Genomic DNA, 1,153,433 nt, shown 5'->3' with positions numbered 1-1,153,433 from the left:
CTGTGACAGTTGACAGCAGTGCAAACGAATTCTGAACTGCATGAAATGACAATGTTTGTGGAGTTTGATTATCCGAAGAAACGGATTGAGTATCATTTGGAGAATTGCTATTTTCTGCATTAACGTGGAGAAGCGTATGATGCTTCTTCCCACATTTCTTGCACTTACCATACTTGCAACTGGTATTTTGATGTCCTATAAATAAACAATTAAAACACGCTCGTACCCTTTTGACCTCACGCATGCGCGCATGCACATCTAAATTTTGAAAAGAAGTACAAGTTGACATTTTATGAGGACCATTACAATGTGGACACAGATCTGAAAAAGCTCCATTATTGATGAATGATTGACTTGTATGAGTTTTGGACCTATGAGATGAAGAATGAGAATGATCTTTGGAACTAGAACCTCCCTTGATAGATCTTGCTTCGAACTTTTCTAAAGTATCAGCTCGATGCTGCAAGAATTTTAGAAGATCCTCGAGAGTAGGCTTTACCGACGTAGGGGCATTACCTCGACTCTCCTTGTCCCAATCTTTGACAGTTTCAGGATCAAGTTTTTCTAGAATTATAAAAATTATTATTGAGTCCCAAGTGCTTACTGGCTCCCCTAAGGATTCTAGAGATCGCAGATTACTAGTTAATCCATCAATTAGATGTTGGAGACACTTAGAACTGTCACGATTAACTACCTTTAGATTAAAAATGGACTTGATGTGATTATGGATTAGTAAAGGCTCATTAGAATACCTGTCACAAAGAAGCTTCCACGCTACTGTAAAATTAGCTGCAGAAACCTTAATAGAATTTATTATCTTTTCAGCTGTCCCCGATAGGGATGATTTTAAATAATGAAATTTCTGAATGTCACTTATATCATTATTTTTAACGATTATTGTATCGAAGCAATCATGATAATCTAACCAGGTTGAATAGTTCCCGCTAAATTGACGCAAATGAAGGGTTGGGAGCTTTATCCCTGAATTGAATGAGCTATTACGATCAGAAACTGAACTTTGATTTGCATTTTCGTTGCTAGATATAATAGGCTTCGGCTGCAGAAGCTCTTTTGCCTTTGCTATAGTAGAAAAATAAACATTTTCAAAATCTTCACGATATTTTATTTCAACTGATACATCATCTACTAACGCGTCTATTTTACCCTGAACAACTTCAAATTCCTCTATTATTGTTTCAGCCCGATCTAATCTGACTGAAAGTTCGGTGACCGGCAAATTATCCGACGACCCCGGTATAGCTATTTTATCAATGTATTTTGCGAAGGTATCGAGACGATTTCTAACAGATTCCCTACTTTTACGCAACTTTTCGGATTCTTTCGTTTCTTTTGATTCCGGCATTTTATTTTAATTAAATGAATGAAATTTATGCTTAATATCAATCCTATTCCGAAATAATTCAAATACTATTAATTAAATGAAAGCAATTTATACCAAAAAACCGATTCTAATTTTAAAATAATTCAGGTTTCAGTTTATTACAAATAAAATTGGCATACTCATTTAAAATATAAAGTTCAAATATCATTAAATATAAATTTGAATAAAAACTGGCTCACACAAAGCGAAAGATAACGAAATATTTAAAAATATTGGTTAGAATAGGAATAAATCAATAAAAAGGAAAAACTCACATTTGTACAGCGGCAAACAAACTTCTTCTAAAACCTGCTTGTTGTTGACGATCGAAAATTTCACTAACTTTTTACCGTGATGATATGCCGTCTTGAACTGGCTGACTGAATTTACTGGTAATAATAAAATTTAAACTGGTAATTTATTATTGACGCTGAATTTCAATAATCTTATGCACTATCCGGCTCGAAGGACCATTGGTTGATGAGAATACATCTCTTTCACTTCAGTAGAGTGACAATAACGTAGATAACAGTTTTACGAATTTATTTAAGAACTGACTACTGTACAATTTTACAAAAATGCGTGACAAAGAACGTGTTTATTCTCCACAGTCTCGAGGCCAAGTCATTATACATAAAAATATATGAAAACCGGCTGGTTCGGTACTAGATTTTGGATCTATATGTTGTGACAAAAACAGTCCAGGCCCGTCGCAGCGGGATTTAAATAAATATTAAATAAAATATAACAAATTAATTTAAATCGTAAACAACCCTGTATTTTATATCATTATCGAAAAGTACCATTACCATACTATAATTTTTGTATAACATTCCCTATGTGTAAATTTATTAGTTTTCGAGATATTTTCATTTTTCAGAGCAAAATTATTAATAATTACGGGTCTAAACCTTTCCAAATTTTAAGTAAGCCATGACTGAATAATTATCTAAAACTTACAATTTACGATTACTGATTATCAATCTGTAATCAAAGTTGGCTACAATTTTTGTTATTATATTTTATTACTATCTATTACTTATAACGGATCTACAAAGCTTTACTGACCAATCACACTGTATGGATAAATCGATTTTTTTTTAATTTCAAACTATTTTAAAAATGTGACTAATGCAATGATATTTTAAAGTACGTTAATAAATCGATATCTACAAATTGATGGTATGGTGCCTCAGTGGCATTAGACTGCATATCGAGAGGTCCCCGGGCTGAAAATCTTCTTTAAATTGTTTTAATAAATAATTAAAACTTTATATACTTAAAATTGTATATTCCATTTTAAACAACAGTGGTATTTTAAAAACTACTACTTTATACTAGTGTAATTTTTGGAATCATAATTATAAATAACAGTTAATACACCTACTAAAAATTCATATTTTATAAGTTAATTATTCTTTCCAAATATGTTGTCTCCTACATTATGTACATGTACAATAACAAAACCGTGATATTATAAAAAGTACTTTTTCTACTCTATGTCATATTATGTATAAGTTTTTAGTTTGTGAAAACTGTCATTATAGATAACAGTGCGTGAAGGATTTAAAGTGTGCGTGAAGTAACAATGTATTTTAAATGGGATTTACTTTTTCGCACTGTTTTTAACTTTCGTGTTGTCATGGTGATGACAGTATGAGCAATGAATTACAACAAAAGTTTTGACAGTTTTGTGATTTGAAAGTAGTTAGGATTTTTAAATGTCAAAGTTCTGAAAATTGTAGAACAGAAATGAATTCCAGTGACGAAGAGTTACAGTTTTTATATTTGTTTATCGTAGATAAAATATTGTATGAAACTGTGCGTGAAGTACTTTTTGCGAAATTACGCGATTTATAGCACTCGCTCCGTTGTCGCTCGTGCTCTAAATATCGCGTGCGTTCGCAAAAAGCATATTTCATGAACTGTTTCATAAATAACTATTTTTATTAGAGTGTAATTTTTGGAATTTTAAGCATCTTATCGTTAAATCGTTTATCGTTAAATTATTTTTTCTACAACCGTGTTAAAAATGCAATTGTTTATAAGTAAGCAAATATTTGTTAAAAAAATTAATTTTTGTAAAAAAAGTTAATTTTTTTAAATATATGGCTCTTTTCACCAAACTTTTAATTTATAGTCAAATTTGATTTTTTTTATAAAAAATTAAGTAATTGTGTGGAGAAAAAAATAAATATGCCATTTTAATTACCTATTTGTCTAATTTGTAAAATTCTTATTAGAGTTTTCAAAAACCGTATACAGGGTGAAATTTTTTTCTAAGATCAAAACGGACTAGTATTTTAAAGCCGGACCTGATTTTTTTCTAGTTTGAATAAATCAGTTGATTGGGTGGTAATAGTGTGACGATTGACCAAAATAAGAGACACATCGATCGTACTGTTCAAAAATTATGACTAATACAAATTTCTGTAAAAATTAACAACTCGCTCTGTATATTATTAAGTAATGGGAGCAGGCATTAACAACTCGCTCTTTCCCCATAGAGGCCTGCATACGAGGTAGGAGTCTGTACAGTTCCTCATTACTCACCCTGTATATAAATTGGGGTGAGTACACATCCCTGTCGTAATTAATTAATTACTTAGCCAATTTATAATTAATGTTTGTATTTTGATAACGATTTCCGAAATGGTAATCGAAACGTCAACTAGTCTAAATTTTAAAGTAAAATTGTGGCATATTTATATAACGGGGAAAACAAGAATATGTCTCAATTAATACATAATTATTGTACTATTAGATTTGCAAAACACACAGAATATTTACGACTAATTTTTTGTCTCTTTCTTGTTTCAGAGCCAAGATAATCTACCTACGGCAAATAGGTAAGTCATTGAACTGAATACATCAAATTAAGTAGGTCATGCTTTAAATGTTAAGATTTGGATGTACACGAGTAAAATTTAATTTTTATCTTCATCTTTAGCCTCTTTGCATCCACACCTGAACAAAGGCCTCCCCATGAGTTCTCAATTCTTCTCTGTTTTGTGCTATTTGGTGCCAGTTACTCCCCATTTTTGCTTTGATGTTGTCTAGTCATCGTTTTTGTGATCTTCCTATACTACAACTGTGGTCGTAGGGTTTTAAAAGCACGTTCTAGGGCAGTTATAAAAAGATTTAGTGAAAGTGTGTCACCCTGTCAGCAATGGCGGCTCGTGGCTTTAGGGACAGGGTCAGCAAGGTTTTGTCTCCTCAGATAGGTATGCCATCTAATTAAAATGCTTCAATTTCATTGGGGATTTTTGTTTTTATTATTATTTTTATGTGTTTTGTTTTTTTTTGTTTTTCCTATAAATTTAAATCCTAAACCTGTTTATAAATTAAGTCTATTTAGTCTATGTTTTTTCGAAGTAGCAAAATGGGTTATAACGTCATGGTAAAATTTATTATTGCTTTGGAGAGATTTTAAAAGTTTTTTTTTTTTCTATTGACATTTGAAATTTGAGGCAAGTTTGACATTCTCTCTTGTTTCATGGTGTTTCGACAATACGTTTTGACTCTTTTGAGACAAGAGAAATCCCGTTCATTTGAAGCAGAATTTTCCCACATTTGAGCACAATAATTTATTAATTTTGGGAACAGTTTGTTGTACCTAACGAATTGCAGTATATAAAATTATACATATTTTGTAACTTATCCCACCTTCCGAAAATATTTGGATCAGCATAAACCTGTTATTTCTTATTTTATTTGATTAAAGAATGATGGATAATTTTTAATGAACTTGTCTAATAGATATTTTGAAAATTTTTTGGCGTAACTTTTAAATTTTGAATCGTCAAAGAGGTCAATGACTTATAACAGTGAATAAATAATAGTTTTGCCTGGTGCAATAGTTTTAACTTTTGCCTGGAGATCATACAATTCACCGGACATCAAGGCAGCGCCGTCATAAATTTGCCTTACCAATTTATTTTCGATATCAAAAAATTTTATTATGTCCTTTAAAACACCAAAAATATATTCTGTCTTATGGCTTCTACTCACGTCTGAAAACCTAAAAACCTCTCATAAATATTAGACGTAACGCGTATCGTAGAACAATTGATATATACTTGTGAATGGCATGTTGCTTCTATCAGTAGTTCTGTCTACTTCTACCGAAAAGGATCAAAATGTAACTACTAATTGATTCTTTCATTCTGTGCTGTTTTAGGTACGCCGCTAAATGTCTTCTAGTCAGAAAGTAAATTAGAAAATTTGTTAAACAATTTTATTTGTTCTCTATAATTAACTTGATGTAACGAATCCTCCGATTCATCCTGTCCCCTAAATGGTAATTCCTAACAACTTAAAAAAATTACAATATCAATCATTATACGACGTAAAACTACCCACTTACTATTTCATAATTTTATCCCGGGCGCGCTTAGGTACGTGCCTTGTTACTGTTTGCAGATCAGCTCGGCAAATTGGTTTCTGCCGTACTTGCCATTCAAATAAATACGGGAAATGTATAATTGGTTGCCTATCGGCTAATATTCCAGAGCTTCTTATTACAAGCAAATCTTCAATCTGGGGACGGCTTGCCGAAAACACACAATCGCAATCGGGTGCATGGCTATAGGATCATTTTTGAAAAGTCTCTTACGCACAGCGCACAGGGATCACTTAACACTCAACGTATGGGATCGATCGAATTCTTTTAAAAACAATAAATAAAATTTAGTCTGTATTATCTCACATATATTTTTTTTTTATTTCACAGAAACGAATATCATCAACTCTGATTAAATTAAATATTTAAAAAAATCTATAATGTGTCCATAAATGTGTGGGTCGGCACTGCCGACCCTGCCGACCCTGACCAGCCGCCACTGCCTCTCAGACACTTCATTGAATATGTATTTCGTTACTGTTTTCGTGTAACGTTATTACGTTTGTCGGATTTCTATAAATATTGTATACCAATCTGAAATAACGGGTATCAATGCGACTTTCATTTAATACTTCAATTACACTATCTAGTTCTACCGAGTCAAACGCTTTGCGGAAATCTATAAACACTAATACCAGAGGTCCGTTGTATTCTATTGATTTTTCAATGAGTTGGTTCATCGTTTGCAGGTGGTCGTTGCTGTCAACCTTTGGTCGAACTCCCGCTTGCTCTCTGATTTGGTACAGATCTAGTTTTTTTATCCATTATCGTTGTTCTGATTCTTGTAAAGAGTTTGTACATATCGGGCTGATGGGTCGATAATTTTCTAGGTCAGCTTTATCTCCTTTTTTTATGTAGGAGAGTCGTTACAGCTGTATTCCATTTATGTAGATACGATACAGAGTCTCACCCTCGTTCTTGAGAGAGTCGATAACTGGTCCATCATCTCCTGGTGATTTATTGTCTTTTATTATTCATTGGTTGTCCGATTCTATTAAGCGTTATATCTTGCGTTAATTCAGCACTTTGATTTAATTATGTTGTTTTTTCAGTTGTCTTATTCGTCTTTATTTTGGTGTCATGTTTACTACTATATAGTTTTTGAGAGAAATCTTCTACAGTTTTTAACATCTCAGTCCTATTGGTTATTAGAACACCATTTTTGACTTTTAATATGATTATTTATCTCTATTAAATTTTTAAGTTTCTTTCAAGTACCTTTAAGCTTCTATTTGCCTGTTTCGTTTGTTTAAGTTGCTGGTAAGTCTCTCTTCGTTCTTTATTTTTGGACAATGTTTCTTTTGGATTGCTCGGATAGCTTGTCTGATGCATTCATTGATAATATTTATATCTTCAGTAAAAGGCGTCGTTGTCATCATCATCATTCTCTTTGCCTTATCCCTATGCGGGGTCGGCTTCCCTAATTGCATTTGTCCACACAATTCTATCTTGGTTCATATCAATGTTAATCCCCTTTACCAACATGCCTGCCTTATCGTCTCCCCCCAGGTCTTCTTTGGTCTTCCTCTCCTACTCCTTCCAGGAATCTGCACTTCAGCTTTTCTTCGTATTGGGTGATTACCGTCTCGACGTTGAACATGACCATACCGTCTCAACCTATGCTCTCTCATTTTGGCATCAATTGGTGCCACACCTAGATTTCCTCTAATATACTCATTTCTAATTTTATCTTTCTTTGTCACTCTACTCATCAATCTAAGCGTTCTCATTTCCGCCACATGCATTCGTTGTTCCTCTTTCTTTTTCACTGCCCAACATTCAGTTCCGTACAGCATAGCCGGCCTTATGGCTGTTTTATAGAATTTTCCCTTCAGCTTCATTGGAATTTTTCTGTCACACAATACATCACTCGCTTGTTTCCACTTCATCCATCCAGCCCTAATTCTACTGCATGCGTCTCCATCTATTTCTCCATTACTCTGTAATACCGATCCCAGGTACTTAAAACTATTGCTTTTTACAATCAGTTCACCATCCAAAGATACCATTTTATTTGTAGTAACTCCGTCTTTAAATGAACATTCCAAATACTCTGTTTTTGTCCTACAAAGTTTTAAACCTATTTCCTCCAGAGCTTGCCTTCACTGTTCCAGTTTTTGTTTTAAGTCTCTGTCACTATTTCCTACTAACACGACATCATCACCATTAAGCACCATGGAATGTTACCCTGTAGTTTCGCTGTTATCTGTCCAAAACTAATGAGAATAAATACGGACTAAGCACAGAGCCTTGGTGCAATCCTACTTTCACATGAAATTTATCAGTCTCTCCCACACCTGTCCTAACACTAGTCGTTACTCCCTCATACATATCCCTCACAATCTTTACATATTCACCAGGGGCTCCTTTCTTATTGAGTGCCCACTACAGAATCTCTCGAGGAACTCTATCATATGCATTCTCATGATCAACGAATACCATATGAGCGTTTGTTTCTTTACTTCTGTATTTTTCCATCAACTGTCTTATAATGAAATGAAAAGGCGTCGTTGTATTTGATCTGAATGCCATGAACCTGCTTGGCTCAAAGTGCAAATATGCTATTACCTTTGTGTGAATCTAAAAATGACTGTTCTTTTTCTATTGTTTGAACATAGTAAGAACATGTGGTTGTTACTATGTAAAAATTGTCAATCTATAATAAAAAAATTATCTATCGATAATAATTTGTCAGAACAATTGTCTAGGGCAATAGCATCATTTTTAATCAAGTTTTATCAACCACACACTTGTAGCCTATAAGTAGACAATATAAAAACCTGGGTAAAGAACAGAAAAGAAAAGTGGAATCAATACGTGATCCAACTACCTTTCATTATGTCGCAAATCTACACCTAAATCTTCCCATTTAAATATATAGAGAAATTTTGTCAACGAAATGTTCTCCTCGTCTCCCCCCATTTAGTAATATACGTTTTTACACAGAAAACTTATATAGTACAAAAGACAACAAATAGTTTTCAAGAAAACGAAATAAATGACGGATATATCGAACAGCTGCAAAAACAATCTCAAGCAGTAAGCCGATCCTGATTACCAACAAACAATTCGAGTAAAATCGGAAGTTAGTGTCCACTGAAGGGTTTCTTTCTTTCGAAAGGGAACCCCCGTCCTTGATCGATCGATATAATTTGATAGGCTTAAAGGGCTATTACATCTTCCTAAATTCAGGACCGATATTCAGGATACGATTTAGGACACTAAATTCAGTCAAAAAAGCTAGCGATTACACCATCCTAAATTTAGGATCGTAAATTATAAAAGACAGCACAAAGACAGGGTTTGACAACCAAGTGTTAAAACCACAGGGGTTCGGTTTAAGTAGGCAAAACTTTTAAAAGCAGGTCAAAAAACAAAAGAATCAGATTTGAACAACCAGCTTGAGTGACAGACGTGTTGAGTGAATTATTACGTGTCGGTGACATGTTTGTCGTTTTGGGTACAAAAGGTACAGTTGGTACACGTATATGGGATTGCAACTTGCAACTTGCAACTAACTAGCAACTCAACTTGCAACCAATCGGAATGAAACCAAACACTTCTCGATGAGAATAGGAGAAGCTACTCGCGACGTCGGTCGGCCGATATCGAATCTGATCTGATCGGAGAAAAACGGATCCAATGTAGGCACACACATTTTAATACTAATTATCTACAATTACTAAATATTCGTAAGTTTCCTCTGGATCGCGGAAGTTCGCGACGCGGATATGTATCTCCGCCTTTACGTAACGCAGGTTGGGGGAGGGGGGGGGGCAAAAATCTTCAAAAATTGCGGTACGTAATACTTGAAGTTAAAGTTTGTGCAAAAAAAAAAGAATGTGTGTGTACTTTATACGCACGTAAGAAGTTATACTTGTATTATATAATTTCAAAGAAATAAATATACTTAACAGGTTATTTGTATTTTATTTAAATATTAAAGTAATTTTCTTACCTACCACTTTTAAAAAAATTTTATTAAAACAATACCAAAAATAAAAAAGAATATGAATTGTCCGGGATTTCTCGATCTCCGGTCGCACGCTCGACCACTGAGCTATATTCCCTTTGCTTTGACAGGTTACAAGATTTCTCATACATACTGACAAATTTAATAGACCAAGTGAAGTATACAAAAATGCTTTAAATATACTTACTATTATTATAAAATATCTTATTCCCGAGAAAGACAAATCTAAAGACACAAAAATTAAATAAATAATACATTTACTAAAAACACTAATATATCCTTTTAATGACTTATTGGCGCTGACAGCGCTGATACATACATATCTTGAAAGATTAGCAACGAACTACATACTGTCTGTGTGCGCATGCGCACGGTATTATTAAATTTCACTCTCGATCGTAAAGAAGTATAACTTCAAAAATCTAATCGAAATAATTTCGCTAACCGGGGAGACGATACTGCCTATAGCGCTAATTTTAAATATGTAATTAAAAATAACAGCTTCGTAATAAAATAATTACTAAAGTTTCAGGATCTTGAAAGAGGGGGTTTTAATCTTTGATTTGGTCACTTTTTACTTTCATAATAATAATTTTTAATCAAGTTATTAAGCCTTAAAAATAGCCATTTTCGCATTTTGCATTTTTCAAATATTAAATCGCGTATATCTCGACAATAATCAATTTTAGAGAAAAATGACTAGAAACCTTTTTTGCTCAGAATGACCCAAGTTATCTAAAAAATTTGTTCGAAATGAAACAATTATTTTTGTGAATTTGTATAGAAAAATTGTTTATTTTTCGACCACTGCACCGCCTGGCACCCTGTGGATTTGTTATACGGACCTGTTTTTGAGAAAGTTTGTGCAAAAAAATCGAGTCGGAATAATTTCGCTAACGGGGGCGACGTTATAGTCCCGACTATTTAGCCATTTAGAATGTCGAAAACCGTCCTAATTAGGATGCTAACTGACTAAATGCGATTACACTATCCTGAATTCAGAACGTTCTAAATATCGGACACTAAATTTAGGAAGACGTAATAGCCCTTTTAGTCTTAGATCCAAAAATGGTTTTTAACAGAAAAAAAATGTAATACTGATGTAATGAAAATAACATTTTAATTAACTAATGTTCTTCTTCTTTTTTTTTCTGTTATCTTCCTTTATCGTCCATATTTTCCTTGGGCGTCCTATACTTCTTCTGCCTAACGGCGACTTGTCCCTGGCTATTCTTACTATTCTTGATTCAGACATCCTGCTTATGTGTTGATTCCACTTTTCTTTTCTGTTCTTTACCCAGATATTTATATTGTCTACCCCACATATGCGTCTGATTTCCTCACTTCTTACCCTGTCCTGTAGTCCTTTTCCAACAATTCTTCTTAAGATCTTCATTTCGTTGGTCTCCAGATATCTTATTGTATCTGGTCTTGTTTCGGCCGTGTAGCTAAGTCATAACTGTCCTAATAACTGATTTATATTATACTCGGGCCTTTATTTCCACTCTAGGTGTTTGTTTTTCCAAATTGTGTCGTTTAGGCATCCGGCCGTTCTACTGGCTTTAATTATTTGGTCTTTTACCTCTTCTTCGATATTGTTGTCGGTTGATAGCTTAATTCCCAGGTATTTGAAAGTCATTACTTGTTGTATAATTTGATTGTCTAACTCTTATTTGCATCTTATTGGTTCTTTGGCTATTACAAGCTTTTTGTCTTTTGGGCTGATGTTTTCATATTCATTTCTTCTGCGTTAATGTTGCATTCGTGCAGTAATCTTTGGAGGTCGTCTTCGCAGTCTGCTACTAACACATTGTCACCAGCCTAATAGAGTATTGTTTATCTCTCTATCGCCCATTTTGTACCCTCTTTTGTTCTTCACTTGTTTTATTATTGCATCCGACATGATGTTAAACAGTAGTAGTTAAACATTTTAGCTAATAATATTTAGATTTCTACTCCGGAAATCGGTTTCAAAAAAAATTCTAAAAATGCCGGGATGATCGTATAACCGAAAATTGATGTATTTATGTCTTTTTAAAAGTTGACATATTTGGCCTAGATCTTATAGGTTACAAGTGTTATTACCCTAGACTCTAGACAATTGTTCTGACAAATTCTGATTGTTTTTTGTGTTATTTTGTGTTAATTTTTGTTTCCGAAATCAGTACCATAGAGTGTGTTAGTGTGTTCTGTGTTGTATGCGTATTGTGTATGAGATTGTTGAGCCTTTTTCTTCGACTTCCTTTACTCTTCTATTGTTGGTGTTGGTACGTTCTTGTTGTTGACTTACTCTTTTAGGATTTTCAACCAAAGACTGCTGTAATGTGCTGCTTTTCCATGTTTGTTTCTTTTATGATTTTAATATATCTTTCCATTGTACTCTGTGCTCGTTGTCCCACGCATGTTTACATATCTGAGATTTCTCGTTATTGTATTTGTATCTTGTTCTTGCAGTTACTCCCACACAGAAATTGTTGCATTCACAAGGTATTTTATTTTTGGATCTTTCTTGTGTGTTGTTGGGTTTAGATTCCCATTTCCTAGATCCAAGATCCCATTTCCTATCACCCTAATTCAAGAAAGTTTCGAATTCATTCTTTATAAGACCGGTTGATAAATATGAACTGATCGAAACAATCAATAGTATCAAAAACAAATCTTCCTGTAGTACCGATGGGCCATCCATAAAACTTTTTTCAAATCTCCCAGACAATGTGTTGGGGGTCCTCATCTCTCTAATTAATGATTCTTTTGAGAAAGGTAAATTTCCAGAGTGTTTAAAGACGGCCATCGTTATTCCTCTTCATAAGGGTGGTGAAAAATCTAATGCCTGCAATTATAGACCTATTCCATTACTACCGGTACTCCCCAAAATTATTGAGAGACTCATAAAAGCCCGACTTATGTCCTTTCTCGTTGATAACAAGACTTTATCACAAAATCAGTTCGGCTTTTGAAATAATAAATGTAACACCGATGCCATGTTTTCTTTACTACATGAGGTTTATCAAGCATTAAACAATAATCTGCACACTGCCACTTTTTTGTGATTATGCCAAAGCTTTTGATTGTGCAAATTACGACATTTTTATAAAAAAAACTAGATTTCTATGGAATTGGAGGTATTTCTTTGAACTGGTTTCAATCTTACTTGGATAATAGGAAACAACTGGTTAGAACAAATGATACAGACTCTCGTCTCAAAAATGTTGTATGTGGGGTACCACAAGGTTCAGTATTGGGTCCCCTACCTTTCCTTATCTTTATTAATGACATCACTAGTTTAAAAATCGATGGTAAAGTTTTTATTTTTGCTAACGATACCAGTATCACTTGGAGCAACTCAAATATCGCAACTATCCATGCCACTATAACTTCTGTTATACTCACAATAAAATCCTGGTCCGATTATAATTTACTCTCTTTTAACGTAGATAAAACAGTAGCATTATCTTATAATGGAACTCTTCAACCCTTACCTCTTCATAACAGCCAGATCAGTTTCGTTGATTCTGTGTAAAGTTTTTTGGTATTTTTTTAGATAGCAACCTTAAATGGTCCCTTCATATCGATGTGTTAAGCAAGAAACTATCCTCAGCTTGCTTTGTAATAAGATCTGTTTCGAAGGAAATGAATTTAGCCTCTTCTCCAAAATAACATATTTTTCTTTGTTCGAGTCCCATCTTCGATATGGTCTTCCTTTTTGGGGTTCTGGTACAGCTGCCCAATCCGATGTTATTTTTAAATTACAAAAAAGAGCAATAAGATATCTGTTTGGCCTCCGAAGAACAACACATTGCAGAAGCTACTTCAAAGTTCACAGGATTATAACACTACCTTCTTTATATATTTTAGAAACTGTTTGTTTAATTCGTAAACATCTGCATGTCTTTCCAGCAAGACTTAGACATGACTATTCCACCAGAAATTCTACTTTGACATCTATTTATCGATCCCATCCAGTGAATTAGTAAAGAAATCTATGTTATATTCTGCAAAAAACTATACAACCATCTCCCTCTACAACTTAAATCTGCAACATCTTTCCCTAAGTTCCGTAAAATGACAAAAGCCTATTTATCTGAAAGACCATATTATTCAATAGCAAAGTTTCTTAACCAATAACTAAGAAATTACAGTATTCTTATGTATAAGTAGAATCTTAATTTATATTTGAGTGTCATATGCAGCAGCTTAACTTATTAAATTTCTTAAGGTAGATTACGCAATTTGTAATTTTTTTTTTAATTTTACAATAGATTGTTACTGATTTTTATTTCACTTTATTATGTTTTATTTATATTGACGATTTATATAATTTTAGTAAATTGTATTTGTTATTGTTTTTTTTTATGATTCTTGTAAGCTTTGTCTATAAAATTGTTACATTTTTCATGACAATAAAGCATATTTCTATTCGATTTGGTCAGGATAGACCTCAGAATGTTGGTTGTTTTGAATGTTGTTGTGATGTTGTACTTTTTTCCAATCCTTTTCAATTTTTCAGATAAGCCTTTTAAAAATGATTTGTTGTCATCTTTGAATCCCTTCTTGTGAGCATCTCTGGAATTCTTGTGTTTTGTTGTTTTCTGTCTTTAATTTTGCGGAATTTCTTGTTTAAATGTTAACGGGTAGTTATTTTTCGTCAAAACAGTTGGAGCTGCTGCTTCGTGGCTTATGATACCAATATGGATTAGATAATTCCTTGATGTTTATGTTGTGGTTCGAGTGGTCATTTACTTTATCTATTTTTTTGTTCTATGCCTTTGACTTTTATTTGGTGTACTTCGAATTCCAGTTTTTCGAATTTCTTTTTCTCTAATTCTGTTTTATAAATGATTCGTTTTTTTTTATTTTCAAATAAATCACCACATCAAAAAATAAAAATGGAAAACAGAAAAATGGACTAATTCATCCCGTGCTCAAATACGCACCCCTTTAAATGGTAGCACTTCACGGTTTTTTATATTTGGATCCATTGACTATATGACCATTTAACAATAAAATCCCTGTAACGTTGTAGTTTCTTTTAGCCCTCTTTTTTTTGGACGTAATCAATAGCCCATTCAGTTAAATTCTGTTTTGTCGAGAGGACCTCATAGATTTTTAACTTGAGGCTCCTGTTTGCTATTTTTGATCTTTTTCCCTCTACCATTTTATTCTAGCTTTTAACTCTAGTTCTATATTGAAAACAACGTTAAATCTTGCACTATTTTATGAAGAAACTGGCAGGACTGCACAATTTTAAGCAATTATTCGGAAGCTATTATAGACAAGTGTGTTTCCAGTGACTTAAAAGCTTATTTTAAAACTAAAGTGTTGTGTGTGTGGCGTAGTGAGTGGTCTCAAACTAATGCTATGAATGCTATGGCTAACTAATGCAGTGGATTCCGTCTTTCCTAACAGGGGTGAACAAATTGTGCTTGCGCGTTTACGTTTAGGACATACCAAAATACACACTTTTACCTTTTCAGAAACAATCATCCATCCATATGCAATCAGTACTTTCAGTTGGAATCATTCGAGTTGTGGATGTATAGAAGAATTCTGAAAATATCATGAACAGAACATGTCACAAACAAGAGGTTCTAAAAAAGATGAATACAAAAATGGAAGTCTTATTAACAATCAAAATCAAAACCAGAAAATTGGAATATCTCGGACATATTACACGTGGAGAGAGATAGGTACAACTTTCCAACACATTATGTAGGGAAAGATTCAAGTAAGAAGAAGCATAGGAAGATGCAGAATATCGTGGTTGCGCAATCTGAGAGAATGGTACGGATATACATCAAATGATCTTTTCAGAACAGCCGTCTCTAAAATACGAATAGCTATGAAGAAGGTACCTAAATATAATCAAGAAAGGTATCGTTACAATACCTCGAACTCTCTAGCAGAAGCTTTAGGTCAAAAGTATTTTTCAATAATTACTAGTTATTTACTTTTGATATATTTTGTTCCGTCGTTAATAACCTTTTGGTGGATGCGACTTTTTTCTAATTAAAAAATAATATTCTAGTCGTCTTATTACGGCCCTGCTATTTTCTAAGTGTTCAATACTTAAACACATCGTTTTGGAAGGTAATAAATTGACCATCGTATCGGTTTTTGTGTTTGTCTCGTAGAAATAGTGTTTACAATCAAGCCAGAATGGAAGGCCCCCTTCCCCGCTCACATTTCCACTTCCAAATGGAATTTACTATGAATGGTCACGCAAGCGAGCCCTTTGGGAACGAAAATTTGTGTGAGAGCCACATTTTTTATATTGGTCATGATCATTTCAGACGAAACCGGCTAATTATGAAATGAGATTAGTAGTTAAATGGTTAGAGATCAATAATTAATTAATAAATAAACATTTGATTGTATGGAAAGGGGTGTATGACAAACTGTAGCGTACACAATGACAAAACAGATAAATACAACAGAAAAAGATATCGTCCAGTTAGCCCTAACAAAAAACAATAGATGTTGTTCAATTTTGCACATGCGAATCACAATATTATATTTTCACTGTATCATTCAATAATTTCCATCCTTAATTTTAAATATTTACTGAGTCCAACCGTTATTAATAATTCCTATGAGCCATTCCACAATCATACGCCTGTCTTGGATTACTTCGACAACGAATATTTTACTGTGCAACATAAGAAGTACGAAAGTAAATGGCGCTAATAATTATTCCAATTTCTTCTTATTTTGCACAGTAAAATATTCGTTGTCGAAGTAATCCAAAACAGGCGTATGTTCGTGGAATAGGGTATACTACTGATTCTACCTCACATCTTTATGCTGGGGCCACAGTAACGTTAACGTCTACCGTCCATTATCGTTAATTGACACACCAAAAATGATGGAATAAACTGCGCGTTTAAAGTGACTGGCCAGACTTATTTTAGCGCGTAGCCAGCAGAAAACGCATTTTTCAATCCAATAATTTCAAGATGGAAGTCGAAGCTGCTACGCTGTTATATTTTATGAGTGATAATTATTACTTTATGAATTTATTATTTTATAAACGGATCAAGCAAAAACCAAAACTCAAAAGAAGATGGTGGTTCCCATGCCAGATATACCTAAGTGTGTCTTTTTTATTTTTCAAATCTTCTACCGTCGCTGGAAAAGATAATGATTGCACAATTCGACGCCAAGCATCACCATGAACACCACGATTTTTATGTGATTTTTGTCGGAGAACCTATAAACACCGTTCTGTTTCAAACACTGTTAAAAATTCAAATATTTTCTCATTACTCCACTCCATTTTTGTAGAACAGTATGCACTTAATTCACAAAACAAATTACTCTGCTGGATTGCAGGCTAGAACTTGTTGAAACAGTGCAAGTGTAACCACAACAACGCGATAAGTAACGGAGTAACTCCTTTGTAGTGTCAAAAGAAGCCGCCACCCGATCTATCGCCTAACGTTTAACGGCATTAATAATGGCAATAACAAATTAGCGCGCTAAGTCGTGGCTACACCTCTCTTTATTGTCAAATAACGCGTTAATTAACGGCATTAGACGTTACTGTGGTTCTAGCATTGGAAATACAGACTGTTGACCTCACAGGCAACAGACCTGCAAATAGCTCTCTATGATTTTGACTCTTTGGCAGAAAAGAGCTCTATAATTCCACTCTTGTAATAAACAAACGCTTTTTCTTGTTTTTTCCTTGCGCGCTAGTTTACAATGCAAACAGTGACGCGTACACGTGTACAAGACATCCCGGTTTTATCCGCAATAAACTACCGTATGTGAAACCTGCCTATGTGACGAGTATCGATATGCGAATGAAATAACAGTTATATTGGTAAGCCTTTTTACAAACTTAATTTAGATATTGTCTGTATAACTTAATTACTTTTCGTAATTCATTAATTATATGAATTGATTTTTAAATGCAAAGTTTATGGGTAAGATAATAATAAACGTGTGCATATTTGCATAGATTATCCATATTATTTAAAAAATTTTGCATATTTGTGACAATTTTGTACATAAATATACGCACAAAAGCTCTGTTTCCTATTTCATTTTATATTCCAGTCTCTACCTATTTATGTAGTAAAACACAACGATTGACTAAAGTATGTATTAAGAGGAAACAGTAGCGATCAACAGGTAGAGAAAACGCGTTCCAAGATTGCGGCTGTAATTTTGAATATTTTTCGAGATATTTGGCACACGTATTCGTAATATAATAAATAATGGCGGTACAGAGCCCAATCTGAAAAATATATTAATATGTGGAAATTACTCTGTAATTAAATCCAATATTAAAAAAAATGAGCCTGAGAAGCATGAAAAAAAAATAAGAACAAAAAATACACTTTCTTCAAATAAACTTTTTTATCCGATGCCTAGATTTTGTGTCATTTTGGAACTACTAAAATTTTTTATTTCATTAGTAGTTCCAAAATGACACAAAATCTAGGCATCGGATAAAAAAGTTTATTTAAAAAAAGTGTATTTTTTTGTTCTTTTTAATGGCGGTACAGGCTCGTTTTTTTAATATTGTATTTAATTACAGAGTAATTTCCACATATTAATATATTTTTTAAATTGGGCTCTGTACCGCCGTTCTTTATTATATTGCGAATACGTGTGAAAAATATCTCGAAAAAATATTCAAAATTATAGCCGCAATCTTGGAACGCGTTTTGGCTACCTGTTGATCGCTACTGTATCACCTTAACCCAAATAATATTTTACTAAGCAATTCTATGTATCTACCTAATAATAAAACGGAAAACTTTTCTGTACAAAAACGCCCCCTGTACTAGATTTTCACAATGTTCTTCCCCAAAACTGGAGCATTAGCTTTCCGCCCCCTTATTAACCCTTTCTAGCTCATAAATAATTATCAACAAACTCCTCAATCATTTTCACCACCCCCAAAATATCAATTAGAGCAAACACGACGAAAATACTTCTGTCCAGATTTATCACACCCATTGATTATTTCAATGAATAGTGGACTATAATATTTAAAACTGTTTAGAAAATTAATATTAAATAAGACACGCGATTGTCATTCTATTTTTAGTTAAATTCTAAAGCCAGACTTAATTTTTTTTAAATCAATGGGAAAATCCCAATAGTAGGCTGTATGTATACCATAGGTTAAAAAACTCATACAGAAGTAAAAACTTCAAGTTGTATAGTGGTATAAAATTGTTTATTAAAAAACTTCATAAAATGTCGTGCAAAACGTTTTCGTTCTAATTCAGAACATATTCAGTGCATTCTGCTAAGTAATTGTAACTAGCACACTATTTAAAGTGGTAACTTCATAATATATGATTTACATGTTAAATTTTATGAAAATTTGGTGACTACCAGTCGATGTTATAAGATTAAATTATGTACATGCTTAAAGGGCAACATGCTTCCCTGCTCGAAAAAACTAGGTACTTGCCAGTTCAATGGGCACGACCAACTGTGGTCTGTGCCCATTGCGTGACCCAGATTGCAAGTGTGTTGTAATTATATTAATATCAAAACAATATAGTATTAAATATAGAACTCTTCTTCTTCTTCTTCTTCTTCTTCTTCTTCTTCTTCTTCTTCTTCTTCTTCTTCTTCTTCTTCTTCTTCTTCTTCTTCTTCTTCTTCTTTTTCTTCTTCTCCTTCTTCTACTTCTTCTTCTTCGTCTTCTTCTTCTTCTTCTTCTTCTTTTTCTTCTTCTTCAAGTGTCGTCTCCTAATCGGAGATTGGATATCATCATCACTATCGTTACTATATCTACTGCTGCTCTGAAGAGTTCTATAGAACTGCATTTAAACCAGTCCCTTAAATTCTTCAACCATGACACTCTCCTACTTCCCATACTCCTTTCGCCTCTTATCTTTCCTTGTATTATCAGTCTTAGCATTTCATATCGCTGTCCCCTCATTACATGTCCCAGATATTGTAACTCTTATAGAACTCTTAATCTTGTTAATTAATCTTTTTAAAGAAAGGATTTTTAGAAGTTTTCGAATACTGAATTAAATCCCCTTACACTGACCATCTCCATTTTAGTCTGGCTATCCTTTCGATGACGTCAGTCACCTTGGTTATTTTCCTGATCTCTTCATTTTTTATTTTGTCTCGCAGAGTTATTCATAGCATGGACATATCCATTCTTCTCTGTGGGACTCTCAGCAACTGTTAGAGTTACAATAGAGGTTACATACAGGTTACACTATTAGCTACATAGATAAATCTACTAACATAAAAGAGACCTGAATAATAATTAGTAATACAAACTACATTTTAATTTAAAGGAGAAGGCGCAAAATCTTGGTTCAATGCTATTTAAATGCCTTAATTTTTTTCGACTCCTGAGAAAACCAAAAAATATTTTTGAGATATTTGAACGCAGAATGAAAGATTACATTATTACCGAGAACCGAAAGTTTCTTAGAATAAACAAAAAGTTTCTTTTGAATGAAATATTTTAAATAAAAATCACACTAAATTTTCTCTTTTTTTTTTCACTCCTGTAACTTATTAAAATAAACAGTATAGAAGTTTTCAGGTACTTTTGGACTTCGGTAATAATGTGATCTTTCATTCTGCGTTTAAATTTTTCAAAAATACTTATTAGTTTTCTCAGGATTCGGAAAAAAATGAATGCATGCTTCCAAAAAATGTTTTTGCAAAGCATTGTCTTCGATTTGACTTAGTTTTTCGGAACACTGCGACCATATTTGTTTTACCACGGACAATTTACTATATCTACTAAAATCACAATAAAGATTCACTAGAAATAAACAAATTAAGACACGATGAATGTTACGAGCAGCACTTCCGAATCATGATTTACAATGTATAAACTTTGTAAATCATGATTTGTGATTTACAATGTATATACATTGTAAATTATGATTTGGGAGTGCTCCTCATGACATTCAACGTGTCTTGGTGTGTTTATTTTTAGTGCATCTTTATTGTGATTTAAGTATATGTTTTTAAGCACAATTTAATATCACTTGGCACTATTTCATTTAGTTGAACGACCATCACTTGTTGCTGCTTCATAATCTAGGCAATCCACAACTTCGTCACCGTGTATTCCAATACGAGATGGAGCCTAAATTAATACCACGTGTTTGTTTTCCTTTGCAGCATTTTTGAAGCTTCAATGATTGCGTACAGTTCTACATTGAACATAGTCCAGTTGTTGTGCAACTTAAATTAGCATTATGAGTATTGGGAAAAATTGCTGCCCCCACTTCGTCCGTTGTTTGTGATGTATCTGTGTAGATCTGTTCTTCTTCTTTACGTGCCATCTCCGCGACGAAGGTTGGCAATCATCATTGCTATTCTCACTTTTGACACTACAGCCCGAAAGAGTTCAGTTGAGCTGCATCCAAACCATTCTCTAAGATTTCTCAGCCAGGACATTTTTCTCCTACCTATGCTGCGCCTTCCTTGAATCTTCCCGTGCATAATTAATTTTAGGAGTTCATATCTGTCACCACGTGTTATATGACCCAAGTATTGAAGTTTTCTTATTTTGATGGAATCCAGTATCTCCCTGCTTTTCTGTATTATCCTTAGTACTTCCTCATTGGTTATTCGGTCTGTCCAGGAGATTCTCAGCATTCTTCGATACGTCCACATCTCAAATGTGCTTCCAATCTATTGAGGCATTGTTTATTGAGAGTCCATGTCTCCACACCATACAAAAGAATAGAAAATACATAACATTTTAGTACTCTCTTTCTAAGATTTAGGCTGAAGTCTCTACTACATAATATTTGTTTCATATTAGTGAATGCACTTCTAGCCTTTTCTTTTCTAATTCGGATTTCTTTGGTATAATCGTTTGGTTCATTAATGTTTGTCCCTAAATAGTTATAATTCTGAACTCGTTCTATCGTCTTATTATTTCCGTGTAGATTGATGTTTCTAATATTTTTGTAGATCTGTTGGTAGTTGCTAAATCTATCCATAATGCCTTTGAAGTGATTTATTATTATGGTTGGCGGGGATTCACGTCTATTAAATTTTGATCGATCAATTGATTATTCGTGGTTTATTTATTCACCACCTAGTTTGGTAGAGCAAGGATATTTTTTTTATATTCTTTGCTATCATATTTTCCACTAATACTTTTCAGATTTTTGATAGATAGATTTTACTTTTAATAATTTTCAAAGCCGCCCCTGTTGTTAACTCGATAAATTCATTTAACGACATCTATCGTAGTATGCACGAACTAAAATGAAGAGTGCATTAAGGTTTACAGGATTCTAATAAACTATCGATTAAACATTCATTGTAGCGCACGTTGCCTATGTACGATTAATCAAACAAAAGCTTTATGAATCAATCTACTATAATTTAAAGAAAAGAAAATTGTAAAACACCTATGGTAGGGGAGCCCAAGCGGGCTATACTATTTCGCTATTTAAAAATACTATTTCGCTTTCGCTAAACACTAAAATGTCGCATGAGGACAGCTTGGAAATGATCCTGTTGTTGAGATTGGTGTAATGAAAAAGTTTTTTGCTCTAACGAACGGTTCTCCATCATAGGCGTATATTACAGACAGCCTACCCTCCGTGCTTCCTGCTTGACGACAAGATTTCTTGGACTGGTTTGCGGTATCTCTTTCTAGCATATTGTATCGAGAAACTATAGTGGGGTTCCTACGGTCTCCTCCGCATCCCACATTTCGCTCGCCATCGTTTTCTATCCACCCATTCGTTTTCGTCAATAGCTCTATCTGCCATAGACTGTTCTATACCTTTCTTCCATGTTTCTGTAGGCCTTCCTCTTCTTCTTCTATTTATGTTTGTATAATTTAATGCTTTTTTTTGGTCAAATTTCCTCCGGCATTCTCATAACATGGCCATACCATAGCAATTTCTTTGTTTCAATTTGGTCAACCGTGGAATATACACTCTTTGTCCGTCGTCTTATTTCCTCATTTGGTACGTGTTCTAATCTAGATACCCTGCATGCTCTACGTAAGTATTCCATTTCCGCTACTTCTATATTTTTCCTTTCCTTTCCTGTGAGCTGCCAACACTCTGTAGATTGTTAATTTTGTGTTCAGCTTCAACTTATTAGACCATAGTAGACCATTTAAAATACGAGTGGCTTTCCTTTCTTGCTGTATCCTATGCTTTTTGTCTCTTTTTCTAGTTCTTCTTGAAAAGTCGAGAAACTAACATGAAACTAAGTGGGGGTATAGGCACGGAAGGGGAGGACTACTGTCGCAACTTTACCATGCGTACGAGTGAAACACCACTGTACCAAAAAAAGATGGTGTCGTCACTTCGTTCAACATAACACTCTGTCTATTATAATATATGTGTCTATATTCTCCACCTTGATCTCTTCGTATCTTCTGCTGGATGGCACTTTCCACAACGATTCCAACGTTGCGCATCATTTTCTTCGTCAAGAAGTACGTGTTGTCGAAGAAATGACACAGCATACTTCTCTGATAAAATCACGCTTCTATGGAAGTCTTTCAGCAACATTCTCATTCCAGATATTATGTTGTTAGACAGTCAAGACTTAACACTTAACTAAACTTTGTAAATCTACCAAGCCATTTTATTTAAAAATAAGGGTTGTTATTGGCGCAAATACTTCTCAGAAAGTATTATGATGTTGTTTAGGGTCACAGATAGACCGCAAGCTAATAGCAGAAACGCGATCTGGATATTTTGCAGTCATTAATATACTTCTTTTTTTTTTCAGAGAAGCAGGTACCCACTCGGCCGACCACACATAATATGTTGTTCTCCTAGTGTTCACTGTGGGCCTTTATGTTCAATATTTTGTCATAAGGCACGCGGTGAATGCCAAGAGCAGACATTTTTCTACAATCCAGAAACTCTACGAAAGAAAAAATAAATTCTACCAAATTAATTAGAAACGATAAATAACAGTATTTAACAAAAATGAACTTTTTTGTGGCGTGGATCCTTTTTAATTAGATATATCCAGGCACGTAGCCAGGGGGGTCCATGGGGTCCGGACCCCTCCCAAAGCTGCGTCGGCTTTGGTACCAAGGCAGCAAGATTATCCCCTATTATTATTTTTGAAAAAGTGAACGAAATTTTTATTATTTTTTACTAGGATTATTTTGTTTTTATTCAGTGTACGGATCAACTATCCAATTTAAAAATCAGATTTACCAATAACGAAAATGTTCTATCAACATTTCAAATTCTTTTACCTGGATTTTTCTCTAGAGAAAAAGTAAAATTGCTAGAAAATTTGTCTGCCTATTACTTCCACGACACTTCCCTTACTGCAATAAAAGCTGAATATACAGCGTGGCAAAGCCAAATGCAATAAATTCATTATTTCGTAAACCGGCGACTTTAAGGAAAAATCCCGGAACAAGTCGATTTTTATCTTTAAATTATGATTTTTTGGCATATATGTCACATTAGTGATTTCATATATCTAGGCGTGATAACGTAATCTATGATTTTTTTAAATGAGGATAAGGGTCGTGTGATAACTCATTTGAAAGGTTATTTCGTATTTAGTAATAGAAACTTTACCATAATTATTTATACAGGGTGTCAAAATAAATTTTTGGATTAAATTAATTGATACGAACATTAGAATGTATGTAGTTTATTTAATTCAAAATACATTTTACTGCTCCCAGAAATCAGAAAAAAATATTTATTTCTCATATAAACATTGCTTTTCGCATAGATTAAATGTTCAAACTGACAAGAGGCAGGTGGGTGTGGGTGGCAGCTTGAACATTAAATTAAAGCGAAAAGCAATAATAAACAAGAAAGAAGAAGTTTATTACCGGCGGTGGAATTTATTACAGCACTGGTCTCAATAAGCATACATATGTTGGGCATTCCTGTATACAGCCAGTTATGGAATATATTTATTTATGGCCATCACCACGGCAAAACAGGTAAAGAAACATTCTTCGATTTCATTTTTCCTCGTTATAACCAAATATACCTCGTTATAGAGGTGTTATAGTTCAATATGAATATCATGGTATATCTAGTGTATCTCGTTATAAGCGAAACCTCGTAATACTCGTGTTCGTCTAGAGAGAGTCTACTAAAAATTTTTAAAATGTAAGTTTTACATGACTAAAATATTTTATTAAATTTAAAAATATTTTTTAATTAAATGAGAAAATAACAATTTGCAATTTTTAATATATTAAAATAGTTTTTTAAATTTTGCAATGGTTCGAAAATTTATTCTGAATATTTTTTCCAATACCTTACCGTCTAATCTAACAAAAAATTTAAGTTGTGTTTGGACCCCCCTCAAGCACATTTCCTGGCTATGTGCCTGGATATACCACAGTGAAGGAGGCGCTAAAATCGGTAACATTGCTTATTATTCCACTATAATATCCTTGCCGAATCATCCATCAGCAGATTCAAACTAATACCACATTTAGTCTAGAAAAATTAATATATTTTATTACTACCAAAATGCTTACTTGTTTTAACCAAATAATGCTTCAAATATGATGCACAGAATAATTTTGAATTCGGTTCGCCTAATGAAATTGCTTTTTTGTGCTTAAAAGTAGAAAAACAAGTTTCAATAGAAAGCTTTTCATAGCATTCAATAAAATTATTTCTGGGAGCCGTTTTTTAATTTCCCTATGTAATATAAGTTGACACCGCCATAATGGCAGAGAGTCTATAAATAATACTTACCCTGTATAATTTACCTTAATAAAAACACTGTAAACAACGAATGTACTGCAAAGGGCTTAACAATTAGAGTTAAGACACCAAAATTTATAGTGGTCGGAAAAATTAATATCGAAGACTCAGTACTAAAATTAGATAATAAAATCCTAAAAAAGGTCTAATACTTTAGATATCTGGGTAGCTGGATTGACTGCAGGGTTGAGAGTGATGAGAGGAAATTTCGACCAGAATTAATAGAATTTACACGAAATAGCTATTTGTATAACAAGGGAGGAAAGTGCTACTTTTCCTCCCGAGAATGAAGATTACTGCCCTCCGCTACGCGTCGGGCAGTAATCATTCAAGGGAGGAAAAGGCACTTTACTCCCACGTTATACATATGGTTTTTCCACCTTCCTCAAATAACAAGTCATTTTTTCATTTCTACTTAATTTATTTACGTAACTAACCAACAAAATTTATTAGAACAAAAACAAACAAGTAGGTACAATATAACTGTCAACTGTCAAATATAAGTCAAATTATTGCTGTAAACATTGTTAAATCAAAATAACAATTTACTGTTTTTTACCATTCTACAAAATACAGGGTGTTTTATAAATAAACGTTAAAATGTCGTATAGATACTTACGTAATAGAAAATAGATATTGTACAGGGCGTCCATAAGTTGTATTTCATGAATGAAATACCATGACGTCACTTTTACTTTTCCTCCCTAGGGAGGAAAAAATTTTTCCTCCCTAGGGAGGAAAAGTACAACTTTGCTCCCTAACATCAGGTCCGGAAAAGTATACTTTCGGTAGAGGTAGGTGGAAAAAGCTTTATTCGTTAGCATTATGTATTGTGCAGTAGAAGTCTGTTATTAACTACGCATCTAAGAGTATTGAAGTGTTACGTCTGGTCCGTTTTGTTCTATGAATGTGAAACCTAGACAACAAAAATGAAGAATTTTAACAAATAATTACACTTTTATAAAAAAGAACTTTTTTTTTATAATAAAACCTTTTTATTATTTATGGGGAAGAATATAAAATAATTTAACGATAAACGATTTAACGATAAAATGCTTAAAATTCCAAAAACTACACTCTAATAAAAATAGTTATTTATGAAACAGTTCGTGAAGTATGCTTTTTGTGAACGCACGCGATATTTAGAGCACGAACGACAACGGAGCGAGTGCTTTACATCGCGTAAGTTCGCAAAAAGTACTTCACGCACAGTTTCATACAATATTTTACCTACAACAAACAAATATAAAAACTGTAACTCTTCGTCACTGGAATTCATTTCTATCCTACAATTTTTAGAACTTTGGCATTTAAAAATATTAACTACTTTCAAACCACAAAACTGTCAAAAATTTTGTTGTAAGTCATTGCTCATTACGTCATATGTCATCACCATGACAACGCGAAAGTTAAAGATATTTGATTATATGAAAGTGTGCCAAAAAACCCATTGAAAGTGTGCGAAAAAGTAAGTCCCATTTAAAATACATTGTTACTTCACGCACACTTTAAACTCTTCACGCACTGCTATCTATAATGATAGTTTTCACAAACTAAAAACTTATACATAATATGTATTGTCCTTTTCATAAGCATTTTTCAGTGCGTAACAAATGATAGGAAAAATGGTAAGTCCGTGATAATACACATTTATGACATTTATTCTAACATGACATTTTAGTTAAATCTGACAGTTGTCACATTTTATTTTCAATTTGGAATAAAAACAAATCAAATGTGTTTCTTGCATTTATAAAATGGTATTTTCTTTGATTTGTATAGTCTTATAAATTATACAGAATATAATTGTAATATTATTATATAATTAAAAAAAATTATTTTTTTTATTATGGCGCCATCTATCGATAACTAGAATAACTAGAATAAATCTTATAAATGTCACCGACGAAATGTAATCACCGACGTGCCTTTTTTTCTGTCACATACAATTTAATGCGTTAGAAAGAAATCGAAAAACTGTGACGCACAGAAAGATGATCATGAGAAAAAGAATACATGTACATATGTAGAACACAACGTGTTTGGAAAAAATAATTAACTTATAAAATATGAATTTTTAGTAGGTGTATTAACTGTTATTTATAATTATGATTCCAAAAATTACACTAGTATAAAATAGTATTTTTTATAATACCGCGGTTTTTAAAAATGGTATATATAATTTTAAGTATACAAACTTTTAATTATTTATTAAAACAATTAAAAAAAGATACGCAACAGCCGGGTTCCAACTGGGGACCTCTCCATCTGCAGTCTAATGCCACCGAGGCACCATCAATTTGTAGATATCGATTTATTAACGTACTTTAAAATATCATTGCATTAGTCACATTTTTAAAATAGTTTGAAATTAAAAAAAATCCATTTATCCATACAGTGTGATTGGTCAGTGGGGTAAAGCTTTGTAGATCTGTTATAAGTAATAGATAGTAATAAAAGTTAATAACAAAAATTGTAGCCAACTTTGATTACAGATTCATAATCAGTAATCGTAAATTGTAAGTTTTAGACAATTATTCAGTCATGGCTTACTTAAAATTTGGAAATATTTAGACCAGTAATTATTAACAATTTTGCTCTGAAAAATGAAAATATCTCGAAAACTAATACATTTACACATAGGGAATGTTATACAAAAATTATAGTATTGTAATGGTACTTTTCGATAATGATATAAAATGCAGGGTGTTCTATTTAAAATTACTGAGCAAATAATGTATTTGCGTTTTGACTCACCCTGTATTCAATATAAAGAAAATTAGCAAAACAACCATTTACGAAAATTTTGATAATAAATAAAAAATATGACGTCAACAAACCATTGACCTTGTGCTTGCTTTTATTTATACAGGTAGTTAAACTTGTTACGATTTTCATATAAAATTGGATATAACTTCGTAACTACCCCGTATAACATACCTAACATTTATATTTTTGTAATCGAAAAGATTTCGAATATACAATAAAACACAGGGTGTTCTATTAAAAAAAAAACATAAGTTTGGTCTGCCACTATGTTATCGAATACCCCATAACATTCTGACTAATTTTGTAATGTGAAGCTCAAAATTCGCTACAATTTTTGTTATTAAGTTTTATCGCTATACATTACTATAAAGGATCTACGGAGCTTCACCCCACTAATTATTAATCACCCTGTATAATAGCAGTAAAATATTGCATTGTTAGCTAGTTATAAGCTATCCTGACAATTTCAGGTGTCTAGATAGCCTAGAACTATTTTTAAAATGGATTACAAAATTTGCGGAGGCCGTGACACCAACCAACCCAAGTATATAAAAAGGTTTTAATTAATTAGAAGCGTTAAAGTTGTAGTGTTACCATCACATGCTCAGATTCCCTTGGACAGCAGACATATCTAACGAACTAGTGCTGGAGAACATGTACAAAGAGCGAGAATTGATCAACATCATAAAAATTAGAAAAGTTCAATACTTCGGTCATATAACGAGTGGACATAAATTTCGCATACTCCAGTTGATTATTCAGGGCAAAATAGAAAGAAAACGCAGGGTTGGAAGGAGAAAACAACTGTTCTGGCTGTGTAACATTAGACAATGGACAGGTCGAACGCTTCATATCTGCCGACCGAGAAACACTTCATCAGCTTGTTAATACGACCAGAGCCAACGCTTGAAAACAAGAAGTACGGCACACACAGAAGAAGATGCAATACATATGCACATATTTTAGGTACAACATAGGTGTTTAGAGTAGGAACCAGTGGCGGCTCGTGATTTTTACAATAGGGGAGGCTATACCTAACTGTAAAATATCCAGACAAATTTGCACTAGCAAAAAAATGCGCCAAAAAATGTAATTTAAGGCCCCATTTTTTGACCATTTTTTATTTACATTTCATAATATCATCCTAATTCATAATTTCATGATATCATACTATTTTAAAAATAGTCTAATTGTAAAAGTTTAATACCAAAGTTTGTGTCGTTTATTTGTTAACAATTCCATCTGTGTATTTGTAAATGGATACCTCGCATATCAAAATAAATACAGATTTGAAGTTTTGCAGTCCATACATAATGAAGCTTAAAATTTTTTAAGATACTCAACTGAATTTTTTTAATTCTAAACGCAGCCTACTGCGAATTCAAAAACACCATAAATTACCGATATTTTGCTTTGAATTAGAGATATCGGAAAAAGTTATTTGAGCAAGTTGTTCCAAATATTATTATAACCCCACATACCAAATTTCATAACAAAATTCGCACTTTTAGATTTTTCATTATTTTTAGTCAGGACCCTAAAATTCGTTGTCCCGAGACGCACGCAACCACGCAACGGAGCCAAGAAGCTATTGTGCCTCCCTTGGTATATCTCCGGGCAGCGTGTGATGGCACCGTAGATGCCACTGTTAGGAGACCGGGTCTCCTTAATCGCCTGCTGCGCTGCACGGAGCATTAGCAACGGAGACTGCTGGGCTTCTCGGCTCCGTGCTCCGTTCATGCATCTCGGGATAACCCAGGGTCCTGCCTACAATAATATGTAATAAAACTGAGACGCGATCATGCGTTCTAATGCTAATGCTCCGTACGTATGGATAATTAGTGATAATATGGAATTTACACGTTGTATAATAGTGAGAGTGCTTTTTGTTTTCGCGATTCATGATAAACAAAACAGTGTAGAGTGTGTAAAAAATTTATGGGGAGGCTGTGCCTCCCTTGCCTCCTCTGACGAGCCGGCACTGGTAGGAACAAAATTTGTAGAGACTTTGTAGAGGGATAAATTAAGTTGTTTATATTTAACTATAACAAAACTTTTGTCCAAATTTGAATCTGAAAATTATAACAAATTCAAAAGGAAGAAAGAGTCTCTAAAACAATCAAACAAAAAATTCTTACTCTTAACAAGGAGCAAAAATTTCAACGCGAGGGTGAGTCGGGGTGATGAAATCGGGGTCTTTGCAAAAGAGTGCAAGCCAGTGATGGCGTCAAAAGTATTTCCAGGGCCGCCGCTACCATGTGTGCAAAGTGATCATCGCACACGGGTGGCTGATTATAGGGGCGGCCAAAAGCAGTCCACTGACAGTCTAAACAATCTAAAAATCTAAACAAAAATGCCAGAAAATGTTATTTATTATATGAACTGCCCTTTTGCAGCTGTAGTCATAAAGTAGTTCCGGGAATGACTTTTAATTCAAAGTGGCTGGTGGTTTTCCGACTTTAAGGATATTTTTATCTACGTGGTCCATATGCGAATTTTTCAAATTCTGAACATTTATGATTTGTTAAGAGAGTACGACACGACAATAGGATACTTTCCGAGAATTTAGATAAGTGCTTGTTAAGTTGCTCTCATTGAGTAATAAAAAAGTCTTTTTTATTACTCGATGGTTGCTCTGTTATAATATTGTTCCTTTATGCTTATGTATGGTTATAGAAGTCTTTCGTCACTTGATCTTAGTACGTGACCCGCCCATCGTATTCTGTTAGCTTTAATGTAGCGTACTATGTTTTCATCTCCGTATATTGTCTGGAGTTCATCATTGTGTCTTCTTCTCCATTCTCCTGCTGTCTCTTCTCTGCAAGGCCCATAGATAGTCCGCAGCATCTTTCTTTCAAGTACCAGTAATTTTGTTGTTTCCCGCTGATTCAGAGTCCATGTTTCGCTTCCATACGTTATTGTGGGACGAATTATTGTCTTATATACTCTTATTTTTGCTGGTCTTGAGAGTATTTTTGATTTAAGTAGGGTCCTTAATGAGTAATATGCCCTGTTTTCTGCAATTATCCTGGCTGCCACGTCCTTTTCATAGTTATTTTCAGATGTTATGATCGCTCCCAGGTATTTAAATTCTTTGACGACTTCAAAATTGTATTCATTAATTGTTACGTTTTGTCTAACCCTTGGTCTTGGGTTCTTCGTAATCACCATGTCATCATTAAGGTCTTGTCCTCATTGACCTTAAGACCAACTTCCTTGGCTCCATTCTCGAATAGGGTGAAAACTTCTTTTGCATCTCTGGTGGATTGTGCAATTGTGTCCACGTCATCCGCAAAGGCTAATAGTATTTTTGATCCTTGGGCGGCAAATCCGTTTGTCAGTTGTGGCTGAGCTTTCCTTACTGCATGTTCCAGTGCGAAGTTAAACAGCAGGGGGGCAAGAGGATCTCCTTGTCTAAGTCCGGTGTCAATGAGGAATTCCTCCTCTTATCATACACTAAGAAATTATTTCTTATATATGTATATAGCGCGAAAGAAACAAAGTGTTCAAAGAAAGAAAATCTGTGCAATGTATCTCTCGCTATTTAAAGAGCCTCCACGTAGACACCAAATCCGTACTTACTCTCAAGGAAATTCCACCCCAAACCGTCACAGGGCCTCCATTAAACAATCTCGTCTCTCTTATGTTGTGCTGTGCATACCGCTCACTTGGTCGACAAATAACTCTTAAGGTGTCGACTAGACTTGTTAACGTTAAGTGCCTTTCTGTTTTTAAAGTTTTGTTACCTAATTGTTTTTTTTTATTGTTAATTTAGTTTTGCTTCAGTTAAAACACGTCACGTTAAAAAACAAAACCGTCTATCTTCTTTGTTTCTAAATACAGAGTTGGGATAAAGTATGGAACCAAGCAAATATCTTTGAAACGAAAAGAACAATATTTATGAAACTTTGCATGCAAGTACAGTGATGCAAAAGGCATCTGATGCCATATTTTTGTTACTACTCCACTTCCGGTTTCACCGGAAATACCCTTAACTTATTTACTTTAAATGGGACACCCTGTATATTTTTGCAGATTTTAAAAGAACTTGTTGTTTTTAATTCATACATACCAAATTTGGAAGAAAAAACTAATAAAACAAGAAACAAATCTCTTTACAGTAAAAAAATAGGTTAATTTATTTACGTTAGACCCATGATATTAAAAATAAAAAAATAATTTCAAATGTTGAAAATGTTTGCTGTTCACCTCCTGACAACGTGCAAGCCTATAAATAAATGTTTGAGTCAGTTTTTGCTCGATTTATCCACGTATTAGTGCACATTCATCAATTATTCTTTGTCTCAAATCCTGCAAGCATGTTAGTCGCTTGACGTAAACACGTGATTGTAGATAACAACCCCAAAGAAAAAAATCTAACGGGTTGAGGTCCGGAAACGAGCGGACGATTCTATGATTCCTCTACGTCCAATCCATCGATTTGGAAAATTCATTTCCAAAAAATTAAAATTCATCATAACCGATTAATTATCATCAATATTTCAATACGATCTTTTTCACTTAAATGAACCATTTTTAATACAACTTATTTCTGTCAATTACTTCAGTAACAGTTTTACCTACTATACTAAATTCAAATAAGTCATGCAGTGCATGTAAACAACAATTTTAGTCTACAGTATAGATCAGGGGTGGCCAAGCTCCTTGATAGTCCGAGCCATTTTTCAAAATTTGAAAGTTTTCGCGAGCCACAATTAAACAATTTTATTTAAAAAGTGTAAAAAGGGTATTAAATTTTTCTTTCAGTGTTTGGATTACACGCACTTTAAAGTGAAATAAAACGGTTCATATCGTTGTTTCAAATATGCAAATAATTCTACAAGCAGCTTTACTAATTCGGGATACTTCGATTCTTCATCATCCTTCCATTTTTTTCTGGGATGGCCTACTGATCTTCTACCGTCTCTCAAAAACACGGGTCTAGGACGTTTCATCGCCGCCGTTTCGATGCCGCCAGTTCGATGCCGATGCCGGCCGATTCATCGCCAGTCAATTAATCGCTATCTGATATATTTCCGAATTTTCGACAGTTACAATTATTAGTTATTTTTAGTATTAATTAGGAATTCTAGGAAATGCGAGATATGACGGCGATGAAATGGACTGGCGATGAACCGGCGGCATCGAAACGGCCGGCGATGAACCGGCGGCATCGAAACGTCCCATTCCGCAAAAACACTGTCTTTAATACTCTGTCTTCCTCTGATCTTACCACATGACCTGCCAATCTTATCTTAGCTTTTATATATCTGGCGAAGTTTTTAGTAGAATACACAGTCACGAATTCAACTTTGCGACGCCTTGTCCACTCTCCTGTCAATTCATCTCTTTGAAGGCCAAATATCATTCTGAGAACTCTCCATTCAAAATCCAGCAGCATATTTTTATTTCCCGCTGATGTAGATTCCGTGTTTCACTTCCATATGTAACAATTGGGCGAATAAATTGGCATGTACAATCTTAATTTAGATTATCTTTTTAGCAGGTTACATCTTAATAGTGATGATAGGGGGTATAATGCTCTATTCCACGCAGCTATCCATGCTCAGACCTCTTTTCATATATGGTTGTCAACTGTGATTACCGCCTCTAGATATTTAAATTCTTTTACTACTTCGAAGTTGTGGTTATTAATAGATATAATCCGCCTAACTCTTGGTCTTGGATTTTTTGGTTACTAGCATACATTTCGTCTTCTATTAATTTATTCGAAGACCCAGACTACCTGTTTCTTCCTCAAGTTGTGAAAATATCTTTCTCACTACTCTTGTAGAATGAGTGACGAACTATTAAAATATGTTCACTTTAATGTAGGTATGTCAAGGTACTCGCCGCAGAAAGTGTGAGTACTTTGTATTAATAAATGTGAGTGTCGTGGAGTTGGACCCACAGAATACGAGTCCCATGGAGACACCATTCGAAGTCCGCGTCTTGTGATTGTTTAGAGGTCTTAGACTCAAGAGTGTATGTGGGTGATAGGTTAGATTATTATATTGATGGTCTCGGAACGCTCTATTCCACGCAACTATCCATGCTCAGACCTCTTTTCATATGTGGTTGTCATCTGTGATTACCGCCTCTAGATATTTAAACTGTTTTACTACTTCGAAGTTGTGGTCATTAATAGATATGTTCCACCTAACTCTTGGTCTTGGATTTGTGGTTACTAGCATGTATTTCGTCTTCTATTAATTTATTCGAAGGCCCAGACTACTTGTTTCTTCCTTAAGTTGTGAAAGCACCTCTCTCACGTCTCTTGTAGAATGAGCGACTGCACCTAGATCATCAGCAAAGGTCAACAATAGTTTTGATCCTCAATTCGCAAATCCCCCTGTCAGCTCAGATGATATTTTACTTATTATATTTTCCAATGCCGAATCGAATGGCAAGGGCGATAAGGGGTGTCCGTGTCTAAGTCCTTATGTTACACTTAGGGCCGGTACTTTATGTCCCGGTTAACCCTCGGTTAGCTAACCGGGGTTTAATCGGGACAGAAATATATGCATAACATAGACATAAACGCAACTATACTTTTTATTGTAACCATAAATAAATATAATAATAATTATAATTGAATTTATTACAACGAAAGAAACCCTAAGAGGTACTTTTGTGTCCCTATAGGGACATAAAGTGCCGACCCTTAGTTTTTTGTATTTATTTTCAGTAATTTAAGACATTTTGAAAAACAAAAATTAAAAGTAATTCAGGTACATTTATTGAGAGCCACAAATAATGCTTCAAAGAGCCACATGTGGCTCGCGAGCCACAGTTTGGCCACCCCTGGTATAGATGGTACTCGTTTATTTCCTACTACATTGTATTAATACAAAAAATTATCTACAGAAAATTTTTAACAAATTTTTTCTACCAAATTTGGTATGTATGAATTAAATATAACAAGTTCTTTTAAAATGCGCAAAAAAATTTACAGGGTGTCTCACTTAAATTAAATAAGTTAGGGGTATTTCCGGTAAAACCGGAAGTGGAGTAGTAACAAAAAATATGGCAATAGATGCCTTTTGCGTCCCTGTAATTGCATGCAAAGTTTCATAAATATTGTTCTTTTCGTTTCAAAGATATTTGCTTGGTTCCATACTTTATCCCAACCCAGTATATCAGAGACATTCAAAAAACAAAATGCCCAAAAACGTAAGACTACAATATGATTTTCATGCATACTCACACTTGTACCTTGTCCTCCCTACAGGGTGTCTCAAATTGAACATAAAAAACATTTTTTTTTCTTCCACCTGATATAAGCTCAAAAAAGTAAATCTTTGCCCAACTGTGTCAATACCAAAGAAATATCCAAAATAATAAAAAAAAATGGCGGAATCGGTTAACCTGTTCACGAAAAAATCAACTATGAAAATGAGCATAATTTTAAGTGATGCATAACTTTTGAAACTATGTGCATAATGGTTATGAAAGGCACTTATGAAATAAAATTATTTCTGTCCTTGTTTCTAAAAATTAAAAAATCGCCGAGACCCATCGTTGTTTATATTATAAAAATGTGCAATTTTAAAAATTTAAATGCACAAGGTGATTCACGTAAGCCTAACATAGTCCATAAGCTTTATTTTAATGGAACACCCTGTATATTTTTATATTTTTAAAAACTGCTTTCAACCTGATTTCAATAAACTATATCATATAGGGTGTATTATGAATAATACATCGTGAAATTTTACAATCATAAAGCATGGAAACCACTTAGGCATTGAATAAAATTGTTTGTGTCCATATTTTAGAAAAGTATAAAAAATACTGGGACGTGTCAACAGTTAAATTCACACTTCAGACTTTATTACGTATATAATTATTAGTAAAATTCTTCTTTCTCCATTCTAACAAGGTGGGCTCTTTTGGCGACAACAGTTGTTTTGCTTTTCCTTGTTTTATCTTTATCTTTACTTCTTTATCAGGTTAATGTGGGCATATACAGTGGACACGTAAAAGTTTGGATAAATTTATTTTTTCATGAATAGACCTGGATCCCGCGTACCAAAAGAAGTTGATTAATAGCAAGCTGAAAATTTGTTGATAGCTTAACGGTGTCTAGTCGGACAAAGTTTGATGTACGGGAACACTGAAACAGGGGAAGTTTTAATTGTGGAACAGTTTAAAAATTTGGAACGTCAGATTACGAAAACGTCCCATTTATTTTATTGGACAGAACATCCAATTGATTTGTTACCCTCTCATTAAACTCTCATGCAAAAATCAAACTGCTATTATTAACCAACATGATTCCTGTCATTTGACATGTCCTTCGTGTTCCATACTCATTAAAATGCCGTTGGTGATAAACACCAGTCTGATTTTTGCATGAGAGTTTAATGAAATGGTAACAAATCAATTGGAAGTTCTGTTTGACAAAATACATGGAACGTTTTCGTAGTCTGACGTTCCAAATTTTTAAACTGTTCCACAATTAAAACTTCCCCTGTTCCAGTGTTCTGATACAAAGCTGTTTTGTGATGTTTTAGGCATTTTAAATTACTTTTTTCGATTTATATACTTCTGTTAAGGCAAGGAAAAAACATCCCTAGTTTTAATTATTCTTCTTTCCCCATTTAACTTTTATTGCGGTTTATTTTTTCTCATATTTTTGTTCGTTTTGCTGACCCATTCATTGGCCGAAATATAAATGCGATTAATTACGCACGACACTGCTTATAGGATTTATTCACAAGTGCAGCACTGTCTATCTTTAATCAACCACCCCATTTGGATCTCGAGGGTGAGTCTGCATAAAACATTCACCCTCGTAGACGGTCACCCCTAAAGCCTGGAGGGTACAGGGTTGATCTCAACAACTCAGCTTAACAGATCAGGACTTAAATAAGCTGTATTACCATAACTTCAACTTGAGGTATAATTTTTTTCAGCCCAGTTTTTTGTTGAATCGAAGAAGTCCTCGTTAAATCATACAGGGGTGTCACTTAAACTTATCGTGGTGATTAATACCACTGCTACCGCGTTTTTGCTAGGTCATGATCAATCAACCAATTCGTGTCCACATAGGTCTCACTCAGTTCTTACCTCTTAAAGCCCAACAAATTTCATTTGCATATCTCAATAAAATTATTTTTTTCATTTTAATTGTGGCTTATTTCCCATATAAATAATTAATCATAAAAATGCCACAAGGAAATAACTTCAGAACAACATCTCAACCGGTATTAGAGCAATAAATAAATCGTCAGTTGGCAATACAAATTTCAACACTATCATATCTCGGAAACAAAGCATTTGCGGATATACATTTATAAAGCGAACTGTCATTATTTTTTCATGTAAAATTACCCCTTAAAGTTTGCCATACTTATTTAAAAGCACCCTGTATTGATGAAAAACAAGACTGGTTGTTTAAGTACGTAACTTTTTTATTATTCAACATCAGAGAACGGATAAAAAAACAGAATGTTAAGAAAACATGAGGCTATACAGGGTGTACAGGAACTCTACCTACAAACGAAGACAGGAGATTCCTTAGATAACTTTAAGACAATGTAACTCAATTCACCTAGTCCGAAAATGGTTTCTAAGGGAGCTAGAGCTCTTTAAAGATGGCGCCATGTAATTAGTTTTTCTTAAATACCTCCAGAACGCTTCTATTTAGAAAAACGAAAATTTGTATACATATTTACTTTCCAGAAATGAATCGATTCCATCCATAGCGAATTTCTAGTACCGGTCATAGGCGCACGTTTTGGGTAGGGCAACAGTTATTTTATCGCATAACTTTTTTGTCTTAAACTTTTAAGCATTTTTGATACTGAATTATTAAATTGTGAGGTATTCTGGTACTAAAAAATACTCTCACTTTAAGTCGGTAGGACACACCGTTTTCAAGAAAAATCGATTTGAAAGTTTTTAGTTTTGGGAATTTGAAAAAAAAATTGAAAAAAATAAAAAAAAAACAATGTATTTTACCAACTTAAATTAAGAGTACCTTTTAGTACTCGATTATCTAATAAATGAATAATCTAGTGTCAAAAATACTTAAAATTTAAAGACAATAAAGTTATGCTATAAAATAACTGTTGACCTACCCAAAACGGACGCCTATGACCGTTTCTAGAAATTCGCCATTAATGAAATCGATTATTCTCTGGAATATAAATAAATGTACCAGTTTTCATCTTTCTAAAAAGTTTTTTTTTAATCTTTTTTTTAAATTCAAAGAACGAAAAATTTTCAAATCGATTTTTCTAGAAAACGGTGTATCCTATCGACTTAAAAGGTTCGTTCCAAGACGACCCATTTGTACGATCCCCTGAACCGTCACGAAATCGATTGGACTGTTTTAATGCGCAGAATCGCCCTTGAACGGTTTTCTTTCGATCCCGAACCAATTACCGGTACGTAACCCTCTTGGAACGTATTTGTGTACCATTTCAAGTTCGAGTTGCGCCTGAGCTATTTTCAGGACTAGTACCACAGTACCACTAATGTTTGCTAGATGGTTAGAAATTAACATTTTTAACATGTTCATTAAACATCACTTCAACTTCAAAATCTTTCTCAGAATCGATATTTGACATAAAACCACTGTCTTCTATGAAAAAAAAAATAATAAACTATCCATATTTTTAAGATTCATTTGAAAAAAAAAAAGAATTAATATAAATTATTTAAACTAAAATCAAGATTTACAGGTACTATGATAGCGTGGATTGTGGAGTATTCTATTATTGAATCAGCTGATTTCATAGCAGCGACCAGTAAAAATGAAAACAATCATAACTGCGCAAGTCAGTAAGTACAAATAGTTTCTGAAGGCGCATGTATCAAAAGGACCGTTCAGTTACCGATTTCGAAACGGTACATGGATAGTTTCGAAATATTTTATTCATTTCGTACATTTTAAACTCGTCCATCTTTTTGAAAATAGAAATAACATTATAGTAAATATTAAACTATAGATGTGGGGTTAAATATACTCATTTTTTCTTAAAATACATTAGTCGTCAATTTTTTGCAGCATATCTCGCTTAGATTGAATGTAATTAACATTTAATATTGCTCATTTTAAAGGTCTTTTCAAGCACTACAAAAGGTATTTGTATCATTATACACCTAAAATCGACCGTTTCTCTGTTATTTCAAATTGAATACACCGATTTGAGCATGCACAAAGAACAAACTCTTCTTATCTGCCATATCTCTTTTTGTATTATAACTAGAAGATTTACGAAGAAACGAATCTCTTTGTTGTTTTATAAGCTACAAAAATATTTTATATAGTTCTTTTCGTTAGATTCATAGTTTTTAAGGTATTCGCAAAAAACCGTCCGCAAAAGTGCCATTTTTTAATGAAAATGACCAATTTTCAACCACGTATAACTCAAAAAGTGTTGAGTTTTAAAAAAAAAATATAAAACAGTTTTTGCTTAGAATTAGGTTCTATAGCCACTTCTGTGGCTATTTTAACCAAAAAAATTTTCAATCCCGAGAAGGGGTGGGAACCACCCCGAGATAAAAGTGCACATCGGCTTAGGGTAGACTTTGTATCTTGAGCTATTTCCTACTTACTGTGAAAATATCAAGTAAATCGATGTAGTAGGATGGAATTCGGAGCCAAATACCCTCATTGACTGCCCTAAAATAGAGGTATCAAAATTTAGGTATAATTAAACAGGGGTGCAATAATACACAAAATAATCTAAATATAGTATATATTCAGTTTAAAAGCACAACATAACAAATAAGTTTGTGAAGTGAAACAAAAATAATGGAATGCGCATGTCAGCACACACTCACCGGCCTAAAATTTCGCCACTAAACGTTTTTGTTTAAGTTTGACAATGTATAACTTTATTAGTTGTAATATAATAAAAAGGAAAAAATACCTCTCATTGGCTGAATACCATAATAAAAAATTTACTAAGGAAGTAAAAAACTTCTCTTGTAGGTAGATGCCCAAGTAACACTAAATGGGTTTATTAAGTCTTTTAAGGATGCTTTAAAACTGTAGAATAAAACTAAAATTAAAACCAGTTGTTTTTTAAGTAAACCTTAAGGTTGCAATAAAGCTGCTTTTAGCATAAAAGGGCCCACACTGAAAGAGGTCAATAAAACCAAACTTTGTTTTCTTAAGCAACTGGTTTTAAAGCTGCTGTGAAGTTGCTTTTAAAACCATGTTAAAAGACACTTTAAGTGCAGGCAGTTTTATAGTAAACTTAAAAAGGTTTCTTAAATGGATACTTTTAAAGACAATTTACCATATTAAATGATTCTTTAAACCCATATACTGCATATAGGCCAACAAATTTTTACATGTATTATGGTAGGTAGATATGTATTTATAACCATATAATAATAAAAAGTACTTGGTTATTTCGGACCGTCAAGGTAGAAAAACACTTGTGCACCCAACTTTACTGATTAATGTTAACAAAAATAGGTCTAAATAACTCACGCGCCCCAAAATTTCTGATTTTTGGCGATTAAAAAATAATAATAATAATAAAACAATTTAAATCGAAAAAATATCAGTTTGAAAGAAAAATTATTTTATCTATAATTTTAATGTTTTAATGATAAAATAAATCGAATTTATGTCTTTAAGTCGCTTATTTATAATTTTTATGTAAGCCTTATATTGTAATCTATCATGGCTTTCAGCATCTCCAGAAAGCAATATGGCCGAAATCCAAGTAAAACTATTTAGTCTATCGACAGATAATTGTTAAGATCAAATGGTTTTATTTTATACCTTTCCAAGAGCATATAACCTACATAAAAGCAAGGTTGCCTTGGAATTAAAACCGATTAGTTTTAATGCTGCTGTCAATAATGACACTCGGTATTAATGCGAATTTAACTTTAACATCACGGCGTCGTAGTACCTGCGTCTTATTTTTTCCATACTAACTGTACTTCCACTTTTTACAACACACTACACCACTGTTTCGCTCTAAAACAAATAGCATACCATTTTGGACATGAAAGAAGAGGAGAATAGTTTAGTTTTATTGTTTCTAATAAGAAGCATAGTTTAGTCTTTATGATAACCAAATTGATTCAGTTAAAGCGTTTGGTTTTAATATAGCCTAATAATGGCTTTTATGAAAGCAACTTTAAAGAAAACTGAAAATATAGTTTTAAGGCATATGATTTACAGACATAATAGTCTTGAGATCAAGTAGTTTTAATAATAGGTTTTATTAGGCATATTAGGAGAATCTTTAAAACTGCAATAAAATTAAAAGGTCACAAACTAGAATCTAATAAAACCGAATAGTCGGGAAATTTTTCATAAAACTGATTAGGCTTTAAAGTGAACTGTGAATAAACCATTTTAAAACGACAATAAGACACATTATCTATTAAGATCAATTAGTTTTATTTGTTATTTTTATTAGATACTTTAAAACTAGTGACAAATGCTTAACAGTTTTAAAGTTCTGGCAGTATATCTACAAGGTAACTCTAAAACCATTATCTTCTTATTTACCACAATAAAACCTTTATAAACCTTAAATAAAACTAAAATGTTTTTATTGTGCTACTTAAGTGGTATATAATTTTATTAAAATTTTTATAAAAAAGATGCAAGTTGGACTAAGGTGGGTACATCACTCGTAAAAAACAACAAACGTTTTCGGACTAATCAGTCCATCATCAGGTTGAAACTTCAGATCCAAAGTAGTTGGAACTAGCTACATAGGTAGGTCGAATGATCTTACCATTATAAAAATTAAGCCATTTCGGCTACAACGATGGCGACAATAAGTCGATGTTAAAAGAATACAATGTAATTCTATTACATTGAACTATGTAGTTAGAACACTAGTTCAATTACATTGAGTTAGAATTACATTGTATTCTTTTAACATCGACTTATTGTCGCCATCGTTGTAGCCAAAATGGCTTACCTTTTATAATGGTAAGTTCATTCGACCTACCTATGTAGCTAGTTTCAACTACTTTGGATCTGAAGTTTCAACCTACAAGAGAAGATTTTTACTTCCTTAGTAAATTTATTATTTGTACTCCGATTTTCAAGTTTCTTGCATCATTTGTAGGTACATGTATTGATATCGTTTGGTATTATTCCGGTAATAAAAATTTTTTGCTTAAATGGCATTATACGGGGAATAATGGAAGCGTTGTATTTTCTCCTAACTTTAAAAAATTCCGTGGAAAAATTGAAGCGATGATGTTGTTTCGTAGTCCTGTAATATTATCACTAAGATTTTGTTTTTGGAATTATCCGATAGTTCAATCATCGGATCAGAAAACAATGATCAACTCATAAACATAACATAGATGTTGGATTGATAAGATTAGACTGGCCGCATGCAGCCCAGATTTCAATCCTATCGAGCATTTATGGGATGAATTGAAAATAGCTATTCGCCGTCATAAAAGGCCTCCAGAAAATTTGGTACAGTTATGGTCCTGGTAGAGGAATATTGGGCTATTCCCCAAGCAAGGATAACACATCTTATTTATTCGATGCCAAACAGATTGCGACCAGTCGTTGCTGCGAGAGGTGGACAAACCCTTCTATTGAATTGTTTTGTTGTTAATTTCTTTGTGTTGTTAATTTTAGTGCGTTTGATATTTTTAATTAAATAAACCTTCAAAGCAGTGTTTTTATTTAGAGCTTTTACAAGAAAATAGATATTCGGTTAATTCAAAAAACAAAAGCTTAGGGATGCCTCCGAGCTAACACGAAAGGAGTATGAAATAAAATCAGTCCTTCAAATTTTCCACAGAATTTTTTAAAGTTAGGAGAAAATACAACGCTTCCATTCACTCCCGTATAAGCAAAAATTTGTGTTATCGGAATAATAACAAACGATATAGTTCGTCCGCTATTACTTTTCCCATGCGTCACGATTTATTTTCAAACAAATTAAGTCAAAACATACAGTGAAACGAACATCGATGTGTATATAGATTTTGTATACTTTATACTATATACCTACTACACACATCGACGTACGTTTCACTTTATGTTTTGACTTAATTTGTTTGAAAATGAATCGTGACGCATGGGAAAAGTTATAGCGGACGAACAATATCAATACATACACCTACAAATAATTGATACAAGAATTTTGAAAATCGGAGTAGAAATAATAAAGTTATAAATTGTCAAAATTATCAAAAATTTTTAGTGGCGGAATTTTGCGCCGGTGACTATATTATGAATGATAGTTAAAAAAATAATTCATGAACAACTTTGTCCGTTGAAACAGAAAAGAACCAATTTTTCTTTGGTTTTTCTCTTTTTCTAGCGATTATCTGCATCTGTTGGCGGTACAATTTTAATACAACTTCAAGTCTGATGTATTTGATTTGAAATATTTCCTTATGGTCTATTTAAAGTAATTCTATGTGAATATGCGTAATCATACTGAGGGTCACTTTGGTTTTGTTCATTAATATCTAGAGGGATTCTATTTCCCTGAAGATCATAAAACTTTTCTTGAGTAGTGTATGGTTCAGAATATCCATGTAGTTCCAAAGGTTCCATATAACCCCTGCCTATTTCATCATTGTTGATTATTTGTTTGGGGAATGAAGATCGTCTAGATTCCGATTCGAGCTGGTTTTTCTTGCAGCAATTCGAAGAAAAGTAAGCGGAAATTTGACGTTTTCGTGCAAAGTATATTGTTATTATTACAAGAATTACAAGCACCAAACAGAAAAGACTAGTTATTATAATATTAGTAAAATCTGTTGTTTCATTATAATATCTTTCGGTGGATGTTGTTGCATCATGCACAAATTCTTTTGTTGTATTATTACAGTGTGGTGGAGTCGACGGCAAATAATTTAACATTAGAAGAGATGAAAAGTTTGAAAATGATATAGGAAGCTCGCATTTGTTTCCATACCTAAGAAAAACATAGTCTATGCTCGTTCTAAATAAATTAGACCCTATATTCACACTCCGCTCTAATGTGATCTCAACATTTGAGTCCTTGAATGTTAGATAATAAACTTGTTGGTTTGTGTTTAGAACAGACTCCGTGGCAGGACTTTCATAACAGAAATAACCTCTGTCTTGTTGAGGATTCCACAAATAGAAAATACTTGCCTGCTCATGTCTGTAGTAACCTAAAAAGTATCACCTTTTAGTTAATTTAAGAAAATAATATGTTTTGTATATGGTGCATTTGAAATTTGACCAATAAGGTGTAAATTGGAGCTAAAGGTTCACATATTAGAACAAGTGATGGAGTTTAAATATCTAGGCATCACACTATCTAGCTACGGAAATCTAGAAACGGAAGTAGAAGATCAGGTGGATAGAGCAGAGTCGCAGGTTTCCCAAATGACACAATATGGAGAAATAAAAATATTTGAAAGGGAATGAAAGGCAGAATTTACAAAACAGTCATCAAACCAATAATGGCATACGCGGCAGAAACACGACCTGACACAGAAAGGACACAAAGATTGCTCGAAACAGCGAGATGAAAACTCTTCGAAAAATCGAGAGTAAGACACTATAGGAAAGAGCTAGAAGTAGGTACAGATATACGGCAGATATGCAACGTCGAGGATATTAATCATTGGGTAAGAAACAGAAGAGTAGAATGGAACGAGTGACAGCAAATATAAGGTAAGGTCGCCAATTAAGGCCACCTTAACGTTTAAATATCTGTACTATTTTATTCAGAAACAATATGGGGGAAAACTCTTGTATACGTATTGCCTAACATTTTAGCTATCGAATTTCATGATAGAATACTTACTAAATAAATAAAGAAATATAAAATTTTAACATTGAATAAATCTGGAATATTTGGCCTTATAGGAACTGGTAGCTTAATAGTCCTGTCGCCAGGGGGGGTACAACGGCCTCGTTAATTCAGATGGACTTACCCAAATTTTTTTTATGTATTTTGACCCGTAGAACACGAATTTTTTGGGTAACAGTTGATCCGGATGTCGATAAGATTGTTATAGACCAAGAACTTGAGGAATCAAATAACAGCGATTTTTGGCAAAACAAAACAATATTTTGTATTTTTTGGGTCATTTTAAGCAAAAAATATTTCTCCAAGTTTTTTAGTAGGATGCACAGTTTTCGAGATAAACGCGGTTGAACTTTCAAAAAATCGAAAAACTGCAATTTTTAAACCCGAATAACTTTTGATTAAAAAATAAAATAGCAATTCTGCTTAGCGCCTTTGAAAGTTCAAGTCAAATTATGTCGGTTTTGATTATTTGCATTGCTAAAAATTTATTGTGTTATTGCTAAACAAAGCTACAAACAACTAGTGCGTGAGTGATGTTTCTATGATTTCTCATTTAAAATCGAACGAGTAGGTAGAATAGGTACTAGTGCAATCAAGACTATTTCTACGTTACATGCGTTAAAACGCATGTAAAAGCACGGGAAACCCTACGTGTTTATAGCTTTGTTAAACAATAAAAAAATAAATTTTTACCAATGCAAATAATCAAAACCGATATAATTTGACTTAAACTTTCAAATGCGGTAAGCAGACTTGCTATTTTATTTTTTAATCAAAAGTTATTCGGGTTCAAAAATTGCAATTTTTCGATTTTTTTAAAGTTCAACCGCGTTTATCTCGAAAACTGTGCATCCTACGAAAAAACTTGTAGAAATATTTTTTACTTAAAATGGCCCAAAAAATACAAAATATTGTTTTGTTTTGCCAAAAATCGCTGTTATTTGATTCCTCAAGTTCTTGGTCTATAACAATCTTATCGACATCCGGATCAACTGTTACCCAAAAAATTCGTGTTCTACGGGTCAAAATACATAAAAAAAACTTGAGTAAGTCCATCTGAATTAACGAGGCCGTTGTACCCCCCCTGGCGACAGGACTATAATAAGGCCAGTTTCATTTTTTACGCAAATTGAGGTGGATAATAAATTTTAAACCTAATAATTAAAGAACAAATACAAAATTTAGTGAAAGAAACTTTTATTCATATTAAAAACAAAAATTTGTCAATACGTTAAGCACACATATCGCACATTTACACACATCTAGGACAATTGGCTTTATTAGGACACTGTCTACTTTTTTTATTTAACATAAAAAAATAATAAAAAGCAATATAGAGAAAAACAGTTCCAGTTCCTTAAAAAGTGTTAATTTACTATCGCTTTACAAAGAAAAATAATTGGCTCATATTCATTAAGTACCATTTTAGTAATTTTATAACTTACCTAAAATTTACAAACGAACTTCCGCACCGTAACAAACACGTGTCTAGTCTACTTGGCGCTGCTATGTGATACTACCGACTGAATGGCTTAGACGATTTTGACTGAGAAAGACATTTACGGTGACCTCTAATTATAATATCTATATTTAAGAAAATATTTTCAATTGGCCTAATTAAGACACTGGCCTTATTTGGCGACACTACCTTAGTAGTAAAAACAACGAGAGACGGTCCCCAATAGGAAGACGATCAGGGGGAAGACCACGAAAACGATGGAACGACAACTTGCTAGAGGCACATTGAAAAACAGACTCATATATATACAAAAAGAAGAAGAGGAACAGTAGGATTAAATATACATAGTTATGTAATTGGAAAACATGCAGAAGAAATGCTTAATAATAATACAAGAATATTATTTGGCTACATTCAGAATTCAGAATCATATAATAATATGATAGACATAGGCTATTGATTATGTATTTTAGAAAGGAACTTCAACGTTAACAGGGTTTTATTGTTTCATATAGTCAATGGACCTCTATGTTTGAAAAAACCGCGGAGTTCTACGATTTAAATGGGTGCGTTTTTGAAAAAGGTGTGAATTAGTCCCTAGGCACAGGGCGAATTAGGGTGAGGTTTATGCACATTTAGTGCAAACACGTCTATAGGAAAATTGTTCCAGGTTGAATTTAGTATCGGAATATCATATTTTAAAGTCAAAAACATGTTCTTTACAAAAATATATCCAAAAGAAAAGCAAGAAAAAGACATAAAAGATAGAAATTTTGTTTTTCGCCCCATAACTTTTTTCCACGGGGATATAGGTGTAGGCATTGCTTCACAGAAAAAGAGCTTCCATCAATGGCGTTTGGTAGAAGTTCCTGTGAGTTACAATTTCCATAATATGATTTTTCAAATTTTACCACTCACAGCGATTTTAGGATATTTTCCTTGTTACTTCGCAAACATTGTTCTGTAACTTTTTTCTACGCATTTCTAGGTATACGCAATGGTACATTTAGTAGAAAGAGAAGTCAATTACCTTTAAAATGTTATATTGTAGAAGGCCGTATGGCTACATTTAAGCAAGATGTGGTTTTTCAAAATTTTATACTTTTAATGATTTTTGATATATTTTACGATTATTTTTAAATTTCTCATTATAACTTTTTTATTGTATATTTGGGTATATACATTGTGTAATAAAAAGGAAAGCTCATTTTCTTTACTGTAAAATGGTGTACTGTAAAAAATTCTAGGACTATTTTTAAACAATGTATGCTTTTTCAAAGTGTGACATATAGGTACAAATGCGATAGTTGGAACCATATGGAAAACTTTTTTAGTATTAATTTTATGAAATAGTTATTTTCCTAACAAGTGCAGAAAGTCATTCTTTTCCGCACGCGACTGCAGTTTGCCGAACGACGCGAAGCGGGAGTTTTGCAAGCAGTCGAGTGCGGAAAAGAGACTTTCTGCAAGAGTTAGGAACAATATTTTTTCTAAGAGCCTTTAAAAAATTACCAAATCTTAATCAATTAATTTAATTAATATGAAAATACATACACAAATTAATTCTTTGACAATGTTGTCAAAACCAAAACTTTCAATATAGGTAATTAGTTAGCATGACGACGATCTTGATTTCCATGACGATGATTCAAAACGACTGTTATTGTCTACCGATTTGACCTTCGAATATTATGTCAAAATAATTTTATTTCATCGAATTGTCGAGTTAATGTCATTAAAACAGGTACACAATAAGATATATTTGAAATAAATTAGTAAATAATATCTAAATATTAGTTTATTGCATGTATTATAATTACTTTAAGGCCATATTAACATATCTAAATTAACACGCGTGCGGAAAAATAAAAACCGCGTGCGGAAAAGTAACACGCGTACGGAAAAGTACCACGCGTGCGGAAAAGTGAAACTTTCTAAACTAAAATGCGTGCGCGAAAGTAGACATTTTTGCACGCTCGTAGAAAAAAAAGTTATGCTTTATAAAATGCTCTGCCTAGTGTGAAACCTAAAATGCAATCATCAGATATAACATTTTATTATTAGTGTGCGAGGTATGGTAAAACATATGAATTTGCTCAGGAATAAAGTACCTTTTTATTATTAAAAATTATTTGAAATTAAAAATTATATTATAATACGCAATTATATTCTTCCAATTTAAAAAAAGAATAAAAATTTAATTTTTTTTTCAAATTACTGATAATCTTGGATATCCTACGGATATTTTGTTTAAAAATAGTCCTAGATTTTTTTGAAATACACCATTAGTAAAGAAAATATGCTGCTATTATATAGGGTTCCCAAAAGTTGCGGAATGGTCGAATATTTCGCAAAATAAACATCGGATCGAAAAACTAAAAAATACGTATTCAATTATTTTCAAAAATCTATCAAATAACTTTAAACACGACCCCCCACTCCACCCCATAGAAGTAGAGTGGGGGTAACTTAAAAATCTTAATTAGAAACCCCCAATTTTTATTGCAGGTTAGGATTTCTTACGTAAAAGTAAGCAACTTTTATTCGAGACCTTTTTTCGAACTGTGGATAGATGGCGCTATAATTGGGAGAAACGATTTATCCTGATAACATAGGCAAATTATAGAAACGGTCTAATATCTCTAGAAATACACTTCCAAATGAAAGACAAAAAACACATATTTAATATTTTTCAAAAACCTATCGAATACCAACAAACATAACCCTCCAACCTACAACCTCGAGGTGGGGTTGGGGGTAACTTTAAAATCTTAAATAGCAATCCCCACTTTTTATTGGAGATTAGGATTCGTCATGAATAATAAAGCAACATTTATTCGAAACATTTTTTAAAATTGCTGATAGATGGCGCTAATAAATCGTATTTTTCCCATTAAAGCGCTATGTATTAACAATTTTAAAAAATGTTTGAAATAAATGTTGCTTAATTTTTCATGACGAATCTGAATCTGTAATAAATAGCCACCCTATTTAAGATTTTAAAGTTAAAAATCCACAAGGAAAAAGTTTTCCTGTAGTTGGCTGTATACCATGTGATACAAAAAACAATAAATCCTGTATAAAAGGTATGTTTAAAAAACCCTCAAAAGGGCCACATCAAATTCACATAACTAGTTTTCGACTGGTTTACCAGTCATCATCAGTGCTTACGTGCAATGTACATGCTAGTCACCAAGATGGTATTATATAAAAATATGTGGGTCAAAGCCCAGTGAAAGTAGTCCGTCAAGGAAACATATTGGTATAAAATGCTACCTTAAGCCTGGATGTTTAAAATATTATATAATTTGCCCTAGGTAACATCTGAGATCTGGATATGACTTGTTCACATGTTGGAAGTGAGACGGCAAGTGAGAATGAAATGGTTGGGAACCTCGGAACGATGCAAGACAAACGACAGTTCCACAGGTAGTTTAAAATAACCTGTCATATTTAAGAGTAAGGTATACGCTGTGAGCTCGTACGTAGAGGGGATATTTACAAATTCGCGAGCGCCAGTAGTGGCAAGTCTGTAAATGTTTACCGGAAATTTGACATAATCTAGGGGATGTATCATCATGGAAATTTGAGATAAATGTCAAAGTGATTAATTTAAAATTAAAATTAAAAACATTAATTATAAAAATATTAGTTGGTGAAAGCTGTGGTATGTATTTTTACCTTAAATATACTTACGCTTTTTATACTGAATTTGTTTTTTAATGTTCCGTAATATGTAATTATAATTTATTCTAAAAATCTTAGCGCCATCTACACGATAAGATAATGAAAGTATCCGAAGTAAGAAATTCATATTTTATCAATAGAACGTCAAAATGATTAGCAAAATCTTAAAAAGTTCGATTACAATTTAATTACTTTTTTGGGTTCTAAATGTTAAGCGATAACAATTAAATAATAAATTTAAAAATTACCGGTGAAAGTTGAATTAGTAATCCGCTAGGAGCACCACCAGCGAAGCTCAGAGCGTATACAGATTGTTGAAATTAGAAATAATGTAACAACACACCCAATGTGAAAATTATCATTTAAAATTCATTAAACTAGTTGTTGTAGTAAAATGGATTCTAGTATACTGTAAGTGGAACTAGTTAGGCAAACCACATTACACAGGAGTTAAGTATTCGACAACAAATACCGTAATAAAATCTTATTATCAAGAGATCGAAGATTTAACAAAAAGCAATTTTGTGGTGATTTAGAGTTATCGAATTTATTTAATTTATTAGTAGCTATTGGAATTTGTGTAAGTGTGTAAAAAATCACAATGGGGGTGTCTGAGGTGTAAAAATGTCTTAAATAATCTAGGGGATGTATCATCATGGAATTAGAGTCGTCCCAATGAATTAACTTTCTTGACCTCACTATTACCAGATTAAATGACCACTTCGATTTCAGTATCTTTAGGAAGCCGACACAGACTGACCATGTCATACCTCTATCTTCTAACCACCCTATGTCGCACAAACTTGCCGCCTTTCACAGTTACATACACCGCCTTGAAACCATTCCCCTGTCACAATCTAATTACAATAAAGAATTAGACATACTTCGTCAAATAGCTTTTAATAACGGTTACGATCCACACATCATAGACAAACTCATTCATAAAAGACAGCTTAAAGTCTTACGACATGCTGCGTTCCCTAGAGATTCGACAACCAAACCTACTTATGCTTCCATACCCTTTCACCAAGATAGGCTATCTGGGGATATTTCTAACATTATCAAAAGATCAGTAGACAACATCCAAATTTCCTTTAAAGTATCCAATAACTTAGGACAATCTCTATCTAATTCCAAAGGTAGCATCAATTACATGAATCGTAGTGGTGTTTATAGACTACAATGTTCTGACTGTGATGCTACTTACATAGGAAGAACTTGTAGATCACTGGCTTCTCGCTCTCTTGAACACACCAAAAGAGAGAACACCTCTACCTTTTCACAACATCTTAAACAAAAGAACCATACGTTGAATATCCCAGATGATGTTGCTCTACTTCACAACATCCCACAGAAAGACTTCTTAAAATTAGACTTGTACGAGGACCTAGAAATAATCAAAGAAAAACAAAAAAGTCCGAATTGTGTAAACCGTCATGTTTCGTTCAATCGGGATTTCCAACCACTCCATCGACAACTTTTTTCTTAATACATTTACAATATTTCTTTTCACCTCACTTCAACTGCTTCATTCTCAGTCACACTTAATATTTCATCTGTTACTAGTCACAATTATCCTTTTGTCATCTTCAGCCTTTTCTCAACAATTTTATCTATTCATAACATACATATAAATTACTGATATCATCATCTGCAAACATCCATTTTAAACAAATTTTCAATAATAATACCACTAGTGATTCAATTTTTGCGATAAGTCTGTCGATTTACTTCTAAACGAAACCGAGTTGCTTGAAAACACCACGAGTCCGTAGGACGAGTGGTGTTTTCTTTAAGCAACTCATTTGAGTTTAGAAATAAAAGACAGACTTATAAGATAAATTAAATCACGAGTGGTATTTTATTAGACTATTTCACGAACAAAGTGACAGGTCAAAAATTCAGTAGAATGAGAGTAAGGAATTTAATAATAATACATTTGATCTAGGTAACCCAAATCTACCCATTTTTTGAATAATTCACAATTAGTCATAATCATGAAATATTTATTATAACTATGAATAATTTGTTATAATTATTTTTTTACCTATAACAATAAATAGTTGAAGGCCCAGTCTTTTAGAATGAATGCTAGTCTTTCGTTGTTATTTTCTGCATCTAATTTGTAGTTGCGATCCACACAGAACATCATAAATTGTCTCCATATATAAGATCTAGATTTTCCTGTGTTACTCGGTATATTTTCTTCAATGTTTTGGTTTATAACTTCGTTTGAAGTACCACCGAAACGACTCATTTTGACGTATACAGCTACAATAATTTTTTTGGCAAACGTCAAACTTTGCTTTCCGATCGGTATCCATGGTTACGTCGTTGAAAACACGAAGCTGATAGACCAATCAGAATTGAAAGACAGTTGGTGTTTTCGCGATAACACAAGCTGTCTTTGGTTTGTGATTGGTCAGATTATGTGAAAATTTTAAGATGAGTGAAATAGTCATCTGCATACAACCCACCACTATATTTCTACATATGACTATTATCACCATACCTACTCCATCTGTCATCACCAACATATAATACTCATCTCTAGCAAAACCAAATCAACAGTTTAATTTTTTCTTTCTGGGTCTCGTTCTTGTTCCTTTCACTAATTCCCTCACAGACATCTCATACCCCCCCCCCACCCAGTCCCTACAGTCATCATCATATTACGGTTTTGATTTTTGGACCCTTAGAGATCCGGGCAGCCTGCATTGCCTTTAAGAAATAGTCGCCTCAGTCTGAGTTTGTGCTTAGATAATGATACATCCCCTAGATTATTTAAGACATTTTTACACCTCAGACACCCCCATTGTGATTTTTTACACACTTACACAAATTCCAACAGCTACTAATAAATTAAATAAATTCGATAACTCTAAATCACCACAAAATTGCTTTTTGTTAAATCTTCGATCTCTTGATAATAAGATTTTATTACGGTATTTGTTGTCGAATACTAGAGAGTTATCAAGTAACCCTAGGAGAATACGGTAACGCTATTTTACTGTATACTTTACATGTTATTTATAGAATAGAATAGAATAGAATAGAATAGAAATATGCTTTATTGTCATGAAAAATTGTATAATTTTATCGACAAAGCTTATAAAAAGTCAAGACAACAAAACAATAACAATCCAATTTACTAAAATTACATAAATCGTCAATATATTTACAATAATAACAATAATAATGAAATTAAACAGAAGTAGTAAATTGCAAAAGTTAAGTAAATTGCAAATGCATAGTATACCTAGTAATTAATAAGTTTAAAAGTTAAGCTGCTGCATATGACACCCAAATATAGACAAAAAAAATGATAATAAAAATACTACTTGTGCAAAGGGTACTGTAATTTCTTAGTTATTGATTAAGAAAATCTTCTACTGAATAATATGGTCTTTCAGATAGGTAGGCTTTTGTCAGTTTACGGAATTTGGGGAAAGATGCTGCAGATTTAAGTTGTAGAGGGAGATGGTTGTAAAGTTTTTTTGCGGAATATAATATAGATTTCTTTACTAACTCAGAGGACGGGGTCGGCATATAGACGTCAAACGTAGAATTTCTCGTGAAGTAGTCATGATTAGGTCTTGGTGGAAAGACATGTAGATGTTTACGAATTAAGCAAACAGTTTCTAAAATATACAAAGATGGAAGGGTTAAAATTCTGTGATCTTTGAAGTAACTTCTGCAATGTGTTGTTCTTCTGAGGCCAAACAGATGTCTAATTGCTCTTTTTTGTAATTTGAAAATAACATCGAATTGGGCAGCTGTACCAGAACCCCAAAAAGGAAGACCATAACGAAGATGTGACTCGAACAAAGAAAAATATGTTATTTTGGAAGATGCTAAATTGAGTTCATTCGAAACAGATCTTATAGCATAGCAAGCTGAGGATAGTTTCTTCCTTAACAAATCGATATGGTGGGACCATTTAAGGTTGCTGTCTAAAAAAATACCAAGAAATTTCACAGAATCAACGGTACTGATCTGGCTGTTATTAAGAGGTAAGGGTTGAAGGACTCCTTTATAAGACAATGCTACTGTTTTATCTACGTTAAACGAGAGTAAATTAGAGTCAGACCAGGTTTTTATTGTAAGTAGATCAGAAGTTATAGTAGCATGAAGAGTTGCAATATTTGAGTTGCTCCAAGTGATACTGGTATCATCAGCAAAAAGAAAGATTTTTCCATCGATTTTTAAACTAGTGATGTCATTAATAAAGATAAGGAAAAGTAGAGGACCCAATACTGAACCTTGAGGTACCCCATACAATGTTTTTGAGACTAGAGTCTGTATCATTTGCTCTAACCAGTTGTTTCCTATCATCCAAGTAAGATTGGAACCAATCTAAAGAAATACCTCGAATTCCGTAGAAATTTAGTTTTCTTATCAAAATGTTATGATTTACACAATCAAAAGCTTTGGCGTAGTCACAAAAAACGGTGGCAGTGTGAAGATTATTGTTCAGTGCTTGATAAACCTCATATAGTACAGAAAAGATGGCATCAGTGGTGCATTTATTATTTAAAAAGCCGAACTGATTTTGTGATAAAATGTTGTTTTCAACTAGAAAGGACATAAGTCGGGCTTTTATGAGTCTCTCAATAATTTTGGAGAGTACCGGTAGTAGTGCAATAGGTCTATAATTGCAGGTATTAGATATTTCACCACCCTTATGAAGAGGAATAATGATGGCTGTCTTCAGGCACTCTGGAAATTTACCTTTCTCAAAGGAATCATTAATTAGTGAGATGAGGACTTCTAACACATTTTCTGGGAGATTAGAAAAATTTTTTATCGATAGACCATCAGTACTACAGGAGGATTTGCTTTTAATACTATTGATTGTTTGGATCAGTTCAGATTTATCGACTGGTTTTATAAAGAATGAATTCGAGACCTTTCTTGAATTAGGGAGATAAGCAATGGGATCTTGTTGTGGCAAAATAGTTGATGTAATATTTTTACTCACATTAACAAAGTATTCATTTAGATTTTCAGGGTATAACGTTACCGTATTCTCATAGAGTTACTTGATAACTCTCGACTAACTCCTGTGTAATATGGTTTGCCTAACTAGTTCCACTTACAGTATACGAGAATCCATTTTACTACAACAACTAGTTTAATGAATTTTAAATGATAATTTTCACATTGGGTGTGTTGTTACATCATTTCTAATTTCAACAATATGTATACCTTACTCTTAAATATGACAGGTTATTTTAAATTACCTGTGGAACTGTCGTTTGTCTTGTCATCGTTCTGAGGTTCCCAACCATTTCATTTTCACTTGCCGTCTCACTTCCAACATGTGAACAAGTCATATCCAGATCTCAGATGTTACCTAGGGCAAATTATATAATATTTTAAACATCTAGGCTTAACGTAGCATTTTATACCAATGTTTCCTTGACGGACTACTTTCACTGGGCTTTGACCCACATATTTTTGTATAATACCATCTTGGTGACTAGCATGTACATTGCACGTAAGTACTGATGATGACTGGTAAACCAGTCGAAAACTAGTTATGTGAATTTGATGTGGCCCTTTTGAGGGTTTTTTAAATATACCTTTTATACAGGATTTATTGTTTTTTTCAACGAAAACTTTTCGTTTATAAATTTGCAAAAGTCTGTGTGTTATTGCGTTGCCGCTCCTGCAATACTTGGAGCAGGTGTATCGATGGATTCTTATGTAGTTTTGCCTTCTGAATCCAAATCCGAAAACGGCATTTCGATATATCTAACCGTCTTCGAGATAATCGACCTCAAAGTCTAAAATGTGACGTCACAATCCGGTTATCTCCTACAGACGCACTAAACGTCAGCTCAAATGGTTGATTAGGAAGTAGGCTACTTTTTTTTTAAATCTCGATTTGCCAAGCATAGGTTATTTACATTTGAGTTTCACACTTCGTGAATGTCAAACTAAATTTTAAATTAGGTATTAATAAAACATCAGTGACATTTGATAGTGAATTTAATTATTATATAAATTAAATAAGATGTTCAAAAATACAATTTGAGTATAAATATTTTAAAAGCAATAATTTATTAACAGTTTTAAAAAGGTTTATACCAGTATAAATACGGCCTCCCCTTTATGATAAATGGACTGTTCCATTTGCTATAAAATTAAAATATTATGTATACCTAGTCGTTCCCTAAACTCGACACAACTGGCTAGTGATTGTAGAAGGTAATTTTTTTGTTTTTTGAGAACTTTGCCGAAATTCTCAAAATTACTAATTATTTAGTAATACTTATTAACTATTTTGAAATTATTTTTTTGTCGAATTGGCAAAATTATTGACTAAAATCACTAGCCAGTATTGTGTCTGTACATCCTTCTAATGGAAAAAAATATTTGAAGATTTTTCTCAAATTATGGATACCAAGAACATTTTCATTTATAACTTTTTTATTTTTAATTTGACAAATAAAAGTTATTCTTCATAAAAAGCTCTTCTTGTTCTAAGATTTATGATGCAACCGTGTCCCAAAAGTAGGGGAACGGTCGAATATTTCGCGAACTAAACATCGGATAGAAAAACTGAAAAATACATGTTCAATCATTTTTGAAAATCTATCCAATGACACTAAACACCAACTCCCACTACACCCCCTCCCAGATGGCACAAGTACGTTTTATGGACATCCAACGGACGTACATCTGTGTACATTGGAACGTCCAATGGACGTCCCGCTAAGGTACAATGGACATCCGATGGACGTCCAACGAACGTCCAGAGTTCACAAAATTGGACGTCCATAGAACGTCCGCTACAAACGTACAGTGTACGTTGTTGAAGCTTTCAGTGTACATCTTATGTACATTCAATGTACATCTGATGTACATTCAATGTACGTCTTATAGTCATTTTTGTAGGGCACTTTTCAGAAAACAATCTGGTGTCCATAATTTTTTGAATACATACATAGCAAAAAGCCTTTAGGTATAGGAAATAGTTCTTATAATACTTTAAAATATTACACAAAATACCTTTTTTATTTCTCTTTATTATAACTTTATTATAGGAACTTCATTAATGCACGACTGCACTTGCACGATAAACAGCAAACACAAAGATATCACAGGATTATTATATTGTATGCAATAACTTAATAAAGACAAAATTCAGATAATGGCGCCCCATAAGCCAAGCATGCCATTTAAGAGGTTTATTTCTGTTCTGTTCTTTCCAAACATTATTATTTCTTAGAACTTAGAGTCAGTACGGTTCGTACGGTTGTATATTGCAAGCGGGTTTGCCATTCTGTGAATTATCATAAATACATCCTCCTTCAGTATTCCACAACAATTAACAGCGATAATCCCCTAAAAGTACCTGCCTAATACACCTTTTACGACCGATAGTGTGAAGAGCGACAACGTTGTCAAGAAGATTCTCATTTACTTTGGCGCGAAATTTAACAGTTACAAAATGTACATTTAAGATTTTAATTTGTAGTGTCTAATTACACTGTTCTACAAAAAAAAACTTTTTCTTTTTTTCTGACTATCTGGCACTTGACTATCAATGATTTTTGTCTCCTAAATTCAGATTTACTTTCAAAATTTCTCTATCAGGCACCGTTTTTGAGTAATTTGAATTTTTGTTTGATCCATTATTTTACAAAATACGCCAGTGGAATGAAAGATTTTTTAAGGCAGGACCAACTATACGTGGGTTAATTGATGCCAGCTATTATATATTACGAAAATATATTTAAAAAAAATTTTAAAAAAATACTTGGATCCCCTACACCTTTCCTCCTTAGATCCCCCGCGTGAGAATAATACACATTGAATGTATGTTCTTAACTGCTGTATATTTAACATGAAAGCTAAAAAGTTTTTACAAAATATATTTTTTAAATACTAGAATATAATATACAAAGATCTAAAAACATAATTTCACAAAATTTTCTTTTGTATTTATCGTCGCAGTCTCTTTTAAGATTCCAGCAGTAGTCTGCAAGCATTGACGGTTGCCATTTTCTCTCATACTTTTTTTCCATTGCCGCTATCTCTTGATGAAAGCGTTCTCCATGCTCATCTGATACTTTGCTGCAATCATCTGGAAAGTAGTCTAAATGGGAATGCATGAAGTGAACTTTCAAAGACATATTACATCCCATATCTTTATATGCATTTAACATTTCCTTAACTACATCTTTATTATAGTCTTCAGAACGATGTCTTCCCAAAAACTGCTTACATACTTTCTTGAACGCAATCCAGGAACGCTTTTATTTTCTAGACAAAAGTGTGTCGAAAGTATCGTCTTTCATCAGATACCTTATTTGTGGTCCCACAAATACACCCTCTTTAATTTTTGCATCAGACAGGCGGGGGAACTTGGTAGTGAGGTAAGCAAATCCTTGGCCATTTCTATCCATTGCTTTCACAAATTGCTTCATTAAACCCAATTTAATGTGAAGCGGTGGTAAAATTACCTCTTTAGGGGCAACAAGAGATTCATTCGTCACATTTTTCTCTCCAACGGTTATTTTTCTGGTTGGCATACTGTTCTTACAAAATGTTCTTTTAGAGCACGACTATCCCACTCACATAAAAAACAACAGTACTTCGTATATCCTCCTTGCATGCCAAGTATCATTGCGATTATTTTAAAGTCTCCGAAAATTTTCCATTTGTGATCTTGGTATTTAATTTTTGTTAATACATGTTGAAGCACACCATATGATTCTTTCGTCAAACTTGCATAACTAACGGGAACCGAAGATATTAAGTTACCGTTATGAAGTAAATCAGCTTTTAAGCTTGTTTTAGATGCATCTATGAATAGGCGCCAATCAGAAGCTTTATATGGTCTATCCAGGGCTGTCATTAGGCCTTTGATGTCCTTACAAAAGGTCATGATGTCATCTTTCTCAAAAAAATTGACAAAATCAAGCTCTCTGTCTCTATAAACTGTTACACGTGTGTTTGGCTGTAAAAGCTTCCATTCTTGCAAACGTGAACCCAGAAGTTCTGCCTTACTCTTACTTAGACCTAAATCTCTGACTAAGTCATTCAATTCACCCTGAGACAAGAGATGCGATACTACGTGTTTAGGTGGCTCATATGTTGGGTCTGATGCAGACAACGGCTCTTCATCCTTTGAGTTATTTCCCCCGCAGAAGTGTCCAAAGGTGTTTCTGCTTCTGTTTCTGGCATATTGTCAATTACACCACGGATTTTATCTTCATTACGGGTAACTGGTGGTACAGGAATTTCTGCATTATGAGGTTGGTCGTATAGCAGAAGGTACGTTTATGAGGTATCCTATGTGTTGTTTAGACTTCCTGCTAGTAAAGCCCCGTACATTTGTTAGACAAAAGTAGCAATCTGTAACATGATCCTTGGGCTCGCGCCTTAGCATTGGAACACCAAAGGCCATCGAAACAGGTTTTCCATTCCACCACTGTATCAACTTCACATAACAGTTCGCACAACAAAAATGTGGCGCCCATTTTTTATCTTGATCACCAATGGGACAACCAAAATATAGTTTGTAGGCTTTATGTACAACTGGAGACATTTGTTTTCTGTGTCTTTCAAAAGTGTATTCACCACAAATATAGCAGAAAATGTCTGGGTTATTGCGGCACTTATAACGTGACGACATTTTCTCGGACACTTAACACACTTCACAACTTTCTATAAGAACGAATTAGATGAAACTAACCCCACCAATATTGTTACATTAGGTTTTATAAACTGCCATGCGCACTGGGTTAGAGGTACCGCCTCCGCCTTGTCGAAAGTTCGTGCTATTAGATCCTTCTCCTTTGTCTGTCCTATTGTGTTTTGAGGATTATAATAATCCCGAAAATATAGTTTTAGGTATATTTTTGCCCTTGGTTACTAATTTGGTAGAAATTAACAGGTAGGTATTATCCTACATAATTGTATTTTAATTAGGGTAATTTTTACCTGAATTTTACCATAAAATACTAAATATCTCAAAATCTGTGCCTGATAGAGCAATTTAAATTACAGATTCTGTTTTAGAACGAAAAGGCCATTTAGGATCAAACATCAGTACCTCAGAAAAAAATATCTTGTAGAACAGTGTTATTGTAAGTTCTATAATTACGGATGCGCGATGTAGCTCCGTTATTCTGAAAAAGTTTACCATCGTTTTATCATCATCTAATATTATATAGGTTTAATTAAAATAATTTTAGTGGTTCAGTGTTTTAATTCTATGATGAAAAAATATGTGACTACATTTATTAAAAGCTTCTTGTATTCTACTAATAATATTGCTTTGTTTAAAACAAGAAGCTATATATAATTACTCATAATAATAGTCGCGTTTTGTGTAAAATCTCCATGGACCACAAATGGATGTCCAATGTACGTTGAAATCAAACGTCCAATGGACGTCGCGTAATGGACGTACATAGTACGTCCAGTTTTGGTCCATGGACGTTTGGACTTTAAATGTACATTATATGGACGTCCATCGGACGTTGTGAGCTATATGGGCTGGAGGTGGGGTGGGGGGTAACTTTAAAATCTTAAATGGAAACACCTAGTTTTTCTTGCAGATTTGCATTCGTTACGTAAAAGTAAGCAACTTTTATGCAAGGCATTTTTTCGAACTGTGGATAGATGGCGCTATAATTGGGAAAAACAATTTATCCTGATACAGTGGAACCTCGATTATCTGTCTTTCAATTAACCGTCACCTCTGTTAACCGTCAGGGTCCATACATACATTGTATTAACTACATAAGTAAAAATAATTTTGGAAAGGAAATAGAAATAACTGAAGAAATGGAAAAAATGGGTATCCAAATAATGGGAATAAGTGAAACAAAAAAGGTAGGAGGAGGGCACATAAATCTAAATGAGGAATATAGTCTTTATTATTCAGGAGTACCGCAGGGACAAAGAGCAAAGGAAGGAGTTGGTATAATAGTAAATAAGAGACTAGAACCAAGAATAACACACTATGAAACATTATCATCTAGAATTATAACAATCCAAATGGACCTAAAAGACAAAATAGGATTCATACAATTATATGGACCAACTGAAGGCAGAGATGAAGAAACGATGACAGAATTCTACAATGAACTCCAAAGAGCACTAGACAAATTAAGAGAATCGAGAGAGAAAATCATAATTTTAGGAGATTGGAATTCAAGAGTGGGTAAGGATGTCAACAAAGGATTAGGATGCATTGGAAAATACGGAGAGGAATGTTTGAACAGGAATGGTGTCAAAATGCTAGATTTCTGCCAAGCAAATGACCTACTAATAGGAAACACATTTACAAACCAAAACATCGAAGACAAATATACGTTCGTGGCGGAAGAGAGAAGAGCGAAAAGTTTGATAGATTACATAGTTTATACGATAAACCTAGAAGATAAAATACATAACGTCTTAACTGAAAAGGAACCGGAACTAGCTACAGAGCACAGGATGGTTACTGCAAAACTCGAGGATGAAAAAATAAAGGAGGTGGAAAGAAAAGATTACCAAAGAATAAAAGTAAATAAGCTCAAATTAGAACAGGTGAGAGAACATTACAAAAAAGAAACAAATAGAAGATTAAGACAACTAGAAAACCAAAAAGAGGCATGGACACTGGAAGAAAGATGGAACGCCTTCAAAGTAGTCATAAAGTCTACAGCAACAGAAATATGTGGAATCAGAAAACATAACAAACTCCTTAAAAGAACGAGATGGTGGAACAATGAAGTTAAAACAGCAGTGAAGAAAAAGAAAATAGCATGGAAAAAATACATTGAGACCGAACTGGAAGAAGATAAAGAAGAATACAAAAGGCTGAGACGATTAGCGAAAAACACCATAAAACAAGTAAAAACAAAAACGTGGGAAGAGTTTGGAGAAGAATTACAACAAAACTATGTAACAAATAATAGAAGCTTCTGGACAACAATCAGACATATGAAGAAAGGAAAACATAAAGAAATAACAGCCGTAAGGGATACAACAAACCAAATCCAAACAACTCCAGAACAAATAGCTAAACTATGGAAAGAATACTATGAAAACAAATTTAGAAATGCAATAATAGATGATAGAAATGAAACATATCAAGATAACGAGAACAAAGAATTAGAGCAAATAAATAGAGAAGAAGTAATATTGGAAGTATCAAACGTAAAAATAGGTAAAGCTGGAGGGGATGATGACATAGACCCGGAAATGGTCAAGTACATGGGAGAAGAAGGGATAAACTGGTTGTTGAAAATATACAAAGAGGCATGGGAAAAGCAGCAAATCCCAAAAGACTGGCAAAGTAACCTTATAGTGCCAATATACAAAAAGGGAGAACACGTCAACTGCGAAAATTATAGAGCAATATGTTTATCATCGGTATGTTTTAAAATATACACGAAAATAGTAGAGAAGAGGCTAAGACAAGAGGTAGAAAAAGAACTGGGAGAAGAACAAGCAGCGTTTAGACCAGAAAGACAGACAAACGATAACATTTACATCATTAGAAATATAATAGAAAGAAGTATTGACTCGGGGGGAAAGCTCATTCTAGCATTCATAGATCTAAGGGCAGCATTCGACTCTATAGAAAGACAAATTATATGGAAATGCTTGCAGAACATGAAAGTACCAAGTACACTGATAAAAATAATTGAAAATATATACGGAGTAGTAAAAGGACGTGTACAGATAGCAGGAGAAAGATCTGAAGAATTCAATTGGGAAAGAGGTATCAAGCAAGGAGACAGTCTTAGTCCGCTACTGTTCATAATAGTCATGAATGAATTGACTAGAAATACTGGAGAAAGAACGAACCAAATACAGACAACAATAGGATACCAAAGATTACAGCCAATAAAAATAGAAGCCCTATTGTATGCGAATGACATAGTCCTTATAGCAGATTCCGTGACAAAAATGCAAAAACTCATAAATATATGGACAGAAGAAATAGAGAAATTAAAAATGGAAATAAACATCGAGAAAAGTAAAATAATGGTCATCGGCGAAAAGGAAGAAAATGAAGTAATTATAAAATGCAAAAATACTCAACTGGAAATAGTTACAGCATATGATTATCTTGGAAGTATTATTACCAATGATGGGAAAATAGACCTCGAAATAACAAACAGAACTAAAAAATCAAATAAACTGTACTACGCACTAGCGCCAATTCTGAGGAAAAAAGAATTGTCCCACGAAACAAAAATTAAAATATATAATACGATTGTGATACCGACGTTACTGTATACAAGCGAAAATTGGACTTTACAGAAAAAGCATAATAGTAGGATAAATGCAATTGAGATGAGACATTTACGTGCTATAGCCGGAAAGACCAAATGGGATAGAATAAGAAATGAGACAATAAGAGGGATAACTAAACAGGAACCAATAATGAATAAAATAATAAAGAGGCAATTAAACTGGTATGGACATCTGATGAGAATGAAACCTAGTAGACTAGCAAGGAAAATTCACGAAACAAGGAATATTACAAAAAAGAAAAAAGGCAGGCCGAAGAAAAAATGGATACAGCAAATAGTAGAAGCAGGAAAAATCAAACAGAAAACGCTAGAAGAAATGAAACTAATAGCACAGGACCGAAAAGAATGGAAGAGATGGGTGAATATGTAGCTAAATTAAACCCAAATCCGACACCTGAAAGGGTATAAGGAAGGGGAGAAAGAAAGAAAGTATTCTACTAATAATATTGCTTTGATTAAAACAAGAAGCTATATATAATTACTCATAATAATAGTCGCGTTTTGTGTAAAATCTCCATGGACCACAAATTGATGTCCAATGTACGTTGAAATCAAACGTCCAATGGACGTCGCGTAATGGACGTACATAGTACGTCCAGTTTTGGTCCATGGACGTTTGGACTTTAAATGTACATTATATGGACGTCCATCGGACGTTGTGTGCTATATGGGCTGGAGGTGGGGTGGGGGGTAACTTTAAAATCTTAAATGGAAACCCCTAGTTTTTCTTGCAGATTTGCATTCGTTACGTAAAAGTAAGCAACTTTTATGGAAGACATTTTTTCGAACTGTGGATAGATGGCGCTATAATTGGGAAAAACAATTTATCCTGATAATATGTACCATAGGTAAAATATAGAAACGGTCTAATATCTCGAGAAATACACTTCCAAATAAGAAACCAAAAAACAGGTTTTTAATATTTTTCGAAAACCTATCGATAAACAATAAACATGACCCTTCAACCCACCCCCTGGAGGTGGGGTGGGGGGTAACTTTAAAATCTTAAATAGCAACCCCCACTTTTTATTGCAGATTCGAATTCGTCATGAAAAATTAAGCAACATTTATTCGAAACATTTTTTAAAAATGTTGATAGATGGCGCTAATAAATCGTATTTTTCCAATTAAAGCGCCATCTATCAACAATTGTAAAAAATGTTTCGAATAAATGTTGCTTAGTCTTTCATGACAAATCCGAATCTGTAATAAAAAGTGGGGGTTGCTATTTTAAAGTTACCCCCACCCCACCTCCAGGAGGGTGGGTTGGAGGGTCATGTTTAGTGTTATTCGATAGGTTTTCGAGCAGTATTAAAAAAATTTGTTTGGTTGCTCATTTGGAAGTGTATTTCTCGAGATATTAGACCGTTTCTATAATTTACCCATGGTATCAGGATAAATCGTTTTTCCCAATTATAGCGGCATCTATCCACAGTTCGAAAAAATGTCTTGAATAAAAGTTGCTTACTTTTACGTAACGAATCCAAATCTGCAAGAAAATCTAGGGGTTTCCATTTGAGATTTTAAAGTTACCCCCACCCCACCTACAGGGGGTGTAGTGGGGGTTGGTGTTTGGTGTCATTGGATAGATTTTTGAAAATGATTGAACATGTATTTTTCAGTTTTTCGATCCGATGTTCAGTTCGCGAAATATTCGACCGTTCCACTACTCTTGGGACACCTTGTATAAAATTTTATTAATTTTATACGAGGTATATAAAAAATATGAATTTTGATCAAGAGTAAACTACCTTTATAGTTCATAACATTTAAATTAGAATGATATATTTAATTGCACATTAAAACATAATTATTAATTCTAAACTACTTTTCATAATAGAAACTTTCCATATTATGAATTAAAATACGTAAATATACAAAGTTTTCGTTATGACAATGCTCGCATTTTCAGCTTGTTTTATTTTAAAGTTACTCCCCACTCCACCCCCAGGGGGTTGGAGGGTCATGTTTAATGTTATTCGATAGGTTTTCGAAAAATATTAAAATCCTGTTTTTTGGTTTCTCATTTGGAAGTGTATTTCTCGAGATATTAGACCGTTTCCATAATTTACCTATGGTTTTAACTATTTATAATGGGAAATAAGCCACAATATTATTAAAAAATAATTTTTATTAACGTTTCGACGCCCAAATCGGGTGCCGTTGTCAAAATACAAAATACTACTAACATAAACAAAAATGTTGTTGCTTAGTAAAAAAATTCTTCTAATAATTTATTTAATTTGACTCATTTATATCGGCAATTCAGATACATATGATAAATTTTAAAGTAGAAGACTTTAAAATGATATTGCCAATATTTATGAGTTGCGTTCCTGGGACGACTTCACTGAAAGATAGTGGTTCGTCCACATAAGTAGGAATAACAATTTTTAATTTTCTTGTTTTTGTAAAGAATATTTTAATTCATTTTCTTTTCAATATTATGGGACACCCCGTATATACGAGTAGGCCAATACCTAATTCAGTGAGTATGTATTAATTTTTATCATTATTTTCAAGTAAAAACCTTAAAGTTTTTTGTATGTAATTACCTGCCTACTCGCCTCATTTTAAAAAGACAATTCGCCAACCAACTCTCTTGGTTAACAGTCACTTACAATCATTCCGAAAAGTGTATAGAAACTCAATATAGTCCTCGCGAGTGATTTATACTTTATACTACTCAGCAATAACTGTACGAAAAATAGCAGGCCTGCTCCAGCTTGTGCAACGAGAAATGACAAGGTAGGAAATGTTTTTATTACAATTTACTTTAAGGTCTGGTTTTTTTACTGTTATTTTTTTTATTCTATTTTAAATTCACCCTATGCTAAACAGTCCACTAATAAAGCTCACTGAGTTAGTAATCTCCTCCAAGATGATTTATTGATCCGTTACGAGCCTGATAGATCCATTTTCTATATTTTTTTCTTGCATTTTTCATTTTTCTAAGAGGGTAATATAGTCGGGGAAAGTTTCTTTTAAACCTGAATTGTTTGATTTTATTGTCATACTTTGCTAATTTACAAAGATCAGAATTAAATTCAGGTTATTTAACCGCATTCCCTTTGACTTTATTTTTTTGTTATTCTTTAACATAAGGCGATAAAATATTCTTTACCAAATTAAAATCACGTATCAATTAGTAAATTGGTTTTTTGTTTGTGCCGATCGTTAGTGATACCTATACCTCAGTTAATGTTGTTTTTTAAGTAAAAAAGGAACACATTAATGTAAAAGTAATTATTATTAAATTGTCAACGTCGGCCAATAGACAAATTTTGTTATAATAATTATTATACAGGTTGACTCTATTATAGATGAAACTGTGTGTTTATTTTACACAGTAATTTTTATTTAAAGGGTTTATGTTTTATAATTATTTTTTGTCTATAAATATTCAAATAGCAGAGGACATAGTTTTCTATTTTATTAGCACAAAGTTCGGTTGTATTTTATTAATTTTCGTGTGGTGAACCTATTTTATTTCCTAACGCTAATTTCATATTTTTCTAAATTTATTAATTCTACATTTAAATTTACAAAATGGCAGATAAAATTAAAAAATATCAATCTTTAAGACAAGTTGAAGTGCAACAAATGACTGAAATTCATGCTGTTGCTTTAAAGGTAGCTGCTGACGATAAGAATTTTTACCCGGTTTTGGAAGTTATGTATGAAGGATTGGAAAAAATTCGTGACAATTTTTATGATCTTCATAATAAAATAATTATGTTAGTTTCTGAGCAAGATAATGAGGACGCGCTATTTAAAGTCGAAGATGATTGCCGTAGTAATTTTGACAAATTATATTATAAAATTAAATTAACATACGTGCAAGCCTTTAGAAAATCTTCAACATCAAGTCAGCAAACTACATCAACTTCACAGTCTCAAAATCCTTTACCTATAAATTATTTTAATTTACCGAAACCGGAATTGCCATCTTTCAGTGGAAAAATAACTGAATTTAGAAGTTTTATAGATCAGTTTGATGCTCGCGTTCATACTCTTACTTACTTACAGCCAATTGACAAATTTAATTTGTTACTATCGTGTTTAAAGGGTGCAGCGCGCGATGCTGTGGATCATATTGACATCACAGCAAACAATTATCCAATTGCCTATGATCTGCTTTGTGAAAGGTTTAATAATGTTAGGGTAATCGCTGCCAATTTATGGAATAACCTTGAAAGTTCACCACAACTGACTTCAGAAGATCCAAAAGAACTACGCAAGTTGTTAGATACATTTTCGAAAAATGTGGCATCTCTAAATAAGCTAGGACTACCCACAGTACATTGGGATTTTATACTTGTTCAAATGATTTTAAAACGATTAACTGTTTCTTTAGTAACACGTTTTGAGCTTTTTCATAATAATTCAACCATCCCAAGCTATAAAAAACTGATTGATTTTTTAAATCAAAGTTGTCTCGCTTTAGATAATATTGATTTTCACACTAAACCAAAATCTAACTTTTCTAAAAAACCTAATTCTTCCAAATCTACATCATTGCTTGCTCAAACAGAACCTGAACCAAAATGTTCTATCTGTAAAACTAATGATACCCATGCCATTTATAAATGCTCCGTTTTTTTGGCAAAATCTCCTGTAGATCGATTTCAATTAATAAAAAAGAACAAGATGTGTATTAACTGTCTTGGATCACATCGTTCTAGCCTATGCAAATCTACATGGACTTGTCACTCGTGCCATAAAAAACATCATACACTCCTTTGCTTCTCCTCTTCTAAGAAAGAAGAGAATGTTCAAGATTCGGCGGCATCCACTTTAAATTCAACGACTGGATCATCCGTTTCTGTGTGTTTTTCTTCCGCTGATAAAAGTACTTTGCTTTCCACTGCATGTATTGAGGTGCTTGATTGTCACGGTAACTACCAACCTGTTAGGTGTCTGTTAGATTCGGGAAGCATGACGTCCTTCATCTGTCAAAAGACCCTTAGGCGTTTAGGTTTACGTCCCATGAAAACTTCAGCTAACATCCAAGGATTAGGTTCTATGCAGTCGAACACTAATTTAGGTGGGGTTACCATTTCTTTTAAACCAGTACGTAAATCTTCTCCTATTTTGACAACCGATGCGTTAGTCTTGACAAAAATATGTGAGGATCAGCCTTTATGTAATTTAGAAGTTAATACTTGGCCCCATATTGCTAATTTAAAGTTAGCAGATGATAACTTCTTTCGTAGAGGATCCATAGACATTCTTTTAGGAGCTGATGTATTCTCTACCATTCTTTTGGATGGACGTATTTACGGCAATCAAGATGAACCTGATGCAATTAATACTATATTTGGCTATGTGCTTATGGGAAAAGTAAATATTTCAAAGGCACCTACTCTTACGTCTTTATTTTGCCAAGTTGAAGATACGGTTTCTTTGGATCAGCAAATAAAGAAATTCTGGGAATTAGAAGCAGTCCCTGAAGTTTTTTGCTTAGCTCCTGATGACGCTAAAGTGGAAAATATGTTTATGAATACTTATACGCGTGAACATTCAGGACGCTTTGTAGTAGATCTACCTTTTAAGGAAGAAAATCCTGTCTTTCCTAATATTAGATCACTTGCTCTTAGTAGGTTTTATTCATTAGAAAGAAGGCTTCAAAAATCTCCTGAACTTTATGACCAATACCGCACCTTTATGAAGGAATTTGTTGAGCTCGGTCACATGGAACCTGTCCCATTGAATAACTTCGATTCACCTTATGTTTACTATTTATCGCATCATTGTGTTTTAAGACCTGAAAGTCTAACAAGTAAATTAAGGGTCGTTTTTAATGGTTCCGGGCATCTTCCAAATCAACCCTCACTCAATGACAAATTATTCACTGGTCCTAAGCTTCAGACTGACATCTGTACAATTTTGATTAATTTTCGATTGCATGGTTATGTAATTACGGCCGATATTTCTAAAATGTATAGGCAAATTTTAATTAATCCTACTCAAACAGATTATCAAAGAGTACTTTGGCGTTCTAATAATTCTGAACCTGTTCGAGATCTTCGTATCAACAGAGTCGCTTATGGTCTCTCTTGTTCTCCTTATCTTGCTATTAGATGTCTACATCAGTTGGCTAATGATGACGGGGATTCGTTTCCTCTAGCAGCCGAGGCACTTAAAACTGGAACCTACGTTGATGATATCGTTTCTTCCTGTCCTAGTTTCGAAAATGCCTTAGCACTAAGAGACGAACTTATTGCCTTACTTGCCAAAGGAGGTTTTGAGTTGAAAAAATGGTCCAGTAATGTACCCGATTTATTGAAAGGATTAGCTGTATCAGATTTAGCAATAAAACCTCTTACATTTAATGATGATATTTCGTCCAAAACACTTAAAGTATTAGGGTTGGAATGGGACGCTTCTTCGGATACATTTGCTTTTAAAGTTCAAGTTTTAGACTCTTCTTGTACAAAACGTCATCTTTTGTCCAATTTAGCAAAAATATTTGATCCTCTTGGATTTTTATCTCCAATAACATTTCTAATTAAACACCTTATTCAAAGAATATGGACTCAAAAGATTGGTTGGGATGATGCTCCATCAAAAGAAATTATCCGTTTGTGGAAAAAATACATTGATGATGTAGCATATTTGAGTAAATTAAATTTACCTCGTCGTTTATTAATTGACGATATTTTACGCTTAGAAGTTCACGGTTTTGGTGACGCTAGCGAGAAAGGTTACTGCGCTGTCTTGTACTTTCGATGCTTATCACCTTCAGGCCAACCTTTTGTTTCTTTTGTTATAGCTAAATCTAAGGTCGCACCCATTAATAAGGGACTTACTATTCCCAGATTAGAATTGTCTGCTGCGGTTTTAGTGGCTCGACTAGTCTCCTTTGTTTCTTCTGTTATTAAAGATAAAGTAGAAATCAAGGAAATATACTGTTATTCTGATTCTGCTGTTACATTACGTTGGTTACAATCTTCCCCTCATCAGTGGAAAACTTTTGTGAGCAATAGAGTAGCTTTTGTGCAGGATCGAGTAACTTTTTCATGTTGGCACTATGTTCCTTCTGAAGAAAATCCTGCTGACATTGGTTCAAGGGGTTGCTTACCCTCTGAGTTAATTAACTGTTCCAAATGGTGGGTGGGGCCAACCTTCTTACAATCTGATCCGCTAACGTTCTTTGAACTTAATTCAAAGGAGTCTACTAATGTAAATTTGGAAGTGCGGACTGTCGCATTGATTGCTGAAATTCCCAATAATTTTTTAGATATTTTATTGGATCGTCATTCGTCTTTAAATAGGTGTGTTCGATGTTTGTGTTACATTATTCGTTTTTTCCATTATGTAACCAAAAACCGATATGGTAATCTGGAAATAGGTTGTTTAAGTTTATTGGAGCAACATAACTCCTTACTGGTTTTTGTTAAACGAACACAGCAGATCTTTTTTAATACTTTAATAAATTTTATCCAAGATAAACAGCTGCTTCCAAAAAATTTAAGAAAGCTTTCACCTTTTATCGATGCAAAGGGAATTCTACGTGTAGGTAGTCGCCTAGCTAATGCGCCCATTTCGTATGATCGCAAATTTCCGGCATTACTTCCTAACAGTTGTAAATTAACTGATATGATTATTGAATCTACTCATCTGCAATATCTACACGCCGGGCTTCAAACTGTTCAATACCTAATTTCTCAGCGTTTTTGGATTATATCTTCCAAACGAGCCATTCGTAGAGTACTGTCTAAATGTGTTAAATGTTTTAAGGTGAATCCTTTGTCCCCAGTTCCGTTAATGGGAAATCTACCGCTAGCTCGAATATCTCAACTAAAACCTTTCAGTAATGTTGGAGTTGATTTTGCGGGCCCTTTTCCTATAAGAGCTTCCAAACTTCGAAAGTCTCAAACTCTTAAAGCGTATTTGTCGCTTTTTATTTGTTTCTCAACAAAAGCTCTTCATTTAGAGCTCGTATCTGATTTATCCACTGACGCGTTTTTAGCTGCGTTTAAGCGATTTGTCAGTCGTAGAGGCCGATGTCAACATGTTTATAGTGACAATGGCACTAACTTTGTTGGAGCCAGAGCAGAACTTAACAGATTGGCATCACAAGCTGCTTCTCATGAATCTATTCAATGGCATCTCATTCCCCCTTCTTCTCCACACTTTGGAGGTTTATGGGAATCTAATATTAAGACGGTAAAGGGTCATTTAATTCGCACAATTGGAGAACAAGTACTAACTTTTGAAGAGTTATATACTATTTTTTCTCAAATTGAGGCCATCATGAATTCGAGGCCAATATGCCCGTTAAGTTCAGACCCAAACGATCTTAGTGCGTTAACTCCAGGACATTTTTTGACCATGGAGCCTTTGAGTGCTCCGGCCGAAGAAACGTTGCTCGATGTTCCGCACAATCGGTTGAATCGTTGGCAATTATTAAATAAGTTGCACCAACAGATTTGGGAACGGTGGTCTAAGGAGTACCTCCAAACTCTTCATCAAAGGGCTAAATGGAATTCTCCGTCTCCAAACGTCCAACTAGGTACCTTAGTGGTAATCCGTCAAAATAATATTCCCCCGCTACAATGGCCTTTGGGCCGTATAATTGAGGTTCATCCTGGATCTGATGGTATAGTTAGAGTGGCCACAGTGAAAACTAATAGTGGTATATATAAACGCTCTATAGTAAAATTATGTCCTTTGCCTTTTGAGCCGTAACAATACTGCGTATTGTGGTGGGCGGTTGTGGTTCGTCCACATAAGTAGGAATAACAATTTTTAATTTTCTTGTTTTTGTAAAGAATATTTTAATTCATTTTCTTTTCAATATTATGGGACACCCCGTATATACGAGTAGGCCAATACCTAATTCAGTGAGTATGTATTAATTTTTATCATTATTTTCAAGTAAAAACCTTAAAGTTTTTTGTATGTAATTACCTGCCTACTCGCCTCATTTTAAAAAGACAATTCGCCAACCAACTCTCTTGGTTAACAGTCACTTACAATCATTCCGAAAAGTGTATAGAAACTCAATATAGTCCTCGCGAGTGATTTATACTTTATACTACTCAGCAATAACAGTACGAAAAATAGCAGGCCTGCTCCAGCTTGTGCAACGAGAAATGACAAGGTAGGAAATGTTTTTATTACAATTTACTTTAAGGTCTGGTTTTTTTACTGTTATTTTTTTTATTCTATTTTAAATTCACCCTATGCTAAACAGTCCACTAATAAAGCTCACTGAGTTAGTAATCTCCTCCAAGATGATTTAGATAGTTCATTCGATTACATGAAATCAACCCCAACTCAAGAATATCCGTCACAAAAAAATCATAGCATGTGATCTGTCTTTAAAAAGACAACCACATGCAACGGTGACATTAAAATTCTCGCGCTAGAGATCTCGCGTAAATCACAAGGGAAAACCAGGAAAAACCTCGTGATACTGTCCCGACATCGTAAGTATTTGGTCTTACATTTAATTTACTCTCAAAATTAATACCAAATTCTGACTTTACTATAATTTTGTTTAAATTATAAATAATATCAATAATACATGGATATAAGTAATACTAAAATATAAAATATGTACTAACTCGACTATTGACTTACTAATTGTGGTATTTTCTTTCTATTGACTTCCTTTTTCAGTATGGGTATCCACATCCTACTGCATTCCACCGAGGAATTTGCGACACAATTGGTTTGATTTAGCATAATTAGAGCCGCTTCTTTGATTTTTCTCTTTTTACTATCTGTTTCTTTCAGGACTATACTTGAATCTCTCCACTGAACTCTATGTTCATTATCCCATGCGTGTTGACATATTTGAGATCTATCAAATTCTCTATTTTTAATATAAGCTTGATGTTCACTTATTCTAACGTTTAATGGCCTTGATGTTTCACCTATATAAAACTGTTCGCATTCACAAGGTATTTTATAAATACAATTCTTTGTCCTTTCTTGTTCATTGTTAGGTTTAGTTTTAGATAGAATAGATCTTAATGTGTTGGTTGTTTTGAATGTTGTTGAAATGTTGAATTTATTTCCTATTGTTTTAAGTTTCTCGGATAGTCCTTTTAGGTATGGTATTGATATTTTCTCGTATTATTTCTTGTTAATGTTGTAGGATCCCGTTCTATGTTGTTCTGTTCCATTCGATCCAATCTTGACAATTCCTTATTTATAAACGATAAAGGATAATCATTTTTTAATAAAACAGATGTTAAGAATTGTTTTTCTTCTAAAAATGAATTTTCGTTAGAACAAGTAATTTTGGCTCTATCATATAAGGATTTTATGATTACCTTTTTAACGTTGATGTTGTGATTTGATTTGTAATTGAGATATCTGTTGGTATGTGTTGGTTTTCTATACACTTGAGTCTCATATCCAGTATCCTTCTTTGAGACTAAAACATCGAGGAAAGGTAGGGTGTTATTATATTCCTTTTCCATTGTTAATTTTATTGTCTCTTCTTGATCGTTTATAATATTCAGGAATGTATCCAACAATTCTGATCTATGAGGCCATATTGAAAACACGTCATCTACATATCTCCACCATACAGTGGGTTTTAAATTTTGTTTAGAAATGATATTAGTTTCGAAATCCTCCATAAATATATTAGCCAATAATGGAGATAAAGAGGAGCCCATTGCTAGACCAAAATTTTGTTTATAAAATTCATTATTTAGTTGAAAATAGGTATTATTAGTACATAATGTCAATAACTCCATTATAGCTGATACATTTAGTCTTGTCCTAGTTGTCAATGTATCATCATTCTCTAATTTCGTTTTGATTATGTTTAAAGTTTTATCTAATGGCACATTTGTAAATAAACTGTTTATGTCAAAACTTACTAAAATATTATTTGGATTAAACTCAATAGTTGATAATTTGTTTAAAAAATATTTTGTATTTTTTATAAATGTGTCATCATTATTAGCAAATGGTTTTATAATGTTTAATAAAAATTTTGATAGTTCACTACAAGGACAACTGATGGTACTACAAAGGAGTCTAAGGGGTATGTTCGCTTTACGAATTTTCGGCACTCCATAAAAATGTGGTGACTTACTGTAATGAGGTGTCATTAATTTTCTTTGATAGTATGTTAGATCATTTTTAAATTTGAATAAAGTTCTACAGATTTTGTTTTCCAGTGTTTTCGTTGGATCCTTAGTTAATTTGGTATAAGGTCCATTTGTAATTAGATCTGTAATTTTGTCCTCATATTGTATTTTATCCATTATTACAGTTGCATTTCCTTTATCCGCTGGTAGGATCGTTATGGAGTCATCATTTTTTAAAGTTTTTAAAGCTTTCATTTCCTCTTTACTGATGTTCTGTTCAATTTTATTTGTCTTTTCCAATTCAAGTTTACATAGTACCCTATACCAGCGATTCTGAATCTGTGGTACATGTACCACTGGTGGTACAATTCACTACTTGCGGTGGTACACAAAACACAAAAAAAATTAAAATAGTAGTACTTAGTAAGTTCTCATAATACACTCTAAAAATACAGGGTGTAACAAAAATACAGGTCATAAATTAAATCACATATTCTAGAACCAAAAATAGTTCGATTGAATCTGACTTACCCTAGTACAAATATGCACACAAAAAAAGTTACAGCCCTTTGAAGTTATAAAATAAAAATAGATTTTTTCCAATATATCGAAAACTATTTGAGTTTTCTTATTGAAAACGGACATGTGGCATTATTATGACAGGAAAATCTTAAAAAAAAATTCTGCACCTCATAAAAATTTTATGGGGGTTTTGTTCCTTTAAACCCCCCAAACTTGTGTGTACGTTCCAATTAAATTATCATTGTGGCACCATTAGTTAAACACAATGTTTTTAAAACTTTTTTGCCTCTTAGTAATTTTTCTAACAAGTTTTTATCGAAATATTTTGAATATTTGTCAAATCCACCACATATTTGTATACTGTTAAGTACCATTATAGAGACTCTATTAATATGAAAATTTATTTATAGATTATAGATTTTATAAGTATATTTTGAACCATATTAAAAAAGAAGCTACAAAAAGAAGAAGGCAAAAAAGTTTTAAAGACACTGTTTTCAACTAATGGTACCGCAATAATAGTTTAATTGGAACGTACACAAACATTTGGGGGGTGTAAAGGCACAAAATCTCCATAAAACTGTTATGTTAACATATTAAAAAAGAAGCCTCATCTCGATTAAAACTGGTATATCTAAAAAATATTAAGAGGCAAAAAAGTTTCAAAAACATTGTGTTTAACTAACGGTACCACAATAATAATTTAATTGGAACATACATAAAAGTTTGGGGGGGGGTTTAAGGGAACAAAACCCCCATAAAATTTTTATGGGGTGCACAAATTTCACTATAATTTCTTTTTAAGATGTTCCTCCCATAGTCATGCCACATGTCCATTTTCATTAAAAAATCTCCAATAGTTCGATATATCGGAAAAAATCGATTTTCATTTTGTAACTTCAAAGGGCTGTAACTTTTTTTTGTGTGCACATTTGTATTAGGGTAAGTTAGGTTCAATCGAACTATTTTTGGTTCCAGAATATGTGATTTAATTTATGAACTGTATTTTTGTTACACCCTGTATATGTGGTACCAAAAATAATAAAAAGGACTGTAGGTGGTACATGACTCAAAAAGTTTGAGAACCGCTGCCCTATACTGTTCTTTTTCATGAGTTGGTAAACACTGGGATATTTTTTTCACTGAACTAATTATGTCTAATTTTGGAATAGATGGATGAGCAAATTTATCGTCAGGATAAATCGTTTTTCCCAATTATAGCGCCATCTATCCACAGTTCGAAAAAATGTTTTGAATAAAAGTTGCTTACTTTTACGTAATGAATCCAAATCTACAAGAGAAGCTGGGTGTTTCCATTTGAGATTTTAAAGTTACCCCTCACCCCACCTACAGGGGGTGTAGTGGAGGTTGGTGTTTGGTGTCATTGGATAGATTTTTGAAAATTATTCAACATGTATTTTTCAGTTTTTCGATCCGATGTTTAGTTCGCGAAATATTCGACCGTTTCACTACTTTTGGGAAACCTTGTATAATGTATATCCCTAAATGTACAAGAAAAAAGTAATAATGAGAAATTTGAAAAATAATCATAAAAAATATCAAAAATCATTTAGTATAATACCTTGAAACAACAGAACTTGCTTCAAAATAGTCAAACGACCTTATTCAATAGATCATTTTAAAGGTAATTGACTTCTCTTTCTAATAAATGTACCATTGCATATACCTAGAAATGCGTAACAAAAATTACAGAACAATGTTTGCGAAATAATGGGGAAAATGGCCCAAAAATGCTGTGAGCGGCGAAATTTGAAAAATCCTTTTTCGGAAAATAAAAATCCTAGAGACTTCTACTAAACGTCGTTTTAAAGAGAAAGAATTTAAGTTATATTTTGCTGAAGCAATGTCTATACCTATACCCAGTGGAAAAAAGTTATGGGGCAAAAAACAAAATTGCTTTCTTTCATGTTCTATTTTGCTTTTCTTTTGAATATATTTTTGTAAATTAAAATATTTTTGACTTTAAAATGTAATGTTTTGATAGTAAATTTAACCCGGAACAATTTTTCTGTAAACGTGTTTGTACCAAAAGTGCATAGCACTCACCCTAATTCACCCTGTGCCTAGGGACTAATTCACCCATTTCTCAAAAAGCTTTAGAGGTCTATTGACTATATGAGACAATAAAATCCCGTTAACGTTGTAGTTCCTTTTAGCTCTCTTATTTTGAACATAATCAATAGCCTAATACAGGGTGAGTCATGAGGAACTGTACATACTCCTACCTCGTATAGAGGCCCCTATGGGGAATAACAAATGACCATTAAAAAGTGTCTGCTCCCATTGTTTAATAATATACAGGGCGAGTTTCGCATTTTGACAGAAATTTATATTCGTCATAATTTTTGTACGGTTAGATCGATGTGTCTCTTATTTTGGTCAGTCGTTACACTATACCACCTAATCAACTGATTTATTCAAACTAGAAAAAAATCAGGTCCGGCTTTAAAAACTTAGTTCGTTTGGGTCTTAGAAAAAATTTCACCCTGTATAGGCTTCTTGAAAACTCAAATATTAATTTTATAAATTAGACGAATTGGCAATTAAAATGACATATTTATTTTTTCCCCACACGATTACTTAATTTTTTATAAAAAAATCAAATTTGACTATGAATTAAAAAATTGGTAAAGTGAACCATATATTTAAAAAAATTAACTTTTATTACAAAAATTTATTTTTTTAAACAAATATTTGATTTATGTTACCACCCAATCAACTGATTTATTCAAACTAGAAAAAAATCAGGTCCGGCTTTAAAAAATTAATTCGTTTGGGTCTTAGAAAAAATTTCACCCTGTATAGGCTTCTTGAAAACTCAAATATTAATTTTACAAATTAGACAAATTGGCAATTAAAATGACATATTTATTTTTTCCCCACACGATTACTTAATTTTTTATAAAAAAATCAAATTTGACTATGAATTAAAAAATTGGTAAAGTGAACCATAGATTTAAAAAAATTAACTTTTATTACAAAAATTTATTTTTTTAAACAAATATTTGATTTATGTTACCACCCAATCAACTTATTTATTCAAACTAGAAAAAAATCAGGTCCGGCTTTAAAAAATTACTTTAAAAAATTAATTCGTGTGGGTCTTAGAAAAAATTTCACCCTGTATAGGCTTCTTGAAAACTCAAATATAAATTTTACAAATTAGACAAATAGGCAATTAAAATGGCATATTTATTTTTTCCCCACACGATTACTTAATTTTTTATTAAAAAATCAAATTTTGTCAAAATCGCAATTTTACCATAAAAATATAAAAAATTAAACGTTTTTCTTAAGATTAAAAGTTTCACCATTTTTTTTTTCTATAACACGTCTAGATCTAAAACTCCCAGTAACACTTCTCTTTGGACTCTATAGTTTAACACAGATGTGATCAAATAGATAAATTTTAAATTTTTTCACTTAATTTTTGCGATTTAACTTGCAATTGACGAATCTGCACCTTTTATTTTTTAAAATTCATAACTTTTACGAGAAGAAGACTGAAAGTATACCACAATTGTCATAGTTTTCACAATGGTAAGAGATATGTGCTGTAAAAATTTCAGAAAAAAAAATTTAAATGGAACGTTGTAGCGAGTTAAACCGTGATTTCATCTTTTTTTTTTTTCATTTTTAGGTTCAAATTCCGATTTTGACAAATTTGATTTTTTAATAAAAAATTAAGTAATCGTGTGGGGAAAAAAATAAATATGCCATTTTAATTGCCTATTTGTCTAATTTGTAAAATTCATATTAGAGTTTTCAAAAAGCGTATACAGGGTGAAATTTTTTGTAAGACCAAAACGAAATAATTTTTTAAATCCGGGCCTGATTTTTTTCTAGTTTGAATAAATCAGTTGATTGGGTGGTAACATAAATTAAATATTTGTTCAAAAAAAATTAATTTTTGTAATAAAAGTAAACTTTTTTAAATCTATGATTCACTTTACCAAACTTTTAATTATTATTCATAGTCAAATTTGACTTTTTTACAAAAAATTAAGTAATCGTGTGGGGAAAAAGATAAATATTCCATTTTAATTGCCTGTTTGTCTTATTTGCAAAATTCATATTAGAGTTTTCAAAAAGCATATACAGGGTAAAATTTTTTTTAAGACCTAAACGAACTAATTTTTTAAAGCCGGACCTGATTTTTTTCTAGTTTGAATAAATCAGTTAATTGGGTGGTAACATAAATCAAATATTTGTTAAAAAAAATTTATTTTTGTAATAAAAGTTAATTTTTTTTAAATCTATGGTTTACTTTACCAAACTTTTAGTTCATAGTCAAATTTGATTTTTTTATAAAAAATTAAGTAATCGTGTGGGGAAAAAATAAATATGCCATTTTAATTGCCTATTTGTCTATATATATATATATATATATATATATATATATATATATATATATATATATATATATATATATATATATATATATATATATCCCGTTCACAGCGTAATACGCCTTTGGGTTCCCGTTCGCCAAGCCTGTCTATTCTGCCAGTCTATTTGTCTAATTTGTAAAATTATTATTAGAGTTTTCAAAAAGCGTATACAGGGTGAAATTTTTTCTAAGACCCAAACAAACTAATTTTTTAGAGTCGGACCTGATTTTTTTTTTTTAGTACGATCACACGTGTCCCCTGGGTAACGCTAAATGAGCAGCAGCGATTCGTCATTACGCGCGCTGATCCATGAGTGTACGAATCCCTACTCGAAACGGCCCTTCTCAGGGCAGCGACGCAGACCTCAAAGTCATCTTCTGGAACGCTGGAGGTCTAAGCAACAGCAAGTTTTTAGAACTCAAACGAAGCGTTCTCGAAAAGAACGTTGATATATATGTCATTGTAGAGGCAGGAGCCGCTACAGACACACCTCACCTCTACTCTACAGTTGGCTATTCAACCCATGTGCTGAAGAGGAGTCGACAAGCAGCGTCAGGAATTATCATCGGAATCAAAACCCCTCTAGTATGCAAGACTAAGATATTCCACGAAATGCAGGATAGAGGTAAACTGGAAATGTTCCAGGTCGAAGTCTGGAAAAACTCGAAACATGTCACCCTTTTCTTACTATACAATCCGCCAGATAATATACCTGCATTGCAATTGGTAGAGCAACAAATCCAGCCAAGTACCATCATAATTGGAGATTTCAATAGTCCATCCACGAGATGCGGCTACTCTAGAACCACCAACGTTGGGAAACACCTCGAGGACTTTTTGTATAGTAACTATCTTGATGTAGTGAACACCCCACCTACGTTCTTATCGTTTATAGGAAGTCAATCAAGGCCCGATCTTGTCGTAACACACCCAGACATTACAGGGAAGACCAGTGTAACCCTCCCGGACGACGCAGCAGGCTGTGGTCACCGCGCTCTGCTAGTGACATGCAAACTGGCAAAGGACAAAAAAGCCCAAAATCGCGCCCCCCGCTGGAATTTTAAAAAGGCGGATTGGAAAAAGTACAGGGAATGCACAGATGAAGTCCTTACTCAGTTAACACTACAAGAACCAGAAGAAGCAGCAAAGAAAGTAACCGAGGCCATACTTAAATGTGCAAAAAAGTGCATACCGCGAGGTCAAATTAAGGGGTATAAGACTTTCTGGTCCCCAACGCTATTCAAATTGAAAGCTGCCAGAAATAAAGCCAGGGGCAAAGCTGAAAAATCCAGGCAAATGAACGATTGTGTAGAGCTCCGAAAGAGACAAGCGATCCTAACTCAAGCCATTAAGTCAGGGAAAAGAGAAGCTTTCAAATCCTTCCTTGCTAAGCTCGACTTCCGAAGAGACGGCGTCAAAGCGCACAGGTTCGTTACTACGCTAAACAATGATGGAAACAAGCAACAGCAAATGCCAATGAGAGACATGTCTAGAGAACTCACTACACATGCCGATATAGCAAACGAACTCTGTAAACACTACACAAAAGTGAGTAATATTAAGAAAAATAAGAGGGAGAGAGCAAGACTGTTGCGCTATCCCCCTCCCCGGCGGATGAGCAAAAGTATAAAGGACATCTGAACAGAAGATTTCTCGATATCAGAGCTGGAAGCGGCTCTCTCTGACACAAAAACGAAAAAGGCAGCAGGGATTGACGAGTTGTACCCGGAAATGCTTAAATATCTGGGAGCCACAGCCAAAAACACCATTCTGAACTTGATTAACCTAACATGGAATTCAAGAGTCCCAAGTCAATGGAGGAAGAGCGAGGTCATACCCACCCTAAAGAAACAAAAAGACCCGAGCCTGACTGATAGCTCCTTATGCAAAGTAGCCGAAAAAATGGTTCTGGACAGACTGAACCGAGCCATAACCCATCTTGAACTGATTGACGACGCACAAGCTGGCTTCAGGAAACACAGGAACACCATGGACCATGTAGTCGAGTTTGCTCAAAAAGTCAAGGATGCTTTCCACCGTAAGATGTCAACAGTTGCAGTGCTAGTAGACCTCAAAGCTGCATACGACACAGTATGGAGAGGTTTGCTGTTACACAAGATAGCGAAGTCTGGAATTGACGGTAAACTGTTTAATTGGATAAAATCTTTTCTCGGTGAAAGGTATCAGAGAGTCAAATTTCACAACCATTGTTCCAAATTCAGACTACAAAGATAAGGGCTGCCACAAGGAGCTGTCATCAGCTGTCAATTGTTCAACCTAATGATAAACGATGTGCTCACAATGATTAGAAAGACACCTGGTGTTGATGCCCTCCTGTATGCCGATGACCTCCTAATATGGGCATCAAGTAGCAGTCTGAAAGCGCTCGAGGGAGTAATGAACCAGGCTCTCAAAAATCTAGAAAAATGGGCGGATAAAAACTGCCTAACTCTCAGTACAACCAAAACCGTATATCAAGTACTTACCCTTTGAACAAAGCAGACTGCTGTCAAGCTGACATACAAAGGAGTCGACTTGGAAAGAGAGGATGTAACAAAATACCTGGGGGTGTACATAGATAAGAAAATGACGTGGAAACCTCAAATCGACGACATTGCAGAGAAAGCCACAAAGAGATGTCGACTGCTCAAACGTCTCACAGCAACAAAATGGGGCGCCACGCAAGATGTCTTGGTAGCAACATACAAAACCTATGTCCGGCCGACACCAGAATATGGGAGTGAAGCTACAATAACTGCGAGTACAAACACCACCTCCAAGCTTGAATTCGCCCAGAACACTGCCCTTCGCGTCATCACCGGTGCTCCAAAATCAACACCGATTACATCAATGGAAGCCCAGACCGGTATTGAACCAATACAATGCCGCAGAGAGCAACACGCGTTAACCTTCTGGGAAAGGCAAAGACGAATACTTCCACAAAAATGGGACGAATATAGACAAGCAGCCTCACGTCTTAAAACACAAACCACTCCGCTTACAGTAGCAAATCAAATCATGGAAAAATACCACATTGACCTGTTGAAAGCCGCCCCCTTCCCAGCGCAAACTACTCTCGCCCGCTTCTACCAAACACAGAATTGCGTCTTGAAAACCATAACGACCCGAAGCACTTATTGTCAGACATTGTCCTAAGGAAAGCCGCCCTAGAGACGATACACACCAATTACCCAGCGCATGAGTGGCTCCACATCTACTGCGATGGCTCCTCGATGCCGAACTCGAGAAGAACAGGAGCAGGATATGTCTCAACGTTCTCCAAAGGCTCCATAGCTGTGGGTGCCCCTCTCACCAACTATGATGGCGAAATTGCTGCTATACACGAAGCCGCTAAAAGTCTCGAGAATCTCCAACACCCCCAAAAAGTTGCCTTCTTCATCGACTGCCAAGCCGCAATCCTCGCCCTGTCGACAAATCGATATACCGACTGTGCCCAAACAATATCTTGCCGCGTCCAACTATCGAACTTGCTGGAAAAAGGGTGGCTGATTACTTTACAATGGATCCCTAGTCATGTCGGTGTTGAAGGGAATGAAGCGGCGGATGAACTTGCAAAAGAAGGCACTACTCTTCCACAGCCCCCTAGCTTCCAATCGTACACATCAGCAAAGTCCACCATTAAAAGAGGAATCAAAGCGAAGATAAAAGACCAGCAAATACAAGCCGGTGCTGGAAAATCTTGGGCCCACCTAATAGAGTAACCAATCCCTCACAACTGGCCGAGACCCATCAGTGTAGCCGCGTTCAGAACAACTACGGGGCATGACCACAGCATAGAAAACGCAACAGCAGTGACACACTAGTAAGCGGGAAAAGTTCGCGCACTATTACTGCGCAGATCGTCGGCCATTTTGTGCGTAGTACCAGCAGACAATGTAGAGAATCGACAGTGTTGCCGATTTGTACATAATTATCAGATTTACTCAACTTTTATGACATTCATATTTTTTAACATAATTTTATACGTATGTCTGTGGGAATTATGTCAATAATTGGGACATAACACAAAATATTGACGATGAATGGCGATTGTATTGTTAATCTCTTGCATAAATTCCAGAAATTATTCAAAAAGAATCTCTTACGGGTAATAAAGTTGGTGACATCGGCAACACTGATGAACCAACACATCACATCACCACTGAGATGTACTACGCGAAAAATGGCGACCCTGTACTTTTCAACTTCAAAGGCGGCATCAGGGAGTGTCCTTGCTGGTTTCGTTTATTATGCTGTGGCATGACTACCTGGCCTCCCATCTACATCGCATCGGCGTCCGTGAAAATGACAACTGTCCACTATGTAATCAGCCCCAGATGGATGCTGCTCACCTCCCAGAGTGCCCAGCCCTGATAACAGACCCACCCGAGGAGGATGAAGATCGTCTACGAGAAACGGCTCGTCTATACTGGTCAGCGCGCCGCCAAATGGCTAACATGCCAAGGGTCGGCGTTGGCTAGTAAGTAAGTAAGTAAGATTTTTTTTTAGTTTGAATAAATCAGTTGATTAGGTGGTAATAGTGTAACGGTTGACCAAAATAAGAGACACATCGATCTGACCGTTCAAAAATTATGACGAATATAAATTTCTGTCAAAATGCTAAACTCGCCCTGTATATTATTAAACAAGGGGAGCAGACACTTTTTAATGGTCATTTGTTATTCCCCATATACGAGGTAGGAGTATGTACAGTTCCTCATGGCTCACCCTGTATATCTATGCAGAAAAACGAAAAAAAAATGACGCAGAACATAAATATCACTTGTGTTGTTTTTTAATATTATATAATTCCATTACCTCTATCACTCTTTTCTGCAAAACATCCTAGGTCAAGAGAGTGCCAGGAGGATACATAAGTAAATTCCAAATCATTTTCTTCCAGGTACTCTCGAACTACACGTTTAAAGGTATTTTGATAAAATTCCTTGTTTAAATTCATAATCGGATCTATAGGTACATTACAGTTTTCTTGAATATGGCAATAAGTGGAAATTATATCTAAAACAAACAAATTAAGAATATTATCTTGTATAAACAATGAGAACCTATTAGGTTCCCAAGTAGCAATTTGTCGACGCGACAACTTTGTCTACCGCGTGGCAACGTTTTGTTACAACGTTGTTATTGCCTAGAAGACGACCCTATTCTGCACTAATTTGGTGGACGATTTTTGAGTTGTCTTGACGTTGCCTAGGCAACCTCCTACCTCCTATGTTTAAGCAACGTCGTTTCGTAAGCGTTGCATAAGACAACTGAAGCGACTATAAAAAGCGTCTGCGCGTGCAATGGTTGCTCAAGGAGTCAGACTGGTTATGTTTTTTTACCTATATTTTTAACACCTGTATGGTGAATGCGAAAACCAAAAAGTAAACTATTTTGACATCGTATTAGGTATTTAAATTTATATAAATACATAAAGGACTTGTTACCTGATGTGAAATTTATAAACGCATCTCAGATTACCGTCAAATATGGATATTTCATCTTTAAAAAACACACGCGCTCATTTTTTATGACATTTTTGACAAAAAATATGCAAATTTAAAAAAATCAAATTTTAATATAAAAGTCAAAAGTTATGTTGAAGATATTCTGTATAAATTTAATGTATTGTTGGTGCTGTTAAAGGTATCAGAAAATGCCTGCATTTTTTATATTCTGTGTTTTCATTTTGTTTACATCCCAAAAATCTCAAGTAAAACCAAAATGGCGCATTAAACAATATTACCAATATTACTAAAAAAATTCCTTATTACCAACCATAGACGGATAAGACAATTTAGAAGTCCAATCGCCAACCAAACCCGGCCGCGCTGACTATCCCAACCATTTTAGAACGCACCCTCTTATTGGGTGACAGAGGTCATGTGACCAGTGTCAAAAGTGTAGCATTCTCCTTAACAGCGTTGCCACATTTAGTAGATTTCTACTTTTTTGGTAGATTTTTGATATTTTTTAAAAAACTCTAGTAGGCAATATTTTTTAGTAGATTTTTGGTATATTTCAACATTTTGTTATGACTAAAATAAAATTTGCTTTTTAATAGTATTTACCCCATCTCTAAATTAATTTTCAGACATTTTGTTACAATTTCCCAATGTCATTACCGAAAATAAGATTCTGGACGTAGATGATGAATATTACAGAGAAATGAAACTGGATTCTGGTGTAACAAACTTGCAGATTTCAAGTAACAGTGCAAGCAGTATTTCAGGTGTTATTAAAGAGTTCTGGCATTCGGTGAGCCTATTAGAAGCTAACGATGGAAAACTAAAATATCTAAGCATATAGGTAACTTTGCAAAACAAAAATTGTTGTGTTTATGTGTTTCTAATGTAAAATGCGAAAAATTGTTTGAAGAATTTGATCCAGACCTGCAGATGTTAAAATCAGTGGATGACAAAATATTCTAGTTGTTAAATGTACCTATTCATTTTTTTCGAATCATTATAATAAGTATTTTTGAAAAAATTAAACGCAGAATGAAATCCTGCATTATTTAGAAAAACCAAAACGTTTCTTGTGAATGAGATATTTGGAATTAAAAGTCACACTAAATTTTTTCTTTTTTTTTTCACCCCTGTAACTTATTATAATAAATATTATATAAGTTTTTAGGGACTTTCGATCCTCGGTGAGAAAAATGAAAACATTTAGAATACATTGAACATTTTAACAGGCGACATTTTGCGCCTATTCCCTTAAGGTAGCTGTTGTTTTTATTATAAAAAATCCCAAATATATCCCAAAAATCCTTAAGTATATTTTAGTTTTTGATTTAGTAGATTTTAGCTAAAAAATGGTAATTACCAGTTGGTGGTTTGGAATAATTAGGTTTCCAATTTTTGGAATTCCTCTTGGGACGTTTAGGACGGATATGCATATCACTGTATTTACATGGCCTAAAAAGAATCTAGTGATTTTGTGAAAGTAAAACTACTCAAAGAGTAAAAACTGACCTGGCAACCCTGTCTACCAAAGCAGATACAAAGATTTAAGTTATTAAATCTACTGATAAAACAATGGACAATGGAATGGAAACCAGCTATTAAAAAAACAAATAAACAGGTTGTTAAATAAAGCGAAAATTTCCAGCAAAATAAAATAATATATAGTAATAAAAAAAATAAGGTTATTAAATTCTGTTTCTCCTTCTGAAGTTGCCACACACCTAGGGTCGTGACAGACAACTACAGAGTCGGCCAGAAAACCCAAATCGGCCAGGGCGTAAATTAGTTTAGCATTATAACGTTTTTAAGTCGTTGCGATTGTTGAAAAAACTGAACTGTGATATGTAGTTGTCGCAATGGTAATAAATTAGTTGCCCGTGTAACTAAAGATATTACTTGACGTTGTAACATCGTAATGTCAGTCGGGGTAGGGGACGTTGACCGAAACAACTGAAAATGCTCTCGGGCAACGTTATATACAGTGCATTTGTTTGTACTGACAACCAATGCGTCAAAAAATTGCTACTTGGGTTAGGTACAATAAACCAGACAGAACAGAATCTTGAAGATGCAGTCAAAAGTGCCTATAACAGGGATTCTCAACGTTCTAGCGATATAATTGATAAAACTGAGTTATCATTAATACTTAAATTACTAATTGTTACTTATGGTAGGGAATCCCAAGCAGAGATTTTTGCAGTGATTCGAGCGTGTCAGAAAATCACATGGGGAGAAACCTTGTAGCCTGTAAATGTACCATATATTGGCTCTTAATACAGAAGAGTTCGTTAAGGGGGGTTCAAAAAATCTATCCTTAGAATTTTTTTACCCAAGGTACTCATTTTATTCAGGCTGAGTCGACCTGGGGCCTATAAACATTTAAAAATGTCTAGTTGTTCTTGCCGGCGGTAGGATTTGAACTCCGGACCACCGGTACGCTAGCCTACCACACTACCACTCGGCTACGCCGGCCCTAAAAAAAAACTTATTTTATGTAAATGTAATACCTTTTTTTAATAAATATTTATATTTATCTCCGATGACGTAGGTCCTAAAGGTCGATACAATTACGGTCCAATCCGCATAAACAGTTGTTTGCAAACAGTCACCTAAAATAGGAGAAATCAAACTCACTATCACTAACAATTTAATTAACTTCATGGTGTTTTCAATCTCTCATTCACTACAGAAGTATTTTTATATTAACAAGGCTTGCAATGTGGTTTGAAGTTAGTTGGTAACTATTATCAAGCACAAAAATGATAAGAAGGAATTTTGTATACACGTAAAAATCATGTTTTATTAAAAGTTACTTTCTGTGTCTAGGAAATAGTTTTTTTATCATTATTTATCACTTATTTCTTTATCAAAAATTACAATTATTAGTACATGACTACTAAAGTTTGTGTAACAACACCAATAATTAACACTATAAAGTCTGGCTTAGCATAACTACCTAGAAAGCCCGAAGAGATCATTTTGGCTCCACGTTCTTTAATCAATTAAAACTCAGTTTAAAGAAATTAAATCTAATCTAGACGTTAGAATCTGATTTTATTTTTTACTTCATTGTTTAACACATTCGCTGCCTATCAAAATTATTCGGAACACCACACAGTTTGCAGTTTTTAATATTTGCCACACATTGCCTTGTTACAACCGTGGCAATAATTGGAAGTATGATTTCCTTTACAAAATATTTCCAGCTGATATTTTGTTCGATTTTAGATAGTAACAGTGATAGTTGTTGGTAGACCTGGTGTTGCTAGGCGTAGTTCCAGATTTCGGGAGGCAAGGTATGGGGCCTATAATTCTTCACACAGCCGAAGAATAAACTTATGAAGACTGAGTCTACTTCCAGTTATTTTCTATAAAATAATCCATGCATTTATTGCTTCCAAGTCAAGAGCATTATAAAACACGTACATAGGCCGTCGTCTTGAAGTTACTTTTGTAGTATAAAGACGCGTCATTTGGTCCTCTACACCAGAGGTCACCAATTAGATTCCCTGAGGGTCCGTTTCGAAAACCTATGACACTTCCGGGGTCCGGATTTATGCTGCCTGTGTCTGACTGTTCTGATTCGGTTTCTTTGTGGATTCTTGTTAAAAAATATCAAATATCCCCTATAAACAAATCAGAAAGGTGTCGGGCGAAATTTTTGGGCAGAAATTGTTTAATATTTTTTTAACAAATTCAAAACGTCACCTTTTTTGCACGCGAAAATATGTTTTTAGCATTTTTCGGTCATCTTCAATAAAAAAGATCTGTCATTTTATTAAAACTTAAGAGTTTTCATCGCAAATTCATATTTTCGCGTTTTTTGAGATTTTAAATCGCTTATAACTCGAAAACTATCAACTTTTCGGAAATATGACAGGAGACCTATATGGTTTATAATTACCCAAAAACCTAAAATACATTTTTCGAGGCAAAAAAAGTAATTTTGAATTTGCTTAAAAAATTGTTTCACCTGACACCCTTCTGATTTGATTAAAGGGGACATTTTTGAACAGGAATCCGCAAAGAAATCGAGTCAGAAACATTTTTCATACGAAATTGGCTTCACACATGGACTAATATGGAAAGGAAAACTAATAATATCTGATTATTTTTTGGTTACTATATACTTTTCTGTAAGTTTTCCTGGTACAATAAATAAAATATAAATTCATTGTGTATTGTTTTGATGTTATTATCAGTAGTAATAACCCAAGGACATTGATAACACTAGTCAACAAATAAATAAAAAATGTTTGCGACAGATGTTAAAATGGCTGTACCGTGGAGTTTAAAGCGCCCTGAATGCGAATTCAAACACTAAAATTTTCCACCACGTATAGATTTTGGTGCCGTGCATTTCTGCGCAGGGGTCCACGCGTACATTGTCTTGTCAGGTGAAATGTTAGATTTTGAGTTATAGAATGCATCAAATATTGCTGTTTATTATAAAAATTGTTTTATACTATATACACATAAGCTCAGAACTAGAAACAAAAAATATAGTAAGTCTTTTGTACACAATTTTGTGCATATCCCAATTTTCCCATAACACTATGTGGATTAACACGAACACACATTTTATCCTGCATAGTAAAAAACTAGGATAGCTCCTGGTTATGGTTCCTAAATATTATAAGTTTTACTGGCTAGTAAATTCCATTTAAAAAATCCATTATTGTAATCTAGAACCTAGAGTTAATCATGTCTTTGGACAAGTGAAGGTCTCGAACTAAATCATGTAATTCGGCTTGCTGGATGCAATAAGGTGCTTTTCGTCGCTTTCGTGAAAATAAGAATCATTCTTTTCTGATACATCATCGGGTTTACTTTTATCGTCATACATTTCCAAATCTTCTTCCCAATTTGCCGTGGGTCCTGGAACTGGTAAATCTTCTCCATGGAAAACCGGTTTTATTGCTGAGATAATATCTGGATATTCAATTTTGCGCTTGGTTTTCCTTGAAAACACAGACACTTTTATTATGCAGAAGTAACAGTCGTTAAAACGGTTTAGAACTATATAAGTTTAAATGGGTAGGTTTACTGATTAAGGATTATCTTTGGTTTATTCTTTATTTAAATGTTAATGTGTTATTCGTAGACATTAGATATCCCAGTGTTGTCAAATTATGCACAATTTATAGAAAACATGTTAATTTGATAACATCACTCCCGATACATTACAAATGACTGTTTAAAAAAAAAATTTAGTAACATATTCATAACTCAAAAATCGTAACTCAATTTTTTTTGTAAAAACCATAACTCAAAAATCTTACGTGTTAGGAAGTTTTTATCATCATAATCATATTCAGAGAGCAAAAATTAACAAAAAACAGCATATTGCATTCCAGTCGCAAATTGGTTGTAAACTAGTGTAATTGTTCGAAAAAATTTTATAACAGATTTCGAAAGCTTGTTGCTTGGAAACAGACCGACGCCGTAGGCGGAGGTCTGTTGCCTGTAAGCAACAAGCTTGAGAAAGTTGTTAAAAAAATTTTGAGCATTTATCAATGTTCGAGGGTTATTCGGATAGAATATTTTTTGCTGGTTATGAAAAAAAAAATACAGAGCAGAAACAATTTATTTAAATGTGCAATTAACAAAGGAACAATTAGAAAAATTTATTTATTTTACTTTCATTTCCTTATAATACTTTTCTTGTAAAAGCTTACTTGTTAGGTTCCACATGGTTTTGACAGTAGCTTCTTTAAACTCTGTACCATCTTTTCTTCTCATGTTCACAGCCCAATCCTTTAAAATCGACGCCAATTCTTCCACCGTCCGATTTCCATCTAATTCATATTTTCTATCATTGCAAAAGTCCATAAACGCTTTCCATACAAATTTTTTACTGTAAACAGTATTCTTTGGTATATTTGATTCGATAATTTCATTAATATTCTCATCAGTATTACAACCAAATCGTGACATTTTGAAATATTGAATATTTGAAATGTCAAAATCGAAATGAAACGAAATGTAGGTATCCATAGCTACATGATTGAGTGAAAACAGCCCATGGGATCTGTTTTCAGTATAATGTTGGTTTTATTGGTTGTATTCAATCAGATGACCACAAATTAATTGATTTCATTGGATTTCTAATTGAGCAAAAAATTTTCAGTATAAATTTGAAAACAGCAGTATTGTAAATTGTTACTGAGAATATTTTAAAAATTAGGAATTTATATTTTGAATGCTAATGGAGTTTTTAGACATCTTCAATTTTGTAGAAAGGAAACTGAGGAATTTAAAATAAATAATCATAGTACAAAATGCTAATTAAAATGTTATCTTTTCTACATTAGTTTCAATGCAAGGTTTTTGTTGCAAACTTATTAAATCTGAAAATTATTTTAATTAAATACACATCTGAAAAGTACTCCTACTTAACATATAGTAGAGAGGAAAGGAATATAAAAAATGCACATGACAATTTTATATTACAGCTTACTTAATTTCAAAATTAATGATTAGTAAGTACAGTCGGAAAAATGAAAGAATACCCATGAACGAACATATAAAACACGCTGTATTTTCCTGTCACCGTGTCACAAAGAAAATTGCCTAGCGCAAGTACATGTAATACTAATTATTACATGTACTTGCGCTGGCCAATTTTTTATATGACACGGTGACAGGAAAATACAGCGTCTTTTATATGTTCGTTCATGGGTATTCTTTCATTTTTCCTACTGTAAGTATAACAATAAAGGGGAAAACTCTTTACAAAATTAAATTATCAGAGAGAAAAATGACATTTTTTATGTACAACCTGTCTGAAGTTTGGACTGACTTTAGTGCAACTGAGTCTCATTACGGAGTTGAGATATTCATCTGTTAAGTGAGATCTCTACCGATTTTTAATAAAGTTCATTCTTGATAAAGCGGCTTCGCACACATAAGTTGAACCAAACATAGTACACAATTTCATGGCGGAATATTTTCAAAATTGCCAAACACTAGGTATATTCTGAATTTATTGACGGTCCGCACAAAACTAGCTCACGGTCCGGATGCGGACCGCGGTCCGCTAATTGGTGACCCATGCTCTACACCAGAGCTTCCCAAACTATTTTTTCTCGTAGACCCCTTTAAAAATTTACTGGTTTCGGTGGACCCCCTGCTGCTACATTTTTACCATATTCCCAAAACTCGTCCCAAATGTGAAGATATAACGATGGAAATTGCCGTCGCGGGTGAGCTTCAACCCTAAAATCATCATCATTCATAATCACCCAGCTCTTTGCGTCCACTGCTGGACATAGGCCTCCCTCATTTTTGTCCATTGTGCTCTATTTTGAGCACTTTGCATCCAATTTCTTGACATTTTCTTGAGATCGTCAGTCCAATGAGTAGGTGGACTACCTCTACTTTTTTTTTCTAATCTCGGCCTCCACTCAAGTAATCTCTTTGTCCACCTCGCATCACTGATTCGGGCGACGTGTCCGACCCAGTTGCATTTCAGCGTGGCAATTCGGGAAATTGCATCGCTAACTCCTGTTCTCCGTCTTCGAAAATAGTGCTAAATTCGGCGTGATAAAAATAAAGAAAAAATGTAGGTATATTTTCTTACGATCTATTTATTAAAATGATAATGATAACAGACTTAAAAGAATTAAAATAAAACACTAATAACGTTACGTAACTTTAAATATGAAAATCAACAATAAAAAAAATCCCAATAATTTTAATGGGAGGGATGTACTTGACGGATTGACAGCAAATTATCAATATTTCGCTTTAGTTTTGTTAGGATCCCTTTTGTTGGTGTTCCTTTTTTTTTGTCAATAGGTTTGTAACTACACTAAACCTTTTTTCGACAAGGTATGACAAGGGAAACGCTATGAAAAGTTTTCTCGCAATTTCCCAAAGCCCAGGATATTTTTCAGGTATTTCTGCCTGCAGCCAAAATGTTTGATAGCCTTTTTTAAATTGCACCTTTAGCTCTTCATTGGTGCTGAGCTCTAGTAGTTCCTCTTGTAATACCACATCCGCCACTTCCGTTTCATCAAATGGTTTATGACCCGTGGTGGTATTTCCATCATCAAAATATCTTCAAATCTGTTTTTGAAGTTATCATGCAGCGCATTTAAATGTTGAACGTATGTCTGAATATCTTCATCAAGACATGCTGTACGTAACAAGCACAGGACTTACACATTGTAAGCACAGGATTGTGAAATCACAATCAGTAGAATTGCATATGGAAGCAATTTGCAGCAAAATAGAATTCTACTCATCGTGGCAGTGGCGGAGTGATTTGGAATTTATTTAAACAAATTTGCATTTTTTATCGTAAAGTATTAATGGAACAAATAATGTTTTAATAGAAGGGACTCAAAAATGTGATTATTAGGCATTATAATAAGTTTTTTGATTTAAGAGGTTTTTGATCAAATTTTAGTGTAGAAAACATTAAAATACTGTTTTTACATTTACCCCCATTCCCAAATACATGTTCTTCTATTTGGCTAATAATTTGCCCACAGATAGCCAAAACACAGGACTTTAAGTGGTTAAAAGAATTTGTGTAGTTTTACAATATACAAGACAATATAGTTTTACAATATACGTTATACAAGAAAAGTTACATGCAATAATATCTGAGTCAAAATTATATAGTCCAGTCGGGTTAGCATTTGATCTTGCATGTCGAGCTACCCCAGCAAGATTCTATTCTGTTTTGACTGAAATTGTTAAAAATATGGTCTCAATAATTTCTTTCATTCTAAATTTTTTGTGCCGTCGATATTTTCCGAGTTATGGGGCGAAAATAGTGACAGTTAGAGCAGAATTATTGAATTATCTCGTTTATTATTAGTTTTAGAACAAAAATATACTTATACAAAAGTGGAAAGAATTAAATCTTATACAATTTTGATGTTTTTCATTTTTTGCTAAAATCAATATTTCAGGTAGTACGTATGCGGTAAAGGCGCGATCATAAGACCTGATTGGTTTGATTGAGAGCAGCGGTTTTTGTTCAATATCTCCTCCATTTTCAACTTTTCGACAAAAATGGTAGAAATTGAAATTGTTACAAATAAATCGTCTTTACAATAATTACTACAATTTTTTTAACCATTATTTTCATAGGGCCGATATTATCCGAGTTAATTGTACCTAATTACAGTTGCCGCCTATATTTTTGACATTTTAATTATCCCACGTATTTCTGTTGTGTTGTAAAACTATACAAATTCTTTTAACATTTAAAGTCCTGTGTTTTGGTTATCTGTGGGCAAATTTTCAGTCAAATCGAAAGACTTGTATTTTGGGAATGGAGGAGAATGTAAAAAACGACATTTTAAAGTTTTCTACACCTAAATTTCATCAAAAACTTGTTATATAATCTAAAAATAAATTTTTTAACCAAAATAACTTGTTATAATATATTTTAATGCTATTTTTAAGTCCCTACTATTAAAACATTATTTTTTCCCATTGATATTTTACGATAAAAAAATGCAAATTTGTTTAAATAAATACCAAATCACTATAAAGTGTTCGTGGACCCCCAATTACAAATTGTGCACCCCCATTTTTATTTCACGCCAACGTAGACCCTCGTTGAGTCCCTCGTGGACCCCTGGGGGTCCACCTGGACCACTTTGAGAACCACTGCTCTACACCAACAATGTTCATTTTTGTGTTCACTTGTTTTTCACCAACATTTGTATCTTTATGACGTAGATGATCAGTACCAGTATAAGGGTAACCATTTACAATAAACATACATAAATATAATTTTATTCATCCGACAGGAATTTGAAAGAAAGGCTCGACGAATTTCCCAGAAAACGATAATAATGTACACAGGGCCAATTTGGCCCCTTTAGACTTCTATGGTAGATTCGTTAGAAAAACCATTTAATAAATTTAGTAAACAATATTTTTGTGTTAAATAAGGCTTTGTATCAAAATATTAAAAGTCATAAAATATGAAATTAATATTGCCTCAAATAAAAAAACAACAATAACTTTAAATCTCAACAGGGGCCAAATTGGCTCCTCCGACTTAATCTCCTTCTTCTTTAGATTCCGAGTCCATATTCCGATGTTGGCCGTCATCATGTTTACAATTTTGAAACTTTCTCTATGGGCTGCTGTACGAAATAATCATTACTGTGGAACAACACCATTATTACATCATATTACAACACCATATTACGCATCCATGAAATTTTCTGTCGACCAATTCATCATTTTCCCTCCAACTTCCTGGTAGTATACGGCGAAGTATTTAGGATGTTTTTCTCCTCTCCTCTGATGTTTAGGAGCAGACGTTCTGAATTTATCATTTCATTGGAAGTGTGAGAAACCGACGATGTTTTTAAGATCCATAGCATTGTAGTTTAACATTTGGCATAACATTTCAGGACTTTCATGCGAATATGCATTGGCAGGTTTCTGTTATATAAAACTGGTTTCCAGATTATAAAGGCCTTACGTAATATTTCGATCCTGGTTATTATCTCTTCATCAGAGGCACAATTTACATTCAACCAGCTACCAAGGTATTTCAATTTGTTTGCCCAATCTATTTCCTCTTCATTAAGAGAAAGCAGAACTTTTTTTTTCTTATTTGATTTGATGGCTTTGGTAAATACCAATTAGCCAGACAATTTTTATACCAAAGTATATTACATATCTAGAATAGGTATATCATACAAGTATAAAACATTTACATATACAACTAACTATTTTATAGTATTTAACTAGCATAATAAAAATATATTACACATAGATATATATGCACACACATACGTATACATAATATATAAACACACATACATATTTTTCTAATTAAAAAAATCATCCTTCTTCACGATTATACTTATAAATTATATTAATATATTCTATTAATACAATTTGGTAAAATTATTAATTTTTGGTAAAAAGTAATTTGTGCAATTTTTTGTTTTGTGTTATAAAATGGAATTATTTGCAGAATTGCTAACGATAAGACATTGTTAGCAATTTACAATTTCATTTTGCATTTCTTGATGTGATTATATAAACAACACAGTATATTAATATTTTTATTGAAAATTATACAGTTTAAATTAATAGGCAAGCTAATTTTGTTATTAATTACTTTACTATAAAATTTATCTGTGCTTTCTCTATTTAATGGACAATCAAGTATAATGTGTGTTAAGTCTCCCAGGTCACCACATAAGCATGAGGATTATGAGAAATTATCAACTAAACCAATTTTACATTTATAGCTTGGTGACATAGCATATAAAATTCCTGTTGTTTTGGTTGTGGAACCATTTTAGCCTTGGGGTTTGAACTTGACATGATTTATAATTTAATCCTGTTTGTTTGCTGTCATACAGATCTTGCCATTTATTTTTTAGCTGAACTTTAAGTGTGGTATTCAAATCAGTATATGGAATACACAGATTAATAAAATCTCTGTCTAAGTCTGAGGCAGATTTTGCAAACTTATCGGCAATTTCGTTTCCTTGAATACCCGAATGTCCTTTGATCCAAACTATTATCACCTTTCGTTGCGTGCTAAGTATTTGGTAATTGGTCTGTAGTATTTTCACTTCTAGATGATTTAAATTTTTAGATGCACTTATATTTTCTAGTCTTTCGACTACACTTTTGCAATCTGTAAATATAATACTTTTAGGTCTATGAGTTCTAAGTATATATTTCAGAGCTTCACTTATTGCAAACATTTCCGCTGTATACAGGGTGCGCCAAACCTCTGGTCTTCTTTGATTACGGCTAAACTATGAGATATACAAAAAAATGTTTATAACAAAACTAATGTGTATCAAAGAGGTCTAAAATTTAAAATTATTTTCAATTATACAGGGTGAGTCAGAACGACGGTATGAACCAAAGTTTTATTTTTTTAAATAGAACACCCTGTATATTAAATCATTTTTGAATATATTATTTAAAAATATGAAAAATTTGTATAAGGTCTTATAGGCCTAAAGTTAATAATTTTCAAAATATTTACATTTTTATTGAGAAAAATGGTAATATTTATAGGGTTGTGGATTATGTTTCCAAGGAAATAAAAATTTAGGTGATAGGTCAAAGTTTTTAAAATATAGTGTTATTTTTAAATAATTTAATATTTTTTACTTTTAGCCATAAAATATACAGTTTGATCACCATTTGCAAATACAAAATTTTCTCATATTTTTTTAAATGGGACACCCTGTATATTAGTTTTGCGTTTGGTAGTAAATATTACAACCTTTCTTTTGGTATCAGGTTGTATGTACCTAGCATGTTTAGTTTTGTAGATATTTTAAAAAAACTATAGATTTCACGTTTTTGCGGATTTTTTATTTAAAAATTTTTTTGCAAAAAAAAATAATTATAATCTGGTTTTAGAAACATACACTAAAATATAAAATATGAAAATAAAAACGTAATTAAAGATTAAAATAAATCGTATGCTAGTACAATTCAATTGAATTTAATAACTTTAAATTATTTTACAAAAAATATTTTACCTTATTAATGAATACATAAATTAGTTACTAAATTAAATAAACAACCAAATTTTAAATCAATCGTAGTAATTCAGCAACTTTCCTGTACCAAATTAATTGTTAGTTATATTCTATTTACGAGTAAGATCAGTTAATAACTTTTTAATTTACCTACATCTTGAGAACGTATAAAGTATGCTTTGAAACAAATGAACGTTATGGAAGTATATTAAGAAGTAAATAGTATCTATGTACCTACTCGTGTCACAAAATCTGGTAATAATTTCTAATGGTTTCGCCCAAAACAAATGTCATATCCAAAAAATTTTCGGTTAAAATATTAAAATTTAAAATATAAAAAATTGTTACAAAAATTTCAACTACAAAAGTATTACCAGTTTTTGTGACACCAGTAAATACTATTTATATTAATAAATAATTTGGATGATACATTTAACATTCATTTGTTTCAAAGCATACTTTATAATAATTTTTATATTCTCAAGATGTATATAAGTAAATTTAAAAGGTAAATTAAAAGTTTAACTAAATACAATTTAACTAACAATTAATTTGGTACAGGAAAGTTGCTGTAGTAGAAAAATTACTACGGTTGATTTAAAATTTGGTTGTTTATTTAATTTAGTAACTAATTTATGCATTCATTAATATGTTAAAATATTTTTTGTAAAATAATTTAAAGTTATTAACTTCAATTGAGTTGTACTAGCATACGATTTATTTTAATCTTTAATTACGTTTTTATTTTCATATTTTATATTTTAGTGTATGTTTCTAAAACCAGATTACAATTATTTTTTTTTGCAAAAAAAATTTTAAATAAAAAATCCGCAAACACGTAAAATCTATAGTTTTTTTAAAATATCTACAAAACGAAACATGCTAGGTACATACAACCTTATACCAAAAGAAAGGTTGTAATATTTACTACAAAACGCAAAACTAATATACAAGGTGTCCCATTTAAAAAAAAATGAGAAAATTTTGTATTTGCCAATAGTGATCACACTGTATATTTTATGGTTAAAAGTAAAAAATATTAAATTATTTAAAAATAACACTATATTTTAAAAACTTTGACCTATCACCTAAATTTTTATTTCCTTGGAAACATAATCCACAACCCTATAAATATTACCATTTTTCTCAATAAAAATGTAAATATTTCGAAAATTATTAACTTTAGGCCTATAAGACCTTATACAAATTTTTCATATTTTTAAATAATATATTAAAAAATGATTTAATATACAGGGTGTTCCATTTAAAAAAATACAACTTTGGTTCATACCGTCGTTCTGACTCACCCTGTATAATCGAAAATAATTTTAAATCATAGACCGCTTTGATACACATTAGTTTTGTTATAAACATTTTTTTGTATATCTCATAGTTTAGCCGTAATCAAAGAAGACCAGAGGTTTGGCGCACCCTGTATATTGTTGCCTCATCTGGTAGTCTGAACTCTTCATGATATTTTGCACTGTGATCATAAAAAGTGGCACCTGTACGAATTTGTTTTGATCTATCGGCGTAAATCTGGTAGTAATCGGGCCATCGTTGATTAACTGTTTCGAGGAAGTGATCGTCTTTGTCGATCCGAAATGTCTTAATTTGTTTAGAAAAGAGAATATGTGGATATTCCGAAAATATTGGTTGGATTTTTTATGTATACAGTGCTAACTTGTATTTAGAAAGAGTGGTATAACTTTCACAAATTAGTGGAGTTTTCTTTTTTCGCCAATACGACTGTGTGAGTACTGAAACTGAAAGTTCATGGATAGGTATTAAATAACTTGCGGATTTGGAAAATGCTTTTGTGATGAATTTATTACTGATTAGTTGCCTTCTCAGTTGTAATGGTGGTTCTACAGCTTTGCTTCCATAATATTTATTGGAGCTAAAATAAATAAAAATTGGATTAAAGCAGAACTTGATCTATATTAATCGTGCCAACTGCCATCCACTTTGTCTTTGAAATGTTGATTACAAGAAATCTCCGATAACTTCGTTCACTAACAAGATTTACTAATTAGCAGTAGAAGGAAATGTAGAAGGCTGAACACAACGAGGAAGATCTCCAACACGATGAGGAGGGCAAATGAAGACTCTGGTGGAAAAACATCTGTATACTTTACTTACTTAGTCCTAAGCCTTTCTACCTTTAGGTGCAAGGCTGGTGGAGTTGACTTTGACATTGTAGTCTCCATGCTTTCCGATCTTGCGTTAGATTTCTTGCACTTTCCAATGTCAATCCTTTCTTCTCGACTTCTTTCCTGATTTCATTTACCCACATAACTCTTGGTCTTCCTCCTTTTGTTTTTCCCCTGCACTCTCGTTTCCAACACTCGTTTTCTTAGCCTGTCGTTCGACATTCAACACACGTGCCCGAACCATCTAAGTTGTCCCTCTACTATGTTTTCATTGATTGGTTCTAGTTTTAGGTTTTGTCTACTTGTTTCGTTTCGTATTTGGTTTGTCCTCTTTCTCTTTTGCTCTTTTCCTCAGGAACCTCATTTCCATAGCATTGACTCTGGATTTTTATCTCCCCGTCAATGTCCACGTCTCGCTGCTATACATGATTGTTGGTCTACCTACTGATTTAGCGACTGCCGTTTTTTACTTTATCCGGTATTTCTTTTTTTTTTTTTCAAAAACGTTGTTTTCATAGTGTTAAACAAGCTTCCTGTTCGTCCCATTCTCTCGTTTATTTCCATGTCTTCTTTACCATTTGATTCAATTATTACTCTTAGGTATATAAAATATTCCACTTGCTCTAGTTGTTTCACGTCTAATTATATTGCGTGTGTCTTTCTCGTATTTGAAATTATCATTGTTTTTGTTTTCTCTGTATTAATTTTCATATTTATGTTTGATAGTTCTTCTTCTAGGATTTCAAGATTGTTCTGTAAGTCTTCTCTGTTTTCTGCTATCAATACCATGTCGTCTGCAAATAGTAGCTCCGATAGTTGAGTCTGTTTTATTTGCCAGTATCCTAATGTTAGTTTTCTCATTCTTCTCTTGGCTTTCTTTATCGCTTCATCCAGTACCACTGAGAATAGCAATGGGCTCAGCACGCATCTCTGTTTGACGCCTTGACTTGTAGTAAATTCTCTGGATTCCTCGTTATTGGTTCTTACTGTATTTGTATTATTATTTTTGTACATATACTTTATTACTTCTATTATGTGTCTGTCGTCTCCCCTTTCTTTTAGTGTCTTCCATACGTCCTTTCTTCGGATTCTGTCAAACGCCTTTTCCAGGTCAATAAAGCATATATGTTTCTTCTCTCTATTCTTATTGATTACCTTCTCACTTACTTGTACATTGTTGTGTGTCTTCCATAGTTGTTTTTATTTGGGGTTTTATTCTTGTCAATATTATTCTTTCGAATACCTTCCCAGGGATACCTGATATGGTGATACCTCAGTCATTATTACAGTTTCTCTTGTCTCCCTTTTTGTATTGGTAATATAATGTCTTTCTTCCAGTCCTTTGGTAATTCTGCTCTATTTATGATATCAATTATTAGTTCTTTATCACTCATCTAATCGTTAGAGGAAATCCTCGTCTCACTAATTAATGATTCCTTTGAAAGAGGCAAATTCCCAGAGTGCCTAAAGATAGCCATTATTATTCCCCTTCATAAGGGTGGTGAAAATCTAATACTTGCAACTATAGACCTATTGCTTTACTACCGGTACTTTCAAAAATTATTGAGAGACTCATAAAAACCCGTCTTATGTCCTTTCTCATTGATAACAACATCTTATCCCAAAATCAGTTCGGCTTTTTAACTGATAAATGTACCACTGATGCCATGTTTTCTGTGCTTCATGAGGTTTACCAAGCACTAAACAATAATCTTTATACTGCCACTGTTTTCTGTGACTATGCCAAAGCTTTTGATTGTGTAAATCACATTTTGATTAAAAAACTAAATTTCTATGGGATTCGAGGTATTTCTTTGAATTGGTTCCAATCTTACTTGAATAATAGGAAACAACTAGTTAGAACAAATTATACTGACTCTAGTCTCAAAAACATTCTATGTGGAGTACCACAAGGTTCAGTATTGGGTCCTCTACTGTTCCTTATCTTTATAAATTACATCACTAACTTAAAAATCGATGGAAAATTTTTTCTTTTTGCTGATGATACCGGTATCACTTGGAGCAACTTAACTATTGCATCTCTTCATGTAACTATAACTTCTGATTTGCTTACGATAAAAACCTGGTCTGGCTCTAATTTACTCTCTTTTAACGTGGATAAGACAGTAGCATTATCCTATAAAAGTGCTCTTCAACCCTTGCTTGTTAATAACAGCCAGATCTCTACCGTTGATTCTGTAAAATTTCTTGGTATTTTTTTAGACAGCAACCTCAAATGGTCCCTTCATATCGATTTGTTAAGTAAGAAACTCGCCTCAGCCTGCTATGCTATAAGATCTGTTTCGAAAGAACTCAATTTAGCATCTTCTAAACTAACATATTTTTCCTTGTTCAAGTCTCATCTTCGATATGGTCTTCCTTTTTGGGGTTCTAGTACAGCTGCCCAATTAGATGTTATTTTTAAATTACAAAAAAGAGCAATAAGGTATCTGTTTGGCTTCATAAGAACAACACATTGCAACACAAGTTACTTCAAAGATCACGGAATTGTAACCCTTACATCTTTATATATTTTAGAAACTGTTTTCTTAATTCGTAAACACATACATGTCTTTCCAGCAAGGCCTCATCATGACTACTCCACCAGAAATTCAAATTTTGATGTCTATTTACCGATCCCGTCCTCTGAGTTAGTAAAGAAATCTATATTATATTCCGCAAAAAAACTATATAACCATCTTCCTTTACAACTCAAATCTGCAACATCTTTCCCCAAGTTCCGTAAAATGACAAAAGTTAATCTATCTAAAAGACCATATTATTCAGTAGAAGAGTTTCTTAATGACTAACTAAGAAATTACAAAAATGTATAAGTAACCAAACTTATCTATATTTGGGTGTCACATGCAGCAGCTTAAACTTATTAGTTCCTATGTCTATAGCTTACTTTGTTTTATGTTCACTTTGCAATTTCTATAAATTGTTGCAATATATCGATTTTGTTTTTTTTCTTTACTTTATTAACTTATATTTTGTATTTTTTTTATATTGACGATTTATCAAATTTCAGAAATTGTATTTGTTATTGTTATTGTTATTATTTATTTTTTCTGACTTTATATTAAGCTTTGTCCATAAAATTTGTATAATTTTCAGTGACAATAAAGCATATTTCTATTCTATCTATTCTATTCTTTCATGCTATCCATTCCCTCTATCCCCATAAATTTTATAGATCTGTATAAAGCTGTATAAATCTGCCACATGATCTCAGCCAATACAGACAAGTAAACACACTTTACGAGTGTCACCTATACCGTGACAACGGCTCAAGGAATGAGGAGGAGGAAGAAAGCCATCTGAAGTGTCAATAACAATTTTGAGATAATTATAAATACGTATTTGTTCACGTATGTATTTGAAACAAGCTGAAAATGCGAGCATTATCATAACGAAAACTTTGTTTATATACGTATTTAAATTCATAATATGGAAAATTGCTATTACGAAAAGTTGTTTAGAATTAAAAATTATGTTTTAATGTGCAAATATATCATTCTAATTTAAATGTTGTGAACTACACTGCGCGTCATAGAAAACGGGCACCCCAAAAAATGGGTCATTTTTCATGTCTCGTATTTTGTAAACCTGTGGTCCGCTTTAAGTAATTTTTTCAATATCTTATGGCTTTATTCTTTAACAATATCGCTGTATATAGTAATAATGTTGTTGCTAAACAGGTAAATTTTCATTGTATACCTACCGGGTGTACCAATCAAACTGTGTTTTTTCCTTAAAGTTTGCAACACCCTGTGAAATATTCTAGTATTTTTAAAACACTGAAATTAAAGCCCTACAATAGCCTCAGGTTTTCTTAACATTCTGTTTCATGATTCATTCGCTTATGTTGGATAGTACAAAAGTTATATACTTTAATAATTAGGTATGGTCTTTATCAGTACAGGGTGTTTCTAAATGCGAAAACCAGTGCGACAAACTTTAAGGGGTAATTCTGCATTAAAAAATAATGACAGTTTGCTCTACAATCGTATGCCCGCAAATGCTTCGTTGCCAAGATACGGGATGTTGAATTTTTTCTTACAAATTGACGATTTATTTATTGCTTAAAAATTGGTTGAGATATGCAAATAAAATTTGGTGGGTTTCATAACGTAGTTATTGCACATTTTTTTACATACAATTAAAAATTTCATATTCACCATTGGCGTGCATACGTGAATATAAAATTCTTAATTGCAGGTCAAAAAATGCTCAATAACTATTTCTTAATGATCTGATCTTAATGATAACTATCTGTACTGATGAAGAACATGGCTTGTTGTTAAAGTATCTAACTTTTGTATTATCCAATATAAGCGAATGCATCAATAAACAGAATGTTAAGAGAACCTGAGGCTATAGTTGTATTTTAATTTCAGTATTTTATAAATGCTAGAATATGCCACAGGGTGTTGCAAACTTTAAGGAAAAAACACAGTTTGATTCGTACACCCGGTATACAATCAAAATTTACGTGTTTAGCAACAATATTATTACAGCGAAATTGTTAAAGAATAAAGCTATAAGATATTGAAAAAATTACTTAAATCCGACGACAGGTTTAGGAGACACTTGACATCAAACATGACCCATTTTTTGGGGTGCCGGTTTTCTATGACGCGCAGTGTATAAAGATACTTTACTCGAAATTCATATTTTTTATATACCTCGTATAAAATTAATAAAATTTGATTCGTGATAGTTCCATCATAAATCTTAGACCAACAAGAGCTTTTTATGAAGAATAACTTTTCTTCGTCAAATTAAAAATACAAGATTTATAAAAATGAAAATGATGTTGGTATCCATAATTTGAGAAAATTCGTCAAATATTATAATTTTTTATTCCAAACAACATTTTAAGAACAATTTTCAAATATTGTGAAATACATAATACATAAAGATACTTTTTACTGATGAACTGTAGTAGTACTTATGGAACAGTATATTTATCATTAAAGGGGAGGCCGTATACTTACTCGTACAAATCTTTTGAAAGTTATTAATACATTATTGCTTTCAAAATATACTCAAATTGTATTTTTATACATTTATTACACATATTATTTTATATAATAATTAAATTCACTATAAAATGTCATTTATATTTTATTAATAGCTAAATATTTAAAATTTAGTTTGACATTCACGAAGTGTCAAACTCAAATGTAAATAATAACATTTGCCTTGCTTAACAAATTCAGATTAAAAAAAGTAGCCTACTTCCTAATCAAAGATTTCAGCTGACGTTTCGTGCGTGGTATGAAATAACCGGATTTTGACGTCACATTTTAGATTTTGAGGTCGATTATCTCGAAGACGGTTAGAGATATCGAAATGCCGTTTTCAGATTTGGATTCAGAAGACCAAACTACATAAGAATCCATCGATATATCTGCTCTAAGTATTGCAGGAGCGGCAACGCAATAACACACAAACTTTTGCAAATTTATAAACGAAAAGTTTTCGTTGAAAACTATTGGTCCACAGTATATCGTCCTTTTTGGAAGATGATTACAAAAGTCTTAAAAATGGTCTCAAATGCTTCGTTTGAGCGAGTCTACCACGTTCTGAATAGAGTGCAGATGTCTGCTCTATAGTTATTAATGCGGGACTATCTGATCATGAAGCAGTGTATACGAAGTTTAACACCTTCAGAAAACCCTCCTCAAAAACCCGACGTTTAGGTAGGATTTTTTCCGCCCAGAATTTTCGTAAATTCCAAAATTTATGCTTAACTTCTGGGTGGCAGTTTCCTTCTATAGACGTAGACTATAATTTCAGTGTTTTTCTAGATAAGCTTATCCGCATCTTCAATAAGGCATTTCCTTTAATTCCTATTAAGCCAAAACATCGCAAACCTTGGGTTACGAAAGGTATCCGTATATCAGCCAAGAATATGCTTTCACTTCTATACATCAAGAAATTTACTACCAATGTTTCTGTCACTGAATATATTATCACGAAGTACAGGACAACATATCTAAAACTTGTCAAATCAGCTAAAAAAGACTATTATCAAAATCGTCTGGAAAGCTCCAAAAGTGTTGCAAAAGAAACCTGGTCTATAATAAACGATCTTCGGAATAAAACAACACAGCTCAATCATTTTCCCTTCCAAATCCTGAAAGTCTAAATGATTACTTCGTTCGAGGACTAATCTGTAAAAAACGTGTATTTTTGGATTTGAGAGGTTGCATTCGGATTTTTGCAGATAAAGTTAGGTGACACCTTCAGTAGGGTGATGCGAAAAAAGTCAAGTTGATAATTCCGTATCGCTATAGTGGGGAAAAGTTGCGATTGGTAATTACAAGAAAAACAAAAAAGAATTATTAAAATCGGACTTTATCTTCCGATCCCGCAACAGACCTAAAGATTATGAAAAAATGAAATTTTACCTTTTTTTCAAAAATTTTTGTTTATCCTTCGGGTACGTTTCATTTATCGCTATAGTAATAGTATATTACTTTATGAGGCGGAGAAGCATGACTTTTCTTGACGCGCCCGATATTACGCGCCGAACGAAGTGAGGCGCGTAATAGAGGGCAAGTCAAGAAAAGTCATGCTTCTCCGCCTCATAAAGTATACTATTTTTTCTTCAAACGTAGCAATTTTCAACCATAAATAGTACAATTCATACGCTATTTTTACTCGAAATTAACTGTGACAACTATCAAAGTCGTCTAGATGTTAGAAATTAAAATAATTAAGTCGTCGGTGGGATTTGCGTCTCCACAATTACCAATGCGCATCAAGAGTCGGGAACATTTAAAAAAATTTATTTACACTTTGCATGGTTGAGTACTAAAAAAATTGTTTTACGCATTTAACGGATATTTTCCGATCCCGCAAGGTCAATCAAAATCTCTAAAAATTTGAAATCTTTGATGATTTTGAAAAATTAAAAAACATTTAGTTATCTCATTTTTTTGATACATTGTGAAGCTCTTCGCTTGTTTAGATATTGTATGACAATATTTAAACAACCCAGATCTCAAAACGAGGTGGTGGTTGCACTTCTAGCTCCACACGCACCCTTCTCTCCAACCAACCAATGAGTGTGTGTTTTTTACATTATTTACGTATAATTTTTTTCATCTGTTTGTGTCCAGCTCTCAAACACCAACTTTGCATTGTGATTTCTTGGTAAAATCTGGCAGCATGGACCTTGATTTAAGTGTTGTCCTGATGCATCCATCTCTTGATTGAAGCCCACATATATTAGCATTAGACGATGATTCCTTGGCCAACTTTAGACACCGCTAGTCAGCTGGCTTATGGCAGGGATAGTTTTGTACATTCCAATCTGACATATCTCCCGATGTAATACAAGGAGCTATATCTTCATTTGAAACTCTTCAAGGGAGTGTTGGAGAAGATTGTTTTGCAACATTCCAGTCTATTATTTTAGTTTAGTCGTGTGCTTCAAAATTTCAAGTAGTAGGGAGAAAGGAAACACATTAGAGAGCTAGGGCCAAGGAGAGTGTTAAAAGCCGGGCAGACTAAAGCCAAGGGCAAAAGTATTAGAAATTTCATCCCTCTTACTTTAAATTTTCAAGAACAGGACTACACTGCAATAATAGACTGGAATGTTACAAAACTATCTTCTCCACCAGTTCTTCGAAGAGTTTCAAATGAAGATATAACTTCTTGCATTACAACGGGAGACATACCAGACTGGAATGTACAAAACTGTCCCTGCCACATGCAAGCTGACGAGCGGTGTCTAAAGTTACCCACGAAAACATCGTCTAATGCTAACGTATGTGGGCCCCAATCAACAGATGGATTCATCAGAAAAACATTTAAATCAAGGTCCATGCTGCCATATTTTACCAAGAAATCACAATACAAAGTTGATGCTTAAGAGCTGGACACAAGCAGATAAAAAGAAATGTACATATGTAAATAATGTAAAAAACACACACTCATTGGTTGGTTGGAGAAAGCGTTGCGTGTGGAGCTAGAACTGCAATCACCCCCTCGTTTTGAGTTCTGGGTTGTTTAAATATTGTCATACAATATCTAAACAAGCGAAGAGCTTTACAATGTAACAGAAAAATGAGATAACTAAATGTTTTTTAATTTATCAAAACCACCAAAAATTTCAAATTTTTATAGATTTTGACTGACCTTGCGGGATCGGAAGATATTCGTTAAATGCCTAAATCTATTTTTTTATTACTCTACCATACAAACTGTAAATAAATTTTACTACATACATTTTTTCATAATATTTAGGCCTGTTGCGGGATCGGAAGGTAAAGTCCGATTTGAATAATTATTTTTTTGTTTTTCTTGTAATTACCAATCACAACTTTTCGGCTCTATAGCGATATGGAATTATCAATTTGACTTTTTTCGCACCATCCTAACCTTCAGTAATAATAATTGACTTACGCTCCTTCTCAAATATGCCCGGAAGATTAATAGAAAAATTAAAATATTTCAAAATTTCGAAAAACATCGATTTTTTCTGTTTTCTTTGCTTATAACTTTAAAACGGTTCGTTTTGGAACAAAGTCGTACAGTAATAAAATAAAGATAATTGAATTTTGTAAGATATACGACTGGTCAAAAATGTCTTAAGGTATTACCTTTTCTGCAATATAACAATAAATACAAAATAAGGGGACAAAATACGCCTGTTGTTATTCAATGTTTCTTAACCACTTTGGTGGCACTTAGAATCTTAGTAATTCGCTTAGAAAATTCTTATAACTTACTTAAATGATCTACCAAATTTCATTAAAATCGACCTAATAGATTTTGCATAATAAATTTGCAATGTAAATGTTTTTAAAAAAGTTCAGAGATTTAAAATCTTTCTGAACAAAAAGTAGACCATTTAGAAGTTGTCTAATTTTTTTACATATAAAGAGGTGCTCTACCTATCTAATAAACTTTACAGAATTAAAATCGCATTATTTAAGGGGCCTCAGTGATGTTTTAAAATTATAAACAATTTTTTGGCTTATAAACAAATAGCTTTGTTTAATAATAAAAAAATTAATTTTGAGCAATGAAAATAATTAAAACAGGTATAATTTGACTTAAACTTTCAAATGCTGCCGCAGAATTGCTATTTTATTTTTTAATCAAAAGTTATTCTCGTTCCAAATTTGCAATTTTTCGATATTTTTAATGTTCCACCGCGTTATCTCGAAAACTATGCATCCTACGAAAAAACTTGTAAGAACGTTTTTTGCTTAGAATTACCCAAGAAATACAAAAAAATGTTTTATTTTGCCAAAAATCAATGTTATGTAATTCCTCAAGTTCTTTGTTTATAACAATCTTATCGACATCCGGATCGACTGTTACCCAAAAAATTCGTGTTCTACGAAGGCATTATTATATGACCTGATTTTACATCAATAATGTAAAAATTTACAAAATTTCAGAATTTTATTAAAAATATTTATTTATTAAGTCACACAAAAATATGAATAGTTCCTCGTAGGGAGCCGGCTCTGATTGCGAAATGCCAGCCGTGATGAGAAAAGGACGACCTGTGGTCGCATCGCCATGACAACAGGATCGATACGTTCGGCAGTGATGCTGCTACCGCGAGTCCTGCTCCTGCTCCTGCCGGCTCTACAGCCAGCAAGGGCTTTCTACAGTTCCCAGGGAATTTGCGCTCGTTTCCCAGAACTCTCCTCTACATACTCACTCGTTTCTCTTCCTGCTATCGCCTGCCTGCCTACTCCTGCTGCCGCTAGCTCCTGCTGCTGGGTCGGAGAAAGTTTCGCTCCTATTTTTGGATTCGTTATATTGGCTGATGCACTCCTAGGTTTATTTCCCGGGAAATATTCAGCGATAAAGCGCTGGAAGAGCGATAAAGCGCTGGAAGAACGATAAAGGTTATTTTTAAAACCGAGATAATATTGTCAATATCTGCATACGCTTAGTCAACAGTGCATAATATTATGACATGATATGACGCTCAAATTGAAATTTGTTAATATTATTTAAGGAGATAGGCGCAAGTTTATTTTTAAAACCGAGATAATATTGTCAATATCTGCATAAGCTTAGTGAACTGTGCATAATATTATGATATGGTATGACGCTCAAATTGAAATTTGTTAATATTATATAAGGAGATAGGCGCAAAATTTCGGCTCAATGCATTTTAAATGCATTCCTTTTTTTCGAATCCTGAGAAAACTAACAAGTATTTTTGAAAAAATTAAACGCAGAATGAAGGATTATATCATTATCGAGGGTACAAAGTCCCTGAAAATTTCTCTGTTTATTCTAATAAGTTACAGGGGTGCAAAAAAGAGAATATTGAGTGTGATTTTTAATTGCAAATATCTCATTCAAAAAATACTTTTTGTTTATTCTAATGGACTTTTTACCCTATATAATTATATATTCTTTCATGCTGCGTTTAAATTTTTCAAAAATATTTATTAGTTTTTCCAAGATTCGAAAAAAATGTACACCATGTCCGAGGTGATATTTTCCAAATCGAACATTCGCTATCTTTGTCATACAGACACTCAGTTTTGTGGGAGAGAGGGGATATGACAACTTATTAAGATATGCTCTCGTGTTTACTAAATGGGACCACTTGATTTGACACTTTTGGGGAAGACAATATGGCGGCGGGCTGAGCTTCACTGGTGTCGCTCCTAGCGGTTACTAATTCAACTTTCACCGGTAATTTTTAAATTTATTATTTAATTGTTATCGCTTAATATTTACAACGCTAAAAAGTAATTAAAATGTAATAGATTTTTTTAAGATTTTGCTAATCATTTTGACGTTCTATTGATGAAATATTAATTTCTTACTTCGGATACTTTCACAATTATCATGTAGATGGCGCCAAGATTAATTTATAATTACATATTACAGAACATTAAAAAACGCAAATTCAGTATTTAAAACGTAAGTATATTTAAGGTAAAAATATATACCACACCTTTGATCAACTAATATTTTTTATAATTAAAGTTTTTAATTTTAATTTTAAATTAATCACTTTGACATTTATGTCAAATTTCCGGTAAACGTTTACAGACTTGTCACTACTGGCGCTCACGAATTTATAAATATCCCCTCTACGTACGAGCTCACAGCGTATACGTGGAATATAAATATGTTGTTAATTAATTATTAAAATTATTAATTATATATATTATATATTTATATAATATAATACAATTTTATACTTATATACTTTATATAGAACAGAATATACTGCCAAAGAGTTGTTCCGCCATACTGCCTTCCCCATTTAGCCCGTGAAAGCGATCCCATCTACTTCACCTCATGTCACATCCCCTCTCTCCCACATCACTGGTCGAACAGAATGTGGTGACAGGACAGTCACAAACAAGGCAAATAAATATTTGGCCTTCAGGAATATTTTGAGTAGTTTATTAAAAAATCTTAATAGTGTATTTGATAAATATTTAATTTGAGACGTGGAATTAATAAAAAGTTATTTATTGTTTATTATTTATAGAAGATCCAAGCACGGAATACACCAGGATATATTCTGTGATCCAAGTATTTTGTTGTTAAAGATGTTCAAAATTAATCTAAGCGTTTCATAGTAACAAAATATTATTAACAAAAAAAGAATGTGTATGTACTTTGTACGCACGTAAGAAGTTATACTCCTATTATATGATTTCAACGAAATTAATATACTTTAGACAGTTTATTTATATTTTATTTAAATATTATACTAATTTTAATACTTACTACTTCTCAAAATTTTTTATTAAAACAGTGCCAAAAATTAAAATAACAAAAGAATAAAACACACACAAACAAACACATTGAAAAATGCCACAAATGATTTCTGAACAATGTAGGAAAAAATTTTAACTAAATACTTATTTTCTGAAAAAAAAAATTATATAATAAACCTACAATCATAAAATGAAAAAAAAAATAAAAGTTTCCATTGGGGTTCGAACCCGCTTATCAGCGCAGTTAGTATTGAAATTCATTCACCTTAAACTTTTACCCACGGAGACCATGTGTCATCGTGTGCGAAGATCAACTAACTAAACGGATTAAACTTTTGACGGTTCTGAATTTAACCAAATTATTTTGATTTTGAATTGAAATTATTTAGAATCGAAAGAAATATTAGAATACAACAAAACATAGAGTAAGAAAACAATATATTAGGTGAATATTGATTGAAATTTTGATGGTAATCAAATTATGTAAATCAAAGCATTACATACTATTTTAGTAGGTTCTTTTTAAATTTTCCAAATAGGTAGGTCCTACCTATGAAATTTTTTATTAGGATACTGAAACATTTAAAATTATTACGTACCTGTCGCTTTTAAAAACTATTTAAAACGTCACTGCAATTAGTCTAATAGGCGCCAAATAGAGGTCACCGTGTCATTTTCAATTCTGACGGACAAACTCAACGGTTTCTTATGGATTTTGGGCTGCTGATTACGAATTTCGAGGGGGGATTTCGATCCGAGTGGTCAAAAAATTGTTATAAACAATTTAATTGTTTATAAATTGTTTATAAAGGTCTGGCTCATAAACTAAAAGAGATAAAAAAAATGTTTCAAACAAAATTTGTTCCCTAATAAAAACGAGGAAACAACCGTTTACTAAACTTAAATCCGACAATTAGAACTCAAGATATTGTAAAATTAGTGCACAATGCAAATTGCAAATTGCAAAATAAGTATTTTTCGAAGCTTTACCGATCTTAACTCGGCTTCTACGCATGCAAATGAGCCTTATAAGGTGTCCTTTTAAAGGTTAATTAAGAGGGTTCCAAACAAAGTTCGTTAAATTATTTGATCTTCATTTGTTTTAAAGTTATACCCGTTTGAAGTTATAATTTTCTTAAAAAAATTGTACATTAATTTGTTTATAAAGGTTTCAAGCAAACTTGAGCTATAAACATTTAAACTTTAATTAACAATAATGATAAAACAACTCAAAAAAAAAACAATTTCAGCTTACGAAAATGTTCGTAAGTTTATTTTTGGCTAAGATGTCGATATTTTAATGGCGCGCTATGAGGCGCAAGATTGGCTCACAGTCAAGTAAGTATGTATTCTTCGACGCTTTATCGATGGTAACTCGGCTTCTACGCATGAAAATAAGCCAATATGTGATATCCATATAAAAATGGATGGAGTTCTTTTGCAGCATCATCATTGCATATAAAACGAGCATTTATGATGTGGCGGCATACACGCAATTGACGGGCCTTGATGATGCTGCAAAAGAACTAGATCCACTTTATATGGATATAATATAGATAATTAGACCCTGAAGCCTCAAAAAGTTTTAGTTTTACTGCCTACAAGAACAGACTTGTACCACCATGTAACTGTTAAAATTTCGCTAAGAACTTATGCAGATGTAAAAAAGCTGATATTCCCTGTATATCTCTATGCAGATTTGCAGATGCATGAAAAAAAAAAAATGTTTGTAAAAATAGTATTAATAAATAATATCAACTTACTTTTTAGTTATACTTCTGAAATATTAGTTTTTAATGTTTTTTTCTAATTTAGTGCAAAAAATAGAAGACAATGTAAATAGAATGAAAAATGATACGAGGTAAAGTATGATGATGTAATTATAAGAATTATATGATAAAATTTTATTAGGATCTTCAAAAATGAAAAATGAAGATAACGTATGTATACATAGAAATTATAATTTGCATCGAGAAGTTAGCGCGTAAACCTTTACGCGTTGAGCCGATCTTGCGCCTCATAGCGCGCGCCATTAAAATATCGACATCTTGGCCAAAAATAAACTTATGAACATTTTCATATCCTCAAATTGTTCCTTTTGAGTTTTTCTATCATTATTGTTCATTAAAGTATAAATGTTTATAGCTCAAATTTGCTTGAAACCCTTATAAACAAATTAATGTACAATATTTTTAAGAACATTGTAACTTCAAACGAGTATAACTTTAAAACAAATGAAGATCACGTAATTTAACAAACTTTGTTTGGAAGCCTGTTAATTAATCTTTAAAACGACACCTTCTAAGACTTATTTGCATGCGTATAAGCCGAGTTACGATCGATAAAGCTTCGAAAATTACTTATTTTGCAATTTGAAATTTGCATTGTGCACTAATTTTACAATATCTTGAGTTCTAATTGTTAGATTTAAGTTTAGCAAACGGTTTTTTCTTCGTTTTTTATTAAGGAACAAATTTTATGTGAAACATTTTTTATCTCTTTTAGTTTATGAGCCAGAGCCTTATAAACAATTTATAAACAATTAAATTGTTTATAACAATTTTCTGACCACTCGGATCGAAATCCCCCCTCGAAATTCGTAATCAGCAGCCAAAAATCCATAAGAAACCGTTGAGTTTGTCCATCAGAATTGAATATGACACGGTGACCCCTCTGGCGCCTAGACTAAATATTATAAACTTGCATTTTTCTCTGCCATCAGAACAATAAAAACTAATATACGCAACATTAATTTGTTTATCCAAAATCTCCGTATTGAACAATTATTGACAGATGATTTTAACACCCAATCAGATCCCGTATAACGTTTATACCATACTGTCTGTGTGCGCATGCGCGCAGAATTATGAAATTTTACTCTCAATCGCGCCTAAAGAAGTATAACGTCAAAAATCAATTTATCACTTTTTCTCTTTTCTCGATTACTTATTGGTTTTTATTCTTCTAACTTTTCTTCTTCTTGTTCTTCTTCTTCTTTATAAGCAATTCTGCTTGTTCATTGGCGGATTGATACCTCGATGGAAAGTTGTCACTCCATCTTTTGCGCGGTCGGCCGATACTTCTTCTACCAATTGGTGATATATCTCGTGCTATTTTGACCACACGTGTCTCCCCCATTCTAGTTATGTGGTTGTTCAATTCTTTTTTTCTATTTAGTGTCCATTCGTGCCTGCAGTTTTGTTTGGTGGATCAAGTAGCTCGACAGAACTGTTGGCGGTCCCAAGCCCGGATAAGAGAAGAGGGGGTCTACAGCCAGTTTAGCACCCTACTTATAGTCTTTAAAACCATACAGCTCATAGAAACAGGATTAGTTTTTATTGTATAGTATATAAATTATTGTAATCACTGAATGCGTGATGTGACATGCGGTCAGATTTACTGTAAAACCAACATTTTTCAAAAATAAGCTTTGAACCGATGAAACTTACCTACAGATCTATAAATAATACTAAAGTAAAGTAATTTTTGAAGCGGTATATGCGAGCGGCAGACACTCCTGAAATGACCAGATATGTACATACTAACCACGGTGAAGTAAATGGCTAATTTTAGTCATGCATAAAAATATAGTCATACATACTCATTTATAGAAAATATTGCATATCTAAAAAAATAATGCATATATTTGCAAAAATGTGTGCATATATGCGCATATTTGGTAAAATTTTAGTGCATATAATATGTCCGGTCTCTAAAATGAGTAAAATTTGATATTCGCACATCTTTATTTAGCTTCTCGAACACACGTCATGTATTAACTTAATACTTTGATCTGAAATGCTAATGTGACTGGCGAACAAAATGTATTCTAATCCATTTAAAACGGGTAACTGGGGTTATGGGGCTGAAATTCAAAAAAGTTTTAGTCCAAATTGTCGAGGGACTTGCCACAAGAATATTCTCATGTTCGCATCATCCTGTTACTTTACGTTGCAAATGCTATGAATATTATATAAACGCAGGTCAGGGCTATAAAATTTAAACGAAATAAGTTAGTGACTGAACAAATTGTCTCATTGAATTTTTTAGGTCCGGATCCCTAAAAAAAGATGACTAATAGCAAGCTCAAAATTTGTTAATAGCTTAACCATGTCTAGCAGGACCGGCTCGTGATAGTAGAATGTGATGAGGTACACTACACCTAAGAAATTTTATTATTATGGTTAGCTTCTCTTTAATGGCCGGAAAGTCGATTTTGTGACGTCATAACGCTAGGATGAAGCTAGGACAAATAATCCCCAGAAATTATCGCTGGACAAGAATTCCCCAGACAAATAATCCCCGGACAAAAAATCCCCGGACAAATAATCCCCACACAAAATTCCGGACAAATAATCTCCACAAATTTTTAGACAAAATATCCTCACAAAAAATTCTGTACAAAAAATCCTCAAGAAATATTTGCTGCAAATTAGTTCTCTAAAAGTTTTCCCGTGAATGCGATCGACTCAAATGCTTTCAGCCTCAGTGCATAGAGTTATTTTGAATTGCATATCGAAAACTTCAAATTTTACATAACAAAATAGTGTGAGTTTTTTCAAAAATCGTGGAAAATATGGGGAATGAGCTAAGGCTGTGGGAATCATGTTGCATTATTATTCGCATAAATATTTTCCTCACTCTGATTTGAATAACTATGTTCAAAAAAAGTTTACAAAAAAAACACAACCACAACATACAACATTTTTGAAACACATAATTTTTTAATATATCTCATTTACTATTCCGATGATTTTAAAACAGTACTTCCGATTGCATTTCTAAAACCGGAAGAACTAGGTAAAATTTCTCACTTTTAGTACCATCCTTAGGTTATAAGCTTTCATTCGATACCTCATTTGTCATTATATCTGGGCTAGGATTCCGTGCACTGTAGATATCTACAGTCGCTTTCTATCGATGTCAATTATTGTCGTGAAAATATTTGAATTTTTAGCTTTAATTGAATTATTTTCTAGTTTTGCTAGGTTATACTCTAATTGATGCTGAAGTGACACTTAGTAAAACAAGAAAATATTGGAATTAAAACTAAAAATTCAAATATTTTCACGACAATTGACATCGATAGAAAGCGACTGTAGATATCTACAGTGCACGGAATCCTAGCCTTGTGTTAATATCGGAGGAATTATATTCGCGGACAGCCGGACAGATGGACAGACAGTCATAAAACCGGAAGTATATATTTGTTCTCGTCTTGCTAAAGTGCGTCGAATAATATATATCACTTTTATTATTCCACTGACTTTAAAACAGTACTTTCAGTTGCTTTTCTAGAACCAGAAGAACTAGGTCAAATTTCTCACCTTTAGTACCATCCTTGGGTTATAAGTTTTCATTCGATACCTCATTTGTCATTCTATCTGTATTAATTAAGGATGAGTTATATTCGCAGACGGTCATGAAACCGGAAGTATATATTTGTACTCGTCTTGTTAAGACGCGTCGAGTAATATATCGCTTGTACTATTCCGGTGACTTTAAATCAGTACTTCCGGTTACATTTCTAAAACAGGAAGAACTAGGTCAAATGTATCACCTTTTGTACCATCCTTTGGTTATAAGCTTTCATTCGATATCTCATTTGTCTTTCTATCTGTCCCAATAACGGAGGAATTGTGTTTACGGACGGACAGACGGACGTTAATAATTCAACGTTTTCACATTTTTTTAAAATGTGTGAAAACAATAGTTTCAAAGAAAAACTATATCACCGTTACGTATATTTTTTTAATATTTACAACGCCCTTATCTGCAGGAGTTTATATAGTGTCCATTTTCAGTTTTATTACGACTGATTTAAACAAGAGTTACATTTCCCCAGTTTTATGTCCCCATCAACCTCCCATTTAGGTAGCACACCAAAATTTTACTGCACGTAAATTTATAGGAAACCTTCACGTTTTCTTAAGTTACACAATAAACGCTACACTGAGAAAAATTTTACTGCTAACAATTAATGAATTGTCAATAGGTTCATAAACACCATACTAAGTATTTATCGGATGGGAGCCTTGTTCTTCAAGAGCCACAACCTCTCTCTTTCTATAAATGTAAGAATGCTACGATGCTACGTCTTCTCTGTTCTTTTTTATGGTATCGAATCGTGGACCTTCAACGAAGATATGTGCAGGAAATTGTGACTGAATGAGTCACAAATGTGGAGGTCCTCAGAAGAATTAAGAAGAACCGAGAGGTAATGACCACCATCAAATCTCAAAAGTTACAATAGTTCGGTACCCGTTTAGTAGAAAACCTATTTCAGTTTTTACGCAAAGCCTCGATAAATATTCTTTTGAGAGTAGAGATGAAGAATAGAGCAGACAAAATACAGCCTTGCCTCACCCCATGCATGATCTTTACATATTCGGTGTGTTTACCTTCAACTCTGAGGTTTGCGCTCTCATTCCAGTGAAGGTTTCTAATTATTTTCAGATCTTGATTGCTAATTCCTGCCTCTTTTAATATTTGCATCATCTTGTCGTGTTGTACTCGATCAAACGCTTTCTCGTAATTAACTAGACATGTGTCTCTGCATCTTTGAAATAAGACTTGTAAAGGGTGACTGATTTAGAGGTACCTACTTTTTTAAAAAAGAAAAAACAAAGAAAAAAATTAATTTATTTGAAAATCTTTATTGTCGTAAAAAAGAACCATTCTTTACAATTACTTCTTAAAGATAATTTCTTTCAAATGTTGACCATGACTGCGATCAAGACGGTCTATTCTGAAGGTCTAATTCTCGATGACGCGTTCGAGCTTTTTGATTGGTAGGGGAAGGACGGGGAAGATGACGCAGCGTCTATGATGACGCACCTCTGTATTTTATCAAGTACTTCACTAAATTCAGTTTTTATACCCGTGGCGCCCTCCTTTAGAAACTACTATTACTTTAAAACTTCATCGGTCAGCTTTCGTACTGTTTAGTATCTGTGAGGCAGAGTAACGCGATACACGTTGATTTCTTGTTATTTGGTAAGTTGTTTAAAAATGGTTCCATTGGATTTTCTTCATATTCATGGGAGTAGGTGATATTTATTTTCAGTTAGCGAGGATTTATCTGTTAAATATTTGATGATGGATAATTTTGATAACCATTTTTTGTAGGTTATGCTGAACAGGCTAAGTTGACGCAGACTGCGTCATCTTTGCTGTTATAGTGCGTCATCTTTGCCTTTTCAGTTCATTACCTTAAATAACAATGGATTATAGAATATTTATTATTTAGTGTCTATTTTGCATTTTGAGGCATCTTTTTCTTTTTTAGAAATGGGAAAATATATACGAAAAACACAGAGGATCATTTTCTGCAGCAGCTCTTAATGCAGCATTGAATGCAATTTGTAGAGATGGTCGTAAAATTCGGGAAGTGGCAAGGGCATTTTCAATACCAGAAGCTACATTGAGGAGAAAACTTAAGGTTAAAAATTTATTAAAGGAAGTCAAATCAGAGTCTCTTGGTAGAGCTCCATTGTTTTCGGCACATCATGAAAAGGAGATACTAGATCATGTTCTCAAGCTGGCCAATTTATTTTTTGGTATCACTTGCATAGAGCTGAGAACCATGGCATTTGCTTATGCAGAACGCAATGAAATTAAACACAATTTTAATAAGAATAAACAAATGGCTGGAAAAGACTGGTATCTAGGATTTATAAAACGAAATCCTCAAATTTCCTTGAGAAAGCCAGAAGCTACAAGCATTAATAGAATAACAGCCTTCAATAAAATAGAAGTAGACTGCTTTTTTAAAAATTTGGAAACAGTGCAAGAAAAATATAAATTTCTGCCAGATCGCATTTACAATGTTGATGAAACCGGTATATCTACGGTTCCTAAAGAATCATGTAAAAGACTTGGACCCAAAGGAGTAAAGCAGTTTGGAATCATTTCTTCGTGGGAACGAGGGAAGAATATCACGGTAATAATGGCGTTCAGTGCCTCCGGTAACTACATACCTCCATTATTTATATTTCCCAGGAAGAGGATGAGCCCACAGCTTCAGAAAAATGGACCAAGCGGTGCGATTTACAACTGCACGGATAATGGATGGAGTAATACGTCTATGTTTTTATTATGGCTGAAGCATTTCCAAAAAAAAGTCCTGTCTAGTCCAGATAATCCCGTGCTGTTAGTATTAGATAATCACTCGAGCCATATTTCACTGGATATTTATAATTACTGCAAAGAGAATGGGATTATAATGGTTAGTATTCCACCCCACACATCCCACAAATTACAACCTCTTGATGTGTCATTTTTTTCTGCATTAAAATATGCGTATGGTCGCCATTGCAATTCCTTTCTAAAATCTAAGATCAGCAACTCAGAGTTTGAAGATAAAATTACTCCATATGATGTCGCCGAGATTTTTAAGTTAGCATATGATCAGGTGGCAAATATTGATAAGGCCGTTTCTGGTTTCGGAACGTGCGGAATTTTTCCGTTAAACTCTGATAAGTTCACAGAAGATGACTTTTTTCCTGCTGATAATTTAAACAATGATAGCTTGGATAGACATGTTTCTGCTGAACCTGCACCTCAGGGAACACCTCCACTAATAACAACACCATCTATAAGAGAACCAGAATTACCACGTCCATCAACCAGCCGACAGTCTCCTGAAAGTCGTCACACAACCCCCACAAAACAAAATGAAATAACCAAACGTCCACATATTTCTCTTTCACTTATTTCTCCAGTTCCTTTGCCCAATAAAAAAATTAAAAGAAAATATGGACGACAAAAGCAACATTCTGAAATTCTAACAAGCACCCCTTTAAAAGAATTCTTAGAAGAAAAAGAGAATAAAAAAAAAAAGAAAAACTGGCGAAGTCGGAAGAAGGAAAGAAAAAAGTAACCAGACAAGTATTGGTTAATGATGCAGGATTAAAACTAATTAAAAATAAAGGGAAAGCCAAAGTACAAAAAATAATCAAACAAAAAATAAACAAAAAAATCTTGGAGGATAGCGATACTGAAGAAAGCGATTTTGATGAAGAAGGTCTTTGCAATGACGATGAGTTGGATGACATAATCAACGAGGGAGGTGAAACTGATATCTGCATATTATGTGGAGACTTCGGCAAAAAGACGGAAACATGGTTCAGATGCACAAGTTGTGGACAATGGGTGCATAAAGAATGCAGTGGAGCCAAAAGTCCCGAAAACTACATTTGTGACTTTTGTTAATATGTTAAAAAAGCTTTGTTTACATTTTCTTACTTTCAGTATTAAAAAATAAATTTTATTTTCATATCACTTGCGCTTTTAATATAGATACCTACATGCGCCATCTTCACCATCACTGTGCGTCATCTTTCCCTCGGTGGAAGGTAAGATGGCGCAAAAGCGTTTTTTTTAAAGCCGCATAAAAAATACTTCCTTTTATTGAATTTAAAAATAATCCTAGAAATTGGTTATAGAAATGTCCAAATTACAGGCTCGTAGCATTCAAAGTTAGCTTAAATATTTTTTACCCTTAAATAAAATGTATTTTGCTTAGGTGCGTCATCTTCGACGTCCTTCCCCTATGTGAACAGTGACTCGAGTAATACTGGCCTCCAATGCCTCAATCGTAGCCGGTTTATTCATGTAGACTTTGGACTTGAGGTAGCCCCAGAGGAAAAAAAGCCATGCTTTCACGGGATGTATGGCAGTTGGCGCCATATTTTTGGAATCAAATGTCACTTAAACTCCGAACTTCAATTTCTGGCACCAAATAGTCCGTTATCATGGCGCGATAATGGTCTCCATTCACAGTAACATCCTGGCCGGTCCAAGATATGGACCGACGATGACACTGGCTCATAAGTCACACCAAAGAGTGGTTTTTTCTGAATGTACTGGCAATTCTTAAACCTCTTTGGGTTGCTCACCAACCCGAATAAGGGCATTTTGTTTTATCACGACCTAATTAAGCCAAAAACGGGCCTCATCGGAAAACATTTTTTTTGCTCTAAGCGCACGAAACACATTCCTCATTGAACGCCTATTTTCGTAATACGGCTAAATAATTTCTAGACATTGTGCCGAGTTAAGTCTTTCTAGGATGAAATGTCAAACAATAGTGAATAAGAAAGTAACTTTAGCTTATACCATTTATTCACGATCTCCCATTAAATCACCACCAAAAAAAAATTACCTCTAAATGAATCACCGATTATTTAGAACAAAACCTCTCTCGTACCAACATCGTTTATGAACCCAAACTGGTCGGGAGAAATATGACTTTTACATAGGTTGTAAATTCTCTTATTACCTCAGGCTGTGGGTTAAAAATAGGTCGATTTCAGGATATAATTCAGGAATTTTTGAAACCTATCAGGTGTTGTAAAGGACGATGCCATTAATAACTTCTACTAAAATGTAACCAAAAATATTGTGCGCTTTTTTTTTAATTGCGATTTTCATTTGTTAAATTTGCAATTTTTATTGATTTTTAATTTTGTAGCTTAGGATATTGATTTTAGCGAAAAACTTTTTAATAGAAAGTTGTAGTAAACTAAAAAACCTACAATTTGAGCTACGGCAGGTTTAATTTCGTTAATTGGTTATTGTAAAACAGCCTGCGAAAGGTCAAAAATGGCCGTTTTTTACAATTGCATTATTTATTGTACAAATAATTTTTTTTATTTTTTAAAGCTTTAAAATGCAGATCTTTCAATTTCAAATATAAAAAAAATTGTAAACCTGATTAACGAATTTGTTGCTTAGATATTATAAATTGTTTATCCCAAGAGGTCAAATGTCGAAGGCTATAACTTTTTGAAAAAAAAATCGTAGAGAGTTGGTGAAACATCTTATCTCCTTCTAAAGAGTTATATTTTCATATTCTGATGTAAATAAACGCGTAAAACATTTTTAAACCTCTAATTTTTGGGTTTGAAAATAAGGGGGCAAATTTCGTTATAAACATTTAGAGCTGAAGCGGCCCTGTACATCCTATGAGTTTTTAACTTACAGATTATTGTTGCTGAAGATGAAACAAAGATTTGTAAAAAAATAAAAAATTTCTACGACCAACTGAAGCCGAGATAATTTTTGGGTTTGAAAATAAGGGGGCAAATTTCGTTATAAACAATTAGAGCTGAAGCGGCCCTGTACATCCTATGGGTTTCTAACTGACAGATTATTGTTGCTGAAGGCAAAACGAAGATTAATAAAAAAATAAAAATTTTCTACAACCAACTGAAGCCGAGATAATTGTTTTTTTGTTTCTTAAGTCGTAGTGCCTTTATTTATAACAATTAAGAAATTATTTTACAGTCGCTGACTAAAGAAACACTTATATTATCTTAAAGTAAAAAATATTATAAAATGTAATTACATTTAATTATTAAAAATTATTTTTAAATCGGTGCTTTTGCAAGCGGCCGAATTTTGCAAATCGTCCGGCTCGCTTCAAATTCGCGAGGTCGGAAAATTTTTACGTAACTTGTATTAAATTTTGACAGAAAACAATTTAATAATATTACCATTATAATATACAGTCTATTTACCACTTTATTTGTTTTTCTTGATAAACTTTTTTATGCGAAATTTCATTTCTGAAGAAATAATATTACAAAAATGATACATATATATGAAATATATAACTATATTTTTAATTTGTTCATTGTTATATAAATATAATAATAATAATGTTACTTCTTACTATAATATACAATATAAAACTTTTTCTTCTTGTAGTGACTATTCTTTTTGGATTTCACATATAAAAGTTTACCAAGAAAAACAAATACAGTGGTAAATAGACTGTATATTATAATGGTAATATTATTAAATTGATTTCTATCAAAATTTAATACCCGTGTTGAGCTGGCCCCCCCCCCACTTGCAAAAATTAAAAAACAAATAGCCCTGATTTATGAGCTATTTATGAGCTCTCATATTCCGCAAACTAAAAATTTTGAGCTCGTTCCACTGAGCAGGAATTTAATACCCTAGTAGGGGGGGGGCTGAGTCAGCCCCCCCACTACTTAAAAATAGGAATATTGAATCGGTTTTTGCGGCAGAATTACGAGCTATTTATGAGCTCTTGAAATTATATAGTTTCGATTTTTGAGCTCATCCCCTTCACCCCCAAACAACCCTTTAATTGATTTAACTTAAGAGAAAGATGCTGAGAAAACTTAAAATATATCGTATTGCGGATATAACTCCTATAGCTTATATACTCTAAGAATAAACTATTAAATCAAGGGCATTTCGATTATTGAGCTACAACCCCTTCGCAAGAAATCCACCCTATCTTCCCGGCTTAAGAGAAAGTTGTACTTAAAATGCGTTAAACTAATTATTTGGCGACTACATATCATTTAATAATTTATAAGCTCCCAAATTACGCGCATTTAGATCAGTAAATTGCAATTTATTTTGTATAGTGCAGTCACTGAAGGTAAAAATCAACGATTACCTTCAATTTCGGTGAACCTTCATCGATTTTCACGAAAATTGGTCAGTGGTTAGAGGATACGTCAAGAAACAAAGGTGACATGGTATCACCTTGCGCCTTTACCCTGAGGGTAGATACCGCCCCTTCTCGGGGGTGAAAATTATTTTATAAAAAATAATTGCACAAATCAATAAAAGAACAAATTAAAAGCAAAATTTATTATATAAAGTTAATAAAATAAGTCAATACCTTTTAAGCTATTAAAGATCAAAGATTTTAATTATTTGTGAAAAAAATGCATGTTTTGAAGAGGTTTTTTGTAAATCACTGAAAAACTGTAAGTTTTTACAAAAAAGTTAATAGTAGTTTAATTCGTATAGCTTATATTCTAAGAATAAACTCTAAAATCACGCGCCTTTCGATTATTGAACTACAACCCCTTCGCAAGAAAACCATCCCATATTCCCGGCTTAAGAGAGGGTTGTACTTAAAATAATTTAAATTAAATATTTGTCGACTATATATTGTTTAATAATTTATGAGTTCGCAAAATATACGCATCTCAATTATTGAATTGCCATTTTCTTTCTATAGTGCAGTCACTGAAGGTAAAAATTAACTATGACCTTCGATTTCGGTAAATCTCCATTCATTTTCACGAAAATTCGTGAGCGGATTTTGATACTATCAACTTTTTCTGGATCTTATTTTTGATGGATATTTCTAAGTACTTTGACAAGTATTTAGTACCTAAGTGTTATAAAATGCATCTTTTTCCCGTTATTTAAGCTTGAACCCTTAGATTTGAACAGTCGCGGAAAAAAATATACATTTAATTACCAATAACTTACTTTAAATTAACATTAAAGGTTTTTCAAGTAAGCAATTTATTATATTTTTTATTAGCTTCAATTTTAGTGATGAAAACTTTTTTGTAAAAACTTACAGTTTTTGAGTCATTTATGAAAAATCGCTCTAACGCATGCATTTTCTTTCCAAAAATTAAAATATTTGATCTTTAATAACTTAAAAAGTATTGATTTATATTAATCACATTATATAACAAATTTTGCTTAAAATTTGTCCCTCTCTCGATTTGTGGGGTTATTTTTAATAAAGTAATTTTCACTCCCGAGAAGGGGTGACATGTACCCCAGGCTAAAACCCCAAGTTGTTATTGTCAATTCGTGAAAATAAATGGAGATTTACCGAAATCGAAGGTAATAGTTGATTTTTACCTTCAGTGACTGCACTATAGAAATAAAATGGCAATTCAATAATTGAGATGCGTATATTTTGCAAGCTAATAAATTATTAAACGATATGTAGTCGCCAAATAATCAATTTAAATTATTTTAAGAACAACTCTCTCTTAAGCCGGGAAAATGGGGTCGTTTTCTTGCGAAGGGGTTGTAGCTATATAATCGAAAGGTGCGTGATTTAAGAGTTTATTCTTAGAATATAAGCTATACGAATTAAATTACTATTAACTTTTTTGTAAAAACTTACAGCTTTTCTTTGATTTACAAAAAACCTCTTCAAAACATGCATTTTTTTCACAAATAATTAAAATCTTTGATCTTTACTAACTTAAAAATTATTGACTTATTTTATTAACTTTATATAATAAATTTTGCTTTTAATTTGTTCTTTTATTAATTTGTGCAGTTATTTTTTATAAAATAATTTTCACCCCCGAGAAGGGGCGGTATCCACCCTCAGGGTAAAGGCGCAAGGTGGTACCATGTCACCTTTGTTTCTTGACGTATCCTCTAACCACTGACAAATTTTTGTGAAAATCGATGAAGGTTCACCGAACTTGAAGGTAATCGTTGATGTTTACCTTCAGTGACTGCACTATACAAAATAAATTGCAATTTACTGATCTAAATGCGCGTAATTTGGAAGCTTATTAATTATTAAATGATATGTAGTCGCCAAATAATTAGTTTAACGCATTTCAAGTACAACTTTCTCTTAAGCCGGGAAGATAGGGTGGTTTTCTTGCGAAGGGGTTGTAGCTCAATAATCGAAATGCCCTTGATTTAATAGTTTATTCTTAGAGTATATAAGCTATAGGAATTATATCCGCAATACGATATATTTTAAGTTTTCTCAGCATCTTTCTCTTAAGTTAAATCAATTAAAGGGTTGTTTGGGGGTGAAGGGGATGAGCTCAAAAATCGAAACTATATAATTTCAAGAGCTCATAAATAGCTCGTAATTCTGCCGCAAAAACCGATTCAATATTCCTATTTTTAAGTAGTGGGGGGGGGGCTGACTCAGCCCCCCCCCCCCACTAGGGTATTAAATTCCTGCTCAGTGGAACGAGCTCAAAATTTTTAGTTTGCGGAATATGAGAGCTCATAAATAGCTCATAAATCAGGGCTATTTGTTTTTTAATTTTTGCAAGTGGAGGGGGGCCAGCTCAACACGGGTAAATTTAATACAACGTACGTAAAAATTTTCCGAGCGCGCGGATTTGAAACGAGCCGGGCGATTTGCAAAATTCGGCGGCTTGCAAAAGCACCGATTTAAAAAATAATTTTTAATAATTAAATATAATTATATTTTATAATAATTTTTATTTTAAGATAATATAAGTATTTCTTTAGTCAATGACTGTAAAATAATTTCTTAATTGTTATAAATAAAGGCACTATGATTAAAAAAAAAACAATTATCTCGGCTTCAGTTAGTTGTTGAAAATTTTGTTTTTTTTATAAATCTTCGTTTCGTCTTTAGCAACAATAATCTGTAAGTTAGAAACTCATAGGATATACAGGGCCGCTTCAGCTCTAAATGTTTATAACGAAATTTGCCCCCTTATTTCCAAACCCAAAAATTATCTCGGCTTCAGTTGGTCGCAGAATTTTTTTATAAATCTTCGTTTCATCTTCAGCAACAATAATATGTAAGTTAAAAACTCATAGGATGTACAGGGCCGCTTCAGCTCTAAATATTTATAACAAAATTTGCCCCCTTATTTTCAAATCCAAAAATTAGAGGTTTAAAAATGTTTTACGCATTTATTTACATCAGAGTATGAAAATATAACTCTTTAGAAGGAGACTGGATGTTTCACCAACTTTCTACGATTTTTTTTTTCAAAAAGTTATAGCCTTCGACCTTTGACCTCTTGGGATAAACAATTTATAATATCTAAGCAACAAATTCGTTAATCTGGCTTTACAATTTTTTATGTTTGGGATTGAAAGATCTTCATTTTAAAGCTTTAACAAATAAAAAAAAATATTTGTACAATAAATAATGCAATTGTAAAAAACGGCCATTCTGGACTTTTCACAGGCTCTTTTGCAATAACCAATTAACGAAATTAAATTTACTATAGCTCAAATTGTAGGTTTTTTAATTTACTACAATTTTCTATTAAAAAGTTTTTCTCTAAAATCAATATCCTAAGCTACAAAATTAAAAATCGATAAAAATTGCAAATTTAACAAATGAAAATCGCAATTAAAAAAAAAGCGCACAATATTTTTGGTTACATTTTAGTAGAAGTTATTCCTGGCATCGTCCTTTACAACACCTGATAGGTTTCAAAAATTCCTGAATTATATCATGTTTTTCACCCTCAGCCTGGGGTATATTGATTACCTTTAGTCACAATCTCGGGAGATGACTCATGAGGATTATCTTACGGTATTCTTCACAATACTAGGTTTTCAATCTAGTAGCACAAACAACAATACTAAAAATATTACTCTATACATCCCACCAGACTGAAAAAATGGGAACCTTCTCTGATTACACCTCCGAGGCTTCTAAAATTTGCAAATCATAACGGATGCTGAGACTAAAGAAGATGAGGGAATTTTACAATTTATAATTCACGTCCCATCTGCTCGGCGCGGCAAAGCTCCAACGGGAATGGTTCCCTTCGTACTCCAATCGGAGTAAACATGTAAATAAAAAATGAATAACCATTTTCAATTTCGTTGCAACACGAAACTATAGCCGCATCATATTCTAGTTCAATCAGAGAGTAAAGCAAGCACCTCTACCGGTTTCGAAACTTATTAGTCTCTCATCAGGAGGCACATATACTGCTCTCTCTGATCCAACCAGGACAAACCCCGGCGTGCAGTCACGGATTGCAACGAACGAAATGGCAGGGATGCCCTAGCGGCAAATGCATAGCAAAAGACTAAGTTTTCAATCTAATAGCACACAAAACAATACTAAAAATATTACTCTACATTCCACCAGACTGAAAACAATGGGAACCTTCTCTGGTTACACCTCCGAAGCTTCTAAAATTTTCAAGCCATAACGGATGCTGAAACTAAAGAAGATGAGGGAATTTTACAATTTATAATTTACGTCCCATCTGCTCAGCGCGGTATGTAAGTTCTTGTGAGCAGATGGGACGTGAATTATAAATTGTAAAATTCACTCATCTTTTTTAGTCTCAGCATCCTTTAGCTGTGTTGTTGCAGAATAAACTTCCAAAGTTATATTTCCTTCAGAATCAGTTAGATTTGCTTTCTATCTCCGTCTTAGTCCACCTGTGAGCTCTTTAACTTTCTTATTTACGTTGTGACTAACATACTTCGACTGCAGAGTCTCAACTTCTTCGCACATATCCATTGCTTCTTTTTTTTCACTTCTCTAATTGTCCTTCGTATTGATATATTTATCGTTTTATATTTGTCGGAGTTATTTTTGGTTTTTCGTCTTTCGTCAATTTGTTTCAGGGTCTCATCTTTCATCCATGATTTTTTTTGGTTAATTTATCTGGGGGTATAAAGATAAGATAATAATAAAGATAATAATAAAGGGTGGGACCTTTCTGTAAATATAAACAAAACAGAATATTTATGCATCTGGAATGAAGTAAAATATCTAATGGTCAACTCAACCAACATGAAACAATCAAGAACTATGAGGAATATATATTTAATTTTTGAGAACAACAATCAACAAGAGTGGGAGCACCGAAAAAGACATAGAACAAAGGATCGTGAAAGGAAAAAGGGTGAGTGGATGCCTAAACCCGATGCTATGGTCAAACGAACTATCAAATCAAAGAAAACATCTCCTCTTTAACTCCATCTTTAAAAGTATTGTGCTCTATGGATGCAAAACATGGCTTAATGGCAAAACTTACTAAATCCCTGGAACAACGCCTATTTGCATTGGAAATGGACTTCTGGAGAAGATCAGCTAGAAAATCAAGGCTTTAAAGAATACAAAATGACCAAATCAGAAATATATTGGGAGTCAAGTCAACCATAATAGATGAACAATAAGGGATACAACTGATCTGGTATGGTCATATAGAAAGAATGGACGACGCCAGACTACCAAAACAAATTTTAAAATGGATGCCAAGGGAAAAAAGGAAGAGAGAAAAGCTGAAACAATCCTGGTTAGGCTGCATTCAGAAGGCAATGTCGGAAAGGAACCTTCACCCTGGCGTATGGAACGGCCTACGAAGCTGGATATTAGGAACCGGAAGGGGGAGAACCGGGATAATAATAATAATAATAATTTATCTTTCTTGAAGTATTTATCCTTTACAGTTCTCAGTGTAGATGTATATCAGAGACGTATAAAAAGTGCCACACATTTAACCATAGCTTTCGCTACTCCCGGTAGTTTTGTTTTTATGCCCGTGCATTTGACGTGAGGAATATCAAGAGGGCCGAGAATTTAACAAAAGGAAAGTTATGTGGAAACTTAATAGGAAAACCCTCAGCAGAATGCATAACACTCGATGTATAAATGGAAGGATTTTTCGAAAGGTTTGCCGGATTTTCTGTTGCTCAATTTTTCGGATAATTGTATTTTACTACTCGTTTTATGAGTTTTTTAAAGGATATATTTTTTACGGTTTTCTCTTTAGTTTTATAGAAAGAAAGACACTTGTATTAGTAAACAATGCAGTAGAAAATTGATTGATAAATTTGAAGAATTTTTATCGATACCTACTCTTTTTTTAAGTGAATATTTCTTATCGTTCGGTATGGCACTTTGGCGGGTGTAAAATCGTATTGGGCGTCATTCAAAAATAGTGACGCGAGAACGTCATTCAAAAATCATGACGCGAGAGGTTAGCTTGCGTTTACTTCTCGCGGATAGGTAGGTACGTTGCTTATACAGGTACAGTGGAACCCCGATAAGTCGGCCCCCGGTAACCCGGAAGTCCGGCTAACCCGGACCGATTTTCATCAGATAAACATTTTGATTTTCAATATTTTGTATTTTGAAAACGACCCGATTTGGGCGTCGAAACGTTAATAAAATTATTTTTCAATTTAATTGTGGCTTATTTCCTATCAAAATAGTTAATTATCAGACAAACATTTCAACAATAAAAATGTATGTAATATCATGTAATATAATATTTGAGGGATAATGTGTATTTGTGTAATTTGAACTATACGATAGTAAAAATGACTCATGGCACACGCCGCGCCGGCAGAAACAACAGGCACCTGTCTGTAGTATTCCTTTTTATTTCAAACTGTCTTAGCATTGTTTAGGAAAGACTTTAAAAAATTCTTTTATAAACAATGGTCTTCAGTTTTCACTGTTCTTAAATAACATAACATCGTTGTGACTGTATTGTGTGTAGTACAGAGTCTTGTATTGTTCGCTTCCGTTTGCTTACGTTATATCTCCTGTTATTTCAATTCTAACGGAGTTTATCTGTAAGTATACCGTATTTTATTAATTTTTACCATATTCTCCGGCTAACCATAATAAACCGGATAAAAACCTATAAATTTACATTCTACTTATTGTTTCACACCTTTAGACGTATGGGACGAATTTGGCAACTGCCACTGTGACAGTAACAGTTTTAGTTGACATACTCCTCTGATACGTCTAAAGGAGGGAAACAATAAATAGAATGTAAAGTTATAGGTTTTTATTTCTAAATCTCCCACCTCCACTAGTTTCATTTCTTTTTATCTTCCATCTTTTGCGTTATTTTGCCGGTTATTAACGCGCTCATCACTGTACCTATATGTATGTTATATTAAAATAATAATTAATATGTTTGTATTTATATCAGCAAAGTATACGTTATTTACGTTTGAGTTTGACACGTCCATAAAAGTAAAACTAAATTTTAAATTATGTATTTAATTATAAATAAAATATAAAGGATATTTGATAGTGAATTTAATTATTATATAAAATAAATAGGATGGTTAAAAACACAATTTGAGTATAAAGGAATAATTTATCAACAACTTTAAAAAGGTCTGTACACTTTTGTCTAACGGCCTCCCCTTTAACGCAAGTACCTTATAAAATGACAACCTTATGATATGACCTTGCGACAGCAAGTGTGAAATTGGCAGATAAAAAGACCAATGAATTTAAAATAAAATGGGAAGTGCGACAAGGACAATTTCTCCAAAATTGTTTACAACCTTATTAGAGCATATTTAGGTCTGGATCCCGAGTATGAAAAAAAAGTTGATTAATAGCAAGCTGAAAATTTGTTAATAGCTTAAGGGTGTCTAGTCGGACAAAATTGATATATGGGAACACTGGAACAGGGGAAGTTTTAATTGTGGAACAGGTTAAAAATTTGGAACGGTCAGACCACGAAAACGGCACATGTATTTTGTCGGACAGAACAGACTTAAACTCTCCGAACAGAGATTAAACTCTCATACAAAAATCAGACTGCTATTTATCACCAAATTGGCGTTTTAATGAGTGGAACATGTAGAATATGTCAAATACAGGAATTGTGACAGGTGATAAATAACAGTCCAATTTTTGCATGAGAGTTTAATCTCTGTTCGGAGAGTTTAAGTCTATTCTGTCGGAAAAAATAAATGTGCCGTTTTGGTGGTCTGACTGTTCCAAATTTTTAACCTGTTCCACAATTAAAACTGCCCCTGTTCCAGTGTTCCCATATATCAAAGTTTGTCCGACTAGACACCCTTAAGCTATTAACAGATGTTCAGCTTGCTATTAATAAAATTTTTTCAACATCCCGTATCTCGGAAACGAAGCATTTGCGGACATATGTTTATTAAGCAAACTGTCATTATTTATTCATGCAGAATTACCCCTTAAAGTTTGTCGCACTTATTTAGAAACACTTTGTATTGATGAAGAACATAGCTAGTTGTTAAAGTACCTAACTTTTTTATTATCCAACATAAGCGAATGAATCAAAAAACGGAATGTTAAGAATACCTGACGCTATAGTTGGGTTTTAATTTCAGTATTTTATAAAAAATTCTATAATATTCCACAGGGCATGGTGAACTTTGAGAAAAACAATCAGTTTAAATGAGACACCTGGAATAACAATTTACCTGTCTAGCACCAATATTATCAGTAGTAATTGCACAAGAGCTCTAAAATTCTATATTAATTTTAGAGATCGAGTGCAATTTGTTGCGATTATTTCATGAATAAAACTGTTAAAAACCAAAATATTATTGTAATTTATTTATGTAAGTACAAATTAGTACTGTTAAACACACAGTTGATATAAAATATTTTACGGTTGAAAGTCATCACTTTTATAACTTTTAAAAAATTAATTGTCATTAATGTCACTGAATGTATTTTTTCGTAGCAACGAAGGGCATCTGACGTAATATACTTGACGACGGGATATTATCAAAAATTATCACCTTAATTTGCATTTCTGTAGCTTTCTATTGGTCAGAATCTCCTATGAATGAAATAATCAGTAGTAATTGCACAAGAGCTCTAAAATTCTATATTAATTTTAAAGTTCGAGTGCAATTTGTTGCGATTATTTCATGAATAAAACTGTTCAAAACCAAAATTTTATTGTAATTTATTTATGTAAGTACAAATTAGTACAATTAAACACAAAGTTTTTATAAATATTTGACGATTGAAAGTCATCACTTTTATAATTTTTAAAACAAAAATTGTCATTAATGTCACTGAATGTATTTTTTCGTAGCAACGAAGGGCATCTGACGTAATATACTTAACGACGGGCAATTATCAAAAATTATCAATTTAATTCAGATTTCTGTAGCTTTCTATTGGTCAGAATCTCCTATGAATGAAATAATCACAGTAATATTATTCAAGAATAAGGCTATAACATATTAAACAATCACTGGAATGGCACAACAGGGTTAGGAAATTCGAGACATCAAAATTGACCCATTTTTAAGGTGGTGCGTTAATCTCTTAGAGTAGTGTATAATAATATCATACATAGAGATATTTTGGTAAATTTTACAATTTACAAAAAATCTACAGTATATTTTCCCCCACGTATAGCACAAACGGTGGACGTGCAGCTCAAAGTGTGAATACTGAATATAACAAAATTACCCCGTGATAAATGTTGCGAAATAACTGAGATGGATGATGCAGACTTGTAAGAATAAAGATGGTTTATTGTTCTGGCTTAAGACGTTCGCCTCGCGACATTCAAACTTCCGGCTTCATTGTTCCAAAGATTAATGAAAGCAAACTGGAAGGTCTACTTATCACTTTAACGGTTCCTTAATAGTCACTATTATTGTTAAATATTTGCAAATCTCCGCCTATATTTTACGCCTAATGGGGGATTGCGCAATAAAAGGGTAGATACTTTAGTGTGAAATGGATCTTTTATAGTTCCGGTACTTTTCTAATCTTTAAATTTAAATAATGGACAAAGATAATTAGTTTATTTTATTGGCAATAATACAATATGTTACAACTTGTAACATATCGATAATTACAATTCTTTGCTCATGTGATCTCAATATATAGGGTGTCCCGAAAAGATTGGTCATAAATTATACCACACATTCTTGGGTCAAAAATAGTTCGGTTGAACCTAACTTATCTTAGTACAAATGTGCTCATAAAAAAAGTTACAGCCCTTTGAAGTTACAAAATGAAAATCGATTTTTTTCAATATATCGAAAACTATTAGAGATTTTTTATAGAAAATGTACATGTATTATTCTTATGGCAGGGTCATCTTAAAACAAAATTATAGTGAAGTTTGTCCACCCCAAAAGATTTTATGGAGGTTTTGTTCCCTTAAACCCCCCCAAACTTTTGTGTACGTTCCAATTAATTCATTATTGTAGTACCATTAATTAGTTACAACGTTTTTAAAACATTTTTACCTCCTAGTATTTTCTCAATAGGCCAGTTTTTATCGAGATGCGGCTTCTTTTTTAATATACAATAAAACCTCGATATAACGGACTAATTGGGGGGACCGTTAAAGGCGAAAGTCCGTTATATTAAAATAGGTTTAAAATAAATCAACAAACTTTTTTTTAAGTTTTGATTGCACTTTTGATGTTTGTACTGTTTTTTTTTTAATTAGAAATATGTCTGCATTATGCTATAATAAAAAGTTTATTGAACTTCTTTGTAAAATACAGAGACATTATTAATTTTTTTCACATTTGACGGGATTTTCTTGTCCGTTATATCCGACGTCCGTTAAATAGAGGTCCGTTATATCGAGGTTTTACTGTATTTACATACAATTTTTATGGGGGTTTTGATCCTTTAAACTTCCCAAATGTTTGTGTACGTTCCAACTAAACTATTATTGTAGTACCATTAGTTAAACACATTGTTTTTAAAACTTTTTTGCCTCTTAGTATTTTTTTGAGAAATCACCTTTTATCGCGATGTGGCTTCTTTTTCAAAATATACCTAAAAATGTAGATTATAAATACATTTTCAGATTATTAACAGGTGTCTATAATCGTACTTAATCATATACAAATATGTGGTGGATTCGACAAATATTCAAAATATGTTGATAAACACTGGCTTATCGAAAAAGTACTAGGAGGCAAAAAAGTTTTAAAAACACTGTGTTTAACTAATGGTGCCACAATAATAATTTAATTGGAACGTACACAAAACTTTCTGTGGTTTAAAGGAACAAAACCCCCATAAAATTTTTATGGGGTGCACAAATTTCACTTTAATTTTTTTGAAGATGTTGCTGTCATAGAAATGCCATATGTCCATTTACAATAAAAAATCTCTAAGAGTTTTCGATATATGAAAAAAAATCAATTTTCATTTTGACAATATCAATCATTTCCATTTACAATAAAAAATCTCTAAGAGTTTTCGATATATGAAAAAAAATCAATTTTCATTTTGTAACTTCAAAGGGCTGTAATTTTTTTTGTGTGCACTATTGTATATATGTAAGTGAGGTTCAATCAACTTATTTTTGACTCCAGAATCTGTGGTATAATTTATGACCAATCTTTTCGGGACACCCTGTATAATTGATCGGATTTTTGACTAAGTCGAACCCGCTTATTAGAATACTTGTTAAAGGAATATCCCTGTTTAAGGAATAGAAATTTGATGTCCAGAAACGTTTTTACTAGCCACTAATGATGGGTTATTAGAATATCCCGGTTATAGAAATAATTTTGCTTGACACCAAGGCTATTCCAATAAGCGGGTTTGACTGTATTTCTTAAATGAACAGACATGTTTCGGCCGTCTGTCTGTTGAAGTAACTCGAATATGAGAATGGCATTGAATTAATACTGTATTTCCGATGGCACTTTTGCAAGCTTTGATTCAAAAATTATTACGCTTGAAAGCAAATCTCGATCTTAAAATATTTCTTATTTTCTCACAGTTTTAGCCTTCATAAAAACACCGCTCGAATTAGATACCCTGAGCTCGACATTATTTGATTTTAAATTTCCTAAACTACTAAAAGCTCTTTGTGGCATAAATCAACAACGGACCAGATATTTACAGTGAGGCAGATCCTTGAAAAAAACCCTAGAGTTCGGCGTCGACACCCACCACATATTCGTGGACTTCAAAGTCGCATACGACTTAGTTAATAGAGGTAAACACTTCTACTTGCTATGGAGAATTTCAAATACCGCTTCATCTTGTCCAATTAACTGAACTTACACTCACAGGAGCTGAGAGCATGGTAAAAATCCAAAACGATTTCTCAAAACCGTTCCATTGAAAAAATGGACTAAGACAGAGTGATGGACTATCGTGTCTCTTATTTAACTTGGCATTAGAAAAAATTATTCGAGAGTCCCAAATTAATACGAATGGTACTATCTTTAACAAATCAGTACAAATTGTCGGATACGCAGATGACATAGGCACAGTATATAGAGGTTCCACAGTAAAACCACTCCTGTGTCGGCGCTTTGACCTCGAGAAGTATTACCGGCAGTACGCAATTGGTAATTGACCAGTGGTGGATGCGGGTTTTCCCTGTTAAAATCCGTACGTTTCTATGCGACTAGCAATGCGAGAGTGGGGCAAAAGAGACTAAGAACATTGTGCGGTCGCCATGCGCGACTATAGATTTTACTTCCAATTTTTCGGAGAGTGGTTCTACTGTCCTTCTTTAGAGGTAACACAGACGGGGCGGCGTACGTCGACTGAACCCCCGCTGAGATGTCGACAGCAACGCATCCCTTACTATACTTTGATGCAGTAACACACACCAGACGCTCTTAAAATTTTCGATGCAGCGGCTTACTGGCGACATATCCTGGAACCCATCCACCGCCAATCGGTTTTATGACTTCGACGGCATATCATAAATGCGTCTATCGTTGTATGACACACACGTTTGAGCTGTTTTCTAGCGAATTCTGTAGTGAGTGTTGTCAGATCGTGTTTTTGTGATGGGAAATACACATGTAGAAAAATTAATTAATGAAATTCAGATGAGACCAGCTATTTGGGATATGCGCATTGATGAATATTCAAACAAAATAATAAAAAAACCTTATTTATTATTATTTATTATTTTATTTATTTATTTATTATTTTATTTATTATGCTCTACAGGCCTTGTATTTACAATTTTAGATAATACAGTTTATGCTAATAATTTATATATAATTCTCCACATATATTCTCCATATATAGTTCTCCACTATATCCTATTTTTCAGCTCCTCTTTCCAGTGTGTAATTTCCATCGATACTACACCTTCCTGAAACTTTCTTGCCGTCTTTTTCTTGGTCTACCTCGTCTCCTAGTCCCAACTGGTCTTCTGTGCAGTACCATCTTTGGCATTCTTCCCTTATCCATCCTCTCGACATGACCTGCCCACCTGATTCTTTATGACTTTGTGTATCTTGTTACACTTGGTTCCTTGTAAAGCATCCTTAATTCTTGATTGGTGCTTCTATGCCAGCCGTCTTCTGTATCTGTATTCTTTCCCCTGAAAATAGCTCTTAGCACGTTCCGTTCTCAACTCTATATCTTTTTTTCTTCTGTTTTATTTAGCACCCATGTCTCACATCCGTAGGTGGCTGTTGCTCTTATTACGGTTTTGTATATTCTGGTTTTCGTCTTTCTCGATACGTACTTTGGCTTTAATTTGAATAATTTTTTTAATCAATTTAACACCTGTATTTGCTCAGTGGTGTACCATAGAATGGAATGCCTCTTAGCGTTATAAATAGTTTTTCTTAGGTGATATGCTTTCCCTCATAACGGTGTTATTTCTTGAACACGGCTTTTTAATACTCACTAATAATTATTTTATTAATGTTAATATAATGTGTATAAAATCCCTTATAATTTCGTTCCTTTATGATCGGATGTATCCAATATCTGCGTTTCTTTTTTTCTTTAATCTAAGATAAAATACACTTGTATTTATTACAAAAGACAAATCTTCATAACTTTCAGACATCTTATCGTACAGCAGCCAACACGCGACTAAATTTGGCAACAACGAAATACAAATACTTTAAATCGTAGCATAGCTGCCGCTGTTGTACCGCGCCATGTGTTTTACGTTGCCTCGACGTCGATTCGACGCGTGCCGCCTGGTGTGTCCTTGCTCTTATACTGTGACATAGGCATCATAGGTAGATCCACAGAATCTCTGACTGAGAAATTTCGGTCGTGAAGAGCATCTGCACGGAGAATGGGACTAAATATAAATGTTCAAAAGACTAAATGCATTCGGTCAAGCAACTCGACACCTACAGGATTAAGAATTGACGACCTAGAACTGGAAGGTGTCGACACCTTCATATATTTAGGCTCGTTGCTAACTAAAGATAACAATGTCAGCGAAGAAATTAAAAGAAGAATATTGCTCACCAATAAGTGTTACTATGGCTTAAGAAGACAGATGGCCTCAAAAATACCTAGAAAAATTAAACTGACTGTCTACAAAACACTAATAAGACTAGTGCTAACATATGGTTCAGAAACTTGGTTACTGACACAGAATGGCCAAGAACTGCTCAAACCTTTTGAGCGAAAAATCCTAAGACGAATATATGGAGACATAAAACAACACGATTTGTGGAGCAGGCGTTGCAACTTTGAGTTGGATAGAAGTTTTGGAAAACCTGGCGTTGTAAAATTCATTAAGGTAGGACGCCTCAGATGGATAGATAGTTTTGTTGGTATTTGTCCAGAGTTGTATATGTTGTTGAATATCCCTGTGATTATTGCTATTGATTCGTTGTCCATCAGTTGGAGTAGTTCTGCTTGTATATTAACGGGACCTGCTGCTTTGCCATCCTTTAGCTGTGTTATGGCAGAATAAACTTCCTGCTGTAATATTCTTGGTCCATCATTTACCTCTTCTTCTAGCTCAAAGGTGTTATCTCTTTGGTCTTCAAGTAGTTTTGTAGATACTATTTCCACGTTCTAATTTTGCTCTGTTTATCTAAGATGATGTTTCCGTCAGAATCAATTAGATTTCCTCTCCCTAGATCAAGGGTGATACCATTTATTAAATAATGTAAAGAAAATGTTTCAACGTGTGGTTATCAGACTAATTCACCTGTATTCAAGGCATCTTTTTGCTTGTTGCTTCTTCAGGATTGCTATAAAATCAGACCTCAGCTATTCTTCAGGTAATTCATCAGTAGTAGGTATACACGGTATTAAAAGTTTGGTGCACCAATACATAGAAAAAGAGATGGATTGTGGATAGAATATAGAGATTTTAGTAAGGAATTACTGGAAGACATATAGGACACTACCATAATCAAGCTTCGAGCGAATCAATATTGTATATATTTTTTAAGCAGTGATCCTGTGTAAATTGTACAAGAATAAAAAACCGCTAAACGCCGTAAAAATGAGTGGCGCATACAAATTCCAGCTACAAAAGATCTGATATGAATATTACATGGCGCGAAAATGTATTTTCATTTTGATGCAAAACAAAATTCTAGTTTTATTTTAAAAGATTTTTTCATAATATTTTCCCAATTTGAAGTAAAACGCGCCACAAAAGAGTAACTTTGATACAGTTTGAATTTTGAAACTCTTTTGTGGCGCGTTTACTTCAAATTTAGCAAATATTATGAAAAAATCTTTTAAAATAAAACGAAAATACATTTTCGCGCCAAGTAATATTCATATCAGATCTTTTGTAGCTGGAATATTGTATGTGCCACTCATTTTTACAGCGTTTAGCGGATTTTATTCTTGTATCAGGAGTTTTTAAAAGTTATTTATAAATTAAATGTATAAAGTTGAATGCAATGTTTCTCGATTACACGTTATGCTTTACAAATGGTCGCCTTTGTCGCATTATCTCCCAAATGATCTAGTGTCGACCGAATGTACACTAGTTTTTTTTTCTATTCGAAATATATTGAAAAAAATATTGGGATGGTCGGTAAATGAACTCGGATTGCCCGTTGCCAGATCAAATTAGCGTCGTAACCACTACAACTATATAAACGATTTAGGGAGTAATCATTAATTGGATTATACTTTTGTAGCTTAATAACTTCTAAACGGTTTAACCGATTTTGTTCACTAAACAGAGTTTGAAACGTAGTGACAAGTAGTATCTTATGCAGCTAAGGTCAAGTATGATAACTGAAGCTATTACAGGAATTATTGAGCTTGAAAAACCGTTTTTCCTATTAGAAATAGATTTGATCATATTGATGAAGCCTATATCTTAAAAATTCGAATTTTCCCGGATATAAGGTATACACTGTTAGATTCGTCTAGAGTCCTTCTACAAACGCTCAGTTATTGGCGTAATTCGTAGGTTGCAATTTTGAGTAATTGTCGAAAAAACAAAATTTTCAAAGTTTAGTTTTTCAGTTTTTCGGCAATACTGAGCTGTGTGTATGTCTGATCCTGACAGCTTAAACACCATTTGAAAGCTTAACTCAACGCTATTGATTTGGTGTATTTACTGTTCTCCTGTCACTTCTTGAACCACCGCCAAAAAATATACCGTTTTGTACTTATCAAGTCCTATAGCTGGCTTATGGGTAGTCAAAACTCACAAACTACGCCGGTTCTGAATCGGCCCTCACCCCCTCTTCAAACACAGAAAAAAAAATTCAGATTGGTTTAACTTTTCCACACACATACATACATTATACATATCCAAAAACATTTTCCCTTTTTTAAATAAAAATTGACTCATATTTTTGAGCTCGGTAACTTTTGAACGGTATAACTGATTTTCAAAATTAGACATGCGTTGAAAAGGTAATGATCCGTACTATTAGAAGCCGCAAAGGTCGGAGATAAATTTTTCGAAGTTTTTGGGAGTTTTGGGGACGAGAACGAAAAACAGACCCCAAATAGGAAGGGCCGTAAAATCCACACCCTTTGACCAAAATGGATGGTTGACATATGAATGGGTGAATCTTTTCCTGAACTTTAATATGGGAGTTTGCCTAATTTTCAATTCAGTCATTGAGAAAATCGAAAATTTCGTGTATATATAGTGTCTCGTGTATGGGGTGTAGGTGTGCGCCACTGGCGAGAACTGCCGTTCTCTGGTAATAAACAGTGACAAGATAATTTTTGGGATGCAGATTTTCAAAACCGCGTAGACAACTATTCAAAATCGTTCCAAAAGTAAAAAAAATCGTTCTAAAAGTGAAGAAATCATCCCGAAAATGTATCCTTTTTGTACAATTACTGTAAAATGGAACATTCGATTTAATAAATCATACTGAAATTTTAGTTGTCGGGATGACTGCAAAAAAAACATTTTTTAGCATTTTTCTGATGCGTTGTCCTTCTTTAAACAGAGAATAATTCGGTAAATCGCAAGATCTCTAGTTTAACAACGTCTGTAATGATCTAAGAGTTAATCTGTAGCCGTGATTAACCCTAATCCGGAGCATACCTCTCACCTGCTCTACTGACTCTAGCGATGCTTCTGTAATTTTTTCCAGCAGGAGAAAACTCGCAGAGAGAGACACTCACTACAACTTTTTCACAATCACTTCTTACTCTTCCATGAATAATGTGAAGAAAATGTTTCAACTTGTGGCTTATCAGACCTGTACTCACCTGTATTCATCTCATCTTTTTGCTTGTTGCTTCTTCAGGATTGCTATAAAAACATACTCCATCTATTCTTCAAATATTTCAACTATTCTAAATGTGAAATAAGCCACAATTAACTAAAAAATGATTTTATTAACGTTTCGACGTCTAAATCGGATGTCGTTGTCAAAATACGACATCTTATGAAGGTATTTTGACAACGACATCCCATTTGGATGTAGAAATGTTAATAAAATCTTTTTTTTAGTTAATTGTGGCTTATTTCTCATTTAGTAGGTATATCTCCTCTTCCTAAGTGCTATCTCTATTGAGGTTGGCGATCAATATGGCAAATTTCTCTCTGTTCTGGGCTTGATAAAGTAAGTCATTCCCTGTTGTGTGGGTCCGATCTCTGATGTTTCGGAGACAGGATTTTTTCTTTCTTCCTCTATACCCCTTTTATGGCATATTTTTAAACTCCTTATGGTGCATTGTGTCCTAGATATGACGTCTTTCTAATTTTGATTGTATTGACCAGATGAGAGCGTGTGTTCATTATTTCCAGTAATTCTTTATTCGTAGTTCTGCTGGTCCAGTTTATTCTTAGCATTCGGCGGTACATCCACATTTCGAATGAATTCAGTTTGTTGACGTCATACTCTTTTAATGTCCAAGTCTCACAGTCATATAGTAATAGAGACCACACATAACACTTTACTGTTCTCAATCTTATTGTGATTGATAACTTGGGGTTACAGAGCATTTTACGCATGTTCATGAAACCAGACCTTGCTATTTCAATGCATCTTCTAATTCCTTTGAGTGGTCTAGCTGACTATTTAGCTGTCTGCCCAGGTATATGAAGCTTTGTAACTCTAAAGAGTGATACTATTTATTTGTATATTGGGTGTAATTTGTTCATGGGGGTTCTTGTGGAATACCATGATTTTGGTTTTGGAAAGCTTAATGTCCAGGCCAAGCCTGTGACTTTCTTCTGATAATATGTTCATCAGTATTTTTAGTTGGTCTTCTGTTTCCAATAATATTACGGTGTCATCAGCATATCTTACATTTTTAATGATGATTCCATTGACTCTGGCACCTTCAAGGCGATCTTCAAGAGAAGCTTTGATGATGTGTTCGGCAGAGACATTAAATATTAGAGGGGACAGTGCTCCCTTGGGGCACTCCTCGTTCTATGTTTATGTAATTAGTGTTTCCTTTTTCTGTTTGAACGCATCCTTTTTGGTTCCATAAGGTACAGACGTCATTAAAAAGATTGACGCGCCAGTACATAGGAAAAGAGATAGGATATAGAGATCTTAGTAAGGAAATACTGGAAGATATATAAAGAACACTACCATAATTTAGCATGAAGTGGATCACTTACTTACTTTCTTTCCTAATTAGTAGAATTGATACCTTTCGGTGTTGGGCTGGAGTGGATCAATGTGCTATATATATTAAGCCGTGATCCTTTGTTCGCATGAGAAGAGAAAATTGTATAAACAGTGATAAGAAAATAGGTCGGACATAGATCTTCAAAACCGCCAAGGTAGCTATTCAAAATCGTTCTAAAAGTGAAAAAATCGTCCCGAAAATGCATCCTTTTTGTACGATTACTGTAAAATGGAACATTCGGTTTAATAAATCATACTGAAATTTTAGTTGTTGGGATGACTGCAGAAAAAAACATTTTTTAGCATTTTTCTGATGCGTTGTCTTTCTTTAAACAGAGAATAATTCGGTAAATCGCAAGATCTCTAGTTTAACAACGTCTGTAATGATCTAACGGTTAATCTGTAGCCGTGATTAACCCTAATCCGGAGCATCCCTCTCACCTGCGCTACTGACTCTAGCGATGCTTCTGTAATTTTTCCCAGCAGGAGAAAACTCGCAGAGAGAGACACTCAGTACAACTTCCAAAAAAGAAAGAGAAGGAACATACACAGAGAGCCAGATCAATATCTGGCCGGGTAGTCAAAGTGGTTGCCGTGGCGACCAGCAGCTGCGAGACAGCGGGCCGCCCACGCCGGGGCCGGTTGCCGCCCCCCGAGTCCTAACGCGCTTTCCGTCCCCCTATGCCCCCCACGCCGCCCCGCCAACGCCACAACCCAGTGCGTTCCGGGCCGGCGTTTAATCGGTTTTCCAGAGATGTTCAGAAATTAATTACATACGCTATAACGAAATTTGTGTCTACCTGTTAAAAGAAAGGGGTTTCTCAAAGGAAAGTAGCAGATCTAGATTCTGAAAAAGGAGGAGATAATGTATATCTATGAGATTAATTGCAATTTTTGCTTTTCTTTGTAAACTTGTCATAATTCGTTGGAACCAAAATGAGTTCGTCTCATTATTTAGTATTATCTATTTAATTATTTACAAACCTCCGTAGGCCTTGAGGACCTATAGCCCGATCAAAGAACAATCTGACCCAAAAAAAATAAAGGAAGGATGAAAATTTGGGAATAGGTAGATGAAATTGTCTATTATTAACTATTTATAATGGGAAATAAGCCACAATATTATTAAAAAATGATTTTTATTAACGTTTCGACGCCCAAATCGGGTGCCGTTGTCCAAATACAAAATACTACTAACATAAACAAAAATGTTGTTGCTTAGTAAAAAAATTCTTCTAATAATTTATTTAATTTGACTCATTTATATCGGCAATTCAGATACATAATATGATACATTTTAAAGTAGAAGACTTTAAAATGATATTGCCAATATTTATGAGTTGCGTTCCTGGGACGACTTTACTGAAAGATAGTTCATTCGATTACATGAAATCAACCCCAACTCAAGAATATCCGTCACAAAAAAATCATAGCATGTGATCTGTCTTTAAAAAGACAACCACATGCGACGGTGACATTAAAATTCTCGCGTTCTCGCGTAAGAGATCTCATAGTAAATCACGAGGGAAAACCAGGAAAAACCTCGTGATACTATCCCGACATTCTACTTTAAAATGTATCATATTATGTATCTGAATTGCCGATATAAATGAGTCAAATTAAATAAATTATTAGAAGAATTTTTTTACTAAGCAACAACATTTTTGTTTATGTTAGTAGTATTTTGTATTTGGACAACGGCACCCGATTTGGGCGTCGAAACGTTAATAAAAATCATTTTTTAATAATATTGTGGCTTATTTCCCATTATAAATAGTTAAAATTGTAAAAATGCCACAAGAAAATAGCTTCAGAACAACACGTCTATTATTATATAAAAAAAAGTTTACAATTCTACTTCTCGGGGATGAAAAAATATACATTCAAAATAAGTTCGGAATTATACAAAAGTTTGGAAGTTTTTTTTTCGATAATATCCTTACTTTTTGAGTTATTTGCGAAAAACTGTCCAAAAAAATGTTTTTTTTTATGTTAAAAATGAACATATTTACTCGCAAATAACTCGAAAAGTATTGACTTAGTGAAAAAACTCTATACAGCAGAAGTTGCTCAGAATTAGTCATTTTATCCAATTCCGAACTTATTTTGAATGTATATTTTTTCACTCCCGAGAAGGGGTAATCCCCTCCATTTTTGTAAAATGGGGGGGTGTAGAATTGTAAACTTTCTCTTATATAATAATAGACAATTTCAACTACCCATTCCCAAATTTTCATCCTTCCTTTATTTTTTTGGAGGTTTTCGTAAATTTTTTGTCCCTTGATCGGGTTACTAGGACCTAAGACTAAAATACAATTAATATAATACTTATACAGGGTGTAACAAAAATACAGGTTATAAATTAAACCACATATTCCGGGACTAAAAATAGTTCGAACGAACCTAACTTACCTTAGTACAAATGTGCACGTAAAAAAAGTTATAGCCCTTTGAAGTTACAAAATGAAAATCAATTTTTTTGAATATATAAAAAACTCTTAGAGATTTTTTATCGAAAATAGACATGTGGCATTCTTATAGCAGGAGTATCTTAAAGAAAAATTATAGTAAAATTTGTGCACCCCATAAAATTTTAAGGGGGTTTTGTTCCCTTAAACCCCCGCAAACTTTTTTGTACGTTCCAATTAAATTATTATTGTGATACCATTAGTTGAATTCAATATTTTTAAAACTTTTTTGGCTCTTGGTATTTTTTTGATAGGGTAGTTTTTATCGAGTTGCAGTCACTTTTTTAATATGTTTACATAAAGATTTTATGGGGGTGTTGTTCCTTTAAACCCCCCAAATGGTTGTGTCCGTTCCAATTAAATTATTACTGCGATACCATTAGTTAAACACAGTGTTTTTAAAACTTTTTGCTTCTTTGTATTTTTCGACAAGCCACCTTTTATCGAGATGTGGCTTCTTTTTTAATATGGTTCAAAATATACCTAAAAATGTAAATCATAAATAAACTTTCCTATTATTATAGGTCTGGATCCCGCGTATGAAAAAAAAGTTGATTAATAGCAAGCTGAAAATTTGTTAATAGCTTAAGGGTGTCTAGTAGGATAAACTTTGATATATGCGAACACTGGAACAGGGGCAGTTTTAACTGTGGAACAGGTTAAAAATTTGGAACGGTCACACCACGAAAACTGCACATGTATTTTGTCCGACAGAACAGACTTAAACTCTCCGAACAGAGATTAAACTCTCATGCAAAAATCAGACTGCTATTTATCACCAAATTGGCGTTTTAATGAGTGGAACATGTAGAATATTTCAAATGACAGGAATTATGACAGGTGATAAATAGCAGTTTGATTTTTGCATGAGAGTTTAATCTCTGTTCGGAGAGTTTAAGTCTGTTCTGTCGGACAAAATAAATGTGCCGTTTTCGTGGTGTGACCGTTCCAAATTTTTAACCTGTTCCACAGTTAAAACTGCCCCTGTTCCAGTGTTGGCATATATCAAAGTTTATCCGACTAGACACCCTTAAGCTATTAACAAAATTTCAGCTTGCTATTAATCAACTTTTTTTTCATACGCGGGATCCAGACCTATTACTAAGTCTCCATAATCGTACTTAACCATATTCAAATATGTGGTTGATTTGACAAATATTCAAAATATCTCGATAAAAACTGACTTTTCGAAAAAGTACTGAGAGGCAAAAAAGTTTTTAAAACAGTGTGTTTAACTAATGGTACTACAATAATAATTAAATTGCAATGTACACAAAACTTTGGGGGGGGGATTAAAGGAACAAAACCCCCATAAAATTTTTATGGGGTGTCTAAATTTCACTATAATCTTTTCTTAAAATACTAATGCAATAAAAATGCCACATGTCCATTTTCAATAAAAAATCTCTAATAGTTTTCGATATATTCGTAAAAATCGATTTTCATTTTGTAACTTCAAGGGCTGTAACTTTTTTTATGTGCAAATTTGTACTAAGGTAAGTTTAGTATGGTATAGTTAGACCCAAACCCGGACATCCAAAGTGAAAGTTATCCTCCAACACCAAATTGTTCTATATGGTCCACATAATGTTCAGAAAAAAGTCACACCATTTTAAGCGTCGGGTTTGGGGGGGAGAGGGGGGAGAAATCTGCAAATTCGTAGTTTTTTAAGTTTTTCGTCAATATTTCCAAAACTAAGCGGTTTAGCATGAACAATCTTCTACACAAAATTGTTCTACATTAAATTTTAAATAAAAAAGGCCCTATGCATAACCCTTCTAAAATGAACGGTTCCAAAGTTACGGAGGTAGTATTGTATAATTGGTCCAAAAAAAGGCCTAACCCAGACATCCAAAGTAAAAGTTTTCCTTCAACAACAAATTGTTCTATATGGTCCACATATTATTCAGTAAAAAAAAAGTTACACAATTTTGAGCGTCCGGTTTGGGGGGGGGGGGGACTATGCTTTAGCGTAAGGAATGTTCTATAGAAAAATGTTTTACATAAAATTTAAAACAAAAAAGGTTCTATACATAATTGTTATAAAATTAACGGTTCCACAGTTACGGAGGGTGAAAAGTGGAGGTTTTCGATACTTTTTATATTTACCGACTTCTCCCCCCTCTCCCCCCAAACCCGACGCTCAAAATGGTGTGACTTTTTTCTGAACATTATGTGGACCATATAGAACAATTTGGTGTTGGAGGATAACTTTCACTTTGGATGTCTGCGTTTTTGATATCATAAATATTGCCCAAAAATATAAAAAGTATCGAAAACCTCGACTTTTCACCCTCTGTAACTCTGGAACCGTTGATTTAATAACAATTATGTATAGAACATTTTTTGTTTTAAATTTCATGGAGAATATTTTTGTATATAACATTGTTTACGCTAAAGCATAGTTTTAGTAATATTGACGAAAAACTTAAAAAAAACTACTAATTTACCGGCTTCTCTCCCATCTCCCTCCCAAACTGGACGCTCAAAATGGTGCAACTTTTTACTGAACAATATGTGGACCATATAGAACATTTTGGTGTTGGAGGAAAACTTTTACTTTGGATGTTTGGGTTAGGCCTTTTTTTGGACCAGTTATACTATACTACCTCCGTAACTTTGGAACCATTCATTTTAGAAAGATTATGCATAGGGCCTTTTTTATTTCAAATTTAATGTAGAACAATTTTGTATAGAGGGTTGTTCATGCTGAACCGCATAGTTTTAGAAATATTGGCGAAAAACTTAAAAAACTACGAATTTACCGATTTCTCCCCCCTCTCCCCCCCAAACCCGACGCTCAAAATGGTATGACTTTTTTCTGGACATTGTGTGGACCATATAGAACAATTTGGTGTTGAAGGATAACTTTCACTTTGGATGTCTGGGTTATGCCATCTTTTGGATCAACTATTTATACTATACTAAGTTAGGTTCAATCGAACTATTTTTGGTCCCAGAATATGTGATTAAATTTATGACCTGTATTTTCGTTACACCCTGTATATTACAAAACTTGTATCAAGTAGAGTGGCTTCTTGTCCAAGCATGCTCCTTGCCTACTAAATTGCCTTACTATTCACCTCCATTGATTCTCTTTTTTTTTGTTTTAGGGCATAGCCTTGGGTGTCGATTAGCTAGTCACAACTTTTTTGTTTCCTATTCATATATAAAAAAGGCAATGAGGTCCTTAGAGTTCCATAGCAAACTCTTTCACAGCTCTCTACTCAGTTCAATAGCTACAGCTGGCCGCTATGGACTATCCAAGTTGCTCACCACATTTTTCCATTATACATCTTCTTCTCCTTTTTTCATAAGTACATAATATATCAAATTATCAGGATTAATAAGTTTAGAGGTTAATTTTAGTTTCACAGATAAATTTCATTAAACAATCATATATATTTTTGCTGTTCTGAGACAATAGATAGGATTCATTGAAAGGTGGAAAAACATTACATTTTATTAAATCTTCGATTAAATTATAGTTGTATGGAATGTATTTTGTGCACTCAAAGAAAGTGTGATTCAAATCACCCACCTTCTGACATTCAGTACAAAGATTTGAATCAAAAACTTTAATTCTTGTTAGATGTAGAGGGAAACATGCATGTCCAAACTTCATTCTGATTAATGTTGTTATATATCTTCGAGGTATTACATAATTTTTAAACTAATATATTTATATTTGGAACAGAAGGTTGAATCAGTGAATACTAAGATTTGGATTGTTTACAAAGATCTCGGCATGATTGACTCCACTGATTTTTAACTCGATGCTTAATAGTATTAACTAAATCAGATATGCAAAACTTACGATTATGTGAAGTACCATACTCAATAGCTTTTTTAGCCAAACTATCAACATATTGAGCCTTAATCCATAAAAAGTTCACTATTCTTTTTTATTTTTATGAATTTTGAAAAGGATTTTCTTAATTAGTAGGATATAAATATTTGCATTGTTATTGGGAAAATCTATAGTTTGAATAGCAAGAAGAACAGAGAGTGAATCGGAAATAATTGTTGCAGATATATCTTCTGATTCTATAAAATATTGCATGGCCTCATAAGTTGTTATGGCTTCAGCACTGAAGATAGAAAAATCATGGCCTGACTTAAACATTTTTTCTGTTTTAGTAGCAGGTATGTAAAAGGCACATCCAGTGCCAACTAACGTCTTAGATGCATCTGTTTATATATTTACAGAGTCTGGCCAATTCTCTAAGAATGTTCTTAAGATGTTAGAGCTAATATCACTATTTCCATTGATTCCCGTTTATTGCTCTTTCTTCCCAACCATTAATTCCCTCTTTTATGAGATCTTCCTGTTCGCAATCAAATCATCTTTGATGACTTGGTTGTCATTTCCTTCTTTGCCTGATTGGACTCCGTTTAACGATCATCTTTGGCATCCTCGTCGTTTCCATTCTCATCACGTGCCCCATACATTCAATATCTGTGTTTTGATGAAGCGACTGATGCTTTGTCCTCTAATTCCCTGTTTGTTTGACGTGTTTGATGTGCTTTGACTTTTTCTGGTTTATTTCTGGGTCAAACTATTTGACCCATTTTATAATCTTTTTATAACATTTCTTCATTCTTTTCTTGTTTTTGTTAGAGCAGTAAAATCACCAGCGAAGGCCAGACATTAATGTTCATTGTTGATGTTCATCCAATCATATTAACTTGGCTATTTCTGAGCATTGTTTTCAATAGGGCTTTTCATTCACAGTCATTTGTTTCGAGCTTCTGTCATACATATGTTGTATAATCCCTGTATATTTTTTTTATTATACACGAATTATACGACATTTGACAGAAGCTCGAAACAAATTACAATCGATGAAAAGCCCTATTAAAAAGCACTCTGGATAACGGGTCTCCTTGTCTAAGACCTCTGTACACTTCAAATTCATCTGATCAGTATCCTCTCCATACTACATGATTTCGTGTGCTATTCAGAGTCATTCTTACTAACCTAACCAGTTTTTTTTTGCGGGTATGGCCAAGGAGCTCAGTGCTTCATACATTTTATTCTTCTTATCCTACATAGACTTTCCGACTCATTACCAACTAGTAATCATTGCCTTGCTCCTTGCTTGGGCCGTTTCCTGTATATCAGTCCATTCGGTCCTTAGTATTTTTTTGCCTTTTCTATTTTGTCATTATCTCCATTACACGTGTAACGTGGTACATTAATCCTTAGCATTGAACATAACTTCTACGAAATAAAATATAATATAGTTTATATTAGTGTACATATGACTGGCATTGTCCGCTAATGAACTATGTATGTTGTGATTTAATAATGTATATGTATACACCAACAAGAAGAGGCGACGATGAATTCAGAGCAATCGTTAGTCACGCGATGAAGAAACAATACGCTAGGTCGTGACATTGTTTACATTAGACCGTTGTTATGTTTAAATCGAACACTGTTGGAGTTAAAATGTAATATAGTGAGAATGAAGGTATTTTATTATACATCCAATTAATCCAGGACCAAGGGCGCTATATCTCAGCCACCAGACGTATTACCAACTCACATGTCTTTCACTGCTATACCTCTCATTCTATTGTTATTTTACTAAAGCCCATTTTACTTATTTTCAAGTTTTTCTTTCTTCCGTTGCTCTTTGTCTTATCATGCTCTGCAATTACCTTTCTTTTTTACTCAAATCGTGGTTTATATAAACTCTTAAGTCTTCCAAGCAGCCTAGTTTGTATTTAATCTGCATCATTTTTTCTTTCACAGAAACATCTTCTAATTCTCTCAGATATGCATATTCTGCCAGCTTCCATACTGTGTTATGCCGGATTTATACTCAGTTATTGCCTCTGCTGCTGCCGGTGACGGAAATATTGCCCGAAATACGATATCGACGCGAGTGAGGTGTTCACATCAGTTCCTCGCCAATATCCTCACAACGCATTACCGAACGACTCACAAGAATGGAATGTGACGACAGCCTCGTCTTGCTCCCTTACCGGAAGCGGCAAGTGTGAGAGAGAGAGAGAGAGAGAGAGACGGAGAGAGAGAGAGAGAGACAGAGAGAGAGAGACAGAGAGAGAGAGAGAGAGAGAAAGAGAGAGAGAGAGAGAGAGAGAGAGAAAGAGAGAGAGAGAGAGCCTCTTCTTTGACTTTCGCCACAAAAACCGACTTTTTGGGTATCGTCGTGCAATGGCAGTAGCATGAGCATGAACAGGCGAGTGAGCTATTTACACATTCACGCCCATTTCCCTGTCCAATTCCCTGTCGAACAGGGCTGAGTGTAAATCCGGTATTAACTTTTGTTTCAATCCTCAAGTGCCGGAGTAAATTCTGTTATTTTCTTTTTTATTTCTTTATGACACTCTAACTAAGTCCATTTTTAAGCCAAATCATTTTTCTTTTTCTATGAAATCAATGTTTTTCTGCATTTTTCCTAATCCTGTCCTCCTATTATTGGAAATACTCCATGAATACATCAGCTAATAATGTTGAAAATAAGTGTTGTTTGTGCAAAGTGTTAATAGTTCCACAATGACTGATATATTCAGTTTGGTTTTCTGTCATGCTGCTGCAAATTGGTGGTAGGGGTTCTTTTTCTTTGTGAATTTTTGGAACTCCATGTAAGTATGGTGTCCTGCTGTAGTATGATGTTATTGTTCTTCTTTGGTAGTGTTAGGTATTCCTTAAATTTGTGCTATGTTTCATATGTTTTGCTTTCCAGTAATTTGGTTCGTTCCATTTTTAGTTTGGTGTACTTGTGATGTGGGTTTTTCTCAACCCTGAATAGAAGTCAATATTTAGAAAAAAGGACGTTTAACACTTAAAAAGAAAATAAGCGACCCCACTTCTCATCTAACCAACAAAATGAAACAAGTATCAATCGGATTGAAGCTTAACAACCATTATCTGACAACTAAAATGCCATTTTCGACTTAATGGACTATTTTTTCTACAACTCAGCATTCCAAACCGGTCATATCAGATGGATCGTATCAATTACACCTTAATAAAATTAAGTCAAGTGGGAAGTTATTAGTCTAAGAGCTAGTGTACCCTCCGACTAACGGTCGTCCTGTAAGGCTAGAAATTTTTCTAGTGATAATTCATAGCACACCAAGGCTAAAAACCATGACCTAGCAGGCATCAGCGGTGCACGTGTATCTACCAGGTGAATCGAAAAGTGCAAATTTAGGGGGTAAAATAAACTTTCTCCTGTAAGGTTTAAATTTAAGTATGTCTTTGAGTAAGTCATTTAGAAGAAATGTGTACAATGACAGGCGATTCTGAAGAGCATAAAACCTTGCCAGGCGAGGGGAAAGATTAGGGGTTTTTCCTAAAATTATTCTTTTTGCATCGAACAATTTTTTTTTAGATTTTTTGAATCATTCCAAACAGAAAAGGTCTTTAGTGATTTTTCTCTTAAGTTAATAGTTTTTGTTATATAAGCGATCGAAAATTTTGAAAATTGCGAAATCGGCCATTTTTAACCCTAAATTGGACATTTATCTAAAAATTTTCAAAGTTGCTTTCCCTTCCCTTCTTTTGATTTTCTTATACTCTAATTGATAATTCAAGGCTTGATTTGTACGAAGATGAAGTTATAACTTGAGAATGAGAAGTTTTAATTCTTCAAAGACGCTCGCTTCGTAACTGATGGGACAGGTGAAAAAACGAATGTTGTGTTCCTTAATGGTCGATCTGGGTCTTTAGAATGACCTGGTCATTGATCTTCTGAACGAACTGTTATATTTTCTGAGGAAATCGTTTTTGCAAGGTCACTTGTCAATCCTTTCAAATAAGTTTCAGTCGAGTTGCATGTTTTCTCAGATTCAAGTTTCTCAGCACTGAAATCAGCACCAGAAAAAATGGTTATATTTATTGGTTCTATTCCTGTTACTTTAAACCCATTCTTAGTTATCTCTGCGGTCTGGGATTTTAGAAATGCTTTTTCCATCAGTTCTGCTAGATCTATGCAGGCGGTCCGAATATGGGCCCCTAGCCCATATTTACGTCACACAAGGGGCCCATATTTTAAAATATGTACGTCCAAGAAAAATGTTAGCTTATGACTTTGTAACTATTTATTGTTCAGAATCAACATTAAAACCTCTTTCCTCCTTTTTTCTGTCACACAAGCGTAATATATCAATTCCGAAATAATGTCAATAAACACAAATATCACGTAATATAAACTTAACCAATAAAATTTTTTCAAGAGTCAAAATCAAACGGTCTACACTGTGTAACAACAATATATGTACTGGTCGAGAAATCTGTAAATATATGACAAAAGAGGGGCCTTCTAGTATATTTGGGCATTTTCTAACAGATAGCTCTACTTGTTTCATAGATATTGTGGGGGCCCATATTAAATACATAGCCCATATTCGGACCAGTTCCTCTAAAACATATTTTTAATTAAAACTGAATAAAAACAGCAATCATTATTCTGAACTTGAACTAAAGAAATTTTAAAATATGCACTAATTACGTCGCCACAAATTTAACAAACAATTTTATTTCAATATTGAAAGGTTTCTTACATACAATTCCACATAATAGACGGTATTTACTTAATATAATTCTCAACTTATATTGGAATCAGAAAGCTAACATCAAAATAGAAAACGAGATATCAAAAGCAATAGAAATACGTAGAGGAGTAAGACAGGGATGCATTTTGTCACCACAGCTGTTTAATGTATATAGTGAAAGCATCTGTCAGGAAGCCCTTTTGCAAGCAAATGAAGGAATCGTAATCAATGGAGAGGTTGTAAATAATATTCGATACGCAGACGACACTGTACTAGTTGCAAGAACAGTAGAAGAATTACAACGATTACTTACAAACATAAATATTGCTTGCAACAAATATGGCATAAACATTAATATCAAAAAAACCAAGTATATGGTCTTCAGTAAAATCATGACACAACCAGCACATATTAGTATAAACGGCATTCAAATTGAAAAAGTATCAAGTTATAAATACTTGGGAACTTTAATAAACGAAACTGGAGACCAAAACAATGAAATAAAAAGACGTATCGAAATTGCCAGGGCCACCTTCATAAAGATGAGAAAATTCTTCTGCAACAGAGATATAAGCATCCCTCTACGATTAAGAATGCTAAGTGGCTACGTATTTAACACGCTATTATACGGTGTAGAGACCTGGACTCTCAAACAGAACAACATAAAAAATATTGAAAGTTTCGAGATGTGGTGCTACCGTCGAATGCTGAAGATAAGTTGGTTGAAAGAATCACAAATCTTGAAGTAATACGAAGGATAGGAAGAGACCCAGAAATTTTATTAACGATAAAACGAAGAAAACTCGAGTATTTGGGTCACCTGATGAGAGGTCATAAATACGCATTACTTCAAAATATAATGCAAGGAAAAATAGAAGGAAAACGGAATCCAGGCCGTAGAAGAATGTCGTGGATGCGGAATTTGAGAGAGTGGTTTGGCTGCACCACTAATAAACTTTTTAGGTCAGCTGTAAACAAAATCAGGGTAGCCTTGATGATTTCCAATCTCCGATAGGAGTGGCACAAGAAGAGGAAGAAGAGTTAATATAAAATTGAAACATGGAAGGCCAAGGGAGTTCGTCTGTGACCCCAAATTCAGAAAATATTTTTTTTTCGTAATATACAGGGAATCTTTTTTTAATACAAAATATGAGGGTATCTAGAATGATATTAAAGTCAAATAAAAAAATAATGAGTTTAAAATTGAAAATATTTCTGAATTTATTAAATAAAAACCTACACTGGGGCACTGGGGTCCAAATTTACCCCCTTGGTCATCCGAAAGTTAATGGTACTTACTTACTTACTTCTTACTTACTTCGTGGCGTTACAACCCTTCGTGGGCGTGGGTACAACCTCCATCCAATTCTCCACGCCCATCGCGCTTAGGTCTCCTGCTATATTATCTCGCCACCGGAGTCGAGGGTGTCCGCGTGGTCTCCTTCCAGTTGGGACTTCCTCCCACACCAGTCTTACTGTTCTTTGGTCAGAATGTCTTCTGAGGTGTCCCGCCCATTGGAGTCTTCTGGACTTTATTTCTTTTATGATGTTGGCGTCTGGGTAAATTTCTTCGAGCTCTTGGTCAGTTTTTATCCTATATTGTCCTGATGCTTTATCCAGCACAGGACCAAAGATCTTCCTTAGGATTCTTCTTTCCCAAAAAAGTAGTCTCTCTTCTTTGCCTTTGTTATCGTCCAGGTTTCGCTTCCATACATCACAACGGGTCGTATGACCGTTTTATAGACTTGTATATTCGTACGTCTTGTTAATTGTTTTGATTTTATAAGGTTTTGGAGGGCAAAAAGACATCTGTTGCCGGCTTGTATCCTGTTGTTTATTTCTTGTGATCCTTTATTGTCTTCAGTTATTGTTGTTCCAAGATACTTTAATTCTCTAACGCGCTCAAAGTTAAAGTCATCGATGGTGATGTTCTGACCAATTCTGTCTCTGCTTTGGTTATTGCGGCTCATATACTAATGGTACTACGTATTTTAAAAATTAACTTGGTACATATTTGGAAGGTTAAAAAAACACTAAATGTAAATGCTTTATTAAAAAATAATTTATCCTAAAACACGATGCGTATGCAATTTTCTTTTATAATATATAATCCATGACACAACCAATACTATTGACAAAATTGTCCAAATATTCGGAGTAAAAAACCAAATAATCCACGATTCACTTTCGGTGTTTCCATAGATTCCTGGCATGAAAATTTTTCCCAGTTTTGTCATAGAGGACAAACATTTGTTTTCGATAGTCGCAAATATATTCACACAACGTTTAAAGCTCTTCTCCATCATATATCCTAAGTCACACATGTTTTCCAGGTAGTAAGGCGTTTGGTATCCTACAAAAATATTATTATAAAGTTTACATTAATATACGTGAGGGTCAGGAATAGAAGAATAGATAATATCAAAAAAGAACACTGGGAGAAATTTATCAAAGATATATGAAATACGACCTCTATGGATGCCAGAAAAAGGCGTGGAAGATAATAAGGAGACAAAAAACAGAAATTAATGAATTTGTACTGATAGATAACATTACGGGGGAGAAGAAGAAGAGAAGAAAGGAAAAGAACAGAACAGAGAAAGAAACACTAACGAAACTCACGATAGAGTACTAATATCAGAAGAAGAGCTACAAGAACGAAAAAAAAATAAAAAAATGAATAACCACCAGGTCTGGCTAAGATAAACAATGAACTGCAAAATATGGAGGAACAACACTACTCAAATGTTCTAAAATTATTTGTCGATATAATAAATATAGGAGTAGTACCCGAAATCAGAAATGGGAACGTTGAGGTCAATAACTGGGAAAACACTGAGAGACAGAATACCGAACGACAGAATAAGAGATCTCTGTAACATACAAGACATAGTACGGTGGGAAAGACAGAGACGACGAGAGTGAATCAGCATGTGACGAGAATGGACAGCGAGAGAATAGCCCGTATAGCCAGGGATTCGAATCCAACAGGCAAGAGACCAATAGAAAAGCCCTTTAAAAGGTGTCGAGATAGCTGGCAGTCGACATCACAGCTACGAATACAAGCTCAAAATCAGTTAATAACAGGCCAAGAGGCCTAATAGAAGAAGAAGAAGAAGAAGAATAAGAAGAAGAAGAAGAAGAAGGAGGAGTAGTACCAGTGGAATGGAAAAAAAGGCTCCTGCTACCGATACTTAAAAAGAGAGACTCGAAAAATCCTGAAAATTGTAGAGGCATTTATCTGACGAATAGTACATTAAAATTGTTGACGGCAGTCATAAAAGATAAAATCGAGGAAAAAGCGAGCATGGCATATTATCAACAACAAGGCTTCCGGAAGAACCGCAGCACAACAGACGCAATTTTTATTATCAGACAAATAATAGAAGTATATTGAATATGGAAAACCAGCATACATGTACTTTGTAGATGTAAAAAGTGCTTTTGACAGGGTGAGGCGAAATGACATCTTAAATTTATGACAAGCTGAACAAATAGGCCATCAGATAGTAAGGATAATTAATGAAATTAACAAGAACAACAAAACCAGAGCTATAATGTCAACAGAAGAAACATAATACATAGAACTAAAAGGAGGAATCCGCCAAGGAGACTCGCTCAGCCCATTGTTATTCAATATAGTGATGAATCAAATATTTCACGAAGTAAGCAAACGACATGGATACCACATGGGAGCATATAAAATCACGATATTATGCTATGCCGATGATGCAGCACTAATTGCTGATAACGACGATGACTCTACACAGGCAGCTAGCTACGCAACTTTAATTACACAGCAAACAAACTTAATACGAGAATATCACTAGAAAACACTAAATGTATAGTGATCAGTAAAGAGCAGCGTAGATGCAAATTAGAAATAGACGGCAAAATTGTATAACCAGTAATGAAATTCAATTAACTAGGAGTAGAGATCACTAGTGAGAGGAATGTAAGAACAGAGACCACAAGAAAAGCAGGAAAAGCAGCAAGAGTAAGTGGTTGCCTCCGAGAAACCATATGAAGAAACTAGTATCTGACCACGAAAAGCAAAATAAAAGCATGCAAGACAACCGTAAGACCAATCCTAACATATACAGCGGAGACAAGAACCGATACAAGAAAGACAAAACAACAAATCAACAATATCGAAATAAAAGTATTTAGATTAATAGCGGTCATATCAATTAGAGACAGACAAAGCAACAGAAGCATAAGCGAACAATGTAAAATTCAAAATATTAACAGGTGGATAAAAACAAGAAAAAAATGGAACGAACTTGTAAACCGAATGGGTCCAGATAGATTAGCGAACATCTGTAAAAACACCAAGCCGTATAGCAGAAGACCCTTTGGAAGGCAGCCGAAAAGGTGGAAAGACAATGTACAGTCAACAACAACTGAAACAGAATAAGAGGCAGACAAACAGGAGTAATCCTAGTAGCACGAAGAAGAAAAAGAAGAGAGAGAGAGAGAGAGAGAGAGAGAGAGAAAGAGAGAAAGAGATAGAAGGAGAGGGAAAGAAAGAGAAAGAGATAAGGAGAAAGTGAAGGAGAAGGATTACAACCGTTAATCCAATATAAAATTAAGGATCACGCTCAGAGGGGTGGGTTTTTTTCGGTCAATAGGTGGAGGTGGAAGTAAGACGAAGGAGGTGGCCTCTTCATCTATTTATTAAAAACGTTTCGTTCTCTAATCAAGGAACATCATCAGTTCATCTAAAAGAATATTATAAGAAGCAAACATCCATAGAAAAGTTAATATAACTGTGTTACCGCAAAAAGACAGCTACATGTTTATATTTGTTATGTACCAGATGAAATAAAAGGATTAAATATACAAACCGAAATATGTATTAAAAATTTGTAATAGATGAAATAAATAGACTTACTTGAAATTAGCATATCATCTACAATATTGGTTTGATTTGCCACTACACCTTCTAAAGACGTCATATAGAAAGAAGAAGTACATTCAGCTGTTCTGTTAAATAAATACGTAAAATAACACTCGGTTTTGTTGTTCCATATTTCTGTGAGCAGTAAAAATAAGTCATCATCGACTCTAAGAACTATTCTTGCTTCAGTATGTAAATATGTAACTAAACTGTTTATGTAATGAATGCAATTTTTCTGTTTTTCTAAATTCGCAAACGATTCAATGTAATATAAATCAAACCTTCTTGCTGCAAATGACAACAGAGTACAATGAGACACTGTCATCGTATTCATTAAGAAGAATACTATGATTTTCGATAAATTTAACATTGTCGGGAAGAATTGCTCAAGCAATTGCTAAAAGTGTTTAGTGCTAGTGGATACTAACATAGTCAATATTTTGCTATCAGTTAGTTATTGCAGCCAAATTATTTTATCTGATTACCAGTACCGAATTAGCTAGAGGATAAGTGAGACGTGTAAAGTGTCAACATAAATAATTAAATAAAATGTGTCAGTGTTGACAGCGTATTAGACAGTTTGGCTTTCGTAATGGATTCAGAACAGATGTGGAAGCACGCAAAACAGAATTCTATTTTGCTGACGTGACAAAACGAATTTCACATTTCAAGAATCGACGATTGCTAGGCAACGTGACGTCACTAAAATAGAATTCTATTTTGCTGACGTCACAAAACGAATTTCACAATGCGAGAATCGGTGACGTCACTAAACTAGAATTCTATTTTGCTGACGTCACAAAACGAATTTCACAATGCGAGAATCGACGGTTGCTAGGCAACGTGACGTCACTAAAATAGAATTCTATTTTGCTGACGTCACAAAAAGAATTTCACAATGCAAGAATCGACGGTTGCTAGGCAACGTGACGTCACTGAAATAGAATTCTATTTTGCGTGCTTCCACTACAGCAGTACTGTATTGTTTTCACAACTCTTGCCCAAAAATATTTGACCAAAAAAAGGACCTTTTCGTCGCATTTATAGACTATGAGAATGCTTTCGACAAAGTTTAACATAACATTCTCATGGAATGTGTGAAGCGAAAAGGACTGACAAAAATGATATTAACATACTCTAAGAAATCTCTTTTGGAACCAACAGGCTGTAGGCTGTAGTAACAGATGGAAATAGCACGGATGTGTTACAAATAAGTAGGGACGCGAGACAGGGCTGTGTACTTTTACCATTACTATTTAATATAGACTCCGAAGATTTATTTAAATAAGCACTTAAAAAATGTACAGAAGGGATCGACATAAATGGTTAAAATATAAATACCTATCATTCGTTATGTCGACGATACAGTTATCATTGCTGAAAGTGAGAAAGACATTTAGACGCTACTAAACACAATTTGTAATATTGGAAGAATCCAAAGATTTTCTTACAAATTATGGCTTGTTCTGTAATTTTAAAATCAGAAGGTTTGTTAGAGTTAAGAAGCATTTTGATGAATTATTACAAGATAAACGCATCTCAAAACGCATCTCGATAAAGTCATTCTTCAAGACTCGATAGATGTATAAGTATGTACAAAGTGAACGACGATCTAGAAGTGGATATCTTCCCAAATCGTCATGACCACTAATTCAGAGAGATCTTTTTCTAAACTTAAATTAATAAAATCATATATTCGTAGTACAATGTCAGAACACGGTTATCTTCTTCTTTATCACTTATAAATAAGTATTGAAAATGAAGTTACCCATAATATAGATTTAAAAAAAATTGTAGATATACATATTCGCTGAAAATAGAGCACGAATAAAGTTGTTTATCTCATAGCATAATACTATTTAATAATGCAATTATTTATTAATTTACTTTTTATTTTATTCTATACCAATAAAGATGAAAAATGTAAATTGTTAAATACACTACTACATGGAACATAAGTTTGTTGTTGCGCAAGTCGCATTTAGTAATTTTTTAAAGGGAGCCCCATTTCCAATTCTGCGGGGGGGGGGGGGGGGCAACGAAGTTTGTTACGCCACTGGTAGGACGCACCAAAGTTTAGAAACCTCTATTTTTACAAAACGCCCCCGTCACGAAAACTTTCCTAAATGGAAGAGTTGTCCGATTCAACATGAATAACTGAATAAAAAAGTCGCATGAGGGAGGTAATATTTTGTTTTAATGGTGGGCCCAAGACCAGTGGCGTAACAAACTCCGTCGCCCCCCCACCCCGCAGAATTAGAAATTGGGCCCCTTTAAAAATTTACTAAATGCGACATGTGTAACAAACACCTATATGTGTTACAGCCCAGTAAATGAACGTAAAATATGGCGATACCGTGTAATTTTCAGTGTCACCACCAAAGTGGTCAATTCACGAATTTTCGAGTTATTTATAGTAAAAATGTTCATTGTTCAACAAAGAAACCACGTTTTTAGGCGATTGTTCGCAAATAGTTCAAAGAGTAAGTATTTGATCGAAAAGAATATGGTTAGCAGCAATGTAGCTTATAAAAAAATGAAAAAAAAAATGAAGTCTATCAATTTAGTAAAAGAAAAGAAGTTGTAGCCCACGAAAAGTTTTTCTTATTCGTCAAATTCCATATCGAATATTTCAACGTGAAATAACCAAAAAATTAAATACTTTTCGGGGAATTATTTTTTTACAACAGTTTCTAGCATTAAAACTAAGCCAGTTACGTTCAAAATACAGTTAGTCCCATTTTTGGGTAAAAAAATTGTGAAAATCTCCCATTATTTAGCACCCCAAATAAAACTATTCATTATCGGTTTAAAAATTACTTAACTTTTTTATACTTATGACCTGTAAGTTTCACCGGTTCAAAGTGCTTATTTTTGAAAAGGTTCTAGTTGAAAGGGCTTGACGAGTCACTAATCACGAGTATATGCAAATTTTAAACAACCATATTTTTGTCTTACAGAAAAACAAAATAAAGCCAAAATATTTATAAAAGCAAATCCTACATTTCCTTACTCTTTTGTGATTTTTCGTATCACTAATAATTTTTAGGTTATTTGGAAAAAAGGCATTTTTCTAAAATAAAAAAAACTTTTTTTACTATGAAATCAAATTTTTTCAAAAATAAGAACTTCGAACCGGTCAAACTTGCAGTTCATATAAACAATAAATATTTAAAGTGAATGGTAAAGCTAACGATAAATTTTATTTGGGATGCGAAATATGGGGAGATTTTCATTTTTTTTTACTAAAAAAAGGGCCAACTTTATTTGGAACGTAATTCGTAAAGTTTTGGTGCTAGAAACTGTTATAAAAAATAAAAATAAAGCTTTTTTTTGAAACATTTAAAAAAGTTTTAATGAGTTTTTCCCGAAAAGTGCTTAATTTTTTGGTTATTTCAGGTTGAAATATTCGGTTTGGAATTGGACAAATAAGAATAATTTTTCATGGGCTTGAACTGTGCTTTTACTGTATCGATAGACTTCATGATGAAGTACACCATTTTTTTTGTATCTTATAAGATACATTTTTGCACAAATATTTTTTCGATATCTAATATTTAATTCGATAAAATACTTATTTGTGAGTTATTTGCGAAAAACCTCTCTGAGAACGTGAATATTTTGTTGAAAAATAAACATGTTCACTCTCAAATTACTTGAAAAGTATTAACATAGATAAAGAAACTCTATAGAACAAAATTTGCTTACAATTGGTCAATTTATACATTTTCGGACTTATTTTAAACGTATTATTTTTCAGCCCAAGAAGGGTTGTCACCCCCCGAAGTAAAAGCAACCAACGGCATAAGTTTTTCTTTGAAGTGGAGTGTAACTAGAACCTAAATCCAAATTGTCAAGCAAATACGTCCGTCGTGACGCTGATAATTTCACTCCAAAACTGTCATTTACTGAGCTATTGGTGTATTCATGCATTGTTTATGACGACTTACATTTTTCATCTGTATTGGTATAGAACAAAATAGAACAGAAATTACTAAATCATTACACTCGTACATAGTATTATTCTATGAGATGAACAACTTTCTTCGTGCACTACTATCAGCGAATATATCTACAATTTTATTAATTCGGATGGGCAACTTTATTTTCAATACTGCACTGCTTATGTATATAATATAACAACACATTTTTACATATTTATATTAGAGGACAAGATGGGGTCCCTGACATATTGGCCCCCCTGTAAGCTTCATGCATCGGGGGCCTCTGTTACACCTCTGGATAATTGTATCGAAATACTAAATGTAGGTAAAGATTGAAGAGAAAACCCATTTCTAGATTTAGAGACATTGTTCTAAAATTCGGCAAATTGCAATTCTCAAATCTTTCAATAGTCACGTACAAAGCATTATAGTTTATTGTCGTCACCATAAAACTTCGGGAGACCGGAAAGGATTAAGTTTCTAGATATGAGATGATTCACTTGCCGAATACGCCTATTTAAAGCCTATATAAGTACAAGTAGGTATTTCGTAAACTTAAGTTTATTTTTGAAAAAGTTACAGTAAATTTTTGATTTTAAAAATTTTAGCTTTATTTTGCAATTTACAAAGCAACAAATAATCTGACCAAAATTCAAAAACTACCATTTAAAACCTTTGTCCATCTAATATACAAGGGTTCCCAACCTTCTAGCAACTGCGTACCACCTGAAATATTTTGAAAATTTTGGCGTACCACCAAACACAAGGGCGGCATGAAATGAAAAGAAGCCCCCGATCCTATTTTTTTTAGAAATATCTAAATTCCCCTCGGTGTATGACATAATTTGTACTTCGGCATTCAGGAGCACTTGTCTTTATTTTTGCTGCTAGCTCTGTCAATTTACCTGACATTGAGTTAATCTGTAGTGTTTGATACAAGTGGTTTGCAGAACAAATAACTTCTTCATAAAAATCAAATCTTACAAATACGAGCTGTGCTATATTTGTTATATCGGTGCTTTCGTCTACTTGAAGTGAAAAATATGTGCATTCTTGAAGTTTTAAACAAAGTTGTTCTTCAATACTGGGCCGGTGTAGCTCAGGCGGTAGTATGCTTGGCTCGCGTGCTGGTAGGCCGGGGTTCAAATCCTAGCGCCGGCAAGAACAACTAGACATTTTCTCAGACTCAGCCTGAATAAAATGAGTACCTTGGGTAAAACCAGGGGTAATAATAGGCGGTTGAAGCGTAGCACTGGCCTTGTTACCTTCCTTTGTATACCGTACGTCCTAGATATAGCAGACTACCCTGTTATAATCCCAAAGCCGCGTCAGCGGTATACAACGGGAGACTATTATAGTTCTTCAATAATGGAAGACGTATCAGTAACTCGCCTTTTCATGGTGTTGTTTGAGAATGGTATTTTTTAAATTTCTTTGGCTGCCTTTTCTCCTAACAATTTAGGCCATTTCCACAGTGGCCGGTAATAAAAGGGTCTCACCTATTGTGTGAGACCTTCCATCCTTTGCAATTCTACATCTAGCTAGGTAGTATGCCTCTAGTAAATTAGTATCATATTTAAAAAGCTTGTCATGCATTTATTTTCTTTCTTAAAAAAAGTAGATTCTCTTAAAAAATCGATCAGCTTACCAACCACATCAGAGTGCTTTGTGATTTGTGTGTTGATGACGTATCAGCATAGAAGACTTCATGCTTTGGTTAGAAAGCGTTTCGAAACAAGCAACCCATTGAGGAATAGTTTCTGTGCTACACTTCACTATAAAACCACACTGTAAGTAGCTTTCGTGGTATTTCCGATTGGCCTGCCGTTTAGGTCTTTTAACTCTATCCTTTGAAATCCCAGGGTTGACCAAAATCTGCTTCATAGCTTAAAATGGAAGCACAACAACTGCTCTGGCACTTTCGCAGACAGAGGCCCAGCGTAATCGCTTGTTTCACCCACGTGACGCGTACCACCTGAAATTTTCCCGCGTACCACCAGTGGTACGCATACCACCGGTTGGGAACCCCTGTATAATACCCTAATTAATAATTATCTAATTACGCTATTTATACCTGCACTGCAGCTATTTAAAAAACTACCATTTTTGACCCTTATTTGTTAATAACTAAAATTCTCGTTCGAACTGTGACAAACTTTTTATATTTATAATGTATTAGGTATATAGCAGGGGTGGGCAAAGTGCGGCCCGCGGGCCGCATGCGGCCCTTTAAACATTTTTTTGCGGCCCTCGGAAAAAAGTGAATTGTTTTCATTTAAAGATTTTTTTGTTTAATTATCGTTAATATTAATAATTATATAGATAATGCAGCTATTAATTAACACTTTCGCAGCGGGTGATTTTTCCGCAAAGTTTCCCGTAATTAGCCCGTAACTACCTAGTAAGTGTAACAATTGACGGAGCACCAAATTTAAGAGGAGCAAATATTGTAATGTTGAGAAAACTTAAAGATTACGTTTATGAAAAATTTCCAGAACATGATTTATTAGATACTTTTTCAATGCATAATCCATCAGCAGGTATTGTTCAAAAATGTTTTGCAAGTAGACAACGTCATTTCAATTACAACTAATATTGTTAATTTTATTCGTTCAAGAGGATTAAATAATCGTGCATTCATAGCATATTTGGAAGAGTTAGAGACAAAACATACTGATGTCTTATAGATACCACAGTCATATTAAGTATAGAAAATGTTCCTAAAAGGTGCTGTGAGTTAGGGGAGGAAATTGCTATATTTTTAGATATGAAAAAATGCGACACATTTGCTAAATTTATAAGTTTTGAACGCAAAATGAAACTTTTAAAATGAAACTCAAACTATTCAAAACTATTCATTGATCATATAAAAAAAAAAAGAATTAGTTCAATAATTTTCCTAATTAAAATCATTTAATAATGTACCAGAAAATAAGTTTAAAATTTATAAAGGAAATCTTTGTAATTTGTTGACAGAATTTAAAAATATATCATGAAGATATATTGTTGAAGATATTTCATTTTCCTTATCATTTCTAAGAAATCATTTTTTAGTTCAAATTGATTCTGTACCAGTCTACATTGAACTAGAAATTATAGATTAATTTGTATGTTTTTGCAATACAAGCCATTAAGTCAAATTTCGGACCAATGTTGCACGATACGTGTACCGCCACGGCACCAGTTTCGTGTTATTTTGTTGTGAATCGGTACTAGCAGTCGGATTTGTTTTAGTTCATTCAGATAAAGTCATTTATACGCTCTCTGATAATAGCTTAGGAGCTTGAAACCAGATAGGGTGTTTATGACACTCTCTGATTGAATTGAAATATGAGACGTTTCTAGTTTTCGTTTTACAACAAAACTATTATTTTTGAAAGTACATAACTTCAAGACTATTTTCTAAAAATTTCAGTTTGACCGGAGTAAAATTACCGGAAATACTGCATTATTAATATCCCCATTTTCGACTCGCTTTGCGGCAGCTTGAGCGTAGTGAGAAACATTCAACAGTTGCTCCCTTCTCATTTGTAAATTATTCCGCGATTCAAAAACATTTTCCGGCGTGCATCACTTTACGATTTGACAGACAAAAAACTTCCAGTTTTTCTTAAAACTGCTTTCCACACTAAAACTAATTCAACTAAAAATCTAACTGAAAAGCTTCTTGACAGATCCACCTGAAATTTATCATATATTTTCTTTAGATATTTCGTGAGGTAAAGTTGTCGATATATTTTTTGTTTAACAATACTAAAATATGTTGATTTGCTCCCTTTTTTGCAAAAAAATTTGTTACTTTGGTTTCTGAGTGATATCAAAAACTCAAAAATGGCCATAAAAAACATCAATAATAATTTTCTGTAAATAAAATTCATACAAAAATAATTAAAATGTTGATTTCAAACCATAGCCCCCCCTAAACAAAATTAATAAAGTTGAAAATTCGAACATGTAAAGGTAAAAAATATTGCGGCCCTCGGTAATAGACCAAAAACATTTTGTGGCCCTTACTAAAAAGAGTTTGCCCACCCCTGGTATATAGTAACCAAAAAACATATTTGCAACCTGGCTAGTCAAGTGTCCCGAACATGGTATATTTTTGCCTTATTTCTCTGGAGTAAAACTGTATAATTGAGATAAAGCATGTTACAAAATCTCCTATTTACTATCTGCATCGCAAAATACATTTTTATTATAAATATCTATCAGCTAGGTACAGGGCATCATCATCCCGTTTCCCGTTCGGAGTCCCCCCACCCTCATCCCTTCGGGAGTAGTACAGGGCATGGGCCAGCATCGATCTTGATGGCGTCGTCATGGCAACCGCATATTAGCTTAAGACGTTAGTTACATAATGTCGGGTTCCTGCATGAACTGCAAATATTAGAGGTGGGAGATGTTGTTTCTGAGTAGAACAGTTCCGATTGTAGTTACGGAAATGGAAGAAAAATTTCTATCGTTTTGTAGAAAGTTTCCTGAATAACTCTTGGTTTTCATGAAATATTTTTTCTTCTTCAAGTGCCATCTCCGCGACGGATGTCGGCGATCATCATAGCTATTCGGACTTTAGAGACGGCTGCTCTAAACAGTTCATTTGATGTACATCCGTACTACTCACTCAGGTTGCACAGCCACGATATTCCTATTCTTCTTCTACGGCACTACAGCCCAAATTGAGCCTTGGCCTCCTTTATTTGTTGCTTGCCCCTTGTTTGTCTGCGCCCGCTCTTCTCCATACACGGACACCATATCCTACGTCTCCCTATTTTCTTTAAATCATTTCCTGCATAATTAATTGGAGGAATTTGTATCTCTCTTAACTTTTAATATGTCCGAGATATTCCAATTTTCTTGTTTTGGCGGTATTTAAGATTTCTGTGGGGGCCTCTAAAAATCTACCCGATCTTAACAAACCCCCGAGATCCGAAATTAAATAAAAGACTTTGTATTTCTATTTTCTATAATCAGTTTTAAGTAAAAAGAGTTAACAGCTTGCAAAATATTAAAGGCGAAAAATAAACAGTATATCTCTAATATGGATAATTGTAAAACCGCGCACAATTGAACTGGTTTTTACCATAACCCGGAATGTCAACGCGCATTACAGTATCTCTTCTTAAAATATTTTTAATATTAAACTAAAAACACATCCAACCGATATCTCAGTAACTAATATTCTGATTCTGAATACAAAATCTGTGTTTTTTTTATTACGCAGCTCGGAAAATTCGATCACCCGTATCTTGTCTTGTCAATTCACATTCTCTTACAAACCCGTGTTGAGCTGCCCCCCTCCCCCCACTTGCAAGAATCAAAAAACAAATAGCCCTGATTTATGAGCTATTTATGAGCTTTCATATTCCGAAAACTAAAAATTTTGAGCTCGTTCCACTGAGCAGGAATTTAATACTTTAGTGGAATATTGAATCGGTTTTTGCGGCAGAATTACGAGCTATTTATGAGCTCTTGAAATTATATAGTTTCGATTTTTGAGCTCATCCCTTTCACCCCCAAACAACCCTTTAATTGATTTAACTTAAGAGAAAAATGCTGAGAAAACTTAAAATATATCGTATCGCGGATATAATTCCTATAGCTTATAGCTTATATACTCTAAGAATAAACTATTAAATCACGTGCATTTAGATTATTGAGCTACAACCCCTTCGCAAGAAAACCACCCTATCTTCCCGTTTTAAAAGAAAGTTGTACTTAAAATGCATTAAACTAATTATTTGGCGACTACATATTATTTAATAATTTATAAGCTTCCAAATTACGGGCATTTAGATCAGTAAATTGCAATTTATTTTGTATAGTGCAGTCACTGAAGGTGAAAATCAACGATTACCTTCAATTTCGGCGAACCTTCATCGATTTTGACATGGTACCACCTTGCACCTTTACCCTGAGGGTGGATACCGCCCCTTCTCGGGGGTGAAAATTATTTTATAAAAAATAACTGCACAAATCAATAAAAGAACAAATTAAAAGCCAAATTTTTTATATAAAGTTAATAAAATAAGTCAATACTTTTAAAGTTATTAAAGGTCAAAGATTTTAATTATTCGTGAAAAAAATGCATGTCATGAAGTGGTTTTTCGTAAATCACTGAAAAACTGTAAGTTTTTACAAAAAAGAGTTTAATTCGTATAGCTTATATTCTAAGAATAAACTCTTAAATCACGCGCCTTTCGATTATAGAGCTACAACCCCTTCGCAAGAAAACCATCCCATATTCCCGGCTTAAGAGAGAGTTGTACTTAAAATAATTTAAATTAATTATTTGGCGACTACATATCGTTTAATAATTTATGAGCTTGCAAAATATACGCATCTCAATTATTGAATTGCCATTTTCTTTCTATAGTGCAGTCACTGAAGGTAAAAATCAACTATGACCTTCGATTTCGCTAAATCTCCATTCATTTTCACGAATTGACAATAACAACTTGGGGTTTTAACCTGGGGTATATGTCACCCCTTCTCAGGGGTGAAAATTACTTTATTAAAAATAACCCCACAAATCGAGAGAGGGACAAATTGTAAGTAAAATTTGTTATATAACGTGATTAAAATTAATCAATACTTTTTGAGTTATTAAAGATCAAATATTTTAATTTTTGTGAAAGAAAATGCATGCTTTAAAGCGATTTTTCATAAATAACTCAAAAACTGTAAGTTTTTACAAAAAGTTTTCATTACTAAAATTGAAGCTAATAAAAAATATAATAAATTGCTTACTTGAAAAACTCTTTAATGTTAATTTAAAGTAAGTTATTGCTAATTAAATGTATATTTTTTTCTCCGACTGTTCAAATCTAAGGATTCAAGTTAAATAACGGGAAAGAGATGCATTTTATAACACTTAGGTACTAAATTCTTGTCAAGGTACTTAGAAATACCTATCAAAAATGAGCTCCAGAAAAAGTTAATAGCATCAAAATCCGCTCACCTATTTTGTGAAAATGAATGGAGATTTACCGAAATCGAAGGTCATAGTTGATTTTTACCTTCAGTGACTGCACTATAGAAAGAAAATGGCAATTCAATAATTGAGATGCGTATATTTTGCGAGCTCATAAATTATTAAACGATATCTTGTCGCCAAATAATTAATTTAAATTATTTTAAGTACAACTCTCTCTTAAGCCGGGAATATGGGATGGTTTTCTTGCAAAGGGGTTGTAGCTCAATAATCGAAAGGCGCGTGATTTAAGAGTTTATTCTTAGAATATAAGCTATACGAATTAAACTACTATTAACTTTTTTGTAAAAACTTACAGTTTTTCAGTGATTTACGAAAAACCGCTTCAAAACATGCTTTTTTTTCACGAATAATTAAAATTTTTAATCTTTAATAAGTATTGACTTATTTTAATAACTTTATATAATAAATTTTGCTTATAATTTGTTCTTTTATAGATTTGTGCAGTTATTTTTTATAAAATAATTTTCACCCCCGAGAAGGGGCGGTATCCACCCTCAGGGTAAAGGCGCAAGGTGGTACCATGTCACCTTTGTTTCTTGAGGTATCCTCTAATCACTGACCAATTTTCGTGAAAATTGATGAAGGTTCACCGAAATTGAAGGTAATCGTTGATTTTTTATTTTCAGTGACTGCACTATACAGAATAAATTGCAATTTACTGATTTAAATGCGTGTAATTTGGAAGCTTATAAATTATTAAATGATATGTAGTCGCCAAATAATTAATTTAATGCATTTTAAGTTCAACTTTCTCTTAAGCCGGGAAGATAGGGTGGTTTTCTTGCGAAGGGGTTGTAGCTCAATAATCGAAATACACGTGATTTAATAGTTTATTCTTAGAGTATATACGCTATAGGAATTATATCCGTAATAAAGTATTAAATTCCTGCTCAGTGGAACGAGCTCAAAATTTTTAGTTTGCGGAATATGAGAGCTCATAAATAGCTCATAAATCAGGGCTATTTGTTTTTTGATTTTTGCAAGTGGGGGAGGGCAGCTCAATACGGGTCTCTTACAACACTATCAACGGTTAAATTCCCTTCGCCGTTCGCAGCTAAACATTCCCAAGGTTGAAATCTTCCCAGCACACATTCGAAGGTTTTGCTGACCCAACAAAACAATATGAGCTGAGATGTATCTGACGCAATTATTATTAAAACAAACAGATAAGTGGAAGAATGTTGCTGTGCCCATATTACAAAAATATTCACTACCCAGCGCTTTTAACACTTCTCAATAATTAACGGTTTTGCATACAGGGTACACTGGGCCCCCGCAAGGCGGATTGGCGCCTGCGTGCGGGACATATTTTAGCGCCCTTTAAATCTACTATACATATAAAACTAATAAATAGTTTTGAAAAATTTAAACCCAGAATGAAAGACTGCATTATTACTGAGGCCGAAAGTCCCTGAAAACTTCTATAATGTTTATTTTAATAAGTTACAGGGGTGAAAATAAAAGAGAAAATTTAGTGTGATTTTTAACGATTGCAAATATTAAATTCAAAGGAAACTTTTTATTTATTTTAAGAGACTGTCAGCCCTTGGGAATAATGTTATCTTTCATTCTGCAAATTTTTTTTAAATATTTATTAGTTTTCTCAGGATTATAAAAAAAATGAATACATTTAAAACACATTGAAAATTTTAACAGGCGACATTTTGCGCCTTTCTCCTTAAATTTTTTGCAACAGTAATGAAGCACCTGCATATTAAATTAAAAATATACATTTAAGTAAATAAACAATAATATTTTGTCATTTCAAAGTTTAAAAAAAAAACTTTCTAAAGGGTTTTTACATAACTAGGAGCCCTATGGGAAACTGTTTTATTATTAATTTTACGAGAAAAAGTTATTCTTCATAAAAAGTTCTGCATTGTCTAGAACTCAGAATGCAACCATCAAATATTAAATTGTATAAATCTTATACGAGGTATGTCAAAAAATATGAATTTCCGTCAAGAGCAAAGTATGTTTAGTTTTCACAATATTGAAAAGTTATTATGAAAAGTTGTTCAGCATTAAAAACTATGTTTCTATATGTAATTACATCCTTCTAATTGAAATATATTGTGATCTAGAAAGGCACTTTTTTGCATAAATATATCTTATATAAAATTCAAAAAATTTGAGAGAATTTGATGGTTGCATCTTAGATTTTAGACCATGCAAAGCTTTTTAGAAAGAACTTTTTATCGTACATTTTCTTTTCAACACTTTTCAACAACGCCCTTTTCATTTATTAGAAATAATGTGATAACTCTTTTATTATTAATTAATTAATAACAATAAAAGGGTTATCGCATTATTCGCAATAAATGAAAAGGGCATTGGGTATCTGTAATTGGAGAAAAAAATTCAATTAAAATGATGTAATTGCATATTAAAACATAGTTTTTAATTAATTCCAAACAACTTTTCATATTAACAATTTCCGATATTGTGAAATATAAGGTACTCTTGATCGAAATTCATATTTTTGATACTCATAAGATTGACACAATTTTATATTTGCATTTTAAATTAATATAAAATAAAATTTTAAACCTTTCACTGCAGGAAACCACCCGTTCATCAGTAACAGTAAATAATGTTTGTGCCTAATAAACGCATAGACGAGAAGGGAACATATACTCAAGTCAAATACACAATCATAATTCATAGAGTATTTGTTTATTTAAGGGTAATTACCATAAATTCGAGTAAACTGCTTGATCCAGCAAGTTGTGTTTTTGTTGGAGTAAAACTGCTAAGTTGCGTTTTATGGGTGTTAATTTATGTTTCTACTCGTCAAGGAGTGTGACTATGTCTATTTGACTATTCTGAGTGTTGCTTTAGTTTACAACATAAAATCGATTGGATGGTATGCCAAGCGTAATTCAATCTACTTCAAAGAAAAAAAAATAGGAAGGAACAACAACATGTAATACATTTTTGATGGAGTAAGTTCAACATTTTAGGACGGGAATAATTATTTTTTCAGTAATAACACAATTTGATTTTTGAGATTTCTCTAGCTGTTCATGAAATGATTAAAATTGTATATAAAAATGATTATCTCATTTAAAATAATTACGCCCGCTTACGGGGGCCCTGAGGGTACACACAAAACAAGCAACAATTAATATGACATTTAAAATGGCTCGAACAATTTTTATTTCATTATTCCTCTTTCTCAGGGACGATTTGTTTGTGACATGTTCTATCGACAATAGTGTTAGAATTCTTCTGTACGCCCACATCTCGAATGAATCCAGTTTCCAAGGTCCAAGCTTTTATTCCATAAAACAAAGTCGAGAAAACACAGCACCTAGCCAACCTAAATCTTAGGTCCAACTTCAAATCTCTTGTGCAGAGCACCTTTCTCATTTTGTTAAAATTTTCTCTAGCCTTTCTTATTATGATTTTGATTTCCTGGAAGTAATCCTTTTTGGAATTGACCATTGTTCCCAGATATGCATATTGATACTCGTTCGACATCGACATTGGTTCCGTTTATAAAAAATTTACGTTATTTCTTTGAGTTTTCGATATTCTCATAAATTTTGTCTTCTTGACGTTGACTGTTAGACCGTATTTATGTCCATACTCCGCTAATCTGCAGATTTCCAATATTTTGGCTAAGATGACAGTGTCATCCTCATATGTAATGTTGTTACTGGGAACTCCATTTACCCTTATTCTATCTGTTTCACCCTCAAGAGCTTTTTTCAGGATCTCTTCCGAGTAGACATTAAAAAGACTTGACGACAACACGCATCCTTGTCTTATCCAAAGTCAGATTTTAATTTCCTCTGACAGCTGTTCGTTAACATGTATGCTCGCTGCTTATAGTAAATTCGATATAATCCTGAAGTCATTGTATTCTATCTTCTTTCATTTCACAACATTCATTAATTGTTCATGTCGTAATTTGTCGATTGCTTTATTATAGTTAACAAAACACACATATATATCTTAATTGACGTCCAGGCAACTTTGTATTAGTATCTTAAGTGAAAAAGCGCTTAACGCGTTTCCAGGCTTTTGCGAAAGCCAAATTGCGCATTCTTAGCGCAGTAACAGACGAACCACTATTCAGGGCTACTCTGTGGCCGATTTGAGGAGGGCAAAGACAGGCGATTTTGTAGCGCCAATATGAAGTATGATTTTATTACAATATTTTGTAATAAAAATATGAAGCTATGGAGAGAGACCGACCCAAACCATGCTCCAGAGAATTCTATAAAGCAATCTCCACTGAGAAAAGAGGACATAGAACCAATTCTATCCATACACTGAGAGACAATCAAGGCCATATGATAATCGACGATAAAGAACTAACAGAAGAATGGAAAGGGTATGTCAGGGACCTTCTAAACATCATACAGGAACAACAGCACAAAGAAGATATCTATGTGACAGCAGATATGCCCGTCGAATATCCCTCTTTTGAAGAAACCCGAAAGGCCTTAAATAAGCTGAAAAATCACAAAGCGCCGGGTACGGACGAGATACCAGCTGAATTTCTGAAATATGGTGGAGAAATACTACATCGGCAAATCCACCAATTAATAACACAGATATGGTTAGAAGAAAGGATACCCCAGCAAGATGGAAGGAAAACATCATAGTGCCCATCCACAAAAAAGGGGACAAAACAAAATGCGCGGATTACAGAGGAATTTCACTCTTACACGGCATATACAATCCTCTCAAACATCATTCTTAGTAGACTAACCCCTTATGCTGAAAATGTCCTAGGAGAATATCAAGCCGGTTTTAGGGCAAACAGATCCACAATAGATCAACTATTCACGCTGAGACAGCTTCTAGAAAAGGGATGGGAGTATAACAGACCCATACACAATCTCTTCATAGACTTTCGACAGGCATATGACAGCGTAGAAAGAAGCCAAGTATGGAATGTCATGGCGGAGTTCTCAATACCAAAGAAACTCATTCGGATGAGTAAAGTCTGTATGGAGGGTGGAATATCAAAAGTACGTGTAAATAATAAACTGTCTGACAACTTCGAAATCAACAGTGGACTCAAACAGGGTGATTCGTTATCTCCACTACTTGTTAACCTTGTATTAGAGAAAGCCATGAGGTCGGCCGAAATAAAAACAGAACTGCTATCGGTTCAAGGTTCCAAGTTATTACTAGCATACGCAGATGACATTGATCTCGTTGGAGACTCCATCCTATCCACAAAAGCCATTTTCAACAAGGTGGAAGGAGCAACAAGCGAAGTAGGGCTGAGGATTAATGAAGAGAAGACGAAATATATGTGTATAAATAGAACGACACGAAGAAACAGGATAGGACAAAATGTGACGGTCAACACCTTCAATTTCGAAAGAGTACAACGTTTTAAGTATCTTGGGGCCGTAATCACAACTGACAACGATGTTACTGAAGAAATAAAAAACAGAATCCAATCAGCAAATCGCTGTCTATTCGCACTGGATAAGCTTATAAAATCAAAAAATCTTACAAGAAGTTCCAAGATCAAAATCTATAAATCCATCGCCAGACTTGTACTAACATATGGTTGCGAAACGTGGACCATGACCAAATCAAACGAAGAAAAGCTCAGACGTTTTGAACGAAAAATACTTAGAAAAATTTTCGGACCTCACCATGACATTAACACAAACCAGTATGTATAGGATCAGAACCAACTTCGAATTAAAAGCACTCTACAGTGACACCGATATTGTCCAAGAAATTAAATCACAGCGACTAAGATGGGCAGGCCACGTGCACAGACTTCATAACGAGAGACTTGTAAGACTGGTATGGGAGGAGACTTCTACAGGCAACAGACCACTACGTCCCAGAATGCGATGGAGAGATAACATCCAAGCAAATCTCTGAAAAATGAAGATTCCATTTGACCCTAGGTTGATGGAAGACCGGACAAATTGGAAGAAAGTTGTACAGTCAGCCAGGTCCCACCCAGGGTTGTAGCGCTACGTGATGATGATGATGATGAATGATTTTGCAATGGATGCCACCAGCAGTGAAGATCGGCGACAGTGGCCAGAAATAATCTTGTCATAAACAAGAGTGTATCATAAGTGTATTACAGATGGTTTATTTATTTACCATTTATTTCCCTTTCAGTTTCTGATACCCGTAATTTTTTAAAAAGTAACAGTTACTTGGAACACTTCCACCTTGTACTCCACTCTAGTAAATTTTAATTCTCAGTGGAATCACAACAGCACAGTTTTCGTCATTTTCCTGAAAAAGTGTGTACTTGACACTTGTAGAGTAAAGAATGTGTATGCAGTTTTCTTTAATTTTGTAAATTACAAGCGTTAGAAGAAAATCATGCTGCGATCTTTTAAAGAAATAGGTAGGGGGTGTTTTCCATCTAAATTTTGTTATATCTTTATATTATTGCGTTTTTAATTATTAAAAAAACCTTAATTTAGTATGATCCCTAATTTAGATTAGCATAGTTACGAAAAAATGTCGGAAGGAAGTCTTAAAATAAAAACCTTATCTTGTAAAAGGTATATTTAAAATCCCTAAAAAGGACTATATCACAACAAAACGTTTTCGGAATCATTATTCCATCATCAGTGTTATCACAGGTTTACATGCTTTAAGCCACCAAAATATACGGGTAAATACCCTTGAGTTGTTTTTAAACAGTTGAGGTTACATTATATTATCCGATTTTAAAGGATGTTAAAAATATTTCCAGATTAACCCCTGGCATCACATGACATCAATCATATTGATTGGAAATTTGTAGGTAGGATCTTACATGGCAGAGTTTAGGTGACAATTTGTTGTTGATGGCAGAGTTTAGGTGACAACTTGTTGTAACTATGTAGTTAGAACATTTAACCCAACCAGTGTTTGGTATTGTGGCTATTTTACAAGGACAGGGAGTTCACTGATGATGGACTGATAAGTCCGAAAACGTTCTGAATGTAATCCTTTTAGATCTTTAAAAATTTTTAATTCTTCATTAAAAATTTTATACCAACTACACCAGGGAATTTTTACTTCAAGTTAAGTTACCTTTTATTATATTTTTTATTTTTATTTATAATATTGACCTTTTCATATTTCAACTGAATCCATCTACTCTTACAAATATTTTTCTACATGACCACAGTCCAATAACTTCTTCTGAATAGTAGAAGATGCGATCAGTCGACGTCAGCCGATATAGACCTTATCTGTGCAGCGTCACCACGCTCTAATACGACGCCCACCGTCATAAATCACTTGATTTAATTACACCAGGCTCCTTTGTTAAACTTAGTAATGAGGAAATGGACGATTGATTAGGAGGATTAGGTTACTACAAAAACGAGATTCTTCCTCCGAGATACCAGAATTTTATAGTTAATAAGCAATTAGAGCTGAATTATATTAGCCAATAAAAACTCTTGGATGAAATTATTGCCTCAGCAAATATTTTTTAAAACCATGAAGAGATAATGATAAGTCTTAGAAAAACTTCTCTTCTGGTGTTCATATAAATAGTGAGTTTAAAAACTCACGTTTGACAAATTTATCCCCTCTTTCCATGTTTCCATGTTTTTCTAGGTGTTCAATTTTTCAGATGCGAGAAATAATATTATATTTTTCACTATACCTTCTTCTTTCTCGAAACTCCTCATGCCCCCCAGGTGTGTCGTAGGTTTTATTCATCCTCTATCCATATTTTCCATTTCTTGCGATCCTTTGCTAACTCTTTCATTTGTTGATGTGTTTTTACCTTTTTCCTGTCCAATTTCTATAATCTGATCGATCCATCTCTTCCTTGACCTCCCTTTCCTTCTTTTACCACATCTTTCTGATTCCATCACCTGCTTTGGTAGTATTTCCTGGTCCATTCTGTTAATGTGTCCATACTATTTTAATTTTCTTTTTTGTATCTTGGTTATTATCGATTCCTGTTTCAGTCTTTGTATAATACTATTTTTACTTTGTCTGCTATTTTTCTCAGCTGCTTTATCTCCGCTGCGTTTATTGTACCGTCTATTTTTGCAATGTTTACCCATGTCTTACTTGCATATATTAAAGTTGGTACAGAGATTGCGTTGTATACCTTCAGTTTATTTCTTTATCTAATTCTTCCTTTCCACATATTGTTTTATTTAGTGGATAGTAGAACTTATTTGCTTTTTTAGCTCTGTATGAGATTTCTTGATCTATCTTTCCATCCTTTGATATTATTACTCCAAGGTATTCAAACGTCAAGACTGTTTCTATTAGTTCGTTTTTTCAACTAAATATCGTTTGGTTTATTTCTTCCCTTTTCTTTTGGGTACTATCATGGTCTTCGTTTTCTTTACATTTACCTCCATTTTCAAATTTTATATTTCCGGCACCCAGATATCGATTAATTTTTGCATTTTCTCTTTATTGTTTGCTACTATTACTAAGTGATCTGCATATAGTAATCCCTCCATTCTCATTGGTACTAAATTCCTGTACCCTATTGTTGACTGTAATTGCCTTGACCTTCTTTTAGCGCTCTTCATTACTCTATCCATTACTAATATAAACAAAACTGGGCTGAGACTGTCCCCTTGTTTTATTCCTCTCCTTAGGTTTATTATTGGCGATCTGTTTCCGTTTATTTATACTTTAGCATATACGTTTCTATAAGTAATTTTTACCACGCTTACTATCTTTTGCGGGATTTGCAGATCTTCCATTACTGACCATATTACTTCTCTATTTATATAATCAAAAGCAGCTTTAATATCTATAAACGTCTTCCTAAAATAAGTCTTCTCCTATTTCGTTTTTCTTTTCAATTATATTTCTCAATATGTATATTATCTGTTGTTCCTCTTTCCTTCCTAAAAGCCGCTTGTTCTTCTTCTAGTTTTCCTTCCAGTTCTTTCCTGAGCTTACTTTCTATTATCCCGGTGTAGACTTTATATGCCACTGATGATAAGCATATAGCCCTATAGTTATCACATTCCGCTTCATCTCCTTTCTTGTGTATTGGTATCATTAAATTTTCTTCCCAGTCTTTCGGTATCTTTTCTGTTCTCCATGCTTCCCTCATTATTTCCAGTAGCCAAATCTTGCCTTGTTCTCCCACGTACTTCATTATCTCCGGATCTATGTCATCGGCACCTCCCGCTTTTCCAATCTTTATTCTTGCCAATCCTTCTTCAATATCTTTGATATGAATTTCGTCTACTCGATTGTCCCTATCCTCTTCTCTTGCCTGCTGTCCTCTCTCCTCATTTTGTTGGGTGCTTGACTCGAATTTTTCTTTATAGTGCTTATTCCATATGGTTAGTATGTCTTGTATGTTTGTTTTCAATCCATTTCGCTCATTTCTAATTCCTCTTATGTGTTTCCTTTTTGTTCCTTTCATGCTTCTTATTTTGTTCCAAAACTGTTTATTGTTATTCCCAAAACCTTTGTTCAATTCTTCACCGAATTCCTTCCAGCTCTTCTTCTTCGCATCTTTTACTAGTTCTTTCTATATTTCTCGCTCTTCTGTGTTCGTCTCTGTCTTGCTCTTCATTTGTTTATGTATCGCTTCCACATTTCTTTCTCCTTTTTTACTGCTTGCTTTATTTCCTTATTACACCATCCAGTTATTTTATTATTCTTCCCATTCTTTCTTATTCTACATACTTGTTTTGCAGTGTTCTATAACGTGTCTCTCAATTTTTTTCATCTCTCTTCCATATTTTTTATTGTTTTCATGCTGTTCCAGTATTTTATCTGTCTCTCTTTGGTATAACTTCCTCATTTCCATATTTTTCATCTTATGTATTGCTATTCTTGTATATTGAGGACTCTCTATTATTTCCATTAGTTTCATGTTTATCCTTGCTGTCACTAGTCTGTGTTGGGTACCGAGTTCGGCTTCGTTCTCTGTTTTTTATATTTTGTATCGTTAGTTCTGCGTCTCGAGGATATACTATGTAGTCAATTATGCTTCTCGCATTTCTTTCTTCTGCTACGTATCTATATTTTTCGTTTCTCGGTTGATACCAGAAAGAATTACCTATAAACAAGTCATTTATTTGGCAGAAACTTATCATTCTTCTACCATTCCTATTTATCGTCTCTTCTCCATACCTTCTGACACACTCCTTATGAAATACTTACAGACATTTTTAAACAATGCAAAAGGAAAGCTCTCACTCTCTCTCTCCCTCTCTCTCTGTCTGGCTGTCTCTATCACTCTCTTTCTCTCTCTCTCTCTCTCTCTCTCTCCTCTCTCTCTCTCTCTCTCTCTCTCTTCTCTCTCTCTCTCTCCTCTCTCTCTCTCTCTCTCTTCTCTCCTCTCTCTCTCTCTCTCTCTCTCTCTCTCTCTCTCTCTCTCTCTCTCTCTCTCTCTCTCTCTCTCTCTCTCTCTCTCTCTCTCTCTCTCTCTCTCTCTCTCTCTCTCTCTCTCTCTCTCTCTCTCTCTCTCTCTCTCTCTCTCTCTCTCTCTCTCTGTTTTTGACCCTCGAAGAGAACACGCTGTTTTCTACTCTCTAAGCAATATCCATTAGTTAATAAGCGAAAATACCACGAATCTCTCTACTGCCTTCTCTCCAAGTGAACAGACGCGAAACTCTCTCTCAGATCGCGAACATAACAGATCGTGACTCGTTGTAGAAGCTACAGAGGAACAGATCTCTGTAGCTTCTACAATGAGTCACGATCTGTCACGACCTGTTACGATCTGTTATGTAACGTAACAGATCGTGACTCATTGTAGAAGCTACAGAGGAGCAGATCTCTATAGCTTCTACAATGAGTCACGATCTGTTATGTTTTGTTTCAATGAGAACATGGTCTATTTGGTTTTTCGTTTTTTGATAAGGAGAGGATCAGGTTATTTTATGTATATTTCTATGATCAAATTGTGTAGGTGCTTACAATCTTAAGGTTATGTTCCATTGAAATTTCTATAAGTTTTTTGCCTTTGTGATTTCTTTCTTTATGCAGACTTTTAACCCCTGTTATGTTAATTTAAATTTCTTCTCTTCCCATTTTCGCATTCAAAAACTACAATTCTTCGCATTTATTTAAAAATTGTATATATAAAGTAAAATATAAATAAAATCATAAATGTTGTATAATTATTATAAATAAAATCCTATACTACTGGGACAACTGGCACAACATGGCAACGCCACGCATTATCCAGTGTGAGGAAGGTTGAGATGACGGAAGGAACATAGCTATGACGAAATTCGTCGAATGCCCCGTGGTGGACAAAATACCTCTTCTTTCGGCTGTTTTGTATACTGGGCATGTATAGGTTTTTCTCTCCTTCAGGTCTTCCCTTTTCAAAGGTTTCAACCACATCTACAAAATAAATTAATGTACGTTAGTCAAACAGATATAAAAATGAATAACTATTTTCATTTCCTTACAACACGAAGCCAAATCCATCTTATATTTCAGTTTGTTTAGTTTTTCATCAGAGAATGCATAGTCTAAACCAGACTGAAATAATCCAGACGACTATTTAGTCCATTCTTTCACGGTTTTTGCTCTAAATTTTAAAGAATGGCTTGGATTGGCATGAAATTTGGCATACTTATAGCTTACATGTCAAAGAAAAAAGTGATATTGCCCTGGGGTGACTTTCACCCCCTCTTGGGGGTGAAAAAATATATGTCCAAAATAAGTCCGGAAATGGGTTAACTGACTAATTTTAAGTAACTTTTGTTCTATAGAGCTTTTTCGCCAAGTCAACACTTTTCAAGTTATTTACGAGTGAATATGTTCATTTTTCAACAAAATAACCACATTTTTAGACGGTTTTTCGTAAATAACTCAAAAAGTAAGTATTTGTCCAAAAAAACGTTCTCAGCAAAAATATAGCATATAAAAAAGTAAAAAAAAATGGTGTACCCGTTAGGTCTCTGGATCTCGTAGAACCAGAGTTATAGCAATGAAAAATAGATTCATATTCACCAAATTTCAAATAGAATATTTCGACGTGAAATATCCAAAAAATTAAGCACTTTTTGTGGAAAACCCATTTTAACTTTTTTAAAGTGTTTAAAAAAATCTTTATTTTTGTTTTTACAAAAAGTTTCTAGCATTAAATTTCAGCAAGTTACGCTCAAAATAAAGTTGGTCCCTTTTGTTTTTGCAAAAAGAAAATCGGGAAGACCACCCCCTAATTAGCAACTTAAATGAAATTAATCGTTACCGCTCCACAAATTATTTTACTTATGTTGTGTTTATATAATATGGAAGTTTCATCGATTCAAAGTGCTTATTTTTAAAAAAATTTGGTATCAAAATAAAACTTTTAAAAATTTAAATTTTGAAAAATATGCTTTTTTTCAAAATAACTTAAAAATTGTTAGAGATACCAAAAATTGATTAAGATTTGGTGTTTCTAAATTTGCATACATTCGTGATCAGTGACTCGTTCAACCCCTTTTAACTACAGCCCTTTCAATAATAAGGACTTTGAACCAATGAAACTTACTGATCATATAAACAATATATACACGAGTCAAGAAACTTGTGAAGTCGTAACAATTAAGTGCATTTAAGATACTAATTAGGGGGTGATTTTCTCAATTTTTTACCAAAACCAAAAGGGACTAACTTTATTTTGAGCGTAACTTGTTTAATTTTGATGCTAGAAATTTTTTTTATAAAACAAAAATGAAGCTTTTTTTAAACAATTTAAATAAGTTGTAATGAGTTTTCCCCGAAATGTGCTTTATTTTTGGTTATTTCACGTTAAAGTATTCGATTTGGAATTTGACGAATATTAACCTATTTTTAATTAGCTATAACTCTGCTTCTACTAGGTGTAGAGACATCATATATACACCATTTTTTAAAAATTTTTACAGGCTATATTTTTGCTAAGAATGTTTTTTCGACAAAATACTTACTATTTGAGTTATTTGCGAAAAACCGTCTAAAAACGTGGTTATTTTGTTGAAAAAATGAACATATTCAATGCCAAATAACTCAAGAAGTATTGACTTAGTGAAAAAACTCTATAGAACAAAAGTTACTTAAAATTAGCCAGTTTATCCATTTCCTAACTTTCTTTGGACAAATATTGTTTCACCCCCAAGAGGGGGTGAAAACCACACCCAGGGCAAAAGCACATATCGGCACAATATCACTTTTTTTCTTTGACTTGTTAGCTATGTGTATGCCAAATGTTATGTCAATCCAAGCGGTTCTTTAAAATTTAGAGGTTTTGCAATATTTTACCGTTAAAGAACGGACTAATTAGCGCCAAATTGCAACTAACGAAATGGCCTGAGTGTCATAGCGACATCTGCTAGATACAAGTCAAAGTTGAATAAAATATAAAATAATATTAAATTAAAACCTTCATTAGGATCATTTTCTGGTTAAAGCTCCGTGGCTTCAAAAAATGCAAGCCAAGCGGATGCTGTGGCAAAAGAAGATAAGGGAATTCTATAATTTACAATTCAAATCCCATCTGTCCAGCGGTGAAAAATTCCAACGAAAATTGAAACCCTATATACTTGAATAGGAGTAAAACTAATAGAAATAAAAATTAATAGCCATTTTCATTTCGTTACAACACGAAGTCAAAGAAGTCTTATATTTCAGTTCGTTTAGATAGCGCTACAAACACTCTGACCGAACGGTTTCAAAACTCGTTACTTTCTCATCAGAAAATGCAGATCTCTATACCAAACTGAAATAATCCAGACGGCTAGTCTCGAATTGCAACTAATGAAATGGCCTGGGTATCGTAGCGACATGTGCTCTGGATACAAGTCAAAGTTTTCAGTTTAATAAAATATAAAATACATATTACATTAAAATATTTATTCGGATCATTTTTCTAGTTACACTTCCACGTGGCTTCTAGCCAGAAATACAAAACTGAAAATATACAGAGTTGCAATCAGACCAGTAGTTACATAAACAGATAAGACAATGTGCCTGACAGAAAAAGATGAAGAAAAGTTGAGAATATTCGAAAGGAAAATCCTCAGACGGGTCATGGGCCGGATAATAAGGGTCTAGGCAGGGCCGCGCCAAGGCTTTCATGCGCCCCGGGGCAAGTCATTTTAGGCGCCCCTTTCCTCCTTCTTTTGTAAGTAGTTTTTTGTAGCTTAGTGAATCGTTATACGGTATACCTACAAACTATTTTTAATGTGTTAGAAAGTATCATCAATCATAATCTAATACCATTATCGCCCACTGCTGAACATAGGCCTCCTCTAAGTTTCTTCATGTCTCCGTATCTTGAGCTATCAGCTATCCAGTTCCCGGCAATTATCTTTACATCGTCACTCCAGCGCGTTGGTGGTCTATCTCTGCTTCGTTTATCCGATTGTCTATAATCTTCTAGTCTAGCTGTTGTTCGGTGTTCTTGCCACATGACCTGCACATCTACATTTATTTTTTGCTACAGGTTCTAGATAATATGTCTTTGATTTTTGTTCTTTCCCTGATATTATTTGGTATTCTGTTTCCTTTGTGATTCTTAGAATGGCCCTCTGGGTCTGGGTAGCCTTTATTTTCTGATTTTAGATTTTTGCTCCGTATTTTAAAGAGCCGCTTGGATTGACATGAAATTTGGCATACGCATAGCTAATTTATAACAAAGAGAAAAATTAATACATATTACGTCGTCGGAGATGAAAAAATATACCTTCAAAATAAGTCCGGAAGTGGATAGAGTGACTAATTCTAAACAACTTTTGTTCCATATACAGTTTTTTTTTTCACTAAGTCAATATTTTTCGAGTTATTTGCGCGTGAATATATGTTCATTTTTCAATATAAAAATCACGGCTTTAGACGGTTTTTCGCAAATAACACAAAAAGTGTGTATTTTATTGAAAAAAATGTTCTTAGCAAAAATATAACTTATAAAAAATTTAAAAAAACTTGTGCACGCATGAAGTCTGTAGATCTAGTAGAGGAAGAGTTGTAGCTCGAGAAAAGTGGGTTCTTATTCGTCAAATTCCAAATCGAATATTTCGACGTGAAATAACCAAAAAATGAAGAACTTTTTGGGCAAAACTATAACTTTTTTAAAGTCTTTGGAAAAAGCTTTATTTTTATTTTCTTTAGTCTCTAGCAGCAAAAGTAAGCCGGTAACGCTGAAAATAAAGTTGGTCCCTTTTTTTGAAGTTATACTTCTTTACCGGCGATAGAGGGTGATTTTTTTATATGTTAAAACCTATCAGCCCGGCGCATGCGCATTATAACTTTGTTCTGATTGGATGTTCAAATGACATGTCAAAAATTATCCGATATGGCAGCTGTGGTTTGGAGGTAAAGGTAAAGGTAAACAAATGTATAATATATTAGTTTTATTGTTGTGAGGACAGAAACAAAAAAGTTTATAATATTGTAGTGACTTTTAAATAGTTTTTAAAAGCAACAGGTACGTAATAATTGTTAATGTATCATGGGTATAAACCTACCTATTTGATCTGCCAAAATACATAGTATGTAATACATTTATTTATATAATTTGATTACCATCAAAATTTCTATCAATATTCACCTAATATATTGTTTTTTTACTCTATGCTTTGTTGTATTTTTTCAATTCTAAATCATTTCAATTCAAAATTAAAATAATTTGATCAATTTTCAAAATATCAAAATATCACAAGTTTAATCCGTTTAGTTAGTCGATCTTCGTAAATAATGACACATAGTGTCCGTGGCTAAGCGGAGAAGGCGAACGAATTCCAATACCAACCGCTCTTATCAGCGCTGGTTCGAGTCCCAATAGAAACTTTCTTTTTTGTTTTTTTTTAATACATTTTATGATTGTAAGTATATTTATTATATAATTGTATTTTCAGAAAATACGTATTTAGTTAAAAAAAATTTCGACAATTAATGTTCAGACATCATTTGTGGCTTGTTTAATGTGTTTGTGTGTGTTTTATTCTTTTATTATTTTAATTTTTGGCACTGTTCTAATAAAAATGTTTGAGAAGTAGTAAGTATAAATTAGTTTAATATTTAAACAAAATATAAATAAAAAGTATATTAATTTCGTTTAAATCATATAATAGAAGTATAACTTCTTACGTGCGTACAAAGTACACACACATTCTTTTTTTGGTAAAAAACATCGTAAAAATATCCGCTTAATTACCATCCCAAATGAAATTAATCGTTGCAGCTTTACAATTTACTTTCCTTATATATATTTATACGGTGTTACTCCCCTTATTAACTTGTTTATTTTTAGCACATAAGCAAAACGCTCGGACAGGTCGATTTTTAAAATAATCATAGTATATTATAGCATCAATGTTTCGAACTTTACGCGATCCTTCTTCAGGTGACAGGCATAACTTTGATTTTTTTTTAAATGGGAAAGTACAGACATCATGTTATACCTCATTTAAAAGCATTTGAAATACTGATTACAAAAATGTATAATATTTTAATCCTGTTTGAGAGCGTAGGCCCAAAATTTCGGTCGAATTCTTTCTAAATGCAATAATTTTTTTCGAATTTTGAAAAAACTAATAAATATTTTTGAAAAATTTAAACCCAGAATGAAATATTCTATTATTCTCGATAGATAGTCTAAAGTCCCTGAGAACTCCTTTAATGTTTATGTTAATAAGTCACAGGGGTGAAAAAAAGAGAAAATTTAGTCTGATTTTTAATTTCAAATATATCATTCAAAATGAACTTTTTGTTTATGCTAAGGGTCTGTCAGCCCTCGGTAATAATGTAATCTATCATTCTGCGTTTAAATTTTTGAAAATTTGAAAAAAATAAATATTTGAAATTTTGAAGGCAATGCCTTTTTTTCAAAATTTTTCCTAAGAATATATTTTCGATAAAATACTTTTTGAGTTATTTGCAAAAAAAACGTCTAAAAACGGTTTGTTTGTTTTTATTGTGGATTTTTTGTTGAAAAATGAACATATTCTTTCGCAAATAACTCAAAAAGTATATATTCACTTAAGTAATATAAAAACTTTATAGAACAATTTTTTATAGTTACATTTAACAATTAGTCAGTTTATCCACTTCCGGACTTATTTTGAACGTATATTCCCCCCCCCCCCAAAATATTCCAAAAAATATCATTTTTTTGTGAAATGTTAGCTATGTTTATGACAAATTTCATGTTAATCCGAGCTGTTCTTTAAAATCCAGAGGTTTTGCAATATTTTACCGTGAGTGAATGGAGTAATAGTTCGGTTAATGAGAGAAATAACGGTTCGTAAACTTAGGTTCCTAAAAACAATATAATAATAATTGCTATTTTTATATCTACCTACGATTGGTAAATTTTCAATTTTACAAAATAATAAAATATTACTAATATTTCTGGTAATTTTATTGTCAAATTTTTTTTTTTTCGGCACCTGCCGGCGCCTTTTTGGCTCGGCGCCGGGGGGCATCGCCCCTCTCCGCCCTTATGGACGGCGCGGGCCTGGGTCTAGGACATTTCGCCGTCGCCGTTTCGCCGTCACCATTTCGCCGTCGCCGTTTCGCCGTCGAGCCATTTCGCCGTCGCCGTTTCGCCGTCGAGCCATTTCGCCGTCGCCATTTCGTTGTTAGCATTCGTACTTATAATTTCGGGATGATCATTACTTGTATATAAGTTTTGAATGGTTTCCGAACGATTATATAGTATCACTTTTGCATAATGAAGTTTTTTATTTTTGATACAGTAAAAACAATAATTGAAATTGAAATCCCTTTTCTCAATATTAAGATTAGTCCGAAACTTCAATGCCGATGGAGATATTTTAGAATATCTTAGAGGACTTGCCCATAATTATGAAATGTAACTTTTTAAATATTTTTAATACTGTAAATATTTTATTTTTCAGACGAAAACAATGTATAATTGAATACGAAAATATAACTTGGTTTTACGTGGTTTTACTAGCAACATCAGCATTTTATTTACACTGACATTTAGTATAAAAAAAAGTTAGTATGTTATCACGTTCTTGTAAACTTAACCAATGCCGGGATGGCGACGACGAAACCGCCGACGGCGAAGTGGCTCGACGGCGAAACGGCGACGGCGAAATGGCGACGGCGAAACGGCAACGGCGAAACGTCCCAGTCCGGGATAATAATGGACAACAAAAAATTAAAATAAGAATGAAAAATAAACTACGAGACATAATGAAGGGAGAAGTTGAGTGAAGGGAGAGTTCAAAAAATATTTTTACGCTCTTTCCAACGCCGGTATTACCTTTTTGAAAAATTAATATATACAGGGTGAAAGAATTGAAAAAAAACAACATAGTTTTACATAAAAAATCAGGAAAATCACAACTTCTGGTAAACCGATTCTTCCGGTTCAAGACCTCGACCTTATTCATCAAAAAAAGAACCTTGATGCCAAATTTGGCTGAAATCGGACTTTTCGTTCAAAAGTTATCGTGCTATTAGTCACATATGTATAGTCGCCATTTTAAATGCCCGCCTTTATATGGTTCTATCATTAAATGTACAATTCTTATAATTTTTGCACGAATCTGCAGCACTTAATAATATAATCAAAAAAAAATGTTACAGTGGAACCCGAAAAGGAAAAAGAAGACGAGGAAGACCACGGAAGAGTTAGAGAGAAGGCTTTGACAAGGAGATGAGATAAGGAGGCAGGAGGATGACATGTGGACAAATAGGGATGGATGGTGATTAGGAATCGCAAGACGTCGGCGCATGTTTTAACGCGATATGTATACAGGGTGAGTCATGAGGAACTGTACATACTCCTCCCTCGTATAGAGGCCCCTATGGGGAATAACAAATGACCATTAAAAAGTGTCTGCTCCCATTGTTTAATAATATACAGGGCGAGTTTCGCATTTTGACAGAAATTTGTATTCGTCATAATTTTTGAACGGTCAGATCGATGTGTCTCTTATTTTGGCCAATCGTTACACTATTACCACCTAATCAACTAATTTATTCAAACTAGAAAAAAATCACGTCCGGCTTTAAAAAAATTGGTTCGTTTGGGTCTTAGAAAAAATTTCACCCTGTATACGCTTTTTGAAAACTCTAATATGAATTTTACAAATTAGACAAATAGGCAATTAAAATGGTGTATTTTTTTTTCCGCACAGGATTACTTAATTTTTTATAAAAAATCAAATTTCACTATGAGTTAAAAGTTTTGTAAAGTGAACCATAGATTTAAAAAAAATAACTTTTATTACAAAAATTAATTTTTTTTGCACAAATAAGTAATTTATGTTACCATCTAATCAACTGATTTATTCAAACTAGAGAAAAATCAGGTCCGGATTTAAAAAATTAGTTCGTTTTGGTCTTAGAAAAAATTTCACCCTGTATACGCTTTTTGAAAACTCTAATATGAGTTTTACAAATAAGACAAATAGGCAATTAAAATGGCATATTTATTTTTTCCCCAACGATTACTTAATTTTTTATTAAAAAATCAAATTTGTCAAAATCGGAATTTTAACCTAAAAATGAAAAAAAATAAACTAAAATAAACTAAAATATTTTAATATTTTTTTTTGAAATTTTTACAGCACATACGTCTTACCATTGTGAAGACTATGAAAATTGTTGTAGACTTTCAGTCTTCTTGTTGTAAAAATTGCAAACTTGTAAATCGCAAAAATTAGGTGGAAAAATTTAAAATTTATCAATTTGATCACGTCTATGTTAAACTATAGAGTCCAAAAGAAGTGTTATGAGAAGTTTTAGATTTAGACGTGTTATAGAAAAAAAAGGTAAAACTTTTAATTTTAAGAAAAACGTTGTTTTTGTAAATTAATTTTTGTAAAAAAAGTTAATTTTTTTAAATCTATGCAAAAACTTTGCCAAACTTTTTATGCATAGTCAAATTTGATTTTTTTTTAATAAAAAAAATAAGTAATCGTGTGGGAAAAAAATAAATATGCCATTTTAATTGCCTATTTCTCTTATTTGTAAAATTCATGTTAGAGTTTTCAAAAAACGTATATAAGGTGAAATTTTTTCTAAGACCCAAACAAACTAATTTTTTAAATCCGGGCCTGATTTTTTTCTAGTTTGAATAAATCAGTTGATTGGGTGATAACATAAGTTAAATATTTGTTAAAAAAAAATTCATTTTTGTAATAAAAGTTATTTTTTTTTAATCTATGGTTCACTTTACCAAACTTTTAATTATTCATAGTCAAATTTGATTTTTTTTTATAAAAAATTATGTAATCGTGTGGGGAAAAAAATAAGTATGCCATTTTAATTACCTATTTGTCTAATTTGTAAAAATCATATTAGAGTTTTCAAAAAGCGTATACAGGGTGAAATTTTTTCTAAGACCAAAACGAACTTATTTTTTAAATCCGGGCCTAATTGTTTTCTTGTTTGAATAAATCAGTTAATTGGTGGTAACATAAATTAAATATTTGTTAAAAAAAATTAATTTTGGTAATAAAAGTTAATTTTGTTAAATCTATGGTTCGCTTTACCAAACTTTTAATTCATAATCAAATTTGATTTTTTTTATAAAAAATTAAGCAAACGTGTGCGGAAAAAAATAAACATGTTATTTTAATTGCCTATTTGTCTAATTTGTAAAATTCATGTTAGAGTTTTCAAAAAGCTTATTAAGGGTGAAATTTTTTCTAAGACCCAAACGAACTAATTTTTTAAAGCCGGACCTGATTTTTTTCTAGTTTGAATAAATCAGTTGATTAGGTGGTAATAGTGTAACGATTGACCAAAATAAGAGACACATCGATCTGACCGTTCAAAAATTATGACGAATACAAATTTCTGTCAAAATGCGAAATTCGCCCTGTATATTATTAAACAATGGGAGCAGGCACTTTTTAATGGTCATTTGTTATTCCCCATAGGGGCCTCTCTACGAGGTAGGAGTATGTACAGTTCCTCATGACTCACCCTGTATATTATACTGCGAATTTTCTAAGATTTTAGTTCCCAAAATAATGTATTTTAAAAACATCACCTTTCAGAAGTAAAACGGGAAATGAAAAAGACACATTACTTGATTTTTGTGGACTCCTACATGCTCACCATTATAAAAAATAAACTTTTATGTAAATATACAGGGTGTTTGATAAAGAATGGGCCATAGCTTAACCGTAGATTCCTGAGGTTAAAATAGGTCAATTTAAGCTAACTTACCTTAGTACAAAAGTTGATAATAACCGAAATACAGGGTGTCAAAAGTAAACTTTTATTTTATTTATTCTGGAATATTTTCTGACAGACATGGCATAACAACACAAAATTTGGTAAGCATTGGTTTTTTGGGATGAGAAATCTAAATTTGCCACCAAAAATTATGTAGGTATTACCCAGAGGGGGCCGCATACGTCTTTCAGTGCTCATTTAATACGTTCAGTTTTTTTTATTCCCCACTCTACATACTTTTTGAATCAAAATTTTTATTCTCTTAATATTTATACTTAAAAAAGGATGTAGATGAACTACATTCATGTCGCTAAACTCAACTGTTTTCGAGTTTATCGAGATGAATGGAGTATGTACCTTTTTTAAGTAGAAATATTAAGAGAATATAAATTTTGATTTTTTCAAAAAGTATATAGAGTGGGGGATAAAAAAAACTAAACGTATTAAGTGAGCACTGAAAGATGTATGTGGCGCCCTTTGGGTAATACATCATTTTTGGTGGCGAATTTAGATTTCTCGTCTCAAAAAACCCCCGCTTACCAAATTTTGTGTTGTTATGCCATGTCTATCAGGAAATATTCCAGAATAAATAAAATAAAAGTTTACTTTTGAAACCCTGTATTTCGATTATTGTCAACTTTTGTACTAAGGTAAGTTAGCTTAAATCGACCTATTTTAACCTCAAGAATTTAAAGATAAGCTATGGCCCATTCTTTACCAAACATCCTGTATTATAAAATAATTAAATAAAATGTAAATAAATAAATTAAATATATATTGTTTTTTCGTCCTGCTTGTCCGCAAAATATAAAATCAGCACTTTCTGTCTAATTATTATAAGTTGAAAGCAGCTGATTCGTTCAGGACTTGCGCTTCCTGTGATGTCCCGATGCCCAATGCCAGTCCCTAGCAACGGTGCTGTATTTCCGTATTTTATTTAGTTGCATTTCCTGGAAATTCCTGGAAAATTGGCCGAAGTTTTCGTTATTGTTTTATTCCGAACCCTTTCCGAGCTATTGCAAAATTGAAAAAATATGGACGTTCGCTGAGTTCATGCCCTAACGACCGTGCTATGACGATAATATATAACGATAATAATATGTTTAAAAATATCAAATTAGCGTTGGAATTTTGGGAATATTAATAGAGTGATATTAATTGTTTAAATGTAAAGCATTGACGAAAGAGAGAGAGAAAAGAGTAAAATAAACAAAAAAAGAATGTGTGTGTGTACTTTGTACGCACGTAAGAAGTTATACTTCTATTATATGATTTAAACGAAATTAATATACTTTTTATTTATATTATGTTTAAATATTAAACTAATTTATACTTACTACTTCTCAAACATTTTTATTAGAACAGTGCCAAAAATTAAAATAATAAAAGAATAAAACACACACAAACACATTAAACAAGCCACAAATGATGTCTGAACATTAATTGTCGAAAATTTTTTTAACTAAATACGTATTTTCTGAAAATACAATTATATAATAAATATACTTACAATCATAAAATGTATTAAAAACAACAAAATAGAAAGTTTCTATTGGGACTCGAACCAGCGCTGATAAGAGCGGTTGGTATTGGAATTCATTCGCCTTCAACGCTTAGCCACAGACACTATGTGTCATTATTTACGAAGATCGACTAACTAAACGGATTAAACTTGTGATATTTTGAAAATTGATCAAATTATTTTAATTTTGAATTGAAATGATTTAGAATTGAAAAAATACAACAAAACATAGAGTAAGAAAACAATATATTAGGTGAATATTGATAGAAATTTTGATGGTAATCAAATTATATAAATAAAAGTATTACGTACTATGTATTTTGGCAGATCAAATAGGTAGGTTTATACCCATGATACATTAACAATTATTACGTACCTGTTGCTTTTAAAAACTATTTAAAAGTCACTACAATATTATAAACTTTTTTGTTTCTGTCCTCACAACAATAAAACTAATATATTATACATTTGTTTACCTTTACCTTTACCACCAAACCACAGCTGTCCTCTGTCCTACAGCTGCCATATCGGATAATTTTTGACATGTCATTTGAACATCCAATCAGAACAAAGTTATAATGCGCATGCGCCGGACTGATAGGTTTTAACATATAAAAATTCACCCTCTATCGCCGGTAAAGAAGTATAACTTCAAAAATAATCATCATCATCATGGCTTTCGCACTCCTGGTGGAGTGTTTGTCGGTCTGTTGGACTCTCTGATTCATTTGTTGCGGAGAATCAGTCCGTTGTTGTCTTCTTATTATTATGGCAGCGTGTTGTGTGGCTTGGCCTTGTTTACAATTTTCCTTCATTCTTCTCGGTACTTACACCGCTCTTTTCAATTGTAGATTCTTAGCTTCTTTATGCTTCCTAAGGCTTGATCTCTTCATCTTGTTTTGGGTCTTCCCTTTGATCTCTTTGTTGTTGGTCTCCAAACGGTTATTCGCTTTAGTGCAGAATCTGTATATAGCGAGACTGCAGGATGACAGGTGGACAAAAAGACTGTTAGAATGGAGGCCTCGCATGGACAAGAGAAGCAGAGGTAGACCACCAACACGCTGGACAGATGACATAAAAAGAATAGACGGTAGATGGATGCAATAAATTAGCACAAGATCGAACTTCCTGGAGAGGTGCTGAGGATGCTTATGTAGTCCTGCAGTGAACAAGAGAAGAAGCTGGATGATGGCGATGATGAATATAATATATAACTTACATAATAGTACATATATAACTTACGTAGGGAACTGCATCATATAAAACTTTCGGAAAAGACTCATCCAATTCCATTATGTCTTCATTCCAACGAGCGCCATCTAGGAAAAGTCCGTAAATGTATACGCCATCTACTGGAGGCGTATCAAAATGATGTTGTCGCAGCACCTAGAAAATTTACGTCCATATAAATAATTTATAGTCAAAGTTTTAAAGTTTTCAACCTAATATAAATTTTAAAATTATTGAACAATATTAAAAATATTCCTAAAAGATATTTAATTGAAAATTTATTGGACCATTTTCCTGGTAATACCTCCATGGCCTCTAAAAATTGCAAGCCAGATGGATACTGAAGCGAAGAAGACAAGAGGGAATTAAAAAACTTACAATTCACGACCCCGTCGAATAAAAATGGTATACATTTTTATTTCATTTTATATTAGTTTTACTTCTTTGAGTAACTAGGTCCATTTTCTGTTAGAATTTACCAGCTGAACAGACGGGGTCGTGAATTGTAAGTTTTTGAATTCCCTCTTGTCTTCTTCGCTTCAGCATCCATCTGGCTTGCAATTTTTAGAAGCCATGGAGGGGTTACAAGGAGAATGGTCCAATATTAGGAATATTTTTAATATTTATCAATATATTTAATATTTCTATTAGGTTGAAAACTTTTTTAAAACAAAAAAAATTGACTTTTAGTTGCATTGCGCTATAGCGTTGGGGATAAGCTCTCGGAGTTTCGTCATTTGGGACAGAGAGCAGCACACCTACGCCTCTCTGATGATGACTCCAAATAGAGTCGAAAATCGTCGATTTATAGTGCGGGTTTGCGCTCTCTGTTCTTAGTGAAAAATAAGACAGTTTTGCCTTCGCATTGCAACTGAGTAAAAATGGTATACATTTTTATTTCATTAAATAATTTATAGTATTGTAATGTTTATGTTTACTAAATTACCGATTTATTTTTAGACACTTATATTTAAATGAAAACACTTAATTTTATATTCTTTTAATTAATTTTTTTTAAATTATTTAATAATATTAGATATAGGTACATATTATACACATACAATATATTATATGTGTACAATATATGTACACATATATATTATATACTATATATACACTGATTTACCTATTCACATAATATACAAAATCTAACAAACAATAATTGCAATAACTAACATAACATTTTGTATTTTGACAGCGACATCCTCCGCTACGCATCGTGCAGTAAACTTCATTATCGAGAGGAAAAGTAGCACTTTGCTCCCTTGTTATGCAAATAGATATATTTATTATTAATTATTTTCTATGATATTGCCAGCAATATAAAAGTGTACACAGATACGAAACCTAAAATATTTTTCTTTTAGGTCAATGACCGTTGACATTGTAGGATATCATGTTTACTGCTAATTTTTTTCTTCTCATCTAGTTTTTTTTTCAAACCCTGTTTTGAGGATTTTTTTTCTCTCATATATTATCTTCTTTCTAATGATTGCATGGATTCTCTTAGATTCGCTCGTTTTTTTTTATTTCTGACTTCCCTTCTTTGTTCCATGAGCTTCAGCATTTCATCTGTCTTCTGTAGTGCCGGTTTATCCAATGACCGCTTGGGGCGGGCGCCCAAGGGCCTGGACCGGAGGGGCCCGTTCCTTTTATTAATAAAAAAGTAAAGTCCGCGAAAGTATCTACATATTTTCCAAAATAGAGAAAAAGACTACACAATACCTGCGATTTCGAAATGGTCTGATTTTAAGACTGATGACTTTATAAGAACTGTGATAACTTTTTAACCAAAGAGTGATTCCTTAGAAAATTGTTAAAGACTCTATAAAGATGGAGACAAAGCTTTTTAGAAGATTAAATGAAAGCAAATTTATAGAGGAAAACCCAATGGAGGCAAAGAAAAGAGAGATTGGATAATATACGACACTAGTGTTTAGTTGTTGAAAAAAATAGTTTAACTGATTTTGGATGTACCCACCGGAAACATTTGAAAAGTTTGCTCAAATCTCTGGAAGAAAGTAAATTTCATCTGAACTCTATGGTTACATTTAACAAGATCATCATTAGTTGGAGTTATAGACTTTGTAGAAACTTTTGTCAATGGGTAATTCTCTAAGCCCATTGCTATCAGATATCTTTATGAACCAGCTTGAAACAACAATTTCTACACATCCCGTATTTAAACAGTTCTTATATTGGTGGAGATACGTGGATGATATACTAGTATACTTTGCAGTAACTAACAGGCAACTTGACCAATTTCTATCATACATTAATTCACTTCATAGTAATATTGAGTTTACAATAGAAACAGAACAGAATAAGTCCATAAACTTTCTAGACGTAACAATTACCAGACTACACAACAAACATGATTTCTCCGTATATCATAAACCTACCCATATTGACACAACTATACACAATTCATCATCCCATCCTACACAACACAAATTATAGCAGCCTACCATAGCATGATACATAGACTGACAGAAATTCCCATGTCAAAAAATAACTTCGAGATAGAACTGAACATCATTAAACAAATAGCAGTAAATAATGGCTATAACGAACAAACAATTAACAAAATTTTAAACTCCGTAAGAAAGCTCTCAAATTAGTCTATCCACCACCACAGAAAGAACCCAGTACCTTCTGCTCTATCACATATACTGGCAAGATAACAACAAAAATAGCCAGATACATAAAAAAGAAAGGAATAACACCAACTTTCAGAACTAACAACTTAAACAAATATATTAAGAACAATAAGAGCCGAAAGAGAAAACAACTACAGAGTGGTGTTTACAAACTAACTTGTAGTGATTGCCCGAAAACTTAAATCGGTCAAACTGGCAGAACCTTTAAAAAACGGATAGCAGAACACAAACGGGCTTTTAACAATAGAAAAACAGACACTTCTACATACGCACTTCACCTTCTAGATGATAATCATTCTTTTAATTAACCGTTTCAAGTTATGCATATTCAAAATAAAGGCATTAAGCTATCTTTATTAAAATCTATGGAAATTAATAAATTGAAAAATACAGATATAATTCTGAATTACCAACTCGAGACAAACAGCTCCCCACTCATCAACCTCTTCAGTTAAAGACTTTAAAAAGGCAAACCCATAGTAATCTAAATCACTTAAAAAAGGCACGCTGCCGAAACAGTTGTAGTCACATAGTTGTAATAAATTTTGTGGAAGTATAGATAACAAACATTTTCAGTGTTTTATTGTCATATAAAAAATATGTTGATGAAACCAATGAAAACTTGCATAATGAAATTACTCATTTTATAACGTTATGCCAAAATTTGAATAAACATTTGAAAAATTTGGTGTCATTCAGGATGTAAGGGCTTAAACTTTTCGCCAACATTTTACTTTTACTGCAAGTTTATTTGACGATACCAACTTCTAATGCGTCAGACAAGCGGTCTTTTTTGGCTTTAAAAAGAATAAAAACATCTTTAACGCCAAATTTGGGTGAAGAAAACCTAGACGCATTATCACTATTGTATGAAAATGAAGACCTGGAGCAACTGAATTGTGGTAGTATTATATGACAGATTGCTAATACCTAGTCAAGAAAAAAAGTGATCTAATTTTTGACTTATGTATTTTTTAGAATATGTTTTTGTTTGTCATGTGTTGTTTTGTGGAAATTTCTGTTTTTTATATTTTTAAATGTATTTTTTGGAATATTTTTTACGTTTTCTATTCTTCTTGTTTGTTTAAAATAATATTGTATAGATTTTGCAATAACTATTTAAAGTTAGTACATATTGTGTTTTTTTGTTGTTAAAAACACTGACAACAAATGGCAATTAAGGGGGCCCCTAAATATCCAGTGCTTAGGGCCCGAAGTTAGGTTAAACCGGCACTGGTCTTCTACCACCATTTTCTTTTTGTTTTTACTGCACTCAATCGTATTTCCTCTACGTTCTATGATATGTATAACTTTCATTATCGTCCACTTCTTTCTGATACCTTCCTATATTTTTTTCTTTCTGTCTCCCCCCACATGTGACTTTAACGAGTTAATGGTCCGAATCGATTTTAGCTCTTCTCATACTTCTTGCTTTTTGAAGAGTATTCATGTAATTATTTTCAGTCATACCATCATCTATCTGATTCACCGTCCTTCATCTGGGGAGACCTACTATACAGGGTGTCCCCGAAAATAGTGCGTTCCTTAAAGGTATAGGTAAAAGGCACCATGTAGAGCAAAAAAGTCTAATACCATTTTTTTCTAAATTCAATCGTTTGGCCAAAAAATCAAAATACATTTTGGTATGCAAATTGAAATCTGACAACTATGTATACAAAAATCTGAAGATAGACAAGCACAATTCAAAAATAGTTGCAGCATGGGCCTGTCTTCCTCCTCAACAAACAAACAAATTCTTGTTTCATTTTCAAACATGGGGTGGTATAATTATTTTGCAGGTGTCTACCTTTCTGACCTACACTTTGGTGTCAATAACTTAAGTCACCAACAGTTGTACAGTGATGCCAAATTTTTTAATTTTATGAAAATAAAAGTTCGCTTATATGAAGAACATTGTAATTTTTTTTTTGGAAACGGTCAACTTTAGAAAAAAAATTTATAGGAATTTTTTGTTCTACATTGTGTATTATATCCATACATTAAAGGAACGCACTATTTTCGGGGACACCCTGTATAATTCGTAAAACTTCTCTAACGCAATCAATAACATTTTGTTTGCAGTTATAAAAAACTAAACTGTTATAACAGTTAGTAGACTAAAAAAACTTTATAAAAGTCATTGGCTGCTTAAAAAAAACTTACCTCGTAGTCAAAAGCCAGTAAATCAATGGGAATGGTGTACTTTCTGGCGTAGTTTTGTTGGGCGCCCGTTAAGAAAGCTTGAGTGAAGAAAAATCCCGAAATCCAGAAGGTGGTTGGTGCTTTATTATCATACCAGTTCTAAAGAAATTAAAAATTAAATATTGAAATAAAAGATAGATGTACTCGCAATCATTTATTGTTTTACGACGACCAGTTTCGCTCTCTATAATATTCAGAGCATCATCAGGTCAACGGTTACAAGTAAACCAAATGCTACAAATAAAAACCAGAGTTAGAGTGTTGTCTGGTGTTTATCAAAGACTATAATAATATGATCAAGCCAATTTTAAAATATAAATTAAAACCACAGACATACACATATGCATGTATATACAGGGTGTTAGTAAATAGGTATGAAAAATTTTAAGGGGTAATTAAATGAAAAAATAATGACAGTTTGCTCCATAAACGTATGTCCGCAAATGCTTCGTTTCCAAGATACGAGGTGTTAAAATTTTTTTTTCAAACTGTGAATTTTTTTATTGCTCTAAGATCTTTTACGCTATGAAAATTAAATTTGGTAGGTTTCAAGAAGTAATTATTGCGCATTTTTGGCAAACAAATAACAATTTCATATTCATCATTTGCGCGCCTACTGGTAATAGTCTGAAATTTTTTAAAGAAAAAAATAGTACGCCACTGAGATATTTCAAATTAAAAATTATTTTTGTATTCCACGTTTAATTTATGATAAATAACCCTTTTTGTCTTTTTTCATATGGTGCACCATTTTTATGCAAAAAAATAAAATATCTTCGCGCGTATTTTTCATTTCGTAATACATTATCAAGAACTCTCCAATATAATAATGCCAAACTAGAACAATAACAGAAAATATTTCTAAAAAGATTTTAACTATGTGCAAGGCTACAACAAATGTTCAAAATTATTTCCTTTAAAGGTGACAGAGTAATTTTATATTCACCATTGGCGCGCGTACGGGTAATGGCCGGAATTTTTTAAAGAAAAAAATAGTACGCCACTGAAATATGTCAAATTAAAAATCATTTTTGAATTTCTCGTTCAATTTACGACAAAAAATCGTTTTCTTCTTTTTTTCATGTGAGGCGCCGTTTTTATGCAAAAAAATAAAATATCTTAACGTTTACAAAGTATTTGAAATAAGTCGGCTGTCCCAAGTAGAAACATTTTAAGCGCCAATTCGAAAAATGTTCACCAGAGTAGAAAACGTAAAGGACTCAACCTTTCAAATTTCTATTTTGTTTGAAATAAAAGTGAACACACATTAATTTAGTAAACAATACTCCTGTTTTTCAGTAAATATTTTTATGTCTGAATTTTATTTCCTGACTAGGTTTTGAACACATACAGTGTTTTTATTTTGGAAACCTGAAAATATAGTATAAAATTTCCCACTTTTTAAAGACATTAAGTACCAGAAATGATACTTTATTCAAGTTCCTTGAACAAATATATAACAAATTGCAACAATCTAATGGTCAGTGTCTGGGTCATATAATGACTGTCATCCAGGGTTATGGAAAAGCTTGTCCACTAGTGTCTCTGAGACTGACCAAGTACGCCACAACGATCATCCGTTTTCATTTTCAGGCATCAAAGAAATAAGTTTCTCTATTATTTCTGTATAGGTACATATTTATATACCCTATTCCACGAAAATACGCCTGTTTTGGATTACTTCGACAACGAATATTTTACTGTGCAAAATAAGAAGAACGAAAGTAAATTGCAAATTACATTGTTGATTATTGGAATAATTATTAGCGCCAGTTACTTTCGTACTTCTTATGTTGCACAGTAAAATATTCGTTGTCGAAGTAATCCAAAACAGGCGTATGTTCGTGGAATGGCCCATACAAATTGTATTAAATTCTCTATATAAAGTAATTATACTTATTATGCAGTTTTTAATAAAAAATGTTCGTTTATTGTTATAACTTTGTATATATAATATTTATATTAAGGTTTAGTTTTACAGCTTGCAGTTTTTTTTTATTAATTTGGGCTATTATAAAGTTATCTTACTCAAAATTCAGCCGACTTACAAGTGAAAAATCGACTAAATTTTGTAATTTTGCAATGTTTTTGCAGCATTTCTGTTTCTAATTATTGCTCAAGGTTTACCAAACATTATTTTGTAGATTTTTTTAAGAACAAAATTCATTTTGAAAAGACTATTTATATGTATTAGTCAACGTATTATAATAACTTAAACAATTAAATTGTTTATAATAAATTCTTCGTCACTTCCGGCGCAAAAGAAAGTTATAAATTCGAATTCAGCAGGTCAAAATATTCGATTTTTATTCATATTTGATAATTAATAGGTAACACCCGCAATTTAATTTTAAAAATATATTTTAAATAATTAATACAATAAACTTAAATATTTTATACACGAAAAATTTCTACTGCACTTATCACAATAACCATCAATACCTAACAAAAAACTAAAAATTGCCTTGGAAATGTAAATAGTCTTAGCGAATATAAAATGTAAATCATGCGATTCCCACGGTAAATCACTGTAAATCCCAAAAACCAAATAAAAACACTGTATATCCCGTATTTACAGTGTTTATACTTGGGGATATGGATATATTGTGTTTTAAATTGGTGAAGTGAAGATGGAATGTGATATAATGTGTTTCATAGCAATGTTAAATTGTGGTTCTACTATTTTTTTTATTTTGTTTCTCATTGATAATTGGTAGATAACAACACCCTAAATCCAAAAATGCAATAAAAGTGATTTTGAAAAAAATGGATATACAGTGTTTCTACTTGGGGCTGCCGAAATTTCTATGCATATGGAATCTACCTCGAATAATTTGTAAGCGTCAAGATGTTTTATTTTTTTGTATAAAAACGGCGCCGCATATGAAAAAAAGACAAGAATGATTTTTTGTCGTAAATTGAATGAGGAATTCAAAAATGATTTTTAATTTGACGTTTCTCAGTGGCGTATTATTTTTTTTCTTTAAAAAATTTAGACCATTAGCAGTAAGGGCGCCAATGGTGAATATAAAATTATTCTGTCACCTTTAAAGGAGGTAATTTTGAACATTTTTTATAGCTTTGCACCTAGTTAAAATCTTTTTAGTAATATTTTCTGTTATTGTTCTACTTTGGTATTATTATATTGCAGAGTTCTTGATAATGTATTAAGAAATGAAAAATACGCTCGAAAATGTTTTATTTTTTCGCAAAAAAACGGTGCACCTAAGGAAAAAAAATACAAGAAAGGTTCTTTTGCATAAATTAAACGTGGAATACAAAAATAATTTTTAATTTGAAATATCTCAGTGGCGTACCATTTTTTTCTTTAAAAAAATTCAGACCATTACCCGTAGGCGCGCCAATGATGAATATAAAATTGTTATTTGTTTGCCAAAAAATGTGCAATAACTACCTCTTGAAACCCACCCAATGTAATTTTCATATCTCTACGTTTATAGAGCAAACTGCCATTATTTTTTCATGTAGAATTATTCCTTAAAGTTTTTCATACTTATTTACTAACACCCTCACTTGTATACCTACAAGTATATTACCCTCATATATCTACACAAACGTATCTATATGGCCGTATAATGTATGCAAGTGTTGTACTTACATGCCGATGTAAGGAACGATGTGTAAAGTCTGCACTAACATACCTTATTGCTCAATTTATGCTAATAAAGAACTGATAATGTTGTATAGGTTGGCAAACCTTTGGGCAAGTTCTTGAGGGTGAGGAGACAAGTGGCGAAAGACAGCCAACAAGTCTGTCTTTTATTAAGTCTATGTATTACTTTTTATTTGTATCATTAAATTTTAAACAGATGTCTACGACATTTTGGGATGTCGTTCTTTCTGACGAAATGCACCTGATGATGCTCTGAGAGTAAAAGTAGACTTGGGCAAACATTTAACCGCTTAACGTGCTTACCCGAGTTAACTCGGTTTTAAACTACGTTTCTATTTTCGCTTAACCGAGTTAACTCGTGTTTAAAATATTTGTACGATATATAAGGCGCCTACGCGTTTTAACTCCTCTAGCGCTAAATAGCGGTATCCCCACTTGCATGGGCGCCCATACCTATGGGCAGGGGGGCCGTGTCCCCCTAACTTTTCGGGTTCTTTAAACTATATATGGTTATCCAAAGTATACGAAATGTAATTTGTAACATCTTCACGTCTGGCCCCCCTAAAAATTTTTATATGAGCGCTTGTGCCCACTTGTTTTCTCGTTTCTAATTTTAAACTTTCTACGATCCACTGCCGACTGGTGTGGGATCACGATGAATAGAATTCTATTTTGCTGACGTCACGTTCTGCCCTGACTGTGACGTACCTCTCTGTGTAACCCCTTGTTTTAGAGTGTATCACACTGATAGCAATATTTAACATTATTATACTTGAATAATTGCGTTTTTCTTTTCTTACTTGTAGTATTTTGTATGTAAAAATTACGACCGAGTTAACTCGGGTGAGCGCATGAGGGTATTTGTTATTTTATATTTTTCTAATAAAATATGCGTTTTTTTAATTTAGATTATATCTAGTGACAATATTCTTGATCGTAGTTTATTTTACTGTGATAAAATAAATAGGTAATTTTTTGACGTATTTTTGCAAATAAATGTGTGCGTTAAGCGGTTAATAAATAATAGTGCTCGATATCTGTCTTTTATTTCTAAAAAAAATTACCTGTAAAAATTGTAATCTAGCCAAAAAATCAGCGACGTAGCTACCCAGGGGTTTCATGGAAGGATATGACACATTTGCCCACATTTGAGGAATCCTTCCTGTCAGTATGCTGGTAACCACTTCTTCCAAATCGACAGACATAACAATTAAACCTAAAAAAGTAGAAGTAAGTTAAATAGACTGGGTCTTACAATAGGACACTATGGAAATAACCGATCCGGTGTTGATGTCTTCATAAAGCCAGAAATATTAAAATAAAAATGTATACCATTTTTATTCAGTTGCAATGCGAAGGCAAAACAATCTTACTTTTCAATTAGAATACGGAGTGCAGTCCAGTCCCTTGAATCGCGATTTTCGGCTCTTATTGGAGCCTTCATCGGAAGGAACGTAGGCACTATTCTCCATATTTTAACTGATTCGTATCGAGAGGTTTTCCCACCCATTGCAACTGAAGTGATGATAGTAGGTGGCTAGCGCCATCTGGCATTGAAAGACGAAGTAGTTTTCAATCCTAATAGTAAATTATTAATATTGAAAATATTAAAAATATTACTAAAAGATTTATTTGAATCGGGGGATGTGAATTGCATAGTGTAGAATTCCTTCCCTCTCGTCTTCACTGCAGCATCCATTTGACTTGCAAATTGTAGAAGTCTTGGAGGTGTCACCAGGAAAGTGTACCAATAAGTTTTCAATTTAAAAATCTTTTAGTAATATTTTTAATATTTTCAATATTAATAATTTACTATTAGGATTGAAAACTATTTCGTCTTTCAATGCCAGATGGCGCTAGCCACCTACTATCATCACTTCAGTTGCAATGGGTGGGAAAACCTCTCGATACGAATCAGTTAAAATATGGAGAACAGTGCCTACGTTCCTTCCGATGAAGGCTCCAATAAGAGCCGAAAATCGCGATTCAAGGGACTGGACTGCACTCCGTATTCTAATTGAAAAGTAAGATTGTTTTGCCTTCGCATTGCAACTGAATAAAAATGGTATACATTTTTATTTTATAGTCGTATTACTCCGTAGAGTAACTAGGTGCATTTTTCCGTTGGAGCTTTAGCAGCTGCAGACGGGGGATTTGAATTGCATAGTGTAGAATTCCTTCCCTCTCGTCTTCACTGCAGCATCCATTTGACTTGCAAATTGTAGAAGTCTTGGAGGTGTCACCAGGAAAGTGTACCAATAAGTTTTAAATTTAAAAATATTTTAGTAATATTTTTAATATTTTCAATATTAATAATTTACTATTAGGATTGAAAACTACTTCGTCCAGAAATATTAGTCTTCATATAGCCTATTTACTGTTAATAACTCTACCTTTGAAGTGGTGGACAAATTCATATATTTAGGCTACCTGATGATCAATGACAACTCCATAACGGAAGAAATCACACGGAGAATTATTCCGGCAAACAAGTGCTATTTTGGGCTGCCTAAAAATGCCATTTTTTGGGCTGCATCATTTGCCCAGATATGGATTGGAGACATGGATCATCTCAAAGACAGAAGGAATACCTCTGCTCATATTTGAACGAAGAATCCTGTGAGGAATATTCGTTGGTATCTGGTAAAGCTGTATTTCAAAAATTCAAACAGATATCTGGTGGTAAAGACATAAAAACTTTCATAAAAATATGATTTAGATATGAATATGAATAAGAATAAGATGCTCAGAATATCTAGCAAGATCACAGCAGAATAACCCTCCTAGACGAATCCTCATGTGACATCCAGTGGGAAGTAAATGAAAAGGTAGGTCTCAAACCTGAGACGGAAGGATGATGTAAATGATGATGCCATAAAAATAGATGCAGCAAACCGACAACGGTTGCCATTGGATAGGATTGGTTGGAGAAATATACTTGTGAAGATCGAGGCTCTACCATAGGTCTGTAGTACCAATGGTGATCTTCATGCATTTTAAAATTGAGTATAATAGTTTTTGTGATAATCAGACGTTGGCAAATTTAAATCATATCCAGAAAAAATAAACTGTACCGGGTGTCCCAATAAGAATTGCTCTCGGCCATATCTCAGGAACCGTTTATAGTACAGCTTTGGGAAAAAAATATTTATAACAAAAGTTGCCTCGGGAAAAGCCTGGAAATTACTTTCATAATTGTAGGTCCACCGCTAGACGGCGTATTTAAATATCAAAAATGAAAAAATCAAAATTTTACAAAATTTACCCAATGAAAGGGCACTGGAAATCCAATCATGGTATTCTTCATAAAATTCTGCGCATATTTGATTTCACAAATTTAAGTCTACCTTTGCAAATAAGAGGTGAGGGTGAGTGGTAACCTTCTTGTGAAAAAATGGCTATAAGTCCGGTTCTGCTAAATCGAATTTTGCATACTTGGTCTTGTTGAAAACAGCTCTTTTTCGGCAATGTAAGAGTCTTATTTTCGAAATAGCCTAATAAGTAATATGCCAGCTAGTAGGCGTTATTTAAATAATTTCGGAAATTTAGTTTTCTTTGGAGAATATTAAATACAAGTATGCATTTTTAATCCTGTATTACAAAATAAGACCAAATTAGCAACATAATACCGAAAACCGCATGTCGATGCCTTTTTTCTATCTCTAGATATCTTAAGAAACATGTAAATTTTTAACAACTGTTAATGTCACCGGAAAACGAAGTTAAGGAAAAATAGTGTGCTATGGAAAAAACAAAGAAACATTTTCCAGATGTACGCGTATATAATTAATTAAAACAACAATAAGACAAACAACACTATAAAATATAACAAAGAAATAAAAGCAACTAGGTACTTACTTAGTGACGACCTAAAGGTTCAAATTGTTGTCCATCATTTTCGATGCAAGCATTTACTCTTTCAAGAGTAGATTGAACAGCAGTCTCAATTTCTGCTTTCGCAATACTTTGAATGGCAAGACCACGTTTTCTCGAGTAGTGGGCCTAGCGGCAAAAGAAAGGTCTTTAATCCGTCCTCATAAAATAAATAATAAAAGTCTAAAACAGTTAAATCTGTTGTTATTCAATCTACTCTCGAAAGAGTGAATGCTTGCATCGAAAATGATGGGCAACAATTTGAACTTTTAGGCAGTCACTATTAAGACCGCGTCCCACCATCAAATAATTTGATTAAACAGTTTGAGAAAACTCCGGAAGTACATCAAAGTGACGTCACAATTGCAGTTTTTTTGAAATTTTAAAAATCTGTGCTCTCACTATCAGTCTAGTTTGATCAAATTTTTTGTATTGAGTTGTCTAACTTGTTTGTACTTTATTTAAAATTAAAATTTTTCATTATTATCCACAATGAATACTCAGGATGTGACGTCACTAACTGTCACTTTCAGTTTGCTCAAACCAGTTTGATCAAATTATTTGATGGTGGGACGCGGCCTATACGCTCTGAGCTTCGCTGGTGTCGCTCCTAGCGGTTACTAATTTAACTTTCACCGGTAATTTTTAAATTTATTATTTAATTGTTATCGCTTAATATTTACAACGCTAAAAAGTAATTAAATTGTAATAGAATTTTTTAAGATTTTGCTAATCATTTTGACGTTCTATTGATGAAATATTAATTTCTTACTTCGGATACTTTCACAATTATCATGTAGATGGCCCAAGATTAATTTATAGTTACATATTACAGAACATTAAAAAACGCAAATTCAGTATTTAAAACGTAAATATATTTAAGGTAAAAATATATACCACAGCTTTGATCAACTAATATTTTTTATAATTAATGTTTTTAATTTTAATTTAAAATTAATCACTTTGACATTTATGTCAAATTTCCGGTAAACGTTTACAGACTTGTCACTATTGGCGCTCACGAATTTATAAATATCCCCTCTACGTACGAGCTCACAGCGGATACTAAGTAAGTAGTTGCTTTTATTTCTTTGTTATATTTTATAGTGTTGTTTGTCTTATTGTTGTTTTAATTAATTATATATGTTTACATCTGGAAAATGTTTATTTGCTTTTTCCATAGCACACTACTTTTCCTTAACCTCGTCTACCGGTGACAGTAACAGCTTTGTTTAAAATTTACACATTTCTTAAGATATCTCGAGATAGAAAAAAGGTATAGACATGCGGCTTTCGGTATTATATTGCTAATTTGGTCTTATTTTGTAATACAGGATTAAAAATGCATACTTGTATTTAATATTTTCCAAAAAAAAATAGATTTCTGAAAATAATTAAATAATGCCTCCTAGCTTCCATATTACTTATTAGGCTATTTCGAAAATAAGACTTACATTAACGAAAAAGAGCTGTTTTCAACAAGACCAAGTATGCAAAATTCGATTTAGCAGAACCAAACTTACAGCCATTTTTTCATAAGAAGGTTCCCACTCACCCCCACCTCTTATTTCCAAAGGTAGACTTAAACTTGTGAAATCAAATATGCGCAGAATTTTATCAAGAATACGATGATTGGATTTCCAGTGCCCGTTCATTAGGTAAATTTTGTAAAATTTTGATTTTTTATTTTTTTTTTCAATTAGGCCCTCTAGCGGTGGACCCACAATTATGAAAATAATTTCCAGGCTTTTCCCGAGGCAACTTTTGTTATAATTAATTTTTTTTCTCAAAGCTGTACTACAAACGGTTCGTGAGATATGGCCGAGAGCCATTCTTATTGGAACACCCGGTACAAAGACTCCTAGTCATCGTTTTACCTTTTGTAGCTTTCTGTACATTCTTCAAACTATCCCTAATTTTACTAAGAAGGCGATTGAATCGCGTCATTTCCTGTACCAAGACCGTATTCATACTCTGGGAGTACGACGTTGGGTACTTCTCCATAGCGGCGTCCCTGTCGAAGTTTTCTGGAAGCCTTCCCAAGATATCTGAAGATACTTCCATTATGACTTCGTCTGGGGATTTTGCTGAACCACTGGTTGACATGGCGTCCTAAATAATCAAAAGGCATAAAAAAAATTCACAAAGCAAAAGCATCCATTCAAATACTTACCTAATTAGGAAGAAGACCATCATATCTCAAAAAGAGCAAAAATAAGTCTGTATTAGTGAACAGATTTCAAATATTCTATATTTTTGTGTGATAGCGTCATGATAGCGTCATGATAGCGTCAAGTTAGTTTACGACTATAGCCGTCAGGTGGCGTAAGAGTTGTTATTATTCGAAAAGTTAGTTCAACCCTAACAACACAAAACATTCCAGGAATGTACTATCAAAGTTTTATTAATGTTTGAATGTACTGGACATTCAAGGAACATTCGGTGAATATCTGATTAAGTTATTCGTGGAATGTTACCACAAGACATTCTATGAACATACTACCAATGTCCTATATTTTAAGAGAGGCCATTTACTATTCAATTTGCATTCATTTTCAAATTTGCTGCGCGTGTATATGTATTTAGGCAATCCAAACCACGTGACTTCTGGTTCTGGTTGGCATGGCATACAGGTTACAGAGGTTATGTTTGTAATATCATTTCATTTCATCATTTCACTGTTTATCGTCATATTTTGGATTCATTTGGATTTCGTTTGCTGTATTTTGTGAACTTTACAAACTTTACCACACTGCAAAGTGATTATTTAAGGAAATTATTATTGGAGACACCAGATGTTTGGAGAAAGGTAGGGCAAACAATTTTTATCAATGTTCATTTTTCTCTGATATTTATCAATATTGATGAATTTTGCAAGCAATAACATTATTTCTTTTATTGTTTTAGATATTTATTGAAGCTGAAAATAATTGGGGATTTAGATCCATATACAATTCAGTCAGAATTGGATTTTACTATAAAGTGCATTCCACCAAATTACTATTATAGATATTATAGATGAAAGCATACAAAAGCCATCAGGTACATAAATATTTTACAGCTGGATTTGTTTTTAAAGTTGGAGTAAAGTTGGAAGTCACAAGCAACAACTTCGTAAGTATCTACAAGAATATTGAGGAAATCCAGCTCCTGGATACTACTGGGCAAACTAGAAGATTGAAGAGGACAAAGCCTTTTGAACTAGTTTGAGTGATAGTGAAAAGCAGAGCATAATGCTTGTGTGCATGTGTATGTTAGAATAGTGTGGTTAAAAAAGCAGAGCATAGTGCTTGTGTGCCTGTTAGATTAGATAAGAGACGCTATGGGTAAGCTCTTCATTTTAAGGAACAGTAGTATTTAGGTTAAATTAAAATTGCTCGTTGGTCAGAGTTATGACCAGATTGTAATTCTAATGAACAATTCAATACAATGAATCGTCATCGTAGTGATGATTATGGAAAAAAATATATGACAAGATTTTGTGCAATAAAAATGTTTATATTTATCAAGGATGTATTATTTGGTATGTCTACATATACAGTCGGAAAAATGAAAGAATACCCATGAATGAACATATAAAAGACGCTGTATTTTCCTGTCACTGTGTCACAAAGAAAATTGTCCAGTGCAAGTAACAATAATTATTACATGTACTTGTGCTTACCAGTTTTTTGTGTGACACGGTGACAGGAAAATACAGCGTGTTTTATATGTTCGTTCATGGGTATTCTCTCATTTTTCCTACTGTACTTCTGGTATATCGTCGGTGATGTGACAATACCTCCTATCTGCTTTTTCATGAATTTTGTAGGAGATGAAAAACTTGTTTGGGCCACCTCGTGTTTTCATATATTTTTTGATTTGTTTTGTAGTAAATTCAACTATCTATTTACTACAAAACAAGTCAAAACTTACGTATGAAAACAGGAGGTGACCGTAAAAAATGTTTTTCGTCTCCTGCAAAACTCATGAAAAAACATATAGGAGGTATTGTCACATCACTGACGATATATTTCAGAGAATGTCTAAAAAATATACTTTGAATGTCCTAAGAACATTCATGGAATGTTTCAACAAGACATTCAGTCTAAACAATATACTGTGAATGTTCAAAGAACATTCGTGGACATTCATGGAATGTTTCAACAAGACATTCAAGGAATGTTTAAAATGCTGACACAGCACTTTCCTGGGACTTTCCAGGGACGTCCGTGTGCTTTTGGGGACATTCCAGGAATGTTTTCAATGTCCTGTGTGTACCTTCTAGGAACATTCCTGGAATGTTTTGTATTATTAGGGAACATTTTGCACAATATCGTCATATCTCAAAAAACAATATTTTTGATGTACCTATCCATGACGAATGTTGGTGATCATCATGGCAATGTTTATCTGTTTATCTTATGTGTAGCAACGCGTAAAAGCTGCGCAGGTGTTCTGTTGAACCAGGTTCTAAGTCTAAGGTTCTTTAACCAGGATGTTCTTCTTCTTCCTGGACCTCGCTTTCCAAATATGTTTCATTGTAGGATGGCTTGTAGGAGGGCATATCTTGATTCATTTCACATGTGTCCAAAGTATTCCAACTTTTGAGATTTGATGGTGGTTAGTGCCTCTCGGTTTTTCTTTATTCTTCTGAGGACCTCCTCATTTGTGACTCGGTCAGTTCATGGGATTTTAACTATTCTCCGATATAGCCACATCTCAAATGCTTCCAATTTTCAGCATATATCTTCGTTCAAGGTCCACGATTCAACACCAATAAAAAAGGATAGGGAAGACGTAGCATCACAGCATTCTTTACATTTATACCAAGAGGGAGGTTGTGGCTCTTAAAGTCCCCTATTCGGTTGAAGGTTTTTCCTAGCTTTTCCGATGCACGCTCTTATCTCTTGGTTGTTGGTCCATTCTTCTTAAATGAATAAATTTTATTATCGTGCCATAGTTGTAGTGCGTCCCTCTTTTTACAGGGGTTTAATTGACGTAGAGTAGAGTCGACCTTCTGTTATCTTTATCTTGAAAAAGAAACGGAAAAAGAAAAAGAATTAAGAGGGCGTATTATGGAAAGAGAAAAGGATTTTCAAAAGATTTTCAAACGAAAACGAAGTAATGGAGCATTTGTTGACGATAGTTTATTGCAGAATGACAGCATTTTTTAGTTTTTATACTATGGCGCATTTCTTGTTATTTTTGAGACAAATATGTGGGCCAAAGAAAAGAGGCTACCTCGATATTTGGCATTATTTATTCCATTTTAAGAAAATGACGAAACATATCGATTTTTGATCTTTACATCTACAGTTCCTGGCCATATTATTATGATCACCTATGAATTTTGACAAAAATCAACTATTTCACTAAGTACGTTTTGTTTAAAATATGATTTTTAAATTTAATTTTGTTATGCAATGTTAATGTTATTCATTAACTATAATATATTTAATAATAAACAACAATAAAATATTTGAAAATATTACATATTTATATTTTTTTAATATATTGTTCAACTTTACTGACTTTACTGACTTTAATCAGATGGAAAATTATTTGGGAGCTTTTAAAACGAGAAAGTTCCGATGAAAAGGTCACTAACGAAATTGTTTTGATTAAAGAACTAATATATCGTTTAAAAAACACAATGACAAATTGAAGCAAAAAAAATTTAACTGCATTCAAGTTATGCCAAGACGAGTACTAGTGGTAATCAAATTAAGAGGGGCTCAGCAAAATGTTAAAAAATACAAATATGTGATATTTTCAAATTGTTTATTGCTGTTTATTATTAAATGTATCATATTTAATAATAAACACCAATAAAACATTTAAAAATATCACATATTTTTGTTTTTTTAATATTTTGCTGAGCCCCCTCTAACTTTGATTACCGCTAGTACCCGTCTTGGCATATTTTAAATGCAGTTAATTTTTTTTACTTCAATTTGGCATTGTGGTTACAACGATATATTAGTCCTTTAATCAAAACAATTTCGTTAGTGACCTTTTCATCGGAAATTTCTCGTTTTAAAAGCTCCCAAATATTTTCCATCTGATTAAGGTGAGAAGTTGAACAAAATATTAAAAAAATATAAATATGTAATATTTTCAAATATTTTATTGCTGTTTATTATTAAATATATTATAGTTAATGCATAACATTAACATTGCATAACAAAATGAAATTTAAAAATCATATTTTAAACAAAACGTACCTAGTGGAATAGTTGCTTTTTGTAAAAATTCATAGGTGGTCATAATAATATGGCCAGGGACTGTATATTTGTCAACCCCCTCCCTTCCACTTCCGCCGCCCCTTATTTTTAAATAGGGAATAGTGGTAGTGTGCTAGCTCATTCGAAAGGTTATTTAATTCTCTATTCAGGAATATAAACATTAACATAATTATTTATACACGGTGTCCAAGAAAAATTTTTTTTAATTAAATTAATTGACATACAAAGAAGAATTAATGTAATTTATTAAATTCAAAATACATTTTACTGCCGTCACAAAACGGAAAAAAATGTTTTTGATAAATAAACATTGCTTTTAGCTTGATTTTAGTGTTCAAGCTGCCACCCATCTGTCTCTTGGTAGGTTGAATATTGAATTTAAGCAACAAACAATGTTTATTTATGAAATAAACATTTTTTTCTGTTTTGTGTCAGCAGTAAAATGTATCGAGTTAAATAAACTACATACATTATTATTTTTGTGTCAACTAATTTAATTCATAATAATTTTTCTTGGACACCCTGTATAAATAATTATTTCATTGTTAATATTTCTAAATAGAGAATTGAATAACCTTTCAAATGAGATAGCACACGACCCCTATTCCCTATTTAAAAATAAGAGGTGGGGGAAGTGGAAGGGAGGAGGTTGACAAAAGACAGATGTTTGTAACGTAAAACTGTATCCCCCTTAGATAAAAAATTGACCTGTTAAGTCATTTTCTTAAAATCTAATAAATACTGCCAAATATCGAGGTGGACTCTTTTCTGTGTCCCACACTATATTTTTATACAATTGTAAAATAAAACAAGTAAAATAATTTTAATAAAAAACTGAATATTCTCCAAACATCTAATTATTATTAATCCTTGAACACATTTTTTTAAGAAAAATGTCAGAATTCAAAAATATCGTATGCCTTAAAATAGGATTAGACAATTATGGGATTAAGTAGAGCCCCTTATAGCCTCTTATAGCCTCTTAGAGCCTTTTATGGCCTTTTAGAGACTAAAGCCAAAATATTAGCCTGTTCGCATGCATGGAAAAGTTTTATGATACAGTGTGTCGCATTTAAGATGAAGACACCCCTATATTTCGGCTATCAAAATAAATATAGCTTTGAAATTTTACATAGTCATACAGGTTGATGGTTCACCTCTTTTAAGATAGTCAACTGAAATTTAAATTTAAACGAGGCCTACTTTTCTCACTTTTAGTTTTTTCAGTATTTGCAGTCAAGATCCTAAAACCTGCTACATTTAGCTGTCTCGAGATGTAGCCAATTGCAAATATGTACTGAAAAAACTAAAAGTGCGAATTGTGTCTAATGAAATTTGGTATATTAGGTTAAAATGATATTTGGAACAACTTTTGAAATAACTTTTTCGGATACATAATATATCTATCTCCAAGCAAAATATCGAAAATTCACCCCGTTTGTGGATTCACAGTGGGCCGCGTTTAAAATTTAAATTTCAGTTGTCTCTCTTAAAAAATGTGAACCATCAACATGTATGACTGTGAAAAATTTCAAATCCCTATTTATTTTGATAGCCGAAATATAGAGGGATCTTCATCTTAAATTCGACACACTGTATATTTAAAATTCGTCGATTTTTTAAATTACCATTTCAAAAAATTGTCATATTTTGACATATGACGGTCTTTTTCCAAGGTAATGATATATTTTCATTTTGTATTCATATAGAGACAAATAGCATACAATATCAAAAGCATATGAGGCGCTCAGTGCAACAGTGGCCTAACCCATAACCCTCAGTATTACTTATTACATTAAAGTTATCTATTTTCAGATGAATAGTGGCTCTATCATGGGTTGCTTGAGCCACTCTGCATCTGGAAAAACCTAAATAAGTGATAACTTTAATGTAATAAAAGCGTTCTGGTAAAATTCTGGATTGTGTTTATACGAGTATCTATCCGTTCCGAGTTTCGCTGGTATCGCCACCTACCTACAGGATTACTAGTATAACTTTTACCGGAAACTTTCTGGAAAGAAAAACGTGTTGCCTATACTCTGTGAGTTTCGCTGGTATGGCTGCTATCACCATCTAACGGTTGACTAGTGTTCCTATTTCGGCCGGAATTTTAAAGAGGACAGTAGAAAAGCAAATAATAGTTGTTTCAAACTTATTATTTAATTCTTATCGTGTAATATTTACAACGTAAAGAAGTCATTTAATTGTAATCGATAATTAATAGCAGTAAGTACATAATTTATTATTCATTATGATTATTTTTAAGCTTTTGCTTATCGTTTTGACGTTTATGTTGACAACTAATATTAGAAAAAATTTATTCTGCAAAAAAGTATAATAATTTAATATAATCATAGTATAATACTTCTTAAATATTAACTTATGAATGACAGTTAACGGCATCCTATGTTTGCTGTGATTGGTCGTTATCTTGACGCATTCAAATGTTGTTTCAGGATTGGATTGTAAAATTGAAACCGTCAAAATTCGAGAGTGTGCTAACTGATCTTTTAGCTCAAATTTTTCTACCGTTTTAACATTAAAATTGTGTTTACTTACTTTTTTCTAATTGCATTAATCTATTTTTGTCGTTGAATCACCTTATGCTTAGCGACAGGAAAGTTGTAGAATACACAGTTACTATTGTAACCAGTATTTCGACACTCTTTAATACAACTTTCGTGAGACATTTAGAAGCTATAGTATGGAACTCTTAATGCAGAACGTCAAAAAGCAAATTTCCAGTAAAGGTTTACAAACTTGTCACTACTAGCGCTCGCGAATTTTTAATTATCCCCTCTACCTACGAGCTCACAGCGTATAGTAATAAAAATAGTGTACCTACTGATGTAACTTACCCTTTGTTTTTTAAGCAGCTTTTATGGGATGTGTAAAATCGTTATTAGTAAATAAGACAAATTAAGAAAATCGTACTTACTTCCAACTCATAGATATCCTGATAAAATCGCATGAAAATTAAAGAAACGCCATAAAAAAAATATACAGAAAAAATAAAATTGATACCTTTCCCCATTTTCCTCCAGTTTATAAACAGTTAACCAACTTTTACCCCCCAAACAACTTTCCCTTTGTATCAAACAAACTTCCTTACCGTCCTATCCTGCGGGCAGCATCAACGCCAGCAGCAGCACAACAAATAAGAAAAAACGGCCAACAGTTAATAAAAATCTTAACATGGAAACTTTGTATCTTATTGCAACAGGAGAGTGGTGTAAAGCATATTATGATGAGCTTTCGAGTAGAGATTTATAGTAGCGTCGCTAAATATCTAAAATAAATAAGCAATAGTGATAAAATGTCGGGAATGCCGACATGGAATGCAGCTTAAATTGAAACTACATTTATTTCGGAAGTTCGATATTTCGTTGATTGTTTATTTTTTAACATCATCGGGAACATACTACAAAATAACTTACAAATATATAAACATGACTGTTTATAGTTTATCAGAATTTTAAAATAAGTATTGCAATACATGTCACTTAAACTGTAAGGATCTTTCTTTTATAATTAATTGACTTTTGTCTTTTTTATTTGGTACATTTCGAGAAATAATCTTTTTGATAATTAGACGAGCGGAACACCCCCAAAAAACGCTTATTTCTCGAGATACTGACCAAGGAGAGGTGAATGGCCAATTTTAGTCATACTGTATGTTTTGATTGTGCTGAAAACGAAAATGAGGTTTACCCTTTTAATGTTTTAAAATGAGGTTTATTTTCAATTTCATGTGGGGAACATTGTTAAAATCGCAATTTTACCCTAAAAATAAAAAATAAAAAAAATCACGTTTTTTTGCGTTTACCTCGCTACAACTCTGTTCCATTTTAATAGTTTTTTTCTGAAATGTTTAAAGTATATAGCTCTAACATTTCTGAAGACAACTGTACCTGTTTCAAGTTTTTATTCTTATTCTGATAAAGGTTATGAATTTTTCAAAGGGACAGGTGCGGATTTGTGCACTGCTAAGCTTAATCACAAAATTTGTATGATAAAGTTTAAAATTTAGCTTCTTCATCAGTCTTATATCCTTATCATCGAGACCTGATGTTTCTAGGATACTGATTAGTTTTCTATGTGGGACGTTATCAAATGCCTGGCTCTCTGTATTTAAACTTGCAGATTGGAAAGTCCTGCTCTGAATCCAAATTGAACTTCACTCAGTGGTGTTCTTCTAATTTGGTGTATAGTAATATGCGCGAGTGAAAGATAGTAAGGAGTACTTTAAGTACATAGCTCATCAAACTAATTAATCTATGTTCTTCACATTTTCTAGCTAGGTTTTTTGGGAAGTGGAATGAATATTGATATTAGCCAATCTTTTGGTAAGTAACCTTCAATAAGATGTTCTTAGGTATCTAAATTTCATTAGAAATTGAAAGGATTTTATCACACATGATAATATAGATGGGATAATAAGATGATGGAAATTGTAGATTTAGGTTGAATTTAAGTAAAGGGCATATGATATTATTTTTTACAGTATCGCAATATTCTTGTTTCAACTAATAATCGAGGAAATGAAGCTGAAAAAATGGCAAAACCTCGAAATATTTTCGTCCAGCATTGATTTGTACAAAAATTTGGAATTAGGCTCATTACACCCTCTAGTTCATTTTCTATATTGAGCCGTTGTACGCTTTTGGTTTTTTAAGGGTGAAAACTACCCCTAATTGTAAAATATTATAAAATAACATTTTAAACTTTAATATTGTCAACATTTGGTTCTTATTAGTTACATAATGATTGTTTTATGCTTTAAGATATACTATCATAATATTTCAACCCTTAAAACCACCCTTCTTGGAGTTATATATAAAAAATTTACTTATCCTAAAAGAATAATTTCGGCTTGCATCGATTTACATAAAAATTTGGGATTAGGATCACCTCACCCTGTACTTCATATTCTATATCATACTTAAGGGCGTTGATTATTTTTAGGGGTGTAAACTACCCCCTATTGTCAAAAATTATATAAAAACATTGTAAACTTTAATATGGGTAAAATTTGGTTTTGATTGTTTAAATAATGATTGTTTTATACTTTAGGATATAATATCATAATATTTCAACCCTTAAAAACCACCCTTACTGACATTACAGTTTTTATAAGTAGATATTTTAATAGATCTATACAGAAAAAAAAAGGAGAATTAAAGAATTACAAAACATTTTATTTACACAAAAATACGAATTTACAAATATGTACAAATACAAATACAAATAGTTTTTTAGTCATCTTCCAGTATACGAACCGGTTCTGTGGTACTATACATACATTGAAAATTATCCATAAGCGGACTATTCAAATTTTTCGAAAAAAAAATTTGTTTTATAAACATAGCTCCTTCATTTTTGGCGATAAAAAGTTTTCTCAAAAAAAACTTCATAGGTTTTTAAAGAGTTATAAGACTGTGTAAACTAAATTCCGTAATATCCCTTAGTTTTTAATTAGGGTGGGTTTAAAAGGGTTGAATAAGGGGGTGTTTTCTCGTAAATAGAGGTTTTAAACAGCTATATCTCGCTAACTGTTCACTGTAATAAAAATATATGCACAAGAGAATTTTAGTTATTAAAAAAGCTACAATTTAGTAGTCTATCATTTTTTTCGTATCTCCAGTATTTTCGGATATATTTTTAAGTAAAAGGTGAGAAATGGGAAATTTCAAAAAATTAATTTTTCTTTTTACTCCAATTTTTCTAAAATTAGGCCTTTTAAATAGGTCAAACTTCTTGGGTGTATTGATAATACAAATATAAATGGAATTACAGAAAGGTGAAGACCAATTTTTAATTAGGAGGGTAGTTAGTGGGTTGTTTTCACTGATTGTTTCATAGATAAAAGCAGGTACCGACCTTTTTTTGATCACAAGTCGCTTAATTTTTAGGCTAGAAACTTTTTATTATTATGCATTGAAAGGACTAACTGTATACTTGAAAAAGTAGTATTTAAGTTTTCCTCGAAAAATGCAAAGTTTTTCCGTTATTTGGCTTTGAATATTTCAAATTATGCATTTGACGAAAAAAGCTAACTTTTAACATGCTGTATCTCGGTTTGTATTGGTCTTAAAGATATTACAGAAAAATAATTTGGTTTGTGTTACTAAAAAATACAATTAATATATCTACAGTTTTTTTGATTAAATGCATATTGTTGGAGGTATTCTCAAAAAACCCTTTAAAAAAGTCGATTTTTTCGTCGAAAAACTGTTACTTTCAAGCGCGAATAACTCGAAAAATATTAGTTTTACGAAAAAAATGTAAAAAACATTTTTTTCTTATAATTACGTTTTACATCAATTTAAATGGTTAAAATGTATAAAATAATTCCCGCCCTCGAGATGGGGTGGCAACCATCCCCAAGGTTTTAGCGTACAGCGGCATGATATAGAAAATGATCCTTGGACTATTCTCTACCTCCTGTGAAAATTTAAAGTAAATCCATGCTGGACGAAAAAATTGCGAGCCAAAATAGTTAATTTCCTCGACTAAAACGAAAAATTTGGAAAAGATTATATTTAGCATTTGACGACATTATTTAACCCGGCATTGGTCGCTAGGTAGGTTGTTACGCGAGTGGTCGCGCGTGAGATTTTCTCTCACATATCCAACTTTTGCCTTTCTTTACAAAACTTAAAAAAAAGATGAGGTTTCATCAAAGATAAAGCCATTTTCTTTAAAAAGACACGACGTTTTTCTGTTTTATTATTATTATCATCTTAATATAACATGTGACTATTGATGCCGCCAATATTTAACATTGAAAAATATATGGTAAGTGACCATCTACAACTAACCCGTGAAACAGAATATAGGATGTTCATATCATCGACCACATCCACAGCCTTTTATTACATCATAAAAGGATATTATTATAGGTTTTAAGGGGAAAAATAAAATAAATTTTTATACACAGTTGGTGACGCCGGTGGTCGCTTGATGAGATAATCTCTCACATGAAGCGCACTGACTCAACAATATGGTGATACTAAGAAAACTGAGTCACTATCTGAGCGGACTAGTCTATTAGATTGTCGAGGGAGGATAGTTAGGAGACTAGAAGGAACTACAGCGCGTAAAATTTCCCAGAAAAAAAGTTGTGCGCGATTTTCTGAAACCGTGAGAGAAAATCTCATATAGCGACCACTGGCGGGTTAACGCTAGCTTGTGTCATAAAAATGTTGTGATTGCGCCGCCACTATTTGGAACAGAACGTGTTAAGGTCCAACAAGAAAACAGAGACGGGCTATCCAAATATTTGCTTACCTGAGTAAGAAGTGTGTTGTTAAAGAGCAAATCAGTTTCGTGTTGGTCTTTCATGATGTCGGCGTTTTCGTGCATACCAAACACTTCGGGATGAGTGATAAGGGGGAGGTTTCGGGTGTAGTCGAGAAAATGGTCATATTCTGATTTCTCGGGTACGTAATATTTACCTGGGGAGTTAAAAAATATAATCAAGTACAAAAACACAGTAACAATGTATAAAAAATAAGAAACGGTTGAATTCTCGAATATACAGTGTGTCAATTTGAAAAGGTGTAACCTTCGGACCTCTGGACCGAACGAAAAAGGACCATAATTCGGTCCCTATAGAAAATATACAAATATGCAAAAACATGTCAGATTTATTTGCGAGGAGGACCAATTTTCAACCAAATTACATCAACCCTCTATCGGGGCCGGACACAACCACCAAAATCTCTAATAGAAAAATAAAATTTTAGGCAACTCTGCATGGACGGTCAAATTCTACCCCGACTGGATTACGATTTTGTTTGATTTTTCTAAAAGTACTAAAAAAATATAGTGTAGGTGATATTTTTGAAAAGGTAGTTGAACGACCTTTAAAATGAGGTATCAGTCAACCCCCCTTTTCAATAAAATTGTAGGGGTTGTGTCCGCCCCGCTAGATGGTTGATGTAATTTTGTTGAAAACTGGTCTATTCAAATTGATACATTGTATGAATTTGATAATGAATGAATTTGATACAAATAAAAGGCAGACATCGAGCACAGTTCTTTATTAAATCAAGGCCATCTAAAATAAACCAAAAAAAGCCCTACAAAGCCCTATTGTAGTAATTGATGGATTCGACCGTTACTTGATGGAAGTTCATTTATCTCAAAATAAAACACTGAAAACTTTTGTTTTCTATATTTCCACAAAATTTATTATTTACAACTATGTGACTACAGCTGTTTCGGCAGAGTGCCTTTCTCAAGTGATATAATTTACAATGTGTTTGCCTTTTTAAGTCTCTAACTGAAGAGGTTGAGGAGTGGGGAGCTGTTTGTCTCGAGTTGGTCATGCAGAATTATATCTGGATTTTTCAGTTTATTAAAAAAAATACAGATATAATTCTGAATGACCAACTCGAGACAAGCAGCTCCCTACTCCTTAACCTCTTCAGTTAAAGACTTAAAAAGAAAAACACATTGTAAATTATATCACTTGAAAAAGGCACTCTGCCCAAACAGCTGTAGTCACATAGTTGTAAATAATAAATTTTGTGGAAGTATAGAAAACAAAAGTTCCCTATTGTAGTGATAGAAAAATTGCAAAACTTCGAAAAGAATTCGAAGCTGATTTGTAATAAAAAAACTCAAAACTTGTAGACATTATTTATCAAAAATAGAAAAATAAAAGGCTATCCAGCACATCCAGAAATGTTGTAAACATTCACATACAATAATTGTATGTGTCCAATTAATATTAGGATTATTAAACAAAACATTTACCTGTAGGATCCAAAGGATAATTTTCATTCTGCACAACTTCCTTGGAGTAAAACTTTTGAAGTATGGTGCTTAAAGTTCTTCGGTCCCAGTCATCCGTTACCCTTCCTCCATAGTTGCACTCCCCTGTTAGATAAAGTAGAGCATCGTACTGTATATCCTGAAAATTATTAATAGCAGAAATAATGCATTAAGTATAACAAAAAAATTTGAAGTTCTGATTGTACAGATATTCTAGGACCTAGGAAGTGGAAATTCAGTAGGAGTATTTATTATAAGGGAAACCCTTAAACTAATTGGTAATTTATAACATACTTTAAATTTCGATATTTACTTTCAGTGAGAATTGAAAGTAGGTCTATTCAATTGTTATATAAACTGACTTTGAAAACGAATATAAAAAGTATACCTACTATGATCCAACCGAAAAAGTGGAATTCAGAACAAAACTTCTGACAGATCGCAATACTACTACGCGCCTTTCGTCCTACCTCAATAATTATTGTAGTAAAAGTAATATACTGAATTCGCTCAAACGAGATTCATTTTGACACATTCAGAATAGGAAATATAGAACACAAAAATTCCTACCTCACACTATTAATGTAAATTACAATGATTATTTTATTATACAAACAATTATAAGTAATTTTATTTGCTAATACTAAGTACCTATATTACAAGTGCCATGCACCATTTCAATCTAACTTCAGCCCGTGTGTAAAGAACCATTATTCACGGGCAAAGTAATGGGCGTTATTATCTATTCAAAAATAGTGAATAATGAGCATATTATTAATCGGTCGTAGAAAACAACATTTATTGTGACTTAAAACAATTCTGATCGACCTCATTATTGCCTCCATTAGTGTGAAATTCCAATTTGAAATGTTCATTTCCCGTCGCTACCCTTGGTCATAATTAAAGCTCTTTGGGCACAATAGCAATAACGGTATCATTTAGCATTTATCTCCTAAAATTGAGCGCACCTTGCCAGCCTCCAACGCTCTAACGCTCCAATGCTCTATTATTCAAATGATACTGGCCGTAAACGCTCAGTACCCTCGTTTTGGAAATATCCTAGTTGGGAATGATTACTCAACGTCACTGTTATGAGCTGTCATTAACTTTAAGTGTCATTCAGGAAAAATAATTAGGAAGGTTGTGGCTGGTAAAAAATGGACATTAAATATTTTTATCTGATGATAAAAATTCACGAAATCTTGTGGGTAGATGATTTTTACATAGGTAATCAAAAAATCAAAAGAAACATCTAAAAAAGTTCGTTCAAAAAGCTATTCTTTAATTATCGCAATTTTCTTTAATGTTAACACAGCGTAAGTAGGAGTAAATTAACGAAATAGTTACAGTGAATGACCCAAAGACATATAGGCTTGGATCCCGCGTACCAAAAAGAAGTTTATTAATAGCAAGCTGAAAATTTTTTATTAGCTTAAGGGGTTATCCTAGTGTAAAAGTAAGAAATTCCTTTACTTTTTTTGGGAATTTCTAAAATAAAAAGTACTGTAACAATTGTTTTAAAAATTTGTACGAGCATTTACTATAAAAAGAAGTACATGTTAAACTATTTTCATTAAAATATATTGAAAATTAAACGATTTATGCGCCATCTACTGGCACCGTGAAAATAAAAACATAGCTCCACTGTTGCAGTGATTGGGACTAATAGGGATCCTGAAACGTAAAATTTCCAAGTTATTATTGAAATATAAGTTATTTCCTATACCACCAAATAGGATTTTTGAAAAATAGTAACATTTGGAAAAGGACGAAGTGTTGAAAAATTTTTTAAAATTAGCTAAGAGATTTTCAGTTTCAAAAACCGCTAAATTGACATTTTTTATCCGATCAAAAAACCCCTAGTTGATGGTATGTATAAAAAACACCTCATATTTCAATATTAACTTTGAAATTTTAAGTCTCAGGATCTCTATTAGGCTCGGGCCACAGTAACGTCTAATGCCGTTAATTAACGCGTTATTTGACATTAAAGAGAGGTGTAGCCACTACTTAGCGCTCTAATTTGTTATTGCCATTATTAATGCCGTTAAACGTTAGGCGATAGATCGGGTGGCGGTTTTTTTCGACACTTCAAAGGAGTTACTCCGTTACTTATCGCGTTGTTGTGGCTACACTTGCACTGTTTCAACAAGTTCTAGTTTGCAGCGCAGCAGAGTAATTTGTTTTGTGAGATATACTATTCTACGAAAATGGAGTGTAGTAATGAGAAAATAATTGAATTTTTAACAGTGTTTGAAACAGAACCATGTTTATGGGACCCCCGACAAAAATCACATAAAAATCGTGGGGTTCATGGTGACGCTTGGCGTCGAATTGTGCAACCATTATCTTTTCCAGCGACGGTAGAAGATTTGAAAAAGAAAAAAGACACACTTTTGGGATACTAGGGGACTACTAAATCGTTAAAATCTGGCATGGGAACGAATGAGGCATATAAAACAAGCTGGTTTGCATTTGATGTCATTACTGTGTTCGTTTTCTGTGCATTTTTATCATCCACCATCTTCTTTTGAGTCTTGGTTTTTGCTTGATCCGTTTATAAAATAATAAATTCATGAAATAATATTTTTTTTATTGCCTTGGCATAGCCAATTAGCCAGTCTGGTTTGGTATTAACGCAATTTCACAAGTTAAATTACAATATATTACACATTTTCATATATCATAATATAATATACAGACACATACACATATATACATTTTTATTTATTTATTATATAATATATATTTTTTAAAATAATATTTAGCACTCATAAAATATAACCGCGTAGCAGCTTCGACTTCCATCTTGAAATTATTGGATTAAAAAACGCGTTTTAAGTGTGGCCAGTCACTTTCCACTCTTTCATTAACTTTAATGTTAATTAATATGATAATGGACGTTAGACGTTAACGTTACTGTGGCCTCAGCATTAGTCCCAATCACTGTAGCAGTTGAGCTGTTTTTATTTTCACGGTGCCAGTAGATGGCGCATAAATCGTTTACTTTTCAATATTTTTTTTATAAAAATTGTTTTTCATGTACTTCTTTTCATAATAAATGTTCATGCAAATTTTCAAAACAATTGGTACAGTATTTTTTATTTTAGAAATTCCCAAAAAAGTATACGTATTTCTTACTTTTACACTAGGATAGCCCTTTAACGGTGTCTAGTCGGACAAACTTTGATGAACGGGAACACTGGAACAGGGGAAGTTTTAATTGTGGATTTCGAACGTCAGACTACGAAAATGTCTCATGTATTTTGTCGGCCAAAAGTTCTAATTGATTTGTTACCCTTTTATTAAACTTTCATGCAAAAATCAGACTGCTATTTACCACCAATATAATTCCTGTCATTTGACATGTTCTACGTGTCGGACTTATTAAAATTCCCAACACATTTATCGGACAAACATTTTTTCATATTATATAAAGTTTGCTATTGAATAAACTTAAAAACAACCTCAATCTCAATGGATATATTATAGTTCTAAATTCTACAGTCTCACGGCAGACAGGATTTCTCTCACCGATCATGGTTCGCTCCGTGAGCGTATACGTACTGAATATACAGGGTGTAACGAAATTACAGGTCATAAATAAAATCACATATTCTGGGACCAAAAATAGTTCGAATAAACCTAACTTACCTTATGCACATAAAAAAAGTTACAGCTCTTTGAAGTTACAAAATGAAAATCGATTTTTTCGAATATATCGAAAACTATTAGAGATTTTTTATTGAAAATGGACATGTGGCATTCTTATGGCAGAAAAATTATAATGAAATTTGTGCACCCCATAAAAATTTTGTGGAGGTTTTGTTCCTTTAAACCCCCCAAATGTACGTTCCAATTAAACTATTACTGCGGTATCATTAGTTGTTAATCATAGTAGTGGAGTCAATGAAGGTTTTCACCTCCGATTTCGTTGAACCTTCATTGATTTTTATGAAAATTGGTGAGTAGTTAGAGGATACCTGAAGAAACAAAGGTGACATGATGCCAACTTGCGCTTTTACCCTGGGGGTGGATGCCACCCCTTCTCGGGTGTGAAAATTATTTTATTAAAAATAATACCATAAATCGTTAAAGGGAAAAATTCTAAGCAAAATTTGTTATATAAAGTTATTAATATAAATCAATACTTTTTGAGTTATTAAAGATCAAAAATTTTATTTTTCCGTAAAAAAATGCATGTTTTAAAGATGTTTTTCACGTGTAACTTAAAAACTATAAGCTTTTACAAAAAAGTTATTATTACCAAAATTAAAGATAATAAAAAGTTGAATACACTTCTCATTTAAAGAACTACACTAATGTTAATTCAAAGTAAGTTATGGGTAATTGAAGGTATATTTCTTTCGACGCAAATCTAGGTATTCAACCTTAAATAACGGGAAAACGATGCATTTTATAAAATATACCTACTAAACACTTGTCAAAGTAATTTGGAATACCTATCAAATGAGCTCCATAAGACGTTAATAGCATCAAAATTAAGCAAATTATAATGAAAATAAGAGAACTCTTTGGATTTTTTTTTGGAAAAAGTTAAAAATAAAACGTCTTTTCCACAAAAATTAAAATTTATAGAAATTCTTACAACACTTTCTTTATAATAGCATAAGTAATGATTTCAACAATTTTGACCGGTTTAAAATGCATATTTTTGAAAAAAAGATGTAATTTAAAGAATCAGAATTTTTCAGATTATCGTAATTTTCATTTTCTTTTAATAATAACTCCAAAAATACTCAATATACGAAAAAAATTATATATAATAAAATTTTAGTTTTTTCTGTAACAAATATTTTATTTGTCTTACTATTTCTGTAGGGTACAAAATAACCGAGATAGAAACGTTTTAAGCTTAAATTTTGCCTGCGAGAACCATGTAACCGGGCAATTTAACCTTTTATTTTTAAAAAAGTAAGCGGTTTAGAAAATTAAATTTAACGTGGTTTAAAAGCCCTTAGTTTCAGCTTTCAAATAGTTTTTAGGCGAATCTCATGTCTCAAAATTAACGGAGTTATTAAAAAATAAAAATAACATTTTTTGGAAAAATTTTTAAAAGATAAATTTTGAAAAATTTCTGTAGCATAAATTTTAATGCTATCAACTTGTTCGTGGGCTCATCTGATAGATATTTTTAAATACTTTGACAAATGTTTAATAAGTTTGTGTTATAAAATGCATAATTTTCCTGTTATTTAAGCTTTAATACTTAGATTTTGGTAGTCGCCGAGAGAAATATACATTCAATTACCTATAACTCACTTTTAGTTAACACTAAAAGGTTTTTCTAGTAAGGTATTTATTTCATTTTTTATTATCTTCAATTTTGGTAATAATAACTTTTTTGTAAAAACTTATAGGTTTTGAATTATTTATAAAAAATCGGTTAAAAACGTGCATTTTTCTCAGGAAAAATTAAAATCTCTAATCTTTAATAACTCAAAAATTTATAATTAATTTCAATAACTTTATATAACAAATTTTGCTTAGAGTTAGTCCCTCTATCGAATTACGGGGTTATTTTTAATAAAATAATTTTCACCCCCGAGAAGGGGTGGCATCCACCCCCATGGTAAAAGCGCAAGTTGGCACCATGTCACCTTTGTTCCTTGAGATATCCTCTAACCACTCCCCAATTTTCATCCAAATCGATGGAGGTTCAACGAAATCGGAGGTAATAGCTCATATCCATCTTCAGTGACTCCACTATAGTGTTTTTAAAACTTTTTTGCCTCTGTATTTTTTCGATAAGGCACCTTTTATCGAGATGTGGCTTCTTTTTTAATCTGGTTCAAAATATACCTAAAAATGTAAATCATAAATAAATTTTCATATTATTACCAAGTCACCCTAATCGTACTAAACCATATACAAATATGTGGTGGATTTGAAAAATATTCAAAATATCTCGATATAAACTGATTTTTCGAAAAAGTACTGAGAGGCAAAAGAGTTTTTAAAACATTTTGTTTAACTAATGGTACTACAATAATAATTAAACTGAAACGTACAAAAAAGTTTGGGAGATTTTAAAGGAACAAAATCGCCATACAATTTTTATGGGGTGTCCAAACTTCACTATAATTTTTTCTTAAGATATGTACTACTACCATAAGAATGGCACATGTCCAGTTTCAATAAAAAAGAATGTGTGTGTATTTTGCACGCACGTAAGAAGTTATACTTCTATTAGGTATATGATTTCAACGAAATAAATATACTTTCAACAGGTTATTTGTATTTTATTTAAAGATTAAACTAATTTTTACTTACTATCTATCTATCAATCGGTTTTAAAACGTCTTGCGACGTTGTCCGATGCCTAATTTCCATGACACTCTATCATCCCATTGGCCCTCTCTAAGATCTCTTGCGCTCATCGCCTTCGTTACTCCCTCTCTCCAAGATTTCTTGGGTCTTCCTCTCTTTCTGCGGTTTGGTGGTACCCATTGCATAATTATTTTAGGGAGTCTTGAGTTATCCATCCTCTGGACGTGTCCGTACCATATCAGCTGTTTTCTTTCTATGTCTGTTGTTAGAGAGCCGTCAACCCCCATTCGCTGTCTTATCTCATCATTACGTATTCTCTCTCTGCGTGACACTCCTACTGATCTTCTAAAAGCGTCCATTTCTACTGCCTCCAGTTTTCTTCTGTTGTTTTCGGTTATCCGCCAAGTTTCTGCTCCGTACAATAGACTGCTTTTAATAAGAGATTCGTAGATATTGTGTTTTCTTCTTTTTCCTATTTCATGATTCCACAGTACGCTGTTTAGACAACCTATTGTTTTTCTGGATTGTGTTATTCTTCTCTTTATTTCTTCATCATCTTTCCCCGTTGTGTCAAAAACGATTCCTAGATATGTGTAATGGTCGCAGGGCATGATGATTTCATTATTTTCTAATGTGATGTTCGATAGTTCGGTACCTATTGGCAGGTATTTTGTTTTTTCTGTATTAATTTCTAGTCCCCACTTTCTATATTCTTCTTGTAATTTCCTTGCCATGTACTCTAAATCATCTTTATCGTTTGCTATAACAACCTGGTCATCAGCAAACTGCAATGTATATAAGCAAATCTCTCCAAGGTCTACGCCCATGCCTCTGCATTTTCGTTTCCACTCTTTCAATGCTTTTGCAACATATATTTTAAATAAGGTCGGTGATACACAACACCCCTGACGTAGACCTTTATTAACCAGGAAGCTTTGCGATAATCTGTTTCCAGTTTTTATTTGTGATGTTGACCCTTCATACAAATTTCTTAAGGCTTTTATTAAGGTGACACTAATATTCGTCTGTCGTAACACGTTCCAGAGTTTGTTTACAGGAACTGTATCGTACGCCTTCTGCAAGTCAATAAACATGAGGTGGGCTTCTTGATTTGTGCTTAATTTTTTTTCTATTAGTTGTTTGAGGCAGAAGATATTATCAGTACAGCTTCTTCCTGTTCGAAAACCGGATTGTTCTTCTTCCTCTTGGTCTTTGTACTCCTTCTCAATGTGGTCTCTAATTATTCGTCCATACAAACGGCTGAATGTACTAGTCACTGATTTTTACTTACTACTTTCCAAAAATGTTTATTAAAGCAATACCAAAATAAAAAAAAAATAGGAAACACACGGATTCGAACCGGGGACCGCTCGATCTCGAGTCGAACGCTCTACCACTGAGCTATACTCTCATTGTTTTTACGGATTAACATAGTGACAAAGATTTCCAGACATTGTGACAAATAGATCAACTGAAGAATAAAAATACTTTAAATATTAATTATTATGTTATTCCCGAGGAAAACAAATCCAGAGACACAAAAATTATAATAAATATATTTACTAAAAACACTAATATATTCTTTCCCCCATTTTTTGGACTGATACACACATAACTTAAAAGATTTAGCAACGAACTCCACACTGTCTGTGTGCGCATGCGCGCAGAGTAATAAAAATTCACTCCCAATCGCGCCTAAAGAAGTATAACTTCAAAAATCTCTAATAGTTTTCGATATATTAAAAAAAATCGATTTTTATTTTGTAACTTCAAAGGGCTGTAACTTTTTTTATGTGCACATTTGTACTTAGGTAAGTTAGGTTCAATCGAACTATTTTTGGTCCTAGAATATGTGATTAAATTTATGACCTGTATTTTTGTTACACCCTGTATTTTTAGTTAAATACTTACTTCATATTCGTGTAAAAACATGTGTAACTGCATCACACTGATCCTCAGATCAGTTTCGTTGAACTCGTATGGAATGTTCCAACCCAACGGACCAAACTTTCTTCTCTCTTGGACGGTTGCATGGAAAAAGCAGAGAGCGTACAAAAGCTTCTTAAAAACTGCAGTTTGCTTGCAACTTTCAAACCATTCTACATCAGAAATTGGATCGCTCATGTAAGACCTGGAAAACAATTTATGTCGGAATTGATCAATTTCATTAAAAAACAAAAAGGATCCATTTGTATTTTGTAATTACCTGATTATGTTGTTCTTCAAACCTTTTGGTGGTTCATTGGTCATTTTGACCCCATTTTGCAACACCAGCACAGGAAAATGATCAGCAGGATATGACGTCAGCCATAATCTAAAGTCAGGATGCGTGGCATCCGGAGTCAAGTTTTCACAAATCTAGAAAACATACACTCAAAAAAATTTAGTTCGTAATATTGATTAACAGTGATAACTGAATAGTATTTCGTTGTCACAACAATTTAATTTGTTGTTTCAACGAACTTTTAGACATTGACGAATGTATTTGGTTATTGTCACAATGATTGAATAATAATTGTGAGAATAACTAGAGTACATTAATCAATAACACTCAATTTATTCAGCCAATAACTTAGTTTCGTATATTTAATAAATACTGTTAATTCTGGCAGCAACTCACGTTCTTGATTTCGTTGATGACAATCAATTACCTTGGTTTATCGTGACAACGTACAGATTTCATTAAAACAATGTACAAATGTTGTTAATATAGAGTAATATATGATTATTGAATATATGTAAATTGATTGTTGTGACAACGAATGCATTAATCAATCTGCTACTGCATTTAATTCTCACAATCAAAACGTGCATTGTGACAATAATCGTAGTTGTTGAGACAATAAATGTTTTGCTTGACCATTTGAAAGTTAACGGCTTTTCCTTATCGTGATACCCCTAGCTTCTCTGTGTTACCGAAGTGCCGAATAATAATTGCATTTCGTTTTCAAGTGTAGTCCGTAGTAAAAGGAAGTTTTTGTGTGTCTATTATCGTGAAATTTCGGTCGAATTCTTTTTAAATGTATTTATTTTTTTCGAATCCTGAGAAAACTAATGATTATTTTTGAAAATTTAAATGCAAAATAAAATATTACAGTATTATCAAGGGTCTGAACCTCTATAATGATTATTTTAATAAGTCACAGAGGTGAAAAATAGAAAATTTAGTATGATTTTTAATTTCAAATAGGCATGCCATTCAACAGAAACTTTTTGTTTATTCTAAGGGACTTTCTGCCCTCGGTAATAATGTAATATTTTATTCTGCGTTTAAATTTTTCAAAAATACTTATTAGTTTTCTCAGAATTCCAAAAAAAATGAATGCGTTTAAAAAGAATTCGATCGAAATTTTGAACCTGCGCTCTCAAAAAGGATTAAAGTGTTATACATTTTTGGAATCACTATTTCAAACGCTTTTAAATAAGCTGTCACAACGTACTTTCCCATTAAAAAAAAATCAAAGTTACGCCCCGCCTGTCACCTGAAGAGGGATCGTGTAAAGTTCGAAACATTGATGTTATAATATACTTTGATTATTTTAAAAATCGACCTGTCCGAGCGTTTTGCTTATGTGCTAAGAATAAATAAGTTAATAAGGGGGTGGGGGGAGTGTAACACTTATTCCAGTACACTGTATAAGTGAAATCATATAAAAAATCACACAGTGTAAAGTCCTTTAGGTTAAGGACAAAAAAGGGGGATTTAAAAATTTATTATTAATCAATTAATATCATACATTGGGCTATTTCATTCAGTAATTATTAATATAAAATACGTTCATAGTAGGAATGATCGAAACTGATTGTAAGAATCAATAGAATTGCTTGTAAGAAAAACCGTATTTATTGTGGGAACGAACGGAATTAATTGTAACAATAAACGGAAATAATTGTAGAAATAAACGAAATACGTTAGGAGAAATATCACTGTTATTGACACAACGAATAGTCTTCGTCGGTCAATTAACGACGTTGTTGTTTCAATAAATAGTGTTCGTTGACTCAGTGAACAGAGTTCGTCATATCAGTAAATAGTGTTCGTTGACTCAGTGAACAGAGTTCGTAATACAATAAAGTGATATTATGGTATACATAATGAATGTTCATCCATTCAATAAACGTAATACATTGGCTCAACGAACGAAAATAATGAATTGATGAACATCGTTTTGTTGTCCCAATAAAACCAAGAATTGGACAAATTTTAAGTATTGCGTTTGTTGTCTGAATTAACATTTTTATTGATATTACGTACCTTTTTCGTTGAGTGTAGTACTTGTTATATTAAAAATGTTCATATATTGTATTTAAATTTTTGATATGAGAATAATTCTTCAAACGTCTTCATTTTAACACATTTGGCATATGTGGCACCGATCGGAGCCATCAACAGACTTGTCTAATAATTCGGGTGGCACCAATAGGTGCCACAGTTAAATAAACGTAGTATTAATTTTATAGAAGTATTGTTAAAAAATCTCACCCTTTCTAAGGTCGGCATGAAGCTCTTTGCTAAATGACAATTTTGCAGTACCACCCAAGTGCCATTTTTAACCCCTTCATCAATTAGTTTAATAGCTATTGGTCCTTGACCTTGTCCAAGAGAAAGAGCGAACAATCTAGCCGCCCCAAATCCTACATAGATAAAAATGTATTAGTAAAAAAAAACAAAAAACTGTTAACAAAACAAACTATAATAAAAAATTTGTTTTTACTTCAATTTCAATTCAATTCAATTTATTAGCCAAAATTTACAATTTTAAGTACATATAATATAATATACAGAAAGACACCTAGATGTGAAAACATCTGTGTGTGTCTATAGAAAAATCCTAAATAAATATAGATTACTTATAAACAAACGTAACAAAAAAAAACACATTCGAGAATCAAAATTATTTGGAATTTAAACTTAAAACTAAGTAAAACAGCATATCTATATAATATAATAATATGTAAAAAATCCAACTTATAGGTATTAAGAATTCCAAAATCAAAAAAAAGGACATTTTTTTTTCAGGATTTACAATTCAAATTGTGTTTTGTTTCCAATAATACAATCAACTACCTTTTTATTAAACATTTTTATGGATTTGATTTCTTTTATTTTGTTTGGTAGTAAATTATAATACTTGGGTGCCCTAAAAATCAGAGAATGTTGGCTTATTCCTCGACTTAACTGTGGTAAAACTAAGCTTCTTTTGATGTTACCTCTAGTTTGATAATTATGTTCTATTAGTGTCTGTTTGGAGAAATTTTTATGAATATATGTGCAACATGTTGAAATATAGAGTGTTTTCAAGTCACAGATTTTATTATTATATAATTCAGTTGTAGAGAAAAGTTTAGGTTTTTTTAACATTATTTTAATAATTGAATTTTGAGCTACTTTGAGATTTCTTATGTTGTTTTCATATGCTCCACCCCATAACAAAATTCCATACCTTAGTAAAGGCTCAATTAAGGATTGATAAATCATAGTGATCAGTTTTTTTGCAAGAAACTCCCTTAGCAGATAAAATTTATGCATAAGGGCCCTAATCTTTTTTGTTAGGTATGTTATGTGGTGTTCCCATTTAAGATTTTTATCTAAATATACTCCTAAGTATTTTATGATATTTACTTGTTCAATAGATAGGATCTTCAATGTTTTGTATGTTAATGTTTTCAAAGTTTGGACGATTTGTATCATTTATAGAAAAGGCTACATAATTAGTTTTTTTAGCATTTAGAAGAAGTTTAAATGTATCAAGAAAATGTTTGATATAAAATAGATCTTGTTGAAGTTTCTGTTTTGCTTCTTCCCATGTAGATGCAGAAAAAATTATGACTGTATCGTCAGCATATGACACGATTTTACCCCTGATCTTAAGATTAAATATTGAGTTTATATATATATTAAAGAGTGTTGGGCCTAAAACTGTACCCTGTGGCACTCCAATTTTAATAGTTCTTGGTTCGCTGATAGCATCATTTATTTTTGTATATTGTATTCTTTCATAAAGATAGTTAGTAAAAATTTTCTGCCCAATACCCCTCACGCCATATTTATCTAGTATATCCAATAATTTAGTGTGTGAAACTGTGTCAAATGCCTTGGACAAGTCAAGGAACACTGCAATACATTTTTGCCCTTTATCAAGATGCATAGTTATATCTTGCACAACTTCATTCATAGCATCTACTGTACTTAGACCAGGAGTAAAACCAAACTGATTAGGAGATAATATTTTGTTTTCAGTTAAATATGACACTAATCTATCTTTTAAGCATTTTTCAAAGATTTTACCTAGATTTGATATGATACTTATTGGTCTATAATTTTCCATATTAAATTTATTACCTGATTTATAAACAGGGCTCACTACTGAAACTTTAAAATGACTTGGAATATCACCAGTTTTAAAAATAAGGTTTATTATATGAACAAGAGAATCAATGAGATAGATGTGAAGAGTTTTTATAATTTTAGAAGAGATGGCATCTTTACCTGGTGCTGAATTATTTTTAAGGGAATTTATATATTTTATTATTTCGTTATTTGTGACTGGTTTAAGATACATTGATGTCTGAGAGGAGTAATTCATGTGGAATGGAGTATGTGGTTTTTTAATTTTACTGGTCATTTTTAATCCTATTTCAGTAAAAAACTTATTAAAATGGTTTGCAATATCAATGTTATTTTCAATTTTATTATCATTTTCAACCTTGATGTACTTAATTTAATTTTTTTTATTTTTTGTGTTTTCGTTTGTAGCCTCATTTATAAAATTGTAAATTTTTTTAATATTTTTGCTATTATCATTTATTTTGTTTTTATAATAATCATTTTTTGTTTGTGTAATTAATTTATTTAGTTTATTTCTGTAATCTTTATATTCAATGATTTTTTCTGGAGTGGATTCCCTTCTTAGATTTTGTTTAAGTTGATCTCTTTTTCTAATAGATACAATAATGCCATGAGTAATCCAAGGTTTAATTTTTTTAAACTTATTTTTAAGAACTATGTCATCATAAGAAAGTTGAATTAATTCAGATATTTCAGAATTTCATAATTTACTCAGATAAACTCGTTAAAATCCCATGGTGACAAGTCTGGAGTATAAGGTGGCCATGATATACTAACTGTGGTTGATTTACCTTGATCATCAGCAAATTTTAACAAGACAGCTGTAGGATCTGCACCTGGCGTTAGAATGAAAATCAAAGGTATACAACAATGGGAGTCTCCAAATGAAGAAATCAAATCAAACGGCGGAGGCTCTATGTACCTTTTTCCAAGATGTACTGAAAGTGATAAGGATATTACTAAGAATCTTGTAGTTATTAGCATGTCTTACGTGTAACGAAGTTTTGAACACCAGGTACCATTTTGTCGTACCGGATACACCGTAATACGATCAGTCTTTGTAAATCGTTAAGTTTGGAATGCCAGGGACTAGGTAATTCCATGTCCTGGGGTTCACCGGAGTCGAAAATTCTTTTCCAGTCTCTGCTGTTGGCCATAAAGTGGTGCATAATGCCTCTAGAAATTATATTGCTCAATGAAGTTTTGAAATGACCTATATAAATAATCAATTAGTTTAGAATAGCTTTTGACTTACTTGAAGGCTGGTAGATCATTCAATCTACACAACTCATCCCATGACTTCGAGACTAACCAATCAGTGGGATTTTTATTGGGATTTTCTAAACCTACACCACCGGTTAGAAGAAACATCCATTCTGCAGTGTTGATTTCCCCACGCGTCTTCATTAAATTAACACACAGAAGAAGAGAAAATAACAACTTGTCCTAAAAATTTAGATGTGTTAGTTTGAAGTTATCAATTGTAAAAAAGTTGTAAAAATATTGTCGAGAGTCATAGATGAATATTTTTCTTTTATGTTATTATGTTTATTTACAATCTACATCATTAAAAGAGTATTAAGTAAATTTGTTCCATGTTTTTGGGCATGAAGAAAAGACTTCCAATGATGTCTCATCTTATTCTATTTATGTTTAAGTTTTAAAATAGGTCCTGAGGTCAGGTTCTATCTAGTCTCCTTGTGGCAGGGCCATTATGGAATAATTCCCTTACTATACACCAGTTAATAGGGAAAAAAATCGTCGATTTCACGTAAAAATGTTAAACAGGGTTTTGAAGGTTTTAAACGATAGATGAGGTATAAATGATGATAATTCCGTGAAGACGTACAGCTAATTTTTCTTCTTCTTTTTTTAAAACAGTTACAAAGAATGAAAAACTAAGTTTTTTGACTATAAAACGTTTCTTATCCATTTTAGAGAAAAATGTTTCAAATAAATATTGTAGACCTTAAAAAGTTCTTCAATTTGGTGGGACACATATTGAAATATATAAAGAATTGACCGAGATAATTGTAAAAAACTCTCATTTTTGCACTAATTTTTAAATATTAATAACTGTATTTTTTGCACAACGATATTTAATTTAACTACTTCAAATTATGCCAATTAATGGGTTATTTCAGTGTGCCAAATTTCAACTAGATCGACCAAATAGTTTATAAGTTATTCAATTTGTTTATCCCAGACAGCAATTGTTTAAACAACTGTTCTTGCCCTAACAGTGACTCTAGAGATATTTTACAAATCGCAATCGATTATTTAAGACTTTAGTTTTAAGATGTATTAAAAATGTTTTAAGATTTTATCAAAATTGTTGTTAAAAAAACCGTCTGAAAAAGACCCTACATTTTGGGTTATAAACAATTAGAATAACTTTGACAGTTTTTATGTTACACGCTCGTATGTAGGCTTATGAAAAGCTGGTGAAAAAATACACATTAAAATAATAAAATGGATTTTATATGACTAATAGAAATCAAGTTAGAATTTTTTTTTCAATAAATCATATTTTCATTGTTTATAAACATTAAGAGCTGGAAATTGAATAAGTTGTTTAAGAAAGTCTATATTTTCTGACCCACTTCATAGATTGCATATGCAGTAAAAAAAATAAAAAGTCATGACTCATTAAAATGATGGTACTCGTGAAACACCGCCAACAAATGTAAAGGTGAAAATAGCTTCGTTTTATTTTTTAGAATGGAATCCCAATTTGAAACATGTTGAAAAAATTTGCAGTTTAATTGCTATTACTTGCTTTAATTTTACAATAATTTCTCGTAAGAATTACTTATATTTTACTAATTAAAGTATATTATTTATATAAATATACAATAATAATTAGCTCAGGCCCAGAAATTACATTGGTTGAAAACACGATCTTATCCATAAAACAAAAAATATTTTTAGCAGTTAGTAAAAATAAAAAGCAATTGATTCAACTTTTATGTGCAGAGCTCAACAAATCTGGGTACAGAACTAAAGTAGCAGATGAAGATGCGGACGTATTAATAGTGCAGACAGCTCTTCACGAACATACATATGAAACTAGCAAGACCATTGTAATAATTGGTAATGATACTGATATACTCATAATATTGACGCAACTCTCTGCTCCGGACAATAACATATATGTATTTTGAAAAAAAAAGGCGGAAAAGGAAAATTTTAAAAAAAGGCTATTATAGTTGTAATAGTTTTAAACATTCTCATGTAAGAAAATACGTTGGGTTCTTATATATTTTTACTGGGTGTGATACAACTTCCTCTTTTTTTAATCAAGGAAAATTCAAATTATTAACTGCATCGTCAGAAATTGTAGATCTGATAAATATTTTTTACGACGAGAATGCTAACAAGGAGGACATCATGAAAAACGGATGTGATATCATTGTTGCTTTGTATTCTGCTGCAATTGATGTTACATATAAAAAAACATAATATCATATTGTCATTAAATGAGTTACGTTTTTTACAATTTATAAGAAATACAGGGAAAAAATCTTTTAAATTGGAAAATTTGCCCCCAACAGAAGGTGCAGGTTATCAGCATGTACTTCGCGTTTATCATCAATTACAACACTGGTTAGGTAAAAAACTGGATGCTATCCAATATGGATGGCAAAAAACTGATACGGGTTTTGAACCTATTTACACCTTAGATTGTTTGATCCCTGAAGAGATATTAAAACAAATTACATCTAAATGTTCAACGGGTTGCAAAAGTACAAGATATGGTTGTAAAAAATATGGTATAAACTGTACGGATCTTTGTACAAACTGTGCAGTGGAAGAAGAGGAGAAAAAATGTTTTAATCGCGTTGCAGTGGTTCTTGACGATGTCGAGTCAGACTTTGTAGAGGATGAACTGTAACTTGCCGAGAAGCGATTTAGAAGTTATAGACGTTCACTAGAACAATCAAATTAAAATTCATAAACAATGTTTTACTTTTTTATTTTTATAATTAATTATATGAATTTATTAAAATATATATATTACTATCAAAACAAATATATGACTTTTATTCTAATTATTGAACTTAAACATACATCATTAAATAGTGCAAACATACTACATATTTATACTTATTAGATGCCTACCTAAACAAATATTAATAGTTTCATTAAATTAAATAACATGTCATAACAATTCAGAAACAAAATAAAACAAACAATTTTTTAAAAATTATTAAGGACTTTTAAATACTTTTTAATTATTTCAAATAAAAAAAAATGTATTGTACTAATTTATAATTATTATATATTTATATAAAAAATATACTTTACTTAATGATTTAAAGAATTTTTAAGAAATACTTGTAAAATTCAATAACTTTTATAGTAAAATTGAATCAACTGATTTTCACGGGATTTTCCAATTTTGCAATTGTGCAAGGTGAAATTTGCACAATTTTTAGTATTTTTTTGAGCTACTCCAGTTAAAAAAGAAGGTTGTGCGTGCTATGGAAGGTGATAATATATTGCAGTTTTTTTCCAAAAAAGGAAGCGAAGCTTGAACAGTTCCCACCTTCACTTTCTTGGTGGTGTTTCACGAGTACCATCAGTTTAACAGGTCATAAGATTTTATTATTTCACTGCATATGCAATCTATAAACTGGATCGTAAAATATAGATTTCCATATATAAATTTTCAGCTCTTAATGTTTATAAACAATGCAAAATTTGATTTATAAAAAAAAATACTAACTTAATTCCTATTTGTCATATAAATTTATTTTTTCTTTTTTAATATGTATTTTTTCACCAGCTTTTCAGTGAGCCTACATGCAAGCGTGTGACACAAAAACTGTCAAAGTTATTCAAATTGTTTATAACCTAGAAAGTAGGGTCTTTTTCAAACGAGTTTTTTAATAACAATTTTAATAAAATGTTAATTTTTTCTTAATGCATCTTAAAAGTAGTAGACTCTCGAATAATTGATTGCGATTTGCTAAATATCTCTAGATTCACTGTTAGGGCAAGAACAGTTGTATAAACAATTGCTCTCTGGGATAAACAAATTGAATAACTTACAAACTATTTGGTCAATCTGGTTGAAATTTAGTGCACTTAAAGAAACCATTAAATGGCATAATTTAAAGTAGTTAAATTATATATCATTATGTAAAAAGTAAAGTTATTACTATTTATACTTGCAATTATCTAGGTCAATTGTTTATGCATATTATTATGAGTACTATCAAATTAAAGAACTTTTTAAGATCTACAACACTTATTTAAAACATTTTTCTCTAAAATTAACAAGAAACGTTTTATAGTAAAAAAACTGAGTTTTTCATTCTTTGTACCTGTTTAAAAAAAAGAAGAAGAAAAATTAGCTGTACGTCTTCACGGAATTATCATCATTTATCTCTCATCTACCGTTTAGCACCTTCAAAACCCTGCTTAACATTTTTTCATGTTTTTTTCCCTATTAACTGGGGTACTAACTCATTGTCATGGTGAATGAATGGTACGCTCATTTTGTGACTCCGTGGCTCGATGGATTTCTTCTGTGATGAAAGGTATATTTAAGTCTTCGTGAAGTGTTTGATTCGTTACGTACCACGGTGCATCCACTATTGATCTTAGGTCATTAGACTGAAATCTTTGGATGATATCCAGTGATGCTGACTTTGCACAGCCCCAGAGGTGTAGTCCGTAGTACCAAATAGGTTTAAGTATTGCTTTGTACAGAAGAATTTTGTTTTGGATGTTGAGTTTTGATCTGCGTCCAAGGAGCCAATACATTTGCCGAAATTTCAAGTCTAGTTGTCTTATTTTGGTCTGGATATGTTTCTTCCAAGTAAGACGTTGGTCAAGATGGAGGCCAAGGTATTTAGCGTCTGTTACTGTTGGTATTCGTTCATTTACCATTCTTACAGGTGGGCATGTGTTGTGGCGGTTGGTAAACGTTATTTGAGATGGTTTTGTTTTGTTTACTTTTGTTCGCCATTTTGTGTACCATTCACTGAGTATGTCCAGATGGTGTTGCAGGTCTTGTGAGGCTTGTATGTGATCTTCATTTACGGCTAGTATTGCTACGTCATCAGCAAAGGAAGCGATCGTAGTATTATGAAACTCTGGTATATCGGCTGTGTAGAGTGAGAACAGCAGCGGCCCGAGAACACTACCTTGCGGAACTCCGGAGTTAATAGGACAGAGGCTGGATTGTTGGTCTTTGAATTTTACTGAGAAATATCTATTTGATAAGTAGGATTTGATTAGGAGGAAATAGTTACTAGATAGTGCTAATTTTACTTTGTAAAGTAGACCTCTGTGCCAAACTTTGACAAACGTTTGTGAGATATCCAAGAATACAGCGTCGCACTATTTCTTTTCTTCAAGGGTTTTTGATATTTCATTTACTATTCGATGGACTTGTTGTGTAGTAGAGTGATTTTCCCGAAAACCAAACTAATGTTCTGGTAGTAATGTTAGGAATTCATGATCTGCGTATATTCTTTGTAGCAGCAATCTTTCAAAAACTTTGCTAACGATTGGGAGTAGGCTGATGGGCCGATAAGATGTTACTTCATTGGGAGCTTTGCCTGACTTAAGGATCATTATGATTTCTGCAAATTTCCATATTTTTGGAAAGTATGATAAACTTAGCATGCGATTAAATATTACCGTTAGCATAATAATGGCCTTAGGAGGAAGTTGTTTTAGTACTTGTGCCGAGATTAAGTCACAACCTGCAGCCTTTCGTGAGTTAAGTTTGGTTATTTCTTTCTTGACTTCTATAGGAGTAAAATTTTTGATTGGAAGGGACATTTGACATGCTGCGCTAATTAGTTCTTCAACTTCTTTATCAGGGTCTGGTGGCTCGGTTTGAAATACACTCGTAAGATATTCAGCAAAGACGTCCCCTTTTTCTTTGTTGGAACGAGCCCATTCACCATTTGGTTTATGGAGAGGAGGAATAGTTGTGTATGGTTTTTTGAGCTTCTTAGTCGCTTTCCATAGCGTCTGATCATTTGATATTTAATTTAAATAATTTAAATTTAGATCGAATCATTTAAATAATTCCATAGATGAATATGAAAAATTTTTAAAAATACTGTAAAAGATTCTGCAGAATTGTTCAGCAACATCATTTTTGTGTTTTCACTCATAAAGACACTCCTTGTATTTATTTCTATGCGGGTATCTATTGTTGATCCGTATTAATTGCATTGTTTTCTCCAGTCCTTCCATTCTGTCTTTTAATTGTTTCAAGTTTTTTAATTTTATGTTATTTTCCTTTATCTCCTTTGGTTGTTTATTACTTTCAATTTGTTCTTTCCTTATTTGTTTTATTTCATTCATCATTTCTTCATTTTTGTCCATTAATTGTTGCATCATTTTGATCATGGCATCCTGTTCCTCTTTCTTTCCCTCCGTGACACTTTTAGAACGTGTTTGCTTTGTCGTTTTAGACTTCTTCCAAAATATTTATCCTGGTATTTTCTCATGCGTTTGTTTATTCATCTGTATGGTATGTTAAACAGTAAATGGTTAAGTTCAATTAGTTACCACTATAAGCAGCCCGGATTAACCGATAATAGTATAAAAGGCCCGGTTTCAGGTAAAATTTATTTTAGGCTTTATTATGGGAGTACCGTCTAGTCAGTGTTAATTGCAAAAGATCAACTCTGTCTACCTCGATAGTTTATCGCTCCGGGTGGGTCTTAACAATGGGCCAGGTCAGATAAATTTAATAATATTTACGACCGCACTAATTGAATTCAAACCATTTACTGTTGAACAAACCATATCTATTTTGCTCCCTATTCCTCATCAATAATAGTCATCATCATCATCATTTGGCTCTACAACTCTATGTGAGTCTTGGCCGCGTTTACTATTTCCCTCCATTCTTGTCGATCCTGAGCAGCTATTTATCATTGCATTCTCCTGTTTTGCGTAGATCACTGGCTGCTGCGTCCTTTCGTCTCTTTCTTGGGCGACCAACTGACCTTTTGCCATCGGGCCTTTCGCAGAATGTGGCGTCCAGAAGTCTTTCGTCACTCAATCTTAGCACGTGGCCCCCCCATCTTATTCATATACTGTCTGGAGATTCTTTTCATCTCCATATACTCTCCGAAATTCATCCTTGTGTCTTCTTCTTCATTCTCCTGTTGTCTCTTCTCTACAAGACCCATAAATAGTCAGCAGTATCTTTCTTTCAAGTACCAGTAATTTTGTCATTTCCCACTGGTTCAAAGTCTATGTCTTGCTTCCATACTTTATTGTGGGACGAATTATTGTATTATATACTCTTATTTTTGCTGGTTTTGAGAGTAGTATTTTAGATTTAAGTACGGTCATTAATGAGTAATATGCCCTGTTTCCTGCAATTACTATTTTAATTTAATTTCGCTCTAATTTATTCTAAGGCCGGATCTGAAATTTTGTGATAAAATTATGTGGCTTCTATTTTAATACTTGATTTTTTATCGGCACTAATTACATTCTTATCTATAAAAAAAATGCATAGGAATACCTAAGCGGTTTAAAACCTCAGACTTAAAGCATTCGCAAAATCTAGATTTACCAAGTTTCATAGAATGATTGATTTAGTAAAACTTTTTAAAATGAGTTAAATCTTAGTTGTCCAATGTTATTTATTTAAGACATTATATTATCATCTGTATGCACTATCTTTTAAACTCTTTTGAATTTTATAACTTATAATTCCCCAATTATTTGAAGTTTATTACTGTTGCAGGATGGTATCTCCTGTAGAATATTATGGAAATAATAGTAAAAATGTAGAAAAGTTGAGAGACATTTTCCAAAAATTGTAATATATTTTTTCAAATTCAAGAAAACTTATATTTATCATATTTCTGTCGTTACGTCTCTTATCTCTACTCCATGTTACCTTTAATGTTATGAAACCTATAAGGGTTTTCTTACCTTTTCAAAAAGACTACGGCAAATATTAACGTATAACGAATATGTGAAGTACTTTTCCAAGTCTTTCAATCGTTGACCGACATCTTCAACCCTTTCAGTGTTGTCGATTGCTGACTTAAATAGATTTATGAACCAAACCAAGGAATATTGATACATAGGGTCAATGTTTGCTAAATCAGCTAAAATAAATAATAATCAGTCAGAATAAATAAGTCAATAAAAACTCTCAAAAGGGTGATTATTAATAGAAGTTTATTTTTTGCAAGGTATTGCACTAATCAAGTTGTTCATAGATATACAGGGTGTAACAAAAATACAGGTCATAAATTAAATCACCTATTCTGGGACCAAAAATAGTTCGAATGAACCTAACTTACCTTTGTACAAATATGCATATAAAAAAAGTTACAGCCCTTTAAAGTTACAAAATGAAAATTGATTTTTTCCAATATATCGAAAACTATTAGAGATTTTTTATTGAAAATGGACATGTGGCATTTTTATGGCAGGAATATCCTAAAGAAAAATTATAGTGAAATTTGTGCACCCCATAAAAATGTTATGGGGGTTTTGTTCCCTTAAACCCACCCAAACTTTTGTTTACGTTCCATTAAATTATTATTGTGATACTATTAGTCAAATTCAATATTTTTAAAACTTTTTTGTTTCTTAGTATTTTTTCGACAAGGCAGTTTTTATCGAGTTGCGGCTTATTTTCTAATATGTTTACATGGAGATTTTATGGGGGTTTTGTTCCTTTAAACCTCCAAAATGGTTGTGTACGTTCCAATTAAACTATTACTGTGATACCATTAGTTAAACACAGTGTTTTTAAAACTTTTTTGCTTCTTTGTATTTTTTCGATAAGGCACATTTTATCGAGATGTGGCTTCTTTTTTAATATGGTTCAAAATATACCTAAAAATGTAAATCATAAATAAATTTTTCTATTATTATCAAGTCTCCATAATCGTATTAGCCATATACAAATATGTGGTAGATTTGACAAATATGCAAAATATCTCGATAAATACTGACTTTTCGAAAAAGGACTAAGAGGCAAAGAAGTTTTTAAAGCATTGTCTTTAACTAATGGTACTACAATAATAATTAAATTGGAACGTACACAAAAGTTTGGGGGTGTTTAAAGGAACAAAACCCCCATAAAATATTTATGGGGTATCTAAATCTCATTATAATTTTTTCTTAAGATACTACTGCCATAAGAATGCCACATGTTCATTTTCAATAAAAAATCTCCAATAGTTTTCGACATATTGGAAAAAATCGATTTTCATTTTGTAACTTCAAAGGGCTGTAACTTTTTTATGTGCACATTTGTACTAAGGTAAGTTAGGTTCAATCGAACTATTTTAGATCCCAGAATATGTGATTAAATTTATGACCTGTATTTTTGTTACACCCTGTATAATATCTGAGCATAAAAATAAATAAAAATAGGAAAAAAATTAAAAAATTAAAATAATTTAAAAAAAATTAAAAATAAAACAAAAATAAAAAAATTAAAAAGTATAAAAAATATCTGAGCATACCTATCGAGAAGAATAAAATTGTCGCATGTGCTGCTATTGGTGTGTACTCCAATCTAGCTTTATCTATCTGCCTTTCGGTGACTTCTGCTACTGCTTGCTTGGCTGCGATATCATTAGCCAGAGTTTTGGACGAACTCAAGATTTGTACTGCTGTTTCGTCTTCTAAAATGTTACCCTGAGAAGTACTCAATACCAGCAGGATTTTGTCTTCTATCTCCTTTAACGATCTTTAAAAAAGTAGACAATATTTTGTTTAAAAAATCTTTCAAAATTCTAATCAATCTTTAAAAAAGTAGACAGAGCATTCTCTATTTTAGATATGGAATTGCCATAAATATCAATAACAACTTAAACGGCTGACTTATTACCCTAATAAAATTATTATTATTGTATAAATGAGAAATGATATGGGTAATGTAAACTTTAAGTAGATATATGCACCAAATATTGATAAAGTCGATTAAACAATTAATATTAAAATGATCGAGTATGTCTGCAAAACAAATTAAAAATTAATTAAGAATTATTCGTTTCTGTGCTACAAACAGTTTTCTAAGATGTGTTGCACTTCTCCAAAGTGCGATATTGTAAGACATAATATGCGAATATATTTTTACGCTAAGCCCTTGCTATGCCCCCGATTTAACATGATACACGCTAAATCAACAATTCGAGCTACAGGTGTTCTGGGAACGTTTCGAAGAGTGGTACAAAATATATTTAAAAGTAAACTATTTGTGACAGAAACTGAACGCTACATAACTAAATTCTGTTGAGGAAAAGCCTGAATTAGTGCAACGGCTGAAGGTCACCCTGAAAGAAGAGAGTTTTTATGCAGAAACTTATGTATTTGACGACAAGCATGATTCTGTGATTTGGTCGATTTCAACAGTTTCTTCTGATGTTCGAAAGATTTCTCCCTGGGAACAGAAACTGAAAGACATTGAAAAGAATATGGAGAAATCAGGGACAGCAGACAAAGGGATTCGACTAATTATAATGGAGATAAAAGACGACCAGACGAAATGTAATGTGAAGAGCCACAAGGAGCTCCCACAAGGAGCCGTGGCTCGTGGCTTCACATTACACAAGGGTGTGGATTCTGTTCGTGTCCAAACTTTGGACGGAAAAATGGTCATGGTAAATACATAAAATAGTTCGAATCAGCTGCAAGAGCAAATGGTTGTTCCCGGAAAGAAAAGTCTATAAACCTGACTATTACCTACTCTTTGAGGGGATGTCTTGCATGTGTTTCAAACCATAGCCGCAGAAGAGACAAATGATTTCGAATTTAGCATGCGATATGGTGACGAACAACTTGGAGCATGTTTACAATTCACAGTTCAAAAAGCGAAGACAAAAGCAAGATGAGAATCTTCAAGAATATAAGGTAGATATATTGCGTTAGTGCGATATGCTTATCCAATTATTATAGAAACTTACTTTTTATTTTCGGCTCCCTGTATAATTAACGCATTCTTTTCAGATTCCAAGTCAGGCCGTTCTTTAGCAACAGTAATTCCAAGCAGTTGATCCTCCAGACCTACATTGGTGATCATAAAATTAACCAAAGTGACTTTCACAGCTACTTCTGGTAGATAATGAGGATTTCTCAGCTTGGTCGTGATGTATAACCTAAAAATTTGTCAATTTATTTACAAAATGGTGTTTTATTCTAAATTATGTATGGCTTACTTAAAGTCTTTGCTGTATTCAACGACGGAGTCACCCAGTTTGATGCATAACGCACCTCCCTGTTTGAATATTTGCTGGGCTAGAACCGGTTCCAGAACTGGATCCATCTCTTCACCAATGTTTTCCAGAAGCACCTAAGATATCAAGCCAATGTTATAAAAATAATCTCCAATAAAGCAAGTGGGGCATAACACGACCCTCTTATCCTGGGATACGGGTGAAGACCACAAAGATGCTGAAGGTGGAAAATATATTATTTGGCACAGTTAATTCAATGGAAGTGGCAACCCTGTTGCTAGGAATGGGATATAAACAACCTAGTGAAAGGCGATTACCAGAACTAGGATTAGGAGCAAAGCAAATGATCCTAAAAGCGACTTCTTACTAGAATACCGTAGGTGAGACTGGAACAGTTAGAGGACTGGAACAGAGGAAAGGAAACTACCGAATGATATTCCTCTGGACGTTCGTCCGTAGATTTTTTTTCTTGTCATGTTGGAAGAACCAAAACAAACAGCCCTTGCACTACTTGCCATTCAAGGAATTCCCGGTGTCAGCTTGATAATGTATACAAAATTGCTACGTGGAATGTCAGAAGCTTATTTGCAGCAGATAAACTATAACAAATAATCCAGAAATCAACAGAATTTACATCTATACTCTTGTCACAAGCTAACTACGATGGGAATGCCCAAGAATAATCAGTACTAGCCAAGGAACCCTACTACTCATGTGGTTTCAAAAATAAGATGTCTTAAAAAGAATATTAAAAGTTTTGTGCTTACCGGCTGTCCAAACTGAATAGCGTTCTCCAATATTCTAACATAGTCAGCCTGGTTAAGTCTGATGATTGCTAAATTTTTGGACTTTTCCATGTTTTTTATCCATTTATTAGCCTGTCCTTGAGGATCTATCATTAAAGGGTATCTTCTGGCATTACTACGATGAGAAAACATAGTATTATATATACACTGCGTCTCAAAATGAAGATAGAAGAAAAAGAGGAAGACTAATATCATTGTTCAATTTTTCACTTATTTTATATTTTTACTTGATATCTTTATCAAATAATATTCTTGTATTTTTTACTGTATTAAACCCATAACTACAATCCTTAATTTTAAATAATTCCTACGCCAACCCTGAACAAAGTTTCTACTACCTAGTTTCATCCCTATCCAAGTACAGACATTTTGCTTTTGACATTTGTGAACTAAAAACGAAAGACTAAGGAAGTCCGCACATGGGTCGATCGAAGACACGTCTTGAAGTTCGCGCGTCTTGCTCGTCTTGTACGAACCCTGCGGCACAAGCGATTGCTCTCCGCACACTAGTCGATTTAGTTTGCTCATATCTTCCAACCAGGAAGAACGCATTTTTTATATATCAACCAAAACGACTATTTCGATCTATGAAAAGTACGGTATTGTTACATTTTTAGTATAATTTGAATACAATGAGCATTACACTGAGGACATTTTTCTACTACCCCAACGAATTTTATATTAAGCACTTAGAAACAGAAGTTCAATGTTTTCAGAATTTTATATTACAAACAATATATTTCCACAAAGTTATTAGGTAGTACTACAATCAACGAACATAACAAGCACCGATCTTTAAATAAAAGTAAAATTTCATTCAGCGCAAAAAACAACAAAAAACGAAGGAAATAAAATAAACTACCTATTATGACTGAAAACGTGCGTCTCACTCGAACTTTCTCGTGCACTACGGATCGCAAGCGACGAGAGTCGTACAAGATGAGGAGATTTGAAATCCTAAACGCTCCGTGTACGTAGCTCAATGCCAAAACGAAGGAACTTTACTGGCTGGGAGAGACCTACGTGACTGGAATCGAGTCGAGTAGTTCGAGCGTCGCCCCATGTGCGGACGGCCTAACTCTCTTGTCTTCGCCTCCGAATGCTACGAGCATATCTTGATTATTATCCATCGAAGGCATACATCTCTCTAAGTACGCAAACCTTTTTCTGGGTTCAACTATCGCTGAACAAACGCGTGTTCTCTCTGTGCAGTAGACTAGAATGCTAATACGATATAGACAAACCGCTAATCCGCTAAAAACAATTATACCTCGTACGAGAAGTGTAGTCCTGTCGCCAGGGGGGGTACAACGGCCTCCATAATTCAGATGGACTTACCCAAGTTTTTTTTATATATTTTGACCCGCAGAATACGAATTTTTTGGGTAACAGTTGATCCGGATGTCGATAAGATTGTTATAGACAAAGAACTTGAGGAATTACATAACAGCGATTTCTCGCAAAACAAAACATCTTTTTGTATTTTTTGGGTTATTTTAAGCAAAAAATATTCCTACAAGTTTTTTCGTAGAATGCATAGTTTACGAGATAACCGCGGTTGAACTTTCAAAAAATCGAAAAATTGTAATTTTTGAACCCGAATAACTTTTGATTAAAAAATAAAGTAGCAATTCTGCTTACCGCATTTGAAAGTTTAAGTCAAATTATATCGGTTTTGATTATTTTCATTGCTAGAAATTTATTATTTTATTGTTAAACAAAGCTACAAACACCTAGTATGTGAGTGATGTTTTCAATGATTTCTCATTTAAAATCGAACGAGTAGGTAGAGTAGCTACGAGTGCAAGCGAGGCAATTTCTACGTAGCATACGTTAAAACGCATGTATTAGGCACGGGAAACACTATGTGTTTATAGATTATTTTAACAATAAAAAAATTAATTTTTAGCAATGAAAATAATCAAAACCGATATAATTTGACTTAAACTTTCAAATGCGGTAAGCAGAATTGCTACTTTATTTTTTAATCAAAAGTTATTTGGGTTCAAAAATTGCAATTTTTCGATTTTTTGAAAGTTCAACCGCGTTTATCTCGAAAACTATGCATTCTACGAAAAAACTTGTAGAAATATTTTTTGCTTAAAATGACCCAAAAAATACAAAAAGATGTTTTGTTTTGCGAGAAATCGCTGTTATGTAATTCCTCAAGTTCTTTGTCTATAACAATCTTATCGACATCCGGATCAACTGTTACCCAAAAAATTCGTATTCTACGGGTCAAAATATATAAAAAAAACTTGGGTAAGTCCATCTGAATTAAGGAGGCCGTTGTACCCCCCCTGGCGACAGGACTAGTGGTGAAACAGTGACTTGGGTAGGATTTTTATAAACTTAATATTGCCTGTATATTATAATCCCTCCCTAATCTCCCTTGAACTAGCAAAAACCTTCAAACATACAGTCCACAAATCTCTGGAGAATCCTTGAATTGAATATATAATTAAAAACAAATTAAATTGATTTAAATTTAAAAAAAAGACTACCAACTCTCTTCTGAAAATAGAGGGACTGTCTTTATAACTTAGAAGGGAGTTGATGGTACCAAAAATATTTTAACAAATGTATATTGTTTATTTAGATTTGTTAAATGTATATTTGTTGAAATTTAATATTAATTTTAATTATGTTATAGTTTTTAGATTTATAGAAAAAGAAAATACTAGCAGGCTCCGCCTAGGCATGAAGAGCTACACTTCACGTTCTGGGTAGAGGCTGCTAGTAAAATATATTAATAAATATAGTAAATTATAAATTAATAAAGGTCAAAAAATATAAGAGAAATTAAAAAATAAGTTAAACAAAAAAATTAAAAATTGTAAGAAATTTAAAACATAAAATTAATAGATTATGGCAAATTAATTAATAAATTGTAAAAATAGATTTAGTAATTTAGTAAAAAATGTAAAAATATAAAAATATCTAATCCCATCAGGAAAAACGACCTGGATTAGTCACTAGAGGCCAGGTCATATGTATAAACAATAAATAAATAAAAATAAAAAAAGTCCACAAAACTCTAAAATTATACTAAAAATTTCACATATTTATGTACAAAAAAATAAATTCTGTATACAGCGAGGAGTACGGCAAGGAGACACCATCTTACCAAAGCTATTCACAACCCTTTCAGAACATACTTTTAAGAATGCAGATCTGCACGAATATGGTACCAATGTAAATGGAAAGAAACTCAGGACGATGCAATAATAATGTTGAACAAATTATAGCGTTAAGATGCAAATAATGACTAATCTAATGCTAAATCGTAATATTGTTGTTGGTGGAATGTATATTGAGCAGACTGTATCTTATAAGTACTTGGGACATGAAATTCAGTTGGGAAGAGATAACCAGATGTGCAGGCTCCCCACAAAGATCCAGCGGATTAGCCTGGGCAGCGTTTGGTAAACTGAACTATGTATTTAAATCGGACTTACCCATATGCCAGAAAAGGAAAATCTTTGACCAGTGTGTGTTGTCTGTACTCACTTATGGAGCGGAAACATTAACACTCACAAAAAAGGTAGTGAACAAGATTCGCATAACTCAGAGGGCTATGGAGCGCCAGATGTTGGGTGTCTCCCTGAGGGACCGAATCTCAAATGAATAAATATGTCATAGAACAAAAAAACAACAGACGCTGTAGGAAAAATCGCGTCGCTAAAGTGGAATTGGGCAGGACCCGTCGCCAGATTGTCAGACAGCCGATGGACAAAACGTATTGTCGAGTGGAGGCCACGAGAATAAGCACTATGGAGCAGAGGACGCCCACCAATCAGATGAACCGACGATCTAAACCATGTTATCGGTAACTGGATGCAAGCCGCACAAAACAGAGACAGATGGAAAGAGCTGAGGGACATATATGTCCAGCAGTGGACGCATATGGGTTAATGATGATGTACATGCCTCTATTGTACAATAATTAATCGAAAATGTGTTTTTTACGCGGTTTATTACAAAAAATGTCATAACCCTTATTTAATTTAATCAGTAATATCTATGAACTGTAACAAAAACTATGTACAGCTGGTTCCAAAAAAAACCGATACGACTCTTAAAGCGTATTTTGTAGAAAATTGAGCAGTGTACTTTCTTCTTCTTCTTCTTTTTGTTTTTGGTCTCGCTGCAAGGCAATTACCAGCACGATTTATAGGCGATCTTGATGTAGTCTTGCTCTAAGCCATATCAAAATCGCTGACTATGGTTTTGTAAAAAGCTTTTGATGAGGTGTGATTCAATGAATATGAGTTTAATTATATTTAAGTTATTATATTTTGAAGGATAAATACTTATTATTTACATACTGTCACTGTCACTGCCAAATCTTACTGTCAGATAACTTCAACCTCACAAAATGGCTGTTTGTTTGTTTATTTTATTATTTGTCTGTCATAATAAATATAATATGTCAGACCAATCATACACTGCTCAAAATGATTAAATCTTACTTAAGAGTCGTATCAGTTTTTTTAGGAACCAGCTGTACCTAACTATTTACACTAACTTGAAAAACTTACGAAATAATAATTCCATTGTCCACGCTAAACATATCTGTGGGCAAGCCAAAAATATTCCACGCTCTTATCATCACTGGTTCTCCCAAGACTGCAGTCAGCTGAAAATCGCTAGAGCATACTACACCAAAGCCATTTAGAGTTGATGTCCAACTTTCTATCTGTTTTTGCCTAAACTGCATTGTAAAAGGTCCCAAATAAGCAACCACTCCTGCTGCTATGAGAATATTGCCTGAAAGTATAATATTAATATAGAATATAGATCTTAAAATGGCTGCTAGCCGAGTTCCATCCTCTTCGATGGGCAGCGAATGGGTTAAGAAGGATCTTAATGGGAAACAATGGAAGACATCGAAGTTCCACGAATACTAATAAAAGCAGTCAAAGCACTTTAGAAGAATAACAAAGTAGCTATCAAAATGGAAAATAGGATATGCAGTCCATTCCAGGCGACAGAGGCTACAAGGCTACTCCAGATCAGAAAAGAAAGTGAGAGGAATGGGCATACCAGTAGGAATGGATACCTAGTATATATCCTAAGTTTTGCTGATGACCAAATAATGATCGCACAAGACGAAGATGACCTCAGCTTGAGGATGAGAAAACTGGAACAGGAATATTAGTATAGTATAGTTGATCCAAAAGATGGCACAACCCAGACATCCAAAGTGAAAGTTATCCTTCAACACCAAATTGTTCTATATGGTCCATACAATGTCCATAAAAAAGTCACTCCATTTTGAGCGTCGGTTTTGGGGGGGAGAGGGGGAGAAATTGGTAAAATCGTAGTTTTTTAAGTTTTTCGCCAATATTTCTAAAACTATGCGGTTTATCATGAACAACCTTCTATACAAAATTGTTCTACAATAAATTTGAAATAAAAAAGGCCCTATGCATAATCTTTCTAAAATGAATGGTTCCAAAGTTACGGAGGTAGTATAGTATAACTGGTCCAAAAAAAGGCCTAACCCAAAAATCCAAAGTAAAAGTTTTCCTCCAACACCAAAATGTTCTATATGGTCCACATATTGTTCAGTAAAAAGTTACACCATTTTAAGCGTCCGGTTTGGGAGGGAGATGGGAGAGAAGCCGATAAATTAGTAGTTTTTTTTTTTAAGTTTTTCTTCAATATTTCTAAAACTATGCTTTAACGTGAACAATGTTATATACAAAAATGTTTCTATATGAAATTTAAAACAAAAAATATTCTACACATAATTGTTATAAAATCAACGGTTCCAGAGTTACGGAGGGTGAAATGTCGAGGTTTTCGATACTTTTTATATTTTTTGAGCAATATTTATGATATAACTATACCAAAAACCCAGACATCCAAAGTGAAAGTTATCCTCCAACACCAAATTGTTCTATCTGGTCCATATAATGTTCAGAAAAATGTCACACCATTTTGAGCGTCGGGTTTGGGGGGGGGGGAGAGGGGGGAGAAATCGGTAAATATAAAAAGTATCGAAAACCTCCACTTTTCACACTCCGTAACTCTGGAACCGTTGATTTTATAACAATTATATATAAAACTTTTTTTGTTTTAAATTTTATGTAGAATATTTTTCTATAGAACATTCCTTACGCTAAAGCTTAGTTTTAGAAATATTGACAAAAACGTAAAAAGACTACTAATTTACTGACTACTCCCACATCTCCCCCCCCCCCCAAACCGGACGCTCAAAATGGTGTAACCTTTTACTGAACAATATGTGGACCATATAGAACAAATTGGTGTTGAAGAAAAACTTTTACTTTGGATGTCTGGGTTAGGCCTTTTTTGGACCAATTATACTATACTACCTCCGTAACCTTGGAACCGTTCATTTTAGAAGGGTTATGCATAGGGGCTTTTTTATTTCAAATTTAATGTAGAACAATTTTGTGTAGAAGGTTGTTCATGCTAAACCGCGTAGTTTTAGAAATATTGACGAAAAACGTAAAAAACTACGAATTTGCAGATTTCTCCCCCCTCTCCCCCAAACCCGACGCTCAAAATGGTGTGGCTTTTTTCTTAACATTATATGGACCATATAGAACAATTTGGTGTTGGAGGATAACTTTCACTTTGGATGTCTGGGTTTGGATCTAACTATACCATGCTATATACAAAGAATGGAAAGGAAATAAACCTAAATATAACTGAATATCTAACGGAAAATATAGAAATAAAACAGTTGGAAATGAACAAATGTAAACAAATCAAAGTACAAGAAGTATTTAGATTTCATAATAATAAACAAAGGAACAACTGCAGAAGATATAAAAAAAGAATGTGTGTGTACTTTGTACGCACGTAAGAAGTTATACTTCTATTATATGATTATATGATTATAAACGAAATTAATATACTTTTTATTTATATTTTATTTAAATATTAAATTAATTTATACTTACTACTTCTTAAACATTTTTATTAAAACAGTGCCAAAAATTAAAATAATAAAAAAATAAAACACACACAAACACATTAAAAATGCCACAAATGATTTCTGAACATTAATTGTCGGAAAATTTTTTAACTAAATACGTATTTTCTGAAAATAAAATTATATAATAAATATACTTACAATCATAAAATGTATAAAAAAATAAAAAAATAAAAGTTTCTATTGGGATTTGAACCAACTTACCACGCGGCTGGTATTTGCGTTATATTGGGATTCACTCGCATTAAAACTTCGCCACAGAGACAGCTTGTCATTATGTGCGAAGATCGTCTAACTAAACAGATTAACCTTTTGACATTTTTAACTTATGTAAATTAAATTTTTTTTGATTTTGAATTGAAATGATTTAGAATTGAAAAAATACAACAAAACATAGAGTAAGAAAACAATATATTAGGTGAATATTGATAGAAATTTTGATGGTAATCAAATTATGTAAATAAAAGTATTACATACTACTTATGTATTTTGGTAGGTTCAAGGTAGGTATCGGAGCCCGTATAACGACTAATAAATTTCGCAATCACTTGCGTCGTGCAAAGTGGCTATGTTCAAATATCATAACAAAATTTGATCAACTATTTATAAAACACTTACCAGTGAAAAATTCTTTAGCTTTGAATAAGCGAGATCTGCGGCTCTCATACTAGTCACAGTTTGATGAGCTTTCACATTGGCATGCAACAATCATCTCTTCTATGTAAATAAGTCCAAAAATATAATATGAAAACTATTTAAAAAGGCAGTATAACCATTAACTAACTTTTTGTTTGTTGTTTCTCTTCCTACAAATTTTAAAACGCAACAAGCATACATTATTGGGACCGTGCAAGTTCGGCAAAGCGACCTCTATTTCTACGCTCTGTACTTTTATTCGCACTTTTAATTATATTGGCCAATTATATTAGTCCTGGTTGCTGGATAATTGTCAAGACCATAGTCCAAAAAAATAATAAGAAGAAAAAATAAGATGCAGGTTATGTTTAGCAAACGTAAACAATTGTATGTAGTAAATAAAATCAGTTATTAAAATGCAGTACTGCAAGCAAAATACAATTAATTAAATTTACCTTTATATAATAATTGCATATCATATCAATATTGTGGAGCAATATATAATTTTTCTGCGTCAATGACAGAAGGTATGAAATATACGTCAATTTGACAATTTCAATTGACAATATGAATTATTTAAGATAGTTGCAATATTTCTCCGCGACTCGCGCACGGTCGTTTCTCGTTTCCCTTTCCAAGTACTTGCACACCGCGAATAACCAAACCACAGTCCCACAGCTGCCATATTGGATAATTTTTGTCATGTCATTTGAACATCCAATCAGAACAAAGTTATAATGCGCATGCGCCCGGTCGCTAGGTTTTCCCATATAAAATTTCACCGTCATTACGCCCGTAAAGAAGTATAACTTCAAAAATGGACCAGGACAATCAAGAGACTGCAAACCGAAATTAAACCCGTTACTGTGGGATAGGAACGTCTAGGGATTGCAATCCAGCAGCATTTTCAATCCAGCTGGATTCTTGCAAGATTAGCCCGAATCCAGCTGGATCCAGCGCGGATCCAGCAAAATGTGGAATCAAAATAAAAACACGATTTCAATGTTTTTTTGTCTGTATTCTAAATTTCTAAACAACAGAAACATGAATTATTTAGTTTTTTTTAGAAGTGAGACCTTAAAAAACATAGGCCTAACCTACTGCGCACAGAACTGCACATACAGCTGGTTGCCGAGAAAGCCCTTTCGGCCTCTATACTGGTCGGTTTTAAGATCATTAAATAGTCACAGACCATGGACAAATGATCGCCTTTCACTCCTTCGGTCTCATAAATGGTCATTTCCTTTTCCAAAATATTTTTGAGAATCAGTTTTTTTTTGGTTATAAAAGTTTCCTCTTTCTCGTTTCAATTCAATGTTAAGTTCTTGTTCCAGTAAAATTCACGGTCTCCGGATTAGTTGGCCCATCTACTTCCAATATGTCCTCTTCCACTGTTTCCACAATCACTTGTTTATTTATACGACTCAACAAATGTTTCATCTCTTGTCGCATTGCATTCTTTTTCGGCATGAGGAAATAACCAGGATTGTTTAGGCCTTCGCCATACTCTTTTGGATTTTGTAAGTCCACTAATGTACCCATAATTTCAGAGAGGCACCATTAAGCGATTCTGTTGCGTAGTGCTTCAGATTTATCGGCACTAAGGCTAGAGTCCTGGCTATTTAGTTTGTCTAAGGCAAATTTCATGGTTGTGTCGGCCGTTATCAAAGTCAACTCTCATCTGCAAAGAGCTTTTATAGCCAGTTTCACCTGTTAAAAAGTGGCGATCAACTCATTGATTATTGACCATTCGCCAGCAGAGAATTTATCTCAAAATCAATGTCTATCAACGCTTTATCGATGCAAACTTTTAGGCTGTAGAAGCTTTTCAGCATACTGAGCTACTGCTAGCTTCATAGAATGGCAAGTTGCCGACTCACGGCTTTGAATAAAGAGGCTAATGAAGACATTAAGTAACTTATTTAGAATTTGAAATGTTTGCGGATCCGCGCTGCTGGATCCAGCACGGTCTGCTGGATGCTGGATCCAGCAATTGCAATCTCTAGGAACGTCATTGTCAGTATAAAAACAAAAAGAAAAATATGTAACATCATGACAAAAAACATCCTAACTTATGGGTGAAAAAATTTATGAATAAGAAATCCAAAAACAAAATAAGAGCGACAGAGATGGGATTCCTAAGGAGAATCAGCAGACTAACAAAAAGCGATAGAATAGAGATTAAGAAAAGAATGGGAATGAACTCAGATATAATATACTTGTGACGATAATATAATTTTATCGCCAACCGTCACTAAAGTCATTCATTATTGTACTCATTTGCCGCCATTTGCGGCAGTAAAGTAACACTTTATTGTACTGAAAGAAGAATTTTACTTTACCTGCCGCGATTAATCAAAATAAACTGAGATTGAATGTAAGTGGTCGATGGCAGTAATCGATTATTTATTTGAGTGACCTTAAAATTTATTTACTTTAATTATTAAAAATATTGTACAAAATTTACGTTATTATTAATTAAATTTATGTCAGAAAATGAAATGCTGTAGTATTTTGCAAATATATTTATAAAACATAAATCAAAATTTTACAGATTTAGTAATTACGTATTCAATATTGATACCTAACAACTATCGATAAAACATCGAAATCAGCCATCATTCAAGAGCCTTCTGTCATTACTGTCACTGTCATACGAAATGTTTATTTCGTGTAAATGTAAAAGAATTCTTAAATCCTTTAAGTTTCGTATTAATGTAAATATACACTGTGTCCGTAAAGTATGGAACAAATTCTTTTTTAGCTAAACAGAGTATTTTATGAAATAATCCTGAAACACGTCGATTTTTGATTTTAATTTACCGTATTTTAAAATAATATTCTAATATACAGGGTGAATTAATTTTAAGTAATGACGTCACCGTCATTTTTTTTAAATGGAACACCCCCATTTTGTCTCAATTTTCGGATTACTCTAGCTGAGCTGATTCCAAAAATGTATCACATGTTGATTCAAACTGGTACAGGGTGGACAAAAATACAATAGTTTTGTGTGTGCTCATAATATTAAATTTTAATTAATTTTTGATATTAAATTAAAATATTAAATTAAACAATATCAAAAATTAATTAAAATCAAAAGTTAATTAAAATATGAAAAATACAATAAGTATTTTTGATAATATTGTTAATTTAACTAACGCGTTACTTTATGAACACACACAAAGCTATTGTATTTTTGTCCACCCTGTACCAATTTGAATCAAGATGTGACAAATTTTTGGAATCAGCTCAGCTAGAGTAATCCGAAAATTGAGACAAAATGGGGGTGTTCCATTTAAAAAAAATGACGGTGACGTCATTACTCGAAAGTAATTCACCCTGTATATTAGAATATTATTTTAAAATACGGTAAATTAAAATCAAAAATCGACGTGTTTCAGGATTATTTCTTAAAATGCTCTGTTTAGCTAAAAAAGAATTTGTTCCATACTTTACGGACACAGTGTATATTATAGTATGAAATGGTGTTTTTGTTAATTCGATTGTATATAGGACGGTGATAAATATGTAGGTACTGATAATTTGTTAGCAAATATATTTATTTAGATTTTCTACTATTCATTACGGGAAAATCAACTTCGCTGCGGGAAGCTACATTTCATAAACAATGACGTAACTATTACGGTATTTTTAATTTTTGGTATTTTACTTTAAGTATTAAAATTAGTATATTATTTAAATATAAATACGATAAAACTGTTTAAAATATATTTATTTCGTTGAAACCATGATAATAGAAATATAACTTCTTTCGTGCGTACAAAGTACACACACTCTTTTTTCATTAAAAGGATGTAATTAAGTAAGTGTTAATGTTTTTTATGATTGGCGATAAAATTTTGTATGCACCACGTCAGTAAAGACTCTTTATCGAACTCGTCTGTTATTCGCCTTGCTCGCTACGCTCGCTCGGCTCATAATATCAAACTCGTTCGATAAAGAGTCACTTTACTGACTTGGTACATAAATAACTATTATCGTCTAGGTCTAGAGCACAGGTGGGCAAACTTTTTTTAGTAAGGGCCACAAAATGTTTTTGGTCTATTACCGAGGGCCGCAATATTTTTTGTTGCCTTAACATGTTCGAATTTTTAACTCTTTACTAATTTTGTTTAAAGGGGGGGGGATATGGTTTGAAATCAACATTTCAAGCACATGTTTGTGAATTTTGTTTGAAACTATGGTACAATTATTTTATTTTTAAATTAAATAAATAGGTCTGGATCCCGCGTATGAAAAAAAAGTTGATTAATAGCAAGCTGAAAATTTGTTAATAGCTAAAGGGTGTCTAGTCGGATAAACTTTGATATATGGTAACACTGTAACAGGGGCAGTTTTAATTGTGGAACAGGTTAAAAATTTGGAACGGTCAGACCACGAAAACGGCACATTTATTTTGTCCGACAGAACAGACTTAAACTGTCCGAACAGAAATTAAACTCTCATGCAAAAATCAGACTGCTATTTATCACCTGTCATAATTCCTGTCATTTGATGTATTCTACATGTTCCACTCATTAAAACTCCCATTTGGTGATAAATAGCAGTCTGATTTTTGCATGAGAGTTTAATCTCTATTCGGAGAGTTTAAGTCTGTTCTGTCGGACAAAATACATGTGCCGTTTTCGTGGTATGACCGTTCCAAATTTTTAACCTGTTCCACAATTAAAACTTCCCCTGTTCCAGTGTTCCCATATATCAAAGTTTGTCCGACTAGACACCCTTAAGCTATTAACAAATTTTCAGCTTGCTATTAATTAACTTTTTTTTCATACGCGGGATCCAGACCTAAAACATATTCGGTACAATTCAAAGAATGTTCAAAAAAATTTCAAGACCAAATATTGAAAAATGAGTTAGTTAACGGTGGCAAATTTATACAGACACGTCAAAAAAAAGGATTTTGCAGTAGACATCAACAAAAAATTCAAAAATATTTTATTAGCTTATGAGTTTATCGAGGTAACGCTGCCAAGTTTTTTTAATTTTAATGATTTTTGAGTTTTTGATATCACTCAGAAGTCAAAATAAGAATATTTTTTGTAAAAAAGGGGTGCAAAACTACCTTATTTATTATTGTTAAAGAAAAAATATCTCGACATCATTACCTCACAAAATGTCTAAAAAAATTTATAAAAAATTTCAGGTGGATCTTTCAAGTAGTTTTTGAGTTACCATGTCCACCGCCTTTGAAAAAAGCAGTTTTGAGAAAAACGCATTTAAAGTTTTGACAACTTTTACTTTCAATTTCTTTTTTGTCTGTAAATATGTTTTTCTACGAGCGCGCAAAAATGTCTACTATCGCGCACGCGTTTTAGTTTAGATAGTTTTACTTTTCCGCACGCGTTTTACTTTTCCGCACGAGTTTAGATATTTTAATATGGCCTTAAAATAATTCTAATACATGCAATAAACTAATATTTAGATATTATTTACTATTTTATTTCAAATGTAACTTATTGTGTTCCTGTTTTAATGAAATTAACGCGACAATTCGATGAAATAAAATTATTTTGACATAATATTCGAAAGTCAAATCGGTAGACAATAACAGTCGTTTTGAATCATCGTCATGGAAACCAAGATCGTCGTCATGCTAACTAATTATATTAGTTTGGTTTTGACAACCTTGTCAAAGAATTAATTTGTGCGTGTATTTTCATATTAATTAAATTAATTGATTAAGATTTGGTCATTTTTTAAAGACTCGTAGAAAAAATATTGTTCCTAACTCTTGCAGAAAGTCTTTTTTCCGCACTCGACTGCTTGCCGAACTCCCGCTTCGCGTCGTTCGGCAAACTGCAGTCGCGTGCGAAAAAGTATGACTTTCTGTACTTGTTAGGAAAACAACTATTTTCAATCGTGTTGTATGTTTTTATTTTTGTAACGAGTTCCGAAGTGGAAATCGAAACGTCAAATAAATTTAATTTCAAACTTAAATTGTGGTTTATTTTCTGGTTGAATGTAGACTAGTACCAAATCAATTTGAACTGAAAAATGATTTCTTAGAAGTGGCAATAAAAAATACATCTTCGAAATCTTTAAAACTGTTTTCAAATTCCGTCAGCAAATTACAAAGTTTTTCTTCATAAATTTTAAACTTATTTTATGATACATTATTTAATGATTTTAATGATGGAAATAATTGAACGAATTCTTGCTTCTTTGTATGATCAAATAATAGTTTGAGTTTCATTTTAAAAGTTTCATTTTGCGTTCAAAACTTATAAATTTAGCAAATTTGTCGCAGTTTTTCATTTCTAAAGATAAAGCAATTTCCTCCCCTAATTCACAGCATATTTTATGAACCTTTAAACTCAACCATCGAATACGATTGTGGTATAAGACATCAGTATGTTCTGTTTTTATAACTCATCCAAAAATTATATGAATGCATGATGATTTATTCCTCTTGAACGAATAAAACCAAAAATATTAGTTATAATTGAAATAACGACGTCTACTTACAAAGCATTTTTGCACAATACCTGCTAATCGATTATGCAGTGACAAAATAATAAATCATGTTCAGGAGATTGTTCATGAACGTAATCTTTAAGTTTACAATATCTGCTCATCTTTTTGGTGCTCCATCAGGTGTTAAACTTACTAGGTGGTTACGAGTTAGTTTAAAAATTTCCAAACAGTTTCTAACTACTTTAAGAATATAGTTTGTTGAAATTTCATAGATTTCATTGAGAGAGCCGACAAAGCTGTGCCGGAAACCCAAATAATTGCCCGCGTTATTTAAAAAAATAGTGCGAATAGTGCAAAAAAATGCAAAAAAAGTGTTAATAGCTGAATTATCTATATTTAATTATTAATATTAAGCAATAATTTTAAAAAATCTTAAAAATGAAAATAATTCACTTTTTTTCGCGGGCCGCAAAAAAATGTCTAAAGGGCCGCATGCGACCCACGAGCCGCACTTTGCCCACCCCTGGTCTAGAGTATGCCAATGAATTAAGTAAAACGTGTTTCTGTACCGTTTCGGACGATATAAAAGTCGGAACGAAAAGCCTAGTTGATTATTATTCTCGGAGCGTTGATCGAAGAATAATAAACAACAAAGAGGTATAAGAGGTGAGTTATCCCGACCATTTCCGTTGTCATTTGGTGTGCTGAACGAATCCGACAATTATTTCTTTTACATATCCTTATACGAGCGGTGATCGTATTTCCCAACATGTCTTTTCCCCTGGCGAGCTGAGCGAGATTTCCTCTCCTTATGCGTCCATTTCATATTAATAAAAGTAATTCCTAATCCACGCGATCGTCAATATCATTCATTCATGAACAAAATATCGTCACATCGACCCGAACCGAAAGCTCAATACGTAGATTATAAATAGATTTTATTAACGAAATTAACGAGTAATTAAGGCTAATTATCTTACCTTTTGTATGTTTTGATTCTAAATAAAAATGTCTTAAAAAGTGAACCTTTTTGTCTTCGACTGATTTTGTTACCTGGAGCAACAAACGCAACGACCACGTTACATACTACATAGAACAGAAGATATTGAACCTGGTACGGACATGTCAGAGTAGATAAAAAACGTTGGATAAACAAAATAACAGTGTGGATCCCGATAGAAAGAAGGACTAGAGACAGACCCTGAAGATCTTTCAGGAATGAATCTTTCATGTGAAAGAAAAGGAGGGAAATAATGGCACTAGGTAGCAACAGACCAATAATTAAAATGGAAGGAAATAACAAGGAGATGCTTACGTTCAGGAGTTGAAAGTCAAGGGTTGTTGAAAGAAGAAGAAGATGCTCTACTACTAATATTATTATAAATCTAGTATTGTGTTTTAACCTGAATTTTAGCCAGAATTACCTGTAAGGATGTAATACTTTTCGCCCAAATCTTTAGCAATCTGCTTCCATCGGTCCTTCTCACCACCTAAGCCACCAATGAGTTCTTCTGCTCTTTGGAGCTTGAGTGTACAAAGGTTTACTTCGTCTGTTAAAGTCTGGAATATGAAAAGTACATACTTTTATAAAAAATGATAAAATACATAAAGAACGAACCTAACATTGTGTATTTGATTTAACTCACACTTTTGTTTCAAAACTGTGATAGTTTTCATTAATGCTTTGATTTTCTGATTAAAGAATATTTATCAAAATAGAAAAATAGTACCAAAAATATTTGAAAGTAAAACTAAAACAAATTTTTGAGATTATTTCATTCATAGGAGATTCTGACCTATACGCTCTGAGCTTCGCTGGTGGCGCTCCTGGCGGATTACTAATTCAACTTTCACCGGTAATTTTTAAATTTATTATTTAATTGTTATCGCTTAATAGTTACAATGCAAAAAATTAATTAAATTGTAATCGATTTTTTTAAGATTTTGCTAATCATTTTGACGTTCTATTGATAAAATATGTATTTCTTACTTCGGATACTTTCACAATTATCGTGTAGATGGCGCTAAGATTAATTTATAATTACATATTACGGAACATTAAAAAAACTTAAATTCAGTATTTAAAATGTAAGTATATTTAAGGTAAAAATATATTATAACACAGCTTTGACCAACTAATATTTTTTATAATTAATGTTTTTACTTTTAATTTTAAATTAATCACTTTGACATTTATGTCAAATTTCCGGTAAACGTTTACAGACTTGCCACTACTGGCGCTCGCGAATTTGTAAATATCCCCTCTACGTACGAGCTCACAGCGTATAGAAAGCTACAGAAATAAAAATTAAACTGATAATTTTTGATAATATCCCGTCGTCAAGTAGGTATATTACGTCAGATGCCATTCGTTGCTACGAAAAAATACATTCAGTGACATTAATGACAATAATTAATGTTTTAAAATTTATAAAAGTCATGACTTTCAACCTTCAAATATTTATAACAACTGTGTGTGTAATTGTACTAATTTGTACTTGCATAAATAAATTACAATAAAATTTTGATTTTGAACAGTTTTATTCATGAAATAATCGCAGCAAATTGCACTCGATCTCTAAAATTATTATCGAATTATTGCCCTCGTGACACTTTGACATAATTTCACTCCACTTTGGGTCGTAAAATTAAAACTGTCAAAGTGTCACTCGGGAAAAGTTCGATAATTTTAGATTGCAATTACTCTTGTGCAGTTACTACTGAGAAGTTGTTAGATACCAACTTTTGAGATAGCCCATATGGATCAACATTTATACACAAGGATTATCCAAAAAGTATTAAAATCGAGAAACGTCCTTAGTATTTAAATAAAATAGGTGACGTCGCTGAACCGTCAACAAGAATTAGTCTAGGCGCCAAATAGAGGTCACCGTGTCATTTTCAATTCTGATGGACAAACTCAACGGTTTCTTATGGATTTTGGGCTGCTGATTACGAATTTCGAGGGGGGATTTCGGGGGGGAAACAATTTAATTGTTTATAAATTGTGTATAAGGCTCTGGCTCATAAACTAAAAGAGACAAAAAAAATGTTTCAAATAAAATTTGTTCCCTAATAAAAAACGAGAAAACAACCGTTTACTAAACTTAAATCCGACAATTAGAACTAAATATATTGTAAAATTAGTGCACAATGCAAATTGCAAATTGCAAAATAAGTATGTTTCGAAGCTTTACCGATCGTAACTCGGCTTCTACTCATGCAAATGAGCCTTGTAAGGTGTCCTTTTAAGGCTTAATTAAGAGGCTTCCAAACAAAGTTTGTTAAATTATTTGATCTTCATTTGTTTTAAAGTTATACCCTTTTGGAGTTATAATTTTCTTAAAAAAATTGTACATTAATTTGTTTATATAGGTTTCAAGCAAACTTGAGCTATAAACATTTATATTTTAATTAACAATAATGATAAAACAACTCAAAAGGAACAATTTGAGCTTACGAAAATGTTCGTAAGTTTATTTTTGGCTAAGATGTCGAAATTTTAATGGCGCGCTATAAGGCGCAAGATTGGCTTACCGTCAAGTAAGTATATATTCTTCGACGCTTTATCGATCGTAACTCGGCTTCTACGCATGAAAATGAGCCAATATGTGATATCCATATAAAAATGGATCGAGTTCTTTTGCAGCATCATCATTGCATATAAAACGAGCATTTATGATGTGGCGGCATACACACCATTGACGGGACTTGATGATGCTGCAAAAGAACTAGATCCACTTTATATGGATATCATATAGATAATTAGACTCTGAAGCCTCAAAAAGTTTTAGTTTTACTGCCTACAAGAACAGACTTGTACCACCATGTAACTGTTAAAATTTCGCTAAGAACTTATGCAGATGTAAAAAAGCTGATATTCCCTGTATATCTCTATGCAGATTTGCAGATGCATGAAAAAAATGTTTGTAAGAATAGTATTAATAAATAATATCAACTTACTTTTTAGTTATACTTCTGAAATATTAGTTTTTAATGTTTTTTTCTCATTTAGTGCAAAAAATAGAAGACAATGTAAATAGAATGAAAGGTGATACGAAGTACAGTATGATGATTTAATTAATAGAATTATATGATAAAATTTTATTAGGATCTTTAAAAATGAAAAATGAAGATAACGTATGTATACATAGAAATTATAATTTGCATCGAGAAGTTAGCGCGTGAACCTTTACGCGGTTAGCCGATCTTGCGCCTCATAGGGCGCGCCATTAAAATATTGACATCTTGGCAAAAAATAAACTTATGAACAATTTCATAACCTCAAAGTGTTCCTTTTGAGTTTTTCTATCATTATTGTTCATTAAAGTATAAATGTTTATAGCTCAAATTTGCTTGAAACCCTTATAAACAAATGAATGTACAATATTTTTAAGAAAATTGTAACTTCAAACGGGTATAACTTTAAAACAAATGTAGATCAAGTAATTTAACAAACTTTCTTTGGAAGCCTGTTAATTAAGCTTTAAAACGACACCTTCTAAGACTTATTTACATGCGTAGAAGCCGAGTTACGATCGATAAAGCTTCGAAAAATACTTATTTTGCAATTTGCAATTTGTATTGTGCACTAATTTTACAATATCTTGAGTTCTAATTGTTAGATTTAAGTTTAGTAAACGGGTTTTTTCTTCGTTTTTTATTAAGGAACAAGTTTTATTTAAAACATTTTTTTTATCCCTTTTAGTTTATGAGCCAGAGCCTTATAAACAATTTATAAACAATTAAATTGTTTATAACAATTTTTTGACCACTCGGATCGAAATCCCCCCTCGAAATTCGTAATCAGCAGCCAAAAATCCATAAGAAACCGTTGAGTTTGTCCATCAGAATTGAATATGACACGGTGACCCCTCTGGCGCCTAGACTAAATAGAGAGTTACTTAAAATTATTAAATTTAGGAAGATATCTCAGTTGGGGCATATATTGAGAGAACATATATTGTTATATTTCTATTTGATTTAAAAATTAAAATTTGATAATTATAAACAAAATTCACTTTAATATAAAATATTTTTAATTTTCTCAACCTCGGGCATATAAATTTAGAACAACCTGTATACAACAAATTGTTATATTTAATTTTAAGAAGTGATTAGAATAAGCGTACGAAACTCGGAACAATGTGCTTAGATAAACAAAGTGAATGACGCGTACCATTATCGTTCTTCTCGGAAGGTCGATCATTAGCCTATGCTAAATAAAACTCAGTGAAATAGATGATAGTTCATTATCGTTTTTCGCGGAAGGTTTCGATCATTAGCCTATGCTAAATAAGACTCATTTGAAAGAGAGAATAGGTCATTAAAATTTGTAAATAGTTAGAAAGTATTTTAGAATGGGAATTAAATATTTTCTTTTGAAATCCATTAAGCATATTTAGAAAGATTAAAAATTGGTTTTGAGGAATATTACGAATGAGAGTTGGTGGTGGAAGATTGATTTGTGAATCTGGAAGGGATATTTAGAAAGTAGGGGAATGGATGACAAAGTGAGATCAGAATGTTTTGAGCTGTCGAGAAGTGAAGTCGAGTAGTAGACGGTAGTGTACGGAGAGTGAGAAAGCCGATGTAGTTCCGTGAGTGTGGAGTATCTATCGTGGAACGAGAAGTAGGCCAGGTCGAGAGTAAAAGAACCTCCTTGAGCCAAGAGTGTCCCGGTAGCTGATAGCAGTTTCGAGAAAGGTAGAACACAGCATCACGACAGACGCAGGAACGAGAGCTATACGAGCTAGTTTTTCAAAGGAGAACATTACTGGAAGCCAGGACGAGGTTTGATCGCAGCCAAGGATAGCAGGAAACGGGTCTTGTGTGAGGACATTTTCAGTTCACCAGGAAAAGGTCAGTCTCATTTGTTTGGACATGAATGTATGGGTTTTTCGTATTAAATTCCACATAAAAAATTGAATAACATAATCAATAATATCAGAAAAGCTTCATCAAACTTAAATAGAGTTGTTCCTAATAACTCCTAATAGTTAAATGTTAATAAAAACTTTCAATTGAAAACCAAAAGGAAATAAGATTCCCATTTGTAAATGTTATGTTTAAGAATAATAAGAAATAGCAAATATTAAGCATTGATTGCCTTTTAAATAAAATAAAAAATATTTTGATTATAATTGTAACCCATATGTGTATTTTTTTTACTCTTTTCTTTTCTATCCCGATTAGGAACCATTAAGAAATATTTAGAAGCCACGAAAGTAAGTAATTAATTTATAATTCGCCCTGAGATTGAAAACATATTGATATGTGATCTGGTTAATTAATTAGATTAGTATTAATACATTGATTGAATTAAGTGACATATAAGAATATTATCTCATATCAATAATCAAGATCACATCAATATATATAGGTATAAGATACATCAGCTGGTCTTCAAGGGAAAATAAGATAGTCGAAGATTGGTCATGTGTAGGTAGAAAGCAAGCTTCTTGGCTGACAAACATTGAAGGTTGAATCAAAATACGAAAAGCAAGTAAACTTTTCCAAATATCAGATGATCGTCAGGTCTTGGTCAAGGTAAACTACAAATTCGAATAATAGACCAGTAAGGATTTGTGAAAAAACGTCTATTTTTGGATGTGAGAATTGGCATTCGGATTTTTGCAGATACAGTTAGGTGACAACTTCAACAATAATAATTGACTTATGCTCCTTCTCAAATATACCCGGAACATTAATAAAAAAATTAAAATATTTAAAAATTTCGAAAAACGTCGAATTTTTTCTGTTTTCTTTGCTTATAACCAGGGGCGTCATTTGGGCATCCAGGGGGGGGGCATTTGCCCCCCCCTGGCCCTAAAAAATGACTGAAATTTACAAAAAATACATCAATATTCATCATAACATCATATATAATGTATTGTATATATGTGCTTGCCCCCCCCAAACAAAATTTCAAATGACGCTCCTGCTTATAACTTTAAAACGATTCGTTTTGGAACAAAGTCGTAAAGAAATAAAATAAAGATAATTGAATTTTGTATGATATACGGCTGGTGAAAAATGTCTTAACGTATTACCTTTTCTGCAATATAGCAATAAATACAAAATAAGGGGGCAAAATACTCCTGTTGTTATTCAATGTTTTAAACCACTTTGGTTGCACTTAGAACCTTAGTAATTCGCTTAGGAAATTCTTTGTAACATACTTAAACCGTGTACTAAATTTCATTAAAATCGACTAATAAATTTTGCATAATAAATTTGCAATCTAAATGTTTTTAAAAAAGTTCAAATTTTTTAAAATCTTTCTGAACAAAAAGTAGACCATATGGAAGTTGGCTAATTTTTTTACATATAAAGAGGTGCTCTACCTATCTAATACACTTTACAGAATTCAAATCGGATTATTTAATGGGCCTCAGCAATGTTTTAAACTTATAAACAATTTTATGGCTTATAAACAAATAGCTTTGTTTAAAAATAAAAAAATTAATTTTTAGCAATGCAAATAATTAAAACCGCTTAAACTTTCAAATGCTGGCAGCAGAATTGCTATTTTATTTTTTAATCAAAATTATTCGCGTTCAAAAATTACAATTTTTCGATTTTTTGAAAGTTCCACTGCTTTTATCTCGAAAACTATGCATCCTACGAAAAAACTTGTAAGAACATTTTTTGCTTAGAATCACCCAAGAAATACAAAAAAATGTTTTATTTTGAGAAAAATCGATGTTATGTAATTCCTCAAGTTCTTTGTTTATAATTATCTTATCGACATCCGGATCAACTGTTACCCAAAAAAATCATGTTCTACGGGTCAAAAAATACATAAAAATCTTGGGTAAGTCCATCTAAATAAAGGAGCCCGTAGCACCACCTCCTGGCCACAGCACTAATTTTTTTATAAGCCAAAAAATTGTTTATAACTTTAAAACAATTTTGATGCTGCTTAAATAATGTTGTTCTGAAGCTATTTCCTTGTGGCATTTTTATGATTAATTATTTATATGGGAAATAAGCCACAATTAAAATGAAAAAAATAATTTTATTAACGTTTCGACGCCCAAATCGGGTGCCGTTGTCAAAATACAAAATATTACTAAAATAAACTAAATAATAATAAATAAAAAAAACTAAAAACATTGCTGAGGCTGCTTAAATAATCCGATTTCAATTCTGTAAAGTGAATTAGATAGGTAGAGTGCTTCTTTATATGTAAAAAAATTGACAAATCTTTGTATGTTCTAGTTTTTGTTGTGCAAGTTTTTAAATTTAAAATTTTTTAATTATTTAAAAAAATGTTAGATTAAAAAATTATTATTCAAAATCTAGTAAGTCAATTTTAATGAAATTTGGTGTACGGTTTTAGCACATTATAAAAGTTTTCTAAGCGAATTAGGAAGGTTCCAAGTGTATCCTAAGTGATGGAAAATCATTGAATAACGACAGGCTTGTTTTGCCCCCTTATTTTATATTTATTGCTATTTTGCAGCAAGGGTGATAAACTAAGACATTTTGAACGAATCGTATCTGATAGAAAATTTAATTATCTTTGATTTATTCCTATTCGACTTTTTTCGAAAATGAATCGTTTTAAAGTTATAAGCAAAAAAAGTAGAAAAAAAAACTAAGTTTTTTGAAATTTTTAAATATTTTATTTTTTTTATTAATGTTCCGGGCATATTTGAGAAGGAGCATAAATCAATTATTATTAACGAAGTTATCACCTAACTTTATCCGCAAAAATCTGAATGCCACCTCTCACATCCACCTAAAAACAGATCCTTACTGGTCTATAATTCTGATGTGGCACAACAGCAAGAGAAAAAGGAGGTATGTCATTAGAGGAGGGTGTATTGCTTATACTCTACCTGAAACTTTTTCTTCTCAATCTCCAGTTGGGCCTCCAGTTTTGCTACTCGTTCCTTAGCTTCTCGCAGTTGCGCCCTTTTCAGTTCCAAATCAGCCATTGCTTTTGCCAAATGTCCTTCTGCAATCGCTAATGCAGCTTTCTTGGGCGCTACGACTTTGGCCACTTTATCGTATTTCGAGATCGCTATGACCCATTTGCACAAACCTAAATCAACAAAAATATACAGGGTGTCACAAAAGTAGCGGAACGGTCGAATATTTCGCGAAATGAACATCGTATCGAAAAACTGAAAAATACGTGTTAAATGATTTTCAGAAATCTATCGAATTACAGCAAACTCCACCCCTCACTCCACTCCCTGGAAGTGGGGTGGGGGTAACTTTAAAATCTTAAATGAAAGCTCCCAATTTTATTGCAGATTTGAATTTCTTACGTAAAAGTAAGCAGATTTTATTGAAGACATTTTTTTGAATTGTGCATAGATGGCGCTATGCAGGATATATAGGTAAATTATTGAATCAGCCTAATATCTCGAGAAATACCTGCACTTCAAAATGAAAACCCCAAAAACACTTGTTTAATATTTTTAAAAAACCTTACTAATAACACCAAACATGACCCTCCACCCCAACACCTGAGGGGTAACTTTAAAATCTTAAATAGGAACCCCCATTTTCGATTGTAGATTTCAATACCTCATAAAAAAGTAAGCAACATTTATTCGAGACATCTTTTAGATGTGTTGAGAGATGGCTCTAATAAATCTTATTTTGCCATTTACAGCGCCATCTATCAACAATTCTAAAATATGTCCCGAATAAGTAATAAATATTTCTTATTTTTTCATGAGGAATCCAAATCTCCAATAAAAAGGAGGGAAGGGAGTTCCTATTAAGGTTTTTAAAGTTACCCCTACCCCACCTCCATGGGATGGAGTGGGATGATCGTGTTTGGTGTTATTCGATAGGTTTTTGAAAAACATTAAACAAGTATTTTTAGTTTTTCATTTGGAAGTGTATTTCTTGAGATATTTGGCCGTTTCTATAATTTAGGGCCGGTTGTTCGAACGCTAATCAAAAATGGAATCAACTGATGATTATCAAATATTTAATTACTGTCACCAACTGTCAATGTCAACTTTGTTCGGGTTGCTGAAAACATAATTGATTACAATTATGAGATTTATTAATCAATTATGTTAATAATTGTTATGTTAATTTTTAATTAATTAATCAATCAATTATATTAATTACCATAATGATAATTAACATAATTGATTACAATCACTAATTGACGTACAAATGAGGGGTGTTGTTATTTGGTGGTTGTTAAGGGGACTTAATTATAATCAACTTCTTGATTAGCGTTCGAACAACCGGCCATTAGTGTATTAGGATAAATAAATCGTTTTTTCAGATTATAGCGCTTACTATCCACAATTCGAAAAATGGTCTCGAATAAAAGTTACTTATTTTTGTGTAAGAAATCTAAATCTGCAATAAAAATGGGGATTCCTATTTAAGATTTTAAAGTTGCCCCCACCACTCCACCAGCAGGTGGAGTAAGGAGCCGTGTTTGGTATCATTCGATAGATTTTTGAAAAATATTGAACAGGTATTTTTCAGTTTTTCGATTGGATGTTCATTTCTCGAAATATTCGATCGTCCCCCTACTTTTGGGACATAAATTTTATGCTAAATTGAAAGAATAATCCTCTCAAAACCTATTTTATGTTTATTAAGTCTGAAAATAACCTTCTGCTGCAGTCGAAGCGGTCTTAATCTTGTCAGGATCGAAATTTTCGTCGTTCAATATTTGATGGCGAAGTTTGTCCATTATTCTTTGAGGAATGTTATCTTTGTCATACAAAATGAGGCTTTCGAGAAATTTGATGTCGCTCAAAACTTTTAACGAAGGTCCCCAGTAGTCGTCGACTTGTCCGATGCCGCTGGGGGCTGGAACTCTTTGGGGCTTCACGTCCTGGAATTAGGAAAAGGTAATCAATAATCGCTGTGCGATATAGTACATTCGAATATGAATTACTTATCGATGTTAATTAAAAAATCAATCTGTTATTTATTAGAGTTCAGTAGGTATACCTACACAAAAATATTTTATGTCATACAATATTGTGTTATACTTCGTTACCAATTAGGTACATATTATGGTCCAAGTCAAACAATAGGTAACTTGCATAAAATTTTAAATTCGAAAATAATGCAATAAATCACAACAGAACATAATTTAATATATAGTATGTCACTGTAAGTTGTATCCATATGGAAAAAATTTTTATTATTAATTTTACGAAAAAAGTTATTTTTTATAAAAAGTTTTGCATGGTCCAAAACCATCAGATATCATATTTTATGAATGTTATCCGAGGTATGTCAAAAAGTTTGAGTTTCACTCAAGAGTAAAGTAGCTTTATTTTTCACAATAATGAAAATTGCTATTATAAAAAGTTATTTGGAATTAAAAACTATATTCTAATATGCAATTATATCGTTCTAATTGACAAAAAAAATTGAAAAATTATGGATAACTAACATTATTTTCAGTTATTTCAATTCTGATAACTCGTTTATTATTAATAAAAAAAAAGTGATTCGTAATAACAAGTTCTGGATGGTCTAAAACCTAAAATACAAAAATCTTATATCAAATTTTATCAATTTTATACGAGGTAGGTATGTCAAAAAAGATAAATTTAGATAAAAAGTAAAGTAAATTTATAGTTCAGAATATTTTAATTAGAAGGATGTAATTACATACTGAAACATAGTTTTAATTCTTAATAATTTTTCGTAATATCAATTTTCGATATTGAAAAAATAAACGTATTTTACTCTTGAGCAAAATTTATATATTTTAACATACCTCGTATAAAATTGATAATAGTTGACATAATACGGGCAGAACTTTTTATTAAGAATCACTTTTTTTTCGTAAAATTAGTAATAAAAGATTTTATCAGAATTGAAATAACTGAAAATATTGTTAGTTATCCGTAATTTTTCAAAAAAAAAGTTAATTGGTAATTAAAAGGTAATTGTATATTAGAATATAGTTTTTAATTCCAAACAACTTTTCATAATACCAATTTTCAATATTGTGAAAAATAAAGCTACTTTACTCTTGAGTGAAATTCAAACTTTTTGACATACTTGGGATAACATTCATAAAATGTGATATCTGATGGTTGAATCTTGGGTTTTGGACCATGCAGAACCTTTCATAAAGAATAACTTTTTTTCGTAAAATTAGTGATAAAAGAGTTATCGGAATTGAAGTAACTGAAAATAATGTTAGTTATCCATAATTTTTCAATTTTTTTTTTCAATTACGATGTAATTGCATACTAGAATATAGTTTTTAATTCCAAACAACTTTTCATAATACCAATTTTCAATATTGTGAAAAATAAAGCTACTTGAGGGAAATTCAAACTTTTGACATACCTCGTATAATATTCAAAAAAATTTATATTTGATTATTAAATCCTAGGTTTTGGACCATGCAGAGCTTTTTATGAAGAATAACTTTTTTTCGTAAAACTAATAACAAAAAAGTTTTCCATATGGATACAACTTACAGGGACATACTGTATATCAAAGAAAAAAAAGTTGTTTTGTCCTTCGTTTGGCCCCTAAAGACGATTAACATCGAGAGAACATTCAAATTATAGCGGCCAGCCCAAAACGAGCCCTTATTGGTCGTGACGTCATTACATTATAATATTTGAAGTCCTTGCCATTAATTCATTAGGTTTGGCATTCATTTGACACTCAGTTTTAAAAATATTTTGATAATTGCTATTTCTGGGCCCAGAGCACGCCAAATAGAATTCTATTTTGGTGACGTCACAAAATAGAATTTCATAATGGGAGAATCGACGGTTGCTAGGCAACGTGACTCACTAAAATAGAATTCTATTTGGCGTGCTCCCGCACCAGAGCCGAGAGCATGCCAAATAGAATTCTATTTTGCTGACGTCACAAAATAGAATTTCATAATGGGAGAATCGACGGTTGCTAGGCAACGTGACTCACTAAAATAGAATTCTATTTGGCGTGCTCCCGCACCTGACTAATATTTGAGTGTTTTATACTGGTATATTATTATTACAATGACATACGATAAATGTCATTATAAAATATAATGCTGTGAAGTCACAAGTGTTAGCGCGCTTTTTGGGTCGTTTGAAACGGTTTAACCCTTATCGGGCAAGGTGGGTCCAACAGGCCCGAGACACCAATTCTTTTATCATAAACTGATCAAAAAATTTTTATTGAATTTTATGGATTACTGAATTTGTTTAGAAGTATGTTTTCTTCAACATGGTCATTGGAGTTATTCAAAATATTCATTATCATTTTTGAAATTATTGCGTCGAAAGAATTTTGTCACGTAAAGGGGCAACACGGGTCCGTCGGACCCTATTTGTATTTATACCTAAAGTCTAAATCTTTGTTACAGAAGTTAAACTGGCAGTCAGGTATTGTTTTTGAGGATTATCTAAACAACTTTTATGATTCCGGAAATCCAATAATAAAGTTTAAACGTGTAACAAACAATGTAACCATCGCTTTGATGTGAACATCAAAGAGATGCTTACAATAGGTGTAATATCTATTCTAAATGAATTTTAAAAACTGATAATCATTGTTGGAATGCAATAATATTGTTAGGTAGGTACCTATACATATTTTGAAATAAATAATGCACCTTCTATCAGTCGTTTGATATCGATGTTAGTGTCGACAACTAAGCTCCTAAAAATAAATAAATGACAAATAAATCAACGAAAATAAATGACTAATCTATGGTTTTTTTATTTTTATTGTTTTTTAACGTAATACTTAATAATAATTTTATTTGTCATATCAATTTGCTATTTTAGTTGGGAATAAGCTAATCTTGTGGCTTAGTCCCAACTAAAATAGTAAATTGATATGACAAAGTATTAATTTGTAAAAGTAAAATAATAATATTCTTCTGACTTATGCGTTTTATTCATTTTGTAAAGATTGTTTTTGTCGGTACTTTATACATAAGCTGCTAATTACCATAATCTTTTCTCAGAAGGGTTTTCACACAATAATGAAAGGCAACAACACCGTAATCTTTTTCCAGGGTATGCGTAAACATCAACCCCTCTTTTCAAATAAAATTGCCAGGTAGATTTACAAAAGTTTTTATTTATTTATTAATTAAGCCTTTATTTGGCTCCAAATCTTTATTACTTGTGAATAAATATTTTTTCTACAAACGTTTTCTTGCATTTCATTATTTTGTGCAAATCCTTCAGGTAGATCGCACCCTCCAGGTAGACCGCGTACTATAGTAGCACCTTCTTTAAACGCTTTTCTTTAGTTCAATAGTTTGCGTCAAATCTTTAGACGTTAATTTGACTGCCTTTTCTCCAATGCAAATTAATGATAATTTGCAGACGTATATGCATTCGCGGGAACAATACACGAATTGTCAATAAAAAAAATTGTATGTTTATTAATTGTTTAAATAAAAAAAAACGATTTTAATGGAAAATGCTTAAATTCTCTTGTTTTTTACAATGTAAAAAACTTGAAACGTTTACGGATTGTAGCTAATGATATAAACTATACATAATTTCACTTTTTACGTTAATTGTTTACGTTATGCTTCATAAATAAACAATAAAGTTTAAAATTTTGAAATATCATAATATATTTGTTTGTTTCATCTATACAATTTAAATTTAACTTTAATAAAAAATCAAAAAAGAATATTGGAAATATATGGGTAAATATGAATAGTATATTCAAGAACAGTGGTGGGCTTAACTGACCTGAGTTGCCCGGTTACGTAAGTAAAATGTGTTGCCCGAATAAGGGTTAAATACACCATTCACGCAAGAAGAAGCTGAAGGAAATTTTACTGTGAAACAGGTAACAAATAAAAAACAGAAAAACCTTTGAAACTCGATTAACTTGAAACATGGCGTAATCAAACTTTTCGATCTGCCTGACCGCAGCGGTTTTAGATATTTCTGTTGACTTGTACCAACCTTTAATATACAAACAGCTTCCATCACCAACTTAATCCCTTTCGGAGGATTCTTCATCGTTTTAACAACACTAATATCAGCCGGCGTTAGAGTGTTCAAAGCTGCCAACGCTGCATTCAATATCGGCATTGCCTCAGCCAAATTTGCATCACAATCGTCTTTAATAGCTTGAGACTCTTTGGCCTGCTCGTTGGCCACAGCTTCGTCCTCTTGAATGTGATGCTCGACCACCGCAGCTTCGTGCGACTCGGCTTCAACTGTTTTCATCGTTTCTTCTACGTTGTGTTGGGCTACGACTAACTGAGGTTGTAAGGCTTCGAGGGCTGCTTGCATTACTGCTACTTCGGCACCGGCTGCTTCTAGTTTTTCTAAGCCTACTTCGTAGCGGTGTTTTCCTTGTAGAACTTCCCTAGGATAATCGATTTAAAGATTAGTATTAAAGAAACGTTATTTTTAATTTAATTAGCAAAAGAAACAAAGGAAGGGTACACCCCATTAAGATAGGCAAAATATCCTCACTCCAAGATTCCATTTTTTACAGAAAATATTAGCCCATTAAAAGTTTATTTATGTTTTAAAGATATATCTACGAATTTTGCACTCTAGGATGTACCAAAAAATAGAAGAACAGCTTGGTGATACACAGTTTGGATTCCGCAGTAACCTTGGGACCAGAGAGGCACTGTTTAGTATTCAGGTTATGGTACAGAGATGCAGAGATGTCGGACATCCGGTTTATATGTGTTTCATTGACTGTGAGAAGGCCTTTGATCGAGTAAAATATACTGAAATGATTGCCATTCTTCAGATAGTGGGTATTGATGATAAAGACCGACGCATTATCAAAAATCTTTACTGGCATCAACGTGCAAACGTCAGGATTGGCCAGCACACATCTGAAGAACTTCAAATACGAAGAGGAGTAAGGCAGGGCTGCATGTTGTCCCCACTAATATTTAACATCTATTCTGAGTTTGTTTTCAATAAAGCAGTGGATAATTCTCAATGTGGTATCAAAATGAATGGGTATCAATATTAATAATTTGAGATACGCGGATGACACGTAATATGGACTCAAGCTGAACAGCGCAAAGACCAAGGTGATGGTTGTCAGTAAGACGCCAATACAACCGGAAGTAGTAACAGCTTATGGTGAATAATTAGAGAGAACTAACAGTATCACCTACCTTGGTTGAAATCTTAATGAGAACTGGGACATGAGTAAAGAAATTAGAATACGTATAGAGAAGGCCAGAGCTGCATTCTTTAAGATAAAGAAACTTTTATGTGGAAACAACAGTACTTTGAATCTTAAAATTAGATTAGTGAGATGCTATGTGTTCTCTACTCATTTGCACGGTGTCGAAGGTTGGATTTTAACAGATACTCTTCTCAAGAAATTGAAAGCCTTTGAAATCTGGGTATACCGAAGAATCCTACGAATAAGTTGGGTGGATAGAGTTCGTAACGAAGTTGTTTGGCATCGGATGGGAAAAGTCACTGAAGTCGTCAGAACAGTTAAAAATCGACAACTTTAATATTTTGGCCATGTTATGCGACACCCAGAGAGATATAATATACTCCATTTAATATTACAAGGCAAGGTACACGGAAGAAGAGGGCCAGGTCGAAGAAGAACGTCATGGCTTAAAAACCTGAGAGAATGGTTTAACAGAACTGTCAACAAAATTAACATAGCCAATTTGATAGCCAACGCTCGATAATCGAGCACGGCACATGAAGAAGAATAAGAAAAGTTATTTCTTAGAAAAATGTTGGAGGGGTTAGGAGGGTATGGGCCCTACTACATTTTGTTTAATTCCATCAATACTGGCACAACTCGAAAAGTGCCACTAGAGAAAGCCAAATATTTCTGTAACACTGACCCAACCCAACATGTGCCAGTGTTGACGACAAAAACGTGCTCTGATCCAATCGAGCGTTGGACGTAGACTGAGTAGTGTCAGTAATGCAGCCAATATTTGGGACTAATCACATAATACAATAGCGACACTTCTGTCATCTTACGGCCTAATATTGAATTATGAATTGTGCCGGTATTGATACTAAGAATATGTATTTGGGTGATTCGCCAAAATAGACGGCAATTTCGAGGTAGAGAAATTTAATTTAAAACATTAATTAGAATTAGTTCATTTTTAAATATTTTTTATAAAATGAGCTATTCAACTTACCCATGATACCAGCAGAGATCATTTTTAAATATTTTCCGAAAAACGGAAATGTTGTGACTTCGGAGTTGACAAGTCTCCACGGTGTTGACGTTAATTCTCTGTTAATTGAAATTTATGATCGTAACAATTAAATTTAAACTGGTTTGTAATAAAACTATACAAAACACTTCCATTTTGATATAAAGTACTACAGAAAAACATGAAAAATGGGTAAAATATCAATTGCGTCGGAGTTGATTTAGACCGGCCTTCGTGTTGACAAAACTTTCCAATATGTAGCCGTGTCTTTTCCGTTAAACTTCAAAAATCTAATCTTATTCTGAACACAATCTTGGCATTTCCTTTCTACACATTCTTCTGTCTTTTCTCCATTTTCTCCATGTCAACATAATTATTTGTTATCCGCTTCCACACATGAGCTCCATGTTTTTACATAATGTGCCTGCATAGATAGCAGATGTCTCTTTTATCAACATTAGAGAAGACTACCCAAAATGGTATACATATTCTTACAGAAATAAGCATAGCTGCATAAAAAATTACTTTCTTTCATAAAATCTTTATTTAACGGTTTTGGGGGCTTTCGCCTTCATTTTTTCGTCGTATTCCAGTGTATACGAGCCATTTTCTATAAAAAGAAGATAATTACCAAACCGACCGAAACATCTTGACAGCTTACCCAGTAACCCTTTTCCTATATCAGACTAAATTTAAATTGTATTTTTTTAGTTTAAGAATGACCATTCACACACTTTAAACAACTCCGAGGCACGTTCGTCAACTCCGAGGCACGACTGGGCTTCGGAGTTGATTGCTTCGGTGTTGATGATTTCATATATTTTTAATTCTACTTTCTACAAAGCATTAAAAATAATTCTGCTTTATTCATCGTGTGTCAAAAAAACTTTATAGCGCATACTTAGAAGAAAAACATATTAAAAAATTAGCAAAATTAAGCTTTAACGAAGGCTTCGGTGTTGACTGTATTAAAACATACGCTTAGCTTAAGACAAGTTGAAAAATTTTCTATCGCTTAACGATATTATGTTCGTCCACTTTCTTCTACAATTCGGGTTAGACTGAAGCGTTCCCCTCTTGTCAAGCTGCCTGCCATACAGTATAGTGCAGTTTGGCCTAAATTTTCATATATTTTCATGAGGCCTCGGTGTTGATGCACAAAGTTGGTTACAGTTTTTAGTAGTAGCTTTTTATGGTTTAATTTTAGAAATGAGAATTATTAATTTGACAGTTTTAAATTACATTGGGTTTTTAATTAATTATTGATATAATAATCTGTACTTTTGTAACTTTTCAGTGTGTAATACTATAAAAGAGATCAAAAACCAAGGTGGGTTACAGCCTCGGAGTTGATATTTTGACATTAAAATTGCATACAATGCTTGTAAAAATACTTTTTTTTTTATTAATGTTAAGTGGCGTACATTCATCTATTATATAACTTAACTTTGGCAACACAATTTGAAACACAGTATATGTAAAGGACTTAAGAAAAAAGAGAGTTACACAATATGCCGCTTATTTTGGCGAACCACCCATTTTAACATTTACACCTATTCCTAGTCCAAAACACGTGTTTTTTGAGTTGTGCCACTATTACAGCCCATGAGCGACATGTGCAACCCATTCATCGCACCTCCGCTCAAACAGTGTCACACGTAAAAAAGCAAAGTATCGAGAAAACGTCGTTTAAAATTTGTGCTAGAACTATTCCGGGTTTATTTCAGAAACTATTAAAATTAGTATAATAGTCTAATAAAATAAAAAAAGTCAAAATGTAAATTCGTACAGGTTGAAACAAATTTTATATCAAAGTTTAGGTGGGTACAAAAGATATTTCCAAGAAAGTATCCAAATCATACAAGAGGATCATTGTTTAAATAATTAAAAAGGGGTCATTTTTGCAAAAACAAATACTTTTGTAACTGCTGAGGCAATTCACTTAGTAACGAAGGTCTATAGGATTTTTTTCTGCAAAGTTGAAAGGTAAATCTTTTACATAAGACTTACTAACTTAAATTTGACCCCCTATTTATTTAAATAATAGTATATAAAACTTTAAAAACAAATTTGCAAAAAATTATTTTTAGCGTTTTAAGTAAGCAATATAAAACATCTTATATTACATACTAAATTGCGGTATGTCACCAGTATTAAGCAAAAAAAAAATTGGTCAAAAAATATTTAATATTTTTTGAGACATTGAATTTGTTTATTAAATGTTACTATATTTTCAATTGCAAAAACGCGGTTGTTGCCAAAGAAATATTCATCTGCTTAAGATCTCATTATTTTTATTTTTACGTATATTTTCGATAAATATATTGATAAATTCAAATTTCAATTAAACTCCTCCCTAAAATAGCATTTGAAAATTATTCGAATTTGTTTATAATTTGGTTTTTTAATAACGTCGCGGGCATTAAGTATTTTGAAATTCCGTTTCGATAATTGGGTTCCTGGGAATTTTTTACTAATTAACAAAATTTTTTGTCGTTTTTTCTTCTTCTTTTTTTTCTTTGAGTTATACATATTACTACGGGCCCTTTTAGGGTTAAATTTTATTAAGAATGTCGAATCTCTGAGTTGTAGATTCTAGACCTAAAAATATTAAGATTTAACTAAAATCTCCTAAATAAAATGTGGCTACTTACTGAGTTACAGGGTGTTTTATTTAAAAATTTAAAAATTATTGTTACCAAGTACTTTAAAACTATTTGACGTATCCTTATCATACTTGGCAGAAAGTGTGGGTATTATTCACCCTACTAAATTGTGATTAATGAACGTTTCTAGCTAGTGCTAGAGGCGTACGATAGGGGATAGTGAATGATTGACCCTTCCTAAATTCTACGCCACTGAGTGAATTACTATTTTAGCGAAATTTTTCGATTATCCAATACTTTATTTGTAAATAACTTTATTGGTATCGATAAAGTCATCAGTTTGAGAGATATTGGAAGTTTAAAATAAATGAATGAATGAATCAAAATAACTATGCCGTTTCATTTTAAACGTCCAATATCTCGAAAACTAATGACTTAATCTTTACCAGTAAAGAGTATATTATTTACATAGAAAGTATTGGAGAATGGAAAAAATTCACTAAAATAGTAATTCCCTCAGTGGCGTAGAATTTGGGAAGGGTCAACCATTAACTATCCCCTGTCGTACGCCTCTGGTAGTAGCTAAAATCTTTTATTTATCACAATTTAGTAGACTGTATAGTAACCACACTTTCTGCCAAGTATGATAAGGATACGTCAAATAGTTTGAAAGTACGTGGTAAAAATAATTTTTAAATTTTTAAATAGGACACCCTGTAACTCAGTAAGTAGCCACATTTTATTTAAGTGATTTTAAACCAATCTTAATACTTCTAGGTCTAGAATCTATAACTTAGAGATTCGACATTCTTAATGAAACTTAACCCTAAAAGGGCCCGTAGTAATATAACTCCAAGAAAGAAAAGAAGAGGAAAAAAGACCAAAAAATTTATTAATTAGTGAAAAATTCCCAGGAACCCAATTATCGAAACGGAATTTCAAAATATTTAATCCCCGCGACGTTATTAAAAAAAACAAGTTATAAACAAATTTGAATAATTTTCAAATGCCATTTTAGGGGGAAGTTTAATTGAAATTTGAATTTATCAATACATTTATCGAAAATATATATAAACATAAAAATAATAAGATTTAATACAGGTGAATATTTCTTTGGCAACAACCGCGTTTTTGCAATTGAAAATAGAGTAACATTTAATAAACAAATTAAATATCTCAAAATATATTAAATAATTTTGGACCAATTTTTTTTTTATTAATACTGATGGCATAGCGCAACTTCTCCTGTAAAATAAGATATTTTATAGTGCTTATTTAAAACGCTAAAAATAATTTTTTGCAAATTTATTTTTAAAGTTTTATGTATAATTATTTAAATAAATAGGGGGTCAAATTTGATTTAGTAAGTCTTATGTGAAAGATTTACCCTTCAACTTTGCAGAAAATAATCCTATATACCTTCATTAGTAATTGAATGACCTCAGCAGTTAAAAAAGTAATTTTTTTGCAAAAATTACCACTTTTTAATTATTTAAACAATGATCCTCTTGTATGATTTGGATACTTTCTTGAAAATATCGTTTGTACCTACTTTAATTTAAAATTTGTTTCAACCTGTACGAATTCACATTTTGATTTACATGTAGTGTAATTTTATTTTACTAGACTATAATAACTATTTTAGTCAGTTACAAAGGTTTTTGAAGCTCTAAAAAATAGAGTATTAATTCTTCTAACAATACTTAAAAGAATTTTTTTTTGAGTTGTAACACTATACAGATAAAATAACGAAAAATTTACAAAATATTATTTGTCAAAAGTGGCTCTTGAAGTACAGAATATAATATCATTATTATTATATGGTTAACAGATTTATACTTTTAATGATGTAACTTTAAATACAAGGAACAACATTAAACAAAAATACTGCAAAAAAAAAGAAAAATAAGTGATAATGTGTCTCTTTTCTTGAGGTCATACGCAGATTGTTTTGAATAAAGTATTCACATATACTGTCTTAACTCGACAAACGACGCTTTATACACATCTTAGATGGACGAATGTCTTGCACAAGTCGAAATGTGACACTATTTATGTTCGGTGCACCGTTGATTTTGGTTAATCATATAATGACTCTAGTGTCATCTAAGGTCAATACTTGAACTATAAACGTAACACTTTTTGAGATACGATTTTGTAGTTTTATTAAACTGTTGGTGCAATAAAACCGTTTTTTGTTTTTTTTTTGAGTTGTGACACTATTTGAGCGGAGGTGCGATTTGATCTATTATACTTACGTTCTCTGTTTAGTGAGGAAAGTCTTGAACGTGCTGATCATCTCGAGGTAGGAAGTGGGCGTAACGTAGTTGTGCCGATTTAGTCTGAGCATGTATTCGTTGGACAAATTTTGAGTGGACATGTGGAAGATTTGGCACATGTCGATACATACCTTTCTCTCTATATCTGTCAGTTCTATCTCTCCTAGAAATCTCGTTGCTACCGCTAGAAGAGCATCTTTGGGCCAAGACTAAAATAAAGGTTGTTTATATACTCCCTTTTAGCACGATCAAAGAACAATCTGATCCCAAAAAAAATAAAGGAAGGATGAAAATTTGGGAATAGGTAGTTGAAATTGTCTATTATTATAAAAAATAGTTTACAATTCTACATCCCCTTCATTTTACAAAAATGGAGGGGAAGACCTCGCTCCCGAAGATGAAAAAAATACGTTCAAAATAAGTCCGCAATTGGATAAAATTACTAATTCTAAGTAACTTTTGTTGTATAGATTTTTGCACTAAGTCAATACTTTTCGAATTTTTGCGAGTGAATATGTTCATGTTTAACAAAATAAAACATGTTTTTGGACGGTTTTTCAGAGATAACTCAAAAAGTATTTTAGCGAAAAAATATTCTTAGCAAAAATATAGCTCATAAAAAATTTAAAAAAATGGTGTAGGTATACATGAGATCTGTAGATTACATAGATTCATATTTTTTTTACATACCTCGTATAATATTGATAACATTTGATATCTGATGGTTGAATCTTGTGGTGGTTTCAGACCATGCAGAACCTTTTATGAAGAATAACTTTTTTTCGTAAAATTAATAACAAAAAAGTTTCCCACATGTGTCCAACTTAACGGAGTATGCTCAAATTTGCGCCAATGTGTTTTAAATGCATTCATTTTTTTTTGAATCCTGAAAAAACAAATAAGTATTTTTGAAAAATTTAAGTGCAGAATTAAAGATTGCATTATTTTTGAGGGCAGAAAGTCCCTGAAAACGTCTACAATCTTTATTTTAATAAGTTACATGGGTGAAAAAAGGAGAAAATTTAGTGTGATTTTTAATTTTAAATATCTCATTCAAAAGAAACTTTTTGATCATTCTAAGGGGCTTTTGGCTCTCGGTAATAATGCAATCTTTCATGCTGCGTTTAATCTTTTCAAAAATACTTATTAGTTTTCTCAGGATTCGAAAAAAATGAATGCAATTAAAACACATTGGCGCCAACGCCCAATTTATTGACGTCTCTAATATGGTACATATTGCCAAAAAATTCTAATTTAAAAATAACAAGCTGAAAATGCGAGCATTGTCATAACGAAAACTTTGTATATTTACGTATTTTAATTCATAATATGGAAAATTTCTATTATGAAAAGTAGTTTAGAATTAATAATTATGTTTTAATGTGCAATTATATCATTCTAATTTAAATGTTATGAACTATAAAGGTAGTTTACTCTTGATCGAAATTCATATTTTTTATATACCTCGTATAAAATTATTAAAATTTTATACAAGGTGTCCCAAAAGTAGTGAAACGGTCGAATATTTCGCGAACTGAAAATCGGATCGAAAAACTGAAAAATACGTGTTCAATCATTTTCGAAAATCTATCCAATGACACCAAACACCAACCTCCACACACCCCCTGGAGGTAGGGTGGGGGGTAACTTTAAAATCTCAAATGGAAACCCCTATATTTTCTTGCAGATTTGGAATCGTTACGTAAAAGTAAGCATCTTTTATTCAAGACATTTTTTCGAACTGTGGATAGATGGCGCTATAATTGGGAAAAACGATTTATCCTGATACCATGGGTAAATTATAGAAACGGTCTAATATCTCGAGAAATACACTTCCAAATGAGAAACCAAACAAATTTTTTTAATACTTTTCGAAAACTATTCGAATTACACTAAACATCACCCTCCAACCCACCCCCCTGGAGGTGGGGTGGGGTGTAACTTTAAAATATTAAATAGCAACCCCCACTTTTTATTACAGATTCGGATTTGTCATGAAAAACTAAGCAACATTTATTCGAAACATTTTTTAGAGTTGTTGATAGATGGCGCTTTAATTGGAAAAATACGATTTATTAGCGCAATCTATCAGCATTTTTAAAAAATGTTTCGAATAAATGTTGCTTAATTTTCCATGACGAATTCGAATCTGCAATAAAAAGTGGGGGTTGCTATTTAAGATTTTAAAGTTACCCCCACCCCACCTCCCCACCTACATGGGTGGGTTGGAGGGTCATGTTTAGTGTTTATCGATAGGTTTTCGAAAAATATTAAAAACCTGTTTTTTGGTTTCTTATTTGGAAGTGTATTTCTCGAGATATTAGACCGCTTCTATAATTTACCTATGGTATCAGGATAAATCGTTTTTCCCAATTATAGCGCCATCTCTCCACAGTTAGAAAAAATGTCTTGCATAAAAGTTGCTTACTTTTACGTAACGAATGCAAATCTGCAAGAAAAACTAGGGGTTTCCATTTAAGATTTTAAAGTTACCCCCCACCCCACCTCCAGGGGGTGTAGTGGGAGTTGGTGTTTGGTGTCATTGGATAGATTTTTGAAAATGATTGAACACGTATTTTTCAGTTTTTCCATCCGATGTTTAGTTCGCAAAATATTCGACCGTTCCCCTACTTTTGGGACACGGTTGCATCATAAATCTTAGAACAAGAAGAGCTTTTTATGAAGAATAACTTTTATTTGTCAAATTAAAAATAAAAGAGTTATAAATGAAAATGTTCTTGGTATCCATAATTTGAGAAAAATCTTCAAATATTTTTTTTTATTAGAAGGATGTACACAGACACAATACTGGCTAGTGATTTTAGTCAATAATTTTGCCAATCCGACAAAAAAATAATTTCTAAATAGTTAATAATTATTAGTAAATAAAATCCAGGAGGAAAATAAACTTCCTGTAGCTGGCTGTATACCATAAATCACAAAAATACCAAGTTTCTTGTAAAAGGTATATATTAAAATACCCTAAATAAGGGTCACAATACAAAACGTTTTCGGATTAAGGAATTGATCATCAGTGTTTAAAAGCCCTAAAATTAAGTATAACCTAATTAAATGAGATAAAAGTTAAAATTGACAGAGGTTTTCAAGAACAAGAGGTCATACTTACAAAATTTGCATGCCTGAGCCACCAAAATGTATCGGGTAAAAACCCTTTAAATGTAAATAATAAGGATGTTTTACATATTTATATAAAATTCATTGGATGGTATAGATAAACCTGGATGTTACCCAGGGCAACACAGGACTCTCTCCACGTGGTTGGAACTTTTTTTGGAGAAAACCTCACATATTGGATTTCAATGGCCAACTGACAAGTGAATTCAAGAGCAACCCAAAATGACATCAAGAACTGTCAATGTAACCTAGTTGTAATATTACTTCAGCCACAACATTAAAGATTAATTTAAATGTTTTAAGATAAAAAACAGTATCAAATTTACAAATAGTAAAATAAAAGATGTTCACAAAATATGAAAGATTTTATTCTAAAAATAATGCATTAATTAAGTATTCAAAATAGGGAAATGAAATGTTTACGTTACAGGAAGTTATGCAGTCAACAATGCCAATAGGTGTTGTATTGGTGGTATAAAATTGTCAATACGATTAGACAAATAATGGTAAAGGCCTTATACTAGGAACACAAAATAGTATGTAATGTGTACATATGTGTACGATTTTTAGAGTATTGATGAAATGACAATTGTTTAATGACTGATAACTTTCTTGGTAGTCGACCCCACATAAATTGTATAATGATAGAAAAAGTGATATGATAATTGTAAAAATACTCGATAAGCAACATCTTACTTTAACTCTGTAATATTCATTTGTACCTCATCCTCTTACATCCTCATTATTTCACACCAGCTTTAATTTTCCAAAATTTAGCTCCTACATCACATATACAACCACATCCATCAGACTTGAGTCTCATTCCAGCCACCTGTCTTCTTAGCCTCATCTCATAGCTTATAGATTAGATAACTATTATTTCATAACAACACACTACACATCTTCCATGGTCCAATATCACAACATACTCTGTCAGACTTCTCATACCGTCCTACTCCCCCCCATATTTTACAACCATTTCATTTTTAACCAATTTGATGTCAGGTCTCTGGAGGACTCAGTTTCATCAAGTTACTTTAGTCTCATTTTAAGATAAAAATCAGATAAAAACAAAACAGTATTTTTACAATTATCATATCACTTTTTCTATCATTATACAATTTATGTGGGGTCGACTACCAAGAAAGTTATCAGTCATTAAACAATTATCATTTCATCAATACTCTAAAAATCGTACACATATGTACACATTACATACTATTTTGTGTTCCTAGTATAAGGCCTTTACCATTATTTGTCTAATCGTATTGACAATTTTATACCACCAATACAACACCTATTGGTATTGTTGACTGCATAACTTCCTGTAACGTAAACATTTCATTTCCCTATTTTGAATACTTAATTAATGCATTATTTTTAGAATAAAATCTTTCATATTTTGTGAACATCTTTTATTTTACTATTTGTAAATTTGATACTGTTTTTTATCTTAAAACATTTAAATTAATCTTTAATGTTGTGGCTGAAGTAATATTACAACTAGGTTACATTGACAGTTCTTGATGTCATTTTGGGTTGCTCTTGAATTCACTTGTCAGTTGGCCATTGAAATCCAATATGTGAGGTTTTCTCCAAAAAAAGTTCCAACCACGTGGAGAGAGTCCTGTGTTGCCCTGGGTAACATCCAGGTTTATCTATACCATCCAATGAATTTTATATAAATATGTAAAACATCCTTATTATTTACATTTAAAGGGTTTTTACCCGATACATTTTGGTGGCTCAGGCATGCAAATTTTGTAAGTATGACCTCTTGTTCTTGAAAACCTCTGTCAATTTTAACTTTTATCTCATTTAATTAGGTTATACTTAATTTTAGGGCTTTTAAACACTGATGATGGATTCCTTAATCCGAAAACGTTTTGTATTGTGACCCTTATTTAGGGTATTTTAATATATACCTTTTACAAGAAACTTGGTATTTTTTTTATTAGTAAATAATTAGTAATTTTGCCAATTTCGGCAAAATTCTCAAAAAACAAAAAAATTACCTTCTACAAGCACTAGCCAGTTGTGTCGAGTTTAGGGAACGACTAGGTATACATAAATTATAGCAAATGGAACAGTCCATTTATCATAAAGGGGAGGCCGTATTTATACTGATATAAACCTTTTTAAAACTGTTAATAAATTATTGCTTTTAAAATATTTATACTCAAATTGTATTTTTTAACATCTTATTTATTTTATATAATAATTAAATTCACTATAAAATGTCATTGATGTTTTATTAATATTTAATTTAAAATTTAGTTTGACATTCACGAAGTGTCAAACTCAAATATAAATAACCTATGCTTGGCAAATCGAGATTTAAAAAAAAGTAGCCTACTTCCTAATCAACCATTTGAGCTGACGTTTAGTGCGTCTGTAGGAGATAACCGGATTGTGACGTCACATTTTAGATTTTGAGGTCGATTATCTCGAAGACGGTTAGATATATCGAAATGCCGTTTTCAGATTTGGATTCAGAAGGCAAAACTACAAAAGAATCCATCGATACAGCTGCTCTAAGTATTGCAGGAGCGGCAACGCAATAACACACAGACTTTTGCAAATTTATAAACGAAAAGTTTTCGTTGAAAATCGACCTGTATCGGGATTTGTCTCCAGAATCGCACATTCTCGAGAAAATGAATTTATTCCAACTTAAACGTCCTCACTGTAAAATAATGTAAATAATGCATTTAAATGTTAAAAAAGCAAAAAAGAAACTTTTATTATAAACCAAAATACATTATTAAAGGTATTAAAACAAACATTTTATCTTGTATAATTTTTTAGAAATATTGTACAAGCTTAGTCGTTGCCTATGTCTATTTAAAACTCTACTACTTCCAACTGCACCAGAGCTAGGTACTTATAGTCCAGAGTAATAATCTTCATCCATGACACATCAACAATCTGAAGAGTTTTTTCGAAAAGTAATATGTACCTATAAGAACAAATTGTAACAATTTCCTGCGTAGGATCTGGTGGCCGATTTTATTTATAAACAATTTAATGTCAAAAACGGCCTTTGTTTCCTTTTTTTTCAAATCACTGGAAAACATTGAAATCTATGGTTTTTTTAGTACAAACGTCTTGGAGAGCATGGAAAAAGCTATTAAATGGCGTATTACAAAGTTTGATATACTCATTTATTGTTAATATAATCGTGAAAAAGGTCGAAATTGCAAAAAAATTAATTTCGCAATAATCATGGTAAAAATTAGTGTACAGCTTTGACATTTTTGTCAAATAAAGTTCTTTTGTGCGTGACAAAAATTTCAGAGCGACTTATTCACTTGTTTAAATTTTATTCAAATTGTTTTTCCCAGAGAGCTTTTTTTGCAATAATATATAGGGTGAGGCAGATAAAGGGCCTATTAGAAATATCTCGAGAACTAAAGACAATTGAATTATGAAAATAGGAATAAGGGGGTTTTGAAGACTGATCTATTTAATGAAAATATTTTCATCTATTTGGTACTTCCGGTTATACCGGAAGTTGCTTATAACTTCGTTTTTTTAAATGGGACACCCTGTATATTTTTACATTTATGGATTCTCCTCGATTTCTTCTTTCTTAAAATATAAGGTTTTATAATAATATACAGGGTAGGTTAAAAGATAATTACGTTTTCTTATTAATTTCGTAGCAATATTCCCACCCTGTAGGATTGTAGTAGTTTGACATAATAAACTCTATTTATGTTCAAATGATTTTTAGTATAGTCTACTATTGTTAACAATTATTAGTGTAGCTAAATTTTTAATTTTAGTATACAGGGTGGGTCGAAACTCGGAATGAGTATTTTCTGAGTTTTCTTAAATGGAACACCCTATATTTTAGTATTGTAATGAAATTATATTTCATGGTACTAGCATTCCCTATACCTAACTGCTTTAGTTTGTGCTTAATTGTTAATCGCACCAACAATCTTAACTTCGATGGTATTTTGATACCTCAACCACTATTGGCAATTTTAAGTATCAGTATAGATTAATATGTATTTATTTCCAAAAAATTATTTGTGACTGAATATTTTCACGGCCAACCTAATACAATTTCACCTATTTTGTGTTGCAATTAATGTTTGGTTTTAATCACCAATAACTCACAAATTAAAGAAGTTAGGTATAGGGAATGCTTAAGAAATTAAAAAGTACCATAAAATAACATTTCATTACAATACTAAAATACAGGGTGTTCCATTTAAGAAAACTCAGAAAATACTCATTCCGAGTTTCGACCAACCCTGTATACTAAAATGAAAAGTTTAACTATACCAATAACTCTTAACAATAGTAGACTATATTAAAAATCATTTGCACATTAATAGAATTTATTATACCAATGTACTACAATCCTACAGGGTGTTAATATTGCTACGAAATTAATAAGAAAACGTAAATATCTTTTAACCTACCCTGTATAATATTACAAAACCTTATATTTTAAGAAAGAAGAAATCGAGGAAAATCAAAAAATGTAAAAATATACAGGGTGTCCCATTTAAAAAAACGAAGTTACAATCAACTTCCGGTATAACCGGAAGCAGCAGAGAAGAAAATATTTTCATTAAATAGTTCATACCTCAAAACCCCTGTATTCCAATTTTCAAGATTCTCTTAGCTTTAGTTCTCGAGATATTTCTAATAGGCCCTTTATCTGCCTCACCCTGTATAAGTCAGGAAAAAATGATGTTAGAATCATTCTACAGGTGTCAAATGGAAGAGCATGGGCTAAATTTTCAAATTGGTTTAAAAAGTTGAACAAAATGCATTTATTAGTAATAAATAATTATGCAAAAGTATCGTCAATTTTTCCTTAAAAACTTTTTATTTTTTTATATAATAAATTATATATTATATTAATTACAATTTTTTATCAATTATTATAGACATAACATTACTTGGTAGTTATGTACCTAAAACAGGGTAAAAAATATTTTTTTTCTTTGAAAAAAGTTATTCAAAAATTTACTTAAAGGAAAAATTGACAATACTTTTGCATAATTATTTATTACTAATAAATGAATTTTATATTCACTTTTTTTAAACCGATTTGAAAGTTTAGCTCATATTCTTTCATGTGACACTAATAGAATGGTTCTAGAATAAATTTTTTCTGACTTATGTTATTGCAAAACAAGCTGTCTGGGATAAACAATTTGAAAAAACCTAAACAATTGAATGAATCATTTTGAAATTTTTATCACATATTAAGCACCAAAGAACCCTTATCTGACAAAAATTTTAAAGCTGTACACTAATTTGTACAATAGTTATTGCGAAATTATTTTTTTTTGCAATTTCGACCTTTTTTCGCAATTATATTAACAATAAATGAGTATATCAACCTTTATAGTACGCCATTTTAAAGCTTTATCCATGCTCTCTCTTTATCTTTATCTTAAAGATGATTGTACTAAAAAAACCATAAGTTTTAAGAGCAAACAGTAGCGATCAACAGGTAGCAACAAACGCGTTCCAAGATTGCGGCTCTAATTTTGAATATTTTGTCGAGATATTTGGCACACATATTCGTAATATAATAAAGAATGGCGGTACAGAGCCCAATTTCAGAAATATGTAAGTATGTGGAAATTACTCTATAACTAAATAAAATATTGAAAAAAGGAGCCTGTACTGCCATTAAGAAAGACAAAAAAATATACTTTCTTCAAATAAACTTTTTTATCCCGTGCCAAGATTTTGTGTCACATTTGAACTACTAAAAATCGATTTTTTTATAACAAGAAATCGAACGTCACTGACTTTGCAACATTTCGAGCCTATGTGTATAAAAATTATTGTTTTTGATAGTATAAACGTCACTGTCAGTGTCGAATTACCGACGCACTGTTGCCTCACTTTTGAAAGTTCGCAGAACTTTCGCAATATTGGACCGCAATATAAATTTGTTGCTACCTGTTGATCGCTACTGTGTGCTCTTAATGTGTTCCATTGATTTGAAAAAAAAAAAAGAAAAAAAGGCCTTTTGACACTAAATTTTTTATAAATAAAATCGGCCGCCAGATCCTACGCAGGAAATTGTTACAATTTGTTCGTATAGATATTACCTGTCGAAAAAACGCTTCAGTAGGTACCTTGGCTGTTGAAGTGTCATGAACAGGATATATTTTTGCCTTATTACCCTGGCCTATTATAATTTTTTTTTAATCCAAGCACCTCTATATAACCATCAGTAATAAGATCTTTCAGATTTCAATTTGACGTTTCGGAAAACGTAGTGGATGGTCCGCCAGAAGCTGTTTTTTTCTTGCAAAATTGTGTCAGCACACAAATTAAAGCTAAAAATATCAAAACTACTACCAATGATATTAATATGATTAACAACATTTTTGTGGATTCTGTGTTGGATTTTGTATCGACTTGTACAAGGGCATCTTGATTTGAAATCGCTGTGTTTGTTCCACTTGTAGTTACTTTTTGAGTGGTTGTAGTGGAGATTGCTCTTCGTGCAGTGGTTGTGTTTAGTGTTGTTAAGTCAGTAGTACTTGTAACTAACTTTGTTGTAGCTTCAGTTGCTGTTTTCTGTTTTGGATTTACAATCGTAACCGTTTTGTTCACTGATGTGTTGTTGATTGCCGTTTTGGCATCTTTGATTTTATAAGAATAGAAACAATGAAATAATTGAAATCTTAAAGGCTTTAGTTCTTTACGAACAAAAATGTTTTCTTGGTCTGTTTGGGATTCTTGTGGACCAAATTTGTCTAAAATTTTTAGGTTGTAGGTATGGTTGCAGGCACTAAATCGGATAGCCTTTTGGTCGCTGTCTACAGTTTCACTAACAAGACCTTGATAAAAAATGGAAGATGGAATATCGTATTTAAACCATATCTTTAGAGACTCAGTTGTAGCATCATAGTAGTATCCATCAGTAAAGTTTAGACTGTTGGATTTACTCCAATGTGTCTTGTTATTAAAATCTACGATTGCGGTTGTGGACATATATGTTCCAGTAGTGTTCTTAAATTTACCACCTATATATTTGTAACTAAAATTATTCGTGAAAGTATTCGAATCAGGATCCGTAATTGACACTGTGCACTCAAAAGGTATTGCTCCAGAACAGTTGAGAGTATAATTGTTTTCTAAAACCGCACTATTATTCAAAGGAACGAGTTCGTAAACATCAATATATCGGTCAGAGATGAGCACAGTATAGTTTGCAGTGTACACCAAAAGCACTAAAGTCATTTGTGTCAAAAATACTAAACTCTTATTTTTAAAAAACATGATTGAAACGAATCAGTTGTTAGCAAAGTATGCACTGAAACTTTAACTTGGATAGTTTACGTATAATGTATGTATATAAAGAACAAGAATAATAATTAATGATAGCAACCACAATAATTGTTTTAAACATATCCGCTGATACCAGGTAAACATACGTTACATTACGTGTATCTACGATCTCTCCACATCATTATCAATATTATCAACTTCTGATATTTTTGAACAGATCCTGACTGCAGTGGACAAGTAATTTATATTAAATTGACAAAAAGAAGCATGTACATCAGAGAAGTTTAAAACGATAAACTTAAGGTAAAGAGAATTCGCCGTGAAACGAAATGAAGAGACGTATTATATTTCAGGGTCTAGGACATTTCGGCGTCGCCGTTTCGGCGTGGCCATTTCGGCGTGGCCGTTTGGGCGTAGAGCCGTTTCGGCGTAGGCCGTTTCGGCGTCGGCCATTTCGGCGTCAGAGATTTTATTTTAGTTGACTAAATACCTACATTGGAGTCTATTAGTAAGACATTATTTTGAAAAAAAATAAAATTAAGCATTTATGTTGACTTTCAATAAATATAAAATATCTCACCGAGAAACAAGTTGCGTAAAGGGCCGGCTTTTGTTGGAATTCTTTATAATAATGGAATTATTTTTGATTTACAAAAGGTTGCAAATATATCGCACAATGCAAAGTAATGGTGAAAATCATATGGATTGGAACCATAAATGAAAATACCTTTTTGTTTATCCTGATTTTGGCATTGACAGACCAATAATAAAATATATCTATTTATTACGGTAGGTGTGACATTCACTGCTTGTTTTTGGCTTGGGCTGATAGAAGATATAATTTGTTCGTCGAGGTATTTCCTAATAATAGTACATTATATACCGCGGGACTGAAGTAGTACATTTAATCCTGAAGGTAAAGTTTATGGCCCGACCGCAGGGAGGGCCATAATTTACCTGAAGTTTTACCTAAGTTTTCGAGGAAATGTTAATAACATTATTATGTGATTTATAGAATTTTGTATTTAAATTTTCGAAGAAACTGCAATAAATATAGGGATAACTATTATTATACTAACTAATGGTAAATATTTTAAAAGCAGATTCCTTTCAAGAAAATATTGTATAATTTAATTTTTTTTTAAAATATACATTCTGCAAATATTTTTGCTTAAAAAAGATATTTTAACAATATTAAAATTCTCCGTCTATATACCATATAATATATGTCTAATTAAAGTTGAAAAATGTCAGTTATCATCTAATTAGCTCTGGGACAATTAAGAGAACAGCAATTATTATTAATATGCATTAATAAAAAATCCAATATAGGTATTTGCAGAATAAAATATAACAAAATGTTTATAAAAGAAATATATTTAGTTTATTTTTCTACTTGACCATTAATGTTAAAATTGTGTGACCAATGAACTCCAATGTATTTAAATAACTATATTAAAAGATTTTTTTCCAAAAAATTGCCTGACCAATAAACCTCAATGTAGGTATTTAGTCAACTAAAATACAATTTCTGACGCCGAAATGGCCGACGCCGAAACGGCCTACGCCGAAACGGCCTACGCCGAAACGGCTCTACGCCCAAACGGCCACGCCGAAATGGCCACGCCGAAACGGCGACGCCGAAACGTCCCATTCCGTATATTTCAGTCTATTCAGACAGCGCCATAAACACCCACACTAGTTTCATTTTCATTAGAAATCATCAGAGAGTGTATAGTAATACTGAGTTATCTAAAATCGTGAGAAGAGACAACAGTGGTTCGTTTATGCGGTGCAAGTGACCTTGAAGTTTTTTGTTAACCTTATTATTTATACTGTATACAGGGTGAGTCACCACTAACGCGACGGAAGATTACAGCGAAATGGTAAAAGATCTGAAAAAAATTTAAATTGTATAGTTTGTAAGTTGATAAAAGCTACATTCTAAAATTATTTTGAAATATACAGGGTGTCTCAATAAATAGCGGCGTATCAAAGTTATATTTTTTCTTACGGAATACCCTGTATTTTATTGAATTTTTTAATTGTCCGCAAAAAATAAGGTATAGTTTCATAAGGCTTCCCTATACCTATGTACAGAGTGTTCTCAATTGTGTTGACTTTCTCTAAAATGTAAAGTTTTAAAAGAATGCTTATTCTCAAGTTATTTACGAAATTATAAAAACATTACTTTTACATCTAAATAGTTGGATATTGGTTGAATGTATTCCATGATTAATTATTACACATTTGTCTACAGGTTGTTCAAAATTTACAATTTCATTAGTGGAGTATTCAATGTGTCCTATGATGCTTATTTTAAATGGAACACTATGTATATTAATAAATAATTATACTAAACAAATTTACCTCTTTCGAATGGTATATGGATGTCCTATAATAGGTATCATAGTTTTTGCGTAATTTACAATTATTTAAATTCTTAATCTGTAAATCGATTTTAAAACAAAAGATGTAGTTAATTAATGTCATTGTATGACATTGTCAGTTTATGACAGTACGGTCTGGTAACTATCAAAACTGTAAACATCGGTGTATGATATTCAAATTTTTTTTTACTTAAAAATGGCTTTGGCAGAGCCAATTACATTCAAATTTAATTGTTCCTAAAAATGAATAATCACGATATCTATGAAAGAGTAGACATTCTACTTTTCATTGGGGAGTATTTTTAAAATTGTCTCTTAGCTTCTAAAGTTTACGCTTAAAGGTATCCTGATAAAAGACACCCAAAAAAGGACGTTTTTGAGAGATTTCTCGATAGATTCCTTGCTACTGGTAATGTTGCATAGGTACGAAAAGTTAAATAAAAATAAACCATTTATTTTTAATAACGTCAACGAACTTGATGTCCTGCTTTCTGTTACGGAAAACCCAAATACTAGTACGTGAAAAATATCGAGTCAATTGGAAATCAGTCAAACGAGTGTATGTAGAATACATAAGAAAAACCACTATCATCCGTATAAAACTACACCAACATTAGACAGAACAGGAACGTTTAACTTTTCGTTTGTAGACTTAAGAATTTGGAGAAGATCCTGATTTTTTTTTAAGAATGTATTGTGTAGGTGCAGACAAATCTACCTACTTTTCATAATAATCGTCTAGTTAATAGACATAGCTTTCATTTTATTATGATACAGTAAACAAACATTTTACTGTTGATCACCAACACCGATGAAGTGTTAATGTTTGGGGCAGTATTCTGAGCGAGTACGTTATCGATCCATATTTTTTTGAAAAATCTGAATAGAGCATCTTTTTTAAATTTCCCAAAGTTTTTTGGATCCTTCTTAAAACCTTCCACTTAGCGTGCGAACAAACATGTGGCTCCAATTGGACGGATCTCCTGCTTACTTTTGACGTGATGTTAAGAACAACCTCAACATAAAATTTAGAAATAAATGGATAGATAGATTCGGTCCACATATTTGGCCACGACCTAGGTCACCAGGATTGACCAAGATGAATTTTTGTAAATGGGGTTATATTAAAAATATTTTAAATGCTACACTTCCTACCCTACTACTTCAGATATCATTTTTATGGAATTAAGAATTTCGAACGCTTTTGCGTCTATAACACCAGTTATGTTAAATAATGTAAACAAATCATTTAAGCCGCTTGGCCGCTTGTTGTATAAACATTTTGAACGTGTATTACATAACTGATAATTTTTTACTTATAGGAAGTTGTGGTTCATTTTGTATTTAGTTATTTTCTTAATATTATTACTTAATAACAAAAAAAATTATTTTACAAATCAGCAAATAAAAATATATCTACATATTTATTTACAACTACACTCTATAACAACTATGCCAAGATGATGGGTTTAAAAATCGAGAGTGACTATAAATATTTTTATATCGATGTACCGTTTAAGAAAATTGTAAATTACGCAAAAACTATGACTCCTAGTTATAGAACATATACCATATACCATTCGAAAGAGGAACAACCTGTGTTTAGTATAATCCTTGATTAATATACACGGTGTTCTAATGAAATAACCATCATATTATGCTACATTGAATAATCCAATAATGAAACTGTACATTTTGAACACCCTGTAAACAAATGTGTAATAATCAAGCATGGAATGCATTAATTATAAGATAGTTACTAGACCGTTTTGTCATAAAATGACAATGTCATACAATGACATTAATTAACTTCATCTTTTGTTTTAAAATCGATTTAGAGATTAAGAATTTAAATAATTGTAAATTACGCAAAGACTATTATACCTAGTATAGGACATCCATATACCATTCGAAAGAGGTAAATTTGTTTAGTATAATTATTTTTTAATATACATGGTGTTCCATTTAAAATAAGCATCATATGACACATTGAATACTCCACTAATGAAACTGTAAATTTTGAAAACCCTGTAGACAAATGTGTAATAATTAATCATGGAACACATTGTGTTCTATAAGAAAAAATATAACTTTGATACGTCGCCATTTATTGGGACACCCTGTATATTTCAAAATAATTTTAAAATGTAGCTTTTATCAACTTACAACCTACTAATTTAAAAAATTTTTCAAATCTTTTACCATTTCGCTGTAATCTTCCGTCGCGTTAGTGGTGACTCACCCTGTATATGGTTATCTCTAAACAAACTGAAACAAACCGAACGTCCTAGTATCGAATCACGACAAAATAACTTGATATGGATGTTGTAGCGACAACTGCCTAAAACAATTCGAAGATTTATTTCCGGAGAAATAAAACTTTTATTGACACCAAGTTTCTGGTTGCGCCTTGGTGGTTTCTATTACTTGCAAACCAAGCGAATGTTGAAATAAAGAAGACATGGGGAGATTTATAATTTGCAATTTGCGCCTCACTTCCAGTCTATTCAACGTGACAAAATTCCAACGAAAACATGGTCTCGATTCTCAGTTAGGAGTAAAACTAGTACAAAAGAATTCGCCGTGAAATGAAATGAAGAGAGGTATTATATTTCAGTTTGTTCAGAGAGCGCCATTTTGTCGTGATTCTATACTAGGAGGCTCGGTTTGATTCAGTTTGTTCAGGGATAACCGAATATACACTCTCTGATGATTTCTAATGACAATTAAACTAGTGTGGGTGTTTATGGCGCTGTCTGAACAAACTGAAATCTAAAAGTTCTCGTTGGAACTTTATTGCGCTGAGCAGATGGGACGTGAATTGTAAATTGTAGAATTCCCTCATCTTCCTTAGTCTCAGCATCCGTATGGCTTGCAAATTGTAGAAGCCTCGGAGGTGTAACCAGAGAAGGTTCCCATGGTATTCATTCTGATAGCGTGTAGAATAGCATTATGTTGTTTTATATGCCATTACAGTGAAAACTTAGTCTTTTTGCTAGCAGTTGCCGCTAGGGCATCTATGCCATTTCGTTCGTTGCAATCCGGGACTGCACGCTGGAGTTTGTTTTGGTTGGATCGGAGAGAGCAGCATATGTGCCTCCTAATGAGAGACTAATAAGTTTCGAAACCGGTAGAGGTGCTTGCTGCACTCTCTGATTGGACTAGAATATGGTTCGGGTGTATTTTCGTTTTGCAACGAAATTGAAAATGGTTATTCATTTTTGATTTACATTTACTCTGATTGGAGTACGAAGGGAACCATTCTCGTTGGAACTTTACCGCGCTGAGCAGATGGGACGTGAATTGTAAATTATAGAATTTCCTCATCTTCCTTAGTCTCAGCATCCGTATGGCTTGCAAATTGTAGAAGTCTCGGAGGTGTAACCAGAGAAGGTTCCCATTGTTTTCATTCTGGTGGGATGTGGAATAGCATTATGTTGTTTTATATGCCATTAGAGTGAAAACTTAGTCTTTTTGAAATATAATACTTCTCTTGATTTCGTTTCACGGTGAATTCTTTTGTATTAGTTTTACTCTTAACTGAGTATCGAGACCATGTAGAACTTTGTCACATTGAATAGACCGGGAATTGAGGTGCCAAATTATAGACCTCATCCCGTCTTCTTTAATTTGACGTTCGCTTGGTGTGGAAGTAATAGAAACCACGAACTCATAATCAGAAACTTGGTATCGTTAGAAGATGGAAAGGTAATTTAATCTTGTTCCGAATATATCTACTTGGGGATAAAGATCTAAAGAAATACACGAACTGAAACATAAATTTAAGAACGAATTATAAAAAGGAAAAAATAATTGACACACTGAGTTCATTACTTTGGTCAAAAATTCTCACTAGATTGAAAAATATACAGCTGTAACGATTGGTCCAGATGAAGTTCACAGAAAGATGGGTGTACCAATCGAACTTTGACTGTATTGGAAGAAACTAGTCATTTTATTTTAATGAAATGAAAAATCAAGGTATATCGCCAAAACTAATCAGATTAACCAAACATGACTATGGATGAAGCCTGAGCTATAATAACAACAGAAGAAGATAGTACAACATAATTGCAATAGAAACAGGAGTGCAACAAGGTAATTCCCCGTCGACCACACCATTCAATATAGTAGAAAAAGGGACAGTCAAGGCTTTTCTAAAAACTAATTACAAAGTTGGTCACAGCTCGAGCAACATCTTGGTTATCCCTTTCTCCACTGCGATAAGGAGGCTTTAACATCAAACAATGAAAAAGAAACAGAACCAGACACAATAGACATGAAACATACCTGAAACCAGTCGATAGTGCAGTAGTTCACTAACGCCGAAACTTCCTAACCCTAGTCCTAAAACTTTTCCCAATGGGACTAATCGTATCAGATGAAGCTGTTCCCTCCCCACATAACAATTTCATGTTCTTAGTAGATTCATAGAACATACTTTTCAGAAAAAGTATATACTGAGAATATGCGTAATTACCATTGCGAATGTGCAGAGCACATACTGAGTATATACTACATTACAGTACTTAAACGTTCTATGTATATACTTAGAATGTACTACCGCACTTCTTTTCAGTATATACCAAGAATGTTCTTTTTAGAACATTCCAAGGACGTGCTATAAACCTTCTATGTGTATACTTAGAACATACTACCGCACATCTTTTTAGTTTATACCAAGAAGGTACTTTTTAGAATATTCCAAGGAAGTGCTATAAACCTTCTATCTATATACTTAGAACGTATACCTACTACCGCACATCTTTGTATGGGAAGAATATATATTTTTAAGAATATTCTAAGAAAGTGCTATATTGCTTAGAAGTATGTTTTCAGCATCACCTAATCTCATCTTAGGTTCTACTGGTTCTACCAAATACTTATTATATTTACATATTTTAATTGCAAATGAGAATGTAGTTAGTACCTACATTCTACAATATTACTTAAAAAGTAAGTACATATTTATAAATTTTAGTCATTTATATAAATCATTATATATTTAGCTAAACTAAACTATGCATAAGTAACTAAAATTTATATAATACTTATATGTACTTACCTATTTAATGAGTTACCAAAATAGATTATATTTTATGTATTTTGAAGCACCGCAAACAAAATAAGGATATTACAATAAAGATATTGTATGTATGTTCTTTAGTCCTAATACTACATCATTCGTCTTCATCCTCAACACTGCATAGATCCATAGATGATGATGATACAAATAACAAATAATGAAATAATGCCTGTTTTCTTGTTCATATTTTACGGTTTTTTCCTATCCCTGATCCATTCAAGTAAGAAATGGTCAGATGGGGGATATGAATGTATGTATTGTGGAATAACATCGGTGGTCAGTGTTGCCAAACGGAGAGAAATTTCCCTTATTGCGGGAATTTTCAACATAAAAGGTGATAAAAGGAAAAAGTTAACTCAAAAGGTAACTTATCCATTCCAAATTGTAAAATATTAAGAAAAAATCAAAATATTTGAAAATAATTAAACATATCTTCTCAGATTTTGTAAACAGGAGGGAAGTTTTTTTTATAAAAGTGGGAATTTTTAAGGTAAGTTGACGGAAAAAGCTTACTCGACGGTTGGCAACGCCAAAGCCTTTGGTTGTGCAGTTTGGCACGTTTTGGTTCTGCGAAATGTACCTAAATTCAAATTCCAAGGATATAAAAATACTCATGATTCATGATAAACTCGAAATGGTAAAGTCATTTCAATTATGAAAACGAATTTTTAATAGTATCTATGTAAACGTTAATACAATTAATGTTTAAACTTTTTTACCATACAACAATTTTGAAATGAAATTCGTCCAATACTACCTACATACATAAATTTTATTAATTATTCTAAAATATAACGAAGTTGATAAACTTCCTATACTATACATACATATTATTTTTAAGATATTTTAAAAGTACTTATAAGTATGTGTTAAGAATGTACTTATAAGTATGTGCTAAGAATATTCGATAAAGGTATATTCTAAGAATAAACTTTTACGAATATTCCGAGTTACTACGTACACGAATGTACTCAGTATATTCGGTACGAGAATATACTTTAAAGTATATGCAAAGAACATGAAATTTAGAATGTTTTTTAAGGTACATGCTATGCTTGTACTACGCATATATTAAACAGAATATACTCCGACGAATGTTGGTAGTATATGCTTAAAACATGATACGAACATCATTGTTATGTGGGTCACAATTTGAACAAAGAAGTTGAACAGTGCCGGTGCTACAACCTACAGTACTATATAGTAGTGAGTGCTGGGTTCTGAATAAGAAAGAAGAAAATGCATTGAAAAGATGGGAACGGAGCGTGCTGAGAAAGATTTTCGGTGGTGTGAAATTGGGAGAGAACGAATGGAGAAGACGGACGAATACGGAAGTTCAAGAACTGTTTGGGAAGCCAGTAATGAGTCATGTGGTTAAAATTAGAAGACTTCGCTGGCTGGGACATGTAGAAAGGATGTCAGGCCACCGATGGGCGAAGAGTATATTGTTAAGAGGCGAGCGAAAAGAAGGAGGGGTCAACCGCGAGAAAAGTGGGTGGAGGCTGCCCTGGAGTGGAGAAAGACCGTTAAAAAATTTGAAGCTATGGGCTTCTAAGTCCTGCAGTGCTGTTATATATAATTACAAAGTTAGTCACAGCTTGAGCAACATCTTAGTTACCCCTTTATCCTATGTGGTAAGGAGGCTTCAACAGAAAAAATGAAAAAGCAACATAACCAGACACAATAAACATGAAACATACCTGAAACCAGTCGATAGTGCAGCAGTTCACTAATGCCGGAAACTTCCTAACCCTTGTCCTAAAGCTTTCCCCAATCGGACTCATCGTAAGTATCAAATGGAGCTGTTCCCTCACAATTTGAACAAAGAAGTTGAACAGGGCTGGTGGGCTTCCGTCCGTCTGCATAGACTTGTCCCGCTGTCTGTCGAGTTGCCGCATTTTTTCGCACAGTTCCACTTTCTCTTCGGATGTGAAGATGTTGGGTACTTCACCGGAGTTCATCAAGTTGCTGACGTCTTCCAGGAAGGATTCTTCTTTGATTTGTGTGTCAGAAAATAGGAAAACACCTGAAAAATACGATTAATTTCAGACCTGTACAGGGTGTTTGGTAAAGATTGGGCCATAGCTTAACCTTATATTCCTGAGGTTAAAATAGGTCGATTTAGGGCCGGTTGTTCGAAGGCTAATCAAGAAGTTGAATATAATTAAGTCCCCTTAACAACCATCAAATAACAACACCCCACATTCGTACGTCAATCAGTTGATTGCAATCAATTATGTTAATTATCATTATGACAATTAACATAATTGATTCATTAATTAATTATTAATTATTAATTAACATAACAATTATTAACATAATTGGTTAATAAATCTCATAATTGTAATCAATTATGTTTTCAGCAACCCAAATAAGGTTGACATTGACAGTTGGTGACAGTAATTAAATATTTGATAATGATCAGTTGATTCCATTTTTAATTAGCGTTCGAACAACCGGCCCTTAGCTAACTTAACTTAGTACAAAAGTTGATAATAACTGAAATACAGGGTGTCAAACTTAAACTTGTATTTTATTTATTTTTGAATATTTCCTGACATGCATGGGAAAACAACACATGGGTAAGTGGTGCCGGTACTGTCCACCCTACTAAATTATATTAAACAAAAGCTTCTGGCTACTACCAGAGGCGTACGACGGGGGAACATGAATGGTTGACCCTTTCCAAATTCTACGCCACTGGCGGAATTGCTATTTTAGTGCAATTTTTTAATTCTCCCATACTTTCTACGTAAATAACATAGTCTTTATTCGTAACGATAAAGCCATTAGTTTTCGAGATATTTGAAGCTCAAAACGAAGGAGCATAATACATTAATCAAAATAAGTGTGCCTTTTCATTTTTAACTTCAAATATCTCGAAAACTAATGACTTTATCGTTACGAGTGAGGATTAAGTTATTTACATAGAGAGTATTGTAGAATCTAAAAATTATGCTAAAGTAGCAGTTTCATCAGTGGCGCAGAATTTGGGACGGGTCAACCATCCACTTCCCCCTGTCGTACGCCTCTGGTAGTAGCCAGAAACGATTACTTAACATAATTTAGTAGGATGTACAGTACCTTCACTTACCGGGCATACATAGTTCTTAAAGATTTAAATAAAGAATAAATTAATTTAAGAAAAATTAATACTTTAAAATAATTTTACATATCCATGTCATACTTGGCAGAAAGTGTAGGCACTGTACAGCCTAATAAATTATGTTAAATAATCGTTTCTGGCCACTACCAAAGGCGTACGACAGGGGAAAGTGAATGGTTGACCCTTCCCAAATTCTATGCCACTGATGAAACTGCTATTTTAGCATAATTTTTAGATTCTCCAATACTTTCTATGCAAATAATATACTCTTCATTTAACGATACGGTCATTAGTTTTCGAGATATTTGAAGTTAAAAATGAAAAGGCACACTTATTTTGATTAATTATGCTCCTTCGTTTTTAGCTTCAAATATCTCGAAAACTAATGGTTTTATTGTTACGAATGAAGGGTATGTTATTTACATAGAATGTATTGAAGAATCAAAAAATTGCACTAAAATAGCAATTCCACCAGTGGCGTAGAATTAGGTAAGGGTCAACCATTCACGCTCCCCCGTCGTACGCCTCTGGTAGTAGCCAGAAACGTCTGTTTAACATAATTTAGTAGGGTATACAGTACCAGCACCACTTACCAAATTTCGTGTCGTTGTCAAATGCCTGTCAGGAAATATTCAAAAATAAATAAAATAAAAGTTTAATTTTGACACCCTGTATTTCGGATATTATCAACTTTTGTACTAAGGTAAGTTAGCTTAAATCTACCTATTTTAACCTCAGGAATCTAAGGTTAAGCTATGGCCCATTCTTTACCAAACACCCTGTATATAGGAAAAGTCAAACAATAAGGAATGCAAGTATTTTCTTTTTGTTGCCATAATTCTAAATTTAAAAAAATATATAGTCAATAATCAGATTCTTTTGACATGCCATTCCTATTACAGCGAGCATTTCATTGGCTAGAATTAGTGACGAGTTTATATGACGTCATTATTATATTTGGTGAGATTGTAAATGGTAACTGACGTCTGTCATAATATTGAAGGTTAAATATAATGTCGTTAATATAATGGTTAAAAAAATTAAAAATAATTCGTGGAAGAACAATGGAAAAATATCAAAAATACTGTGCATCGAGTTTCACAAATTAATCTGGGTTATGGTTTGTTTAGTAGTAAATAGTTGACTTCAATTAGTGCGGTCGTAAATATTATTAAATTTATCTGACCTGGCCCACTGTTAAGACCCACCCGGAGCGATAAGCAACCGAGATAGACAGAGTTGGTCTTTTGACAATTAACACTGACTAGACGGTACCTACTCCTATAATAAAGCAAAGAATCCACAAAAGTTACAATAATTACGACGACAAAAACAAAAAAACGGATGTAAAATATTTTGCTTTGCCTTATATACCCGAAATTAATGTTTTCAAATGAGTTTTAAAATAAATTAAATATATTTTAATTGCTAAGATTATAGAAAAACAAACATTGAAACATATTTAAATTTTACCTGAAACCGGGCCTTTTATACTATTGAAGTACCAGTACAAGTATTGACCATTGAATTCAACCATTTACTGCTAAACGTAAACGTACCATACAAAAGATTGACACTTACAGTGTAGATCTGTGGAACTCGTTCTTCTCAGAATAGCCTTCACATCCTCACGCCATTCATTGATGCCATATTGTCTAGTAATTTCGACTTGGAACAAATCGTACTCAGCAATATGAGCCGCTAAGCGCGTCAAAGATTGTCTTCCTGATCCGCCTACGCCAACGCATAAGCCGTGGCTTCTGGGTGATTTCAGGATCCTACATATTTTTGATAAGTGCTCAATAGCGAATCTGAAACGAAATAAACCAACTAATAGATTGTGGTAGTCCCTGATACCAGGGAAGGCGAAGCAAAGATATATATATAAAATAGCCAAACAGAGAGCAAAGAAAGCAAGAGATTTTAATCAGATTAGATGTATCCTAGTTGAAAATAATAAAATACTAATTCACGAAAAGGATGTCAATAAGAGATAGAGAAAGTATTTTGACAGTTTATTAAAAAATGAAGAATTTGACAGACAGCCTGTGGAGTCAACGGAGACAGTAACAGCAATGGTTACCAGAATTACAAACGGGGAAGTGGCTCAAGCGCTTCATAAAATAAAGAAAGGAAAAGCAGTCGGACCAGATGATATTCCTGGGGGAATATGGAGAGCATTGGGAGAGACATGAATAAGTTAGCTAGCAGGTCTATTTAATAGAATTATAGAAGTTGGACAAATGCCAGACGAATGGAGAAGCAGTATTTTAGTACCTGTCTACAAAAACTAGGGAGACATACAACAATGTACAAACTACAGGGCTATAAAACTACTTAGCCACACCATAAAAATATGGGAGAGAGTATTTGATAGACGGATACGCGAAGAAACCGAAATATCCGATTATCAATTTGGCTTTATGAAGGGCAGATCAACAACAGATGCAATTTTCATTGTAAGGCAACTGATGGAAAAATACAGGAATAAAGAGATCAACGCTCATATGGTATTCATTGATCTTGAGAAAGTATATGATAGAGTTCCTCGAGAGATTCTGCGGTAGGCACTCAATAAGAAAGGAGTCCCTGGCGAATATGTAAAGATTGTGAGAGATATGTATGAGGGAGTAACGACTAGTGTTAGGACAGGTATGGGAGAGACTGATAAATTTTAGGTGAAAGTAGGATTGCACCAAGGCTCGGTGCTTAGTTCTTATTTATTCTCATTAGTTTTGGACCAGATAACAGCGACTACAGGGTAGCTTTCCATGGTGCCTAATGTATGCTGATGATGTAGTGTTAATAGGAAATAGTGAAAGAGACTTAGAACGAAAACTGGAACAGTGGAGACAAGCTCTGGAGGAAAAAGGTTTAAAACTTAGTAGGACAAAGACAGAGTATTTGGAATGTTCATTTAAAGATGGAGTTACTACAAATAAAATGGTATCTTTGGATGGTGAAATGATTGTGAAAAGCAATGGTTTTAAGTACCTGGGATCGGTATTACAGAGTAATGGATAAATAGATGGAGATGCATGCAGTAGAATTAGGGCTGGATGGATGCAGTGGAAAAAAGCGAGTGGTGTGTTGTGTGACAGAAAAATTCTAATGAAGCTGAAGGGAAAATTCTATAAAACAGCCATAAGACCGGCTATGAATGTTGGGCAGTGAAAAAGAAAGAGGAACAACGAATGCATGTGGCGGAAATGAGAATGCTTAGATGGATGAGTGGAGTGACAAAGAAGGATAAAATTAGAAATGAGTATATTAGGGGAAGTCTAAGGGTGGCACCAATTGATGCCAAAATGAGAGAGCATAGGGTAAGACGGTTTGGTCATGTTCAACATCGAGACGTTAATCACCCAATACAAAGAATAGCTGAAGTACAGATTCCTGGAAGGAGTAGGAGAGGAAGACCAAAGAAGACCAAAGAAGACATTCAGTCCAAGAAATGCCAAAAATGCTGCTCTGAAACCAGATTAGAGCTGCTAAGTGAAAAATAAATAGTCCAGTCTAAAAAGATGAGTCTTCTAAAAGAAGACATTTCTCCTTCATGATTAGAAAACTGACAGAAAAATACTTAAAGAATGGACTAGAAATCAACTTTAATAAGACAGAGTACATGGTAACGGGATCGGATGACGCCCCAGATCTCGAAATCTCAGATGCCCAAAAAATTAAGAGCACCAACAATTCCAAGTACCTAGGCTCCACTATCTTCTAGAGACAGCGCTACAACTGATGATATAAAGAACAGGCTAGGTCAAACCAGAGACTTCAGAAGACAACTAATGCCTGGTTGCACCAACAAATCTTAAGTATCAGCTTAGCCCAACAGCTTATAGATAGCTATAAGTCTCAGCTTTAAGTCTAATTGACTTTTCTCTATAATTTTCGATTCTAATCGATCCAATCTACGCGGAAATCCATTGAGGCAAGCTGAAAATTGATCTAAGACTCAATGGAATAACGCGTATGCTTCGCAGGCTGAGGTTAAAGCACGTCTTTAGCTTAAGATCTGTTGGTGCAACCAGGCTTAAATGGAGTATTATGGGACACACATATAACAAAGACCACGAAAAAAAGAATCTTTAACACCCTAGTCAGAAGTATTATGACGTATGTAGCAGAAAACTGGGTAGTCAACAAAAAAACCAGAACAAGCCGAATTAGCTACCGAAATGGAGCTTTGGAGAAGATGCAGTAGTGTCACGAGGGCAGACCGAATCCGAAATGAAGAGATAAGAAGAATGTCAGTAGAACAAGATATTCTTATCTACATCGAAGGAAAGCATCTTATATGGTATGGTCATGTCAGAAGGTCTCCACCCGATAGATGGATAATTAGAGTTACTGACTGAAGCCCGATAAAAAGACGTAGACAAGGAAGACTAAGAAAATCGTTACGGGATGAAGTAGATCAAGCTATGGAAAGGAGAAATCTAGAAGAAGGCAGCTGGAACAACAAGGATGAATGGAGAAACCGGGAAACTGTAAAATTAATATTAAAGTGTTTTACCTGAACAACACCAGATTCATAGGCTTTTTGGTCATATTATTAAATTCATTCAGATATCCGTCCACTATAGATGTCAGTTGTTCTAGATCTAAAACTTCCATGTAATGTCTTTGATCTGCTTTTGGATTTGCGAAATCGCAGTACATGAGATTGCGTAGCTCCATTTCACCAACCTCAAAAATAGTAGTGTAGTATATGTAGAATTTTACTTATCTAGCTCATTAAATGACAGCATTTGTCTTAAAAGCTCATTTTATGGCGCACATGGATATGTTCCAAATTTAAACCCAATGTTATGGTAGAGGAGTCCAAGCGGGGATTTTTGCAGTTACTCGAGCGCGTCAGTTTATCATATGGGGAAACCCTGGTACCCTGTAGAAGGGGGGGGGGAATAAATATATCCTCCTTAGAAAAACTCGAAATCGTCAGATTAAGATAAGGTAAGTTAAGTACATGCAAAAGAGTGTATAATATTTCAAAAATCTGACGATTTGAGGGCGTAAGGAAATGGGTGAGTCTCAGTCTTAAATAGGAGCCCCCAGTTTTTATTGCAGATTTGGATTACTTACGTAAAAATAAGTAACTTTTATTCGAAACATTTTTTCGAATTATGGATAGATGGCGTTATAATCTAAAAAAAAAACGATTGTTGGAAATGGAAAATTAAATTAAAAATGGTCCCCACTAAAATGAAAAACTTTACTTGACTTTCTTTGGTTTTAGGACCTACCCTTCACAACCCAATATGTCCCCACCGCGCTCGAGTGACTGCACATTTAGCATACTTTGCTCCCCTACTATTACTAAAGATCATCAGTTAGATGTTGTTTATAAAGTAAATTATAAAGACTCAAATTACGTGGCAAAATATTGGGCAAACACACCAATATCTGTATAGAAGAGTTATTGAACACAAATAGTGTACAAACCAAAAAATTAAACATAACAGTCTTAGCTAAGCATAATATAGAAAATAACCATGTTTTTGACTTTGAAATGAACAGATTTTAGAAGAAAAAAACAGAGCTACAACGAAATATGTATATTGAAGATGATTCACATAAATAAAGATCAAAATAATATCAAAAACAAGACCGATATCAAGATAGATCAACAAGATAGATGTGTGTATCAATAACAAGACCAACATATATCACAACATAAATGTGAATTGTATTTAACACGTTGACGGACATTATGTCAAATGTATAAGCAAGTGTTGTGACACTATATGAATTTTGCAAAGTAGATTAGGGAAATTGCTGAATTTCTATTAGCGCTTATAGTTTATGGAAACAATACGTTTTTTAACATTTTTTGTAAACATCTGGACCACGACCATGGATGTTATGTCACATTTCATATGCATCTGTAGATGTAATGTGACAAAAAATCTACCGAATTTTCTTCATAACTCGTTATTTTAAAAATGTCGTCTATAGACGTTGTGTCAGATTATATAAATAGAAATTAGACGTCTATAGACGTTCTGTCCGTCAACGTGTTAAGTAATATTTAAATAATTAAAGTGCTTATTGAAAATGGCGAAGATAGCCGAAACGTTGAAGCAGTAATAAAGTGCTTTATTTATAATTTACCGGAACATTAGGCCTTTTCAGTCTGATGAACAAATCGTCCAAATCTTCTTCCAAATAATTCGTACACACTTTTCTTAAAGCTAGAAAAATCCATGCTCTATCACCATTGTCTACCAGTCTGTCGTAATATACTCTGAGGACCTCATGCACCCATAAACGTTTTATGGCTAATAGATCCTCCATAGCTTCTGGTACTGACAAAAGTACACCCTAAAAATAAATAAACAATAAATGTATGGATGGATGATGGCTATCTACCTAGAACTAATTCCTAATACTACCTATATACTGTCGCAATTCGCGTTTTGAATTGGCCAGCTTGTAGTCCTGACATGAATCCATAAGAAAATGTATGGCACATTTTAGGAAAAAGATTAACAAGAGGAGACCATTACCAGAAAAGATTCAAGAGCTGATAATAGCGTTGAATGAAGAATGGGAACGTGTACCGCAAAAACAGATTCTTTCGGGTTGCTTATTTCTCTTATTATTATTATTATCCAGATTTAGCCATACGGCTCACACTCCCTCTGAGGGGAAAATTGACTCATCCCAGATACCTACGGTATCAAAAGGATTGAGCTCTGGTGGGACTCTTTCCGTGTTATCGAGCCCTAGGTGACTTGGAATGCAGGTGTATCTCCCAAAAATTTTCTTACAATTCTGGCCGTCGCAAGTAGTACAGCTTTCTGCATGGTCTTATAAATATGTTCATTGAGACCCAGCTTTTTTATGCTTTCGAGGAGGGTCTTCGGAATGACTCCAGTAGTAGACATAACAATAGGTATCGTCTGCGTACTTTGCATTCTCCATTGTCTCCGTATTTGAATTTCCAGATCTCTATACTTGGCGATCTTTTCAGTAAATTTACTACGTAAATTATTGTTGTTAGGTATCGCCACATCAATTAGTGTTGTTTGTCTTGTTAATTTATTAACTAGTACGAGATCTGGTCTATTATGTGCCACTGTTTGGTCTGTGAGCACACTGCGGTCCCAGTATAGCTTGTAGTTGCCATCCTCAAGCATACTCTCAGGAACGTATTGATAATATGGGAGATGGTCCGTTTGGAGAAGTCCCAGCTTGTTAGCTATCTCTTGATGAAGGATTTTTCCCACTGCGTCATGCCGTTCCTTGTATTCAGTTGCAGCAAATGCCTGGCAGCCCCCTGTAATATGTTGGATGGTTTCTTGGGCTTGACATCCATATCGGCATCTGTCGTTTTGAACCTGAGGATCTTTGACGATATATTTCAGGTAATTTCTGGTTGGTATAACCTGATCCTGAATGGCCAGTAATGAACCCTCCGTTTCAGGGAACATCTTTCCTGATGTCAACCAATAGTTCGACGCTATATTGTCGACATAGTCTTGGCTAACTTCATTGGGATGTCGCCCGTGCAGAGGTTTACCCATCAAGGTGCGCAGTTTTTCGTCCTTAGTAAGGTGGTTTATGCGCATTTCTGGTTCCCTCAATTTGACCGGTGTTGTGTCATCTACTGCGCAAATTGCGCGGTGTAGAGTAGATGTCTCAGCCTGCATCTGAAAATAAGTTCTTAAATTAGCAATCTGTTTATCTAATTGCTCACCTATATCCATAAGTCCTCTTCCTCCTAAATACCGGGGTAATGTCGTTCGTTCTACTGCACTTTTAGGGTGGTGTTTTTGTGCCTTTGTGAGGTGTGTTCGTACTTTTCGCTGAAGATTTTCTATATCCGTTTTTGTCCACTTAACAATACCAAATGAATAGCTAAGCGCGGAACAAGCGTAGGTGTTCAGTGCCTTAAACAAATTTTTACTGTTAAGCTGTGAACGAAGTAGCTGTTTTACCCTTCTTATAAACTCAGTAGTTATCTCAGTTTTCATTTGCTTATGGTCAATTTTCCGCGCCTGCTTTACTCCAAGATATTTGTACATATCGTTATCGCCCATGGCCTGGATGTTCTGGCCATTTTGCATATCGAATCTACCGGGCTGTACCTTTCCTCTGACTATATTCAAAACACGGCACTTGTCTAGACCGAACTGCATACTAATATCATTAGAGAATGTTTCTACAGTTTTTAGCATCTCTTCTAGGTGTTCTCGAGTGGAAGCCATTACTTTCAAATCATCCATATACAACAGATGATTGAGCTTCGCTACTACAGTATTATTGCTTTTAATGCTAAAACCTGAGTCAGTGGAGTTTAATAGCTGGGAAAGGGGGTTCAAAGCTAAACAGAACCACAGTGGACTCAACGAGTCTCCTTGAAACAGGCCCCGGTTGATTGCGATATTTTCGGTTTCAATATTTTTTTCACCAGGTATTTGGAGGTGAATTTTAGTCTTCCAATCTCTCATTATATGCCTTAAAAAGGTCACTATGTTATCATCGACTTTGTATATTTTCAAAATATCTATTAGCCATTCATGCGGTACTGAATCAAAGGCCTTTTTATAGTCAATAAAAGCAGTAAAAAGGTTCCTTTTTTTAGTGAATGCCTGGTTAGAAATGACTGAATCGATGATAAGCTGTTCTTTGCAGCCCATGGAACCCTTAGCGCATCCTTTCTGTTGAGGCTCTATGATATCGTTTAGAGCACAGTGTTGGTAGATACGCCGGGTTACACAGGATGTGACCAATTTATACAAAGTTGGAAGACAAGTAATTGGGCGGTACTTGGATGGATCTTGGGTGTTATTTTGATCCTTGGGTATTAAATAAGTAGTTCCCTGAGTTAGAAATGATGGTAATTCCTGCGGATTAGAAATAACATGATTAATTAACGTTGATAAGCACTCATGAATACTCCAAAACTTTTTAAGCCAGAAGTTCTGAACTCCGTCTGGTCCAGGAGATTTCCAGTTATGAAGCTCTTTGATGACATTTGAGACTTCTTCAGTCGTGAATGGTTCGTAGTTAGCAGTGACGTAGTGGTGACAGTTGTGCGTCGTATCTTCTATCCAGCCAGCATTGTTGTTAAAAGCAGCTGGCGTGGAAAGTTGATTTCCCCAAAACTCATGAATTTCTTCTTGGCTTGGGTAAGACTTGTCGACACTTTCTACGGTGGAATTGAGTTTTCGGTAAAACGCCTTCTCAGAGTTCTCAAAAAGTGCATTGTCACATTTTCGGTTGTTACTAACTTTATACCTTCTTAATCGTCCTGAATAGACGGAGAGTTTTTGTTTTAATGTATCCAGACACTGTTGGGCTGTGTTATTTTCTGGATCGTATCTCGAGTGTCTTGCAGTGCTCCGCATTATTTCTTCAGCTCTCTTAATGACTTTTCTACTTGTTACACCTCTTATATATTCTGTGACTTGACCAATATCCCTACGCAGTAATTCAATTTTTCCGAGAAGTCTTTTTTCCCATGGTGCAATTCTGTTACCAGTCCTTCCGTTATTAGTACCCCGTCGTGTTCTGATTTTAACGCCCATTACATTGGCAATTGCTGTTGCTGCACAATAGATTAGCATATGCAGATATTCCAATGTGTGGGCTTCTACGACATAATTGGGTAGGACTTCAGTGTTCACAATTTGTAACAGCGCACCTAGTTTCTTACAAGAGTTTATTCGTGGTAGCGGTGGTCTGCTAAGTGGATTTGTTCCATTAAACTCTTGTAAGGCACGAGCCATTTCGTTTTCTAGACTATGGCGCCACTCGTTGTTTTCCTGCTGTGTATTGTCAGGTTGAGTTTCTGGTATGGGAATCTCAGGAATCTGCTCCTCAAGGATTTCATTAGGGATTTGATCTAAAACTAGCTCTTGGTTATTAATCTCCCGTTCGACTTCGCTTTTGATGGCATCGCGTCTAGTCTCTGGGATAAGATTATTTCTTATGATTACCCGGTATTGATCTGATACTCTTTGCTCCGATACTTGAATATCTGGGTACTCCCTGCTTATTATTATTATTATTATTATTATTTAGTGATTTAAATAAACGATTGCTATTACTAATGTTTACTTCCTCGCCATTTGAACCAGTTAACACCTACAGAATTTAAACAAACATGCAAAATGCATATGTCCGGATATTTTTGGCCAGAAGGGTAGGTATATACTCTGGCTAGATACTTGGATTATTCCTGCTGAACTAGCAGGAACCACAACTATTGGAACTTCTTTTTCGCAGGTGCCATCTCGGCTACGGAGGTTGGCAATCATCATAGCTATTTTAATTTTTGAGGCAGTAGCTCTAAATAGTTGTTTTGAGCTGCATCCAAACCTTCTCTCAGGTTCTTCAGCCATGAAATTCGTCCTCTTCTGATGCTTCTTCTGCCATTTATCTTTCCTTGCATTATGAGTCGCAGGATGCCATACTTCTCGCCCCGCATCACATGTCCGAGATAATGTAGCTTTCCTTCTTTAATTGTAAGTTCAACTTTCTTCTCTTTACCTATTTTTTTTTCAGTACTTCATTGTCCGTAACTCTATCTACCCAGGAAACCCTCATAATTCTTCTATAGATCCACATTTCAAAGGCGTTAAGTCGTCTAATTTTCTCTAGATTTAATGTCCATGATTCCACTACATAGTATAGTACACTGTATACGTAACTTTCTGTTAGGTGTCTTTTAGAGCTAATGTTAAATCTTTGCTACATAGGACCTTTTCCATTTTCATGAAATAATAACGTGCTTTTTCGATTCTGACTTTGATTTCTGCAGTGCAGTCATTATTTTCTGTTATAAGTGTTCCTAGGTAAGTGTACTTTTTTACTCTTTAGATCTGCTGGCCCTCTACTATCAAGATTTCGTTAGTATTATAGTTGGTTTTACTAATTTTCATAAACTTTGTCTTTTTAATATTGAGAGAGAGTCCGTACTCCCTACTACACTTTACGATTTTACTCATGAGTCTATTGGAACTATTGAACATTTAAACTGATTTTTATCAGAAAAAGTTGTGTTTCTTTCTTATTTGACGCAGTGATATGCTCTAAAACTAATTCTTACAAAAAACATCTGCCATCGCCAATATGTTTTCATAAATAAAATATCACCTATCGCACAAAAAAAATAATAAAAAAATCATACTCCACCTGTATTACTCTGGAGAAATCTCTTAAATTGAAAAGATAGTGTGATTTTGCGGGTGTTGGAAGCAGGTTCAGTCGAGCCTGCTTGAAAATCTCCAAAGTCGCATTCACTATTTGTTCTATACATGGATCGAAGTCTTTGGAGAATCCCCTAAAAAAATATGAATGACTATACAGAGCGAGTCTTATATATGGAATGCATCAATTATCTCGGAAATGGCTTGTACGATTTTTATGGGTTTTATTTCCGTTGTTGCCAGATCTTCTGTTTTTCTGAAAATCTTATGAACTTTCTTATTTCAAATGGAATTAGTTTTCTCATTCTCTTAACACTCACATGTATTGTTTATTGTTTTTTGTAAAATAGATCGCAATGAAATGGATGTAAAAAAAAATTGTAGCAGAAGATACTTTTTTCAAGCAGCGCCGAGTAGCGCCCAGAAATTTTTGGATTTTTAAATGCTTCATTTCCTGGGATGAATATATCAACATTGAGATTAGATATTAAAAATTTACATTACGACAATATTTTTCATTTCAATTAGTATTTCAAATGAATAACCATTTTCAATTTCGTTGCAATACGAAACTACAGCCGCATTATATTCCAGTTCAATCCGAGAGTGCAGCAAGCACCTCTACCGGTTTCGAAACTTATTAGTCTCTCATCAGGAGGCACATATGCTGCTCTCTCTGTAATTACGGCTTGCAACGAACGAAATGGCAGAGATGTCCTAGCGGCAACTGCTAGCAAAAGACTAAGTTTTCAATCTAATAGCTCATAAAATAATACCAAAAATATTACTCTACATCCCACCAGATTGAAAACAATGGGAACCTTCTCTGGTTACACTTCCGAGGCTTCTAAAATTTGCAAGCCATAAGGATGCTGAGACTAAAGAAGATGAGGGAATTTTACAATTTATAATCCACGTCCCATCTGCTCAGCGCGGTAAAGTTCCAACGAGAATGGTTCCCTTCGTACTCCAATCAGAGTAAACATGTAAATCAAATGAATAACCATTTTCAATCCGGTGGGATGTAGAGTAATATTTTTGGTATTATTTTATGTGCTATTACATTGAAAGCTTTTGCTAGCAGTTGTCGCTAGGACATCTATGCCATTTCGTTCGTTGCAATCCGTAACTGCACGCCGGGGTTTGTCCTGGTTGGGTCAAAGAGAGCAGCATATGTGCCTCCTGATGAGAGACTAATAAGTTTCGAAACCGGTAGAGTTGCTTGCTGCGGTCTCTGATTGAACCGGAATATAATGCGGCTGTAGTTTCGTGTTGCAACGAAATTGAAAATGGTTATTCATTTTTGATTTACATGTTTCCTCTGATTGGAGTACGAAGGGAACCATTCTCGTTGGAAGTTTACCGCGCTGAGCAGATGGGAAGTGAATTATAAATTGTAAAATTCCCTCATTTTCTTTAGTCTCAGCATCCGTTATGGCTTGCAAATTTTAGAAGCGCCTCGGAGATGTAACCAGAGAAGGTTCCCATTGTTTTGAGTCTGGTGGGATGTAGAGTAATATTTTTGGTATTATTTTATGTGCTATTAGATTGAAAACTTAGTCTTTTTTTAAATTAGTATTGTTTACCGCGTACAACAGGTCTTAACATAAATCCCGGTGAGCATATTTTTAAAAGATTTTTATTTTATCTCTAAAAAAATGTTCACTTTCATATTACGGATAAAATTTGATGTCCACTTTAAATATAAAATTATACTGGCTCCGAAATAAGCCGAAAGCCTTTGATCTCGAGATTCTTTACAAAATAAACGACTAAAAATGGCTAAAGAGCACAAAATAAGCTCAGCTCAGACCGAGCTGTAATTTTACAAGCCTGGAAAGTTCTCAGAAAATCGGAAATTGAAGTATATTTCGGCTTCCCGTTCTTAATGGCGGTTTTAATTATTTTGTAGTGGGATTATTCTTTTATACAAGTTAGAAACGGATTAGGAGCAACGTATTTATTAAATATACAGATATAGTCAATTCGCTAAACTATAGACACAACTGGCTAGTGATTCTAGTAAGTAATTTTGTCAATTTGGTAAAATTAGCAAAAAAATAATTACGAAATAGTTAATAATTACTAAATAGTTAGTAATTTTGCCAATTTTGGAAAAATTGGCCAAGAACAAAGAAAATACCTACTAAAATCACTAGCCAGTTGTGTCCGAGTTTAACGAACCGACTATAATCTTTTTCTCATAGGCATCTTTCAGTGCGTCACAGTTTCTCGATATCTTTCTAATGCATTAAATTGTATATGACAGAAAAAAAGGCACGTCCGTGATTACAGACATTTATACCATTTATTCTAGTTGTCGATAGATGGCGCTATAATCAAAAAAAAATTTATTTACGAATTATATAATATATCTACGAATATAATCTATACAATTTAAAATACTATTCAAATCAAAGAAAATACAATTTTATAAATGCAATAAACACAATTGATTTGTTTTTATGTCAAATTGCAAATAAAATGTGACAACTGTCAGATTTAACTAAAATGTTAAAATAAATGTTATAAATGTGTATTATCACGGACTTACCTTTTTTTTCTATCATTTGTGACGCACTGAAAAATGCCTATGTAAAGGACCATATCGCACACCTAGTTCAATAGTGCCACAAGTGCAAAACACAATATTCTCGAGAAATGAGCAAAACGTTCTGTAGTAAACGCGTTTGGCCCTGTAAATAATTTATTTTGAGAATGACTGGCTTCAAAATTACAATTTAGGTAGTAAATTATACACTTATTGGCTGGATCTTATTACAATTTATTAAAAATAAAACGTTATTATTGTTTTGATAGTTATGGCGTTATTGCATTGTGAAGAAAGTCATTTATAAAACAATACGTAGGAGATACGGCGGCAATATAATGAAAAAATCAATTGATTTTTCAGTTGTGGCCGTATTGAATTATACCGGTTGTATTGTGGCAGTGTATATTATCGCCACATCTCTCTTGATTTTTGCAGTTGTGGCCGTATTGAACGTATTGAATTACATCGGTTGTATTGTGGCAGTGTATATTATCGCCACATCTCCCAGTTATGGCCGTATTGCATTTTCAAAACCTCCAAAAACCCTACAGTGAAATACCGAAGTAACTTACTTTATACTTATCCAAAACAATATTTTAGTTCAGGCTGTATTGCATTAGATGGGCCATTATATAGGCAATATTTTACAGCCTTAACCCAAAATTCAAATTTTTTGCAGTTGTGGCACAATTGAACTAGGTGTGAGATATTATTATTATTGTACATGATCAGTGGGCAAAAGTTCTGCGAGTAAATTCGCTAGAAGGAGACATTAAACAAGGGTATATTAACCCAAGGGTAAGGGTTATAACATTAATTAAGTGTACATCGAAACCAATTAGGCAGTGTGAATTATTAGTACCAGATTTTAACATTAGCTGAGTCTACTGAACTATTAATTTTGTGTGTGTAACACAAAATGGAAATAGATGACGATAGGAATATACCACCAGATCCGGGAAGGAAAGAAAGTCAGTATGAAAATATAAATAATAAAAATCAAAACGGCAATAATAAGGTAAGCGAAATAGTTATTGAAAAAAATTATTATTCAATCATTATTCGCCAAACTTGTCATATTTCGCCGCTACAAGCGCTGGCATAGTTTCGTGTATCCCCACCATGATCAGGCACGGAGCGAATAGAGCAAAGGACAGAAAAGACATTATAGGTCATTTTCATTCATGGCAATCAAAGTGTATGGCACCTTTGTACGCTAACCAATTGAATGGAAAGCCACTAGGCGACATTCGTTGACTTGCCGAAAGAATTTAACGTGGGTATTCACTTTACACGGTAGGAAGTGAGAGAAACAAATTAGGACTCCGAGATATGTTGTCGAAAATTTAATAGAGGAAATAACTGAAGAAAATTTCAACATTGTTACTAAACTTATTGTTTTTATTTGTCCTGTCGTTCTGAAATTCCGTAGTACCTATTGTGATAAATAAAAGTTGGCACCAAAGATAACTACAAGACAGTAATAAAACAAATTTTTATTTTAAAAATTTAACAAAATAGTAAAATTTTGTTAAAGAAACGTAAAAACTTTTTTCTTTGTACAAATCATTGGCAAAATCTCGCAAAGTTAATGTGAATACAAAAGAAAATATATAAAAAATGGAGAACAACCTGTATATAAATATATGTAATATATAAGAGAATAAAAATTAACAAATATTTACACAAAATTTTTAGTGTACTACCTGTTACACTCACTTGTATTTCCTAAACCTGATGTCCGATTTAAGTAATTTTTTTAATATGTTATAGCCTTATTCTTTATCAATATCGCTGTAGTAATATTGTTGCTAGACAGGTACATTGTCATTGTATACAGTGTGTACGAATCAAACTGTGTTTTTTTCTCAAACTTTGGAACATCCTGTGGAATGTTCTAGCTTTTATAAAATACTGAAATTATAGCCAAACTATAGCCTCAGGTTTTCTTAACATTTTGTTTTTTGATTCATTCACTTATGTTGGATAATAAAAAAAGTTAAGCACTAAAGTTAAGCACAACTACCCCTGTTTTTCGTTAATACAGGGTGTTTTTAAACAAGTACGGCAAACTTTAAGGGGTAATTCTGCATGATAAAATAATGACAGTTTGCTTTATAAACGTATGCCCGCAAATGCTTTGTTTCCGAGATAGGGGGTGTTGAAATTGTTCTTACAAACTGACGATTTATTTATTTCTCTAAAACGGTTTGTGATATGCAAATGAAATTTGGTAGATTTTAAGAGGTAGTTATTGCACATTTTTTGGCATACAATTAAGAATTTTATATTCACCATTGGCGTGCATACGGGTATAAATATTTTAGATATATCCCGTATGCACGCCAATGGTTGAATATAAAATTCTCAATTGTATGCCAAAAAATGCGCAATAACTAGCTCTTAAAATCTACCAAATTTGATTTGCATATCACAAACCGTTTTAGAGCAATAAATAAATCGTCAGTTTGTAAGAACAATTTCAGAAACGAAGTATTTGCGGGCATAAGTTTACAAAGCAAACTGTCATTATTTTACCATGCAGAATTACCCCTTAAAGCTTGTCGTACTTATTGAAAAGCACCCTGTATTGACGAAAAACAGGGGTAGTTGTTAAAGTGCCTAACTTTTGTATTATCCAACATAAGCGAATGAATAAAAAAACAGAATGTTAATAAAATCTGTGGCTATAGTTGGGTTTTAATTTTAGTATTTTATAAAAGCTACAACATTCCACAGGGTGTTCCAAAATTTGAGAAAAAAACACAGTTTGATTCGTACACCCTGTATACAATGACAATGTACCTGTCTAGCAACAATATTATTACAGCGGTATTGATAAAGAATAAGGCTATAACATATTAAAAAAATTACTTAAATCGGACATCAGGTTTAGGAAATACAAGACATTAAAAATGACCCATTTTTTGGGGTGCCCGTTTTCTCTGCCGGTGAGTGTATAAAAGTTGTAAAATTACATCTAAAATTCATTATTTATATTTTAATATTGTACAAAGAAAAAAGTATTTAACAAATTTTTAATGATAATTCACTATTATTTTATTTTTTTATAAAAAATCTTTTTTGTCAATTTCTATTTATCACATCTAGAGAAAAAAATTATGAAAAAAAAATTGTTTATAACGAATTGACGCATAGTTATTGTAAAAGTGCCATTAGATGTTATTACTTTTATATGCTACCGTAATCTAAAAAATAACATTGAAATTGGTCCATTATTAACGAAGATATTGCAAAGTACCACTGCACCACTCTTCATGTAAAAAGTTTTCATTTAAGGTAGCTACGAAAATCATTATTTTTTAAAATATTCTAAAATTTTAACTATGTATAAATGACATTGCTAAGTAGTAGGATTGATAGATGAACTCACGCACTTTAAAATGTTAATATTGATAAATAAACAAATTATGAATTTTTAAACTTGGAAAAGCTATCTCGGCAAATAATAGATCTAAAAATTTTTTCTCTTTGGTAAGTGTGTCAAAAACTACCAGGAACACGAATATCGAAAAATAATTTCAAAATTTTTAATCTTGCCGATGATTACAAAAACAAATTTTAAACAAATTACACCAATTTTTAAACGTCATTTGGGAGGGGTGTTTAATTGAAATTTTGATTTATCAATACATTTATGGAAAAGATACATAAACGCAAAAAAAATGTGACCTTAAAAACTTATATAGTCTATTGGTAACAACCACGTTTTTGCAATTGAAAAAATGGTAATTTTTTATAAACAAATTAAATATCTCATAAACTACTCAATATTTATCAACCAATTTTTTTTTCAGATTATACTGGTACCATACCGTCCATACCGCTACTTTTTCTACAAAACAGAATTAGCTCTGGATCCCGCGTATGAAAAAAAAGTTGATTAATAGCAAGCTGAAAATGTGTTAATAGCTTAAGGGTGTCTAGTCGGACAAACTTTGATATATGGGAACACTGGAATAGGGGAAGTTTTAATTGCGGAACAGGTTAAAAATTTTGAACGGTCAGACCACGAAAACGGCACATTTATTTTGTCCGACAGAACAGACTTAAACTCTCCGAACAGAGATTAAACCCTCATGCAAAAATCAGACTGCTATTTATAACCAAATGGGCGTTTTAATAAGTGGAACATGTAGAATATGTCAAATGACAGGAATTATGACAGGTGATAAATAGCAGTCTGATTTTTGCATGAGAGTTTAATCCCTGTTCGGAGAGTTTAAGTCTATTCTGTCGGACAAAATAAATGTGCCGTTTTCGTGGTCTGACCGTTCCAAATTTTTAACCTGTTCCACAATTAAAAGAGCCCCTGTTCCAGTGTTCCCATATATCAAAGTTTATACGACTAGACACCCTTAAGCTATTAACAAATTTTCAGCTTGCTATTAATCAACTTTTTTTTCATACGCGGGATCCAGACCTAAATGTTTTATAGTGCTTATTTATAATGCAAAAAATATTTTTTTGGAAATTTATTTTTTTAATTTTGATTTACAATTATTTAAATAAATTAAGGGTCAAATTTAATTTAGTAAGCTTTAGTAAGCTTTTATTAAAGACTCTTTCTTCACCTTTGCAGAAAAAAATTGTAAAAACCTCAACAAAAACCTGAATTACCGCAGCAGTTAAAAAAGTAAATTTTGTGCAAAAATTATCAATTTTTAATTATTTAAACAATGATCCCCTCATATGAATCATATATGTACTTTCTTGAAAATATTTTATCTTTTGTTTTGACCTAAACTTTGATAAAATTTATTCCAACCTGTACGCAATTACATTTTGATTTTATTTTATTTTATTGGTCTATAATGTTAGTATCTTTGTAAGATATCTCGATAATGAGATGTTACTTATTTTATTTATCTTCATGTTTCGCAAATGACACAATAAATAAATATGTCATTGAGCTAATACAACTCAAAAATCCAAAGAAGATAAGCACTCGGATGAGAAGCTTGACGTAAATGACAAATAAAAATTCTAATGACCAAGTATTACTAAAATATATGAGTAAATTCCCCCAAGTACACACCGCCAATGTTTTGCGCCCCCTATTTAACATTTTTCACACGGCAAATTAAATTGATCCGATGGAGCTGTGTTTAGTTTCTTCGACTTTAAAATAACTTTGAGCTGAACATAATACGGTCGGGAATGAAGGAGGAAAAGGGGGAGTTGGGAGCAGGAGGTGAAAAGGACCTCGTCTTTAAAGGGCAACGAAGGAAAACGTCGTCTTTTGACGTATCGTCGTATCACGTCAACTACGCCAGGAATTTTAATAAAAATTCATGAGTTGCAGCTTCAGATACTCGTATATACTCTGAAGCATAAGCGTAGATCTTCAGGAAGAAATCGTCTAAATAATAATTGTATACTGTTTAATTGTAATATTTAATCGCATGCTAAGTTTATCATACTTTCCAAATATATATGGAAATTTGCAGAAATTATAATGATCCTTAAGCCAGGCAAAGCTCCAAAATGAAGTAACATCTTATCGGCCCATCAGCCTACTCCCAATCGTTAGCAAAGTTTTTGAAAGATTGCTGCTACAAAGAATATACGCAGATCATGAATTCATAACATTACTACAAGAACATCAGCTTGGTTTTCGGGAAAATCACTCTACTACACAACAAGTCCATCGAATATTAAATGAAATATCAAAAACTCTAGAAGAAAAGAAATACTGCAACGCTGTATTCCTAGATATCTCACAAGCGTTTGACAAAGTTTGACACAGAGGTCTACTTTACAAAGTAAGATTAGCACTATCTAGTAACTATTTCCTCCTAATCAAATCCTGCTTATCAAATAGATATTTCTCAGTGACATTCAAAGACCAACAATCCAGCCTCTGTCCTATTAACTCCGGAGTTACGCAAGGTAGTGTTCTCCGGCCGCTGCTTTTCTCACTCTACACAGCCGATGTACCAGAGTCTCATAATAATACGATCGCTTCCTTTGCTGATGACGTAGCAATACTAGCAGTAATGAAGATCAAATACAAGCCTCACAAGACCTGCAACACCATCTGGACATACTCAGTGAATGGTACACAAAATGGCGAACAAAAGTAAATAAAACAAAATCATCTCAAATAACGTTTACAAACCGCCACAACACATGCCCACCTGTAAGAATGGAAAATGTACGAATACCAACAGTAACAGACGCTAAATACCTTGGCCTCCATCTTGACCAACGTCTTACTTGGAAAAAACATATACAGACTAAAAGAAGACAACTAGACTTGAAATTTCGGCAAATGTATTGGCTCCTTGGACGCAGATCAAAACTCAACATCCAAAACAAAATTCTTCTATACAAAGCAATACTCAAACCTATTTGGTACCACGGACTACACCTCTGGGGCTGTGCAAAGTCAACATCACTGAATATCATCCAAAGATTTCAGTTGAAAGTTCTAAGATCAATAGTGGATGCACCATGGTATGTAACTAATCAAACACTTCACGAAGACTTAAATATATCTTTTATCAGAGAAGAAATCCATCGAGCCTAGGAATCACAAAACGAGCGTACCATTCACCATGACAATGAGTTAGTAAGGGAATTATTTTATAATGGCCCCTGCCACAAGGAGACTAGATAGAACCTGGCCTCAGGACCTATTTTAAAATATAAACAGAAATAGAATAAGATGAGACATTATTGGAAGTCTCTTCTTCATGCCCAAAAACATGGAACAAAATACTCTTTTAATGATGTAGATTGTAAATAAACATAATTACATAAAAAAAATACTATTTAATTGTAAGAGGTTAACTGATCACGGGATAATTTACTAATATTGTAGTTTATTATAACAAACAACAGGACAATACGTTACAAACAGTAAATAACAATAACTTTTATAAACAAATATATTATTACCAGAGAACAGCAGTTCTCGCCAGTGGCGCACATCCACATTCCCCTACACGCGACACTATATATACACGAAATTTTCGATTTTCTAAATCTAACTGAATTGAAAATTGGGCCAACTCCTATCTTAATGTTCAGGAAAAGAGTCACCCATTCATATGTCAAATTTTGGTCCACGGGTGTGGATTTTACGACCCTTCCTTTTTAGGGTCTGTTTTTCGCTCTCGTCCCCAAAACCAGTGCCGGATTTACCACTAGGCCGACTAGGCCGCGGCCTAGGGCTGCAAGCAAAAGGGGGCCGCAGCGTTTTGTAAAAAATTTTTTTTAATTTAATTTAATTTAATTTAAATTTTTGTATTCTTAATATTTTTATTTTTGAGTACCGTAGCCTATTACTACTACAGTTCATATTATTTTGCTTGTTCTTTTACTTATTATATTGTCTTTTCAACTCGGCTTTTTTTAGTCTTTTTTGTCACCTGTACTTTTTCCCATCGAATGAAACAAATGTTATTTAACTAACAATTTACTGCAATCCTAATTTTAGCCCAGTAAATGACCGATTTGAAGTGTAATTTTCAGGGGCAACTCCAAATTGCATGAAAATTTGGATTTAGGTTCTACTTACCCTCCACTTCAAAAGTTGAATTTGTGCCGTTGGTTGCTTTTACTTGGGGGGTGACACTCACCCCTTTTCGGGGGTGTAAAAACTCGTGTTTAAAATAAGCCCTTAGATGAATAAATTGACTAATTCTAAGCAACTTTCGTTCTATAGAGTTTTTATGCAAATCAATGCTGTTCGAATTTTTTGCGATTGAAAATGTTTATTTTTCGACAAAAAATCTACGTTTTCAGACAATTTTTCTCAATTAACTCAAAAAGTAAATATTTTATCGAAAAAAATATTCTTAGCAAAAGTGTAGATTATAAAAAAACACCAGATAAACACGGGGAAATTTTCATGATTTTTTTTTACCAAAAAAAAGGGGGCCAACTTTATTTTGAGCGTAACTCGCTTATTCTTAACGCTATAAACTTTTGTAAACAGCTAAAATAAAGCTTTTTTCAACACCTTTTTAAAATTTAAATGGGTTTTTCCCGAAAAGTGCTTAATTTTTTGGTTATTTCACGATGAAATATTCGATTTTGAATTGGACGAATAAAAACGTTTTTTGCATGAGCTACAAATTTGATTTTGATGAATTTATACACTTCACGACTACACAACTCTTTTCGTTTTTTCTAACCTACACTTTTGCTAAAAATTGTTTTTGCAATAAAATATTTACTTTTTGGGTTATTTGCGAAAAACCGTCTGAAAACGTAGTTTCTTGTCAAAAAATAAACATTTTCAATCGCAAATAACTCGAAAAGTTTCGACTTACATAAAAAATTCTATACAGTTGAACCCGCTTATTAGAATATCATTTAGAGCAATATTCCGCTTAAAGGAATAAAAATTTGAGGTCCCAGAACGTTACTATTTATTAGCCACCAATGATCGGTTATTAGAATATAGAAATAATTTTGCATGGCACGAAGGCTATTCCAATAAGTGGGTTCGACTGTATAATGAACGTTGCTTATAATTAGTCAATTTATCCATTTCCGGTCTTATCTTAGCTACTGCCTCAAAAATTAAAATGGCCATGATTATTGCCAACCTAGGTAGCGGAGATGGCACCTGAAGAAGAAGAAGGTCTTATCTTGAACGAATGTTTTTTCACCCCCGAGAAGGGGTTACCGTCACCACCCAAGTAAAAGCAACCAACGGCACAAATTCAACTTTGAAGTTGAGGGTAAGTAGAACCTAAATCCAAATTTTCATGCAATTCGGAGTTGCCCCTAAAAATTCCACGGTATCGGGTATCGCCGTATTTCCCGTTTATTTACTGGGCTATTTAGGTATAATATAATAATTTTAGCAATATTAATATTTTTACAAATAACTGCTGATTGCTAACTTTAGGTATATTATATTTCCTATAAATTATAGAAATTATTGTTGAAGCTGTTTTGGAATTTTAGTCAAATTTGTAAACCAAGAATATTCAATTAGTGAATACAACTTTTCAGCCTATTTATGTACCGTATTCAGATAATAGAACATTAGTGGTATTTCTCTTCATTTATGTTATGCTATCGTGAAGTTATCGGGGGCCGCTCGGGATAATTTGGCCTAGGGCCCAAGTATCCTAAATCCAGCACTGCCCAAAACTCCCAAAAACGTCGAAAACTTTGCGGCTTCTGATAGTACTGATCATTACATTTCTAACGCATGTCTAATTTTGAAAATCGGTTATACCATTCAAAAGTTACCGAGCTCAGAAATATGACTCAATTTTTATTTAAAAAAGGGAAAATGTTTGTCGATATGTATGTATGTGGAAAAGTTAAACCGATCTGATTTTTTTTCTGTGCCTGAAGAGGTGGTCAGGGCCGATTCAGAACCGATGTAGTTTGCGACTTTTGACCACCCATAAGCTAGCTATAGGACTTAGTAGGTACAAAACGGCATATTTTTTGGGGGTATACATCTTCGGTTCAAGAAGAGACAGGAGAACCAAAAATACACCAAATCAATAGTATTGAGTTAAGCTTTCAAATGATTTCCAAGCCGCCAAGATCAGACATACACACGGCTCGGTATAGCCAAAAAACTGAAAAACTAAACTTTGAAAATTTTGGTTTTTTGACAATTACTCAAAATGTCAACCTACGAATTGCGCCAATAACTGAGCGTTTGTAGAAGGACTCAAGGTGAGTCTAACGGTGTATACCTCATATCCGGAAAAATTCGAATTTTTAAGTTATAGGCTTCATAAATATGATCAAATCTATTTCTTATGGGAAAAACGGTTTTTCAAGCTCAATAATTCCTGTAATAGCTTCAGTTATCATACTTGACCTTAGATTCATCAGAAACTACTTGTCAGTAAGTTTCAAACTCATGTTTAGTGATCAAAATCGGTTAAGCCGTTTAGAAGTTACTAAGCTACAAAAGTATAATCCAATTAACGATTATTCCCTAAATGGTTTATGTAGTTGTAGTGGTTACGACCCTAAATTTGATCTGGCAACGGGCAATGCGAGTTCATTTACCGACTATCCCAATATTTTTTTTTAATCTATTTCGAATAGAAAAAAAATCTAGTGTACATTCGATGGACACTAGATCATTTGGGAGATAATGTGACAAAGGCGACTATTTATAAAGCTTAACGTTTAATCGAGAAACATTGCACTTAACTTCATACATTTAAATTATAAATAACTTATACAGGAGAAAAACTCCTGATACAAGAATAAAAAACCGCTAAACGCCGTAAAAATGAGTGGCGCATACAATATTCCAGCCAAGAAAGATCTGATATGAACATTACGTGGCGCGAAAATGTATTTTTATTTTGATGCAAAACAAAATTGTAGTTTTATTTTAAAAGATTTTTCCATAATATTTGCTAAATTTGAAGTAAAACGCGCCACAAAAGAGTAACTTTGATACAGTTTGAATTTTGAAACTCTTTTGTGGCGCGTTTACTTCAAATTTAGCAAACATTATGGAAAAATATTTTAAAGTACAACTAGAATTTTGTTTTGCATCAAAATAAAAATACACTTTCGCGCCACGTAATATTCATATCAGATCTTTTGTAGCTGGAATATTGTATGCGCCACTCATTTTTACGGCGTTTAGCGGTTTTTTATTCTTGTTCAAATTACTCGAATTTATCTATCTATTTATAAGCGAGGTTCCTACAGCCTCTGCCGCATCTCGCATTTCGACCGCCATCTTTTTCTGTCCATCCATTCGTCTTCTTTCATAGCTCTATCTCTCATGATGTGCTGTACGTTTTCATCCCAGACAACTGAAGGCCTTTTCCTTCTTCTTCTTTGTTATGGTATGTAATTTAAAGCTTTCTTTGGCCATCTATCTTTTCCAGCTTATTCTTCAGAATCGGCCACACTTTTTACAGTAGGTTCGATAGCTGGACGCGACAAGATATTGTTTTGGCACAGTCGGTATATTGATTTGTCGACAGGGCGAGGATTGCGGCTTGGCAGTCGATAAAGAAGGCAACTTTTTGGGGGTGTTGGAAATTCTCAAGATTTTTAGCAGCTTCGTGTATAGCAGCAATTTCGCCGTCGTAGTTGGTGAGAGGGGCACCCACAGCTATGGAGCTTTTGGAGGACGTTGAGACATATCCTGCTCCTGTTCTTCCCGAGTCCGGCATCGAGGAGCCATCGAAGTAGATGTGGAGCCACTCATGCGCTGGCTCCTTGGTGTGTATCGTCTCTAGGGCGGCTTTCCTTAGGACAATGTCTGACGATAAGTGCTTCGGGTCGTTATGGTTTTCAAGACGCAATTCTGTGTTTGGTGGACAACGGGCCAGTGTAGCTTGCGCTGGGAAGGGGGCGGCTTCCGACAGGTCAATGTGGTATTTTTCCATGATTTGATTTGCTACTGTAAGCGGAGTGGTTTGTGTTTTAAGACGTGAGGCTGCATAGGAGAGAAAGTAATGCTACCTACTTTTTGCGTTAAGATTTATAGTAGTTTTATTTTTAAGATTAGATTTCACGGCCTAATTGCTATTTAAATGCTAAAGTGATCTTCAGTGTGACATGGCTGTCTTCGAGTATAGTATAGATCAACTACTATAGACGACACATACATAGATATTATTTGCAAACTCTATTTTCGGAACAGCTTAATCCCCTTAAAATCTAAAGTCGATGCAACTATGGTGAAAACGTCAAGAAACTCTACTGATGCCTCGGTGATGTATATCATTCTTTGTCTTATTGCGTGTGTATCTTAACGTGTGTTATATGTTACAGTATATTAGTTTCGTTTTATTTGTTGATCCTTTCGTGATGCAGAAAATGTCTGAATAACCTTATAAAGTACAAAGAACATCTCATGAGTAACAAGAACAAAATAACAAGTCTGCATGTAACGTTATCGTGGAAAATTTCTGAAAAGAATACAAAGCATTTGTTCATGTGTCTATATACGACAATATATTGCATTTACTCAATACAAATGTGTAAAATTATTATGGATAATGAGCTTCTTAGTTAGATAAAAAGTCTATTTATCCGCTATGAGCTCGTAGGTAGAGGGAATAATTAAAAGTTCGCGAGCGCCAGTTGTGACCTTTTGTTGTACAGTAGTGTACCAAAAGTCAGTGAACTTTTGTTGGAAATTTGACGTTCGGTTGAATTAAGAATTGCATATAATTTTTATTAAATGGCTCACGAAAGTTGTTGTATTAAAGAGTGCCAAATTACTGGTTACAATAGTAACTGTGTATTCTACAGATTTCCTGTCGTTAAGCATAAAGTTACATTATTTGCGAGGGCCGAAAGTTCCTTAAAATAAACAAAAAGTTTCTTTTAAATGAGATAAATTACTTTTAATGGGAAATAAGCCACAATTTTACCAAAAAAAATGATTTTATTAACGTTTCGAAGCCCAAATCGGGTTTCGTTGTCAAAATACAAAATACTACTAAAATAAACAAACATTTTTTGCTAAGTAAAAAAATTCTTCTAACAATTTATTTACTCTGACTCATTTATATTGGCAATTCAGACGTATATTATACATTTTAAAGTAGAAGACTTTAAAATGATATCGCCAATATTTATGAGTTGCGTTCCTGGGACGACTTTACTAAAAGATAGTTCATTCGATTACATGAAATCAATCCCAACTCAAGAATATCCGTCACAAAAAAATCATAGCATGTGATCTGTCTTTAAAAAGACAACCAAATGCAACTATAACAGTAAAATTCTCGCGTTAGAGATTCCATAGTGAATCACGACAGAAAACCAGGAAAAACCTCATGATACTATCCCGACATCGTAAGTATTTGGTCTTACATTTAATTTACTTTCAAAAAACTAATACCAAATTCTGACTTTAATATGTTTAAATTGTAAATAATATTAATAATACATAGAAATACAATAAGTAATATTAAAATATAAAATTTGTACTAACTCGATATGTTACTTGCTTACTAATCGTGGTATTTTCTTTCTATTGACTTCCTCTTTCAGTATCGGTAACCTCATCTTACTGCATTTTACCGAGGAATTTGCGACACAATTGGTTTCATTTAGCATAATTAGAGCCGCTTCTTTGATTTTTCTCTTTTTACTATCTGATTCTTTCAGGACTATACTTGAATCTCTCCACTGAACTCTATGTTCATTATCCCATGCAGTTGACATATTTGAGATCTATCAAATTCTCATTTTTAATATAAGACTGATGTTCACTTATTCTAACGTTTAATGGTCTTGATGTTTCACCTAAATAAAATTGTTCGCATTCACAAGGTATTTTATAAATACAATTCTTTGTTCTTTCTTGTTCACAGTTAGGTTTAATTTTAGATAGAATAGATCTCAATGTGTTTGTTGTTTTGAATGTTGTTGAAATGTTGAATTTATTTCCTATTGTTTTGTTTCTCGGATAGTCCTTTTATATATGGTATTGATATTTTCCTCGTATTATTTCTTGTGGATGTTATAGGATCCCGTTCTGCGTTGTTCTGTTCTATTTGATCCAGTCTTGACAATTCCTTATTTATAAACGATAATGGATAATCATTTTTTAATAAAACAGATGTTAACATTTTTTTTCTTCTAACAATGAATTTTCGTTAGAACAAGTAATTTTGGCTCTATCATATAAGGATTTAATGATTCCCTTCTTAACGTTGATGTTGTGATTTGATTTGTAATTGAGATATCTGTTGGTGTGTGTTGGTTTTTCATACACTTGAGTCTCATATCTAGTATCCTTCTTTGATATTAAAACATCGAGGAAACGTAGAGTGTTATTATATTCCTTTTACATTGTAAATTTTATTGTCTCTTCTTGATCGTTTATAATATTTAGGAATGTATCCAACAATTCTGATCTATGAGGCCATATTGAAAACACATCATCTACATATCTCCACCATACTGCGGGTTTTAAATTTTGTTTAGAAATGATATTAGTTTCGAAATCCTCCATAATTATATTAGCCAATAATGAAGATAAAGAAGAGCCCATTGCTAGACCAAAATTTTGTTTATAGAATTCATTATTTATTTGAAAATAGGTATTATTAGTAAATAATGTCAATAGTTGTTAATGTATTATCATTTTCTAATTTCGTTTTGATTATGTTTAAAGTTTTATCTAATGGCATATTTGTAAATAAACTGTTTATGTCAAAACCTACTAAAATATTATTTGGATTAAATTCAATATTTGATAATTTGTTTAAAAAATGTTGTGTATTTTTTATAAATGTTTCATTATTATTTGTAAATGGTTTTATAATATTTAATAAAAATTTGGATAGTTCACTACAAGGAGAATTGATGGTACTACAAACGGGTCTAAGTGGAATGTTCGCTTTATGAATTTTCGGTACTCTATAAAAATGTGGTGTCTTACTGTAACGAGGTGTCATTAATTTTCTTTGATAGTACGTTAGATCATTTTTAAATTTGAATAAAGTTTTATAGATTTTGTTTTCCAGTGTCTTCGTTGGATCCTTCGTTAATTTTGTATACGGTCCATTTGTAATTAGATCTGTAATTTTGTCCTCATATTGTATTTTATCCATTATTACAGTTGCATTTCCTCTTTATCCGCTGGTAGAATTGTTATGGGTTATGGAGTCATCATTTTTTAAAGTTTTTAAAGCTTTCATTTCCTCTTTGCTGATGTTCTGTTCAATTTTATTAGATTTATCCAATTCAAGTTTACATAGTACCCAATATTGTTCTTTTTCATGAGTTTTGGTATAACACTGGGATATTTTTTCAACGGAGCTAATTATGTCTAATTTTGGAATAGATGGATGAGTAACAGCATAGTTTAAACCTTTTGACAATACCAAATTTTCCGTTGCGTTTAATGTCTATTTGGTAGATTGACAACTGTCGCTAATATGTCATTATTGGATATTATATAAAAGTAATTTATTATAAGAAATGCCACAAGAAAATAGCTTCAGAACAACATTTAAATGGGATATTTGAAATTAAAAATCACACTAAATTTTCCCTTCTTTTATTTACCCCTATAATCACACTTTCTTTGAGTGCACAAAATACATTCCACATAGCTATAATTTAATCGAAGATTTAATAAAATGTAATGTTTTTCCACCTTTCAATATATCCTATCTATTGCCTCTGAACAGCAAACTATGACTGTTTAATGAAATTTATCTGTGAAACTAAAATTAAGCTCTAAATTTATTAATCCTGATAATTTGATATATTATGATGTACATATGGAAAAAGAAGAAGAAGAAGAAGATGTATAATGGAAACATGTGGTGAGCAACTTGGATAGTCCATAGCGGCCATCTGCAGCTTTTGAACTGAGTAGAGAGCTGTGGAAGAGTTTGCTATGGAACTCTAAGGACCTCATCGCCTTCTTTATGTATGAATAGAAAACAAAAAAGTTGTGACTGCATAATTGACACCCAAGTCTATGCCATAAAAAAATATTTACCCCTATAACTGATTAAAATAAACCGAAGTTTTCAGGGACTTTTGACCATCGATAATAATGTAGTCTTTCATTCTGCGTTTAAATTTTTCAACAATAAATTATTAGTTTTCTTAGGATTCGAAAAAAAATTAATACATTTAAAAAGCGTTGGATCGACATTTTACGTTTACGCTCTTAATTATTTGTTTAAGGACAATAAGTGCATAATTTAATTTTTAAGTAAATATCATACTATAATCATATTAAATTATTATACTTTCTTGCAGAATAAATGTTTTCTAATGTTAGCTGTCAACATAAACTTCAAAACGATAAGCAAAATCTTAAAAATAATTGTAATGAATAAGAAATTATGTTCTTACTGATATTAATTATCGATTACAATCCAATTAATCCTTTACGTTGTAAATATTACACGATAAGAATTAAATGATAAGTTTGAAACAATTATTTTCTTTTTTCCTTTCCTCTTTAAATTTCCGGCCGAAACAGTAGTAGTCATCCGCTAGGTGGCGATATCAGCCATACCAGCGAAACTCACAGAGGATAGGCAACACTTTCTCTTTAAATTTCCGGCGAAACTGATACTAATAATCCGCTAGGTAGTTGGCGATACCAGCGAAGCTCATAGCGAATAGAATATTTTTTAATAAATCCATTCTCAGTGTTTAGGACATACTAATAAATATGTTTATATTGCCAAAAAATTATTAAGCAGAACTATAAAGGGAAACAGTGGTAAGAGTCTAAAATCTTTTCTGATGTCAACCAATAGTTAGAGTGATCTCATTGAGATGCCGCTAATGCAGAGTGCGCATTTTTTTCTTGCTAAGACAGGTGGTTTATGCGCAGATTGTGCGATGTAAAGTAGATATCCCAGCCTTCGTTTGATTATTATTATTATTACGGTTTCTGGATTGAATGGCGTTGAATTTGAGTATACCATGCTTTAGACTTCCTCTGTGAGACCTGCATCAGGTTTTCCGGAGTCTGAGGTCTGAGTCTGCAGAGCCCCTAGATCAGTCCATTTGTACACTGTACAGTGTTCACTGCACTATAGTCCAATCGGGTTAGACGAATAAGAGGCCTAACCTTGCATTAGGAGCTGCCCCAAATTTTTATTTTTTAATCTTTAGGGGGGTCAATAGTAGTGTAAATTTAAAATCTCGACTGAATTCCGCCATTGCGTTAGCCGCCATCTTGATTTTAAACGAGAACCGTTTTTGCTCAGTATATCCGCCATTTTCAACTTGTCGACAAAAAGGATACCAACCAAAATTGTTGAAAATATAATTTTCTATCACTTCTATTTTTACAATTTTTTCGTGCCATCGATATTTTCCGAGTTATAGCGGAAAATAGTGACAGTTATATATAAATAGTGCATGATTATTGAATTATCTCGTTTATTGTTAGTTTTACGACAAAAATGTGTCTATACAAAAATAGAGAGAAATGAATTGTACACAATTTTAGTTTCTTTCATTTTCTTGCTAAAGTTAATATTTAAGGTAGTATGTATGCGATAGTGGCGCGAGCGTAAGACCTGATTGATTTTGTAGCAATTGTTTTTGTTTAATATCTACGCCATTTTCAACTTAAATTGTTCCAAATAGGATTTCCTACAATTTCTTTTTAACATTTTTTTTTCATGCGGTTGATATTTTCCGAGTTAAGTGGGAAAATAGTAAAAAGCGGTGGGGGGAGCCTAATTACTGAATTGAATCTCTTTTCCGAGCTGCCCCAAATTTTATAATTCTATTCTTTAGGGGAGATCAATAGTAGTGTAAATTTAAAATCTCGACTGAATTCCGCAGTTTCATTAGCCGCCATATTGATTTTAAAGGAGAACGGTTGTTGCTTAATATATCCGCCATTTCCAACTTTTCGACAAAAACGGTAGGAACTAAAATTGTTGGAAACGCAATTTCCTACAATTTTTTTTCCACAATTTTTTTATGCGATCAATATTCTTCGAGTTAAGGAGGAAAATAGTGGAAGCGGAGGGGAAGCATAATTATTGAATTGTTTCATTTATTATTAACTTTACGACATAATTGTACATAAACAAAAATAAAAAGAGAATTATATTTTATACACTTTTTGAAACTTCCAATAAAACACCAACCAAACTAAGTAGGTACATAAAAGACATAAATAATAACTTATATGCATTATGTTCACTTAATTTTATTAACTAGCGGGTTTTATTGGTTGAATTTTTCTGTCGATAATTAAGTTTCATGTCAGCTAACATATTTTAATATTTCAACAATTTTTTTTTAATTTTGGACCCAGTTGGGGGAATTTTCCCATCCCCCCCTCTTAGACCCGCCACTGGTTCTCTCGAAAAATTGTAGTAAATCGTAATTGCAACAATTTCAGTCCTTACACTTTTTGTCGAAAAGTTGAAAATGGGGAAGATATTGAACAAAAACAATCGATTTAAAATCAATCGGGTCTTACGCTCGCGCCTTTACCGCATACGTAGGTACTACCTTAAATATTGATTTTATCAAAAAAATGAAAGAAATCAAAATTGTACAAAATTTAATTATCTTCATTTTTGTATAGGTTAAAATTTTGTTGTAAAAGTAATAATAAACGAGATAATTCAATAAATCAATAAATATGCTTTAACTGTCATTGTTTTTCCCCATAACTCGGAAAATATGGACCGCACGAAAAAAATTATTATAATCGAAATTATAGAAAATCGTATTTTCAACAAATTTAGTTAATATATTTTTTGTCAAAAAGTTGAATGGCGGAGATATTGAGCAAAAACGGTGCTCGTTTAAAATCAAGGTGGCGGCTAACGCAATGGTCAAATTCAGTCGAGATTTTAAATTTATACTACTATTGACCCCCCTAATTATTAGAAAAATAAAATTTGGAGCAGCTCCTAATGCAAGGTCAAATGGTATCCCGACTGGGCTACTAATGTAGTGGAGTATCAAACAACTTTTATTTTATTTCAATAATATTAGTAGATAAAGCGTAATACATCCTCAAGAATTTTTCCAGCTGGTTTACTTTCATAGACATTATTATAATTCTATTCTTCAATTTTACCTGGTATCCAAATGCCAAAGCATTATCTTGCTGAAAATGTTGATTAGAACAGAATCCTGAAACTCATCGATACAAAGATGGACGAAGTGTCTAGAAAATCTAGGGGTTATCACATTCCCACCACCAGTAGGGGGACACATGGCACACATAAACTAAAAGAGGAAAAAACTAATAAATTAATGATACTTTGAAAACCGACCCTGATAAGAATTACAGCCAAAGAGAATCATAATGGCAATATTAAGAGGCTACATCAGCGCGTAATCAAGATGGAAAACGCGTTCCAAGATTGCAGCTTTAATTTTGAATATTTTGTTGAGTTATTTGGCACACATATTCGTAATATAGTAAAGAATGGCGGTACAGGGCCCAATTTTAGAAATACGTTAGTATATGGAAATTGGTCCATATTAAAAAAAAAGAATGTGTGTGTACTTTGTACGCACGTAAGAAGTTATACTTCTATTATATGATATCAACGAAATAAATATACTTCAAACAGTTTATTTTTATTTTGTTTAAATAATATAATTTTAATGCTTACCACTTTCCAAAAAAAATAGGAATGGTCCGGATTTGAACCCAAGGCCTCTCGATCTGTAGCCGAATGCTCTACCAATAACGCTACGAGCTCTCTGTTTCTATAGTTTCTCGGACATAATGACAATTCACGGTAACAAACAGACGAATTGAAGTATAATAAATATAAACATGTTTTTAATACTTATCTTATTCCCGAGGAAGACAAATCCAAAGACAAAAAAATTATAATAAATTATATTTACTAAAAACACTAATATATTCTTTTCGCACTTTTTTTGCACTGATATATCCATCCATCCAATGGCACTACAGCCCAAATCGAGCCTTGGCCTCCTTCAATAAGCTTCTCCAATCATTTCGATTTACCGCTGTTCTTTTCCATGAACGCGTTCCCAGGAAGTTCCTGGCATCCTCATCGACTTCGTCTTCCCATCTCTTTTTAGGTCTTCCAACCGGTCTTCTTCCCTGCATTCTTGCATTCAGCAATTTTCTGGGGATTCTATTCTCATGCATGCGGACCACGTGCCCTGCCCACCGTAATCTGTGTAGTTTAGTGTGTTGTGCTAGAGTTGGTTCGCTATATTGCTCGTATATTTCTCTATTATACCTAAGTAGATGATCTAAACGGGTGTCACTACAGATATAGGGAATTCTGTGTGTTAGAGAGAGAGGTATGTGATGTCACAGCTGATATAGGAAAGTATGTGTGTTAGAGAGAGAAACATGGTATCTCTGCTGCTATTGGTCCGATTTAAACGTACGACGGCTCGTTGGAATGGGCGGGAGATAACGAATACAAAAAACATGGCGGCATAGTGTCAAAAGGGCGCTTTCCGATGTGACGACGTCCGATGGGGCGCGTTCCGATGTGACGGCGTTCTAGCGCTGATCGATCGGTGCGCGATACCAGATGTGCGATCGGTACCTTAAGTTTTCGCGGAACGCGAAGCAGATGCGCGGTCGGTACCTTTTTCGCGGATCTCGTAGATACGAAGCGCGCGGTAATTTTGGAATTTAAATAAAACAACAACATAATGCAATTTTTTTATTAAAAGAACTTAAAAGGAACACAGCGGCGCAGCGGTGCGCGATACCAGATGTGCGATCGGTACCTTAATTTTTCGCGGAACGCGAAGCAGATGCGCGGTCGGTACCTTAAGTTTTTCGCGGATCTCGTAGATACGAAGCGCGCGGCTGGTAATTTTGGAATTTAAATAAAACAACAACATAATGCAATTTTTTTATTAAAAGAACTAAAAAGGAACACAGCACGTCAACGCGTCACGTAAAAACGTCACATCAAAACGTCACGTAGGCTTGTGAAATGTCACGTGAAAACGTCACGTCAAAGCACGTCACGTAAAACGTCACGTCAAAGCACGTGAAAACGTCACGTCAAAGCACGTCACGTAAAACGTCACGTCAAAGCACGTAAAAACGTCACGTCAAAACGTCACGTGGGCTCGTGAAATGTCGCGTAGGCCTTATTGTCATGGTTGAATCATCATGTAATATAAGACTTGATCAATAAATAAGGCGTTTAAATAAAAAACCCATAACTTTAAAAAATATTTATTTTGTACACAGAAAAATTACATTGGCATTATTTTATTGACAAACCAGTCACGCAGGCGATTCACATTTGTTTCTGCACATGAAAATAATCCAGCGGCATGACATGGGGGGTTTGCAGTAAAACCAAGATTTCCAGCAGCACGAGGCGTACCATCGAACTTGCAAACATCAATAATATGAGGAAAAATTCCAAAAACGTGACGTTTCTTATCCAAATATTCTGCTTTTTGTTTCCCTCGAACGTAGATACAGTCAGCTGTATATAACAACTCGGTTTGCAGTATCTTATTTATTTCAGATAGTTCAACTTCTCCATCAGAGTACCGGATGCCTAGCAGATTCTTCTCCACGTATGATGCGGTCTTCTTATCCACATTACTTAGCGCATTGAATGGTTTCGGAGGCAAAAAGATGTAATGACTTCGTTTATAACCTATTTCAATGGAAAGTTCTTTAGGAACAAACCACCCATCCACAACGAATCCCTGAATATCTACGAATGCTATTCTCATGATGATTGCTCGTGTACTACTGACACCTCATGCATCTAATTTAGACTTTTTACAATTTCGGTGAGAGGGAAGTACTCCATTACACAGTCGTGAATAATAATACAATAGGCCTTGGTATTGTCGGGAAAACCGTTATTCGCTTCAATATCGAGTTTTACGTCAACGGTGGATGCTTTCATGCTTTCTTCTTGTTTCGAACAATCGATAACGAACAATGCACGATTCTTAAAAGCTGAGAAATCGAGTAGAGGTCGTTTTTGTTGGGAATGTATGTAGCTAGGATAAAATTCGGTATAGTTAAAATAGGCTTCATTGTAATCGGTTTTGCTAAAATCCAATTGCATTCTCTCGTTTGGCCAGTATTCTCCATTTAACGATAATCTAATACTTTGGATGTTGACATTGTCAAATAAAGTAGGATCAGCTGTAATCTTGTCGCGTTTGTTGGTTTGAAAGAAAACAATGACATAACGAGGTCTTTCAACTGATGTGCTAGTTTTAACAGCCCAAACTTCACGTCTGGCACCTCTCGTAATAGCAGGTAATTCATGTAATTCCCACTTTCTAAACGGAATAACTATAGGTTGATCTTGTTGAATAGATTTCATGAGTTCCAATTTAATATCATCATTGGGGAATATGTGCTTCACTCTAAGCTCAATATTGGTAATGTTAATCTTAGCGGTTGTAACAGTTGTAGTTTTGTCAGCGTTTTGTTTTTCTGTAATAACTATGCAATCGTTATCATTTCGAGCTCGAACTAGTCTTATTGTTTGACGACCACACGTAATCAATGGATAATCATTAAAAATGTTGAAAACATGCTTAAGAGGCATCTGTATGCTGAATGAATGATCTGCAGCGTTTAGAATTGGATCCTTAGGGTAATTCCATCCAGCCATAACCATATAATTAGAATCTTCTTGCGTATAACATGTCATGGCACGTACAGCACTTACGATGCCAGGATCCCGCACTGTTTCCATCTCCCTTGCGCTTTCGCTGTACGTACACGAATCGAAAAGGAAGGCACCCACATTATTTGCTAGTTTGACGCCACCATTTCCAGTTATTTCGAGTGATCCTTTAATGCATAACAAGGTTTCGCTCATTGCAAAAAACGAGTCAACTTGATTAATGCTAAATTCGACAATATCATTGCAGTTGAATGATTTGATGAATGGTGCATAAGTTCGGTATTCAGCCTTTCGAATCGATTCATCAAATATTGGCTTACGATAAATATCAAATATTGGAGGCATTGTGATGTTGTTTGAACGCGCTCTCTTTCCATACATTGTAGTCATTTTTTCAGTTTAAAACCCAACGTTTGTAAAAACAATTTGTTTGCGGACGTAAGATGTTGCTGCTTAGATGGTTGCACAACTAATGGTGTTCTGTAGGTAGATTGTTTAAGATATTGCTGCTGAGATGGTTGCACAACTAATGGCGTTCTCTGGGTAGATTGTTCTATTACTAATCCCATCTGCTTTTTGATCTAAGTTCCAGCACCAATGTGCTCTCTTCTCCTCTAAAGTTCACAGGTCGTCCTTCTTGATCGACAGCCAACACAGTGATATTGGTAATTTCACGCTGTGGCACAACAGGTAAATACAACAAATTGTGAGGGGTTTCGTCAATTGCGTACCCAGGATTTGATTGTATGACAAATTCGTAGAGCGTGTGAGCAGGTCTGTTACCGTCAAAGGCTCCGGTACTAATGTTGCATTCAAAGCGTATGCTAGATACTTTAATAATCCTAACAGGTAGATCTGAAGAATGTGTCTGTCTAGGATTTAGTATTACGGGAGAAAACCCTAATATTGTACCAAGACTGTCATTTGGTTGAAATGAAATTTTAAATTGACTGAAGATTTCGCACTGCAACGTATTGTGGTTAGGTTTTAGACTAAATATCATGTCAGGTTTAGATGTATTGGCAGCCCCCAATTTCTTTTGTATGTATTCCTCAATATCGATAATTTCATAACATCCATCGGGGAAATCAAAATGTTGCACTCGGTTATTGACATCGTAGTAATAAAACTTGCAATTTTCGATGTTTGGTATACTGTTGTAAGAATGGAAAAATCGAAGAGCTATTTCGTAATCTTTTTTCGGATCTAATACGATCGGTGTGGGAGGTTGAAACGAGAATATGTTATTCGTGCTGTTTACTCTCAACAACTGCGACATGATGACTGATTCAGGTCAAGAGATTAATAGGTTTATATACAGTAAAAAAACAAATTTATTCACATTTTTTTTATTTGTTCTAAAGCAAGTTTACATAAATGACAAGATGCTTGAGAACCGGGTGGGCCATCACAATGAGTCCTCCAATCAGGTCTGTTGTAATGCACGAAGCAGGGAAGTAGTATCTGCAGGTTAAATTCTTGTCGATATTCCCCAGGCAATTTATGCCATATATATAACAATTCTATAGGTTCTACAGTTCGTATAATATAATCTAGCGGTATTAATTTTAGTTCTTCTTCACTGAATCCTTCAAAACGTTTTTTGTGAAACATATGGTCCAGAAGCAGTTCCATGCCTTTAATATGCTCCATTATATAAAAACTTTAGGCATAAATGTCCACAAATGATTTGATTGTAGGTTTGATACTGATGGTTATTATAGAAAATTTTTGTATGTGTACCTAGATATTTAACAAGTTCTTTGGTCGGCTTCAAATTACCAAATGAATCGAAATACTCTACGTCGTTGTTTATCTTTCTATATGCTACCCAATGTGTTCCGCTGTGTGATGATGCATCTAGATTAACTATTGCGCATTCACGTTTTCGAGGACCGTGTCTAGGCAGAGTGTCATTCATGAAAACACCTCGAAAATGTGGGATTTTAAGTGTTTTCGCGTAATGCGCAATCTCTAAGTCGTACAGCGGACGATTGGGTAGCTTTATTGGAAGTTTTTTTTCAGATACAAACCGAATCCGCCTCTTGGTTTCTTACGCAAGTACAGACCTGAGCCGATGTGTTCCATCGCCTTATTATGGCGCATATCCTCTTCCAATTTCTTTTGGGCGTTCTTTGCGTCAACCACAGTCTTCGCCACCCCTGCTGCACCACCGGCTAAAGCCCCCAATGCAGAAAGACCTGCAAATAGGGGTATGAGGGGTAGGAAACCTCCAGATTTTAGTGGCAACACTCGTGGAAGATCAACTGTTTTTCGTCCACCAAGTTTTTTAATTACCGATTTTGCTATTCGTACAGCTGTCAAAGCAGTATCTCTTAACGATGCTCCTCTCTTCATGGACTTTGCAATTTTAGGTACCACATCCCGATTGAAAGAATAACGTCCCTTTCTTCCACGACGACGAGGACATCCCATTCCCAACTTTCTTTTCGTTTTCATTCCACCGGTTACAAGTAAAGCAGCACTTTTTTCGCCAAAGCTAGCGTCCTTAGACTTGAATCGCTCCCAAGCCCTATCTTCCAATTCTTTATCGGCCTTGTGACGTTCTTCGAGAGATGTATGATGCGAATAAGCGATATCGTGTTGTTTACAAGCTGCGTCTAAAGGATTAATTCCCGGATCTCCGCGTGCAAGACGTTTTTTTAGTTTTGTTCCAGGTCCACAATACTGATAACCAGGAATATGAAGCTCAACTGGAAGTTTATTAATTAGAGAGTTCAAAAGACCTTCCCCTTTGAACACCAACATTGGACTGATGGTCATGCATTTGGTGACATTGGTAATATATTGTTCATATTTTTACTATGTTTAACACACGATGAGAGTCATTCAACAAGAGCAGACGTTACCAATTGATAATCTAGATATTGTACAGAAAGCAACCAACAGTAAACATGGAAAATTATTACCAAACTCATTCAGAGCCATTATTTGTGGTCCAAGTGGATGTGGAAAAACTAACGCCATGCTATCACTTTTATTTAGTCCAAATGGCGTCAAGTTTAAAAATGTCTATGTTTATTCAAAATCCCTCTTTCAACCGAAATACCAACTATTGCGAGATGCATTAGCGCAAGTCAAAGGTGTAGGGTATTTTCCATTTAAAGACAATGAAGAAATTATTGATCCCAACAAAGCTCAACCAAACTCTGTGTTTTTATTTGACGATGTCGCATGTGATGGCCAACACAAGATTCGTGAGTATTATTCCATGTGCAGACATAAAGATATCGATGCGGCTTACTTATGCCAAACATATTCAAAAATACCTAAGCAGCTAATAAGAGACAATTGTAACATGATTGTGCTGTTCAAGCAAGACGAGATAAATTTGAAACATATATTTGATGAACACGTATCGCCAGACATGTCATTTGATGAATTTAAAAAAATGTGTTCAGAATGTTGGAGAGATAAATATGGTACTGTGGTAATTATGAAAGATTTTGCTCTCAACAATGGACGATATCGCAAAGGATTTGATAAATATATAAAATTGTAAGGTGTTTGTTTAGTCGCCAGCAAAATGCCAGATGATACGGTCGCCATTGCCCTTCGCAAGAAGAAAGTTACCGAATTGGCTAGATCAATTCGCAAAAAATATTTGGCATTGAAGTTAGGTAGAACAGAGCAAGATGAGTCACTAAATAAACTTTTTAAACCAATATCGAAGCCTCTCAAGGATATTGCTCAATCATCAAAAACGTTACATCATACTATCACTAACAAGTTTGGACATGTTAAAAAAGAAGAGGTGAAAAAGGAGGAGGATGAGGATGTATTTCTTGATGCACCCGAGGCACCTGATGAAAACATTCAAGAGCCAATCTCCGGTTCTAACGAGATTCCGATGGACGCCACAGACGAATATATCGACCACTATCCTCCAATAAGTCACAAGTACATAAAAGAATATTTGATAAAAGACGATAAAATCGATAAAAACTATGGTCCATTTTACGATAGTATTAGTGGCTGGATATTGGGAAAACGTCGAATAAACTTTGACAAAGACAATGGAGACATAGTAATAATTCGAGAACGGGATTTTGAAGAACGTAGGTTAAGTGGTACGCCAGGCCTATATCACCTTTTATTTTATGCCAACCCAAACCCAGAACAGTATAATGATGAGGATTTACAAAAGTATAAAACACTGCTGATTAACACAGAGATTCATCTGGATACCTTAGGACGCCTTAAAGGTTCCAGCGGAGAAAAATATCATTCTATTATTAAACCTCTATTCAAACCATCTGATGCAACAATGAAAAAGCATGCAACTCGATCACAAAAAGAACTCGACCACAGAACGAAAACAGCTCGGTCAGCATCTTCATCTACGGTCAAAGGAACGGGGTTGGATGACTCTCGTTTAACATACAACGCTGCACCCTTAGAGTATATTTATTGGGATGACGTCAATGAGTTAGTTGATCGTCTTAAACTCTTGGTGGCTTCGAAAGACGCCGGCAACACATCTCACGACAACGAAATCGTGGCTATCATCAATGAACTAAAAGAAGCCAATATAATAGAGTAACTGAGAATGATGGCATCATTTCCATTATGAGTGTCGACAAATTCGGTCATCACTCTCGTAACAGTATCACCCAAAAGGCAGTACGAGTTACATTTCCACATACTCCTGCCGGAAACATTAATGCCGAAAATGTGAAAATTTGTAATGTTAAGGACCCATCAGAATATAGTGATGCTGCAACGAAAAAATACGTTGATAATCTAATAAATGAGATGCGTAGCGTATACTTTCCAATAATTAAAGCCCATGATGCGATATTAGATCAAAAATCCATTAATATAAAAGATTTAACAATCGGACTAAACGAAGTAAGAAAAGAAGTTCCACTGCTCGAGCAAAAGCTACAAAAAATAATCGCAGATGCTATGAATACACTAAAAAAGGATACGGAGAACAATATAAATAAGTTGTTGCAACAAAAAACTAATGATATACAGGATTTAGCCGTCGGACTAAACGAAGTACAAAAAGAAATTCATAAAACCACAGTTCCACATTTAGCGATCGAACTAAATCAAGTAAGAGAAGAGCTTCATAAAACCACAGTTCCACTTCTCGAGCAAAAATTGAAAAAAATAATCAAAGATGATGTGAATACACTAAAAAAGGATGCGGATAAAAGCATAAAAGAAGCTGCAGAAACACTTGCAAACCATACGATGCACGATATGAAGATGGAACAGAGGTTAAAACAAGTGGAGCAAACATTACAGGATATAGTACGTAATATTGATCTATTGCGCACACATGTTGTAGATGTAGATGCTGGAAGTCGTTAATAAGAAAATGTCTACAGAAAAGGAACAGGTGGTGAACGAATTGCATAAACCAGCACGAAAAATCTATCCTCGTCGACGAACAATAATCAAAGGAATCGATGACTTGTGGCAAATGGATTTGGCCGAAATGCGTCCTTACGCACACCAAAATAAAAATTTTAAACTAATACTAGTCGTAATTGATTGTTTTTCAAAATATGTGTGGACACGCCCTCTAAAGACCAAGACTGGCGAGGAAATTACTCAAGCATTTTCGGATATTCTCGCCCATACTCGACGACTTCCGAAGAACCTCCAATCCGATCAGGGAACAGAATTTTATAACAGAAAATTTCAAAATTTAATGAAAAAACACGAAATTAATCATTACAGCACCTACACGATTAAAAAAGCCGCCATTTGTGAAAGAGTCATTAGAACGTTAAAAGCAAAGTTGTACAAGTATTTCAGTTTACATGGATCATACAAATGGTTAGAAGCTCTACCTGTAATTACCGAGGAATACAACAATACAAGGCACAGTAAAACGGGATACAAACCATCTCAGGTCAACAAATCCAACGAAAAAGCTATTTTAAACAAGAGTTATAGTCATTTAAAAATTGCTGGTCCAAGAAAATATAAAATTGGTGACATTGTGCGTGTCTCAAAGACAAAACATTTATTTGAAAAGGCCTACACGCCCAATTGGACGACGGAATTATTTAAAATTGTAAAAGTTAAGATAACAAATCCTATAACGTATTTGCTTGAAGACATGCACGGTATACCGATTAGCGGGGGGTTTTACGAAGAAGAATTACAGAAAACATTAAACCCTGACATTTACTTGGTTGAAAAAGTACTTAGACGAAAAGGCAATAAGATGTATGTGAAATGGCTCGGTATGGACAGCAAACATAACAGCTGGATTAACGTTAATGACGTAGTTTAGGAGGATCTATCTTTTAATCCGCCGCGTAGCAATACATTTTTTGCAAAGAGGTTGTTTTTACCACAAGGAGTAGGGGAATATAAAAGAACTCATGCTTCAGTATCAATGTCAGTACAAGTGAACATGAGCTCTCAAGATAGTGGGTATTCTTCAGGTGGCTCTCAAGATAGTGGGTATTCCTCAGGTGGTTGTGAATTTAGCATCGATATGCCTAGCAACGAAGACTATAATCAAGAATTAGATAGAGCTTTGGAAAATTATGAGGCTGCCGCCAAATCAGAAGTTTTCTACCTGCTTGCAACAAAATACACGTTATCGGGCTATGAAGTACAATGTGGTATAAGCCCTGCAAGATCATTTTCGCCTGCAGTGATTTTATCTCAGCAATATAAACCAACCAGAATATCACTCAGCGCATACGAATGGTATTCCTTTATTTCAATCATTACACAACAACTAATTGATTTTTTCCAATCAACTGATGACCTCATGCATCCAACTTTTCCATGCGAAGAATACTGCACTGTTACCCCGATAGTTTACGATGATTGTAAATTCATTATTGTTAAGAAGCATGGTGTGGAGTACTATATGGATGAAGAAGAAGTGAAGCAAATTGTTGAACTTAACACTAGTGTGCTATCGCCTCGTATGCAGTTGTTAGAAAATTTGAACTTTTGTGAATATTATTATAATGTTTTAGATTTTTGTAAAAATGCTGCAGATAGTTTAAACCCCTTGCAAATATTGTATGCTTTTTGTTCTATAATGTCAGATGATATGACAAACAATGCTCTTAGGGAGTTCATTTATTTTTATAAAATTAGGGTAATTAATGATTTGAATAAATAAAAAAAAAATACCAATTTAGAGTTTTTATTTTACCATAATATATCTATATTACAAACTATTTTACAATATATATACAAGAAAGAGAGAGATAGCACGTGGATATTGTTATGCGTTTAGTACAAAAGAGAGATAGTAGCTTATGAACATAATTCGTCTCAAAAATCAATTTTTATATATTTGCAATTTGTAGTTTTAATTCTCTTAGACAATTTACTTAGGATTGTATTCGCTATTTTTTGTAAATTGGGGGGAATCCATAGGGAGCCCCGCATCTTCGACACCCGCATGACATCACTTTTTCACAGTTCTTCACAATTTGTAGTTTTAATTCTCTTATACAATTTACGTTTAAACTGAATCGTATTTGCTTGGGAATCTTAAAATTCGCGGTACATCCTTGCTTGCTGTACCATCGTTCAATACCAATCACATCTTGAGGGAGAGGATGTTGCTCTCCACTTGGAAGCGTAAATGTCTTTGTATTAGCATCAACTACATCCCAATAAATTTTATTGGCTGCTATTTGTTGCAGATTAGCGGGGGTCCATAGGTCTGGTGTAACACATCTGTGAGACATTTCAACGTTCTTCTGCAATAAAAATCTATTCTAAAATACTGTAATGTCCCAATGGTAGGGTTCTAAAACTATTTGGAATTAAATATCTTTTATCGTCATAAGGACTTAGCGCAATTTTTGTTTGTTCTATACTATAGACGTTATGGCTATATGACCGAATGGAGTGTTGAGTAGCAGTTTGTTCCTTAAAAAAGAATCAATATTACTGCCTACTTCAGACTTCTGGTTCAGAATCATCAAACCTGTTATTTCTAGGCATTTCATGTAATGCATTAACGCAAGACTCGTAATCTTTTAAATCAAATAAAACTTGAGTAAAGCAACTATTGCACCAATAATATGGTTGCTGATATACGCATTCAACGATATCATCAGCATCATAAACTTCGTGAGTATGGTCGTAACGCACCAGTAAAAATTTATTTAAGGTCTCATGAGCATTTTTGAATGCAAAAAAACATGATTTACATACGTTTAGGCGATGCTGCTTAAGATAATATCCATTAGCCCATACACAATAACTGGAGTGTTCATCTTCAAATATACTCCCCCAATCTGACTTTCCTAATACGACATTTCTTAAATGTGACGGTATGTGTTTAGAGCAAGCAATAAATTCTATTCCTTTATATGAAGGAATAGGATCATTTTTAGCACTGCTTATCATCGTTTCCCATTTATATAAAGGAAATTTTTTTAATATTATTTTTGTTAATGTCCACGGCAAGGGGGACTGCTCGATGAAATATGATGCTGATACTGTTGTTTCACAGATTTTTTTGATAGACAGGTCGGTCAATGATGGAACATTCATCTACAAAAAAAATCTATTCTAAAATACTGTAATGTCCCAATGGTAGGGTTCTAAAACTATTTGGAATTAAATATCTTTTATCGTCATAAGGACTTAGCGCAATTTTTGTTTGTTCTATACTATAGACGTTATGGCTATATGACCGAATGGAGTGTTGAGTAGCAGTTTGTTCCTTAAAATCATTTAAACAGTTTACATAATCATCGAATTTTATAACATTTTTTACTATATTATATTTAGTCCCTTTTGCTTTTTTAGTGATTCGACCAGATTGAACTTTAAAAGTATACATTTTTGATCGTAATCCCACAAATTTTGTCATAATTTCTCCTTTATTTTCATCTTTCATTACTCCTAAAACTTTTTTATTTACGCGAGGAATATTATAGATATTATCTACAGCGTAATCGGATGTATCAAATTTTGATAGATCTTGTTTTATTACTTCCTCATATGCATCATGACAGTACAGTTCATAAATAAAGCTATCGGTATCCATATACATTAAATTACATTTATTTGAGCCCAATTTTGGAAGCATATAGTCGTAATGAAATTGGTACATACATAATTTTGATATATCTAAAACAGTCATGCCAATGTATAAGGGTTTATTAAAAACTAGATCTGATTTAATCAGTTCTATAGCTACTAAATTTTCATTAAATATCTTTCTGCTATGAAACCTGGCACTAGAAATTAAATTTTTAGCACCATATCGCCCATTCCATGATCTGACTAGTTTTACTATTCTATGTTTCCTTATATTCTCCATAGTCTTTCCAAATACACTATTATTGGCCAATTTGTATAAATTTCTTCCAAAATCGTTCGTAGCTGCAGCTCTAAGTCGAGTATTTAATTCTATGTAGGGTCGCAGCCACGCAGACTGCTTAAATTTCAAAATTTTATGAATCTTTTTTAAAACTAACCCATTAGCCAGCATTTGTTTTAAATTTCTATAATGAACGATATATTCTTTTTTATTATAAAGTGTTGTCATTAGTTTAGTATGATTTGAACCCAAAGCTTTGCGGTGTTCGGCAGCGAATGGAAAATCTGAGTGCAGATCATGTAATTGGCGAGGATAGTCCAAGTCAACTTGTAACATGTACCCTACGGGAGAGTCATCAGGTACAGACATAACATCAATGTCTTTGGCATCCATCCATTCGAACCCTCCGTAGGGTAAGGGTTCTCCCATAGCCCACCCATATAAATTATTGACATCAAAATACATTAAGTATTTTGAGGGCTGTGCGGGGTCATAATTAGACATGTACTTATTATTGGCCTCCGACATTCTACCGCTACATACTGAAATTCCTCCACGAATTGCTTTCTCCATAAATAGTATCATGTCAACGTCACGCAATAACTCGAGGTTACACCCCACGTATTTCAACATACAATCCCAAGAATAACCGGGCATTGTGTAGTACCAGGCTGGATCTAACCCATAAGTTATAAAACATTTTTTGCGGAAAGTTTCAAAAACATCTGCTAAAAGCACAATATCGGTTTTTAAGTACAAATCTGAATATTGACCTAAATTTTCAATGTTAAAGGTATCCCAAACTATTTTAGCATGAGCATACTTCTCATCTGTAAGATTCGTATCGTTTAGCTTATTATAAAATGCCTCTATTGGAGGTAAATCGGTAATGTTTAATTTTTCCCAAGAATCAATAAAATCATAGCAAAATACCCCTTTTTTAGTTATTAATTTAAATTCATCGTCACTTAACCTGCTAAATTCTCGCTTGCAAATTTTAAAGTCATTTTTATTTAATGTTGAGACCAATTCATCTAAAGAGGCTCCTAAAAATCTTAATGAATCAATAAATCGAAATTTTATATTAGTAACAGCATCGTTAAGTGTAAATGAAATGTATTTTTCTTTATTGACTGGAAGTAGACTAATATCTCCTTTTTTGCTTAACTCTGAAATTATAAAATGACTGTCGTAGCCACTCATATTGTGAAAAATAACTGGGACGACAAACAATTTTTTGAAATTTAAATTACAGGCTTGGTGGGCGAAATTTCTGAACTCCCCCGTAAAATGGTCGTGGTCTTTAACAATGATATCTGTAGGAGAAAAACATTTTTCGCATATGTGACACCTTGTGGCTTTACTGGTACTCGGGTTTTCCTGCATTGGTATAATTTTCTTAATTTTCGAATGAATACTTTGAGCTAAATTTGGTAATTCATTAGCAAACCACTCCATGCAGTCAATGCCTCTATAACTCTTAAAAAAAGACAACTTTTCATCATAGCTACATTTTACATAGTATCCAGCACTATACGGAATATGTTTTTGATATTTTTTAGTACAACAGGATGTTTGGAGGTCTGTAACTTTTTCTAACATGCACTCAAAATCTGCATATATGACAAATGGCGTTGTTTGTTTATAAGTATAATTTTTAAAACTAACAGCATCATATTTAGGAAAAGACATTTTACAATTATTCATATCTGCACACATTTTTTCATGTTCCGACAATTTCCCTTCAGTTGAAAAATAATTTAAGCATCTATTGCAAAGAAATAATTTGGCCTTTCTTTTATTTAATTGACCAGCAACTAATTTAGACATATCCGTAATGTGGCAGTAGTGGTACTTAATTTCTGAATTATCATTATCCACTGGAGGTGCTTCATAATCGTTTAATTTAGGAAAATAGTGATTCTGAATTAAAAGAAGATTTACATGTTTGGCAACGACTGTTTTAGTTAATCTAGCTGGACATACTGTGAAAAATGACTTTTCATTATTTTCTATTAATTCTAAAGCAAATACATTGACTGATATATTATTTAATTTTTCAAATTTTGAAATTTGATGTAACGGCATTGGTGCCTCTAGGTCTTCTGTTTTTAGTACTGTACTGTACCATGGGTATGAGGATGGGAGTTCTTTATGTGCTTTAGCTGGATAGAGGGCACTAACTATTGCCCAATAAAAACATGCTTGATCAGAATTTTTTACATTAATACAAGCACGCTTTTTTTGAATACTCTCAGGAAGTTTAATATACGAGGAACCATTTCCAATTTCATATCGATTAATATTTACTTCTAAAGATACAATTCTATTTAATGCAAAACCGGAGTCCCTTTCCTGAAACTCGGATAATTTAAGATTTATTTTATCTTTAACATTCTCAAAAAACCACCGCTCTGTATCGGTAGATACGTCTAGTACAGCATTTTTTGTATTAAAATATTTAAAATTTACAATTTCCTCCTCCCCCGATTTTTTAATAAATTCTCCACAAAAACAAACATTAACTTTAACAACTTTATCTGCTTTTAAAATTTTTCTGATTTTATTTTTAAAAATAATATAACAATCATTTAGGAAATGTGCTAAGTCCTTATGCCATAAATTAACTATAACTCCAGTTTTAATTCGACTTTTAAACGCGGAAACTACATTTTCCCATTTAACTCTATGTTTTAGTTTGTTGTCTAGCCCCATACCGACATGTCTATTGAAAATAATCTGTTTAAAATGTTTAAAATGTCCTACATGCGTTTGCAGTTTTCTAATTGTACCTATAGGCAAAGTGCGTTTTTTTATTACTTTATTACAAGTTTTGATTTGTTTCGTTAAGCGTTTCACCCAAATTTCTTTGTCTTTAGCTGTGAATTTATCAAAAACTATCTTTCTGATTCTTTTGATGAATAACAGTAAATTTTTACATTGTTTAACAATATCCATATTGCTTACCTCTCTCTTTCAGTATTTTCGCTTAGATAATTTTAAATGATGTCATGGGCTGGTACTGTTGGCCGCAGTCCACCAGGCCGTGATAAACTATCGAATACTTCCCGCTCGAAAACTCCTCAATGACGGGGCTGTAGGTATCTGTGACTCTAGGCGGTAGAAACACCACCTCTTCCCCCAAATCTAACAGAACAGCTTGCCCAAACTTTGTCTTCACAATTTTGGCTCCCGTAATGGGTACTGGAATGTCGATCGGTAATTCTTTGAGTTTCTTCACGGGTTTCCTCGCTACGACAGATGAGGCATTAATTTTTGATAAATCCATCTGAAATGAAGGAGTGATATAAATAACCAAGCAAAAAACATTGAGTTGTATTCAAAATCAAAACACGAAAAGATTTAACAAAGAATAATTACGAAGAATGACGAATAATTGACATTCAGCATGCTAACATTAAGTCTTTTTTGTTTGTAGACAATCAGATGTCGAAATAATAACTATCATCTGGAATAAAGGGATAAATAGCAGAGTAGAAAACATTAATTAAAAAAATCAAAGAAAAACAGAACAGATTTAACAAAGAATAATTACGAGAAAATAAAAAAGAATAATTGCCATGCTGGCATGAGGTCTTGTAGACAATCAGGTGCTAAAATAATAAATCTCATCTGGAATAAAGGAATTTTATAAATAGCTAACCAAAAAACCGAACAGATTTAACAACGAATAATTACGAGAAAATAAAAAAATAATTGTCATGCTAGCATGTCTTTTTTGTAGACAATCAGGTGCTAAAATAATAAATCTCATCTGAAATGAAGGAATTTTATAAATAGCTGACCAAAAACTTGAAAAAACCGAACAGATTTAACAAAGAATAATTACGAGAAAATAAAAAATAATTGTCATGCTGACATGAGGTCTTGTAGACAATCAGGTGCTAAAATAATATATAAATAGCTAACCAAAAACTTGAAAAACCGAAAAGATTTTAACAACGAATAATTACGAGAAAATAAAAAATAAATGTCATTCAAAATGTCGACAATTAGATAATTATTTAATGTCGAAATAATAAATCTCAGCTGGAATGAAGAGATTTTATAAATAGCAGAGCAGAAAACATTAAGTTTTATTCAAAATCAAACAAGAAAAATAAAAAATATTTAACAAAAAATAATTAAGAGAACACTTACCTTGCAAAACTAGTTGAACCACAACAGTACACTAACAGTAAGGAATAGACTATGGAATAGACCGTCCTGAGGTGCATTTTGAAATTTATACGGTTGCGTGCCCCACCCTATGACGTGTTGTAGAAAGTGTGCGTGTGCAAAATTATATTCAGTTTTATCATTGTCATTGGTTTTAAAAATTCCAACATTTTCTATGCACATGATAAGAAATATAACTCAATAACAAAATGTGGGTATGATAACGAAAATTGCATAGTAATGCGATTAGACCCTCAACCGCTATTTCCTATGCGATATGTAAATTATCTGCTAACATTTATTTTCATTATTTTCAACTAAATATTTTTTAGAGTTATGGGTTTTTTATTTAAACGCCTTATTTATTGTTCAAGTCTTATATTACATGATGATTCAAATTTTCTCTTAACAATTTTAAATATAATCTTTATAATTAAAATAAACACTGAAGCTAATATTACACAAGTCATTGCAAAAACATTATCTATTTCACTTTTCATGCTTTCTTTGTTCATCGTTGTTGGCGCCGGCGTCGATAACATCATTAATAGTAATTGGATGAATTCGCCTTGTTGGAGTTTCCCTAAATAAGTAATCCGCAGCACTTGAATATTCTTGTCGCAGCTGCTGGCTAAATTCATTAGGTGTCCAGTCTATGCTGCTTCCCAGTGTTAGGTTCTCTATTTGTTTTATAACCTTATTTTTATCCTCATAAAATAAAACCTGACTTCTTAACTGTGTCAGTTTTTCTCTAAATTCTGCTAATTTACGTCTATACTCATTCAAAGACATGATGTTACTACCTCACGTCGCGCTGTGACAATAAGTTCTTGCGACTGAGCTCCCCATGACAATAAGGCCTACGCGACATTTCACGAGCCCACGTGACGTTTTGACGTGACGTTTTTACGTGCTTTGACGTGACGTTTTACGTGACGTGCTTTGACGTGACGTTTTACGTGACGTGCTTTGACGTGACGTTTTCACGTGCTTTGACGTGACGTTTTACGTGACGTGCTTTGACGTGACGTTTTCACGTGACATTTCACAAGCCTACGTGACGTTTTGATGTGACGTTTTTACGTGACGCGTTGACGTGCTGTGTTCCTTTTTAGTTCTTTTAATAAAAAAATTGCATTATGTTGTTGTTTTATTTAAATTCCAAAATTACCAGCCGCGCGCTTCGTATCTACGAGATCCGCGAAAAACTTAAGGTACCGACCGCGCATCTGCTTCGCGTTCCGCGAAAAATTAAGGTACCGATCGCACATCTGGTATCGCGCACCGCTGCGCCGCTGTGTTCCTTTTAAGTTCTTTTAATAAAAAAATTGCATTATGTTGTTGTTTTATTTAAATTCCAAAATTACCGCGCGCTTCGTATCTACGAGATCCGCGAAAAAGGTACCGACCGCGCATCTGCTTCGCGTTCCGCGAAAACTTAAGGTACCGATCGCACATCTGGTATCGCGCACCGATCGATCAGCGCTAGAACGCCGTCACATCGGAACGCGCCCCATCGGACGTCGTCACATCGGAAAGCGCCCTTTTGACACTATGCCGCCATGTTTTTTGTATTCGTTATCTCCCGCCCATTCCAACGAGCCGTCGTACGTTTAAATCGGACCAATAGCAGCAGAGATACCATGTTTCTCTCTCTAACACACATACTTTCCTATATCAGCTGTGACATCACATACCTCTCTCTCTAACACACAGAATTCCCTATATCTGTAGTGACACCCGTTTAGATCATCTACTTACCTAATTCGCCAGTTGTTATTTTCCCTTATTGGGCCCAGTATCCTACGTAATACTTTTCTTTCAAACACATCTAATGCATTGGCAGATTTCTGTGTCACCACCCATGTTTCGCAGCCATAACTTACTATGGGCCTGATTATTGTTTTATATACCCGGAGTTTTGTTTTCCGGTGTACGTCTCGCGATTTGAATATGTGGCCCATCGCGAAATATGCTTTATTTGCCAGCACAAGCCTTCTATTTATTTCCGGTTCTTCTTCACTGCCTGCAACCAGATCCATTCCTAGGTACGTGAATCTATTCACATGTTCTATATCGTTAATAAAGTGTTGTTGCGCTGGTCTATTTGATCTGGTTTGTATGAGTAGTTTTGTTTTATTTGTGTTTATTGTTAGCCCTACTGCTTCTGCACTCTGTTTCAACTCAACGTAGGTTTCTTCCGCTGCATTCATTGTTCTGCTCATTATGTTTATATCATCCGCGTATGCTGCTAATTGGGTAGATTTGTTTGTAAGTATGTTATTTCCGCTTACCGTCAACCGTCTAATTACATATTCAAGAACAAGATTAAAAAGCGTTGGAGCCAGTCCGTCGCCTTGTTTCAGTCCTTACGTTATCGTAAACGCATCAGTGATCTGTCCTTGAATACATACTTGTGCTTCTGTTTCTGTCATTTGCACTAGTCGTATTAATTTTGATGGTATGCCAAATTCTTCCAATATATTAGGTAGAATTGTTCTATCTATTGAATCATAGGCTTGTTTAAAATCTACAAAGAGATTGTAAACGTCCATGTCATATTCCCATGCTTTGGCTAGTATTTGTTTAACTGTAAATAGTTGGTCAATGGTAGATCTATTTTGCCTAAACCCTGCTTGATATTCCCCGATGATTTTTTCCGTGAGAGGTTGAAGTCTTCGATTAAGGATGTTTGTGAATATTTTGTATCCCGAACAAAGTAAAGAGATGCCTCTATAATTCTGACACAACAGTTTGTCTCCTTTTTTATGAATAGGGCAGATTATACTTTTCTTCCATTGTTGGGGGATTTCTTCTTCTATCCATATCTCTCGTATTAGCTGATACATCTGTTGTGTCAAATTCCTTCCTCCTTGATTGAGTAGTTCTGCCGGTATTTTATCTATTCCCGGTGCTTTATGGCTTTTTTGTATGTGGATTGCCGTTTGGACCTCCTCTAGCGTTGGGGGTCTAGTTAATTCATTTTCTTCTCCATCTTCCCCCAGCTCTTGTTGTTGTACCTCCTGCCGTGCCTGCTGCTGTCTCTGTTGTTGTAATGGTGGTTGTGCCCCTTTGTTTAATACTTCCTTAAAATATGTCATCCAGGTTATCTTAATTTCGTCCATATCGCTAATGATTTCACCCTTCTTATTTTTGCAGAGGCTAGTCTTCGGTTTGTATCTCTGTCTTAAATGTTTAATAAGTTGGTATGCACTACGTGTTTCGTTTTCCTTAAACTCCTTCTCTATGTTTAGTATCCGTTGGTTTTCGTACTTTCTCTTTTTCTGCCTGCACAGTTTATCTGCTCTTCGTCTTTTGTTCTCAAATTCTGTTTTTCTCTCTCTAGTACGTCTGAGTATGTAATTCTTATGTGCTTCATTTCTTTCCTGTATAGCTTGTTTGCATTCTTCATCGAACCATGTTTCTTCTCTCCGTTGTGTCTTTGTTCCTATGACTTCTTTCGCTGTGTTCCATTGATTTTCTATTGTGGAGTCTGCTCTGTTTTCTTCTAGTAATTTTTCATCCACTGTTCTCTCAAATCTTTCTTGTACCTCAGGGACTTTTAGGTTATCTAAGTTTAGTTTTTCTTGTTTTGGATATTTTTCCTTTACCTGTCGACTGATTTTGCATCTAAACCGTGTCTGCACTAGTAGATGGTCTGAGTCACAGCTTGCGCCACGTCTGCTTTTTACATCTAATATACTCGTCGCCATTCTTTTTTCAGTCAGTATATGGTCTATTTGATTTATTGTGTTTCCGTCAGGTGATATCCAAGTGCCCTTATGTATGTCCCGATGTGGAAAGCATGTCGAACTGATAATCATATTCTTTCCAGCTGCGAAATCTATTAGAAACTGACCATTCTCATTTGTGTCTCTATGCAAACTATGTTTCCCTATTACCCCTATGTACTCTTCTTCTTTTCCGATCTTGGCGTTTGTGTCGCCTATCACCATTTTAATGTCGTTTCTTGGTATTGAGTCATAGATTCGTTCTAGATCTTGATAAAAGGCTACCTTAGTGTCTTCTTCCTGTTCATTTGTGGGACAGTGTACATTTATAAGGGTTATGTTAAAGAAATGCGTTTTTATCCTAAGCTGGCAGATTCTTTCATTGATGGCTTGAAAATCTGTTATCAGGTGCTTCATTTTATTATCTACGATAAAGGCTACTCCAAATTCTTTATTTCCTTCATCTTTACCGCTATACAGTATAGTGTGTGTTTTAGTGTCCCGGATACCTTTTCCCAACCATTTAGTTTCTTGTACTGCAGTGATTCCTATTTTATATCTTTTCAGTTCGTGTAGAAGGATCCTCTGTGCTCCTGGTCTATTTAGCGTTCTGACATTCCATGTTCCCAGCGTAAATTCCATATTCCGTTGCCAAAGTCGTCGTCTTGATATCCGTCCATTCCGAGGCCTATCTGAAGGTTTCGTAGTAGTACTTTTTTACAAGAATAGGTTACTGGCCTATCGCCCAACCCCCTTTTCGGAGGACCATTTCTCCCTTCCTCGTCAGCCCTGACCCTACTTTCCACTGGGGTTGGTTACCCAATCTCCGGTAAGGTTGCTCAGGTTCTCCAGGGTTCACCCGTGCAGCCCAAGCCGCACTTCGTGGAGGTGAGGATAGGAATTGAGTAGGAGAGGCTAGAGATGCTAACTGGAGACAGCATCTTGTATTGCGCTTCACTACCCCGTTTGAACTGATATATACATAACTTGAAAGATTTAGCAACTAACGCCATACCGTCTGTGTGCGCATGCGCGCAGAATAATAAAAATTCACTCCCAATCGCGCCTAAATGACTATAACTTCAAAAAAAATATTACAAAAACGAGTCTGTACCGCCATTAAGAAGAACAAAAAAACTACACTTTCTTCAAATAAACTTATTTTATCCCATACCTAGATTTTGCGTCACATTGGAACTACTGAAATAGATTATCTATAACAAGAAATAGAACTTAACTGACTGATTTGTGCAACATTTAGCGCACCTATGGTCTATGAGTATATTATTATCTCAATATTGTGCGTTCGTCTTTGACAGTATCACATACTGCCGACGCACTGTTGCCAAATGTTTGCCTCGAATTAATATTGATAACGCGCTGACGTACGTTCTTAAAAACGCTTTTACGAGTTTTATGAACTTACCTGTATATCAATTAGTCTCATTGGTACAATATCTTTGAGATCGTACCAGATCTCGTGGTCGAACCATTGCCTCAACAATTCTATGGGTGGTTGGGCTCCATATATTTCTTTGGTTGGCATGTTTACATCGTCAACAAATATTACACATTTTTTCAATACTGGTGGACCAAACACGCCTAAAATATTTAATGGAGAGAGTAAAATTTGACATAAAACCAGTAAAATGCTAAACTCTGTTTGAAAATTATTGGTAGTACAATTTTATGACACTGTGCTTAGTAAATAAGTACGGTACATTCCATGTCAAATCACTCAGGCAAAAAATTTTGGATCTCCGATTTGTCTGAAAATTGGTATATAGCTTCTGCGGGACGTAAAAATAAGATATTTAAGGTCAAAAAATCTTCTTCTTCTTCTTTTCTTAAAATGTTATTTTATGCGATTTTACAGTGATTTGGTGTTTATTTAAACAAATTTGCATTTTCTGTCGTAAAGTATCAATGAAAAAAATAATATTTTAATAGAAAGGACTCACAAATATCATTATATGGCATTATAACAAGTTATTTTGAATCAAAACAAATTTTTGATCAAATTTTACAGTGTAAAAACGTTAAAATACCGTTTTTTACATTTTCCTCAATTCCCAAAATACATCATCACAGATTTGGCTGAAAATTTGCTCACAGATAGCCAATAGATAGGACTTTAAGTGGTTAGAAGGATTTGAATTATATTACAATACCAAAAAAGTTACATGCAGTAATATCAGACTCAAAAGTATATATTAGTCCAATCGGGATAGCATTTGACTTTGAATGCCGAGCTGCCCAAAATTTTATTTTTCTGATCTTTAGGGGAGTCAATAGTAGCCTAAATTTAAAATCACGAATGAATTCCTCCGTTACGTTAGCTGCCATCTTGATTTTAAAGGAGAACCTGTTTTGCTCAATATCTCCGCCATTTTTAACTTTTCGACAAAAATGGTAGGAACTGAAATTGTTCCAAATAAATCGTATTACCTAACCTAACAATTATTACAATTTCTTTTTAACAATTTTTGTCATGAGGTCGATATTTTCGAGTTAATTGTACTTAGAGTAGACGCCTATATTTTTGACTATAATATTGCATGTAACTTTTTTGGTATTGTAATATAATTCAAATCCTTCTCACCACTTGAAGTCCTATATTTTGTCTATCTGTGAGCAAATTTTCAGCCAAATCGATTATGATTTATTTTGGGAATGGAGAAAAATGTAAAAAACGGTATTTTAACGTTTTCTACACTATAAAATTTGATCAAAAGCTTGTTTTGAATCAAAGTAACTTATTATAATGCCATATAATGACATTTTTGAGTCCCTTCTATTAAAATATTATGTTTTCCATTGATACTTTACGATAGAAAATGCAAATTTGTATAAATAAACACCACATCACTGTAAAATCGCATAAAATAACATTTTGAGAAAAAAAAAGAAGAAGATTTTTTGACCTTAAATATCTTATTTTTACGTCCCGCAGAAGCTATATACCAATTTTCAAACAAATCGGAGGTCCAAAATTTTTTTTGCTCCCAAATTGAGTGATTTGAAATGTACATATGCACTACAGTGTACTTTGGTCTTCGATCCTTGGTGTCACATTATCTGTTCCTTAAATCCTTATTCATATCAAAATGATACTGGATTCTAATAGTCAACATAATAACATCTCTAATCCGGACTTAGACAGGTCTTATGCCTAGTTTCACCAACAAATGTTAAGCTCCAGCTTAGCCCAGTTCAGCTTATAGTCCAAGAGCCAGCGCTGAAAAATTTCTCTGAATTTACTAAAGCTAGATTTTTCACAGTTGATTACTGTGAGTGTGTAGAGAAACATACTGCGGTCGGTCAAGCGAAACGTAGAACAGGTGGTGCTGACAGCTTGTCAAAGTTGCTTACCTGCGAAGGTAATTAAATCCATTTACTAAGGCTGGAAATCAGTACACTCATTCTAAATTGAATATAAATAAAAGTTATTATATTCGGTCAGCTGTATGACGGGATAGAGCCGGTCGGTCCCAATGAATGTACAGGGTTATTCACTATATTTTAACCCCTTAGTCCTGTCGCCAGGGGGGTACAACGGCCTTCTTAATTCAGATGGACATACCCAAGTTTTTTTATGTATTTTGACCCGTAGAACACGAATTGTTTGGGTAACAGGATGTGAACACGAATTCGGATGTCGATAAGATTGTTATAAACAAAGAACTTGAGGAATTACATAACAGCGATTTCTCGCAAAACAAAACATTTTTTGTATTTTTGGGGTGATTCTAAGCAAAAAATGTTCTTACAAGTTTTTTTGTAGAATGCATAGTTTTCGAGATAAACGCGGTTGAACTTTCAAAAAATCGAAAAATTGCAACTTATGAACCCAAATAACTTTTGATTAAAAAATAAAATAGCAATTCAGCTTACTGTATTTGAAAGGTCAAGTCAAATTCTATCAGTTTTAATTATTTGCATTGCTAAAAATTAATTTTTTTATTGTTAAACAAAGCTATAAACACTTAGTGTTTCCCGTTCCAAATGCATGCGTTTTAATGTACGTAATCTACGTAGAAATTGTCTGTATGCGCGCCTACTCGTTTGATTTTAAATTAGAAATGCATTGAAAACATCATTCAAGCACTATATGTTTATTGCTTTGTTTAACAATAAAAAAATTAATTTTTAACAATAAAAATAATCAAACCCGATAGAATTTGACTTTAACTTGCAAATGCGGTAGGCAGAATTGCTATTTTATTTGTTAATCAAAAGTTATTCGGGTTCAAAAATTGCAATTTTTCGATTTTTTGCAAGTTTAACCGCGTTTATGTCGAAAACTATGCATCCTACGAAAAAACTTGCAGAAACATTTTTTGCTTAGAATGACCTCAAAAATACAAAAAAATGTTTTGTTTTGCGAAAAATCGCTGTTATGTGATTCCTCAATTTCTTTGTTTATATCAATCTTATCGACATCCGGATCAACTGTTACCCAAAAAAATTCGTGTTCTACGGGTCAAAATACATAAAAAAAACTTGGGTAAGTCCATCTGAATTAAGGAGGCCGTTGTACCCCCTGGCGAGAGGACTACCCCTCTAAACTGCTTTATTTACAGAATTAGAAAAAATGTAAAATACAAAACTTATTCAATTTTTAAATTATGATTTTTTGACATATATATCGTACTAGTGGCGTCATCCATCTGGGCGTGATGACGTAATCGACTATTTTTTTATATGAGAATAAGGTTCGTGTGCTAGCTCATTTGAAAGGTTATTCAATTTCCTATTCAGTAATATAAACATTAACATGATTGTTTATACAGGGTGTCCAAAAAAAATTTAACTAAATTAATTGTTTAATTAATAATTAAAAAAAAAAATTTGGACACCCTGTATAAATAATGATCTTAATATTTATGTTACTGCATAGAGAATTGAATAACCTTTCAAATGAGCTAACACACGACCCCTATTCTTATTTAAAAAAATAGTCCATTACGTCATCACGCCCAGATGGATGACGTCACTAGTACGATGTATATGTCAAAAAATTATAATTAAAAAATCGAATAACTTTTGTTTTTTACATTTTTTTCTAATTCTGTAAATAAATCAGTTTACAAGGGGGTCAAAATACAGAGTGTCCCAAAAAGATTGGTCATAAATTATACCATAGATTTTGGTGTCAAAAATATGTTGATTAAACCTAACTTACCTTAGTACAAATGTGCACATAAAGAAAGTTATTGCTCTTTAAAGTTACAAAATGAAAATCAAATTTTTCCAATACTTCGAAAACTATTAGAGATTTTTTATTAAAAATAGGCATGTGGCATTCTTATGGCAGGAACATCTTAAAAAAAAATATAGTGAAATTTGTGCACCCCATAAAAATTTTATGGGGTTTTGTTCCCTTAAATCCCTCCCAAACTTTTGTGTACGTTCCAATTAAATTATTAATGTGGTACCAGTAGTTAGACACAATATTTTTAAAACTTTTTTGCCTCTCAGTATGTTTTCGATAAACCAGTTTTTATCGAGATGCGACTTCTTTTTTAATATGTTTATATAAAAATTGTATGGGGGTTTCGTTCCTTTAAACCCCCCAAATGTTTGTGTACGTTCCAATTAAACTTTTATTGCAGTACCATTAGTTAAACACAGTGTTTATAAAACTTTTTTGCCTATTAGTATATTTTCATATTATAAAAATGTAAATTATAGATTTTTCATATTATTACCAGGTCTCTATAATCGTACTTAACCCTATACAAATAGGTAATGGATTTGACAAATATTCAAAATATCTCTATAAAAACTGGCTTTTAAAAAAGTACTAAGAGGCAAAAAAGTTTTAGAAACACTGTGTTTAACTAATAATACTTTAACAATAATTTAATACGAACATACACAAAAGTTTAGGGGAGTTTAAGGGAACAAAACCCCCATAAAATTTGTATGGGGTGCCCAAATTTAACTATAATTTTTTGTTAAGATATTCCTGCTATAAGAATGCCACACGTCTATTTTCAATAAAAAATCTTTAATAGTTTTCGAAATATTGAAATAAATAGATTTTCATTTTGTAACTTCAAAGGGCTATAACTTTTTTTATGTGCACATTTGTACTAAGGTAAGTTAGGTTCAATCAACATATTTTTGACTCCAGAATCTGTGGTATAATTTATGACCAATCTTTTTGGGACACCCTGTATAATGAATAACCCTGTACATTCATTGGGGCCGACCGACCAGCTCTGTCCCGTCATACAGCTGACCGACTATCATAACTTGTATTTATATTCAATTTAGAATGTGTGTACTGATTTTCAGCCTTAGTAAATGGATTTAATTACCTCCGCAGATAAGCAACTTTGACAAGCTGTCAGTACCACCTGTTCTACGTTTCGCTTGACCGACCACAGTATGTTTCTCTGCACAATCACAGTAATCAACTGTGGAAAAACTAGCTTTAGTAAATTCAGAGAGATTTTTCGGCGCTGCCTCTCCGTCTATTATAGATAGGGCAGCTTAAAGTCTCATCTACGTTGCACCATTATTTTCGATTCTTATCTAATCACGTCTTAACTGAGACCAAGTTTAAGATGCAATCCATCCATTGGGATAAGCTGAAAATTGATCTAAGACTCAATGGTGCAACGCGTATGCTTCGCAAGCTACTAAGAACGTAAGGCACATATTAAGCTTAAGATCTGTTGGTGCAACCAGGCATTGAACAGCTTTGAATAGGTCTTGGACAGCTTTGAACAGGTCTTGACCAACTTTGAAGAGGTCTTGAACAGAAAGATCTGTTTCAGGCCTGTCTTAGAAGTTATTAGTTGTCAGTTAGTGACTTCTTCTCAGAAGAACAAAGAAAGAAATTCAAGGAAATTTAATGCAATATGGTATATTTTTCTTACCTTTTCTTCTTTTGTCCAATTTAGACATGATTATACTCTGTGTTTGGTTGGCGGTAGTTTGGGCAGAAAAGTTTATAAATAGTGGAATGTAAGTTTTCGAATTTCTCTTCAGAAGAAAGTCCTACAAAAATGTTTTGTTAATTTCAAATTTAACACTAATAGAAAATAATAATTTCGCTGTAAAACGAAATCAAGAGACGTCTTATATTTCAGTTTGTTCAGAGAGCGCCATAAACAAACACCCTTACCGTTTTCTTAGTGTTTAGACGTTTCTTCAAGACGTTTCTTGATTTCTTTTCATGGCGAAATTATTATTTTCTATTAGTTTTACTCCTAACTGAGTATCGGGACCAAGTTTTCGTTGGAATTTTGCCACGCTGAACAGGCAGGTAATGAGATGCAAATTATAGATCTCCCTGGCCTTTTTTGATTTCAGCATTTGGTTGGTTTGTAAATAATAGAAACCACGAAGGCGTTACCAGAAACTTAATATTATTTTTAATTGTATTAAAGTAAATCTTTGAATTGCGAATAGTTTGTATAATATTTAGAGCAACTTCTCTATTATACAGAAGATGGATTACATATTTGAGTCCTACGCTGTCAAATATTTTCTTCAAGTCAATCAGACGTATAAATGCTGATCTATTATACTCTAGTATAATAATACTTAGTAGTATTTATCAGTAATTTGTTTTATGACGAATATTGCATCTATACACGATCTCCCAGTACAAAATCCTTGTTGTTCATCTGCTAAACTTATCCTCTCATTTACTAGTTCTTTTAAAATTTGGGTTGTAAGTTTTTGGAAAGTACCTAATTAATAAGTTTATACATCTGTAGTTTTATGACTGTTTTTTTTTCTCCTTTTTGTTTTCACCCAATTTTGCAAAACTGTGAAAACTTTGAATTATCCACGTCCGTCTGTCCGTCTGTCTGTAATCACAACTCCTTCGTCAATATACCAGCTAGAATGACAAATGAGGTGCCAAATGAAAGCTTATAATCCAAGGATAGTACTAAAAGTGAGAAATTTTACCTAGGCTGTCTGTCTGTGGGTCTGTCCGACCGCGAATATATATAACTCCTACGTCACTGTATTAAGTAGAATGACAAATGAGGTGTCAAATAAAAGCTTATAATCCAAAGATAGTAATAAAGGTGAGAAATTTGACCTAGGCTGTCTGTCCGTCTGTCTGTCCGACCGCGAATATAACTCCTACGTCATTGTACCAGGTAGAATGACAAATGAGGTGTCAAATGAAAGCTTATAATGTAAGGATGGTACTAAAGGTGAGAAATTTTATCTAGGCTGTCTGACCGTCGGTCTGTCCGACCGCGAATATAACTCCTCCGTCCTTATACCAGCTAGAATGACAAATGAGGTGTCAAATGAAAGCTTATAATCCAAGGATGGTACTAAAGGTGGAAAATTTTACCTAAGCTGTCTGTCTGTCGGTCTGTCCGACCGCGAATATAACTCCTACGTCATTGTACCAGGTAGAATGACAAATAAGGTGTCAAATGAAAGCTTATAATCCAAAGATGGTAAAAAAGGTGAGAAATTTGACCTAGGATATCTGTCCGTCTGTCCGTCCGACCGAGAATATAACTCGTCCGTCATTTTACCAGATAGAATAACAAATGTGGTGTCAAATGAAAGCTTATAACTAAGGATGGTACTAAAGGAGAAATTTTACCTAGGCTGTCTGTCCGTCCGACCGAGAATATAACTCGTCCGTCATTTTACCAGGTATAATGACAAATGAGGTCTCAAATGAAAGCTTATAATCCAAGGATGGTAATAAAGGTCAGAAATTTTACCCAGGATGTCTGTCCAACCGACCGCGAATATAACTCCTTCGTCATTTTACCAGGTAGAATGACAAATGAAATGTCAAATGAAAGCTTATAATCCAAGGATGGTAATAAAGGTGAGAAATTTTACCTAGGCTGTCTGTCAGTCTGTCCGTCCAACCGCGAATATAAGTCCTCCACTATACCAGGCAGAATGACAAATTGAGGTGTCGAAAGAAAGCTTAGAATCCAAGGATGGTATAAATGTGAGAAACTTGACCTAGGAGTTCCGGTTTTAGAAATGCGACCAGAAGTACTGTTTTAAAGTCACCGGAATAGTACAAGTGATATATTATTTGACGCGACTTCGCAAGAAGATAACAAATATATACTCCCGGTTTCATGACTTTCTGTCCGTCTGTCTTTCTCCTCCGTTATTAATGCAGATAGAATGACAAATGAGGTGTCGAATGTAAGCTTATAACCCAAGGATGGTATTAAAGATGAGAAATTTGACATCGGACTTCCGGTTTTAGTGTTGCAACCATAAGTACTGTTTTAAAGTCACTGAAATAGTATAAGCGATACATTATTCGAGGTGCCTTAGCAAGATAAGAACAAATGTAAAATTTTGGTTTTTATATAATTTCCGGTTAAGGAGTTCTAACCAGAAGTGCCGTTATACACCGAGAGAAAAAAATTCTTGACATAAAGAAACTTTATTAATATTTAAGAAAGATCGACTTGGCATATTGCCTAAGAAATATATCTTCGTATGTAAGATATAATTTTCTAAAATATTTCAAATAAATTCTACTATAGCCAAAGAAATATATCTTAAACATGATTGAACTATCACTTTCTGGCAAACTTCAAACCCATTTATCAGAAAGAAATTACACTTGATGTTAATTAATTTTATTAGTCATAAAAATATATTTTCTACACATTACAAAACTATTCTTTCTGAGCAGTAATATTTCTTAGTAAGGAATATTATTATTTTACTATTAAAAATTAATGTATTTAATGTTAAGAAATATATTTCGCAGAGATAAACGTATATTTAGAGTTAAGTTAATATTTCTTGAAAATAAAGTGATATTACATACGGCGAAATAAATTATTGTGTTAAGGTAAAATCATTATTTATTAATAAAACAAGATATAAAACGTTATTATTACATACAAATATTTTCTCCACTCTTAAACCACTAGCTTCTACACAACAATAAAAGGATGGAGAGGCAAATCCAACTTCCTCAAATTTTCCTTCATTTGTTAATAGCACTTTGTATATCAGCAATCCACTAAAACAAATCGTTATATAGAAAGAGTAAACTTACTTTAATAATTTTTTTTATAAAGATATAGATATTTATTTTGACAAATTTAGGAAATACAAAAAAAAACAAAAACACGGCCCCACATAAGAACTATTAATACTAATAATAATCAACCATATTTAGTTCAAACATGGCATTATTTAACCTACACATCTTTGTTTATTTTTTTGTGTTTGTTATTGAAATAATAATTATATATTTATCTGTATAATATTAAGTCACACAATAAACATTGTTTAGCTAAAACAAGAGGAAAAATACAACAAATGTAAAACATTGAAGCAGACATAATAATATGTAATTTTCTTAATTTTTATAATCTAAAAGAGACAGCATACCTAATCATTAAGAAATTTTATTACGGGAAAGTATTATTAGTTTACATCTAAGTCATTTAATATATATATTAACTAATTCACGGTTTTCGGCAATAACATTTCTTAACCATAAACATATATTTCTTTTAGACTAACTGATTTCTTTATCTCCAATAAATTAACAGAAAACATCCTCAGCGTTGCATTCGCCATGTTTGATATAGCGTTGTATTGTATATTTTTATAGAAGACGATATATTCAAGAAACCTATTATAGTTGATACATAAGTATACACATTTTAAAAAAGGTACTTACATGTATGAAGTTCTACCATTTCTGGAAGGCCCCGCAGTTGGTTAATAACTCCTTTCTTAATATTGTTCTGAAGCTATATATTATATCATTCTGTCCCAGCTTTAAATTGTGGCATATTTCCCAGTTAGAATAATAAGCTCCTTTATTTCAGAGTCGTCCATCATTATACCTAAAAAGCATATAAAGATACTATTATGTTTCTTTTTTAACCATTCTGATACGCAACAATATTATTATTACATCTTAAATTACTCAATTTATTTTATTTAATACATATATATGTACGTACCTTCAAAATATCCGTTAATTTTTAAAGAACACCAATAAATCTAAAATCCATCTATATGAACATGAACATATCACGCCATCTTGACAAACACTGACGACTAAATCATAAATAGTTAATCTGCGCAATTCTTTTGTGGAAGAAAATCTCTTTGCAAGTAACATTTCGGCATTAATGACAAAGTTTTTATTTTATAACCACAGTTACTACAGAGGGTATTTCTGAAGAATTATTTCTTGTGGTTTAAAATATTTATTTGATTGTAAGAAAATTTCTTGTTCACAAATATAAATATGGATTAACTTAACATTATATTTCTTATACTGCAAAATATTTGTAGTTTTCAATTTAAGATATAAAAACTTTAGGATAAGAAAATTAAATGTAACCATTAATGCATTTCTTAGTATTGAAGAAACTATCTGTAAGAAATTATTGAGTTGTGTTTAAACAACCCGTTTCTTTATATGTGAACTGGTATGTTTAAGTTGATAGGATATGTTAACTTTTAAGAAATATTGCTCAAAGAAATCGGTGTTTTAGGAGAAAAGAAATTGTTCTCTCGGTGTAGTCGATGAAATATTACATTTAACACATCAATCGAAGCTTATTGAAAAGTTGAGTTTGAATCTTTAGTTTCGGTTTTGAAGTTATTTTTGTTTAAAGAATGATGACCCAAAGTTTAGTAAAAATGACTCAAAATTATTAAAATCGTTTATCAATCGGCGCAAAGTTACACGAAGCGTTCAAATATCGACTTCCAGTTCTACTTTCGATTAGGTACTTTGGGTGAAAATCTAGGACTTGCGAAGTCCAATTACTTGTTTTAATAGTAGAATTAGTTCGCTCGTTCTCCATTCTTCCGGTATTTTATTGTTTCATTCGGATTTTGCACAATACCAGTTGATAATCGCTTCCTATTTCTGCTGATGTTAGTGCTTTTATACATCCAATACATCCAAGCTTTGAGAGGAATGTAACTCTCTATTCAACAGAATATATTTTATTATAGATATTTGTTCTGTAGTGTTTTTAAAAGTGTATTTATATTATTCTTTGTAAGGGAAAAATGTATTATTCTGTCAAAAGATCTCCGTTTTCATTTATGATATTCTTATTATATGGCTGTCACAGTCGGTGGTTTATTCCTGAAATTGCCACCACGAGCGTTAAAATCACCCATAATGATGATTATATTCGTCATTTGAGGTCTCATTTATTACACTTGGACAGGGAATTAACCTGGAGAACCCATATATGGGACAAACGAAAACAACTGGGCATAAAATTTAGTAAGCATTATTGGCTTTTAGGGCGTAAGTCTAAGCTCACGACAAGAAATAAACTATTAGTCTACAACACAATATTCAAATCAGTCTGGGCATATGGTCTGCAGCTCTGAGGAACAGCATCCAAGTCGAATGTATCCATAATTGAGAGATTCCAGTCCAAGGTGTTACGTTCAATAATCGATGCACCGTGGTTTGTTACTAACAGGGATATTTACAATGATCTGGAAACGAAAACCGTCAGTGAAGTGATAGTGGAGTTAAGTGCAAAATACATCGTACGTCTTGAAAGCCAGGCGAATGTGCTTGCAATTAATTTGTTAGACAACAGTCAGGAAACAAAACGGTTAAAGAGACAGACACCATTAAATTTACCGCACAGACATTAATATTGTTACAGTAGCTAAGTTAAAATATGTAATACAGTAATTTAATATTATCTCTATAGAGATGTGTGGCGCTGGTCACAATCTCTTCATGTCATTATTTCTCAGATAAAATGTGCCTATTGTTGTATGTTATAACAGATTGCCTAATAAACACAAAAAAAATTATTACAGTCTGAAGGTGTTCACAGAAGTTTTCTCTTGTAGTAAGAGTGTGACGCTGTGACGCGACGCCTCAAATAGTTTTGCTACTTTACCAGAAATTAACGATTAAGTCAGTGCAACACTGTATACTACTCTGAATATTTTTTTTCTGTCAATTTTAAAGAAATAAAGTACGAAATTAACATGTTTCAGAATTTCTTAAAAATATTTTTCTACAACCGTGTTAAAATGCAATTTTTAGCACACTATACGAGCGTTAAAAATGCTACTTTAAGGCACTAGTGCTTTAAAATATTTTTAAGGCACTACAGTTCGTATTGACCGTATAGACAATTTTGATGTAATGTCAAAAAAATATAAAAATGGAATGTCAGTCACGTTCAAGTAAAAGTTTTTGTAGATATTGTCCTGTAATTACGTTTGTAGAAAAATATTGTATGATATGCGTGTTAAAAAGTACATTTTTAAGGCACTCATGTGAATAGCAGAACTCGCTATCGCTCATTCTGCAAACTTTCACATGCGTGCCTTAAACGTGTACTTTTAACACTTATATCATAAATAACTATTACATTTTATAAAATAATGAATTAATTCCATACACTACGAAAATAATGTAGTATATAATAAATAAAACGGGATAGTATACGCTGTGAGCTCGTACGTAGAGGGGATATTTACAAATTCGCGAGCGCCGGTAGTGACAAGTCTGTAAACCTTTACCGGAAATTTGACATAAATGTCAAAGTGATTAATTTCAAATTAAAATTAAAAACATTAATTATAAAAAATATTAGTTGGTCAAAGCTGTGGTATATATTTTTACCTTAAATATACAGTTTTTTTTGGTTTTCTAAAATGGAGTCGACAAAAGATATGATAAGAACCATATGCAGAATGAGATTTGACCACTGTCTTACTCCATCATATTTATTTAAAATTAATATAGCTGATAGTCCACAATGTATTTGTGGACAGTTGGGCAATCTACAACACAAAATTTTGACCTGTTCTCTTATCTCTAATAAAGTTAATATGTTTTTAAATTCACTGTATTCTTTGACTGATGTCCACCATCCCATTAATTTAAATTATTTATTAACATTAGAAAATAATGAGTTGGTATACCGACTATTGTATAAACATATTTTAGATATTAAGCTTAAATTGTAATTGTAAAATATAGAGTAAGTATTTCTTGTAAATTGTTATATGTTAAAAGAAAAAGAAAAGAAAAGAAAAGAAAAAAAAAAGAAAAGAAATATAAAAAAAATAATAAAATAAAAATAAAAAAAAAATAAAAAAATAATAAAAAAAAAAGAAAGAAAAAATATAAAAAAAGATATATAAAAAAAATAGAAAAAAAATATAATAATTAAAAAAATATAAAAAAAATATGTAGATAAAAATGAATGACGAACTTGGACAGTCCATAGTAAAATAGCTTTCGAATGAAGTAGAGGGCTAAAGAAGAATGTTGCAGTTTTTGCTGTGGAACTCTGAGAACATCATTTGGAAAAAAATTAATAAAAATATATATATATAAAAAATTATTAAAAAAAAAATACAAAAATAATTATTTATTAGTAGAATTGTTTATTATATTAGTATTAGTTTTAGGATAAGATACGAAAAAATGACTAATAAAATAAAAAATAGTAAAATTGGCGAATGGATTTAGTGTCCGCAGTCATATAAACTCAAACAAACAACAACAATAAATATACAGTGGAACCTAGATAACTCGGATTAATCGGGACCGCGGCCGATCCGGGTTATCGAAAATCCGGGTTAGCCGGAGAATATAGTAAAAATTAATAAATAACCTCCATTACAATTACAAAAACATGAAACACATATGCACAGTACACATCTAAATTACGTATAGTTGTATAGAGTGTAGAGTTTTGTTCATTTCTTGGTAAAAAACTCAGTCATACTGTAGAGATGTACCGACACCATAATATGGTAGGTCTGGATCCTGCGTACAAAAAAAAATTGATAAATAGCAAGCTGAAAATTTGTTATTAGCTTAAGGGTGTCTAGTCGGACAAACATTAATATATGGGAACACTGGAACAGGGGAAGTTTTAACTGTGGAACAGGTTAAAAATTTGGAACGGTCAGACCACGAAAACGGCACATGTATTTTTTCCGACAGAACAGACTTAAACTCTCCGAACAGAGATTAAACTCTCATGCAAAAATCAGACTGCTATTTATCACCAAATTGGCGTTTTAATGAGTGGAACATGTAGAATATGTCAAATGACAGGAATTATGACAGGTGATAAATAGCAGTCTGATTTTTGCATGAGAGTTTATTCTCTGTTCGGAGAGTTTATGTCTGTTCTGTCGGACAAAACAAATGTGCCATTTTCGTGTTCTGACCGTTCCAAATTTTTGACCTGTTCCACAATTAAAACTGCCCCTGTTCCAGTGTTCTCATATATCAAAGTTTATCCGACTAGACACCCTTAAGCTATTAATAAATTTTTAGCTTGCTATTAATCAACTTTTTTTTCATACGCGGGATCCAGACCTATGGTAGCATAATATCATATTATGATGCTGCAATAAATTTATTTTAAAGATTCGTCTTTATCAATCCTACCTAATGTTTCTAGTTTCTTTTCCATTGTCACTGCAACATTTTTACGTTTTGTTACCATTACGTAGACAAAGCAAACACAATCTGAAGCACGATTACATTACAGAACGGAAGTGATTAATAGGCTGTACTACACACAATACAAGAATTTTTAAATAGTCACGTCTTTTTTAAACAATGCTAAGACAGTTTGACATAAATAAAGAAAAAGGAATACAGACAGGTGTCTGTTCTTTCCGATAAGCTGAGACGGTCGCTCTGGCTGCCGCCGTGTGCATGAATCATTTTTTCTATTGTACTTATGTGTTCAAATTACACAAATACACATTATCTCTGAAATATTATTTGGCCTACATACATTTTTATTTGATAAAATTGTTAAATTGTTTATTTGTTAAATTTTTGTCTGATGAAAATCGGTCCGGGTTAGCCGGACTTCCGGGTTATCGGGGGCCGACTTATCGGGGTTCCACTGTACTTACGTTTTAAATACTGAATTTAAGTTTTTTTACTGTTCCGCAATATGTAATTATAAATCATTCTAATAATCTTAGCGCCATCTACACGATAATTGTGAAAGTATCCGCAGTAAGAAATTCATATTTTATCAATAGAACGTCAAAATGATTAGCAAAATCTTAAAAAAATCGATTACAATTTAATTACTTTTTTGCGTTGTAAATATTAAGCGATAACAATTAAATAATAAATTTAAAAATTACCGGTGAAAGTTGAATTAGTAATCCGCTAGGAGAGCCACCAGCGAAGCTCAGAGCGTATAATATAATGATGCAATTCATACAAAAAAAGTAATAATTGCCCTTTCCGATAGCCAATACATCAAAATAGTACTCACTGTGATGTAAACTGATTTCCCAGTGCCCGTCGGGCCGATGATCATCATCGCTTTGTTGTGCTGAACCAACAACTGCATCAAAGCCATATTTCTGATAGTCTCAACCGTTGTCACAATAATTTGATTTACGGGAATGTCCCGAGGGATAGGCGGGGCAGACATCAGCTCGTCCGACCAAAGCTTCCATTTGCCTTTACCCTACGACGAATATGTATTAAAAAATATTTCGCGTATAGCAAAAGGATAATCTAATATAAAATGTAAACTGAAAGGTATTTAAATAGAAACTTAAAATCAATTACAAAAAGCGAAGAAGTTACACAGGCAATAAAAGACGCAAAGAACAACAAGGCACTCGGCGAAGATTAACAACAGCTGAACATAAATAGTTATTTTCCTAACTAGTGCGGAAAGTGATACTTTCACGCACGAGACTGCCATTGACCCGAACGACGCGATAGCGGAGTTCGGGCAAGCAGTCGAGTGCGGGGAAGACACTTTCCGCATGAGTTAGGAACAATATTTTTTCTATGGCCGTACGTTTGGAAAAAAGCCACAAAAAATAGAGTCAATTCAATTTTTATTTAGGAGTGAAAATACACAAATTAATTCTTTGACAAGGTTGTCAAAACCAAACTTTCAACATAATGGGTTACCACGACGACGATATTGGTTTCCATGACGACAATTCAAAACCATTGTAATTGTCTACTGATTTGTCTTTTAAATATTATGTCAAAATAATTTTATTTCATCGAATTATTGCGTTAATTTCATTATAACATGAACACAATAAGATACATTTGAAATAAATAAGTAAATAATGTTTAAATATTAGTTTATTGCATGTATTATAGTATTATAATGCCTTATTAAAAGGTATTCTACTTTCCCGCACACCGTGCGGGAACTTTCGGAAACGAAATGCGTGCGCGAACGTGGTTGTTTTAGCACGGCCGTAGAAAATAACTATTTCGCCTTCAGAAAGAAAAAACACCGGCTCCTCCACCAAAAATGGTGATGTTCTAAGTAAGTCAAAAATATACTACCGTGTAGTGTCCGTGAATGTGTTAAAGGACAAAATACTTAAAAAAGGAAAAACAAAGAAGAAGCGCCCGAATCCAATATTATGATATGCGTCTGACAAAAATGCAAGAAACAACGAGCAGAATGAATTCTGGGACAAACTATAAGAAATATTAAACGATTGTAGAGAGAAAATAATTATGATCACATGATATGAGGGAAGTGTGGGAAGTGTGGGAAAGTCAGTAGGAAAAAAAAGACGTAGAAAAAAGGAGCAATGAAAACACTAGGACGCGAAATAAGACAGCAAAAAACTCCTTGCTTACCTCCTTTATAAACCTATAATCAAAACAGGTCTCCCCTGCTGGCAGAGAAAATATATACGGTTTTTCAGGCTTATTGATCTCATGCGGATATTTAATAGTCTTGCTCACTTGTTGATTAAACTCTTTCTCCAACAGTGCTCTAAATAAAAAGTTGAATCTTGGCCTACTTTGTATATCTAAGGTTCCACCTAGCCCCCAAATGCACGAGAAGAAGAATGAGCCTTCTATTTGTGCTCTGACGTCTAGATCTGAGACTTGCTCTCGGTATTTTTCGTCGTAAAAGTCATCCATGAAGGTGTCGAAGTAGTACATTACAGCTTGGAGAAGGTTGGTTTCTTGACATTTGGTAATTTCCTAAAAGAAGAGAACAAACATCATGGTAGATACAATATTATTTTTTACAAAAAAACAAAATTCAGCTTCTTTTTTGGATCTCTTTATTTACCTTCAGGCCTCCTTTTTTAACCAACCATATAAGTGGTTTACAAAATCTCATAAACAAATTCTGTATCATCGTTTTGTAGAAATCGGTATTTAAGAACGGAGGCAAAGTATTGAGCCACGATATCAGAAGAGGTTCCCAACCTAGAGACGATGGTTCCATATAAATCATACCACATCTAGAAACCTGCAAACCATACAAGCGATAACAGAAAATCAAGAGGTATTACTTGTTAAGACTAGGAACGACTTTCAAAATTTTGCCCATCTGCGCAGAGAACAGACAGGGATAGTATTCGGGAAGAAAGAGATGGATCAACGACGGGGTCAACTATTTGTGTTTAAAAGATAATTTACAAGTCGAGTTTACTTCTCTTACTAAGATAATGTCCGGTAATTTTACTGCGCATCAATTGGGCATGCCAATTTTAGGATTTTTAAAGTCGTTTCTAGTTTTAACAAACTGTATTTTGTATAATTACTGTTGCAGGGGACGCTACGTCTAAATCCATTGGTTCATAGATTAGATTTGTCGTATTGGCTAGCTGGATGATTTCCCCAGACATCAGGCACAACTTTTTGTTGTCGTCTAACACAGTATTCATATTTTCTATCCATACTGCATCTACAGGTCCGTCAAAAATAAGCCACTTCCTAGAAATAAATAAAGTGTACTGAGTGATGGATTCGTTACTTGATGGATTTTTTTTTGTTTAATGTTTATTTTGCAATCTGTTACATCATACAATAACAATAAGCATACATGTTGATTGGTACAATGTCGTGAGAGAGAGTTTGTGCAATGATCCACTCTCTGTATGCACTTTTACATTCTTACATTTATGTTAAAAACAATAAAAATTTGTAACTTTACATTATTACATTGATATTAAAAAATAAAATAAAACTATCACAATTTAAAATTAATTTCATATGTACAATTATTGCTGTTGGAATGGTAGATCCAAGGGTGTTCTTATTTTCAGCCTTCGGGTTTCTTTACTGTTGTCAAGCAGTTTAATTGCCAGTATGTTTGGATGTTGCTCTAAGCGTCTTAGGTAGTTTGTGCTAAGCTGTTTAGTCACTGCAGTAACCGTTGGCATCTCTAGATCATTATAAATGTCTCGGTTTGTTACGAACCAAGGAGCATCTACTATACTGCGCAGGGCTTTTGACTGGAATCTCTCGATGATAGCAATGTTCGATTTAGATGCTGTTCCCCATAACTGGATTCCATAGGCCCATACTGGTTTGAGAAAGGTATTGTAAGCTAGTAATTTGTTCCGCAATGATAAAATTGTGATTTTCTGCCAAGGAGCCAGTACAACTTTTTCCATTTAGTATCCAGCTGCTTTCTTTTTTTCCATAAGTGGGTACGCCAGGTTAGATGTTTGTCCAGGTGTATCCCCAAATATTTTAGGCTGTCTGTTTTAGGTATTCGTTCATTGTTGAATGTAATGCTTGGCGTTTCACCATGGCATTTTGTGAATGTTATGTGTGCAGATTTACTTTCATTTATTGTAATTCGCCATTTCCTTGCCCAAGTTGCTATATTGTTGAGACTGGTTTGTAGTGTTGTCGCTGCTACTTCAGGATTTCTGTTTACTGCTAATATAGCTGTGTCATCAGCAAACGTAGAGGTGACTGTGTCATCAGTACATGGCAGGTCAGCTGTGAAGAGTAGGTATAAGACTGGGCCTAAGACACTCCCTTGTGGGAGTCCTGATTTGATGATGCGTAGTTTAGTTACTTCACTTTCGTATCTGACTCTGAAGTATCGTTCTTCTAAGTAGGATTTTAGAATGAAATATATTGTTGTTGGTAGCTGCTTTTTTAATTTGTAAAGGAGTCCCTCATGCCACACCTTGTCAAAGGCTTTGCTCACATCCAAAAAAGCTGATTCACAGTAACTTTTATCTTCGAATGCTTTGATGATTGTGTTAACAACACGATGCACTTGTTCTACTGTCGAGTGTTTCTGACTAAACCCAAATTGATAGTCTGGGATTAAGCTTTTTGCTGCGACAGTTTCCATCAGTCTCTTCATCAGTAACTTTTCCATTATTTTTGACAAGACTGGTAGTAAACTGATTGGTCGATAGGAGCTAGGTTCATTTGGCTGTTTTCCCTGTTTATGAATTAATATGATTTCTGCTACCTTCCATTGTGCAGGGAAGTACTTCAGTCTTAGAACTGCGTTGAAGAGTTGCGTCAACATAACGACTGCTTTTCTAGGAAGTTCTTCTTTTAATATTTGGCCGGTAACCAGGTCATAGCCAGGTGCCTTCTTGGGGTCTAGGTGATTTTTTATAACGTCGTAAGTTTCTTGTATTGTGAAGTTTTTAATAGGCTCCATTTGTTGCTCGTTTTCCTCAAGGAATGCATATATTTCGTCGTTATTAATTCCGTTTGCAGGTGGTAACGGTTGAAATACTTCCTCCAAATATCTACCGAAAACTTCTACCTTTTGTCCATCTGTTTTGGTCCAGGTACCATCAGATTTTCTAATTGGTGGGATTTGATCTCGTGGCTGTTTTAGGTGTTTTGTGGCTTTCCAGAGACTATAGTTAGTATCGGCTGAGGGTGATAAGTTTTGTAGATATTCTGTGAATGATTTATTTTTGAGTCTTCTAAGTATTTCTTTTAGTTGCCTTGCAGCTCGATTGTATCTTCGTCTATCATCTGGGTGCCTTGTTCTTTGCCAGGTGTTTCTTAGTCTTCTCTTTTCGTTAATCATCTCTCTGACATTTAAGGGGCAGTTTAGTTGTTTTTGCTTTGGTGTTGTGGTAGGGTTTGATTCCCATGCAGCCCCTTGGACCAGTGTTGTGAAGTACTCCACCGCATCTTCGAGTTCTTTTGCATTCTTTAAGGATATACTTAGGTTTAGCTTTTCTTCAATTTTATCCCGGAATAGATCCCAATCAGTTTTGTTATTGCATAAGGTTATCGGTTTTTCTTTTAATACTACCGAAGAGTTAATTGTAGCAATTACTGGTGTCTGATCAGGGGCAATATCAAAATTTGACTGTATGTCTAGGTATCCTTGTGCAAAACCTTTTGTAATGAAGAAGTCTATGGCAGTCAGGTATTTTTCGATGATCTGTTAGCCAGTAGGTTGGTCGATATGTAGATAGATGGTCTAGTTTTAATTCCTGTTTTACTTGATGGAGTATTCTGCCCCTACCGGGTGCTGTAAGCCGAGATCCCCAGCTGGTATGTTTAGCATTGTAGTCACCCCCTGCTAGTAATCTATTGCCAAGACCTTTGAAGAGGTTGGTGAATGCTTCTTTGTTAGGTGGATAATTAGGAGGACAGTAGACAGCTGAAACCGCTATTGGCCCTATCCAATCCTCCATGATTAAGCTGACTGCTTGGAGGTATGTTTCTTCTACTTTGTTAGCCAAATGGTGTTTAATACCATCCTTTATTAGAACCATGGCTCCTGCTCTTGCTAGTCTAACGGCATCAGGGTGAGCTGCATTATAACTGGTATATCCATATATCTTGAAATTAGTGTTAGAAGTTAGGTGGGATTCTGAGATTAGCATTATATCTATTTTATGAGACTCTAAAAATACCTGCAATTCATTTTTATGGTTCAATACACCATTAGCGTTCCAGAGAGCAATTTTGAATACTTGATGGATGGTTACTTAATCGTTACTTGATGGAAGAAGGGGTGTGCACAAAGTTCAAGGTAAGCACACAATTAGGAGAGCTTAATTAGACCAATTTGTATATTTAGGAGCAAGGATAACAAACAAGATCTGCGGGAGCCATGAATTATTTACTAAGATCAAAGCAGCTGTCATGGAATACCAAATTCAGGATTTACAAGACTTTAATTTACAAAACTTCAGGATTTATAAGACCAACAGCGATATACGGATGTGAGACATGGATACTCAACCAAACAACAAAAGAAACAGTAAGAAGATGGTAAAGGAAAATATCCTCCTTCTTATTCTTCTTCTCAGAGAAAAATGAAAGGAAAAAACGAACAAATGTATAAACAAATACAGAAAGAAATCAAAAAGAAAATCAGAATAGCAAAGGAAGATTTTTATAAAAGAAAATGTGAAGAAATAGAGCAATTGCAGGCAAAACATGATATTTTTAATGTACATAAAAAAGTGAAAGAACTTGCAGGTACACAAAAATGTAAGCAGCCAAATACCCTGTATAATGTCAACGGAAACATAATAACAGAACTAGAAGAACAGTTGAAGACATGGAAAAACTATGTTGAAGAACTCTTTGCAGATGATAGACAACAATCTGAACTAAGTAACATACAAGGAGACGAAGGTCCAGAAATAACGGAAGAGGAAGTAATGTACGCACTAAAAAAATTGAAAAACGGTAAAGCCCCAGGTCCAGATGAAATACCAATGGAAATCCTTAAACTGATAGAAGAAGACTCGATCCACATTTTAGTTGAACTTTTCAATAGCATTTATGCATCAGGAAAATACCACAAGAATGGCTTTTATCCACCTTTGTTATTATACCAAAAAAGATGAATGCCAAACAATGTAGTGATTACCGTACAATCAGTTTGATGAGCCATGTACTGAAAATATTGCTGAAAATTATACACAGCTAGAGTACACAGAAAACTGGAAATGGACATCAATGATACCCAGTTTTGGATTCTGAAATGGACTCGGAACAAGAGAGGCGTTGTTTGCACTGACCGGTATGTCTCAAAGATGTCTTGACATAAATCAAGATGTATTCATGTGTTTCATAGATTATAACAAGGCCTTTGATAAAGTGCTGCATGATCATCTAATCAAACTCCTGGCAGAAAAGAATTTAGATAAACGAGGCATCCGACCAAAAGCAAATATGTACTACAATCAGAAAGCAGTAGTGAGAGTACAGAATAATACCACTGAAGAAATTGAAATAAAGCAAGGTGTGAGACAAGGGTGTATACTGTCACCAACCCTGTTTAATCTCCATTCCGAAGACGTAATGAATAGAACACTCTCTGAGCAATCCATAGGTATTAAAATAAATGGTGTTAGATTAAACAATCTGAGATTTGCCGACGACACCGTTCTGATCGCAGAAACACTTAAAGAGCTACAGACATTGGTGAATAAGATAGCAGACTGCAGCGAAGAATATGGACTATCTTTGAACATAAAGAAAACTAAATTTATGGTAATATCGAAATCAACACGAAATGTCCAAAATTTATATTTGCACAATGAAATTATCGATCGAGTTAGCAAATACAAATATTTAGGCACTTTTGTAAATAAAGACAACGATAGCTCAGCAGAAATCAAAATAAGAATAGAAAAAGCAAGATCCATATTCACTAAAATGAAGAGAGTGTTCTGTGGAAGAGATTTGAGCCTTGAAATGAAACTTCGCCTGATGAGATGTTACGTACTTTCTGTGCTGTTCTACGGAATGGAGTCATGGACGCTGAAAAAGATTGATATCAAAAAATTGGAGGCATTTGAACTGTGGATGTATCGCAGAATCTTAAGAATATCATGGACGGAGAGAGTCACAAACGTCGAGGTCTTGAGAAGAATGAATAAAGAAAAGGAAGTCACATTTACGATCAAGAAACGAAAACTGCAATACTTGGGACATATTACAAGAGGCGAAAGATATGAACTGCTTCGAATAATTATGCAGGGGAAGATAGCAGGAAAAAGATCCATAGGAAGAAGACGAAACTCCTGGCTAAAAATCTACGGGAATGGTATAGCTGTAGCAACAACGAATTGTTTCGGTCAGCAGTTTCGAAAATACGTATAGCCCTGATGATCGCCAACCTTCGGAACGAAGATGGCACTTGAAGAAGAAAGGAAATTACTCAGAAAAATATTATGGGGGAAGAGAACAGAGGAAGGATATATTATAAGAAGGACAAATGAGGAATTTTATAATATTTACAGAGAAACACAAATAGAAAGCATAATGAAATCAAGAAGGTTGCAGTTGCTGGCCCATATAGAAAGAATGAACGGTGACAAAGTTGTAAAGAAAATAGCTTGGAGAGTACCAGAATATAAAAGAAAAAGGAGAAGACCATGAAAGCGATGGAGAGAGGCGGTAGTAGAAGACCCAAAAGAAACTGGAATAACAGACTGGAAGAAGTTGAGAAATAACAGAAAACTATGGAAAAGAACAACAAAGCTCTGAACCTAAAAGGCCTGTAAAAAACAACATATACAGTAGACTCACTCTATAACGAGAACTGAAATGGCGGACTAATTATCTCGTTATAAGCGGATCTCGTTATATCAGACAACAATATAATTGTGCATACCACCACCCCTGAAATGTTTTGATGACTCATACGTAGTTTATTAGGTGTCGATGGTCGACCTCAACAATGAAATTTAGCCATCGTAAATTGTAAATTTCTTACAATATTCAATATGGGTCGATAGATAAACAAGAAAGAAGAAGTTTATTATCGGCGGTGGAGTTTATTACACACTGGTCTCAATAAGCACAGAAATGTTTTGCATTCCTGTATACAGGCAGTTATGGTATTCATTTATCGCCATCACCACGCCAAAAATAGGTAAAAACATATTCTTAGATTTCATTTTTCCTCGTTATAACCAAATATGCCTCGTTATAGAGGTGTTATAGTTCAATATACATCATGGGACATCTAGTGTACCTCGTTATAAGCGAAACCTCGTAATAACCGTGTTCGTTATAGAGAGAGTCTACTGTATATACTTGATGGAAGTTCATTTTATCTAACAATAAAACACTGAAAACTTTTGTTTTCCACACTTTCACACACTTTGTGAAAGAATATAGGTACGCTATTTGGTGTGGTTTAGCAACTTACCTATCATCTGTCGTAGACATCGCAAATTGTCGAAAACTGACAGCCAGAACACCATCAGACCATTCGTGGGATACTGGATCAAACTGGCCATACAGCTGACCCATCGTAATTGATTTGGGATTCATTACAACGTATATTGCTTTATGTTCATCCATACCACCCTAAACAAGAAAATTACCTTAGAAAATACTCAGTTTTGGTCTATTAATCACTAAATATATTTCCAGTATTTTGGTTATGTTCCATTGGTGATTTACGGAAACGATTAAATGAAATTAAAATAAGTGTAAGACAACGAACAATGATATATTTATTTATTTTTTGGTTAAAAAGACGTGCTTATATCTCGTAAGAGGGTTTGTTATTCTTTGGGGGACGAGGGTTTGTGTCAGACTGCCTGTGGATGAACTAAAAACATTAGTTTTACATTTCTATGGTTTTAAAGAAGTTGAAGACTGATTTATTGACATAAGGAGGCTGGCCCTTTAACATAACCGCCAGAAAATTTAACATGCTAATTTCCCCAAAAAAGAAAAAATTCAGACATTTAGTCTAGTCTATTTAATTCAAAAACTCACCCTTTCCTCAACCAAAGCAAGTGCATCGGCCAACACCCTGTAGGAAGTTGTTTTTCCTGCGAAGGGCAAACCAACGATCATCAATCCATGTCTAACAATAATCATCTCGTACAGTTGTTGGACTTTTTGCAGGAAACACGGCACACACTGAATATTTCTTGTTTCACAGGTATCTCGAACGGCCTTGTTTAGGATAATGTAGTCTGGTTCTGGTAAAACCACTCCGGGAAACAAGTCTGAAGTGATACCCTACAAGTAATATTTCGATAATATTTAAAAGGGAAATCCTATAGTTAGCTGTATAAAATAGTTATAAAAACTTACTGTTGAAATAACAAACTTCCAATGTAAAATGGTATATTAATTTTTGTTATTTAATAAAAATTAGTAATTAGTAATTTTTATTATTTAATAATAATGGTACAGTAGAGCGTCGATTATCCGAACTAATTGGGGGATATAGGTGTTCGGATTCGGAAAAACGATTTGTTCGGATAATCGAACTACATTATATTGATACATATTTATAGTCATACATATTTATCCACAAGTGAATAAAAGCCATATTTATATACCTACATATTTATTTATATCTTGATAATGACAACTAGCAACTAAACAAAAAAGTGCAGTCTGTGCAACAACATAATTATTTTTGGATACAATATTGAAGAAAATTGAAGATATTTTAAGCGTCAATTACTAACGCTTGCTCGGTATTCGAGTGCGGGACGCGGGAGTCGATAGTTCGAATAAGCGATCGTTCGGTTGATCGACGTTCGGATAATCAACGCTCTACTGTAATTCTATAATGAGATAAGTTCAAGATAAATCGTTAAAATACAACAAATCGGCATATTTATGTTTCGTGGACCTTAAGAAAGCATTTGATAGGGTCAAATTAAAGGACGATATGTTATACTCAAAAGAGGTGCCTCTAGGAATAATTAAAACGATCAAAAACATTTACCAGAGCAACACAATAAAAGTAAAAGTAGAAGATGAACTAACTGACCCAATTGAAGCTGGCAATGGGATAATAAGACAGGGGGATTTCTTGAATGCTATTGTTCAAACTGATCATGGATGATATATGAAAAAAAGTAGGATCTAAGAAAGGATTCGGTCATATCAGACCATCATCAGTGTGAACGTCTAAATACAACGGTAATTGGAACTAGCCAAAGAAATAGGTCAAATGAGCGTTAGATTATATTATTTAAGAATTTAAATTAATGATAATGACGACATTGAGTCGATGTTAAAGTTAAAGTAATTAAAATTATTAAGGGGATATACACATCTCTGTTTGAACTTTTGATGACCAACTTTTCGCCTTAGCGAATTGGTCTTAGAGGCTCTTACCTCAAATAATGGCACATCCTGTTCCAAAAACTTTGCCAAATTTATGTCAATGATAGAACGAAGTACCAGAATATCTTCTTTTTCTTTTGGATACCTTAGTTTTAAGGCACCAGCTGCTCTTAAAACTGATTTCACAGCTCGCATACCTACAAAAAAAGTTGAATTTGTATTATTAGAATTAAGTAAAATGATTGAAAAATGTAGTTCATAATTATTTAATAAATAAATATAGAAAAACAAAGTAAGTTATCAATCGAAGTAGCACAGAAAAACGACAATAAATATCGTTCCCATACCACCAGATTGACAACAGGTGGAATACTTTCTTTGGTTACAACCTCCCGTGATTTTCAAAAATTATAAATCTTATAGGGTGCCGAGGAAATTAAGATCAGGGAATTTTAAATAATTCACGTCCCATCTGCTGAGCGTGGTAAAAGTTCCAACAAGAAAGATTCCTTAGTACTTAACAAAAGAGTAAATGAATTAAACATGTATAAACATTCTCAATTTCTTTGCAACACGAAAATGCAGCAGCTGCATAATGCTCTGGTTAAATCGGAGAGTGCAGGAAGAGTCTATACCGGTTTCGGAGGTCGTTTCCCCCTCATCAGTAGTCCCATATCCTCTTCTCTCCGATTTAGTGTGAAAAAAGTGTGAAATGTTTATACATTTTTAACTATAGAAAATTTTTGGGTAGTCAAAATTGCTTCATCAAATTGTTTCAATTTGATGTTACTAATTGACAAAGAAGTATAGATGCGCCATCAAATAATGCAGTAGAGCTAGATGCCTAAATTCTGGAATAAAATACAAGAAGGAATTAACGTACGTACCATAATCATAATGATGTTGGGAGCTTAACTGCTCTGAGCAAAGTCTGTAGGTGGCCACTATCTTTATCGAAAGAGGCTTAGCAGTCAGGAACCCAGAAGCATACAGTTCTATCTCCGAAATAAGTGCATAGTCTGGAACCATCATAGCAACAGATCTAGACAAAATAAAAGAAGGTCAATTTACATCTTCAGTTAGTCAAAATGACTATCTTAGTGTCCATGATTTCGTACCACACAAAAACCTTGCTAATTTTTTTACCTCATTGTAGTTTGTGTAAGTATATACCTGAAAAGAGCCTTCAAATTATCGGGTAGTTCTGACCTTCCAGCATAACCTGGATTCATCGTAATGAAAACAGCACAAGTGGGATCAAGAATGAGTTCTGTACCTTCGAAGAGAAGTTTCTCACATCCAGAATTGATTCCTACAAAAAACAATTTGTTTATTGGCAATACTAATCATTTTTAAAGTTGGTAGAACTTCTATAACATAAGGTACGTAATTGCTCATCAAGTGTTTGGAAAAGTATTTAGTATTTAGCGATTGTCTTACAAGGTGATTAAAATTTATGAGTTCTGCCAAGTATTTTCATATACAGTAAGCACCACGCTAAAAGACACACGGGTACCTAATTGCCAGGCTTGGGCTAATCCGGCCTTTCTCACCTGTGACTTTTATGTCTGCCATGTCATGTGACTGTCATGAAACTATGTATTCAAAATAATTGTTTTTCCATATAAAAACAAATTCATTAATAGCATTGTTACAAAAAAATGTATTCAAACACCAGCAATATTATTGAATAAATAATAATTAAATTATATATAACTTTTATAACTTTAACAGAATGACAACTATAAACTTCAAATACAACTCTGTTCTATAAACTGTCAACTTTCTATGTTTATTATTGGTTTCTATACATTTTCAGACGTTCTAGACTCAGTAGATATAAAAGTAAACAGTGCAACAAGTCATGGGTCAAGGACTGTATTAGCTCAATGTACCCGAGCGTTTGGTAGCATGGCAGTTACTGTATATAATAAATATTTCATCATCATCATCACTAATTCTACTTTAATTAACTAATTTTGATGGGAAATAAGCCACAATTTTACTAAAAAATGATCTTATTTTAATTTCGTAAAATTGTGGCTTATTTCCCATCAAAACTAGTTAATTACAAAAATTCCACAAGAAAATAGCTTCAGAGCAACATTAATTCTACTTTATTCCACTACTCGCAATTTAACTAATTAACCAGTTAGTTTTCATAAGTTCAACGATTATATTCGTGGTCCTTCTAGCCAGATCATTATTTAAAAATGACTATTAAATATAAAATAAGGGAAATAATATTAAAATAAAATATTTAACTAAATACTAAATACTTTTCCAAACATCTAGCTATTGCTGTTTATGGTTAAATGCTATTTATTTTGGAAAGAAATCGTTTGTAAAAGGTATAAAATTTTTTTTATTAAAAATCCCTTAAAAGGGCTACATGACAACAAAACGTTTTCGATTTTTATAAAAAATCATCATCAGTGTTCGATAAACTGGATGATAGCTGAGCCACAAAAGAAAAATATCTGGGTAAAAACCCTTTACATAAAATATAGATGCCTTAAAAGTGCATACTTCAATAAAAAGGCCTGTGATGGTCACATGGCAAACAGGATAATGCCCTAAGGTAAAGTATACAGGTTTCCCAACACGTGGGATACAAATTGAGTTGATCACATTTCAATGACTTAATGGCAACTGAAATGTGATCAACTCAATTTGGATCCCACGTGTTGGGAAACCTGTATACTTTACCTTAGGGCATTATCCTGTTTGCCATGTGACCATCACAGGCCTTTTTATTGAAGTATGCACTTTTAAGGCATCTATTTTTTATGTAAAGGGTTTTTACCCAGATATTTTTCTTTTGTGGCTCAGCTAGCATCCAGTTTATCGAACACTGATGATGATTTTTATAAAAATCGAAAACGTTTTGTTGTGATGTAGCCCTTTTAAGGGATTTTTAATAAAAAAATTTTTATACCTTTTTCAAAGGATTTCTTTCCAATTTTGTGATTGATGGTATACAGCCAACTACAGGAAAACTTTTTCTTTTCCTTGTGGATTTTCTATTTATTTTGTTAAATATTAGTTTGGCAAATTTACTTACCTCGCTGTATAGTTAATATCTGCTGTGCTACTACAGAAAGTACTTCTAGATCAATTCTGTTGAATTCGTCAAAGCAAGACCAAGCTCCACAAGATGCCAAGCCCTATAGTCGAGTTTACAACATTAATTAGTAAAATTAGCCGAGTAAAAAAATTTGTTTACAACAAGAAATTTATTTTCGATCACAATAATTGTAGGTACCTTAAAGAATTTTCCCAAAGCTATATAGTCCAAGCCATCTGAGCAATTGAAAACAACGCATTGTTTGGCTACTGCCTTTGCCAAATCTTTTGTTGTTTCCGTTTTTCCCGTACCAGCTGGGCCTTCTGGAGCTCCACCTGTGGAAACAATTGGATACTATGTTTTTAAAACTGTTTTCTTGTGGCATCCTTATATTTAATGGGAATACATCGCAATTTTTACTGAAGATAATAGGCTGAGGCTAAGGACAGACAGGCGATAATTTACGGCGCCGTAAGAGCAGTAAGCGCTATAAAATGAAGCAGCAGTAACTGCAGTAAAAAGCATGGCCAGGCGGGGATGTAAATTACGGCGTGTCGTAAGATGTAAATACAGTGTTTTTGTCGTTGTTGTGGCTAGATGAGCTACAAATTTGGATCCAGGTCCATTCGTTTGCGACACGAGGCCGAAGATGGACTTGTTTGATGTTGCTGCGCAATATTTAACAGCTCATTCTGACTATCCACTACACTCAGCATGGGATCCATTTTCGCGCTTCATTTCACTGCTGTTACAGCGCCGTAAATTATTGCCTGGTTGGCCTTAGCCTTAGGGTTATGAAACTGGAAATAAGAAGATGGACATGCTTCACAGATATCATAGATCGCATAACAGGACGAGTGGAACCGGGCGGGCCATGTGGGCAGAATAAATAACGTGAGATGGACCCAAATAATTAGAGTGTGGAGACCACGAACAGAGAGAATAATTTCCTTGGTCTGCCTTTTTTCTTTTTGTTATTTTTGCTTTTGTTTTCCTCTTAGTTAAATTTTTCACATTCAAAACATTTCTGCGCTTTGTAGATCAACAGAATATTATTGATAGGGGTGATATTTTAGAAGAAACTGAAGATTAAAAAGACACAACCTTTTAAGAATAATACAGAAAACTCTTTCATTTTTGGTTGAATTACAACTTTTGCAGTTAACGCAATTTACAGGTCCCTAGGAGCGCTTCTCCTGAGAGTAAGACGAAATATATTATGAAGGCCATTAGAATTTAAGAAGTTAGTCTAAAATATAAATTTGTATGGTTAAATAAATAAATGTTATAAATTATTCGTGTTTTAGTGTTAGTGTTAGAAGACTTTAAATAAATTAAAATAAATATTACAACATAGCTATAATTGATAAAGTCTTACCTAAATGTAAATGTAAAGCTCCAAACAATGTTCTGTAGCACCTATCAGTCAGTGGTGTGACTACAAGTCTTGTTGTATTTCCTAAGTACTCATATCCGTACTTTAGGGTACAGTTAATCATAGAAGTTATCATCTGGTCGTTCTGAATGAAAAGAAAAATATAAAATATAGATTTTAGATAAATAAAAGTTTAACTTATATATTATATATAAGCAATGGGATTCCTACGGTCTCCTCCGCATCCCACATTTCGCTCGCCATCGTTTTCTATCCACTCATTCTTCGTTTTCTTCTATAGCTCTATCTGCCATAGACTGTTCTATGCCTTGCTTCCATGTTTCTGTAGGCCTCTTCTTTTTGCCCATCTTTCCTCTGAAATTCTCATAACATGACCATACCATAGCAATTTCTTTGTTCCTATTTGGTCAACCGTGAAATATACGCTCTTTGTCCGTCGTCTTATTTCCTCATTTGGTACGTGTTCTAATCTAGATACCCTGCATGCTATACGTAAGTAATCCATTTCCGTTACTTCCATATTTGTCTTTCCTTTCCTGTGAGTTGCCAACACTCTACCCCGTAAGTTTTAGTAGGTTCCACAATTGTTCTGTAGATTGTTAATTTTGTATTCAGCTTAACCTTGTTAGACCATAGTAGACCATTTAAAATACGAGTTGCTTTCCTTCCTTGCTGGATCCTATGCTGTATGTCGCTTTTTGTAGTTCTTTCTTCTGATATTATGCTTCCTAATTATCTATATTTCTTACATTTCCTTACACTTCTTAACTCTAATTCCGGATCTTTGGTTTCCTCTCCTATTCTCAAATATTCCGTTTTTTCCATATTCATACATAGGCCCCATTTTTCATATTCGATCTGTAACTTTCTTAGCATATAATCCATATCATGTTCATCGTTGGCAATAATAATTGCTTGATCATCAGCAAACAACAAAGTTGTCAAGCAGTTTTCTTCAATCATTTTTCCCATACCAGCAACTCTTTTTCCTCCACTGCTCCAGAGCTTTCTGGATGTATATTTTAAATAGTGTTGGCGATAAACAGCACCCTTCCCTTAAACCTTTTGTAACAGGGAATGGTTTCGACATAGATTTTCCCTGTATAATGCAGCTTTTCGGACCTTGATGCATATTTTTAATTGCTCGCACATATGCTTCACTTATGTCTGTCGTCGTCAAAATTTCAAAGAGTTTCTTTAAAGGGTACCGTGTCGTAGGCTTTTTCCAGATTAATAAATGTTGGGTAAAAATCTAACTTACCTCCCAATAATACCTCAGTTGACACAACCATTTGAAGTCGTGAGTGTTTTTCACGCTATCTGTAATTAAGCCGGAAAGCACATCTCTAGCATGGACGTCCAAAACAACTAGAGCTCCTACAAATTTAAAAAATTAGACTGTTTAAACTGTAAGCTCTATAAGCTCTGAATTATATAACGAAATAGATATATGAGATCATACACAAAATATGGAGACAATAGAAAATGCCAAAAGAGTGGAATAAGAGTTTCCAATCAATAAAAAGTAGCAGTATACTCCACTATAGACTACAACCCCTCGCAGATCAGATCATCTGAGAATATCAGGCAGTATTTAGGCAAGATAGATCAACCGTCGACCAACTATCAAACAGCTATTAAACTGCAGAACCAACGGTTAATAGAAAATTAAGTTACTGGAAAATATATTTGATGACCTATTTTTCCACTCCAATATTATCTGTAGATGTTTGTCTTAACACCTAAGTTTCTGCTATAGAATGTTGAACAGGAAAAACATGTATATATGATGTACCTTTAAGAACAGTAAGCCCATATAGGTCTGGATCCCGCGTAGGAAAAAAAAGTTGATTAATAGCAAGCTAAAAATTTGTTAATAGCTTAAGGGTGTCTAGTCGGATAAACATTGATATATGGGAACACTGCAACAGGGGCAGTTTTAATTGTGGAACAGGTTAAAAATTTGGAACGGACAGAGCACGAAAACGGCACATTTATTTTGTCCGACAGAATAGACTTAAACTCTCCGAACAGAGATTAAAGTATCATGAAAAAATCAGACTGCTATTTATCACCTGTCATAATTCCTGTCATTTGACATATTCTACATGTTCCACTCATTAAAACGCCCATTTGGTGATAAATAGCAGTCTGATTTTTGCATGAGAGTTTAATCTCTGCTCGGAGCGTTTAAGTCTGTTCTGTCGGACAAAATACGTGTGCCGTTTTCGTGGTCTGACCGTTCCAAATTTTTAAACTCTTCCACAATTAAAACTTCCCCTGTTCCAGTGTTCCCATATATCAAAGTTTGTCCGACTAGACACCCTTAAGCTATTAACAAATTTTCAGCTTGGTATTAATCAACTTTTTTTCATACGCGGGATCCAGACCTAATAGCCCATTGATAAAATTGCAAAGTAATTAGAGGCTAAAACTTATTTGATTGAAAAAAATGTTCAAAAGATATTGATACAACCTATCTTCTGTTAAATAATTAGAGAGGAACCTCTTTTTGGAACATCTCTTGATCAGTACTACATCATATTGAGCTAATTCTTTCGAGCAGTTGGTCAATTGTGTGAGATATACTTCAAATTTTAAGCAACCCCATAGTAAAAACTGTGGTACTTACCCAAAGTAATCCTGTTCTGAGCATTAAGTTTCCCTCGCACCAAGTCGACAATTTTGGCGATCTGATGATTACATTTCGCCAAATATTCCTGTAAGGCGCTAGTTCCACGCTCAATAGCCACTGTGACCTCCGTGGTCCAAAAAGTACAACCCACGCTTTGAATACACTGCCCTGGCCACTTCAGCACCCACTGCTCTCTGGGCCTTTGAGGGTAGTCAATTATAGACGATTTAACCTGAAATAAAAATAAATATAATATGTGATACATATTGAATGAGGTTTGGAAGCAGAGATGTCCATAAATAAATCAAAAACAAAGATTATGATCATAGATAGAAGAAATAATAACCAATCAGACATAGTCAGAATCAATGACATCGAAATGGTAAGTCAATTTGAGCATCCTCATAACCAACTCCGGAGGACGTACCGAAAGAATTAAAAAAAGGTCAGCCATGGTCAAAGGTGATGGTGCAAGGAGCGAGAGCCAGGGGAATATCAGCAACAAGGTATATGGACCACATTAAAAAAGAGTTCGGAGCTCCACTAAACCTTTGCTTCAGAGTTGCAGAGGATAGAGAAAGATGATAACAGTTTTTTAAGAGAAATTATTGAAAATTCTTTTCGACTAGGAACCCAGGCAACCAAGTGACGTCATATAACGTCGAAGAAACGTCAGCTTTTGTTGAATATATGCACGTGTTTGAACAATACGTCATACAGACGTCTTTTGCGATTTTAAATACTTAAGATTAATGACGTTAAAATACGTTTAAAAAATGTTTTCATTTTAGACAGCCAAGTCTGACGTCACAAAATTGGCAGGAGCTTAAAAAGCTTGCTTGTATTGACTCCAAACAATTTCGTTTATAACGTTGTTCATAAGAAATTTCTCATTTATTGTTTACGTGGTTTGTGTCGTGTGACGAAATAATACTTTTCATTTAGATATCTTAGTTGAAGAAACGTGTTAATTGAGAGATTTTTATTCGTTTTTACTCAGTGAGTTAATTTAATGCAGTAATTCTTCTTGTCAACTATTTGAGGTTATGTTTATTTGTGTTTGATGTTTATTTTCTGTTAATGAACTAATTATGTGTTATCGAGTTTAATTAAATTAATTTTTAGCCTACATTTTTCATCTTACCTATTTTTTATACTATTTTGAAACTTCTGAAAGAGGTCACTTTTTGAAAGTATTAAAGACTTGATTTTACCGACGGCGACGTGTAAAAATCGTCATCATTTTTACGTTTGAAAATCGTCACAGTTATGACGTCAAATCGATGTGACAAATACACGTGATTTTCAACGTCAGTATTATGTCATAAAAACACGTCAATTGGTCATTTTTATGACGTGTTATCTAAGTTATAAAAACGTCGTTTGGTTGCCTGGGAAGTAGGTTGTGTAAATCACATTGTACTAACCATATTATGAACAGACTTTTTCATGTCAGCTTCAAGCTCGACAAGCCATTTTTCTACTTGTCCTCTTGCAAGAGCTGTTTGAATAACATCTACCAGTGGTACTATCTCATCTTCGCTTGATTTCATATGAGTCACATCAAGCTCTTCGGTAAATGTCAGTTTTGCTATGCCCTCGAAACACTTCTTTAGATGTGGCTGGACCCTAAAAATTATTGATTTCTTGAAATCTTGATAAAATAAGGTTAATTTTTTTTATAATTCTCTTATTTGCTTGCTTTAAAAGGAATTAAGTACAATTTTCATTGTAAATTCGTTTCTTTTTACGATTCGATTTTCATCTTGGAAATATTCTAAAAAGTTTTATTGAAATTTTAATGGATTATAATTAATATTTCATTTAAATCTTTTCAAACTTTACTTTTTATTGAAATTTATTTCATTTTTATTGAAACTTATTAAAGGTTTTTGAAATCTTTAAGGAATTTTATCTAAATTTTGTTGAAATTATATTGAAATTGTTGTCAACATTATGTTACATGATATTGAAATTGTTATTTTCAAATTTTTTTGAATTATAATTCAAATTTTACTGAAAAATTGTTGTTTTATTGAAATTTTATCTTTTATTAAAAATTACTAACAATTTCTTTAAATTATAATTGAAATGTAAATAATTATATATCGAAATTGTTACAAAAATTCCGTTGCTTGATATTGAAATTGTTTATATTCCAATTTTATTGAAATGCAGCTGAAATTTTATTGAAAAATTGTTATTTTATTGAAAGATCATATTTTAGCTTTTATTGCAATTCTATTTCATTTTTATCGAAAATGTTAAATACTTGATTATTGAAATATTCCTAAATTTTTTTAAAATTGCATTGCCATAATTTTTTTATTAAAATTGTGTTGATGTTATATTAAGATATCCTGAAGTATTGTTGAATATGTTAGATTTTATTGAAAAATTGATGTTTTAGAGAAGTCTATAGGTTTTATTTAATTTTCATTGAAAATTATTAAAAATCTCTTGAAATATTAGAAATATTTTATTGAAATTTTGATGATAATATGTAAAACTTGTTTTTAAAATTTTATTAAAATTGGATTGACGTTATATTGAAATGATTTCGATATTTTATTTAATTGTCGTTGAAATATTCTGAAAAATTGATATTTTATTGAATTTTTTTAAACTCTAAATGTTATTAAAACATAATTTAATCGGTACTGAAAATTCTGCTGAAATTGAGTAATTTTTAATTACCTTGTAGGATCTTTCGTCTCAGACAAAATTTCTAGCAGCTCATCATTGGACAAGAAGAAAAATCTGGGAAAGAACAATCTCTTTTTCTCTAAATAATCATTAAGACCTTTTTGAATCAAATCCAAGAGATTGTTGCATTTTTTCAGTCTTTCAGCCATCTTGTCTATCTCAGCAACAGCTAATACCCTGGGGTCGCTGAATACTGTCTTCATAAGGTCTCTCCAGATCTAAATATATAATGCAGAGAAACAAAATAGTGTCTCAAAATGACCAATATGAAAATATTGAATGACGTACCTTATCAACAGCGCTGAATCTTCTTCCTTCCTCTGGCATCTGTTGTTGGATATCTGGTGAGGAGAATATGGGCTCCAAGTACATCCAAGTGGACTGAACCTTCAACCATTCATCCATGATTTCTTGTAACAGTTGCAACTTTTGTTCCCAAGCTCTTTAAGTATAAATAAATGTATATTCAAAACTCAATATAGGCCAGTTAAAGTACACTAAATATCAAAATTCACGCACCATCTTAAAAATGGGACAATTTTGATGTCTCGTATTTCCTAAACCTTTTGTCTGATTTGAGTCATTTTTTAGTATATTATAGCTTTCTTCTTCAAGAATATCGATGTAATAATATTGTTGCTAAAGAGGTAAGTGTCATTGTATACCGGGTGTAACAATGATAGTGTGTTTTTTCCTCAAAGTTTGAAACACCCTGTGGAATATTCTAGCGTATATAAAATATTGAAATTAAAGCTCAACTGTAGCCTTAGGCTTTTTAAACATTTTTAACTCATTCTCTTATGTTGTATAATAAAAAAATTAGGTACTTTAACAACTAGTAATGTTATTCATCAACACAGGGTGTTTGTAAATAAGTGCGACAAACTTTAAAGGGTAATTCTGCATGAAAAAATAATGACCGTTTGCTTTATAAACATATGTCTGCAAATGCTTTGTTTCCGAGATACGGGATGTTGAATTTCTTCTTACAAACTGACGATTTATTTATTGCTCTAAAACTGGTTGAGATATATATGCAAATGAAATTTGGTAGGTTTAAAGAGGTAGTTATTGCGCATTTTTTGACGTACAATTAAGAATTTTATATTTACCATTGGCGTGCATACGGGTATAAACATTTTAGATACATCCCGTGTGCACGCCAATGGGGAATATAAAATTCTTAATTGTCAAAAAATGCGCAATAACTACCCCTTAAAACCTATCAAATTTCATTTGCATATCTCAACCGGTTTTAGAGCAATAAATAAACCGTCAGTTTCTAGGATAACATTCAGCATCCCGTATCTCGGAAACGAAGCATTTGTGGACATAAGGACATATACTTCTAAAGCAAACGGTTGTTATTTTTTCATGCAGAATTACCCCTTAAAGTTTGTCGCATTTATTTAGAAACACCCTGTATTGATAAATAACATGGCTAGTTGTTAAAGTACCTAACTTTTTTATTATCGCACATAAGCAAACGAATGAATCAAAAAGCAAAATGGTAAAAAAGGCTACAGTTGTGTTTTAATTTCAATATTGTGGGATCGGTACTCACCGGAGGGGCTGTAGACGTTCGGATACAATTAGAGTCTCTTTGCAAAGACAATGACGTCGACTTTGCAAAGTAACAAGACACTTACTCAACACACACACTACACATTACTCCACTGACTTAGTGATAAGTTATACAATTACGTGGCTAAAGGTTCTAGTTCTAAACCAAAGCCAGAATCAGAGAAAAAAAAATTCAATATTTTATATACGCTACAATATTCCACCGGGTGTTCCAAACTTTGAGGAAAAAACACACTATCATTGTTACACCCGGTATACAATGACACTTACCTGCTTAGCAATAATATTATTACATCGATATTCTTGAAAAATAAATCTATAATACACTAAAAAAAATCACTAAAATCGGACAACAGGTTTTCTTAACACATTCTTAAGGTGGTGAGGTAATTTTGATACTTAGTGTATTTTGAAATACTTACAATGTTTCCTTTTCAAATGGTTTGATGTATGGTGAATTTTTCATAGTCTGTGTTTTGACAATGTGGTCATCTAAAAGTACTTGAATGTCATCCACGGCTGAGATGATATATGTTCCTGTGTCTTTATACATCAAGACACTAAACTCAATCTCCTCCCATTCATGCAGCATCTAAACAAAATTTTATTAATACAGATCAATATCATCATCATATTCAATTATCATATATCATACAGGCCGTGTGTTTACTTTTAAATTAGATATAGGTGTATACCCAATAGCTGGCAACACTGCTTCCCCGCTTCGCACACCCGAGTCGCGCGGATTTATTCAGTCATTCATCGATTCTACAGTGGCTATGCAACTCATTCTCATAAGCAATGTTGCCAATTTTAGCGTTTCCTTCGGTCGCCTATATCTAATCGAAAACTAAACCTATTGTATATCAATATTATATGAAATGAACAAACTTACCTTGGACAAATTCTTCTCCAAGTTATTTTCCTTCGTAGCTGCCTCAGATATGGCTTCAAACTTCTCATAATAGTCATCCAATCCGTAATCGATAATTTTTTCCAGTGTTAGGTTTTCGTCTACTGTTATGGGGAATCCCACAATTTCGGACACTTTTTCCCAATGACGTTCCTTCATTCCTGGATTGCCTAAGGTTTGGATGATCGGCATATGCTCCTTAAATTCTTCTATTTGCTCCCTGACCTAAAATTGAACAAAATATAACAAAATATAACAAAATAAAATAAAGAATAAGACTGACAGAGGAGACAAAAACAAGATGAAACAAGAAGAAGCAATATACACCAAGACATAATTGCACAAAACAAGAAAGAAACCAGATAAACCAAGAAATAAATAAGATAAAACAAGAGTGCAAAAATAAAATAATAGATAGGAAAAAGAATAGTAATACAAAACGTAAACGTACAAAACTAGACAAAAATAACATAAAAACAAGGCAATATAAGATAATACAAGGCGAATCGAGACAAGCAATAAAAAACACAAGATAAATATAGTAATAAAACACATCCATACAAAGCAAATGCTTGGAAATCAAAACCAAGACAAAAAAGAAGATATAACAAATCAAAAAATGCGTAATAAAAGCAAACAAAATACAAACCAAGAAATAAACAATAGGAACAATACAAAATAATACAAAAGGAAAATAAAACCCAAAGGAATAATTTAAAAAGAAAAAAGAATAAAACAAAAAAATCTAAAAAGGCAATAAAAATACAAAGTACCTAAAGTAAAAGCTATCAAAAGAGACAATAAATATTAAAGAGAACAATATAATGCAAGAAAAAACAAGAAAGTGCAAAGCAAATCAAGAAAAAAATTAAATATCACAAAAACAAAATAAATCCATATAATAACCGGATAAAATAAGACACTACGAGCAAAATAGATAATAAAAAACAATGTTGTAACAACATAAGGAACTTCTTATATAAACTTACAGTAGTAGCCAATTCTAGGGTAGCTGGTTTCTCCGAAAAGACCTTTTCTAACTTATAAACGTTTCGATAATAAGTACCAACATCAGTCTCAATTTCATCTGGATCAAAACTGCCAACTCTGGACTTCATCCATAAATCGTATTTGTTTAGAAATTCTACAGAGTTATCGTATAACTTTTTATAGGGACTTAATTTGTCGTGTATTTGTTTCCTCAAGGGATACTGGGAAAGCTCGAACCCAAACGCTGCTTCTTCTTCGTTGAAGCTATCGATTTTTTCCATAGCAGTGATGAGTCTAAAAATAGTCATTATTCATAATGTTCTACAAACAACTAAAGTTCCAAGGCAGAACAAAACTAAGTAAAAAGGTTTTACCTTTCGTCAAGCTTTGTAGCTTTTTTATGGTACTTCGGAAGATCTTCAATGTTACCGTTATGCTGTAATTCGTCCACCATTTTTGCATACATTTCCAGATCTTCATTAAACTTCTTGATTTTCTGTGCGAGAAGTTGTTGAAACTCTTCCATTTTCTGTTCCACCATTTGCCGATGGTCTTCTAAGACTTTGGACATGTATAAGTACCTGAAAGTATTTATTTAGTCATAAAATATGTATATGTTACAGTTTAAGTTGATTATCCAGAGGGAGTTGACTATTCCTAGTTCAAGTCAACTCAAACGGCTGGTTTTAGCAAAAGTTGATTTTAAATATAAAATGAAGATTTTTATTCAACATTTCCTAGTAAAAGTAGACTAAAACTAGAAAAAGTATACCTACTCTTTCCAATGCCATTTATTAAGAGTTGATTCTATCCCATCATTAAAACACCAACTAAGATGAGTAGAATATGCGTCTAAAGAGTAAACCCAACTCTCGCTCTTTTTATCTGGAAGACGATATAATCTCTAAATAGAATAATTAAATAAATAACAATAGTTTAAATAACGATAAAAAAGAAATACAAAGAAGAAAAAGAAATAAAAACTAAGTATTTGAAAATCTCAAGAAACTGAAGGATCACACACACAAACAACCCATTCTAGAAATAATAAAATCTTACTGGGTATGTTCAAATCGTGATAAGTAGTTGAAACAGTCAAAACAAAGAGATGCGCACTCATCAAAAAAGCTCGTGAGATTCTACATTTACTGAATATATCCAGAAATAGTCAACTCAAACTATATAGTAAGAATTGATTCTCTTTTTCCTGCGATCTACTTTCACTAACAAGGGTTAGTAAGAGTCTACTTCAACTAGTAAAAGTTTTTTTGTATTATTATAGGATATTTACTACATGCCATCAATACATAAAAATTATAAGCATGTTTGTTATTTGTTCAGAGGGGTGTATGTATAAATTTGGATTTGTTATCCAGTGATAACAAAGACTCCACTAGTCTCTTAAATTATTGAACTGTGCCCTGTAAGGGTAAGTACTTCACTGCCTTGCACTACACTTCACTGCTGCTTAGAACCTATATGGTAGCTCCAATGGTTTGTGCCTCTTCAGTCTCCGAGTCTGCTCACTATTATCTAGCAGGTTCAGTGCAAGATTATTTGGGTGGATTTCTAATTTTACCAAATAGCGGCTGCTGTATTCACTCACTATCTCCTTAACTGTGGCTACTTGGAGATCGTCTCGGATTTCTCTGTTTGGTATAAACCAAGGTGCATTTGTTATGGTCCGTAGTACCTTCGACTGGAAGCGTTCCAATATCTCTATGTTTAAGTTTGCAGCCGTACCCCATAGTTGTATACCATATGTCCATATTGGTTGTAAGGCTACTTTATACACCAATAATTTGTTTTTTAAACTAAGTTTTGACCGTCTTCCCAATAGCCAGTAGTATTTGCTGAGTTTCAAGCCAAGTTGTTTTCTTTTGTTAAAAATGTGCTTTCTCCAGGTCAGTCCTTTGTCCAAGTGTCCTTTGTCAGATTGAGGCATATCTTGTCCATTTAGTGTAACAGGTGGCACTGTACCTCTGCATTTGGTAAATATAACCTGCACTGATTTTACTTCATTGACTTTAATTCTTCAGTTTCTTGTCCAGTCCTGAATTTTCAGTAGATGTTGTTGGAGAATTCTTGCGGCTATGACTGGGTCTTTCTGTTTAACCATTATCGCTTTATCGTCTGCAAAGGAAGCTGTGATTGTTTGGTTGCTTACTGGAAGATCAGCTGTGTACATAAGATAGAGAAGTGGACCAAGAACACTGCCCTGTGGTACCTCTGCCTTTATCAATGTGATTTCTGATGTTGTCTGTCCGTACCTTACAGTAAAATATCTTTCTTTTAGGTAGGATTCCATAATAATGTACAGTGTGTGAGATAGTGATTTTTTTAAATTTAGACAGTAGTCCATCATGCCAAACCTTATCAAAGGCTTCACTCACATCTGAGAAAGCAGTCGTGCAGTTACGTTTTTGCTTAAATGCTTCATTTATTTCGTCCACTACTCTGTGTATCTGTTCAATTGTGCTATGATCCTTTCTGAATCCGAATTGGTTTTCAGGAATTAGGTAGTTTTCTTCTATTATGGGAGTCAGTCGTGTTATGAGTAGCTTTTCTAGGAGTTTACCAAGGACTGGTAGCAGGCTAATTGGTCTGTATGAAGTTACTTCATTTATTGGTTTTCCAGGTTTCGGAATAAGTATAAGCTCGGCAACTTTCCACTGGGCAGGGAAGTGTCCTAATCGTAGCACTGCGTTGAATATTGTTGTTACTAGCACGATCCCTTTTCTTGGGAGCTCTTTAATAAGACGGCCTTTGATAAGATCAAACCCTGGAGCTTTATCTGGATTTAAGTTTCTTCTGATTGTCTCATGTACCTCTTTGACTTTGAAGAGTTTTGGAATTTGGGACATTTGATGTGGAGCTTCAAGAGTTTCTTTGATTTTAGCTTCTATTTCAGGCGTATTTTGCGATGGAAAAGGTTGAAAGACTTCCTCCAGATATTCTCGGAAGGTATTTGCTTTTGCCTCATCAATGCGTGCCCATGTTCGGTCTCTTTTACGAATTGGTGGAATTTTGCTCATTTTGTCTTTTTAAGTTCCTAACCGCTTTCCATAATGAGTAGTCTGTATCCGGACTGGGACGTTTCGCCGTCGCCGTTTCGCCGTCGCCATTTCGCCGTCGCCGTTTCGCCGTCGAGCCACTTCGCCGTCGGCCGTTTCGCCGTCGAGCCAGTTCGCCGTCGGCCGTTTCGCCGTCGCCATACCGGCATTGGTTAAGTTTACAAGAACGTGATAATATAATAACTGTTTTTTATACTAAATGTCAGTGTAAATAAAATGCTGATGTTGGTAGTTAAACCAAGTTATATTTTCGTATTCAACTATACATTGTTTTCGTCTGAAAAATAAAATATTTACAGTATTAAAATATGATTATTATCAGATTCCCGGAAATAAACAATATTGAGAAAAGGGATTTCAATTTCAATTGTTTTTACTGTATCAAAAATAAAAAACTTCATTATGCAAAAGTGTTCGAAATATAATCGTTCGAAAACCATTCAAAACTTATATACAAGTAATGGCGACGGCGAAATGGCTCGACGTCGAAACGGCGACGGCGAAATTGCTCGACGGCAAAACGGCGACGGCGAAATGGCGACGGCGAAACGGCGACGGCGAAATGTCCTAGACCCGTCTGTATCTTCTGTGCTTGTCAGATTTTCTAAGTATTCGTTAAATGATGCATTCTTTATATTGTTTATAAGCTCTTTCAATTCTTTAGAAGCTTTGTCATAATTTCTCCTATTTGTCGGGTGTCTAGTACGCTGCCAAATCCTTCGGAGTTTTTTTTTCAGCTATTTTCTTTTTTATTATTACTGGGCAGTGTTGATTTTTTTTGTGATGTGATATTTCTGGTGTTGCATTTTTCGCAGCAGTGTGGATGATGTTTGGTAAGTGATTTACTGCAGTTTCAATTTCTGTTTCTGTTTTTAATGATATTTTTAAGTCAATTTCTGCATTAAAATTAGTAAAAGTTGAATTAAATTTTTAAAATCAACTCTTACTGCTCGTTTTAGTCTGAGTTGACTCGAACTAGGAATAGTCAACTCTAACTGAATAGTCAACTTGAACTGTAACATACAGTATGTCCCTGTAAGTTGTATCCATATGGAAAACTTTTTTATTATTAATTTTACGAAAAAAACTTTTCTTTATAAAAAGCTCTGCATGGTCCAAAACCTAAGATTTAACCATCAAATATCAAATTTTTTGAATATTATACGAGGTATGTCAAAAAGTTTGAATTTCACTCAAGAGTAAAGTAGCTTTATTTTTCGAAATATTGGAAATTGCTATTATGAAAAGTTGTTTGTAATTAAAAACTATATTCTAATATGCAATTACATCCTTGTAATTGAAAAAAAAATTTTTGAGAAATTATGGATAACTATCATTATTTTTTCAGTTATTTCAATTCTGATAACTCTTTTATTATTAATTTTACGGAAAAAAGTGATTCTTAATAAAAAGTTTTGGATGGTCTAAAACTTAAAATACAACCATCTTATATCAAATTTTATCAATTTTATATGAGGTATGTCAAAAAAGATAAATGTAGATCAAAAGTAAAGTACCTTTATAGTTCAGAATATTTCAAGTAGAAGGATGTAATTACATACTGAAATACAGTTTTTAATTCTAAATAACTTTTCATAATAACAATTTTCGATATTGTGAAAAATAAACGTATTTTACTCTTGAGCGAAATTCATATTTTCTGACATATCTCGTATAAAATTGATAAAATTTGACAAAAGATGGTTGTATTTTATATTTTAGACCATGCAGAACTTTTTATTAAGAATCACTTTTTTTCGTAAAATTAATAATAAAAGAGTTATCTGAATTAAAATAACTGAAAATAAAGTTAGTTATCCATAATTTTTCAAAAAAAAAAAATTCAATTAGAAGGATGTAATTGCATACTAGAATACAGTTTTTAATTCCAAACAACTTTTCATAATAGCAATTTTCAATATTGTGAAAAATAAAGCTACTTTACTCTTGAGTGAAATTCAAACTTTTTGACATACCTCGTATAATATTCAAAAAATTTGATATTTGATGGTTAAATCTGAGGTTTTGGACCATGCAGAGCTTTTTATAAAGAATAACTTTTTTTCATAAAATTAATAATAAAAAAGTTTTCCATATGGATACAACTTACAGGGACATACTGTATATAAAACATTGCTTTTTTGTTGTGTGGTGATGACTTCCGCTATATTAGCCCAACTGAATTTTTTTGTTGACTTTTCCCCAAAAGAAAGACGTACCTATTGTACGTCTCTATTTACTATAAATAGTACTTAACACACGTACAATTTACCTAGGTCGGATCTCTAACAAAATAACGAACGGTATCAGCAATATTACTATTTTTTCCTTTATTGGTTTTGAATTTCTTGATCCATTCAGCCACGATAGATAATAAATTACTGTTTGCTACAATATTCCAAATATAAAAACATTACATATACATGTGCGCACAATATTACTATCTGAATTGAAAAATAAACTATATATAATATTTAAAATGAAAATGAAAGACAGCGTATGTTTCATTTCGGTTCAGAGTTGATCAATCATCCCCTTATGTACGTTTCGGTCTCTCCAGACTTCATCAGAGGGACTACATGATCAGCTCTGAATCGAAATGAAACCAAACTATCTATTTAAGCAGAATTATAAAAATAATTAGCGTATTGGACGCTGTAGCGATATCTATTAACGAAATTAGAAGTCCCAGATCCGTATGCCGGAAGCATATTTACAGATGCTTGCGTGTGTAGACACCAGGGTGTTGAAATCAGTTAGGGTTTGGAAAAACAGTACGTTTACAGACGCTAGCGTGTGTTGACACTAGGGTGTTGAAATCAGTTAGGGTTTGGAAAAACAGTACAGTTACAAATACTAGCAGATTTGGACACCAGAGTGTTGAATCCAGCTAGCTTTTTTAGTAATTAATATACATGCATAAATGCTAACGGCTATTGACTTTGATTTTATATACCTACTGCTGTGGAAAAATATTTAAGTGATTTAGGTATTAATAAATAATTAAATGTTATTGGGATATAAACAATAATATATAAACACAAAAGAACAACATAAAAAATAATGTTGCTCTGAAGCTATTTGCTTGTGGAATTTTTATAATTAACTATTTAGATGGGAAACAAGCCACAATTAAACTGAAAAAAATAATTTTATTAACGTTTCGACGTCCAAATCGGGTGTCGTTGTCAAATACAAAATACATACTACTAAATTAAACAAAAATGTTGTTGCTTAGTAAAAAAATACTTTAAAATGTATAATAATATATTATGTCTGAATTGCCAATATAAATGAGTCAGATTAAACAAATTATTAGAAGAATTTTTTACTAAGCAACAACATTTTTGTTTAATTTAGCAGTATTTTGTATTTTGACAACGATATCGGATTTTGGAGTCGAAACGTTAATAAAATTATTTTTTTAAATTTAATTGTGGCTTATTTCCCATCTAAATAGTTAATTATAAAAATGCCACAAGCACATAGCTTCAGAACAACATTATTTTTTATGTTGTTTTTTTGTGTTAATATACAGAGAGAGTCTGTAATTTGGAATAAATTCAATATCTCAAATACTAATTGTTTTTTGAAAAATGCTCAGACCCGTTGATTAGTATTTCAAATTGTCCTTTTTGACATACAATAATAATGTATACAGGGTGTCCCAATTTAGAGATATGACGTCATCGTTGATTTTCTTAAATAGCAACACTGTCATTTTGATAGCAATTTTGATAGAGTGTGTAAAGTTATACACAACTGCAAAATATCAAATTTTTATTCTCTACTATTTAAAAGATAATAGAAAATAACAAAGTTATGTCTGTAATTTGGAATAAATTCAATAATTAAAATACTAATTGTTTTTTTGAAAAATGTTCAGACCCATCGATTAGTATTTTAAATTGTCATTTTTGACATATAATAATAATGTATACAGGGCGTCCCAATTTAGAGATATGACGTCATAATTGATTTTCTTAAATGGCAATACTGTCATTTTGATAGCTATTTTGATAGGGTGTGTAAAGATATACACAACTGCCGAATTTCAAATTTTTATTCCCTACCGTTTACAAGATAATAAAAAATAAAATTATGAAAAACAAGTAATCAAATAATAATTGAATTTAATAATTATGTATTTCAATTAAGCAAATACTCATAATGTTGCCCTCAATTATTGTCAAATTGTCAATGGGCAACGTTATGAGCATTTGCTTAATTGAAATAATTAAATTCAATTATTATTTGATTACTTATTGCTTTTCATAACTTTGTTATTTTTTATTATCTTGTTAATGGTAGGGAATGAAAATTTGAAATTTTGCAGTTGTGTATAACTTTTTACACCCTATCAAAATAGATATCAAAATGACAGTGTTGCCATTTAAGAAAATCAACGATGACGTCATATATCTAAATTGGGACACCCTGTATACATTATTATTGTATATCAAAAAGGACAATTTGAAATACTAATCGACGGGTCTGAGCATTTTTCAAAAAAACAATTATTATTTGAGATATTGAATTTATTCCAAATTACACACTCTCTCTGTATTATTGTTTATATCCCAACAACGTTTAATTATTCATTAATGCCTAAATCACTTAAATATTTTTCCACAACAGTAGGTATATAAAATCAAAATCAATAGCCGTTAGCATCTATGCATGTATAAGCACTAAAAAAGCTAGCTGGTTTCAACACTCTGGTGTCCAAATCTGTTAGTATTTGTAAATGTACTGTTTTTCCAAACCCTAACTGATTTTAACACCATAGTGTCAACACACGCTAGCGTCTGTAAACGTACTGTTTTTTCAAACCCTAACTGGTTTCAACACCGTGGTGTCATCACGCGCTAGCATCTGTAAATGTACCGTTTCTCCAAACCCTAACTGATTTCAACACCCTGGTGTCTACACACGCAAGCATCTGTAAATATGCAACCCGGAAACCCTCTACCGTGAAATCAATTTCTGAGTACATCCTTAATCTCTGCCTTTTACAATTTATAAGGCAAGGAGACGACGAATAAAGGAAACGAAACGGACTACAATAGGCAGTCACATTTCGTCCGTTCGTCTAGGAAAAAATTCCAAAAATGGCGAAAATTTGCTTAAATTGTACTTACCATTGAAAAGCGTTATTGTTCAATTTCATTTCTACAGGGGTGAATATGACGTAGTCGGTCAAAAGTAGAATATAATTCATAACATCTCTTAACTTATCCTCCAGGTCTAACATGGTGATAGCTTGTACATCAGCAACATAGCGAATTGTAGCTATCAATTCATGAGTATCATCAGGAATTGCTAATGCTTTGTCGGATATGGTTTGGTATTCGTCACCAATGCTGTAAATTAGTTAGTGTTAGAAATTTAAAACATACACTGTGGAGACTATAAAAATCCACAAGGAAAAGAAAAAGGTTTTCCTGTAGTTGGCTGTCTACCATCAATCACAAAATTGGAAAGAAATCCTTTGTAAAAGGTATAAAATGTTTTTTTTTTATTAAAAATCCCTTAAAAGGGCTACATCACAACAAAACGTTTTCGATTTTTATAAAAAATCATCATCAGTGTTCGATAAACAGGATGCTAGCTGAGCCACAAAAGAAAATATTTGGGTAAAAACCCTTTACATAAAATATAGATGCCTTAAAAGTGCATACTTCAGTAAAAAGGCCTGTGATGGTCACATGGCAAACAGGATAATGCCCTAAGGTAAGGTATACAGGTTTCCCAACACGTGGGATCCAAATTGAGTTGATCACATTTCAATGACTTAATGGCAACTGAAAAAAAAAAAAAAAAAAATTGGAAAGAAATCCTTTGTAAAAGGTATAAAAATTTTTTTTATTAAAAATCCCTTAAAAGGGCTACATCACAACAAAACGTTTTCGATTTTTATAAAAAATCATCATCAGTGTTCGATAAACTGGATGCTAGCTGAGCCACAAAAGAAAATATTTGGGTAAAAACCCTTTACATAAAATATAGATGCCTTAAAAGTGCATACTTCAGTAAAAAGGCCTGTGATGGTCACATGGCAAACAGGATAATGCCCTAAGGTAAGGTATACAGGTTTCCCAAGTAGGAAACAAGGCCCAACACGTGGGATCCACTTACCTTGGGGCATTATCCTGTTTGCCATGTGACCATCACAGGCCTTTTTACTGAAGTATGCACTTTTAAGGCATCTATATTTTATGTAAAGGGTTTTTACCCAAATATTTTCTTTTGTGGCTCAGCTAGCATCCAGTTTATCGAACACTGATGATGATTTTTTATAAAAATCGAAAACGTTTTGTTGTGATGTAGCCCTTTTAAGGGATTTTTAATAAAAAAAATTTTTATACCTTTTACAAAGGATTTCTTTCCAATTTTACTATAAAAATGTTTTCTGTGCATTACATTTAAGCAAAGCCTGTGCGTTTCGATTTAATTCAATCTTCTCACAAGTCTTCCTGATGAAAGGTAAACCTTGAAACACGTGTAGAAGAATAGTGAGAAACTCTAATTGATCCCAAGAGCAACCGTTTACATTTGTTTTGTTTATCATTAATAACATGGCTAAATTGTTGATGTAATAGTGGAAGATAAATATACAAAGTTGGGATAAAGTATGGAACCAAGCAAATATCTTTGAAACGAAAAGAACAATAATTGTGAAACTTTGCATGCAAGTACAGTGACGCAAAAGGCATCTGATGCCATATTTTTGTTACTACTCTACTTCCGGTTTCACCGGAAATACCCTTAAATTATTTACTTTAAATGGGACACCCTGTATATTTTTGCAGATTTTAAAATAACTTGTTAATTTTAATTCATACATACCAAGTTTGGAAGAAAAAACTATTAAAACAAGAAGTAAATCTTTTTACAGTTAAAAAATAGGTTAATTTATTTACGTTAGGCAAATGACATTAAAAATGAAAAAAATAATTTCAAATGTTGAAAATATTTGCTGTTCACCTCCTGACAACGTACAAGCCTATAAATAAATTCGTGAGTCACTTTTTGCAAAATTTCTCCACGTATTAGTTCACATTCATCAATTATTCTTTGTCTCAAATCCTGCAAGCATGTTGGTCGCCTAACGTAAACACGTGATTTTAGATAACCCCAAAGAAAAAAATCTAATGGGTTGAGGTCCGGAGAACGAGCGGGCCACTCTATGAATCCTCTACGTCCAATCCATCGATTTGGAAAATTCACTTCCAAAAAATGAAAATTTACCATGACCGATTATTATTAATATTTCAATACGATCTTTTTCACTTAAATGAACCATTTTTAATATAACTTATTTCTGTCAATTAGTTCAGTAACAGTGTTACCTACTATACTAAATTCAAATAAGTCATGCGGTGCATGTAAACAACAATTTTAGTCTACAGTATAGATGGTACTCGTTTATTTCCTACTATCTATCTATCTAATCAGCCCTAAACATCCATCCTTGGATATAGGCCTCCTCTTCCTTCTTCCATGCCTCTCTATCTTGGGCAATTTGCATCCATTTTGACCCAGTGTGTTTCTTCAGGTCATCTGACCATCGCATCTGTGGCCTTCCCCTTTTTCGTTTGTGGTTCCATGGTCTCCAATGTATTACCATCTTAGTCCATCTTTCATCCTTCTGCCGTAGGGTGTGTCCGGCGAACTTCCATTTAAGCTTTGCTACTTGGGTAGAGACGTCTTTCACTTTTGTTTTGTTACGGATCCATTTGTTTCTTTTCCTGTCTGATAATTTAATGTTCAGCATTTGTCTTTCCATGGCTCTTTCTGTCTTTGCTATTTTTTCCATATTCTCTTTTATAAACGTCCATGTCTGAGAGCCATATATTAAAACAGGGAGTATACATTGATTGAAGACTTTTGTTTTTAGGTATTGCGGATATTTTCTGTTCTTTAGAATATAAGACAGTTTTCCGAATGATGCCCAGGCCAACCTTATTCTTCTCTTTATTTCTTCGGTCTAATTTTCTCTATTTAATCTAGTGATTTGTCCTAGATATATATATTCTTTTACTTGTTCTATTCTTGTTTGTGCCACTGTAATTACTAGTTCTTCTTGTTGATTGGTCATGGTTTTTGTTTTACTGTAATTCATCTTCAGTCCTATCTTTGTCGATTCTCTATCTAGTTCTTCCATCATTCTTTGTAATTCTTCACTTCTTCCTGCTATTAATACAATATCATCAGCATATCGTAAGTGATTCAGATATTGCCCGTTTATGTTTATACCCAAACCATCCCAGTGCAGTTGTTTGAACACATCTTCTAGCGCTTGGTTGAATAGCTTGGGCGAGATGGTATCTCCTTGTCTTACTCCTCGGTTTATTTTAATAGGCTCCGTTTGTTTCATTAGCTTGATAGTTATTTCCTACTACGTTGTATTAATACAAAAAATTATCTACAGACACTTTTTAACAAATTTTTTCTACCAAATTTGGTATGTATGAATTAAAAATAACAAGTTCTTTTAAAATTCGCAAAAATATACAGGGTGTCCCATTTGAATTAAATAAGTTAAGGGTATTCCCGGTAAAACCGGAAGTGGAGTAGTAACAAAAAATATGGCAACAGATGCCTTTTGCGTCAATGTACTTGTATGCAAAGTTTCATAAATATTGTTCTTTTCGTTTCAAAGATATTTGGTTGGTTCCATACTTTATCCCAACCCAGTATATCAACCTTCCGTATTTATTTTATTTAAGGGCAAAGACGCAAAATTTCGCGCCAATATGAGAAAACTAATAAGTATTTTTGAAAAATTTAAACGCAGAATGAAAGATTACATTATCACCTAGGACCGAAAGTCCCTTAGAATAACCAAAAACTTTCTTTTGAATGAGATATTTGAAATTAAAAATCACGCTCAATTTTCTCTTTTTTTTTTTCACCTCTGTAACTTATTAAAATCAACATTATAGAAGTTTTCAGGGACTTTCGAACCTCGGTAATAATGTGATCTTTCATTCTGCGTTTAAATTTTTCAAAAATACTTATTAGTTTTCTCATGGTTCGAAAAAATGAATGCATTTAAAACACATTGGCGCGAAATTTTGCGCCTATTCCCTTAACCAAAGGACAATATTTTTCTCGATGTACTTACCTGGTACTTGGGATGGATCAAATCATTATTGTTCAAACCTAAATAAATGTTTTAGCCACTTACCTTTTACACAGTACCTGTAAATCTTTAATGCATTTTTGTAGCAACATGTCTTTGAAATTTTGAGCAGAAGCTTCCAAGGCTTTGATCAAGTCGTTTCGGTTCATGTCGTACATTTCGATACGAACATAGTGTTCGTTTGCCAAAGGAATTTTATCAACAATTGCCTAAAAAAAATATTATGGATAAAACTTCAAACAACGGTAAAACGAACTGTTAATGGAACAAAATATAGAGAGCGCATTTTTATAATAATCGATTACATGAAAGAAACTTAGAAAAAAAACTGGAACAGTGGAGACAAGCTCTAGAGGAAAAAGGTTTAGAACTTAGTAGGACAAAAACAGAGTATATGGAATGTTCATTTAAAGATGGAGTTACTACAAATAAAACGGTATCTTTAGATGGTGAAATGACTGTGAAATGCAATAGTTTTAAGTACCTGGGATCGGTATTATAGAGTTATGGAGAAATAGATGGAGATGCATGCAGTTGAATTAAGGCTGGATGGATGAAGTGGAAGGAAGCGAGTGGTGTGTTCTGTGACAGAAAAATTCCAATGAAGCTAAAAGGAAAATTCTATAAAACAGCAATAAGATAGGCTATGATGTACGGAACTGAATGTTGGGCAGTGAAAAATAAAGAGGAACAAAAAATGCATGTGACTGATATGAGAATGCTTAGATGGATGAGTGGAGTGACAAAATAGGATAAAATTAAAAATGAGTATATTAGAAGAAGTTTAGGTGTGGCACCAATTTATGCCAAAATGAGAGATCATAGGTTAAAATGGTTTGGTCATGTTCAACGTCGAGACGTTAATCACCAAATACGAAGAATTGCTGAAGAGCCTGCCTGAAAGTAGTAGGAGAGCAAGACCAAAGAAAACCTGGGGGAGGAGACCATTAGTCAGGACATGTTGGAAAGAGGGTTAATATTGATATAAAAGATAGAGTTGTGTGGAGAAATGCAATTAGAATGATGATGAAAGTTTAAAAAGTGTGTCCGTGTATGCTGCAACATTGGTATTTTTTCTCTCTTATCTGCAATCTTATTCAATTCTCTTTTCTGTTGTCTTCTTGGGATCATCCGGTCAAAATTTGTGAAAATCTTTCTTGGTGATTAAAGCATTTTATCTTCATATTGTCATCTTTTTTGGTGATAAAAGCATGTTATTATCTTCTTTATTGGCGAATAAAAGGAAATATTGCCTTCTTTTTGGCCATTAAAAAGAGGATTGCCGTGGTTGGTAGATAGAAAGATGTTTAGCCTTTTTTGTTGGTGGATAAAACGACGTTTTGTCTTTTTTGTTTGCAGATAAAGAGAGAATTTTACCATCTTTGCTGGCGGATAAAAAGAAGTTTTGCCTTCTTTGTTGGCAAATAAAATGATATTTTCGCCTTTTTTGTTGGCGTATAAAAAAAGTGGCTTCTTTGTTAGCGGATAAAAAGAGGCTTTTGTCCTCCTTTTTGGCAAATAAAACAAGAAACCTTTTTCATAATCTTTTTGGTAGGTAGTAAAAGCATTTTTGCCTTCATTATTGGCGGATAAAAAGAGATTTTGCCTTCGTTTTGGCGGATAAAAAGAGATTTTTATCTTTTCTGTAGGCGGATAAATAGAGGTTTTCGTCTTCTTTGTTAGCGGATAAAAAGAGGTTTTTGCCTTCCCATTTGGCAAATAAAAAGCAAAACCTTTTTCATATCTACTTTAGTGGTAAAAGCATTTTGGCCTTCTTTATTGGCGGATAAAAAAAGGGGTTTTGTCTTCATTTGGATGGATAAAAAGAGATTTTCACCTTTTGTGTTGGTAGATAATAAGAGGTTTTGTCCCTTTGTTAGCGGATAAAAAGAGGTGTTTGCCTTCCTTTTTGGCAAATAAAAAGTATATTTTATTTGCCAAATCTTCTTTGGTTCTAAAACATGTTTACTATCTTTATTGGCGGATTAAAAGAGATTTTACAAACATACAGACAGATACAAACGAATAAAAGCACAATCGAAAACAGTTAGAATTTACCTTATACTTAAGGATCTCATTGGCTAGCTCATCAAATGTGTGTTTTTGTGATAAAAATTCATTTATAAACTCCTCATCTTTTCCATTAATTAAGGGTAGAAACTCATCAAAGTCTTGAACTCTTAGTTCGGGTCCTATTCGTTGTTCATCTAGCATATATCTAATTTGAGCTTTGTACTGCAAGGCAAGTTCTTCTGGAAATATGGGCTAAAACATATAAAAAAAGTAGCATATTTAACCCTTAACTACTGACGTAGATGTTTCAGGACGTAGATTCTGACATGCGGCATAGGCGTAACCAGGGGGGTTTTGGGGATTATAACCCCCCCAACGGGATGTACTTTGAGCTCTATACGCTTAACACCATAGCCCTCAGAGACCTTCCAGTAGTTATAACCCCCCCTTTCAGGTAGTTGTAACCCCCCTCTTAAATTCATCCTGGTTACGCCTATGACATGCGGTATGTCATACCGCTATATATCATGTCATATAGAACACCAAATTGTTCTATATGGTCCACATAATGTTCAGGAAACAGTCACACCATTTTGAGCGTCGGGTTTGGGGGGGATAGGGGGGAGAAATCGGTAAATTCGTAGTTTTATATGTTTTTCGTCAATATTTCTAAAACTATGCGGTTTGGCATGAACCACCCTCTATACAAAAATGTTCTACATTAAATTTGAAATAAAAAAGGTCATATACATAATCCTTCTAAAATGAACGGTTCCAAAGTTACGGAGGTAGTATAGTGTAATTGGTCCCAAAAAACGCCTAATCCAGACATCCAAAGTAAAAGTTTTCCTCTAACACCAAATTGTTCTGTATGGTCCACATATTGTTCAGTAAAAAGTTACATCATTTTGAGCGTCCGGTTTGGGGGGGGGAGGGGAGATGGGAGAGAAGTCGGTAAATTAGTAGTTTTTTTTTACGTTTTTCACAACTACTTGGAAAGTAATTCTCCTTGTATAATTTTGAAGAAAAAAATGAGATTAAAAATGAAAGACCTATTTTAAACATTTTAAAAAAGGAATCAACAAAAGTAGTTCGATATTTTAAATTTAGTTGGTACAGTGAAAATCCTTGGTTATATTATGGTTGCAAGAAAAATGTACTGTATTGTTGCCCATATCTTCTGGTTTCTACAGAAAAATGGGTGGACCAGGTTCACGATTTAAATAGTGTTAGATTTTTAAAAAGGAGACATGAAATTTCTCCGTTACCTACATGTAAGATGTTTACCCAATTTGATTCAGTTTAGCAAAACAAAAATCAAAAGTTCTCTTAACCAAGCTTTTAAAGCAAATATTGCTAAACATAATGAGTTTGTTAAAAAAATAGATAGGTATATCCTTAGCACACTTATTATAGATACTGCGACGACTCTGACATTCCAGACAACTACAGGGAATTGTTAACATTAATAAATTGCCAAAAAAGATCAAAAATTTTGTCAGCATCTAGAAACATCTGTTTTTTCGAGAGTTTCAAGTGATATACAAAATGATATTATTGAAGCTACACTCACCGGCACAAAATTCCGCCACCCAAAATTTTTGATTAAGTTTGACACTTTATAACTTTATTATTTGTGCTCCGATTTTCAAGATTCTTACACCAGTTTGTAGGTACATCTATTCATATTGTTTGGTATTATTCCAGTAACAAAAAATTTTGCTTGCATGTCATTGTACAGGGGTGAAAGGAAGCGTTGTACTTTCTGCTAATTTTAAAAAATTATTTGGAAAAATGGAATAGCTGATTTTGTTTCATAGTCCTGTCATATTTTCCCGGAGGCATCACCAACATTTTGTTTTTTGTATTATCCGAATATCTTTTTTCTTGTAAGAGCTGTACCATTTTTTGTAAATAAAAACACTGATTGAATCATACAATTGAAGTTGGATTGATAAGATTAGAATGGTCCGCATGCAGCCTAGATCTCAATCATATTGAGCATTTATGGGATGAATAAAAAAAGCTATTTGCCGTCATCCTAGGCCTCCAGAAAATTTGGTACAGTTATGGCCCTGGTAGAGGAATATCGGGCTATTCCCCAGGCAAGGAAAACACATATTTATTAGATGCTAAACAAATTGCGAGCAGTCGTTGCTGCAAGAGGTGGACATAACCGCTATTGAATTGTTTTGTTTTGTTGTTAAATTTGTTTTGTTTTGTTAATTTTAGTGCGTTTGATATTTTTAATTAAATAAACCTTCAAAGCAGTGTTTTTAATTACAGCTCTTACAAGAAAAGAGATATTCAGATAATTCAAAAAAACAAGACCTTAGTGATACCTCCAGGATAATACAAAAGGAGTATAAAACAAAATCAGCCATCCAGTTTTTCCACAGAATTTTTTAAAGTTAGGAGAAAAAACAACGTTTACATTCACCCCCGTATAATGCCATCTAAGCAAAATTTTTTCTTACCGGGATAATAGCAATTGACATCAATACCTGTACCTACAAACTCGGTAAAGAATCTTTAAAATCGAAGTACAAATAATAAAGTTATATATTGTCAAACTTAATCAAAAATTTTGTGTGGCGGAATTTTGTGCCGGTGAGTGTATATATACATTTAGCCATATCTTCATTTTTTTAAATAAGATTTTTTGCATCTGGTTCTGGTAACACTTCAGAAAAAGTCACGCGTCGCCACTGACAATTGATGATGATTTTGGGTGGTGAGGTTGACGTTTCTTAAAGGGCTTATCACTAACATACCATCGGCCACTGAAATAGCAAATTTTATTTACAAAAAAATTTCTTTCATCAGTAATAATATTATAAATTGCCCCAAAAATATAAAAAATATCGAAAACCTCCACCACTTTTCACCCTCCATAACTCTGGAACCGTTGATTTTATAACAATTATGTATTGGACCTTTTTTTTAAATTTCATGTAGAAAATTTGAGTATAGAACATAATTTACGCTAAAGCATAGTTTTAGAAATATTTACGAAAAACGTAAAACAACTACTAATTTACCGACTTCTCCCCCATCCCCCCCCCCTCAAACCGAACGCCAAATTGGTGTAACTTTTTACTGAATAATATGTGGACCATATAGAACAATTTTGTGTTGGAGGAAAACTTTTACTTTAAATGTCTGGGTTAGGCCTTTTTTTAGACCAATTATAATATACTATCTCCGTAACTTTGGAACCGTTCAGTTTAGAAGGATTATGCATAGGGCCTTTTTTATTTCAAATTGTATGTAGAATATTTTTGTATAGAAGGTTGTTCATGCTAAACTGCATAGTTTTATAAATATTGACGAAAAACGTAAAAAACTACGAATTTACCAATTTCTCTCCCCTCTCCCGCCCCAATCCCGACGCTCAAAATGGTGTGACTTTTTCTGAACATTATGTGGACCAGTGGCGGTTATCCCTTTAGGTCAATTGGTTAATGACCTCCCTGTAATAATTGTACAATCAAACGATTATAATGTAATTATTTCCTTAAAAAAAGAAAATTTTCTGTATTAAAAATGTTCGGAATACAATAGTATCGTTCAAAGTTAAATTTTGCTTTTATTGTATTGACTTTTCAGTCATTTTGTTGTTGTAAAATATAGCGACAAAGATGCCTCCAAAAGATTACCGATAAATAAACATGAAATACGAGCTGTTTGACGGTACCGAATAGCCAAATTTATCTTTGACTGAAACTACCGCAATATGACTCTTCAACAGCTAAATACGAACATTCACGATGGTCAAGAAATATATTTGACCTCACTGTGAGAATACAGCATTTTGAATCCGAACGTTCACGAAAATACGCTTATATGCAAGTTGGTACTAAATCGTGGTCATTGACCGTAGACCGTAGGTACTGTTTTCGTTGTTGAGCGGTAGGTATTCGAACGATCACAAATTTCAACGAGCAAGTGATCGATCATTTCGCAAAATCTAAGGCCAGAAGAATCGATTTACTTTTTAAATCCGCATAAAATATAAGTTTTTATTTATTTTAGGTTTTGAGTTTAAGTAGTTTGTTGATATTCTGGCTGTTATAATTACATATTATATCATACTATTTATCTGATTTATTTGACAATTAGTAATGAAGACTTGTTCCTTTTACTTATTTCATATTTACTTGTCAAATAAAGATCCGCTTAACCTTTAACTACACGCGCTGGCGTACTTTGTACGCCAGATATAAGAATTCTACTGGAAATATATTTAAAAATTTAATTTTTGACCTTGCTTATTTTTCTAACCTATCACTGGAATGTGCTTTACAATTTGGTTTTAGTTTCGTTATAATCGGCGTTCTGGAAAGATCGTAATTTACATTTTATTATTTGTTGTTTCCGGTGGTGGACAATATACCCCAGGATTATATTACTATAAGTCGTAATATAAGTACATATTTTAATTGTTTTTTAGTCATTATGACAAAAATATATTTTTCTTTGTAAACAATACTTTTTCTCCTGTAAAAAATCACATTTAAAAAAATTTTTTATTAGTAATTTTATTTATCATGGAATCCAGTTATTCCATGATTCCAGTTATAAATCCCAATTGGCTTACTGAAAAGGAACTCCAAGTATTCACTGATGCCGAATAAGGTTTATAACAAACAACTAAGTGTATTTTTTCAAAAAAAATTAAACAAATCCGTTGTTTTTAAGTGTATTTTCTTGTGGCGTACAAAGTACGCCACGCATGTAGTTATGTTATAACTTGATGCGCGGGTAGTTAAAGGTTAAATTTAAACAACATATTGCAAAATAAGTTATAAGAAACCAATACAGATGATGGAATAAGAAATTATTTAAAATGGGATTTGTAGGTCTTGTTTTTCCAAAAAAATCTTGAACCACCGGATATGACCTCCCCCTTCACTTACAGACCAGCCGCCACTGATGTGGACCATATAGAACAATTTGGTGTTGGAGGATAACTTTCACTTTGGATGTTTGGGTTTGAGTCTAGTTATACCATACTATCTGTTTTTACATCAACTATGGAATGATTCTTTACATTGCTGTAGAATAGAATACTGCTCCAAATAATATAAACTTTATTTTTCAAGAAAATTATGAACGCATGTACAATATTTACAAAAATGGTGGAGGTTATTACAAAATCCTCTATAGACTGAATTACAAAAAAAAACTTGAGTATTTTGAAAGAATACACTGGACTGCTTTTAACTGTAGAAACGTAAACAATGACATGCGGTACGTGATATCGCAAGAAAACTTTACATCAACCTAGCTCAAAGACTAAACCAAACTAAAATTGCAGCAGTTGGGAGCAGGTACAATTACACACCACGTGAAGGTACACAGATGGTGTTCTAGAAATCTTCTGTAATGTAAAACACGCTTTATAACTAGGGATGGCGGTTTTTGACAAAACACCGGTTTTCGGTTATACAGGTTTTTTTTGCTTACGGTTTAACCTGGCGGATATAACCGGCCAAAAAAATTTGCGATACTCCATTGGACCCGATATCAATAGGATCAAGATTAGTACTATCCAAAGAACACCAATATCAATATAAATAAAACACAATTTTTAATAAAACCATTTTATTCTATCAACTAATATATTTATTTATTATTTTATTATTATTATATATTTATTGATTATTATTAAATATAATATAGCGTGAGATTAATATAATATACATTGGATCGAAATAAAATTTGATTTGTGTGAATCCCAAAGATTTGTGAATTTCAGTAGTCAGATGTAGAGAACAGTAAACCAAAATTATTATTATACTAAGTACTGCTCAACAGAGAGCGCTGAAATAATTCAGGTTCTATCGTCATTGAATATATTATGAGAGTAGAATATAATATGCAATTATTGTATTCAATTAATGATGCAAATTTAATTTACTATTTAAAAATATAATCCTCTAAAATACCCACCAATTTTCCTCTCCTCCCAAACCCAAAAAAATCCCCAACCATTTCAACTTATAAAAAATTTCCCAGACTCTTTGAAATGGGATTTAAAAAAAAACAATACCAACATAAATATTTTACTTAAAAATAAATTGGATAATGCAATTTATCTTTTATTTTTACTAACATCAAAAAAAATTTATCATGTATTACTAACACGTTTGCATATTTGTAGAATAGGTACATTTTAACTTATTTAATACTTCCTGTATGAGTGTATCGTTTTGAAAACGTAGGGAAATTCTTGGAGATTCGTATTCGTAATCAGTAATTCGATATTCCCACTTTCAATGTCAAGAGTTAAGTGTGAAAAATAGATGATGTTTGCGTCTAATTCAACCAGATCACTTCTTATGTAAATATTATGATTACAAATATCTTTTCAATGAAATATTATAATAAAACTTATATATTGTTTCTGGCTGATGTGAGATTGCACTTTCAGTTTGCTTCTGTATTTATAAAATAAAATAAAATTTGAATTATGGTTTTGTTTGGAATAATTACTTGAGAATAATAATTATTATGATTGGGATCCAAAATAATAACAAACTAACCTAATCCTAATCACCGTGAAACCTAATAACCGGTTTTTACTTTAAAAAGAAAAAACCGGTTATAACCGGGACAAAAAACAACTGGTAAAACCAGTTATTGCGAAGTAAAAAAACCGGTTTTAGGTTTAAACCGGTAGGTTTTTCCCATCCCTATTTATAACAAAATATATTTTCGGCGCGGTATGGCATACCGCATGTCAGTGGTTAAGGGTTAAAGAAGTCTCAGCCAACAAAATCTTATTAATAAAGAACAAAGTAATCAACTCAACTTTAAATTCATTAATATAGACTAAAAGCTGTGCGTACCTTTAAGTATCTCTCTTCTTCTGCCCAATCCAAGTACAATTTAGTCTCCAGTCTTGGAACATCACCAACAGCGTCGATCATTATATCAATGAGTGCTACTAATGTGTCACGAAAGCTTTTAAATGACGGCTCAAACATCAAGCTGTTACCTCTTTGCTGAAGTTTTATTTGAAACCCTTTATTGGCATACTAAAATATAAATGATCGAAGATTGGCAGAAATGAAATAAATCAAGAGACGTATTCACAATCAATTTATTATTTACTCTGGACGACCGGTGTCGCTTTCTGTTTGTTGGCTGTTACTCGCCACTTTCCCCCTCAAAAAGTGCCCAAATATTTGTTAATCAATGCAGTTAAGTCCATCCTTTCCATCAATTCCCTAATAGCAATAATAGGGAACCAGCATAAAATTTTAAATTCGAAAAAAATGTTATAAATCACAACAGAACATAATTTAAAACATGTATCAAAGAAAAAAAGTTTTACGAAGTAGTTTTCAATCCTAATAGTAAATTATTAATTTTGAAAATATTAAAAATATTACTAAAAGATTTTTAAATTGAAAACTTATTGGTACACTTTCCTGGTGACACCTCCAAGACTTCTACAATTTGCAAGTCAAATGGATGCTGCAGTGAAGACGAGAGGGAAGGAATTCTACACTATGCAATTCACATCTCCGTCTGCAGCTGGTAAAGTTCCAACGGAAAAATGCACCTAGTTACTCTACGGAGTAATACGACTATAAAATAAAAATGTATACCATTTTTATTCAGTTGCAATGCGAAGGCAAAACAATCTTACTTTTCAATCAGAATACGGAGTGCAGTCCAGTCCCTTGAATCGCGATTTTCGGCTCTTATTGGAGCCTTCATCGGAAGGAACGTAGGCACTGTTCTCCATGGAGTAGGCATGGAGAACAGTACCTACGTTCCTTCCGATGAAGGCTCCAATAAGAGCCGAAAATCGCGATTCAAGGGACTGGACTGCACTCCGTATTCTGATTGAAAAGTAAGATTGTTTTGCCTTCGCATTGCAACTGAATAAAAATGGTATACATTTTTATTTTAAAAAAAGTTTTGTTTGTCTTTCGTTTGGCCCCTAAAGACGATTAAAAATTCAAATTATACCAGCCAGCCCAAAACGCGTCGTGACGTCATCCGGTTTTATGTTTACATTATACACCAACAAAGTAAACAATTTTTTTTGTTTTGATTCTGGCCTTGGTTTAAAACCTTTAGCCACGTAATTATATATAAAATTATTATTCGTTCATAAGTACAAAATTGTCCAGTATACACTTAAAAATAAAGAATAATAAAAAATAAAGCTTACAAAAATAACAATGTTACTATGTTAATAAATACAACTATGCTAATTTTTTTTCTTCACTACGGTAGGAACTAAATCCGATTCATCCTCTTGGAGATTTAGAACCTCTTAGTGATTTTTTTTTAACATTTTTTTTTATTTATTTTTATTTTTTTTTATTTTTATATATATATTTTTTATTTTTATATATATATTTTTTACATACGTGACATACGTGAAAGGTGCGGTGTTGGAAGGACCTTAGACAGACTTGAAACGAAACAGTTATCGTGGTTCGGACATATGGCGAGAATGAGTGAAGGTAGAACTGTAAAGAGGGTATGGAAAGCGGCATCTGACAACAAACGAAGAAGAGGCAGGCCAGCAAGAACGTGGAATGCAAATATTGGAAAGGCTTGCGGAAAAAGAAATATTGGGTGGAGAGAAGCAGAAAGACTAGCTACCGACCGAAAGGCATGGAGACGTCTCATTTCTCCACTTACCTCGACACCGTAAGGTACAAGAGGACGGCTTAAGTAAGTAAGTAAATATATTTTTTATTATTATTTTTTTTATAATTTTTTTTTAATATTTTTTTTAATTTTTTTTAATCTTTTTTTTATATATTTTTTTTTCGAACATACATAGGTTACAAAATAATATAATTAATTACAGGAAATATCTCATTCATACATTGCATAATACAAAGGAAATACCTATCCATTCAAACGATTAGTTTTACATTCACACTTTTAATTTAATTTTTTGAAGAAATGTCATAATTAGTTTAAACATTTTAATGTTATCTTCACTTAATAGTACATTTAAGTCTAGTACATCACTAGTTTAAAAATTTTAATGTTAGCTTCACTTAATAGTACACTTAAGTCTAACAAAATTGTATACAATTTTAAATTAGACATTATAAACATCAGTAGAAAATACAGTTATGTGACGTCACAAGTGTTTTGATCTTTTGAACCATTCATAGAAAACTTGTACTTTTACAAAATGGTTTTATTTCCCATAGTTAACCTTCTTTCCTTTCCTTCAAAAACTGTATCAAACTCCAATCTCAACAAACTGGTATATATTATTACAATGACATATGATAAATGTCATTAGAATATAAATATTTTTCCCTTAATCCGCGACGATGAGCTGGCCAAATACCCAAGTAGGTGGAGGCCAATAAACTAAAGAAGGAGGAGAAGAATATACCTAAATATAATCATATTCATAACTATATAATAAAACTATGTGACGGGTCGTTTGAACTATTTTATACCGCAGAAGACTTTAAATTTGTATTTCTAAGTTATTACGAGTTTTTAAAGCGTGAAATTTTGGAAATCTTTTTTTTTTACAAAACTGAACATTATTATGTAATAAAATAAAAATGTGCAAGTTCCCTATTGCGTAAAAAGGTATGATAGTGGATACTTCAGAAATCATTCCTTGTATCGGCATCATTTAGTTTACTGTTACCGGGACCAAACGATGCTTTGCATATTGTAGAGAAACCGGTTGTCCAGATTAAATAATTGAAGATGATTTACTTAGAAAACTATCTGTAGACTTTAAGACTGGCTTACAAAATGATAAATCAAGTGAATAGGACACTATCAGAACATGATGTGGCATCACCATAGCAATTGTATAGAAATGTATGTAGAATTGCACTTCTATGCAATCGTGGTTTTTTCAATTCGGGTGCATCGAAAAAATAAAAGTTGGAAATGTTAGGTATATCTAATAGCGTGAAAAAGTTGCTAGTATAATTTTTCAGCATATTTATTGGTATTTTTAATATTTTTTTCTAAGCGAATTTATTACATTTTATTAAGTTAATAAAATAAAAATCATTTTTTAATAATATTGTGGCTTATTTCCCATTATAAATAGTTAATATTACATTTTCGTTTTGAAATAAACATTTTTTTCGTCTGTTAACATTTTTTCAAAATTTTTAATTGTCTTGGGGAGGCAGAAGATATTTTCCAATTTCGAAAATTTTTTACCAAATTACTTAACAGTTGATTGGGCAACTTTTGTGAGGTATTACTTTTCCATCGCAAAATGTTTTTTTGTATTTTTCGATGCACCCTAATGTAGAAGAATAAACTGCATATAAAATTGACTATGTAACAGTAAAAGAACTTATACAGGTAACCACAAAATCAGAGACTATACAAACTATTGTTGTTTGACCTATAAACAAATATTTTATTTATAGATTTTAAATTAATATCCTTATAAGAATATTAATCTCTAAGCTGCTAAAAAGACAATTTAACTTAAGACTGTATAAATATGTCAATTATTCGCTAAGTTTTTACATAGAAGAGTGAAACATGGACTCTACATCAGCGGGAAATAAATAAACTGCTGGTATTTGAAAGGAAGGTTCTCATAATGATATTTAGGCCTCAAAGAGATGAATTGACAGGAGAGTGGAGAAGACGCCGCTATGCTGAATTGGTGACTGTATGGTATCTACTGAAAACATCGTCAGATACCTATATATAAAGGCTAGCCGGATAAGATCAGGGCCGAGGCGTCCACGTGTGTAATGTGTGCGGCGCACACAGGCGAAACCAATTAAGGGGCGCCACTAGAGTTGTTACAAAAATTTTACGCAGGTCAAGACAACACTTACCCATTTAACGACCTTGCATATCTCAATTTCAAAGGTAGGTAAATTATGTATTGATTTATACAATCTGCATAAACAATGAAAATCCTGTAAAGACATGCAGCCACCAGTCCAGCAGAATCTATGCTTTAAAGCCATTGTACAAAAATTTGTTAGAAATGCATGATGCTTTATGTGATAACACATTCGGATAAATTTGATCTTAATTCAAAATATCAACATTTATAGTAGGAGATAAAATATCAACATTTACATTCATATGATGAGTCCACATATACAGGTAGGTATGGTATTATGAAGTAGGTATGGTATATATAGGTATGGTATGAAGTTCTGATGAAAGTTAACTTAGTTAGCAAAGTTTTACAATTAAAAACAATGAATATGCAGCCTATCTTAAATGCTTTACAAGAGTTAAGGAAGTAGCCGCAAAATTTCGCGCCAATGTGTTTTAAATTCATTTATTATTTTTTTCAAATTCTGAGAAAATTAATAGGTGTTTTTGAAAAATTTAAACCTAGAATGAAAGATTGCATTATTACCGAGGGCCAAAAGTCCTGAAAGCTTCTATGATGTTTATTTTATTAGGTTACAGGGGTAAACAAAATTTTGTGTGATTTTTAATTTCAAATATCTCATATTTTTATATTATTCTAATGGACTTTCTGCACTCGGTAATAATATAATCTTTCATTCTGCGTTTAAATTTTTTAAAAATTCTTATTAGTTTTCTCGGAATTAGAAAAAAATGAATTTATTTAAAACACCATGGGGGCGAAATTTTGCGCCTACGCCGTTAAAACAATTCTTGGTCTAGTTTAGGATAGATAGCAAATTTAATGATGTTATTACTGCAGCAAATGAAACCGCAGAGAAACTGGATGTGGAGCTCCGTTTTCAACCAGGCCAGACACACAGTTCGGCGTCGGAATAAAATCAAACAGTTCGATTACGAACATAAAGACGAAATGATTTTGTACCCTAAAATGTCATACAATCTTTATTTCTTTTATTGTATTCTCAACCAAGCATTAATTTCAGTAAATGAAAGATTTTCCATATTGGAAAATCCTGTTGATTATTTCAAATTTTTATATAATTTAAACGTCAGTACAGAACACTCAAAATTAAAACTTTTGTGTAGTTTGTAAAAAAATGAGATTTAATGCTAGATATAGGGGAGACGATTTAATTGAAGAAGTTATACAGCTTCAGCATTTGTTAAAAGAATTAAATAATGTTTGTAAAATTTTAAAATATATATTTTTTAACGAATTTACTCAAGTTTGCCCAAATTTAGCAAAAGCTCTTCACATTCTGCTTACTCTGCCCATATCTGATGCCGCTGCTGTAAAATTATTTGAGATCGACCATCAGTCAAGAGCGTTTGATAAATTTATCTACCATCTCTATAGAGTCGTCAGTATTAAATCAAATTGATATTCACCATATTAATAAACATATTTTTCGAACTGAAGACGCGGAAAATTAATTTTTTATAAAATAGCTAAGTATTTCATGTTTTCCTACCTATATCTTTTGTTTTTTATCATGTTATGCCAAAGATTTATTTTTACTTAATTATTATCTTACTTTATTTTCCTGTTACATGTGTAAGAATTTTTAGTTATTTTTTTGGTTACAATAAATAATTGTTCATTTTGGGCGCTATTAAATGTTTTGCACACAGGCGCTACCACGTGCTGGCGAGGCACTGGTGGTGATGGGCGTGGCACAAGATGGGCAGGTCATGTGGTAAGATCAGAGGACGACAGAGATGTTAAAGAGAGTGTTTTTTGATGGACCAGACGGTAGAAGATCAGTAGGCCATCCAGAAAAAATGGAAGGATGATGTTGAAGCCGATCTATCCAGGATTGGTGTACGACGATGCAAAATCCAGCCAAGAAAAAGATTTAGAAGAATCATTCAAAGCCGTGAAATAACAAAAAAAATATTTTATAAAAAATTAAGAATAATTATACTTTACCCTGACGTCTAAAATGTACTTCATATAATCAGCCAACGAATTGAAACACAAAGTCTGTAGCTGATAAGTCATGATACTGGCGACCGCGTTATAAAACGACTCCATTTTCTTCTTCTTTCCTGGATCTGGTAACCTGTTCTTCTTACTGCCTTGAAGAAAAATATCCGTGACAGCGTAATAGTATTTGGAAAACAGGTTATCTTTGCATGTTTCGATGTGTTTGTTTGTTACAAATTTGAATTCGCTTAACTCGAAAGCACCTTGGTGGTTCTTTAGGGCTTCGATATCTAGAAGACGAAGATCTCTGTAAAATAGAAAAACCGCTTGAGAAGAATTGATTTCGCTAGCAAAAAAAATCCTAAGAAATGTTGATGTCTAACTTTGTCAAAAGTCTTTTATAAATCAAAAGATAACGTAACTTACTTAAACTCCTTTTCCCAAATGTCCAATACGGCTGCTAAACACGGATTAATGCAATGCAAATTCCTGCTGATTCTCAATTGAGCTTTATTGAAAGCAGGCCTAAAGCTATTACCTATACTTTTCAGTTCTACTCTGGCTGGAGTCATGTCTTCGCCAATGGCTTTGACGAATGCTGGATCTTGAAGGACGAAATCTACAATGGCTTTTTTTACGGCCAGCATAAATTCATCTTTAACCTCTTGGATAGATGTTTCCAACGTTTTCTCCCATTTCCACAACCTCTTCGGCACTAATGCCAAAACCTATTTAACAAAGTATTATAAGTTGTTCTAAAATTTACGCAAGAATTGAATTTATTACAATTCTCATCTCAAGAGTTTATAAGGAAAAATGCATATAAAGTCGTTTCTGCTTTTGGTGATGAAAATTGGACATTAGGACCGCATGAGTTTTTTTACAGAATCCATGTCGTATACAAAAAAGGATAAAAAAGGGTAAAAACGTAGAAAGTTACGACAACTAATTTATTTGAATAAAATTTGGAGGCTTATGTACAGAACAAACTATAGATCAACAGACACAGATCGAAAGTTAGATAGAATGTGGCGAAGCTGGAAGAAGATAAAAAAATATAATGTCAACTAAAAATTAAAAATAGATTTCAGGTTTTGGAAATAAATGGAAATGAAAGTGAAGGTGTAGATCAAGAAGGGCACTTCATAAAATGGACTATTGCAGAAGCATCAGAAAAATTTATCGGAAGACATTGGCGTAACCAGAGGGGTTTTGGGGGTATAACCCCCCCCCATTGGAATGTACTTTAAGCTCTATATGCTTAACACCCCACAGAGACCCTCTAGTAGATGTAACCCTTAGGATCATCCTGGTTACACCGTTGCAGAAAGAAGAAAACAAAAAGGAAAGGTTCGACCAATAATGCAAAAGAGCCCTAAAAGAAACAAGCAAAAGAAGAATTGATTATCTGTCGAAATTATCAGACGAAAAACGTATGATTCAACAGAAAGAGGAAAGGAGAGAGATCCACAGCTAGAACAACAGTAAGACAAAAAAGAGACAACATCTACAATAACAAATTGAACGATTGAAACAATGACAAAAATGGAACCGATGGAAAAAATGAGTACCTATCAAACGGTCGAATTAGAAATAGGTACCCACAGTAAGACTAAAAGAAATTAGAGATGTTACTATAAACGATCATAAAAACTTCGAAGTGGTTGGAGAATTTAAATATCTAGAAGTAACAATCACCATGACAATAATCATCATAACAACAAAATAGAACGAGATGTTGAAACGCGAATAATGGAGGGAAACAGATCTTTTTTTGTCATGCCATATCTAATGAAGTTAAGACTTCTCTCACGGGGAGCAAATATCAAGAGATCTCTCTCTTCAATCCTGACCCCCGGAGGGAGTGTAGTGGTCGACGTGATGTCGTGTATTGTCCGTCTCCAAAGATCTCTGTCTCTGGTCATTTCCTTTAACTCATGAATAGGTCTTTTGCATATTCCCGTAATTTGATCGATCCATCTTGTTGGGGATCTTCCTCGTGATCTTCGGCCTTTCACCTTTCCTTGTATAATGAGCCTTTCCATGTTTTCTGTGTTTGCTCTCATAACATGTCCAAAGTATTTTAATTGTTGGAGATGGACTTTACTGGAGAGTCGTTGGCTAACTTTTAGCTCTCTTAAAATTGAATTATTTGTTCAATGGTCGGTCCAAGGAACTTGTAGCATTCGTCTCCAACAGAACATTTCAGTGGCGTCTATCTTTCTTCTTTCCGAATTTCTCATGGTCCAAGATTCACAGTATTGGAAATATTAAGCAGTTGATCAACCTCATCTTTAACGCTCTTGAAATTTGACAGTCCTTCCATATTGTGGTCATTTTTGCTGTGACGACTTTTGCTAGATCACATCTACGTTTTATTTCTTCCTGTAGTGACCCTGTGTTTGTGATTAATGATCCCAGATATAAGTATTAGCTCATAACCTCAAACCGATCAAATGTTATGTGTGGATGATTGTTATGTAGTCTATCCACTATCATAATCTTTGTCTTTGATATGTTTAATTGCAGACCAAATATTTGACTTTCGTTTGCAACCAGTCGTAGAAGATCAATCAGCTCTGCTTGACTATTTGCAAGAAGGGCTGTGTCATCTGCGAAACGTAGGTTGTTTATTTTATGACCATTTATTGAGATGCCCTTTTCCCATCCTTCAAGTGCTCTTCCCATAATATGCTCTACATACATATTGAATAATTGTGGAGATAGTATACATCCCTGTCTGATACCCCGTTCTGGATGAAATTCGTTTGAAAGTGTGTCAAGTACTTTAACTGATCCAATAGTGTGCTCGTATAGTTCAGTTATAAGCGAAATAAGGTGTTGGGGTACGCCCACTTCTTTTAGTATTCGCCATAAGTGTCTCCACTTGACCCTGTCGAACGCCTTACGATAATCTATAAAGCATATGTACAGTGGAATATTGAATTCCCTAGATTTTTCGATTATCTGTCTTATATTCAACAGGTGTTCTCGAGTACCTCTACCTTTGGTAAATCCAGTTTGCTCTTGTGGAATTTCTCTTTGAAGGAATGTTTTAGTCTCTCATTGATTATATATGTAGTTCTATAAATTGTCAAATTTATTGAAGCTGTCTTTTTATGAATTGTCGTTATTGTAGATTTTTTCCAGTCTTCAGGCCATTGTTTAGAATGCCATATTTGGTTACAGAGTAGATGAAGTAATTTTACACCAGTTTCTTCTGTGGCTTTAAGCATTTCTGCTGTTATCATATCTAAACCTGGTGTTTTATTATATTTGAGCTTAATGATCGCGAGTCTTACTTTATTTTCAAGTATATCAGGTTCTTCTTCTACCTCATCAGAGATTTGGTTAACAGGTTCTTGGCGTTGATCTGCAATACGATCTTCATGTCTCTGCTATATCTTTTCTGTTTGTTCTCAGAGTTCCAGTGTTGTCTTCAAGTTCTAGCTTGGGCCATTGGATCTCTATCCAGATCTGGATATCTATCCAGAGATATAAGACCATAATACGACCATCAGTTGCATACGGAAACGAAACATGGTTAACATAGCTAACAAAAAGAAGAGTAAAAACATTACTGGTGTGGGCATCATTCGAGTGATATGTGGCCCTTGCAGAGATAGCGTGACAAACGAATGAAAGCGCAGACAAAACGCTTCCTTTCCGAAGAAAAGGAAAACCCAGTGAGATATAAATAAAGGCCAATAAAGTAAAATGGGCTGGGCAGGACATATGGTACGCAGTAACGACAATTTCCTTATAAACAATGTGTTTTGTTTTGGGAAAGAGCAGATGGTAGAAGATCTGTAGGACGGACGATCGGAAATCCGAAAAGTCTCAAGAAAAATTGTAACGCCATTGATGATTATAATTATGTGTCTTAATTTTAAGTCAAATACATGATCTTCATATCGTTCTTATTAATAAATGTTACCCTTACCCTTACTAATACTTTTTCATCTAAGGGTGCAACATGTACCGTATCTACACCATGTTTAATATAGTAATAGTATCGTAACATTTCCCTGTCTTCTGCATTTGGCAATTCATCATCCGTGGACATTGTCCTTTCGGCATCCGTTCCAACTATTAACCTTACTAATCTGTTTCTGTATTCTTCCCTTTGTTTTCGTAACAGAGTGTAAGATTTGATTCTAGACTGTTGTTCTGCCGCTAAAAGAATAAAACAAATCGAAAATCAATACAGGGTGTCCCAGACTAATTTATAGCCACGCTATATCTCTTAAACGAATAGAGATTTTCGAATGGGACAAAAAGTGATATATTCTACTTGTAATATACTTTAATATCACGTACAAAAAAATCATCCCCTAAATATTCATCCCTTAGTTACAACCCCTAACTTTAATTTTTTTAATAGCACCCTGTATATTTTTTTATAGTTTTGGATGTGGTCTTTTATTGTCTATTCAACACATTTTTTGAAAATAAAATCGGTTCGTAAATACCCAAGAAACTATTAGTTTATTTTTGTTAATTGTGTGTCCCAGGCTAATTTATCCAGGCTATATTTCTTAAACTAATAGAGATTTTCGAATGGGACAAAAACTGATCTATTCCATTTGTAATACACTTTCATATGGCGTAGAAAAAATTCATCCCCTAAATATTCATTCCTAACTTACAGGGTGCTATTTAAAAAAAAATAAAGTTAGGGCTTGTAACTAAGGGATGAATATTTAGGGGATAATTTTTTCTACGCCATATTAAAGTGTATTAGAAATGTAATAGATCAGTTTTTGTCCCATTCGAAAATCTCTATTCGCTTAAGAAATATAGCCTGGATAAATTAGTCTGGGACACATAATTAACCAAACTGAATTGATATTTTCTTGGTTATTTACGAACCGATTTTATTTTCAAAAAATGTGTTGAATAGACGATAGAAAACCACATCCAAAACTATAAAAAAATATACAGGGTGCTATTAAAAAAATTAAAGTTAGGGGTTGTAACTAAGGAATGAATATTTAGACGATGATTTTTTCTACGCCATATTAAAGTGTATTACAAGTAGAATTGACCACTTTTTGTCCCATTCGAAAATCTCTATTCATTTAAGAGATATAGCGTGGCTAAATTAGTCTGGGACACCCTGTACATATGAAATATAGGAGAGAGCACTTCAATTGAACGCGTTGATGCAAAGAGTAAACATCCATTTAAAATGAATTTTGCACGAAAACAATAGTTTTGCGACATTGCCAGATAAAATATTCCATTAGTTGTTTATTATTATAGGTACATATAATATTATTTAATACACATAATTTAATATTACATGTCGTGAAAAATAGGACACTAAGGGCACAAACCCGTGAAATTATAGATACACAATATTTTATAATTATTTACGCAGGAGGAATCAAAAATTTTATTGTAAAACAGGTAGGTAACAAATAAAAAACGGAAAAACCTTTGAAACAAGATTGATCTGACAACGTCGCGTAACCAAAATTTTCGATGACCTTGGCGGTTTGAGATATTTCTGTCGACTTGTAATATGCTGATTTAGTCTGAGTATGTACCTTTTTTCTTTTCTGCAGCAAACTGCTTTTTGTATTTGGGATGTGCAGAAGCCAAGATTGGCTTAAGTAGTTCTGGAGGCAGAGAAAATAGTGATCGGTCATGTATGTTAAAATCTGATGGCAGTGATAGTCGTGGAATTTTTATATTAAGATCACCACGAGCTTCCAATTTTGCTCTCTTCTCCGTAATGCGTTTGATCAAACGATCTCTTTCTACGTCTCTGGACGCCATACCTAAAAAAGTATCAAAAAGTTTTTATCTTAGTATGTATTTAAATACCATTTTTCCTAGTGCAATTTATCCTAGTCAATCATTTGTCATATTTTTGAAATGATGTTGATGAAGTTTTTACTGTATTTTACTGTATTACTGTAATAGCTATCTGTATAACAAGGGAGGAAAGTGCTACTTTTCCTCCCGAGAATGAAGTTTACTGCCCGACGCGTAGCGGAGGGCAGTAATCATTCAAGGGAGGAAAAGGCACTTTACTCCCATGTTATACATATGGTTTTTCCTTTAAAATTTAGTAAAATTAAAACTAACAAGTAGGTACAATATAACTGTCAACTGTCAAATATAAGTCAAATTATTAATGTAAACATTGTTAAATCAAAATAAAAATTTACTGTTTTTTACCATTCTGCAAAATACTGGGTGTTTTATAAATAAACGTTAAAATGTATAGATACTTACGTAATAGAAAATAGATATTGTACAGGGCGTCAATAAGTTATATTTCATGAATGACGTCACTTTTACTTTTCCTCTCTAGGGAGGAAAAATATTTTCCTCCCTAGGGAGGAAAAGTACAACTTTGCTCCCTACAATCAGGTCCGGAAAAGTTTACTTTCGGTAGAGGTAGGTGGAAAAAACTTTTCCTGATTTTCCTGATGACAAGAGGCCTAAATTTCAAGATTATAAAATAATAATTATAGACAAGACGAAAACGGCGGGTTCGTTGGAAACAATATTCCCATGAGATTTTTTTGCATAATCACATTCGTGAGACACCCCAGAATAAGGTTCAAAAGAAATCGCCCACGCGAAAAGTGGTCCAAATTTTTTTTAACAATTTTTTTTAGTCAAATTGCAAAAATCAATATTTTCGGGCCGGCAAATTTTTTTTTAGATTTTTTTAACCATTCTGGTCAAAAAAGATCTCTTGTACTTTTTCTCTAAAGTTGATCTTGTTCGAGTTATAAGCAATTTAAAATTTGGAAAACGCGAATATGGCCATTTTTAAGACTTAATAACTTAATAACTCGGTTAAAAATTATTATTTAGAAAGTCAGAAAGTGACTAAATTAAATTTAAAGCCCCCCCCCCCCCTACATGATCCTGAAGAAATTTGTGTCATTAATTTATTACTAAGCTGTTATTTTTAATTATTAATAACGAGCGATAAGATCGTATTGACCCGGCTATAAATGTGAGTGCGAGTGAGATGCGCCATTGGACTGCCTGAATGGCATCTCTTTCGCATTCATCAAGGATGGCCGCCTAATATTTTCATGGCGCTTATTATATATAACTTAATAATAACAACTTAGTAACTTAGTAATCAAATAATGACAAAAATTTCTTCATGATCTTGTAGGGGGGATTTAAACTTGGATTTAGTCGCTTTCTGACTTTCATAGTAATAACTTTTAACCGAGTTATTTTTCGTTTTTTTCATTTTGAAAATGCTTTTACCTCGAAGACGATCAACTTTAGAGAAAAATTATAAGAGACCTTTTTTATCCAGAATGGTCCAAAAAACCTAAAAAAAATTCTCCGGGCCGAAAATATTGATTTTTGCAATTTGATTAAAAAAAATTGTTAAAAAAAATTTGGACCACTTTTCGCGTGGGCGACTTCTTGAATCTTATTCTGGAATGCCTCACGAATGTGATTATTTATATACAAAAAAATCTCATGAGAATATTTTCTCCAAAGAACACGCCGTTTTCGCTTGTCTATTACACCATTTAAAAAATATGAAAATAAATATTTCATAATCTATGCAAATATAGCTGGCAGTGAATGTGTTAAATAAAAATGGCATCACGCACATTGGATTGAAGTTTTCGAATAAATCGAAAAATTGTACTGAACTGTCAAGTGTCAAATACCGATCAAGCAAACGTCAACTATCTGTCAAATGAAAATTACCAAATTTTTTCCTTTACCGGGGGTATAGGTTAGTTTTAGTTTTACTTGTAAATTAAGAAAAATTAGAAAATAAAATGGTAAGTACACATACCTGCACTTGTATGGTATTCTAAAGACCCATTTCTTCAGGAAATTATTATCATTCACAAACTTCTTCAAATAGATTCAGACTTCAGTTGCACAATGCACAACCCTCTAAATATGTATTTTCCATGGAAACGGGGTAAGCAGAGGGAAAATCAATCATTCTCCTTACTTGACATGAGTTCCCTCAAAAATTTTCGTATTTTGGTAGGACGTAACAACAGATTACATATTGTCAGTGACAATTATCAATTTTCAAATACGATTTCCTCCTATGTTCATCATGGGACTACTCTAATATTGGCTTTGTATTTAATTTTGCAGTTATTCTTCAGAAGTGTGAGGCATCTGTACCTAACCAAACGCAATTTTGCTGCAGAAAAATCATTGTTGGCTACTCTGCGGAAAAAAACAGGTAAGAATTATTTAATTATGTATTATAGATTATTATATGCAATACTGAACCCTCCAGCCTGACAGGCCTCACTTACTTATATTGAAAGACAATGTAATTTTATTTTGCCTATCTGCTGGAGGGTTAAACGATAATGAAAACTATTCTTCTTCTTAACTTTCTATAGTCCATGTTTGGACATCCCAACTCCTTCCAACGGTCTCTATCCTTAGCAACATATTTCCAATTTGTTCTGTCTACTCTTTTAACCCTCCGTTACTCACACATGGTGTGGGAGACCGGGCCTGTAAATAAATTCCTGTAACTCTGCTTGTAGTGGGGATTTTGAATGGCTACTTCGTATATCTCTTCAGTGGTCAATCAACTGTGGGTAAAGTCAGTTCGCAGTGTAAAAAATAGTACTGTCCTTTTGTTATTACGCAACACGGTCCCGTACACCGTGTGCGAGTATTTGTGCACCAATTTTTGGGTTTGGATCACACATCGATATTTTTAATTAGTAAGGTAATTTAAGATCTTTTCCTTATTTTCAATGTTTATAGATTAGTTTATTTATATTTATATATATAAATATAAATATATAACTTACTCAAAACCATCAGAATGAGGTTTAGGGAGATATGTGGTTTACCAACAGAACAAGTACCAGTCGTAACACCAGGAACTTCAGATCGCTGTGCTGTTTGTGATTGGAAGAAAAATAGAAAAACAAAGTTTTACTGCCAAATATGCTCAAAATATCTGTGTTTGGAACACCATTGTTCCAATGAATGTGACACCATTGTGTATTTCATGTTTTAAAAACGTTAATTAATTTTTATAACTTTTTTTGTTACTACAATTACTCTTTATTTTTAATTTTTTTGTGTATTGAATTAAGATTCTTAAGATCTAAAGTTCTTAGTAAACAAATTTAACCATATTCAATTTTTTTTTCACTTCCAAAGTTTTTGTATATACATATAAATGGATAACAATGAAAATTATTAAATTTTTGATTAAAGTAATATAATGTGAACACAAACGCATATCTACAAAATTATATGATCATATATTCATTAAATAATTTAATCGTACACAATTTTGCAAAAAAAAATAATTTTAAAACACTGCTGACCCATATTTTTGGACCCGGTCTCCTGCACCGTGCGCGAGTATCCAATCACAAAAAGTTGGCGCGAGTAACGAAAGGTTAATATCATCAACTCACCTCATTTGTGGTTTTCCTCCCCTTCGTTTACTTTCGTAAGGTCTCCAATGTCATATTGTTGCATTCCAACATTGGTCTGTTTGTATAGCAGTGTGACCTGCAAAGCTCCATTTAAGTTTGGCAATTTTTGTTGTTGTGTCCTCGATTTTTGTTCTTAATCTTACCCAGTCTTTCCTCTTTTTTTCTGACAGCTGTATACCTAACATTGCATTAAAACTATATCCAGCGTTATTAATGTTGTCATTATTAATAACTGAAATAAGGTTGTATTGGATGGTATTTGTGAAAAAGAGGAACATGTTTTAGTATAGATTTTCTCTTTGGATAATCAACTATTTTTAATGGGAAATAAGCCACAATTTTACCAAAAAAATGATTTTATTAATGTTTTGATGCCCAAGTCAGGTGTCGTTGTCAAAATACAAAATAATACTAAATAAACAAAAATGTTGTTGCGTAGTAAAAAGTTCTTCTAATAATTTATTTAATCTGACTCGTTTATATCGGCAGTTCAGACATGTATTATACATTTTAAAGTAGAAGACTTTAAAATGATATTGCCAATATTAATGAGTTGCGTTCCTGGGATGACTTTACTAAAAGATAGTTCATTCGATTACATGAAATCAACTCCAACTCAAGAATATCCGCCACAAAAAATCATAGCATGTGATCTGTTTTTAAAAAGACAACCAAATGCAACGATAGCAGTAAAATTCTCGTGCTAGAGATTCCATAGTAAATTACGAGGGAAAACCAGGAAAAAACCTTGTGATACGATCCCGACATCGTAAGTATTTGGGCTTACATTTAGTTTACTCTCAAAACTAATACCAAATTCTGACTTTAATATATGTATATATACAGGGTGTTTGGTAAAGAATGGGCCATAGCTTAACCTCAAGTTCCTGAGGTTAAAATAGGCCGATTTAAGCTAACTTACCTTAGTACAAAGTTTATAATAACCGAGATACAGGGTGTCAAAGTTAAACTTTTTTATTTATTATTGAATATTTCCTGACAGGCATGAGATATCAACAAGAAATTTGGTATGTGGGGGTTTTTTGGGACAAGAAAACTAAATTCCCTACTAAAAATTATGTGTTGCCCGGAGGGCGCCACATACGCCTTTCAGCACACATTTAATACATTCAATTTTTTTATCCATCACTCCATATAATTTTGACATAAAAATTTTTATTCCCCTATTCTGCCCTGCTTAGTAAAAACGTCCGATCTACAATTTTCATTTTTTCGTGATAAGGTTATAAATCCACTACTATTAGACATTTAGCATCTTATTGCTTAGTCAGAAAGTCCTTTTCTGATATCTCAAATCGTACAAAAGCGTAAATTTGTTTGTCCTTTCTACAACTAATAGCCGTTGTGCTTAGAATAAACGTCCTATTAACCTTACCATGAAAGACCGAAAATTGTAGATCGGATGTTTTTACTAAGCAGGGCAGTATTAGTTATACTTAAAAAAGGTATACCTTTTTCATCTCCCTAAACTCAACCGTTTTCGAGATAAACGCATTTTAAATCTGCGGTGCAACATCATTTTTAGCATAATATCATTGTAGTTACACCAGAAAAATAACTTAAAACCATAAAATTATCCAAAAATGTATCGCAAATTTTATTCAAATGGAATTTGCTATGCAATGGCATAAATTTGAGAACTGACACAATTATTATGGTTTTAAGTTATTTTTCGGGTGTAACTACAATGATATTATGCTAAAAATGATGGTGTATCGCAGATTTAAAATGCGTTTATCTCGAAAACGGTTGAGTTTAGGGAGATGAAAGAAGTATACCTTTTTTAAGTAAAACTAATAGTACAATAAAAATTTTAATGTCAAAATTATACAGAGTGGGGGATAAAAAAAATTGAACATAATAAATGAGTGCTGAAAGGCGTATGTGGCGCCCTCTGGGCAATACATAATTTTTGGTAAGGAATTTAGTTTTCTCGACCCAAAAAACCCCCACATACCAAATTTTATGTTGTTATCTCATACCTGTCAGGAAATATTCAATAATAAATAAAAAAAGTTTAACTTTGACACCCTGTATCTCGGTTATTATAAACTTTGTACTAAGGTAAGTTAGCTTAAATCAGCCTATTTTAACCTCAGGAACCTGAGGTTAATCTATGGCCCATTCTTTACCAAACACCCTGTATATGTTATTTTAAATTATAAATAATATTAATAATACATAGATATTATATAAATAATACTTAAATATAAAATATGTACTAACTCGATGTTAATGCCTTACTAATCGTGGTATTTTCTTTCTATTGACTTCCTCTTTTAGTATGGGTAACCACATCCTACTGCATTCCACCAAGGAATTTGCGACACAATTGTTTTCATTTAGCATAATTAGAGCTGCTTCTTTGATTTTTCTCTTTTTATTATCTGTTTCTTTCAGGACTATACTTGAATCTCTCCACTGAACTCTATGTTCATTATCCCATGCGTGTTGACATATTTGAGATATTTTAATATTGACATATGTATTTAACATGTAACATATTGACATATTTAACATATTTTGTGCTATGATTTTTTGTGGCGGATATTCTTGAGTTGGAGTTGATTTCATGTAATCGAATGAACTATCTTTTAGTAAAGTCGTCCCAGGAACTCAACTCATCAATATTGGCAATATCATTTTAAAGTCTTCTACTTTAAAATGTATAATACATGTCTGAATTGCCGATATAAATGAGTCAGATTAAATAAATTATTAGAAGAATTTTTTACTAAGCAACAACATTTTTGTTGGTTTAGTAGTATTTTGTATTTTGACAACGACATCTGACTTGGGCGTCGAAACGTTAATAAAATCATTTTTTGGGTAAAATTGTGGCTTATTTCCAATTAAAATAGTTGACTATAAAAATGCAACAAGGAAATAGCTTCAGAACAACATTCCCTTTGGATGTCATATATTTCTTCTCTGGAAATTGTTCTTAAAAAACATTATTCTAGAAATTCTGGGAAGATTTTAAACCTGGTTTTATTAGGTTATGTGTGTCTTTCAAAAAATTGGCACACTTGACCTAGATCTTATAGGCCACAGCAAGTGTGTGGGAGTGAGATTATTACCCTAGGAATATCAAATTCTGACTATTGTTTGTCTGTTATTTTGAAAAAAACAAGCAAAAATTTGATAATTTTGTAAATATTTTTGGTATTGGTAATTCATAATGTCGTGGACCTGACGTAATCATTTAGTGACGTCGATCTATGAACGAAACAATGATATCAGGCATTGCTAAAAACATGTAGTTCTCTTCAGTGCGTTATCGTAGCGAGACAGACAAACTAGTTTTTGCGTTAGTAAAATAGCTTTAATATTTTTATTTTTTTTTTGTGATTATTAATTGATAACTTCGTATTTTAGTTATTTCGTCTTAAAACATAATACCTAATTTATTTAAAATTTAAACAATAATTGTTTTTAAACAAATTGCATAAATCAATTTCATCTGCTCAGACAAATTTTTTTTCGGTTTTTTGGATCATTCTGAATAAAAAAAGGTTTATTGTAATTTTTTTCTAAAGTTGATCGTTTTCAACTTATAAACAATTTAAAACTAAAAAAAAAACGAAAAATGATAATTTTTAAGGCTCAAAAACACACAATTGTTTTTGAATTCACCAAACCTTGTTCTATCAGTTTCTAATACGTTAGTTTGGGCTTATTTGATTTTAAAATATATTTTTTAGATGTTTGAGGCCCTTATCGCAATGGGTTTATACAAAACTGTTTAATAAATTAGGACCACTTTTTGTATGGCGACCTCTTGAACATTATTCTGCGGTATTTTATGAAAGTGATTATGCAAAAAATCTCATGGGAATATTTTTTCCAAAGAATTCGGATTTTCGTCTCGTATAAACATATTTTGCTGAATTTAATACCAAAATCCTATTATTTTTATATCGTACATTGACTTGTTATTTATTTATTTGTCCTTTAAATTTTTTTCAGTTCTTAAAATGTTTATTTATAAGTCAAATTAGTGCAATGTAAATATTTTACTGTTGTTCTGAAGCTATTTCCTTGTGGCATTTTTTATAAGTAAGTATTTTCTATGGGAAATAAGCTACAATTTTACTAAAAAATTAATTTATTAACGTTTAGTTAATTTAGAAATAAGCCACAATTTTACTAAAAAATGAATTTATTAACGTTTCGTTAATTTAGAAACGTTAATAAATTCATGTTTTAGTAAAATTGTGGCTTATTTCCCATAGAAAATACTTATAAATTATAAATATTTTACATTTTTACACAGCAATTTTTATCGGCAGTGAAGACGTAAATTTTTATTACATCTTTCAATGTGAGATAAAATAAAAATGCGATGACCAACTGGAATGTTTAAGATTAGAAAACATAATATGTCATGTTTATTGGAAATACTCAACATCATTAGCACATGCAAATCCTACCCTGTCGCCTAATTTCCTATGAAATTAAAATGGCTGCATGTTTTTAGGGTCCATTTATTTTTCGGGCATGTGTATTTACGAGGTTCACGAGGTTTTGAAACATCACTATTTAACTCATTCGCTGCTAGAGTGTTTTGTATGGTTTTTTACGTTCAGGCCAAGAGGTATATTACAGATGGGAAAAAATTTTCATTCTTTGGACCAAGCTGCGCAGAAGTAGATTTGCATGGATAATGAAGTCTTATAAAAGAAATTCGAGGAAATGTGTCTCTGGCATGAAAATGGAAAAAATTTCTCGGTCATATTGAGAAATGGTGGGCTGTGGCCTGTGGGAAAGCTACTTTACGGTCATATTGACTGAGTCGGCAGCGAACGAGTTAAAAATATATTGTATTTTTTTAGGTTACACCTTTGCCAACTGTAAAAAAGCTCTAGAAATGCATAACAACAATTTAGGAGAAGCAGAACAATGGTTGAAACAGCAAGCCCAAGCTCTAGGTTGGTCCAAAGCCACCAAACTGGAAGGAAGACAGACTACACAAGGACTTATTGGAGTGGCGATAGAAAATAACGCTGGGGTGTTGGTTGAAGTGAATTGTGAGACAGATTTCGTCGCTAGAAATAAAGAGTTTCAGAATATGGTTGAAGAAACAGCCATGAGTTGTTTGCAATTTGCCAAAACTCAACAAAATTCAGCAAGTCAGTATAATACAAAGGTGAGGGCAACTTATAGCAATTTATTTTTCTCGAATTTAAAATTTTGGTTAGCACTGTACATACAGGGTGATTGATTAGTAGTGTAAAACTCAATAGATCCGCTATAGTAATAGATAGCAATAAAAGTTAATAACAAAAATTGTAGCCAACTTTGAGCTTCACATTTTAAAATTAATTAGAATGTTACAGGGTGTTCGATAACATCGTGGCAGACCAAACTTATGTTTTTTTAAATGGAACACCCTATATTTTATCTTATATTCGAAATCTTCTTAACTTTCCTATTACAAAAATATAAAGGTCTGTCATGCCATATTTTTTTATTTGTGTTGTCAAAATTTTTAAAAATGATTGACATTGCTAAATTTTTTTTATATCGAATAAAAGGTGAGTCCAAAACACAAGTCCATTATTTTCTCAGTAATTTTAAACGGAACACCCTCTATTTTATATCACTATTGAAAAGTACCATTACCGTAGTTTAATTTGTATACAAACAACATTCCCTATGTGTAAATTTATTAGTTTTCGAGATATACTACATTCGCTCTCACGAGATTTTTTTTGACACATTCGGAATAGGAAACATACAACACAAACATTCCTACCTCACACTATTAACTGCCAAAATCAACTCAAATCAAATTAATCTTTCATTAAAAAAAAAAGAATTATTAGAAATAGTGGGAGTGTCTACTAATCTCATAAAATTTTGTGAAGTTTATTTCTACAAAATATTTTTATTTTGTACAATAAATAATTTTCTCATTTCTTATCAATATATTATACTGGTGCAAATAAATAACTATTGATTGGCGTAAGATTTATGTTATTTTTATGTCTGTTTACTATTAATAATATTGGATATGAGCAGGTGCGTTGGTTTTGTAGTAATTTCCAGTCACTTCTGACAACTAAATTTCCCAAAAAAGAAATTACTAACGTCAGTGTTAAAGTGAATCTCGATAGAGCGAATTAAGTATATTTCATTTTTCAATGGACCAGTAGCGTGGCCACCCAGTTACGTTAAGAATGAAGGTTATAAAATGCCTCCAACAACAAGGGATGAGATGAAAAATACATAGAATACAAAGTGTATTTCGAAGTGTTAATTTACAATGCTTCATAGTGTAAGTAACTCATTCACTCAACTCATTTTGAACACCTTATGTAATTAAATATTAAATATATAAAATATTTTACTAAAAGTAGCTTTTAATTTTTTCAAAAATGTTGTATTTTGTGTTCATGTTTTTTGTAAAATTTTTTACTGATAAATTATTTTTCGTTCTTTATTTGTTACATTGTCACATTTATTTACATACAGAAGTAATTTTTAATTGTTTTCACAAAATGTTGTATTTTGTGTTTGTGTCTTTTTTTGTAAAATTTATTACTAATAAATCATTTTTCCTTCTTTATTTGCTACATTGTTACATTGATTACCGGATTGATAATCAGTAATCTTAAATTATCAGTTTTAAAAAATTCAGTCATGGCTTACTTAAAATTTGAAAAGATTTATACCCCTAATTAATAATTTGCTCTGAAAGATGAAAATATCTCGAAAACTAATAAATTTAGACATAGGGAATATTATACAAAAATTAAAGTACTATAACGCTACTTTTCGATAGCAACATAAAATACAGGGTGTTCCATTTAAAATTACTGCGAAAATAATGTACTTGCGTTTTGACTCACCCTGTATTCGATATACAGAAAATTAGCAATATCAACCATTCTTAAAAATTTTCACAATCAACAAAAAAAATATGGCACCAATAAACCATTGCTGTTGTGCTTATTTTTATTTATACAGGGAGCTGAACTTGTTACGATTTTCATAGAAAATTGGTTATAACTTTGTAAATACCCTGTATAACATAACAGACTTTTATATTTTTGTAATGGGGAAGTTAAGAAGATTTTGAATATAAGATAAAATATAGGGTGTTCCATTTAAAAAAAAACATAAGTGTGATCTGTCACGATGTTATCAAACACCCTGTAACATTCTAATTAATTTTAAAATGGCTCAAAGTTGGCTAAAATTTTTGGTACAGTGGAACCTCGATAACTCGGATTAATCGGGACCGCGGCCGATCCGGGTTATCGAAAATCCGGGTTAGCCGGAGAGCATGGTAAAAATTAATAAAATACGGTATACTTATAGATAAAGTCCCTTATAAGCAAAATAATATGAAATATATATGCACAGTTACCTATGGTTGTATAGAGTTTAGTATAGACAATATAGAGTATTATTAATTTCTAGGTAAAAAAACTCAGTCAGTTTGGTTGTGTCAATAATTTCGTCTGGTCTGCTTATGTAATTTAAGAACAGTGACTCTTTCATTGTTTAAAAGACCATTGTTTAAAAAACAATTTTTTAAAAGACATTTGAAAATAAATAACGGAATAACAGGTGCCTGCTGTTTGTGATAATGAATGTAGCTCTGCCGCCGCCGTGTGCATGAGTCATTTTTACTATCATATAGTTCAAATTACACAGATACCCATTATCTCTCAAATATTATATGATTGAAGGGAAATTTTATCAATGAAATTCGATATTTTTAAGACATTCCAGAAGCGGCTGCAGATAAAATATTTTAACATAATACATACATTGTTATTGTTGAAATGTTTGTCCGATGAAAATCGGTCCGGGTTAGCCGGACTTCCGGGTTATCGGGGGCCGACTTATCGAGGTTCCACTGTATTAACTTTTATTGCTATTTATTACTATAGCGGATCTATTGAGCTTTACCCTCTAATCAATCACCCTGTATAACATTATTTCATGGACTGTTTTTATTAATTCTAGAATCTAGAATCACAGCTTTAGAGGCGTTGCTGTAGTTTCTCTCTTGTAGTTTTGCAAGGTGGGAGGCAGTAACTACTGCCTTAAAGCTGCAACAGACACAAATAATGAAACCTGTAGATCTAGTGAGACATCTAAAAATCTTGGAAGAAATTCCATTGAATTCTAAGGACAGGCTGACAGATGTCATGGCAGTCAAATTCGACTTCAAAACACCCTTTGAAGTGGTCATAAAAACCACCAAATGGGTCAAGAAGTTGAACCGAAACTGGAAGAGGGTTCACTCGTATGGTATATGGATTGATATAAGATAGATGGAAGGGCAGGAGTGATTGTTACTGGGCCAAATTTCAGGCTATCCAAATCTCTTGGAAATGCCCCAACTATCTTTCAGGCAGAAATACATGCCATAGACATTAGTGTCCAAGAATGTCTCAACTGAGACACTCGTAGGACAAAAGGTTTTATTTTTCAGACAGTCAAGCTGCTTAAAGGCTCTAAAGTCATTGGGTGCGTTCGGACGACCATAGCGGCTGGCTGTCAGCAGAAATCCTCTGAGTGGTTGTATCCAGCCGTGATAGGGAAAGCTTAGTAAATCTCTCAGCGGCTGACTTCCAGCGGTGACGTCTGACAGCTACAGCTGGCTCAGCTGTCCAGCCGCTGTGGTCGTCCGAACGCACCCATTTACTTTGAGTCAAAGTTGGTTTGGGACTGTAAACAATTCCTCAAGAAGGTGGAGGAACGCAACAAAGTAATTTTGATGTTTAATACCCCATTCCAAGGTCCAGAACCCTTCTGTGGACTATCAAAAAACCCCTTCATAGAGGGACTCCGGACCTGGGAACTCCAACTACAACTATACTGGTCTAACACACCAGGACCAAGACAAGCAAAAGGGCCCATAAAAGTGTCACCTACTGCAACAAACTGCCTTCTTGAAATGAGTAAAAAGATACAAAAACGGTCACTTTCTCATTGATCACTGCCCTCTGAGATATCATCTCAAAAAAAATGGGCAAATTAGATAGTGAGAACTGTCCTTTCTGTGACAACGAAAAAAAATGACAGAATATAAAGGGTGGGGCAAATAAAGGGCCTATTAGAAACATCCCGAGAACTAAAGGCAACAGAATCAAGAAAATTTGAATGAAGGGGTTTTGACGAGTCAACTGTTTAATGAAAATATTTTCATCTATTTGCTACTTCCGGTTATACCGGAAGTTGCTTATAACTTCGTTTTTTTTTATGGGACACCCTGTATATTTTTACATTTTTGGATTCTCTTTATGTCTTCTTTCTTAAAATATGAGGTTTTGTAATGTTATACAGGGTATTTTAAAAGATACATAATTACGTTTTTTATTAATTTCGTAGCAACATTCACACCCTGTAGAATTGTAGTAGTTTGACATCTAAAACTCTAATTACGTTCAAATGAGTTTTAATATAGTCTACTATTGTTAAGAATCATTAGTATAGCTAAATTTTTAATTTTAGTATACAGGGTTGGTCGAAACTCAGAATGAGTATTTTCTGAGTTTTCTTAAATGGAACACTCTGTATTTTAGTATTGTAATGAAATGATATTTTATGGTACTTTTTTATTTCTTAAGCATTCCCTATACCTAACTGCTTTAATTTGTGATTAATTGTTAACCGCACTAACAATCTGAACTACGTAGGTATTTTGATAGCTAAACCATTATTGGTAATTTTAAGGATCAGTCTGGATTAATATGTATTTATTCCTGAAAAATGATTTGTGATTGAATATTTTCACGGCCAACCTAATAAAAGTTTACGTATTTTTTGTTGCAATTAATGTTTAGCTTGAATCACCAATAACTCGTAAATTAAAGCAGATAGGTATAGGGAATGTTTATAAAATAAAAAAGTACCATGAAATATCATTTCATCACAATACTAAAATGCAGGGTGTTCCATTTAAGAAAACTCAGAAAATATTCATTCCGAGTTTCGACCAACCCTGTGTACTAAAATTTCAAAATTAGCTATACTAATGATTCTTAACAATAATAGACTATATTAAAAATCACTTGAACGTAAACAGAGTTTTTAATGTCAAACTATTATAATTCTACAGGGTGTGAATGTTGCTACGAAATTAATAAAAAAATCGTAAATATCTCTTAAAATACCCTGTATAATATTACAAAACCTCATATTTTAAGAAAGAAGATATTGAGGAGAATACAAAAATGTAAAAATATACAGGGTGTCCCAATTAAAAACACGAAGTTATATATTATAAGTTCCGGTATAACCGGAAGTTTCAAAGAAATAAAAAAAATTTTCATTTCATAGATCATCCTTCAAAACCCCTTTATTCCAATTTTCATGATTCTGTTGCGTTTAGTTCTCGAGATATTTCTAATAGGCCAGTTATCTGCCTCACCCTATATACTATGATACTGCGTAGCAGTGTTCTGCAAATGACTAGAAGAGGCCACTCTAGCTACCTCTGACATAGGAAACAAGTCACCTAGGATACTAATCAACTTCATTAGTAGTACAGTAGAACGTCAATAATCCGGATTAGTTGGGACCGGACCCCATCCGGATTATCAAATTATCCGGAATATCGAAATTACCTAAAAAAAGCCAGTATACACATTAAAGTACAACAAACGTTTTAAAATTGTATGTTTTCTCTTGTACAGTAAAGTGTCTAAAAATAGAGGTGAAATTAATCACAAAACACTTTTTTTATGTTTAAACACTGTATTGTAATTAATTTATAATAGCAGCATGTGTACAGTAAAAAACATCAGACATTATTTGGGCTTTTAAAAAATGTGTAAAATATTTTTGAACTGCGGTAGAGGTTCGTTTTTCGCACCTAAGTTCTTAATTTATTTTAAAGGAATCAGATATTTTTGCTAGATACAAATCCGGATTATTGACCGTCCGGATTTTTGACGTCCGGATTATCGACGTTCTACTGTATTGACATCCTAGAGTTTAACTAGATTAAGGTATGCACAAAAGATCTCTATAGGTTGAAGTGCGGAGAGGCTGCATAGCCTTAACAATCTTACATAATCTAACCTAATCTTGGTCCATGTAATATAACAGCTAGATACTATGATAGTAATTTTTCTGTATTTTTAGATATGTTTGGACAGTGAGCAGCTGAAGAATTTGAAGGCAGGTGATGGTAAATCTCTAGCTGATAGATTAGCACTTATGATTGGAACTGTAGGAGAGAATGCTAGTTTGAAGAGAGCCATGTGTATCAAAGCAGGAGATGGGATTCACTTAACAGGTACTTTCAATATAAGTAAACAAACAATTAAACATTAAGAAATGTGTACTGGAAGCAAATGTATTGTACTATCCTCCTTGTTGGTCCGAATTGGTACCATGTGATTTTTGTGTTTAGTCACAAATATTTGGTCTGTCGTCAACATATTGTTTCTAAATCCTCTCTTTCAACTAATATCCTTTCCATGTATTGATTTAGATTTTTCCTTATGATTTGTGTCGATTCTGTAAACTACTTCTAGCATCGCGATGCCCCTATACATCTCATTTGGTTGTCACCTTTTTTGTGTATTGGGCATATTCTTGCTATGCCCACTCTCTTGGAATTTTTTCTGTTTCCCATATTCTTTTTATCACATTATGTTTGTATATCTTTATGTAGCCTTTTAGCTACTGCTTTTATTATTTCCGCCGATATTTCTGTTATCCCTAGGCTTTTATTGCTTTTTAGTCCCTTTATTTCATTTTCTATTTCTTCCGTTGTTGGTACATACAGAGTGAGTTTTGTGTATGGAAACACTCAATTATCTTCAAAACGGCTTTCACGATGTTTATAGGTTTTGGTAGGTAGGGTTTTTCTAATGCGGCCGATATTATAGTGCTAATTACATTGTTGTCAGATCTTTCATTTTTTTGGAAATCTAATGAACTTTCTTATTTCAAATGGAATACCTTGTATATTTTTGCGTTTTGAAATCACTAAGAAATACTGATTATTATTCATGTTAAATTTCCTATACCTAAATGCCATAATTTCGGAGTTATTGCCACATTTATTAAAAACAAAATTTTAAACAAATTATAAAAATCATTTTTTTTTGGCCCGCGTAGACATTATTTTACGTTCTCTGGATCATTGGAAACAAAAAACGTCTTTTGTAATTTTTCTCTAAAGTTAATCGTTTTCAAGTAGTAATAAACAATTTAGAATTGAAAAAAATCGAATAATGACGATTTTCAAGGTTCAAAAACAAGTAAAAAATATAATTTTTGAAATTACGAAGTACCTAAATTCAAGCTCAACTCTTCTTCTAATAGTTTGCCATAAGATTTTTTGGCTAGTTTTATTCTAACTAAAACATTGCTTTTTAATTGTTAATGAAGTGCATATGAGAGGACGGGCGATCAGGCTGCATTAACAACTAAAAAACAATGTTTTAAAATGAAACAAGCTCAAATTACTTAAACGATTAATTAATTTTAGAGAAAAATTTCAAAAGATCTTTTTTGTTCCCAATGATTCAAACAAATCTAAATTAATGTTTACCCGAGCCGAAAAAATTGATTTTTATAATTTTTTTAATATTTTTTTTTTAAATAAATGTAGCAATAACTCCGAAATTGTGGCATTTAGGTAGGTATAAGGAATATAACATGAAAAATAATAAGTATTTCTTAGTTTATATCCAGTTCACAAAAATAAACTAGGGTTGGCCACTTCTCAAAACTGCACATGCGGGGAGTTGGGTACTTTAGAGCATGTGATTTTCGATTGCGCAAACTTCCAGATGCTGAATCAACAGTTATATAAGAATCTACAAACAGTAGGAGTTACTCTCCCCACCAATTTAAATTCCATTTTATGTACACGAAATATAAATTTGTATAAAATTGTTTATAACCACTTAAAAAATATGAAAATTGATATTTAAAAAAAATATGTATAAAAAAAATAAAAAAAAAATATATATATAAAAAAAAACAAAAAAAAATAATAAAAAAAAATAAATAAATATTAAAAAACAATAAAAAAAACAAAATAAAAAAAAAACAAAAAATCACAAAGAAGGCCTAAACCTCCGCGAGGATGAATCGGGTTTAGGTCTTTGCGCGAAAAAAAAAAGAAAAAAAAATTAATATCAATTAGTGGTTTAGTATATGTATTTAGTAATAGTGTTTTATTAGTATGTATTTTTAATGTAATGTATGTAATATATGTTTGTGATTATTAAAATATAATGTATATCAGTTAAAATTAGGAAATTGTGTCTATGAAAATAAAAAAAAATTTGAGCTGGCCAATTGGTTCAAACCAAGGTCATAAATCTAAACACACACACACAAGTATTTCTTAAGGACTTCAAAACGTAAAAAATATACAGGGTATTCCATTTGAAATAAGAAAGTTCATTAGATTTCCAGAAATACCGAAAATCTGACAACAACGTAATTAGCACTTTAATATCGGCCGCATTACAAAACCCTTACCCACCAAAATCTATAAAAATCGTGCAAGCCCCTTCCGAGATAATTGAGTGTTTCCATACATAAAACTCACTCTGTATTTCTACTACTATGTGATCATCTTCAATTTCGTGGATTGTTTCCATTTCTTCTTTGTTTTTGTTTAACAGTTGCGTAAAGTAAGTTTGCAAATTTTTCATTATTTTCCCTTGTTCATTTATTGATATTCCTTGAATTGTTTCCGATCATCATTTTTCATATATGAGTTATTTTTCTGATATCCTCTTTCAATTTTTATTATGTCCTGGTAAAAAGAACTTATTTTGTATTTTTCGAATATTTCTTCTCCCTTTGAGTTTATTTTCGTTGTATTTTCTTTTTTATTTTTTCATTTTCTCTTCATAGTTCTCAATTGTCTGTATTCTTTTGTTCTTCTTTTTCCTCACTATTATTTGTTAAATGTTTTATTCGTATTTTTCTAATTGCTTGTATTACTTTTTGACATTCCTCAGCATGCCATTCTTTTGTTTTGTGTTTTCTATTAGTTTTCATTAAGGGGATGGGTACGTATTTTCGGTTGCAATGCTATTTAAATGGGGATTCATTTTTTTCGAATCCTGAGAACTAATAAGTATTTTTGAAAAATTTAAACGCAGAATGAAAGATTACGTTATTAGTGAGGGCCGAAAGTCCCTGAGAACTTCTATAATGTTTATTTTAATAAGTTACAGAAGTGAAAAACTAAGAGAAAATTTAGTGTGATTTTTAATTTCAAATATTTCATTCAAAATAAACTTTTTATTTATTCTAAGGGACTTTCGGCCCTCGGTAATAATTTAGTCTTTCATTCTGCGTTTAAATTTTTTAAAAGTATATATTAGTTTTTTCAGGATTCGAAAAAAATGGACACCATGTCCGTGGTAATATTTTCCAAATCTATCTTTGTCTTACAACGCACTCAGTCGAATATAATATCGTATGCATATTGTCAGTCAGACATTGACAATCAGTGACAATTTTAAATATTTGACATGGCATCGGGAATATTTTGACTTGTTGATTAAATAATATTGATAGATAGTGTATTTGATAAATAATTGATTTAAGACGTGAAATTAATAAAAAGTTATTTATTCTGTATTATTTGTGGAAGATCCAAGCAGAGAATACATCAAGATATATTCTGTGATCCAAGTATTTTGTTGTTAAAGATGTTCAAAATTGTAAGCGTTCCATAGTAACAATATATTATTAAAAAATCACTTTAACACTTTTCCTCTTTTCTCGATTGCGTATTGAGGCGTTTTTAAATGTCTGCTCAAATGGGGACAAGGAAAGACTATCTACCAAGATACTGGGGGGTCAGAATGGGGCTAGTAGAAGGAACAGACACGCAAACCTTCATGCGAACGACAGCTCATTTTTTGTGCGGTGGCGGGTCGTAGATTCGTTGCGAGGGGTAGGAGGGTTTAAAGAAGACTAACTACATAACCAAATAAGCAAAGGTACTTACACAGACTTGAGGACTTTCCTACTATTTAAACAAATTGGGACGCCGTTTGAAAAATCCTCAAATTCTCATATCGAGTACTTACTGGAAAGCAACTGGGGGACATTCAATTTTGAACCACAGGACACTGGATAAAATTGATACCAAATCAAATATAATCGGGATACTTCAATACAGGAATGTTACCATAACATCATAAAAACAGGAACCAGGAACCACGCACTTCTTTTTTACCGGCAAATCAAACTGCATAACAATAATAGTGTTTCACAAGAATATATCCATGTAAATGTTGTGAAACTATTGTAATAATATTCCTTGACATTTACTGGACAAACTGCCAGTCCTTCACTTCTTTTACCATAAAAAGAAAACCATTTTAAAGCCGGCAAAGTGCGTTTCTTTGTGAGTCTGTTGAGTTCTACACAAAAAGATGCTTATACTTCAAACATGCTTTCAGAACTACAGTACTTTTTGAACTAAACTTTATTTTCAGCGGCGTACGTACCGCGTACCTTCTCTTCCCAAAGTTCTCCTACGCTTCAAGCCGATCATTCTTTCGGTTTGACATTTGACCAATCGGCGGAGAGAACTCAAGGATCTTTCAAAATTCTGACCAATAATATCATAGGGTTTTTAGCGCTCAAAACTTAAGGGAAATATACTGGGATTTTTCAACGGATCCTTCCAGAACAATAAATGTTTATACAAGTAAACAGGAAATTTCCTATGATTTTACTATGTTGTGAAACAAACAGTATTACGCATAAGCAGGGACGGTTTAGAAATTTTAAAGATATTTAAACTCACAAAATAAAATAGAAAAATAAATATTTTTCTTGGGATAGGATATAAAATTAATGGATATTTTTTATAAAACATTGTAGTAGAAATCCATCTGCTACAGTATTAGTTTTTGTTGTACATATAATCATATAAATAATTATTACAATCACTGAATACATAGTTAGTGAAAAAATTATCAGTAGTAATTGCACAAGAGCTCTAAAATTATTGAATTTTTCCCGAGTGACACTTTCATAGTTTTAATTTCACGAGCCGAAGGCGAGTGAAATTATGTCAAAGTGTCACGAGGGCAAAAATTCTATATTAATTTTAGAGATCGAGTGAAATTTGTTGCGATTATTTCATGAATAAAACTGTTCAAAACCAAAATTTGATTGTAATTTATTTATGTAAGTACAAATTATTACAATTAAACACACAGTCGTTATAAATATTTGACGGTTGAAAGTCATCACTTTTATAATTTTTAAAACATTAATTGTCATTAATGTCACTGGATGTATTTTTTCGTAGCAACGAATGGCATCTGACGTAATATGCTTAACGACGGGCAATTATCAAAAATTATCAGTTTAATTTAGATTTCTGTAGCTTTCTATTGGTCAGAATCTCCTATGAATGAAATAATCACATTTATTAACTGAATTAATAATTTGCAATTATATAACAATAACAGTTATCCAAGAACATTCAAAAGCCATCTCTTTAAGTTAATGATGACATTTTCTAGTAGAATGACATTCTAGTAATGTTTACATATCCATACCAGTGTGAATTTTACTACACAAACAAGGTAGGGATAGCCGTAAAATATTTGCGAATTATGTACCCACGGCCTTAAGGTTTCTTTATTCGTGTTTAAAACTGTTTCATTTATGCGTTCCTACTTTTCTTGTAGATGTAAACTTTCTGGTTCTTCATTTGGTCTGCTGGGTAATTCATTATTCTTACTTCTTCTGTGTAGTATAAACTTTTAGTATTTCTATGTTTGATGGTTTTCTAGTTTCTTTATTCGTTTTATTGTCTTTCTTTATATTACTATTCATTTTATCCCTACCCCCAATACCAAAAAGTGCTTAAAGGTATTTTTACATTTTTAAATAAATTTTTATTGAAGTTATACTTTTTTAGGCACGAGGGTGAATTTTTATTTTACTGGGCGCATGCGCACACCGACAGTATGATATTAGTCGCTACATATTTTTAAGTTATATAGCGCAAAGAAGGTGTGTGTGAAATGAATATATTATTAGTGTTTTTAGTAAATGTATTATTTATTATAATTTTTATGTCTGTGGATTTGTCTTCCTCGTAATAAGTATCATTGAAAATGTTTATTTTCAATTAATGTATCTGTCACCGTGATTGTAATTATGTCCGAGAAATGATCGACTGAATACAAAAACGGTGGTAGCTGATCGGTAGAGTATTCGCCTAGGCATCGAGAGGTCCCCTGTTCAAATCCGGACAAAGTCATATTTTTTTTTATTAAATTTTTGATATTCTTTTAGTTCTTTCTAAAATTAGTTTAATATTTAAATACAATACAAAAAACTGTTTAAAGTACACTCAGGTGCAAAAAAATTGATCCACTAAAAATTTGGTCATTTTGAAGTTTCGAATTTCCTAAACCTGTTGTTGGATTTAAGTGATTTCTTTACCACGTTATAGCCTTCTCTCTCTCCTGTCGTTTCCCCATTACTGAGGATCGTGATTTCTTCCAATATTCCTAACAATGTTTCTCCATTGGTCTCTATCTTCAGCTGCTCTAAGAGCTTCGCAGAATGAGTTTCCAGCTGAATGCTTTATTTGGTCAGACCATCTAGTTGGTGATCGTTCTCTTGATCTTCTCCCCGGAACGTTTCCAGAAACAATTAATCTCTCCAAACTGTCGTCACCTCTGCGAACCACGTGACCAAAGAATTGTAGAATTTGTTGCAGACATATTGTGGACAGCCTTTTTTTAATATTGAGTTGGTTTAGAATGGAAACGTTTGTCCTATGAGCTGTCCAAGGTATGCGCAGCATTCTTCTCCAGCACCACATCTCAAAGGCATAAATTTTTTGGCGCTCGCATGCGCGAAGAGTATAAGTCTCTGCTCCGTATAGAAATATTGAGAATACAAGGGCATTCACAAGTCTCATCTTGATATTTTGAGAGATAGATCTGTCTTTCCAAACTTTAGTTAGGCGACTCATCGCATTTTTTGCCATACTAATACGTCTCCGAACTTCTGCTTCACAGTTACCATCGTTAGTTGTACTAGACCCGAGATAGACAAAGGTGTTTACTATCTGGTATTCCTGTAATATGTTATAGACAAGGCGGAAACGGCGGGTTCGTTGGGAAAAATATTCCCATGAGATATTTTTGCATAATCACATTCGTGAGACATCCCAGAATAAGGTTCAAGAAGTCGCCCACAAGAAAAGTGGACCAAATTTTTTTTAACATTTTTTTTAATCAAATTGCAAAAATCAATATTTTGGCCCGGACTAATTTTTTTAGGTTTTTTGTACCATTATGAACAAAAAAGGTCTCTTATAATTTTTCTCTAAAGTTGATCTTTTTCGAGTTATAAGCAAGTTAAAATTTGAAAAACGCGAAAATGGCCATTTTTAAGGCTTAATAACTCGGTCAAAAATTATTATCTTGAAAGTCAGAAAGTGACTAAATCAAAGTTTAAAGTCGCCGTTACTTGATCCTGAAGAAATCTGTGTCATTAATTTACTACTAAGCTGTTATTTTTAATTAATAACAATGAGTGGTTGTATCGTATTGACGCTGCTGTAAATGTGAGTGCGAGTAAGATGCACAATTGGACTGCTGGAATAGCTTCTCTCTCGCACTCAGCATTTACAGCCCCGCACACGTGCATGGCGCTTATTATTTTTACTTAAAAATAACAGCTTAGTAATAAAATAATGACAAAAATTTCTTCAGGATCTTGTAGGGGGGCTTCAAACTTTGATTTAGTCATATATTGACTTTCATAATAATAACTTTTAACCGAGTTATTAAGCCTAGAAAATCGCCATTTTTGGTTTTTTTCAATTTTAAATTGCTTAGAAGTCGAAAACGATCAACTTTAGATAAAAATTATACGAGACGTTTTTTGTCCAGAATGGTCCAAAAAATTAAAGAAAAAATTGTTCGGGCCAAAAATATTGATTCTTGCAATTTGATTAAAAAAAATTGTTAAAAAAAATTGGCCCACTTTTCACTTGGGCGACTTCTTGAACCTTATTCTGGGATGTCTCGTGAATGTGATTATGCAAAAAAATCTCGTGGGAATATTTTTCCCTTCGAACCCGCCGTTTTCGCCTTGTTTATTAGTCAGTTGAATAGTGTCAAATCTGTCGACCACCATTATTTTTGTCTTAGCTTTATTGATTTTCAGACCAACTCTATTGCTTTCGTACTCAACTCTTCGCAGAAGATCAAACATTTCTTGCTCATTTGCTGCTATAAGTGTAGTGTCATCAGCAAATCTTAAATTGGAGATTTTCCTACCAGCTACTGTTACTCCACCGTCCCATCCTTCTAAAACCATCCTCATGACATGTTCACCATAAATGTTAAATAAGTCAGGTGACAACACGCATCCTTGTCTAACACCTCTCTCGGTCTTGAATTGGTTTGAGAACTTCTGATCTAGTCGTACTGTCGCTATATTAGACTGGTACAGATTTTTAATAAGTGTCACCAGGTGCATTGGTTCGCCCATTTCTATTAAAATTGACCGCAGATTTATCCAGTTTACACAATCAAATGCCTTTTGATAGTCAACGAAGCATATAATCATAGGTACTTGAAATTCTCTAGACTTTTCAATGAGTTGTTCAGGATTTGTTCCCTTGTACCTTTACCGTTTACCAACCTTATAGCCTTATTCATTGACAATATCGCTGTAATATATTGTTGCTAAACAGTCATCGCATCACCCTGTGGACTTTTCTAGCATTTATAAAATACTGAAATTAGAACCCAACTATAGCCTCAGGTTTTCTTAACATTTTGTCTTTCGATTCATTCGCTTATGTTGGATAATAAAAAAGTTAGGTACTTTAACAACTGGCCATGTTCGTCATCAGTACAGGGTTTTTGAAATAAGTGCGGCAAACGTTAAGGGGTAATTTTACACATGAAAATAATAACAGTTTGCTTAATAATCATATGTCCGCAAACGCTTCGTTTCCGAGATATGGGATGTTCAATATTTTTTTACAAACTGACAATTTATTTATTGCTTTAAAACCAGTTGAGATATGCAAATCAAATTTGGTGGGTTTTAAGACGTAGTTATTGCACATTTTTTGACATACAATTAAGAATTTTATATTCACCATTGTCGCGCAAACGGATATTATGACCCATAATATTACCCGTACGCACGCTAATGGTGAATATAAAATTCTTAATTGTATGTCAAAAAATGTGCAATAACTACGTCTTAAAACCCACCAAATTTGATTTGCATATCTCAACTGGTTTTAAAGCAATAAATAAATTGTCAGTTTGTAAAAAAATATTGAACATCCCGTATCTCGAAAACGAAGCGTTTGCGGACATATGATTATTAAGCAAACTGTTATTATTTTCATGTGTAAAATTACCCCTTAACGTTTGCCGCACTTATTTCAAAAAACCCTGTACTGATGACGAACATGGCCAGTTGTTAAAGTACCTAACTTTTTTATTATCCAACATAAGCGAATGAATCGAAAGACAAAATGTTAAGAAAACCTGAGGCTATAGTTAGGTTTTAATTTCAGTATTTTATAAGTGCTAGAATAGTCCACAAGGTGATGCGAACTTTGAGAAGAAAACACAGGTTGATTCGTACACTCAGTATACAATGACAGTTTGACTGTCCAGCAACAATATTATTACATCGATATTGTCAATGAATAAGGCTATAACGTGGTAAAAAAATCACTTAAATCGAACAACAGGTTTAGGAATTTCGAAACTTCAAAAATGACCAAATTTTTAGTGGATCGATTTTTTTGCATCTGAGTGTAGATATATTGATTTCGTTGAAATCATAATATGAAGTTAGATTATATTATAATAGAGGTATAACTTCTTACGTGCGTACAAAGTACACACACAATATTTTTATTTATTATTTTATATTCTAGGTTATGCCCATCCATCTGGCAGCACGAGCAATAATGTACAGTTAGGGCGGTTAGGAGGACTAGTGGCTTATAAAGCACTAGAACACAATGAAACTACATCTGAAGTTAGTAGGGGTAAGAATATTTATCATAATATATTGTGTTATAATTCCAATGCCACAAGCAAAACTTAAATATACTTTTTTGTCATAGTCTTCTTTTCTTTGTGAATATTTGTGAATTAATTTTCTATTGCTGAACTTGTTAATACACTACAAATTTCGATATGCAGTTTTTCTGTATCTTCTATTGGAGAGAGTCCTTCCTTTTATATTATTTTTTTTTATATCTTTAATTATATAAACTTTCGCCATGGTTTTCTTCATGTGCCATTTCCTTTAAGAAGGTTGACAACCATCATGGCAATTCGCACTTTCGATACTGCTACTCTAAAGAGATACCCACCCTGTATTATTAATTGCAACAAGTTATAACGCACGCCCTTCATAACATGTCCCAGATATTGCAGTTTTCTACCTTTAAGTGTATTTAAAACCCCTTTATCTTTTCCCATTCTTAATTTTCATTCATTTCCAATTCTTAATATCTTTCTGTAGGCCCATAACTCGAAGGCTTCTAATCTGTCCGAAACATATTTCTTTAATGTCCAAGCCTCCAACCTATAAAATAATACAGAGGACACGTAGCATCTCAGAACCAGGGTTACCAGGTCTACTGATTTTTCAGTAGACATACTGATTTTAACTCCAATAATTATTACTGACCTACTGAAATCTATCAACATATATTGGCCGTTATCAACAGGTAAATTTTTATGAAACGGGCTTTAAAAATATGTACGAGATTATTTGACAGCGTCCGTATTATAAAGATGGCCGTCAATACCGATGGTCATCATTATGACCTGGTATTATTGGATTATTTAAATATAGTCTAGTAAAATAAAATTTCACTACATGTAAAACAAAATGTAAATTCGTACAGGTTGAAACAAATTTTATATCAAAGTTTAGGTGGGTACAAAAGATATTTTCAAGAAAGTATCCAAATCACACAAGGGGATCATTCTTTAAATACTTAAAAAGGGGTCATTTTTGCAACAAAATTACTTTTTTAACTCCTGAGGTCATTCAATTACTAATGAAGGTCTATAGGATTATTTTCTGCAAAGTTGAAGGGTTAATCTTTCACATATAACTTACTAAATTAAATTTGACCCCCTATTTATTTAAATAATTATACATGAAACTTTAAAAACAAATTTTCAAAAAATTATTTTTAGCGTTTTAAATAAGCACTATAAAATATCTTGTTTTACAGGAGAAGTTGCACTATGTTATCAGTATTAAAAAAAAAAAAAATTAGTCCAAAAATATTTAATATTTTTTGAGATATTAAATTTGTTTATTAAATGTTACTCTATTTTCAATTGCAAAAACGCGGTTGTTGCCAAAGAAATATTCACCTGTATTAAATCTTATTAGTTTTATTTTTATGTATATTTTCGATAAATGTATTGATAAATTCAAATTTCAATTAAACTTCCCCCTAAAATGACATTTGAAAATTATTCAAATTTGTTTATAATTTTTTTTTTAATAACGTCGCGGGGATTAAATATTTTGAAATGCCGTTTCGATAATTGGGTTTCTGGGAATTTTTCACTAATTAACAAATTTTTTTGTCTTTTTTCCTCTTCTTTTTTTTTCATGGAGTTATATTACTACGGGCCCTTTTAGGGTTAAGTTTCATTAAGAATGTCGAATCTCTAAGTTATAGATTCTAGACCTAAAAATATTAAGATTGGTCTAAAATCACTTAAATAAAATGTGGCTGGTTACTGAGTTACAGGGTGTTTAATTTAAAAATTAAAAATTATTTTTACCAGGTACTTTCAAACTATTTGACGCATCCTTATCATACTACACTGAAAGTGTGGGTACTATACAGTCTACTAAATTGTGACAAATAAAAGTTTCTAGCTACTACCAGAGGCGTACGACAGGGGATAGTTAATGGTTGACCCTTTCCAAATTCTACGCCACCGAGGGAATTACTATTTTAGCGAAATTTTTGGATTCTCCAATATTTTATATGTAAATAATATACTCTTTACTGGTAACGATTAAGCCATTAGTTTTCGAGATATTGGACGTTAAAAATGAAACGGCATAGTTATTTTGATTCATTCATTCATTCATTTTAAACTTCCAATATCTCTCAAACTGACGACTTTATCGATACCAATAAAGTTATTTACATACAAAGTATTGGAGAAACGAAAAATTTCGTTAAAATAGTAATTCACTCTGTGGCGTAGAATTTGGGAAGGGTCAATCATTCACTATCCCCTGTCGTACGCCTCTGGCACCAGCTAGAAACGTTCATTAATCACAATTTAGTAGGGTGTATAATAGCCACACTTTCTGCCAAGTATGATAAGGATACGTTAAATAGTTTTAAAGTACTTGGTAACAATAATTTTTAAATTTTTATATAAAACACCCCGTAACTCAGTAAGTAGCCACATTTTATTTAAGAGATTTTAGTTAAATCTTAATATTTTTAGGTCTACAATCTAGATCTCTTAGACTCAACATTCTTAATAAAATTTAACCCTAAAAGAGCCCGTAGTAATATAACTCCAAGGAAAAAAAGAAGAAGAAAAAACGACAAAAAAATTGTGTTAATTAGTAAAAAATTCCCAGGAACCCAATTATCGAAACGGCATTTTAAAATACTTAATCCCCGCGACGTTATTAAAAAAACAAATTATAAACAAATTTGTATGATTTTCAAATGCCATTTTAGTGGGGAGTTTAATTGAAATTTGAATGTATCCATACAATTATCGACAATATACATAAAAATAAAAATCATGAGATCTTAAGCAGGTGAATATTTCTTTGGCAACAACCGCGTTTTTGCAATTGAAAATATAGTAACATTTAATAAACAACTTCAATATCTCAAAAAATATTAAATATTTTTTGACCAATTTTTTTTTTTGCTTAATACTGGTAACATGGCGCAACTTAGTCTGTAAAATAAGATATTTTATAGTGCTTATTTAAAACGCTAAAAATAATTATTTGCAAATTTGTTTTTTAAGTTTTATATACAATTATTTAAATAAATAGGGGGTCAAATTTAATTTAGTAAGTCTTATGTGAAAGATTTACCCTTCAGCTTTGTAGAAAAAAATCCCATAGACCTTCAATGATAAGTGAATGACCTCAGCAGTTAAAAAAGTATTTTTTTTGCAAAAATGACCCCTTTTTAATTATTTAAACAATGATCCCCTTGTATGATTTGGATACTTTCTTGAAAATATCTTTTGTACCCACCTAAACTTTGATATAAAATTTGTTTTAACCTGTACGAATTTACATTTTGACTTTTTTTTATTTTATTAGGCTAATAAGGAAATCTTCATATAATTGGTTTTGAGAATTTTGAAACTGGCCGTAAGTACAGGTGGCCGATTTTGACAGGTGACCAATAACACAATTTTAACTGTATTTACACTCAAAAGCATCTACTGATTTCTACTGATTTTTGAAAGCAAAACTACTGAAAAAGTAAACACTGACCTGGCAACCCTGCTCAGAACTCTTATCGTTAAAAAAATTATAATGTCCCTGCTACAGAATACTTTTTTCAGTTTGTAACTCAGTGGTAGTCGTGTTATACCACTTTCGAAAAATTTAAAGCCAGGAAAAGCGTCTTCTTCCCGTTCCTCTTTTACCATTTACCTTCCCTTGGAGAATCAGTTGGAGAAGGCCGTAACGTTCTTGATTTCTCATTACATGTCCTAGATATTCTAATTTTTTTGTTTTAATGGTTATGAGAATTTCACACTCTTTCCCCATTCTACGCAGGACTTCCACATGAGTAATTCTGTGAGCCCAGGATATACGTAAGATGCGCCTATAACACCACATTTCGAAAGCTTCGAGCCGATTCATAGATGCAACAGTTAGTGTCCACGCTTCCATTCCGTAGAGCAGAACTGTGAATATGTAGCATTACAACAGACGGTATTTTGTTTTTAATGATATGTCTCGACTGTTAAAAATGGGTCTCATTCTAACGTATGCTGCTTTCGCTTTTATTATTCGCTGTTTAATTTCTGTTGAGCGGTCCCATTGGCTATTTAAATTCGTACCCAGATATGTATATTGCTCAACTCTTTCGATATTCTGTAGGTTGATTGTAAGTTGAGCGTTTAGTATTGTTTTTTTACTAATTGTCATAAATTTGGTCTTCTTTATGTTAAGGGCTAGTCCGTATCTGTTGCTGGCTTCTGTCATACGATTTGTTAATACATATCTGTAAATCATTCAGATTATCGGCAAAAACTATGGTGTCATCTGCATATCTAATGTTATTCAACCATTCACCATTTATTAATACTCCTTTCGCACAACCGTCTAAAGCTTCCTTAACCCTTAAACGCCCAACCTTTCTTAGGTTCCATGTACGCCCAAGGGTGGGTAAAAAATGTCCACCTCGAAAATAGCTAATATATTTATTGTGAGTTGTTAGAAATGGATTAAACTTAAGAATCTTATGCTTAATAAACACAGCATCTTCTAAAATATTAATATAAACAATTTACAAACTTTACAACAAAATTACAATGTACATCAAAATTAACACACCAGTAAAAGCCAGCAATTCAGATTTGTCGATTTTCACCACATTCTTCCTTTCAACCTCCTCGTTGGCGGATAATTATGTAGATTATGTAATTATACGTCGATAACTATATGAATTATCTTCCTGCCAATGAGAAATTATAGAGAAATCTTTAGTAACAAGTTTTACCAAGGGTGTACTTTTTATGCCCACCCATATTCAACTCAAGATGCTACTTTTGTTTTCAAAAATATCGGTAGAACCAAATTAACATTCGATAAAGGGCTGTCTTTTTAACAATAAATAATTTTTAAAAAAATTTTAAACACGTAATAAATATGTTAGAAGGGAATAGGCATTAGGTGGACATTTTTTACCCACCCTTGGGCGTTTAAGGGTTAAATACCCATTCAGAGTAAATATTGAATAGTAGTGGAGATAAATACAGCCCTGTCGTACTCCTCGTTCTATTGCAATTTTATCAGTTAACTGGTCTTCTATTTTGATTTTGGCCGTTTGATTGTAATAAATGTTTCTGATAATAATTCTTAGATCTTTGTTGTCAATTCCAATTTCTTGCATTAGAGTTATTAATATGTCATGTTTTACTCTGTCAAATGCTTTCTGGTAATCTGTAAAGCATACGTATATATCACAATTTACATCCCTGCATCTCTGAAATAGCACTTGCACAGCAAAAAGGGCCTCCCGTGTCAGCGATCTGATTATAATAAATAGCACTAATGATGCTGATGTCTCTCATGTTTAAGTTTTTCCAATGAATAATTCGATAAGGTTATGTCTTACCTTATCGAAGGCTTTGTTGTGATCCAAGAAACAAGTATATACTGGCTGATTAACATCCATGTACTTTTACACAAGTACATTTACAGCGAACAGGTCTTACATCGTTCCCAGTGAATTTCTAATGCCATTGTAGCATCATACAATGTAAAAATATAGCTACCTACCTACATTACCTACGTTTTAAAATCTTTTAGTTTTAAAAATGTATAAACATTTTCAATTTCTTTGCAACACGAAAATGCAGCAGCTGCATAATACTCTGGTTAAATCGGAGAGTGCAGGAAGATTCTATACCGGTTTCGGAGGTTTTTTCCTCCTCATCAGTAGTCCCATATCCTCTTCTCTCCGATTTCCCCAGGTACCATCCTTTGGGCCTTTCCGAATTGCAAAGAACGAAATGTCACGGATGAACTAGAGCTCCCATACCATCAGATTGACAACAGGTGGAATACTTTCTTTGGTTACAACCTCCCGAGATTTTCAAAAATTATAAATCATACAGGATGTCGAGGAAATTAAGATGTCTTAAGTTCCTTCTTAATTTCCATCTTGTAACCAAAGAAAGTATTCCACCTGTTGTCAATCTGGTGGTATGGGAACGATATTATTTATTACCGTTTTCTGTGCTATTTCGATTGATAACTTATTTTGTTTTTCGGTAGATGGCTCTAGTTCATCCGTGAAATTTCTTTCTTTGCAATTCGGAAAGGCCCAAAGCATGGTACCTGGGGAAATCGGAGAGAAGAGGATATGGGACTACTGATGAGGGGGAAACAACCCCCGAAACCGGTATAGACTCTTCCTGCACTCTCCGATTTAACCAGAGTATTATGCAGCTGTTGCATTTTCGTATTGCAAAGAAATTGAAAGTAAAAATAAAATAAAAATTCCATTTTTATTCAGTTGCAATGCGAAGGCAAAACAATCTTATTTTTCACTTAGAATACGGAGCGCAGTCCAGCACTCTGAATCGACGATTTTCGACTCTTGTTGGAGTCTCATCGGAGAGAACGTAGACCTGCTACTCCATACTTCAAGTGATCAACACCGAGAGTTTATCCCCCACACCGCAACTGACGTGAATGGACTAGGTGACTAGCGTCATCTGGCAATTGAAAGATGAAGTAGTTTTTCAATCATAATAGCAATATTATTAATATTTGAAAAATATTATGAAAATAACAATAATGTTATGTTTATACATTTTTACAATAATGTTTATACATTTTTAATTCATTTACTCTTTTGTTGAGTACTAAGGAATCTTTCTTGTTTGAACTTCTACCACGCTGAGCAGATGGGACGTGAATTATTTAAAATTCCCTCATCTTAATTTCCTCGGCATCCTGTATGATTTATAATTTTTGAAAATCTCGGGAGGTTGTAACCCAAGAAAGTATTCCACCTGTTGTCAATCTGATCGTATGGGAACGATATTATTTATTATCGTTTTCTGTGCTACTTCGATTGATAACTTATTTTCTTTTAGTTTTATTTTCAAAAATTCAGCTCCTGCACTTTTTGTGAAAATGGAAATCCTGAACAAATAATTGCTTCTCTTATGGCAATCATCCTATTATGGCACGGATATTCGTTTTGGGGTCCTTTTTCTTTGAATAAACTTACCATAAGTCTTTATGTTTAACTGTGTAAACTTTCAGGCCTCTGTCAACATATTGTCGGTATGTGCCCCACAAAAATCGGTTCTGACGACGACAAACCTTCCACAAACAAAGAGGAAGAGACTTGTCTCATCCACCAAGACTACCTTCTAGATGATACCGTGACCGTGGACGAGGTTCTTAGAGATAACGATATGGAAGTGATCGATTTTAAGAGGTTCGAGTGTGGAGAAACTTCCAAGGCAAGAGGGGATCAACCGTTGGAGTACGTGGAGACATGTCAGTAGAAGTTTTCAGTGAATGTGTATATATTGTTTGTTATATTTTAAATTAAAATGTGATATAGGACAAGTGTGTTCATTTTTAACCATGTGGTACCAACAAATACGGAAGTATTTTATAGTGAAATGAATAAAAAAACGAAAACAAGAGAAATATCGTGAGCATCTTAAAAAAATCAAGTCAAGTCGGTAACAAGAAAGAGTTGTATTTTTTTACTTATGCCAAATGTAGGTAACTTACAGATGCTCGTTGCAGTGTTTCTGAATTTCATTGTTCCAAAATAATAATAGTACTCACAACTTCTGACTGAAACAAAACCACAAATCACGAACACCATTACAAAAATATATATGTAGTTGGAGACAATGAAATAACAAGAAGTCGATACAATAAGAACCTTAAAAAATCGAGTAGCATGCGGACCATGTATATTTATTTATTTAACAGAAAATCTCCTTTTTACATTATAAAGATATATAGACATTTTTAACACTAACCTACTAACAAGTAAATATATCAATAACATATTACCTACATAAAATATATAAAATACAAAAATTACATAAATTACATAAATACTCCCTCAGTTGGTTCCTAACAAATAAATATATCACAATATCAAATTACATTAAATACTCCCTCAGTTGGTTCTTAAACCTGGTTTGACTAACTCCCAGCAGATCTGTAATTTTATTAATTTCATTACCCAGTCTATGAAATCTAGGTATAGGACTATTATGTCCGTAGTTGGTATAATGAAAGCTAATTGAGAATAATGGTTTATCTCTAATTTTTATAGTGTTTAATTTAAAGTTGATTAGCTCCAACAAATCCGGGCAAGTTATATTACCCTCCAAGATATTATGAAGAAATAAAAGATCATTAAAAATTAAAGTTTTTTCAATAGATAACAATTTTAAATGATTATTCATTCTCTGATAAGAAGAAAATTGAGGCATATGTAATCTCCACCAACAAGTTCTCAAAAACCTATTCGGGACTGCTTCTAAAGATAAAATATGTGATCGATAATGAGGTGACCACACTGGTGCAACATACAATAGGATGCTGCGTACTAAAGATAAATACAAAGTCCTGAATGTAGAAACAGAAAATTCTCTAGAGTTTCTAGTTATAAATCCTAAAGTTTTCAAAGCTCTACTAGTAATAGATCTTAAGTGTGAGACAAATGTCAAAGAACTGTCAAAAATTACTCCTAGATCCTTGATTTCACTTATTTTCTCTAAAGGAACAGAATCAATATTATAAACAAAATTTACAGGATTTGTTGATCTCGAGAAAGTTATTGTAAAACATTTGCGTGGATTTAAAGACATGGCATTATTGGTAGCCCAATTAATAAAGTAATTTAAATCATCTTGTAACTTGAAACAGTCAGATAATTCAGAAATTTCCATAAATAATTTCAGGTCATCAGCAAATAATAAAAACTTACAATATTTAAAACATGAAGCTACATCGTTAATGAAAATATTAAATAGTAAGGGTCCCAAATGTGATCCCTGTGGGACGCCAGAACTTGCGTTTATAGGAATCGAAGTAAAATTTTTTATTTTCACATACTGAATCCTGCATTATAGGTAACTTTCCAACCAATTCACTAAATAGTGTGGAAATCCGATTTAACGAGTTTTTGTAAGAGTGAATCGTGGTTCACTGTAAAAGTCAGTGTAAATCGAATCAACTTGGCACCTCTTTTCAAAGGCAGAAGTGATACAATGTTGATAAAGCATTAAGGTTGGTAGACTTCCCACACGTAAAACCATGCTGTTGTTCGATCATAATATTTTTACAATACCATGACAAGGGTTTATATAACAACAGTTCAAATAATTTAGGTATTGCAGAAAGTAATACTACGGGACGATAATTAGCAATATCATTTTACAGACCATTTTTGAATACAGGGGTAATAAATCTATCCCGCCATTTAACAGGAAATTGTTGTAATTTTAACGAAGAATTAAATAAATAATTTAGTGGTTTGGAAAGACTACATTTACAACAAAGATACCATCCGGACCACTAACCAGTTTACCTTTTAAAGAGCTAATTCCTTCATAAACTTCGCTTAGGAAAAATTGTATAAATGGAATGTCAGGCTGCCTAAAAATATCGTATTGCATATTTGACACATCTGTATTATCATTTTTATAAACACTAGAGAAATGAGTAGCAAATAAATTACTAATGTCTGTACCACTTTCAGCAATTGTACCATTATAATGCATTTTATTGGGGATACCATGATCTTGTTTCAATGAGTTAATGTGATTCCAGAAGTATTTTGTATTTTCACTAACCTTCAGATCAGTACTAGAAATATAATTATCATAACATGTTCTTGTCAAAGTTTTACACTGAGCTCGAAGATTAGAAAAGTTTGAATAATCACCAGCTGAGTTAGTATTTTTAAACTTAGCATGAGCTGCCTTCTTACAAGATATCAACTTTTTAAGTCCAGATGAGAACCAACGAGGATATACAGATGGTTTGTATCTTCTAATAGGTACAAACAAATCTAATGCTATTTTTAGAATCTGATAAGTATCTGATCTGTATAGAGTATGTTTTCACCCTATTCTAGTCTAGGACATTTCCTGGAGAAGTACATACACTGTAACGACGAAGATCACCCTGTAGGAATAATGGAAAATAGAATTTGACAAGACGTTGATATGTCATATAAGGGGATGTAACGTGTTACACAATTTGAAGAACAAGTCCTCGGTTGCTCAGGTAGTTCTTAACGGGGTGTTACAAATATTCTCTTATTAGCTTAGAAATAAAAAAATAGAAAAAACAAATAAGAATATCAAATAAAAAAAAATAAAATATTGGGTGGCACTGGTTTCCTTATGGGAACCAAAAATATACTAAAATAAAAACATTCAAGAAAAGATAGCTCAAACAAAAATTAAACAAAAACATAGTCAATACAAAATATATAAAATACTTATGACGTGACTTACCTTCTCTATGTCTTTACTCAGAAAATTCTTTGTTGGACTTACGCAAAATAAACAAGAAAAAAACTAAATTTATGATTGTCTCAAAAACACAACATGGAAATGAAAGGTTAATACTAGAGCAAACCCAAATAGAAAAAGTAAAAACATACAAATATCTGGGAACCTGGGTTGATGACAAAAATGACCAAATCCAAGAAATTAAAGTCCGAATTGAAACTACAAGGCAACCATTTATAAAAATGAAGACACTGCTTACAAACAAAGACCTTCAGTTGCCTCTCAGATTGAGGGCTGTAAGATGCTACATATTTTCTATATTACTATACTGAATGGAAGCTTGGACATTGAAGAGACAACACATAAGAAAAATAGAAACGTTTGAAATGTGGTGTTACAGAAGAATATTGAAAATTCAGTGGGTTCAAAGGATTACCAATGTTGAAGTGCTACGACGTTTAAATAAGGAGTTAGAAATTATGAACAGTATAAAAACAAGAAAACTGGAATATTTGGGTCACATTACCAGAGGAGAAGAATGTGAGTTGCTGAGAGTTATTATGCAAGGAAGGATCCAAAGAAGAAGAAGCATAGAAAGAAGACGCATCTCCTGGCTGAGGAACCTTAGAGAATGGTTTAACTGTAGTTCATTACAACTGTTCAGAGCACCAGCCAACAAAGTGACCATAGCCATTATGATATCCAACCTCCGATAGGAGATGGAACTTTAAGAAGAAGAATGTAGTGATGAGAATAAGCAGGTCCAGAGCACGACTTGAGGACCAGGTGGAAGTGTATTAAGAGTACGAAACGGGAAAACCAAGGCGAATGATAGGAAGGAAGTGAAACTGATCCTAGAAAAGACCAAGACCCCTATCGGTTTTAGAGCCAATGATGATAAACTAACTTAAGTCAATCCTCCCATCTTAACTTAATTCCTCATTTTCCTTCCGAAAGTCATATAGACATTGACAATAAGAAATGTCGCAAAAAAAATTTAATCCGAAACAAAAATCGACTCCTCTCAGAAGATCACGTTCGACAACCAGTCTTGGAATTAGTTTTAATGAACAGTTAAATTTACGTGACACCAAATCATATTCAGGACAGATGGATGATACCAAAAGTGTTAGCTCAGAGGAGAATGAGGTAGGTAAATGAAAAGTTAATTTTTTTATGTAATTATGTTTATTTACAATCTACATCATTAAAAGAGTATTAAGTAAATTTGTTCCATGTTTTTGGGCATGAAGAAGAGACTTCCAATGATGTCTCATCTTATTCTATTTATGTTTAAGTTTTAAAATAGGTCCTGAGGCCAGGTTCTATCTAGTCTTCTTGTGGCAGGGCCATTATGGAATAATTCCCTTACTAACTCATTGTCATGGTGAATGGTACGCTCAATTTGTGACTCCATGGCTCGATGGATTTCTTCTCTGATGAAAGGTATATTTAAGTCTTCGTGAACTGTTTGATTAGTTACGTACCATGGTGCATCCACTATTGATCTTATAACTTTAGACTGAAATCTTTGGATGATATTCAGTGATGTTGACTTTGCACAGCCCCAGAGGTGTAGTCCGTGGTACCAAATAGGTTTGAGTATTGCTTTGTACAGAAGAATTTTGGTTTGGATGTTGAGTTTTGATCTGCGCCCAAGGAGCCAATACATTTGCCGGAATTTCAGGTCTAGCTGTCTTCTTTTGGTCTGGATATGTTTCTGCCAAGTAAGACGTTGGTCAAGGTATTTAGCGTCTGTTACTGTTGGTATTTGTACATTTTCCATTCTTACAGGTGGGCATGTGTTGTGGCGGTTGATAAACGTTATTTGAGATGATTTTGTTTTGTTTACTTTTGTTCGCCATTTTGTGTACCATTCACTGAGTATGTCCAGATAGTGTTGCAGGTCTTGTGAGGCTTGTATGGGATCTTCATTTACAGCTAGTATTGCTACGTCATCAACAAAGGAAGCGATCGTAGTATTATGAGACTCTGGTATATCGGCTGTGTAGAGTGAGAAAGCAGCGGCCCGAGAACACTACCTTGCGGAACTCCGGAGTTAATAGGACAGAGGCTGGATTGTTGGTCTTGGAATTTTACAGAGAAATATCTATTTGATAAGTAGGATTTGATTAGGAGGAAATAGTTACTAGATAGTGCTAATAGTCCTGTCGCCAGGGGGGGTACAACGGCCTCCTGTATTCAGATGGACTTACCCAAGATTTTTTTATGTATTTGACCTGTAGAACACGAATTTTTTGGGTAACAGTTGATCCGGATGTCGATAAGATTGTTATAAACCAAGAAGTTGAGGAATCACATAACAGCGATTTCTTGCAAAAGAAAACATTTTTTTGTATTTTTTGGGCCTTTCTAACCAAAAAATGTTCCTACAAATTTTTTCGTAGGATGCATAGTTATCGAGATAAACGCGGTTGAACTTTCAAAAAATCGAAAAATTGCAATTTTTGAACCCGAATAACTTTTGATTAAAAAATAAAATAGCAATTCTGCTTACCGCATTTGAAAGTTCAAGTCAAATTATATCGGTTTTAATTATTTGTATTGCTAAAAATTTATTATTTTATTGTTAAAACAAAGCTATAAACACCTAGTGCTTGAGTGATATATGTTTTCAATGATTTCTCATTTAAAATCGAATGAGTAGGTAGATTAGGTAAAAGTGCAAGCGGCGCTATTTCTACGTAGCATGCATTAAAACGCATGTATTAGGCACGGGAAACACTATGTGTTTATAGCTTTTTTTAACAATCAAAAAATAAATTTTTAGCAATGCAAATTGTCAAAACAGATAAAATTTTACTTAAACTTTTAAAGGCGGTAAGCAGAATTGCTATTTTATTTTTTAATCAAAAGTTATTCGGGTTCAAAAATTGCAATTTTTCGATTTTTTGAAAGTTTAAAAGCGTTTATCTCGAAAACTATGCATCCTAAGAAAAAAATTGTAGGGACATTTTTTGGTTAGAATGGCCCAAAAAATACAAAAAAAATGTTTTGTTTTGCGAGAAATCGCTGTTATGTGATTCCTCAACTTCTTGGTTTATAACAATCTTATCGACATCCGGATCAACTGTTACCCAAAAAATTCGTGTTCTACAGGTCAAAATACATAAAAAAAAACTTGGGTAAGTCCATCTGAATACAGGAGGCCGTTGTTACCCCCCTTGGCGACAGGACTATAATTTTACTTTGTAAAGCAGACCTCTGTGCTAAACTTTGTCAAACGCTTGTGAGATATCTAGAAATACAGCGTTGCAGTATTTCCTTTCTTCGAGAGTTTTTGATATTTCATTTACTATTCGATGGACTTGTTGTGTAGTAGAGTGATTTTCCCGAAAACCAAACTGATGTTCTGGTAGTAATGTTAGGAATTCATGATCTGCGTATATTCTTTGTAGCAGCAATCTTTCAAAAACTTTGCTAACGATTGGGAGTAGGCTGATGGGTCGATAAGATGTTACTTCATTGGGCGCTTTGCCTGGCTTAAGGATCATTATGATTTCTGCAAATGTCCATATTTTTGGAAAGTATGATAAGCTTAGCATGCGATTAAATATTACTGTTAGCATAATATTGGCCTTACGAGGAAGTTGTTTTAGTACTTATGCCGAGATTAAGTCATAACCTGAAGTCTTTCGTGAGTTGAGTTTGGTTATTTCGTTCTTGACTTCTATAGGAGTAAAACTTTTGTTTGGAAGGGACATTTGACATGCTGCGCTAATTAGTTCTTCCACTTCTTCATCAGGGTCTGGTGGCTCAGTTTGAAATACACTCGTAAGATGTTCAGCAAAGATGTCCGCTTTTTCTTTGTTGGAACGAGCCATTCACCATTTGGTTTATGGAGGGGAGGAATAGTTGTGTATAGTTTTTTGAGCTTCTTAGTCGCCTTCCATAGCGTCTGATCATTTGCTGTAAGGTTTGTAATGTAATGTTCGAAGGTTTCGTTGTTTGCAGCTTTGATGGCTACTCCAAGTTGTCTACGTAGTCTATTGTATATATGTTGATCTATGTTGTTTCTAGATCTTTGCCAGTTTTTTCTCGCACGACGTTTTTCAGCAATGAGTTGTCGAATGTGTAGGGGAACATTAGCTGTATGTGTCTTGTGTCGGTCTGCGTTCAGTTCGTGGTGTAGATTGCCATGCCGCTTCTTGCACAAGGATGGTGAAATATTGAGCTGCTTTATCTATCTCGTGTGGAGATTTGATTCGCAAATTAAGATTAATGTTTTCTTCTAGGTAGTATTGGAAATCTGCCCAGTTGGTGGTTTTGACGCTAGTCGAGGAGGGGGTGTGTTGTTTATAAAATTAATACGGCCAAAATATGTTCTATTTTTAAAATTCCAACTAGCAATAGAATACGCATTCCATTTAAGATGACAAAGGGACTGCTACAGGGCTGTTCCACATCCCCTACCCTCTACCCTGTTCAAAATATTCCTGAAAAAACCTGAAACCATGAAAAAGAAAGTGCGAAGGAATGGGTGTACCAGTAAGAATCGAATACCTACATACCCTACGTTTTGCTGACGACAAAATAATAATCGCACAAGATGAAGAAAACTGGAACAGGAAATGGAATGGAAGTAAACCTAAAGAAAATTGAATACCTAACAACGGAAAATACAGAAATAAAAGGGCTGGAAATAGACGAAGGTAAGCAAATCAAAGGAACAGACAAGTGCAAGTATTTAGGTTTCATAATATCTTAACAAAGGAACAACTGAAGAAGATATAAAAAATAGACTTGGACAAACAAGAGACTCCATACGAAAATTGAACCCGGTACTGCGGGATAAGTACATCGGTATAAAACAAAAAGGATATATAACATCATTACAAGAAGTATCCTGAGTTATGGGTGTGAAAATGGGATAATAAATAAGAAAATCAAAAACAAAATAAGAGCAACAGAGATGTAAGTCCTAAGGAGAGGCTGCAGCGTAACAAGAAGAGATAAAATAAATAACATAGAAATTAAAAATAGGTGTTGGAGATCTTCCTCTTGGTCTTCTGCCTTCCAGCGTTCCTCCAATAGGTTACCATAGATAAATAATATAGGTTACCACCAACAGTTTTATAGTTCTATAGTCCTTAATAGTAAAGATACGGGCATTGACCAATCTGAACTTCCTTGTTATTGTTATTGTCTTTAATGGCCCTTTCTCTACAATCTGCTTATTATCGACGAACAATTTTAGGGGTAGAGAATCCATTATCTGTTCCAACTTATCCTGACATGTTGCATATCGCTTTTATCAGTTTCTTTCATCCACAACTAGAAGCCCTTATTCTTGTTACAGATCACTCCTAGAAAAACTCCTGACTTGTCACCTAGGGGAGAATCAGTTATAATTGAAGAGATAGAAACTATGGATAGGGTGCTCAATAAGATAGTACGAATACCAGCAAAGATATTATTGGAGCGTGGAAGGAGTCATATGCTACACGAGGTGGCCCACACTTGGAAAAAAGACTGCAGGTAGGATCATTTATAGTTGCGATAACATATATTGTAGAACGCTATAAATGCGGAGATGTTTGATCTCTGGACAAACCCCGGATGTCGTTTTACTAAGATAAGCGTTTTAGTCGGGAACAGTTCGTTAATAGAGTGTTGTTTGTATACTGTAGTAATATTGACAATATCATTATTTTTAGAATGTGGTTGTGGAAAAACAGCCTAGAAATGAAGAGCAAGAGATCAATTGCTGATAAACTGATTGGTGGGTCTAAATGTAATAAATACGTTTGAAAATTGCCTATTTTGTATTTATTTTAAGGGTTTCATTAAATGTGGCTGAGTTTTCATTAAATTTCGGATTACACCAGTCAATGGAAGCAAGAATAGGATATTACCTCCGAATTCTATCCTACTGCATGAGTTTTAATGAAATTTTGGGCCTAGCCTCTACTTATCTAGTAATTCAAAGCTATGCCAATGTGTGCTTTTATCTTGGGGTGGTTCCCACCCCTTCTTAGGGGTGGAAAATTTTTTTGGTTAAAATTACCACGGAATTCGCTAGAGAGAATAATTCTAAGCAAAAACTGTTCTATAATTTTTTTTTGAAAACTCAATACCTACTTTTTGAGATATTCGAGGTTGTAAATTGGCCATTTTCATTGAAACATAATACTTTTTCGAACGGTTTTTTGCGAATACCTTAAAAACTATGCTTCTAACTAATAAATATTTTTGTAGGTTACAAAAAAATAAAGAGACACTTGCCTTCATAAATCTTCTAGTTATAATACAAAGAGAGATAATATGGTAGGTGAAAATAGTTTGTTTTTTGTACATTCTCAAATTGGTGTATTCAACTTGAAATAACAGAGAAACGGTCGATTTTAGGTGTATAATGCTACTAATACCTTTTTTAGTACTTGAAAAGACCTTTAAAATTAGCTATATTAAAGGCCCATTACATTAAAGCTAAGCGAGATATGCTGCAAACAAAATTGATAACTAATGTATTTTAAGAAAAAATGAGAAGTAATTTTAACCCCCATCCACCAAAATGTAAATGCATCGTTTTCCTTCCACAATACCTTTTATTATAGTGTTATTTGTATGTTCAAAAAGTTGGACCGGTTTAAAAAGAATGGTTTTTGAAAAAAAAAAGATCAAATTATAGAGCGCATTTTTAAATTTTCTTAAAAATCTTCATTTTTCTCCATGTAACTTAAAAATGATAAGAGATATAGTAATAAAAAATAAAAAGGAAATTTTTTTCTGAAGAAGCCCTACATTTTTGTGTGGTATCTTTTTTTCGTATCTCTTATCTTTTTCGAGTTACATGGAGGAAAAGTAAGATTTTGAAGAAAATTTAAAAATGCGCTCTATAATTTGATCTTATTTTTTTTTTCAAAAACCATTCATTTTAATCCAGTCCAACTTTTTGAACATAGAAATAACACTATAGTAAAAAAGTATTGTAGAAGGAAAACGATGTATTTAAATTCTGATGGATAAGGGGTTAAATATATACTTCTAATTTCTTCTTAAAATACATTAGTCATCAATATTTTTGCAGAATATCTCGCTTAGTTTGAATGTAATCGACATGTAGTATTGCTTATTTTAAAGGTCTTTTTAAGCGCTACAAAAGTTATTAGTAAATATTATACACCTAAAATCGACAGTTTCTCTGTTATTTCAAGTTGAATACACCGATTTGAGCATGCAGCAGAAAATCAAACTCTTCTTACCTACCATATCCCTCTTTGTATTTTAACTAGAATATTTATGAAGGAACGAATCTCTTTGTTTTTTTTTATAACCTACAGAAATATTTTGTATAGTTTTTTTGTTAGATGCATAGTTTTTAAGGTATTCGCAAAAATCTGTCCGAAAGGTGTCATTTTTCAATGAAAATGGCCAATTTTCAACCACGAATAACTCAAAAAGTATTCAAAAAATAATTATAGAACAGTTTTTGCTTAAAAGTAGGTTCTCTAGCCTCTTCCGTGGCTATTTTAACCAAAACATTTTTCACCCCCGAGAAGGGGTGAGAACCACCCCCAAGATAAAAGCGCACATCGGCATAGGGTAGACTTTGTTTCTTGAGCTATTCGCTACTTACTGAGAAAATATCAAGTAAATCGATGTAGTAGGATGGAATTAGGAGCCAAAAACCCTCATTGATTGCCCTAGATTATAAGTATAACACAAAGGTCAAAATAAGCACAAAAATTTGCATAAAGTAGCAAAATAAGCAACTTTTACGAAAAAAAAATATTTGAAATCTACACATTCTAAAACTTGTTTAAAGTCCAGTTTATATGAAAAGTTTATAAATTATACTTCAAATGTTACTACAAGCTTTGCAGTAAATTTTTCCCCTGCAAATGTAGAGTTCAGGACTCCTCCTCTTAAGTGCTTTTTCTATTGAGGATGGCGATCAATATTGCAAAGTTCTTTCTGTTCTGGGCTTAATGAATTAAGTCATTTCCTGTTGTGTGGGTCCAATCTCTGATGTTTCGTAGCCAAAATTTTTTCTTTCTTCCTATACCCATTTTACTTTCGATCTTGCCTTCTAATATTACCTGGAGCTGCTCAAATTCCGTATGGCGCTTTATGTGTTCTAGAAATGACGTATTTCTAATTTTGATTGTATTGACCAGATGAGGACGTGTGCTCATTCTTTTCAGTACTTCTTCATTCGTAGTTCTGCTGGACCAGTTTATTCTTTGCATTCGGCGGTACATCCACATTTCGATTGAATTCAATTTGTTGACGTCATACTGTTTTAATGTCCAGGTCTCACAGCCATATTCGCGGTGTGCAAGTACTTCGAAGGGAATTGAGAAACGATCCTGCGCGAATAGCGGAGAAATATTGCAACTTTTTTAAATAATTCATATTGTCAATTGAAATTGTCAAATTGACGTACATGTCATATCTACTGTCATTGAAGAATAAAAATTATATGTTGCTCCACAATATTGATATGATATGCAATTATTATACAGGGTGTTAGTAAATAAGTATGAAAAATTTTAAGGGCTAATTCTACATGAAAAATTAATGCCAGTTTGCTCTATAAACATATGTCCGCAAATGCTTAGTTTCGGAGATACGGGGTGTTGAAATGTTTATTTCAAACTGCCAATTTATTTATTGCTCTAAGACCAGTTGAGCTATGAAAATGAAATTTGGTGAGTTTTAGGAGGTAGTTATTACGAATTTTATGACACACAATTAAGCGTTTTGTATTCATCATTGGCGCGCCTACGGGCAATGGTCTGAATTATTTTAAAGAAAAAAATAGTACGCCACTGAGATATTTCAAATTAGAAATTATTTTTAAATTCCACGTCTAATTTATGATAAAAAACCTTTCTTGCCTTTTTTTCATATGATGCACCGTTTTTATGCAGAAAAATAAAACATCTTGGCGCATATTTTTCATTTCTTAATACATCATCAAGAACTGTCCAATTTAGAATTTAATAATACTAAACTAGAACAATAACAGAAAATATTACTAATACCATTTCAACGAGGTGCAAAGCTGCAAGAAATGTTTTCCTTTACAGGTAACAGAAGAATTTTATATTCATCATTGGCGCGCGTACGGGTAATGGTCTGAATTTTTTGAAGAAAAAAATAGTACGCCACTGAGGTATGTCAAACTAAAAATCATTTTTGAATTCCTCGTTCAATTGACGACAAAAAATCTTTCTTGCCTTTTTTTCATATGCGGCGCCGTTTTTATGCAAAAAAATTAAACATATTAACGTTTACAAAGTATATGAACTAAGTTTCTATGCATATGGAAACTACCTCAAATACTTGGTAAGCGTTAAGATGTTTTATTTTTTTGTATAAAAACGGCGCCTCGTATGAAAAAAAAGGAAAGAAAGATTTTTTGTCGTAAATTTAACGAGGAATCCAAACATGATTTTTAGTTTGACATAATATCTCAGTGGCGTACTATTTTTTTCTTCAAAAAATTCAGACAATGATGAATATAAAATTTTTCTTTTACCTGTAAAGGAGATCATTTTAAACATTTCTGGGAGCTTTGCACCTAGTTGAAATTTTATTAGTAATATTTTCTGTTATTGTTCTAGTTTAGTATTATTATATGTGTGTGTGTGGTTGGGATATTGACTGCGAAACCTAAGGCTTCATTCGCCTAATCATATTTACCTTTGATTCTTATAACAAAAAATAAAATTTATTAACATTTTATATCAATAATATTAATGTTTTTAAACAATATCAGTATGGTAAAAAATTCTACATTCTACAATTGGCAAACTTGCAAATCACATAATATTAATGTTCGTACACAGTTTTCTAATACTATCCAGTTCCATATCTAGTTCCGAATCCAATGGTTATATTTCTCCCGTATTGTTCAGTGTCGCTCCCAGTGATTGATTTTTTTTTTTTGGTTTTTTTTTGAAATATTTTTTTATTATTTTATTATTATATTTTTTTTATTGTGCTCATAATTCTTTTTTTTTGTTTATTGATTTTTTGGTCTTTTTTTTTGTCTTATTTTTTTTTATTTTTTTTTTATCTTTTTTAACCAATATTTTTTTTTGTATTAAAATGATCTTTCTTTTATTTTTTGTTTACTTTTTTTTTTCTATCTTTTCCAATTATGTACAATTTTGCTATACATTTTATTTATAAACTAATACTTCAAATTCTTATATTTAAACTGCTTATGTGTTGATATAACAACTTATAAACTTCTAAATTGTTAGACACTATTAATTCATAAAGATTGATTGGTTTTACTAAAAATTTCATTTTCATAATTAATTCCATAAACATATTGATCTTCGTTCTATTTTTATTACAATTTAATATCATATGTTCTAGTGTGCTATATTCTCCACATTCGCAGTTTGGGGAATTTACCATTTTTAATTTAAATAAGTGTGAAGGTGCTAGTGAATGATTAAATCTGATTCTACAAATAATTCTAATTACATCTTTTTTTACAATGCCATTAGAGAACCATGGTTTAGTAGGAATTTTCGGCTGAATACTTTTATAAAAAAGTCCTTTGGTGGAATGACTATATATATCCATCCATTCCTGCCTAATTATATTTTTGGAAATAGTATATAGGTCTTCTGGAATGAACGAATATTTCACAAAATTATCAGAATCTAATGCTTCCTTGGCGAGCATGTCTACTTTTTCATTATGGATAATCCCACAGTGAGCTTTAACCCAAACAAACTTAACTATTTTTCCTTCTTCGTGCAAGTTTTTAAAATTAACTAAAATATTTAGTAAGAGATAATTAATATTACAATTAGTTGATATGTTTTTAAGTTTATCTAAAATACTTTTACAATCTGATATTATTAAAAAATTTTGCTTACTAAATAAGCTATTTTTTATATATTTTAAGGCTTCTAATATACCGATTTGCTCAGCTGAATAACTTGAAAATTCACTCGGAAGTTTTTTTGCCTCGAAATAGTTTTCTATAGGGTCCCAAAATGCACAAGACGTTTTATCGTCTTTTTTAGATGCGTCTGTAAATACGATATGATGATTTTTAAAATAATTTTCTATGTCTGAATTAAACATCATATTTCTCAACGAATTCGGATACATGGAATAATCTCTTAGAAATCGTATTTCTAACTCAGGCACATCAGTTAAGTTTGTTTGGTATATTGGTAACATTTCGTTTCTATACATTGTGTCTTTATATTCTAAACAGTCTTTATATGATTCACATAAAATAAGTGATTCCTTTTTCTTCCAGTACTTATTAGTCAAATCCATTATAAATAGGTTGTGAAGTTTACTAACTAGACTACTATTTTTAGATAAAATTTTCCACAAAAATTTATTACAGAGATATTTTCTTCTTAACTGTAAAGGCATTTCGCAGCATTCCACGTAAAGATTTGAAACTGGTGTACTTTTAAAGGCTCCAATGGACAATCTTAGGCATTTATTTACTAAATTATCTATCTTTTTTAAGTTACTGGAGGCTGCTTGGGAGTATAGAAAGCTTCCGTAATCAAGAATTGATCTAATAAATGATCTATATAATAACAGGGACATTTCTGGATCGGCTCCCCAGCTGTAAGAACTTACAGCCCTTAATATATTTAGTCCTTTTTCGGCTTTTTTTAATATTCTTTCTATGTGTTCTTTCCAGAGTAATTTTCTATCCATAGTTACTCCTAGGTATGTTACGTGAGAAGTAACGGGAAAGCTATGCTCTTGTAGTACAATCTGGTTGGGAACTGCGCGTTTTCGTGTGAATATACATGATTTTGATTTTTTTAGTGAAATATTTAAGCCTTTCTCATGACACCATTCGTTAAATTGAAGAAAAAATTGGTTTAAAGAACTGTAACCAGATTCAAGATCACAATTATCAATGTAAATGCATATATCGTCCGCATACTCCAGTATCTTAATGTCCCTAAATTCGTCTGACAGCCTTTCTAGGTCAAAAGTGTAGATTGTGTATAATAGAGGACTTAAAACGCTGCCCTGAGGTAATCCCAGACTTGTTGTTCTTGTATCTAAAATTTCCTCGTTTACTTTAAAGTTAATTATTCGATTCCGGTATAATTTTATTATTTTTGTAGAGAATTCATAACTAAATCCAATTCGTGTCATTTGTCGATGTAGAATTTCAAGATTTACTTTATTGTAGGCTGCCTCTATATCCATAAATAACGCTATAGTGGAACGATTTAAAGAGAACGAAATATTAATGTCAGCTACTAAATGAGTAATATTTTCTATTGTGGAATGAGCTTTTCTAAACCCAAACTGATATTTTGGTAGCTTGAGGTTGGATTCTAGCCAATATTCCATTCTTGTTTTGATCATTCGCTCGAATGTTTTTAGAACACAGGAAGCCAGTGATATACCTCTGTAGGATTCTGCTAAATTTGGATCTTTTTGTGGTTTCAACATTGGAATCATAATGTACTTCTTCCAATCTTCTGGATACTGCGTAGTTTCCCATATATTATTTATTATTTCCAACAAAGTAATTTTGCAGGACAATGGAAGGTTGTATAACATTACATAATGAATGTTGTCCATACCAGGAGCTGTATTTTTGTGTTTTTTAATACTGTTCTGCAACTCTTTTAGACTAAATTTCTTTAGTAGACTGCCCATTTCAATTGTATTGATGTTTTCTACTTGACGAGGATAAGCTTCTTCTTCTTCTGCAACCCATGGCGGCGTGACTTGGTTTATAAAAATTGTTGTCCACTCCCCTGCTACTACTTTACTGACTGGTTCTTTATAAATATTTTTTAACTTTCTAACCTCTGTCCATATTTGTGTTATTGGAGTATTTTTATTTATAGAAGTACAAAAATTCTTCCAAGATTCTTTTTTGCGCTTTTTTATTAGTCTTTTACATAGAGCCATTGCTCTTTGTAGGCAAATATAATTTACTGCATTTGAATTTTGTTTAAATCGCAAAAGAGCATCTTTTTGATTTTTCATTAATATGTCACATTCTTCATTCCACCAATGTTTATTAAATTTCGAATTGATCACTTTTTTCTTTTTGGGTATTGAATGGCCTGCAGCTTTGTTTACTTCTGCTATAAACTTGTCATATCCTTTTATATTATTTTGATTAATACCTTGTTCAATACTTTCAGAAAAAAGCGACCAATTTGCCTTGTTTAAATTCCATCTGTTTTTATTTGTGTTTATAATATCATTATCACTTTTAATTTCTATTAATATGGGAAAATGATTAGATCCTAAACTAGTTATTTTTGTTTGCCAATTGCACAATGTAGCCAAATCAGGAGATACAATAGAAATATCTATTGCCGATTTATTTTTTTGATTTAATGTAGGAATGAGAGTTTCTGCACCGTTATTAAGAAAAACTAAGTTGCAATTTTCAATTGCTGAAAGTAAATTAATTCCTGCTCTATCAGTAATATCACAACCCCACACTTGATGGTGACAATTAAAGTCTCCCGCCAAAATAAAAGGTTTTTCCAAGCTTTCAAAAAACAATGTCCAATTTCTTTCAGATATATTTAATTTCGGTTTAGCATATATCGAATAAACATTTAGCGTAAATGAGTTACTTACTTTAACACTTAGAGAAACAGTCATTAAATTTTCAATACTCTTAAAAATCTTTGTATTATTAAAAGCAATATTTTTCTTTAGAAGAATACCAACGCCACCGAAACCGTCCTCGCGATCAGAACGAAACAAATGATACCCATTGAAGTTTGGTCTCAAATGTTTCTTCAACCAAGTTTCACTTAAAATACTCAAATGTATATTATTATCAAACAAAAATTTTTCTAGTAACCCTTTATTGTGTATTAATGACCTTATATTATACTGAAGGATATTGAATTTACCTATTTATTGTTTTGTTTAACTCTTTTATTAATGTATCTACTAACATTGAATCCTCTGCGGATTGTAAATTCTTATTTGTTAAAAGTTCTTTAAATGAGGTTAAGATAATAGAGCACAACTCTTCTATTTTTGACTTTTGTTGGTGTATATTATTTTGAGATTGTGTAAAATTTTGTTCACTATATTCTGGAATATTCGGATATTTTTCATATACAGGGTGAGATGTTATTTTAGGAGTTTCCAAAATTGATTTGTGTTGCTGGGAATATCCCGACGATTCTGCATTAGATGTGATATTTTTATATCTATATTGCGATTTGTAGGAAGTAAATCGATGTCCTACGTTTGAAGTTCGGTCTAATACTACATTAGCATAACTTTTTTCAACTTTCTCTTTTGCTTCATTATATGGTATGGTTTCCGTTACCATAATCTTTTTTATTTTTTTTTGGGTATCGAATTCTGGGCAATTTTTACGATCTGTTGCTGAATGATCGCCTCCGCATAAAATACAAATTGGTTCACTTGTTTTTTCACATACATCCGTTTCATGATTTTCTCCACAGTGTCTGCAACGCAGAGTTCCTCTACAGTTGTCCATTACGTGTCCGTATCTCATACATTTGATGCATTGAATGACTCTTGGAACATATAGTTCAACGTTGTAAATCAATTTTTCTATTATTACCTGATTTGGAACGATTTGACCTCTGAATGTCACAATTATAGTAGAAGTTTGGACCAATTCGTTATCTTTCTTTCGTACCATTCTTTTTACATTTAGAATTTCTAAATTATTTCCATATCGAGATTCAATAATTTTTGCTAGTTCTTTTTCAGATAGCTCAAGGTCAACCTCCTTAATAACACCTTTACGTTGGGTTAAAAAAGTTGGTATGTAAGCCTCGTATCTTTTTTCTTTCAAAATTTGTGAATTGACTAAAATGTTTGCGCTTTTAGAAGAGTTTAACTCTACCTTAACCCTATTTTTTCCTACGACTGTCATATTAATGATGTTATTTTTAATTTCTGGAGCTGAATTAATAATCAAACGAGCAGTCCCTACCTTGTGCAGCCTCCCGATGTTCCCCTCCAGGTTTTGTATAAATACAAAATAAGGTCCTTGGTCTGTCTCAGCATATTTATTTTTTTCTTCATTTTTTTCAATACTTACCGATGCCTCATTATTTGGATTTTCTATTAGTTTTCTTCTTTTTAGTCTCTCGTTTTCCTCTTCGGTTTCCTTATTTCTTTTTCCATTGATCTCCGTCTCCATAATTTCCTCATCCTGTTCACTCCTTTTTGATTTACCCCGATCTGGCGGGATACTTTCTTTTTCCATTGTCACTTACTTCACAAAAATGCACATAAACCAAACCACTGTTATTATTTTTTCAAACTATACACTAAAACTATTATTAAAAATATAACTTATACACTAAAATTTACTTATTTTAAAGGTACGTATTTGTTTTTGTAATCCTCAAACTACGGCGACCGTAAAAACTTGAAACACTATAGTCGTTAGCAATTTTTACCGTACATCCGAATCGATTGGGTTCCAACACATTACTGCGGGTATTATTATATTGGATAGTTCTTGATGATCTATTAAGAAATGAAAAATACGGGCCAAGATGTTTTATTTTTCTGCATAAAAACAGTGCATCATATGAAAAAAAAAAGGCAAGAAAGGTTTTTTATCCTAAATTAGACGTGGAATTTAAAAATAATTTTTAATTCGAAATATCTCAGTGGCGTACTATTTTTTTCTTTTAAAAAATTCAGACCATTGCCCGTCGGCGCGCCAATGATGAATACAAAATTCTAAATTGTATGTCAAAAAATTCGTAATAACTACCTTCTAAAACTCACCAAATTTCATTTTCATAGCTCAACTGGTCTTAGAGCAATAAATAAATTGACAGTTTGAATTAAAAATTTCAACACCCCGTATCTCCGAAACTAAGCATTTGCGGACATATGTTTATAGAGCAAACTGGTATTAATTTTTCATGTAGAATTAGCCCTTAAAATTTTTCATACTTATTTACTAACACCCTGTATAAAGGTAAATTTAATAAATTGTATGTTGCTTGCAGTACTGCATTTTAATAACTAATTTTATTTACTACATACAATTGTTTACGTTTTAATAACATAACCTGAATCTTATTTTTTCTTCTTATTTTGTTGGACTATGTCCTTGACAATTATCCAGTAACCAGGACTAATATAATTGGCCAATATAATTAAAAGTGCGAATAATAATACAGAGCGTAGAAATAGGTGTCGCTTTGCCGAACTTGCACGTTCCCAATAGTAAGAGAGACCACACATAACACTTTAGTGTTCTCAATCTTATTGTGGGGTTACAGAGCATTTTATGCATGTTCATGAAACCACACCTTGCTATATCAATGCGTCTTTTAATTTATTCTGAGTGGTCTGGTTGACTATTTAGCTCTCTGCCCAGGTATACAATGAAGCTTTGCCGCTTTGGGAACTCTGAAGGGTGATACCATTTATTTTTATCTTGGGCGTAATTTGTTCATGGAGAGTTTTGTGAAATACCATAATTTTGTTTTGGACTCCTAACTCAACGTATTCCAGTCTATTATTATAGCAATTTACTATTTTATTTTGGAATAAGCAACAGTTTAAGTTTTAAATTTAAGTTACGGTATTATTTTAATTATTAACGCGTCCGTTCAATTTAGCTCTCCTACAAAGTCTTCTGTGATGAAAAGTAAACCTTGAAACACGTGTAGGTGAATGGTGAGAGACTCAATCTAATGGAATTGAACTGCCACGATGATGATCAAAAAAAGTTAATATTGACGAAATGATTTAACACAAAACATTTTGACTTTTAATATCAAATATAGTGTAGGTACATAATTTTTATATATTTCTATAAAATATATATCTAAAAGTGACAAGAATTTTTTTTAAATAAATATAAAAGTGAAGTATACTTAAAAAGTATCTGTAATATTAACATAATTTTGAAATAAATAATACGATATTGTCTACAGCTTCAAAACAACCCAACTTTTTTCTTCAACTCTTGTTGTTTCCATCTGGGAAGCTTCTCAAAGTCAGTATACGCCATCTTGAACATTGAAACGAAGTCGTCGTGTGTCAAATGTAACTGAAACAATAATAAAAATCAGTTGCACTTTTTAACTTCTTTTGTGGTATCAAACGGAGAATGCTCAACATTAAGCTCAGGAATGAAGAGATAAGAAGGCGATCAAAAGTAACAGATGTGATCCAGAAGATAGCTATGTTAAAATGGAACTGGGCAGGACACATAGGAAGAATGGAAGGCAACCGTTAGACGAATGGTGATCAAAGGCAAATACAAGAAGTAGAGGCAGACCTCAAACCAGATGGACTGGTGACATCAAGCGAATGGCTGGCACGCATGGATACAAAAAACAGCGAACAGAAATGAATGGACAGAAATGAATGGCCGCCTTAAAGGCGGCTACATCCGACGGAGGATGAAATAGCTGTTAATAATGATGATGGTATCAAAGTTATTTGCGTACAAACCTGTTACTGCAATCAATGTTCTCCATCTTGTAACTACGGGCTTTCTGAAGACAAGCTTCTGGTAATTTTTCTTTATTATATTTTCACATTTCCTTTGTAGAAATTAAAAGAAGAGTCAGACAAGGATGCGTGCTGTCGCTGCAATTATTTAATGTGTACTTCCATCTAATATTTCGGGAGGGACTATGGAAAAGAAATCAGGAAACCTACTTCGCTCTTATCGACCTAGAAAAAACCTATGATAGTATCCCCATAATAGAGCTATGGAAGTCAATGAAAGACATCGGTATTGATGGAAAACTCATACAAGCAACTAAAATGTTATATGAGACCACTAACACCAGAATCAAAAACGGCAAAAATTTCACTGAGGCATTTAATACTTCAAAAGGCCTCCGACAAGGATGTTGTCTATCTCCCACTCTCTTTAAAATATACCTTGACCAATCCTTACAGAGGTGGACAACAGCAGTAAAACCGATGGGACTGAAAGTGGGGGACGACTGCCTATTTATATTATACTTTGCGGACGACCAAGTTGTTATAGCCCAAGATCAAGATGACTTAAGTTATATGATACGGAAACTAAATGAACATTACCAACAGGCAGGATTAGTAATAAATATGGACAAGTCAGAATACTTCATAGTGGGAAACGAAGACATTGAAAACCTACCATTGGAACAAGGACATATTGTTGGTGTGAAACAATGCAAATATTTGGGAACTATATTTAACAAATGAGGAAATAGTGAAGATGAAATACAACATAGGGTCAATAAAGGTAGAAGCATCACTAGATCCCTCAATTCAATTTTATGGGACAAAGATATCAGGAAGGAAACAAAGAGAAGAATATATGAAAGTATAATGAAGAGCGCTACGATCTACGGTGCAGAAATTTGGGACATAAGTGCAAGAAATAAAAAGAAGCTACTTAGTACAGAAATGGACTTATTGGGGAGAAGTTGTCAGGTTTCGAGATTAGAACATGTAAGAAATGAAACAATTAGAGAACATATGAAGGTGGAAACAATTATAATAGACGATATTGAAAAGAGACAGCTGACATGGTTCGGTCACGTTAAAAGAATGAATGAGACTCACTAGCCGAGAAAAGTATTAGAGTGGGTCCCACCGGAGAGAAGAAAAAGAGGACGACCACGGAGAAGCTGGAGGGACAATATTCAGGAGGCAATGGATTCGAGGCAATTAGATGAAGATATGTGTTACGATAGAAAAAATTGGAAGCTGGGCATGGAGAGGCGGCGACAGTCGTAGAAATCCATTATATATACTATGGGAAAAAGCTGAAGGTGTAAGGATTGGAGGGGGCATCATTAGTAACATACGATTTGCAGACGATACCGCAATCACGGCAGAAAATACAGACGATTTACAAATTCTTCTAGAAATCATTAACAGAGAACGCAAAAAGAAAACCAAGTACATGATGATCTCGAAAACCCCTGTTGACAGATTAGAGAGTGTCGACAAGTATAAATACCTTTGAACAATTATAAACTCACAGTTAAACCCCGATGAGGAGATAAATATCAGAATAGAAATAGCTCGAAAAGGATTTATAAAATACAAGTCAATGTTTACAAATAAGAAATTGAGTATGACTATCAGATTGAGGTTCGTCGGATGTTATGTATGGTCCCAACTACTGGTGTAGAAGCTTGGACTCTGAAAGTCCAATCCGTTAAAAAAATTGTAAGCATTCGAAATGTGGCTATATAGGCATATTTTGAAAAGTGTTAAGACGAATTAGACATGGCAGAAAGCTTATGAATACAATTAACATAAGAAAAACGTTGTATCTGGGCCACATACTTCGAAACGATAAATACTCTCTGCTATACATCATCATATACATATCATGAGGTTAATAGGAAAGAAAATAAAAGAGGCCAAATCCACCTGGCTGGCAAATCAATGCAGTGAAATAGAAGAATATTCTAAAAAGCATGATAGCTTTAATATGCATAAGAAAATAAAGGAAATCACAAATACACAGCGAAAAAAGAAAGATGGCCTTCTTAAAGACGTAAATGGAAAAATTATTGTAGAAGTCAAAGAGAAATTAAAAAGTGGAAGGCGTACATAACAGATCTGTTTGAGGATAATAGACAAGAACCGGAAGAAATAGAAAGCGAAACGGGACCAGAAATCATAATGGAGGAAATCGAACAAGCAATCCGAAACGCAAAAAACGGAAAGACTGTAGGTCCAGACGAAATACCTGCGGAATTACTGAAATGTCTAGACGATGAAACTCTACCTGCACTACTGGATCTATTTAATGAAGTATATCAAACCGGAAAAATCCCTCAGGAATGGTTGGTGTTCACCTTTGTAACAATACCAAAAACAATATATGCCAAAGATTGTTCAGACTATAGGACAATATCACTAATAAGCCATACCCTCAAAATATTTCTAAAGGTGGTTCATGGAAGATTATACAGAAAGCTAGAAGATGATATGGATGATACCCAATTTGAGTTCCGCAAAGGACTTGAAACAAAAGAGGCATTGTTTGCGTTTAATGTCCTCTCTCAAAGATGCTTAGATATGAACCTGGATATTTATTCCTCTTTCATCGACTTCGAAAAAGCGTTCAACAGAGTCCGACATGAAAAACTAATAGAATTATTGAAAAACAGAGATATAGACAGACGAGACTTACGAATTATCATCAATCTGTATTGGAATCAAAAGGCCAATATAAAAATAGAAGAACAAGAGTCCGAGAATATTGATATAAAGAGAGGGGTAAAACAAGGTTGTGTTCTGTCGGCGCTACTGTTTAACGCGTAAGTACAGTGAAACTATATTTCAGGAAGCGATAGCGGAACTAAGTGATGGAATCTCTATAAACGGAAGAATGTTAAATAACATAAGATTCGCTGATGACACCGTTATAATGGCAGACACTCTGGAATCGCTACAATAATTGTTAAATAGAATTAACGATTATTGCATTCGATATGGACTCAAAATAAACCAAAAAAAAAACTAAATTTATGATTGTCTCAAAAACACTACATGGAAATGAAAGGTTAATACTAGAGCAAACCCAAATAGAAAAAGTAAAGTCATACAAATATCTGGGAACCTAAGTTGATGACAAAAATGACCAAAGCAAAGAAATTAAAGTCCGAATTGAAACTGCAAGGCAAGCATTTATAAAAATGAAGATACTGCTTACAAACAAAGACCTTCAGTTGCCTCTCAGATTGAGGGCTCTAAGATGCTACATATTTTCTATATTACTATACGGAATGGAAGCTTGGACATTGAAGAGACAACACCTAAGAAAAATAGAAGCGTTCGAAATGTGGTGTTACAGAAGAATATTGAAAATTCAGTGGGTTCAAAGGATTACTAATGTTGAAGTGCTACGACGTTTAAATAAGGAGATAGAAATTATGAACAGTATAAAAACAAGAAAACTGGAATATTTGGGTCACATTACAAGAGGAGAAAAATATAAGTTGCTGAGAATTATCATGCAAGGAAGGATCCAAGGAAGAAGAAGCATAGGAAGAAGACCCATCTCCTGGCTGAGGAAACTTAGAGAATGGTTTAACTGAAGTACATTACAACTGTTCAGAGCAGCAGCCAACAAAGTGACCATAGCCATTATGATATCCAACCTCCGATAGGAGTTGGAACTTTAGGAAGAAGATACATCGTCATGCAAGGAAGAGTAAAGTAAAGAAAAGGCTTGGGAAGAAAGAAGAAATCTTGTCTGAAAAATAGCAGAGATTGGACTAACCTCAGTGTTGAACATATATTTCACTTTGCAAAAGATACATCCGGCTTTTACAATAGGAGATACAGGATGCAGCCAGAAAGCAGTTTATTAACGAAAAGTCTTAGATTTAAAATATTGTTTATTATATTTTTATTTCAATTATTCTAATTGTTTAAAAAGTAGTAAACTTTGTATCTAGGGCTTTTCGTTATTTCTTTATTATTTATTATTTTTTTCTGTTAACTCTAAACTTTAAGCCATCAGTACAACACTAAATTACACGACAATCGCTTCCAAAGAATTGAAAGAAGTGTTTCTAATAAAACACCCTTCTCTGAAAAATAATCTGCAGGCGCATTTGTTTGTGTACCGGTGGAACCATAAACAACGGAAATATTTCTCTCAATTCAAAGAATGACACAAAATTATATTTTAAAATGCTGATGACAAAATGATGAGGATGATTCATATACTTCATATAATAATGCCTCAAATTTTATCTTACCTCCTTGTTTAAAGGATCTATCCTGGGAGGAAGTTTCTCGTTGGGTTCTTTCAAAATATTTACAGGATACTTCTCGTATTGGTCGAATTCGCTGTCCCCAGAATCGCTGTGATTCGAGTACCCGTTGGTGGTACCGTTACCGTTATGACAGCACGTTTTCGATTCTATTTCCTGTCGGATTTTTAGGAAGGTTTTGTAAGTCTTCCAGAAGGATTTGTCCCACGTCTGGAAGAAGCCTGTAAAGGTGGGCGGTTCTTTTTCTTGTTTGATGTGGATTATCGCTATATTCATGTCTCTTCCTGCGGGATCTAAAAGAGTTGATAATTTAACAAGTAAGTACTATACATATTGAAGATGATACGATAAATTGCCCAAAGTGGACAAAGGGAAGAAGATCAGGCCCCACAACTGGAAGCCATTCTGTAAAACGGCCAAAAAGTCATTTAAGGTGGTATTATAATAAGCAGGTCGTACCACGAGGACAATACGAAGATCTCGTTGCTTATTATCGGGAGAGTTATTGGAGTGAGTATGAATATGAACAACAAAAAGCTGAAGGTTAAAAAAAACAAGAAATACTGAATGCTACAAAACTGCAAAGATAAATGGGAGCCAATAAATCTTAAACAGAGATATATAAAGGGCTCAAATTCTTTACAAAATATATCAGATGATTAGATAACTATTAAGATTGACATATTTCACTTTATGATGCAAAAATAGGTGTCTCTTCAAAAAAGTTAATTAATTGTTAGTTAAATTTTCAAAAATGAAAAATTATTGATATGAATAACAATTTTTCAACAGAAAAAATCCTTATTGGTTCGTAAATAATACTCGTAATCCACTCAATAAAGAATATATTTTTATATTGAACGAAATAAATGACAAATTAGACGTAAAATGTCTAAATTTAACATACATACTTTAATTCAACTATAAACATCTAACGAGAAATGTCCAAATCTTAGCATCTGAGTATTATTTATACTCTAGCTAGACAATTTAGAGCTAAATGTTAATATAAACATTTTTAATAGGTACTTCGAGAGACTGCATCTGTGTTTATAATACAAAATTGCTTACGTGGCAGAAGTACTGTGCACTTTTAAACTATTAGACGGTAGGGGAATTGAAAATACGGCGTAGTTAGATGCAGTAAAAATAGTCAACGAAATAGTATAAGTATATCGTGGTACATTACATTCAAAATTGAGTTCAATCAAATCAAAGTTGTTACTAGAAAAATGAAAACGCTACAAAGAGGTTATTATATCTTAGAAATCTTTAAAATTCATAATTTTAAATATTTACAACAAACTTACCTGATTGCAAATAATCAATAGCTTTTTGTGCACTCAATCTCTTCTCTTCTTTGTTGCTAAGTTTTCCAATCCACATGTATATGGAATCGGCAGTATCTAAGAGCATAACATGCTCAGGTACCAGATCCTTTTGGCTAAAAAAGAGAATTTCTTCGGCTAAAACATTAATTGAGTTAATGGTTTCTCCTTTGGTTAAACAATATAGAAAGTAATTATAGGGTAGAGAGAGAGAACAAGCAGAAATTAGAAAAGGAATAACCAATGGCCAGAAATATGTTCCTTAAAACTGTACAAAACATATTCGCTCTAAAACTGTACATCGCGGAAGCTAAAATACCATCCGGTGCATCTACCAATCTAACTCTTGTCATCAAGAATCTTTCCGCGGTTTACCTTTCCTTACATGGATGCAAGACAAAAGTGGTAATAGGAAAAACATTGAATATTTTAAAGGAAAATTTCCGGTAAGAATGATGGAAATTTTCGATATATGTCTTTACAGAATAATTCTGAGAACATCTTACGTAAACAGAGTCTCGAATGAAGAAGTCTTGCATAATTCTCAAGACTCTAACTCTAGTGACTTCTTCGGTATGTTAGTCATGTTACAGTTAAAAATTACAGAAGGCCATTTTCAATTGGGATTGTAAAGCTCTTGGAAGTGAGTAAGAAGAAATGACTAATAATAATTAAGAACGTAGTGTTATGTTGGTATTGTTACGTTGTTAGATTGCCATGATAATCTTGCGGGGGTTGAATGTCGAGTTGAAACACTGACTCTAACTTTATAACTTTATTTACGATTTACAACATCAATCAACATAAGGTTACTAAGATGTTGTTTCGCGGGGTAGTCCTTTAGTACACCCTTCTCGCAGGACAGCTCACTAGCATAGTAACGATCTGAATAATAACAATACTACAATGATTCTGTCTCAATCCCTCTGTGGGCTATTTATATACCTTATAATTTGAACTTTGAAAAGTAAAACTATACGTGATCGTCTACGAGGTTACACAAACAAAACTGTCTTAATCAGCCTTCGTTTTGTTTGCATATTTAGAAACAATATCTTTTGTAACAACTGAAATTATTTAAAATTATATACATCTTTTGATACATATTATATTATACAATAAGAAGTTTTTCCCTTACTGTACAGTAGCAGTGGCATTACACGAAACGTGAAAATCCTGCGTGAAGTGAATCAAGGCTGTATTTTGTCTCCTCTAATCTTTAATATTTCCTCTGAAAGAATATACTGAAAAATATATTCAACTAAACGGGTAGGTACCGGCTAAACAACATTAGATATGCAGATGACACCATAGTATTTGCGGACAACGTAGAAGACCTACTAGACCTGAAAGAAGACTAACCAAATCATTTTGTGGACAACGTAGAAGACCTACTAGACCTACAAGAAGACTAGCTGAATCATAAATGAGGAGGTTCTCAGAAGAATGAAGAAGAAGCGAGAGGTACTGACAACCATCAAATCTCTAAAGCTACAATGATTCGGACACATTATGCTACGCGGACCAGCTTTTCCCTCTTACAAAGTCATCCTGCAAGGAAAAATATTTGGAAAGGGAGATCCAGGAAGAAGAAGACAGAACCTGATTCAACACCCCAACATCTGTGCAGGTTTTCCGCGCTGCTATAGATAAGACAGATATTGCCGTGATGATCGCCAACATTCATCATGGATAGGCACATCAAAAAGAAGATTTGGTATTGAAGAAGCAATTCCTATATATAAATATTTATACCTTTAAACCTTCCTTTTGAGGAACTGCATTTAAACAATCGAGCAGGCTTAGGATCATTCTCGTGTTTCACAATCTGCGTGGAATAAGGTGTCTTTCCGCCCAACAAACTAAAAAAGTCCTCGCGTTCTTTCCCTTCTAAAATAAGCTCGAAGTCCTTCCCGGCAAATCCTTTCGCCATCTCCCTTTGGTCTCCCGTTGAATACGTTCCAGACCAAATGTAAGCTTTCTTCGATCGCTTGAGGACGAAGCAGTAGTTGGAGTTGAAGGATGAAGCCTTCACGCTGACTTGGACGGCTTTGGTGCTGTAGGATGTGGAACCGTAGACGTGGAGTAAATACTGCGATGGGATTTTTAAGTTTCTTCCAGTATCTACGAATAAAAATACATGATATAGTATTAAATCTGTTATAATTTAATATTTTTTCAAATATTTTAGAAAATATTTGACAGGAACAGAAGACTACAAGTGAACAGTTTAATTGACTATTGTCCGAATAAGATTTGACTGGTGTAACAAGACAGTTTCTTCTAAAATTAAGACCCGTACTCCTCGCTAGTCTAGCCTTCATAGTAAGAAAGTTAATCACTTAACAGATCAATCTGAGGTAATGTGAGTGCATATCCCTTTTTTTTCAGCTGATTTAAGTGTAGTTCTTTCTTAAGAAATTTACAAATTAATAGAACAAGACTAAATATAAAAATCTCATATTACAGACTAGTAAAGAGTTACACAATCTCGAGAAACTTACCATCAAACTCAACACCTCGTCCTTTGAAGATCGTTAATTTTCCTTTAAACAGCTGCAGAAAATGTGCAGTTTCTCGTCCTTGTATAATTCTAGCGTGGAATCCTATTTGGCCTAGTTCTTCATCGATTTCCATCACTTTCAAGGTAGTACTGTTGATTTCTTCTTGCGTGGCATGGGAACCCTAAAAGTATTAAGTGAAATAAATATACCGAGCAATATCAACTAAATAAGTAAGAAAAATACATTAACATGATCAAATATATCTACCAAACGGCAACGGCTAGCGTAAGACTGTCTGAACAACAAACAAATACATTCTGTATACAGCGAGGAGTACGGCAGGGAGACACCATCTCACCAAAGCTGTTCACAACCCTTTTAGAACACACATTTAAGAAGGCAGATCTAAACGAATATGGTATCAATATAAATGGAGAGAAGCTCAGTCATTTGAGATTCGCAGATGACATTGTCCTTATAGCCGATCGTATGGATGATGCAATAATAATGTTGAACAAATTATATTACGCTTCCTTAGAGGTCGGACTAAAGATTAATATCAACAAGACGCAAATAATGACTAATCTGGTGCTAAATCGTAATATTGTTGTTGATGGAATGGATATTGAGCAGACTACATCTTATAAGTACTTAGGACATGAAATTCGGTTGGGACGAGATAACCAGACGTGCGAACTCCCACGTCGCATAGGATTAGCCTGGGCAGCGTTTGGTAAACTTAACTATGTATTTAAATCGGACTTGCCCATATGCCTCAAAAGGAAAATCTTTGACCAATGTGTGTTGCCTGTACTCACTTATGGAGCCGAAACATTAACACTAACAAAAAAGGTAGTGAACAAGATTCGCGTAACTCAGAGGGCTATGGAGCGCCAGATGTTGGGTGTCTCCCTGAGAGACCGAATCCCAAACGAAGAAATACGCCGTAGAACAAAAACAACAGACGCTGTCGAAAAAATCGCGTCGCTTAAGTGGAATTGGGCAGGACACGTCGCCAGATTGCCAGACAACCGATGGACAAAACGTATTGTCGAGTGGAGGCCGCGAGAAGAAGCACTACGGAGCAGAGGACGCCCACTAACCAGATGGGCCGATGATTTGAAACATGTTGTCGGTAACTGGATGCAAGCCGCACAAAATAGAGATGAATGGAAAGAGCTGAGGGAGACCTATGTCCAGCAGTGGACGCGTACGGGTTGATGATGAAGTAAGAAAAATTTGAAAAATTGGACTCAAACTTTTAACGTGTATATAATGAACACATCAGGTATCGGCATAACTGCATAACTTTGTAAGTATAATAATAACGGACTTCAAGATTTTTTTTGAAATTTTTCTATTTGCTTTATTTATTCTCTCTACTTTCTTTATTTTATTCTTTGCTTTCTTTAATTTATTCTCATATGTTCTTCGTGGTCCAATTTTGGATTGTTACGCCAGCCCTTGCTATGCTCCTGATCAAATCTACTAAGCGATTCACAGAAGGTTAACGGATTTTCCACCGGCCGAGAGTTACACGAAATTTTAGAAATATTGCTAAGAATGAGGGGACTATACCTAAGGGCAATTAGAATTTAGCCTAGTCGAATAATAGACCAGTAAGGATCTGTTTTTAGGTGGATGTGAGAGGTGGCATTCAGATTTTTGCGGATAAAGTTAGGTGATAACTTCGTTAATAATAATTTATTTATGCTCACTCTCAAATATGCCCGGAACATTAATAAAAAAAATAAAATATTTAAAAATTTCAAAAAATTTCATTTTTTTCTACTTTTTTTTGCTTATAACTTTAAAACGATTCATTTTGGAATAAAGTAATAGGAATAAAACAAAGATAATTAAATTTTCTATCAGATGCGATTGGTTAAAAATGTTTTAATTTATCACCCTTGCTGCAAAATAGCAATAAATATAAAATAAGGGGGCAAAACAAGCCTGTCTATATTCAATGATTTTCCATTACTTAGGTTACACTTGGAACCTTCCTAATTCGCTTAGAAAATTTTTGTAATGTGCTAAAACCGTAAACCAAACTTTTTTTAAAAAATTAAAATTTTTTAAAATCTTGCACAACAAAAATTAGAACATACAAAGATTTGTCAATTTTTTTACATATAAAGAAGCACTCCACCTATCTTATGCACTTTACAGAATTGAAATCGGATTGTTTAAGCAACCTCAGCAATGTTTTAAAGTTATAAACAATTTTTTGGCTTATAAACAAATTAGTCCTGTGGCCAGGAGGGGGTGCTACGGGCTTCTTTATTTAGATGGACTTACCCAAGATTTTTATGTATTTTTTGACCCGTAGAACACGATTTTTTTGGGTAACAGTTGATCCGGATGTCGATAAGATTGTTATAAACAAAGAACTTGAGGAATTACATAACATCGATTTTTCACAAAATAAAACATTTTTTTGTATTTCTTGGGTAATTCTAAGCAAAAAATATTCTTACAAGTTTTTTCGTAGGATGCATAGTTTTCGAGGCAAACGCAAACTGGAACTTTCAAAAATTTGAAAAGTTGTAATTTTTGAACGCGAATAACTTTTGATTAAAAAATAAAATACCAATTCTGCTGACAGCATTTGAAAGTTTAAGTCAAATTATACCGGCTTTAATTATTTGCATTGCTAAAAATTAATTTTTTTATTATTAAACAAAGCTATTTTTTATAAGCCAAAAAATTGTTTATAAGTTTAAAACATTGCTGAGGCCCCTTAAATAATCCGATTTTAATTCTGTAAAGTGTATTAGATAGGTAGAGCACCTCTTTATATGTAAAAAAAATTAGACAACTTCTAAATGGTCTACTTTTTGTTCAGAAAGATTTTAAAAAATTTGAACTTTTTTAAAAACATTTAGATTGCAAATTTATTATGCAAAATCTATTAGGTCGATTTTAACGAAATTTGGTACACGGTTTAAGTATGTTACAAAGAATTTCCTAAGTGAATTACTAAGGTTCTAAGTGCCACCAGAGTGATTAAAAACATTGAATAACAACAGGCGTATTTTGCCCCCTTATTTTGTATTTATTGCTATATTGCAGAAAAGCTAATACGTTAAGACATTTTTGACCAGTCGTATATCATACAAAATTCAATTATCTTTATTTTATTTCTCTACGACTTTGTTCCAAAACGAATCGTTTTAAAGTTATAAGCAAAGAAAGCAGAAAAAAATCGACGTTTTTCGAAATTGTTAAATATTTTAATTTTTTTATTAATGTTCCGGGCATATTTGAGAAGGAGCATAAGTCAATTATTATTACTAAAGGTGTCACCTAACTTTATCTGCAAAAATCCGAATGCCACCTCTCACATCCAAAAATAGACGTTTTTTCACAGATCCTTACTGGTCTATAAATATATTTGTACCGTTAACTAAATGAACGTTAAAATTGTCGTGTTTTAAAGTTAATATTAGAATATTAAAAAAAAATTAAAATAAACATTACATTGGTGTCAGAATTGGGATATTTAAATAAATTCTGTGAAAAATGGCTACGAGTTTTAGTGGTTTAAAAGTCACCATTAACTTATAGAGAACTAAATAATTCTGTTGGGAAAAAGGCTGAATTAGTACAACGGCTGAAGGAAACCCTGGAAGAAGAGGGTTGTAATTCAATTAAGCATCTTCTAAAATAACATATTTTTCGTTGTTCGAGTCTCATCTGCGATATGGTCTTCCTTTTTGGGGTTCTAGTACAGCTGCCCAATTTGATGTTATTTTTAAATTGAAAAAAGGAGCAATAAGATATCTGTTTGGCCTCAGAAAATCAACACATTGCAGAAGTTACTTCAGAGATTATGGAATTTTAACACTTTCATCTTTATATATTCTAGAAACGGTTTGTTTAATTCGTAAACACCTTCATGTCTTTCCAGCAAGGCCCAATCATCTTTACTCTACCACAAATTCAATCTTTGATATTTATTTACTGATCCCATCCACTGAGTTAGTAAAGAAATCTATACTATATTCCGCAAAAAAACTTTAGAACCATCTCCCTTTACAACTTAAATCTGTAACATATTTCCTAAAGTTCCGTAAAATGACAAAAGCCATCTATCTAAAATCTATCTAAAAGACCATACTATTCAATAGAAGAATTTCTTAGTGAATAACTAAGAAAATTGGGTTCCATATGCAGTAGCTTAAACTTGTCAGTTCCTAATGTTGTATTTTATTTATTTATTTATTTGTTGTAAGTATGTTCAATTTGCAATTTATACAAATTTTGCAATAAATTGTTTTTGTATTTGCTTTTGTCTTATAGACTGTATATTGACGATTTATCTAATTTTAGGAAATTGTAGTTGTTATTATTTGTTATTGATATTATTTTTCTTTTGACTGTATGTAAGCTTTGTCCATAAAATTGTAAAAAATTTCAGTGACAATAAAGCATAAACAAAAAGATATTCATGTTTTTGAGGACAACTTTCTAGTGATATAACGTTGTTGGAAAGCAAATATTCCGCTGTTATTTCCAAAGTATCTATAGACATTGTTTCTTTAGAAAATAGAGTTCCTAGCAATATTTCTTCTCTGAAAAAAAAGTCTCGTGCGATATTACAAAATTTTTCTGGCATTTCAAAATTCTGTCGATATTTCTGTATAAACTAAGGTCACTTCTGAGATTTCTTCTCTTAACAATAAAATATATTCATTAGAAAACAAAGTTGCTGCAGATATTTAGTATTTTGATGAAAATAATTCCTAATAAAGCAGATCTTAATATTTTCAAATATATTCCTAACTCTTACCAGCCAACAATACAGAAGATGTTTTTGGTCCACTGCGGTTTGATATGTGTACAGAATGATATAGCAATCCCCGGAGAAAAAATTCCCGTGTCTTTCTTTAGGTATTTCGACGATACGGCTCTGGTTTATACGCCATATTGTAAGACTACCAGTGCCATCATCAATGAGTTGGGTTTCGGCTGCCAAGCTAGGTCTATCTTCCATTGTTACTGCGTCGTATCGGGAAACCAATATGGAAGGTTTTAAAACTAAAAAATACAATAAAATTTACTATATTACTCGAATAAATAAATTTAAGGAATAATTTAAAGAAAGGTATAGATATAAAAAAGTACTGTAGTCCGCAAAATTGAAACATATTTCATTTGCCACATAAATAAAATACCTATTTAGGGGTAACACCTTCGCAACGATTATTTAATGCTTCATAAAAAATTAGTTCGGTGTAGGCATTGAACAATGTCGGTAACATAACACATCCCTGTCTGACACCACGCTTAATAGAAACTTTAGCTGAAACTTATAGGTTTAACTTAATACAAGCGGTCTGATTGTAGTAAAGATTTTTGAGCAGTCTAATGTACGTGTCCAGGCCAACTAAGGCAGGCCGCACATCAAAGAAACATGAAACGTAAAACATGAAACATAAAACGTGAAACACGTTTCATGAAAATAAAACAATGCTAAACAAATAGAAGTCCGCATACCAATGAAACGAGTGTGATTCATGCGTGTGAAACATTTTTATCTTCCGAAGGCGCACAACAAAGAAACATGAAACGTGAAACACTTTTCATGGAAATAAAACACTGCTAAACAAATAGACGTCCGCATATCTATGAAACGAGTGTGATTCATGGCCATGAAACATTTTTATCTTCTTGAAACGTGTTACATGAAATAGGACGTGTTCTATTTTTTGATATCAGTTTCATTGTTTTGAATAATTAATTACGTGCGTAAAATAAATGCCGACCAAGAATTGAATATTGCATTGGTTTCTGTGGTGAAAGAGTTGTACAATTATAACCTGGAGTTGGAGTGGTACTCGAATAGACAATAACAAGAAAATATCGTTTTTTTTTTAACCAGGACCCACAATAAAACTATGTAAATGTTTGAATACTCACTCATTCTATAAAATTATTGAAATTTAGCAATACAAGATGATTATTTAATTCGTTTGCAACCAAATATTATGTACTATGGTTATGATTTTTGGACAGTAATAAAAGAGTTTCCACAATAGCAACGACCTCGTCACCATCACTTTCCATTATTTACTATACAAATTTTATTTTTGTTTCTTTGATTAGTATATTAGTGTAGGCAACAGAGGTTAAACTTCGCAAACTCGACACAAGTCCGGTTTTACTTTTTTTCTGTTATATCAAGGGGTGCTTATTATGAGACTAACATTTTCTTAAAAGATTTGTCCCGGAACATCCATTTTCATTCCTTTAAAGGGGGTAGGGAAAATCCTACTCCATCAGTAGCGTTTTTTTTATAAATGTATGTTATGGTTATTGCAACATCTCTGCGGAAACTACCCTTATCCCTGAAAATCAGTTTGGCGAGCATGTTTTTAAGATGTTTTCATTACCTATATATTTTTTTGAAACAACGCTTATACAGAATTAAAGACCACTATTTGCTCTACATATAAGGTCCTATGCATTTTTGTCGTATAAGCCACCGTTACGGCACAGTGGCGCCGCAAACCTCAGAAATGTTTTGGCGGCTTCCAGTTTTTGTTTTTTTTTTTCTTCACGTATTCATTTTATTAATAATACACTTATGACAAATAAAAGAACACACTGTCTGCTACATATTATGACTTATACATATTTTACTTTCTTTGCACCCTAAAGCCACAGTGGTGGCCCAGAGTCAATTTTTGCATATTTTCTTTATTAATTTTCCTTTTCTTTTGGGGTGGTTTCGGGGAAAATATGGGGGTGAATTATACAAATTTGTAAATAACACTTGTACATGGGTAATCGCTAAAAGTTTTTTTACGCTAGCATAAGCGGTTCAGATGGTATAAAAAGGTACTTTTTAAAATTTAACACTCTGTAATTAAAAAATGGACAATTCCCTTAAATGGAACCTATACCAAAAATCAGACATTTATTTGTGATTAATTGCCGCTGGGTTGCTTCTTGATTCCCATTGCGGTTAGGGAAAAATAATTTTTTTTAAACATCTTTTTTAAGAACTTGTCAACTTTGGCGCGCCACCTCCGCTAAACGGTGTGTGATGGATATATGCTGTCGCGGAATAAATTGTAGGAAATATAGTCCTCTTCATATTTCTATTAAGGAATTTTTTGCAATAACGTACAGGAAGGGCTACGTTTCGCAAAAACCACAAACTACCCCCTTTAAAGGGATGAAAATGGGTGTTCCGGGGCGAAATCTTTTAAGAAAAGAGTCTCATTAAAAGCACCCCTTGATATACTAAAAAAAAAAATAAAACCGGACTTATGGCGAGTTTGCGAAGTTCAACCTCTGTTTCCTACACTATATCATGAAACGGTTTCGTTCTTCACAATTTATTTGTTTCATGTTTCACGTTTCTTTGATATTAAAAAGCAATTAAATAGCGGCGCCGACAGCAACGACCACGTCACTATCCATTGCCGGATATACAAATTTTATTTTTGTTTCATCGATTAGCATATCACATGAAACGGTTACTTTTTTTACAATTTATTTGTTTCATGTTTCAAGTTTACTGTTTCACGTTTCATGTTTCTTTAATGTGCGGCCTGCCTAAGTCCAAGCATTGAAATAGTAATGTATGTGGTACTCTATCAAAGGCTTTTTCGAAATCTATGAAGCATACGTAAATATTTTTCCTAAACTCAATGCTCTTTTGTAAAAGTATTTGCATGCAAAAAAGAGCTTACCGAGTGCCCATACCGTTTCGGAAACCAAACTGTTCGTCACCAGTTATCCCCTCACAAAGATTGTGTATGCGAGAATGCAGTATTTTCATAAAAATTTTGAGCGTTTAACTCAGTGATACTCAACCTGCGGCCCGCGGGCCGCATGCGGTCCTCTAGAGTTTTTATGTGGCCCGAAAGCTAACTAAACGGCCCTGTGATCAAATTATTTGTCTTTCACGTGTTTTTCAAATTATTTAATGCCGATGTGTTTGAGGCGTGTTTGGGCGTGAGGCAGACAATTTAATGACTTTAATTTTAAATTATATTGACATTTTTAAGAACTCTGATTAAAAAGCAAGGTATTATTAACTTTTAATGATAAATTATTAAAGTTATCAATATTAAAATATTAAAATAATCAATATTTATTTACTACATTGCAACGACCCATTTAGTAATCACAAGAAAAATTCAGGTCGGGATTAACAAAAAAAAATTTTAAAATAATTGTGACCTTGAAACAACACCCTGTATATTAAAATTTTCAAAATTCGTCTGCACATTATTTTGAAAAGGGCACAAAAGCTAAGTTGAATTGCTCGCTTCAATTTCTTGCGCAGATAATTTAATGACATTGATTTTGAAATTATATATACCGAAATTTTTCTTTTGAAAGTTCAAGTCCTTAAAAATTTCGACATAATTTCAAAATTAAAATCATTGAATTGTCTGCGCAAAAAATAGAAGCTCTATTAAAGCTCTTTTCAAATAATGTGCAAACTGGTTTTAAAAATTTCAATATACAGGATGTTGATTCAAGGTCACAATGGAATTATAATTTTGTTTACTCCGGACCTGGATTTTTCTTGTGATTAGTAGTTGGGTGAATGGGGTTCTAAATGTGACATACCTATGTGTACCAAATATTTAAAAACAATATATAAGGTGGTTCTAAAGTTATGGGCAAAATCGATAAAACACCCTGTAACTCGGTTATAAAGTCGATGGAGCAATAAATTTTTTCTACGAACGTGCAAAAATGTCTACTTTCGCGCACGCATTTTAGTTTAGAAAGTTTTACTTTTCCGCACGCGTGTTACTTTTCCGCACGCGTGTTACTTTTCCGCACGCGGTTTTTACTTTTCCGCACGCGGTTTTTACTTTTCCGCACGCGTGTTAATTTAGAGATGTTAATATGGCCTTAAAGTAATTATAATACATGCAATAAGAGGTGTTAATATGGCCTTAAAGTAATTATAATACATACTAATATTTAGATATTATTTACTAATTTATTTCAAATATATCTTATTGTGTTCCTGTTTTAATGAAATTAACGCGACAATTCGATGAAATAAAATTATTTTGACATAATACTTGAAAGTCAAATCGGTAGACAATAACAGTCGTTTTGAATCATCGTCATGGAAACCAAGATCGTCGTCATGCTAACTAATTATATTGAAAGTTTGGTTTTGACAACCTTGTCAAAGAATTAATTTGTGTATGTATTTTCATATTAATTAAATTAATTGATTAAGATTTGGTAATTTTTTAAAGACTCTTAGAACAAATATTGTTCCTAACTCTTGCAGAAAGTCTCTTTTCCGCACTCGACTGCTTGCCGAACTCCTGCTTCGCGTCGTTCGGCAAACTGCAGTCGCGTGAGGAAAAGAATGACTTTCTGCACTTGTTAGGAAAATAACTATAGTATGTCTAGAACCGCCTTATTTACCTCTATTCACCATTCAAGTATTTGCGTTTCCCAATGAAACACCCTGTATACTACTTCATCTTGATTGCGGCCCGCAAGATGTGGCAATAGTTACTATGTGGCCCAGGAAAGAAAAAGGTTGAGTATCGCTGGTTTAACTCATTAAACTGATCAGTCGATAATCGATACACTGTCTGGAAATCGATACACTTTTCTTGGGAATACATAGTTACAAATATTAATTCTAACCAGTTGTCTGGTAATTTGCCGCTGCTGTATATCTTCTTAAAGAAGGAGGTGACAATTGCAACACTCTCATACTCTCATTATCTAATAGTTGTATAAATTCTGTGGGTATTTCGTCAGAACCAGAAGCCTTCCTTGGTTTCGCTTGGTCGATGGCCTTCTGAACTTCTGAGATTAGGATCGGTGGACCTGTATCTCTGCTAGATGGTATTTCTTCGTAGATTCTTTGGTCATCTTTAAATAATTATGTCTAAATTCTAAACCTTTAAATAATACTAAGAAACATACTTACTTCTATTGTCAGATTTCCATGAAGCAAATAACATCTTAAATTCCTGTGGCTCATAACTATCCACGACGCGTGTCACTTTGGTATTGGCTGGATATTTTTTCTTTTTAACAAATCCTCTTGCGTTTCTTAGAGCTTCGCTTCTTTCTTTTTCGCTGACTTTCCTTCCCACCCATACCCAGATACCATCAACTTCTTGGTCTAATATGTAAACATCCTGAAAGAGAATATTAAATCTCCGTTAAAAGTTCCTTGCAGATTCAATCTACTAGAATCAATTGATATTTTTTTTTAAAACGGCGTAATTAATATAAACCTAAAAATGTCGAATTTAAAAATGAAATATTAAAAGATTCAAAACTCAAGAATACCAAAATGCTCTCCAAATTAAAAGAGGATAGGTAATGAAGACATTTAAAAACAATAATGACGGAATCTGCAGGGGAAACTGTCGGAGAAGCTAAGAGATAAAGAAATGCGTTATGGCATGATGATCAATGCAGAACTGCAGTAGAGGAAGAAAAGATCATATAAACATAATAAGCAGAACAATGAATGCGCCGGAAGAAACCTACGTTGAGTTGAAACAGACTGCAGAAGTTGTAGTGCTAGCAATAAATACAAATAAAACAAAACTACTCGTACAAACCAGATCAAATAGACGGACGCAATAACACTTTATAGAAGATATAGAACACGTGAATAGATTCACGTACTTAGGAATGGACCTGGGCCTCTATTTTTGACCCTTCGCTTCGTTATCGAACGTATTCGCTACGTATACTAAACAGATACGAAGCGAATACGTTCGATAACGAAGCGAAGGGTCAAAAATCGAGGCCCTGGTCGCAAACAATGAAGAAGAACCGGAAATAAATAGGAGGCTTATGCTGGCAAATAAAGCCTATTTTTTGATGGGCCACATATTCAAACCGCGAGACGTACACCGGAAAACAAAACTCCGGGTCTATAAGACAATAAACAGGCTCATAGAAAGTTATGGGTGTTAAACGTGGGTTGTGACACAGAAATCTGGCAATGCATTAGACGTTTTTGAAAGAAAAATATTACGTAGGATACTGGCCCAATAAGTGAAAATAACAACTGGCGAATTAGATATAATAAAGAAATATACGAACAACATAGCGAACTAACACTAGCACAATAGACTAAACTGCAGAGATTACTGTGGGCAGTGCACGTGGTCCGCATGCATGAGAATAGAATCCTCAGAAATCTGCTAAATTTACGAATGCAAGGAAAAATACCTGTCCGAAGACGAAAAAAGAGATGGGAAGAACGAAGAAGATGAGGATGCCAAAAACCTCCTAAAAATCGTTCATGGAAAAGAACGGCAGTCAATCAAAATGACTGGAGAAGCCTGCTGAAGGAGGCCAATGCCCCTTTTGGGCTGTAGTGCCATTGGATGAATGGAGTAGAGAAAGAAACGCAAGCTAGATTCAATCAAATTCAAAGAAATACTAGAAATCATCACCATCAATAGTGCTACAGCCCTATGAAAGAGCCTTAACCTTCCCAAGTCTATTAAGCCAGTTAGTCCTATCCATTGAAAACCGTTGCCAGTTTTGCTGCGCCTATTTTTCTCCCATCCTCATCTACACCATCCTTCCATCTAAGTTTTGGCCTACCCCTATTTCTACTTCCCACAGGTTGTGACATAAGGATTCTTCTAGGAGGGTTGTTATGCTATGATCTTGCTAGATGTCATGCCCATCTTAGTCTTCCTATTCTTATAAGAGATACTACGTCTTTACCAGCAAATATATGTTTATATCTGTGGTATACCTCGTAGTTGTACCTCCTCCTCGAAATACCATTTTCACAGATGCCACCGAATATTCCTCTCAGGATCCTTCGTTCAAATATAAGCAAAAGGTTTTCATCTGCCTTGGAGATGGTCCATGTCTCCGATCCATATATCAACATTGGTTGTATAAGGGTTTTGTATATGATTATTTTTGTTTTTGGCTTAAGTTTCTGCTTCTCATATGTCTACTCAGTCCAAAATAGCATTTGTTCGCTAGGATTATCCTTCGCTTGATTTCTTCCGTCATGACGTTCTCCTTGGTGATCAGGGAGCCTAAGTAAATGAATTTGTCCACCACTTCAAAGGTAGAGTTATCAACAGTGAATTGGTGACTTGGTGACCGATGTTTCTGGCTCTATTGTTGGGTGTTGATGCCAACATGTTAGTTTTCTCCTCGTTTACTTTCAGGCCCATATTTTTTTAGGCATTTGAGAAGGTAGTATACATTTCTTCTAGTTTGCGTGTTGTGCGGGCAACTAGGTCCACGTCATCTGCATATGCCAAAATTTTGGATGATTTATTAAAAATATTTCCTCTGTTGTCTATTCGTGCATCTCTGACCGCCTTTCCAGAGCTATTTTGAAGAGGAGACACGCCAGCGCATCTCCCTGTCGCAGCCCAACATTTGTTTCAAACACCTGTGATTGTTCGCCCTGTATTTCGACTTTGCAAACGACTTTACGCATTGTACCCTTAACCAATCGTATCAGTTTATCAGGGATGTGGAATTCATCCATGGCTTCATACAATTTATTTCTTAGGACACTATCATAGGCCGATTTAAAATCTAGGAAAAGATGGTATGTGTCGATATTGAATTCATTGGTTTTTTCCAGTATTTGCTTTAGCACAAAGATCTGGTCTGTTGTTGATCGACCAGGCCTAAAACCACTTTGATATTCTCCAAGCAGCTCCTCTGAATGTGCACTTAGGCGACCGTATAAGATACTCGAAAATATTTTGTAAGCTGTATTAAGGAGGGTTATTCCCCTATAGTTTCTACATTAAAATTGATCACCCTTTTTGTGTAGCGGGCAAACGATTCCAATACACCACTCTTCCGGGATTTGTTCCTCATTCCAGGCTCTCAGTATTATAGATTTGATTAGTCAGTGTAGCGCCTCCATATTTAATAAGTTCCGCGGATATACCATCACTTCCTGGAGATTTATTATTTTTTAGGTGTTTTATTGCATCCCGTACTTCTTGAATTGATGGAGGCTCTAATGGTGTATCTTGTGGTTGCTCTTGGGCTTGGCTGATTTGGATTTTCTACTTCGATGGTAAGTAGTTCTTTATAGTGTTCCACCCACCTTTTCAATATTTCTTCTTTTGTATTGAGTATGTGCCCCTCCTTATCCTTACATAGTCTTGGTTTGAATTATTTTCTTGCATTATTCAGAGTTTTATAGAATTTTCCAGAAATAGCATGGAAATTTATATCGTGAAGGAAATACAAGCGACTAGAATATACAGAATAAAAAAAGAAGGGCTTTAAAAAAACAAGTACAGACAAAACAGACAAATCGTAGAGCATAACAGACACGAAAGCAGAAAATTCTATAAACGAATAAAAGAAAGCACACGGTCATTTAGATATCAACTTACAAAATCATCAAAGAAAATATTACAATGGAAGACGATATGAAGGCTAAAAAAGGAAGATCCAGAACGATATGATTGATGATGTGGAAGACATGAAAACTATGAATATAAGACAATGAAGGAGAAAGACGTAAGAAAAGTCTAAATGGAGGGACATAGCCAGACAGGAGGTAAAGACTTATCCAGGGTTATGATGTCAAACGAAGAATATAAACTTACTTCATAGTGTAGATCCTGTTGTACAAAAGGCCCTGTTTTCACCTCAGCCACCCTGTATTTGCCGTTAATATCTGCGCATTTGTACAATCTCATAGAAGATTTTTGGTAGTTGCCATTTTCGTCGTTTTCGGAAACTTCGGGTAACACTACTCGTTTTTCCAATGGTAAATATTTGTTAAACTCCTTTTTGATATCATCTTGCAGAGTTTTTTCATAACCGTCGTCCACGAAGGCCAAATTGGCGATTTTGTGTTTTTCCTTCATATCTTCCACTATCTGAAAAGAAAAAAAATTAATGAGAAACACATAGGCCCCAATCCCGCGTACCACAAATAAAACTTCCCCTGTTCCAGTGTTCCCATACATCAAAGTTTATCCGACTAGACACCGTTAAGCTATTAACAAATTTTCAGCTTGCTATTAATAAACTTTTTTTTGGTAAGCGGGATCCAGGCCTATTAATGCATTCAACTATGACGTAATAAAATAATATTCAGGTAGAACAGTTAATAAAATATACTATGAAACAATCTTACTGTAGTAGCATGCAATTTTTCCACAGCATCTGCAGCTCTTCCGGACCAAACAAAAATTATTTTTGGCGTTTTTATGACGAAAATGTCCTGGCTATTGAAATGTTCCCAAGATACGCTGGGCATTTCTTTAACAACGGGAATTCTTTTGCCTCTAACTCTGTATAGCTTAACAGGCTGACAGTCGTTGATTATTTCTGGTTTTAATATCCTGAAAAATAAAAAAACTGTGATATGAATAGATAAACTTTTAACAATAAAGCTGTTGTCGCTTGCCAATCATCAATAGGAAGGCAAGGCATTGCATAACTAACTCTCTCATTATCAACTGCAAAATCATCATACATTTTTGGCATTCGTCTATCTCTTTTCGGATATCGTGAACTACATGTATCATCTACCTTTTGCTCTGAAACGTACTTTCTAGTATTTACATAATTTTCGTTTACACTTTCATGCACACTTTCAGTCATATCTTTCTCAAAATCATTGAAACTCTCTACATTACTTACTTCCAAACAAACATTCGCTTCATTCTCGCCACAATCATTCTCATTCACACTCTTAATAGTACTTGGACGAATTGAAACTTGATTGTTTTCTTGGACTGTAACAGTTTCAGGATCAGCAGGTTCATCTGTTTCAACTTCAGACAACTTTGGAACCATTGCAACTTCAATGTCAGTCTGCTCAAGAGGAAATGACATGCTTCTTTCTTTAAACGGTTTGTCATTCATTTTTTCCTCCAAAAATACAATATCTCGTGCAATTTCAATTTTGTGTGTAACAGGATCTAGCAGTCTGTATCAGGCAGATGTTTCTGAATACCCAACAAAGATTTTTTCTTTACTTTTCTGGTCGAGTTTCTTCCGCTTTATTTTTGGAACATGAGCATATGCATAACATCCAAAGATACGTAGAATTGTAAGGTCAACTTTGTTTCCAGACCATTTTTCTTCTGGAGTTTTACCTTTCAAAAAACTAAGTTTTCACTCTAATGGCATATAACATATCCCACCAGAATGAAAACAATGGGAACCTTCTCTGGTTACACCTCCGAGGCTTCTACAATTTGCAAGCCATACGGATGCTGAGACTAAGGAAGATGAGGGAATTCTACAATTTACAATTCACGTCACATCTGCTCAGCGCGGTAAAGTTCCAACGAGACTGGTTCCCTTCATACTCCACACAGAGTAAATGTATTGGATTAAATGTAATGAATGGTTATTCATTTTTGTTTTACCTTTCAGTTTCTTGGTTGGTGATCTGTTTAATAAATATACTGCTGTGTTAGCAGCTTCCGCCCACATTTGTTTTTCAGCATTTACCTCGAACAGCATCGAACGTACTTTTTCGAAAATAGTGCGGTTGAACCTTTCGGCAACACCATTCTGTTCAGGACAATATGGCACAGTAAGTTCATGTTTGATGCCTTTGCTTTTTAAAAACTTGTTCATACGAGCATTGCAGTACTCACCACCATTGTCGCTTCTTAAAACTTTAATTTTTTTTTTAGTTTCAGTTTCGACTTCTGCACAAAATTCTTGAAACTTCTCAGGAACTTCGTCCTTTGACTTCAAAAAATAACAAAATGCTTTTCTTGTATGGTCATCGATAAGGGTAAACAAATATTTTGAACCAGTATGAGATTTGTTGCTGTGGCTTCAGGTCTCTTCTTCACTGCTATCTTTTGATTGTGAAAAAGTCTGCATCCGTTGATGTCAAATATAACAGACCAACCATTTCTTACTAAAGCGTTCACTGATAAGAGATTTACCGATAGGTTTGGTACATACCTTACGTTTTGTATCAATTTTTCTTCTCGACTTTCTCTAAGTGTAACTGTAGCATTACCAGTTCCTTTTACTGTAAGCCTGGAGTCATTTGCCACCACAATCTCTTGACCAGAATTTTTGTTGGTAATTTCTGTTAAAATTTCGTATTTTCCGGTCATGTGTGAAGGTGCACCGCTGTCAACGTACCATATATCGTCTTTCATGTTGATACCAAATGCAGCGAAACATGTTGTACCACCTTTTTTGTTACTTTTGCTTTGAGATTTACTTCTTTCGGGCGATTTTTCCATTTTCTTCTTAGTACATTGATTTTTGTAATGTCCTTTGGATCCGCAACCCCAACAATGTGGTACTTTTTTAAATTTCTGCGCCGAGAGTGCATTGTCTTCTTCACGTTTACCTTTTTGCCATTTTTTGTCTTGCAAGAGTTTGGTCTTAACAAAATCAGCTGTAATGTCAACATTTGAATTTTCCAGAGCCATTACCATTGGGTCATATGCTTCTGAGAGACCCTGCAGCATGATTGCACCCAAAAATTCATCATCGATCGGTTTTCCAATAGAAGATAGTTGCTGAGATAAGTCAATCGCTTCGTTTACATAATCTTCCATTGTACTAAAATTGGATAGTTTAATTGAACATAAATTTCGTAGTAAACGAAGTCGACGATGAAGACCTTTATCCTCAAATGCTTTTTCAAGTGCAAGCCATGTCTCTACAGCTGTTTTGCATTGCATTACATGAGGATATGTACTCTTATCCAAAGAAAGTATTATTTTTGAAAGTGCTTTCTCCTCGTGACGCTTTTTTGCTAGATTGTCTAGTTTATAAATTCTTAAAATACATTTTAAATTCAAGATCCTGAACTTTATTTAACTTCTGCTGCGCACAATAGTATTATAAGATACTAATAATACTAATACTAGTTTGATTAGACCTGACATCGCTTCCGTATCACATCTCACCTTGTACCCCAGGCTGTGGGTGAAAAAAGGTGATATAATTCAGGAATTTTTGAAACCTACCAGGTGTTGTAAAGGACGATGGCAGGAATAACTTCTACTAAAATGTAACCAAAAATTTTGTGTGGTTTTTTATTTATGACGTTTTTCATTTGTTAAATTTGCAATTTTTAAAGATTTTTAATTTTGCAGCTGAGGATATTCATTTTAGAGAAAAACTTTTAAATAGAAAATTGTAGTAAATTAAAAAAACCTAGAATTTGAGCTATAGCAAGTTTAATTTCGTTAATACGTTATTGCAAAACAGCCTGCGAAAGGTCCAAAATGGCCGTTTTTTGCAATAGCAATATTTATTGTAAAAATAACTTTTATGTATTTTTTAAGGCTTTAAAGTAAAGATCTTTCAAAACCAAACATAAAAAAATTTTAGAGCCCGATTGGTGTACTTGTTGCTTAGATATTATAATTTGTTTATTCCAAGGGGTCAAATGTCGAAGGCTATAACTTTTTCAAAAAAAAATTGTAGAGAGTTAATCCAAAATCCACTCTCCTTCTAAAGACTTATATTTTCATATTCTGATGTAAATAAATGCGTATAACATTTTTCAACCTCTTATTTCGGGTTTGAAAATAAGGGGCAAATTTCGTTATAAACATTTAGAACCGAAGACGCCCCTGTACATCCTATGAGTTTCTAACTTGCAGGTTATTGTTGCTGAAGACAAAATAAAGATTCATAACCAAATAAAAATTTTCTACGACCAACTGAAGCCGAGAAAATTGTTTTTGTTTTCTTAAATGGTAGTGACTTTATTTATAACAATTAAGAACTTATTTCACAGTCATTGACTAAAGAAAGACTGATATTATCTTAAAATAAAAATTATTTTAACCGAAAATTACATTTAATTATTAAAAATGATTTTTAAAGTGTAGTGGAGATTTATTTTTCGTTACGAATGTGATTTATTGAGTCGGTTGACCTTAGCAACGGTTAGCAACTTATAATACACATTGAATCACGGTTTTTGCTTTAAATGTTAAAGCACCTCTTGGATTGACATGAAATTTGGCAATCACATACATGTCAAAGAATAAAAATGATATTGGGCCTCTGTGTGCTTTTGTCCCGAGGGTGAGTTTCACCCTTATAAGGGTGTTTTTTTGTTGAAAAATGAAGGTATTTACTCGAAAGGTATTAACTTGGTGAAAAAATGCTATAGAACAAAAGGTGCTTAGAATTAGACGTTTTAACCATTTCCGAACTTATTTTGAACATATATTTTTTCACCCATTATAAGGGGTGAAACTCACCCCCAGGACAAAAGCTAACAGAGGCCCAATATAATTTTTATTATTGAATATGTTATCTATGGGTTTGCCAAATTTAATGTCAATTCAAGCGGTGCTTTAAAATTTAAAGCAAGAAACCGACACAATAAATCACAGTCATAACGAAAAATAAATCTCCACTATACTTTAAAAATCATTTTTAATAATTAAATGTAATTTTCGGTTAAATTTTTATTTTAAGATAATATAAGTCTTTCTTTAGTCAATGACTGTGAAATAAGTTCTTAATTGTTATAAATAAAGTCACTACCATTTAAGAAAACAAAAACAATTTTCTCGGCTTCAGTTGGTCGTAGAAAATTTTTATTTGGTTTTGAATCTTTAATTTGTCTTCAGCAACAATAACTCGCAAGTTAGAAACTCATAGGATATACAGGGGTGGCTTCAGTTCTAAATGTTTATAACGAAATTTGCCCCCTTATTTTCAAACCCGAAATAAGAGGTTGAAAAATGTTATACGCATTTATTTACATCAGAACATAGAAATATGTCTTTGGAAGGAGAGTGGATTTTGGATTAACTCTGTACGATTTTGTTTTAAAGTTATAGCCTTGGACATTTGACCTCTTGGGATAAACAAGTTATAATATCTAAGCAACATGTTTACCAATCGGGCACTACAAATGTTTAGAATTGAAAGATCTTCATTTTAAAGCCTTAAAAAATACATAAAAGTTATTTTTACAATAAATAAGGCAATTGCAAAAAACGGCCATTTTGGACCTTTCGCAGGCTGTTTTGCAATAAAGTTTTTTCGAAGTTTTTCTCTAAAATGAATATCCTGCATAATTCTGCATTGAATAAAGCTGCAAAATTAAAAATCTTTAAAATTTGCATATTTAACAAAATCAAACACGTCATAAATAAAAAACCGCACAAAATTTTTGGTTACATTTTAGTAGAAGTTATTCCTTCCATCGTCCTTTACAACACCTGATAGGTTTCAAAAATTCCTGAATTATATCCTGAAATCGACCTATTTTTCACCTAGAGCTTGGACTATTGACCGAGTATTGCTCAGCAGCTCTCCTCGCTTTGGGTATTGATGAAGACCGATCTGAAGGCTGTTAACATTTATTTCTGTTCACTGGCGTCAGCGTTGAGGACATCAGTTAACTTGTTTTACTTAAAATGATTCGTCTTTTTGTTTTCTTCTTCTTCTTCTGCCACTCTTATCTGAGATTGTAAATCATCAAGGTTATCCTGACCTTATTTACAGCTGACCTAAAGAGTTCATCAGCCTTTTTGATTTACGTATGGTATAAAATTCTGTCTGGTGTCTAATAGAGCTACCCGTCACAAACGGGCCAAATTTTTGAATGACCTCACCAAGAAACAGACCAGCATGTCATGAAAAAACTTATTAAAATCCTAAGTAACAATACTGCTGCATCAGGTACAGAACTCTCAAAGGCAGCTAAAGACCAAATAGCTAATCAGCCATTAAGAAGGAACGATAATGCTTAAGCCAAGAAAACAAAAGAAACTATAACACTTCTTGACGAGGAGAAACATTTCCTAGGCACACCATTTATTCTGGAAGAGCTTCAAACAACTATCTGATACGTTAAAGACAACAGGATAGAATAGATATAGCGTTTCGTTTTTATTACTAACTAATGGTTCATAAAGATGAACAAAGGAAATTTCACAGATTCGTATTCCCAGAGTCATGAAACTATCTTTAAACAGAAAAAATACACCTAATAAAACAGTATATTTAAAAGACTTATAACGAGCGATCCACAATTATTGGGATCAAAGCTAGCCGTGCAAAAAATTACGTATGTCTTGTTTTAATCTGAATTTATAACATTGGTTTATCAATTAATTTTGATTAACATTATAAAACATAAAAATTCAGTCAAAACCTATACACAGAACTTTAATCAAAAATAAAAAGAATTAGCAAAATTATTAGTAACAATAATAAATAAAATCAAACAAGATGCTGTCTGTATATATATCTACCACCATCTCTACATAACCTAACTTTTCTTGTTAAGTTGACGTACACTGCAAAGTTGACGTAAACTGCAAAGTTGACGTAAACTGGAAAGTATATCTGAATTAAGAATAGACATGCACTGTATAGCTATCTCTGTCGTTCAGAGCCACCTATGGTGACAATAATTTTGGATCACACGTTACTATTTGGACGCGAAACATGGCATCTCACGGAATAAAAACTCCTTGTTCTATAAATTGATTTTTGGCGCAGATCAGCAGGTATCAGCACGTAAAAAAGGGAAAAATAAGACAAATAATGTTCAAAACAACCATCATCATAGAATAAATATAGCAAAAACAGTTTACTTTATACGGATATGTACAGAGAGTGACAGACCATCGCTCCCTAACGAAGTTAATATTGAATTAGCAGCCACTTAAGCCAAAAAAAACGAGGAAGAACGAAAACATCATGACTTTAGGAAGTCATCAAAACACCGTGGATTGATATTTACTCGTTAGAAGTTGCTAAATGCGTGTTTTGGTACATTATCTCACTATAATTGCCATACTAGCCGATCCGTTTAGATTCAGTTCAGTCTTCTTACAAGTCTTGTAACGGTCCGAAAGTCATTATTATTTTTGCTCCACCCTGTATGATAAATCCGTTTCCGGAATTGTACCGTGTATTGCTTAGGATTAGGTCGTCTGTGATTCTTTTTCGTTTCTCACAGTGCTAGATCGATCTTGTATTTCTCGTGAATAAATTTTTATTTCTCCACGTGTTTACGTTGTTTCAAACCGCCAAAGTGATCTTTAGCTATAAATCTTTCGCTAATGTGTTTTTGGCGACTGTGAAACTGGAAAATGTTTATCTTATAGAGCTTAAGTGGTTCAGAGATAGGAGTTCAAGTGTTTTTTTGCTGATTCGTCTGAGAACGGGCCTTAGTTGTGAAGACAGCTAAGTGAGAGCTTTTCATGGGAAGAATGGATGGTAGTATCTGTTGGAATCGGTTTTATAATAATTGTAAGCTATCGGTATAAATATCGGTAAGCTAATGAGAGCATATTAATAACATCCCGTTAAGAACTACCCCCATACCTCTTCCGTTACTAAGCAACCGAGGACATGTTCTTCAAAATATGTAACATAATGTAACACGTTACATCCCCTTATATGACAATATCTTGTCAAATTCTATTTTCCATTATTCCTAGAGGGTGAATTTAGTCCTAACATATATTTTTGTCGCGGCAACGTGTTAATAGTGTTATAATCTCTCCGATGATGGGTAGACTCTGAAACACGTATAGGAGAATGGTAGGAGACGAATCGAAACGCAACCGCCGATACATATTTTTATATAGATAGAAATATAGATATCGAAAGATAAAAAGAGTGCATTAGAATGGCCTTACCTTATTCCGTTTTTAAAGTAGCTCAAAAACCGAGCACTTTCGTATCCTTCTGTTTCTCTGTGTTGTACAGCGTGTCCATTTAAATAATTGTCAACCTCGACTGTCTTGTAAGCTGCTACACCTGATCTGTCGGGATTAGTTTGTGATCCAAGCCAGAAATGCACGTGGTGTTCTATGGAGCCCTTCGTTTCTTTACTCTAAAATTGTAATTATTTAAATAAGTAAAAATGCTTTAAGTATATTTAGCAATAGACTATTAGACATTAAAAATCACCATTCCCTCTGTAAGGCTAGCAAACTCCCAAAGATCTAACGAAATCTAAAACAAATAAAATAAGACCCTTGAAGTACCGATCATGCAGTAATCATAAATCCCAATTCTTCATAAAAAATGGACTGCTCCATTAATGTAAATTAATTTAATTTTTTTTATTTAGTTTAAATGCCTATTTGGCCATTTGCATAAAAATATTGGGATGGCTGGGAACTGAACTCGGATTGCCGATCGCAGGTTTAGCGTCGTAACCACTAGACCAGCGGTTCTCAATCTTTTTGAGTCATGTACCACCAAATATTTTTTATTATTTTTGGTACCACCTAACTGAAATACCTATCCAGCTAGGTGATCTAATTAACTAAAATAGTGGTGCTGATTTTGGCTGTTTTTGCGTTTTGTCCTATTTGCGAAATAACCTCAAACCTCAAATACTGATATGTAGGTACCTCCAGTGGCACATGTACCACAATTTGAGAACGGCTGCACTAGATCATTTCGGCGATATTAATTTTAATTAATACCATTATTTAATCTAAATTAGTATATTGTTAACATTTCATTTTTTTGTTTTATTATGTGTGACAAATAGTTCATGAGAAATGTTCTTCTTTAACCTTTAACTACCCGCGCATCAAGTTATAACATAACTACACGCGTGGCGTACTTTGTACGCCACAAGAAAATACACAATAACATCGGATTTGTTTATTATTTTTTTTTTAAATACACTTAGTTGTTTGTTATAAACCTTATTCGGCATCAGTGAATACTTGGAGTTCCTTTTCAGTAAGCCAATTGGGATTTATAACTGGAATCATGGAATAACTGGATTCCATGATAAATAAAATTACTAATAAAAAATTTTTTTAAATGTGATTTTTTACAGGAGAAAAAGTATTGTTTACAAAGAAAAATATATTTTTTGCCATAATGACTAAAAAACAATTAAAATATGTACTTATATTACGACTTATAGTAATATAATCCTGGGGTATATTGTCCACCACAATAAAATGTAAATTACGATCTTTCCAGAACGCCGATTATAACGAAACTAAAACCAAATTGTAAAGCACATTCCAGTGATAGGTTAGAAAAATAAGCAAGTTCAAAAATTAAATTTTTAAATATATTTCCAGTAGAATTCTTATATCTGGCGTACAAAGTACGCCAGCGCGTGTAGTTAAAGGTTAACTAATGAATTAATAATAAAAAGTCCACAATAAATACATAACTTTAATCAACGAAATATCTTAAAAATTAACAAAAACAGTGTTCCCTTTTTACCATTAACGTATGCTACTTTTCCAAAGGAACACCCTATATATTGATTCAATGTTTTACAATAGAAGGTTGAGTGAGGTTTGTTCAGGGATGGGAATTCAACTTGACGACGATACAACATTGCATACGCTACATTTTGCGTATGACCAAGTCGTGGTAGCAGCGGATAAAGAAGATTTAGAATTAATGACGACACGTTTATTTTAAACATATGCAGAGTGGGGCCTTTCTGTAAATAGAAACAAAACGCAATACTTATGCATCGGGAATGAAGTAAAAGATCTAATAGTTAAAGACCATGAAACAATCAAGAACTGTGAGGACTATGTATATTTAGGAACAACAATCAACAAGAGTGGGCGCACCGAAAAAGAGATAGAGCAAAGGATCGTGAAAGGAAAAAGGGTGATTGGACCCATAAACCCGATGCTATGGTCAAAAGAACTATATAATCAAAGAAAACATATTATCTTTAACTCCATATTTAAAAGTATAGTGCTCTATGGATGCAAAACATGGCAACTTACTAAATCCCTGGAACCACGCCTACTTGCATTGGAAATGAACTTCTGGAGAAGATGGGCTAGAAAATCAAGGCTTGAAAGAATACAAAATGACCAAATCAGAAATATAATGGGAGTCAAGTCAACCAGAATAGACGAAATTCAAAGGAGACAACTGATCTGGTATGGAAAGAAGGTAGAGAGGAAGGCCGAAACAATCCTGGCTAGGCGGAATTTAGAAGGCAATGTCGGGAAGGAATCTTCACCCTGGCGAATGGAACGACCGACGAAGCTGGAAACTAGGAACCGGAAGGCGAAGAACGCTATAAATAACCGGGATAATCAGGGCCGTCTTAAGCACACACGGCGCCGTGGTGCAATACTCATCTTTGCGCCCCCTTTGGTCAGAAGATTATAAGGGTTATAGTTACGGTAAAATTAAAACTAATTAAACTATATTAAAAAATTTGTGGTTTCAGTATTCAAACAAGATCAATTTTGTATTTAACACATATTTTCTAGCCAATTTTTCTAGCTTTTAATTTGGCAAAAATTTTTATTACTTCGGTGGTATCTATTTTTACTTGCTTTTCTATACTTAAGTATTAAAGCCGGGTTTGTTAATCTGTCTTGGGCCATTGTTGAGTGCAGATCAGTTTTGATCAATTTAAGTTTAGAAAAAGACCTTTTATCTTCAGCTACTGTTACTGGAAGTGTTAAATATATCCTTACACACCTAGAAAATTTGGGAAAACACAGAGTAAATTATTAGAATATACATATAACTGATAATATCGAGTGGGGTTATGTCTTTATTTATAAGAAATATTGGTAAGAAATTCTAATTCATTCTCATTTCATCCCCTTTTTTTATTTTTCAATTCAAACATTGCGTTGTTTTTAAGTTTTTTTCTGAGTTTCTCCAACTCAATACATTTTCCAGGAAAGAAACGTTGTAATTATGTTTGCTCAACATTTCAAATCTTTCACCTAATTTTGCAATGACAATGTCCAATAAATAATAATAAGTTAACTTTAAAATTTTGTTGTCTAAAAGAGGTTCGTCTGCAGCGTCGTAATTGAGATTGAGATGTATTTTTCGGGGACATCGACGAACAGTTTCAGAAAATTTAGTTTCGCAATCTAGTGTTCTTTAGCAATTGATACTGAGTTAATTAATATCTGCTCAAACGCAGTGTCAGTGTGGTTATTGACAGGGCTAGATTTACATATGGTCTGAATAGGCTATAGTCCAGGGCGGCAGAATTTAGGGGGCGCCAAATTTTGGTAAAAAAGGAAAAAATGCGGAGGGGAGGGTGGCAAATTGTGGATAGCCCAAGCCCAGGGACAGCAAATCTTCAAATCCTCCTCTGATTATTGGCTAAATCTTTATTGACTTGATCGGAAATAATAATCTCGCTCGTTTGCAAAGTTTTGTTGCTAATAATATTAAACCTTTGCTAAAATATTGTACCATGTCACGACAGAGCCGATAAACTTAAAGTTCTTTAATTTTGTCATCAATCAGCTTGCTTCTTGTGTATTGTCGTAGTTGTTGTCAACAATTGAGGATTTTCAGTAAGTCAATTCTACTCTCACATCGCGTATTTGAAAGCGCTTTTAATGTAAAAGTGGGTATCTTATTCATTATGACATTCAACCGTAATGTTGATGAGGTAAAAAACATAAATTTCTTGAACAATTGAAAAAACAAATTGTTATTTCCAATGAGCATTTAACAGCATAATTTTAGCACTAAATTAAGGCTGTGAGCTGCACAAGGAACATAAGAGCACCAGGATTAATCTAAGGCTAAAATTTTTTTTGAAGGCCCATATTTTTTCCTCTGATATTTATCCCATTATCATACTCTTGGCATCGTAAATCATCTAAATCAATATTCATTCATTTCAAACATTCTAACAAATAATTTGCTAAAATCCTTGTTCGGTAGTATCAGTAACAGGTAAAAAACTGACTAACTTCGGCCATCATAAAAGATTCTACCGCCACCTTTAAAAAATAACGACTACATTACATAGTAATGTGGTGCTTTTACATACATAGCTACGCAAAACCGCAATAATTATACTTTTGTCAGCAGAATCGGAAATTTGCTCATAATCTAAATGGGTTTCATATTTCATTTTCATATCGTAGATCGTAGGTGTAGTAAGCATTAATGCCTTTGTAAAAAATACCGAAAGTGCACTTGTATAATTTTGTTATTTGTAGTTTTTTTAAGGACAAGTTTGAGCCTAGCAAGAGTTAGGCTTGCGCCCCCCTTGGACTTGGCGCCCGGGTGCTCCGCACCCCTTGCACCCTCGGGTTAAGACGGCCCTGGGGATAATAATATTAATAACAATGTCTGAATGAACATCTTTATAAGACCATGCAGAAAGCTCTACTACTCGCGACGGCCAGAAGTGTACGAAAATTTTTGGGAGATACACCTACATTCCAAGTCACCTAGGGCTCCATAACATGGAAAGAGTCCCACCAGAGCTCAATCCTTTTGATACCGTAGGTATCTGGGATGAGTCCATTTTCCCCTTAGAGGGAGTGTGAGCCGTATGGCTAAATCTGATAATAACAAGAATAGAAGGTAAATAAATAATCAATTTACTTTCATACGGTCTAGTGATATTTTTAACAATTTTAATGGCCCTATTTAATTTTTACATAAATGAAAAATATGTTTTTTTGTAGTTTTAAAACTGTTTTTCTGAAATAATTTTAGTCTGCAGTTTATAAAAGAGCTGTGTTTTAAAAAATATACAGTGCTATTAGTCAATAGTGTCCTCCCCGTCTCGTATCTTTTGAACGGTTATACTTATAATAGGTAAATTTGAAGGGATAAAATAAACGAACATGTGATTATCAAATATGTAGTCATAACAGGTCATGTAATACTGACAGATGACGTTACAGAGCCACTTTGACCGATAAGTTTAAATGGGACCTTATAACAAGTGATACCTACGTCGTTTGACAGGTATTGAAAATACCTGTGTATGAGTTTAACCGTCCAAAAGATACGAAGGGGGGACTTTTGACTAACACTATATACATATCTACATATATCAAAAATGCACTTACCACCATATCAACCCCACAAGATTGTCCATATAAACTAGCCGCATAAATAACATAAGAATCTGATGTATAAAAAGTACCATACTGGTCTTTTGGTATTGCGATAATGTTCATATTCTACAAAAACATCCTTTATCAAAACATCCTGTAATTAGACTTCCATAGCTTACCTCTACTTTCCATATTAAAAAGTTTGTTGAATTTTTATTAATTTTCCTGAATGCAGTGTCGATGGAGCCGATGTCATAGACTGAAGAATCGTCCTGTAAAAAACGGTTGTTGTTAATATTAGCTGGGCTTTTAAAACAATTTAAAAAAGCCTATAAAAATAAACGAGTAGGAAAGGAATTTGTGTCGGGTCAGTCGGGTCAGAGGTTGAGCAAACTATAGTCCAAATGGTGAATGTAATAATTTTTGGCAAGAAAATATAATAAAACATAAAATGAGAACTCGTTAACACTGCATGAGAAAAACTAGCAGAAAAAAGCGACCTAATCAAAACTATGTGGGAGAGGAAAGAACTACCTACATCTTCGAAGATCTCTTGTGTTAGTGTGGTTCTAAAAAGTAATAGCAACAGTGCGAGCAATATAAGGCAGTAATCAATAATTTTAATGTCTAAAATTTAAGTTAGACGAAAGTATAAAGTATGTCTCTTTGTTTATACAGGGTGTCCAGAAACTCTATCGACCAACGAAGTAAGACATTTTAACCCAATGCTTCTAGTCCGAAAATGCTTCCTTAGGGAGCTAATAGAGCTCTTTGAAGATGGCATCTTGTAATTAGTTTTTCTTAAATAACTTCAGAACGCGTTTATTTAGAAAAATGAAAATTGGTACGCATATGTATCTTCTAGAGATAAATCGATTACATTTTATTCTGAATTTCTAGTACCGGTCATAGGCGTCAGTTTTGGGTAGGGCAACGGTTATTTTATCGCATAACTTTTTTAAATTTTAAGCATTTTTGACACTAGATTATTAAATTATGAGGTATGATAGTACTAGAAGGTACTCTTGTTTTAAGTCGGTAGAACACACCGTTTTCTAGAAAAACCGATTTGAAAATTTTTCATTTTCTCAATCGATTTTTCTAGAATGCGGTGTGTCCTACCTACTTAAATCAAGAGTACCTTTTAGTACTAGAATATCTCACAATATAATAATCCAGTATCAAACATGCTTAAAAGTTCAAGACAAAAAGTTATGGACCCAAAACGGACGCCTATGACCGGTACTAGAAATTCACAATGGATGAAATCGATTTATCTCTGGAAGATAAATATGTGTACCAATGTTTGTTCTTCTAAATAGCAGCGTTCTGGAGGTATTTAAGAAAAACTAATTACAAGACGCCATATTCAAAGAGCTCTAGCTCCATTAGGAAGCATTTTCGGACTAGATGAATTGGGTTAAAATATCTTAAAACTATATGAGGAATCTCCTGTCTTCGTTTGTCGGTAGAGTTTCTGGACACCCTGTATGTTTATTTGCTGAGTACGCTCACGAAAAAAGTCTTCGAAGCATTTAGGCTTCGGAGATATCAGTACAGATTTTATCTACCTAAAGGCTTCAAATGTACTGTACATTATTGATGTAGGTATAGTAGCGAGGCTTGGACGATAACCAAGGCAAACGAAGAGCGATTACGTATTTCGGAAAAAAATCCTGAGGAAAATCTTTGGACCGTTGATTGATGGGACAACAGCACATTATAGGATAAGAACTATCAAAGAGCTGGAAGAACTGTATGCAGCCGCCATCATAAAAAAGAAATATAAAGTCCAGAACGTTCCAGTGGGTGGATCACCTCGGAAGACATTCTAACGAAAGAATAGTAAATCTTGTATGAAAGGAAGTCCCAACTGGAAGAAAACTACGTGGACGACCTCAACTCCGGCAGCAAAATAATATAGAAGGATACCTTAAAACTATGGACGTGAAAAATTGGATGGATAATGCAGAAGATAGAAAGGAATGCAGTCATGTTCAAAATGGTTAAAATTTATGCTGGGTTGTACCGCCAGTACCGCCGGTTGTAAGTGGCGGCTCGTCAGAGGAGTCAAGGGAGGCTTATCCTCTCCATAAATTTTTTACACACGCTACACTGTTTTGTTTATCTTGAATCGCGAAAAACAACAAGCATTCTCACTATTATACAACGTGTAAATTCCATATTATTAGCATTAGCATTAGAACGCATGATTGGGTCTTAGTTTTTTTATTATTATTGTAGGCAGGACCCTGGGTTATCCCGAGATGCATGAATGGAGCCGAGAAGCCGGCCAGCCTCCGTTGTTAATGCTCCGCGCAGCGCAGCAGACGTTTAAGGAGACCCGGTCTCCTAACAGTGGCATCTACGGTGCCATCACACGCTGCCCGGAGATTTACCCACGAGGCTAACGACAGGGCCCCCGTAAAGGCGGATGGCGCCTGTGTGCAAAAAAGGATTTTGGCGCCCCTTAGTCTTTTTGGTTCATGTTTATTTATTTATTTTTTAGAAGGTAGGTCGATAGGTGCTTGAAATAAAGCAAAAAACTGAAGTTTAGAAGTCATAATGATTTTTTCCTGAAAATTGCTTCATTTTTTGGTTATTTCACGTTGAAATATTCGATTTGGAATTTGACGAATAAGAACGTTTTTCTCATCAGCTACAATTTTGCGTTCACTAGATCTATATACTTCATGAATACACCATTTTTTTCGTTTTTTTATAAGCTACATTTTTGATAACAATACTTTTCGATAAAATACTTAGTTTTTGACTTATTTAAGAAAAACCGTCTAAAAACATGTTTTTTTTGTTGAGAAATAAACATTTTCACTCGCTAATAACTCACCAAATCACTTTTAAGCCTATATTTTTTCACCACTAAGAAGGGGTTTTATTCACCTCCCAAGCAAAAGCAACCAACGACAGTTCGACAACGTCGAACTTTGAAGTGGAGGGTAAGGGTAGAACCTACATCCAAATTTTCTTGCAATTCCTTGGTCACCCTGAAAATTACACCCTCATCTGTCAGTCATTCTTCAAGAACAAAACAACGTTTTAAAAGATCGCTGTCACTTAATTTAAATATTTTTCGTGTGTATTTATACCCAATCCTATTTAATTTCTCAACTTTTGTTTTAAAATTAACTTTTTTTTTTTTTTTTGCAAATTATTTTTCAATTTTTGACCCTGGGTTTTGGTGCCCCTAAAGGATGGCGCCCGTGTGCATTGCACACTTTGCACATATGGTAGCGGGGGCCCTGGCTAACTAGCCTCGGCTCCGTTGCCGTTGCGTGCATCTCGGGACAACGAATTTTAGGGTCCTGACTAAAAATAATGAAAAAACTAAAAGTGCTAATTTCGTTATGAAATTTGGTATTTTGGGTTAAAATAATATTTGGAACAACTTCAAATAACTTTTTCCGATATTTGTAACGCAAAGCAAGATATCGGTAATTTATCATGTTTTTGGATTCGCAGTAGGCCGCGTTTAGAATTAAAAAGAAATTAGTTGAGTATTTTAAAAAATGTGAACCTTCATCCTGTATGGACTGCAAAACTTCAAATCTGTATTTATTTTGATATGCATATCTACTTACAAAGATGGAATTGTTAACAAATAAACGACACAAACTTTGGTATTAAACTTTTACAATTAGACTAATTATTTTTAAAATGATATGATATTATGAAATTATGAATTATGATGATATTATGAAATGTAAATAAAAAATGGTCAAAAAATGGGGCCTTACATTACATTTTTTGGCGCATTTTTTTGATAATAGTGCAAATTTGTCTAGATATTTTAGAGTTAGGTATAGCCTCTCCTATTGTAAAAATCACGAGCCGCCACTGGCCGCCACGAAGTAAATAAGTACAGTTGAGTCCAGGGTTCTTTACCCGTGCGTCATTAATACCTGGGGAGATAAATCACATACTTTTTATCTAGCATCATTAACTTCCACGCATGTAACTAAAGACAAACCAGATACCGTCTGTTATTAAGTAAAAACACACGATATTTTTATAAACGCTCTAGAGTCAGTACATAGAAAAGAGATAGGTGCAAAAAAGACGCTTAGGGACGTTTTCAGATTTTAAGTAGAATTTGTGACTTTTCTGGTTTGTTTACTTGTCAGTGTCAGTTTGTTGGATTTTTTGCTGTTTTCTATCCTGTTTTTGCATTTAGAAGTTATTTATATTAAACCAACAGTTGTTTTCACAGCTAATTTTATACTGAAGTTTGAAATTTTATGGTAAGTATATTTTATTTTGCTATTAATTTACATACAAAGTTAACCTCATTCACAGTTGTTAAGGAATGGTTTTGTTTAAATTTCCGAAAACATAGGGAAAAGAAAGCAAACGATTTTAATCAGATTAGATGAAGGTATCTGTGATGAAAATAATAAAATATTAATTCACGAAATTTACAAATTACACTCAACATACAAATAAATGGTATCACCCTTCAGAGTTCACAAAGCTTCATATACCTGGGCAGAGAGCTAAATAGTCAGCTAGACCACTCAAAAGAAATTAGAAGACGCATTGAAATAGCAAGGTCTGATTTCATGAACATGCGTAAAATGCTCTGTAATCCCAAGCTATCAGTCACAATAAGATTGAGAACACTAAAGTGTTATGTGTGGTCTCTATTACTATATGGCTGTGACACCTGGAGGTTAAAATAGTATGACGTCAACAAACTGAATTCATTCGAAATGTGTATGTACTGCTGAATGCTAAGAATAAGCTGGACCAGCAGAACTGCGAATGAAGAAATACTGGAAATAATGAACACACGTCCTTATCTGGTCAATACAATCAAAATTAGAAAGAAGTCATATTTAGGACACATAATGCGCCGTAGGGAATTTGAGCAGCTCCAGGTAATGCTAAAAGGCAAAATCGAAGGTAAAAAAGGTATAGGAAGAAAGAAAAAATCCTGGATCCGAAACATCAGAGATTGGACCCACACAACAAGGAATTACTTAATTCATCAAGCCCAGAACAGAGAGAAATTTGTCATATTGATCACCGACCTCAATAGAGAAAGCACTTGAAAGGAGGAGGAATTCACGAAAAGAATATCAAAAAGAGATGAAAAAGTACTTTGAGAGTTTATTAAATGAAACATTTGACAGAAAATCAATCGACTTGATGGAGATAATAACAGCAATGGTCACCAAAATAACATACGTGGAAATAGTTCAAGCACTTCAAAAAACAAAGAAAGGAAAAATAGTTGGACCAGATGATATTCCTAAGGAAGTGCGGAGAGTATTAGGAGAGGAGAGACAGGAGTTGGTTATCAGGTTTTTTAAATAGAATTATGTAAGTTGGACAAATGCCAAGCGGATGGAGAAACAGTATATTAGTACCTGTTTACAAAAACAAGAGACATCATTGTACAAACTACTGGGCCATAAAACTACTTTATCTTACATCTTGTGTTTTGTTGACACAATAAATACAAACTGTTAGGCCGCTTACAGACGAACCACTTTTTGAAGTCGAAGTCGGCAGCAAGAAGTCGAGCGTTTGTGGTTGACTGTCGCTACTTGAAGTCGTCATTTAACAACAATGCAAAACGCATTTAGTCCAGGAACCGAAGCTTTTCACCTCGCAATTTTTACAGAATGGATCGATTTGCTTGAAAATTTGAGAATAAGTAGTGAATAGTCCAAGGATCAAAATCTATATGATGCCGAAAGCCGCTTTTACCATGGGGGTAGTTGCCACCTCATCTCGGGGGAGGAAATTTTTTATTTTATTTTGACCGAAAAAGTTGGTAAAAACATTCATTTTAAGCAAAAATCTTTCGGATCATTTATCAATCGGATTTCTGCTTTTTTTTTTAAATATATTGATTTGTTAACCGTAACTTTTTTACTTTTTATCTTACAAAGTTTCGTAAAAAAGAAACTTGTAAGTTTTTACAAGATCTATAAGGCTATTAATATTAAATCCTTTTAAAATCTTCAGCCACGAAAAGTGGTGACTTTGAAAGGGTTGGTAAAGGTGGTTTTTGCATATTATTACAAGTTTTAATTGTCAATAGCTCACTCAATTTTTGCCGTAGAAAAAATTTTTGCAAATCAAGTTCTTGGGAATTAAATAAGCTACAATTTCATTTTTAAACATTTTTTCGTATCTCTGATGCTAATCCATTTTTTTTTTTAAACAAATCATTCCAAGGCGGTCAAACTTCTAGAACCTATTAATAATACATAAATAAAGAAGACCAAATAAGGTCAATGACTAATTTTAATTAGGATGGTGATTATGGGGTGGCTTCCGATCACTTTTTCACTGACAAAAATTAAGACTGACATTCGTTTCATTATAAGCCACTTAATTTTTGAGCTAGAGACTTTGTTTTATTTCTGGAGATAGATATTTTTAAATACATACTAGTTTGAACAAGTTAACCTCGAAAAATGCATAGTTTTCCCGTCTTTTGACTTTGAAACTACAATATTTAGCATTTGACAAAGAAGAGCTAACATAACAAAGTATAGATCGATTACTATTGGTCTTAGAGAAAATTAAAAAAAACGGTTCTATTTATTTTTTCAAAGTTACATTTTTGTTAATAGCCCAGTAAATGAACGGGAAATTCGGCGATACCGTGTAATTTTCAGGGGCAACTCCGAATTGCATGAAAATTTGGATTTAGGTTCTACTTACCCTCCACTTCAAAGTTGAAATTGTGCCGTTGGTTTCTTTTACTTGGGGGGTGACAGTCACCCCTTCTCGGAGGGTGAAAAAACATACGTTCAAGATAAGACCGGAAATAAATAAATTTACTGATTTTAAGCAACTTTTGTTCTATAGAATTTTTTACGTAAGTCAATACTTTTCGAGTTATTTGCTATTGAAAATGTTGATTTTTCAACAAAAAAAACTACGTTTTCAGACGGTTTTTCGCAAATAACTCAAAAAGTAAATATTTTATCGAAAAAAATATTCTAAGCAAAAGTGTAGCTTATAAAAAACCAAAAAAATGGTGTATCAGTAAAGTCTATCAATCACATAAAAACAAAGTTGTAGCTCATGAAAAATACGTTCTTATTCGTCTAATTCCAAATCGAATATTTCAAGGTGAAATCACCGAAAAATTAAGCACTTTTCGGGAAAAACATATTTAAACTTTTTTAAAGTGTTTATAAAAAGCTTTGTTTTAATTGTTAACAAAAGTTTTAGCATTAAAAATAAGCGAGTTACGCTCAAAATAAAGTTGGCCCTCTGTTTTTTGTAAAAAATCATGAAAATCTCGCCGTGTTTAGCTCCCCAAATAAAATTAATCGGTACCGCTTTACAAACAATTTACTTACCTATCTATTTTTAATATGATCTGTCAGTCTCACCGGTTTAAAGTGTTTATTTTTGAAAGGGTTATAATTGAGAAAGCTTGAAGGAGTCACTAATCATGAGTGTATGCAAATTTTGAACAGCCATATCTTAACCAATTTTTGTCTTGGAGAAACAAAATAAACTAGCATATTTACAATAGCAAAACCTACATTTTTTTACTCTTTAAGATTTTTCTTTTCACTAATACTTTTTAAGTTATTTTTAAAAAATGAAATTTTTCAAAAATTTTTAGGAATTTTTTTTTACTATAAAACCAAGTGTTTTCAAAAATAAGCACTTTAAACCGATCAAACTTACAGATCGTATAAACAATACACATACAGTTAAAATAGATGGTAAAGTCAAACGATTAATTTCATTTAGGGTGCTAAATAGAGGGATCTTTTCACGATTTTTTTTACCAAAAAAAAGCGGCCAACTTTTTTTCAGTGTAACTCGTTTATTTTTGATGCTGTAAACTTTTGTAAAAAATAAATAATAAGCTTCTTTTCGATACTTTAAAAAAGGTTAATAAGTTTTTCCCGAAAAACGCTTCTTTCTTCGGTGATTTCGCGTTGAGTTATTCGATTTGGAATTAGAGGAATAAGAAAGTATTTTTCATGAGCTACAACTTTGCTTCTACTCAATTTGTAGACTTTGCTGGTACACCATTTTTTTCGTTTTTTTATAGGTTACACTTTTGCTGAAAATATGTTTTCGATAAAATATTTACTTTTTGAGTTATTTGGGAAAAACGGTCTGAAAACGTAGTTTTTTTGTCGAAAAATCAACATTTTAAATCGCGAATAACTCGAAAAGTATTCTCACAATAAAACACTGAAAACTTTTGTTTTCTATACTTCCACAAAATTTATTATTTACAACTATGTGACTACAGCTGTTTCGGCAGAGTGCCTTTCTCAAGTGATATAATTTACAATGTGTTTGCCTTTTTAAGTCTCTAACTGAAGAGGTTGAGGAGAAGGCCTTTATTTTGGATATGCAGAATTTGAAACTCTTCATTGAAAGAATGATTATGATCTAGAAGGTGAAGTGCGTATGTAGAAGTGTCTGTTTTTCTATTGTTGAAAGCCCTTTTGTGTTCTGCTATCCGTTTGTCAAAAGTTCTGCCAGTTTGACCGATGTACGTTTTCGGACAGTCACCACAAGTTAGTTTGTACACCCCCACTCTGTAGTTGCTTTCTCTTTCGGCTTTTATTGTTCTTAATATATTTGCTTAAGTTGTTGTTAGTTCTGAAAGCTGGTATTATTCCTTTCTTTTTTATGTATCTGGCTATTTTTGTTGTTATCTTGCCAGTTTATTATGTGAGAGAGCAGAAGGTACTGGGTTCTTTCTGTGGTGGTGTATACATTAATTTCAGGGCTTTCTTATGGAGTTTTTGATTTAAAATTTTGTTAACTGTTTGTTCGTTATAGCCGTTGTTATAACAAACAGTTATATAACAAACAGTTAACAAAATTTTAAATCAAAAACTCCATAAGAAAGCCCTGAAATTAGTGTATCCACCACCACAGAGAGAACCCAGTACCTTCTGCTCTCTCACATATACTGGCAAGATAACAACAAAAATAGCCAGATACATAAAAAAGAAAGGAATAATACCAGCTTTCAGAACTAACAACAATTTAAGCAAATATATTAAGAACAATAAAAGCCGAAAGAGAAAGCAACTACAGAGTGGGGTGTACAAACTAACTTGTGGTGACTGTCCGAAAACGTACATCGGTCAAACTGGCAGAACTTTTGACAAACGGATAGCAGAACACAAAAGGGCTTTCAACAATAGAAAAACAGACACTTCTACATACGCACTTCACCTTCTAGATCATAATCATTCTAGAATCTATGGAAATTAATAAACTGAAAAATACAGATATAATTCTAAATGACTCAACCCCACTCCTCAACCTCTTCAGTTAGAGACTTAAAAAGGCAAACACATTGTAAATTATATCACTTGAGAAAGGCACTCTGCCGAAACAGCTGTAGTCACATAGTTGTAAATAATAAATTTTGTGGAAGTATAGAAAACAAAAGTTTTCAGTGTTTTATTGTGAGATAAAATGAACTTCCATCAAGTAACGGTTGAATCCATCAATTATCGAAAAGTATTAACTTACGTAAAAAACTTTATAGAACAAAAGGTGTTTAAAATAAGTCAATTTATCCATTTCCGGCCTTATTTTAAACACGCGTTTTTCATCCACCCCCCCCCCCCCCCGAGAAGGGGTAAATGTCACCCCCCAAGTCAAAGCAACCAACGGCATAAATTCACCTTTTAACTGGAGGGTAAGTAGAATCTAAATCCAAATTTTCATGCAATTCGGAGTTGCCCTGGAAAGTACACTCCAAAACGGTCATTTATTGGGCTATAAGCAAAGTTGTTTTGATAAAACAAAAACTTTTTGAGTTATTAGCAGAAAACTGATTTAAAACATTGATTTTTTCGATATAAAACTAACACTTTCGATAGCGAATAAATCGAAAACTATTAATTTTTTCGAAAAAATTTATAAAACGTTTTTTGCTTAAAATGAATGTTCACCAACTTTTGTGGTCAAAATAAAATAAGTACAAAATTTCCAATTTACATGGGGTGGCAACCACCCCCATGGTAAAAGCGCCTTTCGGCATTATATAGATTTTGATCCTTGGACTATCCACTACTTATTCTCAAATTTTCAAGCAAATCGATCCATTCTGTAAAAATTGTGAGGTTTTGTCCTATTTTAAGCTTCATTACTTTCTCGACTACACTACAACTTCTGTCGTCGGTTGGCGACGATCCCGACGGCTGACTTCTCAATAATTATTGGAGCGATACTCTTTTCACACGAAACCATTTCAAACGTTTCTTTCTTTGTCTGCGCTTTCGAAGGAGCAACAAAAGCAATGTTTCTTCGTTCGAATTCATAATTAATCTGCTTGTACAGACTACATTTGTGTACCGATAAACTACAAAAAGAAGTCGATCAGAACCACAGCAAACGCCGATACTAGCGACAAGCCACCGACTTTTTGCGGTTGACTTAGGCCATCCGCACATGGGGCGACGCTCGAACTACTCGACCCGATTCCAGTCACATAGGTCTCTCCCCGCCAGTAAAGTTCCTTCGTTGTGGCATTGAGCTCCGTACACGGAGCGTTTAGGATTCAAAATCTCTTCGTCTTGTACGACTCTCGTACTCTCGTCGCTTGCGATCCGTAGTGCACGATAAAGTTCGAGTGAGACGCATGTTCACAGTGTGGTATTATAATATCACCCTGTACAAAAGATGTGTTATTCAAAGAAAAACATATATCATTCATCGTTCGCCCTTGACCAAGGCCGAGCGTGAGGTTGCGAGAGTTCATCATGTATATAAGTGAACACCCGATGATACGGATCATCGTTATCGTTATAATTATTTATAGTAGGGGAGCCCAAGCGGGGATTTTTGCAGTTACTCGAGCGCGTCAGATTATCATATGGGGAGAAACGTGGTACCCTGCAGATGTACCTCTGCCATATATTGGCTCTTAACACAGGGGAGTTCGTTTAAGGGGGCCCGAAAAAAAAAATCTATCCTTAAAAATACTCGAAATTGTCAGATTAAGATAAGGTAAGTTAAGTACATGCAAAACAGTGTATATTTAAAAAATCTGACGATTTGAGCGGGGCGTAAGGGAATTGGTGAGTCACAAAGTTTCACAAGAAAAAGGCGAATATTTCGCGAAATGAAACTCAGATCGAAAAACTAAAAACTACACGTTCAATATTTTTCAAAAATCTATCGATAGATACCAAACACGACCCCTCGCAGAGAGGGGTGGGGGGTAAATTTTAAATTTTAAATACAAATCCCGCGATATTTAGTAAAATAAACATGAGATCGAAAAACTGCAAAATACACTTATTTAATATTTTTGAAAAATATATCGAATGGTACCAAAAGCGACCCCCCACGGAGGTGGGGTGGGGGGTTACTTTAAAATCTTAAATGGGAGCCCCCATTTTTTATTGTAGATTTGAATTTTCTGCATAAAAATAACCAACTTTTATTCGAAACATTTTTTCGAATTATGGATAGATGGCGCTATATTCGGAAAAAACGATTAATGGAAATGGAAAATGAAATTAAAAAATGGCAAGCGCCCGCTAAAATGGAAAATTTTACTTAACTTTTTTTGGTTTTAGGACCTAATAATCACAACCCAATAGGTCCCCAAAGCGCTCGAGTGACTGCACATTTAGCATACTTTGCTCCCCTACCATTATAGTAGTTAGTAATTGAGCAATGTGACGGTAGGTCATTACTGTGATATGTAAACAGATTGTTATGGTTAATCGTAGACGGAGTTAAAAGTAAATAATATAATGTATTTGAACTAAGAAGAGAGTTTTAATTAATTACGACCTAGAAGGCAGTAACAACACACTATTTATTACATGGCGCTCCTGTAAATTAATTGGGAGAATCTTCTGAAAATGGGCGACAAAAATTGGAAACGGAGACGGCGAAGATGGACCAGGACGAAGATGCAGAGAACCCAGGGAACAAAGACAAAGTGATAAAATGTAAGTAAGAATGTCTATCTTTATTAAAAATGCTTCCCTCGTTTTATATTATTATTGAACATTGAATATTTATCTTTGCTGATTTTTAAATAATTTATGAAGTATCGATTTTTTTTAAGAATATCTATGAATTTTGAAATATGAAGTGATTTTTGAATTGAATATTTTTATAGAAGTTTATTATATATGCTATTCTTGAATTTTGATTGAATTTTGAATCTTTATTGAATTTATTTGAAAAATCTCTATCCGATTTCTATTTTTAGTACGGTTATGTTTGAATATTTTGTGGAATATCGAATTTTTTCCAAAAATTTCTATCGAATTTTGAGATAAAAACTTATTTTGAATATTTTTATCTAACTTTTGCATATGCTATTTTTGAATTTTTATTGAATTTTTTTCGAATATGTATACTATTATTGAATTTTATTAGCCAGTTGTTTTTGTTATTGATCTTTTAGATACATTTTTATCGATTTTGTGTTAAATTTTGTATGATATGAACCTGAATTAATATTTTTTTGAGTGATAAATGATATTTTTTTAATGAATAATGATTAGTGATGACATACGTTGATATAAGAGCTTTAAGACAAACATTGCTATAAGCAAGATATATATTTTTAACGAACCGACCTGATGCGTCGAGATAAGGAATTTGGAGAAGAACTATATAGATAAGAAGAACTAACAATATTATAAGCTAAATATTATGAGGCAACTTGAGACAATAAGAAACCCACGGCTCTTGTCAAATTGGGAAGGTACTAAGTGATTTATAGAAGCTTGAAAGCTTATTAGAGACCCACTCTGTGTTTTGAAGGGTACCTATTTTATTCATGATTATTCGTGAATAAACAACGGCCTCAAAGCAAGGGATTGAGGTTGTGATATTTTTAGAAGAATTTGAACCGCATAAAATACCTATTTCGTGTTTTGAGTTAACTATACCACCTTAATGGTGCGTACAGATCAGGGCGAAAATTCGGGTTAATATTGGCGGAGAACTAAGACATCCGAGTGAAACCTCTTTTATTAAGGTAAAACGAAGGTATCGGAGCTAGTGAAGAAGTGATGATTATGATGTTATATGAAATGATATATGAGATAAATGATATATGATTGTTATATCGAAATATGTATATGAAGATGAATTATGTACACTGTAGAAGTGTTATTATGTGGAGAAAAAGGAAGAAATATAGTTATAGTACCAGACAAGAAGAAGAGAGAAAGAAAAGAGAATTTTATTAAATTATGTGGGAAAAATGAAAGAATAGACATAAAATTTGTAAGAAATGTCAAAATAAACAAGCAGAATTAAGAATAATATACTAATCAAATAAGTAGCTAATCATTGAATTATGTCTAAGAATTAAAGTTGTAAATTTTTTTTCTCTAAAGTAACGTAAATTATAAATAACTTATTTTTAAATGTATATAATGAATTCAGGTTAAATTTTCGCGGAAAATGGAAGTGTTTGAATTAAGGATAGACAATATCTTACAATAGTGTTAGTAGATAGTAAGCAAAGGGACACAAAAAGTGAAATTTTTAGACATTCAGCAACAGAGATTAAATCTTTATTATAGCTACAAAAGAGTTATTAGAAGTTTAGAGAAATATTAGAAATGTTTAGAGAGATTACATTTTTATTATAGGTACATTATTCTAAAGTTAGTAAGGTGTATATAAATAAATCAAAAGAAGACTGAAATAGGAATTATTAATAGAGTAAAGGATACATTTTTTTTTACTTATTCGAGTAATATTAGCTTAGCTTAGGACTTTTAGTTAGATACGAGATTTTTAGTTAGGTAGATTAGATTATTCCCCTGCTTATATGAGATGCCTATAGGCACTAAAAGACTATTTAAAAGTAAGGATCAATTTCATTCACTTTGGACACTGTTTTGAGGAAGTGAATTAGTGAACGAAAAAAAAAAAAGGACGAAAAGACACGACGTGAAAGTACGTGAACTAGTAATAGGTTATAAAATACCAGTTTAGTATAGGGAAAATATGAACTTTTGTGTAAAATAGGAAAAAGAATATACATGTTTAGGAAAAAATTGATTGATCTGAAATGTAATGTTACAGTTAGTTAGCATAGTTAGGAAATTTAATTTTTCAAAATAGTATTAGGTAACCATAAACATTTTTGTAAAAGGGAAAGGGGAGCATCACATTTTAAAAAATATGTAATTTTAACAAAACGGGGAGGTGTGGTATTATAATATCACCCTGTACAAAAGATGTGTTATTCAAAGAAAAACATATATCATTCATCGTTCGCCCTTGACCAAGGCCGAGCGTGAGGTTGCGAGAGTTCATCATGTATATAAGTGAACACCCGATGATACGGATCATCGTTATCGTTATAATTATTTATAGTAGTTAGTAATTGAGCAATGTGACGGTAGGTCATTACTGTGATATGTAAACAGATTGTTATGGTTAATCGTAAACGGAGTTAAAAGTAAATAATATAATGTATTTGAACTAAGAAGAGAGTTTTAATTAATTACGACCTAGAAGGCAGTAACAGCACACTATTTAATACAACAGTCATATAGGTAGTTAATTTTATCTGTTTCCTTCGTTTTTTATTGTTTTTTGCGCTGAATGAAATTTTACTTTTATTTAAAGATCGGTGCATGTTATGTTAGTTGGTTGTAGCCTACTAACTTTGTGGATATATTGTTTGTAATATAAAATTCTGAAAACATTGAACTTGCTGTTTCTAGGTGTTTAATATAAAATTCGTTGGGGAAATAGAACCCTCAATTGTATAATGCTCATTGTATACAAATGATACTAAAAATGTAACAATACCGTACTTTCTACAGATCTAAATAGTCGTTTGGGTTGATAAATAAAAAATGCGTTCTTCTTGGTTGGAAGATGTGAGCAAACTGAATCGACTAGTGTGCGGAGAGCAATCGCTTGTGCCGCAGGGTTCGTACAAGACGAGCAAGACGCGCGAACTTCGAGACGTGTCTTTGATCGACCCATGTGCGGACGGTCTTAGACTTCAAAAAGTGGTTCTGTCTGTAAGCGGCCTTATGTACACAACCGAGACCATAAATATTATACCAACTCCATAATTAATATTGAACTCATTACTCAGTTGCCGTAAACCGTTTTTGTTCAATAAGTAAAATAAAATTTTTTAATTGGACGTACCTACTTAGGCACCAACTAAACTGACATTTAATATATAAATTAACTGTTTACTGTTATAATTAAATTAAGCGGTTATGTACTTTATCGAGGTAATTGCTGCAGTTTTATGATGAGCTTAATTAACTTCAAGTAAAGAGTTGGCTGCCGAGGTTATTTATTATTGTGTGCTTTAATGACCATCAACCTAATAATTCATTTTAATTATTTTATACAGGGTGTCCAGAAACTCTACCGACAAACGAAGACAGGAGATTCCTCAGATAATTTTAAGATATTTTAACCCAATTCACTCAGTCCGAAAACCGAATTACTGGTTAATTAAAGGTGGAATTAAGTACTGCATCGCGGTAATTTCCCTTAAAAGGCAGGCTTGTTGATTTTTGATTCAGAGTTGTGACTGTATAGCTCCACCGATGAAGCATGAGATGCAGAAAAAGCTATCTGTAGATGGTGGTCCAACTCTGAATCAAATAGAAACAAAAACTGCCTTTCCCCCTTGTTCTTCTTCACTCAGATCTTTGAGTACTCGAAACTGTCTTTCGGCATTTTTCCTAGACAAAAAGAGAGTAGATACGTGACCGTTGTCCTTTCTGCTTTCTTCTATATTCGTTGTCTCCGTGCTTATAAATTGTTAAAGCCGAAGATTCAGGATGTAACCAGAAAGCAGTTCTTTTTGACGAAAAGTCTTAGATTTAAAATTTTGTTTATTATTTTATTTCAATTATTTTTAATTGTTTTATTACAGTAAATTTTGTATCTGGGTCTTTTCGTCTTCCTCGTTTTACAAATTTATCATTTTTCATGACTTCGAAATAGATTTTGAAAAATGCATTTTCCTTGTTCAATAATTTCATTTCGTCATCATCATTTTTGTTTACAAAGTTTTCTAAGGCTCTTACGAATGAAATGTAGAAAATTTCATTGAGATTCATCCAACTGCAAAAATTTGGTAGGATTATTGCTTAATTTTCGCGCCTATTCTTGTATCGATTGCATTTTTTCAAATATATTACCAGAGAACGGCAGTTCTCGTCAGTGGCGCACAATACCCCTACATGCGACACTATAATGTACACGCAATTTTCGATTTTCTAAATCTGACTGAATTGAAAATTGAGCCAAATCCCACCTTAAAGTTTAGGATAAGACTCGCCCACCCATATGTCAACTCTCCATTTTGGTCCAAGGGTGTGGATTTTACGACCCTTCCCATTTTTGGTCTGTTTTTCGTTCTCGTCTCCAAAACTCCCAAAAATTTTAAAAATGTAAGTCTGATCTTTGCGGCTTCTGATAGTACTGATCATTATCTTTCCAACGCATGACTAATTTTTAAAATGGGTTATACCATTCAAAAGTTACCGAGCTCGGAAGTATGACTCAATTTTTATTTAAAAAGGGAAAAATGTTTGTTGATATGTATGTATGTGGAAAAGTTACATCGATCTGAATTTTTTTCTTCTGTGTTTCAAGAGGGGATCACGGTCGATTCAGAACAGGTATAGTTTGTGACTTTTGACCACCCGTAAGCCAGCTATAGGGCTAGGTAGATAGAAAATGGCATATTTTTGGGTGTATATATCTTAGGTTCAAGAAGAGACAGGAAAACCGGAAATACACCAAATCGATATAGTTGAGTTAAGCTTTTAAATGGTGCCTAAGCGGTCAAGATCATACCTACAGACGGCTCAGTATAGCCGAAAAACTAAAAGATTAAACTTTGAAAATTTTGGTTTTTCGACAATTACTCAAAATTTTAACCTACGAATTGCGCCAATGACTGAGCGTTTGTAGGAGGAATCTAGATGCGTCTAACGGTGTATACCTCATGCCTGGGAAAATTCGAATTTTTAAGTTATAGGCTTCATAATTATGATCGAATCTATTTCTCATGGGAAAAACGGTTTTTCAAGCTTAATAATTCCTGTAATACCTTCAGTTATCATACTTGACCTTAGATGCATCAGATAGTACTTGTCAATACGTTTCAAACTCATGTTTAATGATCAAAATCGGTTAAGCTGTTCAGAAGTTATCGAGCTTCAAAAGTATAATCCATTTAACCATTATCGCCCAAATGGTTTATGTAGTTGTAGTAGTTACGACTCAAAGTTTGATGAGGCAATCCGAGTTCATTTGCCGCCCATAATTATTAGGATGGCTGGTATATGAACTCGGATTGTCTTATCACAAGTCTGGTGTCGTAACTACTAGTTAATTTGGAAGAAAATGCGACAAAGGCAAGGGCGCCCCCAGGGAGGGGCCAGGTGGGGCCATCGCCCCCCTGAGAATTTGGCGAAAGCGTGTAAAAAATATTTAGCTCTCTCTTACTTTATATTATAAAATAAATTCCATATTAATCATAATCGCTCACGAGATATGCCAGTTTAAATGTATTTTTTCTCAATCCCTTATCCCTTCTGACTGAGACGCATATGTTTGGATGGAACCGCATCGTTTTCGGTGCGCATGCCGCATGCACTGATGATGTCCGGTCTAGGCTTATCCAGTTGAGAAATGAAATAGGTGGGCTGAACGGCCGATCTGATACGTCTAGTAGTACGGTAGTGCTCACAATTTATATACTGTTATTCATAGAACTTATATTAACGTGTTAAAAGTGTTTTTTGTGCAACGTGTAAGTATTATATAATATACTTTATTTCTCACTTGACCTTAAATAAAATAGGCTTATTTTTACGAGGTAGTTATCTATTGTGTGTAAAGGTAAAAAATACTTTTTTATGAATTAAAATAACATCATTTGCGTCTATGAAGTACAATTACAATATTTATTTCAAAAATTGTGCTTGAAGTAATAACATTTTTTATAAGTACCCTTCCTACTTTAAGAAAATAAGTTATTCCTGTATCGCAGTCAGAGCCGGCCCGTGGGTAATATTTCACCCGTGCGAATTACTATTGTGCCCCCCCCCCCCGAGGGGGCAACTATATTTCAAAAGTTCAACTTTATAGGAAAATCATGGTTGTAAAAGTAAAGTAGTATACAACATGTTTTATTTGAACTTAAGTTTACAAGTTATACATTTAGATTTTATTTAAAAGTCCTGAATACAGTTCGGAAAATGGTTATACAAATTTAATGACTATGGTTATTTATCAAACGTAATAATGAAAAAAATAGTTTTAAATTAATAAGAATTGAACTTGAAAATGAATTAAACTTGAAAATGAATTAAACTTGAAAATGGCAATGTTGAGCTTTGGACATAAAGTGGTAGGCCTTGTAAGGCAATGAGACATGACATTGTGTTTTTATGGTTTAAGTTTAACAAAGTTAACGTTCCTAGAATTTCTCTGGGCAAACTAATTTACAATTGCATTAACATCAATATTCTCGAGCACTGCAAACTGAATTGAGATCAAAGCTAGTCACACCAATCTGTCTGGCGACATGGAAGACCTCAGAAAATTTTTACTATTTTCAACTTGGAGAAACTCCTTTCTCCACTCGCGACAGACACTGGGAGAGTAAGAAGGATTCGTAGTGCTACATACAGGTTAGGAAAGTTCTCCACAAATCCGTTTTTTGCTAAGTAGCGCAACATGTCAACTGGGCCTTTGATTTTGCCTTTGTCTTCTTTTTCGACATTCTGAATCATGCTGTTGACAAGTTTCAATTCAGAATATAGTTGAAGACCATCAATGTCACTGTACTGGCCATCTGTGAGGTGAGAATAATGTGAAGGTCCTCGCAGAATTTTAATAAGGTTTTGTCATTACTTGTGGTCTTTGAATGTAGAAACCCAAACAGTTGGTGATAGTTTTGAAGCTGCTCAAATTTTTCTCCTAGAGAAGAGGAAGAGATACACTGATCCAAGACCGCGTAGAAGAATTTAGTTTTGAACACGATCTCATGATCAAGAACTGTTTCATCACTTAATTCATAAGAAATCATTTTATTCTTTTTTCTCGGCCGCAGTTCACTTTCTTTAGGGAATGCTGGGTCAACTTTAATCATTTCGGCCACTTCCCTGCAATCGATTAATATTCTGTTAAATCCTGCATAACTCCTTGATTCTTTGAAGCAATTGCTTCGTTTAAGAAATCAAAGCAAGAGAGTTTGCTATGTCCGTGTCAACTTCTTGAAGTTTCTTGCTTATGAGGTTTATCTTAAACAAAAGCATATGCCACGTTACTAAGCATCAGATGAATCGGAAATCTTTCAACTTTTTTGCCAAACTTGTAGCTGTATTTCTTGCATATGCGTCTAACCTTTTTTGGTCTTGACTACATTCAAAAAGCGCGTCATAGACTTCCTCAAACTGATATCTCAGTGGCACAACCGCATTAATTCGAGTCTCCCACCTAGTCTCACTCAAAGTTTTCAGGGTCAAGTTTATTACGTGTTGTTTCAGAACATCAAAACGATGTTGTGATGCTGCGAAGAAATTGTAGACCTCCTGGATGATTCTGAAGATGGAAACTATTTGTCTATAATAAAATTAAAACTTACTAAGACTTTCTGAAATTTGAAATATTACTAATTCATCATAAATGAATGAATAATTGGCTTAAAAAATTGACATAATTTAAATAATTTATCGCATTTTAATTTTTTTTGGGGAGGGGAGAAATTCGCCCCAAACCCTTGGCGCCCTGTGCGGGCGCACGGCTCGCACGGCCCTCGGGCCGGCTCTGATCGCAGTTGAGATATTCAACTGTGCAAGGTAGGTATTTTAATCTACAAATTTTAATTAACTTAGATGAATTTTTTACTTCTCTAAAAGGTTTTAAAAATATTTTTCAATGCAACTAAATTATCCATTTGGTCTTATTCTGTCCATTTATCGGCCTACTCCCCGGTTAAATGCGTTAATTTATTTGACACCTAACACTTAGCTGATTGAATGCATCAATTTAATTAGCCTACTGTATTTGTAGAAAAATGGACATAAGGAAGTTCTTTAACAAGCCAAACAAGCGGCTGAAAATTGATGATGGATCTGACATACCGAACAGTACCGAAAACAGTAGTATAGTATGCAGTCAAAATGATTTAGCTGTAGCAGGGCCATCTAGCTTGGAGTCAGCTGTATCCGCCTCTCAAAGAGAAACTAACGTTGTAACGGCCACCGCATCAGATAATTTTGCGATTGTTGAAGACAGTTTAAATTTGGATGTTGGGAACTACCTTGATACTAATAAAATTTGTAGCTTGAACGATCGCTTGAAATTTACTTTGTTAACAAACCCATGGAAGCCAGATAAATGTTACAATTTCAAGTATGATATTGACGATGGCAAACGACCATTTATCCATGAATGGTTAAATACGTACCCCTGGTTAGCTTATTCAAAAGAAGTTAAAGGTGGGCTATGCAAGGTGGGCTTTCCAGCTTCATTGCGCAGTTACAAATACAGCATTTGTGATATGTCTACATGTGATTGCCAAATACTCTGCCAAGTTAGAAATCGTTACGCAAATGTTACAAGGTGTCAGTGTAGATATTTTGAAGATATCAAAACACATTCATAAGGTTACTGAGCTATTCAGTTCAGACCGACAAAATGGAGAAAAAGAGTTTGATAACATTATGGCAAATGTTGAAACAACAGCAAACAAGCTTGGAATCGAGCTCACATGTCCTCGTGTTGCTGCGAGACAGGTTCACAGACCAAATCACTCTACCCAGACTATCAACGAATACTATAGAAAGTCCATTTTCTTGCCTTATTTGGATTCTTTGGTTCAATCGTTGAAAGATAGGTTTTCAGATAGAAACAAACCATCATTTGAAATTTTCAATCTGCACCCTAAAATCATGAAAGATCTTTCTAAGGAAGATTTTGAAAAGTCTATTAACAATATAAACAACACGTATTGTGAATTGTTAGACAACTTTAAGGAGCAATCAATTCTGTGGTTCGACCTTTGGAAAAACACGGAGATCGATGCCAAAGCCTTGGAAAAACTGAACTTAATAGAGGTTCTTGAGCATGAGCATGCCTGCTTTTTGCCGTCAGTAGCAAAAGCCATCCAAATAGCTCTTTGTCTGCCACCAACAACTTGCACCATCGAGCGATCATTCAGGTAACTAACTATAATTTTATTACGTTATATTCTTATCCATGTGTTTCAGTTCTTCTAAAACTTACATTACAATATAACAACCTCGATACTTTTTTACAGCACTCTCAAACGTGTGAAGACCTGGATAAGGAATACGATGTCGAACAATCGTCTAAGTGGGCTATGCCTGTTATCTGTACACAGAAGAAAAATAAAAGAAAATAAAGAAAACTTCATGCAGAAAGTAATTGATTTATTTGCGATGGACACCAGAAGAATTCAATTATGATTTAAGTAACATTTTACTGACACTAACCGTGTTGCGTTTTAAACAGCAAAACAATTTTTCTTGTATTTTTTGTTTCAATACCCTTTGCGCCCCCTGAGGAAATATCCTGTGGGCGCCCTTGGACAAAGGCGACCATTTATAACGCTTAACGTGTAATCGAGAAACATTACATTCAACTTCATACATTTAATTTATAAAAAACTTTGAAAAACTCCTGATACAAGAATAAAAAACAGCTAAACTCCGTAAAAATGAGTGGCGCATACAATATTCCAGCTGCAAAAGAGCTGATATGAATATAACGTGGCGCGAAAATGTATTTTCATTTTGATGGGAAATAAAATTCTAGTTTTATTTTGAAAGATTTTTTCCATAACATTTGCTAAATTTGAAGTTAAACGCGCCACAAAAGAGCCTCAAAATGTAAACTGTACCAAAGTTACTCTTTTGTGGCGCGTTTTATTTCAAATTTAGCAAATATTATGGAAAAATTTTTCAAAATAAAACTAGAATTTTATTTTTCATCAAAATGAAAATACATTTTCGCCCCACGTAATATTCATATCAGCTGTTTTGTAGCTGGAATATTCTATGCGCCACTCATTTTTACTGCGTTTAGCTGTTTTTTATTCTTGTTAAATATACTCTACATTCTATAATATATACCTAAATAGGCCTACAGACTAAATCTTCGGTTTAATATAAATTATAGTCCTAACGGAAGCATACAACAAGCTGCCCGGGCAACTTTCTCACTTGATTATAAAATTGGAACGCCGATGACTATGGTCATTGCGAGAATCCAGTTATAATGACGTTGTTGAATGAATTGTTGTTTGTTATTAATCGAGTAAATTATAGCGTTCAGTTTTTTATAACAAAATTATAACTTAATAGTTGTTAGTATGAGGACTGCTTGATTGATGACAAATCAGGACGAAACGTTAACAATACTAGCAGTACTTTAAGTAAAAAGTTTATATGGGATTAAGCCACAATTATTGGTATAATGAAAATTACATTTTTAATTAACTAATGTCTGGCATTTGTTTGATCTATAACATAAGATGCGCAGCCGACACGGTGATATTCGCTGACAGTGCTGAAGCCCTCCAGAAGTTAATGAATAGAATCACAGAAGTAAGTCAGAGATACGAATTTTCACTAGAAAAAGAAAACAAAATGTAAGATGAGCTCTAAAAAGGAATAGCAATTTGGACGAATCAATATGAACGGTCAACAAATAGACAGAATAAAAACATACACACACCCAAACTTATATGGAACCACCATGTATTTCAAAGTAATATTTATTTCTTTTGAAAAAAATTGTTATTATTGCGAAGAATAAAGGTTTTATTGAAAATAAACAAATCGTTAAGACAATCAAATAGTACAGCCCGGTACGGTATAGGTTATTTGCTTGAGTTGCAAATTGAACGAAAATAAATAAACTAACTTTTGCTTCCAAAAACGAAAATATGCCTTATGTGGGGTTATAGAACTTACAACGAGGAAAGATTATTGGTCTTGTGGAGAAAGTAATGTTCTCAGAGGGACATAGCTGTAGAGCTAGGCGTCCTTTCCAAAACCTATGCTAGGTAACAAGAACTAGGAAAGCTCAAAAATAAAGCAAGGGAAAGTCGCCAAAAGTAATAACGGCTCTCCAAGATCGTTTAATTGTCCAATCAGCTGGAAGACACCCAACCATTTCTCACCCTGCAGCTCCAAAGGCAGCTTTGGAAGCTGCAGGTGTAACTTTTTCAGTTGAAACGATAAGAAGAAGAGTTCGTACTAAGAAGCAGTACTGCTTTTGTGACGGTACGTGCCGGTACGCCTCCCAAATAGCTTTAAAACGCCCTTTATGAGGCTAAAAAAATTTAAAAATTAAATTTAACAATTAATTTAAAAAGTTTTCGCCGGGGCGGACTCCCCTTATGAACACTCCCCAGATCCCCTGGAACATTGCGTACCGGAACCTATATTGTTACAAAAACAACACTGCCAAGAAGTATACAGCAGGAGACAGTTATGGGTTCCCGAGTTATCCAGGCAGCACAAGATTGATCGCCTAAATTGGTGTCTTCACCACCAAAATTGGACCATTGAGAATTGACAAAATGTACTTAGAGTTCAATCAAGACTTGTAAATGTACTTAGACAGCAATCAAGAGGCTGGAGCTACTAACGCGACCTACAGAAGAGAACAGGGAAGACTACAACAGAGTAAGGACTCAAACGAGAAGACTTTTGAGAAGAAAAAAGAAACAGTACCTAGAAGCACGAATACAGCAACTCGAGGAGGAACATAGAATCGGTCAGTCTAGACAGTTTTATAGGGACATAAAAACAATGACGGGCAACACGATCAACAGGCCAAGATTTATAAAAGACGATGCAGAACAATTGCTCACTGACGACGAAGAGATAAGCCGCCAATGGAGAAAGTATTTTGAGCAACTCAAATACAGAAAACCCCACAACGACAGGGCAACAAAGACAGTACCAGTTAGCCGAACCTGAAATACCAGGGCCCACACTAGCTGAAGTAAAGTCCGCAATTTCGTCCCTAAAAAACCATAAAGCCCCAGGCCCAGACGGCATACAGGCGGAACTACTAAAAAAAGGGGGAGACAAACTACATCTTGAGATATATTATCTTATAAGAGAAGTCTGGGAAAGAGAAGAAATACCGAAACACTGGCATGAAAGCCATATAATACCTATTCACAAGAAGGGAGACAAACAAATATGTCGGAACTATAGAGGAATATCGTTAATTAATACAACATACAAGATTATATCCATAATACTGTTTAGAAGATTAACTCCATACGCAGAGGAAATAATAGGCGACTACCAAAGCGGATTCAGACCGGGAAGGTCGCCTATAGACCAGATCTTCGTCCTACGCCAGGTGTTGGAAAAAAACTGGGAATTCAACCGCGATGTACACCAAATCTTCGTGGACTTCAAACAAGCTTACGATTCTGTTAGCAGAGAAGCATTGTGGGAGACTATGGTAGAAATGGGAGTACCTGGAAAACTGGTACGATTAGCAAAGGTGAGCACGGAGAACGCTTCCGCACGAATCAGAGTTGGCAGCAACACGTCGGAGAAATTCCTCATTGACACAGGACTTAGACAAGGAGATCCTCTCGCCCGCCTGCTGTTTAACTTCGCACTAGAACATGCAGTAAGGAAAGCTCAGCCACAACTGACAAACGGATTTGCCGCCCAAGGATCAAAAATACTATTAGCCTTTGCGGATGACGTGGACACAATTGCACAATCCACCAGAGATGCAAAAGAAGTTTTCACCCTATTCGAGAACGGAGCCAAGGAAGTTGGTCTAAAGGTCAACGAGGACAAGACCAAGTACATGGTGGTTACGAAGAACCCAAGACCAAGGGTTAGACAAAACGTAACAATTAATGAATACAATTTTGAAGTCGTCAAAGAATTTAAGTACTTGGGAGCGATCATAACATCTGGAAATAACTATGAAAAAGACGTGGCAGCCAGGATTATTGCAGGAAACAGGGCATATTACTCGTTAAGGACCCTACTTAAATCAAAAATACTCTCAAGACCAGCAAAAATAAGAGTATATAAGACAATAATTCGTCCCACAATAACGTACGGAAGCGAAACCTGGACTCTGAATCAGCGGGAAACAACAAAATTACTGGTACTTGAAAGAAAGATACTGCGGACTATCTATGGGCCTTGCAGAGAAGAGACAACAGGAGAATGGAGAAGAAGACACAATGATGAACTCCAGACAATATACGGAGATGAAAACATAGTACGCTACATTAAATCAAACAGAATACGATGGGCGGGTCACGTACTAAGATCAAGTGACGAAAGACTTCTAAACGCCACATTCTGGGAAAGGCCCGATGGAAAAAGGTCAGTTGGTTGCCCAAGAAAGAGATGGAAGGACGCAGTAGCCAGCGATCTACGCAAAATGGGAGTACAGCAATGGGAAATAGCTGCTCAGGACCGACAACAATGGAGGGAAATAGTAAACGCGGCCAAGACTCACATAGAGTTGTAGAGCCAAATGATGATGATGACTTAGAGTTCGAAGAAGACAAGCAAGAACGAAAACCGTCAGATCTGCTCACAAATATACAAGGGGAAGTGTAATGTTCTGGAGAGAAATTGTGATCCGTAAAAAACTCTTTAAAAAAACTTTAATTTTCATCCAATCAACTTTAACTGCTCACGGATATGTTGATAACCTGTAGTCAGGCTCTGGAGAGGTGCAACATGAGAAAATTTAATTTTATTGCATGATAATATGGACCTCCTCTACATACCATTAGAGCGACTACAAACGTCATAGAAGCAGAAGGTAGATATCCTTTATTTGGAGTGGCCTGCTTGCTCACCCGAGCTTAATCCTATAGAGTCTTTGTGGGATATGCTTAAAAGAAAAATTAGAGCTCGCCGGGATAATCCACAAAACACCGCACGTCTAGTACAAGCTGCTCTTAAAGTATGGAGCAACCTTCCACAACAAAATGTTGATAATTTGATTAGGAGCGTGCCCACGCAAACTGAAGCTTGCATAAAAATACAAAAAAAATAAATAAAAACATTTAAACATTATTCGTTTTACATTGAAACTTTGTATGCTATTGACTTTAAAACAACTAATTTCATTTTTTTTGTTAAATACTTTATTGTTTTATTTAATTGTTATGTATTTGTTATTAAATTGCTTTAAAATAAATTATGTTTGACTTCGTGTGTTCGTTTTTTTTAATTCGCACGAAATAGTAAGAAATATCAGATGATTCCATATAAGTTTGGGTGTGTGTACCTATAGTGTATACCTACATTGGTACAAACGTCAATGAAAATTTTTACCATTCCCTAGAAATCAGATGTAGGATAGAGAAAGCAAGATCTGCATTTCTAAAGTCATTATTTGTCAATACCCATAAAAATAAGGTTACTACGATGTTATAGGTCTATATTGTTGTACGGAGTTGAGTTGTGGACTCTCACAGACGCCACCTGCAAGAAAATTGAGGCTTTCAAAACGTGGCTTTATCGTCGAAATCTGAAGATCTCTTATACGGACCTTATCTCTTATCCTGCTTTGTGTTTGTGTATTCTGTGTTGCATATGTATTGTATATGAGATTGTGAGTGTATTTTCTCCAACTTCCTTTAGTCCGCTCTTGTTACAAGTTACTTTGATTCAAAACAAGTTTTTGATCAAATTTTATAGTGTAGAAAACGTTAAAATACCGTTTTTTACATTTCTCTCCATGCCCAAAATATATCATAATAGATTTGGCTGAAAATTTGCCCACAGATAGCCAAAACATAGGACTTAAAGTGGTCAGAAGGATTTAAATTTAATTACAATACCAAAAAAGTTACATGCAATAGCATAGTCAAAAATATAGGCGTCTACTGTAAGTACAATTAACTCGAAAATATCGACCTCACCACAAAAATTGTTAAAAATAAATTATAATTATTGTAAATACGATTTATTTGGAACAATTTCAGTTCCTACCATTTTTGTCGAAAAGTTAAAAATGGCGGAGATATTGAGCAAAACAGGTTCTCCTTTAAAATCAAGATGGCGGCTAACGTAACGGAGGAATTCATTCATGATTTTAAATTTAGGCTACTAATTGACTCCCCTAAAGATTAGAAAAATAAAATTTTGAGCAGCTCGGCATGCAAGGTCAAATGCTATCCAGACTGGAAAATATACTTTTTCCGCAAATCGCCAGGAAATTTTGACATTCCTGTCAAAATTTCTTGAAGAAAAAGTCAGGACTTCCTTACTGTAAGGAAATGTCATTTCCTTACTGTAAGGAAATGATATTTCCGTACAGTTGTTAGTGTTCTACATAAATCCATAAAACGTCTGTATGCATTTTCGTACTTTTCTCTTGATTTCTTTGGCTATAATTCTAATGAAGCAGTATTCACTGCCTCAACCAGCTCTGGAGGAGTCCCAGGAATGGAAATTTCATCATCACTTATCATTTTACTTTCGAGAACACCAGCAATTAAATTTATAAGCGTCAAGTTTGACAATTCAACCTCAATACGTTTCCATAGTAACCCAAGTAATTTTATTAGGAATTTCAAAGCACCGTTTATTTGGGAATAAAATTATCGCGTTTTTTTTAAATCAATCAATATCTGTCGAATTTTAAACGATTTGCGGAAAAATAGTATGTTTACCTCGTAGGAAAAGCCACATTCCTGGACTCTGTGTTGCTAAGTCTCGGCTTGCGCCTCGACTTAGCAATCTTCACAGTCGTCCAGGAATGTTAAGCTTTTCCTACCCGGTAAACAATGTACTATTGAGTCTAATATTACTGCACGTAACTTTTTTGGTATTGTAATATAATTCAAATCCTTCTCACCACTTAAAGTCCTATGTTTTGGCTATCCGTGGGCAAATTTTCAGCCAAATCGAGGATGATGTATTTTGGGATTGGAGTAAAATGTAAAAAACGACATTTTAACGTTTTCTACACTATAAAATTTTATCAAAAACTTGTTTTGAATCAAAATAACTTGTTAAAATGTCGTATAATGACATTTTTGAGTCCCTTCTATTAAAATATTATGTTTTTCATTGATACTTTACGATAGAAAATGCAAATTTGTTTAAATAAACACCAAATCACTGTAAAATCGCATAAAATAACATTTTGAGAAAAAAAGAAGAAGATTTTTTGACCTTAAATATCTTATTTTTATGTCCCGCAGAAGCTATATACCAATTTTTAGACAAATCGGAGAACCATTTTTTGCCTGAGTGATTTGACATGGAATGTACCTTACATATCAGGGATTTCTTAAAGTCTCTGTTCTTAATGTATGTTTCATGCTCGTTTACCCTGACACTTAGTGGTCTTGCAATTTCTCCTACATAGGAATTATTGCATTCACAGGGTATTCTATAGATGCAGTTTTTGGATCTTTCTTTTGTATTGCTGGCTTGCTGGGTTTGGTTTTGGACAGTCTAGATCTCAGTCAGCAGCGTCATTTGAAATTTTATTTGGGGGGGGGCAAGCACTATATATACAATACATTATATATGATGTTATGATGAATATTGATGTATTTTTTGTAAATTTCAGTCATTTTTTAAGGCCAGGGGGGGGCAAATGCCCCCCCTGGACGCCCAAATGACGCCCCTGATCTCAGTGTATTGGTTGTTTTGAATGTTGTTGTGATGTTGTACTTGTTTCCTTCTTCTTCTTCCTTCTTGTATGTACGCTTTAAAGCCTGTTTCTTCTTCAATATTAGCCTCCTAAATTGTTTAAGTTATCACACCATCTTTTTCTTGGTCTGCCAATACTTATTCGTCCATTTGGTGACTTATCTCGTGCTATTCGTACTATCTTATCCCCTGCCATTCTATTAATGTGTTCGTTCCACTCCTGTTTCTGTTTTGTTACCCATCCATTTATGACTTCCACATCGCATGGTATACTTATGTTTTCGCTTCTCTCCCTATCCAACAGACTTTTCCCTGATATTCGTCGGAGTATTTTCATGTCTCTTGTTTCTGGTAGTCGTCTCGTTTTAGGTGTTTGTTCTTCCAGATTGTGTCATTAAGAGATCCCGCCGCTTTACTTGCTTTTAAGTTTTGTTGTCGTACTTCCTCTTCAACATCTCCATAACTGGTTATATCTATTCCCAGATATCTAAACCTTGCTTCCTGCTTTATTATTTTCCCATCAATTTCGATTTTACATCGTAGTGGGTATTTAGATGTTGCCATACATTTGGTTTTTTATGCTGATATTATCATACTGTATTTCTTGGCTGTTGTATTGAGGATGTGTGTTAATCTTTGGAGATCGTCTTCTGTCTCGGCGATTATTGCGGCGTCGTCTGCATAACATAATATTTGGATTTCTTTGTTCCCTATTATGTAGAATGTTCCACCAGGATACAAGTTTACTTTACTGGATGTCTCCTTGTTCTCCACATAAGAAGAGAACCAAACTTCTAAGTGGTTGATTATTGGACTCTGATTTGGAACCAAACTTCTAAGTGGACTCTGATTAATACATGTTCGTCGGAGCAAGATGCAATTCGGTGTTGAAATAAGTACGGTGAGTTTAAGTACATAATTTTATTTTACTTTGACGCACAAACACTTTTAAGCCAGAAGTTAAGTAGGGTTTTTTAAGAATCTTCCTCACTGTAAAGATATGGTCCGTTGTTGATTTATTAGGCCAAAAGTCGCATTGATATCTTCCCACTATTCGTTTCTACTTTTGGGGAGCATTCTTTTGTACAATATATTGGACAGTTGACAAAAACGGAAGTCTATTTGAACTAAATCTTCTGTAGAATTCCTCGTATTATTAAATTTTTATTTGTATTAATTAACAAATCGCAGTCAGCCGATACGGATTCTAATTTCCAGTCACTAAATACCATTTCAAGCAAATCTTCTAAGAGAATTCCCTTCTAATGACATTTTATTGTCATTTGTTAAAATAATTACACAAAAGTGGTTAGATTTAATACGTTTCTCACGACCATGGAGGCGTGAATTTTATGAATCATTTTTTCCTTAAAAAAAAGCCATTCACTCGTTCCACATCAACGAAAACTACAAAAATAAGATCTTTACTGGTAAAAGTATAGTCCAGAGAAATAAGATTTTTCTGGTGACACATCCCCCTGCAGGCCGAAACCAAATTTTTTTATAGTATGGACATCTATATTAATAACATATATGTTTCCTTCAGCCGATTTTGATGATATACATAGTTATAAATAAATGAAGATCAAAAAACGGTAAATTTTCGCTTTTTTTTCGTTTATTAGTAAAAAGTGAAGCATTCTAAACAAAGAGAATAATAAACTCATAAATCATAATATAAAAACTTCAATATGGCGTTCGCTGAATACGTCTATCCTTATTTGTTGCTTAGAAAATTGCAAAATAAGTCATAATTTTTAAGATTTTATAAATGTTCATAACTTATGTAAAAATTAAGTTAGAATCTTCTTATTACACGGAATGCTGAGACTTCTTGTGCTTAAATTATATTTTAAATTTTAAAGCAATTGGCCAAATAGTTTAAAAGTTATTTAATTTGTTTATCCCAAATTCATTTTTTTTTTGCAACACTATAAGTCAGAAAATTATGAGGTTACTGTAATACTTCGGACAGTTTATGAAAGAAGAACATTCATACTATTAAAAAAAAATGACAAAAAGTAAGTTTAAACAGTGTAAAATTATTTTGCAAAAACATGTCGACTTTTTGCTTATTTATAAACAATTAGAATAACTTTTTAACCGTTACCCATAAAAAAAATATTTTTTCATATTTAGAAAGACCTAATTTTTAAAGACTATTTAGGAAAACGGAAACTGGTACATACGTTTATTTACATTCCAGAGATAAATCGATTTTCTAAATTGCGAATTTCTAGTGCCGGTCATATGCGTCCGTTTTGGGTAGGTAGGTCAACGGTTATTTTATCGCATAATTTTTTGTCTTTAATTTTTAAGAATTTTTGACATTTAACTATTAAATTATGAAATATTCTAGTACTATAAGTCACTCTTGCTTTAAGTCGGTAAAATATATCGTTTCTATTAAAAACATTTTTTTCGAATTCAAAAACGAAAAATTTTCAAATCGATTTTTCTAGAAAACGTTACATCCTACCGACTTAAAACAAGAGTACCTTATAGTACTATAATACCTCATAATTTAATATTCCTATGTCAAAAATGGTTAAAAGATAAAGACAAAGAAGTTATGTTACAAAATAACCATTGCCCTGCCCAAAACTGACGCCTATGGCCGGTACTAGAAATTCGCAATTAATGGAATCGTTTTGTCTCTGGAAGAAAAATAGGCATACCAGTTTTCGTGTTTTTAATAGAAGCGTTCTGGAGGTATTAAAAATACTAATTACAAGACACCATTTTTAAAGAGCTCTAGCTCCCTGAGGATGCATTTTCGGACTAGGAAAATTGGGTTAAATTTTCTTAAAATTATCTGAGGAATATCCGACCTTCGTTTGTCAGAAGGGTTTCTGGACACCTTGTAAATTATTATGAATATATAGAATGTATAGAAACCTATTTCGAATATTTTTTGTAAACGTTAATATGTTTTTTTGCATAAAAACGACCCATCGTATAAAAAAGAGAAGATAGACGTTTTGTCGCAAATTGAAGGAGAAATTCAAAAATGATTTTTAATTTAAAATATCTCAGTGGCGTACTTTTTTTTATTTAAACAAATTTAGACAATCACCCGTATGCGCGCCAATGGTGAATAAAAAATTATTAGTTGTATGTCAAAAAATGCGTAATAACTACATCTTAAAACTTACCAAAGTTCATTCGCATATCCCAACCGGTTTTAAAGCAATAAATAAATCGTCAGTTTGTAAGAAAAATTTCAACACCCCGTATCTCAGAAACGAAGCATTTTTGGACATATGTTTATCGAGCTAACTGTCATTATATATTATTTTTCATTATTTTTATTATTCCAGTCTTTCTAGCGTATTTACGCCAATGAAACCAATTGCCGCATCGCATTTGCCAAAAGCTGATATTTGCACTTAGATCCGCCAATTTTTTAATTTTGCAAAATTGCCAGAGAATTTTTATAAAATTTGTAGCTAGGTTATATGTAAACTCATATGGATAGCTGTAAGAAAATTAAATTCAAAACAAAATATGATATTTCTGAAACTGTGATTTTATAGACGTCATAGAAATTTGAATTTGCTCTCCTGAAAAGTAGCAAAAATGGACATATCAGCTTTTGGCAAACGCCCACTCATATAAAATAATGAAATATTTACGTAGTCATCGTGTTGTAGCTCCAAAACCTGCATTTTCACCCACTAAACAAATCCAAAACAACGCGAATCGGCCAACTAAAAACTCCGGATACAAAATCGCGACTCCCTTGCGGTAACGCTCCGGAGAAGACGAGTCAGTGAACTGGCGAGTATATTCTCTAGTCAGTACATCGCGGATGGAAGCCACCGATGACGACGATTTACTTCTTGTAAGTTTAAAGAGCACGATGGCGTGTCGGCCCCCACTAGGTCACCGGAGTGTGACTCAAAGAGGATGAGGAAAGTTCTGCCGAGGTTTTTTTTGGGATGGGATAAATAAAGTACGTCGTTAATTTAATAAAACAAATAAAGGGGTGATTCCATTTCAAATCACTCAATTTTGGATCAAAAAACTTTTGGATCTCCGGTTTGTCTTAAAATTGGTAGATAGTCTGGGCTGATTATCGGAGAATAGGCCATTTTTGGGAAAAGTTATTTACCAGCAATTTTATTGCTGGAATCGAGTTATAAGATCCTATATATTATTAATATAGGTATGCAAAGTCCTCAGATAGTGTGCTACTTTTTTTATAAACAAAATGGCGCCCGAAAATCGTGTTTTTTTTTAATTATTGCTCTATAACTCCGAAGATTTTAACTTTACAACAAAAACACTCAAATAAAAATTCACCGTGAATAAATTCTGCATAGAGACGTGTTTTTCCCGATCTGCTTCGACGAAAATTTTCCTCGGAAAATGCGGGTTTTCCCAACAAAATCTTTAATTTTCAAATAAAGTTTTAGATAAGTAATTATCTACCAATAATTAAATAATTTGGTGACTTAAAAGCCTTCTTGGTTTAGATTATAGTTCCAGAAGCTGGTGAAAATTAAACGAATATTTTAGCAACAGTTCAATTGTTAATTAATAATTTACGGTCGCAATAATAACCAAAATAATTACGATACACTGATCAAACTTTGAAATCTTATAAAGATGAGATATGCCTATTTAACATTTTGTCGACAAAATATAAATTTTTTATTTTTTTGCATAATCTTTAAATGTTTAAAAAAAATAGTTATAAACAAATTAACGTTTCTCAGAAAGTTTTTATTATATTATAATTTTAAAAAATAGCAAAATGCGCATTTCAAATATCTTGAAAATGAATGCTTTAAAACTTTTTTGCAACCATTTGCAAAAAAGTCATGAAACAGCAAAGTAAACATACGATAACTACGGTGTTTATAATTTTTTTTAATTCTTTCAAAGCGTAGAAGTGAGTTTAAAGTACAAGCTAATTATTTCCAAAAAAAATATCGATTATCAGTTTAATGGTTATATTTTAACTAAAGATTATAAATATATTTTTTTGTGACGACACTTTTAATAAATAATGTATGCTGCGTGTCAGTCGCTTCGAGTGAACATTTTAGCTCCGACTCTGTATCAGGCCTACTTTTGCGCTAAAAATTACAAAAAAAAATTATTTTTAATCTTTGTTAAAAATATAACCATTGCACTAATTTTTGACATTCTTTGCGAGTAATTAGATTGTACCATAGACTCACTTTTAAGCTTTGAAACAATTAAAACAAATTATAAACAACGGACAAATCGTATATTTATTTGCTGTTTCATAACTTTTTTGCAAATGGTTGGAAAAATTTTTTAAAGCATTCATTTTCAAGACCTATGAAATACGCATTTTAAGTATTTTTTAAAATTAGAATATAATAAACAATTTCTGAGAAATGTTAATTTGTTTATAACAATTTTTTTAAACATTTAAAGATTATGCAAAAAAATGAAAAATTTATATTTTGTCGACAAAATATTAAATAGGCATCACACCTTTATAATCTTTCTAAGTTTGATCAATGTCTCATGATTATTTTGGTTGTTATTGCGACTGTAAATTGTTAATTAACAATTATATTGTTGCTAAAATATTCGTTTCATTTTCACCGGCTTCTGAATTTATAATCTATACCAAGAAAGCTTTTATTTTACCAAGCTATATAATTATTGATAAATAATTACTGGCCCAAAAAATTTATTTGAAAATTTGAGATTTTGTTGGGAAACCCACATTTTCCGAGGAAAATTTTCATCGGAGCAAATCGGGAAAAACATGCCTCTATGTAGAATTAAATTGAGGTGATTTTTTATTTGAGTGTTTTTGGTGTAAAGTTAAAATCTTCGGAGTTATAGAGCAATAATTGAAAAAAATACGATTTGTCGGCGCCATTTTGTTTATAAAAAAGTAGCGCACTATCTGCGGACTTTCCAGCAATAAAATTGCTGGTAAATAACCTTTCTTTGTACTTTACTAATTAGACCAGCATATTATAACTATTTTTTTTTCAAAATTCAAAGATAATGCAAAAAAAAGAAAAATTTATATTTTGTCGATAAAATATTAAATAAGCATCTCATCTTTATAATCTTTATAAGTTTGATCAATGTATCATGCTTATTTTGGTTATTATTGCGATCGTAAATTGTTAATTAACAATTGAATTGTTGCTAAAATATTCGTTTAATTTTCACCGGCTTCTGAAATTACAATCTATACTAAGAAAGCTTTAATTTCACTAAGTTATTTAATTATTGATTAAAATTAATTACCTAAAACTTTATTTGAAAATTAGAGTTTTTGTTAGGAAAACCCGCATTTTCTGAGGAAAATTTTTGTCGGGGCAAATCGTGAAAAAGATATCTCTATGCAGAATTTAATTGCGGTGAATTTTTATTTGGGTGTTTTTGTTGTAAAGTTAAAATCTTCGGAGTTATAGAGCAATAATTGAAAAAAATACGATTTGTCGGCGCCATTTTGTTTATAAAAAAAGTAGCACACTATCTGCGGACTTTTCATACCTATATTATTAATATATAGAATCTTATAATTCGATTCCAGCAATAAAATTGCTGGTAAATAACTTTTCCATGAATTTTGCAAATTAGCCCAGAGTAATATAGCATCTGCAGGATGTAGAAATGAAACATTTAAGGTCGAATTGTCTTCTTCTTCTTTTTTTTTTCAAAATGTTATTTTAAGCGATTTTACAGTGTTTTCTTATTTATTTAAACATATTTGCATTTTCTATCGTAAAGTATCAATGGAATATTTTAATAGAAGGGACTCAAAAATGTCATTATATGGCATTATAACAAGTTATTTCAATTCAAAACAAGTTTTTGATCAAATTTTATAGTGTAGAAAACGTTAAAATACCGTTTTTTACATTTTCCTCCATTCCCAAAATACATCATAATCGATTTGGCTGAAAATCTGAGCACAGATAGCCAAAACATGGGACTTTAAGTGATTAGAAGGATTTGAATTATATTACAATATCAAAAAAGTTACATGCAATATCATAGTCAAAAATATAGGCGTCTACTGTAAGTACAATTAACTCGGAAAATATTTCTGTCTTGTCATCGTTCGGAGGTCTCTATCAATTTCATTGTCACTTGCTGTCATACTTTCACCATGTGAACAAGTCAAATCCACAGCTCAGATGTTACCTGGGGCAGATTAGCAAAATATTTTAAACATCCACGCTTAATGTAGCATTTTAAATCAATGTTTCCTTGACGGACTACTTTTACTGGGCTTTGACCCACATATTTTTGTTAAATAATATCTTGGTGGTTAGCATGTACATTGCAGGTGGGTATAACCTATAACTCTTCTTAACCGTAGTTAAAATTTCAATATCTTTGCATTATTTTACCAGGTTATATTCATTTTAGGTTAGTACTGATGATGACTGGTAAAGCAGTCGAAAACTAGTTATGTTGTGATTTTAATGTAGCCCTTTTGAGGGATTTTAAATACACCTTTTATAAAGGATTTTACTGTTTTTTGTATTACATGGTATACAGCCAACTACAGGAGAACTTTTTCCTTGTGGATTTTTTAAACATGTTAGACTTAATTGGGAAATTTAGTGGTAATCCTTTACTAAAAATAGCAAAAATACATACTGCAATACAGATCCAACTCTTTCATTTACTATCCCCAACGAGGGAAGCTCCATCTCTCATAAAATTTATACTACATATGTTAGATGTCTTTTTAGACATGCTACAGTAAATACATCATCATTATCATTGGCTCTTTACAACCTATTATGAGTCTTGGCCTGTTCCAGAATCAGCTTCCATTCTTTCCTATCCATCGAATACGTTTGGACGGCTCCATCTCATTCTTCATTGGCAAAGGAATGGGACGTGTATATGTGGTAGAGGAACCATGCAACTTGACCAGTATAAAAGAGTCTTGCAGACAAGATTAATTTAACAAATGAACGAATGGTTTGGTAATGGTCGCAAGGTCTCTATGCAGGATAGAGCACCTTTCAATATGGCTAAAATTATTGAAAGTTTTTTGATGGGGCAAGAAATTCCTCTTTAACCATGGTCCGACAACTTACCAAACATGAACCTCATCGAAAATGTCTGGGAGTATCTAAGAAGGAAATCGGTTGAATAAGTAATAACAAACAAGGTTCAGTTGATAGAGAGAATCATTTTTCATGCAGAGAGCGTTTCAGAGAAATCATGCATAAAAACAATAAGGAGATTTTTTTCTTTTTTGCAGACCAGTAAAATGTAGATACCTACATATTGACAAAATAGCATTTAAAAAACTTTAAAAAATAATAATTTAGACGCAAAACAATGCTGACATATTATAAAGAAGATAAGTAGAATAAATAACACACTTACTAGTCTACGTGCTTCCTTCATATTTTCTAAGAATAAAATTACAATTATTAATCCCCCTCTATATCGCCCTTAAACTCAAATACTTTTTTCGCGCACTCGAAATATAGCATACGGTACCGGTACTGACGATAAAAATCATTAGGTTTCAAATCTGCCCTTCGTGGATTTAATTACGAACGAAAATATCGATGTCGGGCAGGAAAGTCGCGTTCATAATACCGCACCAAATTATCAATCTTTGTTTCCCACTAGACGGAAGTATGGCCGATGGTTCTGAATGGTGTTTTGTAACAGAGGGATGTGCGTTTATTTTTTTGTAACAATTTTACTTTTGATGACCTCTTCGTCCACTCAACTGGGCAACCGTTTATAATGTAGCGGTGTACGAACAAAATTTTATGTTTTAAAACTAAAGTACGGATAAATATGGATGAAAAATATTAATAATTAGTTATGAGTAGAGACCGGAATATATAAAAAATACATTTTTTGCATATCCGGCATATTTTACATAAATTTCATATTTTTACAAGAAATTGCATATATCTGCATATTGTTATATACCTATAGAAAAAGAGTGGTACAGTACCTAGGCGGTACTCTAGACGAGCGCGAAGCTTAATTCTTTGTTTTCTGTATTTTTTATATGTAATACCAAAAATTTATCTCAAAATATGGCCAGTTTTTTATTAAAAGTTTTTGAAAATATAAGTTTGTAAAGAATTTAATGCGATTTGTTTTTATTTAGCTTAATGCATTGACAATTAATGGCCATTAACATGGTACAGATGATTTTGCATATAGCTAATATGCAAATATTAGTATAAATGTCTTGTCACTTTGAAAAGTCGAATTCATTATCTTTACAAGAGACGCTAATTGTATTCACTTCAGTGAGTACAGATCTCACAAGGATAGAAAGTATTTTCATTTATTAATTGTTAATATTAGTTGGTGATAATAAATGAAATAATAGAAGATGTGGAATCGCTACAACGAGGATAGACTCGGTCAGAGTAGAATCAGTATAGTGTGTGCTATGCAGATGATGCAGCTCTGATTGCAGAGACATTACCATTGCAAAAGATCCAATTAGATGCAAGCTCGTGGTAGAGGGGAAACCCATAGAACAGCTAAACCAGTTGAAGTATCTACCAAGTTATCATTACCCAGCCAGGACATGATGTGGTCTGGAATAACGTATGTGAGAATGGACAGTAAAGTTCGAATTTATAAAACTTGCATCAGACCTGTTATGACCTATGGTATTGAATCAATAAAACCAAAAGCGTGCTACGATCAGCCGAAATAAAGACACTATGAGCAATAAAGACAAAGAGGGATAATGCAAACAACATCATCAGGGAACAATGTGGCGTGCAAGATGTAGTAAGATGGGGTAGGCAAAGACGAAGAGAACTATTTACAATGTATAAACTTTGTAAATCATGATTTGGGATTTAGAATGTATGTATATACATTGTAAAATCATGATTTGGGAGGGCTCCTTGTAACGTATGTCCTAAAAGTTTTGGCACAAAATACACTCACCGGCACAAAATTCCGCCACCCAAAATTTTTGATTAAGTTAAGTTAGACAATCTATAACTTTATTTGTACTCCGATTTTCAAGATTCTTACATCAGTTTGTAGGTACATGTATTGATGTCGTTCGTTATTATTCCGGTAATAATTTTTTTTACTTAGATGGCATTATAGGTGGGTGAATGGAGGCGTTGTTTTTCTGTGTGAATTTTAAAAAAATTCTGTGGAAAAATTGGAGGGCTGATTTTATTTCATACTTCTTTTGTATTATCCTGGAAGTATCACTAAGGTTTTGTTTTTTGAATTATCCGAATATCTCTTTTCTTGTAAGAGCTGTAAATAAAAACACTGCTTTGAAGGTTTATTTTTAATTAAAAATATCAAACGCACTAAAATTAACAAAACAAAACAAAATTAACAGCAAAAACAAAATTAACAGCAAAATTCAATAGCAAATATGTCCACCTCTTGCAGCAACAACTTCTCGCAATCTGTTTAGCATTGAATAAAGATGTGTTATCCTTGCCTGGGGAATAACCCGATATTCCTCTACCAGGGCCATAACTGTACCAAATTTGCTGGAGGCCTAGAATGACGGCGAATAGCTTTTTTCAATTCATCCCATAAATTCTCAATAGGATTGAGATCTGGGCTGCATGCGGGCCATTCTAATCTTATCAATCCAATCTCTATTTTATGAGTCAATCAGTGTTTCTATTTACAAAAAATGGTACAGCTCTTACAAGAAGAGAGATATTCGGATAATTCAAAAAAAGAATGTGTGTGTACTTTGTACGCACGTAAGAAGTTATACTTCTATTATAATATAATTTCAACGAAATAAATATACCTACTTAACAGTTACAATACAAAAAATTAACAATAATTACCAAAAATGAACCAAAACTTAACAATGCCAAATATTAAAAAAAAAAGAAAAAAGTATGAATCGTCCGGGATTTGAACCCGCAATCTCGCGATTTTTTTATCTCTGGTCCAATGCTCTACCAACAAGGCCATCAAGCCGCATGCTACTTACCTTTCAGATATACATAATTATATATCACGGTGACAAGTGAAATATAAAAATAGATGTTTTATTATTTTACGCCCAAGGAAGACAAATCCAAAGACAAAATTATAATAAAAAACCTTTTAAACCACCTTTTTCAAATTGCGCAAGTTGTATTATTAATATTAATGTTAATAAATGAAATATAAATATTTTGACGTTTCACAATTTGACAATTCACTTTTAACTGCAGTGCCTTAAAAATTTTAAAGCACTAGTGCCTTAAAGTAGCATTTTTAACGCTCCTATGGAGTACTAAAAATTGTATTTTTAACACGTTTGTAGAAAAATATATTTAAAAACACTAATATATTCTTTCCACACCTTTTCTGGACTGATACATACATAAATTAAAACATTTTGAAGTATAACTTCAAAAATATAATATGAAAACTATTTAAAAAGGCAGTATAACTATTAACTAACCTTTGTTTGTTGTTTCTCTTCCCACAAATTTTAAAACGTAACAACCATACATAACCAAACCGTCAACCGGCCAAACCACAGCTGCGCTACAGCTGCCATATTGGATAATTTTTGACATGTCATTTGAACATCCAATCAGAACAAAGTTCTAATGCGCATGCGCCCGGATCGTAGGTTTTAACATATAAAAATTCACCCTCATATCGCGCGTAAAGAAGTATAACTTCAAAAACAAAATTTTAGGAATTCCTCCGGGATAATATGACAGGACTATGAAACAAATTCAGCTATTCCATTTTTCCACAGAATTTTTTAAAGTTAAGTCAAGTCAAGTCAAATTTATTCATCACATGCGACATTGTACAAAGTACATGTATGAGACAGGAGAAGTTAGGAGAAAATACAACGCTTCCATTCACCCCTGTATAATGCCATGCAAGCAAATTTGTTTTGTTATCGGAATAATACCAGACGATATCAATACATGTACCTACAAACTGGTGCAAGAATCTTGAAAATCGGAGCACAAATAATAAAGTTATAAATTGTCAAACTTAATCAAAAATTTTGGGTGGCGGAATTTTGTGCCGGTTAGTGTACCTATTTATCGAATTTTTTTATTAATGAAGAAATGTATTTAAACAATACCTAGTTGTCATAAATTATAACTCAATGCTTAACTAAACTATACAATCAAATTATTTGGAGTAGCCCATTCTTCTCTACTAGACGCAAAGGACATCGCACACATCTTATGGAAAATATAATGTCACTCAAATTCAATAAAATGTATACGAATATATTCGTTTTAAATTAACGGTCAAATCTTATCATTGCGCCAACTCTTAATTATGATTAATTACGGCGCAAATTACAATTAAAGTTTATCGAAATCACATTTTTGGAGTCAGTAAAACTATCAGTTACAATCACTATTGCTCTGGGTGCAATTCAAAAAAGCTTAAATCCCGCTGGGCCTAAGCGGATTAGTGAAACTAATCCGCTGATTTATGGAGTACCGACAATTTGGGTATTATAAAATATTTTTTCTCTCTCTAATTTATGTACGTATCCATTTGATTTCAGATTTATTTATATCAATTTCTGCTCTTATTATTGAAAATATGGAGTTGGCGCAATGATAAGATTTGACCGTTAATTTAAAACGAATCTATTGGTATAAATTTTATTGAATTTCAGTGACATTATATTTTCCATAAGATGTATGCGATGTCCTTTATACGAATGTCTTTCATGAGGTTCTGGGCGGAATTCAGTTCAATTTCTCTTGGTTGTTGTAAATTCGCCGTCTTAATTGTTCTTCATCTTGGGCTTCCTAGCCTCCAGGATAAACTTTCCTAGTCAGTAAAGTCCAAAAATCCTCTATTGGGCGAGCCTGCGGCAAGTTTGGAGGATTGTCGTTTTTGGGAACAAAGGGTAATTGGTGTTGTAGAAGCCAGTTTTGGGTATCTCTTGAATAGTAGTATGATGCTAGGTGTGAAGGAGTTGCGCTTGAGGGTATTTGGGACACTTACGTCACTTTCGATATTTATGACCATTAATCCTCAATTAGGCATTCCAAATCACGTGATATAATATGGCTGCTGGATGGCGAAACTGTCATCCATAGGCGTATCCAATGTTTAAACCACTTCATATTTAATTTGCTATCACAATTTCACAAATTTCGCTACACAATTAACAAAAAAACAAAACCAAACAGGATATTCTTTACAAATTTGTCAATATTCAAGCTAAACATTAGATACGCCATGACCACCCCCCTTAACTATGTCTATGGCCATGTCAGTTTAGCCATCCACCGGCCACCACTGACAGTTCATTGGATTCCCTAAATCCAGCTATATCGTACTCTTTAGGGTCGTTTCATTACGGAGAGCAATGGATTGTATCCTCGCCTTGTATCTATTGTTGTCGTCCCCCTTCGTATTTACTCAGTGTTTGTTGTACGTTTGCCGACAGTATAATATGTACCTGGTATTGGATACATGGGTACGATACATTGATCGGTGTAAGGCGCCCCGTAGTGAACAAACCCTTAGAAGATCTTTATTGACGAGCCAATCTTCTAGTTTCCATTCCAAACTGGTTTTTCGCCCTTATTACCAATCTCTCTGACTTCCGTGCAGTACATGCACATGGTCTTCAACATTTTGGTAGATTCAGCCATAGTATTCCCTATTTGCACCTCGTTATTGTTCTAAAAATGATTCTACGTAAAATGTTTTCATTCTAAAATATTCGATAGATTCCAGTTTTGAGTGTCCGCCCAACCAATTTGTAGATACTTTTTCTTATTTGTAATGTATACTACATTTTAACACGAAAACTTCAAAATTAATAAATCTTAACTGACAGAAGCTTTTGTTTCCAAAGGAAACTTGATATTATTCTTTTTTGTTAAAATTAAAGCCAATGCATTTTGTGCCAAAACTTTTAGGACGTACGTTAACATTCAATGTGTCTTGGTGTCTTGGTTTGTTTATTTCTAGTGCCTCTTTATTGTGATTTTAGTTTAGATCTATATATTTAAAATGGAAGATCTACCTAATAAAATCTAAAAGTCGTATTGAAAAGGTATTGAAAAGAAGTCGTATTAAACAGTTCCCGGAGAAAGATCACACTAGAAATAAGTTATAGAAAAGATCACTAACAAAATACATAATTTCTTGTTTGCCTCCTGTTGTTTGTATTATAGTTTTTCTTGATTTCTCGGAACAAGTTTTCAAACAAATCAGTCATTCTTCATGGTCTAGATAACGCAGTCCTTAATTTCTTAATCATCTAAAAATAATCCAAAAATAATTTGTACTTTTACGTTCACCATCAAGATAAGTTTAATAAAAATTTACAATCTATAACAGAATCTTCCTGAGTGGCTAAATCTCCAATTTCTTCCGCTACATTTAAAAGATTTAGATGCGAGCAGTGTTGCCAATCGCATTTCTCTAGATTATCCGATGATCGCTCGAAAAATATCCGATTTGTCACGAAAAGGTACGCTAGGTCAAAAATTATTCTGTTATTAAAATCAATGTTGCCAATGTTATTTTTTACTCCCCTTAACAACCATCAAATAACAAAATCCGTTGTTCGTACGCCAATCAGTTGATTGTAATCAATTATCATTATGATAAATAACATAATTGATTAATTAATCAATTAATCTCATAATTGTAATCAATTATGTTTTCAGCAACCCAATCAAAGTTGACATTGACAGTAATTCAATATTTGATAATGATCAGTTGATTCCATTTCTGATTAGCGTTCGAACAACCGGCCCTTTAATCTACTGGATTCTCTGTTTCACAGTTTAAAAATTTTCGTTTATAGATGACAATCTCGTATCCTAGATGATTACGTAATTCATGTATGTAATAGCTATTTGTATAACAAGGGAGGGCTACTTTTCCTCCCGAGAATGAAGTTTACTTCATTCTCTAGTAATCATTCAAGGGAGGAAAAGACACTTTACTCCCATGTTATACATATGGTTTTTCCACCTTTGTCAAATCAATAACAAGTAATTTTTCATTTTTACTTAATTTATTTATGTAACTAACCAACAAAATTTATTAAAACTAAAACTTAACAAGAAGGTACAATATAACTGTCAACTGTCAAATATAAGTCAAATTATGAATGTAAACATTGTTAAATCAAAATAACAATTTACTGTTTTTACCATTCTGCAAAACACAGGGTGTTTTACAAATAAACGTTAAAATGTATAGACACTTACGTAATAGAAAATAGATATTGGTCAATAAGAGTTAAATTTCATGAATGAAATACCATAACGTCACTTTTACTTTTCTTCCCTAGGGAGCAAAAGTACAACTTTGCAACTTTTAAAATCAGGTCCGGAAAAGTATACTTTCGGTAGAGGTAGGTGGAAAATACTATTTACTTAACCTGTGGGAGTTTTTTTTCAGTTCTTCTATCAGGCGCGGCCCCCTGCGAATGGGGGATGCTTTCTGGGTATTCGTAGCGCCAATACCCAGAGAGTAGCAGGAATACTTGCCGTGGAACAAAAACTGACACCTGGCATATTACCTGGCTATTTACTTACTATTATTATATTATTCGTATTTTGTATTATCGTAAGTGTTAAATTCTAAATAAATAAATAAATTTAAATATTTCATTATTTGGATCGTTATTTTTATTATAATTATTAAGTAAAAAAAAACACTTTTAAAGATTATTTTATTAAAACGTAATAACTTCCTAAAACTAGGTACTAGAAAAATAATTAATACATATACCTACGGTTTAACCTGGCGGTTATAACCGGTCAAAAAAACCGGTTGTTCCAAAAACCGGTGTTCGGTTTTTATAGACATAGCCTATGTACAATAGGATCCAGTCAGCTTAAAATTTCCCATTTACGAGCGTGGGGCGAAACAATTTTCTATTTTTTCTCTGAATTCAGTATTTTTCCACTTATCCGGGTTTTCACCGGTTGTTACTTTAAAAAGAGAAAACCGGTTATAACCGGGACAAAAAACAACCGAAAAAACCGATTATATCAGAGAAAAAAACCGGTTATAGGTTATAACCGGTAGGTTTTTCCCATCCCTAGACTGCACTACATAAAATGAAAATAAAACTAAATCGTGCGTGAATTAGCTTTGATAAGTTTAAAGACTAAAAACTAAAAACTCATAAATAACATCGGACGGCAGACGGTTTTTGAAATTTGAATTGGATTAGTATGCCTTAAGTGGACGCACTTGTGCATTTAAATTCTAAACAAAAGAATTGGCACATGTCCCTTTTGTCAAAAGATGAAAAGTATCGGATGTCACTAACATTCAGCCGGTATAAAAATTTGGGTGGAACCAAAATTAATGTGTTCTTGGTGTTGGGAATATATGGATGAGAAAGTTTTAGTAGATTATAGATACACTGAAAAATATACGCAAATATCCGATTTATTTAAAGATACGAAGAAGATACGACAACTCTCAAAAAGGTACGCAAATCGGATAATTATCCGTAGATTGGCAACACTGGATGCGAGAAAGGTAACACTGGCCACAATATAATCTTCATTACATTCCATGCTTTTATTTACAAATCCCCGTTATATTCTATGAACGGTGAAAAATATCGCAGATTATTTGCATTTTTTATAGGACCTGTAGAAAGCTCCATTCTGAACAAGATGTTATTGGTACAAAAACGTATTTACAGCATCGGAATGTGATACTTTTTTTCTGTACTTCAGTCATTAATAAATTGTTGTGACGGTTGTTGCATTTTTTATAAGGACCGGATTGGGTTTTATAGAATTTGGTATTTGCTCTTTACTGACGGAGTCTCTTATGACTTTTCTCTAATACAAAAGTTAACAATTATTAATATACCTATTCAAAAAAATTTTAAAGCCGGAAAAGTTCTAATAAAGAGAAATGATGGCAGATGGTATACTAGACCTTATACTATTATTCAACAATAACCAAGAAAATAAGAAAAGAGAGCCAAATTTGGTATTTATAGATCTTCAGAAGACGTACGACACAGTTCTTAGACAAGGGCTGTGGTGATGTTGTAACATTTTTTTATATAATAGGATTAGTAAATAATTAATATACTTGTTTGATTAAATTTTAAGCCCGTTTCAGTAAATAACTACCCTTGGCTAAATTTATTATCATAACGGTACTGGCACATTTCGTTGTCGGTATGACAAACGCAAATAGCTTATAGAGACCCTAATAAACTAGTATTGTTATAATTTTTTCTGCATAAAGACAATTTGAAACTAGGAGTATTCGCATCATAAAACTAGTCCCGTTTTTATAACGTTTGGAAATAAAGTAATAAAAGTTCTGTACCGATATCGTGTTAAAAACCTTTTACCAGCCTACTAACATCCCGTTAGGTTCGTTGCCTTCTCTTGCGGTCTGTTTGAAGCGCTACCCTATTTCAAAGGATCTATTTTTTTAAACACTTTACAACTAAAATACCGTTACTTTACCTAAAAACCAAAATAGGTCAGTTCTTTTTGAGAAATGTAACTTTTTTTTGAGAGGGGATATATCCCCACTTTTTTTAGAGGAAAAGCATCGCAAATATTGCGATTAAGAAAAAACTTCGTGGCTGAGTATCTTGGGGTGCAGACGTCTGTCTAGTATCTAATACCTTATCTACAATTTATCTTATCTGAGTGGTATTCACTCGCTTATCGTATCTGTATTTGGATCTAACATCCGATTAGATTCAAATTACCATATAAGTAACTTCAGTACTTGATTACTAGTTAAAGTAAAAGTAGATTCAGTGCAATTTAAGAAGCAACACCTTCAGAGTTACTTTAAGTATCTTAATTAAACATACATCCAATTATCTCCAAAGTAGAGCTAATCTAAGGGCTATCTACCTCAAACCTTCCTTCATCTGTAGTTAAGGCTAATCACCGATGTATCTAGTTCACTTAAGGACAGCGATTTCATTAATAGAACTTTTTATTCATTAAGTAGAACTTTTGATTATCAAACATTAATTACAAACAATAACTATTTAATTAAAAGCTGTGCGATTGGCCATTTTTTATAAAACCGAGTGCGGGGTGGTTTTTGAATTTTGAACTATAAACTTTTGTTAACTTTGTATACTTTGCCTTTGATTTTATTATATATTTGTTCTTTATATTTTCCATCCATTATTGAATTTACCATATAGTCGGTTCGCTAAACTCAGACGCAACTGGCTAGATATTTTAGTCGATAATTTTTTGTTTTTTGCCAATTTTGCAAAAATTGGCAAAATTACTAACTATTTATTGATTATTAACTATTTAGTAAATATTTTTGGCCAATTTTACTAAAATTGGCAAAATTACCGACTAAAATATCTAGAAAGTCGCGTCTGAGTTTAGCGAACAGACTATATCAGTTATCTCGAGATAAGCCCTAAAACAGTAAAGAGAGATTTTTCATGATAGATGCTTGATTTGATTTTTTTTTATTAATATATATAATAATAATAATAATGATGTTTATTTAGGAATAACAATAAAGATTTACAAAAAAAAAAATAAAAAGCATAATGAGAAATAGCTTCAGAACAACAATAATGAGTACTACCTAAATAAATAAATAGCGAACAGACTATATCAGTTATCTCGAGATAAGCCCTAAAACAGTAAAGAGAGATTTTTCATGATAGATGCTTGATTTGATTTTTTTTTATTAATATATATAATAATAATAATAATGATGTTTATTTAGGAATAACAATAAAGATTTACAAAAAAAAAATAAAAAGCATAATAAGAAATAGCTTCAGAACAACAATAATGAGTACTACCTAAATAAACATAAATAACTCACTGAAGTTGAGCTACCCTGTATATATATTACTAATATACATACAAAAGTAGCACCCCTTGTGCGTGAGACTTAAAAATATAATATACCAATTTACAAATATAAACAAACACAAAAAATATTTAACAAATGTATACAGTTATATGAAAATTTATAAAAATACTAAAAACTCTAACATTAATCAAGAAAAAATAAAAATATAATAATTTTAATATAATTTGTGATATAAATGTGGCCATCAATAATTCAAGAAATGTCGCAGTTGATAATAAAAATCTATTTAGATACAATTTTTATTTTGGATATAATTTTTTATTTCTTATTGAAGTTTATTTATTACAATTATTGTCCATTGATAAGTTCTTCGCAGAATTTTGTTGATTTGTTCCCAATCCATTGTTTAATTTCATATTTATATCTATGTTTTTTATAATTTTTAAATTGTTTTAAATTATCCGGTAGCAAATTGTATAATTTGGGCCCTATATAACCAACATATCTTTGAAGGATGGATTTATTACATTTTGGTAGAATTGTATTATGTTTTATATATCTAGTTTGGTGGGCATGACTGTTAAAATTTAATATTATGTTTTTTTCATGTATATGTATAAGGGCTTTATAACAGAATAATTTACGTACATTTAAAAATTTACTTTTGTTATATAACAGCTCACTAGAATATCTTAAATTTTTCCCGTATATAATTCTAATTAGCAATTTCTGAATAATATTTATAGAATGTAAGTAATTATTGCGTATTCCACCCCATCCTAAAAGGCCATATGTGAGTTGAGATTGTTTAAGTGCATAATAAAGAATTCGCAAATGAGTTATTCCCAAAAATTGTTTTAAAAATTTAAATCTTGATAAGAGTCCTCTTAATTTATTTACTTTATTATTTGCTTGGGTGTTCCATCGTAAATGTTTATCAATTATTATACCTAGATATTTAATCTCGTATGTATGTGGAATTTCATTTTTTGCATCAATTTTTAATGAGCCAAGATTTGGGAGGTTATTAACATATGATGTAAATGGTATATATTTTGTTTTTTCTATATTTAAGGTAAGTTTATTAAACTGAAACCATTTCTGAATTGTAGCAAAATCTGTTTCAGCTTTTTGTTTTAAATTATTCCATGTATTTGCATCATAGAAAATAGCTGTGTCATCTGCAAAACTTATGATTTTACCTGTTACATTCAGTCTGAATAGATCATTGATATAAATATTGAAGAGAATTGGTCCCAAGACTGTTCCCTGTGGTACTCCGTAAGATATAATTCTTCCTTTACTGATTTTTCCATCTATAGAAACATGTTGTTTTCTATTTAGCAGATAACTTTCTAGGATGTTATATGCAAGTCCTCTTATACCATATTTTTGAAGTTTATTTAGCAGTATTTTATGTGAAACTGTATCAAATGCCTTTGCTAAATCTACAAATATACAAAGAGATGGTTTTGCATTATCAAGAGCTTTGTAGATGTTAGCTGTTAGAGCACAGATTGCATCTTCGGTTGATTTTCCCTCTTGAAACCCATATTGACATTCAGTTAGTATATTAAATTTTTTTAAAAAATGTGTGTGTCTTATTTTAATTATTTTTTCGAATATTTTGCCTATATTTGAGATTAGGGTTATAGGCCTATAATTTTGACAATATGTTTCTTCGCCAGATTTGAATAGTGGTTTAATAGTTCCAATTTTTAATATATCTGGAAAAATGCCTAAATTAAGACATGAATTTATTATGTATGTTAAGGGATTTGAAATCTGTTTTGTTATTTCTTTTAAAGTTTCAGATCTAATATTATCGTGCCCTGGTGACTTTTTATTTTTTAAAGATTTTATAATTTCTTCAACTTCATTTTCAGTTGTTGGAGACAGGTACATACTATTATTTATTTCCAATATGTTTGCTTGAAATTCAATTGGTTCAGAGATCATTTCTAATGACCAGGCTCTCTTGACTGTGATTTTAATTGTGCATGATTTTACCATATGATACTTGTACTTCTTTTATCATATTTATTGTTTATTTCTACCTGTACCCAACCTCACATTAATAGTTGGTGCAGTTTTTATTTGTGTATATAGTTTCCTCTTTATTTCTTGTTGTTTTTTTTTGGGATTCACCCTTCTGGTGAACCATTTGTTCAATATATTGTTTTTTGTTTATTTTACGATTTTTATTTATCTACTCTTAATAAGTTTCCTGATAATAGATTACCTCTGAATATTTGCTAAGTAACATAACTATCACTATATTATCTTCGACCAGGAGAAAGATCTCGCTGAGTAAGTTTTATAGATAAGTAGGTGGACGACTGTCACCGAATATATTTATTATTTCTTTATGTAGTGTGTTGACCACATTTATTTCTTTTACTAATTAACTGGTCATATATTTTCTTATATTTGGTTTCAGAACCTAATTATCTTTCCTTGCCTGTTTCCGTTTCTAAGGTTTCTTAATTTTCCCCTTGTAACCCCAAAAAGTTAAGTGGCGCCATCTTTTTGTCTTCTCTTATCTTTGGTATTTTTACCTATCTATATTTTTATCTGTTTCTCTCTATTCTCTAATCTACCTTCTCTTGTCTTATCTATACCTATTTCTTCTATTGGCCCCATTCCACGTTCCAAAAGCTAGTTTCGAACCCACGACTCGCTTTCCACCAACCATCTGGCTGCCGTTCGCAGTGTCTCCATTGGTGACCTTTCTAGCACCATCCAAAAAAGGTTTCCGAGGTTACACATTTTTATGACGCCCAAGCAACGCGGGGCCTGATTATCTTCTTACTTTTCTTTATACATTCTTATCTAATCATTTTCTTACCTTTCTCGATACATTCATCTAACGCCCAAACTACGCGGGCCCTGATCATTTTTCGTTCTTCTATTTCCATTTATTTTCTCCTTCTATGTGTTTTATCTCTATCTCAGTTAATTCTTCATTTTCTTCTTACGTTCCTTCTGGAAACACACTACAAAAGTTTCTCCATATTTAGATATAAATTTTGAATTAAGTCTGATCTTTCTTCGAGGTATTTATATTACATATTTTTATATTTTTTATTACCTGTAGACTCAAATTTAAAAATGAATAATTTTGAAGTCAATTTTCTTAGCTTAGAGGAGATTACTTATTAATTAAAAATCAGAGGAACTGTTACGAGTAGAAAAATAAAAGGAAAGAGGAAAATCCTCAAAAGATTATTGGTTAGGGATAACAGTAATCAATTTTATCTAGATACCTTAAATTTTGATAATGAGAAGACCACCATTACAAAACCTATCGAGAATATTTCAAAGTTAGTTGAAGAATTTGAAGGTTCCTCAACAGACTCTTGTGTCCGCCAAGTAAAGTCTAGATTAATTCATTTGTTAGGTAGAATATAACGCCTCCCTATCTCCGAGCCTGTTTCTGAGGAACATATATCTTTCCGAAATGAATCTAACGCTACTTGTCTGTTATTGGAGCAAGAGATAAATTATAAAATAATTCCTTTATCTTCTAGTTCTTCTTCTGTCGAGGTTGTCTCTCCTCCTCCACAGATAATACATGTTTCCACTCCCGATGTAAATGTCTCCAAATATTCTATATTCAAATGGAATGTTAAGTTTAATGGTGACCCCAAGACTCTCTTTGATTTTATTGAACGAGTTAGTGAGTTATCTGAATCTCGTAATGTTCCGAAAGGCATTCTATTTAATTCGGCTATTGAATTTTTCACTGGCAATGCCGCGGTGTGGTTTCGCATTATTAAGTCCACAATAAATTCTTGGGATGGCCTTATTCAACTCCTAAAATCCACTTTTCTATCCCCCGTTGCCGACGAAGATCTTTGGGATCAAATCAAAAGTCGCAAACAAAAACGGAGTGAGCCTATCGTTATTTTCGCCGCCCACATGCTCTCTCTTTTTAATCGTTTATCTCGGGAATCATCCGAATCCACAAAGTTAAGGATTATTCGTAAAAATATCTTACCGGAACATATTCCTCATGTCACTTTGACATAAATTAATACCGTGAGTGAACTAACTCAAACTGTTAAGAAGTTGGAAGATGCTAACCCCTCCTTGTTGGCAAACTTCTTCCAAAATTCTAAAGTGTCTGTTGTCGAGACCGATACTCCTCAGTCGAAGCGTCGTTCTCATAACAATGCCTCAAATGCCATATCTTCTCCATCTACCTCTAATCAAGACTCTAATTTACCTAATTCGAGTAATAAAAATACTTCGAATGTAGCGACCTGTTGGAACTGTCGAATAACCGGGCATACCTATCCCCATTGTAAGAAGGAACAACGGAACCGTTTCTGCTACAAATGTGGAAAACAGAATATGACAGTACATACGTGTTCTTGTTCAAAAAACTAGTTAGTCGAGTTTGTTCTGTCGGTGCAATCTCGTTATCTTACCGCCCTAGCAAATCCGACGTTAAAGTTCAAAATAAGTGGGCTAAGTGGTTAAAAACCGTCAAACATTTCTATCGTAATAGTGGTACGAAAATTGCCCCTGTACAATTGAAGGAAAAGGACCCCAGGATGAAGAAAATATCCTGGCTTGCTAACCTGAGACCATGGTATAGAAAGACCTCAACACAATTATTCCGTATAGCAACCAACAAAATCATCATAGCCAGAATGATCGCCAACGTTCGGAACCCTAAGAAGAAGACTAGATCATTTTAGATTTTGATCCCATTTCAATAAGGTTTAGTTCGAGGCTCAAGGTAAGAAGTTGAAATATGTAGATACACAACATTTTTGATAATACATAATATACAAAACTGTCTATTGAAGAATACTAAACAAAATTTTTTACAGTAAATCAAACACTGAAGATTAAAAACAATAGCCTCAGTCGTCCTTTGCAATGCCAACGTTGTTATTAAAAACGCCTTTGAATACGAGAGTAACCCAGATAGTTTTAGTAATTACCGGTAAAACAAAACTGCAAAATTGCGACACAATGGAATGATTCAGGAGACTGTTTGTTCTTGGAATATACTTCACACAATTGTTGAATTGCGTGGTTTTTCTAACTGCAAGACAAACATAAATTGCGCTATTACTATATGCTGATTACTATGTTCAGAGGAAGCCAATAACTGTTAATGTCTGTTGTAATTTCGTTTAAAAATACAAATCTAATAATACAGGGTGATTGGTTAGTGGGGTAAAGCTCAATAGATCCGCTATAGTAATAGATAGCAATAAAAGTTAATAACAAAAATTTTAGCCACCTTTGAGCTTCACATTACAAAATTAGTTATAATGTTACAGGGTGTTCGATAACACTGGCACACCAAACTTATGTTTTTTTAAATGGAACACCCTATATTTTATTTTAAATTCGAAATCCTGTTAACTTCTCCATCACAAAAATATAAAGGTTTGTTATGTTATACAGGGTATTTACAAAGTTATGACCAATTTTATATGAAAATCGTAAGAAGTTCAACTCCCTGTATAAATAAAAATAAGCAAAACAGCAATGGTTTGTTAATGCCATATATTTTTACGTATTGTCAAAATTTTCAAGAATGATTGATATTGCTAATTTTCTTTATATTAAATACAGGGTGAGTCAAAACGCAAGCACATTATTTTCTCAGTAATTTTAAATAGAAAACCCTGTATTTTATATCACTATTGAAAAGTACCATTACCGTACTTTAATTTTTAGATAACATTCCCTATGTCTAAATTTATTAGTTTTCGAGATATTTTCATTTTTCAATGGACCAGTAGCGTGGCCACCCAAATCACCAGAATTTAATAAACTGGACTGATTTTTTTGGGGTAACGTTAATAATGAAGTTTATAAAATACCTCCAACAACAAGGGATGAGATGAAAAATAGAATACTAAGTGTATTTCGATGTGTTAATTCCCAAATGCTTCGTAGAGTAAGTAGCTCATTCAATGATCGTTTTTAGGCGTGCATAAATGTGTTAGGAGGTAATTTTGAACACCTTATGTAATTAAATATTAAAAATATTTTATTAAAAGTAGCGTCTAATTTTTTCAAACATGTTTTTTGCAAAATATATTACCGATCAATTATGTTTCGCTCTTTATTTGTTACATTGTTACATTTACATACAAAAAGAGTGTTTAATTGTCTTCACAAAATGTTGTATTTTGTGTTTGTGTGCTTTTTTGTAAAATTTATTACTAATTTTCTTTGTTTATTTGTTGCATTTACATAAAAAAGTAGTTTTTAATTGTTTCAAAAGTGTTGCATGTTGTGGTTGTTTTTTCTTTTTGTAAAATGTATTACTAATAAATTATTTTTATTTCTTTATTTGCTAGATTGTTACATTGATTGCCGGATTGATAAATCAGTAATCGTCAATTGTCAATTCAGTCATAGCTTACTTAAAATTTAGACACCTAAATAATTTGCTCTGAAAAATGAAAATATCTCGAAAACTAAGAAATTTGGACATAGGGAATGTTATATAAAAATTAAAGTACGGTAATGATACTTTTCAATAATGATATAAAATACAGGGTGTTCTATTTAACATTACTGAGAAAATAATGTACTTGCGTTTTGACTCACCCTGTATTTGATATAAAGAAAATTAGCAATGTCAATAATTATTGAAAATTCTGACAATAAATAAAAAAATATGGCATGAATAAACCATTGCTGTTGTGCTTATTTTTATTTATACAGGGAGTTGAACTTGTTACGATTTTCATACAAAATTGGTTATAACTTTGTAAATACCCTGTATAACATAACAAACCTTTATATTTTTGTGATGGAGAAGTTAACAGGATTTCGAATATAAAATAAAATATAGGGTGTTCTATTTAAACAAACATAAGTTTGGTCTACCACTGTGTTATCGAACACCCTGTAACATTCTAACTAATTTTGTAATGTGAAGCTCAAAGGTGGCTAAAATTTTTGTTATTAACTTTTATTGCTATCTATTACTATAACGGAGCTACTGAGCTTTACCCCACTAATCAATCACCCTGTATGTATTGCTTCCATTACTATTTAACTTACTTGTAATGGACTTACTGGTAAAAGTTAACAAACTTTTTTTCATCGACTCCTTTTAAAAAAAATTTCTTTCTCTATAAGCGCAGATTGCTGTTATTTTAGATGATTTGACATATTATGCTGGATATTTTTGGCGCATTTTAACAAAAAATGAACCTTTTTTAATGCATTTTTGACATTAGGCTTGTTGGGAGAAGTTAAAGTATCCTTAAATGTCAACCTATCTACTTACTAAGATCGTATAAATTGTGATTGAAGCGATGAAGAGTGACAAGAAAAAATTGGGAGAGAAAAGATTTTCATAGGAATAAATTTAAGTAGCTGGATTACTTAGCTGTAGAGACAAAAGTCTTCAGATAAATTATTAAACCATTATATACATCATGAGACAAGTGATAAAAAAGAACAAACAAGTGAAACAAGAAGTGAAACACATATGACCTTTATCCACTTAGGAAATTAAAGGAAGAGTATGAGCTATGGGAACTCAAGAAAAATATGTTGTGTAAGACCGAATATTTATGTATTGGATCCGAGGTTGCAAATTTGAACTTGATTATTAAGAGCTGTAAGACTTTTAAGTATTTAAGGTCAATGATAAGCAGAGGTGATACTTGTATGAAAGATAGAAATGAAAATAGCACGGGGAAAACCAGCCATGAAATCACTCCATAAAGTGATATGGAACAACACGCTAACCAAAGAAAACAAAAAAAGGATCTTTCAGAGCCTAGGGCTGAACATTACCCTATATGGAGCAGAACTATGGCCAATAACAACAACAATGCGAAACAAAATAGGAACAGTTGAATTGGACTTTATGAGAAGATGTCTGCAAATCACCAGAGAGGATAATAAGAATACAGGGAATATGGGACAGAATGGAAGTAAAATGTTCAATTACAAAAAAGTTTGAAAACGGGGCCTTCAGTGATACTTCTTTTTTAAGTGCCATATCCGCGACGGAATGAATTCAATATCGACACATACCATCTTTTCGTAGATTTTAAATCGGCATATGATAGTGTCCTAAGAAATAAATTGTATGAAGCCATGGATGAATTCCACATCCCTGATAAACTGATAAGATTGGTTAAGGCTACAATGCGTAAAGTCGTTTGCAAAGTCGAAATACAGGGCGAACAATCACAGGCGTTTGAAACGAATGTTGGGCTGCGACAGGGAGATGCGCTGGCGTGTCTCCTCTTCAACATAGCTCTGGAAAAGGCGGTCAGAGATGTCCGAAGTGACAACAGAGGAAATATTTTTAATAAGTCATCCCAAATTTTGGCATATGCAGATGACGTGGACCTAGTTGCGCGCACAACACGCAAACTAGAAGAAATGTATACCACCTTCTCAAATGCCTCAAAAATATGGGCCTGAAAGTAAACGAGGAGAAAACTAAGATGATGGCATCAACACCCAACAGTAGAGTCAGAAATATCGGTCACCAATTCACTGTTGATAACTCTACCTTTGAAGTGGTGGACAAATTCACATACTTAGGCTCCCTGATCACCAAGGAGAACGTCATGACGGAAGAAATCAAGCGAAGGATAATCCTAGCGAACAAATGCTATTTTGGACTGAGTAGACATATGAGAAGCAGAAACTTAAGCCAAAAAACATAAATAACCATATACAAAATCCTTATACAACCAGTGTTGACATATGGATCGGAGACATGGACCATCTCCAAGGCAGATGAAAACCTTCTGCTTATATTTGAACGAAGGATCCTGAGAGGAATATTCGGTGGCATCTGTGAAAATGGTATTTGGAGGAGGAGGTACAACTACGAGGTATACCACAGATATAAACATATATTTGGTGGTAAAGACGTAGTATCTCTTATAAGAATAGGAAGACTAAGATGGGCAGGACATCTAGCAAGATCACAGCATAACAACCCTCCTAGAAGAATCCTTATGTCACAACCTGTGAGAAATAGAAATAGGGGTAGGCCAAAACTTAGATGGAAGGATGGTGTAGATGAGGATGGGAGAACAATAGGCGCAGCAAACTGGCAACGGTTGGCAATGGATAGGACTGAGTGGTGTAATAGACTTGGGAAGGTCGAGGCTCTTTCATAGGACTGTAGCACCATTGATGGTGTATTGGGATTCACAGCATCTGTTAGTAAGCATCCTATTAAGAGCAAGACACTTTCTTTTAATATTTAAATGTCCTTTGTTTGTCCTAAAACAAACACGCTTTGTTTCCATACACATGATTGACCTAGATTACACCACAAGTGTATCAGTTATCGATACTGCAAGCGTCAGCTTTTCAGTGTCACATATTATTCTTTATTTATAATCAAGCTGATTCGGCATTTATAATACAAACACTTTCACTTTTATATATACCAAACATAGACAGGGAATTCCACATTCTAAATTCATTGCGTAAAGACTCATCATTGATACTTGAGACCCCAGAGGGTGAACATACATTAGCCACCAACTCTTTACCGTAGTTACTCCGAATTGTGAATAAATGAATATACCGTAAGTAGTGTTTACTTCATCAACCCCTATCGTAGGGGGTAACTAACCCCCAACCAATCTGAGATGGTCCAGATGATGAGGAACCACCATATGGCGATCCTGCCAGGATCGCCATATGGTGATCGCCATGATATATAATAGAATAGGTTTTGGTAATATGGAGATGAACTTCGCTAGGGGTAGGAATACACTAAGTACTCATAATATGTTTATTTGATCACTGTTAAATATATCAGTAACTAGTTGGTGGACGAAAGTCTATATTCTAACTACATTGATGGTTTAATAATGAATGATGAATAATGACTGTTCTCTTTCTTTACTTGCTACGTATCTATAATCAATCCCAATTGTTTGTTATGATTCTATACCTGACTGTGACCATGAAATACTAACAGTACCAAATTGCTGACTCCGTTTTTTTCCAAAACGAGTGGTCTACATTGAAGAAGCAATGTCACCTACTTTTACGAAATCAAAACAATGTATGCAACTAATATTTGTTTGAGACTTTAAACATTAAATCGATATAGGTTACTCTTATTTTTGAATGATAATATAAATCCTGTACAATGGTGATGATGATGATCTCCGCGACGGTGATATGCAATCATCATAGCTATTCGGATTTTAAAGACGGCTGCTCTGAAAAGTGCATTTGATGTACATTCGTACCGTTCTCTCAGGTTGCGCAGCCACAATATTCTGCGTCTACGTTGATTTTTCAGTGGTACGGACATCTACAAAGAATGCCAGGCCAGAGCACAAGTGGTCGAAGAGAATATTGGACTGGGACCCGCCGGAAAGAAGACAAAGAGGAAGACCAGTTATGAGATAAAAAAACACGGAAAGAGAACTTAAGAAGGGGGCTGGGGGAATAGAATGCTGTGTAAGAAGGAAACGGCGAACTGATAATGGGAAAAAGCCGAAGAAGAGGATTCAGATAGTTCCTTCATTGTCTGTTTCTCTTATTTATTCTTAAATCAAATTCGTGGATTGTATTTATATTAATACTACATAACAATAAAAAAGGCTGTTGCCACGCACTCAGTCAACGTACTAAACACTGATTGTGTGTTTAATTACTAAAACAATCTTCTTGTTGTGGATCGTTATTAAAATAACTGATAGGAAAGGTATACAATCTGAATGTTCACGTTAATAATTAAGGTAAACCAAATGCAGGACCGTCTTTAGCTCAACCGCTGAATATTTGTAATGGTATTAATAATAATACTTTTTTAACATTTGTCGACTTAAAAGCATAATATGAGTAAGATCATCAAAATTGAAATCAGAGTGTTATATCCCAGTCTACAAAAAATACTGATATAAAATTAACAAACATATGACAAAGTCGAAATTTAATATGATTTTTCTTCTTTTTCTTAGTTCAGATAGAACAAAACTACAGCTTTGAAAGAAGCAAAAAAGACAAAGGGAACGCCACAGAAAAATGATAAAGATAAAGACAGAGACACAAATTCAGTTATGATTAGCATGATGAAAGAATTTATGAGAAAAATGATGAAATTATGAAAGAAATAAATCAAGTGAGGAAGGAATAGGCCGAAAACAATAAGCAATAAATGGAACTACTTAAGGCAATACAATCATAACTTGAAAAGAGAAGTAAAGCAACTACAGGAAAGAATCGAACACATATAGAAATACAGTAAGAAGAAAAACCTGATATCAGGATTAAAAATGGTCAGAAATAACGGTACAAAAATAAGAAAAGGAATGAAAAATTTTATAGCAAGATAACTACAAAGAGTGGAGATAATCTCCAGAATACGTTATAGAAATAGAAACTACGATAGAAAAACACAGATATTAAAAAAAAGCAAACTGGTGAAAGAAGAAAGAAGAAACTGAAAAATGGCGAGAATGGGATACCAAAGTTAACAGTACACGGTAGAGAATGCAGATGGAATAAAGAGAAGAAAAAAACTAATAAATAATAAACAACAAGGAAAAAATGGTACCAATATTGTTACGATAAAGACGATAATTTTGACGGAAAGAAAATAAAAAAGGATAGTAAAAGTTGGAAAGTATTCTTCTTAAAAACACCGGGCCAAATGGATACCTGGGGATGGGTTGTATGGTGTCCGAGAGAATGAGTTCTATGAACAACTCGGTGAGCTAATTGAAAAAGTACCAAAGTATGACTTGAAAATAATTGTGGGAGATATAAATGCGATAGGAAGAGAATATATTTAGAAAAAGCTAGAAAATATGGCCTGACTATAAATCAAGTATATGGAAATAATAAGGGAAATGCAGAAAAAGATAAGTGGACGAATGAGAGAGAGAGAGAGAGAGTATAAATTTGAGAAGGTAACAGAATTTGCGTACCTTGGAGTAATAGTTACGAATACAAGAGGTAAAGAGAGAGAAATAGGTAAATATTTTAAGGGTTGTTGAAAAGTAGCGGGAAACGTATTAAAAACTTGTGGAGGTAAAAAACGAACTAAGATTCCTAACTAAGGTAAAACAAAGTTAGAGATTTGGAAGAGGAGAATCTTGAGAAAAGTTTTTGGTGGTATAAAGAAAGCTATTAAATTAATTAATAATATAATTAATACAAAACATTTTTTGATGGATTCGACCGTTACTTGATAGAAGTTCATTTTATCTAACAATAAAACACTCAAAACGTATGTTTTCTATATATATATATAGTGGCTAAACACCCCTTTAGGGGTTACGCCGCTTACGCTCTCTAGATCTATGTTTTGAGGTAGATCAGTCCTCATGTTCGTTATTTAATTTTCTCTGTTATTTTTCTCCACTCTTTCCTGTCTCTGGTTTTCCCTTTCCAATGTCGTATGCCCGCATTGTTGAGATCACTTACTACTTCTTGTAACCATGTAGATCTTGGTCTTCCACGTCTTCTTTTGCCAGCTGGTGTCCATTCCAATATTGAGTATCTCGTCGTAGTTGATCCGGATCTCCATATGTGTCCTAGCCATTTTGCTCTTTGCTGTTTTATTTTACATACTATATCCTCCTCAATTTCTTCCAGTAACTCAAGGTTCGTTCTTTGTCTAAATTCATTGTCATTTATTTTTATTGGTCCTAATATTGCTCTTAGTATTTTTCTTTCTTGTATTCTAAGGTTTTCCTCTTGTTTTTTTGTCATGCTAAGAGTTTCGGCTGCATACATCATCGTCGGTCGAATTATTGTTTTGTATACTTTCATTTTTGATTTCTTACTCAATAACTTATTTTTAAGTAATTTTTTATTTGCATGGAAGCTCTTATTTGCTGTAATAATCCTTTCTTTGATTTCGGTTTCTCTTTCTCCATTGTTTGTTATTAATATTCCTAAATATTTAAATTTTTCGACTTCTTCAAAAGTGTATTCTCCTACTCTAACCTTTCTGTTTTCAAAGTTTTTGTCAAATCTCATTATTTTGGTTTTCTCTTGGTTTATTTTTAATCCCATTACTTTTCCTTCTGTTACCATTTCGTTTAACATTCGTTCCATTGTTTTTCTATTTTTTGTTATTAGCACAATATCATCAGCGTATGCTATTATTTGTCCTTCTCTCGTTCGGAGGGTGCCTTTGTTGATCTTCCTGACGACGTATTCTAGGGCAAGATTAAACAGAGTTGCTGATAATGAATCTCCTTGTCTCACCCCTTTATTGATGACAAATTCTTCTGTGTCGCCTACTTGAGTTTTTATACTAACTACAGTTCTACTCATTGTCATTTGTATTAATCTTCTTAATTTATGTTGTATTCCCATTTCTTTCAGAGCTACCATTAGTTTTGATCTATTTATTGTATCAAATGCTTGTCGAAAATCTATAAAAAGCAGTTCAATTTCTATTTTATATCCATGAGCTTTTTCCATAATTTGTTTAACTGTATGTATGGCATCTGTTGTAGACTTTCCCTTAACAAATCCGCATTGATAGTGTCCTATGATATTCGTGGTAGCTTCGGTCAGTCTTCGTTGTATTAAGGCGGACATGATTTTATATGCTGTGTTTAATAGCGTCAGTCCTCTGTAGTTTTTACACATCTGTTGATCTCCTTTTTTATGAATCGTGATAATTTGTCCTTTGTACCATTCTTCCGGCATTTTTTCTTCGTCCCATATGTCTTTTATTAAATTGTATAATCTATCTTTTAATTCTTCACCACCATATTTTATAAGCTCCATATTGATACAGTCCGATCCTGAGGCTTTACCATTACGGCTGCTATTAATAATTTCCTCAACTTCCTCTTTTGTTGGTATTTGTAGCTGGTTTCCTAACATCATTGTCTCTTCTCCTCTGTTTTCATTTAGGTCTTGATCTTGTTGTTCTGTTAATAATTCTTTAAAATAGTTAGTCCAAATTTCTTTATACTCTTCATCGTTTTCTGATACTTTTCCATTTTTATCTTTTATGCTTTTTATCTTTCCTTTAAACGTTTTGTTCTGCTCACTAATTTTCTTATAGAATTCTTTTGTGTTTCTGTTCTTACTCTCTTTTTCTATTTCTTTTATCTTATCATCCAACCACTCACGTCTAATTTTCCTTATTTTTTTCTTACATGCATGCCTTATTATATTGTATTCTTCCCTATAATCCTGTCTATTTGTTCTTATCCACATTTGTCTCATTTCTACCTTCTTTTTTAACATTTTATGGCATTCTTCATTATACCATTCTTGTCTTTTTTTGTTTCTTTTTATCCCTACGTGTACTTCCGCTGTTTCATTTATACATTTTTTTATATTTCTCCATTCTGTTTCTATATCCTTTGTAGGTTTAGATTGTTCCTTCAGTTTTTTGTTCATGTCATCAGCATATTTAATCCTTATGTCTGGAGTATTCAGTTTTTCTACGTGCCATTTATTTTTTGTTCTCGTGTTTTTTAGTGTTCTTTTGACTTTTTGTCTTACTTTTGCAGTCACCATAAAATGGTCTGTGTCTGCATGTGCACCTCTGTAGGACCTCACGTCTGTTACCGATGTTTGCTTCCTTCTTGTAATCAGAATATGGTCTATTTGTGACCATGTTTTTTGGTCTGGGGAAATCCACGTCACTTTATGGTATTTGGGATGTTCGAATTTTGTACTAACGATAATCATATTGGTACTAGATGCTAGATTACATAATCGTTGGCCATTGTCGTTAGTTTTTTCGTGTATTGTGTGCTTACCTGCTACTTGGTTAATGTAGTCTTCCTTACCTATTTGGGCATTAAAATCTCCCATTACCAGTATTGTGTCTTCTCTAGGTAACTTCTCCATTTCTCGTTCGAGTTCCTCATACAATTTGTCTTTTTCCTCCGCAGTAGCACTTTCAGTTGGGGCATATACGTTTATGATTGATATATTAAATGGTTTGGCGTTAATTCTCAGGTAAGCCATACGTTCATTTATTGGTTTAAATTGCATAATGTTATTTTTTATTTTTCCCATAATTATGAAAGCAACTCCATATTGACCTTGTTTTTCATGTCCCGAGTACTGTAGTGTGTAGTTTTTTCTATTTATTTCTCCTTGACCTGCCCATCTGATTTCTTGAATCACTGCAATATCAATTTGGTATCTTTCTAGTTCTGAGACGATATCCTGCATTTTTCCTGGTTCAAGCATTGTTCTGATGTTCCACGTACTTATTTTTAGTTGATCACATTTTTTCGGTTTTTTATTATATTTTTTTGTGTTCGTATGTTTTATTTTATCTAATCTGTTCAGGTCCTTTTCCTTTGCCATTTTCGTGTCCGTTTTTTGTGTTGTATCCAATATTTGTTTTTTTATCAGTTTTTTGGCGTGTCCTGCTTTGCCCTTTCCAGTTCATTCTTCTCTTTGTTCCATTTCCATTGTTATGTTTTCTATACTTCCACAAAATGTATTACAACTATGTGACTACAGCGGTTTCGGCAGAGTGCCTTTCTCAAGTGATTTAGTTTACTATGTGTTTGCCTTTTTGTCTAGTTTGTCTTTAACTTGAGGAGTGGGGAGCTGTTTGTCTCGAGTTGGTCATTCAGAATTATATCTTTATTTTTCAATTTATTAATTTCCATAGATTCTAATAAAAATAGCTCAAGGCCTTTATTTTGAATATGCAGAATTTGAAACTGTTCATTAAAAGAATGATAATGATCTAGAAGGTGAATTGCGTATGTAGAAGTGTCTGTTTTTCTATTGTTGAATGCCCTTTTGTATTCTGCTATCCGTTTGTCAAAGGTTCTGCCAGTTTGACCGATGTAAGTTTTCGGACAGTCACCACAAGTTAGTTTGTAAACACCACTCTGTAGTTGTTTTCTCTTTCGGCTCTTATTGTTCTAAATATATTTGCTTAAGTTGTTAGTTCTGAAAGCTGGTGTTATTCCTTTCTTTTTTATGTATCTGGCTATTTTTGTTGTTATCTTGAGAGTATATGTGATAGAGCAGAAAGTACTGGGGTCTTGTGGTGACTGTCAGAAAACTTACATCGGTCAAACTGGCAGAACCTTTGACAAACGGATAGCAGAACACAAAAGGGCTTTAACAATAGAAAAACAGACACTTCTACATACGTAATTCACCTTCTAGATCATTATCATTCGTTTAATGAACAGTTTCAAATTCTGAATATTCAAAATAAAGGCCTTAAGCTATCTTTATTAGAATCTATGGAAATTAATAAATTGAAAAATAAAGATATAATTCTGAATGACCAACTCGAGACAAACAGCTCCCCACTCCTCAACCTCTTCAGTTAAAGACTTTAAAAAGGCAAACACATAGTAAACTAAATCACTTGAGAAAGGCACTGCCGAAACAGTTGTAGTCACATAGTTGTAATAAATTTTGTGAAAGTATAGAAAACAAACGTTTTCAGTGTTTTATTGTTAGATTAAACATTTTTTCTTCCCGAAATGATAATCTAGCAATTCTCCGCCACCCTATTCGAATTTAACTGTAAATCTCGAGATAGAACACCCTGTATACATGTACGTGTAATTTATCGGCATAAAAATAACACCGCTACAACGATAATCAATCAAATCACTTACTTTACGTGACAACATTAAAGAGCCCGACCATAAAATCGCCCTGTAGATCCTGCGCCTGTCCCAACACTATTCCTGCTGCCTGCTGCTACGAACAACCTAAATCGATCCACCACCACCGAGAAACCCACGTTAACACCGTCTCCACCATTTGCAGCCAAGTCTCCGGCAGACGGAAACCTTATCAACACTTTTCGTATTATATTGTATATTAATTATATTTTTTACCTTATCAGTTAGTGTTCGACCATACGAAACAGGCAACAGCATCTGTAATTAGGTGAAAATTTAGGTCGGGAGATTTTCCGGAAATTTTCATGAAAATGGGAAAACATCTGCAAACTGTTGCTGCGATGGCATGCATGAAGAGTTTTTTGATGGTGTTTAATATCGTATTCTGGGTAAGTGAATGATTTACGTAGTATTTCGTAGTAAGATTTCTATTACGATTTAAAAAGATTATTTCCTGTGGTTGTTATCAAATTATTTGTACTGATTGTACATAGCTTATATACCGAATAAAAAAATATGAAAAAAATATTTTTAAGAAACGCTTTTCTTTAGTTACGAGTGACTAAAATTAAACATATTATAAAAAAATCAACCAAAAAGCAAAAAATAAAAGAAATTGAAAAATCTAACACATTCGTCAAAGAAAAGCGTGTAGCGTCTTCATCGAATAAACGGTTTTCGCACCACGTTTTTCTTTAACGAATGTGTTAGATTTTTTAAATTTTTTTATTTTTTACTTTTTAGTTGATTTTTTTATAAGATGTTTAATTTTAGTCACTCGTAACTAAAGAAAAGTGTTTCTTAAAAATATTTTTTTCATATTTTTTTATTTTTACCTTTTAGTGTTACACTTTTCAAACATTAAAATATATCGTCATGTTTATTAAAATATGTATAAAACATATGATGTATGTACAAACATGAAAAGTAGTCGGAATCGGCAAAAAATTTGAAAGTTTATTGTTTATTTATGAAGCATAACGTAAACAATCAACGTAAAAAGTGAAATTATGTCGCACACCTAGTTCAATAGTGCCACAAGTGCAAAACACAATATTCTCGAGAAATGAGCAAAACAGTCTGTAGTAAACGCGTTTTGCCCTGTAAATAATTTATTTTGAGAATGACTGGCTTCAAAATTACAATTTAGGTAGCAAATTATACACTTATTGACTGGATCTTATTACAATTTATTAAAAATAAAACGTTATTATTATTTTGATAGTTATGGCGATATTGTATTGTGAAGAAAGTCATTTATAAAACGATACCTAGGAGATACGGCGGCAATATAATGAAAAAATCAATTGATTTTTGCAGTTGTGGCCGTATTGAATTATATCGGTTGTATTGTGGCAGTCGCCACAGTTGTATATATCGCCACATCTCTCTTGATGTTTGCAGTTGTGGCCGTATTGAACGTATTGAATTACATCGGTTGTATTGTGGCAGTGTATATTATCGCCATCTCTCCCAGTTATGGCCATATTGCATTTTCAAAACCTTCAAAAACCCTACAGTGAAATACCGAAGTAACTTACTTTATACTTATCCAAAACAATATTTTAGTTCAGGCTGTATTGCATTAGATGGACCATTATATAGGCAATATTTTACAGCCTTAACCCAAAATTCGAATTTTTTGCACTTGTGGCACAATTGAACTAGGTGTGCGATGTATAGTTCATATAATTAGCTACAATCTGTAAAAGTTTTTCAAGTTTCTTCATTGTAAAAAACAAGAGAATTTAAGCATTTTCCGTTAAAATCGTTTTTTATTTAAACAATTAATTTTTTTTTATATGTTTATTAGGCAATCTGTTATAACATATAACAATAGGCACATTTTATCTGAGAAATAATGACATGAAGAGAGATTGTGACCAGCGCCACACATCTCTATAGAGATAATATTAAATTACTGTATTACATAAATATATTAACTTAGCTACTGTAACAATGTTAATGTCTGTGCGGTAAATCTAATGGTGTCTGTCTCTTTAACCGTTTTGTTTCCTGACTGTTGTCTAACAAATTAATTGCAAGCACATTCGCGTGGCTTTCAAGACGTACGATGTATGTTGCACTTAACTCCACTATCACTTCACTGACGGTTTTCGTTTCCAGATCATTGTAAATGTCCCTGTTAGTAACAAACCACGGAGCATCGATTATTGAACGTAACACCTTGGACTGGAATCTCTCAATTATGGATACATTCGACTTGGATGCTGTTCCCCAGAGCTGCAGACCATATGCCCATACTGATTTGAATATTGTGTTGTAGACTAGCAGTTTATTTCTTGTCGTGAGCTTAGACTTACGCCCTAGAAGCCAATAATACTTACTAAATTTTATGCCCAGTTGTTTCCGTTTGTTCCATATATGGGTTCTCCAGGTTAATCCCCTGTCCAAGTGCATGCCCAGATATTTTACAGAGGTAACTGAGGGAATTACCTTATTATTTATTGTTACCGTAGGTGATTCACTGTGACATTTTGTAAAAACAATATGGTTTGATTTTTGTTCATTCAATTTAATTCTCCAATTTTGTGCCCAAGTATTTATTTGATTTAATACTCTCTGGAGTTTTGCAGCAGCTTCGACGGGATTTTTGTGTACTGCTAGGATTGCAGTATCGTCTGCAAAGGTGGTGGTCGTTGTATCACGATTTGTGGGTAAGTCGGCTGTGTAAATCAGATACAGTTGTGGTCCCAGAACGCTTCCTTGCGGTACCCCTGATCTGATGGGATATAGTTTTGTATAGGTTGACTCAAACTTCACTCGAAAGTATCTTTCTGATAAATACGACTTAAGGAGTGTATATAGTTCCTCTGGTAAGTTCTTTTTCAGTTTATACAACAGTCCTTGATGCCAAACTTTATCAAAAGCCTGGCTAACGTCGAGGAATGCTGCTGAACAGTAACTTTTTTCTTCAAAGGTTTTATTTATAACGTTGACCACTCTGTGAACTTGTTCGACGGTACCATGCTCTTTTCTAAAGCCAAATTGGTGGTCGGGTATCATATTTCTGTCTGTTAGTATTTGTAGAAGTCTTTTTTCTATTATTTTTTCCATGATCTTAGACATTACTGGCATTAAACAATTTTAAAAACAATTAATAAGCAAAAAAATTTTTTATTGACTATTCGTGTATTGTTCCCGCGAATGCATATGTCTGCATTTTTAGTCATTTGCATTGAAGAAAATGCAGTCAAATTAACGTCCAAAGATTTGACCCAAACGATTGAACTAAAGAAGAGCTTTTAATTAATTAATACGACAAAACGAATTCTAATGTTAATTGTAGCACAAAACGTCTCTACCGGTGGTTTTTCTCAGACTACGATAAAAACACGAATTTTTTGAATTCGAGTTTTAGTAGAACTTTTGTTTCGTATCGTATTGAAATTTGACACGAATAAACGCCGATTTATGTAAACAAATATATGAGCGTTCAAAATTTGAAACTGTATTGTTTATTTATGAAGCATAATGTAAACATTTAACGTAAAAAGTGAAATTATGTATAGTTCATATCATTAGCTACAATCCGTAAAAGTTTCAAGTTTCTTCTTTGCAAAAAACAAGAGAATTTAAGAATTTTCCATTAAAATCGTTTTTTTTTATTTAAACAATTAATGAACATAAAAAAAATTTATCGACTATTCGTCTATTGTTCCCGCGAATGCATATGTCTGCAAATTTTCATTCATTTGCATTGAAGAAAAGTCAGCCAAATTAACGTCTAAGGGTTTAATGCAAACTATTGAAGTAAAGAAAAGCGTTTAAAAAAATATCAACAAGTAGAGACATTTTATAACTCAAGTCTACTAAAAGTTTTAATACAATCTAATGCAAGTGTTTTGTAAGAAGTATTTTATTTTCTGTAGGTACAGTTTGTACAGTTTCATCCAGTTCAATACAGTCTTCTGTTCGCTTCATCATTATAGGTCGACAGAAAGGCTTCTATACTTGATTCTTGATTTACGGTGTACCCCAGAAAACAAAACCAAAAAATCACTCATATCTTGTTTTAACCTTCCGATGACCAACCTTTTTTTGTTACACGGATGATCAAAGGGGGTCAAAAATGACCCCAAGTCAAAAATGACAATTGATAAAAAAATTAAGTTTATTGAAGAAACAAAATAATGTATTCGCAATTTTAATGTTAGTATTGTATCAATAAATGATAAATAAACATTAGTAAAACATATTTTATCGCCAACTGTCACTAAAGTCATTCATTATTGTACTCATTTGCCCTCATTTGCGGCAGTAAAGTAACACTTTATTGTACTGAAAGAAGAATTTTACTTTACCTGCCGCGATTAATCAAATTAATCGAGATTGAATGTAAGTGGTCGATGGCAGTAATCGAATGGCGAGTATTTGAGTGGACTTAAAATTTATTTACTTTAATTATTAAAAATATTGTACTCAATTTGCGATATTATCAATTAAATTTCTGTCAAAAAGTGAAATTCTTTAGTATTTTGTAATTATATTCATATAAAATAAATTAAAATTTTACCGATTTAGTAATTATTAAATATTGATAACTATCGATTAAAAATCGAAAGCGGCCATCTTGCAAGTTATCTGTCATCACTGTCATGAAATTATTATGACGTCTAAAATTTAAAAAAATCTTAAATTGTAAATTGCAAGTAAGTGTTAAAACCAATATCAAATTATGTTGGCAAATATTATTTTTCTACAACCACTATTCAAAGTGCACTTTTCTGCACGGTTTTATGTTAGCAAACTTGTTATTTTCTCACAGTATAAGATATTTGACATTAGTGTGCAGAAAAGTGACGTTTCTGTGCCGCAAAGTGACGTTTCTGTGCCGCAAAGTTCTTTTCTGCACAGTTGACTACCTCATTCTGAGTAACGTTATATTCTGTTTACATCCGTGGACTACCGCATTCTGAGTAACGTTATATTCTGTTTACATCCGTGGTTAAACTTTAGATAAATATATAACCTATAAGACAATTATTATATTTAACTATAGCATAGAAACTAAATTATGGATGTTACAACTGTTTTATTTTACAATTTTATTCTTATTAAACATTTTATAATTATCAAATAACCAATAAGGATTTAGCAACCTGTGCAAGAGACGTCGAATGAAGTAGGTTTTGTGTAAATCCGTGACTGCATAAATATAATGTCAATAATGTGTAATAATTGTTTAAATTTAAACAAATTAAGGCAGTGCATTAATTTTTTAACTGATTTCTGTGCAATTTATTTAGGTATAAGGAATTTAAATTGATTAGTAAGTAGTAAGAATTGATTAGTAGGTATTAATTAAATACAGTTTAAAATTTATCACATAGGTACCTATTATAATTAATCGTCGTTTGGAAATTGTGATTTTTATTTTTAGGAAAAACTGTGCTTGTAGAAAAAGTATAGTGTGAAACACGTGCAGAAAGGTAATTTCTCACTCGTTTGAATTGCGGCACTCGCTTGCGCTCGTACCGCAACTTTTCAAACTCGTGAGAAATTAGTACCTTTCTGCACTTGTTGCACAATATACTATTTATATCAATAAAACATATCTTAACCGATTGTCAGATATACCAGAACGAGAAGTAAACTCAACCTTCTCAGGGGCATATCTGAGCTTCTTAGAGACAATACAAATATTAACAATATCATACAGTTTTTAAGGGAAATAGGAATAAAAGACATTTAATTGTATCACAAATTTTTCAGGTATATTTTTTGTTAGTACATATGTATTTACTTAATATTACAATCTCTTTTTATTTTTAATATGTATTTTCAATTGTTGTCGTTTATAACCCCAGTGGTTCGGTCGACATTAAATTTAAAAAAATATATGTTGGCGATAAAATTTTGTATGCACCACGTCAATAAAGACTCTTTATCGAACTCGTCTGTTACTCGCCTCGCTCGCTCTTCTCGTAATATCAGACTCGTTTGATAAAGAGTTACTTTACTCACTTGGTACATAAATAACTATTAATTATACCTGAACAAAAACAGGAATAATCATTCTTACACACAATTCCACATAATAGACGGTATTTACTTAATATAAAATTGGAACATGGAAGGCCAAGGGAGTTCGTCTGTGATCCCAAATTCGGAAAATATATTTTTTTTTTTTTTCGTAAAATATAGGGAATTTTTTTATTACAAAATATTAGGGTATTTAGAATGATATTAAAGTCAAATAAAAATTAGTAATTGATGGATTCGACCGTTACTTGATGGAAGTTCATTTTATCTCACAATAAAACACCGAAAAACGTTTGTTTTTCTATACTTCCACAAAATTTATTACAACTATGTTATTACTACAGCTGTTTCGGCAAAGTGCCTTTCTCAAGTGATATATTTTACAATGTGTTTGCCTTTTTAAGTCTTTAACTGAAGAGGTTGAGGAGTGGGGAGCTGTTTGTCTCGAGTTGGTCATTCAGAATTATATCTGTATTTTTCAATTTATTAATTTCCATTGATTCTAAAAGTGATAGCTTAAGGCCTTTATTTTGAATATGTAGAATTTGAAACTCTTCATTGAAAGAATGATTATGATCTAGAAGGTGAAGTGCGTATGTAGAAGTGTCTGTTTTTCTATTGTTGAAAGCCCTTTTGTGTTCTGCTATCCGTTTGTCAAAAGTTCTGCCAGTTTGACCGATGTAAGTTTTCGGACAGTCACCACAAGTTAGTTTGTACACACCACTCTGTAGTTGCTTTCTCTTTCGGCTTTTATTGTTTTTAATATGTTTGCTTAAGTTGTTGTTAGTTCTGAAAGCTGGTGTTATTCCTTTCTTTTTTATGTATCTGGCTATTTTTGTTGTTATTTTGCCAGTATATGTGAGAGAGCAGAAGGTACTGGGTTCTTTCTGTGGTGGTGGATACACTAATTTCAAGGTTTTCTTATGGAGTTTTTGGTTTAAAATGTTGTTAACTGTTTGTTCGTTAACAACATTTTAAACCAAAAACTCCATAAGAAAGCCTTGAAATTAGTGTATCCACCACCACAGAAAGAACCCAGTACCTTCTGCTCTCTCACATATACTGGCAAAATAACAACAAAAATAGCCAGATATATAAAAAAGAAAGGAATAACACCAGCTTTCAGAACTAACAACAACTTAAGCAAACATATTAAAAACAATAAAAGCCGAAAGAGAAAGCAACTACAGAGTGGTGTGTACAAACTAACTTGTGGTGACTGTCCGAAAATTTACATCGGTCAAACTGGCAGAACTTTTGACAAACGGATAGCAGAACACAAAAGGGCTTTCAACAATAGAAAAACAGACACTTCTACATACGCACTTCACCTTCTAGATCATAATCATTCTTTCAATGAAGGGTTTCAAATTCTACATATTCAAAATAAAGGCCTTAAGCTATCACTTTTAGAATCAATGGAAATTAATAAATTGAAAAATACAGATATAATTCTGAATGACCAACTCGAGACAAACAGCTCCCCACTCCTCAACCTCTTCAGTTAAAGACTTAAAAAGGCAAACACATTGTAAAATATATCACTTGAGAAAGGCACTTTACCGAAACAGCTGTAGTAATAACATAGTTGTAATAAATTTTGTGGAAGTATAGAAAAACAAACGTTTTTCAGTGTTTTATTGTGAGAAAAACTAGTAAGTTTAAAATTGAAAATATTTCTGAATTTGTTAAATAAAAAAATACATTGGGGTCAAAATTCACCCCCCTTGGTCATCCGAAGGTTAATCGATACAATATACATAGTGCTCCAACAATATAGTAAAAAGTTTACCACGGGAACCTGCTTATTTGAAACCAAAAGGCATTCCTAAATATTGACAAAGCACCTGTACATTGTACAGTCATTTGGAAATGGCTTTTTTTTTCAAATGGGAGAAACAAGTAGAATTGAAAAGACTGATATGTTTTTTGTATACATTTCTGGCAAATAAAAGAATGGGAATGGGAAAGAATTATATTTTTTAAGTGTGAAAAATTACTTTAAATTCCCAGCTGAGCTCTTTCGGCGAACAAAGCCACCATCAGAGCTATGGTCAAAATTTTAAGGTCTCACTATAAAGAGAGAGTGGGTTTCCATTTTGAATGGCCAGAAAAAGTTCTTATTTTTTATAATAAAAAACTTCCTTGTTGGTTGAAGATTTTAATTGTAAAAATTAAATATGTCGTCCAAAGGAACTTGATAGTGTATAATTACAAAAACATTCAGGACATCAAACAGGACTTTCACAAAACACGTTACATTCATTTGATCATGGTAAGTTTTTTTTTATAAACCTACCATCTGAACCGGCAGAGTGTAGACGGTACAATGCCGGTTCAGATAAAAAACTTACCATGATCAAATTATTGTAACGTGTTTTGTGAAAGTCCTGTGTGATGTCCTGGATTAGTTCAGAGAAATAAGGAAAAAAAATATCCTGTTAATGACACAACCCCCTCCAGGCCGAAACCAAATTTTTTGAGTAATATGGACATTGGACATCTATAATAATAACCAGTATGTTTCCTGCAGACGATTTTAATTATATACATAGTTATAAACAAATGAAGATCAAAAACGGTAAATTTTCGCTTTTTTCGTCTATTACCGAAAAGTTAAGCATTTTAAACAAATTTTGAGAGTAATAAACTCATAAATCGTATAAAAAAACTTCAATGAATATGTCTATCCTTATTGGTTGCTTAAAAAAGTGCAAAATAGATCATAAATTTTGAGTTTTTATAAATATTCATAACTTATGTAAAAATTAACTTAAAACCTGCTTATTACACGGAATGCTGAGACTTTTGGTGCTTAAATCATACCCTAAATTTCAAAGCAATTGGTCAAATAGTTTAAAGTTATTTAATTTGTTTATCCCAAATTAATTTTTTTTGCAACACTCTAAGTCAGAAAATGTATAGATAGTTTATGAAAGAAGAAGATTTACATATTAATTTAATTTAAAAAAATGACAAAAAATAATTCTAAATATTGCAAAATTATTTTGCAAGAACATGTAAATTAAAAAAAGGGGGGCTAACTTCGTCCCTAATTGTCCTAGGACAATTGTTTTTCTTTCTAAATGTGTATAAAAATTCTGTCTTTCTAAATATGAAAAATAATTTTTCTACGAGTAACGGTTAAAAAGTTATTCTAATTGTTTATAAGTAAGCAAAAAATCGACATGATTTTGCAAAATAATTTTTACACTGTTTAAAATTACTTTTTGTCATTTTTTTTTTAATTAAGTTAATAGTATAAATGTTTTTCTTTCATAAACTGTCCGAAGTATTACTGTAACCTCATAATTTTCTGACCTTATAGTGTTGCCGAAAAATTAATTTGGGATGAAAAAATTAAATAACTTTTAAACTATTTGATCAATTGCTTTGAAATTTAAAATATAATTTCAGCACAAGAAGTCTCAGCATTCCGTGTAATAAGAAGGTTCTAACTTAATTTTTACATAAGTTATGAACATTTATAAAATCTTAAAATTTATGATTTATTTTGCAATTTTCTAAGCAACAAATTAGGATAGACATATTCAGCGAACGCCATATTGAAGTTTTTTATATGATTTATCAGTTTCTTATTCTCTTTGTTTAGAATGCTTCACTTTTTAGTAGTATACGAAAAAATCGCAAATTTACCGTTTTTTGATTTTTATTTGTTTATAACTATGTATATCATCAAAATCGGCTGCAGGAAACATATAGGTTATTAATATAGATGTCCATAGTCCATACTACTCAAAAAATTTGGTTTCGGCCTGGAGGGGGGTGTGTCACGAGAAAAATCTTATTTCTCTGGACTAGATGTTTTTTGTAATTATACAAATATATTTGTAATTAAGTTCCTTTTGACTACATATTTAATTTTTACAATTAAAATCTTTAACCAACAAGAAAGTTTTTATTATAAAAAAAACAAGAACTTTTTCTGGCCATTCAAGATGGAAACCCACTCTCTCTTTTTAGTGGTACTTTAAAATTTTGACCATAGCTCTGATGATGGCTTTGTAAGCCGAAAGCGCTCAGCTGGGAATTTAAAATAATTTTTCACACTTAAAAAATGCAATTCTTTCCCATTCTTTCATTTACAAATAGAATTATTTAAAAACCACTCGTCCGATCTGACCTATAATCTTTTTTACTTAATATATAGTAACTACATCAAAACTCACATTGTGAAATGTATTTTAAATAGTTCTATTGTTTATTTTAATAGTCATAAACAATTGAAAAAATGCTTACTTTTGTTTAATTTGCCATAACTTTTTTGTTTATATACAATTTTTAATTTATAAAATATCATTTTAGTAGGGGAGCGAAGTATGCTAAATGTGCAGTCACTCGAGCGCTTTGGGGACCTATTGGGTTGTAAAGAGTAGGTCCTAAAACCAAAATAAGTTAAGTACAGTTTTCCATTTTAGTGGGGACTTTCCATTTTTAATTTAAGTTTCCATTTCCAACAATCGTTTTTTCTGATTATAGCGCCATCTATCCCTAATTTGAAAAAATGTTTCGAATAAAAGTTGCTTATTTTTACGTAAAGAATCCAAATCTGGAATAAAAATTTGGGGCTCCTATTTAAGATTTTAAAGTAACCCCCACCCCAATTCCGTGGGGGGTCGTGTTTGGTACCATTCGATAGATTTTTCAAAAATATTGATTAAGTGTATTTTGCAGTTTTTCGATCTAATGTTTATTTTGCGAAATATCGCGGGATTTGTATTTAAAATTTTAAATTTACCCCCCACCCCTCTCCGTGGGGGTCATGTTTGGTATAATTCGATAGATTTTTGAAAAATATTGAACACTTATTTTTTGGTTTTTCGGTCTAACGTTCATTTCGCGAATTATTCGCTTTTTTTGTGTAACTTTTTAACAGATATTTGAAATATACACTGTTTTGCATGTACTTAACTTACCTTATCTTAATCTGACAATTTTGAGTATTTTTAAGGATAGATTTTTTTCGGGCCCCCCTTAACGAACTCCCCTGTGTTAAGAGCTAATATATGGTAGAGGTATATCTGCAGGGCACCAGGTTTCTCCCCATATGATAATCTGACGCGCTCGGGTAGGTAACTCCAAAATCCCCGCTTGGGCTCCCCTACCATTTTAAAGAGCAAGTATTTTCAAGAAAGTCGTGTGTTGAAAGTTTCCATCTACAATGCATAGTTTTTCCACAATATTGAAATGAATAAAAAAAGTCGCTTTCAGTAAAAATTTCGATACCATCGAGATAGTCAGCCTTCTTCTACTTCTTACCAGATATTCCAGTTAAGAAATAGCAGCCTATTTTTCGTAGTAAATTTTAGATTTTCAAATGCTTTGTTTCCTGGGGTAGTGGATCAACCCGAGTAGGTGACCAACAGCTAATGATATATTCTGGGAATACGGATGTAAATGACAAACACGAAAAGGGAGTGGCAATACTGCTAGCCCAAAAGGGGAGAAAGGCTCTAGTAGAGTGGGAACCAGTGTCAGAAAGGATTATTTGGGCGAGACTGAAGGCAAGATATTATAACATAATAGTAATAAATGTATATGCTCCCACAAATAAAAACGACGAAAATGAGAAGGAAGAATTTTACGAGCAACTACAAACAACGTTTAATAAGATTAATAATAAATATAGAAGAGATATAAAAATAGTAATCGGAGACTTTAATGCAAAAATAGGAAATGATAATAAAGGACATGAACATGTGATGGGAAAGGAGGGAATCGGAGAGAGAAACGACAATGGAAATCGATTAATCGAATTTTGTGAGCAAAATGAACTTTTAATAGGAGGAAGCATCTTTAAACATAAGCGGATACATAAGGAAACATGGAAATCACCGGGAGGGAGATACAAGAATCAAATAGACCATATAATAATTGAATATAAATGGAGAAGCTGGCTGCAAGATGTCAGGAGCTTAAGAGGTGCTGATGTGGGATCAGACCACATGCTAATCAAAGCGAGACTAAAAATGAAATTAGCCACAGATAAAAACCAAAAAATCAGCAGAAGGAACAAGTACAACGTTGATGCCCTAAAACAAGAATGTATAAGAAATAAATTCAGTGAGAAACTGGCAATTAACCGAACAGTATCACAACAAACTGGAGAGTCAGTCGAAGAAACATGGAAATATTTTAAAGAAGTGATGATGAATACAGCAAAAGAAACAATCGGATTAAAAAGAAGACAAAATAAAAAATGGATTACCAAAGACACTCTACTACTGATAGAAGAAAGAAAAAAGATCAAAGAAGAAATTCTACAAAAGGAAGGATCGGAAGAAGAGAGGGCACTTGAAAGGAAATACAAGGCAAAAAATGCAGAAGTAAAAAAACAAGCCAGAAAAGATAAAAGAAACTATATAAATGAGATGCTAAATATATCAGAAGAAGCAGCGAAAGAAAACGACTTACGAACACAATATACAATCATACGAAACTTAACAGGAAAAGCACAACGAAATATACGAGAAGTAAAGGATAAACAAGGAAATAGAATAAAAAATGAGAAAGAAATAATACAAAGATGGAAGGAATACTTCGAAGAGATATATGCTAAGCATGAAATAACTCAAATCATAGAAGATGAAGTAGAATCACCAGAGCTAGAAGTGAATATTGGAGAAATTACAATGGAAGAAATTGGAAACACCCTAAAACTACTAAAAAATGGCAAAGCCGCAGGAATCGACAATATACCCATTGACATAATAAAAGCAGACACCAAGCAGTCAGTAGAGATGCTACATTCACTTTTGAATAAAATATGGACGGACGAAGAATTGCCAAAGGAGTGGAAAGAGGGATTGATTATAAAAATACCCAAAAAAGGAGACCTGAGCAAATGCAACAATTGGCGTGCAATAACACTACTAAGTGCCACATCCAAAGTGCTGACCAAAATCATTTTGGAAAGATTGAAGCCGGAACTAGATAAAAAACTGAGAAACAACCAAGCAGGCTTCCGTTCCAACCATTCCACTATTGATCACATTTGCACCCTTAGAATTATCTTGGAACAAACAAATGAATGGAATAAAGATATAGATGTGAGTTTTATCGACTTCGAAAAGGCCTTTGACCGTGTAAATAGGGCACAGATGTGGAAAATCCTTAGATTATATGGGATACCACAAAAAATCATAAACTTTATTAAACTCTTCTACGAAGGATACAAAGCCAAACTAGAACATTCAGGTGAAGTAACAGAAGAAATATCCATAGAAAGTGGAGTCAAACAGGGTTGTGTACTATCCCCTACCCTATTTCTTATTATGATAGATTGGGTAATGAGGAAAGTAATCGACGATCGAACAGGCATCAGGTGGAACCTTTTCAAACAGCTAGAAGATCTCGAATTTGCAGATGACATCTGCCTTATAACTGAACACCGAAATCATATGCAAGCAAAAATTGACAAATTGGCACAGTACTCCGACACGATCGGGCTTCGAATAAACACAGAAAAAACTAAACTTCTAAAAAATAATAACCATCCAAATAATAAAATATTGATAAACGGTAAAGAAGTAGAAGAGGTAGACAAGTTCACATATCTGGGATCTGTCATGGAAAGGAGCGGGGGGTGTAAAAAGGATATACAGACGAGAATAACAAAGGCGCAACACGCATTCAACGCTTTAAATAAAATTTGGCAAACAAACGAAATATCGGAAACAACAAAAATTAAAATCTTTAACAGTTGCATTAAAAGTATACTGCTCTATGGAGCAGAAACATGGAAACAGGACGAAAATACAACTAAAAAACTACAAACATTTGTAAACAAATCTCTAAGAAAAATCCTGAAAATATACTGGCCAAATAAAATAACTAATACAGAACTATGGGAAAGGACAAAGCAAACTAACGTATCTACTACAGTCAAGGAAAAAAAATGGAAATGGATCGGCCACACTTTAAGGAAAGACCAAAGCAGCATAGCAAGACAAGCACTTGAATACCAACCAGAGTGGAAAAGAAAGAGGGGCAGACCAGACAACAGCTGGAAAAGAACAACAACGAGAGAACACGAAAAAATTGGACTAAGATGGGGCGAAGTCAAAAAGAGAGCAAAAGATAGAAGAGAGTGGAGGGAATTAGTTCACAATTTATCCAGAGAATAAAAACAAAAGAAGATGCGCTGTCCCGGCCAGACAGCAATCTTACACTTTTGGCCAAGAAACGCATAAGCGCCCAATACTCCACAAGGAGGGATGGAACGAGAGAGAGATGTTTTTTGTAATTATACAAATATATTTGTAATTAAGTTCCTTTTGACTACATATTTAATTTTTACAATTAAAATCTTTAACCAACAAGAAAGTTTTTATTATAAAAAAAACAAGAACTTTTTCTGGCCATTCAAGATGGAAACCCACTCTCTCTTTTTAGTGGTACTTTAAAATTTTGACCATAGCTCTGATGATGGCTTTGTAAGCCGAAAGCGCTCAGCTGGGAATTTAAAATAATTTTTCACACTTAAAAAATGCAATTCTTTCCCATTCTTTCATTTACAAATAGAATTATTTAAAAACCACTCGTCCGATCTGACCTATAATCTTTTTTACTTAATATAGTAACTACATCAAAACTCACATTGTGAAATGTATTTTAAATAGTTCTATTGTTTATTTTAATAGTCATAAACAATTGAAAAAATGCTTACTTTTGTTTAATTTGCCATAACTTTTTTGTTTATATACAATTTTTAATTTATAAAATATCATTTTAGTAGGGGAGCGAAGTATGCTAAATGTGCAGTCACTCGAGCGCTTTGGGGACCTATTGGGTTGTAAAGAGTAGGTCCTAAAACCAAAATAAGTTAAGTACAGTTTTCCATTTTAGTGGGGACTTTCCATTTTTAATTTAAGTTTCCATTTCCAACAATCGTTTTTTCTGATTATAGCGCCATCTATCCCTAATTTGAAAAAATGTTTCGAATAAAAGTTGCTTATTTTTACGTAAAGAATCCAAATCTGGAATAAAAATTTGGGGCTCCTATTTAAGATTTTAAAGTAACCCCCACCCCAATTCCGTGGGGGGTCGTGTTTGGTACCATTCGATAGATTTTTCAAAAATATTGATTAAGTGTATTTTGCAGTTTTTCGATCTAATGTTTATTTTGCGAAATATCGCGGGATTTGTATTTAAAATTTTAAATTTACCCCCCACCCCTCTCCGTGGGGGTCATGTTTGGTATAATTCGATAGATTTTTGAAAAATATTGAACACTTATTTTTTGGTTTTTCGGTCTAACGTTCATTTCGCGAATTATTCGCTTTTTTTGTGTAACTTTTTAACAGATATTTGAAATATACACTGTTTTGCATGTACTTAACTTACCTTATCTTAATCTGACAATTTTGAGTATTTTTAAGGATAGATTTTTTTCGGGCCCCCCTTAACGAACTCCCCTGTGTTAAGAGCTAATATATGGTAGAGGTATATCTGCAGGGCACCAGGTTTCTCCCCATATGATAATCTGACGCGCTCGGGTAGGTAACTCCAAAATCCCCGCTTGGGCTCCCCTACCATTTTAAAGAGCAAGTATTTTCAAGAAAGTCGTGTGTTGAAAGTTTCCATCTACAATGCATAGTTTTTCCACAATATTGAAATGAATAAAAAAAGTCGCTTTCAGTAAAAATTTCGATACCATCGAGATAGTCAGCCTTCTTCTACTTCTTACCAGATATTCCAGTTAAGAAATAGCAGCCTATTTTTCGTAGTAAATTTTAGATTTTCAAATGCTTTGTTTCCTGGGGTAGTGGGATTTATAAGAACTGACCTCTTCATAGTTTTGTATATAATAATAACTTCAGAGTTTATAAAAATAATATGACCACCGCGGCAAACCTCGAATACAATACAAGATAAATTAATTGCATGCCTCAGTGGTGGTAAAATCATCAATCAGCCAATCACGTCTACTGCTGGACATAGGCTTCCTTTCCAATGTTCTCTACACTGGGCCGTTTGTAACCAGTTCAATTTTCACTTTCTAACTCTACAAAATCAAAAGCCTTCTTGTAATTGGCAAATACAAGGACCGGTGGTATGTTTTATGGTATGCAAATGGTCATTTGTGCCATATTCAGGGCCATTCCTGCCCTGACTGTCTATCCTTAGGATGATAGAAATCAAGTTTATGTCTTAGTCTCTTCGCTTCCATTTTCTTAAAGAGTTTGTACATATGCGTCAAGAGGCTGATGGATTTATAATTTTCTAATTTAGTAATATTCAGCTTCATCAGTCTCTCTCGATCCACTGCTGGACATAGACATCCCCTGTTTGTCTCCAAAGTGTTCTATCTTCTGCTTTCTGTATCCAGTTTTTTGTTGTCCTTCGTAAGTCATCTTGCCATCGTATTGGTGGTCTTCCTCTGCTACGTTTATCGGCTTTTGATCTCCATTCAACTAGTTTGCGAGTCCATCTTCCGTCCTTCATTCTGGCAGCGTGTCCAGTAACTTAAAATAGAAATTGGCTGGACACGTTGGACACGTGAGTAATATTATTTTAATGTTATTATTTGATTTTATTGCTAATTTACTATCACTGCATTGTTCCAGTCTTTTGGAATCGTGCTCTCATATATGTATTTATTAAACAGTTTGTTTACTGATTTTAGTCCGTCATCACCAGGCAATCCATGGTTCTTCATTTCCTGTAAAGCTGATCTTACTTCTGATACTATAATGAGTAAAAGTACTTCAGATCCCTGATTTGTGAAAGTTCTTACTCGTGTCGGAAAATTGTCTTGTGTTATTTGGCTGGTATAGAGTTCTTAATATAGCCGGATTTATTCTCAGCCTTTGCCACTGCCGCTGCCGTTGACGGAAATATTGCCCGAAATATAATATCAACGCGAGTGAGGTGTTTACATCAGTTCCTCACCAATGTCCCGACAACTCATTACCGAACGATTCACAAGAAAGGAATGTGACAACAACATCGTCTTGCTCCCTTACTCACTTGCCGCTTTGCCGGCGGCGAAGCCGCCTTTGACTTCTCTCCTTTGACTTCCGTCACTAGAACCGACTTTTTGGGTATGTAGGTGCAATGGCAGTAGCATGACGAGGAGCAGCGCGAGTGAGCTATTTACACATTCACGTTGCCCACTTCCCTGTCCAATTCCCTGTCGAACAGGGCTGAGTATAAATCCGGTATAAAAATATTTTAAGAATGCCCTGTTTATCTATTGTTACCTTTCCGTCTTTGTCTCTCAGTCTGTATATTTCTTTCTTACTGTGTGTGACTTCTCTTTCCATTATCTTTAAGCCTTTGTTCTCTTCTACTGTTTGCGTCTTCTTCTCTTTTAGGTGCCGTGTCTGTATTCAGATGTTGGCCTTCATCATGTTTACAATTTCCTGAAATCTTTCTCTATCGGCTGCTGCGTAAAATAATTATTCTACTGTGGACAGGGCCGCCCAGAGCCAGGCCGGGCCCCGGGGATGAGACCCGGCCGGGCCCCCCCCCCCTAACCCAGTTGAACGAAAATTCCCAAAAATCTGATAACTCATCAACTGGGATATGTAATAGTGAACACTCATGCTATTGACACAGGAAGAAAGAAAATTAAAACAGTTTTAACAATTAAACTTTGTTTTTAATTATTTACAATAGAACTTTAGTTACAACATAACTTTTCTTGCTTTCATATCCGCAAAGTTTTGGATCACGTGGTCGAAATCAAGAGTTTTTGCAAGTTTCGACTCTATGCTTAACAGTCCCAAATCAGATAATCGTTGTTGACCCATAGTAGATCTTAAACTTATATTATTGCCTTATTGCCTTTTCCAAATGCATAATATTGCTTATAATAATTTCATAATTAAAACCGCAAGCAAATTCAATCTGTTGTAAAATATTTTAATAAAAGGATTTTTTTTAAATTTGCTAACGGCCGGGCCCGGGCCCCCTTGGGCCCCGGGCCCCGGGGATTTTGCCCCCCCTGCCCCCCCCCTCTGGTCGGGCCTGACTGTGGAGCCACACCATTGTCTAATATTACGCAGCCATGAAAGTTTCTTTCGACCAATCCATCTCTTTCCCTCCACTTTTCCTTGTATTATAAGGCGAAGCAGATGGTATTTAGGTCCTCTAATTATATGGCCGAAGTATTCTACTTTTCTCCTCTTTATGATGCTTATGAGCAGGCGTTCTGACTTCATCATTTTGAATCATCAGAAGAACATATTCATTGGAAGTGTGCGAAACCCACGATATCTTTAGGATTCGTCGATAGAATCACAATTCGAATGCTTCTAATTTGTTTAGCATTGTGGTTTTTAACGTCCATGTCTCACAACCATACAATTGGATAGACCACACATAACATTTTAGTCCAGAGTAATAAGATTTTTCTCGTGACACATCCCCCTCCAGGCCTAAACCAAATTTTTTGAGTAGTATGGACATCTATATTAATAACCTATATGTTTCCTGCAGCCGATTTTGATGATATGCTTAGTTATAAACGAATGAAGATCAAAAAACGGTAAATTTTCGCTTTTTCGTATATTACTAAAAAGTGAAGCATTCTAAACAAATTTGGGAATAAGAAACTCATTAATCATATAAAAAGCTTCAATATGGCGTTCGCTGAATATGTCTATCCTTATTTGTTGCTTAAAAAAATTCAAAATAAGTCATAAATTTTGAGATTTTATAAATGTTCATAACTTATGTAAAAATTAAGTTAGAACCTTCTTATTACACGGAATGCTGAGACTTCTTGTGCTTAAATTATATTTTAAATTTCAAAGCCATTGGTCAAATAGTTTAAAAGTTATATAATTTGTTTATCCCAAATTCACTTTTTTTGCAACACTATAAGTCAGAAAATTGTGAGGTTACAGTAACACTTCGGACAGTTTATGAAAGAAGAACATTTATACTATTAACTTAATAAATGACAAACAGTAATTTTAAACAGTGTAAAATTATTTTACAAAAACATGTCGATGTTTTGCTTACTTATGAACAATTAGAATAATTAATAGTGTAAATCTTCTTCTTTCATAAACTATCCAAAGTATTACTGTAACTTCATCATTTTCTGACTTATAGTGTTGCAAAAAAAAATAATTCGGGATAAACAAATTAAATAACTTTTAAACTATTTGACCAATTGTTTTAAAATTTAGGGTATGATTTGAGCACCAGAAGAAGGTATTTCTCAGCATTTCTTGTAATAAGAAGGTTCTAAGTTACTTTTTACATAAGTTATGAATATTTATAAAAACTCAAAATTTATTGCTTATTTTGCAATTTTCTAAGCAACCAATAAGGATAGACATATTCAGCGAACGCCATATTGAAGTTTTTTATACGATTTATGAGTTTCTTCCTTTCAAATTTGGTTAAAATGCTTAACTTTTTGGTAATAGACGAAAAAATCGAAAATTTACCGTTTTTTGATCTTAATTTGTTTATAACTATGTATATCATCAAAATCGGCTGCAAGAAACATATAGGTTATTATTAAAGGTGTCTATACTACTCAAAAATTTTGGTTTCGGCCTGAAGGGGGATGTGTCACCAACAGGATATTTTTTTTTCCTTATTTCTCTGAACTAGTTAAATCTGCACATATTTAACGCCAAAATACCCCTATTACCCCTAAAAATACTTTATCGCAGTAATTATCATTAAACATTTTACTATTATTAGTTATTCCCGAACTATCATGTTTGTTGTTTAATATTTGCATTAGAATTTATTGGTTATATGTTCAAAATGGAAGAAAAACTACAAGTTTTCTTTTTAGTGTTCTTGAAAAGCTATTTGTTGATGATTAATGCATTCGTGTTAGTAAGTAGCTTTTATTTATACCTAATAGTTGACTTATTTGGGTGTGTTAAGCCTGTCACAAAGTATATGATATCGTCATAGATGAATAAAACATTTCATTGGAAATCAGTCAATGTCAAGCACAAAATTTCATATATGATATCCTTGGAAATTCGCAGATTAAAAATTTTGCTTTTAAAATGGTTTCTCTAATTTCTTCTTTGGTAGGGAGGGGTTTTCGATCATTTTCATTCATTTGAATCATGGGAGCCTTTGATCTACATTTCATTTTCATTAAGGAGTTCTTTAACATGATTGGCCCATCTGTTAAGTATCTGTTCCTTCTTACTAATTACAGAACCGTCACTATCTTACATGCTATTAGTGTGGGTTTGAATTCCGTTCTACAGTTGTTTATTTGTTGGTGGAGTCTCTTTGAGTTTGTTCTGTTATGGTGTTAGCAATCTCTTTTAGAACCCTGAGACAAATTTTAGAAAAACACTGGAATATGCCATAGATCTTCTTCTTCACGTGCCATCTCCGCGACAGAGGTCAGCAATCATCATAGCTATTCGGACTTTCCGTACATCCTTTCCTTTACATCCGTACCATTCTCTGAGGTTGCGCAGCCACGATATTCTGCGTCTCCCTATGCTTCCCTTTCCTAGAATCTTTCCCTGCGTAATCAATTGGAGCAAGCTGTATCTCTCTCCACGTGTAATATGTCCGAGATATTCCAATTTTCTGGTTTTGATTGTATTTAAGACTTCCATTTCTTTATTCGTCTTTCTCAGAACTTCTTTGATTGTGAGTGTTTTGTCCACGATATTTTCAGAATTCTTCTGTACACCCACAGCTCAAATGATTCCTTGCTTGGACCCATTCAAGGTCCAAGCTTTCAGTCCATAAAATATAGTCGAGAAAACGTAGCACCTAGCCAACCTTAGCTCCAACTTCAAATCTCTTGTGCAGCCTTTTCTATTCTGATTTCCTGGAAGTAATCACCTGTGGAGTTAATCATTGTTCCAAGACAAGTAATCGGACTTCGTAAGTCCTAGGTTTTCACCCAAAGTAATCGGGTACTATTCCGGTGACTTTAAAACAGTACTTCTGGTTGTTTTTCTCAAACCGCAAGTCCTAGGTTAAATTTCTCACCTTTAGTACCATCCTTGGATTATAAGCTTTCATTCGACATCTCATTTGTCATTCTACCTGGTATAGTGACGGAGGAGTTATATTCGCGCTCAGACGGACAGACGGACAGACAGCCTAGGTCAAATTTCTCAACTTTAGTACCATCCTTGGATTATAAGCCTTCATTTGACACCTCTGTCATTCTACCTGGTAAAATGACGGAGGAGTTGTGTTCACAGACGGACGTGCATAATTCAAAGTTTTCACATTTTTTCAAAATTGGGTGAAAACAATATTTAAGGATCTCTGAAGAGAAAATCAAATTCTAAAAAAAATTGTGTCAAGCCATTTGACCGAAAAATTAACAAATAGACCGAGCCCTGGAAGCATTGGAGTATGCAAAACCTGAGGACCGGCAACTACATATATGTTCGGATTCTTTTACCCGAGACCTTGAACACAATGAAAAACTAAATCTTGTCGGAAGGTGCGATGGTGCCTTGTTACCCACTACCCCCTCCCTCCCTTTTTGTTAAGGGCAGATAAAAAGCAATTTTTCGCAGAACAAAACATTTTTTTGTATTTTTTGGGGCATTCTAAGCAAGAAATGTTCTTACAAGTTTTTTCGTAAAATTCATAGTTTTCGAGATAAACGCGGTTAAACTTTAAGAAAAACCGAAAAATTGCACTTTTTGAACCCGAATAACTTTTGATTACAACAAATTATACCTGGTATAATAACGGAGGAGTTATATTCGCGGTCGGACGGACAGACGGACAGACAGCCTAGGTCAAATTTCTCACCTTTAGTACCATCCTTGGATTATTAGCTTTCATTTGACATCTCACTTGTCATTCTACCTGGTATAATGACGGAGGGGTTGTGTTCACAGACGGACAGACAGACGGACGGACAGAAGAACGTGCATAATTCAAAGTTTTCACGCAATTTTTTCAAAATTGGGTGAAAACAATATGCATATTGGTCTACTCGTTCGACATTGGTTCTGTTTATAAATAGATTCTCGATGCCATAAATACTCACCACATATTTATAGATTACAAGGCAGCCTACGATTCTGTAAATAGAAGAGAAATGTTTAGAGCAATGAGAGAGCTAGGAGTACCAAATCAGTTGGTAACAAAAGTAACCTTTGAAAAAGTTAAATGCAGAGTACGAATCCAGCTGGTTCAACTGTCTGAACCTTTTAAAACAAAGAATGGGCTGCGGCAGGGAGACTCCCTGCCCTCTGGTCAATCTGGCTTTGAAAAAAAGATCGGTGGTACGCATCGGTTCAATTCAGCCCTCACAAAGTTGTCCCTGATAAAAGGTATACCTTGAAACACGTATAGGTGAATGGTGAGAGACTCGAATTGAATCGAAACGCAATCGCCTGTACATATTTATCTTGTGTTATATTATTATTCTTCTGCTTCTTCTTGTAGTTCCTTCTCCTATCGGAGGTTGGCTATCATCACAGCTATCCGTACCTTATTGGCGGCTGCTCTGAAAAGATCTACTAAGCTGCAACTATACCACTCTCTTAAGTTTCTCAGCCAGGAAATTCTTCTTCTACCTATGGATCTTTTAGCCTTAATTTTTACCTTGCATAATGAGCCTTGATATCTCATATTTCGCACCTCTGGTAATGTGGCCTAAATATTCCAGCTGTCTTGTTTTGATGTTCTTTATCACCTCGCAATCCTTTTGCAGCCTTCTTAACACTTCTGCATTTGTAACTCGTTGGATCCATGGTATTTTCAAAATCCTTCTATAGGACTACATCGCAAATGCTTCTAACTTTTTTATATTGTCTACTTTTAGTGTCCAGCTTTCCATTCTATACAACGAAATCGAGTACATGTAGCATCTTAAGGCTCTTATCCTTAGCTCCAGAGGAAGGTCTCGATTAACAAACTTTTTTTTTAATTTATAAATGCTTGTCTTCCAAATTCAATGCGTGTCCTGATTTCTATACCATGGTCATTGTTTTCATTTACCTAGGTTCCCAGATATTTGTACTTATTCACTCTTTCTACTTGTTTTCCGTTGATATCTAGCCTTCCTACTGTATGTTGCTTAGAAATAATCATGAACTTGGTTTTCTTAACGTTCATTTTAGGCCGGGAACCGAAGCTTTTCGCCTTGCAGTTTTTACAGAATGGATCGATTTGCTTGAAAATTTGAGAATACGTAGTGGATAGTTAAAGGATCAAAATCTATATGATTCCGAAAGGCGCTTTTACCATGGGGGTGGTTGCCAGCCCATCTCGGGGGGAAGGGGGAATTTTTATTATATTTTGACCGCATAAGTTGATAAAAACATTCATTCTAAGCAAAAAATGTTCTATACATTTTTTTTTAATTTATAGTTTGCGATTTATTCGTTATCGAAAGTGTTAGTTTTGTATAGAAAAGATCAATTCGAGATACATACTCATTTACGATTCGCTCAATTTTTGCCGTAGAAAAAATTTTTTTAAACCAAGATATTGTGAATTAAATAACCCACAATTTTATATTGAAACATTTTTACGTATCTTTGATGCTAATCTTTCTATTCTGAAGAAAATGGAATTTTTTACCAAACTACAAAAATTCGTTATTCGCTTTTAACTCCAGTTTTTTTAAAAACTGATCATTCTAAGCCAGTTAAACTTCTAGAATCTATTAATAATACATAAATAAATAAGAATGAATAAGGCGAATGACTAAAAACACAGCTAACTTACATTATTATGCTTCCAATTGGATTTCTCCTTTTTTTTTCAAAAAAATATACTGATTTCTTAACCGTAACTTTTTTATTTGCTATCTATGAAAGTTTAGTAAAAAACAATTTTGTAGGTTTTTACAAGGTCTATAAGCCTATTAATATTAAATCTTTTTAAAATCATCAGTCGCAAAAAGAGGTGACTTTGAAAGGGTTGGTAAAGGTGGTTTTTGCATGTTATTACAAGTTTTAATTGTTAATAGCTCACTCAATTTTTGCCGTAGAAAAAATTTTTGCAAACCAAGTTCTTGGGAATTAAATAAGCTACAATTTTATATTTAAACATTTTTTCGTATCTCTGATGCTAATCTTGCTATTCTGAAGAAAAAGTCATTTTATTTCAAACTACAAAAATTCGTTATTCGCTTTTAACTCCTTTTTTTTTAAACTAATCATTGTAAGCCGGTCAAACTTCTGGAACCTATTAACAATACATAAATAAAAAAGACCGAATAAGGTCTATGGCGAATTTTAATTAGGGTGGTGATTAGGGGGTTGCTTACAATCACTTTTTCGCTGAAAAAAATAAGGACTGACATTCTTTTCATTATAAGTCACTTAACTTTTGAGCTAGTATCTTCTTTCTTATTTCTGAAGATAGATATTTTTAAGTACTTTAAATTAGTTTGAACAAGTTGTCCTCGAAAAATGCATATTTTTCCCGTCTTTTGACTTTGAAACTACAATATTTAGCATTTGACGAAGAAGAGCCAACATATAATAAAGTATAGCTCGATTACTATTGGTCTTAAAGAAAATTTAAAAAACGGTTTTGTTTATTTTTTTAAAAGGTACATTTTTGTTAAGTAAAGTTGTTTTGATAAAACAAAAACTTTTAGAGTTATTAGCAGAAAACTTATTAAAAACATTGATTTTTCGATATAAAACTAACACTTTTGATAGCAAATAAATCGAAAACTATCAATTTCATCAAAAAAAAAATGTATAGAACGTTTTTTGCTTAGAATTAACGTTTTTACCAACTTTTGTGATTAAAATATAATAAAAAATTTCCACCCCCGAGATGGGGTGGCAACAACCCCCATGGTAAAAGCGCTTTTCGGCATCATATAGATTTTGATCCTTGGACTATCCACTACTTATTCTCAAATTTTCAAGAAAATCGATCCATTCTGTAAAAATTGCGAGGTTTTGTCCTATTTTAAGCTTCATTACTTGGACTATTTGTAGTCCATATTCTATACTGACTTGATGTAATTTATTTACTAATCGTTGCTGTGCTTTTAGACTGTCTGCAAAAATAGCAGTGTCGTCTGCGAATCTTATGTTGTTAAAGATTTTTCCGTTTATTGATATACCTTGTTCTTCCTCTAATATTGCTTTTTTAAAAATAGCTTCACTGTACAGATTGAATAACATTAGACACAACGCGCAACCCTGTCTAACCCTGTCTATATTACTCTATTTGTTGCCAAATATGATAAACTGGCACCATCTGTTGGAACACTGGCAAGGACAATTATATAATAGAATAAAATAAAAAAAACTGATTTTTCTGTTACAGGTTTCTGGAATAATAATTCTTGCTATTGGAATATGGGTGGAAGTGGAGTTATACAAGTACATGGAGATGAGTACTGCGTTCAATCGTACTGCCCCATACGTCTTTATAGTAACAGGTCTACTGATCATCCTTGTGGGCTCATTTGCCTGTTGCTGTACAGTAAAGGGACAGCCGATTCTTTTATACATAGTAAGTACTTTAAATATTCAATATAAGATATAGGAAATAAATTAAGAAATGTTGAATACCAATGAAACAAACAGTGTGAGGGTAGCTTTGCTAGATACCAGACTCAGTAAAAAATAAGTTTAATTTAAATAAAAATGTGTTGATAAGAATGAAAATATGAGTACTGGTCAAAAGTTTAAAATTTGGCACCCCACGTTGGGCACTAAAAATGTCACCCACCACTTCGTCTCCACTGTTAACTTTAAAAATGGTCGCAAATGCTTATTTGGCCTCCACATTTGTTGTGAAAGGGTATAGGGTGACAAAACAATAAGTAAGAAACGTCTGTTTTCCAAAGTACTCAAAGTAGTAGAAAAGTGCTTTCGCAACAAATCATGGCTTAAAGATTTTGGTTTATATTATAAAAATTAAGTAAGTTTCTTAAAGAGGGAGAGAGTTGTTGTGAACTAGTATCGTATATGATAGTTAGCAACACTATGTCACTCTCCATAATTGTAAGAATATAATCAGACTCACACTTCATGTTTGTCAAACTTCTAAGAATGTGTTCATAACCGTTTAAAAACTACTGAATATTTTAATAATCCTGCATACGATCATAAAACACTCACCAAATTACAGAATATATTTTTGATCGTCAGAATCTTTGTTTTATGTAGATTGAGTTATTTTTAAAATGTTTTTCTACTTCCACTAATTTACTACCACAATAAAGTGCACTTCTTCTTCTGCAGCACTACAGCCCAAATTGAGTCTTGGCCTCCTTTATTTTTTGGCTTCACCTTTTTTGTCTGTGGCTGCTCTTCGCCATACACGAACTCCTAAAAGTGCTTGTGCATCGCTGCTTATTGTGTCTTCCCAGCGCTTTCTTGGCTTTCCAACCGGTCTCTTTCTCTGCATTCTCTGGTCTTTGAGTGCTCTTTTTGGTAGCCTATCCTCTCCCATTCTTATCACATGTCCTGCCCATTGCAATCTTTGTATTCCAATGAAGTCTGACAGGGGTGATTCCCTATAAATTTGATAAAGCTCGTTGTTGTATCGACTTCTGAAGATTCTGTTTTGCCTCACAGGTCCTAGTATTCTCCTCGGTACTTTCCTTTCGAATGTGTCGAGTTTGTTTTTGGATGTTTCTTTCAGGACCCATGCTTCACTGCCACAGCATGCTAATGCTCGAATTAAGGTTTTATAGATTCTTATCTTTGTATTTCGATGGACACTTTTAGGCCGAAATATATGGAAGAGGGCAAAATAACCTCTGTTTGCCTGCGTTATTCTCTTCCGTATTTCTCCATCTTCTTTGTTTTTTCTTTGTTAATTTCCAGACCTAGAATGAAAATATGAGTCCTGGTCAAAAGTTTAAGTTTTGGCACCCCTCGTTGGGCACCAAAAATGTCACCCACCACTTCGTCTCCACTGTTAACTTTAAAAATAGTCGCAAATGCTTATTTGGCATCCACATTTGTTGTGATCGTTTGGGTTTTTAACTATGCTTATGTTTCCTGTGCTCCTGTTGATGTTCTACTCATAGTCCGTTCTTTAACGGCAAAATATTGCAAAACCTCTAAATTTTAAAGAACCGCTTGGATTGGCATGAAATTTGGCATACACATAGTTAACAAGTCAAGGAAAAAAAGTGATATTGTGCCGATATGTGCTTTTGCCCTGGGGGTGCTTTTCACCCCCTTTTGGGGGTGAAAAAATATTCGTCCAAAGTAAGTCCGGAAATGGATAAACTGACTAATTTTAAGTAACTTTTGTTCTATATAGTTTTTTCACTAAGTCAATACTTTTCGAGTTATTTGCCAGTAAATATGTTCATTTTTTCAACAAAATAACCACGCTTTTAGACGGTTTTTCGCAAATAACTCAAATAGTAAGTATTTTGTCGAAAAAACATTCTTAGCAAAAATATAGCTTGTAAAAAATTTAAAAAAAATGGTGTGTATGTCACGTCTCTATACCTAGTAGAAGCAGAGTTATAGCTAATGGAAAATAGGTTCATATTCGTCAAATTCCAAATGAAATACTTTAACGTGAAATAACCAAATATGAAGCACATTTCCGGAAAAACTTATTACAACTTATTTAAAGTGTTTAAAAAAGCTTTATTTTTGTCTTATAAAAAAAACTTCTAGCATCAAAAGTAAACAAGTTACGCTCAAAATAAAGTTAATCCCTTTTTTTTGGTAAAAAAATCGGGAAAATCACCCCCTAATTAGTATCTCAAATGAACTTAATTGTTACGACTTCACAAGTTTTTTGACTCATGTATGTATTGTTTATATAATCTGTAAGTTTCATCGGTTCAAAGTTATTATTTTTGAAAGGGCTGTAGTTAAAAGATGTTGAACGAGTCACTGATCACGAATGTATGCAAATGTGCTGCGTATTGTGTAATGTGGAATGAAACCAAAGCAAACAGAGGAGGAAATGAAATTGCTTCGGGAATTTTAAAGTGGGCTGATCTAAATATTCCTTCATCTGACGTCGAATGTGTAACCATATGGGCAGATAACTGTTGGGGCCAGACCAAAAACCTATGTGTAGTTATGTGTGTATTTTACCTCATTCAAAGATATCCCAAACTACAAGTAATAGATTGTAAATTTCTTCTAAAGGGGCACACGCATATGGAATCCGATTCAGTACACGCTAATATAGAAAGGAAACGGAAAAAACTACCCACTCTAACTATATTAACACCCTGGGACTGGCAACAATTTATTCGTCAGTGCTCAAATAAATACGAAGCTGTCAACATGGAACTCAATGATTTTAAAAATTTTGAATGCTTATATTCTTCAACAGGTCCATTTATTAATCGGAAAATAAATACTGATATAGCGGCATTTCAAATTTCAAAATCAGTGATCTTCGTGTTACCAAAGAAAATTTTGGAATGCTTCAATATAAAACATCATTCAACAGTGACACTTTTCAAATGGTTGACTTAAGACGAAATAAAAGAGGTGATATCATTTTGCCAGAAACTTTACCACAAATGAATATGCAATTGATTCCTATATCAACAAAAAAATATAGTGATCTTATGGACTTACTCTTATACTTGCCATCCTATTGCCATGATTTCTATAAAAATCTGCCACATTCAAACGAAGAATCCGAGTACCCTAATGATAATGATGACATGTAATTTGAAAACTGTATGTTAATTATAGCTAAATAAAATAAATAAAGAAATATTGACGAGTTTTTTTACACAGATAACCCATTTATGAGGACTTATTATATGTGTATTATAAATATAAGGAGTATTATAACTTAGAGGTAATATATCCTAAGTCCATTATTTTATTATCTTTAAACCCTTACTTTACTTTCAAAATACCACAGCAAACTATATATAATACTATTTTTAAATACCGACAATAGTTTTCACTACAATTATTAATTACTTATTATTTTTTGAACAAACATCAAATATAATGTTTAAGTGCTCCTCCTGTAAAATTATGAAAATGTGACTTAGGATAGTATGCTTCCTATGTACAGATATGTAATACATACTAAAAAATTACTAAAACTGTTTTCTACCGTACTTCATTATTAGTGTAGGAAACAGAGGTTGAACCTTGCAAAATGGACACAAGTCCGGTTTTATTTTTTTTCTGGCATATCAAGGGGTGCTTATTATAAGACTAACTTTTTCTGAAAAAATTTCGCCCCGGAACCCCCCTTTTCACCCCTTTAAAGGGGGTAATTTATGGTTTTTGCAGAACGTAGCCCTTCCTGTACCTTTTACAAAAAATTTCTTTTATAGAAATATGAAGAGGACTATATTTTCTACAATTTATTTCCGACAGCATCTCTCTATCATCCACCGTTTAACAAGGGTGGCGCCCCAAAGTTGACAAGTTTTTAAAAAAGATGTTTTTAAAAAATATATATTTTTCCCTAACTGTAACGGAAATTAAAAAGAAAGGCTGCGGAGATTATTCACAAATAGATGATTGATTTTTTGGTATAGGTTTCACTTAAGGGTAATTGCCCTTTTTTTTAATTACAGGGTGTTACATTTTAAAAAACCCCTTTTTATACCATCTGAACCGTTTATGCTAGAGTAAAAAGACTTTCAGCGATTACCCATGTACTGGTGTTATTTACAAATTTGTATAATGCACCCCCATTTTTTCCCCGAAACCATCCAAAAAAAAGAAGAATTAATAAATAAAGTGATTTTCTTGGAATCCTTCACACACAATGCCCTTCATTAATATGCTTCATATATCATTTTGTGCAAGTTATTAGTACCCATGCATGGACACTAAAAGCGATTTCCTAGTGCAACCCCTGTAGCCAAAAACAATAAATAAAATGGGGGGTTGAAAATTTTTTTTTGTTTTTTGCTTTTTGATCCATATGGGCATATGCTTCATCAATAGTGCTTTTCAAAAATATATATGGTTATTGCAACATCCCTGCGCAAACCACCCCTATCCTTGAAAATATACTGCAGAAACTACCCCTATACCTTATCCAGCATGTTTTTACGATTTTCTCATTACCTATTCATTTTTTTAAACAAAACTTATACAAGGTTAAAGACCACTATTTACTCTAAATATTAGGTCCTATTCATTTTTTTCGTTTAAGCAACCGTTACGGCACAGTGGCGCCGTAAACCTCATATATGCTTTGACGGGCTCCAGTTTTTGTTTATTTTTTCGTCATCTGTTTGTTTTATTGCTAAAGTACTTATGTAAAATAAAACAACAGAGTGTAACCTACAAATCACGACCTATGCACATTTTACATTCTTTGCTCCCCAAAGCTACAGTGGTGGCCCAAAATAATTTTTTTCATATTTTCGCCACCTACACGCATTTTATTGCGTTAATGCTACCTTAATAGCACAATATTCACCCCTAAGTGGTCGCTAAGCAGTGGCGGATCCAGGGAGGGGCGATGGGGGCGATCACCCCCACCCCTCTCAAACCAAGTGATATTATATTTGAAGATTATAAAAATATTCATTTATTTTTATAGAAATACTTATATTATATTAATATTATTTTTATAAGAATGACTTTTTATGCTTTAGCGACAGTGGCGGATCCAGCATCGTTAAGAGGGGGGTGCCAATTGGTTAACTTTCTATAAAAATAAATGAATATTTTTATAATCTTTGAATATAATATCACTTGGTTTGAGAGGGGGGGGAGGTGATCACCCCCATTACCCCTCCCTGGATCCGCCACTGCGTAGCGACCACCTAAGGGTAAATATTGTGCTGTTAAGGTAGCATTAATGCAATAAAATGCATGTAGGTGGCGAAAATATGCAAAAATTTATTTTGGGCCACCACTGTGGCTTTGAGGAGCAAAGAATGTAAAATGTGCATAAGTCATAATTTGTAGGTTACACTGTGTTGTTTTATTTTGCATAAGTACTTTATCAATAAAACGAACAGATGACGAAAAAAAAAACAAAAACTGGAGCCCGCCAAAGCATATATGAGGTTTACGGCGCCACTGTGCCGTAACGGTTGCTTATACGAAAAAATGAATAGGACATAATTTTTAGAGTAAATAGTGGTCTTTAACCTTGTATAAGTTTTGTTTAAAAAGAATACATAGGTAATGAGAAAATCGTAAAAACATGCTCGCCAAGGGATAGGGGTAGTTTCTGCAGTATATTTTCAAGGATAGGGGTGGTTTTCGCAGAGATGTTGCAATAACCATATATATTTTTGAAAAGCACTATTGATGAAGCATATGCTCATATGGATCAAAAAGCAAAAAACAAAAAAAAATTTTAAACCCCCCATTTTATTTATTTTTTTTTGCTACAGGGGTTGCACTAGGAAATTGCTTTTGGTGTCCATGTATGGGTAATAATAACGTCCACAAAATGATATATGAAGCATATTAATAAAGGGCATTGTGTGTGAAGGATTCCAAGAAAATCAATGTATTTATTAATTCTTCTTTTTTTTTGGGGTGGTTCCGGGGAAAAAATGGGGGTGCATTATACAAATTTGTAAATAGCACCAGTACATGGGTAATCGCTGAAAGTCTTTTTACTCTAGCATAAACGGTTCAGATGGTATAAAAAGAGGTTTTTTAAAATGTAACATCCTGTAATTAAAAAAAGGGCAATTACCCTTAAGTGAAACCTATACCAAAAAATCAGTCAATTATTTGTGAATAATTGCCTCATGATTTCTTCTTAATTTCCGTTACAGTTAGGGAAAAATATATTTTTTTTAAAAACATCTTTTTTAAAAACTTGTCAACTTAAGGGCGCCACCCCCGCTAAACGGTGGATGAAAGAGAGATGGTGTTGGAAATAAATCGTAGAAAATATAGTCCTCTTCATATTTCTATAAAATAAATTTTTGGTAAAAGTTACAGGAAGGGCTACTTTCCGCAAAAACCACAAATTACCCCCTTTAAAGGGGTGAAAAGAGAGGTTCCGGGGCGAATTTTTTTCAGAAAAAGTTAGTCTTATAATAAGCACCCCTTGATATACCAGAAAAAAAATAAAACCGGACTTGTGTCCATTTTGCAAGGTTCAACCTTTGTTTCCTACACTATATGATTTATAAACAAATCCAAATCCATATAAGGCATATCAAAGATCTTTTCGTATCGTTTGTTCCGAATAATAAAAATTGTAGTAAGATCCTTCGAAGTCAATTAAAGTTTTGTGTTACAATCTCTTCTCTTCGCATTACACATTTCCTCTCTTATTTCACGAATCTAATAACTTCCTACACGAAACGCACAGTTCATTGTTCTCTGTTGTATAGTGTGGCACGCTAAACCGAGGAAGATGTTTGACCCAGTTTCTGGAGCTTCTTTAAGACGATGATAATATATTTGTGGGCTTTGATAACAATACTTGGACTTCGTGTAGATCCTATGTGGGCTTAATTTTTAGTTATGAAGGAAATTACACTGGGCAACAAAGAACTATGTTTTTGTCCAGTGTATAATTAACGTCATAACTAAAAATTAAGCCAGCATAAATGAAGTCTAAGAAATCTTATCAAAGCCCACATATTATCTATTATAATCGTTTTCAGTATCTATTTTAGTGCATCACAATAAATTTTAATAGGTTTATTTAAAGCAAATTGAGCTAATACAACTAGCTTGGGCAATAGGTTTTAAGGTGATACAGTGGCGATCAACAGGTAGCAAAAACGCGTTCCAAGATTGCGGCTGTAATTTTGAATATTTTTTCGAGATATTTGGCACACGTATTCGTAATATAATAAAGAATGGCGGTACAGAGCCCAATTTGAAAAATATATTAATATGTGGAAACTACTCTGTAATTAAATACAATATTAAAACAAGAATGTGTGTGTACTTTGTACGCACGTAAGAAGTTATACTTCTACTACATATTATGTGATTTTTAAAACAATACCAAAAATTTAAAAAAATAAAAGAATAAAACGCACACAAACACATTGAAAAATGCCACAATAGTTCAGAGAAATAAGGAAAAAAAATATCGTGTTTGTGACACATCCCCCTCCAGGCTGAAACCAAATTTTTCGAGTAATGTGGTCATCTATAATAATAACCTATATGTTTCCTGCAGCCGATTTTGATGATATACATAGTTATAAACAAATGAAGATAAAAAAACGGTAAATTTTCGCTTTTTTCGTCTCTTACTAAAAATTGGGCATTTTAAACAAATTTGAGAGTAATAAACTCATAAACCGTATAAAAAACTTTAATATGGCGTTCGCTGAATATGTCTATCCTTATTGGTTACTTAGAAAATTGCCAAATAAATCATAAATTTTGAGTTTTTATAAATATTCATAACTTATGTAAAAATTAACTTAGAACCTTCTTATTACACGGAATGCTGAGACTTATGGTGCTTTAATTACACCCTAAATTCCAAAGCAATTGGTCAAATAGTTTAAAAGTTATTTAATTTGTTTATCCAAAATTAATTTTTTTTGCAACACTGTAAGTCAGAAAATGATGAAGTTACAGTAATATTTTGGATAGTTTATGAAAGAAGAAAATTTACAGTATTAATTTAATTTAAAAAAAATGACAAAAAATAATTATAGATATTGCAAAATAATTTTGCAAAAACATGTGAATTAAAAAAATGGGGGGGCTAACTTTGTCCCTAAATGTCCTAGAACAGTTGTTTTTCTTTCTAAATGTGTATAAAAATTCATTCTTTCTAAATATGAAAAAATAATTTTTCTACGGGTAACGGTTAAAAAGTTATTCTAATTGTTTATAAGTAAGCAAAAAATGGACATGTTTTTGCAAAATAATTTTACACTGTTTAAAATTATTTTTTGTCATTTATTTTTAATTAAGGTAATAGTATAAATGTTCTTCTTTCATAAACTGTCCGAAGTATTATTGTAACCTCATAATTTTCTGACTTATAGTGTTGCAAAAAAAATGAATTTGGGAAAAATAAATTAAATAACTTTTAAACTATTTGACCAATTGCTTTGAAATTTAAAATATAATTTAAGTACAAGAAGTCTCGGCATGCCGCGTAATAAGAAGATTCTAAGTTAATTTTTACCTAAGTTACGAATATTTATAAAAACTCAATATTTATGATTTATTTTGCAATTTTCTAAGCAACCAATAAGGTTGGACATATTCAGCGAATGCCATATGGAAGTTTTTTATACGATTTATGAGTTTCTTACTCTCAAATTTGTTTAAAATGCTTAACTTTTTGGTAATAGACGAAAAAAGCGATAATTTACCGTTTTTCGATCTTCATTTGTTTATAAATATGTATATCATCAAAATCGGTTGCAGGAAACATATAGGTTAATAATATAGATGTCCATACTACTCAAAAAATTTGGTTTCGGCCTGGAGGGGGATGTGTCACGAGAAAAACCTTATTTCTCTGGACTACAAAGAAAAAATGATTTCTGAACGATAATAATTGTTGGCAAAAATTTTAAATACGCATTTTCTGAAAAAAAAAATTATATAACAAATATACTTAAATCATAACATGCATAAAAAATAAAAAAGTAAAACTTGCATCGGGAATTGAACCCTTGAATTTCGTGCCGTTTTGACTCGTAATCGAAGCGTAGACTCACTCGTCCAATCCCACATTATTTATCATGTGGAAAAATACGGTAACTGAACGTTTTACTGTTTGACAGTTGTTTTGAAAATTAAATTATGTAGGTTAAATTTTGTGGAAGAAAATATAAAAATATAACAAAACAGTAAGAAAACAATATATTAGATGAAGATTGGTAGAACTTTTGTTGGTAATCAAATTAAGTATGTAAATCAAAGCATTACATACCTACTAGATAAATAAATCTACGCCAAAAAATCATAATTTAAAAATAAAAATCGAACCTAATTTGGGATTTCTCTCTAAAATCCGCATTCTTGAGAAAATAAATGTATGTATTTCAACCTAATACAAATGTCTAATTACAATATGATTATAATAAAAACTACTTACCAAATTAGAATGAGTTTTCCTTGTCCAAAATAGTCCAAAAGTCCAAAAATATAGGTATATGAAAACTATTTAAAAAGGCAGTATAACTATTAACTAACTTTTGTTTGTTGTTTCTTTTCACACAAATTTTAAAACGCAACAACCATAAATAATCTAACTACAGCTGTGCCACAGCCGCCGCATATTGAATAATTTTTGACATGTCATTTGAACATCCAATCAGAACAAAGTTATAATGCGCATGCGCCCGGTCGCTAGGTTTTCCCATATAAAAATTTACCCTCTATCGCCGGTAAAGAAGTATAACTTCAAAAACGAGCCTGTACCGCTATTAAGAAGAACAGAAAAACACACTTTCTTCAAATAAACTTTTTTATCCGATGCCTAGATTTTGTGTCATTTTGGAACTACTAAAATTTTTTATTTCATTAGTAGTTCCAAAATGACACAAAATCTAGGCATCGGATAAAAAAGTTTATTTGAAGAAAGTGTATTTTCTTGTTCTTCTTAATGGCGGTACAGGCTCGTTTTTTTAATATTGTATTTAATTACAGAGTAATTTCCACATATTAATATATTTTTCAAATTGGGCTCTGTACCGCCATTCTTTATTATATTACGAATACGTGTGCCAAATATCTCGAAAAAATATTAAAAATTACAGCCGCAATCTTGGAACGCGTTTTCGCTACCTGTTGATCGCTACTGTTTCCTCTTTTAAGGGGATGGGTACGTAGTTTCGGCTCCAATGCTGTTAAATGAGATTCATTTTTTTTTCGAATCCTGAGAAAACTAATAAGTATTTTTGAAAAATTTAAACGCACAATAAAATATTACGTTCTTACCGAGGGCCGAAAGTCCCTGAAAACTTCTGTAATGTTTATTTTAATAAGTTACAGGGGTGACAAACTATGAGAAAATGTAGTGTGATTTTTAATTACAAATATCTCATTCAACAGAAACTTTTTATTAATTCTAAGGCACTTTCGGCCCTCGATAATAATTTAGTCTTTAATTCTGCTTTTAAATTTTTTTTAAATATGTATTAGTTTTTTCAGGATTCGATAAAAATGGACACCATCTCCGTGGTGATATTTTCCAAATCGAACATTCGCTATCTTTGTCATACAACGCACCGAGTTGAATAGAATAATGGTGACAAGACAGTGACAATTTTAAATATTTGACATGGCATCGGGAATATTTTGAGTTGTTGATTAAATAATATTGATAGTGTGTTAGATAAATAATTGATTTAAGACGTGGACTTAATAAAAAGTCGCAGGTTTTAGTCAGGTGTTTTTCTTTCTAGTCTCTCTTATGGAACATTCTTCTTCTTCGTGTGCCTTATCCGTTGCGGACGTTTGCTATCATCATAGCAATTTTAATTTTGTTTGCGGCGTTTCTGAATAACTCGATCGATGTTAGTCCAAACCATTGGCGTAAGTTTTGAAGCCATGAGTGTCTTCTTCTTCCGGGTCAGCGTTTGCTCTATATTTTACCCTGTATTATCAGTTGCAGTATACGATATTTATCATATTTGAAAAGCATATGACCGAGGTATTCAAGTTTCTCTTTGAGACAACTCAAGTTGTCTTTCCATTCGGCGCAATACCTCTACGTTGGTGGTATGGGTCGTTCAGGATATTTTGAGAATACGACGGTACACCTACCTAAGCTAGACGCGTTTCGAACGCCTCTAGCTTTTTCATTAATGTTTCGGTTATTGTCCAGGCCTCTGCACCATATAGCAAGACTGGAAATACATAGCATTTCATTATTATCAAAAGCTAAGTTACAAACCAAAACAAAGAAAAAGTGAAAGACGAAGAAACTGATATCTCATCTGCTTTTCAGTCCGGATTTTGCACCGATTGACTTTCTTCTATTCCTTTTACGTTTCTTAGATTTAAAATGAGTTTGTGTTGAATATTTTCATTCGAAATGCAAGAAAGTACTTTGAAAATTTATCAAGTACATTTTAAAGTATACTGAGTGATATAAACAATATTTTAAAAACAAAAATAAACATTATACAGGAAATAATTAGTTTAGAAACTTAAGTAGCTAACCATTTTGTCAGCTAAAAGTCAGAAGCTTCACAATTTTTTGTTAAAAATAGTGATTGTAAAAAAATTTTTTCTCTTTTTCCAGTATGGAGTATTTTTGGCTGTGATATTCATATTAGAACTCGGCGCTGGAATATCCATATTCACATATCGAGCGAAACTGACTGATGGATTTGACAAAGGACTGACTCAAGCTATGCAGAACTATCTAAACGACAGTGCTCATTTGGCACAAGACTTTGATTTAATGCAAGAAACGGTAAGTACCCCCTTCTCGAATGATACAACCACACAATTAATGGTCGGTTTCATTAACGACAAATAGTGGTTTATTCTATGAATAAAGTTATTCGACCAATAAACTGACATTTCTTTATTTTACTAATAAGTCAAATAAGACTTTTTTATTTATTTATCAAATAAATATTTACTCTTCGCATAAATTGGCAAGTTAATCTCGCTGTAAATATCTATAAGAAAGTAAATTCGTCAGTTTAACTTTAAATTATCAAAATTATATTGAAACAAAATAAAAATATAAACGTCTAATTAATTTTATTCGACAAATAACTACTCATTGATTTATTTGTTGTTGGTGAAATCAGACCTAAATTTTCCATTTATAGTTCAGAGAAATAAGGAGAAAAGAAATATCGTGTTGGTGATACAACCCCCTCCAGGCCGAAATCAAATTTTTTGAGTAGTATGGATATCTATAATAATAACCTATACAGTCAGAAAAATGAAAGAATACCCATGAACGATCACATCAATCACATATTAGTCAGATTAATAATAATCTATCTCCCTCGTTTGTTATTTATGAAAAAAAAACAGCAAATACAAAATATGTGATTGATGTGATCGTTCATGGGTATTCTTTCATTTTTCCGACTGTATGTTTCCTGCAGCCGATTTTGATGATATACATAGTTATAAACAAATAAATATCAAAAAACCGTAAATTTTCGCTTTTTTCGTCTATAACCAAAATTATTTATTTAGCGTATGGCTTAAGTATATCACAGAATATATTTAGATTTATGCATTATACAATGCATCACAAACAGAAATTTTTTTATATATTCGATTGACCCTTCGGTTGCCATTACAAAGTCTATAGGGTCGCCTGTGTATGCTCTGCGTGGGCAGTCCTGAACAATGTGACTGATCGTCTGTCTTGCAGCGCCGCAGTCACAAGAAGGCGAGGGGAGTTTACCCCATCTGTGGAGGGAGTCGGCGCATCTTCCACAGTTTGTTCGAATTCGATTAAGGGCTGCCCAAATCTTACGGGGACGTTCAAATTCGCCAGGTTTCCCTATGATGTCCGGTAGACTATGGTAATGCGGATCTGTCCTACTTTCCCAATCTTCTCTCCATCGGGTATTTAAGTCAAAGTTGGATTGCTGCAGCGCTTGAGCAGATTGTAGAGGGGGTAACCTGGATCGGAGACGGTTTCCAAGAATATCGGGGATGTCGTTGTGGACTAGAAGCTGGCGACTGTCCATTATTTTGTTATATTCTTTAACCAATGCATGTTCGCGGCGTAGGTTGGGTGGTGCTATATTACTAAGGGTAGGTAGCCACAATGTAGGGGTGGGCTTAATTGTGCCTGTTATCATACGCATAGTACGGTTTAGTTGGGTGTCGACCAGGTGGGTATGCCTGCTATTTAGCCATACTGGAGCACAGTATTCTGCCACCGGATATATCAGGCCAAGAGCAGAGGATCTTAATGTTGATGCTGTGGACCCCCATGTAGTGCCGCAGAGTTTCTGTATTATATTGTTGCGTGTTTTCAATTTTGCTGCTGTTTTCGTCAGGTGTTCTCTGAATGTGAGCGTTCTGTCTAGAGTAACCCCAAGGTATTTCGGGTATTTATTGTGTTTTAACAGCTTGTTATTAAAATACAATCGCAATTCTCTGTTTGCCAACTTGTTGTTTAGATGAAAAGCTGATACTTCAGTTTTTGTAGTACTTGGCTGTAGTCTCCATTTCTTAAGGTATTCGCTGAGGATGGATAAGTCATTCGTGAGAGTGATTTCTGTAGTTTCTAAAGATTGGTGGCTTGTTGCAAGGGTCCAGTCGTCAGCATATCCAAACTTCCGAGATTCGGTTTCAGGCATGTCAGCAATATAGAGGCTGAAAAGTAAAGGGGCAAGGACAGAACCCTGTGGAAGACCATTGTTAAGTTTCATCTGTCTACTCGTCTCCTTTCCCATTATAACCTGGAAGGCTCTGTTGGTCAGCATGTTGTCAATGAGGTTAATTATCTTTCTGCAGGGGATAATGCGGGCCAGTTTATATATTAATCCCTGTCTCCAAACAGTATCGTATGCTGCTGTTAGATCTATAAATACTGTTGCTGTCTTTTGTTTCTTTTGAAAACTAGCTTCTATAAAAGTTGTTAATGACAGCACTTGGTCCGTACAGCTTCGATGAGGGCGGAAGCCAGCTTGTTCAATGGGGACATTTTCTAGTATCCTGTGACTAATTCTATAACCAAAAAATTAAGTATTTTAAACAAATTTGAGAGTGAGAAACTCATATATCGTATAAAAAACTTCAATATGGCGTTCGCTGAATATGTCTATCCTTACTGGTTGCTTAGAAAATTGCAAAATAAATCATAAATTTTGAGTTTTATAAATATTCATAACTTATGTAAAAATTAACTTAGAACGTTCTTATTGGTCAATTAGTTTAAAAATTATTTAAATTGTTTATCTCAAATTAATTTTTTTTGCAATGCTATAAGTCAGAAAATAGTGAAGTTACACTAATAATTTGGATAGTTTATGAAAGAAGAAGATTTATACTATTAATTTAATTTAAAAAAAATGACAAAAAATAATTCTAAATACTGCAAAATTATTTTGCAAAAACATGTGAATTAAAAAAAGGGGGGCTAACTTCGTCCCTAATTGTCCTAGGACAATTGTTTTTCTTTCCAAATATGTATAAAAATTCAGTCTTTCCAAATCTGAAAAAATAATTTTTCTGCGGGTAACGGTTAAAAAGTTATTCTAATTGTTTATAAGTAAGCAAAAAATCGACGTGTTTTTGCAAAATAAGTTTACACTGTTTAAAATTACTTTTTGTCATTTTTTTTTTAATTAAGTCAATATTATAAATTTTCTTCTTCTATAAGCAATTTCTTTTGTATAGTGCAGTCAATGAAGGAAAAAATAAACTATTACCTTTAATTTCGGTGAACCTTCATGGATTTTTACAAAAATTTGTGAGTGGTTAGAGGATACCTCAAGAAATAAATATGGCTTAGTGCCACCTTGCGCTTTTACCCTGAGGGTGGATACCACCCCTTCTCGGGGGCGAAAATTATTTTATTAAAAATAACTTCAAAAATCGATAGCAGGACAAATTATAAGCAAAATTTGTTATATAAAGTTATTAAAGGAAATCAATATTTTTTGAGTTATTAAAGATCAAAAATTTTAATTTTTCGTCAAAAAATGCATGCTTTAAAGCGGTTTTATAAGTTATCATTACCAAAATTGAAGCTTTGAAAAACCTTTTATTATTAATTAAAAGTGAGTTACAGGTAGGTAATTGAATGTATTTTTTTTTTCTGCGAGTACTCAAATCTTATTATTCAAGCCTAATTAGCAGGAAAACGATGCATTTTATAAAATATAAATATTTTTCTACAACCGTATTAAAAATGCAATTTATCTACTCTATGTCATATTATGTATAAGTTTTTAGTTTGTGAAAACTGTCATTATAGATAGCAGTGCGTGAAGGGTTTAAAGTGTGCGTGAAGTAACAATGTATTTTAAATGGGATTTACTTTTTCGCACTGTTTTTGACACACTTTCATATAATCAAATATCCTTAACTTTCGCGTTGTCATGAAGATGACATAACGAGCAATAAATTACAAAAAAAATTTTGACAGTTTTGTGGTTTGAAAAAAATTAGAATTTTTAAATGCCAAAGTTCTAAAAATTGTAGAATAGAAATGAATTGCAGTGACGAAGAGTTATATTTATTTATTTGTTTATCGTAGATAAAATATTTATATGAAACTGTGCGTGAAGTACTTTTTGCGAAACTTACGCAATGTATAGCACTCGCTCAATGTATTGTCGCTCGTTATCTAAACATCGCGGACGTTCGCAAAAAGCATACTTCACGAACTGTTTCATAAATAACTATTTTAGCACTCCATACGAGCGTTAAAAATGCTACTTTAAGGCTAGTGCTTTAAAAATTTTAAGGCACTGCAGTTCGTATTGACCGTATAGGCAATTTTGATGTAATGTCAAAAAAATATAAAAATGGAATGTCAGTCAAGTTCAAGTAAAAGTTTTTGTAGATATTGTCCTGTAATTACGTTTGTAGAAAAAATATTGTATGATATGCGTGTTAAAAAGTACATTTTTGAGGCACTCATGTGAATTGCAGAACTCGCTTCGCTCATTCTGCAAACTTTCACATGCGTGCCTTAAACGTGTACTTTTAACACTTATATCATAAATATAACTATTAACATACGCTTGTCAAAGTACTCAGCAATACTTAACCCGGCACCTGCCACGTGGGGTGCTACCAGCACCCCGTAACACATTTTTATCAAATATTTGGTATTTCAAGTTTGGTAACCGAGCTGTGCGTCACAGTAGCTTTCTATAATATTATATAGCACATATGTGTTAGTGTTTGAAGTGGTTATTTAGTGTCATTCTGAACTTATAGCTCTAAAGGCGAATTGGGGTGTCATCATCTGGCACTTTAAGTTTTAAATTTTTTTTTTGTATTTTTGATAAACAGGTCAAATTTACATTTTTTATTGAAATAACTGATTTAAATTATTAATATAGACTCTATACTCACTAAATCTTAATTTTTTAGATATTTTACTTGACTTCATTTATTATGGCTTGGTACTTGCTAATTTGCTTATAACACCTTTTTCATTTTATTTTTTAACTTTTATAACATATTAGTGGTTAATAAGTTAATAAAACATGTTTATTTATATTCTTGTGTTACTCAACATATTATTTTGTTTTTTAAACAAGTAGATCACAGAAAATTTTTAAGGGGTGCTGTGAGCACCCCACGTGGCAGTTGGCGCCTTGCAAAGCCACGTGGCAGGTGCCGGGTTAACAAGTGAGCTACTGACGAAGTTGATATCATCAAATTTAAGCAAGTTACAATGAAAATAAGACGACTCTTTAGAATTTTTTAGGAAATAGTGAAAAATAAAACATACGCCATTTAAAAAAAAATTAAAAATTTTTAGTAATCCCTATAGGATTTTCTTTACTTTAGTATAAGTAATGACCTTAAACATTTTGACCGATTTAGAATGCATATTTTTTAAAAATATGCATTTATTTACCGATTTAAAAAAAATCAAGATTTTTCAAATTTTCTTAAATTATTTTATTTTGATAATAACTCCATCAATACTAGATATACGTAAAAAAAGATAGAGAACGAAATTTGAGTTTTTTTATTAGCAAAGATTTTACTTGTCTTTTTATTTCTGTATGAATCAAAATAATCAAGATAGAAACGTTTAAGGTCCGGTTTCAAAAACAACAAATAAGTCAATGAATATTATATATAATCAATGAATATATTATTCCTGAAATAAAATTTAGTAGACGTTTATATTTTTATTCTGTTTCAATATAATTTTAATAATTTAAGGTTAAACTGACGAATTTACCTTCTTATAAATATTTACAGCGAGATTAACTTGCCAATTTACTCGAAAAGTATATATTTATTTAATAAATAAAATAGGTCTTATTTGACGTTACTAAAATGGAGAAATGTCATTTTATTGGTTGAATAATTTTAATAATAGAATAAACTATCGTTTTTTGTCGTTGGTAAAACCAGCCATACTCAGCCCCCCACTAAAATATTAAATTCCTGCTCAGTGGAACGAGCTCAAAATTTTTAATTTGAGGAATATGAGAGCTCATAAATCAGCGCTATTTGTTTTTTAATTTTTGCAAGTGGGGGGGGGCAGCTCAACACGGGTATATTACCAATTGTGAACTTAAGGTTTGACGGGTTTTAACAGTATTAATAATTTATTTGACAAACGTAAGTATCTTTCACATTGTAGTTTTAGTTGGTTTGATCTTCAAAAGTGACAGTTAGGATGTTATCCAAGTATTTGGAGAGGATGTAAGTAGTGGAGCTGATGACAGGGCGGAGAGGAATATTACTTTTGCCAATTTTTGGTAGACAATATAACTTTGAAAACATCGAGTTGTATCTAATAGATTAAACCAAAATTACTTATTATTTGATATTACTTTTTTTTTAACATCCAACGTTTATTGCAATCTGTCTGATCACAAACAGTAAGCAATACATATAATTATTGAAAAATAACACAGATGGAAGCCGCCCAGTGGCGAGCACCCAGTAAGACATATAACATTATAATTTTAAAATAAGACATAACAATTACTTGGAACATAATACATAGATAAAATTTAGTATAGTGGACAGTTCAGACAATAAAAATATGATTATTAAAAATCTAAGGAACATGAATAAAAATACGAAAGAAGTTTAAAAAATCACTAAAACTAAAACATGATTATTTCACTGCACTATGACACTGCACTCTGTTGTTGCTCTGATGTCCAGATGTACTAGAGGTCCAAAGGGTCAGGTCTTTTTAATCGTCTGTCATGAGAAATGTTGAGCAGGTCCGTGGCGAGTGGATTTGGATGGCAGGATAGTCTGGTCTTGTATCTAGAATTTACAGCAGATATTGCTTCGCTAACTGTTGGTAGCTGTAGGTCGTGGTGCAATCTCTGGTTCGTAACATACCAAGGGGCATTACAGATCTGGCGCAACATTTTTGATTGGAACCGTTGAAGTTTTTGAATGTTGGTATTACTTGCTGTTCCCCATATTTGTGCTGCATATATCCACACAGGTTTTAAAATACATTTATAAATCATAATTTTGTTCTCCGGACTAAGATTTGATTTCCTACTCATGTACCAATACATTTTCCTGTAGATTAGGCCGAGTTGAAGACGTTTCTTCCAGATGTGGGTGACCCAATTAAGTTTACTATCTAAATGAATTCCCAGGTATTTTACGGCGGTATTGACTGGTAGTGGAGTGTTATTTATAGAAACCGGAGGCGCGACACCTTTTTTTAAAGTAAATGTTATTTGTGTGGATTTTAAACTATTGACTTGTACTCGCCACAATTTAAGCCAGCTCTCTAGTTCAGTCAGATGATTTTGCAATACCTCGGATGCTTCTGTTGCTATAGGATTTGAAGCCATTATAATTGTGTCATCCGCATATGTGACAATTGTTGTATTAATGGTGGTTGGAAGATCCGATGTGTATATTAAGTAAAGTGTTGGTCCTAATATGCTTCCTTGTGGAACTCCAGAACATATTGGAAACAGGTTAGTAATTTCCCCTCCTCTTTTGACTTGAAAAAATGTATCTGTCAGATAGGATCTTAATAGTGAACTTACGGGATAAGGAAATATGGATTTAATCTTGGAGATAAGACCTACACGCCAAACTTTGTCGAATGCCTGTGAGACATCTAGGAATGCAGCTGTACAGTAATTTTTGTGTTCGAGCGAATTTCTGATAGTTTTTACTACCCTATGAATTTGCTCGATGGTACCATGTTGTTTCCTAAAGCCAAACTGATAATTAGGTAAAACATTGTTACTGTCTAATGTAGGCTCTAGTCTTCTCAGGAAAAGCCGCTCGAACACTTTGGATATAATAGGCAACAAGCTTATTGGACGATATGAAGATACTTTCGTGTGATCCTTATTAGGTTTTGGGATTAGAACAATTTGAGCTACTTTCCATTGGAGTGGAAAGTAACCTGTTTTTAATATTGAATTAAATATATAAGTAATTAAGCTTACACCTTCGTTGGGTAGATTTTTTAGTACCAAACTAGATATTATATCATACCCAGGTGACTTCTTATTCTCCAGATTATCAATTACTTCTTCTACTTCAGATTTCTTGAAAATTTTTATAGGCGGATATGGTGCGTTTATGACTTCATGAATATCTTCTTCTTCTTCAGCTGAGACTTCCCTCTGATGCGGTTGAAATACCTCGCATAAATGATTTGCGAAAGTATAAGCTTTATCTTTGTCAGTTTTAGCCCATGTGCCATTTGGTTTCCTGATTGGCATATTCATTTGTTCGTTGTCTTTAAGTTTTTTTGTTAGTTTCCACAGAGAATAATTTGTATCATCTGAAGGTGAGAGGTTCTTTAAATAATTGTTGATTCCATTGTCTTTATGTTGGATCAAGTTTATTTTGAGTAATCTGCAAGCTCTATTAAAATTTGTTTTATCTTCTGGGTGCCTAGTGAGCTGCCACCTCTTTCTTAGTTTTCTTTTTTCCAGTATAAGTGTATTTATGTGAGCAGGATACGACTCGGAGTTGTGTGTGTAGGTAATTTCTGGAGTGGACGACCAAGCAGCTTGCTGAATAACTGTAGTTAAGTGAGTGACTGCATTTTCTATGTCCCTGTCACTTTTAAGAGGCAAGTTTAGGTTAATGGATGATTTTATTTCGTCTCTATACCTATCCCAGTTTGTTCTTTTATTACACAGTGTTAGAAGAAAGGGGAATGATCCGATGATAGGTCAAAAGAAGGAGAAATTTGGATATGGGTGTGTGTTATTCCTTTTAATATAGCGAAATCAATAAGATCAGGAATTTTTTGTCTATCAGTGGGCCAATAAGTAGTCTGTCCAGTAGAGAGAGAAGTTAAATGATTCTCATTAATACTTTTTAATAATTCTCGCCCTCGTGAGGTTATGATTCTGGAGCTCCATTTGTGATGTTTGGCATTGTAATCTCCAGCAGCAATGAAACGGTGTCCGAGTATCTCAAAGTATTCAGTAAAATGATCAGCTTTAATTATTTTATTCGATGGACAGTAAACAGCAGATAAAATAATCGAGCCTTGTGAATCTTCTACCGACACTGATGTGGTTTGAATGTTAACTCTGCTAATTTTGTTTATTTCATGATGCTTAATATTATTTATTATAATAATTGCCGTACCTCCATGCAGGGCCCCTGCTACCATATGTACAAAGTGTGCAATGCACACGGGCGCCATCCTTTAGGGGCGCCAAAACCGGGGTCAAAAATTGCAAAAAAAAACAAACAAAAAAAACAAAAATTAATTTTAAAATTAAAGTTGAGAAATTAAATAGGATTAAGGATAAACACACACGAAATTTTATTATCTAGTATATCAACCAGTTAGTGCCGATTCCAATTTGCGAGAACATATCAGAAGTCAGGCATTTTAATTTATTTTGTTATGATTTTATTCGGCTTGTTTCATTTTGATATTTTTATTGTAGTATTTTAGTCTACAAATAATAGTCCGCTTACTCACGGTTTTTGCTGTGAATTTTAAACAACCGCTATACGGAGAGGGAAAATGGGGAAATTCCCCCTCTAACAAGGTCCAAAAATAAAAAAAAAATATATTGAAACATAAAAAAATGTTATCCGACATGAAAGTTAAACCACAGACAGACAAATTCAAGCCAATAAACACGCTAGTTAGGAAAACTTAATGTTAAGGCTAGTTAGGAAACTTAATGCATTAAGTTATTATTTATGTCTTTTAGTAGTTTGAGTTTACATCTTTTTTATGTCTTTCGATTGGTGCTTAATTGAAAGTTCCCCCCTAAGGAAAATTTCCCCGCCCAAGTCAAAAGTCTAGATCCGCCACTGATTCTTGGGGGTGAAAAAACATACGTTCAAAATAAGTCCGGAATTGGATAAATTGGCTAAGTATAAGCAACTTTTGTTCTATAGACATTTTCACTAATTCAATACTTTTCGAGTTATTAACCTTGGTCTTAATCGTGAATAAATTCCTTTTTTTCCAAATCACTTAAAAATTATTAGTGATAGCAAAAATCTCAAGTAGTGAAAAATTTCAAGCAGTAAAAATAAGGTTTTGTTTTTCTGAATATTTTGGATTTTTTGTTTTACTGTAAGACAAAAAATGGTTATGGCTGTTCAAAATTTGCATACACTCGTGATTACTGACTAGTTCAAGCCCTTTTAACTGCAGCCTTTTCAAAAATAAGCACTTTAAATCAATAAAACTTCAGGTCATATAAACAATACATAAGTAAAGTAACTTGTGGCGAAGCACTAACGATTAATTTTATTTGGATGCTAATTAGGGGGTAATTTTCACGATTTTTTTACCAAAAAAGGGACCAACATTATTTTGAGCGTAACTTACTTACTTTTAATATTAAAAAATCCCAAAAAATATCAAAAATATAGCTTTTTTTAAACACTTCTTTCACATTAAAATATTCAATTTGTAATTTGACGAATAAGAACCACCTTTTCATTAACTTCAACTAACTCTGCTTCTACTGGGTCTGCAGACTTAATATACAGTCGGAAAAATGAAAGAATGCCCATGAACGATCACATCAATCACTTATTTTGTATTTGCTGTCTTTTTCTATAAATAACAAACGTTTGTTATAGAAAAAGACAGCAGATACAAAATAAGTGATTGATGTGATCGTTCACGGGTATTCTTTCATTTTTCCGACTGTAGGTAAACCATTTTTATATTACTTTGTACTTACACCATTTTTTCCCCTTTTAACATACTTACTCGTAAATAACTAGATAAGTATTGAAAAGTATTATTGACTTAATGAAAAAACTTTATAAGTAGAAAAAGAGTGAAAAGTTGTTCAAAATTAGTCATTTTATCCAATTCCGGACTTTTTTGAACGTATCTTTTTTCACATCCGAGAAGGGGTGAATAAAATCAAAAAAATATCACTTTTTTCCCTGACACGTTAGCTAAGCTATGTGTATGCCAAATGTCATGTCAATCCAACCGGTCCTTAAAAATTCGGAGGTTTTACAATATTTTACCTTGTGAATGGACTATAAATATGATTTCTAAAGTTCAGTTTTTTGGTTTATTTCAAGCACCTACCTACCTTTAAAAACTAAATAAAAAACAACCCAAACAAAATGCCTAAGGGGCGCCGAAATCCTTTTTTGCACACAGGCCCCAGTAACCCTTACGGGGGCCCTGCCTCCATGGGCCTTTCCTAATGGATGTTGAGTTACATAGGTTGAATATTTGGGAATATTAAAATAACTCTTAATAGTCATGTGTGCTTCGGAAATAAACATACAGTAATATCAATAACATTTGATATTACTTGATCTTTATTTTTAAACAATTTACCTGATTAATAGATTAATATAATGTATAGTAATAATAAACGTAACCGACCGTATTCCAAGAAGTCGATGCAGTGAAACGCACTCTACTCAAATAAAAAAAGCAGCGAAATAGCGTGGCAGCAAGAAGCAGCTGCTTTATAGAAAACAAGCAGAAAGCAGGAAAATCATTGGCATCGGCTGCCGTGTGGCTTTACGGTAATTTTATTGCAGAATGTAAGTGTAAAATTACAGAAATTGAATTTTAACTACATCGATTGAACCACATACGCGGCTATAAATAGTTCCCCGAGTACTTGACCGTGCAAACAAGTTTTTAATGAAGTTATTTATACGGAAATTGCAGATTTTTAATAAGTTTGTTAACACGAATACTGTATTGATGTCATATTGTGAGAGGACTTTGTATAATACAGTTTTTATTGGCTTATATACATTGATCTATTTGCCAATAAGAAATCTACAGTTGAGTCCACGAGTCTTTACCCGTGCGTCATCATTTAAAGCATACGAAGTAAGTCGATGATAAGTCGGAAATTGAAATTTACTAAACGCAACAGCAAGTGACAGAAAATGGGTATTATTCCGATCACGGGTTATAGTATAAAATTTGAAGTTATCAAATAAATAGAATGTCAAATTTAAGTTTTGCTTTAAAATGTTGGTGCATAATTACAGCTGTATTTGAAATAGCTTAATAAATTATTTTGTTATCATTGATTAATAAAAAATAAACAATTTATAAAAAAAATTCAATAACATAAATATTATCTTTTTGTTATTTTATTCACTTTGACGGAACATTAAACACAAGCATTCCTTAACTGTGTCAACAATGAGATTAGCTTTGTAGGTTGTCCAAATTTATCGTAAAATAACATAAACTTATCATAAAATTTCTAACTCCAATATAAAATTAGTTGTGAAAACAACTGTTTGTATACTATAAAAAACTTCAAAATGCAAAAATTCGACAAAATAACAGCAAAAAATTCAACAAACTGACAGCCACAAAAGTAAACAAAAAAAAAGGTCAGAAATTGTGCTTAAAATATGTGAAAACATCCCCAATCGTCTTTCTTTGTACCTATCTCTTTTCAATGCACTGATTCTAGATCGTTCATAAAAATAACATGTGTTTTTACTTAATAACAGGCGGCAGCTGGTTTGTCATTAGTTTCATGCGTGGAAGAGAATGATGCTAGATAAAAAGCATGTGTTTTATCTCGCCATTGTATAGGGCTTTTCATTCACAGTCATTTGTTTCGAGCTTCTGTCATATCTCGTATAATCCGTGTATATTAATATTATACACAAATTATACAACATGACAGAAACTCGAAACAAATGACAATCGATGAAAAGCCCTATTAATGACGCACGGGTAAAGACTCGTGGGCTCAACTGTATAAAGTACTGTTTGCTGCAAAATTCAAGTTCAATGTGTTAAAAGAAGTGGAACGGTCGAATATTTCGCGAAATTTACATCGCATCGAAAGACTTAAAAACATGTGTTCAATCTTTTTTAAAGATCTATCGAATGACACCAAACACAATCCTCCACCTTCTCCACACATCATACATAGGGACCCCATTTTTTTTATTGCAGATTTGGATTCCTTATGGAAAAGTCAATAACTTTTAAATTTAATGAAAAAAATTCGTCTTGGTAAAAAGTATATTAATTTAAAAAGCCCCTAAAAGGGCTACAAATATAAAAACAAAACGTTTTCGCTCTGTAACAAGAGCATCATCAGTGTTACAAGAACATGCTGAGCCACCCAAAAGTGGATATAATTCCTATGGATATGGCCTTAGGGCAACATATGACTCCCACACGTGGTACGTGGGTTGCTAGGTACTCGTAATAATTAATTAGGTCATTACGTTGAAAGATGTGAAAGACAACTCAGTTGTCTAGGGATGTAGGATAGAAATTATATCCATCCTTTGGATTTAATTATGTATACACTTTTATAAGACATTTAGTCTATTTTTCTATACTATGATTGTAACCTTAGTATTTTTGGGTGGCTCAGCATGTTCTTGTAACACTGATGATGCTCTTGTTACAGAGCGAAAACGTTTTGTTTTTATATTTGTAGCCCTTTTAGGGGCTTTTTAAATTAATAAACCTTTTACCAAGACGAATTTTTCATTAAAACTTGTAATTATTGGTATACAGCCAGCTACAGGAACTTCTTCCTTGTGGATATAAATAACTTTTATTCGAGGCATTTTTTGAATTGTTGATGGATCGCGCTATAATCGGAGAAATACAATTTATTCTGATACCCTAGGAAAATTTTGGAAATGGTCTAATATCTCGAGAAATACAGATGCAAAAAATCATCCAAAAAACACGTGTTTAATATTTTTCAAAATTCAAATCAATCCCTTGGGGAAAACCCCATTTTTATTGCAGATTTGGATTCTGTATGCAGTCAAAGAATATATTTGCCATATTTGCCTTTGATTCAGCCATAAAATGTTCATACTCACACCCACCCACCCTCGAGGGTATAATTAAGACGAAATATTATTTTTCGTTGAAAATATAATCAATAATATATAATTAAAAGAATTAATATTTTAATGCAATATTGAAATATTTTTTAATGTTTGATGGATGGTTTTGTATCATGAAAAATAAGTCTCGTGAAATGAAAATCTAACAATAATAGTGTTTTTATTTTTCAAATATCATATATCATCATATAAATTAAATTAATAAAATTCTTCAAATTGATTCTTATTGTTTCCACTTGTAAGCAAATTATTTTCTTTATTAATAAATACGTAAACAAAAAGTGGACTATTTTTGTTGTAATTTTTTGTGCTTCATAATACATTCGCTTCAACTGTTTAAGTTGAGTCAAGAAGTAGCCTTCTTGACTCGAGAAGATTAACTGACTAAGCATAGAATATCATTGCTAATGATAGTAGGCTGGTGTGATAGGGAAAGGTCACTCGGAAACAAAAAATATTTTCAATTATAATTTTCGAAATGAAATGACACTTGCTCATGAGATAAATGAAGATGATCTCGACCGGCGTTTAGAATTTTGTGACGACATAGTGTTTAGAATAGATCAAGATCCAGACTTTCTTTACAATAATATATTCTCAAATGAAGCAATATTTCGATTGAATGGTACTTGTAATCGACATAATTGCAGATATTGTACAGACGAGAATCTTTATTGGATGCGAGAGAGCCAAACCCAATATCTATAGAAATTAGACATTTGGGTGGAACAATAAATAATCATTTGATTGGTCTATTCTTCACCGATGATAATCTTATTACTTCGAAATGAAATAATTCCAGCAATAAGGAAGATTGCGGGCAATAACTTGGAGCACGATTGGTTTCAGCAAGAAGGTGCTACACCTCATTACGGGCGGAACGTTCGTAATTATTTAGATAAATATTTTCCTAGTCGTTGGATTTGACGACGAGGTCCAATCGAATGGCCTGCCAGAACACCAGATTTAACTCCACTTGATTTTTTCTTGTGGAGTTATTTAATATATCGGGTTTACGAAACAGAACCTCAAGATTTAGATGATTTGCGTCAGATAAAAATTGACTTAGCTGCCTGCCCATATATCTGCAGAACACTTAACAATTCCATCGAATCTGTTTTCCATCGATTAGCTTACTGCCAGGAATTAAACAGTGCACAGTTTGAGCATTTACTCCATTGAAAACATTGGCGCTAATCGTCAGGGGCGAGGGGACTCACATAAAGAAGTACATATTATAGTGTTTTTACTTTTAAAATGAACATATTATCATTTACAATAAAATAATAAAATCGTTCAAATTACTTCTCCTTGTAAGCAAATTATTTTCTTTGTTAATAGTGATTGAAAGACAATATAAACAGGAAGCACATAAACAAAAAGTGAACTATTTTTGTTGTAATCTTTTGTGCTACGATTTGTCTGCGAAAACAGAGCCATCTGTTGCGAATCGGAGAAATTTTTAGATTAATAATATATGTAAAAAATAGTTATTTATGAAACAGTTCGTGAAGTATGCTTTTTGCGAACGCACGCGATTTTTAGAGCACCAGCGACAACGGAGCGAGTGCTATACATCGCGTAAGTTCGCAAAAAGTACTTCACGCACAGTTTCATACAATATTTTATCTACGATAAACAAATAAAAAAACTGTAACTCTTCGCCACTGGAATTCATTTCTATTCTAAAATTTTTAGAACTTTGTCATTTAAAAATCCTAACTACTTTCAAGCCAAAAAACTGTCAAAAATTTTGTTGTAAGTCATTGCTCATATTGTCATCACCATGACAACGCGAAAGTTAAGGATATTTGATTATATGAAAGTGTGTCAAAAAACCCATTGAAAGTGTGCGAAAAAGTAAATCCCATTTAAAATACATTGTTACTTCACGCACACTTTAAATCCTTCACGCACTGCTATCTATAATGACAGTTTTCACAAACTAAAAATTTATACATAATATGACATAGAGTAGATAAAAAGAATTTACTTAATTGTATATGATTTTTTGACGAAATTTTAAGATAATTTTATGTAAGGAACGATTATCATATGTATATAGATTATATCTATTAGTAATCGTTTAATCCTTTCTTCTTTAGCTACACTGCTGCGGAAATCATCAGCCTCGTGATTGGTTAGACCTGCCACATCCCCAACCGATACCCCAATCTTGTTGTATTCAAGACAATTGCACCACGGAAAAAGAAGATCAAATATATAGTCAGGTAGGTAAACCAACAAAAATGAAATAGTTTATCATTACTCTTATAGAAAAAAAAAAACAAAGTATGTGTCAAAACTGAAAGATAGAGCCGAAATTACAATTTTGACTAGAGCTTGCTTTAGCCTTAGTCTGCCACTGACCACCCCTAAGTACAACTGTACAGACATATCGGAAACAACGATCACTCAGGTAGTAAATCAAGGAGAGGAGAATTCAGTCGAACGCATTGGTGCAAAGAGGAAACATCCATTTAAAATGCATTGTTCACGAATCAGTGGTTTTGCGATATTTCCAGATATCGTGGAATAGTTGTTTATTTATAATACATTTAATTTTTTTTAATAAACATGAACATTACCAATGCCGTGAAAAACAGAACACTAAGTGCACAATCCTGTGAAATTATACACAATGTTATAAAATTTACGCAGGAGCAAGCAGAGGGAAATTTTACTGTCAAACAGGTAACAAATAAAAAACAGCAAAACCTTTGAAACCCGATTAATCTGACAACGTCGCGTAACTAAAGTTTACGTCGGTCTGACCTTGGCGGTTTGAGATATTTCTGCCAACTTGTATTGTTGTAGATATGAGTCAAGAACGCTGAAATATACTAAAAATATTGTACATTTTTATATATTTTAGGGATGTTATACGAAAATCATCGAATTTCTGAACGGCAACGTGGGTATCGTCGCAGGAGCAGCCGTTGGGATAGCTTTCTTCCCTTTGATAGGCGTCATCTTATCCTGCTGCCTGGCTAAGGTGATCAACAAAGCGAAATACGAACAAATGGCTTAAGCTAGAACGTATACGACATATTGACGCGCTCAAGGTAAAGGTTTGTCCTTTATACTAAAGAAATGTATTATGAGAAGTAGATAACTGTAATATTATATATTTTTTTAGTTCTTTTTATATAGTTATCAACTGTTTTATTGTAAGATGTTATGGTTTTTAAAATCGGCTCCATTTTTTCTTTATTTTTAATACTGCTGACAATTTTACAATTCATCAAAACATTTTGTTATAAAAATCAATATTTATTTACAAAAAGTTGTTTACAGTTGATATTATAGTCGTATAAGCTATCTAATAGACGCATTAATACTCTGCTCAGAGGGGTGCTATTCTTCGACCTGTAAAATTTCATAAACAAGGGATCATTTCATAATACAAGGAGATACCTTGTTTATGGAATTCCACACCTCGAACAGTAGCACCCTGAGCTTAATATTAATGAGTCCCTTAGATAGCTCGTACCACCATAACAAATATTATAAAAAATAAAGAAAGAATCGTTGATTATGGTTAATGTCAAACATCAGTTCATTTATTAATTTTTTTTGTAACTGTTCATATTCACAGGGTTGTTCGTTTATATGTACCCGTAATTGATTGATTAAAAGACAGACTGACATGTGACGACTTAGGCAATGAAATATGGAATTTAAGATAGGATCATGGAATGTAAGAATCTTGAATAAAATTTGAAATGATAAATGAGATAAATAAACCAGAGAAACCTACTAAATGAGCTGCCTAGATACAAAATCATAATTGCGGCAATTTTAGAAACAAAATATCTAGGTAATGAGAAATAATATCGGGGAAATAATAATGAATATTAACATTGGAAAATAAATCGAATCCACGAGAACAATAGGTAAGCGCATAATCTTCATGATACAACTAAAGAAAACGGAGGCTAATAATAGACTTCGCTATTAGCAAGGGAATGATCATAAGCTCAACCTCTTTTCCCTAAAGGCTGTATGACACTATTAGTATAAGAGCTGTGAGACATTTTTGAGTAGGTATTTTAGGCAACCTGAAAATTTTTCAGGTGACTCTTCTATGATAGCCTAATACAAAAATGCCGGTCTGGCTGGAGGGTAGCGGTTATTTTCCCCAAAAATCCCCCCCAAATTTAAAAAAAGAGTAAAAATTTTTTTACAAAAAAATATCATTGATATGACTTGAAAGTAAATTTAAATATTCAAATATAAAGAAAATAAACAGACAAGGCGATTTGAGGGCGATTTTAACTCTGCAAGATACTTGCATGGGCGCCCCAGGATTATTTTCAGGGGGTGCATCTGAACTTCAGAAGATTTCATCTGAATCTGTACATACTATTAATGAGTATAAAATATACAATTATACATGCATACCTATGTACATTCCTTCCGGACAGGGAGGTGCAATTGTTATTTTGGCAGGGTATTTTTTAATTTTAAATATAAATATTCTAAAAAAGACACGTTTTTTTTGGTGACATTATCCAATTGCCATGTGATCAAACAAATTACGCGTGCATATAAATGAAACCACTATAGGTAAGCAGCAGTGTGAGAAAGAGCTTATACCGATAGCTGTTTGCGCCCTCTGTTGTAGCTGAGCGAGTCCGTTCGCTCGAGAAAAATCACATAACCTGGCGATATCCATGTTGTTGTTTCTCGAAACGTTAGAGTAATTATTATATATTATAGTTTTTCAAGTAACTTTTTCTTAATTAAAGAAAAATAATACGTACTATACAATAGATTTTGCAAATATGATAGAAAAAGACAAATTTATTATTATAAATATATAGGTAGAAAAGTATAAAACTATAAACTAAATTAATTCTGTGTCCGAATCTTGTACTTCTTCTTCAAATTTCTAATTGGAGCTTAAATGTTCATTCTCGTCTTCTTCGTCAGACTCTCCTCGAGACTCATATTCCTCTTCTACATGATCTGTAAATACTTGTAATATGTATTTAGAATTAATTAAAAATAATCTGTGATTAATTAATTAAGTTGCTACGTATTCTCTGTCCTTTTATACAGAGTCGAAGCCTGGACAATCACGGGCGCATCTGAAGAAAGACTTGCCATTGTTGAGATGTGGTGTTATCGAATAATGTAAAAAATATCATGCACACAACACTTAACACACAGGGAAACATTAAGAAAGATGAAAAAGGCAAAATAAGAAATACTCAACACTATGAAGGAAAGAAAAATGAGCTAAAATAAATATACATTCTCTTCTTCTTCATCAGACTCCCCTCGATACTTAGATTCTTCTACCTGATCTGTAAATAGTTGTAATATGTATTTAGAATTAATGAAAAATTAATTAGTGGTTAATTGATTGAGTTGCTACGTATTCTTACTTATATAACCAATGCTTAATACTTTTCCTTATATAACCAATCACATCACGTTTTTTATTTCTTAGTATATGACCAAAGTAGCTCATGTTTCTTTCCTTCATAGTGTTGAGTATTTCTTTTGCCTTTTTCATCTTTCTTAATGTTTCCGTGTTTGTTACGTATTCGATAACTCCACATCTCAACAACGGTAAGTCTTTCTTCAGATGAGCATGTGATTGTCCAGGCTTCGACTCCGTATAAAAGGACGGAGAATACGTAGCAACTAAACTAATTAATGATACAACTATTTACAGATCATGTAGAAGAGGAATCTGAGTCTCGAGGGGAGTCTGACGAAGAGGAAGAGAATGAATATTAAGGCTCAGATGAGGAGTTTGAAGAAGAAGTACAAGACTCGGCCACAGAAATAATTTAGTTTATAGTTTTATACTTTTCTACCTATATATTTATAATAATAAATTTGTCTTTTTCTATCATATTTGAAAAGTCTATTGTAAAATACGTATTATTTTTCTTTAATTAAGAAAAAGTTACTTAAAAAACTATAATATATAATAATTACTCTAACGTTTCGAGAAACAACAACATGGATATGGCCAGGTTATGTGATTTTTCTCCTGCGAACGGACTCGCTCAGCTACAACAGAGGACGCAAACAGCTATCGGTATACGATCTTTCTCACACTGCTGCTGACCTATAGCGCTTTTCATTTATATTCACGCGTAATTTTTTTGATCACCTGACAATTGGAAAATTTCACCAAAAAAAAACCTGTCTTTTTTAGAATATTTATTTTTATTATTAAAAAATACCCTGTCAAATAACAATTGCACCTCCCTGTCCGGAAGGAATGTACATACATAGCTATGCATGTATAGTTGTATATTATATACTTCTTAATAGTATGTACAGATTCAGATGAAATCTTCTGAAGCAGATGCATCCCCTGAAAATAATCCTGGGGCGCCCATGCAAGTATCTTGCAGAGTTAAAATCGCCCTTAAATCGCATGGCCTGTTTATTTTCTTTATATTTGAATATATAAATTTACTTTAAAGTCACGTCAATGATATTTTTTGTAATAACAATTTTTACCCTTTTGTTTAACTTTGGGGGGGATTTTTGGGGAAAATAACCGCTACCCTCCAGCCAGACCGGCATTTTTGTATTAGGCTATCATGGAATAGTCAGCTGAAAAATTTTCAGGTTGCCTAAAATACCTACTCAAAAATGTCTCACAGCTCTTGGACCATATACATTTTCTTGTATCATTTCTAATATCGTTTCTGATATGTCAAAAAAAATGCATAGTGTCATACACAGATACAAGAAACGATATCAGAAACGATACAAGAATTTGAGTCAGACACAGATTCTTGTACAAGAACTGCGCCAATTTCTGCGCAAAGAGCAAAAACGTAAAACCTGCTGGTAAAACATCTAAAATGTCATAATTACTTACTCATAATGGCGGCTGAAATGAAAATGGGATAATGTATTGATGAATTTATTTGTGTTTTTGTAGGTATTATTTATAAATCTTTTATTGATACTTAATATACCGTTTGGTATGGACTACTGTTCTACTAATAACCATATATTTAGCTCCTAGTAAAGTTCATACTATAAATTTAGGTTTCATGGTGCATAATTTTTTAATAGACGAAAATAAATAATTCCTAATTTGGATCAAACTGAAGATAATTCCAATGCAAATAATTTAGCACTAATATCAAAACAAAATAAAAACACAAATAATCAACCTCAAACAGTCAACGTAAAATTCTGGTTAACATTAAAATGTTAATTCAAAGTTTATAAATTTTATAAAATCTTCAAAATCAGCTGTAGCTGTAGATGCAGTATGCAGTACTAGTACTACCATAACGTGACACAGGCTGACAAACAAAATTTCGACCAATCACGTGCCGAATTTCATACAATTTTCGATACAAGAACTTGCATAGTGTAATACAGTACACAAATGTACGTACAAGAAATGATACAAGAAAATGTATACAAGAAACGATATCAGAAACGATATTAGAAATGATACAAGAAAATGCATAGTGTCATACAGCCTTAAGCGAGATATCCATAAGGCCACATGACTCTCACCGAATGGTCGAACAACCAACTAGATAGATCATATAGACAGAAGAGCAACAACAAACTTAATGGATGTGTAAGTTATAAAGAGGCAGAAGAAGAACAAACATCCAAAGACTGGAAAATTCAGCCAAGGATAGGGATGCTTGGAGGCAGATGCTGGGGGAGGCCAGGGCCGGATTTGGGCTGTAGCGCCATTGGAAGAGAGTTGACTCCATGCATTCTCTTTTTTGTCGTTCTCGTTTTATTCTTGCTTTAGATGAGTATAGATCCAAAATTTATTAAAGTTTTTTAGAATTTATTAAAAGTAAATGTTTTAATACATTCTAAAACATACTAAGCCTCAAAGTCGTTGATTTTCAATGTTACACCTAAATATCTCTCTGATATTATCTCCAAGGTATGTATTTGACCTGGAAAAGTGATTTTGACTAAGTCAGTGACCAGTAGATTTAGAATCATGATATATAGTGGATGATGGTTGCAATTTTTTTTGTAAAATTTTCTCTACAATGTTGTAATACGGCGTTAAAAATTCCAATTTGTTCCGTTATATAAATAAGTTGTTCTTTGGGATGAAACGACCTACCCTGTATTAATATTGTAAAAATTTAAGTATTTAATGAAACATTATTCACTTTTTGATGTACTTACACTGTTAAATTATTAATAATACAAATCGATGATGCACAACCGCCTTTTTTTGTTACAGTTTGTAGTCAACGTTACGAGTTGTGGTTGTAGAGTCAGTACCAATTTTTTTTTGTTTGGCATATGACTTTTGATTGTATTGACATTAATGACTTCTGACATACGACATATTGATACAACAATCAATTATTTGTTATAGCGCTCCGGACATCCTGAGCTTATTTGAAATAACTTTAAATTAGAGAAAATGAAGTAAGAGATAAAATTGTAACATAATTAAAAGATATACGCTTTTGTATCTTGCAAGCAAACGCCAGTAATGCGTTCTTCTGTTCTAGTAAATAGCATGATACTATAAATAACAAGATAATATATTGCACATCCTGAAGTCGTGACGTAACTGGAGACCGACAAGTTCGTAATGGTTTGTAATAATTCGTAATATCCGATTAGTTTGGGTTGTTCGCGGTTGTAAGATAACTGTATTTTATACTTTATTTTGGACAGTTATTTTGACAGGAAACTCGACACTAATTTTTTTTTTTTTCGAATAGGTACATTGAAGTTTAATGTTATTTTGCTAATTGAATAATTTCCGGTCTCCAGTTACGTCATCATGCGCGAACTCAGACGTATTTGAGCTACGGGAAGATATTATCTCGTTATTTATAGTATCATGGTAAATAGTACTGACTTTATGTACCGAGCTTTTCGTCCCTGTATTTAGAATGAATAAAAATTACGAAATTAAACCTTTAACCCTTTTATAACCTATAAAAACCCAATCACATTTCTTCTTAAATATTTACCTCTATGAGCTTTCTCGATGCACTTTCTATATAAATGTAATCTATAATCCTACTATTAAGCTTTTCCTGTATATTTATACGTGTCCTATAAATAAAAATCAAATGTGATGTTTGGTGATATATGCCGTATTCATGAAGGTGAGACACAACGAATTATATTTTGCTTTCCTGAGACACACATAGAGCTATTCATCGCCACCATTTTTCTCGTACACTTGACATATGACGTACACGTCATATGTCAAGTGTACGAGAATATGACGTACACATCATATGTCAAGTGTACGAGAAAAATGGCGGCGGCAAACAGCCCTATTAGTGGTATTCGTCTCAAAATGTACTCATACGGTATTCTATTGACTAAAGTTCCATGTTCTGAGTATATATTTGTTATTTATTCATAGTTAGGTATATTTTTTAGATCTTAATATAACGAAGAAAACTAAAACCAACAATTTGTGAAAGTGTATGACACTCACTTTGGCTATGTTCAAGAAGTGTTTTAAAATGCATAAATTCTAGCCTGGTATTAAAACATCGATATGTTATATTTAGGAGAGAGAAAAAAACATCAATCGAAATTAAATGATGTACATAAATGTTAATATGGCCTATCATAAATATCCAAAGCAGTTTTTATAACGAAGAAACCCAAAAATTGGAGCACAACATAATCAAATATGACAGGATGCTAAAAGAACCCCTAAGCTAACAGTACCTAAACGGTTTAGGCACTATTAGATTTCCTGAAAAACTTGGTATTTCACAACATCTGGCAACGGCGCCTTCCATAAGAGACTTTGTGTTAGAGCGAGATAGAAAATCAAGTTTTCCTCAGATTCTAGGAAAATTTTGAAAAAAATCTAAGGGTCATTCTGGTCGTTTTTGATGGCTTGATTGAAAAATCAAATATAGCGTTATGTTAAAAGTTGCCTTACTATAGCGCCCACAATGGCGTAAGCTAGTTGAGGGCGTAACGGCTTGTTGAAAAGAGGAGGAGGCGAGAGGCTCTATGCTACTATGCTTTGTTTTTAAACCAGCAGGAGTAAAGTAAAAACATAGATTCACACCCAAGAAAGGCACTAGAAAAATCGCCAAATATATCTTCTTTTTTGGTTGATCATATCGGCCTTTGACGGTAATTCATAAATAAACTTACGTGCATAGAAATCGGCCCACTTAAAAATTCGGTCATTTTTGACGTCTCATATTTCCTAAACGTGTTGGCCGATTTAAGTGATTTTTTGAACATGTTATAGCCTGATTCTTTAGCAATACCACTCTAATATTGTTGCTAAACAGACAAACTTTCATTGTATACCGGGTGTACCAATCAAACTGTGTTTTTTCTCAAAGTTCGCATCACCCTGTGGAATATTCTAGCATTTAGCTAATCATTTCTAGCATTTAGCATTTAGCTTAGCAAAGTTAGGTACTTTAACAACTAGATATTTATGTTCTTCATCAATACACGGTGTTTCTAAATAAGTGCGACAAACTTTAAGGGATAATTCTGCATGAAAAAATAATGACAGTTGGCTTTATAAAAGTATGTCCGCAAATGTTTCGTTTCCCAGATACGGGATGTTGAATTTTTTCTTACAAACTGACGATTTATTTTATTGCTTTAAAACCGGTTGAGATATGCCAATGAAATTTGGTGGGTTTAAAGACGTAGTTATTGCACATTTTTTGACATACAACTAAGAAGTTAATATTCACTATTAGCGTGCATAGGTGTAATATGACCGATCATATTACCCGTATGCACGCTGATGGTGAACATAAAATTCTTAATTTTATATCAAAAAATCCACAATAACTATCTCTTAAACCCTACCAAATTGCATTTGCATATCTCAACTGGTTTTAAAGCAATAAATAAATCGTCAGTTTGTAAGAAAAAATTCAACATCCCGTATCTGGGAAACGATACATTTGCGGACATACGTTTATAAAGCCAACTGTCATTTTTTTTTCATGCAGAATTACCCCTTAAAGTTTGTCGCACTTGTTTAAAAACACCGTGTCTTGATGAAGAACATGTCAAGTTGTACCTAACTTGTACCTAACTTTTTTATTACCCAACATAAACGAATGAATCAAAAAACATAATGTTAAGAAAACCTGAGACTATAGTTGGGTTTTAATTTCAGTATTTTATAAACGCTAGAATATTACACAGGGTGATGCGAACTTTGAGAAAAAACACAGTTTGATTGGTACACCCGGTATACAATGAACATTTACCTGTTTAGCAACAATATTATTCGAGTGGTATTTTTAAAGAATCAGGATATAACATGTTCAAAAAATCACCTAAATCGGCCAACAGGTTTAGGAAATATGAGACATCAAAAATGACCAAATTTTTAAGTGGTCCGATTTCTATGCACGTAAGTTTATTATATTATACATACTAATACGTCGCTAAAGAGTTCTAAAAACAACTGTTTTTTATATAAAAACACACTAAAAATCTAGAAATTAGAGGAATAACTCAGAAAATACAAAAAATCGCTGATATAACTTAATTAACCTATGAAATGCCAATAGTGTCAAAATTTCGTAAACGTCATAGTGTCAAAATTTCATAACACCGGAGTAAACTTGTCTGAGGTTGGACCAATTACAAACAAGCATCACGTCGCGGTAAATTTAAATTACCCCTCCTGGTTTAAAAACAGACCTTACCGACGGTTAAACTGCAAAACCTCTAAGTCAGTTTTATGTAACTTTAGAGGAAAGACGAAAAACATGTTGGCTTCTTTATGTAAGATTCAATTTATTCGTTTTGTGTGTGTAGGGTTCTTTTTAGGTAACGATTCCATTATCATTAAGTAAAATTCAGTAATATTGTTATTCTTGTTATTTTTGTCAAAGAGCGACTTACGAGGTTTTGTAACTTAAAATTTTACTTCTGTTTTTGTAGATGTCGCTAGTATCATTAAATTTAAATATTGACTTACAAGCTTTCGTAGTTTAACAGATATGTAAAAGTATAAACCAACAAAATATAAAAGTAATAATTGACAAAAAAAATCGACTTACGAGGTTTTGCAGTTTAACTATCTATAATCATATTAAATTATGGAGTGTACACAAACTCTCAATAATTGTTGGTTTTACTCTAACTAATGTAATTGCCTACTAAGGAACAAAAAATATAGATATTAAAAACAGACAGCATATCAATTTTAACACCAAAACTTTAAATTCATGTTATTAGTCAATTATTCTTCTAATTTTAATAAATTATTCTTTTAAACTTAAAAATGTATGTTTTAAACATTGTCAATTAACTTACTTGCCTTCTATTGTTCTTAAGTCTACTTTTAGTTAATGTAAAATCTGGATATAAATTATAAGTATTGTTATGAAGTCTTTCATATTTAAATCTTCTTAGGTAATCAAAATAAATGGAATATCTTTACTGGATGTATGTACTTTATAAATCTATATTGTAGCTATCTGTATTTTTAATATACATTATACATGTTATTGACTTGTTTTATTATTTCATATTATCCTTTTTGCGTTTTCCCCTCCTCCCCGCTCACCCTTTCACTCCTAAGTCACTACAGCCCAAGAAAAAATGAATGAAAAGAAGATCTGGAATGCTTCGTGTTGAACATAAATGTTACAGACCTTTGATCAGTGATGACTCTGAAAGGCTTTCCTATAAGAAAATGACGCCACTTCTTTAGAGATTCAACAATAGCGTACGCTTCTTTCTCCACAGCAGAATGGTTCAGCTCACTAGAGTTAAGTGATCTTGAAAAGAAAGCAACGGGTACATATCCAATACCCTTCTGAGAGATACAGTGTCATTCAGTGGAGACATTTTTAATAAGCGGTTGTAGTCTGTTACCATCTGGCTTTATGATATGATTTGGGCCTATAATATAACCAAGTAAGTTTATTACTGTTTGATTAAAGGGCCTAGCCGGGTAAGATGATGAAAAGTGCCCCCAACTCGATTCGAATTCCATATAAGTCACCGTTTATCATATATAGTGAAACTAACTTTCTGAAATTTTTAGCCCCCTAGGTGGTCATGTGACCCACCCAGAGCCTATACTTAGGGTTTTTATGTTTTTATTTTTTATCTCAGCCGCAACGAGAACTAGCGAAAAACTTTAAATAAAAAAGTTGTAAGCTTTAAAAAGTTCTGTCCGAAAAAAATTTTTTTTTTAATTTTTGGCGGGAAATTTAACTTTTAGAACGATTTTAAAATTTTAAATGAGTATAAAAAAATAACTAAGACATTCATTTTCACGAAAAAAATATATAACTTGTATTTTTGGATAATGTTTCACTCTAAATTTTTTCAAATTTTTTAATTTGGTGAAACGCACCTTTAAAAATAAAAAACCGCATTTTTTCGGTTTTTTTTTCGTTTTTTGATACAATTTTATACATATTTTTCAAAAAAGGTAACACCGTTACTGGAGTAGGTAAAAAACTGAAAAATAATTGGGGTTTCCTTAATAAAAATTTTTTGTAACGCCATTCATTTTGAAGAAAACAAAATTTTACACATTTTTTACGATTTTGCCGAAACCACTGGCAACATTGTAATAAAACTTGTCTGGTTTTAAGAGGTAGTTATTGTACATGTTTTGACATACAATTAAGGATTTGATATTCATCATTGGCGCGCTTAGGTGTAATGATCTGAACTTTTCAAAGAAAAAAGATAGTACGCCACAGATGTATTTCAAAATACCAATCATTTTTGAATTCCTTGTTCAATTTGCGATAAAAAAACTATCTTCTCATTTTTTCATACGAGGCGCCGTTTTGCTGCAAAAAATAAAATATCTTAACGCTTCCAAAGTACTCGAATTAGTTTTTATAATGGATTTACGAGTTTATGTACATAGATGTAGAAACTACTAATATTGTAATATTTTATTTCATATAGAAGTTCGAATACTTTGTAAGGGTTAAGATGTTTTATCTCTTGAATAAAAATGGCGCGTCGTAAGAAAAAATAGGAAGATAGATTTTTTGTCACAAATTGAACGAGGAATTCAAAAACGATTGTTAATTTGAAATATGTCAGTGGCGTACTATCTTTTATCTTTAAAAAGTTCAGACCATTACCTCTATGCGCGCCAATGATAAATATAAAATTCTTAATTGTATGTCAAAAAATGCACAACAACTACCTCTTAAAACTCGCCAAATTTTATTACAATGTTGCCAGTAGTTTCGGCAAAATCCTAAAAAAAAGTGTAAAATTTTGTTTTCTTCAACGCCCTGTATCTTGAAAATGGATGGCATTACAAAAAATTTTTATTAAGCAAACCCCAATTATTTTTCAGTTTTTTACCTATTCTAGTGACGGTGTTACCTTTTTTGAAAAACATGTACTTATAAAATTGTATCAAAAAATGAAAAAAAACTGAAAAAACGCGATTTTTTATTTTTAAAGGTGCGTTTCACCAATTTTAAAAATTTGAAAAAATTCAGGGTGAAATATTATGCAAAAATACACGTTATACAGGGTGTCCCGAAAAGATTGGTAATAAATTATACCACACATTCTGGAGTCAAAAAGAGTTCGATTGAACTTAACTTACCTTAGTACAAATGTGTTCATAAAAAAGTTACAGCCCTTTGAAGTTAGAAAATGAAAATCGATTTTTTTCAATATATCGAAAACTGTTACGAGATTTTTTATTGAAAATAAGCATGTATCATTCTTATAGCAAGAACATCTTAAAACAAAATTATAATGAGATTTGTCCACACCATAAAAATTTTATGGGGGTTCTGTTCCCTTATACCCCCCCCCCCCCAAACTTTTGTATACGTTCCAATTAATTCATTATTGTGGTACCATTAGTTAAACACAACATTTTTAAAACTTTTTTACCTCTTAGTATTTTTTCGATAAGCGAGTTGTTATCGAGATGCGGCTTCTTTTTTAATATATTTACATAAAAATTGTATGGAGGTTTTGTTCCTTTAAACCCCCCAAATGTTTGTGTACGTTCCAATTAAACTATTGTTGTGATACCATTAGTTAAACACAGTGTTTTTAAAACTTTTTTGCCTCTTAGTCTTTTTTGATAAGTCACCTTTTATCGAGATGTGGCTTCTTTTTCAAAATATACCTAAAAATGTAAATTATAAATAAATTTTCAGATTATCAACAGGTCTCTATAATCGTACTTAACCATATACAAATATGTGGTGGATTTGACAAATATTCAAAATATCTCGATAAACACTGGCTTATCGAAAAATTTCTGAGAGGCAAAAAGTTTTAAAAACATTGTGTTTACCTAAAGGTGCTACAATAATAATTTAATTGGAACGTACACAAAAGTTTGGGGGGGTTTAAGGGAACAAAACACCCATAAAATTTTTATGGGGTGTTCAAATTTCACTTTAATTTTTTTTCAAGATGCTGCTGCCATAAGAATGCCACATGTCCATTTTCAATAAAAAATCTCTAAGAGTTTTCGATATATGAAAAAATATTGATTTTCATTTTGTAACTTCAAAGGGCTGTAACTTTTTTTGGGTGCACTATTGTATATAGGTAAGTGAGGTTGAATCAACCTATTTTTGACCCCAGAATTTTAGGTATAATTTATAACCAATCTTTTCGGGACACCCTGTATATTTTTTTCGTGAAAACGAATGTCTAGTCATTTTTTATACACATTTAAAATTTTAAAATCGTTCTAAAATTTAAATTTCCCGCCAAAAATTAAAAAAAAATTTCGGGCAGAACTTTTTACAGCTTACAACATTTTTATTTAAAGTTTTTCGCTAGTTCTCGATGCGGCTGAGATAAAAAATAAAAACATAAAAACCCTAATTAGGCTCTAGGTGGGTCACATGACCACCTAGGGGGCTAAAAATTTCAGAAAGTTAATTTCACTATATATGCTAAACGTCGACCTATATGGAATTCGAATCGACTTGGGGGCACTTTTCATCATCTTACCCGGCTAGGCCCTTTGCTCCTCGTTTTGTTTAGAGTCAAGCCGTATTTGTCTGTGGCTTTCAGAAAGTTCTCAAGATTTTTGTGATGTTCGTCTTGCCACAAACAGTTAGTTATGTCATCAATGTAGGCATATATCCCTTCAAGATTTTCTGTGCATATGAGCCAGTCGATTGTTCTTTGGAAACTGGCTACACTATTGGTAACACCAAACGGAATACGTCGAAATTGGTAAGTTTACCAGCGGCTTCAAAGGCTGTGTACAGCTTTTCATGTGGAAGGATTGGGACCTGATGGTATGCACTTCGGGCAAAATCTAGTGCACTAAAGAAAGTGAATTGTGACACTTTGGAAACCATTTCCTTGATATTTGGTAGCGGATAGGCATCAAGTTGTGTGAATCGATTAACTGTCTGAGAATAATCAATGACAAGGCGCTTCTTGTGAGTTTCGTTTTTGGTGATAAGGACTTGCGCTCTCCAAGGGGATTGACTTTCTTCAATAATGCCATCGCTTAAAAGCTTCTTCACCTCATTTTTAATAAAAATATTATCTTCGGCACTGTACCTGCGTGATTTTACTGCGATTGGTTTACAATTTGAAGTCAGGTTACAAAATAAAGGAACTGCAGGAACTGAGGCTTCAACGACGCTACATACTTTGAATACTTCTTTAGGTCCTCCAAATTCAAATTCTAGACTCGAGTGGTTAGATAGAACATCATGCCCAATTATCAGATCAGCACAGAGATTTTTAACTATAAGTAAATTAATGTTGTCATAAAAGTGGTCACCAATTTTAATATTTTGACATGTTACACCTTTAACTTGAGAGGAATGCGATAATGAGGCCATAGAAACAGTCTGCGTACATGGCTTCCCAGAGAGTTTACACATGTTAGCGAAGTCTTCATTAACAAAACTGACAGAGCTACCCGTATCTATGAGGGCATCAGCACGAAGGCCTTTTATAAAAGCATCATTTTAAGGTTCTGACCTGTCCCAGCATCCTTCTTTAAGTATCCCTTTACTTGGCTGCTATTCTCCATTTATCCACTTCGTTTATCGGTTCTCACTTCTATCCATTTCTTCCTTGGTCTCCTACTGGCCGACGTTCCACCATAGTTTCACTAAGGGTTCTACTAGGTGTTCTGTTATTATCCATTCTTATAAGGTGATCTACTCAGCGCAATCTCTTTGTATTTTTGCTATAAAGTTCTTTGTAATATTGATAAAACTCGTAGTTGCACCATATTCTCTACATACCATTATCGCAAATGGGTCAAATATCCTTAATATCTTTCTTTCAAAAATACTAATAAGATATATTGTAAAATAAAAATGTATACCATTTTTATTCAGTTGCAATGCGAAGGCAAAACAATCTTACTTATCAATTAGAATACGGAGCGCAGTCCAGTCCTCTGAATCGCGATTTTCGGCTCTTATTGGAGCCTCATCGGAAAGAACGTAGGCACTGTTCTCCATACCCCAATTGACTAGCGTCGAGAGTTTTTCCCACCCATTGCAACCGAAGTGAAGGTATTAGGTGACTAGCGTCATCTGGCAATTGAAAAATGAAGTTAGTTTTCAATCCTAATAGCAAAATGAATAATATTGATAATATTAAAAATACTACTAAAAGATTTTTAAATTGAAAACTTATTGGTACACTTTCCTGGTGACACCTCCAAGGCTTCTACAATATGCAAGCACATGGATGCTGCAGTGAAGACAAAGGGAAGGAATTCTACACTATGCAATTCACATCCCCCGTTTGCAGCTTGGTAAAGTTCCAACGGAAAATGCACCTGGTTACTCTACGGAGTAATACGTCTATAAAATAAAAATGTATACCATTTTTATTCAGTTGCAATGCGAAGGCAAAACAATCTTACTTTTCAATTAGAATACGGAGCGCAGTCCAGTTCTCTGAATCGCGATTTTCGGCTCTTATTGGAGCCTCATCGGACAGAACGTAGGCACTGTTCTCCATACCCTAATTGACCAGCACCGAGAGCTTTTCCCACCCATTGCAACCGAAGTAAAGGTATTAGGTGACTAGCGTCATCTGGCAATTGAAAGATGAAGTAGTTTTCAATCCTAATAGCAAAATGAATAATATTGAAAATATTAAAAACATTACTAAAAGATTTTTAAATTGAAAACTTATTGGTACACTTTCCTGGTGACACCTCCAAGGCTTCTACAATATGCAGCACATGGATGCTGCAGTGAAGACAAAGGGAAGGAATTCTACACTATGCAATTCACATCCCCCGTTTGCAGCTTGGTAAAGTTCCAACGGAAAATGCACCTGGTTACTCTACGGAGTAATACGACTATAAAATAAAAATGTATACCATTTTTATTCAGTTGCAATGCGAAGGCAAAACAATCTTACTTTTCAATTAGAATACGGAGCGCAGTCCAGTCCTCTGAATCGCGATTTTCGGCTCTTATTGGAGCCTCATCGGACAGAACGTAGGCACTGTTCTCCATACCCTAATTGACCAGCACCGAGAGCTTTTCCCACCCATTGCAACCGAAGTAAAGGTATTAGGTGACTAGCGTCATCTGGCAATTGAAAGATGAAGTAGTTTTCAATCCTAATAGCAAAATGAATAATATTGAAAATATTAAAAACATTACTAAAAGATTTTTAAATTGAAAACTTATTGGTACACTTTCCTGGTGACACCTCCAAGGCTTCTACAATATGCAGCACATGGATGCTGCAGTGAAGACAAAGGGAAGGAATTCTACACTATGCAATTCACATCCCCCGTTTGCAGCTTGGTAAAGTTCCAACGGAAAATGCACCTGGTTACTCTACGGAGTAATACGACTATAAAATAAAAATGTATACCATTTTTATTCAGTTGCAATGCGAAGGCAAAACAATCTTACTTTTCAATTAGAATACGGAGCGCAGTCCAGTCCTCTGAATCGCGATTTTCGGCTCTTATTGGAGCCTCATCGGACAGAACGTAGGCACTGTTCTCCATACCCTAATTGACCAGCACCGAGAGCTTTTCCCACCCATTGCAACCGAAGTAAAGGTATTAGGTGACTAGCGTCATCTGGCAATTGAAAGATGAAGTAGTTTTCAATCCTAATAGCAAAATGAATAATATTGAAAATATTAAAAACATTACTAAAAGATTTTTAAATTGAAAACTTATTGGTACACTTTCCTGGTGACACCTCCAAGGCTTCTACAATATGCAAGCACATGGATGCTGCAGTGAAGACAAAGGGAAGGAATTCTACACTATGCAATTCACATCCCCCGTTTGCAGCTTGGTAAAGTTCCAACGGAAAATGCACCTGGTTACTCTACGGAGTAATACGACTATAAAATAAAAATGTATACCATTTTTATTCAGTTGCAATGCGAAGGCAAAACAATCTTACTTTTCAATTAGAATACGGGGCGCAGTCCAGTCCTCTGAATCGCGATTTTCGGCTCTTATTGAAGCCTCATCGGAGAGAACGTAGGCACTGTTCTCCATACCCTAATTGACCAGCACCGAGAGCTTTTCCCACCCATTGCAACCGAAGTAAAGGTATTAGGTGACTAGCGTCATCTGGCAATTGAAAGATGAAGTAGTTTTCAATCCTAATAGCAAAATGAATAATATTGAAAATATTAAAAACATTACTAAAAGATTTTTAAATTGAAAACTTATTGGTACACTTTCCTGGTGACACCTCCAAGGCTTCTACAATATGCAAGCACATGGATGCTGCAGTGAAGACAAAGGGAAGGAATTCTACACTATGCAATTCACATCCCCCGTTTGCAGCTTGGTAAAGTTCCAACGGAAAATGCACCTGATTACTCTACGGAGTAATACGACTATAAAATAAAAATGTATACCATTTTTATTCAGTTGCAATGCGAAGGCAAAACAATCTTACTTTTCAATTAGAATACGGAGCGCAGTCCAGTCCTCTGAATCGCGATTTTCGGCTCTTATTGAAGCCTCATCGGAGAGAACGTAGGCACTGTTCTCCATACCCTAATTGACCAGCACCGAGAGCTTTTCCCACCCATTGCAACCGAAGTAAAGGTATTAGGTGACTAGCGTCATCTGGCAATTGAAAGATGAAGTAGTTTTCAATCCTAATAGCAAAATGAATAATATTGAAAATATTAAAAACATTACTAAAAGATTTTTAAATTGAAAACTTATTGGTACACTTTCCTGGTGACACCTCCAAGGCTTCTACAATATGCAAGCACATTGATGCTGCAGTGAAGACAAAGGGAAGGAATTCTACACTATGCAATTCACATCCCCCGTTTGCAGCTTGGTAAAGTTCCAACGGAAAATGCACCTGATTACTCTACGGAGTAATACGACTATAAAATAAAAATGTATACCATTTTTATTCAGTTGCAATGCGAAGGCAAAACAATTTTACTTTTCAATTAGAATACGGAACGCAGTCCAGTCCTCTGAATCGGGATTTTGCGATTGAAGATATATTATCTTTTCTGTAGTTTCTCATGTATGATTCATGTTTTACTCCATATGTTGCGATTGGTCGTATGATGGTTTTATATACTTTAAACTTTACTTCCCTAGGATTATCTTGAACTCCAAACACCTCCAATAGACAATAGAGAGAAGTATGTTGTGTTAGCAAGCATTATCCTTTTCCGTATTTCCTCCTCGCCGCCCTCTGTTAGATCTACGCCCAGGTATTTCATCTGTTTTACTAGTTCAATATTTGCATCGTCTATTGTCAAATGTTGCAAGTTTCGTTGTTTCCTTACTTGTATTAGGGCTTTAGTTTTATCCACGTTGACGGCTAGCCCTATTTCTTTCACATTTTCTTCAAGCTCCACATAAAGTTCTGTGGCGTCTCTTGCTGTTCATCCCATCATGTTTACATTGTCTGCGTACGTCATAATCTGCTTAGAGTTACTGTACAATACATTTTTTGAATTAACAGACATTTTTCTTACAACATATTCCACACATACACGTTAAAAAGAATCGGAGCCAACCCATCTCCCTGTTTCATCCACTTAATTATCTGGAAGGATTCTGTCAATTAATTTTGAACTCCTACTTATACTTTTGTCTGAATCATGGTGGCTTAAACTAATTTTACCAATTTCCTTACCAAATTCTCGCATAATTAAGCAGATGTGTAACCAGGATAATCCTAAGGGGGTTACAACTACTTGATGGTCTCTGTGGGGTATCGAATAGCAATGGTGTAAGCGTATAGAGCTCAAAGTACATACAAATGGGGGGTTATAACTCCCAAACCCCCCCCTGGTTACGCCGATGTAATTAAGTATATGTTACCTTTCCTTATGTTATATATCATAGACTTGTCGACATCTACAAAGATTTGGTAGACATACAGTCGGAAAAATGAAAGAATACCCATGAACGAACATATAAAACACGCTGTATTTTCCTGTCACCGTGTCACAAAGAAAATTATCCAGTGCAAGTACATGTAACAATAATTATTAGATGTACTTGCGCTGGCTAATTTTTTGTGTGACACGGTGACAGGAAAATACAGCGTGTTTTATATGTTAGTTCATGGGTATTCTTTCATTTTTCCGACTGTATGTAACATCATGCCCCCAGGCTTTAGAGGGTTGTTTCTGGAATTTACATGCTCCTCTAGTGTCACCCTGATTGAAATCTTCCTCTATTTTAAGTATTTGCAAGTATTTGGTCGTTTCCGTATCTCCTCTTCTTTCTTCTGCATGTTTTATCAACATTTCTTCGTTTTTATCCATATTTTTCGCGCAGTTCATGTGTTCTTCTTTAAGTATACTTCACGTGTAGTGTGTAGTTTATATCTTTTGTATATTGCTTGTTTACCTTTTCTCCTCCTTTTCTTTTCCAACCAACCAACCAACCAATAAAATTGATCCCTGCTTACTACTCCCTGCTGTTTTACTAATTGCCTAACTTGTGGCACGGACTCACTGCCGCCCTCTACAGACATTTCCCATAAAATGGAACTAATAAATGTCACTGTCAAACTATGTCGTCAAAAACAAATTATGCTTATTATAAAAAATGAGTCCAAATAAAATTAATAAATAAAGGCGAAATTTGACTTAAAATTTACATTTTAATTAAAGTGAACAACTGATTAGATCGTAATTAAGCTACGTACAGTTAAAATCATCAAGCAGCTAGTGTTTAAAGTTAGTGTCAATTTAGTTATTCTCATTCTTCTTTACTTTAAATATTGTAGATTTAAAATGACGGCCCCTGTGTCCCCCTGCGATTGGCAGACTACCAGGAAGCTGGTAAAGGAGAGAAGTCAATACTTGCTGGAGACAGGAATGTGGAGCGACTGCAGGTTTATAGTTGGGGCAGAGCCAAATCAGCAAGTTCTGGAAGGGCACAAGTTGTTCCTGGCTATGTCGAGCCCTGTGTTCGAGGCGATGTTTTTTGGAGGAATGGCTGAGAAAGATCCTATTGCGATATTGGATGTTCAACCTGATGCATTTAAAGCCCTTTTAGAGTAAGAATTTTTTTATTATTGTTTGTTTACTGTGAAATAAGTCAAAAAGAACCCATAAACATGTTTGTTGACTTAACATCACTTGCGGAAGAGAAATATTTCAATAATTAGGTATTTACTGTACATGAATATTACAATCAGTGATTCTTAACTCAAGAATGGTAAATCTAATGGTAATTTTTGCTTCTATGCGTCTCGTTTGTTGACTATTGTCCAGTAAATTTAATGCTAACATATTTGGGTGGTTATCTAATGCCTGGTTGCACCAACAAATCACCAGCTTAGCCCAGCTCAGCTTATAGATAGGGCCGATATTATTATTATTATTACTGAGACGAAGTTTCATTGATCTTGAGAAAGCATATGATAGAGTTCCTCGAGAGATTCTGTGGTGGGCACTCAATAAGAAAGGAGTCCCTGGCGAATATGTAAAGATTGTGAGAGATATCTATGAGGGAGTAACGACTAGTGTTAGGACAGTTGTGGGAGAGACTAATAAATTTAAGGTGAAAGTAGGATTGCACCAAGGCTCGGTGCTTAGTCCTTATTTATTCTCATTAGTTTTGGACCAGATAACAGCGAAACTACAGGGTAGCATTCCATGGTGCCTAATGTATGCTGATGATGTAGTGTTAATAGGAAATAGTGAAAGAGACTTAGAACAATAACTGGAACAGTGGAGACAAGCTCTGGAGGAAAAAGGTTTAAAACTTAGTAGGACAAAAACAGAGTATTTGGAATGTTCATTTAAAGATGGGAGTTACTACAAATGAAATGGTATCTTTGGATGGTAAAATGATTGTGAAAAGCAATAGTTTTAAGTACCTAGGATTGGTATTACAGAGTAATGGAGAAATAGATGGAGATGCACGCAGTAGAATTAGGGCTGGATGGATGAAGTGGAAAGAAGCGAGTGGTGTGTTGTGTGACAGAAAAATTCCAATGAAGCTGAAGGGAAAATTCTATAAAACAGCCATAAGACCAGCTATGATGTACAGAACTGAATGTTGGGCAGTGAAAAAGAAAGAGGAACAACGAATGCCTGTGGCGGAAATGAGAATGCTTAGATGGATGAGTGGAGTGACAAAGAAGGATAAAATTAGAAATGAGTATATTAGTTCTGTTCAATAGTTGAACATATGGCTCTAAATCCAAATTGGTGTGCTGATAGAAGTTTTTTTTGCTGTAATAATAGGGATGTTCACAAAAAATTAAAAAGTCATTTCAAACATGTAAAACGATTAAGAAACACCCTAGGAATAATTGTCCAAAATTTCAACAAAATTGAAAAAGCCTTTCTATAAAAAATCTTTATTAGAAATCTAGCATTATTTTAAATTTCAAGAACGCTTCTCTATTGGCCTGACGTCACTAGTTGCATACCCCAAGCGCGCGCCATTCTCATAGTGTTACTGTTTACCTGTTTGACGTTTCAGGTCATTTTATTTTGTTCTCGTCTTGTTTTATCAGGGTTAAAGTGGAGTTTTATAGTGAATTTGTTTAGTTTAAAGGACTGTTTGTAAGGACATATTTTGGGTTTTACAAAAATAAGCAAATAAAATGGAAGAAGGTTTTCAGAAAGCCGATTCGTATAAACTACCGACTGTAGTGTAGATATAACAATGGTGTATGATTTATTGGCATCTTGTAAAAAAATAAATCTACCACAGCTTTACTGAGTGTATATTCCATATAATTTTCCATGTCTTCTTTAAGCTAAAAAAATAAATGCTTAATACTCCACAAAAAAAAATAGAGAAAGTTGTATGCATGCATTGTACGCATGCATATTGTATACATACATTGGCTGGTTATTACTTTACCTTGGTTAGGTGTATTAAAAATATTTCTATTCTTCTTCATGTGCCTTGTCCGTTGTGGACGTTGGCTATCATCATGGCAATTTTAATTTCATTTGAGGCGTTTCTGAATAACTCGATCGATTTTTGTCCAAATCATTGGCGTAAGTTTTTAAGTCATGAGTGTCTTTTCTTCTGGGTCCGCGTTTGCTCTCTATTTTACCTTGCGTTATCAGTTGGAGTATACGATATTTATCATGCCTCATGATATGACCGAAATATTTATTTCGTTTCTTAATTGTAAAAGAGATTTCTTTTTGTTTTCCCATTCGACGCAATACCTGTACGTTGGTGTGGGTCGCCCAGGATATTTTGAGGATACGTGGGTACACCCACATCTCGAATGCCTCTAGCTTTTTCATTAATGTTTCCAATATTGTCCAGGCCTCTGCGCCATATAGCAAGACCGGAAATAATAACATTTTAGCAGCCGCATTTTTAGTGGGAGAGATATTATGTCGCAATGGGTGAAAATATTTCTCATGCATGTTGTTAAATGTTGCTATGTCCTTTTCAACTCTAGATCTTATTTCGGTTGTTTCGTATTTCGAGTTGACAACTGTTCCAAGGTAAAAAATATTTTTGAACTTGGGTATTATACATTTTCATTTCAACCAATCTTTTCACTAAATTATTAATGATTTTAATATAATATAAAGTCATACCTACATCCACATGTAGTTATTTCAATGTTTACTTTTACTGTAAGTATGTATTATTAGAATCCCGTTTTTAGGAATATCCCAGTTTAAGGAATACAAATTTGAGGTCCCGAAACTTTTTCATTTACTCTTTAAGGGGGTAGGTGCAAAATCTTGGTCCAATGCTATTTAAATTCATTCATCTTTTTCGAATCCTGAGAAAACTAATAAGTATTTTTGAAAAATGTAAATGCAGAAAGAACAATTTCATTATTACCAAGGGCCGAAAGTCTCTGGAAAACTTCTATAATGTTTATTTTATTAAGTTAGTTATTTTAAGTTCTAGCTGCAACAAACCATTTCTTTTTCTGTTTTAAATTGGCTGGAACGGTAATAAAAATCTTGTCAGAACTGTTTTTTGATGTATTTACACACCCAGGAACAAAACACCACTTATTTGGCTTTATTTTTAATAATTAAATACGTAAAAAACTGCGCACATTCAAATACACTGAGTAAATAAGTATACAAAACTAGTTGTCGATCAAAGACTTATGACTGCTGACGTCACAGACCATAGCCTCGCTGCAGGGTACCGTTTTTCTAGCCTCCAAGAAAATCAACATTATGAACTTATTTATCTTAAAAAATATACATTTTTAAACAGTTTTATGATTGTTACGTTTTTATATACCTTGTAATCTATTGAATTTAACTATATTTAAAAATTAGTGAACATCCCTATTTTTATTAGTCTCTTAGATAGTAATTTTTCCATAATTTTGTACATGATAGGCAGTAGACTTATTGGTCTGTAAGAAGTTCTCATCTTGAAGTTTACCAGGTTTAGGGATTAGCATTATTTGTGCTACCTTCCATTGTACTGGTAAATGTTTAAGTCGTATGACATGTTTGTAAGGTAGGTTAACGTAAATATCCCTTTTCCCAATAGTTTAGAATAAGAATTAAGAGTTGAATTGCATGTTTTATATAATAATTTGTTGTGATTTTCTAGGTATATATACACTGACAAGATCAATCTCACATCATTTGACCAAGCATGTGAATTGTGTTATGGAGCAAAGAAATATATGCTTCCTCATTTGGTTGAAGAATGCACAAAATACTTATGGTCTGATTTGTATCCCAAAAATGCATGTAGAGCATATGAGTTTGCTAAGCTCTTCGAGGAACCAATGTTGATGGAAAAATGCATAAGGGTAAGCAAGTAATATATTAGTTTTCAAGTTTCGACCTCAGTGTTTCTTTCAGATGTAAACAGAAATAACTCTTTTTTATTTCAGATAATATGCAATCAAACCCAAGAAGTACTTCAAGACAGTAGTTTCGATGAGGTCCAGTTAACCACTATACTAACAGTATTCGATCAAGACGATCTACACATTTTCTCCGAATTGGACCTTTTCTTTGCAATCACCCGCTATGCTGCTAGACATACTCAAACTTCAGGTGCGAAAGTACCCAGACTAGATGGTATAGGTAATTGTGTTTCACTTACTAAACTACAGGGTTTTTTGTTTGAAACAATGGCCTGGATATTCTACGTTTGTAGAGTAGGATTGTGATCATTTTTGTTTTTTGCTGCACTTGCATTTAATAACTGCACTGGACAAAAATAATATATGTATCATCATCATCTAGCCCCAAAAGTCCACTGCTGAACATAGGCCTCTTCCTCGTATTTCCAACCTCGTCTATCTTGCAGCACTCTCATCCAGTTTTTATTTAGCCTTCTTAAACAGGGATGTTCACAAAAAATTTAATAGTCATTTTAAACATATAAAACTATTAAGAAACACCCCAGGAATAATTCTCTAAAATATTAAGAAAATTAAAAAAGCCTTTCTATGAAAAATCTTCATTAGAAATCTGGCATTATTTTAAATTTCAAGAAAACGCCTGTGACGTCACTAGTCGTACTCGTATCCTCCAGCGCGCGCGCCATGTCCACAGTATGCCTTTCTCTTTGGGTGCCTATTTGACGTTAGTTCAGGTCATTTTATTTTGTATTTTGCCGTTGATTGAATACACGGACTACATTTTTGTTCTCTTATTGTTTTATCAGGGCTAACGTGGAGTTTTATGTTGAATTTGTTTAGTTTAATGTGGATAGACTGTTTCTAAGGACATATTTTGGGTGGTACAAATAAATAAATAAAATGAAAGGTTTTAAAATAGCTGATTCGCTTAACCTATGTACTGTACATGTAACAATGGTGTCTGATTTCCTGTCATCTTGTAAAGAAATAAATCAACCACAGAGTAGCGAAATGTAATAAGGTGCAGGGGTGGAAAAAAAGAGAAAATTTAGTGTGAATTTTAATTTCAAATATTTCATTCAAAGAAAACTTTTTGTTTATTCTAATGGACTTTCGGCCCTCAGTAATAATGTAATCTTTAATTCTGCGTTCAAATTGTTCAAAAATATATATTAGTTTTCTCAGGATTCGAAAAAATTAATGCATTTAAATAGCATTTGCATAGATTTTGCCCTACTAATTTAAATGATTTCTAGTTTATAGGGTCTGTCGGTAATAAATAGGAACCTACTTTATTACTATGTTATGGACACTGGACACCAAGTCTTTTAAACCTCCAGACAAATTGAAAGATCATAAACTATATACAGGGTGCGCCAAACCTCTGGTCTTCTTTGATTACGGCTAAACTATGAGATATACAAAAAAATGTTTATAACAAAACTAGTGTGTATCAAAGAGGTCTATAATTTAAAATTATTTTCAATTATACAGGGTGAGTCAGAACGACGGTATGAACCAAAGTTGTATTTTTTTAAATGGAACACCCTGTATATTAAATCATTTTTGAATATATTATTTAAAAATATGAAAAATTTGTATAAGGTCTTATAGGTCTAAAGTTAATAATTTTCGAAATATTTACATTTTTATTGAGAAAAATGGTAATATTTATAGGGTTGTGGATTATGCTTCCAAGGAAATAAAAATTTGGGTGATAGGTAAAAGTTTTTAAAATATAGTGTTATTTTTAAATAACTTAATATTTTTTACTTTTAGCCATAAAATATACAGTGTGATCACTATTTGCAAATACAAAATTTTCTCATTTTTTTTAAATGGGACACCCTGTATATTACTTTTGCGTTTTGTAGTAAATATTACAACCTTTCTTTTGGTATAAGGTTGTATGTACCTAGCATGTTTCGTTTTGTAGATATTTAAAAAAAAACTATAGATTTTACGTGTTTGCGGATTTTTTATTTAAAAATTTTTTTGCAAAAAAAATAATTATAATCTGGTTTTAGAAACATACACTAAAATATAAAATATGAAGATAAAAACGTAATTAAAGATTAAAATAAATCGTATGCTAGTACAATTCAATTGAATTTAATAACTTTAAATTATTTTACAAAAAATATTTTACCATATTAATGAATGCATAAATTAGTTACTAAAATAAATAAACAACCCAATTTTAAATCAACCGTAGTAATTTTTCTACTACAGCAACTTTCCTGTACCAAATTAATTGTTAGTTAAATTTTATTTAGTTAAACTTTTAATTTACCTTTTAAATTTACTTACATACATCTTGAGAATATAAAAATTATTATAAAGTATGCTTTGAAACAAATGAATGTTAAATGTATCATCCAAATTATTTATTAATATAAATAGTATTTACTGGTGTCACAAAAACTGGGAATACTTTTGTAGTTGAAATTTTTGTAACAATTTTTTTTATTTTAAATTTTAATTTTTTAACCGAAACATTTTTGGATATGACATTTGTTTTGGGCGAAACCATTAGAAATTATTACCAGATTTTGTGACACGAGTAGGTACATAGATACTATTTACTTCTTAATATACTTCCATAACGTTCATTTGTTTCAAAGCATACTTTATACGTTCTCAAGATGTAGGTAAATTAAAAAGTTATTAACTGATCTTACTCGTAAATACAATATAACTAACAATTAATTTGGTATAGGAAAGTTGCTGCGGTAGCAGAATTACTACGGTTGATTTAAAATTTGGTTGTTTATTTAATTTAGTAACTAATTTATGTATTCATTAATATGGTAAAATATTTTTTGTAAAATAATTTAAAGTTATTAAATTCAATTGAATTGTACTAGCATACGATTTATTTTAATCTTTAATTACGTTTTTATTTTCATATTTTATATTTTAGTCTATGTTTCTAAAACCAGATTATAATTTTTTTTTTGCAAAAAAATTTTAAATAAAAAATCCGCAAAAACGTAAAATCTATAGTTTTTTTAAAATATCTACAAAACGAAACATGCTAGGTACATACAACCTTATACCAAAAGAAAGGTTGTAATATTTACTACCAAACGCAAAACTAATATACAGGGTGTCCCATTTAAAAAAAAATGAGAAAATTTTGTATTTGCAAATAGTGATCACACTGTATATTTTATGGCTAAAAGTAAAAAATATTAAATTATTTAAAAATAACACTATATTTTAAAAACTTTGACCTATCACCTAAATTTTTATTTCCTTGGAAACATAATCCACAACCCTATAAATATTACCATTTTTCTCAATAAAAATGTAAATATTTCGAAAATTATTAAGTTTAGACCTCTAAGACCTTATACAAATTTTTCATATTTTTAAATAATATATTCAAAAATGATTTAATATACAGGGTGTTCCATTTAAAAAAATACAACTTTGGTTCATACCGTCATTCTGACTCACCCTGTATAATTGAAAATAATTTTAAATTATAGACCTCTTTGGTCCACATTAGTTTTGTTATAAACATTTTTTTGTATATCTCATAGTTTAGCTGTAATCAAAGAAGACCAGAGGTTTGGCGCACCCTGTATAGGTACTTGGGACACAATAGATCCTACGGGTCGCAGTGTACCTATCACCCCTATCTACATACATACATATATAGGTACTTTTTATTTTTGTAAAAATTTTCTTGCTAACCCATTTCGTTGCCTGGATATTTAGAAACAAATATTTAAGTCCAAAGATTTTTAAGTCCAAAATACGAAGTTTTCGACTGTAGGTATTAAGAATTTTTACAATTTATTTTTGTATAACCAAGCTCACTTAAATCTAAAACATATCTTAGAATTGGGTAAAAATGAGTACTTAATTTAAAAACCCATTTATTTAGGAAAAGATCCATAACTTAAAATAAAGAAGTGATCTTCGCAAGAGAAATTCTTGGCTTTTATTGATACATATACTTCTTTTTTACGTTTCTTTTTACGATTTAAATTAGCTGGAACTGTAATAGAAATCTTGTCAGAATGGGGAACTTGCACATTTTTTTTTATTACATAATAATGTTCAGTTTTGTATAAAAATGAGATTTCCAAAATTTCCCGCTTCAAAAACTCATAATAACTTAGAAATACAAATTTAAAGTCTTCTTTATTTTAAAGTAGTTCAGACGGCCCGTGACGTCACATAGTTTTACATTAGTTTTTTATATGGTTGTATCAGTGATGTGGGAGGGTTAGATGTAAGTATATTCTTCTTCTTCTTCTTTAGTTTATTGGCCTCCACCTACTTGGGTATTTGGCCACAGCATCGTCGCGAAATATGGGAAAATATTTATATTGTAATGACATTTTTTTATCGTATGTCATTGTAATAATATAAAAAATATACCAGTTTGTTGGGATTGGAGTTTACAGGTTTTGAAGGAAAAAAGAGAAAGATTAATATGGAAAATAAAGAAAAACTTTATAAGTATTGTTTAGTGCCATTCTGTACAAGTACAAGCATTCAAAACCCCAATAAAATATTTATTAGATTACCAAGGGATAAAAAACGCCGTTTAAAGTGGTTATTTGCATGTCGAAAAAATATATTTCAGGTAATACACAAGGTCTTCATGTATGTCAAGATCATTTTATCGTAAGTAGTCTATTGTCTGCTTAATAGTGTTAAATAAAACAAGTATATTTTTTCATATTTCTGTGTTTTATAATATTGCCACTATACTTAATAGGAAGTGTGTACCTACTAAGTTTTATCGTTAAATACTTATGAGAATAATAATCAGAATAAAATCACAGTATAAAATTAGTAGGTATAATGGGAGTATAATATAGGTACATAATATATGTACTTACTTATCTGCTTTAACTCCCCGAACTTCTCCGACGGAAAAATTTTCACTCTTTTGAAAATATGTAACCACCATACACATATCAACTATAGGTAAGTTATCAGACTGCCCTTTACAAAAACCCTCTTCGGTCATTTTAAAAAATATATCTTAAAAACACTCAAATATATCAGAAATAGAAATTATCAAATATATTTATAAAACTTAGTGTCAGTGTCAAAACGAATGCCAAACCTATGAGGGAACTTACACATTTTTTTATTACGTAATATTATTCAGTTTCCTTTAAAAATAATATTTCCAAACTTTCACGCGATAAAACCTCATAATAACTTAGAAGATAATTTAAAATCTATATATTTTTTCTGTTTTCTGGCCTTGGTTTAGAAGAACCCTTAGCCAATGTAAAATAGTTCAAACGATCAAAAACGCTTGTGACGTTACATAACTGTATTTTCTACTGACGTTTATAATGTCTAATTTAAAATTATATACAATTTTGTTTACTTTGTTGGTGCAGAATGTACATGCACAACTATATGACGTCACTATGCGTTTTGGACCACCTGTTTCAATTTGAATTTTTAATCGTCTTTAGGGGCCAAACGAAAGACAAACAAAACTTTTTTTATCTTTGATACATGTTTTAAATTATGTTCTGTTGTGATTTATAACATTTTTTTCGAATTTAAAAATTTATGCAAGTTCCCTATTGTTTTTAAAGGTATTTACACACCAAGGAACAAAACACCACTTATTTGGCTTTATTTTTACTAATTAAATACGTAAAGAACTGCACACATTCAAATACACTTCGCAAATAAGTATACAAAACTAGTCGATCAAAGACGATACGACTGCTGACGTCACAGACGTAGCCTCGCTGCAGGGTACCGTTTTTCTAGCCTCCAAGAAAATCAACATTATGAACTCATTTATCTTAAGAAATGTACATTTTTAAACAGTTTTATGATTGGTACGTCTTTATATACCTTATAATCTATTGAATTTAACTATATTTAAAAATTAGTGAACATCCGTATTGTCAGTCTATCTTGTAGGTGGTCGACCGACGCTTCTCTTGTCTTTCCTAGGTCAACATCCCAATAACCTCTTTGTCCATCGCCCATCTGTCATTCTGGCTATGTGTCCGGCCCATCTCCATTTTAGTCTGGCTATCCTTTAGATTGACGTCAATCACCTTGGTTGTTTTCCTGATCTCTGCGTTTTTTATTTTGTCTCGCAGATTTATTCCTAATATGGATCATTCCATTCTTTTCTGTGTGACTCTAAGTTTGGTAGCTGATGCTTTTGTTAAGATAAGTGTTTCTGGTCTGTTTGTCAACACTGGGAGGATGCATTGTTCAAGTACTTTTCAGGCATGTTGGCAGCTCACTTTTAAAAGTTTCTTACTTACTTAGTCCTAAGCCTTTCTACCTTTAGGTGTAAGGCTGGTGGAGTTGAGTTTGGCATTGTAGTCTCCATGCTTTCCGATCTTGCGTTAGGTTTCTTGCACTTTCCAATGTCAATCCCTTCTTCTCGACTCTGATTTCATCTACCCACATAACTCTTGGTCTTCCTCTTTTGTTTTTCCCCTGCACTCTCGTTTTGAACACTCGTTTTGTAAGCCTCTCGTTCGACATTCTACACATGTGCCTGAACAATCTAAGTTGTCCCTCCACTATTTTTTTATTGATTGGTTCTAGTTTTAGGATTTGTCTCATTGTTTCGTTTCGTATTTTGTCTGTCCTCTTTCTGTGTGCTATTTTCCTCAGGAACCTCATTTCCATAGCATTGACTCTGGATTTTTGTCTCCCTGTCAAGCTCCCGGTCTCGCTGCTATACATGATTGTTGGTGTAACTACTGATTTAACGACTGCCATTTTTACTTTATCCGGTATCTCTTGTTTCCCCAAGAATGTTGTTTTCATGGTGTTAAATAAGCTTCCTGTTCGTCCCATTCTCTCGTTTATTTCCATGTCTTGTTTACCATTTGATTCGATTATTACTCCTAGGTACTTAAAATATTCCACTTGCTCTAGTTTTTTCCCGTCTAATTATATTGCGTGTGTCTTCCCCGTATTTGAAATTATCATTGTTTTTGTTTTCTCTGTATTAATTTTCATATTTGTGTTTGATAGTTCTTCTTCTAGGATTTCAAGATTGTTCTGTAAGTCTTCTCTGTTTTCTGCTATCAATACCATGTCATCTGCAAATAGTAGCTCCGATAGTTGAGTCCGTTTCATTTGCCAGTTTCCTAATGTTAGTTTTCTCATTCTTCTCTTGGCTTTCTTTATCGCTTCATCCAGTACCACTGAGAATAGCAGTGGACTCAGCACGCATCCCTGTTTGACGCCTTGACTTGTAGTAAATTCTCTGGATTCCTCGTTATTGGTTCTTACTGTATTCGTATTATTTTTGTACATATCCTTTATGTTACTTTATTAAAAGTTTCTATGAGTATATAAATTTATATTTATCTATGAGTTCTGTTTCTTGTCCACCAATACTGATGTTCTTGTTGGGTACCAAAGTCATTATTTTTGTTTTCGAGATGTTTATATTTAATCATACATTTTCTGTAGCCACAATGAGTTCCTGTGCCATACATTGCCATTCCTAGATCCTCAGCCAAATTGTGACTATATCATCGTCCAAACGTATGTTGTTTAGATATTCTGCATCTATTTTTATTCCCATGGTTAGCCAATCCAAATTGTTAAAAGCATTTGCCAGCACCGTATTAAAAAGTTCAGGTGACATTTAGTCTCCTTGTTTAACCCCCGCAATTACTATTATTATTTAATTTGACAGAGTTTGTTGCCTGTACACAGGTATATATTGTATAATAATTTTGTATACCTATAATCTAGCCTGCATTTTTAAGCGCCTGTAGTATTTTCCTTAGCGCACTGTGTCAAAGACTTTATGAAAATCGATAAATATTATAGTCTAAGAGCTGGGAGCGGATTTTGTGCGTGGTAAGTAATATGGAAAAACTATACGGGGATATGTTGAATTAGTTGTGTACATGACTTTCACCAACGGCCGGAAACCAGAGTTGGGGCCGAGGGTAGTTATAAGGGGTCAAAGTCGCGGATTTTATTATTTTTTTTTATGACGCTCATGATCGAGATAGTGCACCAAAATTTGGGAATAAGTAGGTCATGACGTACCTAAGTAAAATCTCTAGGGGCTCAACGCTGCGTGACCGACAAAGGGGTGGGGGTAGGGGTGAATATAAAAAATATACCGGGTTTTTTGCGACGTTCGTGATTGAGATAGTGCACCAAAATTTGGGTATAAGAAGACCATGACATAAATAATTAAAATCCCCAGAGCCGGAAACCAGAGTGGGGAAGGAAGGTAGTTATAAGGGGTCAAAATTCCGTTTTTTATTATTTTTTTTGTGACGCTCATGATCGAGATAGCGCGCCAAAATTTGGGAATAAGTAGGTGATGACGTAACTAAGTAAAATCTCCAGGAGTGGAACGCTGCGTTATCGACAAAGGGGTGGGGCAGGGGTGAATATAAAAAAATGTAAGAGGTTTTTTGCGACGTTCGTGATTGAGATAGTGCACCAAGATTTGGGAATAAGTAGACCATGACATAACTAAGTAATATCCCCAGAGGCGGAAACCAGAGTGGCGGACGAGGGTAGTTATAAGGGGTAAAAGTCGCGGTTTTTATTATTTTTTTTTTGTGGCGCTCATGATGGAGATAATGCACCAAAATTTGGGAGTAACTAGGTTATGACGTAACTAAGTAAAATCTTCAGGGGCGGAACGCTGCACGGGGTACAAAGGGGTGTTAGGCAGGGGTGAGTATAAAAATATATGGAGGTTTTTTTTTCGTTCGTGATCGAGATAGTGCACCAAAATTTGGGAATAAGTAGATCATGACATTACTAAGTAAAATCTCCAGGGGCGGAACGCTGCGTGGGGGACAAATGTTGTGCAGGGTCACAAAAAAAATAATACACACTGCGACTTTGACCCCTTAAAACTACCCTCATCCCCAACTCTGGTTTCCGGCTCTGGGGATTTTACTTAGCTAAGTCATGGTCTACTTATTCCCAAATTTTGGTGCACTATCTCAATCAAGCACGTCGCAAAAAACCCCTTATATTTTTTATATTCACACCTACCCCCACCTTTTTATCGGCCACGCAGCGTTCCATCCCTGGAGATTGTACTTAGTTACCTCATGACCTACTTATTCCCAAATTTTGGTGCACTATCTCGATCATGAGCGTCACAAAAAAAATAATAAAAACGGCGAATTTGACCCCTTATAACTACCCTCATGCCTAGCTCTGGTTTCCGGCTCTGATGATTTTACTTAGTTATGTCATGGTCTACTTATTCCCAAATTTTGGTGCACTCTGTCAATCACGAACGTCGCAAAAAAACCCCTTATATTTTTTGTATTCACCCCTGCCCCACCCCTTTGTCGGCCACGCAGAGTGCCACCCTGGAGATTTTACTTAGTTACGTCATGACCTACTTATTCCCAAATTTTGGTGCACTCTCTCGATCATGAGCGTCACAAAAAAAAAATAATAAAAACGGCGACTTTGACCCCTTATAACTACCCTCATACCCAACTCTGGTTTCCGGCTCTGAGGATTTTACTTAGTAATGTCATGATCTACTTATTCCCAAATTTTGGTCCACTATCTCAATCACGAACGTCGCAAAAAACCCTTTATATTTTTTACATTCACCCCTACCCCCACCCCTTTGTCGGCCACGCAGCGTTCCGCCCCTAGAGATTTTACTTAGTTACGTCATGACCTACTTATTCCCAAATTTTGGTGCACTATCTCGATCATGAGCGTCATAAAAAGAATAATAAAATCCGCGACTTTGACCCCTTATAACTACCCTCGGCCCCAACTCTGGTTTCCGGCCGTTGGTGAAAGTCATGTACACAACTAATTCAACTTATCCCCTTATAGTTTTTCCATATTACTTATCACGCACAAAATCCGCTTCTATCTCTCCGACTATTAGCACTAGAGGTATATTGTATTCCAGTACTTTCTCTATTTGGGTTTTTATACTTTATAGATGGTCATTAATTCAATAACTTTTTTTTAATCTTGCCTGTTCTCTGGGTTGATAAGTCTCTAATTATTTTTCCATTCTTTTACTTGTTATTCGCATAATACACTCACCGGCACAAAATTCCGCCACTCAAAATTTTTGATTAAGTTTGACAATTTTGATTAAGTTATAACTTTATTATTTGTACTCAAATTTTCAAGATTCTTGCATCAGTTTGTAGGTACGACATGTATTGATATAGTTTGTTATTATTCCGGTAACAAAATTTTTTTGCTTAGATGGCATTATACGGGGGTGGATGGAAGCGTTGTTTTTTCTCCTAACTTTAAAAAACTCTGTGGAAAAAGTGGAGGGCTCATTTTGTTTAATAATAATAATAATAATAATAAATGTCTTTATTAATATTTAAAAAATTATAAAATAAGGATTTATAATATATTTGTAGGGCGAGATTCAGTTTGTATATTGCTGTCAAGAGACAACAACATACATATGCTCTTCCACCTAACCCCCAATGTTGCAATTTATAGTCTAACTTAAATTATTTATAAAAAAATATATATTATAATTCAGAAGTACTTACAGCTGTCAATAATCAATGTAAATAAATATCTATAATTAATAATAACTTAATATTTCTTATAAATAGCAATTGGTATATTCTTATATATGTTACTGTTCACTAAACAGAAGCTCAAACATTTTTCTTTTAAACATTTAGTCCTGTCGCCAGGGGGGGTACAACGGCCTCGTTAATTCAGATGGACTTACTCAAGTTTTTTTTATGTATTTTGACCCGTAGAACACGAATTTTTTGGGTAACAGTTGATCCGGATGTCGATAAGATTGTTATAGACCAAGAACTTGAGGAATCAAATAACAGCGATTTTTGGCAAAACAAAACAATATTTTGTATTTTTTGGGCCATTTTAAGTAAAAAATATTTCTACAAGTTTTTTCGTAGGATGCACAGTTTTCGAGATAAACGCGGTTGAACTTTAAAAAAATCGAAAAATTGCAATTTTTGAACCCGAATAACTTTTGATTAAAAAATAAAATAGCAAGTCTGCTTACCGCATTTGAAAGTTTAAGTCAAATTATATCGGTTTTGATTATTTGCATTGGTAAAAATTTATTTTTTTATTGTTTAACAAAGCTATAAACACGTAGGGTTTCCCGTGCTTTTACATGCGTTTTAACGCATGTAACGTAGAAATAGTCTTGATTGCACTAGTACCTATTCTACCTACTCGTTCGATTTTAAATGAGAAATCATAGAAACATCACTCACGCACTAGTTGTTTGTAGCTTTGTTTAACAATAACACAATAAATTTTTAGCAATGCAAATAATCAAAACCGACATAATTTGACTTGAACTTTCAAAGGCGCTAAGCAGAATTGCTGTTTTACTTTTTAATCAAAAGTTATTCGGGTTTAAAAATTGCAGTTTTTCGATTTTTTGAAAGTTCAACCGCGTTTATCTCGAAAACTGTGCATCCTACTAAAAAACTTGTAGAAATATTTTTTGCTTAAAATGACCCAAAAAATACAAAATATTGTTTTGTTTTGCCAAAAATCGCTGTTATTTGATTCCTCAAGTTCTTGGTCTATAACAATCTTATCGACATCCGGATCAACTGTTACCCAAAAAATTCGTGTTCTACGGGTCAAAATACATAAAAAAAACTTGGGTAAGTCCATCTGAATTAACGAGGCCGTTGTACCCCCCCTGGCGACAGGACTAATTGTCCTGGAAATGATTCGAAAGCTGTCACACAAATCGTTATAGTAGCTAACAATTAAAAAAGAAAATGAACGTCTAAAAAAATGTGTTGAATGGCTTGGTAAGGTGAGAGAATTTTTATGTCGAAGGTTAAGATTATGCACGTCAGTCCTGTAAGTTATTCTATCATACAAATATGGAGGCATTCTATCCCTAATAACTTTATGATAGAAGCATAAAGCATGTAGTTTTCGTCGATTTTTCATATTTAACCATTTGAGTGTAGTAAAGGTACTACTTATACTTTGATATTTTGTGATTCCGAAAACTAAACGCAGGCAACAATTTTGCAACTTTTGTATTCTCCGGGAATCGAATTCTGTGAGACATGCATGATAAAGTACATTGCAGTAATTAAGTTTAGATAAAATTAGAGCATTACACAACATAGATTTGGTAGCTCTGTTTAATATACTACGACTTTGATATAACAGTTTCAGTACCGCGTATCCTCTTTGTAGACACAGACTGACGTGATGCGTAAATCTTAAATCTTCATCTAACCACACACCAAGGCTTTTAATTTTTTTACTAAAAACTAAACTATCATCACCAAAGATAATTTTTTTGAGTAATTTTAAAAAAATATTTTTCTATGAGCTGATTTTCCGAAAATAATAGCCTGAGTTTTTGATGTAAAAAAATTTGAAAAAAATTTTGTTTTGAAAAAATTTGTAAGCTGAGTAAATCATAATTTATTGCTTGGACCACCTGTTCACATTCATCTAAACTAAATGATATATAAAGCTGAGTATCGTCTGCATAATAATGTTGAGAACAAGATAAAAAAGTAGAAGGAAAATTTAATATGTATGTAGAGAATAATATTGGGCCTAATATAGAACCTTGAGGCACACCAGTATTAACTCTTAAAAAAGTTGAAGTAGTTTGATTAAGTTTTACTGCTTGATATCTGTTAGAAAGATATGATTTTATTTTCATATCAGGAGGGCTCATTTTGTTTTTTATCCTGGAGGTATCACTAATGTTTTGTTTATTGAATTATCCGAATATATCTTTTCTTGTAAGAGCTGTGAATAAAAACACTGCTTTGAAGGTTTATTTCATTAAAAATATCAAACGCACTAAAGTTAACAAAACAAAACAAAATTAACAACAAAACAATTCAATAGCGAGTATGTCCACCTTTTGCAGCAACGACTGCTCGCAATCTGTTTAGCATCGAATAAAGATGTGTTAATTCTTGCCTGGGGAATAGCCCGATATTCCTCTACCAGGGCCATACCTGTACCAAATTTTCTGGAGGCCTAGGATGACGGCGAATAGCGTTTTTAATTTATCCCATAAATGCTCAATAGGATTGAGATCTGGGCTGCATGCGGTCCATTCTAATCTTATCAATACAACCTCTATTTTATGAGTCAATCAGTGTTTTTATTTACAAAAAATGGTACAGCTCTTACAAGAAAAGAGATATTGGGATAATTCAAAAAAAAATTAGTGAATATGACAGGACTATGAAACAAAATCAGCTATTCCATTTTTCCACAGAATTTTTTAAAGTTAGGAGAAAATACAACGCTTCCATTCACCCCTGTATAATGCCATGCAAGCAAAAAATTTTTGTTACCGGAATAATACCAAACGATATCAATACATGTACCTACAAACTGGTGCAAGAATCTTGAAAATCGGAGCACAAATAATAAAGTTATAAATTGTCAAACTTAATCAAAAATTTTGGGTGGCTGAATTTTGTGCCGGTGAGTGTATAATATGCATGTACTAAAAGCACATATAAAGTGACAAATGTGCCAATTTAGCTAAGAAACGAATGATAAGAACAGTCTAATACATTTTTTGTAAAAAAAATATAGTACAGGACAGGAGAAGTGGAAGTAATTAAGACAACACTATGTTAAAAAGATAAGTAAAGACTAAAATACAAAGAAATATATGTCATACAGCTAAATAGAAAATATATTAAGCCATTTCTTTCCATTTGAGTATCTTCTTAAATAGAATATATTAAGGGGCTATCCTAGTGTAAAAATACGAAATTCATATATTTTTTTGGGAATTTCTAAAATAAAAAGTACTGTACCAATTATTTTGAAAATTTGCATGAGCATTTATTATAAAAAGAAGTACATTGAAGACAATTTTCATAAAAAAATATTAAAAATTAAACGACTTATCCGCTATCTACTGGCACCGTGAAAATAAAAACATGGCTCCACTGCTGCAGTGTTTGGGACTAATAGTGATCCTGAAACATAAAATTTCAAAGTCATTATTGAAATATAAGTTATTTCCTATACCATGAACTAGGATTTTTAAAAAATATTAAAATTTGGAAAAATGACGAAGTGTTGAAACAAAAATTTTAAAATTAGCTTAAACATTTTCAGTTTCAAAAACCGCCAAATTGAAATTTTTTATACGATCAAGAAACCCCTAGAAAATATCTTATATTTCAATAATAAATTTTATGTTTGAGGATCTCTATTAGTCCCAATCACTGCAGCAGTGGAGCCATGTTTTTATTTTCACGGTGCTAGTAGATGGCGAATAAGTCGTTTAATTTTTAATATTTTTTTATGAAAAGTGTCTTGAATGTACTTCTTGTTATAATAAATGGTCATGCAAATTTTCAAAACAATTGGTACAGTACTTTCTATTTTAGAAATTCCCAAAAAAAGTATTTGAATTTCGTACTTTTACACTAGGATAGCCTCTTAAGATTATTTTCATACTAAATGGTACCAATATATGATTTATTGACTAAAAATCTACTTTACTACTGATTTATGTGATGTTTGTGCTTAAACACTACATTTGTCAATATCAAAACTTTTCCACGGTACAGGAAATTCTACAAAGCTTTCTATATCTTAAATGTCTCATGAACTCAATTTTCAATTTAAAATTTTATACAAACTTTTCTTAAATTCATTTTTATTTTTATTTAGACTATTTTACTGCAACTAACTATTATATCTACTTCATAAATTAATTCTAGCAAGAGTTGAATATTAAAAGAAAAATAAATAAGATAAAATAAAAAGAATGTGTGTGTACTTTGTACGCACGTAAGAAGTTATACTTCTATTATATGATTTCAACGAAATTAATATACTTTAAACAATTTATTTATATTTTATTCAAATATTAAACTCATAAAATGTATAAAAAAATAAAAATTTGCATCGGGGATCGAACCCTCTTATATTAGGGTGATTTGGTTGGAAATCAAAGCGCCTTAGCATTTAGCTACGCCCGTAATGTGGAGCCCGATTGATTGTCTGAAAATTGTAAATGAGACATGTTGCATAGATATTAATTTTTCTACAGTGTTGCATGTTTTTCGTGTGCTGGCAAGAGCACTAATCATTATTCACTATAAACTATAAAACGCAAAGGACACCGCACACATCTAATGGACAATGTAATATCACTCAAATACAAGAAAATTTACATGAATAGATTCGTCTAGGAATTACAATCATTTCATATCCTTGCGCCAACTCTGAATTTTGATTAATAACGGCGCAAATTGTAATTAAAATGTATGGAAATCCGTGGACAGTGGAAAAACTGTCATATTCAAATACTATTAGTCTAGTCACTATTGAAAACAGCTTAAACTATGTACAGTAGGAAAAATGAAAGAATACCCATGAGCGAACATATAAAACACGATGTATTTTCCTGTCACCGTGTCATACAAAAAATTGGCCAGCGCAAGTACCTACATGTAATAATTATTATTACATGTACTTCCGCTGGGCAATTTTCTTTGTGACACGGTGACAGGAAAATACAGCGTGTTTTATATGTTCGTTCATGGGTATTCTTTCATTTTTCCGACTGTAGGTACTTTGGTTTGAGTTTTCAATTATATCTTCTATATTCTATAAGATAAGAGTCTTAATACCTGCAAAAAAATTTATAATTTGCCGATTCACAAAATCACTTTTCTCACTCTAACTCACGTACAGCTGGGTCCTAAAAAAATCTGATACGACTCTTAGTAAGATTTGAACATTTATAGGGCTTTTCATCGATTGTCATTTGTTTCGAGCTTCTGTCATGTGTCACATAATATTAATATAGCTACATCATACGTCTTTGGTTTGTATCATTGGTAGATACCAATAACGTTTGACGTAGATATATTAATATTATGTGACACATGACAAAAGCTCGAAACAAATGACTGTGAATGAAAAGCCCTATTATGACAGAAAAATAATAAAATAAACAAACAAACAACTGATTACATAATATGTTAATTCATAAATTGTAATAATTATTAAGGTCTAGATTTTGATATTATTTTGAATTCCTGCATTTTATAAAGAGTATATAAATGATAGTTTTTACATAAAATAGGCTTGTTGTTATTATTTTTATTATTATTATTAAGGAATAAAACAAGCGACTTAACTCAATAATATATTAAATCAAGAATTGTAACCAAATTAAAAGATAACTGGCCACTATCAGAGGCAGCAAAACATTTTAACATAAACAGAACCACAGTTTTTCTATTAATAAAAAATGGATAGAACAAGAAACTCTCGAAAGAAAGCGAGGGTCTGGAAGACCAAAACTATACTAAATTGAGGTATGTAAAAATAGAATTCACAGCTCTTCAGTATTTTGAGTTAAAACATTACGCCGATACAACCGTTTTATAATAATCCTCCTCACATTCTCGATTGGGTTTAAATCTGGACTGTAGCTGGGTTATGGTAAGGTTTCGATGTTGTTATTCTAGAGCCACTGGTTTATTATATTTGCAGTGTGAACAGGTCAATTATCTTATTGGAGGATAAAATTATTTTCTGGATATAACTGTTCTACACTGGGAAACATGATGTTTTCTAGAATAGTCAGATAAGTCTGCCCAACAAACTTGCCATCAATAAGTTCTGGTCTATACACCCCAATTTTGCCCTTTTTAGAAGATTGAAAAATGTTCTCATCTGTAAATATTACCCTGTTCCAAAAATCTTGATTTTGTAGTTGATGGTTTTAAGCAAATATAAGTCTTGATTGCTTTTGTTGTGGTGTAAGAGCTTGTTTTTTGCTGCAGTTCGGTACCTAAGACGCGATGCTTTAATTCTGCGCCAAGTTGTTGTCTTTCTTTCCGGAAACTATGACATAATTCTTGCAGTTTTCGCATCTTCAAAAGGATTCTCTTTTAATCTCTCCAAAAGCGTAGAACCTTGCTTTCTTTCAAGAGTCTCTTGTTTTTTTTCATCTTTTATTAATATTAAAAACTGTTGTTCTGCTTACGTTAAAATGGTTCGCTACGGCAGATAGTGACCAACTATCTTCTAATAATTTCGTTACAATTCTTGCTTTTAGTTCTTTGCTAGCTTGTGGAGACATTTTTTGAGGTTGAACAGAATAAGTTATCTGACAAATTTTAAGATTTGGCAGTGACAGTATGTAAATAATGTATCCTTCAAAATACTGTGCTCAATTTTCTACAAAATACGCTTTAAGAGTCAGTATCAGTTTTTTTAGGAACCAGCTGTACATACCCATTTGATTTTAGATTTATTTATATCAATTTACGCCGTTGCATCCCAATATATTCGTGTATCTTGTTGCATTTGAATGATATTAGATTTTCCATAAGATGTGTGCGGTTTCCTTTGATGTTTGTGTAATAAAAATGTTATTCAGTAGCAAATGCAACCAGTGAAGCCAACAGCAGCCACCCAACCATCAGAGACGCCATAATGAAAATTCGGTTTTTGACCCTCTCTCCACAGCAATTTGCTGAAGGCCCAGGGAAGTCAAATTTGCTAACAGAATCAGAAAAATTCGCCATTTTGATGAACATCTGCAGCCCTAGCTCTGCGGTTTCTATGCCTGATGGTTTTTCCACTTGTTTGGTGCAGAGAAAGAAGAGGAACTCTGAGGTGTACCCTCTGGTAAGTGTTTTTTAAATCATTATATCGATGGCTGACAAATCATTATATCGAGGACAAATATTGTATGTCCAAAATTGATGTTTTCGGTAAAATCACTTTAAAAGTTTGCGTTATCCGTGACAAACCGTACATACTTTAAAAGTAACTAAATTACAGTTAAGTTCGTGCTACACCTTTCTTTTATATCTTAGTCAGTTCTATGTATTTCTGTTAGTGTTAAATGTTAATCACATTTAACAAGCTAAAAGTAAACCCCTGTATGGACAGACAATAAATGTGAAGTAAAACATGGACATACAATATAAACTTACGTGCATAGAAATCGGCCCACTTAAAAATTTTGTCATTTTTGATGTCTCATATTTCCTAAACCTGTTGGCCGATTTAAGTGATTTTTTGAACATGTTATAGCCTGATTCTTTAACAATACCACTGTAATAATATTGTTGCTAAATAGGTAAATTTTCATTGTATACCGGGTGTACCAATCAAACTGTGTTTTTTTCTCAAAGTTCGCATCACCCTGTGGAATATTCTAGCATTTATAAAATACTGAAATTAACACCCAACTATAGCCTCAGGTTTTCTTAACATTCTGCTTTTTTATTCATTCGTTTATGTTGGATAATAAAAAAGTTAGGTACTTTAACAACTACACATGCTCTTCATCAATACACGGTGTTTCTAAATAAGTGCGACAAACTTTAAGGGATAATTCTGCATGAAAAAATAGTGACAGTTGGCTTTCTAAACGTATTTCCGCAAATGTTTCGTTTCCGAGATACGGAATGTTGAATTTTTTCTTACAAACTGACCATTTATTTTATTGCTTTAAAACCGACTGAGATATGCCAATGAAATTTGGTGGGTTTTAAGACGTAGTTATTACACATTTTTTGTCATATATATAGTTTAGCTCTCCAGGCCTAGAAGACCCATGGCTTGGTTTACTATTCCTTTCCAATCTGTCCTATTTGCTCCTTTATTTTTCCAATTTGTGATTTTCAGTTCTTCTATGTCTTTTTCAACATCTTTCTTCCATCTGGTTTTCGGTCTACCTTTCTTCTTCTTTTCTCCTATTCCTCCCGTTAGTATTCTTTTGGGAAGTCTCGTGTTTGGCATCCTTTGGATATGTCCCAACCATCTCAGTTTTTGTGATTTTATGATCCCTACTATGTTTGGTTCACCATACATCCTCTCCAGTTCTACATTTCGTCTTCTTATCCACATTCCATTCCATATCTTTCCGCCAAATATTCTTCTTAGGACTTTTCTTTCCCACACTTTAAGCATGACTTGCTCGGATTTGTTCATCGTCCATGTTTCACTGGCATACAATACTATAGGTCTTATCACTGTCTTGTATATTCTTATCTTAGCCCCTCTAGATATGTTCTTATTTCTTAATAAGTTGTTTAGAGCAAAGATACAACGATTACCAGCCATAATTCTCGCTTGGATTTCTTCTTTTATATTTGGTCTCCTAGTGAATGTCGCTCCTAGATATTGGAATCTCCCTACTTCTTCGAATGTATATATTTTTGCCTCTGTGTTTATTGTCATATATTGTCCTTGTGTGTATTCTCGTTCCGTCCATTCCATATATTTAGTCTTTTCTTCGTTTATGTATATCCCTTTCTTTCTTCCTATCGCCTCTAGTCTTTTTAGTATTTTTTTTTAATTATTGTTTACTTCTGGCTATCAGTACTATGTCATCAGCGAATGCCAAGCATTGGTGTTTTCGTTGGTATACAAGTCCTGTCCTATTAATTTCGGCTTCTCTGATGACTATTTCAAGAAGGATACTGAACAACAATGATGACAGTGGATCTCCTTGTCGTACCCCTTCACCGACCCTAAACTTATCTGTTTCCTTTCCATCTATTTTAACCCTGTTGTCTGTTTCTCTGAATGTAACTTTTACCATCTTTATTAATTTTTTACTATTTCCAATTTCATATAGTGCTTTGTATATTTCTTTTCGTTTAACTCTGTTAAAAGCTTGTTTAAAGTCGATGAATAGGGCCATTGTAGATTTCCCGTATTCGTAGCTTTCCGCTTGTATCTCACGAAGCAGGAAAATTTGATCCACCATGCTACGTCCTCTTCTGAATCCACATTGATATTCTCCTATGTCATTATCTAATTTTTGTGTTATCTTGTCTTTTATATGTACTGCAAGTATTTTATATGCAACGTTTAGTAGGGCTATTCTTCTGTAATTATGGCATAAACTTTTGTCGCCATTTTTGTGAATTGGACACAGTGTGGCTTCAGTCCATTCTTTTGGTATGTGTTCTTGTTCCCAAATTTCTTTTATCAGCTTTTCCGAATGCTTAATTAGTACTGGTCCTCCATATTTAAACATTTCAGCTGTTACTTCATCCTTACCTGGGCTCTTGTTTTTCTTTAGTTTCTCTACTATTTCTTTTATTTCTTTTTTTGACATACAATTAAGAACTTAATATTCACTATTAGCGCGCATACGTGTAATATGACCGATTATATTACCCGTATGCACGCTAATGGTGAATATAAAATTCTTAATTTTATATAAAAAAATCCGCACTAACTATCTCTTAAAACCTACCAAATTTCATTTACATATCTCAACTGGTTTTAAAGCAATAAATAAATCGTCAGTTTGTAAGAAAAAATTCAACATCCCGTATCTCGGAAACGAAACATTTGCGGGCGTAAGTTTATAAAGCCAACTGTCATTATTTTTCATGCAGAATTACCCCTTCAAGTTTGTCGCACTTATTTAAAAACACCCAGTATTGATAAAGAACATGTCTAGTTGTTAAAGTACCTAACTTTTTTATTACCCAACATAAACGAATGAATCAAAAAACATAATGTAAGAAAACGTGAGGTTACAGTTAATACAGTTGAGTTTTAATTTCACTATTTTATAAATGCTAGAATATTCCATAGGGTGATACGAACTTTGAGAAAAAAACACAGTTTGATTGGTACACCCGGTATACAATGAAAATTTACCTGTTTAGCAACAATATTATTCCAGTGGTATTTTTAAAGAATCAGGCTATAACATGTTCAAAATATAACTTAAATCGGCCAACAGGTTTAGGAAATTTGAGACATCAAAAATGACCAAATTTTTAAGTGGGCCGATTTCTATGCACGTAAGTTTATTACATATTTCCATACTGCAATTGTGGAAATATAAAATAAGGTTTAAAATAGTAGGGGAGAGTTGGACAAAACGGGATACCATTCTTGTTTATTTTTATTACGGAAAAAATGTTAAAGAAATTATCATATTATTATTTTTTTATAGGTATAACATTTTTGAAGCACACAAAAAACATATTTTTAGCTATTTTTAATGACTGGAAAATAGTAAAAAAAAATATTTATTAAAGTCCTGCACATCCCGTTTTAGCATACCAAGGTTGGATAAAACGGGATAGGTTCACAATATTTAATTTTTTGCATTAAATTATCTAAAAAGTATATTTAAGTAGATATAAGACTGCAAAGCAAAATTTACCTTTGAAAAAACAATATCTTCAGTAGTCAGAAACTTAAAAATAGGCGATTTTTATGTTTTATTGCAAAATGGGAAAAGACCTTTTATTTAGGACTAGGTACGTATATCAGAACAAAAGTCACATAAAAATATGTTGTTCTTTTCTGCAGTATGAGAACACGCTTTATCGCTATTTAAAAAATTACTAGACCAACAAATAAATAGGTGGATAAAACGGGACATAAAAAACTGTATCACATTTTATCCAACTTATAAGTGTCCCGTTTTGTCCAACTCAGACATTTTTCAAAACAAAAATGGCTCCTGCCTAAACGTGAAAGTAAAATTTGATAGACTACACATGAGAATATTCGTTAATGAGTGCGTAATTAAATATAATAGTCACCGGAATTATATGTTTAGATATGTAGGCAATATAATGTAGAAAACAACGCACTTAACCCGCGAGTAGTCGCGCAGTGAGATAGAATCTCAATTTTTATCCTTTTTCGCGATAACTTGATGAAAAATTTTGCAATTTTAAAAAAATTTCGTAAGTGCCTCGAGGATGGGTGTAGTAATGCGTAGGAATTTTTTTTCTTCTTCTTTTTGTGGAATTTATGGCTTTGGGGAGAGCCAATTAACTTTAACCCGCGAGTAGTCGCACCGTTAGATAGAATCTCACATTTCATCCTTTTTCGCAGTATGTACAGTAAAATTTGTCAGTAACGGCCACTAAAAATGAAAGAACTATTGTCCGATATAGAAAGGTGGACGGTATTGCCAGTTTTTGTAGTCTACATATAATTGGTTTGGGAAATTTTTAAACTGGCCGTTAGGACAGGTGGCCGATGTTGGCAGGTGGCCGTTAACACAGGTTTTTTTAATAAAATTGTTAGAAATATCTATTTTCAATATAAAAAGTAGATAAAACTGGTACAAAATAAAAATTTGTTTTAAATTCGTATTTTGAGATAGAATCTCACACGCGACTATCGACGTTACAGAAGTGAGCGCGACTACTCCCGGGTTAAAAGTACAAAGTACCAAAAAAATAGAGTCAAACAATTCTAAACACAACAACTGTTCACCAAATAATGGCATCGAGGTAAAACGAACTGAGAATGTTAAAATGACGACTGAGAACAAGTTTCCGTCGTTGTCCGATTGATAGCACTACTAGTTGGGTCTCTAGGCTAGGTATCCCGTTTTATCCGACTATCCCGTTTTATCCAACTCTCCCCTATGTACTAGTAGTACAAATAAATTTTTTATTACGGGTGTCGGCTCTAAATTTCGGACCAATGCTTTTTAAATGCATTAATTTTTATCGAATCCTGAGAAAACCAATATTTTTGAAATACTTGATCGAGGAATGAAAGATTACATTATTACCGAGGGCTGAAATTCCCTTAGAGTAAACAAAAAGTTTCTTTTGAATGAGATATTTGAAATTAAAAATCACACTAAATTTTCTCTTTTTTCACCCCTGTAACTTATTAAAATAAACATTATAGAAGTTTTCAAGGACTTTCGGCCCTCGGTAATGATGTAATCTTTGATTCGGCGTTTAAATTTTTCAAAAATACAACTTGTTAATTTTCTCAGGATTCGAAAAAAAATTAATACATTTAAAAATTATTGCCTCGAAATGTTGCACCTACGCTCTTAACGGAATAAACATACCTAGAGTCAAACACAATTTAACCATACTATAGGCTGACGAGCCTCCAATAATATGGACAAATATTGTTTCTTCGGACATACGATAAATAGGGGAGTGCAATTAGAACGAAAAGATACAATGTTTCGGAAAAAATCAAACAAGGTTATATTTTTCTAAAACGTTTTTTGTTAGTTTATAAATATGTTAAAGTAAAAAGTTCTACTCACAAATTTCGCCGCTAATTGTTTATTAATTGTTTAAACAATAACAATTGTTTTGTATAAATAATGTTAAGAATATGGGTGAATTCAACATTTTATTTTGATAAAAAATGTTTTTATTTTAGTTTTGATTATGCTGAACCCGAATCTGACATTACAATTTGCAAATTCAAAATGGCGGATTCAAAATGGCGGATTTTTCCTAAAAATCCTTAAAAAGTAGTTGTAAAATCCGAATTTTTTTTATAAAACGTGTTTGTTTACATATATGTGGATATTTTTGAGAGGTTGCTAAACCTGAATCAAATTTTGATAATTTAAATTATAAAATGGCAGATCCAAAATGGCGGATAACTTAAAAAATAGTTGTAAAATCATAATTTCTTTACAAAATCTATTTATTTCTACATATTATATTTATTTTTGAGAGCTTTGATAAACCTAACTTAAATGTTAACATTATAAACTATAAAATGGCGGATCCAAAATGTGGATTTTCTAAAAATAACATAAAAAAGAACATTTTTCTAAAACATTTATTGTCTTTATTTTTAACAGGTTGTTGAATCTGAATAAAAGATTAAAAATTTAAATTTCAAAATGGCGGATCCAAAATGGCGGATATTTAAATGAAAAACAAGTAGAATCCAATCAAACAAATATGGAATTTCATTCTTAAAAAAAAAGATAAACAAATAATTTTCACAATTATATTACAAATTTTCGATTAGAAGGATATAATTACATATTGGAACATAGTTTTTAATTCCAAACAACTTTTTTTTATAAAAATTTTCGATATTGTGAAATATAAAGGTACTTTACTCTTGAGTGAAATTCATATTTTTTTACATACCTCGTACAAAATTAACAAAATTTGCTATTTGATGGTTGCATCTTATGTTATGTACGTTGCAGAGTATTTTATAAAGAATAACTTTTTTCGTAAAACTGATATTAAAAAAGTTATCAATACGTTCCAAGTTTCGCAGACATACTGTATAAGAGCTAAAAAAAAATTTTTTTATTGAACATTTATTATTGTTAAAGCTTATTAATAAATGTATTTTAGGTAAGTTTTACAGAAAAAGGTTTTGATCACTCTGTATATACATTTTTTCAGCTGGTAATTTTCGGTTTTTGTATTACATTTTTGTTATCTTTCTAAGTTTTCTCAAAAAGAAATTGTTTATTTCATTTTTAAACTAAAATAATTCAGTGTTTTTTAAAAATTACATCCCAAGCTTTAAAAAAATAGCAAAAAAATTGTATTAGATTTATTCAAACTTGAGTACTACCGTCTTAAAATGGTGGGAATTCTGTAAAACTACGAAGTTTTCAAAAATTACATTTTTTGAGACATCGTATTATTTGAATTAAATTTTTGAGATTTTTTTTAAATGAAACATCGTTTAGTAAGTTGATTGAGAGGTAAGTTGTGCAAATTTGAGAGTTTTATAGGTAAAATTGTATTAGTTACACATTTTTAAATCATTTTAAACAAAATTCATGTAAGGCTCATTTTCCGCCCACACCGTACTTATGTCCATACATTTTATTTCTTTTTATTACAACCATAAGATAGCTTATTTCATCTTCTTTCATGTCCAATTTGTAAAATTTCTTTTGATCTATTATTTAAAGAATTACATTTAAAAAACTCAACCGTGCACTTCTTCCAACGCTAGTTTACAGTGCTCCAATGTGTGTGAGAAGGGTGACTTTAGCGTTATAAATAAAAAATTACAGAAGCTAGAGATTTAATTTTAGAAAAATCTTTATATAAGGTTTTTTTTGTATAATTTTCTGAATTTTTCAATGGTCAAGTCAGTTTTTTTCTAAAAATTATATTTTCGAAGTTATTTAAAAAAACATCTAACTTCGCTGTTCATTTGTTTAATAAAAAATGAAGCACCCACTTCTCGAGTAGAACTTTTTGATATGTTGTTTATTAAACATTTCTTAATGAAATTACAAAAAGTTTTATCTTGTTTGATTTTTTCCGAAGTGAAAATCTAAATGCACTCCCCTAAAAAGAGTCGTTAATTTGAATTTTGTAAACAGCACAGGTACTGTATTATTGGACATGCAACATTTGTGCTCAAGTTTGTCATTGTTAATGGACATGTCTTTAATGCTACTTTAGTAACTAGCAAACCATTCGAGGAGGACATACAGTATTTGAGCACAATAAAGGTTTCATCTCGACTGGTATAGACCAGGGACTATCTCATTTTAAACAAAAAGGGACATACATTTGTCCTCTTAGCCATCGATATTGCTTATTTACAAGGTAATAAAAGAAATTGCAGAATCGGTAAGAAATACTTGTTTTCATGATTCCTTACAATATAATCTTTTTGGAGCATATAAAAACAAAGTAGCATAATATACAAATAAAGAAGACAGTGGGAATAAAGAAAGAACCATGACAAAAATGGTAGTTTCTTATTGTAAAATATGTCAAATACTCGAAAAATACAATTTTTATTGGGACTAAAGGGCGCGGCAGAATATCATGCACGAATCGTTTCCAGCACGTAGCGTTTAGTTTCCGAAAAAGATTGATTTTAATGGTTTTAAATATGGTTTTTTAATGGTTTTAATATTCACACTGTCCGGAACGTATCGTATCAGACCAGACACCTCTTTGTAAAATCAGGATTTTCGGAGACTACGTTATGTGCTGGAAACGATTCGAGCATGATAATCTGCCGCGACCTTTAGCCACAATTTTACTTTAAAATTAAATTTATTTGATGTTTTGATTTCCATTTCAGAAATCGTTCTCAAAATAGTTCTGTCCGAAGAGGAAATTGAAACGTTGAATAATTTATTTTAATTAACTATTTTTAATGGGAAATAATCCACAATTTTACTAAAAAAAATGATTTTATTATCATTTTTTTTTAATAAAATTGTGGCTTATATCCCATTAAAAATAGTTAATTACAAAAATGCCACAATAAATAGCTTCAGAACAAGTAATTTTAAAGTTAAATTTTGGCTTATCCCCAACAAAACTAGTAAATTACATTAAGATGCTATAAGAAAATATCTTAAGAACAGTATAAAAAATTTAAGGGGAACGGAGCAAAATGCAAAATTTTGACGCATGTCAAAATTTTCAATGTGTTTTAAATACATAAATTTTTTTCGAATCATGAGAAAACTAATAAGTATTTTTGAAAAATTTAAACGCAGAATGAAAGATTACTTTATTACCGAGGGCCGAAAGTCCCCTAGAATAAATAAAAAGTTTATTTTGAATGAAATATTTGCAATTACAAATCACATAGTCGAGGAAATGAAGCATTTTGGCTCGCAATTTTTTCGTCCAGCATGGATTTACTTGAAATTTTCACAGAAGGTAGGGAATAGTCCAAGGATCATTTTCTATATCATGCCGCTGTACGCTAAAACCTTGGGGTGGTTGCCACCCCATCTCGGGGTGGGAATTTTTTATTACATTTTAACCATGTAAATCGATGTAAAAAGTAGTTTTAAGAAAAAAATGTTTTTTACATTTTCTTCGTAAAACTAATATTTCTCGAGATATTCGTGGTTGAAAGTAACAATTTTTCGACGGAAAATCGACTTTTTTAGAGGGTTTTTTGAGAATAACTCGAAAAATATGGATTTAATGAAAAAAACTGTGAATATCAAAATTGTATCATTTAGTAACACAAACGAAACTGTTTTTCTATAATATTTTTACGACAAATACAAACCGAGATATGGCATGTTAAAGGTTAGCTTTTTTCGTCAAACGCATAATTTGTAATAATCAAAGCGAAATAACGGAAAAACTTTGCATTTTTCCAGGAAAACTTACCTGATGTTTTTTCAAGCATACAATAAGATCTTTCAAATAAAAATAATAAAAAGTTTCTAGCATAAAAATTGAGCAACTTATGAAGAAAAAAAAGGCGGTACCTATTTTTCTCTACGAAAAAAACAGTGAAAACAACCCCCTAACTACCCTTGTAATTAACAAGTGGTCTTCGCCTTTCTGTAATTTCTTTTATATTTATATTATCAATACACCCAAGAAGTTTGACCTATTCAAAAGGCCTAATTTTAGAAAAATTGGAGTTTAAAGGAAAATTGATTTTTTGCAATTTTGCATTTTTTATCATTTTCTTCAAAATATCTCCGAAATTACTGGAGATACGAAAAAAATGATAGACTACTAAATTGTAGCTTTTTTAATAGCTAAAATTTCCTTATGCATAGATTTTAATTACAGTGAACAGTTAGCGAGATATAGCTGTTTAAAACATCTATTTACGAGCAAACATCCCCTTATTCGAGCCCTTTAAACCCACCTCAATTAAAAATTAAGGGATCTTACGGAATTTAATTTACGCAGTCTTATTACGCTTCAAAAATCCTACAAAACTATTATTGAAAAAACTTTTTATCACCAAAAATGAAGGAGCTATGTTTATAAAACTAATTTTTTTTCGAAAAATTCGAATAGTCCCCTTATAGAGCATTTTCAATGTACCTGTATAATTCCACAGAGCCGTTCGTATACTGGATGACTAAAAAACTAGTTGTATGTGTATTTTTATATATTTGTAAATTCGTATTTTTGTGTAAATAAATGTTTTTGTAATTCTTTAATTCTACTTTTTTTCTGTATAGATCTATTAAATTGTCTACTTATAAAAATTGCAATGTTATTAAGGGTGGTTTTTAAGGGTTGAAATATTATGATATTATATCTTAAAGCATAAAACAATCATTATTTAACCAGTCAAAATCAAATTTTACCTATAGTAAAGTTTACAATGTTTTTATATAATTTTTGACAATAAGGGTAGTTTACACCCCTAACAATAATCAACGCCCTTGAGCATGATATAGAATATGAAGTACAGGGTAAGATGATCCTAACCCCAAATTTTTATGTAAATTGATGCAAGCCGAAATTATTCTTTTAGGATAAGTAAACTTATCATATATAGCTCCAACAAGGGTGGTTTTAAGGGTTGAAATATTGTGATATTATATCTTAAAGCACAAAACAATCATTATGTAACTAATAAGAAGCAAATATTGACAATAGTAAAGTTTAAAATGTTATTTTATAATTTTTTACAATTAGGGGTGGTTTTCACCCTTAAAAAACCAAAAGCGTACAACGGCTCAGTATAGAAAATGAACTAGAGGGTTAAATGAGCCTAATCCCAAATTTTTGTACAAATCGATGCTGGACGAAAAAATTGCGAGGTTTTGCCATTTTTCCAGCTTTATTTCCTTCTAACACTAAATTTTCTCTTTTATTTTCACCCCTGTAACTTAGTAAAATAAACATTATAGAAGTTTTCAGGGACTTTCTGCCCTCGGTAGTAACGTAATCTTTCATTCTACGTTTAAATTTTTCAAAAATGTATTAGTTTTCTCAAGATTCGAAAAAAATTAATGCATTTAAAACACATTGAAAATTATGACATGCCTCAAAATTTTGCATTTTGCTCCGTTCCCCTTCATGCTTGAAATTACTGAAAGGATTGAGAAGAAAGTAAATATTTTAGTACTCTAAATTGAGGATATGAGATGCAAAGTGCCTGACCCACAATTTTACCAAAACGCTTTTATTACATTAAAGTTATCTCTTATTTAAATATTTTCAGATGCAGAGTGGCAATTGAGAGCATTGGTTGCTTGATTGGTTGTTATATTTTAATTTATTTACATTCAGACTAAACCATTAGTTTGCCATTTTTGTTGGGAATAAGCCGCAATTTTACTTAAAAATAAGTTTATTTGACGTTTCGATTTCCACTTCCAGCAAAAATAAGAGTACAGTAGAACCTCGATTATCCGTCAGGGCACCGGACCAAGGGTATGACGGATAATGGAAAAGACGGTTAACAGAACATTAAAAAAAATAAAAATTGATAATAAAACTCTCAAATTTTATTTGTCTGTTTTGTTTGATGATATAAGAGAAATTTGTGTTCGTGTTAATATTGTTGAATTTGGTTTAAAATATTCTGAAATCTTTGTTTGTTTTACTGATGCTTCACATTTTGCAAGGGCTGATTTTCTTATTCGGCGTAAGATTCAATCTACTTTATTGGATTCTTTTTGCCGAGAATACCACTCGATGAATGGTTGCATGTGAGATGAAGCTTCTTTAGGCAAATCTTTGTCAGTTGCAAAAGCATCATCGACATCGCCAATCGCCACCGTCAAATTCCAAGTTTGTGTCAGCTTCTAAACCTGTTTCGTCAGCCTCTGTTTTGCCATTTCAACAATTTCATCATCTGTCAGCAATCGATAGCATAGTCATTTGCGTCCTCATCACAAATTAGCCATTCGTCATCTTTAGGCAACGAAAACAAAACAGTTGATTCAGCCATAACTTCATTTGTTACCACACTGTACATTTCAGCGAATTTCGTTTGGCTTATCACAATGCTAAAAAAAATGAATTGATGACTCAATTTTTTGCTTATTGTACTCAATACAACTTATGTTCGGACCCTGACGGTTAACAGAGGTGACAGTTAATGGAGAGACGGATAATCGAGGTTCCACTGTATATAAGACAATAATTCTAGCAAAAATAAGAGTATATAAGACAATAATTCGTCCCACAATAACGTATGGAAGCGAAACATGGACTCTGAATCAGCGGGAAACAACAAAATTACTGGTACTTGAAAGAAAGATACTGCGGACTATCTATGGGCCTTGTAGAGAAGAGACAACAGGAGAATGGAGAAGAAGACACAATGATGAACTCCAGACAATATATGGAGATGGAAACATAGTACGCTACATTAAAGCAAACAGAATACGATGGGCGGGTCACGTGCTAAGATCAAGTGACGAAAGACTTCTAAACGCCACATTCTGGGAAAGGCCCGATGGAAAAAGGTCAGTTGGTCGCCCAAGAAAGAAATGGAAGGACGCAGCAGCCAGTGATCTACGCAAAATGGGAGAACAGATGGGAAATAGCTGCTCAGGACCGATAACAATGGAGGGAAATAAACGCAGCCAAGACTCACATACAGGGTGATTGATTAGTAGGGTAAAGCTCAATAGCTCCGCTATAGTAATAGATAGCAATAAAAATTAATAACAAAAATTTTAGCCACCTTTGAGCTTCACATTACAAAATTAGTTAGAATGTTACAGGGTGTTCGATAACACAGTGGCAGACCTAACTTATGTTTTTTTTTAAATGGAACACCCTATATTTTATTTTATATTCGAAATCCTGTTAACTTCTCCATCACAAAAATATAAAGGTTTGTAATGTTATACAGGGTATTTACAAAGTTATAACCAATTTTGTATGAAAATCGTAACAAGTTCAACTCCCTGTATAAATAAAAATAAGCACAACAGCAATGGTTTATTAATGCCATATTTTTTTATTTATTGTCAAAATTTTTAAGAATTATTGATATTGCTAATTTTCTTTATATCAAATACAGGGTGAGTCAAAACGCAAGTACAGTATTTTCTCAGTAATTAAGAAAAGTAACATTAACATACTTTAATTTTCACATAACATTCCCTATGCCCAAATTTATTAGTTTTCGAGATATTTTCATTGTTCAGAGCAAATTATTTTAGGTGTTTAAATTTATCTAAATTTTAAGTAAGCCATGACTGAATTGACAATTGAAGATTACCGATTATCAATCCGGTAATCAATGTAACACTGTAGCAAATAAAGAAATAAAAATAATTTATTAGTAATACATTTTACAAACAAAAACAACCACTACATGCAACATTTTTGAAACAATTAAAAACTGTCTTTTTATGTAAATGCAACAAATAAACAAAGAAAATTAGTAATAAATTTTACAAAAAAAACACACAAACACAAAATACAATATTTTGCGAAGACAATTAAACACTACTTTTGTATGTAAATGTAACAAGGTAACAAATAAAGAACGAAACATAATTTATCATTACGTATTTTTTATGGGAAATAAGCCAAAATTTTACTAAAAAATGAATTTATTAACGTTTCGAAACCCAAATCGGGTTTCGTTGTCAAAATACAAAATACTATTGATATTAGTATTTTGTATTTTGACAACGAAACCCGATTTGGGTTTCGAAACGTTAATAAATTCATTTTTTAGTAAAATTGTGGCTTATTTCCCATAAAAAATACGTAATTATAATTTATCAGTAATACATTTTGCAAAAAACATGTTTGAAAAAATTATAAGCTACTTTTAATAAAATATTTTTAATGTTTAATTACATAAGGTGTTCAAAATTATCTCCTAACACATTTATGTACGCCTAAAAACGATCATTAAATGAGCTACTTACTCTACGGAGCATTTGTAAATTAACACATCGAAATACACTTTGTATTCTATTTTTCATCTCATCCATTGTTGTTGGAGGTATTTTATAAACTTCATTATTAACGTAACCCCAAAAAAATCAGTCCAGTTTATTAAATTCTGGTGATTTGGGTGGCCAGGCTACTGGTCCATTGAAAAAATCTCGAAAACTAATAAATTTAGACATAGGGAATGTTATCTAAAAATTAAAGTACGGTAATGGTACTTTTCAATAGTGATATAAAATTCAGGGTGTTCCATTTAAAATTACTGAGAAAATAATGTACTTGCGTTTTGACTCACCCTGTATTTGATATAAAGAAAATTAGCAATATCGACCATTCTTGAAAATTTTAACAATACGTTAAAAAATATGGCATTAATAAACCATTGTTGTTTTGCTTATTTTTATTTATACAGGGAGTTGAACTTGTTACGATTTTCATATAAAATTGGTTATAACTTTGTAAATACCCTGTATAACATAATAAACCTTTATATTTTTGTGATGGAGAAGTTAACAGGATTTCGAATTTAAAATAAAATATAGGGTGTTCCATTTAAAAAAACATAAGTTTGGTCTGCCACTGTGTTATCGAACACCCTGTAACATTCTAACTAATTTTGTAATGTGAAGCTCAAAGGTGGCTAAAATTTTTGTTATTAACTTTTATTGCTATCTATTACTATAGCGGAGCTATTGAGCTTTACCCTACTAATCAATCACCCTGTAGAGTTGTAGAACCAAATGATGATGATTTCCACTTCGGAAATTAAAAACTTGAACAACACACAAGTGGAATGAGGAGAGATTCACCGCAATAAGCGAATCAGAGAACTCTAAGTAAGAGCAGCTTTTCATCCGGAATGAAAAGCCTTGATGATGATGTAGTTTATTCCCAACAAAAGTAGTAAATTGTGTTGACGCCACAATAGTTGTTGTTTCACACTAATGCAACCATTAGTTTCATAGTATTGATCATGTTATTATATCTACTTTTCTTACTAATGTGTACATACATAAAGAACAAAGAACAGACATAGTAAAGAAAAACAAATAAAACACAATATCCCATCAAATATATATTAAATGTGTATCAAAAATATAAATAGTTTATTAAATTTCATAAAACTATCACTGTTTGCTGTGTTGTCCTAAATCTGGATGTCCAAAATTGTGTAGGTCAACCCAATTTTTGGTCCTTTGACTAGATTGTTCTTTCGGTATGGTCTCTATTGCAACCTCTTCTTCACTATCTTCCCAAACATTTAAAAAATCCTTAGCGAATTCACTGTTCACATTCTGTGTAGAGTATTTTTCTTCAAATTTTTCCAGGAATTTCTCTTCTTTGTTCTTTGCAGGATGCTTCTGTGATGATTTTTCTTTGGCAACGGGAGCGTCTAAGGAGAACTTGATATCAGAAACTTGCTCAAAATTGGTGGCATGAAGGGTTGCTTTTGGATTTTCAACTGTTTTTGACCACTCGTACATCCTCGTCACAGGTTCGTAGGTATCAGGTTGTTCTTCATAGACATTTTGTTGAAATATTTCACCGAAACAGTTAGAAGTGTACAGGCATACGTTTTCATTAACGGTTAAAATTTTGCATCCTGTTAGACAGTGTTCTACCTTAGGATCTAAGTAATCTTGAAGCACTAAAGGTGGGTGTTTTAATTTAGTCTGCACTAGAGTTTCTTTCAAATTAGGAATATCGTATGGTAGTGAATATGGTGAATCGCCTGTAAACAATGCTCTATTGTCGTAGCTTTGTCCACACACAGTCAAATAAGTATCACAACCTTTGATAGTAAAATCTATATAACAAGGAGCATTTTTGATGAAATGTGAGTAATATGAAGTGTCTTCAAAGTCCCGAATATCGGCTCTATACAAATAATGGCGTGATGCTAATATTAAGTCATTCCCGATAATCACGAAGTTGTACATTGGATTACAAGGTAACAATTTAGGCTTAAAACTACCACTTACACTTTGCGTCCGTACATCTAATATATGCACTGTGCTTCTACTCATTAGAACCACTGTCTGATTGTCTAAAAAGCGAAACTGCTGAAAGTTATCAACATCAGTGTCGAGTTCGTTCTTAAAACTATAAAGTGAGGTATCAGTCTCCATATCTCTAACCGAGAACTTCATATTGGAAAAAACGACTCCCAATTTAAAGTCTTCACTTATCATAGCGTCAAAGATGGGTTGTTTGTACGCTCTACTGTACTTTTTCGTCACTGTACCCACGTTATCACATCTCACAGCTGTCACTTTGTTTTTTTCTCTTAAAACTAAATACGGTCCATCACTGGTTTTTTCAGATCGTATGCCGTAAATAATACTATCAGAGGTATAATTAGTTTGTACAACATCATCTATAACATTCATGTTTGGCACCCGATTGATACATAAGTTGTTGTGGAGGTCTGGTCGGGCTAAGTAATCAAAGTTATTGTGTTGGAAATGTGCAAGATTGCCACCAGTGTAGTAATGATTGTAGTCACCCTTGTATATATCTTCAGGTTCTTCTTCGTCATAGTAATCTATTACATACTTTGGTATGTACATATATTTGTGTCCACTGTACTCATGTTCATTCACACGAACTTTGTCATACTTCATATATCTGCGCTTCCTGGAATGTACGATCTTATTGTATTTTTCCTTCTCTTTAATCATCTTGGAAACCAAATCTTCCGAGGTTTTCAGAGGCTTATGTATGGGATATGGAAGCTCTACGAAAACCGGTGAATCTGTTCTGTCAGTTCCTTCAAACAAGCTTTCTTTGCAGGAATCTATTATTAAAGAATGTTTGACACTGTGCAGAGTATGCATATTTGATGGCTCATCACTATCTGAGGAATTATCGAAAAACATTTTGCACGTTTTCCATCAAAACACAGTGCAATATTTGAGGTTATGTTCTTTTCTTATCACCTTTTCTTATGTCAATAAAAAATCATAAAACACAGACATGTCATGGTAGTGGCTAAACAACTGCGAGTAGGCTGACAACCGTTCTTAACACGTTAACTGCTAACGTTTTTCTCAAATTATTATAATATCAATTTTATAACAAGAACTAATCAGTGGCGGCTCGTGATTTTTACTATAGGGGAGGCTATACTAAAATATCTAGACAAATTTGCACTAGCAAAAAAATGTGCCAAAAAACGTAATGTAATGCCCCATTTTTTATTTACATTTCATATCATCATAATTCATAATTTCATATCATATCATTTTAAAAATAATTAGTCTAATTGTAAAAGTTTAATACCAAAGTTTGTGTCGTTTATTTGTTAACAATTCCATCTTTGTAAGTAGATATGCATATCAAAATAAATACAGATTTGAAGTTTTGCAGTCCATACAGGTTGAAGGTTCACATTTTTTAAGATACTCAACTGAATTTTTTTAATTCTAAACGCGGCCTACAACTGCGAATCCAAAACATGATAAATTACCGACATTTTGCTTTGCGTTACAAATATCGGATAAAGTTATTTGAACAAGTTGTTCCAAATATTATTCTAACCCCAAATACCAAATTTCATAACAAAATTCGCACTTTTAGTTTTTTCATTATTTTTAGTCAGGACCCTAAAATTCGCTGTCCCGAGATGCACGCAACGGCAACGGAGCCGAGAAGCTATTTAACCTCCGTTGGTAAATCTCCGGGCAGCGTGTGATCGCACCGTAGATGCCACAGTTAGGAGACCGGGTCTCCTTAAACGCCTGTTGCGCTGCGCGGAGCATTAGCAACGGAGGCTGGCCGGCTTCTCGGCTCCGTTCATGCATCTCGGGATAACCCAGGGTCCTGCCTACAATAATAATAAAAAAACTGAGACGCAATCATGCGTTCTAATGCTAATGCTCCGTGCATATGGATATTTAGTGAAAATATGGAATTTACACGTTGTATAATAGTGAGAATGTCTGTATCATTTGCTCTAACCAGTTGTTTCCTATTATCCAAGTAAGATTGAAACCAGTTCGAAGAAATACCTCGAATTCCATAATTCCTTTGGCATAATCACAAAAAACAGTGGCAGTGTGCAGATTATTGTTTAATGCTTGATAAACCTTATGTAGTACAGAAAACATGGCATCTGTGGTACATTTATTACTTAAAAAGCCGAACTGATTTTGTGATAAAATATTGTTATCAACGAGAAAGGACGTAAGTCGGGCTTTTATGATTTTTCACCACCCTTATGAAGAGGAATAATGATGGCCGTCTTTAGGCACTCTGGAAATTTACCTTTCTCAAAAGAATCATTAATTAGATAGATGAGGACTCCCAACACACTGTCTGGAAGATTTGAGAACATTTTTATGGATAGTTCATCGGTACTACAGGAAGATTTGCTTTGGATACTATTGATTGTTTGGATCAGTTCAGATTTATCAACCGGTCTTATAAAGAATGAATTCGAGATCTTTCCTGAATTAGGGAGATAGGAAATGGGATCTTTTTGTGACACAATAGTTGATGTTATATTTTTACTCACATTAACAAAGTATTCATTTAGATTTTCTGGGTCTGGAAGGGAAAATGTTTGAGCTGTGTGAGTTTTATTTCGAAGATCGTTTATTATGGACCAAGTTTCTTTTGCAACACTTTTAGAGCTTCTCAGACGATTTTGATTGTACAATTTTTTAGGTGATTTTATAAGTTTTAAATTACAATAATAAATTAATACTCATTCGTACAATACAATATTCCCTATTTATATTCATTCCACTCCTGTTCGCGAAATTTTCATCGTAGTCTCGAACGCATGGTCTTGGTAAACAGCCGGGCCGGTTTTACAATAACTTCATAATCTAATGTATTTTCAGGCTGGTGCATCAACTATGGACACTTCACGTACATCTATGATCAATCTTAATTCAATTTCCGAAATGGGAGGCACGGAATTTTACAAGAAATTGTATTGCAGTAGACAAGTAATGCATATAGCGGAGTGTATGAACAGCAGCGGACTGGATTGTAACGTAACGTTTAGCTGTGACAAAAACATATGTTTGCTAGGAATACAGGTATGGCATTTGGATAATTAAAGTATGTACATATTTACATATGTGAAATTATTAAAGTAATTTTAGAGTATGTGGACTCTATTATAGAGTGTGGTTCAAATGAATTGAAAGAGGTACCTATTTAAATGTTACACAGACAATAGCCTAATCAAGTTTATGAAAAGGGCTTACCCATATCGTCCCATATCATACCTTAATCGTCACATATGCACACGCGGTTGTTCAATACAAGAGGCGGTATCAGAAAAGTAGGTTTCGGTTATCACTTAGTAGGTCTTTATTCGCAGTATTCATACGCTGTATACTGTTTTTTTTTTGAGTAGCCGTTATCACTGAGAGAGAATACAAGAACAAAAAAAAAGAATGTGTGTGTACTTTGTACGCACGTAAGAAGATATTCGTCTATTATATAGGTAATTTCAACGAAGTAAATATACTTAACAGGTTATTTGTATTTTCTTTAAAAATTAAACTAACTTTCTTATCTACCACTTTCAAAAAATTTTTATTAAGACAACCAAAAATAAAAAAAATATGACTCGCCCATTATTCGAACCCGCGTCATTCCAATCTCGGAGCTAACGCCCTAACAACTACATCAGCGAGGTCCTTCTAATTGACATGTAAGTTTCGGATATAATTACACATCACGGCGACAATAAATAGTGTAAAAATGTTATGACTACATAATATTTTATTATTTTACTACAGAGAAACACAAATCCAAAAACACAAAAATTATAATAAATAATACATTTACTAAAAACACTAATATATTCTTTTAATGACTTATTTGCACGGATACAGATACATAAATACCTATCTTGAAAGATTAGCAAGGAACTACATACTGTCTGTGTGCGCAGGCGCGCAGATTTATGTACAGTTTTACCCTCAATCGAATCATCGAATCGCGCCTAAAGAAGAATATCTTCAAAAAGCGTATTTTCAATTCAAGAGGAAAGTAAGAGACAGTAACCCGCACAAACCTTATGGAAATTAGGTCCCAGTGGATTTAGTTCATACTTTGGGAAAATACTCTTTGAAGCATCCTGATAAAAAGTTCTCATAGGCACAACTCAATCGTATGAAGGATTTTCAAGATATAGAGGCACAAACTCGGAAAATTATAAGATTTACTGGGTATTCCAATTCCCTGAGTTACTGGTTATCTGGCAACATGTAGAAGTTTGGATCAAGGAAAAGTACTAGTAGTCTAGGATTTTTTCCTGGCTATCCAATGGCGACCTTTACTTTGACCTTGACCTTCAACGGACGTCATCTTCTAGAGTTTCGAGGGGTTTCGGCATTAAATTGATATAAACAGATTACTCATGGGTTTTTGGGATCGCTAAACACGAATATGCCATCAGAATTGAGCTCCGGAGGACGTGGTGGCCAGGGCCACTGCAAGGGACGTCATCTTCTAGAGTTTCGATGGTTTTCGGCATTTAATTGATGCAAATGAATTACTGGAGGGTTTTTTGAGGTCGCTAAACACGAATATGCCACCAGAACAGACTCCCGGAGCACCTGGTTTCCAAGGTGAATGAAAGGCGCTCCTGAAGTTTCAAGGTTCTGTGGTACTACATTAATACAAACGGATTAGTTATAGGTTTTTGGGGTTGCTGAACACGAATACGTGATCAGCACAGACACAGGAGCACCTGGTGCCTAGGACAGGTTATTTTCTGGAGTTAAAAACCTAAGAGTAATCCATTTGATTCCTCCGAAACTTTCTTTAAAACAACACTCTAAACATGTGCGTTTTCCTTAATTTTATTCTTCTTCTTCTTTTACTTCTTGGAGATCTTTCGATCTGTTTAATTCTGAAGCTGCCTCTGGTTAATTTCCTGGGAGGTAGATTGCCAACTATCCCTCCATCTTTTAGGTGGTCTTCCGGGAGGTCTTGAACCGGGCGGGTTGTTTTCTAGGGAAATTTTTGGGAGTCTATGCGTCTTACATGGTTTTACCACATCCTATTGCGCTGCCTTCCCCATTTTACAATATGTTGCATTTTACATTGCTCTCTAATGTTCGTATTTCTCACCCTGTCTCTTCTTGTTTTCCCCACTATTATTCTTAGGGTTTTCATTACGGCAACCCTTAGCATCTGTTTCGTTTTGTTGGTGTCTTCGCGCACTTCTATGTCATATGTCATGATCGGTCGTGTGCAAGTCTTGTAGATTCCAATTTTACTAGGTATATTGTGCATATACGGATTTGACCAGACTATCTCCCGCCGACATCCTGACAATGCAGATGCTTTGTTGATCTGACTCCTCAGGTCCTTTACTAGGTCGTGGGTGCTTGATATATCTATGCCCAGATATCTGATTTGCATCACTAATTTTATTCCATTTTGTAAATTGACTTTTTATTGAAGAAATTATTGAAACTGTCTGCCATTTCGGTTAAGCGATATTTCGGTTAAACGATATTTCGGTTAAAAGGGTTTCGGTTAACGAAGGTTTTATTGTAATCATAAATATTTCAATATTCACTTCGGTACTGTTTATTTTGCCGCATACTGTATTATTTTTCGCATGTGAAAAATTGAACAGCATTTTTGCGAATCTTACAAATTTTCTTCTACATATTTGGTACTTACTGTACTTACTTTTTCGTGTCTGGATCCGACTACAGTTTTTCTGCCCAATATCGGGCTACGTCTACACCCTTTGTATTTTCGAGCCGTAAATCATCGAGGGTGCACTGTGATGGGCAAAGTCTGTATGCTCTCAGGTGCTCCACGTTCTGTATTTCCCCACGTTCACAAAGTGCGTCGTTATCTGTCTTGATGCCCCATTTAATGAGGTTATGTTTTACAGGGGCAACAACTGTGCGTATGCGGTTGAGTGTCCGCGAGGTTCACCAGTCCAGGTTCATTCCATTAAGTCGTTCTGGGTGCAGGGGGAACAGTTCGGGTGGTTCGACGCTGACATTTCTCATAAACCTTTTCCGGATTTAAGTTGACTGGTTCCTGGCGATTCGTCAAACCCGTATAATTAGTGCCTTTCATCGAAAGTTTGCCTGAACTTCTCCACATATTGTGAGGCGCATCTACGGCCATCTGGTGATGCGAATCCAGCTACCCGGTACAATAGGGAAAGAGGGGTAGGCTTCATACAACCGGTAATTATTCTACATGTTTCATTTAACGCCGTGGTGACTTGTTGGGCGTGTCTAGATCTACCCCAGACGGGACAAGCATATTCACCTGTTGAGAAACAAGGCCTCAGCTGTGGGGTTTGCACCCCACTTGCTCCCTACAAGTTTTCGGAGAAGGTTGTTTCTCGTAGAAACCTTTTGTCTTGTGTCTGACAGTGGAATTTATACGTTAGTGACCGGTCTAGTATCACTCCAAGCTATTTGGGCCTATCAGTATGTTCCAAGTTGTCCCTCCCAAGATGCATTCAGTTTTACATGCGTCAAATCGTTGTTGAGATGGAATGCACATACTTTGGTTTTAGTAAGGTGTGGCTTTAATGAGTTTTGTTTGGAGTAAGTTGATATCATGTTTAAAGCCTCTTCCATTGTCGACTCTACTTGTGTGAGTGTTTTGCCTTTTAGGCCTTACCGATATCGTCAGCGTAAACAAAACTCTCAGTCTGAGGGTGCATTGGTTGGTCGTTGGTGTAGATGTTAAATAAGGACGGTGTCAGAACGCTTCCTTGAGGTAGGCCATTTTTTTGGGTTCTCCATCTGCTCATCTGGGGAGCACGGAAGGAGCCTCCACGCAAGTGATATTATAAGAACAAAATATCACTGGCGCTTCCTGGAAACGTCCCTCGGGCGGCTAATTCTTCCACCACTGGATCCGAACAAACAAACATATTTGGTAATTATTGTGTAATTTAATTTTTTAGGTACCGGCCCAGATCCCAACGGACGAAGACAGATCGCCCGCTGCCCATTCTTATCCGGAAATATTGTACGCTCACTTATTGGACGCAGACGGAAGTCGTTTGACGTACACTCACTTGACGAGCCGAGTTAAATACAGGTCATTGATTGAAATAGTTTTCAATCGACCGGTTTATATTCAAAAAAATAAGGTAAGATTATAATAGGTTTGTTGTAGCAAACAGTCAAACTAGTCAGAAACCGTCAGCAAACAGTTTGGTCAGTTAGAGAAAGTAATAGAGTCACCAGTGCTATCCCCTCTACTTGCGCTTATCGACTATTCGCTGATGGTTTCAAACCGTTTGAAACTGATGCTAGAACAAACCTATTATAAACAATAAAAAAGCCTGTTTTGGGGCTGAATTTACCCCCGTACTAAAAAAGTGGGAGGATTTTTTAACTTTTCAGGGGTTTATTTAGTAGTACTATAAAAACAATTGGTTTACTGAGATTGGTATAGTAGTATAGTAGATTTAAAAAAAAACATCTCCCAGTGTTAAAAACTGAGATTTCGACTAATAGACCAGCAAATGAAGCATTTTGGCTCGCAATTTTTTCGTCCAGCATGTATTTACTTGAAATTTTCACAGAAGGTAGGGAATAGTCCAAGGATCATTTTTTATATCATGCCGCTATACGCTAAAACATTGGGGGTCGTTGCCACCCCATATCGGGGGGTGGGAATTTTTTATTACATTTTAGCCATGTAAATCGATGTAAAAAGTAATTCTAAGAAAAAAATGTTTGTACATTTTTTCGTAAAACTAATATTCGAGTTATTCGCGGTTGAAAGTAACAGTTTTTCGACGAAAAAATTCACCTTTTTGAGGTTTTTTTTGAGAATAACTCGAAAATATGCATTTAATCAAAAAAACTGTAGATATCAAAATTGTATCTTTTAACAACACAAACCAAATTATTTTTAAAGGGCAAAGTTTTCAATCCTAATAGCGACATTAATAATATTGAAAAATTTTAAAAATATTACTAAAAGATTTTTAAATTGAAAACTTATTGGTCCATTATTATTTATTAAATTATTTTTCTATAATATTTTTACGACCAATACGAACCGAGATAGGGTATGTTAAATGTTAGCTTTTTTCGTCAAATGCATAATTTGAAATATTCAAAGCCAAATAAATAACGGGAAAACTTTGGAGTTTAAAGAAACATAATTTTTTTTTAATTTCGTATTTTTCACCTTTTTCTTCAAAATATCCACGAAAATACTCGAGATACGAAAAAAATTATAGATTACTAAATTGTAGCTTTTTTAATATCTATTTTCTTGTGCATAGATTTTGATTACAGTGAATAGTTAGCAAGATATAGCTGTTTAAAACCTTTATTTACGAGCAAACGCCCCCTTATTCGAACCCTTTACCACCCCAATTAAAAACTAAGGGATCTTATGGAATTAAATTTACATAGTCTTATAGCTCTTCAAAAATCCTACAAAATCATTTTTGAAAAAACTTTTTATCGCCAAAAATGAAGGAGCTATATTTATAAAACGAATTTTTGTTTTCGAAAAATTTGAATAGTCCGCTTATATAGCACTTTCAATGTATTTAATACCACAGAACCAGTTCGTATACTGGAAGATGACTAAAAAAACTATTTGTATTTGTACATATTTGTAAATTCGTATTTTTGTGTAAATAAATGTTTTTGTAATTCTTTAATTCTACTTTTTTTTCTGTATAGATCTATTAAATTATCTATTTATAAAAATTGCAGTGTTATAAAGAGTGGTTTTTAAGGGTTGGAATAATATGATATTATATCATTTAGCATAAAACAATCACTGTTTAACCAATCAAAACCAAATTTTACCTATATTAAAGTTTATAATGTTTTTATATAATTTTTGACAATAAGGGGTAGTTTACGCCAATAAAAATAATCAACGCCCTTGATTATGATATAAAATATGAAGTACAGGGTGAGATGATCCTAATACGAAATTTTTATGTAAATCGATGCAAACCGAAATTATTCTTTTAGGATACGTCAATTTTTTATATATAGCTCCAACAAGAGTGGTTGTAAGGGTTGAAATATTATGATATTATATCTTAAAGCATAAAACAATCATTATTACAACTAATAAGAACCAAATGTTGACAATATTAAAGTTTAAAATGTTATTTTATAAATTTTTACAATTAGGGGTAGTTTTCACCCTTAAAAACCCAAAAGCGTACAACGGCTCAATATAGAAAATGAATTAGAGGGTGAAATGAGCCTAATCCCAAATTTTTGTATAAATCGATGCTGTACGAAAAAATTGCTAGGTTTTGCCATTTTTTTTTTTGCAGTTTCATTTCCTGGACTATAAAACCCCGTTTTAAAAGTATTTTTACTATAATTTTATCGAATAAAATGGTCAGATTGATTTTCTTTTCTGTAAATCAGCAGTTCCTGGTGCATATTGGGTGCCCCACTGTGTAAATTTTCGGTCAAAGCTTTGTTTCCCATACTTCTGTCCTCTTTTGATGCCTTGCTACTTCTTCTATTGGCTTGAGCAATACGAGCTTCGTCGATATTTTCCAACCATTACGTTGCTATGTGTCCAATATGTATTCCCATAAGGTTCATTACTGTGAAGTTGATTTTAGCTCCTTCGTTAAAGGCACAGGCTGCTATCCAGGAGGCTATCTCTACCATATTTTTGTCACAAAATTTATTTTTTGAAGCAATTTGCTAAATTAGATTGTTGTAACTTGTCATTACAATTTTGTGTAATGCGGCCGAGGCATCTCTTTAATAAATCGTCCTCGCTAAGAGACTGGACAACCAGATCCAGGCACTTTTTCCGATTTTCAAATCAATAATTTTCAATAAAATTCAATAACATAAAACCAGTGCTCGCTTTATAAGTTTTGGAAAGCAACTGGCGAGTTTCAGGTGCACAGGTGAGGCGTCGCTCGCGGACTTGTATACAAACTAGTTTTAGTACAGGTAGTTACCGTTATAAATACAGCTATAACTTAGTTTTTATTTCGAATTTCTTAATAAAATTTTAAGACAGTATTTGGACGATTCTAAGGAATGTTTTTATGTAAAAAATTGATTTTTACTGAAAATTTATAAAGTCAAAGACTTCTTAACGTTATTTTTAGGTGTACAAGATCGGCGTGGTTTTGAACAAACCCGGTTGTTATCCAGTGGCGTCCTATCCAGACCAGTCAGCGGCGCACGGCGTCGTGTTTACGTTCGCCCAAAACCAGTCAGGAGAATCGTTACGCGACGGCCTGGTCAGATCTATAGTATTTTCTATCTCGCCAGGCTTTGGAGGCAGTTTCAAAGCTCCAATATGATGTTATAAGAATTCTTTGTTTTAATTTGATAGATACACAACAGGCAACATTTAAGTTTATTTAACTTTACATACTAATAGTCAAAATACGAGAGTAATGTGAAAAATTAGGGGCAGACGGGGACCTAAACGCAGAGAGTGCTCATGGCTGATGAACATCGTAGTCTGGGTATACTTATCAATAAATAATATATCGAAGAAAATAAAAAAGTATAGAATTTTGCTCATTTCGATAAAAAGAAAACCGAAACCGGGAAAAAGAAAAGAAACAAAATGTAAACACTGCAAATTTGCATGTTTTGATGAAGATTTAGTTCTTTAACGTTACATATACCATGGTCAGATAGAAAGTTCTTGGTGTATTAGTGGAAAAATCGGTTTTCTAATTTAAACAAATGCATTACTCGCACATTATGGTGACGCAGTGAGGATACAGTCTGTGTGTACACTGTTGCCAACGTTTACAACGATAGCCAAGAATTTTGATTAACTGGAAGTCACATTTATTAATTTACTGAAAAAGTGGACTATAAAAAGTGTGCCAATTAAAAAAGAACACTCATTCGACGTTTAGCAACGCCCTCTATCTTGAAATATTTACGTTATCATCGTATGTGTTACTCCGTATTACTTAAGTAATTCTACTTATAAGATTTAAAAGTTCCTTAATCTTTTATGTATTTCTTTATGACTTTTAGTAAAGATTTAAGTCAAAATTTGACAGTTTAGTTCAGTTGCCAGAGATTTCACCCCCCAAATAGCATACTAACCAGCTGAATTTTGCTGAGGATGTCAATAGGGAACTTGCATAAAATTTTAAATTCGAAAAACAATTTGAAATATATATCAAAGAAAAAAAGTTAATTAAATTGAATGAAAAGCAATTTATGTTTTATTTCGATTCAAAAAAAGTTGTTTTTGTCTTTCGTTTGGCCCCTAAAAACGATTAAAATCGAGAGAAAACTATTAAGCAGACGACAGACATTAAATACTTACATTAAAATTATTTTCAAGCACGTGAAGACCTTGAGAATGAATAAAAAGGTCTTTAATGTCCTTTCAACATACATGTAACAACTTTATTAAACGCCGTTTGTTATTGACTGGTAAGCTAATAAATATTTTATTGGGTGTTTTAATGGTTGTACTTTAACAGAAACAAACACACACAATTCAATACTATCTCTTCAAAAACTGTATTAAACTCCAAAGTAAACAAAATAGTATTTAATTTTATATGAGACGGGAGAAATGTCATTACAAAATATTATGATATGGCGTTACAAGGGTTCGCGCGCTTTTTCGATCGTTTGAAATGATTTAACTACACAGTAGATTTTAAATTTGTTCTTCTGAGTTATTATGAGGTTTTGAGGAGTGAAATTTTAGAAATCTTATTTTTAAAAGAAACTGAACATTATTATGTAATAAAACAAAAATGTGCAAGTTCCCTATTTTGCAATCCCACAAAAAGGTGCAAAACAGTTTGTCGCTCCTACCCCCCGGGTTCTTCCCCCCTAAATTTTACTTCTACCGGGGGATGGTACGTCGATTTACCAAGAATATGTTCGACCTAGAAAAAAATGTATCAAACAAGAAATGTAGCTGAGATAATTTTGACTAAAAATGTTTTTGTGTAGGTTTATCCGGTCTCTCATCTTTCTACAGCGTATAGATTCTTGGTATAACGATGTTTTCCATTTCCCCCGTACGAGGGGGGCTTTAGGGGAAATCCCGGGGGTAGGAATGGCAAACTTTTTTGTATTTCTTTGGTGTAAATTTCAAATCTCTGACGACTAGACTAAAAGATTGATGTCGAACTGTCTAATTTTGACAGTTAACTACTTATATCAATTAAATATTTTCTTCCAGTGACTACACGTAATATTTTTTCCAGTAACTAGTTGATTATTAGATTATTACTTAAAATAAAGATTCCGGGATACTGAAAAGGTCATTTATACATTTTTCTTACAATTTTAACAATATTTTTACACAGTTCGTTGACAGTTATTTGATAGATTCGTTGATATTCCAGCCATACTGTACGCAAATATTAATATCAAGGCTATATCACACACAGTAGAGACTTGCTTTACAAATACGACCATTTGATCGCAGATAAATTCATTAATGATAATAAAATCATCACTACACCATATTCCCTCTTAGACCAGGGAGCATCTGTAAAAATATTAGTACATTTGGATGTTGAGAGGTGACTCATAAATTTTCTGCAGAAATTGCTTGAAAATAACTCATATAATAATATTTGAGTTATCTTCCCACTCAAAAAGGTCCGGAACATTATTTAAATAATCAAAATGTCAAAAAATGAAGGAAAAATTCGATTTTTTTCTTCGGTTTTTGATTATAACTTTAAAAGTAGTCATTTCCGAGAAAAGTTGTACTGACATAAAAGTTGCGTAATTAAATTTGCTACAATATAGGATTAGTTAAGCAATTTAAAAATTGTCACCCTTGTTGCAAAATAGCAATAATTGCGAAAAAACCATAAAAAAACAAGTATTTACATTTTACGTTTTTCAACCATTTATGCTACACTTACGACCTTCATATTTTACCCAGAAAAACTTTATGATATAGTAAAACAACATTGTAAATTTCATTAAGATCGGTATAACAGATTTTGCAAAATAAATTTTGCAATCCAGCTTTCGCAAAAAAAATCATTTTTTCAAAATGCTGCAGGACTGAATATAAAGCAGACAGCAAGTTGATTTTTTTTACATATATAACAATACTGTACCTTTCATTTTCAATTTGCAAAATTAAAATAGGTTAACTACTACAGCGTCTGGATTTTGTTTAAATACACATTAATTTTTGGTGCTACGCTCAGGACAGCGGATACGTTTGCTCTGATTGGGCATTCCAATGACCTTTAATAATGATTGATAAATTTTAATTTTTAGTACATTTCGATATAAATAAATACATATATTCTGTCCTTTGAAATTACACTTTTTTTAGCATAAACTTTCTTTGTTCATATATTTTAACTTAGAGAATAAAAGTTTATTATTTTTAAACATATGCAATTGTTTAAACAATATTTCACAAACAATAATCAAATTAGTTTGATTTTTGTGGAATTAAGATATTAAAATACAACAAAATATAAATATAATACAACAAAAAAAATTCCTGACGCCGTGGTAGTTAACCGATTTTAATTTTGCAAATTGCAAATGAAAGGTACAGTATTCTTCTATAAGTAAAAATTTTTTTAGCTTGCTATCTGCTTTATTTACAGTCATGCAACATTTTGAAAAAATGATTTTTTTTGCGAAACCTGGATTTCAAAATTTATTTTGCAAAATCTATTGAACCAATCTTAATGAAATTTACAGTATTGTTTTATTATGTCATAAAGTTTGTTTTTTGGGGTAAAATATGAAGGTCCTAAGTGTAGCAAAAATGGCTGAAAACCGTAAAATGCGAATACTTGTTTTTTTATGGTTTTTCCAATTATTGCTATTTTGAAACAAAGATGACAATTTTTAAAATTTTTAACCAACCCTATATTGTTGGAAATTTAATTACGCAACTTTTATGTCAGTGCAACTTTACTGTGAAGTAAATACTTTTAAAGTTATACTCAAATAACGAAGAAAAAAATCGAATGTTTACTTCATTTTTTGACATTTTGATTATTTAAACAATATTCCGGACCTTTTTGAGTGGGAGGATAACTCAATTATTATTATATGAGTTAATTCTAAGCAATTTCTGCAAAAGTCACCTCTAAACGTCCATCGTCCATCTCAAAACAGATCCGCCCTCGGGCTAGATTCCGTGCACTGTAGATATCTACAGTCGCCTTCTATCGATGTCAATTGTCATGAAAATATTTGAATTTTTAGCTTTAATTGAATTATTTTCTAGTTTTGCTAGGTTATACTCTAATTGATGCTGAAGTGACACTTAGTAAAACAAGAAAATATTTGAATTAAAACTAAAAATTCAAATATTTTCATGACAATTGCCATCGACAGAAAGCGACTGTAGATATCTACAGTGCACGGAATCTAGGCCCTGGACTAACTGTGAATTTCAGTTGGCTGTTAAAAAATCACTAGAACACACATACATTTGTCTACTGCTTCAACTGAAAAAAATTTTAAAACACCTTTGTAGCCTTACTTTAAAAAAAAGAAGTTTTTCTTTAATATTTGTAATAATAATTGTCTAGAAAATTAATAAAATATTATAAGTACTATGACTTTATTCAGTATTGCTAAAATATACGAAAATTGGCAACACTGTTTAGTTTTGCCGGAACGCTTAAACTGTGTGGTGTACTGAAGATACTGGCGTAAAATATCACAATCGAACATCAAAACTGTCAATGCATTCAGTATTTCTCCCTTGGTCTACTTTTATTATCATAAAGATACATTTTAGTGAAAATTGTTGTCTGTTTCGTATTTGTTTGTGTTGGTTGTTACGCAGATATTATATTTATTTTTTTAGATGCTTTTTATTTTGTAGTTTTCGTTCATACATATATATCACATCACCTGTATTCTTTATTTTCTAAGTTTATTCGTTGTAAATAAAGACATTAAAGACATTTTTTGTTCGTTTTTAACCCTCTGATGTCACAATTTCGAATAGGCAGTGTTGCCAGGTTATCGACTCTCTTCTAAGAACGAAGTGGAAGACATTGACGGTTGATGATGTAAACATGCCTGTGATAATGAGCACATAATACAATGGAAAGATTTATCAATAGTCATGAAAGAAACAGACAGCAAAAATAGGAAAATCAAAGAAGCAGCCTCACTCTTAGTAAACGAAAAATATGTGTAGCAAACACATCAATAGAATATAGCAGGCTCTGGTTACCAATACTGGAAGAAGAGTACAAAACGAAACGTCAAATATAAATGTAAAATATTATCTTATTACAGTAAACTGTGGTTCCATACAATATAAAATAATCTATACTGCGTTCCACGGTCACCTTTCAGTACAAACTCTTATGAAGAACAGTGTTGCCAAGAGATATTAATATTTATATTAAATAAATTAAAGTATTTTTATACCTCACTTGGTCTATTAAATTTGTCAGTATGTATGAGAAATCTTGTAAGCTGTCAAAGCAAAGGAAGTTTAGCTCGGTGGTAGTGCGTTCGACCGGAGATCGAGAGGTCCCTGGTTCGAATCCGTGTGTTATCTAACTTTTTTTTTATTTTTAGTTTTGTTTTAATAAAAATTTTTGGAAAGTAGTAAGTAAAATTTAGTTTAATCTTTAAATACAAATAACCTGTTGAAAGTATATTTATTTCGTTGAAATCATATAATAGAAGTATAACTTCTTACGTGCGTACAAAGTACACGTGATAAAAAGTACATTTGTAAGGCACTCATGTGCCTTATGTTTGCACTCATTCGCTTCGCTCATTCTGCAAACTTTCACATGCGTGCCTTAAAATTGTACTTTTAACACTTATATCATAAATAACTATTAAATATAATATTAATCACAGGCTAATTATAATTAATATTCAAATGATATATCTTTAATATCGTATAAATATCTTTCATAGTACCTATCTACGAATTATTTAAAAAATAATAAAACCCACAGATTTTCAAATCAAGATGTTGTGGACTTCTGGAATATTCTATTTAGACGGACTTTAAGTTCGTCTGCTTAAAACCGGCAACACTGAGCTGCAAGGTTTCATAAGTTTTATATTGGGATATGCTGCCCACACTGCAAAGTGACTGCGGAACGCAGATAGTAAAACAATTTATTAGAGGTAGTAGAACAGATAGAAAAGAACGCAGTAGGTTAACTCTAATATCCCTGGAATTATGGGTCTAATGTTATGAACAAATGCTGACAAAAGATCGAGCAGAATTCCAAGATGATGGCTACGAAAAATATGGTATTTCCTATGGCGAAGAAACTGAAATTAAAAAAGAATGTGTGTGTACTTTGTACGCACGTAAGAAGTTATACTTCTATTATATGATTTCAACGAAATTAATATACTTTAAACAGTTTATTTATATTTTATTTAAATATTAAACTAATTTTAATACTTACTACTTTCCAAAAATTTTTATTAAAACAATACCAAAATTAAAAAAATAAAAGAATAAAACACACACAAACACATTGAAAAATGCCACAAAGAAATGATTTCTGAACAATAATTATTGTTGGCAAAATTTTAACTAAATACGGATTTTCTGAAAAAAAAATTATATAACAAATATAGGTACTTACAATCATAAAATGTATAAAAAAAATAAAAACTTTCATTGGGATTCGAACCCGCGTTAATTCGGGTGCTTATGATTTGAAGTGGAAGCCTATACTCATTTGACCACTTACATGTACCTGTTATGTGCGAAGATAGGCCAACTGAACGTTTACTTGTTTAACAGTTATAAATTTAATCAAATTAGTTTGATTTTTGTGGAATTAAAATACAACAAAACAGAATAAGAAAACAATATATTAGATGAAGATTGGTAGAAATTTTGTTGGTAATCAATGTAAAGTAGGTACGTGTTAACGACCAGCTGTCAAAGGAAATTGAAATCAGACGTGGAGTGAGACGGATGCATGTTGTCGCCAATTCTTTTTAATGCCTACTCGGAAGAGATCTTGAAAAAAGCTCTTGAGGGTAAAACAGCTGGAATAAAGGTAAATGGAGTTCCCATTAACAACATTAGATATGCGGATGACACTGTCATCTTAGCTGAAAATATTGGGGATCTTCAGAGGCTGGTGACCAAAATAGCAAAGTTTGGACAAGAATACGGGCTAACAATGAATGTCAAGAAAACAAAGTTTATGAGAATATCGAAAACTCAAAGAAATAATGAAAATCTCTTCACAAACGGATCCAATATCGAACGAGTCGACCAATATGCTTACCTTGGAACAATGATCAACTCCACAGGAGATTACTTACAGAAAATCAGAATAAAAAAGGCTAGATCAAATTTTAACAAAATGAGAAAAGTGCTCTGCACAAGAGATTTGAAGTTCAAGCTAAGAGTTAAGTTGGCTAGGTGCTACGTTTTCTCGACTTTATTTTATGGAATGGAAGCTTGGACCTTGAATGCTGCATCAATGAAAAAAGTAGAATCATTCGAGCTGTGGGTGCACAGAAGAATTCTGAAAATATCGTAGACAGAACACGTCACAAACAAAGAGGTTCTGAGGAAGATGAATAAAGAGATGGAAATCCTAAATACCATCAAAACAAGAAAATTGGAATATCTCGGACATATTACACGTGGAGAGAGATACAGCTTGCTCCAATTGATTATGCAGGGAAAGATTCAAGGAAAGAGAAGCATAGGAAGACGCAGAATATCGTGGCTGCTCAACCAGAGAGTGGTACGGATGTACATCAAATGAACTTTTCAGAGCAGCCGTCTCTAAAATACGAATATATATAGGTATGATGATTGCCGACCTTCGCCGCGGAGATGGCACTTAAAGAAGAAGAATGTAAATCAAAGCATTACCTACTAGATAGGTAGGTACATACATTTTCCAAATAGGTAAGTAGGTACCTATGTAATTTTTTATTACGATACTGAAAGATTTACAATTACGTACTTACCTGTTGCTTTTAAAAACTATTTAAAAGTCACTACAATTATAATCTTGCTTTTTTCTCTGCCCTCACAACAATAAAAACTAATATACACAACATTTGTTTACCCATAACCGACATATTGAACAATTATTGACAGGTAATTGTAATTATCCAATCAGAGCACGTTTAAAAGCCGCGTCTCACCATCAAATAATTTGAGCAAACTCCGGAAGTACGTCAAAGTGACGTCACAATTGCAGTTTTTTTGAAATTCTAAAAATCTGTGCTTTCAGTATCAGTCTAGTTTGATCAAATTTTTTATATTGAGTTGTCTAACTTGTTTGTACTTTATTTAAAATTAAAATTTTTCATTATTAGCCACAATGAACACTCAGGATGTGACGTCACTAACTGTCACTTTCAGTTTGCTCAAACCAGTTTGATCAAATTATTTGATGGTGGGACGCGGCCTTAATGTTTCAGCTGCGCCCAGGACCAATACTTTGGATGAATTAGCGCACATATAAATTTACTCCCAACGCGCCTAAAGAAGTATAACTTCAAAAATACTCCTACGCGCAACGTCATGAACAATGAAACGACTCTAGGACCGGGGGAAGTATCCATAGAACTGATAAAATATGGCCCTGACAAACTATTTCAGCTCTTAGTTTATACCTGTATTTTATTCTTAAGAGGTGAAGAGTGGAAAACTGCATATATTAGTAATCTATACAAAAATAAAGGCGACAGAAAAGATTGTAAGAACTACCGAGGGCTTAGTGTAACCACAGTATCCTGTATATACTGTGGTGTAACCAATTCAATTTGTAGAATGTACGGGAAAGCAAACATGATACAATCAAATTGTGTTTTTACTAGGAAAGTTTTGGGGTAGTTCTGATTTCTTTCATTATGTATTATTATGTATCACTTTATCAATAAAAGATAGAGTAAAAATTTTAATTTTTTTTATATAACGCGGGCACATAAATTTGATACACCCTGTATATTGATTTGTAACTATTTAGTAGAAGGTAGCTTTTACGCAGTGGGTCTTTCCTTAATTAGTTTTTCCCTGAAGACTTAAAGACATTTGTAAATACAGTGAAGTGAAATGACAATTTATTTCAGATTATAATTTAAAAAGATTGTTTGTTACGGGAAAGGTAAGATCCACAGGTAGCTGTAATTATTAGTTTTTAGAAAAATAAAGGTAGAGAGATTTGGAATTTTAAGTCTGTTTGTTTTAAGCACAAGAGTATTTGTATAATTTCCGGAAAGTGATTAGGATGAGTAGAAGTATTGTTTGAAAGAATACCTGGTTTTTCGAATGAAAAAGAGAAATGTTTCTGATTGGCTTGGCAATTTGGAATGGGGAAAGGGAAGTTTGAATGTTGAGACAGTTTTGGAAAAGAAAAAGGATTGTGTGGTCGGCATCCGAGAAAGGCAGTCGAAAAGTTTTCGCGTATAGTTCAGAAGCAAGTACTAGTGGTTTTGTTTGTTAGTGGAGAGTAGCTGAAAAGTGGAACGAGAGACAAATCAAATCGAGAAGAAATACCTCTTTGATTCTGTAAAGTCCAAGAGAGTAAGTTACAAGATTCATCGTTATTAAAATTATTTGTGACACCAAGTAAAAAAGATACTTGGGTCTCAGGAGATTATTATTGAGAGAAAGAGAGGAGAGAATCTTGGAGTTTATTGAACGAGTACTGGTCAAAAGCGGCCTGGCTTGTGTTTTGGAGAAATAGTTGCTGGTATGCTGCTGGATTGATGCTTGGAACGGAGAGGGCTTTGATTGGTAGCCTAACATAATCAACAAGGAAGAGCTGTTTGGGTCAAGAGGAGACATCATTGTGTGTGAATCAAAAAGGTCAGAATAACTTATATGATAGATGTTCTTTATAATCAGAAGTTAAGATATTGGCGTAAAAGCATATGGATTAAGGTTCCAACATTTCAATAATTTAATAGGAAGTATAAGTAGTTTTGCAAATACCTAAATTTGTTTGTTTAGCTTATTTTATAAATGGTATCAGGAACAAAGCGATAAATATTTGTTTAAATTAGATTAATTATATGGTAAAAGTTTCATTTGGACAATTATGCCCACAGGATTTAATTGATAGATTTTCAGCGCATTGCTTTAGATAATAAAGGTATTTGTATGTGCTTATTTATGATTTTTCTATTTATTTCCTTTCCCTATTTTTTCCCGATAAGGATCAACTAAGAGATACTGAAGCCACGAGAAAGGATAAGTATAACCTAAGATAATTTTAGTTAATTTTTATGACAAAAAGGCACCCTGAGATATTTTATTAATTGTTTATGTATGATTTGCGTCAATTCAATAATTAATTCAATAAATACTCAATTAAAAAAGTAATAGAAAGCAGAACATAATAGTATGTACTTTGGGCTGCTAAATCCGAATAAGAGGTTTGCGGACAAAATTTCGGTACGGAACATTGAGTAAATCCCGAAAAAAGTGAAAAATTTCTGCTTTTTCTCGTTTTTTTTGCTTGCATTTCGAAAATTATTCACTTTTAGTAAATGGTCTGTTAACAGAAATTAAAGTGCTTAAAATTCTCTACAAATATCACTCTTTACTTTTTTTTTCTGACGAACGTTTCGGTCTACAGCGCAAATTGAAAATTGCCAATTTTCAACGGTCTCTAAAACCCACTTTTTACATTTCAAAACTTTATTTTTTATTAGAATGCTGCCATTTGATAAATTTATATCCTACATCCTGTGGAGGATGCTGATATCCTAATTATCACAACAGCTCTTTAGATGGCGCCGCAATGGGAATTTCACAGAGAACAATGACCACCTGTAGTCGTTGTCCTCTGATGGCACCATCAAATGAACATGTGGGGGGGGGGAGATATCGACCTTCTGGTCATTTTGATAAGCTTGTGTAGTCCTAACACAAAAATGTATTTTTTCTGAAACCAGGAAAAGAAAAGGTTTAGCGAATCTTCTTCAACCCTCATCTGGCTGATGAAAAAATCCTAAGGGACCATATCTTATTCCTACATGCGATGAGTGGTTGTGATACTACTTTTGCATTGTTAAATCAGGGCAAACTGATATTTCTTAAAGTACTACAGGAAAACACAGAATTGAAACCAACCATTGAGGCTTTTAAAGACCCTAATGCACATCAGGATGAGGTTACCACAACAAGAAACATGTTTTTCATGGCTCTATATGAAAGAAAAAAGAAGACCAGTCTAAACGATTTGATATACAGACAATACGTATCTTTATCATACAAAAATAAGACAAACATTGCCTCATTACTCTCTACCGAATCTGCTACACGAGAACATGCACTTAGAGTTTACTATCAGGTGCAGCAATGGTTACCTTTATATCAAACCACACCTGACGAGCAACAAAAAGATCCAAGTGAGTGTGGTTGGAAAAAAACTACTAGTATTCTCGTGCCAGTGCCAACCACTTTGGATCCTGCACCAAACTCACTGCTACGGTATATTTCTGAAAATGTAAAAAGGGCTGCCAACGCAATTGTGGATGCACGAAAGCTGACCTCCATTGTTCCCCAATTTGCATATAATGCAAAGGACTCTGTGACAACGTTGAGCCCCCGGAAGATAGCTCTGATATAGACGTAGAACAGACTGAAGAAAGAGACAGAGGTATGTAGAATCTCACAAGCTATTTCGTAATCATTAATCTCTCCTTGATATAAATGATTACAAGTCAGTATCTCACTACCTCTTTCATTTTCCAGGAGAACGACCCCTGGACGTTGACGATGGAGCAATTAGACCCTGAGCCAGTACATGATGCCATAGAAGATTTTGTCCAACCTTTTGTGGTACTTAATTAGTACAATTTCGACCTTTTTTTTCTTTTTAATTATTTGTGCAGAAAACTAGGAGAATTTATCAAATGACAGCATTCTAATAAAAAATAAAGTTTTGAAATGTAAAAAGTGGTTTTTGCAGAGACCGTTAAAAGTTGGAAATTTTCAACTTGCACTTGAAACCGAACGGTTCGTCCGAAAAAAAAAAGTAAATAGTGATATTCGTAGAGAATTTTAAGTACTTTAATTTTTGTTAACAAGCAATTTACTTAAAGTTAATAGTTTTCGAGATTTTAGCAAAAAAGCGGAAAGAAGCTGAAATTTTTGGCTTTTTTCGCGATTTACTCAATGTTCCGTGACGAAATTTTGTCCGCAAACCTCATATTCGGATTCAGCAGCCCAAAATACATATATGTATAATGAAAGAAATTAGAACTACCCCAAATGTTTCCCACTAGGGGGCTCGTAGAGTACAAAATGACTGAATTAACAATGGAAAAGCGCTTACAGTGGATCCCCACCAAACGCAGGAAAAATGGAAGGTCAAGAAGATAGTGGAGACAAGAAGTAAAGTAAATGGTGCAATGGAAGATAGTATGGGATATTACAATATTTTGATAAAAATCATCGAATTTAAAAAATATTTTAATAAAAACATCAACTTTTTCAATATCCACAAGGAAAAATTTCCTGTAGCTCGCTGTATACCATTAATCACAAATAAACTTTAATGAAAAATCCTTTATAAAAGGTGTATTTATTAAAAAAAACATCCACAAAGGGCCACATCTATCACAGAACGTTTTCGCTCTAAGTAGATCATCATCAACGCTGTTACAGGCATCACATGCTGAGCCACCAAAAATACAAAGGTAAAAGCCCTTTATTAAGAAAATGTCTTAAAATGACATTATTGTTGAAAAATCCAATAGATAGATAAAATCAGTAAGGATATTATGGCCTTTTGGCATTATCTGACCCCCTTTTACCTTTGTATTTTTGGTGGCTCAGCACATGATGCCTGTAACAGCACTGGTGATGCTCTACTAAGAGCAAAAAGGTTCTGTGAAAAATGTGGCCCTTTTTTAATAATTATTATTCGCAAAATTAAATTCTGACAGAAGGCGCTCAAAATTTCAAAGATGGACGATAACTCGAGGAAAACAATTCCTTTTGTCATTTGATCTCACAGTTCTAAAATGTTAAATTAAAATCGTTTACACGAGTGTTTTGCCAAAGTAATCACTAAGTTTTGCCACTAAGACATCTTATAGGTTAAATACGACTCAAAATTATGTTTTATCTGTATGCATTCATTAAAATTTGATGCTAACTACTAATTTGTTTTTACCTTTTTTTCATACAAAATCTGGCCCCCCGATAATCACACGTTTTAAAAATTATTAATATATCTTAAAATTTCTAATTTTGTTTTTAATTTAGTTAATAGGTACACTACAATTTATTTTACACTAACATAACGATTTTTAAATAAATAAAAACTGCAAACTAAGTAGGTGAATTTATTTTATAAAAATTGTGTTTTGGAAATTATCAGGTGGTCGGAATATTTTGTATAACAATGTACATTCCATGTACAGAATATATACTGCATTTTATTTATTTATTTAATTTTGCAATCGCTTAAACATTAAAAAATACTACGTTTAATACAAACGTTAAATTAACAAAATGTGTGATTTGGCATTAGTTAGTTTACGTCATTACGTACATAGGAGTGAATACTGAGGAACACTGCAATAGTTTTGTTAAATCGAATTCATTTTTAATTACCACGGTTCTTAGACATTACTATAATGACATATTATAGACATTACTATAATAAAGTCTAATAACCGTGGTTAATTACAACACAAACTGACCGCAAATACAGTTGAGTCCGCGAGTCTTTACCATAGATATAACAGCGTAACGCGGAACAGTTCGGGTCGGTGGTCTATCTATCTCTCTCTACCGGCGCTTAGCTTTCTCTCTCTAGCATATGATGGCCGCCGCCTGTGTGTCACTGTCGTTCCGTTATTCCCACCTCTTGGTAGATACGCTCACACTCGCGCGACAGACAAAGATAGCTAGACCACCGTACTTGATATCGGCGTTACACCCCGATGCATTGAGTGGCATATGACTAGCCTGATCTATTTTCTTTACATATCTCTCGTCTTTACCCGTGCCTCATCATTTAAAGCATACGAAATAAGTCGGAAATCTATTTCACACAACAACAACTGACAGAAAGTGGCTACTGTTCCGATTAGGGTTTTATTATAAAATTTGACGTTATCAAATATATTATAGAATGTCAAATGTAAGTTTTTCTTCAAAATTGTTGTGCAGAATTACAGCTACATTTGAAGTAGCTTAATAAATTCTTTTATTATTATTGATTAATAAATAAATAAACAATTTATAAAAAAAATCAATAACATATTTTATTTTTGTTATTTTATTCACTTTGACGGAAATCTAAACACAATCATTTCTTTACTGTGTGAATGACGTTAGCTTTGCATGTTTTAAATATTAATTGCCAAAATATAATTATTTTCCGCAAATCGCCAGGAAATTTTGACATTCCTGTCAAAATTTCTTGAAGAAAAAGTCAGGACTTCCTTACTGTTAGGAAATGTCATTTCCTTACTGTAAGGAAATGATATTTCCGTACAGTTGTTAGTGTTCTATATAAATGATAGAAAATTATTAATAATCCATAAAACGTCTGTATGCATTTTCGTACTTTTCTCTTGATTTCTTTGGCAATAATTCTAATGAAGCAGTATTCACTGCCTCAACCAGCTCTGGAGGAGTCCCAGGAATGGAAATTTCATCATCATTATCATTTTACTTTCGAGAACACCAGCAATTAAATTTATAAGCGTCAAGTTTGACAATTCAACCTCAATACGTGTCCATAGTAACCCAAGTAATTTTATTAGGAATTTCAAAGCACCATTTATTTGGGAATAAAATTATCGCGTTTTTTTTAAATCAATCAATATCTGTCGAATTTTAAACGATTTGCGGAAAAATAGTATGTTTACCTCGTAGGAAAAGCCACATTCCTGGACTCTGTGTTGCTAAGTCTCGGCTTGCGCCGCGACTTAGCAATCTTCACAGTCGTCCAGGAATGTTAAGCTTTTCCTACCCGGTAAACAATGTACCATTACCTTAAAAGTTCAAAGCCAAATATAAAATCATTGTGAAAACAACTGTTTGTGTAATATAAAGAAACTTCAAAACGCAAAAACTCGACAAAAACCGCAAAAAATTCAACTGACTGACAGCCACAAAAGTAAACAAAGCAGAAACGTCAAACAAATTGTGCTTAACACATTCGCGGACACGCTGTCATTTTATACACGTATTCTTATGGAGTAAATGACTTCATATGCAGTCATGACCGCGAATGTGTTAAAATATGAAAACATACCGAATCGTCTTTTTTTGTACCCATCTCTTTTCAATGCACTGAGTCTAGATGGTTCATAAAAATAACATGTGTTTTTACTTAATAACAAACTGCAGCTGGTTTGTCATGAGTTTCATGCGTGGAAGAGAATGATGCTAGATAAAAAGTATGTGTTTTATCTCGCCAGATATTAATGACGCACGGGTAAAGACTCGCGGACTCAACTATATGTACGCTTTTTCTTATGAGCATTTTTCAGTGCGTCACAGTTTTTCAATTTCTTTCTAACGCATTAAATTGTATATGACAGAAAAAAAGGCACGTCGGTGATTACTTTGGTAATTATTCTAGTTCGGTGATTATTCTAGTTGTCGATAGATGGCGCTATAATAGAAAAAAATTTATTTACTAATTATATAATATATCTACGAATATAATCTGTACAATTTATAAGACTATACAAATCAAAGAAAATACCATTTTATAAATGCAATAAAGACAATTGATTTGTTTTTATGCCCAATTGCAAATAACATTTGACAACTGTCAGATTTAACTAAAATGTCATGTTAGAATAAATGTTATAAATGTATATTATCACGTACTTACCTTTTTTTCTATCATTTGTGATGCACTGAAAAATCCTCATGAAAAGAAACATATACACAAATTAATGACAAAGTCAATGTTTTCCTCGAGTTAATGCTTTTCAAATTTGCCACCAGGCGACTTTCTGTCCCGATTAGAGGAATTTTGCATGATAAAATTCCTCAAACCGGGGTTTAATCGGGAAAGAAAGTACCGGCCCTTAGACTACTTTTAGCTGGAAATTAGGTTATATTTAATTTTCCCGAAGATACGCCACTGTCCTAAATAGTTGACGCGACGCCGCTACGGCCGCTACCACGGAACACCAAATAGAACGCTAAACAGCTGTCAGACGCGTGTAAATGGCGTATTTTGTTTTTATTCCAATTTCTACTATTTTTATCTTTTTAGTAGTGACCGTGTCAAGTTTTTTCGAGTTTTTATAAAAATGGGACTAAAAAAGGCTTCAAAGCCTGCTTTATCCGGCAGAAGGATATCGAAGCAGTTGAAAAACTTGACCAAAGATACCGGTGAGTATGACAATTATTGTTGTTTTGATTACTGTTTCATATTGTTTATGCTATGTTATTGTTATGCAATTATAAAATATTTTGGAATCTGATATAGTTTTGCGACGATTAAACTACAAATACCTTATCTTATTTAATGGAATACTTAATCTTCTAGAATTCTTTACCTATGCAAATGTAAATATAGGATTTTAGTCAACCATTGAGAAGACCTTGAGATATATGATAATTATTACTATTACTGGTATTAAAATATAAATATGAATATGATGTTCAAGATCTTTTAAACATGCGTCGTACATACCTATTTCTGTACATTTACATACACTCCAATCCCAAATTTTGGTTAAAATCAGGTTAAAAAAAAAGATTATCAAAGGCTAGGTCATTGAGGCAGGTCCGGGTTTGCCAGAATTATTATTTACATTTACATTCAATATCTGACAAATAAGTTTAGTAACATCATGTAAAGTTGTAAAAGGTTCACTTAGGATTATTTCATTCATAGAGATTCTGATCAATAGAAAGCTACAGAAATAAAAATTACAGTGATAATTTTTGATAATTTCCTCATCAAGTATTACCTCAGATCACGGTTATTAGACTTTATTACGGTTGTCTTGACCGACAGTGGTGGGAGACTTATATTTTTGACTTTACGTCACAAGAATACACAATCCCATATTTTTAAATGATTTCGATCATTGAATGTGTTTTATTGTGTATATATGTGTATTATTTGTGTTATTATTAAATAATAAGACAAATAATACACATTTTATCTTATACCGGGTGGTGAATCGTAAAACGGGCCATAGGAATCTCAATGTAAAATTCTAAATTGTTGAATTTCTGCTTCCCTAATTATTTTACATCAAAAGTCATGAGAGAATACTTGTAGAGAATTGAAATCTGTATTAAAATCAAAAGTTAAAATTGTTCTATGATTTAAATGCATTCCAAAATTTTGAAAAATGTGATACATTTGCCACAGTAGGTATGCGTATAAAAGTTAGGCCACAAGTTACTATTTAACTGACAGTGCTCACACCATTGACTGAATGAAAAACCTTTATTATTAATACTTTCTCTGCAACTGAGGGTATCTTATCAATGGCAGCTAATCTGGAAAGCTCAACGTAGGTGGCGCTCGTGTAGTTGGAGGTCACGTCAACTTACGTTAACACTTCAAATCAATCTATTTCCAAGTAAATATTGCATATTTGTTTCGCTGTGTGAATTAAACTCGAGAAAATAAAATCCCTCAATGTTGTGCTATGCATTTGTGCTAATCGAGAACATCAGGACACAGATTTCTCAAAGATATTCTGAAGAGAAAAAAATGGATTGTAGCAATAAGAAGGGATACATATGTGCCGACTATAAACGCACGTATCTGCAATAAACATTTTGTTGAAACATATTACGTATTGCCCCTAGATTCGACTGTAAAAAAATAGAATACTTCACTCTAAAATTCAGATCAAAATTTATTATAAAGGCACGGATTAAGATATGCAATTTTATATACATTCACACTGTTGCCACATCTACAATCGCTTTTTATGGAGTGAACATATAAAAAAATTTATATTCTCCTTTTCATGAACATTTTTCAGTGCGTCACAAATTATAGAAAAAAAGGTAAGTCCGTGATAATACACATTTATGACATTTATTCTAACGTGACATTTTAGTTAAATCTGACAGTTGTCAAATTTTATTTTCAATTTGGAATAAAACCAAATCAATTGTGTCTATTGCATTTATAAAATGGTATTTTCTTTCATTTGTATAGTCTTATAAATTGTACAGATTATATTGATATTATTATTTTATTTAATAAATAATTCTTTTTGATTACGGCGCCATCTATCGACAACTAGAATAATCACCGAACTAGAATAATTACCGAAGTATTCCCAGACGTGCCTTTTTTTCTGTCACATACAATTTAATGCGTTAGAGAGAAATCGAAAAACTGTGACGCACTGAAAGATGATCATGAGAAAAAGAATATTTGAAGCAATTATAATAATATAGAAAAATGTGAAATACTAATTTTAAAAAATTCTCAAGTTCTCAATATTTCTTGAGGACTAAAACATAACCTGACCAAACCTAACCTAGCGTCATCGAAAATAATATAAAAAAGTTAATATCTGAATTTTAGTGACCTATAAAATATGCTTTAGGCCCGGTCTTTTCACCTCCGAATAAATATTTACTAGGAAGTTTATCCGGCAGATTACATGTAAATCTGTCAAATAAACCTCCGAATAACTTTTATTCGGAGGTGAAAAGACCGGGCCTTAAAATGACTAAAACATATCCTGATCAAACCTAACCCAATCGAAAATAATATAAACAAGTTAATAACTGAAAATTAAAGTGACCTAGTAGGTACCATTCAAATATTCTTTAGTGACTAAAACATCACCTGATCAAACCTAACCCTAAATTTTTCAAATTTCATCTTAAATTTAAGGTCGCTTTTCACGTAGACAAACACCCAAATAATTGTACTTAATTAAATTAACACATTCTATATTTCCATAAGGAATTACCTATATTTTTTTTAAATAAGACAACATTGCACCATTGACTGCGCTCAACCCATACTTAAAACAAATTTACACCAAATGCGCAACTGTCATGGCGGCCAAATTTTGAAAATATCACATTTTTAAATGAGATAAACACAAAAATTAATGCTGAGTGCACTTAATTCTGAATTTTAAATTGATAAAAAAGTAAGGCAGATCGCACATATCATATTATTCACAGTTATCATGTCAGACTCGTGTGGGGAGCGAGTCAATACTAAATAAATACCCTCTTCTGAGCTATAGAAATAAAACATTAAGACGATGATTAATATAGTTTATTATTCGATAAGGGCTTCCTTTTTCCAGTAACTCTCGCATTCCTTCTCAATTCGTTTTTCAACGCACAAACAGTCTCCAAGATCCATATATTTCGGCCATAATTTATTATTTGTTAAATCGTAATCAAAAACACCATTACAATCTTCACTAATAGTCAAAACGTTGACCTCCAACTACACTAGCGCCACCAAGCGGGAGAAACGGCGTACATAGGTGCCATTGTATTGTTTTTAAACAATAAATGATAAAATAAAAGTATTGACAGTTCAAAAATGTGAAAATAATAACTTCATTGTGACATTTGCATGTGATTATTGCACTGTGTGTGGCCTAATTTTGGGCTGAAAAACTAAAATGTATTACATTTTTACAAAATTTTGGAATATGTTTAATTCGTAGACCAATTTTAACAGTTGTGTTCACTACAGATTTCAATCCTCTACAAATAGTTTCTAATGTCTTTTGATGTAAAATAATTAGGGAAGCTGGAATTCAACAGTTTAGAATTTTACATTGAGTTTCCTATGGCTCGTTTTCCAATTCACAACCTGGTACCTATTCCTAGTTTACTTTATATTTTTGTATTTGTAATTTAGGTGTTGTTTCCCGTAAAATCTGATTTTGAATTATTCATGAAAGTTGTAGATCGTACCTATTGTAGGAGTTTAAAAAAGAATATATATTTATAAGGTAGGTTAAAACGTTAAAAGTTCATTAAGTATTAACGTAATAATAATGTTGATGACATTTTAGAATGCCAGGTACAGCTGTAGTGTGGCCAAATTTATTAGGTACCTATTATTTAAATTCTTACAATAAATTATACAAGTAATTATAATTCACATAATCCTAGCTGACCTCTAAGGATAGTATGTATTCAATAGTTAATCCAGTATTAATGGAAAATCATCGACAAATTTTCAGTGAAAAATGGAGATTGAAGTCCTAGATTTCCGTAAATATTGCATGGATGAATATCAACAGTTTTCCATAATTAGGTATTATAATCCACTAAACATCTTTATTTCTTAATTATCTTGACTATTTTTCATACATCAAAGACATAAAAATATCGATTAAGGGTCGATTTCTCATACCTGCGGTAATCTATGGTTCAGTTGAACCCGGTTCACTGGTGAACTACCGTTTTGTTTGGAATGCATTTCTCATTGCGCGTTCATGTCAGTGCACGTTGTACAGCTTTCGAGAAATGCCAATAGATGGCAAAAGGTAAAAAACTGTCGCCATTTTGAACTACCGTTTTTATGCTGTTTTTGAATAAAGTTAAATTTAAGTATTTATAGTCAAATAGTAATTTTAATAATTATAAATAAATGTTATAAAAACAAAAATAATGTTATCCTTCATCGTTAGGCTTAATATAATAAAATAGGATATATTTATATTATGACAGCGTTTCGTGTTAATACAACGCATGCGTAATCCATGAAATCATCTGAACTGGGTTCAGAAATTTTTGAACGGCCGAATTCCACCATTCAAGAATCGTTCAAGTTTAAACTGCCATCGGTTGAATGTGAATTGAGAAAGACGATTTTGACTTTAAACTGACGTTCACTAAAAGTTCAGGTTAAACTGGAGTTGAACTCGATATGAGAAATCGGCCCTAAGATGAACTACATACCAAAATGCAAAATTTTGACGTAAGTCAAAATTCTCAATGTGTTTTAATTGTATTCATTTTTTTCGAATCCTGAGAAAACTAATAAATATTTTTGAAAAATTTAAACTCAGAATGAAAGACTACATTATTACCGAGAGCAGAAAGTCCCTGAAAACTTCTATAATGTTTATTTTAATAAGTTACAGGGCTGAAAATAAAAGAGAAGTGTGGTATTTAATTTCTATTTATTTATTTATTTTACGGGCAAGCCCAATTCTATAAAAATACATTACATTTTTTATTTGAACATAAAGTGTTACATAAATACATAGTGTACAGATAAAAACAATAACATAATATAATAGAAAAAACAGACATACAGAAATATAAATATAATATAGAACTAAATATGTAAAAGGAAATAATATCATAAAAACAAACATAAAAGTTAACAAATAACAGACGTTTCACTCAAAGGACATCGCACACATCTTATGGAAAATATAATGTCACTCAAATTCAATAAAATTTATACGAATAGATTCATTTTAAATTAACCGTCAAATCTTATCATTGCGCCAACTCTTAATTATGATTAATTACGGCGCAAATTGCAATTAAAGTTTACCGAAATCAAATTTTTTAGTCAGTAAAAGTGTCAGTTACAATCACTATTGCTCTGGGTGCTATTCAAAAGAGCTTAAACCGACAGTGGAGTACCGACAATTTGGGTATTATAAAATATATTTTCTCTCTCTAACTTATGTATGTAAAGTTATATTATCTCTAACTTATAGAGGAACACGATGACCGCCTAAGAGAAGTGCTCGAGAGAATCAAAAAAGCATGTATAACCTTGAATATGGGCAAAACTGAATTCTGTAAGCAGAAAATCGATTTCTTGGGATTTGTGTTGTCGAAGGATGGGGTAGCACCAGATCCAGGCAAGGTGAAATCAATTGTAGACATGGAAGCACCAAAAAATGTCAAGGAAGTTCAACGCCTTATGGGTACTGTAACATTCCTAGCGAAATTTATCCCTAATAGGAGTGAGATTATGCAACCAATTACAAGTTTAGTTAGTCCAAGCAATGCATTTCTATGGGGCCCAGCACAAAAAGAGGCGTTCCAGAAAATAAAAGAATTGCTTATATCAGCACCTTGTTTAACAATGTATGATGCAAATAAACCTACAATCCTATCCCGTGACGCTTCTACCAAAGGACTGGGAGCTGTATTACTTCAAGTTGAAGGTGGTCATAAGAAACCTGTAGCATATATCTCGAGGACTTTGACTCCAGCTGAACAAAATTATGCAAATATAGAAAGAGAAGCACTAGCTCTGACCTGGGCAAGCGATCGACTAAAGAGTTTTCTGATAGGAAAACAATATACTATAGAGACCGATCACAAGCCACTTATACAAATATTTAAAACTAAGCATATCGATGATCTGTCCCCAAGACTTCAAAGGTTTAGAATGCGCATGATGCGTTATGACTACAATATTGTATATACCCCAGGGAAAAATTTATATATTGCTGATAATTTATCTCGTAAACCCATACCTTCAGAAGATGACAAATAATTAGAAGAAGAAATCGATGCCTTCATTCATGGAGTCACTCTTGCAGGTATTCACACATCTGACGAGAATGTAACACGAGTTGCTAACTCACAAAGCAATGATCAAACCTGTAATCAACTGAAGAACTACATAATAGGAGACTGGCCTCACAAGTCTGCATTATCAGGTGATGTTAAACCATACTACCCAGTACTTCATGAACTATCAGTTGTGGATGGTATCCTTCTTAGAGGAAACCGTATGATCATTCCATGTGAGCTCAGGGCAATGATGTTGGGAAAATTGCACGCTGGCCACTTTGGAATAACTAAAACTCGTCGTCGTGCTCTGGGAACGATGTGGTGGCCAGGAATTTCTCAAGAGATAGAAGCCAAAGTAAGATCTTGTCCTATCTGTATTCAAAACTCGACAAACCATCATGAACCTTTATTGCCAGCTAAATTTCCAGATTATCCATGGCAAGTGATATCAATGGACCTTTTTAAAACTGAAGGAAAATGGTATATCGTCGTAACTGATAACTATTCCAGATTTGTTGAAGTACTTCCTGTTCAGAACATGAGATCACAGGAAGTAATAAACATCTGCAAAACAATATTTGCAAGATATGGTATACCACAGTTGGTTTGTTCCGACACTGGAACACAATTTCATGCTGTTGAAACATCAGAGTTCCAACAGTTCGCAAGAGAATGGGGGTTCTCTACATCGAGAAGTAGCCCACAATTCCACCAAGCAAATGGTGCAGCAGAAGCTGCTGTAAAAGTCGCAAAAACCTTAATAAAGAAGAATAAGAACAACATAGAGATAGCACTTCTATCCTATCGAAACACACCACTAGAGAACGGATTCAGTCCATCCGAAATGATGTTTGGAAGAAAATTGAGAGATAATCTACCATCAATCGCATTAGCTGAATTTAAATCATCAAAAAAGCTAGTAAGTGCGGAGAGGAAGTACCGCTCGAAATATAAAAAATTATATGATGGAAAACATGGACCGAAAAATTTGAGTCGACTTCAAATTGGTGATTTTGTATGGATCACAGACCTGAAACGACATGGTGAAATCATTAACGAAGTTAATCCAAGATCATACATAGTTAAGACCGCCATAAGCACCATAAGGAGAAACCGTTTTCATCTGATCCCTGCTCCATATCTAAGCAGTATCCCCGATGGAGTATTGAAACAACTGCCAGGGATTCAACAAACAAATTCGACTCCAGAAACTACACCGACTACTCAACAACTTACATCCCAAAGACCAACAAACATTGAGAAAGGTAGTCAGGAAGTGGAAAGTCACCCAACTCAACCCAAAACGTCTGTACGACTTCCAACGCCAACGAAAACTGATGGACCATTTAATATTGAGCAGAGTAAGAATACAACGCGCTCTGGGAGAGCGGTTGTCAGACCTTTACGCTATCGTGAAGATTAGTCAGTAGTTATGTTGAAGATGTATCATCTTGAGGGGGGATGTTGTATTACCTACCTTAAACAAGATTATAAAAAAGAAGAAGAGTTCCTTTTGACTATTGACTTTTATAAGATGTTATTACGTTTTGATTGACGGATAAGTTTGTAACAATACAATTGTATTTTAATTAAAATAAAACTATTAAAATTAATCTTAACTTCTATAAAGAGTTAATCCAGAGAACGAATAAAACAGATTTCAGATTTATTTATATCAATTTCTGCTCTTATTATTAAAAATATGGAGTTGGGATAAGATTTGACTGTTAATTTAAAACGAATCTATTCGTATAAATTTTATTGAATTTGAGTGACATTATATTTTCCATAAGATGTGTGCGATGTCCTTTAGGACACAAAATATTATCGCTATTATAGAAAAGAATTTCTGCATATGAATCCATTCATTCCAATTTTGAATTTTTGCATCATTTGAAAAATTCAACTCCCAATGAAATTGTAGCTCACTCACTAAACAACCGACATTTATAGCAATGATTTAGATGAAATCCTAGGTGTCGAACTAGTAAAATTTGTACAATTTTTCAACTCGTTTAAAGAGGAAATCGGCTCATCAAATATAAGCAAAGAACTTCAAATATACCGACTGCTAGAAGAAAAGAATGTGAATGATGCGTTTCCAATCGTTGAGGTTGAGATGACACTTCGTTTATATTTAGTTCTGATGCTAACTAACTGCAATGGGGGGAAGGGGGTCATTCTCAAAACTTAAGTTCATTAAAAATTTACTTCAGTCTATGATGGGTCAAGAGCGTTTGAATCATCCCTCGGAGTATTAAACATGTCTTAACGATGTCTTAAAGCAACTGGACATGTCTGACATAATCGAGGAATATTAAGTTAAAAACTCTAAAAGTACCCGGACTTTCACCATATATCGTATAATGTTTATTTTTAATATTTTACTGTAACAAGTTACAGCTCTTGTATTTTTTATTATTTAAAAATATAGACATTTATAAAAGGTAGATCAACATTTTTTTAATGGGAGACGTAGGGCCCCCACACCAATTCTGCCCAGGGGCCTCCACTGCCTTAAATCCGGCTCTGCTTACGCCCCGCTCAAATCGTCAGATTTTTGAAATATACACTGTTCTGCATCATCATCATCATCACGTAGCTCTACAACCAGTGGCGGCTGGTGACTCAAAAATTTGGTAGTTCTGCAGTATTTTTTGGTTTTTTTTAATTCAATATCTTTTAATCGTTGTATTTTACAACGAGGCTTTTAGTTTGATATTTTACACCATATATTTATTCATTATATATCTATTAAAAAATAATAAAGAACTTACCGATTTTCTTCTTTTCAAATTGAAGATAAATCCAATTATATCAAAAATAGCAATGGTACATTATGGCACACTAGTAATTGTTTTATAGTTTATGTTTTTAGTAGAATTTTATCGATAAATACGCGAAACTAAGGAATGCAAACGAAAAAACACTACAAACAAAATCGCCACAACAATAATTGCATTATAGGGTCTTACGAACTAACTACACACAGAGCCAAATATATTATTTTTTTTTATAAATAAGCTCGATTCGTCGATTTTTTTTTTAAAGCAAACTTGTCTATAACTTTTTCATTAAAGTTTGGTATTTCTTTTATAAGTGTTTTTTCTACTGACAACATGGTTAATGCTACAAGTCGGTCTTCAGTCATGGAATTTCTCAAGAATGTTTTAATCCGTTTTAAACTCGAAAAGCACCTTTCAGCTTCTGCCGTACTCATGGGCACTGTAATTAGAATTTGAAGCAGTTTTACAGTTTCTTGAAAAGGCTCTGTTAAATTATTTTCAATTAAAAATTTTAAAAAAGGTATTGCCCCATTAATGTCTCTACAGTCTCTTCTAAAATAAATAACAGATAATTCAGTCTTCAAGCGCTCCCTATCTAAATTTGGATATGACGCGCAAGTCAGGCTTAAATTATCATCTGGGAAATTAGCACAATAATTATCAAATTGCTCAGGATAAAGCAATGAAGTTGCAAGTAGGTGATTTTTAAAAGCAAATCTATCATTTGCACAATTTATGATTATATCACAAACTTCGATAGATGCTCTCCGATGATCTACTGGACTGTTATCCTTCCGTAACCTTTTAGTTGGTAATGGTTCAACGCATAAACTAGAACCTTGGTCAATGGTATCATCTATTGAATTTCTAACTGAATTCATGTATCTTTCGAAATCTGTCACCTTTTTATTGATTTCCAAAGGATCCGTTTTAGTCTTTTGAAGGGCATTATACAAAACGTCTACTTGTGGCATTATGCGATGGAAAAATGTTAACCAAAAAACAAAATTTTGATCCACTAGTATTCTTCGAATGGAAGACGCTGAACTACAGACAGCTGCCTTATCAAACGATTCTTCTATTTCTTCCATACATTCCATAAAAGAAGATCGATGTTCAAACACAACATTAACAGTTCGAATATTGAAGTTCCAGCGAGTTGGAGCGCCATGAGGAATTTTCTTTTGGACGATTTTATCTAAAACTGCCACTCGTTGTGGCGAATTTTTAAAAAAAGTAGGGATTTCATTTAAATTTCCAAAAAAAAAGTCTAACTTGAGAGTTTTCGGAACAAGCCTTAGACATTATTAAATTTAATTGATGCGCGTAACAGTGTACAAAATGAGCAAATGGATATTTTTCTTTGATTCTGGCTTGAACTCCTGCGTGCTGTCCACACATGACCGCTGCCCCATCATAACTCTGAGCAATTAGTTTATTATTTGAGTTTTCCAGGATAGGATCCAAAACACTGAAAATGTTTTTGCTTAAAGTATCTTCATTTAATTTTGAAGGTACCAAATATGTCCAAAATCGTTCTACCGGTGCTCCATTTCGACAATATCTAAATACTACAACCATTTGTGATTTTGCTGAAATGTCTGTAGTCTCGTCGGCCATGACAGCTAGATATGGAGATTCCCGAATTTCCTCCAAAATTTTATCCTGGCATAATTCCAACATGCAGTCCAAAATATCATTTTGAATTTCTTTAGAAATGCCCTTAAAAACCGTCGATTCTTCCAAGTGTTGTGCTAAAGTTCTATCCAATTCAGCAGTAAAATTTATGAGGCCGCGAAAAATTCCAGGATTGTCGGATGTTTGTGTCTCGTCGTGTCCCCGAAGCGCCAATTCGAAAACACTACAAAATTTTATGCAGTCTATAATTTTTGAGAGAACATACCTATTTTTTGTTACAGCTTCATTGAATTTTTGAATATTTATCCAGTATGCAGAATCTAACTGATCTTTAATATTCACGGAGCCTAGTAAAGCATATTCCATTTGATTGTGCAAATGATGCTTAGAAGTTTCGTGCTTTTTTATTTGATCACTTAAATGTACTAAGTCTGTTACACCAACTTGCGTCCATGACTTATCACCTCCAAAGAGTACACAAGGAAAACAGAAAAGAGCGTTTTTTCTGTTGCAGCCACATATCCAACTATTTCTCGTATAAATATCGCAATTAAATTGTCGTTTGTAATTTTTCCCTCGGCTTGATCCTTCTTTTTCGATTTTAATATCCGGCAAAGGACGTCCTTTGCATTTTAATTCTAGTTTTTCTTCATAAGAATATTTAAAGAATCTCTTAACATTAATCAAATTATAAATAACATCCATCCTGAACAGCACTTTTATTCTCATATACTTAATATAAATACCGAATTACGTGCAGGACAACTTATTTTAACAGTCGTCGCGTCGCGATCACCGATTATTTAAAATTACAATAAACGTAGGTTTGTACACACTAGTTCGAACTGCGACAAATGCAGCTCAAATATTGCTTTCAGTCGTCGCCTGACAAGTGTAGGCGAGGGTTGAGCGGGTGTTATCGGGGATATCTTTAACAGTTCACAGCTCGGAGTAGCACCGGTCCGGTCAAATAAGTGGGACTTGCTATCGCCATGAGATGCGACGGACGACAGATTAAAATAAAGGCGGCCATGCACGAAAACCATCTAAATGAATTTAGATTTTATAAGTAGTGATATTTTTTATTTAATTTTCAAAGTAATTTTGTTTGGATTATTTTGGTGGTTCTGCAGCTCCGCAGCACTTATATACCAACCGCCACTGTCTACAACCATGAGTGGTTCTTGGCTGACTGTACAACTTTCTTCCAATTTGTTCGGTCTTCCATCAACATGGGGTCAAATGGGATGTTCATTTTTCAGAGATCTGCTTGGATGTTATCTCTCCATCGCATTCTGGGACGTGCGAGTGGTCTTTTGCCTGTAGAAGTCTCCTCCCATACCAGTCTTACAAGTCTCTCGTTATGAAGTCTGTGCACGTGGCCTGCCCATCTTAGTCGCTGTGATTTAATTTCTTGGAAAATATCGGTGTCATTGTAGAGTGATTTTAATTCGAAGTTGGTTCTGTTCTGCATGTATGTATATGGTAGGAGTACATTTACAGGGTACAAGGTTTCTCCCCATGTGATAATCTGACGCGCTCGAGTAACTGTAAAAATCTTCGCTTGGGCTCCCCTACCATAGCTATCTGTACTGTTTGACTCTGTTCGCCTAGTTTGATCGTGTGACCTAGGTATACATTATATTCTTCGACACTTTCGATCTCGCTTCCATCTAAGTCTGTTCCGATATTTTGATTTGTTTTATTTTGTTTTATTTAAGTTCATTTTTATACCGATTTTCGCAAGTGCAGCATGTAGAGTAGGTTCCTCTGTATTGTTGCTTATGAGTACTATGGGAGCGTTCAAGTATTACGTAACGCGATTTTTGAAGATTTTTGATGCAATGTGGAAATCACATAACAATATCAATTTGCTTAGTTATGTTATTTAGGTATGTGACATCCACCACCGCTCATTTTAAAAATTAATTACTCAGTGATTTGACAACCGATTTTGAAAAACTTTATATCGCTGGATAGGTGAATGACCTTTCTTTCAATTTACAAAAAAATATACTGGGCGTTCCATTAAAAAAAGTCAACAAGGTTTCTTTCAAAAATCCTCCCATGTAAATTTGTACGACTGATGGAGTTGTCGAACAGTTGTAAGTTGTAAAGGGAATTTGCTAAATTCAAGACTCTGGGTACGAACGAAAAAAGTGAATAATTAAACCTATGGAATGGTACATAAAATGTTCGCACTTGTCTAGTGGTGCGAGGTGGTACAAATAGTGCGATCTTATTAAGTAGTTGAGAACAACTGCATATACCATTTAAGATCTTGAATATTAGCAAAAGGTCCCTTTGTTTTCTCCGGCTTGCAAGAGAGGGGATCTGCAGTTGGTGCTGCCATACAGTGTAATCTTGATAGGTATAAAGCTTAAAAGCAATGTAGCGGAAGAAACTATTTTGGACTTGTTCAAGTTTCCTAATGTAGACCAAGTAGTGTGGGGACCACACTGAAGAACAATACTCGAGGTGAGACCTGACCAAGGAGAAGTAAAGAACTCTAATACTGGATATGTTTGTAAAATCACGAGTTGTTCTTTTTACAAAACCCAGCATTTTCATAGATGTGAATTTCAAATATTTCATTCAAAAGAAACTGCTTGTTTATTGTAAGGGGCTTTTCGATAATAATGTATTCTTTCATTCTGCGTTTAAATTTTTCTAAAATACTTATTAGTTTTCTCAGAATTCGAAAAAAATCATATTATGATTCAAATGACAGTACTCTCGTGACGTAATCGCACCCTTAATGTTCATTGGTTAGTTGATCTGGGCAACCATAGTAATGTCTAAGAACCGTGACCTCAGATGCCCTTCCTTGCCACAAAAAAATGAACATTCTGTAACATAAATAACAATTCATTTACAACTTGTCAAAGATAACACCAGGAATAGGTTTAGCAAATATTCAGGCGAAGATAGCAATAAAATATTAGTTAAAATGCTTTCAAAAACAGTTTTATTCATGAAATAATCTTATTCAATTACACACGAACTCTTAAAAATTATCGATTTGTTTTGCCCTCTTGACACTTTGACATAATTTCACTTCCCTTCGGGTCATCAAATTAAAACTGTCAAGGTGCCACTCGGGATACAAATCGATAATTTTAGAGCTCTCGTGTAATTACATACTACTGATAATAAACAAATTACATGAAAATTGTAAACTTCTTTTAGAAATTTTTAACGATTGAAACAAAAGAACTCAGATAGTCTTCCAAATATAAAATTGTGTGTCTTCTAAGACTCGTTTTTAAACCAAGAGGAATAAACTAAAAAGACAGATTCACACCCAAGAAAGTCACTAGAAAGATCACCAAACACATCTTCTCTTTTGGTTGATCATATCGGCCTTTGACGGTAATCCATAAATATTATATTATACTAATACGTCGCTAAAGAGTTCTAAAAACAACTGTTTTTTTATATAAAAACAGACTAAAAATCTAAAAATTAAAGGAATAACGCAGAAAATACAAAAAATCGCTGATATAACTTAATTAACCTATAAAGTGTCAGTAGTGTCAATATTTTATAAATGTCATTAGTGTCAAAATTTGATAACAGACATTGGAAGAAAAACTATAAACGTCATGAAACATCTAAAAAATAACAAAGTACCTGGCACATATGGAATAACTGCAGAACTGATAAAGAATGATGGACATGTGCTATGGAAGTGTCTCCATAAACTAATCTACCGCATATGGGCACTAGAAGTCATCCCAGAAGATTGGAAAGTAGGAATCATACTTCCTATGTACAAAAGGGGAAACAAACTACTTTGCGAAAATTATAGGGGCATAACAGTAGTTTGAAATGTCGTGTACAAGATATTATCAGGAATTATATACAGCCGCCTGGAATCGTTTTCGGAAGAAATTATTGGTGAATACCAATGTGCTTTCAGACCCCAAAGAGGTCAACTATAGACCAAAAACAAATGTTAAGAGGTATACATGAAAAATGTGTTGAATATAACATACCAATTTACAACTTTTATATCGATTTCAAACAGACGTTTGTTGGAGTAGATCGACAAAAGATGTTAAAGCAACTATCTATGTTAGGGATACCCAATAAGTTATTAAACTTATACGAATGACTTTGGAGTGTTCCAAAGCCATGATGAGAATAGATAAAGATATGACAGAGATATTTGATATTGAAAATGGAGTTAGGCAAGGTGCTTATCAACAACACTGTTTAATCTAACTTTGGAAGCTGTTGTTAGAAAATTGGGTATGAATGCTTGTATTAATACAAGATACAAGGTGGATATGAACTATTACCTCCGATTTCGTTGAACCTCCATCGATTTGCATGAAAATTGGTGAGTGGTTAAAGGATATCTCAAGGAACAAAGGTGAGATGGTGCCAACTTGCGCTTTTACCCTGGGGTTGGATGCCATCCCTTCTCGGGATAACCCCATAAATCGATAGAGGGACAAATTCTAAGCAAAATTTGTTATATAAAGTTATTTAAATAAATCAAAACTTTTTTAGTTATTAAAGATCAAAATTTTTAATTTTTCGTGAGAAAAATGCATGTTTTTAACCGATTTTTCACAAATAACTCAAAAACTATAAGTTTTTTCAAAAAAGTTATTATTACCAAAATTGAAGCTAATAAAAAACGAAATAAACTTCTTACTAGAAAAACCTTTTAATGTTAACTTAAAGTGAGTTATAAGTAATTGAATATATACTTTTTTCTTTTCGACGATTACCCAAATCTAAGTATTCAAGCTTAAATAACGGGAAAATGAAGCATTTTATAACATAAACTTATTAAACATTTGTCAGAGTACTTATAAATATCTATCAAATGAGCACCCGAACGAGTCGATAGCATTAAAATTTATGCTCCAAAAATTTTTCAAAATTTCTTTTAAAAATTTTTCCAAAAAATGTTTGTTTTTTTTAATAACTTCGTTAATTTTTACGATATCAGGGTCACCTAAAAACTAGTTGCAAGATAATTCCAAGGGCTATTAAACCACGTTCAATTTAATCTTTTAAACACCTTAATTTTTGAAGTAATACTTCTTTAGGCGCGTTTGAGATTGAGGGTGAATTTATATTGATCTGCGCGCATGCGCACACCGACAGTATGGTATTAGTCGTTATACGGGCTCTGATTGGGTGTTGAAATGATCTGTCAATAGTAAATAATTGTTCAATATGAAGGTAAACAAATGTATAATATATTAGTTTTATTGTTGTGAGGACAGAAACAAAAAAGTTTATAATTGTAGTGACATTTAAATAGTTTTTAAAAGCAACAGGTACGTAATAATTGTAAATGTATCATAGGTACCTACCTATTTGAACCTACCAAAATACATAGTATGTAATACTTTTATTTACATAATTTGATTACCATCAAAATTTCTATCAATGTTCACCTAATATATTGTTTTCTTACTCTATGTTTTGTTGTATTTTTTCAATTCTAAATCATTTCAATTCAAAATCAAAATAATTTAATTTAATTCAAAAGTGTCAAAAGCTTAATCCGTTTAGTTAGTCAATCTTCGCACATAATAACACATTGCCTCCGTGGCGAAGCGTTTAAGGCGAATGAACCCCAATATACCAACCGCGCTGATAGCTGGTTCGAATCACAATAAAAACTTTTATTTTTTTATTTTTTATACATTTTATGATTGTAAGTATATTTATTATATAATTTTATTTTCAGAAAATCCGTATTTAGTTAAAAAAACTTCCGACAATTAATATTCAGAAATCATTTGTGGCATTTTTAATGTGTTTGTGTGTGTTTTATTCTTTTATTATTTTAATTTTAGGCACTGTTTTAATAAAAACGTTTGAGAAGTAGTAAGTATAAATTAGTTTAATATTTAAATAAAATATAAATAAAAAGTATATTAATTTCGTTTAAATCATATAATAGAAGTATAACTTCTTACGTGCTTACAAAGTACACAAACATTCTTTTTTAAAAATAAAAGGTTAAATGGCCCGGGTTGCATGATTATCGCAGCAAAATTTAAGCTTTAAACGTTTCTATCTCGGTTATTTTTACCCTACAGAAATAGTAAAAAAGGTAAAATATTTGATATAGAAAAAACTAAAATTTGGTTGTATATAATTTATTACCTATATTGAGTATTTTTGGAGTTAATAATAATGTGGAATAATGTGAGAATTACGATGATTTTAAAAATTCTTATTTTTTTAAATTACAATCTTTTTTCGAAACGAAGAAATTAGGAGAAGAACAAAGTTGACTGACGTCATCGAAAGGATAGCCAGGTTGAAGTGGATATGGGCAGGGCACATAGCCAGAACGACATATGGGCGATGGACGAAGAGGTTATTGGAATGGAGGCCAAGAGAAGACAAGAGCGTCGGTCGACCGCCTACAAGATGGACTGACGATTTAAGAAAGGTAAATAAAAACTGGATGAGAGCGGCGCAGGATAGACGTGGTTGGAAACGAGGGGAGGAGGCCTATGTTCAGCAGTGGACTTTTGAGGCTGGATGATGATATCTTTTTTCAAAATTATGCGTTCTAAACCGGTCAAAATTGTTGAAATAATTACTTATGCTAATATAAAGAAATTATTGTGATATATAAAGAGATTATTATAAATTTTAATTTTTGTGGAACTGGCATATATATTTTATTTTTCACTTTTTCCTAAAACAATTCGAAAGGGTTCTCTTATTTTCATCATAACTTGCTTAACTTTGATGCAAATAACTTCTTCTGGAGCTCATTTGATAGGTATTCCGAAGGACTTTGACAAGTGCTTAGAAGATATATTTTATAAAATGCATCGTTTTCCCGTTATTTAAGCTTGAATACTTAGATTTGAGTACTCGTCGAAAAAAATATACATTCAATTACCCATAACTCACTTTGAATTAACATTAGTTCAGATTTTTAAGTAAGGAGTGTACAGTCGGAAAAATGAAAGAATAGGGCTTTTCATTCACAGTCATTTGTTTCGAGCTTCTGTCATGTGTCACATAATTTTAATATATCTACGTCATACGTTATGCTATATACCAATGATACAAACCAAAGACGTATGGCGTAGATATATTAATATTATGTGACACATGACAGAAGCTCGAAACAAATGACAATCGATGAAAAGCCCTATACCCATGAACGATTACATCAATCACTTATTTTGTACCTATAGGGCTTTTCATCGATTGTCATTTGTTTCGAGCTTCTGTCATGTGTCACATAATATTAATATATCTACGTCATACGTCTTTGGTTTGTATAATTGGCAATACCAATAACGTATGACGTAGATATATTAATATTATGTGACACATGACAGAAGCTCGAAACAAATGACTGTGAATGAAAAGCCCTATTTGCTGTATTTTCTATACGCTCTGAGCTTCACTGGTGTCGCTCCTGGCGGATTACTAATTCAACTTTCACTGGTAATTTCTAAATTTATTATTTAATTGTTATCGCTTAATACAACGCAAAAAAGTAATTAAATTGTAATCGATTTTTTTAAGATTTTGCTAATCATTTTGACGTTCTATTGATAAAATATGAATTTCTTACTTCGGATACTTTCACAATTATCGTGTAGATGGCGCAGATTAATTTATAATTACATATTACAGAACATTAAAAAAACTTAAATTCAGCATTTAAAACGTAAGTTTATTTAAGGTAAAAATATATACCACAGCTTTGACCAACTAATATTTTTTATAATTAATGTTTTTAATTTTAATTTTAAATTAATCACTTTAACATTTATGTCAAATTTCCGGTAAACGTTTACAGACTTGCCACTACTGGCGCTCGCGAATTTGTAAATATCCCCTCTACGTACGAGCTCACGGCGTATAAATAACCAACGTTGGTTATAGAAAAAGACAGCAAATACAAAATAAGTGATTGATGTGATCGTTCATCGTATTATCGTATTATTTCATTTTTCCGACTGTATTAAATTTTTTATTGTTTTTAATTTTGGTAATAATTACTTCTTTGTAAAAGCTTATAGTTTTTAGTCATACGCGAAAAACAGCTTTAAAACATGCATTTTTTTTAGAAAAAAATACAATTTTTGATCTTTAATAACTCAAAAAGTATTGATTTATATTAATAACTTTATATAACAAATTTTGCTTAGAATTTGTTCCTCTATTGACTTTTAGGGTATTATTTTTATTAAAATTATTTTTACCCCCGAGAAAAGGGTGGCATCCACTCCCAGAGTAAAAGCGCAAGTTCTCATCATGTCAAATTTGTTCCTTGTGGTATCTGCTAACTACTCACCAATTTTCATGAAAACCGATGAAGGTTCAATGAAATCGGAGGTGAAAACTTCAGTGACTGCCTTATTGGGGATTTTTCTGTTTATGAAAATGTAACTGAACAAAAATGTCGCAGGGTGAACTTGTTCTAGTAAAATCATCAAATTATTCCACAATAAACAATGTTAACACGCATTTAAGCGACATTTCACAAAGTGTGTCATCTGTTTACACGGACACTCAAGGTCGACTACACGATACGATACCAAATTACACTAGTTTTTCTTGAAAAACAAATAAACATGCTTTCGTTGCGATAGTAAGGTTGGCTTAAAAATTTTTGGATACTTCAAAAACACTAGGAAAAGTAATACAAGACAGACATAACACAATTATTGTATACCATTTCTGAATATTGGGATGGGAAGCACCGCAGTCTCGACATACATTCACAAAAGGAAAATCTCTTAGGGCCGTTTGCACCGACTATATTAAGGGCAGCTTAAGATTAAGACCCGCTTAAAGTAAATATTTTCGTTTCACCGTATGTCAAACTCGATTTTAAAAGACCCAAACTTCACTTAATTTAATAGCCAAATAAATGACCGTTTTGGAGTGTAATTTCTAGGGGCAACTCCGAATTGCATAAAAATTTGGATTTAGGTTCTACTTACCCTCCATTTCAAAGTTGAATTTGTGCAGTTGGTTGCTTTACTTGGGGGGGGGGGGACATTTACCCCTTCTCGGGGGTGACAAACGCGTGTTTAAAATAAGGCCGGAAATGGATAAATTGACTTATTTTAAGCACTTTTTGTTCTCTAAAGTTTTTTACGTAAGTCAATACTTTTCGAGTTATTCGCGATTTAAAATGTTGATTTTTCGACAAAAATACTACGTTTTCAGACCGTTTTTCCCAAATAACTTAATAAGTAAATATTTTATCGAAAAAAATATTTTTAGCAAAAGTGTAGCCTATAAAAAAACGAAAAAAATGGCGTACCAGTAAAGTCTACAAATTGAGTAGAAGCAAAGTTGTAGCTCATGAAAAATACGTTCTTATTCGTCTAATTCCAAATCGAATAATTCAACGCGAAATCACCGAAGAAAGAAGCGTTTTTCGGGAAAACCTTATTAACATTTTTAAAGTATCGAAAAAAAGCTTATTATTTGTTTTTTACAAAAGTTTACAGCATCAAAAATAAACGAGTTACACTGAAAAAAAAAGTTGGCCCCTTTTTTTTTGTAAAAAAAAATCGTGAAAAACCTCCCTCTATTTAGCACCCTAAATGAAATTAATCGTTTGGCTTCACCCTCTATTTTAACTGTATGTGTATTGTTTATATGATCTGTAAGTTTGATTGGTTTGAAGTGCTTATTTTTGAAAACATTTGGTTTTATAGTAAAAAAAAAATTTCTGAAAATTTTAGAAAAATTTCATTTTTTCAAAATAACTTAAAAAGTATTAGTGATAGGAAAAATCTTAAACAGTAAAAAATGTAGGTTTTGCTATTATAAATATGCTAGTTTCATTTTGTTTCTCCGTAAGACAAAAATTGGTTAAGATATGGCTGTTCAAAATTTGCATACACTAGTGATTAGTAACCCATTCAAGCTTTCTCAATTATAACACTTTCAATAATAAACACTTTAAACCGGTGAGACTGACAGATCATATAAAAAATAGATAGGTAAGTAAATTGTTTGTAAAGCGGTAGCGAATAATTTCATTTGGGGAGCTAAACACGGCGAGATTTTCTTGATTTTGTACAAAAAAAGAGGGCCAGCTTTATTTTGAGCGTAACTCGCTTATTTTTATTGCCAAAACTTTTGTTAACAATTAAAACAAAGCTTTTTATAAACACTTTAAAAAAGTTTGAATGGGGTTTTCCCGAAAGTGCTTAATTTTTCGGTGATTTCACCTTGAAATATTCGATTTGGAATTAGACGAATAAGAACGTATTTTTCATGAGCTTCAACTTTGTTTTTATTTGATTGATAGACTTTACTGTTTTTTATAAGCTAAACTTTTGCTAACGATATTCTTTTCAATAAAATATTTACTGTTTGAGTTATTTGCGAAAGACCGTCTGAAAACGTAGTTTTTTTTGTCGAAAAATCAACATTTTCAATGGCAAATAACTCGAAAAGTATTGACTTACATAAAAAACTTTATAGAACAAAAGTTGCTTAAAAAAACATATGTTTTTTCACCCTCGAGAAGGGGTGACTGTCACCCCCCAAGTAAAAGCAACCAACAGCACAATTTCAACTTTGAAGTGGAGGGTAAGTAGAACCTAAATCCAAATTTTCATGCAATTAGGCAATCCAAACCACGTGATTTTTAATTACAGGACGTATGGCAGGCAATTCAGCGTTGCCAGAGTTGTTACAATTGTACCAAGTTGATACAATTAACAACCAAACTTTTGATACTAAAGTCTCCTAAAGTAAAACCCTAAAATTTTGTGACATAAGAAATTTGCTTCAAATAATAATAAAGGACGTTTTTTTAAGTTTTTGTACAAAATGTATTGGTTTAGTACTTTGTGTCACTATTCCAGTCATTCCGGTGCATTTACAAAAATTTCTCTGGCAACACTGCACACAAGCGATTTGATTGGATACTTTATTTAAATTAAAATTTCAAATTTAAGATACAATGTGGTATTACTAGGTACCTAAAATAATAAAATATATATTACCCCGATGATTTTATTTAAAATCTTTTTTAGGAATGCCCCAATATTATTTTTTATTAAACTTATAAAACATAAAATTTGTTGACCTAGCTTTCTTCAATCTGCCAAATTACTTAGTTAAAACTTTGTAACTACTTATTAAAGTTTATTGACGTAAGCAATATTTTTTACTATGTCACAGAAGTATTTAGCGATATTTACACGGACATAAAATACGAAAATTACTTTAAAATACTAAAATAACACTATACTATCATATGCCTTCAATGTATTGCATGCCAGCCGCCAGACATATTGGAATTGTTTGACAGATCGTTGGATTCCCTAATTCGGAGTTGCTCCTGAAAATTACACGGTATCGCCGAATTTCCCGTTCATTTACTGGGTTATAAGTTTTCTTAAGCCGCCGAATTTGGCGGCTTAAATTAAGTGAGGTTTAAATCGAGTTTGACATACGGTGCAGCGAAAATATTTACTTTAAGCGGGCCTTTATATTAAGCTAGAGCTAGCCTTAATATAGTCGGTGAAACGGCACTTGTAATCAATCCTATTAAGTTTTCTAAGTATTAGTCCAGTCATCAGAGACGAAAATGCCAGTCAACCTCTAAAAATCATAAGAACGAATAGTCTGGGCAGATTATCAGAGAATAGGCCAGTTTTGGGAAAAGTTATTTTCCCAAACTCGAATCTTATGTGTTTTTTTTTCAATTTTTGCTCTACAACTCCAAAGAGTTTAACTTTACACCAAAAACACCCAAATAAAAATTCACCGTAATTAAATTCTGCATAGAGACGTGTTTTTCCCGATTTATTTCGGCGAAAATTTTCCCCGGAAAATGCGGGTTTTTCCAACAAAATCTTTAATTTTCAACTAAAATTGTAGCTAAGTAATTGTTTATCAATGATTAAATAACTTGGTAATATATTGAATGAACAGTTAAGCAACAATTGAATTGTTAATTAAAAATTTACGGTCGCTATAATAAACACAGTAATTATGATACATAAGAATATATATGATTTTTGTATAAAAAGACACTGTACCTATCTAATGTACTTTACAGAATTGAAATTGGGCTATTTAAGCGGCCTCAGGAATATTTTAAAATTATAAACAATTTTTTGGCTTATAAACAAATAGCATATCTCGGGAAATATTAAATTAAATCATGAAAACGGTATTGGAAAAAAAACGGCAGGACGCTTCTTTTAAAAGAAAAAGCGTTTAATTGTAATGAGTGGTTCCTGAGATACAACCGGTCAAAGTTAACCGGCATTTACGCAAAGATATAATAGACCAGGACTAATCTGTAAAAAACGTGTATTTTTGGATGTGAGAGGTGGCATTCCGATTTTCGCAGATAAAGTTAGGTGACACCTTTAGTAATAATAATTGACTTATGCTCCTGAAATATGCCCGGAACATTAATAAAAAAATTAAAATATATAAAAATTTCGAAAAACATCGATTTTTTTCTACTTTCTTTGCTTATAACTTTAAAACGGTTCGTTTTGGAACAAAGTCGTAAAGAAATAAAATAAAGATAATTGAATTTTGTATGATATACGACTGGTCAAAAATGTCTTAAGGTATTACCTTTTCTGTAATATAGCAATAAATACAAAATGAGGGGTCTAGGACGTTTCATCGCCGCCAGTTCATCGCCGCCGTTCCGATACCGCCAGTTCATCGCCGGCCGATTCATTGCCGGCCGTTTCGATGCCGCCGGTTCATCGCCAGTCAGTTAATCGCTAACTGATATATTTCCTAATTTTCGACCAATTTTCGACAGTTACATTAATTATTTATTTTTAGTATTAATTGCGTATTTAGTATTAATATTTATAAATGCGAGATATGACCATTTCCGTTGCCATACTTAATCTTTTAATAGACTTTTAAACTTTTATAATATAAAATATAATTTAACACTACAAATTTAATACTGTTTAGTATCAAATTTAGGGGAAGTAGAAATAGAACAGTAAATTAATATAATAATATTTTTTATCTATTTATTTGTCATAAGTTTTGAACTGAATTTAACGTCGTGTCGTGCCATCTCCCATAATACAAGATCAACTGACTAACTGGCGATGAAACGGCCGGCGATGAAACGGCCGGCGATGAAACGGCCGGCGATGAAATGGACTGGCGATGAACCGGCGGCATCGAAACGGCGGCGATGAAACGTCCCATTCCGAAAATAAGGGGGTTAAATACGCCTGTTGTTATTCAATGTTCCTTAACCACTTTGGTGGCACTTAGAACCTTAGCAATTCGCTTAGAAAATTCTTATAACTTACTTAAATGGTCTACCAAATTTCATTAAAATCGACCTAATAGATTTCGCATAATAAATTTGCAATGTAAATGTTTTTAAAAAAGTTCAAATTTTTTAAAATCTTTCTGAACAAAAAGTAGACCATTTAGAATTTAGAAGTTGGCTAATTTGTTTACATATAAAGAGGTGTTCTACCTATCTAATACACTTTACAGAATTAAAATCGGATTATTTAAGGAGCCTCAGCAATGTTTTAAAATTATAAACAATTTTTTGGCTTATAAACAAATAGCTTTGTTTAATAATAAAAAAAATTAATTTTTAGCAATGCAAGTAATTAAAACCGGTATAATTTGACTTAAACTTTCAAATGCTGTCAGCAGAATTGCTATTTTATTTTTTAATCAAAAGTTATTCTCGTTCAAAAATTGCAATTTTTCGATTTTTTGAATTTTCCACCCCGTTTATCTCAAAAACTATGCATCCTACGAAACAACTTTTTCTTTGCTTAGAATTACCCAAGAAATACAAAAAAATGTTTTATTTTGCGAAAAATCGATGTTATGTAATTCCTCAAGTTCTTTGTTTATAACAATCTTATCGACATCCGGATCAACTGTTACCCAAAAAATTCGTGTTCTACGGGTCAAAATACATAAAAAAACTTGCGTAAGTCCATCTAAATAAAGGAGCCCGTAGCACCCCCCCCCCTGGACACCGCACTAATTTGTTTATAAGCCAAAAAATTGTTTATAACTTTAAAACATTGCTGAGGCTGCTTAAAAAATCCGATTTCAATTCTGTAAAGTGCATTAGATAGGTGCAGTGCTTCTTTATATGTAAGAAAATTGACAAATCTTTTATGTTCTAGTTTTTGTTGTGCAAGATTTTAAAAAATTTTAATTTTTTTAAAAAAGTATAGATTGCAAAATTATTATGGAAAAATTATTATGCAAAATCTATTAAGTCAATTTTAATAAAAATTGGGGGACAGTTTTAGCACATTACAAAAATTTTCTAAGCGATTTAGGAAAGTTCCAAGTGTAACCTAAGTGATGGAAAAACATTGAATAAGGACAGGTTTGTTTTGCCCCCTTATTTTATCTTTATTGCTATTTTGCAGCATGGGTGTTAAATTAAGACATTTTTAACCAATCGTATCTGATATAAAATTTAATTATCTTTGTTTTATTCCTATACGACTTCGTTCCAAAATGAATCGCTTTAAAGTTACAAGCAAAGAAAGTAGAAAAAAAAACGAAATTTTTTGAAATTTTTAAATATTTTATTTTTTTTATTAATGTTCCGGGCATATTTGAGAAGGAGCATAAGCCAGTTATTATTGCGAAGTTATCACCTATTTTTATCCGCAAAAATCCGAATGCCACCTCTCACATCCACCTAAAAACAGATCCTTCCAGGTCTATAAACAATAGGATCATAATTTTCAAACCATCACCTTTTTATTTTTGTCCTCTTTCTCCACACCAATTTTCATATCTTTAAAATACTCATAACATATATTATTATAATAAAAACTATCGATATAACGAGTAAAAATTGCCAAAAATAGCAAAATTCCAATCAAAACTTAGGTTGGAGAAAATGTAATTTCAAAGTTCAAAATCGGTATACGTTAAAAAAAAGGATTTTCTCGGCTTCCCATGGAGCAATTTTCTGCATTCTTTTTGTGTTCCCAAGTAACTCGAGTAGAGCCATCTGACTAACGCATTATTTAATGTCACACCCTGTAAAAATATACAGGGTGTTTCATTAAATGACCCTATATATTTGAAAATATTTTTAAATTAGGGTCCTGTCTATGCCATAACTTTTATCTATAGTATTTTTACTACAAAAGCAAGATTACGTAGGCCAAAATTTCTGACATAAAAGCACTGTCAAAACATTAGAATGTGACTTTTCATCATGGCCACGTTAATGTCATTACTTGTCAGATAGTTTTCTTTGTTTTTGTTTACTATAAAAATAATATGCTTCTTTTCATGAACATTTTTCAGTGCGTCACAGATGATAGAAAAAAAGGTAAGTCCGTGATAATATACATTTTAGTGACATGTCATTTTAGTTAAATCTGACAGTTGTCACATTTTATTTGCAATTTGGCATAAAATCAAATCAATTGTGTTTATTGCATTTATAAAATGGTATTTTCTTTGATTTGTATAGTCTTATAAATTGAACAGATTATAAAATAAAAATGTATACCATTTTTATTATTCAGTTGCAATGCGAAGGCAAAACAATCTTACTTTTCAATTAGAATACGGATTGCAATCCAGCTCTCTGAATCGCGATTTTCGATTCTTATTGGAATCTCATCGGAGAGAGCGCAGGCTTGTTCTCCATATCCTAACTGACCAGCACCGAGAGCTTTTCCCACACATTGCAACTGCAACAAATAGGGTAGGTGACTAGCGTCATCTAGCGTTTGCATGAAGCAAACTTTATCTATCTATCTGTCTGAACAGATTATATTCGTAGATATATTATATATTTCGTAAATAATTTTTTTCGATTATAGCGCCATCTATTGACAACTAGAATAAATGTTATAAATGTCACCGACGAAATGTAATCACCGACGTGCGTTTTGTTCTGTCACATGCAGTTTAATGCGTTCGACAGAAATCGAAAAACTGACGCACTGAAAGATCCTCATGAGAAAAAGCATATCTATAATTCTTTATTCTAATTAATGATGTCAATCTGATTTCATCAATAATTGCCGAAATATATTAATCATATGAGAAAATATTTGTTAATGTTAACGAAAATAATGATATTCCATAACATCAACTCTAGGATTGAAATTTGTGTAGCACAGCTAAAATACGACACCAACACGAAACTGCCCGATCTTGTATAAGCGTCCACGTGGTATTTTAATAAAAAAAAAACGTAATCGCGATTACATTGAGAATTTTAGAATTATATTAATTAAATATCCAAAAACATTTATTATTATCAATGATATAAATTTTCTAAATCAATTATTTAAGTTTAATATTCCAAAAACTAATCATTTTAGTTAAATATTTTAGACATTGGTACACTAAGTACTCATACATTCATACGCAAATGACAGTTCAGTGTTGCTGGTTGCGGTGAATTGTGAGCTGTGAGATAATCTATTTTAATGATTATACCTACACTATGATAATATTGTTGCTAATTAATAAATTTCGACAAGTAATGAAAATCAATTGACATCATTAATTAGAATAAATAATTATAGATATTATTTTTATAGTAAACAAAAACAAAGAAAAATATCTCTGAGAAGTAATGACATAAACGTGGCCATGATGAAAAGTCACATTCTAATGTTTTGACAGTGCTCATACGTCAAAAATTTTGACCTACGTAATCTTGCTTTTGTAATAAAAATACTATACTGAATTCGCTCTATCGAGATTCGCTTTGACACTGACGTTAGTAATTTCTTTTTTGGGAAGTTCAGTTGTCAGAAGTGACTGGAAATTACTACACAACCAACGCACTTGCTCATAGCCAATATCATGATGAAAATTAGTAGAAAAGTAAAAAAAGAAAAGTAGAAAAATAGTAAACAGACAGGAAAATAACATAAACATTACGCCAAACATTAATTATTTATTTACACCATTATAATGTATTGATAACAAATGAGAAAACTATGTATTGTACAAATTAAAAATATTTTGTAGAAATAAACTCCACAAAATTTTATGAGATTAGTAGACACTCCCACTATTTCTAATAATTGTTCTTTTTTTAATGAAAGATTAAGTTGATTTTAGCAGTTAATAGTGTGAGGTAGGAATTTTTGTGTTGTATGTTTCCTATTCCGAATGTGTCGAAGTGAATCTCGGTAGAGCGAATTCAGTATATAAATAAATTGTTTCTGTATCTCGACAAACGAGTAATTGGACTTCCTCGCATTAATGCCGCACCCTGTATAGTTTAATTAATGTCCCTTTCCGCTTTGGCACCAACAAATTACGACCCAAAGAGAAGAGCAATCGACCAACAAATCTTTTAATTACAGAAATTAAAATTAATGTAATTCGAAATTGAATATCGGTAATCCGATAGCTCGGTAATGAGATTATCCATCCGGCGTCGTTGTTGTTTTAATTACAATCCAAGAGGCGATCATTTGCGAAACACTGATCTATGCTAATTTTATACATCAATTTGTCACTTGTGCATTCTTTCAAGGTACTCCAATAATTAGATATTATTGATAGATTTGTTTTTCATTAGCCCGAAAGAGCTAGTACAGAATTGTTATTGAAATTGTTTAGTTGTGTGTGTGGACTGTATGTTTTAGGTTGCAGCAGTGGCGGCCCGTGAGGTAGTGCCATAGAGCCATGGCACTACCTTGCTAACTATGCAGAAACATATTTTTTAACTTCAAAACTTTTTAATTCCTGTTAATTTTTTTGTGTGTATTTCTTTTGATCTTCATAAATTATATAAAATATGGCAACTATGGGCGTAATACAATCCCTGCCGACAGCGGAGATTATTCGACAGGAGAATCTCCTTCGTGCCAAAGTCAGAGGACTGGCACGACTAAAGAGAGAAAAATTTTACGAGCATTCCATGTAAGTGACATAGAAAGAGCTATATTGGACTATTAGTATACCTTAAAATGAGAATCTCTGTGCCGGGCACGAGGTTGAGTTTCTTTACGTGCTGGTATGTCGCTTTTATTATGTATATTTTCTGTTAAAAAGTTTTTGTAATTATAATTGAAACTTTTAGGGCATCATGATCGTGGGTGTAAATAATATTTTGATTATTTCTTAAGTTTAATTTATTAATTGACAATGAAGATTAGTATCTTAAAAATTTTTTTAAGAAATTAAAATTTTTAAGAATATTTTTTTTTAATGTTTAAAAAAACTACAAATGTTTTGTGGAACTTTCGAGTTCGCTTTAAGAGGTCACCACGAAAAAGAAAATTCATAAAAAATCATCGATGACGTCATCACGCCCAGACGGGTGACGTCACAAGCATGATATATATGCCAAAAAGTCGTAATTTAAAAATAAAAATTGACCTGTTCCGGGATTTTTTTCCAAAACCGTCTATTCTGGAGAACATGAATTTATTTCAACCTTTACGTGCTCACTGTATATTTAGATTTATGCATTATACAATGCATCACAAACAGATGTCCAGTTTTTTTATATATTCGATTGACCCTTCGGTTGCCATTACAAAGTCTATAGGGTCGCTTGTGCATGCTCTGCGTGGGCAGTCCTGAACAATGTGACTGATCGTCTGTCTTGCAGCGCCGCAGTCACAAGAAGGCGAGGGAAGTTTACCCCATCTGTAGAGGGAGTCGGCGCATCTTTCACAGTTTGTTCGAATTCGATTAACGGCTGCCCAAATCTTACGGGGACGTTCAAATTCGCCAGGTTTTTCTATGATTTTCGGTAGACTATAGTAATGCGGATCTGTCTTACTTTCCCAATCTTCTCTTCATCGGGTATTTAAGTCAAAGTTGGATTGCTGCAGCACTTGAGCAGATTGTAGAGGGGGTAACCTGGATCGGAGACGGTTTCCAAGAATATCGGGATGTCGTTGTGGACTAGAAACTGGCGACAGTCCATTATTTTGTTATATTCTTTAACCGATGCATGTTCGCGGCGTAGATTGGGTGGTGCTATATTACTAAGGGTAGGTAGCGACATTGTAGGGGTGGGCTTAATTGTGCCTGTTATCATACGCATAGCACGGCTTAGTTGAGTGTCGACCAGGTGGGTATGCCTGCTATTTAGCCACACTGGTGCACAGTATTCTGCCACCGGATATATCAGGCCAAGAGCAGAGGATCTTAAAGTTGATGCTGTGGACCTCCATGTAGTGCCGCAGAGTTTCTGTATTATATTGTTGCGTGTTTTCAATTTTGCTGCTGTTTTCGTCAGGTGTTGTCTGAATGTGAGCGTTCTGTCTAGAGTCACCCCAAGGTATTTCGGGTATTTATGGTGCTTCAACAGCTTGTTATTACAATACACTCGCAATTGATTCCAATAAATAGCTTCTATAATTTGAGAATTTCTTTGGTCGATTCCGATGTCATTCAACCTTTCTATCAAGGTCCTGTGCTGCACTCAGTCGAACGCCCTTTCAAAATCTATAAAATAGACAAAAAAAGATCTGCTTCTTGATCTTTGCACCTTTGTGCCAGAGTTTGAAGCAGTGTTGCCAATCGCATGTCTCTAGATTATTCGATGATCGCTAGAAAAATATCCGATTTGTCACGAAAAGTTACGCTAGGTTAAAAATTTTTCTGTTATTAAAATCAATGTTGCCAATGTTATTCTTTTAGTCCCCTTAACAACCATCAAATAACAATATCCGTTGTTCGTACGCCAATCAGTTGATTGTAATCAATTATCATTATGATAATTAACATAATTGATTGATTAATTAATTATTAATTATCAATTAACGTAACAATTATTAACATAATTGATTAATTAATCAATTAATCTAATAATTGTAATCAATTATGTTTTCAGCAACCCAATCAAAGTTGACATTGACAGTAATTAAATATTTGATAATGATCAGTTGATTCCATTTCTGATTAGCGTTCAAACAACCGGCCCTTTAATCTACTTTAAAAATTTTCGTTTATAGATAAAAATCTCGTATCCTAGCTGATTATTATCTAATTCATGTATGTAAATACTATTTACTTACTATTATTATATTATTCATATTTTGTATTATCGTAAGTGTTAAATTCAAATAAATAAATAAATCTAAATATTTCATTATTTGGATCGTTCTATTAATTTATTATAGTTATTTAAGTAAAAAAAAAACACTTAAATATTATTTTATTAAAACGTAATAACTACCTAAAACTAGGTACTGGAAAATAAATAATAAATAAATCAATACAAAATAAACTACAGCTACATTAATTGCATAGGCGCAAAATTTCTGGGCAATGCTTTTAAAATGCATTATTTTTTTCGAGTCCTGAGAAAGCTAATAAGTATTATTTAAAAATTTAAACGCAGAATGAAAGATTACATTATTACCGAGGGCCGAAAGTCCCTGAAGACTTCTATAATTTTTATTCAAATATGTTACAGGGGTAAAAGGAAAAGAGAATATTGAGTGTGATTTTTAATTTCAAATATCTCATTCAAAAGAAACATTTTGTTTATTCTAAGGGACTAAGGGAATAGGTACGTTTAAAGATTATTGGTCCGAAATTTTGCGCCTACGCTCTTTTAACAACAAAGAATTATTACAACTAAAACAATAGAAATGTATTTGACAGTCTTGTAGATATTAAGGTATCAAAGTTATTATCCATAATACCCGTGGTGCGTTCAACGTTAATGCTCGACTAAATAATTTTTATAGGCAAAAAATTTGAAGGACTTTTGAGTTCATTAGTAGATATTTAGATATTACTAGTTTCAAATTAGTAGATTTTTCTACAACCACTATTCCAAATGCATTTTTATGCACAATTTTATGTTAACAAACTTAACATTTTATCACAGAATAACTGACAGTAGTGTGCAGAAAAGTGACGTTTCTGTGCCGGAAAGTTCTTTTCTGCATAGTACCTTACCCACCTTAACGTTTTTTATTAACCATTTATCCATTATAAAAAAGTATTTTCACAAACCAAAACTTATTTCAACAGACGAGACTTTTACTTAAGCACTGCACTACATAAAATGAAAATAAAACAAATTCGTGCGTGAATTAACTTTCATAAGTTTAAAGACTAAACACTAAAAACTCATAAATCACATCGGACGGCAGACGGTTTTTGAAATTTGAATTGGATTAGTATGCCTTATGCCTCCTCTACACATCGGCAGACGTGTCCGTGGACGGCATCTGCGTATGCATCCCCAGATGTGTAGATGGGGTAATTTGATCGTCTGTTGTCTGGCCTCGGACCTCTTTTTCGCAGTAAATTCAAAGTAGATATTGCGTCGCCCTAGAATTAACAAAGACTGAACGATTTACAGATGTGTACCTGCAGATGTGTGGTCAGCGTGTGATGATACATCGGCAGATGCATCCGCAGACTCGTCTGCCGATGTGTAGAGGAGGCTTTAAGTAGATGCACTTGTGCATTTAAATTCTAAACAAAAGAATCGGCACATGTCCCTTTTGTCAAAAGATGAAAAGTATCGGATGTCACTAACATTCATCCAGTATAGGCTATTTATAAAAATTTGGGTGGAACCAAACAAAATTCATGTGTTGTTGGTGTTGGGAATATATGGATGAGACAGTTTTAGTCGATGGTAGATACACTGAAAAATATCCGCAAATATCCGATTTATTTAAAGATACGAAGAAGATACGACAACTCTCAAAAAAGTACGCAAATCGGATAATTATCCGCCGATTGGCAACACTGGTTTGAAGACAGTAAAGTAGTAATAATTTATATTTTATTACTATAAAAAATAGTAATGATGGCGAATATTTTGGGTAATGCATAACTTTTGAAACTATGTGTATCTTTATTCTCAAGTTTGATCTCATTTTGTACTTTTGTGTCAGCTTGGATCGCAACAATGAATTTATTGGCTTTGTTTGGGAAGCGGCCTTCGGGAAAAATATATATTCGATTCTTGGCATCAACAATCACTATTTTCTAATTTTGTTCAATACATACGTGAAACTAAACTAAATGAAGTTACTGTGTACATGTACGTGTTCAACTGAAAAAATCGTTTGTTCTACAACGTTATTTGTAGATGATCGATACTTTTTTTTTGTAAAATATTTATTAAGGTCTAGGTCAGTGTTACAGATAGTCGAATATGTTTTCCGAAATTATCGGATGTTTTGAATAATCTGTTTTTTTTTGTCAAACATTTACATCATTAGAAGGCGACAGACAACTAAAACAGAATTATTGAACACAATAGGTCAAGAACAAACATATACGTATCGACACAATATAAGGTTCTAAGTAAACTACAGATAAGTGGTTTCCCTATTCAATTTCAAATTATTTTTGAACTATTGCTTTATACTCTCAGGCAATTTATTAAATAATTAAACACTTGATACAATACCCTTTTCTGTTGAAGCTAGCTTATGTTTAGTGTAATTATTAGGCGGTGGCCGTTCATAATGTGAAAGGGTTTACTCCCTCTCCGTATTGTTGACTCACAAAATTTCCCGACATAATATGTCATAGAACGGACCCCTGCGGCATTCTATCCATCACGTCTACCACCACTCCTTGTTCTACCAGAATTTTTTTCTCTTACAGATAGTCCGAGACCAAATTCATCAAGTAACCCGGACACATTCACTATCGTAAAGCTTTCTTTATGGCTTTCCATTTTAAGGGGTTGAAAGCATTCTGGACATCAAATAGCAGTAGGATCGCCCACTTATGGTCGATTCTGATTCCGGAAGACTTCAATCACCGCATCACCCGTGCTTCTGTTCTTTCTGAAACCGTACTGCCACAGATACTGCCTGGGTGATAACCCGCCTGACTCTTCAATGACTGTGCCGATTCGTCCTCTTAGAAGTCTATGGTAAAAGGTACACCTCGTTCAGCTTCGGCATCCCACTACACTCCATGTCAGTGGCCGGATGGGAACAGTTCTCGGGTAACCTCAAGCCAGTGGCATCTGATAGAGAGAGGTACAGCTTGAACTGGTGTATATTACGACTTTGTACCCCTGTCCCCATACGTTTTCATCAAACTTGTCATGAACTAGCAAGTGGTGAATCAACAGAATTTTCAAGATCCCTACGAATCTTCTATAGATCCCGTCCCACGGCTTATACTGAAATTTACAAAATTTAATTTTGTTAATCATGTTTTTTTTATTTTGACTAAAGTGGAACCTATATTTGGAAATATTTGAAATTATTTAATTAACCATTGTAATATCCACATTGGGCGCCATTTATGTAACGATGTGTTGGGATAATGTTACTATTAATTCTTAATTAATCTCAAATTTGTATACCGGGTGGTGAATTGGAAAGCGGGCCATAGGAAACTCAATGTAAAATTCTAAGCTGTTAAATTCCTGCTTCCCTAATTATTTTACATCAAAAGTCATCAGAAACTATTTGTAGAGAATTGAATTCTCTATTGAAAACAACTGTTAATATTGTTCTATGAACAATAATTATTCAAAATTTTGTAAAAATATAATACAATTTTCAGAGTAATACGCCAAAGCTAGGCCACACACAATACAATAATGTGTATAAGATTACATTTGTTGACAATGAATTTATTATATTAACAATTAGAACTGTCAATTTTTTTAATTATTTTATCATTTTTTGTTTAAAACACAATAAAGTTGATAAGATACCCTTAGTTAAGGAGAAAATATTAATAATAAAGATATTTTCTTCAGTCAATAATGTGCTCACTGTCAGTTAAATAGTAACGTGTGGCCTAACATACCCACACATACCTACTGCGGTAAATACATTATATTTTTCAAAATTTTGGAATGTGTTTAAATCGTAGAACAATTGTAACTTCTGTTTTTAATACAAATTTCAATCCTCTACAAATAACTTCTCATGACTTTTGATGTAACATAATTAGGGAAGCAGGAATTCAACAGTTTAGAATTTTACATTGAGTTTCCTATGGCCCGTTTTCCGATTCACCACCCGGTAGAGTTCCTTTATAATGAAATAACGGCGGTAAAACAAGTTTTGTATTCTCTCTGATAATACAGGGTGTTTCATTGGGAAAGTAACATACGTTAACTGTAGAAAGAGGACACTTAGGCGGTCTCAAAAATACCATACTTAATGGGTCTTTCTTCATTAATAACAGAGATACTGGGTGTTTTATCTATTTTGACATTTTCTTATTTGGTTCATAACTTTTTAACCACACCGTATATTTATTTTATATTTGGCACGGAAATATCCTTTAAGGTGTAAAATAAATTAATTTATTTACAAATGTAAAAATCCAGACCCGGATTAAAAAATATTAGAAAAATATTCCGACCCAAAAACAACACCCTGTACATTAAATTTTTTTAAAATGGATTTTTTAGTTGAAAAGAGGATGAAAAACTAAATTTAGTGGTATACGTTGAATTTTCGGCAAAATGATTTTTCTGGTCAAATTTTGAATTTGAAATCTGAAATTATGTGAATTACGCGAGCTCTAAGTAGAAAAAAAAAGTAAATACAACTTACAACTTGTTAACCGCACTGTATATTTATTTTATATTTAACACGCGAATATTCTTTTAGGTGTCCAATCAATTATTTTATTTACAATTATAAAAAATCCAGGTCTGGATTAAAAAAATATTGTAAAAATGTTCCGACCCAAAAAAACACCCTGTATATTAAATTTTTTTAAAATGGATTTTGCATTTGAAAAGAGGATGAAAAGCTAAATTTAGTGGTATATTTTGAATTTTCGGTAAAATGATTTTTCTGATAAAATTTTGAATTTGAATTCTGAAATTATGTCAATTGCGAGAGCTCCAAGTAGAAAAAATTAAAATGCGACTTAATTTTAATTAATACCATTATTTAATCTAAATTGGTAAAATGTTAAAACATTTCAGTGTTTTTTTATTATCTGTGACAAATAGTTTATGGCGAATATTCATCTTTAAATAATGAATAAATAATAAAGAGTCAATAAAGAATGACTTTAATCAACAAGTTATCTAAAAAGTATAACAAAACAGAGAAAATGTGCAGCATTACTATTCAAAACTAAAGTACTTATTCAAAATTACCATCAAAATTATTGTTATGTGTCAAAATGTTAATATTTTACCAATTTAGATTAAATAATGGTCATCATTCTCTTTGCCTTATCCCTATGCGGGGTCGGCTTCCCTAATTGCATTTCTCCACACAATTCTGTCTTGGGTCATATCAATGTTAATCCCCTTTACCAACATGTCCTGCCTTATCGCCTCCCCCCAGGTCTTCTTTGGTCTTCCTCTCCTACTCCTTCCAGGAATCTGCACTTCAGCTATTCTTCGTATTGGGTGATTAACGTCTCGACGTTGAACATGACCGAACCATCTTAACCTATACTCTCTCATTTTGGCATCAATTGGTGCCACACCTAGACTTCCCCTAATATACTCATTTCTAATTTTATCCTTCTTTGTCACTCCACTCATCCATCTAAGCATTCTCATTTCCGCCACATGCATTCGTTGTTCCTCTTTCTTTTTCACTGCCCAACATTCAGTTCCGTACATCATAGCCGGTCTTATGGCTGTTTTATAGAATTTTCCCTTCAGCTTCATTGGAATTTTTCTGTCACACAACACACCACTCGCTTCTTTCCACTTCATCCATCCAGCCCTAATTCTACTGCATGCATCTCCATCTATTTCTCCATTACTCTGTAATACCGATCCTAGGTACTTAAAACTATTGCTTTTCACAATCATTTCACCATCCAAAGATACCATTTTATTTGTAGTAGCTCCATCTTTAAATGAACATTCCAAATACTCTGTTTTTGTCCTACTAAGTTTTAAACCTTTTTCCTCCAGAGCTTGTCTCCACTGTTCCAGTTTTTGTTCTAAGTCTCTTTCACTATTTCCTACTAACACGACATCATCAGCATACATTAAGCACCATGGAATGTTACCCTGTAGTTTCGCTGTTATCTGGTCCAAAACTAATGAGAATAAATACGGACTAAGCACAGAGCCTTGGTGCAATCCTACTTTCACATGAAATTTATCAGTCTCTCCCACACCTGTCCTAACACTAGTCGTTACTCCCTCATACATATCCCTCACAATCTTTACATATTCACCAGGGACTCCTTTCTTATTGAGTGCCCACCACAGAATCTCTCGAGGAACTCTATCATATGCTTTCTCAAGATCAATGAATACCATATGAGCGTTTGTTTCTTTACTCCTGTATTTTTCCATCAACTGCCTTATAATGAAAATTGCATCTGTTGTTGATCTACCCTGCATAAAGCCAAATTGATTCTCGGATATTTCGGTCTCTTCACGTATCCGTCTGTCAATTACTCTTTCCCATATTTTCATGGTGTGGCTAAGCAGTTTTATAGCCCTGTAGTTTGTACATTGTTGTATATCTCCCTTGTTTTTGTAAACAGGTACCAGTATACTGCTTCTCCATTCGTCTGGCATTTGTCCGACTTCCATAATTCTATTAAATAGACCTGCTAGCCACCTTGTTCCTGTCTCTCCCAATGCTCTCCATACTTCCCCAGGAATATCATCTGGTCCTACCGCTTTTCCTTTCTTTATTTTTTGAAGCGCTTGAGCCACTTCCTCGTTGGTTATTTTGGTGACCATTGCTGCTACTGTCTCCGTTGACTCTACAGGCTGTCTGTCAAATTCTTCATTTAATAAGCTGTCAAAGTACTTTCTCCATCTCTTTTTGACTTCCCTTTCGTGAACTAGTATTTTATTATTTTCATCTCGGATACATCTAATCTGATTAAAATCTTTTGCTTTCCTTGCTCTCTGTTTGGCTATTTTATATATCTTTGTTTCGCCTTCCCTGGTATCAAGTTGATCATACAGGTTTGAATACGCTTCTGCTTTGGCTTTTGCTACTGCTACTTTCGCTTCCTTTTTCGCCACCATATAGTTTTGAAGATCTGTGTCGGATCTGGTTTCTTGCCACTTTTTATATAATTTTCTCTTCTCTTTTATTTTTCCTTGTACTTCGTTTGACCACCACCAAGTCTCTTTATCCTCAAACTTTTTTCCTGACGTTTTCCCAAGTATTTCAATAGCAGTCTCTCTAATACTACTGGCCATTTTTCTCCAAATTGTATTAGGGCTTCCTTTCATGTTCCAACATATTTCTTCTACTATTCTTCTCCTGAATAGACCTTCTTTCTCATCTTTCAGCAGCCACCATTTGATTTTTTGTGGTCCTCTCCGATATTTTTGTTTAGTTTCGCTTTTTACTTCGATGTCCAGAACAAGCAGCTTATGTTGTTGGCTTACTGTCTCACTCACTATTACCTTGCAGTCCTTGCATTCACGTATGTCTTCTTTCCTTATCATGAAGTAGTCTATTTGGGATTGATGTTGTCCACTTTTGTAGGTAATAAGTTGAGTTTCTCTCTTTTTAAAGAATGTGTTAACAATCGCCATATCCAATGCTGTTGCTAATTCAAGCATGTCATCTCCAGCTTCATTTCTAGTTCCAAAGCCTAATCCCCCATGTATTGTTTCATATCCTGTCTTGGTTTGGCCCACATGTGCATTGAAATCACCTCCTATTATAACTTTCTCCTCTGCTGGAATATCACTCAGTACGTCTCCTAATTGATCATAGAAAGCTCTTCTTTCATTCTCACCCAGACCTGTTTGGGGAGCATACACACAAACAACATTCAATACCTCTTTATCAATTACGAATTTCACTGACATCATTCTATCACTCGTTCTTACAACTTCTACTACGTTACCTTTCATTTCACTATCAGCAATTATACCAACTCCATTTCTAGTGTTACTACTCCCTACATACCACAATTTGTATCCTTCACCTAGTTCTTTCGCCCTTTGTCCTTTCCACCTAGTTTCTTGAATACAAGCAATTTGAACTCTTCTTCGTTTGAGCGCATCCACTAACTCCAGACTCTTACCTGTAAGACTACCAAGATTCCAAGACCCTATCCTGATTTTTCTAACCTGCAATGGTGTTCCCCCTGAGATAGTCCTCACCCGGAGATCCGAACGGAGGCTCATTTTACTTCCGGAACATTTTACCTCAGGAGATGCCATCATTTCAGTATAAGTTTTTACTGCGTTTGGAGAAGGTCTTTTCATTATTATGGCCTGAAAAGATTTTTGGATATTTGATGCCTGAATGCCTTTTCTATCAGCACCATACCCTGCCCTGCACGTTTAGCCAATACACCACCAATGCAACCAAAGTGCAGTATTACCCCACACCCGCCTGCATTTTTCTGTATAGGCCAGGATCCCTACTGTAAGGACTGCCCTATAAGCCAATGTATTGTTGCCCGTATCCCGCCGCTAGGAGGCACGTACTTTGGTTATTTCGGGATACCTAGATTAGATTAAATAATGGTATTAATTAAAATTAAATCATATTTTAATTTTTTTTTACTTTGAGCTTCGCAATTCACATAATTTCAGAATTCAAATTCAAAATTTTACCAGAAAAATTATTTTGCCGAAAATTCAAAGTATACCATTAAATTAAGTTTTTCAGCCTCTTTTCAAATGCAAGATCCATTTTAAAAAAATTTAATATACAGGGTGTTTTTTTTTTGGGTCGGAACATTTATACAATATTTTTTAATCCGGACCTGGATTTTTTATTTGTAAATAAATTAATTAATTGGACACCTAAAAGAATATTCGCGTGTTAAATATAAAATGAATATACAGTGCGGTTGACAAGTTGTAAGCTGTATTTTAATTTTTTTCTACAGAGCTCTCGAAATTAACATAATTTCAGAATTTAAATTCAAAATTTGACCAGAAAAATCATTTTGCCAAAAATTCAAAGTATACCACTAAATTTAGTTTTTCATCCTCTTTTCACCTGAAAAATCCATTTAAAAAAAATTTAATGTACAGGGTGTTGTTTTTGGGTTGGAATATTTTTCCAATTTTTTATAATCCGGACCTGGATTTTTTACAATTGTAAATAATATAATTTATTGTACACCTTAAACGATATTTGCTTGCCAAATATAAAATAAATATACAGTGTGGTTAAAAAGTTATGAACCGATTAAGAAAATGGCAAAATAGATAAAACACTCAGTATCTTTGTTATTAATTAAGTAAGACCCATTAAGTATGGTATTTTTGAGACCGCCTACTAAGTGTCCTCTTTCTGCAGTTAACGTATGTTACTTTCCCAATTAAACACCCTGTATAATGTTAACAGTTTGAAGTCTAAATTAATACTCTTTTCTTCAATATTGTCTTTTCTACCTGTAATTGGAAACATGAAAATACATAAAAAAAAGAACTGGTCGTCTCCCTAATTTAGGACAACTATATAATATTAGGTGTTTGGCTGGTTTGACGCAACGTAAAATACCAAGGGCGTAGAATAGGGGATTTATTTGTTACACCATTTAATTTCTTTTGTACGAATTTGTTATAACAATGTTTTTATTTTGTTACAGAGGCCAAGAAAAAAAATGAAAATGAAGATATATTATCCGAACGTTCGTCTGAAAAGAAAGGTAAGTCCACAATATTATTTAGAAACTTCGATATTATGCCGGCAATATGGGTAGAGGTGCACAAGTTTGACTTGAATGTTTGAACTTGACTTGAGTTTGACTTAATTTCAAGTCAAACTCAAGTCAATCCTTCTGACAAATATTTGAAGTCAAGTCAAACTGGTCAATCGTACAGGTTTGAAAATTCAAACTGTTTGTCAAACTAGTTTGAAAGAGTTTGAATAATAATTTATTTAGTAGATATACTTTTTTGTCCAGATAGACATGTTAGTTGCCAATTAAAATATCCAATATGCCAAAATTTTCAATTTGTTTTAATTTAAAACTTTTTTAAATGTTGATATTTATTTTTGTCGAATCCTGAGAAAACTAATAAGTATTTTTGAAAAATTTAAACGCAGAATGAAAGATTGCGTTATTAACGAGGGCCGAAAATCTCTTAGAATAAATAAATAGTTTGTTTTGAATGAAATATTTGCAATTAATAACAACACTAAATTTTCCTTTTTATGTTCACCCCTGTAACTTATTAAAATAAACATTATAGAAGTTTTCAGGGATGTTCGTCCCTCAGAAATAATATAATCTTTCATGCTGCGTTTAAATTTTTTTTTAATTCTTATTATTTTTCTCAGGATTTGAAAAAAAAAATAATATATTTAAAACACATTGAATATTTTGATAAGCGACATGTTACGCGTATGCCCTTAAGGGTTACAATAAAATAAGACTATTTGGTTTTTCAATGGACAGCTCAAAATAAACTTATTTGGAATTTTTATGACTTTCTTTGATTAAAAAAGGCATTTATTTATCTTAGGGCCAGTTCGAAAAAACATGTGGTATCAAGCTGCTAGTTCACTCGAAAATATGTACCACAATACAAAAGATAGTATTGCCAGAGAACAGTGGTCGTTGTTGTATTGCTGTATATTCGTTGGTATTTCTTTAAAATTCAAAACTAACCATAGAGTTATTAGACCTGGATCCCGCGTACCAAAAAAAAGTTAATTAATAGCAAGCTGAAAATTTGTTAATAGCTTAACGGTGTCTAGTCGGACAAACTTTGATGTACGGGAACACTGGAACAGGGGAAGTTTTAATTGTGGAACAGTTTTAAAATTTGGAACGTCAGATTACGAAAACGTCCCATGTATTTTGTCAGTCAGAACATCCAATTGATTTGTTACCCTTACATTAAACTCTCATGCAAAAATCAGACTACTATTACTAACCAATATGATTCCCGTCATTTGTCATGTTCTTCGTGTTCCACTCATTAAAATGCCCAGTTGGTGAGAAACACCAGTCTCATTTTTGCATGAGAGTTTAATGAAATGGTAACAAATCAATTCGAAGTTCTGTCCGACAAATTACATGGAACGTTTACGTAGTCTGGCGTTCCAAATGTTTAACCTTTTAAACAATTAAAACTTCTTCTGTTCCAGTCTTCCCATACCACAAAGTTTGTCTGACTAGACACCGTTAAGCTATTAACGAATTTTCAGCTTGCTATATTAATTAACTTTCTTTTGGTACGCGGGATCCAGGTCTATATGGTTTTATATCTACAATTTAATTTTTTTTCGGATACAGGCCACAAATGTTGGGTTTAAATTAAAAAAAATTAATGTATAAATATGCATTAAACTTTCTTAATAATTATCCTAACTGGCGCGTTTATTGGGTTTTATTTGTCTGTCTGCGGTTTAAATATCGTATCAGCCAATACATTTCTATGTTTATTGAAATTTGTAAAAAAAAATTTTTTGGACCTTGTTGGGGGGGGGGGAATTTCCCCTACCCCTCCCCCCGTTGATCCGCCAGTGTACAAATAAAGGCGTAGGCGGTCTCATTTAAAATTGAAAATAAACACGTTGCGTAATATTCAAACTTTTCAAACTGTTTGGAGATGTTTGAATTCAAGTCAAACCTAAAGATATCGAAATCAAGTCAAATCAAACTTTTTTATACAAAAAGTTTGATTTTCAAGTCAAGTCAAGTTTGTTGAGTAAAATCAAACTAGTTTGACTTGATGCATCTCTAACTGTGAAGGTTGAAATATTCTGAAATAATGTTCCAAAGAATCAAAAATCATTGTTCAATCCATATGAGCCTAATTTTACTCATCTTAAGCTTTAATATAGTTTTATAGGTTTTGGCAATAAGAGGTAGCTTTCATCTCTAAAAAAATGAAAAGCGTCCATCTGCGTAATATAGATTTTGAAGTGGAGGATAAGTTCTGTAATATTTTTAATCTTTTGTTAGATAATAATTTTGCAATATATTTCATATTATACTGCATTCAGTAGGTATCTTTATCTGTTATATTCATTTATGTGATCATTTTGAAAACAACGTTATAATTATGTTCACTGTTTGTTCCCATCACTTGTAGATTGATTATTTTAATATTTTATCTAACGTTGATTTCGATTTTCTTTCAAATGTTTTATATAGTAAGTTTCCCATTAACTGCTTCGTATCTCTTATAGTTTTTTGTTATTTTGTAAATAACTCCGGAACTGAGATCAACTGCATTGTTGTGTTGTTTCTACAGATCTTCCAGATTTATTTAAAAAATTTCGAGAGTCGTATTTCATTGCTAACTAAAACACCAACATTAAAGTGAGTTAAAGCGATTAGATCAATTGCTATTTGCGACACATTGAAACATACCGCAAAAAATAGAATTGCAAATATGTAAATAACATTTAATTGTCTGTTGACAAAAATAGTTACAATGTAAATGAAAACATTGCTAAGTCGTACCGAGACAATCGACTATGTAAATAAATTTCTATGCGTCGTTTATGCTATTAAAATTTAGCGCTGCTAAATTTAATTTGGGTAGTAAAATTGTTATATGTAGTAGTCCAGAAAGCCACTGCGCATCCGCTAAGAAAAATATTCTAATTAGGATTTGTTGCACAATATTACTCAAAAAGGACTCTTCTTCTTCCTTCTTGTATGTAGGCTTTAAAGCCTGTTTCTTCTTCAATATTATCCTCCTAAATTGTTTAGGTTATCGCACCACCTTTTTCTTGGTCTGCCAATACTTCTTCGTCCATTTGGTGACTTATCTCGTGCTATTCGTACTATCCTATCCTCTGCCATTCTACTAATGTGTTCGTTCCACTCCTGTTTCCGTTTTGTCGCCCATCCATTTATGTCTTCTATATTGCATGATCTTCTTATGTTTTCGCTCCTCTCCCTATCCAACAGACTTTTCCCTGATATTCGTCGGAGTATTTTCATCTCTGTTGTTTCTAGTAGTCGTCTCGTTTTAGATGTGTCAGGCCTTGTCTCCGCCGTGTATGTTAATATAGGTCTAATTGCTGCTTTATAGATTCTTGCTTTTGTGTCTTGTCTTAAGTGTTTGTTCTTCCAGATTGTGTCATTAAGAGATCCCGCCGCTTTACTTGCTTTTAAGCTTTGTTGTCGTACTTCCTCTTCAACATCTCCGTAACTGGTTATATCAATTCCCAGATATCTAAACCTTGCTTCCTGCTTTATTATTTTCCCATCAATTTCGATTTTACATCGTAGTGGGTATTTAGATGTTGTCATACATTTGGTTTTTTCTGCTGATATTATCATATTGTATTTCTTGGCTGTTGTATTAAGGCTATGGGTACATAATTCGCAAATATTTTACGTGTATCCCTACTTTTTCTGTCTTTACACGGCAAATTACGTGTAGTAAAATTCACACTGGTGTGGATATGTAAACATTACTAGAATGTCATTCTACTTGAAAATGTCATAATTAATTTAAAGAGATGGCTTTTGAATGTTCTTGGATAACTGTTATTTTTATAATTGCAAATTATTAATTCAGTTAATAAATGTGATAATTTTTTCACTAACTATGTTTTCAGTGATTGTAATAATTTATTTGTACAACAAAAACTAATAATCAATCGAGAAAAGAGGAAAAGTGTTAAAGTGATTTTTTAATAATATGTTGTTATTTTGGAACGCTTACAATTTTGAACATCTCTAACAACAAAATACTTGGATCACAGGATATATCTGATGTATTCTCTGCTTGGATCTTTCACAAATAATACACAATAAATAACTTTTTATTAAGTTCACGTCTTAAATCAATTATTTATCAAATACACTATATATCAATAATATTTAATCAATTTCTCAAAATATTCCCGATGCAATGTCAAATATTTAAAATTGTCACTGATTGTCAGTGTCTGACTGACAATATATGCTGACAATATTATATTCGGTTGAGTGCGTTGTAAGACAAAGACAGATTTGGAAAATATTACCACGGCATTGTGTTCATTTTTTTCAAATCCTGAAAAAAGCAATAAATATTTTTTAAAAATTTAAACGCAGAATGAAAGACTAAATTATTACCGAGGGCCGAAAGTCCCTTAGAATAAATAAAAAGTTTATTTTTAATGAGATATTTGAATTTAAAAATAACACTAAATTTTCTCTTAGTTTTTTCACCCCTGTAACTTATTAAAATAAACATTGTAGAAGTTTTCAGGGACTTTCGGCCCTCGCTAATAACGTAATCTTTCATTCTGCGTTTAAATTTTTCCAAAATACTTATTAGTTTTCTCAGGATTTGAAAAAAATGAATCCCCATTTGAATAGCATTTCAGCCGAAAATACGTTCCGATCCTCTTAAAGATGTGTGTTAATCTTTGGAGATCGTCTTCTGTCTCGGCGATTAATGCGGCGTCGTCTGCATAACACAATACTTTGATTTCTTTATTCCCCATTCTGTAACCACGACCTTTACGTACTGCTTCTATTATTTCGTCCATTATTATATTAAAGAGCAGTGGGCTTAATGAGTCACCTTGTCTGACTCCACTTTGTGGACTCCTTTTAACAAATTTGCATGTTGCCAGGACCAAAAGATGGTCAAAAATTTTTTAAACATTTTTTTTTTGTTTTTTTCCTAAAATTATTTTTTTTGCATGGAAAAAAGTTTTTTTAGTTTTTTTGGATCATCCCAAACAGAAAATGTCTTTAGTGACTTTTCTCTAAAAATGATAGTTTTTGACATATAAGCGATTAAAAATTGAAAATTTGCGAAATCGGCCATTTTTAACCCTCAAAAACTATGTGAAAAACTGAAAATTTAAATGTTGCCAAAGTAGGTAGATACTCTTTAAACATCGATTGATGAAATCCCGAAGAGTTTTTTGCAATACAATATTCAAAACTCCTTTGTTTTTTAATTGCTAATCAAGCGTGCGCGACACTATTTTCCACCGACAGTATGGTGCAAATGAAAGGAATAAATTCGTTATTTCGTAAACCGGCGAATTTAAGGAAAAATCCCGAAACACGTCGATTTTTATTTTTAAGTTATGATATTGTGGCATATATGGTATACTAGTGACGTCATCCATCTGGACGTGATGACGTAATCGATGATTTTTTAAAATGAGAATAGGGGTCGTGTGCTAGCTCATTTGAAAGGATCTTCAATTTTCTATTCAGTAATATAAACATTTATATAATTATTTATACAGGGTGTCCTTCTACTTCTTTTTTTGTCAAATAATTTAGTTTAATAAAAATTTTTTTGACACCCTGTATAAATAATTATGTAAATGTTTACATTACTGAATACAGAATTGAAGAACCTTTCAAATGAGCTACCACACGACCCCTATTCTTATTTGAAAAAATCATCGATTACGTGATCACGCCCAAACGGATGACGTCACTAGTATATCATATATGCCACAATATCATAACTTAAAAATAAAAATCGACCTGTTTCGGGTTTTTTCCTTAAAGTCACCGGTTTACGAAACAACGAATTTATTCCTTTCATTTGCACCATACTGTATATACATGCAACGGTGTCGCGCACGCGTGATTAGAAATTTAAAAACAAAGGAGTTTAGAATACTGTAGTATTGCAAAAAACTTTTCGAGATTTTATCAATCGATGTTTAAGAAATATCTACCTAAAACCTTAGGTTTTACCTTGGCAACATTCAAATTTGAAGTTTTTCACATAGTTTTTGAAGGTTAAAAATGGCCGATTTCGCAATTTTTAATCGCTTATATGTCAAAAACTATCAACTTTAGAGAAAAGTCACTGAAGACCTTTTCTGTTTGGAATGATCCAAAAAACCAAAAAAACTTTGTTCCATGCAAAAAAAATAATTTTAGGAAAAAAACAAAAAAAAAACGTTTAAAAAAGTTTTGACCACCATTTGGTCCTGGCAACATGCAAATTTGTTAAAAGGAGTCCTTTTTGAGTAAGACCGTCCGCACATGGGTCTGCGACACAAGAGATTGCCCTCCGCACACTAGTCGATTCTGTTTTTATAAATTAACGCATTTTTTATATAGTATCCAAAACGACTATTTCGATCTGTGAAGAGTACGGTATTATTACATTTTTATACAGTTGCATTATACAGTTGAGGATATTTTTCTACTTCCTCAACGAATTTTATAATAAACATCTAGAAACAGAAGTTCAATGTTTTCAGAATTTTACATTACAAACAATATATTTCCACAAAGTTAAAAGTACTACAATCAACGAACATAACATTCACTGATCTTTAAAAAGACTAAAATTTAATTTAGGGCAAAAATTAACAAAAACGAAGAAAACAAATAAAATAATGACTGTAAACGTGCGTCTCACTCGACCTTTCTCGTTCGCTTCAGATCGCACGGAACGAGAGTCGTACAAGACGAGGAGATTTTGCAATCGTAAACGCCTCGTGTACGGAGCCCAATGCCACAACGAAGGAACTTGAGTGGCAGGGAGAGATCTACGCCATTTGAATCGAGTCGAGTGCTTCGAGCGTCGCTCCATGTGCGGAGGGCCTAAGATTGTGCAAAAAATCTGAATCAGAATATTTTTCCTAGCCGATGCGCAGTGGCTTTCTGGACTATAGATAGTCTGGGCTGATTATCGGAGAATAGGCCATTTTTGGGAAAAGTTATTTACCAGCAATTTTATTGCTGGAATCGAATCTTATGATTGTATATACATATTAATAATATAGATATGCAAAGTCCGCAAATAGTGTGCTACTTTTTTTATAAACAAAATGGCGCCCGAAAATCGTGTTTTTTTTTCAATTTTAGCTCTATAACTCCAAAGGTTTTAACTTTAGACCGAAAACACCCAAATAAAAATTCACCGCAATTAAATTCTGCATAGAGACGTGTTTTTTCCGATTTACTTCGACGAAAACTTTCCCCGGAAAAAGCGGGTTTTTCCAACAAAATCTTTAATTTTCAACTGAACTTTTAGATAAGTAGTTGTTAATCAATAATTAAATAACTTGGTAAAGTAAAAGCCCTTTCCGTATATATTATAATTCCAAAAGCCGATGGAAATTGAATGAACAGTTTAGCAACAATTGAAATGTTAATTAAAAATTTGCGGTCGCTATAATAACGACAATAATTATGATGCATAAGAATAACTATGATTTTTTCATAAAAAGACACTATACCTATCTAATGTACTTTACAGAATTGAAATTGGACTATTTAAGCGGCCTCACGAATATTTTAAAATTATGAACAATTTTTTGGCTTATAAATAAATAGAATATCTCGGTAAATATTAAACTAAATTAAATTGTGAAAACGGTATTCGAAAGACAGCGGCAGGACGCTTCTTTTAAAAGAAAAAACGTTTAATTATTACGAGTGGTTCCTGAGATACAACCGGTCAAAGTTGACCAAAATTTACGGCAAAGATATAAACAATAGGATCATAATTTTCAAACCATCACCTTTTTATTTTTGTTCTCTTTCTCCACACCAATTTTCATATGTTTAAAATCCTCATAACATATATTATTATAATAAAAACTATCGATAATACGTGTGAAAATTGCCAAAAATAGCAAAATTCCAATCAAAAATTAGGTTGGAGAAAATGTAACCCTCAAAGTTCAAAATCGGTATACGTTAAAAAAATGCATTTTCTCGGCTTCCCATGGAGCAATTTCCTTCATTCTTTTTTTGTTCCCAAGTAACTCGAGTAGAGCCATCGAACTAACGCATTATTAAATGTCAAACTTGCTTTTGTTTTGTTATAATAAATTAATTTATTTATTATAACACAATATTTTAATTTGTTTAAATAAAAATTGTTTAAATAATTATACAGCTTTCAAATGAGAATATTTATGTTTTTAACTTTAAAAGGTACACTTGTAGTAAGTTTATCTAAAAAAAGCCTACAACTGGAAAAATATGTAATTTCCTGTTATTATAAATATATTAATCTATTATAACAAAACAAAAGCAAGTTTGACATTTAATAATGCGTTAGTTCGATGGCTCTACTCGAGTTATTAGGGAACAAAAAAAGAATGAAGGAAATTGCTCCATGGGAAGCCGAGAAAATGCATTTTGTTAACGTATACCGATTTTGAACTTTGAGGGTTACATTTTCTCCAACCTAATTTTTGATTGGAATTTTGCTATTTTTGTCAATTTTCACACGTATTATCGATAGTTTTTATTATAATAATATATGTTATGAGGACTTTAAAGATATGAAAATTGGTGTGGAGAAAGAGGACAAAGATAAAAAGGTGATGGTTTGAAAATTATGATCCTATTGTTTATATCTTTGCCGTAAATTCCGGTCAACTTTGACCGGTTGTATCTCAGGAACCACTCATCATAACTAAACGTTTTTTCTTTTAGAAGAAGCGTCCTGCCGCTGTCTTTCGAATACCGTTTTTACAATTTAATTTAGTTTAATATTTCTCGAGATATTCTATTTGTTTATAAACCAAAAAATTGTTTATAATTTTAAAATATTCGTGAGGCCGCTTAAATAGTCCAATTTCAATTCTGTAAAGTACATTAGATAGGTATAGTGTCTTTTTATGAAAAAATCATAGTTATTCTTATGAATCATAATTATTGTCGTTATTATAGCGACCGTAAATTTTTAATTAACATTTCAATTGTTGCTAAACTGTTCATTCAATTTCCATCGGCTTCTGGAATTATAATATATACGGAAAGGGCTTTTACGTTACCAAGTTATTTAATTATTGATTAACAACTACTTATCTAAAAGTTCCGGGGAAAGTTTTCGTCGAAGTAAATCGGAAAAAACATGTCTCTATGCAGAATTTAATTGCGGTAAATTTTTATTTGGGTGTTTTTGGTCTAAAGTTAAAATCTTTGGAGTTATAGAGCAAAAATTGAAAAAAACACGATTTTCGGGCGCCATTTTGTTTATAAAAAAAGTAGCACACTATCTGCGGACTTTGCATATCTATATTATTAATACATACAATAATAAGATTCGATTCCAGCAATAAAATTGCTGATAAATAACTTTTCCTTGTATTTTGCTAATTAGCCCAGAGTAAGAGTGAAACGTAACTGATAACAGTACTCGTGTATTCCGTAACAAAGTTAGAGTTAAAGTTCTATAACAACTGAAGATTCCTACGGATGCGAGACTTAACTTTCCGTGTTATTCTGGCTGTATGATCAGTTGTCCAAGCCAAAAACTTCGTGTCCAGGTCCAGATCAGACGAGGCTTCTAAAGTATGTTTCAAGTTAACGCACTACGTGGCGCATTTGTCACGTTTGACTCTATGCTGTCTTGTTTCGATTTCGTAGATTTTGTTGAAAACAAACTTGGTTTAAGTGAGTTCTAGCCTGCCTGCAGCAGGAATAGGCATAGGCATCCAGCTCTCTCCGCCAGAAACGACATCTCATTTGTCCCATTCCTACATCAAGGTTTACACCCGCTACGCGCAATCGCATAGAGGAGTGATGCCAATGAGCAACTCCATTGCAGCAGTTGTGTTGTTTTCATGACACCAGTCGGAGGATTACGAACACTCGATACGAATCATATCCGCCATGTTTTCCCATAAGGCGCTACGGTAAAACATGGCGGATACGATGCGTATCGAGTGTACGTAATCCGTGCCCTGTTATATTTAGGCAAGCTATCCGTTGAAGATGGTATAGGAGGTAGGTTCCTATTCGGTTTCTATTCGGTTACTATTTGGTTTATATTCGGTTGCGATTCGCTTTCTATTTGGTTGCTATTCGGTTAACACTCAGTTTCTATTCGGTTCGTTTGCGATTGCTTCTTCTTCTTCGTCTAGCCATTCACGTCCACATCTGAACATAAGCCTCTTCAAGTCTTCCTTTCCATTGTTTTTTGTTGTACGCTACTTGTAGCCAATTTTTCCCAGCAGTTCGTTTCAGATCATCTGTCCATCACCTCTGGGTCTTTTGTGTTGGTATGGTCTCCAGGTTAGAATTGTTCTGGCTATTGACATTTGCTTCCAAATATTTTATTGACGTTACTTGCTCTATTATTTGTCCCTTGGTATACAAATGTACGTTTATTGGTGTCTTGGAGAATACTAAAATTTTAGTTTTGAAAAGGTTTAAGTGTAAACCGAACATTTTACTACACTCAACGAAAAAGGTACGTAATATAAATAAAAATGTTAATTCAGATAACAAACGCAATACTTAAAATTATCCATTTCTTGGTTTTATTGGAACAACAAAGCGATGTTCATCAATTCATTATTTTCGTTAGTTGAGCCAATGTATTACGTTTATTGAATGGATGAACATTTATTATGTATACCATAATATCACTTTATTGATATTACGAACTCTGTTCACTGAATCAACGAACACTATTCATTGAAACAACAACGTCGTTAATTGACCGACGAAGACTATTCGTTGTGTCAATAACGGTGTTATTTCTCCTAACGTATTTCGTTTATTTCTACAATTATTTCCGTTTATTCTTACAAACAATTCTATTCATTCTTACAATCACTTTCGTTCATTCCTACTATGAACGTATTTTATATTAATAATTACTGAATGCATTAGCACAATGTATGATATTGAGTCATAATAATTTTTTAAATCCCCCTTTTTGTCCTAAACCTAATGGACTTTACACTGTATGATTTCTCATATGATTTCACTTATACAGTGTGCTGGAATAAGTGTTACACCCCCCCCCCTTATTAACTTATTTATTTTTAGCACATAAGCAAAACGCTCGGACAGGTCGATTTTTAAAATAATCAAAGTATGTTAGAACATCAATGTTTCGAACTTTACACGATCCCTCTTCAGGTGACAGGTATAACTTTGATTCTTTTAAATGGGAAAGTACATCATGTGACAGCTCATTTAAAAGCGTTTGAAATAGTGATTCCAAAAATGTAAAACACTTTAATCCTCTTTGAGATGAAACGCATTCATTTTTTTTTAATCCTGAGAAAATTAATAAGTATTTTTGAAACATTTAAACGCAGAATAAAAGACTACATTATTACCGAGGGCTGAAAGTCCCTTAGAATAAAGAAAAAGTTTCTTTTGAATGGTATATTTGAAATTAAAAATCATACTAAATTTTCTCTTTTTCACCCCTGTGACTTATTAAAATAATCATTATAGAAGTTCTCAGGGACTTCAAGATCCTCGATAATACTGTAATGTTTTATTCTGCGTTTAAATTTTCAAAAATACTAATTAGTTTTCTCAGGATTCGAAAAAAATTAATACATTTAAAAAGAATTCGACCGAAATTTCACGATAATAGACACACGCAAACTTCCTTCTACTACGGACTACACTTGGAAACGAAATGAAATTATTATTCGGCACTTCGGCAGAGGTAACAGCATTGTTTAACAAAGAATTATTTTTTAAACAATGGTAACACAGAGAAGCTAGGGTTATCACGAAAAGGAAAAGCCGTTACATTTCAAATGGTCAAGCAAAACATTAATTGTCTCAACAACTACGTTTATTGTCACCATGAACCCATTGATTGTGGTTATTAAACGCAGTAGTAGATTGATTAATGCTTTCGTTGTCATAACAATCAGTTTACATCTATACAATAATCATATATTACTATATATTAACAACATTTGTACATTGTTTTAATGAAATCTGTACGTTGTCACGATAAACCAAGTTAATTGCTTGTCATCTACGAAATCAAGAAAGTGAGTTGCTGCCACAATTAACATTATTTATGAAATATACGAAACTAAGATATTGGCTGAATAAATTGAGTGTTATTTATTAATGTACTCTAGTTATTTTCACAATTATTATTCAATCATTGTGACAATAACCAAATACATTCGTCAATGTCTAAAAGTTCGTTGTAACAAAAAATTAAATTGTTACAACGAAATACTATTCAATAATCACTGTTAATCAATATTACGCACTAAATTTTTTTGAGTGTATGATGATCTACAGCATTTATTATTATTTTGTAGTTCTTGTGGTTTGTTCTTGACAAACAGGTTTGCATCTTTTTGGGGTCCCAAAATTGATATTCTTAGCAAAAAACAGCTTGTTCATAAGATTTTTAGAGGTCAAATCTGACTTTTAGAGGTCGATTGGACTAATAATACTCTGACAATTGTTTTACATTTTTGCAAAATTTTTCATTATTGTTGCAGTATTAAAAACATTTGTTTTTAATACAGATTTCAGTCCTCTCTACAATTAGTTTCTCACTGCTTTTGATTTAAAATAATTAGAGAAGCAGGAATTCAACAGTTTAGAATTCCCATTGTTTCCTATGGCCCGTTTGACTATTCAACACCCGGTATATTTGTGTGTGTATGTGTATGTCTGTTTGTATATGTGTGAGTTTATATAAATATCATATACATACTCACACATATTAAAATATATGAAAATCTGATTATACAGATTAAGATTAATATAAAAATTAGAAGAATTAATATTACAGTTAATAGAAAAAAATCTTTTACGCATGCGCAAAAAAGTGCCCCGCAGCCGATTTTAATTTTGACGTATTTTTGGTCTACAAGGGATACTGCTAGCATAACAGCAAAAAAAATAGGGGGTTCGATCAACTTTTATTTAGATTTTCTCTTGAACACCGTGCCCTTGTATGATTTGGATACTTTCTTAAAAATATCTTTTGTACCCACCTAATCTTTGATATAAAATTTGTTTTAACCTGTACGAATTTACATTTTTACTTTTTTTTTTATTTTATTAGGCTACAATTATTGATGATACGCATGCCTACGTCATCAGGTTTTTAGTTTTGTGAACATTTCAGTCTATTTCCATATTAAACAGTGCATACCACATTAACTTGACTAATTATTAATCCCACATTTAGATCAAATGATTGATTGCAAAAGGTAATGGCTGAACATAATAAATTTGCAATATAATAAAGCAAACACTATTAGCTAAATTAAGTACCCTTGGAATTTGTTTGAATTTATTTACTTGATGATGATCTATCGGTCTACAATTTTTTTACAGTTCGTAACATCAATGTACAGTGTTGAGCGCGCTAATAAAAATTGAAAAAATGTTCAGATGTCCTCTCTGTTCCACTATCACTAATGATGCGTTCATCTTTTAATGCACACTCTTTGCCTTTAATTTGGAAAAGTGCTTCGGTGACACCTATATTTAAAAAAGGGAATAAGTTAGATCCTAATAATTACAGACCAATAAGCCTTACACCTGTTATTTGTAAAGTTATGGAATCAATTATTACAGAGTGTCTTTCAGAATTTTTACTTCGAGAAAAAATTATTCCTCTACAACAACATGGCTTTGTGAAAAGTCGATCAACCATGACTAATTTACTGTGGTGTGTTAATGAGTGGACAGCAGCATTAGATAAAAAACGACCTGTGGATATAATATATTTAGACTTTGCAAAAGCATTTGATCGAGTACCAAGAAGAAAATTGATGTATAAACTAGAACATTTTGGCATTCGCGGACAACTTCTTGAGTGGATTAATGATTTTCTAACAAATCGGGAGTTTTGTGTTAGAGTTGGCAAGTCGCTGTCATCTAAAAAAACGGTTTTAAGTGGTGTTCCACAAGGATCTGTTTTGGGTCCACTTCTATTTGTGTTGTATGCTAGTGATCTTGAATCTCATATCAGATCTAGGAAAGCTTTCTACGCAGACGATACAAAAATATTTGCTGACCCACTCTTGAATGGGCAAGACTTACAAAGTGACTTAGATTCGATCTTCAAGTGGTGTTCGGATTGGATGTTACCTCTAAATAGAGATAAGTGTGTGGTTTTACATTTGGGAAAAAATAACCCTCGTTTGTCTTACTCGATAGACGGGCATTTACTGGATACTGTGGAATCATATAGTGACCTTGGTGTAACAATTACTGAAAATTTGAGTTGGTCGGAGCATATTTCAAACGTTACTAAAAAAGCGAATAGTAAGTTATACCTACTTAGTAAGACTTTTACAAAAATATCATTTTCGGGTTCTATTCGTTTGTATAAAACTTATGTCCGACCCCTACTGGAGTACTGTGGAACGGTTTGGTGCCCAGAATTAGTGCTCGATAGAACTCTTCTCGAAAATATTCAAAAGAAGGCCACCAGACTATGTTTCAAACGAAGAAGGCCAGATTACCAACAAAGACTTTCTTTAGCCGGGTTATCAACTTTTGAAGCTCGTCGACTCCGTGGTGACTTAATTATCACCTTCCGAATTTTAAAGTATGGATATGGAGATTTGCAACACTTGTTTATTTTAGACGATCACAGCAGACTACGTGGACATAGCTTGAAAGTGAAGAAGGAACCCTTTTCGTCGATAAAGCGCCAACATTTTCTGTGTAATCGCATTTTTACAACATTTTTAGTATATGGAACAGTCTCCCAATGGAAATTATAAATTCTCCATCTATTAATGTTTTCAAAAACCAACTAGACAGTTATTTGTTTGTAAACTGATCAGTGTTGTGCACAATCTATTAGTCTATAGTTTATTTGCGAAGCTAATTTTTGTAATGCAGGTACTATTTCATTTTTCTTGTAAATGGGCTTATGGGTCTCCATGACCCCAGCCCTTATTTCTATGTAATAATAATAATAATAATAATAATAATAACCGGCAAAATAGCGCAAAAGATGGAAAACATAATACGTTGTGGAATAAAAAGAGATACAACTAGTAGAGATGAAAAAATTTCGGTAGAAACTTGTAATTTAATTTAAATTGCATTACCACTATCGAGAGTTTCCACCTTTAGACGTTAATAGGCTAACGTTTGTCTGTAACGTATCGTATCAGACATCTTTCAGTAAAATCAGGATAACAACTGGCTCATCGAAAAAGTACTAAGAGGCAAAAAGTTTTAAAAACATTGTCTTTAACTAATGGTGCCACAATAATAATTTAATTGGTACGTACACAAAAGTCTGGGGGGGTTTAAGGGAGCAAAACCCCCAAAAAATTTGTATGGGGTGCACAAATTTCACTTTATTTTTTTTTTAAGATGTTGCTGCCATAAGAATGCTACATGTCCATTTTCAATGAAAAATCTCTAAAAGATTTCGATATATGAAAAAAATCGATTTTCATTTTGTAACTTCAAAGGGCTGTAACTTTTTTTGTGTACACTTTTGTACTAAGGTAAGTTGGATTCAATCAATTTATTTTTGTCCCCGGAATGCGTGATTTAATTTATGACATACCTTTTTGAAACAACCTGTATTGTTACTATGGAACGCTTACAATTTTGAACATCTTTAACAAAAAAATACTTGGATCACAGAATATATTATTAGTCTAAGAGCTAGTGAACCTTTTGACTAACGGTCGTCCTGTAAGGCTAAAAATTTGTAGAGTGATAATTCATAGCACACCAAAGCTAAAAACCATGACCTGGCAGGCCTCAGCGGTGCACGTGTATCTACCAGGTGAATCGAAAAGTGCAAATTTAGGGGGTAAAATAAACTTTCTCCTGTAAGGTTTAAATTTAAGTATGTGTTTGAGTAAGTCATTTAGAAGAAATGTGTACAATGACAGGCGATTCTGAAGAGCATAAGACCTTGCCAGGCGAGGGGAAAGATTAGGGGTTTTTATTAAAATTATTCTTTTTGCATCGAACAAATTTTTTTTAGGCTTTTTGAATCATTCCAAACAGAAAAGGTCCTTAGTTATTTTTCTCTTAAGTTAATAGTTTTTGTTATATAAGCGATTGAAAATTTTGAAAATTGCGAAATCGGCCATTTTTAACCCAAATCGGACATTTATCTAAAAATTTCAATATTGGCAAGGTACGCAGATATTCCTTAAACATTGATTGATGAAATCCCGAAGAGTTTTTTGCAATAAAATAACGAAAACCGCTTTGTTTTTTTAATTGCTAATCAAGCGGGCGCTACACTGTAGTATAATTGAGGACGTTTGAGCTTGCATAAATTCATTATCTCGAGAATGGGCAAATTTGAAGAGAAATCCTCAGACAGGTCGATTTTTATTTTTGAATTAGGACTTTTTGGTATATATATAATACTAGTGACGTCATCCATCTGGGCGTGATGACGTAATCGATTATTTTTTTAAATAAGAGTAGGTGTTGTGTGATAGCTCATTTGAAAGGTTATTTAATTCTCTATTCAGTAATATAAACATTAACATAATTATTTATACAGGGTGTACAAAAAAATTTTTTTCTTCTATTTGTCAAATTTATTCAAAGTTAATTTAATAAAAAAAAATTTTTTGTACACCCTGTATAAATAATTATGTTATTGTTTATATTAGTGAATAGAGAATTAAATAACCTTTCAAATGAGCTATCACACAACCCCTACTCTCATTTAAAAAAATCATCGATTACGTCATCACGCTCAGATGGATGACGTCACTAGTATTATATATATGCCAAAAAGTCCTAATTTAAAAATAAAAATCGACCTGTCTGAAGATTGCTCTTGAAATTTGCCAATTCTCGAGATAATGAATTTATGCCAACTCAAACGTCCTCACTTATACTACAGTGAAGCGTCCGCTTGATTAGCAATTAAAAAACAAAGGGGTTTCCGATATTGTATTGCAAAAAACTCTTTGGGATTTCATCAATCAATGTTTAAAGAATATCTACCTACCTTGGCAACTTTGAGATTTTTAGATAAATATCCGATTTGGGGTTAAAAATGGTCGATTTCGCAATTTTCAAAATTTTCAATCGCTTATATAACAAAAACTATTAACTTAAGAGAAAAATCACCAAAGACCTTTTCTGTTTGGAATGATTCAAAAAACTTAAAAAAAATTTGTTCGATGCAAAAAAAATAAATTTAGGAAAAACTCCTAATCTTTCCCCTCGCCTGGCAAGGTCTTATGCTCTTCAGAATCGCCTGTCATTTTACACATTTCTTTTAAATGACTTACTCAAACACATACTTAAATTTAAACCTTACAGGAGAAAGTTTATTTTACCCCCTAAATTTGCACTTTTCGATTCACCTGGTAGATACACGTGCACCGTAGTGATGTTGATTATAGTTACTTTCGAGTATTCGTTACAAATCGTTACTTTTGTATAAAGTAATCATTTACAGTATTCGTTACTTTGATTACTTTTGTTACTTTTGTATTTGAGTACCGGTAATCATATCGAGAATCGTATTTCTCAGTAGGTAGGTAGGTATTTTGTATAAAGTAATCATTTACAGTATTCGTTACTTTGATTACTGTTATTACTTTTGTATTTGAGTACCGGTAATCATATCGAGAATCGTAATTCTCAGTAGGTAGGTATTTTGTATAGGTATTCCGATATCACAACGACCTTCACCGATCTGTTTAAGGTATAAAAATGATTTGATTACTATGATTACTTTTGTTACTTTTGCATTTGAGTACCGGTAATCATATTGAAAATCGTATTTCTCAGTAGGTACAGAGCGACAAGCGAGAGGTGGCATCTGACCTTCTTGTATTCTGCATTTGTCGCTGTGTATTTTCGCTCAAGGTCACGCGCCAGCACTAGCTTGTCGGCTTGTACTAGGTAGGTATTTTGTATAGGTATTCCGATATAATAACGAGTGTCACGAAGTAATCAGATACAATAGTCGTTACTCGCTCTGTTACGATTGGTACAAAGTAATCAAAGTAGATATAATAGTCGTTACTCGCTCTAATACGATTGGTATGGAGTAACGAAGTAATCAGAGTAATCAAAGTAGATACAATAGTCGTTACTAGCTCTGATACGATTGGTACGAAGTAATCAGAGTAATCAAAGTAACGATTTGCCTCTCTGTATAGTAATCGTTACTTTCGGTATTCGTAAGTAACGGGTACTTTGTAACGAATAGTTACTTTTTCAACATCACTAGTGCACCGCTGAGGCCTGCCAGGTCATGGTTTTTAGCTTTGGTGTGCTATGAATTATCACTCTACAAATTTCTAGCCTTACAGGACGACCGTTAGTCAAAAGGTTCACTAGCTCTTAGACTATATCCTGATGTATTCTCTGCTTGGATCTTCCATAAATAAACAATAAATGACTTTTTATTAAGTTCACGTCTTAAATCAATTATTTATCAAATACATTATCAATATTTCAATAACAACTAACAACTCAAAATATTCCCGATGCCATGTCAAATATTTAAAACTGTCACTGTCTTGTGTCTTGTCATCATATTCTATTTGACTCAGTGCGTTGTATGACAAAGATAGCGAATGTTTGATTTGGAAAATATCACCACCGACATGGTGTCCATTTTTTTCGAATCCTGAAAAAACTAATCAATATTTTTGAAAAATTTAAACGCAGAATGAAAGACTAAATTATTATGGAGGGCCGAAAGTCCCTTAGAATAAATAAAAGGTTTCTTTTGAATGAAATATTTGAAATTAACAATCACAATACATTTCCTCTTAGTTTTTCACCCCTGTAATTTATTAAAATAAACATTATAGAAGCGTTCAGGGACTTTCGGCCCTCGATAAGAATGTAATCTTTCATGCTGTGTTTAAATTTTTCAAAAATACTTATTAGTTTTCTCAGGATTCGAAAAAAATGAATCCCAATTTTAGTTTGAAGTTAAGTTTATTTGACGTTTATATTTCGAATTGGCATTTATTACATTTTTTAACTACATAAATGACATAAATAATAACTTATATCTATGCATTAAGTTCCCTTAATTTTCTAGGGTGTTTAATATTGCGCCCAATAACTAGGTTGTTTATTGGGCAGAATTTGTCTGTCTGTGGTTTAAGTTTCATGTCAGCTCATATATTTTTATTTATACATTAGCCTCCGTAGATCCGTTACTGATTGTTATTTGACTCTTCGATTTTCACTCCGGAAATCGTTTTCCAAAAAGATTATTTTATAAAAATGTGCGAAAAACTTAACCACAAAGGTATTACGAGGGTTATGTTTTTCAAAACTGACGGTTTTTTTAGGGGTTTTTGGAGATTTTCTTAATTCATTGACTTCAAAATAAGTGACATTAATTTTTTTATATTTTACAGTTATTTTGAAGTACCTGAGTCCTTTAGGAAACTCAAAAACTGGGCGAAGCACGTTCAAACCCCCCCAAAAAGCTCTCCAAATAAACCCACGTTTTTGAGGGGTTTGAACGTGTTTCTCCCAATTTTGAATAGACAAAAACGAAGTCTTTTTCTAAACGAGTCCTAAACTCAGTTACTTCAAATTATACAGGGTGTCCAGAAACTCTACCTACAAACGAAGACAGAAGATTCCTCAAATAAATTTAAGACATTTTAATCACAATTCACCTAGTCCGAAAATGCTTCCTAAGGGAGCTAGAGCTCTTTGAAGATGGCGTCTTGTAATTAGTTTTTCTTAAATAGATCCAGAACGCTTCTATTGAAAAAAACAAAAATTGGTCCACATATTTATCTTCTAGATATAAATCGATTCCATTGTATTGCGAATTTCTAGTACCGGACATAGACGTCCGTTTTGGGTAGGGTAACGGTTATTTTATCGCATAAATTTTATATCTTTAAGTTTTAAGCATTTTTGACACTGGGTTATTAAATTGTGAGGTATTCTAGTACTAAAACGTACTCTTGCTTTAAGTCGGTAGGACACACAGTTTTCTAGAAAAATCTATTTGAAAATTTTTCATTTTTTGAATTTACAAAAAAAAAAAATTTCAAAAAAATAAACCATTTAGAAAAACGAAAACTAGTACGTTTATTTATATTCCAGAGATGAATCCATTTCATTAATTGCGAATTTCTAGTACCGGTCATATGCGTCCGTTTTGGGTAGGCCAACTGTTATTTTATAGCATAATTTTTTGTCTTTAATTTTTAGAAATTTTTGACTTTAGATTATTAAATTATGAGGTATCCTAGTACTAAAAGTTACTCTTACTTTAATTTGGTAAAATATAGTTTTTTTATAATTTCTTTTCAATTTTTTTTCAAATTCCAAAAATCAAAAATTTTCAAATCGATTTTTCTGGAAAACGGTGTGTCCTACCGACTTAAATCAACAGTACCTTTAGTACTAGAATACCGCACTATTTAATAATCCATTATCAAAAATGCTTAAAAGTTAAGGACAAAAAGTTATGCGATAAAATAACAGTTGCCCTACCCAAAACGGACACCTATGACCGGTCTAGAAATTCACAATGGATGAAATCGATTTATCTCTGGAAGATAAAATGTTTGTTTTTCTAAATAGAAGCGTTCTGGAGGTATTTAAGAAAAACTAATTACAAGACGCCATCTTCAAAAAGTTTTAGCTCTTTGAGGAAGCATTTTCGGACTAGATGAATTGGGTTAAAATGTCTTAAAATTATATGAGGAATCTCCTATCTTCGTTTGTCGGTAGAGTTTCTGGACACCCTTAATAACCTATAAAAAAACCTTGATTTGATCTACATAATTTGAAATCTATATGGTGAAAATCCCCAAAAACCTGTAAAAAACTAGTTTTCAGGGGTAAAAAAATTTGTTGAAAAAAGGTACACGCTTTTTTTTATTCTTTTTCGGGGGGGTTATTTACACTCAACTTGCGTGTCTATAAATATTGACATGTTTGTTTTAAACTTTTAAATTTATTGCAGCTCAAATAAAAAATAGATACTTGGTGGTAGGGAGAGAGTGTAAAATTAACATTGCGCTGATTTTTTAATCACACAAAACGTAAATATTAAAAAAAAATAAATTTTTGGCGTAAGAGCTCTATTTTAATGGGGCGCGGGGGTACGCTCTCGAGACTCTTTGCAAAACAACAACATACCCACCAAAAAATATCAATACAATTGATGCACATACTTAGTTTTTTTATCGTAATCTGTTTTTATTTTTGTTAATTAATTTCTTCCAGAGTTTACGTCACTCAATTATTATCCATCCAAATGCATCACATTACAAAAAAAAAACAATAATTATTAATAGTGTCGTTGCCGGAAATACGAAAAAAATACTAAGAACAACGCTAGATGCAAGTGTTACCAGGGCAAAGACCTTTGAGCCTGTAGACCTCTGACAGATATGTCTCGGGTAGTATAAACAATATCCTATCAAAAGACAAATACCAATCTACTTATTGACTGTTTTGTATTTATATACCAAAGGTCAATTGTTTCAACGCCTGCATTGTTGCCAATAAACACTTATACGAATCAAGAATAATTGATTTTGTTCACCATTAATTGAGTTGGAGACTCAAGCAGCACGAAGAATCTTTACAGTTTTGTGTAAACATCTTTTTAACAGGTGAGATTTGGACAATAATACTCGGAGACATTTGAAATAAACGATGGACTAAAACAGGTAAATGCACTTTCACCACAACTCTTCAATTAAACTCTGGAACACAAACATGATCAGAAGTGCAAGAATCGAAAAACCGATTACAGTATTTCATCGAGAAGGACCAAACTTACTGTTGGTATCGGAAGACCATTGATCTAATGGAAAACAGCAGATTACTATGAAGGAGACATTCGTCAGGTTTGGGAGGGAAGCAGAGGAGATGGAGCTCCTAATCAATGAAAGCCAAACTAAATATATGTATACGAGCCGCAATAATCAAAACAGAGAGAGAATCGGACAAAAGATCACCATTGATGACTTTAACTTTGAGCGCATCAGAGAATTGAATTATTTTGGAACAACAATAACTGAAGACAATAACAGGTCACAAGAAATAAACAATAGGATACATGCTGACAACAGATGGCTGTATGCTCTTCAAAACCTTATAAAATCGAAACAAGTAACAAGACAAAGATGCAACTATATAAAACAGTCATAACAAAAGCAAACGAAAAGAGACTGTGTGTTTGGAAAAGAAAAGTTCTAAAGAAGATTTTTGTGCCTGTTCTTGAAAGCAGCAGAACAATATAGAAAAAAGCTCGAAGGACTATACATAGATCCTGGACTATACCTATGTCCAGCTATGGAGACATGGACAAAGAAATGAGAGATCAAAGACAAAAAGCAAATAGACTGGCAGGATGCCTTAATTACACTATATGGCGAAATCGGCATAACACTGAGATGAAGTGAAGAATTTATAAAGCCAGTGTAAGACCAATAATGACATGTGCTTTAGAAACAAGATCTGGCCTAGCCACAACACAAAGACTACTGAAATTGGTAGAGGTGAGAGTACTGAGAATAATCACAGGAATGAGGTTAAGAGATCGAAAGAGGAGTGAAGATATTAGAAGAAAATTTAATGTAGAGTGTATAAACGAATGGATACTAAATAAAAAAGAATGGAATAACCACATAGCAGAATGGGAAATATCCATGTATAGAACTTTCTATAGCGACACGCTTCATTTATTATTTTTTTTAATTGCTAATTTTAAATATTAAGTTTCTTTTCTAAAGAAAATAATATGGGTCATTTAAAATTCACATGTGTTTCGCTCCTAAAATACAAAACCAGATTGTATAAAATTAATGTTTTTTTCTGGGAAACAAATTCCCCATTAAATAGTTACCTTATCAGACCCTATGTCAATAAATCACTTTTTAAATGCATTCGAAGACGCTTCTTAAAACTACAGAAGTGTTTTCAGCTTTTAAAACACCAGATAAAGGGCCAGCCTCTTTATGTCGATAAATTAGTCTTCAACGTAAAACCACAGACATGTATTTTGAGTTCAGCCACATCAGTCGATACACAACCCAGCAGGCATCGGTCGGTCATACAACCCTCGCTGGGCCCAAACAATAACAAACCCTCTTACGTGATATAATCACGCCTTTTTTAACCAAAAATAAATAAATATATTACTATCAAAAATGAATAACCATTTTCAATTTCGCTGCAAAACGAAAATACAGCCGAACCATATTCTAGTCCAATCAGAGAGTGCAGCAAGCACCTCTACCGGTTTCGAAACTTATTAGTCTCTCATCAGGAGGCACATATACTGCTCTCTCTGATCCAACCAAAGCAAACCCCCAGCGTGCAGTCCCGGATTGCAACGAACGAAATGGCATAGATGCCCTAGCGGCAACTGCTAGCAAAAAGACTAAGTTTTCACTCTAATGGCATATAAAACAACATAATGCTATTCTACACCCCACCAGAATGAAAATAAATGAAACCAGACCCAACCAGAATGAAAACAACTTAGTTTCCAGCCCAACCAGAATGAAAACAACTTAGTCTTTTTGCTAGCAGTTGAATGAAAACAACTTAGTCTTTTTGCTAGCAGTTGCCGCTAGGGCATCTACGCCATTTCGTTCGTTGCAATCCGGGACTACACGCTGGGGGTTTGTTTTGGTTGGATCAGAGAGAGCAGCATATGTGCCTCCTGATGAAAGACTAATAAGTTTCGAAACCGGTAGAGGTGCTTGCTGCACTCTCTGATTGGACTAGAATATGGTTCGGCTGTATTTTTGTTTTGCAGCGAAATTGAAAATGGTTATTCATTTTTTATTTACATTTACTCTGATTGGAGTATGAAGGGAACCATTCTCGTTAGAACTTTAAGCGGAGAACATACCAACGCGATCTCGAGGCGATGGCGTTCACGATCGCGATCGCGATACGACTCGTCTCAAACAATCAAGTGGATCCGCACATACTTGTCGCGACCTGTTGGCGATCAAAGGAATTTGTGCAGCGTTCTGACGGCGATCGCGGCGATATAATTAGTTAGCGTTCAGACCTCAGAAGTGGTGCAACGTTTCAAATAGAGAATCGTTGAAAAGCCCTATACCTTTAATTAAATTTCTTTCTTTTTCGGAATTGATTATGTTACATACCTTCGAATTTAATTTAATTGCCTTTAAATGAAGTAAAGAAACACAGACTTACTCACAATCATTTAATAATACTTTGACAAAGTATTATTAAATGATTGTGAGTAGGTCTGTGTTTCTTTACTTCATTTAATATGGACTCACATATGCAACCCATTCAATATTTGAATTGCCTTTCTTCATCCAACAATACTGCAACAAGCAATGCTTCTTCTTCTTGTAAATCGCACATTGTATGTACTATAATATATTTCCAACTGTATTATTGAATAATTTTATACTAATGAAATCGCAGGTCGCTATCGCACCGATGTGTTCGCTGTCTACAGAAACCGAGATCGCCATCGCGATCGTGAACGCGATCGCGATCGTGGTCGCTTAGATGTGTTCTCCGATTTACCGCGCTGAGCAGATGGGACGTGAATTGTAAATTGTAGAATTCGCTCATCTTCCTTAGTCTCAGCATCCGTATGGCTTGCAAATTGTAGAAGCCTCGGAGGTGTAACCAGAGAAGGTTCCCACTGTTTTCATTCTGGTGGGGTGTAGAATAGCATTATGTTGTTTTATATGCCATTAGAGTGAAAACTTAGTCTTTTTAAATATATTACTGTTCGTTGTTTTACACTTCTTTTAATGTAAGTTAATTGTTTCCGTTAACCACCCACGGAACATTCTTTAAAAAAATATTTGCAAAACATACGTAGGTACACAATCTACATTTTGACAATGGCAAATCATATCTATCATGTCTTTAGGTGACATTTGATGGGTGACTAAATCGCCAACTTCCTTTAATTAGAGTCAAATTCACAGCCTCCTTTGATTAAATTTTTTGTTTTATGGTTCCAAATTGTTTTGATTTTTCTAACCAAATATTTAAACTTCTCTACTGATTCTAATCTTAGTACCGAAAGTACAGAGGGCATAATTATTAATTACGCAAATATAATTTCTTATGTTTTTATTTACTCTCTAAACACCAATTCAGCGAACCCACAAAAACAGATTTATTTATACTCACAAGAAAAATAAGTTCACTGATAGAAGAGATGAGTCAATCTTTGTGGAATTTTTATAAGTCAACAAGAACAAATGTTAACAGTAGCATGTTATTAAACAAAAAATATATTTTATATTATAACAACTGAAGAAGTAACGGGGCGAATATTAGCAGGCAACAAAATGTACCGCAGATACCGTAGGCCAGGGGTCACCAATTAGCGGATCGCGGTCCGCATCCGGACCGTGGGCTAGTTTTGTGCGGACCGTCAATACATTCAGAATATACCTAGAGTTTGGCAATTTTGAAAATGTTTGGCCATGAAATTGTTTACTATTTTTGGCTCAACTTATGTGTGCGAACCCGCTTTATCAAGAATGAACTTTATTAAAAATCGGTAGAGATCTCACTTAACAGATCAATATCTCAACTCCCTAATGAGACCTAGTTGCACTAAACTCACTCCGAACTTCAGACAGGTTGTACATAAAAAAATGTCATTTTTCTCTCTGATAATTTAATTTTGTAAGGAGTTTTCCCCCTTATTGTTATACTTACTAATCATTCATTTTAAAATTAATTAAACTGTAATATAAAATTGTCATGGGCATTTTTTATATTCATTTCCTCTCTACTAATATGTTAAGTAGGAGTACTTTTCAGATGTGCATTTAATTAAAATAATTTTCAGATTTAATAAGTTTGCAACAAACACCTTGCATTGAAACTAATGTAGAAAAGATAACATGTTAATTAGCATTTTGTACTATGATTATTTATTTTAAATTCCTCAGTTTCCTTTCTACAAAATTGAAGATGTCTAAAAACTTCATTAGCATTCAAAATATAAATTCATAACTTTTAAAATATTCTCAGTAACAATTTTAGTCCTGTCGCCAGGGGGGTACAACGGCCTCCTTAATTCAGATGGACTTACCCAAGTTTTTTTTATGTATTTTCACCCGTAGAACACGAATTTTTTGGGTAACAGTTGATCCGGATGTCGATAAGATTGTTATAAACAAAGAACTTGAGGAATTACATAACAGTGATTTTTCGCAAAACGAAACATTTTTTTTGTATTTTTTTGGGTGATTCTCAGCAAAAAACGGTCTTACAAGTTTTTTCGTAGGATGCATACTTTTCGAGAAAAACGCGGTTGAACTTTCAAAAAATCGAAAAAGTGCAATTTTTGAACCCGAATAACTTTTGATTAAAAAATTAAATAGCAAGTCTGCTTACTGCATTTGAAAGTTCAAGTCAAATTCTATCGGTTTTGATTATTTTCATTGCTAAAAATTAAGTTTTTGTTTGTTACACAAAGCTATAAAGACATAGTGTTTCCCGTGCCAAATGCAAATTTACGTAGAAATTGTATGTATGCGCGCCTACTGGTTCGATTTCAAATGAGAAATGCATTGAAAACATCATTAAATCACTGTTACCCAAAAAATTCGTGTTCTACGGGTCAAAATACACAAAAAAAGAATGTGTGTGTACTTTGTACGCACGTAAGAAGTTATACTTCTATTATATGATTTAAACGAAATTAATATACTTTTTATTTATATTTTGTTTAAATATTAAACTAATTTATACTTACTACTTCTCAAACATTTTTATTAGAACAGTGCCAAAAATTAAAATAATAAAAGAATAAAACACACACAAACACATTAAACAAGCCACAAATGATGTCTGAACATTAATTGTCAAAATTTTTTTTAACTAAATACGTATTTTCTGAAAATACAATTATATAATAAATACACTTACAATCATAAAATGTATTAAAAAAACAAAAAAGAAAGTTTCTATCGGGACTCGAACCAGCCCTGATAAGAGCGGTTGGTATTGGAATTCATTCGCCTTCTCCGCTTAGCCACGGACACTATGTGTCATTATTTACGAAGATCGACTAACTAAACGGATTAAACTTGTGATATTTTGATATTTTGAAAATTGATCAAATTATTTTAATTTTGAATTGAAATGATTTAGAATTGAAAAAATACAACAAAACATAGAGTAAAAAAACAATATATTAGGTGAATATTGATAGAAATTTTGATGGTAATCAAATTATATAAATAAAAGTATTACATACTATGTATTTTGGCAGATCAAATAGGTAGGTTTATACCCATGATACATTAACAATTATTACGTACCTGTTGCTTTTAAAAACTATTTAAAAGTCACTACAATATTATAAACTTTTTTGTTTCTGTCCTCACAACAATAAAACTAATATATTATACATTTGTTTACCTTTACCTTTACCTCCAAACCACAGCTGCCATATCGGATAATTTTTGACATGTCATTTGAACATCCAATCAGAACAAAGTTATAATGCGCATGCGCCGGGCTGCTAGGTTTTAACATATAAAAAAATCACCCTCTATCGCCGGTAAAGAAGTATAACTTCAAAAAACTTGGGTAAGTCCATCTGAATTAAGGAGGCCGTTGTACCCCCACTGGCGACGGGACTATTTACAGTACTGCTGTTTTCAAAATATACTGATAATAACATCAAAACAATACACAATGAATTTTATTGATTGTACCAGGAAAACTTACAAAAAGTATACAGTAACCAAAAAAGAATCAGGTATCATATTAGTTTTCCTTTCCATATTAGTCCATGTGTGAGGCCACTTTCGTATGAAAAATGTTTCTGGCTCGATTTCTTTGCGGATTCCTGTTTAAAAATGTCCCCTTTAAACAAATCAGAAGGTTGCCGGATGAAACAATTTTTTTAAGCAAATTCAAAATTAGTTTTTTGTCTCGAAATGTATTTTTAGGTTTCTTGGGTAATTATAAACAAAAAAGATCCCTTGTCATATTTCTGAAAAGTTAATAGTTTTCGAGTTATAAGCGATTTAAAATCTGAAAAATGCGAAAATATGCATTTGCGATGCTTTAAAACTCTTCAAGTTTTAATAAAATGACAGATCTTTTTTGTTTAAGATGACCCAAAAATGCTAAAAACATATTTTCGGGGGCAAAAAAGGTGATGTTTTAAATTTGTTAAAAAAAAATGTTAAACCATTTCTGCCCAAAGATTTCGGCCGGCACCCTTCTTATTTTTTTATAGGGGATATTTTTTAACAAGAATCCGCAAAGAAACTGAATCAGAACAGCCAGACACAGGCAGCATAAATCCGGACCCCGAAAGTGTCATAGGTTTTCGAAACGGACCCTCAGGGAAACTAATTGGTTACCCCCTGCCGTAGGTTACAATGTATTGAAGGGCAAGAACTGAAAATATACAGAGTTGAAATCAGACCAGTAGTTACATACGCAGCTTAGACAATGTGCCTCACAGATAGAGATAAAGAAAGGTTAAGGATATTCGGAAGAAAAATCCTCAGAAGAATTATGGGCCTGATAAAAATGGAAAACGGAGAAATGAGAAGAATAAACCATAAATAAGAGACATAATGAAGGGATATTACATATTTTCCCTTCATTATGTCTTCTATTTCATAGTTCATTCTTCTCATTTCATATACATCAGCGCTACAAGCCTTGAAGGAGTATAGTCCAAGCTGTGGGTGAAAAATAGGTCGATTTCAGGATATAATTCAGGAATTTTTGAAACCTGTCAGGTGTTGTAAAGGACGATGCCAGGAATAACTTATACTAAAATGTAACCAAAAATTTAGTGCGGTTTTTTATTTATGACGATTTTCATTTGTTAAATTTGCAATTTTTAAAGATTTTTAATTTTGCAGCTTAGGATATTCACTTAGAGAAAAAGTTTTAAATAGAAAAATATAGTAAATTAAAAAACCTACAATTTGAGCTATTTCAAGTTTAATTTCGTTAATACGTTATTGCAAAACAGCCTGCGAAAAGTCCAAAATGTCCGTTTTTTGCAATTGCGTTATTTATTGTAAAAATAACTTTTATGTATTTTTTTAAGGCTTTAAAATGAAGATTTTTCAATACTAAATATAAAAAAAATTTGTAGTGCCCGATTTGTGAATTTGTTGCTTAGATATTATAATTTGTTTATCCCAAGAGGCCAAATGTCCAAGGCTATAACTTTTTGAAAAAAAAATCGTACAGTGTTAATCCAAGATCCACTCTCCTTCTAAAGACATATATTTTCATATTCTGATGTAAATAAATGCGTATAACATTTTTCAATCTCTTATTTCGGGTTCGAAAATAAGGGGGCAAATTTCGTTATAAACATTTAGAACTGAAGCCGCCCCTGTACATCCTATGAGTTTCTAACTTGCAGATTATTGTTGCTGAAGCCAAAATAAAGATTCAAAACCAAATAAAAATATTCTACGACCAACTGAAGCCGAGATAATTGTTTTTGTTTTCTTAAATCGTAGTGACTTTATTTATAACAATTAAGAAATTATTTCACAGTCATTGACTAAAGAAAGACTGATATTATCTTAAAATAAAAATTATTTTGACCGAAAGTTACATTTAATTATTAAAAATGATTTTTAAAATGTAGTGGAGATTTATTTTTCGTTTCGACTGTGATTTATTGTGTGGGTTGCCCTTAGCAACGGCTAGCAACTTATAATACATTGAATCACGGTTTTCGCTTTAAATTTTAAAGCACTGCTTGGATTGACATGAAATTTGGCAAACACATAGATAATATGTTAAAGAATAAAAATGATATTGGGCCTCTGTGTGCTTTTGTCCTAGGGGTGAGTTTCACCCCTTATAAGGGGTAAAAAAATATATGTTCAAAATAAGTTCGGAAATGGATAAAACATCTAATTCTAAGCACCTTTTGTTCTATAGCATTTTTCACCAAGTTAATACCTTTCGAGTTATTTTCGAGTAAATACCTTCATTTTTCAACAACAAAAAAAACACGTTTTTAGGCGGTTTTTGACAAATAACTCAAAAAGTAAGTATTTTATTAAAAAAAAGAGTTTTAACAAAAATATAGCAAATTAACAATTGAAAAAAATGGTGTACGCGTGAAATCTCTAGACCCAGTAGAAACAAAGTTCTAGCTAATGAAAAAGAGTTTCATATCCGTCAAATTTCAAAGTGAATTATTTCAACGTGAAATAACCGAAAAATCATGCACTTTTTGGAGAAAAATCATTACAACTTTTTTGAAGTGTCTAAAAAAATATGTACCTATATCTGTTTTAAAAAAAAAGTTTATAGCATCAAAAGTAAGCAAGCTACGCTGAAAATAAAGTTGATCACTTTTTTTTGGTCAAAAAACTCAGGAATGTCACCCCCTAATTAGCGTCAAAAATTAAATTAATCAATTTTACTTCAATGTTGTTTTACTCGTGTATGTCTCGTTTATGTCTGTAAGTTTCATCGGTTCAAAGTGCTTATTTTTGAAGGGGCAGTAGTTAAAAGGACTTGAACTAGTCAATAATCACGAGTATATGCAAATTTAGAACAGCCATATCTTAACAAATTTTTGCCTTCCACAAAAAAGCAGAAAATCCAAAATATTCATAACAGCAAAAACTAAATTTTTTTACTCTGTGATTTTTGGTCACATTAATAAATTTTAAGTTATCTAGAAAAAAACATATTTTTTTTATTAAAAATTAAAACAGATTTACTTTAATACCATTTTTTTAAATAAGCCCTTTGAACCGATGATACTTACAGATCATATAAATAATACATGAGCAAAGTAACTTGTGAAGCGGTAATGATTAATTTGACTTAAGATGCTAATTGGGGGTTGACTTTCGAGTTTTTTGACCAAAAATAAAGAGATTAACTTTATTTTCAGAGTAACTTGCTTACTTTTGATGCTATAAACATTTTTTAAAAACAGATATACATATTTTTTAAATACTTTAAAAATGATTTTTCTCCAAAAAGTGCATGATTTTTTGATTATTTCACGTTGAAATAATTCACTTTGAAATTTGACGGATATGAACCTATTTTTCATTAGCTAGAACTTTGTTTATACTGGGTCTAGAGATTTCATGCATACATCATTTTTTTTCAATTTTTAATGTGCTATATTTTTGTTAAAACTCATTTTTTCATTAAAACACTTATTTTTTGAGTTATTTGTCAAAAACCGCCTAAAAACGTGTTTTTTTTTGTTGTTGAAAAATTAAGGTATTTACTCGAAAATAACTCGAAAGGTATTAACTTGGTGAAAAAATGCTATAGAACGAAAAGTGCTTAGAATTAGACGTTTTATCCATTTCCGAACTTATTTTGAACATATATTTTTTCACCCCTCATAAGGGGTGAAACTCACCCCCAGGACAAAAGCACACAGAGGCCCAATATCATTTTTATTCTTTAACATGTTATCTATGTGTTTGCCAAATTTCATGTCAATCCAAGCGGTGCTTTAAAATTTAAAGCAAAAACCGTGATACAATGTATTATAAGTTGCTAGCCGTTGCTAAGGGCAACCGACACAATAATCATAGTCGCAACGAAAAATAAATCTCCATTACACTTTAAAAATTGTTTTTAATAATTAAATGTAATTTTCGGTTAAAATAATTTTTATTTTAAGATAATATAAGTCTTTCTTTAGTCCATGACTGTGAAATAATTTCTTAATTGTTATAAATAAAGTCACTACGATTTAAGAAAACAAAAACAATTATCTCGACTTCAGTTGGTCGTAAAATTTTTTATTTAGTTTTGAATCTTTATTTTGTATTCAGCAACAATAACCTGCAAGTTAAAAACTCATAGGATGTACAGGGGCGGCTTCAGTTCTAAATGTTTATAACGAAATTTGCCCCCTTATTTTCAAACCCGAAATAATAGGTTGAAAAATGTTATACGCATATATTTACATCAGAATATGAAAATATAAGTCTTTAGAAGGAGAGTGGATCTTGGATTAACTCTGTACGATTTTTTTTTGAAAAAGTTATAGCCTTGGACATTTGACCTCTTGGGATAAACAAATTATAATATCTAAACAACAAGTTCACCAATCAGGCACTACAAATTTTTTTATGTTTAGTATTGAAAGATCTTCATTTTAAAGCCTTAAAAAATACATAAAAGTTATTTTTACAATAAATAAGGCAATTGCAAAAAACGGCCATTTTGGACCTTTCGCAGGCTGTTTTGCAATAACCAATTAACCAAATTAAACTTACCGTACCTCAAATTGTAGGTTTTTTAATTTACTACAACTTTCTATTAAAAAGTTTTTCTCTAAAATGAATATCCTAAGCTGCAAAATAAAAAATCTTTAAAAATTGTAAATTTAACAAATGAAAATCGTCATAAATAAAAAACCGCACAAAATTTTTGGTTACATTTTAGTATAAGTTATTCTTGGCATCGTCCTTTACAACACCTGATAGGTTTCAAAAATTCCTGAATTATATCACGTTTTTTCACCCACAGCCTGGGGTAGTAGGCCCATAGCTTCCAAAAGCTTGGTTATTTCCCTCCATTTTTTCCGGTCCCTTGCTTTTTCTATCTCATCTCGCGCCTACTTCTGAGAAGTCTTGCTTTAATGCTTTCAACCATTTCTTCTTTGAACATCCTATTCTTTTCCCCGTTTCTCCCTCCTTCTGTATTGTTAAAACATTTCGGTTCTCCGGCATTCATCTAATGTTGCCAAGCTATCTACATCCTTATTGTTTCGTCTTCTCCAAATATTTTCTGCCGTCTGGTTCCTCCGAGAATTTTTCTGAGCACCTTTCTTTACCAGATATCTACTTTTGTTTCTTTCTGATGCTTCATAATCCGCACCTCGCTGACATACAGCACAACCAGTTTCCCTTTGTATTTGAGATTTGGATGCGAACTGGTGTTGACGTTCGGTTTCTCCAATTTTTTTAAATTTTAAAATAAAATAAAAATGTATACCATTTTTATTCAGTTGCAATGCGAAGGCAAAACTGTGTTATTTTTCACTTAGAACAGAGAGCGCAAACCAGCACTCTAAATCGACGATTTTCGACTCTATTTGGAGTCATCATCAAAGAGACTTAAGTTTGCTGCTCTCTGCCTCAAGTGAAGAAACTCAGAGAGCTTATCCCCGCATTGCAACTGACGTTTATGGAGTAGGTGTCTAGCGACATCTGGCAACTGAAAGTCAAAGTTTTCAACCTAATAGAAATATTAAAAATATTAAAAATATTCCCAAAGATATTTAATTGAAATGAAATGAAATTTATGAAATTTACATATAACTAAAACTCACAATTAACAATAATCTATTTTTTCAAATAGGCCAACAACTTAGTTCTATTACACAAAAATATAATAAATTAACTATAAATAATACACTACTAAAACACATTAGTAAAACACTACTTTCCTATGAAACAACAATAACGAATTCTTAAAATGAATGAAAACTACTGCACTGAACAGATATCGATAAAGATAACAGAACAGATAAGAGAAAATCTGACGCAAGTTTGTCAAAATAACAGTGACAATTTCTTTATGTTGCCTAATTATGGTAGGGGAGCAAAGTATGCTAAATGTGCAGTCACTCGAGCGCTTTGGGGACCTATTGGGTTGTGAAGAGTAGGTCTTAAAACCAAAAAAAGTTAAGTTAAGTTTTCCATTTTAGTGGGCGCTTGCCATTTTTTAATTTAATTTTCCATTTCCAACAATCGTTTTTCCGATTATATCGCCATCTATCCATAATTCGAAAAAATGTTTCGAATAAAAGTTACTTATTTTTACGTAAGGAATCCAAATCTGCAATAAAAAATGATAGCTCCTATTTAAGATTTTAAAGTAACCCCCCACCCCACCTCCGTGGGGGGTCGTGTTTGGTGCCATTCGATAGATTTTTCAAAAATATTGAATAAGTGTATTTTACAGTTTTTCGATCTGATGTTCATTTCGCGAAATATCGCGGGACTCGTATTTAAAATATTAAATTTACCCCCCACCCCTCTCCGAGGGAAGTCGTGTTTGGTATCATTCGATAGATTTTTAAAAAATATTGAGCACATATTTTTTAGTTTTTCTATCTGTCATTTATTTCGCGAAATATTCGCTTTTTTCTTGTGAAACATTGGGACTCACCCATTTCCTTACGCCCGGCTCAAATCGTCAGATTTTTGAAATATACACTCTTTTGCATGTACAGTGGAACCTCGATAACCCGGATTAATCGGGACCGCGGCCGATCCGGGTTATCGAAAATCCGGGTTAGCCGGAGAATATAGTAAAAATTAATAAATAACCTCCATTATAATTACAAAAACATGAAACACATATGCACAGTACACATCTAAATTACGTATAGTTGTATAGAGTGTAGAGTTTTGTTCATTTCTTGGTAAAAAACTCAGTCATACTGTAGAGATGTACCGACACCATAATATGGTAGGTCTGGATCCCGCGCACGAAAAAAAGTTGATAAATAGCAAGCTGAAAATTTGTTATTAGCTTAAGGGTGTCTAGTCGGACAAACTATATGGGAACACTGGAACAGGGGAAGTTTTAACTGTGGAACAGGCTAAAAATTTGGAACGGTCAGACCACGAAAACGGCACATGTATTTTGTCCGACAGAACAGACTTAAACTCTCCGAACAGAGATTAAACTCTCATGCAAAAATCAGACTGCTATTTATCACCAAATTGGCGTTTTAATGAGTGGAACATGTAGAATATGTCAAATGACAGGAATTATGACAGGTGATAAATAGCAGTCTGATTTTTGCATGAGAGTTTAATCTCTGTTCGGAGAGTTTATGTCTGTTCTGTCGGACAAAACAAATGTGCCATTTTCGTGTTCTGACCGTTCCAGATTTTTTACCTGTTCCACAATTAAAACTGCCCCTCTTCCAGTGTTCTCATATATCAAAGTTTATCCGACTAGACACCCTTAAGCTATTAACAAATTTTTAGCTTGCTATTAATCAACTTTCTTTTCATACGCGGGATCCAGACCTATGGTGTCATAATATCATATTATGATGCTGCAATAAATTTATTTTAAAGATTCGCCTTTATCAATCCTACCTAATGTTTCTAGTTTCTTTTCCATTGTCACAACATTTTTACGTTTTGTTAACATTACAGTTTTGTTACCATTACGTAGACAAAAATCAGGCAAACACAATCTGAAGCACGATTACAGAACGGAAGTGATTAAAACAATGTTGTTATTTAAGAACAGACTAAGGCCATTGTTTTAAAAAAGAATTTTTAAATAGTCACGTCTATTTTAAACAATGCTAAGACAGTTTGACATAAATAACGGAAAAGGAATACAGACAGGTGCCTGTTCTTTCCGATAAGCTGAGACGGTCGCTCTGCCTGCCGCCGTGTGCATGAATCATTTTTACTGTTGTACTTATATGTGTTCAAATTACACAAATACACATTATCTCTCAAATATTATTTGACCTACATACATTTTTATTTGATAAAATTGTTAAATTGTTTATTTGTTAAATTTTTGTCTGATGAAAATCGGTCCGGGTTAGCCGGACTTCCGGGTTATCGGGGGCCGACTTATCGGGGTTCCACTGTACTTAACTTACCTTATCTTAATCTGACAATTTCGAGTTTTTTTAAGGATAAATTTTTTTTTCGGGCCCCCCTTAACGAACTCCCTATATGGTTTCTCCCTATATGATAATCTGACGCGCTCGAGTAACTGCAAAAATCCCCGCTTGGGCTCCCCTACCATTAGTTATAATATATTCGATTTCTTGTTAGAAATAAAAAAAATTTAGTAGGTCCAAAATGACACAAAATCTAGGCATGGGATAAAAAAGTTTATTTGAAGAAAGTGTATAATTTCCACATACTAATCTATTTCTGAAATTGGGCTCTGTACCGCCATTCTTTATTATATTACGAATATGTGTGCCAAATATCTCGACAAAATATTCAAAATTACAGCCGCAATCTTGGACCGCGTTTGTTGCTACCTGTTGATCGCTACTGTAGCCTCTTAATTTTAATGCTTGCTTTTATTTGTTATTACATTATCACATTTGTTATCATATTAAGGTCGCGCTTGCCATTGTCAAGTCAAATTACTTCTGCTTCTTCTTGATATTCGACAAAAACTTATTTCTGATCCGCTGAATCCTGAGCTTAACACATAGGGCTTTTCATTCACAGTCATTTGTTTCGAGCTTTTGTCATGTATCATCTAATATTAAGGCTATGGGTACATAATTCGCAAATATTTTACGACTATCCCTACTGTTTCTGTCTTTACACGGCAAATTACGTGTAGTACAATTCTCACTGGTATGGAAACTGCAGATGTAAACATTAGATTGACAGTGACATTGTCATTAGAAAGGTAGAGATGGCTATTTCGGTTTCGTTCAGTTTTTGAATGTTCTTGGATAACCTTTACTTGTATAAATGATAGGATTATTTTTTCACTAATTATGTATTCAGTGGTTACCATTATTTATATGTACTATACAAATAGTCGAAAAAGAAAAAAAAGTTGTAAAGTTATTTTAATAATGTCCTGTTACCATGGAAAGCTTAGATAAGGTTTGAACATGTGAAGAACTGCGTTGTATAAATGTAGTATTACTCAATTAATTTATAAAGACTTAATTTATTTCTTTATTTGCGCAAATTAAAATATGCGACGTTGTTACAAGAAATGTGTTACTGAAAAGCGAAGAAATAGACGGTTAGCTCAATTGAAGTAAGTACTTTTTTACATAAATCAAATTAATTACTTTTGTATTTTTCAAATTAATTTTAAATTTATAGTGAAAATATGATCTATAAAATCTATCGGTAAACTTCATCAAGCCCAGAATAGAGAGAAATTTGCCATATTGACCGCCAACCTCAATAGAGAAGTCACTTAGGAAAAGGAGCCGAAAATATCATTTTATTATTTTTCTTCGAGAAAAAAAGCGGTTAAACTTTCCGTAAAAAGCGAAGCCTTTAATTATAAAATCTTAAAATCATCTTTATTAAAATATGAAGTCAACATTTAATAATTCACTCAAGAAAATGGGCGGAATGCATAAAACGTAGTAGATGCTATTGCTTCAGCAAATAGTCACTACTTTGTAGCATTTTCTTTTACATAAAAGTAGGTGCTTTTGTTGAGAAGAACTTACTACACAACAGAAGTACCTACTACTGACCAGAAGTATCTACTACAAAGCGTAGCGCCAGCCGTGTCTGCATTACACCAATCGTGATGGAATTAATTTTCCATGTGCTCGTGATTTGTGAATTCACATTTTTACGTACCAAATTATTAGAATTGTACATGAGTAAAAATGAGTGACTCAGATCCGAAGCGACAAAATAGTTACGCGAGGATAAAAATGAACAATTGTTATTTGTTAATTTTCTTCACAATTACTAAATTTTATTTGATAAAAGAATGACCCCAAAAATTAAGAATCTTCTTCTTAGTTTGTAAATTTTTCTATGACACACATTCATAAGTGCTGCCATATTGTAACAAAAAAATACCTACGCCGAAGACGTCCTCCCACCAACTTCACTTAAACTGAAGTAAAATACTACTAAACAAGCACATACTTCAAAAGCGTAGTACATTCTTCTATGTAGGCTGGTAAATAGTAGCAAATACTACGGAGAAAAGCAAATGCCTTTTGTAGTGAAATCTTCAAAAATGTAGTACGCACTTAAAGCATTAGCATTTACTACATTTTATGCCACCATGGGCACTTTACTTTATAGCTAAACTCGTACCTATTTAGGGTTATCGGAACAAACTCTTATAAAATAATACTTTTAGTTGAACTTTAATGACTTGAAATACTTGGATTTTCCATAAATAATATATAAATAATAAATAACTTTTTATTAATTGTACGCCTTAAATAAATTATTATTTTTCAAATACACTATCAATACTATTTTTAATAAACAACTCTTTGATTGATTTTATTATCATCGTAAAAGCGTTAAAAAGCAGTAGCAGAATGAACTGCTATATCAAAATAGCGGGTTGAACACATGTCTACTTGTCACTGTCTTGAGTCTTGTCATAAAAATTATATTCGAATGAGTGCGTTTTATGACACAGATAGCGAATGTTCGATTTCCACGGACATGGTGTCGATTTGTTTCGAATCCTAAAAAAACTAATAAATATTTTTAAAAAATTTAAACACAAAATGAAAGACTAAATTATTATCGAGGGCCGAAAGTCCCTTAGAATATATAAGAAGTTTCTTTCGAATGAGATATTTGAAATTAAAAATCACACTACATTTTCTCTTAGTTTTTCACCCCTGTAACTTATTAAAATAAACATTATAGAAGTTCTCAGGGACTTTCGGCCCTCGCTAATAACGTAATCTTTTATTCTGCGTTTAAATTTTTCAAAAATACTCATTAGTTTTCTCAGGATTCGAAAAAAATGAATCCCCATTTGAATAGCATTGCAGCCGAAAATACGTACCGATCCTCTTAAGATATCTACGTCATATGTCTTTGGTTTGTATCATTGGTATGTATATATCAATAACGTATGACGTAGATATCATGTGTAGACGACACATGACAGAAGCTCGAAACAAATGACAATCGATGAAAAGCCCTATTGAACGCCACGTGAGTTGTAGTTTGGCCCAGGCGCTCAATGAGTTAAATGTAATTCACATTAACATTGAGATTCTGAACTTGGAACCCGAAAATTTTAATGTAGCGGTTAATGTGTTAATAAATACTTTGCAGCACTTCTTGTGATTGGTCCTGTACGCATGCTAGTGAGCGGAGCCTTAGTCTATTTTTCTTAGACGTTTTTCTGTAGAATTGGTTTCCATGCAGTTGGAAGTCTTTGAGCATATTGTATTTAAATTTTTTGGATGTTTTTGAATTTCTACTGCTTCCCTGATTACACGTTTGGTACTATTTTCAATATTAGCTAGCATCGTTTTTTCATTTAAGTTTATTTTATGTCCTGTGTTTATGACATGTTGTGTTATAGATAACGTCTTCTCTTTTCTTTCGATGCCCATTCTTCCATTTCATCCCTTTCCAACTTGTTCATGGCCTACCTATTCTACGGCTTCCATGTGGTGTCCAGTCTGGTGTCTGCTTTGATACCATTCTCTGAACGTGACCGTACCACTCCAGTTGTTTCCATTTTACGTAATACTGTTATATATAAAGATACCAAATAATCAAAATATCAAATTGTTTTCGTCCATAAGTTGTATACCTTCTTCATTATTGTTATTCATCAATGAATTTTTTTTGGCGATCATTTATTTGGCTTCCGGAAAAACTACTAATAAACCATGCAATCTTATTATGGGTTCGCCTATTTATAAAAAAAATGTGAATAACCTCAATATTTGAATACATATATCTATTCATAGCAAATGCATTTGCTTTAGTGTATTTGCGGAACGCTTTACGTCACAGCTATCCTTGACTTTGCACATCGTTATAGAATGAGTAAAAAACAAACGATTGTGTAAAGGTAGCCTTAATTGAGGTAAATCGTTTATGCTGTTGACGCTTGGTTTTGCTATTTTTAAAAAACGGAATCAACATTAATTTTTCACACGTTTGACACAATGTGCTGTTTTACAAAACATCAAATCTTCGTTACAGTTACAATTTCCGTATGAAAATCATGATTGTAGCTGGAAAGTCTTAAGGGTTTAGGTCTCCCTTGAAACTACGCAGTCTTCCATCGGTTTTGGCCTACACATCAGGATCATGGATCATGGTGGAATTTGGAAACAGACCAATGGTCAAATGTCACTTGCTAACGAAATTCTATACTGGCAGATCAACGCTTATTGTATAATCAAATATATTGGCCTCTAAGTAACAAAGAAATTGAACAGTCTATAATGGTCTAACTAAGACCTAGCAACGTTTTCGAGAAAGTATTTTAAGACAACTGATTCTTTAATATATTGTTCCCTATGCTTCCTCGAACACCGTACCGGCCATCTGGCTGCTGATACAGGTTGCGTTCATTACTGCGCAGCACACCTGTACAGGTAAAAACAAAATCAGGGTGATTGATTAGTGTGATAAAGCTTATATAGTAGATCCGCTATAGTAATAGATAGCAATAAAAGTTAATAACAAAAATTGTACCCAACTTTGAGCTTCACATTACAAAATTAGTTAGAATGTTACAGGATGTTCGGGAACATAGTGGCAGACCAAACTTTTGTTTTTTTAAATGGAACACCCTATATTTTATTTTATATTCGAAATCTTCTTAACTTCCCCATCACAAAAATATAAAGGTTTGTTATGTTATACATTATACAGGGTATTTACAAAGTTATATATAACCAATGTTCTATGAAAATCGTAATAAGTTCAGCTCCCTGTATAAATAAAATAAGCATAACAGCAATGGTTTATTGGTGCCGTATTTTTTTGTTGATTGTCAAAATTTATAAAAATTATTGATATTGCTAATTTGTTTTATATCGAATACAGGGTGAGTCAAAACGCAAGTACATACATTATTTTCTCAGTAATTTTAAACACACCAATTAAGAACTTGCTCTGAAAAATGAAAATATCTCGAAAACTACCAAATTTAGACATAGGGAATATTATACAAAAATTAAAGTACGGTAATGGTACTTTTCGATAGTGATATAAAATACAGGGTGTTCCATTTAAAATTTCTGAGAAAAGAATGTACTTGCGTTTTGACTCACCCTGTATTCGATATAAAGAAAATTAGCAATATCAACAATTCTTAAAAAGGAAGACGAAAAGCCCCCAGATGCAAAGTTCACTACTTTTATACAATTAGAATAATTGAAATAAAAATAATAAACAATAATTTAAATTATTGTTATTATTATACAATAATATCGAGCCAAAGCAGAGCTTATACGGCTCAAAGTACAAAAATAATTGTAGGTCTTAAAATAAATAATATAACATAAAACAAATTCTTACAAAATAAAAATTAAATTAAAGTAAATATTCAAAAGAATTGGTTTTCATAAAAGTTGTTACAACAATAGCAAATTAAAAAAGATACAAAAATTAGAAAGTAAGTATACCTAAAAATTAGAAATTTTTTTCTCATAAAAAAAACATAAAATATATCCTTATATTTTACAACTATTTTAACAAAAATTGCCAACATTACACATACAATGTCCAGTTAGTTCTCATCAAACCTGTTTTTGAAAGTATTTAAGCTAATAGCCTCTACGATGTCATCACTTAAACTGTTCCATTTATCAAAAACTCGATTTACCAAAAAGTTTTGCCTTACAGTAGTTTTAAAAGGTTCCTTTTTCAATTTATAGCGATGACCTCGTAGTCAAGCATCTTCGCTGATATTAAAAAAATTGGATGTTCCCCAAAATTCTCCCCTAAGAATTCTGTAAGTAGATATTAAATCACCTCTCTCTCTTCTATGAGTCAATGGAGACAACTTAAGCTTTCTTAATCGAGTTTCATAGCTTAATCTTGCATAATTAAAAGGTAGCTTAGTAGCTCTTCGTTGTACTCCTTCTAATAAATTAATATCTCTTTGTAAATGAGGTGACCAAACAGATACCGCAAATTCCAGGTGAGGTCTGACATAACTTTTATAGAGTTTTAAAAACAAGTCCGGAGACATTCTAGGAAAAGCTTTTGATATGAGGTATAAAGCAGAGTTAGCTTTACCGACTACTTTTGCTGTTTGAGTAGACCAACTTAACGTTTGGTTGACCGTAACGCCCAAATCATTAACTTCCTGTACCGATTTCAGAGGAACTCCATCCAAAAAATATGTTATATGTGGATTATTATATCCACATTGAACAACACAACACTTACGCGAATTTAATGGAATATCCCATTTCATGCTCCATTCCGATAGCTGATTAAGGTCACTCTGAAGAGTATTAACAATATCGGGACAGTAATATAACTTTAAATCGTCGGCATATGAAACTGATTTTGACTGCCATCCGCACGTTAAATCAGATACGTACAACAAAAACAGAATAGGCCCTAATATTGATCCCTGAGAGACACCACTGGCTACCGCACGTGGAACACTGCAGTCATTTTTCACTTTGACCGAAAAAGTTCTTTCAGAGAGGAAGTTTTCTAACCACAATAGCAACTCACCACGCACGCCGTAATGTTCTAGCTTCAGCATTAATTTTTGTATGGGTACCTTATCAAATGCACGGGAAAAATCTATATAAATAATGTCAATCGGTTCATATCGGTCCAAAGATAAAGTCCATGCATTAAGAGAGTGAAGAAGGTTGCTAGTTACAGAACGGTTCGGCAGAAATCCGTGTTGAGAGACTGGAATAACATTATGCTCTAACCAAAAGGATATTAATTTATTAGCTATTAATTTTTCCATTATTTTAACTGATGTTGGTGGAACTGTTACTGGGCGATAATTAGACGAAAGGAGTTTATTTCCACTTTTATATATCGGTGTTACTATACCAGATTTCCATGAAGCTGGTATTGAATTTGTTTGCAAAGATTTGGCCAATAAAGCTGCCATTGGAGCCGCTAAACTATCTGCACAATTATGATATAACAATGGTGAAATATTTTCCGATCCAGGAGACGCAGTAGTCTTTAAAGAACATAATACCTCTCTAACCAATTCAGTAGAGATGTCAATTGTTGATAAACTCTCCATTATTCTATCAGTAGTGGGCAAACCTGAAAACGCAGCATCCGTGTCAACTGTAAAAGCAGTGGAAAAAGTCTCAGCAAATAACTCACAAACCTCTTCTTTTAAACATATTTCGCCATTAGATTTTTCTAATAACGGAATACCAGTTTTTGTACAGAATTTTGATCTAACGTATTTGTAAAAGGATTTGGGACCTCTGGAGCTAACTCTGTTTTCATAATTACTTCTCGATAATCTCAACTCCTTTGTCAATCTATTGGAAAATTGTCTATGTGTAAGTATGTTTTCTTCCGATGGATTTTTTCTTACCCTTTTCCATAAAATGTTTTTTTCTTTAGTCATTGCGATCAGTCGGTTATCGATCCAAGGGCTTCTGGGAGAGTTGTGACTGCATAGCTCCACTGAGGATGCATAGATGCTGAAATAGCTATATGGAGATGGTGGTCCAACTCTGAATCAAATGAAAACAAAAACTGTCTTTATCTTTTTCATCTTTACTCAGATTTTACCTGAAACTGTCTTTCGGTCCTTTTCCTAGACGAAAAGAAGGTAAATACGTGGCCTAAGTGTCCTTTATTTGCTTTCTTCTATATTCGTCGTCTCTTGTGCTTATATATTGTAAAAGCCGGAGATACGGGATGCAGCCAGAAAGCAGTTTCTTAACGAAAAGTCTTGGATTTAAATTATTGTTTATTATTTTTATTTCAAAATTATTTTAATTGTATAAAAGTAGTAAACTTTGCATCTGGGGCTTTTCGTCTTCCTCATACTACGAGTGATGTTGCTGTTTTGCGTCTCAAAACGTGGAATCATTGCATCGCTATGTTTTCCCTTAAATAGGCAGGGTTTGTTGATTTTGGTTTAGAGCTGTGACTGCATAGCTCCACTGAGGATGCATATATGCTGAAATAACTCTATGGAGATGGTGGTCCAACTCTGAATCAAATGAAAACAAAAACTGCCTTTATCTTTATCTAATTCTTAAAAACTTTAACAGTCAACAAAAAAATATGGCACCAATAAACCATTGCGGTTGTGCTTATTTTTATTTATACAGGGAGCTGAACTTGTTACGCTTTTCATAGAAAATTAAGTATAACTTTGTAAAAGCCCTTTTATAGAAAATTGGTTATAATTTTGTAAAAATATAGGGTGTTCCATTAAAAAAAAACATAAGTTTGGTCTGCCACTATGTTATCGAACACCCTGTAACATTCTAACTAATTTTGTAATGTGAAGCTCAAAGTTGGCTACAATTTTTGTTATTAACTTTTATTGCTATCTATTACTATAACGGATCTACTGAGCGTTATCACACTAATCAATCACCCTGTATTTGAATTTAAAATTATTTTAAGGAGAAAAATTGTTTTGTCATTACTTTTTAAACCATAGAAATATCTGGCAATTATAATTCATATTTCTAATAATGTTTAAAAAGTAATGACAAAAAAATTAATTATCTTTAATTTTGATATTTTTTTTCCTATTTGATTGACCAAAACCCTCCAGAAATTTTAACGAACTACGCTTATGGAATCACTTTACAATGTGTACATAATTACATTTTATTGGTTAGTAATGACACAACAAACAACTTGTTTTTTGTCCAAAACTATCAGACACACAACTACAAAAAAGAGCAAAACTGTTCTATCAAGAAATTTTGTTAAAATCTCTAAAATTCAATTCGGTAGCTCCTTTGGATTTGAATTTGATCACGGATGTAGCGTTGAGGTCGTGATAATATGTATCCAGTATCCAATGAAAGCTAAAAATAACCCAAGACACCTACGGCTCTGTTTGGATTATACAACTGTGGCAGTGATGCATACAAATGCATACTGAGTCCACTCACCGTTAACGTGAAAAAACTAAAAGTTAATTTAGATTTGGTTGGAGTTCTGACAAGTCATTTTTAAATTATGTCATTGTAAATTATTGTAAGGAGCTTTGAATTGTATCTCCAAAGGCAATTTAGTTTATATTTTTGTTCACCAGTTGCCAAAAATTAGTTTCGACAATTACGAAAGTATGTAATGAGAATGAGCCCCCTGTAATTATATTAATATTATCAAGTTATTATATACATAGGTGGGGAGAAGGGCCAGTATGTAGACTTGCCAGGGTAACATTAAGGATCCTTGGAAAGCATCAGAAAAGTACTTGGGAATGACTAAAAAAAACCTACGCTTGACAGTTGGTTTTTTAAATGGCCATTGTCAAAAAAGCAAATACCTCCACACATTGGGGCTCTTAGACACACCTCTATGCAGGAAGTGTGAATGAGATGACGAAACTGTCAAGCACGTCGTATGTGAATTAGAGATGTTGAAAAAGTATCTATTCTTTACAAAGTACTCGTTACTTACGAATGCCGAAAGTAACGATTACTATACAGAGAGGCAACTCGTTACTTTCATTACTTTCATCATCACTGGCTCGACAGCCCTTTCTGGGTCTTGGCCTGTTCCAGGATTCTTCTCCACTCTGATCTGTTTCGTGCTTTTTTTCTCCAGTTTTTTATTTTTAAGGTTATATCATTTTCTATTTGTTCTAAATATCTCAGCTTCGGTCTTCCTCTTGTTATTTTTCCTACTGGCATCTGTTTGAATATTTTGTTTGGTATTTCGCCTTCTTCCATTCTTTCTACATGTCCCATCCAACGCAGCCGTCCTATTTTAATGAATGTTATGATATCCGGATCCTGGTATATTTCGTATAGTTCAAAGTTGTACCTTCTTCGCCAAATTCCGTTTTCTTTTGTGCCCTTATATATGTGTCGCAAGATTTTTCTTTCAAAGGTGGCTAGCAATGTTTCCTCTCTTTTAGTGAGTGTCCAGGTTTCTGAGCCGTATGTGAGTACCGGTCTTATTAAATTAAGGTTTTGTATATTTGGCATTTTGTTTTCCTTGCGACGTTATCTGATCTTAGTTGTCGAATTAAGCCATGGTAACTTTTATTGGCAATAAATATTTGCCTCTTCACTTCCTCTGCTACGTTATTATCAGACATGACTAGGGATCCCAAGTATGTAAAGTTTTTTACCCCCTCAATGTTGTATTCTCCTATTGTTATATTTTGTGGCTGCCTTATTTCTGTGTTTTTACTTACCTGCATATATTTTGTTTTGTTCTGGTTGATTTTAAGGCCACTATTTTGTGCAGCTCGTTCTATTTGATTGAATGCCTCTATCATTTCTCTTCTTGATCTTGCGATTATGTTAACATCATCTGCAAATGCTAGTATTTGCACGCTTTTATTAATGATTGTTCCTCGAGTATTGACTGTTGTGTCCCTCATTATTTTCTCGAGTACGATGTTAAACAAGATGCATGATAGGGCGTCTCCCTGGCGTACTCCCTTTTTCACATCTATTGTTTCCGTTAGTTCGTTTTGTATCCGGATTTTACTTTTTACTTTTAGAGATTCTTTTATCAGTTCTATTAGTTGTGTTGGTGTATTAAATTCTTTCATTGCTTTTATTAAGAATTCTCGGTTTATATTGTCATATGCGCTTACTCTGATTACTTCGTACCAATCGTATCAGAGCGAGTAGCGACTGTTGTATTTACTTTGATTACTTTGATTACTTCGTTACTTCGTAACGACTATTGTATCTACAAACAGTACACTTGATTACTGTCTACCAATCGTATCCCAGCGAGTAAAAACAGATCGGTGAAGGTCGTTGTTATATCGGAATACCTATACAAAATACCTATCTACTGAGAAATACGATTCTCGATATGATTACCGGTACTCAAATACAAAAGTAACAATCATAGTAATCAAAGTAACGAATACTGTAAATGATTACTTTATACAAAAGTAACGATTTGTAACGATTACTCGAAAGTAACTATGTATAATCAACATCACTAATGTGAATGTCCGGAGTTATCGTCAATATGATAGTATGCGTTAGGCGAGCCCTGGCCTACACCCATGGTACAAAGACGCCAGGTACGATAGCCGGAATATCCGAAATTCGGATGAGTTCGAGCATGACGTCACAATGAGAGTAATTTTAAATATTCCCCATTTAAAACATTAGCGCTTGGAGCACAATTAGTCTTAAATTGGTCATAAAGAGTCATTTTAATAGATTATTATAATTTCTGTTTAACTATTTAGGATTTATTGAAATGTAGGTGTTTTATTATTTTGATTTAAAAAATTAATTAACAATACAATGAACAAAAATAAATTTCTAAAATAAATTTGTGATGTATATTCAAATTTTTTTTTGTATTCGTCGCTCTTTAAATAAATTTTACGAGCTTGTTTTTGATTGGCTTGTCTTATTTGGGGCCAGTGTTAAGGAGGGGATCGAGCCATGGGCGTACATATAAACGTTTGTAGGGGGGCTAGACTTGAAGATGTTGCACATTACATTTTGTATACTTTGGATGACAATATATAGTTTAAACCACCCGAAAAGCCATGGGGGCCACGCCCCTCCCACCCATATGTATGGGCGCTTATGAATCAAGCCTTCATTTAGTTGCACGTAAACATTGATTATTAATGGTTTAAAACGAAAATAATTGATTATTAATGGTGTAAAACAAAATCACAAAACAAATAAAACACAAGACTAAGTTACAATTTTCTTTAATTTTCTCTTATTTCTCATATTTTCTTTAAGTGTTAAGTTTAATTTCTTAATCCTAAAATACATGCGCGACCGAAAAAACAGGAGTTTGGTTTTGTAATCACATTCAATCTTTTCAGACAAATCAAGTCTTTGCAAATAATTTTTCCCTGACTTTAACTGAAGTCCAGACCCATTAAAATTATTAAATATAGTATCCAGTTGATGCATTTTTACCACCAATTCTTCTGGCGGTTTCTTTAGGCGTTGAGGCCCCCTTCGGAGACTTGGTCAATCCACGTGTAAGTGAAAGATATTTAATTACTCTATTTTTACCTGTAGCGATTTAATCGAAAAAACTGCCATTTTTAACCCTTATTTGTTAATAACTAAATTTCCCGTCCGAAATGTGACGGGCATTTTTGTATTTATAATGTATTACTTAGGTATATAGTACCCAAAAAACCCATTTGCAACCTGGCTGCTCAAGTGTCCCGACAAAAATCTTATTTTTCTGGACTAAAATGGCAGTAAGTATATACATGTGGCAGTAATCTAAATACATACCTTTTTTATTGCCCAACGCCCAGCCGGGGTTGAGTCACTGTAAGATAATATTTATTTTTTTATCTAATAACGTCCAGTCGGAACTATTGATAACTGATACGGATTTATGTCAGAATTTTGTTTTGCGATAGGGCAAAATTTGATGAATAAATAATTATTACTTTGGTCTTCAATATAAAATACTTACCACAGCAATTTTAAAATTTGAACTATTTAGCATATGAAAAATATTGAGTAGGTATATACCGACATATATAGCGTAAATTGTAATTAAGAACATTGGATATAATTTATATAGTGTATCAAATCATCAATATTATACATAAATTATATAGTTATCCATCTTTAAATTTCAATAATTTCTGTAAAATTCAATAATTTGTCGACCGAATGAAATTGCAAAGTAATTTGTACATTATTTATTTATTAACGGCATCCATTTACAAAAGTTTTAAGAAAGCTGTACTTTATAAACGATAAATTTTAAACTATCAAACATCTCAGAATAATAAACTACAACAAACTTATTTTAAGATACCCTTCGATTGTTTTTTAAATAAACTAATTTTGTAGACAATACATTAAGGGGTAAATAATAATTCTTTCACACTAAAAAGCCTACTAATAATCTTAAATCTCACAAAAATCTCCCCAAAAGCTAAGAAATCGCTAAAACTTTCATATAAACGTATGTATTCCAACAGAGGCTACTCTCATTGTGACGTCGACAGAACGCGATCAGCTGATAGTCGCATGCGCAATATCTTACCTGACGTCTTTGTACCATGGCCTACACCTACCGACATAAGGAAGATGTCCTCTGGTGACTTCTCCAACTTCTTGGAAATGACAGGATAGACAATAAGCTGACGACAGCTCCCTGGGAGGATGCACAAGGGGCCAATTGAGGCCTAAGACTTGACTCTCTCTCACTCCTCTACAGATATTATATAAATAAAAAACATACCAGAACCAAGTAGGCCACAAAACAATTGAATATATATGGAGAAGCTGGTTTCAAGATGTCAATGTCAGGAGCATAAGGCAAGCCGCACACCAAAGAAACATGAAACGAAAAACATGAAACGAAAAACATGAAACGTAAAACATGTTTCATGAAAATTAATCACTGCTAAACAAATCTCAAACTCCGCCTACCAATGAAACGAGTATGATTCATGCTCATGACACATTTTTATTTTCGGAGTGTTTCATAAATGGCCGGACGTATATTTGTTTAGCAGTGTTTTATTTCCATGAAACGTAATTTACGTTTCATGTTTCTTTGATGTGCGGCCTGCCTAAGCCAAGCCGCACACCAAAGAAACATGAAACGAAAAACATGAAACATGAAACGAAAAACATGTTTCATGAAACTAAAACACTGCTAAACAAATCTCAAAGTCCGCTTACCAATGAAACGAGTGTGATTGATGCTCATGACACATTTTTATTTCCGGAGAGTTTCATAAATGGCCGGACGTATATTTGTTTAGCAGTGGTTTATTTCCATGAAACGTAATTTACGTTTCATGTTTCTTTGATGTGCGGTCGGGCTAAGAGGTGAGAGTCAGTTGTTGAAGAAACATGAAAGCATTTTAAATAATTAATGATAAATACAGCAAAAGAAACAATCGGATTGCAAAGAAGAGAAAATAAAAAAATGGATAACCAATGATAATTTACAACTGATAGTAAGAAAGCAGGAAAACCGTTCCTGAAACAAGTTGTTCTGAGCTTAGGCCAGGAACCGAAGCTTTTCACCTCGCAATTTTTACAGAATGAATCGATTTGCTTGAAAATTTGAGAATAAGTAGTGGAAAGTCCAAGGATGCCGAAAGGCGCTTTTACCATGGGGGTGGTTGCCACCCCATCTAGGGGGTTGAAATTTTTTATTATATTTTGACAAAACATTTATTCTCAGCAAAAAATGTTCTATACATTTTTTTGATAAAATTAATAGTTTTCGATTTATTCGCTATCGAAAGTGTTAGTTTTGTATAGAAAAAAATCAGTTTTTGCGATATATGTACTCATTTACGATCCACTCAGTTTTTGCCGTAGAATTTTTTTTTAAACCAGGTTCTTGGGTTAAACCTAAATAACCTACAATTTTATAGTGAAACATTTTTTCGTATCCCTGATGCTAATCTTTCTATTCTGAAGAAAATTGCATTTTTACCAAATTACAAAAATTCGTTATTCGCGTGTAACTCCAGTTTTTAAAAAACTAATCAAACTGCTTCTTCTTCTTCAGTGCCTTATCCGGTCCGGATGTTGGTGATCATCAAGGCTATCATTGTTTTGTTGACTGCTCTGCGAAACAGCTCCGCGGAGGTTATCCCAAACCATTGTCGGAGGTTTTTCAACCACGAGATACGACGGCGTCCCGGTCCTCTCCTGCCAAATATTTTGCCCTGCATGACGAGTTGAAGAACTCGATATTTTTCTTCGTTCCGCATCACGTGGCCAAGATACTCAAGCTTACGTCAAACTGCTAGTCAAACTGCTAGAATCTATTAATAATACATAAATAAATAACAATGAATAAGGCCAATGACTAAAAACATCGCTAACTTACATTATTATGCTTCCAATTGGATTTCTCCTTTTTTTTTTCAAAAAAATATATTGATTTTTTAACTGTAACTTTTTTATTTTTTATCTTAGAAAGTTTATTAAAAAATAATTTTGTAGGTTTTTATAAGATCTATAAGCCTATTAATATTAAATCTTTTTAAAATCCTTAGTCGCAAAAAGAGGTGACTTTGAAAGGGTTAGTAAAGGTGGTTTTTGCATGTTATTACAAGTTTTAATTGTCAATAGCTCACACAATTTTTGCCGTAGAAAAAATTTTTGGAAACCAGGTTCTTGGGAATTAAAAAAGCTACAATTTCATGTTTAACCATTTTTGCGTATCTCTGATTCTAATCTTGCTATTCTGAAGAAAAGGCCATTTTTTTCAAAACTACAAAAATTCGTTATTCGCTTTTAACTCAATTTTTTTTAATAACTAATCATTCTAATAGCGGCTTCCCACTGGTCTGCGATTTTACGGATCATCACGCACAGCCGACGAGCACGGACCACCACGCACCGCAGACAGAGGTCTTCCCATGGTCTGCGATTCTACGGATCATCACGAACAGCCGACCACCGCGGATTCTAACGTACCGCGGACAGAGGTCTTCCCATGGTCTGCGACAGTCTGTGCTTTTGATTGAGATTATATTATATGTGACTCATTTAATTTTGGCATTGATTACATTGCGTTTGTCAAGTTTCTTATCTCTTTCAATGTTTTCGTTTAGCATATGGTGTGAAATGTGTAGTATGCACATTCCATGTAAATCAATAATTACACACATAATGTATTTTATTTTTAACAAAATGTGTTAAATTATTAACTTGTAAAAAAATCGTTGCTCAAAAACAAATTTTGGACCAACTTTGGATATGCTTTATAATAGTCAGGGAGGTAGTGTAAAATTTGACCGGAGCATTTTAGCATGGGTGTTTTTCTTTATTGGGTTAGGTGTTCCGTTAAAAAATGGTGTGTCAGCCAGCCAAAAATGGTGTGTCAGCCAGCCCAAAACCGGGGCTTTTAGGCAAAACAAGATAAAATATGAAACTAGATGGAAAAACCCTACAACTATATGTCAAATATTTATCTCCGTGGCTTACTTACATCCATCATGGCCTAAAATACCTAGCTCCTGGCTTTCACCCAGGCAAGCCGGGTTCCATTCCCCACGTTCGAAGTTTTTTTTGTTTTTAAAATTGACATTTTGATTTGAAAAATAATTATTTTTATAAAACCATGTTTTTGATGTTTATACGACACAATATAAAAAAGTTTGTATGTCCTTTATAAAATCGTAAACTATGCATTTGATCATAATAGGATGACCTCAAGCAAAGTTGTTGTACATGAACCCGGGAAGGTTTCTGAGTGAATACGACCAACCTAAGTAATAATTATTTGCGCAAACAGCACAAAAAACTATTGTTTATTAGAAAAAAGGGTTGTTTAGGGTTGCATGTATCTTTTGATTATACATCATATAAAATTAAGAAAAAACAGTTTGTCCAAAAAAATAAAACAGTGTGGTGTGGTGGGGGGGGGGGCAACCCCCTATACACTTAGATTAGTCGTACTAACTCAGCAACCTTCAGTCATGCACAACAACTTTGTTTAACCCGGCATTGGTCGCTATATGAGATTTTCGCCATGATATCATAAAAAGGCCACTCAGGCTTGTAAACGTCATCAGCCCCACTACCAATTCCCATTGATTCTTTAACTTTTGTTTTTTGCCTTCTATAGGTCGACAGTAGAGGTCCAGAGAGGGGTAAGACAGGGTTGTGTACTGTCACCGCTACTGTTTAACGTGTACAGTGAAGCCATATTTCAGGAAGCGATAGCGGAACTAAGTGATGGAATCTCTATAAACGGAAGAATAGTAAATAACATAAGATTCGCTGATGACACCGTTATAATGGCAGACACCCTGGAGTCGCTACAAGAATTGTTAAATAGAATTAACGATTATTGCATTCGATATGGACTCAAAATAAACAAGAAAAAACTAAATTTATGATTGTCTCAAAAACACAACATGGAAATGAAAGGTTAATACTAGAGCAAACCCAAATAGAAAATGTAAAGACATACAAATATCTGGGAACCTGGGTTGATGACAAAAATGACCAAAGCAAAGAAATTAAAGTCCGAATTGAAACTGCAAGGCAAGCATTTATAAAAATGAAGACACTGCTTTCAAACAAAGACCTTCAGTTGCCTCTCAGATTGAGGGCTCTAAGATCCTACATATTTTCTATATTACTATACGGAATGGAAGCTTGGACATTGAAAAGGCAACACATAAGGACAATAGAAGCGTTCGAAATGTGGTGTTACAGAAGAATGTTGAAAATTCAGTGGGATCAAAGGATTACCAATGTTGAAGTGCTACGACGTTTAAATAAGGAGTTAGAAATTATGAACAGTGTAAAAACAAGAAAACTAGAATATTTGGGTCACATTACCAGAGGAGAGAAATATGAGCTGCTGAGAGTTATTATGCAAGGAAGGATCCAAGGAAGAAGAAGCATAGGAAAAAGACGCATCTCCTGGCTGAGGAACCTTAGAGAATGGTTTAACTGTAGTTCATTACAACTGTTCAAAGCAGCAGCCAACAAAGTGACCATAGCCATTATGATATCCAACCTCCGCTAGGAGATGGAACTTAAGAAGGTCGACATTAAATTTTCCCTCTTCTTTTTTAAATCTTTTATCGAAACTGTGCCATCCTTTAATTGGCTTTTGATGCGGCTCCATGCATCGTATGTATCGTTCCTATTTTTATGGTCTGGTGCCGTCGAATTCCACAAAGTGGGTTAATTTTGGTACAGATTTAAAAAATCAAAAATTAATTCGTTGGTCCATTCCATTTTTTAGCAAAAAAAATTCTAATAACAACTCGACACACTTTAGCAACACTAAATGCAACTGCTGGTGTCAGCAAATGAACAATTTCTTTAACTTGCCAATCAAAGCCTTGTCGTCCCTTAAAACAGTGACGCGAAAAATATCAGTGAAATGCTGGATAGCGAAAACTGACGTTGTCATGAATTTCGGATTTTATGTATGTGACTCATTTAATTTGTAATTTGGCTATTGATTACAATGCGTTTCTCACGTTTCTTATCACTTTCAATGTTTTCGTTAATAGCATATTACGGTGTGAAATGTGTAGTATGGACATTCCATGAAAATCTTTATTCAAAGCTAATGATATTCATAATAATAATATACCCAAGCTAAATCGTCACAAACTCGCTATAAATGTAGTGCTTGTAAAATTTTTTATTGTTTCGAATGTTTGGTTGTTACTCATAAATCAGAATTATTAATGCAATAATATTCATGAAAAGAGTTATTAAATTTTTATTAGTAGCTACTAAGAAGAAATGTATTATATTATGATTCAAATCAATAATTATACATATTACGTATGTTATTTTTATCAAAATGTGTTAAATTATCAATTTATAAAAAAACTGGCGTTTAACGTGTTAAAAAATCTTGACAGCGTCCACACGGGCCATTAACGCACCTTTGATCTGTACCGACTTTCGACGGATCACCACAGACGTGTCTGTGCTATCACAGACGACCACTTCCCATGGTGCGTAGTGCGAGCTGGTCCGCGTCTGTCGGCGATATTGCCGATCTTGAGAAGCCGTAGTTACTACGGACTAGTACGGACCAGCACAGACGCGTCTTTGCTACCACGGACGATACGCTTCCCACGGTGCGTGGTGCGAGCGGGTCCGTGTCCGTCCGCAATATTGCCGATCGTGGGAAGCCGCTATAAGCCAGACAAACTTCTAGAGCCTATTAATAATACATAAATAAAAAGACCAATTAAGGTTAATGACTACTTTTAATTAGAGTGATGATTAGGGGGTTGCTTGCGATCACTTTTTCGCTGAAAAAATGGGGACTGACATTCTTTTCATTATAAGTCACTTAATTTTTGAGCGAGATACTTTTTTATTTATGGAGATAGATATTTTTAAATACTTTAAATTAGTTTGAACAACTGGGTGGCAACCATCCCAATGGTAAAAGCGCCTTTCGGCATGATATAGATTTTGATCCTTGGACTATCCACTACTTATTCTCAAATTTTCAAGCAAATCGATCCATTCTGTAAAAATTGCGAGGTTTTGTCCTATTTTAAGCTTCATTACTTGGACTAGCTTGTATCCTCTTCACACTGTTTGTAATTTTTTTATGGATTATTTTCAGCATATAACTTGCTAAGATGATTATGGAGCATGAGATTTATTAATTGGATAAAATTCACAAGTAATTACGTCCTCACATTGGTATAAGAAAAAATTCCTATAATTATTTCCTTTCAAAACATATTTTAACAGTTAGTTACCTTACCGAAGAAATGGATTAAATTAAAATACCGTCTTTTCCTTTATTTTTTTTTTTGGCTTGGACTATGGTCATTCAGCCAGTCTCAATCAAAAGTAAATGTATTATAGATATTGCCAATTAGTGAAACTTGGTTATTATAATATTATTACAATTTTTTACTTCTTATTTACCTACTCATTACAGCTAATGTACATACTATGTTAATAAATATATTATACTACTTAATGTTTATCAAGAACACATAGTGTATACATTTTACAAATAAAAATATTAATGTTAATATTAAAACAAATGCATTCTTTTTTGTATTTTATTTTAGTTTTTTTTGTTTTTTATTTTGTTTTTTTTTTGTCACTACGATAGGATGTCACCCGGTTCAACCCGCGGAGGTTTAAATCCTCTTAGTGATTTTTTTCTTTAATTTTTATTTATTAATTTTTTTTTATTAATCTTTTTTTATTTTTTTTTGTTTCAATTTTTTTTTTAATATTTTTTTAAACATATTTTACAAATACCTATAACTAATTACAATAATATTTTACTATCCGACAAGAAAGATACCAAACAGTCAAAAATTTTCTTTTTATTCAGTGACAGAATAAAGAGAATATTTACAGGGAGTGGGATGTTCTGGTCTATAATTCTTTTAAATTAGGTGATTGGTTAGGTGTTTATGCTTTTTGCATTCAAAAAATATGTGGTTCAAGTCACTTTTAACCTCACATTCTTGACAAATATTCGAATCTAATAATGTTTATTTTAAATAAATGTGCAGGATAACATGCATGTCCAAATCTAATTCTACTAATGGTGGATATGTATTTGCGAGGGAGGGTGAAATTCTTATACCAAGGTTTTTCCGGAATAATCGGTTGTATCAAACTGTATTGTGTTGTTGATATGTTACAGTACCTTTCCCAGTGTGTTTTCCATCTCTTCATCTGTTCATTTCTCAAACAAGCAAAAGCATCTAGAATGCAGGGCTGATATTTGGTTACTGTTCCATGGATGAGGGAATTTTTAGCTAATTGGTCTACATGTTCATTATGTGTAAGTCCTGAATGTGCTTTGATTCACATAAGTTTTATTTTTGGGGTGTGTTTATTAATTTCAAATAAGATTTTTTTTATTAAAAATATGTATGGATTAGAAGTACTACAAGGTAGTTGAGGTGTTTGAATAGCATTAAGCACAGATAATGAATCAGATAAAATTACTGCGGAATTATAGGATGCCAACTTGAAATAAATTAAAGCCTCATATACCGCCGCAGCCTCGGCAGTAAAAATGGAGAAATTTGAGGGCAGTTTAAACATTTTTTATATAAATTTATCTGGGATATAAAAGGCACAACCAGTACCATTTGAACTTTTGGATGCATCTGTATAAATACTTTCATAATACCGTCTTTTCCTCATTTGGATCATAAAAATGATACATATTTTAAAAATCCACGCAAATTTTTAGATCTCCAAATAAATTGCGTGACATTGCGTAAACTGTTCCTTACCTATCCATCTATATTTTCTGTCTCTAGGGTCATGGTTGCGGCTAAATGTCGAGGTCACGCAGATACCGAAATAATATTCGCTAGTTTACATTCTTATGGTAATACAGATATAATTTGCTACTACAAAAAAATACTCTGCCAATTTAATGAATCGCCTATAACGATATCAGGGTGTGCTCTGAATAAACGAATATTAGAAAAATGTTAATTAAGAGTTACATTCCAACTTTGGTTTTATGTATATTATGTTTTCTGTCAAAATCTTCTTTTATTGAGCTTAGTCGAGGGGCCAGGGATATTTCGTGGCCGGCCAAATAGCATGCGGTATACTTGTTATCAAATTATTGCATACAACCGTATATTATTTTTGCTGCGACAATCCTTTCTGATACGTTATCTGATGTTATTTTGGTATCTTTGGTGTATTAGTAAGGCTACACCCTCTTTGGCCCTGTTTTCTTTTGCTTTCCCAAAAAAGACTAAATGCATGGTTATAACAGCAGATCTAATAAGGTGTAAGTTAGAGCTGGAGAGTCAAATAATAGAACAAGTCATGGAGTTTAAATATCTAAGCATCACACTATCTAGCTCCGGAAAGCTCGAAACAGAAGTGGAAGATCAGGTGAATAAAGCAAACAGAGCCGCAGGTTGTCTGAATGAAACAATATGGAGAAATAAAAACATCGGAAAAGAAGTGAAAGGCAGAATTTACAAAACAGTCATCAGACCAATAATGACATACTCGGCAGAATGGCGATGGCAAGACACTGTGGGATAGAGCTAGAAGTGCAGATATACGACGGAGATGCAAGGTGGACAACATTAATAACTGGGTGAAAAACAGAAGAGTAGAATGGAATGGCCACATAAGCCGAATGACAACAAATAGAGTAGTAAGGACGGCGAGAGACGGTTCCCCAATAGGAAGACGATCAGTGGGAAGACCACGAAAAAGATGGAATGACAACTTACTGGAGACACATTGAAAAACAGACAGAGGCATGTCTAGTCAAGTTATTATTTCTATTTGAATGGTGTCCTTACGTTTCAAGAGGTAAACATACTTAATAGCACATATAATAATTAACGCGACAATAGATTAACATTATTACTATTTTCTACCTGCGCCGGAAACTTAAGCACACCACTCAATGACATTGTATTAAGAAGTTTCTACAATAATTTGATGGCAAGTATACTTCTTCCTTTAGCATTTCTGGTCCTTCGTCTTCACCTAATGTCTGTTGTTCTTTTGGTCTGACGTCATTAAATAGTTCATTTTGTACGTATACCAAGTTTTCCGAATTTCTTCTTCATTTATCATCATTTTCCCTGCCGTGTCTACAATTGTATTAGCCCGGGAGGTAGTGTCAAATTTAACCGGAGCATTTTAGCATGGCTGATTTCTTTTTATTTAGTTAGGTGTTCCAAAGCTTATTAACAAATGATGTGTCAGCTGGCCCAAAACCGGGGATTTTAGGCAAGAAAAGGTAAAATGTGAAACTTGATGGAAAAACGCTACAATTTATATGTCAAATATTTATCTCCGTGACTTATGTACCTAGCTACTGGCTTTCACCCAGACGGCTCGGGTTCAAATCCTGGCCCTGAAAATCTTTTTTGTTTTTTAAATTAACATTTTGATTTGAAAAATAATTATTTTTTGATAATACCACGTTTTTATTATTTATACGACACAACATAAAAAAGTCTGTATGTCTTTTATAGAATCGTAAACTATCCATTGATCATAATATGATAATATCATAATATCATTATGATTTACCTCCTTAATAAACAAAGTTGTTGTACATAATCCCCTGTAAAGCTTCCTTAGTACGACCAATCGAATACGACCTTAAGTGAAAAGGGTGGTTGCCCCCCCCCCCCCCACCCTCCCAAGAAAAAAGCGTCAGCTCAATATATATTCAGCTGATGCTTTATTCAATATGTATTATTATTTTTTGTATATGATCAAATGCAAAGTTTACGATTCTATAAAAGACATACAGACTTTTTTATATTATGTCGTATAAATAATAAAAACGTGGTATGTATTATCAAAAAATAATTATTTTTCAAATCAAAATGTCAATTTTAAAAACAAAAAAGATTTTCAGGGCCAGGATTTGAACCCGAGTCGTCTGGGTGAAAGCCAGTAGCTAGGTATTCTTGGCTATTATACACGTAAGTCAGGGAGATAAATATTTGACATATAAGTTGTAGCGTTTGTCCATCAACTTTCATATTTTACCTTTTCTTGTCTAAAATCCCCGGTTTTGGGCCAGCTGACACATCATTTGTTAATAAGCTTTGGAACACCTACCTAAATAAAAAGAAACCAGCCATGCTAAAATGCTCCGGTTAAATTTGACACTACCTCCCTGGCTATATGATGATAGAGGCCAGCTATTTCTCCGAATTTTAAAACATAGTGAATAGTCGTGTTTCTATTGTAACTGTTCCATTTCAATGCGTTTATCCTCCATACACCTTTTTTTTTCGCGATCTGTATCTTCTTCTTGTAGTGTCTATCCGATTCGGATGTTGGCGACTATCATGGCAATCTGTACTTTGCACACTGCTGCTCTAAAAAGATTATCCGCGATTGTATCCTGCGATCTGCATGCTTTGTTTTATTAATTTTTGTTTTCTTTTTATATTCTTCCCTGATGTTTCTATGTTGTGGTTTCTGCTACATCGATTCAATAATTTCGTTTTTAATGCAAGAGTAAGGAATGGAATGAAACATAATAATGATTTTATATGGCAATGTATTTTAAATTGCACTTATTGGATATCGTGTTGAGGAAAACAAAATTATTTTATTTTTATCTAATTTGCGAATCATAAAGCTGGGATTCAACGAAACGTGGCGTAGTTCGCCTTCAGAAATAGACAATATGTAGTAGAAAAAGATAAAAACTAATTTCCCTCAGAATTTGCGATTTACGATCCAAGGACCGAACCCTCCATTTATGGCTGGCCTGGATCGTCGCGAAGTATTAAATCGTTTTGAACCCTCTATACTCTGGGTATAGAGATTTTTGAAGAGAAGAACTGACTAAAGATGGGTAAAATAAATGATAAGAGATTTAAGACAAAAGAAGAGGGGCTTAGCTCAGAAGGAAAAAAAATCAAAAGGGCAGAGAGACACTAAATCTCAAGTGAGTATTCGGGCTAGCTTCAATACACCGAATATTGGCTTTGGAGATATGAGAAGAAAATTTGGTAATGAAATGATAGTAACTAGGAAGGAAATGAGACTGTTAATACAAAAATGGAAGGAAAATAGATAAGAAAGCTAGAGATAAAATAATATCGAGTTACAACAAAGAAAGAAGAAGAAAAAAGGGCGCCAACTCGAACGAACAACTCGGCTCTCAGAACCAAGAAGTTGGACAGGTTCGAGATTTTGAAATAACGAACAACAGGAACTCTATGACACTGGTTACAACCACCTGAAATACAAAATACTAAATACTGATCTTGTCTTGCTATGTTATATACTGGTAATACAGACTGAAATAAAACACCAACCTTAATACATACAAATATATTAATAATAAATATTAAATAATAACACTTTACATATAACGCAACGTAATAACAGTGATAGTGGATGGGGAAAAGATAAAATAGGACCGCAAAGGCCACTCAACAAGCAATTATCCACTATCACTGGCCAAGCAAAAGTATTAAAATCAAAATCCAAATCAAAAGTCCGTTGGAATAGCAAAAAGGTCTATATAAATGAGTTGGTCAGTGACTCTTTATATATTTTACAAAAAAAACCTACGAGACGTATTCCCTATTTAAAATCCGCGACAAAATTTTACAACCCGATTCCCTATTAAATTTTAAGATACAATTATTTATGATTATTAAACAAGACCTGATTTTATTTATTTTAACTAACTCCTACTTATACTGAATCAAAAAGAAAAAAAAAACAACAACCTAAAACCCTATCTATCACGAAAATATATGTACTCATCCTAATCGTATGCATACGAAAAGTTTACAATGTAGCAAATATATCTTACCCAAAAGTAAATACAGAAAAAGTAAATAAACTTAGCTTTTACACAACAGCCGGTTAAAAGTAGGGTTGCAAGTCCATAGAGATGAATTCTTTTGGCACGCTAACGCTGGTTGGCTGCTGTGGTGAGTAAGTCCTACTGCAAGGTCCTGGGTGAAGATGCTGGTTGTAGTAAAATCAGGTATGGTGTATTATCCAACAAAAACAGCCCACTCTAGGGATAAACCATCACAGAGTGGCTAGCAATCTAACTAGTACATAATTAACGTGATAGAGTCACGTTGTGTGACTAAATAACTAAGTTACGGGATCTAAAATAAAGTTTATTTAATTAGTTATGATGTATTTCAAGAACAGTAGCAGTACATATTGAACAGGCCCAAACAAAAACACCAAATATTAGGTAGGTTAGGTATTCATATGTCATGTCAAAATTTCTGAAGTTTACTTCAATTCAGACATGACAGGGACGTGCGCATTAGATGGGCGTGACAGAAGGCTGTATAGATACTCGTTAAAACTTTTTATAAATCACAGATAAAAAAACTTAAATAAAAAGCCTAACGATCAGGTATAAAAGATATTAAAATTTAGGTTTGGACACTAGAAAAAACTATGGCCTTGATTGAATGTTCCTTTCAAATATTTAAGGATAATATGAGCTATAATATGGAATTTATGTGGTAAATTACTCTAACAAAAGATCTAACTACAATGATGCATTGGATTTCACAACGAAGGAATGAGAGATAAATGTATTATGTACTTACTGAAACAAGGCAGGCACGCCGGAATATCCACTTCTGTTATGTGAAGAAGTCCAAAGACATGTTTAACTTTGGTTATCTAGTTTTGTAGATGGGATTAGCTGACGCTTAATTTCCTTCTAATTATTTGATTTCCATCGAAAATTTGTTTCAATCCCGTCACTTAAAAGTGAGAATAACCTCACTCGCGGCGCGCCATCCGCCCTTCGAGCCGTTTCCTGACCAACTGCTGTTCAATGTTATCGGAAATCGATTCGTATCGATCCGATAGAAACATGCGCGGTGCTTTCCTCTTGCTTCGCTGCGAAAATAGGCACCTAGGCGATTAAATAGGCGTCTCCAAAGAATTTTCTAGAGGGGTATTTTTAATGAAATATAATTGAATGAATCGAAAATCGTAATTAATTTTAAATGGTCCGTAGCATAACTGCTACAGTTTGTCGGTAAATGAGCACCGCTCAAAGGAAGTCAGAAGTTGATAGAAACCCTTCCAACTCGTCTAGCGGCTGGTACGGTCAATGCCGTGATAATTTTGTGGTCTAGCAACGTTGTGTTAGAATTTTTATCATTGTATGACTTAACCAACTTCTAAAATTTGTACCGCTAACTCTGGTGGTGTACCCTCGATACTCGACGAGACAAGCATGGTCTGCCCGATTTTATCAACAAGTAAACATTTATTATTAATTTCATAGTACCAGCCGTGCTCTCTTTTCTTTTCACTATTATAATATTTTCTATTTTTTTTTTGCTGACGAAAACATTGTTAGTCCATTCTTTCACGGTTTTGGCTGTAAATTTTAAAAAACCGCTTGGATTGACATGAAATTTTGCATACGCATAGCTTACATGTCACAGAAAAAAAGTGATATGGTGCCGATGTGTGCTTTTGCCCTGGGGGTGAGTTTCTCCCCATCTCGGGGGTGAAAAAATATATGTTCAAGATAAGTTCCGAAATGGATAAACTGACTAATTTTAAGCAACTTTTTTTCCATAGAGTTTTTTCACCAAATCAATACTTTTCGAGTTATTTGCAAGTGAATATGTTCATTTTTCAACAAAATAACCACGTTTTTAGACGTTTTTTTGCAAATAACTCAAAACGTAAGCATGTTGTCGAAAAAAATATTCTTAGCAAAATTATAGCCTATAAAAAAGTGAAAAAACTGGTGTATATATTAGGTCCCTATACCTAGCAAAAGCGGAGACAAATATCCAAATAATGAAGCATTCTTGGGGAAAACACATTACAACAAGTGTTTAAAAAAATCTTTATTTCTGTTTTTATAAAAAAAATTCTAGCATCAAGTGTAAGCAAGTTGCGCTCAAAATAAAGTTGGTTCCTTTTGTTATTGCAAGAAAAATCAGGAAAATCACCCCCCAATTAGCAACTTAAATGAAATTAATCGTTACCGCTTCACAAGTTACTTTACTTATGTTGTGTTTATTGATCTGTAAGTTTCATCGATTCAAAGTGCTTATTTTTGAAAAAAATTGGTTTTAATGTAAAATTTTTAAAAATTTTAATTTTGAAAAAAATACTTTTTTTTTCAAAATAACTTTAAAAAACTTTAAAAATAAAATTTAAAATTGAGATACCAAAAGTCTTAAACAATAAAAAAAGTCGGCTTTACTTTTCTGAATATTTTGTATTTTTTTGTTTCTCTGTAAGACAAAAATTGGTCAAGATTGGTGTTTCTAAATTTGCATACACTCGTGATAAGTGACTTGTTCAAGCCCTTTTAACTACAGCTCTTTCAAAAATAAAGACTTTGAACCGATGAAACTTACAGACCGTATAATCAATACATACGCGAGTAAAAAACTTGTGAAGTGATAACAATTAAGTTCATTTGAAATGCTAATTAGGGGGTGATTTTCCCGATTTCTTACCAAAAAAAGGGACCAACTTTATTTTGAGCGTAACTTGTTTACTTTTGATGCTAAATTTTTTTTTAAAAACAAAAATAAGCATTTTTTAAAGGGTCTAGGACATTTCGCCGTTTCGCCGTCGCCATTTCGCTGTCGCCGTTTCGCCGTCGAGCCATTTCGCCGTCGCCGTTTCGCCGTCGAGCCATTTCGCCTTCGCCGTTTCGTTGTTAGTATTCGTACTTATAATTTCGGGATAATCATTACTTGTATATAAGTTTTGAATGGTTTTCGGACGATTATATATTATCACTTTTGCATAATGAAGTTTTTTATTTTTGATACAGTAAAAACAATTGAAATTGAAATCCCTTTTCTCAATATTGTTTATTTTTGGGAATCTGATAATAGTCATATTTATCTATTTAATGACGTATTCTAATTATACTCTTGTTTATTGTCCTTAATTTCCTAGAAATAATAGATTAAACTTAAAATGGCGGACGGCGAACTGGCTCGACGGCGAAACGGCCGACGGCGAAGTGGCTCGACGGCGAAACGGCGACGGCGAAATGGCGACGACGAATCGGCGACGGCGAAACGTCCCAGCCCGTTTTTTAAACACTTCAAAAAAGTTAAAATGAGTTTTCCCCAAAAAAAAGCTTCGTTTTTTGGTTATGGTGCGTTAAAATATACGATTTGGAATTTGACGAATATGAACCTATTTTTCATTAGCTATAACTCTGCTTCTACTAGATACAGTGACCTAATATATACACCAACTTTTTCACTTTTTTACGTGCTATATTTTTGATAAGAATTTTTTTTCCACCAAATACTTACTTTTTGAGTTATTTGCGAAAAACCGTTTGAAAACGTAGTTATTTTGTAGAAAAATTAACATATTCACTCTCAAATAACTCGAAAAGTATTAACGTTGTGAAAAACCTTTATAGAACAAAAATTGCTTAGAATTAGGCATTTTATCCATTTCCGGACTTTCGAACATATATTTTTCACCCCCAAAAGGGGGTGAAAGTCACCCCTAGGGCAAAAACACACATCGGCACAATATCACTTTTTTTCTTTGACTTATTAGCTGTGTGTATTTTGTGTATGCCAAAATTCATGTCAATCCAAGCAGTTCTTTAAAATTTAGAGGTTGTGCAATATTTTACCTTCAAAGAACGTACTATGTATCCTGGCTTTAGATTTTTTCCAAAAATTTTTATTATATTGTTTGTCTTAATGAATGTCATTATACCCGAACCCTTAGTTTTTATCCGCCTCCTCCATAAATATATACATATCATAAATATTTTTAGAACCATCTACCCATCTACTTTTACCCAATGCAATGTTAATGATGAAACTCATTTTTTCAGAACATTTCTTTCATGAATAAAACTTTGTGTAGCAGAGTTTTATGAGATTACAAAACAGATTCATCGATTTTGTGTCAGCTTCCTTATTTCTAATTAACATGTAAATCCAACGTAGTTTTCCAATCAGATCTTGTAGGATGACTTTGTCAAGATTGTTGAACATCACGTGAATGAAAATTTGAATTATAGGGGAAAAATATTGTTTATAAATAGTATATGGCGTAATGACATCCGGGATATATGTTTTTTATTAATAAAGATGGATTTATTATTCAACAAATCTTTGTGTTGTGTTTTCTACCATAGTAAATAGGCTTCAACAGAACTAGATCACAAAAATAAAATTTCCCAAGATCTCCTGAATAATTGGGCATTTCACAACATCTGGCAACAGCGCCATCCATAAGAGCCTATTCGTTAGAGCGAAATAGAAAATCAGTTTTTCCCCAGATTCTGTACCCCTTTAAAATAACGGTACCCCCTTTTGAATATTCTCTCTCTAAAAAGGAATGTTTTTCTATCTAAATTTATTTTTTATTTATTCTGCTGAGCCAATATGTCGTGAATTTCAATATTTTGTGTGTTGGGAGGCCCTTGTCAAAGGGTAAGATATTTTTGATACCTAGAGTATTTCTTTATATTTTCATCTTTTGTTTTCTTCGCCTATTTTTACTTTGTTTTTGACTTTTTCGAAATATCAAAAAAATGGAAAAAAAAAATATTTTAATTAAAAAAAAATTATTGTGTTTGGGATATAAAAGGGTAAGTTTTTACCAAATTTTTCTGAAAAATTTTTTTTTGTTATTTGAATTTCATTTTGATTTGAAAATCTCGGTTATTTGAATTTTTCGCATAAATTTTAAGATTATCTGAATATATACAAAATGTTGTAGACCTTTTTATTACCTACAACGTTACCATTTAATTTTTTCCATTGAACTTGTAGTTTTGCCGGAAATCTCTAGAAAATGTTTTTGCCCTTAAAAACTCATCCCTTCCACTTTCTGACCTTAGATCGCCTGTAAATTATTTTTCATTTAATTTTTATTATATTTTCTTCCTTTTGCATTGTATTACATCCTGTTACTATTTTTTTTACTTTTATAATTTTCAAAATCTTGTGCCCTGGTCTAAACATTAAAACATATTAATAAATGGCACATTTTTTATTAAACGCTTTTCTTTACTTCAATAGTTTGCATCAAATCTTTAGACGTTAATTTGACTGACTTTCCTTCAATGCAAATGAATGAAAATTTGCAGACATATACACGAATAGTCAATAATTTTTTTTTCAAGTTTATTAATTGTTTAAATAAAAAAAACGATTTTAATAGAAAATGCTTAAATTCTCTTGTTTTTACAATTATACTTGAAACTTTTACGGATTGTAGCTAATTATATGAACTATACATAGTTTCACTTTTTACGTTAATTGTTTACGTTATGCTTCATAAATAAACAATAAAGTTTCAAATTTTGAACGCTCATATATTTGTTTATACACTCACCGGCACAAAAAACCGCCACCCCAAAAAATGGGTCATTTTTAATGTCTTGTATTTCCTAAACCTGATGTCCGATTTAAGTAATTCTTTTAATATGTTATAGCCTTATTCTTTAGCAATATCGCTGTAATAATATTGTTGTTAGACAGGTACATCTTCATTGCATACAGGGTGTACGAATCAAACTGTGTTTTTTTCTCAAACTTTGGAACACCCTGTGGAATGTTCTAGCTTTTATAAAATACTGAAATTAAAACCCAACTATAGCCTCAGGTTTTTTTAACATTATGTTTTTTGTTTCATTCGCTTATGTTGGATAATAAAAAGTTAGGCACTTTAACAACTACCCCTGTTTTTCGTCAATACAGGGTGTTTTTGAATAAGTACGGCAAACTTTAAGGGGTAATTCTGCATGATAAAATAATGACAGTTTGCTTTATAAACGTATGCCCCTAAATGCTTCGTTTTCGAGATAGGGGGTGTTGTTTTTAATTGTATGACAAAAAAATGCGCAATAACTACCTTTAAAATTTAAAAAATTTCGTTTTAGAGCAATAAATAAATCGTTAGTTTGTAAGAACAATTTCAACACCACCTATCTCGGAAACAAAGCATTTGCGGGCATACGTTTATAAATCAAACTGTCAACTGTCAATAAACAAATTATTTTATCACGCAGAATTACCCCTTAAAGTTTGTCGTACTTATTTAAAAACACTCTATATTGATGAAAAACAGGGGTAGTTTTTAAAGTGCCTAACTTTTTTATTATTCAACATAAGCGAATGAATCAAAAAACAGAATGTTAAGAAAACCTGAAGCTATAGTTGGGTTTTAATTTCAGTATTTTATAAAAACTAGAACATTCCACAGGGTGTTCCAAAGTTTAAGAAAAAAACACAGTTTGATTCGTACACCCTGTATACAATGACGATGTACCTGTCTAGCAACAATATTATTACACCGATATTGTTAAAGAATAAGGCTATAACATATTAAAAGAATTACTTAAATCGGACATCAGGTTTAGGAAATACAAGACATTAAAAATGACCGATTTTTTGGGGTGGCGGTTTTTTGTGCCGGTGAGTGTATATAAATCGGCGTTTATTCGTGTCAAATTTCAATAAGATACGAAACAAAACTTCAACCAAAACTCGAATTTAAAAAATTCGTGTTTTTATCGTAGTCTTAAAAAAACCACCGGTAGAGAAGTTTTGTGCTACAATTAACATTAGAATTCGTTTTGTCGTATTAATTAATTAAACGCTTTTCTTTATAGTCCTGTCGCCAGGGGGGTTACAACGGCCTTCTTAATTCAGATGGACTTACCCAAGTTTTTTTTATGTATTTTTACCCTTAGAACACGAATTTTTTGGGTAACAGTCGATCCGGATGTCGATAAGATTGTTATAAACAAAGAAGTTGAGGAATTACATAACAGCGATTTCTCGCAAAACAAAACATTTTTTTGTATTTTTTGGGTCATTCTAACCAAAAAATGTTAATACAAGTTTTTTCGTAGGATGATAGTTTTCGAGATAAACGCGGTTGAACTTTCAAAAAATCGAAAAATTGCAATTTTTGAACCCGAATCACCTTTGAATAAAAAATAAAATAGCAATTCTGCTTACCGCCTTTAAAAGTTTGAGTCAAATTATATCTGTTTTGAATATTTGCATTGCTAAAAATTTATTTTTTTATTGTTAAAAAAAGCTATAAACACATAGTGTTTCCCGTGCCTAATACATGCGTCTTAATGCATGCTACGTAGAAATAGCCCTGCTTGCACTTTTAGCTCATCTACCTACTCGTTCGATTTTAAATGAGAAATCATTGAAAACATCACTCAAGCACTAGGTGTTTATAGCTTTTTTTTTTAACAATAAAATAATAAATTTTTAGCAATACAAATAATTAAAACCGATATAATTTGACTTGAGCTTTCAAATGCGGTAAGCATAATTGCTATTTTATTTTTTAATCAAAAGTTATTCGGGTTCAAAAATTGCAATTTTTCGATTTTTTGAAAGTTCAACCGCGTTTATCTCGAAAACTATGCATCCTACGAAAAAATTTGTAGGAACATGTTTTGGTTAGAATGGCCCAAAAAATCCAAAAAAATGTTTTGTTTTGCGAGAAATCGCTGTTATGTGATTCCTCAACTTCTTGGTTTATAACAATCTTATGGACATGCGGATCAACTGTTACCCAAAAAATTCGTGTTCTACAGGTCAAAATACATAAAAAAAACTTAGGTAAGTCCATCTGAATACAGGAGGTCGTTGTACCCCCCTGGCGACAGGACTATTAGTTCAATCGTTTGGGTCAAATCTTTGGACGTTAATTTGACTGCTTTTTCTTCAATGCAAATGACTAAAAATTTGCAGACATATGCATTCGCGGAACAATACAAGAATAGTCACTAAAAATTGTTTTTGTTTATTAATTGTTTAAATAAAAAACGAAATATTTTTTAACGGAAAATGCTTAAATTATCTTGTTTTTTACAACGAAGAAATTTGAAACTTTCACAGATTGTTGCTAATTATATGAACTATTCATAATTTCACTTTTTACGTGAATTGTTTACGTTATGCTTCATAAATAAACAATAAAGTTTAAAATTTTTTGCCGATTCCGACTACTTTTCATGTTTGTACATCATATGTTTTATACATATTTTAATAAACATGACGATATATTTTAATGTTTGAAAAGTGTAAGACTAAAAAGTAAAAAATAAAAAAATATGAAAAAAAGTTTTTAAGAAAGGCTTTTCTTTAGTTATGAGTAGCGTTACCAGTTGTCCCGATTTGCGCGGGACGTCCCGATTTTAAGGGCTCCGGGGACGCGTACCGATTTGTACCTGATCGGGACACTAAATGTCCCGATTTTCACCCACGAAAACCAATTTCAGGAGAACTTGCAGTGAATTTTATAACTATGTTATAAAAACAAGGCACTCCAAAAGCGGCAAAATCGAATGAAAAATATAATTTTAATAAAAAAGAAATAATTTACTTAATCAACGATTTTTTTTTGTAATTTCGTCTGATTATTATTATTATGTAGGATTAAATACAGATTATAGAAATACCTTGTAGTGCAGTAATAAACGGGAAATACGGCGATACCGTGTAATTTTCAGGATCAACTCCGAATTGCATGAAAATTTGGACTGCTTGTGCCGTTGGTTGCTTTTACTCGGAGGGTGACAGTCACCCCTAGTTGAGGGTGAAAAACCGCGCGTATAAAATAAGTCCGGAGATGGATAAATTGACTAATTATAAGCAATTTAAGTTCTATAGAATTTTAACTTAGTTAATACTTTTCGAGTTATTTACGATTGAAAATGTTTATTTTTCGACAAAAAAATCACGTTTTCAAGCGATTTTCACAAATAACTCAAAAAGTACGTATTTGATCGAAAAAAATATTCTTAGCAAAAATGTAGCATAATATAAAAAAATAAAAAAATTGTGAACTCGTAATGTCTATAGACCCAGCAAAAGCAAAGTTGTAGCTCATGAAAAATACGTTCTTATTCGACAAATTCCAAATCAAATGTTTCAACGTGAAATAACCAAGAAATAAAGCACTTTTCGGGAAAAACCAATTAAAACATTTTTTAATAAAGCTTTATTATGTTTTAAAAAAGTTTCTAGCATCAAAACTAAGCGAGCTATGCTCAAAATCAAGTTGATTCCTTTTTTTGTGGTAAAAAAATCGTAAAAATCTCCCCCTGCTAAGCACCCGAAACAAAATTAATCGTTACCGGTTTACAAACAATTTACTTATGTATTTTTTACACGATTAAGGGCCTGAACGAGTCAATAATCACGAGTGCATGAATCTATCATATTTCTAAAAGCAAAGCCTACCTACTTTTTACTCCTTGAGATTTTTAGTATCCCTAATACTTTTATTTTCCAATATTTTAGGAAAATTTTTTAATATAAAACCATTTTTTTTTCAAAACTTCCAACCGGTAAACCTTACAGATCGTATAAACAATACACATATAAGGTAAATGGTAAAGCGGTAACGATTAACTTTATTTACGGTGCTAAATATGGGGAGATTTTCACGATTTGTTTTACCAAAAAAAGGGGCCAACTTTAGTTTGAGCGTAACTCTCTTAGTTTTAATGCTAGAGGCTTTTATATAAAACAAAATTAATAAGATTTTTTTAAACACTTATGAGCTACAACTTTGCTTTTACTGGTTTTATAGACTTTCTGAACATACAATTTTTTTTTTGCTTTTTTAAAAGCTACATTTTTACTAAGAATATTTTTTCGATAAAATTACTCGAAAAGTATCGACTTAGATCAAAAATTATATAGAACAAAAGTTTTTTAGAGTTAGTCAGCTGATCCATTTTGGGACTTACTTTAAATGAGCGTCTTTTTACCCGCGAAAAGGGGTAACTGTAACTGCCACCCCCCAAGTAAAAGCAACCAACGGTACAAGTTCAACTTTGAAGTAGACAGTAAGTAGAACCTAAAACCAGATTTTCATGCAATTAGGAGTTGACTGAAAATTACACTCCAAAACGGTCATTTACTGGGCTATTGTTGTTTATTTGCCCCGATCTACAACCCTAAATCCCGATTTGTTTTTGCTTATATACCGATTAAAAACAAATCGGACCTGGCAACACTAGTTACAAGTGACTAAAATTAAAAATATTATAAAAAAAATCAACCAAAAAGCAAAAAATAAAAAAAATTGAAAAAATAACACATTTGTTAAAAAGCGTGGTGCGAAAACCGTTTATTCGATGAAGACGCGCCACGCTTTTCTTTGACGAATGTGTTAGATTTTTTCAATTTTTTTTATTTTTTGATTTTTAATTGATTTTTTTATATGTTTAATTTTAGTCACTCGTAACTAAAGAAAAGCGTTTCTTAAAAATAATTTTTTCATATTTTTTTATGTTGTAACGAATATTGCCTCCATCAATATATTCAACGATAAGCTTAAAATTAACACAACACAAATAATTTTAATAGGGACATTTCTATTCATGTATATTTTTTGTTACAGGTGAGTGAATGCCACATTTTTTAAGGACGATAAACCATTTTGCTGGTATGTATTTAAAAAATCTTTATGGTTCCTACAAAGCATGTATATAGTATGTAGTTATTTTCCTGCAAGTGCAGAAAGTCATACTTTTCCGCACGCGACTGCAGTTTGCCGAAAGACGCGAAGCGGGAGTTCGGCAAGCAGTCGAGTGCGGAAAAGAGACTTTCTGCAAGAGTTATGAACAATCTTTTTTCTACGAGTCTTTAAAAAATGACCAAATCTTAATCAATTAATTTAATTAATATAAAAATACATACACAAATTAATTCTTTGACAAGGTTGTCAAAACCAAACTTTCAATATAATTAGTTAGCATGACGACGATCTTGGTTACCATGGCGATGATTCAAAGCGACTGTTATTGTCTACCGATTTGACTTTCGAATATTATGTCAAAATAATTTTTTTTTATGATATTATGTCAGGAACACAATAAGATACATTTGAAATAAAATAGTAAATAATATCTAAATATTAGTTTATTGCATGTATTATAATTATTTTAAGACCATATTAAAATATCTACACGCGTGCGGAAAAGTAAAACGCGTGCGGAAAAGTAAAACGCGTGCGGAAAAGTAAACCGCGTGCGGAAAAGTGAAACTTTCTAAACTAAAACGCGTGCGCGAAAGTAGACACTTTTGCACGCTCGTAGAAAAAATAATTGTGAATCGCAACCAATCTACCAATCTGGTGTTGTAGCGCTGAGATCCTGACCTTCAGTATCTTGAGGGTCTGTTCAGATGAATGATAAGCAAATTTTCTCAAAACCAAATTCATTAAAAATCTAATTGAAGAGGTAATAACCTTTCAATAAGTGAATGAGTAGGTTAGATGTAAACCGATAGTGAAAACCCGCTGTAGTTATACGTTGCGTTTCTGAAAATTTTTGGCCTCCTAGGTCTCCGTATTTGACCCCACTCGATTTTTTCTTGTGGGATTACCTACGAGAAAAGAATGATGTTGCTCGTTTGAAAAGAGTCATTCAAGTATGTCTTCAGGGTAATTATTCTCCGGCTATGGTTTTGAAGAGTATTGAAAAATTTTCGGGATAGAACAGTTACCTGTATTGAAAGAGAAGGTGGATATATTGAGCGGGTAGTAAATTGAGGGAGTTAGTAATGTGCGTTATATGAGTACAACAAGATGAATTATTACGGTATTACTAATGTAAATGCTTTGCTAAAATTTTTAAGGCAGAAATTAACTACATTTTTGATGTCTCGAATTTCCTAAACCTGTTGTCCAATTTAAATGATTTTTTACCATGTTATAGCCTTATTTATTAACAATATCGCTGTAATAATATTGTTGCTAGACAGGTAAACTGTCATTGCATACCGGGTGTACAAATCAAACTGTGTTTTTTTCTCAAAGTTCGCATCACCCTAGGGAATTTACACATTTTTTTTACATAATAATGTTGAGTTTTGTTTAAAAACGAGATTTCCAAAATTTCACGCTTCAAAAACTCGTAATAACTTAGAAATACAAATTTAAAGTCTTTTGCGGTATAAAATAGTTCAAACGACCCTTGACGTCACATAGTTTTATTATATAGTTATGATTATGGTTATATTTAGTTGAGATATGCAAATTAAATTTGGTGGGTTTTAAGACGTATTTATTGCACATTTTTTGACATACAATTAAGAATTTAATATTCACCATTAGTGCGCAAACGGGTATTATGACCGATCATATTACCCGTGTGCACGGCAATGGTGAATATAAAATTCTTAATTGTATGTCAAAAAATGTACAATTACTACGTCTTACAACCCACCAAATTTCATTTGCATATCTCAACCGGTTTTAGAGTAATAAATAAATCGTCAGTTTGTAAAAAAAAATTAACATCCCGTATCTCGGAAACGAAGCGTTTGCGGATATATGATTATAAAGCAAACTGTCATTATTTTGTCATGTAAAATTACCCCTTAAAGTTTGTCGCACTTATTTAGAAACAGCTTGTAATGGTGACAAACATAGCCAGTTGTTAAAGTACCTAATTTTTTTATTATCCAACATAAGCGAGTGAATCTACACTTGAGAGTAAAATAATCGACTCACTTGCTGAATAATATTGTACACGTGGAATTTCCTAAACCTGTTGTCCGATTTGAGTGATTTTTTTAGTATGTTATAGCCTTATTATTTAAGAAAATCGATGTAATATTATTGTTACTATACAGGTAAAGGTCATTTTTAGAGATGCATCAAGTCAAACTAGTTTGATTTTATTCAACAAACTTGACTTGACTTGAAAACCAAACTTTTTCTGTAAAAAAGTTTGACTTGACTTGATTTCGATATCTTTAGGTTTGACTTGAAATCAAACTTCTTCAAACAGTTTGAAGTTTGAATATCATATTGCGCAACGTGTTTATTTCCAATTCTAATTGAGAGCGTACCGACTTTTGTTTTGACTTATTTGGATATTATGTCTGAATCTGTACTCTGCTACTCCGCAAATTAGTTTGTCGTTCGTCGTTCATATTAAGAAGTATGTGCTTGGCTTGTTTATTACGTTTGTTTTGAAGTGTGTTTTGTGAAATAATATCTGAACCTGAATATTTTTCGGCTCAGAACAAGTACCAGATCAAATTGAGTCTGATTTTGAAGGTATCCCTTCTCTTCTACTGCAAAAATAAGAGAAAAAAATCTGTAGTTGAAGTAGAATTAATTAAGAAAAATAAATATACTGATTTATTTGATATTACGGCAGGTGATTTCAAAACAATGAAAATTGAAAAGTGCATACTTGTATTATGTAAAAATAAATTTATAAAATGACAATTAGTGAACTAATTCTTTAAGACGACATTGCAGAGTCGCAAAAAATCATTAAACTTACTGTATCAAAAATATAATATTTTGTTGTTCCTTCATAAATTTTTGTATCGTAACACAATTTTACAACCGCTTTATCCTATCTGTACCTTTTCATCTTTTGTTGTTAAGAAAGGTCCAGCTATTTATTGCAAACATGTGTTACTGTACTTGATCTGGTTAATACAAATATTTTAAGATTTTTTCACTTGAATACTATTGTCCTATTGTAACATGAGCGGAGCCTGAGGGGGAAATATAATACAATCCAGGGGTTCCATGTAAAATATAAACGAAAGTTGAAAAGTTGGGAGATTGTGATTCCGTCGTTTTTTTTTTTAAGTTAAAAACAATGTTATGTAACGCGCTGTTCGAACCCCACCCCCCCTTAACGCGTCGTTTTACATGACCCCTCCACCAACTTCATCATCATCAGTAGCTCGACAACCCTTTTTGGGTCCTGGCTTGTTCTAGGATTTTCCGCCATGCTGTTCTGTTCTTTGCTTTGTTCTTTCAGTGAATAATCTCAAGTGTTTTTAGATCTTGTTCCACTTGTTCCATGTATCTAAGTTTGGGTCTTCCCTTTGACCTTCTCCCTACTGGTGTTTGCCTCATTATATGTTTTGGTGTTTCGGTCTCCAACATCCGTTTAACATGGCCGATCCAGCGCAGACGTCCGATCTTTATGGATGTTATGACGTCGGGTTCGTTGTATGCTGCGTAGAGTTCAAAATTATATCTTCTGAGCCATACGTCATTTTCTTTCACCCCCTTGTATATGTGTCTGAGGATTTTTCGTTTAAACGTACCTAATAAGTTCTCATCGCTTTTCGACAGTGTCCATGTCTCTGATCCATATATAAGGACCGGTTTTATCAGAGTTTTGTATATTTTGCATTTGGTTTTCTCGTGATGTTGTTAGATCTTAGATGATTAATTATTCCATTTACTAACTTGCGTTACCCTCCCCCAACTTGCGTTACGTAATACTTTGAAACTTCCAAAGTAGTTTAAATTATATTTGGTATGATAAAAAACTATCCAACGAATTCTTTGTTTTAATCTAGTGATTCTCAAATATAAAAAAGTTATATCGATAAAACGAAACTTACCAGCAAGCAATTCTAAGCATACAGGAATAATTTTCAAAAAATGTACCCTGTTTTGATTATAATCACTGCCTGTATCAAGATACTTTTATGTGGCACTCATTGTATTATTAATTTTCTTATCTTAATTGGCAACTAACATGTCAATCTCGGAAAAAAAGTATATCTACTAAATAAATTGTTTTTCAAACTCTTTCAAACTAGTTTGACAAACAGTTTGAATTTTCAAACCTGTACGATGGACCAGTTTGACTTGACTTGAATTATTTGTCAGAAGGATTGACTTGAGTTTGACTTGAAATTATGTCAAACTCAAGTCAAGTTCAAACATTCAAGTCAAACTTGTGCAACTCTAGTCATTTTATACCAGGTGTAACAATCATACTGTGTTTTTTCTTAAAGTTCTGAACACCCTGTGGAGTATTCTAGCATATAAAAAATATTTAAATTAAAATTCAATTGTAGGTTTAGGCTTTATTAACATTTTCTTTTTTGACTCATTTGCTTATGTTGGTTAAAAAAAAAGTTAGGTACGTTTAAGAAAAAAACACCCCATAATTGTTACACCAGGTATAAAATGACCTTTACCTGTCTAGCAATAATAATATTACATCGATTTTCTTAAATAATAAGGCTGTAACATACTAAAAAATCCGTCGAATCGGACAACAGGTTTAGGACATTCGAGACTTCTAACGTGTACAATTCAGCAAGTGAGTCGATTATTTTGCTCTCAAGTGTAGAAACAGAATGTTAAGAAAACCTGAGGCTATAGTTGAGTTTTATTTCAGTATTTTATAAATGCTAGAATAGTCCACAAGGTGATGCGAACTTTGAGAAAAAACAGTTTGATTCGTACACCCGGTATACAATAACAGTTTACCTGTCTAGCAACAATATTATTACAGCGATATTGTTAATGAATAAGGCTATAACATGGTAAAAAGAAATCACTTAAATGGGACAACAGGTTTAGGAAATTCGAGACATCAAAAATGACCAAATTTTCAGTGCATCGATTTTTTTGCACCTGGGTGTAATTGAAAAATTTAGCTCTTCAATGTTCTTTAGGTTTTTAATGAATTTTGTTTTGTGAAAATTTGCTTTTATCATTTTTTATCTGAACGGAAAAGGTATAGTCGATTCGCTAAACTCAGACACAACTGGCTAGTGATTTTAGTAAGTAATTTTGCCATTTGGTAAAATTGGCAAAAAATAATTACTAAATAGTTAATAATTACTAAATACTTAGTAATTTTGCCAATTTTGAAAAAATTGGCCAAAAACAAAAAAATTACCTACTAAAATCACTAGCCAGTTGTGTCGTGAGTTTAGCGAACAGACTATATCATATTTGTAATAAATAAGGTACTTTACTTTTGAACGAAATTCATATTTTTTGACATACCTCATATAAGATGCATAAAATTTGAAATCTTATGGTTGCATTAGAGTCATTATTTATTTATTAAAAATGTGGAAATTCCGATAACGATTACAATAATAATTTAATAATTGTTAAGAAGTTTTAAAAAACTATTTAATTATAAAAAATATTTTCCTATAAAGGTAAACGTCCTTTTATTTTTGGAAAATTTCAATATAAGTTCAATTTGTAGTGAAGAAATTAAATGATTCTGCCTCTAGGCAGTGTATCTAGTTTTTCGATATGGAAACCATCCCGAAACTTGTTATAGATAAGCACTAGTACTGGTGTTTGTGGTGTATAAAATATATATTTTTCTAGAGTCGGGTAAAGTCTGAACTAAGTAGACCATTTTTAACGACAACTTAATTGCTTCATTACTAAATATTTGACGTTATCTAAATGCCAGATCATTGAACAGAAAATCAAGTGAGGTCTACCAACTAAGCCATTTTGAGATGCGATAAGTGGCCATATCAGTGTAAATACGAGGGATCTTTGACAAAAATTTCCGATGTCGATAGATGGCGCTGTTATAAAATGAATTGCTGTCCGTTTTGACATCTGTCATCTAAAAGATCTGTCAGTCTCAAAGCGAAACAGGCTCCGTTAGGGTTGAAGTTGTAATTTTTGTTAAAAAGTTGTGTATTAATTTCTTTTATTTTAAGGGTGTTAAGCAAAAAGTAATAAACGTTTTGTACTTTAATTAACATTAATGAGAGAAAAACTCAAAAGGATCATTTTGAACTTAGGAAAGTGTTCGTATGTTTATTTTTGGCCAAGATATCGATATTTTAATAGCGCGGTCTGATGCGCAAGCTCGGCGCGCGTAAACCGCTTCATTCAAATTATAGTTAATGTCAGTGGCGGCTCGTCAGAGGAGGCAAGGGAGGCTCAGCCTCCCCATAAATTTTTTACACACTCTATACTGTTTTGTTTATCATGAATCGCGAAAACAACAATTACTCTCACTATAATACAACGTGTAAATTCCATATTATCACTAATTATCCATACGTACGGAGCATTAGCATTAGAACGCATGATCGCGTCTCAGTTTTATTACATATTATTGTAGGCAGGACCCTGGGTTATCCCGAGATGCACGAACGGAGCCGAGAAGCCCAGCTTTCTCCGTTGCTAATGCTCCGTGCAGCGTAGCAGGCGTTTAAGGAGACCCGGTCTCCTAACAGTGGCATCTACGGCGCCATCACACGCTGCCCGGAGATATACCAAGGGAGGCAGTGTAGCTTCTCAGCTCCGTTGGGTGGTTGGGTGCGTCTCGGGACAACGAATTTTAGGGTCCTGACTAAAAATAATGAAAAATCTAAAAGTGCGAATTTTGTTATGAAATTTGGTATGTGGGGTTATAATAATATTTGGAACAACTTGCTGAAATAACTTTTTCCGATATCTCTAACTCAAAGCAAAATATCGGTAATTTATCGTGTTTTTGAATTCGCAGTAGGCCGCGTTTAGAATTAAAAAAATTAAGTTGAGTATCTTGAAAAATTTGAAGCTTCATTATGTATGGACTGCAAAACTTCAAATCTGTATTTATTTTGATATGCATAGGTATCTATTTACAAATAGATGGAATTGTTAACAAATAAACGACACAAACTTTGGTATTAAACTTTTACTATTAGACTAACTATTTTTAAAATGATGATATTATCATGAAATTATGAATTAGGATGATATTATGAAATGTAAATAAAAAATGGTCAAAAGATGGGGCCTTAAATTACATTTTTTGGCGCATTTTTTTGCTAGTGCAAATTTGTCGAGATATTTTACAGTTAGGTATAGCCTCCCCTATTGTAAAAATCACGAGCCGCCACTGGTTAATGTATACGTTATCTTCATTTGTGAAGATCCAAATACAATTTTATCATAATATATAATTGTTATAGATAAATCATCATAAAGTAGATTTCTATTTACTTTTTGCTTCAATTTTTTTTTACTAAATGAAAAAAAACACATGAAAAACGATGCTTTTTTGCAAAAAACAATCATAGCCTAAACTTCATGCGAATTTAACAAAATCCACCAAAACTCCTTTTCTGATGGATTAAAAGTATTACAAATGCATCTTATCAAGTGTATGTATTAAGGCTATGGGTACATAATTCGCAAATATTTTACGTGTATCCCTACTTTTTCTGTCTTTACACGGCAAATTACGTGTAGTAAAATTCAAACTGGTATGGATATGTAAACATTACTAGAATGTCATTCTACTTGAAAATGTCATCATTAATTTAAAGAGATGGCTTTTGAATGTTCTTGGATAACTGTTATTTTTATAATTGCAAATTATTAATTCAGTTAATAAATGTGATAATTTTTTCACTAACTATGTATTCAGTGATTGTAATAATTTATTTGTACAACAAAAACTAATACTCAATCGAGAAAAGAGGAAAAGAGTTAAAGCGATTTTTTAGTAATATATTGTTATGGAACGCTTACAATTTTGAACATCTTTAACAACAAAATACTTGGATCACAGAATATATTATCCTGATGTATTCTCTGCTTGGATCTTCCACAAATAATACACAATAAATAACTTTTTATTAAGTTCACGTCTTAACTCAGTTATTTATCAAATAAATTATATATCAATAATATTTAATCAATAACACAAAATATTCCCGATGCAATGTCAAATATTTAAAATTGTCACTGATTGTCAGTGTCTGACTGACAATATATGCTGACAATATTATATTCGGCTGAGTGCGTTGTAAGACAAATATAGATTTGGAAAATATTACCACGGCATTGTGTTCATTTTTTTCGAATCCTGAAAAAACCAATAAATATTTTTGAAAAATTTAAACGCAGAATGAAAGACTAAATTATTACCGAGGGCCGAAAGTCCCTTAGAATAAATAAAAAGTTTATTTTGAATGAGATATTTGAAATTAAAAATCACACTAAATTTTCTCTTAGTTTTTCACCCCTGTAACTTATTAAAATAAACATTATAGAAGTTCTCAGGGACTTTCGGCCCTCGCTAATAACGTAATCTTAATCTTTCATTCTGCGTTTAAATTTTTCAAAAATACTTATTAGTTTTCTCAGGATTCGAAAAAAATGAATCCCCATTTGAATAGCATTGCAGCCGAAAATACGTACCGATCCTCTTAAGAAACACTGAAAAATAAATGACAAAAATTGTACTAGATCTAGGTAAATATCACACCGCCCTCGTACATTTGTTCTTCGGTCTACGCTCCGATTGTATACAAAAATTCTCGAATGACCAATTGTATTTTAAATAGCAATTGACACTAATAAACAAAACAATTTGCACAATTGTAGATAATGCTAGCAAGTACCTAAATCAATGTTTCTATGTGATAGTGGACACGATCGTTATATTACTTATAGTAAAGACTAGTCAGCTATGTTAGGACTGGATCCCGCGTACCAAAAAAAGTTTAGTCGGACAAACTTTGAAGTATAAGAACACTGGACCAGGGGAAGTTTTAATTGTGGAACAGGTTACACAGGTTTCGAACGTCAGACTACGAAAACGTCCCATATATCTTGTCGGACAAAACTTCCAATTTGATTTGTTACCCTTTCATTAAACTCTCATGTAAAAATCCGACTGCTATTATTTACCACCAACATAATTCTTGTCATTTGACATGTTGTACGGGTCGGACTTATTAAAATGCCCAACATATTTTTCGTACAAGCATTTTTTACTATTGAACTACTGTATATTATAGTCCAAGTAATGAAGCTTAAAATAGGACAAAACCTCGCAATTTTTACAGAATGGATCGATTTGCTTGAAAAGTTGAGAGTAAGTAGTGGATAGTCCAAGGATCAAAATCTATATGAGGCCAAAAGGGGCTTTTACCATGGGGATGGTTCCCACCCCATTTCGGGGGCGGAAATTTTTATTATATTTTGACCGCAAGAGTTGGTAAAAACATTCATTATAAGCAAAAAACCTTCTATACATTGTTTTGATAAAATTAATAGTTTTCGATTTATTCGCTATCGAAAGTGTTAGTTTTGTATAGAAAAAATCAATGTTTTTAATCAGTTTTCTGCTAATAACTCAAAAAGTTTTCGTTTTATCAAAACAACTTTACTTAACAAAAATGTACCTTTTGAAAAAATAAACAAAACCGTTTTTTTTAACTTGCTTTAAGATTAAAATGTACCTTTTGAAAAAATAAACAAAACCTTTTTTTTTAACTTGCTTTAAGATTAATAGTAATCGAGCTATACTTTATTATATGTTATCTCTTCTTCGTCAAATACTAAATATTGTAGTTTCAAAGTCAAAGGACGGATAAACTATGCATTTTCGAGGATAACTTGTTGAAACTAATTTATAGTATTTAAAAATATGTATCTCCAGACATAAAAAAAATCTCTAGTTAAAAATATTAAGTGACTTATAATGAAAAGAATGTCAGTCCCCATTTTTTTCGGCAAAAAAGTGATCGTAAACAACCCCCTAATCACCACCGTAATTAAAATTTGTCATTGACCTGACTTGGTTTTCTTGATTTATGTATTGTTGATAGGTTCTAGAAGTTTGATCGGCTTAGAATGATTAGTTTTTAAAAAAATGGAGCTAAAAGCGAATAAGGAGTTTTTGTAGTTTGGTAAAAAATGCCCTTTTAGAAAAAGTAGCATCAGAGATACGAAAAAAGATTTCAATATGAAATTGTAGCTTATTTAATTCCCAAGAAAATGGTTTGCAAAAATTTTTTTATGGCAAAAATTGAGTGAGCTATTGACAGTTAAAACTTGTAATATCATGGAAAAACCACCTTTACCAACCCTTTCAATGCCACCTCTTTTTGTGACTGAGTATTTTAAAAAGGTTTAATATTAATAGCCTTATAGAGCTTGTAAAACCTACAAAATCCAATTTTTGAAGAACTTTCTAAGACAAAAAATAAAAAAGTTACGGTTAAAAAATCAATATATTTTTTTGAAAAAAAAAAAAGAGAAATCCAATTGCAAGCATAATAATGTAAGTTAGCGGTGTTTGACTGGCTTAGAATGATTAGTTTTTAAAAAACTGAAGTTTAAAGCGGATAACGAATGTTTGTAATTTGGTAAAAAATGCCATTTTCTTCAGAATAGACAGATTAGCATCAGAGATACGAAAAAATGTTTAAATTTGAAATTGTAGGTAATTTAATTCCCAAGAACTTGGTTTGATAAAGTTTGTTCTACGGCAAAAATTGAGTGAATCGGAAATGAGTATACCATCGAAAAACATTGATTTTTTAGATATAAAACTAACACTTTCGATAGCGAATAAATCAAAAACTATTAATTTTATCAAAAAAATGTATAGAACATTTTTTGCTTAGAATGAATGTTTTTATTAACTTTTGCGGTCCAAATATAATAAAAAATTTCCACCCCAAAGATGGGGTAGCAACCACCCCCATGGTAAAAGCGCCTGTCGGCATCATATAGATTTTGATCTATGGACTATCCACTACTTATTCTCAAATTTTCAAGCAAATTGATCCATTCTGTAAAAATTGCGAGGTGAAAAGCTTTGGTTCCTGGACTATTATACATGAATAAAAAACCGCTAAACGCCTTAAAAATGAGTGGCGCATACAATATTCCAGCTACAAAAGATCTGATATGAATATTACGTGGCGCGAAAATGTATTTTCATTTTGATGCAAAACAAAATTCTAGTTTTATTTTAAAAGATTTTTCCATAATATTTGCTAAATTTGAAGTAAACGCGCCACAAAAGAGTAACTTTGATACAGTTTGAATTTTGAAACTCTTTTGTGGCGCGTTTACTTCAAATTTAGCAAATATTATGGAAAAATCTTTTAAAATAAAACTAGAATTTTGTTTTACATCAAAATGAAAATACATTTTCGCGCCACGTAATATTCATATCAGATCTTTTGTAGCTGGAATATTGTATGCGCCACTCATTTTTAAGGCGTTTAGCGGTTTTTTATTCTTGTATCAGGAGTTTTTCAAAGTTATTTATAAATTCAATGTATGAAGTTGAATGCAATGTTCCTCTATTACTCGTTAAGCTTTATAAATGGTCACCTTTGTTGCATTATCTCCCAAATGATCTAGTGTCCATCGAATGTACACTAGATTTTTTTCTATTCGAAATAGATTGAAAAAAAATATTGAGATGACCGGTAAATGAAGTCGGATTGCCCGTTGCCAGATCAAATTTAGCGTCGTAATCACTACAACTACATAAACCATTTCGGGAATAATCGTTAATTGGATTATACTTTTGTAGCTTAAGAACTTCTAAAAGGCTTAACCGATTTTGATCAGTAAACATGAGTTTGAAACGTATTTACCAGTAGTATCTGATGGATCTAAGGTCAAGTATGATAACTGACGCTATTACAGGAATTATTGAGCTTGAGAAACCGTTTTTCCCGTAGGAAATAGATTTGATCATACTTATGAAGCCTATAACTTAAAAATTCGAATTTTCCCGGATATTACGTATACACCGTTAGATTCTTATAGAGTCCTACAAACGCTCAATTATTGGCGCAATTTTTAGGTTGAAATTTTGAGTAATTGTCGAAAAACCAAAATCTTAAAAGTATAGTTTTTCAGTTTTTCGGCTATACTGAGCCGTGTGCATGTCTGATCCTGACGGCTTAGACAGCATTTGAAAGCTTAACTCAACACTATTGATTTGGTGTATTGGCGGTTCTCCTGTCTCTTTTTGATTCGAAGATATATATACCCCCAAAAATGTGCCGTTTTGTACCTACCAAGTCCTCTAGCTGGCATACATATCCACAAACATTTTCCCTTTTTTAAATAAAAATTGAGTCATACTTCTGAGCTCGGTAACTTTTGAATGGTATAACCGATTTTTAAAATTAGACATGCGTTGGAAAGGTAATGATCAGTACTATTAGAAGCCGCAAAGGTCGGACTTAAATTTTTGAAGTTTTTGGGAGTTTTGGGGACGAGAACGAAAAACAGACCCTAAATAGAAAGGGCCGTAAAATCCACACCCTTGGACCAAAGTGGATGGTTGACATATGAATGGGTGAGTCTTTTTCTGAACTTTAAGATAGGACTTGGCCCATCTTTCAAATCAGTCAGATTTAGAAAATCGAAAATTTCGTGTATATATAGTGTCGCGTGTAGGGGGGTGTTGGTGTGCGCCACTGGCGAAAACTGCCGTTCTCTGGTAATACAGTTTACTATTGAATAAACTTAAAAAATAACCTGCTAGTTTTCACAATCATAAACTTGTCAGGATGACACGTTCCACAATTAAAACTTCCCCTGTTTCAGTGTTCCCATACATCAAAGTTTGCCCGACTATACTTAATTTACATTCAAGATACAGTAGAAATAAATAAACCAAGACACGTTAAATGCTAACGTCAGCTACTAATAGGAGCACTCCCGAATCATAATTTACAATGGAAATCATTATTTGGGATTTACAATGTATACAGGGATGAGCGCGCTAATAACCGGCTAAATAACGCAAAAGATGGAAAACATAATACATTTCGAAACAAAAAGAGATGAAACTAGTGGAGATGGAAATTATCGCCATAAACGTATAAATTAATAATGCATTACATAGTTTCCCACCTTTAGACGTATCAGAGGAGTATGGAAACTGTCATTGTGACAGTACAATTTTATAAAATACTCCTGCCACAGACGTCTAAAGGTGGAAAACTATATAATGTAATGTTAATTTATACGTTTATAACGATAATTTCCACCTCCACTAGTTTCATCTCTTTGTGTTTGGCAATGTATTATGTTTTTCATCTTTTGCGTTATTTTGCCGGTTATTAGCGCGCTCATCACTGTATACATTGTAAATTTAGTATAGACACCGTTAAGCTATTAAGAAATTTTCAGCTAGCTATTAATCAACTTGTTTTGATACGCTGGATCCAGGCCTATGTAGTTATCTGGCTGGTTTTTACATTAATATTTCATGGGTTACAAATAACGAGGTTTTTCTAGGAAATTGTTATACGCAAAAAAGACAAGGTAGATCATTAGGGTTTTAACATTATTTCGTACTAAACGATAAGTGGTATCTTGTGGTACATTTTTGCTATACGGGGGCACTTACTAGGTTCGATAGTTGGAATATTTTTTGTCTTGACAGAAATATTGTGATGGGAGTTATTTCTTGACGGACTTGTTCACTACTATCTGTCATTAAACAGATCGATATTGAGCTCTGTTCGCCATATACTGAGTTCCAACTTCCTCAAATGTTTTCTAATTGGAAAAATACTAGATTTGTCGTAAAAGGTATATTTTAAAATACCCTAAATAAGGGTCACATTAAGACAAAACGTTTTCGGATTAGGAAATCCATCATCAGTGTTCTAAAAGCCCTAAAATTAAGTAGAACCTAATTAATTGAGAAAAAAATTTATAAAAGTTGACAGAGGTTTTAAAAAACAAGAGGCCATACTTACAAAAAATAGCATACCTGAGCCACTAAAATGTGTTGGGTAAAAACCCTTTAAGAACAGTTATGTTATGGTACATATTTATATAATAGTTAAATGATGTTCCAGATGTACCTGGATATTACCCAGGGCAACACAGGACTCTTTCCACGTGTTTGGAATTTTTGGAGAATTAAAACCTCACATATTGGATTTCAATGGCCAACTGACAACTGAATTCAAGAGCAACCCAGAATGACGTTTTGACATTGGAGTTCGAATAACTTTAACTCCAACATAATATGTAAATTTGATACTGTTTTTTATCTCAAATTTTAAAATAATCTTTAAACGCTGTGGCTCAAATAACAATACAACTAGGTTACATTGACAGTTCTTAACGTCATTCTGGGTTGCTCTTGAATTCAGTTGTCAGTTGGCCATTGAAATCCAATATGTGAGGTTTTAATTCTTCGAAAATTCCAACCACGTGGAAAGAGTCCTGTGTTGCCCTGGGTAATATCCAGGCACATCTGGAACATCATTTAACTATTATAATATAAATATGTAACACAACATAACTGTTCGCATTCAAAGGGTTTTTGGCCTCAATTGTATGAGTCAATCAGTGTTTTTATTTACAAGAAAGGGTATAGCCCTTACAAGAAAAAAGATATTCGGATAATTCAAAAAACAAAATGTTGGTGATGCCTCCGGGAAAGTATGACAGGACTATGAAACAAAATCATCTATTCCATTTTTCCACAGAATTTTTTAAAATTAGGAGAAAATACAACGCTTCCTTTCGCCCCTGTACAATGACATGCAAGCAAAATTTTTTGTTACCGGAATAATACCAAACAATATGAATACATGTACCTACCAACTGGTGCAAGAATCTTGAAAATCGGAGCACAAATAATACAAGTTATAAATTGTCAAACTTAATCAAAAATTTTGGGTGGCGGAATTTTGTGCTGGTTTCTAGATGTTGACAAAATTTTTGATCTATTTTGGCAATTAATGTTAACAATTCCCTGTAATTGCCTCGATTGTCAGAGTCGTCGCACTCAAAATGACCACGAAACGCTAGTTCTTGTTTGGCCCAAAAACATACAGTATCTATTATAAGTGTGCTAAGGATATACCTATCTATTTTTTTAACAAACTCATTATGCTTAGCAATATTTGCTTTAAAAGTTTGGTTAGGAGAACTTTTGATTTTTGTTTTGCCAAACTGAATCAAATTGGGTATACATCTTATATGTAGGTAACGGAGAAATTTCATGTCTCCTTTTTAAAAATCTAACACTATTTAAATCGTGAACCTGGTCCACTCATTTTTCTGTAGAAACCAGAAGACATGGCAAACAATACAGTATATTTTTCTTGCAACCATAATATAACCAAGGATTTTCACTGTACCAACTAAATTTAAAATATCGAACTACTTTTGTTGATTCCTTTTTTAAATTGTTTAAAATAGGTCTTTCATTTTTAATCTCATTTTTTTATTCAAAATTATACAAGGAGAATTACTTTTCAAGTAGTTGATCCATTAAGAAGCGACACTCATCCATAGTTAACTGCACGCACACTTTTTATAGGTACTGTCACCAATTTTAATTCTGGTAACAGCGCTACTGATACACAGCGCGCTTATGCCGTCGCTTCTTCAAAATTGTCAATTACTAGCCGGTTCCGAGCGCCAGCGTGGGTATATAACCATTGTAACCAGAAATGAGTCTGGTAACAGAGTATAATAAAGTGCAACTGAGTCACATAAACTCGCCAATATTTTCGTGTCTACGAGTAGTTGGCTATTTACTGAGTTAGGTACTATTACCACATAATATAATAATATATTTCTATTGGTAAAAATATTGGTAAATAGAATTATTCATCGTCATAAAATATTTATTTGCAAGATTTTTAACTGTTACCAATGGTAACAGTGGTTACATGGACGCTTCGCCAGTGTTGTCTAGCATTCTGGCCTGCGAAACTCCATTATTTGAGTTTGGAAATTTTCGTTATTATCTTCGACTTTTGGTTTTTATCTTACCCAGTACCCAGTCCTTCTTTTTTCTTTCTGACAGTCATATTTGATATTCGTAACATTGCCCTTTCCATTACCTTTTCTGTTGTGGCTAGTTTGTTAGGGTCTAAGTTTGACGTCCATATGTCACAAGGTGGGATACAGCGAAAGGGCCATGGCCCCCTCCGAGAATTTAAAAAAATATAAATTTAAATATTTGCAGTTTAAAAGTTTTTAGTTTCAAACACATATATATGTACAAAACAAGGGATAAATATGTCTTCTGGACTAGAATTGAACAAAAGCAGTAACGGAAACTTCAAGAATGACATAGGATATTTTGTAAATCAAAATGTTGATAATTTTACAACGTACTAATTGTTAGAACGACCTTGGCGCAGCTATCAAAATGATATCATTTCTATATTCTATACACACAAAGAATAGAAAATAAGAATGAAAAATGTGGTCACCATAAAGGAATGACAGCCCAAAGCCTTATCACGAAACCTTCATCTTACAAACATACAAACCCATGAAAAGCATCGTACCACAAGGAGTGCGTTCAGGTTGGGCTGGATTGTCTACAAAGTTATCGGAACCCGCAAAAGTCATTAATTAACCAGATAGACTCTCAGAGGTTTAAACAGATACAAGAAAATAAAGAAAGACCACGACCAATATTTGAGTCTATAGTGTTCTTAGGTCGACAAAATATTCCTCTAAGGCAGGCCGCACATCAAAGAAACATGAAACGTAAATTACGTTTCATGGAAATAAACCATTGCTAAACAAATGTATGTCCGGCCATTTATGAAACTCTCCGAAAATAAAAATGTGTCATGAGCATGAATCACACTCGTTTCATTGGTAGGCGGACTTTGAGATTTGTTTAGCAGTGTTTTCTTTTCATGAAACATATTTTTCGTTTCATGTTTCATGTTTTTCCTTTCATGTTTCTTTGGTGTGCGGCTTGCCTAAGAGGCCATCGTGATGATGGCCTTCTGCTTCTGGTCGAATATGCTGGATCTACCAATGAGGGAAATTTCAGGGAATTGTTAAGGATTAAAATCGCATCTGGAGATACACCTATCCACAGCATCTTTCCGAGCAACATACACATGTTCTTCTTCTTCTTCTTTTTGTATAGACATGACGTCTTTTTTTTCAATGTGCCTCTAGTAAGTTGTCGTTCCATTGTTTTCGTGGTCTTCCCACTGATCATCTTCCTATTGGGGAACCGTCTCTCGCTGTCCTGACTACCCTATTTGTTGTCATTCGGCTTATGTGGTCATTCCATTCTATTCTTCTGTTTCTTACCCAGTTATTAATGTTATCCACCTTGCATCTCCGTCGTATATCTGTACTTCTAGCTCTGTCCCATAGTCTTACCATCGATTTTTCGAAGGGTTTTCATCTCCGCTGTTTCAAGCAATCTTTTTGTCCTCTCTGTGTCGGGTCGTGATTCTGCCGCGTATGTCATTATTGGTCTGATGACTGTTTTGTAAATTCTGCCTTTCATTTCTTTTCCGATATTTTTATTTCTCCAAATTATGTCATTCAGGCAACCTGCGGCTCTGTTTGCTCTATTCACTTGATCTTCCACTTCTGTTTCGAGCCTTCCGTAGTTAAATAGTGTGATGCCTAGGTATTTAAACTCCATCACTTGTTCTATTATCTGACCTTCCAGCTCCAATTTACACCTTATTGGATCTGCTGTTATAACCATGCATTTTGTCTTTTTTGTTGAATTGGTGCAGCAAGCAGCATACGTTGTAAACCATCTTCACTTTGAGAGATTAGTATTGCATCGTCCGCATAGCAGATTATTTTAAGTTGTTTTTCTCCCATTTGGTATCCTTTTTTAGTTCTTACTTTCTTTATTATTTATTCTAGGTATTTTTGTTCTAGGTAGATATATTCTTGGGGTTGTTCTATCTCAGTGCCATTTATAGTTGTATGGCCATATTCATTTTTAGGCCGATGTAGTGTAATTTTCTGAACACTCAGTGTTTTAATATTTAAATGCCACGAATTAAATTAAAAAAGCTATAAAATTCACTGGGGCAACTTTTATAAATAACTATTTTTCAGATACCAAACCAGTCAGATTTGTTTACTACAGAAGTCGAGTAACTGATAATTTTGTTAGTTTAAAAAAGAACGTAAATACACCTCTTCGATTTATCTAGTCAAAATATACTTTATAATATCGACATTGTGTATTGGATGCGTACGTGAGACCTCATTAGTCCCCTATCAGTTGTTTGTAAATTGCTTTCTTAAAGACTATTTCGAAATCACTTTTTTTCTTTACAGTAAGTTAACTCGAATCACGGCTGTAAAGTGTAATAATATAATAAGTATTTGTCTAACAATAAAACACTGAAAACGTTTGTTTTCTATACTTCCACAAAATTTATTACAACTATGTGACTACAGCTGTTTCGGCAGAGTGCCTTTCTGAAGTGAATTAGTTTACTATGTGTTTGCCTTTTTAAAGTCTTAACTGAAGAGGTTGAGGAGTGGGGAGCTGTTTGTCTCGAGTTGGTCATTTTAAATTATATCTGTATTTTTTAATTTATTAATTTCCATAGATTCTAATAAAGATAGCTTAACCGCTTAACGTGCTTACCCGAGTTAACTCGGTTTTAAACTACGTTTCTATTTTCGCTTAACCGAGTTAACTCGTGTTTAAAATATTTGTACGATATATAAGGCGCCTAGGCGTTTAAACTCCTCTAGCGCTAAATAACGGTATCCCCACTTGCATGGGCGCCCATACCTATGGGCAGGGGGGGCCGTGGCCCTCCTCCCTAGCTTTTCGGGTGCTTTAAGCTATATATGGTTATCCAAAGTATACGAAATGTAATCTGCAACATCTTCACGTCTGCCCCCCCTAAAAATTTTTATATGGGCACCCGTGCCCACTTGTTTTCTCGTTTCTAATTTTAAACTTTCTACGATCGACTGCCGACTGGGGTGGGATCACGATGAGTAGAATTCTATTTTGCTGACGTCACGTTCTGCCCTGACTGTGACGTACCTTTGTGTGTAACCCCTTGTTTTAGAGTGTATCACACTGTTAGCATTATTTGACGTTATTATACTGGAATAATTGTGATTTTCTTCTCTTACTTGTAGTATTTTGTATTGTAAAAAGTCTTACCCAGTTATTAATGTTATACACCTTGCATCTCCGTCGTATATCTGTATTTCTAGCTCTGTCCCATAGAGTCTTACCATCGATTTTTCGAAGGGTTTTCATCTCAGCTGTTTCGAGCAATCTATTTGTCCTCTCTGTGTCGGGTTGTGTTTCTGCCGCGTATGTCATTATTGGTCTGATGACTGTTTTGTAAATTAATTCTGCCTTTCATTTCTTTTCCGATATTTTTATTTCTCCATATTGTGTTATTCAGGCAACCTGCGGCTCTGTTTGCTCTATTCACTTGATCTTCCACTTCTGTTTCGAGCCTTCCGTAGCTAGATAGTGTGATGCCTAGATATTTAAACTCCATCACTTGTTCTATTATCTGACCCTCCAGCTCCAATTTACATCTTATTGGATCTGCTGTTATAATCATGCATTTTGTCTTTTGTGAGGAAATGAACATGTTAAATTTTCTGGCGATTATGTTGAATTGGTGCAGCATACGTTGTAAATCATCTTCACTTTGAGAGATTAGTATTGCATCGTCCGCATAGCAGATTATTTTAAGTTGTTTTTCTCCCATTTGGTATCCTTTTTTAGTTCTTACTTTTTTTATTATTTTGTCCATGATCAGGTTGAACAATAAAGGAATCCCCCTGTCTTATCCCATTGCCGGCTTCAATTGGGTCAGTTAGTTCAGCTTCCACTTTTACTTTTATTGTGTTGTTCTGGTAGATGTTTTCGATCGATTTAATTATTCCTAGAGGTACCTCTCTCGAGTATAACAAATGGATAACGTCCTTTAATGTGACCCTCTCAAATGCTTTCTTAAGGTCCACGAAACATAAATATGCCGGTTTGTTGTATTCCAACGATTTCTCTTTAACTTGCCTCATTATAAATATAGCGTCAGTGCATGACCTTCCCGACTTAAAACCTTGTTGTTCTTCTGCTAATGTTATAATTTCATTCAATTTGTTTGTTATCACTTTGGTTGTTAATTTTAATGTTGTGTTTAATAAGTTAATTCCTCTGTAATTCTCCGGGTCCGATTGGTCTCCTTTTTTGAAGAGAGGTATTAGGATGCTTGATTTCCATTCTTGTGGTATTCTGTGTTGTTCTATTATTTTTTGTATTAGTTTTAATAGTTGTTTAGTTAGATTTTGTCCTCCGTACTTTAGGAGTTCGTTCGATATTCTGTCCTCTCCTGGAGATTTTCTATTTTTTAATTTTCTTAATGCTTCCTTTACATCTCCCTCCTCGATGTTTATTTCTTCGTTTGTTGTAACTAGTGTTGGAAAATTCTCGAGAATGAAAAATCGGAGAATATTCTCGAGAATATTCTCGATATGGCGAATTTTCTGAGAATGAACCCCATGACGCGCTTAAGAATATTGTTGAAGATGGAAAATAGGGTATTAAAAATCATGATCTTATATACAAAATTTGAGACAAAACAACAGTGTTATTTGTATATAAAAAAATACAAAAACAACAGAAAACACAAAATTTCTTTGATAAAAAAATTAAATTTTCTTCTTAATAGCAAATAATCGATGTGGTATGATAAAAGATGAGGCCTCAGATTCAGAATCTATTTCTACAATTAGCTCATACTAGTCACCTACATTCTGAATTTCAATGTACTGATGAGAAGGTGTGAGATTTTGTTTTTCACGAGTGGCCATAGAGGAGTGGATAAAAAAACCATAAGTACTGAAACTTTTTTTAGTCGCTGCACTGGATCAAGGCATGCTTAATATATCAACTGCTACTTTAGTTAATTTTGTTCCGAAACATGTACCTTTTCACCATATGATTGGGTCTAGTTTTTTAATTGATTTTACAACGTATGGTTTTCCAAAAAATCCCTCCTTAGACCGATAAAGTGCTAAATCTGCCATTATTTCAGCCAACTCATCATCATATTTTAAAGTTGCTAAATTATCTACAAACTCAGTTTCCTCAACTTGTTCTTCTCTGCTTAAATGAACACCATTCTAATATTTGCATGTAATATTGCACCAAAACAATAAGTATTGACACTGTAAACAACCTTCCTAGAGGTTCATGGAATTGGCAAAAACAATATACCTACATTTTTTTAAATTATAATAATTTGATCCCTCCTTAGACCGATAAAGTGCTAAATCTGCCATTATTTCAGCCAACTCATCATCATATTTTAAAGTTGCTAAATTATCTACAAACTCAGTTTCCTCAACTTGTTCTTCTCTGCTTAAATGAACACCATTCTAATATTTGCATGTAATATTGCACCAAAACAATAAGTATTGACACTGTAAACAACCTTCCTAGAGGTTCATGGAATTGGCAAAAACAATATACCTACATTTTTTTAAATTATAATAATTTGACCCGTATCTAGTTTTTATTTTTGTTTCGGTTTTTGAAAATATAGAAAAATTTTGATGAGAATATGCTCGAGAGAATTTTCTGGCCGAGGATATTCTCTTGAGAATATTCTCTTCTAACATCACTAGTTGTAACTTCAGGTGTTGGTGGTTCATTATTGTCGCCTTTAGCAAATAGAGATCGGAAGTAGTCTGCCCATGTTTCCTTCTGAATGTGTTTCGCTTTTATTAATTCGTTCATCTCTTTTCTTTGCCCTCTGATCATTCTCCATACTTCTTTTTGTGTTCCGTAGAAGTCGTGTTCCATCTGTTTTGAGAAACTCTGCCAGTGCTCCCTTTTTATATGTCTCACTAAAGTATTCGTTTCGTTTCTGATTCGCTTGTAGTGGTTGTATGCCTGTTGTGTTTGTTTTGTTCTGTATTGTAAAAAGGCTTTCTTCTTTTCTTCACATTTTATCTTAACTTCCTCTCTAAACCACGGGGTTTTCTTCTTTAATATGTGAGTATTCGTTACTTTTCTCTCCAAGTGATTCTGTTGCAGCGTTGATTATGTTATCTTTGAGTTTTTGCCAGCTTTCATCGATGTTATTGTTTTCTAATATTCCATTCTTGGCAATCTTCTCTGATATTCTTTTCCTGTATAAGTATTCCTTGGAAACTTAGCCATAGTAAATAAGGCGCTAAGCCCACAGTACTAGATCAATAGCATAAGCGCTACGCTTCTTAACGACGGTATACGCATGTGCACGCCATGGAAAAGATCTGCGCACTCCAAGAAAGTAAATGTCAGTCTGAACGAAACTTGCTAACTTATTACCGGCTGTATGAGACCAACCAGCCAACCACCGCATAGATGAGCTCTCTATAGCTTTTGGACGGGTAACCAACCAGAATTGGACTTTCTGAGCTCAATACTGTGCTCAGAAATTATAGTTTTCCGGACACTAAAAAGAACAAATACAAAATACAACGTTCTTATAGATGAAGACCATTTCAGTTCGAGCTACCACAAGTGTTCCTGATGAGATGTGAAACCTCGGAGCACGTTTAGAACAATCGTGAAGCTCGAATTGTCTGTCGATTTTATATCGATTTATAAGTATGGTAGTCGCTTTATATGATTTTGTCAGGAGTAGGTATTATACATCCTGCATATTTTACTCAAGGTAATGGCAATTTGTATGCGAAATAAATAAATATTTTAACATAAATATGCACCATATGAATATAATATATATGTGTAAATGATGCATTCTTTTAGTTTTATTTGAGAATTAATGACCGACATACAGTTTTATTTTGGCAACTCCAGTTGAACATTAAGAAGCAATAATTACACTTTTATAAAAAAAGAACGTTTTTATTATTTATAGGAAAGAATATAAAATATTTTGACGATATAAAATGATTAAAATTCCAAAAATTACACTAGTATAAAAAAGTACTTTTTATAATACCACGGTTGTGTTATATGTATATAGGACACAATATAAAATTATTAACTATAAATATTGTTGTTTCAATCCCGTTGTCATAAAAAATTTTGTAATCGATTTTAAACTCATATAAATCAAAGAAAATCTTTAAAATGGTGTATATATACTTTAAGTATATTAACTTTTAATTATTTATTTAAAAATTCAAAAAAGGTACGCACGAGCCGGGTTTAGAACTCGGCACCTCTCGATCTGCAGTCTAATCTCTACCACTGAGTCACCATCAATTTGTAGATATCGATTTGTTGACGTACTTTAAAATGGAATCGAAATCTCATTGCATTAGTCACATTTTTAAAATAGTTTCAAATTAAAAAAAATCGATTTATCCATATAATAGCAACTAAATATTGCATTGTTAGCTAGCTCTGAGCTATTCTGAAAATTTCAGGTGCCTAGGTAGCCTAGAACTATGTTTAAAATGGATTACAAAATTTGCGGACATAGTGGCATAGTTCCAAAAACCGGGCCAAGTATATAAAAACATAAAAAAAAGTGTACTCAAAAGAAGCATCGGAAAGAACTGTATCCAGCTTTCCTTACATATTCTTGTCTTGCTTCAATACTATTTCCAGATATATTTTAAACGAAGATAAAGAGAAAATTTGTTTCAAGAAAAATAACAATGTGGCTAGCAATAAACACTATCTCGGTTACAACAAAAAGTCATATACAGTGACGAGCGCGTTAATAACCGGCAAAATAACGCAAAACATGGAAAACCTAATACATTGTGAAATAAAAAGGGATGATAGTAGAGGTAGAAATTATCGATATAAGCGTATAAATTAACATTACATTAGATAGTCTCCCATCTTTGGACGTCTGTGACAAGAGTATTATATAAAATTCGCTTGTCACAGTGACAGTTGTAATACTCCTCCGATACGTCTAAAAGTGGGAAACTATGTAATATAATGTTAATTTATACGTTTATATCGATAATTTCCACCTCTACTAGTTTCATCTCTTTTTACTTCACAGTGTATTATCTTTTTCATATTTTGCGTTATCTTGCCGGTTATTAGCGCGCTCATCACTGTATACTCTAGGATCCTCACTCGGTTGAGGTCGTCAATTAAGAGTTGTTCTGAAGCTATTTTCTTGTGGCATTTTTGTAATTAACTAGTTTTGATGGGAAATAAGCCACAATTGTACTAAAAAAAATGATTTTATTAACGTTTCGACGTCCAAATCGGATGCCGTTGTCAAAATACAAAAAATATTAATGAATTAAACAAAAATGTTGTTGCTTAGTAAAAAATTCCTCTAATTTATTTAATCTGACTATTTGAAATAATCCAAAATTTTACTAAAAAAATTATTTTATTAACGTTTCGACGTCCAAATCGGATGCCGTTGTCAAAAAACAAATAATATTAATGAATTAAACAAAAATGTTGTTGCTTAGTAAAAAATTCTTCCAATAATTTATTTAATCTGACTCATTTATATCGGCAATTCAGACATATATTATACATTTTAAAGAGGAAGACTTTAAAATGATATTGCCAATATTTATGAGTTGCGTTCCTGGGACGACTTTACTGAACGATCCTCAGTCGTTTCCTCATTGCTGAGTGTCGTGATTCCCTATAATACGAGCAACTATCTCTTTCCATCGGCTTCTGTCCTGAGCTTCCCTCATGGATTCAGAGAATGTTTTTCCACTGGCTTTCTGTACTTGATCCGTCCATCGAGTAGGTGAGTGACCTCTACTTCTGCGTCCTTCAACGTTTCCCGAAATTATAAGTCTCTCAAGATTATCATCACTTCTTGCAATATGGCCGAAAAATTTTAAGACGGTGGAGAGGCAAATAGAGGAAAGTCGAGTCTGAATATTAAGCTCTTGAAAGATTGAGTGATTTGTTCTGTGTTCCGTCCATGAGATCCGAAGCATTCTTCTCTAGCACCACATTTCAAAGACGTCAATCCTTTTTCTGTCGTCCGATTTCAATGTCCATGTTTCGGATCCGTAATTAAATATGGGAAAAATTAAGGCACGTACTAATCTTATTCTGGTGTTCTTTGACAAGGAGCGATCTTTCCAGATTTTCGATAATCGACTCATAGCGTTTTTGGCCATGCCTATATTCTCTTACGTATTTCTGTTTCACAAGATCCTGTATTACTGATGTAGGATTCTAGATAATTGAACTCGTTAACCACTTCAAACTGGTCTAAGGCTCCTGTTGTCTGAAGTGAATTTGAATAATCTACTATCATAATTTTTGTTTTTTGTTTATTAATCTTGAGACCACATCTATTGCTTTCGGCTTCCACTAGCTGCAGCAGGCTGGACATTTCTTCTTCGGATGCAGTTATTAATGTTGTATCATCTGCATATCTGAAATTTGAGATCTTCTTTCCTGCGATAGAAATACCGCCATTCCATTTGTCGAGTGCTTTTCTCATTATATATTCCCCATAGAAATTAAAAAGACTTGGAGAATACATCCTTGTCGGACTCCTCTACCTATTTTAAACGGATCGGACTTATGGTTTTCAATTCTTATTCTGGTTTCACTGTTCTCATATAGGCTTTTCACCAGAGCTGACAGATGATCAGGAACCCCCATCTCATGTAGAAATTTCCACAAAACTGTCCAGTCTACACAGTAAAATGCCTTCTGATAATCCAGAAAGCAGATGATCATCGGAATTTTGAATTCTCGTGCTTTTTCAATGAGTTGTCGCATATTAAGAATTTGCTCCCTTGTGCCTTTACCCTTCACGAAGCCTGTCTGTTCTTGTGGTATTTGTCTATGCAGGTATATCTGCATGCGACACTTGATGATTCTCAACAGAATTTTACTTTGGTGTGAAATTTGTGAAATGGTTCGGTAGTTACTACATTTTGTGGTTACACCTTTCTTATGAATGGGAGTAAATAGTTCTAGAATAATAATACTGAAAGATAGTTCATTCGATTACATGAAATCAACCCCAACTCAAGAATATCCGTCACAAAAAAATCATAACATGTGATCTGTCTTTAAAAAGACAACCACATGCAACGGTGACAGTAAAATTCTCGCGTTAGAGATTCCATAGTAAATCACGAGGGAAAACCAGGAAAAAACCTCGTGATACTATACCGACATCGTGAGTATTAGGTCTTACTTTTGTTTACTCTCAAAACTAATACCAAATTCTGTTATAGTGGTTACCCATACTAAAAGAGGATGTCAATAGAAAGAAAATACCACGATTAGTAAGTCAATAACAGATCGAGCTAGTACAGATTTTATATTTTGGTATTATTTATATATCTATGTATTATTAATATTATTTATAATTTAAAATATCATATTATGTGCATATTAAGGTCAGAATTTGGTATTAGTTTTGAGAGTAAACAAAAGTAAGACCTAATACTCACGATGTCGGGATAGTATCACTAGGTTTTTCCTGGTTTTCCCTCGTGATTTACTATGTAATCTCTAAAGTTGTCTTTTTAAAGACAGATCACATGTTATGATTTTTTTGTGACGGATATTCTTGAGTTGGGGTTGATTTCATGTAATCGAATGAACTATCTTTCAGTAAAGTCGTCCCAGGAACGCAACTCATAAATATTGGCAATATAATTTTAAAGTCTTCTACTTTAAAATGTATAATAAATATATGTCTGAATTGCCGATATAAATGAGTCAGATTAAATAAATTATTAGAAGAATTTTTTATTAAGCCACAACATTTTTGTTTAATTCATTAATATTTTTTGTATTTTGACAACGGCATCCGATTTGGACATCGAAACGTTAATAAATTCAATTTTTTAGTAAAATTGTGGCTTATTTCCCATCAAAACTAGTTAATGTCAATTAAGAGGTTGTCTTTTGAGAACAGTCTGCTTTGCCAAAACTGTGTTGTACTTATAGACGGAGAGCTAGAGGCGAGAAATCATCGTCATAAGTAATATGGAGTTTGGCATGTGAAATGTGTCTATTGTATATTGATAACTATGACCCCTTTCAGGCTGACACCTCAGTGGATACAGGAAGTAGCAATAAGGGATGAAAGGGGAAAGTTGGTGCAGTCATTAAATGTTTTCACCTTCTATTTTGTTAAACCTCCATCGATTTGCATGAAAATTGGTGAGTAGTTAGAGCATAACTCAAGACATAAAACTGATATGGTGCCAACGTGCGCTTTTACCCTGGGGGTGGATGCCACCCCTTCTCGGGGGGAAAACAATTTTATTAAAAATAACCCCACTAATCGATAGAGGGACAAATTTTAAGCAAAATTTGTTACTTCTAATTATTAAAATAAATCAATACTTTTCGAGTTATTAAAGATCAAAGATTTGAATTTTTCGTGAAGTAAATGCATGATGTAAAGCGGTTTTTCGTGAATAATTCAAAAACTGTAAGTTTTATCAAAATAGTTATGAATACCAAAATTGAAGATAATAAAAAATAAAAGAGATTTATTATTCGAAAAACCTTTGAGAATTATTAAAAAGTGAGTTATAGGTGATGGAATGTATATTTTTTTCGGCTAGTACCCAAATCTAAGTATTCAAGCTCAAATAACGGGAAAATGGTGCATTTTATAAAATATATTTACTGAACACTTGTCAAAGTACTGAAGAATACCTATCAAGTGAGCTCCAGATGAAGTTTATAACATCAAAGCTAAGCAAGTGTTGATAAAAATAAGAGAACCCTTTCGAGTTTTTAGGAAAAAGTGAAAATTAAAAGATACGCTATTTATATATTTATTTTGAAATTAGTTAACAGAATAATTTTTTAAAGGAATTTCGGAATGAAGTTAGGATTATAATTTATTATCAAGTTCGTTTTATTACAATTTAAATATAACAAGTTAAAAATGCGAGCATTATTATAACGAAAACTTTGTTTTTTATGTATTTAAATTCCTAATATGGAAAATTGCTATTATGAAAAGTTGTTTAGAATTAAAAATTATGTTTAATGTGCAATTATATCCTACTATTTAAATATTGTGAGCTATAAAGGCACTTTACTGAGCGAATTTCTTGAGCGAAATTCATATTTTTTACACATCGACTAAAATCGATACAATTTTATATAATCTTATGTTTATGATTGCATCTTGGACTTTAGACCGTGCAGATCTTTTTATGAAGAATAATTTTTGTTCGTAAAATTAATAATAAAAGAGTTATAAATGAAAATGAAGATTGGTAGGTATCTCTAATTTGAGAAAAAAATTAAATATTTTCTTTTTATTAGAAGAGTGTAGATAATAGTTACATTATTATAATAATTATTAATTATTTAATTATAATAATAACAACTATTGCATATATTAGAACAAAGTTTTTAATTCCAAACAATTTTTCGTAGTAACAATAATTTACAACAGTGTGAAAAAAAGGTACTTTAATCTTGAGCAAAATTCATATTTTTTAAAATACCTCCTATAATATAGAATATAGATAAAATTTTCTATCTGATGATTGAATCGTAGGTTTTAGAGGATGCAGAATTTTTTATGAATTATAACTTTATTTCGTAAAATTAAAAATAAAAATGTGTCCCGTAATATATGTGTCTAACTTAAGTAGACACACTGTATATTATACAATATAATATACATAATACATAAATCGTTGGGTAGACAGCACCAAAAATTTGTAACCTGCCATTTAACGTTACTTACATTAAAATTAATAAGTAATATTTATTTATTTTATATTTCAATTCTTTTACAGTTTATATGAAGTAATATATTTTTGAAATAATATGAAATTTTCATTAACATTTTTACGTACAGTGTCTCCATTGTAGAATTATGTCGCTATCTAAAATTGCTAAAAAATCATAAATTGCTGTCCCGAGATGCAACTTGTCTTTGAGGTCGGTTATCTCGAAGATGGTTTGAGATGTCGAAATGCCGTTTTCAGATTTGGATTCAGGAGACAAAACTACATTGACATCGGTACATAAGCTCCAGATATTGCAGGGGTGGCAACGCAGGAACGAACGAACGGACTTTGCGAATTTATAAACGAAATCAAAATTTTCGTTGAAAATACTATTTATTTTTAACTTTCGCTGTCACATTCACTAAAATCGCTATCATAGTTATTTTCATCACTTTCGTTATTATGAATGTCATCATCAGCTTGCTCATCATCCATCTCATCGTCTGTTTCATTCTCAAAAATAATATCTTTAACAATATCTGGCATTTGAGGCCCTTCAAACCATTTGAATTTATATGTGTTATCTTCAGCAAGTTCCCAACCATTTTGTTCAATAACCAGATCTGTTGGATTTGTTCTATAGGCGTTCAACCAAATACTTGTAATGTATCGTGCTCGTAAAAGATGTTTGATGATCTCAGATTGAGATGGTGATAAAGTTGATGCATCAAAATTTTTCAGATATTTTTTAAAAAATGGTTCATTTACGTCTTTTAGCTTATATCGACGATTAAATATTGTAAGCCGTATGTCATTGACTTTTCTTTGGAGAATTCTTTTTGTAATCCCTGTACCGTATATGTGACCAATATATGTTTCTAGAATTTCAAAAACCGTCTCTTCGTCAAAATCGATATCTCCAAGAGCGTAAAATGCTTCCTTATATTGCTCAAACGATTTCATAATATTGAATGGTCTCTTTTTTCCCTTTCTATGAAAACATGGATTATAGTCACAGCCAGTTAGAGCGTGGAAACCAGCTAAACAGCTAAAGCTTTGCATATTGAATCTCCAAAATGTTCGTAAATTTTACAGATATCAATATAATGCTTTTTCCTGCGGTTCCAGACTGTATCCAAATGTGTAAATTACTGTTCAAGTGATGCATATTACTTAACATAACCAGAATATCTGTATCTGAGCGCTTTATGATTACATTGGCATCTTTCTGTAGTTGACATACGTGGTATATTATTTTAGTGTCTGCCTCCTTATGAGCTGGACAACTAAAATGTGGAGCTTCGTCTTTCTGCACTTCTCCATTTTTACTAACGAAAAACTTGTGACACTCAACAAAATTAACATATATTATTTTACCTTGCAGAAAAAGTGCTATTTCGTTATCAGCCCAATAAGTCAAAAAAAAAAAAAAATTAAGTACTAAAATATTATTTTTATATTATTTCGATATTTAATTGAATTTTTTCTATCGATATAAACTTAGTGGCGGTTCTAGCCAGGGGCAGGGGGGCAGGTGCCCTCCCCCCTTCAGTTTTTACAGTACTTTTGTACTATAATTTTCGTTAAAAAAGCACGTTATCTTGTTTATTCACCGGTTGTGTTCCCTTGCCCCCCACTTTTTTTGGTCTAGAACCGCCCCTGTATAAACTGAATATGTACAGAAACTGAGGGTATCCAATAATGGGCACATTTGACATAATATTCAAATACATTTTTGCTATATTTTATATAAATGTCTTAAAACAATTTTAAAAACTTATATAAATAATATAATAATTAAGCTCCAAATTTTTGGAGCCTAAATTTTGAAAAATGTTTGTAGCATAATGTTTAATGGTATCAACTTTTCCGGGAGCTCATTTGATATATATTTCTAATTACTTTGACAAGTGTTCAGTAAATATATTTTATAAAATGCACCGTTTTCCGTTATTTGAGCTTGAATACATAGATTTGGGTACTAGCCGAAAAAAAAATATATAAGTACATTCTATCACCTATAACTCACTTTTTATTAATTCTCAAAGGTTTTTCGAATAAGAAATCTCTTTTATTTTTTATTATCTTCAATTTTGGTAATCGTAACTATTTTGATAAAACTTACAGTTTTTGAATTATTTACGAAAAACCGCTTTACATCATGCATTTATTTCACGAAAAATTCAAATCTTTGATCTTTAATAACTCAAAAAGTATCGATTTATTTTAATAATTAGGGGTAATAAATTTTGCTTAAAATTTGTCCCTCTATCGATTAGCGGGGTTATTTTTAATAAAATAGTTTTCACCTCTGAGAAAGGGTGGCATCCACCCCCAGGGTAAAAGCGCACGTTGGCACCATATCAGTTTTATTTCTTGAGGTATGCTCTAACTATTCACCAATTTTCATGTAAATCGATGGAGATTTAACAAAATAGGAGGTGAAAACCTTTAATGACTGCGTTAACTTTCCCCTTTCATCCCTTATTGCTACTCTCTGTATCCACTGAGGTGTCAGCCTGAAAGGGGTCATAATTATCAACATACAATAGACACATTTCACATGCCAAACTCCATATTACTTATGACGATGATTTCTCGCCTCTAGCTCTTAGACTATTAATCCAAACTGCCACTATTGTTACACATCCAGATACAGATATAATATCGTTCCGGTGTTTTGAACACAAAACTCAAAAATAAAAATCACAAGCTACGCAATATTACTAATGAATTCGTTTTACAGAAATAACACTAATATTCCTAAACACTTGTTTACGACTTAACAAAAAACAAGTTGTGCTATTGGGAATTGCCTGTATTTAAGCCTACCTAATATCCGGATTCGCATATCTTGTTTTTTATTATTTTTACCAATCGTCAAATTATGAAATTTTTTTTACCACTATCATTCTGTAGTAGCGTGAAAAAATCATTAGCATTTTTTTTAGGTAAATTACCTTGACAGTTTGGAGATAACGTTGTAAACAATATTTTTGCTGCGTATGATAGGTACTATAAAACGATTCACTCACTAATACTCCAGGGTCAGTGGCGTGCTGGCCATATAAATTATTCGGTGCATTCACCGAGAGGCCGCGGCCTCTTGAGGCCGGTCAAAGAGTTCCACAAAAAATTTTAGATGTAACTAAAAAAATATTTTTTTAATTTCTAATCGAATGTTAATTTTGTTAATAGTATCTATTAAAAACATTTCAAAAAAATCAAAAAATTTTTAAATTGTAAAATACAAGTTAAGTAGGTAATTGAATAAGACTAAATACATAAATAGATTGCTACAGATAATATTTATTTTCATGCCTACAAGTATATTTATGGTTTTCCAATTTTCTTCAAACATGTATGATGTATGTACCTACTCTGCAGAATAAAAAATGGAAAAACGTCTTGCACAATTTTGACCCAATTATTGGAAGTATCAAAAAACGATTTGATCAAGACAAATCGTTTTATGATGATATAATCACTCTACATCCTAGAAATTTTGATAGAATAAAAAATGGTATACCTTTAACGGCATTTAAATCATTTACTGAAAAATTCAGAAATTGTTATCCTACCATATCTGGGACTTGGGACTGCAACTATAGAAGAACTCGTGGATTTGACTGATAAATCGATTGTATTAAAAAATAGGATTTTGCAAAATACTGAAATTATAGAAGATCGAGTTATTGATGAATATCTATGTTCAGTCTTCAGTCTACAGAAAATATAAAGGATGATATTATTAATCAACGTGATAATGAACATGAAGTAACAAATGACAATGTTGTTGATATCGTGAAAACTTCACCTCCATGTGGCACTAAAAAGTGTAAAGATTGTATAGCTTACTGTTAAACTGTTTTGCTTCAGTGTGCTTATCCAAATTTAAATAGTATATTATAAGCATTTATTAACTTTTTCAGTGACACAAGTATCTTGCGAAAGAAGCTTTTCAGCGTTGAAATACATAAAAAAATCGGTTAAGAAGTACTTTAACACAAGATCACCTGGAAACATTTATGCTAAGGGCTATATAAAAAAAAAGCTTTGAATGAGCTTAAAAATGATGAAATAATCTACAAATTTGCTCAAAAATTTACTTTAATGCGGAAATTATAAAATAATGTTTAGATTATTGTGTTGTATTAACATTTTAAATATTGTTAAATCAAAGTATTTGCACTGTACTTGTATTTGTACTTTCTTGTATAATTGATTTACTAAACTCCAACTTAACACATAACTGAAAAATTCTCAAAATTTTATTTTACTTTTATCTTAATTACATCAAATTCATATTATATTTATTTAGGAAATTATGGTTTCTGCCTTACTACATACAATATTGTCATACATGTCATTTACTATTTGTAAGATTGCGTATTCTTAAATAAAAAAATATAGCAAATTTTAAAAAAATCATTGAATTCAAAGTTTTATGTTTGACTTAAAAATAATTTATATTGTTGTTTATTTGATTTTATAAATAACGAGTAAAACATCCTGATAATATAAGGTAAAATGAGGATGGGAGGCCGCTTTTCTATAAACTCACCGGGCCGCTTGGAAAGTTCGAGCACGCCACTGTCCAGGGTAATAAGCTAGAAATAGACCATGTTCTTGTCACTCAAAGATCCAGGTAGCTGACTACTTTTTTAGTTATTGTAGTCCTATAGGAAGAAATCCTACCTGTTTCCTGCCTAGAGTTCGCGTCCGTTTTTTAATTATTAACAATTTAGTGCAAAAATCAATTTTTTCGATTTTTTGCATCCCATTCAAAAGCTAAATATTTAACATATAATTACAAAATTTAATTTTTTAGAACATTAAAAAACCTTCAAAATGCCGATTTTTGAAAGTTAAAAAGTTAATTTGTTGCTACGCAAACTGCAAAATAAGTGAAAATCGTTATTTGTTAATAACTTGTACTAAAACTACCTTAGAACTGTAGTGTTTCACCCAAAGTTGGGTATTGGGGTACTTAACAAACCCTCAAAATTTGAAACCGATCCATTAATTAGTTTAAGAGTTATTCTAATTGTTTATCCCAAATACCTTTATTTTGCAATAACATAAGACAGAAAATAATGGAAGATAGGGCAATTCTGCGTATGCCAAATGAAAGTAGAAAACTGATGCTATCAAAATGTACTAAAAAAAGATAAAACAATTATCTAATATAGTCAAAAATCCCAATTCCAAATTTGTGAAATTTTGTAGTTTATAAACATTTAGAATAACTTTAAAAATATTGTCCGTAAAGAAAATGATTTTACGTATTAGAAAAGCTGGTATATTACACGAATTTTTAAAAATCGTCGCTTAGCTTACAACACCGCTCAAGTCGAAAATTAACGGTTTTCAGATTTTAATACCATTGGATAGATCTGCTCATTGTGCATCTAACCATTTGTCACATGATTTAGATTTCAGTCAATTAGATGCCGTAATTCAAAAAGTAGTGACACCGCGCAAGTCGTCAACACCTGTATCATGGTCAACACCGCACAAGTCGCTCTGTGATTATTATGTTTGTACGTGAGTTTTACTGCTGAAAAGTCTAGTAGCCAAGAAGTTGTTTATTCTATTTTTTTATTTTATTTATTTAAAACTTACAAACACCACCTAGGTAGTAATTACATGTAAGAGTGCTCATTACTTGGTATAACAATTTATAGAAGGTTAAGAGGTAAGCAAAATAAACAAAAATGTTGTTGCTAAGTAAAAAAATTCTTGTAATAATTTATTTAATCTGACTCATTTATATTGGCAACTCAGACGTATATTATACATTTTAAAGTAGAAGACTTTATTAGAAGCCAATATTTATGAGTTGCGTTCCTGGGACGACTTTACTAAAAGATAGTTCATTCGATTACATGAAATCAATCCCAACTCAAGAATATCCGTCACAAAAAAAATCATAGCATGTGATCTGTCTTTAAAGAGACAACCAAATGCAACGATGACAGTAAAATTCTCGCGTTAGAGATTCCATAGTAAATCACGAGGGAAAACCAGGAAAAAACCTCTTTACTATCCCGACATCGTAAGTAGTTGGTCTTACATTTAATTTACTTTTCATAAAACTAATACCAAATTCTGACTTTAATATGTTTAAATTATAAATAATATTAATAATACATAAATATACAATAAGTAATACTAAAATATAAAATTTGTACTAACTCGATATGTTATTGACTTACTAATTGTATATTATACGTCTGAATTGCCAATATAAATGAGTCAGATTAAATAAATTATTAGAAGAATTTTTTTACTAAGCAACAACATTTTTCTTTATTTTAGTAGTATTTTGTATTTTGACAACGAAACCCGATTTGGGCTTCGAAACGTTAATAAAATCATTTTTTTTGGAAAATTGTGGCTTATTTCCCATTAAAAGTAATTTATTATAAAAATGCCACAAGAAAATAGCTTCAGATCATTTTTGATTAGCGTTCGAACAACCGGCCCTTAATTTCCTACAAGATTGGTTAAAAATTTTAAACATTGTCACCCTTGTTGCAACATAGCAATAATTGCGAAAAAAACCATAAAAAACAAGTACATATTCGCATTTTTCAACCATTTATGCTACACTTATCACCTTCATATTTTACCCACAACAACTTTATGATATAATGAAACAATACTTTAAATTTCATTAAGATAGGTTTAATAGATTTTGCAAAATAAATTTTACAATCCAGCTTTCGCAAAAAAAATTCATTTTTTTTTTAAATGTTGCAGGACTGAAAATAAAGCAGATAGCAAGTTGAAATTTTTTTCACATATAGAAGGATATTTTTCCCTTCATTTGCAATTTGCAAAATTAAAATCGGTTAACTACCACGGCGTCAGGAAATTTTTTAAATAAACATTAATTTTTGGTGCTACACAGAAGTTGATTTCCCCCAAAATTTCTTCCAATCTTTATCTAATATATTATTTTCTTGCTCTATATTTTGTTGTATTTTAATATTTTAATTCCACAAAAATCAAACTAATTTGATTATTGTTTGTGAAATATTGTTTAAACAATTGTTTAAAAATAATAAACTTTTATTCTCTAAGTTAAAATATATGAACAAAGAAAGTTTTTGCTAAAAAAGTGTTATTTCAAAGGACAGAGTATGTGTTTTTATTTGGCAATAAACAAATTTATTTATTTATATCGAAATGTACTAAAAATTAAAAGTTATCAATCATTATCAAAGGTCATTGGAATGCCCAATCAGAGCAAACGTATCCGCTCTCCTGCGCGTAGCACCAAAAAATAATGTTTATTTAAAAACATTCCTGGCGCCGTGGTAGTTAACCGATTTTAATTTTGCAAATTGCAAATGAAAGGTACAGTATTCGTCTATATGTAAAAAAAATTAAACTTGCTGTCTGATTTATTTGCAGTCCTGCAACATTTTGAAAAAATGAATTTTTTTTGCGAAAGCTGGATTGCAAAATTTATTTTGCAAAATCTATTAAACCGATCTTAATGAAATTTACAGTATTATAAAGTTTTTCTAGGTGAAATATGAAGGTCCTAAGTGTAGCATAAATGGTTAAAAAACGTAAAATGCAAATACTTGTTTTTTTATGTTTTTTTCGCAATTATTGCTATTTTGCAACAATGGCGACAATTTTTTAAATTTTTAACTAATCGTATATTGGAGGAAATTTAATTACGCAACTTTTATGTCAGTTCAACTTTTCTCGGAAATGAATACTTTTAAAGTTATAATCAAAAAAACGAAGAAATAAATCGAATTTTTCCTTCATTTTTTGACATTTTGATTATTTAAACAATGTTCTGGACCTTTTTGAGTGGGAGGATAAATTAAATATTATTACATGAGTTATGTTCAAGCAATCTCTAATTGGAATTATTGTATCAGCTACATACATTCATATGTTCAACTCTTTAAGATAAGGGTGTATTAATTACTAATTAATTAATCCATAATAATGCATCAGAAAATACACAGACGAAAAAATAGCACAAACATGAGACGATGAATCGATAATGGAATAGCAATTGCCTTGATTCGTTTATCAACAGCATTCTTGAGTCTTCACATCGGCCAACAAATATGCCATTATTGGGAATCGCTGATATCTAATTGTATACATACATAAAAAAGTGTCTTTGAGATTATTGATTTATATCGAAAACACGTCAACAAGTCTAAGGATGCGGTATATCGGAAAATGAAAAATCGGGGATCTATTAATCCAAAAATATCAAATTTAAGAGAAGAAGAAAGAGTGTGAAAAATATAACTAAGGTGGTTTACGGTTTGATGCTGAATACTAGGGCGGCGGTCCGATAAATACTTAGCCTTCAAAAGAAAAACGAAAATTAGTTTATAGGTAGTCTCCTTTCCTTTCTCCAGAAAACCAAAGTCACCGATGTGGTACAAAAATCATTAAAATTGCTCATCATTAAAATGGGAATAAAATAAAATTGCATCATTAAAATGGGAATACGCTGGACAATTTAAACAAATGGCACAGAACAATTCTAGCCTGGAGACCATACCAACACAGAAGACCCAGAGGCAGACCTCCTATGAGATGGACAGATGATCTGAAACGAACTGCCGGAAAAATTTACTACAAGTAGCGTACAACAAAAAACAATGGAAAGGAAGACTTGAAGAGGCTTATGTTCAGATGTGGACGTGAATGGCTAGACGAAGAAGAAGAAGTGTCCTTTTAGCTCGATACACTTGATTCAGCGATGTTCCTTCAGCGATGCTCCACCTTCTTTAACCGGTCTGAAAAATACGTTTTCTAACAAAGTCTCGTCTTCAAAGTAGGTTTCCGTGGCGGTCATGAACTCCTCATTCGACTTAAATGCCTGCCCGGCGAGTGACTTTCGAGTTTGGAAACAAAAAAAGTCATACAGGGCCAAATCTGGAGAATACGATGGATATGACAGCAGTTCATAGCCAATTTGGCCATGGCAACGGTATAGGTTTGAGCGGGTGTTATCATGGTGGAAGAGCACTTGTTTCTTCCCCAGTTGGGGCTGTTTTTTCTGTAATTCGGCGTCGAATTGGTCCTATAAGCTAATCTTCCTTGCATTTATCAATACTTAGAAGCAATTGATTGGGACAGTCTTATAAGTGATAAAGAACTTTCCGAGATGATAGGTACTTTCTATGATATTCTTTACTGTGTGCTTAATATGTATGTTCCATTGAAAAAAGTTTGTACAAAGAAATTTCCTGGTTGGTATTCTAGTGAACTTACACAATTAATACGTGACAAAAAGACTGCCCATTTAATTTACAAGAGTAACATGTCTCCTGAGAATTATGCAGGTTTTAGTCAACTTAGAGCTCAGTGCAAAATTTTATCAAAAAATTGTTATGCTAATTATATACATTCAACTGAGATTTCGATCCAAGCTAATCCAAAAAATTTTTGGAAATTTGTAAACAGTAAGAAAGAAAATAATAGTATGCCTGTCTCAATGTCACTCAACAATACACTAGCCTCTAATGGCAACGATATTGCAAATTTATTTGCTAGCCATTTCTCTTCAGTTTTTAGTAATAAAACTCTTAAGCATAATGACAATTTAATACAGTCTAAGGTCTGTGTATCTTCCTATATTATACCAATTTCAAAAATATACGAAAAACTTTCAACTCTTAATGTCAATAAGGGACCTGGGCCAGATGGTATTTCTCCCATTTTTCTTAAACGATTCTCTTTTATTCTGTCTCGGCCGCTTTATCATATTTTTAATAAATCCCTTCAGTTGGGGGAATTTCCTGACTTTTGGAAACTATCCTATGTCACTCCAATTTACAAAGCAGGTAATAAAGCTGACATAACGAATTATCGTCCTATTTCTATTCTCGGCACAATTCCCAAGGTATTTGAGAGTATTGTTACTGATTACCTTAATTATGACTGCTCTTGGATACTAAATTCTCAACAGTTCGGATTTTCTTGTGGTAAATGAGCAGAACTTAGTTTGTTGCTTTATGTTGATAACTTGTCTGGAGCTTTGGAGAGGGGGTTGCAGATTGATTCAGTGTATACTGACTTCTCCAAGGCTTTTGATAGGGTGAACCATGATCTTTTGTTACATAAGCTCAAATTATATGGCATAGAAGGTTCTGTGTTGAAGTGGTTGGGCAGTTACCTAACAAATAGAACACAGCAGGTTAGGGTTAATCATCATTACTCCAACACTTTTCTAGTAACCTCTAGTGTACCTTAGGGCTCTCATTTGGGTCCACTTTTGTTTAACCTGTATATTAACGACATCGACACCTGCTTCTCTAACACTTCTGCTCTCCTATTCGCTGATGATCTTAAATGTTATCAAATCATTAATAATCAAGATGATGCAATATCATTGCAATCAGATTTAGATAATTTAGCCAACTGGTGTCTTGATAATGGGATGGATTTGAATGTCAACAAGTGTCACATTATCCGGTTTTGTCGGAATCATCATTTATCAGTATTTAATTATACCATAAATGATCAATTATTGGATACGGTAGACTCAATTAAAGATTTAGGTGTTGTTCTTGATTCCTCTCTGAGCTTTAACCATCACATCAACAATATTACTCAAAGATCCATGAAAATGCTTGGCTTTGTTAAAAGGACAACTCGTGATTTCACGAACGTGTTCGCTATTAAAATGCTCTATTGTTCTTTAGTCAGGACGCACCTTGACTACTGTTCTCCAGTTTGGTCCCCACATTATTTACACCTCAAGAACAAACTTGATAGTGTTCAACATAATTTTCTTAGATATATTGGGTTCAAAAAACACATCAATTATAATTATACAGATATGGAACGATTTTTGAATATCTCTTCTCTGGATGTCCGTAGGAAGCGTAAAGATCTTACAGTATTGTTTAATATTATCAATGGCATATATTACTGCCCTGAACTCCTTGCTAAAATATTATTGTTTGTTCCACCACGATCAACAAGACAAATTCAAACCTTTCATATTTCTTTTCATAGATATAATTACTCATATTTTACTTTTGATCCTAGAACACTAAGACTTGCTAACTCCCTAGGTGACCTTTTACTTTTTGGTAACTCTGTTGATGTTTTTAAGAACCATTTAACCAAATTAAATATTTAGCAATGTCATAACCTTGTTATTTGTTAGTAATTAATGTTTTGTAATTATTTTACTTTGTCATGTCTTTTTAAATGTTTTGTACTCTCTCATTTTATTCTTATATATTCAACACTGTAATTATCAATATCTTATTAATGTATTACCGAATTGGGCTTGCCCGTATAAATAAATAAATAAATAAATATAATGCGGCACAGCAAAGCTCTGTGACCGTTGTGTCCTTTTTATGAAGTTCATATAGATCACACCTGGTGAATCCCAGAAAATGGTGGCCGTTACCTTTCCAGCCGATTGGACAATCTTCGCACTCTTCGGAGCATGTTCGCGGGGTAATGTCCACTCTCACTGTATCACTGTTCCTTGGTCTCTGGTGTGTACCAGTGGAACCATGTTTCGTTGACTGTTATGAAACAACGTGGAAACTCCTTTGGATTACGCTAAATAGCCTCGGACAGTGATCTGAAGTGGGTCTCAAGGTTGCTCTTATTGTCCTGACTGAACAAAAGTGGCTCCCATCGCGCTGACAGCTTTGTTATTCCCAAAATTTCAAGTAGGATATGACCTATGCAATTTTTTGAGATACCTACTCTACTGTCTCAGCTTTCTCGCGCATCTTCAGTCGGCGATCTGCCAATCAGGGTTGGCAGGTATAAACCAACTGTTTTTTTTTAACCTATTTTTGTGTTTTTTTTTTGTTATAAGTATCAATTTTTTGTGTGTGTAAATAAAAATAAAGGTTGTCTTAATCCTAGTACTATTATTTTATAAAAATGTAATTTAATCATTTTTAATGTATTTTTGCTTAAGTATAACTTTGTATCAACTAAACATGGTTTAAACCAAAAAACCTGGTTTTTTGATTTTGCGGAAAAAGGCCTTGGTTTTTGCCAACCCCGCTGCCAATACGAGAACGTGGAATTCAATACGTGAAAAATCAATAGAAATTGGAATAAAATAATTATTTAAATAAAATTAATAAACATGTGACGTTTGTTTATAACGTTACAATATTAATCAGAGGATTATTAATATTCCCCTTTTTAGTCCAAGTAATGAAGCTTAATGTTGTTCTGAAGCTATTTCCTTGTGGCATTTTTATAATCAACTATTAATAATGGGAAATAAGCCACAATTTTACCAAAAAAAGATTTTATTAACGTTTCGAAGCCCAAATCGGGTTTCGTTGTCAAAATACAAAATACTACTAAAATAAACAAAAATGTTGTTGCTAAGTAAAAAAATTCTTCTAATAATTTATTTAATCTGACTCATTTATAATGGCAATTCAGATGTATGTTATACATTTTAAAGTAGAAGACTTTAAAATGATATCGTCAATATTTATGAGTTACGTTCTGGGACGACTTTACTAAAAGATAGTTCATTCGATTACATGAAATCAATCCCAACTCAAGAATATCCGTCACAAAAAATATCATAGCATGTGATCTATCTTTAAAAAGACAACCAAATGGAACGATGGCAGTAAAATTCTCGGGTTAGAGATTCCATAGTAAATCACGAGAGAAAACCAGGAAAAAACCTCGTGATACTATCCCGACATCGTAAGTATTTGGTCTTACATTTAATTTACTTTCAAAAAAATTAATACCAAATCAGATTATAAAAAGAGAAAATTCAAAGAAGCGGCTCTAATTATGCTAAATGAAACCAATTGTGTCGTAAATTCCTCGGTAGAATGCAGTAGGATGTGGTTACCCATACTGAAAGAGGAAGTCAATAGAAAGAAAATACCACGATTAGTAAGTCAATAACGTATCGAGTTAATACAAATTTTATATTTTAGTATTACTTATTGTATATCTATGTATTATTAATATTATTTATAATTTAAACATATTAAAGTCAGAATTTGTTGTTTTCTTTTTTTTTTTTAAGTAATTTAAATGTAAGACCAAATACTTACGATGTCGGGATAGTATCACGAGGTTTTTTCCTGGTTTTCCGTCGTGATTTACTATGGAATCTCTAACGCGAGAATTGTACTGTCATCGTTGCATTTGGTTGTCTTTTTAAAGACAGATCACATGCTATGATATTTTTTGTGACGGATATTCTTGAGTTGGGATTGATTTCATGTAATCGAATGAACTATCTTTTAGTAAAGTCGTCCCAGGAACGTAACTCATAAATATTGACGATATTATTTTAAAGTCTTCTACTTTAAAATGTATAAATACATCTGACATCTGAACTGAATTGCCATTAGGTTTGTTCGTAGTACGATCCAATCGAGCAGCAACCGTTGCCAACCATCAGACGCATGCGCAGTTAACAGTTAGCGCTGCGCAGTTAACAGTTAGAGTTCGTAGACTACAAAAGCGCATGCGTCTGATGGTTGGCAACGGTTGCTGATCGTTCTACGAACAAACCTATTATAAATGAGTCAGATTAAATAAATTATTAGAAGAATTTTTTTTACTTATCAACAACATTTTTGTTTATTTTAGTAGTATTTTGTATTTTGACAACGAAACCCGATTTGGGCTTCGAAACGTTGATAAAATCTTTTTTTGGTAAAATTGTGGCTTATTTCCCATTATAAATAGTTGATTAATGAAGCTTAAAATAGGATAAAACCTCGCAATTTTTACAGAATGGATCGATTTGCTTGAAAATTTGAGAATAAGTAGTGGATAGTCCAAGGATCAAAATCTATATGATGCCAAAAGGCGCTTTTACCATGGGGTGGTTGCCACCTCATCTCGGGTGTGGGGGGGGGGAATTTTTTTTATTATATTTTGACCGCAAAAGTTGGCAAAAACATTCATTCTAAGCAAAAACCGTTCTATAGATTTTTTTGATAAAGTTAATAATTTTCGATTTATTCGCTAGTTTTATATAGAAAAAATCAATGTTTTTAATAAGTTTTCTGCTAATAACTCCAAAAGTTTTCGTTTTATCAAAAATTTCGTTTTACTTAACAAAAATGTACCTTTTAAAAAAATAAACAAAACCGTTTTTTTTTTATTTTCTTTAAGACCAATAATAGTAATCGAGCTATAATAGAGGATAACTTGTTGAAACTAATTTAAAGTATTTAAAAATATCTATCTCCATAAATAAAAAAAGTCTCTAGCTCAAAAATTAATGCCTGGTTGCACCAACAGATATTCGGCTTAAGACGTATCTTAAGCTTAAATATAAATGTAAATCCTTATGTTGGTGCCACACTATCGGCTAATGCCGTTAATTATTGCAATATTTGACATATTTCTAATGCAAAAAATGCGATAATTAACGGTATTAGATGCTTGTGTGGCCCCAATATTAAAGTAGAAGTAGAGCTTACCTAAGCTGGAGCTTAAGATCTGTTGGTGCAACCAGGCATAAGTGACTTACAATGAAAATAATGTCAGTCCCTATTTTTTCAGCGAAAAAGTGATCGGAGGCAACCTCCTAATCACCACTCTATTTAAAATTAGTCATTGACCTTATGCGGTCTTCTTTATTTATATATTATTAATAGGTTTTAGAAGTTTGACCGGCTTAGAATGATTAGTTTAAAGAAAATGGAGTTAAAAGCGAATAACGAATTTTTGTAGTTTGGAATAAAATGGCCTTTTCTTCAGAATAGAAAGATTAGCATCAGAGATACGAAAAAATGTTTAAATATGAAATTGTACACTATTTAATTCCCAAGAACCTGGTTTGCAAAAATTGAGAGCTATTTACAATCAAAACTTATAATAACATGCAAAAATCACCTTTACCAACCCTTTCATATTTACAATCAAAACTTATAATAACATGCAAAAATCACCTTTACCAACCCTTTCAAAGTCACCTCTTTTTGCGACTGAGGATGTTAAAAAGATTATATATTAATAGGATTATGGATCTTGTAAAAACCTACAAAATTCTTTTTTACCAAACTTTCTATGATAAAAAATAAAATAGTTACGGTTCAAAAATCAATATATTTTTTGAAAAAAAAAAGGAGCAATCCAATTGGATGCATAATAATGTATGTTAGCGGTGTTTTAGTCATTGGCCTTATTCATTCTTCTTTACTTATGTATTAATAAGATATTCTAGAAGTTTGACTGACTTAGAATGATTAGTTTTTAAAAAACTGGATTTAAAAGCGAATAACGAATTTTTGTAGTTTGGTAAAAATGCCATTTTATAAAAATTGTAGGTTATTTAATTCCCAAGAATTTGGTTTGAAAAAATTTTTCTACGGCAAAAATTGAGGGAATCGTAAATGAGTATTATCGAAAAACATTGATTTTTTCGATATAAAACTAACACTTTCGATAGCGAATAAATCGAAAACTATTAATTTTATCAAAAAAATGTATAGAACATTTTTAGCTTAGAATGAATGTTTTTATCAACTTTTGCGGTCAAAATATAATAAAAAGTTTCCACCCCTGAGATGGGCTGGCAACCAGCCCCATGGTAAAAGCGCCTTTCGGCATCATATAGATTCCTTGGACTATCCACTACTTATTCTCAAATTTTCAAGCAAATCGATCCATTCTGTAAAAATTGCCAGGTGAAAAGCTTCGGTTCCTGGACTATACTTGTTTTTCTTTGATCCGTTCCTGTAGAAAGAGATGGTTGCGTCTCATAAGTAACGACTACTTGGTAAAAACAGCCAATCCAAACAAATAACAAGTATACAGTGGCTAGTAGTAAAGAAGACAGTGAACTTTTACAAACAATTATACAACAACACCTTACCCCTTTTTATCGACCACTTTCTATGAAAAATGGTATTTGCTCAGGTAAAAATAGCAGGAATTTGAGGTTATGTTTGTCTTTTGCGAGTATTAATGACAAAAAGGAAAGTTTGCAAAGGTTAGCGGTCTTATTTTCCCATAATTCCTCAACTAAATGTTGGGAATGAATAACGAGAACGTTCAACTTTCAGGAACAAAAATAAACGCGTATATTTTGTCGACATAGGCTCGATTTTTAAAGGGGGCAACACTTACTTGAGAGGTATATTTTTATTTTTTTTTTCATCCATACGAAGGAAACTAAAACTAGATGGAACAAAGATACAATATGACTCACTTTAATAGTTTTTTTTTTCTTTATCTTCAGATTCCGCTCCTATCGGAGATTGGAAATCCTGTTCTTTTTGGATTGGATATCATTCTGGAAATTACAATTTTGTTGGTTATATATATTGAACTGCATCCAAATTATTCACGAAGATTCTGTAGCCACGAGAAGGTCTTCCTACGCTTCTTCTGCCTTTGATTTTGTCCTACATTATATTCCTTAATAGTTCGTGTTTTTCACCCCTCATAATGTGCTCCAAGTATCCCGACTTCCTGATTTTTATGGAATTTAAAACTTTGTATTGTTTTCCTAGTTGTTCGAGAACTTGTGATTTTCTTTTGCGATCCATATATGATATTTTCAGAATACGTCGGTAACACCACATTTCGAATGCTCCAGGATTTTAAAGTTGGATTGTTTAGTGCCCAGGCCTCAACCCCGTACAAAAGGGTGCATAGCGTTATATTGATATTAAGATTGTTGAAATGTTTTTTCATTCTGTTAAAAATTGACCGTGCAGTTTCAATGCGGCATCTTATTTCTTTTGTCTGATTAGTATCTTGTGTGATCCATGCTCCAAGGTGTTTGTACGAAGATATTTGCTCAATGTCTGTATCATATAGTAGTGGTTTAACTTGGATGTTTTGTGCTGTTGTAAATACCATGAATTTGATTTTCTTCAAATTTATTTTTGGTCCATAATCGTTGTAATGTATACTTAGTGGTTGAGCAACGTATTGCAGTTTTTAGTTCTTCTAGTGTTCCCGCGTGGCTCACCGTTTATAAGGTCCTCACTGACTTCTGCCAACGCTGATTCTGAGATGGGAATTTCTAAGTCAGTTTATTCTCAATGTTCATTTTCGCTGTTTGGTTCCAATAGAGGTTACATATAATAATTCTAATGGCTCTACTGTCTATGGTGATTATGCTGCACTCTGTCAAATTTCTCCTAGTATGCTGCACTCTGTCAAATTTCTCCTCAAAATCAATAAAACAGGCATATACTTCCTGATTGATATTTAGGCATCTTTGCAAAAGAACACTCACTGCAAACAGTACATCCCATTCTTAAATCTCATTTTGTGTATTACTTATACTTTCTTCTAATTTCTTATGTATTCTATTGTGAATTACTTTTAAACATAATTTCAAGACATGGCTCATTAAGGTTATGGTGCGATGTTCATTGCATTTGGTTTTTTGGGGGGCAGTATAAATGTCGATTGAAGTCATTCCTTAGATATTACACCTGTTTTATATATGGTATTTATTGAATATATCAAAAGACGAGTTAGAATGGCATGGATGGCATTTGGCAAACTAAGCTGCATCCTTAAAAACAAAAGATATCCACAACATCTTAAGATGGAGGTATACAATCAATGCGTACTCCGTTCTCACTTATGGGTCCCAAACGTGGACGTTTACAAAAGCAGACAAAATCATAAGAGCAATGGAAAGACAAATGTTGCACATAAGACTAATGGATGAAAAGAGAAACGAGTAGATAAGAGAGAAAACAAAAGTTAGGGATGTTAGACAAGAAGTTGCAAATTTGAAATGGAGATTCGCTGGACACAATATAAGACAAAAAGAAGACTTATGGAACAAAATTCTTATAAATTGGAGACCGTGGGAATATAAACGAAGCAGAGTAAGGCCCCAAATGAGATGGGGAGATGATGTCAAGAAGCACATGGGCTCTAGGTGGATGACTGTAGCGACAGATCTAGAAGAATGGAAAAGGATTGAAAAAGCCTATGTCCAAAGACGGACCGAAGAAGGATAATTAGGTAGATAGATTGAATCGATCCAAAAGAAGGTCAATAGATTCAATATCCACAATTTTGAGTAATTCGATGGAAACTTCATAAGGCTCGGGAGATTTACCACTTGGGAGTCCCATGTTGTTGCGTTTCCGTTTCCAATTTTTCAGAGCTTGTTCCAAATATATTTTAAAAAAGTGTTGGAGAGAGGCAGCATCCTTGTTTGAGCCCTTTATTTGTCAAAAACCGTTCTGTGAATTTGTTTCCTTGTTTAATTTTCTTGTTCGTGTTGTTATAAAAATTTTTAATTATTTTTATGATTTCTATGTTTATTCTATGTATATTCTATGTATGCTCCATTGCCTCCCATAACTTTACCAAAGGCACACTATCGTATGCCTTTTTCGGATCAATATACACGATGAATCTCTTGGTTGACCGCTGTTTTCTTTTCCATGAACATACATTATTTTACATTATTTGTTGATTCATGTACATAAATAACTGACCTGGGTCATGGCGGCACCGATCTTTGTCATTTGCGTACGTACGTACGTCAAAACAAATATCGCTAAAACTTATACGCAAAAATATGTACCTATGTATCTGTTTACAATTGATATCGTATAATTATAGTATCGTCGCCTTGTGACAAAGTTTTTCCGTAAGTAAATTGTTTATTTTAGCGTACGCGATTTTGTTAAAAATAGTAAACAATATATTTTACGAAGAGTTAATGAAGTTTTTTCACGAAGACAAACCGCTCGTCCGGAAGAATAGTCCAAGTAATGAAGCTTAAAATAGAACAAAACCTCGCAATTTTTACAGAATGGATCGATTTGCATGAAAATTTGAGGATAAGTAGTGGATAGTTCAACGATCAAAATCTATATGATGCTGAAAGGCGCTATTACCATGGGGGTGGTTGCCACCCCATGTCGGGGGTGGAAATTTTTTATTATAGTTTGACCACAAAAATTGGTAAAAACATTAATTCTAAGCAAAAAACGTTCTATACATTTTTTTGATAAAATGAATAGTTTTCGATTTATCCGCTATCCAAAATGTTAGTTTTGTGGCCGGTTTGCGGGATGCAAAGTAGTCGGGGCACACTTTAAACTATTTTATTGGTTTATTTACAACAAACTACCTAATAAAATAAGTAAGAAAAATTATGACAGTTGTATTCTAAGTTTCTAAAATCTTCTGACAGACGTCCGTCAATCCGTCTCCTCTTCTTTCCCCAGCCGGTCAACACATATGTGGTCGTAGGCTAACTGTCAATCTGCCACAGGGCTCCCCTCCAGTGAAGAACCTACTGGTTTCGAACGGCAATGTTGACCGTGTTACTCATCAGACGGTTGGCATATACATGTTCTTCCTGCACCTGTTGGGCCGCTGGAATATATGCTGGCTTGAGTCGGTCCATGGAAATTCTCTGAGGAACATTTTTGACATCTACAGTTAGAAACTTGTCACTTCGTTCCAACACTCTGAACGGGCCGGTATAGTGAGGTGTAAGCGGAGGCTTTACTTTATCAGTCCGCACAAACACATGACTCGTAGTCTGCAGATCCGGATGGACAAAGGCAGTGCGGACTGAGTGGTTGCTCGTCGGTATAGGCCGCAATGCTCCCATGGTCTGACGTAGTCGTTGGACAAAACTATGCTCGTCGGGTGTAGCAGCACTAGGGACAAGCAGCTGTCCAGAGAGACATATTGGTTTACCATACACTAACTCGGAGGCTGTACACGCAATGTCCTGTTTGAAAGTGTTTCGAAGGCTTAGCATGACCAGAGGGAGGGCGTCAACCCACGATACTGTGTCCGCGGCGATGAGAGCAGCCTTAAGGGTTCGGTGGAAACGTTCAATACATCCATTTGACTGTGGGTGGTAGGCAGTGGTTTTAATATGTTGTACACCTAGCAATCTATTGAGCTGGCGAAATAAGTGGCTCTCAAATTGCCTACCTCGATCCGTTGTTATGGTTGCTGGCACACCAAACCGAGATATCCATCCCTCAAGGAGCTTCTGCGCAACAACTTCGGCTGTAATTTCCGAGATAGGTATGGCCTCGGGCCATCTTGTGAAACGATCGATGATTGTGAGCAGGTATCGAAAGTTCTGATTTGTTGGAAGTGGGCCCACAATGTCGACATGTATGTGTGCGAATCGATCGTCTGGCATTCCTATAGGTGTCACAGGTGTAACAGTGTGACGTCAAATTTTGGCACGTTGACATTGGATGCACTCTCGTGACCACTGCTTGACTTGGCGATTCATGTTATGCCACACAAAGCGTTCGGCAATCATTCGTAATGTAGCAGCATGTCCTGGGTGGGACTGCGTGTGGAACTTCAGGAAAACGTCTCTCTGGAACACAGCTGGCACATAAACTCGTATACGACCATCTTGGACTGAACAATAAATAGGTCGTTGGCTATCTGGTAGAACTATTCGCTGAAGTTGTAAGGAGCTAGCAGGATCGTTCAGAGTTTGTTGGAGAGTCTCATCTGTAGTCTGAGCTTCGGATAGCCGGTTATAGTCAATCGTAATGGGTGTTGTGACAGCGTCTACTTCGGGTCGTGAGAGACAATCGGCAACGATATTGGCTGCACCCTGAATATGTCGAATGTCGGTCGAGAATTGTCCAATAAATTCTAGTTGGCGTATCTGTCGTGGGGACTGCCGCTCATGTCGCTGTTGGAAGGCAAACGTTAAAGGCTTGTGGTCAGTATAAATGGTAAACGGCATGCCCTCAAGAAAATGGCGGAAGTGATGTATGCCACTGAATATGGCCAGCAGCTCTCGGTCATAAGTGCTATAGTTTCGCTCCGTCTTAGAAAGCTTTCTAGAGAAGAAAGCGATGGGTTGTAGATGTTCACCTATAAGCTGTTGCAAAACACCGCCGATGGCAACATCTGAGGCATCAACTGACATGTTCAATTGGGCATTCGGTGCTGGGAAAACCAATTCAGTCGACGCGGCCAAGAGTTCTTTGACTTTGGAGAAAGCTGCTGCAGCTGCTGGTGTTAATGTCAGTTCTTGCTTCTTTTTCTTTTGCTGAGACAGTAAGTCGGTTAATGGCATTAGTTCATTCGCAGCATTTGGTAACCAACGTCTGTAGAAATTGAGCATACCCATAAACCTTCGTAGCTGTCGATAGGTCGTAGGTTGTGGAAAGTTGCGAATTGCGCCTACTTTAGCCGGCAATGGACGAACGCCAGTTGGGGAGACCGTGGCACCCAGGAAGTTTACTTCACTTTCACGGAATTTTGATTTATCCTTATTGATTTGAAGTCCATTTGCTTCCAGAATCCGAAGTACTGATGCCAGGTGTTTCTCATGCTCGGTATCAGTCTCCGAGGCAACCAAAATATCGTCGATGTATACATACACATATGGGCATTCTCGAAAAAGGTGATCGAGGTACCTCTGGAACGTCTGGGCAGCATTTCGCAAACCGAATGGCATTCGGAGAAACTCGTAAAGTCCAAAGGGGGTTATTACAGCCGTCTTTTGTACATCCTTCGGGTGGACTGGAATTTGGTAAAAAGCACGTACCAAATCAATACAAGAGAAAATTCTCTTTCCATGTAGCTGGTTAGCAAAATCCTGGATGTGCGGTATTGGGTAGCGATCTGGTTTGGTCATGGCATTTAGACGGCGAAAATCTCCACAGGCTCGCCATCGTCCATTGGACTTCTTAACCAAGTGAAGCGGACTAGCCCAAGATGACTTTGATGGTCGGATAATGCCTGCCTGCATCAGCTCATTGAATTCTGCTCGTGCAGCTTGAAAACGATCTGGTGGAAGTCTTCGTGGTTTAGAAAATACTGGTGTACCTCGAGTCTCAATATAGTGCTGGACCCTTTCAGTATCCTCTGGTATAGTGGCTGCCGGACGATCGTAAGGATGGGCAGTGGATAGGCCTACTTCTGGTACTTTAACACGACGAGACACACAGGTAATACTGCTTGACATATTTGAGCTTACTAGTCGTTTGTTTCTCATGTCAACACTAATGCCATAATGTGTAAGAAAATCGGCTCCTAGTATGGGTGTGGTGACATCTGCGACTACAAAAGTCCATGTTACAGGTTGGTCTAGACCAAGGTTTAATGAAAGTTGTCTCTGCCCATACGTTTGGATGCACGATCCGGTGGCAGAATATAGGCATACAGTGCTGGGCCGAGTCGCAGTGCAGATTTTACGTGGAAGCACACTCAGGTCTGCCCCTGTATCAGTAAGGAACTGAAGTTGGAGAACACTATCGGTAATGAAGAGGCGGCGTGGTATGTGAGGGGCTGCAGTTGCCGCCATTACTGCGCCCTTTCGTCGTTTTTTGTAAAACTGCAGGGTGGTCTACATTTCTTTGCTTGTGCACCAAATCTTCGATGGTAGTAACACTGCTCGTCAGATGATGACTTGGCACTCTTGACCATTTGAATCTGTTGCCGTTCTTCAGCTACAGCTAATCTGTTGGATAAAGCGCTCACTTGGTCATTCAATGCAGCCACTGCTTTGTCTAAGATAGGGCTTTCGGTAACAGCCATGACTGGAAAATTGGAACATCGGAGGTACTTATCGGCTTTCTTAGCAAGCTCTTCTAGATCTCCATCAAGAACAGATATAACACTTCGAACCGAAGGTGGTAGGCGGTCCAACCAAAAATTTTTTAGAACTTGTGTACTAATGCTATCCGTGGCCAGAGCTTGCATTCTGTGGAGTAGTTGAGTGGGTTTTAAGTCACCCAGAGTGAGCTCCATTAATCTGTGGATCCTGTCATCTGAGCTAATGCCATACCTTTCGAGAAGGCGAGCTTTCAGTTGTGTATAGGCATTGCCAGCAGTTGGATTCTTTACAATATCCGCCACTTCTATTAGTATGTCACTGTTTAAACTAGCAACAGTATGATCGAATTTGCAGTTGTCAGATGTTATTTTGGCTTGTCGGAACTGCGCCTCCAGCCGAAGAAACCATAGTTCTGGTTCATTGCGCCAAAACTCTGGAGCTTTTATGCCTACCCGTGCAATTATTGGGTGATCATTGCCTTCGTATGGTGTAGCATTATCGTTTGGCATTGTTTGGTCGTTATCTGTCATAATGTCGTCTTTAAATCCTTGTACTTACAGTCTTTTTCTCGGGGTCACCAATGTGGCCGGTTTGCGGGATGCAAAGTAGTCGGGGCACACTTTAAACTATTTTATTGGTTTATTTACAACAAACTACCTAATAAAATAAGTAAGAAAAATTATGACAGTTGTATTCTAAGTTTCTAAAATCTTCTGACAGACGTCCGTCAATCCGTCTCCTCTTCTTTCCCCAGCCGGTCAACACATATGTGGTCGTAGGCTAACTGTCAATCTGCCACAGTTTTATATCGAAAAAATCAATGTTTTTAATCAGTTTTCTGTTAATAACTCAAAAAGTTTTCGTTTTATCAAAACAACTTTGCTTAACGAAAATGTAGCTTTTGAAAAAATAAACAAAACCTTTTTTCTAATTTTCTTTACGACCAATAGTAATCGAGCTATACTTTATTGTATGGTAACTCTTCTTCGTCAAATGCTAAATATTGTAGTTTCAAAGTCAAAAGACGGGAAAACTAAGCATTTTTCGAGGAGAACTTGTTTAAACTAATTTAAATTATTTAAAAATATCTATCACTAGAAATAAAAAAAAACTCTATCTCAAAAATTAAGTGACTTATATGGAAAAGAATGTCAGTCCCTATTTTTTTCAGCGAAAAAGTGATCCCACAAAACTGCCTAATCACCACCCTAATTCAAATTAGTCATTGAGCTTCTTTGGTCTTCTTTACTTATGTATTGTTAATAGGTTCTAGAAGTTTGACCGGCTTATAATGATTAGTTTTTAAAAAAAATGGAGTTAAAAGCGAATATCGAATTTTTGTAGTTTGGTAAAAAATGCATTTTCTTCAGAATAAAAAGATTAGCATCAAAGGTACGATAAAATGTTTCAACAAAAAATTGTAGCTTATTTATTTCCCATGAAGTTGGTTTGATAAATTTTTTTCTACGGCAAAAACTGAATGAGCTATTGACAATTAAAACTTGTAATAACATGCAAAAACCACCTTTACCAACCCTTTCAAAGTCAGCTCTTTTTGCGACTGAGGATTTTAAAAGGATTTAATATTAATAGCCTTATAGACCTTGTAAAAACCTACAAAATTCTTTTTTAACGAACGTTCTAAGATAAAAAATAAGAAAGGTACGGTTAAAAAATCGATAAATTTTTTTGAAAAAAAAAAGGGACAAATCCAATTGGAAGCATAATAATGTAAGTTGGCGCTGTTTTTAATCATTGGCCTTATTCGTTCGTTTTTATTTATGTATTGTTAATAGATTCTAGAAGTTTGACTAGCGTAGAATGATTAGTTTTTAAAAAACTGGAGTTAAAAGCGAATAACGAATTTTTGTACTTTGGTAAAAAATGCCATTTTCTTCAGAATAGAAGGATTAACATCAGAGATACGAAAAAATGTTTAAATATGAAATTGTAGGTTATATAATTTCCAAGAACTTGGTTTGAAAAAATTTTTTCTACGGCAAAAATTGAGTGCATGGTAAGGGAGTATATTATCGAAAAACATTGATTTTTTAGATATAAAATTAACACTTTCGATAGCGAATAAATCGAAAACTGTGAATTTTATCAGAAAAATGTATAGAACATTTTTTGCTTAGAATGGATATTTTTATCAACTTTTGAGGTTAAAATATAATAAAAAATTTCCACCCCCACCCCCCCCCCCTCCGATGGGGTGGCAACCACCCCCATGGTAAAAGCGCCTTTCTGCATCATATAGATTTTGATCCTTGGACTATCCACTACTTATTCTCAAATTTTCATGCAAATCGGTCCATTCTGTAAAAATTGCGAGGTGAAAAGCTTCGGTTCCTGGACTATCTTAAAACAGTGATTCTCCTATCTTAAAACATTGACGATTTGTGCACTGCACACAGAGACCGGGGCGGAGCGTTTCGATTCACAGTTTGGCATTTTCTGTTGTGGGATTTTATTAAATACAATATTGGTAGGTAGTTTTTTTAGGATGGAGCCTTATTCAGTGATGTTTATAAAAGAAAATGCAAATAGTTTTGAAAATCGACTTCTTATAAAAAGAATGGACTAACTTCGCCGGAGATAAACTTGGTAAAAGAATGTGTAATAAGAAACAAAAAGTTTAAACATCGTTTTAAAGTTGAACAATATAGAAAAACTTCGTGATTATGTGGGTGTGATAAACTACATTCTTTATTTTGTTTTCCATGTTTAGTATTTTCAAAGAATAAAACTATAATTTCAATCTCGGTCTTTAGATGCCGTTAAAATAAACGGATTTTTAAACAGTTTTGACAATGCCATTTCAATATTCGTAACTTCTGCCTCCACCTTCACCACCGAAGAAGCGCCATCATTCAGTAGGTATCATATTCTGCACAAAACAAAAAAAGTGTGTGACATTTTTGACAATTGTGTATAGTTGTGTCAGTATGGGTAGGTTTATGATATACGGAGAACTCATGTTGTAAACATCATTAAACAAATAGCAGTAAACAATGGCTATAACGAACAAACAGTTAACAAAATTTTAAACCAAAAACTCCATAAGAAAGCCCTGAAATTAGTGTATCCACCACCACAGAAAGAACGCAGTACCTTCTGCTCTCTCACATATACTGGCAAGATAACAACAAAAATAGCCAGTTACATAAAAAAGAAAGGCATAACACCAGCTTTCAGAACTAACAACAACTTAAGCAAATATATTAAGAACAATAAAAACCGAAAGAGGAAGCAACTACAGAGTGGTGTGTACAAACTAACTTGTGACTGTCCGAAAACTTACATCGGTCAAACTGACAGAACCTTTCACAAACGGATAGCAGAACACAAAAGGGCTTTCAACAATAGAAAAACAGACACTTCTACATAAGCACTTCACCTTCTAGATCATAATCATTCTTTCAATGAAGAGTTTCAAATTCTGCATATTCAAAACAAAGGCCTTAAGCTATCTTTTTTAAAATCTATGGAAATTAATAAATTGAAAAATACAGATATAATTCTGAATGACCAACTCGAGACAAACAGTTCCACACTCCTCAACCTCTTCAGTTAAAGACTTTAAAAGGCACACATTGTAAACATTACAACACATTGTAAACTATATCACTTGAGAAAGGCACTCTGCCGAAACAGCTGTAGTCACATAGTTGTGATAAATTTTGTGGAAGTATAGAAAACAAACGTTTTCAGTGTTTTATTGTTGGATAAAATGAACTTCCATCAAGTAACGGTCGAATCCATCAATTGTTTAAAAAAGTTACCAATATTTAAAAAAAAATTGACATAACTCAAAATTTGATCTTTTTCTTTGTTAAATCAGATATTATAGTTTTTTTGGTTCTGCTTCTTACACAATTAAAAACATTCAGTTATCCATAGGTATTCTTCGTTTTTAATTTATAAATTTTAGCCGTTACCGTAGTGACATAACTCAAAATTTGATCTTTTTCTTTGTTAAATCAGATATTATAGTTTTTTTGGTTCTGCTTCTAACACAATTAGAAACATTCAGTTATCCATAGGTATTCTTCGTTGATAATTTATAAATTTTAGCAGTAACCGTTTAAAAATTACAATTAAATTAAGGTAGTCGGCGCAAAATCTTGGTCCACTGCTATTTAAATGCATTCATTTTTTCGAATTCTAAGAAAACTAATTAAAAGTATTTTTGAAAAATCTAAACACCGAATGAAAGAATAAATTATTACCGGGGGCCGAAAGTCCCCGAAAACTTCTATACTGTTTATTTTAATAAGTCACAAGTGCGAAAAAAAAGAGAAAATTTAGTGTGATTAGAAGGTAGATAACTTTATTTAAAAAATTTATTTCGCGCGCGCAACTGGCATTCAAAATCGCCGGTCACTTCAAGCGTTGTTTCTGTGAGAACGGTTCATTCTACACAAAAAGTGCTGTTGTTCTGAAGCTATTTTCTTGTGGCATTTTTATAATCAAGTATATTCAAATGGGAAATAAGCCACAATTTTACCTAAAAATGATTTTATTAACGTTTCGACGCCCAAGTCGGGTGTCGTTGTCAAAATACAAAATAATACTAAATAAACAAAAATGTTGTTGCTTAGTAAAAAATTCTTCTAATAATTTATTTAATCTGACTCATTTATATCGGCAAATCAGACACGTATTATACATTTTAAAGTAGACGACTTTAAAATGATATTGCCAATATTGATGAGTTGCGTTCCTGGGACGACTTTACTAAAAGATAGTTCATTTGATTACATGAAATCAATCCCAACTCAAGAATATCCGCCACAAAAAATCATAGCATGTGATCTGTCTTTAAAAAGACAACCAAATGCAACGGTGGCACTGAAATTCTCGTGTTAGAGATTCCATAGTAAATCACGAGGGAAAACCAGGAAAAACCTCGTGATACTATCCCGACATCATAAGTATTTGGGTTTACATTTAGTTTACTCTCAAAACTAATACCAAATTCTGACTTGATATTTTAAATTTTAAATAATACTAAAATACTAAATATGTACTAACTCGATATGTTACCGATTCACTAATTGTGGTATTTTCTTTCTATTGACTTCCTCCTTTAATATGGGTAACCACATCCTACTGCATTCTACCGAGGAATTTGCGACACAATTGGTTTCATTTAGCATAATTAGAGCCGCTTCTTTGATTTTTCTCTTTTTTTACTATCTGCTTCTTTTAGGACTATACTTGAATCTCTCCACTGAACTCTATGTTCATTATCCCATGCGTGTTGACATATTTGAGATCTATCAAATTCTCTATTTTTTATATAAGACTGATGTTCATTTACTCTAACGTCTAATTATAAACGTCTAACTTATATTATAAACGATCAAGAAGAGACAATAAAGTTTACAGTGGAAAAGGAATACAATAACACCCTACCTTTCCTCGATGTTTTGGTCTCAAAGAAGGGTACTGGATATGAGACTCAAGTGTATAGAAAACCAACACACGCCAACAGATATCTCAATTACAAATCAAATCATAACATCAACGTTAAAAAGGGAATCATTAAATCCTTATATGATAGAGCCAAAATTACTTGTTCTAACGAAAATTCATTTTTAGAAGAAAAACAATTGTTAACATCTGTTTTATTAAAAAATGATTATCCCATATCGTTTATAAATAAGGAATTGTCAAGATTGGATCGAATGGAACAGAACAACTTAGAACGGGATCCTACAACATTCACAAGAAATAATACGAGGAAAATATCAATACCATATGTAAAAGGACTATCCGAGAAACTTAAAACAATAGGAAATAAATTCAACATATCAACAACATTCAAAACAACAAACACATTGAGATCTATTCTATCTAAAACTAAACCTAACAGTGAACAAGAAAGAACAAAGAATTGTATTTATAAAATACCTTGTGAATGCGAACAATTTTATAAAGGTGAAACGTCAAGACCATTAGACGTTAGAGTAAATGAACATCAGTCTTATATAAAAAATAGAGAATTTGATAGATCTCAAATATGTCAACACGCATGGGATAATGAACATAGAGTTCAGTGGAGAGATTCAAGTATAGTCCTAAAAGAAGCAGATAGTAAAAAGAGAAAAATCAAAGAAGCGGCTCTAATTATGCTAAATGAAACCAATTGTGTCGCAAATTCCTCGGTAGAATGCAGTAGGATGTGGTTACCCATATTAAAGGAGGAAGTCAATAGAAAGAAAATACCACAATTAGTAAATCGGTAACATATCGAGTTAGTACATATTTAGTATTTTAGTATTATTTAAAATTTAAAATATCAAGTCAGAATTTGGTATTAGTTTTGAGAGTAAACTAAATGTAAACCCAAATACTTATGATGTCGGGATAGTATCACGAGGTTTTTCCTGGTTTTCCCTCGTGATTTACTATGGAATCTCTAACACGAGAATTTCAGTGCCACCGTTGCATTTGGTTGTCTTTTTAAAGACAGATCACATGCTATGATTTTTTGTGGCGGATATTCTTGAGTTGGGATTGATTTCATGTAATCAAATGAACTATCTTTTAGTAAAGTCGTCCCAGGAACGCAACTCATCAATATTGGCAATATCATTTTAAAGTCATCTACTTTAAAATGTATAATACGTGTCTGATTTGCCGATATAAATGAGTCAGATTAAATAAATTATTAGAAGAATTTTTTACTAAGCAACAACATTTTTGTTTATTTAGTATTATTTTGTATTTTGACAACGACACCCGACTTGGGCGTCGAAACGTTAATAAAATCATTTTTAGGTAAAATTGTGGCGTATTTTCCATTTGAATATACTTGATTACAAAAAGTGCTAATAAACGTTTTTTTTTTCAAAATTATCTCGGCTACATTTCTTGTTTGTAACAATACAGATATTTCTGTGTAGTACTGTGTACTACTAACAGTAGTATTACTGCGTACGGCGTACAGATACTTGGTAAATCAATGTCCCCTTCGAGGGTGGTTTTAGGGAAAAGCCCAGGGTAGAAGCGGGCAAACCTTCTTGTATTTTTTGGGGTCGTGTTTTTAGAGGTCAAATCTTTAACGACTGGTCTACTTATAGAAACTTCTGTTTTAAATAACCTGCAATATAAATAACTATATACTTCTGTTTTAAACAACCTGCATCAAAGTATGTATATTATTTTTATTTGGCTATTTCTACACCTAATAGATGATGCCCATAAATCTACTGCATCGGAGTTTTTTTTTTAAATAAAATTTAAATTTGTACATGTCGTGTATTGACCACAGTCTCTTGCTTAAAATAGCAGGCATCGGAAAAACTAAAAAAAAAAAGAATGTGTGTGTATGTACTTTGTACGCACGTAAGAAGTTATACTTCCATTATATGATTATATGATTATAAACGAAATTAATATACTTTTTATTTATATTTTATTTAAATATTAAATTAATTTATACTTACTACTTCTCAAACATTTTTATTAAAACAGTGCCAAAAATTAAAATAATAAAAAAATAAAACACACACAAACACATTAAAAATGCCACAAATGATCTCTGAACATTAATTGTCGGAAAAATGTTTAACTAAATACGTATTTTCTGAAAATAAAATTATATAATAAATATACTTACAATCATAGAATGTATAAAAAAAAATAAAAAAACAAAAGTTTTTATTGGGATTCGAACCAACTTACCACGCGGCTGGTATTTGCGTTGTATTGGGATTCACTCGCATTAAAACTTCGCCACAGAGACAGCTTGTCATTATGTGCGAAGATCGTCTAACTAAACAGATTAACCTTTTGACATTTTTAACTTATGTAAATCAAATTATTTTGATTTTGAATTGAAATGATTTAGAATTGAAAAAATACAACAAAACATAGAGTAAGAAAACAATATATTAGGTCAATATTGATAGACATTTTGATGGTAATCAAATTATGTAAATAAAAGTATTACATACTACTTATGTATTTTGGTATGTTCAAGGTAGGTATCGAAGCCCGTATAACGACTAATAAATTTCGCAATCACTTGCGTCGTGCAAAGTGGCTATGTTTAATTATCATAACAAAATTTGATCAACTATTTATAAAACACTTACCAGTGAAAGATTCTTTAGCTTTGAATAAGCGAGATCTGCGGCAGGCATACTAGTCACAGTTTGATGAGCTTTCACATTGGCATGCAACAATCATCTCTTCTATGTAAATAAGTCCAAAAATATAATATGAAAACTATTTAAAAAGGCAGTATAACCATTAACTAACTTTTTGTTTGTTGTTTTTCTTCCTACAAATTTTAAAACGCAACAAGCATACATTATAACCAAACCACAGTCTCACAGCTGCCATATTGGATAATTTTTGTCATGTCATTTGAACATCCAATCAGAACAAAGTTATAATGCGCATGCGCCCGGTCGCTAGGTTTTACCATATAAAATTTCACCGTCATTACGCCCGTAAAGAAGTATAACTTCAAAAATATGAAAAAATATCGGTTGAACAATACGATTGGAAATTATATTTAACAAAAAATTGGATTTTCTCTGTTAGACCGATCTTTTTCATCAATCCTCGCATACAGCATACATTTCTGCCTTTTCACTTCAAACCATTAAACAATCATTAGTTCATCTTCATAATCTTGAACTGGAACTGAATGACTAATTGCCCAATACGGTTTTTCTAACGATTCACTTTTACTAAGTACTAAAAATATTCATAAAACCGCGAAAACTGAAGGCAAGGCGCTGATTTGAAGGTTTCCACAGAATATTTGCATTCTGAGATAATTAAATAGAAAGTGCCAATTATAATTGCCATTTAATAGACCAGGGCGCATCTGTAAAAATATTAGTACATTTGGACGTTGGGAGGTGACTCAAATTTTTTTGCAGAAATTGCTTGAAAATAAATCAAATAATAATATTTGAGTTATCCTCCCTCTCAAAAAGGTCCGGAACATTGTTTAAATAATCAAAATGTCAAAAAATTAAGGAAAAATTCGACTTTTTTCTTGGTTTTTTGATTATAACTTTAAAAGTATTCATTTTCGAGAAAAGTTGTACTGACATAAAAGTTGCGTAATTAAATTTCCTACAATATAGAATTGGTTAAAAATTTAAGAAATAGTCACCCTTGTTGCAAAATAGCAATAATTGTGAAAAAAACATACAAAAACAAGTATTAGCATTTTACGTTTTTCAACCATTTAAGCTACACTTAGGACCTTCATATTTCATCCTAAAAAATTATATGATACAGTAAAACAACACTGTAAATTTCATTAAGATCGGTTCAATAGATTTTGCAAAATAAATTTTGCAATTCAGCTTTCGTAAAAAAAATTCATTTTTTCAAAATGTTACAGGACCGAAAATAAAGCAGATAGCAGGTTGAAAATTTTTCTGCATATAGAAGTGTACTGTACCTTTCATTTGCAATTTTGCAAAATTAAAATCGCTTCACACCACGGCGTCAGAAATTTTTTTAAATAAACATTAATTATTGGTGCTACGCGCAGGACAGCGGATAGGTTGCTCTGATTGGGCATTCCAATGACCTTTGATAATGATTGATACATTTTAATTTTTATGACATTTCGATATAAATAAATAAATTTGTTTATTGCAAAATAAAAACACATACTCTATCCTTTGAAATAACACTTTTATTAGCAAAAACTTTCTTTGTTCATATATTTTAACTTAAATAATAAAAGTTTATTATTTTTAAACATATGCAATTGTTTAAACAATATTTCACAAACAATAATAAAATTAGTTTGATTTTTGTGGAATTAAAAAATTAAAATACAACAAAATATAGAGATTAGAAGAAATTTTGGTGGAAATCAACCTGTGTAAATCGAACACCGCTGTCCTGCGCGTAGCACCAAAAATTATTGTTTATTTCAAAAATTTTCTGACTCGGTGGTAATTAATCGATTTTAATTTCGAAAATTGCAAATGAAAGGTACAGTACACTTCTATAAGCAAAAAAATTAACTTGCTATCTGCTTTATTTTCAGTCCTGTAACATTTTGAAAAAATGAATTTTTTTCGCGAAAGCTGTATTGAAAAATTTATTTTGCAAAATCTACTAAACCGATCTTAATGAAATTTACAGTATTGTTTTACTGTCTCATAAAGTTTTTCTGGGTGAAATATGAAGGTCCTAAGTGTAGCCTAAATGGTTGAAAAACGTAAAATGCGAATACTTGTTTTTGTATGGCTTTTTCGCAATTATTGCTATTTTGCAACTAGGGTGACCATTTTTTAAATTTTTAACCAATTGTATATTGTAGTAAATTGAATTACGCAACTTTTATGTCAGTACAACTTTTTTCATAAATGAATACTTTTAAAGTTATAATCAAAAAACGAAGAAAAAAATCGAATTTTTCCTTCAAATCTTGACATTTTGATTATTTAAACAATGTTCCGGACCTTTTTGAGAGGGAGGATAACTCAAATATTATTATTTGATTTATTTTCAAGCAATTTCTGCAAAAAAATTTGAGTCACCTCTCAACGTCTATCTCAAAACAGATCCGCCCTGGACTATTAATAGTCTTAAAGGGAAGTCATTTAGTACTGTGATAATTAGGAAATTCTAAACACTTTTTATTTTTTTTTTTAAATTGTTGCATTTTGTGACAAATAGAACATTCAGTGTACATACTTAGAAAATATTGCGCTTATTTTTTGAAGTTATACTTCTTTAGGCACAAGTGTGAATTTTTACATTCCCTGGCGCATGCGCACACCGACAGTATGTTGTTAGTTGCTAAATCATCCAAGTTATGTATGTATCAGCGCAACTAAGGATTGAAAATAATATATTAGTGTTTTAGTAAATATATTTATTATAATTTTTGTGTCTTTTGATTTGTCTTCCTTGGGAGTAAGATAATAAGTATTTTAAACATTTTTATATTTAATACTTCACTTGTCACTTGTCACTGTCGTTTGTAATTACGTCCCAGAAGGCGTAAAAACAAAACCCTAATGGGTTATTGGTAGAGCATTCGACTACATAACGCGAAGGTCCCGGGTTCAAATCCTGACACGGACGATTGTTATCTTTTTTTTTAATTTTTGGTGTTGTTTTAAAATAAAAAATTTTTGAAAGTGGTAATATCAAAATTAGTTTATTAACTAAATAAAATACAAATAAACTTTTAAGTATATTTATTTCGTTGAAATCATATAATAGAAGTATAACTTCTTACGTGCGTACAAAGTACACACACATTCTTTTATTGACATCAGAAAAGCCTATTTCAAGATAACCTGAACTCGAGATAATTTAATATTCAGAAAATCAACTATTTTCACATGTTTTTTGCAATCTCTGTTTCATGAATTTTCAATTTTTTCGTTTATCAGTATAACATGAAATCTTCCTTTTTAAGAGTCACTAAACTGAAAATTGTAATAAATGGCTCAAAAATTTTAATATTAATAAAATAAAATACAATCTCACCCCTTTCCACTTCCCTACCTCATATCGTCTGTAAATTATTATTTTTTTTTTAGTTTTTGGTATATTTTCTTCATTTTCCAATGGGTTCCATTCTTTTACTATTTTTTTGGTCTTAAAAATTATTGGCTCTGTCATAAACGTGTATATTATAGGTAGAAAACTGATGCAGTATGAAACAACCACTGATGCAGAATAAATCAAAATTAAAAAAAAAATAAACCAATGAATCTTTTTTTAACGATGATATGACTAAAAAAGGTTAAATTCCTTTTACTAATAAATCAAAACAGAAATTGATCAAGAATCAAGGAAATTTACTACCTCTATGGTATAAAAAAATATTAATTAATGTACCTATAAAGGTAAAAAAATAGAGGTTAAATGAATAAAAAATAATTGTTCTTTCTTTTTCTATCTTTTATGTTCAAGTTAGTTCAAGTTTCATTTATAATCATCTATTTTATAAAGTGGAATCTCTTTTGATAACCTCTCATTAGTTTGTATATTAAAGTTCAACGAATGAGTCTTTTATGTTCTTTGTTAGTTGCTGTGAATGTTGTTAATGTAATGTAAACAATACTCGATGTACCACTTAAAGTAAACTATCATTTAAGACAAATAATATTGTTTGCAGTGATTACACTACATTTAAACATGTATATATATCCACAAATCAATAAAGCTAAGACAAAAATAATGGTGGTCCACAGATTCGACACTATTCAACTGACTAAGGGCCAAACTCCAGTTTAACCTGAACTTTAAGTAAACGTCAGTTTAAAGTCAAAATCGTCTTTCTCAATTCCCGTTCAACCGATGGCAGTTTAAACTTAAACGATGCTTGAACGGTGGAATTCGGCCGTTCAAAGATTTCAGAACTCAGTTCAGATGATTTCATGGACTACGCATGCGTTGTATTAACACGAAACGCTGTCATAATATAAATATATCCTATTTTATTATATTAAGCCTAACGATAAACGATAACATTATTTGTGTTTTTATAATATTTAGTTATAATTATTAAAATGACTATTTGACTATAAATACTTAAATTTAACTTTATTCAAAAACAGCATAAAAAAGGTAGTTCAAAATGGCGACAGTTTTTTGCCTTTTGCCATCTATTGGCATTTCTCGAAAGCTGTAGAACGAGCACTGACATGAACGCGCAATGAGAAATGCATTCCAAACAGAATCGGAGATCACCCGTGAACCCGGTTCAACTGAACCATAGATTAACGCAGGTATGAGAAATCGACCCTAAATTTTACAAGAATACCAGATAGTAAACACCTTTGTCTATCTCGGGTCTAGTTTAACTAAAGTGCACTTTACATCAACAATAAATTGACCAAGTTATTCAAGGCCAAATTTGACGTGTAAAAGCACACTTTGACGTCTATGTTTGTTCAGTGCACTTTACATCAACAATAAATTGAACAATAAATTGACCAAGTTATTCAAGGCCAAATTTGACGTGTTCTCAAAGCACAATTTGACATCCAAGTTTGTTCGTTATTAACTTGACGCCAATAAATTCGTGAATTTCTTGAAAGCAAAATTTTCTTGTCCTCAAAAAAATTGAAGGAACTTGGAATAAATGTTGTAAAAATGTCAATATTTTCAGTAGTACCAATGCAATGATTTTTTTATTAGAAGCTTTTGAATGTCGTTTGTTTCTTTGTTTGAGTAAAGTGTTTGATTTGAAACAGAATAGAATAGAACAGATTAATAAAATAAATAAAATAGAGAGATAGATTAGAATAGATATATAGTATAAAATAAACTGAAATAGAATAGAGTAGAATATAATAGAATATATTTAATATATATGTAGATACTTACTAATAAAGTATTTGATTTAAAACAGAATAGAGTAGAATGTAACAGATTAAATGAAATATATAGATATATTAGAATAGATATATAGTATAGAATAAAGTAAAATATAATATAATAGGTGAAATGATTGTGAAAAGCAATAGTTTTAAGTACCTAGGATCGGTATTACAGAGTAATGGAGAAATAGATGGAGATGCATGCAGTAGAATTAGGGCTGGATGGATGAAGTGGAAAGAAGCGAGTGGTGTGTTGTGACAGAAAAATTCCAATGAAGCTGAAGGGAAAATTCTATAAAACAGCCACAAGACCGGCTATGATGCGCGGAACTGAATGTTGGGCAGTGAAAAAGAAAGCGGAACAACGAATGCATGTGGTGGAAATGAGAATGCTTAGATGGATGAGTGGAGTGACAAAGAAGGATAAAATTAGATATGAGTATATTAGGGGAAGTCTAGGTGTGGCACCAATTGATGCCAAAATGAGAGAGCATAGGTTAAGATGGTTTGGTCATGTTCAACATCGAGACGTTAATCACCCAATACGAAGAATAGCTGAAGTGCAGATTCCTGGAAGGAGTAGGAGAGGAAGACCAAAGAAGACGATAAGGCAGGACATGTTGGTAAAGGGGATTAACATTGATATGACTCAAGATAGAATTGTGTGGAGAAATGCAATTAGGGAAGCCGACACTGCATAGGGATAAGGCAAAGAGAATGATGATGATGATAATAGGTGTAATGTGTAGATACTTATATAGAATAGGTTTGAAATAGAGTAGAATATAATAGAATAAAGATACTATATACCTACATCCCTAATAGCACAAGGATGTCCTTCACAGACTTTAGGGAGGTCCGTTTTCGTCCAAGGAACGTCCTATTTTGGTCCAAATGTCGCGCTACCGAATGTCTGTTGGACGTCCACTTAAGGTCCGAAGGGACGTACATTGGACCTTAATCGGACGTCCTAGGGGACGTAAATTGGGCCTTAACAGGACGTCCTATTTTGGTCCAAATGCCACGTTGCCAAACGTCCAATGGACGTCCACCTAACGTCCGAGGGGACGTTCAGTGAATGTCAATTGGACCTTCATAGGATGTCCCAGTTTGGTCCAATGTCTTGCTGCCGAACGTCCATCTAACGTCCTGAGAGGACCTCCGGTGGACGTCTAGCATCGATATTTAGACCTGTGGAGAATGTATGGTGGGAAATAAAAAATATATTTTTAAGGAACTTATATTACATCTTATATTAAATTACAATTATTGGATATTACATTATTTACATTAAATTACAATACACTTCTCCAAGAAATTAATGCACCACCTTAAAAATAGGGCATTTTTGATGTCTCGAATTTTCTAAACCTGTTGTCCCATCTGAGTGATTTTTTTATAATATAGCCTAGGCTATAGGTTACATCCTTAAGCTTGTCATGCACTGGTAGCTATACTGTAATATATGTATATTAGATCATATCGCTCTCTATAGTAATGAGTGAGCCTGCAGACAGGGAACTAATGGTTCCGTATGTGCAGGCTCACTCATTACTATAGAGAGCGACGTGATATAATATATATTACAGTATAGCTCCCCGTGCATGACAAGCATAAGGCAGTAACCTATAGCCTCAGGCTATATTATTATAAAAAAATCACTTAGATGGGACAACAGGTTTAGGAAATTCGAGACATCAAAAATGCCCAATTTTTAAGGTGGTGCGCAATGCACTGTATATATAGGTAAACTTATATACAGGCTGTAACAAAAATAAAATTTTTGTGTTTATTTAGTTGGCTATCTATTATAGTGTACAATCATCTAGAATATTTTGAACAAACTAAAAACATGAATATATCATCGAAAAAATAATAAAAAGGTCTTAAAATGCTTGGTTAGATATTAAGATCTAGTTAAAAAGAAACCAAAAACTGTATATTTTCTACAGAACGTAGATTATGAATTTTTAAGCCAGCTAATCCCATTTATTATACAGGGTGTCCCGAAAAGATTGGTCGTAAATTAAATCACATATTCTGGGACCAAAAATAATTTGAATGAACCTAACTTACCTTAGTACAAATATGCACACAAAAAAAGTTACAGCCCTTTGAAGATACAAAATGAAAATTCGATTTTTTCGAATATATCGAAAACTATTAAAGATTTTTTATTGAAAATGGACATGAAGCAATATTATTGCAGTAACATCTTAAAGAAAAATTATAGTGAAATTTGTGCACCCCATAAAAATTTTATGGGGGTTTTGTTCCCTTTAACCCCCCCAAACTTTTGGGTACGTTCCAATTAAATTATTTCTGCGGTACCATTAGTTAAACACTGTGTTTTTAAAACTTTTTTACCTCTTTCTATTTTTTCGATAAAGCTCTTTTTATCAAGATATGGCTTCTTTTTAAAATGGTTCAAAATATACCTAAAAATGTAAATCATAAATAAATTTTCATATTATTAGTCTCTACAATCGTACTTAACCATATACAAATATGTGGTGGATTTGACAAATATTCAAAATATCACGATAAAAACTGACTTCAAAAAAGTACTAAGAGGCAAAAAAGTTTTAAAAACATTGTGTTTAATAGTACCACAATAATAATTCAATTGTAACTTACACAAAAGTTTGGGGGGGGGGGTTTAAACGAACAAAACCCCCATAAAATTTGTATGGGGTGTCGGGTGTCCAAATTTCACTATACAGTGGAACCTCGATTATCTGTCTCTCTATTAACTGTTAACCATTTTGTAAGAGAGACTAAAAACTTTTTTTACAGTCACCTCCTGTTTTCATATGATATTTTTTGACATGTTTTGTAGTAAATTCAATTATCTATTTACTACAAAACATGTCAAAATTTACATGTGAAAACAGATGACCCTAAAAATGGTTTTTCGTCTCCTACAAAATTCATGAAAAAGCAGATAGGAGGTATTGTCACATCACCGACGATATACCAGAAGTATATGTGGCCATACCAAATAATACATCCTTGATAAATATAAACATTTTTATTGCACAAAATATATATATTTCTATATATATATTTTTTTTTCCATAATCATCACTACGATGATGATTCATTTGTATTGAATTGTACATTGCAATTCTCTGATGTTTGGGAAAAAGGGCTTAAGTCAGAATTGCACATCGATAATGTTTTGATGATTTCTGGACCAGAAAAATCGGCTCTTTTTATTGGTACATACAGTTTAAGTCTGCAACACTTTTTTTATGGTCCAGAAATCATCAAAACATTATTGATGTGCAATTCTGACTTCAGCCCTTTTTGCCAAACATCAGAGAATTACAATCTGGTCATAACTGACCAATGAGCAATTTTAATTTAACCTAAATTACTACTGTTCCTTAAAATGAAGAGCTTACCCTATAGCGTCTCTTATCTAATCTAACAAGATCGTGCACTATTCTAACATACACAGGCACACAAGCACTACGCTCTGCTTTTCACTATCACCTATCACTCAAACTAGTTCAAAAGGCTTTGTCCTCTTCAATCTTCTAGTTTGTCCAGTAGTAGATATCGAGGAGCTGGATTTCCTCAATATTCTCATACTTATGAAGTTGTTGTTGCTCATGACCTCCTGCTATCTTCTTGATGACTATATTATCCAGGTTCCATTCCTAGGTCTTGATATTTGTTTATAAAGTAATATCTTATTATGCATCGACAATGTGGAGTTTCTTCCAACTAGTCAATACACTTTTTATAGGTATCTTTCTTTTGCCTTTCATAGCCACAACAAGGCTATAATACGTTTCCTTCCTGGTTTTTTTGTAGACCACTTTCAGCTGATTCTAAAAAATTAAAATGAATGGTAATTTTTCTATTCTTTACAATTAAAAATCAAAAGAAATAGGAAATAGGTACTACTATTTACAGGTAATAATATGCATAAATAATTCGTTTCCTAAAGAATACAGAAAATTGAAAACGTTTTTATAATACTTACATAATTGTTTAAACAAAAGAGACCCAGCCAGAGCAAAACTAACAGACAGAACTGCAAAAAAGCCACTAATTTCCATTTTCCCACCCCCTCATCTTATATGCATTTTCCAATCAAAATTTTTAGGTTGTCATGAACATGAAAGACTCAACCTCAACAAATAATAATAAACAAAAAGCTCTACAGCTCTACTTCCACTTCCCGCCAAATGGACACAGGTTGGTGACACTGAATTCACGCCAAATAAATGAAAAAATAGAACAATTTTCTTTTTCGTCAATTTCTTCACGTGAAGTTTATAACGAACAAACTTAGATGTCAAAGTGTGCTTTTACACGTCAAATTTGGCCTTGAATAACTTGGTCAATTTCTTGTCCAATTTATTGTTGATGTAAAGTGGACTTAACGATGGTAACTGTGAAGCAGAAGTTCGGAGACGTATTGGTATGGCAAAAAATGCGATGAGTCGCCTAACTAAAGTTTGGACAGACAGAGACAGATCTATCTCTCAAAATATCAAGATGAGACTGGTGAATGCCCTTGTATTCTCAATATTTCTATACGGAGCAGAGACTTGGACTCTTCGCGCATGCGAGCGCCAAAAAATTGATGCCTTTGAGATGTGGTGCTGGAGAAGAATGCTGCGCATACCTTGGACAGCTCATAGGACAAACGTTTCCATTCTAAATCAACTCAAGATTTAAAAAAGGCTGTCCACAACATATCTGCAACGAATACTGCAATTCTTTGGTCACGTGGTTCGCAGAGGTTTGGAGAGGTTAATTTGTTTCTGGAAACGTTCCGGGGAGAAGATCAAGAGGACGATCACCAACTAGATGGTCCGACCAAATAAAGAATTCAGCTGGAAACTCATTCTGCGAAGCTCTTAGAGCAGCTGAAGATATAGACCAATGGAGAAACATTGTTAGGAGAAAAAATCACGATCCTCGGTAATGGGGAAACGACAAGGGAGAGAGAGAGAAACATGTAGACTTCAATATTTCAGAAAAATACCCAACATATCTATTTGCATTGTTCTTTAAGTTCGTACTTAGAGAACATATTTTGTTTACTACTACACTTGACTCAACATAATACTTCCTGACTTAATTTTCTCGTTTTTTTCTCACTCCTCTCATCCATTCTCCTTTCTGCCACTTGTATTTGTGGTTCCTCTTTCATTTAAACTGCCCAGCATTCAGTTTCATTGAGATCTTTCTGTGACACAACACTTCACTCGCTTTCTTCCACTTCATCCATCTCACCCTTATTCTACTACATGCATTTCCATATATTTCCCCATGTAACACCAATCTTAAGTACTTGAAACTATTACTTTTCACAATCATTCCATCATCCAATGTTATCAATTTATTTATAGTAGGTAACTCCATCTTTAATACTAGTTGTTATTCCCTCATATATGTCTCTCACAAGCTTCACATACTCACCAGAAACTGCTCTTACTGAGCTGTAATCACAGAATCTCCAAGGAGCTGTATCATATGCTTCTTCGAGGTCAACGAATGCATCAGATTAGGGCATTTGTTTATTCCTCTAGTTTTCCATCCTTATAATGAAAAGACGCTGATGGTTTGACCGCTAATCTGCAGAAATCTTTCGTGCAGCAGTTGCCAAAGCTACAATTGACATTTGGCTCGCCAACCTTCGGAAGAAGACGGCGCAATAAGAAAAGGAAGAACGATAACTAACGGTACCTTTATATTTTTATTAAATATTTTTCTATAACATGGCATATCTGTCCAATTCCAACTCAATATTCTGTCCAACTCCTGTCAAGAGTAATAGTGCGGCAGATTCGTGCAAATATTATAAGAATTGTTTATTTAATGATAGAAGCATATAATTTGGGAGACAGACACTACACATACAGTGCGGTGGAATAAGTGTTGCCCCCCCCCTGTTATACTACATTCGCTCTCGCGAGATTTTTTTGACACTGACGTTAGTAATTTCTTTTTTGAAAAATTCAGTTGTCAGAAGTGACTGGAAATTACTACAAAACCAACGCACCTGCTCATATCCAATATTATTAATAGTAAACAGACATAAAAATAACATAAACCTTACGCCAATCAATATTTATTTATTTAAACCATTATAATGTATTGATAGCAAATGAGAAAATTATTTATTGTACAAAATAAAAATATTTTGTAGAAATAAACTTCACAAAATTTTATGAGATTAGTAGACACTCCCACTATTTCTAATAATTCTTCTTTTTTTAATGAAAGATTAAGTTGATTTGAGTTGATTTTAGCAGTTAATAGTGTGAGGTAGGAATTTTTGTGTTGTACGTTTCCTATTCCGAATGTCTCAAAAAAAATCTCGCGAGAGCGAATGTAGTATAACTTGTTTATTTTAAGAATATAAGCAAAACGCTCAGACAGGTCGATTTTTAAACTAACCATAGTATATTATTGTTATTTAACTTATCAAAATGTAAAGTATTAACATTTAACACAAATAAAAACCCTTATCATTATATATATTTTATGCAAAATTCACAGTTAGAAAGAGTGACTTCTGTATGTGACCTCGGCATTTGTTTTCAAAATGTTTTGAAATTTAATCAGCACATAAATAATATTGCTAAAAAATCGCACCAGTTACTAGGTTTTTTAAAGAGGACAACATATGCATTTACAAACACTGAAATAATACAATATTTATATTTTTCTCTAGTGCGTAGTAAACTTGAATTTGCTAATGTAATATGGAATCCTACACAGCTAAATTTAAACCGTTCTATAGAAGTAGTCCAAAACAAATTTTTAAAATATTTGTACTTTAAAAAACATAGAACCAATCCCGAATATGCTTCATATGATCCTATCAGAAAAGAATTTGGTATAATAAAACTTGAGTATAGAAGAAGAGTTTTTGCCATTACGTTTCTTTTTAAAATATTGAATTATTTAATCGATAGCTCCTATCTTATGTCTCAAATAAACCTTTATGTAAAACCACGTAGTATACGCCCTCGTCAACAGACTTTTTTGGTAAATGATGATAGACCGATAACTCGACTATGTCATATACACAATGAATTCTTTTTTTCTGTAAATATATTTGACACAAATCTACCAAAATTTAAGCGTGAAATCAAAGGGATATACACTAATGATTAAATGTTTCGTATTAGTACCTCACTCTTAATATTATCACATGCTTATGGTGAATATTTTATTTTAAGTTTGTGTTAACATATATATATACTTTCAAAAACAAAACATCAAAAACCAACCAAATATGTGGGTAAATACTTGCTGTCTTGGTGAGCTCCCTATGCACGAATAGGTATACGCAGGTTATTTCTGTTCTTGATATAAATGCACTTTTTTTTTTTCTTTTTTTTTATTATTAAACGTTTTTTTTTGTTTTGTTTTTATATGTATACGTTTACACCTTATAATATTTATAATATTTAAGTTCTTTACGTTTTTTCTTTTTTTTTTGTTGTTTGATTTCAATATAATCGTTGTAATAATGTATAGAAACATGTAATTAGGCTTTGCCTGTTTGTTTCTTAAATAAATAAATAAATTATAGCATCAACGTTTCGAACTTTACGCGATCCATCTTCAGGTGACAGCCATAACTTTAATTTTTTTAAATGGGAAAGTACATCATGTTACACCTCATTTAAAAGCTCTGAAAATACTGAGTTCAAAAATGTATAATACTTTAATCCTGTTTAAGAGCGTAGGAGCAAAATTTCGCTCGAATTCTTTCTAAATGAAATAAAGTCGAATCCTGAAAAAACTAATAAATATTTTTAAAAAATTTAAACGCAGAATGAAATATTACAGCATTCTCGATGGTCCAAAGTCCCTGAGAACTCCTATAATGTTTATTTTAATAAGTCACAGTGGTGGAAAAAAGAGAAACTTTAGTGTGATCTTTAATTTCAAATATATCATTCAAAAGAAACTTTTTGTTTATTCTAAGGGACTGTCAGCCCTCGGTAATAATCTAGTCTTTCATTCTGCGTTTAAATTTTTCAAAAATACTTATTAGTTTTCTCATAATTCGAAAAAAATAAATGCGTTTAAAAAGAGTTCAACCGAAATTTTGGGCCTGCGATCTCAGAAAGGATTAAAGTATTATACATTTTTGAAATCAGTATTTTAAAAGCTGTTAAATGAGGTGTAACATGATGTACTTTACCATTTAAAAAAAATCAAAGTTATGCCTGTCACCTTGATACATATGTGACTTACCATGTGCACGATAACTTTTAAACGAAAAGTCTGACTTCAACCAAATTTGGTATATGAGTTATTTTTTTTATGTATAAGATCGAGCTGCCGAAACCGGAAGAATCTGTTTGCCAAAAGTTGAGTTTTTTCTGATTTTTTATGTAAAAGTATGTTGTTTTTTTTTTAATTCTTTTACCCTGTATATATTAATTTTTCAAAAAGGTAATACCGGCACTGAAAAGAGCGTAAAAATATTTTTTAGGAAATATTTTGAACTTTTTATTTATGTTGATTACCATGTACCTAATAAATGCATTACTTATCTTCACATGTACCTATGTGCGGCAGATTCGTACAAATATAAGAATTATTGTGCATTTAGTGGTAGAAGCATATAATTTGGACCACATATACTACACATACAAAGGTTCAAATTTAGATATGAGGCCATCTCAGATTTTGTCTTTTACAAAAATGGCGGGCATTCAAAATGAATCTGCCGCCCATAGGTACATGTGAACATAAGTTATGCATTTATTAAATGGTAATTTACATAACTAAAAAGTTCAAAATATTTCCTAAAAACAATTTTTACACTCTTTTTAATGGCGGTATTACTTTTTTGAAAAATTAATATATACAGGGTGAAAGAATTGAAAAAGAAACAACATATTTTTACATAAAAAAAAAACAGTAAGAACACAACTTCTGGTTAACGTATTCTTCCGGTTCAAGACCTCAATCTTATTCATCAAAAAAAGAACCTATATACCAAATTTGGTTGAAATCTGACGTCTCGTTCAAAAGTTATCGTGCTATTAGTCACATATATATTGATGTGATCTTTATTATTGATATGAGATAATATTCTTATATGTCATTTAATTTAATCAATGCATTAATAATAATCTAATTAATTTAACAGATCACATATCAATATGTTTTCAATCTCAGGGCTTTTTATAAAATTAATTACTTACTTACGTGGCTTCTAAGTATTTCTCAATGGTTCCTAATCGGGATAGGAAAGAAAAGAGTAAAATAATACACACATATGGGTTACAATTATAATCAAAATATTGTTTATTTTATTTAAATGGCAATCACTGCTTAATATTTGCTATATCTTATTATTCTTAAAAATAACATTTACACATGGGAATCTTATTTCCTTTTGGTTTCCAATTGAAAGTTTTTATTAACATTTAACTATTATGATTTATTAGCAACAATTCTATTTAAGTTTGATGAAGCTTTTCTGATATTATTGATTATGTTCTTCAATTTTAAATGTGGTATTTAATACGAAAAACCCATACATTCATGTCCAAACAAATGAGACTGACCTTTTTCTGGTGAACTGAGAATGTCTTCACACAAGACCCGTTTCCTGCTATCCTTGGCTGCCATCAAAACCTCGTCCTGGCTTTCAGTAATGTTCTCCTTTGAAGATTAGCTCGTATAGCTCTCGTTCCTGCTTCTGTCGTGATGCTGTGTTCTACCTTTTTCGAAACTGCAATCAGCTACGGGGACACTCTTGGCTCAAGGAGGTTCTTTACTCTCAACCTGGCCTACCTCTCGTTCCACGATAGATCTCCACACTCACGGAACTACACCGGCTTTCTCACTCTCCGTACACTACCGTCTACTACTGGACTTCACTTCTCGACAGCTCAAAACATTCTGATATATTTTTCATTCATTCCCCTACTTTCTAAATATCCCTTCCAGATTCACAAATCAACCTTCCACCACCAACTCTCATTCGCAGTATTCCTCAAAACCAATTTTTAATCTTTCTAAATATGCTTAATGGATTTCCAAAAAAAATAGTTAATTCCCATTCTAAAATTACTTTCTACTATTTACAAAATTTAATGACCTATTATCTACTTCAACTGAGTCTTATTTAGCATAGGCTAATGATCGAACCTTCCGCGAACAACGATAATGAACTATTATCTATTTCAACTGAGTCTTATTTAGCATAGGCTAATGATCGAACCTTCCGCGAACAACGATAATGGTACGCGACATTCACTTTGTTTATTCTAAGCGCATTGTCCCGACTTTCGTATGCTTCTTCTAATCACTTCTTAAAATTAAATAGAACAAATTGTTGTATACAGGTTGTTCTAAATTTATATGCCCGTGGTTGAGAAAATTGAAAATATTTTATATTAAATTGAATTCTGTTTATAATTATCAAAATTTAATTTTCATATCAAATAGAAATATAACAATATATATAGTCGCCATTTTGAATGCCCGCCATTTTTCTAAAAGGAACAAAAACTGAGATGGCCTCATATCTAAATTTGAACCTTTATATGTGTGGTATATGTGGTCCAAATTATATGCTTCTACCATTAAATGCACAATAATTCTTATAATATTTGCACGAATCTGCCGAACATAGGTATATGTGAAGAGACGTTATGCATTTATTCAATGGTAATTAACATAACTTAAAAGTTCAAAATATTTCCTAAAAAATATTTTGACGATCTTTTCAATGGCGGTATTAACTTTTTGAAAAATTAATACATACAGGGTGAAAGAATTGAAAAAAAAAACAACATATTTTTACATAAAAACCAGGAAAAACACAACTTCTGGTAAACCGATTCTTCCGGTTTAAGACCTCGATCTTATACATCAAAAAAGGAACCTATATACCAAATTTGGTTGAAATCTGACGTCTCGTTCAAAAGTTATCGTGCTATTAGTCACATATGTATAGTCGCCATTTTGAATGCCCGCCATTTTTGTAAAAGGCAAAATCTGAGATGGCCTGATATCTAAATTTGATCCTTTATATATGTAGTATATATGTGGTCCAAATTATATACTTCTATCATTAAATAATGCACAATTGTTTCACATATCGGCTGCACTATAAGATCTTTTTGATACTGTTTGTTCCTTTTTGATTTGTATCTTTTGCTTCTTTGCTTATTTGATTTTATCATCTGAGTAGAGTCCCTTTGGGAAACAGAATTTGTTCCTTTGGGATTCCAAGTTTATTCCATTGAAAATCCACAAAGCTTCCCCATTTTTGAAGCGACCTTTTTCCGATTGGGAATCCTAAGTTCCTCCTCATTTTGAGGCAACCTTTATCCTAATACGAAGGCTCGTTTTCATTCAAGATTCAGCTGGTGACTAGGCTACTATCCACCTAAAGTGATTAACAGATTATTTAAAATATTATGAGTACATTCTCCTTATATTTATCGTATAATTGGACTTAACGACTTCCGCTATTATGGTTTACTCGAAAGAAAGTAAAAAATACGACATAATTTATTACCGTCGTTTATTATCAACAATGAACGATTTTCAATCACTCTTGGATGTAATGTAACACACTTTTTGAAAAAACAACATGAAAGTTCAACAGTCAGGCGATAAAGTGACACAAGTAATAGTTGTTTTTTATATACCAGTGGCAGTGCATCTACAAAAAAAGAATTGGGGCATCATAAATTCTGTTAGGTGATGTAGGACATATCTGCTTTTCTAATCTAGTTAAAAACATATCTATCTCATTCTCCATGTCAAAGATCTCGCCTTTCCATAGACTCGTCCGCTTCATCCCTCCATGATCTTCACGATGTGCTTATTTTTCTCTTTCCTATTGGGCTCCACTACGAGATCTTTGATATCCACCTTGGTCGATCGGATCTTCTCACTTGTCCATACCGAATATAATGTGCTCTTCAATATATTTTAGTATATCCTGTCCTACTGCCATTTTTCTTTTTATCTCCTAATTTCTTGTAGGATCTAGTCTTGTTACTCAACATTTCGTTTGCTGTAATTTTGGAGCTGTTTAGTTTGGTTATTACCCAATTCTCTGATCCATATGTCATTAAACTATGTAACTATAGTATTTTTACTACAAAACCGATATTACGTAGGTCAAAATTTTTGACGTAAGAGAACTGTCAAAACATTAGAATGTGACTTTTTATTATTGTCATGTTTATTATAACCATGAAATAAAAATTTGCGGTCGCTATAATAACCACAATAATTATGATACATAAGAATAACTATGATTTTTGTATAAAAAGACACTGTACGTATCTAATATACTTTATAGAATTGAAATTGGACTATTTAAGCGGCCTCAGGAAAATTTTAAAATTATAAACAATTTTTTGACTTCTCATGCGTTAGTTAGATGGCTCTACTCGAGTTACTTGGGAACAAAAAAAGAATGAAGAAAATTGCTCCATGGGAAGCCGAGAAAATGCTTTTTTTTTAACGTATACCGATTTTGAACTTTGAGATTACATTTTCTCCAACCTAATTTTTGATTGGAATTTTGCTATTTTTGGCAATTTTCCCTCGTAATATCGATAGTTTTTATTATAATAATATATGTTATGATTATTTTAAAGATATGAAAATTGGTGTGACGAAAGAGGATAAAAATAAAAAGGTGATGGTTCGAAAATTATTATCCTATTGTTTATATCTTTGCCGTAAATGCCGGTCAACTTTGACCGGTTGTATCTCAGAAACCACTCATCACAATTAAACGTTTTTTCTTTTAAAAGAAGCGTTCCGCCGCTTTTTCCAATACCGTTTTCATGATTTAATTTAATTTAATATTTCCCGAGATATTCTATTTGTATATAAGCCAAAAAATTGTTTATAATTTTAAAAAATTCCTGAGGCCGCTTAGATAGTCCAATTTCAATTCTTAGATAGGTACAGAGTCTTTTTATACAAAAATCATAGTTATTCTTATGTATCATAATTATTGTGGTTATTATAGCGACCGTAAATTTTTAACTAACAATTCAATTGTTGCTAAACTGTTCATTTAATTTCCATCGGCTTCTGGAATTATAATCTGTACAAAAAGAGCTTTTATACTACCAAGTTATTTAATTATTGATAAACAATTACTTATCTAAAATTTTAGTTGAAAATTAAAGATTTTGATGGAAAAACCCACATTTTCCGGGGAAAATTTTCGTCGAAGTAAATCGAAAAAAACACGTCTCTATGCAGAATTTAATTACGGTGATTTTTATTTGGGTGTTTTTGGTGTAAAGTTAAAATCTTTGGAGTTATAGAGCAAAAATTGAAAAGAACACGATTTTCGGAAGCCATTTTGTTTATAAAAAAAGTAGCACACTATCTGCGGACTTTGCATACCTATATTATTAATATATACAATCATAAGATTCGATTCCAGCAATAAAATTGCTGGTAAATAACTTTTCCCAAAAATGGCCTATTCTCCGATAACTGCCCAGACTATATGCAGTTAGTAACATTTTATATCGTGGTGATGAAAATGGTTAAAAAAAAATTGAGACCAGCTCTTCGCGAAGTATGTTTACAATTAGGAAATAAATTACAGAATATTCTAGTGAATCAAAAGAAAAGAAAACGTCGTAGATGGTGGGCCGGTCCTGGATATTGCGCAGAAATAAACGGGGTGCTAGTGAAACTATATTGAAAGAATTAGCTTCGGAAGATTGTGATTCATATACAAACCACTTAAGAATCAACGAAGACAAATTTCAAGAGATTCTGCAAAAAATTACTCCAAAAATACAAAAAGCCAATACCATCATGAGAGAATGATCAGTCAAAATGATAAAAAGTGGAACTGGTTTTCACGTTAACTGAAATTTCAATGTACTGATCATTTAAAATGAAAATGTGTTCTCATGTTCATTATTTGTTCAGTATCACTGAATCAGTTAGACTGCGTCAGCGAAACTGACAATTGAGAACCCGCCTTAGGCAGGCCGCACATCAAAGAAACATGAAACGTAAATTACGTTTCATGGAAATAAACCACTGCTAAACAAATATATGTCCGGCCATTTATTAAACTCTCCGAAAATAAAAATGTGTCATGAGCATGAATCACACTCGTTTCATTGGTAGGCGGACTTTGAGATTTGTTTAGCAGTGTTTTCTTTTCATGGAACATGTTTTTCGTTTCATGTTTCATGTTTTTCGCTTCATGTTTCTTTGGTATGCGGCTTGGCTTAAGACGCTTTTGGCTTCGTATTGTAATTAGATGAAAATAGTTATTCATTTTTATTTTTATTGGTATGTATTACTCCCATCTGAGTACGTAGGGTTCCATTTTCGTTGGCATTTTTCCGCGCTGGACAGATGGGACATGAATTTCAAATTATAGAATTCCCTCATCTTTCCAGCTCCAGCATCTGATTGGCTTCCATTTTTAGAAGCCACGGATGTGTAACAAGGAAATGGTCCCAATAAAGTTTTTAATTTAATATTATTTTATATTTTATTAAGTTGAAAACTTTCACTCCTGTATTAAGGCGGAGGTAAATTCCTCACCAACCAGTAAAAACATATAATCCGACAGGTATTTTCCTCACCAAATTTAAAGGTTCCTATTAATCCGGTAGGTATTTTCCTCACCAACTCACTCAGGTAATAAAATAAAAATAGAGGTTTAATTTAAGAATGTCTATTATGAAAGCAACCGAAATCCGAATACAAGACATTAATTTCCTTAGATTATAATAATAGTTTATAATATAGATAATATGCAAGACGTATAAATTATTATTTAATACATATTTACTATAATAAGACAGACACTTTACAAAATCCATTCTAGTCATTTGATTAGACTGATATCTTATTAATAAATTTACTACATTTTTCAATTTCAGTTTACCTTGTTTATCTTTGATCGATTTTGCAATATGCAAACTTTAAATTTTAACATACGTATCTACCTGAAATTCTTTAATTTTTTCAAAAAAAATATATATGGATGGATGCGTATTACAAAACGATAAATTAAAATGCGAATGAAAAGATTCGCAAGCATTCGTAATACGAATAACAGAAGAATTTGCCTCTGTCCACAAATATGGGGAGAATATGGCATTTTCGTCTATATAAGTTTAAACTAAATAATCAACATATCTATCTTAAATTTCATTTGGGGGCGTTCAAGTATTACGTAACGCAGTTTTAGAAGATTTTTGACCCCCCTCCTCTCCCCCCAAGGTGCGTTACGTAATACTTGAACGCTCCCTTTCCTGGTTTGCATGACATTAAATCAAACACAAAACAATCTGATACGTCTTCTGGTTTTATATGTAAGGCCAAAAGTATGTTTGAACCACTTGCCTCTTTCAGAATCATTTTTATATTCTGATATTAAATCAACAGACCAAGACATTTCTATACCAAGCTTAGTGTAGGTGAAATTTACAACCATGTATTTCAGTGTTCGGACACATTTCAATGAATGCATTCCTTTTCAAAATCTTCAAAAATTTTACTAGCATTAAACTCAATTTTGAGAGCTTTAAAAATTTCTGATTTTAACAAATAAAAAATATTGTTGTAAATTTCTGTTTTTTTGTTTGGCAGTAAACAGTATAATAAAGAAATATAATGCCCATTAATTAGCCCATGAATAATGAATAATTGCAATGTGCCATCCATATAATAAAATTCAATGTGGCTAAAAGTCTTATATTTGTTTCACAACTAAATATAATTATCCTACTTTTGACACAGTTTATAAAGAGAAAATTTTCCCTCTTGGTTGTTTTTTGAGCACACCCGTCATAAATTCTTGAACCTCATCAATATTGGAAGGAAGTCGACCAGGCATCATTTTTCGTCGATAATTTTTTTTTTATTTAAGTTATTCACTACATGCAATCAATAAACAAAAAAATTATAAGCATGTTAGTTGTTTGTTCAAAGGGGTGTAAGTATAAATTTGGATTTGTTATCCAGTGATAACAAAAACTCCACTAGCCTCTTAAATTATTGAACTGTGCCCTGAAAGGGTAAGTAGTTCACTGCACTGCACTGCACGACACTTCACTTCATTGCTGCTTAGAACCTATGTGGTAGCTCCAGTGGTTTGTGCCTCCTCAGTCTCCGAGTCTGCTCACTATTATCCAGCAGGTTTAGTGCAAGATTATTAGGGTGGTTTTCTAATTTTACCAAATAGCGGCTGCTGTATTCACTCACTGTCTCCTTTACTGTGGCTACTTGAAGATCGTCTCTGATTTCTCTGTTAGGTATAAACCAAGGTGCATTTGTTATGGTCCGTAGTACCTTCGACTGAAAGCGTTCCAATATCTCTTTGTTTGTACACCATAGTTCATATATTGTACTGTTCATAGTTGTACACCATATGTCCATATTGGTTTTAAGGTACTTTATACACCAATAATTTGTTTTTTAAACGTCGATAATTATATATTTTTTCTTATGTAACTGACAACAATCGTAGTAATTGTTTCAGACAAATTAGCTGCAAGTGCTTGGCGTATAATTTTTGCTGGTTTTTCAATTCTCTTCGGCTTTACGTTTACAATAGTTAGAAACAATTTTTCGATCTAACTTCTGATAATCTGGTTCGTGATTATGTTGTCGGCTACTCCTAGATATTGTAAAAGTTGCACCAATAGTAAAAAATTTCGCACTACAAGTTGTTTTATCCTCCAAAATACTTCTTCACTTTTTAAAACTTTCACTTTATAAAAAATAAAATTTTCAAATACCAATACCGCATAAGGTTTACCGCGATCAGTTTCTATTAAACATGCCATTTTTGTCAAAATTCCAATTGTGACTAAAAATAAAATACTATAATTAATTAATTAATTATTATAATTATAGGTACCTACTGTAATTTAATAGTAGATAAATAATTCAATTGAATGCCTTTTAGTAAAATCTACCTGAAATAACTGAAATAACCATTTTGGTCTTGGTGAGGAAAATACCTGTGGGATTATGAATTATGACATACCCTTATAAACGCAGGCAAAAGATTATTTTGGTTAGGAAATTACACCCGCCGATATATTTCGTTTGTTATAGTCATCTAAACAGTGTGTACCCCGTTACCGCCTCACTGGCTGGCACTGAATATTATTGATTTATTGTGAAATGATGTTTTGGCGCCACCAACTCATAATTATTGTTTATCGTAAACATCGAATTAAAACTCAAAATGAATGTAGTTCAAAACTAACTATTATGATTATGATTAACAGATTGATACCTAATATATCATACTAACTTTGCTTTTATTTTTATGATAACGATATTGTTTGTAAATAATTCAGAAATATATACCGGGTGTGCTAAAAGCAGCAGAACGGTGACACATTTCGCGAAACTTACATCGGATCGAAAAACTGAAAAGCGCGTTTTCAATAGTTTTCAAAAATCTATCGGACAACACTTAAATACGTAAAGAAAATTAATATCACATTAACAGAGAGAAAAAGTTAAGTAGTTTTGTATCAAAAAGGCAAAATTTTGAGTGGTTGAATAAAGTTGTTTCTGTAAAGTGTAAGTTATGTTTGAAATATTTGACAGTATACTATGTTTTTTTTTCTCTGATTCTGGCCTTGGTTTAGAACTAGAACCTTTAGCCACGTAATTGTATAAATTATCACTAACTCAGGTGTAATGTGTAGTGTGTGTGTTGAGTAAGTGTCTTGTTACTTTGCAAAGTCGACGTCATTGTCTTTGCAAAGAGACGCTAATTGTATCCGAACGTCTGCGGTCCCTCCGGTGAGTATCGATCCCACAAGGACAGAAACTATTTTCATTTATTAATTTATAATAAATGAAAAAATTCCTGACCCTGGTGGGATTCGAACTCACTACCATTCGAAACTTTCGATCCAAATGTTAGGCGCTCTTACCACTGAGCCACAGAGGGGGTCAGTATAGTATGTATTTAATCAACATTCAAAAGTTCATAAATTTTTATCTATTGAAATCGTGATGTTTAAACGAATAAAACGTAAAAAAATTGAAAAAATTATTCAGGTTGTATCGATCTCAAAACAAATTATCCCCCTCAAAAACACTAAAAAACCTGGAAAACACATGGTTTTGGGTGGTTTAAAGTGTTTTCCCAAATATTTGAATCTCCTAGGTCCTAGAGGACTCAGTTACTTCAAATTATATATCTATAACCTATAAAAAACCTTGATCTGATCTATTTTAAAGCCTATAAAATGGAGAAAATCTCACAAAACGTCTAAAAAACTAGTTTTTCGTATTTTTTTGAAAGCGCACCTTACGGAAAAATCTGAAAAAAATTTAGAAATCTTTTTTAATAAAATACACAAAATAAAGAAAAATATAACTGCAGTCATCTCCCAAAAAAAAAATTATACGCTTTTTCCGATAAAATCCTTTTTACTTTATCGTACTACATACGTAGTATAATAGAAATAGATAAAGTTATAGAATCGTGCAAAAAAAAATTTCAGATTTCACTCTTTTTCGGCGTTTTGAGTCCCCCTGAGTCTAAAAAGCACGTATTCGATGAAATTCGGTATGAGTAAGTTTAAAAGAATTTTGTCGAGAAACTAAGCTTTTAAAAAAAATCTCTCAATGGGGGCCGAAATAGGGGGGTTATTTAGGGCCCATTTTTGCTAATTTTGACCGAAACGAATGAAATTTAACTCAAGTTAGCTCATCGATAGGTGAATAGAAATACTGAATTTGACATTTCCAAATTCAAAATGGCGGCCAACATGACCGACCGCCCACCCGGCACATTTCTTTATCTATCTAAAAACTTATTTAAGATAAGTTTAATTTGATAAGCCGTTATATAGCCTGAAGATAAGCCTGGGTTGTCTATATTTAAGGGGTCAAAATTTGACATAACTTTGAACTAGATTTCCTCAAAAATGGCTCCAAGGAATTTGTTTATTTTTTGATATATTTTTAATATTCTATCGATAAATTGAATGACATTCGTCAGATTTCTTAACTCCCCATATGAGGGGAGTTATGAATTTTTTATAAAAAAATATTCGAGTGCCCGTAACTTCCTCTGTAATAGAAACTAAAATTTGAAATTTGGCAGACATATATGGTACTTTATTATCTATTATCACAATAATTTTTACCCAAAATATGGCTTCCGGTTGAACCGGAAATGAAAAAAATCTTAATTTTTTAGTCATGCCCTGTATATTTTTACATATTTTAAAATAATAAAAAATTACGTTTTTAATGATATAAAATTCGTTATTTTAGCTCAAAAACTCGAAAAGTTACAGTAAATAGAAATTTTGCTATAATCTTGTGTGTGTCCTCTTCACGCGATCATTGCAGATATAGGGCAGCCAATGAGGGTATTTGGCTCTGAATTCCATCCTACTACATCGATGTACTTGATATTTTCACAGTAAGTAGGGATAGCTCAAGAAACAAAGTCTACCCTATATACTATCGCGCTTTTATCTTGGGGGCGGTTCCCACCCCTTCAAGGGGGTGGAAAATTTTTTGGTCAAAATAATCACGGAAGTGGCTAGAGAACCTATTTCTAAGCAAACACTGGTCTATACTTTTTTTTTAGTTATGCGTAGTTGAAAATTGGCCATTTTCATTGAAAAATGACAACTTTTCGGACGGTTTTTTGTGAATACCTTAAAAACTATGCATCGGACTAAAAAAATCTATATAAAACATTTTTTAGATTATAAAAAAAACAAAGAGATTCGTTCCTTCGTAAATCTTCTATTTATAATACAAAAAGAGATAATATGGTAGGTGTAGAGTTTGTTTTTTGGTGCATGCTCAAATTGGTGTATTCAATTTGAAATAACAGAGGAACGGTAGGTTGTAGGTATATCGTGTTACCAACGCCTTTTGTAGTGTTTGAAAAGGCCTTTAAAACGAGCACCGTTACATGTCGATTACATTCACACTAAGCGAGATATGGTCCAAAAAAATGTATGTATGACTAATATACTTTAAGGAAAAATTAGTAGTATATTTAACTCCTCATCCACCAGAATTTAAATGCATCGTTTTTCTTCTACAATACCTATTAATATAGTGTTATTTCTACGTTCAAAAAGTTAGATGGGGTTAAAATGAAAGGTTTTTGAAAAAAAAATAAGATTAAATTATAGAGCGCATTTTTAAATTTTCTTAAAAATCTTTTTCTCCATGTAATTCGAAAATAAAAATGTTTCACCCCGAGAAGGGGTGGGAACCTCCCCCATGATGAAAGCGCCATAGTATATAGAATAGACTTTGAATTAGGAGATAAGTAGAGGCTATTCCCAAAATTTCATTAAAATCCATGCAGTAGGATAGAATTCGGAGGTAATATCTTGTTCTTACTCTCGAGCATTGACTGGCGTAATAGAAATATAATGAAATGCAAATATCATGTAAACTATTAATTTCTCAGAAAAATGAACTAATTTGAAATGAAACTATGACTAATATTCTATTGATTTATGCAATAATATATAGTGTGTCACCGAAATATGGCATCGAATTTTTTCTCAAAATCTATTGAAAATTTTACAAAATTTTTTTATAATATTTGCAGGAATTAATGATGCGTAGAACCATAAAATATTTTGAAGTTTACAAGGTGTCTCTAAAATATCAAAATAACGAGTAACTTTGTTATTTTTATAGAATGCCAGTATCTAGTACAATAACGATAATAGATCGGTACGATAAAGTTCTCGGGCGGCCCTTCCGTCTAGCGTTTTTAGGTTATCGGCTCAATCTACAGGTCTATAAAAAAATATAAAAAGTTTTGTAAATGCCACAACTACGCTTGTGCAGTTTTTGAAAATTTTCAACCGAAAAAAAATATGTTTTTGGGGTTAGAGGGAGGCGGTCACACAAAACGTAAAAAAGAAAAAAATTGAATTCTGAGAGTGAGAGCATTTTGTCTATCTTAAAGGGGGGCATCCACCAAATATTTGAAACTTTCCTTATTCTGGTTTCTATGTGGTTTTAAACCACAATTTTTTTAAAGGACTTCGTGTTTTAAATTAATACTCATTTAATTCAATAATAAATAAAGTAAACAAAGTGAAAACCAAAACCAAACAAGGATGTTATCTAACACCGTCACGTGACCTCTCCATCCCCCAACGTCGTAGAGGTGGAGCCAGCGCTTCCATTGGTGACCCCACGCGATCGGCTTCTTGGCGATTCGAAAAAAAAAACAACAAAAATGTTGAATTAATTTTTTCAAAATTTGGCGCACACTCCACAGGACGTCAACAACACTGTTTGTAACTGTTTAACACATTGTGGAATTAAAATTATAATATAACCTACAAGAAAAACCTTGATCTGATGTATTTTGAAGTATATAAAATGGAGAAAATCTCACAAAACCCCTAAAAAACAAATTTTGGGATTTTTGAAGTAGGGACACTTTCGAAAAAATATGGAAAAAATCAGAACCTATATTTTTTGACAAAATACACAAAATGGAAAAAAAGATCTGCAACCATCTCCAAAAAAGTTTTTTTCGAAAAAGAAAAAGTATTTTTAGGTTATGTACACTCAACCTACGGATTTATGACAAATGGACGTTTGGACAAATGAAGTTTTGTAAAAACCTCAAGTATTTCAAAACCTCAAGTGTAAACGTGTGCGATTTTTTTTTAATTTTTAAATTTATTGCAACTCACTGGAAAAGAAAACGAAAGCATTTCGTTTTATGAGCAAAGGGGGTGCGGTCTAAAATTGCGCTGAGACTTATTTTTTAAACACATTAAACGTAAAAAAGATTAAAAAAAGAATGTGTGTGTACTTTGTACGCACGTAAGAAGTTATACTTCTATTATATAATTTTAACGAAGTAATTGTATTCTATTTAAATATTAAACTAACTTTCTTATCTACCACTTTCAAAAAATTTTTATTAAAACAACTAAAAAAAAAAATAATCGTAGAGGATTGGAACCCGGGACGTTTCGAACTCTGACCGAACGCTCAACAACTAGACCACCGAGGTCATGTGATTGACACGTACGTTTCGGATATAATTATGAGTGCAGCTGATCTCACTACTACCAACTTTGTTAAATTTCGAAACAGTAATTTCACTTTTATTTAATAATGGTACGATAAACAATCCTCATTTTTTAATATGTTATTCCTTACAAAAATACCTTTAATTTAAGCACAAATAATTAAAAATCGTAAATTTGGGTCAAAAGTTATTAACTTTTTAAGAATTCCCATAAGAGCCCATGTTAAAACTTAACTTTGACCCTTAATAGTAATTAAACGGCACGGTAAAACATTTTTTAAAAAATCCAGTCTTAGTTTTTTGAAGTAAACTATAACATACTAAAATTTCATGCAAATCCTTAATTCTTTGCCGAAGGTGTAGAACGTCATTAAACTTGTGATATTTTGAAAATTGATCAAATTATTTTAATTTTGAATTGAAATGATTTAAGTGCACTTTACATCAACAATAAATTGAACAAGAAATTGACAAAGTTATTCAAGGCCAAATTTGACGAGTACAAAATGTATGGTTTGTAAAAGAAAATGAAGGAATTTGATGAAATAGAACAATTGGATATGTTTTATTTTGTCAAATTTCTTTATTTTCTTTTTATTCACGGCAAAATTGGATGTAGAATTGTGTTTTGTATAAGCCAAATTTGACCTTGAATAACTTGTTGTCAATTTCTTATTCAATTATTGTTGATGTAAAGTGGACTTTAGAATTGAAAAAAAATACAACAAAACATATAGTAAGAAAACAATATATTAGGTGAATATTGATGGTAATCAAATTATATAAATAAAAGTATTACATTATTACATACTATGTATTTTGGAAGATCAAACAGGTAGGTTTATACCCATGATACATTAACAAATATTACGTACCTGTTGCTTTTAAAAACTATTTAAAAGTCACTACAATATTATAAACTGTTTTGTTTCTGTCCTCACAACAATAAAACTAATATATTATACATTTGTTTACCTTTACCTTTTCCTCCAAACCACAGCTGTCCTACAGCTGCCATATTGGATAATTTTTGACATGTCATTTGAACATCCAATCAGAACAAAGTTATAATGCGCGTATGCGCCTGGGTGATGCGTATGCGCCTGGTTTTAACATATAAAAATTCACCCTCATCGCGCGTAAAGAAGTATAACTTCAAACATTTATTCAGGTTGTATCGATCTCAACAAATATGACTAATCTCGTCAAAAATCGCAAAAACCTCAAAAAACCTTGAAAAACTATGTTTTTTGGAGGTTTAAAGATATTTAGCCCAGTAATGTCCAAGATGTCCTAGAGGACTCGGTCACTTCAAGTTATATAGCATAGTCTATAAAAAAACCTCCATTTTTGATCTATTTTTAAGTCTATTTAATGGAGAAAATCACCCAAAACCTCCAAAAAAAAAACAGCTTTTCGTGTTTTTAAAGAGTCTTATGGAAAAGTCTGAGAAAAATTAGAAATATAGTTTTTGATGAAATAAACAAAGTAAAAGGAAATAGACCTACAGCCATCTCCAAAAATGCAAAGTTAGCTTTTTTCGAAAAAAAAGCATTTTGAGCTGGTTATGTACACTCAACTTACGGGTCTACCAAAATAGACAAGTTTTGTAAGAACCGTAACTGTGTCCGAATTTTTTTAAATTTATAAATTGATTACAAACCACCGAAAAAAAAATAAAAGAAAAAAATGACGTTTTTGGGGTTATAGGGAGGCGGTGGGCTAGAACTGTGCCGAGTCTGATTTATTAATCACACAGAACGTTAACGAATTTAAAAAAAAATGAATTTTGTTAGTGAGAACATTTTGCCTATCTTGACGAGTAGTCCTGTCGCCAGGTGGGGTACAACGGCCTCCTTAATTCAGATGGACTTACTCAAAAAATTTTTTATGTATTTTGATATAAGATAAGATTGTTATAAACAAAGAACTTGAGGAATTACATAACAGCGATTTTTCGCAAAACAAAACATGTTTTTGTATTTTGTGGGTGATTCTCAGCAAAAAATGATCTTACAAGTTTTTTCGTAGAATGCATACTTTTCGAGATAAACGCGGTTGAACTTTCAAAAAATCGAAAAATGCAATTTTTGAACCCGAATAACTTTTGATTAAACAAGAATGTGTGTGTACTTTGTACGCACGTAAGAAGTTATACTTCTACTACATATTATGTGATCTTTAAGACAATACCAAAAATTTAAAAAAATAAAAGAATAAAACGCACACAAACACATTGAAAAATGCCACAAAGAAAAAATGATTTCTGAACGATAATAATTGTTGGCAAAAATTTTAAATACGCATTTTCTAAAAAAAGATTATATAACAAATATACTTACAATCATAACATGCATAAAAAAATAAAAAAATAAAACTTGCATCGGGAATTGAACCCGTGAATTTCGGCCGCTTTGACTCGTAATCGAAGCGTAGACTCACTCGTCCAATCCCACATTATTTATCATGTGGAAAAATACGGTAACTGAACGTTTTACTGTTTGACACTTGTTTTGAAAATTAAATTATGTAGTTCAAATTTTGTGGAAGAAAATATAAAAATATAACAAAACAGTAAGAAAACAATATATTAGATGAAGATTGGTAGAACTTTTGTTGGTAATCAAATCAAGTATGTAAATCAAAGCATTACATACCTACTAGATAAATAAATCTACGCCAAAAAATCATAATTTAAAAATAAAAATCGAACCTAATTTGGGATTTCTCTCTAAAATCCGCATTCTTGAGAAAATAAATGTATGTATTTCAACCTAATCCAAATGTATAATTACAATATGATTATAATAAAAACTACTTACCAAATTAGAATGAGTTTTCCTTGTCCAAAATAGTCCAAAAGTCCAAAAATATAGGTATATGAAAACTATTTAAAAAGGCAGTATAACTATTAACTAACTTTTGTTTGTTGTTTCTTTTCACACAAATTTTAAAACGCAACAACCATAAATAATCTAACTACAGCTGTGCCACAGCCGTCATATTGAATAATTTTTGACATGTCATTTGAACATCCAATCAGAACAAAGTTATAATGCGCATGCGCCCGGTCGCTAGGTTTTCCCATATAAAAATTTACCCTCTATCGCCGGTAAAGAAGTATAACTTCAAAAATAAAATAGAAATTATGCTTACTGCATTTGAAAGTTCAAGTCAAATTCGATCGGTTTTGATTATTTGCGTTGCTAAAAATTCAGTTTTCATTTGTTAAACAAAGCCCGTGCCCAATGCATGCGTTTTAATGTACGTAATCTACTATACGTTAAATTGTCTGTATGCGCGCCTACTCGTTCGATTTCAAGTTAGAAATGCATTGAAAACATTATTCAATCACTATGTGTTTATAGCTTTGTTTAACAATAAACAATAATTTTTAGCAATGAAAGTAATCAAAACCGATAGCATTTGACTTGAACTTTCAAATGCGGTAAGCAGAATTGCTTTATTTTTCAATCAAAAGTTATGCGGGTTCAAAAATTGCAATTTTTCGATTTTTTGAAAATTCAATCGCGTTTATGTCGAAAACTATGCATCCTACGAAAAATCTTATAAAACATTTTTTGCTTAGAATGGCCCAAAAAATACAAAAAAATATTTTGTTTTGCGAAAAATCGCTATTATGTGATTCCTCAAGTTCTTTGTTTATAACAATCTTATCGACATCAGATCGACTGTTACCCAAAAAATTCGTGTTCTACGGGTCAAAATACATAAAAAAACTTGGGTAAGTCCATTTTAATTAAGGAGGCCGTTGTACCCCCACTGGCGACGGGACTAGGGGGGGACATCCACCAAATATTGGAACTTTCCTTTTTGTGGCCTCTATGTGGTTTTAAACCACAATTTTTTTAAAGGACTTCGTGTTTTAAATTAATACTCATTTAATTCAATAATAAATAAAGTAAACAAAGTGAAAACCAAAACCAAACAAGGATGTTATCTAACACCGTCACGTGACCTCTCCATCCCCCAACGTCGTAGAGGTGGAGCCAGCGCTTCCATTGGTGACCCCACGCGATCGGCTTCTTTGCGATTCGAAAAAAAAAACAACAAAAATGTTGAATTAATTTTTTCAAAATTTGGCGCACACTCCACAGGACGTCAACAACACTGTTTGTATAACTGTTTAACTGTAACACATTGTGGAATTGCGCGATATCGCGCCGCTCACTTGTTTTCAAATTTGAAGTCAGTCTACGCTGATCCTTCACAGCTGAGAGTGCGACGAGCTGGAAAACGTTATACGAGGTGAACGCCAAAAGTTCTGTAAAAGTCGCGTTGTGTTTTTCTTTTAATCGAGACTTGTGAGTTGTAGTGATGCACGTTTTGGATAGATTATTATCTGTGATAGTTAAATTTCTGTGATACTTATGATTTAAGTAAGTGTTTTTATATTCATTAATTTTTTTACAGATCCATAGTATGATCAATACGAACAGTACCTTAGATCTTACATATTTGTATAAACTATCAACCAAACAAAAATTGGCAACAACAAAATAATGTCCCTGATGTACGAATTTGCATTTAAAGCCTGTAGTTCAAGTAATGAAGATTAAAATAGGAGAAAACCTCCCAATTTTTACAGAATAGATCGATTTGCTCGAAAATTTGAGAATAAGTAGTGGATAGTCCAAGGATCAAAATCTATATGATGCCAAAAGGCGCTTTTACCATGGGGGTGGTTGCCACCCCATGTCGGGGGTGAAAATTTTTTATTATATTTTGACCGCAAAAGTTGGTAAAAACATTCATTCTAAGCAAAAAATGTTCTATACATTTTTTTGATAAAATTAATAGTTTTCTATTTATTCGCTATCGAAAATGTTAGTTTTATATTAAAAAAATTAATGTTTTTAATCAGTTTTCTGCAAGTAACTCAAAAAGTTTTTGTTTTATCAAAACAACTTTGCTTAACAAAAATGTACCTTTTAAAAAAAATCTACAAAACCGTTTTTTTTAATTTTCTTTAAGACCAATAGTAATCGAGCTATACTTTATTATATGTAGGTCTTCTTCGGCAAATGCTAAATATTGTAGTTTCAAAGTCAAAAGACGGGAAAACTATGCATTTTTCGAGGATCACTTGTTTAAACTAATTTGAAGTATTTAAAAATATCTATCTTCAGAAATAAAAAAAGTCTTTAGCTCAAAATTTAGGTGGCTTATAATGAAAAGAATGTCAGACCCTATATTTTTCAGCGAAAAAGTGATCGAAAGCAAACCCCTAATCGCCACCCTGATTAAAATTAGTCATTGACCTTATTTCGTCTTCTTTACTTATGTATTATTAATAGGTTCTAGAAGTGTTTAACTGGTTTAGAATGATTAGTTTTTAAAAAAATGGAGTCAAAAGCAAATATCGAATTTTTGAAGTTTGGTAAAAAATTCCCTTTTCTTCAGAATAGAAAGATTATCATTAGAGATACAAAAAAATATTTAAATATAAAATTGTAGCTTATTTAATTCCCAAGAACATAGTTTGCAAAAAATTTCTGTACGGTAAAAATTGAGTGAGCTATTGACAATTAAAACTTGTAATAACATGCAAAAATCACCTTTACCAACCCTTTCAAAGTCACCACTTTTTGCGACAGGATTTTAAAAGGATTTGGTATTAATAGTCTTATAGATCTTGTAAAAACCTACAAAATTATTTTTTAACAAACTTTCTAAGATAAAAATTAAAAAGGTTACGGTAAAAAATCAAAAAAATTCAAAAATTCAAAAAAAAAGAAATCCAATTGGAAGCATAATAATGTAAGTTAGCTTTGATTTTAGTCATTGGCCTTTTCTTCTTTATTTATGTATTATTAATAGATTTTAAAAGTTTGACTGGCTTAGAATGATTAGTTTTTAAAAAACTAGAGTTAAAAGCGAATAACGACTTTTTGTAGTTTGGTAAAAAATGCCATTTTCTTCAAAATAGAAAGATTAGCATCAGATATACCAAAAAATGTTTTTATATGAAATTGTAGGTTATTTAATTCCCAAGAACGTGGTTTGAAAAAAATTTTTCTACGGCAAAAATTGAGTGAATGGTAAATGAGTATATATCGAAAAACATTGATTTTTTCTATATAAAACTAACACTTTCGATAGCGAATAAATCGAAAAGTATTAATTTTATCAAAAAAATGTATAGAACATTTTTTGCTTAGAATGAATGTTTTTATCAACTTTTGCAGTCAAAATATAATAGGCGATTAAAAATTCAAATTAATTAAAACAGGTGGCCTAAAACGCGTCGTGACGTCATTCGTTTGTACATTTACATTTTTCCAACAAAGTAAATAGAATTTTAAATTAGACGTTATAAACGTCAGTAGAAAATACATTTATTTGACGTTACAAGTGTTTTGATCGTTTGAACTATTCATAGAAAACTGTACTTTTACAAAATGGTTTTATTTTCCGTAGTAAACCTTCTTTCCTTTCCTTCAATAACTATATCAAACTCCAATGTCAACAAACTGGTATATGTTATTACAATGACATACGATAAATGTTAATAGAATATAAATATTTTCCTTTATTTCGGGACGAGGTATACTAAAATAGGTGGAGGCCAATAAACTAAAGAAGAAGAAGAAGAAGAATATACCTAATTATAACCATAAACGGAACCATATAGTTAAACTGAGTGACGTCACGGGCCGTTTGACCTATTTTAAGATACCGAAGACTTTAAATTTGTACTTCTAAGTTATTATGAGTTTTTGAAGCGTGAAATTTTGGAAATCTTATTTTTATACAAAACTGAACAAAAAAAATGTGCAAGTTCCCTATTGTCCTAGGACAATAGTTTTTCTTTCTAAATGTGTATAAAAATTCAGTCTTTCTAAATATGAAAAAATAATTTTTCTACGGGTAACGGTTAAAAAGTTATTCTAATTGTTTATAAGTAAGCAAAAAATCGACATGTTTTGCAAAATAATTTTACACTGTTTAAAATTACTTTTAAACGTTTTACGTTTTAGTTGGAGTTGACTCCAACTAGTTGGAGTCAACTCTAACTGAGAATCAACTTGAACTGTAACATATACAATTATAAAGATTTTATCTTAAAACTTTTGTTTGGTATACATTTTATTTATTTACATGATTTTTAAGATAAACGTCAATCTACAATTTCCTAGGAAAACCAAACCACACTAGTGGTACAAGATCGCGATTTTTATTATCAAACGGCAGAGAAACAATCATCTATTGTACCTATTTACTCCATACGGCTGCCATATGGTAAAACACAGTAACTCCAATTAAATAAATAAATACTTTATTTTCTTTTAGACAGACAGAGTCTGTATAGAATTAGTCAAAAGTAATACATTAAGTAAATATAACAAACAAATAAACAATTTCATTACACAAGCTAACAATGAAAATACATTTAAAATTGAAGAAATTCTTCAACCGAATAAAAAGTATGTGTCATCAGAAATTCCTTTAAATTTAGTTTAAAGCTTGTCAGGCTCTTACACAATTTTATATGCGTTGGTAATCTATTATAGAGTCTTTGTCCCATTATACTCAGGGACCTGCAATATATATTTCCCCTAGACATTGGGGCACCCAAGGTATCTTTACATCTAGTATTCATGTTATGTATTTGCCCATTGGTTTTAAAATTTTCGAGGTTATTAAATATATATATATATATATATATATATATATATATATATATATATATATATATATATAAAAATAAATAAGCAAAATCATTGGCTAATACTCGTAAAGTATTTACTCGTAAAATACTTCCTTCATCCATTCTTATTATTAAATAAATATTGTCCCTGTTCAAATTACTTCTCCGTTCATTCCATATACTTAGTCTTTGTTTCGTTTATGTAGAGTCCTTCTTCTTCTCTGGTTACCTTTTCTAGTTGTTACACTCTATTTTTTAATTCTTTGTTTCTGCACAGAATTACTACATCATCTGCAAAGGACGGGGTCGAGTTCGCTCCCAATGGTAAGAATTTTACCTGAACTAAAAAAGGTAGAGTCCGAATTGGCTCCCATAGACAAAATTTATTTTATCTAAACATGTCGAAAATATCACCCAGCGTTGTCACTTCTTTCAAATTTTCTCTTTTTGTTAGAAACAGGTACCTTCCTAGAAATATCTATGGGAAAGGAGGAAGACCTAACCCTTCGGTCCTAACTTAACTTTCGGGTATTAGAGTGTAGAGCGCAAACCGGCCGATTTCAGGTAAGAGCGCAAAACGGTCGAGCGCATACCGGCCGACACCGATAATTTGTGTTAAAATTGCCACATATGCCAATGTTGAACTAAAACAAACTCTAAAAGTATTTGTCTAAAAGTATAATTTTCCTATAAAAAGTCTATATCACTATGTAAATTTCCTAAGCAGTATAAATATTACACGATTTGGCAACAATGTCTAATGTTTCCGCGATTATATGAGAGCCTACCCGCATTCATGCGGGAGCCAATTCATACCCTTCTAAAATATACCTGAACGAAGCGGAGCGAACTCGCTCTGCAAATGCCAAACATTAATGTTTTTTTATGATATAACCCTCTTTTATTACCATTTCCCATACTACATTAAATCACATTGATAACATCGGATCTCCTTGTCGTACTCATTCTCTGACTTGAAATTTTTCTGTTTATTATTTAACTTCACAAATGATCTACAAGTTACATTGGACAAACAGGAAGAACTTCTAGGAAACGCATACAATAACACAGTAAATAATTTGAACTCAAATATTATTTCCGAATTCTGAAATTCAATTATTTGTGTATTTAACCCGGAACTGATGTATTTATGAGCAATAAGACCAAATACGAAAATGTTTTTTTGTTTTCGTAACACGACAAACATTTTCTGTTTGAAAGTCAAAACACTAAAAACATCAAAATACATTTCTCACAGTTAATGTGATAGTACTTATTATTTATCGAGAAATTGTCCAAAGTACATTAAAATACCACAGATTTATGCGTTTTTCTCAGAAATATTATTGCTGTGACGCACTAAGCAATAACTTAAAAAACCTAATTTTGTTACTTTTAGTCTAAACATCTAATTAAAATATATTTAATAAATAGTTAAAAGGACGTACTTATTGGACATTCTCTATTACATTTAATTATTCCGGTAGCCTTTAATAGTAAATAACATAATTAAATTTTTCGGTAATTGTACCAAAATTGATATCTGTTTTGAGAATTTATGTCCAAAATTGAGGTAGACTAAGAAAATTGTGTACATTCTTTCACGGTTTTTGCTCTAAATTTTAAAGAACCGTTTGGATTGACATGAAATTTGGCATACGTATAGCTTACATGTCAAAGAAAAAAAGTGATATTGTGCCGATGTGTGCTTTTGCCCTGGGGGTGACTTTCACCCCCTTTAGGGGGTGAAAAAATATATGTCCAAAATAAGTCCGGAAATGGGTAAACTGACTAATTTTAAGTAACTTTTGTTCTATAGAGCTTTTTCGCCAAGTCAACACTTTTCGAGTTATTTGCGGGTGAATATGTTCATTTTTCAACAAAATAACCACATTTTTAGACGGTTTTTCGCAAATAACTCAAAAAGTAAGTATTTTGTTGAAAAAACTTTCTTATCAAAAAGATAGCCTATAACAAAGTAAAAAAAAAGGTGTACACGTTAGTCTCTGGATCTCGTAGAACCAGTGTTATAGCCAATGAAAAATAGATTCATATTCACCAAATTTCAAATAGAATATTTCGACGTGAAATATCCAAAAAATTAACCACTTTTTGGGGAAAACCCTTTATAACTTTTTTAAAGTGTTTAAAAAATGCTTTATTTCTGTTTTTACAAAAAGCTTCTAGCATTAAATTAAAGCAAGTTACGCTCAAAATAAAGTTGGTCCCTTTTGTTTTGGCAAAAAAAAATCGGGAAGACCACCCCCTAATTAGCAACTTAAATGAAATTAATCGTTACCGCTCCACAAATTATTTTACTTATGTTGTGTTTATATGATCTGTAAGTTTCATTGATTCAAAGTGCTTATTTTTGAAAAAATTTGGTTTCAAAGTAAAATTTTTAAAAATTTTAATTTTGAAAAATATGCTTTTTTTCAAAATAACTTAAAAATTGTTAGAGATACCAAAAATCTCGAAAAACAAAAAAGTCAGCATTGCTTTTCTGAATATCATGTATTTTTTTGTTTTTCTGTTAAACCAAAATTGATTAAGATTTGGTGTTTCTAAATTTGCATTCATTCGTGATCAGTGACTCGTTCAACCCCTTTTAACTACAGCCTTTTCAATAATAAGGACTTTGAACCGATGAAACTTACAGATCATATAAACAATACATACACGAGTCAAGAAACTTGTAAAGTCGTAACGATTAAGTTCACTTAAGATACTAATTAGGGGGTGATTTTCTCGATTTTTTTACCAAAACAAAAAGGGACTAACTTTATTTTGAGCGTAACTTGTTTACGTTTAATGCTAGAAATTTTTTTTATAAAACAAAAATGAAGCTTTTTTTAAACACTTTAAATAAGTTGTAATGAGTTTTCCCCGAAATGTGCTTCATTTTTGGTTATTTCACGTTAAATTATTCCATTTGGAATTTGACTAATATGAACCTATTTTTCATTAGCTATAACTCTGCTTCTACTAGGTATAGAGACGTGATATATACACCATTTTTTTAAAATTTTTTACAGGCTATATTTTAGCTCAGAATGTTTTTTCGACAAAATACTCACTATTTGAGTTATTTGCGAAAAACCGTCTAAAAGAGTGGTTATTTTGTTGAAAAAAATGAACATATTCACTGCCAAATAACTCGAAAAATATTGACTTAGTGAAAAAACTCTATGGAACAAAAGTTACTTAAAATTAGCCAGTTTATCCATTTCCTGACTTACTTTAGACGAATATTATTTCACCCCCAAGAGGGGGTGAAAAGCACCCCCAGGGCAAAAGCACATATCGGCACAATATCACTTTTTTTCTTTGACATGTTAGCTATGTGTGTGCCAAATTTCATGTCAATCTAAGCGGTTCTTTAAAATTTAGAGGTTTTGCGATATTTTACCGTTAAAGAACGGACTAGCTTGAAAACATTGTAGCTTCAGACGACTTTTACTTTTTAAATTGGAAAAAACAATTTTTAAATATTTTTAAAGAAAAAACTATTATTTTTGTGGTTATAATTTTTTTACACATGGTTAAGAAGGTTTGGAGGTATAAACACTTTTAGTTGTTTTTCACCACTGCAAAGGACGTCTTCCAAAAGATGCATTTGCAGTTGAGAGATACTTTTGTGCCTTCCTGTAACATTTTTTTTTTTTAATTCCAACGGGATTTAGTTTGTGAAACTGAAAACTAATAGATAAACCTTTAAAAATATTTTTTTTTATATATTTTATTTTTATTTAGCTAATGCCTCGAGAACTAATGGCCATTGGCATGGTGACGGTACAGTATGTGTGTTGAGTAAGTGTCTTGTTACTTTGCAAAGTCGACGTCATTGTCTTTGCAAAGAGACGCTAATTGTATCCGAACGTCTGCGGTCCCTCCGGTGAGTACCGATCCCACAAGGACAGAAACTATTTTCATTTATTAATTTATAATAAACGAAAAATTCTCCGCCCTGGTGAGTTTCGAACTCACGACCATTCGGACCTTTCAATCCAAAGGTAGGCGCTCTTACCACTGAGCCACGGAGGCGTTTTTTTTATATATTACTATGGTCTTTATACGCCATTTTATAACAAGTTTAAAAAACGTCTGTTTTTAGGGTGAAGTTACCCCTGTACTAAAAAGGTGGGGGTTTATTTTACTTTTTAGAGGTTTATTTAATAGTTGTATACAGTGAGCACGTAAAGGTTGGAATAAATTTATTTTCTCAAGAACGGACGATTTTGGAAAAAATCCCGAAACAGGTCGATTTTTATTTTTAAATTACGACTTTTTGGCATATATATCATACTAGTAACGTCACCCGTCTGGGCGTGATGACGTCATCGATGATTTTTTTAAATGAGAATAGGGGTCGTATGATAGCTCATTTGAAAGTTAATTCAATGCTTTATTCAGTAATATAAACATTAACATATTTATTTATACAGGGTGCCTAAAAAAATTGTTTTTGAATTAAATTTATTGACATAAAAAGAATAATGTGTGTAATATATTTAATTCAAAATACATTTTACTGCTATCAGAAAACAGAAAAAAATGTTTTTTGGCAAATAAATGTTGTTTTTTGCCTAAATTCAATATTAAAGCAGCCACCCACCAGCCTCTTGACAATTTGAACATTTAATTTAAGCCAATATCAATGATTATTTTTCAAATATTCATTTTTTTTTCTGTTTTCTGAGAGCAGTGAAATGTATTTTGAATTAAATAAATTACACATATTCTTCTTTTTATGTCAATAAATTTAATTCAAAAAAATTTTTTTGGACATGCCAAAAAGTCGTAATTTAAAAATAAAAATTGACCTGTTTCTGGATTTTTTTCCAAAATCGTCCATTCTCGAGAAAATGAATTTATTCCAACCTTTACGTGCTCACTGTATATATGGTATCAAAAAAAATTTGATTTACTGAAATTTATGTAACAGATTTTGAAAAAATCGTCTCCTAGTTTTGAAAAATGTGATTTCCAAAAAGAAAAACACGTTTGAAGTATTTGTACTGTAATTTTCTCGAAAAAGTTGATCATATTTATTTTTTTCTCTTCTTCTTTTTCTTCTTCTTCTTTTATATAGGCTGTACTGCCTGTTTTTCTTCAACGGTGCCTTTCATTCTGCCCCTAAATTGTCATTCCATCTTTTCCTTGGGCGTCATATACTTCTCCTGCCAAACGGTGACTTGTCCCTGTACTGGCTATTCTTACTATCCTTGATTCAGACATCCTGCTTATGTGCTCGCATTCCACTCTTTTTTTCTGTTCTTTACCCAGGTATTTATATTGTCTACCCCACCAGCACACCCTTTTCCAGCAATCGTTCTTAAGATCTTCATTTCGTTGGTCTCCAGATGTCTTCGTGTTTTGCTTGTATCTGGTCTTGTTTCGGCCGTGTCATAACTGGTCTAATAACTGACTTATATGTTCGGGCCTTTGTTTGTTTTTCCAGATTGTGTCGTTTAGGCATCCGGCCGTTCTACTGGCTTTAATTATTTGGTCTTTTACCTCTTTTTCGATATTGTTGTCGGCTGATAGATTAATTCCCAGGTATTTTAAAGTCATTACTTGTTGTATAATTTGATTGTCTAACTACAATTTGCATCTTATTGGTTCTTTGGCAATTACTAAGGTTTTTTGTTTTTGGGCTGATATTTTCATATTCATTTCTTTTGCGTTAATGTTGAACTCGCGCAGTTATCTTTGTAGGTCGTCTTCGCACTCTGCTACTAACACGGTGTCATCAGCGTAACAGAGTATTTTTATCTCTCTATCGCCCATTTTGTACCCTCTTTTTTTCTTCACTTGTTTTATTATTGCATCCAACATTATGTTAAACAGTAGAGGGCTTAGTGAATCTCCTTGCCTGATTCCTGTGTTTGTTTCTATGGGTTCTGTTATTATTCCATTGACTTTCATTTCTATTTTATTTCTTACATATATGTTGTCTATCAGTTTTATGATATCCAGTGGTACATTTTTGTCATATAGTAGGTGTATCACATCTTTTAATTGGATTCTATCAAACGCTTTCTCTAAGTCTATGAAACAGAAAAAGTCTAGTTTGTTATATTCTAATGATTTGTCCGCTATTTGCCTTATCACAAAAACTGCATCGTTACATGATCTTCCACTTCTAAATCCTTGTTGTTCATCCGATAAGTATTTTTGTTGTGAGTGTCAGTATAGTGCTCAGTAAATTTATCCCTCTATGTCTGCCCTATCACCTTTCTTAACCCGTAACTACAGACATCCCAATATTAGCACGTAATTACAGATCCCCGGTATTTTTTACCGGTCATTATAAAATAGAGTCAAAATATAAAGTTAATAATAAAAAACAAAAAATTTTGCTTTATGAGTTTTTATGGAGTCTCTAGATATGGGAAAAATGGTAAAATGAGTGATTTTAATATTATAATACAAGATTTTTGAAGAATAATCTATTAAACCAGAATTTTGGTAACATTTTTGGTCTATTGAAACAAACGGCCATAAATGCTATGAACAAAAATTTAGACTTTTTTTTAACAAATAGACGTAACAGAATCACAAAGGAAACATAAAATAGCATTTACAAAAATTTTTACATCCACGAGAAAAAATCTGCAAGGGGTAAAATTATCACAGAATTAAATGGCAATTCCATTTTTGCAAAGCGGCCTCAAAATTTTTATCGTCAAATTTAACCTTCATTGAACGTCCAGGATGACTTTCACAGTCCATTTCTTTACTTTTTCCTAAATACATAAAAAAATAATATAAACATTTCAGATTTACAAATATAGTACTCATATAAAAATACATACTTAAAACAGACATCCGGTAATTTTTACCGGTTAAGATTTTTGATGTGTGCTAGAATAGAAAATATTGACAATATACACTACACGCTTTGACTAGCATTGTTATACAAACTACCAGAGAGGTACAGAGACACATGAACTTGTAAGTCGTGAGGTTACCATGAAATCCACATTTTGGGAATGCCCGCCGGTAAAAAATACCGGATCTCGGTAAGGGTTAAGGGTTAAATAACGCTATCATTTGAGTGGCCCTCCATTCTTCTGGAATTCTTCCTGTATTTATTATTTTACTTATAAGGATATTCAGTTCTTTGTGAAGTCTATCTCCTCCGTATTTTAAAAGTTCATTAGCTATTACATCTTTCCCAGCAGCTTTTCGATTTTTCATTTTTTTTAAGGCGTTCTTTATATTATTTTTTTTGTCTAATCAGCAATTCCTGGTGCATATTGGGTGTTCTCGCTGTCCAGTAAATCTTTAAATGGTCGGTCAAAGCGTTTTTTATAATTCTTCCTTTTGATGTCTTGCTACTCCGTCTATTGGCTTGAACAATACGAGCACACCGATATTTTCCGACCGTCTCATTGCTATTTCTCCAATTTTTATTCCCATAAAGTGTATATGTTACAGTTCAAGTTGATTCTCAGTTAGAGTTGACTCCAACTAGTTGGAGTCAACTCCAACTGAAACGAGCAGTAAAAGTTGATTTTACAAATTTAAATCAACTTTTACTAGTTGGAGTTGACTCTTCCTGGATCGATTCAGTAAATGTTGATTATACGAGAATCTCAAGTGCATTTTTGATGAGTTTGCGTTTCTTTGTTTTGACCGATTCAACTACTTATTAGTATAGTCTGTAACGTCGCCCCCGTTATATAAATTATTCTGATTTGATTTTTTGCACAAACTTACTCGAAAGAAATACATTCGTATAACAATCCTTATAACAAATACACAGGGTGTCACGCGGTACCGCGGTCGAAAAATTGTTTAATAGTTATTTATGTACCAAGTCAGTAAAGTGGCTCTTTATCTAACGAGTCTGATATTACGAGCAGAGGAAGCGAAGCGAGCAACAGAGGCGTTCGATAAAGAGTATTGAGGTGGTGTGTACAAAATTGTATCGTCAATCATAAAAAACATTAACACTTACTTAAAACTTTGAGGAAATTTTTTTAATTTTAGACGAAATAAAAAATTCGTATGACAGTAATGACAGATGACTTTTGCATGATGGCCGGTTTTGATGTTTAATCGATAGTTATCAATATTGCATAGCGACGTAATTACTAAATCTGTAAAGTTTTGATTTATTTTGTATGAATATAATTGCGAAACACTATAGAATTTTACTTTTTGACATAAATTTTATTAATAATAAGATAAATTTTGTACAATATTTTTAATAATTAAAGTAAATAAATTTTAATTTCACTCAAATAAATAATCGATTGCTGCCATTGACCACTTACCTTCAATCTCGGTTAATTTGATTAATAATCGCGGCAGGTAAAGTAACATTCTTCTTTCAATACAACAAAGTGTTATTTTACTGCCGAAATTAAGGGCAAATGAGTACAATAATGAATGATTTTAGTGACGTTTGGCGATAAACAATGATTTTAAACAAATTCTCAAAAATAATTTTTTCACTTCGTACAAATTTTTTTTAGATCCTCTGGGCCTTTTTTTCTCTAAAATTGACTGTTGTCGAGTTATTAGCGACTTAAAATTTGAAAAACGCCAAAATAACCATTTTCAAGGTTTAATAACTCGGTTAAAGATAATTATTGTGAAAGTCGAGCGAGCGGCCGTGGAGTAACGGCATAATCGCTGGTCTCATACGCCAGTGCACGTGGGTTTGAGCTCTGCCAAAGACAAACCATTTTCATTTCCAATAATGACACGAGCCGTCTCACCGTGCCTCGGAGAGCACGTTAAGCCGTCGGTCCCCCTGGCCTAGTGTACATCGACACTAGTTACTTGAAACAGGGTTAAATATGTAATTGGCGCCGGAACTGTCCGAAAGGCAAAAATGCCATACGATATTATATAATATTATGAAAGTCAGAAACTAAAAAAAATCAAAGATTAAAGCTACCTCTATAAGATCGTGAAGAAATTTTTGTCATTATTTCATTAATAAGATATTATTTTTAATTATCAACAATGTGCGCTAAGCGTGTATTGAGGCGGCCGTCAATGTGAGTGCGAGTGAGATTCACCATTGGACGGCCGGAATGGTGCATCTCTTTAGCACTCACCATTGACGGCCGCCTAATACGCACTTAGCGCTCATTGTTAATAATTAAAGATAACAGCTTAGTAATAAAATAGTGACAAAAATTTCTGCTGGATCTTGTAGAGGGGGCTATAAACTTTGATTTGGTCACTTTCTGACTTTCATATTAATGGATTTTAATCGAGTTATTAAGCCTTGAAAATGGCTATTTTCGCATTTTTTAAATTTTAAATCGCGTATAACTCGACAACAATCAATTTTAGAGAAAAATCACAAAATAACTTTTTTTGCTCAGAATAACCCAAATGATCTAAAAAAATTATTCGAAGTAAAAAAATTATTTTTGTGAATTTGTCTAAAAAAAATTGTTTAAACAATTTATCGATCAAGGTACTGCCTGGTACCCAGTAGATTTGTTATAAGGACCTCTTTTTGAGTAAGTTTGTGCAAAAAATTCGAATCGGAGTACTTTACCTAAAGGGGGCGACGATACAGCCTAGACTAATTTAAACATATTCAGTAACATTTAATTTCTAGAATCGGCTGTCTGTGTGAATCAGAATCAACTTTTACTAAATGGCATTGGGAAGAGTATACTTTTCCTAGTTGGAGTCTACTTTTACTAGTAAATGTTGAATATAAATCTTCATTTTATATTTATAATCAACTTTTACTGAAACCAGACGTTAGAGTTGACTCGAACTAGTAAAAGTCAACTCCAACTGGATAATCAACTTGAACTGTAACATATACAATGCATCACTAGATTTTAATTTTTTGCCGAGGAACTCGGTAATTCAGAATTGTTTTCTGCAGTAAACTGATTAGGTTACCTTTAAATTGTCTTTTAATACATACTATGCTTATTTCGATACGAGAGGCAAAAAATTAACTTTTTAAGATTGTTAAAAGAACAAAGCAAAATCAGTTGTATGACTTCACTGATTTCTCATCAGCTATCCCTCATAACTTCTTCACTTACTAGAAGAACTGACACAAATTATGATTAGGCTAGGGACGGTGAGTACGGAATATGGTTTAAAAATAAATATACAGAAAACATAAAGTAATGAGCATCGATAGAATCAGAATTAACTCAGCAGAGATAAGAACCATTGCAGGTTACGAAGTGGCCAGACAATTTAATTACTTAGGCTCCGTTATTACTAACACTGGAGGATGCGAAGACGAGATCTGTCAACGCATCACAATGGCCAAACACACAAAAATATGGAAGAACACTGACATTACAAAAAACACAAAATTACGCCTTGTTCGAGCATTGATAGTTCCTATCGCCACCTACGCTTCAGAAACTTGGACGATCAAAAAATCCGATTCTGAGGCGCATAATGGCATTTGAAATGTGGTTCTACCGTAGAATGTTACGCATACCATGAACCGCACATCGCAGAACTAAGAATTCAATTCTAGCAGAACATAAAAAACTAGACTCACCACAACTATTAACCAAAATACTGAGATATTTTGGACATATAACTAGAAAAAGAGAAGGCGTGGAACGACTGATAGTTGAAGGCAACGTAGAGGGCAGAAGATCCAGAGGAAGCTTCAGTACGATGGTCGGACCAAATAAAGAACATGACTGGTTACTCATTCTCCGAAGCAACACAACACGCACAGTAGCGAGATATTTGGACAGAAATAGTCAAAACAAATTACATGAAGCCACTACATCCTTACAAAGGAGAAAAGATAGAGGAGGAAGACTCCTCATATACCTTTTAAAACCTTCAAATATCTGTATAAGATTTTACGTGAAATCAATTTTTTTTCACAGATAGACTGGTCTAGAAGCAGTACAAGATATTTTGATTGATAACGTTACGATATCTAGTAACCTTGAAGAATATTCGACTGTTAAAATGTCTCCGAATCTCAGATTAGCATTTTACGATTGGAATGTCAGAATCAAGTCCTCAAAAATTTGAGGTTATAGACATTCCTATATTCCTATTATGTACTTAATTGGCCACTTGTTTTTTTAGATAGAATCAATTATTGTATCTCGTGTCCGCATAACAGATATGTTATTGGTGCACACCTAACTACAATTTTTTTTTTTTCAGATAAGATTGTTTCCGTTATAAAATCACATTCATTAACAATATTAGCTTTAAATATACACCGAGTGTTGTGAATAATATAAATGATAAAATTTTTGATACTAGGATTATAACTGGGTTAAGCTTCTTCTGATTTAAGTGTATTGCTGCCTTAGGTTATGTTAATTTCAATGTGAGTACGCGCTTAGTGCCTTCCATTCGATCTAAGAGGTCTATTTTGGCTCATCCCAAGGTTAAAGATGTCTCTTCAGCCCAGCCTTTTTTAACAAAGTTTATTATGGTCTTAGGTGATAGTTGAAAAACTGACAGGTGATATTTCTACGAAGCCGTAGGTCTCGAGTTGATAATGCTGAAATGTATTGAGCTTTATTCTATCCAACTCTGAGCAGTTGCACAGAACGCGTTTCGTCATCATCTTGACAGAATCTGCAATTCGTACTGTCAGTTCAATTTGGTTCGTGTTCCCCTTCAGGAAATAGTGTCTTGTTAGGAAATCTAGATTGATGTGCAGATCATTCTTCCTCATATAAAAGTATAAAAGTCTTCAATATTTGAGACACATTTGTTCTTTTGGCTCTGCTTCTTGTTATGCCAACGACATGTTCTGGGCCTACGAGTGTTTCTTTTGCCCCTCTCCTTGCAAGTAGGTCTGCTTTTTCGTTTCCTTCAATACCAGTAAGTCCAGGCAGCCAGAGTAAAGTTACTTTGTTACTTTTTTCGATTCGATTCTAGTGCCTTTAATGCTGCCTGGCTAGCAGAAGCAGATTGGTTTTTATAGACCTGTCCCTACAATTCCTCTTTATTAGTTTCTACAATCACACCTCTATAGCACCAATTTCCGTTTGGAAGATAATAGAGTGACTACCAAGGTCTTCTCTAATGTTTAGTCTTCCTTCGTATATACCAGCTCCAACGCCATCGATTTTAGAGCCGCCTGTACACCAACATTATTTTTTTATTCGGCACCTTCGTCCCTTTCTGAAAAGAGAACGGTAAATGGCTTTTCGTAATTATATTTAGGTTGCATTGCATCTGGTACCATTTCTAACTCTGGGTAATTTAAATTATCTCTCAATGTTTGATCCCGGTACCGTTTTGCTTGCTTCCTGGCATCTTCTCCGTTTACTGTATGCTGCTACATTCGTTTCCTTCTTCATCCATATATGTAATTGAAGGAGGTTACGTATGACCTCCACGGAGGCGGTTGACGTAGTCGGCGTCGCTCCTGTTATGATTAAGCATGCTTGTTGTTGAAGTTTATTCAGCTTCTTTGGTGGTCTTTTGTTGGCATTTAGACACCATACTATTGCCCGTATGTAATCGTTGATTTGACTACAGTCGTTTATAGCTATTACATCTGTTTGGGTTCCATACCCCATGTTTCCACATATCCTTCGACTTGTCCAAGGAAAAGCTTTGCTTTGTTGGTTATTGTTATCAAATCGACCTTCAATAAGTCGCTTATCTAGTATTACTCCTAGATGTTTGAAATCATTTACCTCTTTGGCAATTTCTCCTTACAGAGCGTACATCCAATGTTATTTAGGGCCCTTCTTCTGAAACTACTACTGTTTTACTAGGATTGAGAAAGAGTTTTTCCTGTCCCACTATCTAGTGGTGGGTCCAACATATTACTATATTTTCCTCTTACCATAATTACTATATCATCCGCAGAGACCTACAGGTCTACCCCCTATGTGTCAAGGAACGAGGTCAAGTCATCCAGCAGGAATGACAACAGAAGGGGAAAAGCACTCCCCTTGCAAGTCTGTTAGAATCAGTATTTTCCAGCTTTGTCAACTCCCTTTGTGACTTTCCTCCAAAACTTTTCCCTAAAATCTTAAGCTGTATTGCTGTATACTGTTTCCAGATGCTCTCAGGCCGGCCACAGACGAGTGACTGTGGCCGGCCACGCTGTGGATTTTGATGTTAATATTTTCTCTTTTGTGATTCCCTTTTCTTCCCGTGTGTACCAATTTACCAAAGACCAAGAAAATACCACGCCCAAACAGGGTTGCATACTCTTTACCCCGTTTTTTATTTTGGTCACTATTTCTGTTATTCTCTCCAGTGGTTTATTTGCAGTTGTTTTTCGTGATAGTGATAACCTTTTAGTGAAAGTGACGAAAAATTTCACAATTATACTTGAAATTTTCTTGTCTCTGATGTTCCAGTAATTTTAATAAACCAGTCATGTGAAAAGAAGCTTAGACCGTGTTGTAGCAACTTACTAATAACTCACATAATTTTATTTCGAATACGATCCTGCTCTCGCTGTACAGCTATTACAGTAATTTATAAAGGCCTTACTTATCAAAAACATCCTTTCAAGGTCGGTTTGAGGTGATCTGGTTTTCTATTATGGCTCGAAGTCGTATACCTAGATATAGAAAAAAGTATTTACTGCTTGCTATTGGTGTGTGCGTTTTGTTGCCAGAGATGACTGAATATTGTTTTCCTAAAGTGGAACTAATCAACAACAATATCACTTGTAATAATTGATCGTAGGCCATAGGCGTCTCATTTTAATCAATACATTATTTTGTAAGTTACTACAAATGAAATTTAGAAATATTTTATTTAACTTTCGACTTTTAGCACGAAAATTGTTTTCAAAATACAAATTAACAAACTATTTTTGATTCAATTTTTTCTAAACTCCTCCTATTTTATCGTATCTCCCTTCATATTTTTCGGACTCCCTCCAATTTGTCTGTCTCCTTCCAATTTTGTCTGACTACCTGGTGACTACCTCCAATTTTTCCTGGACTCCTTTAATTTTTCTTGGCTCTCTCTAATTTTGACTGACTACCTCATTTTTACAGACTTCCTCAAATTTTTCAAATCTCTCTCATTTTTCTGACTCTATTTCATAGTGTCTCCTAATTTTTTCTTATATTTTGTCGGGTTTCGTTCTAATTTTTGGTGACTCCTCCCTATTTTATCGTGTCCCCCTTTAATTTTTTCTGATTCTCCTATTTTATTGTATCGCGGGAGCAAACCCATTCTCACACATTCACGGGAGCAAACCCATTCACGGGAGTAAACCCACTCACAGGAGCAAGTTCGTTGTACTTTGGATGTAGCATGTATGAAATGCAGATCATGTGTAAGAATGAAACAAATACGGAAAATATGTAAAAGTTACTTTAAATCGTTGATTTATTCATTCGTGACAAAGTGAAAGACGTAAACAAATATGCAGCTACTCTCAAATGGAAATTTGCAGGACACAACACCAGACAAAGGGACGAAAGATGGAATGAAGCCATAACCCACTGGAAACCTTGGGAACCTAAAAGAGGAAAGGGCCGACCACAGATGAGATGGTCGGATTACATAAAAAGATACGCAGGGACCAGATCGACAGCATTAGCACTGAACCGAGAAGAGTGGAAAAATAAGGGGGAGGCCTACGTTCAACTTTGGACAAATGAAGGGCAATAGATAGATAGATAAATAGTTTTCAGTAAAACCGTTATCGCTCGCTTGCGACGGTGTATCCACAACTTTGACACTTAACGTTTGACTTTCTTTTCACTTTTGACATATTATGCTGGTAGTTCAGTTTTCCTTCCTAGGTGGCGCTAGGAGTTATTGTCCCTGACAAACTGCGCTTCTGCTTGACGCATGTCGTCCTAACCTTTTACTAGACTATAGATCAGTGTTTCCCAACGTGGGGCCCACGCCCCACAGGAGAGCAATCTGATTGTTCTTCTTCTTCTTTTTGTATAGACATGACTCTGTCTGTTCCTGCTGTACTTCTAGTTCTGTCCCATAGAGTCTTCCCATCGATTTTTCGAAGGGTTTTCATCTGTGCTGTTTCGAGCAATATTGTTGTTCTCTCTGTGTCGGGTCGTGTTTCTGCCGCGTATGTCATTATTGGTCTGATTACTGGTTTGTAAATTCTGCCTTTCATTTCTTTTCCGATATTTTTATTTCTCCATACTGTGTCATTCAGGCAACACGCGGCTCTGTTTGCTCTATTCACTTGATCTTCCACTTCTGTTTCGAGCCTTCCGTAGCTAGATAGTGTGATGCCTAGGTATTTAAACTCCATCACTTGTTCTATTATCTGACCTTCCAGCTCCAATTTACATCTTATTGGATCTGCTGTTATAACCATGCATTTTGCCTTTTGTGAGGAAATTAACATGTTAAATTTTCTGGCGATTATGTTGAATTGGTGCAGCATACGTTTTAAATCATCTTCACTTTGAGAGATTAGTATTGCATCGTCCGCATAACAGATTATTTTAAGTTGTTTTTCTCCCATTTGCTATCCTTTTTTAATTCTTACTTTTTTTATTATTTCGTCCATGATCAGGTTGAACAATAAAGGACTCAAGGAATCCCCCTGTCTTATCCCATTGCCGGCTTCAATTGGGTCAGTTAGTTCATCTTCCACTTTTACTTTTATTGTGTTGTTCTGGTAGATGTTTTCGATTGTTTTAATTATTGCTAGAGGTACCTCTCTCGAGTATAACAAATGGATAACGTCCTTTAATGTGACCCTGTCAAATGCTTTCTTAAGGTCCACGAAACATAAATATGCCGGTTTGTTGTATTCCAACGATTTCTCTTGAACTTGCTTCATAAATATAGCGTCAGTGCATGACCTTCCCGACCTAAAACCCTGTTGTTCTTCTGCTAATGTTATAATTTCATTCAATTTGTTTGTTATCACTTTTGTTGTTAATTTTAATGTTGTGTTTAATAAGTTAATCTCTCTGCAATTTTCCGGGTCTGATTTGTCTCCTTTTTTGAAGAGAGATATTAGGATGCTTGATCTCCATTCTTGTGGTATTCTGTTTTGTTCTATTATTTTTTGTATTAGTTTTAATAGTTGTTTAGTTAGATCTTGTCCTCCGTACTTTAGGAGTTCGTTCGATATTCTGTCCTCCCCTGGAGATTTTCTATTTCTTAATTTTCTTAATGCTTCCTTTACCTCTCCCTCCTCGATGTTTATTTCTTCGTTTGTCGTAACTTCAGCTTTTATTAATTCGTTCATCTCCTTTCTTTGCCCTCTGATCATTCTCCATACTTCTTTTTGTGTTCCGTAGAAGTCGTGTTTCATCTGTTTTGAGAAACTCTGCCAGTGCTCCCTTTTTATTTGCCTCACTAAAGTATTCGTTTCGTTTCTGATTCGTTTGTAGTGGTTGTATGCCTGTTGTGTTTGTTTTGTTCTGTATTGTAAAAAGGTTTTCTTCTTTTCTTCGCATTTTATCGTAACTTCCTCTATAAACCACGGGGTTTTCTTCTTTAATATGTGAGTATTCGTTACTTTTCTCTTTCCAAGTGATTCTGTTGCACCGTTTATGATGTTATCTTAATTTTAAATACGAATTTTCTGAAAAAAAAATTATATAACAAATATACTTACAATCATAAAATGCATAAAAAAATAAAAAAATAAAAACTTGCATCGGGAATCGAACCCGTGAATTTCGAGGCGCTTTGATTCGTAATCGAAGCCTAGACTCACTCGTCCAATTCCACATTATTTGTCATGTGGAAAAATAGGGTAACTGAACGTTTTACTGTTTGACAGTTGTTTTGAATATAATTAAATTATGTAGTTTAAATTGTGTGGAAGAAAATATTAAAATATAACAAAACAGTAAGAAAACAATATATTAGATGAAGATTGGTAGAACTTTTGTTGGTAATCAAATTAAGTATGTAAATCAAAGCATTACATAACTACTAGATAAATAAATCTACGCCAAAAAATCATAATTTAAAAATAACAATCGGACCTAATTTGGGATTTCTCTCTAAAATCCCCATTCTTGAGAAAATAAATGTACAGTAGAGCGTCGATTATCCGAACGTCGATCAACCGAACGACCGCTTATTCGAACTATAGACTCCCGCGTCCCGCACTCTAATACCGAGCAAGCGTTAGTAATTGACGCTTAAAATATCTTCAATTTTCTTCAATATTGTATCCAAAAATAATTATGTTGTTGCAAAGACTGCACTTTTTTGTTTAGTTGCTAGTTGTCATTATCAAGATATAAATAAATATGTAGGTATATAAATATGGCTTTTATTCACTTGTGGATAAATATGTATGACTATAAATATGTGTCAATATATTGTAGTTCGATTCCGATGTAGTTCCGAACACCTATGTCCTCCAATTAGTTCGGATAATCGGCGCTCTACTGTATTTTAACCTATTCCAAATGTATAATTACAATATGATTATAATAAAAACTACTTACCAAATTAGAATGAGTTTTCCTTGTCCAAAATAGTCCAAAATTCCAAAAATAGAGGTATATGAAAACTATTTAAAAAGGCAGTATAACTATTAACTAACTTTTGTTTGTTGTTTCTTTTCACACAAATTTTAAAACGCAACAACCATAAATAATCTAACTACAGCTGTGCCACAGCCGCCATATTGAATAATTTTTGTCATGTCATTTGAACATCCAATCAGAACAAAGTTATAATGCGCATGCGCCGGGATCATAGGTTTTAACATATAAAAATTCACCCTCATATCGCCGGTAAAGAAGTATAACTTCAAAAAACGTCTTTCGAATTTGTAAGTAGATGAGATGACGGTTTTTCACCAATTACAAAGCTCCAGGAAGGAAAATGCACTAGAGATGTGACGCCGCTGGTCGAGGAAAGTACGTGGGTCGTGGAAGACGTCAAAGATGTATTCGTTGTTTTATTTTCAATACAGACTTGGATTTTTTCCAATTAAATTGAAGCTCAAAGCGTCCAATACAAAAATTATTGTGCCCTAGTTCGTGACGTATGAGTGCACGTATCTGTCGAATGAAAAGGTGTTTAATCGGACGTTATAAATAGAATTACATATATAGGTGTTATGTGTGAAGGTTTAGATACCAAAGATTTTATAAGATGTTTTTGCTTGAGATTATTATTATGTCATTATTAGTCTCTAATGGAGAGCAAAATACGGCAAATGAGGGTTTAAAAAATAGGAAACAATATTTTTTACACCAAGACCTTAACTTTCGATGTTTAAGACTACGCCTACTTTCCAACTATGCATACATAATATTGGCATAATTTGTAGGATACCTGATGAACCTTAATAGTTACAATCAAATGAAATAGAGAATGTGGAGAAATCCCCTTACGAATAATTCACACATCCACCATTTTGGGTTGGGAAAATTTTTTGAATAGAATTAAAAATCCAAACACTAGTTCTTAGAAATGTGTTTCGCCCTCTTCAACCTCTCTGGGCTCATCGGTAAGGATGAGAGGTTGAATATCCTTAGACACATTCCACTCAAAAAACAACATTCGAGACCAATAACTTCTCATCTTTTGTTTTAAACATATGTTTTACTTCGAGTAATTAGGGAATTAAAACTTGAGACTGTCATTTTCAGATTTGGCGTAGATCTACGCTTCTGCTATGTCTTGGTCTCGAATGTTGTTTTTTGAGTGGAATGTGTCTAAGGATATTCAACCTCTCATCCTTACCGATGAGCCCAGAGAGGTTGAAGAGGGCGAAACACATTTCTAAGAACTAGTGTTTGGATTTTTAATTCTATTCAAAAAATTTTCCCAACCCAAAATGGTGGATGTGTGAATTATTCGTAAGGGGATTTCTCCACATTCTCTATTTCATTTGATTGATATCGTACGACTGGTCGTTAAACCAATAACTTCTCATCTTTTGTTTTAAACATATGTTTTACTTCGAGTAATTAGGGAATTAAAACTTGAGACTGTCATTTTCAGATTTGGCGTAGATCTACGCTTCTGCTATGTATTGGTCTCGAATGTTGTTTTTTGAGTGGAATATGTCTAAGGATATTCAACCTCTCATCCTTACCGATGAGCCCAGAGAGGTTGAAGAGGGCGAAACACATTTCTAAGAACTAGTGTTTGGATTTTTAATTCTATTCAAAAAATTTTCCCAACCCAAAATGGTGGATGTGTGAATTATTCGTAAGGGGATTTCTCCACATTCTCTATTTCATTTGATTGATATCGTACGAGTGGTCGTTAAACCAATAACTTCTCATCTTTTAATAGTTACAATTTGGAAATTTTAGCATTTATGTATCTTTTCCGGAAACCTGACGATGAACAGCAAAGTTTAGTGAAACCGGTCGTCTAAGTCTTATATTTATTTATCTTAAACCGTTTTTGGTTTTCAGTTTGAAGCTGCAGCTAGAGCAAAAGGCTGGACTGTGAAAAAAATGGCAGCTTCCTTGGTAGTGTCGCTTCGAGAAAGTCCGGCACTTTCAGCAACTGTCTTGCAATTTCTTCTCCAGAATCATCCAGTTATACTTCTCGTCCAATCTTAAGAGACAAGACATGTCCAGCAGCATCTAAAACAGGTTTTCCATTTTCGGCTGAAAGTTCAATGTACACTCGCTGGCACAAAATTCCGCTCCCAAAATTTTTGATTCAAGTTTGACAATCTATAGCTTTATTATTCTTGCATCAGTTTGTAGGTACATATATTGATGTCGTTTGATATTATTCCGGTAACAAAAAATTTTTGCTTAGATGGCATTATACGGGGGTGAATGGAAGTGTTGTTTTTTCTCCTAACTTTAAAAAATTCTGTGGAAAAATTGGAGGGCTTTGTTTCGTACTCCTTTTGTTTGTTCCTGGAGGTATCACTAAGGTTTTGTTTTTTGAATTATCCGAATATCTCTTTTCTTGTAAGAGCTGTAAATAAAAACACTGCTTTGAAAGTTAATTTAATTAAAAATATAAAACGCACTAAAATTAACAAAACGAAACAAAATTAACAACAAAACAAAACAATTCAATAGCGAGTATGTCCACCTCTTGCAGCAGCGATTGCTCGCAATCTGCTTAGCATCGAATAAAGATGTGTTATCTTTGCTTGGGGAATAGCCCGATATTCCTCTACCAGGGCCATAACTGTACCAAATTTTCTGGCGGCCTAGGATGACGGCAAATAGCTTTTTTAATTCATCCCATAAATATTCAATAGGATTGAGATCTGGGCTGCATACGGGCCATTCCAATCTTATCAATCCAACCTCTATTTTATGAGTCAATCAGTGTTCTTATTTACAAAAAATGGTACAGCTCTTACAAGAAAAGAGATATTCGAATAATTCAAAAAACAAAATTTTAGTGATCCATCCGGGATAATATGACAGGACTATGAAACAAAATCAGCTATTCCATTTTTCCACAGAATTTTTTAAAATTAGGAGAAAATATAAAGCTTCCATTCACCCCTGTATAATGCCATACAAGCAAAATGTTTTTGTTATTGGAATAATCACAAACGACATCAATACATGTATAGTCTGTTCGCTAAATTCAGACGCAACTTTCTAGATATTTTAGTCGGTAATTTTGCCAATTTTAGTAAAATTGGCAAAAAATAATTACTAAATAGTTAACAATCACTAAATAGTTAGTAATTTTGCCAATTTTTGCAAAATTGGCAAAAAACAAAAAAATTACCGACTAAAATATCTAGCCAGTTGTAGTCTATCTGTACAAACTGGTACAAGAATCTTGAAAATCGGAGAACAAATAATAAAGTTATAAATTGTCAAACTTAATCAAAAATTTTGGGTGGCGGAATTTTGTGCCGGTGAATGTAGAATATATCACGAAAGTCTGCAGGAATCTGAAGGCGACATTAATCAGATTATTGCATTTGGCGTACCTTCAGGCACCTAAAGAGTTTTTAGAACAAATTGGTATACAGGTATTCCTAGATGGACTACAGAATGGTGAAATGCAACAAGTTCTCCGGTTATCACATCACAAACGCTAAATGGAGCATTAATATCAACTCAGAAGTATTAAGCGAAGAAAAGTATTTCTAGATTTCACCCAAAATTAAAATAAAGTCACTACAGCAGATAACCAACAACCTACTGTATCCCACATTTTAAGCATACTGCAAAACCCCCACAAAAAACTCTAAATGAAAAAAAAAGATGTTTTAATTGCGGAAAATAGGACATTTGCAAAATAATTGCATAAGCCTATCAAAGGAAAATAGAATCAAAAAATGAGGTCAGAAGGTTGTCTAGATCAAGGTCCGTCACAAGGTCCCACTAAAAATATCAGTAGATATAGGATCTAAGAATCGATTTTCCACAACTGACCAAAGAAAGGAAAAAGACATTCTGGAATCTGAAGTTGCTCATTTGAAGCAGCAACTAGCGATTCATCATCATGAACAGCTATTCCATCCTTCGTCGGATGTAAACCTCCCTTAGGTGTGTCCATTAGTGATGAGCGAGACTGGTCTTGGTCTTGCAGTCTTGGTCTTGGTCTTGCAGCAAGACCAAGACCAAGACCGCCTTTTAGCTGCAAGACCAAGACCAAGACCAAGCTTGCAAGAACAAGACCAAGACCAAGACCGAACCTTGCAAGACTATGCAAGACCAAGACCAACCTGCAAGACTCTTGCACTTTTTTGAGAAATTGGTTTTTTATTAGTTAACTTTATTTTTTTAGTTCAATAATATATACTGACATTGTAATAAACCTTAAAGAATATCGAATTTTTAAAATACATAATATTTTAAGCTAAAAATCAACAATTTTGATATACATATACTTTGATCGGTAGTAAAACAGATTAAGGGGAATTGGTTTTAACATTCCTCTTCTAACTTTTCTAGCGTTATCTTATAATTTTACAACAGTAAGTACAGGGTATTTAACGTAAGCAGGCCACTCAAACAACAAAAAAAGCAATCGAATGTCAAAAAAGGGGAGCGCAATCGAATTAAAAAAAAAATGCTCTGTATTAGACTGTCGTATAAGAACACATTTTATGAAAAGAATACTGATGATGTCGTTTCTGTAGTACTCAAAAATGACATTTAAAAAACCGTATATGTAGAAACAGAAATAAAATTATTCCTATGACAGTTCAACAGTTTCCAGTATAATACATTTTCCGCCATATTTGTTTCTAATTGGAACTTAAAAGCTAAAAATAATGAAATTTTTTTGAGTGATACTGGATTATTCGGAAAATGATTTTCTTTAATTTTTCTATTTTCAGTTATTCTCTATTATGAACAGTTTCCGAGATATCGAGTTTTGTCACACTATACAGCCGCCCTGTATATGCAGAATGTTTACTAAGTATGTGTACAAACTTTATAGGTTAAACGTTCATATGAACTGAAAATAATTTTTCCACCTACCTCTACCGAAAGTATACTTTTCCGGACCTGATTGTAGGGAGCAAAGTTGTACTTTTCCTCCCTAGGGAGGAAAAGTAAAAGTGACGTCATGGTATTTTATTCATGAAATATAACTTATTGACGCCCTGTACAATATCTATTTTCTATTACGTAAGTATCTATACATTTTAACGTTTATTTACAAACACCCTGTATTTTGCAGAATGGTAAAAAACAGTAAATTGTTATTTTGATTAACAATGTTTACATTAATAATTTGACTTATATCTGACAGTTGACAGTTAAATTGTACCTACTTGTTAGTTTTAGTTTTAATAAATTTTGTTGGTTAGTTACATAAATAAATTAAGTAAAAATGTAAAAAAAAACTTGTTATTAATTTGAGGAAGGTGGAAAAACCATATGTATAACATGGGAGTAAAGTGCCTTTTCCTCCCTTGAATGATTACTGACCTCCGCTACGCGTCGGGCAGTAAACTTCATTCTCGGGAAGAAAAGTAGCACTTTCCTCCCTTGTTATACAAATAGCTATTTATTTACTCTATGTCATATTATGTATAAGTTTTTAGTTTGTGAAAACTGTCATTATACGTGTAAGTTTTAACTGTCAACTGTGTGTGAAGGATATAAAGTGTGCGTGAAATAACAATGTATTTTAAATGGGACTTACTATTTCGCACTGTTTTTAACTTTCGCGTTGTCATGGCGACAATCCTTAACTTTCGCGTTGTCATGGTGATGACAATATGAGCAATAAATTACAACAAAAGTTTTAACAGTTTTGTGGTTTGAAAGTAGTTAGAATTTTTAAATGTCAAAGTTCTAAAAATTGTAGAATAGAAATGAATTCCAGTGACGAAGAGTTACAGCTTTTTTATTTGTTTATCGTAGATAAAATATTGTATGGAACTGTGCGTGAAGTACTTTTTGCGAACTTACGCGATTTATAGCACTCGCTCCGTTGTCGCTCGTGCTCTAAAAATCTCGTGCTTTCACAAAAAGCATACTTCACGAATTGTTTCATAAATAACTATTTTTTAATGAGAAATCAGTGTTCACGTTCGATACATCATTTCAATAGGAATTTTACATCTGATTAAAATTGAATGTTTTTTAATTTTTTCTTCACATAAAAAACACAGTTTTGCTTTTGCTTTGTATATAAGTATGTATAATTAAATAAAGCGCGTATTTCCTCCAAATAAAATAAAATGTAACTAATACCTTTTTCTTTTTTCTTCTTTTTTTTTTCTTTGATATCATATGCTATTGAATTTCTAAAAAGCAGGTTGTGTCTCAATTCAACTTAAAATTAAAATTTGAAAATAAACCATTATATATTTGAAATATACTTTTTAATGAAATAATAATAATTAGGTGAATATAAAATGTTAAAATTGGTATCCGTTTGAAACTATATTCTACATTCTTTTAAAATTTTAAAGCAAAAAATATAGTTTCATTCTTCACATCTTTATTTATTTCAATGTACATTTTATTCGAAATTGTTTGGTTCAAATTATTACTACCAAAAAAGCAAGACCGGCAAGACTCTTGCAGCAAGACCAAGACCAAGAACAAGACCGGCTAGTGCAAAGCAAGACCAAGACCAAGACTGCCTTTTGGCTGCAAGACCAAGACCAAGACCAAGCTTGCAAGAACAAGACCAAGACCAAGACTAGCCTGGTCTTGGTCTTGTTCTTGTTTTGCTCATCACTAGTGTCCATTTATTTCTGTTTGCTGTTTTTTGCATCCATTCGTGGCCAGCCATTCGCTGGATGTCATCAGTCCATCTTGTTTGAGGTCTGGAAGAGGTTACATCACACAACAGAACGTTTTCGGATTAAAAAATCCATCATCAGTGTTAACAAAAACCAATAGTATGCATGCCTGAGCCACCAAAATGTTTTGGTAAAAACCCTAGATGTTGTAAATATTTCTGGATATCACCCAGGGCAACACAGGACTCTTACCACGTGGTTGCAATGTAAGGAGGGTTGACACCTCACATATTGGAGTTGAAAGGCAACTGACAGTTATATGTGAGGTTTCAATCCTCCTTACATTGCAACCACGTGGGAAAGGTCCTTGTCTTTCAACTCCAATAAGTGAGGTTTCAATCCCTCTTACATTGCAACCACGTGGGAACAGTCCTGTGTTGCCCTGGGGGTAATATCCAGGAATATTTTGCAACATCACTAAATTTTAATAACAATATGTAGTAAATTATAATACTTTTCAACATAAAGGGTTTTTACCAAAACATTTTGGTGTCTCAGGCATGCATACTGTTGGCTTTTTTAAAAATGATGATGGATTGTTTAATCCGAAAACGTTCTGTTGTGTGATGTAACCCCTTATTTAGGGACTTTTAAATATTCATTTTACAAAGGATCTAGTATTTTTGTTTTCAATAAATTTTCAATGTTATTTTAAAAATCTCGCTCAAGATTTTAATTTCAGTTAATATTTAATTAGGGATATTTGGTATATACCTTAATTATTACTTAACATCTCGTTTCGCATTTAATTTCATACTAAAGAAACCCACTCAAAATATTTACATTTTGTATTCAATTTGTAATTAATAAGTACCTTATCTCTTATCAAAGATTATGATGACATCACGAGTATCCACGAGATCATCTTCTTGATTATTTGTTAATTTTTGGGCGTATTTATTATATTAAAAAATTTAATCATTTTACGCATTATAACCAAGAAACTCTGAAACATTATATAAGCTATATATCACTGAAATTTAATGCGTAATATACAGGGTGTCTCCATTAAGAATTGAATTAATCCAAGATACGCTGCTTCAAAATAAGACGATTTGATACAAAAATTTAGGTAAATGTTCGTACCACTGCACTGTTTTAAAAAATATAATTTTTTCTTATTTTTAATTTTCTTAATCAGAAATAAATAGTTCGCTAGAATCTCTTTAAACTGGTATTACCAACGGAGGGCCCATTGCTCGCCATTCTGCAGGAAAAAAATTAAAAAAAAAACATTTTACTGGACTGCATATTGAGCAATTACTAATTAGCAATAATGCTGATCTCTGGTAGAAGCTAGTAAAAAATATATTTATAGAGACAATAGCGACAAATTTAAATACACCAAACGACGTCAGATGTGCACCAATGTGCACCTTTCACTTGTCATATTATACCATCGTTTAAGCAAAGTGCCCCATTACCTCTCTCTACGACGTAGTTTATGGAGGGTGTGCCCTAAACAGTATAATATAATAATCGACCTGCGTCAGGAATATTTCAAGAAACATGAATTTATTGAATGAATTTATTCCAGCGAAAGTCTCCACCCTGTATTTATTCAAATTATATTCAATCAATAACTATCGCAATTTCGTTCGAATACGAAAAAGCCGTACTGATCCTTTTGAAAAATAGGATTAACATTCTCGGGTTGCGTCGTTCACCTGAAAAACAGAAAGTCATCGAAAAAAATTACCGATTTCTGACAAATTATATGATTATAATAAGACACATTACAATTATAAATTCTAATGTAATTCTACGGAAACCCCGCAAATAATTGTTGTATAACTAGTACGCAAACAAAATACGTAGATAATAAATTATATATCAGGATTATTATTTGAAATAATATATTAAAATCACAATAGAGATGCACTAGAAATAAGCAAACCAAGACACTTGAATGTTACGAGGGGCACTCCCTAATCATGACATACAATGTATATTAGTGATGTAACAAAATATTCGCATATTTTTGCATATTCGCGTTCGCATTCGCATTCGCGAAGTTTGTGCGAATGTTTTGCGAATATGAATATCAGAAAGAAAAATAATTTGAAGATAATATTAGGTTAATAAAATCAGAATCTATTCACTTCTCATCTTTTTTATTAAGAAAAGGTAACTCAACCTCGTGTAATCACGTTATCAGCGTTGACGTTATTTTATTATTTGGTATTATTTAATAAAGCTTAAGGGAAAACGACAACAACGAGCTTTATCAACTTTATAAGGAAACACCCCTGTCAGACTTCATTAGAATACAAAGATTGCAATGGACCGGGCATGTGATAAGAATGGGAGAGGATAGGCTACCAAAAAGAGCACTGAATGCTAGAATGCAGGGAAAGAGACCGGTTGGAAAGCCAAGAAAGCGCTGACAAGACACAGTAAACAGCGACGCACAAGCCCTTTTAGGAGTCCATGTATGGAGAAGAGCAGCCACAGACAAACAAGGGTGGAGGCAAAAGATAAAGGAGGTCAAGGCTCAATTTGGGCTGTAGTGCCGTAGAAGAAGAAGAATAAAGCTTAAGGTTCAGACTGATATTCACTAAATATCAATTAACTTCTTATTAAAAATTTAGAAAACATTACAAAAATAGAAAAAAATTTAAAAAAAAAACTGAATATTTGCATCCGCATTCGCGAATGTCAGTAGCAGATATTCGCATTCGTATTCGCGAATGTTCAAAAAATGACATTCGTTACATCACTAATGTATATACATTGTAAATCCCAAATCATGATTTTTACAAAGTTTATACATTGTAAATCATGATTCAGGAGCGCTCCTCGTAACATTCAACATATTAGGCCAGGGTACTGAAGCGTTTTTTCGACAGGTAATACCCATAGGAACATATTGTAACTATTTCCTGCGTAGGATCTGGCGGCCATTTTTATTTATTAACAATTAACTGTCAAAAAATGGCATTTTCCCCTTTTTTTCAAATCAACGGAAAAAATTGAAACTTATGATTTTTTTAGTACAAATATCTTAGAGATTATGGAAAAAGCTTTAAAATGACGTATTACAAAGTTTCATATACTCATTTATTGTTAATATAATTGCGAAAAAAGGTCGGAATTGCAAAAAAAATATTTTCTCAATAACTGTTGTAAAAATTAGTGTACAGCTTTAAAATTTTTGTCAAATGAGGGTTCTTTGGTGCTTAATATGTGATAAAAATTTCAAGGCGATTCATTCAATTGTTTAAATTTTATTGAAATTGTTTATCCCAGAGAGCATTTTTTTGCAATAACGTAAGTCAGAAAAAAATTACCTTAAAACCATTCCACAGGTGTCAAATGAAAGAGCATGAGCTACATTTTCAACATGGTTTAAAAAAGTGAATAAAAATGCATTTATTAGTAATAAATAATTATACAAAAGTATCGTCAATTTTTCTTTATAAACTTTTTGAATAACTTTTTCCAAAAAAATTAACTTTTTTACCGTTTTAAGTGCACAAGTACCAAGTAATGTTATCTATGTCATAATTGATAAAAAATTGTAATAAATATGTATAATTTCTTATATAACAAAATAAAAAGTTTATAAGGAAAGATTTACGATACTTTTGCATAATTATTTATGACTAATAAATGCATTTTTTATTAACTTTTTTTAAACCAAGTTGAAAATATAGCTCATGCTCTTTCATTTGACAGCTGTGGAATGGTTCTAACGTCATTTTCTTCTGACTTATGTAATTGCAAAAAAATGCTCTCTCTGATAAACAATTTTAATAAAATTTAAGCAATTGAATGAATCGCTTTGAAATTTTTATCACATATTAAGCACCAAAGAACCCTTATTTGACAAACATTTCACAGCTGTACACTAATTTTTACAACAGTTATTGCGAAAATAATTTTTTTTGCAATTCCGACCTTTTTTCGCGATTATATTAACAATAAATGAGTATATCAAACTTTGTAATACGTCATTTTAAAGCTTTTTCCATAATCTCGAAGATATTTGTACTAAAAAACCATAAGTTTCCCTGTATTCCATTGATTTGAAAAAAAAGTGAAAAATGCCTTTTTGACACTTATGTGTTTATAAATAAAAATGGCCGCCAGATCCTACGCAGGAAATAGTTACAATTTGCTCTTATAGGTATTACCTGTCGAAAAAACGCTTCAGTACCCTGGCTGTTTAAGTGTCATGGAAAAAACCTTATTACCCTGGACTATATGTCTTGGTTTGTTTATTTCTAGTGCATCTTTGTTGTGATTTTAGTATAGAAAAGTATATTCAGTTTGTTTACTTCCATGGAACTTATTATACTTTACTTTATGGTGTCCGGATATGTCATTCATATAATTTCGGTCCAGTATCGGGCTACGTCGGTTCCATCTTTCTTGGTGAGCTACAAATCTTCTAGAGTTCACCGATGAGGACAGTTTTTGCATTTAAGATGTTCCATATTTTCAATTACCCCACAGTTCTCATTATTGGATATAAATTAAGTCAATACTCAACACAATTTATAATATCCAATAGTATAATGGACCGCACTGGCGACCTTTTCATCATTTGAGTTCTCATTATCTTGATCTATTTTTCCCCATTTTGCCATGTTTGATTTTACTAGAGCGACCCCAGTTCTTATCCTATTCATATTTTGTTATATTTTAAAGTTTAGTGATTGGCTAGTTTATTGAACCTTGTGAAGAGGAAAATATTATGTGCATAGCCGGCAGAAATAGGAGGACATGAGAGGCAAACGACATGAGATAGATAGATTTAAAGAGGTGGCCCTTTGTTCAATTCCACTGCGATCTTTTGAGATCTGTTGTGGTCCTCTATTTCTAGATTACATTCTCTAGCCTGACTCTTTTAAAAAGGTCATTTTCAACGCTTGGAATAGTATTCCTGATTCTTATGATGAGCCCATGAGGAATGTCAAAAAATAGCAGAAGAAATTAGAAAAATAAGAATAAAAATCCTAACACATAATAGTGATATTAGCACACAACAATTGAGGATTGAGGAGAATGATGAAGAGAACATGCAGAAATAAAAAAAGAAAATACAACGAAGAAAAACTCAAAGTGATAGAGGAGAAATTCCAAAAAAAGAAAATAAGATCCTTTTACCAGGAAACAAGAAAAATGGAAAAAGGATATAAGAAACATAACCCATATATGAAAAATGAGGAAGGAATATTAATAAATGAACCAGGGGAAATAATGAGAAATTGGCAAAATTACTTTACACATCTTCTATACAAAAACGAAGAAGGGGAACAATCCAGGAAATTGAAGATGACCATATAGTAATACAAACACCTACGAGGGAAGTACTGTATACTTTTTCAAGTATACAGTTAGGCCTTTCAAAAAAAAATAATAAAAAGTTTCTAGTCTGAAAAGTAAGCGACTTATGATCAAAAAAAGGTCGGTACCTGCTTTTCTGTATGAAAAAATCAGTGAAAACAACCCCCTAACTACCCTCCTGATTAAAAATTGGTCTTCACCTTTCTGTAATTCTTTTTATATTTGTATTATCAATACACCCAAGAAGCTTGACCTATTTAAAAGGCCTAATTTTAGAAAAATTGGAGTTTAAAGAAAAATTAATTTTTTGGAATTTCCCATTTTTCACATTTTACTGCAAAATATCTCCGAAAATACTGGAGATACGAAAAAAATGATAGATTACCAAATTGTAGCTTCTTTAATAACTAAAATTTCCCTGTGCATAGATTTTCATTACAGTGAACAGTTATCGAGATATAGCTGTTTAAAACCTCTATTTACGAGCAAACACCCCCTTATTCGAGCCCTTTCTTCTTCTTCAAGTCCGTCTCCTATCGGAGGTTGGAAATCATCACAGCTATTCTTATTTTACTGGCGGCTGCCCTAAATCGGTCGATGGAACTGCAGCCGAACCATTTCCTCAGATTTCTTAACCAAGATATTCTGCGCCTACCGATACTTCTCTTACCCCTGATTTTACCCTGGATGATCAGTCTCAGCAGCGAGTATTTGTCACCTCTCATAACATGGCCAAAGTATTCAAGCTTTCTTCTTTTAACAGTAAGTACAACTTCACATCCTTTTCCGATCCGACGTAAAATTTCGGCATTCGTCACGTGATCCACCCAAGATACACGTAGCATTCTACGGTAACACCACATCTCAAAAGCTTCAATGTTTTTAATGCTGCCCATCTTGATGGTCCATGACTCAACTCCGTATAATAAAGTGGAGAAGATATAACACCGCAGCATACGCACTCTCAGATCAAGATTTATGTCACGACTACAGAGAAATATTTTCATCTTGTTAAATGCTGATCTAGCTATTTCTATTCTTGCTCTTATTTCTTTTGTTTGATCGCCTGTATGATCCAGGCAAGCTCCAAGGTATTTATAGGAGGATACCCTTTCTATAACCGTGTTATTGACAACCAAATCATTCCTGGCGTGTGTATCTTTTGTTATTACCATCCATTTGGTTTTTCTGAGGTTTAATGTAAGTCCGTAGCTGTTGCAGTAGTGGTTAGTGCGTTCCATCAGTCGTTGCAGATCTGTAAGATTGTCTGCTAATATCACTGTGTCGTCAGCGTATCTCAAATTATTGATTGTATTTCCGTTGATCACTACACCACAACTAACGTCCGACAGAGCTTCTTTAAATATGACTTCGCTATAAAAATTAAACAAAAGAGGAGACAGAATACACCCCTGTCTTACTCCTCTACATATTTTGATCTCCTCAGTCATTTCATCATCTACCTTGACTCGTGCTGTTTGATTCCAATACAAATTAGTTATTATTCTAATATCTTTTTCATCAATGTTCTTTTCGACTAGAAGTTGTCTCAGTCGGTCGTGTCGGACTCTATCGAAGGCCTTCTCAAAGTCTATAAAGCAGGCGTATACATCCTGATTGATATCCAAACACCGTTGAAATAGTACGCCCACACCAAAGAGCGCTTCCCTCGTACCAAGGCCGTTCCTGAAGCCCATTTGTGTTTCACTTATATCTTCTTCAAGTTTGCGGAAAATTCTATTATGAATGATTTTTAGAAAAACTTTAAGCATATGACTCATCAAGGCAATCGTTCTGTAATCCGAGCACTCTTTTACATTTGATTTTTTAGGTATTAAAATGAATGTGGACCTTAACCAGTCTTGTGGTATTATTCCAGTATCATATATGTTGTTAAATAACTCGAGTATCATGTTCATCACTTCTCCATCAATAAGGTTTAATACTTCAACCGGTATTTCATGGTGTCTTACCATCCTTGGTGTTTTTTAAAGCATATTCAAGTTCTTGTTTAAGTATCCTTAAACCCTTCATTTCTTCTCGTTTCACTGTTATTAATTCTCTTTCGTCGTCAAAAAGTTCTTTTACGTATTCTTTCCATCTTGTGAGTTTTTGTTTGAAATCTATTATAATCTTGCCTTCTGAATCATTCACCATTCCACTATGAGTCTTCTTCTTTGTACCAGTCATTTCTCTGATCTTCTTATGCATGCCGAAACTATCGTACTTTCTCTCACATTCCTCAATATCCTTGCATTGTTCTGACAGCCACTTTTCTTTTTCCTCTTTGATCATTCTCTTTATGGTTCGATTTATTGCATCATATCGTTGTTTGTTTTTGTTCTTATAGGCACGTCTCTCATCCATTAAATTAAGAATTTCTTCTGTCATCCATGCCTTTCTTTTAGTTCTCTCAGTTCGTTTAGGAGTCAACGTATCTTTAACAGCTGTTGTTAGTGCTGCCTTTATCTGTTTCCAATTATTTTCAACTTCTTCGGAGTTCACGCTATTAATTTCTTTCAAGTTTTTATTAATTTTTTCTTTTATGTCTTCTCTTGTTCTTGTATCTTTTAGTCTATTGAAATCTATCCGAGTCGTTTTTTTCTTTTTTAGTTTCTTTAATTTTATGTTTAACACAGATACAACCGGATTGTGGTCAGAGTAAATGTCCGCACCTGGGTAGGTCTTTGTTGATAGTATAGAATTTCTAAATCTGTGGTTAACCAGAATGTAATCTATTTGATTTCTAATCATCCTCCCGTTACCATCAGCAGGGGATTTCCATGTGTAAAGTCTACGCTTCGGGAGTTTAAACATTGTGTTTGTAATTACAAATTTTTCATTTTGACAAAATTGAACCATTCTGTCACCACGTTCATTACGGTCTCCTAACCCATAGTCTCCAACACAATCTTCCACTTTAAACCCACCCTAATTAAAAATTGAGAAATCTTACGGAATTTAGTGTACACAGTCTTATAACTCTTCAAAAATCCTACAAAGTCATTTTTGAAAAATCTTTTCACCGCCAAAAATGAAGGAGCTATGTTTATAGAACAATTTTTTTTTTCGAAAAATTCGGATAGTCCGCTTATGGATAATTTTCAATGTATGTATAAATACCACAGAACCGGTTCGTATATTGGAAGATGACTAATAAACTATTTGTATTTGTAAATATTTGTAAATTCGTATTTTTGTGTAAATAAATGTTTTTGTAATTCTTTAATTCTACTTTTTTTTCTGTATAGACCTATTAAAATATCTACTTAAAAAAACTGTAATGTTATTAAGGGTGGTTTTTAAGGGTTGAAATATTATGATATTATATCCTAAAGTATAAAACAATCATTATTTAACCAATCAAAACCAAATTTTACCCATATTAAAGTATAGAATGTTTTTATATTATTTTTGACAATAAGGGGTTCTTTAGACCCCTAAAAATAATCAACGCCCTTAAGCATGATATAGAATATGAAGTACAGTCCCGCACTTACGCGATAGGTGGGACTGAGCTATAACCGCGTAAGTCAAATTCGCGTAAGTCAGGGTGCAATTTCGCATATTATGTATTTATATAAATTATTTTTAATTGGGAGCGGAAGCTAAGAAAAATAGCATATACAAATATAAAATTGTCAATTTAATTTATTTTGATGTAGAAGGCTGCATAAAATCTAACAAATAGATAACTCAAAGATTTGTTCTTTCCTGCAAAATTTCTTCATAGCAGGCTAATAATTTTTTTATCCCTTGTTTGGTAGAAGAAATAATAAATAAAGTTTGTTATAGTTTATATTTTCTAAAATTTGTAAGCCCTTTTCAATTAAACTGAGACTTTCAGTCAAGTTTCCAACCGTTATTTGTTCTTCAGTTTAAACTGGATCCAAACAATCAAGCTCTTCAATGTCTTATTCTTCCTCATGCATTTCTATGAGGTCATCAATAGTTAGCTCCCGATTGTGGGAATTCAACAGTTCTTCAACGTCATCACTATCAACAACTTCTTAAATCGCATTACTAATTTCATAAAAATAACAAACACCCACTCGCAGACAAAACTGTAGATAAGAAATACAGTCGACTCTCGTTAATTCGAAACTCGAGGGACTCTTAAAATATTACGAATTATTGAGTGTTTGAATTATCACATGGTTCGAAATTTGTGAGAGAAAATAAATAAATCTTTGAATTATTAAGTGTTGATCAATTATTATTTATTAACTGCTATTCTATAACGATGACAAAAGTTTAGAGTTAGAATTCGTGTATATACATGTATGTATTCATAATGTGAATTAATCAATCTTTCGAAAGAACTGTATTATACTGGTTTGCTTCAAAGCACATTGCTGCTGTTCCGAGTGCTCAATAATTTTTTTAAGAGAAAAAAGTGCCTGAAATGCTTTTTCATCACTTTCGTTTTGTAGACAGAAGGTTTATAAGGTATCGAATGAGGATCTTGCTTCCTTAACTGACACCTCTGCCAAAGGTTCTTATGTATCGTACTCATCTTCATCGTTACTTTTTTCATTCGTATCTGTCGCAGATAAAATTTCGCCATCGGTTAGTGAACCTGAGACAGTAACATCTTCATCTACCTGAACAAAGTCAAAAAAACTCACAACGCTGATGTCAACTAATGGTTCTATTGTTCTATTGCTGGTTATTCATCATCCATAAGTATCGGAAGATTTTCCTGATCTTCCTTTAAGAAACCGAAATTTTGAAGCAGGTACAGAAGAAGAAAGTACAGAAGAAAAAGTACAGAAAATTGTACTTACTACAATCTTTCCGCCTCTTTCTCTCTGCAACTTTGAATTGTCGAGTGCTGGACGCCGATGAGTTCGAATTAACGCGTCCTTTTGTTATATAGCAATGATTTTTTTCGTTCGAATTACCAAGTGCATAAAAATGTATTGATTTAGTTCGAAATATAAAGAGATTTTGTAGGGAACTCGTGATAACTTTGAATTATAGAGAGGTTCGAATTATCGGAGGTTTGAATTAATGCGAGTCGACTGTACCTAATATTATGTACAAAATAAATTCTAGTGATGTGCTGATTTCGTGCGAAAAGTTAAAATATCTACATTGGATGAGCAATAATATGTAGACAGTAATTTTATTTCATCGATAATCGAGCGATTGTGTGGCGCTAAAAATATCTAATTGACAAGAGTTGAAAATCGCGTAACTCTGGGTTCGCCTAAGTCGGGGTAGCGTAAGTCGAGGTATTACTGTACAGGGTGAGATGATCCTAATCACAAATTTTTATGTAAATCGATGCAAGCCGAAATTATTCTTTTAGGATAAGTAAATTTTTTATATATAGCTCTAACAAGGGTGGTTTTAAGGGTTGAAATATTATGATAGTATATCTTAAAGCATAAAACATTCATTATGTAACTAATAAGAACCAAATGTTGACAATATTAAAGTTTAAAATGTTATTTTATAATTTTTTACAACTAGGGGTAGTTTTCACCCTTACAAAACCAAAAGCGTACAATGGCTCAATATAGAAAATGAACTAGAGGGTGTAATGATCCTAATCCCAAATTTTTGTACAAATCGATGCTGGACGAAAAAATTGCGAGGTTTTGCCATTTTTTCAGCTTCATTTCCTCGGCTAATATTATTTCTTCCGTAAATTGGTACGTCTCGCACTGATGTTATAACAAATCTATGCGTGTCTAATTAAATCCAAATTTGCATTATTTATTGTTATTAAAGTATGTTAATTTTGGTCTGGGGTTTATTTATAGAATTTGTAATCTAGTAATAAAAGTAAACAACAGTTAATTATCAATTTTATGAGAATTTTGCGTTATGTAACATATATTTTGGTAACGGAAATTGAACAATTTATCGAATGCGTATATTTCGTTAATGAGGTATTTGAAACTTATTGTCATGTGATCAATAATGTTTGTTTCTTGATGTGAAACATCTAGTAGCATGCAGGGCCGGCGATAACGGGCCTGCAAGGGATGCACTGTAGGCGGGCGCCCCTGTTTGGGGGGCGCCAAAATGAGCTTTTTTCTGCTGGTGTTATGCAAAAGACTATAATAAAAAAAATCATTTTTTAAATGTGGTTTAAATTCGTCATAATACCCTATAATCTGTGTTTGTTAATCTTGCATATCACACATGTAAAATATACAAAAATATGCAATGCTGCATAGAATTATTATACCATATAGTAATATAATTTATTGGTCAAAGATATCATATTTCAACCAAATAACTTTGCTCTTAATGAGAATGCTTTGTTTATTTTCTTCAAATTTCTTGCAAGTTGTTAGTTTTGTATCAGCAGTTACGAGAGAAAATGAATGATTTCTAGTAAAATAAACAAGATTGTGATACTGCCTTCTTGCGGCTTTATGTATTTACCTATTAATTTAGGTATCAAGTTAAGCATTCCATAAAAACATATATTTAAAATAAATATTTTACATAAAATTTAGTTTAGAGCTCTTTAGATTTAGTATTATTTTATGTGATTATAATAGAGAATAAGTTTGTTAATTCTATACTCTGCATCTGCAGTTGAAGAATCTAGTGTTGCATTCAATTAATATAAAATTATTAAAGTACTCTTATTAAATAAGTACTCTTATTAATTAAAGTACTCTTATTAATTAACTACTATTATTAAATTACAGTTTCACATTACTGCAGAAGCATAATTTTGAGGTATTCAAGTTATTATTTTTATGTAGGTAAATAAACATGGATTAAAAAAAAATTATCTGGGGCACAAATCGAAAAAAAGCCGAAAAAGAAGAAATGACAAAAAATAATCTTAGTTATCTTAGCCAATTTCTTAAAAAAGTGAAAGTGAAGTTGTTTTGTCAGATGATGGGTCCAATCAAACTGTACCGAACTTTATTTACCGGGGACATTTGCGGATAGTGGGACACCGACTTAGTCGGTGCCCTGAGCCCTGAACATACATTTTTAGGACGCAAGTCCAAAAGTCGGTCATTAATAGGGAAAAAAGCTCTTCTTCTTCTTCTTGTGCCACTCCTATCGGAGATTGGAAATCATCAAGGCTACCCTGACTTTGTTTACAGCTGACCTAAATAGTTCATTAGTGGTGCAGCCAAACCACTCTCTCAAATTCCGCATCCATGACATTCTTCTACGGCCTGGATTTCGTTTTCCTTCTATTTTTCCTTGCATTATATTTTGAAGTAATGCGTATTTATGGCCTCTCATCAGGTGACCCAAATACTCAAGTTTTCTTCGTTTTATCGTTAACAAAATTTCTGGGTCTCTTCCTATCCTTCGTATTACTTCAAGATTTGTGATTCTTTCAACCCAACTTATCTTCAGCATTCGACGGTAGCACCACATGTCGAAACTTTCAATATTTTTTATGTTGTTCTGTTTGAGAGTCCAGGCCTCTACACCGTATAATAGCGTGTTAAAGCAATTCTAGCTACCCCTAAAATCAGGTGGTTTAACTATATAAAGTAATACAGAGGATTACCCAGGGCCCATTATTACCCAGGGCATCCAGGTAACGTTTAGTACAAAGCCTCCTCATTCGTTATGTACTGCGATTGGGAGGGATGGTGGTATAGCTTGAAGGTCAGATAGGTACAACTCCAGGTTACGCAGTGTGACCTGTTTGATCTTCGGACATGTGAAGGCTGGGGTTGTACGAGTATCTGTGTGTATGTGGTGGGGGGGGAGATGGGGCGCCTGTGCTAGTTTTGCAGGCGGGCACCTTATACCCTAGCGCCGGCACTGGTAGCATGTTCTGGACAGTCTCTGAACTAACTGAAATATAAGACGGCTTTGGTTTCGTTTTGCAACGAAATGAAAATGTTCATTTTTTATTTCTATTGGTTTACTCCTATCTGAGTATAAGGGTCCGTTTTTCGTTGAAATTTGTCCGCACTGGACCATGATACAATAACCCAAGATACGACACGCAGCGTTTCTAATTTCGTTCAGGTCGCGCATGACGTCACGAATGCATTGCCATTATTATTTGGGGATTTTAGCTTTTAATATCAGTTGTGAAATTTTCGATAGATGCTGTTTTATTTGGTATGATTAAATATAATTATTGAGAACATAATCTAATAATAGAAATCAATTACAAACATGATTTTTTATTATTAGGCAAGATACGTCTCATTAGGTATATATTATACTGTATAATACACAGCGTTGCTCTCTACTGTCGTTCTGAAGCTATTTTCTTGTGGCATTTTTGTAATTAACTATTTTTAATGGAAAATAAGCCACAATTTTACCAAACAAATGATTTTATTAACGTTTCAACGTCCAAATCGGATACCGTTCTCAAAATACAAAAAATATTAATGAATTAAACAAAAAAGCGTTGCTTAGTAAAAAATTCTTCTAATCATTTATTCAATCTGACTCATTTATATCGGCAATTCAGACATAATATGTTATACATTTTAAAATAGAAGACTTTAAAATGATATTGTCAATTGTTCATTCGATTACATGAAATCAACCCCAACTCAAGAATATCCGTCACAAAAAAATCATAGCATGTGATCTGTCTTTAAAAAATGACCACATGCAACGGTGACAGTAAAATTTTCGCATTAGCAATTCCGTAGTAAATCACGAGTGAAAACCAGGAAAAAACCTCGTAATACTATCATGACATCGTAAGTATTAGGTCTTACTATTATTATCGTAAGTATTATATTAGAATCTGATATTCATAGGCGTAACCAGGGGGTGGTTTTGGGGGTTATAACCCCCCCCTTTTGGATGTACTTTGAGCTCTATACGCTTAACACCATTATTATTACATACCCCCCAGAGACCTTCAGGTACATGTAACCCCCCTTAGGATGATCCTGGTTACACCTCTTCTGGTATGTATTAGTTTTGAGAGTAAACTAAAGTAAGACCTTATACTGACGATGTTGGGATGGTATCACGAGGTTTTTTCCTGGTTTTCCCTCGTGATTTACTATGGAACCTCTTAATTTTACTGTCACTGCTGCATGTGGTTGTATTTTTAAAGACAGATCTATGCTATGATTTTTTTTGTTATATTGTATATTTAAACATGGTTTTTTATTTCAAACAACTTTTCATAATAGCATTTTTTGATATTCTGGAATATAAAGGTACTTTACTCTTTAACGAAATACATATTTTTGACATAACTCGTATAAAATTGATAAAATTTGATATCTGATGGTTGAATTTTAGATTTTTGACTATCCAGAGCATTTTATGAAGAATAACTTTTTTTCGTAAAATTGATAATAAAAAAGTTTTTCATGTGGTTCCTAGCTACGCAGACATACTGTATAAGAGCTCCTGTATATAGTCCAGAAAGCCACTGCGCATCCGCTAGGAAAAATATTCTAATTCGGATTTTTTGCACAATCTTACTCAAAAAGAACTCCTTTTAACAAATTTGCATGTTGCCAGGACCAAAAGGTGGTCAAAAATTTTTTAAAGGTTTTTTTTTTTTTGTTTTTTTCCTAAAATTATTTTTTTTTGCATGGAAAAATTTTTTTTTAAGTTTTTTGGATCATTCCAAACAGAAAAGGTCTTTAGTGACTTTTCTCTAAAAATGATAGTTTTTGACATATAAGCGATTAAAAATTGAAAAATTGCGAAATCGGCCATTTTTAACTCTAAAGAACTATGTGAAAAACTTAAAATTTGAATGTTGCCAAGGTAGGTAGATATTCTTTAAACATCGATTCATGAAATCCCGAAGAGTTTTTTGCAATAAAATATTCAAAACTCCTTTGTTTTTTAATTGATAATCAAGCGTGCGCGACACTATTTTCCACCGACAGTATGGTGCAAATGAAAGGAATAAATTCGTTATATCGTAAACTGGCGACTTTAAGGAAAAATCCCGAAACAGGTCGATTTGTACTTTTAAGTTACGATATTATGGATATGGTATACTAGTGACGTCATCCATCTGGGCATGATGACGTAATCGATAATTTTTTTAAATGAGAATCGGGGTCGTGTGCTAGCTCATTTGAAAAGTTCTTTAAAACTCTATTCAGTAATATAAACATTTATATAATTATTTATACAGGGTGTCCGTCTACTTCTTTTTTTGTCAAATAATTTAATTTAATAAAAAATTTTTGGACACCCTGTATAAATAATTATGTAAATCTTTACATTACTGAATAGGGAATTGAAGAACCTTTCAAATGAGCTACCACTCCTATTCTCATTTAAAAAAATAATCGATTACGTCATCACGCCCAGACGGATGACGTCACTAGTATACCATACATGCCACAATATCATAACTTAAAAATAAAAATCGACCTGTTTCGGGTTTTTTTCTTAAAGTAGCCGGTTTACGAAATAACGAATTTATTCCTTTCATTTGCACCATACTGTATACACATGCAACGGTGGAAAATAGTGTCGCGCACGCGTGATTAGAAATTAAAAACAAAGAAGTTTTGAATATTATATTGCAAAAAACTCTTCGGGATTTCATCAATCGATGTTTAAAGAATATCTACCTACCTTGGCAACATTCAAATTTTCAGTTTTTCACATAGTTTTTGAGGGTTGAAAATGGCCGATTTCGCAATTTTTCAATTTTTAATGGCTTATATGTCAAAAACTATCATTTTTAGAGAAAAGTCACTAAAGATCTTTTCTGTTTGGAATGGTCCAAAAAACCTAAAAAAACTTTGTTCCATGCAAAAAAAAATAATTTTAGGAAAAAAACAAAAAAAAACGTTTAAAAATTTTTTGACCACCTTTTGGTCCTGGCAACATGCAAATTTGTTAAAAGGAGTCCTTTTTGAGTAAGATTGTGCAAAAAATCCGAATTAGAATATTTTTCCTAGCGGATGCGCAGTGGCTTTCTGGACTAATAAGAATTTTCAAATTGCAATGCCGCATTCGGATTCAGCATAATCAAAAACAAAATAGAAACATATTTGATCAAAGCAGAATGATGAATTTAACGATATTTTTAAAATTATTTATACAAAACAATTGTTATTGTTTAAACAATTAATAAACAATTAGCGGCCAAATCTGCGAGTAGAACTTTTTACTTTAACATGTATATAAACTAACAAAAAAAGTTTTAAAAAAATATAAGCTTGTTTGAATTTTTTCGAAACAATGCATGTTTTCGTTCTAATTGCACTCCCCTATGAATAAAAAACGTCTCCTGAGGGAGGTAATGTTTTTTTTAATGGTGGGCCCGAGGACTAAAGGTTCTTTAGACTCATTGCCCATAACCAATCACCTAATCAGCTTTTAATTGTTTACAAAACTGGTTCGGGTTAATAAACTCCCTGCTAATGTCAATTCGTCAACACGTATTCGAGGAAATAGTTATTTAATTGACAAATAATGACTTTTGGGGAATTTCTTTTAAATTTAGACTTTGACAACTGCGTATTACGTGCGTCGGTATCTCATTGATAAGGTCGTTCCAGACGAATCGCTGCGTGATCGGTACTTTCCGATCGTCGCATCGCGTCGTATTGTTTTTTACCAAAATATTTTTCAAGTTAATCCGGTTCTTGTTTTCATGGCCTCAAATAATTCGTATGTAATGGGTTTTTAATAAGGGCCATAACTTTTGTGTTGATATGTGGTACTTGACACAGTATCAGTGTTCTGTAGAGGTTTTTGGTGGTTTCACAAACTGGTACCATATCACGGAGATGATAATTATATCTGTAGCAGTGGCGGATCTACGGAGGGAAAATTGAAAATTATTTTCCCAACCCCACTCTTTTAAAGTTTAAAAAAAAATTGAAACAAAAATATTTAGGTGATACAGTAGCGATCAACAGGTAGCGAAAACGCGTTCCAAGATTGCGGCTGTAATTTTGAATATTTTTTCGAGATATTTGGCACACATATTTGTAATATATTAAAGAATGGCGGTACAGAGCCCAATTTGAAAAATATATTAATATGTGGAAATTACTCTGTAATTAAATACAATATTAAAAAAACGAGCCTGTACCGCCATTAAGAAGAACAAAAAAATACACTTTCTTGAAATAAACTTTTTTATCCGATGCCTAGATTTTGTGTCATTTTGGAACTACTAAAATGTTTTATTTCATTAGTAGTTCCAAAATGACACAAAATCTAGGCATCGGATAAAAAAGTTTATTTGAAGAAAGTGTATTTTTTTGTTCTTCTTAATGGCGGTACAGGCTCGTTTTTTTAATATTGTATTTAATTACAGAGTAATTTCCACATATTAATATATTTTTCAAATTGGGCTGTGTACCGCCATTCTTTATTATATTACAAATATGTGTGCCAAATATCTCGAAAAAATATTCAAAATTACAGCCGCAATCTTGGAACGCGTTTTCGCTACCTGTTAATCGCTACTGTTTCCTCTTAAACTTAAACCGCAGACAGACAAATTCAACTCAATAAACCCGCTAATCACGAAAAGAAAGGGAGCTTAATGCATATAAGTTTGGATTTATCTTTTGTTATATATTTTTGTTGCTGTTTTTTTGAGCCGCCCCCCCCCCCGCCTCCTAGGCAAAAATCTAGATATGCCACTGAAAAATGCCAAAATTTGTATAAAGGAAAACAAGAATCGCTATTTCTATTTTTTCATCGTGTTCTAAACTTTATCAATTAGGACTTATTTTCGTATTTGGACTACGCATAGATAATTTACAAAGAAAAAAATATATAATTTCGAAAAAAAAAATAAGAAACATAATTCTGATTATTTCATTCGTAGAGATTCTGACCAATAGGAACCTACAAGAATAAAAATTACGGGGGGAATTTTTTTCGATAATTTCCCGTCGTCAAGTATTACGTCAGATGTCCTTCGTTACTACGAAAAAATGAACATTTAGTGACAATAATGACAATTCATGTTTTTCTACTTGTCAACGAGAACACCATGAACAGATTTAGCAAATATTCAGGCGAAGATATCAATAAAATATTAGTTAAAATAATGTAAAAAGAGTTTTATTCATGAAATAATCTTGCCGAATTACACTCGAGCTCTTAAAAATTACCGAATTGTTTTGCCCTTGTGACACTTTGACATAAGTTCAGTCCCCTTCGGGTCGTGAAATTAAAACTGTCAAAGTGTCATTCGGGATACAAATCGATAATTTTAAAGCTCTAGTGTAATTACTATTGAAAATATTTTTAGCAATTTCGCCTTTACAAAATAAAATTTTTAGGAACCGGTCACCAATAGATCATTAATAGCTTGATCAAAAAAAAAGAAAATAAAATAAAAATTGTAATTCGATACAGGTCAAATTTTATATAAAAGATTAAATGATAACAAAAGATATTTTCGATTAAAAGATAACAAAATAAGTCAAAAATGAATAAAAAAAAGCGAGAGAAGCTTTTCGAGCACGGAAGCATGTTGCCATTTGGGCATGTATTCTATTATATCTAACAACATCGACTTGTAATCAACATATTCTATTAATATACAGTACGTAAATCGTTCAGCTGGACATAGGGAACATATATTGTATATATTTAGATACATAAATACATACATTTTATTATATTGAGATAATTGTGGCAACTGAGCTCTCTCGATGACAATATGATTGTTAGCATTAAGGGGCATTAACCTCAAAATTGACAAATCATTTCGACTGACACAAATAAATGTCAGTATATGACAATGTAGTAGCTACATATTTTTGGCCTAAGGGAATGGGAAAACTGTTTAGTTTTGAAATTATGTAGTTTTTAAATAAAAAATATTTTTAAAATTAAAGTAAAATTATTAACTCATTAGTCATAAACTTTGTTTTTGATTTATTAATAAACAGCCTTGCTTCAAAACTCACTCAATATATTCGTTATAACAGCTCAATTGCACCAAAAACTCGTACTCGAACAGAAGCTTCAACTAACACAGGTTAGCGCAGTTGCCACAATTCTATCAATGTATATTCCCTATGTCCAGCTGAACGATTTACGTACTGTATAATATTTAAACCATATATTATGGGGTTACCACTTTAAATAGTGTGCTAGTCTCAAACTACTCTGCAGAATGCACTGAAGATGTTCTGAATTAAAACGAAAACGTTTTGCAATCCATTTGGATGACTTTTTAGAAGTTTTAATAAACGATTTTATACCAGAATACAATTTGAAGTTTTTACTTCTTTCTAAGTTTTTTTCAAAAATGAATAACCATTTTCAATTTCGTTGCAACACACCAAACTACAGCCGCATCATTATTCTAGTCCAATCAGAGAGTGCAGCAAGCACCTCTACCGGTTTCGAAACTTATTAGTCTCTCATCAGGAGGCACATATGCTGCTCTCGTTCGTTGCAATCCGTGACTGCACGCCGGGGTTTGTCCTAGTTGGGTCAGAGAGAGCAGCATCTACGCCATTTCGTTCGTTGCAATCCGTGACTGCACGCCGGGGTTTGTCCTGGTTGGGTCAGAGATAGCAGCATATGTGCCTCCTGATGAGAGACTAATAAGTTTCGAAACCGGTAGAGGTTCTTGCTGCACTCTCTGATTGGACTAGAATAATGATGCGTCTGTAGTTTCGTGTTGCAACGAAATTGAAAATGGTTATTCATTTTTTATTTACATGTTTACTCTGATTGGAGTACGAAGGGAACCATTCTCGTTGGAACTTTACCGCGCTGAGCAGATGAGACGTGAATTCTAAATTGTAAAATTCCCTCATCTTCCTTAGTCTCAGCATCCGTTATGGCTTGCAAATTTTAGAAGCCTCGGAGGTGTTACCAGAGAAGGTTCCCATTGTTTTCAATCTGGTAGGATGTAGAGTAACGTCTTTTGATGTTGTTTTATGTGCTATTAGATTGAAAACTTGGCTTTTTTTTAAATAAGTCATTTTTGCACACAATTCAGTTTTTTAACTGCTACGGTAGTCATGTTTTTATGAAGGTTTTTACGATTTTTTTTTTGCAAAAGTTAATAGAAAAAGCTTTCATTTAAGACTTGCTAAATTAAATTTGACCGTTAATTTATTTAAATAATTATAAATAAATCTGAATAACCAATTTGCAAAAACATATTTGCGTTATAAATAACCACTATACATATTTTATTTTGCAGGAAAAGTTGCGATATGTTAACAATATAAAGTAAAAAAATGTCTGAAACATATTCAATAGTTGATAATGAGATATTTGATTTGTTTTAAATGTTACTATTTTTTTAACAATTTTTTTTTGCTTTGTATTGGTAACATACTGCAACTTTTCCTGCAAAATAAAATATGTATAGGTAGTGCTTATTTATAATGCAAATAATATTTTTTACAAATTTGCCTTTTTTGTAATTATTTAAATAAATTAAGGGTGAAGTTTAATTTAGCAAAATAAATGATTTTCCCTTCAACTTGACAGAAAAAAATCGTAAAAACCTTTATACAAACAGGAATTACCGTAGCAATTAAAAAAGTAAATTGTGTACAAGAATGACAATTTTTCATTATTTAAGAGGAAACAGTAGCGATCAACAGGTAGCAAAAACGCGTTCCAAGATTGCGGCTGTAATTTTGAATATTTTTTCAAGATATTTGTCACAGGTATTCGTAATATAATAAAGAATGGCGGTATAGAGCCCAATTTGAAAAATATATTAATGTGTGGAAATTACTCTGCAATTACTAATGAAATAAAACATTTTAGTAGTTCCAAAATGACACAAAATCTAGGCATCGGATAAAAAAGTTTATTTGAAGAAAGTTTTTTTTTTTGTTCTTCTTAATGGCGGTACAGGCTCGTTTTTTAATATTGTATTTAATTACAGAGTAATTTCCACATATTAATATATTTTTCAAATTGGGCTCTGTACCGCCATTCTTTATTATATTACGAATACGTGTGCCAAATATCTCGAAGAAATATTCAAAATTACAGCCGCAATCTTGGAACGCGTTTTCGCTACCTGTTGATCGCTACTGTTTCCTCTTAAACAATGATCCCGTTATTTAAATCATATACTTTCTTGACAATATCCTTTGTTATCGCCTAAAATTTGATATAAAATTTGATCCAACCTGCACTGACTTACATTTTGATTTTATTTTATTTGATCAGGCTAATATTTTTTAATAAATGCTAAAACACCACTATTTAAAATTCTGATGCAATAGAAGAAATATGTTTCAAAATGTTTTCGTATAACGTTTAAAATAACGAAATAATTGAGTAACCAAACAAGCCAAAAATATTATCATTTTATCCAAAATATGCTGTTTAAACACTAAAGAACCAAATAGGCCTGGATCCCGCGTACCAAACAAAAAGTTTATTGATAGCAAGCTTAGTCGGACAAACTTTGATGTAAGGGAACACTGGAACAGGGAAGTTTTAATTGTGGAAAAAGTTATAGGTTTCGAACGTCAGACTACGAAAACGTCCCATGTATTTTGTCGGACAGAATTTCCAATTGATTTGTTACCCTTTCATTAAACTCTCATGTAAAAATCAGACTGCTATTTATTATTAAAAACATGACTCCTGTCATTTGACATGTTCTACGTGTCGGACTGGTTAAAATGCCCCGCATTTTTGTCGGACATAATTTTTTTTCGTTTATTTTATAACGTTGGTTATTGAATAAACTTAAAAACAGCCTGCTATTTTTCACAATCATAAACTTGTCAGGATGACACGTTTATCACGTTCCACAATTAAAACTTCCCCTGTTCCAGTGTTCCCATACATCAAAGTTTGTCCAACTAGACACCGTTAAGCTTTTAACAAATTTTCAGCTTGCTATTTTATTTATATCAACTTTTTTTTGGTACGCGGGATCCAGGCCTAATAGCTGTTACGACTGATCATTCCTATTCAAATGAGATCCTAAAATGTTAATGAAAATTTGTAATAAAAATGTCTCATAAATTTAAAATAGAATTATTGCTAAAGACGTAAGTGTCATTATATACAGGGTTTAACAATTATAGTGTGTTTTTTCCTCAAAGTTTGGAACACCCTGTGGGATATTCTAGCATATATAAAATTATTAAATTAAAACTCAACTGTAGGCTTAGGTTTTCTTAACATTTTGCTTTTTGACTTATTCGCTTATGTTAGATAAAAAAAAAGTTAGGTACTTTAACAACTAGCAATGTTATTCATCAATACAGGGTGTTTCTAAATAAGTGCGACAAACTTTAAGGGGTAATTCTGCATGAAAAATAATGACGTTTGCTTTATAAACATGTCCGCAAATGCCTTGCTCTGACGATACAAACTGACGATTTATTTATTGCTCTTAAACTGGTTGAGATATGCATGTGAAATTTGGTAGGTTTTAAGAGGTAGTTATTGCGCATTTTTTGACATACAATTAAGAATTTGATATTCACCATTGGCGTGTATACGGGTATAAACATTTTAGATACATCCCGTATGTACGCTAATGGTGAATATAAAATTCTTAAGTGTATGTTAAAAATGCGCAATAACTGCCTATTAAAAACTACCAGATTTCATTTGATATCTCAACCGGTTTTAGAGCAATAAATAAATCGTCAGTTTGTAAGAAAAAATTCAACATCCCGTATCTCGGAAACAAAGTATTTGCGGACATATGGTTATAGAGCAAACGGTCATTATTCATTATTTTTCATGCAGAATTACCCCTTAAAGTTTGTCGCACTTATTTAGAAACACCCTGTATTGATGAATAACATTGCTAGTTGTTAAAGTACCCAACTTTTTTATTATCCAACATAAGCGAATGAATCAAACAGCCAAATATTAAGAAAGTCTAAGGCTACAGTTAAGTTTTAATTTCAATATTTTATATACGCCAGAATAATCCACAAAGTGTTCCAAACTTTGAGGAAAAAACACACTATTGTTACACCCGGTATACAATGACACTTACCTCTTTAGCAATTATATTATTACGTAGATATTCTTGAATAACAAAGCTATATTATACTAAAAAAATCATTCAAATCGGACAACAGGTTTAGGAAATATGAGTCATCAAAAATGTCCCATTTTTAAGGTGGTGCGTTAATTTTGACGCTTAGTGTACATTGTCATATTTTGACGTTTATTTGTGTCAGTCGAAATAAGTTGTCTGTTTTGATGTTAATGACCCTTAATTCTACCAACCATATTGTCATCGAGAGAGCTCAGTTGCCACAATTATCTCAATATAATACAGTGTATGTATTTATGCATCTAAATATACAGGGTGTAACAAAAATACAGGTCATAAATTAAATCACATATTCTGGGACCAAAAATAGTTCGAATGAACCTAACTTACCTTAGTACAAATATGCACATAAAAAATTTACAACCCTTTGAAGTTACAAAATGAAAATCGATTTTTTCGAATATATCGAAACCTATTACAGATTTTTTATTGAAAATGGACATGTGGCATTCTTATTGCAGGAACATCTTAAAGAAAAATAAAAGTGAAATTTGTGCACCACATAAAAATTTTATGGGGGTTTTGTTCCCTTAAACCCCCCCAAACTTTGGTGTACGTTTCAATTAAATTATTATTGTGGTACCGTTAGTTAAATTCAATATTCTTAAAACTTTTTTGCCTCTTAGTATTTTTTCGATAAGGCAGTTTTTATCGAGTTGGGCCTTATTTTTTAATATGTTTACATAAAAATTTTATGGGGTTTTGTTCTTTTAAACCCCCCAAATGTTGTGTACGTTAGTACGTTCCAATTAAAATATTACTGCGCTGCCATTAGTTAAACACAGTGTTTTTAAAACTTTTTTGCCTCTTTGTATTTTTTCGAGAAGGCACATTTTATTGAGATGTGGCTTCTTTTTTAATATTGTTCGAAATATACCTAAAAATGTAAATCATACATAAATTTTAATATTATTACCAAGTCTCCATAATCTCCTTATATATATATAATGTTCTTGAACTCCTAAGTGGAGCATAGAGCTTCAGTGAAAACGCGCCATCGGGTTCTATTTTGCGCTAGGGCCTTCACCTCATTCCAATACTTTCCTTGACTTCTTATCTCGTCCATGATGAATCTTCTCCAAGTTTGTGCTGGGCGACCTCTTTTTCTCTTTCCTTGGGGATTCCACTCTAGGGCATTTTTTGCAATACTGGAACTATCTTTTCGGAGTGTGTGACCTATCCACCCCCACTTTCTGTATTTTATTTCATTTTCTACCCTCTTTTGTTGGGTCAGGTGTAGCAGATCTTCGTTTCTGATGGTGTTTGGCCAGAAAATACGAACAATTCTTCGTAGACATTTGTTAACAAAGACCTGCAATTTGTGTGTAAGGTATTTTGTCACTTTCCAGGTTTCACATCCATAGAGTAGAACAGACATAATCTCCTTAACCATTTACAAATATTATGTAGTGGATTTGACAAATATTCAAAATATCTTGATAAAAACTGACTTTTTGAAATAGTACTAAGAGTCAAAATAGTTTTAGAAACATTGTGTTTAACTAATGGTACTACAATAATAATTTAATTGGTACACAAAAGTTTAGGGGGGGGTTTAAAGGAACAAAACCCCCATAAAATTTTTATGGGATGTCCAAATTTCACTATAATTTTTTCTTAAGATGCTACTGCCATAAGAATACCACATGTCCATTTTCAATAAAAAATATCTAATAGTTTTCGATATATTGGAAAAAAACGATTTTCATATTGTAACTTCAAAGGGCTGTAACTTTTTTTATGTGCACATTTGTACTAAGGTAAGTTAGGTTCAATCGAATTATTTTTGGTCCCAGAATATGTGATTAAATTTATGACCTGTATTTTTGTTACACCCTGTATACAATGTATGTTCCCTATGTCCAGCTGAACGATTTACGTACTGTATATTCTCAATGGTTTGTACTAAATCCAGTGATATTCCCTTTTTATATTGTAAAATTTACAATGTATCGCGTCCCGAATTCTCACTCTATCAAACGCTTTCTTCAAATCTATCAGGCACATATATATGCTGGTTTATTGTATTCCAGCGACTTTTCTTTTAATTGTTTTAATACAAAAACTGCGTATGTGCATGATCTTCCTGTCCAAAATCCTTGCTGTTCCTCTTGCAGAGTTATTCGTTCGTTTATTTTTGTCGCTATTATTCTTGCTGTCAATTTGAGTGTTGTATTTAAAAGATTTATTGCTCGATAATTATTGGGGTCTTCCTTATCTCCTTTCTTGAAGAACATCAGCATTATCGCTCTCCTCCATTCATCTGGTATTCTGTTCTCACATGAAGACCTTTATTCTGAACCTTGTGCAGAATATTACTATACTCTGACAATTTTTACAAGATTTTAATTTATAAATATATAATTCACAAGACTTTAATTTAATAACACAATTTTTACTGTACCTACACCTTCTTGAAATTATTGTAGGACTATTATAGCTCAACACATTTGAAGACCTGAAATGCTAATTGATCCAAGTGCCACTTTTTACAAATATCTTTTTATTGTTGCTAAGTAAAGTATGTCCCTATGCCAAAAATATACAAAATGGTATATAATTTTATATCAGACAGGAGAAATGTCATTACAAAATATTATGATATGACGTCACAAGGGTTCGTGCGCTTTTTCTATCGTTTGAAATGATTTAAAAAGATAGAAGATTTTAAATTTGTACATCTAGGTCATTATGATGTTTGGAGGTGTGAAATTTTGGAAATTAAAACGAAAATTGCAAGTTGTTTGTTAATTAGCTCAACGAGTTATTATATAACTCATTTTTGTTTAACGCATATGCGTTAATTATGCTGATTTTTCTCATTCGTCACGCAATATACTTTCTCGCAATATATATGTACTCTCCTACGGAAAATGCCAGGTATTTTAATGATCAAATTAACGATTACCAAATACAAAAGTTTCGATATCAAGATAAAAAATGTTGCAAGGTGTATAAATATACAGAACTGACCTAGTCAAAAAATAATATTGAACCATCGTATCGAATATTTTGTTGGTGATATCGTTTAACACCACATCCTTGTGAGTCAAGCTGCATTTTTTGCTGCAGTATGTCTCCTCCTACTTTTAATATTTCTGCCGGCACTCGGCTTTCTTCTTTTTTTCTTATTACTTCTGTTACGTCCTTCTCTGTCGGACTGTTTGTTCGGATAAATATCATTAGATCACTGTTGTGTAGTATACGCTTCTACGTTGTGTTAAATAGAAAGAAGAGCAGATGGACAACTCAAAAATGGCCTACCTCAAGGAAGCGTTCTGGCGACGTCCCTATTTAACATCTACACCAACGACCAGCCAATGCACTCCCAAACTGAGACTTTTGTTTACGCTGACGACCTTAGGATCGCCGTAAAAGGGAAACACTCACACAATTAGAGTCGACAATGGAAGAGGCTTCAAACATGATGTCAATTTACTACAAACAAAAGTCATTAAAACCTTCTTCCTACTTTATAAATAGGTTCAGTGCCTTTTTACTTCGGTTTTTAGCCTCAATTGACGTTGTTTGACCAGTGACCATCTTTTCCTCGGTCGTCCCAATGATCTTCCATTTGGCGATTTGTTTCTTGCTATTCGTACTATTATATTTTCTGTCATTCTTTCTATGTGTTGATTCCATCCTATTTTTCTTCTTTTGGTCCACATCTGGCTCCTCTTTCCTCACTTCTTACTCTGTCTTTTAGAGTATGGTTTGTTATTTTTCGTAAGACTTTTATTTCTGCTGTTTCCAACAGTCTTTGTGTTTTCGCAGTATCTACTCTTGTTTCTGCTGTGTACGTCATTATCGGTCTTATTGTTGATTTATATCATGGTTATCGTTTCCGTTGTGAGGTATTTGTTTCTCCAGATTGTGTTGTTGAGACATCCTGCTGCTCTGTTCGCCATGTTCACTTGTTTCTGTACTTCTTCTTTCACTTTTTCGTAGCTTGACAATTTTATTCCCAAGTATTCCGTTTCCATCACTTGTTCTATTATATTGTTATTTTTATGACCAGTTTACATCGTTTCGGTTCCGCTGATATCACTATTGATTTAGTTTTCTCTGTTGAGATCACCATGTTGTATATGAGCGCCGTGTCTTCGAACTCTTTAATTAATCTTTGTAGGTCATCTTCATTTTCTGCTGTTATTATGGCGTCGTCGGCGTAGCGCGTAGCATATTATCTTTATTTCCTTTTCTCAAATTCTCTATGCTCTTCTTTTTTTTTGAAGAGCTTTTGAGAAGAGCCTCATTAAAACCAAACCCTACTAAAACCCAAGTATGTGCATTCAAATTCAACAACCATTTGGCACATGAAAAACTGAATGAATCTTGGGAGTGACAACACTTGGAACATACTGATAAGCTGAAACATCTTGGAGTCATACTAGACCGGTCACTAACATAAATTCCACTGTCAATGTCACAAGACAAAAGTTTCTACGAGAAAAAACCTTCTCCGGAAACTTGAAGGGAGCAAGTGGGGTGCAAATCCACAGGTCTTAAAATCAACAGCTGAGGCCTTATGTTTCTCAGCGGAGGAATATGCTTGTCCCGTCTGGAATAGATCTAGACACTCCCAACAAGTCACCACGGCATGAAATGAAACATATAGAATAACTACCGGCTATATGAAATACCGCGCAGCTGAATTTGCATCACCAGTCGACCATAGCTGCGCCTCGCAATATGTGGAGAAGTGCAGGCAAACTGAGAGGCACCAATTATTAACCCAAAATCCCTTAATGGAATGAACCTGGACTGGAGAACCTGTACTGGAGAACACTCAAGCATACGCACCGGTGTTGTCCCTGTAAAACAGAACCTCATTAAATGGGGTGTTAAGACAGATAAAGACGCACTTTGTGAATGTGAGGAAATACAGAATGTGGAGCACCTATGCAGAGAGAACCTATGCACCTATCCTGAGAGTCTGCAGACTTTGCCCATCACAATGTAGACGTCGCCCAATACTAGGCAAAAAAACTGTAGTCGGCTCCGGACTCAAAAAAGTTGCTTACTGAGTTGTTCATAGAACTCATTGTTTATTTCTTCTATAGCAGCATGTGCGGTAATTATGCCGATTTTTCTATATTTCTCACGCAATATACTTTCTCGCCTACAGAAGGTGCCAGGTGTTTTAATTATCAAATTAACGATTACCAAATACAAAAATTTCGATATCACCGTAAAAATGTTGCAAGGTGTATAAATATACAGAACTGACCTAGTCAAAAAATCATTTTTAGCAGCGCACCGAATATTTTGTTGGTGATATCTTAAATTATAGAAAGGAGGTCACGTTTCTGATCAGATCTTTATAACCACCGGATTCGGTGGTACTGGTGGTACCCAGTCACGTGAAAGTTTTACATAATATCACGAGATTTAGGATTGTCGACCTGATCCGTAGAGTACTTAAGAAATATGAATTTTTGTACATATTATTATCTAGCAGTATTTATAGCACAAATTTTTAATTATATGGGGTTTGATTTATTTATTGAAAAATAATATGAATATTTTTCTTCTTATTCTTTTTGTGAAGACACGACTCTGTTTTTTCATTGTGCCTCCAGTAAGTTGTCGTTCCATCGTTTTCGTGGTCTTCCCAGTGGCGTGCTGGCCATACAAATGAATCGGTGCAATCACCGAGAGGCTGCGGCCTCTTGAGGCCGGTCAAGTAGGTTTTTTCATACAAAATTTTAAATGTAAAAAAAATATTTTTTTTCCAATCGAATGTTAATTTTGCTAATAATATTAATAAAAATTTTTCAAAAAAATTTAATCAACTAAATTTGATCTTTTTCTAATTGTAAAATACAGTTTAAGTAAATGAATAAGACTCTATATACACATAAATAGATTGCTACAAATAATATTTATTTTCATACATACAAGTACATTTTTGAGGGTGTTAAATCCCAAGTGGTGAAGTCGTATTTGTGTAATTATGTAAGTCTTGCTTTATAACCTTAATAAATAGACCTCTCTTCATCAGGAAAAGTGGTGTAAGTATTTATTGTAATACAATAAGTAATGTAGTAAAAACTTACATCACTTTTTCTTTGAAGAGGTCTATATAGGGTGAGGCAGATAACTGGCCTATTAGATATATCTCGAGAACTAAAGGCAACAGAAACATGAAAATTGCAATGTAGGGGTTTTGAAGGATGATCTATTAAATGAAAATATTTTCATCTCTTTGTAACTTCCGGTTATACCGAATGTTGCTTATAACTTCGTTTTTTTAAATGGGACACCCTGTATATTTTTACATTTTTAGATTCTCCTCAAGATCTTCTTTCTTAAAATATGAGGTTTTGTAATATTATACAGGGTATTTTAAAAGATATTTACGTTTTTTTATTAATTTCGTAGCAACATTCACACCATGTAGAATTGTAACAATTTGACATTAAAAACTCTGCTTACGTTCAAATGATTTTTAATATAGTCTACTATTGTTAAGAATCATTAGTATAGCTAATTTTAAAATTTTAGTATACAGGGTTGGTCGAAACTCGGAATGAATATTTTCTGAGTTTTCTTAAATGGAACACCCTGTATTGTAGTCTTGTAATGAGATGATATTTTATGGTACTTTTTTATTTTATAAGTTTTCCCTATACCTAATTGCTTTAATTTGTGAGTTATTGGTGATTCAAGCTAAACAGTAATTGCAACAAAAAATACGTAAAATTTTATTAGGTTGGCCGTGAAAAAAATTTAATCACAAATAATTTTTCAGAAATAAATACATATTAATCAAGACTGATCCTTAAAATTACCAATAATGGTCAAAATACCTACGTAGTTAAGATTGTTGGTGCGATTAACAATTAAGCACAAATTAAAGTAGTTAGGTATAGGGAATGCTTAAGAAATAAAAGAGTACCATAAAATATCATTTCATTACAATACTACAATACAGGGTGTTCCATTTAAGAAAACTCCGAGAATACTCATTCCGAGTTTCGACCAACCCTGTATACTAAAATTAAAAATTTAGCTATACTAATGATTCTTAACAATAGTAGACTATATGAAAAATCATTTGAACGTAAGTAGAGTTTTATAATATGTCAAACTACTACAATTCTACAGGGTGTGAATATTGCTACGAAATTAATACAAAAACGTAATTATCTTTTAAAATACCGTGTATAATATTACAAAACCTCATATTTTAAGAAAGAAGACATCGAAGAGAATCCAAAAATGTAAAAATATACAGGGTGTCCCATTAAAAAAAAACGAAGTTAAGTCCGGTATAACCGGAAGTTACAAAGAGATGAAAATATTTTCATTAAATAGATGACTCTTCAAAACCCCTTAATTCAAATTTTCATGATTCTGTTGCCTTTAGTTCTCGAGATATTTCTAATAGGCCCTTTATTTGCCTCACCCTGTATATCAAGATTATAAAGCAAGGCTTATATAATTTCAAAAATATGACTACAACTTAATATATACCTGAAAATTTTATTTTACTTTCGTCTTAATTACATCAAATTCATATTATATTTTTTCAGGAAATTATGGTTTCTGCCTTACTGCATACAATATTGTAATACATGACATTTATTATTTGTAAGATTTGTCCTTAAATAAAAAAATATAGAAAATTAAAAAATCATTGAATTCAAAGTTTTATGTTTGATTTAAAAATAATTTATATTTTTGTTCTTTTGATTTTATAAGTAACGAATAAAACATCCTGATAATAGAATAGAAGATAAAATGAGGATGGGAGGCAGCTTGAAAAGCTCCAGCACGCCACTGGGTCTTCCTACTGACCGTTTTCCTATTGGGGAACCATCTCTTGATGTCCTTACTACATACTCTATTATTTGTGTCATTCGGCTTATGTGGTAATTCCATTCTATTCTTCTGTTTCTTACCCAGTTATTAATGTTATCCATCTTGCATCTCCGTCGTATACAGTGGCGTAACAAACTCCGTCGGGGCCCCCCCGCAGAATTGGAAATGGGGCCCCCCTTTAAAAAATTACTAAATGCGACATGTGTAACAAATACCTATATGTGTTACAGCCCAGTAAATCAACGTAAAATATGGTGATACCGTGTAATTTTCAGTGTCACCGCCGAAGTGGTCAACTCAAGACTTTTCGAGTTATTTATGAGTAAAAATGTTTATTGTTCAACAAAAAAAAAACACGTTTTTAGGCGATTTTTCGCAAATAGTTCAAAGAGTGAGTATTCGATCGAAAAGAATATTGTTAGCAAAAATGTATCTAGCTTATAAAAAAACATTAAACAAAAATTAAGTCTATCGACTCAGTGAAAGAAAACTTGTAGCCCATGAAAAGGTTTTCTTATTTGTCAAATTCCAAATCGAATATTTCAACGTGAAAAAACCAAAAAATGAAATACTGTTCGGGGAAACTCATTAGAATTTTTTTAAAGTGTTTAAAAGAAGCTTTATTTTTTACAAAAGTTTCTAGCATCAAAACTAAGTTACAGACAAAATACAGTTAATCCCATTTTTCGGTAAAAAATTGCGAAAATCTCCCCGTATTTAGCTCCCCAAATGAAACTAATCATTATCGCCTTACAAATGACCTAACTTTTTTATACGACCTGTAAGTTTCACCGGTTCAAAGTGCTTATTTTTAAAAGGGTTCGAGTTGAAGGGCTTGAACGAGTCACTAATCACGAGTATATACGCAAATTTTAAAGGGCCATGTGATAACCAATTTTTGTCTTACAGAAAAACAAAATAAAGCCAAAATATTTATAAAAGCAAGACCTACCTACATTTCTTTACTCTTTGAGATTTTTCGTTTTACTAATACTTTTTAAGCTATTTTGAAAAAAGGCATTTTTCCAAAATAAAAAAACTTTTAAATTTTTTCAAAAATAAGGACTTTGAACCGGTCAAACTTACAGATCATAGAAACAATAAATATTTAAAGGAAGTGGTAAAGCGCTAATGATAAATTTTATTTGGGGTGCGAAATAGGGGCAGATTTTCACAGATTTTTTTTTACCCAAAAAGGGCCCAACTTTATTTTGAGCGTAACTCGTATAGTTTTGGTGCTAGAAACTTTTATAAAAAATAAAAATAAAGCTTTTTTTGAAACATTTAAAAAAAGGTTTCAAGAGTTTTTCCCGAAAATTGCTTCATTTTGTGGTTATTTCATGTTGAAATATTCGATTTGGAATTGGACAAATCAGAATAATTTTTCATGAGCTTCAACTGTGCTTTTACTGTGTCGATAGAGTTCATGAATAAGTAGGTACACCATTTTCTGTATCTTATAAGCTACATTTTTGCTACAAATATTTTTTCGATATCTAATATTGAATTCGATAAATACTTATTTTTGTTGTACTAAATCGTTGTTTTTTTTTTTGAAAAATAAACATTTCGCTTGCAAATGACTTGAAAAGTATTAGCATAGATAAAGAAACTCTATAGAAAAACAAAAGTTGCTTATAATTAGTCAATTTATACATTTCCGGACTAATTTTAAACGTATGTTTTTCACCCCAAGGAGGGGTGTTACCCCCCGAAGTAAAAGCAACCAACGGCATAAATCCAACTTTGAAGTGGAGTGTAACTAGAACCTAAATCCAAATTGTCAAGCAGATACGTCCATCGTGACGCTGAGAATTTCACTCCAAAACTGTCATTTACTGAGCTATTCCAATTTTCATTTTATTGGATTTACTGTATGTTTATAGCATTTTGTCTTTTTTGGGGAAGTTAACATGTTAAATTTTCTGGCAGATATATTAAATTGGTGCAGCATACGTTGTACATCATCTTCGCTTTGAGGGATTAGTACCTAAATAGTGCATCATCTGCATAGCAGATTATTAAGATGGTTTTCCCCCATTTGGTATCCTTTTTTAGTTCTTACTTTTCTACTTTATCGTACTATATACGTAGTATAGTATAATAGATAAAGTTATAGGATCGTGCAAAAAAATGTTTTTCAGATTTCACTTTTTTTCGACGTTTTGAGTCCCCCTGAGTCTAAAAAGCAAATAAAAAAAACATGTCGGAAGTATGTACTTACGTATGTCGCCACCGCCCAGCAAAAACTACCGGACCGATTTTGATGAAATTCGGTATGAGTAAGTTTAAGAGAATTTTGTCGAGAAACTCAGCTTTAAAAAAAACCTCTCAAAGGGGGGCCGAAATAGGGGGGTTATTTAGGGCCCATTTTTGCAAATTTTGACCGAAATGAATGAAATTCAACTAAAAGTAAGCTCATCAATAGGCAAATAATAATACGGAATTATTTCCAAATTCAAAATGGCGGCCAACATGGCCGACCGCCCACCCGACACATTTCCTTACCTATCTAAAAACTTGTTTAAGATAAGTTTAATTTGAAAAAGCCGTTATATAGCCTAAAGATGGGGCTATAAGAAGGATGTTATCGTTTTTCAGAAAAAGTTACAGGTTGCCTATATTTAAGGGGTCAAAATTTGACATAAATTTGAACTAGATTTTCTCAAAAATGGCTCCAAGGAATTTTTTTATTTTTTGACATATTTTTGATTTCCTATCAGTAAATTGAATGACATTAGTCAGATTTCTTAATTCCCCATAGGAGGGGAGTTATGAATTTTTTATAAAAAAATATTCAAGTGCCCGTAACTTCCTTCTTAATACAAACTAAAATTTGAAATTTTGTAGACATATATGGTACTTTATTATCTATTATCACAATAAATTTAAAATATGGCTTCCGGTTGAACCGGAAATGAATAAAAAATCTTAATTTTTTTAGATACGCCCTGTATATTTTTACATATTTTGAAAGAATGCAAAATTACCTTTCCAATGACATAAAATTCATTGCTGTAGCTCAAAAACTCGAAAAGTTACGGTAAATAGAAATTTTGCTATAATCTTATGTGTGTCCTCTCTCACGCGATCATAGCAGAGCATTATTGTAGGGCAGTCAATGAGGGTGTTTGGCTCCGAATTCCATCCTACTACACTGATGTACTTGATATTTTCACAGTAAGTAGGGAATAGCTCAAGAAACAAAATCTACCCTGTATACTATGGCGCTTTTAGCTTGGGGCGGTTCCCACTTCTTCAAGGGGGTGGAAAATTTGTTGGTCAAAATAAGCACGGAAGTGACTAAAGAACCTATTTCTAAGCAAAAACTGGTCCATACTTTTTTTGAGAACTCAATACTTTTTTAGTTATGCGTAGTTAAAAATTTGCCATTTTCATTGAAAAATGACACCTTTTCGGACGGATTTTTTGTGAATACCTTAAAAACTATGCATCGAACTAAAAACACTATATAAAACATTTTCTAGATTATAAATAATAAAGAGATTCGTTCCTTCATATATGTTCTATTTATAATACAAAAAGAGATATGGTAGGTGAACATAGTTTGTTTTTTGGTGCATGCTCAAATTGGTGTATTCAACTTGAAATAACAGAGGAACGGTGGGTTTTAGGTGTATAATGCTACCAACACCTTTTGTAGTGTTTGAAAAGGCCTTTAAAACGAGCACCGTTAAATGTCGGTTACATACAAACTAAGCGAGATATGGTGCAAAAAAATATATGACTAATGTACTTTAAGGAAAAATGAATAGTATATAGATTTAACTCCCCATCCACCATAATTTAAATGCATTGTTTTTCTTTTGCAATACCTTTTAATATAGTGTTATTTCTACTTTCAAAAAGTTGAACGGGTTTAAAATGAATGGTTTTTGTAAAACATGTGATCAAATTATAGAATGAATTTTTAAATTTTCTTAAAAATCTTCCTGTTTCTCCATGTAATTCGAAAATAAAAATATTTCACCCCTGAGAAGTGGTGGGAACCTCTCCCATGATAAAAGCGCCATAGCATATAGGATATACTTTGAATTAGGATATTAGGCTACTCCCAAAATTTTATTAAAATCCATGCAGTAGGATAGAATTCGGAGATAATATCTTGTTCTTAATCTCGCGCATTGACTGGCTAATCGAAATAGAATGAAATGCAAATATTGTAAACTATTATTTTTTCAGAAAAATGAACTAATTTGAAATGAAAGTATGACTATAATATTCTATTGATTTATGCAATAATCTATACATCTATAGTGTGTCCCCGAAATATGCCATCGAACATTTTCTCAAATGCAGGAATTAATGATGCGTAGAACCATAAAATACTTTCAAGTACAGAATGTGTTTCTAAAATATCAAAATAACGAGTAATTTTGTTATTTTTATAGAATGCCAGTATCTAGTACCATAACGATAATAGATCGGTACGATAAAGTTCTCGGGCGGCCCTTCCGTCCAGCGTTTTTATTATTTCATCCATGATCAGGTTGAACAATTAAGACTCAAGGAATCCCACTGTCTTATCCCATTGCCAGCTTCAATTGAGTCAGTTAGTTCATCTTCTACTTTTACTTTTATTGTGATGTTCTGGTAGATATTTTTGATCGTTTTAATTATTCCCAGAGGTACCTCTCTCGAGTATAACAAGTGGATAACGTCCTTTAATGTGACTCTGTCAAATGCTTTCTTAAGGTCCACGAAACATAAATATGCCGGTTTGTTGTATTCCAACGATTTCTCTTGAACTTGCCTCATTATAAATATATCGTCGGTGCACGGTCTTCCCGACCTAGAAACTTGTTCTTCTGCTAATGTTATAATTTCATTCAGTTTGTTTGTTATCACTTTGCTTGTTAATTTTAATGTTGTGTTTAATAATAGACCAGGGCGCATCTGTAAAAATATTAGTACATTTGGACGTTGAGAGGTGACTCAATTTTTGTTGCAGAAATTGCTTGAAAATAAATCAGATAATAATATTTGAGTTATCCTCCCTCTCAAAAAGGTCCGGAAGATTGTTTAAATAATCAAAATGTCAAAAAATTAAGGAAAAATTCGATTTTTCTCTTGGTTTTTTGATTTTAACTTTAAAAGTATTTATTTCCGAGAAAAGTTGTACTAACATAAAAGTTGCGTAATTAAATTTCCTACAATATAGAATTGGTTAAAAATTTAAAAAATAGTCACTTTTGTTGCAAAATAGCAATAATTGTGAAAAAAACATACAAAAACAAGTATTCGCATTTTACGATTTTCGACCATTTATGCTACACTTAGGACCTTCATATTTCACCCTGAAAAACTTTATGATACAGTAAAACAATACTGTAAATTTCATTAAGATCGGTTCAATAAATTTTGCAAAATAAATTTTGCAATCCAGCTTTCGTAAAAAAATTCATTTTTTCAAAATGTTATAGGACTGAAAATAAAGCAGATAGCAAGTTGAAATTTTTTTTACGGATAGAAGTGTTATTGTACCTTTTATTTGCAATTTTGCCAAATTAAAATCGATTAACACCACGGCGTCAGGAATTTTTTTAAATAAACATTAATTATTGGTGCTACGCGCAGGACAGCGGATAGTTTGCTCTGATTGGGCATTCCAATGACCTTTGATAATGATTGATACATTTTAATTTTTATTACATTTCGATATAGATAAATAATTTTGTTTATTGCAAAATAAAAACACATACTCTATCCTTTGAAATAACACTTTTACAAGCAAAAACTTTCTTTATTCATATATTTTAACTTAAAAAATGAAAGTTTATTATTTTTAAACATATGCAATTGTTTAAACAATATTTCACAAACAATACCTAATAAAATTAGTTTGATTTTTGTGGAATTAAAATATTAAAATACAACAAAATATAGAGTAAGATATATATAGAGTAAGCATATATTAGATAAAGATTGGAAGAAATTTTGGTGGAAATCAACTTGAGTGAATCGAACACCGCTGTCCTGCGCGTAGCACCAAAAATTATTGTTTATTTCAAAAATTTTCTGACGCGGTGGTAATTAATCGATTTTAATTTTGAAAATTGCAAATGAAAGGTACAGTACACTTCTATAAGCAAAAAAAATTTCAACTTGCTATCTTTATTTTCAGTCCTGTAACATTTTGAAAAAATGAATTATTTTTGCGAAAGCTGGATTGCAAAATTTATTTTGCAAAATCTATTCAACCGATCCTAATGAAATTTACAGTATTGTTTTACTGTATCATAAAGTTTTTCTGGGTGAAATATGAAGGTCCTAAGTGTAGCATAAATGGTTGAAAAACGTAAAATGCGAATACTTGTTTTTGTATGGTTTTTTTGCAATTATTGCTAGTTTGCAACTAGGGTGACGATTTTTTAAATTTTTAACCAATTCTATATTGTAGGAAATTTAATTACGCAACTTTTATGTCAGTACAACTTTTCTCGGAAATGAATACTTTTAAAGTTATAATCAAAAAACGAAGAAAAAAATCGAATTTTTCCTTAAATTTTTGACATTTTGATTATTTAAACAATGTTCCGGACATTTTTGAGAGGGAGGATAACTCAAATATTATTATTTGATTTATTTTCAAGCAATTTCTGCAAAAAAATTTGAGTCACCTCTCAACGTCCATCTCAAAACAGATGCGCCCTGGACTATAAGTTAATTCCTCTGTCGCCTATAATATACTAATTAAAGAACCAAATATGTAACCAGAAATTCCACAAGTAATACATAACATATTGATAACGAATATTTTCTTAACAATTATCAGCCACGACTTAAATTTTTGTTGCAACCTCTTCTAATTTATGTATTGACCTAGTCCATTGGCGCCTCTTGGGCAAGATACACAGATTTCACTCGAAAAATTATTACCAACAAACAAGGTAACCTGCTTTTGAGCTCAACAAAATATTAATTGACCTTTACTTTTGGTTGCTGTATCACCATAATAAGTTTGTTAACCGATTAATTTATGCATAGATATACTGGTTGCTTGGTGGTTACCAAAGTTTCTTCAAGTATCCTTGAGATTTGATTGTACCAGTTTTTAGCTTGTCGAAGGATGAAAAACAGTTTGAATATTAGCGTGACAAGTGATTTCAGAAGCATATATTATTTTGTAAAAAGTAAATATGTACTTTTCGGTAGATCCTACTAAAGCAAGAATCATATTATCCGTTCCAGCACGTAGCGTTTAGTTTCCGAAAAATATTGATTTTATTAGTTTTAAATATGAACAATTCATACTGTCCGGAGCGTATAGTATCAGACAACTCATTGTAAAATCAGGTTTTTCGGAGACTACGTTACGTGCCGGAACAGTGCCTGCATGATAAAATATGATTCTTGCTTTAGACCGTGCTGTATCGTCGCCCCCGCTACCGAAATTGAATCGTTTATTTCAGAAAGGGGTCAAGTGACTAATTTTGACAAAATGAGTTTTTGGTGGAATTTTTTAATTTAAACGTAAATACAGCTTTTGTTGCAGAAAGGAATCAATTGCTGCCATAGGGCAGAAAGGGGCCATGCAACAACGCATGACTCCTTGCTTAAAAATTGTGTAACCACCAACTTTATTTCAGAAAGGGGCCAAGTGCAAAAAATTATTTATTTGTTTCTTAAACAAATTAACAAGAAAAATTCTTGAAAAATACAATACTTTTTGACAAACACTACAGGTTATTGGTGAGAATTTTTATTTTATATAAATAAAATTTTTTTGAATGTAAACACCAACTTTATTTCAGAAAGGGGCCAAGTGCAAAAAATTAGTTATTTTTTTCTTAAACAAATTAACAAGATAAATTTTTGAAAAATACAATAATTTTTGACAAACAATACAAGTTATTAGTGAGAATTTTTATTTTATATAAATAAAATTTTTGTTGAATGTAAACACGTTTTTTTTTTGTTTTTCTCAAAAGCAGGTTTTTGTGACTTGACCCCTTTCTGAAATAAACGATTCAATTATTCCGATTCGATTTTTTTGCACAAACTTACTCAAAAAGAGGTTCTTATAACATATCCACAGGGTGCCGGGCGGTGCCGTGGTCGAAAAATTGTTTAAACAAATTCACAAAAATAATTTTTTTATTTCAAACTATTTTTTTTTAGATAATTTGGGTCATTCTGAGCAAAAAAGGTTTCCTGTCATTTTTTTCTAAAATTGATTGTTGTCTAGTTATACGCGATTTAAAATTTGAAAATGCGAAAATGTCCATTTTCAAGGCTTAATAACTCGATTAAAAATGATTATTATGAAATTCAAAAAGCGACCAAATCAAGTTTCAAACCCCTTCTTCAAGGTTCTGAAGAAATTTTTGTCATTATTTTATTACAAAGCTGCTATTTTGAATTATTAACAATTAGCGCTATAGTCCAGGATGTATCGTCGCCCCCGTTAGTGAAATTATTCTGAGTCGATTTTTTTGCACAGACTTACTCAAAGACTTACAGACTTAGGGCCGGTATTTCAACAGCTACTTAAGCTTTTGCTTAGCTAAGCCTCTGTCAAAAGTTAAGGAGAAGCTTAAGCTGGGTACCGTATTTCCATCATTTCCTTAACTAAACTCGTCCTCAACTGTCAAGTTAATTGGTTTGGTACCTCGGAATACGTCAAAATGCGAGATCTAATTGTTCTGAGGTAAAAACCACTACTATTAACTCTTGACATTTAATTTTGTCTTGTCATCTGTGTCAGTCTTATTTTTACTTCACTTAATTTTGTGTACATGGTAAATGTGTTGTTAGTATATTGTGTACATATATTTTCTCTGGTTATATTTTTTATTAGTATTCTGCATAAGCAATAGATCCGTCTATGTAATTTTTTTATTGGAATTATATTCCTTAAAATGTCAAATTGAAATGTATGTTTACTTTTGTAAAATAAATATACCAAGCATTGTAGAAATAAATAATTTTCATGTACCTACACCTTCCAAATGGAGTAAGAATTTTATTTTAATAATCGTTAATAATAATCCACTAATAACGTTATTACGCAAAAGTTGATTTTCAAAATAACTATAGAATTATTAATCTATAGAAATAACCTCAAAAAATAGAAAACAAATTTTAAGCAAAGGCTTAAACCAACTCCCGCGCGAGCTTAAAATTATTTGGTTTAAGCCTATGCTTAAGCCTCAAATTGAAGTGAAAATACAGGCATCTAGGCTTAAGCTTAGGCTTAAAGTAAGCTTTGGCTTAAGTGAGGTTGGAAATACCGGCCCTTACCTTATAACATATCCACGGGGTGCCGGGCGGTGCCGTGGTCAAAACATTGTTTAAACAATTTTTTTTTTAAATTCACAAAAATAATTTTTTCACTGCGAACAATTTTTTTTAGATAATTTGGGTCATTCTGAGCAAAAAAGGTCCTTTGTGATTTTTCTCTAAAATTGATTGTTGTCGAGTTATACGCGATATAACATTTGAAAAATGCGAAAATGGCCATATAACTCGACAACAATCAATTTTAGAGAAAAATCACAAGAGACCTTTTTTGCTCAGAATAACCCAAATTATCTAAAAAAAAATCGTCCGCAATGAAAAAATTATTTTTGTGAATTTGTTTAAAAAAAATTGTTTAATCAATTTTTCGACCACGGTACCGCCCGACACCTTGTGGATGTGTTATAAGGACCTCTTTTTGAGTAAGTTTGTGCAAAAAAATCTAATCGAAATAAACTGCTCGTCAAAAGTTAGGGTATAGAAAATTATGCTGATTTTCATAGTTGATTTTTTCGAGAACAGACGGATTCCGCTATTTTTTTTAGATTTTCCTTTAGTATTTACACAATTGAGAAAAGGTTTACTCAAACTTATTTTTTGTACTTATACCGGGTGGAAGAAAAGAAATGTTTTTCTTATGTTAAGTTTCAGACACCCTGTAGGGAGAACGAGGTACAAATGTGAGTATACATCAGAATCGTATTGTAGTCTTATGTTTTGTAAACATGCTGTTGTTTGAATGTCCCTGATATCTTTAGAAACAAAAAAAATAGACGGTTTTGTAATTTAACATGACATGTGTTTTAACCGAAACAAAAGTTTGAGATACCTTGTAGGGAGAAAAAGACACAAATGTGAGTATACCTCGATATTATATTGTAGTCCCGTATTTTGTGAATATTTTATTTTTTTAATTTCTCTGATATCTTTAATAACAAAGAAACTAGACGGTATTACTCTTTAATATGTGTTTCTATGTTTCACATGTGTGAAACCGTCTAAAGTTAAACCGTTAGCCCGGCCGCACATCAAAGAAACATGAAACGTAAATTACGTTTCATGGAAATAAACCACTGCTAAACAAATATATATCCGGCCATTTATGAGAATCTCCGAAAATAAAAATGTGTCATGAGCATGAATCACACTCGTTTCATTAGTAGGCGGACTTTGAGATTTTTTTAGCAGTGTTTTCTTTTCATGAAACATGTTTTTCGCTTCATGTTTCATGTTTTTCGTTTCATGTTTCTTTGGTGTGCGGCTTGGCTTAAAGAGTAATACCGTCTAGTTTCTTTGTTATTAAAGATATTAGAGAAATTAAAAAAATAAAATATGAGACTACACCATAATATCGAGGTATACTCACCTTTGTGCCTTTTTCTTCCTACAAGGTGTCTCAAACTTTTGTTTCGGTTAAAACACATGTTAAATTACAAAACCGTCTATTTTTTTTTGTTTCTAAAGATATCAGGAACATTCAAAAAGCAAAATGTTCACAAAACATAAGACTATAATACTTATCAATTATTACTATAATATTTTCAATTTTCTTGTTGACAAAAGAATGTACTGCGCTCATCATATCGATAAATGTTTTATTCGTATCCTGTAGTTCCAAATTAAGGAGGTCCAAATGATTTGCTAAATCTGATACGAAAGCCAGATCACTGAGTCATTTTTCGTTTTGAAGTAAATTAGCATCGTCCCCTCGTTCTTCTAGAAAAGAAATTATTTCCGTAAGTAACTCCTGGAAGCTATCTTAAAATTTTCCACGGCTCAACCACCTCACATCTGTATGCAGAAGTAAATCGATGTGTTCCGCAGAGTCGCCAGCTTCCAATTGCCCTTTAAAAAGACGTCGTTCCAAGCTTCACGCTCTGATTGAATTCACAATTGTTTTTGTGATCTTCATGACGTCGTTCATATTTAAAATTTTGGAACACAAAACATTGTGGTGAATGCTGCAATGAAATGAAAAAAAAACGATGGAAAGTCATCGTTAACTCGACATAATGCAAGAAATCCATTGTTAACGCCAGTCATGGATGGTGCACCATATGTTGTAATACACACTAGCTTGTAAATCGGCAGCTCGTATTGTTTTACAAAATTTAAAAAAACGTTGTTATCTTCTCCGCGAGTTTTTTCTTTCAGAGACAGCATTGTTAATTAACAATGATTCTTCTTTAGCCAACATATCAGAAAATACCATCCGAATGAAAATACACAAATCGGCGGTATTGGCATATCGGTTGCAAATTGCAAATAAAAGTAATATACACTTCATGATATCACGGTTAACTTTGCTTTCCAAATCTTTGCCCATGACTTCGATACGTCTAGTAACCATTGGACGTTACAACCGGACTTCTTTGGTAGCAGCCATAATACCTTTTCCATTTTTATTTTTTTCACGAATCGCGATCGACTTCAAAAACTTTGGCGATCGACCGGTCGATCGCGATCGACCCTTTGAGCACCGCTGGATTAGAATATTCTCTATTTTACTTTATCGTACCATATACGTAGTATAGTATCCCTTTCAGCACGTAGCCACACGATTGTGTGGGTTTGTTTTGAAACGATATAAAACTGCTTAATCGTAAAATGTAGCGTTCATTACGAACGACGATGGTCGTGTAGGTTCAGTATTGTGCTTTGCTTTGCGCTACCCGACGCGATTGTTAAGTTTATTTTGTTTCGACAGTCACAGCTTGTCTTGCAAAAATGGCGGGTCGTCATTTCCGTAAGAAATGTAAGTAAGTTTTTGTTATTAAAAAATGTCAATAATAAAATGTAAATGCATGTAGACTACTAACACATGTCTGTAGAAAACACCTATCCATACATATTTTAAAAAAGAATATTAATAACCTTAGAATATCCAGTTACATTACTACTAACACGATTGTGTGGGTTGGGTGATCGTTATTGAATTTCTCTTTTTTTGCAGATTTTGACTTTAACAAACCAGAAGATGTCGAGGCGTTAATGAACATTATAAATGATGATTCAGAACTAGAAGGCTTTAGTGATGACTCAGATTCTGATCTGACGTGGTGTAAGGAGCTAAATAGCCTTCCCAAAAGCCTCGGAGACAGTGATTCCTCGGATTCTGACCAAGAAGAAGATACTCGTGAGAATTCCCTAATTCAAAACAAAAACCTGCCTTTTCAAAATGACACTGAGGTTCCTAGTCCTTCCGGTATAAGTGCAGCTCCCGTATTAGATCAACCACAAACTATTGAAGACCTTAGTCAGCCTTAACCACAGCCAGATTTTGCAGAAGATCGGGTTGTAAAAGCAGAACCCGTGTTCGATGTCTTAAGTGCAATGTTTATCTATGTCTCACCAAAGACCAGAACTGTTTTTTGAAATTCCATACAAAATAATAATGTGTTGTAATGTATTAAATTTTTATACCATTTGCTTAAAATAAAACCCAGCCTACACATTTGTGTGGGTATGTTATTTCTAGACACCCTGTATAAAGAATTATTTTATTATTTTTCCTGTATTACTTTACACATAAGAACGTAGAGTACAAAGTTTCGAAATATTTGTTGAACATTTTTTGTTGCCGTGCTGAAAGGGTATAATAAAGTTATAGGATCGTGCAAAAAAAATTTTTCAGTTTTCACTTTTTTTCGACGTTCTGAGTCCCCCTGAGTCTAAAAAGCAAATAAAAAAAACATGTCGGAAGTATGTACGTACGTACGTATGTCGCCACCGCCCAGCAAAAACTACTGGACCGATTTCGATGAAATTCGGTATGAGTAAGTTTAAGAGAATTTTGTCGAGAAACTAAGCTTTTAAAAAAACCTCTCAGAGGGGGGTTATTTAGGGCCCATTTTTGCAAATTTTGACCGAAATGAATGAAATTCAACTCAAAGTTAGCCCATCGATAGGTAAGTAAAAATACCGAATTTGACATTTCCAAATTCAAAATGGCGGCCAACATGGCCGACCGCCCACCCGACACATTTCCCTACCTATCTAAAAACTTGTTTAAGATAAGTTTAATTTGAAAAAGTCGTTATGTAGCCTAAAGATGGGGCTATAAGAAGAATATTATCGTTTTTCAGAAAAAGTTACGGGTTGCCTATATTTAAGGGGTCAAAATTTGACATAAATTTGAACTAGATTTTCTCAAAAATGGCTCCAAGGATTTTTTTTATTTTTTGATATATTTTTGATATCCTATCGGTAAATTGAATGACAATAGTCAGATTTCTTAACTCCCCATAGGAGGGGAGTTATAAATTTTTTATAAAAAAATATTCGAGTGCCCGTAACTTCCTTCTTAATAGAAGCTAAAATTTGAAATTTTGCAGACATATATGGTACTTTATTATCTATCACCGGAAATGAAGAAAAAATCTTATTTTTTAGATACGCTCTGTATATTTTTACATATTTTGAAAGAATGCAAAATTACCTTTCCAATGACATACAATTCGTTTCTGTAGCTCAAAAACTCGAAAAGTTACGGTAAATAGAAATTTTGCTATAATCTTATGTGTGTCCTCTCTCACGTGATCATAGCAGAGCATTATTGTAGGGCAGTCAATGAGGGTATTTGGCTCCGAATTTCATCCTACTACATTGATGTAACTTGATATTTTCACAGTAAGTAGGGAATAGCCTAAGAAACAAAATCTACCCTATATACTATGGCGCTTTTTATCTTGGGGCGGTTCCCACTTCTTCAAGGGGGGGAAAATTTATTGGTCAAAATAAGCACGGAAGTGGCTAAAGAACCTATTTCTAAGCAAAAACTGGTCTATACTTTTTTTGAGAACTCAATACTTTTTGAGTTTTGCGTAGTTAAAACTGGCCATTTTCATTGAAAAATGACACCTTTTCGGACGGATTTTTTGTGAATCCTTAAAAACTATGCATCGAACTAAAAACACTATATAAAACATTTTTTAGATTATAAATAATAAAGAGATTCGTTCTTTCGTAAATGTTCTATTTATAATATAAAAAGAGATGTGGTAGGTGAAAATAGTTTGTTTTTTGGTGCATGCACAAATTGATGTATTCAACTTGAAATAACAGAAGAACGGTAGGTTTAAGGTGTATAATGCTACCAACACCTTTTGTAATGTTTGAAAAGGCCTTTAAAACGAGCACCGTTAAATGTCGGTTACTTACAAACTAAGCGAGATATGGTGCAAAAAAATATATGACTAATGTACTTTAAGGAAAAATGAGAAGTATATACATTCAACTCTCCATCCACCATAATTCAAATGCATTGTTTTTCTTTTGCAATACCTTTTAATATAGTGTTATTCTACTTTCAAAAAGTTGAACGGGTTTAAAATGAATGGTTTTTCTAAAAAATGTGATCAAATTATAGAATGCATTTTTAAATTTTCTTAAAAATCTTCCTTTTTCTCCATGTAATTCGAAAATAAAAAGATTTCACCTCTGAGAAGTGGTGGGAACCTCCCCCATGATAAAAGCGCCATAGTATATAGGATAGACTTTGAATTAGGAGATTGGGCTACTCCCAAAATTTGATTAACCATGCAGTAGGATGGAATTCGGAGGTAATATCTTGTTCTTAATCTCGCTCATTGACTGGCGTAATCGAAATAGAATGAAATGTAAATATTGTAAACTATTAATTTCTCAGAAAAATGAACTAATTTGAAATGAAAGTATGACTATAATATTCTATTGATTTATGCTATAATCTATACATCTATAGTGTGTCCCCGAAATATGGCATCGAACATTTTCTCAACTGCAGGAATTAATGATGCGTAGAACCATAAAATACTTTCAAGTACACAAGGTGTTTCTAAAATATCAAAATAACGAGTAACTTTGTTATTTTTATAGAATGCCAGTATCTAGTACCATAACGATAATATATCGGTACGATAAAGTTCCCGGGCGGCCCTTCCGTCCAGCGTTTTTTCTTTATATCTCGGTTTTTCTTGTGTCAGTACTCCCAATAATAGACAAAGTTCTATAAAATAGCAAAATTATGCTGTTGTTGTAATACATTATCAGTTATCGTAGTATGTGTTCTCTAATAGATGATAATAAAGTGATAGAGTATCATCGTATCATGGGATTGAAAATAATAATTGTTTTATATACTCCAAGGTCATCACGAAACGGTAGCAACGGTTAGATCTGATAGGCCTGGATCTCGCGTACCAAAAAAAAGTTGATTAATAGCAAGCTGAAAATTTGTTAATAGCTTAACGGTGTCTAGTCAGACAAACTTTGATGGTTTGAGGTTACAGGTTTGGAACGTCACACTACGAAAATGTCCCATGTATTTTGTCGGACAGAACCAATTTATTTGTTACCCTTTCATTAAACTCTCATGCAAAAATCAGACTGCTATTTACCACCAATATAATTCCTGTCATTTGACATGTTCTATGTATTGGGATACACTGCATCTCTTAGTAATCATCTTATTAAGTACAAGACAAATTCTTTTAATATTTAAATGTCAATTTTAAAACAAATACGTTTGTTTATAATAAACATGATTGACCCATATTACCACATCAGTGTATCAGTTTTCGATACAAGGTCAGCTTGCAATAGCAAATATTATCCTTTATTTATAATCAAGTCGACACAGCATTTTTAATACAAACACTCTCACTTTTATATATACAAAAACATTAAACAGAGGAATACACATTCTTAGTTCTAATTTCATTGCGTAAAGATTAGTCAGTGGTATTTGAGATCCCAACGGGTAAACATCACAGCGGATAAATATTATACCACCAGCTCTTTACCGTAGTTACTTCAACGTACAAATAAATGAATTTACAGTGAGTAGTGTTACTTCATCAACCCTTATGGTAGGGGGTAACCACCCCTCAACCATCTGAGATGGTTCAGGTAAACAGGAACCACCATATCTACGTGTCGAACTTATTAAAATGCCCAACATATTTGTCGGACAAACATTTTTTCATGTATTATATCGCCGGTCCGGAATAAAAATGACGTAACTGCAAAAAGCCAAATTTCTCAGGAGAGCAAAAAACGATTATAAAGTATTTAAAATAGGGATTAAATGAGAAGCAATCGTCCAGGAGCATCGGTATAGCGTTTATTCTTACAATGATGGCTTTTAGTTTTATCCCTATTTGTTCGAATTTCATTATCTTAATTTATTCCCCCCATTTTCAACCCTTTTACAGTTGCGTCATTCTTCATCTAAAAATTTTAAATATTTAAAATAGTGATTTAATAAAGAGTAAGCGTCCGGAGCATCGGTATGGCGTTTATTCTTAGGCCTATTTCATTCTTTACGACTTCAGTCGTCACGACAAACGGTCGTAACGACAGTTTGTCGTACATTCCATTAGTCCAATACAGCAATATACGGAGCCTTTCACACAGGACGGCCACGACTAACTGTCGTGCCGTTGCTCTTCGGCTGAGATGGCGCTATAATCGAAAAAAAAAAATTATTTATGAATTATATAATATATCTACGAATATAATCTGTACAATTTATAAGACTATACAAATCAAAGAAAATACCATTTTATAAATGCAATAAACACAATTGACTTACCTTTTTTTCTATCATTTGTGACCCACTGAAAAATGCCTATGAAAAGGACTCTATATCTTTTATACAACATATATTGCTACTGGACTGGGACAACAAAAATGGTACAACAATCCTTACAGCAAGCACTTAATTTAATAAGTTAAGATTACCAAAAATGATCAGGGCGAACAAAAACAACATTTATGTAATTTAATGTTTTGTATTTTGATAACTTGTATGAAGAAAAATTTGGAACTACACCGCAAGAAAGGCTGAGAGAAACAAATCACATGGGGGAACAATTAAGAGAGATTTCAAGAGAAGAACTGGTAGAAGTGAAACGAAAATTAAAGATAGGTACAGCTCCAGGCTCCAGGGGAGGATGAAATTCTTCCAGAAATGATCAAATCTTTAGGAGAGAAAGGGAAAGACTGGCTGTGGACAATATGCAAAGATTCATGGAAGGAGAAAATGATCCCAAAAGATCCGAAACTCGCGCGAAAAGGGCGAGGAAACTCTATGTCATTGACATGCGGTAATAATTAAAAAATTTATTTTGGTCATTTCTTAAATCTCCAAAAAGTGTATGACATAAACCTACTTCTTCTCTTCTTCCATTGATTGGATGCACCCAATGTAGGCGATTACGTCTCTGTTTTATTTTTGTTACGGCGATAAATTAACCATAAAGCCAACATTTTTGCCCGATTCATTCTACGCCCTGGGCTTTCTACGGCAATAAGATGAGTACTGTCGTAAAGTGTGAAAGTCCGATGAGCAAAGTCGTAAAGTATGAAATAGGCCTTATAATGATGGCTTTTAGTTTCATCCGTATTGGTTCGAATTTCATTATCTTAATTTAATTCCCCTATTTTAAGCCCTATCTACAGTTACGTCATTCTTGATTTTAAAATTTTGCTGTACAAAAAACTATTTTTAAATATTTATTATGACAATTTTTATTCTTACAGCGATGGGTTTTATTTTAATCCCTATTGGTCCAAATTTCATTATCGTAATTTCGTCTCCCCATTTTCAACCCTATTTACAGTTGCGTCATTATTCATCTGAAACAAGGTCTAAAATGGTGCGTATTTCAATAACGACGCAACTACCCTGTGGTGGCTCAGCACATAGTTACAGTTCTGTCGCTTTTGTATCATCTGTACACAGTATTTTAGAAGTTAATTACGCAATAAACGAGAATTGACAAAATTTGCAGTTACGTCATTCTTATTCTGGACCGGCGATATAAAGTTTGCTATTGTATGAACTTAAAAACAACCTGCCAGTTTTCACAATCATATACTTGTCGGGATGACACGTTCTACAATTAAAACTTCCCCTGTTCCAGTGTTCCCATACATCAAAGTTCGTCCGACTAGACACCGTTAAACTATTAAAAAATTTTCAGCTTGCTATTAATCAACCTTTTTTTGGTACGCGGGATCCAGGCCTATGATGTGTAGTAGCAGCAATTAAATACAAAAGGTATTTTTAGCGTTTCAACTTTAACGACAAGCGAAAATTTCGCTGTGCATTAAATATTTGCGTTGACTATTATTGGTCTATTTACTAGACGCTGAGACTGAGTTCTGATACAGATAAGTAAAAACAAACAATCCTTTGTAAAGAAGTACGTCGATTTTTTTTAGATGAACATTTTTGAAAATTTATCAAAACGACACAAATCCTTAAGAGCGTAGGCGCAAAATTTCGGGCTAATGCTTTTAACCCTTTGTGGCCTAGTGGCTCCACGGTGGAACCACCTTTAAACAAATTTTTTCCTACTGCCCGAGTAATCGTAGGCTGGTACCACCAACCAGACGGAATGCAATGTATAGGGCTTGTATTTCACCGATCACGTGATTACAAAATTCTAGGAGCAATTATGCATACTGTACATCAGGGGTGGGCAAAAGCCGGCCCGCGGGCCGCATCCGGCCCTTTCGCTTACTTTATCCGGCCCGTTGAAAAATCCCGCAAGCGATTTTTTTAACACTTTTATGCGATTTGGTTGAAATCAACAGTATTGGTGTGCTTAGTGTTCATATAAATATTGAAATATATAAATAATGGAGAGTATTATAATTCTGAACAGCTGTAACCATATCCCTACTATACTACATATTTATAATTTATTGAACATACACTTTTCTCACTCTTCGAGGCAGTGATGTGTTGGTTTCAGCCAGCATATTTGTCGTCTACCAGGTGCCCTGTTTCCTTTGATTTTACACTTCATAATCAGCAGTAACAACTCGTACTTATCATTTCTGTGCCCCAAATATGATACCTTTCTCCTTTTGATGGTGGTCAAAAGTTCTCTATCTCTTCCCATGCTATGCAACATTATTTCGTTCGCAATATGATCGGTCCACGGTATTTTTAAAATTCTCCTAAAAAACGTCAATTTAAGAGCTTTCAGCTTTCTTATTAAGTCAACATTAACAGTCCCTGCTTCGGCACCATAAAAAAGAATAGAGTGGATATAACATTTTACGATGGGATATCGGATTTGCAGATTGAGTCTTTGGTTACTTAGAAATTTCCTCATCTTCAAAAAGGCTGCTCTTGATTTCCCTATTCTTGATCGAATTTCTGATTTCGGATTTAGCTCTTCCGTAATCCAGAATCCTTTTGTCCACTTGTTCAATATTGGATTTTGGGATTTGTGGACCAACTGAGTTGGTGCATGTGGCCTGACAATGACTACGGTATTTTCAAGGGACAAATAAACGTGACCATCTATTCCATTCTTTGATCAGTCATATATTCATCATATATTCTTTGATAGTAGTAAGTACGGCGAGAGACGATTCCCCAATAAGAAGACAACGAAAACGATGGAATGACAACTTACTGGAGGCACATTGAAAAAAACAGAGTCATGTCTATACAAAAAGAAGAAGAAATATTTTTGTCAAAAAAATTTTTGGGCAGAGAAAAAATTCCACCAAAAATATTCGCGTGTGCACAGCGCAGCGTACACGTACGTGATATAGTCCTCCGGCCCGGGAAACATTTTGAAAACTCCATTTGGCCCGCGCTTAAAAGTATTTGCCCACCCCTGCTGTACATTGTACATTGTACATCATACATTTGGCGCGCTAACAAGTGGATGGCAGTACAGTGAGGTTATTTTATTACTGTAAATAAACAGACATTCTTCTACTGATAAAAGATAATATCTATGTATTATGTTAATTTGTTGATAAATAGATGTATTTATATAATACCTTTACCGTATTGAGAGTTTATGAACTGCGAAGATAACTAATAGTCCAGGAACCGAAGCTTTTCACCTCGCAATTTTTACAGAATGGATCGATTTGCTTGAAAATTTGAGAATAAGTAGTGGATAGTCCAAGGATCAAAATCTATATAATGCCGAAAGGCGCTTTTACCATGGGGGTGGTTGCCACCCCATCTCGGGGGTGGAAATTTTTTATTATATTTTGACTGCAAAAGTTGATAATAACGTTAATTTTAAGCAAAAATGTTATATCCGTTTTTTTGATGAAATTAATAGTTTTCGATTTATTCGCTATCGAAAGTGTTAGTTTTATATCGAAAAAATCAATGTTTTTCGGTATTATACTCATTTACTATTGACTCAATTTTTGCCGTAGAAAAAGTTTTCTAATCCAAGTTCTTGGGAACTAAATAAGCTACAATTTTATATTTAAATATTTTTTCGTATCTCTGATGCTAATCTTTCTATTCTGAAGAAAAGGGCATTTTTTACCAAACTACAAAAATTCGTTATTTGCTTTTAACTCCATTATTTTTTAAATTAATCACTCTAAGCCAATTAAACTTCTGAAATCTATTAAAAATACATAGATAAACAAGAATGAATAAGGCCGATGACTAAAAACACCGCTAACTTACATTATTATGCTTCCAATTAGATATCTTCTTTTTTTTTTCAAAAAAATATATTGATTTTTTTACTGTAACTTTTTTATTTTTTATCTTAAAAAGTTTGTTAAAAAAGAATTTTGTAGGTTTTTACAGGACCTATAAGGCCATTAATATTAAATCTTTTTAAAATCCTCATTCGCAAAAAGAGGTGATTTTTAAAGGGTTGGTAAAGGTGGTTTTTGCATGTTATTACAAGTATTAAGTTTCAATAGCTCACTCAATTTTTGCCGTAAAAAAATATTTGCAATCCAAGTTCTTGTAAATTAAATAAGCTATAATTTTATATTTAAATATTTTTTCGTATATCTGATGCTAATCTTTCTATTCGGAAGAAAAGGGCATTTTTTACCAAACTAGAAAAATTCGTTATTCGGTTTTAACTCAATTTTTTTAAAAACTAATCACTCTAAGCCGGTCAAACCTCCAGAACATATTATTAATACATAAATTAAGATGACCAAATAGGGCTAATCACCAATTTTAATTAGTGTGCAGAGTAGGAGGAAGTTTATGATCACTTTTTCGCTGAAAAAAATAGGGACTGACATTCTTTTTATTTTAAGTCACTTAATTTTTGAGCTAGGGACTATTTTTTTTATTTCTGGAGATAGGTATTTTTATATACATTAAATTAGCTTGAACAAATTATCCTCGAAAAATGCATAGTTTTGCCGTCTTTTGACTTTGAAACTAGAATATTTAGCATTTTACTAAGAAGAGCTAAAATATAATAAAGTATAGCTCGAATACTATTGGTCTTAAAGCAAATTAGAAAAAACGGTTTTGTTTATTTTTTCAAATGGTACATTTTTGTTAAGCAAACTTGTTTTTATAGGACGAAAACTTTTTGAGTGATTAGAAGAAAACTGATTAAGAACAATGATTTTTTCGATTTAAACCAACATTTTCGATAGCGAATAAATCGAAAACTATTACTTTTATCAAAAAAATGTATAGAACGTTTTTTGCTTAGAATGAATGTGTTTACCAAGTTTTGCGGTCAAAATAAAATAAAAAATTTCCACCACCGAGATGGGATGGCAACCACCCCATGGTGAAAGCGCCTTTAAGCCTAATAGAGATTTTAATCCTTGGACTATCCACTACTTATTCTCAAATTTTCAAACAAATCGATCGATTCTGTAAAAATTGCGAGGTTTTGTCCTATTTTAAGCTTCATTACTTGGACTATAAGTGAATTTTGATATTTTGTTTGGTGGTTCCAATAGGTATCACTAGGCCGACAGTAACTAGTAGGTATGTTTTGTTACAGAATTCAAAAATGAAAAGCTGCCTTGATTTGAGTAAAATAACAAGTATTGACGATTACGATTTACTAGGGATCGCCAACTTCTTGAAAATTTCAAGATCTTGTCTTGATCTTGTCTTGATTTCAAGACTCTTACAATTTATGGCCTCGCAAGCACTGTTAATTTTAAGTTACATTTGCCTTGAGTTTTTGATTTTTTATACAAGGTACAGTGGAACCCCGACAAGTCGGCCCCCGATAACCCGGAACTTCGGCTAACCTGGACCGATTTTCATCAGACAAACATTTTAACAATAAAAATGTATGTAATATAATATTTGAGAGATAATGGGTATTTGTGTAATTTGAACTATACGATAGTAAAAATGACTCATGGCACACGGCGGCAGAGCGACGTTCATTGGCTCGGATTATCGGAAACAACAGGCACCTGTTATTCCTTTATTTATTTCAAACTGTCTTAGCCTTGTTTAAAAAAGACTAAAAGACTATTTAAAAAATTCTTTTTTAAACAATGGTCTTAGTCTCCACTGTTCTTAAATAACAACATCATTCCCATTGTGACCGTATTGTGTGTATACTAAATTTACAATTAAGATGCAGTAGAAATAAACAAACCAAGACACGTTAAATGCTACTAGGAGCACTCCCGAATAATAATTTACAATGTATAAACTTTGGAAATCATAATTTGGGATATACAATGTATATACATTGTACAATATGATTCGGGAGTGCTCCTAGTAGCATTTAACGTGTCTTGGTTTGTTTATTTCTACTGCATCTTGATTCTAAATTTAGTATAGTATAGTCGTATTTCAATTATAACGGAGTTTATCTGTAAGTATACCGTATTTTATTAATTTTTACCTTCTTCTCCGGCTAACCCGGATTTTCGATAACCCGGATCGGCCGTGGTCCCGATTAATCCGAGTTATTGAGATTCCACTGTATTTAATTTTACTTACAGGAGAGTTAAAATCTAAAGAAGTAGCATTTATAGCATTTTCTACTTCGATCTCATCCTCCAAATAATCAAAATCCTTTTCGATGTCTAAACAGTTTCGATGTTCCTTAGCAATTTTTATGAAATCCTGGACAGGTATGCTTAGAATATGTGCGAAACATACAAAATGCTTATTGTAAGCATGCAACTACACATCAATTTTGGGTTCGTCAGGAAACAAATGCAGATCAGGGACTCCCCCAGTGGCAGTGGAGGCCGTGTCTTGATCACTTGACCGGGTCATCAAGAAATTTCAAGATCTTGAAATTTCTTGAGCCAAGACAATATTTAAGATGTCAAGAAAACGTCAAGACAAGATTTGTTTAAATTTCTTGATTTTTTCTCAAGACAAGACAAGAAGTTGTTGTCAAGACAAGAATTCTTGTCTTGTCAACCCCTACGATTTACTAACAGATATCCCATCGGATGGATCTGACGCCAAAAAAATTGTTTCACTCCATTTCACGCTAAATCATTTTTTCGTTTGTGGCCTAGTGGTTTCACGTGGTCCACCTTTTTTTATAATAATTACAAAAATTTAATATAAAAAACCTGTATTTTGTCTATTTTTTGACCTAAACAAATTATTTACCATCTAATATAAACAAAAAAAGTCCGTCCGCGTCATTTTTTTCGAATCATGAGAAAATAATAAGTATTTTTGAAAAATTTAAACGCAAAATGAAAGATTACGTTATTATCAAGGGCCGAAAGTCCCTGAAAACTTTAATAATTTACAAAAAAAGAGAAAATTTAGTGTGATTTTTAATTTTAAGCATCACATTCAAAAGAAACTTTTTGTTTATTCCAGGGGATTTTTTAACCTTGGTAATAATATAATCTTTCATTCCGCGTCCAAATTTTTCAAAAATATTTATTATGGTAGGGGAGCCCAAGCGGGGATTTTTGCAGTTACTCGAGCGCGTCAGATTAGCATATGGGGAGAAACCTGGTACCCTGCAGATGTACCTCTACCATATATTGGCTCTTAACACAGGGGAGTTCGTTAAGGGGGGCCCGAAAAAAAAATCTATCCTTAAAAATACTCGAAATTGTCAGATTAAGATAAGGTAAGTTAAGTACATGCAAAAGAGTGTATATTTCAAAAATCTGACGATTTGAGCCGGGCGAAAGGAAATAGGTGAGTCCCAAAATTTCACAAGAAAAAGCAAATATTTCGCGAAATGAATGACAGATCGAAAAACTAAAAAATATGTGCACAATATTTTTTAAAAATCTATCGAATGATACCAAACACGACTTCCCACGGAGAGGGGTGGGGGGTAAATTTAATATTTTAAATACGAATCCCGCGATATTTCGCGAAATAAACATCAGATCGAAAAACTGTAAAATACACGTCTTCAATACTTTTGAAAATCTATCGAATGGCACTAAACACGACCCCCCTCGGAGGTGGGGTGGGGGGTTACTTTAAAATCTTAAATGGGAGCCCCATTTTTTATTGCAGATTTGGATTCCTTACGTAAAAATAAGTAACTTTTACTCGAAACATTTTTTGAATTATGGATAGATGGCGTTATAATCGGAAAAAACGATTGTTGGAAATGGAAAATTAAATTAAAAAATGGCAAGCGCCCACTAAAATTAAAAACGTTACCTAACTTTTTTTGGTTTTAGGACCTACTCTTCACAACCCAATAGGTCTCCATAACGCTCGAGTGACTGCACATTTAGCATACTTTGCTCCCCTACCATTGGTTTTCTCAGGATTCGAAAAAAATGAATGCATTTAAAAAGCATTGGTCCGAAATGTTGCGCATACGCTCTTAAATATACACATACATAGTTTCAAAAGTTATGCATCCCCCAAAATTTTCGCTTTTATTAACTATTTTCAGAAACTACTGTTATACATCCCAGATTTGTATATTAAATTTTGCTTAAAATAATATTTGTTCCAAAATCTTGGTATAAGGAATACAAAGAAGATCCCATTGATAGTGCGCGCCTAAACTTGGTTTTTATTTGCTGGAGAACTGTAGAAAAGCCAGTGGGTATTTAAGGGCTGTTTGAATAATGTTCTATCTTCTTCCCAAATTGTTTGAGGCCGTAGGAAGTGCACGCGTTGTTAAGTAAATAAGGAAATACTGGGGTCGATCGGGATAGATGATTTGATTGGCCAGTGCGGTAGAAATGTTCTTAAATTTAAATATTGTTTATAAACCACAGGAAACGAAGCATTTCAAAATCGAAAAATTACTGGGCGCTACTTTCCAAATTACCAGAGAATGGCAGTTCTCGCCAGTGGCGCACACCTACACCCCTACACGCGACACTATAAATATATACACGAAATTTTCGATTTTCTAAATCTGACTGAATTGAAAATTAAGCCAACTCCCATCTTAAAGTTCAGGAAAAGACTCACCCATTTATATGTCAAACATCCATTTTTGGCCAAGGTTGTGGATTTTACGGCCCTTCCTATTTAGGGTCTGTTTTTCGTTTTCGTCCCGAAAACTCCCAAAAACTTCGAAAATTTAACTCCGACCTTTGCGGCTTCTAATAGAAGGGATCATTACATTTCCAACGCATGTCTAATTTTGAAAATCGTTTATACCGTTCAAAAGTTACCGAGCTCAGAAGTATGACTCAATTTTTATTTAAAAAAGGGAAAATGTTTGTGGATATGTATGTATGTACAGTTTATACGATGTCAGTTGGACAAGTATAAAAACAAAATTCGACACCGAGTGTCGGCGTCTTTTGTAAAACATAGGCGGCGCAATAGAAATTAATGAGTAAACTTTTATTTTAAATTATGGTCTAAAATTTGTTAAACGGTAATAATATTGTTAATTATTCACATTTCTTTATGAAATTGACACCAAAGACGATTAAAAATACATAATACAAATGCAACTTACCATGCTTTTTAATTTAAGAACTACAGAAATGAGCCTACACAAATGAGCCTATGTTGCGAAAATACTGTCACGATCCATTACTTTTATGTCAAATTATCTTTATTCGTATCATTGATTAGCTATCTATTTGGAGTACTGTAATCGCCAACCAATTTTACATCTATAAGTCATTTTTTAATATGTAAATACCCGTCAACGAATACGTACATAATTGTCCAAGTTCAATGCATAATAATCACCTAGGAACGTTGTTTTTTCTGTCACTTCCAACTGTAATGCATTAGGGAGAATTCGATAATCTATTACTCACTGAAAAAAGGGGTTTGTGATCAACTTTAGATAGAATTTTTTACATAATCTCAGAGTCAGAGTGGTACTGTTGATAGGCCTTGTTAAATATTGCTGTTTCTAGGTACATGCTAACGTGTACGCAAATAAAAAAGTTACGTACACGCGAAACGCCATCAAGTCAGTTACGTCACTATTTAGCGTGCACTGTTACTGGTTTTTTGCGTACACGCTAACTTGAGCCGCGTGTATGCTGTGGTAAGAATATACCGCGAGTATCAGTAAGTCATAGTGTTAGAATTTGTTTAATCGCGTTGTGTTTACACTTTAATATTGCTTAGTAAAGAGATTTCTTATGTTTTATTTGTTTAGTGTTAGTTTGAAATCAACTATTCTAAATGGGAAATAAGCCACAATTTAACTAAAAAAATATTTTATTAACGTTTTGACGTCCAAATTGGACGTCTTTGTCAAAATACAAAATATTAATAAATTAAATAAAAATGTTCTTGCTTAGTAAAAAGTTTCTTTTAATAATTTATTTAATCTGACTAATATTTGTATTTTGACAACGACATCGGATAGGACGTCAAAACGTTAATAAAATCATTTTTTAGTTAAATTGTGGCTTATTTCCCATTTAGAATAGTTGATTATAATAATTATCTTGCGTATAAAAATTATTTTAACAATATTTTGTACATGTCATGTCAACTAAATAGAAATTTATTTTGCTAACCTGAAAATATACTTTTATATATGTATACATACATTGATTTATTACAATTATTAGGTTTGAAACATCTGAATAGTTCTGCTTCCCTTCCCTTTAATAATAAATATTTTTCTATCAAACAAACACTAAACATATCAAAATAGCATGTAGGTACCAAAATATACAGTCACTGCGTACGCTAAATAATGACGTCACTGGCTTGATGAAGTTTAAGCGTGTACCTAACTTTTTTATTTGCGTACACGTTAGCGTGTACCTAGACACAGCGGTTAAATATAACAACTAAAGGTTGAAATAGTATGAACAAAGCAAATCTAAAAGAATTTGCAGGGTTCAAAAGACCTCTTATATTATAGGAAACTAATAAAATTTGTTCAGCCCATACTAACTGAAGATGACCATTATAGTCAAAAAATTCTTATTGGTCACTGTGATGATTGCTATAACAAAATTCCATTAATTACGATATCCAATCTGCGCAATTTCGCGTCATCAAATCTTGTAAAATATATGGGACATCCTGTCTAAACATATATTACAGTTATTAAAATTTAAAATTGATGATTAAAAGTATATAATACAAATGAAATTTAATGTGCTTATTAATTTAAGGACTAAAGAAATGAGACAAAAATTTTATTATACAAATAAAATAAATAATTGTAAGGCTATGACGACGACACTGTTTATATTGAGTTTATATTGCTTGCCGCCTTTGAAACATGAGAAGGAATTTTGGCCAGATAACGATACGATTTAAGTGTAAGCATTTCCGAACAATTTGACCAATTACACTTCAGTATTGCCCAATAAGATACGTTAGAAAGTAATAAGCCACACCCGTGTCCATGTGGACTACTACAAGGAATGATCAATTGCAAATATTTATGAATGGTTTATCTTTATGTTTATGCTCGCCGTAGAATTATTGACTGGACCCCAAAATCCCTGGTTCAATTCACATCGTATCTACTGTATGTATGTATGTGTGTGGAAAAGTTAAACCGATCTGAATTTTTTTTTTCTGTGTTTGAACAGGGGGTGAGGGCCGATTCAGAACCGGTGTAGTTTGTGAGTTTTAACTACTCATAAGCCAGCTATAGGACTTGGTAGGTACAAAATGGCATATATTTTGGCGGTATATATCTTCGGTTCAAGAAGAGACAGGAGAACAGTAAATACACCAAATCAATAGCGTTGAGTTAAGCTTTCAAATGGTGTCTAAGCTGTCAGGATCATACATACACACGGCTCAGTATAGCCGAAAAACTGAAAAACTAAACTTTGAAGATTTTGGTTTTTTGACAATTACTCAAAATTTCAGCCTACGAATTACGCCAATAACTGAGCGTTTGTGGAAGGACTCTAGACGAATCTAACGGTGTATACCTTATATCCGGGAAAATTCGAATTTTTAAGTTATAGGCTTCATAAGTATGATCAAATCTATTTCTTATGGGAAAAACGGTTTTTCAAGCTCAATAATTCCATATATACTGAATTATATATTATATGTATACTGAACTATATATATATATATATATATATATATATATATATATATATATATATATATATATATATATATATATATGTTACACTTGAAGTTTCCGCGGGAGCTATATGTGCTTTCTGTTGTTTTCCGGGTTTGACTCCGCGTTGAATAATTTTGGTTTTGATAAAAACCATTATTTTGACGACGTTTCGGCAAGATCTCACTTGCCATTGTCAAGTCAGGTAGTTCCGCTTCTCGCTGCTGCTTGAAGTAAACTGAATTTTTACTCACGATACCGTCGCTTATGTAGTTGATCCTGATGCTGCTTGCCCTGCGCGAACTCTGGCTCTTGTTATTGGTCCGGTGTAGGTTGCAGTCGTCGGCGGGATGTTACGCGTGGATGTTGCGGCCTGATTTATTTTGGTCTTTTTCTTCAATACCGTTTTCCAAGTTGTAGGAAGCCGTTGCGCATCATCTCTTTGGTTTAAGCCGTTGGGATTTCTTTCAATTTCTATCGATTCTCTGATTTCCCGTTTTCTTTTTATTTCGATGTTAGCTAACATCGTTGTTTGGTTCAGGTTTATTGTGTGTCCTGTATTTGCGACATGTTGAGCCAGGGATGACGTGGTTTCTCCCCTTTCGATAGCATTTCGGTGTTCTTCTCGTCTTACCTGGATTCTTCGGTTGGTCTGTCCAATGTACGACTTTCCACAATCCCCACACGGAATCTCGTATACACCTTGGCTTTCTAACGATATTTTGGTCTTTGGTGTTGGTAAAATAGTTGAGATCTTTCTGTCCGTATTAAATATCGTTTCTATGTTGTGTTTTCTCAGCACTCTCCCTATTTTCTCTGTCGTACCCTTCACATATGGCAGAATGGTTTTGCCGATCGGCTTATTGTCTTCTGTAGGGTCCTTATCTCTTCTTCGAGCATTTTGAGCTTTTTCGATGTTGTATGTTGAGAAGCCGTTTTTTCTTAACGCTGTTTTCACGTTATGGATTTCTTCATTTTGATGTTCTTGGTCTGTCAGTCTTTCGGATCTTGTAATCAAGGTTTTGATGACTGAATGCAATTGTGCAGGATGGTGGTGTGAAGCAGCATTTAGATATCTATCGGTATGTGTCGGTTTCCGATACACTGTATGGCCTATGTGTCCGTCTTGTTTCTTTATTATTAACACATCTAAGAATGGAATTTGATCGTTTTCTTCCAGTTCCATGGTAAACTGAATTTTATGGTGGATATTGTTGATGTGTTCTAAAAAAGCCTTTAGTTTTTCTTCTCCGTGGGTCCAGATAATAAAAGTGTCATCCACGTATCTAAGCCAAAGTTTGGGTTTGTATTCAGCTGTTTCTATTGCCCGCTGTTCTATTTCCTTCATAAACAAGTTCGCTATTACTGGTGACAGTGGAGAACCCATCGGTGCTCCCTCAATTTGTTTATATCTTTGTTCCTTATAGATGAAATAAGTGTTATTTAAACAGTGTTTGGTTAGGTTTAGTGTATCCGGTGATATTGGATACTTTTTGCTTATGATGTCCAGTGATTCATCTATAGGAACATTCGTGAAAAGTGAGACAACATCGAAGCTGACTAGCAAATGTCCCGGCTCAAGAGTCACACCTTTTATACGCTCAATGAAGTGGCTCGCGTTCTTGACGTAAGACTCCGCTTCTTCCGCGTATGGTTGCAGCTGTTGGGCCAGAAATTTCGCCAGCGGTTGTAAGGGAGATCCGATGGAACTCACAATTGGTCGCAGTGGTAATCCTGCCTTGTGTACCTTGGGTAGGCCGTAAAATTTTGGGCATCTAGATGACTTCTCTCTAGGTATGAGATGGACCTGTTGTTCTTTATTGATATTTGAGGCTTTGATCTTGCCTTTTGTTATTTTCTCTAGATAGGTGGTCGGGTCTGACGAGATGCTTTGATATGTTGTATCATTTAAGATGTCGTTTATTTTTGTTTCGTAGTCTTGAATATTCATCACTACCGTAGCGTTGCCTTTGTCAGCTGGAAGCACGATGATTTCTTTGTTGTTCTTCAAATTATGTAAGGCTTCTTTCTCTTCCCGTGTTAAATTTCTTTTTGGTGGTTTAGCTGTTCTTAATATTTTTGATACGTCTTGGCGTATGATCTCGGCTGTTTCTGCTGGGAGATTAGTAATTGTAGTCTCTACCTCAGTAATGATGTTTTCTACGGGAATGTATGTAGGTGCAACAGCAAAATTGAAACCTTTTGCAAGAACACTATTCGTGGCTTCATCCAGTGTCAGATTTGAAAAGTTATATACTAAATTGTTTGTTTCTATTTGTGGATTTTCTTTCTTTTTTGGCCGCTGTTGTAGTAACAAATTTTCAAACTTTTTAATTTGTTTGGTCTTAGTGAGATCAGCATCTGTTTCTGCTCGAAAGTTTGTCAGTTGTTCAAAGAAATTCCATAATGTTGGATGGATTGTGTTACTTAGTTTAAGATGCAGCTGTAATGATTCTGCATTCATTTTGTCGATGTCTCGTCTGGTATCATGGATTGCCTCTCTAATAAGCGCCAGGCTTGCTCTTCTTAAGATGTTTTTAGTTTTATAGTTGTTTTTGTGAAAAGTGAGCTTCATACAAGTCGGTATAATGCTTTCGTCACGGCAGCGTTCTAAAAACGTAAGGTTGCATAATAACGTCCTTCGTTTCGATCGTAGTTTTTCGTATCTTCTGATGTCTGGTAGAATTTCCTCCCCGTAGAGGTTAATTATGTTACACTTGAAGTTTCCGCGGGAGCTATATGTGCTTTCTGTTGTTTTCCGGGTTTGACTCCGCGTTGAATAATTTTGGTTTTGATAAAAACCATTATTTTGACGACGTTGTTTTGACAAACAACGATGTTAGCTAACATCGAAATAAAAAGAAAACGGGAAATCAGAGAATCGATAGAAATTGAAAGAAATCCCAACGGCTTAAACCAAAGAGATGATGCGCAACGGCTTCCTACAACTTGGAAAACGGTATTGAAGAAAAAGACCAAAATAAATCAGGCCGCAACATCCACGCGTAACATCCCGCCGACGACTGCAACCTACACCGGACCAATAACAAGAGCCAGAGTTCGCGCAGGGCAAGCAGCATCAGGATCAACTACATAAGCGACGGTATCGTGAGTAAAAATTCAGTTTACTTCAAGCAGCAGCGAGAAGCGGAACTACCTGACTTGACAATGGCAAGTGAGATCTTGCCGAAACGTCGTCAAAATAATGGTTTTTATCAAAACCAAAATTATTCAACGCGGAGTCAAACCCGGAAAACAACAGAAAGCATATATATATATATATATATATATATATATATATATATATATATATATATATATATATATATATATATATATATATATATATATATATATATATATATATATATATATTGTTGTGATCTTGATTATTGATATGAGATGATAATTTTATATGTCATTTAATTTAATCAATACATTACTAATAATCTAATTAATTTACCAGATCACATATCAATATGTTTTTAATCTCAGGGCTATTTATAAAATTAATTACTTACATACGTGGCTTCTAAGTATTTCTTAATGGTTCCTAATCGGGATAGGAAAGAAAAGAGTAAAATAATAACACATATGGGTTACAATTGTAATCAAAATATTGTTTATTTTATTCAAATGGCAATCACTGCTTAATATTTGCTATATCTTATTATTCTTAAACATAACATTTACACATGGGAATCTTATTTTCTTTTGATTTCCAATTGAAAGTTTTTATTAATATTTAACTATTATGATTTATTAGCAACAATTCTATTTAAGTTTGATGAAGCTTTTCTGATATTATTGATTATGTTTCTTCAATTTTAAATATGGTATTTACTACGAAAAACCCATACATTCATGTCCAAAAAAATGAGACTGACCTTTTTCTGGTGCACTGAGAATGTCTTCACACAAGACCCGTTTCCTGCTATCCTTGGCTGCAATCAAAACCTCGTCCTGGCTTCCAGTAATGTTCTCCTCTGAAACTAGCTCGTATAGCTCTCGTTTCCTGCTTCTGTCGTGATGCTGTGTTCTACCTTTTTCGAAACTGCAATCAGCTACCGGGAACTCTTGGCTCAAGGAGGTTCTTTTACTCTCAACCTGGCCTACCTCTCGTTCTACGATAGATACTCCACACTCACGGAACTACACAGGCTTTCTCACTCTCCGTACACTACCGTCTACTACTCGACTTCACTTCTCGACAGCTCAAAACATTCTGATCTCTATTTGTCATTCATTCCCCTCCTTTCTAAATATCCCTTCCAGATTCACAAATCAAAATTCCACCACCAACTCTCATTCGCAGTATTCCTCAAAACCAATTTTTAAACTTTCTAAATATGCTTAATGGATTTCAAAGAAAATAGTTAATTCCCATTCTAAAATTACTTTCTACTAATTACAACATTTAATGATCTATTATCTACTTTCACTAAGTCTTCTTTAGCATCGGCTAATGATTGAACCTTCCGCGAACAACGATAATGACCTATTTTCGATTTCACTTTAGTTTTATTTTAAGCGCATTGTTCCGAGTATCGTTTTAATCACTTCTTAAAATTAAATATAACAATTTGTTTTATACAGGTTGTTCTAAATTTATATGCCCGTGGTTGAGAAAATTGAAAATATTTTATATTAAATTGAATTTTGTCTATAATTATCAAAATTTAATTTTCATATCAAATAGAAATATAACAAATCCCCGCCTTGTATTCGATAAAATTTATCTGCATTTTTAAATAAATTTTCTCGAGGCAAAACCAACTCCCTGTATATTTCCTTACTTTAATCTACGTCTTATACCCCTTCTTCTTGTATTACTCTAATTAGTCCCACCTGTAGAGTAATTGTTTCCTTATTTTCAGTGTCCTCATCCTGTGTTAGAGTGTCGGCTATTATGTTGTCTTTCCCTTTTTCCCATATCAATCTTCTGTCTTTTTCCTCAGATTTTTCACATACTTTTACCGTGTATTCTGCATCCTCGTTTTCATATGCCTCCTCTTCAAATGCCACTGTTTCGATCATATCTTTTTCGCTTTCATTTGTTAGCTTTATTTCTTCTTCTCCTGAGCTCATCTCTTCTTTTGAGGAATCCCAGTTTTCTTTTGCTTTTGATACTCTCAATTTTTTTTCTTCTGGGCTCAACTCTTCTTTTGAGGAGCCACAGGTTTCATTTTCTTTTGTCTTTTTCTGACTTTTTCTCCCTTTTCTTCTTTGTCCTTGCTTCGTTGCCAAATTCATTTCCACTGTTTGTTCTTTACCTGATTCGTCCGTATTTTGTTTCTCCTGTTCCTTGTTCTGTTCTTCTTCTTTTTCTTCTGTTAGATTCATCGTATTATTTTTAAAATCTATCACTACATGTTTTTCTGCCAATTCGTCAACTCCTACTATCATGTCATGTGACATGTTTGGCATTATTACACATTGTAGTGCATACATCTTCTTACCCAGTCGTACCATTACTCGTATGCCTTCATTTATAGTTGCCAATGTCCGTTTGTTTGCGCCCACTAAATTTACCCTAGGTATTTTGTAAATTAAATTTGTTAAGTTAACTTCTTCTATTAGTTTTCTGTTGACCAATGTTATTTCAGATCCAGTGTCTATCATAATTTTAATTGGTTTCTCGTTGATAAATCCATCCACAAATTTTAAATTAACTCCATTTTTCTTTTCGTTGTTTCTTGCCAATTTAATAAACTCCTTGGGGTTACAAAAAATTCCTGTTTGATTTTTGGTTTTTAGTGAGCGCCGTCGTGAAAAAACGCCGGTTGCTCATCGTTGTTTATATTTTCGTCATAATGTCTCTCTCCGTCATATTCATCTGTCTGGGTATTATTTACTTCTCTTCTATTTTCTCTTGGTCTGTCGGATCTGTTTCGGTTTTCTCGATATCCCTGTTCATTTTGTCTACCATTATTTCTGTTTTCTTGATTTGAGCGTGTGGTGTTTCTATTCTGGTATTCTCGATTTCTGTCCTCATTCCATTGCCTATTTCTTTGTTCATAATTTCCTCTTCCGTTGTCTCTATTTTCGTTTTCCCTTCTGGGATTAAAATCTCGTCTTGTATCGTCCCTCCTATTTTCATTTCTATCTCTGTACTCCTGTGTTTCTCGGGGCCTGTAATCTTCTCGCGACCTTCTTGATTTTCTTTCTCTTAAACGCAATTCTCTTATTTGTAGGAATTGGCATAAACTATCTATGTCTTTGTAGTTTTGCAATGTGATATGGTCTTCCAGCGTTTCTTCGAAATGTCTTGCAATCAGTTCGACTAATTGTTCCGATGAGTAATTATATTGTAAATGTTTTGCGTTATAGTAAATTTGTAATGCATATGTCCTTTCTGATATACCCATCCTATCATTGTATTTCCCATTTTGCAATTCCTTGTTAATTTCCAATTGTTGGACTTTTCCCCAGAAATAATTCAAAAATTTTTGTTCAAATTCTTGCCAACTGTCAAATTCTTCTTCTTTGCAATCGAACCATAGGCTTGCTTCATTTTTGAGATGGTTTCTGATAGTTTCTTTTGCTGTTTCGAAATTTCCGATGTGCTGTATTTTCTTTTTCAGGCTATTTATGAATGGCACTGGGTGTAATCTTCTTACATCCCCGCCAAACCTTATCTTCACGTCATCTGTGCTATGTATAACCATTTCTCTTCTTTCTCCTACATTTTGTTGCGTCCGGTTTTCGGTGACTTGTTTTTCTATTTCTGTGATTCTTTTTTCCACTTCTTCTCTGTCTACTTGAATAGCATTTTCCAACTTATTTTCCAAATTTTCTATTTCCTTTTTCTGGCAATTCGTTATTTCCTTTATTTTGCTTTTGATTTCTTTAATCTCTGTCTCTTGTTGTCCCATATCGTTCTTGATCATTGTCAAACATTCTTTTACTTCCTTTTCATACTTTCCTATGCGTTCCTCCATTTTCTTGTTGTTCTCTTCTATTGCTTGTTTCATTTTTTGTTGTGTTTCATCCATTTTTTGATCCAATTTTTGTTGTGTTTCATCCATTTTTTTATCCACTTTTTGTTGTGTTTCATCCATTTTTTGATCCAATTTTTGTTGTGTTTCATCCATTTTTCGATCCACTTTTCGTTGATTGTCATCCAGTTTTTGTGACTGGAGTTGCATCAGTTGTAATAGTTTATCTATTCCTGATAATTCTTGCTGTTCTGATGCCATGATTGTCGTGTCTAAAATATCTTCTTGGTCTGAATGTTCTTTTTGTTTTTTGTTGTCCTTGCTTTGGCTTCTTGTCACAGACATTTGTTTTCAAGAAGTACTGTCCCCGCCAAATATGAAATTTTACTAGTATGTTACCAAGACGACTTTTTCTCACCCAAATATTATAAATTGTCAATAAATATATCAAATGTAATATCGTAAAAATAAAATATTAAATCAGTTATGTAAAATTTGTACCTAAAGAGATCTAAAATTTTATGTTATCAAATGTAATTATCTCACTTTTTACCACAGGCATATAAATTTTCAAATACCGGCTTTACTCTTTCTATCCTTCAAATTTGCCACTAGAAATACTTTACAATGCCCCACGTTGGGCGCCAGTTGTTGTGATCTTGATTATTGATATGAGATGATAATTTTATATGTCATTTAATTTAATCAATACATTACTAATAATCTAATTAATTTACCAGATCACATATCAATATGTTTTTAATCTCAGGGCTATTTATAAAATTAATTACTTACATACGTGGCTTCTAAGTATTTCTTAATGGTTCCTAATCGGGATAGGAAAGAAAAGAGTAAAATAATAACACATATGGGTTACAATTGTAATCAAAATATTGTTTATTTTATTCAAATGGCAATCACTGCTTAATATTTGCTATATCTTATTATTCTTAAACATAACATTTACACATGGGAATCTTATTTTCTTTTGATTTCCAATTGAAAGTTTTTATTAATATTTAACTATTATGATTTATTAGCAACAATTCTATTTAAGTTTGATGAAGCTTTTCTGATATTATTGATTATGTTTCTTCAATTTTAAATATGGTATTTACTACGAAAAACCCATACATTCATGTCCAAAAAAATGAGACTGACCTTTTTCTGGTGCACTGAGAATGTCTTCACACAAGACCCGTTTCCTGCTATCCTTGGCTGCAATCAAAACCTCGTCCTGGCTTCCAGTAATGTTCTCCTCTGAAACTAGCTCGTATAGCTCTCGTTTCCTGCTTCTGTCGTGATGCTGTGTTCTACCTTTTTCGAAACTGCAATCAGCTACCGGGAACTCTTGGCTCAAGGAGGTTCTTTTACTCTCAACCTGGCCTACCTCTCGTTCTACGATAGATACTCCACACTCACGGAACTACACAGGCTTTCTCACTCTCCGTACACTACCGTCTACTACTCGACTTCACTTCTCGACAGCTCAAAACATTCTGATCTCTATTTGTCATTCATTCCCCTCCTTTCTAAATATCCCTTCCAGATTCACAAATCAAAATTCCACCACCAACTCTCATTCGCAGTATTCCTCAAAACCAATTTTTAAACTTTCTAAATATGCTTAATGGATTTCAAAGAAAATAGTTAATTCCCATTCTAAAATTACTTTCTACTAATTACAACATTTAATGATCTATTATCTACTTTCACTAAGTCTTCTTTAGCATCGGCTAATGATTGAACCTTCCGCGAACAACGATAATGACCTATTTTCGATTTCACTTTAGTTTTATTTTAAGCGCATTGTTCCGAGTATCGTTTTAATCACTTCTTAAAATTAAATATAACAATTTGTTGTATACAGGTTGTTCTAAATTTATATGCCCGTGGTTGAGAAAATTGAAAATATTTTATATTAAATTGAATTTTGTCTATAATTATCAAAATTTAATTTTCATATCAAATAGAAATATAACAAAATATATATATATATATATATATATATATATATATATATATATATATATATATATATATATATATATACTGAACTATATATTGAATTCCATTCAATAATAGCTTCAGTTATCATACTTGACCTTAGATGCATAAGATACTACTTGTCAATACGTTTCAAAGTCATGTTTAGTGAACAAAATCGGTTAAGCCGTTTAGAAGTTATTAAGCTACAAAAGTATAATCCAATTAACGATAATTCCCTAAATGGTTTATGCAGTTGTAGTGGTTACGACGCTAATTTGATCTGACAACGGGCAATCCGAGTTCATTTACCGGCCATTCCAATATTTTTTTCAATCTATTTCGAATAAAAAAAATCTAGTGTACATTCGATGGACACTAGATCATTTGGGAGATAATGTGACAAAGGCGACCATTTATAAAGCTTAACGTGTAATCGAGAAACATTGCATTCAACTTTATGTATTTAATTTATAAATAACTTTGTAAAACACCTGATGCAAGAATAAAAAATGAGTGGCACATACAATATTCCAGCTACAAAAGATCTGATATGAATATTACGTGGCGCGAAAATGTATTTTCATTTTGATGCAAAACAAAATTCCAGTTTTATTTTAAAAGATTTTTTCATAATATTTGCTAGTATCAAAACAATATTTGCAAACTGTATCAAAGTTACTCTTTTGTGGCGCGTTTTACTTCAAATTGAGCAAATATTATAGAAAAATCTTTTAAAATAAAACTAGAATTTAACGAACTAGATGTAACGAATATTCGTATTCGCATTCGCGAATATTCGCATGCTTTTGCATATTCGCATCCGCATTCGCGTTTGTGCGAATGTTTTGCGAATATGAAAACCAGAAAAAAAATAATTTTAAGATAATATTAGGTTAATAAAATCAAAATCTATTCACTTCTCATCTTTTTTTATTAAGAAAAGGTAACTTAACCTCAAACATGCAGCTACATACTCTCAAATGGAAATATGCAGGATACAACAGCAGACAAAGAGACGGAAGATGGAATGAAGCGATAACTCACTGGAGTACTGGAGACCTTGGGACTACAAAAGAGGGAGGGACAGACCACAGACGAGATGGTCGGATGACCTAAAAGATACGCAGATACCAGATCGACAGCATTAGTACTGAAAAGAGAAGAGTGGAAAAATAAGGAGGAGGCCTACGTTCAACTTTGGACAAATGAAGGGCAATAGATAGATAGAACTTAATCTTGTATAATCAAATTATCAGCCTTCACTTTTTTTTATTATTTGGTATTATGTAATAAAGCTTAAGATTCAGATTGATTTACACTAAATATCAATGAACTTTTCATTATAAATTTAGGAAACATTACAAAAATAGAAACAAATAAAAAAAAACTGAACATTCGCATTCGCATCCACATTCGCGAATGTCGGTAGCAGATATTCGCATTTGCATTCGTATTCGCGAATGTTCAAAAAATGACATTCGTTACATCACTAATATGTATAGTCGCCATTTTGAATGCCCGCCATTTTTGTAAAAGGAACAAAAACTGAGATGGCCTCATATCTAAATTTGAACCTTTATATGTAGTATGTGTGGTCCAAATTATATAGGGGGAGGCAGATAACTGGCCTATTAGAAATATTTAGAGAACTAAAGGCAACAGAATCATGAAAATTGGAATGAAGGGGTTTTGAAGGGTGATCTATTTAATGAAAATATTTTCATCAATTTGCCACTTCCGGTTATACCGGAAGTTGCTTAAAACTTGGTTTTTTTTAATGAGACACCCTGTATATTTTTACATTTTTAGATTCTACTCGATGTCTTCTTTCTGAAAATATGCGGTTTTGTAATGTTATACAGGGTAGTTTAAAAGCTAATTACGTTTTTTTATTAATTTCGTAGCAATTTTCACACCCTGTAGAATTGTAGTAGTTGGATATCAAAAACTCTATTTATGTTAAAATGATTTTTAATATAGTCTACTATTATTAAAAATTATTAGTATAGCTAAATGTTAAATTTTAGTATGCAGGGTTAATCGAAACTCGGAATGAGGATTTTCTGAATTTTCTTACTATACTAACAATTTTTAACAATACTTTATTAAAAATCATTTGAACATAAATAGAGTTTTTGATGTCAAACTACTACAATTCTACAGGGTGTGGATATTGCTAGGAAATTAAGATAAAAACGTAATTATCTTTTAAACTACCCTGTATAACATTACAAAACCTCATAATTTAAGAAAGAAGACATCCAGGAGAATCCAAAAATGTAAAAATATACAGGACGTTCCATTTAAAAAAACGAAGTTATAAGCCACTTCCGGTATAACCGGAAGTAGCAAATCGATGAAAATATTTTCATTAAAGATATCACTCTTCAACACCCCTTCATTCCAATTTTCATGATTCTGTTTCCTTCAGTTCTCGAGATATTTCTAATAGGACTTTTATCTGCCTCACCCTGTATATACTTCTATCATTAAATGCACAATTGTTTCACATATCGGCTGCACTACTCCTTGTATACAGGCATTGCACATAGCAGTGAGGAGTTCATTAATACTTCTTCTCTAAATGCATGACTAACTACTATACAAACGAATAAACAAATTTTTTGTTTGTCCTCTCACGGCCTGGTTAATGGCCCATCTACAAATATTAGTTGCTTCTGTAAACATGTACATTCATTTGAAGCATAAACAATTTCGAACGAGGTACTTAAATAACAAATTACGAAAGATATCGTCAACGAAAACAGTAAATATGATTATAAACAGAGTAAAACCAACAATAAGCTTCTTGTTTTGGTAGTAATTTGGCCTAATGTTGGATTTACTAACGTTCAAGTAATTTAAACACTTGTCTGGGCTGATTATCGGAGAATAGGCCATTTTTGGGAAAAGTTATTTACCAGCAATTTTATTGCTGGAATCGAATCTTATGATTGTATGTATTAATAATATAGATATGCAAAGTCCGCAGATAGTGTGCTACTTTTTTTATAAACAAAATGGCGCCAGAAAATCGTGTTTTTTCAATTTTTGCTCTATAAATCCAAAGATTTTAACTTTAGACCACAAACACCCAAATAAAAATTCACCGCAATTAAATTCTGCATAGAGACGTGTTTTTTACAATTTACTTCGACGAAAACTTTCCCCGGAAAAAGCGGGTTTTTCCAACAAAATCTTTAATTTTCAACTAAACTTTTAGATAAGTAGTTGTTAATCAATAATTAAATAACTTGGTAACGTAAAAGCCCTTTCCGTATATATTATAATTCCAGAAGCCGATGGAAATTGAATGAACAGTTTAGCAACAATTGAAATGTTAATTAAAAATTTACGGTCGCTATAATAACGACAATAATATGATGCATAAGAATAACTATGATTTTTTCATAAAAAGACACTATACCTATCTAATGTACTTTACAGAATTGAAATTGGACTATTTAAGCGGCCTCAGGAATATTTTAAAATTATAAACAGTTTTTTGGCTTATAAACAAATAGAATATCTCGGGAAATATTAAACTAAATTAAATTGTGAAAACGGTATTCGAAAGAGAGCGGCAGGACGCTTCTTCTAAAAGAAAAAACGTTTAATTATGACGAGTGATTCCTGAGATACAACCGGTCAAAGTTGACCGAAATTTACGGCAAAGATATAAACAATAGGATCATAATTTTCAAACCATCACCTTTTTATTTTTGTCCTCTTTCTCCACACCAATTTTCATATCTTTAAAATCCTCATAACATATATTATTATAATAAAAACTATCGATAATACGTGTGAAAATTGCCAAAAATAGCAAAATTCCAATCAAAAATTAGGTTGGAGAAAATGTAACCCTCAAAGTTCAAAATCGGTATACGTTAAAAAAAATGCATTTTCTCGGCTTCCCATGGAGCAATTTCCTTCATTCTTTTTTTGTTCCCAAGTAACTCGAGTAGAGCCATCGAATTAACGGATTGTTAAATGTCAAACTTGCTTTTGTTTTGTTATAATAAATTAATTTATTTATTATAACACAATATTTTAATTTGTTTAAATAAAAATTGTTTAAATAATTATACAGCTTTCAAATGAGAATATTTATGTTTTTAACTTTAAAAGGTACACTTGTAGTAAGTTTATCTAAAAAAAGCCTACAACTGGAAAAATATGTAATTTTCTGTTCTTATAAATAAATTAATCTATTATAACAAAACAAAAGCAGGTTTGACATTTAATAATGCGTTAGTTCGATGGCTCTACTCGAGTTATTAGGGAACAAAAAAAGAATGAAGGAAATTGCTCCATGAAAAGCCGAGAAAATGCATTTTGTTAACGTATACCGATTTTGAACTTTGAGGGTTACATTTTCTCCAACCTAATTTTTGATTGGAATTTTGCTATTTTTGGCAATTTTCACACGTATTATCGATAGTTTTTATTATAATAATATATGTTATGCGGATTTTAAAGATATGAAAATTGGTGTGGAGAAAGAGGACAAAAATAAAAAGGTGATGGTTTGAAAATTATGATCCTATTCTTTATATCTTTGCCGTAAATTCCGGTCAACTTTGACCGGTTGTATCTCAGGAACCACTCGTCATAATTAAACGTTTTTTCTTTTAAAAGAAGTGTCCTGCCGCTGTCTTTCGAATACCGTTTTCACAATTTAATTTAGTTTAATATTTCCCGAGATATTCTATTTGTTTATAAACCAAAAAATTGTTTATAATTTTAAAATATTCCTGAGGCCGCTTAAATAGTCCAATTTCAATTCTGTAAAGTACATTAGATAGGTATAGTGTCTTTTTATGAAAAAATCTTAGTTATTCTTATGCAATATAATTATTGTCGTTATTATAGCGACCGTAAATTTTTAATTAACATTTTAATTGTTGCTAAACTGTTCAGTCAATTTCCATAGACTTCTGGAATTATAATATATACGGAAAGGGCTTTTACGTTACTAAGTTATTTAATTATTGATTAACAACTACTTATCTAAAAGTTTAGTTGAAAATTAAAGATTTTGTTGGAAAAACCCGCTTTTTCCGGGGAAAGTTTTCGTCGAAGTAAGTCGAAAAAAACACGTCTCTATGCAGAATTTAATTGCGGTGAATTTTTATTTGGGTGTTTTTGGTCTAAAGTTAAAATCTTTGGAGTTATAGAGCAAAAATTGAAAAAACACGATTTTCAGGCGCCATTTTGTTTATAAAAAAAGTAGCACACTATCTGCGGACTTTGCATATCTATATTATTAATACATACAATAATAAGATTCGATTCCAGCAATAAAATTGCTGGTAAATAACTTTTCCTTGTATTTTGCTAATTAGCCCAGAGTAACTGTTAAAAATATTTATTTGCATCGGGAGACTGGTTTTTATTGGAAAATGCTTCTTTAACATGAAAATGTCCCAATTTTATGTATTATTTTGTAATCCCTGCTTTGTTATCCACTATTTTCATTTATTCGTTCCCTTCTCAAGTTTTCTATCATTGAAGTGAACTGGAAAAATTTGCAATATATTGGCTTCTAAGAAACGTAGAACCTTCATTTTTTTAAACCGTGGTAGCTCAACTAAATAATTTTCACCTTTCCGAAAAATCTAAAAATCCGGGGAAAATAAATTTATTAAATTTTTTCATAAAAATGTTATAGAATTTTAATATTAGTTCGTAAATATTTAAATTTTATTATTAAGTTGTCTATATTATTTTTATAAATTTATAATAATAATTACAAATTAATATAATACATTTGATTCTTTTATTTAATTTTATATATTTTTTAACAAAATAATTCATTTTATTTTATTGCATTTAATGATTTAATGAAGCCTCATTTTAAACTTCAGTTCTTACATCCAGTTAAAAAAAAATAAAGGTTCCACGTTCCAAAGAAACCGAGATATTGCAGCGGACAGTTCTCACCTCGACTTGCTATCTTGGTTCTAGGTTCCATTTTTTTTTTTTTGGGGGGAGTGTGTTTTTTCACTAACTTTTCGTTTAGATTTTTAGCCCACTATTATGCGTGCGACCCAAAAATGTCAGTTATTATTTATTTTTTTGTAAGCTAAACAATACACTGTTTGGCCAAGTACTAGTACAGTTATTTAAATATTCGGGAAAAGGTATATAGCCCAGTAAATGAACGGGAAATTCGGCGATACCGTGTAATTTTCAGGGGCAACTCCGAATTGCATGAAAATTTGGATTTAGGTTCTACTTACTCTCCACTTCAAAGTTAAAATTGTGCCGTTGGTTGCTTTTACTTGGGAGATGACAGTCACCCCTTCTCGGGGTGAAAAAACATACGTTCAAGATAAGACAGGAAATAGATAAATTGACTGATTTTAAGCAACTTTTGTTCTATAGAGTTTTTTACTAAAGTCAATACTTTTCGAGTTATTTGCCATTGAAAATGTTGATTTTTCGACAAAAAAACTACGTTTTCAGACGGTTTTTCGCAAATAACTCAAAAAGTAAATATTTTATCGAAAAAATATCCTTAGCAAAAGTGTAGCTTATAAAAATCCCAAAAAGTGATGTATAAGTAAAGTCTATCAATTAAATAAAAATAAAGTTGTAGCTCATGAAAAATACGTTCTTATTCGTCTAATACCAAATCGAATATTTCAAGGTGAAATCACCGAAAAATAAGCACTTTTCGGGAAAAACCCATTTAAACTTTTTTAAAGTGTTTATAAAAAGCTTTGTTTTAATTGTTAACAAAAGTTTTAGCATTAAGAATAAGCGAGTTACGCTCAAAATAAAGTTGGCCCTCTTTTTTTTGTAAAAAATCATGAAAATCTCGCCGTGTTTAGCTCCCCAAATGAAATTAATCGCTAGCGCTTTACAAACAATTTACTTACCTACAGTCGCAAACATGAAAGAATACCCATGAACGAACATATAAAACACGCTGTATTTTCTTGTCACCGTGTCACAAAGAAATTGCCCAGCGCAAATGTAATAATAATTATTACATATACTTGCGCGGGCCAATTTTTTGTATGACACGGTCACAGGAAAATACAGCGTGTTTTATATGTTCGTTCATGGGTATTCTTTCATTTTTCCTACTATGTCTCACCGGTTTAAAGTGTTTATTTTTGAAAGGGTTATAATTGAGAAAGCTTGAATGGGTCACTAATCACGAGTGTATGCAAATTTTGAACAGCCATATCTTAACCAATTTTTGTCTTACGGAGAAACAAAATGAAACTAGCATATTTATAATAGCAAAACCTACATTTTTTTACTCTAAGATTTTTCTTATCACTAATACTTTTTAAGTTATTTTGAAAAAATTAAATTTTTCAAAAAATTTTTTTTTACTATAAAACCAAATGTTTTTAAAAATATGCACTTCTAACCAATCAAACTTACAGATCATACTATAAACAATACACATACAGTTAAAATAGATGGTAAATCCAAACGATTAATTTCATTTAGCGTGCTAAATAGAGGGAGGTTTTTACGCTTTTTTTTACCAAAAAAAAAAAGGGCCAACTTTTTTTTCAGTGTAATTCGTTTTTTTTATGCTGTAAACTTTTGTAAAAAATGAATAAGTTTTTTTTCGATACTTTAAAAATGTTAATAAGGTTTTCCCGAAAAACGCTTCTTTCTTCGGTGATTTCGCGTTGAGTTATTCGATTTGGAATTAGACGAATAAGAACGTATTTTTCATGAGCTACAAGTTTGCTTCTACTCAATTTGTAGACTTTACTGGTACACCATTCTTTTTGTTTTTTTATAGGCTACACTTTTGCTAAAAATATTTTTTTCGATAAAAATTTACTTTTTGAGTTATTTGAGAAAAACGGTCTGAAAACGTAGTTTTTTTGTCGAAAAATCAACATTTTAAATCGCGAATAACTCGAAAAGTATTGACTTACGTAAAAAACTTTATAGAACAAAAGATGCTTAAAATAAGTCAATTTGTCCATTTCCGGCCTTATTTTAAACACGCGTTTTTCACCCCCCGAGAAGGGGTAAATGTCACCCCCCAAGTAAAAGCAACCAACGGCACAAATTCAACTTTGAAGTGGAGGGTAAGTATAACCTAAATCCAAATTTTCATGCAATTCGGAGTTGCCCCTGGAAATTACACTCCAAAACGGTCATTTATTGGGTTAATCTAGGAAATTTTTTTTTCGCTTTTTACGATTGTTCAAAAAAATTACAGCAAATCATCTCATATAGTGTCATATACCTTCAAATACCTGTATAAAACTTTTCAGCTTTTTTTTTAATTATCTTGAGACCGAAAGTAATCGCCATTTGGAGTCGCCTGCGATGTCTCCAGACTCCAGCCATGAACCCCATCGAACATGCATGTGATGTGCTCTCCAGCGCTGTTCATGTCCAAAGGGATTCTCCTAGAACCCATCATTACTCATGACCTTACAATAATTGTTTGTAAAGAAGAATAGGACAATCTGGCACATAAAATGATTGATCGACTTGTTAGCAGTATTAGACCTAGAATACAGGCTTATATCGATGCCCTTGGTGCGAATACACGATATTAAAATGTTAAATACATTTTAATTAGAAACATTTTTTTAGTTTTTAATTTTTTATTTATTAAAAAAATAGTATCTCTTTTAAGACAAACAATATCTGTTAATGTTACGATATTTTTTTATAAATGATCTATAATGCCCCTAACACTATAAGTCGCTAAACCGCCAGCGCAACGAAAAAATAATTTCTAGGTTAAGTGCTTTTTCACTGCTTCGTTTTCTGGAGTAATAACAGATAAGTACAATATAGTGCAATTGTCTGCTGAATTTACAACTAAGAATCAAGTTCCTAAAATGTTATGTGTATCCTGTATTACTATATGAATGTGAAACCTGGATCATGAATGTCATCATGATGAACAAATTAGAAGCCTTCGAGATGTGGTCATATCGTAGAATGCTCAGAATATCTTGGGTTCAACGCATTTCAAACAGAGAAGTCTTAAACAGAGTAGGTCAAAGCGAAGGTGATTTAACCAAGATGATAAAAAAGAGAAAACTTGAATATCTCGAGCATACAGGGTATCCAGAAACTCTACCGACAAACGAAGACAGGAGTTCCTCAGATAATTTTAAGATATAACCCAATTCACCTAGTCCGAAAATGCTTCCTAAGGGAGCTAGAGCTCTTTGAAAATGGTGTCTTGTAATTAGTTTTTCTTAAATAACTCCAGAACGCTTCTATTGAGAAAAACGAAAATTGGTACACATATTTATCTTCCAAAGATAAATGTATTCCATGCATTGCGAATTTCTAGTACCGGTCATAGGCGTCCGTTTTGGGTAGGGCAACAGTTATTTTATCGCATAATTTTTTTATCGCATAATTTTTTAAGAATTTTTGACTCTGGATTATTAAATTGTGAGGTATTCTACAACTAAAAGGTACTCTTGTTTTAAGTCGATAGGATACACCGTTTTCCAGAAAAATCGATTTAAAAATTTTTCTTTTCTTGAATTTCCAAAGAGAATTTCAAAAAAAAACTATTTAGGACAACCGTTTTGGGTAGGACAACGGTTATTTTATCGCAATTTTTGACTCGTGATTATTAAGTTATGAGGTATTCTAGTACTAAAACTTACTCTAGCTTTAAGTTGGTAAAATACACCGTTTTTTTTACAATTTTTTCAGTTTTCATTCAAATTCAAAAAACGAAAAATTTTCAAATCGAATTTTCTAGAAAACCGTGTGTCCTACCGACTTAAAGCAAGAGTACCTTTTAGTAATAGAGTATCTCACAATTTAGTAATCTAGTACCAAAAATGCTTAAAAGTTAAAGCAAAAAAGTTATGTGATAAAGTAATACATAATAATAATAATAATAAATATGGAGTTTATTCGTAGCAAATAAATTGTACATAACAAAATAAACTCAGTTTCTCACTGAAGTTGTAGGTACAACTTGTGCGTGAGAGTTGAATTTTGATTGTAAAAACACTAATTATTTTTAAAATTTACAAAAAGGAATCAAATAAATAAAGTCTTTTTCGTTCATTGGTCTCCAAATTTGGGCTCTTCTTCTTACTAATTTAGTGACTTTTAGATGTTGTTTATCGGACCTACGAAAATATCTCATAAAATTCAGGAAAGTATGGTAAAACATTTCCTATGGGACTCTTCTGGCGGGACTTCGTTTTCTAAGAGAATTATCATTACTTTTTGAATGTTTTTATCCATTTTTACAATTTAAATACTTATATGTGACATTTCAAATAAATAAGTCATTTTTGACGATAACCGTTGCCTTACCCAAAACGGACGCCTATGATCTATGATCGGTACTAGAAATTCGGAATGGGTGGATTCGATTTATCTCTGGAAGATAAATATACGTACCGTTTTTAGTTTTTCTAAATTGAAGCGTTCTAGAGGTATTTAAGAAAAGCTAATTACGTTTTCGGACTAGATGAATTGAGTTAAATTGTCTTAAAATTATCTGAAAAATCTCCTGTCTTCGTTTGTCGATAGAGTTTCCGGACACCTTGTATAATGAGAGGTAGCAGATACAGGATGCTGCAGTTAATACTCAATGGAAAGATCGACGGAAAAAGAGGAATTGGTCGAAAGAAATATTCATGACTCCGAAACCTTCGTCAATGGACTGGCTTATCAGCAGATCAATTGTTACATGCCGCGCAAGATCGAGGACGATATCGGCAAATTGTCATGGAAGCTAGCCACGCCTAAAATTTTAGCACGGTATTTAAAGAAGAAGAAAATATAGTAATCAACCAGCAAAATCAATATTTTGTTTTTTTATCCAATAATAACAGTTAGATTATTACCAGATCTTGCAATTTGTGATAGATGTAAATAAACGTGAATCAGCTGGTGTCAAATCCGGATTTCATAGCGGATAACTCTTGAATGCAATATTGTTAATGTAACTAAATATTATTTTTTGAATACTAATTTCATCAGTGTTAGTTAACTGTTGCGTAACTTTGTAAACACAATGTCGTACTATCCAGTTCCATAGATAATAAAAACGTTAAACACTCACAAAATCTAAATTAAACGGCCTTCTAGATATTTGCACAAATCATAAACGCATGTTTGGTGTAGCATTACGGCGTATATGGCGTACCGTGTTAAACATACGATTTACAAGGTGGTCTACGTTATCGCAAGAATGTTGTCAGTTGTTTAACCTGTTGATAAATTCTGAATTGAGTTTGATTTTTTAAACACCTGTCAGAATGTCAGTAACAGCAGTAGAACAGCAGTAGACAAATTCTTCTTCTTCTTCTTCTTCTTCTTCTTCTTTTTGTATAGGCATGACTGTCTGTTTTTCAATGTGTCTCTAGTAAGTTGTCGTTCCATCGTTTTCGTGGTCTTCCCACTGATCGTCTTCCTATTGGGGAACCGTCTCTCGCTCTCCTGACTACCCTATTTGTTGTCATTCGGCTTATGTGGTCATTCCATTCTATTCTTCTGTTTCTTACCCAGTTATTAATGTTATCCACCTTGCATCTCCGTCGTATATCTGTACTTCTAGCTCTGTCCCATAGAGTCTTACCATCGATTTTTCGAAGGGTTTTCATCTCCGCTGTTTCGAGCAATATTTTTGTCCTCTCTGTGTCGGTTCGTGTTTCTGCCGCGTATGTCATTATTGGTCTGATGGCTGTTTTGTAAATTCTGCCTTTCATTTCTTTTCCGATATTTTTATTTCTCCATATTGTGTCATTCAGGCAACCTGCGGCTCTGTTTGCTCTATTCACTTGATCTTCCACTTCTGTTTCGAGCCTTCCGTAGCTAGATAGTGTGATGCCTAGGTATTTAAACTCCATCACTTGTTCTATTATCTGACCTTCCAGCTCCAATTTACATCTTATTGGATCTGCTGTTATAACCATGCATTTTGTATTTTTTGAGGAAATTAACATGTTACATTTTCTGGCGATTATGTTGAATTGGTGCAGCGTACGTTGTAAATCATCTTCACTTTGAGAGATTAGTATTGCATCGTCCGCATAGCAGATTATTTTAAGTTGTTTTTCTCCCATTTTGTATCCTTTTTTAGTTCTTACTTTTTTATTATTTCGTTCATGATCAGGTTGACCAATAAAGGACTCAAGGAATCCCCTGTCTTATCCCATTGCCGGCTTCAATTGGGTCAGTTAGTTCATCTTCCACTTTTACTTTTATTGTGTTGTTCTGGTAGATGTTTTCTATCGTTTTAATTATTCCCAGAGGTACCTCTCTCGAGTATAACAAGTGGATAACGTCCTTTAATGTGACCCTCTCAAATGCTTTCTTAAGGTCCACGAAACATAAATATGCCGGTTTGTTGTATTCCAACGATTTCTCTTGAACTTGCCTCATTATAAAATTATATAAAAATTCAAAAATTATATAAAAACATTGTAAACTTTAATATGGGTAAAATTTGGTTTTGATTGGTTAAGTAATGATTGTTTTATACTTTAGGATATAATATCATAATATTTCAACCCTTATAAACCTCCCTTAATAAGATTACAGTTTTTATAAGTAGATATTTTAACAGATCTATACAGAAAGAAGTAGAATTAAAGAATTACACAAAACATTTATTTACACAAAAATACGAATTTACAAATATATACAAATACAAATACTAATAGCTTTTTAGCCACCTTTCAGTATACGAACCGGTTCTGTGGTATTATACATACATGGAAAATTATCCATATTTCGAATTTTTCGAAAAAAAAATCGTTTTATAAACATAGCTCCTTCATTTTTGGCGATAAAAAGTTTTTTCAAAAATGACTGTAGGATTTTTTAATAGTTATAAGATTGTCTAAACTAAATTTCGTTTTTAAACTGTTTAAAGAGCTCGAATAAGGGGGTGTTTGCTCTTAAATACAGGTTTTAAACAGCTAGATCTCGCTAACTGATCACTGTAATGAAAATCTATGTGCAAGGAAATTTTAGTTATTAAAAAAGCTACAATTTAGTAGTCCATCATTTTTTTCGTATCTCCAGTATTTTCGGATATATTTTGAAGTAAAAGGTCAAAAATGGGAAACTACAAAAAATTAATTTTTTTTAAACTCCAATTTTTCTAAAATTAGGCCTTTTAAATAGGCCAAACTTCTTGGGTGTATTAATAATACAAACATAAAAGGAATTGCAGAAAGGTGAAGACCAATTTTTAATTAGGAGGGTAGTTAGGGGGTTGTTTTCACCGATTTTTTCATAAAGAAAAGCAGGTGCCGACCTTTTTTTGATCATAAGTCGCTTAATTTTGAGGCTAGAAACTTTATTAATATTTCTTGAAAGATCTAACTGTATACTTAAAAAAAGATTATTTTAATTTTTCTCGAAAAATGCAAAGTTTTTCTGTTATTTGGCTTTGAATATTTCAAATTATGCATTTGTCGAAAAAAGCTAACATTTAACATGCCGTATCTCGGTTTGTATTAGTCTTAAAGATATTACAGAAAAAGAATTTGGTTTGTGTTACTAAAAGATACAATTTTGATATCCACAGCTTTTTTGATTAAATGCATATTTTTCGAGGTATTGTCAAAAAACCCTCTAAAAAAGTCGATTTTTTCGTCGAAAAACTGTTACTTTCAAGCGAGAATAACTCGAAAAGTATTAGTTGTACGAAGAAAATGTAAAAAACATTTTTTTCTTAGAATTACTTTTTACATCGATTTACATGGTTAAAATGTAATAAAAAATTCCCGCCCCCGAGATGGGGTGGCAACCACCCCCAAGGTTTTAGCGTACAGCGGCATGATATAGAAAATGATCCTTGGACTGTTCTCTACTTTCTGTGAAAATTTCAAGTAAATCCATGCTGGACGAAAAAATTGCGAGCCAAAATGCTTCATTTCCTCGACTACAAGTCCGTAAATAAAGATTACATTACATTACAAATTGCCACCGGTTGATTACTTACTTACTTTACTCCTCTTGATTCCATTTGGAACATAGGGCCTCTACAGTCCCCCTCCATTCATCTCTGTTTCTGGCCAGGGCTTTCACTTCTTTCCATGTTAACCCATTGTCTTCTAGCTCTCTGGTAATATTTCTTTTCCAGGATGTCATTGGTCTGTCTTGTTTTCTTTTTCCAGTTGGTTGGTAATCCAGGGCTTGTTTGGTTATATCATCTTCATTTTTCCTTAATGTGTGTCCAATAAACTTCCATTTGCGTCTATTTATCGTTTTGGCTATCGGCTCTTGATTAGTTTTTCTCCAAAGTTCCTTGTTACTTATCCGATTTGGCCAATATATTTGCAATATTCGTCTAAGGCATCTATTTACAAATGTTTGAACCTTTTGTATAATCTTTTTCTCTATTTTCCAAGTTTCTGCTGCATATAGCAAAATACTCTTTACATTTGTATTAAATATCCTGATTTTGGTTTTGGTTGTTAATCTATTGGACTCCCATGTTTTCTTCAGCATATAGAACGCATTTTGGGCTTTAGTTATCCTTCCATTAATTTCCTCTTCTATTCCACCGCTAGCGTCAATTATGCTTCCCAGATAGCAAAACTTTGTACATTTTCTACTTCTTCTCCTTCAATGAATATACCCATTTCTCTTTCCGTATTTATCTTCATAAGTTTGGTTTTTCTTGTGTTAATCTCTAGTCCTATTTTTCTTGCTTCTTTTGTCACCTTTTCTGTTTTTTTCTGCATATGTTGTCTTTTTTCGGACACCAGACATATATCATCTGCAAAGTCTAGATCTTCAAGCTGACCGAAAGCATTCCATCTAATTCCTGTTTTATTTTTCGTTGCCTTCTTCATGACCCAGTCAATTAAGATCAGAAATATGGTTGGAGATAGAATACACCCCTGTCTGACTCCACTGTCAATGTTGATTGGTTCTGTGAGTTTCCCATTGTGCATGATCACCGGTTGATTACTCAAATAAAAAAATATCCAAACCTTCTTGACAATACAAAAATATAAAAAGATACACATCTAATGTATATTAATTACTCATAAAACTACTATCATAATTAACAAATTAATATTTGCTTTTATTATTATCTTTTTTCGTCTCACTTACCGTAATGATGACGTGGCTGTTTACAAACTTTTATCAGCAATTGTTCAAATAACTGCTTCCAATTTTTTTTGATAGTTTAATCCAGTTTAATGGTTCGTTGTTGCTTTAGGGGGTACTTGAGAATAGTATCTTGTTCAAAATCAAAATAAGTAATATCGGAAAATTGTTTGTATGTGTTTAACAAGTAAAGTCTGTAGGCAACGATTCGACTGACCACCTGTATAAATTATTATATATTATACTACATATATGCAAAACAGTGTATATTTAAAAAATCTTACAATTTGAGCGGGGCGTAAGGAAATGGGTGAGTCACAAAGTTTCACAAGAAAAAAGCGAATATTTCGCGAAATGAACGACAGATCCAAAAACTAAAAAATACTTTTAAAAAAAATATTTTTCAAAAATCTATCGAATGATACCAAACACGACTCACCATGGAGGTGTGGTGGGGAGTTACTTTAAAATCTTAAATAGTAGCCCCCATTTTTTATTGCAGATTTGGATTCTTTACGTAAAAATAAGAAACTTTTATTCGAGACATTTTTTCGAATTATGGATAGATGGCGCTATAATCAGAAAAAACGATTGTTGGAAATGAAAAATTAAATTAAAAAATGGAAAGTCCCCACTAAAATGCAAAACTGAACTTTTTTTGGTTTTAGGACCTAATCTTCGCAACCCAATAAGTTGCCATAACGCTAGAGTGACTGCACATTTAGCATACTATCTTCTTCTTCATGTGCCATCTCCTCTAAGAAGGTTGGCAACCATCACGGCAATTCGCACTTTCGATACCGCTGCTCTAAAGAGATCAGCAGAAGTCAATTAAACCAAGCTCTCAAATTGTTTAACCAGGAGATGCGTCTTCTTCCGCGACTCCTTCTACCCTGTATTCTTCCTTGCATTATTAATTGTAACAAGTTATAACGCTCGCCCCTCATAACATGTCCCAGATATTGCAGTTTTCTGACTTTAATTGTATTCAAAACCTCTTTATCTTTTCCCATTCTTCTCAACACCTCAATATTCGTGACTCTATCCACCCAACTTATTCTTAATATTCTTCTGTAGGCCCATAACTCGAAGGCTTCTAATCTGTCCGAAACATCCTTCTTTAATGTCCAAGCTTCCAACCCATAGAATAACACGGAGAACACGTAGCATCTCAGAAGTCTTATCTTTAAAGAAATTGTAATGTCCCTGCTACAGAGTACTTTTTTCAGTTTGTTGAAAGCATTTCTTGCCTGTCCTAATCTTGCTTTAATCTCTTCTGTGTACTCATTAGTTTCATTAATTATTGTACCCAAATATTTATATTTTTCAACCTTTTTAATTTGTTCTCCATGTATTTTTATGCTTTCTTTGCGCTGTTGAGCTTTTGTGATTACCATAAATTGTGTCTTTTTTGTATTTAGGGACAGTCCGTTTTCTTGGCTGACTTCTACCACTCTGTCAACCATTTGTTGTAAATCCTCAAGACATTCGGCTAATAAAATAGTGTCGTCGTTAAACCGTATATTATTGATTGGTCGGCCATTTACTTTTATTCCCGTGGTTAGGTCTTCTAGTGCTTCCTGGATAATTTCCTCTGAATACAAATTGAACAAAGTAGGAGACAGGACACAGCCCTGTCTGACGCCCCTCTCAATCTGTATTTAATTTGAAAAGGCGTTGTTCTCTTTTACCACAGCGATCTGATTATAATAGATAGCACTAATGATCCTGATGTCTCTCATATCTAAGTTTTTCTTTTCAAGTAATTCGATAAGGCGTCTATGTCTGACCTTATCGCAGGCTTTGTTGTAATCCATCAGTCAAAAACATGGCGCCTCAGAAGAACGGTCGTGTTTACGACTCGGAAGTTAAGTGTTGTAAAAAGTGTTATAAAGTTGCACAAAGTGGTCTATTATGTGCGAATTGTGGAACGTTATCCCATAGTGGCTGCCTGAAGCAACTAAAATCGATCAAATATATCGATGATGAGACAGTTATATGCTGTGAGGAGAGTGTGAGGTTAAGTGATCCACCAAACAAAACCTTGGATAGTGAGGCTGACGATGAGGATCCGAGACAAACTGAAATAAGGTACTTAAAGAAAATTATTAATCAGAATGAAACAATAATATCAAATCAACAAATTACGATAAATTTATTGAAGGAACAACTAGATTTATTTAAATATATGCAAATAGCTGATCAGTCGCCATCTACAAAACAAAATACGAATTCAATCAACCATTCAAACAGAGACCCAAATTTTGAACGACCGAAACAGTCTAGCAGTAAAATATATCCAAAAAACGAAAACACTACACCCGCAAAAAATGTTGCTGTAAATGAAAGTCTAGTTGTTGATAAAGAAAGGAGTTCCCCAACAAAAACTCTATTTAAAAATAGTACCAATAAAAATAAACAAGTTGTTTCCTTAATCGAAAATAATAAACAATTATCAGCTGATATTTTAAGAATACAAACGGAGGCAAAATGTTCAGATATCATTAATTTAACAAACGATGAGAATTTGATAAATACTGAGAGTAAAAATTCGGTTCCAGTTCCAAATAATAATGGGCAAGAATGGAAAACTGTTAGGTATAAAAGAAGGAATGGACCTATTGTTATTGGCAATAATGAAAACTCTGAAATCAGTGGTGTCCCAAAATTTAGTCATCTTCATGTTACTAGGGTAAACCAGCATACAACGGCAGATAATCTTAAGAAGATGTTAGAAAAACACTTTCCAGAAGTGATATGTACGTCCTTAACGGCTAAGCATCCCAACATATATTCATCCTTTAAAGTCTCAATTTTTGAACAACATTTTGGTTTAGCGATGGACCCAAAACTATGGCCCGTAGGCTCTTATGTAAGCAGGTTTTTTATGAAGCGTCCAACACATACTCAAATAAAATGAAGGATGAAGAAACGACCGTTAACCCTCCATCAAATTTTCAAAATAACCTAATTCAACAAGGCACGGTAAGCATGTTTCATGTCAATTTACAGTGTATATCAAATAAAGTCGATATGATCAATGCTTTTCTTGCGGATAAAAAGTTCTATGACGTCATATGTTTTTCAGAGCACTGGCAAACTGAAGAAAATCTAAAATTAATTAACATCTCCGGCTTTTCACTAGCTAACTTTTTCTGTAGGGTTGAAAAGAAGCAAGGTGGCGTTGCAATTTATGTAAAAGAAAATCTTATGTATTCTTCTCTTAATCTAAATGAATATAACGTAGAGCAAACTTCAGAGTTTTGTGCAATTTATATACCTTCAATGAGAACCAATGTTTTAACTGTATACAGATCAGGTAATGGTGACTGTGACTTGTTCTTGGTGAATTTTGAGAATGTTATAGCATTCTTACTTAACAAAGCAGACAAACTGATTATACTTGGGGATTTTAATATAAATTTTAAAATTAAATCTGACTCTTCTTATGATATTCAAAATCTGTTAATGTCTTTTGGTCTAGAAATAACGATAAACGATTATACTAGAATCACATCTCAATCCAGTAGTTGCATCGATAACATTATGACTAACTTTTCTGAAAATATCTACAGGGTGGGCGTATTTGAACCTTGTTTCTCTGACCATCGAGCACAATTTATATCTATTGATTCTGATCTTAAAGTTGTTGACACTAATCAATCACTTCAACGGTCTATTACTTCTTCTGGTTTGCAGAAGCTTAAATATGCACTAGCTAGTACAAAGCTGGACTTTTTCTATGACACCAATAACGATCCCGATGTCTTGATGTTCTTTTTAACTGAAACTTATAACAACTTAATATTAAAGTTTTTTCCATTAAAAAAGTACGACAAACTGCTAAAATAACACCCGTGCAATGGTTTAATGACGAATTAAGGTCTTACAGATCTAATCTTTCTCTCATTAAACACATTGCAGATGTCACTAAGGATCCCGATATTTTCAAACTATATAAACAACAAAAATATGAATATAATCGGCAGTTACAAAATGCTAAAAAGTCGGCTTACTCTGGTTTTATTACTAACTCCAATAATAAACCTAGAGACTGCTGGAAAATATTAAACTTCGAAAGAGGCAATACAAGATCCAGTTCGGTACAACCAGATCTATCTCCAGACGAAATAAATCAATTTTTTATTACAATCGCAGAGAATATAATTACATCCCTTCCCACTATTAATAACGATATCCTCTTCAGTTACAGAAACTATCCTTCCCCGAGTAAGTCCTTTTGTTTCCGACCCGTTGTGGAAGATGAGATCTCTCAAATAATTAAATCTCTTAATAATTCCAATTGTAAGGACGTTCACGAAATTAATAGCAAAATTTTAAAAGAAACTTACCAAATAGTTTTAACACCTTTCACTCATCTTATTAACTTAATTTTATCAACTGGAGTATTTCCAGAAGCACTAAAGTACTCAAAGGTACTACCTATCTATAAAAAAGGTGATTCCTCTAAAGCTGACAATTACAGACCCATAAGCATTGTTTCTACATTCGGGAAAGTGATTGAAAAGGTGATCAAACAACAATTATATTCTTATTTTGAGTCTAAAAGTTATTTTAGCAACTCGCAATATGGATTCAGAAGTGCTCGTTCTACTACAAACGCGGTATATAATATTGTGAGCGAGGTGATTGAGGGGCTTGAACGTGGCAATCGCATAGCAATTTCTCTCTGCGATTTGTCGAAGGCTTTTGACTGCGTTTCACATGACATTTTGCTCCACAAATTAAACTATTATGGAATCAGAGGTATCCCTCTTAAGCTTATCTCTTCGTACCTATGTGGTAGACACCAGGCTGTAGTGTCTAAAGGTTATCTCTCCGATTTTCGACCCGTAAAACATGGAGTCCCACAAGGTTCGGTCTTGGGACCTCTTTTATTCATTATATATGTCAACGATTTGCCTCATTTCATATCTCCGTACAAATCAGTACAATTTGCGGATGATACGACATACATAATATCAGGTAATAAAAATGAGGATTTAAAAATGGCTTGCGAGGAAGTCTCTGATAAATCTAGCACATGGTTTGCTGCGAACAAACTAAAACTCAATACTGAAAAAACGCAGGACTTGATTATATCTGCAAGTGGTTTACATGGCGATCCAGATGACAAAGACACTGCTAAACTATTAGGAATAACCATAGACAATCGATTGAACTGGTCGGCTCATATTTCACAAGTAAAGGCGAAGCTGTCTAGTTCATTGTTTCTTATTCGTCAACTAGCAAGGGTTGTCAACTTTGAGACATTGAAGGTGACATATTTTTCTTTATTTCACTCACACCTAAGCTATGGATTAATCTTATGGGGCAATTCAACAAATGCTCTTCAAATTTTCAGGATGCAAAAGAAAGCTATCCGGATTTTAGCAGGGGTTAGTTATCTGGAACATTGCCGACCTCTCTTCATCAAATTAAAAATTATGCCGCTACCTACTCTGTTGATATATCAAGTTCTGACTGAAATTCACAGAAAAAGGTCCCATTTAACAAAGCAGTCTGATGTTCACGTTCACAATACGCGGTACTCTCACTATTTACGAACAAATCGCTCTAGATTGCGTCTTTCAGATAAAAATTGTCTTAATTATAACTACTACAATATTTTACCAAAAGATATTAAACAGCTAAGCTGTAACAGTTTCAAAAAAGTAATAAAAAGGTATCTGTTGAAACATTGCTTTTATTGCTCGGAAGAATATATGACTCATTGCAGAACATCTACTGAAATGCTTACCGTGACACAAAATATTTTTTGTTAATCTATATTCTTGTTTGTGATACATATTTATAAGTTGTGTTTTATATTTCTGTTTTATATACCTTGTGATTTTATATACCTTGTAATTTTTATATTCCTTATTTTGACTTTGTAATTTTGACTTGCTACAAACAATTTTTTTTTGTAAAGTAGTTAAATAAATCTATCTATCTACCTATCTATCTATCTATCCAAGAAACACATATATACTGGCTGATTAACATCCATGCACCTTTGCACAAGTACATTTACAGCGAACAGGGCTTCCCTCGTTCCCATTGCATTTCTAAATCCAAATTGCGTGTCGCTTATGTCCTGCTCAAGTTTGTTATGTACTCTCCGGTGTATAATTTTTAAAAATATTTTGAGTGTATGACTCATTAAACTTATTATCCGGTGGTCTTGACATTCTTTTGCATTTGGTTTTTTTGGCAGTGTTATGAACGTTGACAGCAGCCAATCTCTGGGAATGATTCCTGTACTGTATATTGTATTAAATAAGTCGACCAATATTCCAATTTGCTGTTCTTCTATTAACCGTATTATGTCTACAGGTATTTGGTCAGGACCTGTTGCCTTGTTGTTCTTTGTTCGCTTTATCGCCTCTAATACCTCATCTTCTGTTATGTTGGGGCCGTTGTCGAACTTTTCCTGCTCTAGTACTATCTCAGTCCGTTCGTCTTTAAATAGCTCTTGAATATATTCCTGCCATCTTTTAAGCCTTTCACCGACGTCTATAATTATTTTGCCGTTTTTATCCAGCAGTATGTTTAATTTTTTCTTATGAAGGTTTAAGATATCATGTTTCTCTACCAACTGTTCAATCTCTGCGCATCTGTCACTATACCATCTTTCCTTTGCCTCTCTGATCTTTCTCCTTATTTCTGTGTGTATAATATTAGACATGTTTTGTCTTTGGTTTTATAAGATCGCCTTGCTTCCATGAGATCTAGAATCTCCTCGGTCATCCATTCATTTTTATTCTTAATTAGTTTAGGTGTTAGTTTTGTCTCACATTTGCGGAGAAGAGCATCTTTTAACGTGTGCCATTTCCTGTTCGCATCTTCAGTAGGAATAATTTCTATTTTGGTGAGCTCTTCTTTAATTTTTAGTGTGACTTGCTCTTTTGTTGATGGATCTCTCAAACGAGATACTTGTATCGTCTCTACTTTAGTTTTAACCACAGGCTTCTTTAGATTAATTCTAAACCTTCCTACAACTGGGTTGTGATCTGATCTCACATCAGCTCCAGGGTATGATTTTACTGATTTTATGGAATTTCGGTATCGTTTGCAGATGAGAAGGTAGTCAATTTGGTTTCTGATGACGTTATGTTGGTTGTCTGCTGGTGATTTCCATGTATAGAGTCTCCTGGTCGGCAGATCATAATAAGTATTCGTGACAATAAAATCGGTCTCTTGGCAGAATTGAGCCAATCTTTCTCCTCTCTCGTTACGAGTGCCCAGTCCAAAGTTTCCAATAAAATCACCTTGACTTCCTCTACCGATTTTTGCATTTAGATCTCCCATTACTATTGTAACGTCTCTAGACTTGGTTACTTCTAAAGCTTGTTGTAATTCGTTATAAAACTGTTCGAGTTCTTCATCCGACTTATCTGCTGTGGGAGCATATACTTGAATTATATTGACTCTAGACTGGGCTGTTTTGAGTGTTACCATCATAACGCTATCCGAGATGGGTAAGAAGCCAGTAACAAATTTCTGGGTGGTTTTATTAACTAATATCGCTACTCCGTTCTATCGGAGGATAGCATACTATCCTTCTCTACTAATAGTAATAAAATAAATTAATAGTCATTGCACACTTTTTCGTTCATATTATTAACTGATATATCTCTTATTGTTGCAGATGAACCAAAAATGACACTCTGCACGATACCGACGCCTCAAACAAGGGCTGCCAGACGACCAGGAAGGCCGCCCAGTGGTAAAAATTGCAATGGACCTCTCAGACAAAGGGACATGCCCGGCAAAGTCAGATCCTCCTACAGAAGAAACCTTGATCCATGCGACAACTCGAACGACAGTGGCATCGAGTAAGTTTGGCAGAGTTTTTTTGTTCCGATTATATTATAAATTTGATATGGAACAAACTGTGACTTTTTTTAAGGGGGGTATAGTTTGAAATTTTAAAATTTTTAGATCTTTTTTACTATTTTAACTGAAAGTCCATAACTTTAAGAACACCCTCTGAAAATTTCAGATTGATTGGAGGAAATTTACCGGAGATACAGCATGTTAAATATCCCTACCTTCGACTCGCTTTGCAGCGGCTCCGCGACAGTGTGCTTGATTGCAGTGAAAAACGTTCAACAGTTGTTCCCCTTCTCTTTAGTAAATTACTCCGCGATTCAAACACATATTCCGGTATGCATCACTTAACGGTTTGACAAACAAAAAGAAGACCAATTGACAGAAGGAAAACTTTAAACGCGTTTTTCTCAAAACTGCTCTATTCAAAGGCGATGGACATTATAACTCAACAACGACTCGATCGATCCACGTGAAATTTTACAAAGATTTTCTTTCGACATTTCGTGAGGTAATGCTGTCAAGACATTTTTTATTTATGCTTATTTTTTTAACAATTATAAATAAATATGTTGATTTTCGCACTGTTTTACAAAAAAATAGTAATTTTGACTTCCAAAAAGTGGCAAGAAACCAGATCCGACACAGATCTTCAAAACTATATCGTGGTGAAAGAGGAAGCGAAAGTAGCAGTAGCAAAAGCCAAAGCAGAAGCGTATTCAAACCTATACGATCAACTTGATACCAGGGAAGGCGAAACGAAGATATATAAAATAGCCAAACAGAGAGCAAAGAAAGCAAAAGATTTTAACCAGATTATATGTATCCGAGATGAAAATAATAAAATACTAGTTCACGAAAGGGATATCAAAAAGAGATGGAGAAAGTACTTTGACAGCTTATTAAATGAAGAATTTGACAGACAGCCTGTGGAGTCAACGGAGACAGTAGCAGCAATGGTCACCAAAATAACCAACGAGGAAGTGGCTCAAGCGCTTCAAAAAATAAAGAAAGGAAAAGCGGTAGGACCAGATGGTATTCCTGGGGAAGTATGGAGAGCATTGGGAGAGACAGGAACAAGGTGGCTAGCAGGTCTATTTAATAGAATTATGGAAGTTGGACAAATGCCAGACGAATGGAGAAGCAGTATACTGGTACCTGTTTACAAAAACAAGGGAGATAGATATACAACAATGTACAAACTACAGGGCTATAAAACTGCTTAGCCACACCATGAAAATATGGGAAAGAGTAATTGATAGACGAATACGTGAAGAGACCGAAATATCCGAGAATCAATTTGGCTTTATGCAGGGTAGGTCAACAACAGATGCAATTTTCATTATAAGGCAGTTGATGGAAAAATACAGGAGTAAAGAAACAAACGCTCATATGGTATTCATTGATCTTGAGAAAGCATATGATAGAGTTCCTTGAGAGATTCTGTGGTGGGCACTCAATAAGAAAGGAGTCCCTGGTGAATATGTAAAGATTGTGAGGGATATGTATGAGGGAGTAACGACTAGTGTTAGGACAGGTGTGGGAGAGACTGATAAATTTCATGTGAAAGTAGGATTGCACCAAGGCTCTGTGCTTAGTCCGTATTTATTCTCATTAGTTTTGGACCAGATAACAGCGAAACTACAGGGTAACATTCCATGGTGCTTAATGTATGCTGATGATGTCGTGTTAGTAGGAAATAGTGAAAGAGACTTGTAACAAAAACTGGAACAGTGGAGACAAGCTCTGGAGGAAAAAGGTTTAAAACTTAGTAGGACAGAAACAGAGTATTTGTAATGTTCATTTAAAGATGGAGCTACTGCAAATAAAATGGTATCTTTGGATGGTGAAATGATTGTGAAAAGCAATAGTTTTAAGTACCTAGGATCGGTATTACAGAGTAATGGAGAAATAGATGGAGGTGCATGTAGTAGAATTAGGGCTGGATGGATGAAATGGAAAGAAGCGAGTGGTGTGTTGTGTGACAGAAAAATTACAATGATGGGAAAATTCTATAAAACAGCCATAACACCGGCTATGATGTACGGAACTGAATGTTGGGCAGTGAAAAAGAAAGATGAACAACGAATGCATGTGGCGGAAATGAGAATGCTTAGATGGATGAGTGGAGTGACAAAGAAGGATAAAATTAGAAATGAGTATATTAGGGGAAGTCTAGGTGTGGCACCAATTGATGCCAAAATGAGAGAGCATAGGTTAAGATGGTTTGGTCATGTTCAACGTCGAGACGTTAATCAACCAATACGAAGAATAGCTGAAGTGCAGATTCCTGGAAGGAGTAGGAGAGGAAGACCAATGAAGACCTGGGGGGAGGCGATAAGGCAGGATATGTTGGTAAAGGGGATTAACATTGATATGACTTAAGATATAATTGTGTGGAGAAATGCAATTAGGGAAGCCGACCCCGCATAAGGATAAGGCAAAGAGAGAATGATGAGTCATTTTGACTTCTGTGATATCAAAAACTCAAATATCGTTAAAAATAAAGAAACTCGAACGCGTTACCTCGAGAAACTGTATTACATGGTCCAGTGACGAGTTCTGATATCCATCGCAAAATCAATTTTTTTGAGGTGTCTGTAAAAATTTGCTATCGTTGGCTTATTTTTCAATATTTGGCCTTAAATGTTTTTTAATATTCTTTGAATTGCAGTTAATATGTTTATTTAATCTAAAAACAAAATAGTTCTACCATGGATTAAAAAAATTCACAAAAATGTGCTTGACATGTTGATTTCAAACCATAACACCCCCTCCCCCCCTTAAATAACTTTAGGGGACAGGAAAATAATCACAAATCTTGTCTACTAAAACGTACATTAAATAAAAGAAAACTTTCTCTATTTTTAAAGAAAACTTCCACTATTTTTATGAAAACTTCCTCTATTTTTAAAGTAAGAAAACTGTACAGGGTGTCCCGAAAAGATTGGTCATAAATTATACCACAGATTCTGGGGTCAAAAATAGATTGATTGAACCTCACTTGCCTATATACAATAGTACACACAAAAAAAGTTACAATTGTTTGAAGTTACAAAATGAAAATCGATTTTTTTTCATATGTCGAAAACTCTTAGGAGATTTTTTATTGAAAATGGACATGTGGCATTCTTATGGCAGCAACATCTTAAAAAAAATTAAAGTGAAATTTGTGCACCTCATAAAAATTTTATGGGGGTTTTGTTCCCTTCAGCCCCCCCAAACTTCTGTGTACGTTCCGATTAAATTATTATTGTGGCACCATTATATTAGTTAAACACAATGTTTTTAAAACTTTGTTGTCTATTAGTACTTTTTCGATAAGCCAGTGTTTATCGAGATATTTTGAATATTTGTCGAATCCACCACATATTTGTATATTGTTAAGTACGATTATAGACCTGTTAATAATCTGAAAATTTATTTATAATTTACATTTTTAGGTATATTTTGAAAAAGAAGCCGCATCTCGATAAAAGGTGACTTATCAAAGAAAGACTAAGAGGCAAAAAAGTTTTAAAAACACTGTGCTTAACTAATGGTACCACAATAATAGTTTAATTGGAACGTACACAAACATTTGGGGGGTTTAAAGGAACAAAATCCCCATAAAATTTTTATGTAAATATATTAAAAAAGTAGCCGCATCTCGATAAAATCTGGCTTATCGAAAAAATAGTAAGAGGCAAAAAAGGTTTAAAAACGTTGTGTTTAACTAATGGTACCACAATAATGAACTAATTGGAACGTACACAAAAGTTGGGGGGGTGGGGGTGTAAGGGAACAAAACCCCCATAAAATTTTTATGTGGTAGACAAATTTCACTATAATTTTGTTTTAAGATGTTCCTGCCATAATAATGGTACATGTCCATTTTGAATAAAAAATCTCTAATAGTTTTCGATATATTGAAAAAAATCGATTTTCGTTTTGTAACTTCAAAGGGCTGTAACTTTTTTTATGACCACATTTGTACTAAGGTAATTTAGGCTCAATCGAACTATTTTTGACCCCAAAATGTGTGGTATAATTTATGACCAATCTTTTCGGGACACCCTATATAATGTTACTAAATATATACTTCCGTTTTCTTCTAAAAAACGAATGGCGAACTTACTGCATTCGTACCACACAATTGGCATGAAAGAAAATTGTTTGAATTTTGCAGTAGTTTGCAAATTATAGAAACTGCGAAGGCTTTACCTGAAACTTGGTCTCAATAAAAGTTTTATTTTAAAAATAATTTTTAAGTTTATTTAAGTAAAACTTTCATTCGATTGATATTATTGGATTTTACCAATGTGCATTCACTGCAAAATATATTATTCGTAACTATAATACATAAATATTTAAGTTACCTATATTATTTCATAACCTTTTCTACGAATAATAATAAGAAAAAAGTAAAATTTTACCAAATAAAAAATATCTATTTTAAATTGTTTAAATAAATTACTAATTTATTTAATAATAATATAATAATTAATAATTATTAATTTAACAATTATTAATAATTAATATTTAATAATAATTAATAAATATGTATATTAAATATTTTAAATTTTACAATATCTATTAAGTAAGTGAAACTTTTTGAAATTTTTATTGCTGAATATATTTTGGATTTGGATAGTGTCCTATTCTCACGCGAAATTAAAGTTTTTTGTGCAATTTTAGAAAAGGCATTAATAATTCTCAAAAGATTCATTTTTGATCCTATTTTGCAAAAATTAGACAACCCTACTTTTTCAGTAACACTGTGTCACGTTTCCCTTTATAATTTACCAGTCTTCATCTTTAGTGTTTAAAATCAAATAGGGATATTACATTGGTTATACAGGGTGTCCAGAAACTCTACCGACAAACGAAGACCGGAGATTCCTCAGACAATTTAGTACAATTTAACCCAATTCAACTCATCCGAAAATGCTTCCTAAAGGAGCTAGAGCTCTTTGAAGATGGTGTCTTGTAATTAGTTTTTTTAATAACTCCAGAACGCTTCTATTTAGAAAAGCGAAAACTGATGCGCCTATTATCTTGCAGAGATAAATCTATTTTGGGTTGGGCAACGGTTATTTTATCGCATATTTTTTGTCTTTAACTTTTAAGCATTTTGGCTCTCGATTATTAAATTATCTCACAATAAAACACTGAAAACTTTTGTTTTCTATACTTCCACAAAATTTATTATTTACAACTATGTGACTACAGCTGTTTCGGCAGAGTACCTTTCTCAAGTGATATAATTTACAATGTGTTTGCCTTTTTAAGTCTTTAACTGAAGAGGTTGAGGAGTGGGGAGCTGTTTGTCTCGAGTTGGTCATTCAGAATTATATCTGTATTTTTCAGTTTATTAATTTCCACTTCATTGAAAGAATGATTATGATCTAGAAGGTGAAGTGAGTATGTAGAAGTGTCTGTTTTTCTATTGTTGAAAGCCCTTTTGTGTTCTGCCATCCGTTTGTCAAAAGTTCTGCCAGTTTGACCGATGTACGTTTTCTGACAGTCACCACAAGTTAGTTTGTACACACCACTCTGTAGTTGCTTTCTCTTTCGGCTTTTATTCTTAATATATTTGCTTAAGTTGTTGTTAGTTCTGAAAGCTGGTATTATTCCTTTCTTTTTATGTATCTGGCTATTTTTGTTGTTATCTTGCCAGTATATGTGAGAGAGCAGAAGGTACTGGGTTCTTTCTGTGGTGGTGGATACACTAATTTCAGGGCTTTCTTATGGAGTTTTTGATTTAAAATTTTGTTAACTGTTTGTTCGTTATAGCCGTTGTTTACTGCTATTTGTTTAATGATGTTTAGTTTTATCTCGAAGTTATTTTTTGTCATGGGAATTTCTGTCAGTATATGTATCATGCTATGGTAGGCTGCTAATTTGTGTTGTGTAGGATGGGATGATGAATTGTGTATAGTTGTGTCAGTATGGGTAGGTTTATGATATACGGAGAACTCATGTTTGTTGTGTAGTCTGGTAATCGTTACATCTAGAACATCCAGACTACACAACAAACATGAGTTCTCCGTATATCATAAACCTACCCATACTGATACAACTATACACAATGCATCATCCCATCCTACACAACACAAATTAGCAGCCTACCATAGCAGGATACATAGACTCACAGAAATTCCCATGACAAAAAATAACTTCGAGATAGAACTAAACATCATTAAACAAATAGCAGTAAACAACGCCTATAACGAACAAACAGTTAACAAAATTTTAAATCAAAAACTCCATAAGAAAGCCCTGAAATTAGTGTATCCACCACCACAGAAAGAACCCAGTACCTTCTGCTCTCTCACATATACTGGCAAGATAACAACAAAAATAGCCAGATACATAAAAAAGAAAGGAATAATACCAGCTTTCAGAACTAACAACAACTTAAGCAAATATATTAAGAGCAATAAAAGCCGAAATAAAAAGCAACTACAGAGTGGTGTGTACAAACTAACTTGTGGTGACTGTCCGAAAACGTACATCGGCCAGACTGGCAGAACTTTTGACAAACGGATAGCAGAACACAAAAGGGCTTTCAACAATAGAAAAACAGACACTTCTACATACGCACTTCACCTTCTAGATCATAATCATTCTTTCAATGAAGTGTTTCAAATTCTGCATATCCAAAATAAAGGCCTTAAGCTATCTTTTTTAGAATCTATGGAAATTAATATACTGAAAAATACAGATATAATTCTGAATGACCAACTCGAGACAAACAGTTCCCCACTCCTCAACCTATTCAGTTAGAGACTTAAAAAGGCAAACACATAACACATTGTAAATTATATCACTTGAGAAAGGCACTCTGCCGAAACAGCTGTAGTCACATAGTTGTAAATAATAAATTTTGTGGAAGTATAGAAAACAAAAGTTTTCAGTGTTTTATTGTGAGATAAAATGAACTTCCATCAAGTAACGGTCGAATCCATCGATTATTAAATTGTGACGTATTTTACTACTAAAAGGTACCTTTGCTTTAAGTCGGTAGGATACACTGTTTTCGAGAAAAATCAATTTGAAAATTTTTTGTCAGAAAATCGTTTTTTAAATTTGAAAAAAGTTCCAGAATACTTCATAATTAAAAAAAAAATGCAATAAAATAACCGTTGACCTACCCAAAAGGGAACGCATTTGACCGGTGCTAGAAATTCGCAATTGATGAAATCGATTCATCTCTGGAATATAAATAAACCTACCAGTTTTCGTTTTTCTAAATAGTTTTTTTTTTGAAAAATGTTATCAAATTAAAAAAACGAAAAATTTTCAAATTATTTTTTTTTTAGAAAACGGTGTATCCTACCGACTTAAAGTAAGAGTACCTTTTATTACTTGAATACCTCACAATTTATTAATCCAGTGTCAAAAATGTTTAAAAGTTAAAGACAAAAAAGTTATATGCGATAAAATAACCGTTGCCCTACCCAAAGTTGACGCCTATAACCGTACTAGAAATTTGCAATTGATTGAATCGATTTATCACTAGAAGATAAATAGTCCGTTCTTTAAAGGTAAAATATTGCAAAACCTCTAAATTGTAATGAACCGCTTGGATTGACATGAAATTCGGCATACACATAGCTAACAAGTCAAAGAAAAAAAAAGTGATATTGTGTCGATGTGTGCTTTTGCCCTAGGGGTGAGTTTCGCCCCCTTTTGGGGGTGACAAATATATGTTCGAAATAAGTCCGGAAATGGATAAAATGACTAATTCTAATCAACTTTTGTTTTATAAAGTTTTTTTCACCAAGTTAATACTTTTCGAGTTATTTGCGAGTGAATATGTTAATTTTTCTACAAAATTATGACGTTTTCGGACGGTTTTTCGCAAATAACTCAAAAAGTAAGTATTTGGTCGAAAAAAAATTCTTATCAAAAATATAGCACGTAAAAAAGTGAAAAACATGATGTATATATTGGGTCATTATACCTAGTAGAAGCAGTTATAGCTAATGAAAAATAGGTTCATATTCGTCAAATTCCAAATCGAATATTTTAACGTGCCATAACCAAAAAACAAAGCACTTTTTTGGGGAAAAATTATTTTAACTTTTTTAAAATTTTGACCCACTTTTGGACCTGGCAACATGCAAATTTGTTAAAAGGGGTCCCTTTTGAGTAAGGTTGTGCAAAAAATCCGAATCGGAATATTTTTCCTAGCGGATGCGCAGTAGCTTTCTGGACTAACTACAGTTGTCAATAATACAAATAAAACAAAACAAAAATGAGACCTTAGAAGTCTCTACGGGAAAAATAGTAACATTTAAAAACAAATTAAATATCTCAAACTATTGAATAATGTTCAAGCACATTTTTTTGCTTTATACTGGCGACATAATGCAACTTTTCCTGCAAAATAAAATATTTATAGTGCCTATTTATAATGCAAATAATATTTTTTTGTAAATTGGTTTTTCAAGCTTTTAGTACATTCTTTCACGGTTTTTGCTGTAAATTTTAAAGAACCGCTTGGATTGACATGAAATTGGGCAAACGCATAGCTAAAAGGTCAAAGAAAGAAAGTGATATTGTGCCGATGTGTGCTTTTGCCCTAGGGGTGAAAAAATATATGTCCAAAATAAGTCCGGAAATGGATAAACTGACTAATTCTAAGGAACTTTTGTTCTATAAACTTTTTTCACAAAGTCAATACTTTTCTGAGTTATTTGCGAGTGAACATGTTCATTTTTCAATAAAATAACCACGTATTTTAGACGGTTTTTCGCAAATAATTCAAACAGTAAGTATTTTATCGAAAAAAATGTTCTGAGTAAAAATATAGCGTGTAAAAAAGTAAAAAATTGGTGTATGCACGAGGTCTCTACACCTAGCAGAACCAGAGTTGTAGCTAATGAAAAATAGTTTCATGTTCACCAAATTCCAAATAGAGTATTTCAACGTGAAATATACAAACAATGAAGCACTTTTTGGGGAAACTCATTACAACTTTTTTAAAGTGTTTAAAAAATGCTTATTTTTGTTTTTTAAAAAAAAATTTAGCATCAAAAGTAAACAAGTTACGCTCAAAATAAAGTTGGTCCCTTTTTTTGGTAAGAAATCGGGAAAATCACCCCCTAATTAGCATTTCAAATGAACTTAATTGTTACCACTTCACAAGTTTTTTATAATTACGTATTTTTTATGGGAAATAAGTTTATTAACGTTTCGAAGCCCAAATCGGGTTTCGTTGTCAAAATACAAAATACTATTAAAATAAAACAAACATGTTGTTGCTAAGTAAAAAAATTCTTCTAATAATTTATTTAATCTGACTCATTTATATTGGCAATTCAGACGTATATTATACATTTTAAAGTAGAAGACTTTAAAATGATATCGCCAATATTTATGAGTTGCGTTCCTGGGACGACTTTACTAAAAGATAGTTCATTCGATTACATGAAATCAATCCCAACTCAAGAATATCCGTCGCAAAAAAATCATAGCATGTGATCTGTCTTTAAAAAGACAACCAAATGCAACGATGACAGTAAAATTCTCGCGTTAGAGATTCCATAGTAAATCACGAGGGAAAACCAGGAAAAAACCTCGTGATACTATCCCGACATCGTAAGTATTTGGTCTTACATTTAATCTACCTTCAAAAAACTAATACCAAATTCTGACTTTAATATGTTTAAATTATAAATAATATTAATATTACATAGATATACAATAAGTAATACTAAAATATAAAATTTGTACTAACTCGATATGTTATTGACTTATTAATCGTGGTATTTTCTTTCTATTGACTTCCTCTTTCAGTATGGGTAACCACATCCTACTGCATTCTACCGAGGAATTTGCGACACAATTGGTTTCATTTAGCATAATTAGAGCCGCTTCTTTGATTTTTCTCTTTTTACTATCTGATTCTTTCAGGACTATACTTGAATCTCTCCACTGAACTCTATGTTCATTATCCCATGCGTGTTGACATATCTGAGATCTATCAAATTCTATGTTTTTAATATAAGACTGATGTTCACTTATTCTAACGTTTAATGGTCTTGATGTTTCACCTAAATAAAAGTGTTCGCATTCACAAGGTATTCTATAAATGCAATTATTTGTTCTTTCTTGTTCATTGTTAGGTTTAGTTTTAGATAGAATAGATCTCAATGTGTTTGTGGTTTTGAATGTTGTTGAAATGTTGAATTTATTTCCTATCGTTTTAAGTTTCTCGGATAGTCCTTTTATATATGGTATTGTTATTTTCCTCGTATTATTTCTTGTGTATGTTGTAGGATCCCGTTCTAAGTTGTTCTGTTCCATTCGATCTAATCTTGTCAATTCCTTATTTATAAACGATAAAGGATAATCATTTTTTAATAAAACAGATGTTAACAATTGTTTTTCTTCTAAAAATGAATTTTCGTTAGAACAAGTAATTTTGGCTCTATCATATAAGGATTTAATGATTCCCTTTTTAACGTTGATGTTGTGATTTGATTTGTAATTGAGATATCTGTTGGTGTGTGTTGGTTTTCTATAAACTTGAGTCTCATATCCAGTATCCTTCTTTGAGACTAAAACATCGAGGAAAGGCAAAGTGTTATTGTATTCCTTTTCCATTGTAAATTTTATTGTCTCTTCTTGATCGTTTATAATATTCAGGAATGTATCCAACAATTCTGATCTATGGGGCCATATTTTGTAAATTTGGTTGTTGTTTTTTTATTTTATTTCATTGTCATCGTTGCATTTGGTTGTCTTTTTAAAGACAGATCACATGCTATGATTTTTTTGCGACGGATATTCTTGAGTTGGGATTGATTTCATGTAATCGAATGAACTATCTTTTAGTAAAGTCGTCCCAGGAACGCAACTCATAAATATTGGCGATATCATTTTAAAGTCTTCTACTTTAAAATGTATAATATACGTCTGAATTGCCAATATAAATGAGTCAGATTAAATAAATTATTAGAAGAATTTTTTTACTTAGCAACAACATGTTTGTTTTATTTTAATAGTATTTTGTATTTTGACAACGAAACCCGATTTGGGCTTCGAAACGTTAATAAATTCATTTTTTAGTAAAATTGTGGCTTATTTCCCATAAAAAATACGTAATTATAAAAATGCCACAAGGAAATAGCTTCAGAACAACAACAAGTTTTTTACTCGCGTCTGTATTGATCATATGATCTGTAAGTTTCATCGGTTCAAAGTCCTTATTTTTGAAAGAGCTGTAGTTAAAAGGGCTTGAACGATTTACTTATCACGGGTGTATGCAAATTTAGAAACACCGAATCTTAACCAATTTTTGTCTTACAGAAAATCAAAAAAATACAAAATGTTCAGAAAAGTAAAGCCGACTTTTTTTATTGTATAAGATTTTTGGTATCTCTAACAATTTTTAAGTTATTTTGAAAAAAAAAAGCATTTTTTCAAAATTAAAATTTTTATAAATTTTACTTTAAAACCAAATTTTTTTCAAAAATAAGCACTTTGAATCGATGAAACTTGCAGATAATATAAACACAACATAAGTAAAGTAACTTGTGAAGCGGTGACGATTAATTTCATTTAAGTTGCTAATTGGGGGGTGATCTTCCTAATTTTTTTTTTTGACAAAACAAAAGGGACCAACTTTATTTTGAGCGTAACTTGCTTACATTTGATACTAGAAATTTTTTTTATAAAAACAGAAATAAAGCTTTTTATAAACACTTTTAAAAAAGTTGTAATGGGTTTCCCCAAGAATGCTTTATTATTTGGATATTTTACATTGAATTATTCTATTTGGAATTTTTCGAATATGAACCTATTTTTCATTAGCTATAACTCTGCTTTTGCTAGGTATAGATACGTAATATACATATACACCGTTTTTTTGATTTTTTTATAAGCTATAGTTTTGCCAAGAATATTTTTTTCGGCAAAATGCTTACTTTTTGAGTTATTTGCAAAAAAAACGTCTAAAAACCTGGTTATTTTGTTGAAAAATGAACATATTCACTTGCAAATAACTCGAAAAGTATTGATATGGTGAAAAAACTCTATAGAACAAAAGTTGCTTAAAATTAATCAGTTTATCCATTTCGGGACTTATCTTGGACATATATTTTTTCACCCCCCGAGATCGGGTGAAACTCACCCCTAGGGTAAAAGCACACATCGGCACCATATCACTTTTTTTCTTTGACATGTTAGCTATGCGTACGCCAAATTTCATGTAAATCCAAGCGGTTATTTAAAATTTACAGCAAAAACCGTGAAAGAATGTATTAAAATAGGAATGCCCGTTTTCGTTTTTCTAAATAGAAGCGTTCTGGAAGCATTTTTGGACCAGGTAAATTGGGTTAAATTGTGTTAGAATTATCTGAGGAATCTCCATTTTTCGGTTGTCAGGAGAGTTTGTGGACACCCTGTATATGGTAAAAATGACGTTTAGTATTTTTCATATTTTGTTTATTGCATATTGTTATTACATATTATTGTAATGTAAATACCTGTATTAAGGAGTATCTTGAAAAAATCATTATTTCTCTAGTCTATTGTTACGTACGTCATATGTCACTCTTCCACTTCCAGGTGCAACAAAACTGGACAACTGGACATCAATTTTCTTTATCACTCACATTCACGTCACTGTCTACATTAATAACTTCTTTTGGAATCAACTAGGTGTCTCTCGTATTTGAGGGTCAATTATTAACAACCATATACTCATTTTCAGCCATCAGTTTGTTGTCTCTGAACACCATGACGTAATCATAATGTGGTTTAGGTTCTTCTAGAAGACAGTCTTCTTTAGGTGTGGCGTAAATGGTATCTTCAGCATGAGTTCTGGACGTTCTGCCAGGAGGAGCTCTTCTTGTCTTCTTCACTGTACCACTTCCAGATGCACACACATTTATGCCACTCTCTACATTACTAACTTCTTTTGGGCTCAAATAGGTGTCTCTCCCATTTGGTAGTCTATCATTAACAACCATATACTCATTTTCAGCGAACTCTTTGGTGTCTTTGAAAACACTGACATAATCATAATGTGGTTTAAGTTCTTCTAGAAGGCAGTCTTCTTTAGGTGTTGTGTAAACGTTATCTTCAGCACAGGTTCTGGACGGTCTGCCGGAAGGTCTTCTTTTCTTGCAGTAGTATATTAAGAAAGGAGTTAAAGATATCCAAAGCACTACCAATGATATCAGGATGATTAATAACATCTTTGTTGTTTCAGAGTTGGATTGTGTGTTGTCTTGATTTGGAATTGTGTTTGGTACAGCTGTAGTGATCTTTTGAGTTGTTGTAGTATTTGTTGTTCTGCTTGTAGTTGTTGTTTTTAATGTCGTCAAAAGAGGTATGCTTGGTATCAATATGGTTGTAGTTTCATCTGTTTTGGTTTCTGCATCATCAGTCTTGTCCGTAGTTTTGTCCATTACTGTGCTGTTTGCGACTTCTTTGTCATGTTTGAGTATAGGGGGTATTTGTGAAGGTAAAGTCGTCTCTTCTGGATAAATATATGTAGACAATAAACAGTCACTGGATGATTTGCTCAGATTCGTTGATTCTTTTCGGACATAGATGGTGTCTTGGTCAGTTTTGAACACATTTGATCCAAATTTGTCTAGAATTTTTAGGTTGTATGTTTTATCGCAGGCACTAAATCGGATATTCGTAGTGTTTTGGTGGTTATCTACAATTTCTTTGACAAGACCAGTATGAACAACGTCTATTGCAATATTGTGTTGAGCTACCCATACTGTCAAATAGTTACGTTCAGAATCTGAGTAGTAGTATTGGTTTGCATAGTTTGTACTGATGGCGTTAGTCAGATGTATCTTGTTAAAAAAATCTACTTCTCCCGTTGACAAGTTATAACTGCCAGCAGTGTTTTTAAATTTGCTGCTTAGGTTTGTAAAACGAAAATTGGATTCTAGAGAATTAGAAAATAAAATCAGTTTACATTCCAAAGGTAATCCAGAACAGTTCAAAGTGTAACAGTTTTCACATTTCTCAGTTTCATCAGAAGTATAGAGATGGGTAAGGCTAACATATCGATCAGAGAGAAGCACACTATATGGCTGCAAATTTTCACTGTACACTAAAAACACTAACATCATCTGTGCGAAAAATGTTAAACTACAAATTTTAAGAAACATTGTAAGAGTGGATTGTTTGGCGATAATATACGAATTTAACATTCAGCCAGATAATTGCTGATAGTAACCACAGGTACTGACGGTTTTCATATCATATCCTTTCGGTGCAATTTCTACTCTATACAGGGCGATTTACACATTTAAAATTTAACGTGTTGTTCTTCTAAAGGATCCCGCAACCGCAACAATCCTTATGGAAAAATGGCTCCGGTCAAATTTACCAAACGTTTGACCAATCATAGTTTTCAGTGCGTAGATTTAAAAAGTTCATGGGACCTAGGTCTGAAAAACTGTTGTTTTGAAGCTATAGTCTTCTGAAGTTATTGGATTCAGGCATGGGCGCCCATACCCATGGACAGGGGGGCGTGGCTCCCTAGCTTCCCAGGTGCTGTATACTATATCGAGACAATAAGGTTCCAAGCGCCATTTCATAAATTTTTCAGGAGACAAATTTCTAATTTAAACTATCATAACTTCGTTATTTGAAGGAGTGTAAATCTTAAAATTATTTTATACTACAGTGTGGTAAATTGTGATAAGGACCGTTCAAGTATTACGTAACGAAGGTTGGGGGGGGGGGGTCAAAAATCTTCAAAAATCGCGTTACGTAATACTTAAACGCTCCCTAACGCCTCACGTTAGATAATGTCATAAGTAAGATTCTAATGTGCAATTTTGTAACAGTCATATTGACTGATGTCTGCAGTGTACTTGGAACATTATGGAATTATAAGATAAACATTTCTCAAAAAATTTTAAATTTTCCAAAAATTGTTAGCGCAATTGGTGAAATTAAGGTATAAATTTCAAAATAAAACGAATATTTATTTTTAAATATAAAATCATAACACAAAACGAGGAGGAAACAGGTAACCTGGCCTTCAAATAAATGAAGAGAAGACGAAATATATGCTGGTGACCAAAAATCCAAGACCAAGAGTTAGGCAGAACGTAACTATTAATGACCACAACTTTGAAGTAGTAAAAGAGTTTAAATATCTGGGAGCAGTAATCACAGAGGACAATCACATAGAAAAAGAGGTCTCAGCAAGAATAGCTGCGGGTAATAGAGCATTATACTCCCTATCATCATTATTAAGATCTAAGCTGCTGAAAAGACAATCTAAATTAAGACTGTACATGTCAATTATTCGCCCAGTTGTTACATATGGGAGTGAAACATGGACTCTACATCAGCGAGAAATAAATAAGTTGCTGGTATTTGAAAGGAAAGTCCTCAGAATGATATTTGGTCCTCAAAGAGATGAATTGACAGGAGAGTGGAGAAGGCGCCGCAATGCTGAATTGGTGACTCTATATGGTACTGAAAACATCGTCAGACATATAAAAGCTAATCGGATAAATGGGCAGGTCATGTAGTAAGATCAGAGGAAGACAGAGTGCTAAAGACAGTGTCCTTCGAGAGACCAGACGCTAGAAGATCAGTGGGCCGTCCCAGAAAAAGATGGAAGGATGATGTTGAAACCGATCTATCTAGGATTGGGGTACAACAATGGCAAATCGAAGCGCAAGATCGCAGACGATGGAGGGCCATAGTGGATGCGGCGAAGACTCACCCCGAGTTGTAAAGCCAGTCAAGAAGAAGAAGAAGAAGATAACACAAAACATATTTTTCCTAAATTTAGCTTAAACAACAGAACTTAAAATGAAAATAAAGAAAATACTTATAGTGCAGTCACTGAAGGTTTTCGCCTCCGATTTCGTTGAACCTCCATTGATTTTCATGAAAATTGGTGAGTAGTTAGAGAATACCTCAAGGAACAAAGATGACATAACACCGACTTGCGCTTTTATCCTGGGGGTCGATTCCACCCCTTCTCGGGGGTAAAAATTATTTTATTAAAAATAATACCAGGGTCAAATTCTAAGCAAAATTTCTTATATAAAGTTATTAAAATAAATCAAAACTTTTTGAGTTATTAAACATCAAAGATTTTAATTTTTCGTGAGAAAAATCCATGTTTTTAACCGATTTTTCATAAATAACTCAAAAACTATAAGTTTTACAAAAAAGTTCTAATTACCAAAATTGAAGCTAATGAAAAACGAAATAAACTCCTCGCTTAAAAAACTAAACTAATGTTAATTGAAAGTGAGTGAGGGGTAATTGAATGTATATTTTTTTAGACGACTACTCAAATCTAAGTATTCAAGCTTAAATACCGGGAAAACGATCCATTTTATAAAATATACGTGCAATGCACTTATCAAAGTACTTCGGAATACCTATCAAATGAGCTCCAGGTGAAGTTAATAGCATCAAAATTAAGCAAGTTACGATGAAAATAAGAGAGCCCTTTCGAATTTTTTAGGAAAAAGTGAAAAATTAAACATACGCCATTTCCACAAAAATTAAAATTTATAGTCATCCTTACTAAATTTTTTTTATATTAGCATAAGTAATGATTTCAATAATTTTGACCGGTTTAGAATGCATATTTTTGAAAAAAAGATATAATTTAACACTTTAACTGCCATGTGTACCATATATGGACACAGGCAATCTTAGTTCTCTGCCATGTGTACATATATTGGACACATGTTTTATCAGCGTTTCAGCCATGTGTCCGTGGTTGATACACATTTATCGTGTATTTAAATGGGAATATTATTGAGTCTGGCGTAGAACTATAACATTTAAAAATATCCTGGGATTTTTTTAATTTTTAAAGGTATAAGAGATAATAAAATGAAAATTAACTATACATTAACTTTTTTATTTTTATGATAGTACATAATCAAAAGTAACATAGAATGTAGTATTTTTTAACTAGAAAATTAAGTACTGAAAGTCAATTTTATTGTATTTACATGTTACTTTGTACAGTTATTTTTTTGTGAAAACATGGTTGGTAAAGAAACATTCTAAACACATAAAAGCGCTGTCTTCACATCCGTTGCATACCTATGTTGCTCGTTTTGTGTTTTTTTACAGCATAATTTCGACCATGTACTTCAGAGTTTTTTTTTAACAAATCGTGCATCAGCCTCTTTTGTTCAAAACATTTTGAGTAAGTTCATGTTTGGCTTGAACTTGTACAGGAAGGGTTAGATTACTATTTTGAAGAAGTTGCTACTACATTATATTATGTTGGATTCACATCTGAATCCGAATAATCAGAAAAATCATCACTCATGTTTATTTTTCTAAACTCATCTAACTCATCGGCAGCCTTTTCTGCTTCTAATTCCAATTCTAAAGAACGGAGTTGTTTGTTATTTATTGTGCGCCATATTAACTTTTTTCAATCGTAAAGTCGACGAGACGCTCCCTTCGGAAGTAAATAACAAACTGAAACATCTAACATGTGTCCGTCAGTGTCCATCTGTGGTACTTATGGCCTGCAATTAGACATTAGTAGCAATTTTACAATCGCAGGCCGCGTGTACCAAATAAGGACACGGCAATTTTTACAAAAATAACCAAAAAACAAATCTGATTTTATGATTTTTGCTAAAAACAAACATAAATATAGTCATTAAGAAGAAAAAAATATTTTGGCTCAGAAGACCCGGTACAAAATTTACTCTGAATTTACCTGGCAGTTAAAGTGTTAAGAAAATCAGAATTTTTAAAATTATTGTAATTTTCATTTTCTTTTGATAACAACTCCAAAAATACTCAATATACGTAAAAATAATATTTAACCAAACTTTAGTTTTTTCTGTACCAAACATTCTACCGTTTTTACTATTTCTCTAGGGTAAAAAATAACCGAGATGGAAATGTTTAAACTTAAATTTTGCTGCGACAACCATGTAATCGGGACTATTTAACCTTTTATTTTTAAAAAAGTAAAAGGTTTAAAAGGATAAATTTGACTTGGTTTATTATCGCTTGAAATTAGCTTTCAAATGGTTCTTAGGTGAACCTGATATCGTAAAAACTGACGGAGTTATTAAAAAAATCAACACCATTTTTTGGAAAAATTTTCAAAAGATAAATTTTGAAAAGTTTTTGGTGCATAAACTCTTAACGCTATCAACTTGTTCGGGGACTCATTTGATAGATATTTTTAAGTACTTTGACAAATGTTTCATACTTTATGTTATAAAATGCATACTTTTCCCTTTATTTAAGATTGAATATTTGGATTTGTGGACTCGCCGAAAAAAATATACATTCAATTACCTATAACTCACTTTAAATTAAAACTAAAATGTTTTTTTAGTAACGAGTTTATTTCATTTTTTATTAGCTTCAATTTTGGTAATAATAACTTTTTTCTAAAAACTTACAGTTTTTGAGTTATTTATGAAAAATCGGTTAAAAACATGGATTTTTGTCACGAAAGATTAAAATCTTTGATGTTTAATAACTCAAAAAGTTTTGATTTATTTTAATAACTTTATATAACAAATTTTACTTATAATTTGTCCCTCTATCGATCTATGGTATTATTTGAATTAAAATAATTTTCACATACGAGAATGGGTGGCATCCACCCCCCAGGGTAAAAACGCAAGTTGGCATCATGTCACCTTTGTTCTTTGAGGTATTCTCTAACTACTCACCAATTTTCATGAAAATCGATGGAGGTTCAACGAAATCAGAGGTAATAGCTCATATCCACCTTCAGTGATTCCACTATTATACATTATGGAAAAACCTAATTAAATTTATTTTTTTTTGTTCACAGACACATTCTTTTTTTTTAATTTTTGTTTTAATAAAATGTTTTAGAAAGTAGTAATTATTAAAATTAGTTTGATATTTAAATAAAATACTAGTAAACTGTTACAGTGGCGCACCTAGTAGAATTTTCCTTGGGGGTTGGCTTGGGCACCGAAATTTTTTTTGTATTGTTTGTGAAGGACAAGTTACATTTTCCTACTACTCTTTAAATATTTTTTATAAGCACTGAGGGGGGGAGCAAACCCTCCTGAGTATCCCACTGAAAGTATATTTAATCATATAATAGAAGTATAACTTGGGTACATGGGTTACATGGGTGCAAAGTACACACACTCTTAATTTTTCTAAAGTGCTTGTCGCTTGGAACCTTATTGCCCGAACCTGAAAGTATTTTACGTACTTGAAACCTTATTTCATCATTGATTACACCGCCATCTAGAAACAATTCAACGTTTTTTTCAACTATCATTCGATGCAGAATTCTTTATTAAATAGAATTCTTTAAAAAACCGATTTTGTACAAAATGTAGCTTGGAACCCTATTGTTCTCAACCCTCGATATATGGTTATCCAAAGTATACAAAATATAATGTGCAACATCTTCACGTCTGCCCCCCCCCTAGTGATGTAAGAAGAGAATATTCTCAAAAGAATATTCTCGAGAATATACTCGGCCAGAAAATTCTCGGGGAGAATTTTCTTTATTTACAAAAAACGAAATAAAAATAAAAACTAGATATGGGTCAAATTATTATACTTTAAAAAATATGTATATTGTTGTTACCAATTCAGCTTATATTTTTGCATCCTAAACATTATTATTCTTGAAGCCCAAATACCTACTTGCCACTCCGCTCATGAAATGCTTTTTCGCTTTGGCTGGCCGGGGAATCACGAGATGTTAGATAAAATCCCCAAAAATCGAAGTAGCCGGTGCTGGAGAATCCCATGAACCACTAGCTAGGGTGTTTATGTTTACAGTATCAGTATTTATTATTTTGGTGCTATATTGTACAAGTATTTAGAATGGTGTTCATTTAAGTACAGAAGAACAAGTTGAGGGAACTAGTTTATAGGGGCAGACTGCAATTGCGCGCAGCGGTCAGAAAGGAGGAAGACCTAACCCTTCGGTCCAAACCTAACTTACGGGTAATAGAGTGAGAGAACCGCAGGAGGTATTTGACCGCTGCGCGCAATCACAACCCACCCGTTTATAGATAATTTAGCATCTTATTGAAAAATTGACCCAATCATATGGTGGACAGGTACATGTTTCGGAACAAAATTAACTAAAATAGCAGTTGATATATTTAGCATGCCTTCATCCACTGCAGCGACTGAAAGAAGTTTCAGTTCTTATGGTTTTTTTATCCACTCCTCTAAAAGAAAACGGCTTAGGTGCTGCTGAACTCTGTATGACTGAGCTGGCGACCCGTGAAAAACAAAATCCCACAACTTCTCATCAATACATTAAAATGCCGAATGTAGATGACAAGGATGAGCTAGTGATAGAAATAGATGCTGAATCTAATGCCTCATCTTTTTCAGATTAGATCACCACATCCATTATTTCTGTTAAGAAAATTTCATTTTTTATCAAATAAATTTTGTGTCTTCTGTTGTTTTTGTATTTTTTTATACATATATAAAGAACACTGTTGTTTCATCTCATAATTTTGTATATAATTTCATGATTTTTAATGCCCTATTTCATCTTTAACAACATCCCTAAGCGCATCATAGGGTTCATTCTCAGAAAATTCTCCATGAGAATATTCTCCGACTTTTCATTTTCGAGAATTTTCCAACACTACCCCCCCCCCCCCCTGAAAATTTTTATATGGGCGCCCGTGCATACGGGCATAGTGACACTTATTGGCGAGCCCTATTCTTCTTTTAATTTCTTCACTGACATTGTTATCTTTAGTTAGCAGTGAGCCTAAGTATATGAAGGTGTCGACACCTTCCAGTTCTAGGTCATCAATTATTATTCTTGTAGGTGTCGGGTTGAATGACATATTATGTGCCTATGGCCTTATGACCTAGTGCAACACACATATTTGGTTTTTTGAACATTTATATTTAGTCCCATTCTTTGTGCAGATGCTCTTAACGACCGAAATGCTTCAGTCAGAGATTCTGTGGACCTACCTATAGTAGTGTTCGCGCAGTACAAATCGAGCATACCCAGAGTAAGTTCGGGATTAGTTTCCAATGCGCAGGCGTCAACGTAAACTTATCCTGGACATGCTCAGGATTTTTCGCTCCGCGAACAATTTTCGGATTCGCAATGTAATGACGGGTTGCATACATTAAGGTTAGAGAAGGAAGCTTTTTGTTGTCTCTTTCTTATTTCGAAATAAATGTCAAAAAAAATGCAAATGCAACAAATTTGTATGTCAACAAAGAGAAAAAGAAAAGAGAATAAAGGCAACAGGCAAAGGATTAACTTTCTATTCAATAATTCAATGCCTTTCTTAGAAGGTAGAAATTTGATTAGAGTCTTTCTTTATTATTTCCACAATATAATGTGGTTATTTCCACTCTGAAATCCAGCTTACATTTTTGTAGAGAGTAAGATTGTTGATATGTAGATATAAAAATTACCTTTAACTTCATGAGGGTTGAACATTATCTGAAGGAAGGAATAATTTAGTAAAACAATCATTTCCAATTTTGATATGTATTGAATTTAATGGGTTGTGGCATTGTGTTGTGGTTTATTACACCACAAAAATAATGAAATATAACAAGACACAAGAAATAGTTTCAGAATAAGTTTGATGTATTGTTTATGTTTCATTATATTCAATAAGAGACTAATTTAACTCATAAATTAAACTGAAAAATAAACCACAAGAATATGTAGGTACTTTTAGATAGAAGAAATTAAGTAAAAACAGAGTACAATTTATTGTAATACATACTACCGTAATAGATAATTATCGAATATCGAATGAAAATAATACTTGAAAAGGTACCTACTTATTTATAAACATACGAAATGGAAAACATTGACAAAAACAACTAAAAAAGCTTTAATATAAAAAATATTAAAATTTGTTTGAAGAATATTTAAATGACACAACACTTTACATAATTTCAAAACTTTAAAAACCAGAATCTACATCTATAAGTTGTTTAACAAAACAATATTTTAGGTTAAGAATTGGAAGGAGTAAGAACAGAATGTCAAGAAATTCTTCCCAAATATTTTGTGCGCCTGTGCGAACTTAAAATCCGAAACAAAATCCTCGAACGTCGAGAGCGTACCCCGGGCATGTTCAGGATCTTTTTTCTGTACTGCGCGAACACCGAATTAAAAATCCGGAGGGTGTTCAGAGGGAAAGATTTGGACTCCGCGAACGCCCAATTTTGTAATGCGCAGGCGTTCTCCCTCTGGGTATACCCAGGACGTACTGCGCGATCAAAGCTTATGATTGATGTCTATGTCATCTGTCATCTGCGTATACAGGGTGCGCCAAACCTCTGGTTTTCTTTGATTACGGCTAAACTATGAGATATACAAAAAAATGTTTATAACAAAACTAATGTGTATCAAAGACGTCTATGATTTAAAATTATTTTCGATTATACAGGGTGAGTCAGAACGACGGTATGAACCAAAGTTGTATTTTTTTAAATGGAACACCCTGTATATTAAATCATTTTTGAATATATTATTTAAAAATATGAAAAATTTGTATAAGGTCTTATAGGCCTAAAGTTAATAATTTTCGAAATATTTACATTTTTATTGAGAAAAATGGTAATATTTATAGGGTTGTGGATTATGTTTCCAACGTAATAAAAATTTAAGTGATATGTCAAAGTTTTTATAATATAGTGCTATTTTTAAATAATTTAATATCTTTTACTTTTAGCCATAAAATATAGAGTGTGATCACTATTTGCAAATACAAAATTTTCTCATTTTTTTTAATGGGACACCCTGTATATTAGTTTTGCATTTTGTAGTAAATATTACAACCTTTCTTTTGGTATATGGTTGTATGTACCTAGCATGTTTTGTTTTGTAGATATTTAAAAAAAACTATAGATTTTATGTTTTTGCGGATTTTTTATTAAAAAATTGTTTGCAAAAAAAAATAATTATAATCTGGTTTTAGAAACATACACTAAAATATCAAATATGAAAATAAAAACGTAATTAAAGATTAAAATAAATCGTATGCTAGTATTTTTTGTACAATTCAATTGAATTTAATAACTTTAAATTAATTTACAACAAATATTTTACCATACTAATGAATGCTAAAATTAGTTACTAAATTAAATAAATAACCAAATTTTAAATCTACCTTAGTAATTTTTCTACCACAGCAACTTTCCTGTACCAAATTAATTGTTAGTTATATTGTATTTACGAGTAAGATCAGTTAAACTTTTAATTTGCCTTTTTTTACTTACATCTTGAGAACTCAATAATTATAAAGTATGCTTTGAAACAAATGAATGTTAAATGTATCAGCCAAATTATTTATTAATATAAATAGTATTTACTGGTGTCACAAAAGCTGGTAATACTTTTGTAGTTGAAATTTTTGTAACAATTTTTTATATTTTAAATTTTAATTTTTTAACCGAAAACTTTTTGGATATGACATTTGTTTTGGGCGAAACCATTAGAAATTATTACCAGCTTTTGTGACACGAGTAGATACATAGATACTATTTACTTTTTGATATACTTCCATAACGTTCATTTGTTTCAAAGCATATTTTATACGTTCTCAAGATGTAGGTAAATTAAAAAGTTATTAACTGATCTTACTCGTAAATACATTATAACTAACAATTAATTTGGTACAGGAAAGTTGCTGCGGTAGAAAAATTACTAGGGTAGATTTAAAATTCGGTGGTTTATTTAAGTTAGTAACTAATTTATGCATTCATTAGTATGGTAAAATATTTTTTGTAAAATAATTTAAAGTTATTAAATTCAATTGAATTGTACTAGCATACGATTTATTTTAATCTTTAATTACGTTTTTATTTTCATATTTTATATTTTAGTGTATGCTTTTAAAACCAGATTATAATTATTTTTTTTTTTGCAAAAAAATTTTTAAATAAAATATCCGCAAAAACGTAAAATCTATAGTTTTTTTAAAAATATCTACAAAACGAAACATGATAGGTACATACAACCTATACCAAAAGAAAGGTTGTAATATTTACTACAAAACGCAAAACTAATATACAGGGTGTCCCATTAAAAAATAAAGAGAAAACTTTGTATTTGCAAATAGTGATCACACTGTATATTTTATGGCTAAAAGTAAAAGATATTAAATTATTTAAGAATAACACTATATTATAAAAACTTTGACCTATCACTTAAATTGTTATTACCTTGGAAACATAATCCACAACCCTATAAATATTACCATTTTTCTCAATTAAAAAGTAAATATTTCGAAAATTATTAACTTCAGGCCTATAAGACCTTATACAAATTTTTCATATTTTTAAATAATATATTCAAAAATGATTTAATATACAGGGTGTTCCATTTAAAAAAATACAACTTTGGTTCATACCGTCGTTCTGACTCACCCTGTATAATCGCAAATAATTTTAAATCATAGACGTCTTTGATACACATTAGTTTTGTTATAAACATTTTTTTGTATATCTCATAGTTTAGCCGTAATCAAAGAAAACCAGAGGTTTGGCGCACCCTGTATAGTGTGCAAATTCTTGAGAATGAAAAATCGGAGAATATTCTCGAGAATATTCTCGATATGGAGAATTTTCTGAGAATGAACCCCATGACGCATTTAAGAATATTGTTGAAGATGAAAAATATTAAAAAAGACTAAGTTTTCACTCTAATGGCATATAACATATCCCACCAGAATGAAAACAATGGGAACCTTCTCTGGTTACACCTCCGAGGTTTCTACAATTTGCAAGCCATACGGATGCTGAGACTAAGGAAGATGAGGGAATTCTACAATTTACAATTCACGTCACATCTGCTCAGCGCGGTAAAGTTCCAACGAGACTGGTTCCCTTCATACTCCACACAGAGTAAATGTAAATCAAAAATGAATAACCATTTTCAATTTCGTTGCAAAACGAAAATACAGCCGAACCATATTCCAGTCCAATCAGAGAGTGCTGCAAGCACCTCTACCGGTTTCGAAACTTATTAGTCTCTCATCAGGAGGCACATATGCTGCTCTCCCTGATCCAACCAAAACAAACCCCAGCGTGCAGTCCCGAATTGCAACGAACGAAATGGCATAGATGCCCTAGCGGCAACTGCTAGCAAAAGACTAAGTTTTCACTCTAATGGCATATAACATATCCCACCAGAATGAAAACAATGGGAACCTTCTCTGGTTACACCTCCGAGGTTTCTACAATTTGCAAGCCATACGGATGCTGAGACTAAGGAAGATGAGGGAATTCTACAATTTACAATTCACGTCACATCTGCTCAGCGCGGTAAAGTTCCAACGAGACTGGTTCCCTTCATACTCCACACAGAGTAAATGTAAATCAAAAATGAATAACCATTTTCAATTTCGTTGCAAAACGAAAATACAGCCGAACCATATTCCAGTCCAATCAGAGAGTGCTGCAAGCACCTCTACCGGTTTCGAAACTTATTAGTCTCTCATCAGGAGGCACATATGCTGCTCTCCCTGATCCAACCAAAACAAACCCCAGCGTGCAGTCCCGAATTGCAACGAACGAAATGGCATAGATGCCCTAGCGGCAACTGCTAGCAAAAGACTAAGTTTTCACTCTAATGGCATATAACATATCCCACCAGAATGAAAACAATGGGAACCTTCTCTGGTTACACCTCCGAGGTTTCTACAATTTGCAAGCCATACGGATGCTGAGACTAAGGAAGATGAGGGAATTCTACAATTTACAATTCACGTCACATCTGCTCAGCGCGGTAAAGTTCCAACGAGACTGGTTCCCTTCATACTCCACACAGAGTAAATGTAAATCAAAAATGAATAACCATTTTCAATTTCGTTGCAAAACGAAAATACAGCCGAACCATATTCCAGTCCAATCAGAGAGTGCTGCAAGCACCTCTACCGGTTTCGAAACTTATTAGTCTCTCATCAGGAGGCACATATGCTGCTCTCCCTGATCCAACCAAAACAAACCCCAGCGTGCAGTCCCGAATTGCAACGAACGAAATGGCATAGATGCCCTAGCGGCAACTGCTAGCAAAAGACTAAGTTTTCACTCTAATGGCATATAACATATCCCACCAGAATGAAAACAATGGGAACCTTCTCTGGTTACACCTCCGAGGTTTCTACAATTTGCAAGCCATACGGATGCTGAGACTAAGGAAGATGAGGGAATTCTACAATTTACAATTCACGTCACATCTGCTCAGCGCGGTAAAGTTCCAACGAGACTGGTTCCCTTCATACTCCACACAGAGTAAATGTAAATCAAAAATGAATAACCATTTTCAATTTCGTTGCAAAACGAAAATACAGCCGAACCATATTCCAGTCCAATCAGAGAGTGCTGCAAGCACCTCTACCGGTTTCGAAACTTATTAGTCTCTCATCAGGAGGCACATATGCTGCTCTCCCTGATCCAACCAAAACAAACCCCAGCGTGCAGTCCCGAATTGCAACGAACGAAATGGCATAGATGCCCTAGCGGCAACTGCTAGCAAAAGACTAAGTTTTCACTCTAATGGCATATAACATATCCCACCAGAATGAAAACAATGGGAACCTTCTCTGGTTACACCTCCGAGGTTTCTACAATTTGCAAGCCATACGGATGCTGAGACTAAGGAAGATGAGGGAATTCTACAATTTACAATTCACGTCACATCTGCTCAGCGCGGTAAAGTTCCAACGAGACTGGTTCCCTTCATACTCCACACAGAGTAAATGTAAATCAAAAATGAATAACCATTTTCAATTTCGTTGCAAAACGAAAATACAGCCGAACCATATTCCAGTCCAATCAGAGAGTGCTGCAAGCACCTCTACCGGTTTCGAAACTTATTAGTCTCTCATCAGGAGGCACATATGCTGCTCTCCCTGATCCAACCAAAACAAACCCCAGCGTGCAGTCCCGAATTGCAACGAACGAAATGGCATAGATGCCCTAGCGGCAACTGCTAGCAAAAGACTAAGTTTTCACTCTAATGGCATATAACATATCCCACCAGAATGAAAACAATGGGAACCTTCTCTGGTTACACCTCCGAGGTTTCTACAATTTGCAAGCCATACGGATGCTGAGACTAAGGAAGATGAGGGAATTCTACAATTTACAATTCACGTCACATCTGCTCAGCGCGGTAAAGTTCCAACGAGACTGGTTCCCTTCATACTCCACACAGAGTAAATGTAAATCAAAAATGAATAACCATTTTCAATTTCGTTGCAAAACGAAAATACAGCCGAACCATATTCCAGTCCAATCAGAGAGTGCTGCAAGCACCTCTACCGGTTTCGAAACTTATTAGTCTCTCATCAGGAGGCACATATGCTGCTCTCCCTGATCCAACCAAAACAAACCCCAGCGTGCAGTCCCGAATTGCAACGAACGAAATGGCATAGATGCCCTAGCGGCAACTGCTAGCAAAAGACTAAGTTTTCACTCTAATGGCATATAACATATCCCACCAGAATGAAAACAATGGGAACCTTCTCTGGTTACACCTCCGAGGTTTCTACAATTTGCAAGCCATACGGATGCTGAGACTAAGGAAGATGAGGGAATTCTACAATTTACAATTCACGTCACATCTGCTCAGCGCGGTAAAGTTCCCATTGTTTTCATTCTGGTGGGATATGTTATATGCCATTAGAGTGAAAACTTAGTCTTTTGCTAGCAGTTGCCGCTAGGGCATCTATGCCATTTCGTTCGTTGCAATTCGGGACTGCACGCTGGGGTTTGTTTTGGTTGGATCAGGGAGAGCAGCATATGTGCCTCCTGATGAGAGACTAATAAGTTTCGAAACCGGTAGAGGTGCTTGCAGCACTCTCTGATTGGACTGGAATATGGTTCGGCTGTATTTTCGTTTTGCAACGAAATTGAAAATGGTTATTCATTTTTGATTTACATTTACTCTGTGTGGAGTATGAAGGGAACCAGTCTCGTTGGAACTTTACCGCGCTGAGCAGATGTGACGTGAATTGTAAATTGTAGAATTCCCTCATCTTCCTTAGTCTCAGCATCCGTATGGCTTGCAAATTGTAGAAACCTCGGAGGTGTAACCAGAGAAGGTTCCCATTGTTTTCATTCTGGTGGGATATGTTATATGCCATTAGAGTGAAAACTTAGTCTTTTGCTAGCAGTTGCCGCTAGGGCATCTATGCCATTTCGTTCGTTGCAATTCGGGACTGCACGCTGGGGTTTGTTTTGGTTGGATCAGGGAGAGCAGCATATGTGCCTCCTGATGAGAGACTAATAAGTTTCGAAACCGGTAGAGGTGCTTGCAGCACTCTCTGATTGGACTGGAATATGGTTCGGCTGTATTTTCGTTTTGCAACGAAATTGAAAATGGTTATTCATTTTTGATTTACATTTACTCTGTGTGGAGTATGAAGGGAACCAGTCTCGTTGGAACTTTACCGCGCTGAGCAGATGTGACGTGAATTGTAAATTGTAGAATTCCCTCATCTTCCTTAGTCTCAGCATCCGTATGGCTTGCAAATTGTAGAAACCTCGGAGGTGTAACCAGAGAAGGTTCCCATTGTTTTCATTCTGGTGGGATATGTTATATGCCATTAGAGTGAAAACTTAGTCTTTTGCTAGCAGTTGCCGCTAGGGCATCTATGCCATTTCGTTCGTTGCAATTCGGGACTGCACGCTGGGGTTTGTTTTGGTTGGATCAGGGAGAGCAGCATATGTGCCTCCTGATGAGAGACTAATAAGTTTCGAAACCGGTAGAGGTGCTTGCAGCACTCTCTGATTGGACTGGAATATGGTTCGGCTGTATTTTCGTTTTGCAACGAAATTGAAAATGGTTATTCATTTTTGATTTACATTTACTCTGTGTGGAGTATGAAGGGAACCAGTCTCGTTGGAACTTTACCGCGCTGAGCAGATGTGACGTGAATTGTAAATTGTAGAATTCCCTCATCTTCCTTAGTCTCAGCATCCGTATGGCTTGCAAATTGTAGAAACCTCGGAGGTGTAACCAGAGAAGGTTCCCATTGTTTTCATTCTGGTGGGATATGTTATATGCCATTAGAGTGAAAACTTAGTCTTTTGCTAGCAGTTGCCGCTAGGGCATCTATGCCATTTCGTTCGTTGCAATTCGGGACTGCACGCTGGGGTTTGTTTTGGTTGGATCAGGGAGAGCAGCATATGTGCCTCCTGATGAGAGACTAATAAGTTTCGAAACCGGTAGAGGTGCTTGCAGCACTCTCTGATTGGACTGGAATATGGTTCGGCTGTATTTTCGTTTTGCAACGAAATTGAAAATGGTTATTCATTTATGAAAAATATTGTTTTAAAAATCATGATCTTATATACAAAATTATGAGACGAAACAACAGTGTTCTTTGTATATAAAAAAAATACAAAAACAACGGAAAACACAAAATTTCTTTGATGAAAAAATGAAATTTTCTTCTTAACAGCAAATAATCGATGTGGCATGATAAAAGATGAGACCTCAGATTCGGAATCTATTTCTATCATTAGCTCATCCTAGTCATCTACAATCTGCATTTCAATGTACTGATGAGTTGTGGGATTTTGTTTTTCACGAGTGGCCAGCTCAGACATGGATTGGTCTACGTCTAAAGCCCGCACTTCACTCTCGCCGAAATCGATCGAGGTTCAACAAGTACGAGAGTGTAGACGGCCACCTTGTGTAACTTTGTCTCACTTTGTTCTACTTCCATTCTGTCGGTCTGGTCAAAGGGATCTTTGTCGGTATCGCACCGCTCTTTGTCGGTATCGCACTTCCTCGCGAAGTAAAACGAGTGTGTAGAGAGGGTACTTCGGACTTCGGTCAACTTTGGCGAAGTAACTTCGCCGAGAGTGTGGAGCCCGTTTAACAATTTTAAATTGTGTGCAATAAAAGTTACCTTACGAGCCCGTTCAGCAGTGAGCCGGTTTCTTTTACAGGAGTGGATAAAAATGAATGTGTGTGTACTTTGTACGCACGTAAGAAGTTATACTTCTACTACATATGTGATTTTTAAGACAATACCAAAAGTTTAAAAAAATAAAAGAATAAAACGCACACAAACACATTGAAAAATGTCACAAAGAAAAAAGAATGTGTGTGTACTTTGTACGCACGTAAGAAGATATTCTTCTATTATATAATAGGTAATTTAAACGAAGTAAATATACTTAAAAGGTTATTTGTACTTATTTTATTTAAAAATCAAACTAACTTTCTTATCTACCACTTTCAAAAAAGAAGAATATCTTCAAGAATTATATAATAATATACTTACAATCATAAAATCTATAAAAAAATAATAACTTGCTTGGGGCTTGAACCCACATCACGTGGCGCCAAAGTTGACGCCATTTCAAACTATACCACATTCGCGTATACGTCATGTGGGAATATACACAAACTAAACGTTTACACCATAAACTTATATGAATTTAATAAAATTATTAGTTTGATTTTTGTCGAAATAAAATACAACAAAATATAGAGCAAGAAAACGATATATGAGATGAAGATTTGTAGAAAGTTTGTTCGTAATCAGATTATGTAAATTAAAGCATTACCTACTAATAGGTAACTACATTATTTTGTTTACATTTTCCAAATAGATAGGTATTGAAACTATTAGGTATTTCCAACTGAAACATTTAGAATTACGTACCTGCGGCTTTTCAAAACTATTTAAAAAGTCACTATAATTATAAATTTGATTTTATTTCTGTCCACACATCAATAAAAACTAATATATACATAATTTTTGTTTACCGATAACCTCCATATTGAACAATTATTGACAGATCATTTCAAAATTTCAACACCCAATCAGAGCCCGTATAATGACTAATACCATACTGTCGGTGTGCGCATGCGGGTGGATCAATCAAATTTTATCCTCAATCGATTCGCCGCTAAAGAAGAATATCTTCAAAAATGATTTCTGAACGATAATAATTGTTGGCAAAAATTTTAAATACGCATTTTCTGAAAAAAAAATTATATATCAAATATACTTACTATCATAAAATGCATAAAAAAATAAAAAAATAAAAACTTGCATCGGGAATCGAACCCGTGAATTTCTGGGCGCTTTGATTCGCAATCGAAGCCTAGACTCACTCGTCCAATTCCACATTATTTGTCATGTGGAAAAATAGGGTAACTGAACGTTTTACTGTTTGACAGTTGTTTTGAATATAATTAAATTATGTAGTTTAAATTTTGTGGAAGAAAATATTAAAATATAACAAAACAGTAAGAAAACAATATATTAGATGAAGATTGGTAGAACTTTTGTTGGTAATCAAATTAAGTATGTAAATCAAAGCATTACATACCTACTAGATAAATAAATCTACGCCAAAAAATCATAATTTAAAAGTAAAAATCGGACCTAATTTGGGATTTCTCTCTGAAATCCCCATTCTTGAGGAAATAAATGTACAGTAGAGCGTCGATTATCCAAGCAAGCGTTAGTAATTGACGCTTAAAATATCTTCAATTTTCTTCAATATTGTATCCAAAAATAATTATGTTGTTGCAAAGACTGCACTTTTTTGTTTAGTTGCTAGTTGTCATTATCAAGATATAAATAAATATGTAGCTATATAAATATGGCTTTTATTCACTTGTGGATAAATATGTATGACTATAAATATGTATCAATATATTGTAATTCGATTATCCGAACAAATCGGTTTTCCGAACACCTATGTCCCCCAATTAGTTCGGATAATCGACGCTCTACTGTATTTCAACCTAATCCAAATGTATAATTACAATATGATTATAATAAAAACTACTTACCAAATTAGAATGAGTTTTCCTTGTCCAAAATAGTCCAAAAGTCCAAAAATATAGGTATATGAAAACTATTTAAAAAGGCAGTATAACTATTAACTAACTTTTGTTTGTTGTTTCTTTTCACACAAATTTTAAAACGCAACAACCATAAAGAATCTAACTACAGCTGTGCCACAGCCGCCATATTGAATAATTTTTGACATGTCATTTGAACATCCAATCAGAACAAAGTTATAATGCGCATGCGCCGGGATCATAGGTTTTAACATATAAAAATTCACCCTCATATCGCCGGTAAAGAAGTATAACTTAACAAACAAAAACCATAAGTACTGAAACTTCTTTCAGTCGCTGCACTGGATAAAAGCATGCTTAATAATATATCAACTACTATTTTAGTTAATTTTGTTCCGAAACATGTACCTTTTCACCATATGATTAAGTCTAGTTTTTCAATTGATTTTACAACGTATGATTTTCCAAAAAATCCCTCCTTAGACCGATAAAGTGCCAAATCTGCCATTATTTCAGCCGACTCATCACCATATTTTAAAGTTGCTAAAATTATCTACAAACTCAGTTTCTTCAACTTGTTCTTCTCTGCTTAAATGAACACCATTCTAAATATTTGCACGTTAATATTACACCAAAACAATAAATATTGACACTGTTAACACCCTTGCTAGTTGTTCATGGGATTGGCAAAAACAATATACCTACATATTTTTTAAATTATAATAATTTGACCCGTATCTAGTTTTTATTTTTGTTTCGGTTTTTGAAAATATAGAAACATTTTGCCGAGAATATTCTCGAGAGAATTTTCTGGCCGAGAATATTCTCTTGAGAATATTCTCTTCTAACATCACTATGCGTATACGACAATTTTTACTGATTTGTTAAAGATAGTACCATTCGTAGTAATCTAGGACTCTAGAATTATTTTTTCTAATGCCATGTTAAATAAGAGACACGATAGTCCATCACCATGTCTTAGTCCATTTTTGCAATGGAAGGGTCTTGAGAAACCGTTTTGGGTTTTTACCATGCTCTCTGCTCCTGTGAGTGTAAGTTCTGTTAATTGGACAAGATAAAGCCGTATTTGAAAGTCTACCATAGCAAGTAGAAGTTTACCTCTATTAACTGAGTCGTATGCGGCTTTGAAGTCCACGAATATGTGGTGGGTGTCGACGCCGAACTCTAGGGTTTTTTCAAGGATCTGCCTCACTGTAAATGTCTGGTCCCTTGTTGATTTAAGGCAAGCGTCCACAGACCCGCATCGTAGGCATCGTACGCAACGGATTGTAGTTTGCCTTGTACAAAAACTTATGTACCTGCGTCCACTGACCCGCATCGTACGGATCGCACCATCGGGAATGCCGAAGGGTTGCTTGAAGAGGCAACTTTTGCGATGCGTGCCGATGAATCATACGGAATGCCGATCAGTGGACGCACCCCACGGAATTTCGCTTGGGCCAGTGGGAGCTAATATACGGCTATTTGCATTTTGACGATCGTCTTGTCCGTAATGAAACAAATAAACTCACGTTTTAACTGTTATTTTATATATAGGTATATTCAGAAAAAAATATTACAGGCCATGATAAGTTGATTATGGGGATTAAAATATCATAAATTACTCATTTTTCATGTTTATTAGTCTTTTTCAAGATATTTTGAGTATCTAACTATGAAAATTATTCTCGTTAAAAAGAAACAAACACATTTTTCTATCACAGCAATGAATTTTTTAAAAAATATTAGACTTGCTAATGATGCGTCTGAGAGAAGTGTAAAATTGATGCGAGACATTTTATTATCACTCACAAAAGATGAAAAAGCAACCAAAGTGTGTTTCAAGTAGTTGAAAACCAAAAAAAGTATTTAAGAGTACACAGTAGCGATCAACAGGTAGCAACAAACGCGGTCCAAGATTGCGAAGTTTCTGCGAACTTTCAAAAGTGAGGCAACAGTGCGTAGGTAATTCGACACTGACAGTGACGTTTATACTATCAAAAACAATAATTTTTATACACATAGGCGCGAAATGTTGCCAAGTCAGTGACGTTCGATTTCTTGTTATAAAAAATTGATTTTTAGTAGTTCCAATGTGACCCAAAATCTAGGCACGGGATAAAAAAGTTTATTTGAAGAAAGTTTATTTTTGCCTTTCTTAATGGCGGTGCAGGCTCCTTTTTTCAATATACTATTTAGTTATAGAGTAATTTCCACATACTTACATATTTCTGAAATTGGGCTCTGTACTGCCATTTTTTATTATATTACGTATATGACTGCCAAATATCTCGACAAAATATTCAAAATTAGAGCCGCAATCTTGGAACGCGTTTGTTGCTACCTGTTGATCGCTACTGTTTGCTCTTAACCGATTTCAGAAAGGCAACTTTAATTAATCTTTAAAGAAACTTTTACTGATATAGTTACTATTTTCCATTTAAATCAAATTGTAACAGCTTTGTGTATTCCTTTATATTCAAATGTATAATTACTTAGAAAAATGGGTGCTATTGTGCGGTCTACCATCGTGTTTCTGCTATAGCTTACGGTCTACCGAAAGAATTGGTGTGTAAGCTGTAATATTACTATGCCGATAAAAAAATGTTTACAAAAAATTTTTTAATCTATTTTTTAAAAACATGTAGAGTTTGTGTAAGGTTTTATAGGTCCAAAGTTAATAATTTTCGAAATATTTAAAATGACATATGAGAGTTTTATCAGTATAGTGTCATTTTTAAATAATTTAATATCTTTGACAAAGGTATATGGTATATCAATATAAAATACAATGTGATCACTATTTGCAAATACATTTTTTTTTTCATTTTTTTAAGTGGTACATCCTGTATATTGTATATTGCGTTTTGTAATAAATATTACAGGCTTTCTTTTAATATCAGATTGTATGTACCTAGCATGTTTCGTTTTACGTTTTTGTGGATTTTTTATTACTATGCAGATACATTAAAATATCATACTAATAAATGTAGTTAATATGCATCAATTAATTATTAAATTCAATAAAGAACCAATTAATAAACAACCAATAAATAAATAAACAACCAATTTTAAAGTCTACCTTAGTAATTTTTCTACCCTAGCAGGTAGTGGCATCGGCAATCCGATCGCTGCCGATACAGTGGACGCAATATGAAAAATTAATCCGATGCGTACGATGCGTCCGATGCGTACGATGCGGACCTGTGGACGCTTGCCTTTATTAGGACGGAAGCCGCACTGATATCCTCCCACTATTTGTTCGGCGTATGGGAGGAGTCTTTTGTACAATACGTTGGACAACACTTTATATGCCATATTGAGTAGAGTGATGCTTCTATAATTATCACACACCATCATGTCTCCCTTTTTGTGTAGAGGACACAGTACACCTAACTTCCAGTCTGTGAGTGCTTCTGTTTAGTATCTGTTCTTTGTTACTAATTGAAGACACAAGTGCATAAAGGGTCTATGTGACATTTGCAAGTTATTGAGAAAAATGAAGTTAAAGTTTTTATTTTAGAACTTTTTTACTATAAGATATAAATAAACTAAAATTATAGGATAGGTAGTCTTAAAACTAATATATTTATTAACAATATTAAAAAAAACTGAAAAAAAAAACATTTATTATGTATTTTTTATATATTAAAAGTGTACATAGATCCTTTATGCATTTACATTTTAAAATTTACTGTGTACGTAGATCCTTTACACTCTAATAACTTAGAAAATATTAATTTTAAAACGTGTTTCACTTTTTTAAAAGATTTTTAGGTTTTAACAACTTACTTTTAACATAAAAAACATATTTTGAAAAAAATGTCACATAGATCCTTCATGCACTTGTGTCTTCAATGATAGAGCCGTCCCTATCTTTACAGGTTATTATTCTGGGTTCTGTGAAAAAACGTACTACAACCGAAAACAGATACCTTCTGGTCTGGTCTACTATAAACTTTGAAAATTTGTACCTGCTTCATAAACAACAATTTGTTAATGATGTATTTTTATTTTTATTCATTCCTTAATTAATATTTAATTTGAATAAAACTAGGTATCCCGAAATAACCAAAGTACGTGCCTCCTAGCGGCGGGATACGGGCAACAATACATTGGCTTATAGGGCAGTCCTTACAGTAGGGATCCTGGCCTATACAGAAAAATGCAGGCGGGTGTGGGGTAATACTGCACTTTGGCTGCATTGGTGGTGTATTGGCTAAACGTGCAGGGCAGGGTATGGTGCTGATAGAAAAGGCATTCAGGCATCAAATATCCAAAAATCTTTTCAGGCCATAATAATGAAAAGACCTTCTCCAAACGCAGTAAAAACTTATACTGAAATGATGGCATCTCCTGAGGTAAAATGTTCCGGAAGTAAAATGAGCCTCCGTTCGGATCTCCGGGTGAGGACTATCTCAGGGGGAACACCATTGCAGGTTAGAAAAATCAGGATAGGGTCTTGGAATCTTGGTAGTCTTACAGGTAAGAGTCTGGAGTTAGTGGATGCGCTCAAACGAAGAAGAGTTCAAATTGCTTGTATTCAAGAAACTAGGTGGAAAGGACAAAGGGCGAAAGAACTAGGTGAAGGATACAAATTGTGGTATGTAGGGAGTAGTAACACTAGAAATGGAGTTGGTATAATTGCTGATAGTGAAATGAAAGGTAACGTAGTAGAAGTTGTAAGAACGAGTGATAGAATGATGTCAGTGAAATTTGTAATTGATAAAGAGGTATTGAATGTTGTTTGTGTGTATGCTCCCCAAACAGGTCTGGGTGAGAATGAAAGAAGAGCTTTCTATGATCAATTAGGAGACGTACTGAGTGATATTCCAGCAGAGGAGAAAGTTATAATAGGAGGTGATTTCAATGCACATGTGGGCCAAACCAAGACAGGATATGAAACAATACATGGGGGATTAGGCTTTGGAACTAGAAATGAAGCTGGAGATGACATGCTTGAATTAGCAACAGCATTGGATATGGCGATTGTTAACACATTCTTTATAAAAAGAGAAACTCAACTTATTACCTACAAAAGTGGACAACATCAATCCCAAATAGACTACTTCATGATAAGGAAAGAAGACATACGTGAATGCAAGGACTGCAAGGTAATAGTGAGTGAGACAGTAAGCCAACAACATAAGCTGCTTGTTCTGGACATCGAAGTAAAAAGCGAAACTAAACAAAAATATCGGAGAGGACCACAAAAAATCAAATGGTGGCTGCTGAAAGATGAGAAAGAAGGTCTATTCAGGAGAAGAATAGTAGAAAAAATATGTTGGAACATGAAAGGAAGCCCTAATACAATTTGGAGAAAAATGGCCAGTAGTATTAGAGAGACTGCTATTGAAATACTTGGGAAAACGTCAGGAAAAAAGTTTGAGGATAAAGAGACTTGGTGGTGGTCAAACGAAGTACAAGGAAAAATAAAAGAGAAGAGAAAATTATATAAAAAGTGGCAAGAAACCAGATCCGACACAGATCTTCAAAACTATATGGTGGCGAAAAAGGAAGCGAAAGTAGCAGTAGCAAAAGCCAAAGCAGAAGCGTATTCAAACCTATATGATCAACTTGATACCAGGGAAGGCGAAACGAAGATATATAAAATAGCCAAACAGAGAGCAAGGAAAGCAAAAGATTTTAATCAGATTAGATGTATCCGAGATGAAAATAATAAAATACTAGTTCACGAAAGGGAAGTCAAAAAGAGATGGAGAAAGTACTTTGACAGCTTATTAAATGAAGAATTTGACAGACAGCCTGTAGAGTCAACGGAGACAGTAGCAGCAATGGTCACCAAAATAACCAACGAGGAAGTGGCTCAAGCGCTTCAAAAAATAAAGAAAGGAAAAGCGGTAGGACCAGATGATATTCCTGGGGAAGTATGGAGAGCATTGGGAGAGACAGGAACAAGGTGGCTAGCAGGTCTATTTAATAGAATTATGGAAGTCGGACAAATGCCAGACGAATGGAGAAGCAGTATACTGGTACCTGTTTACAAAAACAAGGGAGATATACAACAATGTACAAACTACAGGGCTATAAAACTGCTTAGCCACACCATGAAAATATGGGAAAGAGTAATTGACAGACGGATACGTGAAGAGACCGAAATATCCGAGAATCAATTTGGCTTTATGCAGGGTAGATCAACAACAGATGCAATTTTCATTATAAGGCAGTTGATGGAAAAATACAGGAGTAAAGAAACAAACGCTCATATGGTATTCATTGATCTTGAGAAAGCATATGATAGAGTTCCTCGAGAGATTCTGTGGTGGGCACTCAATAAGAAAGGAGTCCCTGGTGAATATGTAAAGATTGTGAGGGATATGTATGAGGGAGTAACGACTAGTGTTAGGACAGGTGTGGGAGAGACTGATAAATTTCATGTGAAAGTAGGATTGCACCAAGGCTCTGTGCTTAGTCCGTATTTATTCTCATTAGTTTTGGACCAGATAACAGCGAAACTACAGGGTAACATTCCATGGTGCTTAATGTATGCTGATGATGTCGTGTTAGTAGGAAATAGTGAAAGAGACTTAGAACAAAAACTGGAACAGTGGAGACAAGCTCTGGAGGAAAAAGGTTTAAAACTTAGTAGGACAAAAACAGAGTATTTGGAATGTTCATTTAAAGATGGAGCTACTACAAATAAAATGGTGTCTTTGGATGGTGAAATGATTGTGAAAAGCAATAGTTTTAAGTACCTAGGATCGGTATTACAGAGTAATGGAGAAATAGATGGAGATGCATGCAGTAGAATTAGGGCTGGATGGATGAAGTGGAAAGAAGCGAGTGGTGTGTTGTGTGACAGAAAAATTCCAATGAAGCTGAAGGGAAAATTCTATAAAACAGCCATAAGACCGGCTATGATGTACGGAACTGAATGTTGGGCAGTGAAAAAGAAAGAGGAACAACGAATGCATGTGGCGGAAATGAGAATGCTTAGATGGATGAGTGGAGTGACAAAGAAGGATAAAATTAGAAATGAGTATATTAGGGGAAGTCTAGGTGTGGCACCAATTGATGCCAAAATGAGAGAGCATAGGTTAAGATGGTTCGGTCATGTTCAACGTCGAGACGTTAATCACCCAATACGAAGAATAGCTGAAGTGCAGATTCCTGGAAGGAGTAGGAGAGGAAGACCAAAGAAGACCTGGGGGGAGGCGATAAGGCAGGACATGTTGGTAAAGGGGATTAACATTGATATGACCCAAGACAGAATTGTGTGGAGAAATGCAATTAGGGAAGCCGACCCCGCATAGGGATAAGGCAAAGAGAAATGATGAAAAAAATGATGAAATGAAAACTATATTTTTATTTTTATTCATTCCTTAATAATTAATATTTAATTTGAATAAAACTATTTTCAAATTAAACACAAAAAATTTTAAAAAATATTTTATTCGACATACCAACGTCCGGTGATGGTGAATTCTTCGTTTTTTGTTATAGTTGTAGTTTCAAAAAATTTGTGATATAGTCCTGCATGTACCCAATTTTGCTTATAGGCTTAATAATTGAATTTGCCTTTACATAGTTTCGGTGACCTTCACATGGACCCCCATCAGCATCGGCTGGGCACCGAACGACTGACGTGGACTGGTGAGCGGGCAGAGACCAAACGACAGAAGGTGGACATCAAATTAGAGGACGAAGAGGTCAATGATGGGTACTGCTTTCCCGAAACCGTCAGAACGAATAAAGATAATAATAACATTTCGTAAGTATTATGGCTTTCTAATAATGTATAAGTTCTGTAATAATTGTTATTCTTGGAAAGTTTTCAGTTTAACACAGTCTCAATTAACAAAGTATAAATAGAATTTTGAATATATTGCTCATTTGGAATGTCAAGGTTAGAATGTTCTTTTCTAGCAGTTGTTACAGTGATTTTCCAGCCGGCAAGCCTTCCTGGACGGTGGCCTTTATCGTTTCTTCTTCATGCACCACGTCCTTTCAGAAGGTTGGTTACCGTTATAGCTATCAAGCCAATGCAAGCATCCACTGGATTGCCTCAAGGGTCACCACTCAGTCCAATATTATTTACTCTCTATACTAGATCCCTACATGATTTAATAAACCATGAGATGGAGTGTTTTCAATATGCAGATGATTTTGTAATTTTGGTACAAGGATCTGATATTTACAAGTTAATTAATTCCTTAAATACCCATATAATAAATTTACAGGAGTGGTTTGAGAAACACAACTTTAAAATTTCAGCACACAAATCAAAAGCAATAATATTTAGAAAAAGAACTCGGGCTTATAACTTCCCACATTTGATATATCAAAATATGGAAATTCCATGGAAAAATGAAATAAAGTATCTGGGATTTCATTTACAGTGCAATTTGAATATGACAATTCAAATAAACGACATGATAACTAAAGCAAACAAAGGAATAAATGTCATGAGAGCAATTTGTGGTACAAAATGGGGAGCTGACCCGAACATCCTTTTGAGTTTATACAAAGGAATAGTTAGATCTCATTTAGATTACGCAGCCAATCTTTTAAATCCCTGCAGTAAAAGTTTGATGATGAGATTGGAACAAGTACAAAATGTTGCCTTGAGAATCGTAACGGGTTGTCTACGTTCTACACCCATCTTAATATTGCAAGCAGAATGTTCAGTAACAACATTACAAGTTAGAAAGGAGATACTAGCACATAAATATATACTCAAACAAATGCCTGAAAAAAACAATATCATAGTAAAGAGTCTAAATAAGCTAAACGAAGCAATAAATGCAAACAATAGATTCTGAAGGAACAAGGTCATACCAGATTACTCACTAGCATATACAAATATACTCAAAAAAACAAAAAACATAATTAGATATAAAATCAATCCTATATATGAGGTAGAAAGAAAAACTCTTCTATATCCCATTACAATTAAAAGTCTAGAATTTGAAAAATATGAAATTGAATCAAACGAAAGGTTCATAGCTAAATATGGTGGAATATATAATAATCATACTCACGTATATCATAGGCGTAACCAGGAGGGGGGGTTTTGGGGGTTATAACCCCCCCCCCCCATTGGGATGTACTTTGAGCTCTATACGCTTAACACCATACCCTTCAGATGCCTTCCAGTAGTTGTAACCCCCCCTTTCCAGTAGCTGTAACCCCCCCCCTTAGGATCATCCTGGTTACGCCTATGACGTATATACAGATGGATCAATAGACCCACAAACAAATCAATCGGGATTTGGAATTTACATTCCAGGCATCAATTATAAATATTCGTCACGACTCCATAACTACACACAAATCTGCACAACTGAAATAATAGCGGTATACAAAGCCATCTCAGTATGTATTGAAAAGGAAATCATGAAAACAGTGATCTTTGTAGATTCAAAAAGTGCCTTATCCAAAATATCTAGTCACAAATGGGACCAAATGGATTATGTAATTATAATGACAAAAAACTATTGGTAGATGCAAATAATATGGGATTTTCAATAGGATTAGAATGGGTACCGGGACATCAGGGGATTAAAGGCAACGAGGTGGCAGATAGCTTGGCCAATATTGGGAGAGAATTAAGAGTACCATATGATGTAAAAAACATCAGCTCAGATATCTTTTGTGTTACAAAAAAGAACATCTTGACTCAATTTTACAATAACTGGTATTCCCAAATTAAAGGTAAATATCCGGACTATTATGGACTGCAGAGTAGTTTCCCTATAAAACCTTGGTATAACAAATGTGGATATTTGGGTAGAAACAATATTACTAACTTTAATCGTTTACGAAGTGGACATTGCAAAACTCCTTGTTATCTCCACAAAATAGGCAAAACGGAAACACCGATATGCGAATGCGGTACTATGGGAACATTGGTACACATCATCTTTGAGTGCCCCATAAATAAACATAAAGATATGGATTTGTATCTAGAACTAATAAAAGCTGGAATAGACAGTCCAATATCTTTACAGAGCATTTTATATACAGTGCTAGTCAAAAGTCCGTACCCCCCCCTCGTATCTTTTGAATGGTTATACCTATAATAGTGAAATTTGGAGGGAGGAAATAAACGGACGTGAGCTTCTTAACTAGTCATGACAGGTGACGTAATAGTGACAGATGACGTCGCAGAGCCACTGTGACTGATAATTTTAAATGGGGCCCTATGGCAAGTGATACCTCGTTTGAAAGGTATTCAAAATACCTATTCAGTCATACTAAATTTTTTGGGTTTTAGTTGATTTGAATTTTGGTGAATAAATTAAATGAATATAATATTTTAGTTTCGCATTTAATTAATAAAAATTCAACTGTCCGCCTATGGTTTTTTTTTGTCAAAAAGGTTGACGTTTTTCAATTCTCTAGTAGTTTTTACGTCAACGTCAACCTTTTTGACAAGTAATTAAATGCGGAATTTTGAATTTTTATTAATTAAATGCGAAACTCCAATTTTATATTTATTTCATTTATTCATCAAAATTAGCTTAAACTCAAACAAAATTAGTATGACTGAATAGGTATTTTCAATACCTTTCAAACGAGGTATCACTTGCCATAAGGTCCCATTTAAAATTATCGGTCACAGTGGCTCTGCAACGTCATCTGTCACTATTACGTCACCTGCCAAGACTAGTTAAGAAGCTTACGTCCGTTTATTTCCTCCCTCCAAATTTCACTATTATAGGTATAACCGTTCAAAAGATACGAGGGGGGGTACGGACTTTTGACTAGCACTGTAAACCCTCGGAATAAAGTTATTAAGATAATCAATAAATTTATCAAATTTTTTCAAGTAGATATATAGAATTTTCAAAAAAAAATAATAATAATAATAACAATAAATAAATACTTCAGAAAATACAGGGAATCTCCTAACATGTCAAAAATTATATTTGTATCCTTAAAATCCTTAATCCTAATCGAAGGTAGCCAGCCCTAAACCTATGTGAAAATGTTTGGAAGCTATCCCCAAACGAGAAAAGTCTTAAGTTAACCTTAAATGTATGTAACACTTTTCCCCCTCTATCTACAGGAACACAAGAAGAAGGACAAGGACCACACAGGACCAAAGAAAAAAAGTAGATCTGAAGTTGACAGGACACCTGGTTGTGCCTTGCCTTGAGCAAGACGCGCATAACCAATAACATGTACTGGGTAAATGATTAAAAAATCGAAACCCAAAAAAAAAGGAAGAAGAAGAAGTAGCTATCAAGCCGATGCCGCACTGCAGGATGCTAGATGGTCGCTTGGAAGGTGGATTTTAAAGGTGGATGGTGGAGGGGCGCTGCAACCTGGACGCAGTGAAAGAGTGAAATGAAGTCAGAACTCAGTATCCAATCCAACTGACTGCTGAGGAATCGTTTGTTTCATTAGTTACGTTACATTTGGTTTGTTTTTTAGCATATCGTCCTATTAGAGGTAAAACTCACTCAATACACTTTTCAGAAAGTGGAGAAAAATCGACTTAAAGGTAAAAATTGTTTTTTAAATTCACCTGACTTGAATATTGGATTTTTTTAATGCAACGGCAAAGAATAAATAAAACAAATATTTTAAGCCATGTTTCGTCACATATAGTGGGTCTGATGGGTCCCAAATTGCCCTTCTTTTATACACAGCACTTATTACGCTTTCGTCGGTAGCCAGGCTACCCGGATGAAATATCAAACACGACTGATTTGGGCGAACCACCGGATGATTAGATGGTAGTGGAAGGCCACTGCGGCTACCGTCGTTTTGTTATTCGTGGTATAAGTAGCTGGATGGTCACCAGGCAGGTATCTACCATCAACCATCCTACCAAACTTCCTGCAGTGCGGCATCGGCTTCATAGTTTTATCCACTACTACCACCCTAAATAGCATGCTTGTATCAACAGATATTGTATCTACACTTATAGATCTTGTATCAATAGAGCTTGTATATACCATATCAATCTGGACTGCGTTTGCTTGCTATTTTCCCTTGTATAATATATTGTAGCAACCTATATTTGGGGCCTCTAAATAGCAGATATATTGAGGCTTATATTTATAATCTCAGTGGTCTTGCTGAGAGGTTCTAGTTTCTAGTACATACTGTTATGCTCTATTTCATCTATTTATTTAGATTGATTAGCAAATTCTTAATGGTCTGGATCCCGCGTATGAAAAAAAAGTTGATTAATAGCAAGCTGAAAATTTGTTAATAGCTTAAGGGTGTCTAGTCGAATAAACTTTGATATGTGTGAACACTGGAACAGGGGTAGTTTTAATTGTGGAACAGGTTAAAAATTTGGAACGGTCACAGCACGAAAACGGCACATTTATTTTGTCCGACAGAACAGACTTAAACTCTTCGAACAGAGATTAAACTCTCATGCAAAAATCAGACTGCTATTTATCACCAAATGGGCGTTTTAATGAGTGGAACATGTAGAATATGTCAAATGACAGGAATTATGACAGGTAATAAATAGCAGTCTGATTTTTTCATGAGAGTTTAATCTCTGTTCGGAGAGTTTAAGTCTGTTCTGTCGGACAAAATAAATGTGCCGTTTTCGTGCTGTGACCGTTCCAAATTTTTAACCTGTTCCACAATTAAAACTACCCCTGTTTCAGTGTTCCCATATATCAAAGTTTATTCGACTAGACACCCTTAAGCTATTAACAAATTTTCAGCTTGCTATTAATTAACTTTTTTTTCATACGCGGGATCCAGACCTATTAATTGATTATTCAATTATTTTATTTACTGGGAAACTGGGAAATTGAAAACACTCAAAATCATATAAATGTAATCTATTGTTTTTATCAAATAAGTCGTGTACATATGATGCAAAAAAATACTAAAATTTAACTTTGTTGCAACAATTTCTAACTTAATAAATTTAACTCTAACTTTGATATCTCCTTGTTTTGACAAAAAAATTATTTAATGAATTTATTATTTACTCATGTGGTATCCATGTCGTTTTCTTACTTCGTGAATTATTTGATTCATCACCATATTGAATAACAATGGGCTGAGGGAGTCTCCTTGGCGGGTCCCTCCTTTTAGTTCTATGCGTTCTGCTTCTCCTGTTGGCATTATAACTCTGGTCTTGTTCTTGTTAATTTCATTAATTAGCCATATTATCTGGTGGTCTATTTGTTCAGATTGTAATAAATTTAAGATATCATTTCGCCTCACCCTGTCAAAAGCACTTTTTAAATCTACAAAGCACATGTATGCTGGTTTTCCATATTCAATAGACTTTTCTACTATTTGCCTGATAATAAAAATTGCATCTATTGTGCTGCGGTTCTGATATGAGATATTCTGATATTCTATGAGAAATATCAAAATCCTCAAAGTGAGAAACTGGAGAGATCTATGCGCAGATCGAAATAAGTGAAAGACAATTGTGACAAAAACCAAGTAATTCGACAAACTTTGACAATACAGAAGCAGAATGTGGAGTGATTCACTACAATAAGCGAATCAGAGAGTCCCTAAACATTCCATCGGGAATGAAAGACCTTAATGATGATCTATTAATTACTTAATTGTTCACCCATTCAATATTTGAATAATTCAATATTAATTATTTATCTTCTGGAGAATAAATGCTAACAATTGAAGGGTACAGGGAAAAAAGGAGGTATGTCAAATGATAGGCGAAAATGAGATAATTAGACCATAATATAGTGGCACAAACTGGATACTATTCCATGTAAAAAATTCACATTGATGAAAGGGGTTAATCTTCTTTTCATGAGCATTTTTCAGTGCGTCACAAAGGATAGAAAAAAAGGTAAGTCCGTGATAATATACATTTTAGTGACATGACATTTTAGTTAAATCTGACAGTTGTCACATTTTTTGCAATTTGGCATAAAAACAAATCAATTGTGTTAATTGCATTTATAAAAAAATGGTATTTTCTTTGATTTGTATAGTCTTATAAATTGTACAGATTATATTCGTAGATATATTATATAATTCGTAAATAATTTTTTTTCGATTATAGCGCCATCTATTGACAACTAGAATAAATGTTATAAATGTCACCGATGAAATGTAATCACCGACGTGCGTTTTTTTTTCTGTCACATACAATTTAATGCGTTAGAATGAAATCGAAAAACTGTGACGCACTGAAAGATGCTCATGAGAAAAAGCATAGTCAGGATGTAACACATATTTTTATTTTGTTATAAAGGGTAAAAGAGAGGCATCTCCAAGCGCTACAGGGAAAAAAGGAAGGATGTCAATATTACCGACGCAGACGAAGCGGTTAATTTCTGAAATAACATGCCTTTTTGTATCAACGTTATTACTACTTTTCCTGACATACCTCCTTTTTTACTTTAATATTTTGAATTAATGTGTAAAATTTCTAAGTGTTTGGCAAAATAAAAAAAGTAGAATAATTTGTGTTTTTACAATTCAACTGAAACCTTCTATTTAACCTCTGGTAATACCGTGATCAATGTAAATGACAAGACTATAATCTTTGTGCCGTTTTGAAGTATTAAAATCGCCTTATTTCAGAATGTGTTATTTCTGACATATCTCCTTTTTCCCTGTACCCTTCAATTGCGATGTGACTATCAAATTGTCTTGTTCTTCTTCTATTATTTATCTTCTTCTGGAGAATAAATGCTAACAATAGGGAACTTGCATAAATTTTTAAATATTAAAATGATATTAAAAAACATAAGGTAACATGATCTTAAAACGCTTGCATGCTAAAAAAACAAATATTTTTAACCCGTACGCTAATTACGACGCTTTGAAAATGCTATAAAATTCAAATATCTTAGGAGGCTCTTGAACGTCCTTCTATTGGTTCGACGTCACGGGCCACCGTCATGCCACCGTCAACCGGGCTAGCTAGTCGGAAACAACGCGATTAGGGTAGGTATCACGGGTATATTACATTTTAATCGTCTTTAATGGAAAATTCCTAGGTATTATTTGTGTTCATCTTATATATTGTAATAAGTAGTTCCCCAATCAGCTTAGTTTTAAACTGAAATTGATAAAGTTGAGTGCTACTTTGTAAAGAGTTAAAACGCATAATATGACGGACGAGGGTTTTTCAAAAGGTCAATCTGACTAACCTACCGTTGATGTCTTCATCGTGGCAACTTTTATAAAAAGTAATAAAAGCTATTCTATTGGAGAAATGCGAGGTGTCAAGGCAAATAAGTAAGAGTTATTAATAAGCATGTTTAAACCGTTTATAACAATAGTTTGGTACCATTATATTATAGTACACGGTTTACCCCGTGGGTTTGATCTACCTACCTCTAATCGAAGGATTTCGTATATCCTGGAAAAGATTACGGTGTAATTTGCATTATAATAAAGATTATATTTTATTGTAATGTTTATTAGTACCTACTGGAGCCTTTCATTATTGTGTTCAAAGCCTTCTGAGAAAATATTATGGTGATTAGCAGACGTACCGATAGAACGTGTACATAGCCAACAAAATCCTTCTTTACAAAGTTAATAATACGCATAAATAAGAAGAATCATTATTGTAATTTTACAAGTTAATATCTTTATCATCTCAGCTTATACTTACACAGTTAATATCTTTATCCCTCGGTAGACCGCAAGCTATAGTAGAAACCCGACTGTAAACCGCATACTATAGTAGCCCCAATACTTTTTAGTTACTCTTACTTTTATTACTAAAAGTTTTGTTTATTTTTAAGTTACTTGTTTCTTCTGTGTTCTTCAACACCAGAAACGACAAAAGTAATTTCATAAAAAAGAACTTTTTAATACATGTCAACAGAGATAAAATGTTAATATTTTGCCTGTCACAGAATAAATCATTTTTGCCACCGAGTAAAACAAGATATTTTAACTATATTATTTATCTATGGGCAAACTGCATTAAATGCAATAGCCCACCCCGAACGGGCAAACGATACGAGTGGCCTGTGACGTCAGACTCGCTTTGAAGTTGTTTAAAACGGAAATTTTAGGCGCGAAACTTTGATTAGATGTTGTACGTACACTATTCATTGTTAAGACGTAATATTTTGAATACAGGGTGTTTCATTAAGAATTGTCCATATAGTAACTGGAGAAACCTTAGCACAAAATACGAAGATTTAACCTAAAACACTTAAATAAAATGTGGTTCCTTACTGAGTTACAGGGTGTTTTATCTAAAAAGTTAAAAATTATTTTTGCTCAGCATTTTAAAACTATTCAACGTATCCTTTTCATACTTGGCAGAAAGTGCGACTACTATAGACCCTACTAAATTATGATAAACAAACTTTTCTAGCTACTACCAGAGGAGTACGACAGGGGATAGTGAATGGTTGACCGTTCTCAAATTCTACGCCACTGGATGAATTATTACTTTAGTGCCATTTTTATATTCTCCAATACTTTCTACGTAAATAATATACTCTTCATTGGTAACGATAAAGTCATTAGTTTTCGAGATATTTGAAGTTAAATATGAAACGGCACAGTTATTTTGATTAATTTATGATATGATTCATATGATTAAAATTTAAAAATTATTTGTACCCAGTACTTTAAAACTATTTGGCGTATCCTTATCATACTTGGCAGAAAGTGTAGGTACTGTACACCCTACTAAATTAAGATAATTAAATGTTTCTAGCTACTACCAGAGGCGTACGACAGGGGATAGTGGCTAGTTGACCTTTCCCAAATTCTACGCCACTGACAAAATTGCTATTTTTGTGTAATTTTTTGATTTTTCAATACTTTTTATGTAAATTATATACTCTTCATTCGTAACGATAAATGATTAGTTTTCGAGATATTTGAAATTAAAAATGAAGCGACACAATACATTAATCAAAATAACCGTGCCGTTTCATTTTTAACTTCAAAGATCTCGAAAACTAATGACTTTATCGTTACGAATGAAGGATATATTATTTTCATAGAAAGTATTGGAGAATCCAAAAATTGAACTAAAATAGCAATTCCGCCAGTGGCGTAGAATTTGGAAAGGGTCAACTATTTACTTTCCCCCGTCGTACGGCTCTGGTAAAATACAGAAACGTTTGTTTAGCATAATTTAGTAGTTTGTAGAGTACCTATACTTCCTGCCAAGTATGAAAAGGATACGTCGAATAGTTTTAAAATGCTGAGCAAAAATATTTTTAAAATTTTTAGATAAAACACCCTGTAACTCAATAAGGAACCACATTTTATTTAAGTGTTTTAGGGTAAATCTTCGTATTTTGTGCTAAGGTTTCTCCAGTTACTATATGGACAATTATTAATGAAACACCCTGTATAACATTTTAAAACATAAATTAACAATTTTATGCAAAAAAATTTTTTAGTGCAAGTTTCCTATTGCGATGTGACTATCAAATTGTCTTGTTCTTTATGTGCCGTGCTCGATTATCGAGCGTTGGCTATCACATTGGCTATAGTAATTTTGTTGACGGCAGCTCGGAAAAGGGATGTAGGGGATCTGCTAAACCAATCCCCACAGGTTTTTAAGTCATGACGTTCTTCTTCGACCTGGCCATCTTCTTCCGTCTACCTACCAAATTGTCTTAAAATTATTAAAGTGTGTGTCTCACATAAAAGTGAGTGAAACCTTCGTATACAAAAATATGTACACAACTGCAACACCAGCCAACAATTTGAATATTATTGCGGTAGCATAACGGCGGCTATATCATTAAAACCTTTGTTGATTGTACATAATAATTATTATTAAAACCAAATCCTTGCATTGCTCTATGGTAGATAAATAATAAACAGCAACGTCATATATAGCATGTTGTTTGTGTATGCAGTTGATTATGCATCATTTGTAAGCATGCACCATTTGTATGCAGTTTTTTTTGTTGTAGAAAACATTTGATTCAATTTATCTTATCAGCGACATACATCTTAAATAGGTGATAATTTTTGTTTTATTTTGTTTATTGTGTCTGAAGCTGCTATTATATAACATAATAAATAATACAACAATATAATGAATTGGGTGACTCATTCCGTTAATTTCTTACTTTCCCACGTTTAAATAATGGCATTTCTTCTTCTTCTAATGGTGCTACATAAGAATAACTATAATTTTTTCATAAAAAGACACTATACCTATCTAATGTACTTTACAGAATTGAAATTGGACTATTTAAGCGGCCTCAGGAATATTTTAAAATTAAAAACAATTTTTTGGCTTATAAACAAATGGAATATCTTGGTAAGCATTAAACTAAATTAAATCGTGAAAACGGCATTCGAAAAACAGCGGCAGGACGCTTCATTTAAAAGAAAAAACGTTTAATTATGACGAGTGGTTCCTGAGATACAACCGGTCAAATTTGACCGGAATTTCCGCAAAGATATAAACAATAGGATCATAATTTTCAAACCTCCACCTTTTTATTTTTGTCCTCTTTCTCCAAACCAATTTTCATATCTTTAAAATACTCATAATATATATTATTATAATAAAAACTCTCAATAATACGTGTGAAAATTGCCAAAAAGAGCAAAATTCCAATCAAAAATTAGGTTGGAGAAAATGTAACCCTCAAAGTTCAAAATCGGTATACGTTAAAAAAATGCATTTTCTCGGCTTTCCATGGAGCAATTTCCTTCATTCTTTTTTTGTTACCTAATAACTCGAGTAGAGCCATCGAACTAACGCATTATTAAATGTCAAACTTGCTTTTGTTTTGTTATAATAGATTAATTTATTTATAAGAACAGAAAACTACATATTTTTTCCAGTTGTAGGCTTTTTTTAGATAAACTTACTACAAGTGTACCTTTTAAAGTTAAAAACATAAATATTCTCATTTGAAAGTCGTATAATTATTTAAACAATTTTTATTTAAACAAATTAAAATTTTGTGTTATAATAAATAAATTAATTTATTATAACAAAACAAAAGCAAGGTTGACATTTAATGATGCATTAGTTCGATGGCTCTACTCGAGTTACTTGGGAACAAAAAAAGAATGAAGGAAATTGCTCCATGGAAAGCCGAGAAAATGCATTTTTTTAACGTATACCGATTTTGAACTTTGAGGGTTACATTTTCTCCAACCTAATTTTTGATTGGAATTTTGCTATTTTTGGCAATTTTCACACGTATTATCGATAGTTTTTATTATAATAATATATGTTATGAGTATTTTAAGGATATGAAAATTGGTGTGGAGAAAGAGGACAAAAATAAAAAGGTGATGGTTTGAAAATTATGATCCTATTGTTTATATCTTTGCCGTAAATTCCGGTCAAATTTGACCGGTTGTATCTCAGGAACCACTCGTCATAATTAAACGTTTTTTTCTTTTAAAAGAAGTGTCCTGCCGCTGTTTTTCGAATGCCGTTTTCACGATTTAATTTAGTTTAATACTTACCAAGATATTCCATTTGTTTATAAGCCAAAAAATTGTTTATAATTTTAAAATATTCCTGAGGCCGCTTAAATTGTCCAATTTCAATTCTGTAAAGTACATTAGATAGGTATAGTGTCTTTTTATGAAAAAATCATAGTTATTCTTAAGCATTGTAATTATTATCGTTATTAGAGCGAACGTAAATTTTTAATTAACAATTCAATTGTTGCTAAACTGTTCATTCAATTTCCATCGGCTTCTGGAATTATAATCTACACGAAAAGGGCTTTTGCATTACCAAGTTATTTAATTATTGATTAACAATTACTTATCTAAAACCTTAGTTGAAAATTAAAGATTCTGTTGGAAAAACCCGCTTTTTCCGGGGAAAGTTTTCGTCGAAGTAAATCGAAAAAAACACGTCTCTATGCAGAATTTAATTGCGGTCAATTTTTATTTGAGTGTTTTTGGTGTAAAGTTAAAATCTTTGGAGTTATAGATCAAAAATTGAAAAAAACACGATTTTCGGGCGCCATTTTGTTTATAAAAAAAGTAGCACACTATCTGCGGACTTTGCATACCTACATTATTAATATATACAATCATAAGATTCGATTCCAGCAATAAAATTGCTGGTAAATAACTTTTCTCCCAAAAATGGCCTATTCTCCGATAATCAGCCCAGACTATAAAGACACAAAGAAGAAATTGGTTTTAAGTTTTTCTTAAATTTTGAGAACAATAATTTTTGTTCCAGATTGATACGAACAGCACCTACAAGTTCAACACCTTCCCTCACCATGTCAACAAACACCAGTAGTACAGTAGTTAGGACAGTACCAAGGTGTGTTCCATTGTCTAGTAAGCAGTCGTCGTCAGGACCTGTTCCCCTCACCACACAGTTAATGGCGACGTCGAGATACAGTAAGTAACAAAAATAAATAAATCAGTCAATCATTATTAGTGAATTCCTGGCACTAATAGGTAGGAAATCCTACTCCTTCTCGAGCCTTTTTTGATGTTTTTGTACATCCATAGTCTCATTCTCGGTTTCATTTTTGAATACAATGCTGTCAATATAAGTTGCTCTTCTCTTCTGCATTTATCTTTAAAGTATGTTTTCTTCATAATACATAATTGAATGAACAATTCGTGAGCAATGCATGCTTATTTGTCTCATTTGGTAAGTCTAGTACTTTTTCCTTCCCGATTTCTTTGGTCTATCATTTTGGTACCACTTCCAATTGCAATAATTTTTTTATTTGTTGCAATAATTTATAATTGCAGTTTAATGATTTGGTTATTAGGTATTCCTACTCCCAGTACCCCAGTCTTAGCGTAGTCTTAGCGATTAAAAGCTTATTGTTTTAGTCATTCAATATCATATTCAGTCTGCATGTTTCTTTTGCAGCAAACGTTTCTCTTCAAATTCTCAAACAGCCAGAGCAGCAACACAGAGCCAGATATCAGACTGAGGGTAGTCGAGGGGCCGTGAAAGACAGAGAAGGGAACGGATTCCCTGTGGTACAACTCGTCAATTATTTTAAACCAGCAACATTACAAGTAAGTTGGTATATTATAAGATGTAACATAAGTGAATCAGAAATAAAGATTTGGGAATAGATAGAAAGTCAGGTTGAGCCAAATCTGGCAGATTGAAGGGATGTTGCAACAATTTTTACGTAAAATTTCCAAATTTGTTCATTGTTGCAGTATTATGTCGTATATCTATAATACAGAACTGCTAACTGCAAAAAGGGGACATCTGCATAAAAGCAAATTTTACAGGAGAAGGTAAAAACTAAATAATTATGTAACCAAATCTCTTAGAAACGGAACACTTGGTATACATGTTCAATATAGCTTTATACATAATTCTGTAAATAAGTTGTAAATAATTTTAATTATAATTGTATATTATTCACATTTTAATGTTGTGTAGAAGTCCCCTTTTTGCAGTTAACTGTAATAAAAATGAAAATTATTAGAAATAATTCAATTAGATCAACACTACGTGCCAGAAAACACCTTTATTTGCCATTATCAACATGTAACATAAAGAAAGGAATAGAAAATAGTCCATAGTATTAATTATCAACTTGTTGAACAATGGGCCACTCTGTTATTTCCCTCCAAAATGAGATATTGCTATCGTCGATGAATCTGAGCATTTTTCTAATGTTTTCAACTTTGGATGACATTAATGGGAGAGTTTCAGAGTAAACTAGCGTTGTTAAGGCAAAACTATCACTTCTTCGGTTATTTTTCATTATATTTCTCCTGTAAAAGTCCACTTTTTGCAGTTAGAGAAATTTTAGCCGCATTTTTAATATACTTAGAATAGACGCAGAAGTCTCCTTTTTGTTGAAAACGATGTGTTTACGAGTAAAGAACGCAAAAATAACAAAAAGTGAATTTATGAAAATTTGTTGGAAGTCCCCTTTTTGCAGTTAGCAGTTCGTATAAGTTTAATGGAGCATGTTAGGTGCACGTGAATTGTACACAAAATTGAACTATGATAGTTGTTTATTACTAAACAAATTAGTGTTATAATTTTGATAATTAATTTAGTTGTTTTACATGCATTGACGTTTTTGGCATAATATATTCGTAAAGGAAATCTCCTAAATAGTCTAGGCGCCAGGGTGGGTTGAGCATGCATTTTTATGTCCTACAGAGTAGTGATGTAACGAATGTTCGTATTCGCATTCGCGAATATTCGCATATTTTTTGCATATTCGCATTCGTATTCGCATTCGAGAAATTTGTGCGAATGTTTTGCGAATATAAATATCAGAAAAAAAATAATTTGAAGATAATGTTAGGTTGATAAAATCAAAATCTGTTAATTTCTTATCTTTTTTTATATTAAGAAATGGTAACTTTCCCTTTTATAATCACATTATCAGCCTTCACTTTATTTTATTATTTGGTATTATGTAGTAAAGCTTAAGATTCAAATTGATTTACACTAAATATCAATTAACTTTTCATTGTTAATTTAGAAAACATGTCAAAAATAGACACAAATTAAAAAAACAGAATATTCGCATTCGCATCCGCATTCGCGAATGTCGGTAGCAGATATTCGCATTCGTATTCGCGAATGTTCAAAAAATGACATTCGTTACATCACTACTACAGAGTTGTCTTCCTACAGACCGATAAGTATACTGCCAATTATTTTCAAGATTTTTGAGAAACTATATGTTAAAAGGCTAAAACCTATAACAGACGAAAAGAAGATAAGTCCAGATCACCAATTCGGATTCAGCAATAAACTCGAGACAATAGAGCAAGTTCATAGAGCGGAATCAAATCAATAAGGACCTGAATAGTAAAAGATATTGTTCAGCAGCTTCCTTCGATATATCTCAAGCTTTCGACAAGGTGTGGCATGAAGGATTGCAAGTTAAACTAAAGAAGCTACTGCCCCATCTCCACTTTCAACTTCTAAAGTCATACCTGGCAGATAAGCACTTCCAAATAAAACATGGAAGTGAATATGCATAGTTGCATCCAATGAATTGAGGAGTTCCACAAGGTAGCGTGTTTATGCACATCCTGTATTTATTGAATACTGCAGACATGCCATTAACACGACTTACCACTGTTGCGATATTTGCTGATGATACAACATTTGCTGCCATTTTGGCGTCCCACACTGATGCAACATCAGCCTATAGGAACCTGCAAACTAGTCTAAACAAGGTCTAAAACTGGTTAAAAAGATGGCGTATTAACGCAAATGGATTGAAATCAACACGCGTGACGCTCACCCTCCGCAGAGAAACGTGCCCACCTGTTCAGTTTATTAATTGTCAACTTCCACAATTTGATAGCGCCAAATACCTCGGCATGCACCTGGATCGACGCCTGACTTGGACAAAACACATATTCACTAAGCGCAAACAACTTGCCCTCAAATTAAGAAACATGTATTGGCTCATCGGTGGCAGATCAAAACTCTCAATAAACAATAAAATATTATTATACAAAACCTGTGTGGAACTACGGCATCCAGCTGTGAGGAACTCTAGCAACTCCAACACATCCATCTTGCATAGGTTGCAAAATAAAGTACTGCGAACTATTTTTGATGCTCCCGTTACGTCAGTAACGAAATCATTGGCATGATATCCCTTTAGAATCCATCAATGATGCCAGACATCGTTTTAGTGTCAACTATAGTGAAAGAGTGTCAGTGAACCCAAATCGGTTAGGCGCCCAACTAAACGTTCATGATGCCAATGAAATCCATAGGCTAAAAAGTCTACTGCCATCCGACCTATCTACATCATAATACTTGCAGTTTACTTTTTAAGGCAAATGTTTATAAATTCGTACCAACAATGCTTAACTTAGGTTTAGATATATTTAAAAGAGATTATTCATTGGAATGGTACATGTCATGTCATCAGCTTCATTGTCAGAAAAACGATTATTGCCTAATAGGCAGAGTGCAGATCTCTTTAGGAGTTAATAAAAAAATCTTGTTTTACAGGTATTCATTGGTACTGACACAGGTAGAATAGCCCCGCACATGTTCTACCAGGCGTGCAAAGTCAGCGGCAAGAACTCCACGCCCTGCACGGAGCGAAAAATCGATGGAACGTGCGTCATAGAGCTGCAGCTAGATCCCGCGAAAGACATGAGCGCCACCTGCGACTGCGTGGGAATACTCAAAGAAAGAAACGTCGATGTAGAACACAGGTTTCCGGATCAGTTGGGTAATCGGAGCAAGAAAAAGTCGACGAAATGTAGAATGATCTTTAGGACTACTATTACGTTAGAAGACGGAACGATAGAGACCCTGCAAGTGTGTTCACAGCCAATAGTTTGCAGTAAGTCTTTTTTATGTAAAACTAGCTGACCCGGCAGACTTCGTACTTCCTCAATAGATAAAAACAAACTTTTGTATACAATAAACTTAAAATAAACAAAAGGAATTCGTAATTAATAAACAAAAAATGCTAGATGTAAATGAGGTCTTATTATTAGTTTTAATTAATTACACATGATGTTAGAAGTAATAAAGTTTTGTTAGAAGTAACAAAATAAAGTTGGTAGTGCAACAGTTACAATCTTAAATTTGTTTATCTTATAATGAATATAACAGCTTTATTTTATCTACATTCAAAACAACCCGGTATTTATGATTGGGTTCGGGGTGGTTCCAACTTTATAGGTGCTGATTACTAAACTAAACAAAATTAAATAAAAAAGTAAATGAAGTAAATTAAAATTAAATGAAATTGAATAAAAGTAAATAAAAATCAGTAAAACTGAATAAAATTAAATTAAATTAATGAAACTAGATAAAAATAAATAAATTTAAAAAAAATAATAAAATTTAATAAAATGAAATAACGTAAAAAGATAAATGGAATTAAAAAATGAAATAAAATAATATAAAATAAATAAAATACTTAAATTAAATAAAATTAAACAAAATTAATTAAAATTAAATAAAATTTTATAATTTGCTTCTTGTTCTTTTTGTGTGCTCAGAATTTTTCTCCTGCTTACGCTTCGTCAGAAAAGTTCCGTTTAGAGATATTTTTTGAAAATTTCGCATAAATTAAAAAAAAACGGTTGAAGTTAAAAAAGTGAAACTTTAAAACTGTATGTACCTTTTGGTTTAAGAAAAGTTTTTCAGAAAAATAAAAAATAATTATGGGATGGCAAGCCCCCTTTCTACTTAGGTTACTCGTGCCAACTCAGAAACCTTCCCGGGTTCATGTACAACAACTTTGATTAAGGTAATCATATGATGAAATGCATAGTTTGCGAGTCTATAAGGTACATACATACATACATTAATTTTTATTTATACAGGGTGTTTGGTAAAGAATGGGCCATAGCTTAACCTCAGGTTCCTGAGGTTAAAATAGGCCGATTTAAGCTAACTTACCTTAGTACAAAGTTTATAATAACCGAGATACAGGGTGTCAAAGTTAAACTTTTTTTTTATTTATTATTGAATATTTCCTGAGAGGTATGAGATAACAACATGAAATTTGGTATGTGGGGGTTTTTTGGGTCGATAAAACTAAATTCCCTACCAAAAATTATGTATTACCCAGAGGGCGCCACATACGCCTTTCAGCACTCATTTATTACGTTCAATTTTTTTTATCCCTCACTCTGTATAATTTTGACATTAAAATTTTTATTCTCCTATTAGTTTTACTTAAAAAAGGTATACTTCTTTCATCTCCATAAACTCACCGTTTTCGAGATAAACGCATTTTAAATCTGCGATACACCATCATTTTTAGCATAATATCATTGTAGTTACACCCGAAAAATAACTTAAAACCATAAAATTATCCAAAAATGTATCGCAAATTTCTTGCGATGCAATGACATAAATTTGAGAACTGGCACAATTATTATAGTTTTAAGTTATTTTTCGGGTGGAACTACAATGATATTATGCTAAAAATGATGGTGTATCGCAGATTTAAAATGCGTTTATCTCGAAAACGGTTGAGTTTATGGAGATGAAAGAAGTATACCTTTTTTAAGTAAAACTAATAGGAGAATAAAAATTTTAACGTCAAAATTATACAGAGTGGGGGATAAAAAAATTGAACGTAATAAATGAGTGCTGAAAGGCGTATGTGGCGCCCTCTGGGTAATACATAATTTTTGGTAGGGAATTTAGTTTAATCGACCCAAAAAACCCCCACATACCAAATTTCATGTTGTTATCTCATACCTGTCCGGAAATATTCAATAATAAATAAAAAAAAGTTTAACTTTGACACCCTGTATCTCGGTTATTATAAACTTTGTACTAAGGCAAGTTAGCTTAAATCGGCCTATTTTAACCTCAGGAACCTGACCCATGGCCCATTCTTTATCAAACACCCTGTATAGAAGAGGAAATATTTAGATGGCTATTAAAAAATAACGGTTGAAGTTAAAAAAGTGAAAATTTAGGATTGTATGTATCTTTTGGTTCTACATCATATAAAATTAAAAAAGAAAAGTTTGTCCAAAAAAATAAAAAATAATTATGGGGGGGGGGGCAAGCCCACTTTTTAACTTAGGTTACTCGTACCAACTCAGAAACCTTCCCAGGTTCATGTACAACAACTTTGATTAAGGTCATCATATGATGAAATGCATAGTTTGCGAGTCTATAAGGTACATACATACATACAAACATTCATTTTTATTTATATAGATAAACATAGGCGGTTGCGTTTTGATTCAATTCGAGTCTCTTACCATCCTATGACACGTGTTTCTAGGTCTGCCCGTTATCAGAGAGACTTTGTAAGAAGACGGAACTGAATCAAAACGCACCGACTGGTTGGCAATTATCATCGTCATCATCATTATCATCAGTGGCGTTACAGCTCTTTATGAGCCAAAGCCTTCTTCGGAACAATCCTCCATTCGCCCCTGTCTCTGGCAAGCTCTGTTTCGGTCTTCCTCTTGCTCGTTGTCTTATCGGCCCTCTTCGGTCAAAAACTTTTCTGGCTATGGCATCTTCCTCTCGCCTGATTACATGCCATATCCATCTAAGGCCTGCTACTTTAATAAATTTTAAAACGCCGGGTTCTCCAAAACTTCTATAAAACACAAATTTGTAACTCCTGCGCCACAAGCCTTGTTCTTTTATCCCTCCATATATTCTTCTTAGGATTTTTCGCTCAAAACGTTTGAGCAGTTCTTGGTCATTATGTGTAAGTGACGAAGTTTCTGAACCATATATTAGCACTGGTCTTACTAGTGTTTTGTAGACAGTCAATTGAATTTTTCTAGGTATTTTTGAGGCCATCTATCTTCTTAAGCAATAGTCACTTATTGGCGAGCACTATTCTTCGTTTTATTTCTTCACTGACATTGTTATCTTTAGTTAGCAGCAAGCCTAAGTATATGAAGGTGTCTACACCTTCCAGTTCTAGGTCGTCGATAACGATTAAAGTAAACTGTAAACCCAAGGCTTAATCAAGCCATCGGGCGATGCTAGAAATCTATTCCACTAATGCATCGACAGTTTACCAATAAACTGCTGAATTGAATTTTTTTAACGTGGTTCGGAATAGAAAGTAACTACCATTGTAATTGAGCATACATTTACTTTGACGTCTCGGTATCAAGACGTCTAAAAAAGCATATTTTCAATCACAATTGTGGTTGATTCTCATTAAATTCAGTAAAAACGTATTTTTTATCTCTTGAAAAGATTTTCACATATTTTTCCTTTCACAGCCCAACCTCCTGGCATTCCCGAGATTTCCAAAAAGTCTCTAGGTTCATGTCCGGCCAGCGGAGGCCTAGAGTTGTTCGTTTTCGGTAAAAACTTCCTCAAAGACACCAGAGTCGTGTTCCAACAGTATGAAGAAAACCACGTAAGGTGGGAGCAGACCGTAACACCCGATAAAGAGCATCTTCATCAGGTAAGGGATTTGTAGTTACTAAAAAAACAGAACCGCTGTAACCTTAAATTATTACTCCTTTAAATTTTTGCTGTATGTTACAATTTTACTCTCTTTATCCTACCCTGTGTTTACTTTCTTTATCCTGTAGGTTCTCACGGCTACATTCAGGTTTCTTTGTTTCGCCGCTATAGCAGTGTCGTCTGTATATAGGCTGAGTAGAGTTGCGGGTGTTCTTAGAACGTCAGCTGGATATATGGCCTACAGTACGGGTGGCAATACTGCTCCCTGTGGTACTCCGGACCCCGCGCTCGTACAGGACTTTACCTATTCGGACCCTGAACGTCCAGTTGCCAAGGTACAGGGTCATGGCCTCACTGTATCCATATTCTCTCATTTTGTATATACACCAGGGAAATAAGGCAAAAATATACCACGTTCGGGACACTTGACCAGCCAGGTTGCAAATGAGTTTTTGGGTACTATATACCTAATATATTATAAATACGAAAATGCCCGTCACAGTTCGGACGAGAAATTTAGCTATTAACAAATAAGGGTCAAAAATGGGAGTTTTTTCGTTTAAATCGCTGCAGGTAAAAATAGGGTAATTAAATATCTTATTTATAATATTTTTTCTTTTAGTAGATGTGCCAAGGTTTAAAATTGCGCTTTTTGAATTTTGGTCTGTTTATTTGTTGCTTCGGATATTGCAAAATAAAACTAAAATTTCGAAAAAAAAAATTTGCTATAACTTTTGCGAAAATGAATTTAAGACACTTTTGCGAAAATTTGAGTCAAACAGTCCACACAATGCACAAAAAATTTTAAGACGATTCGTCAGTTAGTTTAAATTTTATGCAACTTGTTTATCCCAAAGAGCTTTTTTTTCGCAATGTTATTGTTCAGAAAATAATAATGATATAGTAATTCTGTAGAAACCACATGAAAGAAGAATAGTCATATTTTTGACGCATTTAAAAAAATCAATAAAAAGTCATTTTTACCACTCCGAAAATATTTTACTAAAATATTTTCGTTTTTGGCTTATAAACAAATTGAATAACTTTGTTAATATTGACTGTAGGCTAAAACTACAATGCGATTTGAAAAACTGGTATTTTTATACGAATTTTCAAAAAACAACTTTTCGCCTAGATTAATTGCGGTCAAAGTTAGCCACTTTTTTATTTAATTGACGGCTACTTTGTTTATAACAATTAAGCAACTTAACTAGAGCCATTATGAAGTTGAAGGTATATAGTTTATGTGTAAAAGTTTGAGTAAACTTTGAACCTAAACAGAGCGGTTAATAAAGTTTTAAAATTGGCGTCCGAACGGAATTAATTTGTGGTCGGTGGAGGGGAATTAATAAAATCCGTGCACTCAAAAAATGAACCTAATTCTTCAAATATATGCTGCGATTAATATGGCCAGAGCTTGTTAATGGATTTTGATAATAATTTTTTTAATTTGCATGTACTCGTATTGTTATAGAGTACGTTATATACACACATCCCCACCTAACAAAAATGTTAGGGGGAACACCGCTTGTCACTCAGGGATATGAAAAACAGATTACGACCGATTCTAAGACCTACCGAATATACATATATAATTTCATAAAAATCGGTCAAGCGGTCTCGGAGGAGTATGGAAACTAACACTGTGACAGGAGAAATTTATAGATGTAAATATGTAGATGGCTATTAACAAATAGGGGTTGGTGATAGAAGAGTGAAAATTAAGGGTTGTGTGTATTTTTTAATTCTACATCATATAAAATTAAGTTAGAAAATTTTGTCCAAAAAAATAAAAAAAATGTCAGGGGGGCCCTTATAACTTATGGGCATAAAAAATAGATTAAAACCTATTCTTCATCCTATAGGATATACGTGTAAAATTTCATAAAAATCGGCCAAGCCGTTTCGGAGTAATATGGTAACTAACACTGTTACAGGATAATTTGATGTATATGGTAGTAACTGTGAGTTAAATAATAAAAGTGGCTAACTTTGACCCTAATCAACCTAGGCAAAAAGTTTTTTTCTGAAAATTCGTTTAAAAATACCAGCTTTTGAAATCCTAAAGTAGATTTACTCTATAGTCATAAAGTTATTCAAATTGTTTAGAAGCCAAAAATGACTCTATTGTACTAAACTTTTTTCGGAGTAATAAAAGCGACTTTTTAATGATTTTTTTCAATACTTTGAAAATATAACTATTCTTCTTGCATGTGGTTTCCACAGAATTGCTATATCGTTATTATCTTCTGAACAATAACATTGCGAAAAAAAGCTCTTTGCGATAAACAAATTGAATAAAATTTAAACTAATTGACGAATCGTCTTAAAATTTTTTGTGCATTATATGGAATGCTTGACTCAACTTTCCATGCAATATGAAAGTCTTAAATCCATTTTCGCAAAAGTTATAGCACATTTTTTATTTTTGAAATTTTAGTATTATTTTGCAATTTCCGAAGCAAAAAATGATCGGACTAAAAATTCAAAAAGTGCCATTTTAAACCTTGGCTCATCTACTAAAAGAAAAATATTATAAATAAGATATTTAATTACCCTATTTTTACCTATAGCGATTTAAACGAAAAAACTGCCATTTTTGAACCTTATTTGTTAATAACTAAGTTTCTCGTCCGAACTGTGACGGGCATTTTTGTGTTTATAATGTATTAGGTATATAGTACCCAAAAAATCCATTTGCAACCTGGCTGCTCATTGTCCCGACAAAAACTTTCTACTGGACTAATAGTAAATGTTGATGCCAGACTCTGTCAAAGGCTTTGCTTACATCCAGGAAGGCAGCTCCTATGTATTGATCGTCATTGAATCCACCTGTAATGTATTCGATTAGTCGGAGTACTTCATGTTCGTTGGAGTGCTATGTTCTGAAGCCAAATTGTGCTTCAGGAATTAACCAAGTTGATCTGTTTCTGTTTGAAGTCAGGTTTGGATAAATGTTTCTACTATGTGGGATCCAGGTGGTTTTTCCCGATTAACTCGCTTATGAGATGTTGTGGTGATTATGCCCTTTTGGTTTTAAGTTCTTCGACTATTTCGATAAAGTTAATATCTTCATGTAAGTGATAATTTAATGTAGACTCTAAATAATCATCAAATGGTTTTGAGTATCAGTGATACGGAAGATAGGTGGGAGGTGTCGTAAAACTCCAAAAAAATTGTTCTCTAATTGTTCCACTATTGGCCATTTCCACAAATCGAGGAGAAACCAAAAAAGTACCTATAGTCCGTCCCACCTTGACTTTACAGTATAGGAAACATAGGCAATGCAGTTCTTATGAGAGTTTATAGCGCGGTGATGCCGATTTTATCAAAAAAATTGTAATCGGACATTAGAGACATTAAATTAAAACTATTTTAGAAAGACAATTTACACTTTTAGGATTCGTATGCGTTTAAGTTTGTTTGATATACTATAGTTATTACGCATATGAATCCTAAAATTGTAGATTGCCTTTCTAAGGCAGTTAATTTAATCTCTCTAATGTTCGATTACAAATTATTTTTGATAAAATCGGCATCACCGCGCTAAAAACTCTCATGAGCACTATATTGCCTATGTTCCCTATACTGTAAAGTCAAGGTGGGACGGACTATAGATATCTTGCTTTAACATAGGATAATGTAATATCACCTTTTCCAATGAGGTACTTACACCAAACCAGAGAGTAAAATTTTAACACACAGTAAAAATCTAACGTTACACCAACAAAAAATTGCAGGATTTTTATAGTTTAGACTTTATTTACCTCACCAAAAGCGGTTTTAAAGTGTATAAAGCGTCATAAGTCTGAATATATTTAATCTTCTTGTCTATGTTGAAAAAATGTATAAACTTTTTGTTTTTTTTTTTGTTTCAGATACATTTCGTATGTGTAATACCGCCCTATCGAAGAACCGACATCACCGTACCAGTGGCGGTGCGGTTATGCGTTATATCTAGTGGTAAAACATCTGAAACTCATCAGTTTGTATATACACCCGTTAACGGGGTGCCCAGCGGTAAGCTTACACCATGTTACTTTGGGCAATTTTCTTCGAAAACTTGGTTTATCTCGATATTTATTTCATCATCATCATCATCAAACTATATATTGCTAAATGTGCACAGTTCTCAAAGACCATAAAAGAAAAAAAAATCATCAAACTGTACGCGTCTACTCCTGGACGTAGGTCTACCTCAGCTCTTTTCATCTGATATTTCCTCTATGAATAATAATTTATTAGATATTTATTTACTTTATGAATAATAACACTGTCCAGTCCAGAAAAAACCTTGTAAACTTAGTTTGAAAGACATTAATGTTGGATAATTTCAATTCAAAACCAAAATATGTGTTGGTACTTCATTTTTTATTATCATTTTCTGAGACAACGTGAAAAATATCGACCTAAGCCAATGTTGACAGATCTAGGCATGTGATGCATGGACTTTGAGAACGAATGAATGAAAGAAGCATTATTAACCAACTTCCCTATCTCTATTTGATTTTCTCGTGATCTTAAGTCATTCAAAACACACACACAAAAAGTTTATAATGGTTAATAATCCTACTTTCAAGAGTGGAGGTGAAAAAAATATCATAAAAGGCAATATTTATGGTCCCTGTTTATGAAAAATGTTAAATCATAGTTTTAGTAAAAATTGGGACAGATAAATACATTTTTTTATTTTTCACTTAGAAGTATTGGGTCATATTTGTATCTAATAAGATAAAAACTATTTTCAAACAGAAATAAATTGTTGTTTTCAATAATTTTGATGAAATTTATGTTTTTAACTAACGTAACCTATCATAACTTTACTAATACAACTTAACCTCAAACCTTAACACAACCTCAAAAATACTCTGTGACTAGGAGAAAATGTATCACCTTTCTATGTTATTGTTTAATTTGTGTTTATTCTACTCTGCATTAAATCGTCTAGAAAATTTAAGCTGCCGTAAACATTTCGTTGTCTTCCGGATAACAATACCCGACTACAACGAACCCTAATATATTTCAATAACCTCTGGAAAAGTCAGCACTATCCTTGAATTATCCAGTTACGTCTAGGACACCTTACTGATTCTTGGAGTGCTACAAAACTGCCTTTACCAAACAATTTTCCATTGGTCATAACCTTACTTGTCAAAACATAACATAACCTCTAAAACGCTGTATTACTGCGAGGTGAAATTGAAACTATGAGAAAATAATGTTCTAGATCCTGTGCTATTTCATTTGCCTTGAATTTTTGAATTAAAGGGTATTAGAAGGATTTAAGGACGCCTGATACATTTCAGGGACTTCTGGAAGACTTCAAGTATCACCTGTAACATTTCAATGGATTTTAAGCGACTCAAACAAAGCCTTGTAGATTTCTGGATAACTACTGAAATATGTTAGGGCCTATGGAAGATGTAGGGCTGCTTGAAATGTCTAAGGACTGACCTTGAATGATTCAGTTGCCTTTGCAGGGCTTCATTGATGGCTGGAGTGTTTCATTTCATTTCAGCTTTTAATCTGTTATTTGTCTATCTATTTTAGGATTTATTTCTCCATCTACATCTACACCAACTTCACCACATTTCGAAGAAGATATTAGTATGGATATTAGTATGAGAGGGTATTTGGAAAAATCCCGGATCGAAGCTGCTCCACCAAGGCCGACCCGCTTTAGTTTTTCTGCTGGTGAGTCTCTGGATTTGTGCTGTACCTAGGGTACTTACATGAACTTCGTACGTGTCCCATTTCACCACAATTCCAGCACCCTATGGTCTCTGTTTTCTTGGATGTAATGCCTTTCATAATATTAACAAGCTGGTCAAGTTTGTCTTCATTCTCTTCCTCTGTCACAGTCCTAACTTTCCTGTACCCACCAGATGCCTGCGTAGCTGATTGCAGTGTTCTCTGCCTTTCATGATCTCGAAGACCATCAATAAATGTTTGAACGGCCAACTTTTCCATCATGTCTTCGGGAGCTGTTGGATAAGCATATCGTACTAACCTGCTACTTTCTACCTCATACTCTTGAAGAGCTTCATCTTTCTTTCGTCTTCGATTTTTAAACAGCGGCTGATAGACATGCTCCAAGTGTGACCAAGTGCATGTTTAGTCTCTTCTTAAGCTGTTCGAACTCATCTCTCCTCTACGGCTATGAATCACATCAAAAGCATCTCCTCGAAGAGCAATAGTCAGGTTTACAGCCTTTTGTTTTTCGGACCATCCGTTCGTTCTTGCAGCTGATTCGAATGTTTTCGAGTTGTTCGAATTTCGAGATGTTTCATATAATTGTTCCATGAAGATTTTCCGTCGGGACTTTAACCCGATCATAATCTCCACTCCCTTCAACTATCGGCCGTGGTTCCAATCTGCTTCGGGCTCATCGTTTCTTATCTCTGTTAAAATGGGTTGCACTCCTCTGTCTACTTTCCTGTTTCCTCTATCTTATTTTCCATCTCTTTCATCTTTTCTTCGAAAGCAGAGACTTGGTTTTTTAATGACGATATCTTGTCGAAATCAGAGGTGACCTTAGAGATGTTAGCAGAGACTTTGCTTTCCAAAGAAGAAATCTAGTAAGAGACTTTGCTTTCCAGGGATGTATCATCACCTGGAACTTTGTTTTCTAAAGATGCAATGTCACCAGAAACTTTTTTTCTAACGATGCAATTTCTGTCGAGACTTTCGAGATATTACCAAAAACTTTTGAAATTGACGAAATCACAGTAGCATGCTTGTCCTCAAAAGCATACATTTCTGGATCAGAACCCTCTTCTTGTTGGGGGTTCTTCAGACTTTGAACTAAATCAGTCTTTTTTCCAGCAGAGCTTATTTCTTGGTTTTCGAGTTCAGGACGCGAGTGTCTAATTTTTAACTGATACAGAGAAACCATGATCACACGATCCATTTTCAAATCTCACTTCTCAACACCAATGTTACGAATTTACTTTATTTATATTTTTAACACTTTATTTTAAATGAAAACACTTAATCTATTATCTTTATTTTTCACGTATTTACTATCATGATAACACACACTTCAAATTTAGTCCAAGTAATGAAGGATCGATTTGCTTGAAATTTTGAGAATTAGTAGTGGATAGTCCAAGGATAAAAATCTATATAATGCCGAACGGCGTTTTTACCATGGGGGTGGTTGCCACCCCATCTGGGGGGTGGAAATTTTGTATTATATTTTAATCACAAAAGTTGGTTAAAACGTTCATTCTAAGCAAAAAACGTTCTATACATTTTTTTGATAAAATTGATAGTTTTAGATTTATTCGCTATCGAAAGTGTTAGTTTTATATTTAAAAAATCAATGTTTAGTAAGTTTTCTGCTAATAACTCCAAAAGTTTTCGTTTTATCAAAACAACTTGACTTAACAAAAATGTATCTTTTCAAAAAATAAACAAAAGCTTTTTTTTAATTTTCTTTAAGACCAGTAGTAATTGAGCTATAATTTATTATATAAAATAATTAATTAAATGTATGTTGGCTCTTCTTCGTCAAATGCTAAATATTGTAGTTTCAAATTCAAAAAATGGGAAAACTATGCATTTTTGAGGACAACTTGTTAAGACTAATTTAAAGCATTTAAAAATGTCTATCTCCAGAAATAAAAACAAGTTTAGCTCAAAAATTAAGTGACTTTTTTTTGAAAAATGGCTTTGGCAGAGCCAATTAGCCAGACTTGTTTCTGATTGTTTGCAGATTCATAGTCATAAATTTCTTATAACATAAGTACATTCTACAATTTTATTTTTATAGATACATTGGTACATTGTGTAGCTTTTTTTTTATTTTGTTTTTTTTTTAATTATTTTACTGTGTTTTTTTAATATATATTTTAATTTGTGCGAAACACTTTTTTTTACTTCTTTTTTTTCTATTCTTTTTTATTTTTGTTTCTTATAGTGACTTATTTTTATTAAGTGACTTATAATGAAAAGAATGTCAGTCCCTATTTTGTTCAGCGAAAAAGTGATGGGAAGCAACCTCCTAATCACCACCCTCATTAAAATTAGTCATTGACTTTATCTGGACATTTGTATTTATGTACTATTAATAGGTTTTAGAAGTTTGACCGGCTTAGAATGATTAGTTTTTAAAATAATGGAGTTAAAAGCAAATAACGAATTTTTCTAGTTTGTAAAAAAAATGACCTTTTCTTCAGAATATCAACAGTAGCATTTAATTCCCAAGAAACTGGTTTGCAAAAATTTTTTTACGGCAAAAATTGAGTGAGCTAGTGACAATTAAAACTTGTAATAACATACAAAAACCACCTTTACCAACCCTTTCAAAGTCACCTCTTTTTGCGACTGAGGATTATAAAAAGATTTAACATTAATACGCTTATAGATCCTGTAAAAACATACAAAATTCTGTTTTAACAAACTTTCTAAGATAAAAAATAAAAAAGTTACGGTTAAAAAATCAATATATTTAAAAAAAAAGAGAAATCCAATTGGAAGCATAATAATGTAAGTTAGCGGTGTTTTTAGTCATTGACCTCATTCATTCTTATTTATTTATGTATTATTAATATATTCTAGAAGTTTGACAAGTTTAGAATGATCAGTTTTTAAAAAGCTAGAGTTAAAAGCGAATAATGATTTTTTGTAGTTTGGTACAAAATGCCATTTTCTTCAGAATAGAAAGATTAGCATCAGAGATACGAAAAAACGTTTCAATATAAAATTGTAGGTTATTTAATTCCCAAGAACTTGGTTTGAAAATTTTTTTCTGCCGCAAAAATTGAGTGAATCGTAAATGAGTATATCGAAAAACATTGATTTTTTCGATATAAAACTAACACTTTCGATAGCGAATAAATCGAAATCCATTAATTTTATCAAAAAAATGTATAGAACATTTTTTGCTTGAAATTAATGTTTGTATCACCTTTTGCGGTCAAAATATAATAAAAAAATTCCACCCCCCGACATGGGGTGGCAACCTCCCCCATGGTAAAAGCCCCTTTCGGCTTCAAACATATTTTGATCCTTTGACCATCCACTGCTTATCCTCAATTTTTTAAGGAAATCAATATATTCTGTAAAAATTGCGATGTGAAAAGTTTCGGTTCCTGGCCTAATTTAATTTATTAGAAACACTATTTACAATAAGAACATACTTTATATTCATTTATATTTTCCCGATTAATAATCTGTTATCTTTATTTTTCGCGTATTTACAATCGTTTAGAACACACACGTAATATTTAATTTATTAGAAACACTATTTAAAATAAGAACTTAGTTTATATACATTTATATTTTCCTGATTTACAATATATGTAGTATCGATTATAATAATAATATCGTATGGCATTTTTGCCGGGGAGATCCTTTCGGATAGTGCCGGCGCCATTTACATCTTTAACCCTGTTCCAAGTAACTAGTGTCGATGTACACTAGCCCAGGGTGGCCGACGGCTTAACGTGCTCTCCGAGGCACGGTGAGACGGCTCGTATCATTTTTAGAAATGAAAATGATTTGTCTTTGTCGGGGCGCGAACCCACGTGCACTGGCGTATGAGGCCAGCGGTTATGCCGTTACTCCACGGCCGCTCAGTAGTAGCAATTTACATCACGCGACATTCAGTTCACCACTGAGACTAAAAGCCTGAACAACTCGGTTTCTCCACTCTGTTCGGCCAACTCAGAGACCCAAATTTTGAACGACCGAAACAGTCTAGCAGTAAAATATATCAAAAAAACGAAAACACTACACCCGCAAAAAATGTTGCTGTAAATGAAAGTCTTGTTGTTGATAAAGAAAGGAGTTCCCCAACAAAAACTCTATTTAAAAATAGTACCAATAAAAATAAACAAGTTGTTTCCTTAATCGAAAATAATAAACAATTATCAGCTGATATTTTAAGAATACAAACGGAGGCAAAATGTTCAGATATCATTAATTTAACAAACGATGAGAATTTGATAAATACTGAGAGTAAAAATTCGGTTCCAGTTCCAAATAATAATGGGCAAGAATGGAAAACTGTTAGGTATAAAAGAAGGAATGGACCTATTGTTATTGGCAATAATGAAAACTCTGAAATCAGTGGTGTCCCAAAATTTAGTCATCTTCATGTTACTAGGGTAAACCAGCATACAACGGCAGATAATCTTAAGAAGATGTTAGAAAAACACTTTCCAGAAGTGATATGTACGTCCTTAACGGCTAAGCATCCCAACATATATTCATCCTTTAAAGTCTCAATTTTTGAACAACATTTTGGTTTAGCGATGGACCCAAAACTATGGCCCGTAGGCTCCTATGTAAGCAGGTTTTTTATGAAGCGTCCAACACATACTCAAATAAAATGAAGGATGAAGAAACGACCGTTAACCCTCCATCAAATTTTCAAAATAACCTAATTCAACAAGGCACGGTAAGCATGTTTCATGTCAATTTACAGTGTATATCAAATAAAGTCGATATGATCAATGCTTTTCTTGCGGATAAAAAGTTCTATGACGTCATATGTTTTTCAGAGCACTGGCAAACTGAAGAAAATCTAAAATTAATTAACATCTCCGGCTTTTCACTAGCTAACTTTTTCTGTAGGGTTGAAAAGAAGCAAGGTGGCGTTGCAATTTATGTAAAAGAAAATCTTATGTATTCTTCTCTTAATCTAAATGAATATAACGTAGAACAAACTTCAGAGTTTTGTGCAATTTATATACCTTCAATGAGAACCAATGTTTTAACTGTATACAGATCAGGTAATGGTGACTGTGACTTGTTCTTGGTGAATTTTGAGAATGTTATAGCATTCTTACTTAACAAAGCAGACAAACTTATTATACTTGGGGATTTTAATATAAATTTTAAAATTAAATCTGACTCTTCTTATGATATTCAAAATCTGTTAATGTCTTTTGGTCTAGAAATAACGATAAACGATTATACTAGAATCACATCTCAATCCAGTAGTTGCATCGATAACATTATGACTAACTTTTCTGAAAATATCTACAGGGTGGGCGTATTTGAACCTTGTTTCTCTGACCATCGAGCACAATTTATATCTATTGATTCTGATCTTAAAGTTGTTGACACTAATCAATCACTTCAACGGTCTATTACTTCTTCTGGTTTGCAGAAGCTTAAATATGCACTAGCTAGTACAAAGATGGACTTTTTCTATGACACCAATAACGATCCCGATGTCTTGATGTTCTTTTTAACTGAAACTTATAACAACTTAATATTAAAGTTTTTTCCATTAAAAAAAGTACGACAAACTGCTAAAATAACACCCGTGCAATGGTTTAATGACGAATTAAGGTCTTACAGATCTAATCTTTCTCTCATTAAACACATTGCAGATGTCACTAAGGATCCCGATATTTTCAAACTATATAAACAACAAAAATATGAATATAATCGGCAGTTACAAAATGCTAAAAAGTCGGCTTACTCTGGCTTTATTACTAACTCCAATAATAAACCTAGAGACTGCTGGAAAATATTAAACTTCGAAAGAGGCAATACAAGATCCAGTTCGGTACAACCAGATCTATCTCCAGACGAAATAAATCAATTTTTTATTACAATCGCAGATAATATAATTACATCCCTTCCCACTATTAATAACGATATCCTCTTCAGTTACAGAAACTATCCTTCCCCGAGTAAGTCCTTTTGTTTCCGACCCGTTGTGGAAGATGAGATCGCTCAAATAATTAAATCTCTTAATAATTCCAATTGTAAGGACGTTCACGAAATAAATAGCAAAATTTTAAAAGAAACTTACCAAATAGTTTTAACACCTTTCACTCATCTTATTAACTTAATTTTATCAACTGGAGTATTTCCAGAAGCACTAAAGTACTCAAAGGTACTACCTATCTATAAAAAAGGTGATTCCTCGAAAGCTGACAATTACAGACCCATAAGCATTGTTTCTACATTCGGGAAAGTGATTGAAAAGGTGATCAAACAACAATTATATTCTTATTTTGAGTCTAAAAGTTATTTTAGCAACTCGCAATATGGATTCAGAAGTGCTCGTTCTACTACAAACGCGGTATATAATATTGTGAGCGAGGTGATTGAGGGGCTTGAACGTGGCAGTCGCATAGCAATTTCTCTCTGCGATTTGTCGAAGGCTTTTGACTGCGTTTCACATGACATTTTGCTCCACAAATTAAACTATTATGGAATCAGAGGTATCCCTCTTAAGCTTATCTCTTCGTACCTATGTGGTAGACACCAGGCTGTAGTGTCTAAAGGTTATCTCTCCGATTTTCGACCCGTAAAACATGGAGTCCCACAAGGTTCGGTCTTGGGACCTCTTTTATTCATTATATATGTCAACGATTTGCCTCATTTCATATCTCCGTACAAATCAGTACAATTTGCAGATGATACGACATACATAATATCAGGTAATAAAAATGAGGATTTAAAAATGGCTTACGAGGAAGTCTCTGATAAATCTAGCACATGGTTTGCTGCGAACAAACTAAAACTCAATACTGAAAAAACGCAGGACTTGATTATATCTGCAAGTGGTTTACATGGCGATCCAGATGACAAAGACACTGCTAAACTATTAGGAATAACCATAGACAATCGATTGAACTGGTCGGCTCATATTTCACAAGTAAAGGCGAAGCTGTCTAGTTCATTGTTTCTTATTCGTCAACTAGCAAGGGTTGTCAACTTTGAGACATTGAAGGTGACATATTTTTCTTTATTTCACTCACACCTAAGCTATGGATTAATCTTATGGGGCAATTCAACAAATGCTCTTCAAATTTTCAGGATGCAAAAGAAAGCTATCCGGATTTTAGCAGGGGTTAGTTATCTGGAACATTGCCGACCTCTCTTCATCAAATTAAAAATTATGCCGCTACCTACTCTGTTGATATATCAAGTTCTGACTGAAATTCACAGAAAAAGGTCCCATTTAACAAAGCAGTCTGATGTTCACGTTCACAATACGCGATACTCTCACTATTTACGAACAAATCGCTCTAGATTGCGTCTTTCAGATAAAAATTGTCTTAATTATAACTACTACAATATTTTACCAAAAGATATTAAACAGCTAAGCTGTAACAGTTTCAAAAAAGTAATAAAAAGGTATCTGTTGAAACATTGCTTTTATTGCTCGGAAGAATATATGACTCATTGCAGAACATCTACTGAAATGCTTACCGTGACACAAAATATTTTTTGTTAATCTATATTCTTGTTTGTGATACATATTTATAAGTTGTGTTTTATATTTCTGTTTTATATACCTTGTGATTTTATATACCTTGTAATTTTTATATTCTTTATATACCTTGTAATTTTTATATTCCTTATTTTGACTTTGTAATTTTGACTTGCTACAAACAATTTTTTTTTGTAAAGTAGTTAAATAAATCTATCTATCTATCTATCTATCTCTGTTCGGCCAACTCTGTTCTTCTTGGAAAAGCCTAATACCACCTTCCCACGAAGGAGGTCTGCGATTCTACGGATCATCACGCAGTGCTACCACGGACGAGACACTTCCCTCGGTGCGAGCTGCTCCGCGTCCGTCCGCGATATTGCGGATCGTGGGAAGCCAGCGTGATACATACGCGAGAAGCCGAGTAGAAATCAGCCGCATCTCGAACCTTCGATAGTGGCTAGGCCAGGTCAGGACCGGCTTCTGTTTGGAAATCGTAACATTCTTAATAATTAGACATCAAATTCAGGTCAGCTTCCAATTTCTGTTCGGCCTCTTCAAAGCAGCACCTCGGGTTGTGACGCCTAAATCGTCTGCGTTTAAGAAGTTTCTAGTAAAAGTTGGCGTTTGTTGATCATTTGCACTACTTGTAATCCGTCCAGTAACCTAATTATTTTTGCAAGATATTTTTTATAGTATAAGAAAATAATTCCTCTCTGCTTCCTCTTTCATTATCCTTCGGCAATCCTCATTCCTCATCCGTTTTAACCGCTCAATCTTCTTTTATTTTGAAAATGTTTGCACAATTAAACAAATTTGAATTAATCATAGTATTAATGGTTTAGAAAAACAAAAATTATGCCTATTACAAAACCAAAAGCAACTTTTTTCACCTTATACATCATTTTAAATAATAGGGCGGCAAATGTACCCTACAGTGTGATTGAAACAGCCGAGTCAGGTACTTCTGTGAGGATTGGCGCGAAAGAACTGAACGCATGCTTATCATAAGCCTGCGAAAGTTGGAGAGAAAGGCAGCGTGTTGGATGTAGTAGGGTCACATTTGCCCCAACGTTTTTACAGATAAATGGGCTACATTATCCTCCCGATTTGAAATCCCTTGATTTTTTATTTAGTGATTTTATTTTGTTTTGGTGTCAAATTTGATTTTGCTTGCTGTCGATAACGTAGCCCTACGAACAATTTTGCAGTGGCTTTGGAGCAGACAATTATTTGATCTTGTGACTTTTTTGTCTTTTATTTAGGATGAAACCTCCGTTACAACGAAAAAAGATCAATTTTTTATTACGTGCATTTTTTAGCTATCTCCAGTTTGTTTTATGTTGTGTTTACAATGTGAAATGTAACTATATAACTGTGAAATGTATTTTTAAAACGAACTTACTCTTGAAATGTAATTTATTTAACTTATGTTTTGTATGTGATATTTTTTTGTCACTGTAGCTGTTCATGCCAAAGCCAATATATTTCTTCTAGTTACTTATATTACTGTACTGCAAATTTTTTTGACAAGACGAATCAAATGATCATTTGAAACGATATTTTTAGAAGCACATATAATTCTTCTTCCCACCCAGCTTTTTCGTATTCAGGGACGGCTGTTCCTTACTCTTGATCGCCACTCATTTCTGTCTATCAAGTCTTCTTCGCCTAAACCTTTTTCTCTCAGGCTCCCAGCCACAAAGTCCTTCCATGTTCTCGATTTTCCTCTACCTCTTCTTTCATCAACTTCTAACAGCTATATTCTTTATCCCACATACTTTTCATTTCTACGTCTAACGTGACCAAACTATTGCAATCTTTGTTCTTGAATCTTTTTTGAGGCTGTAGTGACCAAGCTCTTTCCCTAGTCAAGTCGTTGCGGATCCCGTCCCTTCCAGTTTTACTCAACATTCACCGTAACATTTTCATTTCAGCTACCTCCATCTTCTTTTGCTGAATCTTCTTTATAGGCCACACTATACCAACGCAGGTCTCACCACAACCTTGTATATCTTTCCTTTCGGTCCTTCCCCGATTTTTCGATCAGAGAGTACCCTGCTCATTCGCTTCTAGTTATACCAACCAGCCTATATCCTGTGGGTAATTTCTCGATCTAGGGGCCTTCTTCTTCTTATACTTGTTGTAGATCTGTCAATCTGTTAATTCCGACGTTGAAGTATTTCTTGAGAGATAGACTGCCAGCTATCACTCCAACTTTTTATTGGTCCCTCGGTGGACGCTTGCCAGCAGGTTTTCCTTCTAGAGCAATTCTTTGTAGTCTGTGCTCCTCCATTCTTTTTACATGACTGAACCATTCTCTTCGTCTTTGCCTACCCCATCTTACTACATCTTGCACTCCACATTGTTCCCTGGTGATGCTGTTTCGTATTCTATCCCTTCTTGTCGTGCTATTGCTCTTAGTGTCTTCATTTCGGCTGTTCGTAGCATGCTTTTAGTTTTATTGGTGTCTTCTCTTGATTCAATACCATAGGTCATAACAGGTCTAATGCAAGTATTCTCATATATGGGATATTCCAGACCACATCTCTCAAACATCCGGACATGACTGCGGCCTGGTTTATTTGACCTCTTAGGTGGTTGGCTGGGTCATGATAACTTGATAAATCTACACCTAGATATTTGAACTGGTTTAGCTGTTCTATGGGTTTCCCCTCTACCTTACGACCTTACGTTGTCTCTGTTCAATAGCCCTTCTTCAACCCTCTAACTTCTTCTGCAACGTTTGTTTGCTTTTCTCTACTAACACAATATTTATCATCAGCAAGAGATTTGACTAAGGAGCCTCCTCCCCATGGGCGCCCATATAAAAATTGTTAGGGGGGTGACAGGCGTAAAGATGTTGCACATTACATTTTGTTTACTTCGGTTGACAATATATAATTTAAAGCACCCGAAAAGCTAGGGGGAGTCATAGCCCCCTCCTGCCCATGAGTATGGGCGCCTACGCCTCCTTTACCTTCTCTGTCAGTACATCCATAACCAGGGACTCAGTAAAGAGCTTTGATGCAAACCACCAGTCACTGGAAAACTTTAGGTGAATGCTACACAAGTCCTTACTTTGGAATACACTATCTCTTACATTATCTTTCTCTCATACATCTCCATATCTCTTATCTGAGAACTGTTTCGTACGCCTTCTCGAGATCTATAAATACCAAATGAAGCTCTCATTTTTCTCGCCGTGTTTCTTTATCAACTGTCATAAAGCAAACAAGGTATCTGTTGTCCTCCTTCCTCGCGTAAACTCGAAACAGTTCTCCTTTTGATGTCTCCTTAACCTCCGCTCTACAGTTCTCCATATGGTTTCATTCAGGCAACCTGCGGCTCATGGAGACTAAAAATACTCATGGAATGCTAGAAAAATCGGCACCGTCACTGTCATGCCATACTGCTATTGCGCATGTCATTTGTCATTATTATTTTAATTTTGTCCAAGTTTCCGATAGCCGTGAGCTCATTTTAACGACATTTTTAACGACGAGAATGACCTTTTTCACTTTTTGGTGTACTACGAATCCAAATAACAAAACCAGAAGTTAAAGTAAACAATAGTTCTGTCCGGTCTCTACGTCTCATGTCACTTGTCATGCCCTTTATTAGTTTTGATTATTCCCGATATCCCGAGTATAAAATCGGTCCTTTCATAAAGAGTACTAAGACCTTACTCTTCTTTTTGAATAATTATATGGTGCAAAATCCTAAAATTTTCGTAGAATAGACAAATCGAGACTGATATGTCATACTGCTATCGCACATGTCACTTGTCATTATTGTTTAATTATGTCTCCGATATTTGTTTTCGATATCCGTGAAATTTTTCACACATTTTTCATGGAGAAAAACATAGAAATTTGTCTTCTTTTTGTTTTAATTGCTTACCCTACAATAACCCTTTCGGAACTTTGGGGACCTATTTGTCCCACGAAATTTAAAAAAGCTCTAGTGGTGCCGATTTGTCCCTTAAATTCACTTTAATTAATATAACCGTATTACTAAATAAACATTTCGTTATGTTATGCAACCAACAATTCGATTATGTAACCTCAAATTTTTATAGAAATAGATGTTCTTGTACAACGTGGTTCTGTGTTTTTTTTTCAAAATTTATTCGTTTATTACTAATGGGACACATTGGTCCCAATATAAAACACTACTGGGGCACAGTTGTCCCATGTCCTACCAGTAGATATTAAGGGTATTTAAAAAATAGATCACTTTAGGCTCCATTATAAGACTACATATTGATAATATTTTTTATGTGAAAAGTTTTGGATATCTGCGGAATGTATTTAGTCCTGAAAGGGTTACAACTAATTGTTTTAATTGTTGATAATGAAAAACGCTGTGATAAACCATACGTAATTGGTCAAAAAAATTTGCACGATCTGTAGACCTTAGAACATATTCTAATTTATTTAGTTGTAAGAACAAAAGTTGTTTTTAAAAGTTTCTCAAAACCGTTTTTTGCTTTTTCACTTTGTCTCGTACAGCATACAGGCTCTGTATATGCAGGGGCGCAGCAACCCGACTACTATCAGCCTGTGGAGCCTAAGCTACACGCCATTGTCAGATGAACGCGTCTCTTACAGGTTCTAGCATAAAGGGTACTTTAATAAAACAACAACATAATATATATTACATCATTTAAGCTACACTCAATCCCTACACACACAACACACCAACCACCAACACATTTTCACACTCGAAACCACAGAAAAATCCACCGAAAACAGATATTCATGTCTACATCTTTCAATAAGAAGTTTTTTGGTGATCATTTTAAAATTGTTTCTTCAAAAATTGTCTTATTAAAAAAGTTGTCCGATCAATCAACACAAAATTTTGCCAAGACCAAAAAAATTAATGAGGGATGAAAATTTAGGAATAGATGGCTGAAAATGTTTATTATTTAAAAAAAATACAATCCTAAAGTATCTCCGTTTTGCAAAATAGAGGTACTTTATTTTTTCATATATTGGCCTGCATTTCGTAAAATAATGAAGAAACAAAATAATTTTTTTAGAAAACTATTATCGGCATGACTTTACCTTAAAAATGTATTTAAAAAATATTTTTATAATTTCATTAGTTTCCGATATAATATAGTCTTTTCTTAAACTCCTATCTGGTTAAAGTAAGTAATATTCGTTCATTTATTAAGTCAATAATATAAAAAAAGCCCTAAAATTTTATGTGAATTAATGTTTAAAGAGTGAATTTAAAAAGTATAATTAAAAAATTATATAAAAAAAATATGTATATATAAACAAATAAAATGAATATAAACAATTATTTTTCTCAATAACTTTTAACTTTTTTAAAACTTTTTAAACAGCTTTTACTGAGTATTAATCATTTTTTATTTTAACAATTTAAGTTATTTAATTATTTTTAAAAATTATCTTTCAAAATATGTATATATAGTTTTATTTATTTGGAAAGAATTATAATAAAATGAAAATGAGAAAGGATGTGATGAAATGTCATTTATTTTTATTAAAAATAAAATCATTTTTCTCTCAAATTTTCATTCCTAAAAATTAGTTGGGAAGAAATGTCATTGATTTTATTAAACCATAACTAGTTTTTGGAATTATTTGTAATAATTGAATTTTAATTAAAAAATATTGGAGTTCCAAAAAAATAAAAAAAAATTTAAAAACCTACATTTTCAAGTACGTACATAACATTTTTATTGCATTTTATTTATGTTCCACAAAACTACTGTTGGTTGAAATTTTAAAAATGAAGTTAAAAATATAATAAAATTGCTTAATAACAATTAACTTAAAATTTTTTTAATAACACAACACTAATAATTTTTATCCTTACGAGTAATATTATAAAATTTTAAATATAAATATTTTAGAATGTAAATCGAAAACGACTTTTAATTTAAATTAATATACTTACCTATTTATAAATTTTTATGACGAAAAATATTTGCGTCTTTGAAAAACGATATGTGTTCATCTCTATACTTATTTTTCTAAATTTAATAATTTATAATTTACTTTGCAAATTAATTCATATTAAAATTGAGGTTTTTTTATACATTTTTTGTCTTTTTCGTAAATTTTTGTGTTCTTGGTCATTTTCCCAAATTATTGCTTCAAAAATTAGTTCATTCAAAAATGTGTCATGTTTTTATTTGCACGCGTATCCAATTGGTAACCCAAATAAGCAGTTACAAAAAGGGCTATTTCTCAGAAACTACTAAAGGTATAAAAAAATATTTTGATCAGTTTTGTAGATAGTCATGCCGATAATGGTTTTTTTAAAAAATGTATAATTTTTGGTTCATTATTTTACGAAATTCAGCTTTATACAGGGTGAGTCATGAGGAACTGTACATACTCCTACATCGTATAGAGGCCCCTATGGGGAATAACAAATGACCATTAAAAAGTGTCTGCTCCCATTGTTTAATAATATACAGGGCGAGTTTCGTATTTTGATAGAAATTTGTATTCGTCATAATTTTTGAACGGTCAGATCGATGTGTCTCTTATTTTGGTCAATCGTTACACTATTGCCACCTAATCAACTGATTTATTCAAACTAGAAAAAAATCAGGTCCGGCTTTAAAAAAATTAGTTCGTTTGGGTCTTAGAAAAAATTTCACCCTGTATACGCTTTTTGAAAACTCTAATATGAATTTTACAAATTAGACAAATAGACAATTAAAATAACATATTTATTTTTTCCGCACACGATTGCTTAATTTTTTATAAAAAAATCAAATTTGATTATGAATTAAAAGTTTGGTAAAGTTAACCATAGATTTAACAAAATTAACTTTTATTACCAAAATTAATTTTTTTTAACAAATATTTAATTTAGGTTACCACCAATCAACTGATTTATTCAAACAAGAAAAAAATCAGGCCCGGATTTAAAAAATAAGTTCGTTTTGGTCTTAGAAAAAATTTCACCCTCTATACGCTTTTTGAAAATTCTAATATGATTTTTACAAATTAGACAAATAGGCAATTCATATTTATTTTTTTCCCCACACGATTACTTAATTTTTTATAAAAAAAATCAAATTTGACTATGAATAATTAAAAGTTTGGTAAAGAGAACCATAGATTTAAAAAAATAACTTTTATTACAAAAATGAATTTTTTTTGAACAAATATTTAATTTATGTTATCACCCAATCAACTGATTTATTCAAACTAGAAAAAAATCAGGCCCGGATTTAAATAATTAGTTTGTTTGGGTCTTAGGCAAAATTTCACCTTGTATACGTTTTTTGAAAACTCTAATATGAATTTTACAAATAAGACAAATAGGCAATTAAAATGCCATATTTATTTTTTCCCCACACGATTACTTATTTTTTTATTAAAAAATCAAATTTGACTGTACATAAAAAGTTTGGCAAAGTTTTTGCATAGATTTAAAAAAATTAACTTTTTTTACAAAAATTAATTTACAAAAACAACGTTTTTCTTAAAATTAAACTATAACACGTCTAGATCTAAAACTTCCCATAACACTTCTTTTGGACTCTATAGTTTAACATAGACGTGATCAAATTGATAAATTTTTAATTTTTCCACCTAATTTTTGCGATTTACAAGTTTGCAACTTTTACAAGAAGAAGACTGAAAGTCTACCACAATTTTCATAGTCTTCACAATGGTAAGAGGTATGTGCTGTAAAAATTTCAGAAAAAAAATATTAAAATGGAACAGAGTTGTAGCGAGTTAAACCGTGAGTTCATTTTTTTTTTCATTTTTATAGTCCAGACCCTCCAGGCCGAAACCAAATTTTTTGAGTAGTATGGACATCTATATTATTAACCTATATGTTTCCTGCAGCCGATTTTGATGATATACATAGTTATAAACAAATGAAGATAAAACGCTAAATTTTCGCTTTTTTCGTCTATTACCAAAAAGTTAAGCACTTTAAACAAATTTTAGTGTAAGAAACTCATAAATCGTATAAAAAACTTCAATATGGCGTTCGCTGAATATGTCCATCCTTATTGGTTGCTTAGAAAATTGCAAAATAAATCAAAAATTTTGAGTTTTTAAAAATATTCATAACTTATGTAAAAATTAACTTAGAACCTTCTTATTACACAGAATGCTGATACTTCTTGTACTTGAATTATATTTTAAATTTCAAAGCAATTGGTCAAATAGTTTAAAAGTTATTTAATTTGTTTATCCCAAATTCATTTTTTTTGCAACACTACAAGTCAGAAAATTATGAGGCTACAATCATACTTCGGACAGTTTATGAAAGAAGAACATTTATACTATTACCATTATTAAAAATAAATGACAAACAATAATTTTAAACAGTGTAAAATTATTTTGAAAAAACATGTCGATTTTTTGCTTACTTATAAACAATTAGAATAACTTTTTAACCGTTACCTGTAGAAAAATTATTTTTTCATATTTAGAAAGACTGAATTTTTATACACATTTAGAAAGAAAAACAACTGTCCTAGGACAATTAGGGACAAAGTTAGCCCCCCCATTTATTTAATTCACATGTTTTTGCAAAATAATTTTGCAATATTTATAATTATTTTTTGTATTTTTTTTTAATTAAATTAATACTGTAAATTTCCTTCTTCCATAAACTATCCAAAGTATTACTGTAGCTTCATCATTTTCTGACTTACAGTGTTGCAAAAAAAAATAAATTTGGGAAAATCAAATTAAATAACTTTTAAACTATTTGACCAATTTCTTCGAAATTTAGGGTATGAATTAAGCACCATAAGTCTCAGCATTCCGTGTAATAAGAAGGTTCTAAGTTAATTTTTACATAAGTTATAAATATTTATAAAAACTCAAAATTTATGAGTTATTTTGAAATTTTCTAAGCAACCAATAAGGATAGACATGTTAAGCAAACGCCATATTAAAGTTTTTTTATAACGTTTATGAGTTTCTTACTCTCAAATTTGTTTAAAATGACTATTTTCTTAGTAATAGACGAAACAAGCGAAAATTTACCGTTTTTTGATCTTCATTTGTTTATAACTATGTATATCATCAAAATCGGCTGCAGGAAATATATAGGTTATTATTATAGATGTCCATATTACTCAAAAAATTTCGTTTCGGCCTGGAGGGGGTTGTGTCACCAACGGGCTATTTTTTTTCTTATTTCTCTGAACTATTAGGTTAATATTCCGATTTTGACAAATTTGATTTTTTAATAAAAAATTAACTAATCGTGTGGGGAAAAAATAAATATGCCATTTTAATTGCCTATTTGTCTTATTTGTAAAATTCATATTAGAGTTTTCAAAAAGCGTATACAGGGTGAAATTTTTTCTAAGACCAAAACGAACTAATTTTTTAAATCCGGACCTGATTTTTCTCTAGTTTGAATAAATCAGTTGATTGGGTGATAACATAAATTAAATATTTGTTCAAAAAAAATTCATTTTTGTAATAAAAGTTATTTTTTTTTAATCTATGGTTCACTTTACCAAACTTTTAATTCATAGTGAAATTTGATTTTTTTATAAAAAATTAAGTAATCGTGTGCGGAAAAAAATAAATATGCCATTTTAATTGCCTATTTGTCTAATTTGTAAAATTCATATTAGAGTTTTCAAAAAGCGTATACAGGGTGAAATTTTTTTCTTAGACCCAAACGAACTAATTTTTTTAAAGCCGGACCTGATTTTTTTCTAGTTTGAATAAATTAGTTGATTAGGTGATAATAGTGTAACGATTGGCCAAAATAAGAGACACATCGATCTGACCGTTCAAAAATTATGACGAATACAAATTTCTGTCAAAATGCGAAACTCGCCCTGTATATTATTAAACAATGGGAGCAGACACTTTTTAATGGTCATTTGTTATTCCCCCATAGGAGCCTCTATACGAGGTAGGAGTATGTACAGTTCCTCTTGACTCACCCTGTATATATGAAAACACAATCCTTTTCCAACATTTTTGCAAAATTTTTGAAAAACAGGAATGTAAACTTTTTTTTATTTAATGATAGTAGTAGTCCACAGTACATCGTTTTTTTGGAAGATGATTCCAAAAGTCTTAAAAACGGTCTTAACTGCTTCGTTTGAGCGAGTCTACCACTTTCTGAAACATTTTAGAGTGCAGGTTGGACGCGTTTCCGCGTCCAATTAACATACTTACATTATCGGACTAACGAAAGGCGGCTATAAATTTGTCTGACAAGAGATCGACAATTTTTATTAATTAAATATAAGTACTTTAAATTCAAAATTAAGAGTTTTTGTAATAACAAAACTACCGCGCTAGATTGACATCTTGCGGATGTCGGACTCTACGATTTTGTTATCACAAAACTCTTAATTTTCAATTTAAAGTACTTATATTTAGTTAATAAAAATTGTTGATGTCTTGTCCGACAAATTTACAGCCGCGTTTCGTTAGTCCCATCCTAAATATGTTAATGACGCCGGACGCGAAAACGCGTCCAACATGCACTCTGAAATTTTTCAGAAAGTGGTAGACTCGCTCAAACGAAACAGTTAAGACAATTTGTAAGACTTTTGTAATCATCTTCCAAAAAGAACGGTATACTGTAGACTATAGACACCTTCATCTACCTATTTCCACATTTTCATCCTTGTTTTATTTTTTATGTCATAGTATTCTGTGATCTGGCTATCTTACATCGAGTCAAGTTAATATTTTATCCAAATTCGATAACACGTTGATCTCCAATGTAGATATAAATATTTGTCCCACATTTATCGCAGAACCAGAAGTGTTTTTAACTACAGAAAACAAATACTTCATCATAAATGAGATAAGGATGTATTTATATCACTTGGTTCATGGTTTGTCCACTCCAAACATTGTTTTGTAAACATGGATCAGTTCTGGTTAGAGCTTGTTGTAGAGGTCAGAGGTCTAGCGTCATCTTTCACCGGAATTTAGGATACTACACGCAATTAACTTATGAGTTTTTAGATTATTAAAAATTACACGTTCCAAGATACCCCAGAAAAGGAAGCATTTGAAAAAAAGGCATTTTTAAATAGTGGAACAAGTGCTATGTCAATATTGGTTCCTTGATAATATCGATGAAGACATGAGGAATAAGGGACTACATGTTCACATGTTCTCATGTACCAAACACAGGGTCACTATAGAAAGAAATAAAACATAAATGTGATCTAGCAAAAGTTGCCACAGCAAAAATGACCGCAATACGGAAGGACTGTCAAATTTCAAGAGCGTTAAAGATAAGGTTGATCAACTGCTTAATTTTCCCAATACTGACCTACGGATATGAATCTTGGACTATGAGACAAGCAGAAAAAAGAGAGATGACGACACTGAAATGTTCTGTTGGAGACGAATACTACGAATTAGTAGGACAAATAATTCAATTTTAAGAGAGCTAAAACTTAGCCAACGAAAATACTTTGAACATGTTATGAGAGCAAACACAGAAATCATTGAAAGATTCATTATACAAGGAAAGGTGGAAGGCCGAAGATCACGAGGAAGATCCCCAACAAGATGGATCGATCAGATTACAGGAATATGCAAAAGACCTATGGATGAGTTAAAAGAAATGACCAGAGACAGAGATCTTTAGAGAGGAACAATACACGACATCACGTTGACCACTACACTCCCTCCGGGGGGTCAAGATTGAAGAGAGAGAGTTTGGATGAGAGAGGTGATGGATTGGGACGACTGGAGAGATTCTTGAGTAGGCTAGGACTGGATATTTTTATTTTTCCGGTGTGAGTGATAGCTAGAATGTCGGATAACAGATGGACACAGCGAATAATACACTGGAGACCAAGACAAGAAACATATCGACGTAGAGGTCGTCCGCCAACAAGATGGCTTGATGACATAAAACGGATCGACAATAATTGGATGCAAATAGCACAAACAGAAATACATGGAAAAGACTGAGGGAGACCCAGTCCAGCAGTGGATAGATCCGGGTTTAATGATGATGATGATGATGTGGGTATGGATTTGAAGTCCGAATTCCTGGCTTATCCGGCTTAGTCGTTCGGTGGTGGTAATCATTTTGACTTCATTCGTTGTTAATATAACTAGTCCAGGGCGCATCTGTTTTTGAGACGGACGTTGAGAAGTGACTCTTATTATTTTTTGCAGAAATTGCTCCGAATTAACTCATATAATAATAATTGAGTTATCCTCCCACTCAAAAAGGTGCGGAACATTGTTTAAATAATCAAAATGTCAAAAAGTGAAGGAAAAATTCGACTTTTTCTTGGTTTTTTGATTATAAGTTTAAAGTATTCACTTTCGAGAAAAGTTGCACTGAAATAAAAGTTGCGTAATTAAATTTCCTACAATATATGATTAGTTAAAAATAGTCACCCTTGTTGCAAAATAGCAATAATTGCGAAAAAAACATTTAAAAACAAGTATTTGCATTTTACGTTTTTCAACCATTTATGCTACATTTAGGACCTTCGTATTTTACTCAGAAAAACTTTATGACATAATAAAAGAATACTGTAAATTTCATTAAGATCGGTTCAATAGATTTTGCAAAATAAATTCTGCAGTCCAGCTGTCGCAAAAAAATTATTATGTTTTAAATGTTGCAGGACTGAAAATAAAGCAGATAGCAAGTTAATTTTTTTTACATATAGAAGAATACTGTCCCTTTCATTTACAATTTGCAAAATTAAGATCGGTTAACTACCACGGCGTCAGGATTTTTTTTAAATAAACAATAATTTGTGGCCCTACGCGCAGGACAGCGGTGTTAGATTCACACAAGTTGATTTCCACCAAAATTTCTTCCAATCTTTATCTAATATATTATTTTCTTACTCTATATTTTGTTGTATTTTAATATTTTAATTCCACAAAAGTCAAACTAATTTGATTATTGTTTGTGAAATATTGTTTAAATACAGTAGACTCGCGATTATCCGAGATAACTGGGACCGTGACTACCTCGGATACGGAAAAACTCGGTTAAAACCGAAATTGGTTGTGTTGATAGAAAAATACGTAAATAACCATAACTGTGGATATTTTAGTGACAAAACTAATACAGTACTGTCTATAAAAGATAAAAACATTTACCTTATCAATGTTACTGTTTAACAAAGTCTTTGATTGATTTTTGCGTAAGCTTCATTCCTCTTTTTGAGGAGGCGATGTTGCGCCAAGGTTGAAAGTTGCAACTCACCAGCTATGACTTTTGCCTCGGTTAACCGAGGGGCTCGGATAACCCAGAGTCGGATAATCGCGAGTCTACTGTAATTGCATATGTTTAAAAATAATAAACTTTAATTCTCTAAGTTAAAATATATGAACAAAGAAAGTTTTTGCTACAAAAAGTGTTACAGTTTCAAAGGACAGAGTAATGGTTTTCGTTTGCAATAAACAAATTTATTTATTTATATCGAAATGTCCTAAAAATTAAAATGTATCAATAATTATCAAATGCCATTGGAATGCCCAATCAGAGCAAGCGTATCAGCTGTCCTGCGCGTAGCGCCAAAAATTATTGTTTATTTAAAAAAATTCCTGACGTCGCCGTCGTGGTAGTTAACCGATTTTAATTTTGCAAATTGCAAATGAAAGGTACATTATTCTTCTATATGTAAAAAAATTGCCGTCTGCTTTATTTTCAGTCCTGCAATGAAAAAATGAAAAATTTGAAAAAATGATTTTTGCGAAAGTTGGATTGCAAAATTTATTTTGCAAAATCTATTAAACCGATCTTAATGAAATTTACAGTATCGTTTTATTATATCGTAAAGTATTTCTGGGTGAAATATGAAAGTCCCAAGTGTAGCATAAATGGTTAAAAATGTAAAATGCGGATACTTGTTTTTTATGTTTTTATTGCAATTATTGCTATTTTGCAACAAGGGTGACAATTTTTAAAATCTATAACTAATTCTATATTGTAGGAAATTGAATTACGCAACTTTTATGTCAGTGCAACTTTTCTCGAAAATGAATACTTTAAACGTTATAATCAAAAAACGAAGAAAAAATCGATTGTTTTCTTTTATTTTTTGACATTTTGATTATTTAAACAATGTTCTGGTCATTTTGAGTAGGAGGATAATTTAAATATTATTATATGAGTTATTTTCAAGCAATTTCTGCAACTGGAAATGCGCCCTGGTGTAAACTGTGTCATCTGTGTATCGTAGGTTACTGATTTTTCTGGTTTGCCTACTATTCAGTAAAAACTAATGAACCATTTGAAAAGGGTGCTCTAAATTATTTTATATAGTATAAAAGAAGTAACTTTTGTGGCAACCTGAATAATACTAACAGAGCAGTATAAGTCTTTTCAGTCACCTTCACTTGCTTCAAAAACATTTTTGATTGTTATAAAATAGAAAAAATTTTCTTTAAACATCAAACGATAGTTTTATAGCCATAAAACAGTTTTTTTGCGATTTTCCGCCAAAAAGTAAATAGTGCAAATTTAAGAGTATAGGCGCAAAATTTCGCTCCATTGTATTTTAAATGCTTTAATTTTTTTCGACTCCTGAGAAAACTAATAAGTATTTTTGAAAAATTTAAACGCAGAAAGAAGGATTACAGTATTACCGAGGGCCGAAAGTCCCTTAGAATAATCAAAAAGTTTCTTTTAAACGAGATATTTGAAATTAAAAATCACACTAAATTTTCTCTTTTTTTAGCCCTGTATCTATATAATGCAATCTTTCATTCTGCCTTTAAATTTTTCAAAAATACTTATTAATTCTGAATACATTTAAAATACATTGGAGTGACATTTTGCGCCTACGCTTTTAAACACTAAAAATCTAAAAAAAACACGTTTTAGATATCATTTTGTATTTATTTTAAGTCCTATAACAAAAATCCAGGTGTCTGAATTTTTTTTAGTTATTATAGGACGATTTTTGTAGATATTTCGGCGTCGTTTTTTAATTATGTATCAACGAGTTAGTGAAAAAAAATTCCAGTTTTTCGATTTGATGTTTACCATTAAAAAGTTTACAATTGAGTTAAAATTTCTAAATTTTGTCTTTTAAAGCATAAAAAAGCTTCAAAATGGCGATTGCGAAAAGTTGTAAAATTATTTTGTTGCTTCGTTAACGGCAAAATCTGTAATTGTTTATAACTATTGTAAAAATCAACCTAGATATTTGTTATTGCGTCCAAAGTTATGTATTACGGTCCTTAACAAAATCTCAAAATTTCAAAGCAATCCATCAATTATTTTTTGGCAGAGAGCTTTTTTGGCAGTAACATTAATCAGAAAATACTGAAAATACGATAATTCAGACACATCTGGCATTTTTTTTTATAAATCAAAATGCAAAATATTCAGTTACAATTAAAAATCAAATCGACATCAGAATCTGTAAATTCTGACAATGCTACTACATTTAATAGGAATTAACTACATTTTTAATTGAAAATGTATTTATTTTGACGTGTTCATTCCAACTTCGGAAAAAGTTCTCGAACTCTCAGAAGTAGACGTTAAAAGATTAAAATAAATATATTTCAATGAAAATTGTGTTAAATTCCCATTAAAAATGGTAGATAACATATAAATGGTACAAAAAATTTTGTACCTAGGCTGATATATTAAAAAAAAACAGTTATTTTGAATTTTAATTACACTCCAATATAAAGTAGCTGTGCAATATTATGAGAAATCTACTTTTTTGTTAGTTTATTTTTGGTATGTTTAAAGAAAAATCTTTTCACCAATTCTTCTGGTCTGCGATATATATCAATAATTTTTATTTCCTTTTTATGGAAGAATTTACTACCATTTAAGAAATTCGTAGCTTCTACCAACAAAAATACAGAAACAATTAACAATTTTATGAAAAAATTAGTAAAATCCTTTATAAAAAGTATATTTATAGACATCCCTCAAAAAGGCTTCATCGCAGAACATTTTCGGAACAACAATTCCATCATCAGTGCTTTTCACAGGTTACAGTACATGCCTGAGGCACCAAGATTTCGGTAAAAACCCTTTAGATTTTGGTGGCTCAGGCATGTACTTTAACCTGTGAAAAGCACTGATGATGGTATTGTTATTCCGAAAACGTAGCCCCTTTTTGAAATTTATTGACAATATACGTTTTATAAAGGATTTTAGTAATTTTTTGTTATTTATGGTATACAGCCAGCTACAGGAATTTAATTTCTTCGTGGATTTTTTAATTACATGAAAATTTTGTAGTTTTTCAATATTTTTTTTATGTAAATTTTCGAATTTTTTAAAGGTAGTGGTTGTCTTCCAAAAGCAAAATACATCCAGTCTCCCTCAAACTTCATTTTCCTGCTACGGTTACGTTCTGCTTGCCTTAAAAAGAAGTCGATTCTCTTGGCTGGAAAAATTCCGATATTGTGAAAGTAAATTTTGCCAGCAGCAATCAGGAAAAGAGTTCTTCATCCGGGTCTGAATAACGCTAAAATCTGTACGTACTTTAAGGCTACGATAACTTTTTTCTTGGTGTAATTTATCAAACTAGAAACTGTCAAAAATGTTGATTTTTTTGTTTGATGTTGATGAAATACGTAAGTAAAATAACATAGGTACAAATTTATTAAAAATGACATCTGTCAAATATCTAATAAAACGTCAAAATCAGAACGTGAAATGTGTCAGATATCAGGTGTCATTGTCTTTTTTCGTAGATTCAACCCCCGGCCACCATCTTGGAAAAAAAGTGCAAAGAGTTTTCGCGCTGTATCTCGTAAACTTGCAAAAATTTTGTAAGACATGATTTGTAGTAAATTAAATTATTTACAACTTTCTTCGTATTACTTTTTATCGCAAAAAGGAAAATAACGAAGTTATAAACAAAAAGAACTAAAAATGTTTGAACAAATTGGTCCTTTTAACTTTTTTTCGGGTCATTTTACAATGAAATGACATCAGGGCAATATTATATAGGGGGTTTTCGAACGAATAATTTTCAGCTCTAAATTAACTTTTCGATGGCTATATTAGTTTTTGTTTACTTTTTTAATCTTACGACTAAATGCTCTAAATGAGTTTTTTGTTTAAAACGAAATGAATGACTAATACTATGAACTATGATATATATCATATCACTTCGAGACACAGAAACAAAATGAAACCTTTAAAATGTACATACATTCAAAAACAAGTTAGGCATCCAAACAGTTTGTTTTTTGATAAATTACGACAGAAAATGTCACACTAAGCGAATCAACTTTTTAAAATCAGTTAAAGGACCGTTACATTGATCGTTTTTAACGATTCATTTCACTGAACATTTGTTTCCTTTTTTGAAATTATACCCAGAAAATAGAATTTTTTTGGTTAATGTGAAAGTAAATTAATGTTTAGCATTTTAAAGGAAATTGGTAAACGTCAAAACATTCTTTGAAGGAACCACACTTTGAATAGGTACTATAGAAAAAATGGCTCAAACACAAAAATTTAATGAAAACACTGAGAAAGAAAACTTTTGAAATAACATAAAAATCATTGCTTGTAACAAAAAAAAAATTATTCTAATTACCAAAAATGTGTTTGCCGTACCTAAAAGAACAGAAATTCAAATGGGTTTGCTTTCCACGATGATAAAAATAATTTCGATTGGTATTTGAGGTATTTGTAATCTTCAACCAAGGCATCTTGATCAGCCTTTTAATGTATGATTATTATATAATGTATGATATAATATTGTATGATTAATGAGCAATTTAGAAAAAATTGGGGCACATAAGCAACATATTTTGTGTTTTGTAAACACTTTTTATTTGGTATTGAGAGGTAAATGACACCCATGTGACCATTGCTTTGGCGCACTTGTTCATAAACAGAATAAACTGGCCATTATTCTTATTTGGTACGCAAATTGCAGGATTTGAAGGTTAAAACCGTCCAGTGGGAAACTACTTGTCCATAATTTCCACCAGGTTCCTACTCGGATGATCTAATTATCACTTGCCAAGCAGCGCATCCTAGAAGATTTTTTAAATCACTCTAGTTTGATTTCTCGTTGAGAGTATATTCCAGTTGACTCTGGCAACGGCGTAACCAGGATCATCCTAAGGTGGAGGGGTAACTACTGGAGGGTCTCTGGGGGGTATGGAATTAAGGAGGCTATTAAGCGTATAGAGCTCAAAGTACATCCAAATTGGGGTTATAACCCCCTGGTTACGCCACTGGACACTGGTGCATAAATCGTGATGAATTTAACCAATGGCACGGGTTATGTTGTCTTTAATGGCCGCTATGTTTCGTGAAATGATCTTACAACTCATCAGTATAGAATTAGAATACCTACTATGATGCAGAACATCATGGCTGCGGAACCTATAAACAAGGATGGGAATGACGTCAACAGGTTTTTTCATAGCGGCTGTAGATAGAGAGTTCAATGTGATAGCTAACATCCATAGAGGATAGGATTTTAAGAAGAAAAAATGTCTAACGGTGTCAAATCGTATGATTTCTGTGGCCAGTTCACATCATCTCCACGTGAGATGAATACCGTGATGTTGGAACCACGTGTCGTTGGTATCCGTATCATTCAATGCAAGCCAGATATTGGTGATAGTCGACCTTATAGCGCTCGCTGTTGATAGTGATGGCTCGGCTAACGTCTTAAAGAAATATAAACCGTTGACTCCACTAGTCCTAAATTCACACCAAACAGTGACGTTTTCGGAATGTATTAGACGCTCTGGTATTTTCATCATTCAATCTTTGCTTGCCCACTGTTGGACATAGATCTCCTTCATAATTTTCCATCTATTTCGACCTTATGCCTCTTGCATTCAATTCCTGTGATAACATTTTAGATCATCAGTCCAACGTGTTGGTGGACAACCTCTGCGTCGGTAGGCATCATCTCTTGGTCTTTATTCCAGTATCCGCTTTGCCCATCTGTTATCTGTTATTCGACCCACGTGACCTGCCCAGTTTCATTTCAGTGTTGCTATTCTCTCTACTGCATCAGCTCTGTCTGGGATCTTATCTAGATTGATATCTTCCAAAATCCGACAATTATGTTTGTTATTGTAACCATTCATCCGGAAATTGGTCTCATCGCTGAAAATGAGAAGTTTATACCAATTTTTGCTGTTGTTTCGTTACGATACTAACGTATGGTTTCCTAACGATTCTGGTAAGGCTCTTAGTAGATCTTGTTTATCGATCTGCTAGGCCAAGATTAATTCAGCCTTTGCATAAAGTTTATTGTGTCCGAGTGCTTTTTATCCAAATATGTATTCCACTTCCGTACTTGGTTTAATAATGTCTTTAACATTTGTTTAGCTAGTGCTAGGTATTGAAATTATCTTCTAATAACTGAAATTTACTGGGTTATTATGTCGTGTGCAGATTCTTTGGAAAGCTTAACTTTCAGGATCGTTCCTGTTAGATCTCCGCGATCTTTGAAAAAGTCTCTTAGGAAAAGTCTCTTTGGAATCTAAGCCGATCTTTTCGGCTTTCAGCTATAATTCCTCTTTGGAGAGGCGACATATCCACAACGTACCTGTTGTGACACTGGCTACTGAGTCTGTGTCTGTCGTTGCTGAATGAAGCGGTATGTTATTTTTGCTTGGGCGCCAAATCACCTTGGTCGGTGTTGCATCTCCAGCGTTCATCGATGGTAGCGGTTTGCTGTTGGTGAGAGTAAGTGCGTACAGAGAGATAGCAAACAGGTGGCGAGAGCTGATGCTGCCATCGTTACGCTCCATTCTATTTGAAAAAGAATGTAGCATACATTTTTAACACGGCGCATAAAGCAAATAAAGAAAGCTTGCAATGTAATTATTTATAGGGCCTATATTCGACTTTATAACTTACTCTCAATACAAAATAAAGTGTAGTGAATTGAAAAAGCTCAATATAATTCTTTCTGAATTTATTTCTGTTACAATTACAAGATTTCTTAATATTTTCATTGAGAAAAATTGCTGTTGCGAAGTATGTGCCTACAAAAACCTAAAACATCTTTTAACTGATAAACTTTCAACAAGTTAACCTTTGGAAAATGATTTTTGAACCGTCCCACAAAGCACAAACGAATCCACCCTCAAAACTCTTCCAAACAACCGTCAACTAGTTGACAACCATCACACAACCGTAGGTTAATTTTTAATATTAATTTATGTATCTTAATCTTAAGCATCCTAAACCAGCCTAAACCTTTAGGTTTTCGGATCTCGGACCAGAACGACGAGGATAACCAAGAAGTTAATCCTTTTTTTAGGTTCATCATACCCAGGATCTTTTTGTTCTCTTGCAGGGGTACCAACATCGATGACCTTGATTCAGATCCGCAATGTTCACGCATTGAGCGAACGAGTTGCCTGTGTGTTGTTTGATATTAGGTTTTTAAAATCCTCCCTGCCTTGACGTCCTTACTTATACCGCAAGAATCCTCTCTACAATGTTACTAATAAGAAGCATTCTTAGGGTTCTTGTCAAACTTGATCAAACAAAAAAAAGTCGGTTAGTTTTTGCTTGAATTTTTTTCAATTGGATATTGCAATAATATATAAACGTGTAGTCTTTGAGAAGAACCTTTAAGAATCAAGCGAATGTTGAGTTCGACAGATATTTTTACCACAAGAAAGAAACTTCACTTGTCACTGTATCAAAATACAGTTAGGTTAGTTTAGATAGAAGTTAGGCGTTTTTAAATAACAAAAGGTGATATTTCGTGTTGCTTGTGGTAAAAAAATGTCTACTTCTTTACTTAAATAATACTGGACTGCTTAAATCAAGAAATGTATATATTGACTAACATTTATTCAGCATGTTTTCTTCTTAGTCGTTAACCTGATGCAGGTATCGTAGTATCATGAAGCTATTATCTGATTGTTTCTCCAATGTTTCTCCATTCCTCTCTGTCTTCTGCCATTCTAGCAGTTTTTGACAATGGAACGTCAATAGTAGCAACAATATGGTCCGTGTATCTGTGAGATATCTATCTCGACTTCTCTTGCCTTCAACTTTTCCTGGATCCCTTTGGATACGTTGGACGTGTCCAAAATAGCCTATTATTTGTTCTGATATTTGTGTACTTAGCCTTTTTCTTTTTTTCTTTATATTTAGCTGGTTTAGTATATCGTCGGCTTACTGCCAAAACCAACTAACTCCACTTTTTAAAGTTTTGAGGAATTGACGTTTTAAACTTTAATTTGAAATGAAAAATCGTTTGAATTTAAAAATGATTTAATGACTGAAAAATATTAAAGCAAATAACATTAAAAACGAAACATTTTGTTAAAAACCTATTAAAATGAAGTGAAAGTTAAAAAAAAGTACAAAAAACATTTTTTTTCGGCACTTGTCGGGTTTTGGCTGTACAAAGTTAGTCAACTTCTAGGTAATAACTACATCACTATCCTCCATATCAGGCACTTGTCTTGTTTTGGCAGAACTAGAATATTGTAAATGATAAAATACTATTTTATTTAAACAGAGATGTGCAGACAACTGCACATATCTGTTTTTGGCTGAACAAAAGTGTCATCATTGGAATTAGTTGTTTTGAGACCCTTCTGTTTCCCACATTTAAAATCTGTTTTGAAGTGTCTGGTTTCATCAGTACATTCTTTGATAATTATTAAGTACAAAGGCGTACTTAACTCAGAATCGACAAAAAGTGGAGTTAGTTGGTTTTGGCAGTAAGCCGACGATATATGCGTTTGTTCCTCGGACTACCCAAGTTATTCTCAGCTCTTGTTTTCAGTAGTACATCTCAAATACATCTATAACTTTTTTATATTCCTCCATATGGGTCCAGCATTCCGATGCATTTGTAAGTGAAAACTGGAAAAACTAGACTTCTTACCAGTCTCATTTTGCATCGATAGTTATTTCACGGCTTTTTTCAATTGCAGTACAGCCTCTTTATTAGTTGTTAAAGAACCTAGATACACAAATTGATAAATTATGTATGTACAGCAGCATATCGTTTTCATCGTTAATAAAATCAAGTATATATTTGTCCACGTTTGAAAATCAAGGAAGTCTTGTTCCTTACTAATGCTTATATTCATTTATAATTACAGTAACTTTTCATTAAACATTCGAACAGTTGCTATAAATGTAGATTTTATCTTATTTCACGACTTCTAATTAATTGACGAAGTTATTCCCTACAAGTTTCTTCTTCTCCTTGTGCCACTTCTATCGGAGATTGGAAATCATCAAGGCTACCCTGACTTTGTTTACAGCTGACCTAAAAAGTTCATTAGTGGTGCAGCCAAACCACTCTCTCAAATTCCGCATCCACGACATTCTTCTACCGTTTTCCTTCCGTTTTCGTTTCCGTTTTCCTTCTATTTTTCCTTACATTATATTTTGAAGTAATGAGTATTTATGACCTCTCATCAGGTGACCCAAATACTCGAGTTTTCTTCGTTTTATCGTTAACAAAATTTCTGGGTCTCTTCCTATCCTTCGTATTACTTCAAGATTTGTGATTCTTTCAACCCAACTTATCTTCAGCATTCGACGGTAGCACCACATCTCGAAACTTTCAATATTTTTTATGTTCTGTTTGAGAGTCCAGGCCTCTACACCGTATAATAGCGTGTTAAATACAAGTTTAGCTGGGTTTATATCTATTTAGTCTAGTTCGCTATTTCTAAAATGTACTTCTGTATCTCAGGAGAGATAATATACCCACTTGGGTACAATTGAAGACCCTGATGCAAGAAGGGGATAAGTAACATTATATAAATTTTACAGGAGAAGCAAAAAAAGTTTTATTTTTTATGTTAAAATTTATGTTGTTCATGAAGTAGGGCCGAACTAATACAACAGGTATTTTGCCGCCATTCTACAGCCCAACAACAATGCTATTAAGGAAAAAAATTTTGGTGCAATAATAGGATAAGTTTAAGCCTTTTTTGTACTGTAGTTTACAGCAGGTGCAAAAAGGGGATAAGTTACATTAAAACCCATTTTCAGAAGAAATACTTTATTATTAAATGTGGAGTACTTATTAATAAAAATGAATATAAAATAAAGCAATGCAAATTTCAACAGAAAGTATATTTCCTATTACCGATATTATTTCCTGCTTTTCGGTTTCTGAAAGTTTTTCTATGCATTTCTTACTACATTTGCAATCATCGCCTTGTTTCCTTTCTGGTATCACTTTTCCCGTTGTCGTTGATTTATAAGCTTCACCTCTAGCTCTTTTTATTTTCTGCGCATTTCTTTTCCATCTCTTGGGATCTCTTTTTTTCTTTCGTCCATGTTTATTATTTGCAGCCTCTTTATCAGCGGACTCATTCTCTTCATGTAAATTATTTTCAGATGCACCAGAATCATTCGAAGGCAGAAACTCGCTGCCTGAACTTTGAAATGGTTCATCCTCACTATTTGAACTCATAATAATATCCTATGATCTAGTAATAATAAAAAAATCCTCGATATTTTACTAAACCGTACCTCTCGCACTAGCACTATGTTAACTCTCCAACAGTTTCTCGGTGACTACGTGACTTAGATCGCGTTCGTGGCTCGTGCAGATACCGGTACCTTACCCAATCGCGGCAAGCCACCGGTGCAATAGTGGGACAGAATAACACACATATAAAAATTAATTTAAAATTTGGTGCAAGAACGAGATAAGTTACACATTTCTTATACTGTTCTTGCACCAGACCATACCAGGAGATAAGTAGTTTTCTCTTATAATTTCAGTATCTATTGCCTGTACATATCCTATACTTGCGCCAGGCAAGAACAGTTACTTTTTCAACCTAAATAAGCACCTATCTCGCTTTTGCAGAATTTGGTACTTATCCCTTTCTTGCACCAGGGTCTTCAATTGTACCCAAACGGGAACAATTTGTTACTGTAAAAAATGTTTACCAGTGATTGTTACGGTAAAAATCAAAACTCAACTCAAATTCTACGTTCCGGTTACTAAGAGTTAACTTCATTGAAAAACCTTAATTTCCAAGGGAAGTATTCTCTTGGGGAAATTGCTTCTTTCTTCATAGGTTCAAAAGGGATTCACTAACCAATAAATATTCTGTCTGGGCGCCAGGTATACATTTATGAACCTGTGAATACCTCCAGGTATTTAAACAAGTATTCAATATCAAAACGCAAAAACATATATTTATGGTTCATGGATCACTCTTGAACAAAATACATCCTGGGACAAACTAAATGTTATGTGATAAGAATAAAACAGCAACCTTAAAAAATAAATAGTTTATTTATAAAAATCTAATTTAATTTTTAAGGTTTTAAAACCAAATTCTAACAAAAATTGTGTCAAACAATTTGACCGAGAAATTAACAAATCTTATCAAATTTTTATTAGATTAACTACAATCTTGATCGTTAAATAAATATTGAACCATTTACCGAGAAAAAGGACCAGACAAAAAATTAGCAGCCATACCATATTCAATACAGGAACAATCTGTTTAAACCATCAAAATATTCATCAGGCAAAACCACCCAAACCTCCAAATTCAAACCAGTCGCTGGTGAGATCCCCAAAATAACATTCAGGCAACTTAAAAGGTCTACATGAAAAACTTAGGATATGGGCATTTGCCTCTGACCCAACTGTGTTTTTCCTATAAGAGAAAAAACCAAAAATCATTATCACAACAAAAAGGATTTACAAAGGTATAATGCTTAAAACGCCTTTCTGCAAACGTAGATTCAGGCAACTCTAAAATCAAAATGTTACTCCCATAAAAGGCAGTGTCTGTTGTCGAAATCAATTCGGCCAGAATTCGAAATATTAAGATGAAATTAAAATTAAATTTAACGACAAATCAAGCATGTTACATTAAATGTAACAATTGAAATTTTCAGATTTTTCCCGATAACTTGACAATCCACGGTTCATATTCATTGCAGTATCTCAATTTCAAGGGACGGGACTGACAGATATTACATAAGTACTTTTGAATATACGCACTAATTTTACAATTCATCAGTTCATGATTCTTGCTAAAGAAACACTAACAGTCTAGAAATAAAATCAAATAATGTATATAGACTGTTTAGTTTTTGATTAGGTATAAGACACTGAAGGAAGGGCTAAAATCGGCAACATTGCTGTACCTGTACTATAATGCAAGCGATCTTCAAGTAAAGATTGTTCAAGAATATTCAAGAACTAAACAAAATAGTAATCTGTATTTTGCTGGTGAAATGAATACTCTTACAACTATAACACACTTGCTAATGTTTACGTGTAGCGTACAGTGTTGCCATTTAAAGGGTGTATATATAATTGAAATCTAAACAATCTGTATATTAGTCCACGTTTAAATTAACCACGAAACAAATCGATAGGGGTAGAGAGGTTTCTTATTACACATAGATACGATTACGCCCCAAGAACTTATCTCAAAAAATGTTTACACTTCATAAAAAATCCTTTTAACCCATTAAAATTAGAAACAGAACAGTTTTTGGGAAGATTTGGTGAGAGAGGTGAGAATGAGACCATGCTCTAGATGGTTCTGAGTACGATGTGTGGAACGTCAACATTGTGGATCATGCCTATCAAGCCTTGGCTAAAAGTAACTGTTTTTCAAGTTCAATTTACTTTTAAAAGGCATTCAGTTTGTTTATTAATTACTAATATCGACTAAGACCATCGTCATTCATTCATAAAATGTTAATTTCTAACTTTTTTACTAAATGCCTTCACCGTGAAACTCTACATCACTTATTTATTGTTGTAACATTGACATTTCTGAGGCAACCATTGCTTGAGTGGCACGCCCCCCTCTTTTCTTACAGTGGCTGAGCCGGCAGCTATTAATTTAGGAATCCAACAGTCGTGTGTCAGTAAAAAATGATTTTTCTCATACTTTTCAGTTATGGACGAACCAGCGCCGCCTCCCCCTCCACCCCACCAGCCGCCTACGTTCTTCAAGAGTACCTTCTGGCAATCCAACGTGTCCATCAGTAAAAGAGAGCAAGATCTGGATATGATGCCGCCCCCTGAGTCGAGCATGGTGCCGATTTCGACAAGGAGACCTTCCATCAACCTCCCATCCACCAGCGACAGTCATTCTCCACCTTTACACTCTTTGAAACAAGAATACATAGACGAATCAAGCCAGGGTTCTATTATAGAACAAGAGAGATACAGACATATGTCTGAGAGTTCTTTAGACGCTCATCATGGTGACTCTAACATGTCGATGATCAATGAGAACTCCATGATGAGTCACATTAATGAAAACTCGAACATAAGTGTTGGTAATGAAGATAGCATCGATTTAGTAAGAGGAGGCTGCATGAGTAGAGTGACGAACATTTGCGAAAGTTCTTTAGACTGTGGAGATTCAAATATGTCTACCATAAATGAAGGTAGTACGTGTAGTAACGTTCTGCCATCCACTCCCATGTTGACTGACCAGAACAGCACGAGTATGGAAAAAGTTATGGATTTGCGTATGAAAATGCCAATGGTTACAGTAGCTGATTTGGTAAATACGACTGCACCTTCTATAGCGGCTTTACAGACGTTCGGTATTATGGAGCATCCCTCAGCTCCATTACCGAACCAAAGTGCTCAGAGTGTGGAAAACTATTTAAGCAGAATTGAAGCTAAACCGTCGTTGATACCTTTAACGAATCCAACGGGGTTGTTAATGAAAAACGACATCAGCCAGATCATCAGCACTGAAGGTAGCATGTTCCCTAACCCAAAACCTCCTACCATGGAAAGTTGTGGTGTACTGAATCTAAGGGAGCCGATGTTTCCAAGCTCTGCAAGGCCTTTTATGTCTAGTAGAACACAGAACGAAGTAATGAATATTGTTGCAAAATCAGAAAGCGCAGATGTACCTGAACAGACGCCACCGGAGCAAACAAACGCTATGGCTTCCTCTGCCATAACGACAGTAGCTACTGCCATGGATCGTAGTGTCCCTACACCGATAAACACAGAAAGGCTCGATGCTTTGGTGAATTCGACCGTAGAGTCACATTTGAGCCCCACCAGAGCAGATTCCTCGCCGAAAGGCATACTCATAAATAACTTGACCTCCTTAGTAACAGCAGCTCCTCCAGAGGTGATGATTCCCACGCACGATGTAATGCTCAATTCCCAAGCTAGTCTCATGGTGCCTGCTATGATAAACACCACCATGACGACCCCCTCCCTGGGACCAGCTGAACTGTCGAATCCATCGCCCAATCTCACCTCAGAAGTTATTCTGAATTCCCAAATTTCCCCGAGCTTGATGTGCCGCAGCTCAAGTGCTATACCTCCAGAAACACTTATGGCCCCCTCCCCCAACATGAGCTTATGCCAAACTACCACTGCCGTTGAACAAGCGCTGCTCAGTAGCACTTCTCCGCAGCAATCGCTTCTCAGCACTCCTCAGCCCGTAGAGATTGCCGCAGCTTTGACCACTGGGCCTGAGAACGCCGTGCTACTGAACGCGGCAGTCGATCTCCTCCAAACGCAGAAGAAACTCAGCGACTTGGGGACCAACTTACCTGCTAGTACAAGTCAATTAACGACACAAGCCGAGACGTTCACGCAGTCCTTTGGATCCGTGAGTATTCCTGTCAAGGAAATGGTACCGACGACACAAGCCGACAGGACTCAGAACGTTGACAGAATGATACCACAAAGTTTTACCTCCTTGACTGAGAACGAACTGATCAGTTTGATCAACCCAAGTTGTTTCGATCAAGGTAATAATAATAATACTTTCCGTTAAAGTAGATTATTTTTGTTTGGAGTGTAATTGTTCTTTAAAGCATGGACTTTATGTAGTGATAGGTCTTTTGATATTTATGTCTTTCTCTGTAGCTTAGTATAGAGATTTGAAAGATGTGCTCAGTTGCTAATATAGTCTACAGTTAAATAAAATATAGTACACTAAGTATATACTACGGAATCATTTTTCTCCGTATAGTTTAACATACCACAAAACAGTATTCTTTTTAATTCTCCCGAGTTTTAATAAAGTTATTTTCCTATATTAGTATGAAATGTTAACATTATTGGTGACACAATGCATTAGATGCATTAGAACTTGTTTTTTATCACTTCAAAACAGTTTAGTCGTGAAACAAGTTCAAATGTGATAGTACTACGTTTTAATAAAGAAGCTAGCAGACAAGAAAACATCAAATCATTTTACCCAGTCAATCCGTAAATAAATCAATTTTATAGTAATCAAAATCATTTTATCGTGTTACTCATAATTTTTACTTCAGATCAAATATTAACTTATCGAGAAAAAATAATTTTACTCATACTTATAAAACCAATTTTATAGTTTTCACAATGATCTTAGCGTTTTGCTCATAATTTTTACTTCAAATAAAATCTTAACACTTATCAAGAACAATTCATTTTTACTTGTTTAACTTATAAATAAATCAATTTTATATTTATGAAAATGAGTTTAGCTTTTTTACTCAGAACTTTTGATTATCAAGAAAAAATCATTTTACTCATTAAACTCATCAATAAATCAAGTTTATAGCTTTCAAAATGATTTTAGCATTTTACTCAGAGTTTGTACTGCAAATAAAATAATCTTTTAATTATCATTTTGATAACCAAACTTCATTTCTCTGAAAGGTTCATATTCTTTATAGCTTTATCCAGATCTATTTTAGTATTATAGATTCTTGTTTTAATATAGCTCTTCACGTTTAACATTTGAGTACACATCAATTTGTTTGACAAATCATTATGTGTGACATTTGGAATGACACTGCAATGAATCAATCTTAATGTTCGAAATTATGTCAGCTTTTTAAATACTCAGTTTCTATTGCAGATAAAATAGCTGTTATCATTGTTAGCAATCATTCATTTGTTTGAGAGATTTACCACCAGTCATAGCACTACTATAGCTTTTAGCTTTTATATAATTTCACTCATCGATTTTTTTAGAGAAATTATGCATTTTAAAACTTAAGTTATGTGCCTAAAGACAAGAGACCTAGTGTCACAAGATATCATCATCCAAGTGTACTGCATTATTTAACTGTAGCATATTTTATATAATAGACTGAAAACTTCTTTGTTTATAGTACGATAACTATATATTATAGATTTGAATATTAGTACATATACTCAACATTGTCTATATATTTTTAATTTGAGTTTTATTATAAGCTATTATATAGGGGTGTCTTACCATGACTGGCTTAAATCTTTGGTATCTAACTATAAATGCTAAAAAATTACGCATGATAATTTATTTTTTGACAATAAAACACGTACACTTACTGTTACTGTACAATTTACTATTTGGAGAAGTATTTAGTATTTGTTTAAATATTTTGTTTTACTATTTAACATAGATGTTATTCTATATTTAATATTCTATATTTTTACTTATGATCCGGCTAGAAGGACCATGAATAATCTTTGAACTTGTTAAAACTAACTGGTTTGGAATAAATATATTGAATAGGGAACTTATTATATAGGTAATAATATTCAGTTTTGTTTTAAAATGAGATTTCCAAAATTTCACGCCTCAAAAATTCATAACAACTTAGAAGTACAAATTTAAAATCTTCTGGGTATTTAAACCATTTCAAACGACCCAAAAAGCGCGCGAACACTTTTGACGTCACATCATTATATTTTATAATGTCATTTATCGTATGTTATTGTAATAATATTTATGTCTTAACAAAAACACTCAAACATTAATCAGAAATAGCAACTATCAAAATATTTTATACAAGTTCCCTATTGTAAATACAAAGTTTGAAAGAATAAATATGAAAGAAACACTTTGGCGGGTCATAAATTATCTTCTATATTATATTTTTGCTTCAAATAATTTGGCTTGTCATGTTAAGACATCCTTTTTGTACATAGTGCCTCAGTAGTAGTGTTAGGAAATGTTATTGTATATATTCATATACATATTGAATGGTTTTTGTTTTGTATCACTAATTTGCTTCTCAATATTGAGTTTAGAAGGATTTGAGTGGCTTTAAAGGTTGTTTGTCACTAGATCTAATCATAATATAGACCGTGAGTTAATAATCTGTAGTACACAGTATACAAAGTGAAATGAAGACAAAATATAAGGCTGCGCTGATACTGTATAATATGTATTGATAATGACTCGGATCTTTTTGGGATTTGGTGCTTCAAATTGTGAATCCCAAGATCATGCGCAGTGATACACTCATCAGATCAGCTAATTCAGAGCTGATCGTCTTTGTAACTTGATGTTTTCTTACTATTTTCTGCTTTTCTTCCTATTTGTCCGTCCCCTAGATTTGCATGTCAGGATTTTAAAATAACCTCTTTATTTTACGTATTCTTTCCTTAATTACACACCCTCACCTTTTTCTTGGTGAAAATGACTCATGTAAAAAGTTTTGCACGCGAAGATGTCCAGATCCTTTCTTTGTCCATATTGGTCCTTTAAACTCTAATGAGCGATTCTATTTTGGTGTTGTATTTTGATCGATTTTAAAATATATACAATATTTTTGAACAAAAACAATCTTCATCGTTTATAAAATAATTTTTTCTAGATTTTATACAACATTGAGTTAGCATCTGTAAGTTCAAGTTATTTAATTGTTCTAAGGTCATCCACTCAATTCCTTCTAAATGATTACTAAAGCTGTCTGATAACTAATACTGTAGTAATAATGATAGAACTTGTGCATGTATACCTATGTCGGCTATTTTTAATAAAGTTTCTTGAAAAGATAAAACAGAAATATATTTAATACCCATAAATATATTTTAGTGTATCCAAGAAGCCGTAAGTATTAATTTTATAGTAAAAATTCTAAATAAACTGCTATTTAGTACACCTCAAATAAACTTTTGAAAGAACCACAAGGAGCTAAGCTCGCTTTGACACTTTAAAAATTAATTTATTCTGAAAATACGAAATAATAACAGAAAAAAAATTATAATTGGCGCAGTCACTAGAATATCTATAAGATCTAGAATGTCTACGAACTTTACTTTACTACGTATTTTTTATGGTCTGTCTGACATTGCAAGTAAATGTCAGAGGCTATCCTGCTTTTAGAAATATATCTGAAAATGATGGACACAATTTAATTATGTTTCGTCTTTTTTGTGAATTCATTTGGTCTGTTCTTATGAGGTAAGTATCTAGACATTCTTCAATATGTATCTAAAGATGATTTAAGACTTTTGATCTCAAAATACGACTTTTATAACTGTAGATGGTTAGAAGTCCAATGAATGGCTTTTAGTATACCAGGGCTAGTCGAAAAGTACGTATATTAACAATATTATATTGTGTACAAATAGTATACGGGTGTGATTATTCCTAGTAAGAAAAAAGTTAATATTACTTCCTACTTTTTTATCGTCATTTGTAAGGATTAGAGATTTTTTTACGTAATTTCTTACAAGTTTTTTTATGTTTAGTTTCAAATATATTTAAACGAGAAACATCCAAAAAAGTGAATAACACAGACATTTGTTTAAAAATCAGTCGACTTAGGTAAAACAAAAATTGTATGAGAATTCATGAGCTATATGTTCAGTTGTTGCTTTTGAATTGAAATAAAAAGAGAGCACCCACGCGTTTGAAACAGCCAATAGTAAGAAACTTGTGAAACATAAAACAGATAAAACCCACAAAGACTTACTCCATATCCAACTTTTTCTTCATATTTTTACGCAATATTAAATAAATTTGTCATTTATGCCCGGTTGCTCCAATAGATCTTAAGCTTAAGTCGAGAATATCATAAGAATTAATATAATATAATTATAATATATCACAATAAGAATACCATAACAGGTCTGGATCCCGCGTATGAAAAAAAAAGTTAATTAATAGCAAGCTGAAAATTTGTTAATAGCTTAAGGGTGTCTAGTCGGATAAACTTTGATATATGGGAACACTGGAACAGGGGCAGTTTTAATTGTGGAACAGGTTAAAAATTTGGAACGGTCACACCACGAAAACGGCACATTTATTTTGTCCGACAGAACAGACTTAAACTCTCCGAACAGAGATTAAACTCTCATGCAAAAATCAGACTGCTATTTATCACCTGTCATCATTCCTGGCATTTGACATATTCTACATGTTCCACTCATTAAAAAGCCCATTTGGTGATAAATAGCAGTCTGATTTTTGCATGAAAGTTTAATCTCTTTTCGAAGAGTTTAAGTCTGTTCTGTCGGACAAAATACATGTGCCGTTTTCGTGGTCTGACCGTTCCAAATTTTTAACCTGTTCCACAATTAAAACTTCCCCTGTTCCAGTGCTCCCATATATCAAAGTTTGTCCGACTAGACACCCTTAAGCTATTAACAAATTTTCAGCTTGCTATTAATCAACTTTTTTTCATACGCGGGATCCAGACCTATAATGTAATAATAGATATAATTGATAATAAGGTAAGAATCTAAAATTATGGTGCAACGTAAGTGATACTCAAGGAGGCCCTATCTATAAGTAGAGCTTAGTTAAGCTTGAGCTTAAGATCTGTTGGTGCAACTAGGCATAAATGTTGTTCATATAGAGTAGCAACCAAATTACACATACAGTGATGAGCGCACTAATAACCGGCAAAATAACGCAAAAGATGGAAAACATATTAAATTGTTAGATAAAAAGAGATAAACCAAGAAGAGGTGTTAAATTTAGCGATAGTAACTTATTAATTGATATTATATTGATTGTTTTCCACCTTTAAACGTATCGGACGAGTTTGAGAAATGCCACTGTCACAGTGACAGTTTTAGTTGACATACTTCTCTGATACGTCTAAAGGTGGGAAACAATCAAAATAATGTCAATTTATATGTTACTATCGCTAAATTTAACAGCTCTATTAGTTTTATTTCTTTTTATCTCACAAGTTAATATGTTTTCCATCTTTTGTGCTATTTTGCCGGTTATTAGCGCGCTCATCACTGTATACACATACAGTGAGGACGTTTGAGTTGGAATAAATTCATTATCTCGAGAAGGGGCGAATTTGGAGAGAAATCCTGAGATAGGTCGATTTTTATTTTTAAATTATGACTTTTTGGCATAAACGTCATACTAGCGACGTCATCCATCTGGGCGTGATGACGTAATCGATGATTTTTTAAATGAGAGCAGGGGTCGTATGATAGCTCATTTGAAAGGTTATTTAATTATCTATTCAGTAATATAAACTTTAACATCATTATTTATACCGAGTCCAAAAAAAATTTTTTTGAATTAAATTAATCGAGATAAAAAGAAGAATGTATGTAATTCATTTATTACAAAATGCATTTGAGTGCTGTCAGAAAACAGAAAGAACTGTTTATTTCACAAATAAACATTGTTTTTCGCTTAAATTCAGTGTTAATACTGCCACCCACCTGTCTCTTAGCAGTTTGAACATTTGTGAAATAAACAATATTGGGTGCGTTCGGACGACCATAGCGGCTGGCGGTCAGCAGAAATCGGCTGAGTGGTTGTATCCAGCCGTGATAGGGAAAGCTTAGTAAATCTCTTAGCGGCTGGCTTCCAGCGGTGACGTCTGACAGCTACTGCTGACTCAGCTGTCCAGCCGCTGTGATCGTCCGAACGCACCCATTATCTGTTTTTATGACAGCAGGAAAATGTATTTTGAATTAAATAAATTGCTTACATTCTTCTTTTTGTGTAAATTAATTTAATAAACTAAATTTTTTTGTACACACTGTATAAATAATTATGTTAATGTTTATATTACGAAATAGAGAATTAAATAACCTTTCAAATGAGCTATCACACAACCCCACTCTCATTTTAAAAAATCATCGATTACGTCATCACGCCCGGATGGATGGCGTCACTAGTATGATATATATGCCAAAAAGTCATAATTTAAAAATAAAAATTGACCTGTCTCAGGATTTCTCTTCAAATTCATCCATTCTCGAGATAATGAATTTATTCCAACTCGAACGTCCTCACTGTATGTTTGTGTGTATATGATAGGGCATATGTTTTCTGCCCTTGGACCTACCATTGATGACATATTCATGTAAGAGTCCTAATTTATTAAAATCCTGGAAGACTGTCCTCCATTTATCAAGTCATAGTGTCTTTTATCTGTGCTGCTGAGGTTGTTTGACCATATTTTCTTAGCACCAAGATCAGAAATGAAAATTGTGCTTCACATTTGTCCTGGACACTTTCATATCATCTTCATCAGTGGCATCACAGTTCAATATGAGCCAAAGCCTTCTTTAGAACAATCCTTAATTCACCGTTATCTCTGAACTTCTCCATGCTCTAACTCTAATAGATACACCATCATAAATCGTCCCCTAAATTGTCTTGATACCTAAATCTCGGTATTCGTCTGGCTCGTTGTCCAATCGGTCCTCTTCGGTCAAAAACTTTTCTGACTGTCTGTTGCATCTTCCTTTCGTCTGATTACATACCCAATTCATCTAAGGTGTCCTACCTGAATGAATTTTACAACGTCAGGTTCTCAGAAACTTCTTTACAACTCAAAGTTGCAACATCTGCACCACAAACCTTCCTCTTTGATTATATATTCTTCTTAGGATTTTTCGGCCGAAACGTTTGTAAGTAGTTCTTGGTCCTTGTCTGTGTAAGTGACCACGTTTCCAGTCCGTTAATTTTTGTGGTTGGTTTTGAGGCCATCTGTCTTCTCTAGCCATAGTAACACTTATTGGCAAGCACTATTTTTCTTTAAATTTCTTCGCTGACGTTATCTTTCGGAGACTTTCATAGCTTTGATGTTTATAGTATGTGTTCGGTTTTTTTCATGGTAGTAAAGTTATTGTTCGGATAAAATTAATATAAGGCAGGGGGAAAGTAATTAGAATCTCAGTAGAAACCGCTAACAAAAGGTACGTCAGTTAACATTTTAAACGAACAGAATAATCTTGAACATATTACCTGATACTTAAACTTGGTATGGTAACACTCAGAGAGCCAAAATAACGTCTGAGGAACATGAACAATGTTGTCAATATTTATTTATTTATCCTTTTTAAGGTGGTAACAAATGAAAAAATAAAAATACATGTGTAACTGATCAAATTATGGTCTTTTTGAGACGTTTTTAAGCTGTATCTGCTATTACACACACCACAACTAAAGTAAACTTAAAGTCAAACAATTAGGAATGTACGTCATAGATTTAATGACATCATTACCCACCAATACAAGCTTGATGGCAAACAAATTTAACAAATTTTTCCTCATATATTAGTTTTTTCGCTACCGTCAATTTAACAGGAAAGCGCTGTTGCCAAATAAAAATCATATCAAAGCAGCTACCGGCTACACTGTTTCTCTTTGTCTTTAAGTGTGAAACAACTATATTTACTATAAGTATATTTTTGTTTATTTTTTTTGCTTCTTCTTTTATTGCCTTTGGTAGCTGTGCCCTTTTAGCCAGCAACAGTTCTTAAAATTAACGAATATCTAAACCTGCCATACAACAAGACTATTACAAACCTACTCGACCAATCAAGGATAGGGAAGGGAAAGTGAAGTTGGTTATAAAATAAACTGTCGTTAAAATATAAACTAAATAAATAAAATATAATTTGAAAACAATAACTTGACATTATATTTAACCTCCAATATTATGACAGAGGTCAGTTACCATTTACAAGCACACCAAATATAATAATGATGTCATACAGGGTGTCTGCGTAATTTGGAACCATATGGGAAACTTTTTTAATATCAATTTTACGAAAAAAAGTCATTCTTTATAAAGTGCTCTGCATAGTCTAAAACCTAAGATGCAATCATCAGATATCAAATTTTGTCAACAGTATACGAGGTGTGTCAAAAAATATGAATTTCGTTCAAGAGCAAACTACCTTTATATTTCAAAATATCAAAAAATTTTATTATGAAAAGTTATTTGTAATTAAAAACCATATTCAAATATGCAATAACAGCCTTCTACTTGAAAAAAAAAATCTGAAATTTTCCTAAATTACCGATTACGAACATCATTTTTATTTATTAGACATGTAATAACTCTTTTATTAATAATTTTAGGAAAAAAAGTTATTCTTCATAAAACTCTGTGCATGCTCTAAACCTTAAGATACAACAACCATCAGTTATCCAAGTTTGTTAATTTTATACGAGGTGAGTCAAATAATATGAATTTCTAAATTCTTTCTAAATTCATAGTATTTGACACACCTCGTATAAAATTAACAAACTTGGATAACTGATGGTTGCATCTTGAGGTTTAGACCATGTACAGATTTTTATGAAGAATAACTTTTTTTCCTAAAATTATTAATAAAAGAGTTATTACATGTCTAATAAATAAAAATGATGTTCGGAATCGGTAATTTAGGAAAATTTCAGAATTTTTTTTAAGTAGAAGGCTGTTATTGCATGTTTAAATATGGTTTTTAATTACAAATAACTTTTCATAATAAAATTTTTTGATATTTTGAAATATAAAGGTAGTTTGCTCTTGAGTGAAATTCATATTTTTTTATATACCTCGTATACTGTTGACGATGATTGCATCTTAGGTTTTAGACTATGCAGTGCACTTTATAAAGAATGACTTTTTTCGTAAAATTGATATTAAAAAAGTTTCCCATATGGTTCCAAGTTACGCAGACACCCTGTATAAACTCGTCACTAATTCTAGCCAATGAAATGCTCGTTGTAATAGTAATGGCATGTCAAAAAATCTGATTATTCCCTATATATTTTTTCAAATTTAGAATATGGCAACGAGGGGAAAATTACGTGTATTCCTTATTGTTTGACTTTTCCTAAAGTTTATTTGTACACGCTAAAAAGCGCTGTTGTCACATGGTTTTAACAACATGGTCATGAATTCCCATAAATTTTTGCTACTAATATAAGCGAAGCTTTACTGTAATGTCATCCTAAAGTTCATTTATTTTTTTCAGTATAAGTTCATTGGTGGAGGCTTCACGAATCATATTCCGTACTTATCGGTGTGTAAGATGTTATCGTGTTATGTATTACCTACCTTTTCACACTCATTAGACTGATGTTCGGTGTGCTTTGAAGCCAGCTCAAAGAATAACTCGCTTACGTACACCCCCACACACGTCATCTGTGCTTTCTTAATGTTATGGGTGGTTCGGTGTTGAGTTGACGTTAGTGTCATCATGGTATTGACGACAAACAGTAATGTACTTATTGAACTTTCATTCTATTGCAATTTTACTAAAAATATCAGTCTCGTTCCTATGGAACGGTCATTTCATAAGTGCCATCTCTATATAACAGTAGCATCACCATTAAAAGTTATTTGGTATAATACAGTTCTACGATTATTTACGCGCCATTTGGTACATAACTGTTTGTTGTTTTTACGACGATATTTTCATGGTTAATAGATCTTTCTGTTTTATTATTGTGATTAGTTTTAAAGGATAGAAGATATATTTTTACAAGTGTCACATTTCATCAAACGACGAAGCTACATTGTAGAACAAAATAAAAAAAGGAAAAACTCAGTATCGGAATAGCCTACTAAAAATGTCCTGAATTCTATTGATCTATTCATATTCTTCCGGAAAATCAAATATTATGGCCTACATTAGGTCTTTTTAAAAACCTTTTAGTTTATTCTAGTGCTCTGTGTGCAATAAAATCTTGGATTCTTCTAAGAAGAATTCCTTCTTCCACTGGTGGACTATCCAATGAAGGTGTCTCATTCGCATTCGAATCTGTGTATCACCTGTACTATCTTATGCATCTCTTTTACACAATTTCCTGTACGTTCGACTTTCTAAAATGATTTTTCCAAATCGATTTTGCAAAAACGTGAATTTCTTGACTGTCACAAATTTGTCAATCTGTCAAACTTCTCACTTCATAATTCTCTTCATTTTTCTTACAGTTACACTTGTTGCATCTATAAAATTTTCTAAAATTTATTATTTTATTTGTAAAAAAATTATTATAGGTGCAAATACATTATTTTTCTGTGTTTTTGACAGTTTTTACGTGATTTACAAGACTTTAGATGTGGAATCAAAAACTTGTTGAGGTACAATTGGTTGGTTTAATGTATTTTGGTAGGTGTTTAAGAACACTTGATAAAATATACCTCTTTCTTATTAACAAAACCAAGCTCATGAGCTTAATTAACACATTAACAAAACTTTTTATCACTTTGTTCTACTATGTTTATGGACTTCTATGAAGTCCATCATGGAACCATTTATTTCATGAACAATCTTTAAGTTTTTGGGGGATTTTTCGTTTGTTCGATTGATTATGTTCCCTATGGTGATAGATATGTCATTTTCGACGAAACTAGTAGCTATGCAAAGACATTGATCTCATAACCAGAGTGTCATGAGTTAAGCGCCTCAGTAAGACCCTAAAAAATTTTATTTTTGTACAAAATAAGCCTTAGTAGCTTCCAAAGAGTAACCTCCGTTAAGATGAGCAATGTGCTCTCACTCACAGAATTCAATTTTTTCATATCTTACGTTCTATGTGACTAAAAATAAGACTGCCTATAGACTTTAAAAATATATCAAATCAATATTTTTATAGGTTATATACAATTTGAAGTAACTGAGTCCTTTAGAAAATTCAAAAATTGGCGAAACACCTTTATTAAACACCAAAAAAACATGTTCTTTCAAAGTTTCGAATGCGTTTGCAATTCATATTAAACAAATATGTGATGAAAATATTTTCAGGCCTCAAAGAAGGAAATATAACCATCGTTTAAACGAAAACCAGGTTTTCAAGAGTTTTTTTTCTAGATTTACCCAACTTTTTTACCTTTCTATATCAATAAATAACATGTTTTCAAAAATGTTATAAAATAAACTGAGACGATGTATTTCCCATATTCAGAGAACCTAGAGATTTCTTAAAACATGAGAGAAACTCGATTTTCAATTGTTTTTGATAAAAAAAATGACGTTTCTGGCGTTATAGCGAGAGGGGTAGCTGGCTAAAATTGCATATCTTAACGGGGGTACCCCTTGTACCCCACCATTTCCAAAATTTTGTGGTTCTTGACCAAGCTGAACCGTATATTGCTGATTTCATCTTATCTTTTATTGCATAAGCAAAATTATTTTTTCATTTTTCTTGCTTTCAATATCGTTTTCTACGTCAAGTTTTGCATGTTTTCTTTTTCATACATTACGCTTTAATTTGCGATTTATTACCCCCTCAGCAAAATAATTAGTGAAATATTTTGAAACTTACAAAAAATCAAATGTTTAGTTAATGTTTTAATTCTGCACAGAACTTTTTATTATATTTACTTCTGTCGATGTGTTATTTATTCAGTCTTTTAAAGAAATGTACGATTTTGTTCCTATTGGGAATTCGGTGGAAACTAATTTCAAGCCTGTATTATTATAATATATCACATTTCAGTTAAAGGTGAAAACATTTTTCACCACTGTTTTCCGTGAAAGCAAAACCGTGTTATTTATACTTGTATACAGAGAAATATTCGTATTTTTATGCAGTATTTTCTACTGAAATTTTTAGAAATATTTCAGAATTTTTAAAAAATTTCTAGAATTTTCAGAAAATTTTCAGAATTTTCAGAAAATTTTCAAAATTTTCAGAAACTTTCTATTTAAGTCCAAAATGCTGTACAAAAATATGAATTTTTGCAAAATATTCGGTATTGGCAAAATAGAAGCGAATAAAAAATATTAAATATGTAGCGAGGGAAACAACCAAGAGAGCCAAATTTGGCGTATAAAGGAATATTTTTTAACTTATTATGTTCTTTTCTTCATCTGATGGCCTTTCTCATAATCAACTCTGCTTCCGATGGTCCAAGAACATTCTTTCCAGTTGCCCATGCAACCAATATCTTCATTTCGTCCTGTGGAAATGTCCACATAACGTATGTCTTAAAAGTTTTAAATATTTATCGAATTTTTTATGCAAAAATTTATTTTATTTAAACAGTAACCTATCTTAAATTACAAATCAACGTACTAAACTATACTATTTAATTATGTAGAGTAGCCCATTCTGCTCTACTAGACGCAAATTTCTTCTGATGTCCTCATGACGTCCTGGACGGAAGTCAGGTCAATTTCTCTCAGTTTTTCGTATATTCACTGTCGTAATTCAACTCGCCTCTCGAAATACCGTGTGTCCACTTATATTTTTCCCCATTTTAACTGCCTATAACTTCTAAACCGCTCAAGATATATGCGGTTTTCGCTGAAATGTTTTATTTTAGTAAAAGTTTTGTCTGAATGGATTGAATTTTTTATATCGCTTTCAAATACGAAAAGAAAAATGGCGGATTTTTGAAAAAAACGGCTTTTTTTTAATGGAACACCCAGTATATTTTTTTGTAAATTGAAAGAAAGGTCATTTACCTATCCAGCGATATAAAGTTTTTCAAAGTCGGTTGTCAAATCACTGAGTAATTAATTTTTAAAATGAGAGGTGCACGTGGATATCACATAACATAATATGTGATTTCCACATTGCATCTCTCATTTTAAAAATTAATTCCTCAGTCATTTGGCAACCGATTTTAAAAAGATTTATATCGTTTGATAGGTAAATGGTCGTTTTTTCAAGTTTTTAGGTAAATGACCATTTTTTATATCGCTTGTAAATAAAAAATGGCGGCTTTTTGAAAAAAAATGTTGACTTTTTTTATTGAAACACCCAGTATATTTTTTTGTAGCTTGAAAAAACGGTGATTTACCTATCCAGCGATATAAAATTTTTTAAAATCGGTTGTCAAATGACTGAGCTAATAATTTTTAAAATGAGAGATGCAATGTGGAAATCACATAACATAATATCATTTTGCTTATTAGGTCTGTGATATCCACGTTGCACCGCTCATTTTAAAAATTAATTAATCAGTGATTTGACAACCGATTTTGAAAAACTTTATATCGCTACATAGGTGAATGACCTTTTTTTTCAATTTACAAAAAATATAGTGTAGTCCATTAAAAAAAAGTCAACAACGTTTTTTCCAAAAATCCGCCATTTTTTTTTCGTATTTGAAAGTGTTATAAAAAAATCAATACATTCAGACAAAACTTTAACTACAATAAAACATTTCAGCGAAAATCGCATTTTTCTATCTTAAGCCGTTTAGAAATTATAGGCAGTTAAAATGGGGGAAAATATAAGTGGACACCCGGTATAATTATGCAATCCCCAATAATAACATTATAATAGTCGCTAGATCCTTTTTCAAAAAATTATTACTTCACATCCGGTTCGAGAGACGCGTCAAGCTGATTAGGACCCTCATGTACACATATCAACATTTCATGGTCTCAACATATGGATTTATATCTTGGATTTTCTCCCCTTTTGCCAGTTGCCCAAATAGTTTGACCTCACGTACTATGAAATTAAAGTTACGTATGCATTTTTGTTACTATTTATAATATTTGTCGTTGATTTTTCACAAGTATAAATAATCTATTTGTATATTACATGTATAGAGAATTTGTATGGATATTTGAATAAACGTTTATTATTGTTAAAAGGTGTATATTACAGAAAATATATATTGAATACAGTATTTTGTTTTTATTTTACCTGGTCCTAAAATTTATCTGTTCCAACTATGTGAAAGAAGAAGATAAACATACCAATGGAAAGTGAAAATTTTCAGACGAACGTTCAGACGACATTTCATAAATTTTAACAATTACATATTCATATTCTGTATTAGGAGGGCAGAAACGCAAAGGGAGCTCATGTAACATTCGGAACCAGAAACATCTAAAATTTCGACAATTTTTAAGATTTTGTATCAGGAGAACAGAAACGGAACAGGTCCATGAAATCTTCAGAACTTAAAGAATCGCTTAAAATTTAAAAATGTTTACGATTTTGTATTGGGAGAACAGAAAAGCCAAAGGGTTGGTCCATACAATGTTCAGGACTTGAAGAATCGCTTAAAATTCGACAATTTTTACGATTTTGTATCGGGAGAGTAGAAATGACAAGGGTTAGTCCATAAAATGTTCAGGATTTTAAGCGATTTTTCAATTCGACAATTTTTACGATTTTGTATCGGCAGAGCAGAAACGACAAATGGTTAGTCCATACAATGTTCAGGACTTAAAGAATCGCTTAAAATTCGACAATTCTTACGATTTTGTATCAGATGAGCAGGAACTCAAAAGGGTTAGTCCATAAAATGTTCAGAACTTGAAGAATCATTTAAAATTCGACAATTTTTACTATTTTGTATCCGGAGAGCAGAAACGCGAAAGAATTATGCCATAAAATGTTCAGGACTCGAATAATCGCTTAAAATTTGATCATTTTTACGATTTCGTATCAGGAAAGCAGAAACGCAAAAGGGTTAGTCCATAAAATGTTCACTGCGCTTAAAATTCGACAATTTGTACTATTTTGTATCCGGAGATCAGAAACGCGAAGGGATTAGTCCATAAAATGTTCAGGACTTGAATAATCGCTTAAAATTTGATCATTTTTACGATTTCGTATCAGGAAAGCAGAAACTCAAAAAGGTTAGTCCATAAAATGTTCACGACTTAAGAATCGTTTAAAATTCGACGATTTTGTATCAGGAGAGCGGAACCGCAAAAAGGTAGTCCATGAAATGTTCAGACTTGAAGAATCGCTTAAAATTCGTCAATTTTTACGATTTTGTATCAGGAGAGCAGAAACGCAAAAGGATTAGTCAAAGAAATGTTCAGATGTTAAAGAATCGCTTAAAATTCGTCAACTTTTACGATTTTGTATCAGAAGAGCAGAAACACAAAAGGGTTGTGCATGAAATGTTCAGGACTTGAAGAATCGTTTAAAATTCGACAATTTTGTATCAGGAGAGCAGAAACGCAAAAATGCTTAGTCCATCAATTATTGTTAAAGTGAAGAATCGCTTAAAATTTTACAATTTTTTACGAATATCAGGAAAGCAGTAACGCAAAAGAACATAATATGTACAGGTTTTTAATAGAAGATTAAATAAAATATTCATTATCTTTTTAAAAATTTATTAAAATTTTAGTAACATTTACAGTTTACATAATCAAAAAATTTAGGTATATATAGGAATACATTAATACATTCAATAAATAATAATTAAAAATTCAAACAAAATAACTTAAGGTAGGTACTTGTACACTTTAGATCAGCGGTTCTCAATCTGTGGTACATGTACCACTGGTGGTACATTTCATTATTTGAGGTGGTACACAAAACGCAAAAGCAGCCAAAATCAGCACCATTTTATAGTTAATTAGACCACTTAGCTAGATAGGTATTTCAGTTAGGTGGTACCAAAGATAATAAAAAGTATTTGGTGGTACATGACTCAAAAAGATTGAGAACCGCTGCTTTAGATGACCAAAAATAAGCATTTCTTCAAGAATTTTTTTCTCAGAATCTTTAATAAAAATGAACGTAAAACTACTTTTTACATATTAATATCTAACTCTTAGATAATGCAAAAATATAGCTGTTTTCATTTATGCCCGTACATTAATATTATAGAGGGCGCCAAAGTCGAGGCCTCGA

The 1,153,433-nt window shown here is 33.0% G+C and overlaps 14 protein-coding genes, 2 long non-coding RNA genes and 1 other non-coding gene across 32 annotated transcripts; 7 read left to right on the top strand and 10 right to left on the bottom strand.

Annotated features, from left to right (window-relative positions):
* The first annotated feature begins 79,691 nt into the window (after positions 1 to 79,691).
* Positions 79,692 to 83,282, top strand: LOC126887516 (uncharacterized). Its single transcript, XM_050655141.1, has 2 exons — positions 79,692 to 80,690; positions 83,265 to 83,282. Exons 1-2 carry the CDS (start codon positions 79,692 to 79,694, stop codon positions 83,280 to 83,282), a joined length of 1,017 nt encoding a protein of 338 aa, XP_050511098.1.
* A 901-nt stretch (positions 83,283 to 84,183) lies between these two features.
* LOC126887515 (uncharacterized) lies at positions 84,184 to 87,550 on the bottom strand. The gene is made up of 2 exons (XM_050655140.1): positions 87,361 to 87,550; positions 84,184 to 84,401 (listed from the first exon to the last, which is right to left on the bottom strand). The coding sequence occupies exons 1-2, from the start codon at positions 87,512 to 87,514 to the stop codon at positions 84,184 to 84,186; spliced, it is 372 nt and encodes a 123-aa protein (XP_050511097.1). The 5' UTR covers positions 87,515 to 87,550.
* Positions 87,551 to 155,337: 67,787 nt separating this feature from the next.
* Positions 155,338 to 158,632, bottom strand: LOC114332201 (uncharacterized). The gene is made up of 2 exons (XM_028281952.2): positions 158,198 to 158,632; positions 155,338 to 155,656 (listed from the first exon to the last, which is right to left on the bottom strand). Exons 1-2 carry the CDS (start codon positions 158,571 to 158,573, stop codon positions 155,367 to 155,369), a joined length of 666 nt encoding a protein of 221 aa, XP_028137753.1. The 5' UTR covers positions 158,574 to 158,632; the 3' UTR covers positions 155,338 to 155,366.
* Positions 158,633 to 180,131: 21,499 nt separating this feature from the next.
* LOC114332199 (dynein axonemal heavy chain 7) lies at positions 180,132 to 431,259 on the bottom strand. Its single transcript, XM_028281947.2, has 62 exons — positions 430,949 to 431,259; positions 428,703 to 428,936; positions 427,094 to 427,326; positions 423,577 to 423,878; positions 423,154 to 423,457; positions 417,197 to 417,385; positions 410,388 to 410,594; positions 408,375 to 408,538; positions 404,323 to 404,544; positions 396,482 to 396,688; positions 396,107 to 396,401; positions 395,100 to 395,342; positions 394,627 to 394,796; positions 392,909 to 393,062; positions 392,612 to 392,838; positions 391,342 to 391,543; positions 389,912 to 390,146; positions 388,541 to 388,656; positions 387,262 to 387,403; positions 386,082 to 386,218; positions 385,881 to 385,983; positions 383,990 to 384,128; positions 383,704 to 383,858; positions 382,868 to 383,013; positions 381,503 to 381,751; positions 380,925 to 381,085; positions 374,569 to 374,740; positions 374,091 to 374,273; positions 373,646 to 373,999; positions 372,294 to 372,491; positions 362,922 to 363,042; positions 357,458 to 357,633; positions 335,280 to 335,431; positions 314,183 to 314,330; positions 309,152 to 309,361; positions 307,554 to 307,726; positions 304,613 to 304,842; positions 301,626 to 301,951; positions 282,013 to 282,242; positions 274,936 to 275,344; positions 270,641 to 270,866; positions 268,885 to 269,090; positions 261,463 to 261,598; positions 250,533 to 250,761; positions 245,953 to 246,106; positions 245,168 to 245,301; positions 244,916 to 245,107; positions 243,473 to 243,699; positions 241,920 to 242,098; positions 234,250 to 234,440; positions 233,986 to 234,170; positions 233,786 to 233,932; positions 231,129 to 231,280; positions 228,852 to 229,003; positions 228,557 to 228,776; positions 220,337 to 220,493; positions 218,864 to 219,030; positions 207,224 to 207,458; positions 202,538 to 202,689; positions 197,801 to 197,938; positions 192,990 to 193,133; positions 180,132 to 180,433 (listed from the first exon to the last, which is right to left on the bottom strand). Exons 2-62 carry the CDS (start codon positions 428,932 to 428,934, stop codon positions 180,227 to 180,229), a joined length of 11,946 nt encoding a protein of 3,981 aa, XP_028137748.2. The 5' UTR covers positions 428,935 to 428,936; positions 430,949 to 431,259; the 3' UTR covers positions 180,132 to 180,226.
* Positions 227,985 to 228,056, bottom strand: Trnas-cga (transfer RNA serine (anticodon CGA)). The gene has a single exon. It is a non-coding gene; the product is annotated as a tRNA-Ser (tRNA).
* LOC126886393 (uncharacterized) lies at positions 340,831 to 341,610 on the bottom strand. Its single transcript, XM_050653315.1, has one exon. It carries the CDS (start codon positions 341,608 to 341,610, stop codon positions 340,831 to 340,833), a length of 780 nt encoding a protein of 259 aa, XP_050509272.1.
* On the bottom strand, positions 346,076 to 351,228 carry LOC126886394 (uncharacterized). Its single transcript, XM_050653316.1, has 2 exons — positions 351,089 to 351,228; positions 346,076 to 347,346 (listed from the first exon to the last, which is right to left on the bottom strand). The coding sequence occupies exon 2, from the start codon at positions 347,344 to 347,346 to the stop codon at positions 346,747 to 346,749; it is 600 nt and encodes a 199-aa protein (XP_050509273.1). The 5' UTR covers positions 351,089 to 351,228; the 3' UTR covers positions 346,076 to 346,746.
* Positions 430,786 to 460,937, top strand: LOC114332200 (elongation factor Ts, mitochondrial). Its single transcript, XM_028281950.2, has 6 exons — positions 430,786 to 430,934; positions 431,266 to 431,356; positions 437,444 to 437,757; positions 443,718 to 443,871; positions 453,517 to 453,630; positions 460,626 to 460,937. The coding sequence occupies exons 1-6, from the start codon at positions 430,932 to 430,934 to the stop codon at positions 460,871 to 460,873; spliced, it is 924 nt and encodes a 307-aa protein (XP_028137751.1). The 5' UTR covers positions 430,786 to 430,931; the 3' UTR covers positions 460,874 to 460,937.
* A 3,896-nt stretch (positions 460,938 to 464,833) lies between these two features.
* On the top strand, positions 464,834 to 469,636 carry LOC114332191 (uncharacterized). Its single transcript, XM_028281928.2, has 3 exons — positions 464,834 to 465,007; positions 469,179 to 469,357; positions 469,537 to 469,636. Exons 1-3 carry the CDS (start codon positions 464,840 to 464,842, stop codon positions 469,628 to 469,630), a joined length of 441 nt encoding a protein of 146 aa, XP_028137729.1. The 5' UTR covers positions 464,834 to 464,839; the 3' UTR covers positions 469,631 to 469,636.
* A 10,943-nt stretch (positions 469,637 to 480,579) lies between these two features.
* Positions 480,580 to 716,276, bottom strand: LOC114332197 (advillin). 5 transcript variants are annotated; one of them, XM_050653310.1, is made up of 13 exons: positions 716,247 to 716,276; positions 516,342 to 516,434; positions 516,175 to 516,288; positions 511,012 to 511,208; positions 503,532 to 503,739; positions 502,996 to 503,271; positions 499,347 to 499,560; positions 494,205 to 494,452; positions 489,410 to 489,590; positions 488,661 to 489,029; positions 486,888 to 487,043; positions 485,563 to 485,870; positions 480,580 to 480,884 (listed from the first exon to the last, which is right to left on the bottom strand). In XM_050653310.1, the coding sequence occupies exons 1-13, from the start codon at positions 716,259 to 716,261 to the stop codon at positions 480,771 to 480,773; spliced, it is 2,493 nt and encodes an 830-aa protein (XP_050509267.1). In that variant the 5' UTR covers positions 716,262 to 716,276; the 3' UTR covers positions 480,580 to 480,770. The 5 variants fall into 5 exon arrangements, with proteins under 5 accessions (XP_050509267.1, XP_050509266.1, XP_050509265.1 ...); XM_050653309.1 differs by lacking the exon at positions 716,247 to 716,276 and adding an exon at positions 580,154 to 580,312; XM_050653308.1 differs by lacking the exon at positions 716,247 to 716,276 and adding an exon at positions 553,188 to 553,438.
* LOC114332198 (tetraspanin-6-like) lies at positions 580,287 to 634,426 on the top strand. Of its 2 annotated transcripts, none has more exons than XM_028281943.2 (5): positions 580,287 to 580,551; positions 605,411 to 605,599; positions 617,219 to 617,392; positions 633,027 to 633,152; positions 633,797 to 634,426. In XM_028281943.2, the coding sequence occupies exons 1-5, from the start codon at positions 580,468 to 580,470 to the stop codon at positions 633,950 to 633,952; spliced, it is 729 nt and encodes a 242-aa protein (XP_028137744.1). In that variant the 5' UTR covers positions 580,287 to 580,467; the 3' UTR covers positions 633,953 to 634,426. The 2 variants fall into 2 exon arrangements, with proteins under 2 accessions (XP_028137744.1, XP_028137745.1); XM_028281944.2 differs by lacking the exon at positions 580,287 to 580,551 and adding an exon at positions 599,889 to 599,998.
* On the top strand, positions 652,866 to 705,371 carry LOC114332196 (BTB/POZ domain-containing protein 3). Of its 5 annotated transcripts, XM_028281935.2 has the most exons (8): positions 652,866 to 653,040; positions 653,091 to 653,363; positions 656,879 to 657,083; positions 657,168 to 657,363; positions 674,518 to 674,768; positions 693,343 to 693,543; positions 697,413 to 697,601; positions 700,578 to 705,371. In XM_028281935.2, exons 2-8 carry the CDS (start codon positions 653,098 to 653,100, stop codon positions 700,773 to 700,775), a joined length of 1,506 nt encoding a protein of 501 aa, XP_028137736.1. In that variant the 5' UTR covers positions 652,866 to 653,040; positions 653,091 to 653,097; the 3' UTR covers positions 700,776 to 705,371. The 5 variants fall into 5 exon arrangements, with proteins under 5 accessions (XP_028137736.1, XP_028137739.1, XP_028137738.1 ...); XM_028281938.2 differs by having other exon boundaries at positions 652,866 to 653,363; positions 657,168 to 657,333; positions 674,521 to 674,768; XM_028281937.2 differs by having other exon boundaries at positions 652,866 to 653,363; positions 657,168 to 657,333.
* Positions 689,558 to 691,451, bottom strand: LOC114332195 (uncharacterized). The gene has a single exon (XM_028281933.2). It carries the CDS (start codon positions 691,372 to 691,374, stop codon positions 689,623 to 689,625), a length of 1,752 nt encoding a protein of 583 aa, XP_028137734.1. The 5' UTR covers positions 691,375 to 691,451; the 3' UTR covers positions 689,558 to 689,622.
* Positions 716,277 to 716,543: 267 nt separating the features above from the next.
* LOC114332415 (uncharacterized) lies at positions 716,544 to 1,151,458 on the top strand. Of its 7 annotated transcripts, XM_050653300.1 has the most exons (11): positions 750,113 to 750,239; positions 756,736 to 756,795; positions 1,037,078 to 1,037,264; positions 1,076,586 to 1,076,768; positions 1,089,135 to 1,089,301; positions 1,089,789 to 1,089,940; positions 1,092,882 to 1,093,221; positions 1,096,607 to 1,096,794; positions 1,100,675 to 1,100,816; positions 1,135,810 to 1,137,645; positions 1,146,842 to 1,151,458. In XM_050653300.1, the coding sequence occupies exons 1-11, from the start codon at positions 750,128 to 750,130 to the stop codon at positions 1,146,844 to 1,146,846; spliced, it is 3,372 nt and encodes a 1,123-aa protein (XP_050509257.1). In that variant the 5' UTR covers positions 750,113 to 750,127; the 3' UTR covers positions 1,146,847 to 1,151,458. The 7 variants fall into 7 exon arrangements, with proteins under 7 accessions (XP_050509258.1, XP_050509262.1, XP_050509257.1 ...); XM_050653301.1 differs by lacking the exons at positions 750,113 to 750,239; positions 1,146,842 to 1,151,458 and adding an exon at positions 716,544 to 716,755 and having other exon boundaries at positions 1,135,810 to 1,140,666; XM_050653299.1 differs by lacking the exon at positions 1,146,842 to 1,151,458 and having other exon boundaries at positions 1,135,810 to 1,140,666.
* Positions 816,602 to 818,298, bottom strand: LOC126886390 (uncharacterized). The gene is made up of 2 exons (XR_007698591.1): positions 817,873 to 818,298; positions 816,602 to 817,413 (listed from the first exon to the last, which is right to left on the bottom strand). It is a non-coding gene; the product is annotated as an uncharacterized LOC126886390 (long non-coding RNA).
* Positions 893,332 to 897,020, bottom strand: LOC126886392 (uncharacterized). The gene is made up of 2 exons (XR_007698593.1): positions 896,100 to 897,020; positions 893,332 to 895,944 (listed from the first exon to the last, which is right to left on the bottom strand). It is a non-coding gene; the product is annotated as an uncharacterized LOC126886392 (long non-coding RNA).
* LOC126886389 (uncharacterized) lies at positions 988,864 to 989,713 on the top strand. The gene is made up of 2 exons (XM_050653314.1): positions 988,864 to 988,989; positions 989,188 to 989,713. The coding sequence occupies exons 1-2, from the start codon at positions 988,962 to 988,964 to the stop codon at positions 989,499 to 989,501; spliced, it is 342 nt and encodes a 113-aa protein (XP_050509271.1). The 5' UTR covers positions 988,864 to 988,961; the 3' UTR covers positions 989,502 to 989,713.
* Positions 1,151,459 to 1,153,433: the final 1,975 nt, after the last annotated feature.

The sequence above is a fragment of the Diabrotica virgifera genome, chromosome 6, assembly GCF_917563875.1.
Source record: "Diabrotica virgifera virgifera chromosome 6, PGI_DIABVI_V3a".
In the NCBI taxonomy this organism is placed as follows: Eukaryota; Metazoa; Arthropoda; class Insecta; order Coleoptera; family Chrysomelidae; genus Diabrotica; species Diabrotica virgifera.
Note: the sequence above shows the minus strand (reverse complement) of the source record. Positions and strands in the feature narration are given on the sequence as shown.

Bases quoted from the DNA above. Each gene is read 5' to 3' on its own strand.
- LOC126887516 (XM_050655141.1), top strand. From the start codon at position 79,692: ATGAGTGTACGAATCCCTACTCGAAACGGCCCTTCTCAGGGCAGCGAC.
- LOC126887515 (XM_050655140.1), bottom strand. From the start codon at position 87,514: ATGAAGTTAATTAAATTGTTAGTGATAGTGAGTTTGATTTCTCCTATT. The intron at 84,402-87,360 runs GTATTACATTTA...TGTTTGTTTTAG, and splicing joins TAAATATTTATTAAAAAAAG to ATATAATTTCCACTTATTGC.
- LOC114332201 (XM_028281952.2), bottom strand. From the start codon at position 158,573: ATGTTAAATTTATCGAAAATCATAGTATTCTTCTTAATGAATACGATG. The intron at 155,657-158,197 runs GTAAGTCTATTT...ATATTTTTGTAG, and splicing joins AGATGATATGCTAATTTCAA to GATACCAAACGCCTTACTAC.
- LOC126886393 (XM_050653315.1), bottom strand. From the start codon at position 341,610: ATGACCATCAGTCCAATGTTGGTGTTCAAAGGGGAAGGTCTTTTGAAC.
- LOC126886394 (XM_050653316.1), bottom strand. From the start codon at position 347,346: ATGAATGTTCCATCATTGACCGACCTGTCTATCAAAAAAATCTGTGAA.
- LOC114332199 (XM_028281947.2), bottom strand. From the start codon at position 428,934: ATGGCGTCCAGAGACGTAGAAAGAGATCGTTTGATCAAACGCATTACG. The intron at 423,458-423,576 runs GTAAGTTACGTT...TCTATTTTACAG, and splicing joins ATTTGGGAAAAGGAGTTTAA to AGATCTTCGTCTTCTAGATA. The intron at 269,091-270,640 runs GTTATTTTCAGA...TTGTTGATTTAG, and splicing joins CGCTTCGACTGCAGCAGAAG to GTTTGTGCAAATGGGTCATA.
- LOC114332200 (XM_028281950.2), top strand. The intron at 437,758-443,717 runs GTGAGGGCAACT...CTGTATTTTTAG, and splicing joins CAAGTCAGTATAATACAAAG to ATATGTTTGGACAGTGAGCA. The intron at 443,872-453,516 runs GTACTTTCAATA...TTTATATTCTAG, and splicing joins AGATGGGATTCACTTAACAG to GTTATGCCCATCCATCTGGC.
- LOC114332191 (XM_028281928.2), top strand. From the start codon at position 464,840: ATGTCGCAAAAAAAATTTAATCCGAAACAAAAATCGACTCCTCTCAGA. The intron at 465,008-469,178 runs GTAGGTAAATGA...TTCTTGTTACAG, and splicing joins TTAGCTCAGAGGAGAATGAG to ATCACTCCTAGAAAAACTCC. The intron at 469,358-469,536 runs GTAGGATCATTT...CATTATTTTTAG, and splicing joins ACTTGGAAAAAAGACTGCAG to AATGTGGTTGTGGAAAAACA.
- LOC114332197 (XM_050653307.1), bottom strand. From the start codon at position 548,497: ATGCAGGTTTTGGAGCTACAACACGATGACTAC. The intron at 489,030-489,409 runs GTAAGTTTCTCG...TTTTATTCGTAG, and splicing joins ACGAGGTGTTGAGTTTGATG to ATACTGGAAGAAACTTAAAA. The intron at 480,885-485,562 runs GTAAGATAAAAT...TTATTGTTTCAG, and splicing joins TAGATCCTTTAAACAAGGAG to TTACATTTGACACACGACGA.
- LOC114332198 (XM_028281943.2), top strand. From the start codon at position 580,468: ATGAAAATGGGAAAACATCTGCAAACTGTTGCTGCGATGGCATGCATG. The intron at 580,552-605,410 runs GTAAGTGAATGA...TTTCTGTTACAG, and splicing joins TGTTTAATATCGTATTCTGG to GTTTCTGGAATAATAATTCT. The intron at 605,600-617,218 runs GTAAGTACTTTA...CTCTTTTTCCAG, and splicing joins AGCCGATTCTTTTATACATA to TATGGAGTATTTTTGGCTGT.
- LOC114332196 (XM_028281935.2), top strand. From the start codon at position 653,098: ATGACGGCCCCTGTGTCCCCCTGCGATTGGCAGACTACCAGGAAGCTG. The intron at 657,084-657,167 runs GTAAGCAAGTAA...TTTTTATTTCAG, and splicing joins TGATGGAAAAATGCATAAGG to ATAATATGCAATCAAACCCA. The intron at 693,544-697,412 runs GTATGGCATTTG...TTAATTTTTTAG, and splicing joins TATGTTTGCTAGGAATACAG to GTACCGGCCCAGATCCCAAC.
- LOC114332195 (XM_028281933.2), bottom strand. From the start codon at position 691,374: ATGTTTTTCGATAATTCCTCAGATAGTGATGAGCCATCAAATATGCAT.
- LOC114332415 (XM_050653299.1), top strand. From the start codon at position 750,128: ATGGTAAAAGGTACACCTCGTTCAGCTTCGGCATCCCACTACACTCCA. The intron at 1,037,265-1,076,585 runs GTAAGTTTGGCA...GCCTTTACATAG, and splicing joins TCGAACGACAGTGGCATCGA to TTTCGGTGACCTTCACATGG. The intron at 1,093,222-1,096,606 runs GTAAGTCTTTTT...TTCCTTTCACAG, and splicing joins TTCACAGCCAATAGTTTGCA to CCCAACCTCCTGGCATTCCC.
- LOC126886389 (XM_050653314.1), top strand. From the start codon at position 988,962: ATGGCGGGTCGTCATTTCCGTAAGAAAT. The intron at 988,990-989,187 runs GTAAGTAAGTTT...CTTTTTTTGCAG, and splicing joins TCGTCATTTCCGTAAGAAAT to ATTTTGACTTTAACAAACCA.